The sequence below is a fragment of the Anabrus simplex genome, chromosome 1 (assembly GCF_040414725.1).
Source record: "Anabrus simplex isolate iqAnaSimp1 chromosome 1, ASM4041472v1, whole genome shotgun sequence".
Taxonomy (NCBI): domain Eukaryota; kingdom Metazoa; phylum Arthropoda; class Insecta; order Orthoptera; family Tettigoniidae; genus Anabrus; species Anabrus simplex.
Genome location: NC_090265.1, coordinates 1,430,268,004 through 1,431,421,436, shown reverse-complemented (window position 1 = coordinate 1,431,421,436; position 1,153,433 = coordinate 1,430,268,004). Strand labels below are relative to the sequence as shown.

The window sequence follows — 1,153,433 nt, the reverse complement described above, 5'->3', positions numbered from 1 at the left end:
ATATACGTTGTAGCGCTGTAGTGATTAGTAAGACATTTATTTGGTACCAAGGTGCGCAGCTTACGTTATGTTAAACCTTTTATTAGAGGAGTGGAATTCCTCTTATATTTTACAAGGATGAGAAATGGAAACGGGTTAAAACCCTTCTTTAGTTATGTTATGTTGATTTTCGTGCGCTTCCGAATTGGTTTGTTTTACTTTGTCTATGAATAAAGTTGTTGTCAAGCTGTTTGAATTGGGACTTGACATTATCCTCTGGGTTGGACCTTACATTTATATCCAGATCCCTGGCCCGCTCTCCTTTGGGTCATCCTGCCGGGGGTTCGGCACAATTATTATTATTATTATTATTATTATTATTATTATTATTATTATTATTATTATTATTATTATTATTTAACATACCACCATCTACTTTCATGGTTTTCGGAGAGGCGAGATGCCGGAATGTTGTTTTTGCTTCACAGGAGTTCTTTAACATGCCAGTAAATCTAACGATAGGAAACTGACGTATCTGAGTACATTCAAATACCACCGGACTGAGCCGGGATTGAACCCATGAACTTGAGCTTAGGAGGCCAGCTCTGGACCGCCTGAGCCACTCAGACGGGCAGTAATAATAAAAGGAAACTGCTAGCCTGGTGCAGCCCTTGTAAGGCAGACCCTCCGACGAGGGTGCGCGGCACTGCCATGTACGGGAAACTGCGTGGTAGAGAATAGTTTTGTGTGTGGTGTACGAGTTGCAGGGATATTGGAAATAACACAAACTTCAGTCCACGAGCCGTGGTGATTAAGCATTTTAGATTTAAAGCGCGGAACCGGCCGGGAATCAAACCCGGGGTCCACTGAAGCGAAGGTCACTGTACTCACCATTCAGCCAAGGAGCCGGACAATGAAAAGCATCTGATATTGGTTTAGTCCAGCATATTGAGGGACAGCATATAGGGCCTACCTCTGGCTGTGGAAGATCTACAGTAGTTGCTTACGATGTTTTTGAGCCCTTACTGGAAGCCTATTTCTCTACAAGTGTTATAAGTCTATATTCTAGCACATGTTAAACCTATATCAAATGAATGTTTTACAGATCGCGGTGATTCGACTGCACCTATTTTAGGCTAAAATATAATAACACTTGTGATTGCCAAGAAAGTCGATAAATTGTTAATCCTTCCATGACAGATTTCGTATGGAAAGTAAAGCTATAGGAAGAGAAATCTCGAAAGTCGTCTTTTGATTTAGGAGGTCAGGAACTCGAGTTCAATACAGACTAGTGCTTCTCAGACCGCGGGACGCAAGTCGCAAGGGTAACGCAACATACTTGCCCATAAATAAAAGTTGTATCTTGCCTAAATAAATAAGATATTTACTTTGAGAAATAGCCTACCTACCAACTTTTCCAATGATTCTGGTAAATTTCATTATTAAAAATACTTTCAATTATGCTGAATGAAACTGAGGAAGAACAAGTAACAACTCATGGATCGTACACGCTATTCTTCATTATAAGTAAATTTAAAGAATTGTCTTTATAAGAGTTCTCGATGCATATTGGCGACGAAGTCTGACTTAGAGCCAAAAAGCACAGAAGGTCCTGATTTCTTTCGCAACATCTTACCTATACCAAGACGAGCTTTTTACTTTGGCACCAATTAAGTCAAAGCATTGCTGAACAGTAGGGCCTACATTTTTCACAACTAAAGAGTTGATATTTCTAATACTGCACCATGTGCAGAAACCGGCACATCTATCACACTTTATTATTTAAAATTTTCTTTTCTTTACAGAGGACGTTTAGTTACATGTAAACTAAGTAGTAATAGGCCTATTCCATTTGAATACCATTATATTGGTCAACTACAAGTGTTAAAATTATTATTTACCGTAGGCCTTGTAGTTTGATACTTGATATAATGAGCAATTGAAAAAAGTAAAAACCAACTGAGCTTGCAGTTTTAGAGCCTATATAACTGAAGATCACGGCCACGGGACCTCTATTTTACGTGGAATCCGAAACACGTAGACTTAGACTACTAGCACGTAAAATAAATCCTTTAGGACATGGACCATGCAAGTAGCTAGTTGGACGTAGACAAGTAGTAGTAGTAGTAGTAGTAGTAGTAGTAGTAGTAGTAGTAGTAGTAGCCTACTACTGAACACTGCCACGTGATTTTTTCAATTAAAAATCCAACATGCACTGGCCGAGTTTCGAACCATAGCCACCTTGTTAAGAAAGCACTGGCTATACCACTCGGTTATCATTGCCCCCATAGTAAAAATAAGTATTAACATAAAACAAAGTAACCTAAATACAATTTGAAAGTACGACTTCCTTTTTGACAAATATGCCTGCGAAGGGGCCTAGCACTATTTTCTCCAGTCAGAGAGGGAGGGGGCCAGATTTATATATATTCATAAGTTGCTCTACGTCGCACCGGCACAGATAGATCTTATAGCGACGATGGGATAGGAGTGGGAAGGAAGGGACCGTGTCCTTAATTAAGTTATAGCCCCCGCATTTGTCTAATGTGAAAACGGCAAAGGACGGGAAACGATCTTCACGGCTGTCGACGGTGGGGTTCGAACCTACTGTCTCTCGAATGCAAGCTCACAGCCAGAGATAAAATGTTTGAGATGCACTGCCGTAGTCGGTAAGTAACCTCTTACCTCTCCTACTATTTCATAATAATATAAGTTAAGACTAAACTAGCTGTCCGGCTCCTTGGCTGAATGGTCGGCGTACTGGTCTTCGGTTCAGATTCGATTTCCTGCCGGGTTAAGGATTTTAATTGCGTAAATTCCTCTGGCTCGGGAACTTCCTGTTTGTGATTGTCTAAACATACACACACACACACACACACACACACACACACACACACACACACACACACACACACACACACATAGAGTTAGTGTCAGGAACATCATCCGGTTGTAAAACTGGGCCAATCTACATCAGGTTTCGGCAGTAGCGTAGCCAGGATCGTCCGATGGTGAGTTACAACATGATGATAGAACACAATGAAGGTTCATGCATGACTTGTCATTACAAGAACACAGATAATAAGTGAATTACAGATCTGTTGGTTCTACAATTATGTAACTGCATGTTTATTTAGTATATTGTCAGTTTCTGTTTATTTTCTTTTTGTAAAAATTACCCCGGGGGCGGGGTTCGAACCTCCAGTAACACGCATCCCCCAGCTACGGCCCTGTGTTTTGGCCCCTATAAATCGGGAAGAAGGCCAGGAACTACCTGTGTACTGTACTCTAACGTACCCAACACATTTAATTAAATGAAATAAGTTTACCAAAACGAATATATTTAGCGCACAGCTGTGAGCTTGCATGGGAGACAGTGCGTTCGAACCCCACTGTCGGCAGCCGTGAACATGGTTTTCCGTGATTTCCCATTTTCACGCCACGGCCCCTTCCTTTCCATTCCTAGGCCTTTCCTATCCCATAGTCGCCATAAGACCTATCTGTGTCGGTGCGACGTAAAGCAAATAACTTATAAAAAAAGAATAACTTATATGCTTACAGATTAAACATGCTTTAGTTCACTATTATTTAATTATAAATATGGCCTATATTGGGCTAAATCAAGTGTACGAAGAACCACGATTAAAGAATCATACTACAGAATGTAATCTCAGAGGAGACTACAGAATATTTCATTGGAGGTCATTTCCTTGAGGTTGTCAGCGGCATAGCTTGTCTTAGACATGTTGTACGAGTATATAACTACGCAACGTGGTCCAGTTTGTTTTGCCGGAGCAGACGGAGAGGGTTAAACCGGGTTTGTTGGGAGGAGAGGGGGAAGGGCGAGCTAGAATAGAGGGCGGGGAGGGGATGTCCTCATCTCCCAGGGCGACAAGGTGGGCGTGGCTTCTCAACTCGGAACTGACGTCAATTTCAACACTCCAGTATATCGCCACCGCCTCCCGCTCAATTATCTCGGCAACCCCGCAAACAACACACTTGCTCTGGAAGATCTGCATGTCCTGCCAGACAGCCGGTCATATACTGTTCGCTCACTAGTAGCCTATATAAATCCCTCCCGCTAGAATATTTCTGACAATGCAGTTCTCGGATTAATAATAAGAATACACCCCACTGACATGACAAAGTTACCAATACTGGAACAAGGAAGTACAGATTGACAGAACAACGGGTCACAATCGACCAACCAATCAACCAACAACAAGGCGTCAAAAGATCACATTCGTATCTGATCGACAGTGTAATCTCAACTCCTGATCCTGAAGAACGTCAGGGAGAAGGTCTAAAAGACCCTGCCCGCTGCAAATAAAATGAGAGTTGTCGTTGTTCCGATAGTGGTAGGAGCACTAGGAATAACTCCTCACCAGCTAAGTCTGGAAAGAACTTATACAAAGGCCTCCAGAATATTCTGGTATTAAAAAAGGATAGTAATAAATGGGGATTTGAAGTAGGCCTATTTAACTTATATTTGAAGAAAAAACGGAGATTTGGATCTTAATTCCGAGGAAATCCGAGAGAACTTGCATCATGATGATGATGATAATAATAATAATAATAATAATAATAATAATAATAATAATAATAATAATAATAATCTTACTACGAGAACTGACGACTGTTAAATGCAGTTAATTCCAGAGAGAAACGTGGACCAGGGCTTTTAGTCACGTCTAGTTAATACCTCTGGCTCGAGGACTGGGTATTTGTGTTCCTTAAAATACAAAACATACAACACCACTAACCACCACAGGAACACGCAGTAGTAAAACATCCCTCCGCATAGGATTGGCCTCAGGAAGATGCATCCGCTCGTAAAACTGGGCCAACGTCCAGCCGTCTGTACGTAAAGTACTTTTCCGACGTTCTTCTGGAGTTTATTTGGAAAACCACGATGACATGGAATGATTTTTTTTTCAGTTGTCTTTCCAGAGTCTAAGTGCCCTCTTTCCAGTCCCTTATAAATGGTCTTAAATTGATAGCAGGGCCAGGGAGATCACCTTTGTAAGATGAAGAAGGGGATAAATATATCGCGGTATGTACGATAGGCCTACATAAGGTAGAACTATTTCAGTCCACAAATGGCATGGTTGAATAGGTCTAGTGTTACTCGCGGTTTAGCCTACCGACGTCTATGCCAACGAATGATAACGGCCGATTATAAGACGTGTGGCAACTATATTTCAAGAGCGATCTACATTCTTGCGTATAGAAAAGAGTGTTGTATAAAAGCATTTTACGAAAAGTCATTACATCAAAACATTTATGCATACAACGAAGATTAAATGACATTGATGCTGTGTGTTTTAGATCCCTTTATTTCCTAATCTGTTTTAAGAAATACTGGAGTGCCTAAATTTTCCCTGAAAACAGCCAGTATATTTGCTGGTGAAGATCTCTCGCATTTAAAGACTCGTAAATACCAACCGAGTCACGAATCGATCCCTCAACCTTGAAAATAGAAGGCTACATATCCGGCCAAGACTAAGTTATAGGCCATCTACCGAAAGACATAAACCATATGAAAACCAATGTTACCTGTGAAATTATATTTCATTTCCCACATCTTTTTTAAGAATTGAGTTACACTAGACAGGAGAAACTTCACGGGATTCTTCAAAACCTTACCCGTTCAGCCACAGCTGCTAATGTTTGTCAGCCAAAATGTTGGGATCTAGTTTTTGCGAAAAGTTCAGTTCAACGAGGCGTGTGTTGTTGCACAATTACATATTGCTAATAGACCTATATATATACACCACATAGGCCTATGCATATACAGGCTGTGCAAAATAAAATTGTTCCAGAAAATGTATATAAGACTGACGCGGAATTGACACTTGTTAATGATCAGGAGAACTGCCCATCACAGGAAATGCTGGAAACTGGGATTTCGATGCACCAATCGATTCCTATGACACGACTGCGCATGCTCATCTCCCGAGTACGTCGCTGTGACATTACGCGTGAAGTAGGCTAGACGTGTGTTTAGTGACCAGATGAATGCAACACAAAGTGGTGTTCACGATAAAACAGCGGGTGTTCATTGTCAAGTGTTATGCGAAGCACGATTCGTGGAAAACCGGAACGGAACTGTTTGCGCAAGAGTTTAAGACTGGAAGCGTTTTGGCAAAACCTCCAGAAAAGACTGCAATGCAAAACTTAGTGGCAAAATGGCGCGGAACGGGCTAGGTAGCGAATAAAATCCTCAACTATCACAAAAAAAAAAAAAGTTCGAACACCAGAAAACATTCCTCGAGTGAAGGAAAGCCTGAAACGAGTCTGACAAAATCTCGACGCCGTTTATCTGTGCAAGTGGGAATAAGGAGATCGACATGTCGAAACATTATCAAAAAGGACCTGCATCTGTATCCTTAGAAATTTTCTGTTGTGCCTGCAGTTAAAGCGCCCAAACGAGCCTTCGCGTGTTTGGTTCTGCCGGTGGTTTCTGAATGAAGTGGAGTCAGGATTTTTGGATCCTCAGCGTTTCATTTTTCAGATGAGGCCATTTCCAGCATCTTCTGTTATGTTCATTAACAATGGTCAATCAACTCCGCGTCAGTCCTATTGTAAATACAGTATTTTACAAGCCAATTTTATTCTGCCCACCCGGTATCTATGTATTGTAATGTTGCAGTGAAGGAAAGGGGATGATGTGTAACACCCACTGAAGTTTAGGCTATTTTAGATTGGGTGAAGGCTACCAGTTATTTAATAATAAATTTTAAAAAATATTATAATCTGACGAAGATGTAGCCTACTATTCTACATACGGAACCTATTTATGAAAATCTGTTTCTAAAAATTTACAGATTGCAAAAATCATAAAATCACTTCTCCTTGACGTAAAAAAGAAAAGAAAAGAACGTCTTCTAAAGGCAAGCATCCCATCCGAACGAGCTTGTGGTAGATGAGAAAATAATGGAACAAGCATCCCACTCCAGTTATCTGGGCTGTAATTTTCATTTTATACAGACCTTGCCATGAAGATGTCCAAATTCGGACAAATACGCGGCGGTTTACACCGACAATTGGAGAGTAAGGACAGGAAAAGAAACTCAGCCAGAAGTCATGGCATTAGCTGCAGTATGATCGTAGGCCTACATGTTATTCTCAATAACATGATTACAGGTGGGAGTTAGGAAAAATGTCAGTCATTGTACAAAAAATAAGATAATTTGTTTTAATTGTAACGTCAGTCGTAATTGAATTCCTGAATCCAGCCAGAGGGTCGGGGCGGTAAAATACATCCACAGTATCTCCTGCCTGCTGTCAGAGACGACTAAAAGGGGGTAACCCTCACGAGTTTTCAACTTCGCAGTTCGGGCTGAGTGGATCAGACAGGTTAGAGCGCTGGCTTTCTGAGTCCAAACTGTCAGGTTCAATCCTGGCTCAGTCCCGTAGTATTTGAAGGTGCTCAAATACGTCAGCCTCGTGTCGGTAGATTTGCTGGTACGTAAAGAAACTCCTGCAGGACAAAAGTCCGGTACCACGGCGTCTCCAAAAACCGTAAAAGTAGTTCGTGGAACGTAAAACCAATATTATGATTATCGCAAAGAATAAACCACCGGCTGTTTTACTGAATAAATTTAATCTAGGATTACCTAATCAACACACACAATTATACTCGACAATGAATAACAACAATTCACTAATTACCGGCTATTTACAAAAGGTTCTTGTCCTCACAACGGATCTTGGTTTGGCAGTCTTTAGCTGGGACGGACGGACCTTCCGTAATCTTGGTTGACAGGTCTCACGCGCTACAGTCTTTTCACACAGCAGAGTCATGCAGCCAGGTTCGAATATACGAACGTTGGCTGTCACAACGCACGGCAACTGTATATTTGGCTTGGCTCCATACAAGGCCGATAACTCGCACAATCAACCCAACTCACATAACTGCTGCACAAGCTCGACAAGAAAACAACAACACAACACACTCTTTCGAGTGAGCCTCCTTTATAGCCTATAGCTAGTGGTGAAGCTCAAGTATATTCGGGGTGGGGCCGGAATACGAGTGTTCTAGTTTCACCTTCTAGAAAATTCACGAAGACACCAGACGAAGGAGACAACAGAAGCTCAGGCAGCCACGTGCCAGCAAGCACCTGACTCCTCATCCTTTCCAGGAAATACCAAAGGGGGTTTCAAGAGAGCTGGCAGTCACATTATCAAGTAACGCATGCGACTGGGTGTGAAAGAAGGATGACTGAACGTCGTGCATTCTTGGATCGCTGTGTAGAAAGAATCCCATCGTTCGTAAAATGAATTCCCCGTTCAGTTCAGTACTGGGAGAATCGTAAGAAGGACTTGGTTGCGACGGTGACACAATTAGGTAAGTCTTCTATGTTCCTGATGATGAGTGCGAATTTATATATTACCATTTATTTATTTTGGTGTAGGTTACTGTAGTCATGTCCTAGTTCGTGAACCATGGGCAACGGCTGAGTTGCCTAGTAAGTGGTCCTGAGAGTCGGGATATCAGTTGCTACGGAATGGGAGTGGGCATCTCGGACATATTCTGAGTCATGGCCCTCCTTGTGCTCAGGCGGCTAGGACTATACAATCCACCGGTGGTCCCTAACCCGTTAGAGGAGAGATCCTCACTTGGACTATGTGTAAGTAGGGTAGCATCCTGCTTCATGAATTTACCGAGCTCAGAACGTTTTAAGCAAGCCTCAGACCTATGGGAGTAACGGAGTCCCACTCCCACTTGACAGGCGAGGGACTCTTTGCAAGCAACTTGGCGAGCGAAATGGAATTCGATGGGGAGCTATCAATATTAATGGGGCTAATGGGAGAAAGAAAGTCGAACTGGTGGGGTAGGGATGTTCATCAGGTATACCACTGCACGCAACATTGTTTCTGTTAGACACGGAAATGAGCGAATGACGTGGGTAGATTTAGCAGTTGGAGGAATTAGGACGAGAATTGTCTGAGTGTAGGCCTATTCACCATGTGAGGGTGCAGATGAAGATGAAATTGACAAGTTTTATGAAACGCTGAGTGACATCGTAGTCAGGGTCAACAGCAAGGTGTGATTACTCACAAATAGATGTAACAATAATACGCAGTTGAAAAAATTAGGGGAACGTGTTTTGTAACGTCTAGTAGGTGAAGGGTAATTTGGTAGATGGGGTTCCAATGGTCGTACAGCATACCTTGAAACCTTAGCTACTCACGGTATGTCTAATCGAAGTTATAATCCATCAGTAGGCGTAGCCATGCATTAAACTGTCCGATGACCCCTCGAAACAAAGTGAATAGTGGTGCGTCCGTGTGTCGTGAGGTACACAGACTACTGCGGTCATTTGAGCACGTTGTACGTAAACCAGCACATCCCACGGGACATCTTAACGAGGTACATGTCGCACGGGCCGTCACCTTGATCCAGAAAGGATGGACTTTTCGTCGTGTTGCTGTGGATCTCAATGTCTCTCCGTCAGTTATTCAATGCTTGTGGAATCGCTACAATTAGATAGGCCAGTTCACAAGAAGGGTTGGACAAGGTCGTGGACGCGTGACAGCACCACACGGTGACCGATATCTGACCACCTGTGCGTTGCGGCGTCGTTCAGCAACTGCAAGAGAACTGCAACGAGACCTCAGGAGGGTCACTGGAGTCACGGTGTCTGACCAGCCAATAAGGAACAGGTTAAGAGAACTGTCCTTACCACCCAGGCGTCCTGTTCGAGTGCCCCGTTTAACGCTACAACATCGCGCAGCTCGCCTTCTGTTTGCCCGTACCCACGTCAACTGGCCACTTCGCCAATGTAGACCTGTGTTGTGCACAGACGAGTCCAGATTTCCCCTGGCACAGCGTGGTGGACGTCAACGCGTATGGAGACGCCGAGGTGAGCAGTACATGCCAAATGTTGTCCAGGAAGGCGACCGATTCGGACAAGGTTCTGTGATGATGTGGGGTAGCATCAGTATTGATGGCCATACGGATCATGTCATCGTCCGTGGTAATTTTACCGCTGCGGGGTACATCGAGCAGATAGTGCTACAGCATGCGTTGGTTGCTTCATGCGGTGTTGGCCCTGAATTCGTACTCATGCACGACAATGTCAGGGCTCATGTAGCGCGCATCACCAGAGCTGTCTTGCGATAAGTGGACATTCAAGAGATGGAATGGCCAGCAGTGAGTCCAGACCTTAATCCCATCGAGCATGTGTGGGATAGGCTTGACAGAAGTGTTCGCGGCCATTCTGTTCCACCACAGTCTCTCCTAGACCTCGAACACTCTCTCATTGAAGAATGGGCCCTGATACCGCAACGTGACCTCCGTCGACTTATACGGAGCATGCCTCGTAGGTGCCAAGCTGTGATAAATGCTCATGGAGGACATATACCATACTGAAGCTCTCCAGCTGTGATAAAAATCCACCCTGGAAGACTGTTATCACTTTGTTTTCGCCCCTGTTTGGACATTTCTCTCTGTGTTCTGAATACGAACACGAATCCATTGATGTTCTTTTGTATACTTCAACTGTAAAGATTAAAGGTTTAGTTGGTAATATACCTGGGTGTGAGGTATTGTTTTGTGGAGCATGCATACGTTTTTTTGAACTGTGTAGTATGAGAATCTTGAATATCTCTAGGGTGTAGGGTAATAAGCTTAGTTTGACAGCAAAACATATAGGTTCTAAAATTTGAGGTTACATGATCTACCATGAAATAAAACAATTAACTGTACTTGATACTAAACAAATTATATTCTTTACATTTTGAACTGAAATGATGAGATTTGCTGCGATAATAAAATTACAATATAAAACTCTGAAATTAAAACGGGATGAAGCTCTAGGCATTAAATTTAAAATACTCTTGACCGGACATTTGAAATCTGTACAAGAATTTTATCCCTCACTGGGTCACATTACAGTACCTTGGACACTTTGAGTGTTCTTGTGACGTATTCCTTGGATTTAGCATCAGCTGCATGTATCTCAAACCTAATTTGGTGACTTATCCTTTTAGCTTCACAAACGAGAGATAGCACGGCTTAAAAATGTAACCACACTGCACAATCACCTTTACACGTAATCCACCGAAGTATTAGTCTGCATTACGAAGACTCAGTCTTCGGCTGTCACCAAACCGACACAAGAACTCGACCGAACACATACACGGAACACACTTCAAACATCTAATACATCTGCTCATTGAAGACTGCGTATCCATGTAACTGCTTCTCCTCCATCCAACTGACTGACCGACTGAGGCCTAACTATCCATATGACTCCTCACTACCGCCTGACTACGACTCTCCATCGAGCAAGGCTCTCCATCCAACTGACTCACTGCTATGGGATACAAGCTCCTTTTATAGATTCTAACTGTCACATGGTTTGCACCTACGTCATTGGTAAGTCAGTCCATGACTTCACTCAAACCCAGCTTCGAAGTATTGCACCTTGTGTTGCAATCGCCTCAGGCAGGCTAGAAACTCCCTCCGAGCATCTCTTGTTCTTCAGAGAACGCAATGACGTATGGGCAACGACCATGACTCGACACTAAAATATAACAGTATTGCACCACTTAATTCAATAACTTGAACGTTGGTTCACAAAATAAATACATATATTTATTAAGCAGCAAATCTCCCAATATACAGCCCTTAATGCAAACACACACACACACACATATGGTACGTAGTAAATGACATGAAATCGAGCAAGCGATAATCTCTATATATAAAATAAGAGTCTTGCCTGTGCATTGCTCAGAATGTGAAAAGAATGGTATTTCTATATCGATCATGTCCATAGTAACAAGGAAATGCACTTTTTACTTTTCCGTAATGTCTGTCTGTCTGTCTGTCTGTCTGTCTGTCTGTCTGTCTGTCTGTCTGTCTGTCTGTCTGTCTGTCTGTCTGTCTGTCTGTCTGTCTGTCTGTCTGTACACGCATCACGAGAAAACGGCTGAAGAGAATTTAATAAAAATCAGTATGTGAAGTCGGGGGATGAGCCACTACAATCTAGGCTATAAATGATTTTATTCACGCTGAGTGAAATGGTAGTTTAGGGGAAGGCCTAAAGTTATATAGAATTAAATTTCCGATAATTTAATATGTCATACATTATTACCGTACCGGCTTTGATAACACAGATATTCATGAATCTGTATTTTTGTTGCCAAGTCTATATCAAAGCCGAGCCACGAGAAAATGGGTTAACAGAATTTAATAAAAGTCGGTATATAGAGTCGGGGAATATCAAACTACAGTCTAAGTTATAAACAATTTTATTCGCCCTGCATGAAATTGTAGTTTATGGGAAGGCGCCTAAAATTTAATTTTTAAACATCTATGTTTTTAGTCCTATCGAAAAGTACTACGTAACAAAAGTTATAGAGAATACAATTTCCGACCATTTATGTTTTACTCAATTTTACCGTACCGACTATGATAAGAGTGGTATTTCAGAGTCGGAAGAAAACTAAATGTGAAGGCCTACAATAAAGAAAGCACATAACATTGATCAACATTATATTGACCATTGTTTCTGGTGATGTTCTTTGTCTCTTATGCTGCCGCTCAACTCAGATAGATGGGATTACTGCTGCGTACCGAGTATAACAGCCTGACGGAATATTGGGGGGAAATATCTGGGGAGTTAGAAAACTTTCTTTAGCATGTCATTCCTCTAGTTCATACATTTTATGATATCGTACTGATGGTACGTAACTCACTGGTTCACCATAGTATTCCAGCTATTCGATCGCCACTCTGACGCGCTGCTTTGAATGAGCAGTATGCACTCTTAAGGCAGAGGCTCACGTAGTAGCAGTAGTAGTAGTATGACCTGGTCTAGAATTACAGTTTAGGCATATTTCAAATTACAGCACCACAATTCACTAAATAACTCAAAATTCAACCCTGAAGAGAACGGTTTCTTAAAAAGAGCTTCTTCCTCTTCTCCTCTATTAAATTCTACATTTATTTTATTCAAAATTAGCAGTGAAGAGGGGGTTTCTCCTCTGGCTTGGAGGAAACAATTGCCTCCAAGTCAGATATATTTTTCCGCCGCCAGTATAGTGAATTGAGATTTTCCGACTCATCGGGTACTTCTAAGAAACAGATTAGTAAAAGGGCATAGATTTTGCCCTGGGACTCTCCACTATTCGACCCCCCTCTAAGAGTGTTCACGGATCATGGAACTTTGGACTGTTAGATCAGCAGCGTACCCTACTGTTCGTTAAAAGTGAGAAAATGTGTGGTTTTTCATTTGATCGAGTATTTCATGTGAAATCATTGCTTTTACTCGCGCCATTCCTACTGACGTCATTGTAATGACCTATGTTCATTTCAGTTGGGAAAACCACTAAGACAGTCTTTGTAAGGATGTAGAAAGGCAGGTGGAAAGTGGGTGTCTGCCATTATAATGCAGTTCCCCAACCTGATTGTGACTCGGGCCATCCATTACAATGAAAATTCCCTAACACAGTCTTCATATGAGAAGAGACGTTTGGTGATTTCTCCGTCGCTTTTCCAGGGTAACGTTAAGAGCTATGCAATTTAATACAGTCTTGTTCACAACGTGTACTCTACCTTACCTACAGTTCTGTATACAATGTAGAATTCCGTAGCGAAGCACGGGTACATCATCTAGTTAATTAATAAATAGTGAAATCAGACGATGGAATTGAATAATAATAATAATAATAATAATAATAATAATAATAATAATAATAATAATAATAGATACAGAGGAATGATTGTAACGGGATATTAAGCATTACAAAGGATGGGATAGTGCTAATGGGAGGGTTGGAAATAGAACTGAAGGATACGAAAGGGTGATTGGTAAATGTGGGGAAGACATGGAAGCTGATAGGAATGGCAAGCGTTTGCTGGATTTCTGTGCTAGTATGGGTTTAGCAGTTACGAATACATTATTCAAACATAAGGCTATTCACCGCTACACATGCGAAGGTAGGGGTACCAGATCCATAATAGATTATATCTTAACCGACTTCGAATTAAGGAAAAAATATTAAGAATATATGGGTTTCCGCGTATTTTTGAATGATATAGACCACTATCTGATCTGTAGTGCACTAAATATATCTAGGCCTAGGATAGAGAAAATGAAATCAGTCTGCAAATTAATAAGGGTACTAGGAAATAAATACTTGGATATGATTAGTGAGAAGTTCCGAGCAGTGGACAGTAAGCAGGTTCAGGATATAGAAAGAGAATGGGGTGGAATCCAGGGATGCTGTAGTGGAAACAGCAAGGGAATGCCTACGAACAAATGTGTGAAAAGATGGGAAAAAGCGAACATCATGGTGGAATGATGAAGTGAGAGCAGCTTGCAAACGTAAAAAACAAGGCTTATCAGAAATTGCTCCAAACACGGGCCGATAGAGACAGGGAATTGTACGTAGATGAAGGAAACAAAGCGAAACAAACAGTTGTTGAATCCAAAAAGAAGTCGTGCGAAGATTCTGGTAATAACCTGGAAAGTCTAGGTCAAGCAGCAGGGAAACCTTTCTGGATAGTAATAGAGAATCTTAGGAAGGGTGGGAAAAAGGAAATGAACAGTGTTTTGGGTAATTCAGGTGAACTCATCATAGATCCCAGGGAATCATTGGACAGGTGGAGGGATGATTTTTGAAAATCTTCTCAACGTAAAAGGAAAACTTTATGGTGGTGTCCCGAATAACGGAGCTCATTGGGAGGAGGAGAATGATGAAGGTGAAATTACGTTTGAGGAAGAGGAAAGGATGGTAAATAAACTCCATTGTCATAAAGCAGCAGGAATAGATGGAATCAGGCTTGAAATGGTGAAGTATAGTAGGAAGGCAGGTACGAAATGGCTTCATAGAAAAATAAGATTAGCACGGAGTGTTGTTAATGTACCTCCAGATTAGACAAAAGCAGTAATTGCACCTATCTATAAACAACTGAACAGGAAGGATTGCAATAACTATCGAGGTATCTCATTGATTAGTATACCAGGCAAAGTATTCATTGGCGTCTTAGAAGGGAGGGTGTGATCAGTGGTTGAGAGGAAGTTGGCTGAAAACCAGTGTGATTTCAGGCCACAGAGGGGCTGTCAGGATCAGATTTTCAGTATGCGCCAGGTAACTGAAAAATGCTACGAGAGGAATAGACAGTTGAGTTTATGTTTCGTAGATCTAGAGAAAGCATATAACAGGGTACCGAGGGAAAAGATGTTCGCTATACTGGGGGACTATGCAATTAAAGGTAGATTATTAAAATCATTTAAAGGCATTTATGTTGACAATTGGGCTTCAGTGAGAATTGATGGTAAATGAGTTCTTGGTTCAGGGTACTTACAGGGGTTAGACAAGGCTCTAATCTTTCACCTTTATTATTCGTAGTTTACATGGATCATCTGCTGAAAGGTATAAAGTGGCAGGGAGGGATTCTGTTAGGTGGAAATGTAGTAAGCAGTCTGGCCTATGCTGACGACTTGGTCTTAATGGCAGATTGTGCCGAAAGCTTGCAGTCTAATATCTTGGAACTTCAAAAACGGTGCAATGAGTATGGTATGAAAATTAGTCTTTCGAAGACTAAATTGATGTCAGCAGGTAAGAAGTCCAAGGGAATTGAATATCAGATTGGTGATACAAAGCTGGAACAGGTAGATAATTTCAAGTATTTAGGATGTGCGTTCTCCCAGGGAGGCAATATAGTGAGATTGAATCAAGGTGCAGTAAAGCGAATGCAGTGAGCTCGCCGATGCGATCAACAGTATTCTGTAGAAAGGAAGTCAGCTCCCGGACGAAACTATCTTTACATCGGTCTGTTTTCAGACCTACTTTGCTTTACGGGAACGAAAGCTGGGTGGACTCAGGATATCTTATTCATAAGTTAGAAGTATCAGACATGAAAGTAGCGAGAATGATTGCTGGTACAAACAGGTGGGAACAATAGCAGGAGGGTATTCGGAATGAGGAGATAAAGGCTAAGTTAGGACCTCCATGGATGAAGCTGTACGCATAAACCGGCTTCGGTGATGGGGCCATGTGGGGCGAATCGAGGGGGATAAGATTCCTCTGGTATGGAGGGTAAGAGAAGTAGAGGGAGACCAAGAAGACGATGGTTAGACTAATTTTCTAACGATCGGGCGAGTTGGCCGTGCGGTTAGGTGCGCGCGGCTGTGAGCTTGTATCAGGGAGACAGTGGGTTCGAATCCGACTGTCGGCAGCCCTGAAGATGGTTTTCCGTGGTTTCCCATTTCCCACGAGGCAAATGCTGGGGCTGTACCTTAATTAAGGCCACGACCGCTTCCTTTCAACTCCTAGGCCTTTCCTATCCCATCGTCGCCATAATACCTATCTGTGTCGGTCCGACGTAAAGCTACTACCAAAAACAAATTTTAAAATAAAGATAAGGGGTATAGAACTAAATGAGACCACAGCACTAGGTGCAAAAGAGGACTGTGGCGACGTTTAGTAAATTCATAGAGGCTTGCAGACTGAACGCTGAAAGGCATAACGGTCTATAATGATGTATTTATTTACTTACCAGGTGTGCATATTATTTATTTATTTATTTATTTATTTATTTATTTATTTATTTATTTATTTATTTATTTATTTATTTATTTTTATTTATTTATTTAGCCTATGGCTTTTAGTGCCGGGAGAGTCCGAGTAGGCTACCTGTTTATAAAATGAATGACTACTGTAATACCATTAGTGTATGTGAAAGTGACATCGAAGATTTCATTGAATACATAAAACGATGTGAACATTTTAACGTGTCTACTATTTCTAATTAAAATACATGATGGAAATGTCACGAAAATTAATCTAGCGGCTATACCTAATGCAGCCTACCAAGTTTCTATGATCACATCCATCATATCAGTTGTGCATATTAGTCTACGTTCTACCTTTCAACTGGATCATATTGACCTATTCCACACCATAAAGTAATACCAAACACAAACTGTTAATTTGTGTATCTGTTTTCGCTCAGATGGAACGCACTACAACTTTGCCAAATAAATCTTTCGTCATCGAATTTATTTATTTATTTATTTATTTATTTACTTATTTATTTATTTATTTATTTATTTATTTATTTATTTATTTATTTATTTATTTAATTTATCGTATGACTTTTAGTGCCGGGAGAGTCCGAGTACAAGTTTGACTCACCTGGTGCAGTCTTTCTATTTGACTCCATGGGCGACCTGCACGTCTGGGTGTGGAATGATGATAATGGGATAGGGAGCGGGTGAAATCCTGTGTCGGCACATGTCGAGTAATGCCAAGGGGTCTCCACAAGGCTTAACGTCACCATCCGATGGCCGAATCACCAACAAGAGCGTATTATGTCAACACTCGCTATGAACGCTGTTTGGAATTGAATACGGATATCTGACGCACAATCTAATAATTATAAATTGTATACCACCACCTCTCCTACTCTGCCGGCCAACGTTCTGATGGTGAAGTTGTTCCTCCAATGAGATTCGAACCGGCTAAGCACGGTATCAGACCATATAGATTTGACAATAGACTTCATTAGCCATGAGTATCACCTCCACGATCAATGCGACGTGTTTCACTTGTGGTCGTCATGTGGAGACAGACTTACAGGTTGGCGGATGCTTGGCCACGTCTGGATTCCAACCGACCAACCGAGCAGACGACAGGTGGCCACGGCTCTACCGCGGATCTGCACCTCCGCATTCGGGAGACGGAGAGAGGCTAGTTCCCGCCATCGGCTGTCCTGAGAATGGTTATCCGTGGTTTTAAATTTTCATGCACTAAGGCGAATGCCGCGACAGTTCCTAGTATAGGCCACGGCCGCCAACCCCAACTCTTCCGCAAACAAACGCAAATTATGTTTCACGAAATCGAATGTTGACCTGGAGCGATATCTAAATAATTCTCGTAGTTTCACCACCATAGTATGTTGCCTGGCTTTTATACAGTACTTCTGAGTCGGGCATATTTTGAATAATCACTTTCTCAATATCTGCACTCCGTTCACTATGACTGGCATTACTATTTAATACTGCCCAAGTCCCTTCTGTAGATGAGTGGTAGAGTGTCGGCCTCCTGATCGCGGGCTCAAACCCGGCAGACGTAGTCTGATGTTTGAAGGGTGGAGAAATAAATCCGTGTTACACTCCGTGCAGTACAATGTCGGCATTTAAAAGGCCTCTGTCAATACATTTGGTGTACACAAGGAAAACATCAATTCAAAACTCAGCCATAGATCGACCAAGAGAGATCCGTGTTACTCTGTCACCTGGTATAGTACAGCGGAACGTTGAAATTGACGCGTAGGCAACCTAGATGGGGTCATATTCAAATGTTTGTACAAGATTTATGCAACGAAGTCATACTATTCACCGAGTGAAAAGTGAATTTGTGAACCAGTGTAGTAAAAAATGCACCAGATATCATTTACTTTACTGTCTGAGAAGAATCAAGTCCCTTGTTAACTAACTTACAGCAAAGATAGCACGGCTTGACTTGTAAAAAGATCTATATTTTTGTATAAATGTGTGCATTCCTTTATCGTTGTTGTTTTTGTTTTTATTATACCGTGGTTGATCTAGTGTTCTTCACAGAGTTCCAAAAAAAAAAAAAAAATTACTAACGGCCTCATGTGGGAACTCATTTAGCAATAACTATAAAAACCTTCTTAATCATTCTTAAACCAAAGTCTGACACAAATATCTGAAACGTGTCCAAAGTCAAAAATTTCCTCGAAGTATTTTGATAAATTTTACCAAAACAGTATACGTGTACTTTGCATCTCCAACGGTAACTGACGTCGAACCACCGAAAACCTTAGGGACGTGATATTTCATTTCACAACTCCCACATGCACTGGCCGGGATTCGAATTGTAGTCGTCTTCGTGGTTAGCAAGTGGTAATGCCACTGGCTATCACGTCCCCATCACCACACATTTCACTAATGTCATCTAATACCGAAGTTATATTCCCTCGTAAAGATCTTAACCGCACGCGATGAATGGAATTTGAACCGCCAACACGTTAATAAGAAGGCATAGATGACGTTAATAAACGATCACGTCCGATATTGCTCGTCAAATATATTAACGGCAATATGGAAGGAGAAGAAATCTGACAAAATAATTAGGTCCTATTTATTTATTTATTTATTTATTTATTTATTTATTTATTTATTTGAGAAATACTGAGAAAACTCTGAGTTTTACAACAATTCCCTGTTTTTTTTTCAATACGTGCAGACAAATGCGTTTGAAGTCGGCGCATAGTTCAACAATGACCTGTCATGCGCATAAACGTTTGGCGCCAGAGCCAGAATTAAGGTTTTACAGTTGCGGTGGCGGCTATAACCCGTCCTTAAGTTGCCTGTTGAGCACCATCGAGGAGTCAGATGGTATCATAATCGTAAAGTGCCCCTTGAGGTCAGTCTAGCCTTCCTGCTTTGGCCACATTATGACCATCACTCTACCTCCAAGAAACAATACCGCTATGTATCGGGTGATATCAACCAGCAGGAGTACAAACAGAAATCGAGTGCCGTTGACACGTTAAACACACTTAAACGAAAGATTATAGGGGGTAAAATGGTCGGTAAACATGCAACCAGGTCCTTTAAAACTCAGCAATAATAATAATAATAATAATAATAATAATAATAATAATAATAATAATAATAATAATAATAATAATAATAATAATAATAATAATGTACGTCCCTTCAACATACTATCGGTATTACGAGACGTCAGAGGGCCTTAATTTTAATATGGAAAATAATTATTTATAAGCGAACCCGCAACCACGAGCATAGAACATGAATTATACGGGTACTTTAATAATGATAACAAAGATATTATTCTTAACGCGACATAAATTAACATGCAGGAATATCCAAACACGTTTTTGAACGTCGGAACAATGTCCTCCGTTGTATATTCCATGTCGTACGATGTCGGTGAGTTAAAGATACCTGGTGATACGTTCGGTGTTCACCCGACAAAATTAATTAGCCACAGACCGTGCAACAGAGTTCCGGTTTCTCTGCCTCTGGAAGAGCAGTTAAACAGAACGTCGAAACTGACACCCAGGCAGCCTAAAATGTGACAAATATAATTGTCTGCAGTACAGGATTTGAGGCCATGCGATTGTCGTGAACGGGGTTCGCGACGCGCCTCTCGCGTATTAAGGAGTGAGCGAACGGACTCGAACGGGATTCGAATCCGCGACCTCCAAGATATAAAGCCTGTGATATGAGGAGCAGCAGGTATATAGAACACATGTAAATATAAAGGGAAATTACAGGAGAGTCTGTATAATTCATAAATAATAATAATAATAATAATAATAATAATAATAATAATAATAATAATAATAATAAAAATAAATCATAAAGGGAACGAAAGAATATTTTAAAGAAAGGATTAGAATGTTCTGTGTTAAGTTGAAACTTATAGGCAAGCTTGGTTATGAAGCAATCCTTACGAAAGGCAATTGTGTAAGCGAAGTGCGTAGTTTTTGTGGAAATGTACGCTGTCACGTGTAAGAGACACAGGGAAAACTTCCATACCATTCGAGAATGTCATGTGTAATTGCAATGTGACAGGAAGGTCCCATGCAAAGGAACCAAACAGAGAACAGTGATGCTGTGACGTGCACGAGTGACAAGTGGTCGTGATGCGTAGCTCAGTGGATTGTTCTAGAAAGAATAGAAAAAGGTATATAAATTGGTGTCTTGTAAACAACAGGGCGCCTTGCTCTGATCTTCTTCCGTGTGTCAGCCGGAGGCCCTGTCGGGGCGCGAAGTGAGGGCCAGGGAGGTCTATTGTGGGTGCTGGTAGAGAGTTTAACAGCGCCGCAAGTGTGTCAGCTAAAAAGTATTAGTTAGTCAGTGAAATAAGAGGCTCTCGGTTTAAGTCTGACTCGTCAGTGAACAGCCACAGGGTTTCCACACCAGTAGTCAATCAGGTGTCGGAATTTAATCAGTATATAAACCAGCAATAATTCTTAATTGGGGAGGTTCCGTCTCACCGCCGTAGAAGAGAATTCCAGGGACGCCAGCGCAGAAGAAAGAAGACGAGAAGAATGAAGATTTGCTAAAAGGGGATCTGCTACATCCCGTAGTTAAGTATTCATCCAGTGAAACATATTTTCTTGTATTGTAATATAGAGACTTGAAGGACTTACATAAATACTTAAAAGTTGAAGAGAGATATAAAAGTTAGATGGTGTCAGAAATATATATAGTTGTGTATATTTGTGTAAACTCAAGGGTCTCAGAATATAAGTGGAATTAACCTTTGCCAATCTGATTATACGCTCCCGAGTCCCTAACCTGCCTTGATTTCCAGATCACGACATTATTATTATTATCATCATCATCACCATCATCATCATAAAACCAAAAACAAACCCATGGCACTACAGCCCTTGAAGGGCCTTGACCTACCAAGCGACCGCTGCTCAGCCCGAGGGCCTGCAGATTACGAGGTGTCGTGTGGTCAACACGACGAATCCTCTCGGCCGTTATTCTTGGCTTTCTAGACCGGAGCCGCCATCTCACCGTCAGATAGCTCCTCAATTCTAATCACGTAGGCTGAGTGAACCTCGAACCAGCCCTCAGGTCCAGGTAAAAATCCCTGACCTGGCCGGGAATCGAACCCGGGGCCTCCGGGTAAGAGGCAGGCACGCTACCCCTACACCACGGGGCCGGCCATCATCATCATACGAATACTAAAATATATGGTGTTTCAGACGTTGGAGAGAATCGCAGAGAGCAACAACGGTAAGGTTGATAACCAAGTGACTTAAGTCGCTGGCTTCTCACCTAGGTGGTCGTAATTCGAATCCCGGCCAGCTCATGCAGTATATGAAATGAAAAGTTACGTCCCTGCAGTTCGGATTCCACGTAAAACTGGAGGCCCAGTGGCTTTGAACAGTCAATTGAAACTACAAGCTTGCTAATACTATCTTAGGCCCTACTATAATATGATTACATGAGGTCAGTAGGCTGAATCTGGTACTTGGACATGAGCTTACAGGCTACGTCCTTCCATCACTAGCTGGTCCTTCCACCCTAACTCAACAGAATTTGAACTTGTGACACTCGAGTTGGGAGTAGAGGGAAGACTCATAGGTTTTGAAGAACGGATTTACAGGTCATTCCGCACAAGGTCCGTTCTAAGCAAAGGTATTTTTAACAATATTTATGCATGTACATTATTCTAACCTGAGCTGCAATATCTCTGCACAGTTTCGTTGCTTGTGAAATTCAGTCGTCAGTCATCAAGAGTAGCCTACCTAGTAGGTGACGTCACTATTTTTGCTATCCAAGCAGTACAATGTAGGCTGCGCTATGTCTAGGACTACGTCATACATTTAAGGACATGGTACGGATTGTATGACGTAATGCTGGTTGTGAGTGTTCCTTTAAGGGGTAAAACAATGAGAACATCAAACCTTTGGGAAAGAGGTAGTTGAGTCAAAATCACACGTGGATACAATGATCTAAACGGACCAGAATGAACTTTCAAAATAAGAACGGTGACTCCCAAAAGATGAGCTAACGTAGCTATAATTTCAAAGACGAAGAAGAAAATGTCACTGGTTGTAAGAAAGTATATTTCAGATATTTCAACAAAACATGTTGGCATATACATGACTGTAGGATCTATATCTATACCTACTCCTTAGTCGTGTTTCTTGATTCAGGGTCGGGGATGAGGTTACATGAATTTATATGGCATGTTTTACGACCGAATGCTCTTCCTGACGCCAACATTAGTTGAGGAGCTAATTAAGATGGAATTAATTATTGTGAACGAAATTGGGTAAGATAGTGGAAGGAAATCGGCTGTTGCCTATGAACAGGAACTGTCTCGGCATTTGCCTGCAAGTGAAAATGAGAAACTACACAGAGTCATACTCAGGACAGCCGATGGTGGGATTCGAACTCACGCGTCTCCCGAGTACAGAGCTTGGCTCCATAGCCGTAGCACGTTAGCACGCGCGGCCATTCAGCAGAGATATAAACAAATACGGCGCAACAGCCCTGAATGGCCTTGGCCTACCAAGCGACCACTGCTCAGCCTGAAGAGGTAGACCTACAGATTACGAGGTGTCGTGTGGCCGACAGCACGAATCCTCTCGGCCGTTAATCTTGGAGTTCTAGACCGGGGCCGCTATCTCACCGTCAGATAGCCCCTCAATTATAATCACGTAGACTGAGTGGACCTCAAACCAGCCCTCAGATCCAGGTAAAAATCCCCGACCTGGCCAGAAATCTAAACACGCGTACACTCCGCTCCGTGGTATATACATGAATAATTGTATCAAATTCACTTCTCTCAGTTATTTGTCATTTAAGCCTGTATCTAACGAACCGAATGCCAGTTGGATAATGAGAACCAAATCTTGATTATTACCAAAGAAATGTAGCAGACAGCCTAATGACTGATTATAAACTGTTGGATACAGTTCAACAAGCAGGTTTTGAAGTTCGTAAGGTGTGTATGATCTTAATGACACGGAAGACAGTTATGGTATGTATTCCAAAGTTAATTCAGCATCTGTTTACGTTAAAATGTTAAACTATACAATGACGTTGCCAGTCTGCTATACACGTCAATGTAGCCTACATATTTTGTGCGTATATGCATTTAATGTAAACAATAATTAAATGGTGTGTGTTAATGTAGTCACGTCCTAGTTCGTGAACTATGGGTAACGGCTGAGTGGCCAAGTAAGTGGTATCGTTTTCCGGGATACCAGTTGCTAGGGAACGTATTCTGAGTCGTGGCCCTCCTAAGGTTCAGGCGGCTAGAACTATATAATCCAATCCATCGGGGGTCCTTTAAATCGTTAGAGGAGAAATTCTCACTAAGACTATATCTAAGTAGGTTAGCATTCTACTTCACAGAAATTACCGAGTTCAGAATATTTTAAGCAAGCCTCGAACCTATGGGAGTGGCTGTCTCACTTCCAGTTGACAGCCCAAAGACTATTTAGAAACAGCTTAGCGAACAAAATGGAATTCGAAGTGGTACCATCAATATTAATTGAGTTTCCGGAAGAAAGAACGTAACCGAGCGAATGGCTGCGTGGTTTGCGTCACATAACTGCTTTCATTCGGAGGATGGTGGGTTCGAACGCCACGGTCGGCAGCCTTGAAAATGGTTTTCTGTGGTTTTCCGTGGTTTCCCAATTTCACACCAGGCAAATGCTGGAGCTGTACCTTAATTAAGACCACGGTCGCTTTCTTCCCACCTATTTGTGTCGGTACGATGTAAAGCAAACTGAAAAAAAGAAAGAACGTAGCTAACCCAGCTAAGCCAGTGAAAATAATCCGTCTAGATGTGTTAGGAGTTAATGATGTACGGGTGCAGGGAGATAACGAGGAAGATTATAAGATCTTCGTAACAGGTGTTGAAAGGGGAAGGGCGGAGTGTGGTGAAGGACTGTTCATCACGGAAACCATAGCATGCAACGCAGTTTGTGTTAGACACGTAAATGAGCGAATGGTGTGGATAGATCTAGTGTTTCGAGGACGTAGGACAAGAATTGCATCAGTGTATTCATTATGAGAGGGAGCAGATGACAGTGAAGGAGGCGAGTTCCATGAATGAGTAGTCAGAGTCAACAGCAACGACAGGATCGTTCTAATAGGCGATTTCAATGCGAGAGTTGGAAATAGAACTGAAGGATATAGAAAATGACGGGTAAATGTGGGGGAAGATACGGAAGCAAACACGAATGGGAAACGTTTACTGGACTTCCGTGCTAGTAGGGGATTGACAGTCGCGAATGCATTCTTCAAGCAATAAGGCTATTTACCGTTACACATTAGAGGGTAGGGGCAACAGATCCATAACAAACTATATCATAATCGACATTGAGTTCAGGAAAGTACGGGTATTCCAGGGATCTTTCGATGATAGAGACCACTATGTGATCTGCTGTGAAGTATCACTAGGCCAAGGCTAGAGAGAGCGAAGTTTGTCTGTAGACGAATGGTTTTCTACGCCTGAGTTCCGTTTCAAGATACGGGGATGAGGAGCTAATGTAGATAAAATGAATGATGGTGAATGAAATTGGGTAAGGAGGTGGAAGGAATCGGCTGTGACCTATGAATAGGAACTGTCCCGGCATTTACCTGCAAGTGAAAATAGGAAACCACAGAAAATCATTTCCAGGACAGCCGACGGTGGAGTTTGAACCCACGCGTCTCCCGAATGCAGAGTTTGACTCCATAGCCGTAGGGCGTTAACACGCGCGGCCATTCAGCAGACAGATAAAAAAGATCACGGCGCAACAGCCCTGAATGGCCTTGGTCTTCCAAGCGACCGCTGCTCAGCCTGAAGGGCTACAGATTACGAGGTTTTCGGCACCATGAATCCTCTCGGTCGTTATTCTTGGAGTTCTTGACCGCGGACACTATCTCACCATTAGAAAGCCCCTCAATTATAATCACTAGGGCCCGGATATTTTAAAAATGCATATGCGTATATGCAAATGCATATTTTGTACGTTAATGCATATTTTGAATGTTAGCGCATATACAGACATATTTTTCTCTTATGTGTGGTCGGTTATCTAAGGTTTCTGAATGAAATGAAATATCTAACTAACTCTCTATGTTGTACATCCGTGGGGAATATGGGAAGCCTTCCCAGATCAAAGAAAGGGCTTTCAGTGTCGTAATATAAGCAGGTAGATAGATAATGACCCATTGTACAACAGCTGTTTCCTTCTTTCTGACATTTCTTTCTCCTTACAGTAGCCTCCCAAAGTTTGCTTAAACAAGTGCGTTCATCTGCTAAGTTGCCCTTCGTCTATTGCAGTGTTTCACCAGATTAAATTGTAAAAATGCCTAAAGATAAGAGCTCTAGGTCTTTTTTAATTAAACAGTGGATATTAGGCAATAGTGACCACACAAGTGACGGTGATGCAGTGTACTGTCAAGTGTGTGACAAGAGTGTAAAATAACAAATTTCAAATTGAACAGCATTCGAAAACAACTTCACATCTCAGATTTAAAAAAAAACAGAGTAAGCACACGCAACAGGCATTTTCAACCGACGTGAATACACGGTGTGAAGTTAGTACATTTTCCGCTGATAACTGTAAAGCTTTTGTATGCAGCAACATTCCGCTACATAAATTGACTAATCCACATCTGCGCAGGTTTCTTGAAAAGTATTGTGTCAATCAAAGCATACCACTCTTAAGAAGAACTATTTACTTTCAATGCAAGCTTCTGTCGCTGATTCGATACGATCTGACATAGGAGGGAACTGTGTCTGGATATCTGTAGATGAAACAACCAATTCGTGTGGTCGATACATTGCGAAACGGAGAGTGACTGTTACACAGTGCGCCTTTTCGTCACAAATGCAGCTTCGTATATGTTGAAAGCTGGTCAGTCTCTTTGACTATTTTCACGAAGTCTCATCCATGTCACATGTTTGGTGCAAGGACTGTATCGTATTGCAGAAGAAATACGTACCCTCTTTCCATCTGTCAACGAAGTAATTTCAAGTGGGAAACAACTGTTCCTAAGAGCACCGGCTCGTGTACAATTATTGTACAACACTCATCTGTCCCAGGTTTGTCTTCCGCCGGAACCTGCTGTTACAAGATAGGGAGCTTTGTTATCTGCAGTATCGTTCTACCAGGATAACTTTAATCAAGTGAAAGATGCAGTTAAAAGTCTTGATGATAGTCATACTGCGTGTGTTCGTGAAGCAAAGTGGGCATTTGTATCTGAAACTGTACATAAAGATATCAGTTCAATCCATGTGCATTATTCGTCAATTTCGAAGGCGATTAAGGGCCTAGAAACTCGTGGTGCACTCCTTCACGAATGCCTTCAGTTAATTCAAAACACAATTGGTTCTTTAAATGGTGTCCATGATGAAACTGGAGAAAGAGTTAAAAAAAAGGAAACTCAGTGCGGTGTTCGACTCAAACCCGGGACTGAACAAGCAACTACATAAGTGGAATCAGGCAGTCTTTGCAAGAAAAATGTTCCGAACAGTCGGGGCCAGTTACGTCCATCGATGTAGAACGATCATTTTCAGTGTATAAATTAACTGCGTCCGACAACAGAAAGTCACTGACCCCTGAGAACATAGAAAAACTGTAGATAACCTACTGCCATGCATCATTTTTCAATGAATGAAACATGTTTGTCAATTTAGCACTGAGTTAAAATTAAAAATTTCGTTTGGTAAGTGCATTTTGTTTTATTTTTAGTGCATATTTTCGTGCATATTTTCAACATTGTACATATATGCACGCATATTTTTGGAGATTTTAGTGCTTATGAATCCGGGCCCTAGTAATCACGTACGCTGAGTGGACCTCGAACCAGCCCTCAGATCCAGGTAAAAATCCCTGACCTAGCCGGAAATCTAACCTGGGGCATCGGGATATGAGATGGGCAGGCTACTTCCACAATACAGGGCGGCTAGAGAATCTTCAAGACAAGGAATTCTGTAGTACGGGGATATAATCAGTGAAATGTTCCAAAGAACAAACAGTACGCAGGTTCAGAATGTAGGATGGCGTACAGGGATGCGGCAAGGAAATACCACGAAACAATGGTATGTAAAGGTGGGGAAAAGTGAACATATTGGTGAAATGATGAAATCAGGACAGCTTGTAAACGTAAAAAGGTTTATCACAAATGGCTCCAAACAAGAGCTGATGTAAATAGAGAATTAATTTACGTAGAGCAAAGAAACAAAGCGAAACAAATCATGGAAAGATTTCGGTAGTAACCTGGAAGGGTTTTAGTCAAGCGGCAGTAAAACCTTTCTAGAATGTGATACTGTTATAAAGAGAGGGGAAAAGGGAAATGAATAATATATTGGATAAACCAGGTGAAATCACTGTAGATTCTCGGGAATCAATGGACAGATGGAACGAATATTTTGAAAATCTTCTCAATGTAAAAGGAAATCATCTTTTTGAAGCTCCGAACAATGGAGTTCATGTGGAGGAGAATAACAAAGACTGTGAAATTACGCTCGAGGAAGCGAGAAGGATAGTGAATAAACTGCATTGTCATAAAGCAAAAGGAATAGATTAAATAAGACCTGAAATGATGAAATATAGTGGAAAGGTAAGGATGAAATGGCTTCATAGACTAACAGGATTAGTATGGGATGTGAGTAAGTTACGTTCTGATCGGACGAAAGCAAGGGAACAGAAAGAATTGCAACAACTATCGAGGTCACTGATCAGCATACGGGGCAAAGTGTTCACAGGCTTTTGGAAAGAAGAACGTGTTCAATAGTGGAGAGTAAGTTGAATGAAAACCAGTGTGATTTCAAACCATAGAGGGGCTGTCAAGACCAAATTTTCAGTATGCGTAAAATAATCGAAAAGTACCCTGAGAGGAATATATAATTACAACATATTTCTTACATCTAGAAAAGGTGTATGACAGTGTTAAAAGGGAAAAGATGTTAGCTGTACTGAGGGATTATGGGATTAGCGGTAGGTTAGTGAACTCGTGTCCTCGTATTCCACGCGGGATGGGAATGAATAGATGGAATATGAACTAGCCTCATTGCTGGGGCAACGTAAAGTGAATCGATGAGTTTAGACTACCAAGTAGGATAATGGAATTGGGCACAGATGGTTAAAAAAATGAAGCAGATGGTGACCTAGAGTAAGATGGCAAGACTGAATTTTATGACTTCAAGGTAAGAGGAAAAGATGGTGAAGAGGTCAAGATGGTAGCAGCGGACAGAGGATTTTGTATGTTGAATCCTCAGCCCAAAGGCTAGTTGGATCCTCGACAGCTCCAGCTGCCGAATATAGCCTATATATCACCGAAGTGACAGACTAGAGAAATGAAGAACGATGTCGTTTTCTCGTTGCTTTCTTCACCAAAACAGAAGGCGTTATCACATATCAGTATGTATGAACGTATATATTAACAATTAATACGACATTAATTCGCTTTAGTGTATCCTCCTAATATCAAATGAGAACCCGTCCTTCAGCATGTGTTCCCTGATGAGATGAACACAATTTCAAGCCGTAGGTGACACGGGCGTGCTAGGCAAACAGGCAATATCATCATTCACATATTACATTAGAGATTTTAAAAGGTATTATTTAAACAATAATAATAACGTTATTGGTTTTTAAGTCCCATTAACTGTTTACGGTTTTTGGAGACGCCGAGGTGTGTAGACAATTTTGGAGTTCTTTTACTTGCCGGTAAATCTACTGACAGACGTATTTGAACATCTTCTAATACCATCGGACTGAGTCAATTTGGACTCAGAAAGACAGTATGCTACTACCTGAGCCACTCAGCTCGGTGATTCTTTAAAATCAACGCAATGAAGTCAAACGTGGAAAATACGACTTTGGCTGGCTGTTAGCTGAAATGTACGCACTGCAAGTTGGCGATCACGGAAGTGATTTATTAAGACTTCTACCGACCCTGTGATCTAAGAGTAGCGTGCCTGCCTCTTACTGGGAGGCCCCCGTTTGAACTGTTAGCCAGGTCATGGATTTTTTCCTGGATCTCAGTAAGTGAGAACAACTGAGGAGCAATCTGCTGGAGAGACTCAGTCTCGAAAGCCACGAATAATGACCGAGAATATTCGTCGCGTTGACCACGCATTACCCATAATATGCAGGCCTTCGGACTGAGTAGCTGTCGCTTAATAGGACAAGTTCCATTAGGAATACAGCGCTATGGGGTTTAGTTAGTTGGTCTTACGATATAATTCAGAATAATGTTGGAATGGGGTACTTCTCAATGGTGGTACCTCAAGTCCAACCCCAATTAGCTACAAATATGCCTACTAGAACTGGCATCACAATCATACTGGTTATCACATTTCAGATGTTCTCCTCCGTAGCGTAACTGTTAATATTATTAGCTGGTGTCCTCGGAGGTCTGGGTTCGAATCCCGGTACTGCCAGAGATTTACGAATGGCAGAAGAGCTGTTCACGCAGTTCACCTCCACTGAGCGTGTGCCTGAAATTAGCTGCACAACTTCGAGGAATACGATGACAAGAGTTTACTTACAGTAGGCCCCTACTTGTCAGATGCATTTCCGACACGCTAAAAGTATACTCTAAATAAAAATTGTAAACGAATCGAAGAACTTTGGAAGATGCCGATGATAAATTCATGAAATGCTCTTTATTTCTGTTCACTGCCAAAATAATAAGGGCAAAAATTCCCCATGCATTAAATCCGCTCCTTTTCAAGAAGCGATTGAACTGAATAACACTTATTTTACTGTTATATAAGGAATGCAAAATTACCGACAGAAGGCAATAACAAAGACTTCAATAAGAAATGCGAGCTTTTCATAAGAGACGGTAGGTATTAAAAGAGAGGTCAGATGGCGGCTGCGAGGGACACGCTAATGACAGGCGGGCTCCTGTGAGACGCACAGAGCTGGCCAAGACGTCACAAGGTTCAGTACGGTCACATTCTTAACGGAGTGGCAGAAGGAGGAGGGTTGAAAATTGTCGTTCGGTGTTTTCATCTCTAAACTATCGATCGTTTGGGTGTCGCTCCTCTCTCAGGGGGTGGGGGGAACGTGTGTGGGAGGGAGTGAAAGGGGATGAGACGAAGAGAGAAGAGAGACTTGAAATCGATGCATTTTTAGTGGAATCTTATGTCTTTTGCATGTCGGGGCGAGCTGACACAGCGAGCGAGGGTGCGGGCGGGAAGATGGAAGCTGATGCCTCGGGGAGAATGGAACACAGAGCCTCACCTCACCTCTCGGGTGGGTGGACAAACAAGGGATTCATTATTTAGAGCACGCAAGACGCGATACCATCCAATATTCTGGCTACTTCAAAAAAGAATCATATTTTATGGCTGTGCGTTAAATCAGCCAGAACATACGTAGTAAATCAATTACACATGTGAATGAAATTATACTAAGCATAATACTAGAAATATGAGCTACCCCCAAAAGTCTAGATGGATAGATTTTAGATAGATAAAAGCCTTTATTATCTGTGACGAAGTTAGGGCTCCTGGCTCTCCCTTACACTTAACCTACTTCATCTACTAATTTGTTTAGAATTTACATTCAGAGAAGGAATATGTGAGGTCTGTTCGTCTACATTACGTTCTGTTTCATATACATGATACATAAAACCCATCATGTTTTTGGAATCATAAAGTTTCTGAAATTTATAAACAAAGTATAAAACATCCCAATGTATATTGTGTTAAAAGTTGGATTCGATCAGACGACGGGTTTTTGAGAAACAATTTCTTAAATTTGACACATGGTTGAAACGCGTTTAAAATCGGGCACCTCTTACGTTCCACCTGCCATAAAAAATTAAAATACGAATTAAAAATCCCAAACCTACGAGCTAATGTAAAATAAAACGAGGAAACTGATATTGGACTTTCTGTAGACCTATTGGTTATTTAATAAACAACCTCCAAATCGAGTACACATACTATTTTGGTCGACAGTAAATCATATGTTTTAAAATGCTGATTCACATCACAATTTATTCTGGCTTTGGACCATCACAATTTATTCTTGCTTTGGACTGACACAATAACTGTATTAAAATCATTTTGGGGAGTATAAGATCAGTTGTAACTAAGCTTCGTCAATTATTTTTGTCGGCTTTAGGTAAGCGTCGTTTTCATTTTGGGTGTATGTAGGCCTACATACCTATTTACGTTAGGAACACCTGAATCTGCAAGAAGATTAGGCTAGTTTCTCGACGTAAGAAATTTAATTTAAGCAGGACATGATGTCACTGGTTTCTTCATATTTCTTAAGGGTTATTTCAATCCTGACGTCCTGTCACATATTTCGTCTTCTTCCTCTTACCTTCAAGATTGTGCTCCAGTTTTCAGGACATTTAGTTCGTAGCTTCTGCTTCCTTCTTTAAAGAATCCACGAAATAGTCGAATCGACGATGTTGATTTCCAACTACAGAATTGATTTTGTGAAGCCATCCCTATACAGCATTTGTTGTTGGATGTCGCTTTTTGCAACAGCTCCACATAATGATTGGTATCTTTCAAGCCATACGTCTACAAAATAGTTGAAGAAGTCAGCACGTCATCTGGCTTCAAAAATGCCAGAGCAGCGCACACGCGGATGTAGAGACGTATTTCTTCGTTCCTTGTAGTCCCTCGCCAGGTCAAGTTCCTGTGCTTTTCTCCAGAGACACTGCTTCATGTGAAGGAATAAAAACAGCTACTTAATTCTGCTGGCGGAAATACTTCTCGAAGGGCTGATATAGTAGCTACTTCGAAGTCAATAGTGATGTTTAGGATTCCATTGTGGGACCACTTCCAAGACAAGGTGAACGAAACGAATATAAGTTCCTTCCCTTTTTGTTAGGCAGGAACGGATAGACTACTGGATAAACGTTGCTTTCATCACTCCGGCCTCCAAGGTCTGCGTGAATGGTGTATATCTGGGCGAACTGTTTGCTGCAACTCTTGAACGTGCCATCCATAAAAATTTGCGCATATTGCCTAAAATTCTCTCTACCTTTTTCTGTACTAAAAATGATCATTTTTTCTCACATGCCGTGGTCAGCTACAAGAAACTGGCAGCCATGACTCATCCTTAATGTCTCTTCATTAACAATTATTTAAGCACTTGTTTTTGGCTCTACTTGAAGTTCGCGTGCCTGGTTTCGTTGCCGACACATATAACTTATTTAAGTTTCTTCAGCTGGCATGTCAGTGACAAAGTCGTAGTTCCTGTTTTGCTGATCACCCAACTCCTGCACGTAAATCTGTGATAGTGGAGTCGGTTCTTCTCTTGCTCTCCTCTTTGCCTCTTGAATCTGCTGCTCCACTGTAAAGGCCGAGGCCGCTTCTCTGATGATCGACGGTGCGAAGTATTTCTTCTAGTCTTGCCCTCAGCCATCCTTCACATTTGTTGTTCTCCTTCAGACACACCGAGGTGACGATGCCACGTTCACTTTCCATACACTTTCTGTACATATAACCATTCAAAGTGCAGAACGATTGGCCTTATTAGTGACTGTTATTAACTCTCTCCATATTGATTACATACCTAGGGCATGTATTGCGTGGTGGAAAACACGCAGTTTTACATCTAATTTTGAAAGGCAAACTTGAAGGGCGCCGAGTAGTAGGCAGAAGGAGAACAACATGCCTTAAAAGTATTAAAGATTGGACAGGCATAAAAAGCACTGAAGAACTGTACCGTGTTGCTGAAAACAAAAAGAAAACACTCTCCACATTGATCGCCAACGTCCGGGAGACTGGGAACGGCACATAGAAGAAGAAGAAGTGACTGTCAACTCCCTTACAGCGCACAACAATAAGTACACCAGGAAGTTTCGATATAGAACGGTATTTGTGGCTGAAGTCTATAAACAATGCGCGCGAGAGAAGAATTTTGTTCTCGAAGTGAGCGAGCAGGAGCCCAGGTAGGTTAGCGGTGATACCCCAAGTTTAAGCTAATTAGGCCCACCCCCTGCTGGGGTGACTACAAATCTCCTGTGACTGCTGAGGAATTTATGTGAATGGGCACAAGTATATCCCCGTGAGCTCAGATGTCCGTTGACCGCAAATCTCCTCGACGGCAAATATCCGGCAACCACATCGACACGGATAGGTCTTATGGCGACGATGGGTGAGGAAAGGGCTAGGAGTGGGAAGGAAGCGACCGTGGCTTTAATTAACATACAGCTCCAGCATTTGCCTGGTGTGAAAAAAAACCACGGAAAACCATCTTCAGGGCTGCCGAGAGTGGAGTTCGAACCCACTACCTTCCGAATGCAAGCTGACAGATACGTGACTCAAACCACGCAGTCACTCGATCGGTCTGATCGGTCTTAGTTAATATCTATAACATATGTAGGCCTACCTATATAGTACAAAACTATTTCCTTACTAAATATGTTCCCCGTTTCAAAATATGTACATGATAATGATGTTTCATAACCCTTGAACAAACTATTCTAGTGGGATTTGAACCCGTGATCTTTCACTTTCTGATCTCGCATCTTAACCACTCGACCGTCGTGCAGGACGTTTAGCTTTGCGCGTAGAGCACTAAGGGTTGTAGTCACATATTATACAACGTACTGGTACCTTGACTTACCTATTATGGGCTATTGTCTCCGAAGGTGACAAGTCATTTGGTACCATTATAACTCGAAGTCAGTTTTGTCACATTTAATGTTTATTTTGTGGGCTCACCTTATTACTATCGAACCAGATAGAGCACGGACTATCCTATACATTCTTCCGCCGCAATTCCCAATGCTAGTGGAGTCGCGGGTGCGAACTGTGATGAACACGAGGACTTAGCCATCTTTCACTGCCGGATGCCCTTCCTGACATCAACTCTATGTGTAGAGATGTATTCATTATTGCATGCCTCCGTGGTGGTTCGTAGTGTGATGTGCTGTGTATATATGAAGGTGTGTGTGTTAAGATAAACACTTAATCCCCTAGTCAGAAGAGTTTACGTGATTAATATCTCCGACCCCCCCGGAAATCGATTCTCTGGGACTCTTTGAAAAGATCGTAACGCTGGCCATTTAGCCAAGGAGCCGAAGAAGGTACTGTGCTATATGTCCTTGTTTATATCTCAAAATCTCCTTTATTAAGATGTCTTAACATTGAGCTATGGCAGTGATATTAGCCTAAAACATGTACAGGATCTTCCGGTTGATTAGTTTGACATGCCATTATGAATTCGCCCGTCGATTGGGAGCTGAAAAAATTACACTATTTCGGTAGTTGATTGACAGAAAATTCACAAATCATGTAAAGTCGGTAGTCGACTGAAGGAAAGTGCATGAACCATTTGAATTTGTTGGTTAATTGACAGGAAGTGAAAAAATATCATACGAATTCGGCAATCGACTGACAGAGAGTAGAAAAATATATGAATTCGAAAGTCGCAGACTGTTTTTGCAAATCTATTTCGATTTCGGAAGCTTTCTGATATATATATTTGCAGTATTCATAGTCTTAGGTCCATATCACCAATATTTGAAGGTTCTATTAAAACTTATCAAGGCAAGTTACATAGGTCGTCTTCCGTCTTATCAGTGTGTGCTGACTTCAGACTTTGATAAAAGAAAACTGTGGCACATGCAACGCATTACGAACCTTATCTCGACAATATGATTACTGCCCAACCAGATACCCTGCAGGTAGTAGAGTGTCACGTGGTCAGCGCGACGACATCCTCCACCGTATTGCTTGGTTTTCTTGACCGGACAGAGATTAATATTATGTCAAATACAATAAATTCCTAAAAGATCCGATTAATTTTCCTGTTGAGTAAGGATGTATTTCATTTCCAGCTGCGAATTCCACGTGGGACGCTGTCTAACCAACTATTTACAAAACGTTACCATGGCACAAGCGAATTTCATGTGCAGTCTTCTACGACAAAGAGTACCTAGCTTTTTCAACCCAGTAGGACTCTTCCGTTGTGGCAGTATTAAATCCCTACGGAAGTTATGTGCAAAGGACCACACACCGAGTGTCAGAACTAATATTAATTCCTTTAATAAAAGTGAAAAATAGTATGAACACAACCGCTTCCCTCTCTCAGTAAACTTTTAAAACTGTTTGATATCGGATAGTACCGTATGGACGTTTCTGGCAGGTAGTTCAAGATCGGCATAGCCTATACTGTAAATGTTATATTCAATGGAACAAATGCAGAGAGATATCGTTAAGATACTATAAAATTTCATCAACATTCTTATCTAAGCAATCATGTGTCTTCTTAGTTCTTTAGGTGAGATTTTGCTTCGTTTGTTTTGTTTTTATTTGTATGTTCTTTGTTTCGTTATTGTTCTTCTTCCAACTGAATTTCAAGCTCCTTATACTTTGGTAGAAAACGTATACATATGGTTCAACCGTTGATAATCTCTACACATGTAGAAATAACGTCTGCCCGTATGTATGTATGTATGTATGTATGTATGTATGTATGTATGTATGTACACTGACTGACAGTGACAATGCAACACCAAGGAGGAGTGGTTCGAAAGGGATGAAAGTTGGGGAAAAAACAGAGACGGCACGGATGAATAATTGATGTTTATTTCAAACCGATATGCAGGTTACACAATGCGCACGGCATCGACTCAGTAGGATGTAGGACCACCGCGAGCGGCGATGCACGCAGAAACACGTCGAGGTACAGAGTCAATAAGAGTGCGGATGGTGTCCTGAGGGATGGTTCTCCATTCTCTGTCAACCATTTGCCACAGTTGGTCGTCCGTACGAGGCTGGGGCAGAGTTTGCAAACGGCGTCCAATGAGATCCCACACGTGTTCGATTGGTGAGAGATCCGGAGAGTACGCTGGCCACGGAAGCATCTGTACACCTCGTAGAGCCTGTTGGGAGATGCGAGCAGTGTGTGGGCGGGCATTATCCTGCTGAAACAGAGCATTGGGCAGCCCCTGAAGGTACGGGAGTGCCACCGGCCGCAGCACATGCTGCACGTAGCGGTGGGCATTTAACGTGCCTTGAATACGCACTAAAGGTGACGTGGAATCATACGCAATAGCGCCCCAAACCATGTTGGCGCGTTGTCTAGCGGTAGGGCACTCCACAGTTACTGCAGGATTTGACCTTTCTCCACGCCGACGCCACACTCGTCTGCGGTGACTATCACTGACAGAACAGAAGCGTGACTCATCGGAGAACACGACGTTCCGCCATTCCCTCATCCAAGTCGCTCTAGCCCGGCACCATGCCAGGCGTGCACGTCTATGCTGTGGAGTCAATGGTAGTCTTCTGAGCGGACGCCGGGAGTGCAGGCCTCCTTCAACCAATCGACGGGAAATTGTTCTGGTCGATATTGGAACAGCCAGGGTGTCTTGCACATGCTGAAGAATGGCGGTTGACGTGGCGTGCGGGGCTGCCACTGCTTGGCGGCGGTTGCGCCGATCCTCGCGTGCTGACGTCACTCGGGCTGCGCCTGGACCCCTCGCACGTGCCACATGTCCCTGCGCCAACCATCTTCGCCACAGGCGCTTCACCGTGGACACATCCCTATGGGTATCGGCTGCGATTTGACGAAGCGACCAACCTGCCCTTCTCAGCCCGATCACCATACCCCTCGTAAAGTCGTCTGTCTGCTGGAAATGCCTCCGTTGACGGCGGCCGGGCATTCTTAGCTATACACGTGTCCTGTGGCACACGACAACACGTTCTACAATGACTGTCGGCTGAGAAATCACGGTACGAAGTGGGCCATTCGCCAACGCCGTGTCCCATTTATCGTTCGCTACGTGCGCAGCACAGCGGCGCATTTCACATCATAAGCATACCTCAGTGACGTCAGTCTACCCTGCAATTGGCATAAAGTTCTGACCACTCCTTCTTGGTGTTGCATTTGCTCTGTCAGTCAGTGTGTGTATGTACGTATGTATGTATGTATGTATGTATGTATGTATGTATGTATGTATGTATGTATGTATGTATGTATGTATGTATGTATGTATGTATGTATGTATGTATGTATCTGCGTTCGGTTATAACTCGAGGACCGCTCGACAGTATTTTATGCGATTTTCGCTGTTGACTACAGGATTTCCCAAGGAAGATGTCCGTGGATTAAATACTGAACTGCAGTGGACGGGGACATGAGCAATGATGGTTGCTGCAGAAAAACTGGAAGAAAATGAAACCAACCGAGCGAGTTGGTCACGTATCTGTGAGCTTGTATTCGGGATACAGTGAGTTCGAATCCCATAGCCGGCAGCCCAGAATAGGATTTTTCGTGCTTTCTGGTTTTCATCTCAGATAAATGCTGGGCCTGTACCTTAACTACGGCTACGATCGCTTCCTTCCCAGTCCTATCCCTTATCTATCCATTCGTCGCCATAAGACCTATCTGTATCGTTGCGACGTACAACGTTTACCAAAAATAAATGAAGGCACACGAATACTTCCTCGGTTTACGCTGCCTAAATCATGAAATATATGCACAAACTACTGTATATGCGTAGAACTGTCGGGCATAAAATATTATAAAAAGTCCGGGGATCACATACTTTAAAAAAATACAAGTTCGTCCACCTTGCACTAGCTACGAGAAGAGCATTCAAGAGGCTCGGCTAAGAATGCCAGTTCGAGAGCATGGCCTATTTAACACTTTTGAATGATGGACAATTCGTCAATTAACCTACTGAAGACTTCCGAAATATGGATGTTTCGTAGAATGTTCAAGTACCCATGAGTAGACTATTTCACGAACGAAGAGAAACTCCGTCGTACGGGAAATCTTGGAAAATCTTAACCCTTGCAAAACGCAGCAAAGCAGTCTTTTTCGGTCATATCATCCAAATTACACATAGACAGCCAAGATAGAAGGGATAGACAGGAAACGTAGATGTAGAACCTTCGATATAGTTTGACATCCACGATGCGGCAACTCTGACACGAGAAACACGAAATATAAAAAAATACTACATAACGATCGACAGCCTTCAGTGAGGAGATGGCACAAGACAAATAAGAGAAGAAGAACGGTGATAACAGCTACGATCGTAAATACAATAAACAGTCACCTTGAAATAAAGGGGTTAAATAAAATTGAACAATATAACGATACTCGAATGAAGAACCCAAGTACATTAAAACAAAGAATATTCGGTACAAACGAATTAACATTCACATATCGTGAAGCGAATCATTCGAGAAATTTAAATGGAAGTGTAAAATATGTTAGCGAAACTTTGTGAAACCAAACAAGGATTCTTTAACATTTTTATTAATCTGCCTGAAATTACGGTGACCAGAAGGATCCAGAATACTACAGCAAGTTTATACATTAAAGTCAATTTTAAAGTCCAAACATCTTGGAACACTGTTTGTATATTTCGAAAGACGTGAACTACTTACGTATATGCTCTATTGTATCATAATTTTATGCAATACGCATATGCAAATTCGCACAAGAATTCGGTAAATTTGCCCTCGGTTTTTGCCCTAATTGTAATGGCGGAACCGCTTGTCGTTAAGACGATGTGTTAAGGTTAATTTTCTTTTAAGTTCTCCTTTCTGACGATAAGTGTTATACTGAGCGGTTGCCGAAAGGTTGTGACTCTTAACCTTTCCTTACTACCTAGAATGACATATGCGGTCGCTCGGGGATCTGTACACCCTTTTACTTCACAGCGACATTAAAATAGAATTAGCATATTAGAAGCGGCACACTGAAATTTAGCATCTCCTTTGTGATAACGGAGTAATCAGTGGTAAAACCCCGACAGATACGTCTATTCGGGTGTTATAATGGAATCTTCAAAAGGCATCAGGTCAGACTTTTCAAAATACAAATATGTAGATTTATTATCAGGATGTTAGATCTTTGTATGATTTTGCTTTACGTCGGAACTACATCGATAGGCCTAGGTCTCATGGCGACGGTGGGATACGAGTGGGAACGACGCGACCGTGGCCTTAATTAAGGTACAGCCCCGCATTTGTCTGGTGTGAAATGAGAAACCACGGAAATCTCTTCAGAGCTGCGGACAGTAGGGTTCGAACCCACTATCTCCCAAATATAAGCTGATAGCTACGTGACACAAATCACGCAACTACTTCCTCTGTGACGCTGCAACTCCTACCGTAAATATGAGCTATGCTGTTCAGTGTTCATATAGTGTACCAGGAAATTATTTGATAATAAGGCACGACTTGATATTTCGGAGAGTTATAATATCTTATCGCGGGGCACACAGGGTGTAGACCTGGAGCTGGGTACAGAGAGAGGTCCTGACTACAATGGGTTCCAAATTATTTTAACTGATTTACATAAGGTTCACCTTACAATTGTGCTGATTACAGTGAAGTTGTTTCCATAAATCCTCCTTGATGGACAGCGACCCAATCATGGAAACACGATGTCTCGTGTGCAGCATCCAAACCATGGAACCACGATCCCTTGTAGGCAGCAATGGGTTGTAGTTGATTCCTGAAGGTCCTGGCGCGTGGTAACCACTCACTGATTATGTTACGCGAGTGTCCACATTTAAATCTCCCCCGAGTATCAGAATGATTCACATAATCCACAGCACTTTGTGAATTTGAATCGTTGTCTCGGTTCTGACTTAGAACCCAAAACGAAAAATTTGAAAAATAAGTTGCACTTGGGAAACTTGTGGTGGATTTCCACACACAAAAGCAAGCAAAGTCACCTCCGTACAGGCCACGAAGGCCCTTGGAGGAGTGGAAGGTAAAGGCTTCCACCATTGTTAACCTCGGCACGTGATGGGGTAGAGTGGTTAGCTCTACGCCCGACCGCCTTTGCCCCCACGAATTAACCTGGTACTCATTTTTTATGTAGAGTGAGTGAACCTCATGGCCATATGCACCTCCGGAAGTGGAAATCTCGTTTCTTAAATTTTCCGACTTCCTGACGGGGATTCGAACCCACGTCCTTCCAGGAGAACCGAGCACGCCTTTACCACCTCGGTCAGGCAGCCCCTTCCACACATAAAATAAAATAAATAAAGTTTGACTTTTATCACTTGCGTAGAGTCTTTCAAATTAAATTTTTTACTGTTCATTGGTACTCATCACAACACAGTTTATTCCTATTCACGTCGAGAACTAGAACGTCTGATGGAATAACTGCACTCTTAGAATTACTTATAATTTTAAAGAAACTGAATGTTTGTAGCGACTTACTGAAAGCACAGTTCACTTGGAAATTTCACTTGCATTTTACATGAATGTCTGCGAGTGCACTTTTTTTCTATTTATGTAGTGTAAACCACTTGGAAAAGCCACTAGCATTCCAAACTACTGCATTCTATGCGACGCATTTATAATAATAATAATAATAATATTATTATTATTATTATTATTATTATTATTATTATTACTATTAGTATTATTATCGTTATTGTGAAAAGTCTGTTCGCAGAAAGAAAAATATAAATATCACTTTCAACTACCGCATTTGATATAATGTCAACGTGAATTATTAAGCACTTGTACGAAAAGTAATGCCTCTGAGTATTCTGTTATTCACATCGTAATGTTAAAGTTTAAGTCGAGTTCACTTGGAAAAATCACTATTCTTCTAGCGCACACGTAAATTTTAGTGACACAAGTCTTAGAATCACCTTCTTCAATATCTCTAAGTTTCTCAACGAGGTTCTACTTACTGAAAGTTTGTAAGTACCGTAACGCCGGAATTATTCTATTTCCACAACTCGCACGTCACTTGAACATAATCTCTCCCTGCAGGCCGACTCCGTACCATGCGGCGAACCAACATCGGCGTGTTTAAGGTGTGAACTGAAGTAAAAGGCACAAGAGCTATGACCTTTTATACAAATGTAGCTCTGACGTAATGTTTTACCAAATTTAAATGCCAAGCTTTTAAAAAACTCTTGAAACTCTCAAAAAGCTCTTATCCATTAACCTACCCTCTTTTCATGTCTTTAGTCCTTCTTTACAGTGATTTGAATATCTCCATAACCCCTGGAACGATTTTGAAGAAATTAACATGATGAGACGTTTAAATTATGTTCTATTAAGATGCCTCTGTTTCTGAATAGATTCCTCAATTGGTTTAGAGGATAGCAAATTTCTTACATGGACGTTTCCAGATCGCATGACGCAACCAGTCCTTGACCTCGTGCTGGCTGTGTGATGAAGAAGGTAGCGTTGTGCGGGTTGATGACTTGCTCCTGCGAGACTTTGTTATTAATAGTGCTGAAAATTCACTGGATAATAACTTTAAAATTAATTACGACGCATTTTATTTAAGAAACACTTAATGTACGGTCAATCCCGGTACAATAGTTAACTATCAAACATTTGGCTGTATCATCCTTTTCTCTCTTACCTCCTTTATTTCTTTCATTCATTTGAAGTTCTTTCGATGCAGCAATGAAGCCACAACAGGCTATTGACCAGCCACTAAGAAGTTCAGATAGCTTCGAATCGTCACGTAAAGATTGCTTTAAGGAGAAAATTATACCCTGAGCTACACGACAGGTTTAGGATTCTACACAGTCCGAAAATCGAGTATTAGAATCGCGGCTCTGACATCGGCTATGCTGGTGGTGCTGGTAAGTCAAATGTTTCAAAAGGTTCGAAAATAGACTGTTTCACAGAGAATAATGCTGGTGTCCTCACTAAAAGGAATGTTTCTGTGTTGTCCTATCCGTCTTCATAGCTGTTGCTTTTAACTTACAGTGGAGTACAATATTATCATTTTGTACAGTAAGAGAAAGACTAGGCCTACAACCACTCGTATGATAAGTTAATACGTATGTGGAGTCCTCGCTATTCATCATACTGGGTATTTATAACAGTTCTGAGTATTTTCTTAGGTTGTAGTGAAGTAAGTGTCAAGCTTTTAAAAACTCTTAAAACTCTTGAAAAGCTCTTATTCATCAACCTACCCTCTTTTAATGTCTTTACTCTTTATTTACAGTGATTTCAAATAAGTTTTTCTACCACATATGTATTAGGTTTTGAAAATGTTCTGGAATTGCATAAGCTTTAACTCATCATTTTCAATGAAAATATACATTTAATTGTCAGTTCCTCTTCTACATTATTCTTAAAATCTATTTATTTAAAATAATCACAATTCCAAAAACACTTATTTTTGGTATCCTATAACCATACTAAAATTTTGCTTTAAATTATAAATAGTTACATGCTTCTGTCATAAAGAATAAGATTTACATATCTACGTAAGGTTTCTCTCAAAAGTGTCACATTTTCACAAATCTGAAATGGAGAAAAGATCTCTGTATCGGTCTGTTCTAATAAAGTTCAAGCAAACAGTTATGGGATCAAACCTTGCAAAGAAGGAGAAAATTATTCTTTTAATTACCAAAATGAAGCTTTAAGCCTTTATAATTCAGCACACTTCAAGCAAATGACAGTTCCACAAGATCCCCACAGTGGAAACTGACACTTAGCACATGCACGACAAGCCTTCCTCCTCACTTTCACTAGTACTTGAATGATGTTCGCTAATTTCCAACTCACTTTCTGCGTCCAATATATCACTTAAAACTTCTTCTAACAAAGCTCTCACATCATCACTACTTAGTGACATACTATTCCAAAAATAACGTTTTAGGGCACACACAAATTAGTTACTTTCCTTACACACATGGGTCCCAGAGACCCAAACGCTGGAATTACAGACAAAAGGAAACAGCGCGTCCGCACCTGCCAAGTTCATGTAGAGGACGAACGGAAAGGAGAGTACATGGAGGGTAAGCGCAGTGCGGGCAAAATGTGAAAAAATACTTACAAAAGAAAACACTTGTGGGTCCCAGGGACCCAATCGTGTAAGTTACAGGTTATTCTGCTTGATGTTATCGAGCAGTGCACAACATGGAATTCATTAATTCGCACAAGGGTAAACTAAAGTTGGTGTACAGCGGTTATAGGTTTTATAAGCAACGAGAAAACAAGGCGGGAAAAAAGTATGGTTTTGCCATAAAAGAGTGTGTCGTGTGCCGGTAAAATTAAATTTCAAGTGACAATAGTGTTTTAAATGAAACAATCCACCAATGTGTATCTGATGAAGCAAGCCTCGATGTGCGGGTCCATGGCGTCCGTGGGTTGCTCAACCCTCTGTCGCGTACAATCTCTGCGAGATCACACGACAGGACCACCTCTTGAAGAGAGAGATGCCAATTACCAGAGGGCGCACAGTTCCGCCTGATGCTAACAATGGACCTTTTCGCAAAATTCCGATTACATTTTCAAACATCTACAGTCTTTATATGGGTAGGGTGGCCATTTATCCATTCAAAGGGAAGATGGCCCGGTTCGTGAGTTTTGAGACTGGCCCATGTAAAATAATCTACTCTTACTAATACTCTTCTTGGAATTCGTGAATCTCGATACTCTTAAGTTCTGAGACAACACGCCGCACTCAGCATATACGACAGGTCATGGACCCGTACCGATAATCCATGCAGTTTTTAAGTTTAGTTTTCTAGAATGTTTAAAATGCTTAAAAGTTCCATGGAAGTACCGTATTGAGTTTTTTAAAGGATATTTTAGAAATGATCAATAAATTTTAGTTGTAAATAATTATTATGTATTGTACTGGAAATACGTGTACATCAAGTATTTCTCACGGTTATTATAAGTTAGACGCGAAGGAAATTAACAAGTCACTTCGAATGAAGTGAACAACTCTATACAGCATGGTTGCCTAGTTGTACTTCCTCTTAAAACAGTAATCACCTCCTCCTCAGTGCCTGTTTCCTAAAGTCTGACAGGGGTTGGTTAGTCTACCCTCCACATCACATGTGGCTACAAGCTGGATCACGGCCTAGGCTAAATTGCGTCATACACACTAGAACCGTCCATAGCAGAACAACTGAAAATGTCTGTAATGATCGTAGCGAAATAAAAATTACATCACTGTGATCACCACATATCAAACATCTCCTGACCTGAATTTTACGAGAATTCCTCCAAGGAATCAAACGTTATCGGGTCATGAAGATGACGTTCGGCTTGGACAGGTATAAAAGGTCTCGCTTCGGCCAGATAGTTATCATTAGCAACTGATGGTCCGTATCAGTTGGACCTGTCGCAAGACACGCCGAGATTCTGCTCAAAGTACTTAAACACTGCACGAGTGACTACGGAAGTACGAGAGCGATGGAACTACAAATCGTAAGTGTGAAAGCGAACTTAGAAATATTCCAAGTGTTTGGATTATTATGGTCAATAGCAGGACTTGTGGTATAAACTATCGAGTGTTTCAAATGTAATAGGAAATTTTTAGACGCGAACTTTGAACATTTCATGTGCCTTAGTGCATAATTAACTTTGTGAATTTTTACTTCGAGTGTCTTAAGTGTAATAGACATTTCTCAAACGAAGCTTTAAATGTTTCTCATACTTCAAGTGAATAATTAATTTTAACGTTTGCTTTTTCAAGTATGTGGTCACGAACTTTGAAGGCATAACAGCCTTGCTTAACTTGTAGGCCTATATAGAAAACTCAAGTGACTAATATTTTTTGAGTGATTTAAACAATTTCTGTAGAGTTAGAACTGTGATCAAACAATCCTACAAACTGTTCATTTACATTAAAACTGTGTAGTAATATAATGAAATAGGGCGGTGACTGAGCAGTGTCGAATCACGCGAATAAATTCATGTAACTCAAATAAGCAGTGTTCGTCTGGAAAGATAAACTCTTATGTCCGATAGTAATTTTCTATGGCAAACACTATCCGTTTCCAGAACTTTCAAAACTTTATTCTTTACTTAAGGGTGATAAGTAAACACTAACAATTTATTTAATTTAAATTAGCCCCTCCACTTCAACCAAGTGTGCTTTCAGTTCAGCCATTAGACTGAACAATAACGATGTGTTACCCAGTGCTGATAGGGCTTACAAATAACAACTGTACGTGTTAATATCGATTCGGAGGACTCTATAATGTGGATACTCGTACAAAACAAATCGCGAGTGAAGTGACCCCGCTGCTAGAACGTCCAGAACATCCGACGACGAGGGATAGTGGCAGTCTACGTTGGATTATGTTTCCATGGTAGACGACGGCGCCTGGGAACACAGCTACAAAGCTTTGAAAACATCATATAAACTGTACACAAGGTGACATGAATATTTTTGCCATGAACATTTTCTTTTGCCAGAATTTCAATAAATTCAGTTCACAAGAAAGTCTAACTTTTTTGTAGTTAGGACCTCTTCCTCTGTACTATTGATCCAGCGAAACAACCGGCAACGCCTATTGTTAACTTCATGCTCTGAAATAAACTTTTGATCTAGTTGGGCAAATTTACTGGTACAGTATGTTACTAATGACGGAATTTAATCACCGCAAACCGGTTTTAACGATTTGATTTCTGGTGATATGGAATGCGCTTGTATTCTTCTAATGTATTTAAAACGTAGTTTTTTAACGAACAGGAGAACGGTCCATCACAGGAAATGCTGGAAACCGTGATTTCGATACACCAATCGGTTACTGTCACATGTCTGCGCGTGCGCATCTCCCACACGCTCTATCCCGAGTACGTCGCTGTGTCATTACGTGTGAGTGAGCGAGAAAATCGAAGATGTTTAGTGACCAGATAAATGCAACACAAAATGGTGTTCACGACAAAACAGTGTGTTCATTGTCGAGTGTTATGCGAGGCATGATTCGTGGAAAACCGGAGCGGAACTGTTTGCGCAATAGTTTAAGACTGGAAGTGTTTTGGCAAAACCCTCAACAAAGTTTGCAATACAAAACTTAGTTGCAAAATGGTGCGAAACGGGCTCTGTAGCGAATAAGAACCGTAGCTATCCGAAAAGAGTTCGGCCACCAGAAAATATTGCTCGAGTGAAGGAAGGCCTGGAACGAAGTCCGACATAATCTCAACGCCGTTCTGTGCAAGTGGGAATTAAGAGATTGTGGTGCCGAAACATTATCAAAAAGGATCTGCATCCGTATCGTTACAAATATACTGTAGTGCATGCATTAAACTATCCAGACGAACCTTCGCGTGTTACGTCGGTGGTTCCTAAGTGAAGTGAAGTCGGGACGTTTGGATCATCAGTTTCTCATTTCTTCAGATGAGGACTGGTTCAGCCAGTCAGGGTATGTGAACTCTCAGAAAGTGCGCCATTATGCATCAGAAAATCCCCACTAGTACGCCGAAAAGCCGGTGCATACCCTCTAGATTGGTGCGTGGTGCGTAATGTTTGGTGTCCGCATCGTAGCATGATTCTTTCACTAAACTGTTAATGCTAATCGGTATATCCAGACACTGTTTAATCCATATATGGATCAACTCGCAGAAGATGGACGAATATATGGATATTTTCAGCAAGACGGAGCAACAGTATACACCGCCTTGACAACCTTGTCACGAGTGCATGAGGTGTTCGGTGAGGAGATGACAATCAGCAGAGGCAGTGAAATCAAATGGCCACATCGATCGCTTGATATCTTTCCCTGTGATTTTTGCCTGTGGGGCAAATTGAAGAGTCAGGTGTACTCCAATAATCCTCACATACTGAGGAGCTACGCTAGTGCTACTATCCCTCAAGCAGAGCTGCTAGACGTGTCTCACAGTTTGCTACATCGAGCACAGCGCTGCATAGACGTCAACGGTGGCCATTTCCAACATCTTCTGTGATTTTCATTAACAAGGGTCAATTCCACGTCAGTCCTATTGCAAATATTTTCCGAGCCAGTTTTATTTTTCTCACCCTGTATATGAATAGTTTTCAGTAGGTACATTGTAAAATATTTTTTTAATGTTTGACATTGGTAATTCATTCCAATTAAAATTTCAATTCATAAAAGATAAGAGGATACCATACATATCATACCATGTATATACCATGCCTGCAGAAAAGTGTAAGCCTCGAAACATCTATCGATTAATATCAAATTAAGACACTATAATGCAATAGTCAAACCGTCAGTCCTCCACGCAGCAGAGTGCCTATCTATAACTAAGACGACCCCACTAAGAGCCCTCGAAGTACAAGCAGGAAGTTCCTGAGTAAGATAGTAGGGCCACGGATCCTTTCAGATGGAATACGATGGTACAAACCAAACTGTGAACTCTACCAACACCAAGAAACCCTCACAGATACCATCAGAAGAAGACGATTGGCTTTCTACGGACACCTGTATAGAATGAACCCCCACAGGCTGTCCTATAAGATCTGCAAAGTAGCTAGCTAGCCCTGTGGATCCATCAGGTAGGGAAGGATCTCGTAGGATTTAATATTAATCATGCCGTAATAATATTACTTTTCTTGACGTGTTAGGATACAAGAAGAACGATGGTACACTAGGCCATGCAATGTACAAGAAACCTATACATTCTGAAAGGTACTTTCAAAGATCCTCACACCACCACCCCTGCAAGAAAGCAGTTCTCCTTCGTACGTTATTTACTAGGGTGAATAACGTTGCAGACGCTGATAACCGCTTGAGTGCATTAAGATAATCGACAATATCCATGAATATCCTCTGTTCTCGACTTGTGAGGGAAGCCATAGAGATAGAGCTGCGCCCAAGTAACGTCGACAGGGAAGACGGCTTCAAGTTATCAAATACATAGAAATCTGTACTCCATAAATGCATGCATAACAGCACTATGGCACAGCGCGACGCACTCCAGAAACTGTCAACAGACGGCGCTGAATCAGTAACTTCACTCCCAACCACCACACCACAGCGCGATGATACCGGAGTCCATTTTGTGGGGGACCGTGGATAGTATTACTTCCACGTTCTTTGAAGAATTTCTGTGATCACTGTCAAAAGAAGACCTTCACATGCCCCTCACGAAGGCCAATGTAATTTGGCGGAAAGCTCGTCTTTGTTTTAATAAATACGTAGCTTTAATCCAGTTAATCATATGTATTTATTTTGATACAATGAGCCATGAAAACCTACATTCATTAAGAAGTAACTACCAATCAACTATCAAAACCAGACAGTTTCTGACATCCCTTACCACGAGATAGGAAATGGTCCGAGGAACGCAAGATAAAGTGCAGCATGAACATGAAGGATTACTGGGCAAACAGAAAACTCAAGGTACCAAGAAGAAAGCAGCAGCCAAACCCATCATCAAGAACACCACAAACAACAACAACAACTACAACAGAATCAACACAGCTACAGCACAAGCAACGTGATCCTCAACCTGCCCAAACGAACTAAAAAAAGGAAGGATTATTCTCGTTAAATCAAATGTAACTGTCAACTGTTGAAAATTATTATTTTTAAAAAGTATTTTGAGCCAAGTATCAGTATTCTATACGAAACTTTACAAAGAAAACGTATTATTTCCTGTGAAATCGATGTGTCGGTCTCCTCGCGAGCCTGCGCTATAGCTTTGTATACATTACTGATTAGCACATCAGAAACACGTTCAATGGCTCTCTTCTTTCATCAGTCCACCACATGGTCGAGCAACACAACACCATACAACTTTACCATACCCATTTTCCCGCTTCTTTGAGTACCGATACCCATTGCATAATGTTAGGAATAAAACACCATCTGTTTTATGACTCTAACTTACACTGACTGACAGAGCAAATGCAACACCAAGAAGGAGTGGTCAGAACTTTATGCCAATTGCAGGGTAGACTGACGTCACTGAGGTATGCTCATGATGTGAAATGCGCCGCTGTGCTGCGCACGTAGCGAACGATAAATGGGACACGGCGTTGGCGAAAGGCCCACTTCGTACCGTGATTTCTCAGCCGACAGTCATTGTAGAACGTGTTGTCGTGTGCCACAGGACACGTGTATAGCTAAGAATGCCAGGCCACCGTCAACGGAGGCATTTCCAGCAGACAGACGACTTTACGAGGGGTATGGTGATCGGGCTGAGAAGGGCAGGTTGGTCGCTTCGTCAAATCGCAGCCGATACCCATAGGGATGTGTCCACGGTGCACCGCCTGTGGCGAAGATGGTTGGCGCCGGGACATGTGGCACGTGCGAGGGGTCCAGGCGCAGCCAGAGTGACGTCAGCACGCGAGGATCGGCGCATCCGCCGTCAAGCGGTGGCAGCCCCGCACGCCACGTCAACCGCCATTCTTCAGCATGTGCAAGACACCCTGGCTGTTCCAATATCGACCAGAAAAATTTCCCGTCGATTGGTTGAAGGAGGCCTGCACTCCCGGCGTCCGCTCAGAAGACTACCATTGACTCCACAGCATAGACGTGCACGCCTGGCATGGTGCCGGGCTAGAGCGACTTGGATCAGAGAACGGCGGAACGTCGTGTTCTCCGATGAGTCACGCTTCTGTTCTGTCAGTGATAGTCACCGCAGACGAGTGTGGCGTCGGCGTGGAGAAAGGTCAAATCCGGCAGTAACTGTGGAGCGCCCTACCGCTAGACAACGCGGCATCATGGTTTGGGGCGCTATTGCGTATGATTCCACGTCACCTCTAGTGCGTATTCAAGGCACGTTAAATGCCCACCGCTACGTGCAGCATGTGCTGCGGCCGGTGGCACTCCCGTACCTTCAGGGGCTGCCCAATGCTCTGTTTCAGCAGGATAATGCCCGCCCACACACTGCTCGCATCTCCCAACAGGCTCTACGAGGTGTACAGATGCTTCCGTGGCCAGCGTACTCTCCGTATCTCTCACCAATCGAACACGTGTGAGATCTCATTGGACGCCGTTTGCAAACTCTGCCCCAGCCTCGTACGGACGACCAACTGTGGCAAATGGTTGACAGAGAATGGAGAACCATCCCTCAGGACACCATCCGCACTCTTATTGACTCTGTACCTCGACGTGTTTCTGCGTGCATCGCCGCTCGCGGTGGTCCTACATCCTACTGAGTCGATGCCGTGCGCATTGTGTAACCTGCATATCGGTTTGAAATAAACATCAATTATTCTTCCGGGCCGACTCTGTTTTTTCCCCAACTTTCATCCCTTTCGAACCACTCCTCCTTGGTGTTGCATTTGCTCTGTCAGTCAGTGTATTTCAGGATGGACCAATAAATGCACGCACCCACACACACAACACACACACTTCTGTTCAACCACGAACGGCACACTTACTATAGGTGGGCCGGCGTAAGGTTGCACATGACAGCTGCGAACAATGTTGGTCACACTGCAATTACGCACGAAGCGATGTTGCCGCCGCAACAACAGCTGATTGCACGACACGTGAGTTTTTAAAAACATGGGAGAAATGCTTTATATCATCGCGATGATACACAATACAAATGTAATCGGTCGACAGCAATCTCACTTTCAACACGCCCATTACGTTTACAATAAAATATTTTCACAAAATGATACGAGATAAATATACTACGAAGTTCTTATTATGGCGATTTTAGAAAATACGGAAGAAATCGGCCGACAAAAATCTCACATTAAATACACCAATAAATGTTAGAATAATATACACCGGTTCTAACACAAAAGGTTTCAAGTAAAATCTATACAATTTACGAAAATTCAGAAACCTTTGTTTCATACCTGATTCACAAATGTAGAGGCTCGAGATCACTGCCATCACCACCGTCGCCTTCGTTGTCATTGTCATTGTCGTCTAGGCAGATCATCTACTTCTGAGTCCGACTCGTTGGCTGAATGGTCAGCGTACTGGCCATCGGTTCAGAGGGTCCCGGATTCGATTCCCGCCCGGGTCGGGGATTTTAACCTTCATTGGTTAATTCCAAATGTCCGGGGGCTGGGTGTTTGTGCTGTCCCCAACATCCCTGCAACTCACACACCACACATAACTCTATCCTCCACCACAATAACACGCAGTTACCTACACATGGCAGATGCCGCCCACCCTCATCGGAGGGTCTGCCTTACAAGGGCTGCACTCGGCTAGAAATAGCCACACGAAATCATATTATTAATTATTGACAGTAACTGATGATGCCATGTATTGCCATTGCCATGTTAATGAATGTTGCGACATGGCTAACTTTCTTCCTCCACAAAGCCGCATCCATTCGAGTAATAATCTCCCGGAACAGTCCTTTCGCTTGAGTAATTGTTGTGAAGGACGTGTTATTTGTGCGTACGTAATGTTTTACTTCACCACATACCGTATCATCTCAATGAGGTTGAAGTGACAGCGGTACGGCGGCAAACTAATAACCTCATGCCCTTGTTCCTTCGCTACCTCGTCGACTAATTTAGTCATACCCATATGCGCTGGGATATTTCTTTACTGCAGCCGTTCCACTAACAGTTCTTTACGGGCGCTCGAAGTAGGGGTCTTGTCCATTATTACGGAGTGGTAGGTGCATTGTCCATAACAATGACAGAAGGGACTTTGAGTTGTAATAATCGTACACGTGTTTTCGTATTGCATCAGCCTGGAAGGAATTAATTCCTGTTACAGGAGATAGCTTAATTCGTTTCTTTCCCGGAGTACTGTGAAACAAGTCCCTACTATCAGCCCCGGTTCCGCTACTGCTATGTCCCCCAGTCCCTTTTTCCTTCTTTTATTGGAGGCGAACACCTGTCTCAAAGCCCTAATGTTTGACATATGCGTTCCACAACTTGATCTGCAGGAACAGAGAGACGGCTATACAAGCGTACAAATTTCCTCTCCCTCTCGTAAAACTCACGAGTTCTCGGCACTAATTCTAATACCTGACTATTTTTGTAGTGGTGCCAACATGAATTACAACTGTCAAGTGCAACCTTGTGCCGGCCCACCTAATAGTTGCTATTTACAAGTTAGGCGGCCCGGCCCGTTGGAATTACTTGGCGACGGCTACAGTCCTATTCAGTGGTTCGCCTTACTTTCACGTCTACAAGTTTTATTTTTCAGATGTTTTACACATATTATTTAAATATAAATTAATATCGAAAGACAGAAATATCTAACAGTTATAGATTTACTAAGGTTTTTATCTGGCAAAAGAAGGCAGGTACTGGAAAATATGAAACTTGTAGGCCTAGTTCAATAACATTTGGTATATCGACATTGCCATGTTTTATATACCGATATGTATATAGTCTATTACTAACACTTCTAATAAACAAATTGCAGTGGATAGCGCAACACAAACAGCCGCACTTCGCGGTAAAGAAATGCTTTGAAGATGCACGTGGTTCAACGCAGCGATAATTAATACGAACAAAGATTAAAGTCAGTGTCATGTATACTCACCGTGGAGTCGCTGGCTGTCAAAATGCTGACTAAGATGCACGCCCCTTACAATTTCGTATTTCGTGGGTTCCCTTCCCCTTCCCTTGATGCTCCACTGCCGTACACTGCTGTTCATTACAGCCAATGACAGGTTTCAAAGAACATCGAAACCAATGAAGAGAACTACCACTCACGTTTGCCCGGCGTCGGAACAATCAGCCAACCAACGGGACATGTACGGTTCTCAAACACCTATACCAATCAAGACCGTTGGATTCGGTCTAGGACCAAACCAGCTGAGTGCAGGCGATACGGACCACTGTTGTTTCGGAACAGGATGTTGCTAGACCAATCTTGCTGGGATGCAGGCGATACGGAACATTGTTCTGGCGTACTGTTCATTTAAAGATCAGTTCCGAGTTCGGAACAGTTCCAAAACAACTGTTGTGTTATTTTTTGCCCATCTCTAGTCTGCGAGCTTTGGGAAAAACTGGTACATAGGCGGCGAGAGCGTGATTGCTGCTTTCCTCGAGCAGAGGCTGTTACAACGACGGGCGTACAGCACTCCTATTTTGAATCCAATCTGCTGGCCCAGCATGGGGAGGGGACCAGAGAAGGTGGCCTCAAAACAGTCAGCCTAATCACTACCCGACGAGGCAGCCGCATTCAGACGGTATCATATGAGGCTGAAACTCAACGAAACTGCGTTACATGGAACATTCGAAAGGCGAACATTACACGACCACAACGTCCGAACAGCAATTGTGGATCGTGTATTGAAAATATTTGACACGGTGGATACACTTCAGGAAAGAGAAACACGAAAACGAACTGCATATTTACAATGTTGGATTTTCAATAAAGAGCGAATTCTTGGATTACCTCGATGAACCCCTTTCCGCAATAAGTTAAGACCTCAAGTTAAATGACAACCAGGAAGCTACTATAATCGGGGTATACGCTCCAAAATTCAGAAGATGATCAGGAAAAATACTAATATCGCCAATTTGATGAAGTATTAACAAATACACTTAGCTCTGGCAAAATTATCCTTTTAGGGCGTTCTGTAGGGTATTGAAGATATTTAGGACAATCAGAGTTACTAATATGGAAGTTTTGAATCGTATACACGAAGAATATGAAGTTCTTAATACCGGCAAACGAGTAAACTAGAATACTAGTTAATATGAAGCGAAAATAAATAATATTTTATATAAGAAAAGGTAAGGTAAACAAGAACGTGGTCACAGTCACTCAAGATCACCTTCGCTGAAGAACATGTACCAGTGGATTATACTGAGAACACTTCCGCTGTTTCGAAAGACTATAGACAAAAAGGAAATCATGCGACTGATCGCCAACGTCCTGTGCGATGACAAAGTACGTAAAGAAGAAGCAATATGCATTCAGGATGTACGAAACAAGCCATCCAATAAAAGGAGGCTATAAAAAAAGGACCGGGACCATTAAAGTAAGAACATGGACCAATCCTCTCACTCGCAATTTTCATCAAGATTCAAACGGGACAAGTAACGTAAAGCCGTTTTAGGTGAGATGTGAGGCTTAAACCATAGTGATATTGTGGAACCTACTCTTTCGGTTTGGAGCTAATGAAATGTCAAGATTCGTCCAAAAACGGACATAGATTTTTGCATGAATATAAAACCGTACTCCCTTCTCTCGAACCATCGTCCGAAAGTAAGATTTTAAACGGAGACGAAGCAGAACGATCCCGCACAATACCACCAAATAACTTATAATTACAAAACTACATTACATTACGTTCTCTCTGGATGAAAGCTGTGAGTGAGAATCTTGGCTTCTATGCGTAATTTGATTGTCTTTGTCCCCTTTATCACCGCCAGTGATATCGCGGCGGTTTTCCTCCACTCTGTATATACCAGGCCTATATCAGAGAGTTTGGAAGAGGGCTCCATCCCTGGCGAACTCCTTTATTGACAAATATTTCTTCACTGTGAAAAATACGGAAACCACCTTTAAAAAGGGCACCAATCTGAACAGCAGCCTATTGAATTTGATCGATTGTATCTATTTCGTCTGCAAAAAGCGGCTAGCAAACACTCACTACTCGAGAAATGGTGAGTTAATGACTTGAAAATATTTTAGAATGTATCAAACGCATAAGAAGGTATCTAATTCCTCAGTTAATTAAAGAATGTTGAATCCATGTTGATAGTGACAGCGAGCTAGCAGGCTGAGTGAACGTGTGATTAAGTGGCTACACTTTACATGTGTATCCGGTCACGCAGCCCTTCTAATATGGAAAATAGACTTCCTAAACACACGCAACATACAGGGCGGCGGAGCTAACAGGCTTGCTACCACACTTATGAGAAGATGGATAGGCCAACTCCAATACGTGACGTCCACAGAGAGCAATCCCTGGGCAAACTGAGACTTCATATTCCAGCAACAGAACGCTTACATACTTATTTTTCAGTTTGCTTTAAGATACAGATAGGTCTTACGGCGATGAAAGGATAGAAAAGATCTAGGAGCGCGAAGGAAGCGACCGTGGCCTTAATTAAGATACAACCCCACCATTTGCCTGACGTAAAAAATGAGAAACCACGGAAAACCATCTTCAAGAACTGCTGACAGTGGAGTTCGAACTCACTATCTCTCAACTGCAAGATGATAGCTATGTGAACCGAACCACACAACCACTTTCTTGGTACAAACTCTTCAGTAGGACTTTTATTGCGGTTGGAATCTTGATGAGTTCGTGTGAAAGTTGATTTGAACAAAGCAAAGGATCATCCCACTCTGATTCCATTATTTCTCCATATCCAAACGCTGTCTATGTGTTGGCTTCCAAGAACAATAAAGTAAAGGCAAAATGAAACAAAAATAAAACAGGATGATAAGACTAAGATTATGATTTACTTACTTAGGCATTTATTTGGCCGGCTTCTCGGCTGAATGTCGACGAAGTGGCCATCGTCACATAACTACTTCTACGGTTTTCGGAGACGCCGAAGTGCCGAAATGTTGCCCCGCAGGAGTTCTTTTGAGTACCAGTAGATCTACTGACACCGACTCTGGCGTATTCAAGCACCATCAATTACCGCTGGACTAAGTCGGGACCGAATTCGCTAACTTGGAATCAGAAAGTTAGCGCTCTACAGTTTGAGCCAAGAAACACTGATAATATTGTGGTAACAAGCCAAGGGAATAACAGTTTTACGTGGATTCAGAACCATAGGACGTAACTTCCCATTCCAAGATGGAATTTAAATCATGCCGTATTGGTGAGAAGTTAGTAATATCATTCCAATGACTTCCAATGAGGTCAAAGTAAACTGATGCAACTTGTCAGTCGAATACGTCGAGATGTAAACTGTATTTAATTTCAAATGACAGATGATGTATTAGAAATTATGGTAATTAAGTACAGTATGTTCGGCTACAGCAGACATCCGTAGCGAGGAAAAGTGGTTAAACACTCCATTAACTTCAATAAGCAGATCATGACTGCCTTCTCAGTCATTTTCTTCTTGAACTCTGATTGTCATTAGAATGGTGAATTTTATTTCTGACTTTGCCGTCTTATGTCTATGAAGGTCAGTACGCCATATGTATCTAATTAACGCTGAAAAATACCTGAGACGCTATACAGAAACGTTGGTTATATTAGTACATGTACGTCATTACGGAAACTTATTGCTGATGAAAATAAGAACATAGTGAAGATCGATGGTGGAAAGAGACTCTTATTCAACAGGCAAAAGTACTGTTGATTCAATACATCTATTATTTACCGAAAATAAACTGTTGAAATTTCATTCAGTGGTAATCATGTAAGTACTTTCTTAGTTCTAAAAACCAAGTTGCAATGACAAAACGCGGAAAGTTTATACTCAAATATTTCGTAAAATAACCAATTGAGTGCTCAAATATAACATTTCAAACTGAAAAATTGGTTTTCCGTGGGAACGGCATTAAAACAAAGGGCTGAATATTACGTGTACACACACGCTGGAGCAGGTAATCAATTTAAAATATTTGGATAGCGTATAGTCTAAGGTAGTGAAATTCTCTGTAGAGATATGACAAGCAGAAAAATAAGCTAGATCAAAGACCAATGGATGAAACCAAGATAAGCTGAAAGTATCTGAGGTATAAGTAAAGATGATATCTGGTACTAATACAGAAAACTGTTTCTGAAAAAAGGGTGCACAACTGCATGTATCAGTCAGTTTGCAGGATAGGAACAGATGACGAGCACTTGACTGCTTACGGGGCAAGTGGCCTGCATGGTAGAGTAACGTTCCTACCGAATGTATTGGCAAAGTTACACAGTCTTCCATTGCGACACATAAGGGATATTATAGAAGTATTCAAATTCCCGTTTACATAAAAAAAAAGAAGACGAAGAATTTCAATCAACAAAACTGGGTATTTCGGGTCCGACATGAAAGATAAGAAAATGAAAGAATCGTTACGGTCGGAGGAGAATGAGAGTTGCCAAGGAGACTTTAGAAAGAAGAGATGTAAAAAAAAATAGACCCAACAGGGTCTTGTTACCACCTGCACCTTCAGGATGTGATACTCACGAGGGTGTCGTCAGTCAATGTTACATCTCTCCTGATCCCGAGAGTTCTTAGTTCGAGAACTCTAAGGAGAGTCCGTTTCCCCCCTTTCACACTTTTGTGATTTTAATATCGGATAGCTCTCGATGGATCGGAATTATTCTTCCCGTCCTTTTCAGTAACGAGGCTGATACCCTAAAAGTCTCTCAACTTGAGAGCGTGTTTTAATGTCCATGGGTCCCCTAGATGAGACTGGTTTCGATATACTTGTGGCAGGTTCCTCACTTTCATCTATCCTATCCCATCTCCTTTGGACCGAGCGAGTTGGCTAAGCGGTTCAAATCGTGTAGCTGTGAGCTTGCATTCGAAATGGAGTCCTGCATAAACCAATTTATATTCGGTTCGACTTCGACCAGCCGGTAAACATGATGCTGCGGTTCTACTTGGTCCAACATTTCATATATGACCGATCTTGCCCCTGCGAATACCGTGGCTTGAGAAACAACACGTCTTAACAAAGAGAATACAGCTAAATGCGGCGGTTCAATATCGCATAGCTGAAATGGACAAATACGTACAGAAATTACGTCTTTTTTTATACTTAAAATTAGCTGAGCTATTACCAAAATGTCAATTCCTGAGAACGTCTTGACCATTTTGACAGTTATAGGCCTACTGTATGTTATGCTATTTTTCTTTCTGGGGTAAAATTTCCATTTTGTCCTTTTGTGGTACTCGTTTTTAAACGATGATAGATTGTGTCCATAGGCATTTGCAATTCGTACTTCATAACTGTAAGAATATCGCTTAAGATTAAGAGCGGTAATTTTCCATGTTGGTACCAACAACGTAAGGTGAACAGGTACTAACATAGTTGGGGATGTATGGTATCTGGTTATGACAGCGCGGGGAAGTTTAAAGCAGCGGAGATTGTTATTAGTGGAATGCTGTGTAGAAGTGATGCTGACTGGAAGGTGATAGGTAGTTTAAATGAGACTAGGGAGTGGGTATGTGGGATATTGGGATCCTAATAGGTGGGAAGGAGTGTTAAACTGTAGAATTATGTACAGAAGGGAATAGAATTAAGTAAATTAATAAGAGCTGAACCATGGCTAAGAAGTTACAGTAACTTATATTATGGACGCGGTAATTTTCTCACGGAACCGGAGTGTTTATCGTAGAGGCAGGATGGGAACGGCAGGAGGGGGAGTATTCATACTGGTGAAAGAGGAATTAATTTGTAAGCAACGGAAAAGAGTGAAAACCATGAAATTCTGTGCCTAAGGCTTATCTCTAAAGACAATAAACAAATTGATGTTTTTACAGTGTAAAGACCGGGACGATGGCTCTGACGTTGATGCGGAATTATTTCATAAGATAATCAGCTATGTGTGGAACGGCTCAGAATGGAAGGTTATCAGAAGACCAGCGCTCTACCATCCGAGCTACTCAGCCAGGCCCCTGTCATCTTTCAGGCGCGTCTTCCTTTCTTGAGGACCTAATATTCATGCGACTACCTTTATTCTACTTTTTGTCGTTTTCGTACCTTTTTGCCCACTTGGTTTTTACGTTCTTGTGTTTCTATTGTTCATCAAACTGGTCTGTTATCTCATGTTATGTATTGGTCCCTATTTGATCTTGGTTCGTCTTACCTTTTCATCAACAGCTCTACTGATATACTTTAGGGCCGTTCACTCTTCATACGCGACGTTTCTTCCACTCTCTTCTTTCTGCAACAAGTTTCTTAAAACATTCCCTTGGCCGTTTTCTTAAATTTCTTTATATCTCATTCTTTTACTTTTTTTTTCCCCCTTCTTCAAATTCTCTAATTTTAGTCGGCATTTCCTGACCACCAAGTCGTGACTGGAGTCCGCTTCTGCTCCTAGGAAGGTTTGCATAACCAACGTCTGCTTTCTGAATCTCTACTAAACCATTATGAAGTCCATTTGACATATTTCGATCTCTTCAGTTTTGTCCACATATACGATATTTCCTTACGGTTTTTGAACCCAGTGTTAGCAAGGGATAATTTATTAATCAGTGCTGAATTCTGCCAACCGACCATTACATCCACAACCCCCAGATTCTCCTACGATCGATACACTACCGGCTCTTCCTTTTAATATACTTTATGTGCATCAAACCTTCCAGTTCTTCGTGTATTCTTTCTTATTTCTGAGCTGAGCTGGCAGGGATCTAGACATGTACTACTGGTTTCATACCGATCCTGATGATGATAATTATCCAACTGAGCGAGTTAGCTATGCGGTTCGCGCCGCGTAGCTGTCACCTTACATTCAGGAGAAGGTGGGCAGCCCTGAAGATGGATTTCCATGTTTTCCCAGTTTTGCACCAAACAAATGCAGAGGATGTTCTTAATTAAGGCCACTGTCGTTTCCTTTCCAGTCCTGTCTTTGTCGCTATAAAACCTATCTGAGTTAGTGCAACGTAACTAACAGCAAAGTATACACGGAAGGCCTATAACCGCTTGCTATGCTAGTCACAGGAAGTCACTCGTTGCTCTAATCTCTTTATTATTGAATGTACTTCTGCACTCCTCTTGGCTGATTTTGTGTTCATAATTCAGAAGTTTACTGACCAAAAAGTTCTGTTCTTCCTGCCAACGCACTTAGGTCAACTACACCTAATTTTTAATCTATTGTGACGTACCCACTCGGCCCACAGATGTGTGACAAAATTATGACGTGGCAGGTCACCTTAATGTTAATATAAATAAGTAATATCTCATTGTTTCTCCATAAAGAACATCCCATGGGTGCCAGCCTTCAAGCTTATGGCTTGAAAACGATAGTTGGTAATTGATAATAATAATAATAATAATAATAATAATAATAATAATAATAATAATAATAATAATAATAATAATAATAATACGTAATGAGACTCAAAAAACTCCCAGGGGTGGGGTGACGGAACACAAATCATTAAGTACACTAACTTGGAACTTAAGGATCATTAATAGTAATTTCAGAAAATACAAATTAAAACAGCTATTTATTAAGATGAAAAACGTGACGTAACGGCGTAACGAAATCTGAACTTACGGAAGCAAAAGAAAAATTGAATGAAATGAACTCTAAAAACATGAATTGTAACGCGTAGACTTGCAGTAATTTATGCCATTAGCTCACCATTTGTAGACTCTATTATGTTGAAGCTGATGACTGATGGATCTCTCTTACCGGCGGCGTCATATGTTGTTGTGGATTCCAGTCCTACTTCTGCTTTGTGGATATTACACTAGCTGTAATACGACTTTCCTGCCTTTAACATTTCCTGCTGTACTCCTTACATAAAGTCGTAATGAGTCCTAATTTTAAAAGCAAAACCACCATGGGTTTTCATGGAAAGAATACACTTGTATTCTTCCGTATTACGGAACAGTAGCGTAACTAAATTCATAACAGCAGCTCTCCTGCCCTATACCAGTCAAAACCGGTCTCCCGTTGACTTTACCTCTCGTCATTGAGATAACAGGTCCCAATGAGAGTAACTTTTGAGTAGTATACTATTCATATGCGAAGTGAACTAAGTTAAAATCTCCGATGTGCAGACGTAGAATCGTCGTAAGGGTGTCTTCCAAGAGTACGAGTACGAGTGTGAATCCGAATACGAGTAAGAGTAAGAATCTCCTCTCCATCTCTAGCGTCGGGTATATAGCCGTCAAAATCTCCCTCCATCAACCATATCACATGGTCCAGTAACATTCGAGGTCTCATCCCTTCTCCCATGTATTGCTGTGAATCCATCATCTTGCTTCATTACGTCCATTCACATAGGCTGAACTTTCCCGCGAAATCAAAGCGTCAGGTAGCGAACTTCGAAAAGTAGGCGTTCATAATGTTTCAACTGTCTCCTCAGAAGGTGGAGAGGGTAAGGTCTCTCGTAACCTTGATGACGTACATTTCCTGGTAATGGGCTGCTGACTCTGGTCACCTCATTACGGCTATTAGAAAATTTACTGCAAGCTATTTATACGAATGATGTCGAAATACTTTACACAATAAGTTGTTCGTTCAGAATACGTTATAGCCGCGATACAAAGAAATGAAATGATGATGTGAAATGGATGATTGAAACCCTATATATATACGTAATAATTTAAAATGACCTACCAGTGATTAAATATATACATCTTATCAATTAATTATTTACAAAGACAAAGACACCTCCATACAGGCCATGAAGGGCCTTGGAGGAGTGGAAAATAAAGGCTTCCACCATTGTTAACCGCGGCACGTGATGGGGTAGAGTGGTTAGCTCTACGCCCGGCCGCCTTTGCCCCCAGGAATTAACCTGGTACTCATTTTTGGTGTAGGCTGAGTGAACCTCAGGGCCATATGCACCTCCGGAAGTGGAAATTTCGTTTCTTAAATTTTACGACTTCCTGACGGGGATTCGAACCCACGTCCTTCCGGGCGAACCGAGCACGCCTTTACCGCCTCGGCCAGGCAGCCCCTAATTAATTATATAGTTCAATAATTTAATACATGCAGTGATGTCCCAAACATCACACTATTTCCTTCAGGGATGTTCATTTCGAGAGCGGAGATCCTAGCAGAGTCCGACACTGTTTCCACTTATTTGACCTAGGCTTGTCCTTTTCATCTTTATATTCGACCTCCTTATCCAACATACTGTATGTTCTCTACCGACAACGGTATTAGCTTTCAGAGGCAGAAGGAGTAATTTTTACGCCCTGGATGGCCTTTCCCTTTCTCTAGCCGACACCTTCATTCATCGAAGGTACCTTTCCTATTCCTTTTATCCCCTGATCAGATTTATGAAAGGATGGTTATCTTTCTGTACCACTTGAAACATTAATCGCCATCATTTCAATTTTCTTCGAGATTCTTTCTAACCTTACACGCTGTATTTCACAAAATATCCTCTTGATTAGTGTTTCCTCTCACAGACTCTCTGCCCAGTGGTCTGGATGGAGTATTATCGTACGCCTTGAAAATGTATTTATGGGGAAACTGTCATCAGTACGTCACACGTATAGTCTTACAGGGAGAGCTGCATGTCCGCGGGCGATACGACTGCTTTCAGCCATGTAGCAGAATGATGGCAGCTATACCGCTTTTCACGAGAGTTTAATCCTGATGTAAACAAATAGACGGAGCACCTTGGCTTTGCACGTGCACATAGACGTAGTTGATTGGAGAAGCAAACGTCGCACTCACTCGACTGTATGCGAGGTCCAAGAAAAGTAGTACGCCGCATTAATTTTATTTTACTTTAGTTTATTACATTTAGAGCGTTTGAAAGAGTGCGTAATCAAATTAAAATATGGTTATAATGTATACCGGTGTATATATATACATATTTATTTTATAAAATAGTGATTAAACGAGAAATGAAGGCGCAAGGCGTGGTGTAATACAGAAAGTCTTCTCGTAGTGAGGGAAAGTCCCAAGCTGTACAGCGTGGAGATACGGTGTTGCATCTTGCAGGAGCAGTCAGTGTCAGTATTCATAGTGAGAGAAATGGAGCAAGAGGTAGGGCCATCGCGTGTAATGAAGCACAAACGAGGAAAACCGAAGGTGTTCAATAAACTAAGTGAACAGAATCCAGGTTTAGTCGTTTATTCAGAAGTTTAGATCTTCGCACTGTTGTATGCGATGCGCAACCCTGTACGTCCGATCACGAGACGTTGGCGGGGTGGAGAACGGTACTACACGCTCAGCGAATCACAACTCTTTCTTCGGCGGAGGCATGGACATACCATGTTTACATCAGGATTAAACTCTCATGAAAAGACATATACGCCATGTTGGGTAAAATTACAAGATCCCTCCTGCCATTAACCCAACAAGTAGGTCGACATATAACAAAGGTGGTTAACGTGACACGTTTATTTATACCTTAGTGTTAGTAGTCAATGTAAAACAAGAATGAGATGAAAAAGTAGAAGTCTTCGGGATATGGACCAGAGTCACCCATTTCTCAGGTTTTTGCTATGTTGTTAAATTTTCCCCTTTAATTTTACAGAAATTTCTTGGTTCTCTAAGTAACTTCAAGGAAACCTCATTTTATCAATTCCGAAGTCTGATTCACAGCACGTCATATGCAGTGGACTGAAGAAAGGCTCCGTATCTTCAACATCCATTGAGGTTATCACTGCATAAGCTCCTGTGTCGCGTATTATAGGTCCGCCGAGAATTACTACTTCGAAAGACACATGACTCACTACATTTCATTTATAGTCGTCTTAAACTGGGATTAGTGCATGATAGGTCTACGGCACCCAACTCTTCTTAATAAATTACATGCAGCGTACAAACTGCACAATGGAAACATGAACTTACATCCCCATGACAGGAAAGGAGGCTAACTTTATCAGCGAATCGAATACTAATTCACCAGAAAAATGTAAAGTGTGTAAGAAAATTGAACGGGGCCGTGTCGGGGTCACGGCCACAAGTTTTGAAGTAGAACATGTACCGCGTGATGGGTGTTGTCGAAATAAAATAGGCTACCTATAGTTCAGTTCTTATGCGTTTCGACTTGACATTTGAGCGCTGCCTTTTGGCGGAGAATAAGTTTATTAATAAACAACCAATCATAGGCAGGCGATCGCTCTGACAGAGCGCGTCACACTCTAGTTCCGGTTACCAGTGTTGTCGATCTGTTGTTTACTATAACCACGTGCCATTAGTCAGCTGTGTGTTGTATTGTGCTCAGTTCTTTTCGCGGTCTTTGACAGTTCACTCGGTCATTCTTGACAAGGCACCAACAATGGCAGCTAGAAATAATGAGTTGATTGAGTGGTTGAAGGAGCACAATATTTCAGTTCGCGATGACACGAGGAGGAGGGGGGGGGGGGATCTCATGCCTCTTGTGAAACGAAACAAGCCCTTGTAACGAGTTTACGTGGTGGATGAAATAGCCAGGAAGCATTGGCATAAAACTGTTCGCCTTCCACCACACCATTGCCATTTTAACGCCATAGAATTGATTTGGGCCCAACTGAAGGAATATGTAGCTGCGAATATTGCTAATCTTAAGTGAGTTATACATGTTGTTACAAAGAATAATTGATGCTGGACTTATATTCGATTATACACCTTTCCGTTCGTGTCGTGTCTTGAGAATCAGCTGTCTGTACTCGTAACAATTTGGCACCAGTGTCTGACTTACGGTTAGCTGCAAAGTCGAAACTCATAGAAACGGAACTATAGTCGGTGTGGGTTTGTATTTTATTACTTGACTAGCTTCGCTACGGTATTCTACCATGTATACGGATTTCTACGTAAATTACTGTACGCGCAGTGAATATGTATTAAATTGCATGTCTCTTATGGCTATCCGAGAAACAAAACAGGGAGGACGTCATACGTTGTTTCCGATGTAAGGTGGGCATTGGGCAGGCCCACTTGGCAACTGTCATTCACAACAGAGATGGAGAGTTTTCATTATAAATAAAGGCCCCTTTTCCTAATGGCAATCCGAATGATGACGGGTGACGAAAAATAGATTTGTTTTGAAAACCCGAAGCGGAGAAAATCGTAACTGTCACCTGGTGAAGCCGGTCCTTGAACACAAAGGCCAAATCGCTCCGGCAAGACCATGCTTTGTGTCTGGTGGGACCAGAGCGGTATCGTGTACGATATTATGAAGCCCGGGGAAACCGTTCATGCACAACGCTACCGCCAACAAGTGATAAATCACGCATTGCTCGAAAGACGACCGGAATGGGCCAAAAGACATGGCAAAGTGATTTTGTTACACGACAATGCGCCGTCTCACACAGCAAAACCAGTGAAAGACAACTTAAAATCGTTGGATGCGACATCCTTCCGCACCCGCCGTACTCTAACGACCTGGCGCCATCTATCACCTCTTCGCATCAGTGGGGTACGCGCTCGCACAGCAGCATTTCAGCAATTTCGAGGAAGCAGAAAAATGGCTCGACGGATAGTTTGCTGCAAAAGACAAACAGTTTTTCTGGCATGGTATTCATAACTTACCTAAAAGATGGGCGAAGTGTGTAGGAGCCGATGGCCAATATTTTGAATAAACAAAACATGAATTACTCTTTAAAAATACGTGTTTTCTTAACCACAAAACCCAGCAAAAACTTATGCATACACCTGGCAGATGGTAAAACTGCACTCCTTTAAAAACTCAGTGAGCGATTTCTCCGATGGTAGTCTACAGAATGTGTGATATGTCATTACTGCACAGGTACAGAAGGCAGACTACAGTATATTCACGCTATCATGATATTCATGACACTCTTCCGTGTGTAGTAGAACACAGTGTTACTATGTTGGCAGTGTACGACTGTTATTGAGTATTTCTGTCCTATTTTTGCATACAGGGATACATGTTTATGACATCACGGGAAGTACTCTGAACAAATTGTGAAGTAAGCAATATACTAATAAGGGTAATGTTGCCATCATTGGACGACTTAATGACAATCTTTAATAACATACTCAAATATAATGATTTTTTTAAAATAAATCAAGCAAACACAAATATTGGCTTCTACATGTTAACATACCAGGAACAAAAGTTACAAATGTTAGAGATAAATATTTGAAACAAGCATTAGTGCCATCGGTCCAATGAAGGAAACTGGTTTCCTTCGCTTGAGCCAGGCGGTTTCCATGAATGGGCTGCTGAAAGAAAATATTGTCTAACATCTAAATACAATCAGTACATGTTAGTTTCAAAATTATTAAAAGTGGGATGCTAATATTTAGAAAATTACCAATTAGAAATACACATTCAAAGCCGTCGACAGATATCTGATTACGTTAATTAAATCAAAATCAGAACTAATGAAATTAAATATATGAAATCTGAAGCTTGAGAAAGAAAGCATTTCTACACAAACCTTACAACACACAAAGAAAAACATCAATTAAATAAAACATGGCAATTACTGAATAAGATTGAACAAACCAAACTTAAAAAACTAAGAAAATTAGTTCAAAGAAAGAAAACTATCACTTAAATCAAAATTAACACTACCGAGCGCGATAGCTGCAGTCGCTTAAGTGCGGCCAGTATCTAGTATTCGGGAGATAGTAGGTTCGAACCCCACTGTCGGCAGTCCTGAAAATGGTTTTCCGTGGTTTCCCATTTTCACACCAGGCAAATGCTGGGGCTGTACCTTAATTAAGGCCACGGCCGCTTCCTTCCCACTCCTAGCCCTTCCCTGTCCCATCGTCGCCATAAGACCCATCTGTGACGGTGCAACGTAAAACAACTAGCAAAAAAAAACAAAAAAAAATTAACACTCATTATATACGTGAAACAATATTGTAGAAAAGACTGTAACACATCGTAAACTTCAGATACACTCTTGGTAATAGAAAATTTTGACTCCCTTTCTGACACTAACACATTTCACATAAACCCACAGCTTGCATGACGAACACTGGGTCACGTCTTTCAAGTTGTTAGTCCAATAGATGGAACCTGACGCAGCATCTGATGGAAACAAGCGTTTGGACCTAGTTTACTTCTGAGGAACTGAACATGTACTGTAGACTTATTTTTTATGATTTGCGTCTTGTTATTTTCTGTTTTTTCTACCTCTTCCAGTTTCCGTTTGTGGCGACTGCTGATGATAATGGACTTTTGAGTATTTAAACTTTTCCCCGGGAATTTTTTGGCAAAGGAGAGATTTCAGCCAAGAAATCTTGCACCTTTGAAGCTAGATTGTGCCTGTTTTCACTAGGTTTAGATATTCCAAGCTGGCTCATCGACGCAGCCGGCCCAATGATAGCTACCTTACCCTTGATAAAATTCGAAATACGCAAACTTTTGAATTAACCATTACTTGGCTATTAACCATCAATTAAGTAAGCCAAATTAATGGAATTTTTGCCGTTTCTTACCTTTAACAAATTCTAAATATTTCTTATCCACAAATGCAAAAGAAAACACACGAACAAATTATAAAAATAATCAAAATTAAATTATATTAAAAATACAGAAACGTGTAAAGAATCGACTGACCGAGCTCGATAGCTGCAGTCGCTTAAGTGTGGCCAGTATCCAGCATTCGGGATATAGTGGGTTCAAACCCTACTGTCGGCAGTTCTGAAGATAGTTTTCCAATGTTTCCCATTTTCACACCAGGCTGTAGTTTACTAAGGCGACGGTCGCTTCCTTCCCACTCGTAGCACTTTCCTGCCCTATCATCGCCATAAGACCTATCTGTGTCGGTGCAACGTAAAGCAACTTGTAAAAAAAAAATAAGAAAATTTCAGGCTTCGGCCTATATACGATAATAAATAACGTTATTGGTTTTACGTCCTACTAACCATACTTTTATGGATTTCGGAGACACCTATATCAGAATTTGCACGATAACTATTATTCGTTAGAGGATGTTCATAATTTTGATCTACTGCTGTTTACTTACAACAAACCTTAATATAACTGTTTCTTAGAAAAATTATTTCAGAGATCTTGAACTTCAATATTTAATAGGATAACGTCAGTGTGGTTAGCGAACCCTTTCAGCTGCTCCTCACAATATAGCAGAATATATCTACCAAGATGAAGCGACAAACGAGGCTCATAGTCTACGGAGGAAAATCCTTTGACTTTACAATCCTAATTACTTCCAGCAACCTTGTCTCCTGCTGAGTCCCCTCCCCCAGGCATCTCTGCGAGCTTCTAGTTCATTACCACACAACATAAATGCCATCTGTATAGTTGGGGACAAATCATGACGACCTCGCCTCACACCACTACTTTCCAGCGGCAGCTCTGTGTCTATTAGCGACTTACAGGATTTACTACCTCTACTGCAGGCAGAGTTAACAAATCGGCTACTGCACTCTACATGAAGAAAGGGTAAATACTACAGAGAATGAGGAAGAAAGTGGTTTGACAGCCTCTCCAAAACAAACAAGGATCACTTAGAGCTCGTTAACTCAGCAGGGTGCAGGGTGTGATTGACTACTGGCTTCCAGCTCGCTTCCAGGAGCTGAGGTCGTCATGTTTTGTCCCCAACTATACCTGTTCTCGTTTGGAATGCGTCAGTATCTGAAACATTACTAGACGTTTTAACATAGTAGGCAATTTTTAAATATAGGTCAATTAGTTCGAAATTCACTATAAAGCCGCAATATTGGCAGTGTAATAATATCGATTTATCCAAATATTTCCTTCTAAATTTCATTTTTATTCTATTTTCAAAACATTGTAACCACTACAAAAACAAAGAAAAAAGAAAAATTTATATCTTGGATTGTTGAATATAATTATGCATGGGTTAGTAGAGGATTGACTATCTTGTGAAATACAAATGGTGATGGCGAAGTTTTAGTGGATCCTTAATAATGTTTAAGGCGATGTCACTTTGGACAATCCGAGGCTTTTCATATGCTTCCGGGTCAACAGTGGCACAGCACAATTACTTCCAAACAATAGTCCTGTAACATACCAGTTTTCAATGGAACACGGTAATGATCAGAGAGTTGTATCGTAAACAGGGTTCATAGATGGACTTGTTATCCTGGTTGATTTCAAATGCCTGAATTGATCCCTTGGATCTAATACAACCGATTTTCTGGTGCGCCAGTTTACTGCGATAATTTCAGCTCTTCTGAAGGATCAGTTAGAGGACTTCTTCATGGGTTTTCCATCCTAACGTTCTACGGGCTGAGGTTAAAGCACTTCTCGCTTTGTGATTTTTGCATTCACCAGCAATTCACCTGCAGGACATGAGTCCAGCATGTGTCCAAGAGTTTCAATCTCGCCACAGTCTGCAAAACGGTAGCGGGTTGTGGTGGAACATCGACCTGGTATTGCGCGAACCACTGTAATGTTGCATGGCATCTTCAGAGTACTGGTCCAATCGGAACACGAAAACTCCTAGCTATTGCTCACCTATGAATTACTTTGAGGGGCATATGAGTACAGAACAACCCCCTTGGCTCTCAAAATATGCCTTGTCTGGGTCTTAAAGGCATCATCTCCAACTTCCTTCCGTATTCGTCTACCAGTCCAATCAACGGCTTCGGTTAGCAAGTTGTGTAGTTTAGATAGGGATGAAGTCTTTTCTTCTGGAATATCTCTGAGGAAATGCAAAAGAGCGTCACTGACGTGTTGTAAGATGATCTTCTTCTGTGGTGTTCAATCCGAAGTTTGGTTTGTAGCGGCTTTCCATAAACTCAGGTCTGTGGCTAATCTCTTCAAGTCCAAGTAATTATCATAACCCTTGTCGTGAATGATTTGTTTTATATGTAAGATAATATATAATAATATATCAATGTGCTGAATCGAGGCTTCCCATTTAACATCGTTTCTGTGTCTAAATATGATTGCTTGAGAACCAAAACATGGAACTTCTCCTCCCTAAAAGTGTAAGCTATATTCCGGCCTCTAATAGAGACCTATGTCTTTCCCTTCCCTTTTATTAAATGTCAACTTATTAACACACTTTTCCTGATAATTTATTTCTCTCTCTCATTCTCTTGAATGGTTCATTTCTTCTTTGTTGTTAGTCACTTATATAATAATTGTTCCGGAGATATCCGTGGAGCAGAAAGAGGTGAAAGAAGATGTGGGCTTGAATGGGTCAAACTACGATATCAGAAATTTAATTAAATATTTAACAAAGTTTATATTTATCTTTAAATCACAAACTTAACAAATCTTTCACTCAGTGAAATAATGAGGTTACAGGTACAATGACAATTTCAAGAATTGGAAGATCCAAGATTCAGAACTTTAACAATTTTGGGCTTCAAGCCCCTAGTTTACAAATTTACAATTTCATAAATGAGCCCTTTGCTCCCACAAAGTACAGCCTTCCAGGGGCGCACCTCAATATAGCAGTTGAATTTAGAAAACACCGAAAAGAGCTTACATGCTCTCCAACTTTAACAAATTTCTTCCAGCCCGCTTAAGGCAACATTATAAAACCTTACAATCTCTGGCCTCTCTAGGTGCAATTTACACTTAACAAAAGTCAGTACACAGGGGTATCTAGTACCCAACCTACTCGGCCTTTGTAGAAAAAGAATAACAGATTAAATTAATGGCTCGAATACAAAATGAATGGAGGCGTATGCTTGCACTCCTAGATAATGAAGAATAATCCTAACGGGGCTCTCGGCCCAATGATACAGGGGCTAATCCCAGGCTACTGAGGTGTCAGGAAAGAAAAACGGTTACAAAATCGTAGTCACCTCAAACCAAGTTGAAGGGGAACTCGAGAGGGTAACGCACTCTCTATCCCCGATTTACCGTTTTAACAATTTATGAATTTTTACATTAGCCAAAAGAAGGTTTACATTTTAGAAAACAGGTTACAGAGTTAGAAATTAGGACCTTCCCCTCGTGTAAGTCTGCGGAGGTAGCTACAGAAAAATAAGTCTGGTGGACATTACCATGGCTGCTGGTCTGCCTGGCGAAGAATGAGGCGCCCCGCCTCCTGTCTTAACACAAACACACTCAGAAATACGGCGATCAAGAGACAAGGTAGCCAGAGCAGCCGCAGTTTATTTACCCGAAGGGAAGGTTCGAGAGGATTCTGGACTAATCCGGACACACCCTCTCAATTTTATTGCCAGATTCAAACGTTACACCCAGAGAACCAAAAAGAAGCCTGTGATAGGCTGAGAAATAATTACAGAAAATACTTAATGGCCAGATTCAAAACTGGCGGAATGAGAAAGAAGTGTTACAAACTTTGAAATATGTACAAAAAACAAATGAAAGTTAATTTACTAGAGAAAACTCATGAACACAAAATTTATTTTAATAACAACTTCTTTTACCTTGCACCAGAGTGCATGACCCCAGTTTTTGGTAGTTGTATCTATGGAGAAATGTCCAAACTTCTTGAAGTAAACAAACACCAAGCAACTAAATCCAATCAGTTTAGGCAACTTCGCAATAACACAATTACTCAATATTTTAGTAGTGACATCTTCTGATTAAAGTTCCAACTTCATGTAGTAGCAGTATCACATGTTATTGGATACACAGAGTTCATTAAGGCGCTTCTTTTGAATGTGCGGATTTGAGGTTCAACAACAACAACAACAACAACAACAACAACAACAACAACAACAACAACAACAACAACAACAACAACAACAACAACAGCAGCAGCAGCAACAACAACAACCATAATAATAATAATAATAATAATAATAATAATAATAATAATAACTGAGAAATTATGAATGTTCAAGTCAGAAATGGTGCAAACATAGACTCAGATCATTACCTGACAAGAATCAAACTACGGTTGAAACCACAGAGATTCCCAAGAAAGAAGCTACTAATCCCAAACTTCGACCACACTAGGATCCAACCATCTCTCACAGAAGAATTAGAGAGAAAAGGAGCAAAAAATTGGCAACATCTCAAAAGCAAACTGATTACAACATCACAAACACTAATTCCTCTGCAGAAAAGGAAGAGACACCCTTGGTGGAATGTTGAATGTGAACAAGCAATCGAATCTCGACAGAAGGCATACAACAACTGGAACAGCAAAAAGACGGATAATAACTACAAAACATTCCTGGCAGTGGGGAAAGAGACAGCTCGATTGATCAGACAGACCAAAAGGAAATTTGAAAAAGATCAACTACCTGAAATCGAGAAAGACTTTGAAAGAAACAACACATGAAATTTCTATAAGAACTTATAAACTAAGCTTGCACGATAACAACAACAAAGTTTCTGCTTCAAGAAAGAAAACGGATAGTTGTTACTTAACAACCAAGACAACTGCGAGGAAATCGCCATATATTTTAAAGAATTACTGATCTATCCAGAGCCAACACAAATATATTCTCCACAATAATCTGAAAATACTCATCCAAATTCATTACTACCAGATAAAAACGAAATCACAAGACAGATAAAAAGACTTAAAAACAATAAAGCATCGGGTGAAGATGGAATCGTAGCGGAAGTCCTCAAATCAGCAGGCACAAACACCATACAAGAAATCGGAAAAATTATGCAAGACATTTGGAAAACAGAACAAATCCCACAAGACTGGAAAATACATTAATTCACCCGCTACACAAGAAGGGAGACATAACAGATAGGGGTATAAACAACTACAGAGGGATCTTACTAGTATCAGTTGCATACAAAATTATATCCCAGTAACTTCTTTATTGAGCACAACAACAACTAGAACCACAAATCGGAGAATATCAGGCAGGATTCTTACTAGGTAGATCGTATCCAGAGCAAATCTTGAACCTAAAGCTAATCATAAGACATCATAGAATTTAGAGCAAAAATTTAGTCTGCACATTTGTTTATTTCAAAAAAAGCCTATGATCCAGTTGATCGCAAATCACTCCTCCAATTATTGAAAGAACAAGGTTTAGACATGACACCACTTGCAATCATAAAACAGACACTGACAGACACAAAGTCCAAGGTTAAATTCCTGGGGGAAACCTCAGATCTCTTTGAAAACAAAACAAGGAGATGGACTCTCACCTTTACTCTTCAACTGCGTCCTTGAAAAATTGATACGAGAAAGAGGAAAACAGAAATTAGTCCTGAAAATTTACCAGCCAATCACTTTAGGAAAAAGAAAACTACCGAGAGATTGCCTAGCAATTGCGGACGACCTAGCAATATTAACCCGAGACATTTCAACAGCCCAAAATCGGATTGAACTCCAGAAAGAAATTGAGGGGAAAAGCCTGACTTTAGATATCTTTTGAAATGGCAGAATATATGACCTGGAATAAAAATGCACCGAAATTGATGGAGACAAAAGATGGCAAAATTAAACAAGTACCGGTATCATACTTTTAAGTATCTGGGTGAAACAATTCAGGAAAATGGACTCGAAACAAAAACCAATGAAATTAGATGCCAAACGATGGAAACTGCACATCGTCTAACCCAAAATATCTACTGTATAACAAAAATGTATCTCCAAGCACACAAAACTAAGACATTAGAATTCAGTCATTAAACCAGAATGTCTTTATGGATCAGAGATGCTAATTTTGAACAGGAAGAGAGACATTGAAAACATTGAGAAAAAAGGAAGCCAAAATAATTATAACAAAAATTCTAGACCCAAAAATCACCAACGGAGAATACCAACTTAGAGGTAGACAGGAAATCAAACAATACACAAATATTCACAGTGACATTAGAAAACGCATGCTAAGATTCTATGGACATGATAAAAGAATGCATCTAGACAGATTTACCAAAGAAACAGTCGAATTGCATGAAAAGAGGAGTAAAGCTAAAACAGACATAATGGAATGGATTGGCGAAATCAAAACCGATCTGAAATAGATACGAATTACACCAGCAGATGTCCGAAACAGGGTAATTTTCAGATCCAAAATTCACACACGGCAAGTTGACCAAGAGGGAAGACCAAAGAGAAAAACCGGAACGACCTGGTCTGAAGGCGAAAGGCAGCCCACAGTAAAAGAATGAAAGAAATATGGGCACAAAGGAAGGCAAATGCACGCCTACAAGTTCTTTGCGTAGTCTTAATGGGCTTCTTTGCAGATATACATATCCCTATTATATAAAGCCACAAGGCTAACTGACTGACTGACTGTTTGCCCACTTCCAAGTGAGCTGGGAACTTGACATTCGGCAATCTGATAGCTATTAGGTTGCAACCCAAGGAAAAATTCCAAAACGTTGAAATTAGCCCCCCTTCCGCCCAATAAAATATCGGACTGAAATTTCGTGTTAGACCCTTCCAGATGAGCTAGGAACTTGAAATTCGGCAATCTGATAGCTATTATTCTATAACCCATGGAAAAACTCCAAAAAGTTCAAATTTTTCATATTTAGCCCCCCACCGAGTCAAAATATCGGACTCAAATTTCGTTTTACACCCTTCCGCCCAATCAAATTATCGGACTCAAATTTCGTGTTAGACCCTTCCAGCCGGCAATCAATACCTATTAGGCTGTAACCCAAGGAAACGTTCCGGAAAGTTCAAATTTTTCATATTTAGACACCCCCCCGCTCAATCAAATTATCGGACACAAATTTCGTGTTAGACCCTTCCAGCCGGCAATCTGATATCTATTAGCCTGTAACCCAAGGAATAATTCCAAAGAGGTGATTTTTTCATATTTAGCCCTCCCCCCACCGAATCAAAATATCGGACTAAAATTTCGGGTTATACCCTTCCAGATGAGCTAGGAACTTGAAATTCGGCAGTCTGATAGCTATTAGGCTGCAACCCAAGAAACAATTCCAAAAAGTTAAAATTTTTCATATTTAACCCTCTCTCCGCCCAATCAAGATCCTCTGCCCCCTCCCCCCAAGCAATATGGTGGACGCCATAATGCAGTGCCCTACAAAATTAAAATTTGGCAATGCTCTAGCTCCAAGCCTGTAACCGACGTAGAAATTGCAAAAAGTTCAAGTTTTTAATATTTTACTCACTAAAAAACATCGAATTACGAAGCCAAATTTAATGACATTGCAGACTTTCGTTTCGAGCTATCTTGTGGCTGAACGGTAATTACTATCATAAACGGATTGCACTTTCTAATGTTAAAATGAAGTGATCTACAACTTTGGTCCAATGACTTCTTGTCGTATCTCGACCCCTTCTACCTTAAATTGAGCTTCATGTCCCCGGTTTTGGTCAATTTTGTTAAATTTCCATATATTTTTTTACTGATTAGCACACTCATAAAACAGATAGATGCACTAAATTCAGCACGCTCCCTGGCACGACTATTGGCCATATGTAGACCGACTTTCATTATTCTACTGCTTTGAATGTATGGGAAACTGAAGGAATATGTAGAAACACTAACCTAATTTCAGCATAATGTATGTTCCTTAATCAATTTATGGTGAAGACCATGGAGATACGGCAAAACCTCAAATAACCAAAATTGTAGGTCGTTGCATTGTCGTCCAGCGTGCCAAGTTTCAAGACTGTAGCTGTCTGCTAAGTTGGCAAAATCATTTTTCAACTTGTTTAAAGCAGACGAAATTTGACATGGATCGAAACGTTCACCTCTTTCTTTGGTATAAACAGGCAAGATACGAGAAAATGCGTAAGACAGTAATGTAGACGACTAAAGGGGTCGTCTGATGGCGCAATCCGTACTTTGATACGACGTACGTTTTGCCGCAATAAATTTCCAAATCAAAGTCTGCACTATTTAGCGTGCACATTGCCTGGCTCTATATTATATTATATTATATTATATTATATTATATTATATTATATTATATTATATTATATTATATTATATATAAAACCGTTTGGCTCACTGGCTGACATAAATGATTACCCACTTCGGCATTGGCTAGAAACTTGTAATTTGGCAATATGATAGCTATTAGGCTGTATTGTGGAAAAGATCCAAATGTTTTTTTGTTATTTTTACTTCCCTTCCCTTAAACTAAATTGTGAACGATATGTTGCAGTGAGCCAGAAAATTAAAATTTTTCGTAGTTACAACTTTGGCCTGCAACCAACGGAGAAATTCGAAAGAGTTGGATTGTTTAGCGTTTTTTTCTCCAGAAAATATCGAAATCTGGAAGCGATTTTCATTATGGTGCTAACTAACGTTTCGAGAATTTTGGTGGCTAAACTGTAATCGTACCGCCAAATGGACAAGACGTTCGGATCCCATCATGAAGAGATCTACAACTTCGGTCCCGGGAATTTTAGTCGTATCTTGATACCTTATGCCTTGGATAGAGCTGCATTTTTCAGATTTAACGTCATATTTTTACATTTTCCGCACTTAATTTTACTGTTTTACACACTCATAAGACCGATAGAATCATAAAATTTGGCAGGCTCATTGCAACGTTCGTGGGTCACATGTGAGCAAAAAGCATGATTCTAGCACCCTGTAAAAATGGAAAAACGAAAGTAATACGTAAACACTGTACTCCTAATCCAAGGTTCTAAACCAATCTACGGTGAACTCGATGCAGATACGACAAAACACAAAAAACGGACGGAAATATAGAGCGTTTCACCACGATAAACCTACCATGTTTCAAGACTCTAGCTCCCCGTTACGTTAGGAAAGTAATGTCTTATCTTGTGAGAATCGTACGTAATTTTCACCAGGTCGAAACGTTTACTTCTGTCTTTGCAATAAATCGTCAATATACTGTACGAGAAAATATTATATGAGCAAATATGTTCGCGAAAATAAGGTCGTATGGTGCCACAATCCCCTTTTCGTAATGACGTACTGGTTCGTCACAGCCGTTTTCCAAATGAACACGTCCAATGTAGAGGAATTGGGGGTTTGGGGGCCGAGCCCCCAACGAGCGAAAGCGAGTATATATATATATATATATATATATATATATATATATATATATATATATATATAATAACCATCACTTCCTGTCAACTGCTACCGATTTTAAGAGACGTCAGAGTGCTAGAATTTTGTCCCCGAAACGAGGTTCTTTAACATGTCGGTAATAATGGTGTTGCGGGGAAAGTATAAGGAAAGCGACCCCAGGGTAGATGTCCTAGCTGATGGGTTGACTAGTTATAACCTTGATTAGAATATCACTTCGTGACGCGATACACCTGGCAGTGTGAGACAGCGTTATCAACACCTGACAGAGTTTGAAAGAGGCCTCATTGAGGGTCTCCATTTGGCCAGCTGGTCGAATAGTGCAATATCCAGATTTGTGGGGCATTCGGATGTGACAGTGGTCCGGTGTTGGACTACATGGGAACGTGAGGGCAGCCATGGCCTACTTATCATCAATGTTTCGGTCGACCACGTCTGACCACCACAGGGGAAGATCGCCATATTATGCACCAAGCACATCGTAACCCCTTCACATCTGCACCTGCCATCCGAGAACAAGTAGTGAATTCTCTGCAACATTTTGTGTCATCCCACACCATTAGTCGTAGACTAGCAGCTGTCGGACTAGGAAATTACCGGTCCCATGCGTACGCTGCCCTTAAGACCACAAAACAAACGGTTGCGTTCGGAGTGGTGCCGTGACTGCAAGCATGGACTGCTGATGAATGGTATCGCACTGTGTTCAGCGATGAATGATGATGACCAACGTCTGCGAGTTTGGCGACGACCTGGGGAGATCCCATTCTTCTAATGTTTTGGAGAGGATAGTGGTGTTACACCTGACTTCATGGTGTAGGGACACATCAGGTATGACTTCAGGTCACGGCTGGTAGTGATTGAAGGAACTCTTGATGGCACAAAGATACGTCACAGACATTCTACGTCCTCATGTGTTACCTCTCATGCGACAGTATCGTGGTTACATTTTTCAATAGCACAATGCTCGTCCACACAAGGCACGTGTCTCTATGAATTGTCTGCGTGATGTTTGAGTATTCCCATGGCTAGCAAGATCTCCAGATCTGTCCCCGATAGAACATGTGTGGGAACATCTCGGACCTCAACTCTATCCAGGTGCCAGTATCCAGGATATCACGGACCAGTTACAACATATGTGGATCAACTTGCCTCAGGAGAGGATACAACGGTTTATTAATGACACCCTTCTCAATCGAATCAGTGCATGCATCCAGGCCAGAGGGGAGTGCAACGTTATACTGATAAACGGGGTCGTACTGCCAAGTTCTTTGTAAATTTGATTCGATTTTATAATCACTAAAATAACATCACATACCCTCTCAGCACAAGTTGCATTTAGTTTTTTCCTCCCCTTCAGAGTGCTTCAATTTTTTTCAGGCAGTGTACAACCTGTGACAATGAAGTTCGGTGAATGAAGTCAGAACGGTCGATCCGGCAACACTGGCGACACGCAACGCTGCACCTGCGTAGCAGCAGGTTTTGATCACTTGCTCCCAACGTTGTTCAGTTGAGCATCGTGTGTGTGCAGTGCTGTTTGACACAGTGAGTGTTTAGTGCGTTGGTTCTGAACTGCGAACAGGAACATGAACGACCAAAAGATCAATGTACAGTTTTGTTTTAATCTTGGCAAGACACAGAAAGAAACGCATGCGATGCTGGTACGTGTTTATGAAGATCAAGCACTGTCCTTGAAGCGTGTGTACGAGTGGTTCGCCCGTTTTCGAGGAGGCCGGGAAAGTGTTTCTGACAACCCCCGTCAAACAGTCCAGGGCAGAAAAGGGAGGGGGGTGCAACTTGAACATCCTCCATACTCGCCAGATCTCAATCCTCCAGACTTCTCCCTATTCCTACGACTCAAACTCGCTTTGAAAGGAAAGAGATTTGACGATTTCCCTAATATCCAACGAAACGTGACGAGGCTTTGAACACCATCCCAAAGGAAGCCTTCTTGCAAAGTTTCCAGGACATATATCGCCGATCTCAGCAGTGCATAGATATGGGAGTGGACTATTTCGAAGGACATTAAGGTCACTGTAGTGCATTGTTCATCTATGTTGATAGTGCAGGACTATTCACCGAACTTTATTGTCACAGGTTGTATGTTAAAGTATACGTCTTCGATCTCACTGTTGAAAATGTTTTTAGTTCCATATTTTGTGTTTTATCCTTCGATTTTCAATTACTTTTATTATCTACAATTTTTCCACAGTACTAATATTGACGGATATATCTGATAATTCATTAACACACCTGTCTCTAAATTTCACTCTACATTTCACTATTAAAATGATTTACAGATGATGTTCACATTTCTATTTTCCTCAACTTAAATATCAAGTTTCGCAAAATTACGTCCAGGTGTTTTCGTGCGATGGCAAGCATAATGGACTTTTGTTCGGGGGATCAGCGATTCGATTCCCAGCCAAGCCTGTAATTTTAGTCGTGTATCGTTAATTTCGCTGGCTCAGAGGTTAGGTGTTTCTGTTAGTCTTTATATACACTTCTTCATGTATTGTAGATACAACACACCACACTTCCAATTACCATAGAAACACGAAATACTCGAATTCATCCTCCCATATAGGGTTGGCGTCAGGAAGGGCATAAATCAAGGCCAAGTCCACTGTGAAACACAGTTCGTACCCACCTCTCCACTATGGTGTGAGATAAGTTGCGGAAAGTGAATATACTGTAGACATAGGTATAGATAGATTTTAAAATTTAGTTAATTTGAAAAACATCAGATAATTAATATAGTACTTGTAAGTTTAGTACCACAGAAATTAGCTTAACAATTTATCTTACGTCGCACGGACACAGATAGGTCATATAGCGAACATGGTAGACTATAAGAAAGGGGTCGTAATGGGAAGGAAGCGATCTTGGCCTTAATAAAAATACAGCCTGGTGTGGAAATGGGAAACCATGGAAAACCATCTTCAAGGCTGCCAACGTGGGGTTCGAATCCAGCACCTCCCGAATGCAAGGTCACAGCTATATGCGTCAAACCGCGTAGCCAATCGCTCAGCACACAGAAATTAGTTTCATATTATTGTGTTCAAACAATTTGACAAATATAGCCTATAACAGTTCCTTGCGATAGTTAATGATTTGTTGAACAAACTGATTGATGTCGTGTGACCTCCGGAGACGCCTGGTGCAGGTCTTTCTAATTAACGTTCATGGGCGACCTGCGCGGCTGGGTGTGTGATGTCGAACACCACAAAATGTTCCTCTCAAGGCTTAACGTCTCCATCTGACCGGACGAATCAACAACGTCATATGCCCCCACTCTGCAAGCCTGTCAACACTGCGGAGAGGTTTGGAATTAAACCCAGGCTCTTGGCACGCAATCTAGTGATTAGATTTTTTTTTTTTTTTTTTTTTTTGCTACTTGCTTTACGTCGCACCGACACAGATAGGTCTTATGGCGACGATGGGACAGGAAAGGCCTAGGAGTGGGAAGGAAGTGGCCGTGGCCTTAATTAAGGTACAGCCCCAGCATTTGCCTGGTGTGAAAAGAGGAAACCACGGAAAACCATTTTCAGGGCTGCCGACAGTGGGGTTCGAACCTACTATCTCCCGAATACTGGATACTGGCCGCACTTAAGCGACTGCAGCTATCGAGCTCGGTAGTGATTAGAATTTGCACACCACCATCTTTTCTATCCTGCCGGTCAACATTCTAATGATTTTCTTTTTCCACCAGTGGAGCTTGAATCTGCTAACCACAGTGCCATACCATAAAGACTTGACGCCTTCACGATCATAGCCACCAGGCGGGCGTAAAACTAATCAACGTGGCCGATGATCATTGTGTGACAAATTCATCACCCGACAAATAAACTGACAAGATTTCCGGACACCGTGATAACAGAGTTGGCCAACAGAAAAAGAAAGAAATGTTTCTGTGGTGGTAAATTATGATTTCAGTAATCTATTAAAGGACTTAATGACTTTCATACTCTATCTTAAAACTATGTGAGTTTCTTATTTTCATAAAAAGACTTGCAAATAAGTTAAGGTCATTGTAAACTTTCATCACCATTAACCTACCGCACATGTCTCGCTACTGGAAGGTGCGGTATCCAACTGATGAGCCCATTCCGCACTGGGGCGAAACACTGGTAATTTTTGACGATTATTTTCCTGAATTTTATCTACCGCATATGAATTAACATGGGGACTCACCTCACAATACGTACACGAAGGAAATAATTAAGAGTCAAGGATTAGGTATTCGTTGTACAGACGTGTAATTCTTCTTTGGTACACACGTCTGTACAACGAATACCTAATTAGTAGACTATGCAAACAAACAAAATTTAAAAAAAATGGAATGAACGAACAAATGGACGTAATCTATGAACCCACCAATCGAGTCTTAGACCTGAACATTCTAAAATACTGAAATATCGAGGAATATAAACGAGTTTTACAATGGATTTTCATAGAAATATGTGACCGATATACAGGCCACAGTCGATTGAAAACCTAGATGCTTTGTCATACGAAAACATCTCTAAACCGAAGACTATAGCCTAATGCGAGTGGATCATTTAAAAAAGATGCACGATTTTTAAACTCAAGAATGTAGGCCCTAATTCAATTTTCGCACAGCATCATCGGACTATAGGCTAATAGAAACTTTTCATCGAATGCAAACTATATCAGGATTATATGTCGTGAGAAAACTAATGTCATAATAGAGCATAGTTTCAGGTATGAAACAAAATGCTCCAGAACTAAACTACGGTAGGCCTATGCCATAATGATTTGCAGAAACGTATGTTATTACTGCATTCTTGACTTACCGAATACAACTGTAAAATTATTTACTGCAAATTAAACTTTTTGAGAATAGTGAACATTTGAAAGAATGTGCACGAGTGACTTTTATATGAATACAACATATCAGATGTATGTTTAAAATTGTAACTATAAGTAACATGTACTCCTGTAAGTCTTTAAGTAAAAACTGTTCACCGAAAGCGCTGAATACAGTCTCATCTCACTATGCTGAACACAATGTCTGAGCATATTTTAGCCGTAAAAATCTATTCACACAATTGAAGTAAAGCCGACAACACTAAGGGTCTCGGAGACTTCACAATACTTGCAATAAATTTCATAACGACCTTTAACAAACAAATTGTTTATGCAGTCTCCGTGTTTTATCTCATCTTCAATGCAAAGAATGGAATACATTTACGAGGAGACTATTCAGTACACATTACGCCAATGAAGTTAGATCGATACATTAGGACACCGCTACCTGTCTTGGAATCAGTGCTATTACAATGCGATTTTTATAAAATTACAAATAATATATATCTTTTTAGGTAAGAATACAGGGACTAAAGCGGCGTACATAAATAATTGGTCGATATATTAGAGGCGAAAGGGGAACGAAGAGGAGACAAGAAGGTTGGGTGTACTGAGCGCATGCGTCACGCGACAGACCATTGGATGTCGGGTCGCGGGAGGAGTGGCTACAGCATATCTCCTCCTCGCCATCTTGCAGTTCTCTTTCCGACGTATAGATGGCGTACACATCCATCTAGCAATTTAAAAAAAGTATATTGCCATATACGTCATCTACAGGTCTTTTATTCTCCATGAACGATTTTGTCTTATAACGAGACCTTTCTAAAACAAACACTTTCATACGGTACTCCATCGTGAACAGACTCGAGAGATAACCAAATAATCTTGCTGCCTCTTCGGGCGGGATATGATAGACGGATTTTACAATTTACAGAATTTGGTATTCTATTTATTTATTTATTTACATATAGTTTTGTTTTCCTCTTAGCATTGTTCAGATTGGATAAAAATACCAAGTGCGGAAATATGCCTTAACCTTGTACTACTGTCACTGTAACAAATAATAATAATAATAATAATAATAATAATAATAATAATAATAATAATAATAATAATAATAATAATAATAATAATAATAATAATAATAATAGCGGATTACGACAAACAATATAGGAAGATTTCGTATCTCAGGCCATTCGTACGCTTCTATCGTTGTGTCTGACAATATCTCCACAAAGGTGTTCTAGAAACTGTGATGTTGTTTGGGTCATCAGTCCATAGACTGGTTTGATGCAGCTTCCATACCACCCTATTCTGTGCTAACCTTTTCATTTCTACGTAGGCCCTAACTACTACATCCTACAACTACTCTACTCTCTTTGGAACTGTGACATAGCATTAACAAGGAAAATAATAAATATCTATTTGTATCTATCTACCTTTCTCTCATTCTTCCCTTAATCGTAATACCAATGTCGTACGCTAAGCTACTACCTGCTGCATTAATTCCTGTTGAAAATGAATAGGTGTAGACACTACAGTCAAAGCCTAATCAGCAACAGACTAATTGAATGTTAGGAATGAACGTGAATTACAGTTATGACAGAAAGAATGAACCTAAGACGTCAATATGTCAATTACCTGGAAAGTTCTGAGTGTTTTTGATAGATACACACTTGAGGGTATGCAGTCATATTGCTTGAAATATGCCATAAACCAAACGTAAGGTAACATTTCACTTTATCTCTCAGTAAAGTTCGATTGCAATCGCTAAAGGTTGGGTATTCATATTAAGGTTCGAACAGAACGCAGATGAGCAGAAGTTGCAATTTCGGAATTTGAAGCCATTCAAGGAAAGTGACGAAAAGTTTGTACAAACAAGCAAAATCTTCTGTGAAGTGAACAAAGTGTGTGCCGTTGGTGAGCTAATAATTGTTTGCGGCACATTAATATTATTATTTCAAAAACATCATTACTAACTTATAAGCTACTGCAATAATCAATCGTTTGAAGCGAAAAGATCGATACAATATTTGTCTCTAGCGTAAATGTAACAAGATTGGCAGATATCTTACCAAAGCCATCATATTAATCGGATATTGCTCCATATTACCGCCATTAGGCCTAATTCTGTCTGAAAAAATCATTCGCCAATTTCAATGTTAAGAGGCTTGGTAGTCTCAAAGGTAGCCCATATTTTGACATTAGAATTACAAAACTACCTGAAAACATCGGCTAAAACATAGAAGAATACGGAGAATGAAGAATTTTACTTGCAACGCATAAAATGTAAAGAAACTTTCAGAATTTTCAAAATAGAGTATTATGCTTTGAGAACCACTGATCAGAGCGGTTTTTATTGTAAACCATGTTCTTATTGTTCTTAAGTTAAAATGTGAAATGTAGGCCTACCATGTGAAAATCACCGCTTAAAAAGACTTTATATTATTAAACAAATAATACAGTAGGTACATTCAGAATTATAGTAACTTACAGTCTAAGTAAAAGTTGTTCTTTGGTCCATTTGATAGTTTTACATTAAGGGTTATTATACCACATGTGCATATTCCAAGTTCGTAATTATAGATTTATGATCCAAATACAAGTTATTATACGTGTAAATAATTTAACATTTCGACAGTCTAAACCTATAATACAGAACAGGCCAGAAACCATTTTGAGCTCTCGGTCTTACGAAATACTTAATTACAGGTATGCAGTAGAGATGGTGGTGTGCCAGAATTTTGCGCTGAAATGTCATTATTTAATTAGCCAGTAAATATATCTACTTAGGCCTTTTGTACTTAAGCACTCACATTCCAACCGACTACGCAGGATTTCGGTCCTGCAAACAAACAGAAGTTGTAAACACCTAGAAAACTGAGCAACCCAGCTGCCTCACATGTAACATAGCTTAATAATAACAACAGTAGGCCTACCGGTAATGATCAAGAATTTACGTCCATGACGATCTTCGGAAAAATGCAGTTGTTTCAAATTATCTCTTGAATCTATCAAAGAGAGCATGGTTTCACAAGATGGAGAACCGTAGCGCGGTTGAATAATAGAGGAATATGCGGATACGATACGGTAGGATAGATGAAAGAGGCTTTCCTTGGGAACGACGCGAAGATGGCAATCTTATCTTTTCGAAACGTCATTACAGTAAGTTAGTATTACTAACCCTGTTTCTGAAGGTTAAGGGGTCATGTTACGGTAGCAAAAGAACCAAAGCTCTTCTTTCTTCGGACACATAACCTTATAGGTAGTTCAGGATGAGGCAGTACCTCTGCGCTTCCCGAACAATAGCTTCCCAAATTATTTTCTATGCCCGACGGCTATAATACGTACGCCTATCACAAATTACGAGATGACGGCGGTTTCTAACGTCGTTCTATACTAAGACGGAACGTTCAAGGAACATTGTCTTCTTCACAATTCAGTGAACTAGAGCTCCATGTGATTGGACAATATATAAGTTATTTTTATTATGATGATTATTATTAATGTCGAAGAAAATATTCCACTGCTATCTTAAAGGAATGCAACATATGCTGCTGTACGCCATGAGTAAATCATGACAGTGAACTCATATCTCGTCAGGAGTTTACGGTAATGGCTTAGTATTATAGACTATGTACTTATTATGGTAAAAGCAATGTTATAAAATTTGACTTTTTTTAAAATTTTTTTTAATTTGCTTTACGTCGCACCGACACAGATAGGTCTTACGGCGACGATGGGGTAGGAAAGGTCTAGTGATTGGAAGGAAGCGGCCGTGGCCTTAATTAAGGTACAGCCCCGGCATTTGCCTGGTGTGAAAATGGGAAACCACGGAAAGCCATCTTCAGGGCTGCCGACAGTGGGGCTCGAACCCACGATCTCCCGATTACTGGATACTGACCGCACTTAAGTAAAATTTTACTAAGAGCATGTACGGCAGTGATGGTAGATTAATTTCGCTCAGCCTATAGCCAGTTCAAATTGATACATTTATTAGACACAACGTGTACAGACAAGCCAGTTCTGAGGGAAAGGTAAAATTGATTTCTACTAAATAAGAAAGTAAAACCTACAACCAGTTCTACATGTTTTAATATGAAATGAATTTGAAATCTCTGAAAGAGACAGGCAAATATTTAGCAAAAATTACAACAATAAAAAAGTCCTTATTTACTGACAAATGGGTGCATAATTATTGTAATGCTGCTAGAATGCCAAAAATTCTTCATATTATTAATGTCATTTGGCATTGATGCAACGGGCCTTATGGTCAGCACTTACATCATTCCTTCGGCATTAATTAAGAAACTGTGCGCCAGAAATCACGCAATGTGTGATGCTACTACGACACCGACAATGTTGTCATTAATTTTATTATTTCCGACATAACATGTGAACATTGTTAGTCCTAAACGTAGACGAGGTATAGTTTAAGAAACATGCAGGGATTAGGCTATTCAAAAACATTTCTTATAACAGCTTGACAAATCAGAAACCACAAAAGCCTTCACTTATATTAAGAAGACATGTTCTTGAAATATGTTGCGATCATGATGTGATGCCAAGGAACAAAAAGTCAAGAAAAAGAAGAAATTAGTCAAAGTGCCTAGGGACTCTAAACGAGTGGGTTCTAATCGGTAGACTACTGCCGTTCATTTTAGAGTTGTTGGCGATTTCATTGGCGGAAGACCTCGGTTCGACAGTTACCCTGGAGGGCTGAACAGAATTCAAGATTTTGTTACGCACATTCAATTTCTCAGTCCGTCGATGTGCTATGTGGCTAAACAATTCAAGGACAACGCACAGAGAAAGAGAAGTAGTTTAGGGTATGTTCTTTGCAAATAATTATGAGAATTGTACATACATTATACATTAGAACTACAAATGTTATCAATAGATATCCGATACACGTTTCGACAGGGTACTTTTCTTATACAGTAAACAAACTGAATCGTGAATATTATCAGTAGCCTAATTAACTGTCTATCTTTAATACTATCATTGCGCTTCATACGCTGAGTACAGAGAAAGTAGATTATGGTGACGTAATGAGTCTCTAAGAAGCATATTCTACAACTGCCCGTAAGCATACAACATTCTAAATACATCCTCTTTTACAAATGTCAATGTTCAGAAATACAATGCACTCACTACGTCCGTTGTATCAATAAAATATAATACTTCATTCCGAGCTAGACTTACAAACCTAATTTACAAATTTTAATACGGCAAAGACTCAGCTAAATCTGAGTTATTGCAGACCATCGACCTACGTTTAAGCTTGCATTTGGTAGACAGTGGTTTCGAACCTCACCATAGTCAAATGCTTAATTTAGGCCACGACCGTTACCTTCTCAGTCATAGCCGTTCTCCACTGCATTGCCGCCGAAATCCTATACGTGCTGGTGTGACGTTTAACCGCTAACAGAAGATATATAGCACAAAAGATACCAAACGTTAATCTCAACATTCGTATTAGACAATGTACAGCTAACAATCATTGATTAATGACCTGGAGTTTAAGTCCTGAATTAAAATACATCAATATCTCAACTATTTTAAAAATAAATAAGGGGAAAACATAAATTCCTTGTCAATTTTCAAAGAAGAATGAATTTCATCACATGAATGGGGTTGGAATGAGCATAAACCAAACCAAACCAAACCCCATGGCACTACACCCCTTGAAGGGCCTTGGCCTACCAAGCGACCGCTGGACAGCCCGAAGGCCTACAGATTACGAGGTGTCATATGATCGGCAGGACGAATTCTCGCGGCCACTATTCTTGGCAATGTAGGGCGGGGCCGCCATCTCTCTAAAATTCCATCTCCCGTTCTTTGTATTGACTAAAGACCTGTTAGTACCTTCCTGTTCTTTATAAAGGACTGGAATATATCGTGCATATCCAGATTCAGGAATATCTGCTGGGTAATAAACTAGTGGAAAGACTACAACGATCAGTTCAGATTTAGAAAGGATCATAGCACATGCACCGCCTTACTGAAAGTTACAGAAGAAATAAGGCATTCCATGGATTGCAAGAAATTAACAATTTTGATTTTCCTTGGCTTTAGTAACGCATTTGTTTTTTTGCTAGGGGCTTTACGTCGCACCGACACAGATAGGTCTTATGGCGACGATGAGATAGGAAAGGCCTAGGAGTTGGAAGGAAGCGGCCGTGGCCTTAATTAAGGTACAGCCCCAGCATTTGCCTGGTGTGAAAATGGGAAACCACGGAAAACCATTTTCAGGGCTGCCGATAGTGGGATTCGAACCTACTATCTCCCGGATGCAAGCTCACAGCCGCGCGCCTCTACACGCACGGCCAACTCGCCCGGTAGTAAGGCATTTGACTGTGTTGATCACGATATACTGGTAGCCAAGCATCGTAGCCTAAATTTCTCTGAACGCACTCTATATAGGATTAATTATTCTTATTTAACTGAAAGTTATCAGAGAACAGTTGTACTTGGTAAGTCGTCTTCATGGACTAAGGTTACGGCAGGCGTACCCCAGGGTTCAATTTTTGGATCTTTATTGTTTACTTTTTTTTTTATGACTGACATTTCATCGACCCATTGACACCATATTTATGCAGATGATTTGCAGATTTACTGTCACGCGAAAAAGGAGGACTTGAAGGAAACCACAGGTACCGGTAGGCCTATACTAAACTCTTGGTGAATGGGTAAAAAAGGAATGGATTAAAAATAAACCCTTAAAAGTCACAGGCTATTATTGTAGGGCATCAAAGGACACCATCAACAGACAAGAATAATCTGCCTGGTATTATTAATTGTGGTACCAGCATATCTTTCTGTAAAACAGTAAAATATTTGGGTATCCTTACTGATGAAAACCTATCATGGAACGAATAGGTATTAACCGTTTGTAAAAACGTGCACAGCTGTTTACATTCTTTGAAGAGACCGAGGACAATTATACCTGGAAAAATAAAAATAAAACTTATACAATTCTTAGTCATACCTTTGTTCGCCTAAAGCGACGTGGTGCACAACGATTTAGGTACATATCATGTTAACAGATTACAGAAGATATGTAATGATTGTATCAAGTTCATGTTGATCCTGAAGCCTGATGTGTGCAAATCACCTCACCTTTCTCAAAATTCATGGTTCACTCTGAAAAGTAGACGACTACTGCTTACTTAACAGTTTACAGACACGATCTCCTCCATATTTGAGCACAAGATTTACTAAGCTATCCTCCTTTCATAACTTTAATACTCGTTCTAAGAATAACACTACACTAGCTATTCCTCAACATTCAACATCTTGCTATGCGAATTCCTTTACCGCTGCTGCTGCTGCAAGGCACTGAAACACATTACCAAAATAAGTACGTCAGCTTACATCAGGCGCGTCTTTCAAAAGGTAATATAATAAACATTTGTGTAAGTTAGGATAGTACAAAAAATGTAACTACTACCTTTTTTATATTAATGTTATTCATTATGTAATTATTCTTGTGACAATTAGTGGCTATGTGAACTGGAATTATTATTATTATTATTATTATTATTATTATTATTATTATTATTATTATTATGCCTAATAATAATCACTATGTTTATTGTTGTGACAGTCCCGCCCCGCGGTGTAGGGAAGAACGCATCCGCCTGTCACTCGGCGGCGCCGGGTTCGATTCCCAACTGGTGCAGGGTTTTTTAATTGTAATAATTAATATCCCTGGCCAGGGGACTGGGCGTTTGTGTCGTCCTTAATCGTACTTTCCTCACACATAACATTCCACACTACCGCCATTCCAATCACACGCAGGTTCATACAATATGGTGCCAGTAGGGGCAAAAGATCCACCTGGGTCGACGCCCCGAACAAATAGCAGTTTTCAAAAAAAAATTGTTGCGACAATTAATGGCTGTGTGAACTAGAATTATTATTATTATTATTATTATTATTATTATTATTATTATTATTATTATTATTATTATTACAGTAGGTTAGATTTAAGGGTACAGTATTTCTGTTGGCTATTTCATAGATATGTAAATAACTGCTTAGTACATGTAAGTACGTATATATATATATTATATAGGCTAGATGCGTGTTATAAAGTTATGATCATTGCATTCTGTAAGGTAGTTAAGCTTGGTTCAGTGTAAGAGCAGACTTTATAGCTTTAACCACGCCAAGTAAAGAAGGCATTATAAATAAAAAATAAAACAAAATAAATCACACGAAGTGGCATATACAGTTCATTAAGATCTTTGTATTATCAATACACTGCTGTCCTAATGGTACTGGATTGTTATAAGGTCAGTGTGATGATATTCTCAGCCGTATTACTTGACTTTCTTCATCGGGTACATACTGGACCAGCTATACCTAAAATCATAAACGGATACTAAGGAAATGATCCAAGTTGTATAATAAACATTATTTTAATACCGGGCATATAATGGACTATGACATGTAGGCTACAGTAATCCAGGCACTCTCCTACAAAGAATAACGGAACCATCTTTGACATCTCAAGAGACTGTGCGATGGCAGCAAGGCGCCAGCTTGTCCGTAGAGAAGGTAAGCTATTTTGCTTTATAAAATTCGTCACACCGACACAGACAGGTCTTATGGCGACGATGGGATAGGACTGGGAAGGAAGCTGCCATGGACTTAATTACGGTAGAGGCCCAGCATTTCCCTGATGTGAAAATGGGAAATCATCTTCAGGGCTGACGTCAGTGAGGTTCGAACCCTTCATCTCCCGAATGCAAGCACACGTGTCCGTAGAGATAACAGGCACATCGCACAGCTACGCCACTTGAAACTTTCCTGTACATGGGATAGTTCGCGACACTAATAATAATAATAATAATAATAATAATAATAATAATAATAATAATAATAATAATAATAATAATAATAATAATAATAATAATAAATGGCGTATGGCTTCCAGTGCAGGTCTCTTTTCTAGCACATGGCGTATAGGGACCTGCGTGTCTATGAGGATGGAGCTCTACATCATCATTTATAAAATGAAATACCATTAGTATAAGACGTACTATGCAAGAACTGAGCATTAAAAGCAGAACGAAAAAGGCAATAGTGTTATATAGGCTATGCAATGTTTCAAACTTCTCAATGATCAAATAAACTATATTCGTCAATACGAATGTTAAAAATGAAGTTCATGCAACTACTATTTACAGTAGATTGAGTAGTACCATGACTTACTACTATCCAAACATTGTAAATTCAACATACTAACATCGAACTTTACACAACAATTAGACGATACTGGAGATACCGAGCTTCTGATTATCTTAGTCCTAAATTTGAATAGGATGTTTTAAACAGCTCATCACTTTTACATCTAATTTAGAGAGAATAACTCTCAATATATATACTAATATATAAAGGAAGACTGTAAGTTTGTGCCTATGTAATGGGTAATATCAGAAACTACTGGACCGATTTTGAAATTTCTTTCACCATTTGAAAGATATCATTACTCCGGGTAACTTAGGCTATGTATCATCCTGGAATATCAAAGGGTTCCCTCGGAACCGTGATCTGGGCCCTTTGGCACATTAGCATAGGCTAATACATGCGAAATATGGAATCTGTCGTACAAGAATGAGATAACGCTCACTTCAAGCCTTACGACGCGAAGAACAAAACGTGACCATGTTTTAAGGACCTAAAACTAATCGTTTTCGAGATATTGGCACCACACTTCGTCGCTGAAGGAATCGGATGAAGAAATGACCGCCCGTGCCCATGCCAACTCCAGCTTAAGCGTTGTAGGATACAGGCCTGGTGTTGGAAGTAGGCACGTGCGTCAGAGTAGGCAAGGCCAAGGAGAAATTCTGTTTACATATTTTAAACTCATAGTTAGTGTTAATCTGCAAGACACACATTGTTTCTGAATCCACATTTCCATACTCTTATTAACATAGGCCTAATGATTGTGAATAGCACCAAAGTGCTTTCGCTATTTACAAGGCCGATTTCAAACTAGCGTTAATATCCCGAGATACTTATGGTTATTGGATCAATAAGAACTAGATTGACCACAAACATTCACTCAGCACTCGGGCTGTTCCCCATTAAACAACAAGACAACATATAAAAACAACACGAAATTACATAAAACACCATCCTGTAAGAGAAAACAGATAATATACTTTAATAAACACTTGGAAAGCAATGGGCAACATTGCGTTCCTCTGCTGCATTTGCGCACCGGATAGTGCCATTCATCTGTCACATATTTCCTGCTTTTCAGTGGGCTGAAAAGAAATGTTAAAACTCGAGACTGCTCTGGAGATTTGGCCACTGTTTTGCCAACATTGTATTACGGAAATAACATTTCACTTCTCGCTGTCTGTATAACCACGGCTAATAAAGTAACTTGTAGGACGAGCTCGTATCCTAAGAACTGCTCGGAGATTCACATACACAATCGTTGCCAGCATCCTACTATAATTCAACACACACGTCATATTCACTGGCCTGACATTATTTTTACATCAGTTCCGATTCTCAATAATATCTCAGAATACAATCATAGGCCTATTCTCGCTTCACACAACTCTTATAACATCACCAGGCATGCAATCTGCCTGCATAATTAACTTCATATTTCAGAATGCACGAAATTTTCTTGTATATCTTATAATCTCATCAGCCTTTCTCATTATAATCAGGGTTCGATCCCCTCTCAAATCATTGTACAAAACAGTTTCCAACCCACATTAGAAGAATCTTTTCGAGTCAACGGTGCATATATACCTTGTAACCGTCCAGGCTTCTCCAGCCCTACTAATTTAATATAATATCATTTTACGCGATATCATTTGATATCAAGTTTATCCGCCATGGGCAATTATTCGTAATAACATATTTATTCTACGTCAAGCATTTGTAAATACGGTTTTTGCAATCATATTGTATATATTTTAACATCATTTATTATTTATTATTATATTATGAAAGATAGGAATTTATTATGTATTGGATTTGGTTAATATGTTGAAATATTGTTGTTGTAATTTCATCTCATATTTGTGTATATGGAGAACGTTATTCTTGAGCGTGGAAAATTACATGACTCATGGGTTTAACTCATGAGCCAAGGCTAGTAAACAGCGACCCGCGCGCGAGGCTTGCAAGCTGGTCAGCTACATCATCTACACGCCTACTGGACTTGTCAAGAAAGAAGAGAAGGGGAGTTGATAAATCGATCTACGAATCAGATACTTCGTTGTATATGAGTTTTGAGATTGAACTGTTACCAAGAGTGGGGGTGAGCCCGGATATATAGAGATTCTCACCACGAGAACGGCACCTAACAACCTAACGACAACTTCTACTGTGAACCTAACTAGAACTTCTGCTGTGAACCTATCTACTATTAGAACATCTACTGTGAACGACGTTATTATTTTTGAAACAGTGTGTGGTCGCTCCGCGACATAGTTATTGTGTACAATGTGTTATCGCTTCGATACAGTACTTAGTTGCGGTAATGTTATCGGATCTGCGTGAGACGAAACAAGCTTACGGCTTGTGTAATATTCAGTAAATCTTCTGGACGAAGAACTATGTTTAGTTCAAGTCTACGGAATTTGGTAAAAGTCTGTACCGTATAAATATTATAGCTCAGTTGGATTGAGATTTCTACTAATATGGAAAAATTCATATCTTTGAATTTTCTCCTCATACGATCAACGCTGATCAGCTTTTACAAGTATAGGGCCAATGTCTAATTTAAAGATTAGGCAATTAGGGAGTGCTAGTCCAGATAGCCCGTACCATATCAGAGAAGGAAGGAAGGATGTCCATGGAGCAAATTCTACATCGAGAAGACGAGAACGAGTAACCACGGAAACCAGATGACTTCAACGGAAACTGCAATTGCTGAGCTTCAATTACATAAAGCAAGCAATAGTATTTTCAGTAACGTAAATTCTAAATTCCTTCACGCTTTAAGGAACTTTTCCGATTCATCTAATTTTTTGTATATTAAATTCATTTGTATTTTATATTGCGTTAATTTTCTTTCTTAAGCGATACTTAATGGTTAATTATTTAAAATCCTACCCCTGTGATTTAAATATAAGTCTCTATGCTAGTAAATATAAATTTTGGTTTACAGTTTTGTTTAAAACTGTAACCCTGGCGCCCAAACATCACACAGAGAAATGGGATACCATGGAATGTTAATTGTTTCTATTTGCGTGGCAATCTGAGGGCAAGCCACATATAGTTTATTTGATATTCATGTGTCCCAAGGTAATAACTTTCATCTCCCCAAGTGTCTTGATGAGGAGAATAAACAGTTACAAGCTCCACACGTGTCACAGCTCCTGAAATACATGCGTCATGCATTCTATCTGTCACTAATCTTTCTAAATGGAAAAATTAAATTTGGTCTCAACGCCGCAACTGTGTAACTCGGAAAGTGGATGATTTTGGCAATCTAATCCTTCTATATCTATCATACAAAAACATAGGAATAACCTTAAGCTAGGTAACATGCATAATTCATACCAACACAAGCAAAATGAATCCTAACATCTCCCTCAATATCCCATCTACCCAATCATAAAGTAAAAGAAATATATAAAAATAATGCTATCCCCTCCTATCCATATTTACAGCATCACAAATGTGAAATGAACACATGCCGCCGGCAAAAATTACATTAAAGAAAATCCCTACACTAAGCCTCCCTAGTAATAATCTTAAGTCATAAAAGATGCCATTTAATTAAAACATGCGTCTTATCTTGGCAACTCCCTGGACATTGGTAGCAGTTCACATCCCTGCTACGGTGGTAGTCTACTCCATCTTCAACAAGTTTTCAACACATGGAAACAATCTTCTTTCTTCTAAAGGCCATCTTCTTGAGGTTAATTCCTGTACACTGCAATACACTAGATTCTGGAAAATACCTCTTCACCGCTCTCCGTGCACGTGCCGAATAAACCCTTTTGTCAGCTGCAATTTATGCGAACGTTAAGACAACAGCACAAAACACACGTAATATTCACAATACAAAAGTGTTTAGGGTTTAAATACAGTCAGTTAGAGCGGCTCGCGGTTCGTCCTTCGCGATATACGACCGACCCGAAAGTACAATGCAGATGAACATCTCTCACTCAATCACCAGTCTGCAGCGAATATTACCGTCTGTTAATTTAATATAATAATTTGCGACATAGCGCAATTGGCGATTTATAACTGCACCCAGTTTACGCCTCACTGTTCACAAAATAAATGCACTGTTTTTGGTCGATACGACCCTACACTGTTAGTTTTCTGCCCACGTGGCAGCATTCGCGTACAGATAAAGGAGAAGTATGGAACGATGTTCACTTCACGGCGACACATACAATCAGAAGAACGCTCCCGATGAGTGGGACGCTTAAGTAACATAGGCAACGCCGTTGTAGCTAGGGGATTCCCAGTATGTTCAACTATTCAACCAATCAGCGTGCTTGTTACCCACAATGACTTTGATATTTATTAAAAGTAACATCAGACACACTCCCGATGACTTAATAACGACTCAGATAATTGCTACAACGTATTACTTATTATTTCTCACTCTCAGACATGTGGAAAACCATCAAATAACAGAACTGACTTCTTTTTATCGATGTACACTTCACACAGATATCCATGTTGGTCAACCTGAGATTTTAATTCCGCGCGGTCCAGAATTCATATTAGCCACACCCTCGCTTCCTAATTGGCTGAACACTTCTCGTGGCCAACGAATTGACGTCAGAAAAGTTGGATGGCGCAGCCACGCGGTAGAATGTTGAAGCTGCAACATAGTGACTGGTGAGATTTATTTACATGGCGAAGCATTGACGTCGTGACGGAAACAGAAAGAAAATTGTCAAATTTGAGGAGGTACTGCTCTGTATACGGTTGCAAATCGTATAAAACGGATGCGAAATCTGTTCACTACTTTCCTGTACAAAAAGTTCAGAGAGAAAGATGGTTTTCCGCGCTGTCAATTCGAAAACGCGTTACGCGATATATGACAGTGTGCAGACGAAGACGACTTCTTTCCACAGCGTAAGTGTCGGTACTGTTTATTGTACTCATTGATACTTATTGTCTCTAATTTGTATTCACAAAGATTTAGCTACATCAAAAATATTGATCAACTTGTAGCCTAATACTTCTGTGCCGCACATAGAATGTAATCCGCTCTTTGTAAACTTCTTCATATGTGTAACAGCAGACAGTAAATTAACTATCTACATGTGAGTAATATCTTTAACTGGTAGTAATTAAGCGCTGCATTTAAATTGCCTATAAAATACTTCTAACAATGAAAGAAAATATGTAGTATTTTTCCATCATAAATTAACTTTTTTTGCTATTTGTTTTACGTCACACCGACACAGATAGGTCTTATGGCGACGATGGGAAAGGAAATGTCTAGGAATGGGAAGGAAGCGGCCGTGGCCTTAATTAAGGTACAGCCCCAGCATTTGCCTGGTGTGAAAATGGGAAAAAACGGAAAACCACCTTCAGGGCTGCCGACAGTGGGGTTCGAACCCACTATCTCCCGGATGCGAGCTCACAGCTTCACGATCCTAACCGCACGGCCAACTCGCCCGGTCATCTTAAATTAAAAGCCATAACCTAATTATTTGGTAGAATTGGACAAACCAAGTATTCTTCAACCCCAAACAGCTGTGACTGTAGAGGTTATAGTACTCTTAAATTATAATTTTCCAACTTTGGTCTGCATATTCTGTAGGTAGTTATAATTTTTATACTTATTATTGTCGGTTCTAAGTTCTAAATTTTGTGCTGATGGTAAAAATTGAAGAACATTAAGTTGATGTGGGGTGTTCCAACACAAGCCTGTATAAAGCCTAGGATTTATTTGCTTTACAACATTTACTTAGTAGAATTATTATTTTCTTTCTTCCCCACGATTACAGTTTACAAAACAGGTAACTCCCCCGTCACCTGGCTAAGGCTTTGGCATGGACCAAATCAACAAGAAATTACTCCATAACCTCTAATAGTGGAAAATTACAGTAGCTTAACTGTTAAGGTGAACCAGCGTGTCAACGGTAACATTTCTCTGACAAACCCGCTTTACATATACAGTTGCACTTCACATTTTTACCCCCTTGTTCAAGACAACATTAACTTTGTGCGGTTTTGAATTGATGTGGGATTATTGTAAAGACATCGCTACAACACCAGTTTCATCTTCGGTTTCAAACTTTTTACCTACACATATCAAGTAATTACGCTTGAATATTTCTTTCCCTTCCACCAATGGACGCGTGAAATCTCCGACAACTCTCAACAGTTGCGCATACGATACCAAAGACATTTTGAATACTTAATAAATCCTACAGACGCACACCCGATCACTGTCATGTTTACTTCCCGTCACTATCTCGCCGCCATATTGGAAACAGCTGACCGTAAGCTCCTCCCCCGTTTCGGACGTCAATTCTACACGTGCCGAGATGTGCTAACTCCTGGTAAATTTGATCATTTCCCACGGTTGCAAGCAAGCTTCGCGCAATATACAGCGACATTATGTCTCCATGGAGTTCCGGTCTCAACTGTTCTGTAATCTGCTACTTTTCCAATGCCTGACTGAAGTCCACTTTTATACAGTTATTTAATATGGCAAATATATGACTTGATCTCTCATATGGGCCGTCAGGGTACGGCTCACTATAAAGTACGCAAACCACGAAAAGTGGGTTTATTTCCTCAGAAAAAATGTGAAGTGCATATAGTAATCGCGAGGTTATAGCCAAATCTGGAATTGTTTTCACACAACTGGACTAGTCGTCTCTCCTGCGACATTCCTATCCAACATCCCTCAGTGAACTTCTGATCTTCCGATTCCGATGATATTAGGTTTACAAGGTCCAGGGAGTCTGACTACCGCGGTCCTTTCCTTCCTTTGGGCGACACACTCATTCTGCTAATGGTAGGAATTATAGTTTCATACTTTAATAAATTAATGCTGTCAGGACTTCATACTTTCGAGGGTTTACCAGGGTAACCTCAGGGATTTTATGCAAGTAAGACTTGACTCCGTGGAGTATGTCAAGAGCTTGGACATTAATTTGTGAATTGTTTAAATATGTACGTAGACTATCCATGTTGTTCTTGTATAATTAATATTGTTTTACTGTATACCACACGATTAATAATAGTAGTTACAACCATCAGAAAAGTCACATTCACGTTGATTTTTTTTAGGAGTCAGAAACTCTTTATACGTCTATGACTTGTCCTGTGAGCTTATATTGAGTTACGAGTTTTTATACAATAAATTATACGTTTAGAGTGGTTTTTCTGCTTCGTTAGCCGTTTAACGTCGCACCAACACTGTTCGGATTTCAGCTAAGCTGGCATTTTCCTCGTGAGAAAATGGAAAACCATCTTCAAGGTTGCCGATGGTGGGTTTTTGAACTCATTCTCTCCCGAACTTCCAACTACACGATCCACAGCACGATGATATACCCATACTGGTACCTGCCATATAATTATCATAGGCAAAACAAAATGCCACGTTACCATATTGTTAGTGTTTAACCAAACTAAATTCAAACTAAACTAGTAAGATGATAAATGTAACTGCAGATGATTAAGTATTTCCTGTGTAGAATGCATTTGATCTACCATGCATTCTTGTTATTTTATTGACTTGATGGGCTTAGCATGTGTACAGATACGATGTACTATATGACATGACATCATATGATCGTGAACGTTGTATACCAGTGTACTGTTGATGCTGAATGATAGCTTACGACACATTTGCGTTTCATTTCCACGTAGCAGTGTTGACTACTGTTTTAAAGGGAAATAAAGTAGATACTATTTTTTTTCTTAATTCTAATAAGAAGAGAAGAGAAGAGAAGAGGGAAGAGGTGCGATCTTTTTCCGACTGACGGTATCCGGAAAAAGGGTGTAAACTTCACAGGAAGCGTGAAAATGAAACCTAATAACGTCGGGGTCGGAAAGGAACAAGAGTTGGCAAGGAAGATCGGATAGGGACAGATGAAAGTGAGGAGCCTGCCACAAGTAAGTGGAAGCAATGGCTAAGGGCCCTGTGGACGCCAACCCACGCTCTAAAGTTCAGAGCCCCCGGGTGTTATTCTACACATCGACAGACTGATGCAGACCACGTTCGGGACGGTCATATAGTGGACCTACAGACGTATGTCAGGATCGACGTATTGTTAGGGCATCACTGGTAGACTTCAACGCACCCGCAGCAGAGATCTGAGCGAATATGGTACCAGGGGTGTGTACACACATTACTGGGAACCACTAACTTGCAACAGGACTACGAACACGTGTTTCTTTGATCCGGTTTCCTTTTCTGTTACAATACCGTCGGACACGCGTAGTATCGCGCAAGGATTGTCTCGGAGAACGGAATGGCGCTCTGTTGTGTTTAGCTATGAGAGCAGATTCTGCCTTCATGCAAGTGATGCGCGTTTTACGTGTGCGACGTCGACCTGGTGGGCGTCTCCAGAGTGCACTCGTCTCCGACATACGGGTCTAACTCCTCGCTTCATGGTGTGAGGCACTACAAGCTACAACACCCGTTCACCTTTGGTGTTTGAAGAGGGTCTCTTAAACAGAGCCCACTATATCCAAGACATTTTTCCACAAGTCCTGGTGCCGTTCCTGCAACAGGAAGATGATGTACTATTTCAGCAGGATAATGCTCGTCCACATATTGCTATCAATAATACGCGACGTGCTCTTCTTGGTTTTCGATAATTTCTCTGGCTAGCATGATCCCCAGTTCTTTCTCGCATTAAACATGTTTAAGACATGACGTCTGACCTAGTCCACACGACCAGTTACTAACCTTGCACAATTGCGACAACAAGTGCAAGAGGCTTAGAACACTATATCGTCACGTGTATGATGGTGTAGTTCGAGAATTACTTGGAGTGACCTGTATTATTCATCATATAATACCATTAAACTACACAACCTCCAGGTTGATTCGGAAGTGAAGTGGCATTCGCAGTCACGGTGTTGTCATTCTTTTTACGGCAGTGTATAAAGATGACATTTTAAAGTCATTCTGAATATCGACAATAAAGCCACTTAGTGTTTATGAAATGAAATGGCGTATGACTTTTAGTGCCGGGAGTGTCCGAGGACAAGTTCGGCTCGCCAAGTGCAGGTCTTTCGAGTTTACGTCCGTAGGCGACCTGCGCGTCGTGATGGGGATGAAATGATGATGAAGACGACACATACACCCAGCCCCAGTGCCAGCGAAATTAACCAATTAAGGTTAAAATTCCCGACCCTGCCGGCAATCGAACCCGGTACCCCTGTGACCAAAGGCCAGCACGCTAACCATTTAGCCATGGAGCCGGACACTTTATGTTTTTTATACTGGGTGAAACAAAAGGTTGCGCAGAAAATGAAGTAGCCCATAGCGAAGTAAAATAACTTTCGAACAGGACCTAATAGTCCAAGATAAAACCCTGCTTCAGGGAAGCCTACGAATATCAGGAACGACATAATTAGACAATGTATTTTATTTATTATTCCAAAATGCTCTACATGTTTCATTTAGGATTCATATACTTTCAACATAACTGAATTCTGTCAAATAGTTTATGTTCCTGTGGCGTAATCAATTGCGGAAAATTGGCGGTAGCCTTGAAAAATAAATATTTTCGTCAACTGCCCGAGTGAAATAAGGAGATCCTCATAAGGAGAGTTGATGGTTAGATCCAAACCTACTTGCATCCCGAGTATGTGGGTAATCACCACAATGGTGGAGCTTTTAGAGTGCCGCTTTGATCGACAACTATCATCGGTTCTTTTTCGCTTTAACTAAGCACTCATGTCCCATGTCCCCAGAATGAACACTAATTCATTCGCTACATTCGTTTAGGACTCATATAATTTCAACATTCTGCTGATAGCTTATATTTCCGTGGTGTAATGAACTTCGGAAAAGGAAGAAGCGATAATTTTGAGAAAAAAGAAATTCGGCACAAGCCTAGAGTTTAAATGGGAAAATCAAAGCTGACGACGGGACTTATCTCGCTAGTATATGGATAATAACCAAATGCAGTAATCAATTAAATGGCCATGGTCTTAAGGTTCTCTTTTGATGACTTTGCCGCTTAAACCACTTCTGTCCGCAGAATGAACACCGAGCAGTTGTCACTAGCCCGTCACTGGAGTAGTTAGAAATTTGATGTGTCTGCAGAAGTGGCCTAAATAACTTAGCACCAGTACTTTGGTTAAGTCACGCCCCGAAGGTACAATATAAAACTTAGGTAACAGTTGTCAGTTACAGGCTGGTGTGTAATCCTGGATGGTCACAACATTGGCAACACAAATTTGTAGAGTTGAATTATTACAGGAAACAGGTTCTCCCATAATTAACATTTACATAAAGAAATGCCCTTGAAAGGGTAATGAGAAAAGAGAAGCGTCGGTAAGGCGACACCAGTCTACAGTATTCCGGATTGCGGTGGCTGGAATGACTTCGTCACAATCTGATGTAATCCACACATGGACTGCACAGTAACTGTATTCAACACCTTTTAAATTAAACATAACGAATTTACAAGTCTGTAACGTCCTTCAGTCAGGTCTTCAAGCGTAATAACATTACAATACATTATCAGTTATAAACAAGTATTACCTTGGCGTTATATCCTCTGAGATGTCCATCTCCGAACTCTGTAATACCACCTGGCTGAAGAAGATATTCATACTATGTTAATGTGTAGTATAAGCCTATTTTTAAGTATTTACTAATATCCACACAGGATTCAATCAAATGTATTAACGGGAGGGGGAAAGCTAAATGTTATTTCAATGTATTAAATTATTTCATTTAATATAAAAATAAATGTAATAATAGCAGACAGTCTGCTTGCATTCAACCCACTGAAGAAAACTACCTCAATATACCATGATTTTGGATTTCTGAGCAGAACAAGCAAACAATACCCCCGGTACAGTTTGCTGAATGCTAAGTGCGATTTTTTTTTTCAATTTTGACATCTCGCTCTTTCTATAAATCCCGATTAGGCTATCGCACTTAATCTCGCAGTGTTCATTGTACGTTTCGTTTACACTTGTCCCCAACGAAACTGGAATTTCTACTAGATGAGCAGTAGTCCTATTACTTGACGCTTGAGATTTCTTTACATCATTCGACTGCTACTTTGCGCTTTTCGTAATGACGAATTCATCCGTTATGACATTCGCCAAGTAGGCCCGTTATCTTTTAATAGAGCCTAGCGTTCACGAATCCACTTTCTTTAGAGCAACTGAGACTGGTAACCATTTAAAGTCAGTGAAACATATTTTATTAGCATTAATGTCACTTGAGAGGTGTTAAGGTTGGGCAGTTATGGATACACAGCATTACTATGAACCTTCTAAAACGTTAAAAAAGGAACTTCCATTATTGCGTCTTTGTCGCATGAAGAAATTGTCGTTAGCCTACATTGCAGTATAAATTTATGCTTACACGGTGACAATTCATCAAATAAGGCAAATATTTTTTTCCTAGGAAGGAAGAAGTTCTTTAACGAGCCGGGAATTCACTGATAAGAGGGGGAAGTCCCCCTCCTCAAAGCTCCGTTAATCCTAACCCTGTAAAGACACTCTCTCATTGTAATATTTAAACACAATTCTAAACACCGTACGAAGATACTACAGATGATATTTAATAGGGATCACAGAGCTCCATTTGGACCTGATGTCCGCAGTCTCCTCTCTGATATCTTTACACCATAAACACCGTTTGTAAACTCTTAAGTCATGTTCTATTTATACATGCTCAGCTTCAAACCATGAATCCTCAGAATCATTCATTTGATTTTTCTTTCATGGGTTTTCCTTTCATTTACCTTATTTTTGTTTTTAAAACGGTTGGAACTCATCGGGTTTCCTTCATAACACCGAAGGCCTTGATGCAACTACCGAAATCAGAAGTATCGATCATGACTAATATGATATAATATGAAATGTGTTAATTTTAATATTGTACTGTCCGAAAAGTTCCGAGCATTTTTAACAAGTGAATGTTGGAGCATTCCATGCACTGTTTGAAAACACATACTTGTATAACAACCTGAGTCTCGCATTGAAGTTCGCTCGCGATATGCATAACTCTGTATTTTTACTGGGCTTGAAGTATGGATGAACAAACATGCGTTTTAAATATTGGATCCTACGAAACGGTCTAAGTTTTAGGGAGATGTATATGGAGAAAATACTATTGATGGACAAACGATTTATGGACTGTTATTAAAATATTCAAGCAAAGAAGTTACAACTTTCTCCATCTTGATCTACGTATTTCAGTGGCCACTGGAGCCACCCTGAATAAATTTGAGTTCCAAAGCCGGATGCCTTTCCTGAAGCTATGTGATTTTTCAGGTGAAAATTCCAACCCCGGGCCAGCCAAGATTCAAACCTCAGCCATCCAGCTGGAAAGCCAATTCCTGAGCCACTGCGTCAATAACTCCCCGACAGTAAGTATACAATAATATTACCTACTGGAATTCCAAAAGGCACTGTATTCTTAGATACACTCCCACATACAGTAGAACCCTGCTTCACCGAACTTCGCTTAACCGAAACCCGGCTTAACCGAAATGCTCTGGCAACACTGAATTTCAATATTTTATTTTTACCCTCTCGTTCTTAGCCATCGATATTAGTAATTCTCTTGCTATACAGTATGTGCTGAGAGCTACCAGTGAACCCCCAATTTTATATTATGACTTATGCCAGAATGTACGTGTAGCATAAAACAAAACTGTTTCTTACCCTCTAGTTCGTTCCATGATACATTTTTCTTGAACAAGCAGGAATTATTATTATTATTATTATTATTATTATTATTATTATTATTATTATTATTATTATCATTATTATTATTATTACTGAATTATTCGTCATGAATATTATACAGACGACTCCGACTTTGACAATAGCAGTTCTGAGAATCGAGTTGCACCACATGATGGATTTAATGCATTGGAGGTAAGATTGATTTCGAATTTTTATTAAAATACAGTACCGCACGCTTTAATTACACTAATGTAATAACATTACTGTATACAGTATTCAGTTCAGAAGTAACAAAAAATGTTTCATTATTTCAGATTGCTTTGCGCTTTGTTGAACAAAGTAATAAATCTACACCAGCTGATGTATTGTTGATTAAACGGTGACACGATGTAGCTGCACGACAGCGCTGCACCAAGAAAATTCAGAAGAAAGTCACTGATTTTATACAATGAGTGACGTTATGTAAACATTTTAATGTTAATATACACTGTGCACCTTTGCTTAACATAGTTTATGCATTTTTATTTCGACATTTAACTTTCGAAAATATTTGCCATGTGTCATCCGTAAAAACGCGTCAACCGAAGTGGCTCCGCCCCCTTTATTTAGGATAAACGGGGTTCTACTGTAATTGGATAATTAATTCAGATGTGTACAGCAACTATTTGGCGAAATCACATGCGGATATTCAACATAATAAATTAGAATTAGCGAACAGATGTATTTGTCAAGTGCTTTCTATCACCTACAGTTAGACGCGCAGGTCACCTATACGTCGTAAACTGGAAAGACCTGCACCGGCCTCTTCGGAGGCCACGCGTCATTATCATCATCCACAGTAAGATTCATGCTTGACTGCGATGACTTATCAGATCTATTATAGCCTATTTACCGGATACTGAGCCAATCGACTTCCATATGCTTAAATTCTTGCTCATTTTGTTTCGTGGAAAATTAGTCCTTTTAATACTGTAAAAGTGCATGGATGACTTCTTTCTATCATTGATACCCGAATTCTACGTGGACGGGATAAGAAAATTCTGGAATAATGGGTAAATTTCATAAAAAGTCAAGATATTTGGACGACTGATACTTCTTTTTTGTGGTGTTGATTATTATGTTAGGGGGAAGTCCAACTAAGCAATAGCCCCTCTTAACACTAATCAGAGGAGAAATTGAAAGTAGTCTGGCCCTTCGAAGAATGAACGTATCGAAAAAGAAAAGAAAAAAAGAGACAAGCTACGAAAGGCGTGAAAATGAAGGACTCCTTAGGCCTCGCACACGTAATACCGTCAGGGTAGGAACAGAAGAAGATATAACCATGGAACATCAGACATGAAAACTGAGGAGCCTGGCACAAGTTCGTAGAAGCAATGTACAGATCACCTAGCGGCCTTGTTGTCGCCATACTACGCTCCCAATCTGATAGCTCTTAGGTGAGGGTGGGGCTTTTAGTGAAATATTACGATAGGAAGGCGATATTGTGGATGTATTCTACCGTCCCCATCAACTAATTTTTTACGCATGAAATTTGTGCCATTCCTAACTAAGAAAATGTTTGAAACATTTCGGATACCGAACATTTTATTGAATTTTGGCACATCCTCCAGCTACTCTTCCTGTCATCGTAATGACACGCCATTCATTCAATCATTCGTTTATTTATTCGTTTATTAATAACAGTAATTTTCCGTCGCACTAATGAATTTTCCTGTATTTTGGAGATGCCGAGGTGTCAGAATTTTGTCCCGCATAGTTACTTTACGTCCAGATAAATCTACCGACACGAGGCTGATGTATCTGAGCACCTTCAAATACCACCGGACTGAGTCGGGATCGAACCTGCCAAGTTGAGCTCTAAAGGCCTGCGCTCTACCACCTAAGCTGCTCAGGCCTGCCCATTAATTGATGAATTAACTAATTAATTAATTACCTCACTCACGGACAGTCACAATAAAAAACTGTACGATTCAAATGAATGTGCTTCACAATCGCATGATATATTTTATAAGTAACTTAAGTATTCCAGTTTTATGTTATATGTATTGCAGAAATACCGCATTTGTATACAGAGTGTTCGGAAACAACGTTTACCAGGTACACAAGCGTTAGAGGGTTGTTCATGACGATAAATAATTTGAAAAAAATCGATATCTCGCACCGTTGGTATTTGATCAGCTGCTGAATTTAGCCAATCAGATCGCTTCGCGCGGCAGTGTAGCTTTATCTACACGTGGCTTAAGACCGGCTTGAGAGTCATGCTGAGCATCAAACATACAAAACACACCGTTGGTTTCATCCAGTGTCACTGTAGCGTACTTGCTTTGGCGCGATCCTGTCAGCTCGGAGCTCTGTAATCAAACCCCTCACCTGGTGAAGTTTTATTCTTTGATTGGTGCTCTCATGTATCCTTAAGCCACGTACACATTTAGCAACACCGCCTCTCAAAGCAGATTTTAATTTTCCCGCGAACTGATCTGATTGGCTAACTTCAGCAGTTGAAAAAATAACAACGGCGCGAGATATCGAATTATTTTTTTCAAATTATTCATCAGCATGACCAACCCATTAATGGTTATATACCTTGTTCACCTTGTTTCCAACCACCCTGTATGTATACCAAGTTTAAACTTATTTTGCAATAAGATATTAAAATTTACACATCTGTACTTCAGCGAAATTCGCCAGCAGGTGATAACCCTAGAAACTGAAGTAGGCTTTATTTGTTTAAGCCACGAAATCCGGTTATACTGAACAAGAAGTCCACTTACGTCAGTGCTGAATAGCAGGTTTACTTACTACAGTCGTGTGCTTTGGGGCAAAGATCTTGATAAGCCTGAATTTGATTTTCTATCAGAGGGTATATTGTACAGAGAGTTTTAGAACCAAAATGTGAGCCCCACCATGCTGAACTCTCAAGTTAAGCTTTTAACACACGGCAACGTTGACAATTTTAACTTTTGCAATGACATATGTGCAGTAAACATTCCAATTAAGCTACAAGAGATAATTTTCGTCATACACTCTCAATTATGCCGACAACTCTGTTTTAAGGAGAATATAAAATGGAGACAACCTTGCGAAATTACGTTATTTACATTTTGCTAGTACCGGGCGAGATGGCCGCGCGGTTACGGTCGCGCAGCTGTGAGCTTGTATCCGGGAGATAGTGGGTTCGAACCCCACTGTCGGCAGCCCTGAACATGATTTTCCGTGGTTTCCCATTTTCACACCAGGCAAATGCTGGGGCTGTACCTTAATTAAGGCCACGACAGTTTCCTCCCCACTCCTAGGCCTTTCCTGTCCCATCGTCGCCATAAAACCTATCTGTGTCGGTGCGACGTAAAGCAAAAAAAAAAAAAATTTGCTAGCTATTTGCTGTCGCTCTGTAACAGGTCTTCCGCAACGCGGGGATGGCACACGGCTATAACTGGAATGGTAGCATTTGCCTGGTGTTAAATGGGTATCCTTGAAAAGTCATATTCAGGAATTCGAACGCACTACGACATCGGCCGCGTAGCCAACGCTGAACCTCGCCAATATTTTACCTGATATTCAGCTTTTTAATGTTTTTGCTAGTTGCTTTACGTCGCACAAACATACATGTGTCTTATGGGGGCGATGAGATAAGAAAGGGCTAGGAGTGGGAAGGAAGCGACCTTGGCCTTAATTAAGGTACATCTCCGGCATTTGCCTGGTGTGAAAATGGGAAACCACGGAAAACCATTTTCAGGGCTGCCGAAAGTGGGGTTCAAACCCACTATCTCCCGAATGCAAGTCTCGTAGCTGCACGCGCCTAACTGTACGGCTAAAGGTATCACAGTTATAATAATGAATCACGATACATAATTGAATTCATCAACTCTTGAGTGCGGGATTATCTTGTCCTCTTAAACAGATCGTCGCACCCTTATATGGTGCGCAGTATTAGTGAATGATATTACAAGTCCTTCGATTGCTGAAAATAACGAAGTATCTTAATATATAAATGAAATTACATCGATCCGTCTTCCAAAACGATATCACGTCCTAATTCATAAGCTTTCGCAAAATTATTCTCAGAGAGAAAATGTTTCATATCAAAATACTTTCCAGAAAATACACTGTTTGCGAAATGATATGCAAACTATAGCTTAATAGTTTAAAACGAGATGGTGTTTGTTTCTTTCTCGTTCAATCAAGCGTAAACAACTGGATCAATTGAGCTGAAGTGGATATATCTCAAACATTCAGTTCCAATACAAGCCTAGTATGATTTTGCAATAGTTTTCAGTTTAAAAAAATAGTGGTCATTAATGTGTAGGTACTTATTGAGCTTGCGCATGTCTTATCCACTAAACCAAAATAATGGGCAAACGGTTAATAATAGCACAAAATAACAAAACAGCGCATTTTACTTAAAATTGAGTTTCCTACATCAAAGGTGATAGGCTATAGACTAAAGGTCTGCATTCCCCGTTTTCGATCGGTCGAACGAAGGTAGTCGTGCAGTTAAATCCCGCTCCGCTAATGAGCGTGACGCGTCCGACCGCTTGGCGCTCGACAGTCTGAGCGAACGCACCACATTCGGTCTGACTGATACACATTCACTCCGACATTCGTCGCAAACCTGGAACGGGGGTCCAAAGACAAGGTGAAAGCAAGAACGGATGAAGAGCGAAGTGTGGAAATCCTTCCTACTAGTAACAACTGCGAATGGTCAACACGCAGGATATGTGCCATATAAATATTGTGCTTCCTTATTTACGTTTGCATCTACTACCTCACACATGAAAGCACACGTGTGTAAAGTTCGGTTGAATACAGTGCGTCCATCAAATACAGTACCGCATGAGATCAAACAAAACATTACACAGAAGTGCGTCAACATGTGTGCAACAGATCTCCGGTTGTTTCGGAAATAGGTCCCGACATCTATGTCAAAAACGAGTTAATATTGGCGCAGACTAAGGACGAAAAAACGTTACCAATATTCTTACTACAACAAGTTATTTATTAAAAGACTCATTTTCTCATAATGACCCCCTTGCATGCTGGAGAAATAACAGCACAAAATACCCAAGGCTTGCTCTGCTAGCGAATAAAATTTTGTCTCTTCCAGCCTCCAATGAGGCAAGTGAAAGAAACTTCAGTTCAGCCGGTAACTGTGTTAGTGACAAAAGGATTTATCATGCTAACCTCCTCTTCAGAGAAAAAACACACTCCACTGTTGCCCATGATCGTTAGCTTCCGTGTTATGTGAACGTTGTCCGGCAATCCACCTGGTCATCCGGTGGCCATAGTCAAGGTCTTACTGCGTCTCCCCGAATAAATTGGGCATGTACTTCAAACTGCTACACTTCCAGAGTTATGAGAGAGCGTCAACGATTTTTGAACGCCCTACATAAAAACCTTAATACCATGGTATGACATCATGAAAATAAGATGTCATTCATGTCGATCAACTATTCTAATCCGTGCATGGAATATCAGTGAAACGTGTGCAGAAATTCATGGGGAAGATAGCTTGGTCTTGGGCGATATGCTGAGTGAAAGTGAGCCCTATTCAACGGTACATGTAAGTTTAATCTCGGAAACTACTCAAAAAATACTTCGCTGCGAATATAATAGATACACATGAGTAAAAATACTCTGTAAGTAGTTTTGATATACGGATATAGTAAAAAAGGATAGCTACAAAAGAAAATGTATAATATTGTAGAAATGTATAAAGTATGAACCTTTATTTATTCAATCTCCATTATCAATCCATTGATGAGGCCATCGTTATCCTTCGAATCGTTATCACACATTTCTGGCACTAAACAAAATTCATGCGATCAGATAGTGGAGGCGCACTTTACCTAGTACATAGTCGCTTGTGCAGGCATGGCAACAGGTCAGAGCTCATACCCGTGTATTACTCAGGCAACTTTTAATGCTGAATTGGTTGACCTCGGCAATCTTCGAGATTCGTATTGGCAACCTTTGAAACACAACCTATGAATCGCTTACACATCGCCGTGAGACATCAGGCGTACACTTCACGTACTAGCATTGTTGTTGTTTACACAGCAAAAACTATAGAATTCATGCTAGGAACAAGATTCGCATCGAGAAATGTGATATAATGTGTGTGTGACATAGTTGTTCGCTTAAGATAATGAAGGTTTAGAAAATTCATATCGATCGATCATACTATCGATTCAATTCAGATTTCATTTCCATTTAGTTGGCAGTATTACCGGAACCGGGAGTGCTCCCTCCTTACTCCTCACCACTGTACAAGGAAGTATCACTATAAGCTGCGCGAGTAGGCTAAAACGTACGGCAGGGAAACCCCTAGCAAGTAGGCAGAACTGCAATATACTTGTAGACCACCTCTGATGCATAAACTCGTTGTGATGTCATACACACGAGTGCTGTAGCTGCACAGATTCCTACTGCTACATAATGAAGAAGAGAGGAATGTTCCAAATGGTCCATTATTTGGAACATACCCTTCTCCAGGAAAGACATATATTTGTTATCAGTAAAAGACAATCTCGAAACGGTCTCAACAGTGCAGTGTAAGGAAAATGAGGAAATCCCAAGCAAGCCTCAATTTGAAATTGCGCAAGAAAAATCACTACATTTAAACAAGCTTCTATGGAAGAAATTATCCAGTCTCTAGGTCTGTGATATGAGGCTTCTTCAATAGTTGTATCTAACGACATTCCCAACTTTTTCTGAAGCGCTTGTCTTCTCTCTGAGCTTACTGGATTATAATCTTACATTATGTTGAAGGGACAACTTCACCGAGCTCGATAGCTGCAGTCGCTTAAGTGCGGGCAGTATCCAGTAATCGGGAGATAGTGGGTTCGAGCCCCACTGTCGGCAGCCCTGAAGATGGTTTTCCGTGGTTTCCCATTTTCACACCAGGCAAATGCCGGGGCTGTACCTTAATTAAGGCCACGGCCGCTTCCTTCCACTTCCTAGGCCTTTCCTATCCCATCGTTGCCAAAGACCTATCTGTGTCGGTGCGACGTAAAACAAATAGAAGGGACAACTTCAGTGTATTCGTTAACTTAGAAATTGGTGATAGAGTCATGTAAGAAGACAACATTAAAATAATTAAATGAATTCATAAAAATAATAAACACAGGTTTAAAATAAACATTTACCACTAGGCCTATTTGTTTTAAACTTTATAAACCTAAATATGCATTCCTCTCGGAATGATACTTTCATGATATACGAATGATACATTCCTATGTTGGCCGGATGTAACCCAAATGTGAGCGATACGATATCATACCCTACATTCCCAGTTAGGCAAGATCTGTGCTAGTCGGCTGTGAGAGCGGGACTCGTTTGTGTCGGGACGGGCGTATTTAGCGCATGGCTCTTATTGCCGGGAGTGGCCGAGGTCATGTTCGGTTTGCCTATTGAAGATCTTTACGTTTACGTTCATGGGCGACCTGCGCATCAGGGTGTATGGAGATGATGATAATGATGATGATGATGATGATGATGATGATGATACAAAGTGAAACACGGTGTGGACACATAGTTACTGCTGTCGAATAACACCAAGGAGTCTGTTCAAGGCTTAACGTCTTCCACCTCCTTTTTAATCGCTGCGATTATGCTGTAGCATGTTCACAGGGATAGTTCTGATCTCTCAGAAATGAAATGTGTGAGGTAAAGAAAGGGCATAAGAGACGGGAAATTAAAGATACCCTAAATTCATCGATTTGTCTCTTGCAGACAAGAATAATCACAATCTTATAATGTCAATGTTTGAACAGAATAAGAATGAAAACTTTTACGCACCTCCATGAAAAAAGAGTGAAGGAAGGGCCGCTATAAGAAGATGGATGAAACGTCGAGCCTTGCGTTCACAACGTACGTTTTCGAGGTATGGGTACCCCAACATTACTGGGATTCGAGGGGTATAAGTGTCTTTTATGTTAATAATAATAATAATAATAATAATAATAATAATAATTGTTACCGTGTTTTAGCGGTAGTTATGCGTAAAAGAAGGTGCGGGCGTGAATGGGTTTCAAACTACGGAATCAAAGTTAATGTAAAAGTAATTTAAAATTTAACTAGGTTATATTTTCTTTTCAAAAACAAAGCAATAACAGACATGGCAGGTACAATGTAGCAAAACAAGGGGAGTTACAATATTTACAGGTTTTGGGCTTCACGCCCTGACTTCTGCGATCAGCTCAGTTTTACCACAAACACAAGTTTTAACAGAGGGGCAGAAAACCCCATTCATCCCTAGGAGCCCCTGGCTCCGAATTACACAGAAAAGCCTCCACGAGGCATATGACACTCCATTTCAAAAGAGCGATCCGCTCTTAAAATTTAAGCCTCTCAAAGGCCACACCAAACTCTACCTTCAAGCTGTCCTCTAAGGACGTATTCACAGGGGTAAAATACCCAACCTACTGAGGTCTATTACATGAAAAGGAGGTTGATTACATGACCTCTAAAATAACAATTTGAGAGGAGGCTAACCGCACTCCTGATACACATTGATTTTTTAAAACCTACTTTGGCTCTGGGCCGCTAACGCAAGGGCTAATCCCATACTACAGAGGTGACTTAGAGAAGAACACTTTACATTACATAAACGAAGAATAGTTTGAGAAAATAAGTTCACCTCAAAACAAATGTGAGTGGGAGCTCGAGAGGGTTAGCACTCTCTATCCCAATATGTAGCTTTACAAGAAAAAGATGAAAAGAGTAATTACATTTTAGGAAAAGGTTACATGATGGAAATGCTTCGAACCCGCCGCGAGTGTTAAACTGCCGACCTAGCAAGAAAAGAAGTTATTAATAGACCATTACCTGGTGTTGAACGGCTGAAGAAGAAAGAGGCGCTTCCCGCCTCCTGCTATGTACTTAATACACTGAAAGATGGAACAGAAGTGGCCCGGAGACCCCAAAATCAGCAGTTTATATCCTCTCGCGGAAGATTCTAGGCGTTAGGGGAAAGAAAACACCCTCCCACAAAATCTTTATTGGTTCGGGAAAAGAAACCCCTACATAGAGGAAGAAGAAACACATTATTGGTGGAAAATTAATTAAAGAAATTCGGGATTGGCTAGATCCAAAATAAGGGGAAAAAGAGGGGTATACAGCCAACTTAAACCATGACAGAAAGAAATTTAACAAAGAACAAACTCTTGAAATAAAAATTTCTCCAACAAAATAGTTCTTTAACTCCGCACTAGGTCGCACTATTGTTGATCTTCAGTAGTGTCCTCTAGAAGAGAAAGTTCACACTTCTTACTTCAAGCGAAACAAAAACACATCAAAAGTGACACAGTTCAAAAACTCAAAATTTTCCACGTGGTGACATCTTCTGAGAAAGTAGAGAATTAATAGAATAGATAAAGTTCAACCTTCCTCCAGAAGAGGAGTTTCAACTGGCGCAACTTTTAAATAAACAGAGTAGAGGTGTACCGCCCGGTACAGACCTCCCCCCCCAAAAGTTCCTCCAAGGGGTAACACAGAAGAACATAAGCTTTGTTTCCAAAATAAGGTCCAAGTTTTGATGTTGATATTAAGATTAATTGCGGAAGCATTTATAAGATTTTAGTAATTTGGTTGGTTGCAATTTCAAAATTTTGTTGTTGCCGGTGCAGTAAAGTTTTTCTGTTGTAGTAGTTGAATTTCTGAAGATAAACCTTTAATGCTTAAAAGTGAAGAAAAGTTTTGCAATGTTCACCAAATATTGTTGTTAAATTCCCAAATGTAATTATTGCTTATGGTGACTGTCCATGTAGTTGATGTAGATTGAGTCGGATGGCCAGACCGGCCGTTGCAGCTTGCGTCCAAAGGAGGCCGCTCGGACCCCTCAAGTACCCTGAGATACCGCTCGCCCGCACTATGAGGGGAGCAGAGGTGTTGAAGTACGCCGCGCCCGCGGTGAACAGATACAGGCAGCGGGCATGTAGCAGGTCGTGCGCCGCACATCAGCCTTGGCCGGGAGGTGAGCTCCGGCTCGCCGTGCACATGTCGTCCTCGCTGGAGAGGAGGGGGCCCATCCCCCTCCCCAGTCGCTGCACGGCGCTGCGCGGCTGCGGGGGCGCTGAAACATTAAAGCTAGGCGGCAGAATTGTGTTGGACAATCATTTTCTTTGAGGGTACAGGCTTGTAGAGAGAGTGAGGGGCCAGCGGCGTGCAGATATCCATGGCATTTACTATTATGAAGCCACAGTGTAAGGTGGAGCAGGAGACGGGAGCGTGGTAATGGCCGTGGCAAGAACAGGATGGCAGTTTAATGGGTCGGGGCAGGTTTCACAAACGTGCTTACATCTAAAACCAAAATATTACAGAAGGGGCAGAATGCCTTAAAAGTGAAACTCAAAAAAAAGAAAAAATATAACCTTCATATCCTTTCAAAATACTATGGAGCAAGTTAACACAGAAATTACACCGGTTTCACCTGGGACAGGTGAACTCTAAATATCCTCTCGGTGGCTGGATTACTTAGCAATAAGGTAACCGGCGTAAGAAAATCGAGAATGATACAAGGCCCATGAAATCTGGGGGCAAGCTTGCCCGCGGGAACAAAATTTTTGACCATAACCTGGTCACCTACCTTCAAAGTGGTGGGTCTCCGTCCACGATCATACCTTTCCCTAACCTTTTCATGAGATACTTTAAGATTAGCTTTAGCCTTCTTCCAAAGATCTTTAATGTTGTCCGGATCTATTGTCTCGGGCAGAATGTCATTCAGAGACCAGAGGTTAGAGAGCGGCGAGTTGGGAACAAACTTGAACATTAAAGAAGCTGGAGTAAATTTGTGTGATTCATGAACCGCCGAATTCAAAGCAAAAGCTAACCAATGCAGGGACGTGTCCCACCTAGAATGATCTTCATGATGATAGGCAATAAGTGCGGACCTGAGATTACGGTTAACCCGTTCAGCCAGAGATGGTTGAGGGTAATAAGCAGATGTAGTTACATGAGAGATGGACAAGTCAAAACAGAATTTACGAAACAGATTTGATGTAAAAGCTTTAGCATTATCAGATACAATGTATTGGCACGGACCAAAAGAAGCAAAAATAGAATTTAGGCAAGTAATGGTGGACTGAGCGGTAGCCAGCTTAGTCGGAAATAACCAGGAAAATCTTGTAAAACCATCTACACACACAAAGATGAACTTGTTGGCATTACCCTTTGACTGGGGGAAGGGTCCCACATAATCGATATACAGGCGTTCCATGGGGCGCGACGCTTGATGAGAGGACAAAAGGCCTACTTTAGTGGACATGGTGGGTTTACTGATCAAACAAGATTTACAAGCTTTTACAAGTTCCCGAATTTCACCGTCCATACCTTTCCATATGAACATTTCACGAATCTTTTCACGAGTTTTAAAGATTCCAAGATGCCCCCCCAATGGGGTCTCATGATAGTATTTGAAGATCATAGGTACAAGAACCGCTGGAACAACAACTTTCATCAACTTATCATGCCTCGAAGGGCAACATAGAACACCATTCCTCAGAACATAAGGGACAGCATGTTCCCCAGAAGAAAGGGTTTCCATTATCGGAGCCAGCGTCGGATCTTCACGTTGGTATTTCTCAATATCCCTAAAAAGCATGGGAGCATCTGTTAAGATGGCATTAACACCAGATAGTATGGACTCGGAAGGTGATGAACTGTCGACCGGTTCGTGGGTCTCTACGTCGTTATGAAACATACGGCTGAGTCCATCGGCAACAACATTTTCAGTACCTCTGATATGCCGTACATCGAATTGGAAGGCAGAAATACGGATGGCCCAACGGGCTATACGACCTGTACGACGCGGCCTACCTAAGACCCAGCTTAAGGCTTGATTATCTGTCTCCAGATCGAATTTGACGTGTTCCAGATAGAGACGGAACTTTTCTAAGGCGAATAAGACTGCCAAACCTTCAAGCTCATATATGGAGTACTTTGCTTCTTGAGCTGACAATGTCCTAGACGCATAGGCGATGGGTCGCCTCCCTAGTTCAGTCTCTTGAAGAAGAACTGCAGCTACTGCTGACGACGATGCGTCGGTTTGGACGATGAATTTCTTCGAGAAATCAGGCATAGCAAGTACAGGGGCATTACAGAGAGCTAATTTCAGATCTTCAAAAGCGGCTTGTTGAGAAGGTCCCCACTCGAATTTGATGCCTTTCCTACGAAGAAGGTTTAAGGGCGCTGCTCTATTAGCAAAATTAGGAATGAACTTCCTGAAGAAATTCACCATGCCAATGAACCTGGCGATACCTTTAATGTCCTTGGGAGGTTTAAAATCACGGATGGCCTGTGTTCTAGAATGATCGACTGCTACACCATCGGGTGACACAATATGCCCTAGGAATGACATAGAGGGCTTAGCAAAGGCAACCTTGGACAACTTAACAGTTAACCCAGCCTTACGAAGGCGATCGAGAACTTCTCGCAGATGATCTAGATGTTCTTCAAAGGTCTCTGAAAATACGACGACATCATCTAAGTAGTGATATAAGTACTCAAATTTGATGTCGGAAAAGACCCTATCTAGTAGCCTAGTGAGCACAGCTGCCCCCGTGGGGAGCCCGAAAGGCACGCGGTTGTATTCGTATAAATTCCAGTCCGTGGCAAAAGCTGTAAGATGTTTAGACTCTTCGGCAAGGGGAATTTGATTATAGGCCTGATTCAAGTCCAAGATGGTGAAGAACTTGGCCTTACGAAACCATGAAAAGCAAGAATGAAGGTCGGGAAGGGGCACAGATTGCAACACCACCTTCCGATTGAGAGCCCTGTAATCAATGACAGGCCTGAAGCCTCCTTGGGGTTTCGGGACTAGAAAAATAGGCGAAGAATACGCTGACTTAGAGGGCCTAATAATACCATCCTTCAACATCTGATCGATGATTTCTTTCAGAGCCTTCATTTTAGGTGGAGATAGCCTATACGGTGGAAAGCGAACAGGAATCGAATCCGTGACCTCAATTTTGTATTCAATAAGGTCAGTAACACCAAGAGTATCAGAGAACACCTCGGGAAACGACTGACACAATTTGCGAATACTATCAGCCTGCTCCTCAGGTAGATGTCTAAGGTCTAACAACATCTCATCCTGGGTAGGCGAAATAGATGAACATGATGCAGAATTACACTTTAATAGAGGGATTTTACAATTAGAGGCAAATTTGAATGTGCACGACTTACTCTGAAGATCGAGCACCAGACCAGTGTGAGACATGAAGTCCGTTCCCAGTATGATGGGGCAAGACAAATGCTTGGCCACAAACAATTTGATTTTCCATGTAAATTTAAAAACACGAATTTTGACATGTAAGGAACCTAGAATTTCTAATGGAGATGAATTAGCCGAAACATATTTAACAGGAGATGAGTCATAGTCAGGGAGTTTACAAACAGATTTCAATTTAGAATACCAATCAGCCGAAATAATGGAACAAACGCTGCCTGAATCTAAGAGAGCTGTTATAGGCTCGTTATTCAACTCAATCCTAAGAAAAGGAACCGGTGCGGGGGTATCCGCCGCAATCCTAAGACACTCTCTGGGGCATTCAAAAAAAGAATTTGAAGATTGCTCATTCCCTGAATTCTCGACCCTTTTGCCCGGGGCTGAGCCTTGGAAAGCAGAATTAGTCGACTCAGCCGAAGCCGCTAGTCACTTTTTATTATTGGCATGGGTGGAATTTGCACCAGAGCAGGAGGGGGTGCTATTTGAGTTTGGGCAATTCTTGGCGATATGTGAGAAAGCCCCACATTTAAAGCAGCCTTGTGATGAACCAGCTCCATTCCTAGTCCCACTTGGCTTGATCAGTGGACACTTGTTGCGCAGATGGTCAGGCGACCCGCAAGCATAACATTTACGGAGATTGACTGGTCGGCGAGGTGGAGGCCGAGTGTTACTAAAGGAAGGCGGGGGTTCTTTCGCGACACGCAAAGAATCGGCGTATCTAACTCCTTCCGCTGAGACGGCCAATGCTTCAAGTTCAGAGAAGGTTTGCGGACACGCCGCGAAACACAAATATGACCTGTAGGATGGCGAAATACCTTCTACAATAGCCTGCACAATCTGATCTTCAGGAAAGTGCAGAGCAAACACCCTAGTGTAGAATTTGATATCTTGAATGAAATCAGCCAAGTTTTCATCCAAGCGCTGTACCCGATAATAGTATTTCTGAATAAGGGAGGACCTGGCCCTAGCCGGGATGAAGTTAGCTAGCAAATGGGCATGGAAATCCTCAATAGAAGATTGCTCAGCGATGGCTCTAACTATTTTGTCAGATAGAACACCAATAGCATAAGGATAGATAATTTGCAAAATTTGACATGGGGAAAGAGAAAACACAAGGGCATGATCCTGAAATTCCACTAGAAATCTTAAAAATGAAATTACGTCACTGGTGGTGTTGACGGAAAACTTAGAGATACCTCTAAGCAACATTGCCAAAGGATGAGGTAAGCTGCTGAACCCAGGTGACATAGTCGTTAAAGGTTTCAAGGGCAAAGAAGTTAATTCAGAGCGGATGTTACTCAATGACGCACGGCGTTCAGATTCGTTGTTCGATGGGGCAGAGATAGTTTGAGCAGCAACGGTTATCCTATTGACTTCTCCCTGAGGAGGCTCTTCCTCGTTACCTACATTCACCGTGGCGGGTTGATCAGTTTTGGGAGGAGCTTCGCCGGTTAGCAATTGAGTGACCTTATTAGACAATTCAGAAATAGTTTCAAGGAGCGTATTAGCGTCCTTCCTCTGAACGTCATTCACCTTTAGAGACAACAGATCATTAACTCTATTTGCAAAGTGATACAGCCTGCCTTGCACACGCTTAATTTGGTTAGGAGACGGATCATTTTCATCAAAAAAGCTGACTACAGATGCTAGCCCAGTAATATTCTCGACGATCGTGGAAAGAGAGTCATCAATTTCTTTCTCTCCCAAATTGGGGATGGAAATGGGCAAATCAAGGGACTCTCTAAGCTTGTTAGTGTCTATTGCAACCGTGCCTCCAGATTGAACGTTTCTGATAGTTAACTCGTATATCAACTCCTCTTTGCGCAAATAGTTAAGGAGGAGAACATCGCGAGGGCCGGGCATGATGACAGAACAATTTTGAAAAACTCAAAAAATTCCAGCAACTGAGACAATTGTTAGAGTTCGAATCAAAGCAATGTTTAGCCGTCAAAAGGGGCTAAATTGAGACCCATTCAACCACGCTCTGCTACCACTTGTTACCGTGTTTTAGCGGTAGTTATGCGTAAAAGAAGGTGCGGGCGTGAATGGGTTTCAAACTACGGAATCAAAGTTAATGTAAAAGTAATTTAAAATTTAACTAGGTTATATTTTCTTTTCAAAAACAAAGCAATAACAGACATGGCAGGTACAATGTAGCAAAACAAGGGGAGTTACAATATTTACAGGTTTTGGGCTTCACGCCCTGACTTCTGCGATCAGCTCAGTTTTACCACAAACACAAGTTTTAACAGAGGGGCAGAAAACCCCATTCATCCCTAGGAGCCCCTGGCTCCGAATTACACAGAAAAGCCTCCACGAGGCATATGACACTCCATTTCAAAAGAGCGATCCGCTCTTAAAATTTAAGCCTCTCAAAGGCCACACCAAACTCTACCTTCAAGCTGTCCTCTAAGGACGTATTCACAGGGGTAAAATACCCAACCTACTGAGGTCTATTACATGAAAAGGAGGTTGATTACATGACCTCTAAAATAACAATTTGAGAGGAGGCTAACCGCACTCCTGATACACATTGATTTTTTAAAACCTACTTTGGCTCTGGGCCGCTAACGCAAGGGCTAATCCCATACTACAGAGGTGACTTAGAGAAGAACACTTTACATTACATAAACGAAGAATAGTTTGAGAAAATAAGTTCACCTCAAAACAAATGTGAGTGGGAGCTCGAGAGGGTTAGCACTCTCTATCCCAATATGTAGCTTTACAAGAAAAAGATGAAAAGAGTAATTACATTTTAGGAAAAGGTTACATGATGGAAATGCTTCGAACCCGCCGCGAGTGTTAAACTGCCGACCTAGCAAGAAAAGAAGTTATTAATAGACCATTACCTGGTGTTGAACGGCTGAAGAAGAAAGAGGCGCTTCCCGCCTCCTGCTATGTACTTAATACACTGAAAGATGGAACAGAAGTGGCCCGGAGACCCCAAAATCAGCAGTTTATATCCTCTCGCGGAAGATTCTAGGCGTTAGGGGAAAGAAAACACCCTCCCACAAAATCTTTATTGGTTCGGGAAAAGAAACCCCTACATAGAGGAAGAAGAAACACATTATTGGTGGAAAATTAATTAAAGAAATTCGGGATTGGCTAGATCCAAAATAAGGGGAAAAAGAGGGGTATACAGCCAACTTAAACCATGACAGAAAGAAATTTAACAAAGAACAAACTCTTGAAATAAAAATTTCTCCAACAAAATAGTTCTTTAACTCCGCACTAGGTCGCACTATTGTTGATCTTCAGTAGTGTCCTCTAGAAGAGAAAGTTCACACTTCTTACTTCAAGCGAAACAAAAACACATCAAAAGTGACACAGTTCAAAAACTCAAAATTTTCCACGTGGTGACATCTTCTGAGAAAGTAGAGAATTAATAGAATAGATAAAGTTCAACCTTCCTCCAGAAGAGGAGTTTCAACTGGCGCAACTTTTAAATAAACAGAGTAGAGGTGTACCGCCCGGTACAATAATAATAATACTAAAATGAAATGGAAATTAAATGAAATGGCGTATGGCTTTTAGTGCCGGGAGTGTCCGAGGACAAGTTCGGCTCGCCAGATGCAGGTATTTTGATTTGACACCCGTAGGCGACTTGCGCGTCGTGATGAAGATGAAATGATGATGAAGACGACACATACACCCAGCCTCGTGCCAGCGAAATTAACCAATTAAGGTTAAAATTTCCGACCCTGCCGGGAATCGAACCCGGCACCCCTGTGACCAAAGGCGAGCACGCTAATCATTTAGCCATGCAGCCGGATATAATAATAATAATAATAATAATAATAATAATAATAATAATAATAATAATAATAATAATAATAATACTTGTTTTCAGTCGTTTACTTGTATTATTTTGGGAGACGCCGAGGTGCCGTAATTTTGTCCAACATGAGTTATTTTACGTGCTAGTAAATACGCCGTATCTAAGCACCTTAAAATATCACCGGAATGAGCCGGGATGAAACCCGCGAACTTATGGTCAGAGGCCAGCCCTCTTCCGTTTGAGCCACTCATCCCAGCGCTTCATGTTTTCCTCTACAGTTCTTGATCTACCGCAATTAGAAAACATCGTACTTCGAATGGTATTCCTCTTCCTCCTTTGTGACAGTAACATTACACTTCAGGAGTTGTTTTGACCTAAAGATTGATCGACGAAGAAATAGGAGACCGTTCCCTAGGCTAGATAGATCCAATATCCCACTAAGAAAAAAAAAAAAAGGGAAAGAAAAGACTACTGTGTGACAGTAGCCCATATGGTAATGTGCTATGTTAGCCCGGGTGTCAAGAACAGCGACTATCATTGCCTGAAAGCACCGAGCCGGTTAGATGTCAACAGGACCCGACCGCGCTTTCGACATTTAAATGAGATCTGAGAACATTGATGTTTGTCAGGCCTGTTGACTTACGCGACGAGCTCAAAGCCAGATATTGCATTTTAGAAGCAGCCAAGGAAGAAAATTGCAGAAAGGTGTTTGCCACTCTAGATTAAAACTTCTTTACAACCCTTCCTTCGAGGATGATACGAACTCGAACTGTCACAATAGTCAGGACAATAGTCGCTAGGAAAGCATTATGCCCATTTCTCTGATTATCTCCAGGCCGCAAGAAAGCTAGTTTGCAGTTTTACGTGGCTGCTGAAATCGTGAAATCCGAACTTCAAAGACCAATTTTTCATTGAGAAAAACCGACGTGTATTGGTTGGGTTTCGAACTACGGCCTCCTTGGCAAGAAGCCCGTGATGATATCACTCAGGTCTCAAGAAGTCAAACATTTGTAGCCAAAGATTACATAAGGATTAAAACAAAACCTATGTAATATATGGATGGAACTGTTTACTATGAGTACTTTTTTATAGACACTGTTTTCATGGGGAACTGGGATCAGCATGAAACGTTGGCAGTGCACTGCTTATATGGACGAACACCTTTCCACTCATGCAGTACAGTGTTGCGGGATAAGAGCGGCATGGCTTGGAAGTGTGTGTAATAGACTATTAATACGTATGCTGAGTACTCAGTCCGAAGGTTGGTTAGTTGGAACCTCAAAAGATCCACCATCTGCTGTCATAAGTAGTCTAGGTGTCACTGAAGAGGTGTACAGGGCGAATGCTTTCCTCGCCGAGCCTGGAGGTGCTGTTACATATCTGTCTGCCAAGTCCACTGAAATGCATACGCCAAGCGACCCTATAAGCAACAGTTTCACACCATTCATCACAGACAGTGGCTGCTTTAGGAATGACATTACTGTTGCCATTGATGCTTTCACGGCCCGTATTTATAGACATGATATAGCCTTTTGGGCTTACGCTGTGTCAAGAAAATAAGGTGAAAGTCTTACGGAAAATAATGTGTAGGAAGAGCACTGTGGGATATGAGGTATTGCTCGCACACCGTCGTACTGTCTCACCACGGGCAGGCTTCGAAGAGTGAAGGATCATATTGTACACGAGGTCGAGATAAGTTAAAAGATCGTCAAGACGGCATAGTCAATTGCGAACAGGTGACATTTTATTAACTGCAACCACTGTCAAAAATAAACACATGTGGAACTTTAATGCCTGCCTTTAGTACAATAACGAAATAAAATTTTCCTTCACGCTTTCATATTTGTAAGCTTCGGACTTGCAAGGTAATAACAGAATATACTGGTAATAAGTTTCGATGTTATTCGCCGATTTTTAAATTGCTTAGTCAATTATATCATTTATTTCCCTGTCCGAATCAAATAACATTTTGCCAGTGAGTAGCAACAGTTATGGCTTTAGTGTACCCATACGGTCTTCTTTTGAACATTTATCCTTCATCAAGGGACAGACCAGCACGTGATCTGGCTTTTGTGTGATAGCGCAGTCGCAAAGATCATCGTGGTTGTTGATCATCTTCCTCTTCAGGTTGATACTGCAGCGTGAAACTCCCGTCTTTGGCCTGTTCAACGATTTCCAAATTTCATATAGCAACAGGTAGGGACCCTCCTCGGAGGCAGCCCTACCCAGGGAGTGGCGCCCCTGCCAATGTGAGTCCCAGAGCACACTGACCCGGTGTGTATTATATGGTAAAGGTCCCAGCTCAGGGTTACGAGTGAAGACCTCAACGACATCTATGGCGGAGAAGATGGACTTCGGTACGGTATAGATGGCGGAAGTGGTAGCCAATACTCGGGATTAATAGAGTATGACACCGGGTAACCACCGGTATAAGTGGTTCACCTCTTCCAAGTGCCAACGGCCTCTTCGAGGGCGGATGAGCGGAAAGAGGGCAGGGCACCCTGATGTCCTTGGAGTAAGAAATTACTTCTTAAGGCGGATGAACCTAATTGTAGGTCAACGGCATAGGATGTGGAAGGCAACGGAAAACCCCCACATTAAAGATCCTTGTGATATCCCAAGAATAGAAAGCATGATGATGTCTTTGAACGTAAAATATTCCGGAATAGCCCCCTATTCGGATCTCCGGAGGGGGATACAGGAGAAGGCAAAGAGCAAATGCTACAAAGTAGGTACAAGGAACGTGAGATCCTTGAAAAAGTGTGGTAAGCTGGAGAATGTAAAGAACGAAATGAAGCGACTAGGAATGGATGTTTTGGGTATGAGTGAGGTAAGATGGCCAGATAGCGGAGATCTATGGAGCGGAGATTTCAGAGTTTTGTACTCTGGCTGTTCAGACGGAAAAGGTGGTGTTGGATTTATACTGACAAAGCAGTTAGGACAGCAAGTGTCAGGTATTTGGGCATATAATGAAAGAATACTGCTCATAAAATTAAAGACATAACCTAGAGATACAGCTCTAATCCAGGTGTACATGCCCACCTCTACATACACAGATGACGAAGTGGAGGAAGTGTACGAACAACTGGAAGAAGTGTTACTAAAGGTCCAGGATGAAGAAAATCTCATCAACCTCGGACATATGAACGCAGTTGTTGGAGAGGGCAGAGAAGATAATACGGTGGGCGGTTATGGTCTTGGTTCCAGAAACAAAAGGGGAGAAAGGCTCATCGAATTTTGTCGAAGTCACTCCCTTGTAATTACAAATACTCTCTTCGAACAGCCAAAAAGGAGAAGATATACATAGATAATGCCTGGAAATGATAGTAGATATCAAACAGACTATATAATAGCTAGAGAACGGTATCAAAATCAAGTAAAAGCTATCCTGGGGCTGATATTGACTCCGATCATAACCCCGTGGTAATGACAGGTCAACTGAAACTTAAGAAAAGAAGAATAGAAAGACGCCCCCAAAATGGAATTTGAGTAAGTTAAAGAAAGACAGCGAGGCTATCAAAATGTTCAAAGAAGAAACTAATAACAAAATTAATACTGAAGTGCTGGCTGCTCAAGAAAAATGGGAAGAAGTCAAGAAACAAATAACTGATGTAGCAGAAGATTATTTTGGAAAAGAAGAGAGGAGAATCTATAAGCTATGGGTTACACCCCACATTTTGGAACTAATGAACGCGCGCCAGATGGCCAAAAGGAAAGGAAATCATGAAGAATACAAGAAAATAAGAAATAAAATCCATCGAGAAACTAAAAAAGCAAAGGGAGAGTGAATCGAAGCACAATGTAAACAGATAGATGAAAATATAACCAAAGGTAACACCGAAAAAGCTTTTTCAGAAGTCCGGAGGCAGTTCCAAAGAAAGATAAAGCCCTTGAGTACAATAAAATGAAGCAACGGAGATGTGATAATAGAGCAGGATAAGATAGCTGGAAAGAATATGTAGAAGGCCTGTATGAAGGACAAATAGATGGCGATGTAATAGAAAATGACAGTGAGATAGAACAAGATGATCTGGGACCATGTATACTTAGAGAGGAATTTGATAAAACTTTGAATGAGCTAAAACAAAGGAAAGCTCCTCGAGTAGACTCAATTCCAGGTGAAATACTAAAAGCTCTAGGAGATAAGGCAAAATATTCCTTATATCAACTAGTAAATGATATATATACTAGCGGAGAAATACCGGAAGATTTTGAGAAAACTCTATTGATACCTATCCCAAAAAGTAATCATGCAAAAGAGATGTCAAGATTATAGAACGTTAAGCCTGGTAACACATGCCTCCAAAATTATTACAAGAATTGTTTACCATCGTATGGAGAAAAGAATAGAAGAACATCTCTCGGAGGATCAATTCGTGTTTAGAAGAAACAGAGGAACAAGAGAAGCAATTCTGAGCCTTAGGACAATTATTGAACAAGCCCTAAGAATCAATAAGAACATCCTAATTGCTTTCATTGATATAGAGAAAAGCGTTTGATAATGTTAACTGGAATATTATGTTTAAAGCCCTTAGAAGTCTGAAAATGGACTACAGAGATCGGAAAATCATCTATCAGCTGTACAAGAACCAGACAGCGCTTATAGGAATGTAGCAAATCAACGCGAAAATGAGAAAAGGAGTAAGGCAAGGATGTGGTCTGTCACCTCTATTATTCAATGTGTGTTTAGAAGAAGCAATGAAAGAGTTTTCAGCCACCTCCACCCATGGAATAAAACTAAATGGCCAACTACACCAAACAATACGTTTCGCAGATATTGACCTCATAGCTGAAACTGAGAAAGAGATAGAGACCTCACTAAAGAAATTGAATGATCTACTAATACTAAAATGTAACATGAATGTTAACAAAACAAAAACCAAGATAATGAAATGTACTCCAGATGGTAAACCAGGATGTTAATATTTGGTTGGAAGGAGAAAAATTGACTCAAGTAAATCAGTTCAGTTATTTGGGAAGCATCATTACGTCTGATGGGAGGTGTGAAAAGGACGTCCGTTCTCGAATAGCCCAGGCTAAAGAAGCATTCAATAAAAAAGAAGCCTATTGACCTCCAAGGCAATATCCCTACCAGTAAGAAAGAATTTCATTAAGAGCTTCATTTGGAGCATTGCGACCTATGGCTCTAAAACCTGGACTCTATTAAAGGCTGATAAGAAGAGAATAAATGCATTTGAAATGTGGTGCTGGCGTCGAATGTTACGAATTCCCTGGATTCACATGCTAACAAATGAAGATGTTCTCAAGAGAGCTGAAGAAACCATCAGTCTAGACAAAAAGATCGCGAAAAGAAGATGTAGTTAGATAGGTCATTTACTCCGGCATTCATCATGGTGCACCACACTGCTTGAAAGGAAACTGGAAGGAAAGACTTGAAGAGGACGACCATGAGCAGGGTTCCTCGATGGCATTAAAGGGCGACATCCATACCAACTAATCAAGCAGCTGGCTCAGGATAGAAAGTCGTTGGACGAGGACAGTCATGCTACCCACCAACCATCAGGTTGAGGAGAAAGAGAGAGAGATATAGCAAGCTGTGACCTGGTGCCATTTTCTCTGAGAGAGGGATAGTTGGGTAATTAACTTCTGCCTTCCATACGTTCACATAGGCAGCTTCTCGTGAATCTTTGAGGGCTACTACTCCCCCCATAAAGCTGCTCTGGGACTTAAGTCTCTGCCGGGCTGGCTGATCGCCAAAAAGTGGATGTCTTGAGTCAGTTTCGTTCCGTTTTTTCTCAAATACCGCACCTGCCATTCTTCGGATTTGACGTGGAGAAATTTCAATAAGAGCGATGATGGTCAAGGATATCCAAGACACAGTCTGGAAGTCTCATTCTGAGCTATATCCTCCACTTTAATTGTGAAGAATAAAGCCAGACGTGTGCTGCTGTTTATTCAGCAGTTGAAAAACACAGTCCATGGGCTGAAGTTCTGACAGTGGTGGGGTGAACCTCCAGACCTACCTGTTAGAAATCTTAGTATGTTTTAGCGTGAAGAAACTTTACACTTGTGTTCAGCCAATTCCGCTTGAACCTGGTCAAGAGTGACAAAAATATACTTTGGTGTAAAGCAATGAATGAGTATTTCACCTTGCCACTTAATGTTCAGTGTCCTATTGGCTTCCTTATTAGGCAGGTGCAAAACACAAACTTGCGTTTTGGTTGGACTGGCTTCAAATTATTTATGTAATAGAATGTGCCACGTTCTTCCAAAGCAAATGAGAAATAGTTTTCTACATCTGCAAAGCTACTACCCTGTGCAGCTACTGCAGTATCATCGACATAGATGAATCGTCAAGTACCTTCTGTTGTGGGCTACTCACTGGTTTATATGTTGTAAAGCAATGGTGCTAAGACGCTGCCTTGTGATAGCCCATTCTTCTGGAGGCGCCAACGACTATTTTTTCCAAGGAGAAATAGGGAGAACGTTCTATTCTCGAGGAAATTCCGTATCAGTATGGTCATTCTCAAGTACTTCAATTATAAATTTCACGTCATTGAGATGTTTGATTATTATCAACTATACTGTAATGGTACGCAGGCTGATTGAGGAAATTGAGGAAGCGCGTCAATGTCCCAGTTGACAGAGATGATAATTTCACTAAGGTCTTTCGAGGTTTTGACGATGTTTTGATCGTCTTTGTTGACTGCTATATATACTTCTGCTTGGATACTTTTAAAAGTGTCAGTAAGATTTGAACGCGAATGATTAAACTGCTTACCTAACGCAATGAGGAAAGCTTCGTAGGTGTCTGTTGTCCAATTTGAAAATATGTCTGCGTTCTCCACAAGGCCAGTGGAAAACATTCCTGGGAGTCGATATAATTCTCCACCAATTCCTCGGCAAGTGAGGCAACTGATTCAGGTGGCTCTAACACCAAGTCTCCTACAAATGCATCTTTTGCCTCCACCAAACTTAGTTTAAATGAAACCGGCACGCCACTATGATCACGTTGATCGAAATTTGTTTTATTGTATTGTGCAAACAGGGGCTAGCCAAGACGGCAAAGGCGTGCTCGGTTCACTCGAAAGAACGTGGGTTCGATTCTCCATTAAGAAAACGAAAAATGTAAAAAAGTAGATTTTCTCGTCCGGAGCTGCACATGGCGCTGAGGTGCTCTCAGCCTACAACTAAAAAAGTGTATCTGGAGAGAGGCTCTACCCCACCAAGTGGCGAGGTTACGCGTAGTGGAAGCCTTTAACTTCCACCCCTCCAAGGGCCTTCATGGCATGTACGGAGATAACTGCTTTGCTTTTGCTTCTTGCATTGTGCGAATCTATTTCATCAGAAATGTTAAGAAATTAATTTCTTATAGCTTTCAAGATCTTGTAGAGATATCCATGGCTTTGTATTTAACACTATTTCGTAAGAGTTACCTAGGCAAACATTTACTGTTTTCATGATTATGCTCCCTTACATATTTTAAAAACTCACCAAGCTCGCTAGAAATCATCCGTGCACTACTGATCATTACCATATCCTTTCCCAGTTAATTATATATATATATATATATATATATATATATAGAAAAACGTAAAGCCGTCGCGAACCAATAACTTATGGCCCCTCTTACTTGACATTGTAAAGACTATGAGACATGAGCATGGCAGCATGCCGAGTACAGCCCAGTGCTACTGGTATATTATCTGGTGGCAATGTCGAAACTGACCGTGTGTGGTTGTGATGATTGTGATTATCGTTTTAGTAGGAAGTACAGCTAGGCAATCATCCTCTATTAACACTAACCAGAAGGAAAATGCGGCATCGCAGAGCTAAACACCGGGGATCAGAAAAGAACAAGAGTTGACCAAGGGAAGTCAGATAGGAAAGATGAAGGTGAGGAACATGACATAAGTAAGTTGAAGCAATGCAATACTCATCCAGGCAAACCATGGTCACCAACCCACGGTCCCGAATTGGGAGCCTCCTACCACTACCAATCACAAAGGGGCCGAGAGAGAGTGCATGCGCTTTTGTGTGCATATTTTCATGCAGCATGTACACCTACATCTACTTTATAACTGACCATTATTTCATCTTCTTTCCTTTAGTGGATACTACTCTACTGTATGTAATTCAACGAGAAGACGCATTCGGTATGGCTACAGAGTTGCACATACGTTGGGCGTTCCGAAGAACATTGCGCAAACTTTGAAGCCTCGCAACTGCTGCCCCGAAGCACTCTGAAACGTAGTAGTACACAGGTGTTCATCTCAACATACAGGAAGTGCACTGTTAAATTTTACAGCGATTTCAATTTCTCCAGTTACCTTTGAGAGTCTTAGCAATACAAAATCAGACTCCATGGCTAAATGGTTAGCGTTCCGGCCCTCGGTCCAGAAAGTCCCGGGTTCAATTCCCGGACGGGTCGGAGATTTTAACTCTTAAATTTGTTTGGCTCGATGTCTGTGTGTGAGTGTGCCGTTTTTGTAGTTAGAAATCATCTTAAGCAGGACCCCACCCTTACAGATGTGACGGTCGCTATAGACCGTCCACTAGAAAAAGACCTGCCCAGGCCTCTCCGGAGGCCATACGCCATTATTATTATTATTATTATTATTGTTGTTGTTATTATATCAAAATCATACTTGTTCAGGGTTCGGCTTGTTGGTAAATACCCATCAATCTGAGAGAGAGAGGAAACATGGAGAATTACGTGTTATCAATGTATTTCTCGTAACATGGGTTCGTAAGTTGAAAGGTTACGGTGGATACCGATTTGTTTTCAAGGTGAAAGGTACAGAATAACATCAATCCAGCCTAGGCGCAAAGGGAACTTAAGTCATCACATGTTGTATGCTCTTGCACGTACATAGTTTGGAACTTTCGATAGTGGCAACACTACTGTGGACGCGAAACGAAACGGAATTATTGTTACTTCTACCACATGTTAAAGACCAACCAACCTCACTGTAAATGGAATCACCCACCTGTTGTGGCGAGAAGAAACCAGTCTTGCACGAGTTGCCGTTCAAAACTACTGTGCGTTGTGTATTCACCATGTTTACGAAAAAGGAACAGCGATGTTAGCTGCAAATTTAGTGTGCCCGTGGCCGCGCAGCAAGACAATATCATGAAGCTCTTCGTGAATTATGTGGTGAAACGGCGTTACAATACAGAACACTAAAAATGAAATAGCGTATGGCTTTTAGTGCCGGGAGTGTCCGAGGATATGTTCGGCTCGCCAGGTGCAGTCTTTTGATTTGACTCCCATAGGCGACCTGCGCGTCGTGATGAGGATGGGATGAAGATGAAGACACCACACACACCCTGACCCCGTGCCAGCGAAATTAACCAATGCTGGTTAAAATTCCCGACCCTGCCGGGAATCTAACCCGGGACCCCTGTGATCAAAGGCCAGTATGCTAACCATTCAGCCACGGAGCCGGACATACAAAACAGTGGCAAGGTGGTTTAGAGTTTTCAATGAGGATCGTAAAAGCGTGGCGGACAAGGCTCGGCCGGTTCACCCTAGTGTCAGTGAAGGGGAAGTGCGGCTCTTGTCGCGCTGCTAGACACAAATCGACGTCAGACGATTCGTGAGTTAATTCAAGAGACGGGATTATCATCTGATAATGCAGAAAACTGAAAATTGATGGGTTCCCCATGAATTAACGGAAGCACAGCGATGATTACGATACGACGACTCACTTGGAGTGCTATATGGTCGTGAAGGAAACTATTTCTTACGCCGTATAATTGCGCTTGATGAGACGTGTGCCAGATCGTACGAACATGAACTTAAGCTCCAATCCAACATTCGTCAGACTCCTGCGAACGTGAAAGTTGTGCTGATTCTTGTCTACGACTGCGATGGTGTCATCGTAACACATGTCGTACTGTAAGGACAGGCTGTCAACGCAAAGTATATCTGTAATTTTGTGGAGCATCACTTGACACCAGTGTTGCGAAGAAAGTATCCCATTGTATTGCAGGATAATGGCCGAGCTCGATAGCTGCAGTCGCTTAAGTGCAGCCAGTATCCAGTATTCGGGAGATAGTAGGTTCGAACCCCACTGTCGGCAGCCCTGATGATAGTTTTCCGTGGTTTCCCATTTTCACACCAGGCAAATGCTGGGGCTGTACCTTAATTAAGGCCATGGCCACTTCCTTCCCACTCTTAGACCTTCCCTGTCCCATCGTCGCCATAAGACATATCTGTGTCGGTGCGACGTATAGCAACAAGCAAGCACAGCAGGATAATGAGAAGGCACATGTGGCAAACTCTGTAATCGATTTGTACGATCGCTGGGGTTAGGAAGTGTTATTTTCCATATTTATCGGACTTAAGCCCCTGTGATTACCACTTGATCACAAGGACGAAGGAACCACTTCGTGCTGTTCGCTTCCGGACTGTTACCGAGATTCCGCAGGCAGTAGATCGTTCCATCAGACACATCAACAGAACAGGCGCTACTACAGGGATTCTATGACTTCCAGATCGCTGGCAACGAGTTGTAGACAATGCTGGTGCCTACACTGAAAGACTGCAAATGTTTCACGAAGGTATCACTTTTGTCTTAGTTGTAGAGGCCTATAAAAATAGTTGACAACATTAAAGTACCGGGCGAGTTGGCCGTGCGCGTAGAGGCGCGCGGCTGTGAGCTTGCATCGGGGAGATAGTAGGTTCGAATCCCACTATCGGCAGCCCTGAAGACGGTTTTCCGTGGTTTCCCATTTCCACACCAGACAAATGCTGGGGCTGTACCTTAATTAAGGCCACGGCCGTTAACAAAAAAAAAAAAAAAAAAAAAAAAACATATTAAAGTTCCAACCCGTACATAACAGTATTTACTAGCTGCAGGGAAAGATGTCCCATAAATTGTTGCCCAATTATTTGAAGGTTGCTATAGATTACATACGGATTAAAAACAAAATTACCGGGCGAGTTGGCCGTGCGGTTAGAGGCGCGCGGCTGTGAGCTTGCATCCGGAAGATAGTGGGTTCGAATCCCACTGTCGGCAGCCTTGAAGATGTTTTTCCGTGGTTTCCCATGTTCACACCAGGCAAACGCTGGGGCTGTACATTAATTAAGGCCACGTCCGCTTCCTTCCAACTCCTAGGCCTTTCCTATCCCATCGTCGCCATAAGACATATCTGTGTCGGTGCGACGTAAAGCCACCAAAAAAAAAAAAAAAAACGAAATTAGCCGGGCTGAGAGGCTCAGACGGTTGAGGCGCAGGTCTTCTGACCCCAACTTGGCAGGTTCGATCCTGGTTCAGTCTGCTGGTATTTGAAGGTGCTCAAATACGCCAGCTCCGTGTCGGTAGATTTACTGGTACGTAAAAGACACCTCGGCGTCTCCGAAAACCATAAAAGTCGTTGGTGGGACTAAAGCAATTAACACTATTATTATCCTTTATTAAAACAAAATCAACGTGTTATACACATGCAATTTGTCACAGTTTTTATTTTTAAAATATATTTTTACAGGAATTGATTCAATGGAATGGAATTCTCTGAGTAAGAAAGATACATTCAAAATCGACACACGATTTCGAGAGTAGGTTCCTGGTCGATTTAAAGTATGTCAGTTAACAAGTATGGCTAAGGAGATTCACTATAATACGATGTATAGCTCTTTTCATGAAATAATTTTAAATTTAAGTACATATATAAAGTTTCCTTATTCCGTACAACGGCATTTCTTTACTTTGTCTTTATCCGATAGTAGGTCCTATTTCATGCAGCAATCGGAAGTGCGTATACTACGGGTGTAATGTATTACATTATATCTAAGAAAATTTTAAATTAATACTGCAATATTTTCCTTCGGTAGAGAAGCTTTCCTTGAAAATTCGCTTTTGATTTTTTAAAATTAAAGATGAGGGGATAACGATAATTTAGGCACTACCTGAAGTCCTAAGGCAGATAAAAAGATAATCCCTTGTAGTTTAACAAATGTGACATTCCAGTCGACGAAAATACCCGCACAACAAGTTGCTAGTTGCTTTACGTCGCACCGACACAGGTAGGTCTTATGGCGACGATGGGACAGGAAAGGGCTAGGAGTGGGGAGGAAGCGGCCGTGACCTTAATTAAGGTACAGCCTCAGCATTTGCCTGGTGTGAAAATGGGAAACCACGGAAAACCATTTTCAGGGCTGCCGACAGAGGGGTTCGAACCTACTATCTCCCGAATACTGGATACTGGCCGCACTTAAGCGACTGCAGCCATCGAGCTCGGTAGTTTCAATTTTACCACGGGAAAGAACTGAAAGAGGTTAACATCATCACAAACCTTACGGATATCCTGGTCACAACAAGTCTTACTATAAAATAAATTATTCTAAAATTAGTGATGTAAATTCAGATGAAATACGACAAGCGTCAACTATTCAGCTTTGAGGCTCGATCTTCAAGTTTCATCATACTACTACAAAAACATTTACACAAGCAACATCGGATATTACACTCAAAGTACCGTACATTTTTCCGTTTAAAATATGGCCTTAACAATCTAAAATGACAAAAATAATTAAAAAATGGTAAAGTATGCATTGTACATCCTGTAAAATAGCGATATATATGCTCAGAAACGTCCAGTTCGTGCTTAATTCTAACATACAAAATAAAATATATTTCTTGAATATACGAACCATGATTATTATTATTGTTACGGGGTTACCCGTGGAGCAGAAAGAGGTTAAAGAAGGTGCCGGGCTGAATGGGTCTATCTACAGTATCAAGAATTGAATTAAAATTGTAAAAAGGTTATATTTTTCTTTTAGAACTTCAAACTTAACAATCTTTCACTGAGTGAATACAATAATACATCAGGTACAATGACAAACTAGAAACAAGACAAGAAAGATCCAATTTTAGTGATTTTTACAATTCCGGGGCTTTAAGCCCCTCGCTTTACATTTTCTGAGCTCCCAGCTCAAATTTACAACGAGCACAAATTTATTCAAGGGCAGAAATCCCCTAATTCATGGAGCACTTGCTCCTGAAATACAACATCTAGCCTTCAAGAGGCATTCGTTACTATTACAACATTTTGGAAAAGAGCTAACAGGCTCTCAGATTCTCAAGCCTACTCAACGCAACATCAACATACAATCTCTGGCCTTTCAGGGCACCACTTACAATTTGAAACAGGGGTATCTCATACCCAACCTATAGGGCCTTTGCGGAAAACAGGTTAAGTAAATGGCCCGAAACACAAACTGAATGGAGGCGTACTGCGCTCCAATATAATGAACACTTAAAAACCTAAAGGGCTCTAGGCCGATGAAACAGGGGCTATTCCCAAACTACTGAGGTGACTCGCATAGAGATTGCGTTACCACATTACAGTAGAAAAAACATTTAGAGAAAAACGTAGTCACCCCAAACCAAAATGAAGGGGAGCTCGAGAGGGTACTTCACTCTCTATCCCCGGTTTACAGTTAAAGATTTTATAAGTTTTTACATTAGCCGGAAGAAAGTAACATTTTAGAAAGGTTGTTACATACTACAGAGTCGGACCTTTCCCTCGGGTTAAACTGCGGAGTTAGCAAGATGGAATAAAGTTATGTGGCCATTACATCAATTTGCCAAGAAACGTGAAAAGCTGCAGTTTATAAACCCTCAGGGAAGATTCGAGATCATTCAAGACTAAACCGGCCACACCCTCTCAATTTAATTGGTAAATTTCAAAGTTACACTCAGAATCGAACAAGAAGCCTGTGATAGGTGGAAAATTAATTACAGAAATTAGTGATTGGCTAGATTCAAAACTGGCGGAAAGAAAAAGGAAATATTGCCAATCCAAAAATAAATGAACATTAATCAGTTACCAAAACCTAGAAATACAAAACTTCTTTAAATTATAACTTCTTACACTATGCACCAGGGTGCATGATCATAGCTTTTTGTGGTATCATCTGTAGAAAAATGTCCAAACTTCTTGACGTAGAGCAAACAAAACAAGGAGAAATTCACTCGGTATAGGCAACTGCACAATAACAAAATTACATCATATTTCAGTGGTGACATTTTCTGAGTAAAGTTCAAAGTTGGTGTAGTTTCAGTTTCACTGTTTTACCAATAGAGGAGTTCATTTAGGCGCTGAATTTGAATGCGCGGCTTTGGGGTGTACCTCCCGGTACTATTATTATTATTATTATTATTATTATTATTATTATTATTATTATTAGTTTACTATTTGCTGGAATAACTGCTATACTGTACTTCGAATCATCGACCTCATGTAAAAACACAGGTATGCTCCACCATCTCGGCTATGCCTGTTGGTAATTCAATGTTTGGTCACATCAAGAAACTTTCCGAGGTCTATTGTGCAACATGGTTTCCTGCATGAGCATAATTAATAATGCTAAGTAATTCCTTGATCTACTTCATCAACGCTTCTCTTCAATAATATCTTGTATCACTATAAAAATTCACCTCCAGTATCAGGAAATGAGTCTCTCAATAGGTTGACAATAATTAACAGCCTTGATCTTTCTGGTCAATATACTCCACAGCGAAGTGACATTCTTGTGGCTTTGGTCCTTAAAATAACAATCATCACTATCGTCACACTCTAGAACTTCGCAATATGACCACGATCTCCAAATGACTTCAATTATCTTCAGATAACACCACGTATCAGACAAAAACCGCATTAAAAATATTCTACACGTCAAAACTTGAAATAACAAACAAAACTCATAGTGGTCGGGGTTATGGAGAATTAACGGTTGACTAGACAACATTTTTACATAATTTCTGTATGTGTGAAATAGGCCATTACATTTCTACAAGATTGGAATTAGAACCTGGCGCAATAGATCGGCGATTAGGAATGTGAGATCTCCGCGTCGGCAGATTTAATAAGCACGTTTTTCGGTCCATGGTTGAATGGCCAGCGTAATGGCCTTCGATTCAGACGGCCGCGGCTTCAATTTCCAGCACGGTCGGGGATTTTAATCTTAAATGGTTAATTCCCTTCGCTCAGGGACTGGGAACTTCTGCTGTCCCCAACATCCCTGCAACCTATCCACCACAAGCAACAATATCCTCCACCACAATAATACGCAGTTTCCCATACACAATTGATGCCGCCCACCCTCATCAGAAGGTCTGCCTTAGAAGAACTGCACCAGGCTAGCAATACTCACACGAAATTATAATCACAACAACACAATAATAATAATAATAATAATAATAATAATACGTTAACGAATCCCGTTTCCAGGTCAAGTATCTCCGGCTTTAAATGAAGTATTGATGAGTAAACGAATTCGAAATCTTCTCCAAAAATTCCTTAAGAGTTTCAATGATTGGCATTGCCTCTCTAGACATTTTCATCAATACACGCAAATTCCAGTATTGACACCATCTCACTTACTGTAGTAGTTTGGTAAAAAACATATTTTTGAGCCATATTTTGATTGAACATTGTACTTACTGCATAATCCTATGGAAGATAAAAGTCATATTAAGATTAAAAATAATAAATTTAATAAGGAAACACTAGATAATTTTATCCTCTATAAACATATAATCACTCTGGTATTGATCATGTATAAACTAAAAAGTAAGTTTGTTTGCTAGTTAAACAAATCTACTCGCCTCCACTGATCAGTACCAAAATTAGCACCAAGCCTCACAAGGCACTCGAATGGGTCTTGGAGGTACTGTAGTTTTACCGTCAATGATTTAACAAAATAAAATTGTTCATAATATGTGCTATATGGGTAGAAGGTTTTGTGTGTTCTCGCCATTTTTGATACCAAAGTTCTTAAGGAATAGACTGGACATACGATAAGCATGAAACTTACAATAGCAAGGAATATGGTCAAACCTCATACAGAGATACTACCCTTCATTTTGCTGTATGATATAATCTAGTAATTTATATTCTGGAAAATTAACCTGAATCCCATAAATGAGTCAGAAGGGTCGCAGAGGTTGTTATTTCATCAATTTCATAAAACTGGTCAAATATGTGATATATGAGTAGGTTTTATATGTTGACCCCATTTTTGGTACCGAAACTCTTAACGGATAGACTGTACAAATAAATAGCTTGGAACCTAAAATAGCAAGGAATATCTATGATACAATCCAGTGATATATTCTCTTGGAAAATTAACCTCAATTCCATAAATGAGTATCAAATTATTGCTTTTAGATAGTGGATTTTTCTCTATGATGCAACATAGCAATTTATTGTTTGGAATGAGTATTGAGTGACTGCTTTCACTTTTCAGACGTACTTTTTTTGTTAGCGGGCTAAACTCTTTGTTGGTGCAGGGCGTAGAGCCTATGATATTTATTCATAACTACTCGGAACTGAAGAAAAGCACGATTATGCGCTATATTTCCACACTTGAAATCATTTCTAAAATAATAAATCAACCGATTGCAACCAGATTACCCAAACTGCAGAAAAACAAATATAATTCCATTTCCATTTTCGATATATTTTCAATTATTTTTCACATAGCATTAAATTCTATTACCACCACATCAAGCGTATTATTCCATTGCTTCGAAAAATTTGCTACTTCGCAACATGAACAATGTGATATTTTGCAGACGGAGCCCGCGGGTAGCTGCTAGTTTTATACTACAAACAAGTACCGTCTGGCCATCGGTGAAAATTTTGACCAGTCTGGGTGACGGAAACGACCAATTATCCTGTGTTACGTACTATAAAGAATAACACTGCAACATTTATAATATGTTAAACCATTAACTACACAAAATGTTAACAAAGCAGCGACAACAAGTGGTTCTGATTTAATGTTGCGGTGTAGAATTGCGAATATTCCAGTAGATAGGAGACGAGATAGTAAACTCACTGGCATCGTTCTCTGTACCAACGTTACGGTTAGTCACGATTTAATGTTTATGTGGCCAGAAATGAAAATATCGATATTTCCAATCTTCAACGTCACTCCGTGCAAAGAGCCAAATTTCACAACACTGAACAAACAACGTCGAGAGTATCCATTAGCATCCGATAATATTTTGCATAAGAACTGGCATTTAGCTTTACTTACAAAGTTTCAAACAACGTTACATCCAATACTTCTACTTACTATATGCTAGGAGGAACGTTTTATTTCCGCATGACTTAGTATAAGGTACTGCCCCGTTGACCACAATTACTATTAAGCCATCAATTAGAAACATTAAGACCAAGCGAGATGGCTACGTGGTTTTGGTCAAATAGCTGTCAGATTGTATTCAGGAGACAGCGGGTTCGAATCTCACTGTCGGCAGACCTGAATATGGTTTTCGGTGATTTCTAATTTCACACCAGGCGAATAAAAGCTGTGCCTTAATTAAGGCCACGTTCGCATCCTTCTCAGTCCTAGCCAGGTCCTATCCGACCGTCGCCATAAGACCTGTCTGTATTCATAAAACAAATATTTAAAAAATAAAAATTGATACAGTATCTAGATGATGCTAGAAATGCTCGATTATCGTATTATTCAACATTATTTACAAAGTCTATTTTCACTATTTGTTTGAATTATTGTTGTAAGGTGATGATGGTGGTGTCTGTTGTTTAAAGGGACCTAACAGCTAGGCCATCGATCCTTAATGCTACGAGGTGCAACGGAATGAAAATTAAAACTTCAAAATGTACCCGCTGAATAGAATCTAAAACGAATGGTGAAGAAAATATATTCGTGAAACAAAAGCAATCAGTGGAATCAATTCACAATGTCTTAATTACTGGGATGATACGTATCATCTAAAGGGGTCCAAAATCCAGGTCACCGGCCCCTCATCATGGAACTAATCACTGGTAAAGCAGAACCATGGTGTTCCTCTCATAGGGGTACTAAGCACAAGTAACGTATACTCATGGAGTTTCTGGCATGATGGTACTAATCACAGGCAATGTAGTCCTATGGTATGTCACCACTGGCACCACTCACAAGTAACACAAACCCATGGTGTTTAGCACACAAGGGCACCACTCACAAACAACGCTGACCCACGGTGCTCTTCACATAGCGGGACTAATCACGGGCGCCGGTATTCCCGTGGTGTTCTTCACTTGGTGGAACTAATCACAGGCCACGCATACTCATAATGTCGCTCACATAGTGATACTAATCATAGGCAATGCAGACCCACGGTGTATCGCACATTACGGTAACGCCCACAGACAACACAAACCCATGGTGTTCCGCATATAATGGTACTACTCTCAGGCAGACCAGATCAATTGTTTCCCTCACATAATCACGGGCGCCAGCTAAAGCCGTGGTGTTTCTCCCATAGTAGTACTAATCTCAGGCAACGTAGACCCTCATATATTGCTACTACTCTTAGGTAACGCAGACCCATTCTGAACACAGTGGATCCAACAAATTCGAGTGCAGCGCTCGGCACTTACTCTCGCCAGATACTTGTCTATGCAACCGAGCGCCCCGCCTCGGTGGAATACACACGATGCCACCAAGCAACGCCCAGATCCGCAGTGTTCCTCACATAATGGTAAAGCTTCTAGGCAACGTAGATCCATGGTTTTCCTCGCACGGTGGTATTCGTCGCAAGTAACGTCGACCCATGGTGCTCCGTACGTAATGGTACTAAATTAGAAGTAGTCTCATGGTTCTAATGTCATCATCCCTTGGTTGCCCCTTTTAGTCACATCTTACGACAGGCAGGGGATACCGTGAGTGGATTCTTTTTCTGCATCTTCCACTCACAGGGGGTAGCGAAAGAGAGAGAGAGAAAGAAGGGATCCGACACTTCAAACAATGAAGTACTGGACAAAGAAAGACAAGGGCCACAAAGGGCGTGAAAATTAGACTCCCTAGGTCTCGAATGCTCTAATATTGCCGGGGTGGGAAAAGTACAAGAGTTGACCAAGGCAGGTCGGACAGGATAGATGAAAGTGAGCAGCCTGTCACATGTAAGTGGAAACAATGCCACGACTCAGCTAAGGGCCCCCACGCTCCCAATCTGAGAGCCCCTAGGGTCCTTTTTATTCGCCTCTTACGACAGGCAGGGGATGCAGTGGGTGTATTCTTTGTCAGAATCCCCCACCCACAGGGGGATTACTATAAGACAATTACGAATATTACATTGGAACTTCGGTGCGGAAATAGCTGAATAGTAACTTTTAATATTAGGTCAGTATACAGCTATAGTAACACAGAGACAAAAATATCCACTCATGAAGTGATTGTCAGGTGGCATGCATACGTGGGCGAGTGAAGGCAAGAATGGCAACGTTGCAGAGAAGTTTAGGGCTTGTAGGCTCAAATGCCCGTCTTCAATTATCGTGCTTCAACCTACTTGCTAATCACATTCAGACTTGATTTTATTATATGAGAGGCAAGTGCATCATGTACATCAAGACTAGTCAACATATCGATCGTGATCAACGGGTCGATCGTGGCATTATTTTTGGTCTATCACTAAAAGTTTTTTCCAGTATCTTTTCCATTCTGGCAAGACTTAGACACAAAGAATATCGCAGGGAAAATCAGCATGGTCTTCTCCACGGATAATGCACTTATTGAGAATGAGATAACTTTTCGGTATGATCTGTTCATCAGAAGAAGAATTTTGGAAATATGTTTTCAGAAAGAAGTATAGAAATGTTACAAAATTCATTGAAAGAGCGGCTCCTTGTCTGAATGGTCAGCGTAGTGGCCTACGCTTCAGAGGGCCCTGGGTTCGGTCCACCGATAGATCGTGAGGTTTTAAACACGTTTGATATTAATTCCTCTTGCTCGGGGTGGATGTTTGTGTCGCATTAAGACACATTTACAGTTACATTGTATCACCCTACCAACCACCACCGAAACCCGTGATAGTAAATACATTACTCCACATAGGATTGGCGTCAGTAAGGGTATCCGTCATAAAACTAGGCTTAATCTACATTAGTATCAATCCCAGATAATTGGGAAAAAGGTCAGGGAAGAAGAAGTAGTAGTAGTAAATAATTGCTTTCTTGCTTTGGATCAGCAGCGTATGGACTTTCATACTTGAAACTAAGGAAGACAAACCATCGCTTCAGATGAACAGATCTTCACTTGGAAATGCCCTTGAGACTCGTCCCATCAAAGTGTAGACCAGACTTTTTGAAGACTGGTAGATGACATGAAACCACAATATTCCCATTAACATAGTACATGTCCTTATATGTAGGCTAATTAGCATCTTAAAATATAATGCTATGTGTACATCACAATAACAATTTTGTATTAGTTGAATTGTATTTGCAAGACTGAGAAGGGGGTAAATATACTGTGCGTAGTAGCTGGCGGCTGCTCTTACCAGGAAACGTTATAACACACTATAAAAAATGGTAGCCAGGCCTGGTTTTTATCAATAAATTAGCAGCTTATACAAGTCTATATTTAATGCTAAAAAAACCAAACCCCACGGCACTTAACGCCCTTGAAAGGGCCTTGGCCTGCCCAGCGACCGCTGCTCAGCCCGAGGGCCTGCAGATTACGACGGCTCGTGAGGTCAGTACGACGCATCCTCTCGGCCGTTATTCTGGGCTTTCGAGACCGAGGCCGCCATCTCACCGTCAGATAGCTCCTCAATTCTAATCACGTAGGCTGAGTGGACCTCAAACAGGCCCCAGGTCGACAGAAAAATCCCCGACCTGGTCGGGAATCGAACGCGGGGCCTCCGGGCGAGAGGCAGGTACGCTAAGCCTACACCACGGGGCCGACATTTAATGCTAAAAACCACTATTAAAATGAATATCTTAATTGCCGTACAAATTATTAGAATTAAAATTTAACAACAAATCGCTATTTTATGAAAAAGATGATTAACTGACGTTGTTGTTTCATAAATGCTAGACAAATGATAAACATGTATGATTCTGTGATAATAATGACTCGGGGCAGTGGCGTGCGCAGGTATTCGTCAAGAGGAGCGGGTAATTTTTAAAAGTGATTATTCATATGCAATTTACCGGTAGCTATTATTATTATTATTATTATTATTATTATTATTATTATTAGGGTCTATTATTAACCATCTTTATCACGCTATTATTATTTCTCGTCGTAGGTGTTCCTGTGAACGTGAGAAACTAACAAAGATTCGACAGATAATACTTTTATTAGGCCTATAGAACCGGGCTGAGTGGTTCAGATGGTAGAAACGCTAACTTTCTGAGCCCAAGTTGGCAGATTCGAGCCTGGTTTAGCCAAGTAGGCCCTCGAAACCAATAACTTTATTATATTTTTTTATATTTCAATTAAGAAACAAGTTCAAATGCTCAAGAGGGGATTCACATCCGGTAACTACTACCCCACTCCACTCTCAGCGTTCGGTACGCCACTGACTTAGAGTGTGATTGTTGTATAAAAGTAAACTCGTGTCCTAGCATTCCTTGAGATAGAGCAGCTCATTTTAGTCACACCCCCTCAGTGGAGGTGAGCTGCATGAGTCTCTTTAACCACCTACCAGCTCTTCTTCCAGTATTAAAAAGCAGTACCGGGAATCGAATCCAGGACCTCCGAGAAAGGCGTTAACCGTTATTCTACGGAGGCGGACCACTGTGGTGTTGACTACTATATTATAGTACACTACAGTATCGCCAGCGATAATTTGGAACTATGATAAAGAGATACCACTGGAATGAATTAAATAACTATCCAAGTGTTTGTTGAAAGAACAGTGAGAAATCCGCCAAATCTGTGAGCAGGATAGCCGCCAAATATCCCCGTAACTTGGAATTGAACCACTCACCTCGCGATCCTCGCCTGGTAGGCGTTCTCGACCGTATTACTCCGAAAACAAAGATTATTAATTTGAGGGGTTGCAATCAACGAGGTTAGTGGCAGAGTGCGTGCTTCCATTAGCTCGAACTTGGACGAATAAGAATTGGGGTACGAATCAATAATTATGTTCCTGTCATGCTCAATTTGAAGTTATCTTAACACGCTTGCGATTTCCGTATCTATGCTGTCTATTTGGATTTTAATTGCATTATCTATCATTATTTTTCCTATGATGCAATCTTAACAGGAGTGGTAACATTCGTTGAGAATTCTGTTTGTGTTCCTAGGTTTAATTCTTTATTAAATATTCACCCTTCGTTTCAGACATTTGTCTTCCTTTAAGAACAATTAAGGGACGCTTAAGGCTGTTTTCAACTATTCTACGCCACGTTTTGCTTCATATACCTTACACGTATTTAATAAGACCCACCGCTCATTTATTGTCTTCGTCATTAGATCACTGCCTCTTCTTTCGTACATTACGACATTCCTTCTATGTTTTCCGTGACGTGAACCGTTTGTAGAAATATATTTCCATTTATTTGTCTTGAATTCTTCATTTCTTTTACAGAAGTATGTTTTATATTGTTTCTTGCAATTTCGCCTCAAACTTATTCCAGAGTTCTTTTCGGATATTCTGGAGTTTTACAACTTAGTAGTTTTCTCCTCTTTTAATCGATTTATTTTCTGATGTATAATGCATGCATTCATTTCTGTCTTTCGTTCTTTCATCATTTTTCGTTCTCTAAGCATTTTAACAGACGCCAAACTTTTTACCCACTTCCCACTTTTCTTTCAAATCGTTTGAAGTCTGTCTCCCCCATTTCCATTCTTGAGACATCACTACATCGAGACACATTTTCCTCGAATGAACAGTACTTTAACCACATAGCTTCCTTCTTCTCCTTGATGAAAAATGCCACACATTTCTACGATCCATTATTGGATGTTAGGTATCGTTTCTTTCTAAGCCTTTTATTTTTTGGAAGCATGAAAAGGTAATTTTCTCATTTGAGCATGCCTGTTTCTATTCTTTAGCATGTGACAGCTATTCGGTTTTATCCGTACAAGCAGCAGACCACTGAATCAAAGAAAACTCATTACCAAGTCTTTCAAAGCTCAATACTGTCAGGACCTAATGTTACAGGTGTGCAAAAACACACTTGTTCCATCCTTCTTCTTTTCTCTAGCCATCCCACCGTTGTCGACTTTTTTTGTACCTATACATTGTGTTCTGGAGGCTTGTGGTAGGGGACAGGAGGGGTAGAGACCTCACAGATTCCCTTGTTAAGTATCTGGCGCTCACATGTCATTGTAAATACCAAGAAAATCCTTGGATTTGGTTGGTAACAATTGCTATACTGACCACTGAGATATAAGTCATGCAAAGATATAGCCTAGCTTCTTTAAGAAAACTCCAAGTTTCAAAAATAGCATTAATTATTAGACTAGACTACTTCGTTACAGATAAACATTGAACAAATTTAACTTTCATCTTAAGCGTGTTGATCTACTTTCTGAGAGACAGAGGTGGACTCAAGAAACTACTGTGACCTCGACTTACATCGAAATCTAATATCAAAAAATATACGTAGAGATGCAGGTACATATAACAATTAAGAGCACTAAAAGAATCGATTAGTGAACACATTATTACTATTATTATTATTATTATTATTATTATTATTATTATTATTATTATTATTATTATTATTATTATTATTATTATTATTTCGCAGGGGAATTTTCAACTGAAAAATCACTTGTCTTCGAAAAGGACATCCGCATTTAAATCCTCGTTCACAACCTGAAGGAGCCAAGGTGGGTCCAGCTAAAACCAAACCAAACCCCATGGCACTACAGCACTTGAAGGGCCTTGGCCTACCAAGCGACCGCTGCTCAGCCCGAAGGCCTGCAGATTACGAGGTGTCGTCTGGTCAGCACGACAAATCCTCTCGGCCGTTATTCTTGGTTTTCTAGGGTGGGTCCAGCCACTGCCTTCGTAATGTCCAGGCCGTACTGTACCTCTGATGACGTCACGCTTTGGGGGTACTTGACGGCGATACGCGTACGCTCCGCTTGAATAACACACTCGTTTAAATTACTTAAAGAACTGTTAACGCCTTATAAAACCAAAACCTATCGTCAAATATTTTTTAATTCTGACATACTATGCATATTCTTCTCCGTAACGTTCTATTTCTCGCGTATATACGTTCGTTTGCGTGAGTACAGCCTAACACTTTGAGACATATTCTTGCGATTTTATGCATTTTTTGGTCAACTGGAACATTCACATCATACGCACTGACAGAAAACATGCAGCCAATTACCAGTACTATTTATTACAAATATATAAATTATTTCTGTACCTCACTGTTTCCACTCCATGAACATTGCAGCTTTCCTGGACCTCTTACAGGAAGTTACACCAGTATGGAGTAGGTATGCTCTCTTTAAAGCACTTTGTTGAATACACAAGTCGGTGTGAATTTTGGAAAAGTTATTTAAATATATATTCACCCGAATATATATACTCTGTCCGGCCAGGTCTTCCTATTTCTTCCCGCAGTCACAAATGACTAGGGAATCTGCCAACTGCATTGACTCCAAAGCCAAGGATTTTGTGACACACTTAGGATTGTCTGAATTTAGAAATACCATCGTATATGCATATGACACTAACACACAACATACTTTGTACACCTCAATCCCAAGTTCTATTGACATGTCTGATGGATACTTTAAGCCCCCTCGATTTAGGAAATTCAGATATCTTACTTCTGGAGGTAATTCATATATAGGATCTGAATCTGTCAGAAGATAAGATTTACATAAATCACACCGCTGTTTGATACTCATACATATATATATATTTGCTATTTGCTTTTCGTCGCACCAACACAGATAGGTCTTACGGCGACGATGTGACAGGAAAGGTCTAGGAATGGGAAGGAAGCGGCCGTGGCCTTAATTAAGGTACAGCCCCAGCATTTGCCTGTCGTGAAAATGGGAAACCACGGAAAACTATCTTCAGGGCTGCCGACAGTGGGGTTCGAACCCACTGTCTCCCGAATACTGGATATTGGCCGCACTTAAGTGACTGCAGCTATCGAGCTCAGTGATACTCATAAAGAAGACTTGCATTTTCAAATACACCGAATTCAGATAATCCATAGGTTTGATTACATAAAAATATAGGACCTACCTAATGTTACCCATGTTTATGACATAATAAAAAAATTTAACTCACCATCTGGACGAGACACTTATTTCTCTCAGGATGAGATTTTCAGGAAAGTGCTTGATACACACAACTGTGTTTTGATTAAATTCTCCCTGGGAATGGCCTTCTTCTATAACTTAACTCGTTCTTCATCAGAAGGAAACACAAATACCGGAGTGTACTTTCCTTGTTTATAATTGGCTTTGCAGCCAGGCACACAGCAACTCTTAGGCACGGTGATTTCCCTCACTGATTATATTACACACAATTCGTGGTTAATAATAAAACACAGAATGCACAAACTCAATTAATTTTACACTATAAATATAACTTTGCACAAATAAACTACAAAATTAAAACACTGAAGAACGATCTTCTTAACCTATAGCTTCACATAAATACACGCTCACACTTTTTCTTTACTAATTAACGACTTTCCACTTAATAATGCAGTAAATGACGACTCATTCTCACATATATCTGAGTGAACATGCAGTCATCGTTAAAAGTTTCAATAAAACTGCGAAAATCTATGTTTAACTCTACTAACTCATGTGCTAAACTTCCCCCCTAACGATCAGCTGATTGCTTTCCCGCGCTCGTTACAGTACGGCCTGGACATCACGAAGGCAGTGGTCCAGCTACCCCAGATAAACTGGGATATGTAGATCTGAACCAATACTATAGTAATCTTGTTATTCGTTGATTCAGTTCAAGTCTGAATGAGATAGGAAAAGCACGATGTTGTTGATATCATTAAAAGAACCACACAACGCCTAGTTCACATACACCATGTCCACAGGGGACAAGATTGCAAGTTTACCTTCGAAATGAGCCAAGTGTACAGTATCTCTCTGTGAATAGATCTATAGGAAATAAAAAGTGGTCTTCGTCAGAGTTCAATTTCTCCTTGAGCGTGAGTCCAGAAGCTGTCGAGGAATTCCAATCTGCTAATTCATGGAGATATACCCAACGCCTTGAACAACAGACTTCGGTCCAGAAATCCACTAATAAGGACTGCCAAAATCCTGGTTGACAAATTCAGCCTGCAGCAGGATTGGATTCAAAAATGGACTTCTATGGCTCCAGCTGAGTATCAGAACTTCCCCTGTATTACAAGAATACCAAAAGGATTTGACCTAAATCGCAAAACCTGGACAACCCTCAATCGTATCAGGGCAGACCATGGAAAGTGCGCTGACTTCCTCTATAAATAGGGCAAACTTCCCTCCCCAGAATATAGCTGCGGTGCCCCTAAGCAAACAGTTCGTTATATAGTGGAACAGTGCCCCCTGAGTGCTTATCAGGGTAGCCCAAAAGACTTCCTTAACCCAAATCCTTCTTGTATAGACTATTTTCAGAGCTTGATGGTGAAATTGTAACCTACATAGTGTATTGTATATTTAGTTTGTGATTGTGTGTTTTTATTTTTAATGTCATACGCTAAATAATAATACTGGTTCTAGTCCCACTAATTACTTTTACGGTTATTCGGAGACGCCAAGGTGCTGGAATATTGTCCCGCGGGAATTCTTTTACGTGCCGATAAATCTATCGACATGTGGGTGACGTATTTGAGCACCTTCAAATACCACCGGAATGAGCCAGGATCAAACCTGCTGCCAACTTGGACTCAGAAAGCCAGCACCTGTGCCACTCAAGCCCGGCGCATTGATTAGAAAGTCCACTGCATCTGAATCAAAAGTGAACTCCCTCGGTGTGTTTTTCGTACGACCCAGAGTAGCTCTTTTGAGGACAAGTTTTCCCATGAGCAGCTAATATTGCGCATGCGAACTAGATGTTGAGCGGGGCTTTTAATGAAATTAGCAACAATGTGTTTTCCTAACCTCGGAGTGGAACTCGTCAATACTAAGAATGCAATATGTTCAGGAAGTAGCATTCCCAGAAACGGGAAAGAGAGAGCGATGCACTTAAGTGCCAGAATTAGTCGAAACGGACAAGGTTGACGAAGTACACATGCATAAAAAGGCAGAACTGCTTGTGCTAAGAACATGTCGAAACAGTATATCATAATGTAGTGTTTTTACGTCCCACTAATTACTGACGACGATTTTTGGGGACGCCGAGGTGAAGGAATTTTGTCCCGCAGGAGTTATGTATGTGCCAGTAAAGCTAGGTCGTTGACGTATTTGAGCACCTTCAAATACCAACGGACTGAGCCAAGTTGGGGTCAGAAGGCAGCACCTCAATAGTCTGAGCCACTCATCCCGGCTTGAAACAATCTGTAGGCCTACATCTTGTGTGAAGTAAGTGGTGGTCAGTGAACATGACCAGAATAAATGCAAATTGACCAATACCACTCATTTCATTCTCTACCACCACGTGGATTTTTGTATTATTGACTAGGCTTTATGCAATTATAGGGTAAGTTATGTATTGCGTGTGCATGTTCACGTAACCCGATTATTTGAGGAAAATATTTAATGAGTTCTATACAACATGTCAAATATCATAAACATTGAGTAGAACAATTCAAGGATAACAGTCAGTGCGGTCACTGTATAGTAGTCCACGCATTTTTTAAGTTGTGCGTGTAATATGCTGAGGCGTGAATTACTGAAAGATGTCTGTGTGACCTTGATTATTTAGAAAAGGGTTTAATAGACTCTGCAAATGAGTAAATATTGTAAAATGTCTCAGACATAATTGAGTACTTTAAGACAATATTGCACCTGTACCTGTATATCGCGACCGATCGTGTAACATCGTAGTGCGCGACTGATGGACGGTTAATTGTTTAGATTGTGTAGCAATTTCGATTGTAGGCCTGTAAGTTACACAATCTGCAGTAATATATTGTAATGTAATACATAGATTGTAAACATCAAGGTATAAGTGTGTAGTATATGAATGTGTATGCTGGCGTATGTATTACATCCCCCAAAGCTACAGCACTTTCACGGTTTTCAGAGATTTCGAAATGCCCAAAATTTGCGTCTCGTAGTAGTTCATTTGGGCTCTTCAAATACTCTTGGTTTGAGCAGGGATCGAACCCACCACCTTGGGGTCAGAAAAGGCAGCACTCTACTATCTGAACCACTCAGCCCTAAGCTCGGGAGATAGATAAACAAACAGATAGATAGATAGATAGATAGATAGATAGATAGAAAGATAGAATGGAAGTTGGAATTGGACATTAAGAATACAGTGAATGGTTTTCAAAGACAAACACATTCGAAGATACACGAAAACAAACACGTTTTAAAACAGTTAACTGAGAATTATAAGCTGATAGCGGTGTCTTTCGTGTAACAGTTCCCATTTGAGGGTTAAAATGCCGCACTTTTACCCGACCTACGCACTTAGCATATTCAAGTTGCAAACCAAGGAGAAGTAATGATGATGATGATGATGATGACGATAATAATAATAATAATAACAACAACAATAATAATAATAATAATAATAATAATAATAATAATAATAATAATAATAATAATAATAATGTTGGTATCATGACCAAATAACTACTTTTACGGTTTCCGGAGTGCTGAGGTACCGGAATGTTGTTCCGCAGGCATTATTTTAGCCGGTGAATTTACAGACACGAGTTTGGGGTATTTGAGCACCTGACTGAGCCGCGATCGAACCAACCAACTTGGGCTCAAAAGGACAGAGCTTCAACTGTCCGAGCCATTCGACCCCGCACGTGGAGAGGCAGTGTTAGATTGTGATATACGAGATCTCTTGCTGCTCGTATGCGCTTCTAGCTTTTATGGATGCTCTGCAGCAGGAGTGTATTAACTGACGATTTCAAAATGTACGTCTTACGAAGTGTAACTTTGGTAAGGGGCTAAACCCTGGATAAAATACGGTAATGAATGTATGAGCCCAGCTGGTTCATTCCCTACACATTGTAGTCAAGCTCCCCTACGTTCTTGACTCATAAAATTAATATTAACATATTGAATAGTAGCGTACAATAAAGCAACGGTGTTTTTATGGGCTACGTGGGTGGGCAGACGGGCTCAGGTGCAAAGTGTATTGACTACCTGCTCTCAAGTAGGGAGAGAAAGATTGTGAGCTCAGTACGAAAACATTTCAGAAAGATTATATCCGACATCCACTAGTAAATATGCATTTGGCTACTTTAGACTACACTGCATATATCATTGTTTTCGGGGAGAGAGGAAAAAATTCAAACAAAATAAAAAAGACAAAAGCAAGTAAGAAAGCTTGTAGTTTTACATATCGTGATCACTGATTTGATTTATATATTTATTATCAACAGAGTGAATATAGGCCTAACTCCAATTAAATATGATGCTAATACATAATAATAATAATAATAATAATAATAATAATAATAATAATAATAATAATAACAAATATATACAATTTTACAAAAGCTATGTACTTATATAAGCATTTGAGACGACTGAAAAAAAAAAGGAAATACTGTATAAGTTCCATTTATATAAAGAACAGGAAATCAGGAAGACCTCACCTATGAAACGTCCGTAAGATGTGCACGAATTTCACTAGCTCGTGAATGGAATATACTCACTATACAGTTAATTTCAGTCGGAGATATTAGGGTCTGGAGAAACCATGAGTTCCAGTGTGTTTCAGTTGGACACTTGGGTAAGCGGAAGATGACATTCTGTCTGATGCCGTAGGAAGAAACATGAATTTGGAATAATTTCGGGCAGTCTAGCAAATTACCTACATTTTTATGAATGAAACGTTCATTTAAACTGAGCGAGCTGGCGTAGGTATGAGCTTGCATTCGGGATATAGTGGATTTGAAACCGAAGGCAGCCCAGAAGATGGCTTTCCGTGGTTTCCCATATTCGTACCAGATAAATGCCGAGACTGAACCTTAATTAAGGCCACGACCACTTCTTTCCCAGTCCTAACACTTTCTTACACCATCGTCACCAAAACACCTGAGTCGGCACGTCCTTAAACCCAGTGCCAAGTTCTTAATAATTCAAAATATATCTTTGTACAGAGCAGATCATAATCTACCGATGACAACTTGGTATATAAGATATCGCACTGATCCTTTTACAGAATATGATTTGCTCGGGGCTCAAGTTTTGCGTGGAACCTGAAAAACGGGGACGTGACCCTTTATTTCAAAAACCCCCAACATGCGTTGCCCGGGATTCGAATCACGCCCACCTTGGTGAGAAGCCAGTGACAATACCACTCGGAAGCATGTCCACCCACCACTTCCTCTGAAAAAAAAAGATAACAGCAGAAGAAGAATACAATAAAAGCATATGCAAACTACAACGGCGAGTAGCTTAAAATCAACTAATGACGCCTAAGACGTCGGAATCCTACATATACAACACTGTCCAACCTAGACAAAGAGTGTGACAGTGAGCAGGTGAAAAATAACTATTATATAACACTTGATCAGAAGGAGAGAGATCGATAGACACATCTGTAGTAGGCTACACAGGACTTTTTTTTTAGTTCTGAAGGGCAGTTTATTGGGTGAACTATGAATATACCTTCACAGTTACTTAGCGGCAAAAATAGGGTAGTATGGAAAGCCACACCAATCCAGTCGAGGGAGAGACGACACTTAAAAAAAACAATGGCTACAACAACAACAACAAATTATATCACTGTGGCGTTCTTGGATGTGTATCTATATAAATAAAATCGTAACGACCGTGTGTCTGTACATTCAATATTTTGGCGAAATTTCCGTACAGTTATCCGTTTCAGGTGTAATAATGACCATCTGCATATTTTTTAAGCTTTGGTATCTGTTTGTCTGTTTGTCTGAGTTCTTATTTGAAAATTACTGGATATATTTCTACCAAGCTTGATATTTCGAATCCACGTGTCCTTGGGTAGGTTTTAGGACCAATATTATTCCTGAATACCAAAATTTCCTGGGGGTTTATCCAAAACCGAAACCATGATTTTGCACTCCCAAAAAATATGCACATCCAAAATTAATGGAAATCTGCCATCCTTAGTGGAAATCAATTTCTAAAACTTTTCTCTCATGTGCATCATTTCGATAGAAAGATTAATTAATAAGGGTTTTTCAGCAACTAGCAAAACAACAATCATCCCAATTCTCTTGCCCTTTCACAAGAGAGGAAACCCTAGAAGGCATCAAGAACATAAAATCCGGGAAAGCAGCAGGTATAGACGGCATCTATCCTGAATTCCTGCAACATCTTGGACCTGCAACAATCACTTGGCTCACCAAATTCTTCTCCAATATTCTGGAGACAGGTAACCTTCCTTCACTATTCAAGAAGACCAAAGTAATATCGATCTTGAAACCCAACAAGGACCCTCTGAGAGTGGAAAGCTACAGACCCATTGCACTGTTAATTGTTACTCTAAAGCTCCTGGAAAGACTAATATACAATAGGATCTCAGAAACCATCAATAATCTCCTTCCCACAGAACAAGCTGGCTTCAGACCTGGAAGAAATTGCGCTGACCAAATTTTTGCATTGACCTCTCATATTGAAAATGGATTTGAGAATCGGAAGATTACTATGGCTGTCTTCTTAGACTTATCAGCAGCCTATGATACTGTTTGGCGAGAAGGGCTCCTGCTAAAACTTATCTCTGCCATCCCCTGTGTCAAGCTTACAAATCTCATTGGCAATATGATTAGCAACATAAACTTTCAGATCTTCTCGGATGATGCAGTAAGCAAAACCTACAAAATGAATGATGGACTTCCACAAGGATCTGTTCTGGCACCCTTACTTTTCAACCTCTATACTGCTGGACTTGGCCTGCAAAACAGACCGTTCTTGATATCTCCCTTATTAATCCTTCCGTCGAAAAGATGCATGAGAAAGAATTTTTGGCAATGGATTTCCATCAAGGTTGGTCGATTTCCAGTCAGGTTGGTCTTGTAATACTGTGGGAGAGTAAAATCACTGTTTCGGTTCCCTATAAACACCCAGTCCATTCGGGGAATTTGAAATGGTATGGACCTTAAAACCTACCTTTGGACAGGTGGATGCTAAATGTAAAGTTTGGTTGAAATATCTTCAGTAGTTCTCAAGTTATAATAAATACGCTTTATACGGACTCGCTTTTGAGTTAAGTCCGTTGGGACTTGTGCTTATTTATTTATTTATTTATTTATTTATTTATTTATTTATTTATTTATTTATTTATTTATTTATCGTATGATGTGCACAGATAGATTATATAAATACGTATACAATATATATAAGCAGAAGCCTATAGTTCCAAATCAAGTCCATTGATCCATTTTAAGGCCTCCTCAGTTGCGTTATGAATGTCCTCCAAAGGACCTTGAAATGCTCTCTGTGGACACTCGGCAATTACGTGGTGGATGGTCTGTGAGGTAGCTCAACAATCACATCCAGAAGACTTGTGTAGGCTTGTAGTTGGCAAATTTATTTCTGAGATGAAACACAGATGCAACAGTCTTTTGGAGATTTGGACGGAGACACCACTTTGGAAGATTGCCCAAAAGGTATTGTACGTGTTGCAGATTCCTTATCTATCTATATAAATAAAATCATAACGACCGAGGACTCTAAACAGGATAAGAGTCAATCAAGGAAAATGCGGCTATACTCTTTATAAATGGGGCTGTACATTTACTATTTTTGCTAAATTTTCATACAGCTATCCGTTTAAGGGGCAATAACCACCGACATATAAGTTTAGTTTCCTGAGAGTCCTAATTTTTACCCCCCTCCCCCCCAAATCAAGATTGCAGCACAATATCCCGGACGAGACTAGAAGATTGAAATTTGACAAAATTTTACGTTTTAGCCTGTAACCGACGGAAAACTTTCAGATCTTAAAATTTTTCACTTTTATCCCCGAAGAATATCGAAATAATGAAGCAATTTTAATGACACTGCAGACCTTCGTTTCCAGGTATTTCGTGGCTAAACGGTAAGTCCTATCACAAAACGGATGGCACAATCTCGGTTCAATTTCGAGTGATCTACAACTTTGTTCCTATGACTTTTTTCATATCTCTATCCCGTATACGTTATATTTGTCTCTATTTCTGGACTGTAATTAAATTTTGCCATTTTTACACGCAAAATTCATACTTTGAATAGCTTATAGGAAAGATAGAATCATCAAATTCTACATGAACATTGGCTCACCCAATAGCCATTTGTGAGCCAAATGCTATGTTTGTAGCTGTCACATAATTATCCTAAAAGTAATGCACTGTAAGACAATCTTACCCAAATTTCACACTATTCAACGTTTCTATCTCAATCTGACCCATGAATAGATCAGATACAAGAAAATATCATAGGACCAGCTATTTAGACCGCTAAATACGGCGTCTTATGGTACAATCCGTTTGTCGATATGACGTACCCTTTAGCAACAGTTAATCTGTAAATGAAGGTCTGGAATATTGTAAACAAGCATATACAGTAGTTTCGTATGTATATCTATATACAGTATATTCACTGGTGTCGATTTTTAGCGATCGAGAAAGGATGTGTCTGTTAACGTAATCAGTACTCCCCGCATCGACTTTGACTGGCAGGAGGAATGGGTTCCATCTCCAACTACTGTGTAAGTGGCATTAGTAAGGAGGGCCTACCATTGTCATGAATAATTCCCTTCTCGATTTCACTTGCATAAGGCAAAGGAGCACGCAAGTTTATTCAAAACTCCCCTACCCGATTGTGTTTGGCTATAGGCAAGGGTGCCCGCCATTATAAACAAATGTACCCACCTAAAATGTGACTGGCATTAGGCATAGTGGCCTGCTATTTTAATGGTACTCACCAACTCGGTGTGACTGGCAGTAAGCTGGCTGGCAGTAGGAAAAGGGACCTGTCATAATGATAATAGCACAACTCAATGTTGGCTGGCAGTGGGGAAGTTGCCTGCCATTGTAATAACTCCTCAGCTGTAATCTGTTTGGAAGTAGGAAAGGGAGCCTGCCAATGTAACGAAAACTTCCCATATCGATTGTGACCGCGTAGTAGGCAATGGTGCCTGTAATTATAATGTAAACTTCCCAACATGATTGTGAATGGCAGTAGGCAAGTGAGCCTGGCGTTATCATCACAACTCCGCAACTCACACTTCACATTGGAAACAACTTATGGGAACCTGCCCATGATGTTTCTCGGATAACGTTAAGAGATATGCAATTTAAAAACAATCTTATTCACTGCATGTACCGTAATTTACTTCGATATCCGTATACAATGTAGAATACCGTAGCGAAGCACGGGTACATTTGCTAGTTTATAATAAGTTACGAGCTAGAATTAGACAGCAGCAGTTGTGGCCACCAGAAATGTATTTTCCGTGCATTTGCGTGGAACTGAAATTTAAAAAGTACACAAAAATATTTCCATGTTGGACGAGGGTGGAAAACAGATTCATCCATCTCTTTATCCAACCTCCCAAACCTATTGAATCACCGAGGTCAGTATTTCGAGGAACAAGAATTACCAATACCCATTCCCAATAGAATAATCTTAACTTAGGAAGACAAGACTTTAGGATATCATTATCGTCAAAATAAAATTAAGAAATTTCATTTTAATTTTTAAGTGTACTCCATCAAAATTCCACCTCTAATTATTATTCAATTCTTCCTGCTCAGTATCATCTCTATTCTTAGTTAAAATTACCCATACTTTACACAAGAGAAATTTAATAGTAATGAAGATGTCAAGAACGTATGTATTTTGTGATGGTATCCAATCTTCAGTAGCTATGGACTTCTCAAAATTCCTCCTAAGGAGCCAAACTATCAATTTTCTTTTCCTGGTTGGTTTTTAAGACGTAAGATTGTCCCTGTGATAACTCAGCTCAGGATATATGAAGCTATCTCTGACTTAATCCGTCGTAATCTAACACGCTATCAAACCCTTCAATTCTTTTCTCACAGGCCGGACTTATTCCGTGGTCCTCTGTGTTTTCATCAGATGGTTGTTGACTTGTTTGTTGACAAGTTGTATCCAGCATACCTGTTCCATTCTAATCACACCCTTAGGTTGGAATATAAAATGCGGATCGATATGCAATATGATTTTGGCTGTAATGCCTAGTGTGTGTAGGCAGAAAATAAACTATACTCACTCTAATAGGTTGAATTTAAATGGCTCAAACTTGTACGTACGCTTCAATTTACTACTAGAAGTTTATGCTGGTTTCTTGTACTCCATAAAAAGAGCTTAAGGGACGTCCATAACCACAAGATCCCGGTTACTGTATTTACTAGCCAGAGAAATAGTTCTCACATAGGATTTAAAAATAACCTTTGTCCTTCCTTCCATGAAAGCAGCAGAACAAGAAATGCTAAGTTTAATGGAACGTCGCATGGAGATTTCGCCAGGGTTTGTATCCCACAGGAATCATGGTCAACACAATCAGTTATCGTTGAATTGCCTCCTAATGAGAGTAACTTTGAGTAGTGCTCTACTCAGATGCGAAGTGAACTAAGTTAAGATCTTCAGCAGTTAAAAGTCAACGAGAGACCGATTTTGACTGGTATAGGACAGGATAAATTTTGTTATGTATTTAGTTAATCAACAATTCTGTAATACGGAATAATACAAGTGTATTCTCTCCAAGAACGTAATCCAATGTGGTTTTGCTATAGAAATTAGGAAATAAACAGTTCAGGTTATTAAATTTTATTTCATTCCATTTTTCTTTCGCTTCCGTAAGTTCAGAGTTCGTATATGCGTCGTCAGGTTTTTCATCTTAATAAATAGTTATTTAATTGATTATTGTAGAAATTCTTATTAACGATCCTCTGGGAGTATTTAGAGTCTCATTACCTATTATTATTATTATTATTATTATTATTATTATTATTATTATTATTATTATCAATTACCAACTATCGTATTAAGCCAAAGGATTGAAGGCTGGCGCCCATGGGATATTGTTTATGGGGAAGTATATGAGCAAGTATGTATTTATATTAAAACTAGCTGATGTACCCGTGCTTCGCTACGGAATTCTACATTGTATACAGAATTCTAGGTTAGGTAGTGTACACACGTTGTGAGCAAGATTGTTTTAAACTGTATAGCTCTTAACGTTACCCTCACACAGTTACCGTACTACAAAGAGGTGATAAAGATTCAAATTCTAATGATACCATACTGAAAAATGGACAGACCCCAGCGAGTGGATTCTGTAGACATGATATGGTATAGCTGTCTTCTCGATATCGACACCCAGATATGAAAGGGAAAGGATCACATTTACATATTTCCGTAGTTTTAATTCTGAACTTAAAAAGCTCTCCGTTGGTTTTCTATTCACTATTATAGTCTCTACTTCCACTTCACGTAACATAAAACTCTATAAAATCTTATTAGAACCTGTAGGCCTAACTGAATATCCATTTCCTGGAAATTTTTGTAACCAGCCAAATTCGAGCACGTATTTTAGTTTTAAGTCTTCTGAATTTCACAAAATCATTGAAGATCTATAAGAAACCTATCCCTCTGATTTGAAAATAATTCACTTAAATGCACAATCTTTAGTTGATAAGGTACATTTCGATGATTTTTTCCTTACCATTTTGTTAATTTAAATATTAATGTTATTGCTGTAAGTGAGACATTTTGAAGGAGTCCATACCAGACTCAGAGTTTAACATTCTTGGATTTAAGTTATATAGAAAAGATAGACTGGGCAAGAGAGGAGGAGTAGCTATGTACGTGAAGAGCAACATTAAATGTAAAATAGTTCACACCTACTTGAATTAGTTGTGGGTAAAGTATTGTTTGCATGCATCTACCGTCCTCCCAAAATTGTTTTCATAGAATCGTTTGTAGAGGCGATGTATAATTACATTTTTCATTATAAATATGGTATACTCGTACTTGCGGGTGATATGAATGGGAAGTTTGGATCAGAGTCCTCGGAAACTGTAGTCGTTGACGATGCACTTGACTCATGCAATATGCCAAGAATACCATTTGATTACACTTATCACACTGCATATTGCCATTCTAATCTCGATACCATAGCTTCATATACTATAAATAATAATAATAATAATTTCATGTGACTATTTCTAGCCGAGTGCAGCCCTTGTAAGGCAGACCCTCCGATGAGGGTTGGCAGCATCTGCCATGTGTAGGTAACTGCGTGTTATTGTGGTGGATGATAGGGTTGTGTGTGGTGTGTGAGTTGCAGGGATGTTGGGGACAGCACAAACACCCCGCCCCCGGGCCATTGGAATTAATCAATGAAGGTTAAATTCCCAGACCCGGCCGTGAATCGAGCCCAGAACCCTCTGAACCGAAGGCCAGTACGCTGACCATTCAGCCAACGAGTCGGACGCTTAAAATACGAATAATATCATACAGACATTTGGACAGACCCCAGCGAGTGGATTCTATGGACCAGATATGGTATATACTGTCTTCTCGATATCAACACCCAGATATGAAAGGAAATGGATCACATTTAGAGATTTCCGTAGTTTTAATTCTGAAGCTTTTAGGACAGACGTAATCTCAGCTCCCTGGTATGAAGTAGTCTCCCAGTGTAATATCGATGATAAAGTCACCATATTCAATAATATATTCTTTGCGTTGTACGATAAGCATGCCCCATTAAAAGTAATTCGAGCCAAACACCCATCAGATCCGTGGATAACGTCTGTAATTAAGAAATTAATCTCTGCACGGGACAAAGCAAAGAGAAGGCATATAAAAACCAGGAAACCTGAAGACTTTGAAATCTATCGCATCTTGCATAATAAAGGCAAACTTACGATATGCCAAAGTTAAACGCATGCATTTGTTCAGGAAGAGATCAACTCCGTATGATTTTATTGGGGAACAAGAAAGTCTCTAGGTATTGCCAAGAAAAGTTCACAACTTACATTCTCATTCATATCTGCAGAATTAAAAAATGAATATTTCTTAAAAAATATGCCAGTTAATAATTCGCACAGAATATCTGAAAACATCCATAGTTACATGAACACAAATGAACCTCAACATAACCTTTTTCACTTTTCATGTATTTACTTTGAGGATATCATCAAAGTATTTATGGGCATGAATACCAAGACTGTTGGACAAGATGGTATCTCACATTCCCTCCTAATAAACTGTTTGTAAATAATCACTCCGGTCATAGCTCACCTCTATAATTTCTGTTTACAGTCAGGGGTCTTTCCAGCTGTCGGGAAAATGGCCAATATCCGACCTGTACCTCAAGTTCCTTCTCCTAAAAAATTTCACGACTTCAAACCAATCCTGATAACCACAATATCCATAGCCTCCAAAGCAGACGGGAAAAATGACTTGGGTCACGGCTATGTCACGTAATAAATCAAACAATTTAATGAATCGCTAACATCAAGGAGAAGAGGTGAAAATGATTCATTAAAACACATCAACATTTTATTATTTCTTCAAGTACTCTCAAGTTTTCAAGGATATGAACTGTATCTAAAACGACTTCGGAGCGTATGTTGTTAAGCTCAGGTGAAATATAGTTTTCTAAACACACCAACACCTATAAAAGCAGCGTACAATATCTTCATTTATCTCCATAAAGCTAAAATATTTATTATCGCCGTTAAAACTAACCAAGGTTTCCAGCTGTTTTAATGTCCGCAGTATTTTAATTGTTCCCGTGTAGAGCTTTCACTCCAAAATGTCAGCGACAGAAGTGGTATAATGATTATATATCTTATATGCAAATCAAGTCAAATAAGTCAACACAGAACAACATTAATTAAACTTTCAAAAGAAAAATAATTTTCTACATAAACCTGAGCCAAGGAAGTAATAATAAGTTTACTCTTTTCTCTTCAAAGAAATTCCACCGAGTTCTCCATCTCATCTCTCTTGTTTTCTCCCTCTCAATTAACGCAGGCGTTGAAGAATCCACACACCTAATTTTATTTAGCAATGAACTCTTAGTTGGCGCGAGTCGCGGGTAACTTGGTTTCTAACCCAAAGCAGATAGCTAACGGGGAAAATGATGATGATGATGATGATAAAAACAATAATGTCGAGCGAGATAACTTTTTTGATGACTACGGAGAAGCCTTTTGACAAAATACAACACACTAAACTAGTGGGAATCCTTCGCGAAATCAGCCTGGATGGCAAAGGCATCCGAATAATCCAAAATCTATATTGGAAACAGACAGCTGAAATTCGAGTCTGGAAAAATACAACAGCCGAAATCAGTATCCGGAGAAGTGCTCGATAAGGTTGCATACTGCCCCCTCTACTCCTTAACTTATAATAAGATCGAATATTCAAATAAGCTTTTATGGATTCAGAAGCTGGTGTGAAGATCAATGGTACAGTAATAAAATCGTTCAGGTATGCTGTCGACGTTATGTTAATATCTGACAAGCAATCAAGAAATAAAGAGTTCTTTCTTTTTTTTTTTTTTTGCATTTTAACTGCCATAATATTAAAAGAAAAGAGTGCTTTTAGATATTTATGCCGCATGATCACCGAAAACCTGGATCCTGAGCAAGAAATTCGTTGCCAAATTAGCAAGAACTAGATGAAATTAAATTAAAAGCCTGTTCTATAATGATAACCTCAGTCTGAAAATACGTTATTAAATGGTGGCTATTAGTCAGTGTTGCCATATGGTGCTGAGACGTGAACTTCACGAGCAAATGTAGGCCGTGAACTTTTGTCTTTGATTGAACACCGCAAAACAGAGTACGTACTTCGGAGCATATTTTGAAAGTCAGGATATACTGTGGAAGAAAACAATAGGACCAAACGTGCTGTCGGCCACATGAGAACTGGCTAGACGAAATCAAAGAAAGGACGGGAAAAACAGCGCGCAAAACCTTTTAAGCCCTACATCTGCCACAAGACAGGAGAGTTTTCGTCACATTAACTATCAACGTTCGGAGGACAGGGTATGGCACTTGAAGAAGAAGAAGAAGAAGAAGAAGAAGAAGAAGAAGAAGAAGAAGAAGAAGAAGAAGAAGAAGACTATGCGCTAACAGCCGAGTAGCTGTAAGCTTCCATTCGGGTTCGAGTCCCACCTTCGGCTGCCCTGAATATGGTATTTTGTGGTTTCCCCATTATCAGACCAGGCAAATGTAGGAGCTATATCTTAGTTAAGGCCATGACTGCTAACTTCCCAGCCCTAGCCATGTCCTTTCACACCGTAGCCTAAAATATATCTGAGCTAATGCGGCGACTACTAGTAAAAAACTCAGCTACCGCGTACAGGCATCTTCATTTAACACCATTCAGGCTGCTCACGTGTAAATTTCGACATACTGCCGATCTCTGTTGGGTGTCGGGCAAACATGAATAGTGTCAGCAGAGATCTTTTACACATCGACATATTACGGTATGAAGTGGAGAGTGGATTTTCTTCTGCTCTTCAAAAATCAGACTAAATCTGCCGAGTTTGAACCTACAGTCTTGTGATTAAACGTCGCCAATCTACCACGGAGCCACACAGGAAAGATGCAATATCAGTTATGTATTACATGTAACAATACGTTTATTCACAGCTAAGAGATCGTGTATCAAAGGCAGAATTCATATACTAGGGAGCAATTTTCTAATTTTACATGTCAATGTACCTTCCGAGTACAAGTTGCTAGGATAAAACTAGCTATTTGCTTTACGTCGCATCGACACAGATATGCCTTACGGCGACGATGGGATAGGAAAGGCCTAGGAATTGGAAGGAAGCGGCCATGGCCTTAATTAAGGTAAAGCCCCAGCATTTGCCTGGTGTGAAAATGGGAAACCACGGAAAACCATCTTCAGAGCTGCCGACAGTGGGACTCGAACCCACTATCTCCCGATTACTGAATACTGGCCGCACTTAAGCGACTGCAGCTATCGAGCTCGGTAGTATAAATTATGGGAGTTAACCAAGCAAGCTTGCGGTTTTACATGATTATTGATTTTGTAATCACAGCCACGGGGAGGATTTAAACTATACCGTGAATTGTTGTATTGATCAGAATAACAACTGTACTTATAATAATAATAATAATAATAATAATAATAATAATAATAATAATAATAATAATAATAATAATAATAATAATATAGCTTTCCCTGCGAAACAGTGGTACAGTGTTACCTCTGATTCCCACGATCGCTGGTTCAAACCCAGTATAGTTAGTCTGATTTCTGAAGGGCTGAATAAAGTAAATTCGACACTCCATGTCGGCATGTAACATACTGGTGACACATATGGTATTTACCCGACAAAATGGAATAAAAAACTCACCCATATATCGCCCAACATAAGTCTGGTATACTCTTCCAGCTGTAGAGAGTGTGGCTCCGCGAGAGGATGGTTGCCCAGTTGTACTTCTTCTTAAAACAATAATCACTATCACAATCACCTGTGGATCCACGAAGCGCACTTTCACTTAAAACAAAAACTTTTATGTGCCCTAACCTTGCTTTAAGCGCGCTAACGTACGAGACAGTTGAGATTGAAAGCGCACACACTAACACATTTGGTCACCTCATCTACACTCACCTAATATAACGAAACAAACAAACAAACAAACAGCATAGTACTACAACCCTGACGGGCCTTGACCTACCCAGCAACTGCTGCTCAGCCCGAAGACCTGCAGGTTACGAGGTGACGCATGGTCAGTGCGGCAATTCCTCTCGGCCAATCTTGACTTTTTAGGCCGGTGTTGCCATCTCACCGTCAGATAGTTCAACTATAATTATGCTGAGTAGAATCGAACCCGCCGAACACACACACATACAGAGAGAAAGGGGAGAGGAGGGCACATAAACTCAATCTTACATGTTTACATTTCTTGGCCGCGTGGTGCGCTTCAGTTCTTATTTCAGATAAATAATGTTTCAGTGTGTTTAGTGGATTCTCTGGGTAGAGTTAAATGAAACGTCGAAACTGATGCGCATGCAGCCTAAATAGCATCGCATTAAAATGCCTGCACACGGTAGCGGTAGCCTTATCAGTATTATTCTGTTGAACATCGAAAACAGAGAGGTCATCAAATATTTTTTCATTTATTAGGTACAGAAAACAACATTACATAAGGGTATACCAAAGTAAAGTTTCCCCTCTTTTGAATCAAATAATACAAAACCGACTTCTGAAGTCCCTCTCTAGAGAAATGACCATTACTCACAAACCAAGAGCGGGAAGAAAAACATTTGTGTCCTGGAGTCTTTGGTCTTCCTTACAATGGAAGCAATGAAGTGAATACCGTAAAGCTCGCGGGCATAGCACGAGGAAGTCCCCACCGGTCGCCCGCAGGTAAGGAGATATCTGTGTGCAGGTCAGTTTCTATTGATCCCAATACTATCACGTACTGATCTGTATTGGCAATCAGGCAGCTGCCTTACGCATGAGTTTGTGTTCTTTTTTTTTTTTTTTTTAATCTCACAACGTGAAGGGCAACGAGACGCCTTGGAGGTACAGTGATTGAGGATGCTGAGCTCTGCCTATTATTTAAATGCACATGCCCCTTGCCTTTTTGTAAATAATTCAAATAATACCGTAAATTAATACTTTATATATTTTAAGAGGGTAATTACTCTCCCACATATACCCTTCAACTGTTATCGTCGATACTATAATTCCTAAGATGAACATACTTCCTTCGAACACCTGTTTAATGATAATAATAGTAGTTTTATCCCACATTATGGTGGGGTTACCAGTGCGAACTCCGTCGTACATGTGTTTTGACCCTGTTTTACGGCAAATGCATTTCCTGACGCCAAACCTACGCACAGACATGTATTCACTATTGTGTGTTTTGTGTACTGAAACAAACACAAATACCTCGTACCCGAGCCAGAAACTTTAATCCCCCTGTGGGTGGGGGCGGTAGAATGCATCCACAGTATACATCCTACCTGTCGAAAAGGTTACTAAAAGGGGGTTCAGGGGCTCTCAAATTGAGACGGTGGGTTGTCAGCCACGGTTCCCCTAGCTGAGTTTGACACTATTTTCACTTATTTCCTCCAGGAGAACCTAACAAACTCTGCCTCCTTGGCGAGGCAGTTCCCTTATAGCATATATATACATACTGGGGTGAAACTGGAAACATATATGGCTAAGGTTGATTTTTTTGGCTACTTGTTTAACGTCGCATGTTTTTGGCGATGGGGGGATGGGAAAGGGCTAGGACTGGGAAGATAGCGGCCGTAGCCTTAAATAAGGTACAGCCCCAGCATTTGCCTGGTGTGAAAATGGAAAAAAACGGAAAAAACATCCTCAGGGCTGCCGACGATGACATTCGAACCCACTGTCTCCCGAATGTGAGCTCACAGCTGCGCGGCCATAACCGCACGGGGCTTTGGCTGACGGAAATGATCTCTATGGTACATTTTAAAGTAGAAATATATCAACACTGTACATGTGATGAGCTTTCCAAGCCTACATCTGGACATCTGTTTCCAAATCTGCATTCTCTTCCTTTTTTGCCTTCCGCGAATTAGAACCCATTATGTCTCACACAGGTTTTGTTCAACAACATAGATCATTCCTCGCGCCAAAGAATTGATGACTTAAGGAAAACTTATTTTCGGTTTACATTATGATGAGTTCAATATAGGCTTTCAACGAGGCTTAATGTGTCGGGATTTTTTTAAATCAACATTTCCTGTTTATGATTGAATACTGGAGATGGGTTTATATACAGTAGCCTATTATATCCTTCTCCTTCCTGGCCTTTTAACCATTTTCTTTTTGGTGTCGGTACTCGATATGGATTAGATCCGGTTTTACAGCCGGATGTCCTCCCGACACCAATCCTATGTGGAAGGTTGTATACGGTACTGCATGTTTCTGTGGTGGATGGTAGTTTGGTGTTTATGTGAAACGGCGTTTATTAAGACGAGCACGAACACCCAATCGCCGAACAAGCAACACAGTTAAACTCTCCAACCCGACCGGGATCATAACCAGAACCTCTGAACCAAAGGCCAGTACGTCGATCATTCAGCCAAGGAACAGGAGATATCCTCCCCTTTTACGTATTACACGCCTCACTTTTAAAATCCATTTCTGAAACTTAGTCAAATGTTCATGAACTGTAACGATGTGGCAAACATCAAGGCGCCCATCATTTCCCGACAGAATAGAATGCCATCCACCTTAGAACACTATTCAAAAGAAATGTGGAATGCACCGTGTTCGCTGGTAACAGCACCTCAATCATTTCTCTCTGTTATGCTCCTCACGCCACACTCTGGCTATTGTACTCAACTCTCAAATTCCACTTTTTATCGTATAGTTTTCATAGAGCCGCCACGAAGTAGAATGTGTCCCATCAGGTGCTTCTTATTTCATCGTCATTTCTGAAATTTATTGTCATTTACACAACGTCTCCCATTTTTATCCCCATTCTAGAGTACAAAAAGAACATAGTTTTGGTGACTTTCAGAATATTCACCGACGTATCTCTGGTCACTTTTGATATGTGCGTAACATCAGCTGACGGGACCGATTAACCTAAGCTATCCTTATTTTGATGTGTTATGGGTGGATTTGGTGATGATGATATTGTTTTAAAGGCCAACACACGAGATGTCCCTCTGAACACTAAGCAGAGGGGCTTCCAAAGAATTACATCCCGATGAGGGCTGGTAAGGGAGAAAAGTTGTACGAATTCACCCCCGTGAGGAACTTGTTAATATGACTGAGAATACACGAATTCGTTCCTGTTAAAAATGTGGGGAAATTATACAGAAAGTTCCGAGCGAAGCGATTCATGCTAAGCGAACGGATTGTTCTATACCTCCCACCCACATATATTTAAACTAAGCGAAGTCTCAATGAACGTCTAACGTCATTCGACCGGGTCAGGGTTGGAATAAATGAAGCCCCCATCTAGTGGCGAGGATAGGAATTGTGCCCGCTGCCGAAGGCGCACTCCTCTTGAGCAGTGATTACAGACTGACAGACGAAATAAAATGATATTGGAGTTTGTTGCTGGAATGCATGATGACAGGGAAAACCGGAGTACCCGGAGAAAAACTTGTCCCGCCTCCGCTTTATCCAGCACAAATCTCACAGGGAATAGCCGGGATTTGAACCTCGGAACCCAGCGGTGAGAGGCCGACGCGCTGCCGCTTGAGCCACGGAGGCTCATACACACATTCAAATCAGGTCCAAAAGGAAGAAGCTAAGCAAGAAAGACAACGAAAATAAGACATTCATTTTAAATATAAAGAATATACGATAAAAATATATTTGGTTAGAAGCGTAGCTTTTAAACTTCTCCCGAAATGAAGATGAATTGTGGCTACTATATCAGATACATACATACATACATACATACATACATACATACATACATACATACATACATACATACATACATACATACATACATACATAACCTATTTCTTAAAGCGGGCCGATGACCTAAATGTTAGACTCCTTTAAACAACAAGCAAGCAACAAGCTTCATTCCTGAAAGCATTCCTATCTTAAATATTCCATTTAATGTCATACAGTTTTAAATTTTAAATTAATTTTTTTTTAAATTTTAATTTTACCTCTCTAATTCCACTAGACGAAGTACCTTCTACTTATTCCCTTTCATTCCTCTTATTAATCGTCAGAAAACTTGGTACGTCATGGTATCTAATATTTTGAACCATACCAGTAACATCAGTGCAGATAGTCCTGTCTGAAATGGCAGGGCTGGTGACAAATTCATGCGAATGCGATGGAAATCCCCGGGGCTAATTCATGTGATCTGTAGGGACAAATTCATGTATGATAAGGGTGTATGGGACCGAATTGGAAGGGGAAAGATGAGTTCTGACCCTTCCAAGAGTAAAAGTATCAGCTGAGAACGGGGTAGTTTATTAAAGGCGTGACAATAAAAGGCTCTCTTGATCTCACAAAATTATTTCGGCCATAGAAGAGAATAAGTTGACAAAGGTAGGTCAGGTTAGAAAGAGGAAAGAGAAGAACCAGGCGTAGTATGTAGAAACAGAAACAGTTTGAATCTGCAAATATGAACTGATTCGTCTGACAATCAAATCAATGGGCTGCTTCCATAAAGATGTCCCATACCACCTCTGCGGTGCAAGTGGTTTGTTTTACTAGTTGCTTTACATCGCTCCGACACAGATAGTCTTATGGCGACGACAGGATAGGAATGGGCTAGGAGCAGGAAGGAAGCGACCTTATTTAAGGTACAGCCCCAGCATTTGCCTGGTGTGAAAATGGGAAATCACGTAAAACCGTCTTCAGGGTGGCCGACAGTGGGTTTCGAACCCAGGGTACGAGCGGAACCGGAAGGAAACAACAGACAACATTGCGCAGACACCCAGGTTGTGGAGAACCGGAGACGATGTGTCATGTGCTGGGGAAGTGTTCTGAAGGCAGACTGTTGAGAAACTCTCGTCTTCATGTCACATCATTACGTCAACAGCACAGGGAAGTTTATAAGCAGGTGCACTATACTTCAGAGGACGGTAGTAATCGTCGAGCTGACATAATCTGTATTAACAGGAATGAGAAATGACGACTGATTTTAGACCCAACGGTACGAATGGAACAGGACAACCAGCAAGCAGGTGGCGTTGCGAGGAGAAGAAGGCCATCGAGTATCCATTAGTGATGCGATATTCGATTCATTTGATTCCGTTCATGTTACATGTAACGATACAGTGATCCGAATCATGGCACATGAGAGTCACCGTTTCCATCACATCTGTGTAGCGTCTACTGATAAGACAACAGCAACAACATTCAAAGCTTGCTGCTGCCATCTGGTCTTCATTCTATGAACTGCTTTCCCACGCGTCATCTACCTTTCAGATTCACGTTTCTCCTGGCAGCCACCTCTTCGCATCATATGTTGATGTTACAAAACCTTCCCCCCACAGTGACAACTCCATTAAATACGTATATAGAATTCGATGAAAAAATATCTGTACGCACATTCATCAGTGATCTGTATGTAGAGCTGTCGCCCAGGTGGGAGATTCCCTATCAATTGTTTGCCTAATCTTATCTTAAATTACTTCAAAGAACATGGACATTTCATTGTATTCATGGTAAGTACACAATACAAAACAAGTTAAAAATGAAATGCAGGAAAAAATAGGCACTTGTGCGGTACTATACATGCTTGTTATATTACAGCACCAAACTTGCGTAGTTAATAATAATAATAATAATAATAATAATAATAATAATAATAATAATAATAATACGAAGAAGAAGAAGAAGAAAAAGAACTGACATAACTCAAATGTTATACACTAACTTATGGTTTTCCTTCAGTTCTCTGAAAGTCACAACTCCAATACATAAACAGAAATAGACGTAACAATACATGTGTTCCAAATAAGTACATATAAATATAAATATACAGTTGTTTACCTCGCACCGACACAGACAGGCCTTATGGCGACGATGGGCTTGGAGTGGAAAGGAAGCGGCCGTGGCCTTAATTAAGGTACAGCCTCAGCATTTGCCTGGTGTGAAAATGGGAAACCACGGAAAACCATCTTCAGGATTGCCAACAGTGGGGTTCGAACCCACTATCTTCCGGATGCAAGCTCACAGATGTGCGCCCCTATCAGCAAGGCCAACTCGCCCGGTCCTAGTGTGAAAATAGGAAACCACGGAAAACCATCTTAACGGCTGCCGACGGTGGGATTCGAACCCACCATCCCCCGAATGCAAACTCATTTTAAAGAAAGCAGAAAACTTGGATTTTGTCGAGATCACATACTTGCTCGCATTCGGCGTCTCTACATGCTTCTGTGAGGTATAAGGTGTCCAGAAGTTCGTATACGGAATGTGACATCATTCCGAAGAGCGTGGAGCCAGGCAAGTGCATGCTCCCTTTAATTTCTCCCACCTAGTCCCAGGGAAAGAGGAGGCATGCATGATAAGGATGTTTAGGACCGACTTCATGAGACCCCACCTTGGGGGTAGGCGGCGGTTGGGGGGTTGTGAGTTCTGACCCTATCGGATATAAGATGGCTCTGAGAGCCCGACATACCGTTTCCTGCATAATGCAGATCTCTAGAACACATAACGTAAACGTACTAAGCGCAGCGCAGGTTAAGCTTTACCTCAGACTTGATCAGCTGGACACCCATAAGGCTAGCCAGTGCGGCTGGGCTCGCTTGTCTGAAACGTGGACGGCAAACGTAGCGAGTGTACGTCACAATCAAGCGAGACAGCGAACACATTTGGCATGGGACAGAAGCAGTGACGTTCGATTGTGACCAAGAAGCTCTCCTCGCACCATTCACCGAAATGTTCATTGAAGTACAGTATTTAAAAGAAGACACTATAATCGCATAATTTAAAAAAAAAAACCCGACCTTTTAAAAATATTCGGATTTGATTTATACTGCACTATATTAACATACAGTACAAGGTTTTAGTTTTCTGGATTTACACATTCAAAAAACTGACACGTTACACGTTTCGTGTTACTGTGTATAAATATATAGAGTTGAAGCGTGCAAGCTACGATTTACAATTTCCTGGATGGGAATGACAGAATTTCCACTAAGGAAAGGAGAATTCCGGTTATTCATTCAGTAACATGCAATATATTTGCATACTTCAACAAGTTTAATGCTTGCTTTTACACGGTGTACCGAGCTCGATAGCTGCAGTCGCTTAAGTGCGGCCAGTATCCAGTATTCGGGAGATAGTAGGTTCGAACCCCACTGTCGGCAGCCCTGAAAATGGTTTTCCGTGGTTTCCCATTTTCACATCAGGCAAATGCTGGGGCTGTACCTTAATTAAGGCCACGGCCGCTTCCTTCCCACTCCTAGCCCTTCCCTACCCAATCGTCGCCATATGACCTATCTGTGTCGGTGCGACGTAAAGCAACTAGCAAAAAAAAAAAAAAAAAATTACAAGGTGTTGTAATACTATGCGACTTTCCCAGTTCACTGAATTTCTGAAAACAATATAAGAAACTTATCAGGAGTCCAGTGATAACAGCTAGCCTCTACATAGCAAGCGAGTTTTATCACAATTGAAGACTACCCAAGTACATCATCACTGTAAATGCAATAACAAGTAGATACACAGTTTGTCTTCAAATAAATGATCTAACTTTATTATCAGTAAACATGATTGGATTGTCGATGAGTTTATACTTTAAACTCAAGCAACAACAAGATACAGCTTAACCGCTTTGCACCTTATTATATTAGGAATGTTCATAAAGCACACCTCTCTTAAAATATTTATCTATTTAAAACAATAAGCCAGTCCGCCAGTCTGAGAGAACTGCTGAACCGATTGACATCGTAAAGCTTTCTGACTAAAGCTCTTGGCCTATAGATTTGCAGTGTGTATTTAAAGCATAACATTTCTTGGCGTATATTTTTAAATTATTAAAGAATAATGTAGCATTGGGATCAGCCAAAGCGCTCCCCAGCACTTCAAGGCTACCTGCTGGTCTACTGCCATGTGCGTGACGGGAATTTTAAAGGGTGCACACGCATTCGCCGTCTGGTATGACGTCTCCTCCTAACTGAGCGGTTAGTCGTGGACTCGTAATTTGTCGAGAATATTTCACGCTGACTACACAAACATTCATCGTCATCATCATTTTCCAGCTCCAGTTTCCCGGGTGTGTTGTAAAAGCGCTCGCCAACTTTTTCAGTCAGAGTAGAGTTTCTGCTCCTCTACATCTTCCCATTTCACACTTTGGCCTTCCTACTGGTCTTTTCCCTCTCACTTCTCTTTCATAAACATTGTCCATCTAATTTACTGTCACGTAAACCAGCTGATGGAAATTGCTTATTTCGAGCAGTTTCGTACTGTTTATATCAGAGCTGCTCAGGGTGCATGCACTGTGCACGGTGCAAAAGACGACTTCGCATGGTTGCCCAGAGTGCAGACCCCCACTCCTCGATTTGGAACAATAGCGCTGTCTCTCTATTTCCCCACGCCTGTCTCGCTCGCTCCCCCTGTCTCCCTCTTCCTCACTTGCTCCGTAGCGCGTCAGTATCCAGTATTCGGGAGATAGTAGGTTCGAACCCCACTGTCGGCAGCCCTGAAAATGGTTTTCCGTAGTTTTCCATTTTCACACCACGCAAATGCTGGGGCTGTACCTTAATTAAGGCCACGGCCGCTTCCTTCCCACTCCTAGCCCTTCCCTGTCCCATCGTCGCCACAAGACCTATCTGTGTCGGTGCGACGTAAAGCAAGTAGCTCCGTAGCGCTCCAAATCCGAGCCGAATTGAGCCGAGCTTAGCCGAGTAGCCCAGAGACGAAGCGTTGGTCCGAGCCGAGCCAAGCCGAGTGGAACAGATGCACTGTGCACAGGAATTCTGCGCCGCTGTTTGCACGCGTGAGATTTTGAGCGTTTGAGAGGCCCTGGTTTATAACAAAACAAAGAACGTCATCGTGAGCTGCGTTTGCACACTGTTGCAAAAACTCTCATGTATCTGGACGGTGAATACGCTGGTTATTATATACACAACTCATCACACTACTAACCACCACAAGAGCACGTAAAAGTGAATACATTCCTCCACATGGGGTTAGAAAATATCTCGAAATATTTTAGGAATATTTTAAATAATAAATAGGCCTATTACCTAATATAACAAAACAGTTTACTAAAAACAGCTTTGTCTAGTCCGTCCGACCGTTAAACTGGACCGAAATTTCCCGGCGGTGAATCATGAGGCACTGCTAGGTCTCTAATTTCAGTGAACTTTGTGTAATCCTAAAATTAAATCACTAAATGACCACTCAAATAATTGCTGCCGAAGGATTACCCTAGCCCGCAATACATTCTGTACTTAACGGGTTTCATAGAGCTGCGGAGTAATGTTTTTATGTAAAGATATCGGCGAAGCTAAACGATTAAAAATGACGGGCGTCTATAGGCAAACCTGCAATTTCAACCAAACTTGGTACAGATATAATTTACTATCTGCTGAAAATACTGTGGGGGTAAGACACCCCTAGGACCTCTACGGCTGGGGGTTGGGAAGAAGTGACATGAACAAATAACTGAAAATGACCTATATTAGTGTCGAATCCATACTTTTTGGAATAGCTGAGAAGAACAATAACACTCCGGATGCCGTTTAAGTCTCCATTGTATTGGGGGTGAAAAGGGGTGAAGAAGAAAATGTCCAAAATGACCGAAGTTATGGATGTGGGTATTTTCCAACATAGCCCTCAATCAAACTTGATACACGTATGACTTACTATCCGGAGAAAAATACTGTGAGGGGTAAGACACCCCCAGCAAGCAAGTACTAAGGTTTACAAAGAAGTGGGTCTGTCTAATCGCCAAATTGCTAAGAAATTAGGGCGTTCAAGGGTGTTATTGATAATTGTGTCAAATTGGCTGCACAGTACGGACAAAATGGCAAATATGGTCGGACAAGAAAATTGGGAGCATCGGCTAAGCGTTTGTATATCAGAAAAACAAAAGTCTACAGCTTGTCTTCGTCTCAAATCGTGGCTAATTTGCGATTACCAGTCACTTCCAGACGCGTTAGACAAATCCTGGCTAAAGACGAGAATCCTGTATACAAGAAACGGCTCCATAAGCCACCTTTAAACAATGCTCATAAGGAGGCTATAGTGAAGTTTGCTGAAGAACATACATCATACAGCTTAGAATGGAACAAAATAATATTCAGTGATGAGAAGTTTAGTTTGGATGGGCCAGATGGTTTTCAGTATTATTGGCATGATCTCCGTAAAGAAGAACAAGTTCGGATGAGTAGACATTTAGGCGGTGGCCACGTTAAGATCTGGGCAGATTCTGTGCTAAAGGCACTTCTAAAATAGCAGGGCTGCACCCCAAAAGGAATTTTGATGATTATACAGAAATGTTGGAATTTGAATTAGTTCGTATGTGTGAGGAATTTGACGATGATAATTTAAGTTTCCAACAAGTTAAAGCTGGGATTCACAGGTTTGACAAGGCAAAGAAGTGGTTTCAAGATAAAGGAAATACACTTATGAGCTGGCCATCAAGAAGTTCAGATTTAAATCCAATAGATTTTTTTGCTAGTGGCTTTACGTCACACCGACACAGATAGGTCTTATGGCGACGATGGGATAGGAAAAGCCCAGGATTTGGAAGGAAGTGGCCGTGTCTTTAATTAAGGGACAGCCCCAGCATTTGCCTGGTGTGAAAATAGGAAACCACGGAAAACCATCTTCAGGGCTGCTAACAGTGGGATTCGAACCCACTATCTACCGGATGCAAGCTCACAGCCGCGCGCCTCTAACCGCACGGTCAACTCGCCCGGTAATAGGTAATTTATGGGCGTTCCTAGCAATACGTGTTTATCACAATGGACGGCAGTCTGTGCCTGTGGTTGAGCTGAAAACTGCAGTTCGAATGGAGTGGACCTCATTCTCAGAAGAAGTGATCACTGCTCTTATACGAGGACGAATCAAAAAGAAAGTTACACTAGCTCGCCGCGAGAGCACGCTGTGTCTCGTGATCTTGGCCAATGTGGAGCAGACTACAGTAACTGCTGACACGTCCAATAGGAAGGTTGGTGTGGTGTACCGTCGTGTTGTGTGTGGAGAGCGGGCTAGGCTCAATGGCGCGTCAACTGGATGTTCGCTCCAAATTGGAGGTACGTGCAACGATTAGATTTCTATGGGCTAAACGGCTCAATTGCACGGACATTCATCGTAAAATCACTGTTGTATATGGTGAGCGTGCAATTTCTCGCCATGGTATTGTAAAGTGGCGTTAGCAACTTGACGCCGGACGCACGGATCTCATGGACGAATATCGCGAAGGCAGGCCCACAGCGTCCTGTACCGTTGCAAATGTTGACAGTGTGGGTAGGAGAAACGGCGCATAGCATTGCAGGAAATTGCCAGCATGCTGAACATTTCGTATGGCAGTGTGTTCTCCATTGTTCACCAGCACCTTGGATTTCGTAAACTGTGTCAAAGATGGGTCACACGTCTGCTCACCGATGTTCACAAGGGACAAAGTTTCCAATCATCACTGGCATATTTGTAACGGTATTATGTGGAGGGCAACGAGTTTCTACGGTAAATCATTACAAGGGATGGCACGTGGGTCCAACACTTCACCCTCCGAAACAAAGAGAACATCGATGGAATGGGTGCACGGTACATCACCACCATGAAAGAAGGAAAGGTAATGACGGCAGTGTTTTTTTGACATGGAGGCTGTGGTGCAGGTGTAACTTATCCCGAAAGGCACGACAATCAACTCGGCTTCATACTGCCAAACGTTGAACTGGTTGCGTAAGGCAATTCAAGAAAAGCGGCGAGGAAAATTGAGCGCCGGTGTGATTTTGTTGCGCGATAATGCAACACGTCACACGGCCCGTAAACGTCCGAACTGCTGCAGTGATTCAAATCGGAGGTATGGTAACATCCTCCATACAGTCCAGACTTAGCACCATGGGATTATCATGTGTTCGGTAAGCTGAAAAAGGATCTCGGTGGACGACAATTCCGAAACGATGAGGAAGTAAAAGCAGCTTTCTCCAGGTGGTTACATAGTGCTGGAGGAGATTTCTACGCATCCGAAATCGGAAAGTTGGTTGACCGTTCCGAGAAATGTTTACAGTCTCTTGGGGATTATGTGGAAAGGTGAACTTACATTGTATGTTGTCATAGCCGTGTTGCCTATAGGTAGGTGGTTACAAAAATGGCCATAACGTGGAAGTGTAACTTACTTTTTGATTCGCCCTCGTACAATCAATATATTTGCAGTTGTTAAGAACAATAGAGGTTCAACTAAATACTAGACCAGTGTTGTGATATGTTCACTATTTACCTTAGTTTATTCTATTAAAAGTACACAAGTGCCTTTAAATCAATTTCCACATACTGTAGGTATAAGGTATATGTCTTTTAAGTAAAAATATTTGAACGTAAAATGAGAACGTATTTTGTATGCTTTGATTGTAAACTGTATGGGTAAAAATGCGTGCAATACTAAATGAGTAAATAAACCTTTCTTCCCCACACAAAACCACGTGCCTTTGTACTGCCTTTACACTAATTTCCACCACTGAATAGCGCGACGTCTAAATACATGCAATCATCACTAATTTTTATTGTTCGAAAGGACCGGCTACTTCCCGAACAATATGGGCTTCAACAAGGACAAACTTCCACGCGAAACGTTTAATTAAACACACAATAATAATAATCCACCGTCTGTTTCCAGTCATTCGACGGGGTCAGGAATGGAATGAATTAAGCCCCATCTAGCGGCGAGGATATGAATTATGCGGTCTGCCGAAGCCTGTCGTAGTCCTCTGGGGCAATGATTAATGAATGACAGATGAAATGAAATGACAGTGGAGTGTGTTGCTGGAATGAAAGACGACAGGGAAAACCGGAGTACCCGGAGAAAAACCTGTCCCGCCTCCGCTTTAAACACACAATAATAATTGTAAAACGACAAAAATAGTTCGTAAAAATCAATCAACGTCACAATAAAGAAATCTACAAAACATCACTTGAAAAAATTAACAGGTAATATAAATCCCAAAAATAAACATTCAAGGAAGCATCCGGGCAACGCATGGAGCAATTTCATATCAAGACACGTTATTCCACGTATTCATAATGAATGTTGCGGAGCAGCCTGGGTCCTCCAGTAATAGTGAAAACTGTAAATTCACTGCGCAGAGTACAAACATACCTTGAAGTACCCATAAATTCTTTATTGTGTCCGGTCAAATATACGTAAACAGAACAAAAATAACTAATTTCTTACAACGTAAAGTATACTGAAAATATGAATTTATGTCCGCTGAAAAAAACCAACACACAACTCTGTTAATACTGAAATGAACATTTGCCGTCCATTGACCTTCACGGCCTCTGACGAAACCATAACGTTGCTGTCGCTGGAGCGTACACACTGATCGTTCACCCTTTTTTTTTTTTTTTTTTTCGGGGGGGCCCCCGAAGCCCGCTCCCCCCGTGTGACCAACGACTCAATCTACATGGCCTCCGACATGCTATTATTTCTAAGAAGAAGAAAGAGATAGCAGGGAAGAGTGGGAAGTGATACAAGGAGTATCTGCCTGTTTCCATGTCAGACACGCTACCAGGCGATATTGTATTAGGTATATGGTGTTGAAGTATGGTATTGAAGGGTCAGGGAAAAACCACATAGGCAGAAAGAAGAAAGAGCCTACATGTAAAACCTGACATCTTGTGATAGCACATGCAAGGATGTGGGCTGGAAAAAGACCAGAGGTTGTGTTAGTTAGGAACAGGTAACATGCACAAAACATAAACCAATTCCTTGCCATTCCATCACCTGGGGATCAGTCCGTCTGGGCACTGCTGTGACTAGCACGGTCCTTGCCGGCTGCGGAGCCATGCGTCGAGTACCACTAGGGCCTGTCGCACGACTCCACCTCCTTGGGGTACCTCGTACCCAGTCTCCGATCCCGGAGAGGCCAAGCCCGCCGAGGCGGGGGCCTCCTGGAAAGGGGTGGGTCATGGCGCCGGGCCTCCTTCCTCTCTGCCCGCGCCATGGCCCGGTAGACAGGGCAACTGCGATGGGAGGCCTGGTGGCCCCCCGAGCAGTTGGCGCACACCGGCGCGTCTCTAAGTGTTGCGCAGGCCGTGTAGTAGTGATCACCACCACAGCGGTTGCACCTCACCTCGAGCCCACAGCTAACCTGACGGTGGCCCCACCTCAGGCAGCGGAAACACTGCAAGAGCTGCTGAGGGGGACGTTTCACTCTCACCTGACTGCCGCTACCCGCTGAGGTCCTCTCCTGATTGGCTCCTCGGTTGACTGCTGTCCTGGGAGCAGTCCTGGGTTGCGGCTTGGCAGTCCTCTCCTGGTGAGCCAGCGTCGCCTTCTGCTTCCTGGTGCGGCGTCGTCTTCTTCTTCTTCCCGGGGGTTGTTTCTCGGCGGGGGAAGAGGCCTCGTCCTGGTGGCCCTCTTCCCGGCCTGGTGACTCCGGGGTAGCTGGTGGCTGCGCTGCGTCGCCATCTTCTTCTTTCCCCTGGCTGGCGGCGGCGTCGGCCGGTCCCAAGGGTTGCTTCTCGGCTGGGGAAGAGGCCTCGCCCTGGTGGCCCTCCTCCCGGCCTGGTGACCCCGGGGTAGCTGCCGGCTCCTCTGCGTCGCCATCTTCTTCATTCTCCTGGCTGGCGGCGGTGGTGTAATCATACATCCCAGCGATTTTTATTTTCCACCCTGACTCTCTAGGTAACATGTAATACACAAATTGAACTTTGTATCACTCCCATACTATAACTCTTAAAAATCTGAAAATTTGTACACAACTTCACAAGATGACGTAGTACGATGTTTTACTTGCGATGACTATTCGGTTCATCACTCAGCGCAATTTGAATTCCAACCGCGTACTTCAGAGATCTCGGGAATGCCACGTGTTTATTTAGATCATACATCCCGCAGTGTGGAAATTCTCCCAAGCTGTAGTAGAATGTTCATCTGTCCGCTATCTACCAGCAAACTGATATAATGTGTCATTTGAACGTAAAAACTGGACGCGAATTCAAATCCGACTAAGGTCGGATAAGGTATTTTACAAACGTTAAACCTAATCCGACCATGGTCGAATATGCGAGTGAATGTGTTAAAACTAGTGAGTTTTATTTCCCCAACCAGAAGTGACCTATTTTTTCATGTCCCTTTATAGGTTAAAACATATCTGCCATTTTAAGCATTTTTGCATTGAATTCTATGTCACTAACAAAGTAAAGCTAATCAATATGCTTTTACCGTAAGAATCTATCTTCATTATCATACAAGGTAAGTCAGGCTGAGTGGCTCAGATGGAGGAGCGCTGGTTCTCTGTGCCCCTTAACGTGAGTTCGATGTCAACTCAGTCCGGTGGTACCTGAAGGTGCTCAAATACGCCAGTCTTGTGTCGGTACACTTACTGGAGCATAAAAGATCTCCAGTAGACAATAATTCCGGCATATCCAAAGACCGTATTATTATTATTATTATTATTATTATTATTATTATTATTATTATTATTATTATTATTATTATTATTATTATTATGATTATTAAGGTGAAACAAAAACCATCAACAAATCTCTAAGCCATTACAATTAACTAAACTTTTCTACATAGGTGGTGGTGGTGGTGGTGGTGGTGGTGGAGGTGTTGGCGGTGGTGATTATTGTTTTAAGAGGAAGTAGAACTAGGCAACCATCCTCCTTTTCTACATAGCAAATTAGAGTAAGAAATCCCTGTAACGCCGCAATAGGGACGCATCCCACGGTAGCTTGAGCACTTGCTAGGATAAAGTCTGACATTCAAAAGTAGGCTAAGTACCGCACCGCTATGCTGGCCAGAGCAACGGAACCTATGCGCACGACTGATAGGAATATAGCAAAAAATACTGAGGAAGAGGTGCGCGCAGTCATTCAATTACTATCGACAGAAAGTTCGGAAATTTCTAAGTCGATTCTCCTGTTTAATTACAATACTACCATTGATTAAATCACCTGATGTTGGTGGGCGACCGCTCTGAATTTCGTTTTTCACATTCGTTTGAAAATTTTCAAAATTACCGTTCAACTTAGCACTTATTATAAAGATGTTACAACCATCCTATACGTAGGTACAGATATAGGCTCCGTATTTTCTACCCATACAAATGGAATGGGCATCCGACTGTTTAGCTGAAGCAGCCTTCGAGAAGAGCGTCTCGTGTTTGATTAAAAATTGGGTTGGGGATTTCAGGCGCGTCCGACCAATTCTTCTGACTCGGTGACTGCATTTTTTTGTTCGTCTTACTACACACAATTTCACAGACACACAACACTTCACATTAGAAACCTCAACAGGAACATGCAAAAGTGAATACAACCTCCCAAATAGGATACGCGTTAGGAAGGGCATCTAGCCGTAAAACAGAACCAAATCCACATGTAACGGTGACTCCACATAACTGAAAAAATCCAGGATGAAGTGAACGACAAGTAAAATGACCAGGCGGTGTGTCGTTTCACATGTTTAGAAACATGGATCATTTGTTGAAATTGTACAATTTTTATAACAAAATGATTTGAAGAATTCCTCGAATTGTGAGAAGGCCCTACATAGCCTTCTCACATCATCTTGCAGTGGGAATACAAATCGGCAGGCATGCAAGTTGCAGTAAGTTGAGCGTCTTTGTCCTGGAGTAATGAAATAGGAGATCTTACTTTACGATTTGCCTATAACAGTACATGAAGAGGGAAATTAAAGAGTCAGAAACGAGTTGTCTGCATGATACAGGCTGTTAATATTTTTTATGGCAAGCTATTCGTGGTTTATATGCCTACCTTAATAAATTAGCAATAACACAATTAATTTCAAGCAAGACAGATTAAAAGTAAAGGACAATCAGATGCAGAGTTTTCACCAATTTGCGTCAGAGAGCACGTAACGATTGTAATTTTAATTTGCTACATAAATGCTGGAAAAAGAGGAAAAGAACGACCCAGAGTGTCTTATTTCAAGAACCTGCTTCTGAGGATGAAGTGCAAGACCTACGCTGAGTTGAAAAGACTGGTTCAAGATAGACATCTACCGCTACAGCGACAAGGCTTAGCCTTTAGAATATGATGATGATGATGATGATGATGACATACATACTTATGTTTTCCTGATTTGTCTAAATTAACTGTTTGTAATTAAAGAAAAAAGAGAGCGCGTACGTAGCTTTCATATCAATATACTAGCAAGGTACCCGTGCTTCGCTACGGTATTATACTGAAATTTATAATTGAATGCTTATTGTTTTAGATATATAATCCGCCGAAATTCGCGATCTGACACGTTTTCAGCGAGAATCCACCAAAATTCCCGATCTGACTCGTTTTCTATTAGATTACGGCACGTTTCCTACCATTTTTCAATCTTCCTTTCCAGCAATCGATTTCGTACTTCCCGGGCTAGGCTCAGGTATTCTTCCCGGTCAGTTGGGTCCGTAAATCTTTGCCATACCGTATTTTTCTATAATCATTTTTAATCTGGATAAAATCCTTCAGGTGATCCGGCGTGGTGTCATATTGGGTGCCTTGGCGGCACTGAACCCGCGGCCGGACTGCATTCTTAGTCATTACCCGTCCAGGAGCCGTTTCCAGCGCGGTCCGCATATTTGACGACGGTCCGGAACATTATTATTATTATTATTATTATTATTATTATTATTATTATTATTATTAATGTTATTATTATTATTATTATTATTATTATTATTATTATTATTATTATTATTATTATTATTATTATTATTATTACTATTATGTGTTGCTGGGATGAATGATGACAGGGAAAACCGGAGTATCCGGAGAAAAACCTGTCCCGCCTTCGTTTTGTCCAGCACGAATGTCACATGGAATGACCGGGATTTGAACCACGGAACCCAGCTGTGAGAGGCCGGCGCGCTGCCGCCTGAGCAACGGAGGATCCTTATAAGTACATTAAGAACAGTAAAATCAATTGGTCTCACCTCCTTTTCCACCCCACCGCCGTTAATTTTTACTGCCAACCCCCCCCCAAAAAAAATTAAAAGAAGGCGTGTTTCTTTATGTTTAAGGGAGATTCCAAACACCAATGTTCACGTCTATTACCTTCAGTTTTGAGATATAAGTATCCCCATAAATATAATTTACTTTAGTCACTTCATTTCAAACTACTCCCCCCCCCCCAAGTGAATTTTCCCGCAAAAAATACTTGTTTCTTTAATAGTGAAGGATCTTCTAAATACCAATTATCACGACTCTAACTTCTTCACTTTTAGATTAATGTGTCCTCATGAAAGGAATTCAACTCCTTTACATTCCCGCCCCCCAAGATGGTTTCCCCCCCAAAACGCGTTTTTCTTTGTTTTTGAAGGAGATCCAAATACGAATTTTCACGTCTGTAACAACTTTAGTTTTTATTAGATGTATATATTCTCATACAATTAAAGTCAATTAATTTTTCAATTCTTTCACCCCCCTCCCCCCGCTTCATTGGATTTTCCGAGAATACGTGTTTCTTTACTTTTAAAGCAGATTGCGAATATCAAATTTCACGTCTGTAACATCTTCATTTTTAAGATATCAGTAGCCTCCACCCAAGTGGTATTTCCGAAAATTAAAAATACACGTTTCTTTATGTTTAATAGAGATAAAAATACCATTTTTCACTTCTGTAACATGTTAAGTTTTTTTAGATATACTGTAAAAATTCTCATTTTAAAATTTCACCCCTTTTGGGTTCCCCTTAAGTGGAGTTTCCAAAAACAAATCACCTATGTTTCTTTACATTTACAGGAGATTCCAAACACCCACTTTTTACGTCTGTACCATTTTACGTTTCCAAGATAATCTTTCAAAAAATTCACCCCAATTTGTCACTTCTGTTTAACCGCCATTAATAGGATTTTCCAAAAACTAAACAAATACGTGTTTCTTTATTTTTAAAGGAGATCCCATATACAAATTTTCAGTTCTGTAATATCTTCCGTTTCTGAGATATATGTATCCTCATTAAAGGCATTCAACCCATTTTTTACCCTTTACACCCCTCCTATTGGGATTTCCAGGAAACAAAAAAATACGTGTTCCTTTATTTTTAGAGGAGATTCTAACTACCAATTTTTATATCTGTAAATTTTAAAGTTTTAAGATGTAGACACACTCATTTTAAAAAATTCACCCCCCTTTTCACCCCTCAATATTTGGATTTTCCAAAAACGAAAAAATACGTGTTTCTTTACATTTAAAGTAGATCCCAAATACCAATTTTCAGGTCTGTAATATCTTCAGGTTCTGAAATATAAGTAGCCTCATTAAAGGCATTCAACCCATTATTCACCCTTTTACACCCTTCCTATTGGGATTTTCCAAAAACAAAAAAATACGTGCTTCTTTATTTTTTAAGGAGATCCCAAACACTAATTTTCAGGTCTGTAATATCTTCAGTTTCTGAAATATATGTAGCCGCATGAAAGGCATTCAACCCCTTTTTCACCCCTTTTCACCCCTCCTATTGCAATTTTCCGGAAACAAAAAAATGCGTGTTTCTTTATGTTTAATGTAGATTCTAAATACCAAATTTTACATCTGCAAACTTTAAAAGTTTGGAGATATAGATTCACTCATTTTAAAAATTCACCCCCTTTTCACCCTCCCATTAATTGGATTTTCCAAAAACAAAAAAATACGTGTTTCTTTATTTTTAAAAGAGATCAAAAGTACCAATTTTCAGGTCTGTAATATCTTCAGTTTCTGAGATATAAGTACTGGTATACTGATTAAGGGCATTCAACCCATTTTCCCCATTTTCACCCCTTTTCACCCCTCCTATTGGGATTTTATGAAAACAAAAAAATACGTGTTTCCTTATTTTTAAAGAAGATTCTAAATACCAAGTTTTACATCTGTAAACTTTTAAACTTTCGAGATATAGACACACTCATTTTAAAATTTCACCCCTCTTTTCACCCCCTTAGCGAAGGAATATCCAAAAATCCTCTCTTAGCGAGCACCTACATCTTAATATGAATATATCCCCCAAATTTTATTTCGTTACGTCCAGTAGTTTTGGCTCTGCGATGATGAATCAGTCAGTCAGTCAGTCAGTCAGACAGTCAGTCAGTCAGGACAAGTTATTTTATATATATAGATTAATACAATACCTCACGCATTTCTCTCCTACCATTAGTTCAGCCGCTAACTGTAAGCTCTGTTAAGGCTCTTGGAAGGCTTAATGTTCCTCATGTCTTATAAGTTAATTATTCTAGATCTAGACAACAGAAGTTACAAACATGAAATCTGCCACAAATAGTAAATACCAAAATACATAACACTACTGAAATCCAGGAATTCATCTTAGAATTTTGTTTTAGGTATAAACTGCGATAAGAGCTGAGGTACTGGTTGGATTTCGGAGTTGATGAAAAAGTAATATATATAAGGACAAGAAAATTACGCTCCTAGCTCTGAAGGATTAGTACTCGAAAAACATTATAGCAGATTTTGCTACCCTTTGGGAGCAGTGGGATATTAAATGCCAGAACTGTGTAGCTGCAGCACCGGTAAGACCGAAGTAGCAGTGATAGTTGTAGTGAACAATGGGAAAGAAGTACCACAGTGTTACTTACCAGCTGCATAGAGTGCTGATGACACTTACCTGCAAACAGAAAGGAGGAGAAGTAAGACGACAAATCAGACGCAAAATGACACATTAAATTACTAACAAGTTAACAGTGCAAATAACATCTGCAATTATTATTATTATTATTATTATTATTATTATTATTATTATTATTATTATTATTATTATTATTATTATTATTATTATTATTATTATTATATGCTTTATATCACTTAAACTGCCGTTGGACATAATTGCCACTGCGCTAGAATAGTGTTTTGAATAGTGGCTGATATTTAAGCAGCTAACAACGTTACTTAACCGGTCCAAATGCATAGTTTTTATAATCTACTGTACTTTCAGTTACGAGTCTTCACACAGTGCGTTCTTGTTATTAAGTTATTGACTGAAAATCAGTCAGAAGTAATATTTAACCATTTTGTTCCTCGTAATGACTCAACTTCCAATTTGAAACAAAATGTGCAGAAGCAGACTATCTAACAGCACTCGCTGCGAAGAGAGGATTAGAGAGACCCAAAGTTAAATTTTATATTGTTGTGCTGTGGACAAGGTTTTCTATTCGTAGCTGACATTGCGCGTGCAAATTAGAGGTTGTGTAGCGCTTTCAACGATATCCCAATCTCGAAGTGAGGTGAGTTTCTCGTTAAATAGTTTTGAAACAAAAGAGCCCAAGAGAAGAGTAACGTCAGCACAGAGTTTTTCACCCGACTGGCATAATTTTAATTCCGACGGTGCCATGAACGAAGTTACCCGGCCTCGAAAGCACAACAGTGCGAATGCAAGAGGATTAGAACCTCTGCCTACAATATTCTAGAGATGCTTCATCGTGGTTGTCTCATTTCTAGTATGCGAATGCCGAGACGGTACATTACAAACAAGCAATAATAGCTTCCTTCCACGTCCTAGTTATAATTAATTACAGCCACATTAATGCAGATACAATCGCCACAAAGCGCACTGGACAAACAACACACACCATCAAGTACAAGGTGCAATTTATCACATCAAGCAACAACAGTAAAAGAAAGCGAACAAGGACGATCTTTGAAGACTGACGTCGGCGGCACCGTTGTGAATTGTGTTTTGTTTGTTTGTTTGTTTGTTTGTTGTACAGCTGCAATCTTGACCATATGCTATTGGTAATTTAATCCGTAAAGAGAAGCTGATGATCACGATGATGGTTTCATTTATCGATCCAATATATATGCAGTACCAGCCCGTGGTGTAAGGAAGGCCCAGAGTCCGGGGATTTCAGTTCTGAACTGAGGGTTGAAAAGTGTTTTCTCAGCCTCATGAGAGTAACTGAGAGCTGGCGATACGAGGGATAGTGGATCCAGTCAGGAAAATGGCAGAAGATGTAATCATGTTGACCATACGACAGTCCAGTATCTGCAGGCCACCTGGCTGGGCAGTAGTCGTCTTGGTACGCCAAGATCATAATGGGCACTTGCTCCACCCTTGTGTTTTATGTTTTGTTAGTTTGCAATCTTGAAAACTGCTAATGGTAATGCAGATCACGAAAAGTATTCACCTTAGACGCCATAAATTATTTAGGGTTTATGCCGTGTGAAAGAGAGACACTTCAGGGAACTTTACGTTTCGCGAAGACGTTGCTGCAGAAGCGAAATGCGACTGATAACTACTGTTCTAATTCAGAATTAACAGTCATACTGCCGTAACGGTTTGAGCTGACGGGATGAAGGTAATAATAATAATTTCGTGTGGCTATGTCTAGCCGGGTGCACCCTCCGACGAGGGTGGGCGGCATCTGCCATTTGAAGGGAACTACGTGTTATTGTGGTGGAGGATAGTGTTATGTGTGGTGTGTGAGTTGCAGGCATGTTGGGGACAGCAGAAATACCCAGCCTCCGAGCAACTGGAATTAACCAACGAAGGTTAAAATCCCCAATCCGACCGGGAATCGAACCCGGGACCCTCTGAACCGAAGGCCAGTACGCTGACCATTCGGACGGGATGAAGGTTATTTGTGTCAAATGAAATGCCTTTGCTGGAAACAATCATAGGTACTGAAATCATAGGAATTCAAACAAATACCATCAATCGTGCTCTGAGAACACTGTCTAAACCTGTCCCAATAAATAATTCCAGCGAGTACAACCATTCAAGACATATTTTAATACAGTCCTTATCAGCCAAATACGAAAATTGGTTAAATCTAACGCACTCGCTCCTAGACTCCAGTTATTTTTCTCCGCAGGGTATTTTCAGCATCATTCTACTCAGCCCGACGCTCGGAGACACCATCTATTAGGCCGGCCGCAAAATGAGACGCAGGTCCGTGAGGTGACGCAGGGTGACTCACGTCGAATTCTTCACGGCAGCGTGAGTCACGGCGACAATCGTCGCAAGTTCGATCGCAGTTTCAGTACGCAGTTTATGACCTATCTGTGTCGGTGCGACGTAAAGCAACTTGTAAAAAGAAAAAAAGAATACTTATAATTACATCCTTCTCTCATACCCCCTCGTCATGACTTCGTCATATTATTTGTTACTTATTTTTCTCACTAAAACGCACTTTTTGTGTATGGAAATAAGTTGTTTTCAATTTGTATATCTCAGTTTAGTTACAAATAATTTGTATTTGTCACATGAGTTTATCTTTGGAATTTCTCATTTCAAAACAATTATTTTTGCATTCATCAGTAGATAAAACATTTAACTCCAATAAATTGGTATTCTGTTACTTTATATTGTACATTAATTCTTCCTCAAAACACAGTATATAGTTTATGGTGGTTTAGACAAAAAAAATACATTTAATATGATATTTCAAAACAAAAATCCTGAGTCAGAAAAATGGTTTATCAGCAATATGAACAACCAAAATCACCGTGAGTCTTGCAGGACACTGCGGAAGAGAGACTGCGGTCTGCAGGGTCACCACGCGCAGCAACTGCGTCACGTGACCCTGCGCCGTAACATGTGCGGGTCCAGTCAGTTCTGTGGTTCGCAGAAACTCACCGTGAGTCACCCTGCGTCACCTCACGGACCTGCGTCTCAATTTGTAGCCGGCCTTACTCCTGTCTTAGTGGGTCCCCTGCGTTAATTTTAAGTGTTTATAATTTTTTTTTTGCTAGGGGCTTTACGTCGCACCGACACAGATAGGTCTTATGGCGACGATGGGATAGGAAAGGCCTAGGAGTTGGAAGGAAGCGGCCGTGGCCTTAATTAAGGTACAGCCCCAGCATTTGCCTGGTGTGAAAATGGGAAACCACGGAAAACCATTTTCAGGGCTGCCGATAGTGGGATTCGAACCTACTATCTCCCGGATGCAAGCTCACAGCCGCGCGCCTCTACACGCACGGCCAACTCGCTCGGTTATAATTAATTAGGGCAGAGTCCATTACGGATGATCCAGAGGGTTCCCATGATTAAACTGATGTTCCCAGTGTGTGTTCTGAGTCCAGTGAATAGTTACTAAATGCAAAGTTTCATGTTCGAGTGCTCTGATATGATATGATTCACGTTTTGAAATTTCGACCAGTTTGTTCAACTCACTTCGTTTGATTTTGTAAATTCCAATTAGATAAATATATCTGTCAGTCGGATGCCAATGTAACTTCGTACTCACACAAACCATCGGCGGGTATATAAATTAATAGAGTTGCAATTCTCTGTGACAGGGAGAACGGCCACCAGAGTGCATTAGTGTTGTTCGTGTATAGTGTTGTTACCAGGCCTGGTTGCGTACATAAGGGACGTGAACAGTGTCGCATGTTGAGTAATCACTGTGAAGGACACGGAGATGCCACATACTCATGTGAGACAGCGTTACATGGGTCTCTAGATGGTCGAATCGTGTAATATTCAGATTTGTGGGACATTCGGACGTGACAGTGGTACCATGTTGGACAGGCATACTCGTCGTCAAGGTTCCGGGCGACCACCTTTAACCAGCACAAGGAAGGATCGCCGTATTGTGCACCAAGCATATCGTAACCCCTTCACATCTCGCCAGTCATCCGAGAACAAGTAATGGACTCCCTGCAACATTCTGTGCCATCTCGCACCATTGGTCGTAGACTAGCAGCATCCGGACTAGGAAATTACCGTCCCATGCGTACGCTGCCGTGAACACCACGACACAAACGGCCGCGTTTGGAGTAGTGCCGTGACTGCTAGCATGGACTGCTGATGAATGGCATCGCACTGTGTTTAGCGATGAAAAGCGGTTCTGCGCTACTCCGGATGACCATCTCTGCGAGTAAGGCGGCGACATGGGAAGAGGTTCCATTCTGCTAATGTTTGGGAGAAGCACAGCGGTGTTACTTTTGGCGTAATGGGGTATGACTTCAGGTCACGGCTCGTAGTGATTGAGGGAAATCTGACGGCACAACGGTACATCACGGACATTTGCGTCCTCATGTGTTACCTCTCATGTGACAGTATCGTGGTGCCATTTTTCAACAGACGATGCTCGTTCTCACACGGCACGTGTCTCCATGAACTTGTCTGCGTGATGTTGAGGTACTCCCGTGGCCAGTAAGATCCCCAGATCTGTTCCTGATACACCATGCGTGTTACAAGCTAGGATGCCAACTCCGTCCCAGTGCAAGAATCTAGGATATCAAGGACCAGTTACAACAGTTGTGGGGCAGCATGGCTCAGGATAAGATACAACGGCTTTATGACACTTTTTCCAACCGAATCAGTGCATGCATTCAGGCCAGATGGGTTGCAACGTCATAACGTGATAAGTCTGCTCGTACTGGAAGTCCTTTGTAAATTTGCCTCGATTTTGTAATCATTGAATAACATCACATACCCTCTCAACACGTGAAGTTTCGTTTCGTTTCCGCCTTTCCTTCTGGATGCTTCAATTTTTTTGTCAGGCAGTGTATGTTAATGTCAAGTATACAACTTCGATCTCACTATTGGAATTGTTTTTTAGTTCTATATTTTGCGTTTTTTTCTATTTTCTATTACTTTTATTATCTACAATTTTTCCACAGTACTGATATTGACAAAGATATTTGAGAATTCATTAACGAACCTTCCTCGCAACTTCAATTCACCCCTCAGTGTTAAATTACTTACGGGTTATGTTCACATTTCTCTTTTCATCTTAAATACCCAGTTTCGCAAAATTACGTCCAGGCGTTTTTCCGTGATGCCGTATAAGACAAGAATGTATTTGGTAGATAGATAGCTAAGATAGATAGATATATATCTAAATATATGTTCTTCTCCTTAGCTTAATGATAAGCATAATGGACTTCTGTTCAGGGGATCAGGGATTCGATTCCCGGCTAGGCCGGTAATTTTAGTCATGTATCGTTAATTTCGCTGGCTCGGAGATTAGGTGTTTCTGACAGTCTTAATATACACCTTCATCCACTGTAGATACAACACACCACACTTCCGACCACAACAGAAACACGTAATATTCTAATTCATTCTTCCATAGAGGACTGGCGTCAGGAAAGGCATCCGGTCTTAAATTAAGGCCAAATCCACATGTGAAAATTCGTACCCGCCTCTCCACCATGGTGTGAGATAAATGGCGAAAAGTGAAGAGAGACATACACAGATAGATAGATAGATAGATAGATAGATAGATAGATAGATAGATAGATAGATAGATAGATAGATAGTGAAACCATGACCTTTGAGTCATAAGGAGCCAGAGTCCTAAATTCATTACATGAGGCACCATATCAATTACAGGTCATGAGAAGCCCTAGCTGCATTTTTATTTCCGACCAGAGACAGCACGTGGAGATCAGGTGGGGTGATTCTCATTCTCACGCTACAGAAGTTACGTCACCCACACGTGTAGAATGTGCAGAGATACGAAGTAATTTGGCGCAACTATTATTCTTTTTTTTTTTTGTTAAAAGTCCATTTTAAGAAGAATTGGCGACGAAACAGCCGTGGAAAACGTCAGGAATAGTAAGTAAAACAAGTTGGTTGTTAATGGTAAAGGCTTTAGACCGCTAACTAGCTCCAGAAGGAAAATTGTCGAAAACAAACGTGCCTGTTTAAACTCTGTTACATCGACCTAAATATAGTACCTAGCTTATGAGTAAATTTAACGACTCAATTGGTTAAGAGGAACCCTTATCATCAACACCGCTACTAAACTAAGCAACTACAGTATGTGTCAAATCAGTCATAATTACATATTCTGTGAGGTGAAAACAGTGTCAGCAAACTTTTGGCGGTCAATGCGGACGGCATGGGAGTGGGACAAAAATGTATAAAAACACGCCGCGCTATTTACAATCCCCGCATTGTATCCACTGAATTTGAGGCGACCGCACGACATTCAGAACAAACATTATACACTTGTTGATAATACTAAGTCCCCAGAAGGAAGGTAGTTTTGGCCAAAGAAGGCTATATAACGTCATCTTCACGTGGAGATAGATCAGAAGGTTATTATTATTATTAGCGTATTGTAAGGAAATTATATACATAATATATACACAATAACAAAAACACTGATTCACTTCAGGCATTAGTGTTATCTCTTATATCTGAATGTCCAACTCTTCAATCCACTGTTGGAGATAGGAAGTCTTCCAAACTACCTGGATAAAACCGTTTTTGACACTCGCTTACAATGTGGGGAATAGTCTGGCGAGCGGCTCCACAGTCACATTCTGGAGATGGTACAAAGTTCCACTTGTAGAGAGAATCCCTGCACCTTCCATGACCTGTCCTGATCCTGTTCAGTCTGGACCAAGTTGCAGGTGGCAGTTGGGATCCATTTGCAATATTTTCCCCTCTGAAGATGTTACGCAGGGGCACGTCAGGAGAGTTATTCCAGCGGCCTTTCCACTCCTCCAAAGCATTGACGTTGGTGGACGTCTTCAGAGCAGCATTACAAAGGGGTGGATGTCATGATTTCAGTCTTTTGAGACTACGAGCTGGTATGTCATTTAGAACAGGTAGCAGAGGATTCTTGCAGATGTTGTTGTACTCTCGAACAAGAGCTCTGGATCTTCGTAAGTCAGGTGGCATTATTCCTGACAACAGTGGGAGCCAGTGAAATGGAGTTGATCTGATGGTGCCATATATAAGACGCATTCAGGTATTCAATTGTGGGTCAATATACTTTGTATACGGACTATTAATCCATACTGGAGCACAGTAGTCAGCAGCAGAGAAAACCAGCACTAAGGCTGAAAAACGTAGGATGTTTGCAGTAGATCTCCAAGTAGTACCAGTTAGCTTCTGAATAATATTATTTCGGGTTTTCAATTTCTTCGACAAGTTCAAAAGATGTTGTTTGAATGATAAAGTCCGGTCCAAAGTAACAGCGATATATTTTGGATACCTATTGTGATTAAGTACTCGATTGGAGAAGGTAATATTTAGTTTTAAGTTAGCGAGCCGGTTGCTCAAATGGAAGCAAGAAACCTCCGTTTTGGCTGTACTGTGTCTGAGTCTCCATTTCCTGAAATATTCTGCCAATGTGGATAAGTCCTGAGTCAAAATGTCTTCAGTTTTCTCAAAGATATTGCGTTGTGTGGGAAGGGTCAAGTCATCAGCATAGCAGAACTTCCTGGATATTGTTTCTGGAAGATCAGAGATGTACAGATTAAACAGTAGTGGCGATAAAACTGATCCTTGGGGCAAACCATTATGCAGTTTTCTTACTGAGCTTTCCTTTTCACCTAAACAGACCTGGAATTTCCTGTCGCTGATCATGTTGTTGATAAGCTGTGCAATCGTTCTGCAGGGTATAGCTCTGAGCAATTTATAACTCAATCCTTCCTTCCAAACGGTATCAAAGGCAGCAGTGAGAATCACAAAGACAGCAGATGTTTTAAGCTTTTGCTGGTATCCGGCCTCAATGTAAGATGTTAATGAAAGTACTTGATCACAGCAGTTTCGGTTAGGTCGGAAGCCTGCCTGATCCACAGGAATGAGTTCTAAAATGGCCGATCCAATTCTGTTGTAGATAAGCCTTTCAAAGAGTTTGTAGCAACAGCTAAGGGGAGCTATTGGTCTGTAACTTTCAGGTCTGTTTTCAGGTTTTCCAGGCTTCAATATGGAAATAATTTTAGCTTTCTGAAGTCAGGTGGAATTTGTCCAGTCCGAAGAATGCCCGTGTAGAACTGTGTTATCCATCTCTTTGCATTGTCTCCCATATGTATGAGGAATTCTGGCTGAATTGCATCGAATCCAGGTGCCTTATCAGGTTTTAGTTCTTTGAGGGCCTCTTGAACATCAAGGGCTGTAAAAGGACGTGAATAGCTAGATATGCGAGGTGCTGATGATTTCAGAGCACGAAGCTGGCATCTAACATACCTTGCAGGATTTACCTCTCCATTGCCCTGTACGTGTCCCTTGGGTGGTGCTAAGCGAGCAACAGCAATAGGCAGCCGGTCTATCCTAGTATCTCCTGGCTATCAAATTATGTCAAAGACACCAGAGCTCTTTAACAAGATTAGAAGGTAAATTAACGGTATTCCGAAATGTGTAACCGTCAGATATATTCACGTCCAGGCAACAGCCGGTTATTATAATGCCTAAATCCTGCAGTCGAATTAGAAAATATAATTGTTTTACTGTATTGCGCGTGCGGATCGTAATTTGACGAATGTGTTCGGTTCGCGAGGAAGAGAACGTGCGAAGGGAATTTCTTTTTTTCCATGTCGTTATTTTCAGGTGAATGATATAAATTAAAATACACATTTTTACCCAGGATAGGAATCCTGATGAAAGGAAGAGTATATTTTGTAAAGTCACTATATGTTGGGATGGCTAGATAAGAGATTAAGAGAGGCTGGAGAGCCTGTTATGATGCAAGGCAACGTACGACTTCCAGGTAGGTAAACTACCTTTTGTAAAGTGCATTTATTTCATCATGTCACCATTTTATTTGTGTATCTGTGACGCACTTTGGTCACCCTTTTTATTTCGTGAAAATGTCAGAGGAATACGACGAATGGTCATTTTATGTTTCTTGAATAGTCGGGAGAGCCGCGAAACTAGCGTATGAAATGTTGTACAGTAATATGTTGATTTCCTATATTTGTTGTTTGGCCAAGTTAAGATATTAATTTATCACGATATTCTGTACAGTGTAAAGATGAAATTCTTGAAAATGTAATCCGTGGTTTACCATTTAGAGCAAGTGCGTGGTAGTGATGGAATGTCAGCTGTTGCGGAAGGCACACCGTCATGTGTTCGGCGTTGTAAATTTGTCAAGGGAAGGTACGAGGCGAAAATGGTGTGTGGTTTGTGGAAGGGAAGCGTTATTCCAAATGTCTGTTAAAATCTGTGTAGAATTGATGAGAGGAAAATAACTGTAACATTTTTGTAAGTCAAGTTGTGAGTTTCGGTTTTGGAAACACTGAGTTGTCAAAATCTGATATGCGAGGAGAGATGGTCAGTTTGCCACAGATTGTTTTATGTAACAACATAGTGGATCACGTAAGAGAGACAGTCCATATTATTGTCGTGTAGAGAATTTGTGGTAGCAAGTGGTTCAAGTCCTGCAGAGATAGGAATAAATGCGGATCAGGAGATTGAAATCCTGTAGTGTGGAAGAGATTTTTGTGCCGGGATTTTCATAGTAAGGAACCCGAAGATTTATTTTTTGTAATTTAATGATATGGGAATATGGTCATTCCATAGTTAGGATTCCATATGAAACCGTAGGATTGTGATGGATAAGACTATTTCAAGTGACGTTTTAAATTAAATTTCTTCACATATTCTGTGTTGGTTAAGAATTGTATTTCACGCGAGTTGTCAACGAGGCGAGGTTTCATTTGATACAGTTCAAGATAAAGAGTGTTTTTTTATAGATAGCGAGGAGGGGTCTTCTTTCCAGGTAATAAGCCACCTGTTCTCGGCCAGCGAGGAAGTTCATTGCAGGAAAAGAATTGCAACTGAGATTTTGTCATTTATAATAAATGTTTGGAATTAGATTTCATTATTTAAAGAAGAAAATTGTTTAGTAGAGAACTTGAGATTCATTATCGGTGTGACGGAAATGATGCGAGGTTGTGTTATGTTGTGAATAACTATTTTCAGGGGGTGTCAAAATTTGAGGCTCCGTAGTGATGTTGCTTCGTGTTGTTGAGGATTGTCCAAAGTCTCGTGAGTATTAAAAAAATATTTCAATGTCACGGTACCTAGTCAATCCATAGATTTCTTGATGGATGATTATGTTGTTATTGGTTTCCAAGGCACAAATGTAGGTTCATGTGGTATGATATCATGTTTGTCGAGTACATGGAGTGCAGTAGCCCATCCACCCTAGAGTTGTGTAAGGTGCGTTACGGCACTTGAGTCTCATCGGCCTGAAATTGTATCGAAAGAGGTGCCGGAATTAGGCCAAGGGATAACCGTAGGTGTTATAAGCGATTTGACATGGTTTTTTTTAGCGTTGTGTGTAAATGTATGCAGATTATAGGATTTAAAGTTAGGATTATCCAAGCTAATGTCTTAATAATAGTGTTATAATGTAAACTTGTTGAGTGATATCATGAAATAAATAAATAGTACCCGTATTTATGACAATGCATTTCGTATTCCAGCTGCGGAACAAGAGAACTATGAGGATAAACAAATAAATAAATTTAAATATTTCTTCAAAGGAATGTTTCTGATAAACATGCCCAAGTGATAACGTAAATTTAATTGAAACAGTTAGGGAGTTTAAAGAAATCACTTCGTCCGGGATAGATAAATTTGTTGTTAATTAGGATTATGAGATTACTTTATTTATGAATTTATTAACTTCAGTGGAACCGTATCTTGAGAATGTGAGCTTACAGCCGAGAGACAGTGGGTTCGAATCCCACTGTCGGTAGCCCTAAAGATGGTTTTGCGTGGTTTCACATTTTCACACCATGCAAATGCTGGGGCTGTACCTTAATTAAGGCCACGGCTGCTTCCTTCCAACTCCTAGGCCTTTCCTATCCCGTGGTCGCCATAAGACCTATCTGTGTCGGTGCAACGTAAAGCAACTAGCAAAAAAAAGTATTCTGGAAATCTTAGTTTTATTCGTTGGGAAATTTCAACTTATTAACGTAACGATTAAGGGAACATGTCCGATGGCACAAGGGACGTTACTGCCACAAGTGTTATGTGCGTTTGTTGTTGTTATTTTTATTTAATTTTTTGAGCATCAGATGTGCTGGGGATTTATTAATGTGGAAACCTTGGTCATCAACAACTTTAACTTAATTGTGTTCAGTCTTCAGCTTAGAAGTTTGGATGGTCATGGGGCCATCATCCTCAGTGACTTAGATTAGGGATATCTGCCAGTATAGCATAATTTTTCTTGCGGTCATCCTCCACAATGACTTTAACATAAATCACAAAGTTAGATGTCGGCCCATCACATTCGCAGGTCACATCGATTCAATTAAGGGTCCATGCCGTACAACCACGGTATGGCACATACCGATTGGACTGCCTTAATTATACCAAGAGTCCAGAGCTCGTGTTACGGGGGTTGGATCATCATGAATCATTATGGTGGTACATGCAGTCTCACATGGAAGCCGATCTTAGGGATCACAAGACTTTCTTTACTTCATTCTTAAATTAAGACGGTGGTTTCTAGTAAGGATGCCCCTCAGGCCATTGAATTAATGTCTCCAAAGCCAGTCTCTCTCATAATCGTTGTTATTTTAAAAACCGAACAGTGTTGAGTTCGTGGAACACGCTGTTGTGAAATATCATAAGTTTCTTCGATTTCGTTTCCACTGGTAAATAAACTTATACTTTCAAATCGAATCCTCTCGTTATAGACATTAGTTTAAAATTATTGAAACCAAAAACCAAAGAGAAAGATTTCATGCCGATTTGCTGATAGGTAAAAAAGGTAGGTGTCCTTCGAAGGGCCTTAAAGGGTCCAGAAGACGGACGGAATCCCCTATAAGTACAAGACATGATGTTAATATTTTCCAGAACACTGTATGTTGAGAGAGAAAATATTCTTGCTTAGAGGATTAGGTGCTAGAATACTTAATTAAAGCTTCTAATAAGACTTTAAAATATCGCGGAAGATACGAAGAAGGCGATAATCCCATGGAGAGAAGAGTTCTGCAGCAAGTTCGCAAATGTGAGAAAGTGATCGAGAGCTATAATCTGCGCGTGTTATCCCGTATTTTATAACAGGAACACACACAAAAAGTACACCATATATGACCTCTAGTGAAATAAAAAAGAGAATCTTAAATAACCTTTCCAGCGTTTCTAATAATTGTTCTCCATAAAAACTGCGTTTAAACCACCACTTCTCTTCCCAGCCAGCAGTAATTAAACTTAACGATGTATTACTTCTGAGATTCGAACTTACGTTGTATAATAAAAGGGAAGAAGCCTGACTTCACAGGGCCTCTTAGAATTACTCCAATTAAAAAAATACGTTCTTGACCACCAATTACAAAAATAAGCTTTATACCTGCTATACATCGTTCCTAATATTTTTTACTCAGTAAACATAATTAAGGACTTAAATCATTACATTGTAAATGACTGAATACGCGCAAAATTATACTTCCATCAAAGAAGGAGAAAGAAAGATAATGATGCATATAGACGCCTGAAATGTTAATTGCTAACCTCTTCTTCTTTGTAATCATCTTGTACAACCGCACCTGTTCCATATAATTTACAATGTAGTTCCTTTTTAAAAGTATAGATCTCACGTAGAGAAGACAAGTAAGAAGAAAGAAAGATAGGGCCAAATGGAAACAGAAAAATAAAATACAAAAAGAAATCAACAGGCTTAATACAGCACACGCCCGAAAGAAGGCGAGAGTAAAAATTCGCAAGTCTTGTTGTAGTGCTACGACATCCATTAGGTACGAACTAACCTGATATTTTAATAGTGCTGGATATAAATCCTGTACAGAAACATTTAACAACGCAAGCTGGATGGATTAAGGTGCCCCCACCTAAAGCTATGTGTTATAACTTACGACGATGTACGAGGTATGCGAACACAAGGAACATTTGTGGAAAAGTGTGTAAGCTCTATATTACATTCTCAGTCAGACCAGTTTAACTACAGCTGCTACATCAGGTTGCTGCTTTATTGTTACGTGCCAGTCACAAAATTAAGAAAAGGAACAAGAAATATGTAGATCCCGTATTTCATTAAATACCTGACACAGCCGGAGATAACGTACTAAAGGAATTATTCTCACTCTAACTTGAGAATAAGAAATTAATGTCTAGTAGTGATCTCAGATTTCAGTTTCCAGCACGACTTCCAAACTTCCCAGTAATGGGTGTACGGAGATAATGAAACAATATTGACCCCAAAGTGTCAATGCAGATGCTGACAAAAAATCTAAAACCGGGCGAGTTGGCTGTGCGCGTAGAGGCGCGCGGCTGTGAGCTTGCATCCGGGAGATAGTAGGTTCGAATCCCACTATCGGCAGCCCTGAAGATGGTTTTCCGTGGTTTCCCATTTTCACACCAGGCAAATGCTGGGGCTGCACCTTAATTAAGGCCACGGCCGCTTCCTTCCAACTCCTAGGCCTTTCCTATCCCATTGTCGCCATAAGACCTATCTGTGTCGGTGCGACGTAAAACCCCTAGCAAAAAAAAAAAAAAAATCTAAATGTGGATCTCCGAAAACCGTCAAACGTAGTTAGTGGGAGTAAACGTAATAGCATATCTAAATGTTGCGGCATGTATATTACCTTGCCTCTGAGGCCTGTAAGGAAATATTTCAGATATACGAGGAGCTACCTAAGGCGTGGTCGCTTCACCCGGAGGACGTGGTTCGATTCAAAGTCAGAAAGCCGAAACATTCACAAACGATTTCCACTTCTAGAGAGGCAAGTGGCTCAGAGGTTCACGCGATCTACACAGAAGTTAATATTAGGTTAATTCCTGCCGGGATGAGTGGCTCAGATGGAAAAGCGCTGGCCTTCTGACTCTAAGTTTGCGGGTTCGACCCTGGCACAGTTCGGTGGTATCAGAAGGAGTTCAAAACACACTAATCTCGTGTCGGTAGATTCAATGGCACGTAAAAGAATTCCTGAGGGACAAAATCCGATTACCAGGTTAATTCCTGAGGTTATCGGAAGCCTTTACGTTCTACCGCACCAAACGCCTTCATGGCTGTACGGAGATGACTTTGCTTTTCTTTTCCTTCAAAGTGCATTTCTGGCGAAAAAGGCTACTGGGGGATTTAAAACAGGGCATCCTGGGTTCGCTATTGGTTATTTGTTCGACTGTGGCAAAACTAACAGAATGCAACGTACAATATATAATTAGTTCTGCCTCCAGAAGTCGATAGTACATAGGGGTTGACTAGAAGGAGTAAGTGAACAAGTTAAATTGTACAGTATATAGAAAGGTCGCAACCGCTGAAAGGGATTCATTAATTAAATACATTATTTATTTACTTACATAAGTTTATGCGGTCAAATAACTGAGGTAATTATGTAGCTTCATAAGGGCAAAGAAGGTGATGTTCTCAGACAAAAGACTGGAATAGCTTTACACGCAACTTTATATTGTATCTTCACCCTTCCTTTCGTTGACCTTCCCTTAACCTCTTTGATTCTCTCTCGTTCTAACATGCGTTCGTACAATGCGTGAATTTCTCTGTCGATTAACAATATGTTTTACGCAATACTTGAATTAGGTATATTGCTTTGGGAGATTGCGGGGAAACCTCTCAGTCAGCATAATCATTAATGGCACTACAATTCGAACCTCGAACTACAAAATAGTTACAAGCCCCTTTTACAACCTAAACACTTATCCTCGGAGCTGGTATAATAAGTTAACTGTCATGCCCTATACTCTGCTTTCTTTATCAAACACCGTACTAAGGCTTCTTTATCAGTGGGGCCCTCATTTTTTTCTGGTCAAAGGGCATCTGTTTATTGACGTTCTAAATTAAAACTTTTCAAGAAAGTCATCATCACGCACTGTGGGATTTGGGATTCAGAGGACGAGAACCGGTTCTGTGGAGCAGTCACATTCCCTTTCCAAGGTAGCCATCGGAATCATTCAAATTTAATATAATAATGTTACCGAAAGTAACAAGCAAACATTATACTATATTTTGGTGACATGTTGATTTTTAAAAATAAATTTTTCCCCACCTATTAGGGTTCGGTAATGGTACATATCAAATACATTTTTCACAATCACAAACAAATCGCATACCTTTCATTACTAATCATATAGTCTAAAAAAATACAAACTACCAAAAACAAACTACACAGTTAATTAAAAGAATGATAGAAAAGTAGTTGCAAGAAAAAATGGCCCTATTAGCCTATTGTCTTATAAAAAGAAAGAAAATTTGTTTCTGAAAGTGCTGCAAGCAGTCAGTAAAAGATTCAGAATTTAACTTCTTTTGCTAGCTGATGGTTTAACGTCGCATTAACGCATCGAAAGTTTTCGGTTATACTTTTTTACAAGCTGTTTTACGTCGCACCGACACAGATAGGTTTTATGGCGAAGATGGGATAGGAAAGGGCTGAGAGTGGGAAGGAAGCGGCCCCTGGCCTAATTAAGGTGTAGCCCTACCATTTTCCTGGTGTGAAAAATGAAAACCACGGAAAACCATCTTCAGGGATGCCGACAGTGGGGTTCGAATCCACTACCTCCCGAATGCAAGCTGATAGCTACGAGAACCAAACCGCATAGCCACTTGCTCGGTCGGGTATATCAATATAGGTGAAATGTAGTTTATTGAAGTTATTTGGTATGCTATTTTCTTCAGTCTATCTAAAGACTAACCTACTGAGGCTTGCTGGTGTTAGGCCCTAAAAGAGATTGATGATATAGATGTTGATTTCCATAGGGAATCTGAAATATTTGTTCCGAATGAGTAAATTTATAATACCAATATAAATGGTCCATTATTGGACATTATAAATTCTCCAGCTAACTCACTCCTGGTTGCCAGCGTTTCGCCCCCGTGTGCTAGGCTGGGCTCATCAGTTGGTACATAGCACACCTACCAAGACGCATGGCTAGTAGTGCATACCGTGGAGGCCACTGGAGAATTTATAATGCCACTGACCTAAATGAATGGTGACAGAAGTAATCAAGACATTATCGAAAGCTATCTTTCTCAGCTTCTAGGGTTCGGAAGGCTTAATGATGATCCTCTTCCGACAGCTGTGACGCGAAAGGTGAAATCATTGCTTCTAGCCTCAATACTTCCGAGACGATAAGAAATTCCAACTGTTCTCCGGAAGATTATGAAATATTACGCCCAAATATGTACTGATGAACTCGATCAGAACTCGGATATCGTGTGCCAGTCTAAGGCCAGCGTTGAGCCCACAACATCCTATTTTTTATCGGAGGATGAACAAGGGTTCGTTAAACCCCTTGAAGATCTAGTAAAACAGCTCGAGGGCAGTCGTGAAACCAAGGAGCTGCTTGAAGACTTCACTGGCTATATAGCTTTTAGGATAAAGAAGAAGAACCTCGATATAGAAAGTAATTACGGAGAGAAAACAGGTCAAAATACAAGGGGTGGAAATTAAATTGCAAAACAGAGTCCCAATTTTTTTTCAAGTTGCTTTACGTCGCACCGACACAGATAAGTCTTACGGCGACGATGGGACAGGAAAGGGCTAGGATGGGAAGGAAGCGTCCGCGGCCTTAATTAAGGTTCAGCCCGTGCATTTGCGTGGTGTGAAAATGGGAAACCACGGAAAACCATCTTCAGGGCTGCTGACAGTGGAGTTCGAACCCAATCTCCCGAATACTGGATACTGGCCGCACTTAAGCGACTACAGCTATCGAGCTCGGTGGTTTCAATTTTACCACGGGAAAGAACTGAAAGAGGGTTCTAACATCATCATCACAAACCTTACGGATATCCTGAAAAAGAAATTCCCCGAAATTTATGAACTTGCAAGTTGCTTCGTGAGAAGCCGTTCTTTTATTCGAATGGACGCTTTAAACAAAAGTAAGACATTGAAGAGACCGGGTTTCAGTTAATACAACACCGATAAAGAAAGAAGAAAAGCAAAGATATTCCACTGATGCTATGGATAAGTGTGTTTGATATTTTTTTTATTATCAGCATTATTCTTTGTGTATAACATACCTGTTTTTTATGAAAGGCAATTTATTACGTTGTATATGAAACCAGTGCTAAGAATGTTAACATACAGGCTCATTAATATGGCCTATCTAATGTTAACGTGGAATTTGTCATTTCCTGGCACTTGGAGGAGAACATTTACTGTACTGTTTGTGTTGTGGATAGTTTCCTAACATTTGCTGTTTGTGTTGTTGACAGTGTATATAGTTTCCCAATACTGCTTGTAACAACGGACATATTTATTGCAGTCATCAAGCTTTAATGTTCGAGTCTGTAACAATTAGAGTCCCTTGTTATTGTTATCATAGGTGTTGAGAACATGAACATATGGAATGGTCATTCCACTGCGATCACAGTCTTAGCATTGATAAAACCTTTTATACAGATCGAAATACTTCAGAAACGCAGCTGGATTCACACTGTATTTGATCTCCTATTAGTACCCTACTGTGATAGTGAAGTGTAATGCATTTTCTTAGGTGATGTTAAGATATCAATGAAGTTCTCTTGTGGCTAAAACAGAATAGCTTACAGTAGTGTATTAGCCTACATCATGCAGAAGACAAGGCGCTGAGGGTTCATGTTGACGTCATCGACGGCCAAGCGTGGTGGGGAGACCTGCGCGTGATCCCTACCTCTTACTCTAACTACCTTGAGGTCAGCATTTAGATTCTCGGTAGTCAGGGGAAACTAACATCCGACCACCTCCTTTCAGGTAGCTACTGATGGATTCGGGTAGCTATCCAAATGAGTACCCGAGCGATTTCCTCCATTAGAGAATTACCTCTGAGAGTAAAGGGTGGCGAAGGCGCAGTGATGTTCGCTACATATTTATGCCACTAGGTCATGTGGGGCATTTAACTGTACCTTACATGGCAGGCAAGCAACAAATGAGCTCGCTCACAGTTGGCTGATAAGGACGTTTAAATGATATAATTAACGAAACACGAACAAATTATAAGAAAGGCATGATCAATAATGTAGCAAACGACTTACAAAGAAAGTGTTGCGAAGTGTTAATTACTACGCTCTATTTTATGTTTTTGTTTAAGTATCCTTGCCACGTTTGTCCGAGGTTCATTAACAAGTGGGCCTACTGTAGCAGAAATGAACATCCTGTGGACTCTATACTTGAGACCAATGTCAACGTGATGCTACGAAATAATGCAGGTTTCTGCATAAAGGGCCGTAATGTCTGAACAGTTCACGTGGACTATGTGTGCTCGTACAGTCGAGGTTGACGTTGTACGAGCCTATGTGGACACATTTTATATGTATACTTGTTATTTGTTTCATTTCCCTAAAATTTTGAGACTGACAAGGTAGTAGAGCAGAACTGCAGTCTTACGCATGCGCTGCCATGACTTGGTCTACATTGACATGGACTTGGAATGGAGGCACTTTGCGCTGTTTCTTACTTTTTAGATATGGGTCTGTACAAGTTTATTTGTAACTTATTAGGACTAGGACTGAGAAGAGGCTGTTCTTCTGGAGCAAAGCAGAGCGAAACAATGACATTTCCTTGAGGCAATGAAGACCCTTGGAGGAATAGAGGGCCATGGCTTCCATTACTCGTAACCTCGGCAATAAGTGGGATAGACTGGAGCCACCTTCTCTCCCAGGAATTAATCTGATAGTCATTTATTTTGAAGGCCGTTACCGATTCGGCTAAGCAGCCCTCTTCGTCCGGGAGCAGAAGTATAAAAACACAAGAAAATGCTTTACACTTTTACCTCGTTCCTCTGTTTTCTAAAACAAAAAAAACAAAACCTCTTTAGGGCATAGTAAGCAATTGTGCCTGGTCTTCATCAGACCGCGGCGAGGCGTCTGTCAAACTGTGAGTAAAAGTTCGGTAGATTTGTCAAAACAATCTGGATACAGGATCGCGCGGTGAGCACTTGTTGTTCCCCCACCCATACATGATGGATCGTACTATAATTGTCACAATCATAGCGAGAAATGCCGAAGGCTAACATTAACACACACTTGAACAAAGACTAACCCCTCACACAAATCCAGCGCCAAGGTGCTAATGAGATGTATTACCCAATACATTATGTAGCCTGGGACGGTTTTAAAAGAATTGTTGTGGACAGTGAAAACAGGTATAAACCTTTAAAAGTGGTAAGGAATAGTAAAGACCAATTATAACAGGGAAATAAAGAGATTAAGAAGGAAGTGCAGATTAGGAAGAAATAGAGTAAGGAATGGTTGCAGGAATAAGGAGAAACTCAAGGAGTTCACTAGAAAATTGATTTTAGCGAAAAAAAAAATCAGCTAAGGATAACACGATGGCAAACAATTGGCTGTCTATGAATTTTAGGGAGCAATTGAAGGATATGTACAGATACTTTAAAACAGAAACAGGTTCCAGGAAAGACATTCCAGGGATCATTCATGAAGAAGGGGAATGTATATGCCAGGACTTACGGAAAGCAGAATTATTCAGTCAGCAATATGTAAAGCTAGTTGGATATAATGTCCAGATAGAGGAAGCGACTTATACCAGCGAAATACCGAAATTTACCTATGATAATGAATACATGTATAAAAACATACAAAAGTTGATAGAAAGGCAGCTGGGACTGATAAGATTTCTAGGGATAGCCTATATTAAAGGCTATGGGTAGCGATATAGTGCCATAACTTAAATACTTATCTCATTACTGTTTGCGTGAAGGAGCGGTACCAAATGAATGAAGAGTTGCAATAATATCCCCAGTGTACAAGAGAAATGGTGACAAACGAAAAGCGGATAATTACAGGTCACTCAGCTTGATATGTGTTGTTTGTAAGCTGAGGGAAAGCATTTTCTGTTTGTATCTGCAGGCCTTCGGGTGGAGCAGCGGTCGCTTGGTAGGTCAAGGCCCTTCAAGGGCTGTAGTGCGATGGGGTTTGGTTTGGTTTTGATTATACAGGTTTGCGAAATTACTAACTGGTTTGATAGAAGGCAGGCAGTTCGTGTTTAGGAAAGGTTATTCCAGTGAAGCTCAGTTTGTAGGATTCCAGTAAGATACAGCAGATATTTTAGATTAAGGAGGTGAAAAGGACTGTATCGCTATTGACCTATACGAGGCTTTTGCTATGGTACATCATGGGAGATTAGTGACGAAAACCAGGAGTATGACACTAGACAAAAGAGTGGATGAATGGGGCGGCTGCATGTTTCGAAAATAGAACTCGGAGAATTAGAGTAGGTGAAGCGTTATCTGATCCTGTAATGATTAAGAGGGCGGCCCCACAGGGCAGTATTATTGGACTTTAATGTTTTCTTACATATATAAATGGTATGAGTAAAGAACTTGTATCACAGATAAAGCATTTTTCGGATGATGTTATACTGTATAGAGTAGTAAATGAGCTGCGGGATTGTGAGCGACTGCAGGGGAACTTAATGTTATGAGATCGACAGCAGACAGTGGTATGAATGTAAATGGGATGAAAAGTCAAGTTGTAATTTTCACCAAGAGGGAAAGAGGATGAGTCCTGGGAAACACTGTACGTAGCTAGGTGTTAATAATATAAGGAATGATCTTCATTGGAGCAATCATATTAACGAGGTCGTTCAGAAAGTTTACAGATATCTTCACATGGTTATGAGAATATTTAAGAGTTACAGTAAGGATGTAAAGGAGAGAGCGTATAAGTCTCTGGTAAGACCCCAATTAGAGTATGGTTCCATGTACGAGACCATCACCAGGATTACTTGATACGAGAACTGGATAAAATTCAAAGGAAAGCAGCACGGTTTATTTTGGGTAATTTCCGACAAAGAAGTAGTGTTACGAAAATGTTGCAAATTTTGGGATGGGAAGACTTGGGAGTAAGGAGACGGGATGCTCGACTATTTGGTATGTTTCGAGCTGTCAGAGAAGAGTTGGCGTGGAATGTCATAGGTAGACGAAAAAAGCTTGAGCGGAGCTTTTAAAAGTAGGAATTCAAGACAAATTGGGGTAAATATTCATTTATAGGACGAGGAGTAAGAGATTGGAATAAATTATCAAGGGAAATGTTTGATCAACTTCCAAGTTCTTTGAACCATTGTGTAAGAAAAAGCTAGGTGAACAATTGATAGGAAATCTGCCACGTGGGCGACTGCACCAAATGCAGTTGATTGATTGATAGATTGATTGGATACTATAATATCCCGACAGTACTGTGTTAATACACACGCCCTGTAAGCAGCTGGGGAACACCACGTCTGACAACACTTACCTTGTTCCTTGTCAAGAGTGCAAAATTCGGCTCGGATTTCATACTTAAGAAAGGGGCGTGTGGGCTTGTCTTCAACATTCAAACGCCACACTTTATTCTGACTACATTACGACCCTATTCAAGTAGAATTCTTAATGATTTGCCTACTTTCAGAATGGGGAAGTCGTACGGACATTGAGCAAATTCGTACAAGGGAAAAGAGGTAACAAACAAAACCGAACCCCATGATGCAAAAGCTCCAAAGAGCATGGCCTATCAAGCGACCGCTGCTCAGCCCGAATGCCTGCAGATTACGAGGTGTCGTGTGGTCAGCACGCTATCCCAATACGCCGGGGCCGGCATCAGTTGATGAAACAAACTGCGATTCCAAAAATCGCCTTTTTTAACAATTAATTTAGGTTTTAAGTTAGAGCAATGCATTCTGTAACTTCTCTTCCTCGGCAAAGAGATTTCACCGCTCGAGTTGGCCGTGCGGTTACGGGCGCGTGGCTTCAGCTTGCATTCGGGAGATACTGATTTCGAACCTCACTGTCGGCAGCCCTGAATATAGTTTACCGTAGTTTCCCGTTTTCACCCCAGGAAAATGCAGGGGTAATATCTTAATTAAGGCCACGGCCGCTTCCTTCTCACGCCTAGCGCTTTACCGATTCATCATCGCCATTAAAACCTATCTGTGTCGGTGCGACGCAAAGCCAATTGTAAAAAAGAAGTTAGATTTTAGATTCCAGAAAAGTTTTTTTTTTTTTTGCCTCTTTCCCCACCGCCTGGTGGGTTAGCGGGTGCGATGTATGAATAGCGGCATAACTCAAAAATGTCACTTTTTAGTTATGACATGCACCATATACAAAAATAATCACTCTTTCGATGTATCGGTCATAAGAGTAAATTATTTCTTTCTTTCTTTCTTGCGAAAATCACAAATGCCGTTATTCCACTTAAGTATACTGAACATCGTCAGGTGGTGGTGGTGATGATTTTATTTTTAAGAGGAAGTACAACTAGGTAATCATCCATTTTGAACAAATAAAATGGAGAATAAATTTAAAATAAAATAAAATTATTTATTCAACGAAGAAATTTTTAAATTCATTACACAATAAAACAAAAATGATTGTATTGAGCCGAAAAGGTCATACGTTCCCTGAGTAACAGAACTCTTGAAATTTACATACACTTGATTAATCCACTGTCACACACAAAGAGGTCAAGAATATCAACACATGTTAGTTGTGATGTATTTCATTGAAACTCTGTAAAAATGTCATGTAATATATCGCCATTGCTAGGGAGAAACCTCCAATGTGCAGTAACGGGTGAAAATGAGATTTTGGTACTATTGGAAAGCCCGGGCCGCGATTTAAATCTGACCAAAACATCCTATGTGACATAGCAAACTTATAGCTGCTATTCCAGGAAATATTCTACCTCTTACGTGACAGATTATTACATTAATTCAGGCTAACATAAACGAGGCGAAATATTGTTCTGTACAATTAACATCCTGAGTGAGAGTGTGAGTTTACATGCGCGTGTGAGAGAGAGAGAGAGAGAGAGAGAGAGAGAGAGAGAAGGAGAGAGAGAGATCCTGCATTGATGTACTGTACAATTATCCCCACTATTATTGTAATAAGAACTATTAATTTGGTAAACATTTTAAAATAATAAACGATGTCATCCAATGAAACAAATCTCCTCTGTGTTTTTGCAAAAACGATGTGTAACATCTAACAAACAAATCAACATTCTGTAGATACGTAATGCTTAATTTTATAATGTAGAAGTAGTCTGATAAAATAATTATCCTTGATTTGATACGGTGTTTTAAAATTTTACATTTGTTCTCGAAAACGTTCATTTTTGAGTTGTGTCGCTATTGATGTGGAGGTGCGACACGTGGCCTCGGCACTGTTTTACTACAGGATGCCCTTCCCGACGCCAACTTTAGGGTCGAATTCACTATTGCGTGTTACTGTGGTGGTTGGTAGTGTCGTGTGCTCTATGTGAATGAAGAGATGACCACAAACACCTCAACACCCAAACCTCGAGCCAGATGAATTAATCACACGAATTAACCCAGAACACTCGGAACTAAAGGTTTCAAATCTTACAATTCAGCCAAGGAGCAGAACAGGATTTTAGCAAAGGTGCGCTGTATATTCTAAAGGTCAAGTTGTTCTAAAAGAATGTTCACGATAAAAAGAAACAATGATATATTTTTGTGCGAAAAATAGTCATCTAAATATATTTTGAGGAAAGGATTTTGGAAAACTGAAATTCAATAACACTATTTCGATACAGGGATAGTTTGCCTGCCTCTTACCCAGAGGCCTAGATTCTATTTCCATATCGCCCAGGAATTGTTATCCTGGACTGAACGGTGAGTCTCTTGAGACCGACTAAGAAGCCGGCTGATAGGTAAAGCAGCTGATCCAGTGACGGAAGCCACATGGCTGAGAATTTAATCACAATGGCTGCTTGAAGCTTCATTACCTGTAGGCCCCCTGAATAGGAAGCAGTCGACCATGGCTCATAATGAATGATATTTTTTAACATTTTCGAAGAAATCACCACAAGAACTATATCTATTTTATAGCTAAATTAAAAGACATATAATTTCCATTCAATGAAAGTGCCTCGGTAAAGATTTAATATTTGTGCCTTCTCGTGCACTGACGATAAAACGAGTCAAAATGAGTGATTTGTTGCGCTCAGTCGGTCAGTGGGAGATTTAACAGTTCGAACGAAGTATAAGGTACATAATATGGATGCTATGGATCTCCTTAAGTTGAAGATTTGTATGTCCTTTAGTAAGTTACAAGGTGTATGGATAGAGCATATCTCTGGTGTATTCTAATCCGCTGGTTTATTAAGTTGTTGGGGCGACCGCCTGTTGTTTAGGTTAATGTGCAACCTTTACATCAAGTGCTCGTACCGCTCTGCGGGGAAGCCAGGAATTAATGGTGGGGAGAGCTGGAGGATACTACAGTCTCATAATTTATACACCTTGATACATATACAAATCAATATAATATAATATGTCCTCTTTCTTCTTATATCACCACAGGGTGATATTTAATAGTTAGCGATACCAATAATTGCTAGCTACAAGGAAATTAACTGCTCACCATTGGCATATACGTCCTGCACATCAAATACGATAGACACGTTTCAAAATTTGACAAAAGGAGGTTTAGTATATGAGATATGAGTAGACATACCAAATACGTCATTCTACTTTTGCTACTGGTTTAACGTCGCACTAACGCATAGAAACTTTTCGGCGACGCTAGGATTGGTAAGAGGATTGGGAAGGTATTGACCGTGACCTTAAATAAAGTACAGCCTCTGCACTTGACTGGTGTGAAAATAGAAATCCACGGAAAACCGTCTTTAGGTCTGTCAACGGTGGGATTCCCCGGGACAAAATTCCAGCACTTCAGTGACTCCATAAACCTTAAGAGTAGTTAGTAAGACTTAGGCTAATACCAATAACATTATTACCGAAAATATGAAAGAGAGAAGCCTGGTTCATGCAAGAACAAGCAATCTCAGACTTGGCTAGTGATGCCATCGTACCCACTTCCTTGCCGAATTCCAGAGCCACGAGCAGTAGGAGTGTTCGAAGGTGGAGACTGTCGTCGTCGTCGCCTTCGCCATTATTATTATTATTATTATTATTATTATTATTATTATTATTATTATTATTTTAAAACCTGTAGTGTGGAAAATACCATAGTTTTACGTGCCAGCCCTCTGCCTTCAGTACCCTTCGATATTTCCTGGAAGGAACTGGTGAATCAGCTGGGAGCTACAAGCACGAGGGCATAGTGCCAGCCTTACCTCTCCACTGATCTCTCCATCTGATTTCCCGGTGCACCTTCAGGACATGAAACAAAAATGTTCCAATTTCGGCTTTTTTTAAAATTTTGCATTAAGTCACGCCGACACAGATCAGTCTTACGGAGACGATAGGATGAGAAAGAGCTAGAAGCGGAAAGGAAGCGACCGTAGCGTTAAGTTAAGTAAAAATGGGAAACAACGGAAAACCATCTTCAAGGCTACCGACAGTAGGGTTCGAACCCACTATCTCCCAAATGCGAGCTGACAGATACGTGACTCAAACGAAGCAGCTACTCGTTCGGCTGAGCCCGAATGATTCTAGTAAGTTACTCCATAATCTATATATTTATATAAAATAAGAGTTTTGTCTGTACATTGTTCAGAATTAAACAAGAATGGTATTTCTACATCGGTTGTGTCCACAGTAACAAGGAAACGCACTTTTTAATTTTCCGTAATCGCCATAATTTATGTCTGTCTGTCTGTCTGTCTGTCTGTCTGTACACGCATCACGGGAAAACAGCTGGAGGGAATGTAATGAAAATCTGTATAAAGTCGGGGAATAAGTCGCTACAATCTAGACCATAAATAATTTTACTCACGCTGAGTGAAATGGTAGTTTAGGGGAAGGACTAAAATTTAATTCTCAAATATTTATGTTATTAGTGGTCCTATCGATAAATACTACATAACTAAAGTTATATAGGATTAAATTGTCGATCATTTATGTCTTATACATGTTTAACGTACCGGCTATGATAACAGAAATATTCATGAATTTGGATTTTTGTTGCTAAGTCCATATCAACACCGAGCCATGAAAAAACGGGTAAACAGAATTTAATGAAAATCTGTATGTAAAGTCGGGAAATAAGGAACTACAGCTATAAATAATGTTATATACTCCGGTTGAAATGGTAGTTTACGGAGAGGCGCCTTAAATTTTAATTTTTAAATACCTATGGTATTGGTCCCATCGAAAATACTACATAAGTCAGAGATAAATTTTCCCACCATTTATGTCTTATTCTGTTTTACCGTACCGACTATAATACGACTGGTGGTGGTGGTGGTGGTGGTGGTGGTGGTGGTGGTGGTGGTGGTGGTGGTGGTGGTGGTGGTGGTGGTGGTGATTATTGCTTTAAGAGAAAGTACAACTAGGCAACCATCCTCTATATCACTAATCAGGAGGAAAAATGGAAGGGGTCTGAAACTTCGAAAGAAAGGACGACTCACTTTACATTTGATGCCATAATATCACAGAGTCGGAAGAAAACTAAATGTGAAGGCCTAGAATATCGAAAGCTCATAAAATTGGTCTACAATAACATTAAATTGACCATTGATTGTTGTGATGTGCTATGTGTCTTCTGCTGCCTCTCATCTCCGATAAATGGGGTTACTGCTGAGTACCGAGTATAACCTTGTGCCCGTTCGCATCTCGTAGACCAACAACAAAATGGCGGCGTAGGAAGGTATGGCCCATGCGATCTACTAAGGCAATGAACTTCGTATCAATGCAACGTATAGGAGGCTATGTACGTCACAGAAAGGATAGGATTCGAAGACAGTGCAGAACAGTAGAGGCTCATTTGAATTGTTTTAAAAAAATATAGCAGCGGGTGAATTGTTTAACTAGACTCTCAAAAAAATTACTTCACGGAGACAAGACGCAGATGCGAGCAGATCTACATATTCGACGAATATACTTACCTATTGAAGAAGAATATTAATTATATATATATTCGCGACAGCATATAATTAAAGTATTCATCGCTGTATGCAAGTAGAAGAGCCGAGAAAAAAAATATAAATATATAAATCTTGGTGATATACGACGGATTTGGAATATCAAGCAGCAACGTAACGATCGAAAGAATCGGAATTCACCATTGTGAAATATTAAATAACTACCCACGAGAAGAGTATAACTACCGTAGCAGTAGAAAAATAATAATTATTTACGGAGAAAATATTTTTTAGAAAGAGAAACTTTAACGATTATTTTAAATAACACAAAATGCAGAATATCATGACTAATTACTGCGCACAGGGAATTCTTTTCATTGCCAACAGATACATGATGATGACTGTCTGCTAATTCATCAAGATGGACCGAACTGGGGATATGTACCGTCGAACCAGATGACCAGTCGGAGAGTATTGGACAGGCCAACCAGTGGAGATGATGACGTTGGATGAGCATCGGCCAGCCAAAAGACCGGACGATATAGAGTGGTCTGACGAGCTATGTGACCAGCAGATGACCACGAATGTCCAGTTCAGCCAGAGATCCAGTTCCAATCTGAGGGTCTAGCAGCAACAGAAGGACGGAGCAACCACCAGGCCAGATGTAGCAACTGACGAGCTAAGTCCATACTTTTCTATAGTAGAGTAGTTTCTTGCAATCTGCACCCTCAATCTATTTTGGCATGTGCTGAGAATTTGGTGATTTATGAAGTAATTAAGAACGTGTGTGTAATATAAGTAATGTGTGAAATACTTAAGATTTTAAGATTAGATGGAAGTGATGAATTAGAATAATAATATGACATATACTGGATACCGCACTAACACATCGACAGTGGAACTAATATCCGATAAGAGAAAGGTGTGTTACTTGTGTAGAGCTAGAATCAATGAGTCTAAGTCACTAGTAAAAGTTCGATTAATCGCGTTTTACCTGAGTATAGTTTACGTCACGAAATACCTGCGCAATACGATGATCATTGACAAATTAAGTATTCCTTTCGGCAGAGAAAGAGGGCATGTGAATTCGTATTACTGTTATTAAAAATAGAGGTTATTGACTGCGTATTTTGCTAAGCAATTCTTGAATATTTAGCATATGGTTTTGGAGTTATGGCTATATGCATGCGGCTAAATGGAAGCCGATAGTATGTTAAAGTGACGACGGTATTGTATTGAAATGTGATTATATAATGATGAATGGTTTAAGTGAAGAGATTTATATATGTTCTACGGGAAGTGTAAGAATTGCTATTTGACGTGTTAATGATTTATTAGTAATATAAGGTGAGTTTCTATGCCATGTTTGAAAATATACGTCAAGAAGAGAATTCCGCGCAGATGACCATTTCAAGGTAAGGTAAACATGAATTATGTAGAATTGTGTATCGTAACAGTGATATTGTGTTTGACTTGGGTGAATAACAGGTACTGCGTAAGAGAGTGTGTTCTTATATATGATGCAATAGACTCATGATTGATTATATATCTAGTATTTCGTGGAGCGGTGATCTTACAGGTTGATATGAAATACCTGCATTCTATACTATCCATACACGTTCAGTAGCACGTATATAAATGAAATATTGAGACAGTGCAGATTTCAAGAGTACATTGAGCCACTAATAGATGAGTGTGTAGATTAGAAACTATTCGAAGAGTTAGTTAGATTTTTTTTATTTCTACTCATATAAATATGATTTCAACTCAGTATATAAAAATGAAGAATATTACAATGGTTAATTAGGAGCCAGATATCGTAGGCACGAGGGTGGTATTGCTTTAGCTCGTAAGTCGTTACTTGTTCACACTTGAAAGATATTACCTAACACTCGGAGTTCAAACCTATGAAAGACTTTAACTTATGAATGGAAGGTCGGTGAACACTGCCACAATTTAATACACGTGAAAGTGTATACTTGGGATACATGTCTCATATGTTGTGAGGATAACTTTAATAATTAACAGAGCAGTATTTACAATATGAAAATTTTATTTGATTCCTTGAATGCTCAATGATCGCAAATATTATTAAAAAGATGTAATACTTTCGGAACATGGCTACGAAGGTTCACATGTGTATTTATTGGAATTTGAACTTTATTAATGAGAGAATGTTAGCATTTTTTTTTTAGTTCCACTATTTTATCTTAAATGAGCCAGCGCTGACTCTAACTTATTTTCAAATGATGAGATAACACGGAATTAATACTACCCAGATTTCACTATATCTCGAATATTAATTTTTCTCAATAAATAATCTTATATATTTTCTTTAGTATGTGACTGTGTTATGATTTCTGTTCTGGCAACGTTTAGAGTTAAGTTAGTTGATAAGTTTACTAGATGTAAGCAATTAATTTCTTCTCACAAATGAAATGCGAGATACTTTTAAGTTATCCCTCGTCGTTCTCGTGCATACTGATACTTACATGTTGCGTACCCCAGCGGTCGGAATCTCTTCAGAAACCACGTTAAACAATTACATATAAAATCTCAGATTTTATGGGCGGAAAAAGGATACCCTGAGAAGAATTAATGAGCTACCGGGATAATCTTGCACTGACCGCTGCAAGAGCGGGTGCAAGTATTTAAAATGGCTGCCCAACTGTGGGGCAATTGAAGAGAAACACACCGTGGGAAAGTGATAAAAATGACTCCGCAACGTGTGCCGATTTAAAGAGAAAGACACCGCGGGATCATTGAATATTGGTCGCCAGAGGTAATTTTTGACATCTCAGCGTGATTAAAATGAAGAAAGACGCCGTGGGAACTGTTGTTGCCAAAGGATGTAATAAAATGCCGCAATAGTGGAGCGAGTGAAGAGAAATACACCGTGGGAACGCCAAACAAAGTAAAAAGTATTGGAAACGGTCTTCATTCTGAAATAAATTAAATGTCGCATTAATGGGTGGCGACTGAAGAGAAACACATCGCGGGAGTGTAAGAAATAGTCTGATAACTTATATTACTTAATAGGCAGTCATGTATCCAAGCTCGAAATGTAGGTATCAGGCATAGAAAACATGTCACAAATGTGTTGAGTAATTTATTTCATTATTACCACATGGCTGAACCTGTGAAGATATATTAATAAGGAATTATTGAATTTATTAGACGATTGCTTTTCTTTAATAATAATAATAAGCTAGGATAAGGTGATTATAAGTCAATATGAAATGAAACTTAGTTAATTTTAATTATGGTATAGGCTGATGGCCATACATATAAATATGGAATGCAGCATAACGGAATTTTAATTTATTTATTTCGTAACATGTTCCGAAATGTGAACGAAATCATAGGTTTGAACTCTTGGTCTGGTTGTTGTTGGTTTATCTGGTGAGATGGTGCCGATCTCCAGGAAGGTCCATCAATATTATTATTTACTGAAGAGAAAACTTCAAACTAGTGCATATAGTGCAAACCTTGAACTATTTTAAACCTTGTAGGCTAAGTTATTGTGGTGTGTGTGATATAATATTTAATATTTTGTGAACTTAGAGGACTGTTAGGCAAATAAGTGATTTTTAACAAAATAGAGAGCTTAATATAAACTTTGAGATATTATAACGAATATATAGAAAACGACATAAAATGGCAACACAGGGTAGAGTTCAGACAAGAAGAGAACAAGAAGAGGAGATGAGAAGAGCTCAAGAGAAACAAGAGGGAGCGCCATTATGGTTTCTCGAATATTTGAAACAACAAGTAGAAGAAAAACAGAAAGAGAAACAGGAGCGAGAAGAGAAAGAGAGGAAACTCGAAGAAGAAAAACAGAAAGAGAAACAGGAGCGAGAAAAGAAAGAGAGGAAACTCGAAGAAGAAAAACAGAAAGAGAAACAGGAGCGAGAAGAGAAAGAGAGGAAACTCGAAGAAGAAAGACAGAAAGAGAAACAGGAGCGAGAAGAAGAAAGACAGAAGGAGAAACAGGAGCGTGAGGAGAAAGAGAGGAAACTAGAAGAAGAGAGACAGAAGGAGAAACAGGAGCGTGAAGAGAAAGAGAGGAAACTAGAAGAAGAGAAGGAAAGAAGACGGATAGAAAAGGAACGAAAGCAACAAGAACAATGCGAAGAAAGAAAGAAAGAGCATTATGAGTTGATGCAAGAATTGCAAAAGAAACAAGAAGAATGGCAACAGAAACAGAAAGAATCTTTAGAAGAATTTGTTAGGAAAATAGAAGACGAACATAAAGGGATGATCGAGGAACTACGCAAGAAACAAGAGGAAGTGACTGAAGAAACAGCGAAGACACGGTTAGAAGTAGGTGAAGTTAAGAACGAAATTCAAAACATGCAGATGAGGTTGACTGAAACCATGGAAAATAGAAACAGGGAAATACACGAGGAAATAAATAAAATAAATGAAATGGTAACGGAGAACCAGGAAACAATCCGAAAATTGGAGCAAGAGAAAATAGATAATATAACAGCTAGTATGCAAGGATTAAATCTAAGACAGCAAGACCTAGATGAAAAATATGACCAAGCTGCGACCAAAGTAGCACAGAAGATTGATGAATTGAAGCAGAAAATAGAAGATAACAAACTGGAATCGGAACGGAAAATTGAAAAGACAGAAGAGCAGATGAAACAGATTAGAAGAGAAATCCAAGAGATGAAGGTGGAATCGCACACGGCGAAATCAATGGCCTTAAGCGCTAGTGATAGGCAGAGAGCAGTAGAGGTACAGATTAACGAAAGAGAGAACACACCTTCAGGGATAAGCGACCCAAGTAGAAGAGATTTGGAAATATTAAACGGTAGTAATCAAAGTGAGGGAAGCACGATAATTAATATCATTAAAAATTACGACGACCGCCCAAAACATTTTGACGGTTCGGTTAAGACCTCACCGAAACAATTCCTTAGGGACATAGAGGAATATTTTAGGGAAGGAAAAATTCAGGAGGAAAAGAAATTGAGAATTATCGAAAAACATCTGGACGGGAACCCAAATATTTGGTTCCAGGCTTTCAAGTACACATTCCATAACTATGACGAGTTTAAGGTAGCTTTCCTGAAGAAGTTCTGGGATCCAGAGATCCAGCAACAGCTAAGATTGGAGCTGTACTCAAGGAAATTTTCGACTGCAGGCCAAACTCGCTTTAGTGATTTCTTCTCCCTACAATTTCATCGTTTTCAGGACTTAGATTCTCCACCTAGTGAACTGGAGGCAATTAAAACTATTCAGAGGCAATTACCACTCGAAATACAAAGATTATTAGCAGCCTCTGATATACAAACTGCTATTGACATGGAGAGACGATTAAGACAGATCGACCTAACGTCATCCTGCTTAATAGAGAGGAACCCCAGAAATATAAGACAAATAGAAGCAGTCAATACGCTTAGCTCCGAAATTACTAACCAAGGACTAGATAAAGGTCATGAAATTAGGACAGAAGATTGTATTAGAGCCCAAAACAAAGAACCAAGAAAATGTTATTGTCAGTATAGTGGTCAACAGCACGGAAGATGTGGGCAAATTGGAAATAGAAATAGTTTCCAGTATAGGAGTAATACTCGATATGGGAACAATAGAAGTCGACCATATCAGAGGAACAGAAGGCGATACGATGAGAGGAGAAGACCTGCACAATATAATCAAAATGAAGAGAATAGGCGATATCTTCAAGAGCTAAGAGAAGAGAGACAAAATAGGAGCCGATGGGAGGAAGCCATCATAAATAAGGATATAAACGGCGACCTCGAAGGCGCAGAAAGTCTCGAACTTCAGAATTATAAACGAAGAAGACAGGAAGAAGGCTGGAAGGAGCAAGAAAGTCATGGGAACACAGAAATTTCCCAAGCATCTGAGCGAAAAAAAAAAACGCCGATGACGAACTAGTTAAACACGAAATTGTAAATATTAAACCGTTAATGAATATTGTCAAAATTCGCAGTTGGGTAGTAGCACAAATCGATCATTGGGACATTCAACCTGAAGATTTAATTAAAGAAGATACTTGTCACGAAACTCAACCTAAATTCAAGTTACCAGTAATAGTTGTGAGAGTGTTCAACACCCGATTGTACTGTTTAGTGGACTCTGGAGCTAGCATAAGTGTAATGTCATATACCTTATTCCAAGAGCTAAATCAGAAAATACAGATACCAATCATACCTGTATCTGGTGTAAAAATCCGAGGCATAATTCCAGACAAGTCTGTTGAATGCAAGATACAAGCCTACTTAAGTATAAAGATCGGAAAATATGAATTTGAGCATCCATTCATGGTTATGAAGAAAATAAAATACAACGTCATTTTTGGAATAGACTTCATGATAAGCTCTAGGATGACAATTGATATGGATAAGGGTGAAATTCGATTTCCAGTGGTAGAAAATGATGGAAATAGAACTGTAGAAAGAGTTCAAATTAGTAGCACACTTGAAGAGAACGAATGGTTGAAGATCGAGGGAAAAGAAGTGGATCTATTGGACGAAGAGAGCCAAGAACTAGAAGCAAGAGATCTTAACACAGAATTAGAGCCGGAATTGGTCATGAGAATTGAAGAGATAGTTGCAATCGAAGAGGAAAGCTGCGAAAAACCCGAAATTTGGGAGGCTATTACTCAAGCTGTGGTATCTGCAGAAGAAAAACGAATATTGTACAACATCATAAAGAAATATATTGAAGTTTTTAGTGATAAACCAGGGCAGATTCCTAACTACAAGTACAAACTGATAGTTACTGACTGGACGCCATATAAGGGAAAAATATATGATGTGCCAGAGAAGTACTTCACTGAAGTTAAACAAATCATCGAGGAAATGTTAGCTGATGGATTGATCGTGAAGACTACCACTCCATTTCTGAACCCTATAGTAATTGTAAAGAAAAACAACGGAAAACTGCGTTTGTGCCTCGATGCGCGAGTCCTAAATTCCAGACTCATTCCAGAGTATAGTCAGGCCCCTAAAATTAAGGACATTGTGAAGAGATTTCGAGGTCAGAAATATTTTACGAGTATGGACTGCACAGCTTCATTTCACCATATTGTACTTGAAGAAAAGTCACGGTTATTAACAGGTTTTATGTTTAATAACCAAACATATGCCTATTGTCGGTTGCCTTTCGGATTAAAAGTCAGTTCGGCAGTATTGATAAGGGCACTAGACAGAAGCCTAACGAGTGAAGTAAAGGACTTCGTAAATTGTTATGTTGATGATCTAGTCTTTGCGAGCACTACCTTCGAAGAACACTGTGTCAAATTGGAAAAACTATTAAGTAATTTACAGAGAACTGGCTTCAAAATAAATTTATCAAAATCTAAATTTTGCCAAAGCCAAGTACTTTTTGTAGGTCACGTGATCGATGGAGAAGGGATAAGACCAAATCCCGTAAAAATAAAGGCAATATGCGATTTCCCAAGGCCGACTAAAGTAAAGCATATAAGGCAATTTCTTGGGTTGACTGGATTCTTCTCAGACCATTGTGAAGGTTACACAGATACGGCTGCACCGTTACAGAACTTGCTAAAGGTCAACAATAAATGGAAGTGGAATGATGAGGCAGAAGAAGCATTCATCAACATGAAAGAGCTGATGAAGAAAAGTATCAAACTGGGATATCCTGATTATCAACAGAGATTCATAATTCAAGCTGATGCATCACACGTTGGTGTAGGAGCATGCCTATATCAAGAAGATAATGAAACCAAAAGACGAACTTATTTGGCATTTACCAGTAGGAAACTTAGAAAACATGAGCAACATTATACTACTACTGAGCTTGAACTACTCGCAATAGTGCACGCATTACAACATTGGAGACGTATAATTTATGGCTACCCAGTAACAATACGGACAGACCACAAGGCGTTGACTTTTGGGTTAAAAGCCGTCATGATCAGCGAAAGGATAACGCGATGGATGTTATTCACGCAACAGTTTGACCTAAAGATTGAACATTGCAGTGGAAAGGAAAACATCTTAGCTGACGCGTTAAGTAGAAACCCACACGAAGGTGAAGAACATGTGCTAGCAATCGAACTGGATACTCAAGACGAACAACTACTAAGAAAGTTAGAGAATCTGAGAGAATTTCAAGAATCTGACCAGAAATTAAAGATCATCATCGATAATTTGGTTAACAGGGAATCAGCGCCGGAACTCACAAAGAAATATGAAATCGTAGACGGAATACTACTAAAAGTAGTGGACAAGATCAGTAACGGCAAAAGAATTGTAATACCGGAAGGGCTACAAAGAGAATTAATCTGGCATACTCATAAGATGACAGGACATGCTGGTATAGACAAAGTTATAGGGACGATAATGGAGAAATTCACGTGGAATGGATTACGAAGATCAGTAAGAAACATAGCAAAAACATGCGATGTGTGTCAGAGAGTAAAGCATAACAATTACACATGCGGACATAAACCGATCCCCATTATACCATCTAGAGCTCAGGAAATTTATGCAATAGATATTTTTGGAAAGTTGCCCACTGCTAGGAAGGGAAAGAAATATATACTAGTGGTTATCGACATATTCTCTAAATATATTTCATTGCAAGCCATACAGAGAGCCAATACTAAACAAGTTTTACACGGCCTCATTAATAAGACATTTCCTGAAATGGGAAAACCTGAGAGGATCCTTACTGATAGAGGAACACAATTTACTTCAGTTATGTTCCGCGAACGAATAAGAAATGAGGGCATCAAGCATACGTTATGCTCAGTTCGTCATCCAGCAGCTAATCCCGTAGAGAGATATATGAAGGAGATCGCTAAATTCGGGAGAATATATTGTAGTCAACAACATTGGAAATGGATAGATATGCTAGATATCATAGCTGAAAGTTTAAACAACACGGTTAATCAATCAATAGCCCAAATTCCTAGCGTAGCCCATAAAAATGTTCACCCACAGAGAACATGGGACAGCATTTTCACTATGCAGCTAGAGAAAAAGCCAGATCCTCAAGAAATAAATCTAAAGATCCAACAGACTCAAGGATCAGTCTCAAAAACGGTTAAGAAGACTACGGAATAAGAAGTTCCATCCACATTTCAAACAAGGAGATCTAGTTCTGGTTAAGACTGCACCAATATCAAATGCACCAGCAAAAATATGTGCTAAATTTCTGCCGTTATACAATGGTCCCTACAGAATCGAACGCGTACTTGGGAATAATGCGTACGAAATAGCAAGTTTAAATGGCAAATATCGTAACGTACATAATGCATGCAATATCAAGTTGTACTTCCAAGAGAATCAGCAAATGTAACAAGAACTTAAGAGATAAGAAAGTCTAAAGCCATTAAATGACCTACCATTGTGAAATGCGCAAAGAGGAAGGAATAAATATCTTTATTATGACCACTAGAATGAAGAAAAAGCAGTTGCCAAATACATGGTTACGGGACATGTAAACAAATTAATGCAACTAGGACGTAATCGATATCAATCTGCTGATATTCGATAATCGAATAGATAATATCGCAATGGCAGAGAATATACGAGATGCAAAGTCACATTTGAGATTCAAGTTAACAATGAGAAAATATATCGTGACCAATATATTTTCTTTGTGCCAGGGGGATTAAATGTGCCCGTTCGCATCTCGTAGACCAACAACAAAATGGCGGCGTAGGAAGGTATGGCCCATGCGATCTACTAAGGCAATGAACTTCGTATCAATGCAACGTATAGGAGGCTATGTACGTCACAGAAAGGATAGGATTCGAAGACAGTGCAGAACAGTAGAGGCTCATTTGAATTGTTTTAAAAAAATATAGCAGCGGGTGAATTGTTTAACTAGACTCTCAAAAAAATTACTTCACGGAGACAAGACGCAGATGCGAGCAGATCTACATATTCGACGAATATACTTACCTATTGAAGAAGAATATTAATTATATATATATTCGCGACAGCATATAATTAAAGTATTCATCGCTGTATGCAAGTAGAAGAGCCGAGAAATAAAAATATAAATATATAAATCTTGGTGATATACGACGGATTTGGAATATCAAGCAGCAACGTAACGATCGAAAGAATCGGAATTCACCATTGTGAAATATTAAATAACTACCCACGAGAAGAGTATAACTACCGTAGCAGTAGAAAAATAATAATTATTTACGGAGAAAATATTTTTTAGAAAGAGAAACTTTAACGATTATTTTAAATAACACAAAATGCAGAATATCATGACTAATTACTGCGCACAGGGAATTCTTTTCATTGCCAACAGATACATGATGATGACTGTCTGCTAATTCATCAAGATGGACCGAACTGGGGATATGTACCGTCGAACCAGATGACCAGTCGGAGAGTATTGGACAGGCCAACCAGTGGAGATGATGACGTTGGATGAGCATCGGCCAGCCAAAAGACCGGACGATATGGAGTGGTCTGACGAGCTATGTGACCAGCAGATGACCACGAATGTCCAGTTCAGCCAGAGATCCAGTTCCAATCTGAGGGTCTAGCAGCAACAGAAGGACGGAGCAACCACCAGGCCAGATGTAGCAACTGACGAGCTAAGTCCATACTTTTCTATAGTAGAGTAGTTTCTTGCAATCTGCACCCTCAATCTATTTTGGCATGTGCTGAGAATTTGGTGATTTATGAAGTAATTAAGAACGTGTGTGTAATATAAGTAATGTGTGAAATACTTAAGATTTTAAGATTAGATGGAAGTGATGAATTAGAATAATAATATGACATATACTGGATACCGCACTAACACATCGACAGTGGAATTAATATCCGATAAGAGAAAAGTGTGTTACTTGTGTAGAGCTAGAATCAATGAGTCTAAGTCACTAGTAAAAGTTCGATTAATCGCGTTTTACCTGAGTATAGTTTACGTCACGAAATACCTGCGCAATACGATGATCATTGACAAATTAAGTATTCCTTTCGGCAGAGAAAGAGGGCATGTGAATTCGTATTACTGTTATTAAAAATAGAGGTTATTGACTGCGTATTTTGCTAAGCAATTCTTGAATATTTAGCATATGGTTTTGGAGTTATGGCTATATGCATGCGGCTAAATGGAAGCCGATAGTATGTTAAAGTGACGACGGTATTGTATTGAAATGTGATTATATAATGATGAATGGTTTAAGTGAAGAGATTTATATATGTTCTACGGGAAGTGTAAGAATTGCTATTTGACGTGTTAATGATTTATTAGTAATATAAGGTGAGTTTCTATGCCATGTTTGAAAATATACGTCAAGAAGAGAATTCCGCGCAGATGACCATTTCAAGGTAAGGTAAACATGAATTATGTAGAATTGTGTATCGTAACAGTGATATTGTGTTTGACTTGGGTGAATAACAGGTACTGCGTAAGAGAGAGTGTTCTTATATATGATGCAATAGACTCATGATTGATTATATATCTAGTATTTCGTGGAGCGGTGATCTTACAGGTTGATATGAAATACCTGCATTCTATACTATCCATACACGTTCAGTAGCACGTATATAAATGAAATATTGAGACAGTGCAGATTTCAAGAGTACATTGAGCCACTAATAGATGAGTGTGTAGATTAGAAACTATTCGAAGAGTTAGTTAGATTTTTTTTATTTCTACTCATATAAATATGATTTCAACTCAGTATATAAAAATGAAGAATATTACAATGGTTAATTAGGAGCCAGATATCGTAGGCACGAGGGTGGTATTGCTTTAGCTCGTAAGTCGTTACTTGTTCACACTTGAAAGATATTACCTAACACTCGGAGTTCAAACCTATGAAAGACTTTAACTTATGAATGGAAGGTCGGTGAACACTGCCACAATTTAATACACGTGAAAGTGTATACTTGGGATACATGTCTCATATGTTGTGAGGATAACTTTAATAATTAACAGAGCAGTATTTACAATATGAAAATTTTATTTGATTCCTTGAATGCTCAATGATCGCAAATATTATTAAAAAAATGTAATACTTTCGGAACATGGCTACGAAGGTTCACATGTGTATTTATTGGAATTTGAACTTTATTAATGAGAGAATGTTAGCATTTTTTTTAGTTCCACTATTTTATCTTAAATGAGCCAGCGCTGACTCTAACTTATTTTCAAATGATGAGATAACACGGAATTAATACTACCCAGATTTCACTATATCTCGAATATTAATTTTTCTCAATAAATAATCTTATATATTTTCTTTAGTATGTGACTGTGTTATGATTTCTGTTCTGGCAACGTTTAGAGTTAAGTTAGTTGATACGTTTACTAGATGTAAGCAATTAATTTCTTCTCACAAATGAAATGCGAGATACTTTTAAGTTATCCCTCGTCGTTCTCGTGCATACTGATACTTACATGTTGCGTACCCCAGCGGTCGGAATCTCTTCAGAAACCACGTTAAACAATTACATATAAAATCTCAGATTTTATGGGCGGAAAAAGGATACCCTGAGAAGAATTAATGAGCTACCGGGATAATCTTGCACTGACCGCTGCAAGAGCGGGTGCAACCTCCTGCTCGAATATTGGTGGGAAGTAGCTGGTGAGTAAGATAACTCTCTTCTTTAGCATGACATTCCTTTGGTTCATAAATTTGCTGGTAAATAATGGCACGTAACACACTGTTTCATCATAGTATTCCAGCTATTCGATCCCTACGCTGAGGTACTGATTGTAATGAGCAGTGTGCACACTTAACGAAATAATCGGAGATGAGTGTTCACGGCTGTCTGCGGCCTGGTAATTCAAGCTCTGAAACTTTGGACCGTCAGATCGGCAGTGTAGTACTGTTCGTTAACAGTGAGAAAATGTGCGGTTTCTCATTTTATGAAGTATTTATATGGTAGTATTGCTTTTAATCACGACACTTCGTACTGACGCCATTGTAATGACCTTTGTTGACTTAAGGTGGGAAAACAACAAAGACAGTCTTTCTGAGGATGTAAAAAGGCAGGTGGAGAGTGAGCGTCTGCCATTATAATGAAAAATGTCCAACTCGATTCTGACTGGCAGTAGACAAGTGGGCCTGCCATTATAATAAAAACTCCCTAACTTGATTGTGACTGATAGTAGGCAACAGTCTTCACATGAGAAAGGACGTATGGTGACTCCCCGTCGCGTTTCTTGGGTATCGTTAAGAGCTATGCAATTTAATGCAATCTTACTCACAACGTGTACATTACTTACGAGAATTCTGTATAGGCCTACAGTGTAGAATTCCGTAGCGAAGCACGGGTACATTGGCTAGTCAGGATATAAAAACGAGGCTAGCCACGAACAGTGAGCGAGTAGTTGGACGGCAGTTGTGGGTGTCCCACCGAAGTCAGTGTCACAGTATCATCGTGGTGGAGTGGTGTTGGAGTACTGAGCGGAGTTCTGTAATTATCACATAGGTCGTGTTACTGTAGGTAAGTGCATTCAGTGCCCCTAGCAGCGAAACCGAAACATAATATAGACGGATTAAGAGTGCTGAGGATTCTTTACATAGCAACATGAATGATATGGCGTGCTATGGGTTTTCTTGTCTTTCAAAATATCTCCCAACTTTGACTATTAGACCAGGGGTTCCCAACCGGTGGTATGAGTGGTACGCGGGAATGTTTCAAGTGGTACGCGTGGGTGATAACAGCATAGAGATATTACAGATACAGTACGCAAGCACGCCGATCCGATGCATCGAGACAGAAGGAGAGAGAATAGAGAGGACTTCTCCACTTCTTTCTAACGACGCATGTGTAGTATACCTACAGGTGCAAGCGGTGAGAGCAATGGGAACAGTACGTTATGCGTAATGGATACAGCGCCTAACTGACGTTATGCTGAGAAGACACAGCACCGAACGGACGTTATGCCGAATAGATACAACGCCGAATGGACACTAATCCGAAACGGTGCAGCGCCGAATGGGCATTATCCCGAAAAGATGTAGCACCGAATGGACATTGTGCCGAATGGACAGAGCGCCGAATAAACATTAATCCGAAAATAGAATGTGTTACCATGATTAAAGGCTCATCCTCATATATGTCATATAGTGATATTATTCAAGAGTTGTTTGCCCGTCATACGGGGAGTTTTCGCAGTTTGTCCACGGAGCGGCCAAGTTAATTGTGAACGATTTGGGGCCGCATTGTGTCCAGCTGGCGGGCCTCGCGGATAAGAATCGCACTATTATCGCACGATTTTTGATGATGATGTTTTTTGTGTGCTTAGTTTATACTAATTACATAAAATTGTATGTTTTTAGACCTATGAGTAACAAAAATCTGTAATTTGCAGTAATCGTTTTATTCTTCCTTCATTATAAAATTGTTATAAACATACATCTCTATATATTTTTAATAAGAATTAGCAAAAATTTTGAAAAATCTCTATATACTTATTGCTGTCTTGATAAAGCCCAGTCAGCATTGAATTTCACAATGACGTCACTGTGAGTTCACTGTGAATTTCAAAGCTGATTGAGCAGTAAAGAAATTAAATACGTTAAAACTCACAAAAACTTTTCTGCAAATTCATTGTGAGTTAATAAATAATTCACTGCAAAATCATTTGAGCCACAATGAGCGCAAATTGTGAAGCAGATATGAAACAGATGTGCTCATGTCATTTACATGTTTTTCACATGTGAACTCACTGTGAATTCACTGTCAAATTCAATGCTGACTGGAAGGGTTTAGAAAACAGAAATGCAAGTGCGTTAATAGTTAAATATGTTTTCTCAGTAATTTAATTAGCATTAAACAAGGCATTGGGCACTTTTCCGACAATAAACATGTTTCTAAAAAAAAATAGGACTGTTGGTACGCTATAATTTCTATAAACTTAAAGTGGTACGCAGTTACTAAAAAGTTGGGAACCCCTGCTTTAGACCATCAGCGTCAGTTGCGCTTGTCCTCACCAAACAACAAAAGAAACAGACATAAAAGCAGAACATTTACGAGTTAATAAATACTAGGTTCAGTGATATAGCAATGATGATGATGAGCAGAAGGGGATTAATAATAATAATAATAATAATAATAATAATGTATTTTATTTGGTATATGTCTTAGTGCCGTGTGTGTTTAGATACACTCTCCTGGCCCTATGCAGGTCTACTTGACACCCATAGACGACCTGCGCGCGCGTCTGTATGAGATGATGATGATGATGATGATGATGATGATGATGTAGTGAGAGAGCGAATCCCGGTGGTGGCATTTGATAGGGTAGATCATGGGAGACTACTGGCAAAAATGAGTGTAATTGGACTAGACAAAAAAGTGACTGAATGGGTTGCTATATTTCTAGAAAATAGATCTCAGAGAATTAGATCAGGCGAAGCTTTATCTGATCCTATAATAATTAAGAGGGGAATTCCTCAAGGCAGTAATACTGGATCTTTATGTTTTCTTATATATACCTGATATGAGTAAAGAAGTGGAATCAAAGATAAGGCTTTTTGCGGATGATGTTATTCTGTATAGAGTAATAAATAAGTTACAAGATTGCGAGCAACTGCAAAATGACCTCGATGAAAATGAAATGTCGTATGGCTTTTAGTGCCGGGATATCCCAGGACGGGTTCGGCTCGCCAGGTGCAGGTCTTTCTATTTGACGCCCGTAGGCTACCTGCGCGTCGTGATGAGGGTGAAATGAGGATGAAGACAACACATACACCCAGCCCCCGTGCCGTAGGAATCAACCAATTAAGGTTAAAATCCCCGACCCGGCCGGGAATCGAACCCGGGACCTTCTGAACCGAAGGCCAGTATGCTGACCGTTCAGCCAACGAGTCGGACATGACCTCGATAATGTTGTGAGATGGACAGCAGGCAATGGTATGGTGATAAACAGGACTAGAAGTCAGGCCGTGAGTTTCAGAAATAGGAAAAGTCCTCTCAGCTTTAATTACTGCATTTATGGGGTGAAGGTTTCTTATGGGAATGATTGTAGTTCCTTATGGGAATGATTGTAAGTACCTAGGTGTTAATACAGTATAAGGAAAGATCTTCATTGGGATAATCACATAAATATGATTGTAAATAAAGGGTACAGATCTCTGCACATGGTTGTGATAGTGTGTAGGGGTTGTAGAGGAATGTAAAAGAGAGGGCATATAAGTCTCTGGTAAGACCCCAACTAGAGTATGGTTCCAATGTATGGGACATTCACCAGGATTACTCGATTCATGAATTGGAAAAAATCCACAGAAAAGCAGCTCGACATGTTCTGGGCGATTTCCGACAAAAGAGTAGCGTTACAAAAACGTTGCAAAGTTTGGGCTGAGAAGACTTGGGAGAAAGGTTAATGATGACGATGATGATGCTTGTTGTTTTAAGGGGCCTAACATCTAGGTCATCGGCCCCTGATGGTACGAAATGAGACGAAATGCAATGACAAAATAAAATGCAAAATCCTCCACTGACCAGAATTCAAAGCGTGAGGACGAAAAATGAACGGATGTATATGAATTTAAAACAATCAGTGGAGCCGACCCGTAATGCCTCAGTCACAGATAATGACGGAAAACAATAGTAATACTGACCAAGGGACTGCTTCTATAGCTCAATACTGAATCGATGACGCTTGAAAGCTAAAGGGGTCCAAAATACAGGTTATCGGCCTCTCATAATGGTACTTATCGCTTGGAAAGTAGAACCATGGTATTTGTCATGGTGCGGTACTAATCAAAAGTATCGTAGACTCGCGGTATTCCACACATTATGGTATTACTCACAGGTAATAAAATTCGCACATATAAAACAGACCTATGGTGTTTCGCACATAGCGGCGCCATTTACAGGCAACACAAATCTATGGTTTTCATCACATAAGTGTACTAACCACAGGGACTCGTACTATCCCGTGGTGTTCCTTATATAGCGGGTACTAATCATAGGCAAGCCAGAACCCTGGTGTCGCTCACATAGTGCTACTAATCACAGGTACCGTAAAACCCTGACCGCACGGTGCTTCTGCGTGCTACTAATCACAAACCTATTTCGTACCTAACATAGTGGTACTACGCGCAAGTAATAGCGACCCATGGCGTTCCCCGCGTGGTGGTACTAATCACAAGTAGTTTCATGGTTCTAATCCAATCATCCCTTGGTCGGCACTTTTAGTCGCCTCTTACGACAGGCAGGGGATACCGTGGCTGTATTCTTCGTCGGCATCCCCTACCCACACGGGGTTGTGTGTTTGAACCGCGAGATGTATTTTATTTCCCTTAAGTCCGCCGGCAAGCCGGTTAGGACCCCGCTATCCGCCACCTGGGACGCGCCACGGGGGAGTATCACCTCTCCTCCTGCTACGCCAGCGTAGTAAGTTCGTGGTTGGGAGAAAGGAGACTTGCTGCTCGATTAAGTGGCATGTTCAGAGCTGTCGGTGGAGAGATGGCGTGGAATGACATTAGTGGACGAATACGTTTGAGTGGTGTCTTTAAAAGTAGGAATGAAGATAAAGTTGGAATTCAAGAGGACAAATTGGGGCAAATATTCGTTTACAGGAAGGGGAGTTACGGATTCGAATAACTTACCAAGAGAGATGTTCAATACATTTCAAATTTCTTTGAAATCATTCAAGAAAAGGCTAGGAAAACAACAGATAGGAAATCTGCCACCTGGATGACTGCCCTAAAAGCAGACAGTAGTGATTGATTGATTCCTTGCTTGCTTGCTTGCTTGATTGATTGATTGATTGATTGATTGATTGAATGATTGATAAGCCTAGTACTGTCGAATAACACCAACGGTTCTGCTCAAAGCTTAATGGTTCCATTCGACGGACGAATCACCATGAACAGCGTCATATGCTCTCACTCTACACAAACACTGCGGAGATGTTTGAAACTGAATCCGTGCTTTTGGCAAGCAGTCTGCCGAATATAAATTTATTGTATATCACCATCTCTCTTATTCTGCCGGCCAACATACTGATGATGACATTTTTTCCCACCAACGGGACTCAAAACCAGCTAACCACGATGTCAGATTGTAGATACTGGACACCTTAACGATCATGGCCGCCAGCCGGGCTGTAATAATGATGATGATGATGATTGTTCCGAGGATTCCCTGGAACGCAGAGGGGAAAGAAGGTTCGGGCATGAATGGGTGCATATATAAAAGAAGGAGGATTAATTTAAAACTTTAAAATGTATGACAATATTTCTTCCTCCTTTTTCTTCTTTTCCTTTCAAGCTTTACACTTTGCTAAGCAAATAACAAAAATCAGGTACAAGGTCTAGCTCATGAGCTTGAGTAACAATATTAGATAAATCTCGAATAATCAGATAACAACCATTTAACAACCTGAGCTTGAAGCTCCCTAGTTACAACTTTAACAAGAGCTCTGCTGCCCCCTTCAATCCACACTCACGGAGACGGAACTACAAATTTTACATTATAAGGAAGAGAGTCTTTGCTCTACACCGGGGCCTCTCAAACGCCCAAAATCTCACGCGTGCAAACAGCGGCGCAGAGTTCCTGTGCACGGTGCATCGGTTCCACTCGGCTCAGCTCGGACCAACGCTTCGTCTCTGGGCTACTCGGCTAAGCTCGGCTCAACTCGGCTCGGATTTGAAGCGCTACGGAGTAAGTGAGGAAGAGGGAGACAGGGGGAGCGAGCGAGACAGGCATGGGGAAAGAGAGAGACAGCGCTATTGCTGCAAATCGAGGAGTGAGGGTCTGCACTCTGGTCAATCAAGCGAAGTCGACTTTTGCACCGTGCACAATGGATGCACCGGGCGCATACACCCTGAGAGGCTCTGCTCTACACAATTACTCTTTACGAGACTATTATCCAAAATGTTCACGTTCCCAGGCCTATCAAAGGCACAACCTACGTTTAACAAAAACAAACAGTAGACACTGTCTTCTATGTTCAACAGTCTTATTTACCTTAAAAGAAAATGAAGGCATTTTACTTTAACAGGGGTAACAAGTACCCATTCTACGATGCCTTTGTTAAAAACGAAAGTTTTAAGTTACTGGCCAAAAATGCAACATGTTAGGAGGCAAACTCTTGCACTCCTTGAAATTTACACGAAAATACTTAAAACCCTATTTGGGCTTACGGCCCGACTGTACAGAGGATATGCCTATACTACGGAGGTGACTAGATGTGATCCATTTAATTTTTACGAAAACATAGTCACCTCAATATCAAGTTGAAGGGGAACACAAGAGGGTACCACTCGTTATTCCCTAGAGTCCTTAGGCATATTTGAAATTTACATTTAAAGTTTGAGATTTACAGTGATAAAATAGAAGTTACATTACAAAAAAATCGAAACCGTCCCCTCGAACTAGCTTTCAAAGACTGTTAGATGGCTAAACAGATTCTGCCATTACCTTGAGCTGGCGGAACTCCTGGAGATGGACGAGGCAGCCCTTTCCCCTGCCTCCTTCACGAACACACTCTTAACATCTTAACTGGAGCGATCACGAAGAAAACATGGCCCGAACGGTCCGAGCTTTTATAATGGAGAGGAAGGTTCCAGATTACCCTGGGCCGAGGCCCTGACACACCCGCAATTCTTGTTGGTTAATTTAATAAACATCAACAAGTTCTTATTGGCTGAAATATTAAGTGGGCGGGAAGAAATAGAATTGTTGGTAACTTTAGAACACCCAAAAACAATTTACAAACAATTCAGTTTTACCAACTAATGAATATTAAATTTATCTTGAATTTTAATTGTCCATCCTCTCATCAGAGGGAGTACGAAGTTTGACAGTACAGACCTCTGCAGAAAAACGTTCGAACTTCTTCCACTAGCAGTTTCAAAGTTTACGTTATAGATGGCCTTCTAAAAGGCGCTTATTTTAAATGAGCGGGCGGGTGTATCACCGGTACAATGACGATGATAATAATAATAATAATAATAATAATAATAATAATAATAATAATAATAATAATAATAATAATAATAATAATAATAATGTAGTTTGAGTCCGGCTCCATGGCTAATTGGTTAGCGTGCTGGCCTTTAGTCACAGGGGTCCCGGGTTCGATTCCCGGCAGGGTCGGGAATATTAACCATCATTGGTTAATTTTGCTGGCACGGGGGCTGGGTGTATGTGCGTCTTCATTATCAATTAATCCTCATCACGACGCACAGTACACCTACGGGTGTCAAATCAAAAGGCCTGCACCTGTCCTTGGACACTCCCGGCACTAAAAACCATACGCCATTTCATTTCAATGCAGTTTGACATTTCCACTTTATGTGGTAGTTACTTTCTTACAATAAACAAAATACGAGAACTCAACTAAAAAGGTAATTTCCCAACAACCAGAAAGGAAGCACTATCTATTTTATTCAGAAACGATAATCTTGTGATTTCTTTGCGATTGGAGACGAATAGCATATATATTTAACTACTTGTATTAAACAAAGAGGTTTTTCAACAATTTGTTCCCAGAGTATTCCTTATAGTAAAAAAGATCGGATAAATTATAGTAATGAGACTCGTATCACAGCAAGAAACGAATTAACATTTTATATAAAACTCAACAGGATTTTTAACAACCATACTCTCAACTAACTACAGCATCTTTATTTCATTACCATTAAAGATCCAGAATTTAAATTGCAACCAACTACGGTAATTCACTGTGACAATTAGCAGTATTTGTTCATTTTATATTTTAGATACTGTGAAGTTTTATCAGTGTGGCAGTATAACGTTTCTACACAAAATCGCCCCTGCATTTGAACAACCCTGCAGCAAGAAAAAATGCATGTACATAATCTTTTAAAAAAAGAGAAAGAAGACAAGCCTATACATGGGGCCACAATAATGGCCACCCTCTACAGTGTCACATGCAGAGAAAGAATATTTCACACCAAGAAAGGACAAAAGAAAAGAGAGAAAAAGAAGATAATAAAAGAATGGCGTGAGAGTGAGAAGGATGAAAGAACTGAAAATGTCCCCTTCTTCCCCTTCTCCTTAAGTTCCTTTCTTTTTTCTTTCTTTTGGTTTCATTCTTTTCAAGGGCCTTGGTCCAAGCATTAATTCAAGCAATAATGTCGAGTGGCGGAATTTTATGAGTTTGCGGGAGGAGAAAAAAAGAAGGCTGGAGAGAAAGAAAGAGAGAAGGAAAAAGAAATAGGAAGGTGGTGTAGGTTGAAATGAAGATGGGGAAAAAGTCTGCGCATTGCTTAAATAAATAATAAGGCAATCTAGCTGGGTTGGCTATCCAATCCAGACCCTATCATGTAAATCATAAAGCCATCTAGCACGCCAGACGTGTGGCTTAAACACAATAATATATTAGCTTTTTGCAATCTAAAATGAAAAGTATGCTAACACTACTTAATGAAAGTGCACATGGGAAGAAGTACGGACGAGTCGTAAATATTTCATACTGAATTAAGGTAGTCCCGATGAACATTGGATCAAAAATTCACATCCATACAGGAAGTTATTTCCGAGATTCTGAATTTACCATCATTTCTTAATGGTAGTATCCATGTATACTGAAACATTTTAACCCACAAGATCCAGCAGGCTGTGCGTAGAGCGACAAATTCTGGAAAAGTCAGTGGTTTTAAACTGCCAAGGCAGTGTGATCGAATTGTTCCCGCCTTGAGGGCCAAATAGTATTTCCGGAACATGGGGTATTGTAATTCTTTCCCAGTCCCAACATCATATTGTTAAAATGGTGACAGAGACGAGCAACATCCCTACACAAGTTTTCATTTTTTTTTCTTGCTAGTGGTTTAACGTCACGCTAGCACATTGAAAGTTTTCGACGACGCAAGGATAGGAAAAGGCTAGGATTGGAAAAGTAGCGGCCGTTGCCTTAATTAAGGTACATCCCCAACATTTGCCTGATGCGAAAATCTTCAATGCTGCCGACGGTGGGATTCGAACCCACAATCCCCCGAATGCAAGCTCACAGCTACGCGACCTTAATCGCACAGCCAAGTCACTCGGTCCCTAAAATTCAATGAAAAGAGGTGCCGAGAGGTGCTCCCCAGACTTAATATTCAAATCTGGTAGACGAAACAGTTACATAAGCGTCGGCTATCCCACTCAGTGTCATCCATCCCAGTGTCATCCATCTCAGTTATATACATAAAATATCGAACAAGTTATTAAATTGGTTAGTAATTTTAACCAAACGTTTTATTATAGGTCTTACCTAAAGGCACAATTCAAATTTTACCTCAAGCTTGTACAAATTGTATTTAAACTATCAGTGGAGGTGGAGGTTAGCACAAGAATTCTCGGCAATATTTCTGCATCGATCTCACGCAATCAGTTGGTACAGGCAATGTGGCTGATGTTTACTGTATATTCAGTATTATCCCGCAATTCGCGATAAGATGAACTTGTAAAACCATGGAAAAACTACGTAAGTAGGATTCGAATTCACTTCAGTTCTTCCCTCGGTAGTCCTTACGAGGATACTGTATGTATCCTAGTCCCTACTCTGCATTTCAGAGCTGAATTCGAATCAGCCGGATGAAAGATCAACATGCTAATCCCCTAATCATGGCGCCCGACTAAGAATTCAGACTCCCCATGGCAGAGCCGTGAATCAGAGTAAGTGACTGTTGATATTGTGATCATAGCCACGGGGATCACGTGACATGTCATTTCAAAACTACCACGGAATTCGAAACGCAGCCACCGTGGTGAAAGCCAGTGACAATGTGACGGCTGTCAAGCCCCCAAGAGACTTCATTCAAACCGGAGTCAACTGCGATGGATGTCAATAACGTAGCCCCTAAACCACGGCGGCGACTGTACGACTTGAACTGAATAACTGGAACAAAAGCAATATAAACCATATCCATCAACCATCAAGGCTACCGGATACACTTGGAAAAGGCAACATCAGAACGAAATATTACCAAACCAAACCCCATGGCACTACAGCCCTTGAAGGACGTTGGCCTACCAAGCGACCGCTGCTCAGTCCGAAGGCCTGCAGATTACGAGGTGTCGTGTGGTCAACACGACGAATCCTCTCGGCCGTTATTCTTGGCTTTCTAGACCGGGGCCGCCATCTCACCGTCAGATAGCTCCTCAATTCTAATCACGTAGGCTGAGTGGACCTCGAACCAGCCCTCAGGTCCAGGTATAAATCCCTGACCTGGCCGGGAATCAAACCCGGGGCCTCCGGGTAATAGGCAGGCACGCTACCCCTACACCACGGGGCCGGCCAGAACGAAATATTATCACTAAAATTATAATTTCAAAACAGCACACATTTCCTGTATACGTATCGCTGAAGTTACAAGGGATAACGCGACCTCTAATAAGTGAAATCTATACCACTACAAAATATATCATAAATAGTTTCATTAGCTTCAAATTTACGAGTGGGCACAATTCGTGCCATTCACAGTTCACTAATTCGAAAGCGGTTGCAACGCATTTCAATAATGGAGCTGTCTCAACTGCTTTACGTCTGGAAGCTCACATAAAGAGGTGGCTGTGCTATTTAGGACATCACCAACAGCTCTGAGGTAAGAAAAGGGAAAGAGAGCGAAAAGAGATGGGATGGGATATCTCTATTTTGCATTCATTTTTTCTCTCTTCTACTTGGTTGATTTTGTAAGTGCCATTACGATCATTCTTCCCATGCAAAGAGGGCAAGGCGCAGTGGTAATTGGCTAATGGAGCATATACATATAACAGCAGCGGCAATGGAAGTACACTCCTGTCAAGTAACAATATAGTATCAACATCTCGTGAACTCTAAAGTAACCAGCTCCCTAGGAACGAAATATTAAAGAGAATGTCAATTCGAGGATTTTACCACGTGATCTATATTTGCAAAAAAATATAATTTTATCTGTACACTTCTAATTTTTGCTTCATACTTTTTAAAAATATCATATTATGTATGCTAAAGTCGAAAATAGGTTCAATTCCAGTTTTGTCTGTCTATCCATCTGTCTGTATCGACCTCATGGGAAGACGTACTTAACAGAATTTCTCGAAATTCGGCAGGTAAGTTCAGAGATAGCCAGGTTATGCACCAGAATATGTCTTATTTTATTAGTGTACCGTGGCTTAGCATTATTAAGGAGGCCAAAGCAAGAAGTGTCAAATTTCTTCCTTAATATTAATGGTATCAAACAACTAAATAAAATAAACTTTGTTTAAAATACTATTTCCGATCTTTTATTTTGTACGGGTTTTTTATAGTACGAAGAAAATAACGAAGATATTCGCGAATATTACATTTTGCACAACATTCCAGGTACCACCGGAAATATTACTTCAATCGAAAAAATGCAAATAATAAAAGGTGTAGAACATGCCATTTCCTATATTTTACGTCAAAGACATTTTATGTATATAAATGGCATTAAGGAAATTGGCCCGACTCGTTAGCTGAATGGTCAGCGTACTGGCCTTCGGTTCAGAGGGTCCCGGGTTCGATTCCCGGCCAGGTCGGGGATTTAATCGGTTCTGATTAATTCTTCTGTCTCGGGGACTGGGTGTATGTGTCCGTCCCAACACTCTCCTCATCATATTCAGACAATATACCACACTACCAACCACCACAGAAACACGCAATAGTGATTACATCCCTCCATATAGGGTTGGCGTCAGGCCGTACAAGAGGGCCAAATCCCCATGTGCGACGCAGTTCGCACCCGCGATCCCACAGGTGTGGGAAAAGCGGTAGCAAAAGATGAAGAAAGAAGAATGGCATTAAAGAAATTAGACTTTTATTACAAAGTTCAACTGCAAGAACCGCCGATGGAAATATTGTTTAGTCGTCAAAGTACACTGGATTCTGAGGCGGTTGTTATCCTGATTGATTTTATGAGCTGCAGAGGCCGTCTTATTTCAGGAGTAAAAATATTTTCCTTTGCACGTGATAAATACCGGTAATTACATATTTCCAGAACATCGATTTGTAACACTTCCTCTATACATCACCGTTATCACTATAATCATAATACAAAATAAACAAATACACCTCATGGATCTATATCGTGATCGGCCTTCGCCTACCAAGAGTGCCCGCTGCTCAACCCGAAGGCCTGTAGAATACGAGGCGTACGTAATTAGCGCGACGATTCCACTCGGCCGTTATTCTTGGACTTCTAGACTGGGGCCGCTATCCCACCGTCAGATAGCTCCTCAACTGTTCTCACGTAGGCTGAGTGGACCTAGAACTAGCCCTCAGATGCATGTAAATATCCCTGATCCGATCGGGAATCGAACTAGGTGCCTCCCAATGAGAGGCAATCTGCTACCTCTAAAGTGCGGCCGGCAATAATAATAATTTTTTTAAATGATACATTAAGAACAGCCAGCATGCGTAAGAAATTCGACTGAATATAACAATGGAAGTGAACTTCGACATTGAATTTCAATTATTTTAATACATAATACTATTGTAACATATTTGCGAATTATATAAAAAGGTTCGAAAAGTCTCCAGTGTGTTAAATTACCTGAGCTATTTACAATATTCTTAATTATTTAAACAGCGCACCATAGTAAAAAACGATATAGTTACATTTTAATGACCCAACAGACAATGTGTAATGTGTGCGAGATATCTTCAGAGATAATCTTGATTAAAAATGTTTAATAAATTTAACAGTGTTATTTGCTTTACGTCCTACTAACTACTTTTACGGTTTTCGGAGGAACCGAGATGCCGGAATTTAGTCCCGCAAAAGTTATTTTACGTGCCAGTAAATGTACCGACTTGAGGCTGACGTATTTGAGCACCTTCAAATACCACCGGACTGAGCCGGGACCGAACCTGCCAGGTTGTGGTCAAAAGGCCAGCGCCTCAACCGCCTGAGCCACTGAGCCCGGCTAAAAAATATTTAGGAACGGATTTGGTTTGTGTGTCTATATAAACTTCAAACAAACTTTAAAAAACTTTTAAAAAAACACATCAGTATATCGCAGAAATTCAACCTTAGTCTCTTGAATTCGTTACCTTATTGTCCGGCTCCATGGCTAAATGGTTAGCGTGCTGCTCTTTGGTCCAAAGGGTCCCGGGTTCGATTCCCGGCCGGGGGGCTTGGGGGGTGGGTGTGTGAGTGTCCGTGTACCATCTTCACCATTAGAATTTATCCTAGATATGGCCACATTCTCACAGACGCGCTGGTCGCCTATAGGCGTCAACTCGAAAGACCTGCACCAGGCCTCTGCAGAGGCCACGCGTCATTATTATTATTATTATTATTATTATTATTATTATTATTATTATTATTATTATTATTATTATTACCGTATTTTGAATGTTCACATGTATTTAGTTCCTACTCACTAAATTCTGAACACTTAATTACTTAGAAATTACTACATAGGCTTATTGGTGGATTATTATTTCTTTGGTCGAAACACACACATTAATTCAAACAAGAATTCGGATGAGCTATGTGAATAAACGATTCACACACAAATATGTATGTAGATGCTGCAGTACCACTACATGTTCCTTCACATTACACCGAACAAATAGTCGTCTTTCAATTACCGAAGTCTAGAACTGAAAAATAAAGGAACTCTTCGCGTATGCACGTCCTAAGGTCACTGAATGAAATTAGGAAGTTGATGAATGTGTTGCAATCGTCAACCAAAGTCTTCAATTACCGAAGTCTAAAACTGAAAAATAAAGGAACTCTTCGCGTATGCACGTCCTAAGGTCACTGAATGAAATTAGGAAGTTGATGAATGTGTTGCAATCGTCAATCAAAGACATTGATTTATAGACATTTTACGGACGCCTCATAGGTTAAGTTCTCCTGATTTCCTGCTTTATGCACGGGAAGGTCATACTTCATTCTTTTCTTTTTCTCAGTCACCATGCTTGTATATTTATTCATATGTGTTTTGTATATATACTGGCGGGAAAAAAATATCCAAACACCAAGAAGAGGTTGTGCAAGATTAACGAACGTTGGTATATCTGAAAGATGACGTTGACTCAAATTTCCCGGCCCCACGACGTTGCACATCAGGTTTGCTTTAAGTATGGGCTGTACTGTGCGACAGCGTTGGTTACCAATAAAGTTGGACGGAGTGACTGTGAGTGGGTCAAGAATGCCTTTACGACGACGAAAGAAAGAGGCCAGTATCAACAGTTCACTGCGGTTGAACGAAGCCGTATAATAGGGCTACGTGACGTTGGACTTTCCTTCCGCGCTACTGCAGAAAGACTTCAATGTCTCCACTGTGCATGCGTGCTTGCAGTAGTGGTCACGAGAAGGTACGGTCGCAAGAAGATCGGGCTCCGGACGTCCCCGTGGCACCACTATGAGGGAGGACCGCCGAATTCGGCGTATTGCTGTGGGGCAGCGGACTGCGTCTGCAGCAGCAATTCGAGCGGCAGTTGGCACCACAGTGACGCAACGAACTGTTCGAAATCGGTTACTTGAAAGACAACTCCAAGCCAGACGCCCTTCGACGTGCATTCCACTTACCCCAAACCACCGCCGTCTGCGACTTAATTGGTGTCAAGCGAGAGCGCATTGGAGGATGGAGTGGTGGTCTGTAGTGTTTTCCGATGAAAGCCGGTTCTGCTTTGGTGCCAGTGACGGCCGCGTGTTGGTTAGTAGGAGGCTAGGTGAGCGCCTGCATTCCACAAGCTGCGGCGTCGACACACTGGACATACACCGGGAGTTCTGGTCTGGGGAGCAATTTCCTATGACAACAGGAGCACTCTCGTGGTAATCCCACGCACCCTGGCTGCAGATGTGTACGTCCGTCTGGCGATTCGACCTGTTGTGCTGCCATTCATATCAGCATTCCCGGGGGTGTTCTCCAACAGGATAATGCACGCCCCCATGCCGCTGATGTAACTCAACTTGCTCTACAGAGTGTCGACATTTTGCCTTGGCCTGCTCGATCCCTCAATCTGTCCCTAATCGAGGACGTATGGGAGATCATTGGACGACAACTCCAGCGCCAACCTCAACTGGCATTAATGGTCCCTGTATTGACCGACCAACTGCAACAGGCATGGAACTCTATCCCACAAGCTGACATCCGACACCTGTACGACACAATGGGTCTGTTGCATAAAAATAAGTAATGTCTAATAAGTGATTACTTCAGGTGATTAGTAAATACTTTTAATAATAAGCTATTACTTGAAGTCAGTTGACTTAGATATACCTTTTACTTAAAAGTAAATACTAAAAAAGTTCTGAAAGAATGAAGTAATTACTTGTAAGTATTTACATACCGGAAACGACGGCTGCTGGAGACACCTTATTTCGATGCTTCACCATACAGTATTTCGATAGGTTATGACATGCTTCACAGGAAACTGTGTACCAGTGTGAATATAACCAGTAGCTGCAAGCTATTAGATCCATTAGCTTCAGATCTATTAGCAACAAAAAGAGAGACGAGACTGGATTCTAGCATACTTACAGACCTACAAGAATTCATCAATCTGTAGCATTTATGTTAACTGTGTCTTTCGGTCATACTAATTTACTCTTAATGACTTGGTTCCATTTGATGTACTGTAACGTGATCCTTTGTTTAGTAATGTAGTATAAATTTCCTTTGGCAAATAGAATTAGATAATTTTCCTCCATGTATTTTTCTTCACTTTCTTCACCTGCGGGATACTTATTTCATTACATACTCTCAGTACAACATATGATTTGTTTTCATGTCCTTTGTAGTACATAACTTCCAATATCCGTAATGCATTGCACTAATACGTAAACTATATTAAGGTGCATTACATAACCCATAGTTCGTATTTTAGGTGCGGTAAGTATTAAGTACTTCCATTATTGCATTACGCTTCCTGATGCCTCCATGCTGTAGGTCACTAGTTTCGATTCCACCTGGATATTCTTCGCAGCTGACTTCTAAGCTTTCCTCTGTAAACTTCAAGCTGATGTTGTGTAAAACCGCACGGCATACAATTACTTTTGGAACTTTTTCTAAATGTATCCGCAATTTGCTACCCAAAATGGGAAACCTTTGCTTGAGTTGTCCAAAAACTCTTTCAATTATGACTCTCTCCTTCGAGTGCACTATGCTGAATAATTGTTCCTTTCGCCCACGAGGATTTTTAAAAGCAGTAAGTACCCATGGAGTGTTTCCATATCCGCTGTCTCCAAGTAAACAGTAATTACCCTGAAATCCTGCAATGGTCTCATATATGGAACTCTTGTTTCCAAATCCTGGAATCATGTTCACTTCCAGGGCACTGGGCATCTACGCTTGTGATCAGTTTACTTGCGTTACGAGTAACTTGAATAATTATGCTAGGAAATTCTTTCTGGTTTGCACAATCATCTCCAAACATCGCAAGTTTTAAAAAAATTTGTATGAGAGTGCAGTCTAACGCACCGATGACTGTAGGTACTTGAAACCCATTTAACCATTTCACTTTAACCTCATCCATGGTCCGTAAATCAGACGGTGTGTCTTCTCCATTACGCTATCAGCGACGCTATTTGTAGTCCTGCAGACTGTTGTATAGTGAACTCCACAATCTTCTGCACTACCTGTCTGAAATCCAGGATCACTCAGAAAAGGAAGAAATTATCCCTATCTTTTGCCGTGAACTAAGTGCTCCTCGTCTTGTTTCATCAACTTCTGTTAAAAAATGATCAGTCAGATAATCGACACTGTTACTTTCAAAACGTAACAAACGTTTGGATCGGCTAGGGCTAATATTATTTATATCCTTGTAACTCTTCTTGCTGAGTAAATTCACGAGTCCTGCCATGTCCAAAGTGAGATATGCACAAACAAGTATTCCTTTTAGCTACCTTGAAAATATTTAAGAGCTTACTTCTTGATTTAAGACAATACTTGTCTTTATTCAACCGAAATAAGAGAGTACTGGAAAAAAAATTTGAGGCACTACTTACGCTTTAAGGCAATACTCAAGACTTGAAGTGTTTACTCACCTCATAAAGTAAAACTTGGCTTTTATTCAACGAACGATAAGTAAGCACTAAAATTACAGCAAGTAAAAGCAAACACGGTTTTTTTTTTGCATCAGACCCAATGCTTGCATGTTTGCATGCCTGCATTCAACAACAGGCGATTATACCGGTTATTAATGGACCAGTATGTCACATTTGCGATGGCTTTTCTCGCGCGGATATTAACCGGTAGTCTTGTATCTTTAATCAATTAAATATATTACCTCGACAAACATATTGCCGAAATTTCCGTATTCTACATTCCTTATTTCATGGTGTTTGAATTTTTTTACGCCAGTGTATGTACATACTATACAGGCTTAATCCTTCTAAATTATTATTCCATCTGTAATATTAGTATTACTGCCTCTGTCGATGATAATCACACCAAACCAAGTCAAACACAGGCTTTTATCTATGCGCCGTAAAATTATGTATTCCAATAAACCTCAAGTAAAGTTTGAGTGAAACAGTTGTCTATATCAACGCTTCTACATTTCTAACTTATATACAGTCCTACAGATGTGCACAGCCTACTGACTAATTTCACGCGAGTGTACTTAGGCACCTTCCTAACGACACTTAAAGCCTGCCGCCTCCCCCATGAACACTTTTGCCAGATGTCTATTATAATCAATGAAGCGCGTATAAAGCAGCACACAAAACGTTTTGATCTGAAGAAATCTTCCTCTATACAGAGCCAAGTGGCTGATCTTAAGGGATTTCTAATGTGCAACTTTTCCTTTTCTCACGGGGAATACGATAAGAGCTCATAAAAGGCTAAACGGCGGTATGCAGAGCTGGAGTTTTGACAGGATGAACTGCAGAGTGTACCACCGATCCATGTACTGTAATATCCCTTTAATGAGCAAGGGCGTTAAGTACATACTACAAAGGGGAAGAGCACTTTGACAGACAACACAGAGACAGAGAGGCAGGGGGGGGGGGGCGGTCTAGCCAAAATTTAATACCAAAATACGGCGATTTTCAAGCCTATTCGCATAATGAAGCTGAATTGCATAAATACGATGAATGATGGAATCCTTCACCAAACATCGAACATGTAATTTGAATTCTTTGAAAAAATTATAGTGCTGTATATACAAGCTAAAAATAATTCGTTTTTATGCACCTGGGGTATATGTTATGTGAATAATGCATGTGTTTAAGTCATCAGTACATAGACTGGTTTGATGCAGCCCTCCATGCCACCCTACCCTGTGCTAACCTTTTCATTTCTACGTATCTACTGCATCCTACATGTGCTCTAATCTGCTTGTCATATTCATACCTTGGTATACACCTACCGTTCTTTCCACCTACACTTACTTCAAAAAACAACTGAACTAGTCCTGGGTGTCTTAAGATGTGTCCTATCATTCTTTCTTCTCGTCAAATTTAGCCAAATCGATCTCCTCTCGCCAATTCGATTCATTATCTCTTCATTTGTAATTCGATCTATCCATCTCACCTTCAGCATTCTTCTGTAATACCACATTTCAAAAGCTAATATTCTCTTTCTTTCTGAGCTAATTATCGTCCATGTTTCACTTCCATACAATGCCACGCTCCACACGAAAGTCTTCAAAAACATCTTTCTAATTCCTATATCAATGTTTGAAGTGAGCAAATTTCTTTTCTTAAGAAAGCTCTTCCTTGCTTGTGTTAATCTGCATTTTATTTCCTCCTTACTTCTGCCATCGTTAGTTATTTTACTACCGAAGTAACAATATTCATCTGCTTCCTTTAAGACTTCAATTCCTAATTTAATATTTTCTGCATCACCCGCCTTCGTTCGACTGCACTTCATTACTTTTGTTTTGGACTTATTTATTTTCATCTTGTACTCCTTACCCAAGACTTCGTCCATACCATTTAGCAGCTTCTCGAGATCTTCTGCAGTCTCAGATAAAATAACAATATCATCGGCAAATCTCAAGGTTTTGATTTCCTCTCCTTGGATTGTGATTCCCTTTCCAAATTCCTCTTTGATTTCCTTTACTGCCTGTTCTATGTAAACAGTGAAAAGGAGGGGGGACAAACTGCAGCCTTGCCTCACTCCTTTCTGGATTGCTGCTTCTTTTTCAAAGCCCTCGATTCTTATCACTGCAGACTGATTTTATACAGATTGTAGATAATTCTTCGTTTTCGGTATCTGATCCCAATCACCTTCAGAATAGTAAATAGCTTGGTCCAATCAATATTACCGAATGCTTTTTCTAGGTCTACGAATGCCATGTACGTGGGCTTGTCTTTCTTGATTCGATCCTCTAAGATCAGACGTAAAGTCAGGATTGCTTCACGTGTTCCTACATTTCTTCTGAAGCCAAATTGATCTTCTCCCAACTCAGCTTCACCTTGTTTTTCCATTCTTCTGTAAACAATAAGTGTTAAAATTTTGCAGGCATGAGATACTACACTAATGGTGCGATAGTTTTCACGCCTGTCAGCACCGGCTTTCTTGGGAACAGGTATAACAACATTCTGCCGAAAATCGCATGGGACTTCTCCTATCTCATACATCTTACACACTAAATGGAATAACCTTGCCATGCTGGTTTCTCCTAAGGCAGTCAGTAATTCAGAGGGAATGTCATCAGTTCCAGATATCTTGCCCCTATTTAGGTTGCTCACAGCTCTGTCCAACTCTGACCTCAAAATTGGGTCTCCCATTTCATCAGCATCAACAGCCTCTTCTTGTTCCACAACCAAATTATCTACATCTTCATCTTGATACAACTGTAGGATACGTTGTATGTTCCTGCCATCTTTCTGCTTTGTCTTCTATCCCTAGAAGTGGCTTTTCATCTGAGCTCTTAATATTCATACACCTAGATTTCCTTTCTCCAAAGGTTTCCTTGATTTTCCTGTATGCATCATCTACCTTTCCTAGGACCGTACAACCTTCGACATCCTTGCACTTCTCCTTCAGCAAGTCTTCCTTAGATACCGTACACTTTATATCCACTTAATTCTTTAATCGCCTGTATTCTTTTCAGCCCTCTTCATTTCTAGCAGTCTTGTATTTTCGTCCTTCATCAATCAGGTCTAGTATTTCCTGAGTTATCCACTGATTCTTAGTTGATCTTTTCGTCCTTCCTAACATTTCTTCAGCAGCCCTGCTGACTTCATTTTTCACGACTATCCACTCTTCCTCTATTGTGTTTCCTTCAGCCTTTTCATTTAGTCCTTTTGCAACATGTTCCTTGAAACGATCCCTCACACTTTTCTTTCAACTTGTCTAGATCCCATCTTTTTGCATTCTTTGCTTTCTTCAATTTCTTCAGCTTCAGATGGCATTTCATGACCAACAAGTTGTGATCAGAGTCCACGTCTGCTCCTGGGAAAGTTTTGCAATCCAACACCTAGTTTCTGAATCTCTGCCTAATCATAATGAAGTTTATTTGATACCTTCCAGTGTCTCCAGGTCTCGTCCACGTATAAAGCTGTCTTGTGGTGTTTGAACCAAGTATTGGCAAGAACTAAATTATGATCAGTGCAGAATTCAACCAGCCGACTTCCTCTTTCTTTCCTTTGTCCCAATCCGAATTCTCCTACTGTATTACCTTCTCTTCCTTGGACTAACCCCTGCATTCCAGTCTCCCATCACAATTAGATTCTCGTCCCCTTTTACATATTGTATTCAATCTTCTAACTCTTCATATGAAATTAGAAGTACCTGAATATGATGGTGATAAGTTCCAAACAATAGACAGTAAGCAAGTTCAGGATATAGAAAGAGAATGGGTGGCATGCAGAGATGCTGTAGTAGAAAGAGCAAGGGAATTCCTAGGAACAACTGCGTTTAACGATAGAAGAAAGCGAAAATCTTCATGGAATGAGGAGGCGTGTCCAGCTTGAAAACGTAAAAGGAAGGCGTATCAAAAATGGCCCCAAACGCAGATGAAAGAAACAGAGCGAAACAAATAATTGTTCAATCCAAGAAGAAGTAATAACCTGAAAAGGTCTGGTCAGGCGCCAAGGAATCCCTTCTGGACAGTAATAAAGAATCTTAGAAAGGGAGGTAAAAATACGTGAAATTACGTTTGAGGAAGTGGAAAGGATGGTAAATAAACTCCACTGCCATAAAGGAGCAGCAATAGATGAATTTAGACTTGAAATGGTGAAATATAGTGGGAAAGCAGGGATTAAATAGCTTCACAGGGTAATGAGATTGGCATGGAATGACAGTAAGGGCAGCGGGTAAGCTACTACGACCAGCATAGTGAAAGAATTATTGTCATCCAGATAGACACCAAACCAATGCCCACCACAATAGTACAGGTCTATATGCCTACTAGCTCAGCGGATGATGAGGAAATCGAAAGAATACGTACAAATGGCGTATGGCTTATAGTGCTGGGAGTGTCTGAGGACATGCTCGGCTAGCCAGGTGCAGGACTTTCGATTTGACGCCAGTAGGCGACCTTCACGTCGTGATGAGTATGAAATGATGATGAAGACAACACATACACCCAGCCCCCGTGCCAGAGAAATTAACCAATGATGGTTAAAACTCCCCGACATTGCCGAGAATCGAATCCGGGACCCCTGTAACCAAAGGCCAGCACGTTAACCATTTAGCCATGGAGACGGACTACAATGATATAATAGACCTAATACATACAAATAAATACATAAGTAAAGCAAATTTGTGTTGCAGCTCTTTCCATGCACACCCCCAATGGAGGTAAGCTGCATGTGCCATTTTAACCACATACCAGCCATCCGATCATTCCTAAATCTCTGTCAGTATCGGGAATCGAACCCGGGCCTGCGGGGAGGCAGCTAATAGTGCAAACCGTTACGCTACAGAAGCGGACAATAAATACATAAAACCGCCACTTCTGAAAAAGAAAAAAAAAACCTTAATAACCTGCTTCCTGGAGAAACCGGATAGCTGCGTAGTTTTCAATCAATGGTGAGAATTACTGAGGCAATTTTAACACTGCCAGATTCAATACTGTACGCTAATAATTAATCGATGGTGGAGAAATAGAAGAAGTAATAAAATGAAATAAAAATTAGTTGAGGTACTGGCTTACCATAGACGTATTTCATAGACATACGCGGCGCGAGAAATATACGGACGATGATACTCTAAAGCTGAGTTTACACTGAGCGCAATTTCCTCGCGTAGTTGCGCGAGGGATGAATCAAGAACAGTGCTTGCAGCTCATCGAGCTCTACCAAAATAGAGATTTTATGTGGAATCCGAAAAACAAGAACTACTGTACTTCAATCGCAATAAAAGAGAAGCTGCGTGGAAGGAAATTAGTTCTCAACTAAACTTTCCTATCTACAGTGAAAGCGAAGATAAAAGCGCTACTGGGATCATATCAAAGTGAAAGATCGAAAGAAAGTAAGAGCAGAGTCACTGGATCAGGCAAGCTATTATTATTGGTTTATAATGCAAAATTGTGTCATTTCATTACTTTTTTGAACCTACCGGTACGGTAGGCCTACCTATTTTGAAGCATTCTTGGGTCATTGTGAAGAACTTCCACTAGAGGGCAGACAACAACACATTAAGAAGGCACAAGCCCTGAATATTTGGATTCGTCATATTTAGATGGGCTATTGCGCTTGCGACTAATTTTACTTGGTTTGTGATTTATTTTTTCTTCCATTATTTTATCTTTATTTTACATTTTCACCCATTGTTTGTATTGATCCACAATTAACAAATATAACGATATATTTTAAATGGGTGCGGTTTGGATACGAAATGTATTTCTAAATTGAGTTAATATTGGTGTGATTTTTAATTATTAGCAATCCTATTTGACTTTTTTAAAATACATATATAATACCGAGTCGATTTACTGTTTTAAATGCGATTAATTATTATCCTTACCTTCACATAATCCTGAAGTGTTTCAATCAACGAATCACAAACTTCTGGGACGATTTTTGATATTGTGCACTTCGATATTTTAAATAAATACTGCACTCTTGTGTACGAATCACCAGCTGCTAAGAAACGCAGTGTGACAGCCAACCTTTCTCTAACTGTTACTGCTTCTCTGAATGTTGTGTCCTTTTTTCAACTTTTTGACTGATCAGTGAAACGAGTTGTTCAAAATCTTGGGTACTCATGCGGACGAAGTTCTTAATTGTATCATCAATGGGTTCCTGTACCATTTCTCTCATAAGGCTGTTTCCATATTGGCTTCTTCCAAGGAATAATTGCTTGCTCCACCATCGTCGAGGGCGCCGATTTTTCTTCTTCCCTTTCTTGATTAAAAGTGACATTGGTATGATAGAAAACGCGGCTGCAGCGGCTGGAGGGACAAAACAAGTTTCCATGTTGGCTGCAAAACAAGAACAGAAGCCTTCAGGCTTGTCGAAGGCGGCTCGCCCCACTCGCGCTATTTTTCGCTCTGAATTGCGCTCTGTTTTGGGTAGTGCGAAATTTCACTCGAAGCGAGTAAGTTTCACCCGAGCGACTTTCGCGAGGGAGTTTCGCTAGTGTAAACGCAGCTTAATGATCGAGGGATACAGCGATCGGCCGTGTTGTAGAAGCTGTAATGCTTCTCAACCGTCTTTCCACCGAAATGAGTCGCGTTGAAACTCAGATCTCTAAGTGAAAAATAAGTGAGTTGTAGAAAGTGAAGGACAATAAGATGTACAGTATTGAGACAGAATGTCTTCACTATCTCCTAGCCTCAACCCACCCCGTCTAGCTTCAAAAGCGTAGGATCCAACGAAGCCATGCCAGAAATAGCATTTCAGATTGCACAGAACAAGCTATCTTTTTTTTTTTTTTTTTTTTTGCTAGTTGCTTTACGTCGCACCGACACAGATAGGTCTTATGGCGACGGTGGGACAAGGAAGGGCTAGGAGTGGGAAGGAAGCGGCCGTGGCCTTAATTAAGGTACAGCCCCAGCATTTGCCTGGTGTGAAAATGGGAAACCACGGAAAACCATTTTCAGGGCTGCCGACAGTGGGGTTCGAACCTACTATCTCCCGAATACTGGATACTGGCCGCACTTAAGCGACTGCAGCTATCGAGCTCGGTCACAGAACAAGCAGAAGAGTCAGTAGGCCATAAAAACTGAGAAATAATTTGGTTATTTGTTAACTTAACCTTCTAGCAACACACATGTCTTAGACACTTATCCAGCCCTCGTAATGATCGTGAGACCTGGACACGACAAGATATATCATGAATTATCAGTGTGAGGTGACACCGATCATAAAACTGTTTGAAATAAACACTGTCGGTGCACGGATGCCAAGAGCCAAAAAAATATTTTCTACATAACCCCAAATAGAATACAAAGAAAGATGCAAGACTCTCTCTCAGTGGGATGAAGCACAGATGCCCATTTCCGCAAAATTATTTCTGCCACTTTCTCAAGATACACATAATCTAAGTTTCCAGTCGATATTAAGAATTTTGGCATGATAATAACAACTAGTAAAATAGTTATACTTCTTCACTAAAAATAAACACCACCCCCCCCCCCCCCCCACTACAGAGAAAATTAGTATGATTCGTCCTGTTTGATTTTCAACAAAAGAGTAGTGTTAAGAAAATGTTCCAACTTTTTAACAGGAAAGACTTGGTAGGAGGAAGAAACGCTCGATTAAGCGATATGTTGTTACGAGTTGTCAGTGGAGGGATGGTGTGGAATGACGTTAGTAAACAAACAAGTCTGAATGGGGATTGTCAAAGTAGGAAAGATCATAGTATGAAGATAAAGTTGGAAATCACAAAGACAAACTGGGGCATATATTCGTTTATAGGAAGAGGAATTAGGATTTGAAATACAGTAATTTACTAACACGGTAAGTGAGATGTTCGATAAATTTTCAACTTCTTTTAAATCATTTAAGAAAATACTAGGTAAATAGCTGATAGGTGATTCGCCAGGTGGGTGACAGCCTTAAATGCAGATCAATGGTGATTATTTGATTGACTGAGCAAAGTAAAATACAACTTCCAAATATTAATGCATACTTTAACATAAGGATTACTAGCTCATAATTTAAGGGGCTACCTGGCCGAGGCGGTAAAGGCGTGCTTGATTCGACCGGAAGGACGTGGGTTCGAATCCCTGTCAGGAAATCGAAAAATTTACGAAACGAGATTTCCACTTCCAGAGTGCTCATGGCTGTGAGGTTCACTCAGCCTAAGCCAAAAATGAGTACCAGATTAAATCATGGGAGCAAGGACGGCCGGGCGTACAGCTAACCCCTCTACTCCATCAAGTGCCGAGAGTGCCTTTACCTTTCATCCCTCCAAGGGCCTTCATGGCCTGTACGGAGATGACTTTGCTTTGCTCATAATTTAGCAACCCAAGTATGTTTGTTTCTGTATTTAAAATATCTCTAATTAGTACGTAATTAAGAACTTTATTGCAGTCATCCAGCTGAGGATCGCTTTGGATACCGAGCGCGTTCGATATTACAAATTCCTTGGCTGTATAATGAATGAAGAATGGAATCTAAATTATAAGGTCAAAATTACAATTGAAAATGCATGAAGTGCTTTAATCAAAATGAACAAGCACCTCTGCAACTGTCATCTCAACCTGGATCTCCGTCAGGCTAGGTATATGCTGATTGACAGGCATGCAAGAAAAAAACTGGCGGGACAAATTTTCCGAGCCTCGGCGTCTCCAACAACCGTACAGTGGAACGCAAAACGAATAACATTTTAAAAACTGGATCTCAGTCTACTCATTACCGTGCAGTATAGAAGGACGAAGGTTAACGCAGGCCATATGCAAGAGACTAGAAATATTTAAAAAGTGGATGAAGTTACTCATGTCATGAAAGGAGAGAGTGAGAAATACAGATGTGATAGATACACAGAGAGGTCGAAGTGCTCTTATCAAAAAGCAGTAATATAAATATTGCTAATTCTTGATGCTGAATGAACAGAAAAAATTTACAGTGGATTGATGCAGGGGAAGAATTGAAGGACAGATAGGACCTAGTCGAAGGAAAATTTCGCGGCTGACGAGCCTTTGGATATTGTAGGTAAAGAGCGCGATTTCCCTTTTCCATGGAGCACCTCCAAATATCCAGATAAACAGAATGATCACCATCCCTTGCTAGAAGACGATACAACAAATTCACTCCTGGATTTTTTTAATATCCTGAAAAAAGAACAATTTCTCATTAAACATGTGACTTGTCCTACGGCCCCCTCTGTAATTAGTTTACCTCCCACTTGCACCCACCTCTCAGAACTTGGTTCAGCCGTGATAAAATTCGTTTTCCGCGTTGGTATCCCTTCCCGGATTAAACGTGCCACTAACTGTAACTAATCAGCGGCCTTCCAGAAAACTATAAAAGAGCAATTCATTTCCTCAGTGAGAGTCTTTTTCTGCGTGTGCGACTGGACTTGAAAACTCGCGTGTGCTGGCTGGTGGCAAGGTAAGGGCATCTTCGAAGTGTATGTAAAGGACTACAAATCACTATCTTGGTATGTAGTAATCACGTAACTCTTATGTAGGGGTTATCCCTGCCAGTTTGCGAATTACTGGACAAGTGTAGATTCACGTTATGCGATTCCACCACGCGGGGCTAGCGTAGACATTAATTTTATTGTAAATGTCACAAAGATGTTCGAGTGATTTACCCCCAGTAACCTTTTCTCTTTCCCTTACTGCGACTAGTATTTTCCAAATGTATACCCTAGCTGACCGGTTAGGATTTTAGCTTCATCTTTCCTAATCGCAGCGTATGTTGGGCTTAATCGTGTTTCAACTGGGCACTTGTGCCCCAGCAGGTTGTTCTTTGATGTCTTTCATTTATGGGATTTGCTGTGCTTTTTGATATCCCCTTCTTGTTACTATTGTCGGTCTTTCCTGGGAGTAATGTTTGATTTTGAAGCCACTTTCGTAGTATGGTACTCTACCACATGCTTCTTGTATTTTATCTCCTACTTAGTTACAAATTGTTTAACACTCGGACTTCCTGTGATATACGTGAATGCACCAAATTTCTTATCTAAACTAGTAATATGGGATTTGAAATCCAACTTCTGGATACACTCCTTCACTTGAAGGGATCTCTCATTACTCTACGAGCATTATTGTTACCCTATTATCTAAGAGTTCTTCATTTTGTTATTACCTATATGTATCTTTTCTATTGTTAATTGATTGTTGAGCCCACTTTATTTAGTTTTACTGATTAAAAGAGGCGGGGAGGGGGGGGGGGGAAGAGGAGAGAAATGTTGAAAAATACAGTCTGTAAATAAAGGAGTTTTGATTTCGCAATACCCTGTCAGGCTCCAAGGCCTACCGTTTCCTAAAACTAACCTACATTTATACAAAATAAAGAACGTATTAATTCTGTAAAGACACGGTGTAAAAGGTAACCTCAGCACTTATAAATGAGCCCATAACTGGTGACAAACGTTGTTGGTTTAAATTCGACAGAGATGGTTGTATTTTCGAAATGAAAGAGTAAATTCGACATTCCATTTTGTATGATGTCAGAATATAAAAGGTATCAGGCGCCACATTTAGTGTTTACCCGACAAAATTAGCTATCAGAGTTCCAGTTTCCCTGTCATCAGATATAGCTACACAGAACGCCAAAACTGATATGCAGGCAACCTAAATGGCCTCAAGTAAATGTGGTAGCAGAGGCCATATTATTATTATTATTATTATTATTATTATTATTATTATTATTATTATATAACCCACTAAATTATTCAATAACAGAGAAATATTTTTCACTAGCTAATTTCTGAATATTAAAAGTCGCAACGTATCCACAAGAAAACTATTAGGGAAGTAGTGATTTTGATAACCCGCTTTCCAGTGGAGCTTGCCTCATGTATTGCCCATCTCTACGTACTCCGACTTATGAGTGGCTCACTGAACGTTGTGGGTACCGAAGCACAAACAGCCAGAGTCTGACATGACTGGTAGAAAGGCACATACGGCCAGAACTCACGCAGAGCTACTCTTCGACTGCCGTTAACAGGCGAGTGGCAAAATGACGGACTGACAAGACTTCCCAATGAGAACGACTCACGCAGGTCCAGAGTGGACCACCACGCTATCAATATTAAAGGATAACAATCTGAATGTGAGTTACCAGCACCTCAGAGCAACACAAATCGTCTTGGGTACTAATGAATTAGTACTCAAAACTCACATTGGCACCACTTCAGATTATTATTATTATTATTATTATTATTATTATTATTATTATTATTATTATTATTATTATTATTATTAATAATGCTGAAGAAATGAGGATAGCATATTAGGCAATAAATTGCATTAGTACAGAGTGAAGTGGTGGTTTTGAGGGAAGTTTAAAAATTAATTCTCATGGCTCCACGCATGTTATCACTGTATAGAGTAGCGAGTTACAGGATTGTGAACGACTGTAAAAAGACCTGCGATGTTGTGAGATGGACAGCAGACAATGGCATGCTGGTAAACGTGGTAAAGTTTTAGTTCCATCAAAAGAAAATGTTCTTTCAACGTTAATTACTCTGTTGATAGAGTGACAGTACCTAGGTGTTAATATAAAATATAGAAGATACAAGGGATAATCATATTAACGTGGTTGTAAATAACGTTTACAGATCTCTTCATATGGTTATGAGAGTATTTAGGGGTTGTAGTAAGGATGTACAGATAAGTCTCTGGTAAAACTCCAATCAGAGTATATTTCCAATGTATGGGACCCAGACCACGATTACTTGGTACGAGAACTGGAAAAGATCTGCAAAGGAAAACAGCACGATTTGTTCTGGGTGATTTTCGACAAAAGAGTACTGTTATGAAAATGTTCCAAACCCTGGGCTGGGAGGATTTGGGAGTAAGGAGACGAGCTGCTCAACGAGCTAGGTAAACAATTGGCAGGGAATCTGCCACCTGGGCGACAGCCCTAAGTGCAGATCAATGAAGAGGCACAAGTAAATGCCACTTTTATTGTTTTATGTCTCTATATAAAAGATAATGTCTTGACTGACTGACGGACTCATAGGTACCCAGCCGAGACCATTAAAGGTAGAGACATGAAATTTTCAGAAAATTACTAAGAAAGGGTTTTACAAAATGTTAATTTTAAAGTGTTAAAATGGGGGTATAATCGAAATTTAACACTTTTTTATTTTCTTGGCTGCGAAATAAAATACAATTTCGTTTTTGAACTAAAACATTCTTCATATAAATATCTAATATTCAATTTTTCCATTTAAAAAAATGGTTATACAGGTGTCCAAAGGATTGAACAAACACTTATATCAAAAAATCAGATATGTAGGAAATAGGTCATAACAAAATGAGACATTAACGTCATTCTTGCCAAGAAACTGTGAGTACGAAGCGCAACTAAAGTGTTCCAACTATTCCGGCGTTAATCAGGAGTCAGTCAAGCAACTGCAACGAATGCTTGAATTAAAACAATCGCGGGCGAAGCCGCAGCAGGTAGTGCTAGTACTTCATAAAAGATAAAAGTAGCAAGAACATACTCAAAACAGAGCCACAGTAGTGTAGTATCAAGTGCATAACAACCGTAACATACGGGTCTACAAGCGCCTCAGTTACTCTAACTGACAATGTTATCTTCTCCCAAGACCGAGAACGCTGGAGACACATTCAGGAGTAATGAACATCTGAGACAATTGGTGGTCGTCGTGATTATTGTTCTAAGAGGATGTAAAACTAGGCAACCATCCTGTATGAGACAACTGGGAACAATGAAGTGAGAAAAATGACTTCTTTCGGAAACTGTCGCAACGAATGGACTAAAAATTGCTTCAATATTATCGAAAATGCATTCGAGAGAATAAAGTGGTATACTAGAATTTAAAAAAAGTCCAAAATCACCAATGGCGAGCAACAAGAAGCTTATCGGGAGCGTCTCAAAGTTACGGCGACCGAGCATCGTTGAGGCGAGCTCCGCACCAGTGGAGCCTAAAGCACATCTACCGCCCCAATGGCGGAAAATACCACTGTCCATCAACTTCGTCCAGAATTATGAGAAATGACTACAGTAGAAATCCGATAGTTCGGGACCGGCCCGGTGCCGGATTACCGAAAAAGCCGGACTATCGGGCGGTACCTCCTACTACGATATAGGTTAAGGCGTACAGCGAAAAGAGCTGTAACACGGCGTTTTGCAGTAAAATGTTGATCAGCAGAATCATTAGTTTAATAACACACTCCTCTTTTCAAACGTGTTGTTTCTTATTGCCATTCCATAATAATGCCGGAGTTCATCGATTTTTTTATCTGTAAGTCTTCCTTTACCATTTAGAGTCTTTCCATCTACAACTTCTCTTTTCCTTCTGTCCGCTTCAGTTTTTGAAGGCATGCTCCCATCCGTTTTCGAACGTGGCCCATACATTCTATTTTTGAAATCTGTTTTTTTAAAATCATATGGTTTTCTTTGCAGTACTCAGTGTAGCACACAGCCTTCTAGACTGAATATTTTCAGAGATAGAGATATTTAAGTAGGTCAATGCATAACAACTGAACTGTATCAGATACATTTGCACTATTAACTTCGAAATAATAAAAAATACACTTCCAATGGTTTCGACAAATAATGCAACAAATTGTTCAGGAGAGATCATTATTAAGAGATAATAAAATTTTAAAAAATCCTGGAATGGTGCCGGACCATCGGGCGTTCCGGACTGTTGGATGCCGGAATAATGGAATTCTACTGTATAGCCTATAATTTCATACCCATTCTGACTAGGTATTTTATTTCGACAATATCTATCACTCGGTACGTATTCTATTTTAAAACTTGCGGCCGGACCCCGATACAGTCCTGTTTGTATTATTATTATTATTATTATTATTATTATTATTATTATTATTATTATTATTATTATTATTATTATTAACATTCATAGCAACCACCACCTTCAACATGTAACTTGCAATCATGATAACATAACCTTATTTCCAAGTCAGCAAGGCTCGGCGTAGATGGTATTAGCAATGAAAATCTAAATTAGTGAATCTTTTCGTCATTATTCGTAGTTCAGTAAAACCCTACATACATTAAAGATAATGTTATTTTGCAAATCTTTTCTAATGAACAGTCCTCGATAAAACTAATATTAACGGAGACATCTGATGTGTTTTCTTTTGTTCCCCTTAATATTGCTACACCACTGTATATTAATCAAATCTCTATATATATTATTTGAACGTGCAACAAACGATTGTGAGAAAACTGCAATACTAACACCTACGTATTATACATCAAAAGAAAGGTCTTCATCTGAGGATTACTAGAAAAATATTATTACCGGGCGAGTTGGCTGTGCGGTTAGGGTCGCGCAGCTGTGAGCTTGCATCCGGGGCATAGTGGGTTCGAACCCCACTGTCTGCAGCCCTGAAGATGGTTTTCCGTGGTTTCCCATTTTCACACCAGGCAAATGCTCGGGCTGTACCTTAATTAAGGCTACGGCTGCTTCCTTCCCACTCCCAGGCCTTTCCTGTCCCATTGTCGCCATAAGACCTATCTGTGTCGGTACGACGCAAAGCAAATAGCAAAAAAAAAGTTATTTAATGAAGTCCTTTATGTGCGTAAAATAATAATTTATTTGTTCGAATAATACGATCCTTAGGACGTTGCAGTTAACTGTGTTCTCCGGTAGATGGATCTATGAAAACTGATCTTTCTATACCAGTCCGATAGAGGACTCTGCGAAAGTTGTCTATGCAGATCGTTCTATGATAGTCCGACAGACGACTGTGTGATATTACAAAGTCAGAACATCTTTTTAGAAGCTCCAGGACGCTGCGAGAAAACATTTGTTTATTCAAGTATAGTATGCATGATTAGAATCAAAGGTGAGATTGCATTCTGCGTGGATAAGAACTTCAGCTTTGTTATTCTTCTTTTTAATCTGTTTACCCTACAGGGTCGGCTTTTCCCTCGGACTCAGCGAGGGATCCAACCTCTACCGCCTCAAGGGCAGTGTCCTGGAGCTTCAGACTCTGGGTCGGGGGATACAACCGAGGAGAATGACCAGTACTCGCCCACGCGTCCTCACCTGCTATGCTGAACAGGGGCCTTGTGGAGGGATGGGAAGATTGGGTGGGACAGGCAAGGAAGACGGAAGGAAGCGGCCGTGGCCTTGATTTAGGTACCATCCCGGCATTTGCCTGGAGGAGAAGTGGGAAACCACGGAAAACCACTTTCAGGATGGCTGAGGAGGGAATCGAACCGAGCTCTACTCATTTGACCTCCCGAGGCTGAGTGGACCCCGTTCCAGCCCTTGTACCACTTTTCAAATTTCGTGGCAGAGCCGGGAATCGAATCCGGACCTCCGGGGGTGGCAGCTAATCACGCTAACCACTACACCACAGAGGCGGACTCAGCTTTGTTATTACCAGATGAAAACACAATTCACAAAACTTTTGGTTTTCCTATTCCAGAAACAGCAAGTTTAGTTTCGCGTATTAGATGAAACAGTTCAGAAGCAGGTGTGATTATTATTATTATTATTATTATTATTATTATTATTATTATTATTATTATTATTATTATTATTATTATTATTGATGAAGCTTCAATGATTCCTGCATTAACAGTAAATTGCACTGATCATCTACTAAAGGACATTATGAAGTGTAAAAAGGAAATGTGGGGTGAGATTGTCATATTTGGGAAAGATTTTCGCCAAGTTCTTCCTGGTATCTAAAAGTGGAAGAGCTCAGGTAATTGAGGCATGCATCCAGAATGCTCAAATAAGGCCAAACATTACAGTATTGTATTTGAAAACAAATACGTGTGGAAAGCCTTCCGGAAAGCAATTCGCGACATGGCTACTCAATTAGAAAATAAAGAAATAAAAAGTGAAACAGGAAATGATATAATAAGGATTCCCAATAACTTCATACGCAACGATTCAAAAAAATTAATAATGATACCAGTATCTCACGTATATAAATGAATCGGCCAGAGCTAAAAAGCATTAAGTTAGTTTTCACCACATTACTGGAGAGAAAAAAATGTAATTACTCGAATAGAACTTAACTTAGTGCCTATATTGTCAAGCAGTTACTCGGGTTATATTTTTGCTAGTGGAAGGCCAAAACGCCCATACCGTGAACAATTATAATTTGCAATACTACTCATGGGATGGAACATTATAAGGATTCCCTTTCGTTTGCCGTATTTGGTTACATGAAATCAAACGCTATGGCAACAACGTCTCATTATCTTGGCATCTATAGGGCCTAAACATCTATAAAATTTACGGCTCCTACGTCTAACATTAAGTAAGGAATACGGCGCTGAATGGCAGCAAGTCACTGACTTCATGCTTTCCCTTCCGATCACGCTGCACGTAGCAGTGTTTACTAGCATAAAAAGAAGGCTGACTTAATTCTTTTTTATGCCGTTCGAAGAATACTGAGTGTTTAAAAAATGTACTATTTTAACATAATGTTTTTCATTTCCGGCCGATTCAAATATAGAAGTGAGCACATCGTGAGTTTACGGTAAAACACAACAAACTATAACTTGAATATCAATATAATTTCCTCCAGAAGACAGAGAGGCACTCATCAGATTAAAAAAAAGAACTCCGATCGTTGGTTTCAGGGATGCATGAAGCAACTCTTTGTGTGGCGAGGACTGCAGATGCACGCATCATCTGCTACATTGGCGTGATCCCTTAGACCATACAAAGGACCCGGACACTGTTACAAACCACCTTGAAATCGCAACAAACTCCAGGCACAGGGCCACAAATCTTCACAACACGGTTCGCTACGTATTAACCTGACATTTGTATAATGGATGCAGGGATCATGAGGGATCAACTATCGATATTCATTCCTTTTATACTTCATACTTCTTTTGAAAACGAATGTATCGCGGCGGTGATGAACAATTAAAACGCAGCGGTAGGTGGAGTCTAAAGACAGAGCACTAGAGATACAAATCAAGTGGAAAAATGCACAGGATGAATTATGTTTCATTCCCAACGGGAAGATGTAATCTGACACATTACAATATTGCACTATGTAACAATAGAGAATTACTTAAATATCAGTTACGCTGATGGATGGAAATTGGCAATTCATTAGTGCTATAAATATCAATAATCTCTAACCCCAACGTATAACATATTTGGAATTTCCGCACTCCCACTTCATAAAATATATCTCCATATTCCGAGAAGGGTTAGTAACTTGAAATACAATATTAGTGAAGTACACGTAGAATTTATGTAAACGGCTCTTTAGCTGAATGATCAAGTTCTAAGGGTCCTAGATTAGATTCCTGGCCAGGTCATGGAATTCAGCTGCGTATTATTAATTCCTGTGTCTCAGGAACTTGTTCTTGTCACCATATACACACAACACAACATACTAACAACTAACAAAAACACGTAATAATGAATAAATCGTTCCCCACAGGTTTGGCAACAGGAAGGACATTCGACCGTAACACAAGGTCAAGTTTACATGTGCGACACAGTTCGCATCCAGGGCCTTGCAACGGTTTGTGAAATGTAGGGGAAGAAGAAGAAATGCAGAATTTATTTTCACAAAAACTACAGCTACAACATTAAGTAATGTATTTCCAAGTAGCCTATATGGATCACTTTTCTAACAAAATTTCTTAGAAGTATTCGATTTATTTAGTGTATTCATGTATTAAATAATGCCCTTTAAGATGGGAGAGTAGGGTTCTTTTTCCTTCTCAGAAGTATTCGCTTTGCTTTGTGTGTTTATATTAATTCCCTTTACGATGGGAGAGCAGGGTTATTTTTCTTTCTCCTATGTAAATTTACCATAATGGTATTACAAGCAGGGACGTTCCTCTTTCTCCTCTCGAAGTGTAAGTGGTATTCGGAGGGATTCTTTATGTAAGATACAACATCCATAAACGTGCGAGCAGTCCGGTAACGTATCAGCGTCCGGCTCTATGGCTAAATGGTTAGCGTGCTGGCCTTTGTTTACAGGGTCCCGGGTTCGATTCCCGGCAGGGTCGGGAATTTTAACCATCATTACGTAATTTCCCTGGCACGGTGGCTGGGTATATGTGTTGTCTTCATCATCATTTCATCCTCATCACGACGCGCAGGTCACCTACGGGAGTCAAATATAAAGAACTGCACCTGGCGAGCCGAACCCGTCCTGGGATATCCCGGCACTAAAAGCCATACGACATTTCATTTTCATTTATGTACCGGTAAGTTAAAGTATTCATTTCAGGGCAACATTTTGTCTCCTTGGCGTTTTCTATTACTATTAACAGTTTAAATGATGAGGATCATCATCATCATCGTAGGCTCGTGAAAGGTGAAAGTTTAAAAAGTTATTGTGATAATATCCCAGTGCTTAGATTTTTTTGCTAGTTGCTTTACGTCGCACCGACAAAGATAGGTCTTATGGCGACGATGGGACAGGGAAGGGCTAGGAGTGGGAAGGAAGCGGCCGTGGCCTTAATTAAAGTACAGCCCCAGCATTTGCGTGGTATGAACATGGGAAACCACGGAAAACCATCTTCAGGGTTGCCGATAGTGGGGTTCGAAGCCACTATCTCCCGGATGCAAGTTCACAGCTGCGCACCCCTAACCCCACGGTGGAGGTTTTTAAACTTGTATGTTGTCATTCTTGTTTTCATTCATTCCTTACTTATATATCTGTGTAAAGTGAATTAAGTGAGCTTGCATCCGGGAGATAGTAGGTTCGAATCCCACTATCGGCAGCCCTGAAGATGGTTTTCCGTGGTTTCCCATTTTCACACCAGGCAAATGCTGGGGCTGTGCCTTAATTAAGGCCACGGCCGCTTCCTTCCAACTCCTAGGCCTTTCCTATCCCATCGTCGCCATAAGACCTATCTGTGTCGGTGCGACGTAAAGCCCCCAGCAAAAAAAAAGTGAATTAACACAATTTGTAGAATTTAATATGAAATTGGCTGCATGATCAACGGGGACCACTACGGAACTACAGTGACATGGTGGAACATCTTCACTGCATTGCCGTGTCTCGACATCGCGCTCTGATAGCCTGCATACTTGCTACGGAGTTGATGCTGCGATCAAAATAACCATAGTCTGCATTGTAGCCCACCGAAAACTAGTTCAATACAGTATTATGTGAATGAGATCAATATGTAACACCCATTATTAAACTGAAATAATTTACCATAGGAATTCACTCCAAGAGATTTAATCTCATTGATGCCGCGCACTGTAGCGTAAGTAGAATATGACATCTTTAACGTAGCTTGCTTCTGACATGTCACCCTTTCAGAAGTTGAAGCGAACAAGTTCATGGTCTATAGGACTTCAAACCTTGTAATGAACGGCAGTGTTTTCCGTGCTGAAAACGGACTAAGAAGAAGGTTGATAGGTGTCGAGTCACGCTTCTCGTGCTGCTCTTGTGTGCCATGATTCGCGTCACGTTCAGCCTTGTTTCGACTTAAAATGAATGAGCTATAGTGTCAATATTTCGTCTCTCTTTCCTTGCTGCCTGAACGAAAAAAGAAGTGGAAGACGCGCTCGTTTTTCTTTCTTCTACATGGTTCACGGCGCTGTCCACTTCAGATAAACATATTTTGAAGACTAAGCATTTCTCTGAGGAATTCCTACAAAAGTAAAAGAGATTCTGACCTTCGTTCTAACAAGTTGGCTAAAACAGTCCTTTCGTTTGTCCGGCAGTATATGTTCTGATATTTTTTGCTTCAGCTATGAAGAGACTGCTCATGCACAATAATATCGGCAATTTTCATGCGAAAAGTAGAAGTTTTATATAGTTTATATTATTCATGTCTGGTTCCTTACGCAAATTCCATTTCAAGAAATTACCCCACGTAAGAGTGACCAACTCATTATTTGAGAAATTAACATTTTAACAGTACGTGTACCTACTGCTGTCTTCCGTCCTTATCAGAGATTACTGACAAATTTGTCTTTCTACATCACCTCATTCCGTTGTTAATGATTAATAGCCAGTAAGTCTTCTGTATGTTTCTAACAACAGTAACAACAGTAATGAGGTTCTACAGAACTGGTAAATCGGTGATCCTTTCGTTCGATCATTTCTCTTCCTTTTATATGCAGGCATTTCTGAAGCCCAGTAGCCTGAGCCATCTACATATCTAATTCTGTAGCTTACACAAAATTATGAAGAAATTACAGTAGCTATGATGATGCAAGATGCCTCATTCGATTCGCTGTTAACTCGAATAATTGTGCAAAAACAGTAAAGACTCGGCATTTGAAAAAATCACGCCAAAAGTGATCACACATATATGAAGTGTTTTGTTCATCCGTTCGCAATGACTGTGGTTTGTTGTTCGGACCTGAGTGTATTCAAACAGTGAATCTAACAACCCAGTTCGCAATGTGTAAAAATGTATGTTTACGTGATTCTTCGTGCTGACAGCAATCGATTTCCCCGTAACAGAGTATTGCAGTATGTAGTGAATGAGGTTAGAGGAAGATCAGCAAATGGATGCGATTTGTTGTTTAAACCTGCGAGTAATCGAGCACTGAGTCTAACAGCCCAGTTTACAATGTGGTTTTTTTAAACGTAATAAGTGTTTTTTTTACTTATTTCTCCGAAATAAGAATAGCATAATGCGTAATGAGTGGGGTTAGAGGAAGACCAGTAAGATGACACTTGTCTGAGTCGGTGCGACGTAAAGCCAATAGAAAAAAGAAAAGACTAGGGCCCGTGTTTCAAAATGTAAGAGATCGACAGTTTGAAAACATACGTGTTGCAAATGACGATAACGATTGAACAGGTAATTTAAAGATCAAACACACTTTACTGGACGAAAATATAAGTGTGCAGTGGAGGCGAGGAAAGTCTGATTCTAAATGTATTGTGTCTTTCAAGCAGTTCTGTGTTTGAATCAATTGCTGTCTTCAGTGACATAGCTGAAAGGTAATTTTTTCCATATTATTTCCGTTGGTATAATTAATTTGTTAACATTTTTAAATAGTCATCAATAGACAAACAGCTATTCCTGATTCAGGCCATAGTTCATGTATATTTTATCATCTCGAATGCGAAACCATATGTTAGCCGTCGATATCATAACATTCCTCCCCTGTGAACCATGTGACCTTGCCGCAGTGGGGAGGCTTGTGCGTCCCAATAATTCAGATGGCCGAGTCGTAGGTGCAACCATACTGAATGGGTATCTGTCGAGGGACCGGAGTAACGAATGGTTAATCGAAAGTGGGGTAGCAGCCTTTCGGAAGTTGCAAGGGCGGCAGTCTGCATGATCGACTGATATGGCCTTGGAATACATTGAGTGGCCAAAAGTCATGGTAAGACACTGAATGCTATGTTAATAACGAGTTACTCCTCCGCCAGCCCTCAAAACGGCAGCAATACGACGAGGCATTGACTCTACAAGGTATTGGAATCGTTCTAGAGGGATCGTGATCCGCGCATCTTGCACTGCTACTCACAATTGGTCTTACGTAGTTGGCCCGGGATTCATGGAGCATACATCATCATCGACATCATCCCATAAATGCTCAACTGGATTAAGATCGGGGGATCTGGAGAACCAATCCATGGTCGTAATTTCACTGGAGTGCTCCTCCAACCACCTGCGTGCCACCACAAAGCGGTGACCTGGCGCATTGTCGTGTTGAAACATGGCATCTCCATCAGGGTACTCTAGGGCTAGATAGGGATGAAGATGGTCTGAAAGAATGTCCACATAACGTGCACTTGTCAGCGCTCCCTGCAGCCGGACATTGGGGCCTAATTGCGACCGTGAGAACGTCGCCCAGACCAGAACTGAGCCACCTCCCACTTGGACACAACCTTGTTGACACGCAGAGTCCATAGCTTCATGGGACATACGCCACACTCTCTCGTGCCCATCAGCTCCATACAACTGGAACCGGGATTCATCGGATCACACAACACGCTGCCACTGTAACATGGTCCATTGCCGATGTTCGCGGGCCCACCCACGTGTTTAGCTCTGTGTCAAGGTGTCAGCAAAGGGACACAAGTTGGTCATCGGCTGGTGAAGCTTATGCCTCCTTACCGTTCATGGGTTCATTACTCCCAACATTCGACTGGGCGGTGCTCAGCATGGTTCTGAGGAGGCAAGGTGAAGTTCGTTCGTTAAACACCTATGATCTTCCCATGCGGTGGTTTACGCGGGGGGTTAAGTTCTCTCTCCGATATTGAAGATCCACCCTCGACACTGTTGACCTCGGAAACCCGAATTCACGTGTAATCTCCGCAATGCTATGACCCATGCGCCGATGATAATCCCACGTTCAAAGTCGGTTAACTCGCTACGTATTGCCATCTTCACGTTCTATGATAAAACAGTCTTATCACTTCAATTATTATGTCAATAGTTATTTACTAGCAAGTATTAGCTTCATTGTTACATATTTTCGTTTTATCCAACAACTTGCCACGTTATTATTCTGTTAACACGCAATTCTTCTCTCTACATACGTGCAAATTTAATAGTACATTGTCCGGTGTCTATACGTTGGCTTAGGTACCTATTGGTATGTGTGTGGGAGGGGGGATATTTATTATCTGCAGATCAACTAAAGGCCATATCAGTATTTTTTTTAGTTTTCGCGCCTACTACTATTTGTTTGTTCTACTACCACAGTAATTACTAAATTAATGATTAAACTTTATCAATAACCCAGAGCAGACATATTACCCCAGATAGGGTGCATCAAGAGCAGAAAAGTTAAGAAACTATTCGGGGAGTATTAAACAACCTAGATTCACTCGGAGATGATTTGAGAAACACCCTAAACTTATTCATAAGATCTGTGGTTTGAGGTCAGTTTATGTACTCTATCTCGTCCATTCTCGGTCAGAAATGTAAACCAAAAGTCGAAGAAGGCAGCAATAACAACAACCAAAGCAGTGTAAAATCAGCTTACATCGAATAACCACAAACAATAAGGAGCATAAAAACTTCCTTTCAAATTAATTTTGTGGGAAGAAGGTATAGTATTACTGTAGCTCAAAAACAGGCGTCTCCGAAAACCATAAAAGTAATTAATTGGGAGTAAAACATTATTATTACTTCTAAAACATTTTTCTAAAATTCAAGGCGTGTTAATTATTAATGCCTCCCTTTCATTTGATGACGTTGACCAGGGGTGCAGAAATCCCGGGCGCCAGGCCGCCACTGCGACTGTGTTTTTTCTACTGGCACCTAAGTTTCGGCTCCCCGAAAAAAATCTGTTTCCCGGTTTTTCACATTTTATTTCTCCTCTTACCTATACGTTTGTAACAAAATCCCCGTGTCGTACGACGTGACATGACACTTTTCAAAATCCAAAAGCTTAACTCCACGCCACGATCTTCTCGATGATAACTGCGAGATCAAAGAGAATATACATATTTTTCCCTGCACAGGACCATCGATATATATCCACGAACGAGATAATTTGCACAAACGATAGTGGATAGTCGACATGCATAAAGCAGCTGGCCCCTGTCTGTTACAGGAGCAGAGCCTTTGTTGGAAGAATTTAAAACTGATTACTTCATAGTCATATGTATTGAAAAGTACAATGAATGTGTGGTACATGTACTGTAAGTGGTTCTACGTGTGTCCTTTTTATTATTATTATTATTATTATTATTATTATTATTATTATTATTATTATTATTATTATTATTATTATTCAAGTTTTAATAATTGCAGGGCTTAGACTTCGAACATGAGACTCAACAAGAAACCCGAGTGTGATAGCTAATCAAACAAACCAGGCTGATTTGACACAATTCTTCATAATACCTATACATTTTAAGTGGGTATTGGGAGAAAGTAAAGATGTAGAAAATACGACTGGTTCTTCCTTAATCAGCATAGGAGTTCAGCCTTTCAGTACGTCAGCAAGAGAGCATGCCAATGAAGTTAAACCTGAAGAGAAAAATGTAGTAGTTGTAGCAGACCTACAACCAGGTAAAAAAAAAAAAAAATCAAGGAAGTGTAAGAAACTGCCTTCGCTAGCGTTCGGTGAAACTATAGGTTCAGCAGCGGAGAGATGGCGTGGATTGACATTAGTAGACGAATAGGTTTGAATGGCGTCTATAAAAGTAGGAAAGATCACAATATGAAGATAAAGTTGGAATTCAAGAGGACAAACTGGGGCAAATATTCATTTATAGGAAGGGGAGTTAGGGATTGGAATAACTTACCAAGGGAGATGTTCAATAAATTTCCAATTTCTTTGAAATCATTTCGGAAAAGGCTAGGAAAGCAACAGATAGGAAATCTGCCACCTGGGCGACTGCCCTAAATGCAGATCAGTATTGATTGATTGATTGATTGATTGATTGATTTATTGATTGATTGATTGATTGATTGATTGATTGATTGATTGATTGATTGATTGATTGATTGATTGATTGATTGATTGATTGATTGATTGATTGATTGATTGATTGATTGATTGATTGATTGATTGATTGATTGATTGATTGATTGATTGATTGATTGATTGATTGATTGATTGATTGATTGATTGATTGATTGATTGATTGATTGATTGATATGGCTCAATGTAAATCTTGTGTTTTGCTCCCAAATTCCTCAGATCAGTCTCGGAAAGTAGTAACAGGTTTTACAGGGCCATTTAAACGAGAAACATTTAAGAAATGTAACAAATCTTTACAACACAGAAACTGTGCGACAGAAACAACGCCGCTGGCCACGTGTGTAACGAAAATGAATTCTAAGGTGTTTGACAATTTTAATAAGCTCTTCGGAATTGCATATTATATTGCAAAGAATAATAAGCCATTCACAGATTTTCCTGGGTTATAGAACTGAGTGAGAAATTGAGAGCAGGGATGAAAGAGGAGTATGGCAATATAACTAGTTACAAGGAATTTATTAGTCCAATAACTAAGGTGCTAAAAATTGACTTAATTTCTGAGCTGAAAGCTTCAGGTTGTGTTAGTTTACTGCTGGACGCATCAGCGGACAGTGGATCTGTGGAAGAACTAATTCCCTACATAAGATTCGTAAGGAACTTCAAAATCAAAGAAAGTTTCCCATCACTCACACCTTAGAAAGTGGAAATGCAGCTAGGTACATGGAAAACCTTAAAAATGAACTTGCAGAAAAAAAACCTGGCATTTTACAGAGGTAGTTTAGTACAAAGGTAGTTGGCATTGGAACATATGGTACTACTTCTCTGTTCGGGGCACACAGTGGATTAATTCATAACATTAGACAAAGGGTCAAACATATTGTTGCTGTACACTGCATGGCACATAGGCTTCAATTAAATGTATGAAGTTCTGCAAAGATAATGTGGACTATGTTGATGAACTTGAATGATTATTGAAGTCGCTCTACAAATTCTATACCAGTAGTCTCCCAAGAGGTTACAAGAATTGAGACGAGAGTTTGTAAATTTTAGTATTTGAACAGTGTAAGATGGATGGCCAGTAAAGTTGGTTCTTAATCAGCTCTAGTGACTGACTGGAAATGTGCCATTGCGCGCTTGGAAAATGTAATTGTAAGCAAAGATAAAACAGCTCCAGTGGTAAAAGGTCTACTGAGAAAACTTCACTGACTTTAAATTTGTTCACATCTTGTTTTTTGTAAAATCTTGAATAATTTGTCTCTCCTATTTCAGAGGGGACAGGTATTTCTCAGCACTACTGAACTACGTGTTAAAAGTACAACAGCATCAATCGAATTACTCAAAACTACCCCTGGCTCACATGAAGATAAATTTGTAACCAACAACTCCAATAGTGGCACTTTTCAAGACATGCAAATGAAATGTATTGGACCAGCAGCTAGTTCCGCTGTCGATTTGCAGAAAGGAAATCTGATTAGTCACAGTGCCAGATAACTGGAGGAAAGATTTTTGGTTCATGGAACTGTAGAGAAGTGCACAACCTTATCTTATACCACTGCCTGGCCAGCTGGAACTGATCTGAAAAATGATGGTGTTGATGAAATCTCAATGTTGGCAGAACATTTCAGAGATGAATTTGCATAATGTGAAAACGGTGGAAACTACATACAATGAATAATAAATTAGTGGTATGAGTTCAAAGTTCTTAGAAGAGGAAAAAGGTTGTTCGAAATGGTGGAGTTGGCAAGCAGTGACATATTTCGTATTCTGCGACAGCTACTATCTATTGTGTGTGTTCTTCCCAACTACACAGCATCATGTGAGCGAGGATTAGTTAGATGAACACTATACAAGACAGATTCAGATCGTTATTAGGAACAAAATTTGTGTGTAGTTTGATGTGTAATATAAATGTACCTGTAAGTAAATGAATTTGATTTTGCAAGGGCTATGGACCAGTGTTTTTTTGTTGTTTTTTTTACTAGGAAGACCACAAGGCATATCCATGGTCACAAACGACCATGCAAGAATTGGGTCATTATTCTGTAAAACTGTAAGTCTATGTTCAGTATCTTCTGAATTTTGAAAAAAAAATGCTTTCAGCTAGTAGTCCTACTATAGCTTTTTAATTTAGCATTTCTGGACGGTTTAAATGTTAAGGTTAGAAAAAGTAATACCGAGGTCAACGCTAAATAGGGCAACTCGATTATTTACAGATGCCAGATTGGTGGGATTCTTGATGGCTCCTAAACTTTTGGGCTGGATCCTCGATTCAGAGAAAATTTCTGCACCCCTGACCTAAACAATATTTATTTAATGTGTGAAATATGCTGATTAGGAAGAGTGTGGAACAATGTTACAGATCAAACTCGTAGCTCAATAAATAAAGTATGTACAGAAGACAAATCAGAAAAGAAAGGAAAACTTTGGCACGAAAGATTATGTGCGTACCGGCAGTATGTAATCCCACGGCTAGCTAGCGAATGATAAACTGAAGAAAAACAGTACCAATTAAATATGCGTTATAAATCACTGAGATACTTTGCTTTATAAATAATGCACAAGGCATTTTGAACCGAGTCGTGCGAATAGGCTGAAAATTTTCTCTAACCTTATCTTTCAAACTGAACAATCGCGAAAAAAGTATATAAAGCGAAACTTCACAGAATAGTGATGACTGAAAATAGTATTAATCAGTATTAAAATAAGACAAAACAGAGGCGAAAGTACTTTGTCCTATAACAGAGCCTAGAATAGCACAGGATGAGCAGCAGTGCGTAATTATTTAGGGGTGCGAATAGGAAGTATATACTGTATATGCAGTATTGTAGTTGAATCTCAGCTGGTAATTTTTTGTCGATTGCTCGCAAAACAGGTTCCATGTCATTTTCAAAATATTTCTTTTTTCCATTCTCATTACGAGCTAGACCTATGAGCCATGGACCAATCTTTTAAGCTCACAGAACAGAAGCATCAGCATGTAATGTCAAGGGATGTGAATATTAGGTTTCTGAAAATGTACAGCGTGCTGACCTGCCTAGTCGATTAAAAATGGCTAGAACTCGATGGTGATTAGATTCTCGTTTAGTACACTAAAATCAATACAGAAACTTTAAATCATTGTTATTTGCATATTAAGCCGATATCACAATGACAAAGAATTCGTGAAAGGACTGAATATGGAACATCCCTTGTAGTCTGGTAGCAAAATACAAAGCAGGAGGCAAATAAAACTAAAGGAAGATGAGGCATGGCTAAAAGGGTAGAACAATAGTCAGAAGATGTTTATCGGACACTGTTAAGAAGTGGGGATAGGTATCATTTCCGATGCAACCAACTCGACAGCGCAAGAACGACCGGCTCACAAACATGTTCTGCATAAAATCACCTAACGAAAGAACCAGCATATCCATCACATGGTACAATTATCAGGCTAAAGACACTCGAGCATGACATACGAACTGCTTACTCTTCATATTCGTCTAAAATCGCAAGTCATTAACGACTTCATTCACTCTAATACGCATAACGCTTGACAACATGCTCGAGGCATTATAAACATTACAATTAATACAGCGTTCTGTCTTCCACCGTTAAACAAGCTTTGAATCAACAAGTACAGTACATGTTAAAAATGGCTCTACAGCGTAAAAGCTACGTGAAACATGTCTTCAGATCATAGCCTGATATATAAGATGATATCTGTAGTTAAACTGCAATTTCATCGAAGGGCATGGAACAATGTAGTCATCAGCCTAGTGTACATACTAAGTGGGTGAAGTCTGTTTGGTTTTCTACCTTTTTATGGTGTTTATTTGAAAGCCGGCCAGTAAGTTCCCCTATTTTATTACTTAGAAACAAATACTTGCAACTTGCTGCAGCACCTTTTGTGCCATCCACTATGAAGTATCATTTTTGCTGCCAAGTGCAATGGAATCTAGCTGCAGTAAGAGCTACGTATTAAATTATTAGTCAAAAAGTACGCAGAATTACTACAGTATATTTATGTCGGAACTGATATCGTAACATGTCTGTTCGCTTACAACATTCCATTAATGGCAATAAAGAAAACGTCTAGTGCTGATAGGAACCACCCCACGTGTCGTCTCTCCCAGAGTTGCTTGACCAACGACAAATACATGCCATCATTTGAACGGACATCACATTCCTCCCATACAGACACTATACGTCAGTGGATGACTATATGCTTCGAGTCCACATAAAATAAGTACAGTAATAGTGTTACGAATAAAACATTTTTATCGACCTAATTTAATGTAGGATGACCAAATTATTACACACACATAATTATAGTTGATAATTATTACAATATTTCATTAAATATGAGTTATTTACAAAGTCTAGCATCCTCACAGCAGGTCTCCAGCTTAGCCGTCTTTAACAAGAACGGGGTACCCTTCCGTAATTTTGACTGCCAGCTTTCTTTTCAATTCGCTATACAGCCACCAGTCTCTTTGCTCAGCAGTCCTCTGTAGTTGGGTTCGAACACAAGCCCGTTACCTATCATGCAGTACGATGACTGAACACTTGACTCCAGATAAAGCCGATAACTCACACAATCACACGAACTGCTGCACACTCGGCTCGACTCTAGACCAGGCCGATAACTCACACAATTAACTTACAATCAAAGTGACTGCTCCATACACTGAACTACTAAATGCGTATCACTTGACGATAACACAGCGTGATCAATACCAACAACGACAGCACTTCAACACTGCTTTCCGACACACTACTCCAATACACTCAACAACGAGAACTCCATAACACCACTCCAACAGTCCACCACGACGACATTCTCTCAACAGTGGCACTGACACTCACTCACGGATAACCTCCTTTTATATACCTGGTGATGGAATACTAGAATCTTCGGGGCTCGGCCGGAACGGGAAAATTTGTTTCACCTTCCAGAAAGTCGCCGCAGACACTAGACAAAAGCATAGTACAAGGAGAGGCCGGTACATGCTTTCGAGCCACCTGGAAGGTCTCCGGCCTGACACACTCATCCCTTTCAGGAAATACCGAAGGTGGCAAGAGCAGGGCTGACCGTCGTATGAAATGTAACAATATTGTGGACCTCCTCCTATCAATCAATTTCTCCACCATTTTTCGCATTATTCTCTTGCAGTGTACGATGTATACGTACGTCCATGCTACATGCACGTTGGACTACACATCAAGTTGTAATGAGGTGCACGGCCTTGCTTCGGACAATAAACCTTATTCTCTGATTTACCAAAGTATTAATTGGGACTAGGACTGAGAAAGCAGCGGTCGTGCCGTGATGGAGGAACAGTCACCATATTATACTGAAGTTGAAATGGAAAACCACGGAAAATTTCGTTAAAAATGAAGGGCGGCGCATTCAAATCCACTCGCCTCCCAAGTTCAAGAGCTGAACTACTCTCTGGTGGTATGAACCTGTGCGGAGATAGAGCCATGCGGGGAGGTAAGAGAGGGAGGGAATATCTGTCGTGCTGTTAGAAGTCCAACGAAACCAAAGTCACATTATTCGCCAAACGGAAAATAGCAAAGCGATGCGGCAATGGGGGTTTGATATGCTCGTGGAAATAACCGACAGTGAATCTCCCACCTGGGCGGCAGATCTAAATGCAGATCAGTGGTGACTGATTGGTTGATTGAATGAACAGCTGAGTGATCGTTCCATTCCTACTCTCTCAAACTGTAACAAGCAATCGATCGTAGACGAAAATCCGTCGCTCAGCATATTTTTTAGTGTGTCAACAGACAGTAATCGAGCACTACTGCCTAAAATGGCTAGCGTTCTAATGCGCTGAGTAATCCGAACTAATACTATGTGACTAAGGCGAAGAAAAATACAAATAAGCAGAAGTAAATGTGCGAGCGAGTCAGATTTGTCTAACAAAACGAGCATTCTCAAGATTATCATATTTACTTCAAAGGTAGGCTACAAAAGGAGCGTTATAAAATCGGCTTGCATAACGTATTTTTGTTTGTAGTACGGCTTATGGTGAGGGATGTCGCTAAGCGTGTCTCCTTACTTTATACGTATTTTCTGTTAATAATAATAATGTGGCCTCGGCTACCGAGACACCATTTATGCTACTTGTGTGTCAATTTCGATGTTCTGTATGATAGACTAAAATGAATCTTTGTTGGGCAATCTATGGATGAGTTTACCGAGGAAGTTGGCCTTCTGACCCCAACTTGGCAGGTTCGATCCCGGCTCAGTCCGATGGTATTTGAAAGTGCTCAAATACGTCAGCCTCGTGTCGGTAGATTTACTGGCCGTAAAAGAACTCCTATGGGAGTGAATTCCGAAAACCGTAAAGGCAGTTAGTAGGACGTAAAGTTATTATTATTATTATTATTATTATTATTATTATTATTATTATTATTATTATTCATTTCTTGTGTGTCAGAAAACGTGATTCATGTGGTATCTATTCTAGTACGTATTTTGTACTTAGTTGGGAATGGTTCTGGGAAAGGTATTCATACACCTGAAGCAAAATCATAATTCCATAATTTCCTTTTAATGATACTTGAAAACGCCAGAGAACACCGAACTGTTGAAAATATGCCTAGCTCAAGATCAGCTTCCTGATAAGTTTTGTACAGATTTTGCTTGCCTGCTTGTAGGAATGATTCTGAATATGCAATGTAACAATTTGAACGATGAACATTTACTACATTTCTCGGAAAAGTATGGTCGTGATTAGTAAGACAATTCGTTTTTATCAGGTTTTGAACATGGGTGGAGATGTAAAGTTTATCACTTATATACAATAAGTACAGAGCGGTATTCCTGGGTAGTCCAGATTATTCTCTTCAGAGATTCTTTAAATTGTATTTTCACAATTTGCTTTACGTCGCTCCAACACATATGTATTATGGCGAAAATGGGTTAGGAAAGGGCTAGGAGTGGGAAGGAAGCGACCGTGACATTAATTAAGGTACAGCCCCAGTATTTGCCTGATGTGAAAATGGAAAACCATGGAAATCCATCTTCAAGGTTGCCGACAGTGGGGCTCGAACTCACTAGGCCTACTTCCCGAATGCAAGCTGACAACTAAGTAACACAAAACCGCGCAGCCATTCGCTCGATCTGCAGAGATTTATTAGCGTTTAAAGATCACCATGTCTTCCGATATAGGATAGAACAAGTTTGTTACATTTATCAATCTGTCTCAGTGTCATCATTGGTGCCAGTATTAAAATTCCTTATTCCAGCCCCTGAAATAAATGATGTGCACGTGTGTCTAAGACAGTCCACTGTAGTGTGCATTTCATAGAGCTTGGCAGAGTGTTGCATAATTCGTTCTCAGTGAGGAAAGAGACAGAAAACTATAGCCTTCTTTATAGCTGCAATACGTCTCTACAGTGATATTTACCCTTTATAGGCTATAAGAGTTGAGCCGGCCCCGTGGTGTAGGGATAACGTGCCTGCCTCTTACTCGGAGGCCCCGGGTTCGATTTTCGGCCAGGTCAGGGAATTTTACCTGGACCTGAGGGCTGGTCCGAGGTCCACTCAGCCTACGTGATTAGAATTGAGGAGCTATCTAGCGGTGAGATAGCGGCCCCGGTCTCGAAAGCCAAGAATAACGGCCGAGAGGATTCGTCGTGCTGACCACACGACACCTCGTAATCTGCAGGCCTTCGGGCTGAGCAGCGGTCGCTTGGTAGGCCAAAGCCCTTCAAGGGCTGTAGTGCCATGGGGGAAAAAAGAGCTGATGCTGGAACCTTAGAGAATCCGACCAGCGTTTGGGCTGAGGGTTCAAAAAGGTACGTGCAGTCTAAAGTAATTTGCAAAGTATGTACAGAATGTGTTGTTGGGAAATCCAGTGAATCAACGGTTCGGAAATAATGTTCATACAAAGAAAGTTATACGCCGTGTTTGGACGAACTTCTAAGGCGGTCTTTACCATGAGCTGCTCCCACAAAACTCAGATGTTATTGCAGACCGTTGCAGTGACTATGCAGACTATCCAACGAAACAGGCCAGAATAATCCAACAGAAATGGTGCCGTGCTTCACCAAAATAACGCGTGAACTCACGAACCTTTTGTCACCTGCAGAAAAACGCGCGAATTTGACTGGGCTATATTACACTAGCCACCATATAAAATAAACGTTGAACCTGCGTTTCATCACCCGACTCCGATTAGTCACCAGAATTTCTGAGCGGAAACTCATTTGGTGAAACAAACGTTTACAAGGTAAACAAGGTAATTGAACGGTATATGATATTGAAATAACAAGAAAAGACAAATCAAACCCTTAGTTTACATGACTATTTCCATTGCTCAGAAAAAGTGCCGATATGGGACCGTTCACCGACCTAAAAGGAGTACGGTAAATATTAAGCGTCCCCTCAAAACTGCAGGGTTCCACTACATTCAATAAATTCTGATATTCGTTGAAGTTCCTGAAAATGTTACACTATTTCATATATTGTAACTCTATTTCATTCAATGCTGGTGAGGTAATGGCATTGAGAAACCCATCGTTCCTTGCTTGTGCTACGTTCAGAAATTGTGGAATGTTTTGGATTCGACAGCCTTCTTCTTCTGCCCCCTATAGTTTGATTTACTGAAAGTGAGAGCAATGCAAACTATTGTAGCACTTCAAAGCAGCAGCTCAAGGGAAGTGAACAGAGTCTACTCCTGATCCGTGATCGGACGTACAAGTGTTATCTTTCTTAGCTCCTTTCCTGATTACAGTAACGTTCTATGACAGTTCAGAAGTGAAAAATCGTACTGAAACTATATACAATTCACATTTGCCTCCCAGTACTTAGCTGAGCCTACTTCAATTCATCGATTACAATGCACACTTTTTGTTTATTTCATTCAACGGTAGTGAGATTTCTTAATTTCTTTTGTGCATATAACTTGTTAATTTAAGAGTTAATATCCTTTGGTAAATAAAGCAATGGGATTTTCTCCTCCATGCTCCATCTCTATGCGAGTCCAGCTGAGATCACGTCGACTGGTAACCTACCAAACATACCCAAATTCATTTACTATACTGCACACCACTGTTGAAACATTCTTGATTTTCTACCATCCAGAAATAGGCTGTTTTAGTTAAGATACACCTCCCACACCATGCTAGTTCATATGCTGTTTATCTGTTGACTTTTATGAATTTGATCTTATTTTATCTGGTAAAACGAAACGAAAAGCAAATTTCCACCCTGTGGAAATGAGGTGGCCCGATGGGACATGGGTGAAATTTACGACACCTCCCAAGTTGGCAGTAGCCACAAGCCCGTTTCGGAATGTTGCTCAGTGTGTCTGGGATCAGGTAAACCGGTCTGCTGAACATTGTGTTCGCTTCATAGGACTTACGCATGCGCATTGAGATTGAGTAGCTTTAGTCAGTGTCAGTCAGGACGTAATCACATCCACAATGGAAAGAATACACGTACAGGAATTCACATAAAATAACAAGACAATAGACAGGAAAGAGTGAGAGGGAAAAAAGTACTTCAAGATGAATGACTTCATGTACAGAACGCTAACAGACGCCATACTAAATTCCTAGCCTGATATTAAAAAAAAAAATGCCAAGATATGATTTCGTACAGCCCAAAACATTTTCAAGTCAACATTTTTCAAATAGCCTCCCATGTCAACGTTCATTGTCATTCTTCACGTCTTGGGATGACTATAGAAAATACGTGCTGAGTAGTTATATCGGGGCGTCCCCTTACGCAGACCCAACATCCAACACCATGTTTTCAATTCTACTTTACGATGAACCAGCTCTCTACTACTGCGAAAGTGAAAGACAACGGATTTTCTGCAAGAATGTGTTTTACATTGCACCGACACAGATAGGTCATATAGCGACGACAGGACAGGAAAGGCCTAGGAGTGGGAAGGAAACGGCCGTGGCCTTAATTAAGATACAGCTCCAGAATTTGCCTGGTGTGAAAGTGGGAAACCACGGGGAAAAAAATCAATTTCAGGGCTGCCGACACTGGGGTTCGAACCCACTATCTCCCGGATGCGAGCTCACAACTGCGCGCCCCTAACCGCACGGCCAACTCGCCCGGTAAAAAAAAATGTTTTCATTCCGTACCCTGAAGGGGTTACGGCGGGCCTCTTAGAAGGTGACGCCTTCTCCTAGGTCAAGGAGATTTGTGACAGTGAAGGAGATGTATGGTGAATGTGAGGGGGTTTGGAGGCCATGGCCTGCGTATACTAGGAATTGTCCCGGAATTCGCCTTGGTGCAGGAGAATTGAAAACCACGGAAAACCATTCTCAGGACAGCCGATAGTGGGGACCAGCCCTTCACCGTCTCCCGAGTATGAGGTGTAGAGCCACGGTAGAGCCGTGACCACTTGCAGGCCGAAGCCTACTCCGCAACCGCCGACGTAGGTCATGTACGGGCAAACCTCTAACCACTTGACAAGCAACGCGCAAAGCCAGCAGACACCACGTAGTTCGGAACGAATCGATAGGCACAGGCAATGAGTGAAGTGGCGTTTACTGATTCTTAGACAAATGCTGATTATGGTTTATAGGGCCTGTGTACTTTAGACTACAGTAAACAAATATTCAGTATGAGCTATTACTTTTAATTACCGTAAATTTCTCTTGCAATTGCAATTACGGCATTTCACTAAAATTCGGGTTTGTTTCAATTAAATACTATTTCAGCAGCGCACACAAATAAGTAAAAACAAACACAGCCAAAATTTTAGCTGCAAATAAATTCATGTGCTAAGCAAATGAAAAATGTCTGAATACATCTTTACCGTGCCACCGATGTTTAAAAGACGTATCATTTTGCAGCCCTTCAGTAGCTGTTATTCTGGTTTACGATATGAGTGATGGACAAATGAACACTGGCCTCCCACAGTGCCATCTCTTGTCGTTTGCATGAAGGTGAAGAACCACTTGTGGTTCGTAAATCAGTAAATGGCCATGGGGTGAAATTTAAGCTGCATAGTATTCATAACTGCTGTGTTCGATGCAGAACTGAGTAATGCATCAAGGGACAAACAACCGCTCGGCAGGCTCTTTCAGCAGACACAAACCTCTGTCAAGTAATCCCAAGCTAGTTGGAAAAACTCAGTCCTTGGAAGAAGGGCAATTTTCATCTTGTAGCGAAAGGTTCCCGAAACTGAATTCATCAAACTGTCAATGAACAGTACGTTAAGATATTGTCTTGCCGTCCCATGCATCAACCACTTTATTGTACGTTTGTGCCCCGTAACGACTCAATTTTACTTTATGAATTAACATAATCGTTACTTGCCATTTCCCAACTTGATGTACAAACTACTCTCGCAAGACTATCAATACATGCAGCTCAACTGATTGTGGACCGTCGATAGCACAACGAACGTGAATCGCTGCGGTTCGATTTTAATTTTAACTTCCGATTCAGTAACAACAGTGTAAAACAAATCTGTTGTCTTAGTTCAAGGACTAGCACAAGGATGAATACGTATAGATGAATTATTTTCTTCTTCATATAAATTATGATCTGATTTACACATTACTACAAGGTGAATTGTAAATGAATTCAAATGCATGACGCGAAGTTTGCAAACATGTTATTAGAATAATCTAGTCAAAATTCAATTTGCAATTAAGATTAGTGAGATGGGTAACAACACGTCAAGAGTAACCGGACGCAGGTCTTCACTCATGAGATGATCAAGAGGTGACAGCTATTAACAATCTGTCACCGAGCGATATCACACAACTGGTCACTAAACGAATAGGTGGAAAACTCCTTCCTTAGTTCAGAACAATGATCTGAAATGTACATTGCAGTGGGGATCTATTCATGTCAGCACAACAATCGTCTAGTGACTAGCAGTTACCGACTACCTGACTGGTCTTTGGTAAAAATCCTGACTCTCAGGACTTTCGCTTGACTTGAGGTCCAGGACGGGTATGAGGAATTTTCAGCCACCTCGAAAATACAGTGGTAGGATTCGGCACGTTGACCAAGTGACGCCTGGAAGTGTACTTTTCGTGGAGAGAGCTACCTGTCACCACACTAACGGCAGCAGGATTCAGTACGTTGATTTACTTTTCATTCTTAGAATGAGTATTTTGCATTGCTTACCGGATAAAATGAGTCAGACATATATATATTTTACTTTCATATCAGGAGAATGAAGGAGCATAGATTACCAACGATGATAATGGACTCGTTCATGGATAGTACGAGAAACGGAGGGGAAACAAAGGCGACTGTGGTCAGACTCCGTTTTTCAAAGATAAAAGATGTGGGACCAAATGAGGCAAATAGTTGCAAATAGAGGATTCTGGTGAAAATTAGATAATTTACAGAGGCTTGCAGAGTGAACGCTGGAATATATATGTACGGTTAATGAAAATAATATTGTACGGTATTGGCTGTCGAAATGCAAATATTTTGAATTGGCGTCACATAGGTGATTTGTACATCAGTGGAGCCGATGACCAGATTTTAGGCCCCTTAAAACAATCATTATCAATGATATTCCATTATCGCTTTAAGCTCACCACACAGAGGCTAACTACAACCATCGTTAGAAGCGGAAAACTCTTTTTATTAGCGTTTTATTTATTTATTTATTTATTTATTTATTTATTTATTTATTTATTTATTTATTTATTTATTTATTTATTTATTTATTTATTTATTTGGGAAACCAAAACAGCGAGAAGACGAATTGCAGGGTTCCGCAATGAAAAATATATTTACAATGCAAACATAAAAAAAGTAAAAAAGGGGAAAAATCATCTAATGATAAAAAATAGAGGAAGAAAATTAAAATCTAACAAAATAACTGTGCAAACACAACAATTAACAACAAAACATAAAGGCAAAAGAAAAGAACGAGACAAATTAAAAATTGAAAGTAAAACGAAGAGAAGAACTTATAGCTAGACACAGTAAGATAAATACTATGACACATAAGTAACGGTATAGTCAGTAAAAAATAAATAAATATTACAGTATGTACAATATAGGGGACAGCAATTATTATTATTATTATTATTATTATTATTATTATTATTATTTATTAATTATGTTATTTCCTTTATGTCCCACTAATTGATTTTACGGTTTTCGGAGACGCCGAGGTGCCAGAATTTAGTCCCGCAGGAGTTCTTTCACGTACCAGTAAATCTACCGACACGAGGCTGACGTATTTGAGCACCTTCAAATACTACCGGACTGAGCCAGGATCGAACCTGCCCGAAGTTAGGGTCAGACGGCCAGCGCCTCAACCGTCTGAGCCATTCAGCCCGGCTGGCCAACAATAATAAGAGATAAAAGGAATATGAAGAAAATGAGCTAGGTTAAGTTAAGGAAAAATAGATTAAAGAATAGATTAAAGGAGGCTACGAAGAAAAACACGTCCAAGTTCCTGTCAGAAGGTAACGATTAAAGGAGGGTTGGAATGCGGATAACGTCGCGGTCAACTCAGACAGCTTTTTTGACACCAAAGGGTTAGGAAAGGCCTGGTACTGAGGAAAAAGCAGCCGTGGCCTTAATTATGGTATAGTACGAATATTAACCTGCTGTAAAAATGGCAAGCCAGAGGAAAAACGCACAGAAATCCATCTTCTGGGTTGCCGAAGGTGGAATTCTATCCCATCATATCCCGAATGCAATCTAATAGCTACAGCTACACGACCCGATCCGCCCAGCCAACTTACTTGGTAAAAGGAAGTTAAAACGAGACTACATATGGACTTACTAGAATCCTGAAAGAATTTTTTCCGATATTTTACATGCCGACATCAACGACATTTCGATCTTCTTATCTTGAAATATAGCGCCCTCGATCGGGATCGAATAAAGAAGGCAGCACGCTAACCAGTCAACTGCAGGTTCTACTAACACAAACCATGACTACACAATGAAGTTTGGGAGTGACCGAAATGCATATCATAGCTGATCCATTACAAGTTTAGATCTGATTAAAGAATAAATTTCGTAACAATTTATCGCAAGATATATATATATAAACACGTCTTGGAACATTTTGGGTCGTAAACCCGTGTGTAGCGATATAATCTCGGAGCATATTATAATGTTCAGTAACGGACAATAGTGATACATCATACTATAAGAAAGTCAACAAAGATTCATTATTACGACTCATTTCTAGAATGATCTGAATATAGGACAGAAATTTTAAAAATGAGCTGTTTTGCTATGCACATTTGAAATTAATAGTAATGTATCAGATACAAAGACGTCGATTAACAAAACCGGGAAACAACTACTTGGGAAAACATACGCGTCGAAATGAGATGACGTACAGTGATAAAGGAAGCGAGCTGCACAGAAAGAAGAAAGAAATGTTACTATTTTCAAGCATCTTAGCATAAACGTATATTTTTCTACAGTATAATAATAATGTTACTAGTTTTGGTGACTTTTTATCTGCGTCGTCTTCCCTGGTAATTTTCATAACTATTGAGGAAAAATATTGGAACACAGCTGTCTTTCAAATCTTCGAAATATATAAAAATTTAGCACCAGAGCTGCTTATGCGCCACAATACTAAATATCAATTTCACACAAACAGAAATCTATACAGCCACGATCGCAAATAGCCCCTTCAAAATTAAAAAAAACGATAATCCATTAAATCGGGGGTCGAAGGGGTAGTATGTGGTCCTGTGGGTACACTTCTTGCTGATGGAAGTGCACTAGTAAAACACAAGAAATGCCATGTATTCCTACCAAGTCCGATACATGGACGTCCACGCCGTGGCCTCTGGGCAACGGGTACATTCTTTAAGGTACACGGCTAAGACAAGTAAGGGCGGAAAGCGAGTTCCCGACGCTTAAATGGGGACCAGTCAGCTAAGGGAGACAACCCTAACAGAAAACATCGGTCCTCCAGGATTGCTGGGGGTTGGAGCAAGGCTAACAACCTCGCTCCGGAAAACAAACTGTTGTGAAGGCCCAGAATATGCCTCGGAATGGTGGATTTAATAAACGACGAGCTAAGCTAAAGGAAATGGACTATGCAATTGGTACATGGAAAGTACGTACCGTTCTACAAGACGGAGCATTGAAAGTGTTGACGCAGAAACTAGAAGCCAACAAAGTAGACATAGCAGCCATCCAAGAAACACGATAGTCAGGAAGAGATGAGATTTAGGATACCAAAACCCACACAATATTTAGTAGTGCGAAGTCAAGGAATTCTCAAGGAGGAGGAGTAGCATTTATAATACGAACACAAGCCGAAGGTGATGTACTACAGTTTTGGGTAGTAAATGAAAGATTGGCAACACTGCGTGTTAAAATGCGGTTCTATAATCTAACAATCGTAAATGTATATGCACCAACGGAAGACAAGGAAGAGATAGTCAAGGATCAGTTCTATGCTGAACTGGAACGAGTGGTAGATTCAATCCCATCAAACGATGCTAAGATGATAATGCGCAAATTGGAAAGGAGGAGATATATCAAGGAATAATAGGAATCCATAGCTTACACAACAATACTAATGATAATGGACATATATTGCTTGACCTTGCTACCAGCAGAAACATGAAAGTGATGTCAACTTGTTTCCCTCATAAAGAGGTACACAAGCAAACATAGATATCGCCGGATGGAAAGACCTGTAATCAAATAGACCATGTAGTGATGGAGAAAAGATGGGCATCCAATATCATAGATGTCAGATCATACAGAGGAACAAGTTGTGGTTCCGACCACGTTCTAGTTAAGGCAGTCTTAAGGTGTCGTATAATGAAAGCAAGGAAGTAAAGAGTGAGTAGGATAGAAAAGTACAATACTAGTGAACTGAAGAATAAGGAAGTATCAGAAAGATACGGGGAAAGAATGGCAGAAGTTCTGGTAGAGAAATATAAAAGGACCAAACAGCAACGGTCGAAACCAAATGGGTTGCTCTGAAGGAAAGCGTTAAGGCCGTGGCAAAGGACACATTAGACATTGCACCCAAAAGGAACACAAAGGAATGGTTTGATGAGGAATGCCAAAAAGCCATAGAAGAAAGAGAGAAGGCATATAAAGCATACCTAGAGAGACCAACAAGGTTGAAGAAACAAGTGGTTGAAAATCTGAATAAAGAAATAAGGAATGACGAAGAAAGAAGAGAAGAAAATCAAATGAGAAAATTGCTAGAATAATGGAGGAATGTAAAAGAAGATAATAGCTACATGCCTTACAGAGAAGTTAAGGAAGTGAAAGAAGGATGCAAGACAAGAACAAACATGGTGTAAGGACAGAGACGAACAGCTTTTGGGAGATAAAGAAGGGATCCAAGATAGATGGAAGGAATATTTCCAACACCTCCTGAACCCAGTAGAAATGGAAGGGGAAACACCAACTACCTCAAGGAATAACTATGAGACAAATGAATTGGAAGTCACAGCACCATCTATGCAAGAAGTGTTAGAAGCCATACAGCAACTGAAAAACAATAAAGCACCAGGTATCGATGGAATCCCTGCAGAGTTGTGGAAATACGGAGGAACCACGCTACAAGAAGCTATATACGATCTAATTGTGAGTGTGTGGAATACAGAAGAAATGCCTGAAGACTGACGCAAAGGCATCATATGCCCAATAAGTTATACAAGAAAGGGGATAAGTTGGTATGTAGCAAAGAGGGATTACGCTGCTGTGTACAGTATATAAGCTGTTCACCTCCATCCTGAAGAAGAGACTAGAACCCCTGGTGGAAGAAATCCTAGGAGAATACCAGACAGGGTTCAGGAAGGGAAGATCCACTATTGATTAGATATTTACAGTGAAACAAGTGTTGGAGAAGTGTTGGGAACGGGCCATAGATGTGGTACAGATGTTTATCGACTTTTAACAAGAATACGACTCTACTGACAGGGATAAATTAATGGAGATATTAAGAGAGTTAGCCTCCGTGGCTCAGGCAGTAGCGCCCCGGCCTCTCACCGCTGGATACCGTTGTTCAAATCCCGGTCACTCCATGTGAGACTTGTGCTGGACAAAGCGGAGGCGGGACAGGTTTTTCTCCGGGTACTCCGGTTTTCCCTGTCATATTTCATTCCAGCAACACTCTCCATTCACATTTCATTTCATCTATCAGTCATTTATAATTGCCCCAGAGGAGTGCGACAGGCTTCGGCAGCCGGCACATTTCCTATCCTCGTCGCTAGATAGGGGCTTCATTCATTCCATCCCTGACCCGGTCAAATGACTGGAAACAGGATTTTCATTTACATTAAGAGAGTTCAAGATATCAGAAAAGCTGATGCGACTTGTGGAATTAACTATGAGAAATACGATGGTGGGAGTGAAAATTCAGACTGAAGTATGCAGCTTCTTCGAAGTGAATCGGAGATTGAAGCAAGGAGATGGCCTGGCACGAATTCCGTTTAACCTGGCATTAGAATCAGTGATTAGAAAGTTAAGGGTGGACACCAGTGGAACACTTCTATACAAAACTGCTCAACTAGTTGGATATGCTGATGACATTAATTTGATGGGAAGAACAACAAGGGCAGTTAAAGAAGTATTTGAAGACTTAAGTAGACAGGGCAAAGAGATTGGACTTAAGATCAAGATGTTATTCTGTACAGAGTAATAAATAAGTTACAAGATTGTGAGCGGCTGCAGGGTGACCTCGATAGTGTTGTGAGATGGACGGTGGGCAATGGTATGATGATAAACGGGGTTAAAAGTCAGGTTGTGAGTTTCACAAATAGGAAAAGTCCTCTCAGTTTTAATTACTGCGTTGATGGGGTGAAAGTTCCTTTTGGGGATCATTGTAAGTACCGCGGTGTTTCTCATATAATGGTACTAATCATAGGCAATGCAAGCCCGTGGTGTTCCGCATTTAGTGATATTAATCACGGGTAATGTAAACCCATAGTGATCCACCCACTCTTGTTACTAATCACAAACCTATTGTAATTCAATCATCCCTTGGTCACCTCTTTTAGTCGCCTCTTACGACAGGCACGGGATACCGTGGGTGTATTCTCCATTTGCGTCCCCCACCCATAGGGGTAAGGATTCATCTGGCTGAATACAGGAAATCATCCACGCCATAGTCGAATAAACTTAGGTAAGTGATCATGAAAAAAACTGATGAGAAGTTTTTCTTATGAAAGGAAACAGTAGTGATCGTACATTTATTTCAGAAAGGGGAACATAATATCGTCGCCTTCCCAATCAATGCATCTATTGTATGAAGAATGCTACAGTGAGAAATTCACTTCCATAAGCATTCCATGCTAACGTAATTCATATTATCGATATGTTGGTCATATGAACGAGAAAGCTGTCTTTAGGTTCAGTCTCACGTGTAAATTAAACAGAAATAAAGTCACGAAACATATCCTTGACAGACAGTCTTCTTCTTTCCTGGCCTTTGTCCCAGTTTCATGAGGTCGACACTAAGGTAGATTAGGCCTATTTTATGGCTGCATGCCCTTCCTGACACCAACTACGTGTTCCTCTGGTGTTTAGTAGTGTAATATGTTGTATTCAAATAAATATGTGTATAAAACGATCACAAATACCCAGTTCTCGAGCTACAGTAATTAACCAAATGTGATTAAAATTCCCGAGCCAGCCGGGAATCCCTATGGACCGATGGTCACTATGCTGACCATTCACCCAACACCAGAATATATGATCTTACAATAGTAGTTTAAAACAACTGCAGGCCAGGAAGGAAGGAAGGAAGGAAGGAAGGAAGGAAGGAAGGAAGGAAGGAAGAAAAAGAAAAATAATAAGACTCAGTCAAGATTATGTTTCGTGGTTTTGCATTATCCGATTTGCAACTACATAGTATACAAATGTCTTGCTATATGGGCTTAGTTGTCATTTTCCATTCTGAGATAGCTCAATGACTAAATGGTTAGCATGCTGGCCTTTGGTCCTAGAGGTCCCACGTTCGATTACCGGCTGGGTCGGGAATTTCAACTTTCATTAGTTAATTCATATGACTGGGAAGCTGGGTATTACCCCCTTTGGGTGGGAGACGCAGACGAAGAATACACCCACGGTATCCTCTGCCTGTCGTAAGAGGCGACTAGGGCGACCAAGGGATGATCAAATTAGAACCATGAAATTACTTGTGATTAGTACCACTACGCGGGGAACACCATGGGTCGCTTTTACTTCCGCGTAGTACCACAATGTTGGATACCAAATAGGTTTGTGATTAGTAGCAAACGAGGGCTCGACGGCTTTTACAGTACCTGTGATAAGTAACACTATATGAGCGACACCATGGAATGAAGAAACCTATGGTTCTGGCTTGCCCATGATTAGTACCCACTATAAGAGGAACACCACGGGATAGTACGAGTTAGTACACTTAGGTGATGAACACCATAGGTTTGCGTTACCTATCAAGGGCGCCGCAATGTGCGAAACACATTAGGTCTGTATAAATGTGAGAATGTCATTACCTGCGAGTAGTACCATAATGTGTGGAATACCGCGAGTCTACGCTACTCTTGATTAGTAAAGCAACATGGTAAATACCATGGTTCTAGTTTTCTAGCGATAAATACCATTATGAGGGGCCGATGACCTGGATTTTGGACCCGTTTCGAAAACGAGCATAGTGCAAAAAAAAATCCGTCCTTCCTTCCTTCCTTCCTTCCTTCCTTCCTTCCTTCCTTCCTTCCTTCCTTCCTTCCTTCCTTCCTTCCTTCGTCCTCACGTTTTGACTTGTGGTCAGTGGAGGATTTTGGGTTTTTAATTTGTCGTCTCATTTTGTATCATTAGGGGCCGATAACCTAGATGTTAGGCCCCTTTAAACAACAAGCATCAATCAATCATCAATCGAAGCTGGGTATTCGTGCCATCTTCAGCATTCGAATTCATGTTAGGTAGTGTCCCATTATCATAGACGCGCAGGTCGCCTATACGGCGTCAGCTAGAATGAGCTTCACACACCATTATTATATTGCGACATTGCTCTGTTTCCCTGCATTGACTTAAGAAAGCTAGGCGCATTAGCAACTACCTTAAACAAAAGTAATCACTCGAAAACCACCCACATTTAATATAAAATGATTTAAGCACACCCGTTTCCGAGGAAAGCAATCGCAAACTCCCTCATTCTGACTAGTAGGTCTCATTTTGGGGTCATAAACTTTTTCTGTTTCCTTTTGTAGCCGCATAACCTTTCGCGGTGCTATTTGAGGACTCAACTAGCCTTCAGGCTAATGACCTAACAACAACAAACTATTTATTCACTTCCCTATTTTGACTGTTGCGTGACGCCTAGGCTTCTGTAACAGTTGATGGTAAAACTGCTGGGAATCAGACCATAAAAGGAAGCTTTTGTTATGTTTCTAACTCATACGTGTTTTCGCCGAAGACGGGATAGGACTGGCTGTGAAAATAGGAAACCACAGAAAAATATCTTCAGGTTCAAACGCACTCTCTCCCAAACGCAAGCTTAAAGCAACTCTTCCCGTACCGTGGTGGCAACTGGATCGTAAAAGAAGCAAGCATGCAGGTTTTTCGATACCGTGATCATAGCCATGGGACCTTTATTTTTATGTGCCACCCCAACCACAGCAACGTGATTTTGCATTGACTGGGTACTGAACCACCACTAACTTGTGAGAAGCCAATGGCATCATCCGACTATCACGCCGCTTGATATGACCGGTATTCGATTCGGGACCTCAAAATAACATACATACATGCATGCATATATTACTGCAAAACTGATCATTCTTCAGGGATCGAGTTCTCCATGCATCGGTAAGGAACTTTAATCTTAATAATTTCATAAATCGATGCAGACATTTGACAGTACTTTTGGTCAGTTTGTACTAGTGCGAACGAAGGGGATTTTTGTCTCCATAGACTGAACAAGGGGTTCTTAACCTTTCGTATGCCAATACACAAATCACTGTAAATATCGTAACGTGGTTATAAAATAATACACGTTGAAATACTATAGACTATATATTTACCAAAAGTGTGCACATACAATTATTGGACGTGGTATGATAATGAGTCAGCCCCTTGTCTGCCCTTTGTCAGGAGGCCCTAGGTTCCATTCTCGGTTAGTCCAAGGATATCAATTCTGGATTGAGGGCATGGAATTCATTGAACTTTGTGAGACAAGCCGAGGGGCTAAATGATAAGAGAGGCATATTTTTTAAAATAAAATATTTTAATTTTTTAAAAGTTTTTACACATTAACGTTTTTCATCATGGTTAAAAAACAACTGGTAAACGAAGTATTTTGCAATTCCCTTTCCCGACCGAAACTTTTAATGGGATTGGTTGTGTCTAAATTATGTGCATATAACACGTATGCACCTTATCAATAGGCCTACTAGGTAACATTAATTAACAGTTTACCCGCTGAAGACAATATGCATCCATTTCAACACGAAGAATGAAATATTTCATGAAATAACCATAGTTTGGCAATACCGAACAATAGGGCATCTGAACACTCCATGTGGGATAACATATCCATAATGACGTATTAACAAATACAACAGAAAATTTAAATATATTTGGAAATATACAATGCAGTTATCAATATTATAGAAAGAAACGTCGGCACTTACATTCTGCAGTTTCAAATAGAACAGTAAGTCCAATATACGATCAGTCACGTGAGAAAGTAGCAACCCTAGAGTTGGAAACACGGTGACCTTTCTAGCGATCCAATAGTTAGACGACTTTCAATTAAGGGGGCTGCGCAGCAATAAACATGTCGTCTCACGCCTCTCGCACCTGGAGTTGCCTCCAGCCCATTTGCACCCCATCACAAGATGTTCCGGGCTGGCACAGCCAATAAATTGAAAACTCAAATGATGTACAAGCAGGTACATGAGAAGTGAAGCACACTCTTTCTGAAGCAATCAGACAGGATGATCAACATATCTCACAACCCTGAGACCAGTACATCGGATTATAATGAACCGCAATGAATGACAATGCAAAGGTAATCTTCTGAAACAAGCATGTTGTATACGATTGTTGATATTATAGTTTAATCATAGCCAAGGGACCTCAAGTTACACCTTGAATCCCAATTACAGGGACGTGACAATTTATCTAAAAATCTCACATGTATTGACCGAGATTCGAATGGTGGGCGCCTTGGTGAGAAGACAGTGACTATGCCTATCACGACTCCTGGTAAACTCTTGAGTTAAGAACCGCTGTAGGGAGTGTCAAACGTGGAGATATTTCCAACATTACTACATTATTATTATTATTATTATTATTATTATTATTATTATTATTATTATTATTATTATTATTATTATTATTATTATTATCCTTCAAGTAACACAGGCTACTTACAAATAGTAGCCCTATCGTAAAATAATTATATCCTATGTGGATCAATGACAGAACGTTGGCCTCAAGATCCCAAGAATGCAGGATCAAACGCGGCAGATGTAGGCGGATTTTTGAAGGGCTGGAAAAAAGTCCATTTGACACTTCGATGTAGTACCATGTCACCATATCAAAGATCTCTGGTGACACACGTATTGTTTATCCAACAAAATTAATTAAAACTCAGCCGTGGATCGCCCAGGAGAAATGTGGTTTACTCCGCCATCGAGCGAAAAGGAACGTCGAAACTGACGCACAGACAGCCTCGATGACGTCAAATTAAAATGCTGAGGCCAGGATAGGAGTAGAAAAAGAGGACGTACTGGACAGAAACAAATTTAGACAAAAAGTGAAGGAGTTCAAGGGTTTCCAGGAGACTGGGGAAGAACTTGTGAAGAAGAAGAAGAAGAAGAAGAAGAAGAAGAGAACCTACACAGAAGAAAGAAGTCAGTGCAAGGATGAAGAAGTACTGGCAGAATGTGAAGTCAGGACTGGTGAAAAATAACGTACAGACTGTAAAACGTGGTCCATAGATGGCCGGAACGATAATAAATAAAATTATTATTAGCCTGCCTGGTGGCCATGATAGTTAAGGCGTTTAAGTCTAAACAGTCTGACACCGTAATTAGCCGGTTCGAGTCCCGTTGGTCGAAAAAATGTTCACCATCAGAATGTTGGCCGGCAGGGTAATAATAATAATAATAATAATAATCGTATGGCTTTTGCTACGAAGTTGTAGAGTGTATAGGCCATAAAGGCGACCTGTATAACAATTTCAATAATCAGAATGTGCTGCTGTATAGAAACGAAAGCGAAATTCTACTTGGCGGGTTCCTACACCAGAGTTGTTTTTTTTTTTTTTTTTTTTTGCTAGCGGCTTTACGTCGCACCGACACAGATAGGTCTTATGGCGACGATGGGATAGGAAAGGCCTAGGAGTTGGAAGGAAGCGGCCGTGGCCTTAATTAACGTACAGCCCCAGCATTTGCCTGGTGTGAAAATGGGAAACCACGGAAAACCATCTTCAGGGCTGCCGATAGTGGGATTCGAACCTACTATCTCCCGGATGCAAGCTCACAGCCGCGCACCTCTACGCGCACGGCCAACTCGCCCGGTCAGAGTTAATTTAATTTACAATTTTTGACAATAAGTACGCCACCGCGTACCTTTAACATGCCAGGTACAATGACGTGGTGCCTCAAGATATTGGCTGCTTTTCAAAAATCGATTATCTCAGGAGAAATCGAATCCGGGAACTTGGAATCATGAGTCCTTGCACTCTACCACTGATCCATCCAGGCAACTCTGTAAACAAATATTAGGAACTGATACATGTGGCCATTTTTACAGTTTAAATAACATGCTGACAATTTTGTTGAAGGTTTGGATGATCTCTGATAAACTCCAAGTATTTACGAGTGAGAAATCTGTTCAATAACCTGTATTGGGACTTCCAAACGCACCATCGCAGATGTCACAAAACCATAAAAGCCAAGTACAGTCCTAAAGAAGCGAAATGGCTCAGGCTAAAATGGAGGTTGTATTGACCAGTTCCAGCATCTTTGACAACAGGTTAATAATTGCTGCAGGCCTGAATAGGCTAGGTGGCTCAGATGACAGAGCGCTTAGCTTTCTGAACCTAAGATGGCACATTCGATCACGAATCTGTCTGTTGGATTTTAAAGGTGTTCAAATATGCCAATCTAGTGTCAGCTGATTTATTGACACTTGAGAAGGAACTCTGCAAGACGAAATTCCGGTACCGTGGCGTCTCCAACAACTATACAAATAGTGGGTTGCAAAATCAGTAATATCATACATACATACCACCAAATACAGTAGAGACAATACACGACACTGAGCGAGATATCGAGGGACAGCTATTGGAGCTCACTCTAGCGGATAGACCTGAACGGTACTGATTCTGTCATAAGAGCACGTGTATTTTTGTGTGAAGTTTTTGGTGTTATTTATGCGTTTTCAGTGAGTTGGCATAATTAAATAGTAGCGTGTGTCATTCCTTGATATCTCCTCTCAACATGAGGGGAAAGGTATGTGCTGTGTTTGGCTGCAGTAATTACGAAGTAGAGAAAAATGCGCGGTCGTTCTTCAGGTTCCCTCGTGACAAGAACATGTAAGTAATATTGTGTTTGCATATATATTCTTCCAGTGACAGAGATTTTTATAGTACTTCATGATCTTCTGACCTGCTCGACCCATGTTTTAACGGGCTTAAAATATAATACGCTTATTTTATTGTATAGTGCAGCAGTTAACCTTCAATACCGATGTGTTGTTGTAGGTGTGATTTGTGGGTTTTGAAATGTCACAGAAGCGATTTGGATAAAGTGTACAAGAAAGAAGGGACGTTACGCTTGTATAAGAATTATAAGATCTGTTCAGATGATTTTCCAGGCCAGCGACTTTAAAAATCCTCGACTATACAGCCAAGGGTTTTTACTCTAATTGTACGTAAATATTCCTCAAAGCATCACTATCGACAACATTTTCAAACTTTTCTTTCTTTTATCCCTCTTCTCAGATTAAAGCCGAGATTTTATAGATTTTCTTTCTGTTAGTAGGCTTCATGTTAAGAGGAAAATTGTCCAGCTATTAAATGTTAATTCATTGCATCATATGTGTAAGGAATGTGCCGATATTTTTATTGACAAATGTCTTAATGTGATGATACAATGTTTTTAAATGAGGAAAAAAGACAAATCCAACCGTAAGGTTTCAGGCAGGTATGCTAAAGCTAAAAAAGTAATGCATAAATGGAAGATCAAGCCATTTCACAGCAGTCCATTTCACACCTTGTTTATATGTCTAATTTCAGTCTTTGAATAATAACCTTTCAAATAATTCTTCATTCATTTATCCAGAATTGCTTTAGCAACTTCGAAGTTAATATCTCAATACCACTTTCTTTCTAGACGTAATTTATTTATCCACTTCCGTATATACATTTCCATTGATATTTGAATTTAGCGCGATTTGTTCAGGTCAAGTCACTAGGAGCGCCACCGTCGAATTGTCTCCCATTTTAGCAAGGCGAAATCCGTAAGTGTCGTGTATTGTCTCTACTGTATTTGATACCACGTATATGCATAAGTCTTTTCCGGTTTCACTAAGAGATGGCGCCAGCGAACAGTACGCAGCGTATGAATTTGACACATACGTCAGTTTGTTCGTCTGACATTAACCTACCAACACACACAAGTTGAGTCCGCCAAACACTAGTGTCAGTGTTGTATCGGTCAGCGATCATGTCGACGTTTGCGTCTGAGAAAGAACATTTGCGGCACGCATTGCTTTTCTTACTTAATCAAAAGGAAAAGGTATGTGGAGAGCCATCGTTTGCTGGTAGAAACACATGGTGGACACGCTGCATCGATTAGAACATGTGAAAGATTGTTTCGACCATTTAAACGTGGTGATTTCAATGTGAAAGTCCGTGCGCTCTGGTAGACCACAAAAAGACGAGCAATTGCAGGCGTTACTGGATTTTGACCCAACTCAAACTGAACGCTATCGCCAACAAATTATTAATTTAAATCACGCACTTATCGAAAGACGACCGGAATGGGCCAGAAGACATGGCAATGTGATTTCGTTACACGACAATGCGCCGTCTTTAATCAATTATGACACTATGTAATAGATAGGCTGCTATACATTATGGGAATCTTTGATGATAACGATACCCTACTAACAAACAAAAAATGAAGAAAGAAAGATATTCTCAAATCACCTGTTAGTTACGGGTTCTTTTGAAAAGTGTATCTTTAAACGTTCCGTTGATACAATTAATTGCAAGGTAATATTTGCAGTATTCGGCTGTGATCAGTAGAAGCTATGTAATGAATGACTAACTAGACCGGAAAAGGATACACAGTCGTGTGGGTATATAGAACATGTGAAATGCATGAAAAAAAAGTGGTTTAGAGCTGGTTTGTAGAATATTAATGCGTAGAGGGCTGTGCTGTGTGTCTGGTACGATTTTAAAGGCATCCGGTACTAAGAGTTATTTTCACACAATTGGATGATCAATTCGGATGTGTGGTATAGATAGTTGGAAAAAATTATTCCACATCTTTCATCAGAAGAAGCCACAACTAGCAGTCAGAAGACATCGCCATAAGACCTAACTGTGTCGGTGCGACGTAAAGAAAAAAACTACACAACGTGAGGCCTCATGACGATTTCCTCACTACTGTAGTTATACTAGTTTCGCTGGAATGCGTTGTCACATCTATACTGTATTTTCCAACATTCACTTCTGGTCTCTAGGAAATTGTTTGAACAGAAACGTTGGGTAATTTTAAATGTATCTGAAACTATCTGGAGGATTTCGTTCGCCTCCAGGGTATTCAAATTCTAACTAATTAGAATGTTACAAGTCCTGGCAAAATGGACTTAATTAATTACATTTTTTTCACAATTTGCTTTACGACGCACCGACACAGACAGGTCTTATGGCGACGATGGGGTAAGAAAGGCTTAAGAGTGGGAAGGAAGCGGCCGTGGCCTTAATTAAGGTACAGCCTCAGCATTTGTCTGGTGTGAAAATGGGAAACCACGGAAAGCCATCTTCAGGGCTGCCGACAGTGGGGTTCGAACCCCCTATCTACTATCCACTACCTACACATGGTTCATGGACCATACAACTTTCCTCACAAGGAGCACGGACATTCTACACGTGGTTCATGGAAGTATTCGGCACGGCAGACCTTAAAGTGGAAATTGTGTACGGAGTGACCCAGTCACAGCATATAGGCGGTAGAAATCAATTCAAATTTCTCTGTTTTCACACGGAACTTCAATCAAGATTAATTTTTATTCTGAGCTAAAAATGACACAGTAAACAACCGAATGCGACGCATGTACGAAGATTCTGAAATAGCCCCTTGCTAGATTAATACCACAACGCAGTAAAGAAGAAATAAAGTTTTAACAAAATAGCGAAACAAAGTCATCTCCGTAGAGAAATCGGAAGGCTCTTGGAGGCCTCCACTATCCGTAGCCGTGGCACTATTGCGACAGTGCGATTAGCTCAATGCGCGGCCGCCTTTGTCCTCAGGAATTAATCTGGCACTCTTTTTTTGTGTAAGCTGAGTGAATTTCAGGGGCATGTGCCTCTCCAGAAGTGGAAATATTGTTTCTGAATGTTTCGACTTCCTGGCGAGGAATCGAACTCACGTCCTTCCAGGAACTTAGCATGCCTTTACTGCCTCGGCTAAGCAGCCCCCTTTTAAAAAACAACTATCACCATGAATCTTAAGAATGGTCGGACTAGTACCTTAATTAAATTTACAATGAAAAACAATTTCACAGACAAAACGTGCTACCCTGAGGCTATTGACGTTTACTTTAATTGTGTTTTCAAGTAGTTACGTTGCACGAATGCGTCGAAGTTTTCCGGCGACACAGGATGCGAAAGGGCTAGGACTGAGAAGGCAGCCACCACGGCCTTAATTAAGGTACAGTTTAAGCATTTGCCTGGCCTGAACATGGAAAGCCATTTTCAGGGCTGCCGGCGGTGGAACTCCCACCCTCCATCTCCCGAACGCAAGCTTACAATTATGCGATCAAACCACGTAGCCAACTCGCTCGGACGTATAACTCAATTGATAAGGTTGCAATAGTTATAAGCCTCGGTTACAATTGCGTGCGTGAATTCTCTCTGATAAGGAGTGCTCATTTCGTGTCTGTACGGTTTCTGCAATTATTTGCGCCCTGAAGTAGGGCTAGGCGCCGGTTAAATACGATGTTACGCAATGTAAGTCGAGTGGAGCACTAGGGAGACTAGTTAGTAGGGCTCCCTAAACAGGCAGCGGGGGCAAAGTAACGAATTCCATTTCTTGGGGGCGTGATTACTCCAGTAGGTTAGTTGCTGGCTTCTCACTCAGAAGGCTGAGGTTAGAGTCTCGGCCGTTTGCCGGGATCGAGACAGAACAAGGGGTGGATAGAGATGACAGAAAGTACCCTCACACAATCAAGTGGCCCCATAGTCAGCTTACAAATCTCACAAGTTGTAAGCATTTCGCAAGGAGCAATGATCCAAGCCACTCAATTCATTACTTCTCGTATTTTTCTGATACGCGGCTGCCTAGCCGAGGGGGTTCACCCGGAAGGACGTGGGTTTAATTCCTCGCCATGAGGTCGAAATGCTTTCGAAATGAGATTTCCACTTTTGGAGAGGCATATGGCCCCGAGGTTCATCAGTCTACAACAAAACTGACTGTCGTATTAATTCCTAGGGCAAAAGGCGGCCTGACATAGAGCTTCGCAGTCTATCCCACTTAATACAGAGGTTGCGGATAGTGGAAACCTCTACTTTCCACCCACCATCACCACCCCCGCCCCCTCACTCTGAGACCATCGTGACCTGCATAGGGATAGCTCTTGGGTTTGGCCTCCTTTAAGGAAGTCGTGTAATTAAAACACACATGCTGAGGCTTTATTACAATATGCAATTGTCAATGAAAAGCCGGATAAATGATATTAAACTATCAAGATCTACCAGTGGTGTGTGTGTGTGTGTGTGTGAGAGAGAGAGGTTGAGGTTATTGGTTGCAGAAGTTTTCGCTAGGTGTTGTACTTTAGAGCGCAAGGTAGGTAAGTACGGTGTTACACAATGTAAGTCGAGTGGAGCACTAGGGAGATGAGTTAGTGGGGCTCCCTAACTGTAAGGAACCCGAGGATCGTAATTTTCGCAAAAAGAAAGGAGGAAGACAATTCCCCTCTCCTCCCAGACTTGTTCTTGTAAAACGAAAATTCATAAAAGTCATCATAAAGTACAGGACAGCAAAGCGGAGCTACGGTTTTGGTTCTAACGCTCTTTCAAGAAACATTTCTCTCTCCCAGGTAAGGGAGTGAGGCTTAATATTTTGTAAATAACAGCCATGGGATTCATCTAAAAAGGGAACGTTTTGGATCAGATCAGACCGATTTCAATGAAACTTGAAATTTTCCGTAAAATCAACGGTAGTGTAGTCTAATAATAATAACACTCGTTTTATTTCTCACAAAAACTTTTACGGTTTTCGGAGACGCCGCGGTACGAGAATTTCGTCCCGCAGAATGTTAACGTACCTGTAAATCTACCGACAGGAGGCTGACGTATTTGAGCACCTTCAATTACCCCCGGACTGAGCCAGGATCGAACCTGCCAAGTTGGAGTCAGAAAGTCGGCGCTCCAACAGTCTATTGCACTCAAGTCGGCAGGCAGTGTTACAATTAGGGTTCGGATTTATATGTAATAACAAAGTGGGAAAACTGCACCTTAAAATGTAGTAAATATCAGTGAAATATGTCATTAAATATGTAATATTCATAAAATATGTAATAAAATTTTATGTAACATTAATAAACTGTGCAGGAGTATTAATGCTCTAAATTTACAAAAAAAGTTTGTATTTCTCTTTTATTATGACTTATGGTTATGATATGAGATAATGGAATTTTATGACAAAGTCATGGTTGTTGCGTTAGATAAAATTTATATGGTCTACTGTTCTCTAATTCTGGCAGGATTTAAAAAAAAAAACGCATATTCAAAATGCTTCAAATGTTATGCACTGTAAATCGCGGAGTATATTACGCAATGGATTGTTGAAATTAATTTCCTGTTGCCCTTATGCCCTGAAATTGAAACAAATAAATGTTACCAAATAAGGTTAATATAGAATCTGACTTTCAACCCCTGTTAAGTAACACAAATAATACGGTAACTTCTTTATCGTGATGAGCAATGTGTCATCAAATACTTCTTGTTTTCCGTTGTGATGCTTTGGCGCTGATCCGATAAAGTTCTCTTGCTGAGAAGGACCGTTCAAAATCGCAGGAATTCACCGGTGCATATTTTCAAAGAAAAAAATTGATAGGAGAAATTTCTTCCTGGGGCTCTTCCTGCTCACCACTAATGATCTTGCAAACAGGTAGAAAGCTTGAATACATTTCGTTTCAAGACTGCATGAATTTTGTTAGAAACTCTGACTAACGAAAGTTAACTAGCCATCTCAAATTCTGAGAGTGTTCTCTTTTATGCAGTTGAGGCATCTACCGTATCTCACAGACAAAGGGTTAGAAAACCCAATTTTAAAGAAATGTCAAAGCCAGCTTTAACAATTGAAATCTTGATATACATAAAATAAGAGTTTTGTCTGTACATTGCTCAGAATTTTAAAATAATAATGTTATCCCTTTATCGGTCGTGTCCACATTAACAAGGAAATGCATTTTTTTAATTTTCCGTAATTTCTGTCTGACTTTATGTATGCATGTACGCGCATCACAAGAAAACGGCTGAACAGAATTTAATTGAAATCGGTATGTACAGTCGGGGAATAAGTCGCCACAATCTAGGCCATAAATATTTTATATCACGCTGAGTGAAATGGTAGTTTAGGGAAAGGCCTAAAATTTTATTCTCAAATATTTATGTTATTAGTGGTCCTATCTACATAACTAGAGTTATATAAGTATTACATTCCCGATCATTTATGTCATGCATTTTTACTGTGCCGGCTATGATAACAGAGATATTCATGAATTTGGATTTTTGCTGCTAAGTCCATATTAGCGCCTAGTCATGAGAAGATGGGTAAACAGAATTTAATGAAAATTGGTATATGAAGTCGGGGAATAAAGAACTACAGTCTACGTCATAAATAATTGTGTAAGATGCCCTAATATCACAGAGTCGAAGGAGGGCCTACAATTTGGAAAGCTCATCAAATTGATCAACAATAACATTACACTGATTGTTTGTTGTGATGTGCTTTTTGTCTTCTGTTGCCACTCAACTCCGATAGTTGGGATTACCGGGTACCGGGTATAACAGCCTGCCTGAATATTGGCGGGAAGTAGCTGGGGAGTTAGATCTCTCTCTTCTTTGGCATGCCATTCCTTTGGTTCATAAGTTTTCTGATAGTACTGGTACGTAACACACTGGTTCATCATAGCACTCCAACTATTGGATCCCTACTCCGAGGCACTGATTGGAATGCGCATTGTGCATATTTCACGGAATAATGGCAAAGAAGTGTTCACGGCTGGCCGCGGCCTGGTCATTCCAGCACTGGTACTTTGAACTGTTCGTTCGGCACCGTAGTACTGTTCGTCAAAAGTGAGAAAATGTGCCGTTTTTTATTTGATCGAGTATTTTATATGATCACATTGCTTTTAATCGCTACATTCCTACTGACGTCATTGTAATGACCTATGTTGACTTCAGTTAAGAAAACCACAAAGACAGTCTTTCTGAGAATTTCGTAGCGAAGCACGGGTACATCAGCTTGGTATATATGAGTTGGAATTCGTCAATTATTTTACTATAGTGTGAAAATTAAACGAGCTGACACATTTTTTAAAAGTTGAATAATTACCTACTTATGCAAAAACTGTGACTTCTTCACATAATGTGCAAAAATACGTAGAATATTACTGAGAATATGTAAAAAAAAATGTAAAATGAAACAGAGCTATAATTAATTGCTGAAAAACAGCTGAGCGGCTCGGAGCAGTTAGCTGATGATGAACTCGCGTATTCATTATTGATACCGGTAGTTCTATTTTTAAAGTTACGTACAACACTTGATACTGAAAATGAGACTCTGATAACATGAACAGTATTTTACGCTCTACGAACCAATTTTACTAACATGTACAGTAATTTGAATAGAATAGAATAGAATAGAATAGAATAGAATAGAATAGAATAGAATAGAATAGAATAGAATAGAATAGAATATAGAATACTTCCATCCCATAGATCCAGATCACCTGAAACTATGGAGACAGTATTAATTTATTGCATTCCATTTGTTTGATAGGTACTTCATAAATATGTGTCTTAACCACCCAACCTCGTTGACGTTTTGAAATGCGTAATAGTTTTCCGCATGTAATGTTTGCCATAGACGTGGCCGTGGGACATTGATAGGTGCAGAAAGTCTCCGTGTCCTGGTAGTAGGACTACATTTCAACAATGTGTTGCTGTTCCTGCACATTTTCAGAAGAAAAATGGGAACTTGGAAGAATTCCTGTGTGCTGAAACCTCCGGTAAACACTCTACGATCAGGAATACACGTGTCGGAAAGCACCGACAGTATTTCTCGACAGCATCAGGAGCACTACCTTCGGAGAAGCCGTGGACAGGCACCATATCTGCATATTCTTCATTAGTGCAGATGTGTGGCATTTTAGCCAGCGCCTATACTAACGCAGTTAACCGATGCTTCTCTCTGATACACTCTCGATCCCTCGCACTACTTCACTCACAGCACATCATGGATAACTGCCCGTTCAACGGTGAACCTAGCGCCGAGCAAGTAAGGTACCGAAAGGTGCTGCTAGACGTCTGGGATAATGATAATGAAGTTGGAGAACAGTGTAAAAGTAATGTACTGTATAATGAAAGGTGTCAGACACCACTACTTTTAACAAACTTTCCATTCAGACATTATAGGAAAGTGAAATCTGCTGGTGATCATCGCACTACTCAGCGAAATGACGATTGGGATACATTATTTAAAATAAAAGTCTATAATCACAACAACAACAACAACAACAACAACAACAACAAAACCTGAACTTTTCAAGATATTCCGGGTTGATTTATACTGCGCTCGATATGAACAGTCAATTTTATTTTCTTATATCTATTCATTCAAAGAAAACTGGATTGTGAGTTTATCAGATACTTTAAACCCAAACAACTACAAGCAACAGCTTACCCACCTTAACTCTGTATTATATTAAAACTGTTTCTAAAGCACTTCTTCAAATGTAATAGTGAAAGTTGTAATTAATTACGTACATTATAAAAATATTCGAGCTTGTAGGTCTATCCGGTATTGTATCCTGTCAAAATACATAAACGGCAATGAACATAAATAACTTTTTCTTACAACGTAAACTGAAAATGACATGGATTTCTGCCTTCTTTCATCATTTTCTGCCTCCATTTCAAACTCGGGTATCGCCGCAGTGATCGAGAGTGACTGGGAGATCTTCGCCCAACCTTCACGGCCTGTGACGTAGCCACAGCGTCACTGTGGTTGAATAGCATACGCTGCGCTCATCGCCTGCCAGCCCGCCCATTTACAGTCCTGTGCGCCCGCGGGACGGAATGCCCAGTGTGAGCACCTCTGTTCTAGACAGTACTTACAGACATTAAACAAATGGGAGTGATAACCGTAGTGTCCCTTACTTATTGGACTAAATACATTCATTATTCTTCTAGACTGTAGAGTTGAAGTACATCAGTTCATACTGATACCACCTACTCTCCAATCATTTGCACCTATTTGTTTATATTCGTTTGGTATCTGTATTACCACTGTTATCAATCTAGCCTAGAGCCTCCGTGGCTCAGACGGCAGTGCGTCGGCCTCTCACCGCTGGATACCGTGGTTCACATCCCGGTCACTCCATGTGAGATTTGTGCTGGACAAAGCGGAGGCGGGACAGGTTTTTCTCCGGGTGCTCCGGTTTTCCCTGTCGTATTTCATTCCAGCAACACTCTCCATTATCATTCCATAGCATTTATCACTCATTAATAAATCACCTTGGGAGTGGCGACCCCATTATAATAACAACCTATATATGTTTCATTCATTACATCCCTGACCCGGTCAATGACTGGAATACAGGTTGTAGGTTTTCATTTTCATCAATCTAGGCTCTAGTCATGATCTTGGGTTCGATTCAGACTGATGTTAGGGGATATGTTACAGTGGCGAACTATACCCTACCCAACAGACCGAGTATCAGGAGAATAATTTTTTTGCTAGGGGCTTTACGTCGCACCGACAGAGATAGGTCTTATGGCGACGATGGGATAGGAAAGGCCTAGGAGTTGGAACGAAGCGGCCCTGACCTTAATTAAGGTACAGGCCCAGCATTTGCCTGGTGTGGAAATGGGAAACCACGGAAAATCATTTTCAGGGTGCCGATAGTGGGATTCGAACCTACTATCTCCCGGATGCAAGCTCACAGCCGCGCGCCTCTACGTGCACGGCCAACTCGTCCGGTAGGAGAAGAATTAAAGCGAACGAATTCTCAGACTCTTTCTCTAGTGTAAGACAAGTTAACTATAATAATAATAATAATAATAATAATAATAATAATAATAATAATAATAATAATAATAATAATAATAATAATAATAATAATAATAGCCTTACGTCTCTAACCAATTTTACGGTTTTTCGGTGACGCCGAGGTCCCACAATTTTATCCTGCAGGAGTTCATCTATATGCCGGTAAATCAACCGAAACACATAACGAACGGGGCTGACGTATTAGGGTACCTTCAAATACCACCAGACTGAGCCAGGATCGAACTTGCCAACTTGGACTCAGAAAGCCAGCGCCTGAACCGTCTGAGACACTCAGTATAGCTTCACTAATTTAAAAACAAATATTTTTTCTTCGCCTTATCCTACGGTCGCTGGATACATCCAGGTTGTTTGGTTTTGGCTGAGGGTTTAAGGCCGGGTGCTCATCCTGACGCCACGTTGGGATTCGATCCTCTGCCGTCCGGGTAGAAAGCCAGCAGCTAAGCCACTGCGCTACTTTTCTTTTTAACCTCGTACCGATGGCGATGTACTAAGAAATAGCTAGGCGTGGAAAGGAAGCGACCGTGGCTTTAATTAAGATGCAACCCCAGCATTTGTCTAGTGTGAAAATAGGAAACCACGGTAAACCACCTTTAGGGCTCAAACGCACAATCTCTCGAATGCAAGATGACAGCTACGTGACCCAAATCGCGCAGCCACTTGATCTGTATCACTGTGTTAATTACGCCTCCCATTATTATTATTATTATTATTATTATTATTATTATTATTATTATTATTATTATTATTATTATTATTATTATTATTTCCTGGCCTTTGCTCTAAGTATCTGGGGTAGGCACTAATATGGATTAAATCCAGTTTTAAGGTCGGATGCCCTCCCTGACGCCAACCTTATGTATTCATTATTCCGTGTTTCTGTTGAGGTTTGTAATGTGAAGTGTCGTATATAAATGAAGATGTGTATTTAGATGACCGAAAATACCAACCCCCCAAGCTAGAGGAATTAGCTACACGCGAATAAAATCCCCGACCCGGTCAGAAATCACATCCGGGATCCGCGACGCGACGATGACCATTCACCCAATGAGCCGAACTATGAAAATTCAGTGATCGATAACATTTAAACAGACCTCAGGGAGCTATCAAACTTGCAGAACTGTAGAAAATATGCTACAATTATATTAACAGGAGGACGTTTTCACGATGCCTAATACACAGGTAGAAAATGCATAGGCCTACGTTATGAGGGTAACACATACTGGACTTGTCTTTGACACCTTCTATCCATCCTCCGCAGAGGCAACGCAATTGTAAAGAACAATACTTATCCGAGACTTTATTACCTCAGCCGTCTATAACAAAACAACCTTGGTAACTCTCCCCCATCTAACATATGGCAGGCAGCCATCCCTTGCTCAAACACACGCTCGATAAATGATACATATAACAAAGACACGGTATTGATTCAACAGCACTGGCTCATAAATTATAACACGCCATTTTCGAGTTATTTTCATAACCACTTACGATCTAATTCTAGAGTGGATACAAGTTGTCTTTCAAAAAGGCTCATGACGTTTGTAAGTGATGGTATTACGTACTTAGATACCCTTCCACCAGAACAATTTGTGCAGTATAATTTGTGATTATTATTTATTGTAATTGAGACCCTCCTGACACTTAGATAATACATGCAAGAGATGATAAGATTCAAGTACAGGTGAACCTGCAGACAAACAAAAAAAAGTGCATTTACATAGAGATATACAATACTGCAGGCAAGAGAAATTATATCAGACAACTGACAATAGTCGACATACGTACGGCGTCAATATACATATCTCTATATACGAAAAGCTATCTCCGACTGGCTGTAATCAACGCCCAGCCAAAACTACGCGGCATAAAGAAACGAAATTACGGGGATACATTTATATTACAGTGTAGCTGCTCACTAAGGGAGGATTCTTGGATATTCAGTCGCTAAGGGAGTGAAAAGGAGGGTTGAACTGTTTAAATGAGTACATTTATATCTCAAAAACTTGACAGTTTACAGACGTAAAATTGGTATTTGGAATCTATACTTTAAAAAATAAAGAAATACGTATTTTTTGTTCTCAGAAAATTCCCTTAACAGGGGCTGAAAATGGTGAAAAATGATTTGAATACCTTTTTATGAGGATACTTATTTCTCAAAAACTGAAGATGGTACAGACATGGAAAATGGTATTTGGAATCTCCTTTAAAAATAAAAAAAAATACGTATTTGCTTGTTTTCGGAAAATCCACTTAACGAGGGGTAAACAGGAGTGAAAAAGCGGTGAATTTTAAAAATGAGCATATCAAGAGTATATCTAAAAAATGTAATATTCCACAGACCTGAAAACTGTTATTTGGAATCTCCTGTAAGAGGAAAGAAACACGCATAATTTGTTTTCGGAAAACCGACTTAAGGGAAGTGAAAAGGGGGTGAATTTTTAAAATGAGTATATCTACAGTGTATCTGAAGAACTTAGCATGTTACAGACGTGAAGATTGGTATTATTAATCTCTTTAAAAAATAAAGAAACAGGTATTTCTTCGTTTCCGGAAAATCACTTAAGGGGAGGGGGGAGAAAGGACTGAAAATGGAGTTGAATTATTTTTATTAGGATACTGATCTCAAAAACCGAAGATGTTACAGACGTGAAAAATTGATATTTGGAATCTTCATTAAAAATAAAGAAACATGTATTTTTTGTTTTCGAAAAATCCACTTAAGGGGTGGCTTGAAAAGAAGTGAAATTGGTGTTGAAGTATTTTTATTATTACACTTTGTATATGAATAAAATCCTAACGATCATGTGTCTGTACACTGACTATTTTGACGAAATTTTCGTGCAGTTATCCGTTTCAGATATAATAATGACCATGTGCATATATTTTAGCTATCGTTTGCTGAAAGTACTCTTTTTTACCCCACTCCACAAAATCAAGATGGCGGCATAATCTGCCAAACAAGTTAGAAAACTGAAATTTGGCAACATTATAGGTTTTAGCCTGTAACCGAATGAGCCTCCGTGGCTCAGGCGGCAGCGCGCCGGCCTCTCACTGCTGGATTCCGTGGTTCAAATCCCGGTCACTCCATGTGAGATTTGTGCTCGACAAAGCGGAGGCGGGACAGGTTTTCTCCGGGTACTCCGGTAATGCTAAAAATGAATGCTGAAGGTGAAATGAGTAGATATGAACGCAAAGAAAGAGATACTGGTTGATAAGACAACGATTTGCTGAAATTTGATTAAAAGCAGAGGCAGATTAGTACAGCACATCTTGAGACACTCAGCTGTTCGGTTCATTTTAGAAAGAAGTGTAAGATCGAGAATAGTATATGAAAGTCAAAACATGAATATGATAAACACATTAGAGCTGATACAGGATGAAATAATTACGTAGAAATAAAAAGATTAGCACAGGATAGGGTAGCATGGAGGTGAATCACATCAGTGTGGGGACTGATGGCCCCGAAAAAGAAACAAGAAGGCTTTTTATTCCTAATGCAGTCGAGGTCGACAGAAATCGAAAGAGGTCGAACAGGAAAGGTAAAGGAACCAATTAGCGAGACACATGGAATGCTTTACCCAGCGTTTCGCTACGCTCATCTCACGATAGAGTGAATAAAAGAGCGAAATATATTCCACGTGGTTCTGCTGTTGACATCTACATCATGATAATTATCAACCGCCTGACCGCGAAAGCGTACGAAGAGAAAATCGCACAATGAGAACGCATGGGCAATACATCCAGTAACACACAAGTGGACTGAAATCCCACTCTTGTTTTTCCACGGTTTCTTGAGTAAAGGCCCGTATATCAGGATGGTACCTAACGCAGCCCACGTCTCCTCCTTCCCAAACCTTGTACGAATTAATACACACGCTAGTAGACACATATCCTACTTAGTGCCGAGGTGGAAGCCTGTACCTTCCACTCCTCCCAAGGGCCTTCATGGCTTTGCTAACAGACACACCACCGTCCACACAGGCTGTAGAGTAGAAGGGACTTAAATAGTAACTTAAATATTTCTATGTCAAAGAATAAAGAAAATAGTTTATGTTACCATTTAAGGTACTAAATTATGCAATTCAAACAAAATATGATTATTATGGTGGTGGTGGTGGTGGTGGTGGTGGTGGTGGTGGTGGTGGTAATTACTTCGACGATCACAGACTCTCACCACTAACCAGACAGCAAGACCAGCTTGGCCAGGAGATGTAAATTACAGAGTGGAATGCGATTTGATTTGCAGCTCATAACATGTATTATAAACGTTGACCCTTCACTTGGGTCACCTGTCTCATTTAAGAAGGCCGGCCGGGGGCCAGAATAAGAAGACGGAGAGTCGCTGAAATCGTAAAAAGCTTCAAAGAAGTGGGTGGTAGGTACTGCTCGCTATACACACATGAAGCTATAAAAAGCTCAGCCTCAAGGTTATATATAAACTGATCGATGCCATTAAATTTACAAGCGGATTGAAAACAAAACATGTTCTCTGTTTCGTGTCAATTAACAACTGTGTGAATTTAAGCTCCGAGGAAGGCGAAGTGAAACTGAGTACCAGACAGAACAGGAAACGATTAAGATAGAGTAAAAGTTGACTTGTTGATCTAGCTTCATTTAAGACACTTGGGACATGGAGACCAACAGTTCGTGTATTCACTACAGGATTGGTATCCTTTGAGGCTGTGATATCTGAATTGGCGTGTGTATTCGTGATTTATTGGGAATGAAGCTGCTGTCACCTAATTGCTACGAGAGTAGGTCAAGAAGTGAGTTTTCCTGTTTTATTGTTCAGAAACAGAGGAACAGAGTTCGCTCCAAATTATGTATCCGTCAATTTGTCACACCGATGTCATGCACACAGGTGCATAAATCGGTAAACTAGAACCATGGTAGAGCGATAGTTGCAAAATGGCGGTTATTTAACGAGTATCAAGGGAGGAGGTACGCATAGTGATCCGTTTTCTCCGAAAAAAAAAAAAAAAACATAAAATATGAACACTTACAGAGGGACGGTCTGCATACGGAGAGAAAGTGATGTTTGTCCAACAAATACGGAAGGGATGCTGTGAAAATGCAAAGGTTCCAACAACTGTAAAATACGAAGAGCGGAGTTACCGTCCATCAAGTCCGACCCCGCAGTGTACGGGGCAACGCATCCGCCTGTCACCCGGCAGCCCCGGGTTAGATTACCGGCCGGGTCAGGGGTTTTTAATTGTAAATGGTTAATATCCTTGGCCTGGGAATTGGATGTTTGTGTCGCCCTTAACTAGTTACCTTGGTCCTTAACATTCCTTTCCTCACATTCAACACTTCACACTTCCGCAATTTCCAAATTCACGCAGGTTCATAACATATGGTGTAAGTAGGGGCAAAAGATCTTTCTAGGTCGACGCCCTGAACAAATAGCATTTATTGAAAAAAAACCGTCCATCAACATCAGTCATATTCATTAATCCCACTGCAAATTCGAGTCCACATCCCGTGGTGCTGTAGCTATTTGCAGGCTCACCCCCAATGGAAGCGAGCTGTATGTACTAAAGATTGGCAGGAGGTCTGATATGTGGTTAAAATATTTCACTATTTTGGCAGGAGGTTTGATATGTGGTTAAAATATTTAACTATTTTAGTGAAATATTTTAACCACATATCAGACCTCCTGCCAATCTTAAGTTTCTAGCAGTACCAGCAATCCATGCCGGGTCCCCAAGGATGGCAGCTAATAGCACTAGCCGTTACACTATGGAGGTGGATATTAATGCTACTGATGTAATGGTACGGGAGAACAGACGTGCAACTCTAAATCAGTTAGGGATGTTCAACGAACAATATGCAACTTTCTATCGCCAAGGACAGAAGACACTCATTTTTTTTTGCTAGTTGATTTACGTCGCACCGACACAGACAGGTCTTACGGCCACGATAGGACAGGGAAGGGCTAGGAGTGGGAAGGAAGCGGCCGTGGGCTTAATTAAGGTACAGCGCCAGCATTTGCCTGGTGTGAAAATGGGAAACCACGGAAAACCATCTTCAGGGCTGCCGACAGTGGGGTTCGAACCTACTATCTCCCGAATACTGGATACTGGCTGCACTTAAGCGAGTGCAGCTATCGAGCTCGGTGACACTCATTTTATACTGTGACAAGTAAGTACTTGAATATTATGACTCTGTCGAAATATAAAAGGACTGATGTCGAAATCAAACAATGCTATTTATCACGACCTATATTTACCTCTTAACCTACAAAACATTAACCCCAGGGTGCTACAACCATGAAGGGCCTTGCCAAACCCAGCGACCGCTACTCAGCTAAAAGCCCTACAGATTATAAGGCGATGCATGGTAGTGTGACGAATCCTTTCGGCCTTATTCTTGGCTTCCTAGACCAGGGCCGCTACTATCTCATCTTCAAATAGCTCTTTGATTGTTCTCATGCAGGCTGAGTGGTCCTCGAACAAGCCCCCAAAAGCAGTTTAAAAAACATCTGGCCCAGAATCGAACCGCGGGCCTTCCGGTAAGAGACAGGCACGCTACGCGCGTCGGTATACAAACACGAGGGATTTCTACTTTTTGAATTGCCCTCATAGTTACCATCCGGACATTCGTCTGGAGGTATAAAACCATAGAAAAATACTCCTAGAGTGGGATTAAGAGTCACTTCGTCCGGCCCCGCGGTGTAGGGGGCAACGCGTCCGCCTGTCACCCGGCGGCCCCGGGTTAGATTGCCGGCCGGGTCAGGGGTTTTTAATTGTAAATGATTAATATCCCTGGCCTGGGGACTGGGTGTTTGTGTCATCCTTTTCTCACATTCAACACTTCACTCTTCCGCAATTACAAATACACGCAGGTTCACAACATATGGTGCCATTAGGGGCAAAAGATCTTTCGAGGTCGACACCCCAAACAAATAGCATTTTTTTTAAAAAAAACCTCACTTCTCTTGTCAGTTATTATATCTGAGGCTATGCACCTCGTTGCAGTTCCCCAAACCAGTCGTACACTGGTCGTTACGTCGGAAATCGATCCAGGACAGTTCGATTATCTACATCTAATAACCGAAAACCGTTTGTGGGTATTCCGTTGTATATACCAATGTCAGGGAAATTCGTTAAATATATGATAATAACTCAATGAAAGAAAGAAAATCACACGAAGAACACAAATTTATGAAAAAATAATAACGATAAATAGAGCTAGGGACAACTTGGTCACTAGTCCTACGCGTTCATTTGTTGGAAAGTAGTAGGAAAGGGAGTAATGTGGGGTATGGAAAATATGAAAAGTACCAACAATTCATGAATATTATGTTCTGAACAACACGACCATTTCCCATGTTGCAATGTACACTGCCTGACAAAAAATTGAAGCACCAAAAGAAATGTTCGGATATCGATGTAACATCGTACACGTACACGCCATCGGCGGGTATGTAAATTATTAGAGTTGCAATTCTCTGTGACACGTAGAACGGTCACCAGAGTGCATTAGCGTTGTTCATCTTTAGCAAGGTCTGTCTAGAGAGGTCTGGTCACGCTACCACAATCCTTTGCGGTGGCGGCCATATTGGGTCTCAAATATAGTTGTTACGTGGGCGTGCCCGATGTAATAATGTGAGTTATTACTTGTGTTTTGAAGGAAAACGGGATACTGCGCCGCACCAAATTGTCAAAATAAGACAACTGACGGAATTAGAGTGTTTCGCTTCCCGAGAGATAAGCAAAGGAGAGCTCAGTGGGTACAAAACTGTAGGCGTGACAAATGGCAACCTACAGATATTTGCTTCTTGTGCGAGGTTAGTGAAATTATACATTCGTATTATTCCTGAATAACAGTATGTTTATATGAAAACGATGTTTTATATTTATAGGTCTTATTATGTATATATACTTCTTTTTTTTTTTTTTTGCTAGTGGCTTTACGTCGCACCGACACAGATAGGTCTTATGGCGACGATGGGAAAGGAAAGGCCTAAGAGTTGGAAGGAAGCGGTCGTGGCCTTAATTAAAGTACAGCCCCAACATTTGCCTGGTGTGAAAATAGGAAACCACGGAAAACCATCTTCAGGGCTGCCGACAGTGGGGTTCTAACCCACAATCTCCCGGATGCAAGCTCACAGCCGCGTGCCTCTAACCGCACGGCCAACTCGCCGGGTGTATTTTCTTCTAGCATCATTTTGAGGAATCGCAATTTGAACTAAAGAGGGTAGATGGACGGAAACTACTCAAGTTGAATTCCATCCCAACAATTTTCAAAGTCCCTAATCCACGGAAGTCTTTGACATATAATAGGAAACCTCCCAAAGAAAGGGAATTGTCTTTCAAAACAAGCAAGAAAAGTAACAGGAAATGTGTAATACTAGTATTGATGTTTATGAAAATTTCCTTTTCATGTGTCTGGCTCCATGGCCAAATGGTTAGTGGCCTTTAGTCACAGGGGCCCCAGGTTCGATTCTCGTGAGGTTCAGGAATTTTAACCATAAGTGGTCAATTTCGCTGGCACGGGAGCTGGGTGTATGTGTGGTCTTCATCTTCATTGCATCCTCATCACGACGCGCAGGTTGCCTACGGGGGTCAGATCAAAAGACCTGCACCTGGCGAACCGAACTTGTCCTCAGACGCTCCTGGCACTAAAAGCCAAACGCTATTTCATCATCATCATCATCATCTGTTTACCCTCCAGGTTCGGTTTTTCCCTCGGACTTCGCGAGGGATCCCACCTCTACCGCCTCAAGGGCAGTGTCCTGGAGCTTCAGACTCTTGGTCGGGGGATACAACTGGGGAGTATGACCAGTACCTCGCCCAGGCGGCCTCACCTGCTATGCTGAACAGGGGCCTTGTGGAGGGATGGGAATATTGGAAGGGGTAGGCAAGGAGGAGGGAAGGAAGCGGCCGTGGCCTTAAGTTAGGTACCATCCCGGCATTCGCCTGGAGGAGAAGTGGGAAACCACGGAAAACCACTTCCAGGATGGCTGAGGTGGGAATCGAACCCCACCTCTACTCAGTTGACCTCCCGAGGCTGAGTGGACCCCGTTCCAGCCCTCGTACCACTTTTCAAATTTCGTGGCAGAGCCGGGAATCGAACCCGGGCCTCCGGGGTTGGCAGCTAATCACGCTAACCACTACACCACAGAGGCGGACACGCTATTTCATTCCATTCTTTTTCATGTAAACTAGAGACAGTATCATTCTAACCCTACGTGCAACGTAGAAATGTTTCACAGATATCTGAAATGCTTGTTCCTGTTCAGTTACCAATTATAATCACAACAAACAATAGGCCTATCACTTCAAACCAACAATTTATGTCCAGCTGGCCATCATTACAACGATTGTATTGATAATAAAAGACAAAGACACCTCCGTACAGGCCATGAACGCCCTTGGAGGAGTGGAAGGTAAAGGCTTCCACCATTGTTAACCGCGGCACGTGATGGGGTAGAGTGGTTAACTCTACGCCCGGCCGCCTTTGCCCCCAGGAATTAACCTGGTTCTCATTTTTGGTGTAGGCTGAGTGAACCTCAGGACCATATGCACCTCCGGAAGTGGAAATCTCGTTTCTTAAATTGTCGATTTCCTGACGGCGATTCGAACCCACGTCCTTCCGGGCGAACCGAGCACGCCTTTACTGCCTCGGCAAGGCAGCCCCTGTTGTATTGATAATAGCAGTCTTACTGTACTGCAGTTATTATTTACAGCTAAATTTCATTCATCTTGAATGCTCTATAGAGTACATTATGTGGCTGGACAAATACTTAAAGATCACAACACTCGCTTCACTCGCACTAACCAACTACTGTAATTTAATGTATCGTAGCCTAACATAATATCCTAATGTAATCCCTAAAATAGCCTAACCTAGGTTAACGCAACTTAATAGTGATTGAATTCCTATTTCTTATGAAATCGTGTCTACCAATGGCTTTAAATTTCTTAACCATTATTATTATTATTATTATTATTATTATTATTATTATTATTATTATTATTATTATTATTATATGCACGAATATTAGGACTCAGCTAAGAGCCCCGTGGTCGCCAACTCACGCTCCCTGGTTAGGAGAGCCTGACGCCCCTTTCAGTCGCCTCTTATGACAGGCAGGGGATACCGTGGTTGTTGTTCTATTGCCCCCACCCACGGAGGAAATCTATTTTGGGTTGTGACTACGAGGCCCTTAGCTGAGTCTTGATATTTCTTTCACTATTCTAGCCCATCCGACCTCCCCTGGTCAACACTTGTTCTTTTCCGACCTCGACGGCATTAGCGCATTCAAGGCCTAGGAAGTTTTTCATTTTCACGCACTTTGTGGCCTTTATCTTTCTTTTGCCGATACCTTCATTTTTCGAAGTTTTGGTCCCCTTCCATTTGTTTTATTCTGATTAGTGATTATAGAGGACGGTTGTCCAGTTGTACTTCCCCTTAAAACAATAATCACCATCACCACTTTGTACTATATAGCTGCATGTGTTATCAATAAACTAGTTAAGAGTAGCTAAGAACATCACTCCTGTTGTATACGTGCAGAATATTCTTGCCTTAGAACCGAAAGAAATACCACACGAATGGATAACAACAGTTACCATACATAATTTAATGCACTCAACTCAAGAGGCATTCAGTGTTTGTCAACATACTGGGGTAACCTTTTAGAAACGCAGTATCGGTAATTACTCTCTTAATAAAGAAAACGCTGAAGGTAATTTATTACAACCGTCGTTTAGTACTTTAAATACAGTACTTCAAGTTCAGTATTTCATGTACCGGTAATCATAATATGACACAGGTACTGTATCTACAGATTTCTATGTTTCTGTCAGTAAGATTACGTATTTGACAGATGTTATTAATTAAAAAACACAGTAAGACAAAGTTCTAAGGAAGTAAAAGGGAAGAACATGAGCTTTTCAGTTGATTCTTGTTTCTCAAAAAAGAAAAAAAATAGAATTTCAGGCTCTGTTAATTATCTTCCTATTGAAATAGCTGTGGATGTATTCATATCATTTAAGTGTTATACAGTTATATATACATGGCCAGGAGATGCCCAATTCAATTCTTTATCAAAATTGGTTGGTATTTTGTTTTTATTTCATTGTACGGTACCGAAATCCTCTAAATTCGAATACACTTACCTTTGGTTACGCTCGCTTAAAGACCCAATATGGCGGCTCCATAAGTAGCATTCGTGACTTGACCTCCCTAGACAGACCTTGATCTTTAGTGTTGTTACCAGAAATGTAGGGTACATAAGGGTCAAATGTTGAGTGATTTTACACTGAGATGCCGCGCACTCGTGTGAGACAGAGTTATCAGCACCTGGCAGGGTCTCCATTTGGCCGGCTGATCGTGCACTATCTAGATTTATGGGGCATTCGGATGTGACAGTGGTCCGATGTTGGATTGCATGGGAACATGAGGGCTGGAATTCTTGTCAAGGTTCCGGTCGACCACGTCTGACCACTACAAGAGAGGGTCGCCTTATTGAGCACGAAGCACATCGGAAGAACTTCGCATCTGCGCCTGCCATCCGAGAACACGTAATGGACTTTTTGCAACATTCTGTGTCATCCCACACGATTGGTCGGAGACTAGCAGCAGCCGGACTAGGGAATCACCGTCCCTTGCGTAGGCTGCCGTTAACACCACAACACAAACGGCTGCGTTCGGAGTGGTGCCGTGCCCGGGAAGCATGGACTGCTGATGAATGGCGCCGCATTGTGTTCAGCGATGAATCGCGGTTCTGTACAGCCCCCGATGATCATCGTCTGCGAGTATGGTGGCGACGTGGGGAGAGGTCCCATTCTTCCAATGTTTTGGAGAGGCACAACGGTGTTTCTCCTGACATCGGGTATGACTTCAGGTCCCGGCTGGTAGTGATTGAGGGAACTCTGACGGCATAACGGTATCTCACGGACATCCTGCATCCTCATGTGTTGCCTCTCATGTGACAGTACTGAACCCTTGAAATTACCGTTCCATCAGTCGTCTACCTCGGTACTTCGGTAGAGCAATGTCGTTATTCGGATCTCGGGGTCGTTACGGGTCCTTTTCTGTCACTTCATTGACCAATCGATAGGGTTCAGAGCAGAGCATAACTACTTCAGATGAGGAGCAAATATGTGTTTACTTAAACTTTATTCAATGTAATCACGATAATTAATTTTACTAAATGGGTAAGAAAAATCAGTTAAATTTGCCACAACATGTTATAACGCAGTCACAATGCATAACGTGAGTGGTAAAAGTATCTTCAAACTGCTTATGTTATTGTCTTCCATAGAATGAAAACGCAATATACGATTCGTGGGCAGCAAAACCAGAAAAGAATAGAAAACCTGAAAATCGGGCAACATTGATCCAAATGATAAATGAGAATAAACCCACACGATCCGTGGAAAATCTGACCTTCAACAAGTAGAATTCCATATTTACATTTAATTAAGGTTATCCACCAGTCGACTATCCTCTCGGATATTGGAACATACCCCGAATAGGATCCTTACTCGAACCAAATTGACTATCAGTTGCTTTGGATAGGTTGCGAAATATTACTTGAAAGCATGGTGTTCATTACAAGTTAACAGCAATTGTCACAATCAAAAATAAAATTCCACCATGTACTGCACCATTAAGTTACAGAGGAATCCCGATGCTGAGATATGCATCACCCCCAAACAGATGTTCAGAAGGAACCAACAACATCTGATCCGGGGGCCATCTTACGTTACATCGTTCTGAAGGAACAAAACTGCGAAATGCAAGAAAACATTAATGCATTATGCGTTTAGAAGAAACGCCAAACACTGAAGTTAAAGAAAAGTGATTAATCACTTGCAAATGTTCTTACTAAACCAACTTTTAGATTATTTAACAGTTACGTAGTTAAATTCGTTAAAATACAAGTCCACAATATAAAACACACAACATGAAATCATTCCAATTTTCTATAACTACGACTACAACTACAAATCTGTCTACCTACACTTGTCTCCTTAAACTAAGCTACAAGTGATCGGTAGATCAACGTTTTACATAAATGATGTGAATAACGTAAAATGAAAATAAAATATAACAACAGCTGACGAATCTAAACCGTATTCGTAGTGTAAATCCTATAAATCCTACAAAAATTAACGGTCAACACACGGCACGATCATAATATACCGTAAAGTCGAACAATAAATTTTAAAATAAAGAAAAGGAAACAAATATAAACGAAATTTCATCGAATTTGAATGCACGCAGCTAAGTAGTAGGGATCAGTCTCCATTAGTCAGGTTTCCTCGTGGCACAACCCTTACATTCATGCCGCAACTGGTGCAACGCTATTATGGGAGCACTTTCCGGCTAGTAAAGATTATGCCGAAATATGGCCTAAATATTACCTGCTAATATCTTCCACACTCTTATCCACTACTGCAAACACTAACATCGTTCAAGTCGATTCGCAAAAATACCTAACCCATGACTTGGCTATGTACGGACGGCGTCCTAACCCTGTCGTTGAGTTAACGTTGAAACGTCTACTCACCTCTAACGATAATTATAATACACACGGCATCCTAAATCTATCGTTGAGCCAACGTTATGGTATCTACACATCACTCATACTGCCAGGCGAAATCGAAACTTTAACACAATGTCCGGATATTTAAATCTGATCCTCGTTGAAACTCTAACACATGAAGTGAAATTCGCTACCGAAATAAACTCGAATCTGGAAATACTATTACTGTGTCTATTTCCTATGATAAAGCGTGAAATCGAAACTAAACACAGTTTCGAATAGTTTAATCTATTACTCATAACAATTTAAACACATGCGGTGATGTTCGCTAAATAAAAATAAACTCAGATCTCGTTTGATATTATTTAATATAACTGAAAACAATAATCACAACCATCACGAAATTCACGGCATAACTCGAGTGTGAGGCTCCAACTGACCTGCAAAGTCAACATGCATCATCGTGAACTGTCCAGTGAAGAAACCTCTCATCAACATACGCAGGCTAAACTCTCAATCTAATAAAATTCATTCTCTCACCCGCAATATTTCCAGTCCGCGATGTTTTCGTTTCGTAAAGATACAGAATAAAATTCAATTTACAATAATTAAGTATCATCTTGATCGTTTGTCAGAATATATTTTGTACGTGAGGTCGGCTATCACAAAATGCACTTCGCTTGTATCAGATAGAATCGTCACCTTAACTTAACTGCCGTTACCTAGGGTCTTACATAAAATAATAATCATGGGAGAACATCAACTTGTACTTAAAATAGGCAACACAACGCACTCGCTTGGATTTAACAGCCCTTACGTTTTTTAATCGTTCTGGATCGCTACAGGACATCGCTCCTCTTATACAACCTGTCTCCACACATACACCTTACACACCATGTCACAAACATTCCTCTCCATCGAACTAAAGGACCCCTTATTCTCGGCGTCCTGCTTATTCTACAACACTACAATAGATCCCATAACCAAACATCTTTATAATGATCTCAGAATTAACTTCTCGAAATTTTTCGAGACCTCAGGAGCAAAATAGCATGCCGTAATTTTATATATCACAAATACACGGTGGCACAAAATTTCAAATTTCCCAAAATCCCAAACTTTATCATGCTTCACTGGATTTCAATATAAACTGCAAATCTCGCTTACCTAACTGCTGAACGCATCAGTATTATTACCTTAATTTTTTGCTAGTGGCTTTACGTCGCACCGAAACAGATAGGTCTGATAGCGACGATGGGATAGGAAAGGTCTGAGTTGGAAGGAAGCGGCCGTGGCCTTAATTAAGGTACTTAATCTTCAGGGCTGCCGACAGTGAGATTCGAACCCATTATCTCCCGGATGTAAGCTAACAGCCGCGCGCCACTAACCGCACGGCCAACTCGCCCGATATTATCTCAATTTAATCCTGACGTGATTATTATTATTATTATTATTATTATTATTGGATGCGTTGATATTTGACTTTATCATACTTATAATGGCTATTTTTATCATTATCATCATTATAACTTTTACCGGCTCGAACATTATTTCACTAATTGTAATATTTAACCTCACATTTTTTAACGACATAAATAACAGACAATTCGCCTCTACGATGGAATAACGACAAGACACATCACCGTCATCGCAACATAATTCTACACACGCCACATATACAACGCGGTGTTACGATTTATTAAAGGATCAAGCATTTATATCTCTAATTACAGAAACATAATATTTGTATTAGACAGACCTGTAATTGTGCCGCTTGACGTGGCGTTGTCTTCGCTACATCTTGCACGCCAGCAACCTCTGAATTTAGTTCCTCATAATGGTAGGAGGCATTCTTCGCTTAAATACTACCTTATCAATACACTGATTCTGCACTTGTCTTGAACCAACATACATTAATTTTCTTGAGGTAATTAACCTAGTAATAAAATTTATTATATACATATACACAAAAATTAAACCACACAGCCTCGTGTCGAGTATTCAACTGATGCAGTTTGTGGAAAATTCCCACCTCCTCTTCGCCAGGTGTGTTCCACAGGTGTGAATGACCGTGAGACAATTGATGTTATCTCTGCCAGACCCGAACAGTCCTCCCTTACAGATTATCAAAATAGCCTTGTCCGCAAGAACTCCATAGAGCTATCAGTGACTTTGCTGTTTGCCAATGCAGAAGTTCATGAATCCTACCAATAAATTCCTATGGTATTCCCACCTACCAGGATAGATGTCGTAAATGCAATGTTTCAATATCTAAGTTGTCTTCACTCCCCATTACCACTTGGTAAGATTTTCGTCTCTCAAGCCAACTGGCTTTTGAGATTCCCCAGTCTATCTCACACACTTTAATCTTAGAAGTCCTCTTCATGATATCACTCGACGTAGGTTCACCCTCTCGGACAACTGAATGATGGCTGTCTATCTCGCTGGTAGAGGGGTATTTATGCATTCTCTAGAGACGCGCTACATTGCATTATCTACTATTGTGCAATCGTTCCATTTGATGACCACTGGACACATTTCTTTGAGACTTTTTTCCTAGTTGCTTTACGTCGCATCGACACAGATAGGTCTTACGGCGACGACGGGACAGGGAAGGGCTAGGAGCTGGAAGGAAGCGGCCGTGACCTTAATTAAGGTACAGCCCCAGCATTTGCCTGGTGTGAAAATGGGAAACCACGGAAAACCATTTTCAGGGCTGCCGACAGTGGGGTTCGAACCTACTATCTTCCGAATACTGGATACTGGCCGCACTTAAGCGACTGCAGCTATCGAGCTCGGTCTTTGAGACTCACCCCAAAGATTCCGCCCATTTTTCTAATCGCAATGGTGTTGTTCGCTGATTTCTCCTGCTTCTTTAACAGGCGTAATTAATTAATTAATTTCGTGTACGATGATTCCCGCGTATTTTGACCTATGTCCTTGACACGTGTAATCCCACTCGACCAGGATGGATGTTAACTTCTCTCTGAGCATAATTTAATACATTTCCTCCCTGTGAAGTTAGTTTCATCAAATGTTTCCCAAAATTCTTAATTATTTCCTCGTTAACGACAGTACCGAAAGCTGCTCTCACAATGAAGGTTATTAGCCAGAATTCCATTATTACTTTCCCGAGGTCTTCCAAAATGTTCCGACCTCGTTCGATGTTTTGGAGGATCGCCTCCCGCTGTGAGTTGACAAGCCACGGAACATGAGGTGAGCTTGCAATAAAAGTATGGATGCGCGTTTTTTCTCCATCTCGCAGTTGGCCCTACATAGCCGTGCTGCAGTGCTTTCAGCAATGTAGAATTATGGGCTCAGTAGTTTGGTGCCATTTTTCAACAGGACAATAATCGTCCACACACGGCACGTGTCTCTATGGACTGTGTGCGTGATGTTGAGGTTCTCCCGAGGCTAGCACGATCCCCAAATGTGTCCCCGATAGAACATGTGTGGGACCAGCTCGGACGTCAACTCCGTCCCAATGCCAGAATCCAGGATATCAAGGACCACTTACAACAGGCAGCTTGCCTCAGCACAGGATACAACGGCTTTATGACACTTTTCCCAACCGATTCAGTGCATGCATTCAGGCCAGAGGGGGTGCAACGTCATCCTGATAAGTGGGCTCGTACTACCAAGTCCTTTGTACATTTGATTCGTTTTTGTAATCACTGAAATAACATCACATACCCTCCCAACACGTGAAGTTTCGTTCCCTTCTGGATGCTTCAATTTTTTTTTTGTCAGGCAGAGTATTCGGTACAGCTACACAGATGGACATAATGTACATGAAACTATCGACCAATACGAAGAATGTATATTCAACATACAAGGCCTATCAACTTCTATTCATTACGTATTTAATATAAGCCTATTCGTCTTATAAATATAAGAATTACTTATCAATTTGTGTTGAGTAGCTGGGCAGTTCTGCTCATTACAAAGCACTGGTTACACCACCTCCCTTCAGAGTGATGACGTTTAGTCCTCCTGGATACTAATCAGTTTTCACACACTCACCCGACAGTTCATCCTTCTTACCGTTGTTGACCATATGGTGTGAGCGTGAGTACAGTCGTCTTTGAAATCCTAACTCTCACAGACAATAGATAGATAGATGAACATGTATATTTGTTCTAGGGTCTTCCTTGGTTAAATACATATGGAGTGCACTATTACATGATGCCACATAGGCCTATTATATCTACACAGAAAATTATGTATTATTATTATTATTATTATTATTATTATTATTATTATTAACTATATATTAACAAAATTTACTAAAACAGCTTCCTCCAGTCCGTCCGTCCGTTCTACTCGACCGAGTTGCTTCATTTCTGTTTTATTCTGTCCGGAATTACCTGCCGGTGAATCATCAGGCATTGAAAGGTCTCTTAAGTTCAGTCAACTTGAGTAATCCTAAAATCAAATCAATAAAAGAGCACTCCAATAATAATTGCAGGCGTTGGGTTACCCTAGCCCGCAATACATTCTGTACTTTGCCGTTTGCATACACTTTACGTAAAGATATCGGCGAAACCAAACGATTAAAAATGACGGGGGCTATAGGATAACCTGCAATTTAAACCAAACTTTGTACACATATGACTTAATACGTGACAACTATGCTGTAACAATGCCGTGAAACGTGGCCAGGCAATACAAGGTATACCTGAGATAGCTTAGATACCCACCTCACCCTCCACACGCCATGCACGTGTGCAGCGACAACAACAAGAACGCAGTTTTGAGCACGCGCTTATGGAGTACAGCTGTAATGATTTCGAAGCAAGATCAGAGGGGCTGGTTGCAAGTTGAATACGCTAGAGGTCGCAATGCAAGGCAGTGTTACAAGAGATTGCAAACGGCTTGCGGTGAAAGTGCATTACGTTACCGTACTGTAGCACGCTGTGTCAAGGCCTTCAGAGACGGAAGTCAAAATATGACAGACATGCTGCGGCCTGGTCATCCTGTAGTAAACGATGACGATGTACAGAATGTGAGCGCGTTAGTGCTGACGAATCGGAACACCACAATTCGTGAAGTGGCCAGCGATACAGTGCTGGCGACTTCGACTGTGTTGCAAATCCTGAAGAAGCGGCTGGGAATGCTGAAAATCGCCTCCAAATGGGCTCCACATGATTTGACCGAACATCGAAAATGGCTGCGATAGGATGCAGGTCGTACGCACTTGGAGCACTATGAACGCGAAAGTGAGACCTTCTTACCGCGGATAATCACTGTTGACGAGACCTGGGCCAGAGCTTATGAACCGCAGCTGAAACGGCAATCAAACGAGTGGCGTCATCACAGGCCACCGCGAAAAGTAACGGTGCGGCCGACCGTAACCAATGTGAATGACATGCTGATCGCTGCCTACGACTGGCATGGTGTTATCATTAAGCATACCGTTCCATGAGAACGCGCGGTTAATGCGGAATATTACTGTACGTTTTTGCAAACGAACCTGGTAGCAGCTCTAAGAAGAAAACTAGGACACTTCCTGAATAACCCACCCAGCATTCTGCATGAAATTTGCAAGGCCGCATGCACCAGAAGCTGTGACAGTTGTTCAGTCGATGGGGCTTGGAAGTACTTTACCACCCCTCATTCTCCAGATCTTAGCTCCTGCGACTACGATTTCATCCCCAAAATGAAAACACCCCTTCAAGGGGTCCGCTTCCACAGAGCGGATGATATTCTGCAGGCCACCGACCGCTCCGTCCGCGATCGCCAGAGAGCAGGCGTTCTCAACGGCATCGAATGGCTTCCACATCGCTGGGAACGAGTGCTACACAACGGTAGTGATTACTACAAAGGCCTGTAAAACGCCTAACGTTGTAAGTATGCCATGTATCTAAATAAAAGATAGTTACCACTATTAAAAAATCAACCCGTACTATATGAGAAAAAATACTGTGGGGATTGAAAACGACCCATATGACTGTTGAATCAACAGTTTTCGGGGTCGTTGAGATGAATAGTGACATTCTGCATGACACTGAAGTCCTAGTTCAGCCACCATCGGCATGAGGATGGGGTTGGGGGGAAGGGGGGGAAAAGAAAATGTACAAAATGACCGAGATTAGTGTTGAATCTACAGTTTCCGGGTTTGCTAGGGTGATTAGTGACAGTCCCAATGACAGTTGGAATCGTGTGCATCCTATCTACAGCGCGACGCGTGAATCGGTCTAGATACAGTCACCACTTAATTATACTTTCGTCCTTATTGCAGCAAGGACGAAGTTCCACACGAAACAAAACAATCAAAAACTAAAACTTTAAATTAAACACAAAACAATAACTCTCAAGCTAATAACATTTCTCAAAATATCAAACAACGTCACAATAAAGACATCTAAAAATATTCACTTGACACATAAAACAGGTAATAAATAGATAATATGTGGTTAAGTGTAAGAGAGGGCCATGAGCCTTAACTTCACCACAAATTAAGGCATGAAAATAAATAAATAAATAAAAAATAAATAAATAAATAAATAAATAAATAAATAAATAAATAAATAAATAAATAAATAAATAAATAAATAAATAAAAGTAAACACTCAAAAAAGTACGCGGATAGCGCATGGAGCAATTTCATATCAAGACACGTTATCTCACCGATTTATACAGAATACTGCGGAGTAGTACTGGTCCTGTATGGCCCAGCGGCGTAGAGGACAACGCGTCCGCCTGTCACCCGGCGGCCCCGGGTTCGATTCCCAGCCGAGTCAGGGGTTTTCAATTGAAAATGATTAATATCCCTGGCCTGGGGAGACATTCAACACTTTACACTTCGGCAATTTCCAATCTCCAAATACACGCAGGTTCATAACATATGGTGCAAAGTAGAGGCAAAAGATCTTTCTAGGTCGACGCTCCGAAAAAATAGAATTAAAAAAGCAGTAGTCCTATTATTATTATTATTATTATTATTATTATTTCGCGTATGGCTTTTAGTGCCGGGAGTATCCGAGGACATGTTCGGCTCGCGTGGTGCAGGTCTTTCTATTTGGGTGTGAGATGATGATGATGATAATAATAATGAGACAGGGAGAGGGTGAAACCTGGTGTCGGCACATAGGTTACTCCTGCCAAATAACACCAAGGGGTCTGCTCAAGGTCTAACGCCTTTAGCCGACGGGAAAATCACCATCAACAGTGTCATATGGCTTCAATCCATATGAAGACTGCGGAGGGGTTTGGAATCGAATCGAGGCTTTTGAAACGCGATCTAGTGAGTAGAAATTGTATACCATCACTTCTCCTACCCTGCCGGCCAACATTCTGATGACTTTTTTTTTTTTTACCCACCAACGGAACTCGAACCGGCTAACCACGTGTCAGACCATTAAAGACGTGACGCCTTAAATATCACTTTAAATATACCACTAGGCGGACTTACTACAGAAAGTTAACAGTAGATAAATCAAACATTTAGAGATCTAAGGTTTGAATCCCCACGCTGAAAGCGGCTATCCTGAGCGTGATTTTCGGTCGATGTTTCGACATTTATTTAAATAAAAGCCACGACAGAGAGAAATACGAAAGAATATCTTATTGTAAGGAGCCTCCGTGGCTCAGACGGCAGCGCGTCAGCCTCTGACCGCTCGATACCGTGGTTCAAATCCCGGTGACTCCATGTGAGATTTGTGCTGGACAAAGCGGAGGCGGGACAGGTTTTTCTCCGGGTACTCCGGTTTTCCCTGTCATCTTTCATTCCATCAACACTCTCCATTCTCATTTCATAGCATCTATCAGTCATTAACAAATCACTTTGGGAGTGGCGACCCCATCGTACTAATAGCCTATATATGATTCATTCATTACATCCCTGACCCGGTCAATGACTGGAAAACAGATTGTAGGTTTTCATTTTCACCTTATTGTAACGCTTTTGAAGTATTTCTCAACTCACGAAATTTCCTCATCTTTGAGTAGGAATAATATCTTAAATTCTCCTTTTTAATACTGGGGTTAAAGATCACTATATTTTTTAATAAAAAATGATGAAGTAATTTAACGAAATCTAACAGACTGCAAGCCTCAAGTCCTCTTAAAGTGATTTTGTTAAATACAGATTCTAACCAGCAACTCGTACGTCTCTCTCTCTCTCTGCCGTTCTTAACGTCTGTGGTCAAGTTTATCAGTCACTGTAGCTCTTACATGACCCCAACATTTAAGCCGATTCATAAGCACAACTTCATTAAATGTGCTTATTTCTAACTTCTTCATTAAGTCTACGCTCAAGTCATAGTTTCCACCTGTTCATACCTGCAATCGCCTTCGCTAGTTTATGCATAATACATCAGGAGCCTATTAAGCTTTCGCTCCCTAACAGTAAAGTCAACCTGTAAACAGAATTACTTGTTCTACTAACTCCCTTCCTTCTGAAAAAACTACCTTTGACAATAATGACCAAATCGCAGTGTTCTAGTTCCACTATTATTTATTATTTTTCTCACTGAAGGCCTAATGTTATAAATGAAGAAGTGTATTAACCATCTTTAATTAATAATGCTAACTTCTATGAGAATCGTTGGCTTCATCCGGTATCCTGAACGTACCACGGCCAACGAAGAGTTGCAAACTGGTTGATCGGAAGTCATCTAACAGAGGATGCCATCTGAGCGACTGTGCGGTCTAATGAAGTTAGAAGTGCAGAATCGTGCAGAAGGCGCCCCAGACAATAGACTATGAGAAGAAAGACATCTGTTTGAAGAGATTGCTACAATCTGTGTGCGAGCAGGCAATTAAGTTGCCTTGAACAGTTAACCTTGTACGAACGACGGTTGTAAAATGTGTAATGGGGTTTGCGAGACTTTTTAATTGCTCGACAGCCACTCAGAGATCAACACCTGATTGGTCAGCCCGTGACTCATGAAGTGACCCTGGAACTGCCTGCGAGCCTGCCTCTTGACTCGCCACAAAAGTTCAATGACATTTAGCAAAACAAATTAGGACCTACATGTATATCATTAAGACAAGTCTCGAATTAAAGAGTTGAGAGAGCTTGTCGATTGTAGCAAACATTAGTTTCACTCTGACAGATGACCACGAGGCACAGGTAAACACAATTAAGGAACACTAATTAAACGTCTGATCCGGATTAAATAAAGAAATCGCAAATGAATGTTAATTAATCTAGACTTTCAAGTGGCCTTTGAGGCGAATTCCCTTTATTCCCAATCCTCTGAAAACAAGTGGAAAGTTCTATGCGATGTGAGCAGTAACAAAATATAGAATTTACAGATTTAGTAAATAGTGCATCGATTTCAACAAAATAAAACTAGGTTTTACGTACGCCTACATTTCTGCTAAAAACACGAAGTAGTTAAAATTTTAAATTACGTCGGCCCATTTAGTTCGTTATTACTGCTTGAAAATATTTTCACTACATTGCTGTAAATTCAAATACTGAAAGCATACCATTTATCAACTGGTTCTTCTTAACTATAAGAACCACCCAATTCTCCTTTCAAAAACATTTCAAATTAGGGAGAATTTACACTAACAGCAAACATTTAGGTAATACATTCAAGGTTTTCATCCTTTCCAAAAAACAAAAAAAACCACCAAACTTTGTCTCTCTCGCTTAAACTAGATCTCTACCTAGAAAGAAGAAGGGAAGCTGATTTGGTGGTTGGCTTGTATCCAATCTCATAAGCGATTATTTTCTGTTGATTAATTTCTAAGTGAAACAGGTCAACATACGGTAGAATCTATTTGATATTAATTTGTGGCTGGTGCATTCCTTTCCGGAGAGAGGAATATTAGGAACGCTACGGAGCCGTCAGTTCGTTGTTCGTGGCCTTCTGTTTGGCGCACGAGGAACTACAGTACGTATATTTTAGCAATCCGTGGCCCAAGATCTCGCAACATTGGGTATTCCATACCAAGATCCCAATTTTATTACAGATGAGATCGTCGCCTACTCCGTAGCCATCATCCATTTACGTAAAGAAATAAGTTGGGAAAAATGATTTATCTTGCTATACAGTAAATCAAAATGTGTTCAAAACAGATTGTCAATGTTGATAATTTTAGCATACTGTGTATTATGGTAACTAGATGCAAATTTAGCACTACATTTGTAAATACATGTTCTTTTCTCTCTCTCTCTTTGGGAATGCAAGGGGAAGTTTGTCGGATATAAGGATGAACATCCCGCTAGAAGAATTTACATTTTCATAGAGCCTACAATAAGAGATGATGACTTTACGCCACACTGCATGTCGTATTCGTATCATCCCTGAAGTTGGTTGGATCCTCAGAAAGTATCCAAGTAGGTCACTAGGAGAAATCAAGAAACTTACAACGCCAAGGCAATGTGATATTACTTGGGCAGTTCAACAATGACTTAACACTAAAAGTTTTTTTTTCACAGGAAGTATTTGCTGAAACAAAATAAACACAAATTTTATTACAGTTATTTTCCACCAATGTCTATGCACATTTGCCATCGTTCCGGTAGATTCCAAATTTGCGCAGCAAACCATTCTTTTGGGGGTTTCCCGGGGTCACTGCTGGAAAACTGCTAGAAGTTCGTCGTTAGAGACGAACTATTTACCTCGCAAGACTCTTTTATTCGTCGAATAGAGCATAGTCGCTAAGGGAAAGATTTGGCTAGTACAACACATGAGGAAGTACGGTGTACCCTAGAGTAGTGTTTCTCAACGTTTTCTGTGAGTCTACTCTGTTAGGCTTCCAATGTTCGTGAAATACTTCCACAGTAAATATACAGTACGTATAATGATAAGCTAATTTTAAGGTATAACAACCATTATTGTTTTTAAAAAAAATGCTATTTGTTCGGGACGTCGACCTATAGAGATCTTTTGCCCCTACTTGTACCATGTGATATCAGCCTGCGTGTAACTCTAATGGAGGAATGAAGGACGACACAAACACCCAGTCCCCAGGCCAGGGATATTAATCATTTACAATTAAAAAAACCGACCCAGCCGACAATCGAACCCGAGGCCGCCGGGTGACAGGCGGGCGCGCTGCCCCCTACACCGCGGGGCCGGACATTATTGAAGTTACTATTATACAATATAACATACAATGGTACGCGAAAAGTCAAGGGATATCGGTATTTAAAGGTTATAGTTGGTTGTGCCACCGTACCGTGACGTCTTGTAAGTGCTGAGGCTTGTATCATCTGCAGAGCGAGTGTAAACACCGCTTGTGCTAGTCCTGGCATGGCCATGTAAATTGTCCTCTTCCAAACGGGGGCCAGATGAATGGAATATTCCACTGTCGAAGTTCTGCGAACATTCATCGATGGTGTCACGTGCCTATAGGGAATAGGGCCTACCTCATGGAAGCCATTACCACCCACAGTGTCAGCGCAGTGGCCGACCATGGATGCTCAATGATCACGATTAGCGGCTTGTGGCTAGAATTGCCCGTGGTAACAGACAAGTCACACTGGCTCAGATCACATCCACACTCGACGCAGCAGATCAGTGCAGCGTTCTTTTACGTCAATGGTCTATGGGATTAGAAGACCTACTAGAGCGCTCTTGTTAACATCATGACATCGGGCACAGCGTCTCACCTGGACGCGTGACGTTGCTAATTGGACACTGGAGGACTGGTGACATGTAGCTTGGCCCAATGAGTCACTGTTCCAGTCGTTTCGAGTTGACGGTAGGGTTCGGTTATGACACATGCCCCATGAACCCCAGCCGTCAAAAAGGCCATACATTCTGGTAGTAGCTAAATAGAGATGCGAGCTGCGTTCATGTGACATGGGTTTGATCAGCTGATCCACCAGAACAGGTTGTTGACTAGTGACTATTACGCTGAACTGCGTGTTACCGCTTGCAGCTCTTTATGGACTTCACGTACTCCTACAACGAAGATACAACAGAATTATGCACCGTATCATCGAACCCAGATGGTCCAGAATTGGTTCGAGAAGAGTTCTGAAGCGTTTCAACGATTGCTTCAGCCTTCTCGTTCACCTGATATAAACTCTGCCAAGCTTTTATGGGGCGTGATGGTAAGGACATTCACACCCAAGACCCTACACCTACAAATAGCATGGGATAGCTATCCAAACTGCATGGGTCAGATCTCTCCACAGTCGTTTCTTTCACCTGAGGAACCGATGCCACGACGAGTGGCTACACTTGGCCGTGCTAGAGAAGGACCTACAGAATACTAGATCCCTATCCCATGACTTCTGGCATGTAAATGTATTTTTGTTATTGTATTTAGTCATAGATCAATTCAATGAATACCAACATATGAAATAGGCTATAAAATTGACGAAGTTCCTTAATTAATTGAAAAATACAGGAAAGTACGTTAATAATTATAAATAAATAAATAAATAAATAAATAAATAAATAAATAAATAAATAAATAAATACAATAACCTACAAATTTCCAAGAAACAAGACCACTAGACCAAAGTGGTACAAATTATTAGAGAAAGATCTCACTGAATTAGGATCGCCAAGTCTACAAGATCGAAAGGAAATACAAAACATCATTCAAACACGGGGATTTGATTAACAAGAAAGGAAACCCACACGATCAGTATAGTGGGATGATTAGAGACGTGCACAATCAATGAAGATGAAGAACTACTGGGCAAAAAAGAAGGCCGAAAAATATTGATTCCGCATGGCCCTAGGTGACCCATTCGCGAAGAAGAAGAAGAAGAAGAAGAAGAAGAAGAAGAAGAAGAAGAAGGGTAGTTATGAAAATCTGATTTAATGGAAAATCTAAGCCTGATTTTGAGACATGCATTAATTTACGATAATTAATCGGTTCTACTCTTGTACATTGGTGACAGAGAGTAATTATTGAATTTTTTGGCACTGTACAATCTTGTGTTATTTAGCAATTTTGCAGGCAAAAACTGTACCCTTTCAGCCCTCGCCAAGTACCACCAGGAGTAGGCGAAACCCTGGTTAAGAAACACTGCACTACAGCATCTAGGGTGACGATGGTCTGCTGACTATGATGTGGCCGCGCATTTTAATTCTGGAGACAAACTCCACACCCCCACTTTTCGTGCCGGTGTTGTTGAATGCGACGGCGGAGCCGGCTCAGTGAATTGCATTACCGATCACTGCCGATGGTCGTACTGCGGAGTAGCCAATCCAATAAAGAGATACCCTCCTGATTTCACAACACAGTCGCTGATTGTTTCCAGAAGACGATTCGTCCCTGCCGTACCTTCTTAGGAGAGCTTCCAGCGTGCTTTAAATCCATGGACTGGAGCATCTTTTGTGGAGTCACGTGCCAGAACCTTGACTCGTTGGCGGTGACCAGACACTCCGTCAGTTATCAGCGCTGTACAGCTCCAGCAATTGTTGACATCTCTCCATATGGTTCTGCGCAATGGTGAGAGAATGGGGCACCACCTGGGCACAGAAGTTTTTTCACAAGTACTGATGGACGGTAGTGTGCAGTGTTCCAAAGACAAACTTATGTTCTGTAGTTCATCGAAAGTTAATCGCCTGCTCTCCGGTACCAAGTCAGACATGCTCTATATATATTTTTAGTTTGCGTGCTGTAATTGGACGCCCACTATCTTAGCCTTTTTCAGTACGGTCTTTGTCGTCTTTGAACTCCGCTATCCAGCTTAAAACGGTTCTGTGTCTTCGTACTAGTGCTCCATAGTCCGACTCTTTGGCCTTCGGTTCAGAGGGTCCCGGGTTCGATTCCCGTCCGGGTCGGGGATTTTAACCTTCATTGGTTAATTCCAATGGCCCGGGGGCTGGGTGTTTGTGCTGTCCCCAACATCCCTGCAACTCATACACCACACATAACACTATCTTCCACCACAATAACACGCAGTTACCTACACATGGCAGATGCCGCCCACCCTCATCGGAGGGTCTGCCTTACAAGGGCTGCACTCGGCTAGAAATAGCCACACGAAATTATAAATTATTAATTATTATTATGCACATATGTCGCAGCAGTGTTCTACTGGCAAAATGAAATGGCGTATGGCTTTTAGTGCCGGGAGGACAAGTTCGGTTCACCAGATGCCGGTCTTTTGATTTGACGCCCGTAATATGAAATGATGATTAAGACTAGACATACACTCTGCTCCCGTGCCAGGGGAATTAAGCAATTATGCTTACAATTCTAGACCCTGCCGGGAATCGAACCCAGTGATCCCTGTGACCAAAGGCCAACACGCTAACCATTTAACCACGAAGCCCGACAGTTCTACTGGTGCGCAGTAGGAACGTTACCTGGTGACCATAGGCCACAGCATGCCTTCCCACGTACAACGGGCACGCATTTTAAACTGCTATTTTCCTGGTGTTGTGAAGGGAGAGTCATTCATTTTCGAACGCCCTAACACTAATTCTATTTCTCCTTTCTAATTACAAGACCCTAATCTTGAAGAGTTAGAGATATGCTCTGTGTAATAGGTGGAAATAGAAACACTTCATTTCAAGACGCATGTCTGAAGAAATTTAAATGTTGCTGAAAGGCTGGATAAGATCACGAGGTTTTTTTTATTGGCTTTACGTCGCACCGACACAGATGTGTCTTATGGCGACGATGGTATAGGAAAGGGTTAGGAGTGGTAAGGATGCGGCCGTAGCCTTAATTAAGATAACTGGCTGCAAGAAATGACTCCGTGGAAATGACTCGCTGGAAACAGTGATCACACATAGAAACAGCTTAATCCACGAAAAATGAGAAGGATAAGAATTAAACAAATTATGATAATACATTTCCTTTCAAAGATCTAATTTTAGGCCAATAAGATTCAGATTTCTTGGCTGAACGGTCAGGGTCGTGGTCTTCGGTTCAGATGATGCTGGGTGCGATTCCCAGCCGGATCGTGGTTTTTAGCCGCGTCCAGTTAACTTATCTGGATCGAGGCCTAAATTTTTGTGTTAACTTAACACACATTTCTTCATATACACACAACTTACCATAGAAACACACAATAGTGAATAACTCCCTCCACACAGGGTGGGCGTCAGGAAAGGCAGCCCGCCGTAAAATAGGTCAACTTTACATCTGACAAATAGCTAGCACCCGTGGCCCTACCAGTGTGCGGGAAAAGCGAAAGAAGCAAGAGATAAAATACCTTTTTATGTAGTGAGTGTACATGAAAAATCCATAGATAAAATAAATTACGGTCCAGCTTCTACAAACGATATCAAACTGCAGACTACTGTAGGCAATATATTCACTAACCATAGTGAATTAAATAGACATATTGTATTAATAATGAAGGCAATTTAGTTTTTGAACTGCTCTGAAAACTCTATGTAATGCAATTAAGTTAAAAAATCAACATAAAATGATATTTCGGATTTTGGTATGGTTTTGTACGCGCAGAAACATAGCCTAGGCCTACAGTATATGAATAAAGCGTCTTTCATGTCTCCAGTCTAATTCTAAGTCTTCGTGGTCTTAAAAAGACTACATCCGATATACTCTATCATAATCGTTTGTAGATTCACAGATAGAGTATACGGATATATTTCCCTACTTTAATCAGTAGCTTATGGAATGGTAGACTCAGATGTTTGCCTTTATTTATTAAAACTGAACTGAGATTTTAAAATAGAAAAGTGTATTCAGCAGGGAGGTCACTTGTGAATGCTGTGGCGCAAGCATGCCTTTGCTTTAAAAGCATATCCATAGAAGCAATAAAGATCATGAAGGAGTGGAAGATAAACGCTTCCACACTATAAGCAGGATAGAGTGGTCAGTTTAATGCCCAGCCATTGTTGATGCAGCCTGAGTGAACTTCAGGCCTTATATGCCTCTTCAAAAATTAAAATCTCGTTTCTAAAGTAGTCTCTTCCTGACGGGGAATCAAACTCAAATCCTTCTAGGGAGAACCGAGTACGCCTTTATCGCCTCGATTAGGTAGTCCGCCAGCATGACCGTTAATGCACTTATCTGGATTGATATTGATATCTGTAAATACGGCACTATCCACTATCAATTTCCTTAGGAAAGCATGGAGGCAAAATGTACGACATCCCCGCTCAGGCCAACGGGGCCCATGGAGGAGTTAAAGGTGGAAGTTTCCACCATCCGAATTTTCGGCATCATGTGGGGTATAGTGGTCAGATTTATGCCTGGCAGCTTTTGCCCCCAGACAAACTCTATCATTTATGGCGTTAGGCTGAATGAACTCCAGGGCCGTTAGCTTCTCCAGAAGTTGAAGTTATGTTTCCAGTTCCTGACAGGTAAGCGAATTCACGTTCTTCCGGGTGAACCGAACTCGCCTTTACCTCTCCCCAAGCGCACAAATATCCGGGGATATCACAATTAGAATAGTCCAGGAATCTAAAATCTAGGAATTCCTTGTCTTCCATTCTGTCAGACTGCACTTTTGCTTCAAAAAAGGTGTGCTGGGGGGGGGGGGGGGGGGGGGGGGAGGGGGAGGGTCTCAGTTTCAGAGTACAGTGCACGTCTGTGAAACAGATCTATGACGGATCAATTAATCATTTAGTCATCAATCAAAAATCACAACTATAGATTAACAAAGCTCACCGACCAGCCAACAGTCTCAGCAGCAGGTGAGATTAAAGCCACGCTCTAATTTCACCGAAGCAAGATACCAATTAATCAAATTACATTGGAGTAATAAAATTTTCCCACTTGAGCTTGTGGCAGCCTGAGCACGTCCAGTAGTTTCAATTACGAGAGTGCAAATGATTTAACGCGCTCTGTTAATTAATCTTGAAGACAGGTCATTCACCAGCTCATCAAAATCAGCCGTAATGAAAATTCAAGGTAATCTGAAGATAGGAAAACTGAACAAAGAGAATACTTTTAAACACCTGGTAACAAATGGAACTGTAACTGCGGTTTGTTGAAGTTCAGGAGTAGTAACTGTTGTTGGTGTTTCATATTAAGAGTTTGGGATTTTGTGATTTAAGTTAAGCTGCGTCTGTAAATATTGCCAGAGAACCAAATTTACTAATATGGTACATGTAAACCAGTGCGAGTGCGCAGGGCGGCCACATTTGAGGGGCGGTAAAGATGATAACGGAATATCGTTAAGAAAACACGATATACTGAAGTCTCAAAAACAAACTCGGGATCAAAGAATTGAGAATTCTTCTATTATTCCCAAAATGAACTGAAGCAAGATGCCAAAGGCGTACAGAATCATTAACAATATTTCCGTTTGTTTAAACATTCTCGAAACTCCCCAATATACGTAGTCAATACTCCACTAGCGGTTCTCTTCACCTTGGGTGTTGTCAATTAAGTAGTGAAATGGCGTATGGCTTTTAGTGCCGGGAGTGTCCGAGGACAAGTTCGGCTCGCCAGGTGCAGGTCTTTTGATTTGACTCCCGTAGGCGACCTGCGCATCGTGATGAGGATGAAATCGAATCCGGGGCCCCTGTGACCAAAGGCCAGCACGCTAACCATTTAGCCACGGAGCTGGACAATTAAGTAGTAACAACACAGCACTTCATACTTTACTACAGATCGCAACCTTGACCACATAACCAAGGTGACAAGAAGACTTTGCTAATGTGTTCCCACCGATTTGATCCATTTTCAATATACCTAGAGGCCATCGCGATAACTTCACCAGTTCAAATTTCAAGGCGCAACTCCCACTTAGTTCGGAGAAAATGTGCTTGTTACGCAAATAATCCATAAACTGAACATTAGAAGAAACCCACGAAAACACTATGGAGGCGAGATTCAATCCGTGGATCATGAGCTTGTGAAGCGGAGAGCTTGCTCGTTGAGCTTCACGTTCGTTGCTGGTTTTGTGAAGCACTCTTGAAATATTCAAATTCCATTTGCTAGGAACTCGGTAGGAGTTTGCGCCTTGCAGTTTGAACCGGTAAAAGTTCTCGCCATGACCTCCAGGTACAGTAGCGCTTGTAAGTCTGTTGACACAGTGTCTTTAGCCACCGAGAAAGGTCAGCATGACACAAATTATGTAGTATAATAATGTGCGGGGAGGTATTTACTACAGCGCAGCAGAGACAACTTGTGGAGGTAGGTGAAGGCAGAAGGAGCAATAACACGTACACGGCAAAGCAGAAGTCTGTTGACATAATCAGTGTTATCCTTTTCTAGCAACTGCGAATGGTAAAAACAAAGAAGATAATATGCCGCAACGTAAAAGTAAGGAATACTCCACAAACTTCAGCGAAGCAGTAATATTATCTGTGACGGAGGGGAAGTCCCAGGCAGAGATTGCTGGTGCTTTTGGAACAACCCCTCTGTGAGTGGGGGCAGTGGAATAACAACCACGGTATCTCCTGCCTGTCGTAAGAGGCGACTAAAAGGGGCCCCACGGGCTCTCAACTTGGAAGCGTGGGTTGGCGACCACGGGGTCTTTAGCTGAGTCCTGGCATTGCTTCCACTTACTTGTGCCAGGTTCCTCACTTTCATCTATCCTATCCGACCTCCCTTGGTCAACTCTGGTTCTTTTCCGACCCCAACGGCATTAGAGCAGTCGAGGCCTAGGGAGTCTCATTTTCACGCCCTTCGTGGCCCTTGTCTTCCTTTGGCCGATACCCTAATTCTTCGAAGTTTCGGTTCCCTTCCATTTTTTCTCTCTGATTGGTGTTATATAGAGGATGTCTGTCCAGTTGTACTTCCTCTTTAAACTAAAAATCTCGACAAAGAATCTGAATAGACAAGATTATAAGAAAACAAGGGAGATGCTTGGATATCAGCACAACCAATTACGGCTGATCTGAAGCAAAACTGTGGGATGGATGCCCAGATTTCTATCTATGTAAAAGGTTGACTGAAAGACTAGGATCTGCGTGCTCAACGATCGTGCAAGAAGCCCTTCATTAATTCTTCTAACAGAAGGAAAACACATAACATTTGCAAAAGAACTTCTCAGCTGGGCATTCCTTGACAGCTATACGGTGTTATGAAGGAACGAAAATAAGTTTAATTTGGTATCTTCAGATGGAATTCAATACGATCGTCGCCCAACAAATGAAAGATTCAACCATGCTACCAGGTTTCTACTGTAAAACATGGAGGAAGTAATACGTTATGGGGATGCTTCACCGCTACAGGTGTACGTCCGTTAGTGCATAATCGGTCATAGCTATACGGACATTTTGGAAATAATATGCTATCCATGTTACCTTATGCTAGACGATAAATGCCACGCCAATGGCTTTTTTCAGCACAATAACAATCCTAAAAAGCGTTATAAATGTGTACAAGAATACCTTAAGCAGAAATAAGTCAACGTGTTAAAATGGCCAAGTCTAAGTCCGGATTTGAATGAGATAGAACATACGCTGAATCTACTTGATAAGCGTGTTAGAACAAAGAGATTCACTAGGCTTCATAGCCTGAGCCAAACCATGGAAATAATAATAATAATAATAATAATAATAATAATAATAATAATAATAATAATAATAATAATAATAATAATGTGTTCTTGAACATTTTGCGCTATGAACGTGACAATATTCCTAAGGATGACATACGAAGGCTTATTCAGACCATGTCTGCAAGATGTGTGGTGCTGCTGGTGGTGGTGGTGGTGGTGGTGGTTATTGTTTTAAAAGGCTGTGGGCGTACACGAAAGCTAAAACGTTTGGATTGACTGATTTCAAAACTGCATCGATCTGAGTTTGGAATTTCAACGAATTTACTAGTTTTTTAGTATCTAAATTACGCACCCTGTAACTTCGAACATGCTCAATCACAAGTGGAGATTCAGAACTCAGCGACTACATTGAATTCACTGACAAAATCGTTCCCAATTATTCATCAGTTGTAATTCTCAATACCTTTTTTGCTATTTCCTTTACGTCGCTACGACACAGATATGGCCTAGGAATGGGAAGGAAGCGGCCGTGGCCTTAATTTCTGAATACCCACCAATCTGGATTTAATTATAAAATTCAAAGGGACGCAACAAATCTAGCTTCGGTGAAAGAGATAGTTGGAGTGAAATCAGCGTCTGGAATCAAGGTAAAATAAACATATTCTGTTATGCGATTTATAACTGCGAACTTAATCCTGTAAATTGTGTATTATTATGATAGATGTTGACTCATCGTTCGAATATAACTTAGAGCACTCGAGTCCTCGCAGTTACGTCACCCGCCTCGCAGCCAACGGCTGCCGTTTCGTGCGAATCTCGCCGTATGGACCTGTTTAATCTGGAAACATTCGTATACAATTCAGCCCACTTATCCATGGAAGATAAAATTCTCTCTCTATTTAGTACCATGTGACGCATTTGGTCCCCTTATGCAACAGAACATGATCTTACCTCTTAATACACACATATGCATAAGTGGATAAAAAAATCCTTGAACAATGGCAGGATAACAGCCTCTCTCCCATTTTCACTTAATCAAAAAAAAAATCTTTTCGCAATTTCGGATAAACACATACAGGCAATAACCATTCCACCGGGTAAAACTACTTGTTCAAACTTTGGATACATACAATTTTTTTCGTCAGTGGAAGAAATTCGCCAAACGTTTTTGAAAGCGAGTTTTACTGGACAAAACTGACAATGATCTCCAGAGCCGTACCCCTACATCAACTTTCATTTGCTTATCCATAATTAGTTCAGTGCCCCCGTATTCAATAACACGATTAAGCATGCCTGAAAGAAATCTACATTTCCAGCTGAACGGAATGCCTTTGATGCTCCTGGAAGTGTTATCTGGGACAGTGAAGATTGGAGTTACTCAACTCCCAACTGCACAAATGCATCATTCATCCAATATGCTTACTGCCGTTTATATTTGTGCTAACAGATTTCTACATCAAACCCACGAGATATGTTTACGTATTTGTGAGGACGACTACAATTAATGAAATGAAATGAAAATCCACAGCCTGTTTCCAATAATTCGACCTGGTCAGAAAATTAAAATTAATATAGTCATTTATTTATATCTGAGTTTCTTGTTGTATTCCTTATTACCTTTTAATTATAATTTTTTTACAGTTTACTTTACGTCGCACCGACACAGATAGGTTTCGTAGCGACAATGTGACAGGAAAGGGCTAGGAGGAAGGAATCGGCCATGGCCTTCATTAAGGTGTAAAAATGGGAAACCATGGGAAAACATATTTAGGGCTGCCGACAGTGAGGTTCGAACCCACTATCTCCCGAATGCAAGCTCACAGATACGTGAATATTTATTACTATACCAATATCTAGGATCTAGAATCACCAATATGGGCATCTAAAATTGGTACAATATGCATCTGAACTTTCCATTGTATTTTATTTTATGCCATTACGAGTCAGGCACTTCGCGAAATGTTCCTTTTGAGAAGAACTAATGGTGCCGGAATGGAGGTTGTATTCGCGCGGCATGGAAACGTTATTTCTGTTTTAAGTTAAATTCCAGGAATTAGTAAGCCTACTTGTCTAAATGGGTTGTATGAAGGAGATAAGTCATTTTCGGGGCAGGACGCACCTCTGGCCTGTCAATTAACCTACACAGCGATAACCAGCTCAGTTCATCTTTGAGCATATCATGTTCAGTGAATCGAGTCATATGTTGCAACTCAAGTTAAGAAAACAAAAGGAGGACTAAGTTGATGGGTGTTTTCATATTCGTGGATACTTCGTTTAAAAAAGAACAAAGCAAAAGTCTCTGGTCAATTAATTCAACAAGACGACGATTTACACGCGGTGTTCTCTAACGTAAACATTTCACTAAGACTATTTTGTGCATTCCTGCGTCGAATTGTTCAGGTGGACGTCTTTTCTCTACTGGAAAAAATGAAAAACAACTTTCGATTGTCAATGTTGAGCAAGAAAAACCACTTTGGGTGTTCCTCGAATCGAATCAGGAATTGCACAGATTTAGATTTCGGCCAACTTACCAGTATCGAAGGTGTCGGAAAAGTATCGTGTAATGACATCTTCTAAAGTGGGATTTACAATACAGTATTGAAAAATTTATAAGAGCGTCTCCTTATAGTCGCACTGGGTGACATACTGGGTAAATGCAGGGCTGGCTTTGTGTAACAGCAATTAAGTATAGCTTAGAATGTCAAAGAAGCGGTAAGAACCCAGAAATCAACTAGGATATTCAATAATAATAATAATAATAATAATAATAATAATAATAATAATAATAATAATATAATACATCCAAAATTTGAACGCGACATATGGACAAATCAACCGAGTACCACACTTGAAGTACTTGGGAGAAATACTTGAACCAACGGGAGGCGAGAAGGCTGCCCAGAAAATTCGCCTAAAAAATTCGGAAAGCCTACGGTAAGGTTTACAACTTATACAATAAAAAGAGATTGTCCCGCCATGCATAGATCGGACACTATAATACAGTAATCAAGCCCGAAGTCTTATATGCCAGCGAGACCCTTACACTTAACGGGAAAGGTGACCTAGAAAACATTTTAAAAGAAGAACGAAGAATCCTGAGGAAACTTCTCCGCCCTCGAAAAAATGAAGATGGTTATAGACTAAGGTAACGCAAAGTGACAGAAGAGCTTTCCAACATTGCAGCAGACATCCGCAAAAGACGTCTGAAATTTTACGGGCACGTCCGCAGACTGCCGGCAAGTAGACTGACACACAAGATTCTCACCTACATAGAACATCTAAAAAATATTCCATGGGTATTGGAAGTAAAGAAGGATCCGGAAAAAGCCCAGATGAACTCAACTGACACCGCGGACAGAAACCTCTATAGGAAAAAAATTAATGGATGGAAAGTGCAACCAGAGAACGAAGTGTAAAAAGAAGACTGGAGCAAAGTGGACAGAAGAAAGAAAAAGGATCCATGGAGAAAGGATGAGAGCTGTTTGGCAACTCAGAAAACAGAATCGTTAGAGCTCTGCGTGATCCATTGGGTCCATACGCACATAATAATAATAATAATAATAATAATAATAATAATAATAATAATAATAATAATAATACTAATAATAATAATAATACGAAGAATAGGAAGACTGATGGTTAGTGAGGTCTCTGGATCCTGCTACATGCTACATTGGCTGAAAACTACGTTGAGTTTGTTCTGGTGCGTGAGATTCAGTATATGATTCGTATAACTTCGCTTCAAGAAGAAACATGTAATTAGTAAAACTCATTAACACCTGTATATTATAAAGGTCAATTTAGCATCTTCCTGGCCTTTTCCCAATTACTTGAAGTCGGCACCTGATGTGGATTCAGTCCATTTTTACGACCGCATGCCATTCCAGGTGCCAACCCTATACGGAGGGATGTAATCACTATCGCGTTTCTTCTTTTTTTTTTTATATACTTTTCAAGTTGCTTTACGTCGCACCGACACAGATAGGTTTTATGACGACAAGGGTTGATAGGAAAGGGCTAGGAGTGTGAAAGAAGCGGCCGTGACCTCAATTAAGGTACAATCCTGGCATTTGCCTGGTGTGAAATGGGAAACCACGGAAAACCATCTTCAGGTCTGCCGACAGTGGGGTTCGAACCCAGTATCTCCCGAATATTGGATACTAGCCGCACTTAAGCGACTGCAGCTATCGAGCTCGGTCGCGTGTTCTTATGGTAATTTGTAGTGTAATGCGTTGTATGTAAATGAAAATGTGTATTTAACAAAACACCTAGTCCCCAAGCTAGAGGATTTAACCAGACAAAGTTAAAAGAAACCGACTCGGCCACCCGGGGCCTTTAAATCAAAGGCCACTACGATGACCATTCAGCTAAGGAGCCGGACTATAAGGGCCGCTATATACTGCTAATATATTCTCATAGGCCTGTCAGTAAGGAAATAGTAGATTATTCTCATACAATAAATAATTTTAATATTAAAAAGCAAAATCTACGAAGACCTGGTTGAAAGAAAGGAAGTTCCGTCAATGTATCGTAACAGACACATCAGTGGCGGTACGATTCTACTCAGGTACAGATACAGACCTACTGAGAGGAAGAGTAAATTCTGGTACGGGAGAAAATCAGAAGTCGCTTTAGGGAATTGCTGCTATTGATGAGCCGCAGTCTAAACAACGAGAATGAACAAGGATGAACACTCTCAGAACTCGAACTCCATTTCTCTTAGTCACCACACCAAATGTTAGATTCTTAATTACGGGCGAGTTGGCCGTGCTGTTAGAGGCGCTCAGCTGTGAGCTTGCAATCCGGGAGATAGTGGGTTCGAACCCTACTGTCGGCAGCCCTGAAGATGGTTTTCAGTGGTTTCCCATTTTCACGCCAGGCAAATGCCGGGACTGTACGTTAATTAAGGCCACGACCGCTTCCTTCCTTCCTTCCTTCCTTCCTTCTCTTAAGCCTCTCCGATTCCATCGTCGCCATAAGACCTGTGTGTGTCAGTGCGAGGTAAAGCAAATAATAATATTAATTTTTTAAAATGCATTTAAGAAAGCTCTAGAGGATCATCCCTTCACCGACCTGTACTGCATGAACATATGTTGGTACGATTCTGACGCAGGCTGAGAGAACATGTTACCGTTGTCAAGGTACTGTAGTAACGAGATATCGTCTATGAGCAGTCAGCGCTCCCAATACAGCTGTAACTCCATTACAAATCGAATGTGAGGAGTTCTCGCGTGTGGTTGTTAAAGCGAGATGTAATAAGATCATTTACAGCTTTCTTGGACTCAGAGTACTCTGCAAGAGTAACAGAGGAAATCATAGGATTTCGTCTATATCCAGTCGGCACACCAAACAGCCCCAACTGCACCCACTAGAAAGTCGGGAGGATTCGGCTTCGTGTCCCGAGAACAAACTGTAGTATCAACAAACCAGACAACGGCAGACGTCTACCTGGGAGGAACATGACATGAGAAGGATTGGATCAACCAGGGCTGGTAAACTGCCTCCCGTCCGGCAAAATCACGTCATATTAGGTCCTAGTTAGAAAAAGGGTATGGGCCTAGATAATATGGGCCCCGTCTTCCGTCAGCCTATTATTGTTACCCAGGGCACACAACGTGGAGGATGGCGCTGAATATCTAAATTCTAAACACCTCAAAGTATTTGCATCTCTTGTTGCACGTCAGAATGCCTTTTTAATCGACTGTTAAAAACTACAATCAGGAATGGTAGTGATACGAGTCAATTCCAATCAGGAGGTAAACTTAGCTTAAAATTCAGCAATAATTGTTGAATACGGAAGAAATACGGTGAAGTTTGTTAACCACCGTAGCTCATGTATCCATATTGAGTTACCATGGCTTCACAGAAGAATATGTCCAAGTAATATTGTAAAATTGAAATCCATGATTTGAATTGTGCGTGTTACGTTGGAGACAGTTAGAGTGATTATCTGTGTTAATAATTAGGATGCATTTTTGCTGTAATGTGGGGAACGTGATGGAGGAAATCATCACCGTTCATTACACAGTAAGTACCAATCAAAATGGGGCCAGGCCGGCGTATGTGGTATGACTGCCCCTGCGCATGACTCTCGCGCATGGATATTAATTACTCAGCTCTTGCTCATTACGGGTGGGCTCGTGTGTGCAGAGCAAGAGGCGTGGCAGGGGGAGGGATCAAAGGGTTGGTTGGCCCAGCGCATACTCCGTTACAACCAACTAACACGTGTTGCGCCCTCAACATCCAGCAACAAGGTCCAGTGAGTGAGTGAACTACACGTCTCTGGGGCTAGAAGTTGCGGGTTCATTCTCAGACCTCGTCAGAAACTCCGTGCGCCAGAACTGACCATTTTACGATAAGCAAACTCCCGCTTACGGGCTCACTACTGGTGAGATGAGAACGGTGAGTACGAGACCCCTAGGTGAACATGATACTGCACAGGGTTCTAGGCTCCTATTCCTCCCATCTTTATCATAGACGTTCACTTCCGAATTCCATACTAAGACGCCGGTCGATCAATAACCCGACTTCATTCCCTTTCGCCTTTGTAATCCCAAAGTTACTTTTCTTTAAATAGACTTTCAATGTGTTAAGTCGTGTTCAGTACACATACAGAAGAGATGTTTAATACAGAACAAAAATTACCAACCGAACACCAGTGGGATCCGAACCTACAACCTGCACTTAACATTAATTCTGTATGTACTATGTACTGAACACGACCTAATACACTGAAAGTCTATTTCGAGTACAATGCGGTCGTGGAATTGGCCGACAACGCACAATCTACAGAGCTGTGATGCCAGTAGTGCGAGATGTGTAACCTACATCCTTTCCAAGAACTTGGGCCATCATAGTTAAACTGGTAAGAACATCCGACAGGTTATCGGAAGGTGTGAGTTCGGATTCTTCAAGTGTTCGGTTGGCCATTTTTGTTTTGTTTTGTTCTTAACATCTCTTCTGTATGTAATATGTTCAAAGTGCCGGGCTGAGTGGCTCAGATGATTGATGCGCTGGCCTTCTGACACCAACTTGGCAGGTTCGATCATGGCTCAGTCCGGTGGTATTTGAAGGTGCTCATAAACGTCAGCTTCCTGTCGGTAGATTTACTGGCACGTAAAAGAACTCCTGCGGGACTAAATTCCTACACCTCGGCGTCTCCGAAAACCGAAAATGTAGTTAGTGGGACGTAAAGCCAATAAAATTATTAAAAATATGTTGAAGGTCTCTCTTCCAGTACAATGCGGTAGTGAAAATTAATTATTCATTACTTTCTTTCTTTCTTCTCCGTAAGAGACCTGGTAGCACTGATATTAAAATGGAAATCTAAACCCTCATTCAAAACTTATCGAGAGGGCTACACCAACTTTAAAAATAATTCAAAAAGGATAGAACATTAGCTAGCACGCACCAAAATGCACAGGCCTATATGTTCTCAGACATTATTTAGAAAATACTGTAGTGTCTTGCGAAATCTACATCTGATACACAATTATTTACACCCAAACACCAGTACAAATTATCGTATGTTTATGTAGATTTCTTCAACAAAAGTGGATTGCGGACTTTGTTGATGATTGGTAACTTCCAAAAGGAATTTGTGGTGGTATATATAGTAGACCTATATACTATTCGGCTCATGTAGGTAGGTAGGTAGGTAGGTAGATAGTACAGTAAGTAGGCCTATGCCCAACATACAGTACTGTATTTTCCGGAATATGACAGGAACTCAACATGGTATCCTATCCAATATTGCCAAAAATTAGTGACTATGAGGAAGAAACGCACCTCTATCTACATATATAGAGTTAACGTCTACTCCTGGGAAGTCTTGCAATACAACACCACGTTTCTGAATCTCTGCCTAATCATAATGAAGTCTATTTGTTACCTCCCAGTGTCTCTAGGTCTCGTCCATTTTTGTGGTGAACCAAGTATTAGCAAGGACTAAATTACGATTGGTGCAGAATTCAACTAGCATACTACCTCTTTCATTCCTTTGTCCCAATCCAAATTCTCCTACTGCATTACTTTATCTTCCTTAGCCTACACTGCATTCCAGTCTCCCATCACAAGTAGATTCTCGTCACCTTTTACACATTGTATTAAATCTTCTACCTCTGCATATATTATTTCGATTTTAACATCCCCAGAACTAGAAGGCATATAAACCTGCACTACTGTGATGGGCACTGGTTTGGTGTCTATCCTGATAAAAATAATCCTTCTAATATGCCAGTCGTAGAAGCTTACCCGCTGCCCCATTTACTTATTCATTATTAAACCAACTCCTGCATTTCCCTGTTTGATTTTGTATTGATAATTCTGTAGCCGCCTGACGAAGAATCCTGCTCTTCCTCCCAACGTACTTCACTTTACCAACTTCATCTAACTGTAGTTTGCCCATCCCCCTTTTCAGGTTCTCTACCTACCACAACGATTCCAACTTCTAACATTCCACGCTGCGACTCGCAGAATGTCTCTATCCATCTTCCTGATGATTGCTACCGATCGTGTAGTCCCCACCCGAAGATCCGAACTGAGGACTATTTTACCTCCGGAATATTTTATCCGGGAAGAGGCCATGCAGACGAACGCAATCCCCCAGTCCCCGAACGAGATGAATTAATCAAACGCAGTTAAAATCCCCGGCTCAACCGGGAATCGAACTCAGGGTCCTCTAAATCGAAGGTCACGATACTGACCATTCAGCTAGGGAGCCGGAAAAAAATAACAACAGTCTAATAATTTAGCCCGCTTGGTGGCTATGATCATTGAGGCCGTCAAGTCCATATGCTCTGACGCCGTGGTTAGCCCGTTCGAGTCTCGTTGATGAAAAAAACCTTTCACCATCAGAATCCTGGTTGGCAGGGTAGGAGCGTGGTGGTAGGATACAATTTCTAATCACCAGATTGTGTGCCAAAAGCATGGATTAAATTACAAACCTTTCCGCAGTGTTCATTTGGAGTATGGACATATGACGTTGTTGATGGTGATTCGTCTGTCGGATGGGGACGTTACGCCTTGAGCAGATACCCTGAGGTGTTATTTGACAGGGGTAGGCTATGTGCCGGTACCAGTTTTACCCTCTCCCTTTCTATCATATATGACGTCATTCGTATCATCTTACTAGCTCCTCTGATGAGACTGGTGTCAGAAGGGCATCCGGTCGTAAAAACACGTTGCGAACATTCATCTCACTTCACACCCGACCCCGTAGAACAACGAGACAAGATTTGTACATAAATACATACAATAATAATAATAATAATAATAATAATAATAATAATAATAATAATAATAATGCCTATGTAACATCTCTTCAACAGTTATAGATTTTAAGAGACACACTGATGTCGTAAATTTGTTCCAGGACTTCATTAACGCGCTGTAAGCCAATGACAATGAACTGTCATATTTAAACACTCGCGAACGGCACCGATCACCCGCGGGATCGAACCCGCAACATGAGATTATGAAGACCACGACATTGCGCCACTGCGGTAGACTTTCTAATGACTTACCTGGCATTCTGGTACTTATAGGACGCATGCGTAGGCATGCGAAATATACAGATAGTATCACACCTCCTAGGCGAAAACGAATTACAAGAAAGTGGGCATCTTAAAAAAGAACCAGTTGTATTAATATAATAAATTCAACCTACATTTCATTCGCAGCTCTAAAATCTGTTCAGTTATCATTATAGTGGGATATCAAACAATTAGAAGTAAAATCCCTCAGTACGTTGTTTAGTAAGCAACGTCATATATCAAAGATTTAGCATTCAAATTTTAAAAGCCCCTTTTAAACTCTTATAAGGGCTGAATTTCAAAAACAGTTCTGACAGGTATTGGTTTACTTTTGAAGAGGAGTTTATAACCCGAGTATCACTTCTCCCATCTTGCTGGCCTGTTTAAATTGTCTTTAAAAATATACAACTCTCCCTTATTCACCCCTTGAAAAAATGAAATGGCGTATGGCTTTTAGTGCCGGGAGTGTCCGACGACAAGTTCGGCTCACCAGATGCAGGTCTTTTGATTTGACGCCCGTACGCGATCTGCGCGTCGTGATGAGGATGAAATGATGATGAAGACGACACATACACCCAGCCCCCGTGCCAGCAAAATTAACCAATTATGGTTAAAATTCCCGACCCTGAAGGGAACCGAACCCGGGACCCCTGTGGCCAAAGGCCAGCACGCTAACCATTTAGCCATGGAGCCGGACACCCCTTTATAGTCCGCATCTCCAAAAAAGCAAAGTGAAAAACGATCATATTTCTTGCTTGCGTTATAAATTAAATATAGCCTACCTCGTACTAGTAAGTTATTACACACTCCAACTTTCACTTGCCTAGGTATAGATGCGCCGGCCCCGCGGTGTAGGGCTAGCGTGCCTGCCTCTTACTCGGAGGCCCCGGGTTCGATTCCTGGCCAGGTCAGGAATTTTTACCTGGATCTAAGGGCTGGTTCGAGGTCCACTCAGTCTACGTGATTAGAATTGAGGAGCTATCTGACGGTGAGATAGCGGCCCCGGTCTAGAAAGCCAAGAATAACGGCCGAGAGGATTCGTCGTACTGACCACACTACACCTCGTAATCTTCAGGCCTTCAGGCTGAGCAGCGGTCGCTTGGTAGGCCAAGGCCCTTTAGGGTTGTAGTGTCATGGGGTTAGTTAGGTATATGCTTGGGCTGGGCGTTGATGAGCGGGTCAGTTATCTTGGTTGGTACACTCGTCGTTGACAGGTAAGTCACTCCGTGTGTGTATGATTACATTTTTGTCACCAATTTGACTGAGCGTTTTTATACAGAATTATGAGTTAGGGATATCCGAATGCTGGTTTTATGTTTTGATTTTTTGAACACTTCGGATCAATTCCATAAGCAATGATATCCAGTAATGGAAAAAATAAACCTTTAATTAGCTTACTCAGTTGGATGTGACAGAACACGAGGAATAGGAAGATCGAAATTACTCAGTCAGGCAAGAAATCTGTCCGACACTCAATTACTCCCACCTCCCTTTCCAGTACATTTCGTCCAGCGCGAAGAGACATGTTTTCTTTATTCTTCGTATGAAAAAAGTGTACTGAGACACCGTAGGTGAAGGGAAAGAACGTTCACTATAGTGTTATTTATACACATTATTTCGATTAGATAAATACATGATGTTGTATAGACTTTTGGGCTTATGCCGTGTCAAGAAAATAAGGTGAAATTCTTAACGTTTCGCAGAAAACTGTGCTCTGCGTCCTCAGAAGAAATCTCGACTGGCCACGAGAAAGGCTTCTTAAACAATGACCCTTGAAATTTTGAACGTTATACTAGAAGTGGAAATGGTACGTTCATTCACCACCAGATGGCCCCCAGGACGTGGCACAACGCTAGCGTTCGACGCGGAAGTTGACCGAACCCTCACAATCATCTGGCGGTGAATGAACGTACCATTTCCACTTCTAGTATAACGTTCAAAATTTCAAAGGGTCCATTGTTTAAGAAGCCTTTCTCGCGGCCAGTCGAGATTTCTCTGAGGACGCAGAGTACAGTTTTCTGCGAAACGTTAATAATTTCACCTTATTTTCTTCACATGGCATAAGCCCGAAAGTCTATACAGCATCATGTCTATAAGTACGAGCTGTGAAAGGATTAATGGCAATAGATAAATACAGTACGCAGCAACATGAACAGTATTCAACAGTATTCAGTATGCTCTGAACATCAAGATACATGCAACGTAATGATTCAGCATGTAAGTATTCAGTATTCAGTTGCTATGAACATCAAGATACATGCAACGTAACGATGGCAACACGTATCTTAACTGTAGTCCTATCGGTACAGCACGTGTTCAAAATATGCACCCTCATTGTGCATTACTGATAACGGTCCTGCAGATTGTCGAACATATTGATGAACACAGATAGCCTCAAGGAGACAAGAAATGACTATCTGACCTCGTAACTTGGAACATGTTGAAAAAAATTCGTTTGCCGGTCAGATGATCGGTCAGATGGATGTAAAATCAAAACGTGCATAATTTACCATATTGTACATTCGAATTTGATGGCACAATAAATTATAGCACTTTCAATACATAAAGTTCGATACATATTAGGCCTACATCAGTCTAATACTCTCTCACACACCCATTTAAAATTGAGCGAAATTACATCATATTGAAAAAATGGTAATAACATACAATAATTCTGGTCGCCGTTGGGATCATTTTATATAGTTCTCTAACATCATCCTAGGAACATAGTTAACATAATCAAATGAGATGTAACATTTTTTCCTACCTTGAGTTCTTTTCCAATGCATTTTCTCGTGGGTAAAATATCGAAATATCATCTTACCTGCAACAAATGACAAACAAGTGCGTATAAATAGGCTAGCATATTTTAGCACAATAGAAATATGTTGGTACATGAGTGATAACTGTAGATTACTTAGACAGTACACAGCGATAAAATAATCGAACGTAGTAGTTATAGCTAAATCACTTTAATTCAACTCAGCATCATAAGAATTTATTCTGGCTCAAAATCATCTTGATTGTTTCATAGGATTTACTAACGCTTGCGCATTTAGTCTAAGGCAAACTATTGACGTGGTTTGAAGTTGGCGTGCTTGTTAATAACGATCACCTGATTTGAGATAGGGTCTAAACTATATCAGTGTACTCGCCTGTTGCTCTTCCTTGATGGATGCAATATTTTTCGCACCTCTCTCTTGGTACAGGCCAGATCAAAATGTAGTTTTTCTACCGCAGCCTGTCTCCTTTATGGCTGTGGAAATACGGAAGCCGCTGAGGTATGAATGGTGTTGAATAATTGCATTCGGAGCTCAAGCACCGGGCTGAAGGGCTCAGACGGTCGAGGAGCTAGCCTTCTGACCCCAACTTGGCAGGTTCGATTTCAAGGTGCTCAGATACGTCAGCCTCGTGTTGGTAGACTTACTGGCACGTGAAAGAACTCCTGCGAGACTAAATTCAGCCACCTTAGCATCTCCAAAAATCGTTAAAGTAGTTAGTGGGACGTAAAGCCAATAGCATTATTATTATTATTATTATTATTATTATTATTATTATTATTATTATTATTATTATTATTCGGAGCTCAAGTAGCGCTTACCTTGTTGTCAGCAGCTGACATATTAATGTGCTTACCGAAGTAGAGGATTCTCGATAACTTTCTACATGCGAATAAAAATAAACATTTTGGAACTTAAGTACAGGATTTTTCATAATTTATCCCGTTGTTTTCCTATTTTCAATCAAAGACAAGCGTGACCACGTGGATTCTATAGGTCCCTGTTACAATGTATGACAAGACTTATCTCAACAAGCTGACTGATGATAACTAATTATATGCGGTAAACACTGTCAAAAGAGATGGATGTTCTTAACGAATGTGAAGCCGCCTTGTTGATCACCCAAGGAGCGAGCGCTGAGATGGACGTGCGATTGAAACACAATTACATTTCAACGTATGTTAGCCAGGTTCGTAATGAAATTGTATGGGCTGGTAGAACCAAGAGAGACGGACGGAAAAACTGTGAATTGGCGCTACGCGAGACGCATGGTGAGCGCAAGTGAGACTATAATAAGATTTCACCGTGCTTAAAAGGAGCAAGGTGACAAAGAGTCAAATTGCTGGCGCTATCAACACGGAAGTATCAATTCTCACTATGGTCTTTTAAACCAATATTAAGATATCTCTTCTAAAACTCAGAGGAAAGAAAATTCTTCTCATTAATCCCCAACATTAATATTTTTACACTACACTACCCTCTGAAGAACTTTCTTTATATCATTATTCTCACTTGTTCTATTTAATACTTTTTTTAAGATTATTCGCTTATATAAACTGTTAATAATTTAAATCAACTACATTTATTCCACTCAATTTTTTTTAAAACCTGAAATTTTCCAAAATTTATCAGTGCTCGAAATACAATAGAACCACACCAGAAAATGTTCTATTACCACCAGGAAAAAACAATAGAACGAACAGAATACTCTTGTCCAAATTTACGGATGACCACCAACTGGGGAGTGAGTATTTATTGTAATCATTACCAGTACATGTGATTAGTTGTTTATAACACAAAATACAAAGGATAGTCTATTCCAACTAGAAAAATGTTACAAAAGATAATTTACACACACTGTATATCCCATAATTCCTTCTTGGGAGTGTCATTAATACATAATTAAACTTGGGCATTAGAAGTAAATTTTCATATCGATTTCATTATTTCAAATCTCTTTTGTTTAATTGTTTTTATTTAGTTTTTTGTATTTTTGATCTGTTTGGTCACCTTGGATGGCAGGCAGATGTCTCACCATTATGAGAAAATATACAGGATGGTCGGAAACAAAGTGAACCAAGTATATGAGCGTTATAGCGTTGGTCATACTGATACGGAATTTGAAAAAAAAAAAAACGTCGATATCTCGCGCCGTTGTCATTTAATCAGCTGCTGAAGTTAGCCAATCAGATAGCTTCGCGGGCGAATTCAAACGGGCTGTACGAGGCGGTGTTGCTAAAACTGCACGTGGCTTGGACAGGCTTAAGAGCCATGCCGAGAAATGAGTATCAAATACTGACACACCGTGAGTTTCAGCCAATGCCACCGTAGCGAGCTAGCTACGGGCCGAGCCTATCAGCAGGGAGGTCCTCGTTCGTCTTCATTTTACAGTTTAACACATCTTTTTCTCATCAATAAAATTTTCTCTGGTATTTATTTCATCTTTGCAGTCTTTCAGTAGACTTCATATAACATGCACTCATTTTCCTTATTTTCTTGTTTTATGACTTTATTCTTACATTACACATTATCCCTCTCATTCCCCTTTAACATTTCGGTGCTTAGTATAATATTTTTACGTATTACACACAATTTTACTAGTATTATCTTGTTGTTACATTCTGTTCTTTTAGCTTGTATTTCTATATATTTCACACTTTGAACCACCTTCTCACACAGCCTCCTATCATCATTTGATAAATTTCTTTCTGAGTAGTAAAATAAACTCATGTCTTCATCTAGAGGTGATGCAGTTCTTTTTAGGCACACCCTCCAATGGAGGTGAGCTGCATGTACCATTTTAACCAAATACCAGTCCTCTTACCATTCTTAAATCTCTGGCAGTACCGGGAATCGAATCTGGGCCTCGAAGGACGGCTGCTAATAGCGCTACCCGTTACATGACGGAGGTGGACTTTCCGAGTAGTAGCCTACATCATTTGTATATTATCCAATAGTTTCCTCAGCCAATCCACCCATTTAAGCACCAACATAGCCAGTTAGTTCGTTACATACATACACATCAACGATACTCGCCGTACCGTACCGGTACCGTAATATGTATCAGATATAAAAGATTGGAAATTGAATGTTATTCCAAATAAAATATTTACACGTTCTATATTGTTCCACATAGGGTAAAAACGCACGAAAGATAAAAGACCAGAAAGTGTATTTTGCACAACTTGTATTATGGACAGTTTTTCGACACAGTCTTGCTGCAACGCGATACGTTTCTATAGATAATGGGCTTGTCTTGAATAACATTTCTTGTCACTTTTTCCTTATCCTTCCACTCAATATTTTATGAGCTTTAACACCCCCACACTCGAAATTTTCTCACGCTCGCCCATTCATACTTTCCGACTGAGCCGTTGTTTGTACAGCCAGGTCAATGACATCAGCTTAATTTCTCTTTTCCTTCTTACTAGTTGCTTTACGTCGCACCGACACAGATATATCTTATGGCGACGAAGGGATAGGAAAAGGCTAGGAGTGGAAAGCAAGCGACCGTTGCTGTAATTAAGGTACAACCCCAGCATTTTTGTTGCGTGAAAACTGGAAACCACGGAAAACCATCTTCAGGGCTGCTGACAGTGGTGTTCGAAACCACTATCTCCCAAGTTCGCAGTTGCGCGATCCTAAGCGCGCGGCCAACTCGATCGGCGTCAGCTTCATTAACATGTACACTGGCATAATGGAAACGATCCACAGTCAGTCTGCTGTCAACTGTACCTACATTAAACATGTTATTTAAAACAAGGTGTGACACTGCTTTTTATTTTTGTTTGCTCCTCCTGAACTACGCAACAATATTTTTCGACGAATGCCTGTAAAAAGGCTACCGATAACCATAAATGCTTCACTTTTTCCCTCCTCCATTACAAGCCGTCTTAAAGGACAATCAATACTATAATAATTTAAAATATTTACTGGAGCTGCTCGCACCATTAGCGTAGATGTCATTCTCTTAACTGAGAGTATTTCTTCAGACATCTTCACTTTACCGTATTTTTGCTCTCCTGAAAGGACCAAAATGTTTCAGTCAATTGGTTTTATTTCAAACAGTACTAATCTACTGGGACTTACGCTTATTACTATATAGGCCCTACACAATTCTAACTTGATGTTTATGGGGAATTATTACCCCATTCTCAAGGTCAATTGATTTTACCGGCCCCTGTGTTTTCATTGCAAAATGTTACAACTGCATAGATATGCTTGTATGAGCCAGATTCTCCAGCAGCATAGTCACATTCTGCATTGATAGGCCTAGCATTCCTGTTGTCAACCAGCTTTAAAAGAAATATGATATATATTTTCTATATTATTATATTTATTAGCATCCGTTTCAAAAAAGAAGAAACAAGTTTAGTATATCAGTAGCCTACCTACAGCACCTCAACTGAAACTTTATATACTGGAAGATTGACACCTGCCAGCCTATCACATTCCCAACTATCCTAATGAATAGTGTGCCCTATTGTTCCTTACACATGATTCACATGGCCACTTTGAAACAACGTGTGACCTTTCTGTGTTATTTGATTCAGTTTCGGGTATAAAATTCACGGCATTAAATCCATCACAAATAATAATATCGCTCGATGATCCCTCCATGCTCACTATTTTCACTCGCAACTCGCATCACTAGAGAGCTCTGAACTTCGTGACTTGCAAGTTCCCAATTATAAATTGGAGTCGGTGAGTGTAGGCCCTACTTAAAAACTTTATTTCCTAGAAAAACGTTTGTAAGCATTTCCTTTTAATTCTAACACTATTACAGAAAAAGGATTCTTTTCCGTGTTTTATTATCACACTCTCTCTTAAACAGGCAACGATAGAAAATGTGAAGCTAGTCAGAGGAAAACGTACGCTTGGGACCCTTAGAAGTTCATAACTGCCTGAACGTTTAGTACTATTAAACACTGGAGCAGGGCAGATGTACTTAAAATTCGATTTGCCAGAAAAAAAGTGTATATGAATTTTCTTCGTAACTCCAATAATTTCCGAGAAAGAAAAAAACATTTCTGTGTTTGGACGTATACTTTTGAGGGTTGGAGTGTGATTTCCTTACTTTGAATGAAAATTATAATCCACAAAATGATGAAAGTTGCACCATTTAATTCGCGAACAGTTACACACATTCGTGTGTGATTCACGGCGCCCACTCACGCTTACTCCTTTTCTTTACTTTTCGCAGTAACCAAGTACAAACCCTATACAACTGACTCCGCTTCAATTTGAGGACAGTGACAGTAGGGAAGGGGGCCTGCCATTACAATGAAAGCTCCCTAAACCGGACTCCATGTGAGAAACGACGTTTGTCGACCTTCCCGTCGTGTTTCTGGTGTAACGCTAAGGACTATCTAATCAATGCAATAAAATCTTACAACGAATTCTGTATATAAAAAAAAACTAATTCCGTACGTCAGCTAGTATAATATAAACGGAGCGAACCATGCTTGTCGTCTAACAGCTGGAGACAGCAGTCACTGTACTTTCTCGGGTTCAAATTTCAAGATGATATTTGTGAAAATTGGATAAAGATAAGTTGGGACAGCTTTTCGTCGCATTATTCAATTTTCCCAATCAAGATAATTCCAGTAACGCTCCATATATGATTCGAAATAACTGTGAGTAGTAGTAGTAGTAGTAGTAGTAGTAGTAGTAGTAGTAGCAGTAGTAGTAGTAGTACGTACGGGCATGAACTATAGTGGGGAATATCCATGTAATATTACAATTACAAGTAGAAATCCAAAATCAACTAACAATTTACTCTAGAAAGACATACATTTTGGAAATAACCTTAAAAAGATGTCGCTCTTAGGACCACTGCAGCCTGCTGACCTGCGACAAAAGAAATAGTGATTTTTTTTTAATATAGTACTTTACATTCATATATAAAAGAAGATGTCCTCAGAAGTAATGAAATCGCGTGTACAGCATAAATCGAGGTTGGTGTATAGAGAGGCAGAGGATTTACTGGAATGTCGTCAATAACACGAATGAGGGTAAACTGCATGGAGAATACAAGCGGCCGATTATAAAATTGTTGGGGAGAAAAGTGAAGTGGCAAATTTTCAATCCATCACTTTGGAGTAAGCTACAATGAACTCGTGAAACATCAACAGATACTGGAGATGACAAGCTTAGACAAACATCATTAACATATCCTTCACAACACATCAGGCTGCTTCAAGCTTCAACTGAACGAAAGAAAACAAATTTAAAGCTTGAAGAAAACAGACAAGTTCACAGGAGAAAGTCGCGGCATCAGAATATTTCAAGTATTTGAGAATAATGCTCACAATTTATAGATTATTACTGACCGGAATATATATATTACAAGCTACTTCACGTCGCACCGACACAGATAGGTCTTACGGCGACGATAGGACAGGAAAAGGCTAGGAGTGGGAAGGAAGCGTCCGTGGCCTTAATGAAGTTACAGCCCCAGCATTTGCCTGGTATGAAAATGGGAAACCACGGAAAACCATCTTCAGGACTGCTGACAGAGAGGTTCGAACCCACTATCTCCCGAATACTGGACACTGACCACACTTAAGCGACTGCAGGAAAATATTTACACAAACAAATGAATGAGGTTGGAGTTAAGAGGAATCGGAGAGAAAATAATAATAATTCAGTTGTATGGGTAGCAATTATTTTAACTTATGCTTAATTAGTTGGAAATGTTTAAAAGGCGTAGCTCGTTTTAAAGGAGTCGTTGGTACCACAAACCACACTCGGGGTCAGATCCCGAATTCTCTACAGTTTCTACGCGGATGCTATGTCATTCCGTCTGAGTGATGGAGCCTGTATTAGACGTGAACGGAACCCTGTGATTTCCTTGGTTTTGTTATCGAACTCGGGCAGCCAGTGTCTCAGCAGAATCAGTCATTTTAATCATTCGTTGTAAAGGGTGAGGCTCTGAAGAACTGGTGTTCTGGTATGTGGCATTTCTCCAGTTCAGAGAATGCACAGAATTTGGGGAGAAGTTATCAAAACCTCAAAAATTATCTTTGTTGAGTTTTGATTCATTACTAAGTGATAGTAAAATTACTAAGAATTATTCTAAATACCCTTTTTTTAACGGTAAGTTAACCTCGTTGGAACCGTGACTGAGAGGAATTTATTTACTTTCATAACGAGTAGTGAAGTCGGTAATATTCTGTGCAATTCCTCTTCATAAATACAAAATCTCATTAACGCACCGTTTCCTTTCCGATCTTCTATCGTTAACGAAATACAATGAATCTGCGAAAACTGTTCGGACTATTGTACATTTTTGTTAGTTCTCCGATTAAGACAGATAGATTTTCGGCGACGCTCGGATAAGAAGCGGGAAGGTTGCATCTGTAGCCGTAATTTAATTGAAGTAAAAATGGGAAACCATGGGACATCATGCCGATGGTGAAATTCGAAACCATCATTTCCTGAATCCATAATCAGAATTACATAACCTTTACCACGTAGCTAATATGCTCGGAATGTTGTTTATATGCATCTGTTGACCACCAATCATTACAGGAAAATATTACTTCATTACCAGCAGTTTAAAACCTACCAGTTATGCAGTTACGTGATCATATGGAAATAAGAATCATGAATCTATTGAATTTTACTGTTTTACAATCTTCTTTATTTACATAATCCCGTTTTGAAACTGAAATCAGATTTTAAGCAGTCAGCCTAATTTGTAGGAACGTTAACAAATAAATGATGAAACAGTAGTACGGTCCGGATAATTGGCGTTGTGGCTATCGGAACATAGAACTCTACGTTCGATTCCCGGCCAGGTCGGGGATTTTTGGCGTGTCCGGTTAATTCCTCTAGCTCGGGGATAGAATGCTTGCATTTGTTTTAATTCACATTTTCATTTACACACAACACATCACACTACAAAGCACCACAGAAAAATGCAATAGTGACTACACCCACATTGGGCTGGTTTTATGAAACCCATCCAACATAAAATTTCTTCTTAAGTTCGATATTGCTCAGTATCCTGCCTGTCTGTCAGCAATGTAAATGAGCCATGGAACTAGCAAAGGAAACAGTGCTATGCAGAATTTCCATCAAATCCTACGGATCATTAGGCTATACAAACATGCGATTTATTGCACCCTGAAGTAACAGAAGTAGCTGAAACAAGATCAAATTCATAGGTAATACCACGCGATCTGAAATGGTAGAAAGTTAAACGAGCGCCATAAACCATGACTGAAAACTCTGGCACAGATATTAACTTTCGAGTTGGAAGGGCGGTAGTTTTGTATTACAATTACATTATGTATGTTGCCTTTGCGGCTGAGTCCGTGAAGTGCAAGTCACCTGTGGTAACTGAGCATCGGTACTGAAGTGGTTCGAATCCAAGCTAATGCAATTTTTTTGAACCTCGGATCATTCCCATCGTACCGAGGACACAATGTTTATCTACACCTACCAAGTCATATCACACATTACTTACGATGTATTCCACATACTAGTACGTTGATATGTTACTGATTTATGAAGAAACAAGGCATAACGCATTGTGTATCATTAGCGGTTCCCTGACAGAAGATTACCAATACTTTCCGAGTGATGGTGGTGGTTGTTATCGTTTTAAGATAAAATACAACTGGGCAACCACCTCTATTAGCACTACTCAGAGTTAAAAATTTCATGATTGTCCCGTATTGAATAGAGAAATACATAATATTAATAGAATGAAGGATCCAGAGTACTGAAAGTATTGCGAGATGGATCCTTCCTTCTATTAATATTGTATACTAATCAGAGGGAAAAAAGGGATCAGACACTTCGAAAAATGAAGCTATTGTGACAAAAAAAAAGCCACGAAGGGCGTGAAAATTAAAGACTTCCTAGTACTCGAATGCTGCAATACCGTCAAGGTCGGCAAAGAACAAGAGCTGACTCAGGAAGGTCGGCTAGGATAAATGAAAGTGAGAAGCCTGGTACAGGTAAGTGGAAGCAAAGCCAGAACACAGCTAAGGGCCCCGTGGTCGCCAACCCACGCCCCTGCGATCAAATGGGACGTTTGGAAGGATGCCTCTTGTTAGAGATGCTTCTACAACGTCTGGTCCAAATGAAGAGGCTGTCTTGAACGTTGTCCGGAATAATCCTCAAATAAGTACACGGACACTTGCACCAACATCAGACGGTCGCATGCTATGCGAATATTGCAAACGAATACATTTCACTCGTACCGTCTGCAGTTACACCAGCAGCTCCATGATCGTGATTTCGAAGCATGAGTAACATTTTGCCAACGGGCGTTACGGAGTGTAACCAACGATGCAGCCTTTTCGTCAAGAGTTCTGTTTTCAGATGAATCACGATTTCAAAACAATATCACTATGAACTGGCACAATATGCACTATTGCAGCGCGGAGAATCCCCAATGGGTAAGAAAGGACGTATTTCAAGTGCAGTGGGGAGTAAATGTCGGTTGTGGGCCACTGCTGGACCGATTATGCATGTGCTTCAACAGGACGGGGCCCCGACCTTACGGATCAGAAGTCGTCCGGAACCATCTTCATTCTTCATATCCTAATAGATGGATAGGCCCACCAGATCACCCGATCTTACGCCACATGACTTCTTCCTGTGGGGTCTCTTAAAGCAGTTAGTGTATGCACAGGAACCTTAAAGTCCTGATCACATTCGGCAACTGATCACGAAGGCAAACCAAGGAGCTTACGAGGAAATTGAATTTAGCGGAAAAGTCAGCTAAGGATAACATGATGGCAAAATTGGCAGCCATATGAATTCAGGAAGCAATGGAAAGATAAGGCAGAAACAGGTTCCAGGAAAGACATTCCAGGGTGTGTATATGTGAGGACTTACACGAGGCAGAAGTATTCAGTTAGCAGTATATGAAGGTAGTTGGATATACAACGAAAAAGAATATATTTACAACGTCGTGCTGGAATCTGTATAAACCAAGGTGGTAAACACTTCAAGCACTTTCTGAGCTGAATATCCAGGGTACCTTACTGCCCACCTACAGACCGACATGTCGCAGTATATCCGGGCTACGTAACATTCGATAGTCCTTTTTAGGACCGAATGAAAATTCATTCGCTGGAACAAGTAGTCATGTGGCCAAATTACATCCTCTGTAAACGGCATAAAGCGAAAAAAGGAAAAAAAGAAAAGGTGTACCTGCCTGCGAACTGAACCGTTTCTTGGAAGCTTGGCTCCACCACAGCAGCGATGCGTGATTTAGACACCTTGGAGAGCCGTGGCGTATGACTGGAACGTATGGAATGTGTTCGTAGTCCTAATATACACTTCCTGTCCAAAGTAAGGTGTATTCGCAATTCTGAAAGTTTTAAACATTAATTATAATTTACGTCATTGAAATACCATTGGCGCTATTGATTTAATCTATATTCTTGAGTATGAACTCAACGGTATTGCACTAAGGCAATTAGGATCATGTTTTTTTACAAGTTGCTTTACATCGAACCGGCACAGTTAGGTATTACGGCGAAATAGAGTGAGGTACCAATGTTTTTAATTTGGCCATGATATTCGAGTTCGTTAGGTTATGCATCTCACCTGTGTAGCGCTGACCTCAGGTAAATGAGAAGAATAAGATTAGTTCAATATTAATGAAGGATGAACGAACACTTTCTACATTCACAAACACAATATGTTCTAAAACCCCTGAAATCAATTAAACAACAACACAATTAGAAAGAGTAGTCTGGATACAGAGAAAGCAATCTCTCATTACGTGCATCTAACAATAAAAGAACAGAAATATATGCCGCAATGGTCATCATGATGCTGATTAAACTAGTTTAATTATACACATGGAAATAATACGGTTTTTAACTCAAATCAACCCATTTATATTAGCACACAGACATTGTTACACACACCAGCATTTATCCTGTGACGTATCTGTAATATATTGCTGCGAATTACAAGCCAATGGAACGCCAGTAACGTATTGCCCTTCATGCAGAATAATCCTGCAATCTAAAATATGCAAACAGGTAAAAGCAAAACAAAACGAAGCAAACAGGGAGAAAAACATATTTAAGTAGGTGCTACACACCTTCAGTAGCTACACAAAAGGAGGACGTGCAAAGAAAAAGAAAGGGGAGGATCTAGGTGTTGAAAAACATAAAACATCGGTTAAAACAATAAAATAAGACAATGACTATGAAGAATGAAGTGAGTGTATAATAAGTTGCAAGAGGTAAAAACAAAGAAATAAACAAATGGACGAACTAGCAACACCGCCATAAACAGTCGTTATAGCATAGCTTCTTCGGTTCTTCACACTCCGTACCATTACTCTGCATTACTCCACTGGCAAGTTTTGTTGTTGTTGTTGTTGTTGTTGTTGTTAACCTACAACTTCCTAGCCACAATCACCAATACGCAATATTATTTTCTATGCTGAATTCCGTCACAATTTCGCAAAGTAGACTGACAAGGCAGATAAAGGTACCCAATAGGACACCTTGACTAACTGACCGACGGCCGCCTTCCTTGGCACGGGACTGGCCAGCATGAGGGATACCATCCTCGTTACAGTCCGTGTGGGAGACCAGAGCATAATTATTATTTCTTACGAAATCATATGAAATACTAAGAACTTCTGCTGTGAATGATTCATGTTAAATGTTGTCACCTTCTAACTATGAGGTTTTGAAAGGTATAGGTGTAATATATTCGAAATGCTTTTTCATATCATAATGCTAACACCGTAAAACATATATGCCTACATCACGGACTCTGTATAAGAAGACCTGTAAATACGAATTTTTGATCAGAATGAAGTATTGTATATGTAAAAATACATTGCATAAGCCGGAAACCTCCACAATATGGAAAAGGGACGGGTTTTAAAGAACCACGATTTGTTATGTTAGTAACACGGAAGCTTAGTAATAAAAATATGGTAATGTATAATAAACTAAAAAACGCTAAAACGAAGTACTGTAACACACACATTCTGTATTCTGATATTCACTATTGATATCATTAAGTTAATTACTTCTCAATTCAGTACATCATTACATACAGTGAAATGAAAAATGAAATGTCGTATGCCTTTTAGTGCCGGGAGTGTCTGAGGAAAAGTTCGGCTCGCCAGGTGCAGGTCACTTGATTCGATGCCCGTAGGCGACCTGCGCGTCGTGATGAGCATGAAATGATGATGAAGACAACACATACAGCCAGTCCCCGTGTCAGCGAAATCAACCAATGCTAGTTAAAATCCCCGATCCTGCCGTAATCGAACCCGGGACCCCTGTGACCAAAGGCCAGCACTCTAACCATTTAGCCATGGAGCCGAACATTACATACAGTTATTATAATTAACTGTAGTGTTGTGCTTTATGATAATGCAGTTAATGTGTTGGCTATTTCCACCTATTTCAATATGAAAATAAGGCGCCGAAAGGCTTATAGTTTAAACTTTTAACATAACTGTTCCGAGGTATCTGTGGAACAGCAGAGGTGAAAGAAGGTGCGGGGGTGAACAGGTCTCTGAATACGAAATTAAAGTTAAGATAAAATTTAACAAGGTTATATTTTCTTAGCAAAATCAAGAAATAACAAGAATGACAGGTACAGAGTAGCAAGGTAACAAATGTACAATTACAGTATTCACAGGATTTGGGCTTCGAGCCCCGGACTTACAATTCTTGAGCAATTAGCCCAACTTTACGACATACACATTTCAACAAAGGGGCAGAAGACCCCTATCATGCCCAGGAGCACTTGCTCCCAATTACACAGTAAAGCCTCCTCGAGGCGCGCAGGAAACAAAATTTTTAGAAAGAGCAATCTGCTCTTAAGTACGAGCCTGTCCAAGGCCACACCAAACTCCACTTTCAAGTTGTCCTCCAAGGACATGAAAACAGGGGTAAAATACCCAACCTACTGAGGCCTATTAAGTAAGGAAAGGTTAATTACGTGGCCTCTAAAATACCAACTTGAGAGGAGGCGTTCTTGCACTCCTAACACATTTTATATAAAACCTACTTGGCACTAGGCCGTTACTGCAAGGGCTAATCCCATACTAAAGAGGTGACTTTTAAAAGGAAACAATTTACGTTACGTTAAGGAAGAAACGGTTGTGAAAAATAAGTTCACCTCAATGCAATATGAGTGGGAGCTCGAGAGGGTTAAGCACTCTCTATCCCAATATGTAGTTAAAACAGAAAGAATTGACACCGAGTGTCTTTACATTTTTAAAGGAAAGTTACATGGAAAAGGCTTCGGACCTGCCCCGAGAGTTAAACTGCTGAGCTAGCAAGAAAATAAGTTATTAAAAGGCCATTACCTTGTGGATGAACTGCTGCCCGAAGAAAGAGGCGCTTCCCGCCCCCTGCTACGTACTTTACACACTGAAAGATGTTACTGAAGTGGCGCGGAGACCCGAAAATCAGCAGTTTATATACTCTCGCGGAAAGTTCGAGGCGTTTCAGGAATGAGAACACCCTCCCACAAGAATTTTATTGGCTAGGGTTAAGCAACATATCCAAGTTGGAGAAGATACACCTGATTGGTCATAAATTAATTAAAGAAATTCGGGATTGGCTAAATTCAAAACAAGGGGAAAGAGAGGGTTATACAGCCAACTTAAACAATAACAGAAAGAAATTTAACAAGGAACAAACTTTTGAAATAAAAATTTCTCCAAAAAACAGTTCTTTCACTTCGCACTAGGGTGCACCATTGTAGTTCTTCAGTAGTGTCCTCTAGAAGAGAATGTTCACACTTCTTACTACAGGCAAAACAAAAATACCTCGAAAACGACACAGTTCAGAAACTTCAAAATTTCCAAGTAGTGACATCTTCTGAGAAACTTGAAAATTAACACATTAGATAAAGTTCAGACTTCCTCCAGTAGGGGAGTTTCAACTGGCGCAAAGTTTGAATTAGCGACGTGGAGGTGTACCACCCGGTACAATAACAATACATTTAAATTTGTATTCACAACAAACGGAAACTTTCGTTCGCTGTAAGATGTAGAGAACCCCGTACTTGGCTATGTGAGCAAAACTTATCAACCTACCTTGCTGCAGCTATGGACAAACGAACAATAACTTAACAATGTAGGTACAGTACTATACAAGCAGTAATATACTAGTTCATTATAACAATATAGTGTGATTTGTCCTATTGCTTTGTCAATTTTCTAATAGAAGAAAAACAATCACGACGGAAAAATTTGAAAGGAAGCATAATGTTTGCGAATAGACAGTTTTTACTGTATAATGATGGTAATATCAAAAGTAGAACAGATTATTATTAATTATTCTATTTATTTATTTATTTATTTATTTATTTATTTAACGTATGACTTCTACTGTCAGGAGTTTCCGAAGACATTTTCGGCCAGCCTGGAGCAGATCTGACTCCCGTGGGCGACCTGCGCAACTGGGTGGAAATTATAATGAGGCAAGGAGACTGTGAAATCCAGTGTCGGCACATATCTCACGCCTATCGAATCACACCAAGGGGTCTGTTCAAGGCCTTTTCCGACGGACGAATCACAATGAACAGTGTCATATGCCCTCACTCCATATGAACCTTGCGGAGAGGTTTGGAATTTAATCAAAGCTTTGGCATGCAATCTAGTGATTTTTTGTTTTTTCACCAACGGAACTCGAACCTGCCAACCATGGCGGAGGATGGTTGCCTAGTTGTACTTCCTCTTAAAACAATAATCACCACCACCACCACCACCACCACCACCACCACCACCACCACCAATCATGGCGTCAGACCACAGAAATTTGATAACTCAAGATCATGTCCACCAGAATAGATGATGACAAATATTAGAGACGCATCAATGGAAAACCAAAAAACAAAACAAAAACACCTTTCAACAACAGGAGGTAGTAAGACATGTTCGGTTCGCCTGGTGCAGGTCTATTTGACGCCCTTCAAAACCTTAGTTCGGAAGTGAGATATGGACAGTTGGTAATACGGAAAGAAAACATTTTAAGCTCTATACGGCAAAGTATAGCTCGAACGAGCTTGACAGAAAAGCAAGCAGCGTATTAAAGTAGGTTCAAGAGATATATTTTTTCTTTTACAATTTACTTTACGTCGCACCGACACAGATAGGTCTTATGACGACGATGGGTTAGGAAAGGCGTAGGAGTAGGAAGGAAGCGGCCGTGGCCTTAATTAAGGTGCAGCCCCAGCATTTATTGGCGTGAAAATGGGAAACCACGGAAAACAATCTTCAGGGCTGCCGACAGTAGGGTTCGAACCCACTGTCTCCTGGATGCAAGCTCACAGCTGCGCGCCCCTAACCGCGCGGCCAATTCTCCCATTAAATATGAGAAAAAGAAATAATGTGGGGGAAGGAGGGGAAATGAAAATTAAAAAGGTAGGTTATGTACACGAGCATACCTAGTTTTTAAAACAAATTCTGGAAGAAAGGGAACAGAAAGACCGAGGGAGAAAGAAACCTGGAAGACATTACGACTTGATGCGTTTAGGAAGTTATACGGAGCTGAATAGTGCAGCAGAACAGGATCCTGTGTTTGTAGCGACAAGGCGTAGCGTTTCGGTTTAGTACTTAGTTTATGGACATGCTGCATTTCTTTTCAAGTTCCAAGATATTACCTTTCCAGTTTTCAGCGCAGACCATAGGTTTTTAAGTGCTTTTAAGAGAGAGATCCGTCTGCGTAAAATTACTGGCATGTTAAAGAACCTCACATCAGGACGAAAGTATGGCAGTACGGTGTGTCTCTAAGATCGCTGCTAGTGAAGGGATGTTCACAGCGTAATGTTATTGCGAATGGCTAATAATAATCGAAGAGGAACAATCTTATCAATGTAGAACACAGATAGAAATGTGATTTTATATTTATATATATATATAGCAATATGCATTTCTATCTTTCCATATGATGCTTTGTTAAACTACAGTATGCTACCTTTCAAGATACTTGCTTCTTATATGAGATTGTGATCAGTCAAGGACTCCGTATATAAGAGAAAAAGACTCTGACAATTTCACTGATTCGTGTTTACGTTTCTCGAATTATTTTATTGTACGTTAAACAGACTTGAATGTTAAGTAGGCACTGCTATTAGGAAAACCAATAAAGAATATTAGAATCCGTCATACTAAGTTCCACATATTTCTTGTTTGCACTAAGATTTACTTTTGTTGGATTAGGACTAAATATAGCTGTTTCTAGAAGATTTTTTTTTGCTATTTGCTTTACGTCACACCGACACAGATAGGTCTTATGGCGACGATGGGACAGGAAAGGCCTACGAATGGAAGGGAAGCGGCCGTGGCCTTAATTAAAGTACAGCCCCAGCATTTGCCTAGTGCGGAAATGGGAAACCACGGAAAACCATCTTCAGAGCTGCCGACAGTGAGATTCGAACCCACTATCTCCCAGATGCGAGCTCACAGCTGCGCACCCCTAACTGCACGGCCAACTCGCCCGGTCTCTAGAAGAAATCATCGATATTACCAGCTCAGTAAAACTTCGAGAAGTAATTAGGTGAAAAATGAAAACCCGCAACCTGTTTCCAGTCATTCGACCAGGTCACGAATGGAATGAATGAAGCCACCATCTAGCGGCGAGGATAGGAACTGTGCTGGCTGCCGAAGCCGGCCGCACTCCTCTGGGGCAACGATTAATGACTGATAGATGAAATGAAATGATATTGGAGTGTGTTGCTGGAATGAAAGATGACAGGGTAACCAGAGTATCCGCAGAAAAACCAGTCCCGCCTCCTAATTGTTCTTTTCGGTTTTCGGAGACACGCAGGTGCCGGAATTCTGTTCCGCAGGAGTAAATCTACGGACACGAGGCTGATGTATTTCAGCAACCTCAACCATTGGACTGAGCCAGGATCGAACCTGCCGAGTTGGAGTCAGTAGGCCAGCTCTCAACCGTCTGAGCCGTTCAGCCTGGCAAGCCAAATATGCACTGCTCGGAGAGATATTCGTTGAAAGACGTCTTTCATGGAACCTAGAAATAATTTCGCAGAGCGCAAAATTACTCACAACTTGGTTACGTATAAAGTTTCATTTGTAACAACTATTCTCTAGAAGAAATTTCGTTCAAAGTACTGTATAATATAAAATTTCAAAAAAGGCTTTCAAAACTGACAGTTTTAAGTCAATTAAGACACTTATTTTCTGAATATTGATACCTTGACATAGATAGGCTAATAGTTAATTGGAAAACAAAACGACTGAACGCACTTAATATAAGCTTTATTCCTGCTCCATTTAGAGTTAATTATGCCGAGCATGGCTCCATATTTCTCCCTTGTGACAGAGCCTTCATTCTACACCTCCCATTGTATTCGACGGCCAACTATAAACAGACATTTTTTTTTCTAGCCCATCCACACAGTCATGAAGACACCGACTTAACCATATTACGGCGGTTATGCAAATCACAAGGAGCGCTCGAGTGTGATGCACTTAAAACAAAGTAATAGCTCCATAAAACCGTGAGCAAGCATCCATTCTGTTGCTCTCATTGGTAGTCCATATCTCAGCAGCGTCTAAGGCAGTCAACCCCTGGCAAACGAATTGGAACTCTTCAAATTCAGACGGGAACAATCCGCACAAAAGGCTAGCTTTTTGCCTTATATTCATCATACTACTAATTCAGTCAGAACACACTATAGGCCTATCATTAATTTCAGATTAGTGAATGGAAAACCCGATCAGGCATCTATCTCTACGCCGAAAAAGTTTCTCTATACCCTCCATAATGAAGAATACTTGTTGCTAGTTGAACCACTCTTCCACAGCATCAGAAACTGCTTGGTCGTTGGAGAAACGCTTGCTCTTCAGGGCTTTCTAAAGACGTGACTGTTGCAAGGGGAGAGACTACGTGATAATTTTCCAGGTTGAAGTACCTTCTTTGGACAAGAATTGAACTATGCCACGTTGTATTCTTTTGGACGTAACCATGAAACATGAACGCTGCTTCAACTTTTCCTCTACACAGGGGACGCGCGTCTCAGACCGACCACGTTCTGAGCTGTTACTACAAACACCAAACCATGCAGTACTGCCGTTTCCTGGCCGTCCCGTTAGTTTTTTGCAGTATTGTCAGCTCTGTCTCTGTTTCAACTTAACAATCCTTACACATTACCATTTCAACATTAGTATCCAGTATTCGGAAGATAGTAGGTTCGAACCCCACTGTCGACAGCCCTGAAAATGGTTTTCCGTGGTTTCCCATTTTCACACCAGGCAAATGCTGGGGCTGTACCTTAATTAAGGCCACGGCCGCTTCCTTCCCCACTCCTAGCCCTTCCCTGTCCTATCGTCGCCATGAGACCTATCTGTGTCGGTGCGACGTAAAGCAACTAGCATTTAAAAAAAAAATAGCATTTCAATATTCTCCAAGTCTCATGTATAATTCAACCCACTAGGACATGACTTCCCATTTCAAACATTCCAAAAACGTTGGCCGGGATTCGAACCGCAGTTGTTTTGGTGATAAGTCAGTGACGGCGATATACTTAGGGTAGGTAAAGTTACCTGGTAACTTGTCTGGCTGCAAGTGTGTTTATTAGCGTGAGTACATGGAATTACTTAAGACCACCAGGATTGGGAAGGAGATGATCGTGGCCAGTTTCCTGGGTACCTAGTGTCATAATTTGCCAAGAATTTAAATGAAATATCCATCTGGTGCAACCTGATTCCGAGATAGAGAATACGATTCCAGCTAAGGTCGAGATTATTTAAAGTGTTTAATCCTGAAATTCAAAATATACTTTATTTGCAGCATCTGTGGTTTGTACAGAATTGGACACGTCACAATAACTGTTCTTAGGTATGTATACATCACACGTTGAAATGTCATAACGTAAATCTACCTACATGATATTTTCGAAATACAACACTATTCAATTCAAAATCAAAATATTAGTTATTTCCATTTCTTGAACTGTATTAAGAATTAGATAGTCACAAAAATACTTAGGCATAAACATCATACATTTAAATTTACGTAACATAAACCTGCATATATGTTATTTTTGAAATTAATCAAAATTCACCTAAAGTACAATACTTTCTTAGTGAAGTCATTTTTGAACGTTTTTCTAAATATGGAGCCTGACAACAATTTTATTTCCTGGGGGAGTTCATTGCATATTGTTTATTTACCTTTATTTTAACATCGTTTTCTTGACCTCTAGTGTCATAATTGAGCATGTTACGGTTGTTTGCCATCTTATGCGCATTATTTCTTACCAGTAAGGCAAACTTTAAATACGTACAAACTATAGAGTGTTAAAATATCATTTTGCTGAAATACAAGCTATCATGATTCTTTCTGTCACAGTTCAAATGTAAATCTAGATACCTTTTCCTGTAATGCTTATAATCTGACCATGTAACTACACGTCACACCTCCCCATAGGCCTATTTCAATAGCATATGCTAAATCAGTCAATACTGCTAGGTCGTCCGCAAATGCTAGGCAGTCTATCGCTAGTTTTCTTCTGCCTAAGTCGATTGGTTGAAGAATTTTGAGGACCAGTTTCTGTTTGAGCCATTTTTGTATCACTTTTTCAAGGACGCAGTTGAAGAGTAAAGGTGAGAGTCCATCTCCTTGTCTTACTCTCGTTTTGATTTCAACGGGATCTGAGGTTTCCCTTATGAATTTAATCTTGGACTTCAGGTCTGCCAGTGTCTGTTTTATGATTGCAAGTGTTTTCATGTCTAAACCTTGTTCTTTCAATATGTGGAGGAGTGATGTGCGATCAACAAAATCATAGGCTTTTTTTTGAAATCAACAAATGTGCAGACTAAATTTTTGCTACAAATTTTCTGATGTCTTAGGATTAACTTTAGGTTCAAGATTTGCTCTGGACACGATCGGCCTGGTATGAATCCTGCCTGATATTCTCCGATTTGTGGTTCTAGTTGTTGTTGTTGTTGTTGTTGTTGTTGTTGTTGTTGTTGTTGTTGTTGTTGTTGTTGTTGTTGTTGTTGTTGTTGTTGTTGTTGTTGTTGTTGTTGTTGTTGTTGTTGTTGTTGTTGTTGTTGTTGTTGTTGTTGTTGTTGTTGTTGTTGTTGTTGTTGTTGTTGTTGTTGTTGTTGTTGTTGTTGTTGTTGTTGTTGTTGTTGTTGTTGTTGTTGTTGTTGTTGTTGTTGTTGTTGTTGTTGTTGTTGTTGTTGTTGTTGTTGTTGTTGTTGTTGTTGTTGTTGTTGTTGTTGTTGTTGTTGTTGTTGTTGTTGTTGTTGTTGTTGTTGTTGTTGTTGTTGTTGTTGTTGTTGTTGTTGTTGTTGTTGTTGTTGTTGTTGTTGTTGTTGTTGTTGTTGTTGTTGTTGTTGTTGTTGTTGTTGTTGTTGTTGTTGTTGTTGTTGTTGTTGTTGTTGTTGTTGTTGTTGTTGTTGTTGTTGTTGTTGTTGTTGTTGTTGTTGTTGTTGTTGTTGTTGTTGTTGTTGTTGTTGTTGTTGTTGTTGTTGTTGTTGTTGTTGTTGTTGTTGTTGTTGTTGTTGTTGTTGTTGTTGTTGTTGTTGTTGTTGTTGTTGTTCTGCTCCATCAAGAAGACACTGGAATAGAATTTTGTATGCAACCGATACTATTGAGATTCCTCTGTAGTTGTTTACACCTGTTCTGCCTCCCTTCTTGTGTAGCGGGTGAATGAATGCATTTTTTCCAGTCTTCTGGGATCTGTTCTGTTTTCCAAATGTCTTGCATAATTCTTGTGATTTCTTTTATAGTGTTTGGGTCTGCTGAACTGAGGACTTCCGCTATGATTCCATCTTCACCCGATGCTTTATTGTTTTTTAGGTTTTTTGATCTGCCTTGCGATTTCTTCTTCATCTGGTGGCAATGACTTATTATTATCATTTCCATTCATGTCGTTTTGACCAGCACGTTATTTCAACCGTCTCCTTGCCGGGCTTTGAATATTTGCCCAGTACTCCCGCATTCGTTACCGGTGTTGTTCCTTTCTTTCATCTGTCCACGCCTTCCCTGTTTTCAGCTTTTCAGCTTCGGCTATTCTCGGAAACTCCTGTGGTCTTGAAATTTCTGCTTAAGTGGATTGCACTCCAGTGTATCATCATGTGTGATGCCCACCTCTTCTATACCTTTTTCTACCTCACTGAACCAGGCCCCTTCTTACCTTGGAAGTAGAAGAAGTGGTTTACCTTGCAGGGCTCATTCTTGTCACGTGACCATAGAAAGCAATCCTACTCTTCCGCTTCGTATTGGTTGTCTTTTCTATGTGGAAATAGAGCTCGTGGTTGTGCTGTCTTCTATATTCACCTTTGTCTTTGATGGGACCTAAGATTTTCCACAAAATCTTTCTTAGATCTCAAGTTTCTCAATAAAGCATTTTTTGTTCATTGCAAGGCACTCCACTGCATACAGGGCCTCCGGACGAATGACTGTGCGGTAGTGTCTGAACTTGGCGTTCAAGGATATTGATCTTTTGTAGTATACATCCTTGGTTAGATGGTATGCCATTTATATTTTATTCATGCGTAACATGAAGGCTTCTTCCTCAGACATGTAGGGTCCTATCCACTCACCTAGATATTTAAACTTTCCTACCCGCTTGAATTTTCCGTTTCACATTTAGCTCTTTTGGTGCCTCCTTCATGCTTGTTATAAACTAAGTTTTCGCAAAGGAGATCCGAAGATAAGTTTTCGCTGCCTGTGTCTTAAGCTGCCTGATTTATTTTGTAGCTGTCTGTAGCGAGTCAGAAAAGACTCCTAGATCATCTACAAAATCAAGACAGGCAATTGCAAGAGTTGTGTTTCTGCAACCCAGTCTAACTCCACTGTTGACCTCTTCATCTCACATTCCTTGCGCCATTCGCGGATGACTTTCTCTAGAACACAGTTGAAGAGCAAAGATGAGAGCCCATCTCCATGCCTGACTCATGTCCTTATTTCAAAGTCATCTGAAACTTTTCCTCTAAACTTTACTTTGGAAGTTGTATCTGTTAAGGTCGGTTGAATGACCTCTCTTGTTTTGTTGTCCAACAAGGTTTTGCATTAGGGCATTCCGATCAATAGAAAGAATCGTAAGCCTTTTTGAAATCGACAAAAGTCACCATGAATTTCTTGTTCCTGAGTTTCAGATATAAAGGTGTAGATTTTAGATTGATAATCTGTTCAATAAAAGAGCGTCCTTTCCTGAATCCTCTTTAGTATAATAAAATAATGTTATGTGCTTTACGTGCCACTAACTACTTTTGCGGTTTTTGAAGACGCCGAGGTGCCGGAATTTAGTCCCGCAGGAGTTTTTTAACGTGCCAGTAAATCTACCGACACGAGGATGACGTATTTGTGCACCTTCAAATACCACCGGACTGAGCCAGGATCGAACCTGCTAAGTTGGGGTCAGAAGGTCAGCGCCTCAAATGCCTGAGCCACTCAGCCCGGTCCTCTTTGGTATTCTCTCAGTTGTGGATCTAGTTCTTCTGCCCCAGTTTCAAGAGCTTTCGAAATAATCTTGTGGGTAATTAAACGCAGGGAAATACCACGATAGTTGTTAACATTCTTTTTGTCGCCTTTCTTATGAAGGGGGTGAATCAGTGCAGTATTCCAGTTTCTTGGATGTTTCTCTGTTTCCCAAATCTCATGGATGATGTCTGTCAGTTTATCAACCGCCTTGTCACCTGCGGAATTCCACACTTCTGCTACTATCGAGTTATCACCTGGTGCCTTATTGTTCTTTACTGACTGGATGATCTGTTTGATTTCTTCTTTCGTGGGTGGGGATGAATCATGACGGACTTGTGCACTTTCTTCAAATTTGAATGTGGAATTCGGAGCTTCACTGTTCAGGAGGGATTCAAAGTAATCACCATCACCATCATCATCATCATCATCATCATTCATTCATTCATTGCTTTACTGATTTCTTTCACAAATTGTCTGATGTAGGCATTAATGTGAATTAAGACCATTTTTGCAGCCGGATGCCCTTCTGGACGCTAACTCTATATGGGAGAGGTATACAATGTTGTATGTAAATTAGAAGATGAATTAATATAATCCGGAACATCTAGCCTCAGAGCTAGACAAATAAACCAGATTCGGCAAAAATCCAAGGACCGGCCGGGAACCGAGCTCAGGATCCTTTGAACCGAAGGCTACTCTGTTGCCATTTAGCCAAGGAGCTGCATATTATTATTAATGGGGATGTAATTTGGTCAACAGCTTATCTGCAGGCTTGTCACACGGACGGTTGAGGTTCGAAACCCGGTCAAACTTGAGTTGAGATTTTCATTTCAGATACCTCTGCCCTAAACCAAACAGGCTGGCTGGCTGCAGTGACCCAAGAAAAAACTAGGATAAGTTGAAAAATTATTATTATTATTATTATTATTATTATTATTATTATTATTATTATTATTATTATTATTATTATTATTAATACATTCTTAATTACCCTCTTAGCAACGGGGTATAGGAACGTGTCTTTTGGGGAGGCCAGCTACACATTTTCGGGACGATGACGGTGACTGAAATGAAATGTTCAGGGGAATTTAGCTCTTATTGTAAATCGAGGAGCGGGGAGCAAAATATTAACCTATTGCATATTAAATCTAGGTGATTATACATCCACATTTCTAGAAAACCACCACCATAACACAGTTTATAAGACAGCTTCGTTATCAAACAAGCTCCTGCCCCTAAAATGGATCATGAATAATCATTGTTGAATCTGTTTGGAGCAACGGTTAATATTAGTGTACCGGGTGGTACACCTCCACGCCGCTAATTCAAACTTTGCGCCAGTTGAAACTCCTCTACTGGAGGAAGTCTGAACTTTATCTACTGTGTTAATTCTCAAGTTTCTCAGAAGATGTCCCTACTTGTAAATTTTGAAGTTTCTGAACTGGGTCGTTTTCGATGTATTTTTGTTTTGCCTGTAGTAAGAAGTGTGGACATTCTCTTCCAGATGGCACTACTGAAGAACTACAATTGTGCACCCTAGTGCGAAGTGAAAGAACTATGTTTTTGGAGAAATTTTGTGTTCATAAGTTTGTTCTTTGTTAAATTTCTTTCAGTTATTGTTTAAGTTGGCAATATGAACCCTTTCTTTCCGCCAGTTTTGAATTTAACCAATAGGGAATTTCTGTAATTAATTTTCCACCAATTATGTGTTTCTTCTTCATCTTGTGTAGGGGTTTTCGTGGTTAGCCAATAAAATTCTTGTGGGAGGGTGTTCTCATTCCTGAAACGCCTCGAACTTTCCACGAGGGTATATAAACTGCTGATTTTCGGGTCTCCGCGCCACTTCAGTAACATCTATCTGTGTGTAAAGTACGTAGCAGGGGGCGGGAAGCGCCTCTTTCTTCGCGCAGCAGTTCAGCCACCAGGTAATGGCCGTTTAATAACTTATTTTCTTGCTAGCTCAGCAGTTTAACTCTCGGGGCAGGTCCGAAGCCTTTCTACCATGTAACTTTTCCCTTGAAATGTAAAAACACCTAGTATCAATTCTATCTTTTAAACTACATATTGGGATAGAGAGTGCTTAACCCTCTCGAGCTCCCACTCATATTGCGTTGAGGTGAACTTATTTTCTCAACCGTTTCTTCCTTAATGTAATGTAAATTGTCTCCTTCTATAAGTCACCTCTCTAGTATGGGATTAGCCCTTGCAGTAACGGCCTAGTGCCAAGTAGGTTTTATATAAAGTGTATTAGGAGTGCAAGTACGCCTCCTCTCAAGTTGGTATTTTAGAGGCCATGTAATTGTCCTGTTTCTTTACTTAATAGGCCTCAGTAGGTTGGGTATTTTTACCCCTGTTTTCATGTCCTTGGAGGACAACTTGAAAGTGGAGTTTGGTGTGGCCTTGGACAGGCTCGTACTTAAGAGCAGATTGCTCTTTCTAAAAATTTTTGTTTCCTGCGCGCCTCGAGGAGGCTTTACTGTGTAATTGGGAGCAAGTGCTCCTGGGCATGATAGGGGTCTTCTGCCCCTTTGTTGAAATGTGTATATCGTAAAGTTGGGCTAATTGCGCAAGAATTGTGAGTCCGGGGCTCGAAGCCCAAATCCTGTGAATACTGTAATTGTACATTTGTTACCTTGCTACTCTGTACCTGTCATTCTTGTTATTTCTTGATTTTGCTAAGAAAATATAACCTTGTTAAATTTTATCTTAACTTTAATTTCGTATTCTGAGACCTGTTCACCCCCGCACCTTTTTTCACCTCTGCTGATCCACCAAACCACGGTAACAATTATGAAACGCCGTAATAATTGTACTGAAATACACGCTTATGTCTTAACAGGCAAAAACTCTAAAATATCTAAAAGTGTTATGATATAAGCCTAACATATTTCAAGACATCTGTAGTAAAACACAATTTTACGGAACTCCTGGGAACCTACCGTTCCCCATCGATGTCCGCCTTGAGTGTCTCTAGACTCTTAAGCTGCCACATATATTGTGACTTTTTTTGTAATCTCGTCAATTCAATGGGTAGTTCAGCTTGTTCGTTGGCAAGAAGGCATGGAGTGCGTCGGTCGTTTAAGTATTTTAATTTGAATGTATAATGTTGTTTAAGTGATTACAGATATTGTAAATATTACGTATTCTTTCGTCATTTCAACACTCAAATCCACATTTTTCAGTGAAGCGAAGCAGCGTTTAAATTTATTTTCACGTGGCGTAACAGCGGCCATTTATTAGCCTAGCGGAATGGTCTCATTGTGTTCGTGCAACCTAAACACACACACTCTCTCTCTCCATGTAATGTAAGTACTGTATATAACAGGCCTAGCCTACTGCCATCTCTCTAAGTTCCCTTCAACTCCTACTAACATTAACGGACTCCGGAGTGTTAGTATTTTAAACTGACAAGACGTGCTAATAAATCTACTAACATGAAGCTCTCGCAATTGTGCTTAAATTCCAATAGACTACGATCTCGAAATAATAGCGTTTAATCAACTATGGTGTGCAGGTCGGTCGGTCGGTCGGTCGGTCGGTTGGTCGGAGTGTTCAGACTAGTACAAGCTGGATCTTCAAGACGCATCAGAAAATAATATTTAATGAACGCATAGTTCCTTACCTCGAAGAAAAGTACATCATCAACGAGAATATCGAGGTTAGTGGGCTGATCGTTGGTGCTAGGGTAACAATTCCGAATTTCTTGGTAGAGACTTTCTAGATGTATAACATTAAAATCCTCCTCTGCGAACCATGTGACTTTGCCGCGGTGAGGAGGATTGCGTGTCGCAATGATGCAGATAGCCGAGCCGCAGGTGCAACCATATCGGATGGGTATCTGTTGAGAGACCAGACTGACGAATGGTTCATCGAAAGTGGGGTAGCAGCCTTTCGGTAGTTGCAAGGGCGGCAGTCTAGATGATTGACTGATACGGCCTTGTAATAATACTCAACATGGCTTAGCTGTGTTGATATTGCTGAAAGCAACGGGAAACTACAGCCGTATCTAACTCCCGAGGACATGCAGCTCTCTCTGTATGAATGATGTACTGATGATGGCTTCCTCCCGGGTAAAATATTCCGGAGGTAAACTAGTCCCCCATTCGGATCTCCGGGTGGGGACTGCACGAGAGGGGGCGATCATCAGGAAGATGGATACTGACATTCTGCGAGTCGGAGCGTGGAATGTTAGAAGTTTGAATCGTTGTGGTAGGATAGAGAATCTGAAAAGGGAGATGGATAGGCTAAAGTTAGATGTAGTTGGTATAAGTGAAGTACGTTGGCAGGAAGAACAAGATTTTTGGTCAGGCGACTACCGAATTATCAACACAAAATCAAACAGGGGAAATGCAGGAGTTGGTTTAATCATGAATAAGAAAATAGGGCAGCGGGTAAGCTACTACGACCAGCATAGTGAAAGAATTATTGTCGTCAAGATAGACACCAAACCAATGCCCACCACAATAGTGCAGGTCTATATGCCTACTAGTTCAGCGGATGATGAAGAAATCGAAAGAATATACGAGGAGATAGAAGATTTAATACAATATGTAAAAGGTGACGAGAATCTAATTGTGATGGGAGACTGGAATGCAGTGGTAGGCCAAGGAAGAGAAGGTAGTACAGTAGGAGAATTCGGATTGGGACAAAGGAACGAAAGAGGAAGTCGGCTGGTTGAATTCTGCACTGATCATAATTTAGTCCTTGCCAATACTTGGTTCAAACACCACAAACGACGGCTGTATACGTGGACGAGACCTGGAGACACTGGAAGGTATCAAATAGACTTCATTATGATTAGGCAGAGATTCATAAACTAGGTGTTGGATTGCAAAACTTTCCCAGGAGCAGACGTGGACTCTGACCACAACTTGTTGGTCATGAAATGCAATCTGAAGTTGAAGAAATTGAAGAAAGGAAAGAATGCAAAAAGATGGGATCTAGACAAGTTGAAAGAAACGAGTGTGAGGGATTGTTTCAAGGAACATGTTGCACAAGGCCTAAGTGAAAAGGCTGAAGGAAACACTATAGAGGAAGAGTGGAGAGTCATGAAAAATGAAGTCAGTAGGGCTGCTGAAGAAATGTTAGGAAGGAAGAAAAGATCAACTAAGAATCAGTGGATAACTCAGGAGATACTAGACCTGATTGATGAACGACGAAAATACAAGAATGCTAGAAATGAAGAGGGCAGAAAAGAATACAGGCGATTAAAGAACCAAGTGGATAGAAAGTGCAAGGTAGCTAAGGAAGAATGGCTGAAGGAGAAGTGCAAGGATGTCGAAGGCTGTATGGTCCTGGGAAAGGTAGATTCTGCATACAGGAAAATCAAGGAAACCTTTGGAGAAAGGAAATCTAGGTGTATGAATATTAAGAGCTCAGATGGAAAGCCACTTCTAGAGAAAGAAGACAAAGCAGAAAGATGGCAGGAGCATAGCCAACAGTTGTATCAAGGTGAAGATGTAGATAATTTGGTTCTGGAACAAGAAGAGTCTGTTGATGCTGATGAAATGGGAGACCCAATTTTGAGGTCAGAGTTTGACAGAGCTGTGAGTGACCTCAATAGGAACAAGGCACCTGGAATTGATGACATTCCCTCTGAATTACTGACTGCCTTAGGAGAAACCAGCATGGCAAGGTTATTTCATTTAGTGTGCAAGATGTATGAGACAGGAGAAGTCCCATCCGATTTTCGGAGAATGTTGTTATACCTATTCCCAAGAGGGCCGGTGCTGACAGGTGTGAAAACTACCGTACCATTAGTTTAGTGTCTCATGCCTGCAAAATTTTAACACGTATTATTTACAGAAGAATGGAAAAACAAGTTGAAGCTGAGTTGGGAGAAGATCAATTTGGCTTCAGAAGAAATGTAGGAATACGTGAAGCAATCCTGACTTTACGTCTGATCTTAGAGGATCGAATCAAGAAGGACAAGCCCACGTACATGGCATTCGTACATCTAGAAAAGGCATTCGATAATGTTGATTGGACCAAGCTATTTAGGATTCTGAAGATGATAGGGACCAGGATACCGAGAACGAAGAATTATCTACAATCTGTATAAAAATCAGTCTGCAGTGATAAGAATCGAGGGCTTTGAAAAAGAAGCAGCAATCCAGAAAGGAGTGAGGCAAGGCTGCAGTTTGTCCCCTCTTCTTTTAAATGTTTATATAGAACAGGCAGTAAAGGAAATCAAAGAGAAATTTGGAAAGGGAATCGCAGTCCAAGGAGAGGAAATCAAAACCTTGAGATTTGCCGATGATATTGTTATTTTATCTGAGACTGCAGAAGATCTTGAAAAGTTGCTGAATGGTATGGATGAAGTCTTGGGTAAGGAGTACAAGATGAAAATAAAATAAGTCCAAAACAAAAGTAATGGAGTGCAGTCGAACGAAGGCAGGTGATGTAGGAAATATTAGATTAGGAAATGAAGTCTTAAAGGAAATAGATGAATATTGTTACTTGGGTAGTAAAATAACTAATGATGGCAGAAGTAAGGAGGACATAAAATGCTGACTAGCACAAGCAAGGAAGAGCTTTCTTAAGAAAAGAAATTTGCTCACTTCAAACATTGATATCGGAATTAGAAAGATATTTTTGAAGACTTTCGTGTGGTGCGTGGCATTGTATGGAAGTGAAACATGGACGATAACTAGCTCAGAAAGAAACAGAATAGAAGCTTTTGAAATGTGGTGTTACAGAAGAATGCTGAAGGTGAGATGGATAGATCGAATCACGAATGAAGAGATACTGAATCGAATTGGTGAGAGGAGATCGATTTGGCTAAATTTGACGAGAAGAAGAGATAGAATGATAGGACACATCTTAAGACACCCAGGACTTGTTCAGTTGGTTTTTGAAGGAAGTGTAGGTGGTAAGAACGGTAGGGGTAGACCAAGGTATGAATATGACAAGCAGATTAGAGCAGATGTAGGATGCAATAGTTACGTAGAAATGAAAAGGTTAGCACAGGATAGGGTGGCATGGAAAGCTGCATCAAACCAGTCTATGGACTGATGACTCACACACACAACATTAAAATACATGTAATAATGGCCATTGCTCTTAGTACTGTGAAAGGTTCAGCAGCTATAATTAAGAATCATTAGCAAAGTTACAAAAACGTCTAAATTATTTCAAATTTTGAAATGCACTTAGCACTACTTTGTTAAATGCTGTTACCATACTTCGTTGTATGGCAACCTCTGATCAGAGGAAGTTAAATAACCATTTCTCTCTCCCAAGCTGACTGGCTCAGATGTTAGAAAGCTGTCTTTCTGAGTCCAAAATGCTGGGTTCGATCCCAGCTTAGTCCAGCGGTTTTGAAGGTGCTCAAATATGCCAGCCTTGTAACAGCAGATTTATTGGCACCTACCTACAAAATAACCTTTCGACAACTCGGCGTGTCAAAAAACAAGAAAAAGGAGTTAAAAACAATTATTATTATTATTATTATTATTATTATTATTATTATTATTATTATTATTATTATTATTATTATTATTACATTTGTCATAGGAAACCGCCAAAACTACAACAAATCCACGTAGAAACACATCAAGACTGGCTACAGGCAATTGTGTAGTCCGTTTCTCCCCCCTTTCTTCTGTGGTGCCAATGTACAGGTTTATGGCAGTGTGCATAACAGTGAAGAAATGTATGTAACTGTCATTCTTCTACTGATACATCTGGTCAGACGAAAAATCAGGCAGGAACTCTATCAAAGAGGTCCAGTATCTGGATAAATGACCGTTCAACAAGAAGCTCTGTTTCTCCTTACTAGTCAATGTTACATAATTAGTTCTTGCTTCTTGTGCATTTCTTGGTACATTCTTTTATTAACTCGGAGCTCATTTCGCTCGTACGTTATGCAGACTTTTACACCACCCATCTTCTCACTCGTCTTTATGGTCGTGCCTCCCTGCCCTTGCGCTACAAGGTAGAGATCATAAAACTATATATTTGATCACCTCCAGCTTACTGCTAATTACTGAAGCTGATATCTGGCATCATGCTAACGAACTTTAATACTGGCTAGGTTCGGGCGTAGTCGAGCCTAAACCACAACATAAAACGTGCTGCACACTCCTTCAATGTAGCCGTCAGTTACAAGGGCTCAACCATAAAATATAAGTATCGAACGACGTAGGCGCTTACAATCTCATAAGAGGAATCCTACTGTGATATTACTCAATACGTTTATACATTTCAAATTCAGTGACTTGCACAGCAACTTTAAACTATTTCCAGGCGTTTTAACCATGTGATCGTAACCCATGAATGCCCTATATATTTCTTGTCCTTTATTTCATGTTTTTCATTTATGAAGATTTTTTTTTTTTTGCTATTGGCTTTACGTCGCATCGACACAGATATGTCTTATGGCGACGATGGGACAGGAAAGGGCTAGGACTGGGAAGGAAGCGGCCGTGGCCTTAATTAAGGTACAGCCCCAGCATTTGCCTGGTGTGAAAATGGGAAACCACGGAAAACCATCTTCAGGGCTGCCGACAGTGGGGTTCGAACCTACTATCTCCCGAATACTGGATAATGGCCGCACTTACGCGACTGCAGCTATCGAGCTCGGTGAAGAATTTCTTTGCTAGCACATTAATAAACATTCATTTTAAATTAATGCCTATGCGACAATAATAATAATAATAATAATAATAATTAGGGTTAGTTCAAGACATCTACAACAAAAAATGCATGTCAAGACAGACAAAAATTCGGCATTACAACACAGTCATAAAACCAACAGTCCTTTACGCAAGTGAAACATTGTCACTTAACAGTAAACAAGAATTACAAGAAATAAAAAAGCAAGAGAGGAAGATCATCAGGAAAATCCTAGGAGCAAGACATACCCAAGATGGTTACAGGCTACAATCAATCAAAACAACAGAAAAAGTTTCAAACATTGACATTAAGAAAAGACGAATGAAATTCTTTTTTTTTTTTTTTTTTTTTTTTTTTTGCTAGGGGCTTTACGTCGCACCGACACAGATAGGTCTTATGGCGACGATGGGATAGAAAAGGCCTAGGAGTTGGAAGGAAGCGGCCGTGGCCTTAATTAAGGTACAGCCCCAGCATTTGCCTGGTGTGAAAATGGGAAACCACGGAAAACCATTTTCAGGGCTGCCGATAGTGGGATTCGAACCTACTATCTCCCGGATGCAAGCTCACAGCCGCGCGCCTCTACGCACACGGCCAACTCGCCCGGTAATGAAATTCTTTGGACACCTCACAAGATTACCAGAAAATCGACTGTCAAAAAGAATATTAAATCATGTTTAGAAAGAGACACCTTCAGACACAAAGTCAACAAGTGGGAAGTTACATCAGAGCAACCAAAGCAAAAACAGTGCAGACCGAAATGGTCGGAAGAACGTAAACAAGCCTTCTCAGAGAGAATGAAAGCCTATTGGAAGAACAAGAAGAACCCAAAGAAAGCTTGATTGAGTTGTTTGCTTAACGTCTTCCATTATTGGGAGAATACGCTAATAATAATAATAATAATAATAATAATAATAATAATAATAATAATAATAATAATAATAATAATAATAATAATAATCTTCTTTTCCTTCTTTTCCTGCCGCTTTTTCCCACACCTGTGGGGTCGCGGGTGCGAACTGCGTCGCACAAGTGGATTTGGCCCTGTTTTACGGCCGGATGCCCTTCCTGACGCCAACCCTCTATGGAGGGATGTAAGCACTATTGCGTGTTTCTGTGGTGGTTGGTAGTGTAGTATGTTGTCTGAATATGATGAGGAGAGTGTTGGGACGGACATATACACCCAGTCCCCGAGCCAGAAGAATTAATCAGAATCGATTAAAATCCCCGACCCGGCCGGGAATCGAACCCGGGACCCTCTGAACCGAAGGCCAGTACGCTGACCATTCAGCCAACGAGTCGGACAATAATAATAATAATAATAATAATAATAATAATAATAATAATAATAATAATAATAATAAGGTCCATTCTCACCGCTGCTAACGGTTTTAAAAGATGCCCAGGTATCGTCATTTTGTTATTTAGTGCCGAATTTTCAGATTTCTTTAAATCCGAATGAAGGCGCTGACGTTTCTCACCGGAAGCATACACTATATAGATAGTGAAGAACAGCGAAACGTATGTAAGAAAGACTTGTAGGTTTTTGTTACTTCACATTTTTAAATTTGTTTTTCATATAACAACTTTGTTGAGTATTTAACAGTTACTCATGATTACAGTAGCGTTCTTTAATCGCACGAAAATTCATAAAACATACAACTAACTTAAGCAAAACACAGCCTCAGCATTTACGTGACGGGAGAGAATCGTTATAGGCCTATACTTTTATTTCATGGTGTGGGTTACTGTAGTCACGTCCTAGTTCGTGAACCATGGGCAACGGCTGAGTGGCCTAGTAAGGGGTCCTGAGAGTCGGGATACCAGTTGCTATGCAATGGGAGTTTGCATCTCGGACATATTCTGAGTCATAGCCCTCCTTGTGCTCAGGCGGCTAGGACTATACAATTCACCGGTGGTCCATAACCCGTTAGAGGAGAGATCCTCACTTGGACTATGTGTAACTGGGTAGCATCCTGCTTCATGAATTTACCGAGCTCAGAACATTTTAATCTGTTAGGAATGTACGAGTTTTCCGGGGATTTTTCGATGATACAGACCACTACTTGATCTGTAGTGAACTAAGGGCGATACAAGCCTCGGACCTATGGGAGTAACGGAGTCCTACTCCCATTTGACAGTGGAGGGACTCCTTGGAAACAACTTGGCGAACGAAATGGAATTCGATGAAGAGCTATCAATATTAACGAGGCTTATGGAAGAAAGAAAGTAGAACTGGCTGAGTCAGTAAAGAGGATGCATCTGGATGTACTAGGAGTAAGTGATATTCGGGTAAGGGGAGATAACGAGGAAGAGATAGGAGATTATAAAGTGTACTTGACGGGTGTTAGAACAGTAAGGGCACATCTGGGGTACGGCTGTTTATCAGAAATACCATTGCACGCAACACAGTTTCTGTTAGCACGTAAATGAGGGAATGATGTGGATAGATTTGGCAGTTGGAGGAATTAGAACGAGAATTGTCTCAGTGTATTCACCACGTGAGGGTGCAGATGAGGACAAAGTTGACAAGTTTTATGAAGCATTGAGTTACATCGTGGTCAGGGTCAACTGCAAGGATAGAATAGTGCTAAGGGCGATTTCAATGCGAGAGTTGGGAATAGAACTAAAGGATACGAAAGGGTAACTGGTAAATGTGGAGAAGATATGGAAGCTAATGGAACGGGGAAGCGTTTGCTGGAGCTCTGTGCTAGTATGGGTTAAGCAGTTACGAATACATTCTTCAAGCATAAGGCTATTCACCGCTACACATGGGAGACTAGGGGTACCAGATCCATAATATACTATATCTTAACAGACTTCGAATTCAGGAAATCTGTTAGGAATGTACGAGTTTTCCGGGGATTTTTCGATGATACAGACCACTACCTGATCTGTAGTGAACTAAGTTTCTCTAGGGCTAGGGTAGAGAAAGTGAAATCTGTCTGCAAATGAATAAGGGTAGAAATTATCCAAGACGAGGAAATTAGACAGAAGTGCATGGATATGATTAGTGAGAAGTTTCGGACAGTAGACAGTACGCAGGTTCAGGATATAGAAAGAGAATGGGTGGCATACAGGGATGCTGTAGTAGAAACAGCAAGGGAATGCTAAGGAACAACTGTGTGTAAAGATGGGAAAAGGCGAACATCTTGGTGGAATGACGAAGTGAGAGCAACTTGTAAGCGTAAAAAGAAGGCTTTTCAGAAATAGCTGCAAACAAAAGCCAAGGCAGACAGGAATTTGTACGTAGATGAACGAAACAGTACGAAACAAATAGTTGTTGAATCCAAAAAGAAGTCGTGGGAAAATTTTGGTAATAACCTGGAAACGCTAGGTCAAGCAGCAAGGAAACCTTTCTGGACAGTAAAGAAAGAATCTTAGGAAGGAAGGGAAAAAGGAAATGAACAGTGTTTTGAGTAATTCAGGTGAACTCATAATAGATCCCAGGGAATCACTGGAGAGGTGGAGGGAATATTTTGAGCGTCTGCTCAACGTAAAACGAAATCTTCTTGGCGGTGTTGCAAACAGCCAAGCTCATGGGAAGGAGGAAAATGATGTTGGTGAAATTACGCTTGAGGAAGTGGAAAGGATGGTAAATAAACTCCATTGTCATAAAGCAGTAGGAATAGATGAAAATAGATCTGAGGTGGTGAAGTATAGTGGGAAAGCAGGGATGAAATGGATTCATAGAGTAGTAAGATTAGCATGGAGTATTGGTAAGGTACCTTCAGATTGGACAAAAGCAGTAATTACACCTATCTATAAGCAACGGAACAGGAAGGATTGGAACAACTATCGAGGTATCTCATTGATTAGTATACCAGGCAAAGTATTCACTGGCATCTTAGAGGGGAGGGTGCGATCAGTCGTTGAGAGGAAGTTGGATGAAAACCAGTGTGGTTTCAGACCACAGGATCAGATTTTCAGTATGCGCCAGGTAATTGAAAAATGCTACGAGACGAATAGGCAGTTGTGTTTATGTTTCGTAGATCTAGAGAAAGCATTTGACAGGGTACCGAGGGAAAGATGTTCGCCATACTGGGGGACTATGAAATTAAAGGTAGATTATTAAAACCAAACAAAGGCATTTATGTTGACAACTGGGCTTCAGTGACAATTGATGGTAGAGTGAGTTCTTGGTTCAGGGTACTTACAGGAGTTAGAGAAGGCTGTAATCTTTCACCTCTGCTGTTCGTAGTTTACATGGATCATCTGCTGAAAGGTATAAAATGGCAGGGAGGGATTCAGTAATGTGGAAATATAGTAAGCAGTCTAGCCTATGCTGACGACTTGGTCTTAATGGCAGATTGTGTCGAAAGCCTGCAGTCTAATATCTTGGAATTTGAAAATAGGTGCAATGAGTATATGGTATGAAAATTAGCCTTTCGAAGACTAAATTGATGTCAGTAGGTAAGAAATTCAACAGAAATGAATGTCAAATTGGTGATACAAATCTAGAACAGGTCGATAATTTCAAGTATTTAGGTTGTATTTTCTCCCAGGATGGTAATATAGTAAGTGAGATTGAATCAAGGAGTAGTAAAGGTAACGCAGTGAGCTCGCAGTTGCGATCAACAGTATTCTGTAAGGAAGTCAGCTCTCAGACGAAACTATTTTTACATCGGTCTGTTTTCAGACCAACTTTGCTTTACGGGAGCGAAAGCTGGGTGGACTCAGGATATCTTATTCATAAGTTAGAAGTAACAGACATGAAAGTAGCGAGAATGATTGCTGGTACAAACAGGTGGGAACAACTGCAGGAGGGTACTCGGAATGAGGAGATAAAGGCTAATTTAGGATTTAACTCGATGGATGAAGCTGTACGCATAAACCGACTTCGGTGGTAAGGTCATGTGAAGCGAATGGAGGAGGACAGGTTACATACGAGAATAATGGACTCTGTTATGGAGGGTAAGAGAAGTGGAGGTAGACCAAGACGACGATGGTTTCACTCAGTTTCTAACGATTTAAAGATAAGAGGTACAGAACTAAATGAGGCCACAGCACTAGTTGCAAATAGAGGATTGTGGCGACGTTTAGTAAATTCACAGAGGCTTGCAGACTGAACGCTGAAAGGCATACCAGTCTTTAATGATAATGTATGTATGCATGTATGTATGTATGTATGTATGTATGTATGTATGTATGTATGTATGTATGTATGTAAGTTATGTATTTATGTATGCATGTATGTATGTATGTAAAATAATAATCGCCACTATTTTTTCCAGCAAAGAAAACGGGAGACTAATGAAACCATTTTCGGGACTGCGGACACTGGAATTTGAACCTACTCTCAGCAAGCTGACATGTACTTGCTATCTCGCTCTCCAACAGTATCTACATTCGAAAAGTGTGTGCACTGCACGCGTGGATCACGTTACAATACTTGAACTTCACAACAGTATAACAGTGGAAATACGAGGGCAGATCGGAACGCAACGTACAATTATTTTCCCCCCCTCGTATTGCAGCTGAAATATTGAAATTTCACGACGATATAGTTTGAAGTTAGCGCTACAGACGGTATTTTGTTTTCATGTGCAGCTCTAGCGAGAGAAACCTGAACTACGAAACAAACATGGCGACCATGATACTGCCGTCCACGTGTGAAGAGCGGCGAAGAGTAATTCGATATTTGTGGTCCAAAGGGCATACACCGAGTGAAATTCACAGGAACATGCGTGGCGTGTATGGGGACGACTGTCTGGACCGTAGCAATGTCTCTAGTAGGGGGTGTACATTCTTCCAAGCGCGCCGTGTGAATATTAGTGACTCGCCACGCTCCGCGCGGCCGGTAAGAGCTCAACTCCGCAGAATGTCCACGCCATAGAGGCAGCAATTTTGAACGTCCAACGTGTGCACCTGCGAACCTTATCGCAGCGCTCAACATTTCCTATGATGCGGTGTACGAAATTGTTCATGACACGTTGAAATTTCGTAAAGTTAGTGTTCGCTGAGTGCCTAAGAACCTGACAGACAAAAACAAGGATCAGCGAATGATGACAAGCATGGATCACTTAACGCGTTACGCCGCAGAAGGGCGTGACTTTGTGAAACGAATCGTCACTGGTGATGAGTCGTGGGCGTACCACTACACGCCCGAAACCAAGCAGGACTCTATGGAGTGGAAACATGCTGGCTCCTCACTACGAAAAAAATTCAAAGTAACTCAATCTGCTAGAAAAGTGCTTGTTACAGTGTTCTGGGACATGTTTGGTGTGTTGTTGGTGGACTTTGCTGAACATGGGACCACTGCGTATGCTACAGCCTACATTAAACTTTGGTTAAGTTGCATCGTGCCCTTTGTGACAAACGCCACAACAATGCCCGTCCCCATGTTGCTGCTCGTGTTCGTGAGAAACTTTCCAAATTCGGGTGGGAGGTGCTCCAGCATCCACCATACAGTCCGGACCTGGCACCGCTGGACTTTCATCTGTTTGCTCCCATAAATCAATTCCTGGCTGGCCAACATTGCGACAGATGCTCAAGTGAAATAAGCAGTCCACAGATGACCACTCTCCAACCAAACAGACTTCTACGAACGGGGCATATTGAAACGGGTACCGTGATGGGAGAAATGTGTTGGGAAACTTGGTGACTATGCTGAAAAGTAGGTCAAAGATGTAAGTTCATTTGTGATTAGTTTGATCTTGGTACATATTGAACTTTTCGGGAGAAAACATATATTGTGCGTTACTTTCCGAACTGCCCTCGTATTTTATCTAGTATTCTCGAATCAGAGTACAGTACAAGAGTCTATTAATCCTCCCTCACGCAAATTCCTCAGCTGGTTGTAAGGTTGGTATACCGTATACTAAAAACAAGGATGTCTTAACATTTGCTTGTTCAAGAGTGAGGAATACTTTCTGATATATGCATGATACTTGCTCTTGTTACTACTCTATAATGGAAAGTATCATACTGTTTTCTTCTGGGTAGTTCAAAAGGAAAGAGCTCTCCCACTTGTGTAATTCGTACTGTATGGTCCAAACAAGGAAAGCTCTTCAACTTAGCTCATTTCTTTCTGGAGTTGCTGCTGTCACCCTAGTTCATTTGGTTTGGCCGAGGGTTGAAGGCCGGATGACCTTCCTGATGCTGCATGATTTATGAGATGAAAATCTCATCCCAGGTACCCACCAGGATTTAAACCCTAGCTATCAGGATGGAGAGTAAGTAGTTTAGCCACTGTATTTAATACCCCAATCGCGTGAATCAATGATCCTAAATGATCCTCTTACTAAGTGTACAAAGTCGTCATATGAACATTGGAAATCAACATCCTACTCATTTTTTATTTGACTACCATAGAATTTAATTAATGTGCAGAACAGCTCTTTTAGCAAAATATCAATAGTTAATTTCAATACCGTCAGAAGAACGAATATGAATGATTCCATCGTTTCCAAATCAGTCTAGTTGTATATAAACTGATTTTTACCACAGCCAGTATTATAATTAAAATATTGATTAAATGGATCATACTTCCATTTTAACATTTTTGTGTAAATGTAGTTTAATAGTGCATGTGACATGAATTGTGTCTGTTACTTGAAAATGTAGGTGCTGTGAGATAGATTGTACTTCGTATTATTATAGAAGTCAAGTGTGCGTCCTTAGGTGAATATCCATGCTGATGTTGACGTCTGTGAGTTCGTGTCCTGTGCATAATCAGGAGCTGGCAAAGGCGTTTTTGAAAATTCTTTTGCTGTTGAACATCGCATCAGTACAAACAGAAAACAACTTTCCTGACGCATCAATTCTCTGATACGTCCCATGTATCGTGATCTGAAATTTCAGCCAATTTTCCACTGTAAGGTTTGCCGGATCCACGTTCCACCACCCCCACCATCATAAATGCGTATCTATATATTACAAGAGTTTACTAAAAGCAGCTTTGGCAAATCTGTTCGTCCGTTCTACTGGATCGATTTGCTTCACTTTTTATTTTATTCTCTCCGTAATTACCTGCCGGTGAATCATGAGATACTGATAGGTCTCTTAAGTTCAGCCAACTCTGAGTAACTGTCAAATCAAATCATTAAATGATCACTCCAATAATTGCAGGCGAAGGCTTACCCTAGCCCGCAATACATTCTGTACATAGCAGGTTGTTAAGCGACTAACACACCGAGCTCGGTAGCTGCAGTCGCTTAAGTGCGGTCAGTATCCAGTATTCGGGAGATAGTAGGTTCGAACCCCACTGTCGGCAGCCCTGAAAATGGTTTTCCGTGGTTTCCCATTTCCACACCAGGCAAATGCTGGGGCTGTACCTTAATTAAGGCCACGGACGCTTCCTTCCCACTCCTAACCCTTCCTTGTCCCATCGTCGCCATAAGACCTATATGTGTCCGTGCGACGTAAAGCAACTAGCAAAAAAAAAAAAAAAAAAAAAAGCGACTAACACTTTCACTAATATTCTGATAAATGTGATTTTCATCCGAAGTAATGCCATTGCATGCAGCCATGTTTGATTACTACCTGTCAAGCCAGAGAGTATACACTTCCTCTCATCACGGAGGAATACTATTACCTGCTAGATACTCTTTGAATCTCTAACCCAGGGATGGCGAACCTATGCCACGCGTGTCACTAGGTGACACGCGGACACGATTTCGGTGGCACGCCACATGAACATAATATTTTATATATACGTCTCGTACTACAGACAGTGCATATCTTACAGTGTTTCACGCGTAAGAAATAAATATCGAAAATCTAAATACTAGTTCCATTCGGACGTGCAATATGGCAACACTGCTACACTGATAGGTCCGAAAGTCAAGTGAGATAGTGTCGTTTTCTGGTGGTTTTGTATACGGACATCGCAAATATGTTTTCTGCCGAAAAAAACAGAAACTTAACAAAGGTGGTGACCGTATTTTTCAAGAACTCTGGCCAAGGGAATTCGGACTGTTAAAAAGATGTGTTGCCTGTGTTCGAAAACAGTTGTATCCCCCACATTTAACGTAAAGCGCAATTTTGAGACTGGTCATTCAAATGTTTGTTCCATTTCAAATGAAGGAAAGAGAGAGTTCGTTTCACAAAATATCCAACATTACACAAACAAACTAGTTTTTTGTATCATCTTTCCGGCCCAGGAATAACATCAGTGCGGTCTGTCTCACTGCATAATACAGCATGCATGGGAAACCGATTTCTGACGGTGAGTTGTTAAAAGAAAGTTTCTTATTGACGTCCGAGACATCATTTGAAAACTTCCTAACAAACAACTAATAATTAACAAGATTAAAGGAATCCCAGCCAGCTGAACTGTCAAGGATAGAATAATAAAAATGAATGAAGAAGTTTCAAAGCAGTTGAAAGCTAATTTGGATAACTCCCACATATATGCAGTATGTTTTGATGAAAGCATGAATGTGACCTTACAAACAAGGATAGCTGATTTTTTAGATTTCCTTATGGAAATGTGATGAGGGAGAAATTAGTTTAATTGTTCAGCGTACAAACTACAACATGGGAAGATAATGAAGCTAATGGAGGAAGTATTTACAAGATATATTGCACCCGTTATGCAAATATTTATGATAAATAAATAAATGAAACAATAAATGAATAAATAAATAACGTATTATGAAACATAATCGGGAAATTGAAAGGAAGTTGCGAGGAGGGGGGGGGGGTAGGTTGTAGACATCCCGTAATGGAAATGGAAAACAAGTGGCACAGTCAACAGACGAGAATAATAAACCAGAGTTAAAATGGCACACTAGTTGGAAAAGGTTCGCCATCCCCTAACCTCTCCCAGCTTCCACATATATGCAACAGATGACAGAGGATGCTGTTAAGAGAAAAATGTCTACGTTCAAACAGACCCCATCATGACATACGCCTTAGACATTATGTGGAAACACCTATCGAAGGATACCCTCGCTACACTAGAAAGAGTGAAGTCCATGTATCTTTAAAAAGTTCTCTGCCTGGCAAAAAACGCTCTTCGAGACTAACTTATGAGCTCACAAGACAACCGCCCTATACCGTATAGAAGAACTGCCTTCTACGACACAATACCCAGCTTTACATTACGAATTGCAGGATTTAAAAAAAAAAGCGAATATATTGATAGATATTTTACCAGACGGCATGATGACGTCAGAATGGATGAATTCTGACAACGAACTGCAGCATACGATAACGCGTTTCTTATTACATGAAACCACTAAAAAGGGCAGGCAAAACAATATGACTACGACCGTTGCCTCGCTACGACAGGCATATAAAGACGAGTTATCTGACCTATTTGTAACGAATGCTGCGGAGTCACCACGGGTTCTCTAGTTAAATGTTTTCATTTCTAGATATTTTTGTTTGCTATTGGCTTTACGTCACACCGACGCAGATAGGTCTTATGGGGACGATGGGACAGGAAAGGGCTAGGACTAGGAAGGAAGCGGCCGTGGCCTTAATTAAGGTACACCCCCAGCATTTGCCTGGTGTGAAAATGGGAAACCACGGAAAACCATCTTCAGGGCTGTCGACAGTGGGGTTCGAACCCACAATCTCCCGAATACTGGATACTGGCCGCACTTAAGCGACTACAGCTATCGAGCTCGGTATTTTAACTTCTAGGCTCGAAAGTAGGATCAAGGCTCAGAAAGAAAAGAAACGTAGAATATAATTGAAAATATTCGTAACTCAGGAAATCGAATTATTAACGAGTGTACTGCAGTTGGGAAATAACCCCGTGGCAATCCCTGCTTACAGTAACATAACAACGAAAGTAAAACAAAGTACATAATGAAAACAAGAACAAAAGATGCAATTAACAAAATACTACAAGAAATTACATCAAAAGAAATTTCATGATATCGAAGGAATAATAAAAAATAACATTAAAACAAGAAACAAAAATGCGTGACAGTTAAAACTACTTACGAGTAGTGTAACAAGATAATGGAAACCAAATTCACGCAAAATTTACAGAAAGTAACTTTATTCCCTTATGTGATTCGGAACCTAAACATGGTTACATCGCAGTCGTTCAGAAATTTGCAAAATTTGCAATAATATTATTTCTTACTTTCAGTCCCAAGACTGGTCTATTGTCATGAACTTTCTCTAGATAGCACTATCGTTGGCAATTGCTGAGCGATTGTGCTACAACCAAAAATTTAGTTTTTGAGGCGTTGATTTTCATGCCGTACCTTCTCGCTCTTGTTGAATATGTAAGGGTGGTGGACTCCCAGCCAAAATAGTTTGATCATAAGAAAATTTAAGTACCCTCACCCATATTCGAACAATTTGCTTTACGTCGCACAGACACAGATAGGTCTATGGCGACGACAGAGTAGGAAAGGGAAAGGAGTTGGAAGGAAGCGGTCATGGCCTTAATTAAGTTACAGCCCCAGCATTTCCCTAGCGTGAAAATGAGAAATCACGAAGAACAATCTTCAGGGCTGCCGTCAGTGGGGTTCGAGCCTACTATCTCCTGAATGAAAGCTCACAGCTGCGCGACCCTCACCGCACGGCCTACTCTCTGTCACCCATAATCCATTGGTTTTCACCCCCATATGCTAGTGCCACCCCCACCCCGTTTATTTCAAAGAAAGCATTAACAAGATTGGAGAAATAGGAAATCCCTCTGGGTCTCTACGTCCCGATTTCTAGAGATATCATTGCCTACTGACCTTCGGAAAGGTCCCAAACAATAGAGATCAGTTGTTTTTCAACTATAGTCTTTCCTAATAACGGAACACGTTTATGCCAAGACAATGATATAACTTAAAATACCCCATTACGAGTAGTGCAGCATACAATTACAACGTAATCACATACAAATTACAGACAATTTAACTATTTAACATTTCCAATTCATTCATGAATTAATAAGCCACCAACAGTAAACAAAAAGCAAAATTTTCACAATAATACGCAATACAAAAGAAAATATGTTTTCATAAATATAAAAGACAATAGCATCACAAATACATTCTACACATGCATGAACAAATACACTGAGCTCAGGGTCGAGTGATGGCTACCGTGTACCTACTAGGAGAGATGTAAGGAATATCCATATGAATGTCAACAAAAGAGGTTGTTAGTGAAATTTCTCATTATCAACTAATTTCACCTCTAAATGTAGTTGGAACGATGAAAGGTTTGGTCGTAATTCAGACTGCACGGGAGAACGTGAACCTCAGTTCGAAGAGCTTAACAACTCATTACGTCAGCGCAACGTTAAGTCAAAAGTTTCGTCTTTACAATCGGGCAGCTCAATACTGTTACTCCTTAGAGCGGTAAAAGTTAGGGGGTCTGTACGAGCAACATCAGTTTTAATTGTGAAGGCAGTTTTGTTTAGAAAGCAATGTTGCAAAACCTTCTTTCAAATGGTACGAAGGCATACTCCTATTTGCATTGAATTAATGATAAATAAATAAATAAATAAATAAATAAATACATAAATAAATAAATAAATAAATAAATAAATAAATAAATAAATAAATAAATAAATAAATAAAACAATTCTTGAAAGCAGTTTTACGTTTCCTAGACAAAACAAACACAAAAACTGAATAATTACAAATGTATCATTCTTCATCGTTCGAATTCCCTTGTCCACTTCTACAGATCTCTCCAGAAAAATGGTGGGATAATATCCAATAGCAAAAGTTTGGGACATATACTGTAATACCAGGTCAACATAATTACACACAAAATAATTACAGTTTAGAGCACCTCCTCCACCCGTGATTAGCCGGTTCGAGTCCCATTGGTCGAAAAAGATGTTCACCTTCTGAATGTTGGCCGGCAGGGTAGGAGAGATGGTGGTATACAATTTCTAATCACTAGATTGCGTGCCGAAAGCCTGGATTCAGTTCCAAACCTCTCCGCAGTGCTCATATGGAGTGAGGACACATGGCGCTGTTGATGGTCATTCGCCCGTCGGATGGAAACGTAAATCTTTGAAAACACCCCTTGTATTATTCGACAGGAGTAGGCTACGTGCCGACACGGGGTTTCACCCTCTCCCTACCTCATTATAATCATCCCATATCCAGAAGCGAAGGTCGCCCATGGGGGTTACATAGAAAGACGTACACTAGGCGAGCCGAAAATGTCCTCGAACACTCCCGGCAATAACAACCATATGACAAGCAAATAAGTGTCATACTAAGGACAATAATAATAATAATAATAATAATAATAATAATAATAATAATAATAATAATAATAATAATAAAAATAATAATAATACCAAGCGAGTTGGGCGTGCGGTTAGGGTCGCGCAGCTGTGAGCTTGCATCCGGGAGATAGTGGGTTCGAATCCCACTGTCAGCAGCCCTGAAGATGGTTTACCGTAGTTTTACACAGGCAAAAGCTGGTGCTGTACCTTCATTAAGACCGTGGCCGCTCCTTCCCACTTTAACACTTTCCTATCCCATCGTCACCACAAGCCCTATCTGTGTCGGTACGACGCCAAGCAAAATCTTAAAAATAATAATATAATAACACTATTGTTAAAATTTCGTCTGATCAGAGGAAGTCAGTCAGTCAGTCGCTGACTTTCTGATTCTCCGACAGTTTTTCCGATCCCGGCTGAGGTCGGTTGCACCTGAAGGTGTTAGAACTATGAATTATTGGTTTGCGACATGTTAGAGAGCTCCTGCCGGACGAATTTCGACACCTCGGCGACTATAACAATTGAACGGGCGTTGAATGAAACTCATTTTATTCCATACCTAATGTTAAATGTATGTGATGTTCAAGAAACGTATTCCATACCTGCCACTCAAAGTAGTTATCCAGAGGGTGGTTTTGCATATTGATTCCTCGCAAATATTGGAACAATACCTCACTTCATGTTCTTGGGACCCTATTTCAACTCTCATGTCAAACAGTTATGAAGACTGGCACGAACAGTTGCTCTGTACACATGGATTGAAAGTGAAATGTCCAAAAGCTGTATTCACTTCAACAGGAGAATGATGATGGTTTGTCTCCTTGGCCGAATAGTCAGCGTAGTGGCCTTCGGTTCAGAGCCCCGGTTTCAATTCCCGACCGGGCCAGGGATTTTAGCCGCGTCTGGTCAATTTCTCTCGCTCAGGGACTAGGTGTTTATGTTCGGTTTAATGCACACTTTCATTTACACACAACATATCAGACATCACACTACCAAATCACCACAAGAACCTCAATAGTGAATACATTCCATCACATATTTGGGATAAGGAATGACATCTGGTCGTAAAACTGTGCTTGATTCACACACAAAAGTTCTGATGAACATTATACGTTAAATAATAATTTGATGAAAGATATCAGCCTGAAACTAAGGTAATTGAAATTTCCTGCCATTAACGAATAGAAAGGAAGCAAGAACCAGTAGGTCTATATCTAGGTGTTAGTCATAGCTTTAAATAAATTATTTGTACGTAGAAATTACTTCTAAGAGAGCATATTCAATAAGACAAAGCGAAGCATGTTAGTGATCTATGATTGGAGGCTGAGTTAATCATTATTTGTGAGGTTAGGATTACTGCCGCAGACCTGTGTATTATAGGCGTGGCAGACTTAAGAAGGGTTGGGTCGCAACTCTTGTAGGGAGGTAATCAGATTCTCTTCTAAGTTATGTCTCTAATTCTTTCCACACCATTCAATTGTACCAATATTTCCAGTCTTAAGTTCGAGTCATAAACACTACAGTGCGCGCTGACCACCATCGTGAACTCTTAAGACGCGTTACATCCAGAGAGTAACAAAAAAAAAAAAAAAAAAATCGAAACAGGACTTGTGTGCTAAACGATTAATGGCGTAACGGAAAGTGTACCACTGATCAGATATGACAATTACAGCTGAAATATATTACCATGAAAACGGTAGTGTTGCATGTTACAACGCTGTGCGCTTCGGGAAAAGACACTGGCAAACATGTCTAATGAGTGCGCCTACACACATCTTAACAAATAAAGAGACAAAAGACAGTGATTAGCATTAGGAATATAACCGTGTTCCGATACAATGAAAGAGGCGACCACTTCGGGTTCGGCAAAACACCCTGACATATTGAAGTTAACGAATACATTTTTCACGAATATCTAGCCTATGTGGTAATGTTGCCTACGATTACTATGATAGAACTTTTATAATCAAAGCCACTTTTAAAATTAAATGGATGGGTCTTCGATACATCTACTTGCATCCTATCAACCTGTTTCTTGTAAAATTTTCCCAATAGGCTCTTTTCGCATCAACGCAGTTCAATATCTCTTTATATGTGATCCAACGTGATCCTCAATGGTTCACTTCAATCCCAAGATTTTACGCTTCGTTCTAACTACTTCAAAAACAATTTTCTACTAAGTACACAAGTTTGAGCAAATTCCCCTTCTTCAGAAAGCTTGACCATATTTCGGGTATTTGACATATTTAGATTTAGTTAATAATAGCATATTTCAATTTCTAAAACGCAAACAAAAATATATTTTATTTCATAATTTTCATTTACATACAAAGTGAAATATATTAGATTTGTTTTTCATTATTATCTCGTATCCCTTTCTGGAGATTACTCACAAGAGGAAGTTTTGAACCTTCCAAAAACAACCGTCATGAAACGTTCTGGAGTAAATAAGCAAGAAACTCGCAATTCCTAAAACAGGGCTAATGGACGCAGAGCGTGCGTCTCTAATGTCTGCAGTCATAACGCGCCAAACATAGTCCTATGAAGTATGAGACAAGTAAATGCTGAGATTACGTAGACCACCTTGGATAGTGTCATACACACACCTCATTCTACATTGTAGTAATGTGCTATGAGAAGGCAAAGCTGCAGACAGAGCTGCATCTCACTCTACGAGCAAATATACCCCATACTCTCCGAAATTAAGTCCATACGACTTCGATCTAATGCCTAAGATGAATGAACCACTACGTGGGATTCGCTTCCGAACAGTTGAAGACGTTCTGCAGGCAATCGATCGCCCTCTTCGCACCATCGAGACATTAGGCAGTGCCGATGGTATACAAAAGGCTGCCCCGTTGTTTCGTACGCAACTCTGGAAACTACATCGAAGGCCTGAAAAGTCTACGACCTTGTATGTAAGCTATGTATCCGGAAAATAAATAGCCGCCACTACTAAAAATCCATCCTATATTGCTATTTGTTTTATGCCGCACCGACACAGACATGTCTTATGGCGACGATGAGACATGAAACGAAGTGACCGTGGTCTCAATTAAGGTACAGCCCAAGCATTGGCCTGATGTGAAAATGGGAAACCACGTAAAACCATCTTCAAGGCTGCCGAGTGGGATTCGAACTCATTATCTCCCAAATGCAAGCTCACAACTGCAAGACCCTAACCGCAAGGCCAACTCATTCGGAGATTTTTTGCTTATTCACTCCAGAAAGTGTTCGGGCGATTGTTGTCCGGAGGTCCGAAAGCTTCCCTTGTCAGAGGAAAGTAATAAATTTACAGACAAACAAACAAACAAACTCCATGGCACTACAGCCCTTGAAGGGCCTTGGCCTACCAAGCGACTGCTGCTCAGCCCGAAGGTCTGCAGATTACGATGTGCCGTGTGGTCAGCACGACGAATCCTCTCTGCCGTTTAATAACTTAACATATGAATGAAATGCAACTTAAAAAAGAAGACAAGACAAAGGTCTCGAATTTCGTCCTTCATGTGGGCCTACTTTCAGCTGGCAAGTGTTACAAGAATCTGTAAGTGGTGGCTCTCATACTGTAGGGTGCAGAAACGAGGAGCACAACATGCTGTTTCACAGATAAGAAGTGCATAAGAGATAAATGCATAGAAAAAAGAGCTTTTGATCAACAAAAGATTAAATTATCATAAATATCAAACAATAAATTATTCTCTTCGTCCGGCTCCTTGGCCGAAAGGACAGCGTACTGGGATTCGGTTCAGCGGGCCCCGGGTTCGACTCCCGGCCGGGTGGGTGTTTATTCTTTTGGCTCGAGGACTTGATGTTTGTGTTTGTCTTAACACTTTTTTTTTGCTATTTGCTTTACGTCGCACCGACACAGATAGGTCTTATGGCGACGATGGGATAGGAAGCCTAGGAATTGGAAGGAAGCGGCCGTGGCCTTAATTAAGGTACAGCCCCGGCATTTGCCTGGTGTGAAAATGGGAAACCACGGAAAACCATCTTCAGGGCTGCCGACAGTGGGGCTCGAACTCACTATCGCCCGATTACTGGATACTGGCCGCACTTAAGCGACTGCAGCTATCGAGTTCGGTCTTAACACATTTAACTTCGTCTGCATATAACACATCACACTACCAACCACTGCAGATATACACAACAGTGAATACATCCCTCTTCATAGAAAGCCGTCCCTGATAAACTGGGCAAAGGGTCAGGAAAAAGCACTACTCCCTTCACCGATACTCAATAAAATTCGAATTCTGGTGACAGGGTTGACGGGTCAGGAGCGGCTGCAATCTTTTCCAAGAAGCACTGAAAGTAAGCGTTTGAAAGCATCGCGAATATCGAGTTAAAAGCTGCTTGGTGGAAGAAAAGTAAGCTGAATCAAAATTATTACTTCTATATTGAAAAATGAAATTAGTCTACGTATTATCTTTTCCTGTCAGGGGGTTCCAGAAACACTGATTTAGACCTAAACATTATTTTGTATTTAAAATAATTTATATCCTAGCTGCAATGTTGATAATGGACACGAGATTTCTTGTTCCCAAACTTTCTTTGCTGAACAACACCTACTATTGCAGTAGAAGACATTCCGACGAGGCAATTTATTTTAATTGCTCAAAGAGTTGTGGAATTGGTTATATTAACTGTGCTTTTAAAACTGTGATTGGGTCACTTGCGAAATAATTGAGAACTGGAATTCTGGCACAGTTTTGTTAGACAGAGATTGCAGCATATTAGATATTATTTGAGGCTAGTTTCGGTCGGTTCCTCAGTTCCACGGCTTTCTCTTGAATTACTTGTACTAGGTTGCTTCACACAACGTAGTGGATTTCAGGAAGATGTAATTTCCATAAGTTACTAAACAACACCGCCAGGTGGCAGGGAACAGCGTTTCAATGACATGGGCGCATGGATGACCAAAGGCCAGCACGCTAACCATTTAGCCATGAAGCCGGACTTCAACACGTACTAAATGTACATAAGGATGAACTGTCAATATTAGAACATTAGTGAAGGAATGATTCCTGGTGTGAGTTACAGTAGTCCCGTCCTAGTTCGTGAACCATGGGCAACGGCTGAGTAGCTTAGTACAGGGGTCTTCAAATGCCGGACTCCGGTCCGAAACCGGACCCTGATACCTATTTTCCCGGATCTGCACAGTTTATACGATGTCAAGAGTACAAAAGAAATAGAACTATTTTAGAGAGTAATGTACTATCTGCGTCAGAAGAGTAATCGCGGCAGCTTATAGGAACGACACGAGTAACAGATGCTACACTCTTAGCTACAAACGTCAATCGTGACAGACAATCAATGTATATTCATCACCAAACTGTTCATGCAGTACATCCAGTAAATGTGTAACAAAAGCACAATTGCGCTACCACTTTAAAACTTCACAACAGCACCTCAGATCGCAAGAGCTACCTCGGACGGAACAGATGTTTATTGTCAGTCCTTGAGACTTGAGATAGGCGCATGCGCGCTAGCCATGCTTACCTCTCGCATCTCTTACCCCTCTTCACACGACTTTTCGTCAGACGACCATAGTACGACTTACCGTATACGTCCTCTGGACAGGAACAATATTATCTCCATAGATGGCAGTACCGTGTTTTGAAGATACGAGAGTGAACTGGTTTTCTATTTGCTCCAAAAATGGCAGTGACTTTTACTTATTTTGTCTGTAGTCTGCAGCCTCTTCCCTGTTTCAGTTAGAAGTTAGCGTTATTCCTGAATACGTGTGCGAAGAAGCAACTGCTTAGTTCTATTTATTCAAGATTTGAAGGAGGAATGAATGAATTTTCCCAAACTTCCTTCGGCTAAAGAAAGAATTTAGTGAACGATTCATGCACTTCAACAAATTGGATATCTGTTGATAGAGATCCTTACGCTAACTTGCGCCAGTTACCGAAATATATGCTGACAATGTTTGGGTCAACATGTGTGTTTGAAATTCTGATATGAATTTTGTGAAATATAATTTCAAATCTCGAATTACTAATCAACACTTGAGAACTACTTAAACTTTGCTGGAACTACATTCGGAATTTTGAGAGATATCTCAAAACAAGACATGCCTCTTCTCTCACTAATGAGCTTGAGTGGATGAATTATATATTTCAAAATTACGTGTGAATACTGAATTTAAAATAGAACTAATTTAAATTTTTGATTTTATGTGAATGTAGTCCGCCTCTGTGGTGTAGTGGTTAGCGTGATTAGCTGCCACCCCCGGAGGCCCGGGTTCGATTCCCGGCTCTGCCACGAAATTTGAAAAGTGGTACGAGGGCTGGAACGGGGTCCACTCAGCCTCGGGAGGTCAACTGAGTAGAGGTGGGTTCGATTCCCACCTCAGCCATCCTGGAAGTGGTTTTCCGTGGTTTCCCACTTCTCCTCCAGGCGAATGCCGGGATGGTACCTAACTTAAGGCCACGGCCGCTTCCTTCCCTCTTCCTTGCCTGTCCCATCCAATCTTCCCATCCCTCCACAAGGCCCCTGTTCAGCATAGCAGGTGAGGCCGCCTGGGCGAGGTACTGGTCATACTCCCCAGTTGTATCCCCCGACCAAGGGTCTGAAGCTCCAGGACACTGCCCTTGAGGCGGTAGAGGTGGGATCCCTCGCTAAGTCCGAGGGAAAAACCGAATCTGGAGGGTAAACAGATGATGATGATGATGATGATGATGATGATGATGATGATGATGATGATGATGATGATGATGATGATGATGATGTGAATGTATTGCATACAAACAATCCACTGATTGACATTTTTAAAATGTTGGGAAATGCAGTGCAAACTGATACTAATATACACTGTATTTACTTATTTATGTAATTATTATACGGAGTAAACAATCACCGAAAGCAACCATATATTTGAACCCTCGAACAACTTCACTGCAATGTCAATGCGGACCCCAAGGCAAATTAATTGAAGATCTCTGGCCTTGTAAGTGATCCTTAGAGTCGGAATAACAGTTGCTATGGAATGGAAATGGATATCTCGAGCGTATTCTGAGTCATGGCTTCCTTGTGCTCAGGCGGCTAGGACTAGAGGAGAGATCATCAATGGCACTATGTGTAAGTAGGGAAGCATCTTATGTTACAGAATTTACAGAGTTCAGAATATTTTAAACAAGCTTCGGAATTCTACTTCCATTTTACAGGCGACGGACTCCTTGGAAAGAACTTGGAGAACGAAATGGAATTCGATATGGAGCTATCAATATTAATAGTGCTTATGGAAGAAAGAACGTAGTACTGACTGAGTAAAAAAGGAGGATGCGTCTGGATGTGTTAGGAGTTTACAATATTCGGGTAGGGGATGATAACAAGGAAGAGATAGGAGAGCTTATAAAGTAGTCCAACAGGTGTTAAAATGGGAAGAGCAGAGTGTGGGGTAGGACTCCTCATCAGGAATACTATCGTACACAACACAGTTTCTGTTAGGCACATAAATGAGTGAATGATATGGACAGATTTGGTGTTGGTGGAATTAGGACGAGAATTGTCCCAGTCTACTCACCATGTGAGGATGCAGATGAGGATAAAGTTGTCAAGTTTTGTGAAGCAATGAGTGACATCGTAGTCAGGGTCAACAGCAAGGAGAGAATAGTGCTAATGGGTGATTACAATGCGAGAGTTAGAGACAGAATTGAATAATACGAAAAGGTGATGAGTAAATGTGGAGAAGATATGGAAGCCAATAGGAATGGGAATCGTTTACTGGACTGGGATTATCAGTTATTAATACGTTCTTTAAGCGTAAGGCTATTCACCGCTACACATGGGAGGATAGTGGCATCAGGTCTATAATAGACTATATCGTACACTAACTGACTTTGATTTCAGGAAATCTGTTACGAATGTGCGGGTATTACAGGGATTTTTTACGACAGACCACTATCTGGTCTGTAGTGGAGTATCTCTAGGCCTAGGACAGAGAAAGTGAAAAACCGTCTGAGAACGAATAAGGACAAAAAATCTCCAGAACGAGGAAATTAGACACAAGAGTTCACGGATATGATGAGTGAAAAGTTTAGACAGTAAGCTGGTTCAGAATGTAGAAAGAGAATGGGTGCTATACCGGGATGCTGTATTGGAAACAACAAGGGAATGCCTAATAACAATTGTGTGTACAGATGGAAACAAGCGAACATCTTGGTGGAATGATGCAGTGAAAACAGTTTTTAAACGCAAAAATATCAGAAATGGCTTCAAACAAGGACTGATGCAGACATGAAATTGTACGTAATTGTCGAATCCAAGAAGTAGCCATGGCGAGATTCCGTTAATAACCTGGAAAGGCTAGTTCAAGCAGCAGGGAAACCTTTCTGGACAGTAATAAAGAACCTTAGAATAGGAGGAAAAAAGGAAATGAGTAGTGTGTTTGGTAAATCAGGCGAATTCCTAGTAGATATCAGGGAATCGCTGGACAGGCGCAAAGAATATTTTCAAAATCTTCTCAAAGTAAAAGGAAAATTCATGCTGATGTCGCGAAAACCGAGTTCATGATGAGGAGGACAATGTTGTTGGTGAAATTATGCTTGATGAAGTGGAAAAGATGGTAAATAAATGTCATCGTCATAAAACAGTAGGAATAGATGAAATTAGACCTGAAATTGCGAAATATACTGGAAGGTAGGGGTGAAATGGTTTCATAGAGTAATAAGATTAGCAGCGATTGGACGAATGCAGTAATAAGGAAACAGGAAGGATTGTCACAACTATCGAGGTATATCATTTATCAGCCAGGCAAGGTACTTAATAGAATTTTGGAAGGGAGAGTGCGATTAGTGGTTGAGAGCATGTTGGATGAAAACCAGTGTGGTTGATGTTGAGAATATGTTGGATGAAAACCAGTGTGGTTTCTGAACACAGACTGTCAGGATCAGATTTTCAGGATGCGCCAAGTAACTGAACAATTCTATGCGATGAATAGACATTAATGTTTATGTTTTGTAGCTCTAGAGGAAGCATATGACAAGAGTACCGAGCGAAAAGATGTTCGCCGTAGTGGAGGAATATGAGATTAAGTGTATACTATTGAAAACAAGGAAAGGCAAATCATGTTGACAATTGGGCTAATCTTTCAACTTTGTTATTCATAGTTTATATGGATCATCTACTGAAAGGTACGAAGTGGCAGGGAGGGATACCGTTAGGTGGAAATGTAGTAAGCAGTTTGGCCTATGCCGACGACTTGGCCTTAATGGCAGATTGTGCCGAAAGGTCTCATATACTGGAACTTGAAAATAGGTGCAATGAGTAGCCTATGATACGAAAACTAGCCTTTCTAAAACTGAAGTGACGTCAGCAGGTAAGAAACCTAACAAAGCTGAACGTCAGGTTGGGAATACAAAGCTAGAACAGGTAGATTATTTCAAGTATTAAGGATGGATTATCTCCCAGGATGGTAGTAAAGTATGTGCGATTGAATCAAGGGGCAGCAAAGCAAATGCAGTGAATTTTCAGTTGCGATCAACAGTAGGCCTACTCTGTACGAAGGAAGTCAGATCCCGGGCGAAAGTATCTTTACACCGATCTGTTTTCAGACAAATATCGCTTAGCGGGAGTGAAAGCTGGGTGGAATCAGCACATCTTATTCATAAATTAGAAGAAACGGACATTAAATTAGCAAGAAATGGCTGATGTACCCGTGCTTCGCTACGGAATTCTACACTGTATACAGAATTCTAGGTTAAGTACCGGTAGTCTACACGTTGTGAGTAAGATTGTATAGCCTACAATTGCATAGCTGTTAACGTCAACCCAGAAACGCGACGGGGAAGTCATCATACGTCTTTTCTCATGTGAAGACTGGGTTAGGGAATTTTCAGTGAAATGCCTACTTTTCTTTTCTAATATCTTTAAGTCGCACCGACACAGATAGGTCTTAAGGCGACGATGGGATAGCAAAGGCCTAGGAGTTGGAAGGAAGCGACCATGCACTTAATTAAGGTACAGCCCCAGCATTTGTCTGGTGTGTAAATAGGAAACCACGGAAAACGATCTTCAGGGCTGTCGACAGTGGGTTTCAAACCGACTATCTCCCGAATGCAAGCTCACATCTGCACACCCCTAACCGCACGGCCAACTCGCCCAGTCCTCTTGCGTACTGTTAGCCAAAATCAAGTTGGGGAGTTTTCATTATGATGGTAGGCCCACTTGCCTACTGGAAGTCAGAGTCGAGTTCGGCAGTTTTCATTATCATGGCAGACACTCACTCTCCACCTGCCTTTTTACATCGTCAGGAAAACTGTCCTTGTGGTTTTCCCAACTGAAGTCAACATACAGGTCATTACAGTGACATCAGCAGGAATGCCGCGATTAAAAGCAATGCTATCATATGATATATTCGATCAAATGAAAAACAGCACATTTTCTCACCCTTTTGTTTGCTATTTGCTTTACGTCGCACCGACACAAATAGGTCTTATGGCGACGACGTGTGTTCATTATTAAACTGTTCATTATGCAGTACATACGCTAAATGTGTAACTAAAGCGCAATTGCTCTACCGATTTGAAACTTCCCAACAGCACCTTAGTTCACAAGAATCACCGCGGACGGAACCGATCTTTATCGTCAGGCCTTGAGACTTGAGACTTGAGACTAGCACATGCGCAGCAGCAATGTTTACCCTCCGCACCCCTTACCCCTCATGCACACGACTTCCCGTAAGCCGATCTAACAGTACAAAGTTCTAGAACTGGAATGAACAGGCCGCAGACAGCCGTGAACACTCCTCTGCCATTATTCCGTTAAATGTGCACACTGCTCATTCCAATCAGTGCCTAAGAGTAGGGATCGAATAGCTGGAATACTATGATGAACCAGTGTGTTGCGCACCAGTAATATCAGAAAATTTATGAACCAGAGGAATGGCATGCTAAATAAGAGAGTTATCTAACTCCCCAGCTCCTTCCTGCCAATATTCAGGCAAGCTGTTATACTCGGTACGCAGCACTAATCCCATCTGTCGGAGTTGAGCTGCAACAGAAGAGACAAAGCATATCACAAAAAAAAAACAACAACAACACACATTTAGTTTTCTTCCGACTCTGTGATAATAGGGCATGTAATGTAAAGTGAGTCGTCCTTACTTTCGTGACTCCCTCTTGTCCTATTATTCAAGTGATCCTTCCTTTATGATTTTTTATTTATTTTACAATCATCTTCACAATTTTTCTTGTCGATATGGACCGATGACCATGCGTTTTTACACCTTAAGACAACCATGACCAAATCCATCGGCAGTTAACACGATTGAACACTATTTCCATGTCAGCAATACTTGGCGTTGATATGGACAAAGTAACAAAAGTCCAAATTTATCTAAATCCATGAACTGTTTTAATATAATCGTCTTCCTGTGGATGGGGGCGTAGAAGAACACCCACGGTAACCCTGCTTGTCATAAGAGGCGACTAATTTAGGCCTGGGGGGCTGTGAACTAGGGAGGGTGGGTTAGTGACTACGGGGCTCTTAGCTGAGTCCTGGCATTGCTTACTCTTACTTGCGCTAGACTCCTCACTTTCATCTATCCTATCCACCTCCCTTGCTCAACTCTTGTCCTTGTCTGCTCCCGACAGTATTACGTATGGAGGCCTAGGGAGACTCATTTTCATGCCCTTCGACTTTCTTAGGCCGATACCTTCATTCTTCGAAGTGTCGGATCCCTTCCATTTTTCCCTGTGATTAGTGTTATATAGAGGATGGTTGCCTAGTTGTACTTCTTCTTAAAACAATAATTACCAGCAACACCAATCTTATCACAGTCGGTACGGTAAAACTGAATAAGACATTAATGATCGGAAATTGTATTCTATATAACTTTTGTTATGGCAGTACTTTTCGATAGGGCCAATAACATAGGTAATAAAGAAAGACAAAGCGGAGAATTAAATAGTGCATTTCCTTGTTACCGTGGACAGAATCGATACAGAAATACAATTCTTTTTAAATGCTGAGCGATGTACAGGCAAAGCTCTCATTTTATATATAGATCATCGCTGGTACAATCAGGTGGGAACAATGGAAGGTGATTACTCGTAATGAGGAGATAAAGGCTATTAGGAATGAACCTGATTGATGAAGATGCAAGTATGAACCGGCTTCGGTGGTGGGGTCATGTGAGGCGAATAGAGGAGGATAGGTTACCTAGGAGAATAGACTCTGTTATGGAAAGTAAGAGAATTAGAGGGAGACCAAGACGACGACAGTTATTAGACTCAGTTTCTAATTATTTAAAAACAAGAGGTATATAACTAAACGAGGCCACATAACTAGTTTCAAGTAGAGATGAAGAATTTTTTTGGTAGTGGCTTTACGTCGCACCGACACAAATAGGTCTTATGGCGACGATGGGATAGGAAAGACCTAGGAGAGGGAAGGATGCGGCCGTGGCCTTAATTAAGGTACAGCTCCAGCATTTTCCTGGTGTGAAAATGGGAAACCACGGAAAACCATCTTCAGGGCTGCCGACAGTGGGATTCGAACCTACTATCTCCCGGATGCCCACAGTGGGATTCGAACCCACTATCTCCCGGATTGCAAGCTCACAGCGGCGCGCCCCTGACCGCACGACCAACTCGCCCGGTAGACAGAGGATTGTGGCGGCATTTAGTAAATTCACGAAGGCTTAGAGACTGAACACTAAACATAACAGTCTATAGTGATCTATGTATGTATTTATGTATTTAAGTTTGCTGGCTATTGCCTATGACTAAGATGGCCGAAAGCCAAATAAAGAAAAATATGATAGCAGAGGCGGGAGGGGGTTTGATTAGTGTTGTAGTTGCTCGCTTTTATCCTGGATGAGATTTGATTCCGAATCAATCGTGTGGTGATATATCCATCTGAAAAATCACATGCCTTGAACTTCTCGCCAAAACCAAAATTCAGCCAAGAGGCTCGAAAGACCCCAGAAATAACTGGGGTAAGTTGAAGAAAGTTTTGTCCGGGTCCTTGTCTGAATGGGCAGCGCCGTGTTCTTCGGTTCTGAGGATCCCCGGGTTCGATTCCCGACCGGGAAAATTTAATTGCATAAGGCCAATTCCACCGGCTCGGGGACTAATTGTTTGGGTCTTAATACACACAGCACAACAAACTACCAACCATCACAAAACACGCAGATGCGAATACATTCCTCCACATAGGGTTGGCGTCAGAAAGGGCAACACGCCGTAAAACTGGGCCAAATCTGTACTGTTTCGGCTCTTAAGAAATTGGGAAAAGACCAAGAAAAAGAACAAGAAGAGAAAGAAGAAGAAAGGACGGGAATTCGAACCTGGCGGCGGATAAATACATTCCACTTGCTGCTGCTAGCCTCTTGCAATAAATATAGTTTTAGAGGTGTAATGGAGTGTGATGCTTGTAACCAGTTAATTGTCCCATACTTTCTTCCCGCGGGAAGTGTTGTGTATGCAGCCGTCGAGATCGAAAATTCGCGGTTAGAAGCTGCGATGAATAACGAGCTTCTTTTATTATGTAGTCAAATTCTTGAACCGCAAATAAACTGCTCTAAAGTTTTTGACCACTCACACACACACAGAGAGAGAATTTTAGTGTGTGGAAATATTCAGTATGCAATTCTCTCGCTGACAGGGTCTTTTTAATTTTCTTCTAGTCCTTCGGCAATAAAAGACCAAGTCGTATGACTCTGAGAAGAGAAAATTTTTTTAAATTTTATTTTTAAGTCTCAAACTAATTAAGCAACAGGAAGTCGAGACACAGCTTGGGAAATATGTACCCATAATTTCATACAACATAGAAGAAAACTAGCGTAGAAATCATTTGTGTGAGACGAATGTGAACGTTCTTTCTTTTTATGTCATGGTTTTAAAAAATATAATAAGTGAGAACGTGTTTATAAGAGTTATGATGGAAGGCGATCATATTCTCGTTAAAACTCGGTCTGGATTCGTTCGTCAAACATACGTATAGCTGGGCTGTGCGGAGTGGTTCGACCGACTTTTGATGGCAGCTAATTACCCTTGTGAGCCTCGCCTAAAGCTTGTAAAACCTCCACCTCCCTCCCCTCACACCACCACTACCTCCACCCACCTACACCACCAGTGTTGGCAGCAGTGATTTATTAACACTCTAACACCCACACCCAAAAAGGGGACCCTATTCAAAACAGCTCGCCCTCGACTGGAAAACGATGACGTTTACGACTTCTTAGAGATGATTTTCTTCCTCGTCTTCTCTTTCTTTCTCTTTCTCTCGTCGAGAACAAATCATTGCTTACTTGCTTGCTTTTGCACACTTGTCAAAAATAAAAAAATAAAAAAAACACTAATAATAAAAATATATAAAGCATTAGCGTCGCCATCGGCAAGGTGGGAGGAAAAAATCTAGTGGACAAAATTGCCAACTTAACTGTGAAGAACTATTTCGAAACACAATATAGAATTATGCAGATGAACTGGGCTGTGAAGTAACAGCTAAATAAAAGTTTGAATATTTGGCTCATTAAATGATGCCATTAGAGAAGCGCCAATGGAAAACTAGCCCTTAATTATGCATAAAAAGATAAATAGGTATGCAGTGTATTTCAAGTTCTTCTTGGTTCGTTTTTCACTGTTTAGCGCTAGCAATTGTCAGTGCTGAGTTCAGAAAGCTTCTTAGGTATTTTTTCTCCTGTTACACTTATTCCATCACAAGACAAGTGGAATACATTTTTGATACTAATTAGAGAATTACGAGGAAATACTTTTAAAAATGTAAAATTCCTCATCATCCAACATGTTAAAGTAAGCAAAGGTGTTGTCTAGTTCTCTCTATGAGTCAGCAGTACAGCGTCGGCCTCTGGATCGTAGGTTCATACCCGGCAGAGGTAGTCTGATTTATGAAGGCGAAAAAAAAAAGCCCATTCGACAATCCACGGTCGTACAATGTGGGCATGTAACAGATCTCTGGTGACATGACACATTCGGGTTCTGCCCGATAAATTTAACTAAAACTCAGAAATGAATGACATGCAAGCAGCCTATATGGCCTTAAAATTTAAACGACTGTAGGAAGTAGCTGAGGACATCTACATATATAAAATAACTTGTCCTGACTGACTGACTGACTGACTGACATTTATAATCGCCGAGCCGAAACTACTGGACAGAAAGAAATGAAATTTTGGAGATACATTCATATTAATATGTAGGTGCTCGCTAAGGGAGGATTTTTGGAAATTCCGTCGCTAAGGGGGTGAAAATGGGGATGCATTAAAAATGAGGATATCTATATCTCAAAAACTTAAACGTTTACTGACGTAAAACTTGGTATAAGGAAACACATGTTTTTTTGTTTTCGCAAAATCCCATTGGGGGAGGGGGTAAAGGGGGGTGGATTGGTTGAATACCTTTCATGAGGATACTTATATCTCAAAAACTGAAGATGTTCCAGATATGAAAATTGGTATTTGGAATCTCCTTTAAAAATAAAGAAACACGCATTTTGGGTGGAATCAACTTAACGGGGGTGAACAGGAGTGACAAACGGGGAGAAAATTTAAACAAATTTAGGCCTACAATATATCTCAGACACTTAACGTGTTACAGACTTAAAAACTGGTACATGGAATCTTCTGTAAAAGTAAAGAGACATAGATAATTTTTTCGGAAAATCCACTTAAGGGGAACAAAAAAGGAAGTGAATTTTTAGAATGAGCATATCTACAGTATATCTCAAAAACATAAGTTACAGAAATGAAAATTGGTACTTTTAATCCCTTTCAAAAATAAGAAACACGTATTTTTTGTTTTAGAAAAAAACCGCTTGGGGGAGGGACGTGTAGAAAAGACTGAAAAGTGTGTTGAATTATTTGTATTAGGATACTGATATCTCAAAAGCTAAAGACGTTACAGACGTAAAAATTGGCGATTGGCATCTCATAAAGGAATGCATATTTCTTTTCGAAAAATCCACTTAGGTGTAGGCGAGGTGAAAAATATTGAAAAATTACTTAAATTATTTGTATGAGTCTACTTATATCTCAAAAACTATAGACGTTGCAGACATGAAAATTGGTGTTTGGAATCCCCTTTAAATGTAAAGTAACATATATTCCTTTTATTTCGGAAAATCCAATAAAGTGGGGTGAAAGAACTGAAAAATTTATTGAATTATTTGTATGAGGATACTAATATTGTATGAAAACTAAAGTTGATACAGACGTGAAAAATGGTATTTGGAATCTCCTTTAAAATAAAGAAAAGCGCATTTTAGGGGGAAAGTTAACTCGAGGGGGGGGTGGGGGGTGAAAAGGAATTTAATTCCTTTTATGAGGACACATATCTCGAAAACTGAAGATGTTACAGTCGTGATAATTGGTATTTAGAAGCTCCTCTATAAATAAACACGTATTTTTTTGTTTTCGGAAAATTCACTTAAAGAGGGAGGGTGAAAGGAAGTGAACAAATTTAATTCTTTTTATGTGGATATTTATATCTCAAAAACTGATTGTTACAGACGTTAAAATTGGTGTTTGGAATTTCCTTTAAAGATAAAGGAACACGCATTTTGGGGGGAATCAACTTAACGGGGGTGGGGTGAAAAAGGAGTTGAATTCTTTTTGTGAGGATGATTATATCTCAAAAAAGATATGTTACAGACGTGAAAATTGGTATTTGGAATCTTCTTTATAAATGAAGGAACACGTCTTCTTTTGTTTTCGGAAATCCACTTACGGGGGGAAAGAATTGAAATATTCGTTGAATTATTTGTATGAGGATACTTATCTCTCTAAAAGATAAAAATGTTACAGACGTGAAACCTCGTATTTGGAATCTCCTTTAAAAATAAACGCATATTTTTTTTGTTTTCGGAATATCGACTAGGGGGAAGGGGTCAAAATAAGTAAAGGAGGAGTTGAATTCTGTTTAAGAGGATACTTACATCTCAGAAACACATATTTTTTGTTTTCGGAAAGTACGCATAAAGGGAGAGGGGGTGGAAAAAAGGGAAAAATAAGTCCATTTTAAGAGGATACTTATATCTCAAAAACTGAAGATGTTACAGACGTGAAATTTGGTACTGTATTTTAAATCTCCTTTAAAAATAAAGAAACACGTACTTTCTAAGGAAAATCCACTTATGGGTTGAAAAGAATTGAAAAAGTGGGTGAATTTTGAAAATGAGTACCGGTCTATCTACAATATATGTCAAAAAACCTAACGTTACAGGCATGAAACTTGGTATTATTACCGGGCGAGTTGGCCGTGCGGTTACGAGCGCGCAGCTGTGATCTTGCATCCGGGAGGTTGTGGGTTCGAATCCCACTGCCGGCAGCCCCTAAGATGGTTTTCCGTGGTTTCCCATTTTCACACCAGGCAAATGCTGGGGCTGTACCTTAATTAAGGCCATGGCCGCTTCCTTCCCATTCCTAGGCCTTTCCTATTCCATCGTCGCCATAAGACCTATAAGTGTCGGTGCGACCTTAAAGCAAAATACACAAAAAAAAAAAAACCGTGGTATTTGGAAAGTCCTTTAAATATACAGGAACACGTACTGTTTTTTTTTTTCGGAAAACGGCACTTAACGGGGGGTGAAAGAAGTAAAAAAAGAAGTGAATAATTTTTAATGAGGATGCTTATATTTCACAAACTGATGATGTTACAGAGGCGAAAATCAGCATTTGTAATCTCCTTTAAAAGTAAAGGAACATGTATTTCTTTTTTTTTTTCGGAAAATGGGAAGGACTGCTAAAGGGGTTAAATTCTTTTTGTGGGGATTCTTATAGCCTATCTCAAAAACTGAAAATGTTACGACGTGGGGATAGATATTTGGAATCTACTTTTAAAATGAACATTTTTTCTCGATTTGAGAGAAGACTGTTTCTCATATAGTATGTACAGTTCTATGTTGCATGGTCATCTTAGCCCCAAAATGAAATAACACAAAGAGTTTCCGGGGTAAATGAAACTCAATTTGTCGGTGAATGTTTATACATTAGGGATTTTCAGATAATGTGTTAGTACAGTACCCAGGAACGGTTACTTTTATTATTTTACGAAATCCACGCGGGCGAAGCCGCGGGTAACTGCTAGTAATATTATACATGGTGTTGTCTGGGAAATACATGGATTGGATACTGAAGTCTGTAGTATTTTGCACAGCTTATTGGTATTAATTAGTATTTCCTGTTCTTTCATACGAAAATAAAAACCGAGCGAGCGAGCTGGCCGAGCGGTTAGGGTCGCGTAGCTGTGAGCTTGCATTCGGGAGGTAGTAGATTCGAATCCCACTGCCGGAAGCCCTGAGGATAAATTTCCGTGGTTTCCCATTTTCACACCAGGCAAATGCTGGAACTGTACCTTAATTAAGGTCACGGCCGCTTCCTTCCCACTCCAAGCCCTTTCCTATCCCATCGTCGCCATAAGGCCTATCTGTGTCGGTGCAACATAAAGCAAGTTATTTTTTAAATATCTCTTACCTACATACCGCACATCTCGTACGTCACGACTACTGAGTAAAGAAAAACGTCCTCTGTAGGTGACAGGCTGCATTTTACAGTTGTTACTCAGGTAAATAGAATCTAATCGAATGGCATTCACGAATGCTAAAATATGACAGACTTGTATCAAATCGATAATCATGCTACATAAGAAAACTGCATCCGTGTTTTAAACAACGATCACACCATGTCAGATTTGTGCTGGACATAGCGTAGGTGGGGCAGGTTTTCTCCGGGCATTCTGGTTTCCCCTGTCATCTTTGATTACAGCGACACTCTACAACAAATCGGCTGTTCACAGAGTTGACACTAATAGTCTTGAACCTTGACGAGGTTTAAATAACGAGTTTAACAGATTAGAATTAACCCAAAACGGTGATGTATTTTACTGATAAAAAGGTTCTTTTACGCCATTTTCTATGCATTATCTGGAAGATTCGCCGACGATAGAAGGGGCTTCATTCATTACATTCCTGATTCAGTCGGTTGACTGGAAATGGGCTGCGGATTATTATTATTATTATTATTATTATTATTATTATTATTATTATTATTATTATTATTATTATTAAATATGTTACTGGTTTTAGGTGTCAGTAAATCTACAGACTCCAGGCTGGATTATTTGTGCACCTTCAAATACCATCGGGCAGTGCCGGATCGAAACTGCCACCTTGGGCTCAGAGAGACGTCACTCCACCATCTGGTTTGAAATTGCAGGTATCCCGACCATGAAATGACGTATCTTACAGAAGCGTTTGTCTTGTAAGCAGTTCAAATTGCAACTAGTGCACGCTTTGGAACCAGAGGACAAGGTGAAATGCAGGAAAATTTGCAATGAAATATGGCACCAGTTGTCAGAGAATGAATTCGCTGGCAGCCTAATCTTCAGCGACGAGGCCAGTTTGAATCGCAGTGGGAACATCAATCGTCATATCATGATCTGGGGCACAGGAAACCGGCATTCAACAGACTTACCAAAAGTGAACACTTTTTGAGCGATGTCCGGACATTTCGTACTTCGGACATTCCGTACCACTTGATTTTTGAGGACATTTAGTATCACCTAGGTCGTTATCTACCTGCAAACGGTTTTCCCGTATTCCCCAAATATTTACGCGAGGACAATCCGTACCACTTAATAACAGACGGGAGTTCCACTTCACATATTGTGCTAGCGGACGTAATGAGCCTGACAGAATAGACTTTTTTTTTTTTTTTTTTTTTTTTTTTACAATTTGCTTTACGTCGCACCGACACAGACAGGTTTTATGGCGACGATGGGCCAGGAAAGGGGCTAGGAGTGGGAAGGAAGTGGCCGTCGCCTTAATTAAGGTGTACAGCCCCAGCATTTGCCTGGTGTGAAAGTGGGAAACCACAGAAATCCATCTTCAGGGCTGCCGACAGTGGGGCTCGAACTCACTATATCCCGGATGCAAACTCACATCTGCGCGCCGCTAACCGCACGGCCAACTCTCCCGCTCATTGAAAGTTCAAAGAGAAGAAGAAATGATGAACGGCTTGGCAGGATAATGAAGCGGTATGAAGAAAATGGAAACCAGATATCCTGCTTGAAAGCGCTCTCATATTTGCAGAACTTGGAATGAAACGTACCATCGCGAACTTGCTCTTCGTTTGGATACAAAACAACACGAAAAATTATAAAACACAAGGTAAACGCACCGGTAGTGGACATTAAGGTTTTTCCAAGTAATTTTTTACTTTGTTCTTATTTGTATGCTCCGTAACTTAAAAAGAAATATTCGTATAGACAGAACCATCCTTAATTCAATTCTTACTTCGTAAACACAAATGCACAATGGAATATGCATTTAAATAAAATTTAATCTTGAGGCTGAAAATCTATAAATAGTGCACACTGAAAAAATTCGATTTTTAGTAACGGACAAGCTTCTGCACCGGTAGTGAATACATTCATTAGTAAATCGATTTTACTTCGCAATACTTCCCACTCTTTCAAGTGGTACGGAATGTCCTTTCCTAAATATTTTAAAGTCAATAACTGACACTTCGCAGGTAATCAGCCGGACAAGTGGTACGAAATATCCGGTGGTACGAAATGTCCTAGAATCTTTTGAGCAATGAGAAGACACAAAGTATACGATTTCTTCTTCTTTGCTGAGCCTACTGTTACTGTCTATTTTTATAAAAATCTTTCAACAGCTGGAACGAACTGGACTACTATCAACACAGTCTCCTAGATTAATCGCGCTTATCCCCATGGCTAAATAGTTAGCGTGCTGGCCTTTGGTCCAGAGGGTCCCGGGTTCGATTACCGGCCGGGTCGGGGATTTTAACCTTAATTGGTTAATTCTAATGGCTCGGGGTCTGGACGTGTGTGGTGTATTCAGCATTAGAAATCATCCTAGGTAGGGGCGTCATCGTTACAGATATGCAGGTCGCCTAATAGGCCACCTACGAGAAAAAGACCAGCACCAGGCTTCTCCGGAGGCCATACGCCATTATTATTATTATTGCGCCTATATCGAATACGTCTAATACACGTGAGCCTTGAAGAGTTCTTCTGCCTTTTCATGCCAGTAGAGTTGTGACTTCTTAGTTAATTACAAATAAAACGTTTTAATTCCACGCAACTACCTCTGAATAGCCCTGTGCAATGCTATTCATCAAAAGAATACTATGAAGGAATCGTAATAAGTATCTGATTTTTAGACGATAAATTTATTGCCATTTCACTTTTACTTGCAAGAGATGATGTTAAATCAGTAAGTGGTGTACCTATCACAAACTTGAATAACCTGCCGTACCAAAATGGACACTGAATAAAGAAGCATCTTTATTGTGACTTGAGAAAACACCAACCACGCATCATTCACAAGAACCGAAACATCTGCTTGCAAAAAGTCGAAGTAATGAATATAACATACTGTAAATCATTTGAAAAGGGGAAAAACATTGACCATATATATTTTTTTGGATAGTGGCTTTACGTCCCACAGACACAGATAGGTCTTATGGCGACGATGGGATAAGAAAGGCCTAGGAGTTGGAAGGAAGCGGCCAGGTCCTTAATTAAGGTACAGCCCCAGCATTTGCCTGGTGTGAAAATGGGAAACCAAGGAAAACCATCCTCAGGGCTGCCGACAGTGGGATTCGAACCCATTATCTCCAGGATGCAAGATCACAGCCACGTGCCCCTAACCGCACGGCCAACTCGCCCGGTGACGATCATCATGTGCCACTTGGCACTTCTCGAAATATGGCCTGAAGATTGCCTTACCATCCATCAAGCCCCAAAATGTCACTGGCTGAAGGGCGGCTGGTAATGGCACTACGGGTACAACAACAACAACAACAACAACAACAACAACAACGACAACAACAACAATATGTATTTAGGGATGTCGCCAAGGTGGCAGATTCCTATCAATTGTTTACCTATCCTTTTCTTAAATGGTTTCAAAGAACCTCGTGAAGTTTACTGAATATTTCCCTTGATAAATTATTCCAATCACTTATTTCTCGTCCTATAAATTAATATTTTCCCCAATTTGTCCTCCTGAAATCCAACTTCATCTTCATATTATAGCCTCTCCTACTTTCAAAAGTTCCAGTCTTCTACTAATGTTATCCTACGCCATCTCTCCACTGACAGCTAGAAACATACCGCTTAGTCGAGCACCTCGCTTCCTTACTCCCAAGTCTTCCTAGCCCAAAGTTTGCAACATTTTCGTAACACTACTCCTTTGTCAGAAATCACCAAGAACAAATCATGCAGCTTTCCTTTTCTAGTTCTTGTATCAAGTAATCCTGGTACACTGTAACTATACTCTAATTGGGGTGTTACATGAAACTCATGCGTCCTCTCCTTTACATTCTTACTACAACTCTTAAACGCCCTCATAACCATTTGAAGATAACTATATCCTTTCTTTACAACCTCGTTAATGTGAGTGACCCAATGAAGATCATTCCCTGTATTTATTTACTACTTTACATACTTTACAGGGTGTGCTTGGAAAAAGTTTCCAATATTTACAGAGGAGACAGCACGTAACAAACGAAGGACAAAAGGTCCTATAAATACTGTTCGCAAACCCAGTTATGGTCCGCTATGACTACTATCTTATTGATATTTTTTTACGTCCCACTAACTACTATTTTGACGGTTTTCGGAGACGCCGAGGTGCCGGGATTTTCTCCCTCGGGAGTTCCTTTACGTGCCAGTAAATTTACGGACACGAGACCGACGTATCTGAGCACCTACAAATACCACCGGACTGATACAGGATCGAACATGCCAAGTTGGGGTCAGAAGGGCAGCGCCTCAACAATCTGAGTCACTCAGCCCGGCATCACTAATATCAATGATCGCCATGTTCCAATAATTTACGGAGGGTCGTATGCAACAAAAGACGGAAATACGTTCGTACCTAAACATTGGTCGTAAACCAACTAGCGTATTGTGTTATAGTCTTATTATGTAGGAGGGGCACTCCGAGCACTTTGTCACGAAAGAAGTGCGAAACCATTGTCCGTACACAACTGTGCAGTACATCGTGCATCGTGTGTGTGCATTGGTATACTAGTCAACGTACAGTATTCCACTGCGTACTACAGATCATATTGCTCTCGTAGTTTCAAAAGGTGTACGGTAGATCCCAAATGGCGCACGTTTTGTTGTGACACTGCAGTACTGTAACTGATTTCTTGTGTTTCTTTCCTGGCCTTACAGCACGTAAAGGAGGCCTATTATTCAACACGGAAAATGGCGGAAATAATCTTCTCTTATGGGCAAGCAAATGGCAGCAACCTACGGGCTCGTAATCCATACGCTGGCAAATACAACAACACGCTGCACACCATCTGTAAAGTTGTTTAGTACCCTATCCCAGCGCCTTTCGGAAACGGAATCTTTCGCACCACGAACAAGCGATTGTGGAAGATCTCGAACAATTCGCACACCTGATATGGAGCAACGGGTATTAGAACATGTGGAGGAAAATCCAGGAATGAATGTCTGAAGAATAGCCACAGCTGAAGGTATTACTTAAAATTTGCCGTGACAGCCCTCCACGAACAGTTATTCTATCCGTATCATGTGCAGCGCGTCCAAACTCTGCTGCCACACGATCGGCCCACCAGATTGCATTTCTGCCAGTGGTTTCTCCAAACATGTGCCATGATGTACATTTCACAGCTGGGCTTTGTTTATGGACGAGGCGGGTTTCACGAGAGACGGTATCCACGTGTGAGCCGATGCAAATCAGTATGCAGTGGAAGAAAGAGACACCAAACCCCATGACACACCAGCACAAATTTAGCATCAATATTTGGGCAGGTATTCACAGGGACGGTCCTACGTATCGAACATTCCCTCGGGACCAATGCTGTGTGTTGCTGGAGAATGTGCACTTCAGGAAAGACTGCAAATGTGGGACATGCATGATGGAGCACCGGCACAGTTTCATCGTACGGTTAGGAAAGACCTAAAACGGGTCTTCCATGACGATGGATAGGTTGGGGGAGGGGGGAGGGCGAATACCTTGGCCTGCAGCTTCAACTGACCTTAACCCTTTAGATTTTTGGGTTTGGGGACATGTAAAGGCCGTGGTGTATGCGGTTCCGATAAATGATGTGGATACACTACGAGAACGTGTGTTCAATGCCTGTGATGCAAGTCGGCAACAGCCAAGAGTGTTCCAACGAATGCGTGATTCCATGTCATGTAGAATGGAAGGGTGCATTGCAGTAGATGACTGTCACATCAAGCACATGTTACAAAGACTAAATCAAAGACATTGTGACCACTGGTGGTAGCGGACCGTAACTCCGAAGATATTCACTGTGCGACCAAGGTTTATAGGAGCTTTTTTCCTTAGTTTGTTGCGTGGTGCTTCCTCTGCAAATATTGGAACTTTTTCCAAGGACATCCTGCATACATTATTTCTAGTATCTTGCGATGAAACATAAGTCTTTGTACGAATACAGCACTGGCAACCTATCATCACGGTGGCATGGAGATGATTCACAATAGAAGCGCAAACAACTAGAACAAATATAATCTTTTCATTTGCCTGCCATTCCATCTGATGCAACTGGTATTGAGTAGGTTAGCAAAAAATAGCCTATATATGAAGAAAACATCAATTAATTTTCACAGCAACAACGGCCGATGAAGATGAGTTGAAAATTCACTTATCAATACACTTACAAGATGATAGTTCTCCCAAGAATATTTGCCAGACCCAAACGTTTCGCATGTTCTTCTCATGAGTGCGTTGTGCTTCAAACCGTTTTGATCATACTATCAGCATAAGAGAAACAGCGCTCTCCACAGTGCGTACAATTCCTGGAAAGATAACGTCTGCTCTATATGCCAACAAATCGGCTATTCACAATCACGGTGTGAACAATAATGGTCTTCAGCCCTGACGAGGGTTTAATAACTAGTGTAACAGACATGATATGATCCAAAACAGCGATGTATTTTACTGATAATCAGATTCTTTTACGTCATTTTCGATGCACCATCTGGAAAATATACTAGGACCTTTGATAACGGAATGACTATTATTTTATTCAGTATTGCACAAGTGAAGTATTCCATGAAAGTCAAAAACTTATTTTTTTCATAGTGTTCAAAAATTCCACGAACTGTGTACTCAAGTGCAAAGGAAAATTTTAAAAAATGTCTTCACCTTTACGGAAATGAGAATATACAAAACAGATAAAACTACAGTATTCTTCTTGAAGAGAAAGAATCCCTTATATTCTAGCAAGTTTGGCTTTTTAAGATATACACTGACTGAGCAAATGTCATGGGATAGCGGAGCACTGATGCGCAGGTGTGTTGTCTGGGCATCACACGCCCCCTGTGCCAGCGGCAGTTGTATAGGAGACCTTGTGAGCAGTGGCTGTGCATGTGACAGGTGTAACATGGAACGTCGTCGTGAGCTGACACCGTTCGAACGGGGTATGGTGGTCGGTGCCCGACGGATGGAAAGTGCGATTTCGGAAGTGGTGCGGGAATTCGGCTTCACACGATCAACCGTGTTCAGGGTGTATCGTGAATGGTTGAATGCGGGTGTCACCGTCCACAACAGACGAACGACCGGTCGTCTAGCCACCCTCGATGAACGTGACCGGCGACATCTGAGACGGACTGGCAATAGTGAAAGACGGGCAACCGTGCAACAAATCACGGCTCAATTCAACACAGGCCGTGCTAGACACGTCTCACAGTGGACAATCCGTAGTAACATGGGTTATATGGGGTATGGGAGCCGGCACCGCAGACGGGTGCCACTGTTAACCCAACGTCATCGGGCACAACGACGCGCATTTGACGCCAGTCACCAGGTATGGACAATGGAACAATGGCGTAACGTGATATGGTCGGACGAATCACGATTTCAACTGCACCATGCCGATGGGAGGCACCGTGTATGGCGCAGACTACATGAAGCGATGGATCCCGCCTGTCTCGAAGGTTTGGTCTAGGGCGCTGGTGTCTCTGTTATGGTCTGGGGTGCATTTTCCTGGCAAGGAATGGGCCGCCTAGTTGTTCTGGAAGAGACTTTGAATGGTATGCGGTATGTTGAGCTGCTCGGAGACCATCTCCACCCATTTTTAGCCTTCCAGCGCCCAGACGGTTCTGCGGTGTTTCAAGATAATAACGCGCCGCCACATCGCTCCCACGTCGCCCGGGAATGTTTCCTGGAACATGCAGCGGAGGTTCAACGACTGCCATGGCCACCCAGAAACTCCGATATGAACCCTATCGAGCATATCTGGGATGTCCTGGAACGCAGCCTCCGTGCCATGGATCCTGCACCCACGAACAGACCAGCATTGGCGGCCGCTCTGCAAACGATTTGGTATCAGCTGCGTCCAGAAGACTACCAGGGACTTGTCGACTCACTTGTCCGCCTCCGTAGCGTAACGGTTAGTGTTATTAGCTGCCGTCCTCGGGGGCCCGGGTTCGATTCCCGGTACTGCCAGAAATTTAAGAATGGCAGGAGGGCTGGTATGTGGTTGATATGGTACATGCAGCTCACCTCCAATGGGGGTGTGCCTGAAAAGAGCTGCACCACCTCGGGATGAGGACACGAGTTTACTTTTGTCGACTCACTTCCACGGCGTCTCACTGCAGTTCGCAGGGCCAGAGGAGGCCCCACACGCTATTAGGTGACTATCCCATGACATCTGCTAAGTCAGTGTATAACAAGATGCAAAATAAACTCTAGACATCTCGAGAGTAAAAATAGCGTCTTCATTTTACAAGTATTTCCATATTTAATTTGGATTCTTAAAAACTACCCTCAAAATAAATTTCACTCGCTGCGAAGGGACACGCATTATTTATTTATTTATTTATTTATTTATTTATTTATTTATTTATTTATTTTTCGACCCATAAAGGATCACATAAAGCAAATTATGATTTGTTGTTATTTTCCTTGTTCTTCCAGAATTCCTTCATCATGTCGCTATGTTTAGCTCGACGTTCGTCAGTTCGTTTTCCCCTATACCTGCCGGGCTTATTATTATTATTATTATTATTATTATTATTATTATTATTATTGAACTAAAATGTCACTAATCATTAACATCACTTCTCATGGACATTGATTGGGTTATATACAAATATTTCTGAACTATACAAAGGCTCCTGTGTATTACAACTTGTCTGTAATCGTTTTCATCCCATTTGTTCGGATTCGAAGTCACACTATGTCGTCCAGAGAGACATAGAGCGAGTCGATCAAAACGAGGTTAATTACACGTGAGCTAAGTGAGAAGAGCGTGATACTCATGCGCGAAAACCAGTTACTTAGAGCCACAGAACACGCCCGCTATGGCTGTGGCGGGGAGGCAGCTTCGCGGAATTGTACAGACATCACTTTGTATTAGGGCTGTACAATTTAAGAAATCTCAAAAGAATTGAAATTTCACATCGAAGATAGATTTTAAGTTTTAATCGCATGTTTCCTCCTTCGGACATATCGACTGCGAAAAACCAATAGGCCTATCGTTAGGATTTCCAAGAAGCTTTCCTCTCATTTTCTGCCTCACTTCACTGACATGAAGTTATGAAAACACCTCCTTCTACTACTGCTACCACTATTATTAGACAACTTAACTGAAAATAATCGTCCCCCTGAGGATAGGAAACTCCGTCAGAGCAAAATTACTGTGAACTCGATACAAACATACAATAATTCCGGAATAATTGTTTCAAAAATTTCAAATCTACTTACAATCGCCTTGAGTGAAAAATCAGAATTTTTTCGAAAAAAAATAATGTGTCTAATAGAAGGTTCTCTTACGTAAACTAGTTAATCTGAAATGAAATGTCGTATGGCTTTTAGTGCCGGGATATCCCAGGACGGGTTCGGCTCGCTAGGTGCAGATCTTTCTATTTGACACCCGTAGGTGACCTGCGCGTCGTGATGAGGATGAAATGATGATGAAGACAACAAATACACCCAGCCCCCGTGACACTGGAATTAACCAATTAAGGTTAAAATCCCCGACCCGGCCGGGAATCGAACCCGGGACCCTCTGAACCGAAGGCCAGTACGCTGACCGTTCAGCCAACGAGTCGGACACTAGTTATTCTAATAATGTGGTTAATAGTATGTATAAATGCGCTATAATTTGCTTTATTTCTATTTGCTTTACGTCGCACCAACACAGATAGGTCTTATGGCGACGATAGGATAGGAACGGCCTAGAAGTGTGAAGGAAGCCGCCGTGGCCTTAATTAAGGTACAGCCCCAGCATTTTCCTGGTGTGAAAATGGAAAACCACGGAAAACCATCTTCAGGGCTGCCGACAGTGTGGTTCGAACCCAATATCTCTCGGATGCAAGCTCACAGCTGCGCGACCCTAACCGCTTGTGGTATGATATTGGTATGGTAGAACAGTGATACTGTACATACTGTATATAAAGAGCCTTGAAACCATAAAGCCGTAAATCTGACCTAAGCCAAACTGGCTCCGGCCCGCAATTAATGGAAGGAAGGAACAAAGGTCAATAAGTCGGTAGTTGTCGCAAGAGAAAATCCCTCATAAACCTGTGACTGTATGGGTTCTGGTGCCAGGTGTCAGGTCTATTGTATTATGCAAACAGATCTATCCGTTTCAATACCTTGGATGTAAATATACTGTAGTTAACTATTTATATTATCCGCAGTTCGCGGATGCGCATGAAGGAACTGCGGATGCGGATATTATTTGTATATCCGCGCAGGGCTCTACTTATCACTACGTGTCGTGGGACAGTAATTGCTCGTATCACAGCGATTTCATTGCGAATTTGACATGTACGATAGTGAAGTTACGTGCTTTCATGATAACGTATATTCACTAACTGACAATGCCGGTAAAACTGCGAGACTACGGCTTACCAGTCAGAAGAATCCTTTTAAGTCTGAAATCCTCCGTTCTCAAGCAATACAGATGTGGTATCAGAGTGGAAAATGCGAGAAAATGAATCCCGCTCAAGGTTTCAGGAAGGTAGTTACTAAAGCCAGATTTTGAGATTATATTTTCTTATCCTGGCAAGCAGTGAGTACATAGCAGATTTTGTAATATCTCACTACAGGTCTATGGTAAGATTCATTATAACAACTAGGCCTACGTTGATGAGGATTAATATTATGTCGTTTGTCCAGCTAATGGTATCGAGCAAGTGGCCGCGTGGTTTGTGTCACGCAGCTTGTATTCGGAAGATAGTGAGTTCGAATCCCACTGTTGGCAGCTCTGAATATGTTTTCCCGTGGTTTCCCCTTGTTTACACCAGTCAAATGCTGGGGCTATACCTTAATTAAGGCCATGGCCACTACCTTCCCATTCCTAGCCCTTTCCTATCCCATCATCGCTATAAGACCTATCTATATCGGTGCGACGTAAATTGTAACAAACAACTAAATGGTTGTTAAATACCACCAACATTTCGACGCTACATTACCAGCTCGATCGGAACAGAATCTCTGAGGACTTGAGACAAGCAAACGATTATTTATGGAAAGATGTTTCAAAAATTCGTTCTAATCGCGCTTTCTGTGAAAATCCAGACATTTTGCGAGGTGGTTCTCTTGCTTAAGTAGTTATTGTATTGTCCATCTCCATGGCTTAATGGTTAGCGTGCTGGCCTTTGGTCACAGGGGTTCCGGGTTCGATTCCCGGCAGGGTCGGGAATTTTAACATAATTGGTTAATTCCACTGGCTCGGGGGCTGGGTGTATTATGTGTCGTCTTCGTCATCATTTCATCCTCATCACGACGCGCAGGTCGCCTACGGGGGTCAAATCGAAAGACCTGCATCTGGCGAGCCGAACTTGTCCTCGCACACTCGCGACACTAAAAGCCATAAGCCATTTCATTTTTTCAGTCATTGTATTAAATAGTAAATGCGATGCAATTTCATATCTAGCAGAAGTTTAAATGCAAAACATTTCTTGGAAGTGGGGGAGCGATGATCTCACTGATATTAGTTGTGACCATCTCGTGAGCAGAGAGCGGTAGATAGCAAATGTAAGTAAGAGAACGTTTCGTTGTTTCATATACAGGGCTTGAGGTAGTGTGGCCAATAATCATGTGTCTGATAACTTGTGAGTCTGTGATGTCTGTAATGTTGTGCATTGTTGTGCATAATTTTAATTACTGTAGATAGGACTAGGATATAAGTAGTCGAGGCTTATATCTTAAGTTTCCACCGAAATATTCACCATGAGTTGACGTGGCGAACCACAGAAAATCATTTTAATTATAGCTTGCCTAGATAATTATCTACCTATAATAATAAGTGAAAGTCGAAAGTATAAGTGTAAGAATGAAAATTAAAACAGACATGAATATAAATAAGGCATTTTCAGACATTCTAGAAACTTAAAACTGTGTACACCTATCAGACAACAGCATGATCCAAGTTCCCCAGAAAATCGAAAATTCCCCAAAACTCCCAAAGAGAGCCAAACTGGAGGATTCGAAATTGGGGTTCAGAAGCAAAACAGCACATCGCAAGTAAGTACAAGTACTTTTCACCCAGCGGCAAACTTTGTCTGCAAAGCCATGACCAAAATATTTCGTTGGTTTAAAAGGTTCCTGAAAGTCCAAATTAATTCTTAACACCAAGTCCCAAAAAAGTGTTCAAGGAGAATTCTCCCAATATTAACGGGGTAGGAATAGTCGGTATAACTGATCAATGAAGGAAGCTCCATAGGAATGATCCTGTTTGTCGGCAATATGTAATTTGGAGAGGTGAGGTCGGCGGGGCTGCTACAAATACAGTACACATTAAAACAGCATTAACCTGGGGTAATTAGGGGTTACTGCTGTCCGGATCAGTAAATGTCACAATTAGTTTGAACTAACCAAGGTACATGGCATAAAGTTCACCGAAACCATGTGCTTAGGAAGAGAATACATGTCTTAAACCTTGAAGTAACAGACATCTTGAAATTATGCAATATGGACCATTTCATTGGTAATATGTATTTATCGTTCAACTGTGTCTGAAAAACTCATTGTGATTTTTACGAGCAACGAAGTGCACGGATACTGCTAAGGTTAAATAAGGCTAAGACCAACCCCCCCCCCCAGCCCCACCCCCGATTCAGTCCTTGAAATTAATCTTAAATTCGTAGCAGGACAGAGAATTGAACCTGGGTGTACAAGAAGTGAGAAATCTCTACGCGGTCACAGGTACTGGATAGAAAGAAAAATACTGAAGACGAAGGAAGGTGGGGACTGACACCGAGGGAAGGGTAACACGTGCCACGCTTCCTATATAACCTACCAGTAGCGAAATCTCTTCGTGACCCACATTAACCTTCAAGATTCCTGACCTTTAACTGGGGAGTCATTTTCCCTTATAAGAAAGGGAAGTCATCAATTGTGCTTCTATGGCTCAATGGTATCTCGCCAATACAGCGGCAGTTTCCAAGACAATGCATGCGATTCATGTGGTTCGTAGTCGGCGTAAATCTGTATGTACCTCGCTTACAATACCAAACTTAAAAATAATGATAGGCTTCAACTTCATTTCTTAACAAATGGCAAGTACGTTTTTTATAAGTAGCTGATACGTCAGATAATACAACTTTGGGGCTGATGATCTCATGAAATTTCCTTTAAAATAACGATCATCACCAGAGTGCAATCTACATTACACATATAATAAAAATATCTCTTTTAATGCGTTAAATGTGTCTTCCCTATATTTTATTTCCAGTGTGTGGCACGAAATTGAGAAATGCAAGCCTGAGTGGCTTACATAGTAGAGCGCATGGTTTTTGAGCCTATGTCTGTGGGTTCGACATTAAACAGCTAGCAGCAAGGAGTATAAGACCTATAGCAATACAGTTTTAACTTAACAGTGAAATATTCTCGTCTATAACTTAATATGTAGTTAAACTGTCTTCCTACGGTGCTATTAGGTTTGTGGAATGAGAAAGCGGATTACAGGTCTCCGAGAGAGAGGGTCATTCTATAATTCGAATCTAGTTTGGCATCATTATTTTCAAAAATATTACACAAAATAATTTAATTATTCATGAACATTAGTGCGAGATGGCTTCGTAACTTTCACCTAAATAAATCACCACAATTTCAGAACATGCCATTAACGTTGACGCATGTACCGTTACTTGTAACTGTAACAGCACCATAGCTGTATACATCCTCGGAGAAAACTTCAGATCGACCAAAATGTTAACGGAGTGGGTGAATATTTTGGAAGGTTTAAGTTGAAAACATTGATATAAAGGAAAAAAGCTGGCACTGCGCATTATATAAATTATAGTGACACCTACCCCGTTCTAAACCTGAAATGACAGCTACAGTAAATACTGTACTACTCTAAAACAGGTTATTAGTACTGCTACAAAATGTTTTCATTCCATACCATGAAGGGGTAAGGCGGGCCTCTTTGTAAGGCTATGTCCTCTCTCGGACCAAGGAGATTTGGAGTGGTGAAGGTGATGTATAGAGAAGGTGAGAGGTTAGCGGCTGTGGCCTATACTAGGAACTATCCCGGCATTCGCTTTAGTGCAAGAGAAAGGAGAATATCAAGACAGCCGAAGGTGGGGACCGACTCCTCTCCGTCCCCCGAATGCTGAGCTGTAGAGTTTTGACCACCGGTAAGCCGATGCCTACTCTGCTTGGTTGGTCGATCGGAATGTAGAGCTGTCGAGCCACGGTTCAGCCGTGGTCACCATTACGGCCGAAGCTGACTCTACATCCGACGACATATTGGTACTACCTTCTCCTGAGCATTGATACCACCAACAGACTATTATCTAAATTTTTTCTAACTTTAAAGAGAACTTTTCTCATCAAATAATCCTCCATTGTCCGGCTCCATGGCTAAATGGTTAGCGTGCTGGCCTTTGGCCACAGGAGTCCCGGGTTTGATTCCCGGCAGGGTCGGGAATTTTAACCTTAATTGGTTAATTTCGCTGGCACAGGGGGCTGGATGTGTCGTCTTCATCATCATTTCATCCTCATCACGACGCGCAGGTCACCTACGGGTGTCAAATAAAAAGACCTGCATCTGGCGAGCCGAACTTGTCCTCGGACACTCCCGGCACTAAAAGCCATACGCCATTTCATTTTTTCAATCCTCCATTTTTTTAATGTACGCTATTTCTAAAAAATACAATGGAGGTGAGCTGCATGTGCCATTTCAACCTCCTGCCATTCTTAAATTTCTGGCAGTACCGGGAATCGAACCCGGGCCACCGAGGACGGCGGCTAATAGTGGACGTTGAACTGAACACAATCCAGGCAGGCCAGTTGCTGACCGAGAAGGGAGCCTTATGCTGGCCGGTGATTAACTGCTGTGGAATGTGTGGAGCAGCGTGATGCAGACGGCGTGGCGTGATCTATCGTGCTTACCTCCAGGCACGAGCCTCACCTCCAGGTACCGTCTCGTATCTTCTCGTCGCTCGCGTTGATTCTCTTGTCATCCACCATCGAGATCATCCGTGGGCAGGAGCCACTGGAATTATTACAGCCTCCAGCTTCATGGAATAGGGATTTGCCCGGCTGGCGACTAGGGTTGCACCAGAAAATTGTTGATAGAATACATCCAGAAGTAACCTAGGTCCATAGTTAGACAGACAGACAGACAGACAGACAGACAGACAGACAGACAGACAGACAGACAGACAGACATACTGTACTTCAGACACACCGACAGTATAGTGTAGTTGGCTAGTTGAAGTTTCTGGGATCGAATCCCGGCGCAAGCGGTTGGGATTGAAGAAGGTTAAAATGAGAGACGGTGGTGATGATGCCGTTAGTGTTGTTTAAAAGAGAAGTTCAGTGAAATAACCATTAATTGAGAGAGAATCATGTCGATAGGTATTCTGACTCCAAGGAAATATTTCGTCATTCCAGTAACTCTGCAGTAACTCTTCAAACCCGCTAACGGTTGAAGGGGAATAAACACGGTAATCATTGAGGACTCGCAACTTCTGATCATAAATTTGGAGTCCACCTTTTTTTGAGAAGTGTTTTGGAGATAGCACACAAGAGTTACACATTTTTTTTTTTTTTTTTTTGCTAGGGGCTTTACGTCGCACCGACACAGATAGGTCTTATGGCGACGATGGGCTAGGGAAGGCTTAGGAGTTGGAAGGAAGCAGCCGTGGCCTTAATTAAGGTACAGCCCCAGCATTTGCCTGGTGTGAAAATGGGAAACCACGGAAAACCATTTTCAGGGCTGCCGATAGTGGGATTCGAACCTACTATCTCCCGGATGCAAGCTCACAGCCGCGCGCCTCTACGCACGGCCAACTCACCCGGTGGTTACATAACATAATTGAATGCAATTTGCTTTACGTCATACCGACATAGATAGGTATTATAGCGACATTGGGATAGGAAAGGGCTAGGAGTGGAAATGATATGGTCGTGGCCTCAATTAAAGTTATCACCCGACCGGAAATCGAAAAAAAAAATCGTCGAATGCATATGTTTCATTTAAGAAACATAGCCTACATTTACCCGTCGAAGATGCGCTGCTTACCGACAACGGGAAATATACCTCCATTCGTCATTTTATTTTCTGATGAACAAATGCTATCAAAAAGAGTACCAATATTAATGATATTAAGTTTTTCTCTTATTACCTGCAGCTATCGAGCTCGGTAACAGTGATATTAGCTCCGCACGATGAACTACATTTCTTCCCATTTCTTTTCGTTACAGCAAGTGAACTGATTTCGGCTAGTCAAGACTGGCTTGAGGGTCTAAAACGTGGCAGTCTGCCATTGGAACACAAATACTAAAAAGTTGAAAGCTCTTTCTGTTATTATGGATGTGGTTTCTTTCACGTGCTTCTCACACTTACATCCTCGGGATAATCTCGGCATAGCTCGTAACATACACTCCTGTTCATAAAAACCAGAATTCCTTGAAAGACTAGAGATGTGCAGTTCATATTCACAGGACATGTGCATTAGTATGTTCTGAAGACATGATAAGCATTTGAACCATGTCGGCCCTCAGGTTCAAGGCCCACATCGATATCTCGGCGCACCACCACCGACTGGTAAAATATGCCCGCGACTCTTGTTGTCGCTATAAACCGAAGGTAATGGATCGGTATGACTTGAGCTGACGTGCAGGATGCCTCGCAAACGTATGCGAGAACCGTATCGCCAAATGAGTGAGTTTGAAAGAGGGCGCATTATTGGCATGAAGTGTGTCGGCAGTGAATCGGGTGTGTACAGAATAGTTCAAAGAAGGCCGTAGAAAATGTGTGGGATATGGTTAAACGACGGATGCGGTGCTGTGACCCAATGCCAACCACCAAAGATGAACTGTGGAACCAAGTGAATGCAGCATGGATAGCTATACCCCAGGACGCCATTCACGCCTTATTACGCGCCGATGCCATCACGCATAGAACAATGCCCATGGAGGAGCCAGTGCCTAATAGGCAACTGGACACTTGCCGAACCTATGTAACTGAAATATAATCGTTTCTGCAGAACATACTAATGAACATGTCCTGTGAATATGAACTTCCTATCTCTAGTCTTTCAAGGTGTTCTGTTTTTTATGAACATGAATGTATGTACCACAAACGATTTCTTTACCAATCTTAACTTTCAGCAAGCTTAATCTAGTTATTTTGGGGATCGCTGGAGCCATTCAGGCTCATTTTGGTTTTGACTAGCGGTTTAAGGTAGGATGCCCTTCCGGATGTCATGTGATTTTTAACAGGGACTCAAATGTCAGTCATCCTAGTGGAAATCCAGCAGCTAATTATGCTCCCCACCACCACCACCATTCTTCCCGATCCAAGTTGCAGTCAATTGCATATACAATGCAGTAAATCTGTAGTCAGATCAAACGGTTTGTGCACGTTCGAAGTTTTACGATGAAGGCCTAATATTCAATTTAAGAAGCAATTCAGCAATAAACGTGGTAGTGAGAATGGTGTAGAACACGTTTTAGTAATTGCTTTGTTGTTAACATCACTACGACCATATTTCAACTTTCGTGAGTGTTGGCAGTACGTACCGTAAAGACACAATACGATCGTTAGTCATGTGATATTTTGTCTATCTGTTGCATTAGGGGAAGTGACTGTCTTTGCTGTCTTTGGAGGTAAGACATGCCATTATATTAAAAATATTCCCCGTAAAAATTTTCATTTCTAATTCTGTAGCAGATGATTTGTTACTTTGCCTCTAAAATAACTGATCTAGTTGTAAGACTGTTACATACCTAACATTATTATTTATTATTATTATTATTATTATTATTATTATTATTATTATTATTATTATTATTATTATTATTATTATTATTATTCCCTGCTCGTTTTTCAGTTACTTGAGGACGGCACTAAATGTGAATTTGGCCCAGATTTACGGTCGGATGCCCTTTTCGGCTCCAACTCTATGATGTAGGGGGATGTATTCGCTATAGCGTGGAGATGTAATTGCCGAATAGCATCGGCAATGACCTCTCATCAAGGCTGCCACGGTTTGAATCACGTGCAATGCATGTCGTATTCTTGAAATGGAAAGTCACATTCTTGTGGTTTGATGAGATCTCTACTGAGGTCGAAGGCATTTGAGAGTATTCCCTGTAAATGCGAAGACTCTGTGACGTTAGCTTTCAACACGTTAAAGAACACCGGGACAAAATTCAGACACCTCGGCGTAACAACAGGGGAGACGTTTAACAAGTAACATTTTTATTAATTTTGAAAGCGCAGAGCTCTAAGCTATGAAGGTAAGCATCTATAGTGCGTAGTTTACTAAAGATGAAGTATCCAACATTTTCAGTTTATTTCTATCCGATATTTTTCGGTAATAAAGAACCACCTTCAAAAATCATTCTAAAGAGAGTTACGGTTCTGACGATGATTATGGTGATAAAGTACTAGTTTATTACGTACCACCAACTACGTGTGCAGTCTTCAGAGGGGCAAAGGTGCCGGATTTTGTACCGCACGAATTCCTTAACGTGTTGATGAACCCACCGACACGAAGCAGGCGTATTTAAGCACCACCAAATACCATTGGACAGAACAGGGACAGAAACGACTTACTTGGGCTCAGAAGACCGTATGTCACTCAGCCTGGCTCAACGTTCAGAAATCGAGAGAGAGAGAGAGAGAGAGAGCACGAGGGAGGGGGTGATTAGGGCGTTCTCAGGGCGTTTCGTGAGTGCTATGTGAACAACTAACAAAAACTGTCCGTGAACGGATGATGATGATGATATGATGATAAAGATGATGATGGTTTAGGAGAAAAGCTGATTTCCATCTCACAGAGGCTATGATATGGTTCAGTAATGAAATCCTTGTAACCAATATATGAGAACGCAGGATTAACTCACTTGAAATGGTTGACGCTGAAGAGAAAGAACTTAGGATTACAAACCATATCAATTTAAGAAAAAATATATCCAACTTTGTAATGTTAAAACGTCCCAGCAAACACATTTATCGTAAATCTAGGTACATTCTCTCGGTCAAAGATGATGTCTACTGAGAATTATACACCCCACGCAGGCCATCAATTATTACCTATGCTACACGAAAGGCGGAGAGAACAAGCTTGGGTCATTTACATGACAGATGTAGCGGTGCTTTATAAGTCGACCGATAACGTCTTGTACATTACACTTTAAGCATTTCCGAGTGCTCAGCACAGACACAAAAAATAATTTAAATTGTCAAAGGCACATGTTTTCCAAGTAGTCAGCCGAAATTTCTGATCAATTCCCTTTCATGGTCAGTATTGGAAAAGAGAGAAAAAAAGCCGCGTTTAACGACGATGCTATATGCTTCCATATATTAATAATCCAACAGGCAGGCCTGCTTCAAATTGCGTCCAGTCGAGTCAAGTTGTCGTTTATTTGCTGCTTCTCGGACGTCTTGTCTTGTCATTTCATCAAAACGTTTCTATTACATGCAACTAACATATCCAGACAACAAGAACGTCAAAATTCATCTCAAAACATATGTAACATGTGTGAAGACTGGACCTTTCAATGTTGATATACAGAATATTTTATTGAAATACTGACAGTTGTTCAAGCAGCGAGCTAATTGTAGTAGACAACGGGTCAGTATACTTCCATCCAGACATAATTTAACTTCCCAGCAGGTTAACTCAGTCTATTCCCGGTTAATTTGGGTACATGCTAATTCCCAAATGCCTTACCTTTCAAAGCCAACATCGAAAATTTGGTAGGCAATTCGTTTTGATAAATTACTACATTATTTTAAATAGTTATTATAGATCTACGATATTAAAGTGTGAAAGATAAATAGCCTATTGCTTAAAAGAGGAAGATATTCTAATATCACGACGATTATGACGTAATTAACTGCTGATAAATACATAAAAATGAAATTAGAAAGTGTAACGAAACAGACTGCACAAATTGCATTATTTGTGTTTTGTACCTAGAATACTGAGAAATGGAGACATCTACATTGCTCGCCTGTCAATATGAACATTCATTATAACATAAAATAATCAGCACAGCAACTTTTCTACCTAAATTTGGGGAGAATCTAGTCGATAACAACAATCAAGTATCTACTCATACAATCTCAGGTCATTTCATGGTAATTCGATCGATAACTGTAGAAATACAATGATTCTTGAGATGATGATGCTTGTTGTTTTAAGGGGCCTAACATCGAAGTTCATCGGCCCAACACAATGATTCTGAATAATAATAATAATAATTGTTACCGAGTTTTGGTGGTAGGTAGAGGTGTAAGAAGGTGCGGGCGTGAATGGGTCTCAAACTACGGAATCAAAGTTAATGTAAAAGTTAACAAGGTTATATTTCCTTTTCAATATTAAGTAATAACAAAGAACAGGTACTTAGTAGCCGAAACACAATTTGAAATGTACAATTACAGGGATTACAGAGTTTGGGCTTCGAGCCCTGAGTTCACAATTTTTGAGCAACTAGCCCAACTTTCCGATATACAAATTTTAACAAAGGGGCAGAAGACCCCAATCAAACCCTGGAGCACTTGCTCCAAATTACACAGTAAAGCCTCCTCGAGGCATACAACACTCCGTTTCCAAAAGAGCCACACGCTCTTTAATTTAAGCCTCTCCTAGGCCACACCAAACTCCACCTTCAAGTTGTCCTCAACGGACATAAACACAGGGGTAAAATACCCAATCTACTGAGGTCTATTAAATGAAAAGCAGGTTAATTGAATGACCTCTAAAACAATTTGAGAGGAGGCGAACTTGCACTCCTAATACACTTTGATTTTAAAACCTACTTTGGCACTAGGCCGTTATTACAAGGGCTAATCCCATACTACAGAGGTGACTTAATAGCAATTTACATTACATTACGGAAGAATTGGTTGAGAGAATAAGTTCACCTCAAGACGATGTGAGTGGGAGCTCGAGAGGGTTAAGCACTCTCTATCCCGATATGTCGTTTTAAAATAGAATTGATACCAGTTGTTTTTACATTTTAGGAAAAGGTTACATGGTTGAACGCTTAGAACCCGCCCCGAAAGTTAAACTGCTGAGCAAGAAAAGAAAGAATTTATTAATCGGCCATTACCTTATTGTTGACCGCCGCCGAGGAAAGAGGCGCTTCCCGCCTCCTGCTATGTACTTAATACACTGAAAGATGGAACAGAAGTGGCCCGGAGACCCTAAAATCAGCAGTTTATATACTCTCGCGGAAGTTTCTAGGCGTTAGGGGAATGAAAACACCCGCCCACAAAGTTTTTATTGGATAGGACCCCGCAACAGATACAAGTTGGGGGAAGATACACCAGATTGGTCAGAAATTACTAAAAGAAATTCGGGATTGGATAAATCTAAAACAAGGGGAAAAAGAGGGGTATACAGCTAACTTAAACAATAACAGAAAGAAATTTAACAAGAAACAAACTTTTGAAATAAAAATTTCTCCAACACAATAGTTCTTTGACTCCGCACTAGGGTGCGCTATTGTTGATCTTCAGTAGTGTCCTCTAGAAGAGAAAGTTCACACTTCTTACTTCAAGCGAAACAAAAACACATCAAAAGTGACACAGTTCAAAAACTCAAAATTTTCCACGTGGTGACATCTTCTGAGAAAGTAGAGAATTAATAGAGTAGATAAAGTTCAACCTTCCTCCAGAAGAGGAGTTTCAACTGGCGCAACTTTTAAATAAACGGTGTAGAGGTGTACCGCCCGGTACAGACCTCCCCCCCCAAAAGTTCCTCCAGGGGTGACACATGAAATCAGTTTGAAACAAAGTCCAAGTAATGATGTTGATACGAAGATAGATAGCAGAAGCATTTACAAGATTTCTTAATTCAGTTTCAAAATGTTGTTGTTGCAGGTGAATGAAAGTCTTTAAGTTTGTAGAATTTGAATTTCTGAAGATAAACTTTTAATACTTAGAAGTAAAGAAAAATTTTTTGCACGGTCCACCAAATATTGCTGTTGAATTCCCAAATGTAGTTATCTCTTATAGTAACTGTCCATGTAGTTGATGTTGATGAAGTTGGATGGCCGGACCGGCCGTTGCAGCTTGCGTCCAAAAGGAGGCCGCTCGGACCCCTCAAGTACCCTGAGATACCGCTCACCCGCACTATGAGGGGAGCAGAGGTGTTGAAGCACGCCGCGCCCGCGGTGAACATATACAGGCTGCGGGCAAGTAGCAGGTCGTGCGCCGCACGTCAGCCTTGGCCGGGAGGAGAGCTCCGGCTCGCCGTGCACATGTCGTCCTCGCTGGGGCCGAGGGGGCCCGACCTTGGCTCCAGTTGCTGCACGGCGCCGCGCGGCTGCGGGGGCACTGAAACATTAAGCTAGGCGGCAGAATTGTGTTGGACCATCATGTTTCTTTTAAGGGCACAGGCATGTAAAGAGATTGAGGGGCCAGCGGCGTGCAGATATCCATGGCATTTCATCTAAGCCAGCCACTGAGTGTGGTGGAGCAGGAGACGGGAGCGTGGTAATGGCCGTGACAAGGACAGGATGGCAGTTTAAGAATCGGGGGAGGTTTACAAGAAATGCTTGCATATAAAATAAAATAGAAGGAGCAGAATGCCTTAAGAGTTGAACTCAAAAAAAAATATAACCTTCATATCCTTTCAAATTATATGAAGCAAGTTGAAACTAAATTTACACCGGTTTCACCTGTGACAGGTGAACCCTAAATATCCTCTCGGTGGCTGGATTGCTTAGTAACAATGTAACCGGTGTGAGAAAATCGAGAATGATGCATGGCCCATGGAATCTGGGGGCAAGCTTGCCCGCGGGAACAAAATTCTTGACCATAACCTGGTCACCTACCTTCAAAGGGGTGGGTCTCCGTCCACGATCATACCTTTCCCTAACCTTTTCATGAGACACTTTAAGATTGGCTTTAGCCTTCTTCCAAAGATCTTTAATATTGTCCGGATCTATTGTCTCGGGTAGAATGTCACTCAGAGACCAGAGGTTAGAGAGCGGCGTGTTGGGAACAAACTTGAACATCAATGAAGCTGGAGTGAACTTATGAGATTCATGAATCGCCGAATTCAAAGCAAAAGCTAACCAATGCAGGGACGTGTCCCACCTGGAAGGATCTTCATGATGATAGGCGATAAGTGCGGACCTGAGATTACGATTAACCCGTTCAGCCAGAGATGGTTGAGGGTAATAAGCAGAAGTGGTTACATGAGAGATGGACAAGTCAAAACAGAATTTACGAAAAAGATTTGATGTGAACGCCTTAGCATTATCAGATACAATATATTGGCACGGACCAAAAGAAGCAAAAATAGAATTTAGACAGGTAATGGTGGACTGAGCGGTAGCCAGCTTAGTCGGAAATAACCAAGAAAATCTGGTAAAACCATCTACACATACAAAGATGAATTTGTTGGCATTTCCCTTCGACTGGGGGAAGGGTCCTACATAATCAATATACAGGCGTTCCATGGGGCGCGACGCTTGATGAGAAGACAAAAGGCCTACTTTAGTGGACATGGTGGGTTTACTGATCAAACAAGATTTACAAGCTTTTACAAGTTCCCGAATTTCACCGTCCATACCTTTCCATATGAACATTTCACGAAACTTTTCACGAGTTTTAAAGATTCAGAGATGCCCCCCCCAATGGGGTCTCATGATAGTATTTGAAGATCATAGGTACAAGAACCGCTGGAACAACAACTTTCATCAACTTATCATGCCTCGAAGGGCAACATAGAACACCATTCCTCAGAACATAAGGGACAGCATGTTCCCCAGAAGAAAGGGTTTCCATTATTGGAGCCAGCGTCGGATCTTCACGTTGGTATTTCTCAATATCCCTAAAAAGCATGGGAGCATCTGTTAAGATGGCATTAACACCAGATAGTATGGACTCGGAAGGTGATGAACTGTCGACCGGTTCGTGGGTCTCTACGTCGTTATGAAACATACGGCTGAGTCCATCAGCAACAACATTTTCGGTACCTCTGATATGTCTAACATCAAACTGGAAGGCGGAAATACGAATGGCCCAGCGGGCTATACGACCAGTACGACGCGGCCTACCTAAGACCCAGCTTAAGGCTTGATTATCTGTCTCCAGGTCGAATTTAACGTGTTCCAGATAGAGACGGAACTTTTCTAAGGCAAATAAGACTGCCAAACCTTCGAGCTCATAGATGGAATACTTGGCTTCTTGAGCCGACAATGTCCTAGACGCATAGGCGATGGGTCGCCTCCCTAGTTCAGTCTCTTGAAGAAGGACTGCAGCTACTGCTGACGACGACGCGTCGGTTTGGACGATGAATTTCTTCGAGAAATCAGGCATAGCAAGTACAGGGGCATTACAAAGAGCTAATTTAAGGTCTTCAAAAGCGGCTTGTTGAGAAGGTCCCCACTCGAATTTGATGCCTTTCCTACGAAGAAGGTTTAAGGGCGCCGCTCTATTAGCAAAGTTAGGAATGAACTTTCTGAAGAAATTCACCATACCAATGAACCTGGCGATACCTTTAATGTCCTTGGGAGGTTTAAAATCACGGATGGCCTGTGTTCTAGAATGATCAACTGCTACACCATCGGGTGACACAATATGCCCTAGGAAAGACATAGAGGGCTTAGCGAAGGCAACCTTGGACAACTTAACAGTTAACCCAGCCTTACGAAGGCGATCGAGAACTTCTCGCAGATGATCTAGGTGTTCTTCAAAAGTCTCAGAAAATACTACGACATCATCTAAGTAGTGATATAAGTACTCGAATTTGATGTCGGAGAAGACCCTATCTAGTAGCCTAGTGAGCACAGCTGCCCCCGTGGGGAGCCCGAAAGGCACGCGGTTGTATTCGTATAAATTCCAGTCCGTGGCAAACGCTGTAAGGTGTTTAGACTCTTCGGCAAGGGGAATTTGATTATAGGCCTGATTTAAGTCCAAGATGGTGAAGAACTTGGCCTTACGAAACCATGAAAAACAAGAATGAAGGTCGGGAAGGGGCACAGATTGTAACACCACCTTCCGATTGAGAGCCCTGTAATCAATGACAGGCCTGAAACCTCCTTGGGGTTTCGGTACTAGAAAAATAGGCGAAGAATACGCTGACTTAGAGGGCCTAATAATACCGTCCTTCAACATTTGATCGATGATTTCCTTCAGAGCCTTCATTTTAGGTGGAGATAGCCTATACGGTGGAAAACGGACAGGAATCGAATCCGTAACCTCAATTTTGTATTCAATAAGGTCAGTGACACCAAGAGTATCAGAGAACACCTCGGGAAACGACTGACACAGTTTGCGAATACTATCAGCCTGCTCCTCAGGTAGATGTCTAAGGTCTAACAACATCTCATCCTGGATAGGCGAAATAGAAGAACATGACACAGAATTACACTTTAATAGTGGGATTTTACAACTAGAAGCAAATTTGAATGTGCACGACCTAGACTGCAGATCGAGCACAAGACCAGTGTGAGAAATAAAGTCAGCTCCCAATATAATGGGGCAAGACAATTGCTTGGCCACCAACAATTTAACTTTCCATGTAAACTTAAAAACACGAATTTTGACCAGTAAGGAACCTAGAATTTCTAATGGAGATGAATTAGCCGAAACGTATTGAACAGGAGAAGAGACATAGTCAGGAAGTTTACAAACCGTTTTCAATTTAGAATACCATTCAGCCGCAATAATCGAACAAACACTACCTGAATCTAAGAGAGCTGTTATAGGCTCGTTATTTACCTCAATCTTAAGAAAAGGAACAGGTGCGGGGGTATCCGCCGCAATCCTAAGACATTCTTTAGGGCATTCAAAAGATGAACTTGAAGGCTGATCGTTCTCTGCATTTACAATCTGTTTACTAGGGGCTAAGTCTCGGGAAGATGGATTAGTCGACTCAGCCGAAGCCACTAGTCACTTTTTATTATTGGCATAGGTGGAATTTGCACCAGAAGTTGAGCAGGAGGGGGTGCTATTTGAGTTTGGGCAATTCTTGGCGATATGTGAGAAGGCCCCACATTTAAAACAGCCTTGTGCTGAACCAGCTCCATTATTTGCCCTACTACTTTTGACTAATGGACATTTATTGCGAAGATGGTCAGGCGACCCGCAAGCATAACATTTACGGGGCGTGACTGGTCGGCGAGGTGGAGGCCGAGTGTTACTAAAGGAAGGCGGGGGTTCTTTCGCTACACGCAAAGAATCGGCGTATCTAACTCCTTCCGCTGAGACGGCCAACGCTTCAAGTTCAGAGAAAGTGTGCGGGCACGCCGCAAAACACAAGTATGACCTATAAGATGGTGAAATGCCTTCCACAATAGCTTGTACAATTTGATCCTCAGGGAAGTGAAGAGCAAACACCCTGGTATAAAACTTAATGTCTTGTATGAAATCAGCCAAGTTTTCATCCAACCTCTGTACTCGATAATAGTACTTTTGAATCAGAGATGACCTCGCGCGGGCGGGAATAAAGTTTGCAAGCAAGTGTGCATGAAAATCTTCAATAGATGACTGTTCAGCTATGGCTCTTACTATTTTGTCGGAGAGAATCCCAATAGCATACGGATAGATAATTTGCAAGATTTGACATGGAGACAGAGAAAAAACAAGGGCATGATCCTGAAATTCCACTAGAAATCTTAAAAATGAAATTACGTCACTGGTGGTATTAACAGAAAACTTGGATATACCTCTGAGCAACATTGCCAATGGATGAGGCAAGCTACTAAATCCGGGTGACATAGTAGGTAAAGGTTTCAATGGCAAGGAAGTCAATTCAGAACGGATGTTACTCAATGATGCACGACGTTCAGATTCGTTGTCCAATGGGGCAGGGATAGTTTGAGCAGCAACGGTTATCCTATTAACTTCTCCCTTGGGAGGCGCTTCCTCACTACCTGGATTCACTATGGTGGGTTGATCAGATTTGGGAGGAACTTCCCCAGTTAACAATTGAGTGACCTTACTAGATAACTCGGAAATATTTTCCAGGAGCGTACTAGCTTCCTTCCTCTGAACGTCATTCAGTTTTAGAGACAACAGATCGTTAACCCTATTCGAAAAATGATATAGCCTGCCTTGCACACGCTTAATTTGATTTGGAGACGGATCATTTTCATCAAAAAAACTAACTACAGAAGCTAGCCCAGTAATATTCTCCGTGATCGTGGAAAGAGAGTCGTCAATTTCTTTCTCTCCCAAATTGGGGATGGAAATGGGCAAATCAAGGGACTCTCTAAGCTTGTTAGTGTCTACTGCAACCGTGCCTCCAGATTGTACATTTCTAATAGTCAATTCATAGATCAACTCCTCCTTGCGCAAATAGTTAAGAAGGAGAACATCGCGAGGGCCGGGCATGATGACAGAACAACTTGGAAAAAATCAAAAAATTCCAGCAACTGAGAAAATGGTTAGAGTTCGGAACAAACAATGTTTAGCCGTCAAAAGGGGCTAAATTGAGACCCATTCAACCACGCTCGGCTACCACTTGTTACCGAGTTTTGGTGGTAGGTAGAGGTGTAAGAAGGTGCGGGCGTGAATGGGTCTCAAACTACGGAATCAAAGTTAATGTAAAAGTTAACAAGGTTATATTTCCTTTTCAATATTAAGTAATAACAAAGAACAGGTACTTAGTAGCCGAAACACAATTTGAAATGTACAATTACAGGGATTACAGAGTTTGGGCTTCGAGCCCTGAGTTCACAATTTTTGAGCAACTAGCCCAACTTTCCGATATACAAATTTTAACAAAGGGGCAGAAGACCCCAATCAAACCCTGGAGCACTTGCTCCAAATTACACAGTAAAGCCTCCTCGAGGCATACAACACTCCGTTTCCAAAAGAGCCACACGCTCTTTAATTTAAGCCTCTCCTAGGCCACACCAAACTCCACCTTCAAGTTGTCCTCAACGGACATAAACACAGGGGTAAAATACCCAATCTACTGAGGTCTATTAAATGAAAAGCAGGTTAATTGAATGACCTCTAAAACAATTTGAGAGGAGGCGAACTTGCACTCCTAATACACTTTGATTTTAAAACCTACTTTGGCACTAGGCCGTTATTACAAGGGCTAATCCCATACTACAGAGGTGACTTAATAGCAATTTACATTACATTACGGAAGAATTGGTTGAGAGAATAAGTTCACCTCAAGACGATGTGAGTGGGAGCTCGAGAGGGTTAAGCACTCTCTATCCCGATATGTCGTTTTAAAATAGAATAGATACCAGTTGTTTTTACATTTTAGGAAAAGGTTACATGGTTGAACGCTTAGAACCCGCCCCGAAAGTTAAACTGCTGAGCAAGAAAAGAAAGAATTTATTAATCGGCCATTACCTTATTGATGACCGCCGCCGAGGAAAGAGGCGCTTCCCGCCTCCTGCTATGTACTTAATACACTGAAAGATGGAACAGAAGTGGCCCGGAGACCCTAAAATCAGCAGTTTATATACTCTCGCGGAAGTTTCTAGGCGTTAGGGGAATGAAAACACCCGCCCACAAAGTTTTTATTGGATAGGACCCCGCAACAGATACAAGTTGGGGGAAGATACACCAGATTGGTCAGAAATTACTAAAAGAAATTCGGGATTGGATAAATCTAAAACAAGGGGAAAAAGAGGGGTATACAGCCAACTTAAACAATAACAGAAAGAAATTTAACAAGAAACAAACTTTTGAAATAAAAATTTCTCCAACACAATAGTTCTTTGACTCCGCACTAGGGTGCGCTATTGTTGATCTTCAGTAGTGTCCTCTAGAAGAGAAAGTTCACACTTCTTACTTCAAGCGAAACAAAAACACATCAAAAGTGACACAGTTCAAAAACTCAAAATTTTCCACGTGGTGACATCTTCTGAGAAAGTAGAGAATTAATAGAGTAGATAAAGTTCAACCTTCCTCCAGAAGAGGAGTTTCAACTGGCGCAACTTTTAAATAAACGGTGTAGAGGTGTACCGCCCGGTACAATAATAATAATAATAATAATAATAATAATAATAATAATAATAATAATAATAATAATAATAATAATAATAATAATAATAATAATAATAATAATAATAATAATCAACAAGAACAACAATATAATTAAGGGATAGGCTATTACAGCCAATCAAAGGCATTTATGTGGCAATCTGGAAGCAAGGAGAATTGATGGTAGAATGAGTTCTTCGTTCAAAGTTGTTTTAGGGTTAGACAGGGCTGCAATCTTTCATATTTGTTGTATGTGGTATAGATAGATAATTTACTGAAAGGTATAAAATGACAGACGTCTTTGCTGGCGAGACCTAGTGTTTACAGTGCACTATGTCTTCTGGTGTGGGCTAGAACAAATTTACCGAGCTCGATAGCTGCAGTCGCTTAAGTGCGGCCAGTATTGGGAGATAGTGGGTTCGAACCCCACTGTCGGCAGCCCTGAAGATGGTTTTCCGTGGTTTCTCATTTTCACACCAGGCAAATGCTGGGGCTGTACCTTAATTGAGTCCACGGCCGCTCCATTCCCATTCCTAGCACTTTCCTGCCCCATCGTCGTCATAAGACCTATCCGTATCGGTGCGACGTAAAGCAAATTGCAAAAAAACAAAAACAAATCTGTTACTTTCATTAACCTGTCTCAGTCGCATCCTTGGCTTTAACAACATGAAAGTGACCGAGGTATGAGTGATGCTAGTAATGACATTCTTTGTGTAGCCAATCTCTGTTATGAATGACGTGAAAATGTTGCTCATAGGGTCGGTTGTTGCGGGCATTTCAATGGGCTTGGCAGACTGAGATCTAATAGCACCTTCTGGCTCGGTGGGGAAAGCAATGGGAAACTATGTCACTCTTCATTTCCCTAGAACGTCTCTTCCGTGACGCCTGGGCCCTTCTGACGGCTTATGGCGGAGCTGTTGAGGTAAAAACCAGCCTTAGGGCTGAGCACTCAACAACATAAAATGGCAGATAGGAATTCAGTTGGGCAGAAATACGGTAAGCAAATTGGCCTATTCTGACGACTTTCGTCTTAATGGCAGACTGTGCTCAAGGCCTGCAATCTAATATCATGGAGCTTGAAAAAGATGTTCAGCGAGTATGAGCGAGCATTTCCAAGACCAAAGTGATGTCAGTGGGAAATAATCCTAAGAGGACTGAAAGTTAGGTACGGAATATAAAAGTGGAAAAGGTGGATTATTTTAATTAATTAGCATGTGTATTCTCCCAGGATGGTAGTAAGGCCTAAGTAATAAGTGAAACTGAACCAAGGTGTAGCAAATCCAATGAAATGAAATGGCGTATGGCTTTTAGTGCCGAAAGTGTCCGAGGACACGTTCGGCTCGCCAGGTGCAGGTCTTTCAATTTGACTCCCGTAGGCGACCTGCGCGTCGTGGTGAGGATGAAATGATGATGAAGACAACATATACACACATCCCCCAAACCAGCGAAATTAACAAATGATGACTAAAATTAGCGACCCTGCCGGGAATTGAACCCGGGACCCCTGTGACCAAAGGCCAGCACGCTAACCATTTAGCCATGGAGCCGGATAGCAAAGCTATTGAAGTGAGCTCACAGTTGCAACCAACGGTTTTCTGAAAGAGAGATGCGAGTTCTCGGACAGAAACTGTCCTTACATACGCCTTTTTTCAAACCGACTTTGCTGTGCAGACGTGAAAAATAGGTGGACTCAGGATATCGTATTCATAAATTACAAGTAACAAACATGAAAGTAGCGAGAATGATTGCTGAAAAAAGCAGTTGGGAAGAATGGCAGGAGGGTACTCGAAATAAGGAGACAAAGTCTAAGAACTCGATGGATGAAATTCTACGCATAAACCGGCTTCGGCAGTGAGGTCATGTGAGGCGAATGGAGGAGGATACGTTACCTAGTTACATAATGGAATCTTCCCTGTGGAGAAATAGAACGAGATAAAGATGACGATGTTTAGACTCAGTTATTAATCATAATAAAGATGTATGTATTTATCTAATGCATAATAATAATAATAATAATAATAATAATAATAATAATAATAATAATAACAATAATACAGAAGTTCCGAAGATACAACTATCGGCGAGAAACAAGGCGAAGGCAGACAACGCCATACCAGTGTTTACCTACTCATTTAGAATCTTTAAATGGAGTGATACTGAACTTGACGAAATGAATTGCGAAGTTCACGTTCTAGCTACAAGATAAGGGATCCATCATCCAAAGAGCTCTACTAAAAGATTCCACCAAGAAGGAAAAGGCGAGAAATCGGTGACTGACATAGCCAACCTCCACAATAATCAAATCAATGCACTGAGGAAGTATTTCCATAAACGAAGTGGGAAAAGTTCATTGCATAACGCACTATACAAAGTACACTGACTTAGCAAATGTCATCGGATAGTCACCTAATAGCGGGTGGGGCCTCCTCTGGCCCTGCGAACTGCAGTGAGAAGCCGTGGAAGTGATTAGACAAGTCCCTGGTAGTCCTCTGGACGCTGCTGACACCAAATCGTTTGCAGAGCGGCCGCCAATGCTGGCCTGTTCGTGGGTGCAGGATCCATGGCACGGAGCCTGCGTTCCACAACATCTCAGATAAGCTCGATATGGTTCATATCGGGGCTCCTGGGTGGCCATGGCAGTCGTTAGACCTCCGCTGCATGTTCCTGGAACCATTCCCGGGCGACGTGGGAGCGATGCGGCGGCGCGTTATCCTCTTGAAACACCGCAGAACCGTCTGGGCGCTGGAAGGCGAAAAATGGGTGGAGATGGTCTCCGAGCAGCTCAACATACCGTGTACCATTCAAAGTATCTTCCAGAACAACTAGGCGGCCCATTCCTTACCAGAAAAATGCACCCCAGACCATAACAGAGACACCAGTGCCCTAGACCACACCTTCGAGACAGGCGGGATCCATCGCTTCATGTAGTCTGCGCCATACACGGTGCCTCCCATCGGCATGGTGCAGTTGAAATCGTGATTCGTCCGACCATATCACGTTACGCCATTGTTCCATTGTCCATACCTGGTGACTGGCGTCAAATGCGCGTCGTTGTGCCCGATGACGTTGGGTTAACAGTGGCACCCGTCTGCGGTGCCGGCTCCCATACCCCATAAAACCCATGTTCCTACGGATTGTCCACTGGGAGACGTGTCTAGCACGGCCTGTGATGAATTGAGCCGTGATTTGTTGCACGGTTGACCGCCTGTCACTACTGATAATCCTTCTCAGATGTCGCCGGTCACGGTCATCGAGGGTGGCTGGACGGCCGATCATTCGTCCGTTGTGGACGGTGACACCCGCATTCAACCATTCACGATACACCCTGGACACGGTTGATCGTGTGAAGCCGAATTCCCGCACCACTTCCGAAACTGCACTGCCCATCCGTCGGGTACCGACCACCATATCCCGTTCGAACGGTGTAAGCTCACGACGACGCTCCATGTTACACCTGTCGCATGCACAGACACTGATCACAAGGTCTCCTATACAACTGCCGCTGGCACAGGGGGCGTGTGGTGCGCAGACAACACACCTGCGTATCAGTGCTCTGCCATCCCATGACATTTGCTCAGTCAGTGTACATGAACGCATCACACTACTTAGACTAGCAGAATGAGAGCTTTCACCAGACAGAGAGATCGACGACGTTACAGCAAAACAGCAACGGTGCACATGATGTGACATGGCAGATATCCAGCCTCCTTGAATCAACCAGATATTGACTTCAACGCCTCATGTAGTGGTTGCACGTGGGTACGATTTTCGGTGGAACATGTTTTTCACAAGGTGTTTTACGTCGCACTGACACAGATAGGTCTTATGGCGACGATGAAATAGGAAAGGGCTAGGAGTGGGAAGGAAGCGGCCGTGGCCTTAATTAAGGTACAGCCCCAGTATTTGCCTGGTGTGTAAATGGGAAACCACGGAAAACCATCTTCAGGAATTGGGTCCACTCGACCTCGTTAACGCAAGTGAGGAGCTGTTCGAAATGAGAGGCACAGGTGTCTGCGTCTGCAAATGTTGTCATACTGGCCCCATGGTTCTGAAAAATCTGCAAGCCACCTTGCCGTTTTTGTTTGCTGTAACACTTAAAAGTTGTTATTATACAAGTTTCCTCCATGGCTGAGACAGGATTATGAGCACCAACTTTTCTGCATAGCCTACTCAATGTAGTTAGACGGTATTTTAATTGAAGGAGAATAATAAGTATTGTTTTCTACTAGGAATCAAACAAATAAATCTGTCGTGGGAACCATAAACACGGATTGGAAGATTCAGAATGAGTGAAGTATACGACAGAGAACTGGCTGTATCTACCGATCACTGGACTGCTGCAACAAATCGCAGGCTGGCGACAGCCGACAAGAGGCAGCCCACGATACCGGTTCTGCTGTACTAATTAGTAATTAAACATTCATGCAGAACAGTTTAATGGCTGCAGACAAGAACCTTGCATATGGCTCGCTCCAACTGAATCAAATTATAACCTTCAGGAAATATACCGTAAAACAAACTGCAAATATTTGGCAGGACATCAAGGCTCAATGTCATGCAAAGTAAGTAGTGAAGCAGTGAAAGGAAATGCAGTAATTGAGACATCATAAGAAAAATACCTCTTCCAAATGGAGAGTAAAGAGTTTTAAAATATGGCTTTTAAGACACGATATAGTTGCCTCGGTGGATCAAAGGTAGAGCTGCCAACTCACGATCCGAAGTTCGTAGGTATGATTCCGCTCGAGGTAATAGATATTTGAAGGATCTTCTTCTTCTTTTACCGTTTTTCCCACAATTGTGGAGTAGCGGGTGTGAACTGTGTAACACGTGGATCTGGCCCTGTTTTACGGCAGGATGCCCTCCCCAACGTCAACCCTATTTGGAAGGATGTAACCACTATTGCGTGTTTCTGTGGTGTGTTGTATGAATATGAAGAGGAAAGTGTTGGAATAAACACAAACACCCAGCCCTCGGGACAGAAGAATTAATCAAAGGCGATTAAAATCCCCGACTCGGTCGGGAATCGAACCTGGGACTCTCTCAACCAAAGGCTTCAAAGCTGACCATTCAGCCAATGAGTCGGGCGTAACAGATATTTGAAGGATGAGAAAAATATTGGTACTCTGCGACATAATAATGTGTTGGCATGTTGAAGGCCTCTGGTGGAGCACTTTGCACCTACCTGACGCATATGAACTGTACAAGAAAGTTCTGATTCACTGTTAGATGGCAACATACTGGAATGTCAAAATTAGTACGCTTATCGCCCAGATGGCAACACCCAGTAGCTCAGGCCGTATTATTATTATTATTATTATTATTATTATTATTATTATTAGCCCATATCTTGACATTAAAGAATACAGAGTTGACCAATTCTTCGAAGATCAAAAGTATCAGCAAACGAAGAGGAAGAATCATGAAAGCTGAAAACATGGCACACTCCCTACGCCTCACAAACCATGGGATATCATACGAAAGGTAAAAGAATGGTCATATAATAAGAAGAACCATTGAAATAAAAATAAATCAGTTCCTTTCGTTCAGCTGTGTTTTGTACTCGGGGACTAAGAAACTTTCAGCCGATAACTTTTTGTGTCAAGTGGTGTACATGGAGCTCACCTCCTTTGGAAGTGTATCTGAAAAGAGTTGCACCCTTCCAGTTGATTGTGAGAACACGCTATTTATTTCTACCCCACTAATAGGAACCGTCCGGTAGAGTTTACATTCTCTGTGTCCGGGTCCATGGCTAAATGGTTAGAGTGTTGGCGTTTGGTCACAGGGGTCCTCGGTTCGATTCCAGGCAGGGTCGGGAATTTCAACCATAATTGGTTAATTTCGCTAGCACGGGGGCGACGCGCAGGTAGCCTACGGGAGTCTAATCAAAGGATCTGCATCTGGCGAGCCATTCTTGTCCTCTGACACTCCCGGCACTAAAAGCCATACGCTATTTCATTATTTTTTGTGCATTCGCTGTTAGATGTGAATATATTGGAAAGTCAAAATTCTATGGATATCGCTCAGATAACACAAATTCCGATTAACATACGAATGATCTAGGACAGTGGTTCCTAAACTGAACCGGGTGAGGAGGGGCAAGAGATTTTCGAGCGGGAAGAGAGCAGCCAACTTATTAAGAAGAAGAGACACATGAAAGGTAAATTAATGTGAGCAGGGATAATTATTTCATTCATTAATCAAATTACATGTTTAATTAAACTCTCTTCAGGCCAAAACTTCGGATTTGACGCTGCAGCTTGAAATTGGCGCTTTGTTGACATTAATTTTATTCACTACAATTCACATTATCGTCAGCCACGTCCTAGTTTTTGTTAAAGTCATCACTATTTTATAGCGTGAATTTTGAAAGTCTTTAATTGATTCTACATTATTCTAAATATACATTTCTAAGAAAAAAACATATACAGTATTTGTAACAACGGTATTAGGGGAGTAATGGTGGTTGGGGGGAAGTGTCAGCTGGAAAATTTGAGAACCACTGACCTAGGGAGACCGTTATCTACCGAGTTGGCTACGCGGTTTGGGTCACATAGCTTTGAGTATGAATTCGGCAGATGGTGGTTTCGAACCCCACTGTCAATAGTCCTGAAGATGGTTTTCCGTGGATTTTCATGTTCACGCCAGGCAGATGTTGAGGCCACGGTCACTTCCTTTCCAGTCCTAGCTCCTTCCTATCCCAAAATCGTCAAAAGACCTATCTGTATCGGCGCAACACAAAACAAACAAAAAACAATCCTCTTCATTAGATTCGCTCACTGAGACAAATATTCGTGTATTAACCGTTATCTCATCACCACTACCACTTAAGATGCCACCATTCAGACTGTGCAACTACAACGTATTAAAACTCCTTTCCACCAGCAACGTTGATACAGAGCAAAATACACCTCTAGTCTCAGGAATCAATTACTGAGGATCGCTGCTCAGAGTTGAAATCGCTCCAAAATGTATTGTTATAATAAAGAAGTTAAATCGCTATAATTTATTACAAATCATCACTTTGTAATGAACGCCAGCATGTAAATTCTAAGATAACACACAAGTCCTAAAAAATAATAATAATAAAGAATCAGTTTGATCGATGGAGAAAGGATGCGAGAGCCGACTGCTCTCGTCGCGAGCCTGCCACCAAGACAACCGTGGCTGGGATTCTGGTCAATGCACATGAGATTTGTGAACAGAAAATTCACACCCCAATTGCTTGAATTCCTCCTATTTATACAATGTTTTGCTTTACGTGGCACCGACACAGATAGGTCTTATGGTGAACATGGGATAGGAAAGGACAAGGAGTGGGAAGGAAGCGACCGTGGATTTAAATAAGCGACAACCTGGTGTGAGTACAGAACAACCCGCCAGCACAGCAATTCACTAAATACTCACAAACTAGCCCAGCCTATAGACACCTAGCAACTCAGACCAAAGTCACATTACCACCAGACACAGACATCCTCTCAACCCAAGCAACACAACCAGAGGACTCACCAACACTCAACACTGACACTTCCCCCTCTCTCCCCTCTACCAGCACCAGAACCTGGGACTGAGACCCTATCAGTCTCACCATCGGGCTCAGAGACACAATCCAGATACACTCAGACCAGGAGCAGACGTAAGAAACCTGCCCCTAAGTCCAACATCACACCAACTCTCCCACTACAGAAACTCGAACCCAGCACCCACCCCGACCCACACTCATGCTTAAATTGCCTGAAGCTAAATCACTCTGCAGCCTCGCGCCATGAGGCAACCCGATGCAACAGATGTGGTGGTCCTCACCGCCACACTGATTGTAAGGTACCACGGGACCAGGCGAGGTGCGCTAACTGCCAAGGCACCCATGCCGCCTCATTCCCTGGCTGCCCATTTGTGAGAAAGGCAATTAAAGCCCACTATAGACAGGCACGGCACATACATGCACACACCTCACCTCCCCCTCCACTCCCGAATCCCCCCAACTATGATAACACTAGCCAGTCCAGCCAAGATATAACCACCCTGCTAAACCTATTCCTGATCAAGTTACTCTCGACTCAACACCCGCACCACCCACCCGCCATGCCAAGCAGCCAGTTAATCCTACATTAACCTAATAAACCTCGCAATCCCTGCCAAGAAACTAAATCCCCCTACCCGCCCTGCAATGCACAGCCCTCACATCCTTAAGGCATTGGAACAGAAAGTAAATTGCAATGACAGTTAAGCAACATCGGGCGTGGTCACTCAATGGATGGGTGGCCTACGTCCGCACTGCTGCTTAATTGATCAAAGGCGCCTCACGCCAATTCATATTGCTTATCAGAATAGCACGGTCTCCTGCGCATCTGCGCCAGGCCACACACTGGCCAATCAACAATGAAGAAGTACCATGCTAACCCGCACATCCAGACCATCATAGGCACAGCACATAAAGACTAAGACAAGGCATTCAAGACCTGGAAGAGGTCGACAAGCCACAAATTTCTCGGCCCAGGGGCTCCGTCCCCGAGCCGGTGAAAGAAAGGGTTGTGCGTGAAAATGGGGAAACCATCTTCAGGGCTGAGGACAGTGGGGTTCGAGCCTACTATCTCCCGAATGCATGCTCACCGCTAACTCGTTCGGTGAACTCCTCTTGTACTGTATTTTCATATCCTGTGTTTTATTATTCAATTAATGGTTTGCTTGTTTTTGCTTGCTGATGGAGAGCAGTTGCCTAATGTGTACAGGACGAAATTGTGCGATAGTTCAAGCCTGACTACTTTCTGAGGAGAATCGTACGAACATTGAACACCTCATGACGTCTTCCAGGAGAGAACTCGAAAACCAAGGTTGATTAGTTCGATTTTAGGTCAGTGTGACCTTCGGTTTAGGGACAGGTATTCATTAAAATTCTCGGGACATCCATCCCGATACTAAAACAAAATAACGACACTGAAAGGTAGTAAAATGGTATAAACGACAAATGATACTTATTGTCATACATACACTGATGCTAAAACCGGTTTTAGCTCATAAAATAAATCGGTAACAAACAAAAAGTAAAATGCAAATATGGAAACATATAAATATGAATTGAACTATAATGCAACAGCTGGATTAACGGACTGGATGCCCAAACATAATAAACAGGATTCCGTATTTTGTATACAACTGTAATTAGTATTTGTAAAAAATTGTATAGCGTAAAACTGTCAATCCTATGTATGTCCAACCGTTGTCCCGTTTCTCTACGGAGTCCACTGTGAAGTAAGATGAATATTCGTAGCGATTTTTACGACGGGATGCCCTTCCTGACGTCGAGCTTGCCAGAGGAGTTAATAAGATGAAATGAACAACATGATATATGACAGCGGGAAGGGAGAGGGTAAAACTCGGTGCCGGCAGCACATAGCCTACTCTTGACGAATAGCACCAAAGAGTCTGCTGAAGGCTTTACGCCCCCATCCGACAGACGAATCACCATCAATATGTCCTCATTCCATATGAACACTGCGGAGAGGTTTTGGGATTGAATTCAGGCTTTTGGCACGCAATGTAGTGATTACAAATTATATACCACCATCTCTCCTACCCTGCTGGCCAACATTCTGATGGTGAATTATTATATTTTTTTGACCAACGCAAATCGAATCGGCTAACCACGGTGTCAGTCCATATAGACTTCACGCCATAACGATCATGGCAACCAGGCGGGCAATCCAATATTTTTAAAATAAATAAATAAATAAATAAATAAATAAATATAAATAAATACTAAAACTGGGCTGTGTTGCGACGAATAGCTGTAATGAATCTAATACCGAATAATGGTGTAAGTTACGAGATATTAACCATATAGGCCTAGAGTATACAGTGTCGTCGTAATTCGATCATCATATGTACACTTAAGAAAATGGAAATTGCAACACCATGAAGGCATTGGTCGTTTGTGTTGATTTTCAAGATATGGAACGATGCCATGTAGATATGTAAACGATCAAAGTTTCAAACCCATTGGATTGTTGCAACATGTCTCCCCACGTGATTGGTCGCGGAGGAATCAACTCCAGTATACGGACTCTGGTGTAGCGTAGTTGACTTGCAGTCTGTGCAGTGAAGTGTTCCCCGTCAAACATGTCTCGACGACAGAGAAGAGCACGCTATCAACAACTGTCGCCGTTTGAGAGGGCTCGGATAATTGGGCTGTGTGAGGCTGGATTATCGCTAAGTTCTGTCGCTGCACGTGTTGGCCGACATGCATCCACGGTATAACGTGTATGGCAGCAGTGGTCAAATGACGGTACCCACACTCGTAGACCTGGCACAAGTCCAGTGCGACAGACAACTGTGAGAGGGGATCGCCGCATCATTCGGATGGCCCGGATGGAACCCCATGCAACAGCAGCGCAAATTCGAGCAGCTGTGGCGCCCCACGTTACACAACAAATAGTTGGTAATCGCCTGCGTGCAGCTGGCTTACGAGCCCGTGTCCATGTTACAATGACCCCACAACAGCGACGTGTAAGGCTCGCCTGGTGTCGAGAAAGATCGACGTGGGTCGACGAATGGTATAGGGTCGTCTTTAGTGATGTATCGCGCTTCTGTCTTGCCCGCAATGATCGCCGGAATCGTGTGCGCCGACGTACCGGGGAGAAGGGCCGCCCAGATCTTATTGTCGAGAGGCACACAGGGCCAACATCAAGCATTATGGTCTGGGGAGCTATTGGCTTTAATGTGAAATCACAATTAGTGCTTGTTGAGGGCACTATGACTGCTCGACAGTACGCTGATAGGGTACTCAATCTAGTGGTTGTCCCTATGATGGCGAACATTCCTAATGGGATGTTTCAGCAGGACAATGCCCGGGTTCACACTGCACGCATCTCCAGAGAAACTTTCCACGACATCATAACCTTAGAATGGCCCGCCAGATCCCCGGGCCTCAGTCCTATTGAGCATGTGTGGGACATGATGGGTCGACAACTGGCCAACCGTCCTCAGCCACCCACAACTCTGGAACAACTGACCCGTGCAGTGCAGCAAACATGGGCCACAGTTCCTCAGGAAGCGATCCAGGGCCTTATTGACTCCATGCCTCGACGAATTCATCAATGTATTGCAGCTCGTGGTGGGCACATCCTGTATTGATTGTTGTCCAAACTTGCGATCAGAGGGACCTGGAAGTGTAATCATCGAATCACAACCGAACACTCGTCCTGCATGTTCAATTGCAGCAATGTAGCTTTTTTTTTTTTGCTAGGGGCTTTACGTCGCACCGACACAGATAGGTCTTATGGCGACGATGGGATAGGAAAGGCCTAGGAGTTGGAAGGAAGCGGCCGTAGCCTTAATTAAGGTGCAGCCCCAGCATTTGCCTGGTGTGAAAATGGGAAACCACGGAAAACCATTTTCAGGGCTGCCGATAGTGGGATTCGAACCTACTATCTCCCGGATGCAAGCTCACAGCCGCGCGTCTCTACGCGCACGGCCAACTCGCCCGGTCAGCAATGTAGCACCACTCCCTCTGGGTGTTGCAATTTCCATTTTCTTCAGTGTATTTACAAAAATGTAACTTTCACATTATGCATCAAACATTCATTCCAGCACTTTTAAATGCAGTTGTGCGTCATGAAGCGAGTATTGTGGCATACGTATCATAAGGGATATTATAACGATGATGACAATACAATATATCACGGAAGAGACAGGTAGGTTACATAAATATCTGTTTCTAGGGTTACCATTAGTCCTGCTCTACCTGGACATGTCCTAATTTTTAATGCGTTTGAGGGTGTTCCGGAAGGACTTCGTTGATTCCAATAACAGGGAACCTTACGTTGTGGTCGTGGTGGTGGTTGTCGTCGTCGTGGTCATTGTTTTCAGATGAAGTACAGCTAAGTAACCATCCTCGGAAAATCCTTACGTGGAATAAAAAAATAGGAGGCAGGATGGGGTTCAAACTGTCTAAATAAGAGCCAATGGACAGATAATGAATCGCCTCTCCGTTCATTGTAGGTAAAATGTTATATTTACGCAAAATAATTTTCAAAGCAATATATTCAATGGCACACAACACATTTAATCTAACGAACATTTGACTGACATCAAGTAATTAACTCACGACTGATTGACGACTTAGCAGCATGATATTACTGAATTAAGAAGTTCTGTAAAATATGACATAAGCGTACGGTACAGATGTTTACGATGGCCTAGAAATGTTAAAATAGGGTAATAAAACGTAATTAATATGATAAATCAATATTTTGGGTCATATCACATCCAGCGCCGACCCCTATTAATTGTGAAAACGGCCAGGAAGCAAAATAAGAATAGTATCAACAGTTAGCTTTTTATACCTTTTAATTGCTTCAAAACTTTCCTACATAACGTACTTTTCCAACCGTCACGGTGCCACTTGGAACTGAAAATACGGTCTTTTTAAACATATGCATATTTTTATTCCACGCATTTTGCTTAGTCAAGATAACTTCAATAGTGCGCATGAAAATCGGGCACGTATGCTGTGCATAGTATTTAAGAATGTAAACAACCAGATTTAGTTCCATTGGGTACACTATGATATTAACGAACATGTTTCTGAGAGTTCTGGCTTAAATAAATAAAACGTGTCTAAGTACAGGATCCTTCGAAAACTGTTAAGATAAGCGTTTTCCTTATTAATCCGACCCCATAACAAAGGGAGAGTAAGGCAATGAACTGTGATATAGAATGGCTTAATGAGTATTGTGTTCAGTGTGAAAGAACGGTCCCCTGTTAAGTCTTCATCAGTTATTAATGTCATAATAATAATAATAATAATAATAATAATAATAATAATAATAATAATAATAATAATAATAATAATAATAGTTTGAAACTCGCACATTTTCGCAAGACATACGGAACCAAACCACTGTCGAAGATAAATTAGACAGATTTTGAAGAAACAACATTAAAACATAAATGTTCAGGCTCCAATGCACCTCTACGTGGTCGACGTTCCAGTCGCTCGAGATATAGGGCAGGAGTGTTTTAAGACAAGCTGAGTGGTCCGCCCAGCTTCTACCGGAGAAGATATACGGCCCGACCGTAGATCGGCGGCGCGCGAGCCCATACCACGCACATCTGGGCCAGCGGCTTTATACACTAAATGTGAATATATTATACACGATAGTCCACATTTAATTTGCATGAGTATTCCTTCTTGTAAATGATATTTATTTTTGTCTTTTTTCCTCTCCAGCCACTACTGTCTCTACCACCTCTACCTCAGTGTCGCCAAAGCAGATTTCCAAACATCACAAGCTGGGCGTGACAAAGCAACATGCAGACATGAAATAAGGACAAAACGACGAGTAGAAAAACTGATCGTATTGGTCATGAGTAACAACTTGTACAGTCAGAGATGAAACGAAAATCCCATACAAAACTAAAAAACAAAATAGTAATGTTATTTGTTAAACGCCTCTTCACAGTTTCTATAGATTTTAAGAGAGGCCGAGATGTCACAATTTTGTCGAGTCCTCGAACGTGCCGGAAGATAACACTCCACTTTATAGGATTCAGACACCCTTAAATGCCACCGAATAGCTATTTTTGGTCTTCTCGTGTACGATGTTGGAGTTTAAGAAAACAGAAGTTCAGGAACCGTGTGGTCGTTTTATAATAATGCAGATAACAATAAAATAGCGTTATAAATGTGAGGGATCGGTGTGTTTCAGCAATGTAACATCGTCACCACTGATATCTCATCTAAGCGTATGAGGTTCGAATCTCAATCAATGTAAGTAAGATTCACGAAATAAAACGTCACATCTATTAGGTTCGGATTCTACATAAAACTGGATATGATGATACCAAAAATCACGTAAAACAACAAGTTTGCTTGTTTATTTATTTTAAATTCTTCCTACACATTTGTAGGCTGTCACGGAGGCAAAGGGTAGGTTAGGTGTGAACCTATTCTTTTTTAGAAATCGAACAATCAGAGAATGAACGTCACTTAAAAGCTTTTCAATCCGTCAAACACATAAGTTATAGTATTATGTATTATAGTGAACTTGTATGTTTGACAGACTGAAAATCTTTTAAGTTACATTTAACTAAGTCGACACTGGGAAGTACAGCTTCCTTGTAAACAAACGAAGAATAAACAAATCAAGTGACTTTTAAGACTAATATGCGTGGTTCCTAAACACAGAGACTGAGCCATTTAGTGCTTTAATTCCTTTAGATACTAGTTTCTGTATTATTAATCATGTGTGTATGCATAATGTGTATTGAGGTGAGCCTCTATGGACAGCTTGGCAACAACCGATTTCACTTTAGTGTCTAGGTCTTGTTCTTATTCCGGCTTTGACTTCCTGCCAGTATTTTCTGAATCCATTTACACGCGCTTCTTCGTGTTCTTCGGGCAGAGGTCTCCTGTGGAGTTTGATGCCCTTTTAAAACCTTGGTAACTGTTCACCAATCGTCTAAATTTGTTCCTGTCATTAATTTCTCTGTCCGGGGTACCGATGTACTTCAGATCCTTTCCGCATTCCTGAAACTACCTCGTCCTTGTTGTATTAGGTTTAATGGAACTCCATATTCTCTTTGTTAATGCGTTCGTAGAATAGCAGTCATCGCTTCTTAATCGATGCTGTGATTGTTTCTATCTTGCTGTACAAGTCTTCACTTGACCTCTATCATACTTGCCCATCAACCCATCTGTTCCCTAGAATCTTCCTTAAATCCTACGCTCTCATTTTTCCGGCTGGTCTGCTTGCCCTTGTGCACCCAAGATCAATATTTCTGAAGTATATAACCCCTCAGGTTCGACAACTATGTTGTAATGTTTGGACTAGATTTTCTTTTTTGTTTGTTTGTTTGTGGTATATGTTCTTTGTCAAGTTTATTTCCTTATCCTGTCGTTAATTGCTTCTCTTCTAATCCGTTCTGCTGGATCACTTCACAGAGATATCTGAAGCTCTTAATTTGTCCGATCTTAGTGATCACTATCATCCATTCATGTCCACACAGATGTACGTCATATATTTTGTCTTTTGAATGGAAATCTGGAGACCTATTTTCACGGCTATTCCTGCCAGCCTATTGATTGATATTGTTGATTGCTGAGTCAATACTGTACTTCGACAGTCAAATGACTGATGATAGATGAAGTTTAGGGGGTATTAACATATATATCTCCTCCTCAATCGGAGAAAAGAGGAAAAAAAGGAAGAAGCTCGAGGAGTGACGGGCACGAAATACATATAAGTGGAGAACTGTCCAAGCCCTTGTAAGTGTTGAGCACGGCAAATCGAACAGTAAAAATAACAGAGCAGGGGTTGTCATTTTCACAAGTAAGTGGAACCGAATCCAGATTGAGTCCGGCACCCATGGTCGTTGCCCATGTCTCAAGAAAAGAACGCTTGGATAATTACGAAGTAATGCTACACTCACGTTCATAAAAACCAGAACAACTTGAAAGACTAGAGATAGGAAGTTCATATTCACAGGACATGTGCATTTAGTATGTTCTGAAGGAATGATTGGCGTTTAAACCATGTCAGCCCTCACGTTCAAGGTCCACATCGATATCTCGGCGCAAGATGTGCCTGCGATTTTCGTTGTCGCTATAAACCGAAGGTAATGGATTAGTGTGACTTGGGCAGACGTGCAGGATTCCTCGCAGACGTATGCGAGAGCAGTACCGTCAAATGAGTAAGTTTGAAAGAGGGCGCATTATTGGCAAGAGAGAATGCACCCATCCAGAAAATTGCTGCTCGTGAGGGACGAAATGTGTCGGTAGTGCAACGGATGTACAGAATGGTTCACAGAAGGACGTAGAACACGACGAGATGGTTCTGGTCGCATCACCAAGACCACCCGCCGAGAAGATCGACACCTCATCCGAATGGCATTGCAGGGCCGATCTGCATCCTTCTCGGCTCTGGCGCAACAGTGGAACAGTATAACACATAACAAATGACAAATAGTACACTATCAGGAGTGACAGTCCGTCACCGTTTATAACGGCCTGGGTTACCAGCGCGTCGTCCACTTCTCCGCCTACCTTTGACTAATGTGCATAAACATGCTAGACTGCAATGGTGTATGGAACGACGTCACTGAGGACAGGAATGGCAGCAGATCGTGTTTTCGGACGAATCCAGGTTCTGTTTGTTTGAAAATGATGGCCGGATTTTGGTTCGCCGCAGGCAAGGGGAGAGTCATTACATTGGCGGCATTCGCACAAGACATACAGCACCAACTCAAGGTCTTATGGTATGAGGTGCTATTGGGTACAACCACAAGTCACAGTTGGTGCGTGTCGAGGACACTGTGACCAGTTTGACTTACGTGAATGACATCCTGCGACCCGTAGCCATAACATTTCTGCATGACACCCCAGACGCTCACAATCACAATAAGGGTTTTTTCTTTTTCTAGACTATGTACTTACCGAGCTCGATAGCTGCAGTCGCTTAAGTGCGGCCAGTATCCAGTATTCGGGAGATAGTAGGTTCGAACCCCACTGTCGGCAGCCCTGAAAATGGTTTTCCGTGGTTTCCCATTTTCACACCAGGCAAATGCTGGGGCTGTACCTTAAGGCCACGGCCGCTTCCTTCCCACTCCTAGCCCTTCCCTGTCCCATCGTCGCCATAAGACCTATCTGTGTCGGTGCGACGTAAAGCAACTAGCAAAAAAAAAAAAAAAAAAAAAAAAAAAAGACTATGTACTTGAAAACTATGTAAGTGAAGATGCTAAATTTCCCTCTAATTTGTGGGCCAGTATACCAACAGATGAAATCAGAAATACAAATGATACGGAATCGTTTCACTTAAAACAATTTTACAAACCCCATCCTTCTATCCACGAAATTACGGAACCTTTAAAGCTACTGTAAAGTTAAACTTATCTGTGCTTTAACACAGTGCATTATAAAAGAAAAATAGATAGTGGTGACCGTTAAAAACATCGTGTTGCTATTGAAATGTGTGACAAGTATCACCGTGGTGAGTTGCCGTTACTGGAGTACCTACGCAAGAAGAATTGCACATTGTTTCCGGCCTATACCACTTCAGGACAAGTGTTTCACCGGAATAAGCAGTGTGCAACGCTACCAGTTTTAAAGGTAAGCTGTTGTACGATTTATATTTGCGGTAGTGATTTCTAATATCTTGCGCTAAACATACGTGCAATTTTGCGGTATGAAAATAGGAAGTTTTGCGGTAAAGCTAGGCTGTTTTGCGGAAATGCAATCCGCCATGTCCAATAGATGATCTGGTTGCCTGATTCTGCAATATATCGCCAGTCAAGAAGACGAAAATGGAGACTCGATAAGACTAGTGTACCCAAGACCGGCTAGTCACATGAAGAAGGATGGCTCGCTAATGTCTCTTTGACGTTAGGGATCGAAATATCATGACCCGCTATCCCACGTAGTCACAAACTCGACGGAGCCCGGTGGGTCCGGACCAATGAGGGACTTCAGGCCGTCTAACTTTACAAGGCCTTGAGTGCTATTTCTTGATATTATTCTGACAAGAATACATACTTAAAAAGGCCAGACTACTCTCTGATTAGGTATAATGTTTACTGTGTCTTCAGGTACGGGTAGAAGACGTCTGTTATTTTCATCGAATTATCACGCGCTAATTCGTGTCGGACAATATGAAAATGACTGAAGTATGACGATACGAGAAACGCCATGACCTCAGAACAATTAGAAGTCTGAATAAGTATCACAACCATGTAGGGTATAATGACTTAGAATTGTGAGAGAAAGTATACCCACGGCCGAAGTTAACAAGTGTACTGTTTTGTGCGGATAATCAATCCTGAGGGATGTTAAAGCCATGAGAGTCGAGAAAGGACCAATTCAGTGGAAGGTCCAGAGTTCGATGTCCAGAGTGACATAACAGTGTTCTTGAAAATCAGTTTAAGATGCTACTGAGCATAAAATTTATGTGTCCTTCGTTACGGTACCGTAGTTTAACGTTTGTCGTTTTGGAGTTTGGTAACTATCGTGTAGATTAAGTTTCAAGGAATGTTATTTTGACGGAGTTAACTTTTTATTGCTACTTGTTTTACGTCGCACCGACACAGATAGGTCTTACGGCGATGATGGGACAGGAACGGCCCAGGGATGGGAAGGAAGCGGCCTTAATTAAGGTACAGCCTCAGCATTTGCCTGGTGTGAAAATGGGAAGCCATGGAAAACCATCTTCAGGGCTGCCGACAGTGGGGTTCGAACCCACTATCTCCAGGATGCAAGCTCACATTTATATGTACTGATATAGTCCTTTATCATAAGTAATTCCTGCATTTGGATGGTTAGCCTATGCAGCAAATCAAACTAGTAACCTCTATCTAAGATCAGTTCATTTCTGAGACCAATGATGTAAGTCAATCGTATGTACCAATTTCCACTTACGTAACAACGGTTCACTAACTGAACGCTTCTGGTGACCTGAGCGATTTTATGAGAGCATTGGTCTTCGTCCAGCGGTGTACAAAGTTCTTCCACCAGACCTAGCAGTTTGCAGCTCAAAGGAGATTTAAAAGCTTTTATCTGCCGACATTTCAGCAATAATATTATATATAAGTATTTAATGGGTGTAGCAGAAATGATGTGGTACTGACTGATGATAGTAAGTTTTAGATAAAGTTTTACCATAAATTACTCCAATTTAGGGATTTCAGTTTCGACTGCATTCAAAGTCATCCTCAGCATACTGCAGAGTGAAGGTTTGGCGTCAACACATCGAGATAAAGAGTACATTTAAAACTTACCATAAAGTTATAAGCACTATCAAGGCCGTCGTTTACCTATTTGAAAGGCAATATTTTGAAAAACATATGCGTTGGGAAACCTAAAATCCCAGTGAAAGTGTTATTTACATCATTCGGTCACAGTTACACAAGAGTGGCATTTTTTGTATGACCCTTAAAAACGTATCTGTTCGGTGTAAAATAAATTATTCAAAGATAAATATTCTCAAGCTTTAGGAAAAGTATCTCAGAAATTGTTTTAGTTACACTTAGTTCTTTGATTCCGATCATATCATATATGTGAAATGAGAACTTCCCAACACTTCTCTTTAATTTTTGTTGTAACATTGATAACTAAGAATCCTATATGTTTCACAGCTAAGAAAGTATTCATAGCTATGCATTTTTGGTATAGGAACACCAGGAATTTTAACCACTCAACAACTGTCTATCGCCACAACTTTACGTTTTCGTATTCTTTCATTTTCTCGCACTTACGTGCAGTTATTTTTATACAAATGAATCAGAATAGCGCAAGTTCACAGCCGTGTGCCCCTAACCGCACGACCAACTCGCCGGGTGACATCGCTTTTAACGACGTACTGGATAAAATGGCCGTGACCATAAAGAAGGTAAAGCTACAGCATTTGCCCGGTGAGGAAATAAGAAACTACGGAAAAACATCTTCAGAGCTGCCCGCGAAAGAATTCCAACCCACCTCTACTGAATACAAGCTCACAGCTACGTGACCCAACCCGTGAAGCCAACTCGCTCGGTATCTCCTCCAACGAAAATGTCCTTATATGGAAGGGACTTTGAACACGGCCATCACTGTTCAACATCTTGAAGAATTGCGAAATGCGACTGTTTTCCTTTTCTTCCATTGAAGAAGTTTTGAAATAAGTCCATTGTCACAACTGCGAGGTTCATCGAGAAAATACGGTGAGTGTTATTCCACATTGAAAGAAGTATTACAAACTTAAATGAAAGATGTAAAAATGTGCATAATGAGAGGGAAGTAGCTGCCTATTCGATGTCGGCGAGGATTGTGCGTGAGCTCGAAGAGTAAGCTGAAGAGCAGATGGGTCATAATTCCGCCATTTCCCGTAAATTTCGCATTCGTCGTTAGACAGCAACACAACCAGAATGTCAAAAGTAGTAGGCAGGGACTGCTTTGATGGCAACACTTCGAGAGGTGTGCATCTTGGTAGCTGAGAAACGATCAGCTCCAGAAGTGTGTTACTGCTAGTGAGGCATGGGGAACCACGTCACTATATTCCCAAGTTAATGTAAAGAAATTAGTAAGCAAATGATAGTAGTTTCTGGTATTTCCGGAGGCCAAGAAGAATTCGTAGTCGGGGCCGGCACGGGAAGATGCAAGGCATCCCAGATCGTCAACAATCGAAAACCTTACATAAACACTGCTACGTGGAATGTGAGCACAATGCTAAATATTTTAAACGTAGAAAATATCAAGTTAGAAGCAAAGAAATATAACTTGAACATTTGTAGCCTATGTGAGATAAGATGGCCAGAGGAGGACGAATTTCAGAGTGGGGAATACCGAGTGGTGCATTCGGGAAGCTTAAGAGGTCAAGGGGGAGTAGCCATACTACTAGACAGGAAGACTGCATCGACTCTTCAAGATGTGAGAGCGATAAATAGCAGGATAATGGTCATTCGACTTCGCTCATCTCCTGTTGACACTATCATCCAGATATACTGTACAGTATATGCCAACGTCGAACAGCGATGACAATGAGATTGAAGAGATGTATGAAGTTCTAGAGGACATGCATGTGGCGAAAGTCTCTCCTAAAGGTGCACGAGACCGCATCAAGTGGAAACGAAAGTGCACAATAGCAGACCCTGCAATTAAGCGGGATAAATGCTAAGAAGAAGATTCAAGAATATCAACGGCGAGCTTCGCAGACATGAAAATATTGCTTCCAGGAGTTTTCGTCCAACGCCATATATCCACGGACACTACATCCATGACACTTCCTCATCCAATGCTACTTCATCCACTATTTTACATCACGAAAATTTCACCCACAATAACGTCTATTCCAGTACTACTCTTCGTCCACGAATATGCCCTCCTCTATGATATTAATATTGCTCATTCGTGGTAATATCCATGGCACTGCAATTAACGAACACATTTTCTGTGACCATACAAATAATCCATGAAACTAAGTAGGTTTTTATTGTTTTGGAGTAATAATTCCACCAAGACACACGTAATTACTTCATCAAGGGGTAAAAAGAAATCTGGTGCACAATATTCAGTGTTACCTTTTCTATTCCTTCATGGACCACCAAGAAAAGAAACGTTCCGAATCAAAGTAAAATACAAAGAAATACAAGTACCAATAATTCTGACACAATAACTTGACAAGTATTTGCATGCAATAAGCTACAAGGTTAAATAATACATTTGTCACCACGGATGGAGGAACTCTGGAGGATATTAGAAATAGAATCGACAAGGTTAATGGCGCATTTGCAATACTAAGGTCAGTCTGGAGATTAAGGAGCTAAACACCAACACTAAACTGCACATCTTCAATACGAATGTCAAGTCTGTCCTATGGTTTCGAAATCTGAAGGTAAAATGAACAACTGATCAGGAACCTTCAGACTTTAGTGAACAGGAGTCTGAGGAACATCCTGAGGATATGGTGGCCGTAGGTCATCCCAAACGAAGATCAGTGGAGCACAATTAAACAAACGCCCATCGACATCGAAGTGCACCGTATGAAGTGGAAGTGGATAGGGCATACGCTGCGACGCGGTACGAACAACATTGCCAGACCACCAGTGAAACTGAACCCGCAAGGCGCAAGACGAAGACCGAAAAACATGCGGAGGAGGAGCGTAGGGGCGGAAGGCATTGAGAAAGGAGGGAAGACCTGGTATGATGAGATCAAGGCCATGGTGAAAAACCGAGTCCGGTGGCGGAAGTTTGTCGGTGCCCAATGCTCCAAATAGGAGTCATTAGACCTGACTTAAATTATACACATAAAGTGATGGCGAAAATGAAGATCCCGATTCAGAAAGAAGATCATAATTCACAGATCTGTAAGAAAAATCGACATGCTGTGTTCTTTTGTTATAACTTCAAAACAATACAACGTGTTCAATTCTTACTGAATTGTACAGTTAGTTGGCATTTGAAAGGGATGTTCGTAATGCTTCTTCAAATCCTCTCAGTCGCATAACCCGTGTTTGAGTATCGTGATCTCATGCTTACTTTACTATTTGACGGTGTCCACCAGCAGTCGCCACTGCCTACGGCCTCTCGAAGAGGTGCTGAGTTGCTTCTTTGATCTGGTCTATCCATCTTCTGGGAGTTCTTCCACGCCACCTGATACGTTTACTTTTCCTTGAACAACCAGTTTTTCAAAGCTATTTTCTGCAGGGTTCTCCGTCTAACGAGAGTGGAAAGTCGATTCGAAATACCAAGGTCTTCGATTACGGAGGAGTTAGATCTTTCCTTCGCCAGCACCACATTTCAAATACGTCGATGCGCTTTTTGTCTTTGGCCTTAACTGTTCATAATTAACAGCCGAAGAAGAAGGCTGAAAATACTAAGACACAAACTAAGCGTTCTTTGCGTTTTTATTGATTGCTTGGTCACGCCATATCGTTCGCAGCTTATCCATAGTAACTTTTCCAAGAGCCATTCTTCTTCTGATCTCTTTCTCGCAGCTGCCAGTGTTGTATTTGCAAACAAAATTCAGGTAAATGGACAGAAGGTTCGAAGGGGAAAATAAGACGATGGACCAAACTTTTTGTGGACAAAATGTCCGACGGGATCATAATTCATGGCGCTACTAGAGATTTTAGTCGTGATTGTCTCTGTACGGTGCATAACCGCGTGATAAACTGATACTTTTAATCAGGAAGGTAATGAAGGTAGTCAAAATGTGAAGGAATGAGCACTTGAATGAGTGGAAAAAGGAATCAGTCAGAAAGAAGGGGTGCGGGGAGGGACACTCTAACCCCCTGTGGGTGGAAGGGTGAGGAAGAATAATCATATCGTTGGAGGCGACTAAAAGGGGCCCCAGGGGCTCTTAACTTGGAAGCGTGGGCAGGCGAACACGGGGCCCTTAGCCGAGTCCTGGTATTACAACTTTCTTGGTCAACGCTTGTTCTTTTCCGACCCTGATGCTATTAGGTTCCGAGGGCTAGGGAGTCTTCCACTTTCATGCCCTCGTGGCCCTTGTCTTTCTTTGGCCGATACATTCATTTTTCGAAGTGTCGGACCCCTTCCAATTTTTCCCTTTGATTACTGTTAATAGAGGGTGGTAACGGTAATCGTCACCTCCACCTCTCTCTTCTGCTACCACTCACCTCTGCCAGATGGCATTACTGCTGCAACTGTACAAAAACTAACCCGTCAACGAAGATTGCAGCAGCTAGTTACGAATAAAAAATATCTCAGCGAAAAGTGTAAAACCCATTCAGATCAGAACTAATCTACTAAATCCTTCCAAATATATAGCCTGTACTAGACGTTGGAATACGTGTTCTCTGCCCGTATAAAGATGTTTGATAAATGCCCACGGAGTGTACTACATAACAGGGGGACCAATAGTTAAAATCAAGATTGCTGTGACGATTGTGAATCATGCCAGTTACAACCTTCTTAAGGTTAAGGTCCACAATGGTACTAATGTTTCCTAACTATAGAACATGACTGTATCTAAGGCAACACAAGGAGTTTGCCTGGGTTAACCTCGAGACTCGAAATAGATCGATTCATCAACATCAGAGAAATTGAAAACAAAAGGGTAGAATTAATCAGCAAGAGCAGTGCAGAGGAAGAGAGAAAACAAGACAGAGAGGCATGTTTGAACGAGCTGGAGAGAGAAGAGAATCCAAAAGCAAAAGGAAGAAGAATCCAAGAGGTCTGTTGGAGTATGTGAGAAGAATTGAATATGGGGACGTTGTTAGAGCTTGTCTGAATGATACTGACCACTTGGTGCGTACCTCATTAAAATGTAACAACGTTTGACTTCTGAGGCACAGAGCGCCCTGCTAATTGATGCAGATATTAGCTGGACAACAATTAACAAATAAAGTAGCCAGTGGTTCTCCTTACAGTAACCAAATTAATAACAGAAATTAATTCAGAATCATTTATTAATGGCTACCATACAGTATTCGGTACAAATATGTCACGCATATTTCAACAATAATCGAATACTACGTACGAGATCTAAAGACATTGCGCTATCAAAGTGTTCCCTAGAAATATAGTGATTTCAATGATTCGCAACATACTTAGAAAATTGCGCGTTTCCCTTGACTTGTTAAATTACTGTATCTTTGGAGATAAAATTTTCTGCCAGCTTTTAAGCACCTACAGCATACAGACCACATACTTTCAACTTTTGAAAATCTGCTTCCTCTGAAGAAATAAATGCACAGCTTAACACGCTATACCTAATGAATGGCTATTAGCAGCGCCCTTGGAACATTTTCGGACCGGAGAGAGAGAGGACATCAAGTGAGGCTTCAACGTTTTAGCACCCTATCTGAGACGTGGCATTCAGTCAATATATTACATTACAAGCAAAAAATAAAAAACAATTACGAATTAGGATATTTTATACTCTTTTTTTTCTGCCCCTCAAGAATCAGATTACTTCTGTCAGGTTTGAATCCTCTATCTTGGGATCCGGAGGCCGACATTCCACCACTAATCCACAGACGGAGCTTTCCTACTTTACTGATGGAAATTATAATATTCATATCATACTCGCTGCACTTATTTTTAAGTTCCAAGATATTAGATTGCAGGATTTCAGTACAATCTGTCATTATGACCAAGTCGTCGGCATAGGCCAAACTGCTTAATACATGTCCACCTACTTGAAACCCTCCCAACCACTTTATACATTTCAGGATATAGCCTATGTGCACTGTACACAAGAAAGGTGATATATTACAGTCTTGCCTAACCCCATGTAAATAACTTGAACCAAGAGGTCTTTTTACAGTCAAATATCAGCGTAGGCCAATTCTCAACACAAATGCCTTTGATTGCTTCTAATAATCTACCGTCAATCTCACAATCCCTCAGAAGGTCTAACATATTTACCCTCGGTACTATGTATACGCTAATTTTTTACTCCGTAAAGCCATTCCGATGCTTTACAACTATATTCCGCCATTCCAGGTCTAATTTCATCTATATATTTACCAGCCTCCTCACTTCTTGAAGCGTAATTTCAGTAACATCACTGTCCTCCTCCCCATGAGCACAGTTGTTCGTGACGTCAACAGGAAGATTTCCTTTTACGCAGAGAAGATTTTTCAAAATATTCCTTCCAACCATCTAGTGATTCCCTGGGATCTGCTATGTATTCATCTGCTTTAACCAAAACACTATTCATTTCCTATTGCCCTCCCTTTCTAAGATTTTTTATTACTGTCCAGACAATTACATTATAAATTTGATCATCACCAATTAAATAACCTGGTTGTCCTAATTCTGCACGGATTAATAAGCTGAGAGATGTACCTACCATTCCTGCTCAGGCACCAAAAATGAAGTATAATGTTCCAATATCCTTATGATTAGTTGAAAAAAGTCATGCTTGATCAAGCCTTCCCAGGTTAGAACCGAAATATTCGTACGACTTCTTGGATTCAACAACTATCTGCCTCGCTGTTCCTTTCATCTACGCACAAATCCCTGTCCACAGCATTTCTTGTTTGGAGCCATTTCTGATACGCCTTCTATTTACGTTTACAAACTGCTCTCACTTCTTCATTCCACCAAGATGTTCGCTTTTTCCCATCTTTACAAACAGTTATTCCTAGGCATTCCCTTGTTGTTTCCAATACAGCATCCCTGTATGTCACCCATTCTCTTTCTATACACAAAGCATGCTGACTGTCTATTGCTTGGAACATCTCTCTAATCATGCCCATGTACTTCTGTCTAATTTTCTCGTCCTGGAGATTCTCTACCCTTATTTGTCTACAGACTATTTCACTTCCGTTATCCTAGACCTACACATACTTAGTTCATTACAGATCAGAAAGTGAGAAAAAAGAGATTATCGAAAAATCACCGGAATAGCCGCACATTCCCAACAGATTTCTTGAATTCAAGTTGGGTTTGATATAATCTATTATGGATCTGATGCTCCTACCCTCCCATATGTGGCGATGAATAGCCCCATGCTACAAGAATGTGTTCTAACTGCACAGAAGTTCAATAAACGCAACCCATTCCAATTAGCTCCAAATCTTCCCCACATTTGCTCAATACATCTTCGTATTACTCAGTTCAAATTTCAAATCCCGCACCGAAATCGCCCTTTAACACTATCCTATCGTTGTTATTGATACTTTTTACGATGTAACTCAGTGCTTGATAAAACTTGCCAACTTCATCTTCATCTGCACCCTCATACGGCGAATAGAATGAGTTAATTCCAATGTTCTAACTGCTAAGTCTACCCAGTGCCTAACATAAACTATGCTGCGTGCAATAGTATTCTTGATGAGCAGTCCTACTTCACACTCTACCCTACCCTTTTTTACACTGTCAACAACACTTATATTCTCCTATATCTTCCTCATTATCTCCCCTTACCCGAATATCATTAACACATCTAGACGCATCTTCTTAGCTGACTCAGCCAGCGTACTTATTCCGTAAGTCACATTAATGATAGCTCTTCTTCGAATTCCACTTTGTTCGCCACGTTGTTTACAAGGGGTCCCTCACCTGTCAAATGAAAGTGGAACTCCGTTATTCCCATAGGTCCGCGGCTTGCTTAACATTTCTGAGCTCGGTAAATTCTGCAAAGCAGGATGCTACCTATTTACACGTAGTCCCAGCCAAAATCTCTCTTTGAACGTGTTAGGGACCACCGGTGAATTGTATAGTCCTAGCCGTCAGTATACAAGGACACTCATGACTAAGAATATGTCCGAGATATCCACTCCTATTCCATAGCAATTCGTATCCCGAATCTGAGGACCACTTTATAAGCCACTCAACTGTTTCCCATAGTTCACGAACTAGGACGGTTGTGTCTTGATTGCGAACAGTCCAGATTGCGAACAACTAAATATACCCTGTCCAGATTGCGAACAAGAGATTAGTGCTGACGTGAGATACATAAAACAGATACAATTTTCAAAACAGTCTCATATGTAATTTTTGTTCTTTAACTGGTACATTGGGATGTTTTAGATAACCTAACGATATTTAAAAAAAAATATTCTTAATGAAACATGTTTAATAATTTAGTTTGAGGTAATCTTACCAATTTTTTTTTGCTAGTGGTTTTACGTCGCACCGACACAGTTAGATCTTATGGCGACGATGGGATAGGAAAGGCCTAGGAGTTGGAAGGAAGCCGCCGTGGCCTTAATTAAGGTACAGCCCCAGCATTTGCCTGGTGTGAAAATGGGAAACCACGGAAAACCATATTCAGGGCTACCGACAGTGGGATTTGAACCCACTATCTCCCGGATGCAAGTTCACAGCCGCGTACCTCTAACCGCACGGCCAACTCGCCCGGTAATCCTACCATTTAAAAGATTATTTTTTTATTTTATAACATAACTAGAGGGGTAGTTGTTTATGGTGCATCAGTGAGAGTTGTATTATTAATAGGTTATTATTATATTTTTTTCTTTTCTTGCTAGTGGCTTTACCTCGCACCTATACGATAGGTCTTATGGCGACGATGGGATAGGGAAGACCTAGGAGTTGGATGGAAGCGGCCGTGGCCTTAATTAAGGTACAGCCCCAGCATTTGCCTGGTGTGAAAATGGGAAATCACGGAAAACCATCTTCAGGGATGCCGACAGTGGGATTCGAACCCACTATCTCCCAGATGCAAGCTCACAGCCACGCGCCCCCAACCGCACGGCCAACTCGCCCGGCATTTTTATTATGCCAATGAAAGAAGTGAGTGGTTGCATCGACAAGGCATTAGCCTCTAGAATATTGATTATTATTATTATTATTATTATTATTATTATTATATTATTATTTTATTATTATTCAAAATAATACATAAGAAGAGAAATAGTCAGTTCATTTGGAAACAAGTGGGTTTTTCCTTACATGCTTTAACTGGTAATAATTAAAGCGGCTTTCTAAAGAACTTCAGAAGACTGTAGGTGCCTCTAATGATGCATACTGCTGCCACAATCCACCTAGATAAGCAGCGTGACATATAAAATGATATATTCTTGCTCATTACATTCTCGTTTAAGCGCCCCTACTTTATACCTGGCCGTAATCTCGACTCATTAATGTGTGTCAAACACAAATTATCCTCTTCAGGTACCCACTTGTTCGCAATCTGCACTCATTAATGTGAGTCAAACCCAAATCATCACCTTCAGGTACCCTCTTGTTCGCAATCTGGACTGTTCGCAATCAGGACGACACCAGTAGGACGTGACTGCGTTTAACCCACACCACGAAACAGACAACACAAGACAAGTTAACCAAGCTAAACACCAAATATGGAAATGTCGTTACTTGACCTGTTTCAGTGTTTCTGCGACAGAGCTGCACTACACGATCACGGTATTTCGCTCTGCAATGCAAGATGCTGCGAAAAAGAAGTTATGTCAGCGAGCAATTTTTACATAAATACGACATTTCTTAAGGAGCATCCTATACAAAAATTTCCTTACCATTGTGTTTATACACATAAGCACATTCCAAGATGTGAAATTCAGCGCTGGAATCAGAGAAAATAAAAATACAGTGTACATACAGTAGCATTTTCTCGGCAACGATTAGGGCGGGCTGACAAGCGCAAGGAGATTTTATTCAGTGGGAAAACGTTTTTCTAAAACGATGTCGTAAGAGTTTCAATTGGCTCAAAAGATCCCTTTAAGTCTAAATTACCTTTTAAGACCAAACCCAGCGAAAGTGTTGTGGGGTGTTTCCGAGATATTCACTTCACTACACGAACCTCTGCTCTAGTCCCACTTCTACTCCCTCAGTGTAGATACCATGATTGTGTACACAATTTAGTACCGTGCATTCATTCTTGGTACTCATCCTTACCAGAAACTAGTCGTTAAATTTTATCATGTTCATCATCCTTATGACCCATAACAGCCATCTCGGTCGCGGAAGTTCCGTCTCTGCCGTTAATCACAAATTTATCAGCCTCAATAATGTGCTTGTCATGAAAATGAACATCACACACAAAACTTTGCAACAAGATTTCTGTCCTTCCGGGGAATACTATTTGTATAACTCAAAAACATGTCGCTCTTTTTTGGTGGTATAAAAGGAGTCTTACTTCATCAGACTTGGGAAATATTTGAGTAGTGATTACTTGTAACGCTTACATTCTTAGTAATTTTTACTTGTAATCGTTACTTCGTACAAACATTTTTACGTGCTATTTTCTCATTAAAATAAAAATTGTATTCGTTGCATACTAGTAATGGTTACTTCCTAGTAATTGGTAACATCCCACGGAAGCAGAAACTGAGAAAATAAATGAAGATAACTTTTACAGTTCTATTATAGCAGAACCAGTAGCTGCACCAGTTGTCGATGGGGTACTCTCCTGTACTTCAAACACATCATACGTATCGCAATGATATTCTTAAAATTAAACACAGGTATTACTTCAAGTGTTCCTATAGGGCGTCTTTTCAGTAAATGCAAATATGTATTTCCCCAAACAGTTCGAAGCTTAGCGATGAGGATTTTAAGAACCAATTAGCCTATTTTATGTGTATAGTAAATGGCAAATTATTTGAAAAGTCGTAAAATAAAAATGATGGGAAAAGATAATTTCGAAAGTTTCAAGCTATCGTGTTTAGTGTCTCCCAGTGATTTATTGTCTCTATGCCAAAAATAAAAAATCCTTGCAGAATTTGGTACTGTTACAGCCTCATACGAAAAAAAGACAGTGATTTCTCTTAGACTTTTGGAAAGTAATTGTAATTTTACTGATTACTTGCTGAAAAAGTAATTTGTAATTCAGTAAAACATTTCTCAGGCAACTGTAGTTCAACAGTAATTTTTAACTGAGTAAAATATTTTTCCGCGATCATATTGCTAAACTGCGGTGGATCATGGAGCAAGCACGTGAATGCCAGAAAACAGTCTACATGTGTTTTATTGACTGCAGAAAAGCCTTTGAATGTGTCGAGCATGACAGACTATGGAAAGCCATGCTGGAGTTGAGGGTCTACTTACATCTGACTCAGTTGATACGTTCGCTTTATAGGCCTACAGAACAAGAGGCAGCAGTTCGCACAACATATGGCGAAACTTAATGGTTTAAAATTGAAGAAAGTGTCCAAGGCTGTATTCTTTCACCATTCATTTTCAATCTGTATGCAGAAATAATTATGAGGAATTTAAATTTAAAGGAACTCGACAACGGTGTAAAGATTGGAGGAAGAACTATAAATAACTTGAGATTTATTTATTTATTTATTTATTTATCGTGTCAGAAGTACAAAGTAAACGTGAAAAATATTAAACAGAGGAAATTTTAAACATTGGTTGACCAAAAATTGGCCACGACAAGCGCATTTGGAGTTGCCCTCATTAGGTCTTTAATGGTACAAGTGGCTGGAGAAGAAGGACGAGATGCTCGTTAGTCTGTTTAGTACCACACTTGCAGTAAACTGTCTCCACAGGAAGGCCCCATTTCTGTAGGTTGGTCTTGCATCTCGTGGTACTGGAGCGTAATCGATTGAGAGCCTTCCATGTTGTCCACTTTTCAGAATGTCCAGGAGGAAGTTCTTCCTTTGGAACCATTCATTCTCTCAAATGTTGACATTTTTTCCGCCACATTGAGATTCTTGCTTGTTGTAGTGTTTCTTTAAGAGCAGCAGTGGTTGTCAAGAAGCTCTTTCTTGATTTCAGCCTAGGATGTGCTAGTTGACAGGCATCTCGGTCGCGGAAGTTCCGTCTCTGCCGTTAATCACAAATTTATCAGCCTCAATAATGTGTTTGTCATGAAAATGAACATCACACACAAAACTTTGCAACAAGATTTCTGTCCTTCCGGGGAATACTATTTGTATACCTCAAAAACATGTCGCTCTTGTTTGGTGGTATAAAAGGAGTCTTACTTCATCAGACTTGGGAAGTAATTGAGTAGAGATTACTTGTAACGCTTACATTCTTAGTAATTTTTACTTGAAATCGTTACTTTGTACAAACATTATTTTTTATGTGCTATTTGCTCATTAAAATAAAAATTGTAATCGTTACATATTAGTAATGGTTACTTCCTAGTAATTGGCAACATCCCACGGAAGCAGAAACTGAGGAAATAAATGATGAAGATAACTTTTACCGTTCTATTACAGCAGAACCAGTAGTTGCACCAGTTGTCGATGGGGTACTCTCCAGTACTTCAAACACATCATACGTATCGCAATGATATTCTTAAAATTAAACACAGGTATTCCTTCAAGTGAGATCCAACAACTTGAGATATGCTGATGGTACAACCTTGCTGGCAGAAACAGAAGAAGATCTAAAACTTTTAATTTCCCGCCTCAATGTTGAAAGTGAAAAAATGGGCCTCTATCTCAATATTAAAAAGACCAAAGTTATGTCTACGAATGAGCTTATACAGTTTGTCTGATGATAAATGGGGAAGAGACAGAGAGTGTGCGGGATTTCATCTTTTTAGGAGCCAACATCAGTCAAAGTGGGTATAGTGGTCCTGATATCAAAAGACTGATTTCGCTTGGATGTATCGCTATGATGGCCATGTCCCCGATCTGGAAGAGCAGAGATATCAGTTTGGCTACCAAGTACAGATTAGTCAATGCGATTATATTCCTACTGTTCATGTATGGATGTGGGAGCTGGACGCTGAAACAGGTAGACAAAAGGAAGATCGACGCTTTTGAGCTCTGGTGTTGGCGAAGAATCTTACGAATACCATGGACTGCAAAAATAAGGCAGTTTTAGAGCGCATCAAGCCCCGTATGTCATTGGTTGGTACGATCATGAAGCTGAGACTAACTTTGGCCACGTTATGCAATCAGATGCACTGGAAAAAGCAATCATGCTAGGAATGAACAGTGGTACAAAAAGGCAAGGTCGCCAGAGGACTCGTTGATTAGACACCATTAAAACAGACACAACCCTCACCCTGGAACAAGTAAAGGAGGTAGTATTGAATAGGACAACTTGGAGAGCGCTCATTCATAGAATCGCCGATGGTCGAATTCGACTGAACGGATGACATCATCAAAATATTTTCCAGACAACTGTAATTTAGCCCAATTGCGTTTCCTATCACTGTTCATTACTGCCGTTTGAACCGAACACACAACCCGTTTAAAAATAACAAGGCATTTCTCCGTCACACCAAGAAGAATGTATTAACAGAATATAGAAAATTGCCGTGCAGACCGACAACGACAGAGTTAAATACACGAAAATATTATACTGCAAAAGAGCCATACCCAGTATGGTGAAAGTGGATGGTATCCCATAAAATCCAGCTTTTTTGAAGAGGGCGCACGGATAAATTTTATTCATCACCATTACTATCGAAAAATATGGAGATTTTTGAGTGGTGCGCCGGTTTTTATAATAGATTCAACCGTTCGAAATGCATAAAGAAAAAGCAATAACAATCGGATTGCCTTCGTTTTATTCTGTGTATAGGACTGAAACATTATTTTCAATCAATGGAGTGTCACCCAAACTTTAAAAATAAACTGAACTTCGACGCGCAAAACTGCATTGGCAACTAGATCAGCTAGTGACGGCCACGCCACTGTTTCAGCCAGACACCGTTAATACCTTCCGCAGACAATGGCAAGTGTACGTGCGTGCGGAGAACTGATCGCAGTTTCTCTTCTACACGTTATGATAGAACAATAAACCGTGAGGATAAGTTTAAATACCTTGGTGAGTGGATCCAATCAAACAGACTAGATAATGAGTCGTTAGCGTCCAGAGCAAAACAATTTTGTATTATAATAATAATAATAATAATAATAATAATAATTATTATTATTATTATTATTATTATTATTATTATTATTATTATTAACTAGCGAATGTACCCGTGCTTCGCTACGGTATTCTACATTGTATTCGAATATCGAAGTAAATAGTGTACATGCAGTAAATAAGATTGTTTTAAAATTGCATGTCTCTTAGCGTTATCCGAGAAAGAGCATGGGAAGGTCCCCGTACGTTGTTTTCAATGTAAAGTGTTTGTCACGGATTTGTGATATAACGGCAGGCTCACTTGCCTACTGCCATTCACAATCGAGTTGGGAAGTTTACATTATAATTGCAGGCCCCATTGCCTACTACGCGGACAGAATCGATTTGGGGAGTTTTCGTTAAAATGGCAGCCCCCTTTCCTACTTCCAGACAGGTTACAGTTGAGGAGGTTTTATTATAATGGCAGGCAATTACCGTACTATCACTCGAAACTGAGTTGTGCAGTTATCATTATAATGCCAGGCCCATTTTCCTACTGCCAGCCAGCTTACTGCCAGTCACACCAAGTTGGTGAGATTCCATCAAAATAGCAGGCCACTATGCCTAATGCCAGTCACATTTTAGATGAGGACATTTCTTTATAATGGCGGGCACCCTTGCCTACTGCCAAACACAATCGGGTAGGGGAGTTTTACACATAACTGCATGCTCACTTGCCTGCTGCAAGTCAAATCGAGAAGTGAACTATTCATTACAATTTTAGGCCTTCCTTACTGATGACAGTTACACCGGAGTTGGAGAAGGAACCCTTTCCTACTGCCAGTCAAAGTCAGTGTGGGGAGTACTTATTACAATAGCAGACCCACCCTTTCTCGATCGCTACAAATCGACATCAGTGAATATATATAGATCGACATACGGAAGTATATGCGTGTTTACAATATTGAAGACCTTCATTTACAGATTAACTGCTGCTAAACGTACGTCATATCGACAAAGGATTATACCATAAGACACGCCGGATTTAGTGGCCTAAATGGCAGGCCCAATGATATGTCGTCTATTCTTGGGTCAGACTGAGTTAGAAACGTGGAACAGGGTAAAGTTTTTGTAAGATTATCTCACATTACATTACTTTTCGGATAATTATGTGACAGCTACGTACATAGCATTTGGCTCATATATGGCTACTGGGTGGGCCAATATTCGTGAAGAGTTTGATGATTCTGTATTTCATATAAGTAATTGAAAGTATGAATTATGCATGTGAAAATTCCAAATTGACTTAACATCGATTAATAGAGAAAAATCAAACGTAAAAGGGATACAGATACGGCAAAAAGTCATAAGACCAAGGTTGTAGATCATTCCAAATTGAACGGAGATTGTGCAATCCGTTATGTGATAGGAATTTCCGAAGGTGTGCACCATCATTAAAATTGCCTGCATATTTCGATATTCTTCGGGGATAAAAAGTGAAAAATTTTAAGATCTAGGATGTTTTCCGTTCGTTACAGGCTAAAACGTATAATTTTGTCAAATTTCAATTATCTTTTTTTTCTTCTGGCAGATTATGCCGCAATCTGGATTTTGGGCGAGGCGGGTAAAAATTAGGACTTTCAGGAAACTAAACCAAACAATTATGCAGATGGTCATTATTAGCCCTTAAACGGAAAGCTGTACGAAAATTTCGCCAAAATAGCCAGTGTAGAGGCACACTGTCCTTACGATTTCATTTATATAGATAAGGAATCTACTCCATGTAAAACACCTTTTGGGCTATGTCCGCTGGACTTAACCTGCAAAACTGACCATTCATGATATCACCCTTATTAATCCTCCTGACGAAAAAATGCACATGGAAAAAAGGTTTAGAGGTGGAATTCCATCACGTTTGTTCGATTTCCAGTCAGGTTGGTCTTGTTCTGTATATATTGTGGGAGAGTAAAATCACCATTTCGGTTCCCTATAAACCGCCAGTCCATTCCGGAACATGAAATGTTATTTATGTTTAAAACCTATCTTTGGACAGGTGGATGCTAAATACAAATTTTGTTTCGAATGTCTTCAGTAGTTTTCAAGTTGTAAGGAGTACACTTTACACGCACCCGCTCGTGAGTTAAGTCCGATGGGACTTGTACAGAAAAACGGTCCGTTAATGATATCTTCCTTATTAATCCTCGTATCGAAATGATGCACAGGAGAAAAAAGGTTTAGAAATTTATTTCTACCAAGGTAGGTAGATTTCCATTAAGTTTGGTTGTGTATATTTTGTGGAAGTGCAAAATCACTGTTTCGGTTTCGTATAAACCCCCCAGTCAGTTCAGGGATTTGGAAACAATATTTGCCCTAAAACCTATCAAGGACAGGTGTATTCTAAATACGCATCTTGGTGGAAATACATCCACTACTTTCTAGCACTCGCGTACATACGGCGTAATTAAGGAAGAAAATAATACAGTTAAGAAAGTTGAAAGTAATAGAAAATGGATTATAACTGAGGACAGCCGGATAACGGATAACGGATAACAAATATGTAATGCCAAGTGAATGTATTGGAAAATCAAATGCCCCTCAATAAATTATGCTAGTGTGAGTTATGGATATAATAAAGCGGTAACAGAGGAGAAATTTAGGTCCAGTGATTCTTAGGTAAACAAATAATAAGAAGATGACTAATGGTGTTATTACTTAATCTATTCGAGGGCGGTTATAACCTCCAACGATATTCCGCCAATATCCCGCATATGGGCCGATTGACGCCTCTCTTGCCATCTACCTAAGGAACAACCACGAATTTAAAAGCATGATGAGGAAAATGGCAATACGTTACTTTCCTACTGGCATACAGTCAGAGACGTTGCCATGGTAACCTGTAGGTTCGTTGTCGGTCTGTCGGTCACTAAATGCAGAGCATGATACCAGCAGAAAATTGTAATTTCTCCGTCATGTGAAGAGTAAGGTAAATTATGAACATAACGAAAGTTGTTTATAATGAAGAGATGTTTTACGTACGGTAAACGAAGTTTACAGGAAATCAATAGTATAAGAGAAAATGGAGGAAAACCATTCTGGTTTTCCTATAAACCCCCAGTCTATTCAAAGATTTTAAAATGATATGCATATCGAAACCTTCCTCGGGATGAGTATACTCTAAATATGAAGTTTGGTTGAGATCTATCCAGCCATTTCGACGTGATGGTGGAAAAACCATTCTGATTTTCCTATAAACCCTCCGTCTATTCAAAGATTTTAAAATGATATGCATATGGAAACCTTTCCCGGGATGAGTATACCCTAAATATGAAGTTTGGTTGAGATCTATCCAGCCGTTTCGACGTGATGGTGGAACAGACAGACAGACAGACAGACAGACAGACAGACAGACAGACAGACAGACAGACAGACAGACAGACAGACAGACAGACAGACAGACAGACAGACAGACAGACAGACAGACAGAGAGACACGAAACGTAAAAACCACCGATTAGGTCTTGAGTTGACCTGAAACGGATAAAAATCTAAAAAATTGGCAAAACAAAAGAAATTACAGACAGCGGACCCCCTACAATTTTATTTATATAGATTATTATTATTATCATAATCATTTTTATCATATAATAATATGCCTCTAATAATTTCGGTGGCTTTAAAACCACCAGCAAAATATATAACAAAAGGCGTTTTCCTATAAATATCAAAATTCATCATAATAAACTTTCGTCAAGCCGGTATATCTCCTCTCTTAGAAATGTGAGCTCGCTAAGTTAGAGCAAAATGAGAGAAATTCTTCACAACATACTTGGCCCAAACTTCAAAACTGGGATCTACATAAGAAAATCCAGACAAATTATTTTCTGACATACCACTAAGTGAAGACTGAATATCGTCTACGACAGTAAGTTCTTCCTATGCAGAAGCCATTTTCTAGGATGAGATACAAAGAGAGTCGATCTCAGTGGCGCGTTTGTATCCAATACAGTGGGTTCGATACCGGCTGAGGTCGGTGGCACTTGAGGGTATTTAAATGCGAGAGCTTTCGGAACGGTCAAGAGACAAAATTCCGACACCTGGTGTCTGATAAATTCTATAGCAATAGAAGGAATGTTAATATCGCTATAAAAATGCCAGTCCCTGTAGTGTAGGAGTAATGTGTAAGCCTCTTACCCGAAGGCCCACAGTTCGACTACCGGCCAGTTCAGGTATTTTAATTCTGGACTGAGGTCTGGAAAATGCTCCGCTCAGCCTTGTGAGAACAACCGAGCAGCTGGCTGATACGAGAGGCAATGGACCCGGTTTCGATAACCAAGCAATACGGATGGCGAGTTCGTCACGGTGACCACTTGGCAGTCCAGTATCTGTAAGGTATCTGGCGGGGCAACATTCGTCTTCACAAAGATGGTCCTAATGGACTATTTTCCATGAGTGTGTCTTTTGTTTATTAATAAAAACCACAAAAATAATATTTAATGAGACTGGTTATAACGCAGCCAGTAGATCCTAAAATTAGTGAGTGTTATTTTGGAACCAGATACAAAGTATTGAGGCCGGACTGAGGGGCTCAGAGGGTTGAGGCGCTGGCCTTCTGACCCCAACGTGGCAGGTTCGATCCTGGTTCAGTCCGGTGGTATTTGAAGGTGCTCAAATACATCAGCCTCGTGTCGGTATATTTACTGGCATGTAAAAAAAATCCCTGCGGGAGTCTCCAAAAACCGTAAAAGTAGTTAGTGGGACGTAAAGCAAAAAACATGGTGAAGTAATGAGGAAGGACAATCTTCTTAATACCATACCATGTACTTCGAATTACTAGGATGATCTGCACGAGAGACAGCGATATGCCCTTTAAAATTTTCTTGCAAGCAACTCCGTAACAGTTGTGAGGTGGGCGTTATTATGACCTAAAAGCATGGCAAGGAGATTGCAATATATTTACAAAAAATCTCGCTCCCTAGCTATAATTACATGAAGTTTCTGAAGGCTGACAGTGTTACATTCCAATTACTTTACAATAAACTGATATATCAAGTTGCGTCAGTGACATATGTTTGCTGTTCTGCGTAAAACACAAATTGAAACATCAAGTTAGGTAACGGAACACCACATTTTCATATACTAAGAAAATTTAAAGTTCACAACATTGATCATAAACGTATAATTCCCAGATGCATTCCAATCGTTTACAATTTTGTGAACGGCATTATGGGACTTGAAATAACATCTTGTTAAGCAATCAGGATAACAGCTGATGGGCCAGGATTCGACCCTGGGTTATTGGGTTACCCGTCCCATGCTGTTAAGAAGTGCGCTGAACCGCATGTTCTACAGAGCCCATGCATAGGAGAGTACGTATCATCGTCTCTGTTCTTAAGATGTCTAAGATGTTAAGTTCATGAGGTAACCAGGGTTTAGCTGTGTTGACTGTGGGCAGGATTTGAGGAATGTTACCTCATTTGGCTTCTCTCGAGAGCGACCACTAATTAACGTCAATATTAGGCAGGAGGTAATTAACAAGCAAAAAACCAGACGATGCTTCCTCATTAAGGCAACAAAAAGAAACGCGCCAAATAAATTACAAAAATTAATTCCACAACATTTAAGATAATTCCTTAAAGCAAAATAATCACTAACGACTGGCACAGTAAATTATTGTTCGACATATCAGTAAGTTTAAACTAAGCGGAAAAACACATAAACGAGACCAAATAAATAAAGTATATTTGTCATGAAAATAATTTCATCTAAGTAAATGCAAACAGTGATGAATATTAGGATTATACAAACTTAAATTAAACACAGTAGTCAAAAAGAATACTGAATACTGAACACACTTCCCAGACCATGGATGACCGGTTAATGGCAAAAATTAGCGGACATCCAGCAGTTTCCGAGTCGAAGCATTTTGGGTGTAAATAGATAAGGAGTTACTCTTCTAAGAACAGCATATGAAAACATTTCAGTTAAATTAACAAAAGGATTAAACACTGATTGCAGACATACTGAAAAAACAATTTTTAATAATTAACTACTTAAACCTGTTCAGTTTGGAGACACACTGCTGATAACGATAGCTATCAAACCCGATACTGCCGAATAACCTTAGTATAGTGTACATAAGAATATGTATTAAAAACTCGATATCAATTTTCATATATTATAAACCAGCTCCGATAAAGCAAAGTCGTCCACTATCCGTAACCTCCGCACTTGGTGAGATAAAGTGGATGGCTCTACGTCCAGCCACCTTTGCCTCTAGGAATAAACTTGTATTCATTTTTTTTTTTTTTTTTTGCATGTTGCTTTATGTTACACCGACAGAGATAGGCCTTACGGCGACGATGGGGCAGGAAGGGGCTAGGAGTGGGAAGGAAGCAGCCGTGGCCTTAATTAAGGCCTGGTGTGAAAATGGGAAACCACGGAAAACCATATTCAAGGCTGCCGACAGTGGGGTTCGAACCCACTATCTCCCGAATACTGGATACTGGCCGCAATTAAGCGACTGCAGCTATCGAGCTCGGTGTGTGTTCATTTTTGGCGTAAGCTCAGTGAGCATCTGGGCTGCCATGTGCAGCACCGGAAGTGAAAAAACAACTCCGATAAGGTGCGCATAATGGTGATGCAGCAAGCTAAGAAACCCGTTAGAGCGTAAACCTTGGGGTATTCGTGTATACAGAATATCTTCAAATGATAGGTACGAGGGTGTGTCAATAAGTCGCAAGCATGTGTGTGCCTTATGCCATTTGAAATTACGCGCGCAAGTTTTTGCCAGCAGATGGCAGCATATGTATGCTTGTCGTACGACATCTCGCAGGCAGTCAGTCAGTCAGTCAGAGGCTGTTAGTGCACGATGGCACGTGTTGCATGACTGTACACGAGAAGAACAGCGTGCAGTTGTGCGTTTTTTGTGGGCCAAAGGACTGTTCACAGAAGAAGTGCATCGCGAAATGCATCCCGTCTATGGTGAAAACTGTTTCTCACGGAAAGCTGTGTTCAATTGGATCCAGAAGTTTAACCATGGAAGGAAAAGCATCAGAGATGGGGAGCGCTTGGAATATCCACCGTACAGTTCTGACTTAGCCCGCAGTGATTTTTCATCCGTTTGGAACCCTGAAAAATAATTTGGGTGGCCGTCATTTTGATACAGATGGTGCCGTAATCTGTGAGGTTACACGGTGGCTGCGACAGTAACCACAGGACTTCTTTGCTGCTGGCTTTCAAGGACTTGTAATGAGATGGGATAAGTCCCTGGATGCACAGGGTGAATATGTGGAAAAGTGAAATTAATGTCAGAAAGTTACTTTAATTATCTTTGCCACAATTCAGGTTAACGACTTATTTATTGACTCACCCTCGTACAAGCTGGAGGAGTGTGTACATGGCAAATCAAGAGAAACGTCCTAATGATACAAAGCTGTTCCATCTTTATGTTCCAGGTACCCGGCTGGATGTCAACAACGTCTTCTTTTTAACTGACATTTATGTCATGGAACCTCACTCGCTACCATTACATGCTGCTATTATGGATGTCGGCCATCTATTAACTAGAAGACGTGTAAGGTATCATGACAACTGCTTGAAGTTTACATTTAAGAAGAATCACGTTTTTGAGTACTGATACAATACATTTGTAAGGTGCGAATTTCGATACCTTTCTGATTAGAAAGTTCACAAAACACTTCGTGTTTAAAATTACAGCAGGCACGATATTCTACACTGCCTGACAACAAAAATTGAAGCACCCAGAAGAAATGGACTGATGCCAATGTAACTTTGTACACGTACACACTATTGGCGGGTATGTAAATGATTAGAGTTGCGATTGTCTGTGACAGGTAGAACGGCCATCAGAGTGCCTTAGAGCTGTTCGTATTTAGTGTTGTTACCAGGCCTGGTAGGGTATAAAAGGGGCGTTACCTCTCATGCGACAGTATCGTCGTGCCATTTTAACAGGACAATGCTCGTCCACACACGGCATGTGTCTCTATGAACTGTCTGCGAGATGATCAGGCACTATCGCAGCCAGCAAGATCCCTAGATCTGATTACTGTGAAGGACACGGAGATGCCGCGTACTCGTGTGAGACGTTATCAGCACCTGGCAGAGTTTGAAAGGGGCCTCATTGTGGGTCTCCATTTGGCCGCCTGGTCAAATCGTGCAATATCCAGATTTGTGGGGCACTGGAATGTGACAGTGGCCCGTTGTTAGATTGCATGGGAACGTGAAGTCAGGCATACACGTCATCAAGGTTCTAGTCGACCACGCCTGACCACCACAAGGGAGCATCGCCGTATTGTGCACCAAGCACATGCTAACCCCTTCACATTCGTGCCTGCCATCCGAGAATAAGTAATGGACTCCCTGCAACATTCTGTGTCATCCCGCACTATTGGTCGTAGACTAGCAACAGCCGGACTAGGAAATTACCGTTACATGGGCAGGCTGCCGTCAACACCACAATACAAACTGGGAACGATGGACCGGTGATGAATGGCGTCACATTGTGTTCAGCGATGAATTGTGGTTCTGCACTACCCCGGATGACCATCGTCTGCGAGTACGGCGGCGACGTGGGGAGAGGTCCCATTCTTCCAATGTTTTGGGCAGCGGTGTTACTCCTGGCGTTATGGTGAGGGGATCTATCGGGTATGACTTCAGGTCACGGCTTGTAGTGATTGAGAGAACCCTGATGGCAGAACGATACGTCTCCATGTGTTACCTCTCATACCACAGTATCGCGGTGCCATTTTAATAGGACAATGCTCGTCCACACACGGCATGTTTCTCTACGAACTGTCTGCGAGATAATGAGGTACTCCCGTGGCCAGCAAGATCCCTAGATCTGTCTCCGATGGAACATGTGTGTGACCAGCTCGGACGTCAATTTCATCCCAGTGCCAGTATCAAGGATATCAAGGACCAGTCACAACAGACGTGAGCCAGCTTGCCTCAGGAGGGGATACAACTGCTTTATGACACCCTTTCCAACAAAAGTCAGTGCATCCATGAAGGTCAGAGGGGGTGGGGGTGGGGGGTGAAACGTCACTGATAAGTGGGCTTGTACTGTCAAGTTCTTTGTAAATCTGACTCGATTTTGTAACCACAGAAATAAAATCACATACCCTCTCAACACGTGAACTTTTCATTTCGTTTCCTCCTCTCCTTCTGGGAGCTCACTCATAAGACTGATCACGTGAAAAGGTAAGCATATGACAGCTATAACACTCCCTGGGGGGGGGGGGGGGCATACACCAGCATTATACTGCTGTTTCAATTTTCTCAGAAGGTCGTCTTTTATACGTCACAACAAATAAAAATACACAATTAATGGATAAAACAACTATGCACTCTTAATCGTGAATGGAGAAACACCAAGAATAGTTCTTCTTCTTGCTTCCGAATTTGACCAACTGTGGACCGCGTGAAACTTAATGCTTTCTGGCCAGCCTCCTTCTTTTCTCTTCCCAGAACTTCTTCATTCGTTCACTCCTTATTTTTCTCTGCTCCTCAGATATTTCAAATTTGGGCCTGTTCTTCCGCTGCTCTTCATGGAATTTGTGGTCATCTACTCGAGTACTGAACTTCTTTCTGTTGAGGATCAATTCTGGTGTTATTTTAATTTCTTCTGCGTCCTTCTTAACCTCCTTCACCCATTTCGTTGTTCTCCTCAATCCAATTATATATTTAAATATCCTTTTAGTCAGGCGGTTGTCATTCATTCTGACGAGATGTCCGTAAAATTTCAGTCTTCGTTTTCGCATTGTGTCCGTGATCTTTTCGGAATACTTGTAGAGATCCTCATTTCTCCTTTTCCTCCACGTACCATCTGTCGTTTTATGAGGTCCAAGAATTTTCCTCAGATTTTTTTTCCTTCTCAATTTCTTTTTTTAAATATAATATAAGGCATTCTGAACCATACAGCCTTTCTGGTTTTACAACAGCGTTGTAGTGTTTAATTTCGGCTTTGTAGGATATTGCCCGTTTATTGTACCTGTTCTGTGTCCGTCTGTAGGCCAGTTCTAATTTTCTAGCTCTTTCCTTGTTTGCCTCCTTGTCTAGTCCATTGGGTTGGATCAGTTCTCCCAAATACTTAAACTTTTCTACTCTTCTAAACTTTTCGCACTTTACTTCCATGCTTTTCTCTCCTTGATGTCGGTACTCCATGTACTTCGTCTTTTCGTAGAAGAGATTTGGGGACCTGTTGTCTTAGCAATGTCATGAAGAAGCTCCAGCATCCTTTGGGCATCCTCTCTGTTTTGAGCTAAGAGAGTAAGATCATCAGCAAAAGCCAGACATTTAATTTCGAAGTTCTATTTGAATGAAAATTCCATCGCGTTACACCACCAAATTGCTGACCTATTTAGCATATTATCTGCAAAGAATCTACACACACACACACTCTCTCTCTCTCTTCGAACTAACTTATATTAAAGGAATGAGCATGGCGGTTGCCGCAGCATTCAAACAACAAGCATGTGTGCAAAAGGAAAGATGGATATCCCAAAACCTGCTTACAGTCGATGAATACAAATCAGCAGCTGGGCTGGATATACTGTTTGGTATCAGAGGAATGCCGAGACCTCCAACAACCAGATGGCGGCTAGGCCTCGTCACTCTCGCTAAGCAAAAGCAATCACAACACAGAGAATGGTGGGATTGCTTGTTTGACCACTTCGCTTCTCATTCTACCTTTTTTATTAATGACCTCGACCCGATATCAATGATCAAGTTAAAAACAGATTCCAAAGGTACACTCTAATCAAAGGAAAGTCTATCGCGGTATATTAGACTAGTTTTGTCCGCAGTTACAAATATGCTATACTGTACTGTAGTACGTGCTCAGAAATTAAATTTATAACTGTGAAAATGCCAGAACACTTCCAGCATAAAGATATACAATTAGTAACCCGACCCTTCAGTCCACAATTAAAATCGCAAATATGAACCTAAATTCCAACGCTTTTTAAAAGGCTTTGTACGTAACTTCTATCCGTAATAAAGCTACATGGTTTTACAAAAAACCATGAACTTAATTTAATGTTTGCAACTATTTAAACATTTTTTTAAAATAAATAAATGGGAAAGGTTATAAATCTCTTACTTAAATTTATCTTAAGTAAATTCGTGTCTTCGTCGCAAGGTGGCGCAACTATTTTCAGGCACACCTCCGGCAGTGGTCAGCCGCATGCGGTTTTTTCTTTGCTAGTGGCTTTACGTCGCACCGACGCGTCTTATGGCGACGATGGGATGGGGAAGGCCTGGGAGATGGAAGGAAGCGGCCTTGGCCTTAATTGAGGTACAGGCCCAGCATTTGCCTGGTGTGAAAATGGGAAACCACGGAAAACCATCTTCAGGGCTGCCGACAGTGGGATTCGAACCCACTATCTCCCGGATACAAGCTCACAGCCACGCGCTCCTAACCGCACGGCCAACTCGCCCGGTGCATGCGTCTTTTTAACCACATACCAGTCTTCCTGTTAACCGTAAATTACTGACAGAACAGTGAATCGAACCCGGACCCCCAAGAACGGCAATTAATAGCGCCGTATCCTGCGGAGGTGGACGATATGTATAATTACAGAATATTATTATTTCTTTGCAGCACATATGCACTGGTATATATGAAATTATGATTGATTTTAACATTAGTGAATGAAGTGTCTGCAAATAAGTAAAGCGCATTATTATAATTTTTTGCAATTGGCTTTACGTCGCACCGACACAGATAGGTCTTATGGCGATGATGGGATAGGAAAGGCCTAGGGGTGGGAAAGAAGCGGCCATGGACTTACCTGGTGCGAAAATGGGAAACCACGGAAAACCATCTTCAGGGGTGCCGCCAGTGGGGTTCGAGCCCACTATCTCCCGGATGCAAGCTCACAGCTGCGCGCCCTAACCGCACGGCCAACTCGCCCGGTTTATTATAATTTACCACGTACAAGCACCACAAATGTGTAATTAATTTCCAAGTAGTTCAAATTGTACATTCTAGAAAGAAAATACTTCAGCACATATTGAATATGACGATAGTTATACTATTTGTCACAATCTGTACAATCACGATATATCACATTGCGGTACGTTTAATGGAGTGATCCACAGAACTGGTAACCACGCTTGGGCTAAACATGCGCACGCATATGGTTCCTGTCAAAAGAAATGAACAAGTTTATGTTATAAAGTACCATTTGTGCGTTCTTCTTCCATTAGTTAGAACGGGGACGTCCAGTGAAACGGTTCATATTTATGAGTGTTGCATTTTCAGTTTGAGTAATTAACTCCTCATAATGTGTTAATTTAGTAGACTGGTTATGTTTTTATTTTTCATTTTTGGAATTGGCTTTACGTCGCACCGACACAGATAGGTCTTCTGGCGACGATGAGATAGGAAAGGACTAGGAATGGTTAAGGAAGCGGCCGTGACCTTAATTAAGGTACAACCCCAGCATTTGACTGGTGTGAAAATAGGAAACCACGAAAAACCATCGTCAGAGCTGTCGACAGTGGGGCCTCGCTCGTTATGTTTAATGGGAAGTCAAGCAAGATTCCTAGCCGTGAAAGTTCCAGTTAATATATTCTAAATGATTTAATTTGATGTGAAGTATTCAGTCTGATGGTTTCACATGGAAATCAATACAGGATATTAGTCATAGATTATGAAATTCTTCTGAAATCCCCTTCAGCATCTACAACAAACAGGTGTTTCTTAACATCCAGAGCAAGAATTCCAAATTAACCACAATTCACAAGCCCAGAAGATTTCCTCTACAGTATATTATTCATCGAGGAGTTTTTAAGAGCTCTCAGCAAGAGGAGAAAAATACATATAGCTAACGAAAGTAGCCAATTTACGCACCTACTTTCATAAAGTTAGTAAATAAGGCCAGGTTTCTTAAAATTAGTTAAGGAAGGGATTGAATGGTTCCATCACTGCCATTCTACGACGGCTGCGTACAATCACTAGCGCTCGCCCATAATAAAACCACCGGCTAGTTAACGAGTTCGTTGAATCTCTCTATTACAATGTTTATAATAAATTTATGCAGCTGAATGAGACGATTTACTTTAGTAAATTCCTCATGAACAGTCCTACCCCACGCTCTGCCCTTACCTTTTTAACACAAACAACAAATTAATTTAAAAAGCACCTAATCGATACTTTTTTTTTTTTTTTTGCTTTGGGCAAAATTAAAAATACATTAGCACATACAGAACATGTTTCGACCGCTTAGTGGTCATCTTCAGCTGTATAAAGATAGTTGAGATGAAAAACATTTGGACAATAAGCACATTAAACCTTAAAACTATGCCCCATGGGATCTTGAAAACTATTGCTCTAGATGCTCTAAAAGGGAGGGGCGGGCAATAGAGCAATAGCCATTATAGCACGGTAGTTTGTGGTCCCGCCACTGCAAAGCACTGCAAGCGATTATATCCAACACGTGCACCAGTACATCCGGCAACCGGATATAGAAAAGTGCAGGAGAATTTACTGTGCGAGATACTTCAGTGAATAAGTTGAATATTCTTTGCTTTCAGTTCCTAAACTCAGTTCATTGTGTGTTGTGTGCTTCTAGCATGTATCTTATGTGGCTTGATTAATTTAATAGTTCAACATGCCGTACTGTTTTGTGCCTGCCTTTAAGTCAGGCTATGGCACAGTAGTTGATGATATGAGATTTTTTTCTCCACCGAAGGAGAGAAATCAACTTGAAAAATGGGCCAGAGCTGTTCTACGGAAGGATACGGAGTTAACGCGTAATAGTAGAATTTGTCATGTTCATTTCTCTGATGGTTTGATAGCAAAATCAGATAATTTTGTAGTGAACGGTGAGAAAGTGGATATCTCTCGTGTGAAATGGAAATTACATCTAGGAGCAGCGCCTCACATTTTCCCTAATTTGCCGAAATACCATTCAAGTGAGATTAAGTTCCGTGAAACTCCCAACAGGAAAAAGAATATAAACACTATCAGGAAAAGAAGAAAGAACATTGACGACGGGAGTGCAGCAGCGAATGGGGTATTAAAAGTTCATTCTAATTAGATCAAAATTTGGGTAATTCTGGTATACTTTCTGATGCCGGGAAGACAATATTACCGCTCGAAAGGCATCTAAAAGTGTTAATCAAAATTAAATTCGAGCTAGAACCAGTCTCAACTCAGCAAAATCGAGAATTAATTTGGTGGAGAAGCATGTTAGAAATACACAGGCATTTAATTATAGAGATAACAGTCACCTTAGCAAGAAGGAAAAGATGATAATCGACACCATGCTTAAGAAATGCCAGGTGAAATCTTCTAATGGAATGAGGTAGAGCAATGAATTCATTTTACAGAGTTTATTGTTGAGTGTAGTAATTAATGGAAAACTGAACTCCAAAATCGATGTGGGGCAAAATATTTTTTTGAGTGTATCGATTTCATAGAAAAAATGTCAGTTGATCCTTCAGAAGCTGGCTGTTGTCTTCAATATGTTATGGGTATAATCCCCAGACTTGTTTATCATTATCTGAAGTGCCGATTTTTCTTCAGAATGAAGGAAATCCGGCGAGATGTACAATTTCGACATCCGCCAAATCTTCACGCAACCGTTCGAAAGTACAGTAACCGACAAGTGAGTTGATAAGTAGATAGTTCACAGGTGTTTGTTTTAATATGCTGGGAGTTATGTGTTATTTATCTGTATATGTACACTCCAATAACCTGTGCTTTCCGCAACATGTGATGAAGGCCGTAGCTTATTTCCATGTATGATGTTTTCCATTGTACCTTGCCGTGGTATTTCAATTGTAATCTCATTGTTTTTTAAAATACAGTGTATATACTTATCAGTTACGGAGTAATACGTTTCCTCTGGCATCATTCCTAGGACCAGCTGATCGGTACTCTGGTACTTGCCCACTCCAGCGCTGCCTGGCGGGGCGCGCTTGAACTCGAGGAGTCCTCACACTTGTTCTTATATTCGTCATGCTATTATAACCAAACAAATGCAGGCATTTAACATGTCCAACGAGTGTCCACAAATATATTTTTAAATGCACAGGATTAAGCAAATGATTATTTTCATCTACTGTGACTGATGTACCATGATAAACCCTCCAGGTGTGAGGATGAGGTATAAAGCCCACTGTAATAACGCAACTGACACTGATACTTATATACCACCCAAAGCAGGTGGAATTTATAAACATGAGAAGTCACTGGCTTGTTGCTTGTATTCTGCTAAAACTGTAGGTTGCCTGGCTATAATTATGATACCAATATAAATGGTCCGTTATTGGACATTATAAATTTTGCAGCTAACTCATTCCTGGTTGCCAGCGTTTCGCCCCCGTGTGCTAGGCTGGGCTCATCAGTTGGTACCTAGCACAGCTACCAAGATGCTGGATAGTGCATGCCGTGGAGGCCACTGCGTAGGCTAATCAACATCTATATCATATAATTATGATATCTAGGCATTTTCGGAAGGAGATTCTAGGGTATATCGTGCATAAAGCACATTTTAGAAAATATATCACGTAAACATTTAATACATTGTAATATCGATAGTGCCAATTTAATTTGGCTGAAAAAATAAATATGAAAATTCCATTAACCTTTTCTAAGAGATGAGCACATATGCCTATGCAACGATTTAATTGATGGGTTAATTAATACGTTGTGAATAGTTGTACAACCACACAAAACACACGTGTGTAAATTGGTGTGTAGGCTAAATCTAAAATATCTATGACAAACTGTTATATTTCTTATTATTGAACCATATAAAAAATTCAACATAAAGAATTTTTTTCTCTGAAGATTACATTTTTTACAGGCAACTGAATGAAAGTTTAAAACATGAATTTTAATAAATGTACGTTAAGCACACGGCAAAACGTGACCCAGGCACACTTGCCCAATTTCCATAGCTCTACTATGCACACACCGAGGAAGAGTCACCTTCGACTATTTGCCATACTCTTGAATACAAGAATGAAACTCAGAAAGCAGTGTAACACGACTAGCTTTGTATGTAGAAACTGACGGTACAAAGAGAGGCGATACAAGCTATCAAAATACATACTGTAGACACTTAACATAATCTGTAGACCTAATACGTGCAACACACACTCATACTCGCAGAGTAGTGCATGAGAGCATCACACATTCATGAGATTACGTCCACATCCCCCGCATAACTATGTACATATTTAAAGCATTTAGGACAGCGCTGCTTGCAGTGTAAGCCCAAGGCGACAGGTTTCCGTCTGGAAGACTTGTTAATTCCCCGAGAAAGTGCTCTTGACCCATATTATTTGAATACATGGTTTATTTGTTAACTCCTCTTCTAGCGAGCTTTCTTAATGTTCCGCCATCAACGCATTATTATGCACATTTCAACTTCTAAAATAATCATCTTCGAAATGTCGATAGCGTTCGGAATACATTTGGTTAAGACAATTATGTAAAATGTTTCCCAAACACTACTGTTTCCCCTCCCGTACAGAGATTCGCACCCACAGGGCCTACACAATAAGACTGAAGAAAATACAGCAACGAAATATCGCTCCATAAATTATATCAGTCTACATTTTGTAATTTTTATCATAGATTTCTTTAAACACGACATTCTTGAATCAATGTTTTATATTCACTCTAGAAATGACCATTTTTTATCTAGCACGTTGAGAATATTAGATTAGGAAACTAAGTTATAAATGAAGTAGAAGTTTATTGTTACCTGGGTAGCAGAATAACCAATGTAGGCTGAAGTAAGGAGGACAAAAAATGTAGACTAGCCCAAGCAAGGAAGACCGTGTTTCAGAAAATAATTCCACTCACTTCAAACATAGATAAACGTGTTCGAAAGATGCTTCTGAAGACTTTTGTGTGGAACGTAGCACTGTTGGGAAGTAAAACATGGACAATAAGTGGCTCACAAATAATAGACCCTAATAATAATAATAATAATAATAATAATAATAATAATAATAATAATAATAATAATAATAATAATAATAGTTTTACGTCCCACTAACTTCTTTTTCGGTTTCCGGAGACGCTAAGGTGTTGGAAATCTGACCTACAAGAGTTATTTCATGTGCCTGTAAATATACCGACACGAAGCTGGTGTATTAGAGTACCTTCATTTACCACTGGACTGAGCCAGGATTGAACCTGCCAACTTGGGAGTCAGAAGGCCAATGCTCTACCATTTAAGCTACTCAGCCCGGCAGAAACAAAATAAAGAGAACGGAAGTTTTAAAGTGTGCTTTTATAGAAGAATGCCGGCGAGACGAGCAGACTGAATCAGAAATGAACAGATACTGTATCAACTCCGTGTGAGAACGATTTGGTGAAATTCAGTTACGAGAAGAAATATAGAAATGACCGACCTTGAGGCACTCAGGACTAGTCCAGTTGGTTTTGCAGGGAAGTATTATTATTATTATTATTATTATTATTATTATTATTATTATTATTATTATTAAGAAGACACAGTCCAGAATATCCCAGTGCGTCAGGTGGTCAATAACCACATAATTGGGAGAGAGGTGGTTTGAATCATTCCTTAGGCTATCACTGAAACGAATTCCCAATTTCAGATTGACTTAAATTGGAATGTCCCCTTCATTCTCTAACACAAGCTGATAGACAGAATTCAAAAGCAACGTAATTACATGGAGCTAAATAGTCTTATTCAAAAAACAACTCTAATCATAAATCACACGTTCAAACTGATACCTCTCTTAGGGTACCGATAGCGGTTTTCAAATTTGCACGAATGTTTCTCTATTGAACGGCTAACGACTGGTATATGACTCTAGAGCAATTTTCACTATCTTATCCAGCTAAAACCTTTGGTAACTGAAAGACGAATTCGGGTGAACAGCGTACTTAAATGGGAGGTCTATATACTATTGCTCGCACACTAATTACTGCAAAGCTGTCCAGCAAGACGAAAGGACAAGAGGGGAATAGGACAAAAGGAGTTGTCTGCGTAAAGTACTTGTGGCATTGACCTCTTGCCATAGCCTGACTATGTAGATTAAAAAAGGGGAGATATCTGTGTACAACTAAATGCATACCCGTTACAGCTCCTCCATTTGAAATGAAGCGTAGTTCAACGCTATAATCTTAAGCAATGGCAATTTTACAATTTTTGTCTTACGTCGCTCCGACACAGGTCTTATGGCGATGATGTGATAGGAAAGGCCTAGGAGTGGGAAGGAAACGGACATGGCCTTAATTAAGGTGCACTCCCAGCATTTTCCTGGCGTGAACGTAGAAAACCAGGGAAAACCATTCTAAGGGCTGCCGACAGTGGGGTTCGAACCCACTATCTCCCGGATGCAAGCTCACAGCTGCACGCCCCTAACCGCACGGTCAACTCGCCCGGTAAGCAATGAGACAGTTTGAAATGGAACTGAACCATAGGGACCCACATTTATTTTCATAAACCCTACATGCGTCGCCTTGAGAGGTGGGTAACAGGTCAGTTTCACTTGTTCCCTTAACTAAAATGCGAGTACCATGCTTTAATTAAAGCAATCCTTAATTATACCCACATTTAATTTAGGTTGAGAGATTATTACTATGTTATCCTGAATGAGCAAGTACTCCTGTTGCGACGAGTTTAGCTAAATATAGGTTTACGTCAGAATTCCTAAACCCCATCGACAAAAATGTTCGATGAAAAAACATGGACGCAATTTGGTGCAAGGTGAACGGCCAGTGTACAGATTTATAATGTTTATTTATTTACGTCAGAGGTAAATGATGAGACTGCTGTTTAGTAACTGTTATTCTATAGTAATAAGTTATTTAATATGTGATTAGGTTTTGAAGTCATTATCTAATATATTTTTTCGTCATCACCCGGTGCTATACATTTTCATATATAGTTGACTGCATCGCCAGTTTAAAATCCCAGCTTGATTTTGCTCACCAACTAGCATAAAAGCACAGACGGTAGAGTACTCGAGTTAAGTTTGTCACTTAACAAGTTCGTGGTAAGCTTGTTGAGTTGTTAAGCTAGGTCCTCACAGGTCCTCCACGAGTCTGAGTATATATCTTATTCCAAATGAAACGAAGATGTCCAATGTTGTATTTATTATTTGAGGCCTGTCGCCTAACAACCAACTCAATCAGTTGGTAGTTCTTAAGAGACTACATTACAAGAGACCATTTCCGTTTGGAGTCCAGGGTTTTATATGATTTAGGGCAGTCACGTGCCAATTTCTCTGGGTGGGATACATTGCTTTCATACTGGTTGATTACCAGGGAAGAGGGGGATATGTATAGCAAACAGATGGGAGCTTAGGAAGTGATTTCTGATGGCACCAGGGAGTGGGGCACATACGTCACGGAAAGGTTTGGGCTGATTCTGTCAAGCATGAGGATATGTATTATCCTGGACTCTGAGTTGTTATTGAAAAGTTACTCACATCTTGACTCAACAGTATTGGTCACTAGTTTACCTAAGGTCTGTTGAAACTGCTTGACACTCATACAGTGTGCCAGCAACAGTAATAATAATAAAGTAGCTTTTAGAAGCCAAATCCACTAGTATTAATGGGTGAGGGTTCTATTCCCGGCGAGGGATATAACTCCTTCCCCCTTATTTTTACGTTACTGTCCTCAGAAACATTTACATTTTTCTTAATTGTTACAGATTTACACAATTTATACATTTTCCTCCTGAACATGATTGTAACACTTCCTACTATTAGTAATACAAGGATGACATTAGTAGACACAAATGTTTTTGTATCAATAGAAGTTGTAGGGATGGGTTTTAAGTCCAGTTTCATTTTCTTTACATCTAAATGAGAAATATGATACGTAATTTCATTCATAAATAAAGGTTCCTTCCGGATACCTACGAAAGGATAAGTATGGATGTAATTAGTAGGTTTTTGTTGTAAAGTTATTCCCATACTGGAAATAGGGCAAGATTCATTGGAATAAATTACCTGTGGTCCAGAAATCTGGATGGATTTCTGGGATTCTGGACATGTTTGTAAAATTACCTCTGGGTTTCTTGTAAAGAACAGAATACGTTCTTTGTTTAGGGGTCTAAATAATTTTACATCATTCTTTACAGAAGCAAATTCACATCCTGCAGTGTTTGTTAAGTTGCAATTTGTGATTCTGGTGTTATAATATAAACATACGTATGATAGGGTGTTCTTAATAGATGGTACGGTAGACCATTTTAAAATTGGAGCGTGTAGGTAGTATTTTTCAGATGGGACAAGTATAACATTATTAATGGTGAGTACAGGGGTTACATCATATAATTTATATTGATTTCCATCCATCCGTGATGGGCATGGAAAGGATTATAATCATTTCTTCGTCCAGCATAAGGACTTGAGTTTTTGACATTTTTAGGTTTTCATACTGATGATATTGATCAGTATGGACCATACTCTGTGTAGGGTAGATTGATAACAAATGTTTAACAATGTTGGTTAAGTCTTTTCTTGAGAGCATTTTTACATTTGTCATCTCGTGAAATGAACGACTAATGGTATGATTTTTCGGAATTTGTTAGTACACAGTAACACGTATTGGATGTTTTCTAATCGATTTATCTTGAAGTCTTCTGTTCGAAGTATACCTTGAATTACCTTCATACTGTCATTAACATGATTCATTTCATCATATAATTTTTGAGCAATTGACTTTGTAAATGATACTAGTTTATTTATATGCTTAATTTCATTAGAGTGACTTTGTTTTGAAGTGTTTAATTGATTCTGTAAATTATCTAAATCGTCCTGGTCTAGATTGCCAGAGATGAACTTAATTACTTTTCCTAGTTCGTTTATTAAACCTCGTTTAGTTCTATTAGTATTAGGTATTAGCTTATTTAATTCTTTTTTGGTATCTTTGGTTATTTCAGTTAACTCGTATATTAAGTGAGGAAAAGTATTATTGCTTTTTAATACAAGACTAGAGACAGTATCATCAATAATTTTATATGAATCTTTTAAGGTAGTAAGACTGAAATGAACCATGAATTTATGGTACTTATCGATTACCAATACAGATCCCATAGGTTTAATGTCACAGAAATTTCTGACATGGGTCTTGCCATTTTTCATTTTACAATACACTCGGTTCTTTTCGATTTTGGTTATTGTGCCTTCATTATATAGGATTTTGGACTTCCTATTTCTGGTTAGAGGGTCTAGGACATATACCTTTTCACCTATTTGATAGGAGTGTTTGAAAATGGGCTTTGCTGGGTCAGATTTATTATTTAAGATTTTCATCTGGTTTCCTTGTCTCTCAATATATTCATTAATTTTTGGAGACGAGGAGAAGATGTGATTTAGTGCTTTGTAATACGGGCCATATAGCGCATTGAATGGTGGCTGTTTGGTTGTGGAGTGAATTGAAAAATTATAATTTGTGATCGCAGTGGTTATTAACTGAGGCAGTGGAGTGAATTTATCATGATCTCTCAAGATTCTCAGTTTTTCGAGGAGGGTTGAGTTCAGTCTTTCTACCGGGGAGTTAGACGATGAATTCAGAGTTGTGGTGGCATGATATTCAATATTAGTAGCTTTACAGTATTCTGTAATTAAGCTATTCTCAAATTCTCCTCCCTGATCATGGGTACTTCTCTTGCGATATCCATGGTGTGAGAAATACACTTGCAGTTGATTCAGAACTGCCATGGCTGTACCATTGGATAGTACATACGCTTGTCCGTATTTAGAGAATACGTCTAGTATAGTTAAAATGCGGTTCTGCTCAAAATTAAAAGTATCAATATGAATCAGAGCGAACGGGTGGTCGGCTGTAATAGGGCCTTGGTTTGGTACCTCGTTAGGGTGTCTTTCATATTTATTTCTCTGGCATAAGTTACATTGGTTAATTAGTTTTCTAATTTGCTCTTTCAAATGTGGCCAACAGTACTTGGTTCGAAAATGTTCAAATGTTTCAATGATACCATTGTGGTTTATTGAATGGTATTGTAATATCAACTGTTTCTGAGTCTCTGAGCTTTCAATATCTTCTACAAATTTAGATGTCCTAATGATTTTTAATTCTGACATAAATAATTTCTGCCATACCCTGATGAATGGGATTTCGAGTGTTACGTCGTCAAAGTAGGCGGCATATCTGTTTGACGTGTTAATAATTTTGAGTAGGTGACTATTCAGATCTTGTTGGAGGTTTTTCTCTGTTACCATCATGATATGGCGGGTGTATTTCTTGAATAGTTTTTGTTCAAGGATTTTGGGGAAGTTACCATATTTAATGATAAGTTGGTTACGGTTTTAATTCAAATTTCTCTCTGATGTTTTTAGAGTGAAAATGTGATCTTGATTTGAATGTACAGTTTCATTGTCCATTTCATTCTGGTATATATCATCGCCGGGGATGGCTACATTAGAAACTGTTTCATCATTTACGTTTACTTGTATTCTAGAGAGGGCATCTGCGACATAGTTTTCCCTTTAACATATTTTATGTCAAAGTCAAACTCTCCTAATTTCATTTTCCAGCAGTAGAATCTTGAACTGGGATCCTTTAGGGTGAAAAGCCATTGCAGTGGATGGTGGTCACTTTCCACATGAAAGTGTCATCCCCATGAGTAAGGCTTAAAATGCTTACTACGTTCTAGGATAACAAACAATTCTCTCTCTATGGTGGAGTAGTTTCTTTCAGCGGGGTTTAGGGTTTTGGAATAATAGGCAACAGGGTGCCCCTTCTGTGTGAGAACACTCCCTATGGTAAAGTCTGAACTGTCTGTGGTTAACACGAATGGTTCTTCGAAATCTGGGTAAGCTAAGACTGCAACATTTATTAGAAGGGTCTTTAGTGTTTCAAATGCAGATTTGTACTCGGGGTTTTCTGCATCGATTTTTAGTCCCTTCTTTAGGCAACGGGTCATTGGATATGTTACTTTGGCAAAGTCCTTTATAAATTTCCTATAGAAACTCGCTAGGCCTAAGAATTGTTTGATTTCTTTGGTGGTCTTGGGAATAGGGTAAATTTTGACTATCTTGATTTTTTCGGGATTAGGTTTTACTCCGTTCTGTGAAACAACATGATCTAGGAAAGCTACTTCCTTGAGGAGAGATTCTTGAATATCGCGGTCTGAGATGGAATTTATTTCTAGTGGCTGTATTGTAATGTTCTCTAAAGGTTCAACTAACACTGGTTTGTTAAATTCTTGTTTTAACTGTGTTTCAGTGGGGTACATGACCTGGCAGTTTCCTGCATGCAAAATTGCATCTGCAAAATATATTCCTTCATGTTCAAACTTTGGAATATATACATCCCCTTGTTCGATATTGACAGGGATCGCAATTTTCTGTATATCTGGTGAGGGTTGAAAGTTCACTTGCTTGTTGTTCGAGTGGAAATAGAATGGTATGTCTTTGTCGTCTAATGTAACTAGGTTTGATTTATAATCTATTTTTGCACCTAGTTTAACAAAATCAGCTGTGCCGATTAGTGCGTCGAAATATTCGTGCCATTTCATGACTCGAAAATCTACGGGCGTGTCAATTTCATATTCTGAAAAAATGGGGAATTGTATGTTTTCTTCGCCCATTGTTTCCGAATGAACATATTGTATGCAGAATGGTTCTCGGAACAAATATTCTGCAAAATATTCATGTGCTATTGATGGGTTCATTATTGAATGACAAGCACCACTGTCTAATCAAGATTTTGAATCCGAATAGAGTGATGAACGGCAGTTTGGGAGCGTTCCTTATGTTGTTTAGGTCTTCGCTTGAGATGACGGGACCAAGTGAAAATCCTTGCTTTGTTCTTGGTTTTCATAATTATTCTGAGGTAGTGATGGATGGACTGTGTCGTATTCGAACTCGTATTCGTGGGGTTGAGTTTCCTGAGAATATTCTGATGACTGTGCCTCCTGAAAATATTCTGGTGGCACATAGTCACATTCCTTAGTCTCCTCTGCGTGTGTATTTACATTCCTTCTGATGGTACATACCCCTGACATAGGTGTTGGGTACCTTTGATTATTGGTCGTGAAGCGTCGGGCAAGGTTATTTGGTGTAGGATAAGGTCGGTTCATTGGATTAAAAGGTTGTTGGTTCTGTGATCTGGCAGTAGGTGGGTTCGGACCTTGGAAGGGTCTGAAGTTTGGTTGCTGGTTAGGATTTCTGAATTATTGGTTTGATTGGGTGGCGAAAGGTCGCATGTGAGGAAAGTAATGGTTCTGTTGTTTTGGATACATAAATGGATTGTGAATGGCATGGTTTAGTGGTTGTGCCAGTTGATTATTCCTGTTAGGTGGTGTCTGCACGAATGGCTTGTGACTGACGCTGTTATTGAGAGGATATTTCGGTGTCCCTCTCAATTGATCTATCATTGTCATACAATAGGTCCTACAGTGTCTTAATGCTTGACTTTAGTCTGCAACTTGAGCATATCGTAGGTACGCTTGGTACGGTTCTAAAATACTGGCTTTAAAGGTGTTCAGACTCAGATCATCTAGCTCTCTCAACTTGAGCTCCAAGATCTGGTCTCTGTAGTTCAATTTGCAGGAGGACTAAGGTGTCCAACCTGTCATGATAATCTGTGTAACTCTCGTTTCTCTTTTGGAAACAGTTGGAAATTTCCTGTACTAACAATCTCTCATCTTTGATATCACCAAATTTTCTAATTAATTTCTCTTTAAATTTCTCACAACCAGAGTTTGCATCGAGATCCAAAACTACTAGCTTCTCCTTTTAATTGGGATTTGACGACATTAAACAAAAATTCATTAATAACATTTGCATTGGGAACAGTAAGGGCTCTCTTGTGAGTATTTATGAAACTATCGCATCTCGCTATGAAATAGTCTAAACTACAAGATGCGCTTCCGTTAAATTCAGGTAGCAACTGAATTTGGGCATATTCAAATTTTGAAAGCATTTCTGTCTCAGGCATTGTAGTGACTTTATTTGACTGATTAGTTGAAATAATTGAAAATTATTTATTGTTATTATTATTATTATTATTATTATTATTATTATTATTATTATTATTATTGCTTTTGCTCAACTAAAAGAGATGAATGATGTTATTACTGGCAATATTCAGGCATTACAAATAGGTACTTTAAATGTAACTCAAGGCAGGAAATGATGATCACCATGGAATGCATTCTCCTTGAGCTGTGTAGTCGGTTGGTCTTGCTTCTGCGTTGTCGTGCTATCGAAAGGCCTCTCTGCGGAGCTGTCGGTACGCACGTACAGTGATGGCGGTTGGTTGCTGTCGAAAGCCGCTTTAGGAGCGTTGTCGCCTAGCTTCCTTCCTTCAAGCTGGCGTAGTCGGTTGCGGTCAAAACGCCTCTAGTGAGGTTGTCAGTTCCACTTCCTTCTAGCTGATTGGTTCAAATGGAATAGATGACTTCAGTAGTTTGCAGGAAGATACTGGCTTGTCGGACAAGTAGCGAAAGGCGATTCTGGATCGTTGTCTGAATACTTTATCCAACTAGCACGTAGATCTTGTCGCGATCATGTATCGAATCCCGGACAGGCCCCCAGTTAAGTTTGTCGTTTAACAAGTTCGTGGTAAGCTTGTTGAGTTGTTAAGCTAGGTCCTCACAGGTCCTCCACGAGTCTGAGTATATATCTTATTACAAATGAAACGAAGATGTCCAATGTTGTATTTATTAATCGACTAACACTTATTACATTTGAAGATTTAACGTCTATTTACAAGTTTTGAGGCCTGGCGCCTAACAGCCAACTCAATCAGTTGGTAGTTCTTAAGAGACTACATTACAAGAGACCTTTTCCGTTTGGAGTCCAGGGTTTTATATGGTTTAGGGAAGTCACATGCCAATCTCTCTGGGTGAGATACATTGCTTTCATACTGGTTGATTACCAGGGAAGAGGGGGATATGTGTAGCAAACAGTTAGGAGTTTAGGAAGGGGTTTCTGATGGTACCAGGGAGTGGGGCACATACGTCACGGAAAGGTTTGGGCTGATCCTGCCAAGCATGAGGATATGTGTGATCCTAGACTCTGAGTTGTTATTGAAAAGTTACTCACATCTTGACTCAACAGTATTGGTCACTAGTTTACCTAAGGTCTGTTGAAAGTGCTTGACACTCATACAATATGCCAGCAACAGTAATAATAATAATAAAGTAGCTTTTAGAAGCCGAATCCACTAGTATTAATGGGTGAGGGTTCTATACCCGGCGAGGGATATAACTGTCGAACGCCTAGATAAGATTTTCACCTCCGAGCTAGCTACGCGATTCGGGCTGTATAGCTGCAAGCTTCCATTCAGAAGATGGTGGGTTACTAATTCCACTATCAGGAGCCGTGAAGATACACAAGAACCTCGTTTATCCAGCTCTCCTTAATCCGGATCTCCGGTTTATCCGGATCGAAAATAATATATTTTTTTACTCGTACAGTATCTCCTTTAAGGCGTCTACTCTTCTTGAATGCCTTTTCCGCCAAGGGTAGTTAAGTACAGGAATTGGAAGTAATTCGGCCACGGTCTATCAAAGGTAACGTCCTGTATTTTCCCTGGAATTGAGAATGGGAAACAGTAAAAAACCATTCGCAGGACGGTCGAGGTGGGATTCGAACCCACGCTCTTCTGAATGGAACGCACTAATAATTCACTGATGAATTCGAACATGAAACCGGCGCTCCATCAGAAGAAACTGACTCATGGAGAGGCAACAATGCAGCTGGACAAACTGATGGGCTGTTCAGAATCCCTGACTGAAACCACGCCGGCAGAACTGTTATTAGTAAAACGTCTTCGTGATCGTGATCGTGCTGCGCGCAAACGCTATTCAAATGTAAAACAGAAAACTCATAGATTATTTTAGTGCATAAAACAGAGTCGTAAATGTACGAAAAGTATTCTTATACATTTTAGTACAATTGAAAAAAAAATACTGTACAACTTATGTTAATCTATTATATAACATGTACTGTATTTATTTTGTTAGTTTTTCCGGATTATCCGATTTTCGATAATCCGGATCAGTTCCGGTCCCACTTAATCCGGATAAACGAGGTTCTTGTGTACTTTTCTTTTATTTGACATTTTCAAACCTCTACCATCCCAGTGTCACTGAGAGTCTATAATACCTGTCTTAAAGCTAGTATAAGCAAACAGAAAAGTAGAAAAAGAGAAAAATCATTCGAAGAGATGTTGGTTCGAATCCTCCACAGACTTATTGGTTTGCTACTGGTTTTAACGTCGCACCAATACGTACGAGTTTTAGGTAACGGTTGGAATGATAGGTGATTAGGAGTAGGAATGTAGCGGCTGTGGACTTGACTAAGGTACAATTGCAGCAATTCACTGGTGTGGAAACGAAAAATCACACAATCTTGGAGGCTGCTGACGGTGGAGTTCGAACCCACGTCTCCTTAGTGTTAGATTATTGCTACACGACCCATGTCATGTAGCTAACTCGTTGGATATTCTCATTTTTACACAAGGCAAATACTGATGTTATTACTAGACCTGGGATTTTAAGGCAAATGCCTATTTCGTTCCTTAGGAAATAACACGATTTTTTAAATATGTTGACGTTTCATGATAAATTCCTTACATTAATAGAGTTTTACAGTGCTCTAAAATGCTTATTTGGACATTTAGAGCCTATTTTACTATTTTAGTGCCTAAAAATGACTATTTTCTATATTTAAAATAAAATTCAACTGTAATTTTTACAATAACACAATGGACATCCTTGGAACGAGCAGAACAGCAGAGGGTGAGTTTTTGATAGAAATATGCTCTTCCCAGACAACTGTCATCAACTGTCACCAAAGGAATGCTGAGTGAAGGGTGGAGGTGGAGGATTAGCTCAGAAGAACAACGAGCAGGTAGTAAAGGACGTACTGTGTCGAGTAACGGGGTGAGGGGGAGGATTATCTAGGAAGAACAAGGAGCAGATAGTAAGAAGGGACATACTGTGGCAAGTTGCCAGTGAAAAAACATCTGTTTAAGTGAATATAGTTCATCATGCCTAACACGAAATCATCTAAGAGTGCGCTCATACAACAATGACTTGTACAATTTCCAGGGATGACTTTTGATGGCAAGATTGATGGCTGGTTTGATCCTCTGCAACTCCGGCAACAGCTGTTATAAATAGCCTAAGCGTCACTGAAGAGGCGTACTAGGGAAATGAAGAGTGAGGTAGTTTCCCGTTGCTTTCCTCACCGAGCCAGCCGTTGCTATTACATATCAGTCTGCCAATCCCACTGAACTGCAAGCACCAACCGACCCTATGAGCGATATTTTCACACCATTCATAACAGAGATTGGCTGCATAAGGAATGGTATTACTAGCATCACTCATACCTCAGTCACTTTCATATTGTCAAAGCCAAGGATGAGACTGAGACAGATCAATGAAAGTAACAAATTTGATATAGCCCATACCAGAAGACATAGTGCACAGTAACCACTACATCTCGACAGCAAAGGCATAAATAATCTTAAAATTCATATTAATCTAAAACTAAGGTTTTGATATTGGCTCCTCTAATTAATTGTAGAGACCTAGTCCAGGCGACCTGGGTTCGATTTCCAGTATCGGCAGTAATTTAGAAATCTATGAGGTCTGGAACGGTGTTGACCCAGCATCGTGAGGACAATTGAGAAGCTACAGTGGGCAGGGGTCACGGAGGCAAGGTAATACGGCTGAGGGATGTATCGTGCTGAGCACAGGCCACCCAATATCTGCAGGCCATGAGCCAAGGCCCTTCGGGGACTGTAGTGTTCTTGTTCTTAATTAACTTCAGAGTAATAATGGCTTAATGTAAATAGTTCAAAATTGCAAATTTTATTCAATAGCTCACCTTTTCTATTCCTCATCTTAGTCTCCAATTGACACCACTTTATTGCGTTTTAGATTTCACATGAGAAAAAATGCCACCTTCAGCAGCATGCAGATACTGCCAGTCACAAAACGAAAGCAGCCATGAAAAGTAACATTAGACAGACTCTGCTCACACAAACTATATCTCCTACAACCCATAATGGTTTCTATGCTGATAGGTGTAGAGCCCTAGCTGCAGCAAATATCCCCTGGAATGCTGTGCATAATCCGGTTTTCAGAGATTTTTTACAGAAATACACCAAGCAGCACATCCCATCAGCATCTACATTAAAGAAAAACTACTTAAGATATTTGTTACAATGAGGTCATTTTGTCAATCAGGGAGGATATTGGAGAATCATGCATATGATTGTGTGTGGACGAAACCACCGACTATGTGGGCAGGTACATAGCTAACCTTACAGTAGGAAAACTGGAACTCAATCAGGCATCTACCACTCACCTTCTTTGCTCTAAACAGCTTGAGAAAGTCAATAGTCAAAGCATTGCATACTACATCAACAAGGGATTGCAAAAGTTGCATCCTGGGAGTGTTGATAATTCTAAAGTCCTTCTCCTTGTCTCCGATGCTGCTTCCTACATGATTTCCACTGCACCTCTCCTCAAAACTTTCTATCCTTCTTTAATTCGTGTTACTTGCATGGCCCATGCCTTGCATAGACTCGCAGAAACAGTTAGGGCCGAGTTTCCTGCAGTAAATACTCGCATTTCAACAATGAAGAAAGTGTTCTGTAAAGCTCCATCAAGAATAGCCATCTTTCGAGAGAAACTCCCCTCTATTCCCCTTCCACCACAGCCAATCATCACCCGTTGGTGTTCCTGTATTATGCAGAACATCTTGAAGAAATCATGACTGCGATAGACAATTTGCCTTTAACGAACAACTCTGCATGTGTGCCGTCTGTCAAAGAGTTGTTAAATGATTGTTCCAGTGTTCAGAGAGACATTGCGTATATTCAGGCAAATTTTACATTTCTTCCAGTCACCATTACAAAAATGGAGGAAAAAGGAAACAGTCTCAAACAGCAATTTTTGTAACTGAGGAAGCTGAGAATAACATACAAAGTGCTAGGGGCAAGGTAGGGGATATAAAAAGAGACAAGTGGTCTAGTGTACTGCAAAAGAACCCAGGTTATTCAGTGCTTAAAAGGGTACATCAGGTAATAGATGGGGAAAAGGTAGACTTACCAAGTGAAATTGAATTGAAAAATGTAGGTAAATTTTTCTATTGCCCTCTAACATCTATGAGTGTGGAGCGCTCTTTTTCTGCTTTCAAAATGATTTTAACAAACAAAAGACACAGGCTGACTGTGGAAAATTTGGAGAAGATTATTATTATATACTGCAAAGCAAACTACGAATGAAAGTACTGTGGGAATGATCCTCACAAATAATAAACACATACTCCATTCGCATTTACACCGTTATTGGATGCCTACAGTTCTGTAATTGTGTACAGTGATTTTAGTATTTAGGTTTTAGATCAGTACTAATAATGATATAATATATAATCCATAACTTTTTTTGACACATGACTTTTTTATATTGTTTTTGATAAATGTCTTTTTTATTCTGTCTTAATTTAGCAGTTATTTCGGTTAAGAATAGGGAAACCACGTTTGTTAAAGTAAAAATGTATCACGTTACAGTTTATGTATATATTGTAATATTTTAAAGTAAAGCCTGTTTTAGGCGACTAAAACTAATTTTTTTAGAGCCTAAAATCCCAGGTCTAGTTATAACTTAACCTTTCCTATCCCAGAAGTCGTCGAAAATCAACTTGTGTTACTACAACATTAAAGAGCTAGGTAAAGAAGGCATTATTTTCGATCGTACTGGTGTGGAAACAGGCAACTTCGTTGCCAAGTAGGAACTCCAGATCCCGTGAGATCTCCAAAGTTAAGTAACACTGGACGTGGTCACCCGTTTTATAGAGAGCTGGCTAGAGGAGGAGTGGAAAGGAATTGGCCACCCTACTCCGTAAAACTTGGTTCACTACGCCTGATCAATGACTCACACTTAGCTGGAGAAAATTATAGGCCGCAACATCCAGGTTTGGATGAGATTCATGGATGGTTAAGTAGGAAACTAAAACCGATATCTCTCGTTAATACATAAATTTGCAAAGAAGTACTACTACTACTCGTATGGCCTCAACTACCGGGTGCAGGTATTTTGATCTGACGTGATCCAGGCTGCCTGCGCATCAATTTCGACGTTTTCTTTTATTCTACTAGATGACAGAGTAATCCGGATCTCTCTTTGGCGATCTTTGGCAGAGATTTAGTACATATTGTCGAGTAAACATCAGATATGTCACCAGAGATATTTTACATTTCGAAGTCGTACGACATGAAGTGTCGAATGGACTCTCTTCCGGCGTTCAAAAATCCCGCTACCTCTGCCTGGTTTGAACTCGTGATCTTGGGATCCGAAGGTGGACACTTTACCACTGTAACATAACTTTAATGTAATTCCGTCACAAATATTCATGTTCATTAAGTAGGAACTACAAATATGTTCAATATGCAAATGTTTCAAAACTATGAAGAACATTGCCGTTCAACTACAGTAGCTATGTAAATTGCTATTCTGATCATTATATTACTAACATGATCTGCAATATCATCTTAAATAGTCCAAGTTTGTGTAGTTGCTTATGAATATAATACGCACAAAGAAACACAACCTCAACAATTTCTATTCCTTGATGGGAAGTGTCCGAATGTGGATGTAGAGGGAATATGAATTCCATCAGACGAAAGTTAGAGCTCGGCGATTTGCACGACAAAGGCAACGCCAATGACTGGTATAACAATTAATAACGCGTGAAACCTCCCAGCACCTGGCCAGGGGCTCCAAATTCCAAGAACATGCTAATGTTCCCAGTACATTCCAGAAGCCTAACAAGATGACTTAAGCAACCACGAGTGGCAATGCTGAGTTATTAAGATGCTTACATACTTGTAGATGCTATCGCTTCACAAAGAATGCAGGTAACGCAGTATAAAAGCTAGTATTAAGCTTAAATACAATACTATGCTTTAGAAATTATTATCGGCCAATTGTGATTTACAAAAATATTTTATATCGCAGACGTTCTCTTGTTTGAAACATATCGTAATCAATATCTAGCCAATGAGCAATACACCAAAATATGAGTAGCTCAACGGCTTCAATTTAATTTGATTTATGGTGCGAATTATTTCAACATTCACACTAAACTGTCATTACAGATTGATATATCTTACAGTTTTCAGTCTGCAAGCCGCCTCTATTAATGAACCACACCAGCGGTTTGGTCACTACCCCTTCGATTCCACATTCTCACCATCAGAGTCAGCTTCTCCATTCCTCACATGTCGCCACGCCCCTACTTTCAGAAAGAAGATTCACATTACCCACAAGGTACAGTATTAACCGTTTTAAAATATATTCAATTACAATTTACATTATTTTAAAATTAAAAACAACTTTACATTCACAACATAAAATATTACGCTGACTTGAATGTTCCAGAAAATGTTTAATGTGATGGATAGGCTTGATGAAGTAATACAAGTTTTCCTGTATCCGGTTTTATATCACTTACCAGTACTCTTAAATCTTCAAATTGTTGTCAGGAATCTATTTCTAAGTCATAAAAGAAGTTGCAAGACCGCACTAAAACCACGTTCCACCAAATATAATTATGGAAATGCAACGAGGAGTTTTATAACCATAGAGAAGGATAGCGAGCAGAGATCATCAAACTCTTGATAAGATTTCTTACATTTTGACTTCAGTTCAAAGCTTTCGGCTACCCCCTTGCATCTTAGTGCATACTTAGGTAATCCCACCGTCCATCAGACAGAGGTACCTACCGTCCACTTTAGGAACCCCTAAACTACTACAACTGTAAACTTGGATTTGGTATGGCAGGTTCAAACTCCACTATCGCCAGCCCTGAAGATGCTTTTCCGTGGCTTCCCATTTTCATACCAGGCAAAGCTTGAAGCTGTAACCTAACTAAGGTCACAGCTGTTGTCTTTCAATTTCTAGCTTTTCCTCATCCCATCGAAACCGAAAACCTACACGCGACATCAAACTATTATGAAGAAAAAACCCTTCTTCTATTAGAAACTAACGCTGTTCTACTGTTTCAACACTCTTAACTTGAAATAATGCTTCGTAGCGTAACTTTCTATAGTCAAACTCTAGTTCATGAACTGCGTTCAAGGGGCAAAATGGCCCCAGTAAGTGGTCCTACGAATCGGAAAAGCAGTTACTACCCGTATTAGATGGCGGCGGACATCTGTGACACACTCAAGAGTCATTCCATTCCTTGTGCTCAAGCCGCTAGAACTACACAATTTACCGCTTCTTTAATTGATAGATTCAAAATTTCACTGGGATTATCAGTAAGAAAGACTAGCAACCGGGCATGCCAACAAAGATTTTATCAAGCATCAATAATTTCGAAAGTAAAATTATTTAGCTTATCAGGAATTGCAGTCTATTATATCTAATTTAACGTATGCACACGAGTAAAACAGTGAAGTTGCATTACAGTACAGAGTATCAAGCTGCAATGATCTAAGCATATAAGCCCATAGGTTTGACTTCCTGAGAGACGATCTAACGTAAACAGTTCAGCCAATCCCAAGAGGGTCCACCGCCGGCGTACAGTCTGGTCTGTGTTCCACATTCAGTCTGCCAAAGATTTAAGATTTACGAAACTGGAACGGGGTGCACTCAACCAGAAGCACCACAAAAGTGGAGAGAAGCCATCCCAAAGGCTAATTCGTGGTCTAGCACGAAATCAGGGGATGATACATAATAATACAAGCTCCAGTCTCCTTCTGCCGAATCCCAGTTAATTATACACACATCCTAGTACAGTCACCCAGTTCACAGAGGTTATGAGGCAAAACATGGCTGATGGTCAAGGTATCCCAATATATTCTTATATGCGCTAACAATAATAACTAATAGGCCTAACATTCCTGGAGACTTTCAATTCTTCCTTTGTAGAAGCACGGGTTTTCGTCATTCTGAAATTTAAAAAATATATATATTCAAAGATGGCAGTAGTAGGTGTAGCAAGATAAGATATAATAACCGTCTCCCATAATCTCGGAACCATACATCCGGGAGAGGGTTATCTTACGTTTCGATACATTCATTTTACAAAAGTTGATATCCTATGCAGGGATGGCAAACCTTTACCGACTAGCGTGCCAATTAAAGCCTTGTGTAATACTTTTTACTGTCTTAGTATGCCATCGGTTATCTTCCTTTAAAATCACCATGAAACCCCTTGACTTCAATTAGGTAATAGATTGCCTAACGTAATGTTACGAATACAATTCCATCTCTTTCATTACTCTAATTTATTTCAGGATGACCCAATAAATGTACATACACATACAGTATACACACACAATTCTAATCAGCTATGAATGGCGATACTTACTAATTACTGTCTATTTACAAATTACTCTTCCTATGGCGCCGCAGGCGGTCCAGCCCATTACTCTACCTGGGGACTGGGAACGCTTAATCCTTACACTCACTTCTCCAAGTCCAGTCACCTCATACAGCAGCTGTGTGTAGACCGCTGGATCTGAACACAGGGTTACGGGCCACTCGACACACGACGCATGTTCGTTGGTTCGACTCCACAGGTAGTCCAGTAATTCACGGAGTCACATGCAGCAAACAACTAAACAGTATCAACAGCGGGACGATACTCACAACAGCGAACATTAACACAGGTCCATTTATCCTTGCACTCACGACAGAGGGTTTCCTCGCTGGCTCGCGGCGATCCTCAGTCCACAGAAATACACAAGCACATAGTTCTCTCAGGTAGTACACGTCTTCCGTTCCGTCATCTCCAGCTCATCTACACACTGGTCTCTCCGACGCCACAACGACAGCATCTGGTTCAGACGTCGGTGGGACACTAGCGACAGACAACACCCCTGTCGCCCTCAGCCCAGCTACCGAACCCCAACACACTGAGTCCCACACTGAATCCAACACTGACTCCGAGTCCAACATTCACTGACTGCCCGCACCTAGCCTCTCTTTTTATAGTAATTTCAGCCAGAATTCGCGCGAGGTGGCTAAAGACAGAACATTCCCGCTGAATATACAGGAAACTCACAGGTAAGCCGGCCGACAATAACAATACACGGAAAGGCCAACCCCACCCCACAAGTCGGCTGGAAGATCCCACGTTGTCTGAGTCACCAGTCCCTCTCTGGAATTACTGAAAGGGGCTACCACGGGGCTGGCACTTAACAATAAAAACCCATTCGACTAAATGTTTCATGATTTTATTTTGCAAACATCATTACCGACCAAGTCAGGTACGCTATTTTTACCTGGATCTGAAGTCTGGTTCGCAGTCCACTCAGCTTATGCGGGAACAACTGAGGGGCTACCTGACGGTGAGATAGCGGCTCGGGCCTAGAAAACCATGCTGACCACGCGCATCTCGTCGTCTACAGCCACTCTGTCTCCTACGAAAGTCAAGGGACAAGAGTTACCGTATTAAGGAGTAAATACAGGACGATTCTCAATTACGTTTCCGATTTGAAGTCATTATTAGGAGATATGTAGAGCATCAGTTGTGAAGAGACTAACACTAATCGAGGCTTCCGTCAGTGAATGTGTTCTGTACCATCGCACGTCGTCAGATTTATGGACCTTTTTTTTTATGGAAGTCACTATGACTTGTACGAACTACCTGGATATACTAAAATAACATTTTCCCACAACTCGGGGAATCCATTCCAGACTTCATTTTTTCAGAAAGATGGTGCACCACCGCATAGCCACCATGCTGTTCAGGACTACCTGAATGTCACTCTACTGCAATGATGGATCAGCCGTACAAATGAACACGATAACGCACTCATGCGTTGGCCACCACGGTCGACGGGTATCACCCATGTGATTTCTGTACGTGGGGTTTCATAAAGGACCGTGATTTTTTTCACTTCGAAAACAATGGCAGAACTCTGCGCACGATCACAACAGCATTCGCAGAGATTGGCCCCTACATGCTAGGGAGAATGTAGCAGGAACTAGAGTATGCTTGAAGTGAGCCATATTGAACACTGAACGTTTGTAGTGACATAGACAAAAGCTTGTTCAGTTGCTTTTTGTGTATGTGCACTTTCTTTTTGTTTGCGTTTCATTAAACTACCATAATATAGTATTGAAATCGGGAACATCATTTAGAATCGCCCTGTATAACAGGTACGGGTGATAATTTAGGCCGGTACCGTAGGCTTGGGATTCGAGTTTGCTCCATACCTGGAGGCCCCGGGTCAGATTCCCCGTTAAGGTTAGGAGTTTTTACCTGGGTCTGAGAGCTCTTTTGAGGTCCACTCAACCTACGTGAGAATAATTGAATAACTATTTGACAGTGGGATACCGGTCCCTGTCTAGAAAGCCAAGAATGACGTAGAGGATGCGTTACGCTGACCACGCATCACCTTGCAATTTGCTGTAGAGCCATGAGATTTGGTTTGGATTGGTGATAACTTGGTATGAGAGCACAGTTTGGTTGAACCTCTTCAGCATCTCCTACATGCCCCTGAGTGTCCCATTGGCTGGCTAGAGGTTCGAACGGATGATGCGTAGTTAAATGGGAGTAAAGACGCAAAGATTACCTGCGAAGAAGTGTTGTGTCCACAGATATAAAAGGTAGTTTACGGCCAGTTTATGGAGTGTGTCAGTTTGTTAAACATTTAGCACATCCTTGCAGAGACCGTAACATGAGCAGCAGAATCGAGAGTGAGGGAGCCACAGATCACGCCGTCTCATTTCGCATGTCGTAAAATGTCTCGTAGCCGAACTGTGCCAGCTTGAAATATGAGCAATAAATGTGTGGGCCACAAGTGAGAGTGACAATTTAATAGCATTCATCCTCAACTCCAGCGGATGTCTGTTTGTAAGGAAAAAAGTCTCGGTTTGTGAGCATGCGCCATAAAGAAAAGCAGAGTCTGCTTTGTTACAGCTATAAAATTTAAACTGTGGATCGGTAGTTTATCGTTTATAATAAATATACGATATGTCCGATTTTTGTACAAAATGCAATTAAAATAACGTTAACAAAGTTGAATCTGAAGCAGACTTTCTTCCCCTACTAGTTCCTTACTTTTAACACAATTGGGAGGGTGCGATTAAAATGTGCAAATATGCCTTCTTAAGGTCACTGCTGTCATTTACTTCCAGAGAGATCAATCAATCAATCAATCAATCAATCAATCAATCAATCAATCAATCAATCAATCAATCAATCAATCAATCAATCCTGATCTGCCTTTAGGGCAGTCGCCCAGGTGGCAGATTCCCTATCTGTTGTTTTCCTAGACTTTTAATAAATGATTGCAAAGAAATTGGATATTTATTGAACATCTGCCTTGGTAAGTTATTACAATACCTAACTCCCCTTCCTATAAGCGAATATTTGCCCCAATTTGTTCTCTTGAATTCCAACTTTGTCTTCATATTGTGATCTTCCCCACTTTTAAAGACACCACTCAAACTTATTCGTCTACTGTCATTCCACACCATCTCTCCGCTGACAGCTCGGACATACCACTTATCCGAGCAGCTCATCTTCTTTCTCGCAAGTCTTCCCAGCTCAAACTTTGCAACATTTTTGTAACGCTACTCTTTTGTCGGAAATCACCCAGAACAAATCGAGCTGCTTTTCTTTGTTTTTTGTTTTGTTTAGCTTTTTCCAGTCCTTGAATCAAGTAATCCTGGTGAGGGTTCCCATACACTGGAACCATACTCCAGTTGAGGTCTTACCACAGACTTATATGCCATCTCTTTTACATCCTTACTACAACCTCTAAACACGCTCATAACCATGTGCAGAGATCTGCACCCTTTATTTACAATTCCATTTATATGATTACCCCAATGAAGATCTTTCCTTATATTAACACCTAGGTACTTACAGTGATCCCCATAATGAACTTTCACCCCATCAACGCAGTAATTAAAACTAATCTAATCTAATCTGATGGAGAAGCCAGTAATTCATAGCCGAACTGTGCCAGCTTGAAATACAGACAAAATAAGTGCGGGGTAAAAATGATTGACACAATTTAATATAATTCCTCCTTAACTCCAGTGCATGTCTGTCTGTAAGGAAAAGAAGAATTTATAAGCATGCATCATAGATAAAATAGTCGAGTGGTTCGGTATCAGCACGACAGTGCACTGGTCGGCCATCCTGAATGGGAAATTCTCCCAATGGTAAGCACGTTCTTTTCTTTCTTTTGCTTAACGTCGCATTAACACATTGAAGGTTTTCGACGACGGAGAGATAGTAACGTGCTAGGACGGGAAGGTAGCGGCGTGGCGTAATCAAGGTACAGCCCCAGCATTTGTCTGGTATAAAAATGGAAAACCATGGAAAACAATACTCAGGGCTGTCGACGGTGGCATTCGAACCCACTATCTCCCGAATGCAAGCTTACAGCTGCGTGATCCTAACCGTACGGCCAACTCGCTCGGTAGGGAGGACTCAATATGGCGACTTGGATTAATAGCCTTAGTAACTCGATGACGTGCTTATCATCATTGCAGCTTCCATAGATAAATAACTTATTATACAAATCATAATACTGGATTTGGAATTTCTTAAAATTAAAAAATCACATAAGTACAAACGAAGATAACATGATTAATCACTAACATAATATTAGACTAAAAATGATTTATACATGAATAAAGAGAACAAAGGCAAATGATTACAATAAAACAATATCGACAAACAATAAACAATAAATTAATCATTTCTTGAAACATATTCCAAACAGAAACGCAATATTCGAAAAAAGAGCTTTGTTCCCAATAATGGCAATTTCTGTCATGTATCCTTCAATAATCCAGATTTGTCGAAAAAGAACTTGGAAATAATACACTTAATATAATCAGTTGAAATATAAATTCTATTCCTTGTAGGCCTACACATAGGACGTCTTTACCATATTATCTGAAGATGTTACTGACAAACTAGACTGCAGTATACCCAACTACAGTAATAACTTACTCCAACTCAACATTTTAAATGATTTGGATTGCACTAAAAATAATTGCAGAGGACAAGGAAAAGCGATATACCGTAATTATAAATCAAGTAATGATTAGCTCCAACACTAATGAATTTACCGATATTGAAATTCTACTTACGGACATCAAATCAACGATAATTTGCGTTAGTCAATCATTTAAACTGGGCATAGTTTCCTAAATTCATTATTTAGATGTACGGAACGTATAATAAACGATACTGCTAAATAAGAGACGTATTGACATGATAGCCTCTCAACCAGCTAGCAAGCAAGGACTAATCTTAAATCCCACAATACGCTTCGAGTCGCACGTTGGCCAGGCCTAAGAGGTGGACGCCGAAAAGAAGTCAATTTACCAGCCAACTGTAAACTACTATAAAGATAAATATCACCTAGACAATATTTCCGTCCATGGACTCATGATCGGAGCTCGAGGCACAATCCCTAAATTTCTTGTACAGCTATGGGATTCTCTCGGTCTCAGCCGGACACGACTTCACGACATCGCTATCGCCGCAATATGAGGTTAAGTGACCATACTTCGCAATCATCTATATAACATCTGAAGAACCGTATTGCAAAATTTATTCCTGAGGCTTGTGGTGATTTTTCTACCTGGCACACTAGCAAAGTCAACAGTAACTTAGAAGTCAAAATACTGTGTAGTCGACATACTTTGTCCTTGTGGCAGCCTCCGCATGGGGGAAGTTGTAATAATAATAATAATAATAATAATAATAATAATAATAATAATAATAATAATAATAATAATTGTACCGGGCGGTACACCTCCACGCCGCTAATTCAAATTTTGCGCCAGTTGAAACTCCCCTACTGGAGGAAGTCTGAACTTTATTTAAGGGGTTAATTTTCAAGTTTCTCTGAAGATGTCACTACTTGGAAATTTTGTAGTTTCTGAACTGGGTCGTTTTCGACGTATTTTTGTTTTTCCGGTAGTAAGAAGTGTGAACTTTCTCTTCTAGAGGACACTACTGAAGAACTACAATGATGCACCCTAGTGCGAACTGAAAGAACTGTTTTTTGGAGAAATTTTTATTTCAAAAGTTTGTTTCTTGTTAAATTTCTTTCTGTTATTGTTTAAGTTGGCTGTATAACCCTTTCTTTCCCCTTGTTTTGAATTTAGCCAATCCCGAATTTCCGTAATTAATTTATAACCAATCAGGTGTATCTTCTCCAAAGGGGATATGTTGCTTAACCCTAGCCAATAAAGTTTTTGTGGGAGGGTGTTCTCATTCCTCAAACGCCTCGAACTTTCCGCGGGAGTATATAAACTGCTGATTTTAGGGTCTCCGGGCCACTTCTGTACCATCTTTCAGTGTGTAAAGTACATAGCAGGGGGCGGGAAGCGCCTCTTTCTTCGGGCAGCAGTTCAACAACCAGGTAATGGCCGTTTAATAACTTCTTTTCTTGCTAGCTCAGCAGTTTAACTCTCGGGGCGGGTCCGAAGCGTTTCCACCATGTAACTTTTCCCTAAAATGTAACGACTCTTAGCATCTATTCTCTTTTAAAGTTACATATTGGGATAGAGAGTGCTTAACCCTCTCGAGCTCCCACTCATATTGTTTTGAGGTGAACTTATTTCTCACAACCGATTCTTCCTTAATGTAATGTAAATTGTTCTTTTCTAAAGTCACCTCTGTAGTATGGGATTAGCCCTTGCATTAGCGGCCTAGAGCCAGATTAGGTTTTAAACAAAATGTATTAGGAGTGCAGATCGCCTCCTCTCAAATTGTTATTTTAGAGGTCATGTAATTAACCTTTTCTCACTTAATAGGCCTCAGTAGGTAGGGCATTTTACCCCTGTGTCTATGTCCTTAGAGGACAACTTGAAGGTGGAGTTTGGTGTGGCCTTTGATAGGCTTAAAGTTGAGAGCGAGTGGCTCTTTCTCGAAAATTGAATGTTGTATGCCTCGAGGAGGCTTTTCTGTGTAATTTAGAGCAAGTGCTCCTGGGCATGAATGGGGTTTTCTGCCCCTCTGTTAAATCTTGTTTTGGGGTAAAGTTGGGCTAGTTGCCCAAGAATTGCGAGTTCGGGGCTCGAAGCCCAAATCCTGTAAATACTGTAATTGTACTTTTGTTGCCTTGCTACTCTGTACCTGCCATTTGTGTTATTTCTGAATTTTGGAAAGAAAATATAACCTTGTTAAATTTTAAATTAACTTTAATTTCGTAGCCTGAGACCTGTTCACCCCCGCACCTTCTTTCACCTCTACCTACCACAAAAACTTGGTAACAATAATAATAATAATAATAATAATAATAATAATAATACATCAATATCTTAGATATACATAATGGCTCCGATGTAGCCTTTGACAGACTTCAACAATACTTTAATAGAACGACTAAATGGTACCACGATAACACTTTATCAATTCCCCTCCCTCTCCCCCAAACCCTTGTTCCGTTTCTCTACGGGGTCGGGTACGAAGCGAGATGAATCATCGTAGCAAATAACCGGATGCACTTCCTGACGACAACAACCTCAGAGGAGCTCGTGAGATGAAATGAACGACGTGATAATTATATAATAGTAGAGAAAGGGTGTAACCGGTGCCGGGACATAGCCTAAACTTGTCCAAGAGCAACAAGGGGTCTGCCTCACCTTAACATCTCCATCCGGCGGATGAATCAGCATCAACAGTGCCATATGCCCTCAATCCATATGAAGTCCGCCTTCGTAGCTGCCGTCCTCGGGGGCTCAGGTTCGATTCCCCGTACGGGTAGAAATTTAAAACTGGCAGGAGGGCTGGTATGTGGTTAAAATTGTACATGCAGCTCACCTCCATTGAGGTGTGCCTGAAAAGAGCTGCATCACCTCGGGATACGAGTTTACTTTTACTCCATATGAACACTGCGGAGAAGTTTGGAATCGAATCCATGCTTTTGGCACGCAATCTAGTGATTAGAAATTGTATAGCACCACCTCTCCTACCCTGTCGGCCAACATTCTGACGATGCAATTTTTTTTTCGACCAATGGGACTCGAACAGCCTAACCACAGTGTGAAATCGTATACACTAGATGCCTTAACGATCACGGCCACCAGGCTTAACGATCATGGTCACCAGGCGGGCTAAGTCTTTATCAAATAACTATCTAACTAATCTAACACAGAGAGTAGACAATTTATGAAAATCAAAATGGATAGTCTTTAATGTAGATATTCCTTATACAACATTTATGTAAAATCCAAAACTTCATGCAAATACCTGTGAGTAGCAATAGTAGCAATGCGTTATTGTTTTAATTTCTGATTATTATACTCAGACTACTTTTCTGCCACGGACAACAGACTATAAATAATGGTTGATTTTTTTTTTTGTATCTGTTTGATTACCAGGTGACAGTATTTTTCTTTTCCTTGTGAGCTGGTTTAGGTAAGATTTGTTATTTTTTTCTCCACATAAATGGATCATATACATATTATGTAGATCTGGAGAAAGAATAAATAAAGAAAAGAAAGAAAGAGTAGCAATAGGTGAATATTTTAAAATGAACTTTCAAGTTACGAAAAATAATCTATTACATTATGTCGATAATAAAACCTACTGGATCGTTTACCTAGTCTTAATCGACTCGACTCTAAGATATGCCTCATCAGCCTAGGGAAATGAAACTCTGACACCAATAACCACGCAGTAATAGAAATTATTTTTCTGTATTACATTACGAGAGCCTAGCCATATTTACAACGTATACGTTGTACTAACTGTATATAGCGGCAATCCGCAATAACAACAATAATATAGCAAACAAGCAAGCTTGTGGTTTGATGTAACAGTTGATAATGCGATCATAAGCAGGGGATCTGCAGTTTTCGTGAAATACGAACCATAGGGATGTGATTTTTCAATTCAGAAATCCCACATGCCGTGATTCTAACCGCGGCCGCCATGATTACTATGCCACTCAGCTATCACGCCCTCCTATAATAATAATAATAATAATAATAATAATAATAACAATAATAATAATAATAATAATAATAATAATAATAATAATCCAATATATTAACCCGTACGGCGCAACAGTCCCGAAGAGCCTTGACCTAACAAACGACCACTGCTCAGCCCGAAGGCCTGCAGATTACGAGGCGTCGTGTGGTAGGTAAGGCTCTATAAGATGGGTATGCTTAGCCGCCATTTTGGTTCATACATGAGCAGTGGGCCATGCGATCAAACTCTAGTTTCTCCTACGAGCGCTCGCTTCGTCACATTGAACGTATTGCTTTAATCGCCGCGTGCAGGGACAGAATAGTGCTATATTTTTGTGGATATTTATTACATAATGGTGGGTTGTTTAGCACCTAGTTGTATTACGGTAATGTCTCTACTGCGGGATACAGGTGGTTTACATTCCCTTCTGGTCTGCATTATGACTCCACTGCCTATGCTACACATTCTACTTCAACTGCTGACTTAAACCTGCATCCAGCTCCCAATGACATTACTACACTCCTTAATTCAGTCACATTGATCATTCAATATTCAGTTCTGCCCCCAAAGTCCGACAACAGGATATTCAACATCCAAACACCACAGTTACAATATTTAACTTTATATAAAAGAAATAATTTGTTTAACATTGGTGGTAGTACAACAAATGCATATTGAAAACCAAGATCTGTGGTAGGCCTATATGCAGACAGGTTTTAAATTATAAGCTTTCTGACTCAAGCTCTGAGACATTCGTATTTTGTTTTAAATTTGGTGGTCTAACGAAACCGAATTGTGAAGTTATGCTATTTTGCTTTACGACGCACCGACACAGATTTGTCTTATGGCGACGATGGGATAGAAAAGGCCTAGGAAGTGAAAGAAAGCAGCCGTGGCCTTAATTAAAGTACATCCCCAGCATGTGCCTGGTGTGAAAATGGGAAACCACGGAAAACCATCTTCAGGGCTGCCGACAGTCGGGCTCGAACCTACTATCTCCCGATTACTGTGTGAAGGTATGAAATTAATTTCTAACTGTGAGATCTTCTATAGGGACTATAAGCATTATGTAGTGCAAAATGGTGCAAATTTTGTAATGTAGAAAATTTTGAATGATAAATTAATGTACCAGTAGGATGTTTTCCAACGTGCTATAATTTAAAAGAAAAAGTTAGACACTTCTTCAAAATTCGATCCTATGCTGTTGTGGACTTCAACCAGAATGTACGGAAACGAGGTAAAATGTATGGGACTGCTTCGGAAAAGAAGAGAAAAATGTAAACAAGGAATGTAATGTTATTGTTTTGTATACCGGTGTACTGTAATAAAAGGAGACAGTAAATTTATAAAATATTACTTAAATATCATTTTTTTTAATGTGGTGCCTGAGCAAGTTAACCAATTTTGCAACCCTTTGAAATTTAATAAGGTGAGTCGTATTGAAAAATCATACTTCTCCTCAAGCCTGAGGAATCTCTGTAAAAAAAAAAAGTACTGTTAACTTTGCCAAAGTAAAAAATGTTCAATATTCTCAACAGCATGTGGGTTACTCCCCTTACAAGTCACTGGTACGGTAACTGATTATCAGTGTAATACTTCAGGTTGTCAGGTTGGGAGAGATGATTCAGCTATGGAAGTAATTACTCTATTCCTATTTTCTTCCTGAATGTAGTTTATAATAACATTTGTTTCATGAATGTTCGGTTGAATAAACTAAAATCCTCTGTTCATTACAACTGCATAAGTTGATGAGATTCATTACACAATAATATACGAAATATACTAATATTTACGTTGAGTAACCGTTTGAGTAATACCGAGAATGAGTATTTTTACAGTAGGCCTATGTTAGTTTACCTTTACTGTATTTTCTAGCGTGGAGAACAGTAAAAAAGAGGGATATACAAGGCTGGGTCGGTCAACTGTATTATTAACGTAGTGCAAGAATGAACCATAATGGCGGGCGAGCATACCTAGTCTTTAGAGAGCCCTAGTGGTAGGCATGACGAAATTCCTCGGTCGTTATTCTTGGCTTTCTAGACCGGGGCCGCTATCTCACCGTCAAGTAGCTCCTCAATTGTAATCACGTAGGCTAAGTGCACCTCAAACCAGTCCTCAGATCCAGGTAAAAATCACTGTCCTGGCCGGAATCGAACACGGGACCTTCGGTTAAGCGGCAGGAACGCCACTTCTACACCACGGGGCCGGCTATATAATTATATGTACTAGATTTCAGCACCGTAAATTTGTATCTTGATTTTGAGATATGTCACTTGAAATCTTTTACTCGCTCAAGGCAAGATCTATCCAGTGTTCATGGTCTATTCTGTACCTTTCTCGTCTACTTCTTATGTAAGGTAATTTACTTCCGAAAGGAGCAGTTTTGCGCCCTCACCCCTCGAGTTCATCCACGATTATTATTATGTACAGGGTAATCCTTATGAATTAGTTCGAAGCAGACGAACATCAGAACTCGCTCTGCCTCTTTGTTTGCTCTGGGAATAATGTTCTGCGGCTGCTTCAAGGCGAGTATTTAACGCGTTCTCTCGGTTGATGATTTATCTCTGAGTGTTTTAGATACAGATCTAGTAGTTTATGGATGTGGTACTCGATATATATTGTAGGCAGAGTCATTTTCACAGCCCGTGTCTTAACAAACTCTTGTAACCATCTCTTGGCATATGAAGATTGTGGCTTCACGTAATTCAAACAAACAACATTCAAGGCTCAGTGTAGCTTCTAAAGGATTCATCATTAACATTCCACATATGAGGAAATACAGGATTAATGATCCATACGTACTTTCAGTTTTCCTAATATCTTAAAGCAGTGGCATACCTGTATTTGTTTCAGATTCCGTGAGGTAATATTTATCTAAACCGTATGTCACTTGCATACCGGACTAGTGATAATCGAGATCTGAAAATATTTACAAGAGATGAAGAATACAGTACTGTAAAGGCATATAATGAACGCAATACCGACGAAAATTGGGGTTTCATTTTTATAAGTTATGGATGAATTAATATTAATGGAAAAAGAAATCATATCCCTCATATTTGGTCACGTACATTGTTCATAACTTATGAGTAAAAAAATGAAATGAAATGGCGTATGGCTTTTTAGTGCCGGGAGTGTCCTAGGACAAGTTCGGCTCGCCAGATTCAGGCCTTTTGATTTGACTCCCGTAGGCGACCTGCGCGTCGTGATGAGGATGAAATGATGATGAAGACGACACATACACCCAGTCCCCATGTCAGAGAAATTAACCAATTATGGTTAAAATTCCCGACCCTGCCGGGAATCGACCCCGGGACCCCCGTGATCAGGCCAGCACGCTAACCATTTAGCCATGGGGCCGGTCGTAACTTATGAGTCAGTTCATATGATCGGGACAATAGGTTTACAGCTGACACTCTTCAGGTTCCTTGGCATCGAACTGCTAAGTGCAGTAAGCCATCTCCTGTAACTGTCAATTACACAATGATACAAGGAAATGCCACCAAGAAGCATCAAGGCTTAGTACCACTGTCTTTCTACGAATTACGCCATAAAAGTGCTTTAGTTAGAACCTGCTTTACGTCGCACCGACACAGACACGTCTTATGGTGGCGATGGGATGGGAAAGGGCTAGGAGTGGGAAGGAAGTGGCCGTGGCCTTAATTAAGATACAACCCCAGCAGTTTCTTGGCATTGAAATGGGAAATCAAGGAAAACCATGTTCAGGGCTGCCGACAGTGGGATTCGAACCCACTACATCCCGAATGCAAGCTGATAGCTACATGAACCAAGCGCGGCCACTTGCTCGATGAAAGTGTATTTGAACGAAGTAATTCATGTTTCTGAAATGTATGTTATGTTATTTAGGTGGTCTATATGCCAGAAGTTAAGTTTTAATCTAAATTTATCTCCAGTGTGAAAAATGTATTGTGAGTTCTTTTATGTGCATTCTTCTTAATTGTTATTTAGATCATCGTAGACTAATTGATTAAGTTTTAGTGTCAGTTACATATGGCCCTACTGGTAACCGTCTTTATATAAATACATTTCAAAATTACATTTTATTGGACCACAAACGACAAAGTTCACTTTCGGTTTGTGATACCCTCAGATTAACATGTCCTTTCTCGTTAGCAGAAAGATGAATGTTATGTGTCATTATCTATTATACTGGTATTTTTCTGAGCTTTTGGTTAAATGACTACGGATAACGAAGGAGGCAAGTTATTTTTTTCTATATACTTTACGTCGCACCGACGCAGATATGTCTTATGGCGACGATGTGATAGGAAAGGGCTAGGAATCGGAAGGAAACGGACGTGGCCTTTAATGAGGAAACATTTACCTTTTGTGAAAATGCAAAACCACAGAAAACAATCTTCATGGCAGCCGATAGCGGCGTTCGAACACGCTATCTCCCGAATACAAGCTGATAGCTACATGACGCAAACCACGCAGCCACTTGTTCGGAGGCAAGGTTTTGGCACCACACCTAACCTTGTTTCAGTACAGACCCAGGAAAGTGAATTTTCAACACCATAAAACTAAAATGTCATGCTATTATTCTGTACAGTAACCCAACAGAGAAATATTATTGTCTCTTCATGAGAGTATGGTACAGTGTACGTGAAGGAAATTAAAAAATAATATTTGTATCACCATTTGACTAATCCGTCCTTATAAAAGTAATTGAATAACTCCGAAAAAATAATTATGCGTGAGAAAGTTATGGAATCTAGATGATACAGCTCTAATTTTACGGAAATACTTTCAAACATTGTTAGACATAACTACCAAAGAGAAATGCTGATTCTAGCCATGGGGCACTTTCAACTACCTCTCTTTTCACCTTTGCAGTCTGTACCAATTCAGTTTTTTTCAGCTAGTATTCCTGCAACATATATATTCACAGCATAATTAAGTTACGATATCTGAAGATGTTTTTTCACTTTTTCCACTTTCCGCTTTTCCACGTTTTGGTGGATTTCATGAGCCGCACCGAAAATTCTTTAATTCCGTTGTTGCTTGTTCACCATTTCAACTTCTTGGCTGTATTTTCTTTCTTCCCTAGACTCATGTTTATAATTTCTTTCTTATTTTCGAAGGAATTATCTACGTTTCACATCAAACACAACAATCTACTAAAACCAAGTGCACAGTAACCACTTACAAATAACATCTGAACAAAAAGTGATATTAGTTTTTCTTTGCCGTAGTTATTGCAATTCACCTGTCTCAAAAAATCTTGTTTGCAACGCGTCCAGTACGTGTGTAGTGCGCCCTGGTGGGGGTGTGATAAGAGTCATGCAATTGTAATTAGGATGAATTATTGAGGAATATATATTTCATTTTCAGAATAAAGAATATCTTACTGTACATACAGTAAGAGCAGGCCAGGCCGAGATGGTATGGTGAAACATGCACAGACTATTGTCTCCGCTGAGATTAACAAACACAATGAACGGCAGAATTAGAATTCTCAGAAATTGTGACGAAGGGGGAAAGAGAAAGGCACGAGTTGTTGACAAGTTGCGGAAAGTTTTCATAGCCCCGAGCAGAATAGGTAGTGGCGACAGCGCAGAGAGCTGGGTGCAAATTTCTGAGAAATGACGTAGGGGTATCTCCATGTACTAGCGGGAGTTGAACGCAGGGTTGGCACTGGAAGAAAAAAATATGAGCCTTCCCGGTTACGTGGTTTAGGTGGACCAATGGAAAAATTCACTTGACCAAAGCAAGGCGACAACTTCGTATTGTAAGAAGCACTAGTGAGGCTAACTCCGCGGATTAAACTGATAGAAGGGAGTGAGTTATCAATTCAGAATAAGGTGAAATTTAGGAGCCTCACTATATTATAAAACTTATAAAAAGTTAATAATTGCGGGAGATTCCAGGGTGTAATTCTGAGAATTCATGGACGCTATTCGTTGATTGGCTGGAGGCATAGGACGTCACAATAGAGCGCGAAATCCCAGGCCGGGATACGGCAGCTAAATTCGCAAATATATCCATTACCAGCGAACGATAATAGTTGAGAATTGGTATAGAGCCTTTGAGAACATAATTACATCATTGGATATCATATTTCAGCCACGGGCCGAACCGCAAATTGTCGTATGAGGGTATCGGAACTGCGCGTCCTAAGATGACCTCCCTTGAACTCGGAAGAGAGGGAACACGAGTATAAATATGAGGTCGTGGACAAGGACTGACAACTACTTCTGACAAAGTGTTCGGGCGGATACCACGCCAGGGGTGCGAAACTACTTTTGACAAAGCGTTCGAGCGGATACCACGCCTGGGGTGCGTGACAACTTCTGATATTTTGTTCGAGCCGTGATTACACCAGGGGTGCGTGTGTGTACTTACTCGTGGAGTAGGGTTCGAAGTATTATATTGTTACATAGTACTGTGATTCATGACGTGATGTAGCTCATATTACAGTCTTGAGCAGTATACTAGTATGAAGTGTTTCAAATAGACAGGACTCAGTAAAGCATAACTTACGGAGTGTGAGATTCTACCAACAGATTAGGAAATGCGTTACGTGAGAACGGTCACGAGTGTTTATGTCACCCAGTAAACAGTCGATTCTAAACTGATACCTGGTCAGCTACACGAACGTGAGACGGGAAATTCAAGTGCGCGCACGGGCCGTTGTAAAGTGGATCCCGAGGTATCCCATGTTCCTAGTGTCCGGGAAAGGAATGATGAATGTATATCTACATTAAGTGGGCTCGATACAAGGCCGAGAGTGTAAAATTTGTGAGTAGAATTTAGGGTGGAAATTATTCCAGAGTGCAACAGTTATTTTATTTGTGTTTATACAAAATGTGTAAAGTTGAAAAGGGTCAAGGATTCATTCTTCAAGCTGGCATGAATACCAGTGGAATGCAGTGCTAAAAACCGGAGGGGCTAGGCTCCATGTCCGGTTTTAGCAGACTACAATGGCAGAGATGAGTAACCTTTTCAAATATTTGTAGATTGCTATCGTTAGGGGGAGGAAATCATATTATTTTATCATGGTAACTTGATTGTGAAACGAGCCGTTTCCGGCTCGTATAAATTCAAAGATAGATAGACAAAGGGACAAATTAATATGTACATGATTAGATCGAGCACTCATCATAATTTTGATTATTAAATAGAGTATAGTAGGGTTGAGTTGTTCATTCAAGTGCTTGAGTTGTTTGATATGATATGGAGCACGTTTCACGTAAAGATAATGTTAATATTCATTTAGAAGTGCTTCCAAAGTGTTTTTCCAGTATCGGAACTTTTATAGATATTAAGGCATGTTGCCAAGTGATTTAAATTATTGTGAGACGGAATGAAGTCCATAGATTTGTTTGTAAATATCGCGAAGTTCGGCAGTGGACAAAATAATAATAATCTGTGCAAGTGTCGAAGTAGTTACATTAATATTCGGTAATGTGTAAAGGCGTGTTTATTATTAAAGATTATTATTAATCTTTGAGAATAAAGGCACGGGCCTAGTTGGGTAGAATGATTGCAAATTAAAGTAATTTAAATGTGGAGATATTATGTGGCATGAATATTTTATTTGGACAGTGAATCCGATTTTAACACTAATTGTTGATTTAACGTTTTTGGACTCCATAATAATCGTAAATAATTTTGGTAGAAACGAGATAGGCATTTTGATAATATGGTCACGCTATGTTTGAGGCCCAAAGTGATTTGAGCCAAAGGTTGAGATTTGGAGTTTTATGGGACAGAAATCCGGCCCGAAATGAAAGTGATGTTGATGAAGAAATAGATGGATCTTAAGGCCCACATAGAGGTTGTATTTCTATACCGGTGTATTGAGTGGCAGAATAGAGTCCACACACCGAGGGTTAATCAGTGAAAAAGTTTTGAAGAGTTCCGATGGATAAATGGACTTCAAAATGTAAAAGGAAGGAATAATTTAACACTTGCAGAGATTGGAGATATTTGCCCAACTGCGAGGTGTTATGGGATTTGAGAATTGTCTTAGGAGCATATGGTCTCCATGAATTAACGACAGTACAAAAATAAGGGTGCGGGTTCGAACACTCTTATGTCCTGACCGATGTGAATTCGGATCTTGGTGATTTCTGTTTGGGAGAGAACGTATGTGACTAAATTATAAAGATGGGAAATATAAATAAAGATTCTCGAAAGAATAAGAATATTAATAATATTAATAATAATAATAATAATAATAATAATAATAATAATAATAATAATAATAATAATAATAATAATAATATTCCAAGTAAATCATATCTGGATTGATTAGTGCCAAAATAAATCGGAATTGTAAAAGGGGTCATGCGTTAAGCATATTAAGAGTGGACTACCGTGTAACAAGCGAAATTAATTTTTTTAAATGAATAATAATAATAATAATAATAATAATAATAATAATAATAATAATAATAATAATAATAAATATTTGAAGAATAAGAAGAATTTTTTATTTTTATTTATGAAAACAATAATGATGGTGGGAAATGAATTGAAAATATTGAAATTTTCAAACCACTTTAATAATTATAATATTTGAAGTATAAAAAAAAGAAGCTACTTTTTTTTAAGAAAAAGAATTTACTTTTTATATTTTTGACATAATGATGTTGGGAGTTGAAATGAAAAATTTGAGATTTTTAACTAAAAATAATAATAATGAGAATATTTGAAGAAGGAGAAGACGAATAAAAAGGAAGCTACCTTTTTATTTTTATTTTTTTGATGAGAATAATAAGAGCGAGAAGTTGAATTATTATAGCGAGGATGATTACGGGTTACGATAATCACGATTTCCACTATTAATAAAAATGTTGATAATAATAATAATAATAATAATAATAATAATAATAATAATGATAATAATAATAATATTTTTTAATATTTTTATTTTATTTTATTATTTCGGATGCTGATGATGAATGCTACTAGGGAAGTCAGCTGGCGAATTAACGTAATAATGTCAAGTGTTGTGAATAATAAGTTAATAGTTGTAAAATGAAGGCAAATCCCTACATCTGGGCCATTAGGTTAGAGTACCTTTGTCGTTTCCTTCAACTAACGATTAGCATATCTTGGTTAGGAACCCGGGGAGAGTTTGTAGTTTCCCGGGTTGGTCTCATCTCAATCAAAGTGGAGGCGATAACATAGTTCATGTGATCGCGCCCACTTAGCCAACAGGTAATTGGTCCACGACCAAATATGGTCATGGTGTTAACGAAGGTAAATCTGATACCTTCAGATATCAACGGTTCCACCACCCAAATGGAAGGGTGGTCAAAAGTGATAAATATTATGTAATCATTTTTCAGGAATAATTTGCCAAATTACCGGCAAATCAAAGGTCAACAGATTTTGATTGTGTGTAAAAATTATTTTGTTTACTTAAATAAAATGCTCCTTTAGCATTTGCAAGGAAACAGTTCCAGGTTCTTGTTCTTGTAGAATAGTAAACCCTTGGTGACCGTTTAAATATCCGTCCCCATCCCTAGGATGGAGCCTTCATAATTTCCCTTTGATCTGAATACATATATAATTTGTGTGTTTGTTGATGAGCCTTAAAGTTAAAGAGTAGAGTGTCCCGTTCAACCCTGTAGTACTGATTGGATGGCGCCCTTACATTTAGTTTGAGATCTTATATCTCAAAATATAAATTTATTGTTTATTAGTTGCGATAGATTCGGACCGTAACACTCCCTGAGATAAATGCTGGTTGGGACTCAGGCTTTGAGCGGGTACAGTAGTACCTACGTACTTCACGTCACGTACGTAAAAGAATCACATTTTTGTATTTGTTGCATAAACAGCCATCTTCGAACATAATGGAAGGGTGAAAAGGGAGATGGACGGATATGTATCCTCCTCATCCTACAGAATTTTACAGTACGGATGTTGAAGCTGATGATCCCCTTGTTCTGCCCCCCTCAAACAACGATCAACTTTCTAATCCATCTTCACTAGTGCATAATGCGTTTTATTGATAGCGACAGAATATTACAACATGCGATCTAGATACGTCGTTTCTACACGAAGAAGAATTGGGCTGTCTTCAGCACATGGTTCGGTTATTATACAACTTATATTAACATCTCAGGACAGTTAATAAGTTTAGCGAGGTAGTAAGAGATCCTATGAATATATACAAAGGAGTGAGACAAGGTTGCCTGTTCTCACCAGATCTCTTAACTGTTTTTATAGATCGAAGGTAGACTGTCCGACTCATGATCCCAGGTTCATATATTTGTTCACGGCTTAGGTGGCGGGCATCTTGACATCCCATGTCATAACTGTTGGCAAGTTGAAGATTTTTTTTTTTTTTGCTACTTGCTTTACGTCGCACCGACACAGATAGGTCTTAATTAATGAACAGGTACATTTGCCTGGTGTGAAAATGGGAAACCACGGAAAACCATATTCAGGGTGGCCGACAGTGGGGTTCGAACCCACTATCTCACGGACGAAGCTCACAGCTGCGCGCCCCTAACCGCACGGCCAGCTCGCCCGGTGAAGATCTCTTTGTGACGCGCTCAGCGTCCACCCGACAATATTAACTTGGCTTTAGAAAATATTCAGTAGAGTTTCACTTTGCAATTAGATGGCAGAGCAATTGGAATGACGAAATTTACTTCCACCACTACCATAGCAAAAACTGTTTTCTACACAATTTTACGCTTGTAAAGTAGGCCTTTTCTGGACACTGACAGTTATTTTATTGTACGTGTGCGATAAAGTAACTTTACTGCACGCTTCATGGTCTACTTTATTGCATCACTGCCTTCACAATGTACCCATATCAACTTAGCGATTATTTCTTGTTCAAATTAAAAAGAGAAAATACCACACTAAAATGAGACGATTTTTATGGCTCCGGAGGCCATACGCCATTATTATTATTATTATTATTATTATTATTATTATTATTATTATTATTATTATTGTGATCATATAACGATAGATATCTAAACGACTTTATTCTAATTTTCTATATAGCCTTATCCACGTTGTGTTAAAATGCTGTATGTATTGAAGGAAAAAGAAACCACTTTTTCCTTTGCAAAAATCAAATGATCTCTCGGTCATAGCCATCCATCAACGGGTGATAATTTCAGATGAGTCCCAGCCATAAGGCATATTTATAGCAAAAAATAGAATGGGACTGTGTTGAAGTCACAACCGCATGTTTTGACGTAGAATACGTTTTGCGTGATAGGTATTGTTGAATAAGGTGGTAGTGGTGGTGGTAGTTGTTTTAAGAGGAAGAACAACAGGGCACCATTCTCTATTAATATTATTCATAGAATTATATCGACAAGAAAGAAGGGACACGAAGGGTACATAATGAAAATCTCACTAGGGCCTCACAAACATAATAACGTCGGTGTCGGAAGAGAACAAGAGTTGTCCAGCGGAGGACGGACAGGAAAGATGAAAGTGAGGAACCTGGTACAAGTGAAAGGAAACAATGCCAGACTCAGCTAGGGTAACTATGGTCGTCCAGCCATGCTCCCAAGTTGAGAGCCCTTGGTTCCCCTTCGAGTCATCTTTATGACAGGCAAGGGATACGGCGGATATACCCTACTGCCCCCACGCATACGGGGAGGGGGGTGATAAAATAAAAATTCTATGTTATTGTTGTCATTTTATACACCAGAGTCGTGGGAGCTTCGGTGGGCAGATAATGTACAGTAGATGCTCGGCTGGGGTTCCAGAAGCGTGGAACTCGCTTCAAGACGTTCGGTCGCCGTATGAGACGCTACCTATACACCTTTTGACGCTCGGCAGTTGGTAATTTTGGACCTTTTATAATCTTCAAAAGCTACTCTATTCTCTCAAATGTGATTTCGATCATTTTGAAACCACTGATTTACTACCCATATTGTAACCGTTCATGACATCGTCATATACGTATATAGAGACATCCTGCATAGAGAATATGCCGTTACCCGCGCAGTTCTACGTTAAATAGCCGCCAAACGAGGATATTCTTGACGGTTCCGGGACTCGAGCTGCCCGCCGTAGAGTCGCGCGCCCCTCCTCTCGTTGCTATTCGCTACTTGCATCGGCACAGATAGGTCTTAACGCGACGATGGGATAGGAAAGGCCTAGGAATTGGAAGGAAGCAGCCGTGGCCTTAATTAAGGTACAGTCCCGGCATTTGCCTGGTGTGAAAATGGAAAACCACGGAAAACCATCTTCAGGGCTACCGACAGTGGGGCTCGAACCCACTATCTCCCGATTACTGGATACTGGCCGCACTTAAGCGACTGCAGCTATCGAGCTCGGTCCTCCTCTCGTTGCGCGCAATTGGGAAAAAGAGGGAGTACAAGCGCTTGTAAGTGGAGTTCGTTCTTTCTCTGAGCGAGAGAGCTGGAATGAGAAAGAGGACACATGACTGAGAAGCGAGGTCACGAAACAACTTGAAAGAAGTCGTCTCAACATATGAGACAATATCACCCCATGTATTCCCCTAAATATCTAGAGTTCCAGTGCGTAGCTTTCAACTTTTTTTTCTATTGGCTTTACGTCGCACCGACACAGACATGTCTTATGGCGACGATGGGACAGGAAAGGGTTAGGAGTGGAAAGGAAGCGGCCGTGGCCTTAATTAAGGTACAGCCCCAGCATTTCCTGGTGTGAAAATGGGAAACCACGGAAAACCATCTTCAGGGCTGCCGACAGTGGGATTCGAACCTACTATCTCCCGAATACTGGATACTGGCCGCACTTAAGCGACTACAGCTATCGAGCTCGGTTAGCTTTCAACTGTTTCGATAATATTAACATTAATAACTCGGAAATACTTGATGGATATTCTCGGGGTTTAACTGAATGAGAGGCGGGGGGCGGGGGGGGGGGGGGCGAAATGAGAGTCTAGAAAGAATGCTGCGTCAGTATTACCATTACATATTTGAAATGTGTTACCCCTAGGTTCCATAAGTTTCGTCACAAATTTGATGCATTATGTAGGTTTAGCAGATTGCGTGCATGACGTATCTTAGCATTTCTGATTGACTGCGTAGCTTTATTTCGTAGAATTCTACATGCTTCGAAGAACTCGTCAGTTTTTTTTTTTTTTTTTTTTTTTTTTTTAAGTACTTGAAAGCACAGTCACGTCGAGCCATGAGTTATGCAAGTCAAATTTATAGTAAGAGAGAAATTAGTAACTCGATTTGGTCTTCTATTGACTAATTCATGAATGCGTTGCCACGGAACATACAAGTGTTCAAGCAAATGTACTATTCAGGTTTGCGTCTAATTAACTCGGTAGCGTCCAGTTGGAAAGAACATTTTCAAGACCTAATGAACAGAAACTCGCATGTGGAGGAAGACGTGTTACCAGATATTCCACAACAGCCAATTCATGATCACTTAGGTGAAGTCCCTTCTACTCAAGAAATCGAGAAGGCCATTCAACAGCTGAAGAATGAAAAGACACTCGGACAAGATGGAATTTCATAAACAGTAGTTAACATAGTACACTCACTGACCAAAACAAAATAAGAGTTTAACACCTAGGAATGGTGGAGATGACATGGAACCCCTTGAAAGGTCATGATGCGACTGTATTCTAATAATGGCAGGAGGGCGAGTGTACTATTATGTCGAGCAGATGAGCACAGACTCTCCGTTCTCACAGTGAAATGAGTCTACCACTATGTTCAATGGCTGAGTCTAGAGTATATGTGTAAAATGAAGCTCAACTACTAAGATCAGTCTGTTTATCTCAACTATAACAAGGCGAGTGTACTTCTCCGTTCAATGGTACTTGTACCGGGAGGTACACCTCTACGCCGCACATTTAAACCTTGCGCCAATTAGAACTCCTCTACAGGAGAAACACTGAACTTGGAACTAGACCTCCTTAAAATTTTACTCAGAAGATGTCACTACCTTAATTTTGTGATTGTAAAGTTTCCAGGACTGTGTGAATTTCAACTTGTTTTGTTTTCCATTGATCAAGAAGTGTGGACATTCTCTCATAGATGTCACCGCTAAAAAACTATCATGCACCCTGGTGCGAAGTGAAGGAACCTTTTTTTAAGAAATTTTGTATTCATAAGTTTTTCCTTTACTAAATTTCGTTCATTCATTTGTGGGTTGGCAATATTTATCTTTCCTTTCCGCCAGTTTTGAATCCAGCCAATCGCTAATTTTTGCAATTAATTTCCGACCAATCCTGGATTTCTTCTTCAACTTTGAGTGTAAATTTTCTACGGTCCAATAAAATTGAGAGGGTGTGGCTTGATTATTCATGAAAGGTCTCGAACCTTCCCCGAGGGTTTATAAACTGCGGATTTCCACGTCTCTTGACCATTTGATCAGCATCTAAGTGTGTGTGTCACGCAGGGGGCGGGAGGCGCCTCTTTCTTCACGCAGCAGTTCTACAGCAAGGTAAAGGCCGTTTAACATCTTTATTTCTTGCTAGCTCTGCAGTTTAACCCGAGGGAAAGGTTCGAAACCCGAACTATGTAACAAACCTTCTAAAATGTAGATCTCATTTCGGCTCATGTAAAATTTTATAAATCTTTAACTGTAATCGAGGATAGAGAGTGATATAGCCTCTCGAGCTCCCCTTCGTCTTGGTTTGAGGTACCGCATTTGTTTCTGCTATGTATTAAAGTGATTTCCATCCGCGCTACTTTAGTAGAATGGGATTAGCCCCTGTTTCATTGTCCTAGTGCCCTCTAGGTCTGTAAATTTTTCGTGGAACTCAATCTTTGACTCCATTCCAGTTTGCTCGGGCAGTTTATTGAACCTGTTCTTTTTTCACTAAGGCCCCGTAGGTTGGGTACTAGATACCTCGGTGTAATAAGATGGCTTTTGTAAATAGTGTCTTTAAGGCCAGTGATTATTGGATTTTCATACTGTGTTGCCTGGAATAGGCTTGAGAACTGAGAGAGCGTCAGCTCTTTTAGTGTATTGTAAGAATGCCACTGGGAGGCTTGATATTGAAAATTGGGAGCAAGTGCTCCATGTATTAGGGGATTTCTGCCCTTTGTGTAACATTTTAATCTTTTATAAAGTTGAGCTCGGAGCTCAAAATTGCAAAACTAGGGGCTTATAGCCCAAGTGTGTTAAAATTCTGAAGTCTTGGATCTTTCTAAGTCTCGTTTCTAAATTGCTATGTCATTGTTATTTCACTAAGTTGTTTAAATTTTGTTGTTTCGAGAAAATATAACCTTTGTTAAAATTTTAAATTGACTTTGACTTTGTAGTTAGACCCATTCATCCCGGCACCTTTTTTCACCTCTGCTGATCCACGGGTAGCCCCGTAACAGTACTCACAGAGTAATGTTTGTTAAACGAGCCTCAACTACGAAAAGTGGGCGGGTGCACCACTGTGTTCAATGATAACTAAGTGCCTGTAAAATTAATCTCAACTACGACAGGAGGGTGAGCGAACCGCTGTTATCACCTGTACTAATAGAGTAATGTCTGTTAAATTGTTAACTATGAGAAGCGAATGTGTGTACCGCTGCGTTCAATGGTACTGATATAGTCATCATCATCATCATCAGTCGCTGTGCTCATTACTGAGCGTCGTGACCTCATAACTCTATCATTTCCGTATTGCAACCCTGACAAGATGTCTCCATCCCGAGCGGTTTTCACATTTCTTTAATATGATCTGAAGTGGTAGACCAGTGATCTTCTTCGCCTGATCTATCCATCTACTTGCTGTTCTTCATCGTGGTCTACTGCCTTCAATTTTGCCTTGCAAAATGACCTTTCTCAAGTTCTCTCCGTCTCGTCTTAAAATGTGGCCAAGAAACTGGAGGTAACACTCACTCACTCGGGAAGATAGGCGTTTCTTAACGCAGAGTTCGTCCAGAATGGAAACATTAGTTCCTCTTTCTGTCCAGCGTACACGTAGCATTCTCCGCCAACACCACATCTCAAAGGCATCAATGCGCTTTTTGTCTTTAGCATTCACGATCCAGGTCTCACAGCCGTATAAAAAGACGGAGAATACTAGTGATTCTACCAAGCGCATCTTCGTGGCTTTTGATATTGCCCGGTTCTGCCAGATCTTAGTAAGTTTAACCATTGCACCACGACCTAAGACAATACGTCTTTTTACCTCTTTATCACGGCTTCCCGTGTCATTGATGACAGACCCCAAGTACACAAATTCTTTAACTATATCCAGGTTCTTTAGGCATCCCGTAAGTTGGATTTGACCTTGCCGATCAACTACCATTAGTTTGGTCTTTTTGATGTTTATCTCTAGACCATACTGAAGACTAGTGTTCTTCACCCTTGTACGCAGGTCATAAAGTCATATAGTAATGCCTGTTAAATAAGTTTCATCTATGACAAGAGGGTGTATGTACCACTATGTCCACTCGATGCGCCCCGAATCTTTACTCTCAGAGTAATATCTGTAACATGGGACTAAATTATGACAGGAGGGTGAGTGTAGTGTACCATCATATCCTATGGATGTGCTTAGGGTCTCCACTGAGAGTAAATGAATGAAAATCTACAGCCTGTTTCCAGTCATTCAACCGGGTCAGGAATGGAATGAATGAAGCCCCCATCTAGCGGCGAAGATAGGAAATGTGCCGGCTGCCGAAGCCTGTCGCACTCCTCTGCGGTAATGAATAATGAATGACAGATGAAATAAAAAGATATTGGAGAGTGTTGCTGGAATGAAATATGACAGGGAAAACCGGAGTACACGGAGAAAAACCTGTCCCGCCTCCGCTTTGTCCAGCCCAAATCTCACATGGAGTGACCGGGATTTGAATCACGGAACCAAGCGGTGAGAGGCCGGCGCGCTGCCGCCTGAGCCACGGAGGCTTCTCTACTAAGAGTAATATATGTAAAATGTAAAATGGGGATCAAGTACGACAGGAAGGTGAGTGTACCACTGTGTCAAACGGATAGGCCTTGAGTTCCTACTCTGAGAACAATATCCGTAATATGTGTCTCAACTATGATGCGTGGTGTGGTGTACCATGGCGTCCAATGAATGAGCCTATAGAGTTTCCAGACTCTGAATCGTGTCAGTAAAAGGAGGCCCAACTATGAAAAGAGGGTTAGTGTACCATTCTGCCAAGTGGACGAGCAAGTTCCCGCTCTCCAATTAATATCCGTAAAATAAGGTTCACCCATGACAGGAGGGTGAGTGCGCCACTATGTCCAGTGGAGAAGCCAAGAGTCTCATATTTTCCCATGTGATAAATGGGGCTCAACTGTGACAGGAGAGTGAGAGTACCACTACGTGCAATGGATGAAACTCTACTCAGAGTAATATCTATAACATGAGGTTCAACTGCGACAGGAAGGTAAATATACCGCTATGTCCAATGATATCTGTGCAGTGAGGCTCAACTACGACGGGAAAGTGAGTGTACCGGCATGCTGGCCGCTGTGTCTGATGGATGAGCCAAGAGTCATCAAGATGCCGACCAGTCACGCCTCTTCCCCGCCCACAACTCCTCACCTTGCACTGGGCCACCTGGTTCACCACGGCGCTAAAAACAACACCAGACATTCAATATATACACAACTAGTTAGACACGATAAACTACCACCGTTCCCAATAATACTATAAACTCAACATCCATTATTTATCAGACTCCGCGCTCGTAACAGAAAAAAGGAGGTCTTACTTACAAAAGCGTGCAATTTGAAATGTTGATATATTCCAGCAGTTACAGCCGTTAGAATTCAAATACGATGCCATCAACAGCATAAGTTTATGACTGCACCTTGGTTCTATGATCATGAATGCATGGTTACTTAATTAGAACAGTAAGATTATCACAAAATTCAAGATTTGGAGGACAATGATCAGCAGTGCTATGATTTACAATATATGCACCAGCACTAATAAATAGCTAAATACGTACTGTACGACTACAAACATATGAACAAAAAATAATAAAATTATGGAGTAAATAATAGACTCTCTTCTTTCTCTGCCGCTTTCTCGACGCCCGGGTGGGTTCTTGGAACCGATCCATCTGGCATGTGGACTTGACTCAGTTTTACTGTTTGATGCTCTGCCTGACACCAACGTTATGTAGAGGAATGTACTGAGCTGTTACGTGTTTCTGAGGTATTTAACAGTGTAGTGGGTAATGTGCAGATGAATAGGCACGCATTAAGACAACAGTAATAAACAGGTACGGCTAAATTACTTGGCCTGGTCCGGTATATAAATAATCAATAACCAATGATTTGTGTTAGGGCAGTCGTCCAGCTGTCAGATTTCCAATGAACTGTTTATCTACTCATTTCTTAAATGATTTCAAAGCAGTTGGATATTTATTGAACATCTATAATCGAATATCTGCTCTTCCTATAAACGAAAGTTCGCAACATTTTCGTAACATTAGTCTTTTGTGTGTAATCATCAAGAACAAATTAATCGTGCTGCTTTCCTTTGAATCTTTTCCAGTTCTCGAATAAAGTAGGCTAATCCTGGCGAGGATCCCACACACTGGAACCATATTGTAATTGGAATCTTGCCAGGTACTTACTTGCCCTCTCCTTTACATCCTTACTACCAGTCCTACGTACCCTCAACATCATATGAAGAGATGTGTAACCTTTATTTACAACCCCCTTAATGCAATTACCCCAGTGAAGATATTTCCTTATATTATTAATTCAGTCCCTAACGGCTTTTCTTATAATTGAACCTTTGTCTCAATTCGACCTCTTGAATTCGAAATTTATCTTCATATTGTGCATTTCTTACTTTTAAAAACTCCATTCAGGCGTATTCTCAGAACAAACACCTCAGTCGAGCAGCTCGTCTCTTTTTTACGAAAAAAAAACATAAAAGAGAAACATACAGAAGTACCAGTCCGAGTTAATATGCTTTCTCAATTTGAGTTTTTAAATACACCGTACGCCAGTATTTTTAATACCGAGTAATATGTCGCCTTGTATTGATGATTGACTGAATTCGTCTTGGCAGCAGAAAATGATTGGAGAGGTAAGTCAATAAGTAGTTTTCTTACGAGCGATTAGGTCAGTGATTAAAGTGATCTTATCTATATCATACAGCTGTAATTCCACATACACCACAAATTGGACATGTTGTAAGACCTACTTTACTCGAAATATTTCGCTCTACTGTTTTTCAACATATTTACGATTCTTCCTGGAACGCTATAAACTAAGAGAGAGAGAGAGAGAGAGAGAGAGAGAGTTAAATGACTTAGATCGTGAGCGCATACAGAAAGTAATTTTAAGGAATACTTACATTAACCACTAACTACTCTTGGTAATTTCGTGTGGCTATTGCTAGCCTGCTATAGCCTTTGTACGGCAGACCCTCTGAGAGGTGGAAAGCGCCGGTTGAATATAGAAAACTACGCGTTTGTATGGTGAAGGATAGTGTTGTGTGTGGTGTACGAGTTGTAAGAATGTGGGGAAAGCAGGAACATCCAGGCCCTGGCCAAGGTAATTTACCGTTTAAGATTTAAACACCCCCACTCGGTCTGAGTGGGCCCGGGATCTCGAGGATCGAAGACGGAAGACGCTGACTACTCAGTCATGGCGCCGGACTGTTCTTGGTGAACCTTCAACATTCATACATAGCGACATAGCGACTGCCGGGGTATTTCCACCACTGCCATGCCATGCCCCAAGTCTCACACAGAAACCAGAGATTAGGTTCTGTTGAGGATTGTAGCCCTCCGACCGATTAGGTCTTGGGTGCTATCTCCTTCACAGAGTGATGTTGGACTGAATGGTGATACGTGGAAGGGGAGTCCTGTTTCACGAGTCTTAGCTGGCCAGAATATGACCTGCGCCCCGTAGAGTAGGGGCGACGCACTTAGGAGGCCCTGGGTTTGAACCAGGGATTCTGAATTCATTGCTGGTGGTAATTTGCTCGTGAGTTTTGTTGGGAAGGTAAGCTGGTGTGACGTGGGTCACCCATCCAGGGGTACGCCACGCCCAATGTTGCTTAACTCTTAATGACATAGTGCTAGAAGAAGAAGGGGAGGAAGGGAGTCTATAACTGAGTCTGGGGGGGGGGGGTTGACTGATTGAAGCTGCTTGGCAAGGGATAACCACGGGGACTTGGTGGGAGATGGTTGACTTGGGCTAATATACAATTAGCTGTCTACTGCGCATGGAGGGGAGTACTGGAGTAGCTTGGGGGGAAAGTAGACTGATCAGTAGACGGAGAAGGTGGTTGGTTTCTTGGCTGGGCTGGGGGATGGTACCATGGTAGGAGGCAGGGATGGTACCATGGTAGGTGGCAGGTAAGTTAGGGTGAGGTGGGGGTTTGTTAGTGTCTGGAGTGTTTTGTAGTGTGCTTCAACTGCCTGCTTGATGTAGGGGCAACCAGGATAAGAGACGGCGTGACTGCCTTCGTAGTTGGCGCACCTCGCCTGGTCCCTTGGTATTGTGCAATCGGTATGGCGGTGGGGGCCTCCACACCTATTACAGCGAGTGCCTTCCGTGCATGATGCAGCGGTGTGGTTAAGCTTTAAGCAGTTAAAGCATTGTGTGACAAGGGTGGAGGGAGGTGTGTTGAGTGTATTGGGGAGAGTAGGAGTGTTGGCATGTGTAGTGAGCCTGGGAGCAGGTTTTCTACGCCTTCTCCCAGTCTGCGTGTTTTTGTTGAGTGTGGATGGGATAGGGTCACTAGACCCTGATCCCGTGTCTGTTAGTGTAGGGGATGGGTTGGTTTGGGATGAGGTGGACTGGGTAGGGGGGGGGGAGGGAGTGGATGATGGAGAGGTAACGGTAGGAGTCTGGGTAGCAGAGTTATCAGATAGATTAGTGACTATGGGAGGTGGAATGTCGGCATGTTTGAGCTTATTGAGGATGGTTTGCATGGATTTATTGTAGGTGGGGGTGATGATCATGTGGTTATTATGGGATTCTTCAATGACGGCTATATGATGGGCTATAATGGGTTCTATGGCTTGAATAACGGACTGACGGGTGAGAGGTACTGGTTAACGGGATGAGAATGAAATTGCATTTAGAAGAAATGGGGAAGGGGGTGTCTTTGCGGGTGTAGTGGAAGGGATGTTCGAAGGGATGTTCTTCTTCATCTTCTTTTTCTGGTACTTCTTCCACTTGTAGCTGGTCTTCTTTCGGAGATGCGGTGAAGAGAGTATTGAATAGGTTATTGTCGTTAAGTATTTGAGAGATTGATTGGCAAGAGGAGGGATTTTTGGGGAAGATATAGACGATGTTGGTGTCAGGGTCTTCACTTTCGTCGTGGATTAGATGGGTTAGAGGTTGAAGGAGGGTAGCAATTTTCATTCTGTGCTTACGGAGTGAGGATTTGGATTTATTTGGAGGTGATCGTATGGCAACACAGTGAGATTCAGGATTGGAGTGACTGAAATCAATGACCATCGGGATGTTGAAGTTTAAATATGGGCCCCAGCTACTCAATCCACCGGGGGGATCCATATTATGGGGTGAGGTAGGCATGGTAGGAGAGGGGGGGGTACTGGGCATTGGTAGGAGCTAGCACTAGCTTGGTCAAACTTAAATGAGGACCTGCGCCTGGGGGTGCTCAAAGCGGGTACCAGTCGTGCCAGGTGTAGTTTTTGACCGGGTAGCGCCGGGACAAGGCACGAACAGGTGACCACACTAGGAGCCTGACAATTTGCTGTGTGAACTTTAAAAATTGAGGTAATAATTTTTATAATGAACTTCTTTAACATTCCATCAGTTGATAAATAGTGTCGCACACGTCTGGGTCTCGTGATTTTTAGCCTGCAGGACTTCACTTAATTTTGCCAACATGAGACTACTGCTTCCGTGCCATCTAACGAGGGCAGGATTAAACCTGAGACAATGAACTTCGATGGTCAACTCTTCAACAACCCGTATTCAGAGAATGATGACAATAGAAATAATTCGTGTACGATGAAAGTAAACAGCCATACGTATATTTGCAACGGAAGATGCTTTCTAACAATTTCCTGGCATTGAATTCAATATTCACAGAACACAACAGCTCCCCATTAACCGATATTTTTAAGGTTCCAGATCATTTCCGAGTCAGGCGTGCATGCGTCCTCAACATGTCATTAAAATACAATCATCATCTTACAAACCTCACTCTTACAAACCTCACTTTAAATTATACTCTCCATCTGTTTGTTCCACTACAAATAAGACTCATTTATGTCCAATAGTTGGCTTTCTTTCAGATACGAAACAAACAAGGGAATTCGCAGAATCTTCACCAACATTTTCCTAGATAGTGAAATGCTGAAATACATCCGCGAGCAGATACATAAATGAATGTGGATGGAATTTTTAAAAATCTAAGCTAATGCAAATGTTTAATATGTTACTTTTTTTTTTTGTAAAATAAGAAATGAGACTACGAAATAAATTATTTCAAAGTTTATAGGCAGAAGCATGGAAAAAATGGAAGGCTGCACTATAGCATAACTACCTGACCCAATACAATCGAAGAAAGTTACAAATGTACGTTAAAGAGGCACAGTAAGACAAGAAAAATGCTGTCATACAAGAACCTGCAATTGAACTATATCATCAAGTAGATTAAAATTTGATATCAACTTCTAAACAGCCATAGTGTTCACTTTGGATACAGACGTCTCACTGGCCTGTAAAGAATGAAGTATGTTTGGAAATCATATTTACTGTTAAAATACAGCAAATTATGGATTGCCTGGATGGGAAAAATTGATCTATATAGACAAATAAATTGAAAGGGACATATCATAATATATATATATATATATATATATATATATATAGAAAGGGACAAATCATAGAATTACGCGAATAATACGAAAAAATCAAGGGAAGCACAGAATTTTAAAAGAAATTTTAGCTATCGTTTACCATCACTGCTGTTCAGGTCAATTTATATATCATAAGGTATCTCACCAATTAAAGAATTGAGAGGGTAGACATGGGATAATGGCGACTCTCTGTTTTTAGAAACTATGGTTTTAACCCTTTATGCTTTAGTACAATCTCCGCAAATACAAAATCTTAAATATGAGAGGAATTTGTGGTCTTAAGTCAACCTTGTAGTCTCATGCGTCATCTACGACCAATCTCACTATGTTCGCACACTTCGTAACAAATACATTCCTGCTTCAAATATTTTGTAATCTATATTCTTGACGCACCCACCTATCGGTGTTGGTACCTTCCGATCTGACCTTAAAGAGTGGGGTAAATTGGGTTCCTATTGAAGAGTTAGTATATGAAAATTGTATTCCAGTTAATAACTGATTTTGGGTGAGAATGATTTACGTTATTTAACTCCCTTCAATCGCTGTAGATTTTAAGCGATGGCCGGTTGGAATTTTGTTCCACAGGAGGCATTTAACGTTCCGGAAGCCAACGCTAACACATGTAAATGCTACCGATCTCAGCTGGAATTAACAACAAAGATCAACGACTAATCGACTTCTCCAATGAGGTCGGCTCTGGGTGAGAGTTCAGTATTTACACAAATTATATCTTTTTCTGCAGCCAGACTCTGTAGGTTACCCACAGAACACCTCGCAGAAGTTCATAAAGAAAATCTCACCATGTGTCGGTTCGTGCACTTCGTAAGAAGTACTTTTCTGTTTCAAATATTTTATAATGAATATTCTTAATGTACCCACCCAGCCAGCAACTAGATTTGCATTAATTTCAAATATTCTCATTCACTAGCTGGAACAAGAACACTTCCCAGTTTGACATCTGCATCATTATCTATATTAAAATGTTCTTATGTTTTGAACATTGATTTTGACATACCATATACTGAAGTTTCTTCTTTTATCGTTACACTAAAAATAAATTGTACCTTTCATTCCGGTCCTCGTTATTTTTTTTTGGAATCCGTGCTAAAATGCACTTTTCTGATGAAAAAGTAGGCCTACTTAAAATGTCGATGTAAGCACACGCTAATGGTCGTGTCCTCTCACAGCATGAACTGAGTAACGAAAACTTTCTTTTCGTAAAGGTCTCATTAGTTCACATGTCTACAATATGTACTGTATGAATTAAACACATAGTCTATTTTTGCATTATTCAAAACTAGCATACAAGGATCTAATTTACCATCCGGATAGATCGACAACTAAAAGCAAGCGTGTATTTTTATATGACTGTTCATACTGTCATCACAGCCACGGGACCTCCATTTATAAATGAATCTGAATAATAATTTCATTTTATATCATTTCAAAACTCCCATATGTGTTGGCTATTATTCGAACCACGATCGCCTAAGTGAGAAGCCGGTGTCGATGTCACTTGGCTAGTATGTTCACCGATCAACGACTGGCCGAGGAATATACCCTCATCTCCTGCTCCCATACAGTAGGATCATTCTGTACAATGCATGTATTGTCTGGCTACATGCAAACTCCCATTTGCAAAATACACAGGATCACAAACGAGAACTAGCTGCATTCATTGTCCTACAGCTTAATTTGAATTCTCACATGATAATTCCATCACCCAAATAATTGGATTGTTCCGTTTCTTTAATGTGGTGTCTAACCGTTGACTTTTGTAGGTCTCTTTATAACATCTTTTTCAAAATAAGAAATGTTCAAACTGCAGTCCCTAAATTTATAATGGCATTCAAATAAATTGGACAAGTTGTCCATAGACTCTCTCCTTAATTTTTTTTTCTTGCTAGTTGCTTTACGTCGCACCGACACATATGTCTTAAGGCGACGATGGGACAGGAAAGGGCTAGGAGTAGGAAGGAAGCGGCCGTGGCCTTAATTAAGGTACAGCCCCAGCACTTGCCTGGTGTTAAAATGAGAAACCACGGAAAACCATTTTCAGGGCTGCCGACAGTGGGGTTCGAACGCACTATCTCCCGAATACTAGACACTGGCCGCACTTAAGCGACTGCAGCTATCGAGCTCGGTACTCTCTCCTTAAAATTAACAATCAGTCATAAATATAATAATTACATCATGCAATATCTTCCCAAATAGCGCATTACTTTCTATAATTGCCTTCTGATCCCAACTTGGCAGGTTCGATGATGGCTCAGTCCGGTGGAATTTGAAGGTGCTCAAATACGTCAGCCTCTTGTCGGTAGCTTTACTGGCACGTAAAAAACTCCCGCGGGACTGAACTCCGGCACCTCGGCGTCTCCGAAAACTGTACAAGTAGTTAGTGGGACGTAAAGCAAATAACTTTACTTACTTACTTACTTACTTTACTTACTTTACTTACTTACTTACTTACTTACTTACAATAATTGTGAAATTTACTGGGGCTGTCGAAAGGGGATCCTAGTATCCAAAAATACGCGAAATGAGCCAGCGATGCTTGGCACTTGCATTATTAAGGAAGAAGATTTCAGACAATGAAGTTATCTTCTCTAAGGGCAGCAATGGTAACATTGTAACACTGTTCTGGTGAGGTCTGGATATACCAGTCGAGAAGTAACCGCAAATGAAAACGGGACACATTCATTCACTGCCCTTGGCTGCTGATGACAATATGCTAGAGGCCAAGTGCAATTACTAATCAATAATTTCTCTTGGTTGAGAATGACACCTCCCAATGCCTGGACTGATGGTAAAGCTCGTATTATTAAATGTCGGCGATCCTTAAAATAAACAGAAACAAAACTATTTTACTTCTTAAAATTGTGCTATTACGACAAATGTTATTTTCGCAATCCCTCCTAGAAATATTCTCTGACACTGAGAATGAATTCTGTACCAAAAATGAAAAATAAAACATCTTACCGAAGAATAGTACAGCAGTAGAAAAACTGAGTTGGGATGCGCGGTTTGGGTCATGTAGCTGTGAACTTGCATTCGGACGGTGGTCGGCAGCCCTGAATATGATTTTCCGCAGTTTCCCATTTTACACCCGACATACGCTGGAACTCTACTTTAATTAAGGCTTCCTTCCCAGTCCTAGCCCTGTCCTATACTATCATCGCCAGAAGACCCGTCGGGGTCGTGTGATGTAAGGAAGAAAGTAGCAAAGTTAGGACACTCATAACACAACACCGCCGGCAGACGAGCGAAATTGGGGGATCATGTGGAGGAATCGTCCAGAGTCACGTCTGTAACTTCAAGTTAATAATAACAATGTTATTTGCTTTACGTCCCACTAACTACTTTAACGGTTTTCGGAGAACTTCAAGTTAAATACTATTTTTTTTACAAATTCAGTATAAGACCAATGACAAAGTTAATGACTGCTACAAAAGAACAGTTAAAACTAGACGCAAGTGTTGAAGTGGTGAGAAACTTCACGCAGATAGCATCGCTTTTGCCGCTTTATATTCATGTCACTCCTCTAACAAATGATACTTAACAGGTATTCTAAACACCTGATCAGTTCTTCGTGGAACACCAAATTAATTTTCAATGCTTAACACCTTATGGCAAGTACTAAAATTAAGTCCGGTACGTGTGTTAGAAGCTGTAATCTTGTCATGACCATCGTGGGCCTGGAGCCTGTCCAACGGAAGTTAAGAAAGACAAACAGTGTGCTGGTTCTCACGACGATGAATAAAGCAGGCAGACTCTATTATCGGCAGTGGCGAATGGGGTCACCAGTCGCACGGGAAGCATGAATGAATCGGTCAACAGTAGCTCGCCGGCATTGTTTCTTAGTCCTCAATGCATTCTAATAATAACTCTTAATTTAATTGTGTATCAAGTGACCAGTAGAAGAACTTCATTTAAAGGGCTCCACCAAAACATAGCGTCCTAGTTAGACTATTCCCTTCAGAGGAGATCACACGACGATGGGGCTTGAACGCAATATTATTCATCAATCTCTGTTGTTAAACAGCCATGGAAATAGCCGCACTTATGTTTGATAAGAAGATGTATGGTATCCAATATTATATTTCTCTCTATGAGTTTTGTGCAGATAATGAGTGTAGAATATTTGATAGTGTAACTGACTGTACTATATAATGCTGCAAACCTATTAGCCTTTAAAATCTCTCTATATAAAATAACATGTCCTGACTGACTGACTGGTTCATCATCTCTGAGCCAAAACTACTGGACATAAAGAAATGAAATTTTGGGGATACATTTATATAATAGTGTAGGTGCTCACTAAGGGAGGATTTTTGGATATTCCTCCGCTAAGTGGGTGGAAAGGGGGGTGAATTGTTTAAATGAGCATATCTGTATCTCAATAAAAGAAGTTTAAAGATGTAAAAATTGATATTTAGAATCTCCTTTAAAAACAAGGAAACACATATGTTTTTGGTTTCGGAAAATCCCCTTAAGAGGAGGGAGTGAAAAAAGCTGAAGAAGGGGTTGAGTACCTTTTATGAGTACACTTGTATCTCAAAAACTGAAGATGTACAGACATGAAAAGGAATCTCCTTTAAAAATAAACATATATTTTTTGTTTCTGGAAAATCCAATTAATTGGGAGTGTAAGGGGTGAATTTAAAAAATGCTATATCAACAGTATATCTCAGAAACGTAAATTGCAACATATGGGAAAATTGATATTAGGAATTTCCTGTAAAAGTAAAGAAACATAATTTTTTTTCTTCAGAAAATCAACTTAAGGGGAACTGAAAAAGGGGGTGAATTTTTAAACTGAGAATATCTACAGAACAGCTCATAAACTTAACATGTTACAGACGTGAAAATTGGTATTTTTATTTTAAAAATAAAGAAACATTTATTTCCCTTTCGGAGAAACCACTCAGTGGGGGGTGGGGTGTTAAAAGAACCGAAAAGGAGTTTAAATGCTGTTTTGTTAGGATAGTGATATCTCAAAAACGGAAGATGTTACAGAGATGAAAATTGGTATTTGGAATCTCCTTTAAAAATAAACAAGCATTTTGGGGCGGGGGAAATCAACTTAACGAGGGATAGAGGTTGAAAAAGGAGTTGAAATATTTTTATGAGGATATATACTCGTATATCTAAAAAAAAAAATGAAGATGTTACAGACATGAAAATGTGTATTTGGATTCTTCTTTAAAAATAAACACGTATTTTGGGGCGGGGGAAATCAATTTAACGAGGGGTGGGAGTTGAAAAAAGAGATGAATTCTTTTTATGAGGATACTTATATCTAAAAAAATGAAGATGTTACAGACATTAAAATTTGTAACTGGATTCTTCTTTCAAAGTAAAGAAACACGTATTCTTTTCCTTTTGGAAAATCCACTTAAGGGGGTGAATGAATTGAAAAATTAGTTGAATCATTTGCATCAAGATACTTATATCTAGAAAACTAGAGATGTTACAGACGTGAAAAGTGGTATTTGTTATCTCTTTAAAAATAAAAAAAGTATTTTTTGTTTTCGGAAAATCGACTTACGGGCGGGGGGTGAAAATAAGTAAAGAAGGAGTTAAATTTTGTTTATGAGGATACCGTACTTATATTTCAGAAACTGAAGATAATACGGACGTGAAAATTGGTGACTGGAACCTCCTTTAAAATAAACATGTATTTTTTGTTTTCAAAAAATCCACTGAAAGGGGGAGGGTGAAAGAAGTGAAAAAATTAATTACTTTTACGGGGATATTAATATCTCAAACACTGGAGGTTACAGACGTGAAAATCCGTATTTGGAATCTCCTTTAAAAATAAAGAAACACGATTTGGGGGTGGGGAGGGGAGTTGAATTGTTTTTATGAGGATACATATATCTCAAAATCCGAAAATGTTACAGTCGTGATAATTGATATTTGAAAGCCCTATTATAAGTATATAAACACTATTTTCTGGTATTTGGAATCTCCTTTAAAAATAAAGAAACACGTATTTATTGTTTTGGGAAAGTCCACTTAAAGAGGGAGGGGGGGGGGGTGGAAAGAAATCAATAAGAAGTTGAATTATTTTTATGGGGATACTTATATCTCAAAAGCTGAAGATGTTAAAGACGTGGAAATAGGCATTTGGAATCTCTTTTAAAAGTAAAGAAACCTATTTTTCAATTCGAGAGAAGACTTTCTCACACGTACAGTTGTATGTCGCATGATCACCTTAGCCCCAAAACGCAATACCGCAAACGTGCTTTACGAAAACGTTTCTGGGGTAAACGAAACGCGATTTTTCGGTGAGATTTTATACTTAAGCCGCGGGTAACTGCTAGTTTTTAAATAAATTTAACAATAAGATCCGGCCTATTAATACAACAAGAAATATCATACACAAAATAACTGGATTTAACACAGCGGTGTAGATACAATTCTGAATAATTAAGAAAAGGTAATATACATATACCAGGTTGCGTTTGAAGCTAACTTGAAACGTAATATTTTACCAGCACGGTCTATAAACTAGTTAAACAAGTTTAATAAAATCATTGTAGTAACGTGCAGTAAAATATTTCTGCATCAACAATACAGCAATATTTAGTCAAGTGTATTAAAATGGTATATTTTTTTACTTATTTTGCCTCCTCCTACATGTCGTAACTCAAACTTGAAGAATATACTTGTGCCTCATTTTCCAGTGTTTACTTACGATAAGAAAGAAATGAAACGAGTGTTCTAAACTACAGCTCGTCAAACTTTCTTGCACACCGACGGATTAGCACTGCTAAGGTACGAGCAAATGATTATGATACCTACTTTAAAAGAAGCATCGAGCTATTTTGGCACCGAAGGACATTGATTATATTCAACAACTATCTAAGATCGATCCATCCGTCTATCCATACGCCCGTATACAAACGAAAATCCAAACAAGTCCTCTTATAAAGCTTTCTTAAACTTCATGTTATCAAATCTACTTTATACCGTTATCAAGCTACACCACCGTAAACAATATACTAATCAGAGATGGACCTAACCCCATATGCACAACATATCGGAGGAAAAACAGAACTAAATGCCACCATTCATCTTTTGTGTTTGTACAGTGGCTACTAGACTGCATTTAAAGGCTGCAGTTAAATTGTTTTTAGCAAATTCAATCCTATCAAAAAGCCAAGTCCAAGTTTTAATAAATATGCTATTGTGTCTGAAAAAATCGGTATATTAGACTATCAACTTCAGCCAGAGAGCCTCTGTTACCTAAGGTTCAGTATTGCTAACAAATGCAGTGCTGAAAAAAGACCCCATTGTTTTTCATATTCAGACTTCATAGGGTATATGTCACGCTACCTCAAACATGTTCACAGTAAGGGCCGTAAGTCAATGTATAAGACACGTAGTAACACCGAACCTACATCAGGTTCGATATTTGTCCGATAGGAGGCATTTGACGTGTCGCTCAGATTCACAGAATCACTTTTTACGTCGGTGGTGTATAGATAACAAGTGCAGGACTGAGGTAACATGGCAAGAGTATTCGTTTCTGATACTTTGGATTTGAATTGTGACAATGATGCAAGAAAGATGGCGACAAGGTTGACGCTACTCCTGGGCGCCTTAACCAAACAAGTTTTTTCATAAGCCGACCAGGATATGTCGCCGCACGTGTTGGAGTAAATCAAGGTGATGTCTCCAGGTTTTGCAGAAAATCAGAGAGACACAAATGGTTGCTGTTTGACAACACGTGGCGCACTCTTTCGGCAAGTCTCAGACTCACTTCTATTGCCAACTCGCTCCTCCAGGATCTTCGGAGGGCCACCGGGGCGAATGGATATGACCAGACAATGCAAAATCGGCTGCACGACGGAGGACTGATATCAAGTAGGCCTGTGCCAAAATATCCCTTTAAATTACACCATACCTTCATAGGGCTGCTTGTGTGAGGTGGACTACAACTCATAGCCCATGGCATTACGAGCAGTGGAAGCGTACGTTTTTGACGAGTTCACCATAAGCTGCAAAGAAATTGGAAATTTATTGAATATCTCCCTTGGTAAATTACTCCAATCCCTAACTTACCTTCCTATAAACGAATATTTGCCCCAATTTGTCCTCTTGAATTCCAACTTTATCTTCTTATTGTGATCCTTCCTACTTTTAAAGACACCACATATACCCATACAATAGGAGAATTAGTCGGGAGACGACCCGGTGAAAGACCGAACGAGCTCTTCACTCTGGAGCGCCGTCAGCAGCAACGGGGTTCCGCCTTGTTTTTGGGTGGGATCATGTTTGGCCGACGTACACCTTTAATTCCTATCCAGGGTAACACGACTGGGTGGTATAGGGGGACAACATCCACCCACCTGACTGCCACTGTGAGCGAGGGCTTTACACCAGTGGATGGTAATACTCGTGCCCATCAAGTCAGAATGGTCCATCACCTGATTGAGCCCATGGCATACAATGAATGGTGTGGCCAGCATATTCTGCGGACATGAACTATGTTGGACATGCATGGCGTGAAATGAAGAGAGAAATATCTCATCATTCTAATCCTCCTGATAACAATCAAAAGCTGCCTGAAGCTGATATCCAAGAGTACGATAATCTGCCCCAAAACAATTTGTATTCTTTGGTGCTAAGTATGCCTCGTGTTCAAGCATGCCTCAGGGCCCAACGTGGGTAAAGAAGGTACTGATCTGCCAAATAATGAACGACAATTTTGTACCCAAAATCCCACATTAGCAACTTCGTGTTTTTGTTTGGTTTCTATTACTTTTGCACACTTGATTGTACGTTTTCTTTGTATATACCCTTCGCAATGTATAAATAACTCTACGTTCAACTATAACTATGAGATTTTTCAGTGTGCCAAAACTAATTCAGGATAAATAAATAAAAAGAAACTATCTGACAAAGCAAAATAAAAAGTGCACTAAACCAGAATACGCAAAACATTTTCAGCACTGTATTTCCGAAGGGTCCTCGCCGTGAAATTTAAACGTGTAGTGGGTTCGTATTTCTTCGGACAAAAATTTTACACGATTTTCCAAGGTAGAACTATTCTATGCAATAACAAGCCACTTCTCCGAGATGATTAGAGTGAAAACTGAAAAAATGAAAACCTACAACCTGTTTTCCAGTCATTGACCGGGTCAGGGATGTAATGATTGAAGCGTATATAGGCTGCTAGTACGATGGGGTCGCCATAGAGTGAAAACTATATCTCATAAATATCTGGAGTTGACTGTGTCTTATGTGGAAGGTTCTCAAAACGAAAGAGATAAATGGACGACGTTCACAGTGCTGGAACCTGGATCTTAGTGTCTTAATAGGTTAAAGATTCATTCGCCTAAACGGTCAACTCAAGGAGGAATTTTCTAACTGGAGATGGTAGACGGAAGAGGCTGCTTATTTTGTCGACATACAGTATTTGTGTTCATAAACACCACCACTGAAGATTAAACGCGGTACATGTGTTTACTTCAACTGATAAAACTGCTGGGCACCAGAAAGAAAAAAAATAAAATGTACTCAGCAAGTTCGAGTAATATTTACTCATTTTGCAAGACAAAAATCCCATTCGGACAAGTTTCCAACTAATAATGTCAATGTTATACCACATGTATCAATCATTCAATGGCGACAATACAACGAAGATTATAATGCAGTTTAAATATCAATTTTTCACAGCATAATGAAACCAGTCATCTTTCATGACAATAAAGTGATCTCGTAATATAAATGACATTCTGTAGAAACTTTAGAGTGTAGGGGTAGGTTGGGCATATTGAAATTTACCTATGATCATAAAGACATGTTTAAAAAGATACAAAATTTGAAAGCTAGAAAAGCAGGTGAGATTGATACAATTTCTGGGAATATTTTAAAGGCTATGAGTTGGAATATAAAGTACTGAAATACTTATTTGATTACTGTTTGCATGAAGGAGCCATACCAAATGAATGGAGAGTTGGAAGCAATTTTTTTATTTTTCTTGTTTACACATTCTTTGGCATTCTATACAATCCCTTTCCTAGCATCCCTTTCCCACCGTTTTCAAAATGGTCCGTATTCCATCCACTCAGTACTTATCTTTAACACTTCGCCACCTGATTCCAAATTCAGTCTTAACCAATATTAATGTTCTTAACAATATCTCCCTGTAGACTTACATCACCGCACATCATTCTCACTCCACAATTTGCTGTATAACTGGGCAATCCCATAATTATTTTAGCAAATTTACTTGTCAAGAAACTTTCTTTTCAAATCCCCAGATCTCGGCTCCGTACAATACCCTAGATTTAACTAACGCATTAAATACATTGTCATACACTCTGTAAACAATGTTTGGCATCTTTTTTTATCCAAAATGATAAAAACAGTATAAGGACAAGCGGTGTTTAGTAAGCTCTCCCAAGTGTGATATATCATAATAAAAAAATTTATGAACTGTGATTTTATATTCTGATGAGGACATGCTACTTGCTTTTGTTGGTTATAAGACTGGGAACACTGGGATTAGCATTCTTTTCGCTACGTAGAAGAGTGCTGGGTGGGAATAGCAAAGACGTAGACAAGGGGAAAAGTGACAGTGCAAACAGAGGGACATAAGCCAGACGAGCGAAGACATCGTGCAGAATAATTACCGTATAGCTCTTAATGACAATCTGATTATAGGGTGAACAAGACAAGAGGTGAATTTACACGGAGGAAGGCTATCCAGATGTGAGTGGGTACGGTACTTGGCTTGCTGCGGTCAACAAATGTTAAAACGACAAATTAGTTATGTCGTTAGCAAGACATTTCCGGTGAACATCACATACAACCTGCTATCTGAATGGACGTATTTGCCTTACCTACAGTGTTCTTGAAAATGTTTACGCCCAGAGCGGAGACAAGGAACGAAACATGGAAAGAGGTATTAAAAGATTGAAAGCAGTGGAAAACTGTATAAGAAAATTAAGACAAACGTCCATTTGTTTACGTAACAATTTTTTGAAGTAGACATGTTTAATGATTCACAGTTCGCAGATTTTTCAGGGTAATGATCCCTCAACTTCCGTAAATGATGTGTATTTTTATTGTACACCATTGTGTAATTTATTCGTTCAAGTGAGAATTAACTATACCCCTCATCTTCCACCAACTCGATTGTTGCTACCAGCGTTCTTCAGCCACAACATTTTCCCATAACAGAAATAAGTATAGTGTACAGATCTTAACCACAATTCACTTCGTAACAGCTTTTACTCTCCCCGATTTAGAAACAGAACAGCATAACTCTAAACTCAGAAAGGCTACAGAAGAGCAATACAAACATTTTATTTTGTTGGTCACACTGGCTTTATTATATGCAGCTCAGCAGTCCACAAACGGCGCGTGCACGACTGGATGGACAGGAAAACACACACACATATTCTTATGAATCCAGAACACGGGAAATCATAGCATTAACATAACCGTTCGTGGGCATATCTATAACATACCGAGCAAGTGGCTGTGCGGTTTTGGTCACGCAGCTATCAGCTTGCATTCTGGAGATAATAGGTTCGAATCCCACTGTTGGCAATCCTGAATATGGTTTCCCGTGGTTTCCCATTTTACACCAGGCAAATGCTGAAGCTGTAAATTAAGGCTACTATCGCTTCCTTCCCACTCCAAGCCATTTCTTAACCCATCGCCGACATAAAACCCATCTGTGTCGCTGCGACGTAAAGCAGATTGTTAAAAAAATGTGTGTATAACATTTTCACAGACGAGCGAAGGCATCGTGCTGAATAATTACCGTATAGCTCTTAATGACTTTTCAAGCCTTTCTTGTGTTAAAGCATTAAGTTTTCCATTCCTTTATCTATTATTGATACTGTAGTCAAGAATTGTACACATACTCTAGGAACTGGCATCGTAACAACTCAATTACGGCTATGAAAGATAGAACATTCCGTGTGGTTTCGGCTGTCAAAGGAAATCACACAGGCAGTATTGGACTACTAGCAAATTTTGTAACTACACCGACTGGAGGATGCCATGTCATCACTAGAGCAGAGCTGCTCAGCTGGGCGCCCGATGAGGATAGCCCAGTGCGGTCGAACACCTCGTAGTCATAGTCGAGCGAGAGAGCGTACACAAAGGAGCAGTGACGTTGGGTTATGACTATGAAGCTCTCCTCGCGGCATTTAACGAAAAGTTGATTGGAATACAGTATTGAAAACAGGGCACTATAATCGCAAGAAAAACGCGCCTTTAAAACAAATATTTGTGTTAGATTTACACTGCGCTCGATTAGACATGTTTAATGACGTATATTTACATATTCAAAGGAAACTGACACGTTACAAGTTTCGTGTTACAATGTACAAATATACGGGTTTGAAACATGTAAGCTACGATTTACAATTTCTTGAATGGGAATGACAGAATTTCCACTAAGAAAAGTAACATTACCGAGCTCGATAACTGTAGTCGCTTAAATGCTGCCAGTATCCAGTAATCGGGAGATAGTGGGATCGAGCCCCACTATCGGCAGCCTTGAAGATGGTTTTCCGTGGTTTCCCATTTTCACACCAGGCAAATGCCGGGGCTGTACTTTAATTAAGGCCACGGCCGCTTCCTTCCAATTCCTAGGCCTTTCCTATCCCATCGTCGCCGTAAGACATATCTGTGTCGGTACGACGTAAAGCAGATAGCAAAAACAAAAAAGTAACATTCCTATTATTTATTCAGTAAAACGTAATATATCTACACACTTCAAAACGTTTACTGCTTGATTCTGCAGTGTTGAAATGCTATGTACTTTCCCTGTTCAATGAATTTCTGCAAATACACTCATGTTCATAAAAACAGAACACCTTGAAAGACTATAGGTAGGAAGTTCATATTCACATGGCATGTTCATTAGTATGTTCTGCAGAAACGGATAGTTTTTCAGTCGCCTAAGTTCAGCGTGTTGCCTGTTGCGTAACAGGCACTGGGTCCTCCATGGGCACTGATAACTTGTTCATGCGTGATGGCATCGACACGTATAAGGCGCGAATGGCGTCCTGGGGTATAGTCATCCAAACTGCATTCACCTGGTTCCACAGTTCATCTTTGGTGGTTGGCATTGGGTCACAGCACCGCACCCGTCGATTCGCCATATTCCAAACATTTTCGATTGGCGACAAGTCCGGTGATCGGACGGGACAGAGCAACAGTCTGACATCCTGTGACGACAAGAAGGCACGTGTTCGTGCAACAACATGTGGTCGCGCATTGTCCTGCTGAAATATGAGGTCTGGGGTGTCGTGCAGAAAGGGTATGGCTACGGGTCGCAGGATGTCATTTACGTAGGTCAAACTGGTCACAGTGCCCTGGAACGCACCAACTGTGATTTGTGGTTGTACCCAATAGCACCCCACACCATAAGGCGTTAAGTTGGCGCTGTATGTCTCGTGCGAATGCAGTCAGTGTGTAATGCCTCTTCCCCTGTCTGCGGCGAACCAAAATGCGGCCATCATTGTCAAACAAACAGAACCTGAATTCGTCTGTAAGCACTATCTGCTGCCATTCCTGTCCCCAGTGACGTCTTTCCATACACCATTGCAGTCTAGCATGTTTATGCACATTAGTGAAAGGTAGGCGGAGAAGTGGACGACGTGCCGGTAACCCAGACCGTAATAAATGGTGACGGACTGTCACTCCTGATAGTGTACGATAGTGTACGATGTGTTACACTGTTGCGCCAGAGCCGCAGTGCCATTCGGATGAGGTGTCTATCTTCTAGGGATGTGGTCTGAGTGGTGTACACACCACACACCCGTTGCTCTGACGACACACATCGTCCCACACGAGCAGCAATTTCCTAGAAGGATGCATCACGTTCTCATGCCAATAATGCCAAACTCACTCATTTGACGGTACGGTTCTCGCATACGTCTGCGAGGCATACTGCATGTCTGCTCAAGTCACACTGATCCATTACCTTCGGTTTATAGCGACAACGAGATCCGCAAGCACATTTTACCAGTCGGTGGTGGTGCGCCGTGATATCGATGTGGACCTTGAACCTGAGGGCCGACATGGTTTAAATACTAAACTACCGAGTTCGATAGCTGCAGTCGCTTAAGTGCGGCCAGTATCCAGTATTCGGGAGACAGTAGGTTCGAACCCCACTGTCGGCAGCCCTGAAGATGGTTTTCCGTGGTTTCCCATTTTTACACCAGGCAAATGCTGGGGCTGTTCCTTAATTAAGGCCACGGCCGCTTCCTTCCCACTCCTAGCCCTTTCCTGTCCCACCGTCGCCATAAGACCTATCTGTGTCGGTGCGACGTAAAGCAACTAGCAAGAAGAATACTAATCATTTCTACAGAACATACTAATGCACATGTCTTGTGAATATGAACTTCCTATCTCTAGTCTTTCAAAATGTTCTGGTTTTTATGAACATGAGTGTAATATTTAATACTTATCATCAGACGTCCATTGATAATAGCTAGCCTCTAAACAGCAATCGAGTTCATCACTAGTGAAGATATATATTTACTAACGAACTTCACCAACACTGCGAATGCAATAACAAGTAGATATACAGAATGTCTTCAAATAAATAATCTAATATTATTCCCCGTAAACACGATTGGATTGTTGACGAGTTTATCAGATCATTTAAACTCAAGCAACAAACCACAACTTATCCGCCTTGCTCATTATAACTTATTAGGAAAGTTTCTAAAGCTTATCCCTCCTAAAATATAATATTGAAAATTGCAATTGCAATACAAAGATATTTTGAGGTACCGGTAAACAATCTATTGTATCCGGACAATATACGTAGACTACGTAAGCTATATTGAAAATTACCTGAATTTCTGTCCACTGGAAAAAATGAAAAACACTATCCTCTTAATACTTGAATGAATGTTCACCGTTCATTGACTTCACGGCCTGTGACGTAACCATAACGTTGCTGTAGCTGAAACACACACACTGACCGCCTGCTCGCCCGGTCACTTACATGCTGTGTGCCCGCGGAGCGAATAACCCAATGTGAGTACCTTTTGCTCTAGATGTCGTAAGGTAGAAATCTGAAAGAGAATTGTCTTGAACAACCAGATATTGAATATACAGTACTAGAGTCTGACACATACTCGCCAATAACAGAAACTCTATTACACTTTCATATTTTGAAGTGCCTCTCGAATACTGTTGTATGAATGTATACACACACTGTAAACGTAAATAAGACACCAAAATAGTACAAACTTCCCAAAATTCCATTTGGAAAGGAATTTAAATGAACAAATGATAGGGGGAGAGGCGAGTCAATGAGTTCACAGAATGAAATTCAAGGACACTGATGGGAGCCGCAACAGATTTCTAGTGACCATCTTTGAAGGGATGGTCATTGAGAAGAGGAGAAATATTTAATGAAAAGTAATTTAAACGAATCATTATACAACATCTGAACCCTAGCCGGAAGGCGCAAATAAGAAATGTTCTAGTTTTATGTTGCTGTTGAAATAATAATCATAGCCACGGGTCCTCCCGTTTTAGGTGGAGTCTGAACCACAGAGAAAATCACACGTGCAATGTCGTCGCCACCAGGGAGGTGAGCCAGTGCCTACGTCATTCGGCTATCACGTCCCATGTGTACGATTAAAGCTGCTGAAGGTGACATATCGTCGTTGCCGGGACGAAACCTCCTATGTGATAATATTTTTGGAGATACTGACCCGCAACACATATAGTATGAAAGCGAGAATGCCTTGACAATATTCACACAACATTGCACCTTAGATGACAGAACCTTACCGACCAAAATTCTAAGCTAAAATATTTCACATAGAAGGTTTTGTCCCGGGAGCGACGATATACTATGCTACGTACGTTGCTATATCATCAGTAGGGATAGCAATTTTCCGTAACAGAGATATTACGCGAAATACTTATAAAAACTTGTACTTTTAATTTAATTTATTTGGAACTGCAGATTACTTTGTGTGTTTTGAAAACGAGATAAAACGAGAAATTTATTCTAAAATTTCATATAAAAGCGAAATCGACAAGTTTTCCAATTGTATTCTTCTTGTGGTGACTTAAACCAGGGCGTTTGTACACCCTTGAACTGCCTGAAAATTCTGTTGACTGTTAAGCTTGTACATGGTGAAACAATTTTCAGTAAACACAGTCTACTTGTTTTTGTTTTTTTTTTAGTTGCTTTACGTCGCACCGACACAGATAGGTCTTATGGCGACGATGGGACAAGGAAGGTCTAGGAGTGGGAAGGAAGCGGCCGTGGCCTTAATTAAGGTACAGCCCCAGCATTTGCCTGGTGTGAAAATGGGAAACCACGGGAAACCACTTTCAGGGCTACCGATAGTGGGGTTCGAACCTACTATCTCCCGAATACTGGATACTGGCCGCACTTAAGCGACTGCAGCTATCGAGCTCGGTGTTTACTTGTTCTATGATTTCCTTTAACAGAGTCACTGATTTATGAACATGACTTCAGTTAATTTTGGTTATTTTTATTTTCTTCTTCTTCTCCTCCTACTTCTTCGTATTATTATTATTATTATTATTATTATTATTATTATTATTATTATTATTATTTCGTAGCCATAATACCTATCTGTATCGGTAAGACGTAAAGTAAATAGTATTTTTAGACCATTATGGCCATTAGAGACCACAATAAGCAACATTTACACATGTTTTGTAGCTTTCTTTGCAGCCCAGCATCGTTGCGTTCTCTCTCTAGCAGCCTGTCTCCTTTCTGTTGTCCACCCGCTGTTCTGCCTGTTCTTCTTCACGGAAGCCCTTAAAGTTACTGATCTGGTGTCGGTACTTGGTTTTGTTAACAATGTCTTCATGATTTAGCCACATTTTTTCAGATGCTTCCTGACCTCCCTGAACCACTTATCACATGTGATAGGTCTACAGTATTATCGAGTTTAGTCAACCGCTTGTCATCCATTGTAAACAGGTGGACATAGAACTTGAGTCGTCGCTTCTTGGAGGATTGATTCCATTAGCCGTTCCGTTTTCTGATATAGATTATTATTATTATTATTATTATTATTATTATTATTATTATTATTATTATTATTATTATTATTTTGTATCAGTATAAATTTGTCCTCTTTTCTATCTGATGCTGCAGCCTATTAAAAACCAAGCCCCATAGCACTACAGCCCTTGAAGGGCCTTGGCCTACCAAGCGACCGCTGCTCAGCCCGACGGCCTGCAGATTACGAGGTGTCGTGTAGTCAGCACGACGAATCCTCCCGGCCGCTATTCTTGGCTTTTTAGACCGGGGCCGCTATCTCACCGACAGATAGCTCCTCAATTCTAATCACGTAGGCTGAGTGGACCTCGTACCAGCCCTCAGATCCAGGTAAAAATCCCTGACCTGGCCGGGAATCGAACCCAGGGTCTCCGGGTAAGAGGCAGGCACGCTACCCCTACTTCACCACGGGACCGGCATCGCTTTAGCCTATATCAATTTAAAATATAACATTTCATTATTCATTATGCATTTTTACTTTACTATTAGCTTTTTGCAAATGTGATTTTAATTTCACATCAACAACATAAGAGGTTATTTATTTATCAAGACTAACTCAAATTCTACAGTGTTTCTTCAAAATGTTATAAAACGCTAAATTAAAATGTATAAACGTTACAAAATTCTACACGTACAGTAACTTATACTTTATTTTAATACGCAAAATATCACCATCCGTAGTCATCAGTCCAAAGACAGGTAGGCTTATACTAAGCGTTGGTCTCCCTCAGCCATACTTAATCTACAGCTTTCTCTGTAAAACTAAGCAAGCACGTCTTAGACTTCTCAAGATGAGTATCATCTACGTATCTATTCTACTCGTCAAACTTCGCAACAGTGTCCTCTTCTCGCTACTTTCATCCAGTTAATCATCTCGTCCTCAACACTGTTCTGTAACACCTCATTACAGGCTTTATTATTTTTCCCCCAGCACCAGTTATCATACAAGTTTATTTCTCATGCCACGACAAGTAGAATAGGTCATTATCTCATCTGCTATTACCAACTTTCTACAACCCCAATCAACTATATTCATTTTTCGTTTAACGTTTAAGTTTACGTTGAATTCAACTTCCAAGACAATGCAATTTATTCAAGTATTCAACAGACTTGCCGAAATTGAAAATACGATTTTAAAAATCAGTATCAGGCAATTCGAATGGAATGTACTACTACATGGCCACACCTAGCACATGCAGGCATTTTTATCTGACAACATTCAGACTGCCTGCATGTCAATTTATACATTTCATTTTACTCTACCAGATGACAGAGAAACGTATCTCTGTTGGACGATCTAATACCGAGTTTTAACTTTATAGGGCAAATATTAAATATGTCAGTGATTTTTTTATATGCTAGCACTGTTCGACGTGGGGACCTTAAAAAATCACACTACTTCTGCTGAGTTTGGACCCGCGACCCAGGGATCCGGATACCGAAACTCAACCACTGATCCACTATAGACGTGAGACGGCGATTAATCAAATGAACAAATACTTTGATGAGAAATTAATATCACTGAGACACTGCAGTGCAAAATAGAAAGTCTTACCATATATTCTACTTTTGTCATAGCAAATACAGGATATAGTCACAGAGGTAATGCAGTAGAACACATTACAGGCAGGCGATCTGTGATATTAAATTATTCATAATCTGCCATTAAAACTGTATGCAGAACTGACATTGCAAGTAGTACTTCTAGTACTAATGATGCGGAAAGGAAGGGATGACCTAACATCAAAACTTGTAATGATAGGCTACCTTCTAATTTGGTTACGCCACATATTGTATGCTGTGTTTATCATCTTACATTCAATCATCTCTCAATATCCTACAGAATTAATCGACTTTAAACTAAGGAGGCTCATGTCTGCATACACCATTTGGATTTCCAGCATGTTATCTCATAGGAAGAACAACAGAATGAAGACGGGCATGCATGGACGAAAAATGTCAGAATAATGAGGAGGTGGAGAGAGCGGGGAAGGGTGGATAGATGAGCATACCTAAAGACAAAAAAGGTGCGGCAAAAACAGCGGCCGAGAACAGGTGTGAAAGGCAAGGAGAACCCGAACAGCTACAACTAAAAGGGCAACAAAAAAGGTGATAGCTGCTACTGAATGGAATGAAGGAGAGAAAATTAAAATAAGCTTAAAATAAAGTTAAAAAGGATTGTGATAACAACAACACAGCCAGCGGACTGCGATATTAATGCTCTTATAACATATGGGACGGCATTCTGAAATGCCTTCCGAGGGATTTCAGGGAATACAGAAGACAGCATCTAGATATATAAAAAAGAGTTTTGTCTGTATATTGGCCAGAATTTAAAAAGAATGATATTTCTCTATCGGTCGTGACCACAGTAACAAGGAAATGCAATTTTTAATTTTCCGTAATTTCTGCCTGCCTGACTGTCTGTCTATATAAATGTATGTACGCGCATCACGAGAAAACGGCCGATGAGAATTTAATGAAAATCGGTAAATAAAATCGGGGAATAATTCGCTACAATCTGGGCTGTGAATAATTTTATTCACGTTGAGTGTAATGGTAGTCTAGGGGAAGGCCTACATTTTTTCTCAAATATTTAATTTATTAGTGGTCCTATCGATAAATACTACATGACTAAAGTTATGTAGTATTTAATTTCCGATCATTTATGTCATATACATTTTGCCGTACCGGTTATTATAACAGAGATATTCATGAATTTGGATTTTTGTTGCTAAGTCCATATCAGCGCTGAGCCACGAGAAAATTGGTAAGTATAATTTAATGAAAATCGGTAAGTAAAGTCGTAGAATAAGGAATTACAGTCTACGCTATAAATAATTTTATTCAGCCTGGTTGAAATGGTAGTTTAGGGGAAGGTGCCTTAAATTTAATTTTTAATTACTTATGTTATTGGTCATGCCTTTGCTGGCAGGACCTAGTGTATACAGTGCACTATGTCTTCTGGTATGGGCTAGAGCAATTTTCTTACTTTCATTGATCTGTCTCTGTCTTGGCTTTGACAATATGAAAGTCACTGAGCTATGAGCGATGCTAGTAATGCTATTCCTTCTGCAGCCAGTCCCTGCTATGAATGGTGAGAAAATGTTGCTAATAGGGTCGGTTGGTGCATGCATTTCAGTGGGCTTGGCAGACTGATATGTAATAGCAACTTCTGGCTCGGTGAGGAAAGCAACGGGAAACTACCTCACTCCTCATTTCCCTAGTACGCCTCTTCAGTGATGCCTAGGTCATCTATGACAGTTGATGGCAGAGTTGTTGAGGATCCAACCAGCCTTAGGGCTGAAGACTGAACATACATACATACACACATGTTATTGGTCACATCGAAACATACTACATAGCAAAAGTTATAGAGAATACAATTTCTGTTCATTTATGTCTTAATCAGTTTTACGGTACCAACTATATAAGACTGGTGGTGATGGCGGTTACATTGTGAATATAATTACAAGAATGAGAATGAAATAATGAAGGAACGATCGCTTGAATAATAACACAAGAGGGAGTCATGAAAGAAAGGAGGACTCACATTACACTAGATGCTCTAATGTGACAGAGTGGGAAGAAAACTGTGAAGCCTGCAATATAGAAAACTCATACAATTGATCAAAAATAATATTACGTTGACCATTGCTTGTTGTGATGTGCTTTGTGCCTTCTGCTGCCATTCATCTCCGATATATGGGATTACTGCTGCGTACCGAGTATAACAGCCTGCCTGAATATTGGCGGGAAGTAGCCTCGTCCCCGCCCAGAATAGACCGTCGCCACCAGGATGCGACAACGCCGTTGCCGCCGCACCAGGAAGAAGAACACGACGGCCCACCAGGAAAGGACCACCCCGTCACATCCCAGACGGTACCGCGGGAAACATGCATCACCAGATTGTAACGAGCTCAAGGAATCGGCACACAGCAGAAAGTGTCGGCGTTTATTGGACAGCGCGTACCGTAGAGCTTCAAGGATAGCATAGAGCCCTGCTGTGTACACACTACAGGTTTCCGGAAGAGGAAAAATAAACAGCTCATCATCAACAACGAACGCTCAGCCTATTTTTGCTTCTGCACTCGAATCATCCGTGTAAATACAGTAAATACTGAACCTGGATACCGGCCAACAACGGACAGGAAGAGCCTCTTATAAATAGAGTAGTCCGTGTTCACTTTAGGCGCAGTATACAGATCCAAGATGATTTCAGGCCGTCGAATTAACCACAGAGGTACTTAACTTGGTCGTCTAACAAAACAAGGTACCGAAGGTAGATCAAACGATCTGTAAATGCTTTCCAAGCGTATACCAACCGGCTGCGTTGCTCATTGATAAGCAGCGTACAGCCGACGGTTTGTATTGTTGAATGCGCAGGAATAGCTTGGGTGAAGTGGCACCTGTCGCAAATTTGCAGCATATGACAATAGTGTTTGTTGGCGTCTCAGGTGTAAAGGTGGCACATTCAGCGAGCAGGCTAGCAATGGGACTCGGACAGAATGCTCCCGTTGCCAAACCAACTCCGCTGAGGTGGATACCACTCAGTTTCAGAAGGACGTGTTGCCTTGCTAAATCATATGCTGCACTGCTGTAATCTAACCTGGAAAAAATATGTGCCCTATCACCGTGCGATCTGCCTCTACCACCCCTCCATGTAGTGCCACTAAGGGACTTCAAAATATTCAGCTTCATAGCGCACTTCACTTTTAACTCACGCACGTGTGCCACCCACAATAACCTACTATCGAAAAGGAGCCCAAGTAATCGATATGTGTCAACTAGAGGAAGAGCGACTCTCCACCCCCACCCCCCTCCCCTACAAAAAAAGCTCAGGATGGAGGTGAAGAGCGCGCTTTCAGCAGAAGAGTGAATGACAGAAATCTTTGCAGTTGAACATCGAAAGCCATGCTCTAAGGTCCACTGTTCCACTCTTCCAACAGCTTGTTTAATTGCCGCTCAGCGACTGCCATACTTTGGGAGCTACAGTATAATACAGAGCAAAATCATCTACATATAGCGATGGTATTATTCCTGAACCAGCAGCAGCAACAAAACCGTTTATGACAATCGCAAAGAGAGTGACAATGAGAACCGATCAATGTGGGATTCCGTTTTCCTGAACATGATATTGCGAATACACCCTCCCTACTCGGACACGGAATACTGAAAGAGAAAAAATATTCACAATTAAAACCGGTGAGTTACCTTGGAATTCCATTGACGCAGGACTGAAAGGATGCGGTATCGCCATGTGGTGCCATAGACCTGTTCCAAATCGAAGAAAACAGGCATCAAATGCTGCTTTCGCAGAAACGCGTCCTAGACAGAATTCTCCAGGCGAATCAAGTGGTCAGTGGTGGAGCCGGCAGCTCGATAACCACACTGATACTCGGACAATAGTCTTATTTTCTCCAACCACCACACAAGTCGGCGATTCACTATCATCTCAAATACATAGTTTATGTAGACAGTTAGTGAGACAAATAGGTCTGAAACTTCCTGCATACCTAGGCACTTTGTTAGGCTTGAGGAGAGGAATGACTATTCCCTCTTGCCACTGAAACGCACACTATATCCAGATTCGTTTGAACACCCCAAGATGGTATAAGAGGCTATCCTCGCTGAGGTGTTTAAAACATCTAGTTATGAAAATTATCTGGTTCGCTTTGTGAAGACACGGCTCCCGTGTAGGAGTTCCCACTCTGTAAACGACACGTTACAGTCTTCTGAAGCTGGAGTGACAAAAGTAAGATGACGACGTTCTGTCTCCCGCTTCACAGCCAGAAAATCAGGTTGGTAATTCCCGGAACCAGACACATTTGTGAAATGACTTGCTAGATGGATAGCAACCGTGGGTGGATCAGTGACGATACTGCCTGCAATGAAAACTCCTAGTACTGAGGATGGTCTTTGTACGTCTACATTCAGTTCACACTTAAGATGACAGTGTATGTGACGTCATGGACGACATATATATGTCCCATGAAGCTTTCTTACTCTGTCGAGTAAGAACTCGCTCCTTAGTGCGAACTTTTTTTTTTAATTTTTTTTTTTTACATGTTACTAAGTTGAACACATTAGGCTGCCTTACGATAGCGTTTATGAGCGCGACGTCCTTCTTTTATAGCTCCTGCAATTTCTTCGTTCCACCAAGGAACGAGTTTTCGTCGAGGAGTCTCAGAAAAAGTTGGAATGTACTCCTCAGCAGCAGCAAGAATAACTTGTATGATACAAGTTATATCGTCGTCTACGCTCCGACTATTCGCATCGTTGATGTGAATTTTGGCCAATCAGTACGTTTAAGAATCCATCGGTGAGGAGCCTCGATGGATTTTTATTGCAACTAAGTAAGAATAATCGGAAAATAGTCACTGTCACAAAGGTCATCGTATACATCCCACCGAAGCAGGGGAACAAGCGCACGGCTGCATAGACTTACGTCAATGCGGAGAAGGTGGAAATGTGTTGGTTCTTCTGTATTCTGTATTCAAACTCCCTTCCTGTGGGGAAAGACTCGATCACTTTTTATGCTTGGTAGGGTTACAGTGTAATTCTCGCTGCTATAAAATAGACTGCATATTTTCAGCCGTATCACATATGAAAATGAATACAGTACATGCTGTGAAACAGATCATATGATGACATCGAGTTCACCCATTCTAAAGGCTTTGAAGTTGTATTAATTACTTCGTTCCAGCTGCTGTTAAAACATGGATGTCAAACCTTGCCTGCCGTAAGCGCAATATCCGTGCTCGCAAACACAAGTAACTCCCCTCAGTCAGCTTGTACTTCCCCACGTTGCTGATCCAGGGCTGTGAACGCCTATCGATGACAGGCTCCAGTTGCCTGTTTTCGTCAAGACGTAAGGGTTAAAACATACAGCTACATAGGCAGTGACATAAGAATTGGCACAGTAATTTGTTAGTGTGTTTGTATTTGTGTACTTTTATATCAACACGGTTACTTGAAGAATTGCTATTTTTATCGACCCTACTTTCCTTTTTTTAAGTTAAAAAACATGACGTTTTGCTACAGAAGCGATATAGAAGTGGCATAGTATTCAGCATTATTCTGCTTTATAATCTTTCATAAGAGAGTTGAGTATATTCAGCCCTTGAAAAATAAATACCTTTTATTTTGTACTTCATACTTTATGGCAACCTTTTCCTAGCACACGGTGATTACAAAACATGGTGTTTCACGCATTTTTAACAAACGCCGTATTAAACACATTTCATTATGTATGTTCTGATAGAAAATAATATATACATGTATTGTACAGTGTACGCATTTATGAAAGTTAATGTAAACTATCCTTTCTCCCTGTTCCCTTCAACAGCTCCTCTACAAAATTTTACTTAACTCCTTCGTACATTCAGTTCTTTTAGTCCTCTAAAGTTGATGTTAGGAGACTCCTTCTTCCCAAAATGCTTTGAATGTAATTTGGCACAAAGGCATAGAATAAAGAACAGTTGAGTTCTAGTCACACAGTGCGACACACATTAAGACAAACAACCAAAAAGAATTCAGGAAATGCCCGCAAAGTGACCGGTAGAAACGTTTGCATCTTCACTCGTGACTGATGATCCACGTGCTTTCTCCCCATTAAAACCGAAAGCACCACTACGACCACAGGGTCCAGTATTTACTATCCAGAGAGTGAAAAGTAAAATCTTTCTTTGGCTACAGAATTTTCGAAATTACTTTGTACTCTTTCGGAAATAACTCTAGAGCTAAGGATCAATGATAGTCGAAGTTCATCATTTCGTTTTCATACCGAACATAGTAGCTCATTGCGCTGCAGCACAGCCAATTACGGTTGCTCATCCCCATGGGGTGTACCGAGAAAAGCAGCTATAAAACTAGCGAGCCCAACATATCCTCGGAGACTCCCGGCACTAATAAAGGCATAAGCTTTAAAAATTAATTTCCATGTCCAAAGCTACAAACAGCAACACAATGATGTTTTTGTGATAATGATGACAGTCGTGTCAAGGGGATTTTAGGTTCTTTGTAATTTTGATAGTAATATGAGAATGTGAGGATGAGGTCGATTGTATGAGAAGAAGAACTGGGAGACCGGGATAGTTGTCGCAGGATCTAATCCGGGCACAGTTAATATTTAAAAATTCTTAAATGAGAGCTATGTGTCAGTAGATATACTGGCAATTTAAATGCGTAAAATTTCGGCATTTTATCATGTCTTAAAAACAATAGAAACTGAAGTGCATATTAGTGTTGTTGTTATTATTATATTATCATCATCAGGAAGTCAGACAGAGTATTTTAAAACCGCGAAGAATATCGGCATAGCTGGTAGAGATATTGAACCTAGGGAAGCGCACAAGGAGGAGGTAAATTAGAGATTTTCGAACGTTTCTCGCAAAGGAAATACAATTGAGCTAATTTAAGATCTGGGACCATGGATGTCCAAATTCACCAGCCTTGGGCCTTAGAGGATTTACGGTAACCAGGATGGATCTTGTGGAGTACCCACAATTTAGTGACCTTTTAATGATATTCTATGACGAACAAATAATGTCGACTAAGTATCAATAGCCGGCCGCGTGGTGTAGGGGTAGCGTGTCCCCTTCTAACCCGGACGCCCCGGGTTCCATTCCCGGCCAGGTCATCGATTTTTAGCTGGACCTGAGGGCTGGTTCGAGGTCCACTCAGCCTACGTGATTAGAATTGAGGAGCTATCTGACGGTGAGATAGCGGCCCCGGTGTAGACAGCCAAGAATAACGGCCGAGAGGATTCGTCGTGTTGATCACACGACACTTCGTAATCTGCAGGCCTTTGGGCTGAGCAGCGGTCGCTTGGTAGGCCAAGGCCCTTGAAGTGCTGTAGTGCCATGGGGTTTGGTAAGCATCAATAACCTCAACCCCTCCGCCATCTTCCCTTTACCTGAATAAATGGAAAATGAGATTCAACTATGTTGTGACTGCGGAGCTGAGTAGAAAAACAGTGAAACATTTCACTCAAAACTGCCCTTTGCGATCCTACAGGAGTGAGAAGAAAGATCAGTAGGGATACCACAGTCAATTGTTTACATTTTAAAATTTAGGTACTAATAAAATATCATACGATAAATGAACATAGACCACACCTCCTGGAGAATGACAAACCTGTACCAAATATATTTTTGAATATTTACTTTGATGGAAGACGGGGACATCCGTACATATGGCCAGTTGAGATGGGTGAAATACTGTTACTGCATCAATTTTCGAAAAAGATTCTTAAGAACTAGTTGAATGACATCTTAAATGAAAAGCCGAACTCTCTCAATACATTTTAAAAGATAATTCTAAATGTGTTCCCCTTTTTTATTTACCGACTTTGACAGGGTTTTTAAATGGGATTCGTACCTTCTTTCTTCCTCCTTCAAGGTGTTTAATTATTCGAAAGTCGAGTGTACCCGATGAGAAAGTCGTAAATATTGTGTATAAGAGCGTGTTGTAAGACGCACACATACTTGCGGGCCATCTTAATATATCTGCTTTAATCCTTGCTCATAAATGCGTACGATGAATGGGCACTTAGCTAATCACTAATTATATTTCTACGTTTGATAAATACAAATGTTGGCCCCATTATATGTTTTTATACATCATTTTCTATAATTTACCAAATGGGTTGGCTTATTTAATACATGTTTAATTGAAAATGGCATATAGAGGCTTATTGAAACTACATATATTTACAAATGTGATGGCTATCTAAACTTTCAAATTAAATGAACATTTTAAGAATGTTTGAAAATATACTTGAAATTCACAGAATCAAAAGAAAGTATCAAGGGATTATACTTTCACACTAAACAAAGGAATATTAAAGAGTATGTTTAAATGTTGAATTCTAAGTCTGAAATTTAATAAACCCTTCGAACATATAAATATAAGTGCTTATTTTTTAGAAAACGAACAATAATTTAGTGTTTTTAAGATAATCATCTGAGTCAGTCAGTTTATGAAAATTCTTCAAATGTTTACATCTTAACCTTAATTAAACACGCCAATCTATCATGACACTTGAATTGGAGAGTATGTAATTTCTCGTCCACTTTGCTTTGTCATTTTTTTATTGTTATTTTTACAGTTTTGCTGTGTCGCACCGATGGCGATGGAATAGGGAAGGGCTAGGAGTGGGAAGGAAGCGGCCGTGGCCTTAATTAAAGTACAGCCCCAGCATTTGCCTGGTGTGAAAATTGGAAACCACGGAAAACCATCTTCAGGGCTGTCGACAGTGGGGTTCGAACCCACTATCTTCCGAATGCAAGCTAATAGGTACGTGACCCAAACCATGCGGCCATTTACTCGTCTCTCCTTTGTATGTACACTTCTGACACCCTTGACCACTTTAAATATCAGATTTTCTTCCACATTGCCTGAGAGACATTGTTTCATTTCGCACATCATCTAATGAAATGAAGCGTCCCTTTGTCACATTGTTAACATTCGCACGTGTCAATTTTCGACATCTATGTATAATTTATTATGTTTACCATTAACATAACATAATGTCGGTAAAATGATTGAAGATGATAAATTCAAAGAAATGTATCGTATTAACCAATTCCATTTGTAATTATGAATTATACCGAGATATTATATACAATATTCACATTTATCAAGTTTAGAGTACAATATTCAACACCACAGGCCTAACACTGAAATATGCACAAAATCACAAGATATAAAAGTCTTCGTTTCTAGGACTGCTGCAAGTAAAGCATTCCTATTATCAATTCCGAGGTTTAAAAACGAATATTTACCATAGTTTCTCTGCGGCCTACCTCTTAAGCTTTTCTACTCAACTGTTCAAAACCCTCCAAGCTGGCGTATTCGTATAAACACTGTACATGACACATAATAGTAATCTTCCTTCTAGCCTCCAGCGTATCCTATCTGCCTGGGAACGACCGCCGGTTAGCACTTTTCGCCATACGTTTATTTAATACTCCCTCCCAAAATGAAAATGGTAATTGTAAAATGAGTCCATTCTTGTTAGTTGCTGTCACACAGACAAACCAGGATTTATTTTATTTTTGTTTTATTCTATCAGTCTCGTCACACTATTTCTAGGATGTAAATCAGTTAGGACCTACGTTGAAACCTTTCGCTGTCTCATCTGTAGTTCACTGATGAGCTCTGCTCGGTACTGTTTCCATACGGCTGCTCCACATTCCAGGACTGGCCTCACGAGCGACAGATAGCCCAAGTGCCTTCACCTGAGCACGGCTATCTTTTAGTGCCTTCATTAGTAGCCTTAGTTTTACTTATAATTATCGTCGGAAGTGAGAGAAAGATGATGTATTCCAAAATGAGTCCATTCTTGTAAACGGCAGTCACACAAACCTGGACCTACTTTATTTTACTTTAATTAAATTTTATACAATTTAGTATTATAATGAGACGAATGGAGGAGAGAAGATACATTTATTTATTTATTTATTTATTTAATTTGAAAATACATTAATAGAACAAAGCTTCCATTACTGATTACTCATATATAAATTAAGCTAACTTCCCTGATTTAAACACAGGAAAAAAAGTGAAAAGGAGCTTGATTGAATAGCGACTTCCATAGCAACTGACGTTCAGCAGAACATTTTCAATAAAATCATCTTTAGGCAGCGTCCAGGTGTCAGGCAAGTCGGAGAAGCACCACAGCTACAGTTTTCAAGACCTGTAGCTCATCATTATCAGCCGTGATGGATGAGAGAATAGACAACCCCCTTGTGTTGAGGCTCTTTGATGTCATAAGAGATGAAACGCCACGAGACGAAAACCGGTTCTCGCTACAGTTTCTCTCTCTCTCTCTCTCTCCTGCGCGCGTTCAACACAACGTAGCCTTTACACCTCCTCTATCTCTCTCTATCATTCTTGCTCTCTCGCTCTTCCATTACGTGTACAAAACGTAGAGCTCCTGGACTTACGCATCGAATTATTATATCGTGATCCACTCTGAGAAGACACGTCGTCTCCGCTAGATGGGCCAGACTCACGCAGCTAACGAGGCAGAGCTGGCCCTGCCTGCCTTCCGGTTTCTCAATGATGTTACTCTCAAAGCTGCAGAAATGAAACTTTCATAAATCCATCACATATTCATTCGGAGATGAACAGGAACTGGTTCGAATGAGAAATTTAGCATAGGAGACTAGATTACGTCAAATTTTACCGTGCTCAAAACAAAAAAAAAACAAAAAAAAATACTGTAGGCCTATCCGATTCATAGTTAAAGAATGTAAATAGTAATCGGGACTGGTATCACTGAGAACGAATTGTAATGCAACTACTAGGTCTACACATATTACAAATGCATCCTCTGAAATTACGAAATAAGTTTTAATTACGGTTGCAAGAGCAACATCTTTCTATTATTTATTATTATTATTATTATTATTATTATTATTATTATTATTATTATTATTATTATTATTATTATTATTATTGATCCTGGGTTTCCGTGGATTCCAGAGGGATAAGAAGCACCTGGGGTGAATGGGTGGACATGGAATTACCTAGAGCAGAACTTAACGCAACAAATTTTGAAATTTTATTTCTTTCCTTTCTTTTTAAGTTTAAAATTGGAGAAATAAAAAATATGAATGAATAACAACCATATCATGACCTCGTCAGCTTTAACAATCTAGCGGACTTAGAAGTCCGAAAATCAGGTACAAAACTTGAGAATTACAAATGTTAATTTACAAAGAAAAGAGCTGAATTGTTCCTGTCAGGTACACAATTTAGAAGAGCACAATTTGCTCCTATCATTTACACTACAGAGGAGTCTGCGCTCCAAATATAGTCCAGCCTCGCAGAGGCATCAATTTCATATGGCGCACATGTTATACCCTGACTACCGGTTCTCCTCAATTAATGTGTTTACCTTACCACTAACTACTTTTTTGTGGTTTTCGGAGACGCCGAGGTGCCGGAATGTAGTCCCTCAAGAGTTCTTTTACGTGCCAGTAAATCTACCGACACGAGGCTGTCGTATTTGAGCACCTTCAAATACCATCGGACTGAGCCAGGATCGAACCTGCCAAGTTGGGGTCAGAAGGCCAGCGCCTAAACCGTCTGAGCCACCCAGACCGGCTTTTTCTATTTTGTCAGCGTAAGCTTCAGTTCTGGAATCCCAAATGGCCGGTTTTCTTTCTACCTCAAAAATGAAGTCTTCAGTATTTATACGACTTTCAAATAATTTTGCCATCTCCTTCATTTGCTCTTGTAGTTTATCTGATATCTCCATATTCAATAAGTAAACTATCACAATAAGTAAAATATTCATTCTACCACAACACGAGACCAAACAAGGTAATGGAGAAATATATTGCTTAGGCGGATCGCTGACTCAATTGCATTCCATCTTCCGCATTACGTCAAGCTGGTGTGAGAATACGAACTTGAATGACTTTCCGTATGTGCGGGCAGGTACAGCAGGCGACTAGTTGCACCACTAGTCGCCCACGGCTAAAGGGGCCCATAGACGTGCAATATTATTGCGCAAAATGGATTGTACAATATATTGTTAGCTGCATATAGACGTACAATATTATTGCACAAAAATCGAGTTTGTGCAATAAATAGAATCGTGTGGAGATAATATTGATAGTTGTGCAATATATTGTGCAAAGCGGTCATAGACGTACAATATGCGTTGCAATACATAGTCAATCCATGCCGGTATTTTATTTGGTGATTATATTGAGTGACACTTATTTTTGCTGCGTTTTGATCGCCGTGGGCGTAAGTGCCAAAAAGAAGCAGAAACGGAAAAGAAGCACAAGGGCGAAACAGTGGTTTCTAGACAGAGAAAAGTACACTCATGAAAATTTACTCAAACTGAGAAAATGGGAACCAAATGATTTTCGAAACTTTCTGCGCATGAATGGTGAATTGTATGATGAACTCCTCGCTTTGCTCTTAACGTCCCACAGAGCCGGAAGGCCATGGTACACTTCGATAAACTCCAAAATAAACTTTTTCTTCTCCTTTTTGCCTACCATCACGATACCTTCTCTAACGCTTGTTGATGCCAACTGGCGGGAGGACGGGATATTGCACATTATTGCCAACACACAGCACAGTATTTTGCGATTTGCGCAATATATTTCAAACTTTCTTGATTTCGTACAATATATTGCACAACCCTTCAATATTAAATACACGCAATAATATTGCACGTATATGGGCCCCTTAATAGGCTACATTTACTGCAATGCCCCATCACGCATTTGAGCAACTAAAAGTCGCCCGAGCAGTTGCCGGCTTGACGGCCGGCGACTAGTTGCTCAGTTGCGCCACTAGTCGCCTACGGCTAATAGGTTCCATTTGATTCAATGGTCTGCGACTCGCCTGAGCATCTAGTTGCGCCACTAGTCGCCCACCGCTAATAGCGGCCTAATATTCTGAGGCACGTAGATAGCCACGACTCTATCTATCAGCGCCTTGTCGTGACGTACTCGCTTCCTGGCTCTCTGTGGCACTCTGCAATTTCACATTTTTTTCATTAGTGCAGCTATTGATTTAGCCTCTTCCTTCCCGTATAAAAACCAGTATCGGGATATTATTCAGACAGTAGAGACAGGTGTACAAAGTCGTTAAAACATTGCTGTGAAGATATCCATAAGACCTATCAATAATGTGGCGGTATGAACCAATTTAGCAAAATTGAATTGGGTTCCCTGTTTCATGTTAAACACTCGTTTAAAACAAAATTAGATCAGTGAAATAAATAAAACCTGGCAGATTTGAGATGGTTTTATCACAATTACAAGCACGGCAACTTAAACCATAGAAGTTCTTTAGTCTCGCCGACAAGTGTTTGCCATTTTCTGCTATCCCAAACCTGTTTCTCTTCTCCATGACATCCTGAAAATCCTGTACGGCTTGATCTCTCCAGCGGTGCCAGCGTTGCCAATCTCTGAGGTGGTCAGGATCGTACAATAACCCCGAAATGATCGTATTTTTCACGAGAGGATCGTGCGACTTAAAATACCGTAACTATTAAAATATTCGCTCTTTTAAGTCTCTTTACAGACGCAATATCTCGCTTAAGCAACAGCTTGCTGCTAATATGTGAGATGCGAAAATAATTTTACTTAGATTACTCAATAAATGGGTCATTTGTAAAGAAGCAGTCAACATGATATATATACTCAGTGAAGTGACTAATCATAGCTGGAAATCGTCATCATGATCATCTTCCTCTATAGAACCTCTAGGTACATTTACAACAGAAGGTTCTGAAGTAACGGTGCTTGAGCTTGCTGTTTGATAATGCAATTCAGCTTTAGTCATCCTTCTGAACATGTTCTCAGACAGTTTGAAATCTTTACACGTACCACTGACTCTAACACACTGACTGGCCAGCAAGTATCCATTCACAGTAGAAGTTATTAGCCTATTCCAGTTTGTTACTGTAATTAGATTAATGTTGCTGAATATTCTTTCACAATCACCTTCGAGTGAGGGCGTGACAAAACAGAGAGTGCACATTCTGGAATTGCGGGAAACTTACATTCACCAAACGTGCTTTTCACCTCCTGCAACTTAGCCCAAAATTAATCTACTTCAGAGCAGGCTTTAATATCATCATTGATGTTGACAAAGGATAATTTCCTCCAGTCATCGTCAATCTGCTGAAGGCGAATGCTATGATCCACTGATTATAGTACAAGCGCGAGACCGTGAAGTAACTCGGAAAAGAGCCCATTCTTGGAAATTCCCTTCGGGAATCTTATTATTTGAAAAGCCTCTCCTTCTTTTTCCAACTTGTCATCTATGATAGAATATAACTTGCACGAAAGAAGGAACAAAAATCTACCCATTTTAAGGGAAAACAAGACAAAATTTACTGTACGTCGTAGGATCGTACAATAGGGGTACGGTCCGCGGGTTGAATCGTACGATAGTACCCAGCATCGAATTATCGTACATGTACGATCCAGATCGTACGGTTGGCAACGCTGCTTCGTGTACTAGGCCATCATGTCGCAGAATATTTCGAAACCATCTCAGACGTCTGCTCCGGATTATAACAGTTACATCGGAGTCAATGTAAGTCATTAGGATGTCCTGACCGCTGAGTAGTTTCCAAGTATTGTTTTCTTATACAAGTCTTAAAATTTTCCAGAAAATTTTATATTTAAACACAAGGAGTGACCGGCAGCTCTTCTTAGTTAAGACCCAAAATTTTCAGTCATATAGTAGCACCGGTAGGATAACTTGTTTTGTATATCCTAAATTTTGTGCTGGACAATAATTTTGAAGTTAAGAAGTCTTTTTAACGGATGTAGGATTAAAAGAGTATATAGATATTTGGTAACTGCAACAGTAAGGAAGAATGTTCGATCTTATCTTTGTTCAGAAATCTTCAAATACACCTTTAATGGCGTATTAAAGCTCTTAACTTGTGACCAATATACGAATATATGCGATCACCGATGAACATGTTCAAAGTTCTACTTAAGGATATTCATACAAAAGAGATAAAAGGTAATTCCCCCAATACGAAGCCATCCAAGACAAATTCTTAAAGAAGAATTGATCGGACAACATACCTGCTCTAAAGCACAATAGAGTCATCGCCTATTCACAGATAACTACCTTAATTATTACACTTCACGTGCACAACAAGGTCAAAAAGAACAACCACCAACTACGGAGAAAGAGGCACCATTCTTCTTCATCACCTTTCAGGAATGCTATTCTCTTCTGTTCTACCTTAGTGTTCAGATACAGACGAAGTAGAAGTAAAGGTAGGTGCGTATATTGTGTACCTTATCCACGAGGAATACAGGTTTAGTATTTTAAAACATCAGGAAGCACGAGTTCTATTAAATTCGAAGAAGCAAAAGTTAGGGTTATCTTAAATTACCATTACTTGTTATTTCAGTCCCCAGTAGCTGTAAACAACAGATCACTATCTACTGTACAGACGCAAGAGCCAGAGAGTTCCGCATCCTTACAGACACGCTTCCTTGAAATGGTTATTCTCAGTTTCCCAGTTCAAAAATCCTTCTGTAATATATCCTACGGCAGACCATGGTCACTCCTTCTTTCCCAATACTAATCTTAAACAATCACGATTACAGTATATAAAAAGAAATACAGCCCACGTTAGCACAATTACATCGAACTGAATTCAGATTAAACCTTAATTAAGACACAGCCCCAGTATTTGCCTCGGAAAACACAGAAAACCATAATCAGGGCTGCCAACGGTGGGATTCGAACCTATCATCTGACGAATACGAGCTCATAGCTAGGCGACCCTAACTAACTGCCGAAAATTTTAAGGTAATCGTTAAAGAAAGGGATTCCTATCTACGATGTTGTCACAAGAAAACATCGTCTCAATATCTATTCAACAAATATACTGCACACGTGCGCGTTCGGAGAACCAATGCAATGGCAACGGTGTACCAATGAGTGAGTCACTTGAAATCCGAGTTTTCTAGCTGCTATAGGCCTATCTGTTCAGACCCGTTTCTGCTCATTGTGATCAGACTGCATGGACAGTTCGGTAGACTAACATGTTCAGTAAAGCTGGGAGCCTTTTCGAGTTTGGTCCTTCCAAAGACTTAAAAAATATTATTCGAGCAGGAAGCTCTGAACGAGCCTAGTCTCAAGACTGGGCGGGATTCATTTCTTGTAAATGAGTTTGAGTGAGTCTACACGCCGTTTTGCACAGCTCTACTTAGAAGTATAACGTCTTGGAAGAAATATGTTGTCTATCGCATACCGTATGCCTTTGCTGGCGAGATGTAGTGTTTACAGTGCACTATGTCTTCTGGTATGGGCTATATCAAATTTGTTACTTTCATTGACCTGTCTCACTCTCATCCTTGGCTTTGACAATATGACAATATGACTGACTGAGGTATGAGTGATGCTAGTAATACCATTCCTTATGCACCCAGTCCCTGTTATGAATGGTGTGAAAATATCGCTCATAGAGTCGGTTGGTGCATGCATTTCAGTGGGCTTGGCAGACTGACATGCAATAGCAACGACTGGCTCGGCGAGGAAAGCAACGGGAAAGTACCTCACTCCTCATTTCCCTAGTACGCCTCTTCAGTGACGCCTAGGCTATTTATGACAGCTGTTGGCGGAGCTGCAGAGGATCAAACCAGCCTTCGGGCTGAATACCCAACATACACACATCGGATACCGAATCACATAAACGAGTTGATATCGTGATTACTTACAGCAAGAACAATAATCCTTTATTCAACTATAACATTTGAGCTCAACTCAGACCAAACCAAGTTGACCGGGTGATGAAATTTCAATACGAGTCATGTATTGGTTATGCCTCACCTACCAAACTGAGGACTCTCAATGGATTATATTTCGAAGTGCAATGGGGAATTTGAAGATTCACAATGAACTTTATGTGAAAATCTCTACTCCTCTTTAAAATTAGTCATTATAATTGAATGTGATCAAATAACCATTAACAATAGTACGTAATCACTCTTGCTAACGATAACATCAATAATTAATTAAATAATTTTATATTTATTTATATTATTTCCAAATAAATCTCTCTCCCATAAAAAAGCTATCATCCGATAGCACATCTCACTATTTTTCTGTGAAGTATTTGTTTACGGATGTTTTTTTCTTCTTGGTGCTGTGTTGTTCCCAAAATGTTTGGTAGGGTTCACTACGCACTACATGCCCCATTACACACAAATGAGGAATGTCTGTTCAAATGGTCATACTTCCACCTTAATAAAGTTGTGGGGAAAGCGCAAGAAACGTAAAATAAAAAGCACATGGAACGTACCTATGATCGAGTTTGGTACAACTTTTAAGGAATTGCATCTTCCTGGTCTGGATTACTTATGGCAATCGATAATATTCAACTACTGCTATGCATGTGGAAGAAATACCGATTTATTTTTTGGAAGTGGAAATGGCGCCTTTTGAACAGACACTCCTCAGTTATCAGTGGCCGCGCTGAGTGTACGTCATAGACTTAATCACGGGGCATTAAAAAGATTTTCGCTATAGTCAATGAGAACAATGATACGCGAGTACTTTGGCTTGTTAACGAATACAAGACTCACCCTTTAGTAAATGTTTGGTTTCGTGTGGACTTAAAACGGGTCTCAAATGTCTATAATTTATAATTATCTAGTTTTATATCCGCCATTCTTTATACTTACCACGTTACTTCCACAACATAACAGATCTGAATTTTACTTCACGTGATTAAATATTTACATAGGGCCTATATTAATTACTTCTTACACACACATTTTCGGTCTGGCCACATGGAGGGGAAACATTAAACGATTTTTTGGAGCACCTAAATTCCATTAACTGTAAGACCAAGTTCATAATGGAAGTAGAAAATGAATGTAAATTACCTTTCCTTGATGTGTTAGTATACAAGAAGAATGATGGCACACTAGGCCATGCAATGTGCAAGAAACCTACACATTTTGAAGATACCTTTGTAAGTCCTCACACCACCACCCCTGCCAAAAAGTAGCTCTCCTTCGAACGTTATTTACTAGGGTGAATAACGTTGCAGACGCTGATAACCGCTAACAGAACTGACAACATCCATGGAGAAAAACGGCTGTACGTCAGGCGCCTGTAAAATACTTCTATGGTCGACTTGTAAGGGAAGCCATAGACATAGAGCCGCACCCCAAATAACATCAACAGGGAAGACGGCTTCAAGTTATCAAATACATGGGAACCTGTACTCCAGAAATACATGCATAACACCACCACGGCACAGCGCGACGCACTCAGCGAAATGTAGGCAGAGGGCGGTGAAACACAGTAACTTCCCTCCAAACTACCACAGCACAGCGCGACGATCAGAGAGAGTAACAGGTATAGTACAAACCAGGACTACAGAAAAAAGAAAAAGTATTCCTTCCTTACGTAGCAGGTACACCCGACAAAATAGGGCGCATTCTTAGGAAGTCACAATATAATTCCAGTTTTCACCGCAGACTGGAAGCTCAAATCCCAGTTTCGATCAGTCAAAGAAAGACCACCTCTTGAAACACCGGGCGTCTATGAAATCCATATGGTTGTGGTTGCTCATATATTGGCATGACAAAAAGGCTTGTTTGCACCAGCGTGAAAGAACACATCAGGTCAGTCAAGAATGTCACTCTTACATCCTCCATGGAAAATGCCATTAGCCAGTCTGCCATAGCAGAACACTTCTACAGTACAGACCATGAAATCCCCTTTGACCAGCCGAAGGTTATCGCGCCTGTAAAAGACTTCTATGGTCGACTGGTAAGGGAAGCCATAGAGATAGAGCTGCACCCCAAATAACACCAACAGGGAAGACGGCTTCAAGTTATCAAATACAGTACATGGGAACCTGCACTCCAGAAATACATGCATAACATCACCACGGCACAGCGCGACGCACTCAGCGAAATGTAGGCAGAGGGCGGTGAAACACAGTAACTTCCCTCCAAACAACCACAGCACAGCGCGACGATCCCTGAGTCCAGTTAGTGGGGGGGCCGTGGGTAGTATGGTCGTGACTTCCACGTTCACTCGAAGAATTTCTTTGCTCACTGTCGGAGGCAGACCTTCACATGCCCTGATGAAGGCCAATGTAATTTGGTGGAATGCTCAGCTTTGCTAAATATATATAAGTGGCTTTAATCCAGTTGGCATATTTATTTATTTATTATTCTTTTTCTGATCTTGTAATTTGCTTAGATACTCACGTTTGACTTTCTTTCACACTCTGCATTAACTGAGTGAATGTATTTCGAGGTAGGGTTGAGAGGATGAAAATGTATTTATTTATTTTTATTTATTTTAGAACCAACCGCTCAATCATCCGAGTTTAAAATTAGGAACCGCAGAAAATAAATTAATATAATTTTTTCAACGTCCCACAAACTACTTTTTTGACGGTTTTCGGAGTCACCGAGGTGCCGGAATTTTGTCCGGCGGGAATTCATTTATCTGCAGGCCTTCGGGCTGAGCAGCGGTCGCTTGGTAAGCCAAGGTCCTTCAGGGCTGTAGTCCCATGGGGTTGGTTGGTTAGTTAGTTAGTTAGTTAGTTAGTTAGTTAGTGAGTTCCTTTACGAACCAGTAAATCTATCGACACGAGGCTGACGTACTGATCACCTTCAAATACCACTGGACTGAGCCAGGATCGAACCTGGCAAGTTGGAGTCAGAAGGCCAGCGCCTCAACCGTCTGAGCCACTCAACCCGGCAACCACAGAGAGACATTTACAGGATGACGAAAATGGTATTTTAATAAACGAATACGTTTGAGTGGAATTCTTAAAGGTAGAAAAGATCATAATATGAAGATAAAGATATTCAAGAGGACAAATTGGGGCATATACTCGTTTACACGAAGAGAACTTGGAACCGAATGAAACCAAATCCCGTGGCGTAAAAGCCCCGATGAGCCATGGCCTACCAACAGACCGCTGCTCAGCACGAAAGCATGCAGATTACGGTGTCATGTAGTCGGTACGAAGAACCCTCTCCACTGTTATTCTTGGCTTTCTCTACCGGGTCCGCTATCTTACCGTCAGAATCACGTAGTCACATAGGCTGAGTGAACCTCGAACCAGCCGTCATATCAGGTACAAATCCCTGACCTGGCCAGGAATTCAACCCGGAGCCTCCATATAAGAGGCAGGCACGTTACTCCTACATCACAGGGTCGGCAGGACGACTTAGGGACTGGAATAATTTACGAAGGAGGATGTGCGATAACGTCTATTTTTTTGAAACCATACAAGAAAAATAGCAAGGTAAACAACTGATAGTGAGTCTGCTACCTGGGCAACAATCCTAAATGCAGATCAGTTTTGATTGATTGATTGATTGATTGATTGATTGATTGATTGATTGATTAACTGATTGATTGACTGACTGACTGACTGATTGATCTCGCGTCTCTTCTCAACAGCTTTTACTACAGGCTAACTGCATCCCTTTCAGTCGTTCAAACCGGAATCAAATTAGTGGCAGAGCGGTGAATCAAACCTCTGTCGAATAAAATGGAAGATACGAGATCACGGCGGTGGGCCAGAATATATAAATAGTGATCATTACGGTAATGAGTAATTCTTATAATTAAATAGGAAGGAAAGATATAATTGACGTTCACATCTTTACTCGCCAAAGTACGATAAAAGTTCTGTCGGCAATCCTCAGACTTCCTGAAATGATCGAATCTTACTCTATAACTATGTAACGTTGAGGAATCACTTGTTATTTCAGAAGTAAAAATAGCAAGCACAAAAGTAAAATAAAAAATTAAAAAAACATATTCTAACGTATTTAAACGTTGTACGCTACTATAATATGCAAGAAATACTCCTCACAATCGAAATGACAGCAGAAGAACTGAGAAAGAGCAAGCCGAGGCTTCTCTTTCAATGAAGGTTCAGAATGGTGAAAGATCAGCTGTTTATATCAGGTCTATAGTACTCTCAGTTAAAGAATCATTGAGAAAAATAGCGAAGCATTAAACGAAAAGAGAAAAGAAAAAAATAGTACATACACCCTCCACTCAGCATTTTGTTCTGAAGCATTCATTTGACTTTTAAAATGGAGGTGGTGAAGGCAGCAACGCATCTATTACCCACTCCCCAGTTAATCAATACATTAACTAAAGTTGATTTACTCCTATCTGCAACCCGTGGAGGTAATTTTCCCATGTCTAGTTGTATGTTGAAAGAAAAGAAACACAATCCAAAGCTAGCTTGAGACCCGGCCCTCGATTCTGTCCTGATTACACGCATCCGCTCACTACCATACAAATGAGATGCTGGGACGTCGCCCATAATTGAAAACAAGGCTATCAGTTCCGGCCCGTCGAGTTGGTTATACTTAGTGTTAACATACCGTGTTCATGTGATGTGCTGTGTTCAGTTCAGCAGCCTATCTACACATACACCGCAAATGTGACGAAAAGAAGTGAGCAGTAAGAAGAGCTCCGACAAGTGTAGGCATCCTGAGCACTGATACGTATCTCGTCAGTGTGCATATATGGGCGTGACAAAAGGTGGGAGTTGTAGTTTTCCGAGGTCCAACATTTCAAGCTTCATACTTCCAACTACAGTCATGATTTCCAAAAAATACGTACAGTAGGGTGTAACTAGCCTTCTCCCCCTTACAAGCTAGAGGCATCTTGCACTGTCGGAGTCATCGTGCGCTGTTCCTAGCAGCCTTCCAGTTACCCGTCTTGGACCTATGTATCCCTTCTCCTTATCTCGTGAAGAGACGGAGCGTGACAGCCGTGTGCACCGTCACTGGCTTCTCACCAAGGCAGCCGCGATTCGAATCCCGGCCATTGCATATGAGATATTTCAAATGAAAAGTTACCTCCCTGTAGATTGAATTCCAAGCAAAACATCAAGTCCCGTGGCCATAATCACGAGAACAACGCTCACGTAAAACTACAGACTTGCCTGCTTTTACTTCATTTCGTAAACAACAAATGGTGAAGTGTTAAAATATCCATCGTTATAGCTGATATTTAGAACAAAATTATGGGTATGTTAATATTTCTATCATGTTATCCTACGGTGTGTAATAAACACTATGGATGTAATAATAATAATAATAATAATAATAATAATAATAATAATAATAATAATAATGTAATATCGTAATCAAAGGACGAGACATCCGTGGAATCCGAACGCAAAGAACGTGACTATTCAATTTTAAAAATCCCATAAGCACTGGCAAGGATTCAAATCGCGACCACCTTGAAAAATGCCAGTAATTATACAATTCAGCTACCACGTGCAATAATAATAATAATAATAATAATAATAATAATAATAATAATAATAATAATAATAATAATTTGTTGTTGTTGTTTGATTCATTCGTTCATAGTCTGGTTTGATGCAGCCCTCCATGCAACCCTATCCTGTGCTTTTTCATATCTACATAACTACTATATCCTACATCTATTCTAACCTGTCACAGCCATATCTTTGGTCACCCCTGCCGATTTTTACCGCCTAAAGTTCCCTCAAAAAGCAACTGAACAAGTCCTGGATGTTGTAAGATTTATGTGCTATCACTTTATCTCTTCTTCTGGTCAAATTTTGCCAAATCGTTCTCCTCTCACCAATCCGATTCAGTATCTCTTCATTTGAAATTCGATCTACCCACTTCACTTTCAGTATTCCTCTGTAACATCACGTTCCAAAAGCTTCTATTCTCTTTCTTTCTGAGGTGATCATCGTCCATGTTTCACTTCCATACAATGCCACGCTCCAGACGAAAGTCTTCTAATTCTAATTCCGATAACAATGTTCGAAGTGAGCAATTTTTTTCTTCCATTCCTGTGCTAGTCTTCATTTTATGTTCTCTTTACTTCTGCCATCATTAGTTGTTATTCTACTACCCAAGTAACAATATTCATCAACTTCCTTTAAGACTTCCTTTCCTAATCGAATATTTCCTGCATAACCTGACTTCATTCGACTGCACTCCATTACTTTCGTTTTGGATTAATTTATTTTCATACTAGCAAGGTACCCGTGCTTCGCTACGGTATTATACTGAAATTTATAATTGAATGCATATTGTTTTAGATACATAATCCGCCGAAATTCGCGATCTGACTCGTTTTCTGCGAGAATCCGCCAAAATTCGCGATCTGACTCGTTTTCTAATTGATTACGGCAAGTCTCCCTACATTTTTGAATCTTTCTTTCCAGCAATCGATTTCGTACTTCCCGGGCTAGGTCCAGGTATTCCACCCGGTCAGTTGCGTCCCTAAATCTTTGCCATCTTCTCCTATAAGCATTTTTAATATGGATGAAATCCTTCAGGGGATCCAGCGTGGTGTCGTCTTGGGTGCCTTGGGGGTTCTGAACCCGCAGCCGAACTGCATTTTTAGTCATTACCCGTCCAGGACCCGTTTCCAGCGCGGTCCGCACATTTATGTTCTCTTTACTTCTGCCATCATTAGTTGTTATTCTACTACCCAAGTAACAATATTCATCAACTTCCTTTAAGACTTCCTTTCCTAATCGAATATTTCCTGCATAACCTGACTTCATTCGACTGCACTCCATTACTTTCGTTTTGGATTAATTTATTTTCATACTAGCAAGGTACCCGTGCTTCGCTACGGTATTATACTGAAATTTATAATTGAATGCATATTGTTTTAGATACATAATCCGCCGAAATTCGCGATCTGACTCGTTTTCTGCGAGAATCCGCCAAAATTCGCGATCTGACTCGTTTTCTAATTGATTACGGCAAGTCTCCCTACATTTTTGAATCTTTCTTTCCAGCAATCGATTTCGTACTTCCCGGGCTAGGTCCAGGTATTCCACCCGGTCAGTTGCGTCCCTAAATCTTTGCCATCTTCTCCTATAAGCATTTTTAATATGGATGAAATCCTTCAGGGGATCCAGCGTGGTGTCGTCTTGGGTGCCTTGGGGGTTCTGAACCCGCAGCCGAACTGCATTTTTAGTCATTACCCGTCCAGGACCCGTTTCCAGCGCGGTCCGCACATTTGACGACGGTCCAGAACATTATTATTATTATTATTATTATTATTATTATTATTATTATTATTATTATTATTATTATTATTATTATTATTATTATTATTATTATAGATGTTCTGGACCCAACAGCAAGATGCAAGACCGCTACTTGGCGGTAAATTACATCTGCTGTCATTGTCATTGTTGAGAATGTGACCAGCACCATTGTCGCGCGTAGGCAAGTGTGGGGGAATTCTGGTCATACGAATGACATACTTCCGTGCATTATTGACCTTATTATAGAGGTGAAAAACTGGACGGTCAATCTCATTCCTATAGTTTATTTCAAATGTGTTTACATTTTTATTTATATGCTAGGAGAAGGTACTGTAATCTAAGGACGTTCTCCGAAGGGAAAGATGGCTCTTGAAAACGAACCCAGGAAAGATTAAAAATGATCGGTTTATGATCAGAATAAGTACATCGAAAATCTACAGCCTGTTTCCAGTCATTCGACAGGGTCAGGAATGGTATGAATAAAGCCCCATCTAGCGGCGACAATAGGAATTGTGCCGGCAGCCGAAACCTGTCGCACCCCTCTGGGGCAATGATTAATGGATGACAAATGAAATAAAATTATATTGGACAGTGTTGCTGGAATGAATGATGACAGGGAAAACCGGAGTATCCGGAGAAAAACCTGTCCCACCTCCGTTTTGTCCAGCACGAATGTCACATGGAGAGACCGGGATTTGAACCACGGAACCCAGCTGTGAGAGGCCGGCGCGCTGCCGCCTGAGCAACGGAGGCTCCTTATAAATACATTAAAACAGTAAAATAAATTGGTCTCAGCTCCTTTTACAACCCACCGCCGTTAAGTTTATTTACCCCCCCCCCTCCTAAAAATTAAAAGAAGGCGTGTTTCTTTATGTTTAAAGGTGATTCCAAACGCCACTGTTTACGTCTATTATCTTCAGTTTTCAGATTAAAATAATTCACTTTTTTTCACTTTCACACTCCTCCCCTCCTCTCAAGTGAATTTTCCGGCAAAAAAATACTTGTTTCTTTAATAGTAAAGGATCTTCTAAATACCAATTATCACGACTGTAACTTTTTCAGTTTTTGATTTATGTGTCCCCATGAAAGGAATTCAACTCCTTTTCACTCACGCCTCCCAAGATGATCCGCACCCCCCCCCCCCCACAAAACGGGCTTTTCTTTGTCTTTAAAAGATATCCAAATACCAATTTTCACGTCTGTAGGCCCTAACAACTTTAGTTTTTATTAGATGTAAGTATTCTCATACAATTAAGTCATTTAATTTTTCAATTCTTTCACCTCCCCCCCCCCTCCCCATTCATTGGATTTTCCGAGAATTCGTGCTTTTTTACTTTTAAAGCAGATTCCAAATATCAAATTTCACGTCTGTAACATCTTCATTTTTGAGATAACAGCAGCCTAATTAAAAGAATTCAACACCATTTTCAGTCACTTTTACCCCCCCCCCCGCCCCTCCAGCCAAGGGCTATATTCGAAAACTAAAAATACACGTTTCCTTTATTTTTATAGAGATAAAAATACCATTTTTTATTTCTGTCACATGTTAAGTTTCTTGAGATATACTGTATAAATTCTCATTTTAAAAATTAACCCCCTTTTTAGTTCCCCTTAAGAGGAGTTTCCAAAAACAAATCGCCAAATATCACTTTTTACGTCTGTAACATTCTACGTTTCTTAGATATGCTGGAGATACTGTCTTTCAAAAAATTCACCCAAATATGTCACTCCTGTTTAACCGCCATTAATTGGATTTTCCAAAAACAAAAAATACTTGTTTCTTTATTTTTAAAGGAGATTCCATACACAAATTTTCAGTTCTGTAATATCTCCAGTTTCTGAGATATATGTATCCTCATTAAAGGCTTTCAACCCATTATTCACCCTTTCACACCCCTCCTATTGGAATTTCCCGAAAACAAAAACTCCTTTTATCTTTATTTTTAAAGGAGATTCAAAATACCAATTTTCACATCTGTAAACGTTTAAAATTTTAGGATGTAGATACACTCATTTTAAAATTTCACTCCCCTTTTCACCCCCATTATTTGGATTTTTCAAAAACGAAAAATACCTGTTTCTTTATTATTTTAAAGTAGATCCCAAATACCAATTTTCAGGTCTGTAATATCTTCAGGTTCTGAAATATAATTAGCCTCATTAAAGGCATTCAACACATTTTCACCCTTTTCCACCCTTCCTATTGGGATTTTCCGAAAACATAAATATACGTGTTTCTTTATTTTTAAAGGAGATTCTAAATACTAATTTTTTACATCTATAAACTTTAAAAGTTTTGTGATATAGATATACTCATTTTAAAAATTCACCCCATCTCACCCCCCCCCCAGTAATTGGATTTTCCAAAAACAAAAAAATACTTGATTCTTTATTTTTGAAAGCGATCAAAAGTACCAATTTTGAGGTCTGTAATATCTTCAGTTTCTGAGATATAAGTATTCTCTTTAAAGGCATTCAACCCATTTTTCACCCCTTTTCACCCCACCTATTGGGATTTTCCGAAAACAAAAATACGTGTTCCTTTATTTTTAATGAAGATTCTAAATACCAATTTTTACATCTCTAAACTTTAAAACTTTTGAGATATAGATGCACTCATTTTAAAAATTCACCCCCCCCCCCTTTCACCCTCGCATTAATTGGATTTTCGAAAAACAAAAAAAAATGTGTTTCTTTATTTTTGACAGCGATCAAAAGTACCAATTTTGAGGTCTGTAATATCTTCAGTTTCTGAGATATAAGTAGCGGTATCCTGATTAAAGTCTTTCAACCCTTTTTCACCCCTCCTATTGGGATTGTCTGAAAACAAAAAAATGCGTGTTTCCTTATTTTTAAAGAAGATTCTAAATACCAATTTTCACAACTGTAAACTTTTAAAATTTTTGAGATATGACACACTCATTTTAAAATTTCTCCCCCCTTTTCACCCCCTTAGCGACGGAATATCCAAAAATCCTCTCTTAGCAAGCACCTACATATTAATATGAATATATCCTCAAAATTTCATTTCTTTATGTCCAGTAGTTTTGACTCCGCGATGATGAATCAGTCAGTCAGTCAGTCAGTCAGGACAAGCTACTTTATATATATATATAGATGTACACCTTCTACAAGACTGTGTCCATACCATTCAGAAATTCGTCCAGATCTTCTGCAACTCAGATAAAATAACAATATAATCGGCAACTCTTAAAGTATTGATTTTATCTCATTGGATTGTGATTCATTTTCCATACCTCTCTTCGATTTCCTTTACCAGCTGTTCTATGTAAACACTGAAAAGGAGAGGAGAAAACTGCAGCCTTTCCTCACTCCTTTCTGGATTGCTCCTTCCTTTTTGTAACCTTCGATTTGTATCACTTTAGACTGAGACCATTGTGGAGATTGTAGATAATTTTTCTTCCTCGGTATCTGATCCCAATCACTTTCAGAATCTCAAATCAACACAATCTCTAATCAAAGTTATCGAATGCCTTTTCTAGATTTCCGAATACCATGTACGTTGGCTTGTCTTTCTTAATTCGATAGGGGTACTGTATGATAAGACGTAAAATAAAGATTGCTTCACGTGTTTCTACATTTCTTCTGAAACTGATCTTCTCTCAGCTCAGCTTCAACTTGTCTTTGCATTCTTATGTAAATAATACGTGTTAAAAGTTTGCAAGCGTGAGATACTAAACTTGTGGTGCGGTAGATTTCACACTTGTCAGCACCTGATTTCTTGGAAATAGATAAACAACATTCTGCTTAAAATCTGATTGCATTTCTCCTGTATCATACCTCTTGCACACTAAAAGAAATAATCTTCCATTGCTGGCCTCTCCTAAGGTGGTCAGTAATTCTGAGGGTATGTCATCAATTCCAGGTATCTTGTTCCTATTTATCTAGGTCTCTCAAAGCTCTGTCGAATTCTGACCTCAAAACTGGGTCTCCCATTTCATCAGCATATACAGCCTCTTCTTGTACCAGAACCTTATCTTCTATTTCTTTCCCTTAATACAATTGTTGAATATGTTCCTGCCATCTTTCTGTCTTGTCTTCTTTTCATCTGAACTCTTAATATTCATATACCTGGTTTTCCTTTCTCAAAAGCTTTCCTTGATTTTACTGTATGCAGAACCTACCTTTCCTGCAACCTTCAACATCCTTGCACTTCTCTTTCAGCTATTCTTCCTCCGCTGACCTGCACTTTCCACCTACTTCATTCTTTAATCGACTGTATTCTTTTCTGTCTTCCTAACTTTTTGCATTCTCGTATTTTCACCGTTCGTCAATCAGGTCTAATATCTCTGGAGTTACCCACTGGTTCTTACTTTATCTTACCTTCTTCCTAGCATTTCTTCTGCAGTCTTGCTGATCTCATTTTTCACGAATGTCCACTCTTTATTGAGTTTTCTTCAGCCTTTTCATTTAGTCGTCGTGTTGCATGATCTTTGAAACAATCCCTTACACTGTTTGGTTTCAACTTATCTAGATACTATCTTCTTGCATTCCTTCCTTTGTTCAATTTCTTCGTGATTGCTTTTATCGCTTGCATCGTGATAGGTTTGGTTACTGTGCAAATCGAGGATTAGGGAACCAATGTTGGTATTTATCTTAAATATCACTTTCCTCACGTAGGCCTACAACTATAACCACCTCCTGCAAACGTCGTGTTCTGCAGAACATAGAAATAGAAGCTAAATCGAAGGTCCACACAGTCCATTATAGCTCTTGGCCTGCGAAGACGACAGCTGCCAGTCAGATTGCCTGAGGATATTGGAATGTCATGTGGTCAGCGTTTGACTTTTTTTCTGTCGTGTTACTTGCCTTCATTGACGATTTCTTTCCGAGCAATTCCTCACTTGACATCACGATGCCGAGTAACCTTGTTCCAGCGCTCAGACCTGATTAAAATCCTTAGACAAATCTGGAATCGAACCTGGGGCCTTTGGATAACAGACAGACACTATACCTACGCCACGCGGATAACACAATGTTTTAATATCGTCTCTTGAAACCGTAGCATAAGGCATAGTCTATACCGCATTAGTTCTAAACATTCACAAACACTACATCCCAGTATGATCACTTGGCATTCAAATAGTTCTTAACGTTCCACATTCAGGAGTAGCTTAAACTATTAGTTGTCAAAGAAATAATAATAATAATAATAATAATAATAATAATAATAATAATAATAATAATAATAATAATATATTATATATTATATATTATTATATATTATATATTATATATTATTATATATTATATAATATATTATTATTGTTATTATTATTATTATTATTATTATTATTATTATTATTATTATTATTATTATTATTATTATTATCCGGCTCCATGGCTAAATAGCGTGGTGGCCTTTGGTCACGGGGGTCCCGGGTTCGATTCTCGGCAGGGTCGGGAATTTTAACCATCATTGGTTAATTTCGCTGGCACAGGGGCTGGGTGTATGTCTTCATAATCATTTCCTCCTCATCACGACGCACAGGTCGCCTACGGACGTCAAATAAAAGACCTGCACCTGGCAAGCCGTACATGTCTTCGGACACTCCCGGCACTAAAAGCCATACGTCAATTCATATTATTATTATTACCAGCTGTATCATTCCCTAGTTTACTCATTTTCTATCATCGAGTGGAGTGGCGACAATGTGGCTTACTAGGCTCCTCACATTCATATTTCAAGCTCCCTTGGCTAACTTGTTCTCTTCTGATCCCGACGGTATTAGGTTTGCCAGGCCAAGGAAGTCTTTCATTTTACTGTCGCCCATAGCCCTTCTCTTTCTTTTTGCCGATACTTGAATCAGATTTATTCCCTCTTGTTCTTCTGTGATTAAAGTTAAGAAGGGTTTATGATCATGTTATTTAGTTATGGCTTTTCTATTTGACGCCCATTGGCGAGAGTATTCGAGGATATGTTCGGCTCGCCTGGTGTAGGTCTTTCTATTTGACGCCCATGGGCGACTGGGGATGATGATGATGATGATGATGATATGATGATGATGATGATGATGATGATGATGGGAGAAGGTGAAGCCCGGTGTCGGCACATAGCCTACTCCTGTCGAATAATAGTCTGTTCAAGGCTTAACGTCTCTTCCCGACGGACGAATCACCATCAACAGTGTCATATGCCCTCACTCCTCATGAAGACTGCGGAGGGGTTTGGAAATGAATCCAGGTATTTGGCACGCTATCTAGTGATTAAAAATTCTATACCACCACCTCTGCTACCCTAACAGTCAACATGCTGATGGTTATGTTTTCCCTTGAAACAATAATCACTAACATTTATTTAAGGATTCATGAAAATAAGTAGTATCAATATTAAAATATACTGTAGATATCTCAATAGAAGCGTAATTGAAGTCTGAAATATACATGAGGAACTAAGTATACTATTCTCTTTCTCCCCTTCACCTTAATACTGCGGGCTTAAGCAAAGTACACATCGATAAATTAAATTTTATGTTGATTTAAACGCTAGAAACATATGCTCATCGTGGAACCTTCTTCCTGCTTATTTTCTGGACATATTCATACGATTAAATTCCTTTCTGTTCAATTTTGTCCGAAGCACTGTTTCTAAAATATTAGGCTGACGATGACAAATTTTTATTTCAAATTTAATTGGTGACAACTTCTTAACATAATTTTCATTTCACGTATAAATTAGAATGTTTCTCCAATATAAATGGGTTTATCTTGAAGACAAGCGCGAGGTTGAGCATACGACTCAAATTTCATTTTGTTCTGCGTTCAGAAAACAAAATGACCACATCCGTAGAAGTAGCGGTCTGGAACTGGCTATAAAGAAGAGAAACCGTCAAGAATAAAACTACACTACAGCTCGCATTGTTTTGCCGTATATGAGAAGTTCGTTCGGCCATCCTTCATATTATTCCAAGCACTCATCGAGAGTGAAGTCTCGTAGTGCTTCAAGCCACGTAAGGTGAAAGAGGAGTTGACAAAAACAGCAGCAGCAGTAGCAGACCTGGTTGTTACCTGCAGGTATTTAGTTAAGTCAGGGAAGAGTCTTATTGGCTGGAATGTTCAATGTTTATAGAATTTATGGTAATTTAGATTTAAGATTACTAATTAGTCAGTTCATGATGATATTTTGGCTAAACATTTCTCGTGTTTATGATTTTCAGCAAAGAAGCAACTTCCACCTATGCAATATGTCAACTAGGTGTGAAGAATATTGTGATTTACGTACGAAACGTAATGGTCAAACCTAAATAACACAGTATCCCCTGGCTAACGAATCACATCGCAACACGAATTATTTACTCGGAATTATTTTAACTTGTTCCACTCAAGGACCTTATTTGATTGTTAAAAAGATTTAAGGGCAATTATTTTCGAGAATCAGTTGACGAATCGACAACTACAATAGTTATTTGTGCAAGGCATAAGAGGTTTAAAATGTACTGGAATTCATCTACATTGTACAACAACTGAAATAACATAACTGACGTTTAGGATTTTGCGGGAAGGAGCTGTGGATCATACCGTCAAGGGTACTTAATAAAATAAAGTCCCAGATTCAGTTCCTGACCGGGTCGGGGCCTTCAACTTCGTCTGGTTAATTTCTCCGAGTCGGGGACTAGGTGTTTGTCCCAATGTACACCTTTTCATATATGTACACTACGTTACACTACCAAACACCGTAGAAACACACAAAAGTGAATACTTTCTTTGCCAGTGTTTTAAAGTGTTTGCCTAGTGTGAACATGGAAAACTACGGAAATACATATCCAGGAAGGGCATTAGCGCGTAAAATAGGGTCAAGTCCACATGTGCGACATAGTTCGCAGCCACAACCCGGGTGTGGAAACGACGGAAAAAGACGAAGAAGAAGATGTTTAACTGAACTTTACGGTATGTAAATAATCCCTGCTAGGGAAGCTGATTATTGGCAAGCTGAGTGTGAATCATCTAAAAACATGGCATTGTAGTAACCTTATCTAGATATACAAAAGAACATGTCCTGACTGACTGACTGACTGACTGACTCATTCATCATCGCCAAGCCAAAACTATTGGACATAAAGAAATGACAATTTGAGGATACATTTATGTTACAATGTAGGTGCTCGCCAAGGGAGGATTTTTGGATATCTCGTCGCTAAGGAGGTGAAAAGCGGGGAGGGGGGTGAATTTTTAAAATGAGTGTATATCTCAAAACTTTAAAAGTTTACAGATGTAAAAATTGGTATTTAAAATCTCTTTTAAAAATAAAGAAACACTTTATGTTTTCAGAAAATCCCACTAGGAGGGGTGAAAAGGGTGAAAAAGAGGTTGAATGCCTTTAATGAGTATATTTATATCTCAGAAACTGAAGATATTACAGAGCTGAAATTTGGTATTTGGAATCTCCTTTAAAAATAAAGAAACACAGGTGATTTGTTTTCGGAAACTCCACTTAAGGGGAACTAAAACGGGGGTGAAATTTTAAAATCAGCATGTCTACAGTATATTTCAAAAACTAAACATGTTACAGAAGTGAAAAATGGTATTTTTAATGTCTATTAAAATTAAAGAAACATGTATTTTTTGTTTTCGGAAAAACCATTGTGTGGGGGGTAAAAATGACCGAAAATGGGGTTGAATTATTTTGATTAGGATACTGATATCTCAAAACTGAAGATGTTACAGATGTCAAAATTGGTATTTGGAATCTCCTTTACAAATAAAGAAATACTTATTTTTGTTTTCGGAAATCCACTGGGGGAAGGGGGACAGAACTGAAAAATTAGTTGAATTATTTGTATGAAGATTCTTTTATCTCAAAAACGAAAGATGTTGCAGACGTGGTATTTAGATCACCTTTACAAACAAAGGAAAACGCATTTCTTTCGGAGAAAATCATCTTGGAGCCGGGGGTGAAAAGTAGTTGAATTCCTTTTACGAGGACACACATCTTACAAACTGAAGATGTTACAGTCGTGATAACTGGTATTTTGAAGATCCTTTACTAATAAGGGAACAAGTATTTTCCCCGGAAAATTCACTTAACGTCGGCGAGTGTGAAACGAAGTGAAAAAATTGAATTATTTTTAAGGGGATACTTATATCTCAAAACTGCAGGTAACAGCCGTGAATACTGGTATTTGGAATCTACTTTAAACATAAAGAAACACGCCTTTTTTGTGTGGGAGGGGGAGGGGTAAATCAACGGCGGTGGGGTGAAGAAGGAGTTGAGACCAACTGATTTTACTGTTCAAAATGTACTTGATTCTGATCATAAACCGATCATTTTTAATCTTCCCTGGGTTCATTTTCAATATCCATCTTTTCCTTTGGAGAGCTTAGATTACAGTAGATTCTCCTGGCATATATAAAAAATTTAAACACATTTAAAATAAACGATAGGAATGATATTGATCGTGCAATTGTTCGCCACAAGGTCAATAATGCTTTTTTTTTTTCTTTTTGCTATTTGCTGTTTGCTTTACGTAGCACCGACACAGATAGGTCTTATGGCTACGATGGGATAGGAAAGGCCTAGCCCCGGCATTTACCTGGTGTGAAAATGGGAAACCAAGGAAAACCATCTTCAGGGCTGCCAACAGTGGGACTCGAACCCACGATCTTCCGATAACTGGATACTGACCGCACTTAAACGACTGCAGCTATCGTGCTCGGTGGTCAATAATGCACGAAAGTATATAATTCGTATCGCCAGAAATCCCGCGCACTTGCCTACGCGCGACAATGGTGCTGGTCACATTGTCAGCAATGACAATGACAGCAGATGTAGTTTACCGCCAAGTAGCGGTCTTGCATATTGCTGCGGGGTCCAGAACATCAATAATAATAATAATAATAATAATAATAATAATAATAATAATAATAATAATAATAATAATAATAATAATAATAATCATCATCATCATCATCATCATCTAAATTCAACTAATATCACCCACCCTAATAATAATAATGTTCTGGACCGTCGTCAGAATGTGCGGACCGCGATGGAAATGGGTCCTGGCCGTGTAATGACTACGAATGCAGTCCGGCCGCGGAATCAGTACCGCAATGGCACCCAAGACGACACCACGCCGGATCTCCTCAAGGATTTGATCGATATTTAAAATGCTTATAGGAAAAGGTGGCAATGATTTAGGGACCCAAATGACCGGGCGGAATACCTAGACCTAGCACGGGAAGTACGAAATCGATTGCTGGAAAGAAAGATTTAAAAATGGGAGGAACTTTGCCGTAATCTCTCAGACAACGAGTCAGATCGCGAATTTTGGCGGATTCTCTCAGAAAACGAGTCAGATCGCGAATTTCGGCGGATTATAAAACGTTAAGCATTCAATTATAAATTTCAGTATAATACCGTAGCGAAGCACAGGTATCTTGCTAGTAGATTACATTTATCAAAATGTTTTAAAAATATTCTTGCAAAAATATGAAACCTTCAACTTTAATCAAAACTATTATTTACTATTATTTACATAGAACAAATGTGCAACGTTTTAGCTTCCTAGCCTCAGGAAGTAACTAAAATTTCTGGATAGACAAAAAGACCCACAGAAGTATACTATACAGATTTGACAAGTTAAATTGTGCTGAGCATAATACATTGCAATTCGAAAAATGCATTTACTTCCTGCTGTTAGACTGAAGATCTAATATCACAATGGATTAACAATACTGATATTTAAAGGGCTAATAATGATATTATAATAATATATTTCTTTCTTTCTTTCTTCAGCTTATCCCAGTTATTTACGGGGTCGCTGGAGCCATCCATACTCATTTTGGTTTGGGCCGGGGGTTTAAGGCCGGATGCCCTTCCTGGCGTCACGTGATACTTCAGATGAAAATCTCGACCCAGGATCGACCGAGATTCGAACCTCGGTCTTCTGGGTGGGAAGCCAGCAGCTAAGCCACTGAGCTAATCACTCCTCCCTATAATAATAATAATAATAATAATAATAATAATAATAATAATAATAATAATAATAATAATAATAATAATAATAATAATAATAATAATAATAATAATATTAATAGCACAGGTGAAATCATCGGGAGCTTTGGCAGTGGAAGAGTAGCCAATAAAAACCGCTCAAGAAACTATGTAAAGTCAATACAATTACCTGGAACATCGATAATTTAAAAAAAAAAGGTTTTCTAACGCCGAACTTCGACATTATCACACTGTCGTCCTAGCAGAGGCACTTTACGTGATCAAGACATTATCACTAATCATCAACATTAAGGATATCGAGAAAATGGAACGGCAGATACTGAGGAAAGTATTCCGACCCAAGTTTCAAGATGGTATCTGGATGCAAAAGAGCTCCGAAGAATTCTATTCATCAACTGAGCGATTCACTTTCGTCGCCACTAAAAGACGTATGAAATTCTACGGACACTAAACGCAAATAGATGACTCACTTTTGACCAAGGAAATCCTCTTCGTTATCAATGGAACAAGACAAACCAAAGTACGCTGGCTAGTAGACACACAAAAAGATCTCACAGAAGTCTATACTAACCTACTGACAACAACTAGGACTACATACAGACAAAAGATAACCACACATATCTTTGCACCCAAGAATCCAACAGCAGGAAACTTGGAAGTAAATAACGCATGGGCACAATAAAGACGACAGGTGCACAGTGAAAGTTTTGAACAAAGCTTCGCGAGGCTTACTGACGAATTTGAAATAAGTGCAATGCTGGGCTTGCTTTATGGGGCGGGAGTAGTAAAAGCCAGCAAAGTAAATCTTATTTTGGTATAGATATATTTAGGGCAACAATGAGTGTCAAACGATTTCGGTTCCTGTGTTGTTGTCCAAGATTTTATGATAAAGCAACCAGAAATGACAGACGGATGACTGTCAAATTCGCACCCACACAGCACAATTGATGAGCTTGGTTTTCTTTTTTTGCTATTTGTTTTACGTCACGCCGACACAGATAGGTCCTATGGCGACGATGCGATAGTAGTGGGGAGGAAGTAGCCGTGGCCTTAATTAAGGTACAGCCCCAGCATTTGTCTGGCGTGAAAATGGGACACCACGGAAAACCATCTTCAGGGCTGCCGACAGTGGGGCTCGAATCCACTATCTTCCAGATTCAAGCTCACAGCTGCGCGCCTCTAACAGCACGGCCAACTCGCCCGGTCGAGTCTTTTAGTTTATCATCTCACGCCGATGCCAATAAATAAACTGAACTTAGAGACTAATGATATGTTGTCTCGTAAAGAAAGGAACAATGAAATATGGGCCGAAATATATTTTTAAATAAGCAGGCCCAGGGAAAGATGAAACCAATGAACGAACAAAAATAAAACATTACAGACCGTGCCCTAAACGCATTGATATCGTCATTTCCACCTATGACTTACGAGATGCTGAAAATAAAAGCACTTAGAGCAATTCACTACCCCGAAACGTGGGTAGGTGAAGTGAAAACTACCTTACGTCACCACAGGAACATTCGATATTTTATTCTGATTATTAACCAAATGCAGCTCTACTAGACAAGTACATACGTGGATGAAAATTAGAAAATGATAACGCGATGATACTTGACTTACCCATTTATAGATGTTTGTGTCATGAACCATCGTAGGACGGACTTGGCGACGGAATGCCAAATTTGTGTAAATACCCAATCCGATTTGTGAGTCGCTTGCTTGAGGAAGTTTTCTGTATCCCTGTCTACAGCAAGCGGCAAAAATCGTGAACGGACCGATTCTGGAAGACTGGAAGTTTCACATTTGTACCACTGAAACACAAATACGTATAAAGGAGTAATAATTTCATACGAATAACAGAGTATTACAGTACATAAACGGTTAGAACGGAGTATGAAAAGACAATCAGTACATGTACACATAAAATAAATTTGACAGAAACATTCCTGGGAAATGAGGAAACTCAATTGTACGTACAGCAACGAACCTTCGGCCGTTGAAATGTCATCAGCACCATAATAATACAGATAAGTTCCAGTTCGCCATGCGAATGTATCAAATAAGATTGTGCACTTTTGTACAGTCCCATGAGCCAAAAATCTTTTCTGCACTATTGCTGATCAGTTTTTTTCTGCAAATCGACAGCAGAACTATTAGATGGTCCAACTCCCTTTAGTTGTTGCGTGTTGAAAAGTGGCACTAATGAAGGTGTTTGTTACAGATGTATCTTAATTCGGGACAGGGGTAATTTTGAGTAATTAAATTGACGCTATTATACGTTTTACTAATATTTCTGTAGTGCTGAGAAAAGCATATGACTCCATAGAAAAACAGACACTTTTCAAAGTACTTTCAAAGAATTTAAAGTAGACAGAAAAACAAGAGAATTGATCAGACAAACGTTAACTGACACTACTTCAAAGTTAAATTCTCAGGAGAAATATCTGGGCCTTTTGATGTCAACACAGTGGTTCGACGAGGAGATGGACTGTCACCTTTCTTGTTCAATATTGTTCTAGAAAAAGTAATCAAAACATGGGAAAAAGAAGTTGAAGGAATAACTCTTCCTAGACAACTGAAAAACAGAATTCACGTGCGATGTCTAGCTTTTGCAGACGACCTGTCAATTCTTTCTAATAATAGGCAAGAAGCAATCCACTCCCTCGGAAACCTACATGAAATTGCAGCCAAAACAGGACTTCAAATATACAAAAGAACCCAGTACACGGAAGGAGCCTCTCAGTTTCTAGATGGGCAAGCTATAATAACTAAATTTGGAAAAAAATTCCCAAGTAAATAAACTCAAATACTTTGGATAAATCATTCAACATTCTGGATTAAATAGGGAAGCAAATAAGGAGAGAATTACTAACTTACAGAAAGCATATGGAATCACTTGAAACACAAATACCAAAAAATCATTATCTCGGAAAACAAAACTAAGACATTATAATACAGTAATAATACCAGAAGCATTACACTCATCGGCAACTTTAATCATTGGCGGTAGATCACTCATAAAAGATATAGAAAAATAAGAAAGAAAAATTTTACGGAAAATTTTCGGCCCAGTCTGCACAGAGGGAGCATGGATGAAAAGGATATCTCATGAACTTCATTGCCACACTGAAAAAATCTCAGACACTATCAGGAAAAGGAGGTTGAAATTTTATGGTCACATTCTCAGAATGAACAATGATGGACTGACCAAAAGAATTCTAAACCCTGCCATCACACTGAACGGAAAAAAACTGGCTAAATGAAACAGAATCATATCTGCAGGAAATAAACATCAACCAGGAAATTGTGAAGAACCGATCTGCTTTCAGAACACTCATTAATAACCATTCTTTCCCGGAGCCAATAGTTAGAACAAATAAAACCTGGACAGAAGAACGTAAGAAGAATTTCAGTGAGAGGATGAAGAGATTTTGGGAAGAGAAGAAGGCAAAATCATCAGCTAAATAAGTTCAAGCGTGCTCCTCGGTTGGGCATAACGATGTGAAAATTTCTAAAAAAAATACCGAGAATGATAGTTGCAGTCGCTTAAGTGCGGCCAGTATTCAGGAGATAGTAGGTTCGAACGCCACTGTCGGCAGCCCTGAAGATGATTTTCCGTGGTTTCCCATTTTCACACCAGGCAAATGCTGGGGCCGTACCTTAATTAAGGCCACGGCTATTTCTTTCCCAATCCTAGCCCTTTCGTATCCCATCGTAGCCGTAAGACCTGTCTGTGTCGGTGCGACGTAAAGCAACTTGCATAATAATAATAATAATAATAATAATAATAATAATAATAATAATAATAATAATAATAATAAATATTCGGTATCAGTTTCTTGACTGAGAGTCGTGTAAAAATAAAGAACATCAACAGTCAAGGAAGCTGTTTAATCGTAACCTATAGGAGGTTGAAACGATCCTAAATAAATGAATAAATAAACAAACAAATAAATAATAAATAATTTGCCGAAAGCGCAGATAAATGAGTGGCAGAGGTCACCATAAGATCCCTCAATTTAGGATATTAATAACTAGCATATGCCCGCGGCTCATCCGCGTTTATTAATTCAATCGTTAAATGTTTCTAAACCATTTATTTAAAAGCCAAATCAAACCGTGTTTATTAATATACGAGGGTTGGGGCAGAAGTAATGCCAATTATTTTTTTCTTGAAGATACCCGTCTGGTTGGAAAATGTGACATAAACAGACGAAAGGACAAGGTGTTAAATACACGTGTGGACAATGAATACCGCTGAAATATCGTAACACACTAATTTATTACGGTAGTATACAGGGTAATATGGCCTTCCCAGTGCAAAAGAATGACAACACAGTACACACAAAGTTGACATGACAAACCTGGGCCTAAAGACCCTCAAAGTAGTCCCCTGCTACTGACACCACACGCTGCCAGCGATGTGGGAGGCGCTGAATATCATCTGCCTCAGCATTTGCCGTACCAAGTGTAATCGGGTCACCTGCTGGCGCACAGCATTGGCAATGTCCTCTCGTGTTGCAAACCGCCTACCACGTAGTGGTTCCTTAATCTTTCGAATGAGATCAAAGTCGCAGAACGAAATGTCGGGAGAGTACGGTGGGTGCTCCAATTCTTCCCATCCCCAACGTCGCAGTAGCTGCCCAACACACTCTGCTTTATGTGGTTTTGCATTGCCGTGCAGGATTATTGCACTGTCCACAAGATCCGGACGTTTCTCCCGAACGCCACGTCGTACCCGTCGTACATGTCGCACCAGGAAGTCATTGTAGTACTGTGCGGTCACTGTTCTGCCATGTGGAACAAAGTGGCAAACAATGACACCCCTGACGTCATACGCGACGATCACCATCAATTTGACTGGGGAAGGATTCTGACGGACCTTCTGCCTCCTTGGTGATCCAGCATGTCGCCACTCCGCGGACTGACGTTTCAGTTCTGGTTCGTATGCCCAGGCCCAAAATTCATCGATGGCGATTATTCTTATTATTCTTGCCAGCGTGCAAGATGATCGGAGCATATTGCATAGCGCGCCCATCTTTGAACTTCCGTCAGTGCATGCGGTACCCACTGCGATGCGATTTTGCGCAGTTGCAGCTCATTACGCAATATCCTGTGGACGGTGCGTTTCTCTATGCTACTTGCCCTCTCTAACTCCAGTAACGTCCATCGTCTGTCTTCACCCAGGAGCTGCTCGATGACGGCACGTGCCACGTCGGTCCGCACACTGACAGGTCGTCCCGAACGTTGTTCATCATTGGTTGACACACGTCCTTGCTGAAACTTCCCTACCCCCCGTGCTACTGAACGGTATGGTAGGGCATTATTTCCTAGGGCTTCCACTAATTCACTGTGACATTCATCGCATTTCCCCCTCGGAGAACGGCTATTTTGATGTAAGCGCGCTGCTCAACACGGGTTACTTCCATCTCGCACGACATTCACCAACTGACTGATTTCACAGCCCTCGCTGCGCTACTACCAGCTATCACAGAGCCATCTGTTGTTCTGCATACACACTATGCCTGCAGAACTTCCACACGACACATATACGTTTGAGATCCGTTCACATATGTACAAGAAAAAAATAGTTGCCATGACTTTTGCCCCAATCGTACATAATTTGTTTTTACATAAATTGCATGATATGCATTATTTTTAATTATATTGTTAATTTCAATGCTTAAAATACCGTGTTGGTAGCTGGTACAGATAATATTAAATCAATACAAAAGACCATATTATACAATAAAAAATTATTTTATCCCTGTAGAGCTTGCGGATAAACTATGTTAAGTGTCCTTCTACTTGGAACTAATATGTATAGTGCGTTGGCCTTTACAACTCTTGAACAACCCACGTACAGACGACCAATGGAAAAGCACCGTTTTCGAACTTCAAGCAATTGCCTTTGTTCCTTGTTGATACACACAGCGAAACTCAAACAAACGAGGAACTGCAGATGTCTAAATTTAAACAGTACATCCGAGTAGATTATATGAATCCGAGGAATGAATACTACCTAGGTACATCGCACACGGCATGTCCAGTCATGATGGTGGCTTCCATAATATTCGGTATCAGTTTCTTGACTGAGAGCCGTGCTCCGTTGCAGAGGAGGGGATTCATATTCCTGAGAAGGATAGGCTCCATGGCTAAATGGCTACCGTGTTGACTTTTGGTCGTAGGGGTCCCGGGTTCGATTCCAGGCAGGGTCGGGAATTTAAACGATAATTGGTTAATTCCGCTGGCACGGGGGCTGGGTGTATGTGTCGTCTTCATCATCATTTCATCCTCATCACGACGAGCAGGTCGCCTACGGGTGTCAATTCAAACGACCTGCACCTGGCGAGCCGAACATATCCTCGGACACTCCCGGCACTAAAAGCCATACGCCATTTCCATTTCAGTGCCACAATCGTCAGCACCAAGATGTTCGAGGGTATTTCAGGTGACGGTAAATTGTTCAAAATCTCTGTCGTGTAGTTGACAGCCTTATCCCCATGCCGTGTCGATAGACTTGTAAATTTGTAGAACACCGGGTAATTCTAGTTAAAGTTGCTTGTTTTATGTTTTTTGCTTCATTTCTCGGAGCAAGAATTGCTCTTTGACGCAGCCCTGCGTGGTTGGTGAAATGCTGTACCCACGTACGTTAAAAATTGCAGATCTGTGCGTAGCGTAGATTTGGCTGGGCATCGCACACATACACATAGCCAAATATTTCCAGATATCACGGACTTAAAATGAACTTAAAATGGTACCTTGACTGATACCTGCATCACTATTCCTTGTTTATTATTATCATCTATCTTTGTACTGTATGTTTCCTCTAAATAAAACATGGCGTATTCCCTACAATTTTAGGTGAATGAAATGAATATCGGATAAATTAAATAAATAAATAAATAAATAAATAAATAAATACATAAATAAATAAATAAATAAATAAATAAATAAATAAATACATAAATACGATTAAAAGTAGTCTTTTCCTATATATTAATCTAAGAATACGCCTATGTAAAAAATTCAGATCTCTGCGTGCCATAGATTTGGCTGGGCATCGCGCACCGACAGCCACACTTCCTTTTATCATTATACTGTACATAATAGGTAATTATAATTTACTGTAGAGCATGAAAGATTCTACCTCGGGAAGTGTACATAATGACGGGAAAACTGGTGTCCTGTTGACAGGACCTTACCTACCAACCCCTGCAAAGGACAGTAAATGGCAGGAAAATGCAACCAGGCTAACATACATCTTAACTAACTGTTTGATTTTATTCTCTATAATATTATTAGCAAAAAAGAAGTCCGACTCGTTGGCTGAATGGTCTTCGGTTCAGAGGGTCCCGGGTTCGATTCCCGGCCGGGTAGGGAATTTTAACCTTCATTAGTTAATTCCAATGGCCCTGGGGCTGAGTGTTTGTGCTGTCCCCAACATCCCTGCAACTCACACACCACACATAACACTATCCTCCACCACAATAACACGCAGGACCTACGCACGGCAGATGCCGCCCACCCTCATCGGACGGTCTGCCTTACAAGGGCTGCACTCGGCTAGAAATAGCCACACCAAATCATCATCAGCAAAAATAAAAGTTATTATAAAATTTGATACAGACAAGGATTTACAGTGCTTCTGGAGTGGATCACATCCGCCCTAACACTCTTTTCTCCTTAGAATTCTGCATTTACTTCCCACATTTGTAATGGGAGGTTTCTCACCCTAGTAGATTGCTGCTTCCTTCGCTAGTTTTGAGCCTCACGTACTGAAACAACGGAGCCGTCCTTGGTTCGGTCTCTTTGTGAAGATAAGTACCAAACTCGTGCCGTGTTTTGCTAGCGCGCAGATCACCATTCTCTCCTGTGTAGGTGCAGGTGCCACCTACACCACCTGCCTATTCTGGATCGGTCGAAACTGGCTAAAAACTGCCAGGAACTGAACTCGGGCCTCTTAGACTAGAGAACCAAAGTATAAAAGGCATGTCCCTAAAGTAGAGAGTAACGTAGACCAGAGATCACTTTAAATGAATTAGGTTTATTAACAAACTTGGAGAGAAAAGGTTTGAATATAGGCATAAAACAAATAAATTGGGAATGCAGGGAGTCAAATACTCACATACATGATGTGTAGGGATACTACAATCAAAATCCAATCGCTTGACTTGTCAATCTGATTCTTATAGAATCTTACACCGTCGCAACAGAGGTATCACGAAGTGTGATACAATTATTTTTATTTATTACCAGACAGTGGCAATTAAAACGTGATCCAAAGTATTTCTCTCTTAAGGACCATTTGCAATCATGAGGTGAAATAAACAGCTTTCACACAGTAAAATTATCACGGCTCTCCAGACAAAGTCAAGGCTTTTTGTCGAAAAAAGAAACATGGCTCCCAACAATCTCCATAGAGACTGCATCCCCAGAAATCAAAGACGCCAGTGAACCAAGGGTGGCAGAAAAGTAAAAAAATATGGAACACAGGGAAGTAAGAAAGGGGTTGCCATAGTTACGGAAACAAATAAACATGAGTCATAAAGCAAGTAAAATGCGAGGAAAATCCCGAAATAAACATAGGCCTATTGATCGGCTGAGGAAGCCAGAAACAACAACGAGATAAAATAAGAATAATGACAAAAATCCATGAGATACTGAAAAGTAACACAGGTCCGATAACAATTCCACACCCACACACACTCAGAGACCATACATGTGAAGCAGAGTGTATAAAAAAAAACATAATATCAAGACACGTTACGACAAGAATCGTAACCGAATGACATGAATCAGTCAACGGCTCATGAGCTTGATCTGAGAACACAGATCAGATACCTCGGTCACCGCAAAAAGGCCTGGCTCACCAGTCAAAACACATAACGCATATAACACACACGCCGCACGACAAGTATTCATATCGCACATGAATAGTACAGTATCAGCGTTAAACCAAAATGCAGAACATACGCTCGAACCAAACGTCGAAGACTCAAGAGAAATAAAAGGTTTCCAATCAAAACCACAAACAAACTTATCACATACCCGTATGGTCGGATCGGTGCAACATTTCGCTCTATGTAGGAACGATTACATAACAAGCAGACATGAAGAGAAAAGGACAGTGAAATGAATCTGCAGAAAAATTATAGAAGAATAACACACTAAATAGGATCTGTCAGAAAACAAACTAGCATAACTATGGCGAGCCAAGAAAGGATAAGTAGGATAAATACCTTGAGATTGGAGAAGTCATATTCATTGACTCAAAGTAGTTATATTAATTGACTCTGAACTAAGAGAGCCATACAAGATAAAGTTTGAATCTTTTTGTAGAACCATTTGCAAGCTGCTTTACGTTGCATCGACACAGATAGGTCTTATGGCGACGATAGGGTAGGAAAGGGCTAGGAGTGGGAAGGAAGCGTCCGTGGCCTTAATTAAGGTACAGCCCCAGCATTTACCTGGTGTGAAAACGGGAAACCACGGAAAACCATCTTCAGGGCTGCCGACAGTGGGGTTCGAGCCCACTATCTCCCGAATACTGGATACTGGTCGCACTTAAGCGACTACAGCTGTCGAGCTGAAAGTCATCTCTTAGACCAACGTCTCCATCTTTTCTTTTAAAGCCATTATTGTCCGAAGACGAGAGATAACTCGAATCAAAGGTAAGCTAGAAAGAAATGCATTGGCAATTCCCTGTTACATGAGGTGCCATCTGTCTAATCGGGACGAACTACATGTCAAGTCAGCAATAGAGAACACTAAGCAGCCATAACAGACTGACACTGATCTATGACATCGTAAAGAATGCGATATCTTGTAAAGTACAAAAGTATGATATAAAGGTAATGAGGTGCGGCTCACATCTTCCCATGCGTGACAGGCATAGTAACTGTTGAAGTGAAGTAAGAGTCCGGTCTATACTTCGACCAATACCAGTGTTGTCCAACCAGGTACATATGATAATAATTATAAAGCTATTACCACATAGCCCAATAAATGCACAGTTCCAATAAACTGACAACAGTTCGTGTACATTAATTTCAGTACTGCGATCGAATTATGACGAAGTCCACAGTTTTATCACTACGATCCTTCACTTATTTCATTAATAACTAACAATGGAAACATGAATGTCGTGCAACAGTTCGGAGCTACTTGCACAATGAAGTATTATAACACTTCTCCATAAACTTCACAAATATGACTGACAGCACGACATACTGATAACCATCATGACCAATGGAATAGTATAGAATCGTCGCCTGAATAACATTCTCTAGGTTTATATATCCTAGCACACTTTCCGTTTATCACGTTTCCAACTTGAATTCGACTTTAATTATCTCCGTTCTACAAGAAACAACGTTTTCCTACCAAGTTACTTGTAGGCCTACATACCCAGCCCCATAACGTCACTGCGCCAATTTCCGCTCCGGAGTCATCACATTTTCCTAATACGTTTTCATATGAGTGCGCTCGCACTCCAATGTATTTCTCAGGACAATCCTGGCCATGGTTTTATGCAGAATCACCGCCCCCTTCGGTACACGCGTAAGCTGAATTGCCATGTTCCAGAAAATGGGTGTCTGATTCTTGTTACATACATACGGAATGTTAACATATAAATACAAGAAATGTCTTAATTATTACAATACATAAATTTACATTAATTATAGCATGATAATATACGTGCCTCGATATTTTCTCACATAGTGAACTATTTCACATGAATAATATAAAATATACATAAATCGCCGTGCTTGTAGCATGGTACATGTTACAGTGTGACGGGAGTTTGAAGCTGAGAACACTGCCTTCTGTGCTAGAAAGAATGACACATAGGATAGTGTTACGATGGCTGCTGTTCAAGAGGCAACACAACATCATCAACCTCCATTAACACTAATATCACAAGAAGGAAGAAGAGCTCCGACCCTTCAAAAAATGAAGGTATCGGCTAAGGCAGTAAGGCGCCGAAATTCCGCGTGGGTGGCGAAATAATGGAGTATTATCTTCGATCATATTACGGTATAACGCTTAGGCGAGCTTTTTTTTTTTTGTGTGCAGATACTGGTTCTGATATCAATTGCACTACAAAATATATCTATAACACTGTTTCAAAAGAATATCGTATCACAGATTGAGTCCGCATCGCCTAATAACATTAAAATGTGCATATTATCTGCATTAAGCACAAGTTGTTTTCATTATTTGTAAGTATATCAATATCTATAGTAAATATATAAAGTAAATGAAACAGATGTTAAATTGGTCTTTCCTTCAAGGTAATATTTATTTATAGTTTACTAACAATTAATACTCTTCTGTATCTACAAAAGGCAATGTCTTGACTGATTGTCAATCAACGGCCAGGCAAAACTACTTCTCAGTTGTTGGGTTCGATCCGAATTCAGTCCGGTGGTATTTGACGGTGCTCAAATACGTGTATCGTGCCGGTAGATTTACCGGCACGTAAAATATGACATTTCGGCACCTCCGTGGCTCCGAAAACTATAAAAGTATTTGGTAGTGCATCAGACAGCATTATTATTATTATTATTATTATTATTATTATTATTATTATTATTATTATTGTAGATGGCAGAGAACAGCGTAACAAAAATAATGGGAGTACGTCAGCCTTAGCTAGAGTCCCGTAGTCGCCACCCCATGTATACAATTTACGAGCTCCTGAGTTGGCGCGGGGAGGGGAGGGTGATAATCACGATAGACACATTTTCAACCTAACACATGATATACAGTGGCAAATTCCCTAATTAAAGAGAATAATAATTGTTCCTTCAACCATTATTTATTATTATTGTTTTTATTATTATTCCGGCTAATTAACAAGAATCATAATTGTTCCTTCAACCATGGCACGACAGGTATGCTTTTATACGAATTGAAGTATGGTTAATATCTGTAACTGAAATACGTAAACAACTATTCATACGATGAGGTTCAGCACAGAACCGATTCACAGGTAGCATAAGACACTGTCTACAGAATGTACACAGGTGAAACTCAAAGTTCGGTGCTTGCATGCCAAGTTGTGTTGTCGAAACGATATTTGTTCGAAGTCTGTGAAATATTTCACTGAAGGGAAATATGATTGGAGCAGAAAATTACACTTATCCAAATTTCAGTCATAACTAAGGTCTACTATAAGTCTCTTAGTGTGTATGAGAGAAAAACAGACCTTGTAAGAAAAAAAAAAAAGCAGGGTGACTGAAGTAACGTGACTATTCAAAGAACATTTGTCTCCTCTTAAATACATTGCTAAACGATGAACTTTACATCCTACACTAAAATCATGGATCTGACGAAATGGTATACGTATCAAACCTTGTGCTATACTATGGAATTTAATCACTTGGATTACACAATTTCCAGTCTGAAGTGATTTCGAAAACTAAGGAACATGGTGTACGTTTCTGTAGCCAATCGAAAATATAAAAGTAACTGCAATGAAATCAACAACAAATCAACTACAATAACCTTCAACAACAGGGCGACAATAGCTTCACTAATCACGTTGTTTTTCCTATCAAACAACAATCGCTGCCGCCATCACAATCTCCATTTCATACTACACGGAAATGACAAAATAAGTAGACTGTAAAACTAAACGTGTGCACTACGCTGGAACCCCAGAAACACAGGCCTACAATTCAATATCAAGCGAGTAATTATAATAAACTGGTGGGATTTTTTTTTTTTTTTTGCTTGTAGGCTAGCCTAATATCCACCCAGTGTGGTATTAACCATCATATAAGAACACGACATTGAATGTATAGGGAAAAGGACAAACAGCATGACAAAAAAATAGACCAAAACAGGTAAAAATGACTCATTATAAGAAACTAGTGACATTTCGTTCGTAGGTTTACAAAGCAATCAAAATGAAACCAACGTGAGAAGTAAATGTTAATTAAGCCAAAGAGGGAAATGAACAAACAAAAAGCTGAATTATTACAAAAAGGAGCAATTATGTTTCTTGTTACCCATGTGGTTGATTAATTTAAAACAAATGAACACAGGTAGTAGTAGTGTAATGGAATTCGAAACGCTGTGATGCCCTTCTATCAGCGGTGGAGAGGCTCCTATGAAATTTCGAGAGCGAAAAAGGAGATTTTTTAAATAAAATGGTTACTAGTAAATACTTTCACACAACTTCTAATGTCAGATAATTTTCGTGACATGTTTTTTTTTAAATATCACGCATGTCAACGATCTTTTCCATTAAATTTAAATTAAAACTACCTTTTGTTTTGAAAATCCACACAAGTGTCTCTCACAACGTTCACGGTGCTTTCTTCATGCCTTCTATAACTTACTTTCCTATGTACTGATGATAATACACAATCTCATCCTGAATTCTGAGTGATTATGATTAATATAAACCGGCCAATCAACTAATAACGCCCCCCCCCCGCAATCTAAACAATTATATTAATATATGTTAAAATATTGAATACAACTGCCTTATAACTGGTATATTAATGTAAAAATTGAAGTTAAATAAGTCATAATGACAGCAGAACTCACACCCTACTTTTGGAGGTGTCCATTTTATTTTACGGCTAAATATTCAGCTCATATTTCAGCTGAATGCGTAAAGACCAATCGGACTTATTTCACACACCATGAAGGTATTTGTACTGGAGAGGAGATTACGGAAGGTCACTAAACTGTCCACAAACCAGTGTGGATTTGTGAAAAGGTGTGGTACAGTAGAACATGGATGGCCAGAATTCAATGAAAACCGGTATGTAAAGCCAGGGAACAAGGCACTACATTCTAGGCTACACATAATTTTATGCACGCTGACTGAAATGGTAGTTTAGGGGAAGGGGCCTATGTTATTAGATAAGATAGAGAATACACCGAACATTTATGTCTTATACAGTTTTACAGTACCGACTATGATGCGAGGGATCCCACCTCTACCGTCTCAAGGGCAGTGTCTGGAGCTTCAGACTCTGGGTCGGGGGATACAACTTGGGAGGATGACCAGTACCGTACCACGCCCAGGCGGCCTCACCCTCTAGGCTGAACAGGGGCCTTGTGGGGGGATGGGAAGATTGGAAGGGATAGACAAGGAAGAGGGAAGGAAGCGGCCGTGGCCTTAATTAAGGTACAGCCCCAGCATTTGCCCGGTATGAAAATGGGAAACCACGGAAAACCAACTTCAGGGCTGCCGACAGTGGGGCTCGAACCCACGATCTCCCGGATGCAATGGCTTTAAGTTAGGTACCATCCCGTCATTTGCCTGGAGGAGAAGTGGGAAACCACGGAAAACCACTTCCAGGATGGCTGAGGTGGGAATCGAACCCACCTCTACTCAGTTGACCTCCCGAGGCTGAGTGGACCCGTTCCAGCCGTCGTACCACTTTTCAAATTTCGTGGCAGAGCCGGGAATCGAACCCGGGCCTCCGGGGGGTGGCAGCTAAATACACTAACCACTACACCACAGAGGCGGACCAAGTCCATATCAACATGGAAATATTGCTCAATCGTGTTAACTGGCGATGGTTTTCTGTAATGATTGTTTTAATGTGGTAATTACCGCGCGGTAATCGATCCATATGAACAAGGAAAACTGTGAAGATGAGTATGAAAATGAGAAAAATCATACAAAGAACAATCGCTTGAAGAATAACACAAGAGGGAGTCATGAAAGAAGGAAAGATGCCCTCACATCACAGCATCGGAAGAGAACTAAGTACCGGGCGAGTTGGCCGTGCGGTTAGGAGCGCGCAGCTGTGAGCTCGCATCCGGGAGATAGTGGGTTCGAACCCAACTGTCGGCAGTCCTGAATATGGTTTTCCGTGGTTTCCCACTTTCACACCAGCCAAATGCTGGGACTGTACCTTAATTAAGGCTACGGCTGCTTCCTTCTTCCTTCCCATTCCTAGCCTTTCCTGTCCCATGGCTCGCCATAAGACCTATCTGTGTCGGTGCGAAAAAAAAAAAAAAAAAGGGCTTTTGATGCTCAGCACTGGGAATTTTGAACCTTTTGGAATTGTGTCAACCCGCTCTAACTACTTGAATGCAATCTAAATAATTCTGACGCCATTTATTGCCCACATATAGTGAAATTTCGTGAAAGGATTTTTTTCTTTCTTTGCAACACAATTCTTTCAAATGTTGTGTATTTGTTTTAATTTGCTGCATACTTGTAGAACTCACTGAGAAGAATATATTTTTTAAATCTCACACGACATGTTACAAACTTAGAGTTTATAAATTAGGTACACTAATCATTAGCCGCGCAGCAACAGCGATTGTAGTACCTCAAGATGGCGGGGATACTACATCACCTGATGACGTCATACCGAGGGCAGGCTCCTGTTGTTGGGCAAAATGGTCCTTAGTCTTTACAATGCGATAATGAACACAGTCGTCGCACGTGCTGTCTAAAAATTATTTCGATTTTAAAACCTTGATATTTCTGAAATGCACATCGGCCCAAGTACTGTTCTACAACTATACACAAATTCTACGTCAAAAAGAGTAACCCCCGGTGAGTGGGGACAGTAGATACAACCACTTAGATAGTTAAAGGGGACCACGGGCTTTCAACTTTGGAGCGTGGGTTGGCGACCACAGTTCTCCTAACACAGTCTGGCATTGCTTCTACTTACCAGTGTCAGGATAGTTGAGTTTAACTTCCCTGGCCGATCTCTCCTGGTCAACACTTGTTCACTTCCAACCCCGACGGTAGGCTATTAGGTTTGAAATGCTTAGGGAATTATCAGTGGCGGCTCGTTTGGGAGGCGCTAAGGCGCGCGCGCCCCCACGAGGTTCCATTAAATTAGGGAATTTTAATCTTAAATGTTAACAAGCGAAATATTTTACTATTATTATCAAGGGCGCAGTTGTACTGTACTGCGGCCCGATGCGCTGCTGGCCCTACGCAGGAGGGCGCTCTCTCATAGCGGACCAAATACTCCGAGTCTCGCTCGACTGGCCTTGAGGGAGCCAATCAGAGGAACAGTAGAGATGTGCTGTTCTAACGGAGATTCCGGCGCGTTTCTGCCGCGGCCTATGGTTGCAGCCAACCTACCCGAAACATTGCTGATTTGATTTCTATTTAACAGGGTTCAGTTTGTGCCATTTCTCTCCTAAAACTAGGAACTATTTTACTGAGGCACTTACCTGAGTTAAATGTGCCGGTATATATTTAAAATAGTCTTGTAATTTTTAGGATTATTAACTAACGAAACGAGTAACGACTGTAACTACTGTCTCCTCGCACTGGACTCATGTTGGCCATACTCACTGGAGAGCGCGATGTTTAGCTGTGTGTTGATGAATGATCTCGTGAGGTGACTGTGACGAAGTGAAATTAGGAGAAAGGTTGTGATTTATATGTAGGCGTAGTGTTATGTTTGCACTTCGTACAGTATGATTACCGTCGAACATATTAAAGAACTAACGTTTTCTTCTCTTTCTATCGAGAAGAAAGTCGAACTGAAGGAGTGTGGTAGGCCGACACCACACTTCTCGTTGAAAAGGCCAGAGACCAAGGAAAATGAAAATAGGGCTTTCCAAAGACAAATTAATTCTCCGGACGTATATAACAAGAACGCGCGGATATGTTGAAGTGATATCTCAGAAACCTCTTACTGCATTCCTTGCCTACTATTCTCCCGTTCTAGGAAAGGAGATAAATGGATCACCACAGGGGTGATATCAATAGTACCATGGACTCTGAAATGCTTGGTAAAGTCAATGTCGTGTCTTGTTTGAGTGATCGCTACAGTGAAACTATTCGTAAACATAATTCGATCGTGGACAAGAACAGGCAAATGTTAATAATAATAATAATAATAATAATAATAATAATAATAATAATAATACAATGAACAAAAGCGGACATGAAGAACGCACAAATTCAACCCGAAGACATTTTGAATCGATATATATAGAAAGAAAATTGACACGTGGGAAGTTACTCCAGAGAATGAAGTACCAAAAACAACAGGTACCAAGTGGACGTAGTGGACGTAAGAAAGGAAGAGGATCTTTAGTCAACAGATGAAAGCATATCATAAATAAAGCTTCGTGTGTTCCAAAAGGGACCATTCACGCATAATAATAATAATAATAATAATAATAATAATAATAATAATAATAATAATAATAATAATAATAATAACAATAATAATAATAATTGCATATGCATTGTACCGTATAGTGTTCGAAGTGTGTATCTTGATGACATGGTTTGAAGAACTTGAGATATATTATGGAATTATGAAACTAAGGCGCGCCCCCCACTGCTAGTATCCACGAGCCGCCACTGGGAATTATTCAATTTCACGTACTTTGTGGCCCTTCGCTTTCTTTTGCCGACACCTTCATTTTTCGAAGTGTCGGAACTCTTCCTTTTTCTCATCTAATTAGTGTAAATAGAGGATGGTTGCCAGTTGTAATTCCTCTTAAATAATAATCACCACCACCACAAAGAGTACTAGGTTAATTCCTCTAATTCGTGTGTGTGTGTGTGTGTGTGTGTGTGTGCGTGTGTGTGTGTGTGTGAGAGAGAGAGAGAGAGAGAGGGGGGGGGGGCAAAGGCAGCCGGGTATAGAGGCAATCATCCTATCCCACTTAGCACTGAGGTGGAGGTTCTTACCTTCCACTACTCCGCTGTGGAGTCTGTGCGGAGATATCAATAGATTAGTGCTTTAATTGACGTAGAATACGTCTGCCGTTTCGTTTTTCAGGACTGGATCGCTTGGTTAAAATTCGTATAGGTCTGCTCCAAAAATGTGTACACCAGGCTTTCTTCAACAATTTCGGATCTGTCAATAAAGATGAAGGTCCGAAGAGTCTACTTATATAGCTTTCAACGTCAAACGGCGTAGTTTTAAACAAGGCACACATCCATAAATTTTGTGGTGAATTTGGAGCCGGGCGCGGTACCGCGCACCGAGAGAGGTCCTTCGTTTTGTCTATGCGAGATCTATCGATATCTGCAATAACATTTTATAAATAAACATGCCTAGGTGCATTGAACATTGAGAAACATTTGAGAAATATGTGATAACTTACGAAAATCTCAATATCTTAATTTAAAGAACGTCTAGTTGTACTATAGTCGAAGAAAGAAGAGAATTAGTCAAAGGGAAATGAACAAGCCCAAATGTTAGAGGCTTTTAACACGCAATACAGACTATAGTGAACAGACATTGTTTACCACCACCTCTCCTAACCTGCCAGCCAACATTCTGATAGTGGATATTTTTTTCCACCAATGGGATTCGAGCTGGCTAACGACGATGTCGAACCATGAAGACTTGACGCCATTACGATCATAGCTACCAGGCGGTCACCTTATAGTATAAACATATTCGACAAAAACATTTTTCGAGGGGGAAAACGGAAAAAACTGCATAATTCAAAAAAATAATTAACCTAGATATCAATTAATAATAACTTTATTGGTTTTTGCGCCCCATTAACTTCTTTTACGGTTTTCCTAGGCCCGACGTGCTGAAATTTTGTCCCGCAGGAGTTCTTCTACGTGCCAGTAAATCTACCGACACAAGATTGACGTATTTGAGCACCTTCAAATACCATCGGACTGAGCCAGGATCGAACCTGCCATGTTGGGCTCAGAAGGCCAGCGCTCTAAAGTCCGAGCTACTCAGCCCGGCCCTAGATATCTAAGAAGAATAATTACCTGTTTGTTCTAAGACGCTCTTCATAAAGAAAATACCTCCACTGCTACTTACCTCGCAGCACAGCTTGTTGTTACAAACAAGTGACGGAATTGAAAGAAACTAAAGAAACTATCTGTAATGACCACCGTAATTTAGATCCCTATATAATATACATTTCTAACCCTCATAATGAGGTTCTAATGCCACCATTGTAGAGGAAGTATATAGTGTGACTATATATATCATATAAATACCATAACAATTACCAAAGCTATCATTACCTTACATCAAGTAATGACATTTGGATTAGAACTTCTCTACATGCAACAAGGTGGATACAGGGTAACACAATGAACACAGAACGTGAAGACGAACATATAAAATTTGTGTCAGTTGGTTATTATTATTATTATTATTATTATTATTATTATTATTATTATTATTACACCGAGGAGCGGAGTGGCTGCTCGTGTTAACGTGCTACGGCTATGAAGCCAATCTTTGCATTCGGGAGACGAATGGGTTCGAACCCCACCGTCGGCTGTCTTGAGAATGGTTTTCTGTGGTTTCCAATTGTCACTTCCAGGCAAATGTCGGGAAAGTTCCTATTCATAGGCCACAGCCGATTGCTTTCACTTCCTTACCTAATTTCATTCACCATCATTCGTCTTCATTAGCTCCTCAACTAATGTTGGCGTCAGGAAAGGCATCCGGCCGTAAAACATGCAATATATTGAACCCATGACCTTTGTGCCCTAAGAATATTATGTATTAAATTGTCAATTGGAATAAGAAGTTCGATTCTTGATAGCACGGAGTTGACACGTGGCGAGGGGGTGGCTACCTTCTGTCCCACGCTCCGGGATACGTGACGTCATTCGCACGTGTCGACTGCGGAAGAATCTTAAGTCATTTTGGGGGCTATTTCAGAAGAGCGCGTGTGTATGGTGTACCCAAGCCAAGTCGACAAAATATAGTGCCTATCAAATGAGGTCATTTATCCAGCTAATTGAATATGTATAAATTTTAAATGTCCATGAACACTACCGCCGGAAATGTAGCAAGTATGTAGTCCCCCTCAGAACTCTTGTAATTACAGTTTAGTTAAGTCAGAAAAGTTACAGAAATTTTCTTGGCGGCAAAGGGAGATGTCCGGAGAGAGGGGGAAGTTTCTATAAATAAGAAGTGACGCCATGATGAAGCCCCTGCATTTTGTATCACGAGGCTGAAGACAGAGGGTTGAGCTGCTCTGTAAAATCGAACGACAAAAGTAGACTAAGTCCAACCAACAGATTTTAGCCGTTGTGGCTGGGGACTTGACTCCATGTGGAGATAGTTTTCTTGAGTGAAAATAATTGTGCCAAATAGGACGGTCAAGGTACCGAATAAATTTGTATGTGATAAAGAAAGTAATTCGTGTGCGCTCAACAGGAACAAGTGAAGGGCATTTCCTTTCTTTTTAATGCTTTATTTTCAGGAAACGGGAATAATAAAATGATCTGTACAGCTAGAAATGTAAAAATGGCTAAATAAAAATGCCAGGGTCACAGGTGAGCCCTATGATGAACGCTGGCGTGACTTAAGGTATGTGACTTACCATCTTACCACCTATTATATCTTGTTTCATGATGTCTAAATTACATGTATTTGAAGGGGGTATATACGACGCAGTTGGTCGTCCCTATGTTGTTTTTGTAAATGTTAGAATACGACGAAAAAGGGGTAATTTGTTTTATTTTCCACTTGGATAAATTTTCGATGTCTTGCGAGTGCCGTATGATGTTGTAAAAAGTTATTAAATAGGGTTTCGAAGTGATATCACGTCCAATGTAGATCGTCATTTCCGTGTGTTCATTGCCTATATTTTGTGATGTCAAATTAAGATGTTCATTCGACGTAAAATTTTTCTGTCTGAAATTTTGACGTAAATAATATAAGAAATCCATAGTTACCCATTTTCAATCGAGTGAAAGCGCGCTGTCGGGTGAGAGTATAGAGTGATGAATTTGGTCACGGAGTGAACGTTTTTCTAGGCCCATTTAAACTGTGCCTGATTGACAATAAAAAAGGATTTAGTAGAATTTTACAGTCATTTTTGTGAAAATCCAGTTATTAAAATACGATATCATTTTATGCGAAGTTATTCATTATTAAAGCACTGTGCGTTATTAGACGCCGTGGATTCTAGTAAGGATTTTATTCCAGTTCTTTTGTCAGTGATAGTAGTGAGTTTGGGAAACAGAGGTTAGTTTTGTCGTGTGAGTCGAGATGAGATTTGAGAATCAGGTGTTGGAGACCTGTCAATGAAGCCGGGACTTGTCGAAGCCCGAGGAAGATTTTATGATGTTGAGAAAGGAAAGCAGTATACAAGAATCCGTGCCGGTATTAATTTGCGACGTGTACAATTATTGTGGGCATTTTGAAGTATAATCTATGTGCATTTTGTTGGTTAGAATATCGTATTCGCGTAATTATGTCGGCAGAGTTGCATTCTCAGGTTGCATTCTGAGAGGCCAGTCAGTAGAACGACCAGATGTCTCATATCACTGCCAAGCGAGGGTTGGGGCGAAATGCCGTCAGCTGATAGGGGTTCGCCGCCCGGATAACGGAACATGCAGAGTGTGTTACGCATTGAATTGAGATTGCATTTCTCGGCAGAGGATAACGTTAAATGTTGGATTTAGTTGAAATTTTCATCCGGGAATAACGTGTGTGTTAGTAGATACGGTAAATTTGTTTAATTGAGAACGTAATGTGCATTTGAGACCCCGAACTTAGAGTATAATGAGTAAGATTAGCCAAATTCAGGGTTGTCCAAAATATAGAGCGATGGTAGTGATGATTGTTTTGTCTGTGGGGGGTGCGCAAACTTTATAAAATGTTATGACGAGATATGACATCGTAATTGGCTTACATTATACGGTGAATTACTTTGGTTTGTACGCAAATTATTAGGGCTATCCAAGTGTTATTAATGGCTAGGGTTAGATTAGATTTAAAGTGTGAGGTCATGAAACAAGATATAAACTGAACATGAATGATGTAATAGTTCTTTTCCAGCTACTGGAATCAACGATAGACATCCGACATGATTAAATTAAATTATGTCAAGACTTGTGCAGGGACATGTGAAAGAAACCATTAGTCCGCGGAGATAGAATTTGTAGTTCTTTAAGATTTCATTAAATCATTTAAATGTATTTAATTATTAAATTCAGTGAAAACCGTATTTTGAAATAACTTTAAATCAAGCGAATAACTTGGAGATGCATTCTGGAAATCTTAGTTTGTTTTCTGGGAAATATGTAAATGTTAACGTAACGATTAAGGGGACATATCCGAAGGTAATGGATTTTACTGCCACAAAGTATTGTGAGCATTGCTATTGTTGTATTATTTGACTTTGTTTGTTTGAGCAGAAATGTGCTGGGGGTAGTAAAGTGAAAACTTTGGTCATCAACCGATGTAACTTAATTGTGTTTAGCCTTCAGCTTAGAAAATTGGATGGTCAGGGGGTCATCAACCTCAGTGACTTAGATTAGGGCCATATGCCACTGTAGCATCATTTTCCTTGCGGCCATCATCCACAATGACTTTAAAGTAACTTAGAAGTTTAGATGTCGGTCCATGACATAGTCGCAGGTCACATCGATTCAATTAAGGGTCCATGCCGTATAACCACTGTGTGGCACACACCGATTGGACTGCCTTAATTATACCCAGAGTCCAGAGTTCGTATTACGAGGGCTGGACCATAAAGAAGCCCATCAGGCAGTTACGTCAAAGGCTCATACCAGTGTTATGACCCTCTATGTAAAATAATTGTGATGTCCAATGGACACGATTAAGTTAAATGATACCGTTGATAAATCAGAAATGCTTCATGAAATACTTGAATAAATAGGAACATTTAAAAAAAAAAACTTTCATTTGAGTAGATAGATTAGAATTACTGAACCCTACCTTTACTTCAACAAGTGACGAAGAATCCGATACGACCCAAGAGACAGATCTCATGAATTTCGCTGATAGGTAAGAAAGGTAGGTATCCTTCGGTATGGACCAAAGGGTTCAATGTGTTAACATTGATGCTTTCACAACCCGTACTTGTAGACATGATATGGGCTTTTGGGCTTATGCCGTGTCAAGAAATCAAGGTGAAACTCCTTACGTTTCGCAGAGAACTTTGCTCGGCGTCCTTGGAAGAAAATCTCGACTGTTCACGAGGAAGACTTCTACAATAATGAGGGTTTGAATTTAAGAATATTTTACTGTTGGAGAATTGTAGTGGTACGCTCGTTCGTCATCAGGTGGCTCCCTGTATGCTGGCACAGCGCTCCAAGCGGGAGCTGACAACATAAGCTCCAAATGAGCTGTACTATCACACCGCACGTGCTTGAGAAGTATTAGAGAGGACATCAGACGAATCAGGGACGAATGCGGTAGAAGAAAACAGAGACTAGAAAAATAAAAACAACGAAAGATACAAGGATAGAATAGAAACAGAGCTGAGAATGGAAAGAAAGCAGGTGGAGAAAACCAGCGGAAGATGATGATGTGAGGCGGTGTGAGAGGGGGCAGGGGGGGGGGCATGCCTGGTGTACACACGTATGAAAGTACGACATTAACACATAAACACAGCTTGGAATGAATCAACTGGTGATGACGAACGTACGAATTTGGAAAACACCGAAACGAAATTACGATATAGAAAGGACAGGAAAGAGAACTACCTACGTAAATTGTTAATGGCTGGCAACCACTCATTACGGTACTTAATTAATGTCAGTGTCCTTGTTGAAATTGGTCGGATTTTTACAAATTTCTGAAGATGGTTTTCCGTTGTTTCCTATTTTCACACCAGGTAAATGCTGGGGCTGCATCTTAATTAAGGCCACGGCCGCTTCTTTCCCATTCCTAGGCTTTTCCTGTCCCATTGTCGCCATAAGACCTCTCTGTGTCGGTGCGACCTAAAACAAATTGAAAAAAAAGGAAGCCGGACTAAGGGGAAAGCATTATTATTATTATTATTATTATTATTATTATTATTATTATTATTATTATTATTATTATTATTATTATTATTATTATATTTTTTATATTTAGAGATCGGATCGATGTATTCAAATATGTTTTTTTTTTTGGTAGTTGTTTTACGTCGCACCGACACAGTTAGGTCTTATGGCGACGATCGGACAGGGAAGGGCTAGGAGTGGGAAGGAAGCGGCCGTGGCCTTAATTAAGGTACAGCCCCAGCATTTGCCTGGTGTGAAAATGGGAAACCACGGAAAACCATTTTCAGGGCTGTCGACAGTGGGGTTCGAACCTACTATCTCCCGAATATCAAATATGTTTCGCAAAACAACTGGAATGGGGTAGCTAAACAACACTACACAACTGGACGTTTCTGGGTTATTCTATTATGTAAACATTAGTGAAGAACTATTTGCATTTTGGCAGAAATGACGAAATTGAAAGACAAAAAGCAGCAAGTTAGATCAGTAGCGGTTGATGGGTATCGCAATGGAGCGTATACACACTCCCCCAGCACTTGAACTGCTCATAGGTTTCACTTTCTTTCCCATCCAGATCAAATAATGCTCTTTAAACAAACATTTCTCGAAGCTCGACAGGGCTCAGTGTTCCTAGATTCGTATCTCCTGGTGCTCGCTTACGTGAACAGTATGTTGGTGAGGGGTAGCGAAGTAAGCAGAGGCAAGGTCCTCGCCATTTATGAGAGAGGTGTCACATGGACCAAAAACACCTGGGTCATATGCATGCGCCGCCTGGAACACTTCTTGTACTGAGCATGCGGCATGCTTTCCTCTCGCCTGGTGTCGTCTGTAGAATTCACTATTCATTGTTTAGTAAGTTCCATTTGTAGGGATGCTAACTAAAGAAAACAAATTGTAGAGTTTCCAGCAAAGCTGGCGGAAAAACATAAACGTTAGTGAGATAGCTGTATTGATAAATATCACTACGAATGTAAATATATTAAGACTTGTTTCTCCAGATTGTTTAAAGGCTGTTTAACTGGTTAATAAATGAATTAAAAACACACGGGTGTATTTTACCAGTGAATGAAAATACTTGAACAAATTTCGCAATTATGGTTGTTATTCCTGAAAAGTGCTTGTTTACGAATCATAGCCTGTCAGTTATTATTATATAAACCTTATATTAGGAGCATCTACGAGATAAACATTAAACGATTTGCTAGAGCTGAATTGACCGTTATTATTCCTAAAATCCATCTCCTCCAGTAACGTTTACTGTATCATATTTCAAATGTGCACAACCAGCAGAAATCGTTGTTTGTTTTTGTTTTCGTTACGTCGCACCGACACAGATAGGTCTTGTGGCGACGATAGCAGAAATCGTAACTAGCCGCCACTGGGCTAGATGCCGTTAACACGGCTTGCAATAAACACACGTTACAAGGAATCTGACCGATGGTTCAAAAGGTATAAGGAGAAAGGCTGGCTGGCAGGCGGACATACACGCTACACAAATATCGCTTCTGATTTCCCTCGTAAACCTTTTCCCGATTTTGCAATGGAAAAGTTCTAGAAACGTTACAGTTAAATACATTTGATTACATTCCATTCCATTGGATTACAAATACAGGATTTGATTACATACCGGGTACAAGTTCGCAAGACAAAAATGAACATCATACAGCTTACTAGACATTGGACTGCAGATACATTTTTCAACAGAAAATTATCAACTCTGATTGTGAGCTAAACCGCTGTGCAATTTTCTTGGCATTTGAACCACAATAGAGAGGTATTATTAGTCTGCATTGATGAGTTTCTTAAAATGGGTAAAAAAAAAGTACTCTAAATTGAATAGAAGATAATACAGATTGAAGCAAGGTGTTTTCAGACGGAGAAGATTGTTCTCTACAACACATACTATAGAAACCAAAGAAAAAAGTGAAGTAAGTCCAGCCAACAGCAGCAGATACAATTAACTGGGAGAGTAATCAACTGCTGCTACCGAAGTGATGTAATTCTGTGTCATTTATACTCGCCAGTCCTTCGTGTCCGTAACACTTATTACAAATCCTACCTGAGCTTCATCCACTCTGGTAAAGATAAGGAAGGGAGAATATGGACCACCCAAACAGGTAGACACACCAACTATTCTTCTTCTACTATTTCCAAGAACAACTAACCAGCTCAATTCAAACAAAAGATACTTCTTTGTAACCTTATATATCATGGTGATGAAAAGAACTACCTGTGTCAGTGAATGCTTTGCAAAGGAACAACGTGGCAACTATGCAATTAACGACTTTCTCCTCTCTTGCTCCTCGGTCAGCTAAGAAAGCTCTAATAAGTGGCAAGAGAAAAGGAAATAAAAGTATTAGGTCCATAGTAGAAGGAGTCCTTTTGGTTTAATGAAAGCCTGCGGAGTTTGAAACATCATCAACTGGCTATACAGAACTTTCATTAAGAAACCGTCAAAGAATCTCCGCTAGGATTTCCAATGCATGATGAGCTTTTGTAACAAATCTGACGATGCGGAATGTATAGTCAACCTTAAGTCTAACTGCTTATTTCTCGAAGGGGTGGGGTAAGGTTTGGGTAGACGGTCGGATGGACAGAGGCTGCTTAGTGGCTTTAATTAAGTTAATCAAAGACATTCCTTGAAAAATGAATAAAAAATGACTTCAAAGAAAAACACAATAAAAAGTGACTTGCATTTAAAAAAGAGTAATTGTAATTAAGATCCGCTTGTGAATCAGCATCATTTACTACTTCACTTCGCTTTTGTCTCTCCACGAACTGCCAAGTCAGACAGACCTCTGCTAATTGCACGGAGTATTCAACATGCATGTCCAGTGCTTCTAATAACCACTGGTCGGTTTCTTCTCTTCTAAGAATCTCTGTACCTATTGTTACTCTAGTATTAATATGATCTCAGCTCAAAATCACGAATTATTATCGCTCACACTGAATCTTTCAAACAAACATTTATCACGACTATCGTACAGTAGCTTCCATAGTTAAGTGACAGTTAAACAGAAATTTACCTGCCGTTTAGCATGAGAAACAGGTAGTAAGATTCATTACCACACTAAAGAAAAGGTATAAAAAACACATTCTCCTTCTCTCTCTCTCTCTCTCTCTCTCTCTCCCGTCAAACATATTTATAAAATGGAAGCAACTGATGGATGTACAAGATTAAAGCTCTTGACATCTAGATCAACAGTACCAGTGACCAAGTGGTAGGCATGCTAGATTCTCGGGTTCAAGTTTTTGAAAAACTAACAAATCCATAACCTGTCATGTAGTTCACACCAGCGTGCAAAAGAATCATGATGAACACACTGTCTCTTCACTCGTGTAAATTCTCTTGGTATTCAAATCCCTCTAAACTAAGTTCCTGGTATCGTTGCAAAAATACAGATCAAAATTTACGAAACATATCCATAAGTCGTCCAGGTGGTGTCAGATCACAAGACTATATTTTCGGAAACCGAGACCATATTGTTATTATTATTACTATTATTATTAACTCTATTCATCCGAGGAAAATGATCCATCACGGTATCCCCCTACCTAACGTAAGAGGCGACTAAACGGGAGGGTGTATTGGTGACTACGAGGTCCTTGAGTCTGTTATTACTTACGTGCCATTCTAATAGCTTTCACTTTCCCTGTCTTACCTTTCACGGTCAACTCTAGTTGTCTTCCGATCCCGATGGTATTAGATTTTTTTTAGCGAACCCGTCATATTCGGCCCTGCGTGGTCCTTCCCTTTCTTTTGCCAATATTTTCATTCGTCGAACGGTTGGATATCTGCCTTTCTTCTCTCCTAATTAATATTCAAAAGGGGACGATTACCTAGTTAAAGGGGGTTGTTGTCTACTTCTACTTCCCCTTAAAACAATAATGATCACCCCCACCACTGTCCAACCTTTCAGAGAATGAAAGTATCGGCGAACGAAAGGAAAAGCGATGAAAGGTGAGGAAATGAAAGACACTCTCGGGCTCAAAAATCTAATACTGTCGATCCAGAAGAGGATAAAAGATGACAAAGAGACAGGAACAATCATAGTATGGAAATTAAAATTATAACATAGAAGCAATATAAAACTCGGCTAGATATCCTATAATCACCAGCCAACGTTCCGAAGTTGACAGCCATTGCGGTATTGCCCTTTCATGCTTTCCCAACCAATAATAATAATAATAATAATAATAATAATAATAATAATAATAATAATAATAATAATAATAATAATACGATTATCATGATTGTGATGACTCCTGTTTTAAGGGACCAGACATCAAGTCATCAGTCCAAGGATCCAAAATACTAGACGAGTCTTGAGTTTATGGTATGTGGAACGGAACAAAACTGTAAGGAAATTTAACGTTTCCCGATGACTTCTGATTTACCTATGAGAAAGCAGAACATTCATGAAACTTGAAGTTTTCCAGCAATTTTAATGAAATATATTCAATAAAAGTGTTGAGATATCTGAAATCGTGAAACTAAAGGAAATAGGAATAAAGTAGCAAATGCTTAAAAGAATGAAGCCACCCCAATATTTCTTGGAGTGAGCTCGATAGTTGCAGTCGCTTAAGTGCGGCCAGTATCCAGCATTCAGGAGATAGTGGGTTCGAAACCCACTGTCAGCAGCCCTGAAGATGGTTTTCCGCCGTTTCCCATTTTCACCCCAGGTAAATGCTGGGGCTGTACCTTAATATATATATTTCTTGGAATCGATATATGGAAGCAGCGACAAATTCAATACGAGATCAAATGATAGACAGTTCACGAGTTGGAGTAATATAGGTGGATTTCGAAGAGAGGCCGTACCCGGGACACTCAGGTAACCTACCATAGTTAATACAATGGCAACAAAAAATAATATTTACCTCTTTGCTTAAACCGAAGTAAGTTCCATAGGACAATGCACCATGTCAAAGGGCTCCTAAACGAGCAGTAAACTGCCCAAAAAGTGACGCTTTAATTCTTAATACATTGCTCACTTCACAGTGTCTGTATAGCAGTCTTATAATTACAAAAATACATCCGGAATTTTGTCCTGCAGTAGTTCCTCTACGTGCCGGTAAATCTGCCGACACGAGACTGGCGTATTTGAGCACTTTCATAAACCACCGGTGCCAACTAGAGTACAGATCAGCAAGCCAACACTCTAGCGCCTGGACCGTTCTTATCCAACGGTTTAACACTAAATATTTAGTCTTGGACTGAGGTAGATGCCTTGGGAAGCGTAACTGTTGTTAACCCTTACTTCTGAAATTGCGCAGACTAAAATAAAAGCAACAAAGGCCTACAATAAACTTTTTTTTAGTTTTTATTAAAAGTGGATAGAGGGTTCAACAGAAGTCACGCAATGTACTGTCATAAGGAGCAACCATCAGATTATCAAGTCCTGAAACATTAACTAAACGGGGATGAAGGGGTTTATCCCTGAACGAATAGGGATTTTAGGTAAAGAAAGGAAATGGCCTCTCAAACATTTCTACAGCTAGGATCAGATGACAATAAGATTTCATAAAGCGATAAAAAAAAAGACAGAAAGGAGCTTGGTATAAGTTAGTGGACCAAGATTAGACACAACGTTACTCCGAAGTTGCTCCCCTCCCAAAAGAAATGCACGCTTGCAGTCTTATGTGACTGTTACTTTTCGTGATCATAGCCACGTGACCTCTAGATTTACGTGAAATTCGAACCACAACAACGTGGATTTTCATTTTTAAAATCCCACATACATTGTCCGCCTTAGTTGCCATCCATATCTGTGCGTTCCCGAGGGAGGCGATGACGACGATGGCTGTGTGAGACTGCAAGCATGAAGATGACTGTAGTTTTAAGGGCCAAATATTGAGGTCACCGGTCCCAATTGCTAGCATTCTGACGTAATGGAAGTTCTTGAGACAGATGTAAAATCAGTGTCAGGGCAGGTTTCTTGCCCTGAAGAAACTAGAAAAGCTGTTCAAGACTCTAGCTTCTCTCCGTTAGTAAAGGGTTCATTCACTTCTTAGATATACGGTTTATTTTAACAGACAGAGTTAGGCGCATGTATCCTTGTTTAACACTTAACCAGTGAATACATGATAACACAAAATACAAATTAAAAACTGAAATAAATTACTATGCTACTGTGCCATCTTACAGTTCATAAAATATCGAATATACTACACAATATAAAATAAATGAACATTTTGCTTCGTAAGTACGATAATATAATACCTACGAAGAAATTAAAATACAATAATAATATTCTGGATAATCGTAGGCCTACTAGTATTTACAATTTAATGTTCAATATCAGAAATTTCTCACAATGAGGAAAATTTTAGTAAACATATTACGACTGTGGGCGAAAAAGATTACAAAATAGGGATCGGGATATGGATTACTACATCCTGTTGTAAAACAAGAATTATTTGTTTTTCATTCACCTTTTTTATGATTTCTCAATTTCGCAATGCAGCTAAGTTTATGCCTATTGCTGAATTTCCTGTTATAAAATAAGAATATTAGTTTCATCTGCATATATATACTATCAGGATACCCGTTCTTTGCTACGGTTTTAAACTGAAAGTTATCTTTCAAAGTTTTACATTCTGGAGAGTCCCCTGTCGGTTGAGCCTATAAATACGCCCTCAGTTCGTACGTCAAACTGTTTTGAAGGAATTATTATTTATTTTCGGATCTAACACTCAATCGAATCCCATAGAATTAGATTGTTTTAAAACCTTATTGTTTTTACATCTAGAAAGCAGAAGCGACCAACATGTGAAATTTTGATTTTTACGTCGAACAGTAATGGAGGAATGAATATTTTGTTTTAGGGGTAGAATGTTTTAAAAAAATTTCTTATTTAACATCTAGGACACAGAAGACCAGATTTTCATGTAAAATTTTAATTTCGTACCTGAAAGGGTCTCGGAACAATAAGTATTGTGATTTTCAAAGTCAACCCCCGCCAATATAAACCCCTTGGGGGAGACATATTTTGAAGTACCGGTATATCATATCTGATACCAAGGACATAAAGAACAGCCTTCTTGTGAAATTACCTAGGTACAACTTCGTACGCCAAATCGTTTCGGAGGGATGAATAATTTCATAACAGGTACAAACCCTATTTAACCCCTTAAAGGTGGAATGTTTTAAAATAGTTCATATGTCTCACCTAGGATATAAAATATACACCGCCATTTGGAATTTTGTTTTTATGCATTTAACGCTTTCGGAGGAATGATTTTAAAAAAGTTTTAACCTCATTTAACTCCCTAAGGGGTTAATTTTTTCCATACCTTCTGGTATTTATCACCTAGGATATAATTGGAAATGTTTACTTCGTGAGTCAAACAGTTTTAGAGAAGTTAATATATTTTGTCATCAGGCCTCATCACCCCTCCTCCAAATCCCTTAGGGACGTATTTCTTCTTTACAATTAAGACGTACAGGAGCAACAATCAGGAGTATATTATTTTAACTTCGAAAGTCAACCTGTTTCAGAGAAATGAATATTTTTGTCATCAGGGCTCATCCCCCCAATCATATAAAACCTCTACGGGCGTATTGTATGAACACCCCTTTTTATTTAAGATACAAGACACAGTGAAGGAACCATTCTGTAAAATTTCAACCTCGTGCGTCAAGCGGTTCCACAAAAAGGAATTTCTTGTCCTCAGACCCCACTCCCGTATACAAAACCCCAAGGGTTATATTGTATAAACACTACTTCTTACAATCTAAGATATATAAGATAAAACTTCATGTGAAATTCGAACCTCGTATGTCGAACGGTTACAAAGAAATGAACATTTTTGCTACCAAGTATCATCCCCCTCCCCCTCCAGTCAAAACCCCTTAGGGGAATATTGTTTTAAGACCGTGTTGAAATGCATGTTTCATTATTTGTTTTGTAGAGTATGTATGCCAAGTTTCAAGAAAATCCGACCAATGAAACTTTTATACCCACTGTTACAATAAGCTGATCAAATTAGATTCTGAGGATGGTTAATGCCAATTTCCATAAGCTTCAGATTATCAATATCAGATCATTTGTACACTGTTTAACATCGTATTGTTTTAGAAAAAATATCATCCAGGTTGTATTATTTAAAATATAAGTAAACAACAGTCAGACAAATCAAGTACGAGTTCTTGTAGTCGTTAATATAGTCCTTCAATTTCATATCCTGGGATATACTGACTACAGTCTTAGCTCCTTAAAATATATCTTAGGCCTATAGGATGAAATTGTGTATACAGGCCAGACCTTGATAAACAATGGTCATCAAAGGAAAATGCTTCAAAAACAACTTAAACTATCACACTTTCCAATAGAATACCCCTCGTTCCTATGACTGACAGACTCGCACATCTACAGTAGCTAATGAGAAGGTTGCAAACGGATGAATCTCATGCGTCCATGGCTGCCGGAGTTACGTGTAGCGCTACTGCTGCGACCAACCACCAGTTATAAAAGAGAAACCATATACAGATAACTTGCAAGTCAGCCTTGTTTTGAAAAGCGTGATTGACCTCCACCTGTGTGAGCTTATGACTTGACAGATATTCTGATCCCTCGCCTCGCCTGCCACCAACCATTAGTGAGTCAATGTTCTATTACAGTATTGTTCAAGTGGTTACAGTAGTAGACGAACGAAAGTTTCCAGACACAATCAAAATACTTCACGCTGGGCATTAACAATGTATAATAATTTATTCCTCAATGCGTATAGCAGTTTTCAAAAACATGCTACTTGGTACATAAGAATCACAGACAGATTTGTTGCTTCTTACTATTCTAAATACTGCGATTCGAAACTGCAATAGAACCTCAAGAGTTAATATCCACTTAAGTATTTCCAGCATAATTTTCCCAAGTAAACGTTCATTAACTTTGGTTAAAACTTGTTAATAATATTATTTAAGCCTACGTTTGTCACACCCAATGTTGGGGTCTAGAAGGAAGTTCATTCCACAATGATACGAGGAAATCTTAAATCCGAATTTCGGACCAACAAGCGGTTATCCTGAATGTGATTTCTCCATCTCTTTCCTAGAAAACATACTGAATTCCTGGTCGGGACAGAATAGGGCCTATTATTTTTTTCAATTCCTGAAGCATCTTTACCAACCTTTGCTATTAAAAATGGAGGATTTTACCACTTACTACACAATAACACATGCGCATGGGTAAAATAAATATGATGATCGAAGAATTCTGAAATCCCTGCTTTTTCTTTTGGCGCTTTTCCCACACCATCGTGCGGTGTCTCGTATGTGTGGATTTGGCCCCCTTTTACGGCTGGATACGCTTCCTGGCGTCAACCTTACGCGGAAGGATGTGTTAACTATTGCGTGTTTCTGTGGTAGTTGGTAGTGTGGGTGTGTTGTATGTATACATGGGGACAAAACATGACGACCTCACCTCACACCACTACTCTCCAGCGTCAGCCCGGTGTCTACTAGCGGCTTACAGGATTTATTACGTCTACTTAGCCGGAGTTGTCAAATCGTCTACTGCACACGATACAAAGAAAGGGTAAAAACTGAAGAGAGTGTGGAAGAAAGTGGTTTGGCAAAATCTCCACACCAAACAAGGAACACTTAGAACTCGTTAACTGGGCAGGGTGCAGGGTGTGATTGACTGCTGGTTTCCAGCTCGCTTCTAGGAACTGAGGCCGTCATGTTTTGTCCCCAAGTATATATGAAGTGATGTGTATTAAGAAAAACACTAACACCTAGTACCCGAACTAGATGAGTTAAGGAGACGCGGCTAGAATCCTCAAACCGGCATGGAATCAAACTTGGCATCCTCATAACCAAAGGCCGCGAAGCTGAACATTCAGCCAAGGAGTCGAATATTACCAAGTCCCTATTATGAACTAATAACAGCTACAGTAGGCCTACATCATTTTTATAATGAAGTTTCACTCTTAAAAATATCAGTAAAATGATTACTTAAATGTCTGCATGAACAAACGGCTGATGTTTCCAAGAAGAATTCTTATTTTCTATAGTCCCCTCACACAGCTGCGAAAATTCAACGTCACAATAATTTACAAAGGATTGTGAAATACAATAACCCCATATTAAGCACTGCCGCAGGAGCTAAAAACTATGAACTTCAGTCCATTTCCCCGTTAAAAATCATCCAAAATGAAGGACTTCAGGCTGGGCCTATGAATAGGAACCGTCCCGGCATTTGCCTGGAAGTGAAAATGGGGAACCAAAGAAAACCATTCTCAGGACAGCCAACGGTGGGGTTCGAACCCACGCGTCTCCCGAATGCAGAAATTGGCTTCATAGCCGTACGCGTTAACACGCACGACCACTCCGCTCGGTGAAGAGTGCAGAAAAATAACGCCCTATTTACTTAGTCAGATGTACATCCAATAACATGAATGTTTAATCTAAATTACTCTCGATTGGACCTTTCCTGAAAATTTCATGATGAAGACTTGGCTGTTTGTAGAATTCCATTCCTTTCAAATGGTCTGATGAAGTGGTTTGCAGTAGTGTCAAGAGTCAAGAACGAGGTCCAGCAAATATCGGTACTTCAAGAAAAGGAGTCGTTGCAATAAGCTAATAACTCGACGTTTCCAACGAGCCAAAATCGAGCTTAATTTAGCCACATTTTTACACAACTGAAAACTGAGCCAGTTGGCTATGAAGTTAGGGAGAAGGTGAGTCGAACCTCACAGTCAGTAATCCTGAAGATAGATTTCTGTCCCATTTTCACACCAGGCAAATGCCAAGGCTGTACCTTTTATGATCACGTTCGCAGCCTTCCCAGAGTGGCGTAGTAGATCGACATCGTCACTGGTTTCTCACCAGAGCAACTGATAATCACGTTGTCTTTGCCTCTTGGAACAGTCACCACCATCACTACTACCACCATCACCAATCGCCATGCTGTTCGAATCTCAGCTAGCGCATGTGAGAATTTCGAAATGAAAAGTTACGTATCTGTGACATCTTCACGTGAAATTCAATGTCATATGCTCACGATATTAACAGAAAATATCTCAAATTACAACAATCACCTGTTAAAACACAAGCAGGAAACAACACAAAAGTCACAAAGTATAGTACAGACCGAACTCATCAGAGTTTAATCCAAAACATTCAGAACGACTTCAGTTTTCCCTACGATATTTTAAATCGTAGTTACCTTTTTTAAAATATTTGATGTAGAAATTGCAGTAAAACTACACGTTTTCCTTCCTTCCTTCCCAATTCCGGCTCTTTCCTATTCCAGCGTCGCCAATAGCCTGCATATGTTATGGCACTGTTAAAAACACTCACAAAAAAGGAAGGAAAATGAAAATGTATTAGGTATAATCTAGATAATCTGGATACTTCAAATTCGCCTATCTAAATACCTGGTAGATAACAAATATAACAATCGTCGCATTAACAGCTTTAGTTCTTTCTGCCACATCACGAAGTTGGAATTTTGTCCCTACGGAATTCTTGAGTGAGCTGGATAATGTATGGACCAATGGAACTTATAAAGCCAAAAAAGAAGGCAAAATATAGAAAGTAAGAAGATCTAGAGGTACAAACATGTACACCAAATAATACAAAGAGGAATAATTCAAATATCTTATTGATAGACGGAGACTAAACTCATGAAGTTCTGATAAAGAACTTCATAAGTGCTGGTGATTTCTTTATACATATGGTTAGGAAAAATGACATACAGCTTCCATAATAGCTCTTATGAACCGAGGCAAATGGTGGGTGATAAAAAGAGCTGTTAAAATACACGATAACAGAACTTCAGAAGCGAAGCAAACGGAAGGCGCCGTAACATTAAATATATTCCAAAATTATTGACCTCTAACATGTTATTCAGCGTTAGAACGCATTTTCATGGCACAAGTTGTTATCACTGGAAACTCATCACTTCAAGCTACAAAGGGTCACAGAAGAGCTATGAAATATAACCACTGGATGCAACAAGGGTATGTTTCAAGAATACATAAGGGGGAAATACATTTCATAAAGTTTTCTTATTTGATTGCAACAATTTCAAGAAATATTCCCCGAAATTCTTTAAGTATTAGATTAGGAATAATTAATCTAAGTAGGAAGAGTGCAGAACAGTGTACGTTCTACCCCTCAGCCCCGTTTCTTGATAGGGGTCGGGGATGAGGTGAGATGAATTTACGTGGCATGTTTTTAGGGCCGGATACCTTTCCTGACACCAACCTCAGTTGAGGAGCTAATGAAGATAAATTATGGTGAATGAAACTGTGTAAGGAGATGGAATGAATCGACTGTGGCCTATGAATAGGGACTGTCCCGGCATTTGCCTGGAAGTGAAAATAGGAAACCAACGAAAACCATTGTCAGGACAGCCGACGGTGGAGTTCGAACACCCACGTGCAGAGTTTGGCTCCATAGCCACAACGTGTTAACACGCACGACCTCTCCACTCGGTGAAGCGTACAGAAAAATAACGCCCTTAAATTTGTTAGTGTTTATTTCGTAGCAAAAATACATTAAAACCGATGCCACCTTCCAATTCTTTATAACCTCAATGGTGTCACTTCAGACGATTCAAGTCTTATCCGGTAGTTGGTCACAGCCATCTTCACACAAGGATGGATGGCCAACATCTCGCAATATACAAGTTGATTAAATGAAAAATGACCTTTGGTCAACGAGTTAATCTATAACCATGATCAACATGCTTCGTTTTCAAATATTTCTTTGCTAAGTAATGAAAGTTTAAGAGTATGTTGTGATGATGACTATCGTTCTCGCGAATAATTCGACCATGAACGGAGGTTCTCCCATAATGATGTGAAGAGCATGCTGGAAAGTGAAAACAGCTGGTGTGGCCACCAACTTCACCCGATATGAATCTAATCGATTATTTAAGACACGTTGAGTAGAAGTCCATTTGTACTCAAGGTTCTGCACCTATAAATATGAGAAAACTGGGACGCTATACAAGAAACCATTTTCTTGGTTTGAAAGCCATGATCTATTTCTGACCGCCAGAAAAAGCAGACGCTATGAGAATGCTGGGCGCAGTTTCCGATGAAACGCTGGGAACTACTAACCCAATTCGACCATAGCCTACAAGCCCGTAAAATAATTTCATCTATATTCAAAACCTATCGTAACTGTACGCATGTAAGCAGATGAAATAAGTAATAAATACAGCTAATAACTTGTACTGAAATACAACAAAATAAAGCCATCTCTACTATAGACCATGCAGGCCCCTGAAGGGAAGTAATTAACTGGAACAGTAGATTTGGATGGTTGACTATATTCGTGGTCGTCTTTGTCAATAGTAATAGACTTAGCACTCCTTTCTGCCGTAGGTTGAATGAAACCTAGGGCACTGTGCTTCTCCAGAAGTCCAAGAATAGTTCCTAACTTTCTCAACTTTCAGACAATGACCCGAACTCGCGTCTGTCCGATTGAACCAAGCATTCTATACATCTAATTACATGGGGTAACGGAATTTTATTCCGGAGGGATTCTTTAACATGCTGGTAGATCTACCAGCACGAGGCTGGTGTATTTCAGCAATGGACTGAGCAGGCATCGAACCCGCTAAGTTGGGCTCTTAAATCCAGCACTCTACCGTCATAGCTACTTAGCTAGGAATTGAAATAAGTTGGAACGGAACCGAGTTATCTGTCTAGTAACATGAGTTATTGTGGCAATTATCAGTGTAAATGTAACCGATTATTGGAGCCTAGAAATACGGTATGAGCTCCGTGATTTTGCCTAGAAATAAGGTAAGTGCTCTATGGTTTTAATGTTTCTTTCCGAACATTTCTTGCGCGTGACTGGAAAACTGCGGAGAAAAGTACCCTCATGGAAGTCGCAGTGGCTCACTCAATTTTGGGTTACCGATCCTCTCATGGAATCAAGTTTATCGTACTGGGCTCTAAAGGCGAATATTCAGGAAATTCTCCAACGGTCTCATGCGTGTGTGAAAAAATCCCAACCGAGCGAATGCGATGGTCTACGCGAGTGATACTAAACAAACACAGTGGACAAGCTTGACTTGCACTGCCATTCCCAACACGCAGCACTCGCATTCTAACCAGCCATTACTTGGATTTACTTGTGGAGCTTGTCTCTCTTACTGGACAACAAACATGCGAGGTCTGAATGGCCGTCAAGTTACAATTAGGTTAAGGTGTCCAGATGTTCCTTATTTTACAGGATTGTCCCTTATTTCACTCAGGTGTCCCATTGTCGCTGCAAAAACTATACGGGACGCATATCGTCCCGTTTCTCGTGAACAGTCCCGTATATTTTAAAATACCGTGTTTAAACTTTATTTACCACAACGCTCTAATGTATATTTCTCATTGTGTAATTACAGTTTGTTTGGCACTAAATGTAACAAACCAGTGAGGTGGTGGTGGTGGTGATTGTTTTAAGAGGAAGAACAACTTGGGCAACCGTCCTCTATTAACAGTGATCAGACGGGGAAATGGAAGCGATCCGACACTTAAAAAAATGAAGGCATTGGCCAAAGAAAGACAAGGGCCATGAAGGATATGGAAATGAAAGACTCTCTAGACCTCCATAAGTAATCCCGTCGGGGTAAGAAAAGAACAAGAGTTGACCAAGGAAGCCCAGATAGAATAGATGACAGTGAGAAGCCTGGCACAATTAAGTGGAAGCAATGTCAGGAATCAGATATGGGCCCCATGGTTGCAAACCCATGCTCCGAAGTAAAGAGCCTCCCGGGCCCCTTTTAGTCGTCTCTTACGACAGGCAGATAATCCTGCATAGTGAACATTGTTTGATGATGATGATGCTTGTTGTTTAAAGGGGCCTAACATCGAGGTCATCGGCCCCTAATGGTACGAAATGAAATGACAAAAAGTTCAAATTCATCCACTGACCAAAATAAAATGCCATGAAGAATGAATGGATGGACATGAACCCAACAAAAAAAAAACAGTGGATCAGACTCAAAAAAAGATCGTAAATAATAGTATTACTGACCAAGGGAACACTTATAAAGCACAATGATGCTTGCTATCTAAAGGGGTGCAAAATCCACGTCTAAGGCTCCAGAGAATGGTACATGTCGCGAGTAAAGTAGAACCATGGTATTTGTCATGTTGGGGTACTAATCAAAAGTAGCGAAGACTCACGGTGTTCCACACAAGATGGTACTACTCACAAGTATTGCACTTCGTACAGGGAACGCAGACCTATGGTGTTTCTCACACAATGGCACCACTCATAGCCAACGCAAACCGATAAGGTTCCTCACCTAGGTGTACTAATCACAGGGACTCGCACTATCCCGTGGTGTTCCTCACATAGTGGGCACCAATCACAGTCAACGCAGACCGACGGTGTCGCTCATATAGCAGTACAACACACAGGCTACGCCCAGACCCGCGGTGCTCACATGGGTACGACGCACGGGTACTGGAAACCCCCAGGCCAGCCTCTTTACTGCTACTAATCACAAACCTCTTTCGTACCCAATTTATTGGTACTACTCGTAAGTACAGGCAACCCATGGTGTTCCCCGCATGATGGTACGAATCAAAAGTAGTTTCATGGTTCTAATTCAATCATTCCTTGGTCGCCCCTTTTAGTCGCCTCTCGCGACAGGCAGGGGATACCGTGGGTGTATTATTCGTCTGCGTCCCCCACCCACAGGGGGTAAAGAGAGAGAAAAAAAGAAGAAGAAACCCGTCACTTCGAAAAATGAAGTAACGGATGAAGAAAGGCAAGGGCCACGAAGGGCGTGAAAATGAAAGACTCCCTAGGCCTCGAATGCTCTAATACCGTCGGGGTTGGAAAAGAACAAGAGTTGACCAAGGGAGGTCGGAAAGGATAGACGAAAGTGAGGAGCTTGCCACAAGTAAGTGGAAGCAATGCAAAGACTCAGCTAAGGGCCGCGTGATCGCCAATCCACACTCTCAAGTTGAGAGCCCCCTGGGCCCCTTTTTGTCTCCTCTTACGACAGGCAGGGGATACCACGGGTGTATTCTACATGCGCGTCCCCCACCCGCAGGGGGTGAACATTGTTTTTTGTAACAGTTGATGTTTTTGTTATGTAGGCCTACTGGAATTGGGCCGCTTCTATCTCAATAATAATAATAATAATAATAATAATAATAATAATAATAATAATAATAATAATAATAATAATAATAACTCGTTTTCTATAAATAAATGGTACTCTATGCGAGGTCTGTGGTTTGTGTTAAGAAGTTCTAATCTTAAATATGGCCTAATAATCAATGGCAGTCGAAGTGTCCCGTATTTTCACGCTTGTAATCTGGTCACTCTCAATTAGGTATATGAGATACTCGGGGATTTCCAAATAATTTGCCGCAATTACGGAAATATCGCGTATTGCTCAAACAAATCTGAGGTACAATGTATTCTCAAATAGTTATGAGAAAATAGCGTAGAAAACTAAAGGGATTCTAAGTAATATTTTATTGTTAATGATTGTCGCAACTTAAATTATGCCAACATCAGTATCGCAGGACGTCAGTCATTTTCCCTGTTTCCAAGATCACAGGTTCGATCTCAGCTTAGGCCAGTGGCAGTAAAGGGTACTTAAATGGTATAGCACCAAAAAGAACACCTACGGAACATACTTTTGACACTATGGAGGTTTTCGACGGAAGGGGAAGACAGACCCAATACTGGCTGATGCTATGAAACACCGTTGTAAGACTAATCAAGAAACCGAGTCTGATCGGAGTGGAAGAGATCATCGTCCAATGTAGGTGCCGCCGAAGTTATAAGCCCACATTCGCTCCACAATCGGCAATTATAGATTAAATATGCACACTTATACTGTCAGAAAAATCATAGCGACGTCAACCATGCAGGAAGGAACAGATAATTTCAAAATTAATGAAAATGTTAGATTATTATTATTATTATTATTATTATTATTATTATTAATAATAATATTATTATATTATTATATTATTATATATTATTATATTATTATTATATTATTATTATTATTATATTATTATTATTATTAATAATAATAATAATAATAATAATAATAATAATAATAATAATAATAATAATAATAATAATAATAATAATAACACACCTTCCCCCATGAGGAGGCTGCCACAAGGACAAAGTATGTCTACTACACAGCATTTTGTCTTGTTACGTTACTGGTGACTTTGCTAGTGTGCCAGGTGGAAATAACCATCACAAGGCTCAGGAATAAATTTGGAATGAATTTGGAATATGGCATGATGTATGGTTCTTCAAATTTTATATAGATGACTATCTGATGTACCCGTGCTTCGCTACGGAATTCTACATTGTACACATACGTAATTCTAGGTTAGGTAGTGCACACGTTGTGAGCAAGATTGTATTAAATTGCATAGCTCTTAACGTTACCCTAGAAACGCGACGGGGAAATCACCAAACGTCTTTTCTCAAATGCATACTGGGATAGGGAATTTTTCATTACAATGGCTGACAATCACTCCCCACCTGCCTTGTTACATCCTCAGAAAGACTGTCTTAGTGGTTTCCCACCTGAAATGAACATAGGTCTTTACAATGACGTCAGTAGGAATAGCGTGATTAAAAACAATGCTTTCATGTGAAATACTCGATCAAATGGAAACCACACATTTTCTCACTTTTAACGAACAGTACTATGCTGCCGAACTAATAGCCCAAAGCTCCAAAGCTGGAATGACCAAGCTGCAGACAGCCGTGATCCGTGAACACTCTTCGTCTTATTTCGGCGGGGCGGGGGTCTAATAGTGGAGAGTACCAGGGCAAAAACTTTTACTAATCTGTTTCCTAGGAGTACCCGATGAGCCAGAAAATCTAAATTCACTGGCGGCGGAAAAATCTATCTGACTTGGAGGCAAATGTTTCCTTCAAGCCAGAGGAGAAACCCCCTCTTCACTGCTAATTTGGAATAAAATGAATGCAGAATTTAATAAAAGTGAAAAGGAAGAAGCTTTTCTTAAGAAAAGGCTCTTTTCAGGGTTGAATTTTGAGTTACTTAGTGAATTGTGGTGTTATAATTTGGAATAGGCCTAAATTTGTAATTCTACACCAGGTCATAAGTGAGCCTCTGTCTTACGTGTGCACACTGCTCATTCAAAACAACGTGTCAGAGAGTAGGGGTCGAACAGCTGGAATACTATGATAAACCATTGTGTTACGTACCAGCAGTAACAGAAAATGTATGAACCAGAGGAATGGCATGCTACAGAAGAAAGTTTTCTAACTCCCCAGCTCTTTCCCGCCAATATTCAGTCAGGCTGTTATACTCGGTACGCAGCAGTAATCCCATCTATCGGAGTTGAGAGGCAACATCAGAGACAAAGAACATCACAACAAACAATGGTCAATGTAATGTTACTGTTGATCAATGTTATGAGCTTTCGATATTGTAGGCCTTCACATTTAGTTTTCTTCCTACTCTGAAATACCACTCTTACCATAGTCTGTACGCTAAAACTGAATAAAACATCAATGATCGGAAATTGTATTCTCTATAACTTTTGTTATGTAGTATTTTTCGATAGAACCAATAACATAGGTATTTAGAAATTAAATATTAGGCGCCTTCCCCTAAACAACAATTTCATCCAGGGTGAATAAAATTGTTTATAGCTTTGACTGTAGTTTCTTATTTCCCGACTCTATATACGATTGTCATTAAATTCTGTTAACCCATTTTCTCGTGGCTCGGCGTTGATATGGACTCAGCAACAAAAATGCAAATTCATTAATATATCTGTTATCATAGCCGGTACGGTAAAAATGTATAAGACATAAATGACCGGAAAAGTAATTCTATATATTTATCAATAGGACCACTAATAACTTAATATAAATATGTGGGAATAAAATTGTTGACCTTTCCCTAAACTACCATTTCACTGAGCGTGAATAAAATTATTTATAGCCTAGATTGTAGCAGCTCATCCCCCGACTTTACATACCGCATACCGAATTTCATTAAATTCTCTTCAGCCGTTTTCTCGTGATGCGTGTACCGACAGACAGACAGACAGACAGACAGACAGACAGACAGACAGACAGACAGACAGACAGACAGACAGACAGACAGACAGACAGACAGACAGACAGACAGACAGACAGACAGACAGACAGGCAGGCAGGCATTACGGAAAAGAAAAAAGGCAATTTCCTTGTTACTGTGGACATGACCGATACAGAAATACAATTTTCAAATTTTGAGCAATGTACAGACAAAACTCTTATTTTATATATATATAGATTGCGGAGTATGGTTACTGAACCTCGTATTGTGGCGATAGCGATGTCGTGAAGACATGTCCAGTTGAGACCGAGAAAATCCCACACCTGTACAAGAAATTTAGGGATTGTGCCTCGAGCTCCGATCATGAGTCCGTGGACGGAAATATTGTCTACGTAATATAAGTCTTTATAACCAAAAACAGTATATAGGCACTGTGTGTGGAATTTTTGATATTTCTTCTCGAATGTAGTCTTGAAGGTCGTTTAATGTTAGTGGATTAGATTTATAGACGCTATAGTATAACTCATAAATAAATGGCGATAGGTCAGGTGATGTAGCAAGCCATGCTAAATGAAGCCAGCTATCACTTGCAGAGAAATGTGAGCTGTGCGAGATATTTTTGCTCGAACACATCATACATTCGTGCTTCCTCGGGTGAGGAAAAATCTGTTCTAAAGGTAAGACAACGTACTGGACAGCACTAGGTGTCTGGTTCTTCTTTTGAATAACTAATTATTCCGAGAGTAGTCTCGCTCGTGCAAACGGAACAATACCTTGTTACTACAAAGCATCCATTGTGGGTCTGAAACAACCTCATGAACAGATTGATAAACCAGTTGCAATAATGTACACTTCTTCGAGTGTCTCTCATGAAGAACGCATTCTACCTCAAGGCCTGAAAGCGACACACAACATTTAGTTCGATGAGCAGCTGCTACCGGACAACCTTGTCCGGGAAATAGACAAGAGAAATAACTCACGCTTCCTATGTAGTCGAAAGCAGAATCTTCCCCTAATCCAAGTTACTAATGACTGGAATATTATCTTGCAACAGTTCTAAATTCAACAAACTTTCAGTCTGTTAGAACGTTAAATTAGAATGAATCTAGCAAAGAAGGCAGCTACGGATAACATGATGACAAGCATAATTGGCAGTCATACAAATTTTAGTGAAAAATGGAAGGGTATGTATAGGTATTTTAAGGCAGAAACAGGTTCCAAGAAGGACATTCCAGAAATAATTAATGAACAAGGGGAGTGTGTATATGAGGATCTTCAAAAGGCAGAAGTATTCAGTCAGCAGTATGTAAAGATTGTTGGTTACAAGGATAATGTCGAGATAGAGGAGGAGACTAAGGCCAAAGAAGTAATAACATTTACATATGATAACAATGACATTTACAATAGGATACAAAAGTTGAAAACTAGAAAAGCGGCTGGAATTGATCAGATTTCTGGGGATATACTAAAGACAATGGGTTGGGATATAGTACCATATCTGAAGTAATTATTTGATTATTGTTTGGTTGGAGGAGCTATACCAGATGAATGGAGAGTTGCTATAGTAGCCCCTGTGTATAAAGGAAAGGGTGATAGACATAAAGCTGAAAATTACAGGCCAGTAAGTTTGACATGCATTGTATGTAAGCTTTGGGAAAGCATTCTTTCTGATTATATTAGACATGTTTGTGAAATTAATAACTGGTTCGATAGAAGGCAATTCGGTTTTAGGAAAGGTTATTCCACTGAAGCTCAACTTGTAGGATTCCAGCAAGATATAGCAGATATCTTGGATTCTGGAGGTCAAATGGACTGTATCGCGATTGACCTGTCTAAAGCATTTGATAGGGTGGATCATGGGAGACTACTGGCAAAAATGAGTGCAATTGGACTAGACAAAAGAGTGACAGAATGGGTTGCTATATTTCTAGAAAATAGATCTCAGAGAATTAGAGTAGGTGAAGCTTTATCTGACCCTGTAATAATTAAGAGGGCAATTCCTCAAGGCAGTATTATCGGACCTTTATGTTTTCTTATATATATAAATGATATGAGTAAAGGAGTGGAATCGGAGGTAAGGCTTTTTGCGGATGATGTTATTCTCTATAGAGTGATAAATAAGTTACAAGATTGTGAGCAACTGCAACGTGACCTCGAAAATGTTGTGAGATGGACAGTAGGCAATGGTATGTTGATAAACGGGGTTAAAAGTCAGGTTGTGAGTTTCACAAATAGGGAAAGTGCTCTCAGTTTTAATTACTGCGTTGATGGGGTGAAAGTTCCTTTTGGGGATCATTGTAAGTATCTAGGTGTTAATATAAGGAAAGATCTTCATTGGGGTAATCACATAAATGGGATTGTAAATAAAGGGTACAGATCTCTGCACATGGTTATGAGGGTGTTTAGGGGTTGTAGTAAGGATGTAGAGTGCATATAAGTCTCTAGTGAGATCCCAACTAGAGTACGGTTCCAGTGTATGGGACCCTCACCAGGATTACCTGATTCAAGAACTGGAAAAAATCCAAAGAAAAGCAGCTCGATTTGTTCTGGGTGATTTCCGACAAAAGAGTAGCGTTACAAAAATGTTGCAATGTTTGGGTTGGGAAGAATTGAGAGAAAGAAGAAGAGCTGCTCGACTAAGTGGTATGTTCCGAGCTGTCAGCGGAGAGATGGCGTGGAATGACATTAGTAGACGAATAAGTTTGAGTGGCGTTTATAAAAGTAGGAAAGATCACAATATGAAGATAAAGTTGGAATTCAAGAGGACAAACTGGGGCAAATATTCATTTATAGGAAGGGGAGTTAGGGATTGGAATAACTTACCAAGAGAGATGTTCAATAAATTTCCAATTTCTTTGAAATCATTTAGGAAAAGGCTAGGAAAGCAACAGATAGGGAATCTGCCACCTGGGCGACTGCCCTAAATGCAGATCAGTATTGATTGATTGATTGATTGATTGATTGATACCTTACTGAGGAGGCTAAACCATTAAAATACATAAATAATAAATCAAATTATGCCAGGAAACACGAGAAAAGTATCAAAATATATCTATTAATATGAAATTGTCCTTTTTTTATGTAATGACTGCATTCTTATTGCAGATTTCAACTTTTTTTATTTATAGAGCAAAGATGTCGAAAAATTCAGTTGCAATTTTATCTACTTGAATACATTTTTTCGAAACTCAATATTTAACCTCAAGGAAACAGAACTGTAACTGAGACTATAACTTATCTGAAGAGAGCAGTGATTTGGAAAAATCAGAGAAAGATCTAAAACGATTTCTCAAATATCTCCTAATAATACTTCTACTGAACAATTTTAGGTAACAAAAATTACTTGAGCATGCAATTTTTCGTCTCTGTAACCTCTATTGCCCATTTAATAAATGATAATGGATGGACATTGAGGTATATATTGGGCTTATGCCGTGTAATTAATTGTAAACACACACTACGCGTTTCGAAAGGAACCTTGCCTTTCCTCACCAGGAGATAACAGGGAAATGAAAAGACCCATTGAAGGTCGCTAGGAGATAGCAACAAGTAACTTGAAACGGTGCCCTAAGATGTAAAAAGGTCGCCATTTTAGCCCCATGCTAGAGACAACGAATGGCAACAGCAAAGCATTACTCTCTAATGGTTCTGATAATAGGTGGCCATAATTCGCTGAGGTTGTAGCCTGTATCGCGGTTGAAATTATTTGGGTGTTAACGTATTTCAACCGCCTCCCTAATAATTCTTGGGCGATATTGCTTTATACGGGCAAGAACATCCACTTCTTGGAACAAGACATCATGACCAGGTGTTAAGGCATGATCAGCAACAGCTGATTTATCAGGTTGATTGAGTCTGATACATGTGGTATGTTCTTTGATGCGAGTACACACCGTTCTCGAAGTCTGTCCATTATAAACCTTGCCACAAGTACAGGGAACTCTGTAGATACCAGGTTGTTGCAATTTAGGCAAACTATCCTTAGTTGGTCGCAGGAGTTGCCTAATCTTAATTGATGTTCCAAAAACAGTTCGTACATGGTACCTACGTAAGATTTTAGCAATACGATCCGTCGTGTTATGTATGCAAGGTAGTAAGCAGTTCCTTTTACATCTTTTTCCTTAACAGACATCCGATTATGTGTCGATTTCAGAACCCGTGATATCAAAGCTCTGTTGTAACCGTTGCTCTCAAAGGTGGCCCTCTTGTAGAGCTGACACTTCACAAATCCTCCTGGCCCTGGTAGTCAGAGTTGTAAAAATAGTGTTGTGTGTGGTGTTTTAGTTGTAGGGATGTTGGTGACATCACAAAGACCCAAGCCCCAGAACAAGAGAATTAATCATTAATCCACGACCCCACCGTAAATCGACTCTAAGGCTCTTCGAACCGAAGGGCACATCGTTGACCAGTTAGGCAAGGAACCGAAATATATTCCAATAGTTTGAACCCTATTTTACCGTAGTATATTAGGGTTATATTTTACAATCAATTAATAAATGATTGGTCCTTGACGCATAAATTAGAAAATTAAACTAGGCTGTGATGAATGCAGTTAAGGGACTGTTTGTAGCAGCAGGATTTTCTTAATAGATAGTATAACGGATTTACGAGTTCCACATTACAACTGTTTAGGTGACACTCGAGATCGAAGTTCTGTCCTTCCAAACATGGAACAGTCAAACAGTAAACGATCCACTGTTTGAGAAGAACAGCTAAAGCACGGATAATCCTCTGTAATATTAAGTTTAATTAAAGCGTGTCCGGCCCCGCGGTGTAGGGGGAACGCGTCCGCCTGTCACCGGCGGCCCCGGGTTCGATTCCCGGTCGGGTCAGGGCTTTTTAATTGTAAATTGTATATGACTAATACCTCTGGCCTGGGGACTGGGTGTATGTGTAGTCCTTAATGTTCCTTTCTTCACATTCAACATGTTACACGTCCGCCATTTACATAATACACGCAGGTTCCTCACATATGATGCAAGTAGGGGGCAAAATATCTTCCTAGGTCGACGCCCCGAACAAATAGAATTTTTTAAAAAGTTTAAAACGTTCAAAGTAGCACTTAAACTTTCCATGGCCGGAGAGAATATGAGTAATGAATGAATTCGGGCTCAAATGTTTTTACACTAGAGTCGGCTATACATGCTAGGAAAGAATAGTTGCCTTGTGACAGATCCCTTCGTACTGGAGGTCTCGAAATTATAGTGAACTTCACATGAATAGTGGCTATGCTGCAGTTCCCTGTACTTTAAAAAGTGAACGATTGTACATACTGAATGTGGAGTTGAGCGAAAACTGTGTGAGTTAGAGTGGTGTCGGCAGAAAAATAAACACGAATTCTTATCGAGCTCATGAAGGATGTTTCTCTGTGTACTTTTCATATCTTACAGGTGATATTATTGCGAGTAAATTCAATGTTTCATAAGAGTGCATATGTATTTTGATTTGTAGCTCTAGATGTTTTATTTTTGTATTTCTCCATTCCAGATAATAATTGGCCAATATAATTAAATGAGCTGGCATATGAAAGACCTATACTTCCGACTGCTAAAATGACCGAAGAATTAACCATACTGGCGAAGGTGAGACATATGCATCTAAGACGAGTTAACACATTTAACAAACGTTGTAGGTGAACATTGCAGAAAGTGTGAGGGCAATTTGGTTACAGTTACAACATATATTCACATCAGCGTGACAGTTCTAAGAGTGTGGAAATTCTGAGAACTGTGAAGAATGGCTAGCTTCTCTTGTGCCACTATGATCAAGAATGTAAAAAATTCGGCGAGGTTTGGAAGTGAATTAGTTTTTATTTACAGAAAAAGAAAGAAATCCGCCAGTTGTCATCTGTTTTTCTAGAAGGATTTCCATATGTGGTATTTTTACGGTCGCCTCTGTCCACAAGCGCATTCCTCCAGCAGCTCGTGTGTAGAAACTACACCATCATTCTTCACATGCTTGCTTGGAAGGCGAGGCCGAAGAATGGAACAGGACAGGGCGGGATGAACTACAAGTGTCCAACGAGGACACTGGTTCATTCATTTCACTGGGATTCAATTAGGAAGTAAAAACCAACACAGAGGACAGGAGACGGATACCTAAGTGTTAATAAGATCGAGCAGGGAGCATTATTTAAAATCATTACTTTACGATATCGTACACAGACGGCCACCCAGAACAATTGTGACGATCTCTTCGATGTAAACTTTATCGTATAAAATACACATACATACATACATACATACATACATACATACATACATGCATATTCATTAAAGACTGTTACGCCTTTCAGCGTCCAGTTTGCAAGCCTCTGTGACTTTACTAACCGTCACCACAATCCTTTCTTTGTAACTAGTTCCGTGGCCTCATTTAGTTCTATACCCATTATCTTTAAATCGCTAGAAACTGAATCTAACCATCGTAATCTTGTTCTCCCTCTACTTATCTTCCATAATAGAGTCCATTATTATCTTCAGTAACCTATCTTCCTCCATTCGCCCCACATGACCCCACCACCGAAACCGATTTATGCGTACAGCTTCACCCATCGAGTACATTCCTACCTTAGTCTTACCTTCTCATTCCGAGTACCCTCTTGCCATTGTTCCCAACGGTTTTTATCAGCAAGCATTCTCGCAGCATTCATGTTTGTTACTTCTAACTTATGAATAAGATATTCTATTCACTCCCGTAAAGAAGAGTTGGTCAGAAAACAGACCGATATAAAGATAGTTTCGTCCGAGAGCTGCCTTCCCTCTTACAGAATACTGTTGATCGCAACTGCGAGCTCACTGCATTAGCTTTATTGCACCTTGATTCGATCTTACTAAACTACCATCCTGGGAGAACACACATCCTAAATACTTGATATGATTTACCTGTTCCAGCTTTGTATACCCAGTCTGACATTCAATTCTCTTGGCTTTCTTACCTGCTGACATCAATTTAGTCTTCGAAAGGCTAATTTTCATACCATATTCATTTCACCTACTGCTTACTACACTTTCACCTGACTGAATTCCTCCCTGCCACTTAATAACCTTTCAGCAGATGAGCAATGTAAACTTTGAACAACAAACAAATCTCTGTAGAACCTGGAACTATGAACTTATTATACCATAAATTCTCACTGCAGACAAATTGTCCACATTAATGCCTTTGACTGATTTTAAAAATCTACCCTTAATCCCGTAATCCCCCAGAACGGCGAACAACTTTTCCATCGGTACTCTGTCATATGCCTTCTCTAGATCTACGAAACATAAACATAACTGTCTATTCCTCTCGTAGCATTTTTCAATTACATGGTACATACTCCAAATCTCCCTCTACTTATCTTCCATAATAGAGTCCATTATTATCTTCAGTAACCTATCTTCCTCCATTCGCCCCACATGACCCCACCACCGAAACCGATTCATGCGTACAGCTTCACCCATCGAGTACATTCCTACTTTAGTCTTACCTTCTCATTCCGAGTACCCTCTTGCCATTGTTCCCTGTGGTCTGAAACCGCACTGATTTTCATCTAACTTCCTATCAACCACTGACCCCACCCTCCCTTCCTAAATCCCAGTTAAGATCTTGCCTGGTAGGCTGATCAGTGGGATAGCTGTTGCAATCCTTCCTGTTCCCTTGCTTATAGATAGGTAAAATTACAGCTCTTGACCAATCAGAAAGTATATTAACATTCCAAGCTAATTTTATTACTCTATGAAGCCATTTCATCCCTGCCTTCTCACTACATTTCACTATTTCAGGTCTAATTTAATCTATTTCTGCTGCTTTGTGACAATGAAATTTCTTTATCAACCTTTCCGTCCGACTCATTGGCTGAATGGTCAGCGTACTGGCCTTCGGTTCAGAGGGTACCGGGTTCGATTCCCGGCCGGGTCGGGGATTTTAACCTTCATTGGTTAATTCCAGTGGCTCGGGGGCTGGGTGTTTGTGCTGTCCCCAACATCCCTGCAACTCACGCTCCACACATAACACTATCCTCCACCACAGTAACACGCAGTTACCTACACATGGCAAATGCCGCCCACCCTCATCGGAGGGTCTGCCTTACAAGGGCTGCACTCGGCTAGACATAGCCACACGAAATTATATATTATATCATCCTTTCCACTTCCTCAAGCGTAATTTCACGAACATCCTTGCTCTCCTTGGTTGTTTGCGACATCACCAGGAAGATTTTCAAAATATTCCTTCCACCTGTCCAGTGATTCCCTGGGATCTATTATTTAAGCTGATTTTCCAAAACACCATTCCCTTTTTTGCCTCCCTTTCTAATATTCTTTTTTTACATACATTACATTACATACATACATACATTACCTACATACATACATACATACATTACATACATACATTATCATTATAGACTGTTATGACTTTCAGCGTTCAGTCTGCAAGCCTCTGAGAATTTACTAGACGTCGCCACAATCCTCGATTTGCAACTAGTGTTGTGGCCTCATTTAGTTCTATACCTCTTATCCTTAAATAGTTAGAAACCGAGTCTAACCATCGTCGTCTTGGTCTCCCTCTACTTCTCTTACCCTCCATAGCAGAGTCCATTATTCTCCTAGGTAACCTATCCTATCCTTTACTGTCCAGAAATGTTTCCCTACTGTTCGACCTTTCCAGGTTATTACCAAAATCTTCCTACGACTACTTCTTGGATTCAATAACTATTTGTTTCGTTCTGTTTCATCTACGTACAATTTTCCCTGTTTGCAGCAGTCCTTGTTTGGAGTCAATTCTGATACACCTTCTTTTTACGTTTACAAGCTGTTCTCACGTTATCATTTCACCAAGATGTTAGCTTTTTCCCATCTTTACATACAGTTGTTTCTCTAAGCCTTGGATTGAAATCCGTCTGCAGCAAGTTACTCACGTATGTAATGCTGGACAAGAACGAAGTGTAAACAGCGGTACCAACTAGAACCACTTCCTCGCAATGTGGCACATTAGCCACCATCCCTGTAGGGACAGTAGGTAATATCGACAAAGGAACACTTCCGTTGGACTCTCGATGCATGGACAAAGGTTGCCTGGAAAGCTGATTCAAGTTACCAGTTGGTACATGCCGGTAGTAGGGTACGAGTGCGTCGGCAAGCATGCGAGTCAATGGATTTCTCTTGCCAGCAGGGTAGTATTTAGTCCACTGGTGGTGGTATTCTCGCATGACTGCTGTTCAAGTGGGGTGAAACAGGACCTGTGGTCCATCTACCAACGCCCCTCACCGGCCAACGATATATGAACCTACTGTCAGATCATGTCCACCAATTTATTCGCCTCCAGAACCCAGACCTGTACCTACAGCAAGACAACACACTGCCCATAGTGGCTGATTAGTTCGACGAACATTTCACAGACATGAGGATGCATGTCTGGTTACCAAAGTCGCCGGAACTAGATCCCACTGAGCATATCTATATAATGGGAGGATGTACAGCGGTCATGGCTTCCAATGGCTTGGTAGAATCCATACCACGCCATATCGCTGCCGTCATCAGGCTGAAAGTGGACACTTTACGCTACTAGTCAGGTATCTCAAATTCAATTACTCATTAATGCACATTTTACTGCACATTTGATATATTTTCGTAACACTATTAACAGAACAAAACAAAGGACATATATCCAAATTTAACAATCCATCTAAATACAGTTCATACAGCATAAATTCCATTTCAACTACAGTACTGAACATCATTTTATATCACGATGGTTTCATTAACATAATACAAATCTTTCATTTCAAAATGATTTATTTTTATAACTGAAAATCATTTCAGAATATTTCAGAGTAGGCGGATTTCAGAACAATCGTCTTAAAATTAAAGAATGTTCATTTTTTTAATGAACTCCCCTTAAATTTGAAACATTATTCTTAGATTTAAAACTACTATTTTTAAGAGTGAATTCAATGTTGACATAATATCTATCCGGTTAAATCGGAGATCCGGATTAATGTGGCTTGGGTAAACGTGTTTCTACTCAATTAACGTTATACGAGTGAATATTACCATTCAAAAAGCACTACGCTCAACATGCATAAGTAATTTCAAATTTAAATTATGCTTCTATTACTTTAAAATGTAAAAAGAAAGGGTTTTTTCAGATCAATTAATTGCGTTGGAAATTCTATATTAGGGATCTTTACTGGTGAAAATATCAGGGCCGTTGCTGTTTCTTGATATATGCAGTAGTTTTGAATTTGTCGAATTTGTCCCTTGGTACAGGCTAGAGCAAAGTGTAGTTTCCACTGAGGTCTCAGTCTCATTTACTGCTGTGACTAATGCGTTTTAATGTTATGAAGGGTGTTACTCATAGGACCGGTCGTGCCGCAAAACCACTTTCTGGCCCAGTGAGGAAAGCAATAACAAAACTACTTGATTCTTCATCATATATAGCGCATTATGACACTACCATCGGTTCTTGTGGTCTCCCTATATCTGCATAACTTTTGGTGGCACTTTTTGAGGATACAACCAGCCTCAGGGCTGAAGAATTAATATAAATTTTATTCTAAGCTCATGGCCCCAGAGCCCTGATGGATCACGAACTACTAAGCGAACGTTGCTCGGCCCGAAGACCTGAAGATTACGAGGTGACATGTGGTCTGCCCGACGAATCCCCGCGGCCGTCATTCTTGGCTTTCTAGACAGAGGTCGCTATCCCACCGTCAGATTGCTCCTCAATTACTGTAATCATGTAGGCTGAATGGGCCTCGAACCATCCCTCAGATCCAGGTAAAAATCGCTGACCTGGCCAGGATTCGAAACTGGGGCCTCCAGGTGGGAGACAGGCACCCGACCGTGGGGCCGACCGTTTTATTCTGAGGATATCAGAATTATTAAAAATAAATCCTACTTGACACAATAAGCTCAGTATTTGAATTGTAAAGAAGTAAATCGAAGACATTTTGCTAGTGGATTATGCGGACCTGTCTGAAGTCTCCGATTTCCTGCTATAATAGCTATTTGCTAGTAAATCAAGGTGGGAAACAAACCAAAATGTCAACCATTTCCAGGATGCTACGGTTTTAAACGAATAAAGCTAGACACTTGGTGGACTAAGTTCAGCTGTAGCTTCGTCTTGGACAAGAGCATTCATATTTAACAGAAATAACCTACTACCCGTTTGCCTACAGGTAGATCCACTCATATTAAAAGGAGGGACGAGAGATGAATTAAGGGATTAAACTTGAGTGCTTTCGTTTCCTAACTCCACGAGCGGTAGTTGGTAGCAAAGAACACACCCGAGTGCACACGACGGAGGCGGAGAGAAGCGCTAATGTCTGCCTTCCGGGGCGGTGTGAACGAATCTCATACACCCTTTATAAATATTTTATGGGATGTTCATTGATCATGACTCAAGTTCTAACAATCTAACTTTTGATAGTTAAGGAACAAACAGTAAGCTTACTATCGCATTCCACCTATTAGATTATGACAGTTCTTAATTATTTTGTGCAGTAAATTCGTCGAAGAATAATCTCATCTACAGAAACTGCTTTCACAGAACGAATATTAAACCGCATAAACCTATACTTAAAAACTTCCGCCCCAGATATTTGTTCAGAACCTTGCAGTTGACAAGGAACTCCAATCTCATGATGCCCAGCTCTCAGCTTTCTATTAGCATCATAAATCCTACAAAAAAAATATTTTGCTTCTGTTTTGACGAGGTTCACATAATTATTTCTTTTGTCATTCCTTGTCTCCTCCATTCTAATGTTTCAACCGAAACTCGAAACATAGTGTTAGTAGGAAATTGTACTTAAACAATCAACATAAAACTTCAAAATTATCGGCAACAAACCATCCTTTCAACTAAGCGACTTGGTGTAGTCTGTTCAATCTCCAGCTCGTCTAACGTTTTTAATTAAAGATTGCAGGTTGAAACAAAATTCGTCACATTGACCACGTGACTCTCCAGAATCTGATATCTGGCTGGGCAGCAATAGTTTTGGAAGAAAAAGGCCCATAATCGTGCGAATGTTATGTTTCACGAGAGATGATTTACCTCCCGTTTTTAAAGTGGTCTTCAAATAAAATACGATATAATTCTGTTTCCTGATATGGACTATAACTCAACCCCGCGATCATCAATAGCGAATCTGCCCCTTAACCAGAGACAAGTTTTCGAGTCCCGGTCAGGTCAGCGGTGTTTTCTGACTCTGAGGACTAGTTTGAGGTCCACACAGCCTCCGTGAGAACAACTGAGAAGCTGATTATACATAGTAGAATCCAATGAGGGTTGTTTCACTTTAATTAAAACTATAGCACCGTTTCGTACTAAAACAGAATTTCAATTACTTAATATTATATGTCAATTAGGCATACACATTTAACAGCTAGTAATGAATTGTAACTGATCCTATTTTGAAAAGCAAAAGTGCAGAGACAGCTGTAGAGAGAAATATATGGACAGGCTTTAAAATAGGAACAGAATATTCCTATCCAGAAAATTGCTTATTCTTGCAATCCACCCACAGACTAGGTCGAAAATAAAGCCATGAAGGCCTTGGAGGAGTGGAAAGTAAAGGCTTGCACTACCCACAATCCCGGAACCAAATGGGTAGAGATGTTATCTCTATGCTCGGCTGGCCGCCTTTGCCTCCAGGAATTATTCTGGTACCAATGTCTGGTGTATGTTAAGTGAATTTCAGGGCATGTGCCTCTACAGAAGTGGAAATCTCCTTACTAAGTTTTTTCTACATTTTCGACTTCCTATCAGCAAATTAAACCAATGTCCTTCCGGGTGAAGTGAACACTCACTCGGATAGGCAGCCGACAGAGACTAGGTCAGTTAAATATGAAGGTTATACAGAATCGATGGTATGCAGGAAACGATCGAACGACGTCATGATTGACCCTGCTAATCCGATACTGGCACGTAATTTCAGTAAACGGTTTACATTCCTACTACTTTCCGTATCTTTCCAAAATGTATCCATCACCTTCTTGTATCCTTCAGTTTTATTTCCATCTCAAAATTAAGCAGCATTTATATAACTCAAGTGAAAATGTGAGTTTTTAGACTGTATTAAAGTCATGTTTTGGAATCGGGAACGAAACGAGAGCGTTTTTTATTTTATTTGTTGCAATCAAACCTGAACTGAGAGACAGTTATTAAGAAATGGCTGCAGCAATTGTTACCAAATTTTAATATCATACGCTTCTAACATTTATAAACGTAGTGTTAGCATTTCTCACTGGTACCAAGGAGCTGTTGTTAATTTTGTAGAACCCCGGTATCTACGAACATAGTGGTCCGAGAATCGACCTTTCCCCATCGTTGGCGTCGTGAGATGTTCGGTACTACATTTACAAAATATTTTTAGAAGTGAAATAAGCATATCTGATTTTTTTTAAAAGTTGTGTATCGCTTAACGGTCCGTGTTGTCTGGCGCGATATGGGAGGAAGGGGTGATTTAGTGCAGCTAAGGCAGACTGTCATTATAAGAAAGGAGCAGGGAGGGGGATGCGTCAGGGGGATTGAAAGAGAGTCGTTAGGTTTGTGGTACATTGATATCTTCGTATGCAACGTGCATATCATCTATATAGGAGGGTAATCACGAAGGAGAAGTGACCACATGTAGCACGTCAACCACAAATTGAAACGCGGTCAAGTGCCACCAACAGAGGCTGTGGGGTTTGAACGTGTAGCAAAAAAAAAAAAAAAAAAAAAAAAAAAAAAAGTAATTGAAGTCATATTTTTGCCATGCCTAGTCCAAACTATCACGCTATGCATATGGTTCCATACTCAAAGTATACCATATAACAAGCAAGCCGTTTTCCGCAAGTGCAGATACAGTGACCATACCCAAGCAACGTGCAATCCGAATCACAGAGATGAATCTTCTCATTTCAAAAATTTCACATGCACTGGCCAGGATCTGAACCGCGACACGCTGGCGAGAAGACAGCGACGATGCCACTCGGCTATCACACCCGATCGTGCTATACGTAATTTCCGACACATGACCAAAGAATGTCCATATATTTGTCCTAAATATACACTCATTTTAAAAAATGCGCACCATGAAGAAGCCATCCAGATGCATGCAAGTGCGTACAAGCACAATACATGATGGTATAAAGAAAAGATCAAAATATTGTACCACACCAAACATTTACTGCAGGGTATGTATGTTGTATGTTCATTCTTCAGCCCTAAGGCTGGTTGGACCCTCAACAGCTCTGCAATCAGCTGTCATAGATGGCCTAGGCATCACTGAAGAGGCGTATACTAGGGAAATGAGGAGTGAGATAGTTTCCCGTTGCTTTCCTCACCGAGCCAGAAGTTGCTATTACATATCAGTCTACCAAGCCCACTGAAATAAGTGCACCAACCGACCCTATGAGCAACATTTTCACACCATTCATAACAGGGACTGGCTGCAGAAGGAATGGCATTATTAGCATCGCTCATACCTCAGTCACTTTCATATTGTCAAAGGCAAGGATAAGACAGAGATAGATCCATGAGAGTAACAAAATTGCTCTAGCCATACCAGAAGACATAGTGCACCGTAAACACTAGGTCCTGCCAGCAAAGGCATACTGCAGGGTAACAGACGTCTAAAGGATGCACTAAGTGCGGTGTAGAACCACCCGTAGCACAGAGAAAGGCGGCGATACGTTCGGGCATAGAGGCAAACATTAGATATTGGATGTTCTCCTCAGAAAGATCCTACCACAGCTGGCGCAAACGACCCCTCTAAATTTTCCGTAGTTTCCACTGGTCGAAATTGCTGTCCAATATGGTTCCAAACTTTCTGTATGGGCGAGAAGTCAGGAGAACTTGCTGATCAAGGAAGCAGTGACATTTTGAAGACAGGTCAGAGATCCCCGTTCTGTGTGATCCCGGTCACTACCTAGCTAGAAGACGGGGTCGTCGAGCTGCACGAGGAAGGGAAACACACACGCTCGCAGAAATTCCTCGACGTATCGCAGCGCCATCAGAACTCCTTTACTTACCCACCAGTGGGGTACAGAAATCGCAGGAAATGGTACCCCACGCAATGCCAATTCAAGTTGGGAGCTATGTACCGCTTCGCAATGATACGTGGATCACTGTGCTGACAGTATATCTCTAGACTCGATTTAGCTATCGCCAGTATCCACACAAAACTGTGATTCGTCGTTGAACACCAATCTGCAAGCTATCATGCTATCCGTTCCTGGCGGAAATTCGAACGTGCTCGGCAATGCTCAGGCCATACTGACAGACGTCGTAAGGTGCACCTTGACGGCAGATCCTGCTCTACTAGCCGTCTGATATGGTACTGGTGGACAGAAGCGTATCGTCAGTCGCTGTCACATATCTCTCAATGGTGCGCAACGAAGCCCGAAGGGTGCGTACAGCTTGTCGCACGATGCAAGCAAGCATTCTCCCAGCTGGTGGTCCCCAGCGGTCGCCTTCTCGGCGCGTGTGTACACCCTCCAGTTTCCACTGCCTCGAACACTGACGCCCAGTGTAGTCAGAACAGTTCAAGTGGCGAGCAATGCGCCGAAACGTCCAACCTGTCTCTCACTCCAACATGCATACACGCACACGCACAACCCTATCTTTCACCGGCTCGGGGACGGTGCCCCCAGGCCGAGAAATTTATGGCTTGTCGACCTCTTACAGGTCTTGAATGCCTGGGCGGCCTCTCTCAAACTTATCAAGCTGGCCAAAGGCTTGTCGAATGAGCCGCTGGGGTACGCTGCATGTTCACTACAACTTACTGCCGATCTGTGGCTCACATTGCTACTACGGTCTTGCTCGGTGTCTTAACATCCGTGAATGATGGGGAAGGCGGGGAGGGATATGTACGCCCTCTTGTAGCACTTCCACGCAAGCAATCGACATTAAATGCAAACGAAACACATCCCAACCTATGGCGATACCGTTGTACGCGTACGATTCGTTCATGGTGGTTTTTTTTTTTATTCAAATGAGTGTATGTCTTTACTATAATATTTTTACTATAAGGTGGTCATCAATTACAATTTGTTTTTACGTCGCACCGACACAGATCGGTCTTATGGCGACGATGGGATAGGAACACGATAGGAGTGGAAAGGAAGCGGCCTTGACTTTAATGTACAGCCCCAGTATTTGTCTGGTGTGAAAATGGGGAAACCACGGAAAACCATCTTCAGGGCTGCCGACGGTGGGATTCGAACTAAGATGGTCATCAACTTTAGCAAAGGATGAAAAGTTTACAAAAATTGAGAGTGAAGATTTAGGCATGTATTAGCACTACAGCAGGTGAAATTTACAGAAAACCTATCAGCACAAATCGACCTTAAATATTATCATTTTTATCGGATGCGAATGTAAGAGTTCCCGCATATCAGCAAGGACTAGAAACCACTTCCTTCTATTCCAAGTATTCTATACATTATTGTTTTTATGTTCCCGTATCTAATGTTATGGTTTACGGAGACGCCGAGTCACTTGGAATTAGAAGGGCGCATTTCTGGGCTATTCAGGTCGGCATTTATTCTACCAATTAATATAACATCCCAACTATATATTACCGGGCGAGTTGGCTGTGCGGTTACGGGCACGCAGCTGTGAGCTTGCATCCGAGAATAGTTGGTTTGAACCCCACTGACGGCAGCCCTGAGGGTGGTTTTACGTGGTTTCCCATTTTCACACCAGGCAAATGCTGGGGCTGTAACTTAATTAAAGCCACGGCTGCTTCCTTCCCATTCCTGGGTCATTCCTATTCCACCGAGCTCGATAGCTGTAGTCGCTTAAGTGCGGCCAGTATCCAGTAATCGGGAGATAGTGGGTTCAAGCCCCACTGTCTGCAGCCCTGAAGATGGTTTTCCGTGGTTTCCCATTTTCACACCAGGCAAATGCCGGGGCTGTACCTTAATTAAGGCCATGGCCGCTTCCTTCCAATTCCCAGGCCTTTCCTATTCCATCGTCGCCGTAAGACATATCTGTGTCGGTGCGACGTAAAGCAAATAGCAAAAAAAAAAAAAAAAATTAAAAAATCCTATTCCATCGTCGCCATAAGGCCTATTTGTGTCGGTGCGACGTAAAGCAAACAGCAATTATATATTTAATGTCATTTAAAGTTATTTACGAGAATTGCTACATCGAGATTAGGAACCTTGAACATGTGTGTGTGTGTAATTATTTTGATAGAAAAGGAGGAGACTGAAGCCTGTATGGTAAGTGTTAATAATAGTGTATGTCTCGGGAGTCTCAATACGACGTCCATGGGCAACCCGCGCATCTGTGAGGATGTGGTCCAACCTAGGATGAATTGTAATGTAGAAGACGGTATTAACACCTAGCCCTCAAGCCAGAGAAATTAACCAATGAAGGTTAAAATCCCAGACCCAAGACCCTTCGGACCTGTATCGGAAATAACATCTCGAAATTCACCTGGAACTGAACCTACAGTACTGTACTTCATGGATGATCGCGAGCTGTATTTTTCTATCTCAGTCGGCATTATGAAGTTCAAAGTGCCTCAGTTCAGACTCTCAAACAAATTTTAGACTCGTGACAGAGCCAGGGTTGAAACCAGGAAGTAGTATGGAATGGGGAAATTATTATACGAATCCTTACATGAACTGGCATTATGTTAACAGTCTGAAGACCACTCCGCGTTATGGAAGGAATGCGAGACAGGAAGAAAAAGCTCACAAGGAGTAAAATTAATGAAATATGTGTGGCACCGTGGGGTCTGAAATGAGTCTAACAGTGTGTCCACTTATTAGTTATAGGCCACTCACATTCATCTTTCCAGTCCAACCAGAAATGGGTATCTGCTTGGACACCGACGGAATGTGCGGTCCCACTCCTCCAAGATTCATTTATTTATTCTACGGAGGTGACCTACTTATATATTCTAATAAATTCACTAAAACAATTCCCGATCAATTAAAAGAAATGAGGCAAGTTCAAATCGATGGATGTAGGAGGCTGACTCAACTCAGAACTCTGCAATGTTCTTGTGTGATTAATAATAATAATAATAATAATAATAATAATAATAATAATAATAATAATAATAATAATATATTATGAGTTATTATTTTTATTATTAACTTTCAAAATATTGTTTTAGATGAGAAAATAACATCCCAAACAGAGTAGATTAGAAAGGAAACGTAAAAAAGAATTAATTGGCATATTAAAGATCTCCTGCGGGGCTAAATTCCGGTACCTCGGCGTCTCCGAAAACCATAGAAATAGTTAGTGGGACGTCAATAACATTATTATTATTTACACTCAGAATACAGGCGACCGGAAAGTGAATGAAAGTGGCGGCTAAAAGTGCTAAAAGTAGGCTAATTTTTGATGAGGAGTATTTCCCACACCAAATGAAATCAGCTGCAATGAGTTTTGAGTTTAATTACAATCTGGTCACATTTTTCACTCCGTTCGGTTTTTCTTGTTGTCACCATTTCACTGAATATCAGGGAAATTACTTCTACACACTAAGAGGGATGAATGGAGAGGGAAGGCAAATGGGAGGTCAAGATTCGGTCGTTCCCCCACCAGTTAACTAAGATTGTTCAGTGACACATGTGAGCCCCATCAATCGCCTCAAACCCTACCTGACATCCGTTGTTTCTCAACCAGTCCAAGCTCACCACAGTGACTTCGACAAAGCCACCGGAACTTCGACACTAACTTGCAACACCTACATTACAGCATTATAAGATCATTCCATAGCTTCACTCTGTTTATGATTACGATATTTCTTTTTTTCTTTCTTTCTTTTCTGGTCCACAAATAAAAACTGAATAATTCCACAGTCTTCTTCAATTAAAGCATATAAACAGTTTCACAGCACCAATTGTATTTATAAACAGTGATTGTTAGAGAAGAAAAATGGAATACGGACTATTTGAGCCTTCAAGCTACACTTTATATAGTTGATTCTAAACAAGTTTTCGATATGAATGTCCGACAGTTAGACTTGTATTGTTATTGCTCATGCGGATTAACGGACACTTCCCGGTACTACTTCATTCTTCACTTTTTAGTTTCGAAGGTACCACACTGCTCAGGCTATTTAATGGGCGATAGAAATAAGATGATTACAGTATTCTTAAGACAAAATCATGCAGATATCTACTGCCGACATACATGATCTCTACATCAAAATTTTTTTACAAATCCCTTGAGCTAATAACCCGGTCGCAAAAGCCAACCAATAAGGCTGAGAACGTCGTCACGCTGATCGGATGGTACTCCAAAATCTGCAGACCATCTGACTGAGAAATGCGAATAATTAGCTCAGAAGTAATTTTCTTCTTATAGAATACCGTTCATTGCATTACTAAATAATAATTCAATCACTCACTCCAAGGATTTATAACTTGCGGGAGGTCTACAGTGCATACGGTTCTCTAAGCTGAGTACAACACAGCGTCTACTTCTTTGAATCAGAAACATTTCATCTTTCCGGTCTTACCTCCCATAGTCAATCTACGTTCTTTTCGATCTCTGAGAGTTGCAAGGTGTACGAATTCTAAATGTATTTTAATTCCTCATATTTCATCATCCTCTTCTTTAACCTGATATCATCACTATTGAAGGCAACAGGATATAATTACCCCTGCTGATGATCTTTCTTATACACTCGGTACAAGTAAGCGGTAGCCAGCTGTGCACTCCCCCACTCCACTCCTCGAGTGTACTACTTCAGCGTAAAACATTGCCAAGCTACTGTCATTTTCAAAAGTTCGCATATTCGAGTTTAAACTTCTAAAAGAAATGAATAGGTCCAGCAATCTCAAACCTAATTGAACCAAATTACAGCACGATTCTTTCTGCGATTAACTGTGGTACACCACCACCACCTCTCCTGCCCTGCCGGCCAACATTCTGATGGTGTCTTTTTAAACCACCAACGGAACTCGAACCAGCTAAGCACGGTGTCATATCGTAAAGACTCGATGCCGTAACGATCATGTCCACCAGGTAAGATAAAAAGTACTAATATTGCGAATAGGACACCACAAGTTGCATGGTGCCCGCTCTGTATTGTTAGCAAGTGCTGTGTTGAACAGATGAATATTGTTACTTCGCACTTTCACAGCATTTATACTCCGCACGGCTTTACTTCTAAATTGACGTTCCACAAAACAAATTACCTTTGTTGCCAGCGCGCTACTGCCGCGAGAACAGCTGATACAATACGACCGCGGTAAACAGCCCCCGTAAAATGTAATACCGTGCTCAGAAAAGCTAATGAATCGGGATTGAAAACAAATTCACAAAAACTACACTTACTAACAACATCCGACACTAAAAAGAGAATAAATTATTACTAATAATAAAAGAGAACGAGGAAATAACACACGACTCACCGCTAACGGTTGGCACAGGAAGGAGCTCATGGCCAAAAAAGTCACTTTCTTGCCACTTATCTTTCCCGAACTGCACTGAGACATGCTAAACACGCACGAATTAAGTGCACTTGACCAATTCACGGACGTAAATAAAACTTATTTTTATACACTGAAATGCTAAACCTGTATTGTACTAACTTAAGCTATGCTAAACTGTAATGCTATACTGTTCTATACTAGAGAGATAAAGGCTACTGTAATATGAAAAAAAAAACAACAATAATTACTGACAACAATGCAAAAGATCGCGAACCGTACCGAATACCACCCACGCTGAGGTTAACCACGAGGTGAATGTACAAAATATTAGAGTTGTCAACTAGGTTTCAAGATCGCACTCTGTCAATATAAGTGGATATGATTGGCAGCTTGGGTTTGGTTGGATGTCTCAGTTTCAGCGCATAATCACCACACAGAGCCAAAATTGGCCAAAACGTCAATTTACAAGTAAAGCAGTGCGGAGTATATACTTTCTGATGTGATTGTTATACAAGTGTTCTAATCCACAATGGCTTTATTCTTTTCTTCAGAGTTTAATGAACAGGTAGGCTACTCAAAAAAGACCTATGCAGGGTACCCAGCAGCTGACCAATGGAGGGTCACCTTTAAAATACAATAAAAAGAAAATTTTAATGTCCACCCCTGAATTCTACCAATGCTAAGTTCATAATTCCAACGTTGATGATATTTGGATGCACATATTGTTATTATAGCATAGCAATCACGTTCTTTCAATGCTCTCGTACAGTTCGAAGTCTCCTTAAAGGAACTTCCGCCATACCTTTCCACGTCCAATACCCGCAGTTGCTATGTAAAGCATTCTTTCGCCATCCACAAACAAATCTGTCCAAACATTCTCCAAACATTGGATGTCATATTTGTAGACTACTCAGACTGCTTGATTTTGTTAATATTCGGCAGTACGACCGCGTGGATAAAAGGTAGTTTTAATAAAAGGTTTATCAATGTAGGCAAACTTTAATTACAGGGAAAGCAGAGCAAACTTGATTCAAAACAAATAATAACATCAATACTGGTACTGTACAGACACAGAAACTCACGTTTTTATCTAGACTCAGGGAAAAGGACGAATGGACTTTTTCCTTCACTTAAGAGAGCGGTCTTACAGGATACTCCCCAACCCACGAGAAACACAGCAGAAGCCGAAGGTGTTACTCGCGCCGCCTGCCTTCACACTGCCTTCTGTTTCGCTTTCATTTTCGTAGTCATGCCACTTTTTTAAACTATAATTGATGGATTAAGCCTCAAGAGAGTGTCTTAAATTTCCTTCAAGGCCCATCATTCGTTTTATTTCAAAATGTTGTGAAGAGAGGGAGAAATTTTCAGAATATCCTGAGAAATACTTCCTTTTCCCTTTTCTTTCTTTTAACAGCGAAGAGAGACGTTTAAAGAGAACACGTCGAGCGTTACTAGATGGATATATACAGTATGCGCATAAAACAGTCATAACAACACATTTTCACAGTAAGTACCAAAAATGAAACTACTACAATTTAGAATATTTTCAAATTTAAGACCTAACATTACTGTACCACATACGTTCGAAACTTACTGTAACAAAATCACGTGTTTATATTCGGGTTTATAGCTCCGGAAATAATGATTCCATCCGAATAGTAAGTACGCATTAATTGGTAATGTTGGATAAGAGAGAGAATAAGACACTCGGTGGGTCTCAGTTAAATAAGCGGGATGAGGGGAAGCTTTATAGAAAGTGACGATTTTGAGGTATATGTCTGGATTTGCGATTATTAACTGCGGAATCAAGAGATAATCGTCAGCAGAGAAATAATGACACAGGATATAATGAGGATCTCCTCATGAATGGTATTTTGTAGTTTAATCAATGTGTATAGGCAGGCTGTACTCGTTTTCCTAGTAATGAAGTAGTACCCACAGACCCAGCAGGAGGTATTAACCAGGAAAATCCTGAGAAAACTTGACGATAAATCGTCTCCCAAGTTACAGAGTTATCAAGCTCATAAATCTGATGAGTGTTCAACAGCAAGTTTTTTTTCTGAGAAACTTTCAGAAAAATATTTCTTGACGTATACTCATTGTGCCCTACTTACATGAGCAAAATAATCATGAACTTATAAAAAGAGTAGGTGAGTGTATCATCGATCAGGAGTGCAGCAGAAAGAATATCTGTTTTGAGTTGTACAGTTTGTCACCTAATCAATGAGTGACACACCATCAGTAGCAGGGATATTATACCACCACATCATAAAAGATGCAGAAAGAGTAATTGTCACGCATAGCTCCCGGTAACAGATGTCAGAAGTAGGCATATACTTGTACACATACTTTTACTGTCACATAACCTTGGAGGACTTTTATGACCCTAATATAATATTAACTAGGCTCATAAACCGTCACAATGGAACTAAATATATTACATGAGTAACTTTAGCATGCATTCCATTTGACTCTCTACATCTTGGAAAGGCCTTAAAAAAGTTCTACGATGCAGAGTCGTTTTCATTTGAGATGTAAACTGGCCAAAAGAACAACGATCTCACAAACTGAGGCGTAATGTCTTACAGTATTAAAATTAAATTATAATAACTGTATTTAAGAGTTATAATAGGCCTACTCTTTTATAAAGTGTGCTCTGAGGGTGGGAACGAACCTCAAGCGGTCAACTGGTAATGATATGAGTGACAAGGAAAAATTAACCCAGTAAAGAAAACCAAACAACGCGTCTGAGGAAAGGGTCACGCTGACCACTGAACACTGCCTGTCTATTAGTAATCTTGACAGGCCCAATGCGACCTGTGGCATGCATACGTCGTTCTCAGGGGCCATGATGCACCATGGTGATACATGCTTTCATACGTACAACGACAAGAAGTAACTTCCGAAACCACCAACAGTGCTGGAAAAACTTGAAGAGTGAAGAAATCCGTGCAGTCCTACCAAGTATGTTAATGACTACAAGATGAATCTAAGCTCCTAAAGAGACCTGAACTATCTTGAGGCAGCCTTGGCGAGGAAAAGAGAGACAGATCGTGTGCGTACCAGCAGTGGTAAATGCCCGACTTACCTGTGGGCCGCCACTTCCCACCGGTGGGTGGTACATGGAAATAGCAAGAGGGAAGGCACCGAAAACACACTACGAGCGCTGTTAAAAGGACAACAATGATATGGAAGGCGGAAAAAATCACTTAGGGCGAGGAGGAGAAAAAGTTACATTGGGCTCCTAAAAGATCTAGTTCGTGGATTGTATGAGCTACGGTTTAGGAGTTAAATTTCAAAAAATACAAATAAAAATAGAAAGCCTACTCGAGAAACATAATCAACATAACTTCAAGTTTTATTCTAGGCATTTGCCTCCACTTTTTCTTTTTTAAATTATTTCTTCCATATATAACTCAATTTCCTTAGAGGCGAACACGTTAAAAAAGCAGTAAAATCGTCAAATGATTTTTCATTCAAGCAATTCCATAGACTGAAATAATTGGAAGCCGGATGGTACAGTATCCGGTCATTATGATGGGAAGGATAAAGCACTCGAATTAATCTCGTGATACTTCCTGTGGACGACCAAAGGTACATGAGGTCTTGCGCTGACTTAGTAAAGCACATCCCTACCTTTTTGTTCTCTCGCAGTAGCCTCTTTGTTGAATATCTATGTATGTATCTGTTTACATACTTGATGGCACTGGGAGTCAAGCTCAGGGCCAGTGGCTCAGGATTATATTACCGTAACCAGAAGGAATAGACCACAGAGCAAAACCCAGTAAATTATACAAAAGTCATTAAAATGGATTACTTATGTTGCTATTACCTGAAGTGATGTATGTATGTATGTATGTATGTATGTATGTATGTATGTATGTATGTATGTATGTATGTATGTTTGTTTAGCCCTCAGCCCGAAGGAGGCTGGTTGAATCCTCAACAGCTCCACCATTAGCTGCCATAGATGGCCAAGGCATCACTGAAGAAGTATAATAAGGAAATTTTTTTTTTTTGCTATGGGCTTTACGTCGCACCGACACAGATAGGTCTTATGGCGACGATGGGATAGGAAAGGCCTAGGAGTTGGAAGGAAGCGGCCGTGGGCTTAATTAAGGTACAGCCCCAGCATTTGCCTGGTGTGAAAATGGGAAACCACGGAAAACCATTTTCAGGGCTGCCGATAGTGGGATTCGAACCTACTATCTCCCGGATGCAAGCTTCACAGCCGCGCGCCTCTACGCGCACGGCCAACCCGCCCGGTAATAATAAGGAAATAAGGAGTGATGTAGTTTCCCGTTGGTTTCCTCACTGAGCCAGACGTTGCCATTGCATACCATTCTGCCAAGCTCACTGAAATGCATGCACCAACCGACCCTATGAGCAACATGTTTACACCATTCGTAGCAGCGACTGGCTGCATAAGAATGGCATTACCGGCATCGCTCATACCACAGTCACTTTCATATTGCCAAAACCGAGGAGAAGAATGAGGCAGAAAGTAATGAAAGTAACAAAATTGCTCTAGCCCATACCAGAAAACATAGTGCACTGTAAACACTAGGTCTCACCAGCAAAGGCATACCTAAAGTATTATATTCGTTGAACTTCCCAGATTGGATGGCTGTCTTTTTTTTTTTGTTTTTTTTTTTTTGCTAGTTGTTTTACGTCGCACCGACACAGATAGGTCTTACGGCGACGTAGGGACAGGAAAGGGCTAGGAGTGGGAAGGAAGCGGCCGTGGCCTTAATTAAGGTACAGCCCCAGCATTTGCCTGGTGTGAAAATGGGAAACCACGGAAAACCATTTTCAGGGCTGCCGACAGTGGGGTTCGAACCTACTATCTCCCGAATACTGGATACTGGCCGCACTTAAGTGACTGCAGCTATCAAGCTCGGTGATGGCTGTCTTAAGATGATAATAATAATAATAATAATAATAATAATAATAATAATAATAATAATAATGGCGTATGGTTTTTAGTGCCGGAAGTGTCCAAGGACAAGGTCGGCTTGCCAGGTGCAGTTCTTTTGAATTGACGCTCGTAGGCAACCTTCGCATCGTGATGCGGATGAAATGGTGGTGAAGACGATACATACGCCCTGATCCCACACCAGCGGAATAAACCAATTAGGGTTAAAATTTCCGACCCTGCAGGGAATCGAATCCGGGACTCCTGTGACCAAAGGCCAGCACGCTAAACATTTAGCCATGGAGCCGGACTTTTAAGACAAATAATACATGAACAATTTACTAATCATTACATTAAAAATAAAAGCGAAAATGAGATTACACAGAACATCTGGGAACAAAGAAATTAGCACCTGATTGGACTTCAGCTCTGATTCATCCCCTTCATAAGTAAGGAGACTTTACTGACCTCAGGAACTACCGTGGAATTTCTCTATTCCATTCAACATACAAGATATTTTCCAAGGCATTACCAACACGGGCAGAAAATCAACTGGACAGTCAACTCGGAGAATATCAAGGAGGCTTCAGGAAGAGTCGATCCTTTGTTGAATATATCCTCAATCTTAAAACTGTACTTGCATACTCCAAAATGAGAAACCAAAAAGTGGTCGTCACTATTGTTGATTTTCGGAAGGCCTACAACTCCGTTGATAGACAAACACTTAATAAAATTCTTCAGGAACTGGGATTAAACAAAACCCGTAGGCTCATTCTAGAAACCTTGACTAACACCCATTCCAAGGTTACATTTAGAGGTGTGGTTTCGAAAAGCTTCCAGATTAAAACAGGGGTGAGACAAGGGGATGGACTTTCCCCACTTCTCTTCAACTGTGTCCTTGAAAAGGTTGTGAGAAAATGGCACAAAGAACTGACCAACTTGGATATCCAGAGTGGGATATAAATGGGTCATAAGGATGGGCTGGTTGTAGATTGCCTGGCCTTTGCTGACGACATGGCTCCGATAGCTGATTCGCTGGATACAGCAACAATACAGATCAATTGCCTTAGAAGATAGGCAGCCAAAGTGGATCTTCAAGTGTCTTTGGAGAAAACAGAGTTCTTTACCAACATCAAAGAAGCTAGCAGAAATATATTACTAGAACGGGGGAAAATCAAGAGGGCTGGTAAGTTTAAGTATCTCGGCGAATGGATTGAACCCAACTTATCAGAAAGAAGAACATTATCCATGCCAGTCAACAAGTTGGAACAGGCCTATCGACTGACAAAGAATATTTATAACAAAAAATGCCTATCACGCTATCTGGAACTGAAGCACTGCATGTCAGTGAAAATGTCGTATGGCTTTTAGTGCCGGGATATCCCACGACGGGTTCGGCTCGCCAGGTGCAGGTCTTTCTATTTGACACCCGTAGCCGACCTGCGCGTCGTGATGAGGATGAAATGATGTTGAAGACAACACACACACACACACACACACACACACACACACACACACACACACACACACACAGCCCCCGTGCCATTGGAATTAACCAATTAAGGTTAAAATCCCCGACCCGGCCGGGAATCGAACCCGGTACCCTCTGAACCGAAGACCAGTACGCTGACCGTTCAGCCAACGAGTCTGCACGTCAGTGATACGACCAGAAGCTCTGTATGCCATGGAGTGTCTTTCATTGAACCAAAGAGGTCTGACGGAGAAACTGGAAGTCAGAGAGAGAAGAATTCTAGAATCTTAGGTCCGGTAAAGGAAGATGAAGACTTCCGTAGACGGCACAATTCTGAGCTCTACGAACACAGATAGAGGCTCTCTAATTGTGCTAGGAAAAGGAGAACAGCCTTCTATGGCCACATAGTAAGACTGCCTTCCAAAAGACTGACCAATCGCCTGATCATCTTCTGGACGAACAAAAAGATCCGTACCATTTGGCTGCCAGAAACTGTGAAGGACGTTAAAGAACTGGGAATATCAAATCTTTGAGACACGCGGTCTGTACGACGTACCCTGAAGGAAGTCCATGGATTTCAGGAAACCCCCCGGAAGAAAGGTACCCCCTGGACTGATGAAGGAAAGGAATTACACCGGAAGAAAATGCACCAATACTGAGCAAAGATCAAAGCCCAACAGTTGAACAAGCGTGGTCCAAAATAGGACCATTCGAACGAAGAAGAAGAAAAGTGAAAATAAACAACAAGAAGTTAAAATTATCCGACAGCATGCATCAAAATGTATGACTTACAACTCAATATTTTTAAAAGCTGATCCCCCACATGAGGTCATACTGGTCTGAATTTTGAAAGCTGTAGACATTATTCACAGGATAAAAATAGATTCTCTAAAGGACGTAAAATAGCAGTTGCGTGTAACCTTCGATTCATCCAGACTCAGATTCATCAAGACTATTCCTAGTGGGCTTTAATCCTCTGACAGGTTTTTTTTTTTTTTTTTTGTTTTTTTTGTTTTTGGATCAATGAATGACAGGTTGACATAACAACCTTTTCTTCGACGCCTCGTTCAAGTGACTAATCGCTTGTGTAACTCGAAAGGATATGCATGAATATTTCCTCCGCTTTCGTACATGGTTTGAAATCTCTGATATTACAAATCATCAACAGCCACCCCCACCTTATGTAACTCCATATTCAGAAGATTAGTTCGATAGTGGGAACAGACAGAATAAAGAAAGACAAAGAGAAATCCACTTCTTCAAAATCTTTTCAATTAAGCTAGGCTTTCATCGGATGTTTTCTTTGAGATGTGCAATGCAAAAAAACACGCATTTTCAGCATTTATGTAATCATGCAGGGTACATTATTTCAATCTGAAATTAGTAAATAGCAGTTTTGTCTTAAGAACAGATAGCAAAACAGCTATATTAGCTATTCAAGTTACGTAACTAGGCAAACTTATTCGAGTGATACGAGTTAATCCATTCTTTTTATAATCTAGAATGAACGCATTTCTCCGAATTAATAATATTCAGAATTCATCTACTTTTTTCTTCAAATACAACAACACATCTATATTTTCGATCAGATGGTATTTCTGTGTTATATTAATACACTAGCTGATGTACCCGTGCTTCGCTATGGGATTCTCAGAAAGATTGACTTGGCGGTTTTCCTTACTGAATTCAACATCGGCCAATACAAAAACGTCAGTAGGAATGTAGCAATTGAAAGCAATGTTATCATATAAAATACTCGATCAAATGAAAAACCGCACACTTTCTCACTTTCAACGAACAGTACTACGGTGCCGATCTAACCTTCCAGAGCTGGAATAACCAGGTCGCAGACTGCCGTGAAAACTCTTCTGTCATTATTCCGTTAAATATGCACACTACTCATTCCAATCAGTGTCTCAGAGTAGGGATGCAATAGCTCGAATGCTGTGATGAACCAGTGTGTTACGTACCAGTAATATCAGAAAATGTATGAACCAGAGGAATGGCATGCTAAAGAAGAAAGTTATCTAACTCCCCAGCTACTTCCCGCAAATATACAGGCAGGCTGTTACACTCGGTACGACCAGGCGAGTTGGTCGTGTGGTTAGGGGCGCGCAGCTGTGAGCTTGCATCCGGGAGATGGTGGATTCGAACCCCACTGTCGACATCCCTGAAGATGGTATTCCGTGGTTTCCCATTTTCACACCAGTCACACCAGGCTGTACCTTAAAGCCAAGGCCGCTTCCTTCACACCACTATTCATTTCCTATCCCATCGTCGCCATAAGATCTACCTGTGTCGGTGCGACGTCAAGCAAATTAAAAAAACCTCGGTACGCTGCAGTAATCCTATCTATCGGGGATGAGAGGAAACAGAAGACAAAAAGCACATCACAACAAACAATGGTCAATGTAATGTTATTGTTGATAAAATTTATGAGCTTTCTATATTGCAGGCCTTCACATTAGTTTTCTTTCGACTCTGTGATATTAGGGTGTCTTACTAAGTCATTTATATCGTAGACTGTAGTTCCTTATTCTCAGACTTTACATACCGATTTTCACTAAATTCTGTTTACCCATTTTCTCGTGACTCGGCGCTGATATGGACTTAGTAACAAAAATCCAAATTCATGAATATCTCTGATTATATGCGGTACGGTAACAATGTATAAGACATAAGTGATCGGAAATTTAATAACTTCTTACATAACTACTACTAACTTACGACATAACTAAAGTTATGTTAGTTATGTAGTATTTATCGATACGACCACTAATAACATAAATAACTTATTTGAGAATTACATTTCAGGCCTTCCCCTAAACTACCATTTCACTCAACGTGAATAAAATAATTTGTAGCCTAGATTGCAGTGGTTCATCACCCGACATTACATACCGATTTTCATTAAATTATCTTCAGCCGTTTTCTATTGATGCGTGTACAGACAGACAGACAGACAGACAGACAGACAGACAGACAGACAGACAGACAGACAGACAGACAGACAGACAGACAGACAGACAGACAGACAGACAGACAGACAGACAGACAGACAGACAGACAGACAGACAGACAGACAGACAGACAGACAGACAGACAGACAGACAGACAGACAGACAGACAGACAGACAGACAGACAGACAGACAGACAGACAGACAGACAGACAGACAGAGACAGACATTACGGAAAAGTAAAAAATGCATTTCCTTGTAACTGTGGACATGACAGATACAGAAATACCATTCTTTTCAAATTCTGAGCAATGTACAGACAAAACTCTTATTTCATATATATAGATTACATTTCAGGCCTTCCCCTAAACTACCATTTCATTCAATGTGAATAAAATTATTGATGACCTAGATTATAGCGACTTATTCCCTGACTTTGCATACCAATTTTCGTGAAGATATGACCACTAATATAATAAATATTTGAGAATTAAACTTTAGGCCTTCCCCTAAATTACTATTTTTCTCAGCATGAAAATACAATTATGTATAGCCTATATTGTAGCAACTTATTTACCGTCTTTGTCTACCGATTTCCATTAAGATACGACCACTAATAACATAAATATTTGAAAATAAAATTTTAGGCATTCTCCTAAACTGCCATTTCACTCAGCGTGAATACAATAATTTATGGCCTAGATTATATCGACTTATTACCCTGACTTTGCATACTGATTTTCATTAAGACACGACCACTAATAACATAAATATTTGAGAATTAAATTTCAGGCCATCCCCTAAACTACCATTTCACTCAGCGTAAATAAGATAATTTGTAGCGTAGATTGTAGTGGTTCATCACCTGACTTTACATACCGATTTTCATTAAATTCTCTTCAGCCGTTTTCTCGTCATGCGTGTACAGACAGACAGACAGACAGACAGACAGACAGACAGACAGACAGACAGACAGACAGACAGACAGACAGACAGACAGACAGAAATTACGGAAAAGTAAAAAATGCATTTCGTGGTTACTGTGGACATGACCGATACAGAAATACCATTCTTTTCAAATTCTGAGCAATGTACAGACAAAACTCTTATTTTATATATATATATAGATTATGTGGAGCGCAACGCGATTTAACTGCTATATACGGTCGGGAGAAAAGAATAGAACTACATATGAGTGTGTGAAATTGAAGACTGTCTGGATGACGTAAGATAAGATGCGTTGGAGGTAGGGATTTTATATTCAATCCATCTAAGTGAAATGGCAAGACTAACCAGAAGAGAGTAGTGGCAGTGAGGAGGGGGTGACAATGTCAGGAGACGTGATCCCACCAAGATGCTGTAGAAGGGAGGTTAAAATACACCAGAGACCTGGCATCCCACATGACGTACAATGGAGAGAAAGAGAGTACATCAGAGAATCTGAGAACCTAATGGAAAAACACCTGCACTCTTTCACACTGCCAATTCCCTTTTTCTACATGAGAGCATTGATGATGAAATGAGAGTACGTTGATGAACATATCAATTTAAATAGAGATGATCAGGGTGAGATAGTAGTTTCGAATCCCACCGTCGGCAGCCCTGAAGATCGTTTTCGTTATTTCCCATTTTCACACCAGGTAAATGTTGGGGCTGTACTAACCTCAGGCCACGGCCGCTACCTTCCCAATCCTATCCCTTTCCTATCCTTCCGTCACCGAAAACCTTTGACGTGTTACTGCGACGTTAAACAATTAAAAAAATATCAGAGTGAAGAAGGTACCTTTTATATCTCGTTGGACAACAGCATGGTGGTGGTGATTATTGTTTTAAGAGGAAGTACAAATAGGCCACCATCCGCTATATAACACTGATCAGAGAGAAAAAGAAATGGAAGGGATCCGACACTTCGAAAAATGAAGCTATTGGCCAAAGAAAGACACAAGGGCCACGAAGGGCGAGAAAATGAAAGACTCCCTAGGCCTCGTCGCCTAATAGGCCCTACCGTCGGGATCGGGAAAGAACAAGAGTTGACCAAGGGACGTCGGATAGTATAGATGAAAGTGAGGAGCATGCCACAAATAATTGGAAGCAATGCCAAGACTCAGCTAAGGGCTCCGTGATCGCCAACCCACGCGCCCAAGTTCAGAGATACTGCGGCCCCTTTTAGTCACCCCTTCGACCGGAAAGGGATACCATGGGTGTCAACAGCATGGGAATGAGATGGAAAGCTCCTGTTTCTGAAGACCTGAAACAACGTAAAATACCCTAGGATAGGACCTAAGATAAAATTACTGGAAGAGAGGGACACGAAGAAGAAGAAGAAGAAGAAGAAGAAGAAGAAGAAAAGAAGAAGAGCAATAGCAGGGAATATATTTATATTACAATTATTGTTTGGTGTAGCTGTTTAGATAAACAGCGAAAAGATACAACTAAAACCTTAAGACGAATTAAAAGACAGTACCGTATCTTAAATGAACTCCGAACTCAATTGAGGAAGAATTCAAAATATCACATTCACGGAATTATTATAAAATTTTTAAGAACATTCGACTAAGTATGAAGCCCCATCCTTTTTATTACAAGATGAAAATGGTGAATTAGCCCACAACAATTACGACAATGCACAAATCTTGGCTAAATATTTCAAAACGCTCCTAAATTGTGAAGAACCAACAAAATTCCTTCACTTAGATGTCAATACACCGATAATAACTGCAACAGAGAATATAAACCCTTCTACAATAAAGGAAGTTTACACAGCACTGAATTAAATGAAGAATTTTAAAGCACCTGGAGAAAATCAGACCTTGGCGAAAATTTGGAAATATACAGGAAGTTCAGCAACAATTGCCCTCCATCAACAACTAGTCAACATCTGGATTACAGAAAAATTCCCAGGACATTGGACAACAGCCATCATCCATCCACTACATAAAAAAAGGGACAAAACACACCCTAGCAACTACCGAGGGACTCCTGGACATTACTTATAAAATTTTCTCTAGAATTATTCTCAATAGAATGAAATTACAACTTGACAATGAGATACAAGAATATCAAGCAGGTTTCAGGCATTGGAGGAGTTGCCCTGACCAAAATATGAGCCTCAAACTGATAATGGATTACAACAGAAAAAGAAATAGAGATATGGTGACGATGATGATATTTATCGACTTCAAGAAGGCCTATGATAGTATTCACAGGATATCTGTATTATAAATTTTACGACACATGGGATTACATCCTAAATGAGTAAATATGATAAACTTAACTCTTACAGAGACTAAATCAAAAGTAAAGTTCAGAGGCGAATTCTCAGACCCATTAGAAGTAACTACTGGGTTACGGCAGGGTGATGGCGTATCGCCATGACTATTGAACTGTGCATTAGAAATGGTAATGCGAGAATGATTTAGGAAATGCCCTCCAAATATTAAAATAGGTAGCAAAATCCAAACAAACTGCCTTGGTTTTACAGAAGACCTGGCGTCACTAGCCAAAGATTTAGATGAAGCAAAAACTCAAATATCAGAGCTTCACACCATTGCAAATAAAATTGGCCTTAAAAATATCACTTGAGAAAAAGGAAATTATGCTCCAAAAACAAACACCATTAAAAGAACTACATACTGACGGTACTAAAATTAAAATTGTAACACAATTAAAGTATTTAGGCGAGTAAATAGCAAATAATCTAAATGAAAAACCCTCAATTCAGATAAGGGCATACAAGTTATCATAAGACACAAAAATTAACATAGGAAACTTTCAAACTTTTTTTGCTAGTGGCTTTACGTCGTACCGACACAGATAGGCCTTATGGCTATGATGGGATAGGAAAGGCCTCGGAGTTGGAAAGAAGTCTTAAGGTACAGCCCCACCATTTGCCTGGTGTGAAAATGGGAAACCACGGACAACCATCATCAGGGCTGGCGACAGGAAGCTTACAAAAAGGAATGCTTATCCATTAATGCACAAATCGAACATTACAATACAGTCATAAAGCCAGAAGCCACATATGTCACAGAAACATTATTCCATCTAAACCAACAATCCAAAATTGACAGATTACAGAAGATCGAAAGACGAATTGGAAGAACTTGTATCAATAAAAGCTACCAAGAAGATGGGCAATGGCGAATAGTACCTAACAACGTTGTATATCAGAAATTAGAACCCATTACTGATACCATGCGCAAGAAAAGACTAGGGTACATTGGCCACATTCTAAGAATGCCAGATTCGCGAATTTTGAAACAGCTAGTGCAGTACAATCTTACTTTTTTTTTTAAACCCTACAACTGGATGCAGAAATTAGGGAGAATGTCAAAGAATTGGCCTTACACCGGATGACACTATGGATAAGAAAAAAGTAAACACAACGCTTAAAAATATGACTTTCGATTTTACATTCACAAAGAAGAAAATGTCAACTAGAATATTCTCTACACAATAAAGGGCAAGAATATCAACACTGGGAGGACCGCAAGGCTCGGACAGTTCCTATCAAGAAATTGACAAACCAAAGGGTTGATTAAAGTGATCCAGTGTTGTCTCAAAAGAAGACGACGTTTGGTGTTGCATCGAGTTAAGGGGATTCAAACATTTTGGTCAATAACCCCGTATACTGCAGTTCAGCAAATATCGTCAGAGTCTTCCAGTCTTGAGGTTTCAGGTTCAACTGCCGGCCCGGTTATATGATTGAAATCGGGACCATTTAATTCACTAGCCTGGGGACCTGGGCGCTTGTGTTGTCCCGAACATTCCTGCAAATCACATATTACTACTTTCCTCTATACTACAGACGCATGACACCGCCAACCCTCGTTCGGGAGTTTGTCTTACAAAGGCTTCGCCAGGCTAGTAATAGTGAAAATAGTCTTACAACTTTCTTTCTTTCTTTTTTTCCTTTGCTAGTGGTTTAACGTTGCACTTATGCATAAGAGGTAGACGGTTTTCGGCAACGGAATGATGGGAAAGGCCTAGGATTGGGAAAGTAGCGACCGTGGCCTCAATTAAGGTACATCCCCAACATTTCCCTGCTGTAAACAGGTTAAATCACGGCAAACTACCTTCAAGGTTGCCGTGGTGGGACACGAACGAACCATCTCCCGAATGCAATTTCACAGCTACGCGACCCGAATCCCGCGATCAACTCACTCGGAGAACGACGAAATTATTTACTAAGTAGGTCTATAATTAATGCGATGAAGAGGCAGTGCTGTTTGTGGGGGGGGGGGGGGGTGACAGCGGAGTCACATCGTCACTGGATTCTCACCAAGGAGAACGCGGTTCGAATTCCGGTCAATGTATGTGAGACTTTTAAAATGAAAAGTCTACGCAATCTGGAGGTCCCGTGGCTATGGTCTCGATATCAACGTCAATTGGAACTTGCTTATTGGTAGGGGTGTTGTTTTCGCAATCAGTTAGAACTAGAGCTGGGAAATAAGCGTTCGTTGCCAATATGTTACGACTAATTCTGGAATTCGCTTGGAATTGAAGGAGAATTACTTGTAGAATGGTTAAAACGAGGGTTTGAACACACTGTTCTCCTCAGCACCGATATCTAACACTGAGTGTATGTCGTTCCAGTCTCCCACACCAGCCCTAAATTCGAGACAGAGACCGAATTCGAAGGGCAGAAAGTTACTAAGTTAACTTGGATTTTTCGAGGACGCTTGTGTAATGATCGACTTCCAATTTGATGATGATCTTCCTATCTTCTACATGCTTCATACATGCAAAAACTGCTATCAATATGAGTATCAGAGAAATTTTCATCACCAGAGGTCTCTCCACTTACGAATAAAAACATGATTATTCGATCGATTTGTTCAATAAATGAAGTACAACGATTTTTTTCCAATAACAAATATTAATATTAATTAGACGAGTGAAACATCCCACTAACTGCTATTGAATTTCAAAAAAAAAAAAAACTTCAAATTATATTTACTTATTCTTTAATTTAATCTTAAAACAAGATACTTTACGTGTTAGTAATTCCTTAATAACGTGACAAGGCCACCTTTGAGCCATGGAAGGCTAACCTCTAAAACAACCAGGCCAATGCACTTCAGATAAAATGGTATTCTTGAGAATACAAGGTATGATGACAGGGTGGTAAAATTATGCCTCAACTAATGCTGGTATGGCTACTGAAGTATGGACTGTCACATTTTCTATTTCTTGAAACAGAGCAAGTTAAGAGTAAAGCCAGCCAAATTTGGGAATACGGAACCTTCAATCACATTGCTCAACGTTGTACTTAACCAAACGTGCATTACACGTTCAGCTCAGGACATAAAGCATCAAATAACGCCGAAGTTTAGGAATGTAGGCTACCAGTTGGCGAGGCCTATTGAACATTTTCAGATTGACGACCAATGATATCTCTCTCTCTCTCTCTCTATTATAGATAAAACGCTATTTTGTATCTTTCGAAATAGCCGGGATGAGTGGCTCAGACGGTTGAGGCACTGGCCTTATGACCCCAACTTGGCAGGTTCGATCCTGGATCAGTCTGGTGTTATTTGAAGGTGCTCAAATACGTCAGCCTCGTGTCGGTAGATTTACTGGCATGTAAAAGAACTCCTGCGGGACAAAATTTCGGCACCTCGGCGTCTACGAAAACAGAAAAAATAGTCAGTGGGACGTAAAACCAATAACATTTTTTTCAAAATAATCAAATACCTGAACTACAGGTATAAGGAGTACGGTTTTGCACCGAAATGTTTCATATCGTCTGAATAATGTAGGAAAAATTCTTAATTTCCTAAAAAGTCGGTAAAATTGGTTCATTCTGGGTATAAAACGCAGCCTACACCGTTCGCAAAAACGAACGTCGTCACTGAAATAGGGTGACCGTGCTACCGAATAAATCGCTGTGCGCGCTTATTCATTAAAGACGGATATCAACCAGTCATTAATAATAAGAACAGGATACAGCTCACTGAACTTAATGAGAAACAAAACGCTTGTAATATCAAGTTTTTGTTAGTAAAATGAGGGATTGCTTTCTCCAGCTTCTTATGGAATGTTACTGGAATGAATCTGACAAGGGAAACTATAGATTCCGAAGAAAATCTGTCCTTTTTCCAACACAAATACCATATGGTGTCAGCGAGATTCGAATTCGGGATATAGCGGTGAAAGTCTGATATCTAACGGTCTATGCCACACAGGCGTCTCACAAATCAGTTAAAGAATTACCAGATACTATTGATTATCTAGCTCTTCTATTAGGTATTTTGTTCTGAAGAGCTTAATAGGATATTACAAGTAGTCTATTATGAGCGCGAGACACGGGTTTTCTTTACTGCAGTAATGTACTGAAGACACAATGGCCCTCAGACGGAAATCTGCCGTCAGACACGGAAGTTTAATTAAGAACAGGCCTTATAACGTACAAATTAGAAACTTGTAGCAAATTAGTAAACCTAGACTGAAATAAAATTAAGAAAATCACGTCGTATAACGAGTCTAAAATTTCATTCTCGTTAAGAATAATTAGTACGTACAATTTTAATTTCTAGAAGGTTATCTCGGGAACATTTTTGCCACGGCTTAAAAATAAAATATTCGTTTATGCTCGAGGCTATCTAGAGGAAGTTGATTTTGTTATTAGTGCTTGGAAGTGAATATAAATTAAAGACTACAACTTAATTAAATAAGGGACAATTTTTGTATCAACCTTGCAAACTAACATCACCCTAGTATAAAATGGAGGTCGTCTACGAGCAGTTGACAGATCAAGGCGATGATAAAGAAAGGCAAGTTTGATGCTTCAGGACTGAGATTTTCTTGTTCCTTCTGTACAGGTGAGGGGTATCGTGTGTCCAGGAGAATTCGTTGTTTCCTTACGGACTCGTGCTAGCTTTGGTCGTCAGCCCCACGTACTTCCGTGTGTAATATAATGACATCGACTTTGTTGTGATGACTTGTGCTTGTGGTGATGGTGATGATGATTACTATTACTTTAAAGTAAGCAAGAAGCTCGTAGTTTTATATGACAGGAGATACCGTAATCATAGCCACCAGATTCCCAGTTTCACGTGGAATCTGAATCATGAAATTTCAAAAATGACACATGCGTTGGTTGGGAGTCTAACCACAGCCGTCTTGGTGACAAGCCAGAGACGGAGTCACTCATCAATAACGACATCCGATTGTCCATTAATGGGACAAAATATGCAGTAATATAATAACTACTTTTACGGTTTTCGGAGACACCGAGGTACCAGAATTTTGTCTTGCAGAGTTCTTTAACGAGTCAGTAAAACTACCGACACAAGGCCGGTGTATCTGAACTCCTTCAGATACCATCAGACTGAGCCGAGATAGAACTCACCAAGTTGGTGATCAGAACACCAGCACTCAACCATCTGAGCCACTAAGCCCGGCAAGATTTAGAGAAACTCTGAAGTCTATAAGTATACTACCGCAGTTTAGAGGCCTTTGCTGGCAAGATGTAGTGTTTACAGTGCACTATGTCTTATGGTATGGGCTAGAATAAAATTGTTACTTTCATTGACCTGTCTCAGTCTTATACTTGGCTTTGACAATATGGAAGTGGCTGAGGTACGAGTGACACTAGTAATGCCATTCCTTATGCAGCCAGTCCCTGCTATGAATGGCGTGAAGATGTCGCTCATAGGGTCGGTTGGTGGCCGCATTTCAGTAGGCTTGGCAGACTGATGTGCAATAGCAACTTCTGGCTCAGTGAGGAAAGCAACGGGAAACTACCTCACTCCTCATTTCCCTAGTACGCCTCTTCAGTGACACCTAGGCCATCTAATGGTGAACCTGTTGAGGATCCAACCAGCCTTCGGGCTGAATACCCAACATACATACCACAGTTTAGACTGTGATACTACTTCACTACAACTCGCCCTGTCGGCATTTAACAGAAATAATCAATTAGGAATAGTATCTTATCCCTGTAGGTGGGGACGTACAATGCATCCAAGATATCCCCTGCCTGTCGTAAGAGACGGGTGAAAGAGGACTCCCCTCTCTCCAGGGGCTATCAACTTCGGAGAGTTGAATGGTGACCACAGTGTCCGTAGCTGAATCTGGCATTACTTCCCCTTGTGCTAGACTCCTCATTTTCGTCTTTATTACCTAACCTCCCTGGGTAAACACTTGTTTTCTTCCCACCCTGATAGGTTTGCGAGGCATAAGGAGTCTCGCTGAGCGAGTTGGCTATGCGTATCGAGACGTGTAACTGTCGGCTTGCATTCGGTAGATACTGGGTTCGAACCCTACTATCTGCAGCTCTGAAGGTAGGTTCCGAGGTTTCTCATTTTCACACCAGGCAAATGCTCGGGCTGTGCCTACCTTAATTCAGACCACGGTCACTTCCTTCCCAATCCTAGCACTCTGTCCTACCCCATCGTCGCCATAAGACATGGCTATGTCAGTGCGACGTGGAACAGATAACGAAGTATAAGGAATCTTTCATTTTCATATCCTTCTGTTGCTGACATCTTCATTCTTTGAAGGGTCAGTCCTCTCTTTCCCTTTCACTTCTGATTACAGTTAAGAGGGGATAACTACTGTACCAAGTTGTACTTACCTTTACAATCACCACCACCATGAAGAGGATCTTGAAGATATCTTAGAAGCATGAACTGACTAACTGATATATCCTCCTTGAAGAATCGTACCATAGTATGGAGGACATGACAGTCTAGCAATCATCACTGCCTTCCCACCAAGGCGACCGGGCTCGAATCTTTACCAATATATGTGAGATTATTGAAAGAAAAGGACATATCCACGTGGTTTGCAATTCATAATTAGAGGCCATGTGGTTATGATCACAATATCAATAATCACGTAAAACTACAAAGTTGCTTTCTTTGTACTATTTTATTTGTGTTTTGCCCGGCTCCTTGCCTGAATGTGAACGACGTAAACTTCGGTTCAGAGGGTCGCGGGTTCGAATCTCGCCGAGCCGGGGATTTTAACACCGTATAGTTAATTCCCCTGGTTCGGGAACTGAGTGTTTGTGTTCGTCTTAATACACACCACACACAACCCTCCCCCACAAAAACACGTAATAGTGAATACATCCCTCCACATGAGGTTAGTGTCTTGAAGGGTATCCGACTGCATAAATGAGCTAAATCCACACGTAATGCAAACCCTAAGAATCGGGAAAATAGTCGAGAAGGAGAATACCTGCGTTATGTTCTTATTTCATTCTCGAAAAACACCAGGAAGTAATGATGATGATGATGCTTGTTGTTTGAAGGGGCCTAACATCTAGGTTATCAGCTCCTAATGGTGCGAAATGAGATGAAATGGAATGATAAATTAAAAGTCAAAAATCCTCCCCTGACCAGAATTCAAAACGTGAGGACGAAGAATGAATGGATGGATATGAATAATTTAAAACAATCAGTGGATCCGACACGCAATGTCTCGCATTCACAGAAACTGACGTGGAATAATAGTATTACTGAACAAGGGACTGCGTCTGTAGCATAATACTGAACCGACTATGCTTTTAGTCCAAAGGGGTCAAAAATCCAAGTCATCGGCCCCTCATAATGGCACTTATCGCTAGGAAAGTAGAACCATGGTATTTGTCATGCTGCGGGTACTAATCAAAAACAGCGTAGAGTCGGGGTAGTTCACACATTATGGTACTACTCACAGGTAATGAAGTTCGCACATGTAATACAGACATTTGGGGTTTCGCACATTGCGGCGCCATTTAGAGGCAACGCAAACCTATGGTGTTCATCACGTAAGTGTACTAACCACAGGGACTCGCGCTAGAACCATAGTGTCGCTCATTCCTTGGTATCGCTCATATCGTGCTACCAATCACAGGTACTGTAAAAGCCGGCAACGTACTCTTTTGCTACTAATCACAAACCTATTTGGTACCGAACATAGTGGTACTATGCGCAAGTAAAAGCGACCCATGGTGTTGCCCGCGTGGTGGTACTAATCACACGTAGTTTCATGGTTGTAATATAATCATCCCTTGGTCGCCCCTTTTAGTCGCCTCCTACGACAGGCAGGGGATACCGTGGGTGTATTCTTCGTCTGAGTCCCCCACCCACAGGGGGTCACCAGGAAAGGAACACAGCTCAAGTTTTATAAGGACATGGCTGTATCATCCTTGCTCAATGGATGTGAACTTCGGGTACTGTAAAGCAATTTTAAGAGGGCAACCAAGCATTGAAACCAGATTTTTGCAAGGAGTTACAGTATGTTCGCATATAAACGAGATTCAAATTGAGGACATTTGCCAAGAACTGCATATGGACTTCTACTTGAGAAAATATTTAAACATAGGGTAACATGGAAAGACCGCGTAGAACGTGCAAATAAGTCAAAATTACATACTAGTACCGCCCCACCACTGTAGAAAGGAAGACGTACATAGACCACGGAAAATATGCCATTGAGCCTGTGATAGTACATATATCACACCCCCGAATTATATGTAGAAGTTAGAGATATTATTGTCAGTATTCGATTTATTATTATTATTATTATTATTATTATTATTATTATCATTATTATCAGTATTTCATTTGTATATTTAGCCATTTATATTGGTAAGCTGGAAGATAACCACATATGTAGGTATGGGTAATTTGTTTTGCACGAGTGGGAAAACATTGCTTTAATAACTCTGGTAATTTGGTTGAGTCATGTGGCTATCCCAGTGTTTGTTGTGATGAACTTGTGTCGGGATATTCCATGAGTCATGTATATATCCCAGCCTGATGAGATGAGTTTGTTGTTGTATTAGGTAAGTTCGTATGACTCATATGATTTGTTACTGTCTTGAGACCAAGTATGAGTTCAGGGCTGGGTCTTGACTAGAGATCACTCATGATTGGTGGGCAAGCACCAATCCAGACGTATCATCTGAGAGGAGGGGGATGTTGATGTCTATAAAGGTTGATCATACGGCGGCAACCGAGTTGATTGTAAAGGAACGAGAAGGAAGATAACTACAACCAGTGACACTGTATAAGAGAACTACAACTGACGCACTGTACGCGAAGGAAGTAGTGCTGATACACGGTACTGGAGTGACACGGCTGCAATGGACTGGACTTCAAACGTTCGTGGAGAGTAGTCTTGTTATGTTCGTGGAAAGTGGCTGATTGTGGAGAGTGCTTGCGCATTAAGTATTGTAGCACTTGCGGCGGCCTAGCATTATATGTTGGTAAAAGCTATCTCAGACTTTCCATAATGTATGTTGAGGATCGACAGACGTGTGTATATATCTTTACAACAAGTGTTAAAATATGTGAACACAGCATTACAAGGTATAGTATCTGTGTGATGTGATAACTGCCGATTATGAGAATCGGTAAGTCGAACTGATATAGAGACAGTGAAGGGTATTTATCTTCATACATGTACATAGTTCATCGGACTATCTACAAATGGTAGCTTAGTTCTCGCTTTCGTTTTCCCACGATTTTCATTATTGTTGTTGTTGTAAATATGGAGTCTTCCAGCAATATTTTATGTGTGTATTATATGTATAATGTTGTATGTTGATGAGGTGCTCATGCACGGAATTTGTTAAGAATATAGTTAGCTATTTTAGAATCAGTGTTATTGATGAACCTAGGTGCAGTTCCTACCTAATTAGTCGTTTTCAGGAGGTTAGGTAATGCCTGCAGCAGATGTACCAGTACGCAGCATTATGTACACGCCCTGGGATATACAGTTTATCATACTCTTATCTAAAGTCGAGGGATCCATTCTGGTGAACTCTGGCGCCCATACTACGGACATTTCGGTTAATTATGCTTATTAATTTTATTAAGTTTTGGAGTAATTTTATTTATATATTTTTATTCATGATTTTATTTATTAGTAGTCTTCAAAATAGTTCCAAGCCTAATCCTTGCCAGGTTTGTGGTATGTTCCGTTGCACATTTTCCATTCCATTCTAACTTCAGTTGGTACAGCGAATATAGTCTAGGGGAGTTAAAATGATTTTGGCCCATACTACACCAGAAATATCAACTTGTGGCTCATTATGGCGTCAGCAAAAGAAATGCCATGAAGGTTGCGGGAGGGAAAGATTCCTTAGGTCTCGTAAACCTATTATCGTCAGGATTCGAAGGGAACAAGAGTTCACCAAGAGAGACAGGATATGAAAGAAGTACGTATGGAAGTAAGGGTGCGCTTGATTGCCACTCTACGCTAGCAAGTTGGTAACCCTTGGGGGTACTCTTTTATTCGTGGATGTTATTCCACACCCACAGGCAGATAGGACAGATTCTCTGGTTTAGCCACTCTGTAGTATTGGGTTACGAAAACAGTAAGAAAAACCAACTTCGGATTTATTTTATTTTATTTTTTTTGCTAGTTGCTTTACGTCGCACCGACACAGGTAGGTCTTATGGCGACGATGGGACAGGAAAGGGCTAGGAGTGGAAAGGAAGCGGCTGTGGCCTTAATTAAGGTACAGCCCCAACATTTGCCTGGTGTGAAAATGGGAAACCACGGAAAACCATTTTCAGGGCTGCCGACAGTGGGGTTCGAACCTACTATCTCCCGAATACTGGATACTGGCCTCACTTAAGCGACTGCAGCTATCTAGCTCGGTAACTTCGGAATCAGATAGATAATATGAGATAGGAACTTGGCATAAATAGGAGTAAACAATGTCAGGGTTTCTAGGTGCTACAGAAGTTTCAGAAGTGAGTGTTACGTTCTGTCTCCTTAATGCAGGGGCGTAGCCGGGAGGGGCGGGGGTTGGAAGGGAAAATTACAAAAATAAAATGAGCAGAAACTGGCAATAAACAAGTCACTAAATAAACATTCACAGCCACATAATTGTAAAATCAACAGATTTGCTGAATCTATTTTCTAAGCAGCTTCGAAAGTTGGATTTTAGATTGAAAACTGGACATATCATTCGTTTAAAAACTGTTGACCTTGATCGTCTTGTTCTGAATTTTAATGTACGATTTTGTCCTCTACTGCAATCTGAATATCAACATAATTCGCTAGTAACAGTGGCAGTCGAGCATGCGCGCATCACACACGCACAAGTACATTTGCTATGTTCTATCATAATTTTGTAACTAACCCCCCCCCCCTTCAGCCAATCCTGGCTATGCTACTGCCTTAATGAAAATACTTGTGACTGGTTGTCGTTTAAAGATGCAAAACAACTTGTGAGGAATAGTATCTACGGGGAAAAGAAAAAACGCGCGATCAGTTAGCATCAGAGACAGGGAAGACATAGCTAAGTGTTGAACTTTCAGTCATTTATCGTGTCCTTCCTTTCTTTCTTTCTTTCTTTCTTTCATTCATACATACATTCATTAATTTTGCCCTAGATACTTCAACCTCAATTATTCTCCTGCTTCTCTCCTTTAAACACCAATCAGTCACAATCACCTTCATACTGAGAAATGGATCTAACCTAGAAATCACTTCAAACTAATAATTTGTGAACCCAGTGAGTGTAGTCTTTCATACTAGATATTTAGCCACATTATATTCGAAACCACCACTTTCATATGGAAGACAGTCCACGAAAAGTAAGGCATACTAGCAAAAAATACAAGAACCACGTACGGGAGAGAAATGAACAATACCCTAATCGGAAAACAAATACTGACAGCTTCAGAAAAAAATTGAAAAGTATTTTTATTACCGTTTGGTTACATTTCAATTCTCCTCCGTACAACACTAAAAACCCGTATTATTTAATTCCAATAAGAAATAGTCTGAAGCACTGGACTTTCTTACTGCGTACGGTATGTTGGATGGTTTAAAAATCCGGCAGAGTTAGTCGGATATGTGAGGGGCTGGAAAAAAGGAAGTCATTTCGACGTTCCATATCCTACGATGTAGGCACGTAAAATCTCACAGGTGGCATACTTGGTCTTTACTCGTTAAAATAAATTAAAAGCCAGCAATACATTACCCATCAGAAATCTGATTTACTCTGCCATCTCATGTAATAAAAAGGAACGTCGAAATTGACGCGTGGCGAATTTAAATGGCATTAAATCGTCATAACTGCACACGATACCTACTTGGGTTAGCGATACATTAAAAGAGACAGTTACTAATCGTCATATCTCGTTGAACATAATGAATCTAGTTCCTTCTCATCCCTTTTCATACCGAGAATGCTTAATCGTGTAAGGGAATACGTCACTATTATCGATTCACGTCCGAATTATTCTATGCTTTGCAACAGGTTAAGGACCTGGACCTGTTGTAAGTACTGTTAAAGAAAACAAGCCCTCATTATCTTCTTCAGAGACATGTGTAGCCCTCTTGACGCATAAACTACAAGATTGGTATTTCTATTGTGTACAGAATCGTCTGAAGTAGAGCTTTGGAAAACAAACTACGTGTGTCAAAACTCTTGACTGTCTTCATCACGATGTGTCGATAATTACATCCTCAGTAGTGCACCTGAAGTGCTCTTAACCGGACCAGCTCGGTGAAGGTATGTGTAAGTGTCGAGGTGACTTCACTCAGTCAGAGCTGGCAATATTTTGAAGTAAACTGCACTGTTATCTGCCATCCTCTTCGACATGGCATACACACACTTATTATTTACACGGTAAGTCCCATGTCAATAAAATATGTTCATGAACAGTTGTTATTTTTTTTTACTAGTTGCTTTACGTCGCACCGACAGAGATAGGTCTTATGGCGACGATGGAATAGGAAAGGTCTAGGAGTGGGAAGGACGCGGCTGTGGTCTTATTTAAGGTACAACCCCAGGATATCTGGTGTGAAAACGGTAAACCAAGGAAAACCATCCTCAGGGCTGCCGACAGTGGGGTTCGAACACACTATCTCCCAAATACTGGATACTGGCCGCGACTGCAGCTATCGAGCTTGGTAGAAGAGGTTTTATCCTTGGGTTGAAGCCCCCAATAATAATAATAATAATAATAATAATAATAATAATAATAATAATAATAATAATAATAATAATATTAATAATATTAATAATAATAATAATAATAATAATAATAATAATAATAATAATAATAATAATATGAGTATTGGGAGTTCAAGGAAAAAGAGAAGCAACAAAGAAAATCTGTCTGGACGGATGAAAGGAGGGAACATAGTCAAAGAATAAAAACTTTTTTTTTTTTTTTTTTTTTTTTTTTACAATTTGGTTCCCGTCGCACCAACGCAAATAAATCATACGGCGACGATGGGCTAGAATTGCAAAGGAAGCGGCGGCTGTTGCCTTAATTGAGGTTCAGCTCCAGCATTTACCTGGTGTGAAAATGGAAAGCCACGGAAAACCATTGAAGAAATATTGGAATGACATGGAGGCAAGGAAAATAAAATCATTAAGTTGCTTCACGTGGACCTCAGCTGGCTAACAATATCAAAGAAAGAAAGAAAGAAAGAAAGAAAGAAAGAAAGAAAGAAGACTGATTTCCCATCCCACTAATTACACTTCCGGTTTTCGAAGACGTTGAGATGTGGCAATTTTGTCCCACAGGAGTTACTTTGCGTGCCAGTAAATCTAAAGGCTGAAATATCTAAGCACCTTCAAATACCACCCGACTAGAGGGCTTCGAACGTAGTGGCAAAATGGCGTGAAACGTGCTCTATAGCGAATAAATACCGTAACTATCCGAAAAGAATTCGAACACCAGAAAACATTGCTCGAGTGAAGGAAGCCTGGAACGAAGTCCGACGAAATTTCAAGGTCGTTTACCTATGTAAGTGCGAATTAAGAGATCGTAGTGTCGAAACGTTATCAAAAAGAACCTGCATCTGTATCCTTACAAATTTACTGTTGTACATACGCTAAACCTTCGCGTGTTGAGTTCTGTCAGTGGAATCAGGACTTTTGGATCTTCAGTTCAGATGAGGCCATTTTCAGCATCATCTGTAACGTTCATTAACGAGGGTCAATCCCGCGTTAGTCCTATCGTAAACATTTTACGGGCCAGTTTTATTTTGCCGACCCGGTATAAAATTATGGGTCAAAGAGAGAAATACGACGGAAATCGTTGTATTTTGTGGAGAAATATTGGAGGAGGCGTATCTACTGAGAGTAGGCCTATGTAGGGAGAGTGATGCCCTTAGAGTTAAAAATCTGGATAACGAATATAAAACGAAACTAGAAAGAGAGAATTAATTCTGTAAAATGTTATATTATTAAACAAAGCGTGGATTACGCCGGGAGAAACAGCAAAATTTTTCTGTGTTAAAAAAAGTATGTGGCAAAAGGAAATAAAAATAAGCAGTAACGAAAGTAATGAAGGGCAAGATACACGTCTGTCATTAAATATGTAGCATCGTATTACATCTATGACAAAAAAAAGAGGGTGATAATTTGTGGAATGGATATAATCACTATTAGGTATAATATTTCATGTAATAACAGACAAATAGTTCTAACAAGGATAATTTAACGCATGTATCAAATAAATGGATAGGAAGCGATCTGAAACTAGGGGGTGGGGGCATTCTATTCTAGATAGAACTTAAAAGTTTAGTGGAATCACCAATTTTATGTGCGGAGAACCTTGTAAATTCTCACACTCACAGTGTCATTTTCAGAGTTGACCCTTGCTGTGAATGTCATGCGATTAATAACAGCTTCAATATGCGGAATATATACATTTCTGAAGATAAATAGCTTAAACAGTCTTTATTGTTTCTTCCATCTCTGCTTTATGATATTATCTAGTGAACAATAATTATCATCCCTTGCTCTTAGCATTGTCTTTCTCTTCCAAACACTGGAAACAGTAAATTTTATTTCAATTCCAAACAGAACGTAAATCGTCTAATAACATATTCACTACCAGCATATACAGAAGAGATTACTTTTGGTACATGTTAATAGCAATGAGTAATAATCCATAATTTACTGTCCCCCGAAGCTATTAATCGCCGAGTAGCCACGTGATGTATCTCTTGTCATTCTGGCTCACAGGATGGTCTATATTTACATATATGATAGCTGCAACATAACGTGAAAGTCGTAATTGACAGTTTTTGAGATCAGAATCTTAGGCTTTGTTCTGTAATACATATGTAGTAGATGGTTGCAGACTCCGTGACATCCGACAAGCTAAAATCGAACAGCATACTAGCACAAGGTGGCGGAGGAAACGAGGCGGCAAATTAAGCATCGAGCAAGGAAGCAGGCAGGCAGCCCGGGGCCACGTAGACGTCACGACGACCAGACCCTCGTGCAACTCTGAGTCCACATTTTTTCTTCCTTCCTTCCTTCCTCTTCTCAATGATTGCAATACCGAAGTGTGGAACACGTCGACATCAGAATAAGGTCTTAAAATGAAGATTAAAGGGACAATCTGGAGATAAACAGATTCTTATAACTCATTTAGAAAAAATAATGAAAATTAGTACATAAGAGAAGCTATATTCCCAATACCTGTCAGACATATATTTTAAATAGTACATAAAAAAATATTCTGAAAATTTTAGATCCATTCCTTTCATTAACTTCCATATATATTTTTTAGGGAAGTTGAAACTAAGTACGGTATATAATTTTCTTTTTCCTGGCCTATTTATCAATCTATTGGGATCGACACTTGATTTGGATTTTCCCCGGTTTTACGGCCGAATGTCCTTCCTAATGCAAACCCTATGTAGAGGGATACATTATCTGGCGGGTTTAAAATGGTGTGTTGTGTATAGTTGAAGAGAAGTGTACTACGACGAATGCAAACACCCAGCCCACGAGCTAGACGAATTAACCATACGTTGTTAAAATCCTGGCCCAGCCATGAACCGAAGCCGGGACCATCTGAAACGAAGGTCAGGCAAGCAGCTGGATGGAATTTAATAGATGTAATTATACCGCCGTTCGGGTCACATAGCTGTCAGTTTGCATTCGGGAGATAGTGGACTCGAACCCCACTGTCGATACCCCCTGAAGATGGCTTTCCGTGGTTTCCCATTTTCATACCAGACTGTACCTTCATTAAGGCCACGGCCGCTACCTTACTACTCCCAGCCTTTTCGCATCCCATCGTCGCCATATGATCTATGTTGGTGCGACGTAAAGCAAATTGTAAAAAAATAAATATACAATTATGTTCAATAACATCGTAAGTTATATACAGAAAAAATCAATACACGATCAGGTATATCATCGTTGTGCCTAGAAAACTCTGACCGTAAAGGTCTGTCATCTAAGGCTGAGTATTGCATTAACTATGTCAATGAATTTTCGTTCTATGTGATACACGTGCTGCGGGGCAGTATTTTCCCCCTCAACAACGTCACAACGGTATTTCGAGGCGCAACAACGATAAACTTTATTTCGCCATTTTTTTAAGATATCAATCCATTTTTGGTCAAGTCAAGACCGTATCAGTTGTTTTTAGCTTTCGTGTCTGTTTGTTTGTTCCACCACCACGCGGAAACTGCAGGATAGATCTCGACTTCACGTTTGAAGTCTACTTATTCATGAAGAGATCTTGATATGCATATAATTTAAAAATCACTGCATAAATTGTGGGTTTAAAAGAATACCAAACGCGTTAATTAATTATTTCTCATACACTACTGATTTTCTGTCAACTGAATATACAGTACTATATGTGAAACGGTCCTTAATTTTAAATCATTCTTGTTCTGTACATAATTTCGTTTACTGTTCAAATAACGGGGAAAATTAATGCTTTCTATGGATTTTATGTTCTGCCACGAATGACCAACACCCTCGCAGACCGTTAGCAAGTCTACCAATTGTTATAGCATCGCCTCAGTTGCTTGCCAGCAGGGTAGTAACGTAATGTTATTTTCGTCATTATTCGTGTGAACTCTAGGTTGTTCGTTGGGTACAAGGCAAGAGAGGCGTCAGGCTGTCGTTCTGCTGGATATTTGCGGAATACCGTTAGAGGTTACAGTCGTATTCGAATAGTGCTAAGCATGGTTGTTAATCTTTGAACGGTATCGCGGATTGTCGCCCATTATTTCACACTGAAAGGTGGTTCCTATTGTCTGAAGTGAGGGAGGGACATTTCATTTTTCCAATACATCCATACGGTATTTATATTTGTCTTATCCGGGTATCCTCAGATATTTCTATAAAATATTTTCAAATTTCCAGTTACCGATCGTAATTCCTCCATATGAATTGAAGTTCTAAACCCGAAACCTGGACTCTACTTTCTTTGGCTTATATTATGCACTATTTCTTTCGTAAAGGTAGTTAGTGGGACGTACTGATAGACGTAGTTATCTGCTGGGTGTCTTCAGAAGAGAAAACACGTCCGTCCACGAGGAATGCTTCTCCGACCATGACGGCCTGTACTTCAAAATACTGGACAGGTGATCTATTGTAAGCGGTATTCTTGTAATATATAACGAGAGATGGCGAGTTTGTTTGTATGCAACGGGTAATCTCAGAAACTACTTGACCAATTTTGAAATTTCTTTCGCCATTTGAAAGATAATATCATTCCTGGAATACCGAAGGGTTCCCATAAGAACCGTGACTAAAGAATAAAATGGCGGTAATAATACATCTGAATGTGTGTATATTTGATGTCTGTACGGGATTTTTTTTCACGTAAAATCCACTTGTCTGATGGAGCTCAAATTTGGCATGCTTATAGCTGGTACCTTCGGTTAACATATAGGCTACTTACTACCGCGCTATTGTTTGCCTGGGCCATGTAACGAAAGAAAATGTGAAGCAAGTCAGAGGAAAACGTACGCCTGGGATCCTTAAAATTCAATACGTTGCCTAAACCGTTAGTCCTACTGAACAACGGAGCGCACCAAGTGTACTTACAATTCAACTTCCCAGAAAAACGTTTATATGAATTTTCCTCGAATCTCACAGTGTTCGAGAAAAAAAATATCGTATTTTGGCACATGCTTTATCCTTGGTCTGTCTGTCTTGGTTTCTTTCACGTAAAAACTACATAGCAGACCGTGCAAGCATACAGCTAGAATTTTTGACATATACAGGCAGCTTACTATCACACGGGATCTTAAGGGAGCTACGCAAGGAAATAAAAAGTGAAGCAAGTCATAGGAAAATGTAAGGCTGGGACCATTAAAAATTAATACCCTGCCTAAAGGGTTAGTCCCATTAAATAATGGAGCCAGCGAGTGTATTCAACATTCGATTTTCTAGGAAAACTTTTATATGCATTTCCTTAGTAATTCTAACACTATTCCAGAAAAAAGATGCTTTTTTTGTGTTTTACTATCACACTCTTAAGCGGGTCATGTAGCGAAAAAATGTGAAGCAAGTCAGAGGAAAAGGTATGTCTGGGACCCTTAAACGTGAATACGCTGCCTGAAAGGTTAGTCCTTTTGAAATATGGAGCACGCGAGGTGTGCTTAAAATTCAATTTGCCAGAAAAAAAAGTGTATACGAATTTTCTTCGTAACTTTAATAGTTTTAGAGAAAATAATACTTTTTTTGTTTTGGCGTATGCTTTTGAAGGATGATGATGTCCTTATATTGAACCACTAAAATAAGCTACAAATTGGTTGAAGCTACACCATTCAATTCGAGAACAGTTGCACACATTCGTGTGTGATTCACGGCCCCGACTCACGCTCTAGCCTTTCCTTTACATTTCACAGTAACCAAGAACAAACCATTATACAACTGAGTCCGCATCAGTGTGATGCATGTAGATGTAGGAGATGGGTAAGCGATGTGACGATTATGGAGGATGTTACGGGGAGGCCTCTTGGCTGGGGCAAATGACTGTAGAGGCAGGTTTACACCAGAGTGTCGAGAAGGAAGTTGCATGGAAGGGTAAGGTGGTGAAGTGTTGAAGCGATGTGGTAAAGGACAGTTGTGAGGTGTTGGAGATGTGCAAGGGTAGGCAGTGGTGGAATGGAGAGATTAGAAGAGGAAGGAGGTGGGCAGACATGGAAAGAACGCGGAAAGCGGGGATGTTCAGGCCGGGTATGGCGATGAGCTGTGGACGGGGGATGGGTAAGGCGGGGAGGTGAGCGAGAAGGCTCGACGGTATGATGACGGCCGTAGAGAAGTGCACCGTTGGAGATCAGGTGGGTGACGGCTGCTGCGTTGGTAAGCTGAAGTCGGATTAAGTATGTCGGACCGGTGGAGTTGTAGATGCGGAACGTCCTCTTGACGGGTATGGCTTGAAGGCGGAGTTGTTCTTGAACGTCGGTTGCCGGGATAAGTGGGCTTACGCTGCGGACGACGCAACTGAAGACTTCAGGTGTGTCGGATTTTGCTGACGGTGATGAATGAGGTCTGGCGGCTGCTGCTGGACGGCGGTGGTGAGGTAGTGGCTGGCGGGACAGACGTAGATGGCGAAGACGGGCGAGGGAATTAGTGGGGAGGAATACGTAACAGTCGAGGTGGATCAACAGGAAGTAGCGGGAGAAGGGAGGTTGATAAAATTGGCGATGGATGGGACGACGTAACAGTTGTGATGGAAAGGGAGGAGAAGGTGTGAGCAGGGGTCGCGAAGATAGTGGTGATGGTGGTGGTCGTCATGGTGGTTGATCGTAGGGAGGCTGACATCCAACGAGGTGTCGGCCTATATAATTGATTCAGGTTGGCGGGCGCTAGTATTAGAGATGTGGAGCCACCCGGCCGATCAAAAGAACTGGAGATGCTGCTGCGAAAATCGAGAATGCCCGCTTTAGCGAGGTTGATGTTGGAAACAAACTGTTCTTTAGGGAACCGTATTACACGATATCTATGTGCCGGTCAATTATCCCATGTATATTCCAAGGAATAAAATATTAATATTATGACTAATCATTAAACGTTTCCCCTTTGAATCTGTGTTTATGAAGATATGTATTTTTAAATACTGCTTTATCGCATTAATATTGCTGTCATGTTGGTCTTCTATCAATTGGCAGGTTATTAAAGACTTTGAGAAAACCACAGAGACAGTCTTTTTAAGGTTATAAACACGCAGGTGGAGAGAGATAGAGTATGCCATTAGGCAAGCGGGCCTGCCATTATAATGAAAATTCTCAAACACGATAGTTACCGGCAGTAGGCAAGGGGGCCAGCGTTTGCAATGTAAACTCCCCACCCCGGTGTTCACATAAAAAACGACGTGTGGCAATATCCCCTTCATCTTTATCGGCTAACACTAAGAGCCATGCAGTTGAATAAAATCTTATTCACAACGTCACAACGTGAACATTACTTCACCTATAATTCTGAACACAATTCCGTAAGAAGCAAGAGTACATCAGCTAGTAACTTATACAAGTTTTGTAAAGTTGAACGGAGTACTTAGAAAAAATTAAGACTTCTAAACGAGACTCAATACCGCAAGCAAAATTTCGAGCATAGCAAAATAGCAAAATAAAGTTGTAGTTTTCTTTATGAATCGTTATCAAAAAAGTTTCCAGAATAATGTATTTTCATCAAAATTACTGAAATATCCATCTCTATCTCCAGACTGACTTCTTAAGAGACGGAAAATAAAAAGCCTTAATAAATTGATAAGTGATTCTTCCGAAGTTGCTCAGTTCCACAATAATTTTTAGTTTCGGGCGTAATAATAATAATAATAATAATAATAATAATAATTGTACCGGGCGGTACACCTCCACGCCGCTAATTTAAAATGTGCGCCAATTGAAACTCCTCTGCTGGAGGAAGTCTGAACTTTATCGACGGTATTAATTTTCAAGTTTCTCGGAAGATGTCACTACGTGGAAAGTTTGGAGTTTTTGAACTGTGCCACTTTTGATGTATTTTTGTTTTACCGGTAGTAAGAAGTGTGAACTTTCTCTTCTAGAGGACACTACTGAAAAACTACAATAGTGCACCCTAGTGCGGAGTGAAAGAACTGTTTTTTCGGAGAAATTTTTATTTCAAAAGTTTGTTTCTTGTTAAATTTCTTTCTGTTATTGTTTAAGTTGGCTGTATACCCCTCTCTTTCCCCTTGTTTTGTATTTAGCCAATCCCGAATTTCTTTAATTAATTTCTGACCAATCTGATGTATCTTCCCCCAACTGGGATATGTTGCTGTACCCTACCCAATAAAGTGATTGTGGGCGGGTGTTTTCTTCCCTAAAACGCCTCGAACTTTCCGCGAGAGTATATAAACGGCTGATTTTAGGGTCTCTGCGCCACTTCTGTTCCATCTTTTCGTGTGTAAAGTACATAGCAGGGGGCGGGAAGCGCCTCTTTCTTCGGCGGCAGTCAACAACCAGGTAATGGCCGATTAATTACTTCTTTTCTTGCTTGCTCAGCAGTTTAACTCTCGGGGCGGGTCCGAAGTTTTCCCATTATGTAACCTTCCGTAAAATGTAAAGAAACTTGTATCTATTCTAGCTTTTAAACTACATATTGGGATAGAGAGTGCTTAACCCTCTCGAGCTCCCACTCATATTGTTTTGAGGTGAACTTATTTTCTCAACCTATTCTTACTTAACATTATGTAAATTTGTTTCTTTTCTAAAGTCACCTCCGTAGTATGGGATTAGCCCTTGCATCAGTGGCCTAGAGCCAAATTAGGTTTTGAAAGAAGCGTATTAGGAGCGCAAGTTCGCCTCCCCTCAAATTGTTATTTTAGAGGTCATGTAATTAATCTTTTCTCACTTAATAGACCTCAGTAGGTTGGGTATTTTACCCCTGTGTCTATGTCCAGAGAGGACAACTTGAAGGTGGAGTTTGGTGTGGCCTTTGAGAGGCTTAAAGTTGAGAGCGAGTGGCTCTTTTTCGAAAATTGAGTGTTGTATGCCTCGAGGAGGCTTTTCTGTGTAATTTGGAGCAAGTACTCCTGAGCATGAATGGGGTTTTCTGCCCCTCTGTTAATACTTATTTTGAAGTAAGGTTGGGCTGATTGCCCAAGCATTGTGAATTCGGGGCTCGAAGCCTAAATACTGTAAATACTGTTATTGCACCTTTTGTTGCCTTGCTACTCTGTACCTGCCGTAATTGTTATTTCTTAATTTTGAAAAGAAAATATAACCTTGTTAAATTTTAAATTAATTTTACTTTCGTAGCTTGAGACCTGTTCACCAACCCGCACCTTCTTTCACGCATAACTACCGCAAAAACACGGTAACAATAATAATAATAATAAACTTCCCATCAAACATTACCAGTCTTGGAAAACACCCAGACGACGCTATTTATTAGTAAAGGAGGGCACTTTGAGGTGTCAAAAATCTAATATAGGTCTCTCGCATTTAAATCCTTAAATCTCCCCTGATTGCGCTGCTATTCGATGATTTTCTCTGAACAAGGACGACGGGCGTGTGTCCAACTACTCTACTACCAGATCAAATGTCTACTCATGTTTACCAGCGTCCTTGGATGACGTGAACTCTCGCCCTCAGTGCCGTGTGGTGCTCCACAGGGCTGTGCACTCGCTTGGTGCTCGAGTAAAAAGGCGAGCTTACAGATTTACGTGACTGTTGATGCCGTGACACTACGGAACGTCCAGTTTTACGAGGAATCCAAACCACAGGGACGTGACTTTTCATTTTTTCTTTTAAATTTCGCATTCATTGGATTTGAAACGTAGCCGTTTTGGCGAAAAACCAGTAACTATGCCACTCAGCTAACATGCCCTCCGAAAATGTCCAACGAAATCTAGAGATATTTTCACTGTTATAATTCATACACAACTTTGACAAAAGTGGAAATTAACTACAACTATGAAAGACCAGCATGCGTTAGCAAAACAAAGGGAACTACTCAGGAAAATGTGCCTGTATTGGTCGATGCATTCAAAGTTAATTAAATTAAGGTTAGGATGGAAACGGCCGTAGCCTATTAATTGTTAGCTGCTTTACGTCGTACCGATACAGATAGCTCTTATAGCGACGATGGGAGAGGAAAAGGCTAGGAGTGGGAGGGACACGGCCGTGGCCTTAATTAAAATGGGAAATCACGGAAAACTACTTTCAGGGCTGCTGACAGTGGGGTTCGAACCCACTATCTCCCGGGTGCAAGCTCACAGTTGCACGCCCCTAACCGCACGGCCAACTCGCCCGGTCGTGGCCTATTAAAATACCTCAAATAATAGGTAGAGAAATGTGCATCTCCACTATTTAATTATTTTGTCAGTGTTGCGCGAATTGTGACTATATGAATATACTGTATTTGAAAGCCCTGCATTTTATGTCATTGAACATCAGTGCACGACAGCGGTGGATGGGAAATACCAGGTGGCTCTCGAACGCCATACTTTCTACTTATAAATGTCTCGCATGCACAAATGGTAAATGAGATGTCTATCAACTTATTTTCACAGGGGAACTACTGCCAGCGGGCAGCTTACGTCAGAATATGAAGAGATAAGGACCGGAGTGTCGCTCGCAGCATGTTACTCAGCGCGTCTGGTCTAATGCACCCCTTGCATTATTAAACATCGTTTTCGACCGCATAGTTCTAGGCTGGTGTATGGTATAGCCGCACTAGGCCTATATTTGCTGTCTGCATATCGGCAATGGATAGTGTTCAGCAGCGACGAATACACAGACATTATTTTAATCTGGATAACCTGGTCGGAATGCAACAGAAGCTCCAAACAGATGTATGCCTTCTACACACGTACTTCACCGAACAGTATTAGTTTTTGTTTCATGCATGCAACTCTTTTATCGAGTGGAATGTCTACACTTGTATAAATTAATAAGTTATTAGATTTATTTTTCTACGTCTTTGGCGTGTCTACAAACAGTAGCGGCGTTTAGGGTGTGGGGTGAGGAGGGACAGTCGCCCCCTCCCCCACTTTGTGGAGCAAACATTACATTTCTATTCCACTCTAGCCAGCTGGAACTAGGAATTATTTTTAAAAAGCTGTTTGTGCAAACCTTGTTACCTTATCTGCTAATTCCTCCGTTTATTTTCTTTAATTATTAACATAATTATTGACGGAAATACGCAAAAATGCTGTTCTTCGCGGCTAATCAATTTGTATAGCACTACGGCAATTATTGGAGACTTTACATGTGCTGTGAGGAAGGGTAGTAGGGGTACATATTTTTTTTGCCAAGGTCGTGGCCACCCGCTGGCAGTCTCTTTAGTGTCTGTTAGTGTGTATTTAAATACTAAATGATTTTAATTGCATAATCATGCCGTACTTCTATATAATTATACCGGGCGAAGTGGCCGTGGGGTTAAGGACGCGCAGCTGTGAGCTTGCACTCGGGAGATAGTGGTTTCGAATCCCACTGTCGGCAGTCCTGAAGTTGGTTTTCCGTGGTTTCCCATTTTCACACCAGGCAAGTGCTGGGGCTGTACCTTATTTAAGGCCGCGGTCGCTTCCTTTCCACGCGTAGCCCTTTCCTGTCTCATCGTCGCCATGAATCCTATCTATGTCGGTGCGAAGTAAAGCCAATTGTAAAAAAAAAATATTCCGTTGTAATTGTATTTCGACGGGAAATAATACCAACGTTCCTTTCACTGGGCTAAATTATTTCTTTGTGTTATGTTATTTATTAAGTAAAAACCTGCCCCGTAGTATGTTTGTGAGAACTGGTGAAATTTTGATTATACATCATTGAATCAAATTCTCAAAAGACTGTTATTACGAATAATCCACAGGGCAGGTTAATTACATTTACATATAAAATAACATAATAAAAACGAAATAATTTAGTCCGGTGAAAGTAAAGTTGGAATTCTCTCGCGTTGAAATTAAAATTGCAATTAAATATATCTTTTTTTACAATTAACTTTACGTCACACCGACACAGCGGGAAGGAAGCGGCCGTGGTCTTAATTAAGGTACAGCCCCAGCATTTGCCTGGTATGCAAATGGGAAACCACGGAAATCCATCTTCAGGGCGGCCGACAGTGGGATTCGAAACCACTATCTCCCGAGTGCAAGTTCACAGCTGCGCGCCCGTAACTCCACGGCCAGCTCGCCCGGTACAATTACACAGAATTACGGCATGATAATGCGTGGCAAGTGGGTGAATTATAACTCAGTGGCCACGACCTTGGCAAAAATTAAAAAGTACCCCCACTACCCTACCTCACAGCACATACAGTCTCCACTACTTGCCGTAGCGCTATACAAGTCGCTTAGCCGCGACAAACGACGTTTTGTGCGTATTTCCGCCAATAATTATGTTAATTACAGAATATAAAGGAAAGATTGAGCATATAAGACAACAAGGCTTGTACAAATAGCTTTTTTTTTAAAATAATTCCTAGTTCTAGCTGGAAGTGGAATAAAAATGTAATGTTTACTCCACAAAGTTGGTGGGTGGTGACTGTCCCTCCTCGCCCCACCTCCTAATTGAATCACCCCTACTGTTTGTAGACACGCCAAAGATGCAGTAAAGGATATTTAATAACTTATTACTTTATACACGTGTAGACATTCCACTCGATAAAAGAGTTGATTGTATGAAACAAAAACTAATACTATACGGCGAAACACGTGTGTAGAAGGCATACGTCTGTTTGGAGCTTCTGTTGCATTCCGACCAGGTTGTCCAGTTTAAAATGATGTCTGTCTTTTCATCGCTGAACACACTAGTCACTGTCTATATGCAGACAGCAAATACAGTGCGGCTATACCATACACCAGCCTAGAAGTATGCGGTCGAAAACGAGGTTTACTAATGCAAGTGGTGCATTAGACCGGTGTCGCTGAGTAACATGCTGCGAGCGAACTCCGATTCTTGTCTCTTCATATTCTGAAGTAACCTGCCCGCTGGCAGTAGTTCCCCTGTGAAAATCAGTTGGTAGATATCCCAATCATCACTTGTGCGTGCGGGACATTTATATGTAGAAAGTACGGCGTTCCTGAGCCACCTGGTATTCAGTAATACCGTGAAAAGGGACGGCGGACAGATACAAGATATTACACGGAACTATATTTTCACTTTCCCACTTTAAGTCTGTATTCATAACTCAATTGCTCCATTAGAACCTTAAATCTCCTTTTTCTACCGCTTTTCCCACATCTGTGAGGTCGCGGGTGCGAACTGTGTCGGAGTCAAAATTCAGTTGGGCGTGTAAATGTCGCGCAGAGACGAGTAAGGTGCAATTTGATTCCTCTTGAGGAGATCTATCAGAAAGCACGAGAACATTTAAATATGTCAGAAAAAATATTGAAGGTTTTGTGACTGAATTTTGACGAATTTATCCATTCTTCACAAAATTATCCAAATATATGGCAAATAAGCGGGTAAAACCCTACATAAAATGTACACAGGAGAACGCTAAACTCAATAAGTGACCTAGTAAGACCAAAAGTACATCTGGAGTACAAATGAGACAGTTACGGCAGCGTCGCAATCTTGAGGCTTGTAAAAACAAGCAACAAAACAAACGGCACTAAAATCACAGATATTTTATCTCTCGCATGCTTCAATATCATTCAATAAAATGGTGACAATTGCTTTTAAAATGTGCAAGTGTACAAATAAAACGATCTGAAAATTTAAACTCGCTTATTATTTCTAATTACAATACAAAAGAGACGTTTCACATAAATAATAATGTTTATGGCTTTACGTCCTACTAATTGCTTTTGCGATTTTCGGAGAGTTGTTTTATGTGCCAGTAAATCTACCGGACACGAGGCTGACGTATTTGAGCACCTTAGAATACCACTAGACTGAGGCAGGATCGAACCTGCCAAGTTGGGGTCAGAAGGCCAGCGGCTCAACCATCTCAGTCACTCAGCCTGGCTGTATCAATTAAAGAATTCTAGTGGCTGTACTCAAAACAGCCTACCGCGGTTTTCGAGGGTAAATGGTCAAGAATATAATTTTAACTTAGATTTTTGTTAAATTATGTTACCCAATGCACAATCCCTGTCCCAGGCTTACCAGACTAGTCTTAAACTCGTGACAAAACCAGGGATCGAACGCGGGCCAACCGGACGGAAAGCTACTTACTAACCCTCTGACCATGCAGGAGCTACAGGTCAATCAACCATCTACACAAAGAAGGAACATCTAGGAACTTTGAAGCGAAGAAGTTGTGCAGGGAGACATGAGGCGTCTTCTTCTGTGTAGAAACAGAGAAATGCCCAGGTGACAGAAAGGACAGAATGGAGAAAAGAAGGAAGGTGTGATAAAAACCGAGTAGAAGAACAAAAGCGAATGTTGCAGGAAAAGTGATGTGTGCGTGAATGAATGTATGAGATGGATAGCAGGGCCGCTTCTTACACTAAAGATGTAATTCACCACACAGGAAAGTTTCCATCTTACGCATGCGAATTATTCTAGTCAAGATGACGTTAAACAAAAAGGAACTGAGGAGATATTTCAACTGGAACTAAAATAATGTAAAATAACTCCGGAGTAAATTGAATCGCACGCTGCCACAGAGGAAAAAAAGAATAAGAAAAACAGACGTCAGGTTTGGAGTTCGACAATAAGACTCCATCAGGACATATGCATCAGCTACATTCGAAAGTCAAAAGCCTTAAAATACCTTCTCTTCTCTTTAAATATACAGAAGTAGGAGGTATTTTCGTCTCCTTATACACCTCAAACTGTTTGTCTCACACACACAGACACACACACATTTCACAACTATATCTTTCCTTTAACACCTTCAATTTTTCGAAACGTAAACACGAGAAAAACCTAAAGGAAATACAAATCTATATACTAGCTAAGACATACAGTACATCACATCTGATTTAACATACTGTACACATTCAGTTACAGAGGGAACGTGAGAATACTTTTGAAGTCAGTTGTCCTTTGGCACTAGATTATACAGAGCGAACATTATTTTAGACCTCAAGAACAATGGTAATGGAGAAAACGTGGTTTGGTTATCTGTTATGCAAAAATATGTTGGGCGAGGAGCTATCTTCTCTTAGGTAGGTTATACAAAATAAACTCGGATCAAAGATCTCTTCTGTTGGAGATGAGAAGACCCGCAAGCAAGTTACGAAACCCAATCATTTCGAAACGCGAGGCTGAAAGACTGCCAGTCACAGGACAGAAAAAAACAACATGCGTCGAGATTTGACTTAGGATAAATGTTCCCCGACTTTTTAAGAAGCTACGGTCTGTAGAAGTAACATCTTTATATTTTTAGACTAACTTCTTGCGCAGAATTCATTACTTAACGATGTCTTGTAAAACTTTGGTTTTCCCCAATCTAAAATGTACATGCACACATACTTTCATTATATACTGCTATGCCTTTCAGAATTCAGGCTCAAGTCTCTGTGAATTAACTAAGCGCCTCCACAATCCTCTATTTGCGACCAGCTCTGCGGCCTTGTTTAGGTCCACACCTATCATCATTAGATCACTAGAAATTGAATCTAATTATCGTCGCCTTGGTCTCCTTCTGTTCCTTTTGCCCTCCATGGACGAGTCCAATATTCTCCTTACTTAGTATTCCTTCTCCATTCCCCTCACATGACCCTATCACTCAAAAACAGACTGTTAGACACAATCGTGGACCCGTTGCATACTAAAATTAAAATAGATCCTTTGACATGGTAACCTGCTTACTGTAGGCTCATCCATTACGATGGTGGACATCGTCTGGGTCGTCGTCGACATTAACCTTCTATAATGAATCTCTCCATCGCTCCTGGTCTTCTGGCAATGTAACCGAAGTAATCGAGTTGTCTTTGGGAGTTAAGGGTCCATAGTCGTCTTCTGACGCCTCGCTCTTTCAGAATATTCATTCATTAGTTCAGCATAGTCAAATAATTAGATCCTTAACGTAGATGTAAAATAATTTTCTATTATATATCAATGCTGAAATTTACGATCTTCAAATTATTAAATTGTTTTGAAGCTAATGAATGTACGATCACCTTCAATGTTTATAACTATCGTGATGGCTGATATCATGAAGGGCAACATTACGAACTCACGAAGGTACAAGAGTGGATACAATACCGGTTATTGATCAAATTGTGATCTGAGATAATTATTTGTGAAAAGATTCTAAGAGCAGCCTGAGGCAATAAATGAGAAGCTGGAAGATTGGAGAAATAGAAATAGTGTGGAGGAAAACCAAGGCAAGCGGGAGATGAAAGGCGAGCAATAGAAATTAGCTTCAAACACTTAAGAAATGAAATAAAGGAAAATTCAAGGTTAAATATGGAAATCAACTGGAGGAGATATAGGTTGCCTTCTGTCACGGACTGCTAGTATTATGGAATAAAGACACACCAAAAGAAGACTACAGAAATTCAGTACAAGCCAAATTATTTTATCTAGTCTGTAATGACTTGCGGAGCTGGGATACAGTTCAGTTATTTCATATGCTTAGTGCGTGTGAAATTTGCTCTGTAATCAGCAAGGCTGTATATCTGCATGTTAGTATATGACGTATTTACAATGTTTTTAAATGTGCACCATGAAGGAATCATTGCAGGGGCACATAAGTGGGTACAGGCACAGGAGTATCAAAATATTTTACAACAAGCATTTATTGCAGGGTAACATACACTTACGGGACGCACTTAGTACGGTGTTGGAACCCCCGTCACGGACACAGGCGATGATAAGGACGGGCATGGAAGCAAACAGTACAGACATCGGATGCTCTGAGGGAATCCTGCCACAGCTGACCCAACTGACCCTCCAAATCTGCCGTAGTTGCCACTAGCCGAAGTTGCCGTCCAATCTGGGCCCAAACGTTTTCGATGGGCAAGAGGTCCGTAGATCTTGCAGAGCAACTTGCATCACGAAGGCAGGAATTAAATTTTAGGCCTTCCCTAAACTACCATTTCACTCAGTGAAAATAAAATTATTTATAGCCTAAATTGTAGCACCTCAGTTCCCAACTTCAGATACCGATTTGCATTAAAGTTGCTTCAGCCATTTTCTTGTGATGCGCGTACATACATAGGCCTACATGCATACATTCAGACAGAACAGAGAATTAAAAAGTGGATCATTTCCTTGTTACCGAGGATACGATCGATAAAAAAATACCATTCATTTTTAAATTCTAGGCAATGTACAGACAAATCTCTTATTATATTGCTACGTGCCAGCCCCGTGGTAGCCCATTTCAGCAGGCCTACTGTCTCACACGGCTTGTAATGTGGGGCCGGCCATTCCGTGTATTGTTCTCGTCGGCCGGCTTACCTGTGAGTTTCTTGGAGATCCAACGGGAATGTTCACCTCTAGCCACCTCGCGAAAATTCTGGCTCAAATCAACCGAGCTATAAAAAGGGAGGCTAGCCGCGGACAGTCAGTCACAGTTGGGCTCCGTGGTAGAGCTATAGTCAGAGTTGGGCTCTGCGGTGGAGTCAGTGTAAGAATCAGCGTGTTCAGGTTCCGTGGCTGGGCTGAAGGCGACAGAGGTGTTGGATGTTGCTGGTGTCCCAACGAGGTCTGAACGAGGAGCTGATGTTGTGGTGTCGGAGAGACCAGTGAGTGGGTGGCCTTGAGACGACGGAAGACCGTACTGTGTTCATGTATTTCTGTGGACTGAGGCTCGGCGCCAGTCAGCAAGGAAATTGCTATCGTGAGTGTAAGGATAAATGAACCTGTGTTAATATTCGCTGTTGTATCGTCCTGCTGTAGAATACTGTTGAGCTGGTTAGCTGTTGACTGTATGTGTATGTGTGAATTATTGACCTATCTCTGGAATCGAGCCAAGGAAAAGTCACCGTATGTTATGTAGCCCGTAGCCCTGTGTTCAGATCCGGCGGTCTACACACATCTGCTGTATGAGGTGACTGGACTTGAGGAAGTGAAAGTAAGGATTAGCGTCCCAGGTATAGCAACGGGCCGGATCGCCTACTGTGCCATAAGGAATAGAGACACTTATAAATGGACAGCAATTAGTGAGTGTGACCATTCACTGTTAATTAGAATTGTGTGAATATATATATGTGTGTGTGTGTGTGCGTGCGCGTGCATTTACTGGGTCATCCTGAAATAAATTGGAGTAATAAAATAGATGGAGTTTAATTCGTAACAATATAGATAGATTGTGTTCTGTCCTACATTAAAAACAAAACTCAATTCGTCTACAAATGTAATTCCAAGCGATCTTTCCACAAACAGCTCGGAACATGTCGCTCAGTCGAGCATCTCGTCTCCTTTCTCCCAAACTTTGGAACATTTTCGTAACGCTACTCTTTCGACGGAAATCACCCAGAATAAATCGAGCTGCTTTTCTTTGGATTTTTTCGTTCTCTAATCAAGTAATCCTCCTGAGGGTTACATACACTGGAACATTACTAGAGACTTTATATATCCTCTCCTTTATATCTTTACGTCCTTCTTTTCTTTGAGTAATTCAGTCTAATGACTGGTTTGCCCCTGCGATGAATCTTCTGCAACTGGGTCGATCCTGAGCAGTACGTTTCGCATCTCCATAGCTCCTACATACTACGTTTACAAGAAATGTCAACAAGAATGTCTTTCTTGGTCTTCCACGAGGGCGTTTCTTTGTTATTTTGCCTTCCAAAATTTCTATCAACAGTAGTATAATGGGACAGTTCGGGCGCCTCCTCCTCCTCCCCCCGCGGCGCGGGAAATTTGAATTCTGGCGGGAAATTTGAATTTTGGCGGGAAATTTGAATTTTGGCGGGAGATTTGAATTTGCAAACAAAGCCACGTGCTTTTTGACAGCTGTCATCGACAACAACGCATCGCTAACCTCACTGCTGCCATCTTGACGGGCCTAAACCTCAGTAGTGCCAACTTAACCTAACTAGCGTGTAGTAAACAAAGCCACGTGCTTTTTGACAGCCACGTGCTTTTTGACAGACAACAACGCATTGCTAACCTCTATACTGCCATCTTGACAGGCCTAAACCTTAGTGGTACCAACTTAACCTAACTAGCGCGTGGTAAACAAAGCCACGTGCAGCTGTCATCCGCCATCTTTAAACACTGTGCTGCCCTCTTTCGTCACCTGTCATCGGCAGTGCTGCCATCTTGACGGGCCTAAACCTTAGTGCTACCAACTTAACCTCACTAGCGTGAGATAAACAAATCCACGTGCAGCTGTCATCCGCCATCTTTAATCACAGTGCTGCCCTCTTTGTGGTGGCGGATAATTTGAAAAATGCTTTTTGATAGCAGCCATCTTTGAGCACCATGCTGCCCTCTATGTGGTGGCGGTAAATTCCACGTGCTTTACAAACCTATATGCTTTTCTGACAGCTGTCATCCGCCATCTTTAATCACAGTGCTGCCCGGTGGCGGCAAATTCCACGTGCTCTTGTTTGGAAACAAAGCCATGTGCAGCTGTCATCCGCCATCTGTATTCACCGTGCTGCCCTCTTTAGCTACTTACCTTTGACAGCTGTCATCCGCCATCTTTAATCCAGAGAGAACAGTGCTGCCCGGTGGTGGCAAATTCCACGTGCTTTACAAACCTATATGCTTTTCTGACAGCTGTCATCCGCCATCTTTAATCCAGAGAGAACAGTGCTGCAATCTATGTGGCGGAGGTAAATTCCACGTGCTCTTGTTTGGAAACAAATCAACATGCTTTTTTTTTGACAGCTGTCAACCGCCATCTTTAATCACCGTGCTGCCCTCTATGTGGTGGTGGTAAATTCTACGTGCTTTACAAACCTATATGCTTTTCTGACAGCTGTCATCCGCCATCTTTAAGCTGTAAATCCCCGATTCTCAAGTTGTAAAACAGATTCTTAATCCGAGTTCTTTGACGTCAGGAAGGGCAACCGGTCGAAAACAATAGTGTATGATGTAAGAGGCTAGATACTGCTACTTTTGCGTTAGGAAGGGCAACTCAACAAATTCTTGCGATTTAAAATCTTAGTCAGGAAGGGCATCCGGCTGTAAAACAATAGTTCGTGATACAGCGATTTAAAATCTAAGTGCATCTAGCTGTAAAACCCCGATTCTCAAGTTGTAAAACAGACTCTTAATCCGAGTTCTTTGACGTCAGGAAGGGCAACCGGTCGAAAACAATAGCGTATGATGTAAGAGGCTAGATACTACTAGTTTTGCGTTAGGAAGGGCAACTCAACAAATTCTTCTGATATAAAATCTTAGTTTTGCGTCAGGAAGGGCATCCGGCTGTAAAACAATAGTTCGTGATACAGCGATTTAAAATCTAAGAAGAGCATCTAGCTGTAAATCCCCGATTCTCAAGTTGTAAAACAGATTCTTAATCCGAGTTCTTTGACGTCAGGAAGGGCAACCGGTCGAAAACAATAGCGTATGATGTAAGAGGCTAGATACTGCTAGTTTTACGTCAGGAAGGGCAACTCAACAAATTCTTGCGATTTAAACTCTGTAAAACATATTTTAACTCCAAGAGAATCGAACCCGAGACTACCGGGTGAGAGGCATGCATACTAAACTAAACTGTAGGCTATGGGTTTGTTCTACAGTCTTTGAAGTTGTATCGACGCAGTCATTCTGAGCGAACCGCGGAATGCATGTGTTAGCTGAAATTGTACACGTATCTTCCGGCTTGTGTAACCTTGAACGAAGACACGGTGTGCTGATAAGCGACTTGTAACTCACGAACGTCTTCTTAGCTGAGTAGCATTCAGCCCATGTAAGCTCTTAAAACACAGTACTAATTAAGGTTGTAAAATATTCTGAAATAGTCCTCCTCTGTAGTGTAGTAGTTAGTGTGATTAGCTGCTACCCCCGGAGGTCCGAGTTCGATTCCCGGCTCTGCCACGGAATGTGTAGCATTTAGCCTATGTACGACGTCAGGAAGGGCAACCGGTCGAAAACAATAGTGTATGATGTAAGAGGCTAGACACTGCCAGTTTTGCGTCAGGAAGGGCAACTAGTCTTAAAACAAATTCTTGCGATTTAAAATCTTAGTATTGCGTCAGGAAGGGCATCCGGCTGTAAAACAATAGTTCGTGATACAGCGATTTAAAATCTAAGAAGAGCATCTAGCTGTAAACCCCGATTCTCGTGTTAGAAGTTGTCAAACAGATTCTTAATCCGAGTTCTTTGACGTCAGGAAGGGCAACCGGTCGAAAACAATAGTGTATGATATAAGAGCTTAGATACTATCAGTTTTGCGTCAGGAAGGGCAACTCAACAAATTCTTGCGATTTAAAATCTTAGTTTTGCGTCAGGAAGGGCATCCGGCTGTAAAACAATAGTTTGTGATACAGCGAGAAATCGCAGTATACGCGGTAAATTTGTTGTAGCGGGTTTTATAACTAGATGTACCGGTACCGGCACATAGCCTACTCCTACCGAAGAAGCCAGCACAAGGCTTATTGCCTCCATCCGACGGATGAATCACCATCAACGTCTTGTTCTCAAAATCATTTTTCGAAGGAGTCAGCACAAGGTTTAACACCCCCTATCAACAGCCCTTACTTATTGCTGGCTTTTTTGCACACCCCGCCTCTTAGATCATACACCATAGTTTTACGACCGGTTGCCCTTCCTGACTAGGATTTTAAATCGATAACTAGATATCCCGGTACCGGCACATAGCCTACTCCTACCGAAGAAGCCTGCACAAGGCTTATTGCCTCCATCCGACAGATGAATCACCCTCAACGTCTTGTACTCAAAATCATTTTCGAAGGAGTCTGCACAAGGTTTAACGCCCCCATCAACAACCCTTACTTAATGCTGGCTTTTTTTTTTTGCACACCTCGCCTCTTAGATCATACACCATAGTTTTACGACCGGTTACCCTTCCTGACTAGGATTTTAAATCGATAACTAGATGTCCCGGTACCGGCACATAGCCTACTCCTACCGAAGAAGCCTGCACATAGCTTAACGCCTCCATCCGACAAATGAATCACACTTAACACTCTTCAATCATTCTCACTACTTCGGATGATAGCGGGTTCGAACTAGAAGCTGTAAAAAATAGCAAATGCTAGGCGAGGAGCCTGCGTGATCGTCATAACGTGATCTAGCTAAATGTAGTTTTAGCTCAATACCTTTAAGTGCCTACATGTAAGGAATACCGCGGATGTAGCTTAGTACCCTCCCGTTTAAGTCGAGAAGTCGAGGATCGCGCGCTAACTTTCCAAGGCTCGATCCGCTGCAGAACTCTTAAATTCTGACACCTCGGCATCAACAGGAGGTTCGATTCCGGCTTAAATACATCAGCCTGCGGGACTTCAGGAGAGCTCTTGTTGCATAAACACTTCGTTCCGACTGTACTGCAGTTGTCAGCGATTTTCACATCCGCTTGGTAACAAGCAACATATTTACTCGCTGCAGTCTGCGTGAAGTGCTCACAGTTCTCTGTATGCGTTTATTACGTACACACACATCTCCCGTCTGCTGTGAATATTATTCTTCAGCCTTTATCTTAAGGTAAGGTAGAACTGTTAGTTACTTTCTGCAAAGCAACATCTACGCTAGACATCTACATTCATATATGTTTGTTCTTTTTAGGTACCGTTCGAAAGTACGCATTTTATTCATCCGAGTAACAGTCTGTAGCACGTGCATTTTTTTAAAGGTATGTTTTCGAACTTTGAGTTGTAAAGATAACTAGGCTAGCTGATACACCCTACACTACATTCATATATGTTTGCTCTTTTCTTTTTAGATTCGACCAGAATATTATCATTCGAGTTTCAGACTTGAACGTACGCATTTTATTTATCCGAGTAACAGTCTGCAGCACATTCATTTTTAAGGTATGTTTTCGAACTTTGAGTTGTAAAGATAACTAGGCTAGCTGATACACCCTACACTACATTCATATATGTTTGTTCTTTCCTTTTAGGTACGACCAGAATATTATCATTCGAGTTTCAGGCTTGAACGCACGCATTTTATTCATCCGAGTAACAGTTTGCAGCGCGAAGATTTTAAGGTATGTCTGACCTCTATTCGTTGAAACTTGGTTTCTTCTAAAACATCGTAACTTTAGTCTATTGATAAATAGTCATTTTCTTTAATCCTCATGCTATAGACGAGGTTAAATTTATAATTTCAAACACGCACATAGCTATGTCTGACCTCAGCAGGCTGAAACTTGGTTTCTTCTAAAACATCGTAACTTTAGTCGTTCTCTTCAATCCTCATGCTATAGAGAGGTTAATTTTATAATTTCAAACACACACATAGCTATGTCTGACCTCAGCAGGCTGAAACTTGGTTTCTTCTAAAACATCGTAACTTTAGTCTATTGACAAATAGTTATTTCTTTTAATCTGCATGTCATAGAAGAGGTTAATCTTATAATTTCAAACTCACAGCAATGTCCGACCTCAGTAGGTTGAAACTTGGTTTCTTCCGAACATTGAAACTTTAATCTATTGATAAATAGTTGTTCTCTTCAATCCTTATGCTATAGAAGAGGTTAAATTTATAATTTCAAACACGCACATAGCTATGTCTGACCTCAGCAGGCTGAAACTTGGTTTCTTCTAAAACATCGTAACTTTAGTCGTTCTCTTCAATCCTCATGCTATAGACGAGGTTAATTTTATAATTTCAAACACACACATAGCTATGTCTGACCTCAGCAGGCTGAAACTTGGTTTCTTCTAAAACATCGTAACTTTAGTCTATTGACAATTAGTTATTTTCTTTAATCTGCATGTCATAGAAGAGGTTAATCTTATAATTTCAAACTCACAGCAATGTCTGACCTCTATTCGTTGAAACTTGGTTTCTTCTAAAACATCGTAACTTTGGTCTATTGATAAATAGTCATTTTCTTTAATCCTCATGCTATGGGTTAAATTTATAATTTCAAACACGCACACATAGCTATGTCTGCCCTCAACAGGTTGAAACTTGGTTTCTTCTAAAACATCGTAACTTTAGTCTATTGATAAATAGTCGTTCTCTTCAATCTTCATGCTATAGACGAGGTTAATTTTATAATTTCAAACACACACATAGCTATGTCTGTCCTCAACAGGCCGAAACTTGGTTTCTTCCGAACATCGTAACTTTAAGCTAATCATAAATAGTTGTTCTCTTCAATCCTCATACTATAGACGAGGTTAATTTTATAATTTCAAACTTACAGCAATATCTGACCTCAACAGGCTGAAACTTGGTTTCTTCTAAAACATCGTAACTTTAGAGTATTGATAAATAGTCGTTCTCTTCAATCCTCATGCTATAGACGAGGTTAATCTTATAATTTCAAACACGCACACATAGCTATGTCTGTCCTCAACAGGCTGAAACTTGGTTTCTTCCGAACATCGTAACTTTAAGCTAATCATAAGTAGTTGTTCTCTTCAATCCTCATGCTATAGACGAAGTTAATCTTATAATTTCAAACACGCACACATAGCTATGTCTGTTCTCAACAGGCTGAAACTTGGTTTCTTCTAAAACATCGTAACTTTAAGCTAATAATAATTAGTTGTTCTCTTCAATCCTCATGCTATAGACGAGGTTAATTTTATAATTTCAAACACGCACACATAGCTATGTCTGCCCTCAACAGGTTGAAACTTGGTTTCTTCCGAACATCGTAACTTTAAGCTAATCATAAATAGTTGTTCTCTTCAATCCTCATGCTATAGACAAGGTTAATTTTATAATTTCAAACACGCACACTTAGCTATGTCTGACCTCAACAGGCTGAAACTTGGTTTCTTCTAAAACATCGTAACTTTAGTCTATTGATAAATAGTTATTTTCTTTAATCTGCATGTCATAGAAGAGGTTAATCTTATAATTTCAAACTCACAGCAATGTCCGACCTCAACAGGCTGAAACTTGGTTTCTTCCGAACATCTTAACTTTAAGCTAATCATAAATAGTTGTTCTCTTCAATCCTCATGCTATAGACGAGGTTAATCTTATAATTTCAAACTCACAGCAATGTCCGACCTCTATACATTGAAACTTGGTTTCTTCCGAACATCGTAACTTTAGTCTATTGATAAACAGTCGTTCTCTTCAATCCTCATGCTATAGACGAGGTTAAATTTATAATTTCAAACACGCACATAGCTATGTCTGACCTCAACAGGCTGAAACTTGGTTTCTTCTAAAACATCGTAACTTTAGTCGTTCTCTTCAATCCTCATGCTATAGAAGAGGTTAATCTTATAATTTCAAACTCACAGCCATGTCCAACCCCTATACGATGAAACTTGGTTTCTTCCGCAACTTTCACCTAATCTCGTTCTCTTTTCAGATGTTCCCCTGCTGCGAGGAATGTAATGTAACGTTTACAAGGCGTGATAACTTCATGCGCCATATGAAATCAAAACACCCTAGCATAACATCTGCTTTATGTAAAGTTTGTAGTGTGTATTTCGCTAACGTAGAGCGATACGAGGCTCACTTAGCAGAGGTACATCAAATATCTACTTGCCCTCAGATAGTAGTAGGGAAAAAGCGTGCAGCTACTGATGTAGCTGTAGAAAGTACTAGTAGTAAAAAACCTAGGAAAAATGAACTTCAAACTATTCACTGCGAGCACTGTAACACTGATGTACCATCTTCGCATTTTCAGGGACACTTACGGAGTAATGCGCATAAAAATAATGCGTGTAGAAGTGGTAGTAACGCAAACATCGAGGAAATTAATACAGCATTTAAAAGTAGGATTGCTAGTTACCGAATTCGCACCAGTCAAAAGTTTCAAGCACTTCAAACTTTTTAAATTGCGTTCAACCGGATGTACAACAGCTTCTTGCTAAATCTTTGTCCAATCATAGTTTATTTAAAGTTAATTTTGAACTTTTCGCCTTGTACATTAAAAGCACGGATGAATCCGAAATAACGGACATTAAATCATTTAATACGAAGAATTTTGTCATAAGTGAGTCGACTAATTTTGGTGATGTACTTAGGGATGTCTCTAACATTATTTCAACTAAGAGCGAGGAATTTCAGGAAAAAGAATCAGGGTGGGCTTTAGTTGAAATAATGTATCTAGAAGTTAACATCAATAAGTACAATCCCATGCGAGGTTCATCGTACATCGAGCTGCCGACATGGATTCAGCGAAAAGAAGCTGTTGTAAACATCCAAAACAATGACGAAGCATGTTTTGCATGGGCGGTGATGTCAGCTTTAAATCCTGCTAAATCGAATGTAGCGTATAGAACATCATCGTATCCACACTATTCAACGCAGCTAAATTTCGATAGTATAGAATTTCCTGTGCAGATAAAGGATATTAAGCGCTTTGAGGAACTAAATAACATTAGTATTAATGTGTATGGTGTAGAGAAAAAGTCTGTAGTAGGTCCTCTGTATTATACATGTCATAAGAAGAGTACTCACGTTAATTTACTCTATATTGAAAACAGTGTGAATAGCCACTTTTGCTGGATTAAAAATCTGAGTAGACTTGTTGGTAGTCAATTGTCAAAAGATAAGTGTAAAAAGTGGCTATGTGATGGATGCTTGCAGTATTTTAGAACTGAAGATCAGTTAACGAAGCATTCCAAGAATGACTGCAATCATGTACGTACAGAGATACCTACTACAGGCAATAATGTTTTAAAATTTACAAATTTTCACAAGCAGATGTGGGTACCGTTCGTGATTTATGCAGACTTTGAAGCCATCCTCACGCCATGCAACACATGCTCACCTAATCCTGACAACTCTTTCACTAATACTACGCACATGCATGTCCCGTATAGCTTCGCGTATTACATCAAGTGTAGTTATGATAGTACGCTTAACAAGTTAGAGCTGTATCGAGGACATGATGCTGCTAAAGTATTTTTAGAAAGACTTGAAAGTGATGCAGTTCGTCTCGGTCGTATTCTGAATAGTAATATTCCTATGAAGCCACTCACCGAAATTCAGTTAAATGATCATGAACGTGCTACAAAGTGTAGCATTTGTGATGGGGAATTTTCCGAAAATGACCCTAAAGTTTTTGATCATGATCATTTAACTGGTTTCTACAGATGTGCCGCTCATTATAACTGTAATCTTAAGTATAGAGTTCCTAAATTTATCCCTGTAATTTTTCATAACTTATCTGGTTACGACTCTCATTTCATCATTTCAATATTTGGAGCTTCAGATGAAAAAGTACATATAATCCCTCAGAATAAAGAGCGGTACATTGCGTTTGCAAAGTCTGTAAAAGTAGATGCTGAGCATTCTATAAAACTGAGATTCCTTGACTCGTTTCGCTTTATGGCGAGTAGCCTCGATAAACTTTCTAGTCATTTACAGCCTGAACAATTTACGGAAATTCGACGCGTTTTTCCCGAAGAAGCGCAGTTTAATTTACTTCGGCGTAAGGGTGTTTTTTGTTATGAATATCTCGACTGCTCAGACCGCCTCGAAGAACGTGCCTTACCATCGAAACAATCCTTTTACAGCTCGCTGAATTTAGCAGATATTAGTGATGATGACTATTTACATGCACAACATATCTGGGAGCAGTTCCACATTCAAACGCTGGGTGAATACTCCGATTTATATTTAAAGACAGATGTACTTTTGTTAGCTGATGTTTTTGAAAATTTTCGCTGTATTTGCATGAACACCTACAGCCTTGACCCATGTCAGTATTTTACTGCACCTGGGTTAAGTTGGGATGCTATGCTAAAACACACGCATGTGAATTTGGAACTGCTGACAGATATCGATATGGTGCACTTCATAAAATCATCAATTCGAGGTGGTCTAAGTCAGTGCAGCGGGCGGTATTCGAAGGCGAATAATAAGTACATACCGAGTTTCGATTCTAGTCAGGAATCTCGGTATATCGTTTACCTCGATGCTAATAATCAGTATGGGTGGGCGATGAGTCAGCATCTACCGGTGAGTGGTTTCCGCTGGCTGACGCAGTGCGAAATTGATGCTTTACAGCTACACGCCCTAGGTGATGAAGCTGATAAAGGCTATTTCCTCGAAGTTGACTTACAGTATCCTAAAGAGTTACACACTTCTCATAATGACCTACCGTTCTGCCCTGAAAATATGAAGCCCCCGTACATTACATCAACGACGAAAATGCTCATTGCTAATTTGTGCGATAAATCTAAGTATATCATTCATTACCGAAATTTAAAACAGTGTTTGCAGCATGGTTTGAAGTTATCCAAAATTCATCGCGTACTAGAATTTAATCAGTCACCGTGGCTAAAGCCATATATCGATCTGAACAATAATTTAAGAACGAATGCGGTTAACGAGTTTGAAAAAGATTTCTACAAGCTCATGAATAACAGTGTGTTTGGTAAGACTATGGAAAATGTTGACAAACGCATTGATGTAAAATTGATTACAAACTGGGAAAATATTAAGAAAAGGTATGGTGCTAACTATTTAATAAGTAAACCAAATTTCCACAGCTGCACCATCATACATGAGAATTTAGTTATTATACAGATGAATCGTGCTAAGGTTAAGTATGACAAACCTACCTACGTCGGCTTTGCAGTACTTGAATTGGCTAAAACACTCATGTATGAATTCCATTACGATTATATGATGAAGAAGTACGCGCATAATGCACAATTGCTCTACACAGATACCGATTCGTTTATTTATCAAATCAAAACTGATGACTATTACAATGATATAAAGCCGGACTTGGGTAGGTTTGATACAAGTAACTATCCTGCAGATAATCAATATCATCTACCGCTAGTGAACAAAAAGGTTCTAGGTAAAATGAAAGATGAATGTGCTGGGAATATTATCGATTCATTTGTAGGTACTAAATCCAAGTCATATTGTATAAAACTCTTAAATGAATTACAAATAAAGAGATTGAAGGGGGTTAAAAAGAATGTCGTTCAGAATCAGCTAAGTTTTGAAAACTATAACAATTGCATTAAAAGTAATCCATCTGTTTTGCATAAGCAAATGTCTGTAATTAGAAGCAAGAAGCACCAGTTGTACACTCATTTAATTAGTAAGGTAGCCCTTAATAGCGATGATTGTAAACGGTTTGTCATTCCAAATTCTACCAACACGCTAGCCTGGGGGCATAGTAGTATTGATAGGTACTACTTTACATAAACATTATGCTAGAGGTGTGTACTTACGTTACGCTGTCTTACATCACAATTCGGGAGAGGTACGCTGAGAGCGTAGTACGGCAAGTTTAAACTTGTACATTCAAGAATTGCATCGAGAAGTACGCAAATATCACTAGGGTAAAACGATTCGAGATAAAACTTGTACATACAAGATGTAAATAAATAATGTAGAATTGGCATATTCTTTTATTTTAGGTTAGGTATTACCTTCCTCCCGCTCCTTATTTGCAAGATAGAGGTTTTGTTTATTACTCATAGAAGAAAGAAGGTGATGAGCAGATTCGTAAGTATAGTATCGTCTAGTTCGGTAAGTATCTCGAGAGCAGAATTTTTTGTCAAAAAAGCACATAGCTTTGTTTCCAAACAAGAGCACGTGGAATTTACCGCCGCCACATAGATTGCAGCACTGTTCTCTCTGGATTAAAGATGGCGGATGACAGCTGTCAGAAAAGCATATAGGTTTGTAAAGCACGTGGAATTTGCCACCACCGGGCAGCACTGTTCTCTCTGGATTAAAGATGGCGGATGACAGCTGTCAAAGGTAAGTAGCTAAAGAGGGCAGCACGGTGAATAAAGATGGCGGATGACAGCTGCACATGGCTTTGTTTCCAAACAAGAGCACGTGGAATTTGCCGCCACCGGGCAGCACTTTGATTAAAGATGGCGGATGACAGCTGTCAGAAAAGCATATAGGTTTGTAAAGCACGTGGAATTTACCGCCACCACATAGAGGGCAGCACGGTGCTCAAAGATGGCTGCTATCAAAAAGCATTTTTCAAATTATCCGCCACCACAAAGAGGGCAGCACTGTGATTAAAGATGGCGGATGACAGCTGCACGTGGATTTGTTTATCTCACGCTAGTGAGGTTAAGTTGGTAGCACTAAGGTTTAGGCCCGTCAAGATGGCAGCACTGCCGATGACAGGTGACGAAAGAGGGCAGCACAGTGTTTAAAGATGGCGGATGACAGCTGCACGTGGCTTTGTTTACCACGCGCTAGTTAGGTTAAGTTGGTACCACTAAGGTTTAGGCCTGTCAAGACGGCAGTACTGAGGTTAGCGATGCGTTGTTGTCTGTCAAAAAGCACGTGGCTGTCGAAAAAAACACGTGGCTTTGTTTACCTCGCGCTAGTTAGGTTAAGTGATAGCTGTCAAAAAAGCACGTGGCTGTCAAAAAGCACGTGGCTTTGTTTACCTCACGCTAGTTAGGTTAAGTTGGCACTACTGAGGTTTAGGCCCGTCAAGATGGCAATACTGAGGTTAGCGATGCGTTGTTGTTTGTCAAAAAGCACGTGGCTTTGTTTACAAATTCAAATCTCCCGCCAAAATTCAAATTTCCCGCCAGAATTCAAATTTCCCGCGCCGCGGGAGGAGGAGGAGGCGCCCGAACTGTCCCATTATACTACTATCAACACATATGTTTCTTTTCTTGGACAATGTTCAATACCTCAGTGCTTTCATCTCCACCCAACTTATCCGTTGCAGCCGACGCCAACACCACATCTCAAAGGCTCTTAGTATCTCTCTTGGTTAACGTCCAGGTCTCAGCACAATACAGCGGAACAGACTCACTATTCTTTTACGTTAGATGAGGGGTATTGTTTTCTGACACAGAAGAGACCGTTTATCTCTGAAGGCTTGCTTTGCTATTGGTATTCGTGTTTTTATTTTAGTGTGACTTTGACGATTTTCTGTTATGATCTGGCCAAGGTATTTGAACAGTGATACCTGTTGTAGGTCTACAGGCTCGCCACTGATCATCACGTGCAATGGACGTGGGTTCCTACTAAATATGACTTTTGTTTTGTTAATATTCATTTTCATACCAAATTCCTTAGCTTTTTTCATTCAGCTTTAGCAACATTTCGGATAAAGTTGATGGACTACCCACAACTATAGCTTGATCATCGGCAAATTTGATGGTCTGCATTAGTCTCCCTCTTATTTTCACCCCAAGCTTCGTTTGTGTTATAGATTCATTGATTATTTTCTCAGTAAAGACATTAAGCAGGAATGGTGAGAGTAGACCGCCTTCTCACCCACCCCCCCCCCCCCCCTTTTCAGTATATGTACAGGAACTGTTAGTTCGTTGCCAAACCTGGTAACTGAATTTTGATGTTTACATAAATTGTATAACAACTGTATCATGCGATGTGGGTAACCTATCTCGACGAGAAATGGAAGCAGTATGTTCCATGGCACTTTATCAAACGCTTTCTCGTAATCAATGAAGCATACATACAATTCCTTCCACAGCCCAACATCTTTCTCCCATACAGCGTAGTGTAACTATGGCATCACGTGTACACAAATCCCTGCGGAAACCAAACTGTGTGTCGCCAAGATTCTGCTCAATGTAATTCTCCATTCTACATTTTATGATAATGAGGAGTATCTTAGATGTTCTTATCACAACCCCTAAATACCCTCATACCCATTTGAAGAGATCTGTAACTCTCTCTTTGCTGTGATTTAAGGTCGCACTAACTCATCGAAGGTTTACGGCGACGCAAGGATTGGAAAGGGCTAGGATCGGAAAGGTAGCAGCCGTTGGTACAGCCCCAGCATTTTCCGGTGTGAAAATGCGAAACTACCGAAAACTATCCTCAGCAATTCGAACCCACTATCTCCCAATGCAAGCTCATAGTACGCGACCCTCACCGCACAGCCAACCTCGATTCTGTAAACTTCCTATACAGTCCCGTTTATGTAAGTACCCCAAGGAATATATTTCCATAATACTAACACCTAGGTACTTAGAGTGATCTCTATGAGGAACTTTTACACTATGAAAGCAGTAATTAAAACTGAAAGGACTTTTCCTCTTTCTGAAACTCACACCTATGGCGCTACTGTGTGGCAACCTTCGTTGCACTTGTGCGATTCGCTCATGGTTCACTTTTATTTATTTCTCCTTTTGCAAATGAATGGAATAGGGTAATAGGCTGTCTGTGAAGGGCCATTCCGGCATTCACTCGATGGTGAGGTGGAGAACGAACAAAATTGAGATTTGAATCCATTTCTCTTACCAGCTGTCTAAAACGATGCTGAATGCACCCCGTTTAGCTTCATATTTCTGGAAAATGTAATCTTTTATGATGGAACCGGAAATAGTACCCATGCCAACTGAACAATTAACTACTAGGTGGCAGATCTACGTGGGTTTTCGGAGACGTCGAATGATCAGACATTTTGTTTCCAGGAATTCTTTTACATGCTGGTAAATCTACCAGCAAGAGGGTGGCATATCTGAGCACGTCCGAACCGCCTTCTTGGGCTCAGAAAGTCAGCGCTGTACCTTTTGATCCACTTACCCCGCAATGTGTTACATTTCTGACACAACCTTTGAAACAGTAGAAGGCAATGCGAGTATAGTGAGGAGGGTGAGGGGAGGGATTGTACAAACGACCGGTAAAGTAGGCTACAAGCATGTTGGTTTGCACTTCTGTAACTATATTATCTTCAGAGACGCCGGAGGCTGAACGTTTCTCCGGAAAGGGGTTCCTTAATGTACTAAGACTCTACTAACACGAGTTTCATACATTTAGATACCTAATCACCTAACTGTGCTAGCCATGCCACACCTTTCAATAACTTTGGAGATTTTCGCAATACGCCACGTCCCCGGCTGGGCACACTCCATACCTTTACAGAACCACCACTAGTTTATGTAATAGCCTCATGAGGTATCATCCGTATCCTCTTCAATTCTAGTGTATTAGGTATAGACATAATGTAATGTAATGTAATGTAATGTAATGTAATGTATGTATGTATGTATGTATGTATGTATGTATGTATGTATGTATGTATGTATGTACACTGACTGACAGAGCAAATGCAACACCAAGAAGGAGTGGTCAGAACTTTATGCCAATTGCAGGGTAGACTGACGTCACTGAGGTATGCTCATGATGTGAAATGCGCCGCTGTGCTGCGCACGTAGCGAACGATAAATGGGACACGGCGTTGGCGAATGGCCCACTTCGTACCGTGATTTCTCAGCCGACAGTCATTGTAGAACGTGTTGTCGTGTGCCACAGGACACGTGTATAGCTAAGAATGCCAGGCCGCCGTCAAAGGAGGCATTTCCAGCAGACAGACTACTTTACGAGGGGTATGGTGATCGGGCTGAGAAGGGCAGGTTGGTCGCTTCGTCAAATCGCAGCCGATACCCATAGGGATGTGTCCACGGTGCAGCGCCTGTGGCGAAGATGGTTGGCGCGGGGACATGTGGCGCGTGCGAGGGGTCCAGGCGCAGCCCGAGTGACGTCAGCACGCGAGGATCGGCGCATCCGCCGCCAAGCGGTGGCAGCCCCGCACGCCACGTCAACCGCCATTCTTCAGCATGCGCAAGACACCCTGGCTGTTCCAATATCGACCAGAACAATTTCCCGTCGATTGGTTGAAGGAGGCCTGCACTCCCGGCGTCCGCTCAGAAGACTACCATTGACTCCACAGCATAGACGTGCACGCCTGGCATGGTGCCGGGCTAGAGCGACTTGGATGAGTCACGCTTCTGTTCTGTCAGTGATAGTCACCGCAGACGAGTGTGGCGTCGGCGTGGAGAAAGGTCAAATCCGGCAGTAACTGTGGAGCGCCCTACCGCTAGACAACGCGGCATCATGGTTTGGGGCGCTATTGCGTATGATTCCACGTCACCTCTAGTGCGTATTCAAGGCACGTTAAATGCCCACCGCTACGTGCAGCATGTGCTGCAGCCGGTGGCACTCCTGTACCTTCAGGGGCTGCCCAATGCTCTGTTTCAGCAGGATAATGCCCGCCCACACACTGCTCGCATCTCCCAACAGGCTCTACGAGGTGTACAGATGCTTCCGTGGCCAGCGTACTCTCCGGATCTCTCACCAATCGAACACGTGTGGGATCTCATTGGACGCCGTTTGCAAACTCTGCCCCAGCCTCGTACGGACGACCAACTGTGGCAAATGGTTGACAGAGAATGGAGAACCATCCCTCAGGACACCATCCGCACTTTTATTGACTCTGTACCTCGACGTGTTTCTGCGTGCATCGCCGCTCGCGGTGGTCCTACATCCTACTGAGTCGATGCCGTGCGCATTGTGTAACCTGCATATCGGTTTGAAATAAACATCAATTATTCTTCCGTGCCGACTCTGTTTTTTCCCCAACTTTCATCCCTTTCGAACCACTCCTCCTTGGTGTTGCATTTGCTCTGTCAGTCAGTGTATGTATGTATGTATGTAGAGTATTCAGCCCGAAGGCTGGTCCGACCCTCAAAAGCTCCTCCATCAGCCATCACAGACGACCTAGGCGTCATTGAAGAGGTTTAGTACGGAAATGAGGAGTGAGGTAACTTCCCGTTGCTTTCCTCACCGAGCCAGAAGATGCTATTACATATCAGTCTGCCAAGCCTACTGAAATGGATGCACCAATTGATCCTATGAACGACATTTTCGCACCATTCATAACCAGGACTGGCTACATGTATGTATTGTATGTTCAGTCCGTCAGCGATGCCGCTGGTGGGATCCTCAACAGCTCTGCCATCAGCTGTCATAGATGGTCTAGGCATCACTGAAAAGGCGTACTAGGGAAATGAGGAATGAGCTAGTTTCCCGTTGCTTTCCTCACCGAGTCAGAGTTGCTATTGCATATCAGTCTCCCAAGCTAATTAAAATTCATACGCCAACCGACCCTATGAGCAACATTTTCACACCATTCATAGCAGGGACTGGCTGCATAAGGATTGGCATTACTAGCATCGCTCATACCTCAGTCACTTTCATATTGTCAAAGCCAAGGTTAAGACAGAGACAGAAAGTAACAAAATTGCTCTAGCCTATACCAGAAGACATAGTGCACTGTAAACACTAGGTCCTGCTAGCAAAGGCGGAAAGTAACAAGCGTCTGTAACTGTAATATACATATGGTTCGAAGTGCACTCATCCTATGTGTTTATAACTGAGAAGCTATCTGACGGTGATATACCGTCCCGATTTAAAAAGCCAAGAATAACGGCCGAGAAAATTAATCGCGTCACTCCGTAATCTGCAGGGCTTCGGGCTAGGCAGCGGTCACTTGGTACTCCATTTATTATTATTATTATTATTATTATTATTATTATTATTATTATTATTATTATTATTATTGATACCGGGGAAGAAGGATTGGTTGCACAGAGATCTAACTTCGCCACCAATAAAGATATAATCTGATCCCACCATGTCGTAAAATGTATAAACCACATAAATGAAGCTTTCACGGTATGAAATTACACTCATGTTCCTTCTGGGCTAAACCGTGTGGAATAAATTATACAAAATATGGAAAACAAGCGTCGACGTTTCGATTAACCTATGTCAAGCTTCACCAGGACAACTGACGAACGAAATAGTACAGGTCATTAAGATGTGCTCTCTGCGGAATAAATCGATTTGCGGCGAATGTAGTTGGTAATGAGTGCAAATAACGTGAACGAAGAATACTGATCCGCTTTTATTTAAATGACCATATTATACAGTAGTGCGATCCTCAGTCGAGATGCCAATTATTCTCCGTGCTGTGTCTGGATGAATGGATGATCCAATACCCGCCTGACTCATATGGCTCGCCCAAAGTCATGGTTTAAGCTAGTATGCGACAAGCTTCCGCATAGCGTGCTGCGTTACTGTTTCTAATACAGCAGTAACTGATCGGTTTAATGCATTTCTTGGCTTCTGAATTAGCCTACGTGTTGAACAGCACATTTTCGTGCGCTGTAGATTTTTAACTGCAATTCGCGTCGAAATTTTGAAGACTCAAGACGATGAAGTACAGAGAATGAACCGGAATATCATCACACGCTACAATGCTCGTCTAGATACTGAGGGACATCATTTTCAATACTTTAATGGGGACAGTTTGTTTCTCTATACATTTCAATCTGATTAATGATTCATCGAAGTTGATGTGTTTTCTCTCCGCGTACGGGAACGGTGCGACAGCGACTGCGCTGTCTTTACCTGCTCACGACATGCAGGAAGGAGGGCAACTATGAATTCCTTTAACAAATCATGCTAATTACGAAACTGCAGGAGACAGGTGTGTTGTTAACGAGCTAAATCAGCCTTCACGCAATTACTTTCCTCCTCGCATAGCATTTCCTCATGAGATGAGAGATTCAGTCGTGACTTATTAGTTTGTGTAAAAGTGCGTTCCTTGAGTCTCCATGAAAGCAATATAAACGTGTTAAAATAGTGCACTTTTGTCATTTATATTTTCAACTAAATGTTGTAAAGTGCGTAGTGCGGTGGAGGATGAGCTAGCAAAAGTTTTCACACATCCTTAGGTTTTAAAAGAGTACTGTTAAAAAAGTTGCGAAGACTTAAGAATAAGGAGAATAACAGTTCGACTTAGCGGTATGTTCCGAGCTGTCAGCGGATAAACTTGAGTGAAGTTTTTTTAAAGTGGGAACATAAAATGACGATACAGTTGACATTCAAGAGGACAGATTGTCCATTATTTAGGGTCGGTATTTATCGTGGATTAAGCCCAGTTTCCCTGATGCCATACTGCGTGTTTTTATGGTGGATGATGTTATGAATTGTGTGCAAATGAAAATGAATATTAAGTATAAACAAAATCATCCAGCTCCCGAGACAGAGGAATTAACAGACACGACTAAAATCCCTGACCTGGACAAGTTAATACAAACAAACTTCTTTAGAAGTTAGCTTCACTAAATCAGTCGCTTATAGCATTAAAAATAAAATGAGAGAATAAACTAGAAGTAGAATTAATTAAATTAAATTATCTACTTAGACAATTGACTTCATAGCCACTCCTCCCTTAACATTTACTCCTACAGTAGTACTGAATTATTTGTCCGTTATAGTAGACGGTTAGAATAAAGTGAGTATGTGTGAACGTTTCACTTTCCATGAAATATTAAATGGAACCGCTCGGAATGAAATTACTGAAGGCCTTTTCATTCTGTCGATCTCTGTGTTCAAAATCGTAATTCAGGCTATCTCTCCGTGTCTTTATTTCTTTCCTTTTAGTAAAGATAAACCTGTCGTGGACTCGCAAGTTTTTCCTATTGACTGATCAAACAACACAGCCAGCTTAATGTCACTCTATCGGCATCAGGCGACTACTAGGACTCATTACTAGATTGTCAAGAAAGTTTGCTTAGTGTCCCTTCGAGCCATTGTTCCTTTGCATAATGACGCGTAACGGGATTAAACGTGTAAAATATTAATAAGAGTCTATTAATGTCGTTGACTGATGGCAAGTACACTCTGTGCTTAATGTTACATCCCATACGTTATAATGTGTACTAACATGTAGAAATAATGATATGATATAGGGACAAGTGTTTCCTTTAGGAATTAACGAATTTATTGACAATGTAGCGACATGAAATCCACACATTAATTCGACGTCTAGTTTCATTAGGAGTCTGGTAAACACCGGCGGAGAAAGGATAAGAAAGGGTTAGGATTGAGAAGGAAGCGGCCGTGGTTTTAATTAAGCTACAACTCCAGCATTTGCCCAGTGTGTAAATGGGAAACGAAGGCAAGCCGTCTTCAGGGCTACAGAAGGTATGATTCGAACCCACCATCTCCCGAAAGCAACCTCACAGTTACGCGACCCTAACCGCACGGCCAAATCGCTCGGTGCCCGATGAAGGATTCGGGTGAAGAAAGGAAAATAACAGCTTATGTGAAAATGACTAAAAACGTTAAGGAGCGCGGTCAATTTCAAAAAGCGCACAAATCTGTGCATTTAATAATGTGCATGTTACAGACAGCACTGACAAGATAAAAATTTAAATTTATGTCCTTTTTCTGCGGTGGTGCAGCTCTTTTCAGGCACATCCCTAAAGGAGGTGAGCTCCATGCATCCTCTTAACCACAGTCCTGTTGCCAACGTTACATTTCTGGCAGCACTGGGAATCGAAATCGGACCTCCAAGGACGCTGTTATTAGAACTAATCATTACATTACGCATATGAAAAGTAGTAAGGTGAAAGATCTTGATGTGGATATCCTACGCTAGTTGTCACTGACACTGTAATCCAACAGATTTGGACATTGTATTCAACGGTACGGAGTAAACTTTTTTTCTATTTGGTTTACGTGTATGTCGCACCAACATAGGCAGGTCTTATGACCATGACGGGACGGGAAAAGGCTACGACCGGGAAAGAAGCGACCGTAGACTTAATTAAGGTAGCAGAGCTCCAGCACTCGTCTGTGTGAAAATAGGAAATCGAAAACCATCCTCATGGCTGATTACTGTACGGTTCAAACAAATCATCTGCCGCATGTATGCTCACAGCTACGTAAGCCTTTTAAATTACTAGATTGACTGTAAATTCTATTCTGTGCAGAGTAATAAATAAGTTACAAGATTATGAACAATTAAAAAATGACCTTGATAATATTGTGAGATGGACAGTAGGCAACGGAGTTAAAAGTCAGGTTGTGAATTTCACAAATAGGAAAAGTCCTCTCAGTTTTAATTACTGCGATGATGGGGTAAAGTTCCCTTTGGTGATCATTGTAAGTACCTAGGTGTTAATATAAGGAAAGATCTTCATTGGGGTAATCACATAGATATGGTTGTAAATAAATGGTACAGATCTCTGTACATGGTTATGACGGTATTTAGGGGTTGTAGTAAGGATGTAAAGGAGAGGACATTTAAATCTCTGGTAAGACCCCAAATAGAATATGGTTCCAGTGTATGGGACCCTCACCAGAATTTCTTGATTTAAGAACTGGAAAAAATCCAAAGAAAAGCAGCTCGATTTGTTTTGGGTGATTTCCGACAAAAGAGTAGTGTTAAAAAAATATTGCAAAATTTTGGGCTGGGAAGGCTTAGGAGAAAGCAGGCGAGCTGCCCGACTAAGTGGCATGTTCTGAGCTGTCAGTGGAGAGATGGCGTGGAATGACATTGGTAGACGAATAAGTTTAGGTGGTGTCTTTAAAAGTAGAAAAGATCACAATATGAAGAAAGTTGGAATTCAAGAGGACAAATTGGGGCAAATATTCGTTTATAGGAAGGGGAGTTAGGGATTGGAATAACTTACTAAGGGAGATGTTCAATAAATTTCCAATTTCTTTGCAATCATTTAAGAAAAGGCTAGGAAAACATCAGATAGGGAATCTGCCACATGGGCGACTGCCCTAAATGCAGATCAGTAGTGATTGATTGATTGACTGATTGATTGATTGATTGATTGATTGATTGATTGATTGATTGATTGATTGATTGATTGATTGATTGATTGATTGATTGATTGATTGAACCTATAGCCAACTCGCTAGGTAAAGTCTGTCAAATAATAACTCTGTGCTTGTTCTGATTTATGAGGTTGTAATTACACTAGCGTGGTAGCCAAGATCGTTACGACGTCCAGTCTGACACCGTGGTTAGCCACATCCTGTCCCGTTGGTGGAAACAATTTCGCCATCAGAATGTAGATCGGAAGGGTAGGAGAGGTGGTGGTACACATTTTTAAATCACTAGATTGACTGCTAAATGCCTGGATTCTATCGCAAACCTCTCCTTAGTTATCATCTGGAGTGAGTGCATATGACGCTGTTAATGGTGATTCGTCCGTCGGATTGGGACGGTAAGCCTTGAGCAGACTCCTTGGAGTTATTCGACAGGACTAGGGCATGTGCAGACACCGGATTTTACCCTCTCCCTACCCCGTTATCATCATGATCTCAGACACGAAAGCGCAGGTCGGAAATGGGCGTCAAATAAAAAAGATCTGCATCAGACGAGCCAAACACTTCCTCGGACACTCCCGGCAATAAAAGTCATATGCTAAATTAACTAGTACAGACAACAGATGACATGGCTAAACGACGCCACCATACTCAGCTAGTTGGACTGAAACCGACGGCGACGTGGATGATGATGATGATGATTATTATTATTATTATTATTATTATTCAAAAAATTCAAGCAATAAAGGATTAATTTCTCTGCAACTCGCCATAAGGGAAAACATATCCAATTTACATGGGAGTTACAGGGCAATGTATCTTTTCTTCTTTTTCCACCGCTTTTACCACTTCTGTAGGGTCGCGGGTGCGCACTGTGTAGAACATGTGGATTTGACCCCGTTTTAGGCCGTATGCCCTTCCTGACGCCAACCCTATATGGAGGAATGTAATTACTATTGCATGCTTCTGTGGTGGTTGGTAGTGTAGTGTGTGTTGTCTGAATATGAAGAGGAAAGTGTTGGGACAAACACAAACACCCAGTCCCCGGGCAAGAAGAATTAATCAGACGTGATTAAAATCCCCGATATGACCGGGAATCGATTCCGGGACCTTCTGAACCGAAAGCCTGAACGCTGACCATTCAGCCCATGAGTCGAACCTACAGGGCAATGTATGCATGTTGAGTATTCGGCTAGAAGGCTAGTTGAATCCTCAACAGCATCACAAACATCCTATGCGCCTCACAGTGCCAGAAGGTGCTATTACACATCAGTCTGCCAATCCACTGAAATATACTAGGGCTGCAAATAAAGTATTAACAACGTAGTCCAGACACTCGCAGGAGATCGGACATGCGCAAATAGGATATAGGAGCGGTCAGGTGGCTTTGCTGTCGATGTGTAGTGCGCATTTGGCGGGCATCCAGTTGGGAGTGTTGTTACTGTGTGGATTGAAGCAAAGAGTGTCGATTTCACCCTCTAAAGCAGGTTTTCAAAAGGTTCAGCGCTCGTGAATTAAAATCGAGGTTGCACGTGACAATAATGCATCAGAATGTTATCGAAGACTGCGTGAAGCCTGTGGCAAGAATGCATTGCCGTACAGGACAGTTGCACGATGGGTCAAGGCGTTTCGTGCGGGTCCGAATGAGACTGCGGATTTGCACCGCACACGTCTGCCGTCTATTCCTCAAGATTGACATCGTGAGTGTTCTCGTTTCCGTAGACCATCGATGGACTGTCTGGGAATTGTCCGTTGAGGTTTGCCTGTCATCGAACGATACTGACGAAATGTCTTAACACGAAGAAAATTGCGCTCCGACTCACCGATGTACGGAAATTGCACCATAATGTCTGGCTGGCATCCAACTGAACAGATACCGAATCGAAGGAGACGCATTTCTGAAGCCAAATGTCGCCATTGATGAGACGTGGGCACAAGCCTACGAGCTTGAATTAAAGCGTCAGTCGAATGAATGGTGTCACCCAGGTTCGCTGATGAGTAAGTACACGTGCCGTGAAAGTCTAAATGATAATATCATTATTCACTAATCGATATACTCATTTCTTAGTGTCGTGAGCCCACTCCTTTTTTCTTTGCTGGTCACATCTCTGCTGTAGCCTATGTAGTTAACTTATTAATATAGTCACTGTACTGTAGGCTCGCCATCCGAGAAGATGTTCGGTTTTCTTCAACGCACATTGGAATATCCACCTGTAATCGTCATGACTTGTCACATTCATCTGTTTTGCAGTACTTCCCCGTGGTCTATTGCCACCAACCTTCCGTTCCATGATTAACTTCTCTAGGTTACCTCCAGGCCGTCTCGCAATGTGTTCATAATTGTGAAGTATTCTTTCATTGATACGTCGGTGCGACGTAAAGCCTCTAGAAAAAAACACAACGAGCTTTGTTTTCAAATATATAAGCTATACTTCCGTTTCATCAAATTGCAATATACATTTGCAGCCATTTTTTGTCCCTCTGCCCAAGAATGGTTCCACAACCAAATCTGACAGAACCTTAGCCCTCGTTTCACATGTAAGATCCGACTATATGTACTTACTTAACCCATTTGTTCCCGCTGTTCCAAAAATGGAACATTTCTTAAAAGCTGTTGTGTAGGTATATTTCATAATTTTGAGGGAATATTTACTTCACATCGTTTAGAGTTGGCAAGACTGTGTTGCTTAGAGTGATAATCAATTGTTTCTCAGCTGTTTGTTTACAGATGTGTGCTTGTAAACATGGCTTCCCCATCAGCAGCATGCAAAGGGTAAGTTTTTTGTTTGTTTCATAAACATGAAATGCATTCTCATCAACGTAGTTATGGAAATAGAAAGACTAGAGTTGTAGTTAACCGAACATAGCATTAAAACTCTATTACTCGAGTTAATAATAACCTTCCTCAGCTGCTATAATGTCACGTTCCATTTTTGGAACATTCCGAAAAACGTACTACGAATATTCGTAAGATAATTTTAACTACATTACTGTAGTTTTGGGACCCTCTATGTGCAAAAGCGTAATAAATTTTCAAACAAATAAAAAATAAAATAATTTGGGAACAAATGGGTTAAAGAGACACTTCAAGTGTTGGTTACTTCTGAGACCCGCCTGATCAAGATGGATTTGTCCGAGGTAAAGGCACAAGAGAACAGATAGCAAAACATTCGTCAGTTGATTGGAACCCCCCAGAGAATTTCAACTTCCTCTGATCACCTGCTTTTTAATCTACGGAAGGTCTTTGACTGTGTTCTGTGGGAAGAAATGTGGCAAGTTTTGTTGGAAATGGGTGTTCTCCACATCTGGTTTGGTTATTAAAGAATTTGTATGAAGCCTACTCAGCTATGGTTGAATGGCGAACTGAGAATTTCACGATCCAGAAAGGTGTCCGGTAAGGCTGTATACTGTCACTCGTGCCCTTCAATATCTATGGCGAGTACATAATGAGAGCTGCAGCTGAGGAATGAGATGGCGTTAAGAAAATATCCAACCTACGTTATGCAGACAATTGCTACTGATGAGAAGAAAATCGCAGAGCTCATTTCTTGTGTCAAAAATGTAAGTGGTCAAATAGGACTACAAATTAACGTGAACAAGACTAAAATATTGTTGCTAGAGCTGAAAAATTAGCCAGCACAGACATCTTCCAGGAATTGTAGAAGGTCTGAGAAATGCTAAACCTTGGTTCAGTCATTTCCAGTTCAGGTAACTGTGCTCCTGAAATTAAGAGGAAATCATTTATGGCTAAAGATGTAATGACGAATTAGTCCCGTTTATGTAAGGATCGCTCTATCTCGGTACCACTAAAAATCAGCAGTATCCAGCCTGGTATTTTCAGACTTCCTCTATGGAGCCGAAATGTGGACTCTTCGTGCTACAGACCAGAAGAAAATCTATTCTTTTGAAATGTGGTGCTGGCGAAAATGTTACGCATATCTCGGACATCATTTCGCACCAATAATTCCATTCCACTGTGGGATAGTTAGCTTTTAACTTTACTTTATTATCACTTGTAATGTTTAGCTAGTAGTAAGCTCAGCCTATAGTATTGTAAGTCGTAATGTTAAGCACTAGATATACTTAAGTTGTGTGTGAATTTGTATATGATGATGCTGGATTTAGAATGTTAAACTTGTGGTATTTCGTGTAACATTTTCTTTGCGTGGAATTGCTTGTTGTATTTTTGTTGTTGTTGATGTTTGGTAATTATATTTTAACTTTACCTTATTATCACACTACCGAAAGTGACCATTGCCACCGGGATATTTCCCAGTTGCGATGTATGTGTTAATGATAATAATAGTAATAAACCAGCTAAACCCCAGAAGTAGATTATCATCGATATGTAAACAACGAGTTTTATAATTCTTTGGACACACTATGCGACGTCGGAATAGCAGCACAGAAAAACTGATCGTTCTTGGAAATGCTCCAGGCAAGAGAGATCGTGGGCGAGTTTCCACTCGATGGTCGAACATTATCAAAAGTATAGCTGGGTTGAACCTCTTTGGTGCAGCACATCTAGCTGAGGACCGCAACAGATGAAGACAGTTCCTCGGTAATCACAATTTTCAAATTGATGGAGCGATAATATATATTTATAATTGCCAAAACGGCTGAGAAGTCTAACCACGCAGTTCATATAATTGCACTTTACTTTATGTTATCAAGGGCGTTCTGATCTTAACGAACCATACAAGAATGTGATGAAGTGCCGCAGGAATCACGTACCACGAGTCACACCTTGTCCGACTAGTGCTCAGTTGGGGAATGTTTCCCGCTAAAAGGAAACCGAGGTAGCACGTAATGGGGTATAGAGCAAAGGGGGCAGAGGCACAGCGAGATATGTGTCCCTTGAGAAGTGGAACGGGGTAGTGTACCTCGAGACATTACAATGTGCGAGAGGCGACATGAAAAAACAGGGGGAGACTTTCTTACATATTTGCAGAGAAGAGCATGTGCGGTTTTTTGTTTCTTTAAAATTTACAATCTGCTTTACATCGCACGGACACAGATAGGTCTTCTGGCGACGATGGGATAAGAAAAGTATAGGAGTCGGAAGGAAGTGGCCGTGGCCTTAATTAAGGTACAGCCCCAGCATTTGCCTGGTGTGAAAATGGAAAACCACGGAAAGCCATCTTCAGGGGCTCGAATTAACTACCTCCCGAATGCAAGCTCACAGCTGCGCGATCCAAACTGGTCGGCCAACTCGCGCGGAGGTTATAAATTATAATGGTAGTGGTGTGAGACTTATCAAGCGTCCCTACAAAAAAGTGTTTACAAACAGCTTTCGCGGTTCAGAATTTCCTATCGCCTGCGAGAATTCCTTCCTGAACATTCCGACCACCGCTTTTTTCAGCATTTTTGTTGTCTACGTCTCGCTATAGTATAGTCCCTGTCCAACCACTATTACAAACCATCGAAATATAAAATGACACCGGTAAATCATAGTTAAACAGTTAAATGTGTTCAAACTTTGGCGCAGTTGGTGGTCATATTGGTGCAGACATGGGATATATTACGAGAAATCGGTTACAGAGCCTCGCCTTAAAAATATTCAGTTGTTTCAGTCGGCCGTCCATAGACTCGTTTGATGCAGCTTTCCATGCAACCTGTACTAACATTTACGTTTCTACGTAACTACTACACCTACATCTGCACTTATCTGCTTGTCACATTCATAACTTGGTATACCCTACAATTCCTACCGCCTAAACTTCCAAAAATAAAAAAATTGAACAAGTTCCGGGTGTCTTAAGGTGTGTCCTATCATCCTATCTCTTCCTCTCGTCAAATTTCGCATAATCGTTCACATCTCACCAATTCAATTCAGCATCTCTTCATTCGTGATTCCATCTATCCATCTCACATTCAGCATTCTTCTGTAACACCACATTTCAAAAGCTTCTATTCACTTTCATTCTGAGCTGGTTATCGTGCATGTTTCACTTCCATACAATGCCACGCTCAAAACCTTTCTAATTCCTAAATCACTGTTCGAAGTTAGCAAATTTATTTTCTTAAGAAAGGCCTCCCTTGCTTGTGCTAGTCTGAATTTTAAATCCTCCTTACTTCATCGTTACTTATTTTACTACCCAAGTAACAGTATTCATCTACTTCCTTTAAGACTTCAGTTCCTAATCTAATATTTACTGCATCACCTCACTTCGTTCGACTGTACTCCATTACTTTTGTTTTAGACCTATTTATTTTCATCCTGCACTCCTTCACCATGACTCTGTAAATATCATTAAGCAATTTCTCCAAATCTTCTACAGACTCAGATAGAATAACAATATAATTACCAAATTTCAGGGTTTTGATTTCTCTCCTTGGATTGTGGTTCTTTTTCCAAATTCCTCTTTGCTTTCCTTAACCGCCGGTTCTATATAAAAACTGCAAAGGAGGAGGGACACACTGCACTCTTGCCTCCCACCTTTCTGGAAAGCGGCTTCTTTTTCAAAGCCATGCCTCTTATCACTGCAGACTGATTTTTATACAGATTGTAGATGATTTTTTTTTCTCGGTACCTGATACCGATCACCTTCAGAATCTCAAAGAGCTTGGTCCAATCAACATCATCGAATGCCGTTTCTAAATCTACGAACGCCATGTAAGTGGGCTTGTCCTTAATAATTCGGTCTTATACGATCAGACGTAAAGTGAGGAATGCTTCACGTGTTTCTAGAATTCTTCTGAATCCAAACTGATCCTCTCTCAACTAAGCTTCAATTTGTCTTTCCATTCTGCTATATATAATACGTGTTAAAATTTTGCAGGCGTGAGATACTAAACAAATGGTGCGGTAGTTTTCACACTTGCCAGCACCGGCTTTCTTGGGAATAGGCTAGGTATAACAGCATTCTGCCGAAAAACGGGTGTGACTTCTTCTCTATCATATATCTTAAGCACGAAATGAAATAACCTCGCCATGCAGGTTTCTCCTAAGATAGTAATTCAGAGGGAGTGTCATCAATTTCGGGCACCTTGTTCCTATTTAGATCTCTCAAAGCTCTGTCGAATTAGACCTCAAAATTGGGTTTTCCATTTCATCGGCATCGACAGCTTCTTATTGTAGCAGAACTGTATCAGTTATTGCTTTACCTTGATACAGCTGCTGGATATGTTCCTGCTATCTTTCTGCCTTGTCTTTCCCTAGAAGTGGTTTTCCATCTGAGCTCTTAATTTTCATACATCTGGTTTTCCTTTCTTCAAAAGTTTCCTTAATTTTCCTGTATGCAGCATCTACCTTTCCTAGGACCATACAACCTTCAACATCCTTGCACTTCTCTTTCAGCCAATCTTCCTTAGCTGTCATGCACTTTATATCTACAGTACATCCTTTGATCACCTGTATCCTTTTCTGACCTCCTCATTGTTTTGCATTCGTGTATTTTCGTCGTTCGTCAATCAGGTCTAGTATCTTCTGAGTTACCCATTGATTCTTAGTTGATTTTTCTTTCAACCTAACCTTTCTTCAGCAGCTCTACAGACCTCATTCATCACGACTGTGAAGACTAACCTCTACTGTGTTTCCGTCAGCCTTTTCATTAAGTCCTTGTACAACGTGTTCCTTGAAACGATGCCTCACACTTTTTTCTTTCAACTTTTCCAGATCTCATTACTTTTTATTCCTTCCTTTCTTCAATTTCTTCAACTTCAGATGGTATTTCACGACCAAAAAGTTGTGGTCAGGGTCCACGTCTGCTCCTGAGAAAGTCTTGAAAATCCAACACTTCATTTCTGAATCTCTACCTAATCATAATGAAGTCTATTCGATACCTTCCAGTGTCTCGAGGTCTCTTCCATGTATACAGCCGTCGTTTGTGGATTTGAACCAAGTATTAGAAAGGTGTAGAAATCAACCAGCAGACTTCCCCTTTCATTCCTTTGTCCCAATCCGAATTCTCCTCCTACATTACCTCCTCTTCCTTGGCCTACCACTGCATTCCACTCTCCCATCACAATTACATTCTCGTCATATTTTACGTATTGTATTAAATCTTCTCTTTCTTCATATATTCTTTCCATCCGCTGAATTAGTAGGCATATCGACCGGGGCTATTGTGGTAGGCATTGGCTCGTTGTCTAACTTGACAACAATAATCCTTTCGCTATGCTGGTCGTAGTAACTTACCCGCTGCCTTATTTTCTTATTCATTATTAAACCAACTCCTACATTTCCTATGTTTGATTTTGTATTGATAATTCTGTAGTCGCCTGACTAAAAATCCTGCTCTTCCTGCCAACGTACTTCACTTACACCAAGCACACCTAACTTTAATCTATCCATTTCTCTTTTCATTTCTATAACCAACCACAACGATTCAAATTTCTAACATTCCACGCTCCGACTCGCACAATGTCATTATCCATCTTCCTGATGATTGCCCACTCTCATGTAATCCCCACCCGGAGGTTCGATAGGGGACTATCTTACTTCCGGAAAATTTTACTGGTGAGGAAGTCACAATCAGTATCATTCATACAGAGAGGGCTGCATGTCCTCGGGAGTTAGTTACGGCTATAGTTTCCCTTTGTTTTCAGTCACAGCTAAACTCCACGGCTAAATGGTTAGCGTGCTGGCCTTTGGTCACAGGGGTTCTGCGTTTGATTCACGGCAAGGTCGCAGATCGCCTACGGGCATCAAATCGAGCCGAACTTGTCCTCGGACACTCCCGGCACTAAAAGCCATACGCCATTTCATTTTCAACACACCTAAGCCATGTTAAGTATTATTGCAAGGTTATATCAGTCAATCATCTAGACAAGGTTTACTCAAACATTTTGTGCCTGAGGCATATCGCATTCATGTACAGGGACCCCCTAGCCACAGAACATAATACTGAATTCAGTGAACAAAACACAGAATTTTGTATGTAACCTTGTTAGACTGTATTCGTATAATTTAGGACTGATATTTACTTTCCTTTACATTTAAATGTAACTTCATTTACATAAAGATACTTTAGATATGCATGGAAATAATAAAATATCGTGACACTTCGCTAATTATTACAACAGTCTGGACCTGGAAGCTTACTTGAGGAAATTCACTTGATACAGCTGTTGGTGCTGTTTTCCGAAGACCGCATTTTACAAGCGCAGTCACCCGAACCGATAATGAGCCTCAACATTACTTCCGTTTCTATACTTCCTTTTCATATGTGTGATAGCAGAAAAGATACAATCACACAGGTATTTTGTCATGAAAAGTATTAAACGCAGTACTTCCGTCCTAGAAATTGTAGTGTATAGAGGGTGGCATGGACCCAAAAGTCAATCAGAGACGTGGAGTTGTGGTACAAGGTCTTCACAAGATACTGTCAACTTGTACTATTTCTCGGCCAAGAATTATATATACTGTATGTAAGTTGAACAACAGTGAAGACATACGTTCCTAAATTTAGAATAATGATCTATGAATTGTGTGTATACTATAATATTTCGCTCTTTAAATACTTACATCTTACATTATTACTAGCGGACACCTTGGATTACCGTCGCGGCACCCCAGGGGTTCACGGACCACAGTTTCGGAATGATTTATCTGGACTGCCGCCCTTGCTACTTCCGAAAGGCTGCTACCCCATCTCCCTTCCCTCCCTCTCCGACAGATACTCATCCCATACGGTTGCACCTACGACTCTGCTATCTGCTTCACAGGGACGTTCAAGCCTCCCCAACGCGGCAAGGACACATTTCACAGGGGAGGAACGCACTAAAGAAATGAAATGAAATGGCGTATGGCTTTTAGTGCCGGGAGTGTCCGAGGACATGTTCGGCTCGCCAGACGCAGGTCTTTTGATTTGACTTCCGTAGGCGACCTGCGCGTAGTGATGAGGATGAAATGATGATGAGGACATATACACCCAGCCCCCGTGCAAGCGAAATTAACCAATGATGGTTAAAATTTCCGAGAATCCAACCCGGGACCCCTGTGACCGTAGGCCAGCACGCTAACCATTTAGCCATGGAGCCGGACTGGAACGCACTGAGAATAACCTTTAAATTATATAAATTGATCTACCTTTGAATTCTCGAAATCAATTTACCGAAAATCAAGTTTGGAAGGAATTAGCAGTCATTTGTTCCAATGGTGAAGGAAAGAAGGAAGGAAGGAAGAAAGGAAAGAAAAGTAATAATAATAATAATAATAATAATAATAATAATAATAATAATAATAATAATAATAATAATAATAATAGTTTCTAAGTTCCACTAACTAGTTTTACGGTTTTCAGATAAGTCAAGGAGACAGAATATTGCCCCTAAAGAGATCCCTTACATGCCGGTAAATCTACCGACAAGAGACTGACGTAGCTGAGCTCTTTCAAACAGGTCTTCCGCAGGAGTGAGCCAGGAACAAACCCACCAACCTGAACTCGTAAAATCAGCGTTCTATCGTCTGAGCGTGAGCTTGAATTATTCGGATATGGTGGGTTTGAACCCCACTGCCGACATCCTGAAGATGGTTTTCCCTTGTTTCCCATTTTCACACCTTAACCGGAAGGTAGTTTGGAGTACCCACACCAGGACCAGGTGTGATCTGACATCTCGACAGAGAGGGAGTAAACACTGTCTGTGCTGGTGGTGGCAAGGCGACGTGAATTATCGTCTTTCGAACGGTGCACGATAGTGGAATCAGTCGGATGGAATATTCCATAGTCGAAGTTGTGCGGACATGTAACATTCGTGGATCGTCGGTGTCGTATGTGTATCAGGAATACCCCATGGACGGCATTACCACCTACGTGAACAGCGTAATGGTCGAATACGAATGCTTAATGACCGCGATTAACGGCGCCTGGCTAGAATTGCCCGTGATAACAGACAAGCCACACTGGCTCAAATCACATCCACATTCAATTCACTTACTAAGCTGGAGTTTGTCAGTTATTCTACTTTTTGAAACATATGTTCTTCATGTAAAACTGGAAGAACTTCATCACACTAAGAATATGGCTGACCTTTTATGTTTGCTTTTTTTTTTTTTTCTAGTTGCTTTACGTCGCACCGACACAGATAGGTCTTATGGCGACGATGGGACAAGGAAGGGCTAAGAGTGGGAAGGGAACGGCCGTGGCCTTAATTAAGGTACAGCCAGAGCATTTGCCTGGTGTGAAAATGGGAAACTACGGAAAACCATTTTCAGGGCTGCCGACAGTGGGGTTCGAACCTACTATCTCCCGAATACTGGATACTGGCCGCACTTAAGCGACTGCAGCTATCGAGCTCGGTTCCTTTTATGTTTCTACTACCTTTCTTTGATCTTCATCTTTATTATTTATTATTTCAGACCATAGTCGATACAATATCGTGATTCTGCAGTATACCAAGTAATATTTTTTATGCTTTCCAGCACAGATACACATTTTGAGATACAGTCTTCATCAATTATTTCCTTCAATATAGAATATGTTAAATATCTTGCAAGGAGCAGGTTCTGCTTCATTGGCGATATTTGCAGTCTTGCAGACACTTACTGCAATCAACTGCGTTACTGTTCCAAGAATACATGCTTGGAAATCTTCCCTGAGGAACTCGGATCTAATATAATTGTCAGTACTTCTTGCAGAATTGGCACAAAGACTTCTCAGTTCGGTGTCTGAGATGTACTTTACTTCGCCATTTCGTACTACAGATCTCCATCTACACTTCATCTGCTTTAATGCTGCTATATCGGCCTGCCACAACATTCTCGCTGTGTTGAGAAACAGAGTAAACAAAATAATCTGATCACAGTTCATTCAACTTAAAAGTGAGTTACTTTCTGTGATCATCCAAATTTCTCTCATCACCACCGAATACATGAGTAGGATGCGTTAAACTACCCATTGTATATTCGGTTTTCAAGCATTCTTTCACCGAGTTCGATAGCTGCAGTCGCTTAAGTGCGGCCAGTATCCAGTATTCGGGAGATAGTAGGTTCGAACCCCACTGTCGGCAGCCCTGAAGATGGTTTTCCGTGGTTTCCTATTTTCACATCAGGCAAATGCTAGGGCTGTACCTTAATGAAGGCCACGGCCGCTTCCTTCCCACTCCTAGCCCGTTCCTGTCCCATCGTCGCCATAAGACCTATCTGTGTCGGTACGACGTAAAGCAAATTGAAAAAAAAAAAAAAAAAAAAACCATTCCTTCATTTCAGAAAACCGCTTTACAATGCCAATTTCAAATGATTCAGTGGAAGATTTTATTTCAAGAATATCATTCTTCTACACTACATTGTACATATTCCTTTTATAAAGACAACCTTGTTCTAGAAATTAGAATTTGCAATAATTGTAACTGCGTCAGCTTCGAGAGTTTCAGTCGTAAAGCTTTGTTAGGCATCGTGCAGCTTATTTCAGTGAAATCGAAATAACGCCGCTAGAGGGTAGCGGTATTTCCTGAAGTTAATACAGTTCTGGGATTGTAAATATATCTCGTATAGAAAGCATGATATTCTCAGAAAACAAATTACCAGTACGGCTGTTGACACTTGACACAGTATTATTGACACCCCATGTCAATAACTGCAATAAGCGAAAAAAATATATATATATGCACAGCAACAGGGCTATTAACTCTAGAATATTGAATGTAAACACCTAGCGACAAAAAATCGTAGGAAGGTACGTTTCATAAAAAGGACAGTTATTAACATGGGGTGATAATAACTGAAAATAAAAAAAATCAGGAGATATTCATCGATACCACAAACAAAACCTTGAGGGAACTAATGTTTACTCGGAAAAATAAATATATTAAGTATACTTAAACTTTAAAATAATAAGTGTACTGCGTACATACACAAATGAAGTACCGGAGTCTCCTCCGAAATCTGAAATCCTCCTTAAGAAACTGTTTCGAACCGTTGATTCCTGTGTAGTTATTTGTGGCAAGGCAGGAAACAGGATAATGTTGTCAACTAAGGATGTTCTGGACTTCATCCATACTAAAAATCAGAGCTCGATAATAAGGAGAAAAAATATTTGCGAAAAAATTCACATACTGCCGATGTAGGAAAATAATTTGGCGCAGTTAGACCAAAATTGTTTGAGGAAATACAGAGCTTTGCGAAAGTGGGAAAGAGGATTTGATTATTAGGTTCGAAGTCCGCGACAATCAGTGAACCAGACTAATGCCATATATTTTAGGTGGTAAAATATATCGCGATTGTCTTCTACCTCGATTATGTGATGTTTCCTGGGAAGTTTTATAACAGCTATAAATATAAAAATGTCCTTTTCTGTCGGGCGTACAAGAAGAATAATAGGAAGAAGAAGAAGGAGAAGGATACGACCAATATCGAAAAATGACTTTGCTGGATTAACACTACGTAGATTTCAACTTGTGTATTTTAGGTATTAGCGCAATGCTTTATGTATCCATGAATCATGTTCGACTGAAGTTTCCGTTGTATTCAGATGGTTGAGAAAATATCACAACAAAGAGAGGGAGGGTGATTTAGAGGTTGAAAGCTATTCCGATACACACGTATAGAGGCGTAAGAAATTAAAGCATGGCAAAAATCTAAACTCTGTGCGCTTATATCAACAATAGTTCACCCACGCTTACATGATCTCAAATTTATTCGTGCGTACAAACCGGCTTCGACTGCGAGGATGTAGATTAGGTTACCAAGGACAATAATGGAATCGACTATGAAGGATAACAGAAACAGTGATAAGCCTACGGAACGATGTTCGAATGGAATATTTCATGACTTATAGATAAGCGTAGAAGCAGAATAAGAAAAAAATCAGGAGATAATGGAAACGCAAAATTTATTTACAATGGGTTGAAGACAGACTGATCAATGATATAGAAACCGTGGTACATTCAGCTCATTTCTGGGTCTTGGCTTGTCAAGACGACTGTTGTCCCGCTAGATGGTCTCCGGATACTGGATTTCTACGTGACCAGCGTGACGAAATCCTCAGTTGTACTCAGTTGACTTTCGTGACCGGGTTTGCTGCCTCTCATATCACAGATAGCTTTTCAAGTTGTCTCACGAAACTGAGTGAGCCCCGTTCCAGCCCACAGTCCAGAATTAAAATCCCCGGACTTGCCGAGAACCGATACCAGGACCTATGATAAGAGGCAGGCACGCTACCCCTACACCATCGGGCTGGTGCTACTTATCTACACTTCCAATAAAATTAGACTTCATCAATGAGCTATGGACCTGCCTGGATGAATTTCTAGTAGGCTAATACCTACCTGAAGAATTATGGACTCAATCTCAAGATTGTTTCACTTTCACAAGCTGTAAGATCCAAAACGTTATTTATTTCACAGCAAACATGGTACTATTAAATACCAAAACACTTTATTTCCTAAGAAAAGTTAAGATTCTGAATCAAATAGTTAACAAAAAAGAACGACTTGGGAAATATGATCAGAAGAGCTAGATCGAAAGGATGAAAGGACACATTTTAAAGTACCCGGAACTCGTTGACGTAATTTCGAGAAAGGGGACGGGGTAAGGTAGAGGGTAAGGCATAAACATTACATTTTCGACATCGGTTGCATTAGCCTAGTTACTCAGAGTTTAAAACAGGATATAGCTTCATGGAGAACTGACCCGAGTTCTTCAATTCCATTTGTGCCCGCTGGGTCTTAACGACTCATCAATATATTTATAATTTATGTTTTTCGATGACTTCGTATTAGGAGTTTATTGGTTGTACGTTATGTGTTCCTCCATTATTGATAACATAATAGTCTGTTGAACTCGACTGTCTTGTGATATATAGTATGTTTCGTCGGAAAATACTGAGGCTACATTCGAGAGGTTGGTTAGTTGTTACATCACTCTCGGTCTGCTATTGTTTTGTGTTGCTGCTGTTAGTTGGAAAAATATTTGTGTGCTAATCTTTAGTGGAAATATATGTATTTTAATATGCATATGTATATTTCGTATATTTTCTTTCATATGTCGGTAGAATGCACCGAAACTTGAAGGCACATGAGACATGTATATATCACCTAAAATTATTTAGTTCCGGTTCTGTAGGTTCGAGAGATCCCTGATGGTAAGTGAAATCCGTGAGAAAAGTTGGAGAAAGTACCTTCCGATTATATTGCTGGTCGTATAGATATGTTCATGCAACGACCCAGATAGCCTGAATAGTTGGTGAAATTTACGTTGATGGAGAGCCCATAGAATTCCAAGCAGACGGACAAAGTGTTTCAGAAGAACAAATACCCATTTGGCCTATAAATTACAGTACGCAGAGAGGTAGCTATGAGTATTTCCCCCCCTTCCTTTCTCTACAATGAACAGAGAATGAAGATCTCTTTATCCCTGAACAAACCAAGGAATCTCAATGTAACAACAGACATGCAACACTCAATACTGAAAATCACGCTCCTGATTATTTTCGGCTCCTCTTTGATGATAATATTTTGTATGATCTTGTGAAAATGACTGTATTTTATGCTGTTCAGAATAACAACTTGAATTTCTCTGTATCTGTGGATGAGCTTCTCTTCTTTGGTATTTTGTTTCTTAGTGGGCACGGTACGTTCATCTGCCAAAAGATGTATGTACTGGGAAGTGCACGACGATATGCACAATGAACTTGTTGCTGACATCGTGAGAAGAGAGAAAATTGAGGAAATATCTCCACGAAAAATGTTCCTACAGTTTCCATAAGTAAGAAGAGAATCAACTTCGATTTTGGATTATTTATTTATTTAGCGTGTGTATGTGTATGTTGGGTATTCAGCCCGAAGGCTGGTTTGATCCTCTGCAGCTCCGCCAACAGCTGTCATAAATAGCTTAGGCGTCACTGAAGAGGCGTACTAGGGAAATGAGGAGTGAGGTAGTTTCCCGTTGCTTTCCTCACTGAGCCAGCAGTTGCTATTACATATCAGTCTGCCAAGCCCACTGAAATACGTGCACCAACCGACCCTATGAGTGATATTTTCACACCATCCATAACAGGGACTGGCTGCATAAGGAATGGTATTACTAGCATCACTCGTACCTCAGTCACTTTCATACTGTCAAAGCCAAGGATGAGACTGAGACCGGTCAATGAAAGTAACAAATTTGATATAGCCCATACCAGAGGACATAGTGCACTGTAAACACTACATCTCGCCAGCAAAGGTATTTATCGTATTGACATTAAAAATAAAAACACACAATCACAAATTAAATATACAATGCACTATGTAGGTTACAATTTCACCATCAAGGTCTGCAAATAGTCTATACAAGAAGGATTTGGGTCAAGAAAGTCTTTTGGGTTACCCTGATAAGCACTCAGGGGGCACTGTTCCACTATATGACGAACTGTTTGCTTAGGGGCACCGCAGCAACATTCCGGAGAGGGAAGTTTGGCCTATTTACAGAAGACGTCAGCGCACTTTCCATGGCCTGTCCTGATACGACTGCAAGTTGTCCAGGTTTTGCGAGGTAGGTCAAATCCTTTTGGTATTCTTGCAATACAGGGGAAGTTATGATACTGAGCTGGAGCCTAGTTATGATACTCAGCTGGAGCCATGGAAGTCCATTCTTGAATCCAATCCTGCTGCAGGCTGAATTTGTCAACCAGGATTTTGGCAGCCCTTATTGGTGGATTTCTGGACCGAAGTCTGTTATTCAAGGCGTTGGGTATATCTCCATGAATTTGCAGATTGAAATTCCTCGACAGCTTCTGGTACTCACGCAGCAAGGCATTCTTTCTCCGTAGGTGAGGTGGATGAATATGGATCAATGAATCAGTCACTACTGATCTGCAGTCGCCCAGGTGGCATATTCCCTATCTGTTGTGTTCCTAGCCTTTTCTTAAATGATCGCAAAGAAACTGGAAAATTATTGAACATTTCCCTTGGTAAGTTATTCCAATCCTTAACTCCCCTTCCTATAAACGAATATTTGCCCCCATTTGTCCTCTTGAATTCCAATTTTATCTTCATATTGTGATCTTTCCTACTTTTAAAGACACCACTCAAACTTATTCGTCTACGGATGTCCTCCCACGCCATCTCTCCTCTGAAAGCTCGGAACATACCATTTAATCGAGCAGCTCGTTTCCTTTCTCCCAAATCTTCCCAGTCCAAACTTTGCAACATTTTTGTAACGCTTCCCTTTGCCGGAAATCACCCAGAACAAATCGAGCTGCTTTTCCTTGGATTTTTTCCAGTTCTTGAATCAAGTAATCCTGGTGAGGGTCCCATACACTGGAACCATACTCTAGTTGGGGTCTTACCAGAGACTTATATGCCCTCTCCTTTAGATCCTTACTACAACCCCTAAATACCCTCATAACCATGTGCAGAGATCTGTACCCTTTATTAACAATCATATTTATGTGATTACACCAATGAAGGTCTTTACCCAGCTGGAGTACTCCTAGGTACTTACAATGATCCCCAAAAGGAACTTTCACCCCATCAACGCAGTAATTAAAACTGAGAGGACTTTTCAGGATCAGAACTGGTAGCCAAGAAGTGGGGGTAGATTTTATGGTTCCCGATATAATGCGCAAAGTATGATTTAGCTGTGTCTCAACCAGTTTTGTGTAACAGCTGTTTATCAAGACTGGAGAGCAATATTCTGCAGTTGAGAAGACAAGGGCAAGGGCTGAAGTTCATAAGGTCGAAGCAGAAGAACGCCAGGTGGCGCCACACAGTTTGTGGATTGTATTGTTCCGTGACCGGAGTTTAGCATTTGTCATCTTCAGATGTTCCTTCAAGGACAGTGTTTTGTCAAGGGTTATTCCGAGGTATTTTGGGTGTCTGTTGTGAGAATGTCTAGTGTTCTGTAATTTGACAAGTTCGCGGTGGGCCAGTTTGTTGTTGAGATGGAAACATGAGACTTCAGTTTTACTCAAACTTGGCCTAAGTGTCCACTTACGAAAGTACTGATCTAAGGTGGCGAGACCAGCTTTCAGCGTATCATCGGTGTTCTCCATAGATTTGACCTGCGTTGCGAATGCCCAGTCATCCGCATAACCAAATGCTTTGGAGGCTGTTTTCGGTAAGTCTGATATATATATACGTTAAACAGCAGAGGAGCTAGTACCGATCCTTGAGGAAGACCGTTATTAAGGATCCTTTCCTTACTTGTCTTGTTTCCCAAAATTACACGAAACCTCCTGTCTATAAGCATGTTTTCGATGAGCTTGGAGATTTTCTTGCAAGGTATTATTCGAAGTAGTTTTCAGATGAGTCCTTGTCTCCATACTGTATCGTATGCTGCAGTAAAGTCTACGAACACAACTGAGGTTTTTAGTTTATTTTGAAAACCAGCTTCCCAGCTTCAATATGTGTAGTCAGAGAGAGAACCTGGTCTGTGCAACTTTGATTTGGGCGAAAGCCCGCTTGTTCAATGGGTAGATGGTCAAGAACTACTGAGCCAATTCGGTTGTAAAGAAGTCTCTCCAGTAAATTGTAAACCACATTCAGAAGTGCAATTGAGCGGCAGCTTTGAGGATTTTTACAAGATTTACCTGGTTTGAGAATGACGATGATCTTTGTCTGTTTAAGTCGAGCGGTGGACCCTGTTTCTAAAATACTGGAGAAGAACTTTGCCAACCAGATCATTGCATACTTCCCAGCATGCACTAAAAATTCTGAGTGAATGCCATCGAAACCAGGGGCTTTTCCTGATTTCACATCCTTTAAAGCCGTAGCAACTTCCTCTCGAGAGAATGGACAAGAAAATCTGCTGCCCTCAAGACTGTTTGTTTTCTAGGCTCTGATTTTCCTTTTGATTGATTGATTGATTGATTGATTGATTTTGAATGAAACAATGAATCGTAATGTTCCTTCACTAAGCGTCATTAATATTCCAGACAATAATATATTTTCAATTTTATTCTGGAATGTTTTCTCACAATAGAATATTGTATTCCCTTGTAATTTATATATATCTTGTAGAATGGAGGATTCTAAATTTCTTGAATATAGTATCATACAGTGCTGTTGTATTTTACTAATTCCTTCAGACCACCGTTAGTAATGCCTAAAAGTGTGGTATCCAAGCCGTGACTTACTTAGTTTCCAGTTGTCTAAAAGCAGCCAACTGTTGTGTTTTGTGTATCTGTGTAAAGTTACAAGCAAATTCTTTGAATTAATAATTAAGTCTATTTATATTCTGATATGCCCGCTGGGTCGTTAACGATCCACTCTAAAAATTCCTCATAAAAAGTAGTTAAAATCTCCCATATTATATTGATTCATAGTACATAACGGCAGTAAACCAATTTTTTTAAAACGGAATCCAGAAAAATAATTATGGGCTTATTTAAAGACTGAACGGGAAGAAAAGAGAACACCGAGCGAGTTAGCCGTGCGGTTATGGGCGCTCAGCTGTAACAGAGCTTCCGGAAAAACGATATTATTAAGTATCCTTCCATTTGGAGATAATATGTATAGTGTGTTTGCCTTTCCAACTTTTAATAACCCACGTACACTTGTGACTATGGGAGAAGCACGGTTTTCGAAGATAAGAGTCCTACAATTTTAAGCGATTGTCCTTGTGCCTTGTTTATGTATATAGCGAAACTCAAACAAACGGGGAACTGCAGACATCAAAATTGAAACGGTATATCCGAAGGGGTGATTTGAATCCGAAGACTGAAAGCTACTTCGCCCGCGGCCTGTCCAGTCATCGGTTTCTTGACAGACGTGTTCCATTGCAGGGGGAAGGAAGATTCAGATTCCTGAGGACAATCCGTACTACAATCGTCCGCTCCAAGAAGTTCGAAGGTACTCCAGGTGACTCCAAGTTGTCCAAAGCTTTTTCGTGTGTATGGCAGCCTCACCTGTATTGCATTTCGTGTCGATAGACTTGTAAATTTGCAGGACACAGGATAATTCTTGTAAAAGTTGCTTGGTGATGACTGACAGCTTCATTTACTGGAGCAAGAATTGCTCTTTGAGAAAGCCATGCGTGATCGGTGAAATGCTGTGCCCACGTAAATTTAAGATCTCTGCGTGCCGTATATTTGGCTGGGCATCGCACACATACACATACGCAAACACTTCCGGATATCACGGACTGAATATGGCTCCTGGTGTCGGTGACCGAAAACGGCTTCTGTCCCATGAACTTTAAATGTCAGCTTGACTGATACATGTTATTACTATTCCCTGTTTATTATTATTATTATTATTATTATTATTATTATTATTATTATTATTATTCGTCTAATGTACTATAAGTACCTCTAAATAAAATACGACTGAGTTAGTTGAAAGAAAATACGGTTCACGTTTTATTGCTGGTATAGCGAATTAAAATAATATTGGGTAAATTTAAAATAAATATTTTCTTCAAGTTGCTTTACGTCCCACCGACACAGGTAAGTCTTATGGCGACAATGGGATAGGAAAGGGCTATGCGTGGGTAGGAAGCGGCCGTGGCCTTAATTACGGTACAGCCCCCGCATTTGCCTGGTGTGGAAATGGGAAACCACGGAAAACCATCTTCAGGGCTGTTGACAGTGGGGTTCGAATCCACTACCTGCCGGTTGCAAGCACAAAGCTGAGCGCCCCTAACCGCACGGTCAACTCACTCCGAAATAAATAAATAAATAAATAAATAAATAAATAAATAAATAAATAAATAAATAAATAAATAAATAAATAAATAAATAAATAAATAAATAAATAAATAAATACATACATAAATAAATAAATAAATAAATAAATAAAACGTTGCGTGTCTGTCCAACCCTTCTTCCGTTTCTGTATGGGATCGGGCATGAACTGAGATTAATCTTGGCGAGTTTTTACGACCGGATGCCCTTCCTGACGTCAAGCTCATCAGAGGAGTTGATGAGATGAAATTGACCTGACATATGATAATAGGAAGGGAGAGAGTAAAAACCGATGTCGGCACATAGCCTACTCATGTCGAATCACACCACGAGGTCTGCTCACGACTTAACCTCGCCTTCTGACGGACGAATCGCCATCGCCTCACCCTTATGAACACTGTGGAGAGGTTTGGAATTTAATTCAGCAAGCAATCTAGTGATTATAAATTGTATACCGCCACTTCTCCTACCCTACCGGCCAAAATTCTGATAGGGCCAATTTTCTCATCACGGGACTGGAACCGGCCAACCCCGGTGACATACAATGGACTTAACACCTTCACGATCTTGAACACCAGGCTGGCTATTAATATTAATATAACACAAATAGGTAATGTAACAATATTTCCAACATGCGCTGGCAATGACATACTATAAATTAAAAACGCTGAAATGAAATGGCGTTTGGCTTTTAGTGCCGGGAGTGTCCGAGGACATGTTCGGCTCGCCAGGTGCAGGTCGTTTGATTTGACGCCCGTAGGCGACCAGCGCGTCGTGATGAGGATGAAATTAGCCCATTTATGCCCAAGAATCTTTTTTCGAATTTTATGGATTTGACTACTGGAATCAGTTTATTTATGTCAAAAAAACCGAAAATTGTTTTTACAATATTTGTTGTTGTTGTTGTTGTTGTTGTTTAAAAATTATAGCATGGGTCGTAGACGACCCACTGGGCATGGACCCCAGGGGCATATCTCCAACATGGGCTTTGGCTATTTTCATGTTTGGGTTGATCATGGTATATTTTTAATGATGAAAGAAGAACAATTGGTATATTTTATGACTTATCATCATTGAAAATTGAAATGATATATCTACTACAGAGGTAAGAACTGAGGTAAATATTATAAAACACATAGAAAATGCTAATGAGGAATCGCTCTTCACTAAATGCCATAAGAAGGAATCTTTCCTAAAAATGTAAAGAGTATCAAAATTTAACATTAACATTCAACATTAAGAACATAAAATATACTATCAGTCGAGTTTCCTAGTCTATTTTACACACTTCTTTGAATACTCAGTACTGAAATGGCAAAACAGGCTTTGGCATCATTATTATAAAACATTTTGTCTTGCATAAAAAAATGGAATCAGTCAAAACTACTGAAATTTCGAAGCTTAAAGTAGGTTCTCATTTACACAGTGCACTTTACTTGTTGTGAAATTCTCCAGAAAAATAATGGTGTACGGCAACAGCACATCTTTGGCATGCTCGGACAGTTTTACTTTTGCAGACGCGACAACGTCGCCGGGGCTGATTGTCCACCAGAAGATGCCCACCGTGGCTTTCCCGCATGGCTTCATTCACTGGTGACTCGTGTTAACATTGCGAGGAGGGGTTCCATACTTCTTTAACAAGCTAGTCACAACGAATCGTCGGAACGCCAGGGCGTCAAGCTTCATGCCGTGAGTTCTCGACAAAATCCAAGTATTGCTCATCACAACGTCTAGAAGCCAGAGCAGAATTAGCATATACCATTTTTTGGCTCTGATGTTGATGCGGAAAGTAGATACATTGTTGTCCGTTTGATCTACTCCTCCCATGTTCTTGTTGCACTTAGATATAAAATGTGGATGAGGTATCTTCACAGGATTTTTCTGCGAGATTGAGTACAGCCCAGCTTCTTCAACAGGTTCTACGCCATGCTCGTTTGACAGGATGTTCACAACGTTGTTGTCTTTCCATGTCACAGCCACTATTTGGTCTTCTTTGTCAACTGCACTTTCATAGTATCCCCTTTCTCTTTTATTCATCGTCTTCTTGTCTGGCAATGGGCAGCTCTCCATCCGGTTAGCCCGAACCGTGCCAGTGCATCGCATTCCTCGCTTTTTAAATTCCGACAACAAATTTCGGCAAATAAAAAAATTATCGCAGTAAAAAGAGAAGCATACACTGGGGTAAAACTTAGATAAAACATCACAGAATTTCAAAATAACGCTTTCCCCTAAGCCAACATCTTTAGAGCTTTCTTCGTTAGCTTTTGCATCTTGATAAATAGACTTGTGCTTCAGTCCGTAGTTGTGACTCACTCATTTTGTCTGGATTGCAGCAATCATCTTCGTCGCCCGAATCGGCGTCTGATATAGGACCCATATCATCCGGTGGAGTGATAAAACCATCCACTAATGTTCCAGGAATATCCCTGGCAGTCAATACCTCAAGCTCTGACAGAATTTCAGCAGTAGTTAAATATTTTCGCCTGAAAAAATGAAATAAACTGTAATTTGCTAATTAGTTAATGAATAAACGACTTAAATGTGCTCCGAATGGTCGATATTGTTTCAAAAACACTCATTTGGAACATTTTCCGCCAATCCCTTGTGTTGTGACCATCTAAATGCTATAATACGCTAAAATACTATTGTTCTGTGGTTCGTGCCCAGCGGGTCGTTTGCGACCCACGCTATGCTATTCGTGGTGTATTGTAAGAACGAATTGACATATTGAAATAGTAATGGCATCTAAAGATGCGTAAGCTATCCCCGAACAACATCAACACACTGAACACTACATTTTAAAACTTGTAACCACTCTACTTACCAATAACGGCGAGAGTGCGATGCAGGTTCCCCCATGACTCAACTAGCTTCGCGCAGCATCTGCGTTGTGGCGGGAAAGCTGCTCCAACCAAGGCACGGCAGTGCGGGCAATCTTACTACACACAATGAATGCGCTACCAATGCGAAACAACAAAAAATACGCTCAGCAAAATGTTTTCTTTCAGGTGGGTCGCAAACGACCCGCTGGGCATAAATGGGATGAAGACGACATATACACCCAGCCCCCGTGCCAGCGAAATTAACCACTGACGGTTAAAATTCCGGACCCTACCGGCTATTGAACCCGTGACCCCTGTGACCAAAAGCCAGCATGCTAACCATTCAGACATGGAGCTGGACATTCAAAACGCTAATATACTGTATTAATCTCGTCCAATTAATGATTCTTTTCCAAGTTAGTGGTTATGGATTTGATGATTATTTGTAGTAACCTCGATTCGTAAAACCGCCCACACAGAGAACGTCTCTGAGAGGATTCAACACCTTTGAACAGTCCTTTAGAGATAATTCTAGAATTTATATTTTGATACGTTTTATCAAATTTAATAAATCAAAACGAAAACTCGGCTTTCTGATTCAATGGTGCTGTCCAAGAAGAGTGCTCTGGATCGTTTTAAAACTTGCATAACGTACGAAGTGTTGAAAGAAGTGAATATATATACATTATTTCAGTATCTTGTGTAGTGCACGGAGAGATTAGAATGAAGGAATGCCGGAGGGGGAAGACACAGCCGGAGTGTTTGAGATTGAGGGCGGCGCAGTAGCTTTGCTATGTGATTCACTGGCATTAGGGTGCATGCATCCCTTGTGTGGCTAATTTCGCCAAAGAGGAACATCAAAGAAATATTTATAAGGAGTAGGCCAACCATATACTAAATCAGTTAAAGCCCTATGCGCGGCTTAAGCCACGTATTGGTGAAAGGCTCTTTTGGGGAAAAGAAAACAGACGGAGCGTATGAAGTATGTGGACCAAGAGTTTGCAGGGAAAATTGGAAACATTGCTATCTTTGATTATATGAATATGCTTTCCAATTTATCCAAAAACAACCCCTCTCAGCAGAATTATTATTTACAGAGGCACTAAGTCTTTGTAAGTACAGCTTTTGTGCTTAGTTGTTACTGAATAGTTCACAAAGCCGTACGCCATTCCTAAAACGACATAGTTTAAACCCAGTTGGATGTTCCTTCAGAAACTCGTCTGAAGAAAAAGGGCAACTGTAAAATATCTAAAAGTTACTTTACTTCCCTTAGATAAGTCCGTACAGATGGTCCCAAAACTACAGCTAATGACATTTAACTTTAAAAAAACACACAAGTTCAAAATGTAATATGTAACACTACAAACATACCTGTAAAACTACAGACTATTAAATAAAGAATGACATGTTTCGTACTACAAGAACATCCTCAGATGCTATCAAATCACTTAAAATCACGAGCTTACATGTACAATACAGACACAGGTAACGGAAAACAGCAGCGAAGTACTGGAAAATCTCCATAATTTACTAAAGTAACAGTAGAGGACTAATACGCCCAGTATCTGTACAAACATTTTCATAACATCTCCAATTCATAATCACTGACTAGTTTACGCAACGTGAACAATATTGTACATATATGCACAAGGTTTAAAGTGATTTGATAGAATCTGAGGATGTTCTTATAGAACAAAACACGCCATTCTTCGTTTAATAATGTACATTCTTTCAGGTGTGTTATAATGTTACATTTATTATATTTTGAACTTGTGTTTTTGACAGACTGATATGCTTGTAAGTTCCATTAACTAAGATGATGATTGTTGTTTAAAGGGGCCTAACAGCTAGGTCATCGGCCCCTAATGGTACGAGGTGCAACGAAATGCAAATTTAAAAACTTTCAAATGAATCCACTGACTAGAATCTAAAACGAATGGTGATGAAATAATTTATCGTGAAACAAAAACAATCAGTGGATCCAGTTCACAAAGTCTTAATTACTGCGATTATACGTATTATCTAAATGGGTCCAAAATCCAGGTCACCGTCCCCTCAAAATGGAACTAATCACTGGTAAAGCAGAACCATGGTGTTCCTCCTATTGTGGTACTAATCACAGGCAACGTAGACTCATGGTGTTTCTCGCATGGTTGTACTAATTACAGGCAATGTAGACCCATGGTACGTCACACACAATGGTACCAGTCGCAGGCAACACAAATCCATGGTGTTTCGCACATGAGGGCACTACTGACAAGCAACGCAGACCCATGGTGCTCCACACGTAGTGGGACTAATCACGGGCGCCAGTATTCCTGTGGTGTTCCTCACTAGGTGCAACTAATCACAGGCCACGTACACTCATGGTGTCGCTCACATAGTGGTACTAATCATAGGCAATGTAGACCCACCGTGTATCACACATTATGGTAACGCCCACATGCAACACAAACCCATGGTGTTCCTGACATAATGGTACTACTCTCAGACAACGCAGAACGATAGTTTTCCTCACATAGTGGTACTAATCACGGTCGCCAGTCAAACCCGTGATGTTTCTCACATAGTAGTACTAATCACAGACAAAGTGGTTCTACTCATAGACAACGCAGACCCATTCTGAACACAATGGAACCGACCAGTGAAATACACATGACACTACGAGCAACGTCCGTAGTGTTCCTCACACAATGGTACTGCTCCTATATAACGTAGACCCATGGTTTTCCTCGCAAGGTTGTGCTAGTCGCAAGTAACGTCGACCTATGGTGTTCCGCACGTAATGGTTCTAATGTCATCATCCCTCGCTCGCCCCTTTTAGTCGCCTTTTACGACAGACAGACCCCCGCCCACAGGGGGTTATTAACTAAGGCGACACTGGAAAGTATGGCTTCCTTCTTAACAACTAACGAAATATTACCCTTCAGTCGATCCAAAGGTTATTTAAGAAGTACTCGTCATAGATTTAATTGATACCCGACCACATTCGGTTGTATATTTGTTTATTGAGTCGTCAATCCGAAGGCAGATTGGATCTCATATAGTTCCACCATCAAAAGTAATAGAACGCCCACGCGTCACTGTCGAGGAGTACTATGAAAATTAGGAGTGGGGTAGTTTTCCGTTGCTTTCCTCAGAAGTTCCTGTTACTTTTCAGTCTGTCAAATCCACTGAAAAGCTTACACAAACTGACCCTATAAGCACCACTATTCAGAACAGTGACTGACTGAAGGGGAATGGTATTAGTCATTTTCAAAATGTCAAAGTCAATGATCGGACTGAGACAGGTCAGTAAAAGTAACAAAGTAGTTCTAATAATAATAATAATAATAATAATAATAATAATAATAATAATAATAATAATAATGTTACTTGCTTTACGCCCCACTAACTACTCTTTTACGGTTTTCGGAGACGCCGAGGTGCCGGAATTTAGTCCCACAGGAGTTCTTTTTACGTGCCAGTAAATCTACGGACACGAGGCTGACGTATTTGAGCACCTTCAAATACCACCGAACTGAGCCAGGATCGAACCTGCCAAGTTGGGGTCAGAAGGCCAGCGCCTCAACCGTCTGAGCCACTCAGCCCGGCCAAAGTAGTTCTAGCTCATACCAGAAGGCATAGTATACTGTATGTCCTCTTTCTCAACAGACCTAGATTTGGACTTAGTATCGGGTTACCAACAGGTATCAGAACCTCCGTAACAATTGATTACGTGACTATAGTTTATAGAACTAGATGGAACTTCGTACAGTTACATGTTCACCATCACTTCAAAAGTGATTTTTATGGATGTACAGTCTCTTAAAAAGATAAGCTCATGGTATTCTATTCCTTGCAGGTGTACTTTGCTCAGAAACAAGTGAACCAATAGATATAACGCTCGTTGTGGTTATCCATAGGCTTTGTAGGCCTATGAACATGGGAAATGAACAATTTTGATAATAATTATAAATATGATAAACTATTAAATACCATGCGCTCATTCTTTTTTTTTTTTGAGCAACTATATATATTTATCTAATCTTCAGGATATGCATTGTACGTGGGAAATTTGTTCGCAATTGCGTATATACGCATTTTGCTATAAGCTTTTACATAGTTTGGAAATCCTGATAGAATGAATAGCATCAAATATCGATAAGAAATAAATAGTAATAAAGCAGCAGTTGGATGTTTAATTAATGAACCAGATGTCGGTTAGGGATGGCATACAGATTAAATCATTAATTCCGAGGATTTATATGAAAAATAGAAAGTGATCTGTAAGAAATTACATAGAAAACTTCTGTGAGATAACTTGCGAATTAAGCTATTCACAGATTTTCACATTACAGCCTCACTAAATCACAAACAACAATGAATTCATTGCTGATGATGATGCTTGTTGTTTAAAGGGGCCTAACATCGAAGGTCATCGGCCCAATGAATTCATTAACTCACAAGCTAGAGCAATAAATATGTACTGTAGACATTAGCATGCCTGCAAGTGCAAGACTGAATTTGTCTCCCTAGGATCAGTTCAGTAGTTCATTACCACCACCAATGAAGTTATTTCACAACATCCATTCTTCTTGCTTCCTGGTTGCATAGTGTCATACTAACACAGGAAGGTTTTTGACGCCGAGTTAGGAAAGAGCTAGGACTACGAAGACAGAAGTCGGAAAGTTAATTTATGAACTGCCCCTGCATTTGGTTGGTGTTAAATGAGAAACCATCGACAACCATCCTCAGGGCTGCCGGTGGTGGGATTTGAACCCACCATGTTCTGATTGCAAGCTAGCTAGATGACCCGTACCAGTTCACATCATCAATTCTAATGTCCGACTCGTTGGCTGAATGGACAGCGTACTGACCTTCGGTTCAGAGGGTCCCGGGTTCGATTCCCGGCCGGATCGGGGATTTTAACCTTTATTAGTTAATTCCAACAGCCCGGGGGCTGGGTGTTTGTGCTGTCCCCAACATCCCTGCAACTCACACACCACACACAACACTATCCTCCACCACAATAACACGGAGTTACCTACACATGGCAGATCCCGCCCACCCTCATCGGAGGGTCTGCCTTACAAGGACTGCACCCGGCTAGAAATAGCCACACGAAATTATTATTATTATCAATTCTAATAAAATAATTAGATTGAATTTAAACTCATGTGGGTCCCATTTCGCTGAAATAACCCTCTTTAAAAGCCAGAATTTTACAAATGAATACGCCTTATCTAGAAATTCTGAATACTATAAAAGAAAGTTAAATACTATTCGTACAATAGGAACCTTGTATATGGGTACTGGATGTACTATAACTTTACCAACGTTCACTATAATTTTGGATGTGCCGAGCTGACAGGCTCAGACTATACAGTCGTGGCTTTCTGAGCCCAAGCTGGCAAGGGTCCGGCGGTATTTGAAGCTGCTTCGACGTCTCCGGAAACCGTCAAAGTAGTTGGTGAGTCGAAACACCATTATTATTAATATAATGCGAAGGGCGTACACTTCTTTTTTTTTTTTTTTACCAAAATGAAGTACATTATACAAACGTCCATCTTCTCAACATAATCTCCTTGTAACTGTATGCACTTTTGCCATCCATGTGTCAGTATCTCCAGACCTTCCTGAAACCATTCTTTCGCAGTACTGCGTACCCATGTCTTGACAGCTGTGTCTAGTTCTGCAAAATCTGCAAAACGGCGACCACGCAGAGGTTTCTTCATGTTCCCGAACAGGTAATAATCACTTGGTGCCAAGTCGGGCACTGTTAGACACTTCTTTGGCGGTGGACTGCCCCTATGCTTCCATTACATCGATTGCTGTTTCGTTTGTGGCTCATGGTAAGCCATGTCTCATCACCAGTCACAAGCCTAGCCATGAAGACGGCTGAATTTTCATCATGGCGTTGCAAACGTTCTCTGCACACGTCCACACGCTTCTGCTTTTCGTCTGCAGACAAGAGTCTAGGCGCCCACGTGGATGACACCCTCCCCAACTGTAAGTGGCCGTACACGATCCGCTGCAGGGTGTTTCGGCTAATTCCCGTGGCTGCCTCTATTTCCGTAAATGTGATGCATTTGTTTCCTTGGGTGGCCTGTTCGACCCGGGCAATGTTGGCTGGTGTTGACACTGTCGCATACCTTCCAGAACTGGTTCCCTTGTCCACCGACGTGCACTTTGTTTTCCAACTTTCCACCCAGTTGTAAACTGTTTTCCGTGACGGCGCATGTTCTCCACAGACTGACACCAAGCGCCGATGAATTTCTACAGTGGTCACGCCTTCTTTCCATAGTAACCAAGTCGTAAAGCGCTGTCCGTGGCGGTTGTTTTACAAGTTGTCTGCTCCTACGCTGACAGTGTTGTTATGAAATGGCTATCACGAGTGCATTCGTTGGCTCCTGTGCGTGTGCTGCTACCAAACGGTGGAACAAGAAACTAGCTACACGTCACCACCTTCAAAAGTGAAATGTGAACCATACCCGGACGTACAAAAAATTAAGTGTACAACAATGTAGTACGCCCCTCGTAGCTTGTGTACGTCAAGATTTTAGGGAATGTCATGCTTCGTCTTAAATTTGTTAGAATTTTACAGCGTAATTCTGTGCCGACTAAACGGACTGGGTAGCTCAGACGGTAGAGCGCTAGCCTATTGAGCTCAAGTTGGCAGGTTCGAAGTCGGCTCAGCCGGTGGTGCATGAAGATGCTGAATAATAAGCCAGCTTCGTGTCAATAAGTTTACGGACATGTAAAAGACTTGCTGTGGGACAAAATTCCGGCACCTATGCATCTCCGAAAGCCATAAAAGTAGTTAGTGGGACGTAAAACGAAAAACATGATTAATGACAATACCGATGAATTTACTTCCCGGGGCCAGTACGTAAATGTTGAACCTTTACAGCAAATATATCATCATCAATATATTTACCTCCGAGTATAGTGCACGAGTGTCCGGCCCCGCGGTGTAGGGGGCAACGCGTCAGCCTGTCACCCGGCGGCCCCGGGTTCGATTCCCGCTCGCGTCAGGGTTTTTTAATTGTAATGATTAATATCCCTGGCCTGGGGACTGGATGTTTGTGATGTCCTTAATCTTACTTTTCTCACACACAACATTCCACACCACCACCATTCCCCAAACAAATAACATTTTTTTAAAAATGTGCACAAGTGGCTGGAGAGTTTCGCTGTACTCTATATGATAGATTATGAGATCACATTTATAAATTTGGAATCCGTCATTAATAAAATGAGAGGACCATCGAGTGATCTGTAATATAAGATTTGTTGTTGTTCTTCTTCCTGCTCCATATAAAGGCTGAGACATTGAATTCAACCATCTCGTGAAGTGAATTTGTCTAACCAGGTGGTGTTGGTAACTGGGAGCAACATAAGGAAGTTTGTCCCTAGGATATATAATCACAATTACGACATACCATACATATTAAGCACGCATACTGATTGGCCCGAAGACTAAAACTACCATATGCACAGAATTACTATAAAATGACGACGAATCAACAAAAATTTCCTAAACCTTTTAGTACAATATTTCAACTTCTCATGTCCACAGAGTTGAAGAGAAAAATCAGCACAGAACATTCTACCAATCAATACAACTTGAGACTGAAAAGAATATTCTGCTCCTGAGAATTTCTTGGTTCTTTTCCTCGTTATTAGCTGGAGAGTACGCATACTTTGTGGCTGATATGCTATTCAGAGGGAATATGCCAGGTTGTAATTTCTATACCCGACTACCCGCCATTAAATCCGCTATAATGCACACACATATATTCCGAGGCAATATTTTTCTTTTACCTACACATTAAGCATACACAGTATTTTGAATTTATAAAAGAAACTAACGTCAGAAAATATCAAACAGAAATAGAAGTACACAAACAGAATGAATACAACACACATACATATATACGAGAGGGAAAGTAAGGCAAGAGCTCAGAAATGAAGTAAAGAAAAGTATATGTATTCTCGCAGGCCTATGCATGTATATAGCAAAGCAAAATTTCTTGAGAAGCAGGCGAAGATGATTGGATGGAAACGAAGGAAACACGAAGGGTGGATTCATGAATCCACACATTTACAAACGGAAAAGGAACTGATGAGGCACCTCAAGCTGCAAGCCTTACAACCTTCCGCACCCCCACCCCATCTCCTGCTCCTTCTCAAACCCAAACCAAGCTCTCTTTTTTTCCAATTCGTGCTCTGGATGGGAATTTGGTTTTATATTACTTTTTCTACCTCCTTTCTTGTACATACAAAATGAAAATTTCTTCTCCTCTAAAGACTATCTGGGTTAGATACAAGTACAGTCTGCTAACAGAAAACCAGTGAATAACAAAATACAAAATTACTTCTCGCTAATTTTTCTATTTCATTCCTCATTATTCAAAGATGCAGCAACAGACGACAAAAACCACGCATAGGGCTACAATACAATTAAACAGTGTCAATTAATAAATTAGCATATTAATTAATGTAGGAGCTAAAACTGCAGTAAAATGCGAATAACGCAATTGGTATTTATGTACATTCTAAAACAGGGCAAGTTAAAGGTTCGTTTCCGGAACCTAGCAAGCATGTAATTATACGAAATTGTTGATGTGGTGATCATAACCACGGGACCTCCAGTTGTGCGTGGAATTCGAACCTCAAAGACTTGACTTTCCATTTCAAGATTCCCACACACAGTGGTCGTCTTGGCGAGGGGCTAGTGACTTTGTCAGTTGGCTCCCTAGGTAAATACACCCGAAATGACCATCAGAATTTGCCAGAACTTCTAAATCTTCTAACGCTAAATCGGAAATTACGCACAGGTTATGCCGGTCAAGGACAAACAGAAACATTACCTCAACATGACCGACTGTAGGTTTCCATTAAACAAATAATCCACTAATTTTTCAAGCACGGGAATATTGATATCTCAGAGAACACTTTTCAAGGTCATTCAACCTACTTCACCAGCCCCAGTGTGCAGTCGCCACCTTCCTATTTTCAAGACAGCCAGTTCGATTTAGACTGAGATTAGAGGTATTGAAGAATGTTTACAAGCGACAACTCCGTGTCACTGGCTTCATGGTACAGAAATCAAAGAGAAACGCCCGATACCCTACGTCTCTTAAAATCTGTACTAACTGAAGTGAGGTTCAACAAATGGCAAAGATTCTCATGGCGTGCTTTCAGATAGTTTTTATTTTGCTACTGATTTTACGTCACACCGACTCAGAGAGGTCTTAGAACGGCGATGGGATAGGACGGGGCTAAGTCTGGGAAGGAAGTGCCCGTAGTTAATTAACGTAGGCCCCTAGATTAGCTTGGTGTAAAAGCGGAAAATCACGGAGAATCTTCAAGGCTGCTAACAATAGGGTTCGAACCCACCATCTCCCAAATGTAAGCTAACAGCTACACAGCCCGAATCACGCAGATAATTTGTCAGTTTTCAGGTATTATAATGAAAAATGTACCTTGACCCATTAAAAAGCTCACGTTTTTACTATATATTCTGTACGAAAACTATCGTCCAATAACCACAGGCTGTAATAAAGAGGATCAAACCAATAAAAATGAGGATAGGAACCAAATCTTTAACTGGCAATTTTCATCCAGAGTCAACTGGGGAAAAGCAGCGTAATGTACAGTAGTTTTCCACCTATAACTTATCGGGTGGGAATGTACGCGATCGATCTACTTGATCGGTTTTCTTTTTAACATTCTAGCGAAGACACAAATGAATATTGTATTCGCGCAAATATTCGACGTCTAGTTCTCACATAATTTGACGTTTCACGATTTCAAGATACCGAAAAAGTGAGTTCTCGCGCCGCTGGAGCTCATGTTGATGCATTTCGATGAATATTTGGGTCTAAAACGATATAATGTTATTTTCACCAGCCGACTATGGATGAAAATCGCAATTTACAGTGTTGGTTCCTATCCTAATGTTGACTGTTCCGATCTCCTTTATCAAAGCCAGTGATTAATGGAAAACATTGATCGTATGCCTTGGCTATTTAAATTTCAGTTAAATACGTAATTATGAACAATTTTGTAAACTAATGCACTTGGTTTGGGCAATACAGACTCTCTCGAAAATGACACTAAATATTAAGACACGCAATAAGCATTTTAATATATACATCCGCATAAGTATTTTTAAATTTACAAAAAGTTCCTTTATTATGGGTTGCCACAAAATAGCGAGAAACATTTAATTTATGGCTTCGACCTATAATGGTAATGAGTTGTTTATTTTTACGTCTCAAAATACTAATTATAACCAACAATGATTTATAATTGATAAAATAGAACTTCACAAAACTAACATTGATACAGTTATGAATTCTGACATGTCTAAATTATATTACACCAAAAATTTATAATGAATCGAGGAACAGTCCCTCGAGCCTCTATCGTCAATTCTATCATTTTAATTTATTTCAGTCCGTATTTGTCTTTATAGTGTTCTGAAAACATAATTTACGTTTTGAGGACATTACCATTCATATGATGACGCACTCATTATTATGTTTAGGAAGTCAGTCATATGACGACTTAAAAATGGAAAAAATAACGACAGAATAACAGCTGAATTTTGTGTTGTTGAATGCATTGTAAATGTTGCTGAGTGTTTTGGTTTTATATATATACAATTTTGCTTTATGTCGCACCGATACAGATAGGTCTTATGGCGACGATGGGATAGGAAAGGCCTAGGATTGGGAAGGAAGCGGACGTGGCCTTAATAACGATACAGCCCCAGCATATGCCTGATGTGAAAATGGGAAACCACGGAAAACCATCTTCAAGGCTACCGACAGTGGGGTTCGAACGCACTATCTCCCGGTTGCAAGCTCACAGCTGCGCGGTCCTAACCGCACGGCCAACTCGCCCGGTGTTGTGTTTTGGTTCTGGCCGGGGGTAAGGTCGGATACCTTACTGAAACCACGTGATTTTTGAGATATTCGTAACCCAGAATCGACCGGGATCCGAACCTCAGCCTCCTGTGTGGGAAGTCAGCAGCTAAGCTACTGATCTAATCACGTCCCCAACATGTCATCAAATTTAATGTCGTGAATTAATGTTCCAATCCGATCTGAATGACAGCCATCCAAATATGGAGGTGAGATCCATAAACAGGTTTTTACATTTCGGATAATTTCCTAGATCCATTTCTGTTGAGACATAGTGTTTACATAGCACTATATCAGTAACAAATTTCGTTACTTTCATTAAACTCTCTGTCTCATACCTGGCTTTGACAATATGAAAGGGCTGACGTACGAGTAATTCTAGTAGCACCATTATACAGCCAGTCTCTGTGATGGTGTGGAAGTGTCACTCGTAGGGTTGGTTGTGTGTGCTTTTCATTGGGCTTGGCAGTCTGACATATAATAATACATTGCGACACAGCGAGGAAAGCAACGAGAAACCACCTCACTATTCTTTTCCCTAGCACGTTTCTTCAGTGATGTCTAGGCTATATAAGACATTTGACAGCGAATCTGTTGATAATCCTATCGGCCTTCGAGTTCAGTACTAAACATACAATCAATAATCATTTAGGAGCAACAAGAAAATACAATAATAAGAAGAGGAAGAAGAAGAAGAAGAAGAACAAGAAGAACTTTTTAACATTTATTCAACTGCTATAGATTATACGACGGGGTACTAAAATGTTTTCCTGGAGAAGTTCTGAATTAGGACCGAGAAATTAGTATAATTTACTTTTATAAATCCAAATGAATTTTATATTTTTCAATTGTGTCCATCACAAACTCTAGCTATTTCCATTGAGCTGGAGTGAGTGGCTCAGACGGAAGAGTGGTGGTTTTCTCAGCCCACGTTGGCGAGTTCAACCCCGGTTCAGTCGGGTGGTATTTGAAGGTGCTCCAAATATGCCAGCCTTGTGTCGATAGATCTTTTTTGCTAGTTGCTTAACGTCGCACCGACACAGACAGGTCTTATGGCGACAATGGGGCAGGAAAGGCCTAGGAATGGGAAGGAAGTGGCCGTGGCCTTAATTAAGGTACAGTCCCAGCATTTGCCTAGTGTGAAAATGGGAAACCACGGAAAACCATTTTCAGGGCTGCCGACAGTGGGGTTCGAACCCACCATCTCCCGGATGCGAGCTCACAGCTGCGAGCCCCTAACTGTCGATAGATCTACCGACACGTAAAAGAACTCCTGCGGGACAAAATTCTAGCTCCTCGTTGTCTCCGAAAACTGTAGATGTAGTTAGTGGAACGAACAGCTATTATTACTATTATTATTATTATGACAAAGACCTCTCCTTAGAGTTAGGCAACAATTTAACCATCGAAATACTGTGAATTCTTGTGGAGACAAGCTGAACTTTATGTTATTTTGAAATTCTGAAGCCTCCAAATAGATATCACTTTTTAGTTAGGGGTGTCACCTAGGAGCTGCTACTTGAACTTTCTAGTTACTGCCATCTTTGTATAATAATAATGCTATTTGTTTTACGTCCCACTAACTACTTTTACGGTCTTCGGAGAACTGCCATCTTTGAAGAGAATTGGTATGGTCAGGAGTTATCACTCCCGTATTTCTCACGTTAGTTCAAGAGACACCCCTACTGGACTTTCAAATTGAAATCAACCAAAAATAGCCCAATTCGCCATTACTGTATAAATAAGGCAGTCTTCTGCCTCCCAGAATCTATCTTGACTGGTGAATCGACAAGTGAAGGTCACTCCTCACCCAAGGCAGCTGACGTGCTGGGGCAACACGTAAGATAAGCGGCTTCCCTATCCTAATCATGTGAATTCTAGAATCATTTCGAGGCGACGTAAAAAATAACAGCGTTCCCCTAATCATGTAAACTTTAGGATCGTGCCGTACCTACCGTGTTTTAATGTAGGGAGTTTCTGACTTTATTTAATTTCTATAACGCAGATTTTCTAGGTTTTCAAGCTGCGAATGTAGCCATCCTAATGAGTGAAATGTACTAAATGAAGCACGAGTGTGGGCCTTCATTTCCTTTTTTTTTTTTTTTTCACTTTAATTCTTGTGACTAAGTTTTATAAATATTTTCTTGCAATTTTAGTCGTTTATTTCCTGCTTACCTTAGTAGTCACAACGTAGTATGAGCTTCTGTGTCACTGGGCCTTTTGCCCGTTTAGGTTTTATTGTGCTAATGTCATTTTGACCTATTTTCTTTTCTCTTTGCATTGAACTTTCTTTTAGCCAATTCCGTAACATGAGCATTACTTCTGTATCATTTCGTGTCCTTCGTATCCTATATATTTTGTTGGCTTCCCTGTGGAATTGAGGGCAACGAGTGTCAAAACGGTCTACGTATGTTGGAGCTCGTTCTCCCTGGTTCTTAACGTTCTATAAAATTGGTAGCTGATTCTCCCTGCTCGTTAATATTTTTAGAGAGTTTATCCTCATAAACCTTTCAAAATCGGAAGTTGACTCTTCCTGGTCAAAGACGAAGCTCTGAGAGCTGTTGTTTGTAACAGAATATTTTAATTGTTATTGTATTCCCTATAAGTTGTTATTTGATGCGATCTATCACACTTGTTCTAATTGTTAAATTGCTGAACCTGATGGCTCCAATTGTTACATTCCTGAACCGAAAAGAAACAAAAGAGGAAGAGAATAAAGGAAATGATAGAAAAAATTAATATATTTTCATGTGGTCATTTATTTGTCCAACCCTACAGCCCTGCCGTTTCTCCTCTCTACCTCAGATGTCCGCCGTATTATTATTATTATTATTATTATTATTATTATTATTATTATTATTATTATTATTATTATTTCCACTGACGAGCAAGCAGCTTTATGAAAAATGAAATAACGGCAAACATATTAGCCTATATAAAAAGTCTTGAAAGTTATCTCATGCATACTCTTTCAGGCACTTCATTGTAATCTTTGAAAAACCGGATAAATTGCTTCTGCAACCAAGTAAATCTATATAATGAGACGATGAACAACGCCACAAAATCCCAATAATATGGTAACCATCCATTCAGATGCAGAAGAACTTCAAGCTAAGCAACAACCGATAAGCTATTAAACCAACCAACTGAAAATTTCACAGCTCGCAACACACATTCTAATCGTTTGCAGCCTCGCGTCTAGCGTTCACACAGGCACCCAATCTAAGATAGCACACGGACTCTTTTAAACGACTTCTTTGGAGCGCCCCTAAAGCACACACAAGGGTTGCTTTCGGGTTTAAGTCGCTTTATTTCACATACTGCACGTCTAAACTTCCACCACATCCAAGCTCCCCTTGCTTGCCAAGGTATTGACAACGCACTACTAGCCCTCACATTCACTTCGACGAATCAATATTTTCCATAACTTACAGAAGTGCCGGTTAAATGCGAGATGAATATCATTGACGAACTTGCTAATCTAATAGCATTAATATAAATGCAATACTTTATCACTTATCCACGGTCAAGCTGAACACGGGAAAAAGGTATATGATATAAAATTGAACGTAAGAGGGAGGTCAATGCTTGATTCTCTATCACAAGAATAATGTTGAATAATATTTCTCGCAGCAACAAAACTACACAAAAACCGCCGTAATCGGACTTTCATGTAATTCTATAAATTACTAATTTTAGGAACTATCACAATAATAAATTTTTTAATTAAAATATTATATATTATTTTATAATATTATACAGCCCAATAACGACTCTTCTGCCCTCTGGCTCACGTGGAGGTGACACTGATCTGAAGAAAAGAACCGATTCATTTGGAAGCAATGATTAAGTTCTGGAAACTATTAAATGCTCTGTCTTCTAACTGCTATATACGAGAAATTCCGCTCTTAATTCGCTTCAAAGTACAACTACACAGTGGCAAATTTGCTTTACAGACGAATTCCTGAACAGAGAAGAACAAACCTAACCTGGAATCAGACCTCGCGACCAAGTTCTGCCGCAAATGGAAGAAGGCAATTATTTTGAAACAACTGACGATAGAATACGAAAAAAATCTGCTTCATTGTTCCGTTGAAAAGTCACCAGGATATACTCTCCCGCTGAATATGCTTTAGAAATAGAACACAACTTCTACTAAAATAACACCCCGTGAATAGTGAAAATAATATGACAAACAAGAACATACTAGTCACATAAACTATCAATAGCTTATAAACTCTATTAGGTAATTCATTTTATTACCTCATAAGACTCCATGGACAAATATTGGACTGCATGTACATCTACAGGCCGGGCCAGGGATTTCAACTGCGTATGGTTAATTCCTCTAGCTCGGGGACTCGTTTTTATGATTGTCCCAAAAGATAACTCTACAATTTACAAATCACACTACCAATCAAGTACAGAAGCATAAAACAGTGAATACATCCCTCCACAAAGAGCTGGCGTCAGGAAGGGCACCTAACCACAAAAATGGGTCAAATCCAGACTACGCACTGACCCCTATAAATTGGGAAAAATGCAAGAAAGAAGTGAATACCTCCCTCTTCGAAGATATGGCGTCAGGAATGGCATCTATCCACAAAACGGGACAAATCCAGACTACGCACCGACCCCTACAAATCGGGAAAAATGCAAGGAAGAAGTTAATACCTCCCTCTTCGAACAGCTGGCGTCAGGAAGGGCATCTGCAAAAAAATGGGCCAAATCCAGACTATGCACCGACGCCTATAAATTGAGAAAAATGCAAGGAAGAAGGCGAAGAAAACAACAACCTGGTTACAGTGATAGTTTAGGTATTAGTCCGTCATGGGATCGATTAAGTCAACATCCTGTACTGTATGTTGGCGTTTTTTCTTTCCTAAGAATATTCCGCAACGGATTTAAGCGGATCATAAGGATATTTGAAGGTGCTCAAATACGTCAGCCTCGTGTCGGTAGATTTATTGACACGTAAAAGAATTCCTGCAACTCGGCGTTTCCGAAAACAGTAGTTAGTAGGACTTAAAGCCAATAACATTATTAGTAGGGGTATTTATTTAAAACATCGTAATCAATAATTCCAATAGAGGTCAGAAGATGATACACTTATTAAAATCAGTACAGGGTGAACACGTGCAGGTTCACGGAATCCGTTGAATAGCGGCTCAGAACATCATGAAATGTATTATGCTTCATTTACAGGAAACACGCGCAGGTCGCCTATGGGCATCAGGCGAGCCGAACATGTCCTAGGACACTCCCGGCACGATAAATTGAAAAAAAATTAAAGCCATTCCTGACACGAAAGAACTTAATTCAAACTTTCCAACTAACCTAAATAGTAAATTTTGCATATTACAAAAAATCCTGAGCCTTAAGTACGTTTCTAAAGTTCAGGATAAATTTGCAACATAACAGTAAAAAAATAAAGTTTAAAAAATAAAATGAATACATTTAGACGGTAGTGTTTACTACATGCATCTATAAATTTACCTTATTTTTCATAGATTAGCAAGTGATTTTCGGGAACATCAAAAGAAGTGAATCAAGAATGTTCTTATAATGCTGGTATTATTAGAACAGTTGCGTTTGACTTCAGATGAAGCGGACCAAGGTCTTCAAGGAACACCTCTTTCAAAAGTTAGCCGGACTGAGTGGCTCAGACGGTTGAGGCACTGGCCTTATTATTATTATTTCCGAAGTTACAGTATATTCGTTTCTATGGTAATAGCATAATCCTAAAAGATCCCAAATTTATTATTATCTGCAATGAGGTTATTCACAGGAAATTCCCTGGTCATACGTCCAGGAAAACGGCAGATTCGGGTCGAAGTCGAATGCGATATTCTAACATAGAAAACCATCAACCATGAAAATAATACGCAAACACGTTTCAAAATGTGCAAATTACAGAGATATTTAGGATCTAATAAGCATCCAAAGCGGACGATTAAGAATGATACATAAATCTCCCGTGAACATTTTTTTATAATGAGCACCGCGAAAGAAGTTCTAAACGGGACTAGCTTTGTTAAGGTGACGACCATTCATCGTATGACATTTACCAATGAACAAGCAAAGAATGGGTTGGATAACAAAAAATAAAAATAACGTTCCCTGAAGAGACAATGAGTTGTATTCAAATCTGCAGCAGCGTTGGGAACATGCCGGACTGATCCGCAAGATGTTATCGACATAACAGGCTCGCCTTTCTCGTCACTGGTGACAACTGCCACTCAAGCGCCCGGGTGGCACAGCTAAAGCGCTTCGGGAAACAAACGATCCACGCTCGAGCCCCGTCAATACATGGCCTTTGTTTAAAACCACCCTTCCATCAATTACGGGAAAATTGCCAAGAGAACCTTGTCAATGAAACTGCTAATGTTAACGCATGAATATACCAAAGGAGCTGGCTATATTTACAAAATGGCGTCTCCGAATACCGTTAAAGTTGTTAGTGGGACGTAAAGCAAATAACATTATTATTATTATTATTATTAATATTATTATTATTATTATTATTATTATTATTATTATTATATTTACAAAATAAACAGTACCTCGCTTTGAATGTAAAGACAGGCATTTGCTATCTATTCCCTTCATTCTATTTAGCAAGTAAAAGATAAAGTATGACTCTTCAAAGAGAAAAGGCTTTCTCATTGTTTGATCGTAACTGCATGTTTCCCATGCAACATATGTTGTGTTAGGCTTAAACCTACGATGAATGTTATTTATGAATTATTCTGGGAGCTTGAAGCATATATGATCATCGCCTCCACGTTCATATATGGTAAGAACAGCCTTTTGATCGCCTAGTCAAGCAGCTCGTCTCCTTACTCCTAAAGGTCTTCCCAGCCCAAAGTTTACAATATTTTCCTATCACTGCTATTCTTTTATCGGAAATCACAAAGATCAAGTCGTCCAGCGTTCCTCTGGATCTATTTCTGTTCTCGAATCAAGTATTCTTGATGACGATCTCCAAACACCGGAACTATAGGCCTACTCTAATTGGGGTCTTACCTTCTCCTTACTAAAACCCTAAATACCCTCAGAACCATATAAATAAATTTGTAACCTTGATTTATTTAATTATGTACGTATTTATTTATTTACACCCTCGTTAATGTAAATACTTTAATGAAGATCTTTTCTTATATTAACACCTATGCACGTACAGCGGTCCCCATGAAATACTTTCACTCCATCCACACAGTAATTGAAAGTGAAAGGACGTTTCCTCCTGGTGAAATATACATCCTGACTTTTCACCCAGTTTACCATCATAACATTGTCTGCTGTCCATCTCACAACATTGTCGAAGTCTTTTTGCAACCGCTCACAATCCTGTAACTTATTTATTACTCTACACAGCACAAAATCATGCACAAAAAAAACCTTTTCTCTGATTCCACTTCTTTACTCGTTTATATATATATATATATAAAAGAAAACAATAACACTTGTCTTGTGGATACCTTCCCCTCTCCGATTTTAATCATTACAGGATCAGATGTGCAACACCCACTCTAATTCTCTGAGTTCTGTTTTCTAGAAACGTAGCCACCCATTCAGTTACTCTTTTGTCTTGTCGAATAGGCCTCATTTTCGCCAGTAGTCTCACACGATTTGCCCTGTCACAAGGCTTGGATAGATCAATAACGACACAGTCCATTTGAACTCTTGATTCCGAAATATCTAGTGTTATTGCTGGAATTCTGCAGGCTGGGCCTCAATGGAATAACCTTTCTTAACCGCGAACTGCCTTCTATCAAACCACCAGTAAGTTCGCAAACGTGTCTAATACAATGTGAAAGTTCATTCCCAGAGCTTACATACAGTGCAACACGTGTCCAGCTGAGAGGCCAGTAATCATCTGCTTTATGTTTTATCACCCTTTCCTTTGTATACTGCGGCTACTCTAGCAACTCTCCAGTCATTTGGTATAGCTCCTTCATGCCAAAATTAATCAATGAAATACTTCAGATAAGGCCTACTATATCTCAACCGACTGCCTTCAGAATGTCCTCAAAAACCTTATCAATTCCAGCTGCTCTTTATCTTTTAACTTTTGTATCTTTCCGTAAATACCTTTGTTATCATACGCAAATTTCAATACTTCGCTGATATTAGTCACCTCCTCTGTCTGGGCATTAACTTTACGTCCAATCACATTTACATAGTGCTGACTAAGTATTACATACTGTTGACTAAGTACTTCAGCCTTCTGTATATCCTCATATATCACCACCATCATCGGCGATCACTCGCGAGCGAATATGATAGTACTCCTAGTCTTCCTACTGAGGTGTCTTCAGACGGCTGATTAGTCCAATCCATGAATTACATACTCTACCACAATGGTGACAAACGTAAGTTGAGTAAACTGCTCTCTTCAGGACATCCATATGTTTTCTACAAGGGCGCTGTTCCGTTGCAATACGTCTCCCTTCTTCAAAACAGCTACTAATTGATGGCCGGTATTTCTCTAGGCCGAATGTACCTGAACGCACACTTACCAGTTGGAAGTATCGATGTTTTATTCAGGGTGGCTTTGATGAAGTCTTTATACCTCTTTCTCTGGCCTCCAATAAGGCGGTGGCCCTGACTTGATTCAGAGTAAAGTACTTGTTTTGGGGTTTGATAACGGGTCATTCTAACTATGTGTCCAAACCACCGAAGATGATATCGGGCTAGGATCGCCTCTATGCTCATACTTTCAGCATTCTCTAGAACGCTGATATTCGTGCGTTTATCCTGCAAGAGTTTTAAGATAGGCTACTTCAGAGACATCTTTGATGGAACATTTCAAGTATTTTTATGTGGTGCCTGTATGCTGTCCACATCTCGCATCCTTATAAGAGGGTCGGTACTACAACGGACTTGTACACGAGCAGCCTGGTAGAGCAATTGAAGTCATGATTATTGAAGACTCTTCAACGCATCTAGGAGATCCCACCAGATTTTCGAAACTCGCTGTTAATTGTCACCTTCAAAAAGAGTGATAGAGCGGATTGTGGAAACTATCGTGGAATCTCGCTTTTATCCGCTGCGGGATAGATCATAGCCCGAATACTCTCCAATCGTCTCTCAAAAACGACGGAAGAAATTCTACCTGAAACCCAGTGTGGTTTTAGACCAAACAGAGGTAGGGCCTGCGTGATAACGTCAACTCTCTTCTCCACACATATGCATTCCCATTTACCAAACAAGTGACTGCGCGGTTTGGGTCAAATAGCCGTTAACCTGCATTCGGGAGATGGTGGGATCGAATCCCACTATCGGAAGCCCTGAATATGGCTTTCAGTGGTTTCCCATTTTCACATCAGGTAAATGCTAAAGCCACGGTAGCTTATTTTCCCACTCCTCACCCTTTCCTATCCCATCGTTGCCATAAGACCTATCTGTATGGGTTTTACGTCCCACCAACTCCGTTTACGGTTTTCGGAGACGCCGAGGTGCAGAAATTTAGTCCCGCAGGAGATCCTAAACTTGCCAGTAAACCTAACGACACGAGACTGGCGTATTTGAGCATCTTCAATTACCACCGGACTAAGCCGGGATCGATCCTGTCAATTTAAGCTCAGAATGCCAGCGCTATAACAAGTGAGCCAATCAGCCCGACAGAGAGGAGCAATCTGGTTTCATACCAGGTAGAGAAACAACATATGCTGTCTTCGCCTTGCGATAGCTAGTAAAAAAAGCACATAGAAATACAAGCAGAGCTACACATGGTGTTTATAGACCTCGAGAAGGCATATGATAGGGTGCCCAGGTAAGAGATATGAAGATGTATGACAGCAAAAGGTATTCCAGAAAAGTATGCACGAATTTTTAAGGAAATGCATGATTAAGAACAGTGTAGGAATGACAGAAAGAATCAAGGTAAAATAGGGTTACACCAAGGATCAGCTCTCAGCACATACGTGTTTGAGCAGCTAATGGATGTGATTGTGAGAGATGTGAAGAGGAAAGCACCATGGAGTATGATGTTTGCAGATGATATCTTCCCGTAGGAAAAATTTAGTGATATGACGGAAGAAAAACTGGAGGAACGGAAGTATTGGAATAAATGGGTGTTAAAAATCAGTAGAACAAAATCAGCGTACATGACAGTGAAGGATCAAGAAGATATTTCCATACAGATCAAGGACGAGACGTTAAGCTCTGTACATAATTTCAAATATCTAAGGTCCAGTACTGCAAAAGACGGCGAGTTAGAGTCAGAAATACAGCAAAGAATACAATGCGGCAGGATGAAGAGGAGAAAGAGGAGTCGGATGCTGTGACAAGAGTGCGAGCTGTAGAATGAAGGGTAAAAAGATACTGCGAAAGATGGCGGGTTAGAATCAGAAATACAGCATAGAATACAATGCGGTGGAATGAAGAGGAGAAGGATGCTATTCTTTTTTTGCTAGTGGCTTTACATCGCACCGACACAGATAGGTCTTATGGCGACGATGGGATAGGAAAGGCCCAGGAGTTGGAAGGAAGCGGCCGTGGCCTTACTTAAGGTACAGCCCCAGCATTTGCCTGGTGTGAAAATGGGAAACCACGGAAAACCAAGGAGAAGGATGAGTCGGGTGCTATGTGACAAGAGTGTGAGCTGTACAATGAAAAATCTATGGTTAGTTACTGGATAGTTGAAACACACGGGCAATTACAACAACCCAGGAAAAGAAAATGGAATTGAGGATGCTGAAATGGATGACCAGAGTAAGGAGAGGTCTAATAAGGAATGAATGCTTTAGACGAACGGTGAGGTGGTGGTGGTGGGTGATTATTGTTTTAAGAGCAAGTACAATTAGGCAAACATCCTCTATATAACACTAATCAGAGAGAAAAATGGAAGGGATCCGACACTTCGAAAAATGAAGGTAGCGGCTTAAGAAAGACAAGGGCCACGAAGGGCGTGAACATTAAGGACTCCCTGGCCCTCGGAAACCTAACAGCGTCCGGGTCGGAAAAAAACAAGAGTTGACCAAGGAAGGTCGATTATGATAGATATGATAGATAGATGAAAGTGAGGAGCCTGGCACAATTAAGTGGAAGCAATGCCAGGACTCAGCTAAGGGCCCCCTGGTTGCCAACCCACGATCCAAAGTTCAGAGCCCTTGGGGCCCCTTTTAGTCACCTCTTACGACAGGAAGGTGGTACCGTGGGTGTTATGCCTCAACCGTCTGAGCCACTCAGCCCGACATGAAATATAGTTGAGTATTTTTGTATATAACCTGCCGGTTATTAACGGTCACAAAGAGCTTCATTATAATTAAATTCGCAAGTACTTGCTTAGGCTTACTAACTCTCAGGATCTTTAGGTCAAAGTACGACAGATCGGGCAAATTTTGCTGCGATTTGTCGCACTACAAGTATTTCCATAAATGCTGACTGCATCTTAAGCTGAAAAGGTATCTCTAGTTCATTGCGAGAACATGAATGTATTTCACTTTCAATTTAGACACTGTTCAGACTGAAATTTTTGTGCACATTCTTTGCGTATTTTGTAAGCTCATCGGACAAAAAATTAGTCACCCTAGTGCGCACGCACAGACGGATTGTTAAGTCTGTACAGATGGCGCAGCGACGAGTCGCGTGCTCAAACGCACGCGCACTGCCTCTACGTGAGCATAAGGCAGTGGTGGTGGTGATTACTGTTTTAAGAGGAAGTACAGCTAGGCAACCATCCTCTATACAACACTAATCAGACAGAAAAAATGGAAAGGATACGATACTTCGAAAAATGAAGGCATCGCCCAAAAGAGGCAAGGGCCAAGAAGGGCGTGAAAATGAAAGACTCCCTAGTCCTCGGAAACCTAATAGCATCGGGGTCGGAAAAGTACAAGAGTTGACTATAGAAGATCGGATAGGATAGATGAAAGTGAGGAGCCAGGCACAAGTAAGTGGAAACAATGTCAGGAGTGAGTTAAGGGCCCCGTAGTAGCCAACCCACGCTCCCACGTTACGATCCCCTGGGTCCCCTTTTCGTCACCTCTTACGTCAGGCAGGGGATACCGTGGGTGTTATTCTACTACTACCACCACCACCACCACCACCACCACTCACAGTGAGGGAGAATAAGGCAGTAGCGATCAGTGAGACATTGATGTTTCAAGCGTACAGTGTATGTCAACATGAGGAAAAGATGTGACAGAGTAGCAAAAACGGGCAATCGTGTTTGGCCGTGTCCATGGCCATACGGTGCGTGAAGTTGCTGGATTTGTTAATGTTTCGCAGCGGACTGTTCAACGTGTCTACATGTAGTAGTGTACTACACGTGGCCACGAAACACGACGTCAGACTTGTGGTCGGAAAAGGATCCTGACTGAGAGGGATCGGAGACGCGTTTCACGGCTTGTGAATCAAAATCGCTTACAAATCCGACAGGAAATGCTTCAGTCAGCGAATGAAGGTCCATGCCAATCTGTCAGCGACAAACCATTGTGATAGAAACTGCATGCAATGAACATTTGGAGTTTGTCACTTCACAAGAGGCCACTGCTCATACAGGCACATAAAGCTAGAAACCATAGAACGTGGGCAGTAGCTGAACGGCGGAACGAAACGTGGTCTGACGAATCATGTTTTTGTGTGTATTCCAAAGAAGCACGTCATCGAGTGCACCGAAGGCCAAATGAATCGTTTTATCCTGGTTGTGTGCAAGGTCAGGTTTAAGCCGGAGATGGGTCGTGATGTTTTGGGGGTGTTTTTCGTATCATGGATTGGGCCCGCTCACTGAGATGAGCACTAACATGAACCAGCTTGTTTATTTAAACATCCTGGATGATCAGGTGTTGCCTGTCAGTCAACATCTACATCATGGGTATGCTGTAGATACCCCGATTTTTCGAGATGACGACAGTAAAGTTGAGACAATGACCTTAGATGTTAGGCCCCTTTAAACAACAAGCATCATCATCATCATCATCAGCACAGTAAAGTTCGTCCGACTGCACGCATATGTGAGTGGTTTTATGAACACTCCCCACCCCTGAGTTGAATACCACTGAAAACCTGTGAGACTATGTTGGAACAGCGGGTAAAACGCCGACATCAGCATCCCCGCAGTTTGGTGGCTACACCTGGATGCGACGTACCAACACAACATTGTGGACTCACTTTCTAACCAAATCCAGACGGTTATTAAGTCCAAAGACGGAGTTACATGGTTTGGAATGATTCTTGTAAATGATTTCTCCATGGGCGACTAATATTTTGTCCGGCGAGCTTACATAGCAGTTACAATTCACAGGATAAAACGGTAATTTTCAAATATGATACCTTACTCAAGCCCGGGAGCTGACGGCCTACAGTATTCAGTGCCTCCAGCCAGGGGCCACGGTTCAGAAATACTGAGCCTGAGTTAGGTTTGGTAGCGTGGTCAATCCCTTTCCGTTAGCCCTTGTCACGACCGCGTGTCGCGACACGCCCCTTTCATGTCTCAGTGCCGAGCGAACGGACCAGAGCGAGTATCGGTCTAGAGTTTATATGATCACGTAACAGTGGCAAGTTATAATGCTTCGAGTGTTTGAGTGATAATTTTATTAAGTGAAAAATTCAATTCAAGGCATAAGATTTCATATAAGTTTTACATGAAGCAAGTTGGTGCAACGCGAAGACAATGCATGTGTAATATTGTGAAATAGCCGACAACACGGCATCAGTGTAAAACAGAAGCGCAGTAGGAAGCTCTGAGGGTATTTCTAGAAGCTATTGGAAGGAAACATCGCGTAGATTTTGACGCAGTAGAAAGCCACTTGTTCGAGTAAATTCTATGACACTCCCCCATCAGTTAGTTGGAGGAACACGTGAGCCAATCAGATTTGAACACACAACAGATGTGCGTGTGTGTGTGTGTGTGTGTGTGACTGTAAGCCACAACAGTGCAGTAAGCCGCAAAACAGTTGTATGTTACCGAGCAAAATCTGTCAGATATTGCGAAGGGTGAACAAGGCAGGAAGATACTAATGTCGATGCAAATTAGCAATCAGTAGCGAAGGGAATTTTGCTAGACAGAATAACGTCGGAGTTTTGGAGGTGTCGGTTTGAGTTCTGGGTTTGCATCTCGCTTCAACTAAACATTGTGTCGCGCAGGACGACTACGGCGTCACGGGCGCAGAGAAGAGGTCAAGAAAGACGGATGCTGATGGAAGGATAAGCATTCGAACACAAGCTAAGTAATTCACCAAGTTTCGCAGGGTTTGTCTTTTCTGTATTGAAGAGTGTAAAGAAACCGGAATGATAAAGACCTGAAAGAGACTATCTCTAACCAAGAGCTATAAATATACGTGTAAAAAGGTTCAAGTTTTAATAGTGTTATTGTACTTGTATAGTGTGCTTATTTGAGATAATAGAGGTGAAGGGAATCGTGTATGTTGGAAAGATGATAAGTCCTCAGCCTGTCCAATCCTTAAGACCACGACACCCTATACAAATCCAAGTGGTTAACATGCCCAGTGCTGTTTAACTTCGAAGATCTCTGGGAATTCAGTGTTTCAATATGACTACGTCAATGGCATAAAAATCTATTAAATCCTCAGAAATGTTTTCAAAACCCAATAATAAGACTTTCAAGAACCGAAGTGTGAAAGTGAACACTTTACTCGATCAAATGCTTACATAAGTACGTACTCAAACAGCCTAAGGAAGTTCTACAGTTAAAATTATGAGTTTAACTTAAACTATGAATTCAATATTATTCAAAAATTGCCAACAGACTAGAATATATATATTTGCTAATGGTTTAATGTCGCACTCACACATGAAGGTTTTCGGTGACGACGCACGGATGGGAGAGGGCTAGGGTTGGAAAGGTAGCGGCCGCGGACTTAAATAAGGTACAGCTCCAGCAGTTGGCTAGCGTGAAAATGGGAAATCATCTTCAGGGCTGCCGACGGTGGGATTCGAACCCATCATCTCCCGAATGAAAGTTCACAACTCCACACTTTCCTTTCTTACACTGGATAAGAACACATATATTATTTTTAAAGTAAATATACATTATTTAAAAAAGTAACAAGTCTTCATTGCAGCACGAATTATGTCGATGGCTCAAAGGCTGGGTGTGCGTGTCATTTCCAGCATTTGAATTCACCACAACTAGAGCCTCATCCTCACAGATACGCAGGTCACCTATAGGCGTCAACTCTAGTGAACTGCACCATGCCTATCCGGAATCCATATGCCATTATTATTATTATTATTATTATTATTATTATTATTATTATTATATCACAATTATTCAATTTAACACCAATTCTTAAAGCAATTATCGGGTAAAAGGACCTAGATATCGCAATATTATGACATTTTTCTTTTTTTGAAATGGGATTTCCCATAACTTATCGTGTAGGTTGAGTAGCTGAGACGGTAGAACGTCTGGCTTAAAGCTGGCAGGTTCAATTCTGGATCAGTTTGGTTGTATTTGAAGGAGCTCAAATATGTCAGCATCGTGACGTAGTTTCGTTGCACGTATGAGAGAAAATTACGGCATCTCCTCTCTGAAAAGCACAAAAAGGTAGTTTGTGCGACGTAAATCCAATAATATTAGTACTACTAATATCGTACTTCGTACTCTACTCAGAAACTACACGATGATGTTCAGTTTTAGTACATGATAAAAATGGCAACGTCGACATAGATCACTTAATCACACTGGATGGAGCTAACTTACTAATAATTCCTCCCAGTAAACGAAGAGGCATTTATAGATTATCATCATGCAGACGGTGCACCAAGAGAACTGCTTTATACAGTTTAAGACGAAAGAAGCCAGTCGTCAGTCTGAAGAAAGAAGAATAGCTAGGAGACATAGTAGAGCGAATAAAAAATGAGAGAAATAACAAGGCAAAGGGAGGGGAAAATAAGTGAAATGTAAGATTGAAACGAAACGGCGGTATAGATGCGTGTGGATTGAAAGCGTAACGTGGTGAGAGTAGCGTTTCTCTCCCACCTTACTGCTCCATAATGCTCCCAACATCGCACCACTTTGCAAAATAAAGAGCTTTTTCGCTCATCCCCTACCCGCACCGCACGCCCAACATCTTAATACTTCAAGACTGCTGCATGAGGGAATGGGATGGGATGAGTTCTCTCTACAGATCTAAACTCTCGAAACTAAGAGATAAAGCCATCGTGTGTGCGCAAATCCTCGTGGTAACAGATACAGGACGATTGCAAAGTACGGAGAACTCTTTGTTTCACCTCTAAAGACAATGCTACTTACGTGTGTCAGTTTTGTCAGTTTTGAGAAGGATATTCTGAGATTTATGAAAATAATCCTCCGATTCTAGCAATTTACAAAGAGAAATTAGCAACACTACCTTGACGACAAGGGCATCTCGTATCGAAAATTCATAAATACCGTTCGACTATATAGGGATTCTATCTTGCAAACGCCGGCACAGAACGAAAGTGCTTTACATGTGAGCCGCATCCAGTCATTGGTAACAGACTAAATATCTGAGAATCATATTTTCAACTTCCTGTGATCATTATGAAACATAAGAGCAAAGGAGATGGTGTATAATACGTATGTAGAAGAATGTAAGACATCTGAAAGAATGCGGGAACTCAAGTGTTTGAATCCGAGTCAATACACGGAATCTCACGTTCCAGTAGTTTTTGTGCCTGGTATTTCCACGTGTATGAATTATTCCAAATCTAGCCAATATGTATTACCATACAAAATAGTCAGCAAATTCGAGCGACGAAGTGATAACTTCGTTCGAGAAATACATTTCTCCATACAGAAAATAGACTATGGCTAATCCGAACTCACTGCATTGTTTATTTTAAATGTGATTTTAATTTTCAACTAGTTAGGCCCTATACTATATTTTTATATAGGCCTATAACTTTTTTATATCTTTTATATATTCAGAACTGGAGCGAGAGAGATAAAATGGTATTCATCTGACTGTATATACAGGATCAACCCGAACTCCTCCAACAAACTTTCGGGCGTTTGTTCAGGGATACCTTCCGAGTATATTTGCATAAGGGACCTGTGGTCTCTGGTGGCTCCTTATAGAGTAATTGCATTTCGTTTGGTTTGTTGTCCCAATTAGCTTTGTATCTGTACTTCACTCAAAATAATATTCTAATAATGTTAACTGTTTTACGTCGGTCCTAAATAATGGTTATCAGACGCTGGGTTGTCAGAATTTTGTCCCGCAGGAGTTGTTTAACGTGCCGGAAACCAACGAGACGAAGTTGTTACATTTAAAAACTCTTTAAAGGTATGTTACAGGCTTATTCATTGCTGTGAAGGTATTTTCACAGAAACAAGGATGATTGGAGTAATAAACCGAATAAATCATAATCACATTATTAATCTGTAATGAGCCACCGGAAACCACTGGTTCCTTATACCAATATAAAAAATTATCCCTGAACAACCTCCGAAAGTTTATCGGTGGATTTAGGGTTCAACCTGTAAGCTGACCACAAGTTACAGATTATTACAAATTTTTACTTAATGACAGTAACTATTATATCTTCATAAGAAATTTCATTGCAGAACAGATTTACAACTGTTATACTTTGACCAATCTACCGAAAGAGGCATTGGCTCCAACACAGCCATCTTGATACAGAAGCGTGCTACCCAGAGTTGTGACGTCACACGGGTAGTACTAAGTCTTCGTAACCGCGTGTAATTCCTATACTACTGATACGATACTTGTTATCATAATATAACAAAGAAATACAATAACACAGTACAACCGTGAATTGCTCTCAGGCACAAAATATATCAATTACCATGTTTTCGGACACCTTAATCTCGAAAATAACATTAGGTTTTTCGTATCATCTAACACTGTTGAGATATTTGCATCGCACCCTATAGCGGGACTGTTACTTTCTTCGAGAACGGAAGGCGCTATGGTCTCACTGTTTGGGCAACTGTCTTATTATACCTCTGGGTTTTATTACCCTAAAGGAATGTTAACCCCCCCCCCCCACCAGCTGCCTTTCCGTTAATATGAAAGAAACATATGATAGTATGGAAACAATTCTTAAGGCTTTGAACTATACAGAGTACGGGTGGCAGATTTGTGCAGATTTAGACGTGATAGAGGTATGCTAACAGGAATACAGCTAGGCTTCACAAACTTGTGTTCTTTTCTCTGTGAGTGGGACAGTCGAGATAAGAGTAATCATTCTGAAATTAGACAGAGGTCATCAAGAGAAAGTGTAGTATTAGGAGAGAAAAAAGTGTTGATCACGTGTCACATGTTGATGCCACCGAAATAATATTTCCCCCTTTGCATATAAAACTGGGGTTAATGAAGAACTTTGTTAAGGCGATAGACATATCAGGAAGGGCATAGGGCTACAAATATGCGATATCTTACATGATTCTGTATTCTCATTCCTGTTAGAAAAAAAAACCGCCTAGCTTGCTTTTAAATCAATCTGTGTGAATTTTCTGGGAAACTATAGAGCAGACAATTGGAGATATATGGAGGAAGATTTGTTGAGAGCTTACAAGACACTGGGATGCAACATGTCCCTTACGATTCACTTCCTCATTTCGCACCTGAATTTCTTTCCACCGAGCCTTGGTAAGGTCAGTGATGAGCATGGGGAAAGGTTCCATCAGGACTTTTTAGAAATGGAAAGGCGGTACGAAGGGAAATCATTGTCCAGCATGCTTGCCAATTACCGCTGGCAACTTATCACAGGTGTTTCGGAGCCATCTTACAGGCACAAGTCTTCGAGGAAAGTAAGAATTTTTACTATATAAAGTCTTAACTGCAATATAAATACAATTTTAGAATACTTAATATATTCTCGTTGTTGTGTATGGATGATTTAGGTTGAAATCACACCAAATATGGTAACAGAAAACCGCAAATGAACAACAGTGAACTATATAGCCTATGCAGTATGTTGCGGGAAATTCATCATGTCCTCTCAAATAACTGTTAGGTGATAGAGAAAAACGAGCTTTAGTTTCGAAATATACCTAGGACATGTTTTGCGTGGTGGAAAATGCGCAGTTTTACATCTAATTTTGAAAGGAAAAATTGAAGGGCGTCGAGGAGTAGGCAGGAGGAGAACAATATGCCTTAAGATTATTAAAGACTGGACAGGCATAAACAACACTGAAGAACTCTACCGTGTTGCTGAAGACAGAAAATCATTCTCTACATTGATCGCCAACGTCCGGGAGACTGGACAGGGTGCATAGAAGAAGAAGAAGAAGTAGAAGATTCGAAATCAGCATAAGCGAACTAACTACAATCGCATACTTTCATTTCCGAGAGCGAAACAATTTGTTGTACTGTGTAATAAGCCTATAAATATATAAAACCTAAGAAACGCTACCAAAAGAAATTACATACAATACACAAATATATGGCACCCAAGATATATTACATTTACTATAAATTGTTCGAAAGAAGGCTATTCACCTGGACTGTACGATGATGGTCACTAAGCAGCTGTTGTCTCTCAAAATAATGCCATTATTGTATGTACTCTTGTTTAAACACATGGTAGTCGTGTTAATTATTTCTGAATAACTGTTACCAAAAATATTCCCCAAAATATGACTGATCTTGGAGACAAAACTCATTAACTATACACCACACACACTTATCAGAGTTACCACACAAAAAAGTGCCAGGTTCTTCAACTTCCACTTTCAAAAGATTTATTATAATAACATCCCTATGATTTTCACTGTTTAATAATACTGCTCAGGATCAGATATCAAGGACTGAACTGACGTATAGCCCCTCGCAATAATTTGGAAAATAGTATGATGGACACTAGGCGAACTGTTGTCTCTCAAATGGCATTAGTTTTCGCTTATTTGAGTATACGGTGCTGCTAATTACTTTTGAAGAATGATCTACCTAAATTAGATGTTTTTCCGAAAAATGTCTAATACAGTCACAGGCATATTTACTGGGTGCAAAACTCTTAACAATTGGCTTTACGTCGCACCGACACAGATTGGTCTTAAGGCGACGACGGGATAGGAAAGGGTTATGAGTGGGAAGGAAGCGGCCGTGGCCTTAATTCCCCAGCATCTGCCTTGTGTAAAAATGGGAAACCACGGATAAACCATCTTCAGGGCTGCCGACAGTGGGGTTCGAACCCACTATCTCCCGAATACAGGACACTGGCCGCACTTAAGCGATTGCAGCTATCCAGCTCGGTAGGGTTCAAAACTATCTCGGTATATAGCATGAATCCATTTATCTCGCTTCTCCTTATCGCTAGGAAATGCAAATATTAAGTTTGCCTCATATTTGAACGGTAATTAGACGTACAACCAAGCACACTACGCATTCGTCCAATATTGTACAGAGAAGCCTGCACTACAATAATAATAATAATAATAATAATAATAATAATAATAATAATAATAATAATAATAATAATAATAATGAAATTCTAAATTTAAAACACGTCAGATTATTTATTTAATTACAATTTGCTTAACATCGCACCGACACAGGTCATACGGCGACAATGGGATAGGAAAGGGCTAGGAAAGGGAAAGAAGTGACCGTGGTCCTAATTAAGGTACAGCCCCAGCGTTTATCTGGTGTGAAAATGGGGAAACCACGGATAACCATATTCAGCGCTGCTGACAGTGGGTTTCGAACTCACTATTTCCCAAAACACGTTAAACAATTATAGTTCAGTGTGTTCACATATACCGGGCGAGTTAACCGCGCGGTTGTGGGCGCGCAGCTGTGAGCTTACATCCTGGAGATAGTGAGTACGAACCCCACTGTCGGCAGCCCTGAAGATGGATTTCCGTAGTTTCCCCATTTTCACACCAGATAAACGCTGGGGCTGTACCTTAATTAGGACCACGGTCACTTCTTTCCCTTTCCTAGCCCTTTCCTATCCCATTGTCGCCGTATGACCTGTGTCGGTGCGATGTTAAGCAAATTGTAATTAAATAAATAATCTGACGTGTTTTAAATTTACAATTTCATTATTATTATTATTATTATTATTATTATTATTATTATTGTAGTGCAGGCTTCTCTATACAATATAGGACGAATGCGTAGTGTGCTTGGTTGTACGTCTAATAACCGTTCAAATATGAGGCAAACTTAATATTTGCATTTCCTAGCAAATTAATTAAGGCCACGGCCACTTCCTTCCCATTCCTAGGCCTTTCCTATCCCACTGTCGCCATAGGACCTATCTGTGTCGGTGCGGCGTAAAGCAAATAGCACCAAAAAAATGTTCACAAAACGTAGCAATGGTTGCTAACATCATCAGGCTGTTCAAACTACAACACTACAGTAGTAAAACATACTACTGCAGAAAATACTCATTTGCTGATGCTTTTTCGTAATGTTATCACGTGAAAATACCAATGAACACATTTAATAATGTTGAAATAACAACAGCGTGCTACGAAATCATCATGAATAAAAGACATGTCTCCACATCGAAACACCAAAACCATTACTTGCATAAGTGCCCCATAAATGATAAATGAGAAGTCTGGCAGAGTACTAGCCAGGAAATTTGCCGAACATCTTGTAGCTCACGGTGAAAGACATGTAGGCGGATACTATCCTGCTGGAACGGTATATTGCGTCCTTGTTGTAAGAATTTAATTAACACTTTATCAACGGTAATGCCATCTTATGGTAGCAGAACGGGAATGAAAAATGTTCTCGAGTTGGTAATGGACATGTTCCTCCTAAAATCACTAAAGGTAAGCGAGACTGATAACTTAGACTAAGTTTCCAAAATTAATTCAAGATGTTAGACCTCTGCATCGTGGCGAACATGCTCTCGAGGATTTCTTCCACAGGTTTAAGTTGTTCATGTGGACGATCATAATTTGTATGAAGAGAAAACATGTTGCCTCCCAAAACACCGTAGAGTGTCAATACATACTTCTGGTTAATCTTTACGTGACATATACAATTCGACGTTGTGGTGTAATTGCTGCAGTTATTTCAGACCTTTCCGGCTCCATAACTAAATGGTTTGCGTGCTGGCCTTTGGTCACAGGGTTCCCAGGTTCCATTCCCGACAGGGTCGGGTATTTTAACCATAATTGGTTAATTTTGCTGACACGGGGGCTGGATGTTATGTATCGTCATCACCATTTCATCCCCATCACGACACTCAGATCATCAACGAGCGTCAATTCAAAAGACCTGCACCTAGCAAGCCGAAATTGTCCTCAGACAATCCCGGCACTAAAAACCATACGCCACTTCATTTTTTCATCTCAGACCTGTAGCCAACAAATGAATTCCAATGCTTCATGCTGACGTTTCTAGTCCCGCACTGCTTTTTACCTGAGCAGTGAAATCCATGCGACCTCACAACTGGTGTATTTTCTTTAAATATGGCAGCGCAGAAATTACATCAATCTATCACTTATTCTTTGTGGAGTGGATATCTTTAATTATCGATACAAACAAGTCTTTGAACCTTTCAGTGCTACCACACACGGTAACCGGCACACACTAAATTTCAGCAAAATGCTTGACATTTTCATCAATGACTATGTAAGGGTGACACTCTTCGTACTTTATCTCTTTTTTCTTCTTACCGCTAGAAGTAAAAATCTTGATACTTGTACTTCGTTATGTGAAACAAGCAATCTTCTTTTTACCAACAAAAAAAAAAACCATTCCAAATCAATCAATATAAGGAAGTATTTGTAAGATACACTAGGATTAAGTGTTTGCGTATTAACTACAATGGGAAAATAATTATCACACATGTCTAAAGACCCGAAGAATTAAGGTTCGAGTCCCTCGGTATCTAACATTTTAAAACTAACTCCTATTTACAAACGATCACTTAAAAAGGGGTTATTAAAGTAACCAACTTCTGAAAGGCCAACCAAGCGCAATGGCATAGTCAATATAGCAGGATATTGTATGTTCAGCTGATCCACCTATGAACTGCACCTCGGAGTTTCGAGGACGTCCATATTTAATCAAATCGAGGCGAACCGTAAAACAAAATACAGCACAAGATTTTAGAGAAAAAAACAAAACATTATAACCACTATCTTGGTAACAGAAGGCCGACTAACGGATTGTACCACTAAAGTCGGCTAAGTTCCAACTAACATTCGGGAACCACTGATGGCAACCAAAAACATATTCCCAAAACGTTTCTTTATACTGAAATAAATGGGGGATGAAAAATACTTAAAGCAGTAACAAAACGATCCCATGGCGCGGAATCGAACCACTCAGCTTTGACTTCAGTTCTTCTAACGGCATATGACCTAGTATTCGTCGCTAGTGAGCCAGATGAAGGAATATAGGCTACACTGCTTTACTGAAATTTCTGATTTTTCCATAAATACCCGGTCATTGTAGAAAAATACCGTGTTGCACTTCCTCCTCCTTTTATTTACCTTTTCCTAATTTATTGCTGTCGGTACATAATGCCGACTTGGCACACTTCTACGTCCGGGTGCCCTACCGACGCTAATCTCATATGGAGGGATACATTCGCTTTTACGAGTTTCTGTGGTGGTTGCTAGTGTGGAAAAATACCACATCACACAGTTTGAGTAAAATATACAATATTCACCTTCACCCAACTTAGAGGGATGATAGTTAAAGAGTGGTACATCTTGTTACTCTCGAAATCATACTGTACTTGGCAGATTCAGATTACTTAAGAGTATTTCCCTGGAAGGCAGTTCCCCTGCTCGCGCATTCAGTAATAGGATCTTGAGAAGAATATTTGCAGCAGCTAGTGTAATGGCTCGGTGATGATAGGGAAGACTGGACGAGGATGTAACAAGGAGCGCAAGTATGTCGGGTCGGTTACTTAGCTGGATTAAACTTGTTAGAGTAGCATTAGCATAGTCTCCCGTAATGCAAGGGTACGAAACACATTCCTGCATATAAATATGCGTTCTATTACGCATTTTCCATAGCGTTTTCTTGGAATTCCAACAATAAGCCAAGATCACATGTACTCAATGAATACCATCTCTTTATATAGTCACCGCACGGGTTGGCAAAACGACAAAAACTAATGTAGCATTGGCCAATTCTAGTTTCAGCACTCACATTCTACTTTCATGGACCAGATTTCATTTTTTCTCAATATTCAAATAGGCCTATACAAATCATTTCGTTGGCTAGAAAATATGTAGTCTACTTCTCAGCATCCATTAAAATTCGTGCAGCACAATTACCAACGTCTACTCTGTGACCGATTTCATATTCACTAGTGTGTATCAGAATAAAATGTTGCAGTTTAACATCTACAGTTTTTAAAGAAAATTAATGCGACATTTATTTCTAAATAAAATGTTAATAACGATCCATCCAGTAAACTTTCAAGGTTATATTCTGAACACAATGAATAACTTTTAAGAATAACAACTGCTTATAGAGAATAATATATAATGACCAAGTTTTATCCTCTAAAGTCCGGCTTCGTAGTCGGCCAGGTCGGTCATTTCAACCTCCATTGCTTAATTCGTTCGGCTCGGGGACAGGGTGTGTGCACGCCATATCCAACATTAGATTCTTGGCAGGGTCCCATCCTCTCAGAACGCACGTCGCCGATGAGCGTCAACGCAATGACGGATAATAATAATAATAATAATAATAATAATAATAATAATAATAATAATAATAATAATAATAATGTTATTTACTTAACGTACTTGTTAACTGCTTAGGGTCTTAACAGACGCCGAGATGTTGGAACTTTTGTCTCACATTAGTTCTTCGAGGTGCGGGAAGCCCATGATCCAAATTCTTGCCTTTAAACATTCACTAATCTCCCTAAAACCAGTGATCTCATCCGGGATCAAACCCACAAGCTTTGAAATATAAGAAACACAAGTCCTGGCTTCAGTTTTAACAAACACAGGGGTGTTTATAAAGCATGTTAATTCTACCCTATTAATTTCTTCAGGCATTGTGTATCCTATTGGCTACGAAGGTTCCTCATTATATCAATGTCGATGACAGAAAAGTAACAACATGAAGAGAGTTACATTTGGAAGATTGCTCCAAATGATAAAAGCAGCAAGTATATTCCACGGCAATCTCCTCAAAAAGATAGCAGACTGTACATCGAAAATTACAGAAAATTCAAGACCTGGGTGTTTACGACGTCCCTTATTAAGAAGGATGACACTGTCATAAGGCAAGATTTCATATAAGATTGTACACATGCTTAAAGCAGGGCGGCCGCGCGCGACGAAAGTTGATCTGAGGCAGCTGCTGTAGCGCGCAGTACAAACACCGCGCGCTCGGTCTGGGTTTACAAGTGAGACCCTGCATGTTGCTTCTCCATGTTATAATGCATTTTCGTGTAGTAAGGAGTAAATGCAGTTAGTGATTTTATTAAATAAATTGATGGAATTGATACAGGAAAACTCTGACCTACCAGTTAGGAATAAGCACAATTTAAGTCATACGCCACACCACCGTATTCTAGGCACTGATCTGCCAAGGTGTTGATATGGTCCCTATCCATGACATCTCGTCACTTAACTATTGTGTGAATATGAAGACATTTAGCCTGGAAGCACTCGCCCCCTGTCGTACATAGTCCTACAGCTACGCACTTTTATAATATATAAACACATAGTCCACTTTCTTTCCAGCACAGTAACAGTTTACAATCCATAAACACTTCTCTATAATAATACTTGACCTATTAAGAGATACCAGAGTGCTGGAGTTTTGCCCTTAAAGGGGGTTCTTCATCGTGTCAGTGTATCTACTAACACAAGGCTCTTTGGAAGAGAGTAAAGTTAAAGACAACGTGGGATAGAGTTAGCTCCCTGCTCGGCCACCTTTGTCCTAGGCATTAATCTGGTACTCACTTCTGATGCAGACTGAATGAACCTCACGGTCATGTGCCTTGTCTGAAGTGGAAAACTTGTTTCCTTTTCGTCTTCCAAACGGTAAATCGAGCCCATGTCCTTCCGGGTGAACTGAGCACAGACTATCGCTTCTGCTAGGCAGCCTCTAAGCTTCCCAATATCAAGGGAAAATAAACGTTCACAAATTGGTAATAGAATTAAGTAATTACAATGTAGAAACTTTTTTAAAATTATGATGGAATATATGGTTATTATTAGGGACATGAAATGTGTGCCTCAATCAGCGACGCATTTTAAATTGTTCGCTGACGCGTTACATATTTGGACGCCATTATTAATTACTTCCGGTAGAAGGAAGAAAGATGGCATAAAGCAACGAGAATTGGACCACACAGTAACAGCGAAAAGGAAAATGTCGCGCATGCGTGAGCACGATTAAAGCTTGAACGAAAGCTTTAGTTTACAATTTGTTATGGTATGAAAGTGGATTTCCGCTTTTATGTTCTCTACACGAAAACATCAATCGCACATTGTACCATATTAAAATACCAATAAATGAGAAAATTATTCATGTGAAAACATGATTACAAGCAAGCCACCTTTTTAGGCGCAAAGATACATTATTAATGAACACTCTCCTACTGCTGAAAGCCAGTTTTTTACTCTTGGAAGTCTCACTGAATATAAACCAGTTATAAACACAAATGAAATCCAAACCTGGTTTGTACTTCGATATACACTCAATCAACATACCGTATAAACACGGTCGTGACAATTCATAAATTATTCCTGACATGAATTACATTGCAAATTACCATGTACGTCCACCAAATACGAGCGCATTTTGCTTAACAATCTCCAAGTTCGAAGGTACGGAAATAGAATAATCACCTGTGAAATACTTCTACTCATTCGTCATATATACATATAGAATAATTATGTTTAAAATTTTTAAAAATAACTAGCGCAATGCTCGAATATGAATATTGTGAACACTTTTAAAGAGTAAAATGGTCATTCAAGAGTGAGAATCTATCCATTAAAATAGAAATTACAGTAATGTGACAGTGATTTGCGACTACTTTTCAGCAAATGTGTCACGTTAAATAGAAAAGTAGACTGAAAATTAAAAATGCAGATAAGATCCAACGTCAACGATTAAACAACTTTAGAGCAAAACAAACCAGTTTTGCGGCTTTAATATCAATGATCAAGATAACTTCATAATATAATTATTATTTCATAATGTATAATTTTATATTATTATTATTTTATCATCATCTTCATCATCATCATCATCATCATCAGCAGCAGCAGCAGCAGCAGCAGCAGCAGCAGCAGCAGCAGCGGCAGCGGCAGCAGAATCTTCATCACTTAAAAGAATTTGTCGTTCTACAGTTTGAACAATTACAAATAGCAACTAAGAAGAAAGAACGTTATTCATAAAAATAAACTACTATTTGAAGCGCAGAAGCACATAACGTAGAGTTATGGTCGCCGTTCTGAAAACTAAATAAGAACTTTCGTTGTCAGTGAAAAATCGTAGCTGAAAAAATATCGTTTGTCATTCTGGCCGTTTGGACGCAAATGAAGCAGACTTGAGATAAAGAAGACCAAATTTACAATAGATCACAATGCATTACAATGCGAAGAAAATGATGCGCGCAAATGTTTTTGATGATGATGATGATGATGATAATGATGATAATTTCTTTCTCCGCCACATGTCCCACACCTTGCCGGGCTGCGAGTGCTTATGCCAGGTTGTAATAATAATAATAATAATAATAATAATAATAATAATAATAATAATGTTATTTGCTTTACGTCCCACTAACTACTTTTACGGTCTTCGGAGACGCCGAGGTGCCGGAATTTAGTCCCGCAGGAGTTCTTTTACGTGCCAGTAAATCTACAGACACGAGGCTGTCGTATTTGAGCACCTTCAAATACCACCGGACCGAGCCAGGATCGAACCTGCCAAGTTGGGGTTAGAAGGCCAGCGCCTTAACCGTCTGAGCCACTCAGCCCGGCTGTGTCAGGTTTTACGGCCGGATGCCTTTCCTGATGCTACAAGCTTATGAGGAATGATGTGTTCAGCTATTACATGTTTCTGTCGTGGTTGACGATGTACTGTGTTATGTGTTATGAGGAGGTGTGTATTATGACACACACGAACGCCCAGTCCTTAAGCCAGAGGCATTAATAAGACATGGCTAAAATCCCAGAACCAGCCGGGAATCGAACTCCGGTTTCTATGAACCGATGGTTGTCACAAGGAGCTTTCAGACAAGGTGCCATATAATAATAATAATAATAATAATAATAATAATAATAATAATAATAATAATAATAATAATAATATAAAATTATGCATTATGAAATAATTATTATATTATATTATATTATATTATATTATATTATATTATATTATATTATATTATATTATGAAATTATCTTGATCTTGGTCATATCTGAGAAAGAAAGGAAGATCAGAAGTGAAAGGATGAAGAGGTTCTGGGAGGAGAAAAAGAAGAAGAGAAAGCCTTAAGTTCAATGCGGTCCATAGGCGGCCAAATTCGGAAATAATAATAATAATAATAATAATAATAATAATAATAATAATAATAATAATAATGAGTTTAATGTTTATTCAATTACAAACTGTCTTAGGGGAGATCGAAAGGCCAGTTCTTCCACCCTGAAAGAGATTATTTTTTTAAATAAAATTATGGACCCGGGTCTCTGGCATTTAATAATATTTACTGTAGATTGCAGCCAACAGTACTGGAGTACAATCACGTAACCATGAGCACAGAAGATGACGACCTAGCTATGTACAACATCGTTTATCCGGCCACGTTCACGGAGGAGAAAAAGTCATGGTTATTATGAAACATTCTCTTCGTTAAACCGTGACTTTTGCACACAATTAATCGTTTTACATGCCTATAACAGGAAGAACGAAAAAACTCTCACAGCTTAAAATGTTGCCAACAAAGTACCATCTTAAAATCGAAGAAATATGTTCAATACACTTGAGTAGGACATTTGTCTACAACCCTACGAGCTTACTTAAATGTAAGATCAAGGATAAACAGATGAGAATTATTAATCAATACAAACCCTGTCAAATCACATAAATTGTTATTTAACAAATGACCAACTGACATGACAGCTGACGTTACATAACAGAATATATATATTTTTTTGTTTTACGTCCCACTAACTACTTATACGGCTTTCAGAGACGCCGAGGTGCCGGATTTATGTTCAGCAGGAGTTCTATTACGCGCTATGGCCACCGCCAACCACGTACTTGAGCACCTTCAAATACCACCGGCCTGAGCCAGGATCGAATCTGCCACCTTGGGATAACAAAATCGTTTTAATTGACTGGTTACCATAATTACATCACACTGCGTAAAAATTTTTCACCAACTTCCTCTATTAACTTCTATTGCCATGGGAACTTCTAGATATCGTCGTACTTGAAGCAGCCATGTTGGTTACTTCCTACATTATGATCGGTTCAATCAATCAATAATGATCTGCATTTAGGGCAGTCGCCCAGTTGGCAGATTCCATATCTGTTGTTTTCCTAGCCTTTTCTTAAATGATTTCAATGGCATTGGAAATTTATTGAACATCTCCCTTGGTAAGTTATTCCAATCCCTAACTCCCATTCCTATAAATGAATATTTGCCCCAATTTGTCCTCTTGAATTCCAACATCACCTTCATATTGGATCTTTCCTACTTCTAAAGACGCCACTCAAACTTATTCGTCTACTAATGTCATACCGCGCCATCTCTCCGCTGACAGCTCGGAACATACCACTTAGCCGAGCAGCTCGTCTTCTTTCTCTCAGTTCTTCCCAGCCCAAACTTGTCAACATTTTTGTAACGCTACTCTTTTGTCGGAAATCACCCAGAACAAATCGAGCTGCTTTTCTTTGCATTTTTTCCTGTTCTTGAATCAGGTAATCCTGGTGAGGGTCCCATACACTGGAACCATACTCTAGTTGGGGTCTTACCAGAGACTTATATGCCCTCTCCTTTACATCCTTACTACAACCCCTAAATACCCTCATAACCATGTGCAGAGATCTGTACCCTTTATTTAAAATCCCATTTATGCGATCACCCCAATAAAGATCTCTCCTTATATTAACCCCCAGATACTTACAATGATCCCCAAAAGGAGCTTTCACCCCATCAACGCAGTGCAGACGGGCTGACTCCTAACCAAAAATACACTCCTGTAACAATTGTGCAGCATGATAAACTAGTGAACAGCATACAAAAAGAAAACTGGGATGCAGTAGTACAGAAATCAAATGTGAACATAGTCGCAAACGAGTATATACAAAAGCTAACTCATTATATCTACGAAAGCACGGTTATTAAACAAATCAAAACTCAATCCAAATTTAAGAATCTCATTCTATGGATAACGAGGGCAATCTTCACATCCATACACATAAGAGATAAGTTACATCAGCGTCCTACGAAGCTACGAACTGTCCACAATCAAATTCCTAATACAAACCTTATTAATAGATACAAGCATTACAGAAATTGGATTAACAAGTTATTTAGAACAGTGAAAGAAATATATTATTCCAAACAATTGAAAACAGTTAGCTCAGGCTTAGGTGACGAATGGAAAATAGGAAGAAAACAAAAATCAAAGAAACTGTGAAACGAATAAAAATACGAAATTCCATCATAAAGGATCCAATGAGTATAGCGGATTCATTTGCAGTTTATTTTACTGAAATTGGGGTTAAGTTAGCCATTTCCATAGAAACCACTGGTAGCAAACACCTTAACATTAATTATGTTTCCTCTAAAAGAAAATATTTATTCCTGCAACCAGTATCAGATACTGAAATATGTAAACTTATATCAGATTTAAATAGTGGATCTGCACGTGGACATCAGATATCGGCTATAACAATGAAAGAAGTAAAGCCATTTATAATGAAACCATATTTTCAATGCCACTAGTGAATGGAGTATTCCCAGACTGTTTTAAAATCACAACTGTAACTCCTATTCATAAATAGAGAAACAAGGAAGATATGCCGGTATCTGTAACTTATCATTTTTCAAAATTGTTAGTGAAATGCATAAAAGCTAGACTATTACATATTTTTACAAAAATAAAAAATGTCACCAAACCAGTTCGGATTTAAGCCAGTAATAGGCACCGGGGGTGCAATTTATCTGTAACAAATCCCTTGTACATGTCATTAGATGAAGGAAAGCGAACAATGACTATATTTTTGGACTTTAAAAAAGCATTTGGTACGGTAAATCACAATATACTATTAAAAAAGGTAGGTGTTCGTGGAATAACACAGAGGCCGATAGCCAGCTTCCTTACAAATCGAATCCAGAGAGTTAAAATTCATGATAAACTAACTAAACCGAAAATAATTCAAACAGGAGTACCACAAGGAACTGTCTTTGGAACTATTACTGGTATACAATAATGATCTGTGTAACTTAATTCAGATGGAAAAATACCTGAATATGCTGGACACAATCATCACAATCACTGGTCCTTCGTGGGAAGAGAATTACAATAAGTGCAGCAGAGCAATGAATATAGTAAATGAATAGATGAAACACATTCTTGACTATAAATCAAAATATAACATGTTATGTTACATTCTAACACAACAGAACATTTGTAAATCCAAATTCATAAAAATGCCTGCTCAGCTAGTGTCTGCACTTGTTTGCAAAATTTTCGTTACACTAGACTACTCTTGTCGGAAATCACCCAGAACAAATCGTGCTGCTTTCATTTGGACATTTTCTTCTCGAATCAAGTACTCATGGTGAGGGTCCCATACACGAATGTAATTGCTTCGATATTAACGACGGTGAGGAATCGTGATGGTAGCACTAATCTCGACACCAAGCTCCTCGGATTGTGAACCACAGGAATTCACCTGAAGTGGAAACCCGACGACAAAGCCTTATGTATATATTTTACCGAACTAGGAAACTGGTTTCCGTCAAAATACTAACAAATGTTTACTACGCACTTGTATATTCCTTATTAGGGTATGGTATCACAGGATGGGGTGGTGCGTTAGATGAATATATAATTCCTGCTTCTGTTGGACAGAAGCTTATTTTGTCATACACTGCAAACCAAAACACTTTTCTACAAAGCAATATTACTGTACCTTTTTAAAAGCTATTCCAAATTTCAGAACAACCACGGAAGTACCATAATACAATGTACACATAGCTGTGAATAAATAAACATCAAACTCAGCCGAGACAGAGTACTCTGAATTCCTCGGGTTCACCATCCGAGGAGCTTGGTGTCGAGATTAGTGCTACCATCACGATTCCTCACCGTCGTTAATATCGAAGCAATTACATTCGTGTATGGGACCCTCACCATGAGTACTTGATTCGAGAAGAAAATGTCCAAATGAAAGCAGCACGATTTGTCCTGGGTGATTTCCGACAAGAGTAGTCTAGTGTAATGAAAATTTTGCAAACATTGGGCTGGGAAGACTTGGGAATACGGAGACGAGCTGCTCGACCAGTAAGCGGTATGCTCCGAGCTATCAGAGGAGAGATGTCGTGGAATGACATTAGTAGACGAATAAGCTTGAATGGTGTGTTTAAAAGCAGGGAAATTTATAATATGAAGAGAGAAAGTTAAAATTCAAGAGGACAAATTAGGGCAAATATTCGTTTGTAGGAAGAGGACTTCGGGATTGGACCTAATTTACGAAGAGAGATGTTCGATTAATTTCCAACATCTTTGAACTACTTTAAGGAGGAATAAGTAAGGTAAGAATTGTTAGGGAATCTGCCACCTGGGCGACATCCCTAAATGCAGATCAGACGGGAATGAGTGATTGATGCATGTGTAACTGGCAACATAAAAACGCTTTTGAAGACTACCTTTTACAAGCAGGTATATCCGTTACGGTTTTTCATTTAGAGATCTTTAGGCCCAACAATGCTTCCGCACATACTATTCTTGGGGTCCATTGTAGAGGTAAGCCAAGAAAGATGGCAGCTAACTCTTCACCAAAATCGCCACTGCTAGGCTTGCCGTTGTTGTAAATTAATGTTTCATGCACGTTAACTGTACATACATGCAGGGTGTAAGTCATGGTTTTTATCTAAAAATAAAAATCAATTATTTTTTATTTAAATAAGATTTTTCAATTTTACACTCTACTAATCATTTGATATTATTTTCAGATTCGTATATGCATCATTGTTTTTAAGTAACTACGATGAATAATTTTTCTGTCTCGTGACTTATTTTTTAAATAAAAAACACAAAGTGGAAAATATTCTTTACACCAAGCCCGTTTCTGAACTAGTTCATTTTCAGTCACTTTTATAGCTTTCTTATATACGCGCTAATACAAAAGCACAAGCTTGGAGGCTTTGCCTATACCAAGTCTGTTTCTTAACTTTGAATGAACATCACATGCACAGTAGCTGTTAAGAGTTGCATAAATGTTTATCACCAACTTGCCAATGGCATTTTCTTGAGATTTTCACCACTGCAAAGCAGACACACGTTGCACGACTTCATCGGTGAACATCGTTGGAATGAAGGGTTGAGATTTTCCTTGATATTTCACAAGTCTTGATAGAAATGAAGTTTCCTCCATACTGTTCCTGGGCAAACTGAAATGCACATTCATGCTCGGATGGATGTAAAACATATTCTGAGCTGATTAATACTGAATGAACGTGTGTTTTCTACATTTGATTATTATTGCAGAAGTATTTCACAATTTCTACTACATGTTCCTTTATGTCTGAGGTGACCTTTGTAAGATCCTGAGAGAAAAGATTCAAGCCTGATCTTCTGACTCCAACTTGGCAGGTTCGATCCTGGCTCAGTCCGGTGGTATTTGAAGGTGCTCTAATACGTCAGCCTCGTGTCGGTAGATTTAATGGCACGGAAAAGAAATTATTCGGGAGGCAGTGCAGGACAGAAGAAATTGGCGTATGTTAGTTCATGGGGCCACGGAGAGTCGGAATCGACTAAACGGAGGGAGGGGGGGGGGAGAGAGAGAGAGAGAGAGAGAGAGAGAGAGAGAGAGAGAGAGAGAGAGAGAGAGAGAAGATCTCCTGCTGGACTAGATTCCGGCACCTCGGCGTCTCCGAAAATAGGTAAGGTAGTTAGTGGAACATAAATCTAATAACATTATTAAAAGATCCAAAATATGATCAGAGCAGCCATGTGCAACTGCAAGGACTGCCACTTCAGAGTAAGTCGTTTCGCCTTGACAAGAAGGGACAGGTTCAAGCTTTATACGTTGACTGAATGAAGATTGTCTATCCGTTTTGCTCACTTGGGTTGTACTAATCACAGGGACTCTTAAACTATCCCGCGATGTTCCTCACATAGTGGGTACAAATCACAGGCAACGCAGACCAACGGTGTCGCTCACGTAGTGGTACTAATCACAGGTACCGGAAACCCACAGTGAACCGCTCTCTGCTGCTACTAATCACAAACCTATTGTGTACCTAACATAGTCGTACTACTCGCAAGTAAAGGCGACCCATGGCTTTCCCCGCGTGATGGTACTATCACAAGTAGTTTCATGGTTCTAATTCGATCATCCCTTGGTCGCCCCTAACGACAGGCAGGGGATACCGTGGGTGTATTCTTCATCTGCGTCCCCCACCCGCAGGGGGTCAACACGTTATCAATGTGGAGGAAGGTAACATGCGGATGCTGGATGGCATTGCGGAGAAAGTCCTTGAGCGCTTTGTTATCAACTTGGCTCATGATACACATACCGATGACAGCACCGACACGGAAGGAATAGAACTACAGGACAGCGACTAAACTGTGAATTTATTGCTACCTATTAATGCACGATCAATTTTCTTTTTTAGATTTGTTGTATTATGTTTCTGTTCAAAGAGGCAGCCGGTCTAGACATCCAAGAATAATGGCCGAGAGGATCTGTCGTGCTGACCACACGACGCGTCGTAACCTGCAGGCCTTCGGCTGAGCAGCGGTCACTTTGTAGGCCATGGCCCTTCAGGGCTGTTGCTCCATGGGGTTTGGTTTTAGTTTCAAACAGGCAGCTGTTTTTTCAATGAGTTTGTATATCTAATCAGGCGCATTATCGCTGGCGTGATATTATTTTGTATATAGCTAAATGTTAGGTTGTCCTTACCTTCAGTCTCTGTACTACAAACCTCACAGCGGAAAGTTATCTGTGATTTTAAAAAAATAACAATAATACTAATAATAATATTACTGGCTTTGCATCACACTACTTTTACGGTTTTCGAAGACACCGAGGTGCCGGAATTTAGTCTCGCAGAAGTTCTTTTACGTGCCAGTAAATCTACCGACACGAAGCTGACGTATTTGAGCGCTTTCAAATACCACCGGAGTGAGCCAGAATCGAACCTGTTGCCACGCTGGGGTCAGAAGGCCAGTGCCTCAAACGTTTGAGCCACTCAGCCCGGCGATTTAAAAAGAAATCGTAATAATGAGGATTATTGCTCAGGCGAAACAGTTGTATGAACTAAAGAGAAATGTTTTGGAACAGGTAATACTTCAGAATACACGTGTTTGCGATTGCTTTCTTCGACTCTCATACATAGTGAGGCAGACTGTAGTATTTTTATTAGAAAGAACGTCGATTGCTACGGTTTACTGTCGTGTTCCACTGTGTAATAACCCCACGGGAAGACAGCCGGGCTGTGTGGCACGGAAGGGGGTTGGTATTGTTCGAGTCTTAAGTGTACCAAGCACCGAGCTCGGTGGTAGCAAGGATTATTATGCGGAAATGGACGGAAAAGTATTCGAGAAATGGTTTGTCGACATTCTTCCCCGGCCGTTGACTTGATGCGTCGCTCTAGCTAACTCCTTACCGGCCTTGACAAACGGGTCCACGCATTGTAATAGTAGTAGTTTCATAGTTCGACACGAGGTGCTGGCGGCCTAGCTTTTTGCGGTAAAAATGCATACACCTCTATGGAAAAGCTACTGACTTTGATTACCGATTTATCGTAATTTAGAGGTATGGAGAATGTTACATAGGTTAATACTGTTAAAATGATTAATCCTAAAGGTTATGTCGTGAAATGAAACTGCGGAGAGATGGAGTAGTCCAAATGACGTTATTATCCATAGCAGACATTACCACAATACTTTTGTCTTCTAATGTTAATCTTGAGATTAAGAGTCATTGTTCAATTAGCGTTTTAAAATTCTTGAAGTCCTGCTGTCAGGAAGGGGGCGTGGTCAAAACATAAAAACCTTAATTTTTTCTACTTAAATATTCGGTGTATGAATAACTTAAATATTTTGACTGAAACATGTTTAAATTTTAATTTCAATATAATGTAGTTCAGATTATCTTGGATAAAAATGTGTTGTGTTGCTGTCATACAGCAAATATGACTCCGTCTAAAGGATTATTGAATGAAAGAAAATTTAGGGGTAATAAATCCCCAAAAATAGAAATGGAAATTTAAGATGAAAGTGATAATTCAAGGGCGGTTGTATGGAGCTATAACGCAAACTTACGTGTTTCAATCATCCTTGTGCCTGTAATGTCATTTCTGCTTCAGGCATATCTTCACTTTATGCCAGTTCTACAGTTAAACTGACATTTGAAAATGAATTCGTAAGTAAATCTCAACAATATCAGAATTCATCAGATTATGTTTTCATAGATTTCAAAGTAGTGTTCTCAGCTTTGTGTCGGTCTGTTATTTGTATTGAGAGGCAATAAATGATTTCTAAACAATACAAAACAATTGAAGTGATTTCCGGAAAGAGTACAAATTTTACCACCTAATACCATTATTTCAGAGACCAATGAACACAGAAAAGAAGAACACAAGTAAATACTACACCTTTTTATCTCTCTGGAAGTATTGTGTACAGATATCTTCAAAACTGAAGTTTTAAGAACTTTTCTCAAAAAATCCTGCATGTACCTTCATTACTGGCTATTGAACAGCTTGCATCAGGATTTTGAAAATGATAAGTAGCTTCATCTCTTTTGCATTTCTTGGGTGAAGGTGGTGCGGTTCCAGTAATTTTCCTTCTAGGACTCTTTGTACTAGGCACCTTATAACAAGGATAGTTGGGGAACATTGCACAGAACCTTTTTTTAGTAGATACTACTTTTACCTACAAATGAATAATGATGTTTTTTGAAATGAAGGCTACAGACAACAGAAGAAGCAAATTAGTGTTAGGGACAAAGTTGTCGCAAGAAATTGCTTTGAGCCACTCTTTAGTTTTGTCCTAGTCTACAAGGAATTCGTGAAATGATAGTGTCCCTTTGCTCTTTTTTCCTTTTCGAAGTACAAAAAAGGCACACAGCAATACATGTTCGAATATTCCGAAACACAGTTAAAGAAAAACAAATCACTACACTTCACTCATTAAAAAACGAATTAACGCATAAACCAGAATTCTTGTTTAGGACGAAGTTACGATGAGAAATCACTTTGAACCACTCATTAGATTTGCTCTTGTTAGCATAAAATTTCTGTTCGAAGTACAAAAAGGCGCAGAACAATATCAGATATTCCAAGATTTGCAAACACAATTTAAAAAATCGAATCACCAGACTACACAATAAAAAACAAACTAATTAGCGCATACCTATCAACTCTCAATAACAAGCCAACGAACACCTCATTAGGAACATATTACGAACATTTACGACAGCAAAACAATATAAATGAAACTGGAAATGCTGTAATTTGCGGTATACAGTTTCCTGCCAGTGACTTAGGTGGCCAGCGTTCCAGCGGCATTGTGGTGAAACTTTCCAATTACAGCTTTATGCTTCAGAAGCGATTGTCAAGGCCGGTATAAGGAGCGCAGCGAGGGATCTAGTCCGTCGAGCCACGACAATGCAATGTCCAGCAAGGGAGTGAGCAGGTACTTTATTACAAATGTACAGGTAAAGGTATCTGTGTCGCCAATTTATATTACCGTCATGAAACAGAGCACATTTCATTGCAAAAGTCTCCGACAGTTACATTACAAATAGAGGAAGATTTTTTTCTAATGAGAGTTTTTGAAACAGTCGCTAGGTGTCTATTTTACCACGAGAGAACTAACAATATCTTGTCGTTAAAAGATACGTAATAGTCGTCAGGTACAATGACAAAATCGCTATACTGCTAAGGCTGGATGTTGTCTACATTGTGCTTGCTATAAAGGCCTATGGTTCAAATATAAAGCAGTTTCAACTTTTACTTGTTACATGCTGCACGCTAGTGGATGAAATTGAAGCGTTGCGTCACACGGCCACTGGCACTACCTCAGCCCTTAACCACACATACAAACCTACGTATAACGGTCTTTTGTACAATGTCTCATGGTCGGAAACAGTGCCCGTGAGATCTGGTTCACACACTCAGACAAACTCAGACAAACGCCGCCAGAGTGCATGCCGGTTTGGGCGTTCGTTCATATGAAGGCCGGATAAGATATGGATACAATAAATGTAGACTATACCCTCTTCCCAGTTTCTCGTCATCCGTGATTGGGAGAAAAGAATATTACAATAAATGAATACGCTCTTCCCAGTTTCTCATCATTTAATATGAACTGCTCTTGACAAGAAAATATCGCATTCTTTTTATTAAATTGGTGGTGCTATGGCACACCGACATTACCTCACGAGCCGCCGCTAATATTATTCTTTCTTTGCTAGTAGTTCAACATCTTACTAACTCGAATTGGTATTCGGCGACGATGGGAATGGAAAGGACTAGGAACAAGAAGGAAGTAGCCGTGGCCTTAATTGAGGTACAGCCATAGCATCTGCCTGGTGTGAAAATGGGAAACCATGGAAAACCATCCTCGGGGCTACCGATGGTGGGGTTCGAACCCCCTATGCCCCAAACGCAAAGATAACAGCTATAGCTACTCAGCCAATTCGCTCGGTTTTAATTTTTTCAAACATATTGTTTGTAATATCTTTAGCATTTTGTAGTATAGACAGGTAACTGTATGCATCGTAATTATTTAATTACAATAAATGAATACCCTCTTCCCAGTTTCTCGTCGTCCGTAATTGGGAGAAAAGAATATTACAATACCCTCTTCCTAGTTTCTCGTTATCCGTGATTGGGAGAAAAGAATATTCCAATAAATGTATACCCTCTTCCAGTTTCTCGTCATCCGTGATTTGGAGAAAAGAGTATTACATTAAATGAATACCCTCTTCCCAGTTTTTCATCATCCGTGATTGGGAGAAAAGAGTATTACAATAAATGAATACCCTCTTCCCAGTTTCTCATCATCCGTAATTGGGAGAAAAGAATATTGCAATAAATGAATACCCTCTTCCCAGTTTCTCGTCATTCGTGATTGGGAGAAAAGAGTATTACAATAAATGAATACCCTCTTCCCAGTTTATCGTCATCCGTCATTTGCAGAAAAGAGTATTACAATAAATGAATACGCTCTTCCCGGTTTCTCTTTGTCCGTGATTGGGAGAAAAGAGTATTACAATAAATGAATACCCTCTTCCCGGTTTCTCGTTATCCGTAATTGGAAGAAAAGAATATTACAATAAATGAATACCCTCTTCCCAGTTTCTCGCTATACGTGACTGGGAGAAAAGAATATTACGATAAATGAATATCTTCTTCCCAGTTTCTCGTTATCCGTGATTGGGAGAAGAGAATATTACAATAAATGAATACCCACTTCTCAGTTTCTCGTCATCCGTGATTGGGTGAAAATATTATTCCATTAATTCATTCCTATATTGTCGAGTACTTTAAAAGAATATTAAAAATTCCCTCCTTTCTCGCATAACCTTAGATAACGTATGAGATCCAGCTACCCGCGCACAGAGTTAGCAAAGTTTATAACAGTGTGATAGTACATATATCACACCCCAGAATTATATGTAGAAGTTAGAGATATTATTGTCAGTATTCGATTTATTATTATTATTATTATTATTATTATTATTATTATTATTATTATTATTATCAGTATTTCATTTGTATATTTTGCCATTTATATTGGTAAGCTGGAAGATATCCACATATGTAGGTATGAGTAATTTGTTTTGCACGAGTGGGAAAACATTGCTTTAATAACTCTGGTAATTTGAATGAATCATATGGCTGCCCCAGTGTTTGTTGTGATGTACTTGTGTCGGGAAATTCATGAGTTATGTATATATCCCAGCCTGATGAGATGAGCTTGTTGTTGTATTAGGAAAGTTTGGTGATTCATGGAATATACCCCCGAGTTTGTTATTGTCTTGGGAGGAAGAAGTAGTTCAGGGCTTGGTCTTGACTTGAGATCACTCATGATTGGCTGGCAAGCACCAATCCAGACGTATCATCTGAGAGGAGGGGAATGTTGATGTCTATAAAGGTTGATCATACGGCGGCAACCTAGGACATTGTAAGGAACATTGTAAGGGTGATTGTAGAGGTGATTGTAAAGGAACGAGAAGGAAGATAACTACAACTGAGGCACTGTACGGGAAGGAAGTGGTGCTGATACACGGTACTGGAGTGACACGGCAGCAATGGACTGGACTTCAAACGTTCGTGGAGCGTAGTCTTGTTATGTTCGTGGAAAGTGGCTGATTGTGGAGAGTGCTTGCGCATTAAGTATGGTAGCACTTGTGGCGGCCTAGCATTATATGTTGGTGAAAGCTATCTTAGACTTTCCATTATTTATGTTGAGGATCGACAGACGTGTGTATATATCTTTACAACAAGTGTTAAAATATGTGAACACAGTAGTACAAGGTACAGTATCTGTGTGATGTGATAACTGCCGATTATGAGAATCGGTAAGTCGAATTGATATAGAGACAGTGAAGGGTATTTATCTTCATACATGTACATTGTTCATCGGACTATCTACAAATGGCAGCTTAGTTCTCGCTTTCGTTTTCCCACGATTTTCATTATTGTTGTTGTTGTAAATATGGAGTCTTCCAGCAATATTTTATGTGTGTATTATATGTATAATGTTGTATGTTGATGAGGTGCTCATGCACGGAATCTGTTAAGAATATAGTTAGCTATTTTAGAATCAGTGTTATTGATGAACCTAGGTGCAGTTCCTACCCAATTAGTCGTTTTCAGGAGGTTAGGTAAGGCCTGCAACAGATGTACCAGTACGCAGCATTATGTACACGCCCTGGGATATAAAGTTTATCATGCTCTTATCTAAATTCGAGGGATCCATTCTGGTGAACTCTGGCGCCCATACTACGGACATTTCGGTTAATTATGCTTATTAATTTTATTAAGTTTTTGAGTAATTTTATTTATATATTTTTATTCATGATTTTATTGATTATTATCATCAAAAATAAAGTTTACAACAGTGAAACCTTGACTTATAAAATGGGTAAGGTGTAAGCGAAGACGAGGAGAGGTAGATTGAAGACGCCTTCTGTATACTATAGCGAAAAAAAGGTGTAATAATGATTTTAACGTCTCCTTGAATACTATTTCAAGAGACGTCAGAGTGGAAAAGGAGTTCTTTAACATGCCCCAACTTGGCGGGTTCGATCCTGGCTCAGTCCGGTGGTATTTGAAAGTGCTCAGCCTCGTGTCGGTAGATTTACCGGCACGTTATAGAATTCCTGCTGGACTGAATTCCGCCATATCGGCGTCTCCGAAAACCGTAAAAGTAGTTAGTGTGACGTAAAAATAAATAACATTCTTATTATTATTCTAGTGACACCGGTTGCTCAACATTAAATCACTAGTAAATGCCGACTGACCACGCCGAGATTCGATTCCACAACCTCAGCATACAGTCAGAAAGCTAGTGCTTCAACTGACTAGGCTATGCAGTAAGTAGAGAGTAACTCCAGAGAAATAAATATTGTTAAATATTCATTGCAATAGCCTATATATATATACACCCATATGTTTATCTTAAACCATTAGCCTCAAAAATTGCAGAAAAATGAAAACAAAAATACAAAATAAATGAAGCACGATAACTCTGTTAGACTTCAAGATTTAAAAAGAATCCAATAACAGAGTCTTCGAAAACAAAATCACCATATTGTATTGCACATTTCAAAAATATTAAATACGCTGTATAACCGCTTGACTGTACCAAATTATCTGCAGCAATCTCAAATGAGAAGACCAGCGAACAATAAGAAGAAGACCTTAGCTTGTAAAATTGATTACCAGTAAACCTTTCAATGTATCCAGCCATTGTAATTTGTAAGCCATACATTTCAAGAGCACGCCAACTTAATGCAAATGCGAGTAATGCTATAGAAAGCACGCCTTTTGTCTGCATTTAATCATACAGTGTGCTAGTGTTAACTATCCTCCAACACAGACACATACACCCCAGTAATAAGTATAATGAAATGCTTTGGCTCGGTGTAAACCTCCATCCGTCAATGTTATATCCCTTCTACAGGACAGTGTTCGCAAGGCTACCGGCGCTCGGTACTATTAACAGCACGATATTACTTAAGGTGTGTTGAATACAGAGTGGGTTTCCCCTTCTTTTTCTTTGCGCAGGTACAATTAAAATAAGTACAACCATGAAGAAAGATAATACTTTCTGTCAGCAACAAATATATGGTATGGATTCGATTCTCAGTTCGATGCCTCGAATTCTTGTCTACCATCTATAGGTAACATCAACTAACAGTCTGCTGACTAGTTAACTATGCGTACGTTCATTAACTCTAACATCTAGTCGAGTTAAAGCGAGTTATAAAATATCTATTTTGATTGAAACTAATTCTTAATTACATCAGCATATCATTTCATGTTCAATGTATACACTTTCAATATTGTATCAATAATTTAATTTCTCACGCAAAAAACATTTTTGTATGGCGTAGAAATAAATTTATTTTGAAGTAATCTTTCACGATTTTCTCATTACGAACATGTAAATTCACCACACTTTTAACACTTGACTTGAAGATAATTGCTGTATATTAACATAAGAAATATATCGACACATTTGAAAAAGAAATGGAAATATTTTACCATGAATATTAGGAATACAGTCTTGTAGTTCATTTGTCTACATTACATTTTCTCATTCATTTTTTATGAAACATTCTGAGATAATTTCAGGTTTTAAATTAAATTGCTCTTATTGTTCACAGAAAAAATCGGCTGACGTCAAGAATTTGGCGAGTATTACCTAAGAATGAAGTTGGAAATTTTTCATCAGTCCGTTTACGAGTCAGTGTATAATTTTTGTACTGTAACGTCTAGTAATGCGTATGACAAATATGACACGTAGGGCATTGTAGGGTTAATGCCGTGAATCATACTTATAAAATTAGTGAAACAGTTTTAGAATAGGTGTAAGATTACACTCCTTTTATAGTGCAATGCAAACGTACTTTCGTTGTTTTCATACCCTGAAAATGTTAAACCACTTAACGTGATACATGTCGGAGGGTTGGCTTACCAATGCGAATTATTGCATATGATTACAATAGGAACAAATACAGCCTACTGTTACGGTGGATAAAGGCTATTACGACATTTCAGCCACTACACAGAATTTAACTGACCAGTATATCTTTCCATCCTCATACCATTAAGGTTCTCATGACGGAATAAGTAGCCTATCAATTACGTATAGCTGCTCAAAAAATATGGGCGCGTGGTATTGTTTCATTTTAATTATCAAAATATAATGGACCTCGCATGTAAACACAAACCCTGTGGACACCCACAAAAAATTATCACGAGGTTCAATTGTTTCTGAGAAAAGTGTACCTGCGATGAATTTAAACAATACTACGCACACATTATTTTTTCTTTTTGAACGACTGAGCATGTTGAATACTGACAAAGCAAGCAAGTTTGTAGTTTTACGTGGCTGTTCATATCGTTATCATAGCTAAAGGATCTCCAATTTTCCGTGGAAAACGTAGCCATTCATTTCCAAAATTCCACTTTCATCGGCCAGAGTTCAAACAGCGACCGTCTAAGTTAGAATCCAGTGACAGTGCCATTTTTGAAAACTGACTAGATTAATAATGAGGAGAGCAGTGTGTGAGGTAATCACAGAGGCAATAGAAAAGGGCGGAAATATCCATGATATACACGCCATTGGGAATACCTATCTAGTAAAATGTTTAGGCCACCTCTGCAATGAAAACACCTATAATTCTCTGGGCATCTATTTTTTTAAATATTTTAAGAGTAATGTATAACGATAGTGTCTCATGTAGACATGCGAAATTAGGCTGATCGTTATTTTTACCCTTAAAACAGCAATGAGTACGAGACGTAATTATCGGAGATTAGACAAAAATGTAGGCATGCAACAATGCGATGAAGAGCCCTCCCTAGCTCGCCGCAAACATGTTCGGTAAGACTGAGATTCGGGGATGAGCAGTTGAATAACGTTGGATATCCAATGCCTCATAAGATGAAGGAGTAAATGAGTTTGCTACTGCAATTAGGGACCATGGTGACCAGCTTTGAAATACGAGCTCCATGGAAAAACGTTGTACATCCATTCAACATGGCAGAGAAAGAATTCTGTTTGTCAATTATTACGAATGAATAAGGGCAGAGGGCCTATTAATATTACCAAGTGGAAGGATAATGTGAGAAAATATAAAAGGAATAGTGGTAAACAGTATACAACAAGGAAAGGTGTGTAAAACCTGGAAAAAGTCCTCCAAGTAAGGTGCGTAGAATAACGTTGGATATCACATATATTGTAGGTTTAGTTAGGTATGTTGCTTTCAAAGTTGCATTTCATGTGTATTGTGTGCACCGAACTTTTACGTTATAATAGTATAATATATATGTGAGCGAGTCGGCAATGTGATAGTCGGGTATTTGAGGTACGGGATATTTACAGAATAAGTGACTGTGTGTTTCTCTTTCTGTTTAGGACCGTGTTTGCACATGTCTTCAGAGCGATTGTAGAAAACTTACCGTGGATATAAAGAAATATTCATTCAGAGATTTTTATGCTTTAAATTACAATGGGCAGTCTAAATTTCTAGCATCAAATATGGAAATAACTGAACCTAAACGTCGTCGAATTGAAGAGGCTGTTTCACATAAATCGAGTTCGTTCAAGTACTATATTCCAGTGAAGGGGAAGCGTCTTCAGGTCTGCCAAGAAAGATTTTGTGATACGTTTCAGATTACAAAAAAAAGTGCAGATCTTAAAGCACAAAATTAAAAATGGGGAAACAGATTTCAAGGATTCTTCAAGTCTGCCAAAAAACATTTTGTGAAAAGTTTCAGATTACACAAAGAGTGCAGATCTTACAGTACAAAATTTAAAAAAATGGGGAAACAGGCTTCAAGGATGGCCGGGGTTCCCATAAAAACAGACCGAACCATGTTCCAGATGAAGACAAACAGCCTGTGTGTGATCATATCAACAGTTTCCACTTCCAAGAGTGTCAGTATAGCATGAAAGACAACTCTAAAAAATGCTTTAGTTCACACTTGAATGTTGCTGCAAGGTACAGACTATTCCAGAAAGTACACCCCAATTCTAGGGTCTCGTTGCATATGTACCGTGATATTTTCAATTCAGAATTTAATATACACTTTGGGCTTCCAGGGTCGGACATCTGTGCTTATATGTGACAAACCTTTCGTCAAGTTGATTACAGCAGAATCAGAGGAAGAAAGGAACAAAATAACTTGAAAACGAACGTCACCATCGGAAAGCACAAAAGGCTCATACAACAATGAAGGAGGATATTGATACTGCAATTGCTAGTGAAAGAGACAACGTAGTTGTATTATGTGTTGATCTTCAACACGTATTATTTTGTCCAACTTTGACACACACTAATATTTTTATCAAAGGCAATATGTTACGTATAATTTTGCCATTTTTAGACCAACAAAGATGCAGTGTGGCATGAATCCATAGCTCGAAGAGGGGCAACTGAGATTATATCATGTATGCTGAACTACGTTCAGCGCACTATGAACCTCTTTCGCAATATCAGGAGCGCACACTCATTCTGTGGTCTGATCGTTGTATAGCTCAGAATAACAACTGGACAACGATTAGTTCAATGCAGTGGTTGGTTGCATCGAGCTATTTCACTCAGGTGAGCCAAACGTTTCTTTGTAGCGGGCACAGCTTTTAGCCGTGTGACAAGGCATTTGCCCTAATTGAAAAAAAAGAGTATCCACAGTTCATGTACCATTCCAGTGGAAAGGAGTAATCAAAAATGCGTTCCCAAATAAGTCATTTGATGTAAAAATGACGACGCAAGGTAACTTTGAGTTGACTCAACTTGTGTGCAACCTGAGGAAAGATCATATCTTAAAAATAACTGAGGCGATGTGGATGCGGATTTGTGCAGACAGTCCTACAGTGCTTCAAGATAGAGCAGGGCATACTATCTTTCACCCTTGGAACTGTCACAGTCTCACTAAGCGGCAACGTGCGAAAATCCAAAGAAAGTAAACTTTTATTGCGGTCCCATTTTCAAGCCTTACTCCGGTGTACCCAGGAGCCTTTGCCGATTAACCCTTTATAAGGCAGTAGTCAATAAAACATGTTCTTTTCTAACTAACTTTATTTACAGGAACTATAAGTAATAAATAATACTATTTAACAGAAAAAAGACAATCCAATGCTCAGGAGATCAGTAATAAGATGGGAATTTACTTCCCACCGCCTGCTGTCTGCCATTCAGAAGTGAGAACGTATTTCCCACGGCCCGCCTACGGACACAATTTCAGTTCAGTTAGTTCACTTTTTAGTTAGCAAAAATATTTCGGACACCTATGTGGACTATGGAAAGCATATTTCAACATACAATGTGAAAGAAATTCATATCTCAGAACTCTTCAATTTGTAAAAGGAAGTAAATAATCTCCGAATAAATGAGAAAAATGCACAATAAACAAAGAAAATTCATGTAAATAGTATATAGACTTATAAAATGTTGATTTCTTGCCCTATTTTCACTTCATAAATCTTGTTCACAACAGGTATTGCGCTGGCACAATGTCGCTTTTCAGATGTTTTCCAAAGAAGCTAAAGATTCCAAGGAAATCAGAATACTTCCACAGACTTTCCCAAGAGTGCAGCACACTTCAATACATGAAGAATAAACTCCCAGGGCCCAGAAGTGACAAAAAACCGAGGTGGGAAAATAATTCCTACCGCCTTATAAAGGGTTAAGAAAGAGAAGGAAAAATGACTTATTAAGCACGTATGAATTCCTTGAACCTCAGTTCAGAGAATTCTACTTCAATTTGCCCTGTGAATCAGTGAGTAAAGTACTGATGTATGGATATCCAACGTTTTTGCTATTTTGGACACACACTGTAGCCACATAATACTTGAAAATAATTGAGTGGCACACTACTAACGTTTATGTTCACCAGTAGGCCTAATTGTAAATGATTCAATAAAACATCCAAACATGCGACTTTCGGTGAATTATTTAGTTTTTTTGCCTCTGCTGTAAAATTACTGAAATGGATTATACAACGTTTTTCGGCGGAGCCTTTCAGTTCCTCAATGTATGTGCCAGCACGTTATCCAGCTAACAAACTAGTCAATGAAACAATGAAGACATTTAGATATCAAATTCCGAGTATCTAGAAATACAGTACCAAACATTCCCATCTATCACATCCTTCATCTTCTTCTTTTCCTCTTTACTCTTCCATCTGTTCTGCTATCTTCCTATCGCAGCCGTATATTGCTGCAACGTGTTCCCCATTCCATAGCACTCACGCAGCACATCCTTACTCTCTGCTTGCTTAATCAAGACTGTAGTAAAATATTCCTCTCATCAACGCCCATCTTCACTAGCCATGCTAACCATATGGCCATTTAATCTTTATCAGTATGATGCAACAACAAAAAATCGACTCGTTAGACGAAGTAACTTTTTTTTTTAGTATCGTTGTGTCCACAAGAGGCGTATTCTCTTCTTCCTGGTTAATAATAATGGTAAATCCTCGATGAAATTGTTAGCTGTTGGGAACAATCCGTAACGAGATGCCATGTACACCTCATTTCAACCTTTCTTCTGTCTACTAACATTACATTATGAAACTGTTCCCGATATTGTGGTCTGTATGTTTGTTGCATTCTTGACATTCTCTTCCGACCTCTCTCAGTTACAAGAGACGTTCTTTCAAGGGAGTAGGAAAGACATGACATCGGCAGTTTCTTGCACTCGTGAAACACTGGAAAGTGAAATGTTCATCAGAACTGCCACTACTGGGCTGAATGACTCAAGACGCTGCCGTTCTCGGCCCAAGTTGGCGTATTCGATCCCAGATCAGTAAGGTGGTAAGTAAGGTGCCCAAATACGGCAGCTTCGTGTCGGTAGATTTACTGGCACGTGAAAGAACTCCTGCGGAACAAAATTCCAGCACCTCGGCATTTCCGAAAGCCGCAACTGGTGGGATGTAGAAACCTATATTATATTATTATTATTATTATTATTATTATTATTATTGTTGTTGTTGTTGTTGTTGTTGTTGGTGGTGGTGGTGGTGGTGGTGGTGGTGGTGGTGGTGGTGGTGTAACTGTCAATTCGGAGATAGTACTTAGGGCCTACTACTAAAGAGTGATCGAAAAGTTATGCTAGCCATGACAAAATCACGCTAATGTTTTTTGTTTTACTGCAGGTGCTGATCACTGATAATCAAATATTGAGTACAACAGAAGTATATTGTACACGCTGGAGGAAATAATTTTCATTTTGGAAGAGGTAGTTTATGTTACGCAACCACCCACGAACGCTTTGAAGATGTCTATCCCGGAAAGGCACCTCCGAATAAATCAATTATTAAACGTATTTAGGGTTAATTCAAGAAAACTGGAGTACCTCCGTGGCTCAGACGGCACGGAACCAAGCGGCGAGAGACCGGCGCACTGACGCCTGAACCACGGATGCTCTCCATGACATGATATAACAATTAAAATTATGAAAATCGTATATGCGGTGGGGATTTTCTGCACTCCAATATCTATTATTCTGCGGCGAAACCTAGGCTACTCATGTAAATGGTACCATGCTTCGTCGGAGAAATTAAGCGTGGATCAACTATTTAATCACGAACGTTTCGCAACATCCAATTAAAAACATACACATTTATAAAGATCAAGTGGATACAGTTACCATGTACGGATTTTATTTTAAAATTTTCGTAGCTCGCCAAGCTGAGTTCTTCGAAACCTCGGTTTCTTGTCCGAATCGTCGTAGGGGCTTTGTAGGTGTATCTTCTAACTTTTCCGTGATTTAGCTTACTTTCTCCTCATTAAAGCACACTCTTTTTTTTACCCTTCACTTCTTATGGAGTAAATATCCCGTTCATCTCAATTGGTTTACGAGTTTTCGCACGACATCTGTATATGGAGGGCGTACACTCGGAAACTATGTTACTATTCGTCTAATGACTTCCCTGCAAGACTCCGTTTTCACATAACTACCGTACATAAATATCCTTTCCTGTACTGTGTACACATGCGGAGGCATTATGAGAATTATACCCTGTACTAACACTTCTTAACTCGAGAACAATAATTGCAGCGACAGATCGACACTTGTTAAACGTTCTGAGCACGGAGCACAGCTTGTTGCTGCGCCGCGGACGGGGGGAGTGATGAGTCAATGGTGACCCTGGGCACCCACCGGCCGACCGATGAGAGAAATTCACTGTATATGTACCTCAGTCGTATATAAGAAGTGATCGTAGAAAGCAGGTAGAGCTGACACATTGGTCTAAGCACAGGAGTATATAATCGTAGAATTTATTGATTTACAGTAACAAACCCACACCAAACCCCATGAAAAAATGAAATGGCATATGGTTTTTAGTGCCGGGAGTGTCCGAGGACAAGTTCGGCTCACCAGATGCAGGTCTTTTGATTTGACTCCCGTAGGCGACCTGCACGTCGTGATGAGGAAAACATTATGATGAAGACTACACACCCGGCCCCCGTGCCAGATAAATTAACCAATTATGGTTAAAATTCCCGACCCTGACTGGAATCGAACCCAGGATCCCTGTGACCAAAGGCCAGCACGCTATCCATTTTGCCATGGAGCCGGACACCAAACCCCATGGCACAACAGCATACCAAACGGCCGCTACTTAGCCGGAAGATTACGAGGTGTCGTGTAGTTGGCACGACGAATCCTCTCAACTGTAATTTTTGGCTTTCTAGACCGCGGTCGCTATCTCACTGTCAGATAGTTCCTCAGTTGCAATTACGAAGGCTGAGTGGACCTCAAATCAGTCCTCAGATCCAGGTAAAAATCCTTCACCTGGCCGGGAATCGAATCCGGGACCTCAATGTAGAGGGCAGACACGCCAATCCTACACCGCGGGGCCGGCACGGTGTGCAGTAACAGAGGGCTTAAAAGTGAATCAGAGTGGTATTTCCCCTCAAAGCCAAAGTTACGGACGGATTTGTCTGTAACGAAGTTTACTTTTCCCAAGGCTACTTACAGCTTCAACTGTTCCAAGAATTATGACAGGCACCTCGCACACATGTAAATGGCAATACTGTATTGCAATCGGTTCAGATCCCTTGCTACGCAAGAAATCTTGACGTGCGCCTTACTGCACCAGCATTCGGCTGTTGAATAAAAAAAGTCTATCTCCGAAGAGGTGATTATGCCTGTTGTTTAAAGGGGCGCAACATCTAGGTCTAAGCACGGGAGTATATAATCGTAGAATTTATTGATTTACAGTAACAAACCCTGGTACGAGATGAGACAAAATGTAATGACAACTGAAATTCCAAACTTCATCCACTGACTATAATTCAAACCATGTTGATGAAAGAAGGAATTTAAAATAATCAGCGGATCCAACTCACAACATTGAAAGTTAAAATAATTCCAAAATCCATCCACTGACCAGAATTCAAAAAGAAGATGATGAACGATGATTATGAACTTAAAACAATCGGTGGATCCGACCCGCAACGGCACACCTTCCCAAAAATTAACTGAACAAGGGACTGCTTCCAAAGTAGAATCCTAAATCGATGATGCTTGTTGTCTAAAGGTGATCCAAAATCCAGCTCAACGGTCCCTCATAATCGTACTTACCGCAAGTAAAGTAGAACCATGGCATTTCTCATGTTGCGGTACTAATCACAAGTAGTAGACTCACGGTGTTCCATACAATATGGTACTACTCACAAGTATTGTACGTCGCAAAGGTAACGCAGACATATGGTGTTTCTCACACAATGGCGCTACTCATAGACAGCGCAAACCAATGGTTCTCCCCACATAGGTATAATAATCACAGGCGCCGGTATTCCCGTGGTGTTTCTCACGTAGTGAGTACTAAACACAGGCAACGTAGACCCACGGTGTCACTCATATAATGGTACTAATCACAGGCAACGTAAGCCCGTGGTGTTACGCATATAGTGGTACTAATCACAGGTAACTTACTGTAAACCCACAGTGGACCGCTCTCTGCTGTCAATTATAAATTTCAGTATAATACCGTAGTGAAGCACGGGTATCTTGCTAATATATACAGGGTGAAGCGTAATTCGCGCACTCGGGCGTCGCAGCGCGACTCCTCACATGCCAGCAATAAAAAAAAAGTCTCTTACAAAATTTCGTCCTGCGAGTAGAAAACGGACGTTGAAGAGTAGCAATCTGGCAACACTGTAAGCATATGTAGGGTAACTACCGCTGTCAGCGCGTTCTGGACGTGCTGTACAGTTGGTGCAGTGGGTAGAGTTTTGGTTGGCATGCAGGAGATCGATGGTTCGATCCTGGGTTGAGGCGCATTTTTTATTTGCTAATTTCCATCTGACATTACCTACTGTAATACAGTAAGACGCTGTTTCTGAGGTTACATGTATCCTACATTTACAACATTTTGTAACGCTGAAACAACAAATACCTGGTTAGACTAATAAGAAATAGACAGCTGAAACAAATGACCAGTCATAGGACAGAATAACTACACAAACAATATCACTTTCGATATGCTAAGATGATAGCACATACAGTAACACAACGTCTACCTTGTCATTTACATACTAAATGTATAATAATAATGTTATTTGTTTCACGTCCCACGAACTACCTTTTTTAAGGTTTTCGGAGATGCCACCATACTACATGTAATACGCTCGCGCAGATGTAGCACATTAGCACTAATACTGTCCATATTAAATTCACGCCCACGACGTGGAAAGGGCGCCTTTCAAATGACCAATGAAAACGATTGTTCGTCCATTTCTAGGATCGTATTATGTAAGTGCAAATGGTTTCTAGAGGACCCGCTGCAATCGCTGTTGACGATTAAGATGCCAGATACCATACCACCTGGACTACATTTACGAAATAAAAATCATACGCCTCAACCCAGGATCGACCACTTGACCTCCTGCATGCTATCCCAAAACTCTATCCACTGCACCAACTGTACAGTACGACTAACATCTGCTGACAGAGGTAGTTACCCTAGATGTGGTTACAGCGTTGCCAGATTGCTACTCTTCAATGTCGTTTTTCTGCCGGATATACTGGCAAGACGAAATTTTGTAACAGACATTTTTTTATTGCTGGCATGTGAGGAGTCGCGCTGCGACGCCCGAGTGCGCGAATTACGCTTCACCTGTATATATATTCTTCATTGGTGTGTCTTCTCCAGTGTGTTTCACGTTTAGAAGGGCTTTCTTGGCCCCTGCGGAGACCACGAACCTACTACGCTGGCGTAGCAGGGGGAGATACTCCCAAGTGGCGCGTCCTAAGTGGCGGATAGAGGGTCCTAACCCGCTTGCCGGCGGACTTGAGCGAAATAAAATACCTCTCGCGGACCAAACCTACAACCTTCAGTAGGTGGGGGCGAAGACGAAGAATATACACACGGTATCCTCTGCCTGTCGTAAGAGGCGACTAAAAGGGGCGAGCAAGGGACGATTGAACTAGAACCATGAAACTACTTCTGATTAGTAGTTCTTGGTTCAGGGTACTTACAGGGGTTAGACAAGGCCTTTGCTGTTCGTAGTTTACATGGATCATCTGCTGAAAGATATAAAATGGCAGGGAGGGATTCAGTTAGGTGGAAATGTAGTAAGCAGTCTTGCCTATGCTGATGACTTGGTCTTAGTGGCAGATTGTGCCGAAAGCCTGCAGTCTAATATCTTGGAACTTGAAAAGAGGTGCAATGAGTATGGTATGAAAATTAGCCTCTCGAAGACTAAATTGATGTTAGTAGGTAAGAAATTCAACAGAAATGAATGTCAGATTGGTGATACAAAGCTAGAACAGGTCGATAATTTCAAGTATTTAGGTTGTGTGTTCTCCCAGGATGGTAATATAGTAAGTGAGATTGAATCAAGGTGTCGTAAAGCTAAGGCAGTGAGCTTGCAGTTGCGATCAACAGTATTCTGTAAGAAGTCAGCTCCCAGACGAAACTATCTTTACATCGGTCTGTTTTCAGACCAACTTTGCTTTACGGGAGCGAAATCTGGGTGGACTCAGGATACCTTATTCATAAGTTAGAAATAACAGACATGAAAGTAGCAAGAATGATTGCTGGTAAAAACAGATGGGAACAATTGCAGGAGGGTACTCGGAATGAGGAGATAAAGGCTAATTTAGGAATGAACTCGATGGATGAAGCTGTACGCATAAACCGGCTTCGGTGGTGGGGTCATGTGAGGCGAATGGAGGAGGATAGGTTACCTAGGAGAATAATGGACTCTGTTATGGAGGGTAAGAGAAGTAGAGGTAGACCAAGACGATGATGGTTAGACTCGGTTTCTAACGATTTAAAGATAAGAGGTATAGAATTAACTGAGGCCACAACACTAGTCGCAAATCGAGGATTGTGGCGACGTTTAGTAAATTCACAGAGGCTAGCAGACTGAACGCTGAAAGGCACAACAGTCTATAATGATAATGTATGTAATATTATCGACAGAGTAAATTATTATTATAAAATAGACTAAATTTATTTAGATTATATTATTTACTAAAATCTCATTTGAAGATTATATACTCATCGCCAAAGAAAGCATTCACGCACTCACCTTCATGAAGGATAACATGCAACAAAGCAGTGATTGGAATATATTGTCCTACTACATGATATAAAAGACTAAAGCACCATTATGAGTCCTCAGCAACTCCAGTAGCCGCGAATGAAAAGTAGAAGGGTGGGGGGGAGGGGGCAAAAATGTACAGACAGCAAAAAGTGTCCGGGTTTGTAGGATATAGCCAGCGGGGGCGGGGAGGGGGTAAAATATAACAAAACCTAAAATAAAAGCTACAAAATGTTTAGTTCTGTGATGCTCCGTGAGCGAATTTCGACAGAGAGGTACCAACTTAAGTGCGGTAATAATAGTTTTTTGAGATTTTGATTCAATAAAATACAATAAAACTTTCACCAAAGGAACAATAATTACACACGCATTACACTTAAACAGAAGTATGGCGTGATTATACAATTAAAAATCATTTAGTATTTGATTACACACTAACAAACTAACAGACACTAAGATGAGTGCCAGACTAAGAAATGCGCGCAGCAAGCGGGTCAATCGTTCGAGATGTGTGCGAGTGACGCACGGAATAGAGAGAATCGGTTCCTACGACTCCGAAATCGCACTCTATGTCGAATGCGACACCGATGCAGTCGCCAGATTATGCTGGGCACACTCACTAGAGCTTCTATTCTATCCTCTTTGCACTAGAGTGAGTTTTCCGTAGGTATATAAGTGGAGCAAATTCGAACGTGCAATATTTACTATTTCTTCTGTATACAGTGAAATGTCTTATTGGTTTTCATGAATGAATTTTGCCACATAATAAAGAAATAAAAATTTATCCTCGTAGTCTGGAAATCACATTACACATTTCGACACTGAGTGTAGCAATCGACATTGTTAGGCCTATTTGTCCTGCTTATACTGTATTTTTCTCATGTGGTTTTCAAATATCGTTAGTATAAACGCATAAAGTCTGTGGAATTAAGTCAGTTTTTTAATAAATACACAACTTGTTTCGTAGCATACCTGTCTTCCGTTACATTTAATTTGCAATGAGCATTCTGTGTTACTGTCCGACTCATTGGCTGAATCGTCAGCGTTGAGGCCTTCGGTTCAGAGAGTCTCGGGTTCGATCCCGGCCGCGTGGGGGAATTTAATCGCCTCTCATTAGTTCTTTTGGCCCAGAGACTGGGTGTTTGTGTTTCTCCCAACATTTTCCTCTTCATATCCAGACAACACACTACACTAGCAACCACTACAGGAAAACGCAATAGTGATTACATCCCTCCACATAGGGTTGGCGTCAGGAAGGGCATCCGGTTGTAAAATAGCGCCAAATCAACATGTGAGATATAGTTCGCACCCGCGACCCTACATGTGTGAGAAAATTGGTAGAAAAAGAAGAAGAACAACGTTTCATACGGTACCACTACTAAATATTATTATGATAAACTGTCAGAATTAATATTTTTGTTTTCATTACTGCTTAACATTAGTTAAGGTTGCCTCTTTAGTACAATTGTATTTTGATGAAATAGTAGTGTTATATTATGTCATAATCCCCGTACAAGTTTTGATTTGTTTACAATCCGTACAATTTGATTAGTTTCCAACTGAGAATCATATCAAATTACAGTAGCAGTAGAGTATATAACTCCAGGACACTACAATGGGAGCAGGCATGGCTTGTAAAGTGACCTGGTTATAAACCGAAACGAACTCGCATTACAGAACACATTCGTGCTGCACGTGTTTACGTATCAGCATCATAGATGGTGCTACTAGTTCCTCGGAATCGATTCCGGAATCGGGTACCCGGTTATCCAGGCATATGGAATCGACTCTTAGCGATTCCAGTCGCAACCAATCACTATGGATCGTACCAAATATAGTGGAGACAATACGCGACACTGTGCGAGATATCGAGGGACAGCGATTAGAGCTCTATCTAGCGCAGTGACCTGAGAGTTACTGATTCTGTCATAAGAGCAGGTGTATTTGTTTGTGAAGTTTTTGGTGTTATTTATGTGTTTGCATTAAGCTGACATAAGTAAAGAGTAGCGTGTGTCATTCCTTTATATCTCCTCCCAATATGAGTGCAAAGATATGTGCTGCGTTTGGCTGCAATAACTGTGAAGTGCAGAAGGATTCGCGCTCTTTCTTCAGTTTCCCTCGTGACAAGAAAATGTAAGTAAATACCGTGTTTGCGTATATACTCTTCCAGTTACAAAGATATTTTTATAGAGGGCCTATTTCCTAAACTTCTGACCTGCGCGACCCATATTTTAACTGACTTAAAATATAATAAGCTTATTTTATTGTATTAGTACAGCAGTTAACCTTCAATACCGATGTGTTGTTGTAGGTGTGATCTGTGGGTTTTGATTTAATTTAGGAAAATGCATATGCATGTGTGTGGCTGGTTGTGTTCCAAGTTACCGTAATGCCGTAATGCGCTGTCAAGCACTGAAGAAAATGTGGGTGATTTAAGAATTGTGATGATGATGCAAATTTGCTTTACCCTAATGCAATGGCAAGTATTGCTTATAGGGAAATTTTGAATGTTTTTGCGGCTAAATTTATAGATTTTCTTTCTGTTAGTAGGCTTCAAGTTAAAAGGAAAATTTTCCAGCTCTTAAATGTAAATTCATTGAATCATGTGTGTAAGGAATGTGCCGATATTTTAATGACAAGTGTGCTAATGTGATGTACAATGCTTTTAAATGAGAAAAAAAGACATCTAGCCGTGAAAGTTCAGGCAGGTATGCTAAAACTAAAAAAAGTAATGCATAAATGAAATATCAAGCCCTTTCACAGCAGTCCATTTCACATCTTGATTATATGTCTAATTTCAGTCTTTAAATAATAACCTGTTAAATAATTCTTCATTCATGTAACCAGAATTGCTTTAGCAACTTTGAAGTTAATATTTTAGCAACACTTTCTTTCTAGACGTAATTTATTTATCCATTTCCGTATATACATTTCCATTGATGTTTGAATTTAGCGCGAATTTTCAGGTCACGCCACTAGGAGCGCCACTTGCGAACTGTCTCGTATTTAATCGTACCTCGTTGTCTATGACCATGGCAAAAATATATATATCCCTGCTACCCTTCCTCACAGCACATGCGAAGTCTCCACTACTTCCTGTGGCGCTATACTAATCGGTTAGCCGCGACGACCGGCATTTTGTGCGTATTTCCGCTAATAATTGTGTTAATAAAGAAAAAAAGGAAAGAATTAACTGATAAAACAACAGGGTTTGCTTTTTTAATAATTCCCACAATTCCTAGTTCCAGACGGCTAAAATGGAATAAAAATGTAAGGTTTTCTCCACTAAGTGAACCCCCCCCCCCCCGCCACCTTTAATCGCCGTAACTGACCAGCTGTACCGTTAGATGTCGTAGACACGATAGGCTTCAATGAAGAGGTGTTCTATGAGATGAGGAGTGAAGTAGTTTCCTACTGCTTTCTTACTGACCCAGAAGGAGTTGTTACATATCACACTATCAAGCCCACTGAAAAGTACAGACTAACCTACTCTACGAATGATACTTTCACACCATTCATTACAGCGACTAGCTGCATAAGGAATGTCATTACTAGCATCACTCATGCTTCAGTCACGTTCATACTGTCAAAGGCTAACTACTTTCTGAATTGGGATTCATTTAAAATCACAAAGAAGACTGGCCTCACAAACTAACATCAATGGCAATGGAAACCACAATGATACACAACCATGCCCACAGTAGGCATCTGTTAGTAAACTAATGTAAATCTACAAGGGAGGTTGGATAGTAAAAATAAAAGTGACAATCCTATGCTGCTAAGTGGTCTCTTCTATAATAATGTAAAGTAAGTTCTCCAGTTTCTAAAATCTGTAGTACCGGGCGAGTTGGCCGTGAGCGTAGAGGCGCGCGGCTGTGAGCTTGCATCCGGGAGATAGTAGGTTCGAATCCCACTGTCGGCAGCCCTGAAAATGGTTTTCCGTGGTTTCCCATTTTCACACCAGGCAAATGCTGGGGCTGTACCTTAACTAAGGCCACGGCCGTTTCCTTCCAAATCCTAGGCCTTTCCTATCCCATCGTCGCCATAAGACCTATCTGTGTCGGTGCGACGTAAAGCCCCTAGCAAAAAAAAAAAAAAATCTGTAGCATACATGTACGTAATTTCAAATATTTTCTAACACACACTTACCCATTAATTTTTTCATTACCTAATCAAATAACATCAAGTACTGTATATAATCAAACATGGCCTATCTGGTAATATGAAGATTAGATTCACTTTTAAGTGCTTGGATCACTGGTCATCACTTTTGTTGGCTGCATTATGTTATTTTTCTTTCTTTTTTGCTAGTTGCTTTACGTCGCACCGACACAGATAGGTCTTATGGCGACGATGGGATAGGAACGGCCTAGGAATTAGAAGGAAGCGGCCTTAATTAAGCTGTTGCATGTTTGGTCAGTGCCTACAAATGTTGCAAGTTCTTTATACCCTCGTAACTCTATGGAACACTGTCAACTATTCACGGTTCACAAAGCTATAAGATTAGATTAGATTTAAGAGGATGGGAAAATGGTAGTGATGGTGGTGATTATTGTTTTAAGAGGAACTAGAACTGGCTATCCATCCTTTCCTAACACTAGTCAGATGATAAAAATGGAAGGGATCCATTTCTCCAAAAATGAAGGTAAACTTATCAAAAAAGAAAAGAAAAAAGGTAAGGTCCACGAAAGGCATGAAAATAAAGGAATACCTGAACCTCGCAAACATAATACCGCCAGGGTCAGAAGAAAACAAGTACTGAGCTTACATAAATCTACATGGGAGGTTGAAAGTAAAGATAAAAGTGATGAGCCTGACAAAATACTGAAGGCAAGTCAACCTCTAAGACCCATGATTGACAGCACACACCCCAAAGTTAAGTTCAGAGCCCCTGGGGTTACCCCTTCTCAGCTACTCTTTTAATAGGCAGGGTATATCAAGGATGTATTTTACTACCCTTACCTGCAAGAAGAGAGGGTGAGGGTAGGAAAGGTGCCCTACTAAGCTATTCTCCTACCTCTTACTATCTGCACTGTCACTATAGAGAGAATATTAAACCATCCCAATCATCAAAAATATGGTATTAAGCTTACTCACATAAATCTACAAGTGTCTGAGGACAGCTTACCAGTTCTGTAGTTCTTTTTCCCAGTATATCCCATGAAGATGAGCTGTATGTGCCGCAGTGTGAGGGTGTTGTCTGTGGGTGTAGGTGTAACTGTTCGGGCTAGGAATTGGAAAGATGCGGCCATGGTCTGAGAAAGGTACCATCCCGGTATTTGCCTGGAGTTGAAATGGGAAAACATGGAAAACCATTCCAAAGATGGCCGATGCAGGAATCAAACCCAACTGTTTACCAAGTACAGGGCTAACAATCATAACTGCCCATACCGTAACGTACTGAGCTAACCTAAATGTACAATATAACTATTTATAATAGTTTATTTAAATCCGCCTTGATCAATACACTCATTAAATGAAAGAAACATTATTTATTAACCATACATGTTTCGGGAAATCTCAACCATTCCCTTCATCAGTGGTTAGATCAATGGTTGAGATTTCCCGAAACATGTATGGTTAATAAATAATGTTTCTTTCATTTAATGAGTGTATTGATCAAGGCGGATTTAAATAAACTATTATAAATAGTTATATTGTACATTTAGACCAGTCAATACGGACCAAACACAATATTAACCTATCATGATTAAGTTTATTAACACTGAGCTAACCTGTTTGGTAATCTACAAGTTTGTATGTAAACACAAATTTAAAAGGTTAAAATGAGGAACAAAACTAAAGGGGTAGAGGTAAATATTTAGACCTGAAATCTACTAACATGAACATGTATTAGATGCTAGTTAACAGCAACAGCTGAAAAGTTTGGATGATTCATGAGCTCTATAGCTTTGGTGAGATATACAGTTTACATTGTACTATACCTACTAGTATGGGCTAGATCAAGTTTGTTGCTTTCATACATCAGTCTGACTCAGTCTCATTTTTAGCTTTGACAAAATGAAACTGAGGTATCGGCAATGCTACTAACACATTTCCTTATTAAGCCAGTCCCTGTGATGATTAATGCGAAGGTATCACTCATAGTGTCTGCATTTCAGTGGGTTGGCAGACTGACAGGCAACAGCACATTTCAGCTTCATGAAGAAAGCAACAGTAAACTACTTCCTCATATCCTCAGTATGCCTCTTGGTGATATCTACGCTATGACTGCTCTAGGGCATCCAACCCAGCCTCTAGGCAGAGAACTCGACAGAGAGACATACATACATGCGTGGAAGTCCCAATCAATAGCGATGTCAACAATATTGATAATTATGGCCTTCAGCTCTTTACAACCCTCTGAATAATAATATAAACGTTATTAGCTTTACATCAAAATAACTAATTTTACAGTTTTCAACAGACGCCAAGATCCCAGAATAGTCCCACAGGAGTTTTTTTGCGTGCCAGTAAATATACCAACATGAGGCTGATGTATTTGAGCACCTTCAAATACCATTGGACTGAGCCAAGATCAAACCTGCCAAGTTTGGGTCAGCAGGCCAGCGTCTCAACTGTCTGAGCCACTCAACTCAGCCCCTCTGAATATTCTAGGCTATGGCCTACATGGCAAAAACAAGACAATCATAAAAAGTACATATCCTACGTCGTTCCATCTTAAGTGATGGGTCGGCGAACGAGGCTTCTCCATCAGTATTTGATTAAATAAAATAATTTTAGTAGAACAAACTGAGTTTAGATTAGTATCATAATTTTTTTTTTTTTTTTTTTACATCACCAGAGGTCTTGTGACAATGTTGAGATAAGACAGGTCTAGGACTGGAAAGAAAGTTACTCTACTGGTTTTTTTTTACATCACCAGAGGTCCTGTGACAATGATAAGATAGGACAGGTCTAGGACTGGAAAGAAAGTGACTCTACACTTAATTAAGGCACAGCCCAGGCATTTGCCTGGTGTGAAATTGGGAAACCATGGAAAAACCATCTTCAGGGGTGCTGACAGAGGGGTTTTAATCCACCATCTCCTGAATGCAAGCTAACAGCTATGCAACCCACATTATGAGCCAAAACGATTCAGTATAACCAGCTACAAAGATGATTATTATTTTAAAATTTTTTTTCTCCAAAAACCCAAAGTGACTAAATGTACCCTCATGTCAATAATAATAGAAATAATAACAGAAATAATATACTAAATCTGCTGTTGCTTATGTTCAGCTTGGACTCCAGATTGCCAGCTTCTTTGAACTCTAACAAGGTCACATAATGTTATTAGGGTCCGGAAATGTTTTAGGCACAGTCTGTATATTTCTAAGTGATCATATATTTCCTTCATAGTATTTTAACAGTGATGCTTGCTAATATACCGTTAGGTGTGAATGTACTTTGAAAAAACATGTAGGCCTAGGTCACCTAGGCCTACAGGTTCATTGCCAATTAATTCCAAGGTGCAAAGGGATTCACTGTAAAGTAATATATAAGTAAAACTTCTGTAGTCTTTTTAATCAATTTACTGCATCTATAAACTCTTGTTTAGACCAGCCTAGTGGTGAACGGGGTTCCATGTCTGCTTCTTACCCAGAGACCCTAAATTCAATTGATGACTCATCCAAGGATTTTAATTCTGGACTGAGGGCTGCAAAGGAGTAAATTATCTTCATGAGACCAACAAAGCAGCTGTCTTAAAAGTGGATCCAGTCATGAAAGCCAACCAATACAGTTACATTTTGTATATGCCAAGAGTTCTGGTGCTGTTTCAAATCTTGTCTATGTAAACGCCCCCTCCCCCTATCCTTACTCTCCCAAATACAAGTAAGTTTTACTGCCTGTATAATCCTCATCCATTTACGTTACGTAACATGAATTAGTGTACCTTTTCTATAAACTGAAACAAATGTGATAGTTCAACAAGGACCGATTTATGCCAGTCAGTTCACAAACATCCATGATGATTTGGTGGTGTGTTTACCTTCCATCTTCACACTGATACCAGTCACCTATCAATCATCAATGATCTGCATTTAGTGCTATTGCCCAGGTGGCAGATTCCCTATCAGTTGTTTACCAAGCTTTTTCTTAAACGTTTTCAAAGAACTTGGATATTTATCAAATATTACCCTTGATAATGTATTCCAATCACTTACCCCTTGTCCTACAAATGAATATCTGCCCCAATCTGTCCTCTTCAAATCCAACTTTATCTTCATATTATGATCTTTCCTAATTTTTAAACATCCGCTCAAGCTTACTTGTCAACTAATGTCATTCCACACCATCTCTCCGCGACAGCTCGAAACATAGCCTACCAAATAGTCCAGCATCTCGTCTCCTTACTACCAAGTCTTCAGAGCCCAAAGTTTGCAACATTTTTGTAACACTGCCCTTTTGTCAGAAATCACCCAGAACAAACTGTGCTGCTTTGCTCTGAATCTTTTCCACTTCTCGTATCAAGTAGTCCTGGTGTAGATCTCATTCATTATATTAATACCTGGGTACTATCACTCCATCAACACTTCTCCCCTTGGTGAAACTTACAACTTGACTTTTCATCCCATTTACCATCTTCCATTATCTGCTGTCAATCTCGCAACATTGTCCAGGTTCTCCTGCAGTCACTCACATTCCTGCAACTTATTTACTACTCTATACAGTGTAACATCATCTGCAAATAGCCTTATCTGTGATTCAAGTTATTTACATAAAGGTCCAACAATACTGCCCTACAGGACCCCACTCTTAATCATTCCAGGATCATACTCTAATTCTCTGAGTTCAGTTTTCTAGAAATTTAGCCACCCATTCAACCACACCTTTGTGTAGTCCAATAGCCATCATTTTTGCCAGTAATCTCCCATTATCTACCTTATCTAAAGCAATGGATAGGACAATAATGATACAGTCCATTTGACCACCTGAATCTAAAATATCTGCTATATCTTGGTGGAGACCTACAAGCTAAACGTCAGTGGAATAACCTTTCTTAAACCCAAACTGCCTTCTATCAAACCAATTAGTAATTTCACAAACATGTCTAATATAATCAGAAAGAATGCTTTCCCAGAGCTTACAAACAACACATGTCAAGTTGACTAACCTGTAAATATCCACTTTATGTTTGTCACTCTTTCCCTTGTACATTGCAACTACTATTGTAACTCTCCATTCATTTGGTATTGCTTCTTCATGCAAACAATAATGAAGTATGTATTTCAGATATGGCACTATATCCCAACCCATAGCCTTTAATATATCCCCAGAAATCTTATCAACACCAGCTGATTTTCTAGCCTTCAACTTTTGTATCTTTTTGTAAATGTCTTTATTATCATGGGTAAATATCAGTAATTTGCCGGTATTAGTTGCCTCCTCTATCTGAACATTATCCTTATACCCAACTACCTTTACATACTGCTGACTGAATACTTCTGCCTTTTGTAAGTCCTCCAAGTTTTAGAAGATGCAACATTACATGATAAGAAAGAGAACTGACAAATACACATCAGGAGAACCTCAGAAAGTGAAGGTATCTAAACAAATTGCACATTTAAGTACGGTAGGCACTGTGTTTATAAGCATGAAGTCACCAAAATTCCTAGGATGTTAAAGTAATAAATTAAAACGGATGCATTAAGTTTTAGTATATTGAATAATTTCAGATGTGGGTCTGAAGCACTTTAAATGTCTCAAACATTTACAAATACTGATATTTATTCACATATAAAGGGCTGTGTAGCAGCAATATGTACATAAGACATCACAGCAGGATATGTAAAATGTATTTATTTGCCTACAAAAACAGGTTCCCGAGAGCATAAGCGCTATCATGGGGAACATTAGGCCTACACAGTTAATTTTAAAGATGATGGAGATTTCTGCAAGGATGCCCATGCCCGGGGGCAAGGGGGGACGCCCTCCACTAGCTTTCAGGGAAAGGAAAAAATCGAATGTAGTCAGGTGTTTTTCTTTCAAAAAAATTAAAAGTCGGTATGACGTAGAAGTGGTAGGGGATACCGTGGGTGATATTCTATCATGGAATACAAGTACAATGATAATAAGGGTTATAGCAAGGGGGTGATTGGCTTGTATAAAAATTATACTGTTAAGAAGATTGAAAATAAGGACTCTTATGTCACCATTCATCTTCCAAAATATTAAAAATACTAAATACCCTCAGGTCTAGCCCCCCCCCCCCCCCCCCGCACCTTACAAACTATTCTATGGGCGCCCTTGGGTTGATGTAATTCTTTTCAAAGCAATAGGCATCTTGGTCATAATGTACAATTGCATACGTAGGCTATGTATGTACCGGTATGTTTGTTTGTTTGTTTGTTTGTTTGTTTGTTTGTTTGTTGAGACCTTAGTCAAAAGGCTAGTTAGATAAATCAGTTCTTGCAGATAAATTAGATGTCACTGAACAGGCATACTAGGAAAATGAAAATTGAGAGCTTCCTATTGCATTCCTCACCAGGACATAATGAGCTATTACATACCAGATTGCCAAGGCCACTGAGAATCTCTGTTACTTTCATACTCAAATCTGAGGACTGACTGAGGCAGACTAATAAAAGTAATATACTGTTCTTCCCTAACACACAGCACACTGTAAACATTACATTAAGCCATATTTCTAACTCGCCTTGGTCATTATATAGGAGCAGTATATTTCTGGTTGTAGGGCACAGTAGGTGGTAGTCACCTTGAGTTTTCAAGGGAAACTACATTGTATAATAATAATGATAATAATAATAGTGAAGAACTACCTATGCAGTATTGGTTCAAAATCGCAGCTTTCTATACTTTGGGCACCATGTAAAGAACAAAGCCTAGTAACAAACTATAGGAATTAAAAACATAAAATGGCATAGCCTGCTTGAGCCTAGAATCATTTTAGAGTATGTAGAAAACTACCCTCAAAGTCATGATTATGCATAAAAACTCTCTCAACTTACTGTATACAATTTCAGATGATCATCTTGTTTCAAAACAGTAAAACTGTCCCGCCATACAAAACAAGGCAATAAATAAATAAATAAATAAATAAAAAAAATAAAGAGATAAATAAATAAATGACTTTTACTTAAGTTCCTGAAAGTGTACTGGAAAGCCTCAAGTAAGTGTTTTGTACACTATTAACTAATGTATGGTACCGTAAGTAAAACTTGGGAGAAAAAAAAAAAAAAAAAGGCTATATGATTAGTAATAATCAGTTATTTTACTCTGGTTTCCATGAAAGATTGATTATACAATTTTAGGATCAAATTGCAGGGCCAAATTTAGTGAGAATGATGGTTATGAAAAAACAAGATAGGCTATTTGATTTCCACTTAATAGTTTGCTATCTACCGTATTAGGAACTGTAGTAGGCCCTTTAGGAATTGTGGAGTTTCACCTCAGTCTTTTCACACTGTTTGTTCATGAGCTTCCCCAGCCCAGTGCAAGTATATTTCTTTATATAAACAAGCACACAGACACACACATGCATGGTGAAAGAGAGAAATAGAGAGAGTAAGAGCATGTATATTTCAGCCAAGCAGTAAAATTGGTAACAAATAAAGTGAAATATTCTCCAACTTTCTACAGAATAAAGAGTGCGGTCACTAGAAAATGCTTCCTAAACATGCTACTATGTTCACCTTACCTGATTCCTGTCAAATCTCTGCAGTCTTTCGTCTGCTAGGTACTTGAGGTAAAGTGTTCTCGCTAGAGTCCCATGTGGTCGATAGAGCCTTCTCAAAACTTCAGTATCAGTTTGAAAACTTCCTCCATCAAAAATTGGCTGCATGTCATAACCACTGTTGCTACTACACTCTGGCAAGCAATTTCCATTTTCACACGCAAAGTCATTCACAGCCGTAGACAAATTCATTTCTGCCGATGTTTTATTACTACCGATAAATAATGAAGGCAAAATTCAAGTACCTCGTTGCACTCAGGAAGAGGATACACTCACATGTAAATTGTAAACAAAGCCTTGGGATGACGGTTCTTAACGATGTGGCAAAGATACGACAATGGCTATAAAATAGTATTAAAATTTGTAACGCTTATAATAATTCCTGATTAAAATGTGTTATATTAGTACATGCCACACTCCAAATTATGAAAGAAATAAAAAGTTAGAAATGAAAACATGTATACGCCCACTAACCTACACATGCTGCCATATTGCGCTGGTATTGCGCTCTATCGGCTGTGAAACAAAACACGTGAGACAAGCGAAAGACAGTTCGCGGCACGTTGACTGGGAACAAGAGGGGATAATTTTCCTTTAGTTTGGAAAATATAAATAACCAACAGCAAGCACACTATAATTTTCTACTGTTGTTATATTGCACTTAATATTATGATTCCCCGACTCGTTGGCTGAATGGTCAGCGTACTGGCCTTCGTTCAGAGGGTCCCGGGTTCGGTTCCCGGCCGGGTCGGGGATTTTAACGTTCATTGGTTAATTCCAATAGCCCGCGGGCTGGGTGTTTGTGCTGTCCCCAACATCCCTGCAATTCACACACCACACACAACACTATCCTCCACCACAATAACACGCAGTTACCTACACATGGCAGATGCCGCCAACCCTCATCGCAGGGTCTGCCTTACAAGGGCTGCACTCGGCTAGAAATAGCCACACGATATTGTTATTATTACCGTTTAAAATCTTTTTGTATTTCTTCATTCGTGTTTCTATCTACCCATCTCACCGTTCAACATATCCGACTCGTTGGCTGAATGGTCAGCGCACTGGCCTTCTGTTCGGAGTCCCGGATTCGATTCCCGGCCGGGTCGGGGATTTTAACCTTCATTGGTTAATTCCAATGGCCCGGGAGCTGGGTGTTTGTGCTGTCCCCAACATCCCTGCAACTCACACACCACACACAACACTATCCTCCACCACAATAACACGCAGTTACCTACAAATCGCAGATGCCGCCCACCCTCATCGGAGAGTCTGCCTTACAAAGGGCTCCACTCGGCTATAAATAGCCACACGAAATTAAATTAAATATTATGATTGGTAGCCTATGCTTCCAACAAGCCTATCATTAGATATAAAATCCTCCTTCGTAAAATAATATTCATCGTGCTGAAAAAAAAAAAGAAAAAAAAAGCGAGTTCATCTCTCGTCGTACGGTACATTTCGAAGAAGTATTCACGAGCCGAGATTAAGTGGTTGGATCCCATATCACAATGACATTTTCAAACGACTTTCACCCAAATCAGTGATGCTGACATGACAACAATTCAGCTTATTACAGAGGTTTCACTACACAGAAAGTAGGCTACACGATAGTAATGACTGAGTTGAACCTAGATCCTAAATAAAAGAACAACTCTTAAATATTGCTATCTGTCAACGGATTATTTATTGGCTGGCTACTTGGCCTTCGGTTTAGAGGGCCCTGAGTTCGATTCCCGGCTGGGTCGACGATTTTAATTTTGAACGGTTAATTCCCATGGTTCGTGGACAACTGTGTATTTGGGTATGCTGCAGCTCACCTTTCACAACACTAGCAACAATCACAATAACACGCAGTTTCTCATAAATTGCAAATGCCGCCCACCCTCGACGGAGGGTCTACCGGTACCTTACAAGGACTGCACCAGGCTAGCAATAGACACACGAAATTAATTAATCTGATCATTGAAATCGAAACAAGACCAATAGTCATGAAGCATAAGGTTAAAAAATGTGTCTCGAAGTTTTCCACAGGCTAAGACTTTTTAGGAATCCTGAGCTGAGTCTAAAATATTAACAAAACTGCTGACTAATTAAGTAAGATTAGTTGTTCCATTATTTTACGTCCCACTAACTAGTGTTACGGTTTTCGAAGGCGCCGAGGTGACGGTATTTACGCCAGACCAACACAGATAGGTCTTATGGAGACGATAGGGTAGGAAAGGGCCAGGGGCAGGAAGGAAGCGAGCGTGGCCTTAATTAAGGTACAATCCCAGCATTTGCCTGGTGTGAAAATGGGGAACCTACAGAAAACTATCTTCAGGGCTGCCGACAGTAGAGTTCGAACCCACTATCTCCCGATTGCAAGCCGATAGCTACGTGATCCAAACCACGCAGCCACTCGGTCGGTGTTGGTTGTTTTAATGGCATTATAAGCCTCTCTTACTTCTGTCAATAGAAGAAGAATTTGGATCCATCAAATAATTTAGATAATGTCTTAAAAGAGGACAGCGCCCTGAGAGACGGAAATTAAAGTCTCCCTAGCCCTCACAAATCTTAACAACGTCAGAGTAAAAACAAGAACAAGATTTGACCAGGGGAGATCTAATACATAAGATGAAAAAGGAAAACCTGGCATAAGAAAATGGAAGCTGTGTCAGAACAACAAACAACAAACCTAAGTTAAGTGCGTTGGCCAACTAAGACGACTGCTGCCCAGCCAGATGACCTGTGGGTAGTAAACTATCACGTGGTCAGCGAGACGACATCCTCAGCCTCAGATCCTTGACTGTCATGACTGGGTCCGTTAACTTTCATATCAGAGGGCTACTCAGTCAGTCTCATGACGATGAGTAAACACCTTGTCTAGACTTCAGACCAGGATTAAAAGTCTTGGAAGAACTGGGAATCGAATCCAGTTCCTCCGAGTAAGACGCAGACCGTAGGATTCCAGCTGAGTATGACGAGTGGAGAAAATGCCAGGCCATAGTTCAGTAAGGCACTGCTCCCATTTACTTGTGTCTATGCCCACTCTTTCATCTTTCTTATCCAATCTCTGATGGCGAAGTCTTGTTCTCTTTCGATTCCGATGATACGTTTGTTAGTCTAAGCTATTCTTTTCCCACCTTTCAAAGCCTTTCCCTGAAAAGTATGTTTACGAATGGTGCATTAATTTACCTTTTACTAGCTAGACAACAAACAATTTGTTGTTGTTACTACTTTGAAGAATACTATGACTAATAAGTGTTTATATACCGTATTCTGCTTAATACGCTCACTTGCATATTTTTAAAACAAATTGCACATTAATCAACGCGAGTACACAGTATCGTCATAGGGTCATATGTGTGCCGTTTGTGTTTAATGGCGCAGAATTTCCACTTGGGGTTGTACATGTCTCCCCCTCATTCAGAAATGCAAGGTACCCAACAAAGCGTTATAGCAGTGTGAGAAGTGTGATCCCCCCTGCGGGTTGGGGTGGTAGAGTAACACCCACGGTATTCCCTGCCTGTCGTAAGAAGTGACTAAAAGGAACTCCTCAGGCTCTTAACTTGGGAGGTGGGTTGGAGACCACGGGGCTCTTTGGTGAATCCTAGCATTGCGCGGCTGTGAGCTTGCATCCGGGAGATAGTAGGTTCGAATCCCACTATCGGCAGCCCTGAAAATGGTTTTCCGTGGTTTCCCATTTTCACACCAGGCAAATGCTGGGGCTGTACCTTAATTAAGGCCACGGCCGCTTCCTTCCAACTCCTAAGTCTTTCCTATCCCATCGTCGCCATAAGACCTATCTGTGTCGGTGCGACGTAAAGCCCCTAGCAAAAAAAAAAAAATAGCATTGCCTCCACTTAGGCTACTTGTACTACATTCCTCATTTTCATGTATCCTATCCGAACTCCCTTGGACAACTCTTATTCTTTTCCTACCCCGACGGTTTTAGTCTTACGACGCCTACGGAGTCTTTCATTTTCATACACTTCGTGGGCCTCGTCTTTCTTCGGCCGATATCCTGAATTTTCGAAATGTCGGATCCCTTCCATTTTTTCCCTCTGATTAATGTTAATTGAGAATGGTTGCCTAGTTAACTTTCTCTTAATACAATAATCACCACCACCAGCAGCGAGAAGAGTGAGCCACAGAGCAAAGTTGAGTGAACACGCAACATGCCCAGATGCACATTCGACAAGCCTTTGGGCACGCCTTTAGCACCTCTTTGGAATTATCGTTTTTCCTCTTGTTAGTGTCGACAGCCTATGTAGAACAAGGAAAGAATCAAATGATACTGCATGTCAGTGACCTTAAAGACACGCAAGTAGTTCTTAAAGAAATTCACATTATACCATTCTTCAAACCAAATGTTTAAGTTAGGAACGCTGATAAGATATTTTTCAACCTGCTTTCAACTACAGCCAAACATTTCTTTTACGCCGCACCTTCACAGACAAGTCTTACGGCTACAGTCAAAAGTGAGAATTTTATATAATAATATAATGGCGTATGGCCTCAGGAGAGGCCTGGTGGAGGTCTTTTTTCTAGTAGACGGCCTATTAGGCGACCTACATGTCTGTGAACATGAGGGCCCTACCTGAATGATTTCTAATTTTGAATACGCCACACATACCCAGCCCCCGAGCCATTGGAATTAACCAATTGAGGTTAAAATCCTCGACCCGGCCGGGAATCGAACCCGAGACCCTCTGCACCGAAGGCCAGTACGCTGACAATTCGGCCAACGAGTCGGACAGAATTTTGTTGCAATGACAAGATAAGGAAGAATAAGAAAAAGAGCAGTAAAAGCGTGGTACTGTACATAGTACATGTCGAAAAGTTCTAGGGAGAATGAAAATTTGATATGAATGAAAATGAGTGCAGTTGACGTTTCTTCTAAGTACTCAGATATCACGAGGTTTGGCTATTGTTTCATTTAAGACGACAATAACCCAGCAGACCTGCATGCCTTCTGAGGGCTGTGAAAGTACTAGCATTTGATTTGTAACTTTGTCCCTCTGTTGGATCTTCAAACAGTACATCCAAATTTGAAATTGTAAATAAGCTATGGTGGCACGCCGGGCTGAGTGGCTCAGACGGTAGAGCGCTGCCCAACTAGGTAGATTCGATCCTGGCTCAGTCCGATGGCATTTGGTTGTGTTCAAAAACGTCACCCTCGTGGCGGTAGATTTACTGGCACGTTAAAGAACTCCTGCGGGACAAACTTCTGTCACCTCAGCGTCTCCGAAAACCGTAAGACTATTTAGTGGGGCGTAAAATCAATAACATTATTATTTCCATCGTGGCACTATATTGAATCGTTCTACGCAAGATGAGAAGTGTAGTAGTTTGCCATTGCTTTCCTCAATCAGTCATCGAATTCTATAGCAACACGACTGGCCTGATTAGTACTTTTCACAGTATCCAGACGCACTAGTCGTGCTTTGAATGCCAATTTCAGCACCATGCATACCTGACAGCTCCCATACTGTCCATGACAGTGAGACTTAAATGGAAGTTGTATTTTGCTTTATCCTATGTCAAGAAACAGATTTTAAATTATTGCAACCCTCAAGAAGGGTAAATGTCGCTATCACTTAACCCAACTTAATACTTAATTCAACTAAGGAAATCGTAGTTATAATTACAACTGTGAGTTAATGACACGATATTTTCCCACATTATAACTGTAATGTTATTAAAACTATTTTCCAGATATTACTTTAGTAATGATTTTTTAAATGCTATTTGTTCGGGGCTTGTATAGTAAGCGAACCTTTTCTTGATACCCAGTTCACATTCAGCACTAGGGAGCTGGAATTGCGGAAGTGTAGAGTGTTGAATCTGAGGAAAGGAACGTTAAGGACGACACAAACAACCAGTCTCCAGGCCAGGGATATTAATCATTTACAATTAGAAACCCCTGACCCGACCGGGAATCGAACCCGGGGACGCCGGGTGACAGACGGACGCGTTGCCCCCTACACCGCGGGGCCGGACTACTTTGGTAATAATACATACCTTTATAACCGTTCCTAGCGTTATTGCGAGTCATGTTTTAAGTTCATTCTTAAAATTTCCTACAATAAACGTCATAGGCCTATTATGACAAAACAGAGTATGAAGAAACATAAGCGATGTGGATCTGTCCTATGGCTGCAATATTGCACTCTTCTGACGCTGTAGTTCATACCTGATATCAAAGTAACGTTTTTATAATGTATTTACTAAGAGAAACTTGGATAACTGTGAGAGTATTTCAATGCTTCTGCTTGAAGTACATATCGTTGCAGTTACGTTTTGTCTAACTGTACATAAAATGCTTCACTTTAATGGAGTATTGTTTTCACTTTTCCAGACACATTATGAGAGCCCTAGGCTACGTAATTTCACGGGTGTTGGCGGTTCTAAAGAAAAACAAAATCCACGATATTTGTAATTAACTTCTGGGATGAATTGTGGCAGGAGTGTATTTTGATACATTCATGAAATCAGGAGGAAAAAAAAAGGGCTGGAGAGGTACAGGGGAGCGATAGCGAAATTAGATATGCTTCATATTTGAAAACAAATCACTCTGTGTTGAGAGTCCTTGAAGTTCTGGATATTTCAGTTTAATCGATAACTCATCACAACTATCACAGTCACTATCCAATGAGGTACCGGCATCAAATTCCTTTATGACTCATTAATTTAGAAGATGAGTTTGAAAAACATCAGATAGATGGAATAGGCGTTCATTCAGACTGGATACTCCTCGTCAGTTAATATGCGTTCATTTTTCTTTTATATTTATGTGGTTGAAGTTGTACTAGTAAGTCTCCTAATTTTGACAAGTTGAGAAATTCCAATTTTTACCATACTTTCACATTTGAGTGATAATATAGAATTCTTGAAGTTGTTCCACTATTACGACCTCATAGCGTGTTTCCTGGTGTACTTCCTGACGTCAGCGCCAGGAGTTCATGATATGACGTGATATGATGACAGTAGGAAGGGAGAGGTTGAAACCCTCTGCCGGCACATAGCCTACTCCTGTCGAAGAGCTCCTGCTCAAGACTTAATGTACTCGTCGTATGGACGAATCACCATCAACAGCGTCATATGCCCTAACTCCATATAAACACTGCGGAGGGGTCTGGAATTAAGTCCAGGCTGTTGGCACGCAATCTAGTGATTAGAAATGGTATATCAAATATGGTTAACACCCTCGGTTCTGCCAGGATACGAATTCGGGTTCCTTTGAACGGAAGACCACTACGCTGACCATTCAAGCTAGGAGACGGACACCTGTTTCAGTATAAACTAGCTGATGTACCCGTGCTTCGCTACGGGATTCTCAGAAAGACTGATTTTGTGGTCAATCAGTCACTACTGATCTGCATTTAGGGCAGTCGCTCAGGTGGCAGATTCCCTATCCGTTGTTTTCCTAGCCTTTTCTATAGGTCATTACAAAAACGTCAGTAGGAATGTAGCGATTAAAAGCAATGTTATCATATAAAATACTCGATCAAATAAAAAACCGCACATTTTCTCGCTTTTAACGGTGCCGTTCTAACAGTCCAAAGTTCCAGAGCTGGAATGACTAGGCCGCAGGCTGTCCTGAACATTCCTCTGCATTATTCCATTAAACATGCACTGCATTATTCCATTAAACATGCACATTGCTCATTCCAATCAGTGCCTCGGACTAGGGCTCGAATGCTATGATGAACCAGTGTGTTACGCACCAGTAGTATCAGAAAATGTATGAACCAGAGGAATGGCGCGCTAAAGAAGAAAGTTATCTAACTCCCCAGCTACTTCCCGCCAGTATTCAGGCAGGCTGTTACACTCGGTACGACAGGGCGAGTTGACCGTGCGGTTAAGGGCGCGCAGCCGTGAGCTTGCATGTGGGAGATACCGGCAGTGGATTCGAACCCCACTGTCGGCAGCCCTGAAGATGGTATTCCGTGGTTTCCCATTTTTACACCAGGCAAATGATGGGACTGTACGTTAATTAAGGCCAAGGCCAAGCCCTTTCCTATCCTACCGTCGCCATAAGACCTATCTGTGGCGGTGCGAAATAAAGCAAGTTTTAAGAAAATATTCGGTAAGCAGCAGTAATCCTATCTGTCGGAGACGAGTGGCAACAAAAGACACAAAGCACATCACAATAAACAATGGTCAATGTAATGTTATAGTTGATCGATTTTATGAGTTTTCTACATTGAAGGCTTTCACATTTTGTTTTCTTTCAACTCTGTGATATTAGGACGTCTTGTAAAATTATTTATAGCGTAGATTGTAGTTCCTTATTATCCGATTTTACATACCGATTTTCATTAAATTATCTTTACTCATTTTCTCGTGACTCAGAGCTGAAATGAAATGGCGTATGGCTTTTAGTGCCGGGGTGCGTCCGAGGACTTCGGCTCGTCAGGTGTAGGTCTTTCTATTTGACACCCGTAGGCGACCTGCGCGTCGTGGTGAGGATGAAATGATGATGAATTCGACACACACACCCAGCCCCTGTACCAGCGGAATTAACCAATGATGGTTAAAATCCCGACCCTGCCAGGAATCGAACCCGGGACCCCTGTGACCAAAGACCAGAACGCTAACCATTTAGCCATGGAGCCGGACACTCAGAGCTGATATGGACTTAGTAACAAAAGTCCAAATTCATGAATATCTTTGTGATCATAGCCGGTACGATAACGATGTATAAGACATAAATGATCGAAAATTGAATACTATATAACTTTAGTTATGTAGTATTTATTGATACGACTACTAATAAAATAAATATTTGAGAACTAAATTGTAGCTCTTCCCCTAAACTGTAATTTCATTCAGCGTGAATAAAATTATTTATGGTCTAGATTATATCGACTTATTCCCCGACTTTGCATACCGATTTTTGTTAAGATTGGACCACTAATAACATAAATATTTGATAATTACATTTTAGGCCTTCCTCTAAACTACTATTTCACTCAGCGTGAACAAAATTATTCATGGCCTAGATTATTCCCCCACTGTGCATACCGATTTTCATTCAATTCTCCTCAGCCGTTTTCTCGTGACGCGTGTACAGACAGACAGACAGACAGACAGACAGACAGACAGACAGACAGACAGACAGACAGACAGACAGACAGACAGACAGACAGACAGACAGACAGACAGACAGACAGACAGACAGACAGACAGACATTACGGAAAATTACAAAGTGCATTTCCTTGATACTGTAGACACGACTGATACTTTTTGTTCGAACCACAAACAAGAACGGGAGTTCTTCAGATTAAGACTTAACAGAGTTTTGGTATTAGATTACGGATTCCTTATTCCTTCTGTTTGCCTTTCACAAACGCTAGGTCCTCAACTTCTTTCCAAGAAATCTTTGAATGTTCATTTCATTAACTTCATGGAAGATATTTTTTTCATTAGGGAATATCCTGGATGCAGAGAAAATATATTGTCCAAACGCGAAGCGCGACAGAGCAAACCCAGTAAAAAAACTTGGGGCAGGGAAACATGGATCTGTTGAGCATTCTCTTAGGGGCATGCAACATTTTAAAAATAAGAAGTAATTGAAATCTACAGTAACTAGGATTTTTTAAATAACAGGAACTCAAAATTGCGATCGTTTTCACTGACACAAAACGTACATTTTGGAATAAGGGACTAGTGTGTTCACTTCATTGTGATGCTTGGCGTTTCTTAGAATCCTTGAAACGCTTCTGTAATGCGAGCAAAAGAGGAATTATTAGGCTCTATGGTCTCTAAATTAAACGAGTTGCTTCCTGGATTCCAGCGCAAGATAAACGATAAGTCCACACATTTTGGATCTAGCAAGCCTGGTGGTTGAGTGGCAGTTCCTTCTTTCTCAGTTCAGCGTGCACCAAACTATCTATCAACTGTCGTACATGAACAGAAAAGTGAACAGGAGCACAGCGTCGTGCTTTACTGAAAGTGAAGAGAATGAACCTTTCAGGAATTCACCTGCGGTACCTAACCAGATAATCACTTGAAACTTGTTGGTAGCATGGGGATAAGTGGCGTGCGGCCAGTTGTGACTACAGTGAAGTCTCCCTTGTGATTCAAGATTCGACTGTGAATCACTAAGGAAAATAGCGATCTATCTAAGGTGTGGTGAAGCAGCCATCGATAAAACAGTTCACCATACGCCATCCGCGTGTTCGTAATCCCTCTCGAAATAAAGTGTTCCTTGCTTCCAGTTACAACACCGTTCTCATACTGACATCCTGACTCAAGTAGTGAGCACGTGTAGGTCAAAATCATAACCCTTATGGCTGTTTATGGACTAAGAAGTCTGGTGGCTGTAAACTGACCTGAAACGGACTTCAATCTGGGATCCACATTTATGCTCATGTCCCGAGCTTTGCGTACTTGGATAACGTGCGCTGTGAGCACGCGTTCAATCAATCACCACTGATCTGCATTTAGGGAAGTCATCCAGATGGTAAATTCCCTAGCCTTTTCTTAAATAACTGCAAAGAATGTGGACATTTATTGAACATCTTCCTTGGTAAATTGAGGAGTGTCTGTTCAAAAGGAGGTACTTCCACAATAGGAAAGTTGTGGGAAAACTCAAGAAATGTGCAATAAAGGTACATGGAAAGGGCCCAAAATCGGGTACAACTTTTAAGGAATTAGACATCTTTTGGTGTGTATTGACCAAGGAATTCGACAGTATTTAACTGCAGAAATGTATACAGACAAAATAATGAATATTTTTGAGCAGACACTCCTCAGTTATTCAAATCACTCTAATTCCACTTTCTTTAAATGAATATTTGCTCCAATTTGTCCTCTTTAATTTGAACGTTATTTTCATTTTGTGTACTTTCGTACTATTAAAAACACCACTCAAACATATTCGTCCCACTTAGTCGAGCATCTCGTCTCCTTTCTCCCAAGTCTTCCCAGCCCAAACTTTGCAACAGTTTTGTAACACTACTCTTTTGTCGGATATCACCCAGAACAAATCGAGCTGCTTTTCTTCAGATTTTTCCAATTCTTGAATCAAGTAATCCTGGTGAGGGTCCCATACACTGGAGCCATACTCCAGTTGGGGTCTTACCAGAGACTTACATGCCCTCTCCTTTATATCCTTACTACAACCCCTAAGTACCCTCATAACCATGTGCAGAGATCTGTTCCCTTTATTTACAGTCCCATTTATGTGATTACCCCAATGAAGATCTCGCCTTATATTAGCAACTAGGTACTTATAATGATCCCCAAAAGGAACTTTCAGCCCATCAACGCATTAATTAAATTTGAGAGGACTTTTCCTATTTGTGAAACTCACAACCTGACTTATAACCCTGTTTATCATCGTACCATTGCCTACTGTCCAACTCACGACATTATCGAGATCATTTTGCTGTTGCTCACAATCTTGTAACTTATATATTATTCTATATAGAATAACACCATCCTAAAAAAAGCCTTATCTCTGATTCCACTTCTTTACTCATATCATCTATATATATAAAATAACTTGTCCTGACTGACTGACTGATTCAACATCGCCGAGCCAAAACTACTGGACATAAAGAAATGAACTTTTGGGAATATATTCATATTAAGATGTAGGTGCACGCTAAGAGAAGATTTTTGGATATTCCGTCGCGAAGGGGGTAAAAAGGGGGATAAAATTTTAAAATGAGTGTATCTATATCTCAAAACTTTAAAAGTTTACAGATGTAAAAATTGGTATTTAGAATTTTCTTTAAAAAGGAAAGACGTATTCTTTTGTTTTCAGAAAATCCCAATAGGAGGGGTGAAAATGGTGAAAAAGGGGTTGAATGCCTGTGATCAGGATACAGGTACTTATATCTCAGAAACTGAAGATATTACAGACCTGAAAATTGGTACTTTTGATCACTTTTAAAAATAAAGAAACACGTATTTTTGTTTTGTTTTTGGAAAATCCAATTAATGGGAGGGTAAAAAGAGGGGTGAATTTTTAAAATGAGTGCATCTATATCTCAAAACTTTTAAAGTTTACAGATGTAAAAATTGGTATTTAGAATCTTCATTAAAAATAAAGAGACACGTATTTTTTTGTTTTCGGAAAATCCCAATAGGAGGGGTGAGAAGGGGTGAAAATGGGTTGAATGCCTTTAGTGATGATACTTATATCTCAGAAACTGAAGATATTACAGACTTGAAAATTGGTACTTTCGATCCTTTAAAAACAAAGAAACACGTAAATTTTTTTTTTGGTAAATCCAATTAATGGGAGGGTGAATTTTTAAGATGAGTGCATCTATATCTCAAAACTTTTAAAATTTACAGATATAAAAATTGGTTTTTAGAATCTTCATTAATAAAGAAACACGTATTTTTTTTGTTTTCGAAAAATCCCAAGAGGAGGCGAATAAAGGTGAAAAAGTGGTTGCATGCTTTTAATGAGGATACTTATATCTCAGAAACTGAAAATATTACAGACCTGAAAATTGGTGTTTGGGATCTCCTTTAAAAATAAAGAAACGTGTATTTTTTGCTTTTGGAAAATCCAAATAATGGGGGGGGGGAGGGTGAAAAAGGGGTGAATTTTTAAAATGAGTGTGTCTATATCTCAAAACCTTTAAAGTTTATAGATGTAAAAATTGGTGTTTAGAATCTTCTTTAAAAATAAAGAAAGACGTATTTTTTGTTTTCGGAAAATCCCAATAGGAAGGGTGGAAAAGGATGGAAAATGGGTAGAATGGCTACTTATATTTCAGAACCTGAAGATATTTCAGACCTGAAAATTTGTATTTGGGATCTACTTTAAAAATAAAGAAACAGGTATTTTTTTGTTTTCGAAAAATCCCAATAGGAGGGGTGTAAGAGGGTGAATAATGTGTTGAATGCCTTTAATGAGGATACATATATCTCAGAAACTGAAGATATTACAGAACTGAAAATTTGTATATGGGATCTCCTTTAAAAATAAAGAAACAAGTATTTTTTGTTTTTGTTTTGGAAAATCCAATTAATGGCGGTTAAACAGACGTAAAAAGTGGGTATTTGGAATCTCCTGTAAATGTAAAGAAACATAGGTGATTTGTTTTTGGAAACTCCACTTAAGGGGAACTAAAATGGGGTGGAATTTTAAAAATAAGGATTTCTACAGTATATCTAAAAAACTTAACACGTTACAGAAGTGAAAAATGGTATTTTTTATTTATATTCAAAATAAAGAAACGTGTATTTTTAGTTTTCGGAAATACCACTCGGGTGGAGGGGAGGTGGGGGTAAAAGTGACTGAAAATGGTGTTGAATTCTTTTAATTAGGCTACTGATATCTCAAAAATGAAGATGTTACAGACGTGAAATTTGAACTTTGGAATCTGCTTTAAAAGTAAAGAAACACGTATTCTTGGAAAATCAAATGAAGGAGGGGGGGGGGGGTGAAAGAATTGAAAAATTAATTGACTTAATTGTGTGAGAATACATACATCTAATAAAAACTAAAGTTGTTACAACGTGAAAATTGGTATTTGGATCTCCTTTACAAACAAGGGAAAACGCGTTTTGTGTGGTGGGGACCATCCTGGGAGCGGGAGTGAAAAGGAGTTGAATTCCTTTCATGAGGACACATAAATCAAAAACTGAAGAAGTTAGAGTCGTGATAATTGGTATTTAGAAGATCCTTGACTATTAAAGAAACAAGTATTTTTTGCCGGAAAATTCACTTAGGGGGGGGGGGAGAGGAGGGTGAAAGGAAGTAAAAAAAGTGAATTATTTTTATGGGGATACTTATATCTCAAAACTGAAGGTAATAGACCTGAACATTGGTGTTTGGAATCTCCTTTAAACATAAAGAAACACGCCTTCTTTTAATTATTTTGGGTTTGGGGGGGGGGGGGCGGGGTAAATAAACTTACGGCGGTGGGGTGTAAAAGGAGGTGAGACCAATTGATTTTACTGTTCATAATGTACTTATAAGGAGCCTTCGTTGCTCAGGCGGCAGCGCGCCGGCCCCTCACAGCTGGGTTCAGTGATTCAAATCCCGGTCACTCCATGTGATATTCGTGCTGGACAAAACGGAGGCGGGACAGGTTTTTCTCCGGATACTCCGGTTTTCCCTGTCATCATTCATTCCAGCAACACTGTCCAATATTTCATTTCATTTGTCATTCATCTATTATTGCCCAGAGGAGTGCTTCGGCAGCCGGCACAATTCCTATTGTCGCCGCTAGATGGGGCTTAATTCATTCCTTTCCTGACCCGGTTGAATGACTGGACACAGGCTGTAGATTTTCGATGTACTTATTCTGATCACAAACCGATCATTTTTAATTTTCCTGGGTTCGTTTTCAACAGCCATCTTTTCCTTCGTAGAACGTTCTTAGATTAGAGTAGATTCTCCTGGCATATAAATAAAAATTTAAACACGTTTGAAATAAACGATAGGAATGAGATTGACCGTCAAATTGTTCACCTCTATAATAAGGTCAATAATACACGGAAGTATGTCATTCGGATCGCCAGAAATCCCGCACACTTGCCTACGCACGACAATAGTGCTGGTCACATTGTCAACAATGACAATGGCAGCAGATGTAATTTACCGCCAAGTAGCCGTCTTGCATCTTTCTGTGGGGTCCAGAACATCTATAATAATAATAATAATAATAATAATAATAATAATAATAATAATAATAATAATAATAATAATAATAATAATAGTAATAATAATAATAATAATAATAACTCCGCCAGTGCCGGTCGCAAGCCCGGGGCCTCATTGTGCAAGTGATGAGGAAGGAGGAGCGGGAGGAGTATCAACCTCGTAAAAAAACCAGGGTCCATCTGGCTCCGGATGGTAGCACCCTGTTATAGGGCCCCTACCTAGGTTTACTAGGCGAAACTGGTCAACGGTCTCAGCGGCGGAAGAGGAATCTATTTCCCAACGGCATAGGGAGCGGACGAACTAAGGGAGCACACCCCGAAAAGAAAACCGACTTAAAACCCAGGCGCGACTGTTCCCGAATCGGGCGGCTTCCTGGTCAGCGTCGGATTCCATGTTAGGGACGGCTGTTCTAAAACGCCAGGTCTCACCAACTTGGTTTTACCTTTTGGATGGGGTTCTGCCCTATCCCCCAAACCAAAAACCACGCAACTAACATGATGACAAAACGTACGGAATCCAGTACCCCAGCCGGTAAAATCTGGGGCCAGATTTCTGGCTCAAGTAGGGCAAAGGATTCTGGGGACCCTACACCATCATGTTTGGATCAGTCGGAGGATCCGTCACCCCGCAAACTCAGAACGAAAGAAAAGCATTTCTTTGGCACACTCAATGTGAACACCCTTATGAAAGTTGGTAAACAAAAGGAGCTGATCAAAGTACTCGATGAATATAAGATCAAAGTTCTAGCGGTCCAAGAAACAAGATTTATTTCAGATGAAGTGTCGGCTATTGGAAACTACAGAATACTGAAAGGACGGCCAGCTATGAAAGTTAAGAAGTCAGAGAAAACCAAGAATCCAGTGTTAATACTCGGGACAGCCTTCTTTATTCACAACTCTATAACAGAATCTATAGTAGACTTCAGATCTCCATCTCCCAGACTGTCTGTACTAACTCTCAAAAGTGGAAACAAATTGTACTCCATTTTCAATGTTCATGCTCCAATTAATGAAGATAACAGAAAGAATCCAGAGAAAGTAGAAGAATTTTGGTCACAACTTGAAGAAGAACTGTTCAGAACCCCAGAAAAACATGTCAAGATCTTGATGGGAGATTTTAATGCTCAGATTGGAAAAGAGAAAAAATTTCGAAACATCGTTGGAACATACACGGCTCATAAAAGGACAAACAGAAATGGTGAAAGACTGATAGATGTTTGTGAATCATTTGGCATGAAAATAATGTCCACTCAATTCAAGAGAGCTCCCAAGCGGATGATGACATGGCGATCATCTAACTCCATGTTAGGAGAATTCCAAATTGACCATGTAGCGACCACCAACCCGAAGGAAATAATGAATTCAGAGTTCAGAAAGGTGCTAATTTTGATTCCGACCACTATCTAACAAGGATAAAAGTGAAACCCATACCTTGTAACCGTAGAAAGAAACCCCTCAGAGTACAGAAGTACAGAATTGAAGAACGCAAAGTCAGTGAAGAAATAGTAGTGAAATATCAGAAAGAACTCGACACGTTGGAGTCCTATGAGTGGGACAAAATGGCTCGAAAGATCCAGGAAGCAGCGAAACAAACAATTTTTCTTGCTAAGAAGAAGAAACATCCATGGTGGAATGATGAGTGTGAAGATGCTCTACGAAGACGATCAGAAGCTTGGAACAAGTGGAACTCCAACAAACAGAACTTCGAAGAATTTAAGATCCAAAGGAAAAGGACAGCAAAGGTGTTCAAGAGTGCCAAAAGAAGATTCGAAAGAGACCAGCTGAGAGTGATAGAAGAGAATTTCAAAGAAAACAACACCAGAAACTTCTATCAGACTTTTAATACAAAACTTCGAGGTTACTCGTCACCCAACATTTGTTTCAAAAATGATCAAGGTAAGCTGATTATGAGCAACAAACAGAACTGTGAACACTTGGCTAAATATTTCAAAGAACTGCTCAACGGTGATCCACCTCAAGAAAAACTGACGTTCCAGAAACCAGAAAGTACACTGCATGAATCAACCCCGCCAGATAAGAACGAAATAAAGGAGATCATCAAAAGCTTGAAAAATAACAAAGCATCTGGCAAGGACTCAATTGTTGCTGAACTTCTGAAATATGCAGGGGATAACTTTCTGGAACAACTTGAAACACTCTTTCAACAGATCTGGTCCATAGGAGAGATTCCAGATGAATGGAGGGAGGCTATCATCCACCCCCTGCACAAGAAAGGAGACAGAACGAATGTCAATAACTATAGAGGGATATCACTTTTGCCAGTAGCCTACAAGATACTTTCTATAGCACTCAAGCGTAGGATAGAAGGACATATAGATAAACAATTAGGATAATATCAAGCTGGCTTTCGAAAGGGTCGGTCATGTGCAGAACAGATTTTTACCATTAAGACCTTAATCAAAACTAATACATTAGCAGCAGATAAGAAAGTGATAATGACATTCGTGGATTTCAAAAAAGCATACGACTCCATAGACCGGGACACACTAATGGAAGTGCTTAAGGAATTCGGAATAGACAATAAGACAACAACCTTGATTCATCAAACACTAAAAACACACGATCGCAGGTAAATTTTTTAGCAGAACTGTCAGAGCCCTTTGAAATCAAAACAGGTTTGAGACAAGGAGATGGCCTCTCTCCAATTTTGTTCAACTGTGTTTTAGAGAAAGTTATCAGGGAATGGCGAAAAGAAATGAGCAAATTCAACTTTCCAAATGGAATTAGATTAGGTCACAAGAGAACTGGGCTTAAATTTGAATGCCTCGCATTTTCAGATGATATAGTCTTTTTTGCAGAGAATTTGCAAATTGCAATTAAGCAGATTGAAGTCCTCAAAGAAACAGCAGACAAAACAGGATTGCAAATATCTTTTGAGAAGACGGAGTACATGAACATAAATACCACTGACCCAACCTGGACAATGAGGACGAAGTACGGTGACATCAAAAGAGCTACAAAATTCAAATACCTAGGAGAGATTTTGACTCCAAACATGAATGAGAAAGCGGCAATTCAAGAACGTGCAAGAAAGATGGAAACTGCGTTTAGATTATGTCAGAACACCTACAAATCTAAGTCACTCTCCTACCAGGCCAAATTCAAGCACTACAGCACGATAGTCAAACCTGAATGTTTATACGCAGCTGAGACAATAGCCACAAAGGGACTCTCAGATTTGGAAAAGAAGGAAAGGAGGTTCCTTAGAAAGATTCTTGGACCCATAAAATCACCAGACAAGTTTACGTTTCGCACGAGACCAAACCAAGAACTATACCAACAATTTGAAAACATCACCACCACAATGAAAAAGAGGAGATTGGCGTTCTACGGACATATTAAAAGGATGGGATCGGAGAGACTCGCCAACAGGATCCTCACCTTCCAGGAGAACAGGAAGACACAAGTCCCATAGGTAAAAGAAGTCCACCGAGATTTAGAAAAATGTGGGATCACGGCAGAACATATAACAAACAGAAAAATCTTCAGGCAGAGAGTTGCGGAGGTGAAGGACCTGATGAGAAAACGAGGAAGAATAGAGTATTCTCGGCAGAAGAACGAGCACAAGCAAGCCAACGGATGAAGGAATACTGGCGAAAGAGGAAGGAGAAAGAACTTGAGAAAGCAATGAAGTTGCGTAATCGTAGCCCATAGATGGCTGAAACGAAAATAATAATAATAATAATAATAATAATAATAATAATAATAATAATAATAATAATAATAATAATAATGTTCTGGACCGTCGTCAAATGTGCGGACCGCGCTGGAAACGGGTCCTGGAAGGGTAATGACTAAGAATGCAGTCCGGCCGCGGGTTCAGTACCGCCAAGGCACCCAAGACGACACCACGCCATATCTCCTGAAGGGTTTGATCCATATTAAAAATGCTTATAGGAAAAGATGGCAAAGATTTAGGGACCCAACTGACTGGGTAGAATACCTGGACCTAGCCCGGGAAGTACGAAATAGATTGCTGGAGAAAAGATTGAAAAATGGGAGGAAACTTGCCGTAATCTATTAGAAAACGAGTCAGATCGCGAATTTTGGCGGATTCTCGCAGAAAGAGAGTCAGATCGCAAATTTCGGCGGATTATATATCTAAAACATTAATTTTCAGTATAATACCGTAGCGAAGCACGGGTATGTTGCTAGTATATATATATATATATATGAAAACATAAAGGTCCAATAATAGTGCCTTGAGGAATTCCCCTCTTAATTATTACAGGGTCAGATAACGCTTCACCCTCTTGTCTAGTCCAATTGCACTCATTTTTGCCAGTAGTCTCCTATGATCTACCCTTTCAAATGCCTTAAATAAGTCAATCGCGATACAGTCCATTTGACCTCCTGAATCCAAGAAATCTGCTCTATCTTGCTGGAATCCTACAAGTTGAGCTTGAGTAGAATAACTTTTCCTAAACGTGAACTCTTACTGTATTACAGTATCTGGTAAGTATGTATCTATTAAATTATTTCATTGCATTCCTTTCCTTACAATACTAAAGTGTTCATGTCATCCCTACTTGACTTCCAGATCACTGTACCCTTATCACCGCACCCTCTTCCACCCAGTTTCCTTGAGTGTACCTCCCTAACATCCCTTCTAAACTAACTTCCACCGAGCTCGATAGCTGCAGTCGCTTAAGTGCGGCCAGTATCCAGTATTCGGGAGATAGTAGGTTCGAACCCCACTGTCGGCAGCCCTGAAAATGGTTTTACGTGGTTTCCCATTTTCACACCAGGCAAATGCTGGGGCTGTACCTTAATTAAGGCCACGGCCACTTCCTTCCCACTCCTACTCCTTCCCTGTCCCTATCTGTGTCGGTGCGACGTAAAGCAAAAAAAAAAAAAAAAAAAAAAAAGAAACCTAACTTCCTAACTTACACGTACCACTGCGCTTCAAGTGAAGGCCATCTGAGTGCAAATCTCTATCTCCTACCCACCATGTTTGCTCCGGGAGTGTGTCCCTGCCTCTGTGGTGTGTGCTGTGAGCACAAGTGCACCCTGGATCTGTAGGCCATCTGTCTGGAAAGTAGTCATCTTGGCAAGTCAAGCTTCTAATGGAGTGTTGCACCACGGTTCTTTTTATATTCCAAATATTTCAGAAATAAGTTACCAATGCATCCAAGGCGTTTTTTTAACATTTTACCCAGGACAATAACATAATCTTTTTTTTGGATTCGAACATTATTTAGGAAGAAATAGACGTGAAGAAAATAGATACCGTACTTGATAGATTCCGCTCATTTCCAATTTTGTTTGAATTGTTGATTAATTAGTTAATATACCTTAGTTTTAAGCACATTACCGCATGTTGCCATTTCGTGATGTACGCGGCACTTCTGTATTTGTCTGCTGGCACAGGTGAGAGGAAAATATAGCTTCTACCGAAGTCCCAGTGTCATCCATAGCTGTGACAATATGGACGCTGCTGAAGTACGGGTGGCGCTGGTGAGTAATGATTTTCTGAGCACGACTAATGCGTCTGAGTGTTACGCAAGGTGTTACAAAAGCACTTTCTGGACCAATGAGGAAATCAAGGGTAAACTACCTCCTCATCTTGCCTAGTACACCTCATTTCAGCGCCGCCATTGGTTTTTGTGTTTTCTCTATAACTACAAAACCTCTTGTTTGCTAGTGCCCTACATAAGAGGCTTGCAGTGGTGTCTCACGGCGCACTAGCCGCCAGCGCCTTGGAAAGGTGTAGCAACCCAACTGATGAGCTCACTGCCACACTGGGGCGAAACGTTGGTAATTTGACGATTGAAAAACCAAAAGAACTTATATGTTTTTAATATTCATATTTTTTGTTATTTATATAATAGAACTACAAACTGACAAAAAATCATTATATCAGATTGTATATAATGAACGGCTATGTAAGACATATGTGATAATGGGTACTCTGGGCTTCGGACATTCTAACACCTTAGATCTTGTGGAAGAACAAAAGTTAAAAACCGATGACTGCCAAGATTGCGTAGAAGCAAGTAAATAAATGCCAGACTATTGGTATACCATGACTGCAAAGAGCTTTTCAAAATGTGTGGCATCCCTAGGATGGGGATTTACAATTTACACCTCAGTTTATTTAAGGAAGAAATATTTAAAATTCAAACCGAAAGGATATTTCAGAATATCTTGATTGACTGAAAATCTGGTAAGTATTGAACCCTTTCTGGCCTGGGGTACAATACCATCACGAAAGCTAAAGCTAAGTAACTCCCAATTCCTGTGCAGGATTCGAACGCACAATTCTCCGCACCCCTGATCTAGATTACAGGAGCTCTGGGGTGGTTTATTCGAGTCTAGAAAGTTATATCTAGCTTACAGGATTAAGGGTGTTGAGGAAAATTCAGGACGGTCTATGCTGCCGCAAATGAAATTCTCCCAATATGAGCAAACTAATATTTAATGGCCTTGGTGACAAATAGAAGAACTGTAACATAAACTGATACATATGTTTACATAGATCATTAGGACCATATTTCGGAGTATGCGACCCTCCGATATAAAAAAGACTCACATGACGAAATGATTTTGAATTAGTTTCAGACAAGTAGGTTCCCATTAACGATCTAGTAAACTACAGTAATTACAAATGTGTCAGCGAACCCTATATTACATTCCCTTCGACTCTGTGAACAAACAAGAATAATACTTGAAGCTTGAAGGTACTTGAGTGGTTAATGCCCCCTACCATTTACACAAAAAAAAACCAAATAACAAATAACATGAAATTATACACTGAAATAGAATGATCCAATATTTGGGGCGGAGAAAATACGAACCCAAAATCTTTACGTGAGTAAAGACAGAATTTACTCACAAAAAACAAACAAAACTCCTCATATCAGCAAACAAGAAACAAAAAACAATAAATTAAACAATACAAAATCAACCACTGGCTGTGTGTACATTTCTGTTCAGGTCAAGGAAAAGCCCGGGCGAATTCACGTTAGTTTTGCCGGGATACGAATCTTCTGCCATTATGGCGGGTCGCTGAAAAGGAAAACCGTAAATACTTTATTTACGAAAAGGGGTTCCTACCACCTGCATACATTAATTAATTACCTGGCCTTTACGGCCGAATTATTTCCTTGTATTTAAAACAAAACAAACCTTAAAAGGATTTAAACCTCCTTTGTGGAATCTAAATACAGGATTGCTCAAATGTGTTTCCTTTCTCTCACTGGCGGTCCTTACGCCCCTAAAGAAAGCCATTCATTAACACTGACTGTTGAGGGTTTGCACGCAACAGATATGGTCAGCCCTTGGTATTGCCCGCGCAGTCCTTCACCATTTAAAACATCTGCTCTGAATGAAAACCTCATACGATATTTAAAACGTCTCATTGTATTGAGAACATAATCTCTTAAATCCCATCTCGCTCAAATGTCACTGCCAATACATTTAGCAGGATAAACAAATCACATCTTGAATTAATCATATCGTTGAAAGGGATTTTCTCACTGTCACAATTCCTGCTGACACAGTCTCAAGAAATGTGGAGCTAACATTCAAAAGAGACTTTGAACCCAAATTGAAAACATTGAGTTAAATACTCGTTTTACTTTATGAGATTCATACTGAGGTCCCAGCACTCAGAAAACATTCAAAAGAGACCTTGTCTTAGCTCTGTCTCTGAAAGTAGACTATTCATTCAAAAAACATCTTTGCCCACTGCTGTTTCATTGAAACAAGACGTTGTCATCTTCAGCCAATCAGAACGCTACCATCATACAAATTGAATCCCATCATGCATTGCGTGAACAGCAATGTTTATCATGGTTATTGCTTTTGGTTGGTGTTCAATCCAATTTCTGATTCAATTTTCATTTGGCATTATGGATTCTTATGAAACAGTTTTGGTTGGAGAATGCAACAAAGGGGCTGGAAAGAGAAGCCTGGTTTAACAGCAAGAGGAGCAGAAAAAGATGGGAAAGGTGTTGGACATAACCTATTTGTTCCATGTAGACTTGAAAACAAACACTTTCAGTGTAAAATGTTCAGACCTGCAGATTGTTCCTTTGTAAGGGATAAGTTAGCATTAATCGCTGGCAAAATTTCTCAAGATAATTTTATTGCATCAAAACTTACCACTGGATAAGTTCACAGAAGACGACCACGGCGGACAGTAAATAAACAACCACATGGATATAGCCTGAAATTTGTTTTATCAACAAAACTAGGGAAGCCAGTGAATGTCTGTAAGAAATTTTTTATGTCTATGCTTTTGGTGAAACCAACAAGGCTAAGAAATATAGCACATAAGGTGATCACTTGATTAAGAAGCGAGGTGGTGATAGAAGGTCTACGTAATCTATACTGAAGAAGGAAAGTGTGCGTCAATTTTTGAAGAATCTCAGAGGTCATGAAAGTCATTACAAAAGTCAAAGAGGATATACTTAGATTGCTCACTTAGTATAAGTAAACTCTATAGAATCTATAACAAAGATGCGATTACTGAGCTGACTGGAAACATTGTGGGTACGAAAATGACTTTTAATAGCCAGAGGCACGTCTTGGAATTGGAAATATTTTGATAAAAACAGGTGCACTTGTTCTACTACTTATGATCAGTTATTACCGATGACAACAGATGCATTGTGGAAATAAAAAGAAGAATTTCCCTGTGTAAGAAAGCCTTTGAGGAGAAGAAGCAGCTCTTAATTAATAAATCCTTAGACACTGAAAAAAAAGAAGTGTTTAACAAAACATTCATTTGGAGTGTACTGCTATATGGCTGGGAAGGATGGACTCTCTTGAAGGAGGACGTGAAACGACTAGAGGCAGTGGAAATGTGGCTATGAAGGAAGATGACAAGAACTAGCTGGATTGAGAAGAAAACTAATGAAGCAGTGCTTACAGAAATAAACACCCAGAGACATTTACTAACAAGTATAAAAAGGAGAAAAGCGTCTGTTTTTGGTCACATTCTCCGGCATAATGACTTCATAAAGAACTTGTTCGAAGGCAAGGTGATGGGAAAGAAAGGCAGAGGGAAACCACGGAAGGTCATCGAAGGGGTAGTTGAGATGATGGGATGCCAAGTTTATGAAGAGATTAAAAGAATCGCAGAGAGCAGCGACAAGGCAAAGCCTTTAGATAATGATGATGATGATGATGATAATGATGATGATGATGATGATGATGATTATGATGATGATGATGATGATAGTATAGCTTTTGTAGATGACGAGAAGTTACTTCACTGGACAGTTCACGGTGATACCCGTTTGGAGTGTTGACATGGCAGATCAGTTGGAGCCTCACACTCGAGTTATGCCGTGAATATCGCGATGTTTGTAATTATTGTTTTCAGTGATATTGCGTAATATCAAACGAGATTTGAGTTTATTTTTATTTAGTGAACTTCACCGCATGTGTTTAAATTGTAATCTATATTTATATGTATACTAGCTGATATACCCATGCTTCGCTACGGAATTCTACATTGTATACAGAATTCTAGGTTAGGTACTGTACACGTTGTGAGCAAGATTGTCTTAAATTGTATAACTCTTAACGTTACCCTAAAAACGCGACGGGAGGTCACCAAACATCTTTACTCAAATGAAGACTGAGGGAATTTTCACTGTAATGGTAGACCCAATTTCATACCATCAGTCACAATCAGGTTGGGGTGTTTTCATTTTAATGCCCTTTTACATCCTCAGAAAGACTGTCTTAGTGTTTTTTCCCAACTGAAATGAACATACGATGACATCATTAGGAATGGCGCGATTAAAAGCAATGCTTTCATATTAAGAAATACTCGTTCAAATGATACAGCACACATTTTCTCACTTTTAATGAACATGACTACGCTGCCTATCTAACAGTCCAAAGTTCCAGACCTGGAATGACCAAACCGCAGACAGCCGTGATCCGTGAACACTCTTCGGCGGGGAGAGGGTTGAATAGTGGAGACTCCCAGGGCAAAAACTATGCCCAATTACTATTCTGTTTTCTAGGAGTACCCGATGAGTCGGGAAAAAATCAATTCACTACACTGGCGGCGGAAAAATCTATCTGACTTGAAGGTAAATTTTTCCTCCAAGCCAGATGAGAAACCCCCTCTTCACTGTTAGTTTGGAATAAATTGAATGTAGAATTTAATAAAAGTGAAGAGAAAGAAGCTTTTCTTAAAAAACGGCTCTTTTCAGAGTTGAATTTTGAGTTATTTAGTGAATATTGTGGTGCTATAATTTGGAAAAGGCCTAAATTGTTATTCTAGACCAGGCCATAATACTGCTACTTCTACTACTACTACTACTACTAAGTGAGCCTCTGCCTTAAAGTGCACACTGTTCATTCAAAACAGCGCGTCAGAGTAGGGATCGAACAGCTGGAATACTATGATGATCGAGTGTGTTACGTACCAGCTGTATCAGAAAATTATGAACCAGCATGAACAATTCACTAAATAACTCAAAATTCAACCCTGAAAAGAGCCGTTTCTTAAGAAAAGCTACTTCCTCTTCATTTTTATTAAATTCTACATTCATTTTATTCCAAATTAGCAGTGAAGAGGTGATTTCTCCTCTGGCACGGAGGAAAAATTTGCCTCCAAGTCAGATAGAATTTTCCGCCGCCAGTGTAGTGAATTGATACTTTCCGACTCATCGGGTACTCCTAGGAAACAGATTAGTAAAAGGGCATAGTTTTTGTCCTGGGAGTCGCCACTATTCGAACCCCTCCCCACCGAAAAGGGACGAAGAGTGTTCACTGCTCACGGCTGTCTGCGGCTTGGTCACTCCAGCTCTGGAACTTTAGACTGTTAGATCGGCAGGTTAGTCCTGTTCGTTAAAAGTGAGAAAACGTGTGGTTTTTCATTTGATTGAGTATTCCATATGAAAGCATTGCTTTTAATCGCACCATTCCTACTGACGTCATTGTAATGTATGTTCATTTCAGTTGGGAAAACCACTAAGACAGTCTTTCTGAAGATGTAAAAAGGCAGGTGGAGAGTGAGTGTTTACCATTATAATGAAAGCTTCCCAACCTGATTGTGACTGATGGTATGCAAGCGGGTCAACCATTACAGCGAAAATTCCCTATCTCAGTCTTCGTATGAGAAAAGATGTTTGGTGACTTCCCCCTCGCGTTTCTAGGGTAACGTTAAGAGCTATGCAATTTCATACAATCTTGCTCACAGCGTGTACACTACCTAACCTGGAATTCTGTATACAATGGAGAATTCCGTAGCGAAGCACGGGTACATCAGCTAGTGAGGAATAAATTAAACTATTCGAAAATGTTGTTTAATTTCGATTTTACGCCTTACTGTAGGAAATGGACACAGTAATATTTCCAGATTCGAGTTCATTTCCATAGCGAATTTCACTTCATGTGTTAGAGTTTCAACGAGGATCAGATTTAAATAAGCGGACATTGTGTTTCGATTTCGCCTGGCAGTATGAGTGATGTGTAGATACCATAACGTTGGCTCAACGATAGATTTAGGATGCCGCGTGTATTATAATCACTTCAGGATGAGTAGACACAGTAACGGCAGGATTAGGATTAGGACGCCGTCTGTACATAGCCAATTCGTAGGTTAAGCATTTTTGCGAATCGACTTGAACGATGTCAGCGTTTGCAGTAGTGGATACGAGTGTGGAATATATTAGCAGGCGCTATTTAGGCCATGTTTCGCCATAATCCTTGCTAGCCGGAAGGTTCTCCCAAGTAGCGTTGCATCAGTAGCGGCTTGAATGTAAGGGTTGTCCCACGTAGAAACCTGGCTAATGGAGAGTGATCCCTGCTGCTTAGCCGCGTGTGTTCAAGTTCGATGAACTTCCTTTTCTATTTGTTTCTTTTTCTTTGCTTTAAGATTTATTGTTCGGGTGCCGTGAGTTGAAATTGAGCTGATTTATGTAGGATTTACACTACGAATGTGGTTTCGATTCGTCAGCTGTTAGTATATTTTATTTTCATTTTTCATTATTCACATGATTTGTGAGACGTTGATATACCGATCACTTGTAGTTTGGTTTAATGGGACAAGTGTAGGTAGACAGATTTCTTTTAAGGAATTTAACGACGTAACTGTTTCATAATCTACAAGTTGGTTTAGTAAGAACAATTTCGATTGATTTATCACTTTTCTTTAACTTCAGTGTTTGGCGTTTCTTCTAAATTCATAATGAATTAATGTTTTCCTGCATTGCGCAGTTAAGTTCCTTCAGAACAATGTAACGTAAGACACCATCCAATCAAGTGTTGTTGGATCCTTCTGAAGATCTGTTTGGGGTGATGCATGTTTTCAGCATCGGGTTTCCTCTGTAACTTAAGAGTGTCACGAGATGATAAATACATGGTGGAATTTTATTTTTTATTGTGACAATTGCTGTTAACCTGTAATGAACACCATGCTTTCAAGTAATATTTCCCAATCTATCCAAAGCAACTTATAGTCGATTTGGTTCGATTAAGGATCCATTCGGGGGATGTTCCAATATCCGATAGGACAGTCAACTGGTAGATAATCTTAGTTAAATGTAAATCTGCAGTTCTACTTGTTGAAGGTCAGATTTTCCACGGATCGTGTGTATTAACTCACAGTTATCGTTTGGATCAATGTTGCCCAATTTTCAGGTTTTCTATTCTTTTTTCTGGTTTTTGCTATCAATCAATCAAGCAATACTGATCTGCATTTAGGGCAGTCGCCCAGGTGGCAGATTCCCTATCTGTTGCTTTCCTAGCCTTTTCCTAAATGATTTCAAAGAAATTGGAAATTTATTGAACGTCTCCCTTGGTAAGTTATTCCAATCCCTAACTCCCCTTCCTATAAATGAATATTTGCCCCAGTTTGTCCTCTTGAATTCCAACTTTATCTTCATATTGTGATCTTTCCTACTTTCCTACTTTCCTACTTCGTGCTGTCCACGAATCTTACATTACGTTTTCATTCTTTGAACGACAAAAAAAAAAAAAAAAATCCATTTGAAGATAACTTTACCACTCACATTATGCATTGTGACTACGTTATAACATGTTGTGACAAATTTATCTGAATTTCCTTGCCTATTTAATAAACAAATTAACTTATCGTGATTTACATTGAATAAATATTTTAGTAAGCACATTTTTGCTCCTCATTTGAAGTAGTTATGCTCTCCTCTGAACCATATCGTTTGGTTGATGAAGTGACAAAAACACATGCAAAGACCTTAAGACATTGCTCTACCGTAGCAGCCGAGGTAGACGACCAACGATGTGAGAAAAGCAGCACCAAACCAGAAAGGAGTGAGGCAAGGCTGCAGTTTGTCAGCTCTCATTTCCATTGTTTACATAGGACAGGTGATGGGGGAAATTAAAGATGAATTTGGAAAATAAATCTCAGTACAAAGAGAGGAAATCAAACCTCTGAGACTTACCAATGATATTGTCATTATGAGTCCGCAGGAGATCTGGAGAAGTTGCTGAATGGTATGGACACAGTCTAGGAGAAGGAGTACAAGATGAAAATACATAAATCCAAATCAAAGGTAATGGACTGCATGTGGTGACGGGAAGATACCAGATTTCCCCTCTAGTATGTAACTGTTACCGAGCTCGATAGCTGCAGTCGCTTAAGTGCGGCCAGTATCCAGTAATCGGGAGATAGTGGGTTCGAGCCCCACTGTCGGCAGCCCTGAAGATGGTTTTCCGTGGTTCCCATTTTTACACCAGGCAAATGCCGGGGCTGTACCTTAATTAAGGCCACGGCCACTTCCTTCCAATTACCAGGCCTTTCCTATCCCATCGTCGCCGAAAGACATATCTGTGTCGGTGCGACGTAAAGCAAATAGCAAAAAAAAAAAAAAAAAAGTATGTAACTGTTAGAACGTGCTGCGATTGTCTTTATTTTAATGTGCAGGGTCTTCTTATGTTATGTTAGGTCATGTAGGTTTTCTTGGCTCTCAACGGACATGGTGTAAACCATCAAGGGGGCTGTGTAATTTTAAGGACGTATGAGTGTGTAACCTCGTTTCCCTTAATCACTTTGCTTTCTGGTTACTACGTTTTCTTACTCTAAATGTTTCATCCTGTATTTCTGATATTAACTTCTTTCTGGCCTTAGTGACCACGTAGCATAACTTGTCCTCTGTGTCACCGGGCTTTCTGCCCTGTTAGATTTTTGACAAGTCATGTCACAGAATCGCTTTAAATATTCAGCATCCCTATGCAGGATGGTTTACATATTAGTTTACATAGCTGCCTACCTTATCGCCGCAGCTGCCTCAGTCTCGCCGACGTCTCCTGAGAACAGAGCCACACTCAACGCTGCACAGCCGAAGATCACATCATGGCATAATAGTTAGGTTCAAACTCACAGTATATAAGCCACAAGGACGGTCTGGGTGCTAATTAATGTCTCAAGACACATCAGGCCATGCAGAAAATTACGTGGAATATTACTGTAGTTGTAGTTTTTCTAATATCTTTCCAGGAGAGTAGATATGGCCTGATTTTCTCAACGTGACAAGCCTGATTCTTGCCGCCATAATTCTTAACAAGGTGGCACGAGTAGTTCCCAAAAAGCATTCAAGTATCTCCATCCTTAATCTGCTATATTCTTTCTCGCTCACTCCCGGCACCACGCCCAACTCCGCGAGCTGCACCCCACCTAAAGCTCTCATCTCGAGTTCACGCCAATTGTGACTTCAATCCCCTGACGCTATATTGTCGCTGAGTTAAATATCTATTTTTCTTACCATGAACGATACGGTTCAGTATGTACGTATGTATTTAGGCTGCGTGGTTCAGGCCATTTAGATGTGAGCCTGCGTTCGGGAAATGGTGGACTGGAACCCCACTATAGGCAGCCCTGAATATGATTTCCCGTCGTATACCGTTTTCACCCCAAGGTGTGCCTTAAACAAACCACGATCACTTTCTCCACAGTCCTAGTGCTGTCCTATCTCATCGTTACCACAAGACCTGTCTGACTCGGAGCGACGTAAGAGCAAAAGAAAAGAAATCGTAATATTTCACTGCAGATAAAGCACTAAAGCTAATGCAGTGCGATCAGCCGTATTCTGTAAGAAGGAAGTCAACTCCCAGACGAAACTATTTTTACACCTGTCTGTTTTAAGACCAACTTTGCTTTACGGGAGTGAAAGTTGGGTGGACTCTGGATATCTTATTCATAAGCTAGAAGTAACAGACATGAAAGCAGCGAGAAGGATTGCTGGTAAAATCAGGAGGGAACAATGGGGTACCCGATGGCTTCCGAAGTAGCCGTTTCGTTTCTAGAGTCTGGAACTTCCAATATTGGTTTCATGGCCAATTACTGCCAGCAACGTAGGTCTTTCTTTACTCAAGCCAGAAGTATGTATATTAGCAATTGAACACAAACTGAAATTAACATTAAATTAATAAGCAAGCAAATCCCAAGCAGCCTTGATGGCCCTTATGCAATCACTGCTCAGCCAGAAGACCGGCAGATTACGAAGTGGCTTTCTAGACCGGGCCACAGCATGACAGTATTACCATCAGATAGTTCTTCAATTGTTCTAAGGTAGGCTGAATAGACCACGAACTAGCCCTTAGGTCCAGATAAAACTCCCTAACTTAGCCAGAAATCGAACCCAGGGTCTCCGGATGAGAGGCAGGCTCGTTACCCGTAGACCACGAGGCCGGCATACAATTAATAGTACAGCGTAAGCTAAATGTACAATTGGCAATGTTATACAGTGTCCGCTCAAAAATGAGCCACCTCAAGAAATTTTGGTGGATCTGACATCAAGTCTTCCATTATTCAGCTGGATGGACAAAACGCGCAGAGGAAGAGATGTTCGGTTGTAGTTCACCTCGATCACATAGGACTGTGAACCGACACTTACGTAGGTTCTGCCTAGATCTTACAATTGCAACCCATAGTCTGTCCACAGAGACTTCTATATTATTCATTTCACCGTGTGACCAGAAGGTGAAGAATATCTTGGTTCCAACCAACCTGATAAATAGGCACAAACTACATAACTGAACTCAATTGATAACCATAATATCCGTAGCCTGTAAGAGATGCAAAAGCAACCATATTAAATTACCTCAGCTCATTAAGTTTTCAATGTTTCTAATCTTTCTTCGTTAAAATTCACCGAATGGAAGATAACGATACATTAAGTTCCATAAAAGCACTGCAAGAAAATGAGCGAGAGAAGATTGAAAATTGATATCGTTATTACACTATATAGATAAACTAAAATTCTCGAGAACTGAAGGGTGTGCGTGTATACATATATACTTCCAGCGTTTTTAAGAAAACACTCTCCCTTTTCCACCCTCGCTAATACTTCCTCGCCCCACGCGAAACTGCAACAAATCCCTGCACGTCCTTCCTATTAACTTGAGGGAAAAAAAACTCATTCCGCGACAAAATATTACTGGCCCAATCATTCTTAATCCCCTAGGCTTTTACGAAGGGGAGAGAAAAAATTAAAAAAAGAGTGGAGATTGGTGGGTGCAGAGTGGGTGGGAAGAATGTCTGAGTAAGAAAGAAGCAATGTAATTAATAGAGAAGTGGGTTTTTTAACGAGGAATTTCAGTATTTAATTTCTTTTAATGTCCTTGACTTGTTCTCGTTTCAAGTTGGCGAACGAGATAATTAACTGGTGGAGTCCCTACTTTAACATATCAAAAGTTCACAAGTTCAATGAAGAGAAAGTAAGAACTGTTCTGTCGAAGTTCATTCTAGATTTCCTCTCTACTGAAAGGGAAGAAATAAATGGACTTCGTTACTAACTCGGGAGGTAAACAAACCTACTGATTAATTTACAAGATTAAGGTATTCATACTTGGAAGAGGTAAACGGATTTTCGAAAGGTAGAAAATAAATATTTGGCACTCATATCGTATGATGTCAGCATGTACAGGTTCTATAGTGTGCAATTCATTCTTTAGCAATTTAATTAAAGTTCAGAATTGGACTGTCCATTAGCGTTTCGATTTCTGCATCAACTGGTAGAGTGAAACATAACTTCGAAATCGACGCAGAGGCAGCCTAAATGGTATTTGTTTAAAATGCCTTCACATGAAGCCATATTATTACTGCATTATTATTATTATTATTATTATTATTATTATTATTATTATTATTATTATTATTATTATTATTAATGAAATGTTCTAAATGGAAGTGGAAGGGTGGTGCATATCCTGGGCAGTGAAGGCGCACTTCTTTAACCAATGATTTTGAAAGCTGTTATTTATTTCCACCTATAATTTGGCAACCAACAACATATGAGTTACATTTTTATATCCCTGCCTATTCACTGAATCTCTTTAATGTTATTTAATGTTATGAATGATTTTTAATTGACGATCCTAGGAGAGAGAAATTCGTGTTCGAATCCCAGAAACTACTTTTTTAAATCCTTCGCTTCATAGAGAGAGAGAGAGAGAGAGAGAGAGAGAGATAGCAAGAGATAGAGAGAGAGAGACGAATTCTTAGATATCACTTATACATAAGTGCCTCTTATAAGATAGGTTTCATACCATATTACCTACTTAAGTATCACTTATTTCTTTAAGTGTACCTCCTTTATACACTTAAGCGATTCACTTGTATTGTTTGGTAGGTACTAAGATGGATGATAATGATTTTGCTGAATAGGTTGCATTTCATGCATAGAATGCTTTCCTTGCACCAAAAGATACTTAAGAGACATGGGAAATCATGTAGAAGTGTATTGTGACCAAAAATTTGAAATGTTTCGTGTTAGCAAAGTGACAGTTATGAATATTCTTGTTCCCTTGGTTAAGAGAGTGAACATAACCTCTAGTGGACTCCCTATCAAACCATCAATAACGATCAATTGCTTTGAGATTTTATACTATCTCCCCATTTTAGGTGAGTATTATTAGTTTAAATTATTATTATTATTATTTGACTTAATTAATTGTAAACATGTTACAAATTTATAGGTTACTACGACTGTAGACCTATGGAGTAATAAAGAATAATATTGGCTTAGCATGTCTGAAGAATGAACTTCAAAATTACATGTTACAGTATTACCAGTTGGTTTGTACTGATGTTTATTAGATTAGTCACCCAATCGTATGTCAGATTATATCAAAAGTTGCTGAAATCATGACATCCCACATCAAATTTCATGCAGATCAGATTATGTTATTTTTCCTTTAGGCATTCTGAAAACAAAATGCTGTATAGACGATATTATAACCCCAAACATGACAAGGTCTTCCGATAATAGATCATTCCACTATTTAGTAATCACAACAATACGATCCAGGAAGCATGAGCATAACATTTAGCGTCGTCACATCTCTCCACTGATATTATTGTATAAAAGTGTGTGCTGTTTAAGTGTTGTCTATGAAACGTAAACACGTATAAGTGAATACTTACCTATGAATTCGGCCCAGAATCTCCATAATTGCTCAACGTGTTATCAGATATTTCAGAGTCGCCATCTTTCCTACGTTCAATAAAACGAAAAATTCTTTCTCGTGATACTACTACTACTAACACTACTACTACTTCTACTACTACTACTACTACTACTAATAATAATAATAATGGCTTATGGCCTCTGGAGAGACGAGGTGCAGGTCTATCGAGTTCTTCTCGTGGTGATAAGACATCTCACTAACTAGCATTTACAGTTATTATTATTATTATTATTATTATTATTATTATTATTATTATTATTATTATTATCATTGAACACCCGGTAGCCAAGTTATGGCATCATGTAAATGCGGTCTGACGCCGTGATTAGCCGATTGGAGACCCGTTGGTCGAAAAATATGTCACCATCAGAATGCTGGCCGGCAGGGAAAGGAGAGATGGTGGTATACAACAAATACACTGTAGAAAATACGTGACACTTTACGAGATATCGCAAGACATTGATTGCCAGCACACCTAGCGAGACGGCCTTGAAACAGGGTGTAGTAATAATACCGATCAGCTGATGCAGTGTGAAATTTTCTTCTTGGATTTGCGTTAAGAAGAAGATTTTCGTGAAAATTTAATTTTTCCGGCGTCAAAAGATTTTGGAATTACAATCATACAAGTATTGAACCATGTTTGGTAAGGTTTGTGCTGTTTTTGGCTGCAATAACTTTGAACTTGTTCAGCTATAGGAACCTTTCTTTCGCTTTCCTCGAGACAAAGTAGTATAAGTAAATTCCAATATTGTAAAATAGTAGTGAACACATCACATTAGGTTTAACATCTAGTTGTCAACAAGTATTCTCATCTTAGATTAATTACATGAAGAAAATAAAAAAAAATACATACACAATCAATGTTCTATTCTACCGCTTTTCCTACATCTGTGGGGTCGCGGGTGCGAGCTGTGTCGCACATGTGGATTTGGCCCTAATATTACGACTTGATGCCCTCCCTGACGCCAGCTCTATATGGAGGTATGTAATCACTAGACCTCGGATTTTAGGGAGACCTATTTTGTTCTTGGAGATATATCTTAAAATGAAAATGTATTTGAATGTTTCATGTATTTGTAAGGTTAGAAATGGTGGTCCTACAACGCCTAAAAGTGCCTGAATTGACGTTGGAACCTATATTTGCGTATATTCCTATAATTCGTATTTTTATCCCTAAATCGGTTATAAGGCTTCTCATATATTCCGAGAAAATAACATAACTGCTGACTTGTTTTCAGTATCTTAAATAAAAATCGGAAAACAAGGCATCACTGGAATATATTTTTAATTGATTGTACAGTTGAAGGTGTGACGTAAAACTACCTCTGCCTACAATATTTATCCATGTATACAGATGAAAAGTTATTTGTTGCCTAATGGCAGCAGTATGCAGTAGAGGGTTAAGTAATACAGTGGTTACAGGAGTTTCCCCATTTCACATCGGATGGTAAAATTATATGCTGTGACGTTTGCAGCAAAAAGTGGAGTGAAACGTGATTTATATTTCCCCCTAACGAGCTGTTATCAATTTATCAAAATGAACGTGGTATTTTAATTAACGCCTATTAAAATACGTAAAAGTGAAGCTGCCTAAAAATATTTTAGAACCTATTTGAGAGTCTATTTTAGGCAGCTAAAGAACATTTTAGCACCTAAAAATCCGAGGTCTAGTAATCAATATTGCATGTTTCTGTGGAGGTTGGAAGTGTAATGTGTTGCCTGAATACGAAGACAAATGTGTTGGAACAAACACAAACCCCCAGTCCCCGATCCAGAATAATTAATTTTGACATGAGTAGGCTATGTGCCGACACCGGCTTTCACCCTCTCCCTTTGTTACTATCATATATCGCGCCATTCGTTTCATCTGATTTAACTCCTCTGATGAGGAGTGACGCCAGGAAAGGTATCCGGTCGTCAAAGCGCACTACGAAGCTTCATATCACTTCATTACTGACCCAGGAGAGAAGCGGGACCAGGGTTGGCATACTCATATTATTAGCATTATTATTACTAGCAAATGTACACGTGTTTCGCTACGGTATTCTACATTGTATACCGATTTCTCCGTAAATTACTATAAAGGCAGTGAGTAAGATTATATTAAATTGCATCTACAAACGGACTTCACCATCAGACGCCTCGTTCAGTGTTCTACATGGTTGGTCCTATGACATTTTCTCGTATCTCCTATATTTATGGGTTAGATTCAGTTGGTCATTGAATGGGGTGAAATTTCGTACAGTTTTCACATACTACTTTATATTTTTGACACCCATGTAACACTGGAATTATAACATTTGACGAACATACGGCCACTGGGCACGTCAATGTGCGTGCCCAATGTCATGATTTCATATTTCCTATAAGTATGCCAAACGATAACATAAAAAGTACAAAATTAACTTGAAATGGAGAACTACAGCTCTATTTTACGTATACGGGATAGAAATACGACATCAAGTCATAGGACCAAAATTGTAGATCTCTCCAAAATGAAAGGCGATTGTGCTCTCTGTTTTGTGATACGACTTACCGTTTAGCCATCAGTTATCCCGAAACGAAGGTCTGCACCGTCGTTAAAATTGCATCCATATTCCGATATTTTCCGGGACCAAAAGTTGTACATTTGCATAGCTTAGAATATTTCCTCAAAGAAAAGCGTGTCCAGGTTTCGGGATTAGCATTCGCATATGTACGGAGTAAGTAAGGAAGAAAATAATACAGTTAAGAAAGTTGAAATTAATAGAAAATAGGTTTATAACTGAGGACAGCCGGATAGGACCAAAATGTAAATACCAAGCGAATGTATTGGAAAATCAAATGCTCCTCAATAAATTATGCTGGTATTAGTTATGGATATAAGAAAGCGGTAACAGAGGAGAAATTTAGGCGCACGGATTCTTAGGTAAACAGATAAGATGACTAATGGTGTTATTACTTAACCCTCGAGGACTGTTATAACCTCCAACGATATTCCGCCAATATCCCGCAGAATGGCCGATTGACGTCTCTCTTGCTTTCTACCCAAGGAACAAGCACGAATTTACAGGAATGATGACGGAAGTGGCAATACGTCACTTCTCTGCTGGAAAGCAGTCAGAGACGTTGCCATGGTAACCTGTAGGTTCGATGTCGGTCTGTCGGTCACTCAATGCAGACCATGATACTCGCAGGAAATAGTAATCTTCTCCGTCATTTGAAGAGTAAGGTAAATTATGAATATAACAAAAGTTGTTTATAATGAAGAGACGTTTCACATACAGTCCACAGAGTTTACAGAAAATCAATAGTATAAGAGAAAATGGAGGAAAACCGTTCTGATTTTTCTATAAACCCCCCGTCTATTCAAAGATTTTAAAATGATATGCATATCAAAATCTTCCCCGGGATGAGTATACACTAAATATGGCGTTTGGTCGAGATCTATCCAGCCGTTTCGCTGTGATGGTGGAACAGACAAACGAACAGACACGAAAAATAAAAACCACAGATTCGGTATTGAGTTGACCTAAAACGGATAAATATCTGAAAAATTGGCAAAACAAACGAAATTACAGACAGCGGGCTCCCTACAACTTTATTTATATAGATTCTTATTCTTATTATTATTCAAAACAGTAATGAATTGTAAGGACTGGAGATTCAAAAAGAACTTTCATTGAACAAGATGCCTTATGAATGCAACGATGGACAGCTAAGTGTGAATGTAAGATTAATTTACAAAATAAAACATTTCCAGTTTAAATACAAGGTAAGGATTACTCGTTGTTGTAAGGAAATAGGTTAACGCGAAAGAACTTACCTTCGGTTCTCTGTCAGGAATGTGAGAAATTTGGAACCGAGATTTCTACTTCTGGAGAGTACACGGGCTTGATGTTTATTCAAACTACAGTAGTACAGAGGCTTGTAATACACCTGGTAATTTTTTGCTTAGCTCAGTTAGTGTAAGTTTCTTGACCGGAAAGATCTATCACAGTTTGACCTCCGATCACTCTCTTACATGGTTCACTGATGAGACGGATCGCCAAGATGGACCTAGCATTGATTCCAATTACACGATTCTCATCTCCTTTTCTCTTGTCCGACCTCTGTTGGCCAACTCTAGTCCTTTTGCAACCCCTATTCTCTCAACTTAGTGAATTTAGGATGTTTTATTTTAGCTGTTGACGTTCACAAAATTCATTAGTCGTAGGTCTACTCAACCTTCTCACTAGTACGAGTAATCAGACACAATCAGACACTTCATTTTTAAATACTCATGCGTTTCGAAATTGGTTAGATAATTTGGGGTTGTGTGATTTCTGTATAACATGAATATTTTTTAATGAGATGTGCCCCTGGACTTAAATAATCTTAGATCCCACGTTACTGGATCGAGTCATTCAGTTTAATCCTTTTATACAACGGGTATTTACACACATAGCTCAGAAACATTTGTTAACAGTTGTGAACATTGATGCTTTCACTGCCAGTACTTGTAGAGTACTTGAAAAGGGTGATAGAATTAAAGCTGAAAATTACAGGGCAGTCAGTTTGACATGCATTGCATGTAAGCATTAGGAAAGCATTCTTTCTGATTATATTAGACATGTTTGCGAAATTAATAACTGGTTCGATAGAAGGCAGTTCGGGTAGGATTCCAGCAAGATATAGTAGATATTTTGGATTCAGGAGGTCAAATGGACTGTATCGCGATTGACCTGTATAGGGTAGATCGTGGGAGACTACTGGCAATAATGAGTGCAATGGGAATTGACAAACGAGTGACTAAATGGGTGGCTACATTACTAGAAAATAGAACTCAGAGAATTAGAGTAGGCGAAGCTTTATCTGACCCTGTAATAATTAAGAGGGAAATTCCTCAAGGCAGTATATGTTTTCTTATATAAAAATGTTATGAGTTTTTGTTTGCTATTTGCTTTAAGTCGCACCGACACAGATATGTCTTACGGCGACGATGGGATGGGAAAGTCCTAGGAATGGGAAGGAAGCGGCCGTGGTCTTAATTAAGGTACAGCCCCAGCATTTGCCTGGTATGAAAATAGGAAACCACGAAAAACCATCTTGAGGGCTGCCGACAGTGGGGTTCGAACCCACTATCTCCCGATTACTGGATACTGGCCGCACTAAAGTGACTGCAGCTATCAAGCTCGGTAATGTTATGAGTAAAGAAGTGGAATCGCAGATAAGGCTTTTTGCAAATGATGTTATTCTGTATAGAGTATAAATGTTATAAGATTGTGAGCAACTGCAAAATGACCTCGATAACGTTGTGAGATGGAGGGTAGGCAATGGTATGATGAAAAATGGGGTTAAAAGTCAGGTTGTGAGTTCCACAAATAGGAAAAGTCCTATTAGTTTTAATTACTGCGTTGATGGGGTGAAAGTTCCCTTTGGGGATCATAAGTACCTCGGACTTAATATAAGGAAAGATCTTCATTGGGGTAATCACATAAATATGATTGTAAATAAAGGGTACAGATCTCTGCACATGCTTATGAGGGTACTTAGGGGTTGTAGTAAGGATGTAAAGGAGAGGGCATATAAGTCACTGGCAAGACCCTAAATAGAGTATGGTTCTAGTGTATGGGAACCTCACCAGGATTACTTGATTCAAGAACTGGAAAAAATCCAAAGAAAAGCAGCTCGATTTGTTCTGGGTGATTTCCAACAAAAGAGTAGCGTTACAAAAATGTTGCAAAGATGGGGCTGGGTAGACTTGGGAGAAAGGAGACGAGCTGCTCGACTAAGTGGTACGTTCCAAGCTGGCAGTGGTGAGATGGCGTGGGATAACATTAGTAGACGAATAAGTTTTAGTGATGTCTTTAAAAGTAAGAAAGATCACAATATGAAGATAAAGTTGGAATTCAAGCGGACAAATCGGGGCAAATATTCGTTTATAGGAAGGGGAGTTGGTATTGGAATAACTTGCCATGGGAGATGTTCAATAAATTTCCAATTTGTTTGCGATCATTTTAGAAAAGGCTAGGAAAGCAACAGATAGGGTATCTACCACCTGGGCGACTGCCCTAAATGCAGATCATAGTGACTGATAGACATAATATGGACTTTTGGGCTTATGCCGTATCAAGAAATCAAGGTGAAACTCTTTACGTTTCGCAGAGAAATTTGCTCCGCCTCTTCAGAAGAAAATCTCGACTGTTCTCGAGGAAGTCTTCTACAAAAATGAAGGTTTGAATTTAAAGATGCTTTACCGTTGGAGCTGTAGTGGTACGCTCATTCGTCACCAGGTGGCTCCTTGTATGCTGGCACAGCACTAGTATTGCAAGCGGGAGATTATCACAAAATTAAGCTCGAATTAAGTTGTTCTATCACACCGAGTGAGCGTGAGAAGTAACAGAGAGGACATGGCACGAATCGGGGACGAATGTGGTAGCAGAAATAAATAGAGACTAATAAAATAAAATAAAATAAAATAAAATAAAATAAAATAAAATAAAATAAAGTAAAATAAAATAAAATAAAATAAAATATAATAAAATAAAATAAAATAAAATAAAAACCCAGAAATGACAAACCAGTACTGGAAAGCCCTTGAGGAAACCATAGACAAAGTACCAAATCACCATACGACTATATTGTTAAGAGATTTCAATGCCCAGATCGGTAGAGAACAGAAATACCGGAAGATTGTCGGAAGATATCCTGCCCATAAGAGAACCAACACCAATGGGGAACGCTTAATCAGTGTCTGCACCAAGTATGGATTACTTTTGATGTCTACAGCTTTCAAACACCTTCCCAGAAAGGCAATGACATGGCGATGCCCAAATAGCATGATGGGTGAATTGCAAATCGACGACGTAGCTATAGACAAGCTGCACCACAGGGATATTATGAATGTCAAGGTGATACGAGGAGCCAACATTGACTCTGATCACTACCTGTCTCTGGTTAAAACGAACCTGAAACCACTAATAAAGACCACGGGTATGTTAGCAAAAAACATGAAGATCCCTAGGTATGATATCACCAAACTCAAAGAAGACAGCACTAGTTACCAAGAGAGTCTGATTCATAATACCAACAGGATTAACACATCTACAACATGGGATCAACTTAGGGATGCCATAACAGTAGCGGCTCAGGAAACAATCCCCAAAAATCTAAAGGGAACAAGTATCCGTGGTGGTCCAGCGAATGTGATAAAGCTATAGAAGCTAGGCGGCTAGCGTGGATCAAATGGAATGTACATAAGAACGAAGCTAATTTACAAGCCTTTATTGCACAAACGAAAGCTACGTCGAGCATCATAAGAGGGGCCAAGAGGAAGCACAACTAGGAACTGATTAAGCAAGCAGAGGAGGATTTTGTAAGGAACAACTCTAGAGATCTATACAAGGGCCTCAAGGAACAAACAACCCAATTCGCTTCCCCTGTCTTACATCTCCAGAGACCAGATGGATCCCTGTGTCTTAATGACAGCGATTGTACCAACACCCTGGCTAACTACTCCCAAGGACTCTTAAATGCAGAAGAACCTATTGAACGTCTCCATCTTACAGAATCAGCAACCCTAATACTGAGTTTATTCCTCCTCCAACCTATGAAGAAGTCAGAGATATAATTAAACTACTCAAGAATAATAAAGCTTCTGGGTAAGACGGGATAATAGCAGAAATGCTAAAACATGCCGGAGAACACACCTTCAGGAGCATACATAAAGTAATTCTGGACATATGGACTAGTGAGAGGCTCCCAGATGATTGGACGTGAGCCATTATCCATCCAATCCACAAGAAGGGAAGCAAAACCGATCCCAGTAACTACAGAGGAATATCACTCCTTGCTGTTACCTATAAGATATTTTCCAAGATTCTGGAACGCCATGTAACAAGACAGTTGGGTAAAGAGTTAGGAGAATATCAAGCAGGGTTCAGAGCATCGAGGTCCTGTACCGAGCAGATACAAAATCTGAAGACCATCCTTCAATACAGCAAGTCAAGAGCCCGACAATGAGTAGCTATATTTGTCGACTTCCAGAAAGCATACGACTCAGTAGACAGAATTACTATTTATAAGGCATTAAGAGAACTAGGACTTAACGATAAGATCAATAGGCTGGTGCAAGCCACCATGCACAATACCGCAGCCAGAGTAAAGTTTAGAGGACAACTCTCGGAGAGTTTCGCCATTAAAACAGGGGTGAGACAAGGAGATGGCATATCATGTATATTATTTAATTGCGTTCTGGAAAAGATAATTAGAGAGTGCATGAGATTCCTTCCAGAGAGCACTGGACTACGGATGGGGATTAAAGCCGACAACCTAAGGATACCATACCTAACCTTTGCAGACGATCTGACTTTATTGGCAAATGACATACAGGAGGCTGCTACTCAGCTCCAAACACTGCACTCAATAGCGGCTAAAATGGGTCTTTTGATCAACATAGGAAATACCGAGTTTGTTACTAACATCAAAGACGCCCCTGGAAAGATGAGAGTCAGTGATAATATCTACATCAAGAGAGTCAAAAGTGTAAAGTACCTTGGGTAATGGTTCTCAGAGGACCTCAGCGAAACAAAGGCTCTTGAACACAGGAGACTCAAACTAGATAAGGCTTACCATGCCTGTAGAAAGCTATATGCTTCAAAAAATCTGTCAATGAATGTCAAACTAAGACACTGCAATGCAGTAATCAGACCTTCAGTCCTCTATGCAGCAGAGTGTCCATGTTTAACTAAGAAGACCCCACTAAGAGCCCTCGAGGTACAAGAAAACCTGTTCCTGAGACGGATAGTGGGACCAAGAATTTTACCAGATGGAAGCCGATGGTAACAACCAAATCGTGAGCTATATAAACACCAAGAAAATCTTATAGATGCCATCAGAAGAAGGGGACTGGCTTTTTACGGACACCTATCCAGAATGGACTCAAATAGGTTATCCCATAGGATCTTCAAGGCTGCTAACAAGGGCAAAGCTACTGGATTCGTGTGGATGAAGCAAGTGGAGAAGGACCTTTCGGAACTCCATGTAAATCAAAACGACATAGCTGATCGGAGTAACTATCATACAACTCTTAAAACTAAATCCTTTGTAACATCCCTCACAGAAGTTACCCACAGACCAAAAGACGAGACCAGGAAATGGTCTGAGGAACGTAAGATTTAGCCGGAAAATGAAGGACTACTGGGCCATCAGGAAAGCTCGAGGTACCAACAGGAAAACAGCTGCCAAACCAACCGCTAAGAACACCAATTGTGGCAAACAACGACGATGACTTAAGAAACAGCTAAAACACAAGCACCGTGGTCCATAGATGGCCCTAACAAAATAAAAAAAGATAAAATAAAATAAAATTCAACGAAATACACCAGGATAGAATAGAACAGAGCAAAGAATGGAAAGAAAAGTGCGTGAAGAAAACTAGATGATGATAATAATGATGTGTAACAGTGCGGGAGAGGGAGGGGGGCATAACCGTTATGAAAGTATGACACATAACACATAGCTTGGGATGAACCATCATGTGATGACGAACGTACGAAGTTGGAAAACACCGGCACGAAATAACAATAGAAAAATAACAAGGAAGAGTACTATCTGCGTAAATCCTTAATGGCTGGCAACCGCTATTACTTAATTTATAGCCAGTGTCCCTGTTTAAATTGTTAGGATTTTTACGTATTTCCACAGCTTCGCGTATAATCCTATTCCTGTAGTGTTCAGTGTGGGCAAGAGCTCGAATATCTTGGGACACGGCATCATGAACCGAAGATAGGGCGTACTCAGCTATTGCTGACTCCTCTGGCTGGCAGGTTGATACAGATATTTCTTTGGTGTTCCTTGATGCGTTTCCCAATCGACCGGCAAGTTTTTCCAAGGTATACCTTTTCGCAAGTATAGGGAATTTTATACACCCCAGGGTGTAATAGTTGGGACAATTTGTAGTTGCTTCTACTTAAACTCTGAGCAATTTTAGTGACGGTGTCATAAACGTTTTTATATTGTGCTAGCGGATGACCTTGGCAATTCTGTCTGTGGTATTGTGAATGTAACGCAGGTAGGCAGTTCCCTTCACTTCTTTCTGTGAGCTTTGCTTAGTTGTTCCTCTGGGATGCAGGGCTCTATGAATCTGTACATCTTTGTAACCATTACCCTTGAATGTGACTTTAAGTGTGTCCATCTCCTCCTGGATATTTGATGGCTCACAAATTCGTGTCGCTTGTTAACAAATTAGATATGGGAAATGTATACTCAAATGTGAACCAAAGGTAAGTGGGTTTAAATTTCAGACAGACAAGCAAGGGCGCCCATGCCTGGTGGTAAGGGGGGGGGGGGCTGCGGCCCCATCTAGCTCTCAGGAAAAGGAAAAATCTAATGTAGTCAGGTGTTTTTCGTTCAAGAAAATGATTTAAAAGTCGGTATTACGTAGAAGTGGTAGTAGCGCCCCCTCCACCAACAGGCAGGGGATACCGTGGGTGTTATTCTACCGCGGATTAGAAGTCGTCATTCATCTTCCAAAATATTAAAAATACTACATACCTCCAGGTCTATCCCCCCGCTACAAACTGTCATATGGGAGCCCTTGCAGACAACTGCTTAATTATCTCAGAGGTGAAGCTTCCACGGTGTGAAGAATTATTTAGTTTATTTTCCGGGTTGAACCGCGTTGTTGTTGTCTGTACATCACGTACAGTTTGCCGACGTTTCGAATACATTGCAGTATTCTTTGTCAAGGCGACTGAAATACCCCTACTCGATCCGAGGTAATCAGGAGAATACTGCAATGTATTCGAAACGTCGGCAAACTGTACGTGATGTACAAACAACAACAACACGGTTCAACCCGGAAAATAAACTAAATAACTTCTTAATTACTTCGGATACAGCATTGATAAACGTTTGAAACTTTTTCTACCCTTCGATGGAGAATTTTTTTCTCTCCGTTTTACGACCTTGCGATTCAGGTTTTATCGCATCATTGGCATAGGACAGGACTAGGACTGGAAAGGAAGCAGCCGTGGCCATAATTAAGGTACAGGCCCGAGCAGTTGCCTGGTGTGAAAATAGGAAATAATCGAAAACCATCTTCAAGGCTGCCGGTAGTAAGGTTCGAACCCACTATCTCACGAATGCAAGATCACAACTGCGTCACCCAAATCGCACAGCCAACACCCTCGGTCTTGTGTTGTATGATACTCAAGAATTACGTCTTTCTGGTCTGGATTGCTCCTAGCATTCGATAGTATTCAATGAATGTGGACGAAAAAAAAAGTTAAAACAAACAAACCAAAAACAGTGAAGTGGAAATAGCAACTTTTGAACAGGAACTCCTCATTTCTTGCATTTAATTACACATATGGATCCCTTTCCCTCGTTCCCGATAGGTTCCATGGGAAACGAAAGAGTGCTCCTTTCCATGAATATTTAACAGCCGGGTCCTTCTCTTCCCTGGTCAGGACAGCTGAAAAGTAGCTGCTACCTAAGCATGTCAATGGTTTACCAGAATTTTCACTGTCACATGATCATCTCTTCATTTGCAAAACTATCGTTGTCATTTCCTTGTAACTATAGTCATACAAGACCTCGAAATTTCTTTCACAGAGTGGAAATGCACACATAATCATTGCTTCTTGTTACATTCTTTGAAGTGCTGAACAGGGACATTCGGAAAATGATCATAGCTTCTATATGCATCGAAATGGTGATAGATACTTTCACACCCATAAGCAATTTCCTAGAGAAATGCAGTGTTTGGAATTTCTTTCCTTTCCTTTTCTTTTTTGCTACTTGTTTAACGTCACACTAACACATCGAAGGTTTTCGGCGTGGAAGGATGGGAAAGGACTAGGACGGGGAAGGTAGCAGCCATGGCCTTAATTAAGGTGCCGCCCCAGCATTTGCCTGGTATGAAAATGGGAAACTACAGAAAATCATGTTCAGAGTTTTCGGCGATGGGATTCGAACTTCGGAATATCAAGCCTTACAAAGCCATTTTCTTGGGAAGGATGTAACATGTTCTGTTTTGATCACCCCAAAGTTCCCATTAAGGCAAGACACATCACAGCTTGTAGTTCGCAATTTTCCCATAATATATTTGTAATGACTCATTGGACGTCTTTAAGAACAGTAAAAGTGGCCAAGTGTTCATTACGTTTGTCCTAACGACGCAGACCATATGGTATCTTGCCGTGCTTCCGACAGGGGACACGGACAGATTGATTTTCATTGTTGATGTCCTTAGTGTCATAAATATCAGCTTTTAATACTAACAAAACATGAATGCTAATCTGTTATGTAAAACTCCTCACCTTCTTCATCTTCATTTTGCTGTCCATCATCTGGGTCATTATCTTATTGTTATTCTTTAGTTTTCCTTCTCTTCATTCAGTATTATAACTATATTGATATTTCGGTATCTCAGAGAAGATTTTATTTTAATTACATTCTTCAGCTTATCCCAGGTTTTTCTGGGTCGCTTGAGCCATCCAGACTCATTTTGGTTTCCGCTTGGCGTTTAAGTTCGGCTGCACTTTCTGACGCCACGTGATGTTTGAAATGAAAATTTCAACCGAGGATCGACCGGGATTCGAATCTCAGCCTTCCAGGTGAGAAGCCAGCGGCTAAGCCACTGAATTAATCAAGCTCCCATAAGTTTATATTTTACGCAGTAATAATAATTATCATTATAAACTTGCCGGGGGACCATACCCGACTCAGAGGCAGACAGACAATCAAACAGTACACAAATAGTAAGAAGCCATGAATGAATAATCTGTTAGATATGGTCTTGAAACTCCCCTTCTTCTTCATCTTCATTTTGCTGTCCATCACCTGGATCATCTTATTGATCTTCAGTTTTCCTTATCTTCATTCAGCGTAGAAAACGTAGGTTAAGATTCTATGGACACATTAAAAGAATGCACCCAGACAGACTTACAAAACAAATAGGCCTAATAATAATAATAATAATAATAATAATAATAATAATAATAATAATAATAATAATAATAATTGTTACCGTGTTTTAGCGGTAGGTAGAGGCGTAAGAAGGTGCGGGCGTGAATGGGTTTCAAACTACGGAATAAAAGTTAATGTAAAAGTAATTTAAAATTTAACTAGGTTATATTTTCTTTTCAAAACAAAGCAATAACAGACATGGCAGGTACAATGTAGCAAAACAAGGGGAGTTACAATATTTACAGGTTTTGGGCTTCACGCCCTGACTTCAGCGATCAGCTCAGTTTTACCACAAACACAAGTTTTAACAGAGGGGCAGAAAACCCCATTCATCCCTAGGAGCCCCTGGCTCCGAATTACACAGAAAAGCCTCCACGAGGCATATGACACTCCATTTTCAAAAGAGCGATCCGCTCTTGAAATTTAAGCCTCTCAAAGGCCAAACCAAACTCTACCTTCAAGCTGTCCTCTAAGGACGTGTTCACAGGGGTAAAATACCCAACCTACAGAGGTCTATTACATGAAAAGAAGGTTGATTACATGACCTCTAAAATAACAATTTGAGATGAGGCGATCTTGCACTCCTAATACACTTTGTTTTTTTTTTTAAACCTAATCTGGCTCTGGGCCGCTAACGCAAGGGCTAATCCCATACTACAGAGGTGACTTAGAGAAGAACACTTTACATTACATAAACGAAGAATAGTTTGAGAAAATAAGTTCACCTCAAAACAAATGTGAGTGGGAGCTCGAGAGGGTTAGCACTCTCTATCCCAATATGTAGCCTTACAAGAAAAAGATGAAAAGAGTAATTACATTTTAGGAAAAGGTTACATGATGGAAATGCTTCGAACCCGCCGCGAGTGTTAAACTGCCGACCTAGCAAGAAAAGAAGTTATTAAAAGGCCATTACCTGGTGTTGAACGGCTGAAGAAGAAAGAGGCGCTTCCCGCCTCCTGCTATGTACTTAATACACTGAAAGATGGAACAGAAGTGGCCCGGAGACCCCAAAATCAGCAGTTTATATCCTCTCGCGGAAGATTCTAGGCGTTAGGGGAAATAAAACACCCTCCCACAAAATCTTTATTGGTTCGGGAAAAGAAACCCCTACATAGAGGAAAAAGAAACACATTATTGGTGGAACATTAATTAAAGAAATTCGGGATTGGCTAGATCCAAACTAAGGGGAAAAAGAGGGGTATACAGCCAACTTAAACAATGACAGAAGGAAATTTAACAAAGAACAAACTCTTGAAATAAAAATTTCTCCAACAAAATAGTTCTTTAACTCCGCACTAGGTCGCACTATTGTTGATCTTCAGTAGTGTCCTCTAGAAGAGAAAGTTCACACTTCTTACTTCAAGCGAAACAAAGACACATCAAAAATGACACAGTTCACAAACTCAAAAATTTTCCACGTGGTGACATCTTCTGAGAAAGTAGAGAATTAATAGAATAGATAAAGTTCAACCTTCCTCCAGAAGAGGAGTTTCAACTGGCGCAACTTTTAAATAAACGGTGTAGAGGTGTACCGCCCGGTACAGACCTCCCCCCCCAAAAGTTCCTCCAGGGGTGACACATGAAATCAGTTTGAAACAAAGTCCAAGTAATGATGTTGATACGAAGATAGATAGCAGAAGCATTTACAAGATTTCTTAATTCAGTTTCAAAATATTGTTGTTGCAGGTGAATGAAAGTCTTTATGTTTGTAGAATTTGAATTTCTGAAGATAAACTTTTAATACTTAAAGGTGAAGAAAAATGTTGCAATGTCCACCAAATATTGTAGTAGAATGCCCAAGTGTAGTTATTGCTTATGGTGACTGTCCATATAGTTGATGTAGATTGAGTCGAATGGCCGGACCGGCCGTTGCAGCTTGCGTCCAACGGAGGCCGCTCGGACCCCTCAAGTACCCTGAGATACCGCTCGCCCGCACTATGAGGGGAGCAGAGGTGTTGAAGTACGCCGCGCCCGCGGTGAACAGATACAGGCTGCGGGCATGTAGCAGGTCGTGCGCCGCACATCAGCCTTGGCCGGGAGGAGAGCTCCGGCTCGCCGTGCACATGTCGTCCTCGCTGGAGAGGAGGGGGCCCATCCCCCTCCCCAGTCGCTGCACGGCGCTGCGCGGCTGCGGGGGCGCTGAAACATTAAAGCTAGGCGGCAGAATTGTGTTGGACAATCATTTTTCTTTTAAGGGCACAGGCATGTAAAGAGATTGAGGGGCCAGCGGCGTGCAGATATCCATGGCATTTCATCTAAGCCAGCCACTGAGTGTAGTGGAGCAGGAGACGGGAGCGTGGTAATGGCCGTGGAAAGGACAGAATGGCAGTTTAACGGGTCGGGACAGGTTTTACAAAAATGCTTACATCTGAAACAAAATATTACAGAAGGGGCAGAATGCCTTAAAGTGAAACTCAAAAAAAAAAAAAATATAACCTTCATATCCTTTCAAAATAATATGAAGCAAGTTAACACAGAAATTACACCGGTTTCACCTGGGACAGGTGAACTCTAAATATCCTCTCGGTGGCTGGATTACTTAATAACAACGTAACCGGCGTAAGAAAATCGAGAATGATACAAGGCCCATGAAATCTGGGGGCAAGCTTGCCCGCGGGAACAAAATTTTTGACCATAACCTGGTCGCCTACCTTCAAAGGGGTGGGTCTCCGTCCACGATCATACCTTTCCCTAACCTTTTCATGAGACACTTTAAGATTGGCTTTAGCCTTCTTCCAAAGATCTTTAATGTTGCCCGGATCTATTGTCTCGGGCAGAATGTCATTCAGAGACCAGAGGTTAGAGAGCGGCGTGTTGGGAACGAACTTAAACATCAAAGAAGCTGGAGTAAATTTGTGAGATTCATGAACCGCCGAATTCAAAGCAAAAGCTAACCAATGCAGGGACGTGTCCCACCTAGAATGATCTTCATGATGATAGGCAATAAGTGCGGACCTGAGATTACGGTTAACCCGTTCAGCCAGAGATGGTTGAGGGTAATAAGCAGATGTAGTTACATGAGAGATGGACAAGTCAAAACAGAATTTACGAAACAGATTAGATGTAAAAGCCTTAGCATTATCAGATACAATATATTGGCACGGACCAAAAGAAGCAAAAATAGAATTTAGGCAAGTAATGGTGGACTGAGCGGTAGCCAGCTTAGTCGGAAATAACCAGGAAAATCTTGTAAAACCATCTACACACACAAAGATGAACTTGTTGGCATTACCCTTTGACTGGGGGAAGGGTCCCACGTAATCGATATACAGGCGTTCCATGGGGCGCGACGCTTGATGAGAAGACAAAAGGCCTACTTTAGTGGACATGGTGGGTTTACTGATCAAACAAGATTTACAAGCTTTTACAAGTTCTCGAATTTCACCGTCCATACCTTTCCATATGAACATTTCACGAATCTTTTCACGAGTTTTAAAGATTCCAAGATGCCCCCCCAATGGGGTCTCATGATAGTATTTGAAGATCATAGGTACAAGAACCGCTGGAACAACAACTTTCATCAACTTATCATGCCTCGAAGGGCAACATAGAACACCATTCCTCAGAACATAAGGGACAACATGTTCCCCAGAAGAAAGGGTTTCCATTATAGGAGCCAGCGTCGGATCTTCACGTTGGTATTTCTCAATATCCCTAAAAAGCATGGGAGCACCTGTTAAGATGGCATTAACACCAGATAGTATGGACTCGGAAGGTGATGAACTATCGACCGGTTCGTGGGTCTCGACGTCGTTATGAAACATACGGCTGAGTCCATCAGCAACAACATTTTCGGTACCTCTGATATGTCGTACATCAAATTGGAAGGCAGAAATACGGATGGCCCAACGGGCTATACGACCAGTACGACGCGGCCTACCTAAGACCCAGCTTAAGGCTTGATTATCTGTCTCCAGGTCGAATTTGACATGTTCCAGATAGAGACGGAACTTTTCTAAGGCGAATAAGACTGCCAACCCTTCGAGCTCATAGATGGAATACTTGGCTTCTTGAACCGATAGAGTCCTAGATGCATAGGCGATGGGACGCCTCCCTAGTTCAGTCTCTTGAAGAAGGACTGCAGCTACAGCTGACGACGACGCGTCCGTTTGGACGATGAATTTCTTCGAGAAATCAGGCATAGCACGTACAGGGGCATTACAGAGAGCTAATTTAAGATCTTCGAAAGCGGCTTGTTGAGAAGGTCCCCACTCGAATTTGATGCCTTTCCTACGAAGAAGGTTTAAGGGCGCCGCTCTATTAGCGAAGTTAGGAATAAACTTCCTGAAGAAATTCACCATACCAATGAATCTAGCGATACCTTTGATGTCCTTAGGAGGTTTAAAATCACGGATGGCCTGTGTTCTAGAATGATCGACTGCTACACCATCAGGTGACACAATATGCCCTAGGAATGACATAGAGGGCTTAGCAAAGGCAACCTTGGACAACTTAACAGTTAACCCAGCCTTACGAAGGCGATTGAGAACTTCTCGCAAATGATCTAGATGTTCTTCAAAGGTTTCGGAAAATACGACGACATCATCCAAGTAGTGATATAAGTACTCAAATTTGATGTCGGAAAAGACCCTATCTAGTAGCCTAGTGAGCACAGCTGCCCCCGTGGGGAGCCCGAAAGGCACGCGGTTGTATTCATATAAATTCCAGTCCGTGGCAAACGCTGTAAGATGTTTAGACTCTTCGGCAAGGGGAATTTGATTATAGGCCTGATTCAAGTCCAAGATGGTGAAGAACTTGGCCTTACGAAACCATGAAAAGCAAGAATGAAGGTCGGGAAGGGGCACAGATTGCAACACCACCTTCCGATTGAGAGCCCTGTAATCAATGACAGGCCTGAAGCCTCCTTGGGGTTTCGGGACTAGAAAAATAGGCGAAGAATACGCTGACTTAGAGGGCCTAATAATACCATCCTTCAACATCTGATCGATGATTTCTTTCAGAGCCTTCATTTTAGGTGGAGATAGCCTATACGGTGGAAAACGGACAGGAATTGAATCCGTGACCTCAATTTTGTATTCAATAAGGTCAGTAACACCAAGAGTATCAGAGAACACCTCGGGAAACGACTGACACAATTTCCGAATACTATCAGCCTGCTCCTCAGGTAGATGTCTAAGGTCTAACAACATCTCATCCTGGGTAGGCGAAATAGATGAACATGATACAGAATTACACTTTAACAAGGGAATTCTACAATTGGACGCAAATTTGAATGTGCACGACCTACTCTGGAGATCGAGCACAAGACCAGTGTGAGAAATGAAGTCCGCTCCCAATATGATGGGGCAAGACAAACGCTTGGCCACAAACAATTTGATCTTCCATGTAAATTTAAAAACCCGAATTTTGACATGTAAGGAACCTAGAATTTCTAATGGAGATGAATTAGCCGAAACATATTTAACAGGAGATGAGACATAGTCAGGGAGTTTACAAACAGATTTCAATTTAGAATACCAATCAGCCGAAATAATGGAACAAACACTGCCTGAATCTAAGAGAGCTGTTATAGGCTCGTTATTTAACTCAATCTTAAGAAAAGGAACAGGTGCGGGGGTATCCGCCGCAATCCTAAGACACTCTTTAGGGCATTCAAAAGATGAATTTGAAGGCTGGTCGATCTCTGCATTTACAACCTGTTTACTAGGGGCTGAGTCTCGGGAAGATGGATTAGTCGGCTCAGCCGACGCCACTAGTCACTTTTTATTATTGGCATAGCTGGAATTTGCACCAGAAGTTGAGCAGGAGGGGGTGCTATTTGAGTTTGGGCAATTCTTGGCGATATGTGAGAAGGCCCCACACTTAAAACAGCCTTGTGATGACCCTGCTCCATTCCTTGTCCCACTTGACTTGATCAGAGGACACTTATTCCGCAGATGGTCAGGCGACCCGCAAGCATAACATTTACGGGGATTGACTGGTCGGCGAGGTGGAGGCCGAGTGTTACTAAAGGAAGGCGGGGGTTCTTTCGCGACACGCAAAGAATCGGCGTATCTAACTCCTTCCGCTGAGACTGCCAATGCTTCAAGTTCCGAGAACGTTTGCGGGCACGCCGCGAAACACAAATATGACCTATAGGATGGTGAAATACCTTCCACAATAGCTTGTACAATTTGATCCTCAGGGAAGTGAAGAGCAAACACCCTAGTATAAAACTTAATATCTTGGATGAAGTCTGCCAGGTTTTCATCCAAGCGCTGTACCCGATAATAGTATTTCTGAATAAGGGAGGACCTGGCCCTAGCCGGGATGAAGTTAGCTAGCAAATGGGCATGGAAATCCTCAATAGAAGATTGCTCAGCGATGGCTCTAACTATTTTGTCAGATAGAACACCAATAGCATAAGGATAGATAATTTGCAAAATTTGACATGGGGAAAGAGAAAACACAAGGGCATGATCCTGAAATTCCACTAGAAATCTTAAAAATGAAATTACGTCACTGGTGGTGTTGACGGAAAACTTAGAGATACCTCTAAGCAACATTGCCAATGGATGAGGCAAGCTGCTGAACCCAGGTGACATAGTCGTTAAAGGTTTCAATGGCAAAGAAGTTAATTCAGAGCGGATGTTACTCAATGACGCACGGCGTTCAGATTCGTTGTTCGATGGGGCAGAGATAGTTTGAGCAGCAACGGTTATCCTATTGACTTCTCCCTGAGGAGGCTCTTCCTCGTTACCTACATTCACCGTGGCGGGTTGATCAGTTTTGGGAGGAGCTTCGCCGGTTAGCAATTGAGTGACCTTATTAGACAATTCAGAAATAGTTTCAAGGAGCGTATTAGCTTGCTTCCTCTGAACGTCATTCACCTTTAGAGACAACAGATCATTAACTCTATTTGCAAAGTGATACAGCCTGCCTTGCACACGCTTAATTTGATTAGGAGATGGATCGTTTTCATCAAAAAAGCTGACTACCGATGCTAGCCCAGTAATATTCTCGACGATCGTGGAAAGAGAGTCATCAATTTCTTTCTCTCCCAAATTGGGGATGGAAATGGGCAAATCAAGGGACTCTCTAAGCTTGTTAGTGTCTATTGCAACCGTGCCTCCAGATTGAACGTTTCTGATAGTTAACTCATATATCAACTCCTCTTTGCGCAAGTAGTTAAGGAGGAGAACATCGCGAGGGCCGGGCATGATGACAGAACAATTTTGAAAAACTCAAAAAATTCCAGCAACTGAGAAAATTGTTAGAGTTCGAATTAAAGCAATGTTTAGCCGTCAAAAGGGGCTAAATTGAGACCCATTCAACCACGCTCTGCTACCACTTGTTACCGTGTTTTAGCGGTAGGTAGAGGCGTAAGAAGGTGCGGGCGTGAATGGGTTTCAAACTACGGAATAAAAGTTAATGTAAAAGTAATTTAAAATTTAACTAGGTTATATTTTCTTTTCAAAACAAAGCAATAACAGACATGGCAGGTACAATGTAGCAAAACAAGGGGAGTTACAATATTTACAGGTTTTGGGCTTCACGCCCTGACTTCAGCGATCAGCTCAGTTTTACCACAAACACAAGTTTTAACAGAGGGGCAGAAAACCCCATTCATCCCTAGGAGCCCCTGGCTCCGAATTACACAGAAAAGCCTCCACGAGGCATATGACACTCCATTTTCAAAAGAGCGATCCGCTCTTGAAATTTAAGCCTCTCAAAGGCCAAACCAAACTCTACCTTCAAGCTGTCCTCTAAGGACGTGTTCACAGGGGTAAAATACCCAACCTACAGAGGTCTATTACATGAAAAGAAGGTTGATTACATGACCTCTAAAATAACAATTTGAGATGAGGCGATCTTGCACTCCTAATACACTTTGTTTTTTTTTTTTAAACCTAATCTGGCTCTGGGCCGCTAACGCAAGGGCTAATCCCATACTACAGAGGTGACTTAGAGAAGAACACTTTACATTACATAAACGAAGAATAGTTTGAGAAAATAAGTTCACCTCAAAACAAATGTGAGTGGGAGCTCGAGAGGGTTAGCACTCTCTATCCCAATATGTAGCCTTACAAGAAAAAGATGAAAAGAGTAATTACATTTTAGGAAAAGGTTACATGATGGAAATGCTTCGAACCCGCCGCGAGTGTTAAACTGCCGACCTAGCAAGAAAAGAAGTTATTAAAAGGCCATTACCTGGTGTTGAACGGCTGAAGAAGAAAGAGGCGCTTCCCGCCTCCTGCTATGTACTTAATACACTGAAAGATGGAACAGAAGTGGCCCGGAGACCCCAAAATCAGCAGTTTATATCCTCTCGCGGAAGATTCTAGGCGTTAGGGGAAATAAAACACCCTCCCACAAAATCTTTATTGGTTCGGGAAAAGAAACCCCTACATAGAGGAAAAAGAAACACATTATTGGTGGAACATTAATTAAAGAAATTCGGGATTGGCTAGATCCAAACTAAGGGGAAAAAGAGGGGTATACAGCCAACTTAAACAATGACAGAAGGAAATTTAACAAAGAACAAACTCTTGAAATAAAAATTTCTCCAACAAAATAGTTCTTTAACTCCGCACTAGGTCGCACTATTGTTGATCTTCAGTAGTGTCCTCTAGAAGAGAAAGTTCACACTTCTTACTTCAAGCGAAACAAAGACACATCAAAAATGACACAGTTCACAAACTCAAAAATTTTCCACGTGGTGACATCTTCTGAGAAAGTAGAGAATTAATAGAATAGATAAAGTTCAACCTTCCTCCAGAAGAGGAGTTTCAACTGGCGCAACTTTTAAATAAACGGTGTAGAGGTGTACCGCCCGGTACAATAATAATAATAATAATAATAATAATAATAAACATTCAGTGAAACCGAAGTAAAGCCAAAACAGACGCAAAGAAATGGATTGGCGAAATCAAAACTGATCTGTAACAGGCAGACATTACAACAGTAGATATTATCTTCAGATCCAAATTCACAAATAGCAAGTTGACCAAGAGGAAAGACCAAAGAAGACCGAAACAACTTGGGTTGAAGACAGAAAGGAAGCCCGCAATAAAATAATAAAGGAAATATGGGCACAAAGGATGGTAAACGCACGTCTCTAAGTACTCTGCGTAGTCCTAATGGACTTATTCGCAAATATAATACTACTACTACTACTAATAATAATATCATTGGAATTACGTCCGAGCTGTACTGAGTCGGGTTCGAACCCACCACCGCTCTACCGTCTGAGCTACTCAGCCCGGAAGTTCATATTTTCACGCTCTACAATTGTTTCTTTTATTGGATTATTGGATTATGTTATTTTAGCCTTTCTGTTATTTCTATACCCTATTAGACCTTTTTTATGGATGTTACGTTTCTATAGTTAGTGTCATTAGGTTGGATTATTATTATTATTATTATTATTATTATTATTATTATTATTATTATTATTATTATTATTCTCAGGCTTCTTGGCTGAACGGTAGCGCAGTGGCTTTCGGTTCATAGGACCCTGGGTTGGATTCCCAACTGGGCCGGGGGTTTCAGCCAAATCTATTCAATTCCTCTAACTCGGGGCTATAGTGTTTGTGTTCTTCTTAATACATATCTTCATTTGCACACCAGAGAACACAAAAACACCTAATAGTGAATACATCCCATCATGTAGAGTTGGGCGGTTGACGTCAGAAATGGCATGCGACTGCAATATGACTAAATCCGCACGCAGCTAGGGCTGTACTATAGTTATGGCCACGACGGCTTCCTAGCCCTTTTCTCTCCCATCGTTGCCAAAAGCCTGCGTCAGTGCGACCATCACTGGTGCGACACAATTTCAACTTGAAATTTTGACAAAATATCGAGGTAGCTTGCCCGGTCTTTCCGGAGATTTTCTGTAGAGTTTTCCCTTTCGCTAGACAAGCTGCTTTCACTACAGATGACGAGTCCTGTCTACCACACCCACAAGGCGTTGATAACCGCTCCTAACCTAATTCATACACTACCTGACGAGTTTCAGCGTTATTTCCTACATCTAAGAACCATCGCTATCGAGAAGGTGCTCATCCACTCAAAGCCGTTGGCTCCTCCAACAACTTTCGGCGTTGTTTGGCTGGCTGTAAGGTCTACTCCTATACCGTAGCTGGATAACCCTGCTAGACATACATGCAGAAGCTTTTCTCAAGAAAGATTGTTCTGACTGAGTATAGGATAGGCTTGAAAATTGGTGGTAGAAATACTAACGTATACGCTGCCAATACCATTTTGTTAGAAAATGATCTTGAATATTTGATTAGGAAGGTAAAAGGACGAAATTGAGAAGGTTGGGCTGTAGCCTATTTAAATATCAAAGAGACCAAGAAAACATAGAAAATGAAGGAATAAATGTGATGTACACTTTCACCTTCATTGGTCCTACAAATAATAACAAAGTCAAGCAGTCAATTCAATGAAGAGTTTAAAAAGTTTCTGGAGAAGCACGGATATCAGTGAGAAAACCAAGTACAGACTGGTCAGTGCCATCGGTTTTCTTATAGTCACTTATGACTGTGAAATATGGACCCTCACGTAAGCTGACAGAAGTATTGATGCATTTGAGCTTTGGTGTTGGTGGCATCTGTGACAATACCGTGATCAGCCAGAATTAGTAATAAGGAAATCTTGGACCAGGTCAATCCTAAAATCTCGTTGGGAATTTACGACAATTTATCTGCGTACAAACACGTCCTGTGAAGCTTCAAACTTTGAGTAACAGGTATGAAAGTACCAGATACATTGAAAAAGACGTGAAGGCAAAGGGAATGAAAAATATTGTAGTAAACAAGTATCTCCTTGGACAAGGATGTTATGCTCGGAATGGTGGGTGGCAAAAGAGGAAATGAAAAGCCAATATGATATTGGTTTGATGCCGTTAAAGGAGATACTGACATGATGATCGCTGAACTGGTAGAATCTGCCCCGAATAGAGCTGAATGGATACTCCTAAACCATGACATGATCAAGATGTCTCTATCTTTCTGAAACGAAACTATATCTACAACAATTGCCATCGGTATCATGTATCTACGAGCAAGGAAACTTTCAACTCTCGTTCGAATGATGCGTTGACATTTCAACGTAAGTCGTACTCGACCGAATGGATGAAGAATGTTAGTGCGACGTTAAAATACCAGCAAAAATCCACATGTAGTGTCCACTCCACGTAATTAGGAAGAAAAAGAAGCAGAAGAACATTATGTGTACTAGTTATGTGGTGGTGTTGTTAGCATTTGATTGATTAGGACTGGTTAAGTGTAGGATAGGGAGCACATCTACCATTTTTTAGGAATGAGGAATTAATTTATTTAAGACAGAGTCCTTATCTACAGTACTTACTCGAATTTAATATCCTGAATTTGAATTAGTGGCCCATCGATAACGCAATGTATGGCACACAGCATTACGAGAGATCAATATTCTTTAAGTTAGGCCATCTTTCACTCATACACCTACCGACATAATGCTTTAGAGAGTTAACTGAAATGCAACATGAAATACCTGCAAATGAAAGGATATGAAGTTTTCGCACACGTTAGTGGAAGGAACTGATGAGCAAAGTATCTGCTGCCCCTAACTCAAATCAACAACAAACACGAAACTGGTTTAGACCCCTTGTTACCTTTATCTTTGTCCGAGCACGTCCTTTGAAGCGTCTAAACTTTGAGTAACAGATATTAAAGTACTATTGTAGATTCTTTCTCTAGAAGACAACATGAAGGGCAAAGGGAATGAAAAATGTAGAAAACAAGAAAAGAGAAAATGTGAGAAAATGATCTTGAAAAGAAGGTAGTTGCTGGGACCTTGTTATCAGCTAATCAGGCAACACCTCACCCAGTTGAAACCTGAGCACGCCAAGATAATGATGTAGGGAGCGCGTGCCCCGACGAGCGAGCGATACCGTCTTCAAAAGTAAACGAATAGAAAATGTAACTAATAAGAAGCGTTGCAGTATATCCGCAAACGGAGATGGACGTGGAACAGAAACTTTGAAATAACAACAAAACACTTCAGTGTAACGTTGCCATTTTTCTTTTCCTTTAAACTGAGTAATGGGTGAATTATGAAGGATAGAGAAATGCACTTGCCTTAAGGAATCTTTCGAAACGTTCTGCTTACTTGTATGCCAGAGAAATAGATACGTTTCCTTGTCCGTGGATGTGTGATGCTTAGAGATGATAGATTTTAACATTTTAAAACTAAAAAGAGTGTGATTAAGTGCCACCCCCGGAGGCCCGGGTTCGATTCCCGGCTCTGCCACGAAATTTGAAAAGTGGTACGAGGGCTGGAACGGGGTCCACTCAGCCTCGGGAGGTCAACTGAGTAGAGGGGGTTTCGATTCCCTCCTTAGCCATCCTCGAAGCGATTTTTCGTGGTTTCCCACTTCTCCTCCAGGCAAATGCCGGGATGGTACCTAACTTAAGGCCACGGCCACTTCTTTCCCTCTTCCTTGCTTATCCCTTCTAATCTTCCCATCCCCCACCAAGGCCCCTGTTCAGCATAGCATGTGAGGCCGCCTGGGCAATTTCCTTTAAAATTTCAACTTGAGCTTCAGCGGTTTCTATGTCGTTTGAGAGAACAGCAATATCATCGGCAAATGTTAAGCAGTCTGTTGCGATCCCCTTGGATTTGGTTCCTGTTCTCAATGGACTGTAGTTGGTTTCCTGTAATCTCACCCGCCAGGTTCTGTTGATCTTTTCAAGAACACAGTTGAAGAGTATCGGGGATAAACCATCACCTTGTCGGACTCCTGTTTTGATGTCAAAGGAATGCGAGAGACATCCGTGGAACTTCACCTTGGATTTTGTATCGGTCAGGATGGCTCTAATTAATGCCAGCAGTTTCAAATCAACTCCAAATTCATTTAAGATGTTTAGCAGGACTTCCCGGTCAATGGAGTCGTACGCTTTCTTAAAGTCCACAAAGACAGACACATACTGCTTGGACCTTAGTGTACAATATCTGATGATCGTTTTGAGATTTTGGATCTGTTCAGCTGTTGAGCGACCTTTTCTGAACCCTCCTTGGTATTCACCTATTTGATGTTCGACTTGTGCTTCCAAACGCTCCAAGATGGCAAGTGATAGAATTTTGTAAGTCACGGGTAGCAAAGATATTCCTCTGTAGTTGTTGATGTTCTTCATGCTGCCTTTTTTGTGTAATGGATGGATCAAAGCTATTTTCCAATCTTCGAGAAGGGTCTCCTTGTTCCAAATTTCTTCTATTTGCTTTTGCAAGATATCAAGTGATTCCTCTGGGGCATATTTTCATAGTTCTGCTACTACTGAGTCTTCCCCCGGCGCTTTGTTATTTTTGAGACGGGCAATGTGGCGCTTGATTTCATCTCTGTCGGGTGGTCTGGAATCTGGGTACCTGAGTAAGGGTTCCTTGGTCTCAATGGCGCTTTGCGGTTTAGAGCAATTAAGTAATTCTTGAAGTAATCTGCCAGAATGCTGCAATTTTCTTCATTTGACGTCGCCAGTGTGCCGTCTTTCGCTCAAAGCATAGGGATGGTGGTTTATAGCCAGTGAGTTTGCGTTTGAAGGCTCTGTAGTACTCTTTGTTTTCATTCTTCCTAAAGTTTTGTTCTATCTTTTCAATGAGAGATTTTTCGTAATTACGTTTCTCAGTCCTGAACACCCTAGCTGCTTGGGCACGTTGGGTTTTGTAGGTTTCCCAATCATTTTCTGATTTCGTAGAGTAGTACCGTTTCCACGCATTGAGTCTTTCTTGGAGGACTGATTCGCAGGTACCATTCCACCAGGCATGCTTTTTGCTTCTCTTGATTTCTGAAACGTCTTTGGCGGCCTCAACAAGGAGACTTTTGGCGTTGTTAAAGTCACAGTCATTTGGTCTAGCCTTCTCCTGGAACTCCTCGACCCTTTGCCGAAGTTTATCATTGTCGAAGCGTGTGATCTGTTTGGTTGTCTTCCTTGTGTTTGCGGGGATTGGTTTGAATTTGATAAGAGACATATAATGATCTGAGGACACATTGATGCCTTTCTTTACCTTGACATTCATAATCTCAGGGCTGTTTCTCCTGGAGATTGCAACATGATCAATTTGGAACTCTCCGAGAGCTTGGACGGGAGAACGCCAAGTCATTTGCTTTCTGGGTAGATGGCGAAAGTGGGTCGACATGACCTGCAGGTTGTGATTTTCGCAAATGGACACCAGTCTTTTGCCGTTGGGATTGGTTCTTTTGTGTGCAGGGTAATTTCCTATAACTTTCTTGTACTTCTGTTCACGACCTAGTTGGGCATTGAAGTCACCCAAAAGAAGCTTGACATGGTGTTTGGGGATTTTGTTTAATTTTTCATCCAGTAGGTCCCAGAAATTATCAACTTCGTCTGGATCAGACTTGTTCTTATCGTTTGTAGGAGCATGTGCGTTAACTAGGGCGTAGGTTTTGTTCGCGCATTTAATTGTGAGTATAGACAATCTGTCATTCACAGGTTCGAAATTTGCAACCGATTTAAGGATCTTGGTTCTAACAGCAAACGCGGTTCCAAGCATCACAGCTCCATTGAGGATTCCTCTTTGCGCTTTGCTCTTGAAAAATCGGTAGCCTTGGGATTCAAAAATCTCTTCATCTGGGTACCTTGTTTCCTGTAGGGCCATTATGGATATCTGATTTTCGTGAAGAGCTTTGGTGAGGGTTTTCAGCTTGCCAGTTTGTGTAAGTGAATTTATGTTGAAAGTTGCTAGAAAAGTTTTAGATTTTGGCCTGAGCTTTTAACTCTTCGGGGTACACCGAGACGCTCCGACTCGTCTGTTGCATGATGTTGAGTCTCCCACAGAATCCGAACGAGACTCGTGCGCCGTGGCGTTCACGACGAGGGATTTATCCGAAGATTTACCCCTTGGGGTATGTTTCTTGAAATGTTGTGCCATCATGCTTTTTGACTTTACTTTGCTTTGGACGGGTACCCATCCTTTTACAACTAGGTTTGTTAGCCCTAGAGGTTGCCTCAAGATGTTTTCTGGCTTCTGGTCATTTACCAGTCTTCGCCGTAACCCTGGCAAGGGACCAGTTTTTTTTTCACGGTGGTATTTTATTTCCCTACCACCCTCTGACTCTGCTGGCGGCAGAGCCAGCGAGCTTCCCCAATTCCAATGGGACGCGCCCGATGGAGGTAACCGGTAAATCCCCACACGGGTATTATTATTATTATTATTATTATTATTATTATTATTATTATTATTATTATTATTATTATTATTATTATTATTATTATTATTACAATTTGCTTTACGTCGCACCGGCACAGATAGGTTTTATGAAGACGATGGAATAGGAAAGGCCTGGGAGTGGGAAGTAAGCGGTCGTGGCCTTAATTACGGTACAGCTCTGGGACTTTCCTGGTGTGAACGTGGGAAACCACAGTAAACCATCTTCAGGGCTGTAGACAGGGGAGTTCGATCCCACTATCTCCCGGATGCAAGCTCAAAGCTGCACGCCCCTAACCGCACAGCCAACTCGTCCGGTCCTATGTTTATCGGAGGAACGTTCGTTCTACAAGTCTTTCTGAAGAATTGTATTTTCAATCTGTACTCTTGGATGCAGACATGGGACGATATTATTGTTGTAATTCTTATGTGAGATCAATATTCCTTCTCTTCAGGCGGCACACAACTCACACAGCACCTAATCGGTTGGTGTTGCTGTTGTCGAAGTATATTTTACAGTTTTGCCTATGTTGGGATCTAAATAGTGTGTATAGTACTGTTTCTATGAGTTTCGACTTGACAGTTAGCCGAAAGTCAGTTGCTGCTGCAAAATTGTTACGAGTACAAACAGCCGATTCACGACACACAACACGAACGGATATGCAAATACTCGAATATAAGTCCAGAATCAATTATTCTTTGTAGCAACATGCATAACTTACATAAGATTAACAATAACACATAGCATATTTAGGATAAGGCTATACGATAAGAATTGATCAGCGCTCGAACAGATAAAACGCGAGAAAATGAAATGAAATTTCTACTCACCATCTAGAAGAGCTCGCGTTGCTAATCGATTCAGTTTCACCTAAGGATGGGAAATTCTACAAAGGGAATACACCGCTCATTTCTGAGTCACTATCGGCATTGTCATAGTTTGTTGAAGTTTCGCTCTCGCTTGACCGCAGCGAGATAATGACGTCTTCAAGTGTGATACTTTCCCTCTCCCAACTTCATTTATCTCGGACTGTGTCTCACAACCTCGCTCCAGTCTTCCGCACTTACACGGCCTATGGCTTCCCAAAGAAGTCTCCACTTTCGAAGCTGTGAAGAGTCAGTTATTCGCAGCTAAATATTCCTTCTCTTGGGCGCAAATCAGTTCTACGGCGTTAAAATGCCAATGGTATGTTTGAGGACGAATAACTTTATGCCCATGCCTCCTGGCTACTTCATCCACCAGGCGAACTGGGTACTAGGGCTTGTTTTGTTTGACAAGATGCATGAGATCCCCCTTTCCTCATTTCATCGGGAGCCGAAATATTGTGCTCCTTCAACCACTCAATTAACTCATTGTTTCTATTCGTCATTACTGGTGCTTTGTCAAGAATGACCGAGTGAAGTGATAAAATCGTGAAAAGAACTGAGCACAATACAACACACAGCGATAGCACGTGGTTACAGTAAACAACAGATCGACAATACTGGTAGCCGGAAGTAGAGTCTAACGCACTCTATCGGAGCAATAGGCTGCCTATGATTGGCTGTTTATTAATTCACTCAGCCTCCGCCAAAAGGCAGCGCTCAAATGTCAAGTCGAAACTCATAAGAACTTTATGTTTAAGTTGACGAAAAGGTTAATTTGGATGTACCAGGTATTTCAGATAGCCTACATACTCCACAGTCTGTTAGTTTGCCGTACGAGGCAGGCGCATTCGTATGGAAATGAAAGTGAAAGGAAAATCGCAATGTATGTTTGAATACTTTTGCACGTTTCATCCCAACAAATGGTCAGACTAGCTCCCTTACTGTTACATACAGTACAATGTTCGTCTTCTCATTGTTCTGTCTAGAACTCTTGTGAGATGGTTGCTGTTGCTACACAAAGTTTACGCACAATGTGAGTCTTATTTGCAGGCTATGTTACACAAACGTTATTGCACAAATATCCCCTTAAATCAAGCGATCTTGGAGGCGTAACCAAGTAAACTAAAATAACATGAGATATTGATACAAAAATGTACGACATTTGAATAACAACATACCGTAATGTTTCCTACTCACTTGTTCAACGGTACACTACGGCACACTCACAGAAAGGATCTCGACGGGCATGGTCTTTTAGCTGCAGGCGGCGAGTAGAACAACTGCCGGTGCAGATTACGTTTAACCCTCAAGCACACGCGCTAGATCTTAGGACGCAGACACACGCGTAGGGGTGCTTTCCACCCCACATATCATTGTATTATAAAATATGAATTACTGTATTAATTGGAGATTTTAAGATAGATTATGTAAGAATGACTCTTTCTGCGGGGATCCAGCCAGAAAGGTACAAGAGCGAGGAGAGCACAGAAAAGTTATTTGTACATTTCACTAGGAGATAAAATGACCGGGGGTGGATTCCATCCCATACGCGTGTGTTTGAGGGTTAATAATTCTGTGAACTTTAACACGATTCCCTTATGTGTATAAGCTCTAGTATTTCAACAAGGTTCTGCAGTAACTGCTTCTCTCACCATATTCATTTCCTACTGATTCTTTTGCCGTGTCCTCGAGGAGCCTATTATGCTGGCGTAGTTTATTTTCTACATTCAGGAAAACACCGCGATCTGGATGCCATCTGTTAGGATATCTGTGTTCATAACGCGCAGCTGTTTGTCGTTCCTTGTGATGCCATTCTCCGAAAGTACGCAGCATATCCACAAGTCCGCCATTCGTACAAAGTATCCATTCCATTCCCAAGTATTTAAATAGACTAAATGCTTATGTGCTAGACCTTAGGAATGCACTGAACCCTCATGCGGCGTTTTAGAAAATTGAGTTTCCGGCTAGTCTGCAGCCCCTGCAACATTCAACAACTTTCCGACGTTACGTTGTTGCATGCAGCCGTTTTGGGCTTCACTATGAAAGCTCCTATAGCGGACCAGATAGACCATCCATTCTATTACACAGTATGTATCTGAAGCACCAGGTAGAAAAGTATAATTTTTCTGACAAAATAGCAATACAATAATTCAAGCAATTGTCATACGCAGAGAGTAAAAATTTAAAATAAATTGCTACTGATAAATTAATTATCCATTTACACACTTAAACTTAGGCTATATAACTTTCTTAGACATATACCGGCTTATTTTAGGTTTGGCCTAGGGTTTAAGGCCAGTATTTTCTTGATGCCACATAATTTTTCAGCTGGATTATTCATCCTACGGAGCTGGCTATCTTGCGATCGGGAGATAGCGGCAGCCCTGAAGATGGTCTTCTATGTTTCCCATTTTCATACCTAGCAAATGCTGGCGCTGTGCCTTCATTAAAGGCCACAATCGCTTCCTTCCTAGTCTAGGCTGTTTCCTATTTCATCGTCACCATAAAACATGTCTGTGTCAATTCGACGTAAAATCATGTAGGATTCCATCCTAGTATCCACCAGGATTGGATCTTCAAACGTTTGTGCTGAAAGCCACCTGCTATGCCACCATTTTATTCACGTTCGCCACTACGCACTTGGCCCCATACTGCATATCAAAGACCTAACTGCCGCCCAAACAGATGGCCTGTAGATACTGGAGTAAACGACATAAATGAGACGACTTTCTCAGCCAATTGTTCAGCTTGATTAAGTTTACTGCCATTAATATCAGAATGCTCCTCAATAGACCTTAAGAGGTAGAATGAATCTCGGTAATCTCGGTCCAAAAGGAAAATCCTTAGACGATTAGCATTCGTTTAAAGCACTCAAAAAAGATCCACTGATCTCAATGGCACAGTCGACTACTTCTTGCATCCCAGATTTTCGGGGCTGGCGCTATTAACCATTGTGGTTTGACTGCTCGATTTGTGGGTGCGACAGCCCAGATTACCAAGGACAGAAAAACTCCTCCACTGACCTCATCAAGCTCCCAGTTAAAGATTAAATCCTTGAATAAACTGGACCTCCAGGTACGCTACTTTCGGCTGGCAAAAGATTTACCTGTGTATGGTTCTTTCTTAGTGCAGATACTTGCTTATGCCGATGATATAGATATAGTGGCAAGAACTTGAAAGGCAATGGAAGAGACATTCAGTGCCCTTGGACAGGCCAGTAGGAAAATGGGACTGAACATCAACCAGCAGAAAACTAAATATAAGGAAAACATGCCAACCATGAATTGTACAACATTTATAAAGACCCACCTATTAGAAGAATAGTGAAATCAGCCAGGTTGAGGTGGGCCGGGCATGTAGCACGGATGAGTGATACTGAAGTACCTAAAAATATATTAAATGGAAATCCAGGAGGACAGAGGGGACGAGGTCGACCGAGAACCAGATGGATGGAGTTACTGCAGATCTTCGAGAAATGGGCTATATGAATTGGAAAGTTTTAGCGTTGGACCAAGATAAATAGCGAAAGATTGTTGAAGAGGCCAAGATTCACAATGAACTGTAGAGCCATAGAAGAAGAAGAAGATGGTTCTTTCTTGCTCTTTATTTTACGTCGTACTGACATGAACAGGTCTCATGGTGACGATAGGAGAAGACATGGCTACGGTTGGTAAAGAAGCAACCATGCCCTTAATCAATTCTGGAACACGCTTCGAAAACTCATACATGGGTAGGCTACCACAATGGGGCCTAATATTCCCTGTCAGTATTATTATTATTTTACAAGTTGCTTTATGTCGCACTGACACAGATAGATCTTATGGCGATGATGGGCAGGAAAGGGTTAGGAGTGGGAGGGAAGCGGCCATGGCCTTAATTAAGGTACAGCCCCAATTATTGCCGCCTGGTATGAAAGTTGGAAATCACGGAAAACCATCTTCAGGGCTGCCGACAGTGCGGTTCGAACCCACTATCTCCCGAATACTGGACACTGGCCACACTTAAGCGACTGCAGCTATTGAGCTCAGTCAGTATTATTTAGTGATTGATATCACAGCATATGCCATTTTATTCTTCCGGTTATTCTAGTTATCTACAAGTAAATAACTTTGATCCCTTTTGATTTTTTTTTGTTTATTACATTGTTGATGTAATGTTAGCAATCACACTTTGAAAATAGGTTTTTTCGCCAACTCAGTGTATCGATATTTATGAGTTATGTATTTTTCCTCACAGTAAACACTGTATTTTAATTACAAAAATAAAACCATGCCTTGGAATAAGTATCTCTGTCACTAGAGTGTTCGCACACGACATGCAACATGGCTCTGCTACTAAGAAAATATGGTATGCCGGACTGTGAACATATCAACTCACTGCTGGTTCAGCTACACTGTCTGTCTCTCATTCCCAATCGCCACCCCTTTCACCATCTTCTAATATCTGCATTATGTTCTTTCTGACAATCTTCACTCGGAACTAGTCATTTTAAACCAGGGCCATCCAGTCATTGCGCTCCGAGAGCGCGCCCGCGCTCGTGGAGCACTGGACAGTCAGACTTGCGCTCCTTCCCCTACCACCACTACAGTGTGGCAGCGAGGAGACCTGGGACAGACGGGCGATGTTCGGACCGCGCTGACTAGATACGTACGTACAAACGTGCGGTCGACGGCTTTTGTGGGTTTGTTGACATCATACTGATAGGGCTGTTTTGCCATCACAAATATACCGCATATATAAATCGAAATATGAAGTATGCAGGAAACGAAATCAAGTGTTAAGTAAAGAATAATGTGATTTATTCAAATCTGAAATTAGAACATATCTGAGCGGAAAATTCAACAAAATTTTACAAATATGAACAGATAGTGCAGACCTTGAGTGACTTTTGGTCAGTCGTTTTTACGAGCTTTTAGTTTTGGAGCAAATAATCTTCTCCAAATTGGGTACAATATTTCTGGACAGAATCATTTTAAAATTAAAAACTTAATACTTATAGAATAGTGCTGCTTGAAATTTTCTTTCAATTCTTCCAACTTCGATTAGCAACTGGCGTCTGTCAAATCACCATAATCATCGCTGTGGTTGGCACTGTAGTGCCGTTCCAAATTGTGTTTATTTTAAACCACACTAAATATCGGTAGCACGCTCTTTGGCATGCCCTTTATAAGCTGTGCAGAAAAATGAAATTTCCCATTCTGCTTTTTGATGTTCAGTCATGACAGCTGCGCCCGGCTCCATGACTAAATGGTTAGCGTGCTGACCTTTGGTCACAGGGGTCCCGGGTTCGATTCCCGGCAGGGTCGGGAATTTTAACCATATTGGTTGATTTTGCTGGCAGGGGGACTGGGTGTATGTGTCGTCTTCATCATCATTTCATTCTCATCACGAGATGCAGGTCGCCTACGGACGTTAAATCGAAAGGCCTGCATCTGGCGAGCCCAACTTGTCCTCGGACACTTCCGGCACTAAAAGCCATACGCCATTTCATTTCACTTGTATGACAGCTGCGAAACTGATTTAGTTACACTCTGTCAACACAGCGCATTAGACTAGACTAGCGACTAATGGATCGGCTGCTCGCTCAGCCAGCCAAGCTCCTCCCACCACTACCGAAACTACCTTCCCCCAAAGCGCTCGGAGCACTGGCTTGGAGCGCGGCCAGAGCACTAGCGCTCGGGGAGCGCTGTTTGGATGGCCCTGTTTTAAACGTTACACAGGTACACTATACATACATCAGACATATAAGTATTCGATGTTAGCACATTAACAAAGGGCAAATACTGCAGGAGGAAAATATTGCGCAAGAGGAAAGCACAACCGTAAATGCCATGCTATATTTGTCTATGTGGTCGTAATGCTCCTTGCAACAAACAGATTAGAAGGACGGATTGTAGCACACTGAGAGGTACAAACCTAATACATGGATGATCCTACGTTTCACCAGTAAAAATAAGAAAGATGTGCAATGATATACAGTCACTCCCATAAATATTCGGCCACTGATAAAATCGGCGAAAAAGTGACGACAATAACGTAACCATAAGCATAATGTTAAACCAAATGTGTCCAAGTAATGGAACTACATGTGGTTGCTTACGCCTTAGAGGAATCACGGAACATTGATGTACAGTATGCTGTAAAAGAAAGAACATGGTGCACATGGGTGAAATGACACGCCTCAAATATATTCGGTCACCCCGAAAGGCCGGGATTGCCGTTGTGTTCATTGACAGAGACAGGGCAGATAGCGTTGCAAAACGTGCAATTCAGTAGTGCGGTGGCGCAAGATACGTCGTACCGAAATCATTTTTGCAGTGATGCGGACTGGTTTCAAATGGGGCGCAAAAGACAACACAGTACCACATTTGAAGAACGCCAGCTCGTGATATTCCATCATGCTCGAGGTAAATCGCATAGAAAGATTTCGCAGATGCTTAACATAAGCAGAACAACAATTGGAGATATAATAAGACGATTTAAAAATGAAGACAGAATTGATTCATTTCCCCAGACAGGCAGACAGGCGGTTTGTGCTTTGGAATGGGAAACGAAATCCGAAAATTAGTGCCCCGAAACTGGCAGCAGCTGTTTTAGAGGAGTGTGGAAAGAAAGTGGGTACTGAAACCGTGCAAAGAGCACTGCGAAGGAACGAGTTCCTTCGGAGAAGAGCTAGGAGGAAACCATACATTAGTGCGGTAAATGAAAACAAGCGTCGAGAGTTCGCAAAAACCTACGTAAGCAAATCCAGTGCTTGGTGGGAGGATGTGTTATTTGTTGAGGAGTCGAAGTTCAACGTCTTCGGGTCCGATGAAGAGCAATTGGTGTGGCGGAAACGTTGCGAGGAACTGAGAACAAGCAATTTACAAGCGACAGTAAGAAATGGTGGAGGAAGTGAATTGGTGTAGGGATGTGTTGCATCGAACGGGGTTGGTGCACTGAGTTTCACTGAACGTACTTTGACAAAAAAAAAAGGGTTATTTGGCTATCCTCAAAAACAATTTGCGACAATTTGCCGAACAATTTGGTACACAGCGTACTCTCCAATTCTACCAAGATAATAACCCCAAGAACAAGTCGTAACTCGTCAGGGAGTGGCTGCTGTACAACTACCCGAAGGTTTTGAAACTCCGCCGCAATCACCCGATCTGAACCCCATCGAGAATGTGTGGAGTCGAATGAAGGCAGCTCTGCAATTGCGGCGGCCAAGTTCCCTCACAGACTTGAAGAGGAGACTGCTACAAGAATGGGTGGCATTAAACTCTGATTATATCAGGAAAGTTATTGCCAGTGTGCCGAATCGACTGGAATAGTTCCTAAAACATCAAGGTGGACCTACAAAATACTGAGTATTTAACAGTGTTGTGAATTATGCGAGTTTATGTTGCTTTTTGGGTAGTGGCCGAATATTTTTGAGGCGGCACTGGAATTATTGCTTTTATTTAATGCACAACAGAGAGCGTACTCATGACTGTCAGAAGAGTTTGACTTACATCACAGTGTTTGTATAAAGTTTTATTATGTTTTCCTACATGATTCGTTTCTTATACGTTATCATTATAGTGTAAGAATAACTACCCAATAAAAGTGTGTGAACAATCAGAGTGACCGAATATTTATGGGAGTATCTGTATTTCACATCGAGTATCTCAGGCCGCATTGTGGTGTTCCACGGTCAAGATACAGCCCCAGCATTTGATTGCTGTGGAAAACCATCTTCAGTGTTGCCGACAATGGGGTTCGAACCCACTATCTCCCGAATGCAAGCTCACAGTTACATGACCCGAACCCAAACCTAAACCGGTACGTGTGTGTGTATGTAATTTGCTGTTCTGGAATACAGCACATTTATCTCGTAAACAAATACCCCATTGATCGTGATTCATAAAATGGATCACTCTTTGCTTTTTATGTTTCTCCTACAGAATTTGTGTTCAGTCTAATATTATATAGCTAGGCAGACACATAATATCTGCCATAGAGATCATTGTGCCATTTTTCTTTATAAAGTTTAATCAATGGCAATTGGGGAAGGAATGATCACAGTTAATCCACGCACCTTTCTGTTCATTGGCTTTATTACAATCGACAAGGGCGCCTAGGATTGAGTTTTGTTACAAGGTAGTATAATCAGGTCTTTGGTCAGGTAAAGGCAGCAAGAGCAGCAGCTGTCGCATATCCGTGGCCTCGTTTAGTTTGGCACTCACACATGTGTGGGGATGGTATAAAATAACAAGGGCCACCCCTACACGACGAGGGTTTTATAGTTTTGTTCTGACTTGGGATTCACTGCATTAGAAAAGAGAATAAATGTTCATAAATTTATAGCTGGAGACCAAGCGAAATGAAACGTGTGTCTCACCCCAACCTACTTCCATCACCCTCTCTCGCCCTTGTTTCCCCCGCTTTATATAGCCGCCCTGCCACATCAAATAATTATACTCGTTTTCCCGAAAAAACTTCTTTTGTACAGACATGCTGTAACCTCACTCCATCGTCATCCCTCAATGGACCCCGTTATGTTCTGCTGCTCTATTCACCTCCCTGCTCTCTTCTTATCCGCTATTCTTTCTCATTTCTCCGAAGATACTTTTGTTCTGTGTTGCTTTCCTAGTTAAGTGCAAAGGCATGGTCTCACACATGTTACCTTATTATAGATCATAATCTCAACGAACTGCACGAGTATTTCATTTTTTTTTCAAGTAGCTTTACGTCGCACCGACACAGATAGGTCTTGTGGCGACGACGGAACAGGAAGAGGTTAAGAATGGGAAGGAAGTGATCGTGGCCTTAATTAAGATACATCCCCGGCATTTGCCTGGTGTGAAAATGGGAAACTACGGAAATCCATCTTCAGGGCTGCCGACAGTGGGGTCCGAACCCACTATCTCCCGAATACTGGATACTGGCCGCACTTAAACGACTGCAGCTATCAAGCTCGGTACAAGTATTTCATCAGGGTGCACAGTGTCCATGAGTCCACTCAAATCCCAAGCAGTAATCTAAGCACGCCATTTTTCTCACGGGCTGCCCAGCCAACGAGACAAAGGTGTGTTCGATTCATCCGAAAGGACATGGGTTAAACTCCCTGTCAGGAAGTCGAAACAATTAGAAACGAGACTTCCACTCCTGGAGAGAAACATGCTCCTATATAAGACAAGAGTACCACGGGATAGGGCGGCCGGGCATACATTCTGTCCTAATTAGTGCCATGGCTGAGGATAGTTGAAGCCCTAACCTTCTACTCCACAAACCCTCATAGTCCGTACCAAGATGGCTTTGCTTTGTTATTCTCATTCATCGGTAGTTAAGGTCGTAAACAGTGGTCTGTCGCAGCACTAGCTGCTAACACAGATTAAAATGAAACTGATGATGGAAGAAGCGTGAGAAAAGTAACGGAAAAATACTGAATTACGGAAGATCACTGATTTGCCTTTAAACTTACACTTTTTGCTGTGACTATAAATATGGGATTTTTGAGCCTTTACAATTGCCCTATCATAATCTTCTTGTGCATCCTTGTAACAGACATTAATAACTTTAATAAAGTAGGTTACAGTTCATTGTAAATGATTGCATTCGACTCTCCTATTCATTGACTTATAGTATTTCATTTGAAACTAATTCTTTTTCGGGGTACTGACCCTGATATGGTGTGGTTATAATTTTAATTTTACCGGGCGAGTTGGCCGTGCGCGTAGAGGCGCGCGGCTGTGAGCTTGCATCCGGGAGATAGTAGGTTCGAATCCCACTATCGGCAGCCCTGAAAATGGTTTTCCGTGGTTTCCCATTTTCACACCAGGCAAATGCTGGGGCTGTACCTTAATTAAGGCCACGGCCGCTTCCTTCCAACTCCTAGGCCTTTCCTATCCCATCGTCGCCATAAGACCTATCTGTGTCGGTGCGACGTAAAGCCCCTAGCAAAAATTTTAATTTTGACAATGATAGTCCCTCGCAGCTTTAACTCTACTAAATGCCACATATAACCAACCATGGCTGAAAACACACCGAGATAAGTACAGCAAATACCTATTTTGTTGGAACTTATACCCTGTCCTTTGTTAATGCTCATTGCGAAAGCAAGACGTTTGAAAGGCGTATTACTGTCAGTAGGAATCAAACCAATCCTAGGGAGATAAATTAACTGATTCTTGGAAGCACCTGTATTGACTTCTAATTTTATAATTTCGTCATACATCGCTTATTGGAACAAACATTGGAGCAAGAGCTTACATTCTGGTGATAACTTGATTTCACGGGGCCACCTAACGGACTAACGTAGAAAGATCCGCATAAACAACTTCCACAGGGCCCTCTATCAGGCTGGCGTAGAAAGATCAGCGGAAACAACTTTCATACAGCCATCTACTACGAATACAGTTAACTGCAATGACCTAAGCATTATATTATTCGAGTCCCAGTCCCATGGGAATTATCGATACACAGTTAAAATCCCCGACTTTACCTTACTGTTTTAATTGTGAATTATTTATGTGGAAGGCATGTGTAAAAATAGTCCGGCTACTGGGGTGAATGGTCACCGTAGAGACGTTAGGTCCTTAGGGTCCTGGGTTCGATTCCCGGCTGGGTCAAGGATTTTAATTGCGACTGGATGTTCATGTTCGACCCAACACACTCCTCTTCATACACACAAAACACACAACACTAGCAACCGTCACAGAAACACGCGATAGTGAACCTATCCCCTCCACATAGTGTTGGCATCAGCAAGGTCATACGGCTGTGCGACTCGGTTTTCACCCGCTACCCCACCAAGGTATGGGGAAAGTGACAGAAGAATAAGAAGTGTGCTCGGTTCAACCGTAAGAACAAGGGTTCAGTTCCCCGCAAAGTTGAAAAATTTAAGGAACGAGGTCTACACTTCTGAAGAGGCATATTGACCATGTGGTTTTCTCATTTCAAACGTTGATATAGGTGAAATATTTTTTGAAGACTTTCGTCTGGAGCGTGGCTTTATTTGGAAGAGAGACATGGACGATAACTTGGTCAGAGAGAAAGAGAATATAAGGTTTGGAGATGCATTACAAAAAGATGTTAAACGGTAATAATAACAATATCGTGTGGCTATTTCTAGCCGAGTGCAGCCCTTGTAAGGCAGACCCTGCGATGAGAGTTGGCGGCATCTGCCATGTGTAGGTAACTGCGTGTTATTGTGATGGAGGATAGTGTAATGTAGTGCTGGGGACGGAGCGGAGCGGAGCAGTTGTTGTGACGTCATCACCCGGTAGTACCGAGTGAACTACCGAGTGAATGTCCTGACGCGGGACGTTTAAACACGTTATAACTATGGCACTGCGAAGGTATTGCATCCCCCTATTAATACCCTTCTCTCACAACGTAACAACTGTAAATAACTGCATATATATTCACTATAATTGTTATATACGTAACTGCTAGGGAGTAGGAGGTAGGATGTGGAATAAATGTTAGTAACTCGTATAGTTAAATCATTCGAATAGTGAAACAAAGTATGGCACATGCCTACCGAAAGGGTTTGTATAGAAGGGGATTGGAAGTTAACAGAAAAGTAATGTATTAACAATTATTTCGTAAGTTCATGTGATACGGTACACTGTTAATGAGAAGAATAACCTGAATATAAAGAATCTTATCAGAATATAATGAAAAACACTGACATAATTTCATCTGCAGGATGACAAAAGCAATTACGTAAATGAACGTTGACTGGAATGTCCTTCTTTGCAAATGTGATTACAAAACATATCTGACAACATACTACTACACGTCCCAATGCCAAACAGCTATCAGTAGATTGCTTCTATAAATACAGTTATTATATTATATTATATTATATTATATTATATTATATTATATTATATTATATTATATTATATTATATTATATTATATTATATTATATTATATTATATTATATTATATTATATTATATTATATTTGATGTGCCACCACCCGTCGCGTATGTGCGGCCACAAAATTTTCATTTTGCGTGTTTCCTATTATCAGTGGTGTCAAAAAACTGCCAGGGATCCGACGGTTTTCGTGGCATTTGTGGAACAACGTTCTGTAAAAATTTCTTTAAATTCCTTTAAATGTTCTAAAAATATAACTACTATCTACGAATATGTTTAAATATCACACTAACACCACAAATATAATATAACGGACTTTACATTATCTACAAAACATAACAAGCGTAGGAAATATATACGTACATTCGAAACACACAGATTGAATACATGTACTTTCGTACGTGTTGTGCGCTACACTGTGCTCAGGTCCTCCGCGAGTACTCGCAGTTGTAAGCGGAGGGGATCGGTGGTGCGCTCTACCGCTACAACCGGATTACTCATCGGTATTACTCGCTCCGTCCCCACCTCTAGTGTAATGTGTGGTGTGTGAGTTGCAGGGATGTTGGGGACAGCACAAACACCCAGCCCCCGGGCCATTGGAATTAACCAATGAAGGTTAAAATCCCCGACCCGGCCGGGAATCGAACCCGGGACTCTCTGAACAAAAGGCCAGAGCGCTGACCATTCAGCCAACGAGTCGGACATGTTGAACGGTGAGATGGGTAGATAGAAATACGAATGAAGGAATACTGAATCGAATTGGAGAGAGGAGAGCGATTTGGCGAAATTTGACCAGAATACAGTAAGGTGTCCGCCTCTGTGGTGTAGTGGTTAGCGTGATTAGCTGCCACCCCCGGAGGTCCGGGTTCGATTCCCGGCTCTGCCACGAAAATTTGAAAAGTGGTACGAGGTCTGGAACGGGGTCCACTCAGCCTCGGGAGGTCAACTGAGTAGAGGTGGGTTCGATTCCCACCTCAGCCATCCTGGAAGTGGTTTTCCGTGGTTTCCCACTTCTCCAGGCGAATGCCGGGATGGTTCCTAACTTAAGGCCACGGCCGCTTCCTTCCCTCTTCCTTGTCTATCCCTTCCAATTTTCCCATCCCTCCAGAAGGCCCCTGTTCCGCATGGCAGGTGAGGCCGCCTGGGCGAGGTATTGGTCATTCTCCCCAGTTGTATCCCCCGACCAAGCGTCTGACGCTCCAGGACACTGCCCTTGAGGCGGTAGAGGTGGGATCCCTCGCTGAGTCCGAGGGAAAAGCCGAACCTGGAGGGTAAACAGATGATGATGATGATGATGATGATACAGTAAGGTAATATCTTAAGAGCCCAGGACATGTTCATTTGGCTTTTGAGGGAAGTATAGGCTGTAGGAACGGCAGGTATAGACCAAGGTATGAATATGACAAACAGATTACAGTTGGTGTAGGGGAATCCGGGGTAATTAGGTTATGCGGTAATTAGAACATTATCATATAAATACCAAAAGGTAACTAACGATATTTATTCATTACCACACATTATAGGGTGTTACTCAATTTGTGGAAATGTTTTTTCTAATTACTCTATAAATTTTTATTTTGTTTTCCTACATATGGTATTTATATGACCATGTTCTAATTACCCCGGGTTCCCCCTAGTAGTTACGTAGAAATGAAAAGGTTAGTACAGGATAGGGTGGCATGGAGAGCAGCATCAAACGAGTTTATGAACTGATGACCCAAAAACAACATGATCAATAAACAGAAACCGTTAGGGGGATCGTATTGAAGTCCCTAAATAACTGTAGCGTAGGTACATTTCTTTTACAATTAGCTTTATATCGCACACACGCAAGTGGGGTGCAAATGTATTCAAAAAGAATATTGTGTATGTTTCCATACTTCATTCAAAAAATTAATATATTTTCAACTTAATAAAGACCAAATTCATTTTTATGAGGATAAATACTTTCATAGTCATCATGAGACCTTAGTCACCATGAACAAATCACTACAGTACAGGAAAATTCAGACACGAAAACTGAAACAACATGCAAGTCCTGCTCGGGAGTACTTGACTAACATGATCAATCAATCAATCAATCAATACTGATCTGCATTTAGAGCAGTCGCCCAGATGGCAGATTCCCTATCTGTTGCTTTCTTAACATTTCCTTAAATGATTGCAAAGAAATGGGAAATTTATTGAACCTCACTCTTGGTAAGTTATTCCAATCCCTAACTCCTCTTCCTATAATCGAATAGTAGTTAAATTTGTCCTCTTGAATTCCAACTTTATCTTCATATTGTGATCTTTCCTATTTTTAAAGACACCATACAAACTTATTCGTCTACTGATGTCATTCCACGCCATTTCTCCACTGGCAGCTCGGAGCAGCTCGTCTCCTTTCTCCCAAGTCTTCCCAGCTCAAACTTTGCAACATTTTTTGTAACGCTACTCTTTGATCGGAAATCACCCAGAATAAATCGAGCTGCTTTTCTTTGGATTTTTTCCAGTTCTTGAATCAAGTAGTCCTAGTGAGGGTCCCATACACTGGAATCATACTCTATTTGGGATGTGAGATCCGGCGATAGCGCTGGTCATGGGATAGGACCTCCCCTTCCAATCCAACGATGAGTGTACGTGTTGTTCAAGTGCTCGCGGACATTTACATCGAAGTGGGCTGGTGTACCGTTGTGTTGAAACCACATCCTTTCGTGGACAACAAGGGGTACAGTCTCCAGGAACTGTGACAGCACATCCCACAAGAGCACCAAGTAACGTGAACCAGTCAAACGTGGAGGCAGCAAGTGAGACCCTATCAGGTGATCTTGGACAACGTCCGCTCAAACGTTGACAGAGAATCGTTGCTGGTGGCCACCGATGTAGGCGGCGTGGGGTTCTCCCTACTCAGTACTAGTGGAGGCATCGCCCTCTACTATGACTGCGCTAATACGCCTTCTCATTCGCCCGGTCACACATTTAAACGAGCGAACACGGCGTAGTTACCAGTTCAGGCTTGGAGCGCTGAGAAGCTGGCATTAGTCGGCTTGATGAGACACGCTCAGTGACCATTGCTAAGAGTGCTGGTGTAATTTGAACCTGTATTTACCTTATTTGGTTATTTCTTTGGTCGTGCACAGTTTTAATGTTTATGTACATAATATTGTTTACTGTTTTGTACCTTAATGTAAGATGAAAAGCAGATTGCAAAGTGGCATTTCGTTTCATGAATTTCCTCTCAACGAGCAACAACGTCATAAATGGCTAAATGTTATTTCAAGAAAGGATTCTTGCCGAATTTCAATTCAGATCATTGAAACAATATGTTAGCCACGCTGAATAAATCCACACTTTCACGCTACGTAGGAGATATAAACTGGAATGGTAACACTCTAAGTAAAGGAGTGTCTCTTAGCAGAAAGTCAGTGCCTAAATGAAGCAGAGAGATTGTGATTGTTGGTAGTCCATCGAACAGCAGATGTTATATGACAAGAAACTTGACACCTTCCTTCAACAGAAAGACGCTTCATTCCATGTTGAGCGAATAAAAACTACTCAAGATGACCGTCATCCAAGCGAAAGTAGAAATCGAATTACAGTAGTTAATAACATTTTCTGTTTTATAATTTCTGCTGTGACTACAAAAGAAAGGTTACAGCCGCATTTTTTCTTCTTTAAGAGGCTTTTAGGAATAGAGCTGCATACTTTAACACTCAAAACAATAAAGGAAGTCGAAGCTTGCGGTTTTTTCGTGTTGCACATTGTGAGTGACAATCATAAGACTAATGTTCGCATGATAAGAAGAATGTCTTCTTCAAAACACATTAAACTGATGATCTGTCATCCTGTTTACAGTGAAATGCCTCTTCTTGCTTTCGACAAATGGCACATTCTGAAAAGTAAAAAATTCTTTACTCGAAAAATCTATGTTTGATGGTTCCCAGGATATAAATGGTGATTTTTATCAAGAAACTGTATCAGATTTAATCAAATGAAACTGTGGAACCGGTTCATTTACGTGCAAAAGCCTCGAGCCGTCTAAGTTTAAGAAAATGAATGTGCTGCGCGCGAAAGATATTTTTATGATTGAAGTAATAACAGCCCTATAATATTTAAAAGACGATTCGTACACAGATATGCACGATTTTTTAATGCAGGTACCACTGTCAAATACAAGTTATCGATAAAAGAATTGATTCGACATACCTGTCAGTAGCACAAATGTAGTAACTTTGCAGCCGGACAAGATGCTTGATTCTTTTGAGAAGACCAGCAGACCAACAGTGCTAATGGACTTGATTTACTCGTATAAAAGAGATTAAAACAGCAGGCTGCAGTACACATCTGATTTGCCACTGTGGATTTTGAAAGTTATTCATGATTTTGTATTGCAAGCACAACGATTTGTGCATAAAAATCCTGTTGCGTCTATGAGTGACTATTTAATGTCTGTGTTGCGTGAATTTCCTCACTTCACTTTTCCTGAAATCGGACATTCATAGTTGAGTGAAGTTATTTGCGAGTGTGCTATTCCTGTATTCTTAAATAACATAGCCACATCAATAACAGAGATCTTTGAAAGATTTAAACGCGAGAACGGGAAACACTTAAACAGGAAAGTGTGTGAATAAATTTTATTCTCTACAGTATTTACTACCTACCGTTAACATTTTTTGTACGGTTTTTCCGCTGCGGAAGGGTACGTTCCTCACTGAATATCTTTATTAAGGTTTAAGGTGCGATTCAAATATGTTTATTGAGTGATTGGCTTTATATTTGAACAGAAATATACAAAACACTTGACGTGTGCTGTTATGAACAATCGTGTTTCAATGCCAGCGAAGCAGCGCTCGGTGGTAGAAATGGGAACTAGGCCCATATCGCTTATATTACTGTATTGGGAAGGCGTATTAGCGCAGTGATGGAGGGGGCGGAGTGGTGCGGAGCGGTGCGGAGCGGAGCAGTTGTTGTGACGTCATCACCCGGTTGTATATACCGAGTGAATGCCCTGTAGCGGGACGTTTAAACACGTTATTGGTGTGACAACGTTAAGGTATTTCACCCGTCTATTCAATGTCCTTTTCTCACAACATAACTATTTTGCTTAATACAGTAATGTTGTTTTCTGCTGCAGAAGCTGACCTGCTCATTTCATCCTTTTGATGCCTCTTGACATGATCCCATAGATTTGATACGCCACCACCCGTTGTGTAAATGCGGCCTTAAAATTTATATTTTTCTGAGTTTTATCATCAGTAACTTCAAAGAACTGCCATGCATCAGACGGTTTTCGTGGAATTTGTGGTGCACATTTCTGTAAAAATTTATTAAATTCCTTTAAACATTCTAAAACATGAATACCATCTAAAAATGGGATTAAATATTAAACTATTACCACAATTATTATCTAATATCATCATCATCATCATCTGTTTACCCTCCAGGTTCGGTTTTTCCCTCGGACTCAGCGAGGGATCCTACCTCTACCGCCTCAAGGGCAGTGTCCTGGAGCTTCAGACTCTTGGTCGGGGGATACAACTGGGGAGTATGACCAGTACCTCGCCCAGGCGGCCTCACCTGCTATGCTGAACAGGGGCCTTGTGGAGGGATGGGAAGATTGGAAGGGATAGGCAAGGAAGAGGGAAGGAAGCGGCCGTGGCCTTAAGTTAGGTACCATCCCAGCATTCGCCTGGAGGAGAAGTGGGAAACCACGGAAAACCACTTCCAGGATGGCTGAGGTGGGAATCGAACCCACCTCTACTCAGTTGAACTCCCGAGGCTGAGTGGACCCCGTTCCAGCCCTCGTACCACTTTTCAAAATTTCGTGGCAGAGCCGGGAATCGAACCCGGGCCTCCGGGGGTGGGAGCTAATCACGGTAACCACTACACCACAGAGGCGGACATTATCTAATATACTATCTACAAAACACAACAAGCGGAGGAAATATAGACGCAAATTTAATAAGCACAGACTGAATACAGGTACAATACTCTTACACGACATTCGGAACACAGAGTATCTTCAAACTTTCTACACATGTAGTAGTCCATTAGGACAAGATAATGTGCAAGTAGTAAGGCGTACTACTAAGGAGTTCTTTAGAAATCGCAAGAGAAGTTTTCGCGTAGAATATGTACCGGTGCGTTGCGATTACGAGCACGAAACGACGATGGTCGAGTGGTTAGCGTTCAAGCTCCGTAATCCCTGGTTCGCTAGTTCGAGTCTAGCTTGTCGGCTTTGTTTCTTAACACTGGTCAAATTATTTCATATATATTACAATTCAAAGGTAATATAATGAAAAAAGTGTAACTGCATGAACTTTTATTGGATTTCCGATGTTATTTGGCTCTTTATTAATTTTTATCATTACATAAAATATCTTTCTTTCTTCTTTCTTAATCTGTTTTTCCCTCGGACTCAGCGAGGGATCCCACCTCTACCGCCTCAAGGGCAATGTCCTGGAGCGCGAGATTTTTTGTCGGTGATACGACTGGGAAAGATGACCAGTACATCGCCCAGGCGGCTTCACCTGCTATGCTGAACAGGGGCCTTATGGAGGGTTGGGAAGAATGGAAGGGACAGGCAAATAAGAGGGAAGGAAACGGCCATGGCCTTACGTTAGGAGGGGAAGTGGAAAACCACGCAAAACCACTTCGAGGATGGCTGAGGAGGAAATGAAAACCCCCTCTACTCAGTTGACCTACCGAGGCTGAGTGGACCCGTTCCAGCCTTCGTACCACTTTTCGAATTTCGTGGTAGGGCCGGGAATCGAACCCGGGCCTCCGGGGGTGGCAGCTAATCATACTAACCATTCCACCACAGAGGCCGACTACAAAAAATATATTTTTAATTATCAACAAGTAAACGACCAAATGCATACATTTTTCCTGAAAATGTACGCCTGTCGTGATTTGCGAAAAATTCCTCATACCTGACAGGGAAATCGGGTAAGGTACCCGGAACTGCTTTACACTTGGACGTTTTGACCTGCAATATATATGAAAGAATAATATGACCAGTGTTGAAAAAAAATAACCAAGAGCAGGACTCGATTCAGTCATCCAACGATTACGCAGTTTGAACGCTAATCACTCGACCGTCGCCATCTCGTGCTCGCGACCGCAATGCACCGGTATATATTCGATGCGAATATTCTCTTGCAATTTTCTCGAAAACGCCTAAGTAGTATGTCTTACTACTTGCAAATTACGCTGTCCTAATGGACTACTAAAAGTGAACAAAGTTTGAGGATAATCCGTGATCCAAACGCCGTTTTCTCCGCTTGTTAAACATGTGCCGTGCGCTATACTGTGTTCGGTCCTCCGCGAATACTTGCAGTTGTAAGCGGAGGGGATCGGTGGTGCGCTCTACCGCTACAACCGGATTACACATCGGTATTACTTGCTCCACTCCCAGCTCTACTCCATACATGGCCGTTGAACTGTTGAAAACACCATCACGAATGAACGAGGCCTCATCCGTGAACAGTACAAACTGTACAAAGTTCGGCACTACAGCACTGCGGTGGATAATCCATTCACAGAAGTGAACGTGGGGCTCAAAATCCGTTGGTCACAGTGCTATGTTGAACAGGGGCCTTGTGGAGGGATGGGAAGATTGGAAAGGACAGGCAAGGAAGAGGGAAGGAGGTGGCTGTGGCATTACGTTAGGTACCATCCCGGAATTTGCCTGGAGGAGAAGTAGGAAACCACGGAAAACCACTTCGAAGATGGTTGACGTGGGAATCGAACCCACCTCTACTCAGTTGACCTCCCAAGGCTGAGTAGATCCAGTTATAGCCCTCATACCACTTTTCAAATTCCGTGGCAGAGCCGGGAATCGAATCCGGGCCTCCGCGGATGGCAGCTAATACGCTAACCACTATATCACAGAGGCGGACCTGTACCGATATATATTTTAAATATTTGACAAGATGTTAATTTGTGTGCAATTTTGTTGTATAATTTATCGTGTGATTAACTTATTTTAATATAAGCGTTCCTTGTGTAACTGAAAACTCTGGATCTTCGATCCCGGACCACATATAAAATTAAAGTCATTCTATTTGTAGGATTTCTCAATAATTTTTGTTTTATTCAGTCATCGGACTTTGGCGATCATGTTGGCGATAATATGTTTATAGACAGCCGACTGAAAAAATAATGCTAAAGTTTGTCCGAAATATGTCTTTATGATTATAGAGTCATGATGTTCTTCTTCTACTTTGACCTTGTTTATTTTCAGTCTTTATTTGTAGGAGTAAGTAAATAATGCTGTGTTTCCCATGGTGTCACATTAATTTCCTAAAATATTTTACCTCTTTTTTACAGTTGTAATGATTTTCCTTGGTTTATTCGTATAGTTCAACACTTTGTTTCTTATATTGTAAGTCCTATTTATATGTAATAGCCATCTGTAAATCCAAATTTCAAATGCTTCTAGTTTCTTCAAATGGTTTTTCAGTCAGAAACCAGCTCGTTACTTCGTAAAGCAGGGTAGACAAGATGTGGTCATAAGTCAGACTTTTAATTTTAGTCATGTTGTGGCTGCTGAAGATCTTCTTCATTCTACGGAATGCTGCTAGGCCTTTCTCTGTTATCTGTATTTCAGTGAACATGTATAGTATCAAGTTCATTGTAGCTTAGTACAGAAATAGTGGGCTGAGTGCCTCAGACGGTAGAGTGCTGACCTTCTGACAAGTGAACCGTTTGGGTTGAACCTGATCTAGCTAGTAATGAAGTAACATACCCTAAATTTAATAGTAATAATCATTTAATCGTGAAATCAACTCTAATATTATCATTATTAATTGCTGAAAATAGCTAAGGGGCGCGGTGCAGCTAGCTGTTATGACCGAATGCAGGGCCTCTCAAACGCCCAAAATCTCACGCGTGCAAACGGAGGCGCCAAGTTCCTGTGCACAGTGCATCGGTCCCACTCGGCTCGGCTCGGGCCAACGCTTCGTCTCTGGGCTACTCGGCTAAGCTCCGCTCAACTCGGCTCGGATTTGGAGCGCTACGAGCAAGTGAGGAAGAGGGGAGACAGGAGGAGCGAGCGAGACAGGCGCGGGGAAAGAGAGATACAGCGCTATTACTCCAAATCGAGGAGTGGGGGTCTGCACTCTGGTCAACCAAGCGATGTCGTCTTTTGCACCGTGCACAGAGAGACCGTGACCTATTATATGCACTGTAGCAGTATACCAATAGTTCTGTTAAGTTACATGATACCATTTATATCGAGAATGAGTACCTTTGTTGGCCAGACCTAGTGTTTACAGTGCACTGTGTCCTCTGGCATGGGATACCTCAGATTTGTGACTTTCATGTCTCATCCTTGGCTTTGACGATATATGAAAGTGACTGAGCGATGCTAGTAACACCATTCCTTACGCAGCCAGTCCTTGTTATGAATGGTGCGATAATGTCGCTCATACGGTAGGTTAGTGTATGCATTTCAGTAGGCTTAGCAGACTGATGTGTAATATCAACTTCTGGCTCGGTTAGGAAGATAATAGGAAACTACCACACTCCTCATTTTCCTAGTATTCCTTTTCAGTGACGCCTAGGATATCTACGAGAGCTGATGGCGGAGCTGTTGAGGATCATAGCAGCTTTCGGACTGAATACTCAGCATACAAAATCGAAAACGAGATTTTTGACAACACGAACAGATTTTACGCTCTACAAACTTATTTCACTAACACGTACAGTATATGAGTAATATAACCATCTCTACCCAGGGGTCAAAGGGCACTATGTGACAAATATGTGCAGGAGAGATAAAATAATGTTTTCCAGTGTTTGCTTCACTTGCGCGATTTTTAAAATGAAAATCTTCCTAAACCTCTTTTGAACAACATTACAAACAAGCCGTTATATGCTCAAAGTACGCCAATCACTCGCCAGCAAAGGCATTAATTAGGGTGCTTTTATTTACTGAGAAATTTGGGTAAAGAATGTTGCTTACATTGAAGTGACATTTTCATGAAGACCGATGGAATTGTGCAGTGGGCATCATTTTTCTCCCTGTGCGGTGCCTTCTCTTCACAGAAGTTTGGTGACCACCTTGGAGTAGGAATTCCTATTTTGTGTTTCACGTAACAGAATTGCTATGTTGTGGATGTCCACGTCAAGGATAATCTTCTCCGCCTTCATCTGCGTTTCTCTTCTAGCTTGCCTTCTATGGCCAGTTGCATTAGGCTGAATTTTTCATTTCGGGAAATGTGACCGAAATAAGCTGCTGTCCAAGTTTCAAATGGGTTAAGTTTTCACATTATTTGCCCGCAAGCCAGAGTACCTCCTCGTTGGTGACGTGTGGTCTACCAATAGGATCTTCAACATTCTGAGATATTACCGCATTTTAAAGGTAGGCAGGATATTGAACCTTTAGTGTCCATCCTTCGAGACTCTAACACACAACACTTCACGACACACCAACCAATTTCGAATCAGAGGTCACTGTTGCGCACAAGGTATTTTAATTTCAGAAACACACCGATTCTGAATTCGATTTCTTCATCCAGATGTGACATATGCAGAAAATATATCATAACTTATTCGTTTCTGAGGAAAGTAACTACTTCAGTCTAATGTTACTCATAAGGCCCCTCATATGAAACGAATCGAATTGTATGATGCGAATTGCTCAACATTCCCTCATGAGCTATCCATTCTCTTGAAATAAGATGTGTGGTTGTAGAGAGGAAACAACAGTGCCGGTACCTAAAGGCAAACAGATGCTCAATTCCCACACTCAGTAGAACGCGTGATTGAACACCGTAAAATGTAAACATATATAGAAAAAAACAGATGAAAGTGGACGCTATTTAACGATTCTTCTTTAATATTTACCAAAAAATGCTGAGGAATAATATTTACTCTTTTACTCTTCACTAGCGATACGCATTGATGAAAACATACGCATATTCGAAACACAAACAAGTTTGATATTAAAATTTGAATAGCATTAGGTTATGAAGCAGATGAAACATATAAACTACATGCTGATACACAATGTTATTAACATGTTCGGCTATTCTCCGACGTGTCTTCTCTGCTGCTTAAGTTGACGGCGCTAAAGTGTGAAGGACTCAACACAATATACGTATATCAACGTACACATTACCTCATACTGCACGATAGGACTCCAAAGTTTAATCCTAGAGATACAAGGCTATAAATTGAGCTTTGATCTCCACTTTGTAATGTTAAGCAAGGCTATTTCTTGCAATTACAATGATGAATATTGCTTCAGCCAGCCGAAGCCAGAACGGTGTGTTCGGTTCCCTTAAAGTTAAATTATTTGTCGAAATGTTTAGAAACACGATTTATGCTTCTGGAGAGTCACACGGCTCTCTGACTCGCTCATCCTACACCAAAAGTAAGTTCCACGTTAATTCCTGGTGTCAAAGGCGACCGGGCTTAGAACTAAATACTCTATACCACACAGTGTCGAGGTTACGAAGAGTGGAAACCCTTATCTTCTACCCCCAAGGCCCTGCATGGCTCAGTTTCTTTTCTTTGAACATTCACTCATCAGAGATAAAATAACTAATGTGGAGAAAATACATATGGAGATATACACTATATAGTTTTATACTCCACTGTAATCAGGCTTTTAAGCCCCAATACACACTTACATGTCCCAAATATGTTCTCCATAGATCCTTCAAGGTATTAGCAGGTCCTACTCTTGTTTCTTAAAGTAAAACATTTTGATAGTTACAAATAATTTAGTAGTATTATTTGTCTATCTTTTATTCAGTAAGCGTTATCCTAAGGGACTCTTTAATTTCATTAAACTTTTCCACCGTCTACTCTACACAATCTTAGTACTTGATTTCACCTAGTCTTTATTCCTCCGATTATTTTTATATATTCCCATTATTCACTTTGTTTCTAATCGATTTGTATGGCATATTTGGATTGTCAGATTCATTATTAATCTACGTACAGAATTCAGCGAACTTACTTTTATTTCTGCAGTTGACAATCGATGGTTGATCTATAACATTTACTACCTTTAAAAAACGTCCTTACATAATACATTTTTCAGTCCTAGTTTATCCACTTGGCAACTAAGTTTTATCCCCAGTCTATCTACAAAATATTTCACTCAGATATTCGGTAATATTTATGAATATCCTTTTCCAAAATGAAATTTTCTATTTGTTTTTGTGAAGGCTTTACTTTATTTCTGGCTGTCGAAATGCATAAGAAAAGTCGTCCTAAGATTTTTGTTTCTTGAAACCTCTTCATCTACTTTAAGTTTTAATTTTATCGAATCAAAGAAAATTGTCAAAAAGTTAAGTTTTAAATATGGCCTTCAGAATGAATAACACGCTATAAAGATATATTAGCAGACGAATCCTTAACAGAATAGACCTTTTCCCCAAATCAAGTGTTTATAAACTAAAATGTCAAGAACCAAACTTCAATGCCACATATGTAGGGGGAAAAAAAAAAAAAAAAAGCATTTTCCAAACCAGGTACAAGGAACACAAAAATGCAGTTTGATACAATCGGCATTCAACCTTCGGATAATGCATATGCGGTAGCTACCACCATTTCACCGACATCAACACCTTAAAATTTTACACATCGAAAATAAATCAAACGATTTAACATAAAGTAGGCTATAGAAATACACATCGCCGTCAAAGCCAACCGGACGAACCTCATTGATCACACACACCTGAAAAATTCCCTCGCCCCTCTTCACGGTACTAAATTAATTCAAGTTTCGGTAAAACAACATTTCACACAGTTTTTCTTTAGCTTTTAATTAATCCCACTGGAGGGTAATCTACAGCAAAGTACGTCTGTAATGCGAGTTAAGCCATGGCTATCTGTGATAAATCCTTTGAATTTAGGTAGTGGCATGCCACACAGCACCGTACTACTTTATCATTAAACATAAAGTCACACAAAGTCAATTCATCGCTGCACATTACGTTCTTACAGAAATCCACTAAAAGCAAAGAGAAGTAGTCTATAGCATAGCCATCTGCAGTTCAAGGCTACGACGTAAGAAACTTGGCAACATCGTTGCGACGTGTGACTATTGGCAACTCGTCCCATTCTCTTCAATACAGTGACTGAAGGATCTTGCTGCAATTTTTCTGATTTATAGCTTGTTATTCGAAATAACACAGTTATGTATATGAAAATATCTAGTTCCTGTGCAGTACTCGACCGTAAAATAGTTGCGCCTCTTCAAATGAAGTAGAAGGCCATGTAAGAACTTTTATTCATAAAGATGTAGCATATAGAGAAGAATGGATTCAACGTATTCCTCAAATGCGAATATTTACTTGAAGCCCCTGTTTTAAGTGACAGTGCAGTGCCAAAAATATTTCTGGACTTTCCTTTTTAGCAGTAGGGAGAGTGTCTCTACTTCTCAAATTTTTTCTCATGGCTTACACAATGGAAGCAGCTTGGCGAAGATAAATTCTCTGTAAGGCCACTTCACATCGGATATTTCCAATGTACTATACAATTGCACTTTGGTTTTGAAAAAAATGTTCATGCCCATAGCCAGCTTAATGTCTAGTAAAATAATAATAATAATAATAATAATAATAATAATAATAATAATAATAATAATAATAATAATAATAATAATGAAAACCTACAACCTGTTTTCCAGTCACTGACCGGGTCAGGGATGTAATGAATGAAGCAGATATAGGCTGTTAGTACGATGGGGTCGCCACTCCCAAAGTGATTTATTAATGAATGATAGATGCTATGAAATGAGAATGGAGAGTGTTGCTGGAATGAAAGATGACAGGGAAAACCGGAGTACCCGGAGAAAAACCTGTCCCGCCTCCGCTTTGTCCAGCACAAATCTCACATGGAGTGACCGGGATTTGAACCACGGTATCCAGCGGTGAGAGGCCGACGCGCTGCCGTCTGAGCCACGGAGGCTACAATAATAATAATAATAATAATAATAATAATAATAATAATAATAATAATAATAATAATAATAATAATAGAATTTTGCCACGGAGAAGTTCTTTTACGTGCCAGTAAATACATCGACACGAGGCTGAAGTATTTGAGCACCTTTAAATACCACCGAACTGAGCCAGGATCGAACCTGCCAAGTTGGGGTCAGAAGGCCAGCGCCATAATCGTCTGAGCCACTCAGCCCATGTGCATAGTATATACCACCGGGAAAGTTTGAGAGTGACAATTTGTAATCGATCTTTGGAGAGTATGCTGTAGATAACTAGACAGAGGTAATTATAATATCACATCTAAATTCTCGAAGCGGAACAGGCCAGTGTTAAAAGTGTTCGTGGTCTTCATTCTGCGAGATACGGAGCTATTACCTTTTTAATAGAGAGTATTTAATCCATTGAGTCCGCCTCTGTGGTGTAGTGGTTAGCGTGATTAGCTGCCACCCCCGGAGGCCCGGGTTCGATTCCCGGCTCTGCCACGAAATTTGAAAAGTGGCACGAGGGCTGGAACGGGGTCCACTCAGCCTCGGGAGGTCAACTGAGTAGAGGTGGGTTCGATTACCACCTCAGCCATCCTGGAAGTGGTTTTCCGTGGTTTCCCACTTCTCCTCCAGGCGAATGCCGGGATGGTACCTAACTTAAGGCCACGGCCGCTTCCTTCCCTCTTCCTTGCCTATCCCTTCCAATCTTCCCATCCCTCCACAAGGCCCCTGTTCAGCATAGCAGGTGAGGCCGCCTGGGCGAGGTACTGGTCATACTCCCCAGTTGTATCCCCCGACCAAGAGTCTGAAGCTCCAGGACACTGCCCTTGAGGCGGTAGAGGTGGGATCCCTCGCTAAGTCCGAGGGAAAAACCGAACCTGGAGGGTAAACAGATGATGATGATGATGATTTAATCCATTGAACATAATGATACTAGATGTAAAACTGTCGCCGAAGATCAATGTAAACTGTTCTTAGGGGTTTTGTAAGAAAATTGTCTGGAAAATATTGAATTTGATGAGCCTAGTTTTCTGTATAGTTGTGGTTATGTAGGTTTTAAGCTTGCTGCAAATGTAAATTGTAGTCACTGCTGTGAATTTCTAATTAATAGCAAGGCCTGTCAAGATGAGAATTTTCGGAGAATGAATAGAGAAGAACTTCCCGTGACGTCTGATATGGGATTTGCACAAACTCTTGTATCAGCGAAGTATGAAAGCATGTCTTAGGCTTTATGTAACCAAACATACATTATTCACCATTTAAGTAAAATGAGAGTCCAGAATGAATACTTCGTTTAGTGTTCTACGAATTCGTTTGCTAATAAAAGTTTAAATTAGCCTTCGAGTTGTTCGTGTGATTAGGGACATGCAGCTGTGAGCTCGCATTCGGGATATAATGGGATCGAGCCCCACTGTCGGCAGCCCTGAAGATCGTTTTCCGTCGGTTCCTATTTTCACACCAGACAAATGCTGGGGCTGTACCTTAATTAAGGCCACGGTCGATTCCGTCCCAGTCCTAGCCCTTTCCTATCCCATCGTCACCGTAAGACCTATCTGTGTCGATGCGACGTAAAACAAATGAAAAAATAATATGATGATAAGGTAAATGGTATTAATAGAAACTAGGAAGTGAACTAAAACTATGAACTTAACAGTAAGAGTCAACAAAGTGGGATTTTAACAATTAAGATATTTGTTTACATTGTTTTACTATGGAAGAGTATGCAGTTGTAAATACATCTAGCTTGTACTCACTGCTATATTTATTAAATATTTTCATTGATTTTAAGACTCGTGAATTATATGGCTATATATGTTGTTGAGTTCTTGACCTTGAGCAGTAGAATGTAATATGTTTTGGGCGTGTAGATGGATTAGGGACAGACAAGCTGAACGGAGAAAGCAATTCAGGGCTACCAATAACATTGTTAAATAATTTATAGATAAATAGAAGAACTGCGTTTACTCGCCTTTTTGCCAACGACTTACAGTATAGCCAAGGTGTTTCATTAAGACGTCAGAAGAATAAAATTTATGGCATTTATTAGTTATTTTCTGCGTAAGGTATCTATGAAACATGTTTTTGCACCATTTCAACTTTGTTTTCATACATTTTATAGCTGGAATTCCAAATGAGCAATGCGTAAGTTTATTCTAGTCGACGTCTTACAAATGCATCAGATGTTTCTTGCATGATGTCACATAGTTTTACTTTCTTTGTCTTTCTTGTATTTCTCTTTCTTCACGAGACGCTTTTATCGTCAAAGCAATAGAATGCTTTATCTGTCAGAAATTACTGAAGACAGGTTTAAAATACGATGTGTTTCTAAATACGATGTTAGTAATAATTAATCTGCAAGATTATATATAAAATTTGAGGTCCTTAAGACTGGTTGAGTTGCCCGTTAATGACCGAAATAATGAGTACGAACTACCTACATTCCTGCAGAGATTTATAAAGAGAAAGTAGATGGAAAAGGATTCATTTTATATATAAAACAATAGACTGTGCGTTCATTTAAATGTAATAAATAGAGTAAAAAAACCAAAGTCACCTCCGTACAGGCCATGAAGGCCCTTGGAGGAGTGGAAGGTAAAGGCTTCCACCAGTGTTAACCGCGGCACGTGATGGGGTAGAGTGGTTAGCTCTACGCCCGGCCACCTTTGCTCCCAGGAATTAACCTGGTACTCATTTTTGGTGCAGGCTGAGTGAACCTCAGGGCCATATGCACCTCCGGAAGCGGAAATCTCATTTCTTAAATTTTACGACTTCCTGACGGGGATTCAAACCGAGCACGCCTTCACCACCTCGGCCAGGCAGCCCCTAATAAATAGAGTAGTTCTAAATAATATTATTCTGGTGCTTCTCGGTACACCGATTTGTGGTCTTGCTAGCTAGAGCACAGACGAAAATAGTCCAATCCCTCCTGGTACGGGAGCAAAGTGTCTCCTTCACATTGTATCTTATATTGGCTGTTAGCGGAAGTTCTGCACCCGTAGCCCCACAATAGTTCTCCTCAAGCAAGATTTCTGAAGCAAAATTTTTGTTAAATTTAAAGGGGCACTAAGTTGTAAGAAAATCAGATTTCAAGGTTTCAACAATGAAGTAGCTAACTAACTAAATAATGAATGAACAAGCAAGCAAGCAAACAAGCAAACAAGCAAGCAAGCAAGCAAGCATGCATGCAAACAAACAAATAAACAAGCAAACAAACAAACACGCAAACAAAAGTTTATATATTGATCCCGTAGTCACAAAAAAAAAAAACGAAAACGCGTGATAATTGATCGCCTATGAAAATGTAAGTAGCAGACCGAAGCTACATTTCTATTTGAAGGAACTTAGTAGAGTACCGGTAATATTGAACAAAATCGAATCTCACATTTTTTTATGTTCCACCAGGAATATTTCTTCTTGGTCAGGAGGGGAGGGTGCGATATTGATTTTCCTTATCTTTTTACAGAAGCTAAACACAAGCTATTACGATGACAAGTTCAGTATTTTTCTGTTAGCATGTTATGTACAAATCTATAATATTTTTCTCTTGACAAATGTCTCCCCACCACTTGGCTTTATGCATAGCAGGTGCAGAGCTCTGTCGTCATGAATATTGGATAGCGACCCCATCGTTGTCAATATTACATCTAACAAAGAGAATACAACACACCGGGGGACACAGATAATTGCCCAATAAACTCACCTATGTAATGATAAAGCCCCCAACACCTGTGCATTGAAGAGGAGAAGCTAAGTATTAGGTATTCGGCATCTTTAAATACAAAACGTAGTCCAATTCTTCGTCCTCAGGGACATTCCTTAGTATGGTGGTGGTGAGAAAACGCTGGATCTTATCGGAACGAGAATGTTCCTATCTATACTCGTTGAGGAAACTAAAGTCTTTTCATCTACGGCTTACGTGCCAAGCAATGTAACTTGCAACTGTTTTACCGAGTACATGTAAATGGATTTACCGAGAGAATGGTCTGTGCGGTTTATGTTTTTTTTTTGTTAGGGGCTTTACGTCGCACCGTCACAGATAGGTCTTATGGCAACGATGGGATAGGATAGGCCTAGGAGTTGGAAGGAATCGGCCGTGGCCTTAATTAAGGTACAGCCCCAGCATTTGCCTGGTGTGAAAATTGGAAACTACGGAAAACCATCTTGAGGGCTGCCGACAGTGGGATTCGAACCTACTATCTCCCGGATGCAAGCTCACAGGCGCGCGGTTTATGTCACATTGCTGTGAGCTTGCATTCAGGAGATGGAATATTCGAACACCACCACCTCCATCCCTGAAGACAGTTTTCCGTGATTTTTTTGCTTTACGTCGCACCGACACAGATATGTCTTATGGCAGCGATGGGATAAGAAAGGCCTAGGAATTGGAAGGAAGCGGCCGTGGCCTTAATTGAGGTACAGCCCCGGCATTTGCCTGGTGTGAAAATGGCAAACCACGGAAAATCATCTTCAGGGCTGCCGACAGTGGGGCTCGAATCCACTATCTCCCGATTACTGGATACTGGCAGCACTTAAGCAACTGCAGCTATCGAGCTAGGTGATTTTTAAATTTCATACCAGAGAACTGGTAGGGTTGTCCTTTAAGAAAGGCCACAGCATCTTCCCATCCAGTTTTATATTTTTCACATTCTTGCGTCATCTAAGACATTCTGTATGCTACTGCGATGTTAAACCACCGGCAAAAAATGAAATGATATACAGAGTCTCCCATCTAAACCCAGACCGAACGTACGGTGGTTGTATTCTGTGCTACGGCGGCTGCGGTATAGGAGGCACGCGCATAGTTCTTGACCTTACAAGAAGCCTGCACGTGTTCGACCTGGCAAACATCAGTCACCAGTCTGAATCTCAGCTGTTAACATGGTGAGACAGTTATCATTGCAACACACTCATGTATCATACAAGCGACATCTCGACAGAAATTTATGAATATAAAAATACAGAGTTATAATTATCGTCGAGCATAAACAGTCGTAATTAAGAAACTCGTAAGGAAATTATAAAACTCACTTCGCTCGTTTTATATAACATACTCGTCTCTTAATTATTGCCATTCTAGGCTTTTTGCATACTGTACTATTATGAAGTCCCTCATTATGGTAGGAAGATTGATGTTTGGTGTACTGATAGTGCAAGACGAATAATTATAGTTCCGTTTTTATGAGTTTCGACTTGACAGTTAACCGGAAGTCAGGCATTGGTGCCAAATTGTTATGAGTACAAACAGCTGATCCACGACACACAACACATACGGAAATGTATATGCTCGAATATAAGTCCAGAATCAAATATTCTTTGTAGTATCTTGCATAACTCACATAAAATTAACAATAACACACCACATATTTAGGATAAGGCTATAAGATAAAAATATATCAATGCTCGAACTGGTAAGCGCGAGAGAATGGTATTGCGGCAGGCGAACAACTTTATGCCAAGAATGACCGAGTGAACTGACAAAGACCGCTAAAAGAACTGAGCACAATACAATACACAGCTGATAGCACGTGGTTTCAGTATTCAACAGATCGACAACACTGCTAACCGAAAGTAGAATCCAACGCGCTCTATCGGAGTGATCGGCTGCTGATGATTGGCTGTTTATTAATTCACTTAGCCTCCGCCGAAGACCAGCGCTCAAATGTCAAGACGAAACTCATAAGAACTGAAGTATAGGCCCATTTTTTTTCGAGACGGCAGTAAATGCAGAGAGTTATCAAGATAACATTTTGACGCCATTCTTCCAACAGTTAAACGGAAGAAGAAAAATCGCATGGGGGAATTTAACAAGACTCAAGCTCCTGCTCATACAGCAGATTCACTTCTTACAAACTCGGAAGTGTTTGGAGACGGAGTGATCAACTATAATGAGCCTCATTGAGAGTTCAGATTTTCATTATGATACAGGTTCTCCACCAATCAGAGTTCAGATTTTCATTATGATACAACTGTTTGACCAATTAGGTCAGGATGGCATTGCACCTGCGCTCAACACACTAGCTTAGCACTTGTTTCCAAAATTAAACATGTCGGACACACATATTGACATCCATGCACCTTCTACTTCCAATATTCCACAACCACACGGCACATTCCCGCAAATTCACTTCAGCAGCTGTACAATAAACAATTTCTCCTGTTCAGTCCCCACTGTCGGTAGCCTTTATGAGGGTTTCCCGTTGTTTCCCATTTTCACACAGGCAAATGCTGGGGTTGTACTTTTATTAAGGTCGCTTACTTTCAAGTCCAAGCCCTTTCCTATCCCGTCGTCACCATAAGACGGTGTCGGTGTGACATGAAACAAACAACCAAAAACTTGTTTAAAGAACAAAGACATTTCTTTGCATAAACGTAAATAAATGAATACTGGATTAAAGCCACTATATTTATTTAATGAAGCCGAGCTTTCAGCGAAATTGCATTGGCCTTCATCGGGGCATGTTAAGTTCTGCTTCAACAGTGAGCAAAGAAATTCAAAGAAACGTGGAAATCATGACCGCACTATCCACGTCCTACCCCACTAATTTGACTCAAGGATCATCGTGCTGTGATTCACCGCCGTCTGTCGGTGGTTTTGTGAGTGCGTCCCGCTGTTCCATGATGGTGTTATGCATGTATTTCTGCAGTACAGGTCTCCATGTATTTGATAACTTGAAGCTGTCTTCCCTGTTGATGTTGTTTGAACGCAGCTCTATCTCTATGGCTTCTTTTATCAGTCGAGCATAGAAGTCTTTTACAGGTGCGATGACCTTTGCCTGGTCAAAGAGGATTTCATGGTCTGTACTGTAGAAATGTTCTGCTATGGCAGACTGGCTTATGGTATTCTCCTTGGAGGACGAAAGATCGACATTATTTACCGACCTAATGTGTTCTTTCACCCTGGTGCTAACAAGCCTTTTCGTCATTCCAATATATGAGCAACCACAACCACATGGAACTTCATATACACCCGGTGTTTCAAGATGTGTTTTTTCTTTGAATTGTCGAAACAGGGATTTGAGCTTCCCCTCTGTGGTGAAAACTGGAATTATATTGTGCTTCCTAAGAATGCGCCCTATTCTGTCAGTTATACCTGACACGTAAGGAAGGAATACTTTCTTCTTTTTACTGTAGTCCTGATTGATACTATCCCTGTTGGGCTCCTTGATCTTCACAGCTCGTGCTATGTCTCCTGACGTAAAGCCGTTTTTCTTCATATATGTTGTCAGTTCTCTTAATGCACTTGAGCGGTTATCAGCGTCTGCAACGTTATTCGCCCTAGTAAATAACGTTCGAAAGAGAGCTGCTTTTTGACACGGGTGGTGATGTGAGGACTTATGAAGGTATCTTTCAGAATGTGTAGGTTTCTGTACATTGCATGGCCTAGTGTACCATCATTCTTGTTGTATACTAGCACATCTACTTCCATCGTGAATTTGATCTTACTGTTAATGGAAATTAGGTTTTCCAAAAATTCATTTAATGTTTCCCTTCCATGTGGCCAGACCGAAAATGTATCATTCACGTAACAATAGAAACACTTAGGTTTCAATGGCGCTGTAGTTAATGCAGCAGACTCAAAGTGTTCCATAAAAATATTAGCAGCCACTGGTGACAGAGGTGAACCCATTGCTGCTCCTTCTGTCTGTTCGTAATAATCCCCTTTGTAGTAAAAGTAAGTAGATTTTAAACAAACTGCTGCCAGATTGGTCAAGTCCTCAGACAGGTATTGTCTGATGTAAGCAAGCGTCTCTTATACTGGTATATTAGTAAAAAGTGACGTAACATCAAAGCTTACCAGGATGTCACCTTCTTCCACTCGTAGCTCACGTAACTTCTGCAAGAAGTGTTTCGAATCTTTAACCTGATGGTCTGTCTTCCCTGTTTCTGGCTGTAACAGCGATTAAATATAGCGGCTAACTCATGGGTCGCAGAACCAATGGCACACACGGGAAGCACGCACTAGTTCACTACATTCATTCCAAAGGTGACCACGTCAGTAATTATATCTTCCATGTAGATATGATACACCATGCATTCTCTAGATCTACGAAATACAAACATAACAATATATTCCTCTTCCAGCATTTCTCCTGGCGCATACTGAAAATGTGGTCTGAAACCACGTTGGTTTTCATCCAACTTACTCTCAACCACTGATCGAACCCTCCTTCCAACATGCCAGTGAAAACCTTGTCTGATATACTGATGAATGAAATATCTTGATAGCTGTTGCAATCCATCCTGTTAGCTTGCTTATAGATAGGACCAATTGCTTTCGTCTAGTCAGAAGGAACCTTACTAATATTCCATGCTAATTTATTATTCTGTGAAGCCACTTCATCCCTGCCTTCCCACTATATTTCATCATTTCAAATCTAAATCAATTTATCCCTGCTCCTTTAAGACAATGGAGTTTCTTTACCATCCAGTCCAGTCCACTTCTCGAGCGTATTTTCACTGACATCATTGTCCTCCTCGTCGTGAGTTTGTATGTTCAAGACGTTAACAGAAATACTTCTTTTTACGTTGAGAAGATTTTCGAAACATCCCTTTCATCCGTCCAATGATTTCCTGAGATCTATTATGAGTTCATCTGATTTACACAATACACTATTCATTTCCTTTTTCCCCTCCCTTCCTAAGATTCTGTATTACTGTCCAGAAAGGTTTCCCTGCTGCTTGACCTAGCCCTTACAGGTTATTAGCGAAATCGTCTCAAGATTTCTTCTTGGATTCAACAATGATTGGTTTCGCTCAGTTTCTTTCTTCCTGCGTACAATTCCCTGTCTGCTTTAGTCCTTGAATGTAGCTGTTTCCGATACGCCTTCCTTTTACGTTTACAAACTGCTCTCACTTCATCATTCTACCAAGATGTTCGCTTTCTGCCATCTTTACACACAGTTGTCCCTAGGCATTCCCTTGCTGTTTCTACTACATCACTCCTGAATGCCACCTATTCTCCTTCTATATCCTGACCTTCTTACTGTCTATTGTTTGCAACATTTATACCATATTCGTCTGCAGACAGATTTTACATTCTCTATCCTAGACCTAGAGATACTTAGTTCACTACACATAGTGGTCTGCAACATCAATAAATTCCCGGAATACCGCAAATTTCTAACAGACTTCGTGAATTCAAAGTCGGTTTAGTCTATTATGGATCTGGTGCCCCTACCCTCCCATGTGTAGCAGCCATATGCTTGAAGAATGTATTCGTAACTGCTAATCTCATAATAGCACAGAAGTCCGACAAGTGCTTCCCATTATTATTAGCTTCCATATCTTCCCCACATTTACCAATTACCTTTTCGTATCCCTAAGTTCTATTTCCAACTCTCGCATTGAAATCTCCCATTAGCGCCATCCTCTCCTTGCTGTTGACCTCGATTACGATGCCACTCAGTGCTTCATGAAACTTCCTCCTCATCTGTACCCTCACATGACGAGTAGACTGAGACAATTCCCGTCCTAATTCCTCTAACTGCCAAATCTATGCATATAATTCGATCGTCTACGTGCGCAAGATAAAATCATGTTACGTGCAACAGTACTTTTGATGAAGAGTCCTACGCTACACTCTGCCCTTCCCTTTTTAACACCCGTCAAGAACACTTTATAATCTCCTGTTTCTTCCAAGTTATCTTCCCTTACCCGAATATAATTAACTCGGAGCACATCCTCTTTTCTGACTCAGTCAATTCTACTTTATTTCCTCCGCAATCGCCATTAATACTGATAGCTCGCCATCGAATTCCACTTCGTTCGCCAAGTTGTTTCCAAGGAGGCCCTCGCCTGTCAAATAGAAGTCAGTGGGACTCCGGTACTCCCGTAGGTTCGAAGCTTCTTTAAAAACATTCTAAGCTCGGTAAATGCTGTAAAGCAGGGTGATACACTACTTACACATAGTTCGAGCGATTATCTCTCGTATAGCGGGTTAGGGATCACGGTGGGTTGTATAGTCCTAGCCACCTGAGCACAAGGAGATGCCCACTCCTATTCCATAGCAACTAGTATCCCGACTACTTACTAGATCACAAAGCCGTTGCCCATGTTTCACGATCTAGGATATGACAACAGTAACCCACACCACGGAAGATTTAAACATATTTCAAGTCTGATATTTCGTTTCAGGGACATTTAATATACAAGTTATTAGCAGAGAAAGAAATGAAGGGATAGAGATGTCTTATTGCGGTAAATCTGCACATTGGGCAGTTTCACTTCAATGCAGTGTTTTTGTTATATAAGGTAAATATAATTCAGGAAATAAATATATAACAGTTACGTGACTGTTTGTACAGCAAAGTGAAAGAGTAAACTCGTCTCTTCGTACTGAGGTGTTGCAGCTCTTTTTAGGTGCGTCCCCGATGAAGGTGTGCTGTATGTACCATTTTTGTCAGATGGATGTCCTCATGGCATTCTTAAATCTCTGGCAGTAGTGCGAATCGAGCTTGGGATTCCGAGGACGGCAGCCTATAACGCTAGAGCCGGCGTCAACCCAAGTCCTAAGCGGTCCCTTTGATGTTTTATCGGTAGTCAAGTGAAGAACTGAGGAAAATATCCTTCCGCGGGTAAGAACTTCCCCCCATTCTCCTTCTCCTTCTCCATCATTGTCCTGAATCAGGCGGATAACTCAGGTGGCTTTTATATAACATATACAACATCAAAGAGACCGCTTAGGACTTGAGTTGACGCCGGGTACAACCGTTACGCTACGGAGGCGGACTGTTTGTAGAGTGATCATAACAACAGGACACAAAAGTGAAATACGAACACCTGCGATGTTCAAAAGTCCTGCAGGCATTCAGCAGGATTCGATTCACGGCCTTCTTGGAGAGAGAGTAGAGACGATGTCTCTCCTCTCAGCGTCCATTGTCTCTCAATTCATGGCTCATTTACAGACCTCTTTGTTCTCAGTCCTAACTCCCCTACGACCTTACACACACACACACACACACACACACACACACACACACACACACACACACACACACACACACACACACACACACACACACACACTCTTTCTAAGAACAGTAGGTTGTGGAAGAATGTGATCCTAGGATATAGAGTAAAGTACTTATTCTTCTTTACCTTTCTTCCCATTTATTGAGGTTGGCACTTGATGTATATTTGATTCAGTTTTACGGTCAGAACCCCATTCTGACGCTAATCCTATGTGGACGGATGTATTCACTGTTGCGTGTTTCTGTGGCGGTTGGCAGTGTTATATGTTGTGTTTAAATGAGAAGTGTATGAAGACGAACACAAATACACAGTCACAAAGTCAGAAGAATAAATCGTACATAATTAAAATACTCGATCCGGCCGGGAAGTGAACCGAGACCATAAAGCTCTGGTGAATGACAGTAGGCAAGTGGACCTGCCATTATCATCACAACTCCGCAACTTGCACTATATATTGTAAACAACGTTTGTGAACCTACCTCCCTATGCTGTTTCTCGGATAACGCTAAGAGACATGCTATTTATAAGAATCTTACTCACTGCATGTACAGTAATTTACTTCGATATCCGTGTGCAGTGTAGAATACCGCAGCAAAGCACGGGTACATTTGCAAGTAATAATACTGAATACAATGATACAAGTCAATCTATATGAAACAGAGAATGTGTTAACTAGGAAACTACCGAGCTCGATAGCTGCAGTCGCTTAAGTACGGCCAGTCTCCAGTATTCAGGAGACTTCCCGGCCGGATCGACACTGACCATTCGGTGTCGTCGCGATTGCGAACAGTCTTGATTGCGGACAGTTGCAATTGCGGGCACAAAATATTTGGGAAGAGTGCCAGCTCGTTCCAGGGTTTTCCCCTTTCAGTTGCGTTTTTATTGTGGACAGTCTCAATTGCGGACACACCATTAGTAGTCTCGATTTGCCTATTTCCTACAGAAAAGCCTTCGTGAAATTGTACTTTTATTCAAGTGCAAGTGCGTAAAGATTCATTGTCAGCGCCAACCTTTTTTTTTTAGAGCACCTTGCTTATTTTCGATTTAGGCCTACCGTGTACATGAAGTTAACGGCAGTGGGTTGGAAGACCCACGGACATCATGAACCCGCATGGTTAACCTTATGGCCTTTAAAATAATAAAGACCTAGTCAGATAATTAGCCGCATTTTTGCTTTGTCAGAATAACTGTGTGCAATTTTTAAGAAGTTCGTCCTTTTTACTACTAATTATTTACGTATTAATTTAGGCTTATAATTATTTCTCATCTATCAGATTCGTCATAATTTTACATACATACCGTTAATAATGCACTCTTATTTACGACATACGTTTATTGAAGGAACGACAATTACGCCTTTTTTGTTGCTATCTGTTTTACGTCGCACCGACACAGATACAGTAGGTCTTATGGCAACGATAGGATAGGAAAGGCCTAGGAATGGGAAGGAAGCGGCTGTGACCTTGAGGTACAACCCCAGCATTTTCCTGGTGTGAAAATGGGAAACGACGGAAAACCATCTTCAGGGCTGCCGACAGTGGGGTACACTTACGCTTACTCCATTCTGAGGACAAATTACATTACATCCAAAAACCTTTCCAAGTTGCCATCCTCATTGTACTTCCTCGTGCTTCGAGCAATTCTTTCGTCCAGTTTACAGTACTTTCTTTTTCTTTTAGTTTCTTCCAAAGTCCATCCGCATAATTGAATGATCTGAATTCTCTGCTTCCAGCTTTAGGTAGGTGATGAGATCTCTTATTCTTGGGTGAGGCCTTCCAATGACGAAATGTTTCTCTTAGAGCAAAAATACCACCAGTCTCAAAGTCTACTGTGAATTTCTCTGGTTTCCATTCTGCGACAGCTTGCACAATGTTTTCGAGCATCCGAATATATTCCCTTTTTTCTTGCCAGGAAGAAGTCCAAAATGATTTTGTAATTCCACCCTTTAATGGTATTGTTTGTTCTGTGTCTAAAGTTAAAACAGTTCCACATCTTCAGCGGGATAGACTCATTCAGCAGCCATTGCTAAACAAAATAGTTGAAGAATTCTGTCACCTCCGGCGGAGCTTGACTGTGAATTAGAATCCATCCACTCTCTACACCTTCAGGCTACAGGAAAGCAAGTGCAGCACATTTTCTTATATTTCGTCTGATTTCTTCGTTTTTCTTGCAAAGAGTCGTCATTCCTATTTCCTTCCGCCACAGACACTGCGTGAAATGGAAGAAACATCCGTGGATGTTTGAGGAAATGTTTCTCTTAGAGCAAAAATAGCACCAGTCTCAAAGTCGACTGTGAATTTCTCTGGTTTCCATTCTAGGACAGTTTGCACAATGTTTTCGAGCATCCGAATATGTTCCCTTTTTTCTTGTCAGGAAGAACTCCAAATACGGTAGGAGTGATGTTAGTTTCACTTTCAGTACTTCCCAGGTCCACATGTATCGTGTATATTTGGGCGAACTGGTTGCTTACACTCCTAATTTAAGAAAAACAACGCTTTTTCTCGCAACATTTTCCTAGCTAAAGAACTGGAAAAAATTAACATTCTGTCATCTGTGCTGTCATCTGAAAAGAGAAAGCTCTTTCCGTCAAACATTTTCAACAATTCTTCACTGAGGATGATTTCTGACGCTAATTTCGGTTCTTTCTGCACTCCGTGATCATTATTCGTTCCATAGTACACTGAATGTTTAATATTTGTAAACTGAGGAATGTACGTTACAAGTTCATATATATAATTTTGAAATTATTCAGAATGAATCTGGGGTATAGGAGAACTAAGCTCTCCTCCAGCCCGTTTCATTGCACGAAATATTGCTTGTTTTACATCCAGTTGAGCCTCAGGAGGTATGCAATCATGATTTACAATTTTCACGACTCATTACCTACAATAAGTAAGCAAATAAATAATAATTAGTAATTAAACATGAGTAATAAAGTAAGTATAACACATATTTAATAATAATAGCAACTAGGTACGTTGGTTCTTAATAAATACAACCAAATTTAAAAACGTTCTACACTCTTCATAACACGTGTAATGAGACTTTATGTTTATCAATCTGGAAAAAATAAAATTGGATCACAAATAGTAAATATAATGTACTTCAATATATTTGCAACTAAAGTTTAATCAGAGTTGAAACCTATTAGACAGGTATACATATTAAAATTATTAAAATGAAATGGCGTATGGCTTTTAGTGCCGGGAGTATCCGACGAAAAGTTCGGCTCGCCAGATGTAGGTCTTTTGATTTGACACCCGTAGGAGACCTGCGCGTCGTGATGAGGATGAAATGATGATGAAGACGACACATACACCCAGCCCCCGTGCCAGCGAAATTAACCAATTAAGGTTAAAATTCCCGGCCCTGTCGGGAATCGAACCCGGTACCGCTGTGACCAAAGGCCAGCACGCAAACCATCTAGCCATAGAGCCGGACAAAATTATTAAAATCTGTTAAGATTAAGTTCTGTTAAATATTTTTAGTAAACAATTTTCCTTTGCATTTCCTCGCTATCTTCTTCAAACAAAATCCATGTGGTAACGGCATTTTTACTTGCTTAGTTAATCTGTTTACCCTCCTGAGTTTGTTTTTCCCTCGGACTCAGCGAGGGATCCCCCCTCTACCACCTCAAGGGCAGTGTCCTGGAGCGTGAGACACTGGGTCGGGGATACAACTGGTGAGGAGGGCCAGTTCCTCGTCCGGGCGGCCTCACCTGCTATGCTGAACAGAGGCCTTGTGAGGGAATGGGAAGATTGGAAGGAATAGACTAGGAACAGCGAAGCAAGCGGCCGTGGCCTTAAGTTAGGTACCATCCCGGCATTTGCCTAGAGGAGAAGTGGGAAACCACGGAAAACCACTTCGAGGATGGCTGAGATGGGAATCGGACCCACCTCTACTCAGTTGACCTCCCGAGGCTGAGTGGACTCCGTTCCAGCCCTCGTACCACTTTTTGAAATTTCGTGGCAGAGCCGGGAATCGAACCTGGGTCTCCGGGGGTGGCAGATAATCACACTAACCACTACACCACAGAAACACCATATTTACTAATTCTAAACTGTCTGTAACTATAACCATTCAATAAGGCATATGGGTTACCTTTGTCCGTCTCAATAAATTCCGTAATAGCACGATTAATGAGCAGGAACTAGCAAACGAACTAAAAACTCAACACAGTGGTAGAGCTAACGTTCTGTATGACAACTAGGGCAGAATTGAATTGGTAAGACGGGTGGAAGAGGAGTGGAAAACCTGGAACGGGCCGGCACTCTTCCCAAATATTTTGTGTCCGCAATCGACACTGTCCGTAATCAACACAGCACCGACCATTCATCCAAGGAGCTAGAGCTCTAGAATAAAGTCCAACGCCACCAAAACAACAAACTGATGTAACACTTTTTTAAATATAATTTCCTCCTAATTGACATTTTAATGTAAGAGGTTTAACATATCACAAAATTCACTTCTAAATAGATTTATACACGAAGCAAGTATTTTCTTAGTTTTCTTATAAGTTGTATTACGTCGCATCGACACAGATAGGTCTTTCGGCGACGATGGGACAGGAAAGGTCTAGAAGTGAGAATAAAGAGGCCGTGGCCCTAAATAAGGTACGGACCCAGCATCGGTCTGGTGTGAAAATGGAAAACCACGGAAAACCATCTTCAGGGCTGCCGACAGTGGAGTTTGAACCCACTATCTCCCGATACTGGCCGTACTTAAGCGACTGTAGCTATCAAGCTCGGTAATTTCCTAGTTAACACTTGTCTATTTCATATACGATTGACTTGTATCCAGTATTATTACTAGCAAATGTGCCCGTGCTTTGCTACGATATTCTGCATTGTATACGGGTATAGAAGTAAATTACTGTACATGCAGTGAATAAGATTCTTTTAAATAGCATGTCTCTTAGCGTTATCCGAGAAACAGCATAGGGAGGTTCATATACGTTGTTTACAATGTATAGTGCGAGTTGCGGAGTTGTGATGATAACGGCAGATCCACTTGCCTACTATCATTCACAATCGAGTTGGGAGTTTTCGTTGTAATGGCAGGCCTCATTGGCTACTGCGCGGTCACAATCAATTTGGGGAGTTCTCGTTACAGTAGCAGGTCCAATTTCCTACTTCCAGACAGATTACAGTTGATGCATTTTTATTACAATGGCAGGCACCTTCCCTACTGCCAGTCAAAATTGATTTGTGCTGTTATCATTATAATGACAGACCCATTTTCCTACTGCCAGTCAGCTTACTGCCAGTCACACTGAGTTGGTGTGTTTCCATTGTAATAGCAGTAACGTTAGTCACATTTTTGGTGGGTAAATTTGATTATAGGGGCTGCCTGGCCGAGGCGGTAAAGGCGTGCTTGGTTCGCCCGGAAGGATGGGTTCGAATCCCCGTCAGAAAGTCGTAAAATTAAAAAAAACGAGATTTTCACTTCCGGAGGTGCATATGGTTCACTCAGCCTACGCCAAAAATGAGTACCAGGTTAATTCCTGGGGGCAAAGGCGGCCGAGCGTAGAGCTAACCACTCTACCCCATCACGTGCCGAGGTTAACAATGGTGGAAGCCTTTACCTTCCACTCCTCCAAGGGCCTTCATGACCTGTACGGAGGTGACTTTGCTTTGCTTTGCTTTAAATTTGATTATAATGGTGGGTTGAAGTTGGATTTTAAAAAATCCGGAGTGTCACTATTCATCTCAGCGACCCCGAAATCTATGGATTCGATACTATTTTCGATTATTTTTATATATCACTCCCGCCCTCGCCCCCACCTTAAATGGGGCTGAAATTGGACTTTAAAAAATCGAGTGACACTATTTTCTCAGAGATCCCGAAAACTATGGATTCGACACTATATTCGTTTATTTTTGTCTCACTGCCTCCCTCTCCCCCACCCATAAGGGGGCTAAACTTGGACTTTAAAAGAATCCGGAGTATTACTATTCATTTCAGCGACACCGACAAGTACGGATTCGACGTTATTTTCGATTATTTTTATATCTAACTCCCCTGACCCCCGCACTCCTACGGGTGCTAGGGATCGCTTACCCCCACAGTGCTCGTCTCCAGATAATAAGTCATAAGTGTACCAAGTTTGGTTGAAATTGCTCCAGTGGTTTTGGAAGAGATGTGTCATTCACACCCACACACACAGGCCTACATTCAATTTTATATATAGTAAGATTATTATTATTATTATTATTATTATTATTATTATTATTATTATTATTATTATTATTATCGTGTCAAAAACATCTGGAATATACAGTTACCCTACAATTACACTCAGTCACACTACACACACACATTTCGAGCAAAGCTTTGGTACGTTAAGTGCATACTGTGTGCCTTCGAGGAGTTCATCTTCTGTGCAGGAGGATGTGTTGACTGCGTAGATCTTATAACAGCCCGTCTTTGGCTGATGATATTCCTTCAATGTTAACAGATATCGTTATTAACCGTGGCCCTGAGAAGGTCCATAATGCTATTGCTTTACGTCGCACCGGCACAGATAAGTCTTTTGGCGACGGCGGGAGAGGAAAGTCCTAGGAATTGGAAGGAAGCGGCCGTGGCCTTAATTAAGGTACAGCCCCGGCATTTGCCTGGTGTGAAAATGGGAAACCACGGAAAACTATCTTCAGGGCTGCCAACAGTGGGGCTCGAACCCACTATCTCCCGATTACTGGATACTGGCCGCACTTAAGCGACTGCAGCTATCGAGCTCGGTGGGTCCATAATGGTGATGTTTCTGGTGTGAAAGGTTCAGCCGGCATTATCGTTGCCCAGGGATTGCCCGATTGTTTAAAAATTTGTTATCAAGTTACTATCAAGTCGCTATCTTCGGGGAGGCACCTTTCGTGATTCTCATTCAGTCTTATGAAAACGTTTAATGATTGTACATTCAGTTTCAAATATGAGACATTGACCCAGTTCTTTCTGCTGTCCTCTTTTAGAAACAGAATAAGTGAATTAATTTCCTTTTATATAGAAAAAAACATTTATGCTACCTCAGTGTAGCTGTTTTCCACAGAGTAGGTTCAATGTTTTCATTTAATGCTACTTAGCCCTTCTGCAATAGACTTGCATTACCGTCAAAATTATATACGAAGAAGACCATCCTAGGCACATATGACTTCATTTATTGTAATGGCGGACGATATACTCATATATCATTCCGTAAATTAATTTATTATCTTACATAGGATGGTACTGACAAGCTAGAGTTTTGAACATTTCTTGAACGAGGACCAAATTAAGACAGGTCGGAGCCTCAGAGAATTATGAATCATTAAGATCCATAAGGTGGAACAGCCCGCAGATGCCACCTGTGCGGGTCAAAAGTAATTCGGTTACGTCTTGTTTATTTGTGATGAGAGAAGCCAGAGGGGAAAAAGAAACGAGGTTAGGAATGCTTTGTTTTTTTAATGATGTTCACACACACACAGTTCTATTCATTGTACAAAATGATTGTACACACAGTGCCAAACATAATGGGCATTATCTAAGATCTCCCTAACATAGGATATTGATTCATTTTTCTTGTTGATTCTTGATGTCGGTATTATGGATTTTTTACAGTTTGCTTTACGTCGCACCGACACAGGTGTTATGGCAAGGATGGGACAGGAAACAGCTAGAAGTGGAAAGGAAGCGATTGTGGCCTTAATTATGGTGCAGACCCAGCATTTGCCTGGTGTGAGAATTGGGAAACCACGCGAAACCACCTATAGGGCTGCCGACAGTGGGGTTCGAAACTACTATCTCCCGAATGCAAGGTTATGGGTTTGTGATCAAAACGCGTAGCCACTTGATCCGTTGGTTGTATGGCGTCGAAGATGTGTGTCACATTGGTAGCATTGTGAAAGTTCACGTATCTACTTCAGATAATTTAGGGAATTTTCAATGCACTACTGAAAATATTATATTAGTGAGCTTCAACGTTACGGAAAAATTAACGTCCAGGGAGTGGGAATGGTTATTTACGTCACAGGAGCTGAGAGTGAGGTTTAATGTACTATATGAGTTAGTATTTCGAAACAAATACAGAAAACACTTTAGCCCGGGTAATGTGCGGTATTTTAATTTATATCTACTGAATTTATTTGTTTTTATTTAAATAACATGAAGACGAACACACGATTACTTGAAGATATGTCTAACCAGGTTCCTTTTGGTACAGTATTAGAGTAGGCTGTACAGCCAGCCAAAGGCACCATGAAAAAAGAAAGTTAACTTGCCCTTTCTTGATTTGGAACAGGCTTTTGTCAGGGCATTACATGATCTCATTTGGCTGGCACTGAGCCTACGCAACATACCTGAAGTTTATGGCAACTGGGTGAAACTGCCGCATCGAAAATCGTCATGCTCAGTACGGTGTGCAGCAAGAATATCCGGTATCTACCTAATCAATGTTGGTGTCCATCAAGGATCAGCCTTGTCCCCATTTCTCTTCATACTCTGCATGAACACCATCACAAGTGACATCCACACGAGGCACCCCTGGAAGTCATTATAAGCTGACGATGTTCTGCTAGCTAACGACAAGGACCTGTAGCAGCAAGTAAGGGAGTGGAATATGCGTCTCGAAGAATTTGGGATGAAATTAAATCTGAAAAAGTCGGAGTGAGCTGTAGTAACCAAACACGTGGCACGATTACTGTGTGCGGAGTTCAACTCAACAAAATGATGCAATTCAAATACCTGGGATCATGCATCACGCATCACCTCGGAATACAGTGCCACGTCAAGACAAAAGTCAGTGTCACACGGATGGGATGGCCCCAGGTTACTGAAATCCTGAATGGAAATTCCAATCGCGTCTAAAATCTTAAGTCTACTGCACAGTGATCAGACCAGTGGCTCTTTATGGAGCTGAATGATGGCCTACAACATTGAAGCATGAACAGGCCCTTCATGCAACGTAAATTAAGATGCTGCGATGGTCCAATGGCTGGACTCGACTAGAGCATATCAGAAACGATGATGTGGGAAGAAATTCAAGGTTATCCCAATCACAGAGAAAGAGCGTGAATCACGCCTGCGATAGTATGGGTTTGTATTCCGTAGTTGTGAAACCTTAGTTGCAAAGTCTACCCTTCAACTGAACGTCCAGGGTCACCGACCTCGGGGGATGAACTCAAACACGCCGGTTGGACCGAGTGAGAGATAACATGCGGCTCATAAAACTCAGCTCCAGGGACACTATGGATCGATTGAAGAGGAGGAGAAACATTGCAAGAAGGCAGACCCCACTTAAATGGGAAAGTGCAATGAAGATGACGATATGCTCAGTTGAAGGTGCAGCATCGACACAGTCGATGCTACCCATGAAAAGTCGATATCATTCAAGAATCAGTCGATAGATGTATTGATTCACCCACATGGCACAGTGTAATCATCTGGTATCTGAAGAGCTGTTTTGCAGGCACTGAGAAACGGTTTTCATAGTATGTTTCTAGGTCGGTAAAAGTTGAGCGCAGTAAGCAGGCCTAAATACAATTTCTACATTTACATTATTTATGAAAAGGTACACTTATGACATTCAACACAGCTATATCCTACTGTGTCTACTAGTTTGTAAAATATATTTATATATCTTGCCAAACATGACAGTTTGTTCAAACACGACACATTTCACAGGCCCCTTGCTCTGATTTCATACTGTACGTATAAGCAAAGCTAACGATCCTAGAGTGGAAGCATATCCTTCTGGGATGGAAATGAATGCTGCTGAAGTTAATCAACTAGGGTAAGCTTAGTTTGCTTACCCTAAGCTTACCCTAGAGGACAAAGTACCAGAACAAGTCCCAAATTTTTCTTGCCTTGCTAGGTTGATGAGATCGTATAGAGGAGCGACACTAGATGTACAGGCTCGAATTAATTAATCAAAAAGAGGCTTCGGCCTATTGAGACTTATATAGCGATCTTCTGCACTGAAGTAAACCAAAGACTAAATTACGTTCTGTACGCTCGGAGTTTCTGTAAAACACGGACGGGATTGAAACTACGACTCGAAAACTCCGGACGTTTAACAAATACCAACGTATCACCATCGGGATATAGTAGCCCAGAGTCATATCCAGCGACGAACTACGGGAGATCATCTAACAATAACCTAGCGGGCAGCAGACGAAGAGGAGGAAATGGCGTTGGATTGGCCCCACTCCTAGACAGACAACAATATCGTATTGCGAAACAAACGCGAGTAGACAATAGTAAGGAACAGAGAAAAAACTGGCTTAAGTAAACAAGAAATGAGCTCAAGAAAAAGTCCTGTTGCACAAGAGATCCAGGTGGAAAACATACGTAAGAGGACATATGTTCCACATCAGAGTGGCAGAGAATAAGTAAAATATTTAAACTAGTGCCTTATTCAAATTCAAATATTGGTGACCTATTTTAATGGTTAGAGGTAGCCTACTGGCTCTCTGATTAGACACTCTCAGCCAGTGTAGGGAACGCGAATATAAAGATATTTCCATTGGTGATGACAAACGTCTTAGATTTTATATCATCATATAAACACGTTTTTGTAGTGTACTAGGCCTATATTTTTAGGAATCACATTTACTATTACTGTAGCAATATATTTGTGAGATATTAAGAAGCATTTTAACTCATATATATAAAATATAAGATATAATACAATCTATTAATACGTGTTACATATCAACTTAGCACCCCCTGTGGGACAGTGCTGCTAGAGTGTTGGTCTCCGGACCTCAAGATCGCGGATTCAAACATGGTAGAGGTAGGAAGGCTGGAAGACACTCCATGTTGTACGATGTTAGCGTGTAAAGTATTTCTGGTGATACATTTAGTCTTTAACAAAAAATAAATAAATAAAAACTCGGCCACAGATCACCCAGCAGAGATCTCTGCTATTGATGGAGTAAAATGGAGTGTACAAATTGACTCACAGGAAACCTAAATGGCACCAAATTAACACATGAGCACAGAGTATTTAAGACCATACGATTATTATTATTGTACCGGGCGGTACACCTCCGCTCCGCTAATTCAAACTTTGCTCCAGTTGAAACTCCTCTACTGGAGGAAGCCTGAACTTTAACTACAGTGTTAATTCTCAACTTTTTCAGAAGATGTCACTACTTGTAAATTTTGAAGTGTTCTGAACTGTGTCGTTTTCGATGTATTTTTGTTTTGCCTGTAGTAAGAAGTGTGAACATTCTCTTCTAGATGGCACTACTGAAGGGCTACAATTATGCACCCTAGTGCGAAGTGAAAGAACTGTGTTTTTGGAGAAATTTTGTGTTCATAAGTTTGTTCTTTGTTAAATTTATTCCAGTCATTGTTTAGGTTAGCTGGATAACCCTTCACTTTCCGCCAGTTTTGAATTCGTCCAATGAGTAATTTTTGTAATTAATTTCCCACCAATCCGGGTTTTCTTCTTCAGTTTTGACATGTAATCTTTTGGCCGTCCAATAAAATGATTGTGGGCGGGTGTTATCATTCCTGAAAGGTCTCGAATGTTCCGCGAGGGTATATAAACTGCTGATTTTCGGGTCTCTGCGCCACTTCAGTAACATCTATCTGTGTGTAAATTATGTAGCAGGGGGCGGGTAGCGCCTCTTTCTTCGGGCAGCGGTTCATCAATAAGGTAATGGCCTTTTAATAACTTCTTTTCTTGCTAGCTCAGCAGTTTAACTCTCGGGGCAGGTTCGATACCTTTTACCATGTAACCTTCCCCTAAAATGTAAAAGACTCTTGGTATAAATTCTGTCTTTTTAAACTACAAATTGGGATAGAGAGTGCCTAACCCTCTCGAGCTCCCCTTCATTTTGTTTTGAGGTGACTACGTTTTCATAACAGTTTCCCTGCTACCCTTCTACAGTTTTCTATCGTGTCACCTCCGTAGAATTGGATTAGCCCTTGCATAAGTGGCCTAGGGCCAAATTAGGTTTTAATAAAGTATATTCGGAATGCCAGTTTCGCCTCCACTCAAGTTTGTATTTTGGGGCCTTGTAATTTTCCTGTTTATTTACTAAATCGGCCTCAGTAGGTTGGGTATTTTTACCCCGGTGTTTATGTCTTTAGAGGACAACTTAAAGGTGGAGTTTGGTGTGGCCTTTGATAGGCTGGAACTTTGAGAGCGGGTTGCTCTTCCAAAGAAATTTGTTTCTGTGTGCCTCGAGGAGGCTTTTGCTATGTAATTGGGAGCAAGTGCTCGTGAGCATGATTGGGGTCTTCTGCCCCTTGGTTGAATCTTGTATACGGGTAAAGTTGGGCTTACTGCTCAAGAATTGTATGTCTGGCTCTCGGAGCCCAAATCCTGTAACACTGTAATTGTACATTCTCGATTTGTTGTTCGGCTACTGAGTACCTGTTATATTTGTTATTTCTTGATCTTGAAAAGAAAATATAACCTTGTTAAATTTTAAATTAACTTTAATTTCGTAGATTGAGACCTATTCATCCTAGCACCCTCTTTCACCTCTAACTACCACGGATAACTCCGTAACAATTATTATTATTATTATTATTATTATTATTATTATTCTTATTTCAATATTATGTAATTACTTTCTACAATAGTAGATGCGCAGAAAACATTATCACAGTTTCAGGTATTCATGTAATTCATGAAGTGATTTCCGACATTGTAGACGGACTGCAAATACAGTATATTAGCCTATAACACATTGTTATATAGCATCATTTGATCTCCATCGACACCTGATGAGCCACATGCGTCTTGCTACATAACATGAGGAACTTGACATACTTCCTGCTTCCATAACATTACGCACGCTAAGTAGCTTTATGTGACTGTTGATGTTGTGTTCATAATCGCATTTCGATAACAAGTTACATGACCTTTATATAAAAGATGTTCTCCGTTTATAGCGTGGATCAGATTTACGACACCCTACGTGAATTCCTTAATTTACTTGAAACAATTGTAACGACGGACGTATTAAACTTGTACGTACGCCACAGAGCTTTCTAAATACGGTACTTGCATCTGATTTTGTGAGGGAAATCTCAAAACTGATGTAGAAAACAATATTATGATAGCTAAACATTTTTTAATCAATTGATGTTGGTGTAGATGTTACTTTGAGACTGCTTTTTTTTTAATTTAGAGTGTTTATTTATTATATTCTTTAATAATAATAACCGAGCTCGATAGCTGCAGTCGCTTAAGTGTGGCCAGTATCCAGTATTCGGGAGTTAGTAGGTTCAAACCCCACTGTCGGCAGCCCTGAAGATGGTTTTCCGTGGTTTCCCATTTTCACACCAGGCAAATGCTGGGGCTCTACCTTAATTAAGACCACGGCCGCTTCCTTCCTACTCCTAGGCCTTCCCTCTCCCATCGTCGCCGTAAGACCTATCTGTGTCGGTGCGACATAAAGCAACTAGCAAAAATTAATAATAATAATAATAATAATAATAATACGCCATGCCAGTTTGAGAAGAGCTGCCTGACCGAGGCGGTAAAGGCGTGCTCGATTCGCCCGGAAGGACGTGGGTTCGAATCCCCGTCATGAAGTTGTAAAATTTAAGAAATGAGATTTCCACTTCCGGAGGTGCATATAGCCCTGAGGTTCACTCAGCCTACACCAAAAACTCAGGTGGAATAGAGAAGTGGGATAAGTTGTCGCGGGTCAGTCTAAAAGTCGAAGTTTAAACTTATCTCTAAGTATCATGATAGGGATAATGGAGGTTTATCTCGAATGAGAAATACTGATATGGGGTGAGATAGGTATATTGCATAAAATAACTCGAACCATACTACAATTCAAAAACTAAAAATCAAATTAACAAAACGGCTTGAAACCGACCTCGAAAGAAAATTAAGTTCAACCAAGGAAATATGGAAAACAAACATTAACAACGCCAAACGAATAAAAGAAGAAAATGAAAATTCCAATTACAAAATTAAATATTGATAAGTTTCAAAGAATCAACGTTATAGTCCAACGTTCCTGTTCACACGGAGTAACACCATCGTAAGAATCACAATTTTATGGATTGATTTATTTTCAAGAAGGTTGCCGCGATAAGCGCATTTAGACGCGATTTAAATTTGGACGAAGTGGGATATGACGATATGAAATACGAAAAATACTAGTGGCATTTCCTTACGCTATGTTTACAATAATCAAAACAAGCTAAAATAACGAAAGTATATACACTGGATCAGGTGGGTGGAAAACTTACAACTATACTGACTCGACGTGAAATGCGGTTCACCAAAATATCTAGTCGGAACTAGATTAACCTTAATCATCAACTCAGCACTCAGGCTGTTCCCCATGAATCAACAAGACAACAAGCCAAAATCACAACGAAATCATATAAATACACAATCCTGTAAAAGAAAACAAACAATATAATTCAATAAACACATGGAGAGCAACGGGCAACCCTCTTGTTGCATCGGCGTGCAGGGTAGCGCCCTTCGTCTATGACAGATTTCTTGCTTGGCAATCAGTTGAAAAGAATGCTAAAACTCAAGACTACTCTTGGAAATTGGTCACTGTTTTGACAAGATTATATCACGGAAATTGCTCGTCGTTTCACAGGTATGGTATCGCTTCGGCTGATAAAATGACCTTCATAGCGAGTTAATATTTCAACAAATGTTCGAGATTCACATACAAAACGTACACATTGCTGGCATGCTACTATATTTCTCAACACACATGTAATAATCACTGGGCCTTCCAGGACATTTCGTACCACGGACATTTCGTACCACCGGACATTTCGTACCACTTGAGCGGCTGACTACCTGCGAAGTGTCAGCTAATGACTTGAAAATATTTAGGAGAGGACATTCCGTACCACTTGAAAGAGTGGGAAATGTTTCGAAGTAAAAACGATATCCTACTGCATGTACACTGACTGACAGAGCAAATGCAACACCAAGAAGGAGTGGTTCGAAAGGGATGAAAGTTGGGGAAAAAACAGAGACGGCACGGACGAATAATTGATGTTTATTTCAAACCGATATGCAGGTTACACAATGCGCACGGCATCGACTCAGTAGGATGTAGGACCACCGCGAGCGGCGATGCACGCAGAAACACGTCGAGGTACAGAGTCAATAAGAGTGCGGATGGTGTCCTGAGGGATGGTTCTCCATTCTCTGTCAACCATTTGCCACAGTTGGTCGTCCGTACAAGGCTGGGGCAGAGATTGCAAACGGCGTCCAATAGGATCCCACACGTGTTCGATTGGTGAGAGATCCGGAGAGTACGCTGGCCACGGAAGCATCTGTACACCTCGTAGAGCCTGTTGGGAGATGCGAGCAGTGTGTGGGCGGGCATTATCCTGCTGAAACAGAGCATTGGGCAGCCCCTGAAGGTACGGGAGTGCCACCGGCCGCAGCACATGCTGCACGTAGCGGTGGGCATTTAACATGCCTTGAATACGCACTAGAGGTGACGTGGAATCATACGCAATAGCGCCCCAAACCATGATGCCGCGTTGTCTAGCGGTAGGGCGCTCCACAGTTACTGCCGGATTTGACCTTTCTCCACGCCGACGCCACACTCGTCTGCGGTGACTATCACTGACAGAACAGAAGGGTGACTCATCGGAGAACACGACGTTCCGCCATTCCCTCATCCAAGTCGCTCTAGCTCGGCACCATGCCAGGCGTGCACGTCTATGCTGTGGGGTCAATGGTAGTCTTCTGAGCGGACGCCGGGAGTGCAGGCCTCCTTCAACCAATCGACGGGAAATTGTTCTGGTCGATATTGGAACAGCCAGGGTGTCTTGCACATGCTGAAGAATGGCGGTTGACGTGGCGTGCGGGGCTGCCACCGCTTGGCGGCGGATGCGCCGATCCTCGCGTGCTGACGTCACTCGGGCTGCGCCTGGACCCCTCGCACGTGCCACATGTCCCTGCGCCAACCACCTTCGCCACAGGCGCTGCACCGTAGACACATCCCTATGGGTATCGGCTGCGATTTGACGAAGCGACCAACCTGCCCTTCTCAGCCCGATCACCATACCCCTCGTAAAGTCGTCTGTCTGCTGGAAATGCCTCCGTTGACGGCGGCCTGGCATTCTTAGTTATACACGTGTCCTGTGGCACACGACAACACGTTCTACAATGACTGTCGGCTGAGAAATCACGGTATGAAGTGGGCCATTCGCCAACGCCGTGTCCCATTAATCGTTCGCTACGTGCGCAGCACAGCGGCGCATTTCACATCATGAGCATACCTCAGTGACGTCAGTCTACCCTGCAATTGGCATAAAGTTCTGACCACTCCTTCTTGGTGTTGCATTTGCTCTGTCAGTCAGTGTATTAATTTGTCTATCCATTGTCCACTAGTGGTGCAGAAACCTCTGCACGGTGTGACCACTAAGCCTACTGATGTTAACATTCCGTCGGGCGCAACTGATCTTATTGGCACACGTGTTAATTCTTATGTCGTATTCGTCATTCGCGGGGACCTAAGTTAGCTACTTCCACCTTTCAGTAGTTTCCTGTTTCCGCGTGATCTTCAAGCACATATCGCCCAGTTCATCAGAATCTTTTATTTTACTTACTTGATAATGAAATGATGTGGTAGTTTATAAATATTCACAATAATAGTAATATTATCCATTCTTGTGCTCGTCAGGCACATTGCGCCCGAACACGATGTGTATTTCTATCGTATTGTTCTTTTCAGGATTTTTACTTCAAAAAACCGACTCTCCTATGATAATAATTACATAAACATAAGTGATAAGTTTAGTTTAAAGGGCTATTAGTAAAATAATATATAGTAGAAGTTTACTTCAACAAATTATGTAATTTTTTTGTTTGTGATTTGTCCGTCAGGCTCAAAACACCCGCTGGCATGGAAATTAAATTCCAATTTGACATTAAGTGGTACGGATTGTCCTGGTGTAAATATTTGAGGATTACTGGAAAACCGTTTGCAGATAGATAACGACCTAGGTGGCACGAAATGTCCTCAAAAATCAAGTGGTACGGAATGTCCGTGGTACGAAATGTCCGGACACCGACATTTACTTCACGGCAATTCTGTTTCTCAATAATATTCCATAATACAATCACAGGCCTATTCTCGCTTCACATATTTCTCATAACATTTCCAGGCATGCACTCTGCCCGCATCATTGACTTCACATATATTTCAGCATGCACTAAATTCTCATGTATATCTACTGTAATTTCATCAGCCTTTTCATTACAACTAAGGGTTCAATTCCCTGTCTAATCATTGTTCAAAACAGTTTACAACCATATTAAAAGTACCTATTGTAATCAACGGTGCACATACATCTCCACACGTCTCACAGCACCTGTAATGCATGCAGCAAGCATCCTATCTCTCACTAATCTCTGAATGTAAATTAATAAAATTTAGTCTCGACGCTGCGAGTGTATAACTCGAGATGTTGATGATTTCAGCGATCTAATCTTTCTATTTCTATCAAACAAAAACACAGGAATAACCTTAAGCTAAATAACATGTATAAATCACACAATAAAATCAAAATAATTCCTATCATTTCTCTCAATATCCCACCTAGCTAATTATAAAGTAGAAGAAAGAAAAAGAAAACATGCAATCCCGACCTGTCCGTATTTACAGTAACACAAATGTAAAATAAACACACGTCATCAGGTTGAAATTATAGTAAAGAAAATCCCTAGTCTAAGCCTCACTAGTATTAATCGTAATTCAAAAAGCATGCCATTTAAATATAATACATGCGTCTTATCCTGGCAACTCCCAGGACATCTGTAGCGGGTTACAGCACCACTGTCATGAGTATCTACTCCATCAGGATTTCAACACGTGGATACAATCTTCTTTCTTCTATAGGCGATGCCATCTTCTTGAAGTTAGTTCCTGTATAAAAGCAACACACAAATTTCTGGTCAGTATTCTTCACCGCTCTCTGTGGACGTTGCACCGAACAAACCTCTGTTGGCTGTAATTACAAGGCAGCTTGAATAAAGTAACACCAACCACATGTTCACAATATACAGTAAATATGAGGGGTTTAAACATAGTCACTACGAGCGGCTCACGGATCGATTCGAATAGTCCCCCACGAAACGCGACCGGCCCGAAAGTAATACACGGATAAGTGTCTCTCGCTCGATTACCAGTCTGCGGCTGAAATGACCGTCCGTTCCATTAATACACGAACTTGCGACATAGCGCACTTGACTAATTATGACTGCACACAGCTTACATAACACTGTTTACAAAAAAGGAAATTCACTGACTTGGGTCGGTACGACCGTACAAAGTTAGACTCCTGCCCACATGGCAGCAATCACACGCCCCGCGTACACTGAAGTATGGCACTGATGCTCAATACTCGACCGCACACCAAAAAAGAAGAACGGAGCGATGCCCACTACCTGACAACACACAGAGAAAGGAGAACGCTCCCAACAGGTGGTGCGCTTAAGTAACTAAGCAGACGCCGTTATGGCTAGGGGATTCCCTGAAGATTCAAATGCTCAACCAATCAGAGCTATTTTTCCACACAATGTCTTTGTAATTCACTAAAATTAATATCAGATGCACCAGATTACGGCTCAGACAATTGTTATAATTTATTCCTTAATATTTCTAGCTCGCAGACCTGTGGGAAAGCCTCAAATAACAGAACTGACCTCTCTTTCTCGCTGAACACACCACACATATAACATTGTTGGCCATCCAAAATTTTAACTCTGCGCGGTCCAGAATTCATAACAGCCACGCCCACGCTTTCTAATTGGCTTAACACACCTCGTGGCCTAACGATCTCTACACATGCTGCGCTATGCTGACTCTGGGTAAAACTGAACTTTTCCCACTGTCACTGGCAAGCTTCGCGAAGTTTCCCGCGACAATCTGTCTCCTGGACTTCCGGTCTCAACTGTACTGTAATCTGCTACTCTTCTAATGTCTGACTGCAGTCCACGTTTAAAATACTGTTTGATATACCAAAAATATGATTTAATATCTCACATGAGCCGTCAGGGTATGGCGCGTCATGTTCCTATTCGTAAGGTCTAGCGTACTATTTGGTGAACGGTACGAAGGGTACTTGTCGTTTAGGTTATCTATGGAACACGTGCTTTCAACTCATTGTTTGACGAAATTGATTACTTTATCGTATTTGTAACCTCGCTGATATACAGAGTGTCCAGTAATTGGTACCGCAAACCGAGACTTCTCTGAAAGAGAAACGTAAAACATTTTGTTTCAAAATCCTATGAGAGAGTACTTTCAAAGATGAAGTCCCTTGAAATTGTGAAAGTGAGGAGTTGCATACACTTGTGGACGACGCGTGACATGGACGCAGCTTGGCACGTGCTCGGTCAAGCAGTGACTCCGCTTGCTTCGCTTGTCCATTGTATATACAGTGGCTCAAAGTGAAACTCGTACACTGAAGTATAACCTTTTATTGGTTACTATGTTACTATGTATTTATTGAACATAACAGGCGAATTAGCCCCAATACATGTTCACAAGAACAGCTGACAACAAAATAAGAAAAACAGAAATACAAAATTTCTGGGCATGCCATGAGGTTCATTGGATACCCCGGAAACGTGACACTCCTAAAGGAGGGTCACAACAACAGTCATAATCAGTCCCTACAAGTCGCGCCCCTCGTCTACTACACTTAATATTAAAAAACAAATTAAATGAACAATAAGGGATAATAAAATAAAAACAAGAACTAATATTAAGGACAATCTACCGCTACTGCCCGGCCGTGTCATCACTCCTGGTGACAAGATCATGGCAATAAGGTAACTATGTTAAAGAGATAAACGAAGTCTGGATTCTCTATTGCCATAGACATTACAGATTATGTACTGAAAATACCGATCATGTGCAACTATACATTAAATATAAAATAAATAGTTTGTGTGAGTTGTCTGCATAACAGGTCAAGATGAAACTTGTACAGTATATTGGGAGATGTCAATGTAAACAGTACACAGGCTATTCACTCCCTCATTCCTACACAGATTTGTGCCCAGGTTAGACGTGCTTCATTCCGAGGTCTGCTTACAGTACGTATGATATACGGTAGTACAAATGCAATGGGACGTCAGAATGGACAAACTTCTCTGGAGGAACGTCAACGTATCATCCACATTCATAGACAAAGTCAATTTCTAAGAGAAATAGATCACATTCCCATGTACAGGACATTATAAAACTTTTCAAAGAACGAGAAGGGTTAGTCAACAAGGCAAAAGAGAGCTCCAGAAAAATATTTAGTCAAAGGGATGAACGCTGGTTACCTAATGAGGTGTAAAATAATTCAAAGAAATCTGCTCCTAAGTTGATTTCAGAGGCTGAAAAGTGGTTAGGAAAAACATGTACAGTGGAACCTCGGATTGCGAGTAACTTGGTCTACGAGTGTTTTGCAAGACGAGCAAACATTTTTATAAATTGTAACTTGATAAGCGAGTGAGGTTTCGCAATACGAGCGTCACGTGTACGTATGTTTCCACCTCCCCTGTGCCTTTGTTTTCACCTCCCCTGCCACTCTCTTTCCTGGGAAAGTATGTGTTATCATTTCCCGCGGTGGACTTCAGTTGGCGTGCCTCGCTCGCATAGTCAACACCGTACGAGTGTACATGTTTTGTTTCTGTCATTAGTAATATAACTGTTCCGCAACGATCGGCCCTGTGAACGAAAAGAAGGCTAAAAAGGAATTAGGTCGGGCGAAGGAGATGATTACAATGGAATTTAAGAAGGAAATGATCGAAAAACACGAACGAGGTATGCGAGTGGCTGATATCGCGAGATTTTATAACAAGTCTACGTCTACAACAGGAGGAGGTTATGGAGATCTCGTCCGAGGATGAGGAGGAGGAAAAGTCAATGGAATCTCTCACTTCTATTGTAAGGTAAAGTGCAGTTTAATTGTTTTACGTTATATTTTGTTTTAGAAATGTTATGCGAATGAATGTTTTTGTGGGCTTGTGTTGTGGACGAATCAACCGAGTTTCAATAGTTTCTTATGGGAAAATTTGCTTTGATATACGAGCGATTTGGATTACGAGCATGTTGCCGGAACGAATTATGCTCGCAATCCAAGGTTCCACTGTACTCCTGAAACAGTGAGAAATGTGATACGGAAACATAATTAAAACGGCCGAGTACCTAGGATGGAACCTTTCATTAGTGAAGTCAACAGAAGGAAGAGAGTCGCATTTGCTAAAGAACACCAAAATAAGAATTTTTTATTTTGGAAAATATTTCTCTTCGCCAACGAATATAAGATAAATCTCCTTGGATCAGATTGGGAGGGTTTATGGTGTAAACAAAATACTGAACTTCAAGAGAAGAATCTACGACCATCTATGGAACATGGTGGTGGCTCTGTCACGATATGGGGCTGTATGGATGCTAGTGGGGTTGGTAATTTAGAGTTCATAGAGGATATTATGGACCAACATGAATATTTAAACATCTTACAAAAGAATGTGCAACCCAGTGTTCAAAACCTGAGAGTGGTAGTATATTTAAGGTTTATTAGGATAATGATCCGATACACCAGGCTATGAAAGTTCGCGCCTAGCTTCTTTAAAAGTGCCCAAAGGTATTATAAACCCCACCCCAATCACCGGATATTAACGTAATAGAACATATATGGTCACCTCAAAGTTAGAGTAGAGCAGCACTCTGCTAATCAAATCAGTCACTGCTGATCTGCATTTTGGGTAGTCATCCAGGTGGCAGATTCCCTATCTGTTGTTTTCCTAGCCCTTTCTTGTATGATTTCAAAGAAATTGGAAATTTGTTGAACATCTCCGTTGGTAAGTCATTCCAATCCCTAACTCCCCTTCCTATAAAGGAATATTTCCCCAATTTGCAATAATTAAAACTGAGAGGACTTTTCCTATTTGTGAAACTCAAAACCTGACTTTTAACATCGTTTATCATCATACCATTGCCTCCTGTCCATCTCAAAGCATTATCGAGGTCATTTTGCCGTTGCTCACAATCTTGTAACTTACACCATCCGCTAAAATCCTTATCTCCGATTCCACTTCTTTATTCATATCACTTATATGTAAGAAAACATAAAGGTCCAATAATACTGCCTTGAGGAATTCCCCTTAATTAGTCTATTACAGGGTCAGATAAAGCTTCGTCTACTCTAATTCTCTGAGATCTATTTTCTAGATATATAGCAACCCATTCAGTCACTGTTTTGTTTAGTCCAATTGCACTAATTTTTGCCAGTAGTCTTCCATGATCCATCCTATCAAATACCTTAGATAAGTTAATCACGATACAGTCCATTTAACCTCTTGAATCCAAGATATCTGCTATATTTTGCTGGAATCCTACAAGTTGAGATTCAGTGGGATAACCTTTCCTAAACCCGAACTGCCTTCTATCGAACCAGTTATTAATTTCGCAAACATGTGTAATATAATCAGAAAGAATGCTTTCCGATTACTTACATGCAATGCATGTCAAATTTACTGGCCTGTAATTTTCAGCTTTATGTCTATCACCCTTTCCTTTGTACACCGGGCCTATTCGGGAGATAGTGGGTTCGAACTCCACTGTCGGCAGCCCTGAAGATAGTTTTCCGTGGTTTACCATTTTCACATGAGGCAAATGCTGGGGATGTACCTTAATTATGGCCACGGCCGATTCCTTTCCGCTCCTAGTCCCTTCTTGTGAGATTGTCGCCTTAAGACCTTGGTGCGACGCAAATCAAGTTGTAAAAAAAACTATGTTAGCATCCTTTCGCACCCACGTTCTCGTCAGTTTGGCTTTCTCTACTGTTTAATGGACACATCGTGTGTATTCACACAAAATAAATGAACGTAGTTTGTTTTTTTATGAGTTACATAGCTCACACCAAACAAAATATAATTTTATTGCGCCCTGTCGATGCCGAGTACACAATGGTATGCAAACCTCTCCTTCAAATCATTAAAACCGAGTTTGTGGGACTTAGGATTATGACTTCCAAGAAATTCTGAAAGAAAATGATCTACAAAGCAAGTGTGGTTAATACGTATAATTATTGTAATTACCTATTTACGACGTCGTAATTATCACTGTGAAATGGACCGTGGAAGGTCGTAATATTCTGCCTCCGTCTACATTTCTAGTTCGGATTACTTAATTGCTGTAGATCTTAACACTGAGCACTGGAGCCAGGATAATGGCCTTTTTCTAAGAAGAGCAGAAGTACTAAATATTTTTAAGGTTTGGAAGATTTAAATGGAACTTTTTTCTGTTTTGAACTGCGTATGAGACAGCATTCGAATGATCAAAGATTTTTTCTAGATGCCAAGCGATGGATATAAACGATGGCCGTGTTATAATTAATAACAACCGTGTGGCCTCAGCTACCGTGTGGAAGCATTTTAATTTGACGGCCTCTGGCTGGGTGCTCGTCAATTTCGACGCTCCGGTTTACTCTACGCCTAGTAGATTGTAGAGTAAACCGAATCTCTCTTGGGCATCTGTGGCTGAATTTTAATTAATTTGACGGGTGAACACCAAGTGTGTCACCAGAGATCTCTTTCATGCAGATATCGTACGACATGGAGTGTCGAATGGAATTTCATCCGTCCCTCAAATATCCGACTACCTTTGCCGGGTTTGAACCCGCTATCTCGGTATGTGGAGGCTGACAGATCTTTAACATTCCAACAATGATATGGAGTGTCAAAATTATTACTGTCTTTCGAAAATCGACTCTCTAAACCGGGATCGAATCCATGAACTTGGGATGATGAGTCGGCACTCCACCGCTGATCCGTCGAGGTTGCTTATAACGTGACAATCGTTCCCTCCTAACCATAATCTATGAGAATGAGGTCCGACATTTCATATGATTTAAATATCTGGACTTTGTTTAATCTACCTGGTCGGATTACGCCCACGTTTATACTAACGGTGCAGAGTTTACACATTCGCTTACTGTTGCCATTTTTCCATTCCCAATGAAGAATTCATCTACACTGCTGAACTTATCGCCATCCTGGAGGTACTGTATTACTCACATTTTCGTAAGACACTTATCTTTTCAGATTCTCAAAGTGCTATCAGGAAATAGGTGCACCCTCGAAGAAACATGCGAACACAAGTCTACATCTATGAAATATTAAAATTATCGTCCGTCATGAAGTCGCTCAGAAAGAGTGTGTTATTTTTATGGGTGGAAGGACACTCAAGACTCCCATACAACGTTCTGGTTGACAATCTGGCCAAACAAGTCGCACGCACGGGCTTATTTCTTTCATTACTACTCCTCTGCACTGATTTTTATGTAAATAGCAGAAGGAAAACGTATGTTGAATGGACAGCTCTGTGGAACAGGACTACTCAACACAACGGACGATACTATGCCTGCATTCAACCAGCTATCCCACACAAACCACGGCATCAAGACGTCAGATGGGCCAAAGGCCAAGTAACCACTATCATCCGGATGAGATTCAACCATGCTTCTTTCCCCGCTTACCTACAGGATTTGAGTCCTCCAATTAGCACAATGCCCGTGTAATTTTTTTATTATGACCTTCGTCCGTAGGACATTTGGCCATAAAATAATGTACAATGATAAAAATTGTTACAGAAAAGAGAAAGAAAAAGGGACAAAAAGTTAAAAGACATACAAAATAACAGAAATGACCTAGAACAGAGCAAAAAAGGAAACAAAACACACTTGAAATAAAGACACGTCTTATTCTTTAGCTATTAACACCAGTTTTTGTGAAGTATGTTGCAATTGCACTGTACACGTAAGTCTCCAGATGCCATTAATAGCTGAATATGTGTGGGTGAGGGAACCCGAAGGTGCACAAGGGTAGCGAAAAATTATCTGCGAAAGGATACAGCTCTACTGCACTCGAAGATAATGTGGTTCACATCTTCCGTGTTTCTTGCGCTACACGGACATTGTGCTGATTGGAGAACTCCAATCCTGTTGAGGTGAGCGGGGAATGAAGCATGGTTCAACCTCATCCGAATGATGGTAGTTACTTGGCCTCGGGCCCATCTGACGTCTTGATACCATGGTTTGTGGGAGATAGCGGGTTGAATGCAGCCATAGTAACGTCCTTTGTGTTGAGTAGTCCTGTTCCACAGAACTGTCCATTCAACATACGTTTTCCTTCTGGTAGTAACATAAAAATCAGTACAGGGGAGGAGTAATGAAAGGAATAAGCCAGTACGTGCACCTTGTTTGGCCAGACTGTCAACCAGATCATTGTATGGAATTTCTGAGTGTCCTTTCACCCATAAAAATGACACACATATTCCGCGCGATTTCATGACAGACGATAATTCTAATATTTCATAGATGTAGGAGTGTGTTCGTATGTTTCGTTGAGGATGTCCCAATTTTCTAATAGCACTTCGAGAATCTGAAATGATAAGTCTTATGAAAATGTCTGGATTGTGAGTAATACAGTGCCTCCCGGATGGCGACAAGTTCAGCAGTGTAGATGGATGCTTCAACGGGAAGAGCAAAATGGCCATATTCCTGTTTTTGCATTCAAAAATATGCAAAACCAACTGAATCTGTACACTTTGCACCGTCGGTATAAATGTGGATGTAGTCGGACCAAGTAGATTCAATAAAATTAATTACGTGTTTATTTGGAGCAGGTTTTTCTAGTAGGAACCTGGAGACATTATATGTGGAAGCTGGAGATATCGAACAGGTGTGGTTAAAATGGAATGCCGGAATTGTGTGGGACTTCAAAGTCAAGGGTAGACAGAACTTCAGTTCTCTGAAACATTCTAGAAGTAAGAGGTGGATGTTTTCTATGACGTTCGCGATGCTGGTTATGTAGAAGGTGTAGGCTCTTGAATAACGGGTGATCCTCCAGAGTAGAACGTTGAGGGAGAAATTTTGTTGCCAGTAGTTTCCTTCTCAAGTGCAGGGGTTGTTCATGAGCTTCGACCTGTAGAGCATATGTAGGCGTTGACGACATAGCACCAAGACATACTCTGAGAGCACGAAATTAAAGGACATTAAATTTCTCCAGAACATACTTCGAAGCGTTGCTGTACAACATACTGCCATAGTCAATAACTGTCCGTATCAAGGAGTGGTAAATAATTAGCAAAGAGGCGGGAGCAGCGCCCCACCAAGTGCAGGTTAAGAAACGAAGGACGTTCAGTGCACCCAGTGCCCATGTCTGGATGTAAGCAATATGTCCACTCCAAGTGAGTTTGCTATCCAAATGCATCCCCAGGAGGTGAACAGTAGGCTTCACAGGAAAAGAATATGGTCCAAGTTGAATTGTAGGAGACGGAAGATTTGGTGAATATAGTGACGGATGATTTTGTAGGAGAAAGTGCGGGTCTACTCTGTGTAGTCCATTCTTGAAGACATTGTGATGCTGTTTGCAGACGCTGAAGAGTAATTGTCAAATTGATTGAAGATGTATAAATGGAGACGTCATCAGCATATTGCAAGACACGGATGGCGGGACTAAATATTGCGTCCAAGTCAGAGGTGTAGATAGCATAGAGTAAGGGACTTAATACACTGCCCTGTGGAAGGCATTTAGAGACTGTACGCGGTCCACTAAAAGTAGGGCCGTTCCGAACGTATATGGTGCGTTCTTTAATCAAAGTCGCAACGTCGAAGATAAGAGTTCTTGGAAGTTTCAATGCTGCTAACTTACACAGCAGTAGAAATACGTCCACATTGTCGTACGCAGAACCAATGTCCACGCAAGTGCGGCCAGATAACCCAGAGTTTGAAAAGTACGCTCGATGTTGTGATAGTACATATATCACACCCTCGCACTGTACGTAGAAGTTAGAGATATTATTGTCAGTATTCGATTTATTATTATTATTATTATTATCTGTATTTCATTTGTATATTTTGTCATTTATATTTGTAAGCTGGGAGATATCCACATATGTAGGTATGAGTAATTCGTTTTGCACGAGTGGGAAAACATTGCTATATTGGACTCTGGTAATTTGTATGACTCATGCGGACATCCCAGTGTTCGTTGAGATGTACTTGTTGTCGGGAAGTTCTATGAGTCATATATATATCCCAGTCTGACGAGATGAGCTTGTTGTGGTACTAGGAAAGTTTGATGACTCATGAAATATACCCCAGAGTTTGTTATTTTCTTGGGAGCAAGAAGAAGTTCAGGGCATGGTCTTGACATGAGCGTCATTCATGATTGGCTGGCAAGGACCAATAAAGACGTATCATGTGAGAGGAAGGGGAATGCTGATGTCTATAAAGGTTGATCAAACGGCGGGAACCAGAGAATCACTATGGAAGAGAACCACAACTGACACACTGTACGGGAAGGAAGTGGTGCTCATACACGGTACTGGAGTGACACAGCTGCAATGGACTGGACTTCAAACGTTCGTGGAGCGTAGTCTTGTTATGTTCGTGGAAAGTGACTGATTGTGGAATGCTTGCGCATTAAGTATTGTAGTACTTGTGGCGGCCTGGTATTATATGTTGGTGAAAGCTATCTCAGACTTTCCATAATTTATGTTCAGGATCGATAAGCGTGTGTTACTTAAATGTATTTATCTTTACAACAAGTGTTAAAGTCTGTGAACACAGTATTACGAGGTACAGTATCTGTGTGATGTTAGAAGTGCTGATTATGAGAATTGGCAAGTAGTATTGATACAGACAGTGAAGGGTATTTATCTACATATATGTACATTGTTCACCGGACTATCTACAAATGGTAGCTTAGTTCTCGCTTTCGTTTTCCCACTGTTTTCATTATTGTTGTTGTTGTAAGTATGGAGTCTCCCAGCAATCTTTTGTGTGTGTATTATATGTATAATTTTGTGTGTTTATGAGGTACTCATGCACGGATTTTGTTAAGAATATAGTTGGCTATTTTAGAATCAGTGGAGTTATTGATGAACCTAGGTGCAGTTCCTACCTATTTAATCGTTTTCAGAAGGTTAGGTAAGGCCTGCAGCAGACGCACCAGTACGCAGCATTATGTACACGCCCTGGGATATAAAGTTTATCATGCTCTATCAAAATTCGAGGGATCCATTCTGGTGAACTCTGGCGCCCATACTACGGACATTTCGATACATAATTTTGATTAATATTAATTTATTTCAAGTATTTTATGAAGCTTTTGAGTAATGTTATTTATTTACATATTTTATTCATGATTTTATTTATCAGTAATCATCAAAATTTTTTACAATGTCAGTGGTGAGCATGCTGAGATGATCCATGGTTCCGCGTCTTCTTCGAAATCCATGTTGAGATACAGGCAGTAACCTGTAGTGCTCCAGAAACCACTCTAATCTGTTTTTAACTATCCGTTCTAGTGTTTTAACCACGCAAGAGGATAAAACTATTGGTCTGTAAGATGCTGCATCTTGAGGATCCTTACCGGGCTTTAAGATGGGTACCACTGTTTGAGTAGTCCAGTCTTCCGGTAGTGGGCCGTGTGTCCATATGGAATTAAAATCTGGACAAAGAGAATTTGAGCCGAGAGAGGCAATTCACTAAGCATGGAGTATTGTATGTTGTCCTTTCCCGGAGCAGTATTGTTACAGCCCGCTGGAACTCATGCAATGTAAATGGTCGTGTGAGGAAGTGATTGGGATCATCGCAGACGTTATCCATTGTATCAATGGTGGAGAAACGAACGGAGGTGAAAAAATGTCAACAAACGAAAAGGATGCAGTGTGGCTATCTTTCCAGAGGCCTCTGATTTGTGACCATATTGTAGTTAGAGGTGTATCTTTATTAATACGTTCACAAAACTCCTCCAACTTTGACGTTTTCGTTCTTTTAAGTAACGCTTCACTTTGGCATTCGTCTGTTGGTACAACACATAATTATTCTTAGTAGGTTGGCGTCGGTACTGGGCAATAGCTTGCTTACGCTTTGCGATCATCAATGAACATCTTCGGTCCCACCAAGGGGTTGGAGGTACTCTGGCGTGGGAGGCAAGTCTATCCGTACAGCTACGACCTGGAAAGACGGCACTTGTCTAAAATTCAGATGGATCACCTTATGTCGTACTTGAGAGGAAACAAGGAGATCTGCTCCACCGTAACCATCCACACGATTATCCTTGTACACTCTGAAGCCTCTAAACCGCACCTCCAGATCTGGAGGTGTTCAACTTTCAGATATGGCAACGACAGAAATCTGCCTGTCATGAATCTCCTTTAATAAACTGTCTTTGTTAGCTGTCAAAGAATGAGCGTTCCACTGTCATATTTTTAGATTAATTGCCATTGTTAATGCACCGAGAAATCATTTCACGTAATTCTTCAGACGTTGGAGGGCCTGTCGAAGATGAGATTATTCCTTGTAGAATATGTAAAATAAGATTGTGAAGATTGGATATTAAGATATCCACCACAAAAGGAGAATTAGCCTTTGAAACAGAGTTATCCATGGTCATTTGGGAGCGAATACCATGACGTTGAGGTGGGTAGGGGTTTTGCCTGATGGGGCCTTGTGGAAGTTCATTAGGGGAATAAAACAGAGTTGGTTGCTCATAAGCACGGGAGACAGGTGGTGGGGTTAGACGAGGTTTTTTGAAGGCTGTGAATCTATTAGAGCGCTGCGTTGGAAGCGGTGGAAAAGTCCGTTCATCTTCGATGGGAAGGGTTGATCCCACTACCTCTCCGTAGGGTCAGTGTTCGAAAACGTTGAGTGCGTCCTTGAAAGAGATATTCCTAGTAGCTGACAGTTCGTTCACCTTCTGCTGTTTAGAGTATTTTGGACAATCTTTACTTGTGGCAATATGTGCACCATTACAATGTACACACACTAACTGCGAGGATGAGCACTGTTCTACAGGGTGATGATTATCACATATCGCGCATCTTCCTGTTGAACGGCAATATAGCTGAGTGTGGCCAAACCGTAAACACTTAAAACATTGGCGTACAAGAGCAACGAATGGGGTGACCGCACACCGCATACCGTAAATAGACACACTGTCTGGTAAAAAATGGGAATCGAATTGTACTACACATGTTTGAAGAGGGACACTCTCTTGTGTGCCATTGTGATGGATTTTCTTCATCATACGGCGTACCCTGAGAATGCTAATCGGCGAACAAATGTTTTGTAGGAGCTCTTCGTCAACTAGACTGACATCAACGTTGCGGATGACTCCTTGGCGAGTAATTACATGAGCTGGAACATAAGCTTGCAATTGTTTCTCAGCAAACAGGGGGGACTCTACAAGTAAGTTAGCAGCGCGAGCTGTTTTTAGGTCAATCTTGATTCTGTTCCGTCCGATGTGGCTAATGTTCAAAATGCTAGGCCTAAGTGTTGGCAGACAACTGTAAAGCAAATTCCCTAATCCCATAGGATGAAATTTTCCAATATTGCCTGCCGTACCATCGACGTAGATATAGAATGGACCAGGAGAATCGTCCTTGTATCTATTGTTTTTGTTGTTCGCATAGGGGGAAGGGCGCGTGTTAACTGTACTCGGAAGTTTATCTGATGATAGCAAAGATATATGTTTACCTTGTAATTCAGAAGTGGGTGTCGCTAACTATTGTCCTTGTTGTGTGGCTGGTGATCCATCAGACGCTTCTGGACTGAATTGCTTCGACGCTGCATTTCTACGTCGTAATGCTGGTCTTTAATGAAGGTGAGAAGAGCTGCCTTCAGTGTAGAATGTAAAGGAGGCGTGGAAAGATCCTCTATGGCATTGCTCGGTTGAATAGGGGGAGGGCTTCCCCCCCCCCCCCCCCGTATGTTCCACCGTCCATCAATAAAACACTGCTCACTTAAGTATAATACACTGTAGTAAACTGAAAGAGTACCAGATTCGTAACACAAACAAACACAACGCTTGCTACACTGTGTTCCGATTGCCCGAGTCAAATGTGTAACCATTTGCGAGGAGCGCAGCTGGCATGACCTGCCTGGCGCGCTCACGAAAGCAGGCTAATGCCCGTGTAGTGCAAGAAACACAGGAGATGTGAACCACCTTATCTTCGAGTGCTGTAGAGCTATATCCTATCGCATAGAATTGTTCCATACCCTTGTGCACCTTCGTGTTCCCTTTTCTTTCATATGCCCAGCTATTACTGGCAACCAGAGATCTCTGTGTGTACAGTGAAATTGCGAAATACTTGACGAAAACTGGTGTAAATATCTAAACAAGTGTGTTTATTCCAAGTGTGCTTTATTTCTACTTTGCTCTGTTCTAGGGCCTTTCTGTCATTGTATATGTATTTTATCTTGTTGTCCAACTATTTTTACCTTTTCTTATAAATTTTTTAATCATTCTACATTGTTAACCGTCAAGTTTCGTAAGACGAAGGCCATAATAAAACAATATCACCAAAAGAATGGAAAGGGCCATGAAACAAATTTCATACCCCCGGGGCTGGAAAAGAATCAACATTGAATGGCACTTGGTATTGTAGAGCTATATTGTTGTTATAGGTCTACATTTTTGGTCGCGGATATCTACACTGAAGAAAATGGAAATTGCAACACCCAGAAGAAGTAGTGCTACATTGCTGCAATTGAACACGCAGGACAAGCGTTTGGTTGTGCTTCGATGATTAGACTTTCAGGTCCCTCTGACCGCAAGTTTGGACAACAATCAATACAGGATGTGCCCACCACGAGCTGCAATACATTGATGAATTCGTCGAGGCATGGAGTCAATAAGGCCTTGGATCGCTTCCTGAGGAATTGTGGCCCATGCCTGCTGCACTGCACGGGTCAGTTGTTCCAGAGTTGTGGGTGGCTGAGGACGGTTGGCCAGTTGTCGACCCATCATGTCCCACACATGCTCAATAGGACTGAGGTCCGGGGATCTGGCGGGCCATTCTAAGGTTGTGATGTAGAGGAGAGCTTCTTTGGAGATGCATGCAGTGTGAACCCGGGCATTGTCCTGCTGAAACATCCCATTAGCAATGTTCGTCATCATAAGGACAACCACTGGATTGAGTACCCTATCAACGTACTGTCGAGCAGTCATAGTGCCCTCAACAAGCACTAATTGTGATTTCACAATAAAGCCAATAGCTCCCAAGGCCATAATGCTTGGTGTTGGCCCTGTGTGCCTCTAGACAGTAAGATCTGGGCGGCCCCTCTCCCCGGTACGTCGGCGCACACGATTCCGGCGATCACTGCGGGCAAGACAGAAGCGCGATTCATCACTAAAGACGACCCTATGCCATTCGTCGACCCACGTCGATCTTTCTCGACACCAGGCCAGCCTTACACGTCGCTGTTGTGGGGTCAATGGAACACCTTCTGCAGGGACACGGGCTCGTAAGCCAGCTGCACGCAGGCGATTACCAACTGTTTGTTGTGTAACGTGGGGTGCCACAGCTGCTCGAATTTGCGCTGCTGTTGCATGGGGTTCCATCCGGGCAATCCGAATGATGCGGCGATACTCTCTCACAGTTGTCTGTCGCGCTGGGCCTGTGCCAGGTCTACGAGTGTGGGTACCTTCATTTGACCACTGCTGTCATACACGTTGTACCGTAGATGCCTGTCGGCCAACACGTGCAGCGACAGTCCTTAGCGATAATCCAGCCTCACGCAGCCCAATTATCCGAGCCCTCTCAAACGGCAACAGTTGTTGATGGCGTGCTCTTCTCTGTCGTCGAGGCATGTTTGACGTGGAACACTTCACTGCATAGACTGCAAGTCAACTATGCTACGCCAGAGTCCGTATACTGGAGTTGATTCCATAGCAGCTCGATTTGCGAAATCCCTTTTAAATCTCACGGATATAAGGAAGAATTTGAGATTCGCATGATGCTCAAATTGCCACAGCTACCGAACGTTTCATCTTTCCATGCTTGGTACATTTAAATTGAATTATTTCTCCCATTACACTCTATCCATAAATTTCCTGGATTTACAGACACTGGGCAATATTGGCCTTGTACTGAGTATTTTCATTCTGAAGGAAATTAACCAAAAGGAAAATGAATGTCATTCAGTTCATACTGACTAAATCAACCATTTTCATCCTAACGGAGCCAGGCTGCTTGGCTAAACGGTTAGCGTGCTGACCTTTGGTCACAGGGGTCCAGGCTTCGATTCCCGGCGGTGTCGGGAATTTTAACCATCATTGGTTAATTTCGCTGGCACGGAGGCTGGGTGTATGTGTCGTCTTCATCATAATTTCATCCTCATCACGACGCGCAGGTCGCCTACGGGATTCAAATCAAAAGATTTGCACCTGGAGAGCCGAACATGTCCTCGGACACTCCCGGCCCTAAAAGCCATACGCCATTTCATTTCGTTTCATCCTAACGGAGTCCGGCTCCATGGCTAAATGTTTAACGTTCTGGCCTTTGGTCCAAAGGGTTCCGGGTACTATTCCCGGCCGAGTCAAGGAACCTTCATTGGTTAATTCCAATGGTTCGTGGGCTGAGTGCGTGTGTGCCGTTCATCCCAGGTAAGGCGCCATTTTCACACATGCGCTGGTCGCCTATTAGGTATCAACTCGAAAGGCCTGCACCAGGCCTCCCCAGAGGCCACACGCCATTGTTAATTTATCCTCAGAGAATCACGTAAATAAAAATGAACCAAAATGAATGGCATTCAAGTGTGCTTAATAATAATAATAATAATAATAATAATAATAATAATAATAATAATAATAATAATAATAATAATAATAATAATAATAATAATAATAATAATAATAAGTGCTACTTCAAACATAATTCAGAAACCTCGGCCCTACATAATGCAATGGTTGAGGCAGATAACGGTTTTACACCCCTTAATATGAGCACCCCGGCTTCACTTACAATGTCATTCTCCACAAATGAGGAAAAGATCGTTCTATGGAAAAAGAAACCTCTTCATGGGCGGTATCCAAATGAGTTAAATCAGCCATATATCGACAAACAAGCGTCGCATGAGTGGCTGACACATTCGGATATATACCCAGAAACAGAGGGCTTCATGTTCTCCATACAAGATCAAGTCATTGCCGCAAGAAACTACAGAAAGCATATACTACAAGATCCGTTTGTCTATTCAGATCTGTGCCGACGATGTAATACGTCTCCAGAAACCATCCAGCACATAACCTCAGGTTGTAAATTAATGGCAAACACAGACTACAAGTACAGACATGACCAAATTGCAAAAATCATTCACCAGAAATTAGCCCGACAAAGTAACCTAATCCATTGTACCACAGCATATTGGAAGTACCAACCCCAATCAGTCTTGGAAAGTGAAAATTACAAAATTTACTGGGATAGAAGTACCATCACTGATAAAACTATTACCTGCAATAGACCAGATATAACTTTTGTAGATAAAAACAAGAAAATCTGCTTCATAATTGACATAGCATGCCCTAATACTCACAACCTTCATTCAACACATACAGAGAAGATTTCAAAATACACAGATCAGGCCACAGACATAAAAACCATGTGGAAACTCAAAAATGTTATCATACTTCCAGTAGTGATTGGATGAAATGGTATTATACTAAAGACACTACACAGGAGCATTGAAGCCCTTAATCTCCATCCTCTCACTTACAGAGAATTACAAAAAGCAGCAATCCTGGCCACTTGCCATATAGTAAGAAAGTTTATTGGCATGAACCATCCACCATACACAGAGGACTAATGAAAATCGTCCACTAATAATTTTGGCCGTTTGTATGTAGTAAATATCTCATAAATATCTGTCAAGTCTATTTGTCAGCAATGTTAAGTATATACCAATATGTATGAAGCATATGTGCGTATGTACCAAATAGTACTTCTTCCATGTACATTGTACCGATGAATCTCATAAACCCAAGTATAAAATTGTGAATTATAAATAATAATAATAATAATAATAATAATAATAATAATAATAATAATAATAAAAATAATAATAATAATAATAATAATAATAATAATAATAATAATCATCATCATCATAGGCACTCATTCGTGAGTATAATGACGTCTTCCGAATGCATTGTGGTTCACGATTTTGGGTTCTTAGATGGCGGAGGAAACCAATTCTTGAATCACAATCTTTATTCCAATGCTAGCACAAAAATAATACAGTTTTAAGACAATAATCATTCCTCCTACAGGCTCCTACGTGCAGCTGATGGACACAATATCCAAAGATTCAAAAATGTTACAAATAAGAAGACTGTCTTAATTTCAGAGTAGGAACGTAATTGACTAAATGCAATTGAATACTTGTAACGAATAACTCAGTAATTTTTGCTTGTAATCGTTATTTTTCGCAAAAATATAATTTTTACTCGTAATTTACTTCTTGAAATAAAAATATTAATCGTTACATTCTAGTAATCGACTTACATTGCATCGAGAGTTTGACAAATTTGGAGCTCCATCACTGACAAGACGTAACACAAAAGGGTATAAAGCCAAGAATACGTTGCGCACTCGCTTGTTTACTCACAAGTAGTGTTTCTGGTTAAGATGTGGTCATCTGTGAATTACGACTTCCCGCGTTTGCATGTGGTCGATAATGGAGCTAGGATAAACATGTGACTGTCAAGGGGTTAAGGCCACGGTCGCTTCCTTCCCACCCCTAGCTCTTTCCTATCCCATCGTCGCCATAAGACCTATCTGTGCCGGTGCGACGTAAAGCAAATTGTAAAATTAAAAAAAAATATCCCGCACAATAAAAAGAACATGAGTGAGAAAAGCAAACTTTGTTTCGGAGCAATTTTTATGAAAGTTTTAGGTATCAGGTTTAGTCCCTCTGTGGGTGGGGGCGGTAGAATAACACCCACGGTATACCCTGCCTGTCGTAAGAGGCGGCTAAAAGGGGCCTCAGAGGCTCAGAACTTTGGAGCGTGGGTTGGCGACCACGGGGCCCTCAGCTGAGTCTGGCATTGCTTCCACTTGTGCCAGGCTCCTCACTTTCATCTATCCTATCCGACCTCCCTTGCTCAACTCTTGTTCTTTTCCGACCCCGACGCTATTATGTTTGCGAGGGCTAGGGAGTCTTTCATTTTCACGCCCTTCGTGGCCCTTGTCTTCCTTTGGCTGATATCTTCTTTTTTCGAAGTATCGGGTCCCTTCCATTTTTTCCCTCTGATTAGTGTTATATAGGGGATGGTTGCCTAGTTGTACTTCCTCTTAAAACAATAATCACCACCACCACCACCACCACCACCACCACCACCACCACCACCACCACTATCAGGTTTAATCTTAGCCACTTAATGAATGAAAATGAAAATCCACGGCCTGTTTCCAGTCATGTGACCAGGTCAGGGATGGAATGTATGAAGCCCCGTCTAACAGCGAGGGTAGGAATTGTTCCGGCTGCCGAAGCCTGTTACACTCCATTGGAGGAATGATTAATGACTGACAGGAAAAATGAAATTATATTAGAGAGTATTGCTGAAATGAATGATGACACGGAAAACCGGAGTACCCGGAGAAAAACCTGTCCTGGGTCCACTTTGTCCAGCATAAAGCTCACATGGAGTGACCGGGAAATTGAACCACGGAACCCAGCGGTGACAGGCCGGCGTGCTGCCACGGAGGCTCCATTTAATGATTCTGTGCTAGGAAGAAACATACACACACACACACACACACACACACACGCGCTCAAAATGAAGTCATATCTTGTTCCTTGTAAGTTTCGGTATCATTTCAGCACCATTTGAATGAAGTGTCAGTGATTTCCTAAATACAATCAATCAATCAATCAATCAATCAATCAATCAATCAATCAATCAATCAATCAATCAATCAATCAATCAATCAATCAATCAATCAATCAATCAATCAATCAATCAATCAATCAATCAATCAATCAATCAATCAATCAATCAATCAATCAATCAATCAATCAATCAATCAATCAATCAATCAATCAATCAATCAATCATTCAATCAATCAATACTGATCTGCATTTAGGGCAGTCGCCCAGGTGGCAGATCCCCTATCCGTTGTTTTCTCAGCCTTTTCTTAAATGATCGCAAAGAAATTGGAAAATTATTGAACATTTCCCTTGGTAAGTTATTCCAATCCTTAACTCCCCTTCCTATAAACGAATATTTGCCCCAATTTGTCCTCTTGAATTCCAACTTTATCTTCATATTGTGATATTTCCTACTTTTAAAGACACCACTCAAACGTATTCGTCTACTTATGTCCTCCCACGCCATCTCTCCACTGACAACTCGGAACATACCACTTAGTCAAGCCGCTCGTCTCCTTTCTCCCAAGTCTTCACAGCCCAAACTTTGCAACATTTTTGTAACGCTACTCTTTTATCGGAAATCAACCAGAACAAATCGAGCTGATTTTCCTTGCATTTTTTCCAGTTCTTGAATCAAGTAATCCTGGTGAGGGTTCGGTACACTGGAACCAAACTCTAGTTGGGGTCTTACCAGAGACTTATATGCCCTCTCCTTTACATACTTACCACAACCCCTAAATACCCTCATAACCATGTGCAGAGATCTGTACCCTTTATTAACAATCATATTTATGTGATTACCCCAATGAAGGTCTGTTCTTATATTAACACCTAGATACTTACAATGATCCCCAAAAGGAACTTTCACCCCATCAACGCAGCGATTAAAACTGAGAGGTCTTTTCCTATTTGTGAAACTCACAACCTGACTTTTAACCCCGTTTATCAACATACCATTGCCCACCGTCCATCTCACAACATTATCGAGGTCACCCTGCAGCCGCTCACAATCTTGTAACTTATTTATTACTCTGTATATAATAACATCATCTGCAAACAGCCTTATCTCTGATTCCACTTCTTTACACATATCATTGATATATATAAGAAAACATAAAGGTCCAATAATACTGCCTTGAGGAATTCCCCTCTTAATTATTACAGGGTCAGATAAAGCTTCGCCTACTCTAATTCTCTGAGTTCTCTTTTCTAGAAATATAGCCACCCATCCAGTCACTCTTTTTTTCTAGTCCAATAGCACTCATTTTTGCCAGTAGTCTTCCATGATCTACCCTACCAAATGCCTTAGATAGGCCAATCGCAATACAGTCCATTTGGCCTCCTGAATCCAAGATATCTGCTATATCTTGCTGAAAACCTACAAGCTGAGCTTCAGTGGAATAACCTTTCCTAAACCCAAACTGCCTTCTGCCAAACCAGTTATTAATTTCGCAAACATGTCTAATATAATCAGAAAGAATGCTTTCCCAAAGCTTACATGCAACGCATGTCAAACTGACTGGCCTGTAATTTTCAGCTTTATGTCTATCACCCTTTCCTTTATACACAGGGGCAAATATAGCAACTCTCCATTCATTTGGTATAGCTCCTTCAACCAAACAATAATCAAATAACAATTTCAGATATGGTACTATATCCCAACGTGTGTTGAATAAAGAAATATTGTAATCTTACTAATTACTTGTTGAAAAAGTAATTTGTAATCGTAATTAAGTAAAATATATATCAGGTAACAAAAATTCAGCTCAGTTACATTTTGTAATTACCGCATCATTGGTTAATGTATGGTGATGGGACCAATAATGGAAGATGAATTGTTCTGAGTTTTGGCGAGAGAATGTGGCCTGTTGTCATGCACAAACTATTCGCTTGGCGATGCAAATGGTGGAACGGTACTCTGTCGTAAGCCGCAGGGTCAACTTAAACGTCATCTTCCGGTTCTCTATATGAAAGGTACTTCTTAGTCATTAATTCAAAATGGAAAGTTTGAGCCAGACATCTGCTGGCTATTCATTAATACGTAACTGTAACCATTGAAGTGCATGAATATTAAGTCCGTAATGAGACAGTAGGTATACTAGATCAATTTTTACAAGAAGAATATAAGAGTTACTCTTTAACGGGAGTGAGAAATGCAAAACACCTTCTTCCTGTTATCTCATTGTGCTATGGTTCGAATTAACGGACTGTGACGTGGTAGATTTCTCCTTCTTGTGAATGATTGATTGTTGTTTGAGTTATAAAAGATTAATGTGCTGATCATCAGACCTAAGGGATAAAAAGAAACAGTGATCTTCGAAGATCCTCCTGCGAGCGGGAGTATAGAATATATCCACACTATCCACACATGTACGAGGAACTAAAAGTGTGACTATCCAGGGGCTTTAAAATTAAAAGCATGGATTTTGACCACGAGGCCTCTAGCTGAGTATGACGTTGTTTCCACTTACTTGCACCTGGTTACTCACTTTGTGTATGTCCGGCTCCATGGCTAAATGGCTGTGGCATTCGGTCACAGGAGTCCCGGCAGTGTCGGGAATTTTAACCATAATTGGTTAATTTCGCTCGCACGGGGACTGGGTGTACGTGTCATCTTTATCATAATTTCATCCTCATCATGACACGCATGTCGCCTACGGGTGTCACATCGAAAGACCTGCATCTGGTGGGCCGAACCTGTCCTCGGACACTCCGGCACTAAAAGTCATACGCCATTTCATTTCATTTACTTTGTGGGTTACAGGGTAAAAGCATGAACACACTTAGTTTCACACCATTTTATTCTACACTCTGTTCAAAGATATGCCACTTAAACATGGGAATAATTTCAAAGAGTGGGCCGGAAGATGTGTAGAAACATTTCAGTCCCTGGCATCTTCACTTCAGAGGGATTGTTAAATTGCTCGACCTGTTAAGCTGGCCATTGCCATGGAGTTTGATAGGGGTCGCTCTCGTACGTGTACTCTGAAAAGAAAAGCGTAATTTCCTTGAGAACCATCAAAATTACAAGGAAAATGCGTGTGACTTTTGTTGTAGAAAACTGAATTTTAAATCGCATGCTATGCTTCGTTTTGTGTTAGCGTTTACCATTTGCACATCATATTGATTGGAATTTGGATATTGGAATTTATGGGGAAAAGTCATGTTGAATATTCCAAGGTATCATGTTTAATTTAATTTAGTGATGATAGCCAGTTAATATTCTAAAAACACAAAAATGAAGTAGAAAAAATATTTTATTTCATACTATAACGTAATTGACTTCTTTCCGTCCTCAAAAGAGTACGGAAAATGACAATTTAACGTACAGTAATTACTTTTCGCGGTCCGCCTCTGTGGTGTAGTGGTTAGTGTGATTAGCTGCCACCCCGGAGGCCCGGCTTTGATTCCTGGCTCTGCCACGAAATTTGAAAAGTGATACGAGGGCTGGAACTTGGTCCACTCAACCTCGGGAGGTCAACTCAGTAGAGGTGGGTTCGATTCCCACCTCAGCCGTCCTGGAAGTGGTTTTGCGTGGTTTGCCACTTCTCCTCCAGGCAAATGCCGGGATGGTACCTAACTTAAGGCCACGGCCACTTCTTTCCCTCATCCTCGTCCTTCCAATCTTCCCATCCCACGCAAGGCCCCTGTTCATCATAGCAGTTGAGGCCGCCTGAGCGAGGCACTGGTCATTCTCCCCAGTTGTATCCCCCGACCCAGAGTCTGAAGCTCCAGGACACTGTCCTTGTGGCTGCAGAGGCGAGATCCCTCGCTGAGTCCGAGGGAAAACCGAACCTGGAGGGTAAACAGGTAAAGAAGGAGAAGAATAAGAATAAGATGAACAATTACATTTCGCACGGTTTTATTAGAAATCGTCTCTTATTAGATGAACTCGTTTCACAGTAATGTGAACAAGGATAGTCAGAGAGATTATGAAATAATTTGTAATCGTAATTAAGTAAAACATTCGCACCGGGCAAATGCTGAGGCTGTCTATCAAGGCCACGGCTGCTTCTTTCCCATTCCTAGCCCTTCCATATCCCGTTATCTCCATAAGACCTATCTGCAAATTGTAAACAAAGTAAAAAGTAAAATATTTGTCAGGTGACAATAATACAGCCCAGTTACATTTATTATTTTACTTTTCCTATCATTGGTTAATTTACAAAGAGCACTAGGAATGTTTTGCAATGTGAGTGAACGCTTTAGACTTTTTCAAAATAATTTCCACCACACTCAGTACACTTCTCCATAGGTACGTCGAAACCAGTCACTGAACCAACTCTGCTACTTTTCTTCGGTTACATTTTCACACTCTTGATCCCATGCTGCCAGAAACTCCTGGTCATATGCAAAACGCCGCCCTTTCAGCTTCATCTTCACTTTTGGGAAGAGTGCGAAGTCACATGGGACAGGATTAGGACTGTATGGAGGGTGATCAAGCACAGTCAACTCTGATCTGGCAAGTAAATCCATTGTTATATTAGCACGATGTGCTGGAGCATTGTCGTGATGCAAGAGCCAAGTGTTGAGCCGTGACCTTGGACGGAGCTGCTTGAGAGTCTGGATGATCTGAGGCAGACAAGTCTCACTGTACCACTTAGCAGTAACTGTCCTTTGTGTTTCTAGCACAACCCGAGTCAGGATGCCCCGTTTAGTGAAGAATACTGCAATCATCCTTTTCTTCACTGACCTTGACTTTCGCACAGTCACAGGAGTACCCTCATATTTAAACAGCCACACCTTGTTCTGGGATTTTGTTGGGACATCGTAATAACAAAGCCAAGTTTCGTCACCAGTAACGATGCTATTGACGTTACGCGAATTTCCATTATCAAACTGTTTTAGCATTTTTTGGCACCATTTCACTCGATGTGCCCTTTGTTCCTCTGAACGTGAATGGGGCACCCGAAGCGAACAAACCTTTCTAACATGGAAATGGTCGTGTAGAATTGAATGAATAGCTGGTGCAGGGATGTGGAGGGCCTCTTCTACCCGCCGATATGTCAACCGCCTTTCTTGCTGCAACATTTTCCTCACAGCTTCAACGTTTTCCTCAGTCACTGATTCAGACGGTTGCCCATAACGAGGATCATCTTCAACCCCAAAATTTCCCCTCTGGAACTCTTTGTACCAGCGGTAAATTGTTGTCCGATGTGGACAGTCTTTCCCCAGCACAGGAGTCATTTCCTCCAGGCACTGGTCAACAGTTAATCCACGAGCAAAACTGTAGCGGATAATTGCGCGATATTCACCTTTAGACCACACTGACATCTTATCTTGCTTTCAATCCCACTGCTTGGTAATAACTGGCTTGAAGGTCGCGCCTTGCCGTCTTCTAGACCGGTTTCACCCCTCTTTTCATCCCTCACCATGACAGGGGTGTCCAGTCAACCGCTTTTGCATATTGCAAAACTTTCCCAGTGCCCTTTATATGGTGATGAGACCAATTATGGGGGATGAATTGTTCTAAGGTTTGGCGAGGGAATGTGGCCTGTTGTCATGCTCAAATATTTCTCCGCCTGATTGCAGCACTGTGGTTCTGTATCCATCTACAGCAAAAATGCTGTTTTTGCATTTCCATCTGAAGTACAGTAACGTAGACTATTGCACAGGTTAATCCATTTCCGATAGATAGAAATCGTATACATTTCGTACCCAGGACTGGATGACCATGTTTACGATTCTGGTAGCTTAGTCAAAATAACATTAATTTCGGTGTTTTATTACCATATAACTCCATGTACACACCTCTTATATCTTTCCTAGGAACATACTCATGCCAAAGACCACCTCCGTGGCCAGGCGTCAGCGCGTCTGCCTCTCACCGCTGGGTTCCACGGTTCAAATCCCGGACACTCCATGTGAGATTTGTGCTGGACGAAGCGGAGGCGGGACAGGTTTTTCTCCGGGTTCTCCAGTTTTCCCTGTCATCTTTCATTCCAGCAACACTCTCCAATATCATCTCATTTCATCTGTCAGTCATTAATCATTGCTCTAAAGGAGTGCGACAGGACTCATCAGCCGGCAAAATTCCTATCCTCGCCACAAGATGGGGGCTTCATTCATTCCATCCCCGACCCGGTCAATGACTGGATAACAGGTTGTGGGTTTCATTTTCATACTCATGACAAAAAAAAAAAAAAAAGATGTCACTGCATGAGTCAAACGTGGACGATTTGCGCGATGATGTGTCAAAATTATTTATAGTTAAAATGTAATACTGGGGGACTATGGAATTAAAGGTAGATTATTAAAATCAATCAAAGGCATTTATGTTGACAATTGGGCTTCAGTGAGAGTTGATGGTAGAATGAGTTCTCGGTTCAGGGTACTTACAGGGGTTAGACGAGGCCGTAATCTTTCACCTTTGCTGTTCGTAGTTTACATGGATCATCTGCTGAAAGGTATAAAATGGTAGGGAAGGATTCAGTTAGATGGCCTATGCTGACGAATTGGTTTTAAGGCAGATTGTGCCGAAAGCCTGCAGTCTAATATCTTGGAACTTAAAAATAGGTGCATTGAGTATGGTATGAAAATTAGCCTTTCTAAGTCTAAATTGATGTCAGTAGGTAAGAAGTTCAACAGAACTGAATGCCAGATTGGTGATACAAAGCTAAAACAGGTAGATAATTTCAAGTATTTAGGTTGTGTGTTCTCCCAGGATTGTAATATAGTAAGGGAGACTGAATCAAGGTGTCGTAAAGCTAATGCAGTGAGCTCGCAGTTGTGATCAGCAGTATTCTGTAAGAAGGAAGTCAGCTCCCAGACGAAACTATCTTTACATTGGTCTGTTTTCAGACCAACTTTGCTTTACGGGAGCGAAAGCTGGGTGAACTCAAGATATCTTATTCTTAAGTTAGAAGTAACAGACATGAAAGTAGCGAGAATGATTGCTGGTACAAACAGGTGGGAACAATGGCAGAAGTGTACTCGGAATGAGGAGATAAAGGCTAATTTAGGAATGAACTCAATGGATGAAGGTGTACGCATAAACTGGTTTCGGTGGTAGGGCCATGTGAGGCAAGTGGAGGAGGATAGGTTACCTAGGAGAATAATGGACTCTGTCATTGATGGTAAGAGAAGTAGAGGGAGACCTGACGACGATGGTCTGGCTCAGTTTCTTACGATTTAAAGATAAGAGGTATAGAACTAAATGAGGCCACAGCACTAGTTGGAAATAAAGGATTGTGGCGACGTTTAGTAAATTCACAGAGGCTTGCAGACTGAACGCTGAAAGGCATAACAGTCTTAATGATAATGTATGCATGTATGTAATTTAAATGAAGTAAATTCGCCATATTATGAAATAATATATTGTACCCAAGAGCCACGAAAGTGGTGAGTTTGCGTTACTCGCTTTGAAATTCCACCCTCGCCTGCGGCTCGGACGTAAACATCTTACGTAAAAGATCAATTTCCGTGGCATTTGCATGAATAACTACAGTATTTCCTAGCAAAATTTGGTACGGTATAATTCCATTGATATTTATAAATTTCATGATCCGTATTGAAGTGGGATTACAATAATTGAAATTAAGAGGATTCCTTCTATTCAACACAAAAACATTTATTAACATGAATGAATCACATATCGTTCAAATAAGGTACTAGTTTCGGCACTAAACTCCGCAGCATTTTAACAGATTAAACTAATGACATATACAAGCTGGACAAACCGCCATGAGCATACAACAACGAAGTCATCGTCATTTTAATGGATTTTAAACTGAAATGCAATATCATCATGTAACATATTTTATTTCATATTCATCTGTTAAAGTGTTATAGTGTGTCTTAAAGTTTGTTTTTAAAGTTATATTGTGTTTGCCCGATTTGACCTGTTGGCTGATGATGGCAAAAGTTAATAAATGTTTTTGTATTGAAAAGGCGGAACCCTCTTAATTTCAATTACTGTGTACGGTATCATTCCAGTCTCTTGCGAAACAAATTTCAGCGGTTTCCTTAAGACTAGCATTCTGTAAAGTAATTGAAATCGTAATTTTGCTGATTATTTGTTGAGTGTTATATTTCTCAGGTAAATGAGTTCAGCCCAATATTCTTATACTTTCCCCATCACTGAGTGGTTGAAGGAAAAGGGCAAGGAACTTGATCTCAAGGACGAGCAGCAATCAGATGGGTAGACCAAATGGAGACGCTATCGAGGTAGTCTCTCGGGGCCATGCAGTTGGCTCAGGACCAGAGAGCATGGCGGTGACATGTCACCACAACCTGACAAGGGCACAAAAATAGACGGAGAAACATGTACCTTGGTTCAGACCACGTCCACTACCTGCATCGTTCTAACCATTTTCTACTCATTGTCACCGAAATCGTACCTGTATTAGCGGGACGCAGTATACCTAGAAAAGGGAACAGTTCTACTTTATGTCATAAATTGAGATTATTTTTAGACATTAGCTGAAATGTGCACGTGTACCAATCCAGACAGTATAAGTGAGGAGTGGAGTGTGTTTTGACTTAAATACAGATGCCAGCGACAAGCTCCGAGTAAAATTGAATCCTTTTTATGTATTAACTGGGAAAATATTTTTGGGTAATAGCTAAGGAGGATTGAAAGGGTGAGCCCGCATTCCAAAGTTCATATCATCTGAGAACTTAGTGTGCTAATGAGGCAGGCAGGCAAGCTGGAGTCTGCTCGTCTAGTCTACCGTGATACGAGTCAACTGTACCGCGCCCTCCAACTCATACTTGATTCGCTACGCTTCATTGTTCATAGCCATTTTTGTGTTGTGAAGGCCCCGAGGTGATGTCTCTCAGCTACCGGAATTGACTTCACTCGTCTCTGCCACCAGTAGCAGACATCAGGCAACGTAATTACTCATGCTCCATTCTCATCCGACGTCAGACCAAGTTGTTAATTTGCTTCTCCCCTCCAACTCTCATACTCTCCACAGCCTTACATTTGTCTCTATTAATTTCTTTTTATCTCGACCTGTCTTTATACTTTGTCCTTGTCCTTGCTATTCTTTTCAACTCATTTTAAAAAATAATCCCACATACTTCCCTGCGCCTGTGGAGAGAATCACGAGAAATGTGTTTGATTTCACGACAAGAGAATAAAATGCTTTAACTGGAAGAAACATGGAGTAATTGAAATAAAGCAAGCAAACGAGTGAACTGACAGTTCGATGTGATTATTTGTATTTTGATCATAGCCGCAGAACCACCAGTTTTATGTACAATCCGAACCTCAGGAAATTGACACTTCATCCCATTTGCACTCAATAATTATAAGGCTGTGCATCACGTTTCTGTCTTGACAAAGTAGAATTAACCCTGACCTTTTATGCCTCTTGAGCTTTCACGTGACCCACTTTAATGCGAGGACAAATGTAACATTTCAGAATAAAGCTGTCAGAACAACCGCTCACAAAAATCCTACTCTACAGGCTATGCAATGTCTACAACAGTGCAGTTCAGAAAAATAATTCTGTAGACTTCTGTGTACCTCTATACTTGTTTCTTCAACAATTCACCATCTCCGTGAAAATTCTCTAAATAACTTGCAATGCTGATTTGAACCACAAAATGTACTTCAAACTTTCTATATTAAGCCCATCCCATAAATATAATCATAAGTGTTAGAACTAGAAGAAAATAATAGTTTAGATATGAAATTAAGTTTTTATCCCTTATTTTACTCTTCCTTGTAAATATTGAGTTAGATTAGATATTAAATATTGTTTATTTCACATTGCAAATATGATATTAGAATAGTTTGGATATTAGGTCATTAGACATTTTTTAAACATTGAAAAATAAACACAACCATGTAAACAACTGCCACTGTAATTGGGACTAGAAATCCTGTAGTGCGCAATAAATAAATAAATAAATAAATAAATAAATAAATAAATAAATAAATAAATAAATAAATAAATAAATAAATAAATAAATAAATAAATAAATAAATAAATAAATAAATAAATAAATATTACCTGATTTCAGTGCTCTCTACAGTGTTGGTATCTTCAGTCTAGTGGTCTACTAATGTTGCTTAGTCTGGTATCGTATTATATTTCTTCATTAAAAATAACAAAATGCAATAACCTGATTTTACGTATTCAGCTTGTGGTATAAGTTAGGCCGGGCACAAATTGGAAAAGAAAGAACATGATGAAAACCCGAATAATTTACAAAACAGAATAAAATAAAAATAGATGAGCGAAGGAAAAACTATAACGTAGACATGAAAAAAAGAGAAAGAAAATTACAAGAAAACAGAGCAGTGCAAAAATATAAAAGGATGAAAAACGTGAAATAAACTAGGATGTCTAGGATTTGCAGTCACTGAATAGCTGTCGTTGATGCTGTCAGGAGGTCGTCGACAGTCCCGTTAAGGATCTATGTTGGTATCTGAAGGTGATGGGTCGTAATGTCCGGAATTCTTTCCCTTAGTCGCAATTTGAAGAAGGCCGTAAATCTCAAGAATGCATCGCAAAGCCAATTCTTCCGTGCCCAGTGCACACTCCGTTTAGTGGGACCTCTACGCTCCGTGGAAGATGAAATCTGGGTGGTGGCTGCGGAGGATTGAATCGATCTTCATTCTTTAGGGGCCTTTGCAGTCCATTCTTCATTCCAATTTCACAGCCCAGAGTAATTTTATTTTATCATTTTTTGAGCCAACAGCAGGGGAGAGTGTCCGGATTTCAATCGGATTGCTGGGCTAAGAAAAATACAAGTACATGACAAATCTACACAAAGATATCTGTCTCTTTAGTACTTGTAATGCTGTTTTCCTGATCTCTTGTATAGACATGTGTACAGTAAAAGATCTTCTTCTATAAAACTTGAATTTGTAATTTAGTAATATGATCAAGAAGATTATTTCAATATTTCATCTTCAAGTATTCATAGTTATTTGTCTTTGTTTGTAATCCACAATGAGTTGTGCCAAGTTGATGACAGTTTCGGTGAAGATTATTAATCTAACTACCTGTACCCACCCGTGTTGACGGGTTAAGTAGAATGAAGACACAGTCACACTATGCTGCATATTCGAAAAATGTTAGTTTTATGTTGCCTGCTGTAGAGTCTAAGGTAAGATGGTTTCCACCCATTATTTTTTTCACTTCACTGACCGAAATAAGTAACATAAGGTATTGATACATACAAAGGATACGTAACTTCTTCGTTGCCGCCATACCACATTTTAGGCCCTTACATGCGAGAACAATTCTATATTAGAGATACTTGAAGGCCGTTATTTAATAATGCTTCTGTGTACACAACCTTTGTCGTTCTGTTACCGTGCGCACAAACGAAGAGTGATTTACTGCTGCTAACACGGGAGTATGCTGTGTATTATACAGTTAGCTGGGTGAGAAGCAGCTCGACCTGAGGCCATGTCATGTAGCTCTCAGAGTGGCTTGTTGATAGTCACGGCGAAGCACGGACTGACGGCGAACTGCAAACGGAAACTAGTAGGCAACCTCTGTCATTGTCTTATGTGTGGAAGTGTGTGCTACTGCTATTATTTGAGCGCAGAGCTAAGATAGGTGCTTTGGTACTCGAAATTAGGTACCACCTACAGTAAGAATTTCACTGGAATATGGGGGAACCATGTGGAATTAGCACACTGAAAACGGTTGGTGTAGGCGTCCAAATTCGAACTCCAGGCCTCCGAATGTTATCTGAAGTAAAACTGCTTCCTCTTCCTCACTTCCTCCGCTCAGTAAAGAAAATGTATATGTAAATAGAAACCCAAATGTGATGTATATAACTTGTATAAATTAGAATTGCAGCAAAGAAGGGTGCGAGTACAGTTGAATATGCGCGTGTGGCCACCCCTAAATTGTACATGTACAATTTAATGACAATAAATAAATAAATAAATAAATAAATAAATAAATAAATAAATAAATAAATAAATAAATAAATAAATAATCATAGTACGGTGAATAAATGCTTTAATCAGAGAAGTAAGGAAACATGATCAGTAGTTTTCCAGTTATAACAAAACAGCACTAAGCACACCAGCTGCTGGACAATATCCTTTCGGACTTAGACTGTAAAACATTCCGTTAATATCTCCCTCGTTATTCCTCCCATCGAGAAAGTGTACATGAGAAAAAAATTTTAGAAACACATTTTCATTATGGTTGGTTCTGGATATTTTATAGGAGGGTAAATTCGTTGTTTTCCGTCTGCCCATAAAGGTCTCGTATATTTAGGGATTTTGAAATCGTATATAACCTAAAAGCTACCTTTGGATCGGTGAATTCTAAATATAAAGTTTGGTTGAAATATGATCCATTGTTTGCAAGTTACAGTAACTTATAAGAAATCAGCACTAATCGCATCCACTGTTGGGTTATGTCCGCTATGACTTAGACTTATATACTTACGTACTTGCTTATTATATATCCATTATTAATCCTCCTATCGAAAAAATGTACATGAGGAAAGAAAGTTTCAGAAACAGATTTACGTTGAGGTTGGTATATTTCCATTAAGGCTGATAATGGACATTTTGTAAGACAGTGAAATAACGGTTTCGTTCTTCATATAGGCCCCCAGCCCGTGTTGAAATCGTATGAAACGTACAAATTACCCACGAATAGATGGATTCTAAATATGAAGTATGGTTGAAATATGTCCAGTAGTTTCTCAGTTATAAGATATCAGCTCTATGCGCATTCGCTGCTGACGTACGTTCGCTAAGATTTAAGACTGTAAAACATTCCGTCAATGATTCCTTCGTTATTTGGTCTCATATCGAAAATGTGTACTTGAGAAAAATGTTTTAAAAATAGATTTCTGTTGAGGTACGTAGATTCCCATTAAGGATGATCATAGATATTTTGTGAGAGATTAAAATCACGGTTTCATTATATAAATTATAGTCCATTCAGGGATTTTTAATTGATATATACCCTGAAATCTACCTTTAGGTACGTGGATTATAAATATGTCCAGTAATTTTTCATAATTCAAACCAACCAACCAACCAACCAACCAACCAACCAACCAACCAACCAACCAACCAACCAACCAACCAACCAACCAACCAACCAACCAACCAACCAACCAACCAACCAACCAACCAACCAACCAACCAACCAACCAACCAACCAACCAACCAACCAACCAACCAACCAACCAACCAACCAACCAACCAACCAACCAACCAACCAACCAACCAACCAACCAACCAACCAACCAACCAACCAACCAACCAACCAACCAACCAACCAACCAACCAACCAACCAACCAACCAACCAACCAACCAACCAACCAACCAACCAACCAACCAACCAACCAACCAACCAACCAACCAACCAACCAACCAACCAACCAACCAACCAACCAACCAACCAACCAACCAACCAACCAACCAACCAACCAACCAACCAACCAACCAACCAACCAACCAACCAACCAACCAACCAACCAACCAACCAACCAACCAACCAACCAACCAACCAACCAACCAACCAACCAACCAACCAACCAACCAACCAACCAACCAACCGACCAACCGACCAACCGACCAACCCACCAACCGACCAACCCACCAACCAACCAACCAACCAACCAACCAACCAACCAACCAACCAACCAACCAACCAACCAACCAACCAACCAACCAACCAACCAACCAACCAACCAACCAACCAACCAACCAACCAACCAACCAACCAACCAACCAACCAACCAACCAACCAACCAACCAACCAACCAACCAACCAACCAACCAACCAACCAACCAACCAACCAACCAACCAACCAACCAACCGACCGACCAACAAACAAACAAACAAACAAAGCTAAAAAGTCTATAGATGGTCATTACTTCACGTGAAACTGGTAACTATAAAAATATCTCCAAAATAATCAATGTACGGCACACGGTCGTCACGGATTTACGTATAGAGATACTGCAATAAATCGTAAAGGTGTAAATTTACTACAATGAGATCTTCAATAATAATTTTTACAGTGGAGACTAAGGAGTGGTCAAGAAGTACCGAAGAAATCATACCATTATAATTAAAAATCAAAATCTGTATGATTTTTCGTGCTACAAAATTATTATTATTATTATTCTATTACGTCCAAAAATGTAACCAATTCTTTTTCGGTTTCAGGATACGCAGAGGTATCGAGATTTTTTTCCGCAGGGGTTCTTTTACTTGCCGGTAAATTCCATCGGACTGAACCGGGTTTCAAACTCACCAACTTGAGTTAAGAACACCAGCATCCTACCATCTGAGCTACTCTGCCCATATTATTATTATTATTATTATTATTATTATTATTATTATTATTATTATTATTGTACCGGGAGGTACAACCCAACGCCGCGCATTTAAATCTTGCGCCCAAAAACTCCTCTACAGGAGAAACACTGAACTTGAAGCTAGAAACTATTTAAACCTTTACTCAGAAGATGTCACTACTGTAAATTTGTTATTGTGAAGTTTCCAGTACTGTGTTTCAACTTGTTTTTGTTTCCGTTCATCAAGAAGTTTGGACATTCTCTCATAGATGTCACTGCTAGAAAACTATAATCATGCATCCCGGTGCGAAGTGAAAGAACTTTGTTTTGAGAAGTTTTGTATTCATAAGTTTTTTTACTAATTGATGTTCATTTATTTTTGGGTTGGCAATATTTATCTTTTCTTTCCGCCAGCTTTGAGTCCAGCCAATCCCTAACTTTTGTAATTAATTTCCAACCAATCCTGGATTTCTTCTTCGACTTTGAGTGTGAGAGGGTGTGGCTTGATTATTCATGAAAGGTCTCGAACTTTTCCTGAGGGTTCATAAACTGCGGATTTTCACGTCTCTTGGCCATTTGATCAACATCTAACTAGTCGGTGTGTGAAGCAGGAGGCGGGAGGCGCCTCTTTAATGAGGCAGCAGTTCTTCAGCAAGGTAATGGCCGTTTAACATCTTTATTTCTTGCTAGCTCCCCAGTTTAACCCGAGGGATAGGTCCGAAACCTTAACTATGTAACCAACTTCTCTCAAATGTAAGTTCTGCCGGCTAATGTAAAAAATGTCATAAAATCTCTAACTGTAATTCGGGGATAGAGAGTGATTTACCCTCTCGAGCTCCCCTTCATATTGGTTTGAGCTGACTACGTTTTGTAACTGATTTTCTTCCTTTCCGTAATGTCTTAAAATTTCTTTATTATACGAGTCACCTCCATAGTTTGGGAATAGCCCCTGTTTTCATCGGCCTAGTGCCCTTTAGGTTTTAAGAATGAATATTTAGGAGTGCAAGTACACGCCTCCATTCAATTTGTGTTTCGGGCCATTTACTTAACTTGTTCTTTTCCGCTACGGCCCAATAGGTTGGGTACTAGATACCCCTGTAGTCAAATCTTGTAAGTGGTGCCTTGATGGCGAGTGATAGTAATTTTCTGATATCGCCTAAAATAGGCTGGGAAAACTGAGACCACGTCAGCTCTTTTCTTGTGTTGTAAAAGTGCCTCTGGGGTGCTTGATGTTGTGTAGTGGGAGCAAGCGCTCCATGTATTAGGGGAGTTCTGCCCTTGCATAAAAATTGTGCTCCTTGTAAAGTTGAGCTGAGAGCTCAGGAAATGTAAAGCGTTGGGCTTAAAGCCCAGGACTTGTGGAATTCACTGTATTGTATTTTCCTTAGCTTGTTCCAAATTTGCTAATTGTAACTGTTATTTGTTGATTTTTTGAAATTCAAAAAATAAAACCTTTGTTAAAGTTTTAAATTAACTTTGATATTGTAGTTAGAACCATTCACCCTGGCATCTTCTTTCACTTCTGCTGGTCCACGGGTAAACCCGTAACAATTATTATTCAGTTTATTTATTTATCGTATGGCTTTTACTGCCGGGGGACATGCGGACCTCACCCGGTGCAGTTTTTTTTGCGCCTCTGGATGTGGGATGATGATGATGATGATGATGAGGTAGGGAGTGGGGTTAAACCCTGTCAAATAGCACCCAGAGGTCTGATCAAGGCTTACCATCTCCATCCGACGGACGAATCTCCATCAATAGCATCATATGGCCTCATTCCATAGGAACTCTACGAAAAGGCTTTTGACACGCAATCTAGAGAGTATACGTTGTATACCACCTTCTCTTCTTCTCTGCCAGCCAACATTCTGACGGTGAATTTTTTACCATCAACGGGACACGAACCGGCTAACCACGGTATCAGGCTATATAGATTTGACTCTTTAGTGAGCATGTCCACAAGGAGGGCTATTATTGTTATTCACTAATGATGAGCAACTGTGAAATAAGTCAATAAGATTTGATGATATGTGACAAGTGAAGTGAATTAGGGAGCAAGATGTTATGGTTCGATTATTCACAATTTGACTCCTGTCTAGGGTGTATATATCAGGCTATTTTATTTTTACCTAGCTTGTGGATTTGTCAATGGACACAGGGAAATAGAGGATTAAATATTAGGTGTGTATCTCGATTGTTACTTTGTTCATCTAACCTCCCTCACATGCCATTCGGTTAAGGTAGGTACGGCAAACCTTTTTGTACCAAACTTCTCAACAGTGTCTTCATGATATGCAGAGGGTTTGGTATAATATGATTTTATCTGATCTTATCTGATTTGATTGGATTGGATTTGATTTGATTTGATTTGATTTGATTTGATTTGATTTGATTTGATTTGATTTGATTTGATTTGATTTGATTTGATTTGATTTAATTTGATTTGATTTGATTTGATTTGATTTGATTTGATTTGATTTGATTTGATTGGCAGATACTTTGGAAATAGTGGATGTAAAATCATGTTTCATTTTAAGAATCTGAAGTGTGTTCATAATTTGGATCTACCTTGGAATGGCAGGTGGTGATCTACACCTATGGCCTATCACTGTGGTCTTCAGGGCGCCTTTGGGAAGTTTCCAAATGGGATTCAAGTGCAATATGTCAGTTGATGGGGAGTGACTGTTGTTGGTTTGCAGAAATCATAAATCATTCACAATTCCTTTTCAAGAAGGATTGGCAGCTTTAGATATTATAATCCTTTCCAGAAAGCTCAGCCCAGAGGCAGTACATCTGGAAACTCTCTCATTAGTAGTGAGAATCGGATTATCTAAACTCCCTCCTATTGCTATAACCTGTTTCCCTTCCACCATTTCCTTACATTATCTTTTCGTCATGGTACCTCCAGTCGCAGTTACATATCAGACCACAACTTATGATAATCATTCTATCAAAAGGGTTGGTAATTGTCCTAAACATAATCTCGTAACAATAGAGGTATTGTTCACATGAACATATAAGATTGCTCTGCTCTTGACGATCCCTATGAACCAAGAAAGTGAACTGCAGTTTTAAGAAACAATAATGCTTGCTTATCGGTATTTGAAAATATTAATTTAAAGCTTTATCAAAGTTTGAACAGCTGGTCCAATTTCAACCAAACTTTTCCGTGGGAATAAGATCTCCATAGCTATTGTTGAAGGATTTTGTGTCATATTGTAGCCTATTATAGTCCCTTGATTAAAGAGGTAGCGAAATACAATAATAAATAATAATAATAATAATGTTATTTGCTTTACGTCCCACTAACTACTTTTTAAGGTCTTCGGAGACGCCGAGGTGCCGGAATTTAGTCCCGCAGGAGTTCTTTAACGTGCCAGTAAATCTACCGACACGGGGCTGTCGTATTTGAGCACCTTCAAATACCACCGGACTGAGCCAGGATCGAACCTGCCAAGTTGGGGTTAGAAGGCCAGCGCCTTAACCGTCTGAGCCACTCAGCCCGGCAGTGAAATACAAATAATTCTTATTCTTATTCTTACTCTTATTCTTATTCGTATTATTCTTATTCTTATTCTTATTCTTATTCTTATTCTTATTCTTATTCTTATTCTTATTCTTATTCTTATTCTTATTCTTGTTCTTATTCTTATTCTTATTCTTATTCTTTTTTTTTTTTTTTTTGCTAAGGGCTTTACGTCGCACCGACACAGATAGGTCTTATGGCGACGATGGGATAGGAAAGACCTAGGAGTTGGAAGGAAGCGGCCGTGGCCTTAATTAAGGTACAGCCCCAGCATTTGCCTGGTGTGAAAATGGGAAACCACGGAAAACCGTCTTCAGGGCTGCCGATAGTGGGATTCGAACCTACTATCTCCCGGATGCAAGCTCACAGCCGCGCGCCTCTACGCGCACGGCCACCTCGCCCGGTATTCTTATTCTTATTCTTATTCTTATTCTTATTCTTATTCTTATATTCTTATTCTTATTCTTATTCTTACTTATTCTTATTCTTATTCTTATTCTTATTCTTATATTATTATTATTATTATTATTATTATTATTATTATTATTATTATTATTATTATTATTATTATTAGAAAAGAAATAATGTTTTCTGAATACAAATTTAACTGTGTAGTCTATAGTTAATATTTGAACATGATGATAGGTGCCACGGAACCAAAATGAATGACTTTTATACTAAAACTTACACATAGGCTGTCCGTCATTGGCGGGTTCATGGATGGGCCAATATTGCTTCTAGTCTTAGAAGTATTTGTTTTGCTTCTAAGGAAAAATTCACAACAGTCCTTCAGACTAACGATCAACGCCTGTAATATTCACCGTTTTCCTTATTTATCTATTTTCATCGTGAAAGAAATGCTAGCTGGAAATTTTAGGACTTAGAACTCGAACAGAGAGTTCACTGATATAGGTCCAGACAGCAAAATGTTATGCACAAATTTGATATCAGTATAGCAATAACGGTGTTTAGAACAGTGCTCAGACCAGATAAATATCAGTATGGAACTTCGGTAATAGTGTGTAAAGATACAAAAGTAATATCGTCCAAGCGCTCTGTTAAGTGACTCATTGAGGAAGGTACGTATAGTAGCTGCGTCGCTGATCATTAAGCCAAGGAGTCAGGCATTTAGGACATGTAGAACAAAACTAAATGCCATTATATCAACCTTAAACAAATACAGGCGTAGTTAGAAAAAATAGCCTACAACAGTGAACAAAAACGATATATGTATCGCATAGCAGTATGTAAAATCAAATGTCTGTGTTCCAGCCCGTTCGATATTCATAAATGGAATCAATGTGCAGAGTGCTGCAGACAACAGTCGTCGTCTCAGCAAAGGTATGAGGCCACCATTGGTCCTAGGAGTTAGTTGTCACTGTACAGTACAGAGTGCAATTATAGTCCCTTGATTAAAGGGGTAGCGAAATGATCGGTAATTTTGGGTCCAATCAGCACTTAGCAATGCAGTGGCTTTCGAAAATCTTTGGGAATGTAATAAATTCTCTTTCCTGCTATCAAATCATATCTATGATTTTTTTTGCAATTGTTAATATTGTTTCAAGGTGGCTCTCCAATCCCCCTTCCTTCACGGGAGACAATTGGAAATCTACAGCAATGGTCTAATTTATTACTTATATAAAGCTTCCAAGACCGGGGACGCCATCTCATCGTCAGATAGCTCCTCAACGTAGATCCAGGTATAAATCCCTGACCTGGCCGAAAAACGATCTCGGGGCCTCCGAGTAAGAGGCACGCACGCTACCCCTACACCGCGGAGCCGGCTTATTACTCATATGATCAACCCAAATACCAACTTAAACGCTAATCTCCCCCAACTGTTACAAGTCGATAAACAGAAATATTTATTTTCACATTTTTGATATTCTTTCTTAATCAATCAGAAACGCGTCAAACTACAAAATGTCGGAAAGTTTTACAAAAGTAGACAATATTTGATACGTATATGAATGACACTGAAAAATATTCTGGTTCCTTCAACCTTAGATATGTTGTAAAATAAATAAATAAATAAATAAATAAATAAATAAATAAATAAATAAATAAATAAATAAATAAATAAATAAATAAATAAATAAATAAATAAATAAATAAATATTCCAAGCTTTCTAGAGCTTATCTCGGGCTATTCTAGGGTCTCTGGAGTCACATGGATTGGTTTTGGCCAGAAATGTAAGACTGAATAACCTTCCTGACGCCACATGATTTTTGAGGTGAACATGTCAACTGGGGAGAGACAGGGATGATAACCTCAGCCTTATATGTGGGAAGCCAGCAACTAAACTAGTGAGCTAATCACACCCTCAAAATAATTACTGAAATAAATTTTGGAAATTAATATACATTTATCTTTCTAAATAAATTTAATACCGAGCTCGATAGCTGCAGTCGCTTAAGTGCGGCCAGTATCCAGTAATCGGGAGATAGTAGGTTCGAATCCCACTGTCGGCAGCCCTGAAGATGGTTTTCCGTGGTTTCCTATTTTCACACCAGGCAAATGCTGGGGCTGTACCTTATTTAAGGCCACGGCCGCTTCCTTCCCACTCCTAGCCCTTACCCGTCCCATCGCCGCCATAAGATCTGTCTGTGTCGGTGCGACGTAAAGCAACTAGCAAACAAACAAAAAAAAATAAAATTCAAATTTCCTATGGAAGGACAATGCTGAATCATCCCCAACTATACAGTAAATGGTATTTATCTATAAACCGTACAAATTGATTTTACAGGAACTTCCATAATTATTGTGTTATTTCTAATTAGTCTATGTTACTAAATTTAATTGGTTAATAATAATAATAATAATAAATCACAAAATTCTCCTCTGAGGAAGATGGATAGTAACAGATCTGCAGAAACAAGCCGGAGAACACACCTTCAGACACACACAAAGTGATCCTGGGCATGTGGGCTAGTGAGAGGCTCCCAGGTGACAGGACCTCAGCTGTTATCCATCCGATCCACAAGAAAGGAAACAAAACAGGCCCCGGCAACTATAGAGGAATAACACTCCTTGCGGTCACATACAAAATATTTTACAAGATCCTAGAACGGCATGTAACGCGGCAGCTGAGTGACGATTTAAAGGAATACCAAGCAGGGTCCAAAGCATCGATATCCTGCACTGAATATATACTACACCTCAAAACCATCCTCCAATGTAGCAAGAAACGGGTCCGACAGTGTTTAGTTACCTTCGTCGACTTCCAGAAGGCATACAACTCCGTGGATAGAATAACTTCCTTCAAAACCCCAATGGAACTAGAACTCTACGATAAAATCAATAGGTTGCTGTAAGCCACCCTGTGGAACACCACTTTCAAAATAAAACTTTAGAGGATAGCTCTCGGAGAGCTTCACAATCAAAACAGGGGTGTGGCAAGGAGGCGGGATCTCATGCATATTATTTAACTGTGACCTGGAAACGATCATCAGGGAGTGAACCAGATCCCTACTAGTGAACATCGGGTTAAGAATGGGGATTTAAGCAGACAACCTAATGATCTCATGCCTCGCCATTGCTGATGACCTGACATTACTAGCAAACGACATTCTTGATGTTACTACGCAATTCCAAACACTACACACAATGGTGGCTAAAACAGGTCTCCTGATCGACATCGGAATGACCGAGTTCATTACCAATATCAAAGACGCCCCTAGATCAATCGTATCAAAACAGCCAAAACTGTGAAGTACCTTTGAGAGTGGATTATTATGGTCCGAAAAACACAAGATATAGTTCAGCAATAAAAATGAGGGATTACTGGGCTAATAGAAGAGCTCAAGGTGCTAAGAAGAAAGGAGCCACACCCACAATCAACAACGTCAGAAGCGGCAAACATCGACGGCGACGATGACGACAACGACAACAACAACAGAGCTAAAACACAAGCACCTCGGTCCTCAGGCGGCCCAAACAAACTCAAAAGTAGTAATAATAATAATAATAATAATAATAATAATAATAATAATAGTTCATGTTTGTGGGTTACTGTAGTCACGTCCTCGTTCGTGAACCATGGGCAACGGCTGAGTGGCCTAGTAAGTGGTCCTGAGAGTAGGGATACCAGTTGCTATGGAATGGGAGTGGGCATCTCGGACATATTCTGAGTCGTGGCCCTCCTTGTGCTCAGGCGGCTAGGACTATACAATTCACCGGTGGTCCCTAACCCGTTAGAGGAGAGATCCTCACTTGGACTATGTGCAAGTAGGGTAGCATCCTGCTTCATGAATTTACCGAGCTCAGAACACTTTAAGTAAGCCTCGGACCTATGGGAGTAATGGAGTCCCACTCCCATTTGACAGGCGAGGGACTCCTTAAAAACAACTTAGCGAACGAAATGGAATTCGATGGGGAGCTATCAATATTAATGGGCCTTGTGGAAGAAAGAAAGTAGAACTGGCTGAGTCAGCAAAGAGGATGCATTTGGATGTGCTAGGAGTAAGTGATATTAGGGTAAGGGGAGATAACGAGGAAGAGATAGGAGATTATAAAGTGTACTTGACGGGTGTTAAAAAGAGACGGGCAGAGTGTGGGGTAGGGCTCTTTATCAGGAATACCATTGCACGCAACATAGTTTCTGTTAGGCACGTAAATGAGCGAATGATGTGAATAGATTTGTCAGTTGCAGGAATTAGGACTAGAATTGTGTCCGTGTATTTACCATGTGAGGGTGCAGATGAGGATGAAGTGGACAAGTTTTATGAAGCATTGAGTGACATCGTGGTCAGGGTCAACAACAAGGATAGAATAGTGCTAATGGGCGATTTCAATGCGAGAGTTGGGAATAGAACTGAAGGATACGAAAGGGTGATTGGTAAATGTGGGGAAGATATGGAAGCTAATGGGAATGGGAAGCGTTTGCTGGACTTCTGTGCTAGTATGGGTTTAGCTATTACGAATACATTCTTCAAGCATAAGGCTATTCACCGCTACACATGGGAGGCTAGGGGTACCAGATCCATAATAGACTATATCTTAACAGGCTTCGAATGCAGGAAATCTGTTAGGAATGTACGAGTTTTCCGCGGATTTTTCGATGATACAAACCACTATCTGATCTGTAGTGAACTAAGAATAGGCCTAGGGTGGAGAAAGTGAAATCTGTCTGCAAACGAATAAGGGTAGAAAATCTCCAGGACGAGGAAATTAGACAGAAGTACATGGATATGATTAGTGAGAAGTTTCAAACAGTAGACAGTAAGCAGGTTCAGGATATAGAAAGTGAATGGGTGGCATACAGAGATGCTGTAGTAGAAACAGCAAGGGAATGCCTAGGAACAACTGTGTGTGAAGATGGGAAAAGGCGAACATCTTGGTGGAATGATGAAGTGAGAGCAGCTTGTAAACGTAAAAAGAAGGCTTATCAGAAATGGCTCCAAACGAGGGCCGAGGCAGACAGGGATTTGTACGTAGATGAAAGAAACAGAGCGAAACAAATAGTTGTTGAATCCAAAAAGAAGTCATGGGAAGATTTTGGTAACAACCGGGAAAGGCTAGGTCAAGCAGCAGGGAAACCTTTCTGGACAGTAATAAATAATCTTAGGAAGGGAGGGAAAAAGGAAATGAACAGTGTTTTGAGTAATTCAGGTGAACTCATAATAGATCCCAGGGAATCACTGGAGAGGTGGAGGGAATATTTTGAACATCTTCACAATGTAAAAGGAAATCATCATGGTGGTGTTGCAATCAGCCAAGCTCATGGGGAGGAGGAAAATGATGTTGGTGAAATTATGCTTGAGGAAGTGGAAAGGATGGTCAATAAACTCCATTGTCATAAAGCAGCAGGAATAGATGAAATTAGACCTGAAATGGTGAAGTATAGTGGGAAGGCAGGGATGAAATGGCTTCATAGAGTAGTACAATGAGCATGGAGTGTTGGTAAGGTACCTTCAGATTGGACAAAAGCAGTAATTGCACCTATCTATAAGCAAGGGAACAGGAAGGACTGCAACAACTATCGAGGTATCTCACTGATTAGTACACCAGGCAAAGTATTCACTGGCATCTTGGAAGGGAGGGTGCGATCAGTCGTTGAGAGGAAGTTGGATGAAAACCAGTGTGGTTTCAGACCACAGAGAGGCTGTCAGGATCAGATTTTCAGTATGCGCCAGGTAATTGAAAAATGCTACGAGAGGAATAGGCAGTTGTTTTTATGTGTCGTAGATCTAGAGAAAGCATCCGACAGGGTACCGAGGGAGAAGATGTTCGCTATACTGGGGGACTATGGAATTAAAGGTAGATTATTAAAATCAATCACCGAGCTCGATAGGTGCAGTCGCATAAGTGCGGACAGTATCCAGTATTCGGGAGATAGTAGGTTCGAGCCCCACTGTCGGCACCCCTGAAAATGGTTTTCCGTGGTTTCCCATTTTCACACCAGGCAAATGCTGGGGCTGTACCTTAATTAAGGCCATGGCCGCTTCCTTCCCACTCCTAGCCCTTTCCTGTCCCATCGTCGCCATAAGACCTATCTGTGTCGGTGCGACGTAAAGCAACTAGCAAAAAAAAAAAAAAAAAAAAAATTAAAATCAATCAAAGGTATTTATTTTGACAATTGGGCTTCAGTGAGAATTGATGGTAGAATGAGTTCTTGGTTCAGGGTACTTATAGGGGTTAGACAAGGCTGTAATCTTTCACCTTTGCTGTTCGTAGTTTACATGGATCATCTGCTGAAAGGTGTAAAATGGCAGGGAGGGATTCAGTTAGGTGGAAATGAAATAAGCAGTCTGGCCTATGCTGACGACTTGGTCTTAATGGCAGATTGTGCCGAAAGCCTGCAGTGTAATATCTTGGAACATGAAAATAGGTGCAATGAGTATGATATGAAAATTAGCCTCTCGAAGACTAAATTGATATCAGTAGGTAAAAAATTCAACAGAATTGAATGTCAGATTGGTGATACAAAGCTAGAACATGTCGATAATTTCAAGTATATAGGTTGTGTATTCTCCCAGGATGGTAATATAGTAAGTGAGATTGAATCAAGGTGTCGTAAAGCTAATGCAGTAAGCTCGCAGTTGCGATCAACAGTATTCTGTAAGAAGGAAGTCAGCTCCCAGACGAAACTATCATTACATCGGTCTGTTTTCAGACCAACTTTGCTTTACGGGAGCGAAAGCTGGGTGAACTCAGGATATCTTATTCATAAGTTAGAAGTAACAGACATAAAAGTAGCAAGAATGATTGCTGGTACAAACAGGTTGGAACAATGGCAGGATGGTACTCGGAATGAGGAGATAAAGGCTAATTTAGGAATGAACTCGATGGATGAAGCTGTACGCATAAACCGGCTTCGGTGGTGGGGTCATGTGAGGCGAATGGAGGAGGATAGGTTACCTAGGAGAATAATGCACTCTGCTATGGAGGGTAAGAGAAGTAGAGGTAGACCAAGACGACGATGGTTAGACTCGGTTTCTAACGATTTAGAGATAAGAGGTATAGAACTAAATGAGGCCACAACACTAGTTGCAAATCGAGGATTGTGGCGACGTTTAGTAAATTCACAGAGGCTTGCAGACTGAACGCTGAAAGGCATAACAGTCTATAATGATAATGTATGTATGTATGTATGTATGTATGTATGTATGTATGTATAATAATAATAATAATAATAATAATAATAATAATAATAATAATAATAATAATAATAATAATAATAATAATAATAATAAGAAATCCGGGAAAGAAAGATAATGAGGAAGATCCTGGGGCCAGTCAAGGAAGGTGACAGTTATAGAAGACGACCTAACCAAGAGCTCTACAAGTACTGTGAAAGAATAAGGAATGTAGCAAGGAAGAGACGCCTAGCATTCTATGGGCACATCTATAGGATGGATCCGACCAGGTTGACCAACCGGATTCTCAGCTACTGGCAAAATAGGAAGACCAAGTCACCATGGTTGATAGAAGTGGATGAAGATCTAGAGGAACTGGGAATAACAGAAGCAAACTTAAAGGATCGGACAACACTCAGGAAGATACTTAAACATAAGGAGTTCCAGGACAGACTACCAACGAAGAAGACTGGCGCCCTTTGGGAAAAGGAGAGGAAGGAGCAACACAGCCTGAGGATGCGCAACTACTGGACAAACATCAAAGCCCATTCCAAAATGTAATAGTTGAATGTCGTGGTCCTTAGCTGGCCTATACGAAACAATAATAATAATAATAATAATAATAATAATAATAATAATAATAATAATAATAATAATAATAATAATAATAATAATAATAATATATTTTGCTAGTGGCTTGACGTCGCACCTACACAGATAGGTCTTATGGCGACGGTGGGATTTGGAAGACCTAGGAGTTAGAAGAAAGCGGCCGTGGCCTTAATTAAGGTACAGCCCCAGCATTTTCCTGGTGTGAAAATGGGAAACCACGGAAAACCATCTTCAGAGCTGCCGACAGTGGGGTTCGAACCCACTATCTCCCGGATGCAAGCTCACAGCCGCGTGCCCCTAACCGCACGACCAACTCGCCCGGTATAATAATAATAATAATAATAATAATAATAATAATTTATGTTGTGTTTTCAGCCCGAAGTCTGGTTTGATCCTCAACAGCTTCACCATCAGCTATCGTAGATGGTCTAGGCGTCACTGAAGAGGAATTCTAGGGAAATGAAGAGTGGGGTAGTTCCCGTTGGTTTGCTCACCGAGCCAGAAGTTGCTGTAATATATCATTTAAGTCCACGGAAATGGACGCACCAGCCGACTCTACAAGTGAACTTTTCACATAATTCATAACGAGGACTGGCTGCATAAGAAATGGTATTACTAGTATGGCTCATATCTGTCACTTTTGAGGTCTCAAATTCGGGACTGACTCAAGCCAATGAAAGTAACTAATATTTTCTAATCCATATCAGAAGATACAGTGAACTACAAACAACAGGTACCGCCAATAAAGGCATAATAATAATAATAATAATAATAATAATAATAATAATAATAATAATAATAATTATTATTATTATAATCTGGAACAAGAAAAATAATTTCTGTCATTGGTATGTGTTGAGGTTTAATCAGCTATTAACAAATAACAGTTGAAAGATGTTCTCTATCTGCAGTTTCTCATTGAATATGGGAATAATCTGAAGTTGTGTTGATGATTGAAGAGGAAGGCTTTCAAAACCTCATTTGGATTTAAGAGGTTAAATCCCTCTGAGCTTTTGTAAAGTAATATTGAAGTGACTTCGCTGAAAGCTGCTATTCAGAGATCGATTTCAACGCCAGACTACAGAAGTTTTAATGGATACGCGTGGTCAAATACAGTTTTCACATTAAAACATTATACAAGACAACTTAAAAGTATTCACTATCAGCTATCAAAATCAATGTGAAGAAAAATGGTGATTTCACTATAGTTCTTATGGTAAATAAGCTGCCTTGATGGAGTACATTCAACCAGATATATTCGGCCGTCTTCGATAATTTACTCGTGGAAAAGAAAGGACTTGATGTCACGTATCATTTACCAAAATTACGGTGAGAAAGTCATTTATGTACTATGTGGTCGTATAATGCACCGCAAGCTTCATGAAGGAATAATGTACCTACCTCCTACCTGAAAGACCGCACTTCGATTTCTGGCCAGTTCAAGGATTTTAATTCTGAACTGAGGGCTGAAAAGGAGCTCATGCAGAAATGGAGTTTGTGCAGAATGCATCCCAATGATTTGTGAACATATTCTGGTATTTTTCTGGTATTTCATGAAATTTGTTAAATGGGTCTTCGTGTACATTATACATACCTTTGTTGAGATCAATTGCAATAATAATGAACACGATGAAATGGCTACTAGGCTGATGGAGAGTAGTTAACACGGTGACAAATTTAAAACAAACTGTAGTACCGACGTTGACGTGACACTCACTTGCCATGTGCATTTCTACAAGCGCAGCTTTGAATTCTGGTGATTTTTGTCTACCACTTATGTTGTTCTCAAAATAGTAAGGCACATAATTGGGCATTCCTTTCCCTGACGGTGACTTGTGACATACTCGCTTCCTTGCTCACCGAGGCCGTTTGTAGTATCATATTTTCTGCATTGTTGCTAATCATGAATTTATCTCTTCCTTCCTGTATAAAAGAATGTCAAGTGTATTAAGAAATACTGTCAGATGTACAAGGCCTGTAAAACATTGTCCGACTGATCTCCATAGCTCTCTTTACAGTCTGTAGAGCTTGTTACCAGCTATTGGACTTAAACTTTCACACGACTGCCACTGATTGTTTCCCTTATTTTTCACTGTATCAGTTTTTTTTTCGTGTGGCTATTTCTAGCCGGGTACAGCTACCCCTACACCGCCGGGCCGCCTTCTGAAACACCACATTTCAATAATTTCTGCTCTGATTCTTTCTGCACTAGTTATTGTCCATGTTTTACTTCCATAAAATGCCACGTTCCACACAAAAGTCTTTAAATATGCATATTGTACCCTTGTGCGTGCAATTGTCGACGGGTGCAATATCTATGATTAATGTTAGGAATTACCTTTTCTTAAGAAAGGTTTTCCATGCTTGTGATAGTCTACAATTTATATCCTTCTTACTTCTTCCAACATTAGTTATTCTCTTACCCAAGTGACATTATTCATCTACCTCCTTTAATACTTAATTTCCTAACGTAATTGTGGGGATAAGCAACATAAAATTTAGCTCGTTTGTTTGTGTCTTTGCATTACGTTGGTCCTCATGTAAGTCTTGCGGGTAAACTACAACTGATAATAAATTGTCACACTCGAAAACACGGAGTTTTTGTTGCTGAAACCAAATATACGTAACTCTTCATAGCTTACTAGAGCACACTATTATAAAGCTAACTCTTTCTTTTTCGTTCAGTTCTTGGTGACATTTCTGACACATTATTATGCGAGTGTCTCATATTTCATTCTAAAATATATGCTAGTTTTCATCAATGCATATTTTAAAGCTTACACAGGTATGTCCAGAATTATATTGCTTATTCAGCTTGAGACCAATTTATCAACATGGTGGCTGCCATGGTTCACTCACATTTGCTGTGAAGAAAGAGATTTTTCTATGCTTACCGTGGATAAACTTATCTGTCCACTGAGATCAGCAGATTGAGGCAGCTCCTAAAGAGACAATCAAGAAGAGGACAAGAGAACTGTCAGGTAGTGAGACTGATGTCTGGACTCGATCTTGTGTAGTCATCACACTACTGTGTGTTCGCTGTCTCTCGCACTGCCTGCACAGTCTCAGATACTGAATGGTTAAATATTCAGCGTAATTCGAAGACTCCCTGTAGGTGGGGGGGTGGTAGAGTGCCTCTACGGTATCTCCTGCTTGTCATAAGAGGTGTACCCCTCTTGGGAGAGTGGGTTAGTGACCACGGGGTGCCCACCAGAGACTTGTGCCTGCCTCCTCGCTTTAATCTTTCCTATCTGACCTGGGCGTGGACGTGAACAGTCACCACTATCGTTCAACTTGTACAGAGAGCATGCTATGAAATTATTCTCAGAAACCGGCAGGGCTGGTATAATGGTGAACGGAGAATGCTATAAAACAATCCGTTTTGCAGATGACATTGATCTACTGGGAAATGACGAAGAAGAACTACATGACACACTATACTATAGGAACAACATATTAAAAATTAACTGAGGATAAAAAGGGGAAAACGAAATGAAGATCAGGAAGTGATCGAGAGATCGGGAGTAGATTGCACAAGTATGGCGAAAAGGAGAAGAGTTTATGCAGATTACTTCTTTCAAATACCTGGGGAACTCTAAAACATCAGACTGCAGAAGTTCAGTTGACACGCGTTACAGAAGAGAAGTATGTTAACATCAAGAAATATGTCACTCGAAACTAGGAAACGATTTGTTTTGTTTAGAGATTAATCACTTACGCCTCTGAAACTTGGACTTGAACAACAACAGAATTGAAAAAAAAATCGAGGCTTTCAAGACGTGGTGCTGAAAGAGGGGATTGAAGTTACCATGGACAGAGAGTGACTGACGAGGAAGTATTAGCTATAGCAAGAGAGAGGAGGAATCAGCTGAAAACATTTCTGGAAATGAGGAAAGGTATGGTTGGTCACCTACTGCCTTCTTAAAACAATAATCACTACCACCACCACCACTACATTCAAGATGGTTCACGACCTTGCCGGAGGGAAAATTGAAAGGATGTAATACGAGAGGGAGACCAAGCAGGAAGGGAATAGCGTGAAGTGAAGAGACTGGCACTAGAAAGAAGGTATGTACAAGCCCACGAACCTCTTGGTTAAGAGGAAGAAGATCAGACCTCTCCAGGCCAAACCTTGTCCTCTTCTGACCTCGACGGTATGAAATTTGTGGGGCCTACGGTATCTTAAATTACCATACCGTTCGTGGCCCTCTTTTCTTTTGCCGATACTCTCAGTTTTCGAAAGACTCTCTTCCACTTCTTCCTCTGATAAGTGTTAAGAGAGCATAGTTGCACTGTTTTAATTCCTCTCAAAATAATCACCTCCACTACCAGGAATTCTAAGCTGATAGGTGTCTCCGGTCAGGGAGGAGAGAAACAGAGGGATTTGGATGCCTGCAAACATTTCACCATAGACTTCCAAAAATAATTACATACATGCAACCGGGCTGTTTGGCTTAGGTGGTAGAGCAATGCCTGTTGAGGCCGAAGGAAGCAGGTTCAATCCCAGCTCAGACCGATGGTATTCGGAAGTATTCACACGACAACTTCGTGTAGGTAGATTTACCAGCACGTAAAAGAACTCCTGTGGGACAACATATCTGGCACACCACCGTCACTGAAAACCATAGAAGTAGGGTGTAAGACCAATATAGTTTGTCTATATCTATACTAATATATAAAGAGAGGCTGAGTTTGTGCCTAGGTAACGGATATTCTCAGGAACTACTAGACCGTTCTGAAATTTCTTTCACTGTTTGAAAGATATCATTCCGAGTAACATCCAGGAATATCAAGAGGTTTCCGCGAGAACCGTGATTGAAGGAAACAATGGTAGCAATAATATAATATAATTTCGTGTGGCTATTTCTAGCCGAGTGCAGCCCTTGTAAGGCAGACCCTCCGATGAAGGTGGGCGGCATCTGCCATGTGTAGATAACTGCGTGTTATTGTGGTGGAGGATAGTGTTATGTGTGGTGTGTGAGTTGCAGGGATGTTGGGGACAGCACAAACACCCAGCCCCCGGGCAATTGGGATTAACCAATGAAGATTAAAATCCCCGACCCGGCCGGGAATTGAACCCGGGACCCTCTGAACCGAAGGCCAGTACCCTGACCGTTCAGCCAATGAGTCGGACATGGTAGCAATAATAAATCTTGAAGTTTGTATATTTGCCTGTGTGGTTTTTTCCCCCACGGAAAAGCTATTTGACTGATGGAGATCAATTTGGCAAGCTTATAGCTGATACCTTAGGTTAATAAACAGGCTATTTACTGATTTTTTTTTACAGTTGGCTTTACGTCGCACGACACAGATAGGTCTTATGACGTTGATGGGTCGGGAAAGGGTTAGGAGTGGGAAGGAAGCGGCTGTGGTCTTCATTAAGGTACAGCCCCAGCATTTGCCTGGTGTGAAAATGGGAAACCACGGAAAACCATTTTCAGGGCTGCCGATAGTGGGATTCGAACCTACTATCTCCCGGATGCAAGCTCACAGCCGCGCGCCTCTACGCGCATGGCCAACTCGCCCGGTACGCCATTTTTTAAGTTGACCATGTAGCGAAAGAAAACGTTAAGCAAGTCAGAGGAAAACGTAAGCTTGGAACACTTAAAATTGAATTCGCTGCTTGAACGAATTAGTCCTATTGAGCAATGGAGCGCACCAAATGTACCTGAAATTCGACTTGTTAGAAAAAAAAAAAAAGGTTAATATAATTTTTTGTTCGTAACTCTAATGTTTTCGTAGAAAAGAATGATTCTGTCCGCCTCTGTGGTGTAGTGGTTAGTGTTATTAGCTGCCACCCCCGGAGGCCAAGGTTCGATACCCGGCTCTGCCACGTAATTTGAAAAGTGGTACGAGGGCTGGAACGGGGTCCACTCAGCCTCGGGAGGTCAACTGAGTGGAGGTGGGTTCGATTCCCACCTCAGCCATCCTGGTAGTGGTTTTCCGTGGTTTCCCACTTCTCCTCCAGGCAAATACCGGGATGGTACCTAACTTAAGGCCACGGCCGCTTCTTTCCCTCTTCCTCGTCCTTCCAATCTTCCCATCCCACGCAAGGCCCCTGTTCATCATAGCAGGTGAGGCCGCCTGGGCGAGGCACTGGTCATTCTCCCCAGTTGTATCCCCCGACCCGGAATCTGAAGCTCCAGGACACTGCCCTTGTGGCGGTAGAGGTGAGATCCCTCGCTGAGTCCGAAGGAAAAACTGACCCTGGAGGATAAACAGATAAAGCAGAAGAAGAAGAATGATTACGTTTTTGCGCATTCTTTTGCGGTTTGGTGTCTGATGTCTTTACGTTGAACGAGTAAAATAAGCCACAAAATGGCGGAAGCTGTACCCTTTAATATGATTGCTCTTTTATGTCCAAATATTTAATGCGAATTCTTTTAAAACATTTAACTCCCAAGAGGTTTGAATGGGGTTTTACTCCGAAAACAAAAGTATTCATTCCTCAAAAATCGTTTGACGTACGAAGTTGAAATTTCAAAGAATGATTACTCCGTTTATATTCTAAATGTTCAATAAGGAAATATATTAAAACATTCAAACCAAAGGGGCTCAAACAGGGGTTACCTCCGGATACAAAACTCTACTGAGGATCGACGTACGAATTCGAAATTTCACATGATTGTAGCGTCAATGTCCTACAAGTTAATAAGAGAAGGTTTTGAAATATTCTAGTTCTTTTGCAGGTTCAGATGAGGGTTATATCCTAAAACTAATATATTCATTCCTCGAAAACTGTTTCAAATATGAACTGAGGGTGTCCACTACTGGCTCTACCGATAATGGGCTCATCAGAATTTTAAAACTTCAAAGGATTCTCAGTTTTCAAACTGTAGAAAACACAATATTCCTAGTAGCAATATACATACATTGTGGTCCTTTCTGTTTCTATGCATCTGGTATGAAAATGTCATAATATCTATCCTTCGCAGATGAAGTTAACCCTACATTGCTCGGATTCCAGACTGAATTCTGGGTAATGAATTTAAAGTAGCGAAAATGATTGCTGGTACAAACACGAAGGAAGGAAGGAAGGAAGGAAGGAAGGAAGGAAGGAAGGAAGGAAGATAGCAGAGTACTAGAGCTACAATATAGCAGTACACAAATGTTCAATGAAACTGAGCGCATGAACGGGGTGATATCGTATTAGACCTGACTCAAGCCGCGCAGCCATTCGCTCGGTAAGGGATTCGTGACGAATAAGTAGTTATTATTATTATTATTATTATTATTATTATTATTATTATTATTATTATTATTATTGTTGTTGTTATTATTATTTTAATCTTGCCTAGTTAATTCCTCTAGCTCGGGGGCTGAATTTTTGCGTTGATCTTCACACATCTTCATTTAAATAACCACAAACCACCCTAGAAACACGCAGTTGAGAATACATCCTTCCACATAGGATCTGTTAATCTACGATTATATATATTCATGTATGGAGCTAATATCTAAGGCAGGTACAACTGTTCTTCATTTGATTACAGTGTTAAGCCTACAATGACCGCTTGAACATCATTACTCGAAATACAGGTCCATTGAATGTGTGGTATTACCAGAAATACTAACATGTGAGTAATTTTTGGAAGCTTCTGTACATGGTAGCTATAATCTGGCGAACGGAACGTTTTCGCGGTCTCTCGCCGAGTCCCGTAGCCGGAGGGATAGCACGAGAAGCTCGGGGCTTTCTCTACGACAGGTGTAATTGCAATCACATTGGCATCTCAGCTTGGCACTTAGCATGTAAATGAGTTAGGTAGACCAGCATTCCAGCGCGGATGAGTGGCCAATGGGAAACATTCCCGACTGACCAATCACAGAGGCATTCATACAGCCAGACGATACTATTCTTTATATTGAGGCCGTAATTACTCGGTTATTTTAAATATAATAATTATGAAATAAAATGATATAGGCCTATTCCGTCTTTATCAGTAACGAAATCTCTGATTAATATCGAGGGATGTGTACTTCACTACGATTCCTTTGTTGAGTTATTCCTGGGGTGATTTGTTTATGAGTCATGGGCAAATCTGGTTTGAAAAATTCGGGGAATGATATAAGACGTAGATCTTTGGATTCGTGACGAACTAGTAAATAAATTTACGAGGCGCATCCGGTCCTATTGGCTATTTAAAAAATAAACAGAGTTACATTTATGTATTTTATATTATGTCATTAAGACAAATAATTGTTAATGTGAAAGAAATTATTCGACTTCCAGTACCAAAATAATAATAATAATAATAATAATAATAATAATAATAATAATAATAATAATAATAATAATAATAATAATAATAATAATAATAACCATCATAATCATAATCATCTTCAATGGCCCTGCGATTTTCGCCACCTCTAGAAATACTAAATATTGACTAGTGATGCACAGAGCACAACGTTCAAAGATGAGGTTAGTGAAATTTCGCGTGTTACTCCACGCTGCATTGCTTATTATTTTCCTTTCGGAAACTTCATGGGATGAAGGACTGGAATGCATCATAGGCTGCTACTTTCTTCTTCTACTTACATTACGATATAACCCATGGAAGACTTTCGCTCCTCATTCAATTTCTGTCATGTACCTCAATTTATGACCGATTTCCTCCACATTCTAGCAACAACTCTTGTTGTATTCTGTTGTATTCCATTCTGCCACCTAAACTTTGGTCGTCTCTGTCTGCGTTTTCCACCTGGTTGTGTAAGACATTTCTTTGCTAAAACTCTCATCCAAACGAATGACTTGACAAGCCCAACAAAATCTACTGTTCTAATTTTTAATATTTTAAAAATGTCAAGTTCTATACGAAATTAATAGAGATGAGAATTAGAGGTGTGCAAATTATTAGACTCACCATCGTATTTTCACACTTTTTCTGTTTGTCACGATTTATATCTTAATAAATACGAGAGGAATGACTGATTTCATTTCATTGAGCTTTGTTTATGTGTTGCTCATAGTATTGGGTCATGGTATTAAGTATATGTGGTAGGTAAGTTTCTTTTTCTGGAGGTGGCAGCAATGGTTGTTTTACTTCTCTACACAAGCTTTTATGTTCAGCCTCTTGATATGTAATTTGCTATATCATTTTTACTTTGTTGAGGAGTATGTGATAATGTGTGGTCAGTAGGATTGTTTCTAGTGATTTACAAAGCTTCATTGTTACAAAAAAGGCGGTATCATTGTTTTATTTGATACTTCAGTACTGATTCTTCTGTGAAGTTTCTTTTCTGTTAAAAAGTGGTTATGGGGAAGGCAGCAGACTTTTCACCAAGGAAAAAAGCCTTGGTTTCATGCCTCTTGAAAGGAAAGGTATATTCTCAACGCGATATTTCAAGAAAACTGGATGTTTCACAGAAATCAGGGAGCCGAATCAATGTGGCAATCAACGCTGGTGGTGAACTTGTTACAAAACGAAACGGTAACTGTGGTCGAAAGCCTGAAATGAGTCTGCGAATGACTAGAAAACTTATACAGATAGTTAAAGCGAGCAGAAGGGCATCCAGTAAGGATATTTAGGACAATCTGAAATCGTATGGTGTGGAGATATCACCATCTATTTTTCGGAGACGACTTTGTGCCGCCCGTCTGTTAGCACACAGATCCCGTAAGAAGGCAAGAATCACGCCTGCAATGGCCACAAAAAGGCTGATTTGGGCCAAGGAATTTCAGGAGTAATTTGGTAGTGACTGGAGGAGGGTAAGTAATATTATTTTTAAAAACCAGTAGCAGGGAAGAAGTTGGAGTTCATGAAGTGAATATATAACTCACAGCAGGATACATATTTATCTTATTTTCGAAAATTACTGTAGCATCATATTTATGGTTCCTTTTAATTCCTTTATAGGTCGTCTTCTCTGATGAATCAGTATTCTCTATAAGCCAAGAAAGCGCTCAGTACGTTCGCCGAGCAAAGGATGAGGAGTTCCATCCCCAGTGCATCGCACAGGCAGTGAAGCATCCAACCTCTGTGATGGCGTGGAGCTGCATGTGATCCAAGAGAACTGGCAGGTTGTATCTGGTAGAAGGTACTATGAGACAAGAACAGTACAAGAAAGTGCTAGAAATTCGACTATTTCCTAAATTGAATGAATGGTTTCCGAATGGATATTTCAAATTCATGCAGGATGGAAACCCTCTCATAAAGCCAAATCAGAGCTCAAATTTCTAGAAGAAAACAATGTAAATGTCCTTCCCTGGCCAGGTAACAGCTCGGACGCAAACCCTATCGAGAACCTGTGGGCAGTAGTTTAAAATAAGCTGAGGAAGAAGACGATTACGAACAAGATTCAGCTTTTGGAGGAGCTAATGAAGATATGGCACAGAGACAAAGATATCAAGGAAAATTGTAAAACACTTATGAAATGCATGCAAAACCGTATAAAAATGATTTAAAAAAGGGATACCATACTAGATATTGAACATTATGTAGAGTGTTTTAATAAACGTGTTTTGCAAAAGAAAGTGGGTTGTATATGGATATTTTTGTTTGAGTCTAATAATTTGCACACATCTGTAGTTCTTGTACACTTTTTAAAAAATCGGTCCTTCTAGGATTCGTCTATCGAAGGATCTCAGTATACATTCATTATTCACCGACATTTTTGGCTAGTGGTTTAAAATCTCACTAATACATCAAAGGACCGATGGCATATGTTACGCGCCTTTAAACAACAAGCATCATCATCACAATACATCAAAGGTTTTCGGTGATGCAAGGATGGGAAAGCGCTAGCATTAGGAAGGTAGCAGTCGTCTGGAAATGGGAAACCACGGGAAACCATCTGCAGGGCTGCCTACAGTGTAATTCGAACCCACTGTCTTCCGAATGCAAGCTGACAGCTACGTGATGCTGGGAAACCACGGGAAACCATCTTCAGGGCTGCCAACAGTGGGATTCGAACCCACTGTCTCCCGAATGCAAGCTGATAGCTACGTGATGCTGGGAAACCACGGGCAACCATCTTCAGGTCTGCCTACAGTGGGATTCGAACCCACTGTCTCTCGAATGCAAGCTGACACCTACGCGATCCAAACTGTGCAACCACACGTCCGGTAACATGCTGTTTATTGCGTGCTTTTATAGTACATATACCGCTAATAAGGTCCGGATCTCTGTATAAATGGTTAGCGTGCTTGCCTTTGGTTACAGGGGTCCCGGGTTCGTTTCCCGGCAGGGTCGGGAATTTTAACCATAATTGGTTAATTTTGCTGGCATGGGGCTGGGTGTATGTGTCGTCTTCATCATCACTTCATTCTCATCACGACGCGCAGGTCGTCTAGGGGAGTCAAATCGAAAGACCTGCATCTGGCGAGCAGAACTTGTGCTCAGACACTCCCGGCACTAAACGCCATACGCCATTTCTATTTCTACCGCTAATAAGAAGTAGTTAATAGGTTGTGCGAAGTAATCTGTTGGGGCAGGGTGAAAAATGAACGGTTGTTACCTTCCTTTGTACTAGGAAGCATTTACAGGAATATTTGAGTACGCTTTGATTCGAACTGTTCACCCGCTGTCAGTCCTGGTGGTTTTCCAGCATCTCGTCATTACCGCCACGCTTGCATACAACGGTTGGCTTTCAGAAGACGTACTTGGAGTGCATTGCCATCCACCTCGCCATGCAATATCTTCTCCATATCTCTAATTCATGTTTTACAGCAATCATTTTGCATTCTGCCACAACAACATTCTTGTGGATGGTCCACTTATCTCGGCGCAAAGGTAGCATTTAGTTCTTTCTTCTGTGCAAGTCTTCCTCCTTTTATGTTGCTGACGGTAGCAAGTAGAGGCACATCGGTTTTAAGAACTGTCTGTGTTAAAGGAGCTGGGTATCTTCTTGAACTATAAGATGCTGATGGGCAATTCGGTATACACCAGCTGGCCCGTCCGTCCCTTAACCATTTGGAGATGCGCAACACAACGTACTCGTATATCATAGCCAACCTAATCATTGGTATCTGATCCTGTGTTGTCTTAGTACAACTACACAGTTGAATTCATGATCGAGAATATAGATAATTCATTAACGTCAATGTTATTTCAATGACATGAATGAATATTGAAAACGATTACAGCTGCTAATAACACTACCTTACGTTTGGACAGGAAGTGTCTATTAGGACTTCCAGACGTACCAGACATGTGCTCTCCATAGCCAAGATCACTAAATAACGCATCGCTGCTGTTGCAGGGCAAAGCTACCAGGAAATAGGTTCAAACCTCCGGCTGGTACATTTTGTTTCGCTTTATACTGTTTACTGTGAATGTGATATGGTCACATACATATTTGTTCTAACGAGTGAATTTTCAATTGGCCCTGAAAAGAACCATTATTATCGGATGTTACATAGCCAAGTTGGAGTACGAAACGATGGTCAGCAGATAGGGAGCAGGGTACCCTGCATATTCAGCGCAACATGTGCTCGAAATATTGACCACCTTCGTTTATACAGATTTCATCACGACGTTGTAGAGATATTCTTGCTCATTGTAATATATGAGGTATAACAGCTTGACAAGCTTCGATGATGTTGCCGAAGGCTCCTGTGCATACAATACCTTCTTTAAGTGACCCCACAGGAGGAAGTCAAGTGGCGTAAGATCAGGTGATCTAGCGGGCAATTTATTAGAACATGAGTCATGAATATAGTTCCAAACAACTATTTGTCTGTGAGGTGGAGCCCCGTCCTTTGAAACCACATTAGTAAACGGTAGAGCTACGGCATGTTTTCCAGCAACCATGGGAGTTAATTTTGAAGAAAATGAAGGTATCGTCTTTCCGGCAGGTCCTATTAGGTAGTCGCCTAAGATCGCACACCCGTCATTTACTTCCCACTGCACCTCACATGCGTCCTTTCTTACCCAGTGGGGATTTTCCGTGCTCCAATAGCACGCACTGGGCCGATACACAGTGTCATAGTTGTGAAATAGTGATTAATCTGAAAACAGAACTCTTGACAAAAAAGCTGTATTATGGCTCACAGTGTGTCTTCTTCTTCTCTTTCTGCCGCTTTTCCCACACCTGTGGGGTCACGGGTGCGAACTGTGACGTACATGTGGATTTGACCCTGTTTTACAGCCGGATGCCCTTCCTAACGCCAACCCTTTATGGAGGGATGTGGTCGCTATTGCGTGTTTATGTGGTGGTTGGTAGTGTAGTGTGTTGTGTAAATATGAAGGGGAAAATGTTGAGAAAAACACGAATACCCAGTCCCCGGGCCAGAAGAATTAATCGGAGGCGATTAAAATCCCCGACCCGGTGTGGAATCGAACCCGGGACCCTCTGAACCGAAGGCCTCAGCGCTGACCACTCAGCCAATGAGTCGGACTATGGGTCACAATGTGTAATGCCCATTAATAAAATGTTACTCGAGTATCCAAATCATGTCAGTGGAGCTGCTGGTGTAACTGCAGATGGTACGGGTGAAATACGTTGATATGCAATATTCACACAGCAGAAGAACGGCTGATGTTGGTCTGTCGTGCAAGCGTCCGTGCACTAGTACGAGGATCTTTCCGGACAGCGTCTAAAGCAGTCTCTTCATTAGGACCAGACGTTATAGAAGCAACAGTAGGAGGTACACTTCCAAGAGTTACATTTGACCGCAATCACTGTTAAAGGTTTCGGAACGTAACTGGTAGTCGATAATATTCTGTCATAAATCCGTTCGTGAGTTCGTGATGGAGGCATTGAAATTCGAATGTGTTCTGCCTTGTTTCTCCATAACAAGCTTCTCTTGAAACCTGCGCATTTCCTAAACCAATTAATAGAGAAGGCTTTGGTTTCCACCAATTTGTAGAAACAGCATCATCATTTACGTTGGTAGCATTGCCACATGTCTGCCTCTGTGGTGTAGTGGTTAGCGTGATTAGCTGCCACCCCCGGAGGCCCGGGTTCGATTCCCGGCTCTGCCACGAAATTTGAAAAGTGGTACGAGGGCTGGAACGGGGTCCACTCAGCCTCGGGAGGTCAACTGAGTAGAGGTGGGTTCGATTCCCACCTCAGCCATCCTGGAAGTGGTTTTCCGTGGTTTCCCACTTCTCCTCCAGGCGAATGCCGGGATGGTACCTAACTTAAGGCCACGGCCGCTTCCTTCCCTCTTCCTTGTCTATCCCTTCCAATCTTCCCATCCCTCCACAAGGCCCCTGTTCATCATAGCAGGTGAGGCCGCCTGGGCGAGGTACTGGTCATACTCCCCAGTTGTATCCCCGACCAAGAGTCTGAAGCTCCAGGACACTGCCCTTGAGGCGGTAGAGGTGGGATCCCTCGCTAAGTCCGAGGGAAAAACCGAACCTGGAGGGTAAACAGATGATGATGATGATGATGAGCATTGCCACAAAAATATAATTCAGGAGATCAATGTGTGAGAGTACATAATGCAATTTTAGGCAGAACAGGGAATACCCACATTCTTACTAGGGTTATAAAACAACTAAAAGCAATCACAAGTCAAGCATGAACAACTGTTCATTTTATTGTAATAAAAATGTGCCTAGATCCATTCACAAAATGTCATGGTCTATTCTAAGTAGACATGCAAAAATGCTATAACGTTTTATTCGTTCGCGTTGAACGTTGTACTGATGTTGCTCCTACTATTACTACTCGACTTCGTAGTAGCGCGGGTACTGTTGTAGAAGGGTCTAATCTCTGCAAAAAACTGAACAGAAGTTCACGCAATCGAAAGCGTTGTTTGAAAGCAGAAGATCCTTGTACTTGTGAACGTTTATGGTGTCTTGTCAATGTTGTTCTGGTCTAACAGTTGGTTGGATGGGCTTTTAGGCAGCGGTAGAGGGTGTAGCGTGCAATATGTCGCTATACTATCAGATATGTGCCTTTGCTGGCGGGACCTAGTGTTTACAGTGCACTGTGTCTTCTGGTATGGGCTAGAGCAATTTTGTTACTTTCATTGATCTGTCTCAGCTTTATCCTTGGCTTTGACAAAATGAAAGTGACTGAGGTATGAGTGATGCTAGTAATGCCAATCCTTATGGAGCCAGTCCCTGCTATGAATGGTGCGAAAATATTGTTCATAGGGTCAGTTGGTGCATGCATTTCAGTGGGCTTGGCAGACTGATGTGTAATAGCAACTTCTGGCTCGGTGAGAAAAGCAACGGGAAACTACCTCACTCCTCATTTCCCTAGTACGCCTCTTCAGTGATGCCTAGGCCATCTATGACAGCTGATGGCAGAACTGTTGAGGATCCAACCAGCCTTCGGGCTGAGGACTAAACATACAACACTATCAGATATGTCCGTCTTTATATCTCTTTACGGAAGTGTTCGATATTCACTTTCGTTCTGGTAGCATTTGGGCAATATGCTCTAGGGTGGTGAAGACCTGATGCTCAGCTATTGTAGGCTAAAACTCATTTCTAAAATTAGGCCTACGACCTGTCGAATCACTTACTTTAGGTTTCCAAAGCAATTTTACAAGAGCGAAATCATTTACTTACAGATTGAAGCTATTTGTTTCCGCACAGGTTACCCAGAGATACAGAATACCAACAGCATCATCATGAATGAAAATATTGAGAAACTGTAAAATACTTGACGTTATAAATTATTAATAACGAAGTGATTATTTGACTAAATGGGATGCTGAAAAATGGTAACACTGTCAATAAGTATGCCTTTCAAAAAAGAGCACATACTCCTCTACGTATGTCAGTCACATTTCGATAATAATATAGGCTATCGCCGAATCGCTGTCCACTCCTTGAAGTTACATTTTATAGTTGTGGATGACACTCCGGTAATGTTGGTTGCATCTTACATGAGTTTCAAGAGTGGTAAAAAGTATATTCAGTTGCAAATTTTGGCTCTTTAAGTGTAGTGGTATGTGCTCGTCAAAATAAGTCGTGATGATCCTGAATGCTACTAATAATAATACATTAACTTTCTTAGAATTCAATTGATGTGGTAAATGCAAATGGCGTATGGCTTTTAGTGCCGGGAGTGTCCGAGGACATAATGGATGTGGTGTATACGACAGACAGAGCAAATGTTTTGTTAGTATAGGGGCATTCTATGAAATTATTAATGTCTCATCCCTAACGTTCACTTTTTATTGTAATTCTTAATATCCGAAACATGAAATTCGGGTACTAGAAGAGGCTTCTTCTTGTTAATGACACCACATATTTTCCTTGTATCCATATCTTGTACCTAGGATGCAGAAATTCCTCTCTCTCGTGCTTTGTGTTTCCCCTCCTCTGCCTTTCTCCAGTACACTGGGCAGGAGGAGGAATTTGGTGCAGTAGTGAGCTCTTCTTCCGGTCTTTGGGTGCAATAATTGTGGTTTCCTACAGTAGTCCTACAGTCCTACAGTCTGCGCCGTAGGATCTGAGTTGATGTAGTCTTTGGGTTTAAGAGAGAGGTCACGTTTGCTCCAGACTGTGCTGAAACAACGCGCATTCTAATTGCAGCTCTTTATGTGTGTTGGTTATAAGGAAGACTCCCTCTCTTAGCGCCCCCTTCTGTGCGGGAGTGAAGAGGTGCCCTTCCAAAAAGTGACCACACCCAATGTTGCGTAGCTGTGTGTAGTTTCCGTATAGTTTAGGCCCCCTCACTGTACCAATGTTGTGATCTGCGGTGTTTTCGTCATTCCCTGGTGTCGAGGTGGGTGGGATTTATCTCGCTGTTCCTTTGCAGTGAAGCGGTCGCCCTTCCACCAAGATGGTCACCAATGTTGCTTAACTGTTTTAAGTTTATGCGTTGTTATTATCTCGTAAGAATAAATTAAAAAATGCACTTGTCTCAGTTTATTTCCTCTGCAGCAGAAATGTTTCCTCCAGCTTCATAAACCATTCGCAGCATTGCTGTGTATTATTCTTTAGGTATCTGTTTAAGATCGCTTTTACACCCGACAGAAATATTCTGGAAATGTATTCTTCTGAACTATTAAGATAATGTTTTCCTTACCCCGCTACCCCTACCCAGCTATAGGACATAATCACGTAGATATACGTATGTGTTACAGATGGAAAAATCTGTAGGTGGCAGTGGAATTCGAACCCAAAACCTCTACGTTAGAGACCTTCCACCCTAGCCACTCGTACACAAAGCACAGATGAAGGTATGTAAGTATAAGTTGCTATCTAACAGATAATTTCACATTTCTGATTTATAACTGACTGGATATACTTTATTATTATTATTATTATTATTATTATTATTATTATTATTATTATTATTATTATTATGGTATATTTAATTAGCTCTCATATTATTAGTATTATAGTATTTACACGAATTAACAATAATAAGCATACGTCGGTTAGATCGATTCAACAATCCAAACTAAGTGTTAGTACACCAAATACTCCTGCCTTGTACGGGGTAACATTTTAAAATTACAGCACTGAAATAGAAGCAAGCAGTCCTACATAATGTTTCTTTTTTAATTCTATTTGCTTTACATCGCACCGACACAGATAGGTCTTATGGCGACGATGGGACAGGTAAGGGCTACGAGTGAGAAGGAAGCGGCCGTCGCCTTTATTAAGGTACAGCCCCGGCATTAGCCTGGTGTGAAAATGGGAAACCACGGAAAACCATCTTCAGGGCTGCCGATAGTGGGGTTCGAACCCACTATCTCCCGAATACTGGACACTGGCCGCATTTAAACGACTGCAGCTATCGAGCTCGGTTCTACACAATGTAGCTTGATAGTAAAATATTAGATGTCATATAATAGTGGTCCGCCTCTGTGGTGTAGTGGTTAGCGTGATTAGCTGCCACCCCCGGAGGCCCGGGTTCGATTCCCGGCTCTGCCACGAAATTTGAAAAGTGGTACGAGGGCTGGAACGGGGTCCACTCAGCCTCGGGAGGTCAACTGAGTAGAGGTGGGTTCGATTCCCACCTCAGCCATCCTGGAAGTGGTTTTCCGTGGTTTCCCACTTCTCCTCCAGGCGAATGCCGGGATGGTACCTAACGTAAGGCCACGGCCGCTTCCTTCCCTCTTCCCTCTTCCTTGCCTATCCCTTCCACTCTTCCCATCCCTCCACAAGGCCCCTGTTCAGCATAGCAGGTGAGGCCGCCTGGGCGAGGTACTGGTCATACTCCCCAGTTGTATCCCCCGACCAAGAGTCTGAAGCTCCAGGACATTGCCCTTGAGGCGGTAGAGGTGGGATCCCTCGCTAAGTCCGAGGGAAAAACCGAACCTGGAGGGTAAACAGATGATGATGATGATGATGATATAATAGTGACTTTGCTCACCCCTGATGCTGTAATGTCGGTTACCTATTCGAACAAAGTCTACGATCGATCAACGAAATATGCAGGATATTTTTTCTTCAGCAAAACCTTCAGAGTCCGCCTCTGTGGTGTAGTGGTTAGTGTGATTAGCTGCCACCCCCGGAGGCCCGGGTTCCATTCCCGGCTCTGCCACGAAATTTGAAAAGTGGCACGAGAACTGGAACGGGGTCCACTCAGCCTCGGGAGATGAACTGAGTAGAGGTGGGTTCGATTTCCACCTCAGCTATCCCAGAAGTGGTTTTCCGTGGTTTCCCACTTCTCTTCCAGGCAAATGCCGGGATGGTACCTAACTTAAGGCCACGGCCGTTTCCATCCCTCTTCCGTGCCTTTCCCTTCCAATCTTCCCATCCCCCCCGCAAGGCCCCTGTTCAGCATAGCAGGTGAGGCTGCCTGAGCGAGATACTGGTCATCCTTCCAGTTGTATCCCCCGACCCAATGTCTCACGCTCCAGGACACTGCCCTTGAGGCGGTAGAGGTGGGATCCCTCGCTGAGTCCAAGGGAAAAACCAATCCTGGAGGGTAAACATATTACGAATGAAAGATAGAAAACCTTCAGAAACACACCTCACTTCGAGATTAAAAACGTTCACCGAATTACAAATCGAGAGTAATTGCAGCTCATGAGAAAAAAATCTCTGAATAGCAACACGAAAATTTAAGCGTTTTATGGAAAAGTACCTGTTCTGATCTTAGAAGTAGTTGTACTGTAATGAACTTACTGGCCGGTTAGGAAGGACGCGTGCATTAAAAAGTGACACGCTTATGTGTAAGACGAAGGTCATTAATTTAAATTAAACGCTAGTGTGAAAGTCACGGAGACCTCATTGCAAGCCATTAATTACATCTTTTACGATCGGTCAGCTATACAATTAAGATTTGCGCAACGCGAGACCTAAATAGTTAGATGTGGAGATGGGGGGAAGGAGTATTCCAGCATAACTGAAGGTCGGTGAAGCGTTTCAAAGATCGCACAAAACGTGAGGTTTTATTCAATAATTTTAGATTACTCACGACCAATATTTCATCGTGTTTTATTTCATTAAATGGAATTCTCTTTAAATTGTTTACGAGGTTCTTTTCTGTGGCTACTCTGACGCCTTGCTACGGATTCTATTTTATTGTATTTATTTTACACCAAGACATGTTTGGGCACATAGACCGTGCATTAAGGTCTTGTTTAATAGTGAACTGCTCTCCATCATTCAGAGGTGGCCTTGCTGCGTGGCTTTGCGGTTATATTGCTATGCCTTAGCAGTGTTACAACCTTTTGTTATGAGGACCCAGTTTCAGCATTGCTTATGATTTGTGATTAATTATATAATATTTAAGACCTTATAACTGTAATTTCGTATTCGTTCCACAAAATGCGGTTGATTTGGGACCTTATATCTTCCAAGGTATTGACTGCGTTACTATGAGGAAAGAAATCTTTACATTTATTAAGGAGTAATACGTCTAAATGGATGAATGGAAGTATGGATACGATACCATGCATGAACAATAGTTACAGAATTATTTGTTCAGTGTATTGTTTAATCTTTTCTCACCCATAAATTTACTTGAATTTATTTGAATTGATTGAATTTTGAATGAGAATATCAATTCTTATAAACCGAAAACACCTCTTTGTTTGCAGTTATGGTATTCGTGGTTGAAGAGTGCTGTGATGTAAATATTACGTAGGACTCTCTGTTACATTTCTCAGTCTATTTTCGTGTTATTTATGTGGTGTGTTGCGTTCGTAATCCATGAAAATGCGTCAATCTGTACCACATTTTTGAACCTGTAATGAAGTCGAAGTGTAGCTATCTATAACGATAGGAAAAAACATTAAAATAGATATGAATTAATGAGGCACTTCAGGGCATCTTAGAAATGTAAAACTTAATACCGTAGAAATTGTTACTTCCACAAACTAGAAAAAATACAAAACTCCCTCAAAGGGCCATGCTGAGGGGTTGGAAATTAGGACTCAAACACCAGTACACAATCGTATGTATATTTTCATCCAGTGAGAAATTCCTTCCAAAGCTATTGCCTATAGCATTCATGGGATTAAGAGTGACCTTAAAATACAAATTAATGTTCAACGTATAATCCGGATAATGTGTTGAGATTTATTTGAAATGTTAAGGAGAAAAGCAAACTAAATTCGAAATGCAGTGATATTTGTATTTTATTTGAAAACTGTTTCTCATTGAAGAATCGGTATAGTCTCAATTTTTTTTTCAATGAATCACGTAGAATATTTTTTCATTTATGAATGTGATGGACTAAATTTTGGCACGATTTCTTCAGCACTACTGTGACAAAGTTGTCTCGTAAAGAGTGAGATAATCCGAATTTCTTCCGAAACGATTCAAAGAATTTCGGAACACCGCGAAACCCTATTAGATGCCCTATTACTAGGAATAAAAATTCAAAATGACATAAGTTAATGAGCAACGTCCAGGTACCCTAGAAACTTAAAACCATGTACCAGAGGACCTAATACTCTCAAGATCAGTAAGACAAAATATAGAAAATTCTCAAAATCTCCTGAGAGGGTCGAATGGCATAGTTATAAATTGGGGCTGAGAAACGAAAAGCGCACAAGTACATGGGTGTAAGAATTTTCACTCAGCGAGAAACTTATTTTCATACTGTAGATATAAGGTACCAGTCTAAGGAACAAAAGCACTTATATGGACACTTAAAATGATAGGAAAGAAATAATGTCCACACATGTATCTTGGTATTTTCATTTGAAGAACATTATAGACCTAATTCACTAGTAACTAAATCCATTTCATTGACTATATCCATTTAACGTAGAACTCGTTTCTTGAAACTCATTGTAGTGTAGTAAAGCGCAAGGCTACCGCTAGTGATTTATAAGAATCACCATTATGAAAAGATAATCCTCCTGGTCCAATAGTTGTGCTTCATTACATCCGACTGGCTACAAGATTCGAGGTCAGAACCTTGGCAAGGAGTCTTGACTTGACTTTCAGGTGGCTAATGGTCGGTAAAATTATGGAAGTGAGTATTGGGAAGATCTCCATTAATGTAAAGACCAGTCGGAATGACATGCACACCGCATCCCTGTAACATCTCGACTGCAGGTCAAGACACCAGGAAACGTTAGCCTACACATCTTTTATTAGCCACTGAGGCAGGTAAACACATCTGTTAAGCTAAAACGAGGAAAAATACACTCCTAACAACAAAGGATCATGAACATATATATATATATATATATACACATTTCTATCCCTATACAATTAATGTATGTGTTTCATTACTTCAAGCCGGGGTGAGTGGTTCAGACAAAAGGACTGCTGCTCTTCTGAACAAAAGTTGGTGGTTTCGGCCCCGGCTCAATGTCCAGTGGTATCTGAAGGTGCTTTAACTCACCAGCCTCGTGACGGTAAATCTTTCGGCACGTACAAGAGTTCATGGGGGAGAGATTACAGCTCCTCGGTGTCTCCGAAAACCTTAAAAGTCGGAGGTAAAATTATTATTATTATTATTATTATTATTATTATTATTATTATTATTATTATTATTATTATTATTATTGCGCTATATTAGAATTTTCCACAAGAGTACCAGCAATAAAGTTACTGGTTCTTAACGGCAATAATTGTACTCCCGTGTCCAGTGCCCACTTGGGTACTTGATCTGGTCATTCACTTTATGAGTGACCTTGTGAAGGAGTTCTAAATTTCAACTGTTAATATTTACTCAGGGAACATTCGTTCGCTTTTCATATAACCTACTTATTTCTGGTTCAGTATTCATAATCTCAGTCCATTTCTTGTAGATACTGTATTTGTAGTGCACTATGTCTTCTGGTATGGGATTGAAAAATATGCTCACTCTCATCCTTGGCTTTGCCAGTATGAAAGCGATGAAGGTTCGAACAACGCCTTCGTACACAGCCAGTCCCTGTTACGAATGGTGTAAAGGTACCGCTCATGGGGTCGGTGGGGGTGTACATTTCAATGGGCTTGAGGTACTAAACTGGCTCAGTGAGGAATCCAGCGGGGAAACTACCTTACTCCTCATTTTCCTAGTTCGTCTCATTACAGAAGTTTGGGCTGTCTATGACAGCTGATGGGGGATTTTCTTGAGGATCCAACCAGCTATTGCGCTGAGAAAATGACAAAGAAAGAAAGAAAGAAAAGAAAAGAAAAGAAAGAAAGAAAGAAAGAAAGAAAGAAAGATACATGCATATACAGTATACATACATACATACATATATACATACACATTATATGCATACATGCAATTCATAAATATTTTAATTACTGTACATTTCCTCCCTTTTCTAAATTTAATTCGTGAGTTTAATATGTCTCTTTTCTCCTTTCTATTGGATAATTAACAGTGGCGGATAATTTCGGCGTATTTTCAAGGACCCCAACCACCACCACCACCACCACCACCACCACCACCACCACCACCACCACCACCACCACCACCACTACCACCAATAGAGACCACATCGCATTGAGTTGAATAATTATGATCAGAAGAAACTAGATAGTTAATTCATGTTACAATAATGTAAAATAAAAACAAACAAATTGCATGATTTAAACATTGTGTCACAGGTGTACTTGACGGTGGAGACTAAAATATAATCACCTTTCACCAGCTTTACAAGGTTTAACTTCTGACGGTAGTTAAGTGCATTTCTTTTGTTTCCTGCCTTGATAGCTCAGATTTCAAGTTGTGCTGGAGGCTATCAGTACATGCAGATAAAACACTTTTATTATAATGGTTCAAGTAGGAAGTAAAAAGTAAAGTGAATCTTTATTGCCTATTGGCCAATGTGAAACATGGAAGGAAAGATTGAGCTACAGCACAAGATATGAATGCAATCTACTACCGAGCGCCTTCAGAACGTCTTAAGCAAGCCTCGGACGAATGGGTGTGACTAAGTCCCATTTCCATTTGACAGGCCAGGGACTCCTTGGAAACAATTGGTGAGCGAAATGAAATTCGATGGGATTAATGGAGCTAATGGAGGAAATAAAGTAGAACTGGTTGTATCAGAAAGAAGGATGCATCTGGATGTGTTAGGGATTAATGATATTCGGGTAAGGAGAGATAATGGGGAAGAAATAGGAGATTATAAGGTGTTCTAAACAGGTGTGAAAAGAGGAAGGGCAGAGTGTGAGGTATGAGTGTTCGTTAAAAACACCATATTATACAACATAGTCTCCGTTAGGCACTTAAAGGAGTGAATAGCTTGTGTGGGGACATTTAACCATTGGTGAGAATCGGACAGGAATTGCCTTAGTATATTCACCACGTGAGGGTGCAGATGAAGATTAACTAGTTTTATGAAGTATTGAGTGGCATCGTAGTCAGGGTCAACTGCAAAGGGAGGCAATTGCTAAAGGGTGATTTTATTGCGAAAACTGAAAATAGAATTGTAGGATATGAGAAACGTATGTGTATACAGGCTAATGGAGAAGATATAGAAGCTAATAAGAATGGGTTAGTGTTTAATGGACTTCTTTGATAATATGAGATTTTTAGTTGCATAATATTATTCACCGGTACACATATGAGGGATGAGACACCAGATAATGAAACGCGAATGCCCTGCGAGCATTCGCGTTTCCGTATTTCTTGAGGGGAACTCGCTAACACCCGGCTGTATGGATTCAAAACGAGCGCCGAGCGCGCAGGCATTGTGGGGGACAGCATGCAAGCAAGCGCTGCTCCAGAGTGCCAGCCAAGGCCAAGTGACGTCACACCGAAAGTTCTTTTCAATTCTATGGCATTTCATCACGAACGGAATGTTAAATCATAATTTCGAGAACGTCACCTTGTAGGCCTGGACAACAAATGCTACTATCCAAAATTTCATTAAAAGGAGCCTTGAGTGAGTCAAAGGACGAGCTGACTGTTGTAGCAGAAGGACGTACGTGCCTCTCGCTCTGCTTTCTCTCTCCTTGACAGGCGCTCTGTACTTTTCAAGTATTAGCCAGGCTGTTGTACTTATTAGTACATCTACGAAGGAGCATTTGTCTGATCTGAGCACTTTTCAGTGCTCGCTTTTTCTGTTTAAGGAGCTTTCTTTTGCAGGATGAAGAAGTCGAACGAGTGGCATGCGGACCCCAGGAACGTGTGACATGCGGGGGGACGCCAGGACAACAGCGGCGGACATCAGGACGACTATGGCGGACGACGACGAGATGGACTGGGACGTCTACAGGGAAGGGTGCGACCCCCCTGACGGCTTCGAGTTCCGAGAGGGCTCCGCCACCCCGGTGGATCCGGCTCTCCTCGTCTACTACCGGCCGGGGGAGGACGCAGCCAAGGAGCGGGACGGGGTCCTGAACTTCATGCGCCACCCCGTGTACAAGGGGGCCAGGATCTCCCCTACGCAGAGCGTCGAGAGCTTCCTCCCGGGAAGCTTAATCATCAGGGATCCCAGGCAGGAGCGCCTGGATAATATCGCGAGAGATCTCTCTCAGATATACCAGGTCATTCGGCAACCAGCCAGACACGACGCACCAGGGATTTTCGACGCCTACAAATGGAGGCCCCGTACCAGCACGGCCGCCATCCAGACGGACAGGAGGGACCGCCGGACGAGGAATAAGGCGGTTAATACCGACTTAGTCCTAACACTTAAGGAGGCGCCGGTGTGCGCCAACTGAACGGGAGGCCACCCGGCCTCCCATCGCAGTTGCCTTGTCTACCGGGCCATGGCGCGGGCAGAGAGGAAGGAGGCCCGGCGCCATGACCCACCCCCTTCCAGGAGGCCCCCGCCTCGGCGGGCTTGGCGTCATTCTCCGGGATCGGAGACTGGGTACGAGGGACCCCAAGGAGGTGGTGCCGTGCGTCGGGCCATAGTGGCACTCGACGCATGGCTCCGCAGCCGGCAAGGCCCGCGCTAGTCACAGCAGTGCCCAGACGGACTGATCCCATGGCAGATGGAACGGCGAGGAATAGGTTTATGACTTAGGCATGCTACCTGTTCCTAACTAATATAACCTCTGGTCTTTTTCCAGCCCACATCCTTGCGTTTGCTATCAAAATTGTCAGGTTTTACATGTAGGCTCTTTCTTCTTTCTGCCTATGTGGTTTTTCCCTGACCCTTCAATACCATACTTCAACACTACCTTACCTAATACAAACTCTTGCCGTGGTAACGTGTCTGACATGGAAACCGGCAGATACTCCTTGTATCATTTCCCACTCCTCCCTGCTATCTCTTTCTTCTTCTTAGAAATAATAGCATGTCGGAGGCCATGTAGATTGAGTCGATTGTCTCGCGGGGGTAACGGGCTGGATGTGTCAGTGAGTGTGCGAGCGCATCGTCGTGAACCAGTCGCCTCGCTATGTAATACGGTTTGTTACTCTGTCCGGCTTAGGACCGGGGTTCGAAAGTACGTAATACTAGTGTTGAAAGCCTTCTCTGTGGACTCTAACTTCGCGTGTAAGCGAAAGCTTATTCTTGTTAATGTCAGTCTGTCGAGCCGTGTAACATCATTTCGTTTTGTGAACTGTGCAATTGAAGAGACTGTACATTTTGAAACTGTGCTTAAAGGACTTAGGGCATCAAGACTGTGCTTTAGTTGTTCCCTCTACAAGAGACTGTGTTAGGCTATAGCGTAAAAATTGTGCCCTAGTTACAGAACAATTCTTTTATGGACAGTGTCACTTTGTTTCGTAAAAGACAGTGCCTACTTTTCTTTCAAAGACTCTGTCAATCACTCCGTGAGAAAAACAGTGTCGACATTTTCTTTTCATAAAAGTGTGCCAATCTTCATTTTTAAAAGACTGTGTCAATCCATTTCACAGAACTGTGCTAATATTTACTTTCATAAAACTGTGCCGATATTTCCTTTCAAGGACAGGTGCTGATTCGTGGAATACGGTACCTTTATTTCTTTTCGAGGGACTATGTCAATTCCCCTCATAAAGACTGTGTCTAAATTTGCGTGTAATATTGTGCCTCAGTGAAAAATTATACCGCTGGGAAATCACGTGATTTTTGTTAAGACTGAGTCGTAACAGAACTTGGTTCCCTTTCACAAGACTGTGTTATAATCTGTTTCCTTCTGTCTTCGCAGAAACTTTAATTTATTCTTACGAGTGTGTGTGCTAGGACATTGCAGGTACTCATTGCAAACAATGCAGAGACTGTGTCCGAAGGAATTTATTTTCTTTTGAGATTGAGTGAAGTGCTAAACCATCGTATCTCAGAAAGTTCCAGATTATTTTCATTGCTTATTACTTCAAGTTCGTTAGTGACTATTGCATTATTCTCACAGAACTGTGACTTTGAACTCATCTCTTTTTTCAAATGTGCGTCCAACACCATTTACAGTGGAACCTATTTGACCAGCAAACAGTGTCTCGCCATAATTCGCAGTGCAGTGCGGAAGTGAAGTGTCGTATCAGATTCCAGTGACATTCTGTGCGAAAGTTCTCCATTTCTCTGCTCCTTTCATGGGACTTAGTGGAATACAAAACTTAACAACTATTCCACGCTGCACTATCATCAGACGACCGCCCCAGGTTCGAGTCTCCGTCAACATCAAGGGCTGCCAACAGCCGTGGGTCAACACCGACGACGTGGGACGACTTCGACGACGTGGGACGACGCCGACGCCGCAGAACGACGCCTCCTCCACATCTTCAAGGGCATTCAAACTATTCGTCTGTAAAAGGTGATATACTTTCTATGCATTTCTTTTGAATAAAATGCAAGTTCCACTTTAAATATGAACTTATTTCACTACACTTCTCTCGTACTCTCTAAAGCAGGGCCTCTCAAACGCCCAAACTCTCACGCGTGCAGAGCGAGGTGCATAGGCTCTGTGCACTGTGCATCGGTACGCTTCGCCTCAACTCGGCTTGACTCGGATGGTGTAGTGTGCTGAGAGCGACGAAGCGTTTGGTGGTAGACGACGTGTTTATAAGTGAAATAGACAAGCGCACGACAACAACATAATAATGGAGCAACCTGTTTCGAAGAAAGCAAAGACTTCCGAAAGTCCATTTCAATCGAACTGGGAACTTTCGTATTTTTTTTTGTTTGTTTGTCGTGACGATAACGCCAAATGCTTAATCTGTGGGACGATAATTACGTGCGTAAGAAAAACATCTATTGAAAGACACTACAACAGACTACATTCGGAAAATTATTGTGAAATCATAGGAGACGTCAGAGAGAAAGAATTAAGGAAGTTGAAACAGCTTGAAGAAGAGCATTCTATATCCACAAATGAGTTTTGTTCCAGTACTGTAGCATTTTCATTTTGGTTACGGGTTCTGCATTTTTTTAAAATTATGTTTACATTCCTCTCAAACATGTATGTGTATTTCTAATTCACTTTTTTAATTTTTTTAATAACACTGGTAACCTTGTCCCATACAACTGTGCGTCTCCGCTCACCACACGTAAACATTTCGCAGTGGGGGAGAAACAGCAGTGAAGGTGAGGAACGCGGAGACAGGCCGAACGGGGAGACAGGTGTAGGGAGAGAGGAGTGGGGGGTCTGCACTCTGGTCAACCAAGCGAAGTCGTCTTTTGCACCGTGCACAGTGCATGCACCACGCGCATGCACCCTGAGAGGCCCTGCTCTAAAGCATGAACCGTACACGACTTGGCGTTATCCATGCTCTCCACAAAACTGAAGTACGGGCGTTCTTGTTTCAATACATAATAGACAACACCATAACAGACTTTGACCGGGCGAGTTGGCCGTGCGCGTAGAGGCGCGCGGCTGTGAGCTTGCATCCGGGAGATAGTAGGTTCGAATCCCACTATCGGCAGCCCTGAAGATGGTTTTCCGTGGTTTCCCATTTTCACACCAGGCAAATGCTGGGGCTGTACCTTAATTCAGGCCACGGCCGCTTCCTTCCAACTCCTAGCCCTTTCCCATCCCATCGTCGCCATAAGACCTATCTGTGTCGGTGCGACGTAAAGCCCCTAGCAAAAAAAAAACAGACTTTGAATTCAGAAAAACTCTTACGAGTGTACGGATATTTAAGGGATTTTTCTATGAAATAAACTATTATCTTTTCTAGATCCGACGCAATTAGGTTTCCGAGGGCCAGAGAGTCTTTCATTTTCACGCCCTTCGTGGCCCTTGTCTTCTTTGTCATTTTTAGAAGTGTCGGATCCCTCCCATACTTTCTCTCTGATTAGTGTTGTAACCTGACAAACCCCGGTCAGATATTATTATTATTATTATTATTGTCATTATTATTATTATTATTATTATTATTATTATTATTATTATTATTTATTCATGTGTATATTTCATTTATGTGTGTATTTAGCCGTCGCGGCTTAGTAACTCTTTTTGGAACTCTCGTTATTATGGATACTCTCTATATTTTATTTGGGACTAGTGTGTTTCGATCACTCAGTTTATCTCCCGGTTGTGTACGTGACGAGTCTCCGAGCGGGGGTTTACGTGTTGACGGAGCTGAGGTGGAAAATTCCAGGAACTGGGCTATTTTAAGATGCTGTTGTGTTGGCTTGGGCTAGTGTGGTGCAAGCACGCGTCAGGAGTTGGAAGTTGCAGCTTGCAGTGTGCAGAGGTGATACTGGTGGTAATCTGAGAGGTGTTTTGTACGAGTGGTGAGGAAGATGTCCCATGCCATGTTGGGAGTTCGAGATCTGCTGTTGAAGGAACCAGGGAGAAAGATGCTGGAGTGTAACAACATTCTATGGTTATGAATGTTAGCCATATATAATTCTACGGAGAGTCTACGTAAGGTAACGTGTTGGGCCTTTTCAAACTATACCAACGCCATCAGCAAAGTGGAGTCCATTCTTGAAAAATGAGTCATGACTGCGTGTGAATATTTTGCGTTGCGGAATAAACTGAGTACCAGTTATTGAGAGAGAGTTATTTCATAAATTAAGACATTTATTATTTATATCAATATTCTCTTTATTTTGTTATATATATTCTGTTTAATTTCTATGGGTGGGGGAAATTACCAGATGGACTCCTTTTCCAATATTAATTTTTTAGGTATCAAGTGATTCAGATCTCCTTGTCACAAGGCAACGACCCTGAAGATGAGTTTCAACAGCCGGCAAAGTTTAAGAATTATTTATTTGTATATTTATGGCTCCCAAATTCCATTAGTCATTATTATTTATATTTATATTTAATAGAGAGATTTCAGTGTTATATAGAGGATGGTTGTGTAGTATTACTGGGATGAAGAGAGATAAAATGACGTCGTTCTGCAGACGGGTAAGGGTAGAAAATCTCCAGGTCTAAGAAATTAGACATAACTACATGGATGCGATTAGTAAGAAGTTTCAAAAATAGAGAGTCAGCAGATTCAGGATGTAGGAGAGAATACAGTAGGTGGCGTACAGGGACGCTCTAGTACAAACGGCAAGGGAATGTATAGGAACAACAGTGGCGAAGATGGGGAAAAGTAAATGGCGGAATTATGGCCGCTTGTAAACGCAAAAGGAAGGCGTATCTAAAATGGCTCCAAACGAGAACTGATATATTTACGGAATTGTACATAGATGAAGGAAATATAATGAAACAAATTATTGTACAATTCAAGAAGAAGTAACGGGAAGCTTGTGGTAAAAATCGAGAAAGGCTTGGTCAAACTCCCGGACTGTAATAAGGAATTTTAGAAAGGAAAAAGAGAAATGAACAGCGTATTGACATATTCCAGGGAATCACTGGACAGGTCGAAAGAATATTTTGAAAATCTTTTCAACAAAATCTCTCAGTTGATGTAGCGAACAACTGAGTTCATAGGGATGATAACAACGATGGCAGTGACATTACATTCGATGAAGTAGACAGAATAGTAAATAAACTACATTATCATAAAGTAGCAGGAATAGAAAAAAGTGGACCTGATGTGGTGAAATACAGAGGAAAGACAGAGATGAAATGGCTTAGTAGAGAATAGGATTAATGTGGAATATACACTGACTGACAGAGCAAATGCAACACCAAGAAGGAGTGGTTCGAAAGGGATGAAAGTTGGGGAAAAAACAGAGACGTTTATTTCAAACCGATATGCAGGTTACACAATGCGCACGGCATCGACTCAGTAGGATGTAGGACCACCGCGAGCGGCGATGCACGCAGAAACACGTCGAGATACAGAGTCAATAAGAGTGGGGATGGTGTCCTGAGGGATGGTTCTCCATTCTCTGTCAACCATTTGCCACAGTTGGTCGTCCGTACGAGGCTGGGGCAGAGTTTGCAAACGGCGTCCAATGAGATCCCACACGTGTTCGATTGGTGAGAGATCCGGAGAGTACGCTGGCCACGGAAGCATCTGTACACCTCGTAGAGCCTGTTGGGAGATGCCAGCAGTGTGTGGGCGGGCATTATCCTGCTGGAACAGAGCATTGGGCAGCCCCTGAAGGTACAGGAGTGCCACCGGCCGCAGCACATGCTGCACGTAGCGGTGGGCATTTAACGTGCCTTGAATACGCACTAGAGGTGACGTGGAATCATACGCAATAGCGCCCCAAACCATGATGCCGCGTTGTCTAGCGGTAGGGCGCTCCACAGTTACTGCCGGATTTGACCTTTCTCCAGGCCGACGCCACACTCGTCTGCGGTGACTATCACTGACAGAACAGAAGCGTGACTCATCGGAGAACACGACGTTCCGCCATTCCCTCATCCAAGTCGCTCTAGCCCGGCACCATGCCAGGCGTGCACGTCTATGCTGTGGAGTCAATGGTAGTCTTCTGAGCGGGCGCCGGGAGTGCAGGCCTCCTTCAACCAATCGACGGGAAATTGTTCTGGTCAATATTGGAACAGCCAGGGTGTCTTGCACATGCTGAAGAATGGCGGTTGACGTGGCGTGCGGGGCTGCCACCGCTTGGCGGTGGATGCGCCGATCCTCGCGTGCTGACGTCACTCGGGCTGCGCCTGGACCCCTCGCACATGCCACATGTCCCTGCGCCAACCATCTTCGCCACACGCGCTGCACCGTGGACACATCCCTATGGGTATCGGCTGCGATTTGACGAAGCGACCAACCTGCCCTTCTCAGCCCGATCACCATACCCCTCGTAAAGTCGTCTGTCTGCTGGAAATGCCTCCGTTGACGGCGGCCTGGCATTCTTAGCTATACACGTGTCCTGTGGCACACGACAACAAGTTCTACAATGACTGTCGGCTGAGAAATCACGGTACGAAGTGGGCCATTCGCCAACGCCGTGTCCCATTAATCGTTCGCTACGTGCGCAGCACAGCGGCGCATTTCACATCATGAGCATACCTCAGTGACGTCAGTCTACCCTGCAATTGGCATAAAGTTCTGACCACTCCTTCTTGGTGTTGCATTTGCTCTGTCAGTCAGTGTATATTAAACAAAATTGAGTCAAGATGTAGGAAGTTAATGTCGTGAGGTCGCAGATGCCATCAACGGTGTTTTGTATGTAAGAAGCCAGCTGCCGGATGAAACAATGTTTGCTTTGGTCTGTTTTCAGACCGACTTTACTGTACAGGAGTGAAGGTTGGGTGGATTGAGAGCGTCTTATTCATTAGTTGGCAGCAACATACATGAAAGTGGCAAGACTTATATCAGAGTACAAACAGGTGGGAACAAAGTTAGGGGGAGTTCGGAATGAAGAGATAAAGGCTAAATTAGGGATGAATTCGATAGATGAAGCTGTATGTACAAACCGGTTTGGCGAAGTCATGTGTGGCAAATGGAGGAGGATAAGTTTTCTCGGATTTATTTTAGTTAGGGATTGTGGACACGCTGTGTTAATTCACAGAGGATTGCAGACTGAATGCTGAAAGGCATGGCAGTCTATAACGTTTTTTTGGTATTTGCTTTACGCCGCACCGACACAGATAGGTCTTACAGCGACGATGAGGCAGGAAGGGGCTAGGAGTGGGAAGCAAGCGGCTGTGGCCTTAATTAAGGTACAGCCCCAGCATTTGCCAGGTGTGAAAATGGGAAACCACAGAAAATCATCTTCAGGGCTGCCGACAGTGGGGTTCGAACCCACGATTTCCCGAATACTGGATACTGGCCGCAATTAAGCGACTGCAGCTATCGAGCTCGGTAGTCTATAACGATGTACGTTTTTGTATATAGGAAATCCATAGGAGGAAATATCACCTGTACTCGTCTGGACCCGGCGTTCAGAACTTCGAGAGGGATCTCACTTTAACTTGACAGGGTAACATGATGAACTGATAAGTGTGGGTGTAATAAAATGGTATGGTTCAGGAAATTCACTTCAATTATTTTTGTCTTCTCCATTATCATCATCATCATCGTCACGATCATCATCATCATCATCATCATCATCATCATCATTTTTACCATGTGCTCATGCACACAAAATCAGTCATTCACAATTTTCCTACAATGTGTCCTATTGTTTGCCACTTTCTCTCTACTCCAGGCAGCTTCTTCCAGATCAGATTCCACATAATCGATTAATCTGAACTGACGTCGTCCCGGTGGTTTCTTACCATCTGGTATTCGTGCCAGCACTTTTCTAATGAGAGTTTCTTCTTCAATACAACGAATGTGGCCTAGCCAAGGTAGTCTCTGGATTCTTACAATCACTGTAATGTCCGATTTGGTGTTGACTTTCCTTAATTCTCTACTCTTCCTTATTGTCAACATACTTTTATTTTAATAGATATTGATATCATAACCGCAGGCATTTTTGAAAACGAAATTGTGAAGAAGCTGTTTGGTTCTATCAATTTTTATTCTTACAAATAAGAAGGAAAGGATCCGATGTAATCTAAACGAGCATAGGACTCATTTTTTCGACTGTTGCAAACTGCAGTTCAATATTGGCTGGCCAAGTAAGTAAACTCCTCTCCTCATCCTGAAGTGTCGCAGCTCTTTCCGGATACCCCCCAATGGAAGTGAGCTGCATGTAGTCCTACTATTTCAGCCATGTACCAGCCCTCCTGCCAATCTTAAGTTTCTGGGATTACGGGGAATCGAATCCGGGGCACCGAGGACGGCAGCTAACCGTCACGCTACGGAGGCGGACAGGCGTTAGTCAATTGATGTACTTAAAATTTGATGAATTTCTTCTTCCAGGCATTCTTCCCGTTTATTAGAGTCGACACCTGATGGGGTTTTGGATCAGTTTTACAGTCGGATACCCTTCCTAACACAACCCTATGTGGAGGGACGTATTCACTATTTCTGTTCGGGTACGTAGTGTGTTGTATGTATATGACGAGTGTATGAAGGTAAACACAAGCACCCAATTTCAAAGCCAGAGGAATTAAAAAAAACGCAGATAAAATGCCCATGCAGGAATTGAACCCAGGGCCCTCTGAACAGAGTGCCAGTATGCTGGTCATTCGGCCAACGAATCAGAGGAAAGTGATTGATGAAATGAAATGGCGTATGGCTTTTAGTGCCGGGAGTGTCCGAGGATATGTTCGGCTCGCCAGGTGTTCTTTTGATTTGACTCCCGTAGGCGACCTGCGCGTCGTGATGAGGATGAAATGATGATGAAGACTACACATACACCCAGCCCAGTGCCAGCGAAATCAACCATTGATGTTAAAATTCCCGGCCCCGCCTGGAATCGAACCCGGGAACCCAGTAACCAAAGGCCAGTACGCTAACCATTTAGCCATGGAGCCGGACAAGTGTTTGCTAATTATGATATATACAGACTGACGTCACCTTCGGATTGGCATAGTGACTTCCATGCCGATCAGGTCGGATCCGATTCTCAGCTCTGCCTTGACGACCTGTTCATTCGTTCACTTTTATCTTTCGTATATCCCATCAAATTCTTTTCCATAATATCTTATAGAGCGTCCATTACAAAAAGGGGGAAGGTGATCAAGTTGTAAAAAAGTCGGTTCAAGGTTCAGTACTATACATCAAAGTGAGTAAAATGTCATGCATGTTTTTGCACTTCCGGATGTACAACGTGTTTAAAAGTTGGAGTACAACACCAACAGTGCAAAAAAGTGGAATGTCATATGTTGACATTGGCAACGCTGCATCACACGATCAAAGCTTCATTAGTTTTGTAAAAAATATATATTGTCGGTGATTGTTAGATATTTTATAGCTGTTCTTCTAATGTTTTCTAAAATTTTCTAAAAACTGGCGAGTAGAGATAACGAAACACTTTTTTGGTCTCAGATGTGTTGCCAATGAGGAAAAAGGAAACAATAATTTTTGACACATCAAGCCGTTTTGCGGTGCAGATGCTAGAGAATATTAGAGCAAACTTGTGAACTAAGATAGAGTTATTTGCCATCCCGGTATTTGCCTGGAGAAGAAATGGGAAAACACAGAAAACCACTTCGAGGATGGCTGAGGTAGGAAGTGAACCCCCTCAGTTGACTTCCGGAGTCTGAGTGGACTCCGTTCCAGTCCTCGTACCACTTACCAAATTTCGTAGCAGAGCCGGGAGTTGAACCCGAGCCTCTCGAAGTGGCATTTAATCACACTAATTTCTACACCACAGAGGTGGACCGTTTGGTGTTTCCCCGACAAAATTAATTAAAAATCAGGCATAGGTGCCCAAGAGAAATTCGGTTCACGTTATTATTATTATTATTATTATTATTATTATTATTATTATTATTATTATTATTATTATTATTATTATTATCTACGGAATGAGAATATTTTAAGTTATATTAATTAATTGCGAATAAACATCGAAAGCGTTACAAGAGATTATATGCCGACATATGTCATAAGGTACCGAATGGACATTTTTCCCTGTTCAGATGTCAGACTGGCTCTATCTGGCTTGAACTGGAAGTGATTGCAATGATGATGATGATGATGACGATTTCTTCCTTTTCATTCCAATATATTTTCCTCGCTTATCTGAGGTCGCCATGATTTAAGGCCGGGTGGCCTTCCTGACGCCAACCCTATTTGGAGGGATGTATTCACGATTGGGTGTTTCTATAATGGCTGATAATGTGGTGTGTTGTGTTGTGTTGTGTGTGAAATTAAAGGTGTGTGTAATACAATCACAAACACCCAGCCATCGAGCAACGGGCAAGATTCCTCTTTTTTTGTACTTTATTGCCCGCATTATTGGTGAAATGTCCGGCTCCATGGCTAATTGGTTAGCTTGCTGGCATTTGGTCACAGGGGTCCCGGGTTCGATTCCAGGCAGGGTCAGGAATTTTAACCATAATTGGTTAATTTAGCTGGCACGGGGGCTGGGTGTATGTGTCGTCTTCATCGTCATTTCATCCTCATCACGACACGGAGATCGCCTATGGGCGTCAATTCAAAAAACCTGCACCTTGTCCTCGGACACTTCCGGCACTAAAAAGCCATACGCTATTTCGTTTCATTGATGAAATTCTTCTGGTGCAAGGATTGGTTCTCAAGAGCCCCAATTTACTTCGTATCATTTGTGCATAATGTGTTGTTTACGAAAGAAATACATGAGTCGTGTTGTCTCAGTGGAGGCCTACTGTAACATGTAAGATGTGTTGAGTCGTTTACGAAAGAAATACACGAGTCGTGTTTTCTCATTGTACTGTAACATGGTTTCAAATTTAAAATTTCATTTCTGACGTCATGGGATGTACGTAACATAATAATGTAATATTGAAGATTTTGAAGAATAAGAGTTGTAATTAAGTTGTACCCTTACAGTATGTCTACAGATTATGATTTTGTCAGCCAATTATTTGTTTCAGCGCCAAGGATATTAAAAATAAAAGGTTTTCTCGGTCTCTAAGTTCAAGCATTGAATTTTGACGCGTCCTGTATATTGTCATTTGGTGCCCTTTCTTGAAGACGTACACAAATGTAGCTGAAACAGTCTGTGATACATTATTATTATTATTATTATTATTATTATTATTATTATTATTATTATTATTATTGACAGGAGAGTGCCTTCTGCTTGTCCAGAGGTTTCTATTTCGATTCCCGGCCAGTCCAGGGATTTTAATTTTGTACTGTGAGGGCTGGGAGGAGGTTCACTCAGCCTCGAAAGGGCACGTGAGGAGCTGTCTGGTATGGATGGTAGCGCACGCGGTCTGAAACCCAAACAATACGGTTACACTCTAAGATCTGCAGGACATCTGGCAGAGCAGCAGTACTCTTCGCTGGTCAAGACCGTATTGTTATTTTCAGTCTAATATAGACATAGCGCGCTTACCTTTTACCTATAGGTCCCGAGTTTGATTCTCGGCCAGTCAAAACATTATAATTTGAACCGAGGCCATGAACTGGGATCGCTCAGCCTCGTGAGACGAAGTGAGGAGCTGTATAATATGAGAGGCAGTGGATCTGGTCATAAAAATCAAGAGGTGAGGATGTCCTCATGTTAATAACGTGAACTCCTGGCTGGACAGCATTAGTAAACAAAATCCTTAAGGATCTGTATGTACCACGGTATTATTATTATTATTATTATTATTATTATTATTATTATTATTATTATTAAAATGAATGCCGGAAAACAAATGTTTAGTGTACTAACTCAATGAATTAAAGGTCACTGGTTCGATCTCAGCTTAGGTCAGCGGTAAGAAATTCTTTGCTACTGATTTAATGTTGTTCCAACACATCGAATACCGACTTTGATAGCTGCAGTCGCTTAAGTGCGGCCAGTATCCAGTATTCGGGAGATAGTGGGTTCGAACCCCACTGTCGGCAGCCCTGAGTATGGTTTCCCTGGTTTCCCATTTTCACACCAGGAAAGTGCTAGGGCTGTGCTTTAATTAAGGCCATATCTGGCATGCGATAAGAAGCAGTGACTGTATTGAAGTAACGAGCTACATACTATGACCGTAGAGTGAAGGCTTCCTAACATTGGTTCCACTTATATTTGCCCGTCTCGGTAAGTCCCTCATGTTCTCTCCTGAATCCAACAGAGTTAGGTTTGCGAAGCCTATGGAGTCTTTCACGACTTTTGTTGCTCTTCCCTTTATTTTGTTAATACTCTCTATTATTCGAAGATTTGGAAATATTAAATTTTCTTCTTTGTATTCTGTTAAGGGCGGATAGTTACTCTTAAGACTAACACAACCAACCACAAACTACTAATTGGCGGGAACGGAACTTTAAAATTGACGCATGCATTCTCTATAACGTTACCGTCACATGATTGAAAATTCACAGCCCGTTTCCAGTCATTTTACCGTGTCAGGAATGGAATGAATGAAGCCCCATCTAGCGGCGAGGATAGGAATTGTGCTGGCTGCCGAAGCCTGTCGCACTCCTTTGGGGCAATGATTAATGAGTGACAGATGAAATGAAATGATATTGGAGAGTGTTGGTGGAATGAAAGATGACAGGGAAAACCGGAGTATCCGGAGAAAAATCTGTCCCGCCTCCGCTTTGTCCAGCACAAATCTCACATGGGGTGACAGGGAAAAGAACCACGGAACCCAGCGGTGAGAAGCCGGCGCACAGCCGTCTGGGTCACGGAGGCTTCCCCTATATGATTGATCAGATACATTAAATACACTGGCGTGTAGTCAGGTAATTTCACGGCCCGTAATTGTAGACATGAGAATATGCTTTTGGGCTATTGTAGTGTCAGAAAATAAGGTGAAATAGTAATGAATGTTTCGCAGAGAGTTACTATTATTATTATTTATATTATTATTATTATTATTATTATTATTATTTCTCTGATGGATGTGTTATAAAGGAAAAATTAAATAATACTCATTTGTATACGGAGACAATATGGAATAATCTATGGATAACTAGCTCAAGAGGTCATCTTACAAGGAATTTGTTCTTTCGGAAGTTTCAGGAAAGACTGAAAACTAGATTAACACATGACGATATTTTAACACAGTTTATGTCAGGACATGAACAATTTGGATCATATTATGAGAGGTTTAGAATTAATATCCAGTAGCCCTACACTTGCAGGCCACAAACTGTTTATCGTCGATTATTTCACTGTCCCATTTTTGAAAGTAGTAGATATGAGTGAGTAATTCACTTAAATATATTTGATATACTATACTAAGCATCTTTTAGTGCTTTATTTAAAAAAGTTGTTGTTATAATGCGTTTGCTAAATTTCTCCATTTTAATTTTATAAGTCGTTCCAGTTTTTAGTTAATAATAATTTCATGTGGCTATTTCTAGCCGGGTGCAGCCCTTGTAAGGCAGACCCTCCGATGAGGGTGGGCGGCATCTGCCATGTGTAGGTAACTTCGTGTTATTGTGGTGGTGGATAGTGTAATGTCTGAGTTGCAGGGATGTTGGGGACAGCACAAACACCCAGCCCCCGAGCCACTGGAATTAACCAATGAAGGTTAAAATCCTCGACCCGGCCGGGAATCGAACCCGGGACCCTCTGAACCGAAGGCCAGTACGCTGACCATTCAGCCAACGAGTCGGACAAGTTTTAGTTGTATTTTATGTTTTGATCTAGTTTTGTTATCTGTAGCCCTAATATACCATGTGTAAAATAGAGTTTGTACTTGGATAATCAATAATAATAATCATCATTAACGTCACGCATACTTTGCTTTATAAATAATTTTTTACTTGTCAGATATCATATTCCACTATGAAGTACTAATGAATGTGTCCCAACTTTAACGCACTGTAAACGAAACAGAACATCTGACTCATCGGTTGATTGCTATTTTAGAGTATATCATAACTTTGGTGGCATTTCCCTATCTTTTGTCTGTACTCCCAATTCTTCGAAGGTTTGCGGCCATTAATCTTTCTTCTCTGGTTTGTTTCAAGAAGTGATGGTTACCTAGATGTGTTTTGTTCTACTGCATGATTATCAGTGCATTATAACGATCCGTTTGAATAAGAAGAGGGTGTGTGAAGGAAGGGTCATTTGAAAGGTGATTTATGTTAGCCTATGTTTGATATAACATTCTCCTTTACATTATCCTTCTTAGACACCGTATATTGTCATCATCATCAAGTTTATCACAAAGAAAGAGGTTTCGTGCTTTACATGAATTCTTTGAAGCTTCTCTGACCAGATTTTTGCCTGTTTGGTTTAATTGCTCGGGAAGACCGTGTTCCGGCGGGCTGGTGGACCGTGAAGACGGGAACAAAACGAGCACACTCCCACTACAGGCTTTCTTATATTCATCAACACTCCAGGATAATTATTGTGCTATCATCTCTAACCTTGATGAATAAAATAAGAATTAGACAATCTAAACATAATTAACTATAATTCCCAACATCCAATGTCAGCAGCACTGCCTAAGAATGGAGATATGACGCGAATCCTTCGACACTACTACTCATTCCAAAGAAGTCGCTTTCTAACACTTGTGCCTCAGCCGATTTCAGAATAATATATATCATATTAGAAACTAAGTTCGTTAACCGCTAAGTTTTGTCTTCTTGAGATTCCATTTTTAAGAGCATGACTCGTAAAGGTACCTCATTTAGTATCTTGATATTCCCATACCTAGACAGCTGGCTATGCCGTACGGGTCATGCATCAGTTAACTTGTATTCAGGAGATAGTGGACTCCTATCCCACCATCGACAGTTCAGGGGATGGTATTTCATTGTTATCATCTTCACATCTCCTGTCATTGGGGTCTTAGAATGCATCTACGGTATCCTTCCAGCCGTAAGAGATGACTAAAAGGGGTTCTCAACTAGAGGCAGTGTGTTGTGACCACGAGGCATTCTGGCATTGCTTCTACTTTGATAGTCACGACGCCTCAGTCATGAGGCAAAACGAAGAAGGAGGAGAAGAAGAAGAAGAAGAAGCCCACCGTAGCATTGAATCTCGGATGTGATGATGCTGGATGGATTAGAATATTTCTTTAATTATTTTACAACATTGCGTCGCACCGACACAGATAGGTCTTATGGCGACGATGGGACATTAAAGGGTTAGGAGTGGGAAGGAAGCGACCGTGGCCAGCATTTGCATTTGCCTGGTGTGAAAATGGGGAACCACGGAAAATCATCTTCAGGGCTGCCGACAGTGGGGTTCGAACCCACTATCCAAACCAAACCCCATGGCACTACAGCCCTTGAAGGGCCTTGGCCTACCAAGCGACCGCTGCTCAGCCGGAAGGCCTGCAGATTGCGAGGTGTCATGTGGTCAGCACGACGAATCCTCTCGGCCGTTATTCTTGGCTTTCTAGACCGGGGCCGCTATCTCACCGTCAGATAGCTCCTCAATTCTAATCACATAGGCTGAGTGGACCTCGAACCAGCCCTCAGGTCCAGGGAAAAATTCCCGACCTGGCCGGGAATCGAACCTGGGGCCTCCGGGTAAGAGGCGGGCACGCTACCCCTACCCCTGAGAGTAAGAAAACGGAATGTCGAAATTGACGAGCAGACACGTCGTGTCAATATAACATGTACAAATATCAAAGTGAAATTAACTTGCAATTAGATTTCGGAATGTTGTTTCGAAGTACAAAGAAAACAAATTACAATGAAGGTTACAAGAATATTTCTCTATGCAGTTTGAAAAGCCGGCCCCACGGTGTAGGGGTAACGTGCCTGCCTCATATCCGGAGGCCCCGGTTTCGATTCCCGTCCAAGCCAGTGTCTTTACCTGCATCTGAGGGTTGGTTCGAGGTCCACTCAGCCTAAGTGATTACAATAGACGAACTTTTTTCTGTTGCTCTACGTCGCACCGACACAGACATGTCTTATAATAGAGCAACTATCTGACGGTGAGATAGCGGCCCCGGTCTAGAAAGCCAACAATAACGGCCGAGAGGATCCGTCGTGCTGATCACACGACACCTCGTAATCTGCAGGCCTTGGGGCCGAGTTGCGGTCGCTTGGTAGGCCATGGCCTTTCGGAACTGTTGCGCCATAGGGTTTGGTTTGGTTTGGTTTGGTTTGGTTTGGTTTGGTTTGGTTTGGTTTGGTTTGGTTTGGTTTGGTTTGGTTTGGTTTGGTTTGGTTTGGTTTGGTTTGGTTTGGGTTTATACAGTTTGGAGTATGCATGTCCAGTCCTTGTACCGTTTCTCTATGGGGTCGGGTGTCTCCATGAGACGGGCGAATAACCATCAGCAGGGTCATATGTCCTCACACCGTATGAGCATGCGGAGAGGTTTGGAATTTAATCCAGACTTTTGGCACGCAATCTAATGATTAGAAAGTGTATCACTTTAGCGTCGACGTGTACATTTGCTTTTCCCGCGGTAAACTGCTGAAATGCCGTATACATTTTTCAGGTTGTTGTGGGCTACGGATGTTCGTAATTTCATTCGTAGATGATAATCAAAGACATATTTTATGTTCAAAGTTACTATTTTTATGTCCCCCCATTGGGGTGACATATGGTTATTAGGTTGACTATGCAACAGAGAAAGCGCATGTCACCCCTCCAGGGGTGACGGCCAAAAAGTCCAAAAGGTTGATGTGGAACACTGTGCTCTGTACTGTGAGCTGTTGGATTATGCGCCTTTCAACGAGTTCCTTGTAATTTACAGTTTTCTGACAAGAAATTAATTCATGTTATGTGTTTCTGTGTTGAGTAAGCCATGATTAGCGATAGAGAGATAGAAGAACAACCTGAAAAGGGTTCGAGTATTGAGTCAAGAGATGTTGACATTTAGGATTTGCAATGTTATGCCACCTTTTCCGAGACAGAATTCAACAGTAGTTTGTGTAGTGAGGACACTAGCAAATATTCCGGTGCTGCATCGGGCAATGATTCAACCAAATCATCAGCCAGTGACAATTACTGGGGAACATTCCCAGGTTTGCAGAAACATTTTTTAATTCACACGTAGCCCCGGTTTACAATTTCATCTGAGTGCTAAATCTCAACCAGTATGTAAGAATAAAGCAATAATAGACTTCAATCCACATTATTTTCCTTGCCATTAATAATTGAATTCTGATGGTTGCGTATGTCACCCCATGGGGTGACAAATGTCAGAGAAATTCCCCTGTCTGTTGTGCAATGCCCAGCGTGCTGAGAAAGGAATGGGCACTGCGCTGCACCCTATGAACGCCTTACGTGAACAAGCAATGCAATACAACAGCGAATGGTAGCGTTAGTTTCGTGCGACAGCCTAAAGTTGAAAGGCCTGGACACACTGCCGTGTCACCCCATGAGGGGTGACATACTATATTTTGTATGAGGGTCCGTCACCCCACATGGGGTGACATCGTCTTCAAAGTGGTATACCACCAATTCTCCTACCCTTCGGGCCAACATTCTGATGGAGAAAATGTTTTCCACCAACGGGACTCGAACCGGATAATCGTGGTGTCAGACCATGACATGCGTAACCATGATTTATACAGTAACAATTCTCAGTGATTCAGTGGTAGAGTGTCGGCCTCCGGATCCCAAGATAGCGGGTTCAAACCCCGCAGAGGCAGTCGGATTTCTGAAGGGGCGGAAAAAAGTCCATTCGACACTCCATGTCGTACGATGTCGGCATGTAAAAGATCTCTGGGGACACATTTGGTGTTTACCCTAAAAAATTAATTAAATCTCAGCCACAGACGCCCAAGAGAGTTTCGGTTTACTCGGTCTGCCATTTAGTGGGCCTAGAGTAAGAAAACGGAATATCGAAATTGACGAGCAGACAGCCAGATGGCGTCAAATTGAAATGTCTGCACACGGTAGCTGAGGCCATACGATTATTATTATTATTATTATTATTATTATTATTATTATTATTATTATTAAACAAAGGTTTATGTTGTTGTTGTTGGTTTCTACATGCTCTATCACCATTTTGGCTTTGTTCACTTGTACTTTTTATGACAACTTATAAATCATCCGGATTCTTGACACGGCTGAATACAACATTCTAAAGTCCAATAGTAAAAATAGGTTAAAAATGCCAAATTTACTAAATGTCTGCATTGTGTAGGGTGATAACGTGATAACCCCAATTTTTTTAGCTTCCAAGAGCTCCCACTTCATTCTAAATTATACTTCCTGTTATTCAGACTGGAGAATTGCAAAACTGCGAGGGGTGCTCATTCCCCAACAGGCTACACACAGCTGACAATGAGAGAAATAATAGTCGAGCCTCAAATCTACGCCAGTATTCCCTAGAGAATGTCCCTGAGCCTTACTAATAGCCACTGTAAAGCAGGTTTAGAACATGAAGGAGCAACCATTACGTAAAATATTATCTTTGCACCGCAATCTGTCTCGAACGAATGAAAACGTTTTGGTTTTTAACTCCAGTTTTACCCCCGTTCCGGGAAAAAGTCAAATGATTTATTTGTGAACACCTACGCTATAAGGACAACCACTATGTGAAATTTTAACCCCCTACATTAACGGGTGTCAGAGACAAGGTGATTAGACAGTGAGTGGTATTTGACTCATTCTTTATTTCACATTTTTAAATTTATAAATAAATGTTTCGAGTTTTTAGTATCTGTGCACAATTCTTGAGTTAGTGCGGAATCGAATTAAACATTTCACATTATCACAGGTACTGTTGCTTTTTCATAATTTTTCGTAAAACACGGGACGAGATATATTTGTACTTCAAGAAGAATTTATTAACATCTCTTTAATTAACCCTACGAATTTGTTGTTTTAATTTATTCATATATTGTATATTATCTTTAGTCATCATCCCAGAGTAGTTGAGTATGTAATACAGTGCATAGGTTTTTCTGGGGTTTCTAATAGACAGTGTTATGTTAATTGCTCTTCCAAATGGTGCAACTTACTATTCGTATCACGTGGTGTGTTTTGACGTGCTGCGATATTAGGTAAACTAATGTTCTAATTTAATGTATATAAATAAATATGAGATAAACACACGTGACTTTTGAAGATAATATTCCCACACCGTATACCTGGAGTCTGCCTGCTGTCATTTCTTGATGGATACAGTACTTTTGCATCCATCTCATGGCACAGGCCGGAGTAAAGTGTAGCTTCCACCGAAGTCCCAGTCAACATAATGCAACCGTTAGGGCTTATTATCGTCGCACCTAAACTTAAGTATGAACCAGCTCTGAGCACATCGGGCGACAAAATGAAACTGGCCCCAAAAAAAGCCAACAAAAATGAGGCTTACATTAGGTATATCAGGGCAATATTACTTAACTTGGTTTCACAAACAGATGTACAGATGGAACATTTCGATGAGAACCGCCAGAAGTCACTTACCAGGCTTGAAGTCTCATCCTCCCTACTTTCATAAGATCACCGGCTGAATTCGTAGAGCAATATGGGTAATGGAATGTCCGATAAAGAAATAAAATAGGCATTATCTAAAATAATGAAAGTAGGATTCTATAATATGAGAGGAATATGCTAATATTGCTAAATGAAAAGAATCTTCGTTCAAGTATATATTCTAAACATATTTATTATACGGATATGAATCACACAAATAATGTTGTATCTCAACATATGAGTAAAAGAAACAATTAAACTGATGCAATTATACACAGTATATGCCTTCTTTTCTTGAAATTGTCTTGGCATATTAATTCTTGATGTACACCAATTCATTCGATCAACATACACTGATACATGATATTAAAATAATGGATATTGAATTTATTTGTTAAACTCTCGTCACAAATGGATATTAAATATGGTTCCGGTACCGAGGATCGAACTCGAGTCTCCTGGGTGATATCCTTCATGTGTTAGTCATAAATGGATATTAAATAGTGTCCTTTGTCTATCGGTCATGATTTGGAGAAAAGAAAAGAAATTATAACACAATATAAGCACATCTGTTATACACACGAGATTGCATTGCCGAGTATCGAACATGTGATCCATTTGACCACGACCAATGTATATTTACATTGAACACTTACGATGAACATAAACGCTGAACATATATGTGCGTATCCTGGGTTTACCTAACAAATTATATATTCAAAGTAAATCAGCCGAAGCTGGAATCGAACCCATCACCATAGTATACTTTGGGAAATAATAAAACACACAGAAACATACATATAAAAATATCAAATATATTTACACAACACATCTTGAAGATATAGCTTAACCAAGCCATAATATCTGGTTAAATCTTCGCTCCAACATCATTTGAACCAACAGGCTTCGGCTTCCAAGGTAAAAATTTTTGGACTCCAATCAGAGGCTAAATTAATGCTTAGCACGAGAAGGGATCTATCCTTCACAAAATCCGGAAATTATCCGTGTTACTTGCAACGTATAATTAGAATGGGATTGAGATTACTTTGGTAAATGAAAAGAGCTTGGCCCGTTAACATCGCTTTGCTAGAGACTGCAAAGTTTGCTCGGCCTACGGTCGACCAGCATATACCTGTCCATCACAATAACAGCTGTGACTAGTCCTGGGTTGTGGATACCATAAATCGTCCGTCACTCTCCCTTTCATTTCTCTTACATAATATGTAATCATCTCGGCTCATTGTCAAGTATGCACTCACTTGAAAGCCAATATTTCTTATTACTCGTTATCTGGCTATATATTCAGCCCAATTTTATATCTCACAACAGCTATAATTATTTATTCTTCCTTATCACTCCAACAACAAAACATGTTACAGCTTCGCCCTCTCATGTCTTGGCATCGTATCTCAATCCGTTCATTTAATTCACAGAGAAAACCCCATTATTTCAGGTTATTTTATTCTCACAATTTCATATATAATTATAAATTAATTACACCTCGGTTTGGATCAACTCCAATGATTATCTAATATTATCCGGGATTACAAATACCCGAATCTCAAAGTATCATTTATATCCAAACTACTCTGAAGATCTTTACCAGACGAAGAAATATAAATCTAGCTAACTTGCCGTTCTTCCCAAAGATAGTTCATATAAGCTAAGAACTTTGAAGTCTATATAATAATTCATGCAAATGAATCTTTGTTAAATATCAATGATTATCTTAAAAATCACTTGATGATCCTAACTAATAGTAATAAATCTTTCCCAGGCATACACGCATAATGTTCCCTACATATTTAATATTTAATTATGACATTATAATATTTACAAATATTATTATTACTGGCATGCATATCTCGTGTTTAGGGTATATTAAAGTATGTACTTAACACTTGGTGAGTAAGACTTGCTGTCATCTAGGGTACATCTTAGATCTTTACACGAACATGATGAATATTCTTGTTCCTAGTAGTCCTTGGTTCTTCTTCATACGACGATCCATGACTCGAACTGCTGTTTTCTCAGTTGAATTTCGGGACGATCTTTGTAAAGCTGATTGCAGGCACTCAGGCGCGACTCTTGTAGGTTCCGAGTCTTGGGTTCGACGACCACTCACGAACATACAGAAAAATGGAGAATGAGTTATCAAATACTGTTTTATACACTTTCAAAAGGGGGGCCTGCTTGTAACAAGATCCACTCTTAAGTTCAAACAGATTAACGCAAGTAGTGATAAGTTGTAAAATCACTGTTCATTCCCTGACCGTCACACAGATTATCACAACGAATGTCCCTGGAGGATGCGAATATTAATTTTGTCAAGAACAGTTATTTAATTTTTGCTAAATGTCACTCGTTCTTAAATGCTCAGGAGCGGTGATAATTAGCCCCTGCATATATTAATTAACTGTCTCACCACGCTAAATAACCTGAAGCGTTTGCCCTCCGTTGGTGATTGCACCGTAAGTCATAATTAACTATCTTCGACGATTGTGATGTTGAAATGCCAAATTAAGGCTTCTATTCGGCAATTATGTACATTAACTTGTACCACACGGCTTATTCCGTAAATATATTTACATCACGTTGATGTGTTTCTTCAATGGCACAACACTTTGTACACTGATATCCAAATCACTGATATCCAAGTTCCACTTCTACTGTAATATGTTGGGTTGTCACTACACAGACGATAATGAGGTAACGTGTTACCACTGCCGGTACACGGATGAGAATGAGATACAGTATCTCGGTCCAGGCTATATTTATAACCTCCGGAAAAATGGTCAGGGGGAGGTGAAATATGTCGCTGCTGAAAATATGGGTCCGGTAATCGGAGTATTTGAACGACGTGATAACAATCGAATTAAAGCTTATAACCCCTACTTTCTACTGAACATCTGTGAAACCAAAGCGATCAGTAGGTTATTCATAATTTCCAAAGCGTCCTTTTGGAAAATCATGCGTCATGTTTCAACATGCAATATCTCCCACTTTTTTCCACATGTTGTCAGATTTCAGTAGTCGCCTTTGATCTGCGTACTACTGTATGATAGGAGTCATTACTGATCCACATTTAAAGTATTGTATTTATATGCATTGACAGTCAGCATAAAATACATTGGTTCGAATGGGACCTGACTTAAAAATTTAGAAAAATTATTTCGTATAGAAGTATTCTTCTTTTTCTTCCTCTTTTTCGTAAATTATGGTGAAGTGGTACTAATGAATGCGGTGTTGAATTTATAGTGGGCATTTATTTTTCAACGGTTAACACACCTTAATTTGGCCCTGTCTCAAAAAACCTCCATCTCCGTGCGTAGCGTTATCATCTCTTCTCGCTCGCTCGGAAAGAGAGCGCGGTTTCAAGGTTAACAATACTGCGCTGTCTTCTTCTCGTCACAGCGTAGGGAAACTGCTCCCTCCGGACTGGCGCGTCGCGGATCATACCCCGGTTTGATATACAGAATGCTAACTACTGCATTACATGTCACAGGATGTTATGGAAAACGGCATATATAATTAGCCAGACCTCCTAATATGTCCACAGCATGATGGTGAACGGTCACAATACATGGCTGTGACAATATGGAAGTTGCTGGGGTATGGGTAGTGCTGAGTAATGACATTCGGAGCATGACTAGTGTTATGAAAGGTGCTGCTCATAGGGTCAGTCGTGCTGCAATAGTACTTTCTGACCCAGTGAGGAAAGCAATGGCAAACTACCTCACTCCTCATCTTGCCTAGTACGCCTCATTTTGGTGCTGCCATTGTTTTGGGGGTTTCCTTATAACCGCATAACCTTTGGTGGTGCTATTTGAGGATCCAACCAGCCTCTGGGCTGATGACCTAACAGACAGACATACCTGGAGTAAAATGGGAGATTATGGAAGACTGTTCCGTAGATGACCGAAGTCAGGAAATCTGTCACGCCTATCCTCTGATCTCTACATATCTGGAGGTTTGTATAGGTAATGGATTATTAGAAATATACATTTTCGGTATTGGCACGCTTTCATAACATGAATCTCCTAATTGTTTTTGAAAATACTATCCCGGTGTACATAGAGAACGAATGACAACAAAAATATTCATTTGTTCAGCTTTGTCAGTCCTGCTATGATATAGTGACGTTGATGTAGATTTTTCCTGAATTTCATCCGGTCATACACATCATCCTGCACTAGGTCCGCTTAATTCAGTTCTGGATGATGCTATTTCTCCATCTCATTCATGGCCTTCCCCTTCTCCTTTTGCTGGTGTAGTTATATTGAGAAACCACTTTACCAAATATTCATATTCTCTCTTCATTGGCTTACCATCACGAAAATATGAGTATTATATTCATATTGTTCGGGAAATTACTAAAGAGAGCACATAAAATAATTTTAACTTAATTTCATTAGACGGAAATGATAACATTGGAATTCACTAGCGAACTGAACACCTTTAGTAAATATTTGATGTTAATATTGACTAAGTTCTGATGTTTTACCATTATAGCCAGGAAGCGTGCTCAATAATCGAATTAACGTTTTACAGGTCATAAAAGTAAATACCAATGTTTACGATAACTATTAATGATATTTTCACATTACATTCCCTTGTTAGTTTTGAAGCTCCATTGGTCCACCCATAGCTAATCAGAAAGCAGTCTACCCACTTTCATACCAACGAAATTGAGTCCATAATTACACCACCAGTATGGAGGTAAGGTAATTTGTTGCCGATCCACTTCTACACAAATTGGTCTCTGTATAAAATCGCACCCTCACGATGCCATCATTGCATCGCGCTCTACACTAATAGCTTGAACAGCATGTCCGCACAGATGGTTCTCTTAGCAGAAAAATACACCAGTTTTTTGTGCTGGGTTGCGATACTGTGAAATGGAATATTGCAAATTTTCAATTGTGATAAATTTTCAATTACAATTACTTTGCTATAAAAAGTTAATAGTTAACAAAAGAGTAGTCAAATCATTAAGGCTTAGAGCAGAGCACTAGCTTAAAAAGTTTAATAGTGGATCATTTACCTGCAAGAATTATTATCACGGAGTTGGCGTCATGCATAAAAAAGTCATTAATTCACAGTGGGAACTTCATACAGGATGCCTCATAAAGCAATGAGCCCAAGTTGCATAACTGATAGTTTACTAGCGCATTTAACACTCTTCTTAACAGCTCGTTGTGAACTTCGATTATAAACACGTTATATAATAGCTTCCTTAACGATCCTAAAGTGCGTTTAATAATCTGTTTAAAAACAAATACACAGTAAAAACCACGCGCCGTGTTAAGTGAAGGGGAAGAATATTACATACGTAGTAGGAAAATTATTTATTTCCTTAGTTGTTATTATTATTGTAATTATTATTAAATGGATATTTAATTTTCACGACTGCAGTGTACTACAAATAAACTGTCCACCCATTAGGTCGTGTGCAGTTTATATTGAAGAGATATTGAGTACAGAACAAATATTCCCAATCAGGCACCAGTGGGATTCAAACCACAACCTTCCGATTTCACGTCGGCTGCTCAATCCATTTGAGCTTGGTGGCCTAGGTCGTACATGAACTGTTGGAAAGGATCAAAGCTACTGCCATCACACTGTATTTTTTCTTTGCTATTTGCTTTACGTCACACCGACACAGGTAGGTCTTATGGCGACGATGGGAAAGGAAAGGCCTAAGAATGGCAAGGAAGCGGCCGTGGTCTTAATTAAAGTACAGCCCCAGCATTTTCGTGGTGTGAAAATGGGAAACCACGGAAAACCATCTTCAGGGCTGTCGACAGTGGGGTTCGAACCCATTATCTTCCGGATGCGAGCTCACAGCTGTGCGCCTCTAACCGCACGGCCAACTCGCCCGGTACACTATAGGGTGGGTGAAAATCGCCAGTTGTGGGCCAGTTCAGTGAATAATTTTCACGACCGTATTGTACTACAAGCCGGGCCCGTGGTGTAAGGGTAGCGTGCCTGTCTCTCACCCGGAGGCCCCGAGTTCGATTCCCGGCCAGGTCAGGGATTTTTCTCCCGACCTGAGGGCTGGTTCTAAGTCCACTCAGCCTACGTGATTAGAATTGAGGAGCTATCTGACGGTGAGATGGCGGCCCCGGTCTCGAAAGCCCAGAATAAAAGCCGAGAGGATGCTTCGTTCTAACCACACGGTCCCTCGTAATCTCTCCGAGACACTAGTTCAAAAAAGAAGTTATTATTATTATTATTATTATTATTATTATTATTATTATTATTATTATTGGCTGAATTGTCAGCGTACTGGCCTTCGGGTCAGAGGGTTCCGGGTTCGATTCCCGGCCGGGTCGGGAATTTTAACCTTCATTGGTTAATTCCAATGGCCCGGGGGCTGGGTGTTTGTGCTGTCCCCAACATCCCTGCAACTCACACACTACACATAACACTGTCCTCCACCACCATAACACTCAGTTACCTATACATGGCAGATGCCGCCCACCCTCATCGGAGGGTCTGCCTTACAAGGGCTGCACTCGGCTAGAAATAGCCACACGAAATTATTATTATTATTATTATTATTATTATTATTATTATTATTATTATTATTATTATTATTATTATTATTATTATTGCAAATACAGCACTCCATAGGTAACTGCAGCGTAACAGGACCTGACCGGTGTGTCCGAGACACTAGTTCAAAAAAGAAGCAAGTTCAGAACCGGGATACATAGAATAAGGAACTTTTCGGAAAGAGTAAGGAAGAAGAATTGGCCTTAAAATGGTGTGAGGAATGAAAAATCACATTCTCCACCAAGATGAGGGAGTACTGGAAGTACGCAAAAGCTGATCGCCGTTTCTTCTGGAAGACAACACACACTTCCTAGAATGAAACTAGATATCGTTCAGAATTTCAGTGTTCTCATAGGAGTCACGTCGTTCCATGAACCACATGTTAGACACTATCATAGATGCGGACATTGTAACGTTCAGTCAAAGATATTCGAAGGAAGTGGTGTCTTGAAGAAATGCCTCAATACTGCAGATGACGGTGGAGAGTGGATATGGAAGTTAGTAGTGTACAATCGCGATCACAGTAATTCCGGGTGGAAAAGGATATAGGTAACGTTTGGGCGAAGATTTTGAGGATGAAGGAGAAGTAACCAAGGCAAATTCACATGTGTTAAAAATAATTTCGTGTGGCGATTTCTACCCGAGTGCGGCCCTCGTAAGGCAGACCCTCCGATGAGGGTGGGCGGCATGTGCCATATGTAGGGAACTGCGTGATATTGTGGTGGAGGATAGTGTCATGTGTGGTGTGTGAGTTGCAGGGATGTTGGGGACAGCACAAACACCCAGCCCCAGGGCCATTGGAATTAACCAATGATGGTTAAAATCCCCGACCCGGCCGGGAATCGAACCCTGGAACCTCTGAACCGAAGGCCAGTACGCTGACCCTTCAGCCAACGAGTTGCACTTCACATGTATTCGTCGTCCAGGATGTGTGGCCTGTCCCGTTACGCACTCAGAGGTCACTCCCAACAACACTTTCTCGGAAACTGATTAATATGTTTCTCTGGTTAAATATTCTGACTATACTGGCTTCTCATAATCAAGGAAAACAATTAATTAACTGTAATTTACTTGTGAAAAAATGTGCACGATATAATCCCGCCCCAATAGGTGTGGCATTAATAGTTGTTTGATCAGCGTTGGCAATAACTCCATAGTTTAAGATTATACAAATACAATTATTTTCGTGTGCAGGAAGCGTTTACAATTGTCTTACAAAATGCACTCCTTTGCTTCTTTTAAGACATTTTACTGTGATATTATTTTTATTACCTACCATTATTTTTGTGTATTGTGAATAATATTCTTCATTTACATGTCTTTTAAATGTAAGCACTGTTTCTGTCTTGTATTTGTGTACGTCATTTTATCTCATTTATTTTCTATCCCATTTCCCATAATGATATTAAGAAAAACGAATGGTATAATATTTCAGTAAAAGGGCAGGCTCTAAATCTTTATATAAACTTAATTTCTTGCGTTCAAATTTGGTATCCATGTATATTTTAATGCAAGGTATATTAATTTTTCTTTTGACAAGGTCTCTGCATGAGTATTAACGTAGTTTAATTTAATAGGGCCAATATTGACGAAAATATTTTTCTTTCTTACGGTGGTTGAGCGCGATGATAATGAAGTCATTGTCGAGACCGCAATCATTTCAGCCAGCCTTTGCACACAAGAATTACAAAAAAACTGGAGAATTTGACCCGCAATGAGTTGATACGTACGTCTGTTGCCTTCAAGGACTCACCTCATTCCCCTCTCTCATCGTTGTCGAGCCAGGGGGGACGTGCGGGCAGGCGGGGAGCAAGTACCTTCCCCTCCACGTGTTTCGTTCATGCTAGATACCCCGTACTTCACGCTCTCCACCTCCCCTTCACTCTTCAGATGTGTGTATGTGTTACGTGTCTGGTGGATGTGACCAATGAGAGAGAATGTGTAAGCAGGTATTGTGCGGTTCTGAGGGCTGTACTGATTTCTTGCCTGAAACGAATATTTCTGGCCACGAGATACTAAAGTTCTCGAATGTACAACATAATCAAGTTATTGAGCGAGTACTTCCGATATGGCGTAGAATTAGTAATAAACAATGAGACAAGTTATCTGTGCTTTTATTCGGTGGTTTTTAATTTCGTGGGGCTATTTCTATCCGAGTGCAGCTCTTGTAAGGCAGACCCTCCGGTGAGGGTGGACGGCATCTGCAATGTGTAGGTAACTGCGTGTTATTGTGGTGGAGGATAGTGTTATGCGTGGTGTGTGAGTTGCAGGGATGTTGGGGCAGCACAAACACCCAGCCCCCGGGCCATTCGAATTAACTCAGCTTTTTTAGGCACAACCCCAATGGAGGTGAGCTGCATGTACCATTTTAACCACATACCAGCCCTCCTGCTGTTCTTAAATTTCTTCCAGTACCGGGAATCGAACCCGAGCCTCCGCGGACGGCAGCTAATAGTGCTAACCGTTACGCTATGGAGGCGGACATTCGATGGTGTAAAGAAGCCAATTAGATCATTCATGGAGAACGGGAAATATACGCACTTTGGAATTACTCGCAGCACTCATTATAACAAACACACTCCTTGCACTGCGTTTGCTCTCTCTCTCTCTCTCTCTTTAACGTTTTCCTGATATTCTTCACGATTTCACTTAATGTTTGACGTTCTTTAACGTTTTAGGCTGTTTGAGTACCAATTTTCGATTTTTTAGCTGTCTGTCTGTCTGTACGCTCAACAGCAAAACTACTGGAAGTCAACCACATTCTTTTTTTTTTTTTGCCATTTGCTTTACGTCGCACCGACACAGATAGGTCTTATGGCGACGATGGGATAGGAAAGGCCTAGGAATGGGAAGGAAGCGGCCGTGGCCTTAATTAAGGTACAGCCCCAGCATTTGCCTAGTGTGAAAATGGGAAACCACGGAAAACCATCTTCAGGGCTGCCGAAAGTAGGGTTCGAACGCACTATCTCCCGATTACTGGATACTGGCCGCACTTACAACCACATTTTATATTTAGATTCTCCCAGTTAAAGGTCGCCTCTTAAGTACAAAAAATCAGAATCCATGAATATAGGGGATTTGTAGGGGGCATGAAACAATAATTCCTAATACAGGGCGAGTCCCGCAAGTATTGTCATCATTCCTGGACACCTCATATCGGTAGACGAGAGTGCTGTCACCGTCAAACCGTTTTCGTACACCCGTAGAAAAGCCATCAACTTCGAAGAACGGATTATCGGATTAAAAAACAATAAAACTTACCCCATTACAGTGAGTGTTGAAAATGCTGTTCCTCAGTCTGTAGACAAGCGTTGTAGCGTACAGTGATATTCTGGATCATTCTCTGCAATTCAGCCTCATTTATCTTCAGAATTTCGGTGCTTTTTGCATTTAAATGTCTACTGGACACGGAAATACGCTGTTCAAACCTTAATTCAGAAGACATGAAACGCACTAAACCTACCAATTATTGATGAATAAGATGCAATCGTCGTGGGGTAAAGTTCCAAAAACCAAACTCCACAGAAATCATGCATTGAAAAAATGTTGCTTAGATTAATATTCCAACCATTTTTATTTTTAAACCCAAAATCGAGAGTGATAAAGTACGAGACTCACAGTCGAGTTGCCGGTTGTTCCCTGTGCCGCGTTGCGCGAGTGGATGATGCAATAGCTACCTGCCCCATACATCCGGCCCAGTGTTGCTATGGTCTCAGCTAGTCTGCGATAAGCTTCCCTACAGCGTACAGCGTGATTGCTAAGTCTATCGTGTTAACTTGGATGATGTTTATACGTCATATATATCTAGCAAGGTAACCGCTGGGACGTAAGTCTGTGATATCGATATTACCTGCCCGTCAACTACCGGTACGTTCTGATAGTATATTAATAAAAATACCCTTGCTTTTCTCTCTAGTTTGTCCTGTGGATACCTGTGGATACCTGTGGATAGATTAATTGTGTTACAGCCCTTCAATCTTTATCATGTTTGGACCCTTCCTAGAAAATAGAAAAATAAATTATAGAGTGTGTAACACCTTTTGAATTAGGACCAGAGTTGCGAGGAATACCACCGCCGGAGGCTCGGGTTCGATTCTCGGCTCTGCCACGAAATTTGAAGAGTGGTACGAGGGCTGGAACGGGGTCCACTCAGCCTCGGGAGGTCAACTGAGTAGAGGAGGGTTCGATTCCCAACTCAGCCATCCTGGAAGTGGTTTTCCGTGGTTTCCCACTTCTCCTTCAGGCAAATGCCGGGATGGTACCTAAGTTAAGGCCACGGCCGTTTCATTCCTTCTTCCTTGTCTATCCCTTCCAATCTTCCCATCCCCCGCAAGGCACCTGTTCAATATAGCAGGTGAGGCCGCCTGGCCGAGATATTGGTCATCCTCCCCAGTTGTATCCCTTACCCAATGTCTCGCACACCAGGACACTGCCCTTAAGGCGGTAGAAGTGGGATCCCTCGCTGAGTCCGAGGGGAAAACCAACCCTGGAGGGTAAACAGATTAAGAAAGAAAGAAAGAAAGTTGCCAGGAATATTCAGTTCCAATCGATAATGAAGCATACAGCCAACTTAGGAAAGTCCGACCCCGCGGTGTAGAGAGCAACGCGTCCGCCTGTCACGCAGCGGTCCAGGGTTTGATTCCTGGCCAGGGCAGGGATTTTTAATTGTAAGTTGAATATTCCTGGCCAGGGGACTGGGTGTTTGTGTCGTTCTTAATGTTCCTTTCCTCACATTCAACACTCTACACTCCCGCAATTCCACTTACTCGCAGGTTCCTGTCATATGGTGAAAGCAGTAGCAAAAGATATACAGAGGTTGACACTACGAACAAATATAATTTTTAAAAAACTGAGGAGAATAAACCAGAACTCTAGAGGGCAACTTATTGCAAATTGGAAAAAGATATAACTAAATACAAAATAATAAGTTACCCTACGGCTAATACAAATAATAAGTGGAAATATACCCCACACCTTGAGACTACGAAAATAGTACATGAAATTTGTTCATAGTAAGTATGACAAGAAATCACACGAGAAATGAACACTTGAATGTCAACGAAATATTAAAAAATACTTGTATGGAATTGGAAACAATCGGTCAAGAATTACCCTGAGGTTTAAAGAATGTTACACAGTCGCTTGCAAGTAGCATCCACTACTACAGCTTGAACAAGAACATCAATTTATTTCCTCTCCCATTGTTAAATCACCACCGGAATTTGACAAAAACATCCTATCACCAGTCATGTTCATTGTCACCTTAGATCAGGGCCTCTCAGGGCGCACGCGCCTGGTGCATGCACTGTGCACGGTGCAAAAGACGACTTCGCTTGGTTGACCAGAGTGCTGACCCCCACTCCTCGATTTGGAGCAATAGCGCTGTCTCTCTCTTTCCCCACACCTGTCTCGGTCGCTCCCCCTGTCTCCCTCTTCCTCACTTCTCTGTAGCGCTCCAAATCCGAGCTGAGTTGAGCCGAGCTTAGTCGAGTAGCCCAGAGACGAAGCGTTGGTCCGAGCCGAGCCGGGCCGATGCACTGTGCACAGCAACTCAGCGCCGCTGTTTGCACGCGTGAGATTTTGGGCGTTTGAGAGGCCCTGTCTTAGATTTCGTCACGAGGAAGCAATGGGGCACTTGGGAATAGACCTCAGCTGGTTTGACCAATATCGGCTAACAGATCAAAACTTTACGGACGATATTGGTCTACTTGGCTTAAGGCAACATTCAACTTTACTAAACCGCTAAGAAAACTTGACCGAGAAGGTAACATGAGTGACGGATGGATCAGTTCCGAAATTTCAAAGGTCAGAGGACTTCTGAAACGCAGTCAATTTCAAGGTCGGATCCACTCGGCGAGAGACAGTTGAAAAAAATCTCTTGCTTAGGAATCATTGTCACTCATGGTGGTGACGCTGAGGCAGAAGTTCGTGTTCGGCAAAACCATAGCTATGTTCCACCACCTTCATCCAACCTGGCAGGCAATATCCACCTCCCAAAATACCAGAACACGTCTGCACTGCATCATTGTCCTCCCTGTCGCCATCTGCGCAAGCGAGGCTTTCAGAAGATGTCGGTTCATAACATTAGGAAACTGTCCGCCTCCGAAGCGTAACGGTTAGTGTTAACAGTTGCCGGCCTCGGAGGCCCGAGTTCGATTCCCGGTACTGCCAGAAATTTAAGACTGGCAGGAGGGCTGGTATGTGGTTGAAATGGTACATACAGCTCACCTCCAATGGGGGTGTGTCTGAAAAGGGCTGCACCACCTCAGGATGAGGATACGAATTTACCCGTGCGGCTCCATGACTAAACGGTTAGCGTGCTGGCCTTTGGTCCAGAGGGTCCCCGGTTCGATTCCCGGCCGGGTCGGATATTTTGACTTTAAATGGTTAATTCCCTTGGCTCGCGGACTGGGTGTTTGTACTGTCCTCAACATCCCTAGAACTCACACACCACATATAACCCTATCCTCCACCACAATAATACCCAGTTACTTACACATGGCAGATGCCACCCACCCTCATCGGAGGGTCTGCCTTACAAGGGCTGCACCCGGCTGGAAATAACCACGCTGCTCCGGATCTTCAAAACATGGTACTTCAACCATGTTATTAAAGAAAATGTGTAGAGGCGTAGACGAAGAGGCTTGAGGAATCTTCTCATCACTGTTTCACACCGTCGGTTATCTGGTCATTTACTACGCATATCGAGGCATCGATAACCCGATGGTGGACGTTCGTCAGTCACTTCAAGTTTGTCGGTATATTCTGGAATGTGGCTGAAACGCTCGCAGTGTTGGAAAGTTGATTTAAACAACAGGGGCTGAGACTTTTGACCACTGTGATTCTAGTTGTATCTCATTTTACAAATGTCAGATGATTTTGTAGCTATTCTATTAATCCACATAGAAATGCAAGTAAATTTGAATGGATTTATTGATATTTTTAAAAAAATGTACTGAAATGAACTGCTGAAATTTACATTCAGGAAATCGTGGATGAGAGATACTTCATTAACATTAATGCATTCCGGTTTTTGTCCCACTAGTACTAGCGTACTTCTTGTTGAAATAAAACTAGCATGCAACATACCGGTTAGACATTCAGGATAATATATTTATTTTAATTACTACGCGAATTAATTTGGAATTTACAATGAAATTATTATAACCGAATTCGGAATTTCAACGTAGGCCTACTTAATATGGTTAATATTTTCGGTAGATTTACTGACACCTTTTCAGTGCAAAATTCTGGTACTCCAGTGTCTTCTAAAATTCATAGCAATTGTGGAACCTTGAACGCATTACTCTGTGGCTACTCCAACCACTACTCTTATACTTACATCTCCTTCACACAATATACATAACATTTGTTTGAGCGCCAGTTGCTTTTTTAAGAAAAACAACAAAATTCGGTAGAGCATATCTCTTATATCAATTATCTCAAGGCGTGAGGTGATAAACTCACATATCTGGCAATATACAGGGATATGGATCAGGACAATATTAAATTACTGTTGCTTTTCCACAATTGAGGATTGTACATGGAACTGGAATCACTTATTATAATTAAAAATAAAACTGAGTTTATGACTAAATTTACGTCACAATGAACAATCATTTACGTCTTTTAATTTAACAAAAGAAATATATCGTGAGATTTGCGGTACAAAGAAAAGGAAAATTTAATCTAAACAAAAAAAGCTATTGGCATGAACTTGAAGTGAGATGTGATATAGCCGCTGATTACACTCTTCTTCATGTTATGAATGCATAACATGTCTGATGCTTTAATTACCTGTTGTCTGCATACACCGCTGTTGAACTTGAAAATTCTTGGGAAAACCTGTGAGCTGAAGTCGGGAGCCGTCTGCTGTAATCTTCTTATGTCACAAGGAGTTGGCCTACATACCATGTACGCGTGTAGGGAGCTCCAATGTAATTACGTCCACTCAATATATTTTAAATAATTGGAAAATATTATTGAAACATCTTGTGAAGTCCATCCTCACAAGAAGATGATGTTTCTTTATCAGCATAGTACCCGTCTCTGTTCGGATACAAGCACCACTTGTAGACTTCCTCGATGATTACCTCTTCAAACACAACTCTTAGCTCTGACCATCACACTAAGACCACTTCTTCCATTTGATACAACTGGCTGTTACATATGATCTGCACGATATTAACTGCTTATGAACTGAGTAAGAACAGAATACCTCTCCCCACCGTCGCCTTGACTTTATATAACCTCGCGATGACGACTCATCTCCCCACTCACTGTTCATCCCTTCCACTTCCACATACAGTAGCTGGCGAATACTGACACTTGGTCGCAATCACGTGTCCACGCACTGATGTCATCAGTCATGTGTCGTCTAAGCGTACCCAAGCGGTCCAAGAATGACTATGCCGAATGCGTCACCGGGAAAACTCCTTGCACAGCTAAACATAGCCTCGATTGCAAAATACTATGCCAGCTCATCTAGCCAAAGTTACAAGCCACAGCATGACAATATGAAACCAACAAATCTCACTTACTACAATACAGAATAATTACAAATAAATTTCACTTAACCTATGATTAAATACAATAATATCCGTGATACCTAATTATTACAGTCTAAATGATGAGAAACAGAATATAAAATCTAATGAATAGGGTTAATAATAATAATAATAATAATAAATACAGAATGGAGTCTGTAACCCTGTTGTACGGTTACAGAACGCCTCCCTCATGAAATAATCGATGAAATGAATCGATTGATTCATGAAATATATACACAATCACCTGAAATCGAGTACACCATATATACATGTATAAAAATGCCCTTTACAAAATTGGGTACATAGTATCATCCATCTGGATGTTCGTTGTTACACATATAAAACATTGATCACTTATCATTTTCACTTTGATTATACAGTATTATTTACATACAGATTACATTTCTTTCTCACTTCTGTCGTTTCAAACGTTCATTGAGTGTTCAAAAGTAATTCTCGAAGACATTTCATTATATACACTGTCTCCAAGCACTGGAGTTTATTGCACTGCCGTGCTCACTTAATATCACAACACACGCTAATTTCACTGAAGTCCTGTTCGCAATGCCAGCTTCATAAAACATGGTGAATTAACATAATAATGAAAATTAATCAACAAACTCACATGATATATTTCTTAAGATTTCTTATATTGTATGTTCCTACGATATTTCCTTCCTTGTCTTCTAATGAATAAGCACATTTCCCAATCCGTTTCACTACGGTGAAGTATCCCTGATATAACAAGAAAAACTTAGAAAATTGACCAGCTTCTGCTGATGACGGGAGTGGCACTCTGAGTAAAACCTTGTCACCAAGCTCAAATTCATCCAATATAGTCTTACAAAAATAATCATGCACAATCTTACCGTGTTATCCTTCTTAGGTATAATAACAAGTGGATTTAAATTAGGACTACATGATGGTTCAATTATATTATAATCTAGCATAATGTCAATCTGCTCTTCAACAGCGCTAGCGTATTTTAACGGAATGGGATATTTCGGTCCTACAAAAGTTGAGTTATCAATAACATTAAATTTGTGTTCGTAAAGATGTGTTCTACCAGGCCGATCGCTAAAAACATCACTATGTGATATCAATAATTCACACAATTCGTCCTTCTGACTTTCCGCTAAATTACATTTCTCCACTGTCTCATACAATTCATCTCTAGAATCTCTCTGTATGGACACATGGCAGACATCAATATTTTTCCTAATATTAGGAATTTCACAAGATCCTTCCTTACTAGAACACACTTTATTCGCACTAATTTCTGACAAAACATCATATGGTAAACTGACTTCCCTGCTACTCTTTCCCCAAATAAGATTGACATTACACAGATCAAAATTTAATTTAGCCTTGTGACACGTTAACCAGTCGGTACCTAAAATAACGGCATAAACTAAATTAGGCACAACTAAGCATGGTTGGAAAATACATTCTCCACTTATGCTAATGGGGACAGCTATTTGTTTATTCACTCTTTGAGACTTGTTTCCAACAGCTGTTACGATGAACGTATTCCTCACTGGAATTTCCGCTACCTCATACTTCTCTCTCAAAACTTCCTCATACAGCTTGGAATTAACACATGACTTCTCACTACCAGAGTCCAACAAAATCTGAACTTTTCTGCCCCATATCAGCAGTTCAATCGTCGGTGTAACAGTAACACTACTTAAATTATCCTCATTACATAATATAAGATCACTTAACAAATCTTGCCTTATATCTAAATTTAAATTACACTTATAAAATTTATTGTCTACGATTAAGTCGTCACTTAAAATATTTGAATTATTGCTACTTAGGTCACAATCATGTTCACTTACAACTATAGGCTGATCGACATTAACATACTTATCTGCCTTATATGTGAACTCACCATTTACGGACTGTCTCAGTGACCTGTTTATACAGTCCGTTGCGCGTTTAAAGTACTAGGTTCGGTTACGACTTGTTGGTTACACACCTCAGTCGGCCTCCCCTGTTGCCTATTTCCTCTAGCGTCATTATTATTATTATTATGGCCTGTATTCTCTCGCCTCCCAGCTTCTGGTTGATTACCATAATCACGCCTCCCAGTCCTGAAATTTTCCGAACTATTCTGATAATTTCTCTCCCTGTGGAAATTATTATTAGGTCTCTCCTGATATTCTCTTCTGTAGTTACGATTATTCATAGTCCTGTCCTGATTATTAGATTGGTTACCCCTTCCTTCTACATTCCTATTTAGTGTCCTATTATTATTCAAGCTACTACCTAAAGCATCAAAACTTTCCAACAAAATCTCCATTTCCTTAATAGTCTCCACTCTTTGCATACAAACAGCTTCTCTTATTCTATCGGGATAGTGCTTAGCCATAAGTCTAACTATATCAGCCTCAGGTCCAATACATTCTAAATTTCTCCACACCAAAACATGAGCCAAAAAGTATTCAGTCATTCTAACACCCTCGTTAGAATTATACCTGCCAAACATTACTCTCTCTCTCTCTCTACTCTGAACACCTTCACTCCAAAATTTAGCCACGAATTTCTCCTTAAATTCAGTTAGACTAGACATCGAGCTTTTATATACTTGAAACCAAGACTTAGTCTCTCCTACGAAAGCATTAGATAAGATCTCCAATACAGTTTCCCAGCTAATAATATTGTCTCTTAATTGAACAGAAAATTTCTTCTCTACTACTCTCATAAATTCCATCGGGTTAAATTCTTTCCCAGAAAACTTAGGTAAGTCATGATCTCTAGTGATTAAACCATTATTTACAATTATTTCACGTACATTTCTACTATCACGCACTTCTTTCTGGAGTACTCTCTGGCAACTCAGAAATTTTTCTTCCAATGTTTCCTCAGCTTTTTCTTCAATTTTTCTTAACTTCTCCTGTAATTTTTCTTCCGATTCTCTCACCTTCTGTGATAATGATTTTTGTTCACTCTCTAGATCACCTACTTCTCCAAGTTTTCTTTCCACATGTTCTACCCTACTAATACATTTCCTAGTTTCTTGCCCCACTGTATTGGTTATCTTTTCAAACCTTTCTTCTACTAACTCATTGATTTCTCCTTTATTAGACTCGATCTTGGCACTTAATTCATCAATCTTATGCCCTTGTTTGATGCATGTCTCACTAACTTGCTCTATTTCCGTATGGAGATTGCTCCGACCCAATTCCATCTCAGCTCTGATGTCACTACACTCCCTATTTACCTTACTTTCTAAATTATTAATTTGCTTACTTATTTCTAACACCTTATGATCTATCTTATTACTAACATCATCGATCTTCTTATTAATACTAATACCCTGAGCTTCAATTTTCTCACTAATGACCGCTTCAATTTTCTCACTCATAATATTATTTTGAGATTCAATTTTCTCACTAATAACCGTTTCAATTTTCTCACTCATAATATTATTCTGAGATTCAATTTTCTCACTAATAACCGTTTCAATTTTCTCACTCATAATATTATTCTGAGATTCAATTTTCTCACTAATAATATTATTCTGAGATTCAATTTTCTCACTAATGATATTATTCTGCTCAGCCATTTTGGACATCAGCAAATTAAATAAACCCAGGTCAATCACCCCTTTACTTTGATCTTGCGTGACAGCGTTTTCCTCAGTTTCTACTATTTTCTGACTTTCAGTAGGTCCCACCTTAGTCACCAACTTCCTATTTATGTTACCACCTTGGATTTCCTTGGACACAATAACCTCAGCCTCATCACCTGACTGCATATTGCTATCCTTGTCCATCTTCGGTTTCCTACTAATTTTTCGCGATCTCAAAGCTATTTCCCCTTGCACTTCCTCTGACATTACCCCTTAAATACAAACTTCAACAAAATGACCTTCCTAACATTACTCGGTGAATTTAACATGTGCGTATTTATTAAAAGAACTGATCCATGTATATTGCCATTCAGAAACACTTTTTTTCTGAACCTTTCGAGTCCCACGTTGCTGGCGACACGTTGTGGCTACTCCAACCACTACTCTTATACTTACATCTCCTTCACACAATATACATAACATTTGTTTGAGCGCCAGTTGCTTTTTTAAGAAAAACAACAAAATTCGGTAGAGCATATCTCTTATATCAATTATCTCAAGGCGTGAGGTGATAAACTCACATATCTGGCAATATACAGGGATATGGATCAGGACAATATTAAATTACTGTTGCTTTTCCACAATTGAGGATTGTACATGGAACTGGAATCACTTATTATAATTAAAAATAAAACTGAGTTTATGACTAAATTTACGTCACAATGAACAATCATTTACGTCTTTTAATTTAACAAAAGAAATATATCGTGAGATTTGCGGTACAAAGAAAAGGAAAATTTAATCTAAACAAAAAAAGCTATTGGCATGAACTTGAAGTGAGATGTGATATAGCCGCTGATTACACTCTTCTTCATGTTATGAATGCATAACATGTCTGATGCTTTAATTACCTGTTGTCTGCATACACCGCTGTTGAACTTGAAAATTCTTGGGAAAACCTGTGAGCTGAAGTCGGGAGCCGTCTGCTGTAATCTTCTTATGTCACAAGGAGTTGGCCTACATACCATGTACGCGTGTAGGGAGCTCCAATGTAATTACGTCCACTCAATATATTTTAAATAATTGGAAAATATTATTGAAACATCTTGTGAAGTCCATCCTCACAAGAAGATGATGTTTCTTTATCAGCATAGTACCCGTCTCTGTTCGGATACAAGCACCACTTGTAGACTTCCTCGATGATTACCTCTTCAAACACAACTCTTAGCTCTGACCATCACACTAAGACCACTTCTTCCATTTGATACAACTGGCTGTTACATATGATCTGCACGATATTAACTGCTTATGAACTGAGTAAGAACAGAATACCTCTCCCCACCGTCGCCTTGACTTTATATAACCTCGCGATGACGACTCATCTCCCCACTCACTGTTCATCCCTTCCACTTCCACATACAGTAGCTGGCGAATACTGACACTTGGTCGCAATCACGTGTCCACGCACTGATGTCATCAGTCATGTGTCGTCTAAGCGTACCCAAGCGGTCCAAGAATGACTATGCCGAATGCGTCACCGGGAAAACTCCTTGCACAGCTAAACATAGCCTCGATTGCAAAATACTATGCCAGCTCATCTAGCCAAAGTTACAAGCCACAGCATGACAATATGAAACCAACAAATCTCACTTACTACAATACAGAATAATTACAAATAAATTTCACTTAACCTATGATTAAATACAATAATATCCGTGATACCTAATTATTACAGTCTAAATGATGAGAAACAGAATATAAAATCTAATGAATAGGGTTAATAATAATAATAATAATAATAAATACAGAATGGAGTCTGTAACCCTGTTGTACGGTTACAACTCTAATTATAATAACATTATTCGTTAAACAAAAACAGATACCGGGGGATTTGGCCGTGCGGTTAGGAGCGTGCAGCTGTTAGCTGGCATCCGGGAGATAGTGGGTTCGAATCCGACTGTCGGCAGCCTTGAAGATGGTTTTCCGAGGTTTCCCCATTCTCACATCAGGCAAATGCTGGGACTGTACCTTAATTAAGCAAAATAGCAAGAAAACAAAACAAAACAAAACAAAACAGATAACTATACGACAGTTGTAGAGGGTTTAAAATGAATAGGCCTACGCCAGTATATTTCAGAAAATTGTATTATCATTTTGTATTAATTGTTTTCTTCCGCTAACTGCTGAACATTAAATCAGTGACTTGTACTATGAGGACCTTATATAACATGAGTTATACTCTTGCTCCCTGGCACGAAAGATACATTTTCTAAATATTTGTTTTACTATTTGCTCTAAGTCGCACCGATACAGATAGGTCTTACGGCGACGATGGAATTGGAAAGGCCTAGGAATGGGAAGGAAACGGCCATGGCCTTGATTAAGGTACAGCCCCATCATTTGCGTGGTGTGAAAATGGGAATCCACGGAAAACCACTTTCAGGGTTGCCGACAGTGGGGTTCGAACCCACTATCTCCCGGATGCAAGCTCACAGATGCGCGCCCCTAACCGCACGGCCAGCTCGCCCGGTGAAATATATTTTAGTGAGAGATCCAAACATTTAGATAATTTCAGTACTACTGTGTGGAGTTAGCACCTACGTTGAAAGGTGAACCATTCTAGGATTAGAAAGCTCAATTTTTAGTGGTTTTATTCGGTAAAATGTTTGACAGACTGGCGCAAAGGGGCTATTGTGTTTAAGCATGCATGTGAACGAAGTTGCGCGATTCGTTGTTACATCAACACGGACTTCACTAATGTGGGAATGGTGAACCACGCGAATATCCGGCTCCATGGCTAAATGGTTAGCGTGCTGGCCTTCGGTCACAGGGGTGACGGGTTCGATTACCGGTGGCGTCGGGAATTTTAACCTTAATTGGTTAATTTCACTGACACGGAGGCTGGGTGTATGTGTCTTTTTCATCATCATTTCATCCTCATCATGACGCGCAGGTCGCCTACGGGAGTCAAATCAAAAGACCTGCATTTGGCGAGCTGAACTTGTCTCGGACACTCCCGGCACTAAAAGCCATACGTCATATCATTTCACCACACGAATGAATGAAATTCGGCCCCAGGACTGTGATTGCAGAGCCTGGGAACAACCACCACCCCTTGTCATGAAAATCAGCTTCAAAACCTACAGGAGTTGCTTCAGTCCGTGAATACCGTTCCATCCCTAACAATTTCTGAACGAACATTAAGGAGGGAACAGTCCCCAGCAAGTCACTGCTTACAGCGGCAATAACATTTGCATGTCTTCAATGGGTTCGGGAACACTGACACTTGACAGTGGTGGAATTGGTAACGTGCAGTCTTGTCCAACGATTCACGATTTTGTCTATATCCAATAGTGCAAGTTGTAGAATGCATCGACTCGACGGCCTAATGAAGCATTTCATCCGCAGTGTGCGTGGGTGAGGTTCAAGCAAAATGTTGGTCTGTGATGTTACGGGGGTGTTCTTCGTACCACGACATGGGCCAACTCATTCGAGTGGCTACGAACCTAAACCTGTTGTGTACAGTACGTGGACATTATCCGTGACCATGTCTTGTCATTTCTCCAACATCTTCATGCTGAATATGATGTGGACACTCAAATCTTCCAAGACGATAACTATCTTATTTACGGGGTTCAACGTGTCTGCATGGTTTGAGGAACCAGGTCGGACCCTCGAAGTCCCCCCGATTTCAATTCGATTCACAATCTGGGGGACTAGTCGGAACAGTGGGTGAAACGCAGACATCAGCATCTCGTGGAGTCACTTCCTCAGAGAATACAGGTGGTTATTCAGGCCAAAGGCGATGTTACCCGGTATTAGGTACGTTCTCAAGGGGGTGGCTAACTTTTCTTTTCAGGGTGTTTATCACTTTAAGCTACTATTTCTGATCTCGTTCTATCGTAAAATTGACATTAATTTACACAATAGTATAGGTATTACAATGATGTAGGTTATCATGTTAAAACTATTTCTTAAGTACCTGGAACTAATAACCATGATAGTCCCAGTCTACGAATAAAACAAGAAAGAAGGTACAGGGTGGGCAGATGAAATTTTCCCCCGTAACACAAACGCTGGTACACACTATATCCGTAATAACAATCTATTTTTAAAATTACACTCAATTTGAATTAATCGAGTTTGAGAGCAACAAAAAGAAGAAATGAAAGCAGAATCACTAGAGGAAATGTTTGAGGTTGTTAATAGAGCTACAGTGTTGTCATCAACAGTGTAATCAAGCGCTAATGTCTCGCGTTGATTACATTAGGTTCCTCGTTAGAAGCGTTCCACAGGGAAATGTAGCACAGTTAGACGGAGTTAGGTGTTCAGTGAGTTAAGTAAGCATGGTAATAGCTCGATGAATGTTTCGGCTACACCACTCATTTTTAGAATTTCAACTATTTACCTTGATTAGAGTTCTATGATGTTCGATTGAAGGCTTTCGTTCTTATTGTTGTTTATGTAGGGCAGTGTTTCCCAAACTGTAGATTGAGACTCTCCTGCTATCTGGACTTTTAATTTTTTTTTTTTTTTTTTTTTTTGCTAGGGGCTTTACGTCGCGCCGACACAGATAGGTCTTATGGCGACGATGGGATAGGAAAGGCCTAGGAGTTGGAAGGAAGCGGCCGTGGCCTTAATTAAGGTACAGTCCCAGCATTTGCCTGGTGGAAAATGGGAAACCACGGAAAACCATTTTCAGGGCTGTCGATAGTGGGATTCGAACCTACTATCTCCCGGATGCAAGCTCACAGCCGCGCGCCTCTACACGCACGGCCAACTCGCCCGGTGTAATAAATTGCATAATAATAATAATAATAATAATAATAATAATAATAAGACTATTATTATTATTAATGATATTTGTTTTTACGTCCAACTAATTTTTTACGGATTTCAGGACGCCGGAATTTAGTCTCGCAGGAGTTCTTTAACGCGATTATTATTATTATTATTATAATTATTTTTATTATTATTATTATTATTATTATTATTATTATTATAGAATTCTGTAATACACTGTATCTAAACAATTCCAATTCCAGCGTACCGAATGCATGCAAACTATTAATTACTGCGTTTCATACCAGAATGATCAGTAAGAAGTATGAACCTGCTTGGTATTAGTTACTCATCGGTCAATATCTATGGTGAGTCAAATTGGAAGCATTTTGGCCTTGGGAAGCTAATCAATATTGTCAAACCAAGGGGCTACTCTGTTGTGCGATGCACTCCTTGGAAAATCTCACTACGTTAAATATCACTGCACGTGGCCGAAACATTTTTACTTAAAAACGAACGCAATGGAAAAAGCTTCAGATTTGAGACGGACTACAGTTGTGTCCATCGTGAAACTATCGTTACCCCTCTCTATTTTTTGCTAGTATCACCCGAACAGAGTGGTCTGCCTGTTCCCAAGACATTAAACCTATTTTACTTTTCTTTTTTTTTTTTTTTTTTTTGCTATTTGCTTTACGTCGCACCGACACAGATATGTCTTATGGCCTTAATTAAGGTACAGCCCCAGCATTTATCTGGTGTGAAAATAGGAAACCACGGAAAACCACCTTCAGGGTTGCCGACAGTGGGGTTCGAACCTACTATCTCCCGAATACTGGACACTGGCCGCAAAACCTATTTTACATAGAGGCTGTGTTCGTTTAGGTGAGGTAAATAAAGAACAAAGAACAGGTAAGAGGTTTCATGGTTGATCTTGAAAAGTGAAGAAGTGATCTGGTCAGTAGCGTCAGTAGACGATTGGGGGGCTATAGTTACAAAATGGTGATATAACACAATGAAGGTGCTTGTGGGTGTGTGGTGCACGCATGCAAGGCTTGTCATTATAAGGACCCTGATACAAGTGGATTATATTTGTACTCAGATTGCAGTACGCTACAAAATCTTACATTAAAATATAGAACAAGAACAGTATGATCAAGGTCAACAGTTTTACAGTGAACGGTACGTTCATTTTACAATCTAAAATACAACTTTCGAAGGCTTCTTAGAAAATATATTCAACAGATCTGTTGGTTCTACAATTGTCTCTGATTGTTTATTTAGTTAATTTTTTATTGTCGCCGGCCTCGCGGTGTAGGGGTAACGTGCCTGCCTCTTAACCGGAGGCCCCGGGTTCGATTCCGGCCAGGTGAGCGATTTTTACCTTGGTCTAGAAAGCCAAGAATAACGGCCGAGGTTATTCGTCGTGCTGACCACGCGACACCTCGCAATCTGCAGGCCTTCGGGATGAGCAGCGGTCGCTTGGTAGGCCATGGTCCTTGGGGGCTGTTGCGCCATGGGGTTTGGTTTGGATTTTTTCAGTTTCTATTTATTTTCTTTTTTGTAAAATTTCCGTGGGGGTGGTAGTTACAACCCCGAGTACACCTCCCCCTTGGCTACGCCCATGGACGTGGCCATAACTGGAATAATGTGCAATGGCTGTAAACAGTACAGTGTCGACTCAATCAAAATGGACGAACTATTCGATGAGCGCATATTATTCTATAACATAATGAGTAGATTAAAATCTAAGTAGAATACTCAAGAGAAGTTGAAGTAAGTGATTGCTATTTGCTTTACGTCGCACCGACACAGATATGTGTTATGACGATGATGGGACAGAAAAGACCTAGGAATAGGAAGGAAGCGGCCGTAGCCTTAATTAAGGTACAGCCACAGCGTTTGTCTGGTGTGAAAATGGGAAACCACGGAAAACCATGTTCAAGGCTGCCGACAGTGGGGTTCGTACCCACTATATCCCGGATGCAAGCTCACAGCTGCGCGCCCCTAAGCACACGGCCAACTCGCCCGGTAGTAAGTGATTGAGTCAGCGTCAAAGTGTATCGCTAACTTGAAAAACCTTAAATAAGCGGAATTTTGGATGTGTCTGCCAGGTACGTCAGCACCAGCAGGAACGATTTTTAAATGATTGGTAATGTATAATGGGCTTAACGAAGGGAGTTGCTTAACATCAAAATGAACGCCAAGTTGTCTTTCATCAACTTACATGTTTCTCGGAAAAGAAAATTCATCTGAAAAGTATAAACGCAGTGAAGTACAAGACGGAAAAACAGTAGAAAACGCAGGCGCACTGCTTAATACAATTTCATACTAATCGTAAGTATAAAGACATGCTCCCTTGTATATTTGTTATCAATAGATAGGTTTGCGACGCCTCTGAAACGTTGATGCCATCCTGTTCCATTGTTAAAATAGTTCTTTGGAACATCTGGAGTATTGCATGAACAATCATATTATTGGTTACCCTCACAACGTACTGACAAACCAACTTGCATGGTTTCGCAACATTGGCCTCAACATCCTCAGGAGGAACATGGCAGGCTGTTTGTACAGCATTATGCACAAGGTGAGATGAGTATCCAATTCCAAGAACAGGCCGCTTTAATTTTATCTGGAATTTTCGAAAAACATTGCCTTCAACCACACGTCTTAAGCCGACCAAAATTAGCATTGGTGTTGTCATCCTAGAGGCACACTACGTTTGACTGAAGCAAATATTCCTGCATGCACCTTAAACATGATCAAGCAAAAAAAATCACTAGTTTCTACCTGGCACTTCTTAAGTTTTACTCTAACTCCATCACTAAAAAATAGTAATAATCGTATGGCCTCAGCTACCGTGTGCAGACATTTCAATTTGACGCCATCTGGCTGTCTGCTCGTCAATTTCGACGTTCCGTCTTTCTCTAGGCCCCCAATCTCTTGGGCGTCTATGGCTGAGATTTTAATGAATTTTGTCGGGTAAACACCAAATGTGTCACCAGAGATCTTTTACATGCCGACATCGTACGATGTGGAGTGTCGAATGGACTTTTTTCCGCCCTTCAAAAATCCGACTACCTCTGTCGGGTTTGAACCCGCTATCTTGGGATCCGGAGGCCGACACTCTACCGCTGATCCACAGAGGCAGCTACTCCATCACTTAAACTAAAATACTAAACAACAATAGGAGTAAATTTCACGTCTTTTGTTCTTGGAACAATCAATGGTGATTGTTACATAATTAACGTTCTTCAGATCATTCGGTATTTCTTGAAATATGGACGGGGAGATTACATGGACGGTTGTGGCCTCTGATTTCGTACGAGATGCTGAAAAGTTTGGCCCACACCATTTTCAAAAGTATGTTTGAAGTAAAATTACATGTCTTAAAACTCAGTTCGTGTTATCAGCATAATAGACAAATGTTGCCTCTTTTGGAGGATTGTAACTCTCCTTCAATCTTCTTTTACGCTTCTGTACGTTTAGAACCTCTTAAATGATTTTCAATGTCAAGTCGTTCCTTGAATTCCATTAAAAACTGTGAATTACATGTCACGCACCGTACAATTCCAGTGCTGTTTTCATACAGTGTTGGAAATTTGTAGTCATTTTGAACACCTTCTGTTCGGGCCCAATTAAAATTTTTAACACGTAACTCTCATTCACCAAACTCAAAACTAAAAGTTATGAAACAATAGTGAAGAACTACATGGGCAAAGGAAACGATAGACTGGCACGTTGTTCACACACGGCAAACTGACTGAAAGTACTTCGTGGTTCGTGAAAGACTGGCACCATCAGCGTTGCAAACCGATAGGAGTGACACACTGAAACTTCTCCGCTCTCACTGAACCCACCTGAAATTCTGGATACTCGTAGTTTTCAATCCCAGACGCTTTCCCGGACACACTATCGAATCCCGGACATTGTTAAGCCTGTCTTTGGAAATAAGTCGGATAAAGCATGATTCAGATAACGGAACCCTTCGTCAAAATTAATGAAATGTAATAATTGATAATCAAAATGCATAACGCGACGAATATTTTCCCAGAAAATACGCTGAGATGTGACTGAGAAAGTCCATTTCCTTACAAGCAACAGTTAACACCACCTTCCCCACTTTGACGAAACAAGGTATGTGGCATCATTTCAGATTTCGAAGATAGTTTACTTTTAAGCGTGATTATGTCATTCACAGTTACATCCGATATGAACCGTTGAAAATTAAGTTTGGATTGGGACGGATGATGCTGTCTACCGTCATCCCTGGTAGCATCTCTTTGCCAATCAATCAATCAATCAATCAATCAATCAATCAATCAATCAATCAATCAATCAATCAATCAATCAATCAATCAATCAATCAATCAATCAATCAATCAATCAATCAATCAATCAATCAATCAATCAATCACTCACTCAATCAATCAATCAATCAATCAATCAATCAATCAATCAATCAATCAATCAATCAATCAATCAATCAATCAATCAATCACTGATCTGCTTTAGGGCAGTCGGCCAGGTGGCAGATTCCCTCTCTGTTGTTTTCTTAGCCTTCTCTTAAATGATTGCAAATAAATTGGAAATTTACTGAACATCTCACTTGGTAAGTTATTCCAATCCCTAACTCCCCTTCCTATAAACGAATATTTGCCCCAATTTGTCCTCTTCAATTCAGTCTTTACCTTCATATTGTGATCTATCCTACTTTAAAAGGCACCACTCAAACGTATTCGTCTATTAATGTTATTCCACGCCATCTCTCCACTGACAGCTCGGAACATACCACTTAGTCGAGCAGCTCGTCTCCTTTCTCCCAAGTCTTCCCAGCCCAATCTTTGCAACATTTTTGTAACGCTACTCTTTTGTCGGAAATCACCCAGAACAAATCGAGCTGCTTTCCTTTGGATGATTTCCAGTTCTCGAATCAAGTAATCCTGCTGAGGGTCCCATACGGTGGAACCATACTCTAGTTGGGGTCTTACCAGAGACTTACACGACCTCTCCTTTACATCCTTACTACAAACCCTGAACACCCTCATAACCATGTGCAGAGATCTGTACCCTTTATTTAGAATCCCATTTTTGTGATTACCCCAATGAAGATCTTTAATTATATTAAGACCTAGGTACTTACAATGACCCCCAAAGAGAACTTTCACCCCATCAACGCAGTAATTAAAACTGAGAGGTCTTTTCCTATTTGTGAAACTCACAACCTGACTTTTAACCCCGTTTATCATCATACCATTGCCTACTGTCCATCTCACAACATTATCGAGGTTATTTTGCAGTTGCGCACAATCTTGTAACTTATTTATTACTCTGTATAGAATAACATCATCTGCAAAAATCCTTATCTCTGATTCCACTTCTTTACACATGTCATTGATATATATATACATAAGAAAACATAAAGGTCCAATAATACTGCCTTGAGGAATTCCCCTCTTAATTATTACAGGGACAGATAATCTAATTCTCTGAAATCTATATTCTAGAAATATAGCCACCCATCCAGTCACTCTTTTTTTCTAGTCCAATAGCACTCATTTTTGCCAGTAGTCTCCCACGATCTACCCTATCAAATGCTTTAGATAGGTCAATCGCAATACAGTCCAATTGACCTCCTGAATCCAGGATATCTGCTATACCTTGCTGGAATTCTACAAGTTGAGCTTCAGTGGAATAACCTTTCCTAAACCCAAATTGCCTTCTATCAAACCAGTTAATCATTTCGCAAACATGTCTAATATAATCAGGAAGAATGCTTTCCCAAAGCTTACATGCAATGCATGTCAAACTGACTGGCCTGTAATTTTCAGCTTTATGTCTGTCACCCCTTCCTTTATACACAGGGGCTACTATAGCAACTCTCCTTTCATTTGGTATAGCTCCTTCATGCATACAATAATCAAATAAGTACTTCAGATATGGTACTATATCCCAACCCATTGTCTTTAGTATATTCCCCGAAATCTTATCAATTCCAGCAGCTTTTCTAATTTTCAAAAGCGTCCATAGATTTTAGTGTAAAGGACCTTAGTAAGTACTGAAAACTAACAATAAATCTTAAACCTGTTTATAAGTAATATACGGACACTTAGATACGTGGATAGATAACAATGCTCAAGTGGGACAAGAAGATATTAAAATCTCTACACGAGGAGACCAATATAAAGGAATTCCAAGGAGGATTGACTTGGAGAGCACACACGCCTTACACATGTATGAAGTGAAGTGAAATATCGTATGGCTTTTAGTGCCGTGATATCCCAGGACGGGTTCGGCTTGCCAGGTGCATGTCTTTCTATTTGACTCCCGTGGGCGACCTGCGAGTCGTGATGAGGATGAAATGATGATGAAGACAGCACATACACCCAGCCCCCATGCCGTAGGAATTAACCAATTAAGGTTAAAATCCCCGACCCGGCCGGGAATCGCACCCGGGACCCTCTGAATCGAAGGCCAGTACTCTGACCGTTCAGCCAACGAGTCGGACATGTATGAAGTGACGTGGGAAGATGTGCTTACTGCTGCATGCTCCTGCTCCAATCTGCTAGATGTGCAAAGCTGAAGGGGTACTGTCGAATATGAATACAGCTAAACAACTAAGCAATGATACAGGTCGTAACTTTTTTCTTAAGTTGTAACGTATAGATTTCAGAGTAACATCACTCAGACATTACAACTTGGAAACTATCATCATCATCATCATCAACTTAAGGCAATGCCTTGTCATTGTACGCACATCTGAGGATCTGTCGCTAGCCTGCTATATGAACCACATGCCAGTTCAACAACGGAGTTCCTGCTGTATGACATCGTTGGTTGTCCCGTAGGTTTCTTTCCCAGTACTTTACCTTCGATGATTGGAGAAGGGAGTCATGTCTCACTACGTGTCCAAGGAACTTTGTTTTCCTGTTCTATGTGGTATTTAATAAACACCGATCCTCCTTTACGGTTTTTTAAAATAAGGATACCAAAGCGAATTCTAATCTGAATATAATGAATTTATATTTAATAAATGAAAAAAATCAGTAATGATAAGGAATCCCAAAAAGTAATGATTGATTAGAGGGAAACTAAGCAAATCCAGCAATAAACTGACGATATAGTTATAATAATCGTGGGACCTCTAGTTTGACGTGGAATCCGATCCACAGGGCAATACCTTTCATTTCAGAAACCCCTACGCACGGGTCGAGATTCGAGCCACAGCCGCCTTAATTAGCTATAGCATCCCTTAATGAAAACTGGAAGTTATTTCGGGACCTACAGGAAGCGTGTACACCTGTAGATAAATACCGAGAACGGAGAAAAGTACAAAAAATTAATAAATTTAAAACTGAAGGTTTCAATTATGCAAAGAAGTGTGGAAATTTCTTTCAGAAGGTGAATACAGAATCAAGAACTGAGAATGAAATCGTTCAGGTCATCTACGATATACACTGATGAGCAATTGAATTAGAGTTACCTGCCGTATTGGAAAAATGGCGCAGGGGCCGATGATCTGGTTGTTAAGGCCCCTTTAAACAAACATCATCATAATGGCGCTATGATCAGCCCGGCGAATATAATAGTTCGGCATGATACGTGGCTGCTATGTCATCAGTATGACTAACAAGTGAGCACAGGATGTGTAACACACGAGATCTCGGCGCGTTTGATGGCAGCCAGATCGTCATCGCCATACGTCTGGACTACACCATCTCCGAGGTTGTGGGCCATCGCCAGGGCCAACTGCCGTGGAGTACAACCTGTTGTTGACAGGGGTCACCGTCGACTAACTTGGATGCTAAGAGTGGATAGACGAGTCACAGTGTAACGGATTACTCGCGAATTCAATGCTGGATAACACAGTCACCTGGACAAATGAGCCGTGTTGCCAGTTTGTATACCCCGATCGCAGGGTACAAGTGCGTTACCAAGCACTGGAGGCAATGGATTCCCTTGTCACCAGGGTACAGTGTCAGGCTGGAGTTGGTTGTGTCATTGTATGAGGACTGTTCGCATGGGATGAAACAGGAGCACTGGTACATCCGACAACGTCCCTCACCGGGCGAGTTGGCCGTGCGGTTAGGGGCGCGCGGCTGTGAGCTTGCATCCGGGAGATAGTAGGTTTAATCCCACTGTCGGCAGCCCTGAAGATGGTTTACCATGGTTTCCCATTTTCACACCAGGCAAATGCTGGGACTGTACCTTAATTAAGGCCAAGGCCTTTCCTATCCCATTGTAGCCATAAGACGTATCCGTATCGGTGCGACGTAAAGCCACTAGCGAAAAAAACCAACAACAACAAAAATAAAAAAACAACGTCCCTCACCAACGAATGCTACAGGAACCTGTTGTCCGATCATGTTCAGGCATTCGTTCATCTCCAGCACAGTGCAAGAGACCTGTACGTACAGTTAAGACAATGCACTGTCCAGTCACTCCCGAATTGTGGTTGATTAGTTCGATGAGCACTGTATGGACATGGGGATGCTTGCCTGGTCCCTAAGGTCACCTGACCTCAATCACATTGAGTAAATGTGGTAAAGAAGTTTATGTTTGGCCATTTTTCCACACATGAATTAAGGGGGTATTCAATTCTGCTGCAGACTGAGAGAACCCGACATCCATTTGTCTTTCCAGAAACTGAAATCTCATTTCTAAACTTCTCGACTTTCTGACGGGGAACTGAGCTCACATCCTTTATAGTAAACTGAATGTGACTTCACCGCCTCGGTTAGGTGGAACTATTACATAGGATGTTTAATTTCAATTTGACCGCATGGTCATTAGAGGTTTTGTTCAGTTCATACCTGACTATCTGCCGTACTCACCGCCGTTGCTGGGGTACTTTTTGTATAATTGTAACAATAACGCCATCAGCTGGCGGAGATGCGTGGCAGTAGAAAAGCCAAGGCATATATCAACTAACAGTATGTAGATAGTGAAATTTTGATAAGTTTTCAGGACTTGGGACATTGCTGACTATCACATTTGTTATTTATATATTTTGCTTCCAGCTTGCTTTACGTCGCACCAACACAGATAGGTCTTATGGTGATGATGGGATACGGAAGGGCTAGGAGTGGGGAGGAGGCGGTCGTGGCCTTAATTAAGGTACATTTGTCTGGTGTGAAAATGGGAAACCATGGAAAGCCATCTTAAGGGATGCCGACAGTCGGGTTCGAGCCCACTATCTCCCGAATGCAAACTCACAGCTGCGCGACCCTAACCACGCGGCCAACTCGCGCGGTACATATTGTGTATTTTCTGGTATATTTCAATAGACCTATACTTTTCAAACCATGTTGTTGTTTGAGTCATCAGTCCATAGACTGGTTTGATGCAGCGCTCCATGCCACCCTATCCTGTGCTAACCTTTTCATTTCTACGTAACTATTGCATCCTACATCTGCTCTAATCTGCTTGTCATATTCATACCTTGGTCTCCCCCTACCGTTCTTACCACCTACACTTCCTTCAAAAACCAACTGAACAAGTCCTGGGTGTCTTAAGATGTGTCCTATCATTCTATCTCTTCTTCTCGTCAAATTTAGCCTAATCGATTTCCTCTCACCAATTCGATTCAGTATCTCTTCATTCGTGATTCGATCTATCCATCTCACCTTCAGCATTCTTCTGTAACACCACATTTCAAAAGCTTCTATTCTCTTTTTTTCTGAGCTAGTTATCCTCCATGTTTCACTTCCACATAATGCCGCGCTCCACACGAAAGTCTTCAAAAACATCTTTCTAATTCCGATATCAATGTTTGAAGTGAGCAAATTTCTTTTCTTAAGAAAGCTCTTCCTTGCTTGTGCTAGTCTGCATTTTATGTCCTCCTTACTTCTGCCATCATTAGTTATTTTACTACCCAAGTAACAATATTCATCTACTTCCTTTACGACTTCGTTTCCTAATCTAATATTTCCTACATCACCTGCCTTCGTTCGACTGCACTCCATTACTTTTGTTTTGGACTTACTTATTTTCATCTTGTACTCCTTACCCAAGACTTCATCCATACCATTCAGCAACTTCTCGAGATCTTCTGCAGTCTCAGACCAGTTTCAAACCATACCTAAAGCAATATTACAACGAACAGCATTGGCTTGTGGGAGCCATGATCGTAGATCAAACAATAATAACATTTTTGGAAGAACCTGGATTCCTGTGAATCATCGAATAACCCTCACATTCTCATCATGTCTTTCAATTAATATCTGAATACAAATAGTCTAATTTTTATCCATAAACCATTTGCGTTTATTAGATATATAATGGAATACACAGTTAAAGTTTAATCTCTAAATTTCGAGCAGTCTTCCGTCTTTAGTAGAAAAATACACTAATTTTATAATTTGAAACAACATAAAAATAAGGAATCTATTAAATTTAAACGTCTGAGTCGTTCCCACCCACACTCGAATTGCTTTCTTTGTTAAAAAAAAAGCCATGTTCTAATACAATTATATGCGTGAGTAACGCAGCCTTCACGATATTACTGGGTAGATTTCCAATATATTTTTTGTGGATTAGTATTTCAAGTTGTCCAGTAATTATGTGAGTTCGTAACAATGCCAACGGGGACCCACCCCGAGGACACTATGCGTTCTAGCCATCAAATGAGTGCCGTACAGGTAAAATGATCAATTTGAATTGATAATCATATCCGGCCAATCAGATATAATTAAATACGCATTGATATTCAAATTTATAACCAATTAAAAGAAGTAGAATTTTAATTTAGTTTTTAATGTCGTCTTGGATAGAAATATTCTTGAAGTGATTGGTTGGCTGTAAAAAACTGATTATGGTAACAATAAATTAAGCTCATTTTACATACAAATTATGCCACTATTTACAGACTAGGGCATATGAAGACATAACTGACTCGTGTTTCCCACAGTTCTAACAGATAAAATATGAACAGTGATTCTCGTGGTTAGATCAGAACAATAGGCAGCCACCTATCGGAGACTTCATTTTCTGCTAAGATTGAAATGACCGGATGTATGATAGTTCTCTCTCTGTCTACTCTCACACATATACAACTCGTTTGTACTGCCTTCTACATTGTTCTTATATGCCGATACAAACCAAAAACTACTGATCATATTTAGAACTTACTTTGTAAGAATAAGTTTTAGGATGCATATGATTTTAAAAGAAAAACAAACGAGAGAGTCGGCCGTGCGATTAGGGTCGCGCATATGTGAACTTGTATTCGAGAGATAGTGGGTTCGAACCGCACTGCCCTGAAGATGGTTTTCCGTGGTTTCCCATTTTCACACCAGGCAAATGCAGAGGCTATCCATACCTTAATTAATGCCAGGGCCGCTTCCTTCCCACTCCGAGCCCTTTTTGTCCCATCATCTCCAGACTCGTGTCAGTGCGACGTAAAGAAACTTGTAAAAGTAAGAAGAAAAAGCAAAGACTGGGTTGTTTACAGGACGCCTAAAAATTATCTTCTTTTCCACGATGTATTGCCGGGAAGAGTGGAAGGCACTTCTACAGATTGCTGTAACCAAACACGATCGTGTCTCCCTCAGATTCGTTTGGTGGGAGAACTATGGTAAGGGACTGAGAGTTTATCGACACCGACGAGTTGTATTTGGCCTCAGTTGTAGTCCATTGTTGTTAGGCGTAGTCCTTGATCTTCATTTAGAGAACACCATACAGGATTTGGAAGAGACTGTACAGGAATCCAATATTCCTTCTACGCTGACAACTGTGTGACTTCTTGAAAGATTAACAAGATTTGGTAAAATTCACACAGGAATCCAGACAGTTGGTTGTTTCTGTTAGTATTGCTCTTCGATGATGGAAACATACAACGCTGAGGAAACATGACGAATCGAAGAAATCTATGCAAGTACTTGGCATTCTGTGAGGTGAAATCCTTGGACAGACTTGACGAAGTTACGAAGTTGCATTGGGGCATTACTTACATTGACGTATGTGCTGTGGCTCTTCTAGACTGATTCTTCAACGGTACGTCATTGGATCAAGGAAGGAGTTCGAAAGGGAACCATTCTACAAATATATATATATATATATATATATATATATTTGGAATCTTCGAAGGAGTCTTGGAGACATGCATCTGAAGAGCTAAATCTGGCTGATCTCCCGTGTAGAGTGTGCCTAGTTAATATAAAATTCTTCCTCTTATATGTGCTTTGCCCAGTCTCCCAGATGTTGGCTATCACTACAGCTAATGATTCTATATTTTCTACTAGATCATATAGCCGTTTAATTGTTCTTGTGCCTGTCCATGGTTTGATGTTGTTGAGATAGGCCATTCGCCTTCTCCCTCTACTACGTTGCTCAAATATTGCGCCTTTTAGTATATGCTGTCGCATTTTCACACCAGGCAAATGCTGGGGCTGTACCTTAATTAAGGCCACGGCCGCTTCCTTCCAACTCCTAGGCCTTTCCCATCCCATCGTCGCCATAAGACCTACCTGTGTCGGTGCGACGTAAAGCAACTAGCAAAAAAAGAAGTATATGCTGTAGCAACATGAATTTCTCACTGCGTAACCCGTGGCCCAAGCAGGTAAACTTCTTGCGCTTAATGACTGCCAGTTTGCTCATCTCAATACTGTTTCGTTGATGACATGTAGGACCTAAGAGATTTTCATCATTCTTCTATACAGCCACATTTCCAGAGCTTCCAGCCGTTGAATTGTGGTCTGCTTTAGAATACAAGATTCAACCACATAAAGCAATATAGATCAAATATGGCATTTTCTGCCTGGGTTTTAAATTCAGATCATTGTTGCAAAATGCACGTTAGTGTTTACATGCAAAGTTGTTCTAAATGACCTGAAGTAATAATTTTGGATTTTAAGGAGGTAGAAAGTCAGTTAGGAGATTCATAGGAAAGTGTGATCATTGCCGGACATAGAGTGCAGGAAGAATTGAAGAACTTTCTGTTCCGCAGCCAAAAGGATGAGTTCAAGGTGCCTTCGTCTTCTAAATGACTTTTTGTTTTTTGCTATGGGCTTTACGTCGCACCGACACAGATAGGTCTTATGGCGACGATGGGATAGGAAAGGCCTAGGAGTTGGAAGGAAGCGGCCATGGCCTTAATTAAGGTACAGCCCCAGCATTTGCCTGGTGTGAAAATGGGAAACCACGGAAAACCGTTTTCAGGGCTGCCGATAGTGGGATTCGAACCTACTATCTCCCGGATGCAAGCTTCACAGCCGCGCGCCTCTACGCACACGGCCAACTCGCCCGGTTTCTAAATGACTAAGGTCGACTTAGCTGGATCTCTTCATTTAAGAGAAGAAAAGAACGCCTGAATCAATTTTCTCGTATGCCATTTAGCAAGCAATCCATTTGGAATAGATTCAGAGTCTGTCCACCAATGATTTCTGACTGGGACTAAGAATATTCATAAGTGGACGAGGTCGACCCAAAGTAATTTTCAGCGAAAATGAGACCAACTTCGTAATAGCAGAAAATCTTTACTCAAGTCCATTGACTGAATCCTCAAGAATCATCTGTGTAGACATTTCAGTGAAAGTTCAACTCTCCTACAGCAACATGGTGAGGTGGATTTTGGGAGCGAGTAGTGCAAATGGCAAAAAGCTGCTGGGACGAACCTTTGGGAGAGCTTCTCTAAAATATTAAAATATGTCAACCATAATAAAAAGGAGAGAAATGAACTGGATCGGACATTGTTTGAGGAGGGAAGGAGGGACTGATTACTGAAACAAGGAATGGTGAAAGGCAAAAGAAGAAGAGGGAGGAAAAGATGTCAAAGGAAAGAAATATTCGGACATGAAAAACTTGTCTATGGACAGGCAAAAGCGGAAGAGGTTTATCACATGACAAGAACTACCATAATACAGAATACCTGAATGAGTGTATGAGGTTGAAGACATCATCAGCTCTCGTACTTTGACCTATCTTTCAGAAGATGCTGAAGGGGAAGAGGTTCCAGGGTAAATTTCTCAGTCTTCTCATCCAAAGGCCGCACCGACATGTGGAGAAATAAGTTGTGGGAATGAAAGTTGGGTAGAGTAGTCCTTGTGGATGAAGACAACAGAAGAATAATAGATTGGCCGATGGGCAACACTGTAGACATTTTTCCTGGAAAAATATATGTATCGGGGTTTGAAGGCCGAAACTGCTTCAGTGCGGCGACTATATCCTTTAGAGGTGTCTCAAGGAGACCCCGCCCTGAGTAGCTTCACAGACAACGTGGTCGAAACTCAATGTCGAAGAAGAGTTGTTAAACCCTCCAGACTGGACTTGTAAATAGTTGATCCTGCACATGACAATCAAAATTATTCCCTATATTTACTGTTTATAATTTGGGACGTAAAAACAAAAGGTGGAAGTAAAGGCGTTCCTTGTAAATTATATCGACTGAAGAGAAAAACGTAGCACATTATCTCGAATCGATGTTATATTTTGATGTGACTGTGTTGACGAATGGTTATATGTATTTCCTTCTTTCCTTGTATGCGAACTGATAATGATTTTAAATATAATCAGTATTGTAGGAATTGCTGGCGCTGAATTGTTTTGACAGCATTAAGTCAAATTTAACGTCCTCTCAATTTCTATAGGTTATGATTTCATTATTGAACCCGTTGCCTTGAGAATAGCAGGACTATGATAAACCGATTCGCCGCCAAGGTCAGCTACGAATGATGGCTGGATGTATTGGAAACGAAGTCGTTCATAACCTGGAAACTTAAGTATGGCTTTTATTTAAAATACTCAATTTACATCGATATCTTCAGAAACTTCTCTCTCTTACTCTTTTTTTTTATTTATAACAATAGACTCCTTGAGACGAATAACGATTCAAATTCCAGCCGGCATTGTACCCACTTCATTGTCTATGAGGTATATCCTGACAGTGATGGCTACACTCTGCTACTAAGTTAGGGACCCAGTTCGATCTAAGGAGGATGCATCGTGTTTCAACGAAAGATTTATTATTATTATTATTATTATTATTATTATTATTATTATTATTATTATTATTATTATTATTATTATTATTAATAATAATAATAATAATATTAATTTCGTGTGGAGCGTGGCATTGTATGGAAGTGAAACATGGACGATAACTAGCTCAGAAAGAAAGAGAATAGAAGCTTTTGAAATGTGGTGTTACAGAAGAATGCTGAAGGTGAGATGGATAGATCGAATCACGAATGAAGAGATACTGAATCGAATTGGTGAGAGGAGATCGATTTGGCTACATTTGACGAGAAGAAGAGATAGAATGATAGGACACATCTTAAGACACCCAGGACTTGTTCAGTTGGTTTTTGAAGGAAGTGTAGGTGGTAAGAACGGTAGGGGTAGACCAAGGTATGAATATGACAAGCAGATTAGAGCAGATGTAGGATGCAATAGTTACGTAGAAATGAAAAGGTTAGCACAGGATAGGGCGGCATGGAGGGCTGCATCAAACCAGTCTATGGACTGATGACTCAAACAACAACAATATTATTATTATTATTATTATTTGATTTGCTACAAATACGTAGGCTAAGTCATGAATGAACTCCATGGATGAAGCTGAGTGTATTAACCGGTTGCGGTGGTGGAGTCATTCTGGTCCTAATAGCGAATGGAGGATGAGTAATACACTCGATCATGGTAGTGTAGAGAAACAGAGCGAGACCAGCGTGACGATTGTTAGATGGGTTATTAAAATTTCAAGGTAGAATGTGTGGAACTTGGGGTGAGATCACCGCGATAAATGCAAATAGTGAACTGTTCATTCATAAAGCTTTGCAGAATGAGCGCTGAAAGACGTAGCAGTCCGTAATGACTTTGTACAGTATATTGATTTAAATCAATGTTGTAATTATTTCTGCTTATCAGTAAGATTCTGTATGGCACCTCAAGTGCACTTGTGAATGGAGTGGAAGAATTTTCAGCTTTAAACTCGTCGTAATTTCCTCTAACCATTCTTTAGGAAATATGGGCTAGCTTGAAATCAATTTTGATATTAATAAGGGCAGGAGATGTACGGCAACTACTGAGTTACAGCCTTATTCTACTTCTTCCTTTGTTATCTTCGTTTCTATACCTTATTTTTTCTTTTAAACTTTTTTTTCCTTTTTATTCATCAGCATCAAAAGAATTCTCTCCCTATTCCCCTTCCCTTTCAGTATTCTCCCTTCAGAAATGAAGCTTTAAGCAATTAATTATGAAGAGAGTGAGGAATTTTGTGAGGCAAGGGGAGATAAGAGAACCAGGCACTCCGTACTGTTATTGTAAGCTTTAGCTTCTTTTGTTTTCGCTCCCACCGTAAGATTGTGTTTACATCAATATGCCGGACTTTCAATCATCAGCTTATCGATCAAAACGAATTAATTAAAATTAATCAGTCTCTCATTTATCATCTTATGTATTAATTTATAATCTTTTACATTATTCTTTGGCATGTCAGTCAATGCTCACAGAGATTATTTGTTCTTTCAGCGTGTGGTTTGAGGAAGACGGCAATATGGAGAAATTGATGGATATTATCTCTTCTATATGGCCTATATCACTTAAACGGGAAGGAAAATTAACGCATTCTAGGTTTAGTTAATGTGACTACTTTGTTGCTGAAAATAAATTTGTGTGTAAGATTAGACCCCTAATTTCTCAGCCTTCCCGGTGGTTCACATTATGTGAGCGTGAAATGGCAATCTCTGGGCTCCAGATGAGCATTTTCCCCATTTACAACGAAACTGTTTAGGATCATAGCCGATCGCCAAGTAACTTGGCAGGAGGATCAAAACCTCATTGGTACCAGTCATGTTTTTTGCTAGTGACTTTACGTCGCACCGACACAGATAAGTCTTATGGCGACGATGGGATAGGACAGGCTTAGGAGTTGGAAGGAAGCGGCCGTGGCCTTAATTAAGGCACAGCCCCAGCATTTGTCTGGTGTGAAAATGGGAAACCGCGGAAAACCATCTTCAGGGCTGCCGACAGTGGGATTCGAACATACTATCTCCAGGACGCAAGCTCACAGCCGCACGCCTCTAACCGCATGGCCGACTTGCCTGGTACCAGTCATTTCACCGAAACTATTTACGTACTTAAAAAATAGCAATTTGTCGCTGTAATTTTTAATAAAACGTGACCGTGCAAGTGGCTACGAGGTTTGAACCACGTAGCTATCTGCTCGCCTTCGGGAGAGAATGGGTTCAAACCCCACTGTCGGCAGCATTGAATGTCGTTTTCCGTGGTTTCCCATTTTCACAATGGGCAAATGCCGCAGCTGTATCTTATTTAAGTCCATGGTCTCTTGCTTCTCACTTCCAGCCCTTTCCTAAACCATCCTCGCCAAAAGACCTATCTGTGTCGGTGAGACGCAAAGTAAATCGTGAAAAACTAAATTGGACGTGATGTATCGAATACACTATACAATGAAATGTAGTAGGATGATCGAATAAGACATCAGAACATCGCTGCATCCCTGGATTTGTTACATAAACTGTCCACAGCATGACAAAATGAGTGATCCTCGTTTGTGCTAGCGAAATATTAAATTAGTAGTATACACGTTTATATTTACTGTAGATGACGATTTCATCCTAAATAATATTTCAACTTCCATTATAAACAATGCAAAGTATTAAAACCCTACTATTTCGATATATACTGTACCTATTAGTAAAACAGGACTGTGGAACGTCAAATACAGTTCATGTTCCAAAAAATGATTTTTGGCATAGTTGAATAATAATAATGCTATTTGCTTTACGTCCCACTAACGACTTTTACGGTATTCGGAGACGCCGAGGTGCCGGAATTTAGTCCCGCAGGAGTTCTTTTACCTGCCGGTAAATCTACCGACACGAGGCTGTCGTATTTGGGCACCTTCAAATACCACCGGACTGAGCCAGGATCGAACCTGCCAAGTTGGGGTTAGAAGGCCAACGCCTTAACCGTCTGAGCCACTCAGCCCGGCTCGGCGTAGTTTTATGTAGGTACTAGTAACTTTAAAAAATAGACCCCCATGGCACTACAGCCCTTGAAGGGCCTCGGCCTACCAAGCGACCGCTGCTCCGCCCGAAGGCCTGCTGATTACGAGGTGTCGTGTGGTTAGCACGACGAATCCTCTCGGCCGTTATTCTTGGCTTTCTAGACCGGGGCCGCTATCTCACCGTCAGACAGCTCCTCAATTCTAATCACGTAGGCTGAGTGGACTTCGAACCAGCCCTCATTGAACTTCTCCCTTGGAAAATCATTCCAATTCCTAACTCCTCTTCCTATAAACTAATATTTGCCCCAATTTGTCCTCTTGAATTCCAACTTTATCTTCATATTGTGATCTTTCCTACTTTTCAAAACACCACTCGAAATTAATCGTCTACTAATGTCATTCCACGCTATCTCTCCACTGGCAGCTCGGAAAATAGTCTACCACTTATTGTAGAGGTTCGTCTCCTTTCTCCCAAATGTTTCCTGCCCAAACTTTGCAGCATATTCGCAAAGCTACTATTTTGTCGGAAATTACCCAGAACAAATCGAGCTCTTTTTCTTGGATATTTATCCAGGTTTCGAGTCAAGTAATCCTGGTGAGGTTCCATACACTGGAACCATACTCTCCTTTACATGCGTACTACGACCCCTAAATACAATAATGACCATGTGCAGAGATCTGTATCCTTTGTTTACAATTTCATTTATGTGATAACCCCAATTAAGTTTTTCTTTATACCATATTAACACCTAGGTACTTACAGCGATCACCGTAAGGAAATGTTACCCCATCAACGGAGTAATTAAAACTTAGATGACTTTTCCAGAAACCCATAACCTGACTTCTAACCCAGTTTATCATCATACGTTGCGTGCTGTCCATCTCACAACATTGTCGAGGTCTTTTCTGCAGTTGATCACAAATTTGTAACTTACAGTATTTATTACTCGATATAGAACAACATCATCCTCAAAAAGCCTTATCTCTGATTCAAGTTATTTACTCATTTATATATATATATAAGAAATAATACTGATTTGAGGAATTCCCCCTTAATGATTGTAGGACAACATAATGCTTCACTTACTCTAACTCTCCGAGTTCTATTTTCTAGAAATATAGCCACCCATTCAGTCACTCAGTTACAGTCATGATCTACCCTATCAAATGCCTTAGAAAGGTCAGTCACGATACAGTCCATTTGACCTCCTGAATCCAAGGTATCTGCTATAACTTGCTGGAATCCTACAAGTTGAGCTTCAGTAGAATAACCTTTCCTAAACCCAAAGTGCCTTCCATCGAACCAGTTATTAATTTCGCAAACATGTCTTATTTAATCAGAAAGAATGATTTCCCAGTGTGTACATGCAACACATGTCAAACTAACTGGCCTGTGTTTTTCGGCTTTATATCTATCACGCTTTCTTTTATAGCCAGGGTAAACTCTCCATTCATTTGGTATAACTTCTCCATGCAAACAGTAATCAATTAAGTACTTCAGAGATGGTGCAGTATCCCAAACCATTTTTAGTATATCTCCAGAAATCTTATCAATTTCAGCATGTTGGCTGTGCGGTTAGGGGCATGGGTTCGAACCCCACTGTCAGCAGCCGTGATGAGGGTTTCCAGTGGTTTACCATTTTCACACCAGAGAAATTTAATTAAGGCAACGGCCACTTTCTTCCTGCTCCTTGCCCTTTCTTATTCCATCGACACCATAAGACCTATTTGTGTCGATGTGACGTAAATCCAATTGTACAAAAAAGAGCTTAGTTCCATGTTATTATCTCAAAGGAGACACTCCACTGCACATAGGTACAATGACGTTGTGAATACCTTCAAAAATATCTGCATAGAACACGATTTGAACAGTATGTAGATCGCATTTTCAGATCGCAGAGACCCTACCGGTAACATGCCGAGTCATTCCCGATTGCACATTCCTTACAGGCCCAAAGTGTGCTATTTATGCTTGCCCCTTTTACCTAGACGTTTAGTTTCTGTACCATATCGTTGATATGGTATATGTTTTAGAGCTTGTATTTGGGTTTTGTCATAACATATCACTTTTGCAAAACCAACCAACTTGATCGTAAGAGGCAAAATAAATTAATTAAATAAATAAATAAATAAATAAATAAATAAATAAATAAATAAATAACAGAAAAATAAGAATTATATTGTTTGTGCAATGGTTAGCATATAGTTTTTTCCTACGCAACTTGTCTCGTTTTTTATTGCTGACGTGTAAGTAGCAAGCAGAGGACATGGAATGCCTAATGTTCTTTTTACCGCCCTTCAAAAATCTTACTACTTCTACCGTATTTGAATCCACGTTCTTTGGATTCGAAGGCCGACACCGGACCACTGATCCATACAGAGGTACGTATCAGAGTTCATTACCATCGACTTTCAATGGGTAGGCGTTGGAATATACCCATATAATCTTTTCTCAAATCCCTCCCAGCAATACAAATTCTACATACAGATACCTATTACAGTGACACCATCTTTTCTGCCAATAGACGAAGCTGTGCGTGTGAATTGGCTATAGTGGAGGGGCCATGTGAAGTTAATGGAGAAAGATATGTTAGCAAGGAGGATAATGGATTCGGACATAGAGGACAAGGAAAGCGGAGGTAGGCCAAGACGACGATAGTTATACTCAGTTATTAACGATTTAAAGATCAGAACCGTAGAACGAAAGGAGGCCTCAGAGCTAGTTGTAAAAATACGATTGCGGAGACAGTTCATTCACAGAAGCTTGCAGACTGAAAGCTGAAAGGCATACTACTTATAAATGTAAATATGACATTTGACAACATTAAAGGGTAGAAAGGCATAGGTCATCTCCTTAAGGAGCGCATAGTTTGTGAGTTCGGGCAGTGATGCTCGTGAATATATCCTGTTAGATTTGTTTTTCCCTTCAGTGGTTCTGGGGTAGGTATATTCCACTGGCCTAGCTCATCCTCTTTAATAATAATAATAATAATAATAATAATAATAATAATAATAATAATAATAATAATAATAATAATAATAATAATAATTTCCCTACCGAGCGAGTTATTGACAGAGAACCGGTCGAGTATATTTATTTATTATTATTATTATTATTATTATTATTATTATTATATATACATACATACATGCATTATCATTATAGACTGTTATGCTTTTCAGCGTTCAGTCTGCAAGCCTCTGTGAATTTATTAAACGTCGCCACAATCCTCGATTTGCAACTAGTGTTGTGGCCTCATTTAGTTCTATACCTCTTATCTCTAAATCGTTAGAAACCGAGTCAAACCATCGTCGTCTTGGTCTACCTCTACTACTCTTACCCTCCATAACAGAGTCCATTATTCTCCTAGGTAACCTATCCTCCTCCATTCGCCTCACCGAAGCCGGTTTATGCGTACAGCTTCATCCATCCAGTTCATTCCTAAATTAGCCTTTATCTTCTCATTCCGAGTACCCTCATGCCATTGTTTCCCCCTGTTTGTACCAGCAATCATTCTTGCTACTTTCATGTCTGTTACTCCTGAATAAGTTATCCTGAGTCCACCCAGCTTTCGCTCTCGTAAAGCAAAGTTGGTCTGAAAACAGACCGATGTAAAGATAGTTTCGTCTGGGAGTTGACTTCCTTCTTACAGAATACTGCTGATCGCAACTGCGAGCTCACTGCATTAGCTTTACGACACCTTGATTCAATCTCACTATATTACCATCTTGGGAGAACACACAAACTAAATACTTGAAATTATTGATCTGTTCTAGCTTTGTATCACCAATCTGACATTCAATTCTGTTGAATTTCTTACCTACTGACATCAATTTAGTCTTAGAGAGGCTAATTTTCATACCATACTCATTGCACCTATCTTCAAGTTCCAAGATATTAGACTGCAGGCTTTCGGTACAGTCTGCCATTAAGACCAAGTCGTCAGCATAGGCCAGACTGCTTACTACATTTCCACCTAACTGAATCCCACCCTGCTATTTTATATCTTTCAGCAGATGATTCATGTAAACTACGAACAGCAAAGGTGAAATATTACAGCCTTGCCTAACCCCTGTAAGTTCCCTGAACCAAGAACTCATTCTACCACCAATTATCACTGAAGCCCAATTGTCAACATAAATGCCTTTGATTGCTTTTAATAATCTACCTTTAATTCCATAGCCCCCCGTATAGCGAACAACTTTTCTCTCGGTACCCTGTCATATGCTTTCTCTAGATCTACGAAACATAAAAACAACTGCCTATTCCTCTCGTAGCATTTTTCAATTACCTAGCGCATACTGAAAATCTGATCTTGACAGCCTCTCTGTGGTCTAAAACCACACTGATTTTCATCCAACTCTCAACGACTGATCGCACCCTCCCTTCCAAGATGCCAGTGAATACTTTGCCTGGTATTCTAATCAATGAGATACCTCGATAGTTGTTGCAATCCTTCCTGTTCCCTTGCTTATAGATAGGTGCAATTACTGCTTTTGTCCAATCTGAAGGTACCTTACCAACACTCCACGCTAATTTTACTACTCTATGAAGCCATTTCATCCCTGCCTTCCCACTATACTTCACCATTTCAGGTCGAATTTCATCTATTCCTGCTGCCTTATGACAATGGAGTTTATTTACTATCCTTTCCACTTCCTCAAGCATAATTTCACCAACATCATTTTCCTCCTCCCCATGAGCTTGGCTGTTCGCAACACCACCAGGATGATTTCCTTTTACATTGAGAAGATGTTCAAAATATTCCCTCCACCTCTCTAGGGATTCCCTGGGATCTATTATGAGTTCACCTGATTTACTCAAAACACTGTTCATTTCCTTTTTCCCTCACTTCCTAAGATTCTTTATTACTGTCCAGAAAGGTTTCCCTGCTGCTTGACCTAGCCTTTCCAGGTTATACCAAAATCTTCCCATGACTTCTTTTTGGATTCAACAACTATTTGTTTTGCTCTGTTTCTTTCATCTACGTACAAATCCCTGTCTGCCTCGGCCATTGTTTGGAGCCACTCCTGATAAGCCTTCTTTCTACGTTTACAGGCTGCTCTCACTTCATCATTCCACCAAGATGTTCGCCTTTTCCCATCTTTACACACAGTTGTTCCTAGGCATTCCCTTGCTGTTTCTACTACAGCATCCCTTGTATGCCACCCATTCACTTTATATATCCTGAACCTGCTTACTATCTACTGTTCGAAACTTCTCACTAATCATATCCATGTACTTCTGTTTAATTTTCTCGTCCTGGAGATTTTCTACCCTTATTCGTTTGCAGACAGATTTCACTTTCTCTACCCTAGGCCTAGAGATACTTAGTTCACTACAGATCAGATAGTGGTCTGTATCATCGAAAAATCCGCGAAAAACTCGTACATTCTTAACAGATTTCCTGAATTCAAAGTCTGCTAAGATATAGTCTATTATGGATCTGGTACCGCTAGCCTCCCATGTGTAGCGGTGAATAGCCTTATGCATGACGAATGTATTCGTAACAGCTAAACCCGTACTAGCACAGAAGTCCAGCAAACGCTTCCCATTCCCATTAGCTTCCATACCTTCCACACATTTACCAATCACCCTTTTGTATCCTTCAGTTCTATTCCCAACTCTCGCATTGAAATCGCCCATTAGCACTATTCTATCCTTGCTGTTGACCCTGACCACGATGTCACTCAATGCTTCATAAAACTTGTCAACTTCATCCCCATCTGCACCTTCACATGGTGAATACACGGACATAATTCTTGTCCTAATTCCTCCAACTGACAAATCTACCCACATCATTCGCTCATTTACGTGCCTAACAGAAACTATGTTGCGTGCAATGGTATTCCTGATGAAGAGCCCTACCCCAGACTCTGTCCTTCCTTTTCTAACACCCGTCAGGTACACTTTATAATCTCCTATCTCTTCCTCATTATCACCCCGTACCCGAATATCACTTACTCCTAGCACATCCAGATGCTTCCTCTTTGCTGACTCAGCCAGTTCTACCTTCTTTCTTCCATAAGCCCCATTAATATTGATAGCTCCCCATCGAATTCCATTTGTTGTTTCCAAGGAGTCCCTCACCTGTCAAATGGAAGTGGGACTCCATTACTCCCATAGGTCCGAGGCTTGCTTAAAATGTTCTGAGCTCGGTAAATTCATGAAGCAGGATGCTACCCTACTTGCACATAGTCCAAGTGAGGATCTCTCCTGTAACGAGTTATGGACCACCGGTGAATTATATAGTCCTAGCCGCCTGAGCACAAGGAGGGCCGCGACTCAGAATATGTCCGAGATGCCCACTCCCATTCCATAGCAACTGGTATCCCGACTCTCAGGACCACTTACTAGGCCACTCAGCCGTTGCCCATGGTTCACGAACTAGGACGTGACTACAGTAACCCACAAACATGAACCATATAATAATAATAATAATAATAATAATAATAATAATAATAATAATAATAATAATAATAATAATAATAATAATAATAATTTCGTGCGGCTATTTCTAGCCTGGAGCAGTCCTTCTAAAACAAAACCTTCAACGAGGATGGGCGACATCCGTAATGTATGGGAAGCTGACCATCATATTGGTGGAGGGTAGTATTCTGTGTGGTGTATGAGTTGCAACGATATTGGGGACAGCACGAATACTCAGCCCCGAGTCAAGGGAATTTACTATTTAAGAATAAAATCTCTGACCAGATCGGGAATCGAACCCGGGCTTCTGAACCAAAGGTCACTACATTTTTCTTATTATATTCTCAGGCAAAATGAACGTTACGAACAGCCTCAAAAACATCTAGGACTTAATCATTCTCAGTTGACACAGTGAGGTAATATCTAAATGCGTTTCGGTATCTATACCGTGAGGCACAGAAAGCCCTACTTTAGATGTTCGGAATCCATCTCCACACTTCTATCCTAACTGTGCCAGAAGCCCATTTCTCTGTAAAGTCGTGCATATCCAAATTCCTCATTATTTTTCTCCCTCCGCTGGAATTCCTTTATACTTACCTTCTTTTGGTAATTTTTCTCATTATATATTTCCCGATCTTCTGCGTTAACTTTTAGCGTCTTGTCCTTATTCCACACATATTTTCCCTTATTATCCAAGGAGACTGACTCCGTGGATTAGCCTTTCAATGAAAGAAATCTCTCTACAAATTGACCAACAGTAAGCGAGTCTTCGTAGAAATCACAATTCCACATCTTATTTGCCCAGACAAACTAATTGTGAGCTTGTACTGAAGACGTAAACCATTACTTGTCACTTTTAACACTGTACAATAGACAGTGCCAATTTGTGCCTCTGCAAAGAAATCACATCAACTTCTCTGGGAGGCGAAGCGTATAATGAATCTAGAGGAGGATTTCCGTGAAATTATGTTCTTGCAGTTTGCTCATGAAGCACCTACCATACTGCAAGTAACAAAAAATAGAAACCTACTGTTTAATTGTGTTAAAAATCTGTTGCATACGACTGGGAGATATGGAATATTATAGAAGTACTTTCAAGTAATTCAAGCCGTTCTGAATTTCTTGTATATCACGTAAACTACCAACAGCGGAGGAGGGAACTTGTACACATATTCATTCTGGGATCTTATGACTTTCAGTGTTCGATTTGTAAGTTCACAAACAGCAAATAATCGTTCACAAGAACTCTACAGTTAACGGCAACACAGACAAGTATAATATTACTCATAAAATAACTTTACCAATGATATTCACCAATATCACATTAAGTATAGGAATCATTTACAATATTCATATAACACAACCAAAACTTACAAAACTTCCTATTCAATAACAATAACAGAGGAAGAAAACATTTCTTATTTTACCAATGATATGAAAATAAATGTTGCAAAATGTTGTTAGTAATTTTCAGAATTTCGCACTACTTACGTGCGAACTTTGGTGAATTCTCCCTAAATGTGAGCTTTGCACGTTGAAGTAAAAAATATAATAAACATAAAAACATCAATAATAATAATAATAATAATAATAATAATAATAATAATAATAATAATAATAATAATAATAATAATAATAATAATAATAACATCCCTACCGAGGAAGTTAATAACAGAGAACCGGTCGAGTATATATAGCATTACACTGGGGTGATAGTGGATTCAAATCTCGCAGTAGGCAGTCCCGAATCTGATTTCCTGTTGTTTCCCATTTATACACCAGAAAAATGTTGGGTTTGTACCTTAGTTAAGGCCACGGTTGCTACCTTCCTAAACCTAGTTTTTTCCTATCGCATTGTCATCTAAAACCTGTGTCCGACTCGTTGGCTGAACGGTCAGCGTACTGGCCTTCGGTTCGGAGGGTCCCGGGTTCGATTCCCGGCCGGGTCGGGGATTTTAACCTTAATTGGTTAATTCCAATGACCCGGGGGCTGGGTGTATGTGTTGTCTTCATCGTTTCCTCCTCATCACGACGCGCAGGTCGCCTACGGGAGTCAAATAGAAAGACCTGCACCTGGCGAGCCGAACCCGTTCTGGGATATCCCGGCACTAAAAGCCATACGACATTTCATTTCATCGAAAAGCTGTGTGTGTTTTTTAACGTATAAAAAGAGAAAAAACAGGAGTGAAGAAAGACAGATTTGCTCCTGTGAATGAGCTAAGAACATTATCCTCTCTTGGCCTCCACTACTTCCATTCTCTTTTCGATGAAATGAAATGGCGTATGGCTTTTAGTGCCGGGAGATCCCAGGGCGGGTTCGACTCGCCAGGTGCAGGTCTTTTGATTTGACTCCTGTAGGCGACTTCCGCGTCGTGATGAGGATGAAATGATGATGGAGACAATACATACACCCAGCCCCCGTACCAAGGAAATTAACCAATGATGGTTAAAATTCCCGACCCTGCCGGAAATCGAACCTGGGACCCCTGTGACCAAAGGCCAGCACGCTAACCATTTAGCCATGGAGCCGGACCTCTTTTCGATGTGAACGTGTACTGAAAATATAAACCATGTCTTACTTTCCAAGCAGCACCTATCCTATGTAGTGTACCAAATTCCAAAACCTTCTCATCGAGCTGGGCAGGGTTCGCTTCCCAGGTTTCCTACTAAATGGACACCGGTTAAAGGTAGTGAAACTGCTCATGTAGCTTCATATAACTTTGCAGAGGAAAGTTTAAGATTTCTTGAAGATCATAACGGCATGAGGTACAATTAAATATATGGAATGTCCTTCAAAGAGGGGACATGTAGTAGCAATGGTCGTGAATATATACATACGGATTTCTTTTACAATATGCCTCCACAATACCCTTTAATGAATAACTATTAGTTGTCACAGAAAACGGTAAAGTATGATGGGTGTTTAACAGAAACATTGTTGAACATTTAATCCCCCAACGATTAATATATATTCTAAACCGGTTTGTAGACAGAGTCTCAATGAAGAAATATACGGTACATTGTATGTTTTATAGGAAATATAAATACTCTGTGATATGAATCTTTCTTAAGAACTCCCGGAAGAAAGGAAGAAAGGCAAAGTCATAATTTTACTTTCTGGGATGTTTTATTGGTGGCGATTGGCAACATGTCTCCTTGTTTATTGGTTTCATCTATCTTCCAAGTAGAACATTAACCTTTGCAACCTGGAGTTGAATATATATGACCGAAAGCAGTTTTCACTCGTAGAAGACAAAATTGATCCCCAGGGGAGAAGAAAACGCTGTATTCAGTTCACGGTGGAAGAAGTGAGGAAGATGTGCACGAGACGACCTTGTTTCCTTTTGCTAAACAGTTAGTGTCATCTGACGAAGTCTAGAAATTATGACTCATCTGTAGTTTCAAACTCTTACTGCACTGAAATGTTTGACTTACTATTCCAAGTTCATCCTCACATTCGGGTATAACTGTTGGTTTTATAAAAATTTCTGGTGACGTACTCTGCGCCTCTTCGACAGAATAAATTCATCCTTGAAAAGCGTTCAAAAGAGTTCTGATTCACTGCAACTGACACCGAACAGCCATTATTCCTTATTACTAATCATAGGGAAGAACGGAAGAAATGACCACAGTGCAGTGGTACTCGATCTATCTTAGAAAACTTGTAATACGAGGCATGTGGGAATTTCTAAGACTATTTGTTGCTTTGCGAGGGGAGACTCCGTAGGTTTTCGGAACTATTTGAGTTTGTGCTATACTAATTGGTTAAAGGAGGACAAGGGGATGGATGACATTTGGGAGAACTTCAAAACCATTTTAAACACTAGACTGAATAAATTCGTTCCCAAAAGTATAAGTACGGAAAATTCAGATCTGCCGTACTACACCGCTACTATCAGGAAGCTTAAACGTAAGACTACGAGAGCGTTCAACAGAAGAAATAATAACGATGAGTGCAAAGCGGAGTATACGAGTTTGGTGAAGCTTTTTCTAGCAGAAGAGAAAGTGGCTGAAGAGAAATATCTTGACAATATCCTAAATGAAAATCGGAATTCCTGGAGCTCTTCTTTTAAATATATACGAGGAGTGAATGGTGAGAACAAGCCAATTCCTTCTCTTTGTATAGGAGGGGATTTATTGGCGACAACAGTTATAGATAAAGCGAAAGCATTAAATGAGCACTACGGAAAGGTTTTTAATCCGGCATCACAGTTATTCAGGGACAATTTTCCGAAAACTAATAATGATTTCCACTTCATTCCATTCCTTACGCAGCCAGTCCCTGCTATGAATGGTGTGAAAATGTTGTTCATAGGGTCAGTTGGTGCATGCATTTCAGTGGGCTTGGCAGACTGATATGTAATAGCAACTTCTGGCTCGGTGAGGAAAGCAACGGGAAACTACCTCACTCCTCATTTCCCTAGTACGCCTCTTCAGTGATGCCTAGGCCATTTATGACAGCTGATGGCGGAGCTGTTGAGGATCCAACCAGCCTTCGGGCTGAGGACTAAACATACATACATATTGCGTAAAGGACTTTCTAAACTCAGAAGAAGTAAAACTTGTGAGCCAGATTGTATTTCCGGAGAGGCACTAAACTCGGGGGTGAAGCGATCCTACCGTACTTAATAAGAATCTTTAATATATCACTGAACAGTACGAAGGTTCTAGAACAGGGCCTCTCAGGGTGCATGCGCGCGGTGCATGCACTGTGCACGGTGCAAAAGACGACTTGGCTTGGTTGACCAGAGTGCAGACCTCCCACTCCTCGATTTGGAGCAATAGCGCTGTCTCTCTCTTTCCTCACGCCTGTCTCGCTCGCTCCGCCTGTCTCCCTCTCCCCCACTTGCGCCGTAGCGCTCCAAATCCGGGCTGAGTTGAGCCGAGTATAGCCGAGTAGAGCCGAGCATAGCCGAGTAGCCCAGAGACGAAGCGTTGATCCGAGCCATACCGAGTGGCACCGAGCGGCACCGATGCACAGTGCACGGAGCTCTTGCGCCCCGCTCTGCACGCGTGAGATTTTGGGCGTTTGAGAGGCCCTGTTCTAGAAGATTGGGAATCGGCCACTGTAGCTCCTAAACACAAAGGGGATAACAAGAGCGACTTGAATAACCACAGACCGGTAAGCTTGACGCCAATCGTATGCAAACAAATGGAACAATCAATAGTATGTTCGAGGTTAAAATAGGACTCTTCTGGAATAATATTTAAGGGGCAGCATGGTTTTAGGGGAGGCTTCTGCAAAAGTCAGCTCTGTTCCGTTATGCCAAGATATATAGGATAAGATCGACTGATGCAATAGTAATTGATTTTTCTAAGGCATTCGATCTTGTGCCATATGACATCCTCCTTAACAAGTTAGCGCATACGGGAATTTACATCAGAGTTGTGAAATAGATACGAGAACTCCTCAATGGAAGAACTCAGAGGATGAGCGTGGGAGAAACGCTATATTCTCCAATAAGTGTTACGTCTAGAGTGGCTCAGGGTAGCGTTATTGGGCCAATTCTTTTCATACTTTTCATGAATGATATGCCTGATTCGATAAAATAGGAAGTGCGCCTCTTTGCCGATGATTTCGTCATATATCGGGAGATAAAGACAGAGGAAGACGAACTACTGCTTCAGCAGGATTTAGATACGACTGAAATATGGGCGCGTGAAAATCCACTGCGGAAATAGCAAGAAATTGTGTTTCAGTAAAAAGAAAATGACAGGAAGGGGGATTACGAAATTGGAGGGGAAAGTGTTGTTGAAATTGATAGTTGTAACTGCTTAGATGTTACTATTAGAAAAGACTTGAACTGGTCAGAGCAAGTGGAAAATGTAGTTAAGAAATCCTGGAGATCGTTACATTTTATTATGCGGAATCTCAAGAAAGCTAAATCAGGTGCCAAAAGTAAAGGTTATAAATTCTTGGGTATTTGATTTACGTGCTGGGATCCGTACAGGGTGGGTTTAATAAATTCCCTAGAAAAAGTTCAAAGAAGGGCGATGCGTTTCGTAAATGGGAATAGGAAGAATACCATTAATTGGGAAAATCTTGAATCTAGAAAAACTAGAGCTCGACTGTGTGTGGATTTTATAAGAGCTATAGGGAAAGGCTGCCTGGAGTAGTATTAGGAATAGGTTGGAACCTCCCTCATACTTATCGAAAAATGATCATAAGCATAAAATCAGGACCAGAAACCAGCATACGGACGTGGGAAAGTTTTCCTTCTTAAAACAGGACGATAAGTGATTGGAATAAATGACCTGCAGCAGTCTTTGATAGATTAGCTCCCGGTATCAAGTCATTTAAGAAGACCATTAGTGCTAGTGTAAAGTGAAAAGTAAAAGTTGTAAATTACGGAGGACACTGAATTTGTGATTTTCTGCTTGGTTTGGATTATAAAACTAGTAGTTTTTCTTGTGGTATTTTCTTTGTAGGGAATTGCTTGTTGTACTCATGTTGTTGTAGCTGTTGTTGTTGGGTAATTACCAATGTTTTAACTTTACTTCATTATCACTTGTAATGTTGAGCTAGTTGTATGTTCAACCTATAGTATTGTAAACTGCAGTTTTGTGTGAGTTTGTATATGATGATGATAGGTTTAGAATTTTAAACTTAAACTAGTAGTATTTCTTGTAACATTTTCTTTCCACAAAATTGCTTGTTGTACTCTTGTACTAGTAGTAGTAGTAGTAGTAGTAGTTGCGTAATTGATTTAACCTTACTTTATTATAACTTGTGCCTTTGCTGGCGGGACCTAGTGTTTACAGTGCAGTATGTCTTGTGGTCTGGGCTAGAGCAATTTTGTTACTTTCATTGATCTGTCTCAGCTTTATCCTTGGCTTTGACAAAATGAAAGTGACTGAGGTATGAGTGATGCTAGTAATGCCATTCCTTCTGCAGCCAGTCCCTGCTATGAATGGTGTGAAAATATTGCTCATAGGGTCGGTTGGTCATGCATTTCAGTGGGCTTGGCAGACTGATATGTAATAGCAACCTCTCGCTCGGTGAGGAAAGCAACGGGAAACTACCTCACTCCTCATTTCCCTAGTACGCCTCTTCAGTGATGCTTAGGCCATCTATGACAGCTGATGGCAGAGCTGTTGAGGATCCAACCAGCCTTCGGGCTGCGGACTAAACATACATATTATAACTTGTAATGTTAAGCTAGTAGTAAGCTCAACCTACAGTTTTGTAAGCCATAGTGTTAAGCACTAGAAATAATGAAATAATGTGAATGAAACTGTATATGATGATGCAGGATTTAGAATGTTAAACTAGTAGTATTTCTTGTAATATTTTATTTTCGTGGAATTGCTTGTAATACACTTCTTGTTTGTTGTTTGTTTGTTTGTTTGTTTGTTTGCTGTTGGGTAATTATGCTAATTTTACTTTATTTTCCCACTACTGTAAGTGACCATTCCACCGGGATATTTCCCATTTGCGATGTATTTGTTGATAATAATAAAAGGTTGAAGATTGACATTGTCGGCAAATGAAAGAAAAGGGTCATGAACATGAGTATGAAAGACACCCTAGACCTCGCAAAATTCGTTCCGCTGGGGTCGGACTTGAACAAGAGTTGACCACGGGAGGTTTAATAGGACAGATGAATATGAAGAGGGTGGCATAAGTAAACGGAACAACGTAAAACTCAGCTAGGAGATCCGTGATCGTTAACCATCTCTTCAGAGTTGAGAGCCCCTAAAGGGTCACAACTTTTAGTCACCTCGTACAGTACTGTGAATTTATTCTACCATTCTCCACCCACAGGGAGAATACTATGCTCTCTGTGCGTTGAGATTTCAAATTCATTCGTAATATAAGGTGACCCCATTAAATCTGAAGAAAATTTCCGCTACTAACTGCTGCAAATAAGAGTATTTAAACCACGCTATCGAACGTAACTACCCAGAACTGATGAATAGACAGATGTATATTTGAAAAGCCGCAGAAAACCATATGAGATTAACCATTACCAAAATCATGTGATATTTCATAATCCGACTTTCACTGGTTTAGGACTTACCAGATATTTTTCGGAACAGAGGATCACTTGGTGGTTTCAATGCTGTCAAAATACACTCTTCCTAACATTCTGCGGAACCATGTTTAGAATGGAGGCAACATTAAATATAATGAATTGGTATTGTTGTTTTCTTAAGCATGCAAAATTTGTTTCACATCAACACAATCTATCAATGAAACAGTGACAGTCGTTGTTTTCAATCTCTATTCATAGGATGAGACACACTGGAAGAAGTCACTAAAATAGTTCCTGAAACTCGTATTATGGAATGTATAGTTTGAAGGGTTTCTAGTTGGCTTTTCTGATTATTGAAGCCACAGTTTCTATAAAAGCGTTTGCTCTACTTTTCCGGTTATTATAAATTAAAAATGTAAAGGATTGCTATTCAGGTGTTCTGCAGTGCAGATTGTGTTAGTGTGATGTTCCAGGCAGAGTAAGATCAAGGTATAGAGCATCTGACGGACATAGTATATAACAACACTTGCTCAAAACTATGTATGACGTCTCCCTGGTGAAAATGTAAACCAAGCATACTGCAGTTGGTTCCTTTCCTCTTCTTATTCTTCTTCTACTTCTACTTCTAGCTCCCTCTGTGGATCAGTGATAGAGTGACGGCTTCAGGATCACAAGATAGCGGGTTCAAACCCGAGAAAGATAGTCGGATTTTTGAAGGGTGGAATGCAGTCCATTCGACACCCCATGTCGTACAATGTCGGAATTTAAAAGATCTCCAGTGACACATTAGTTATTTACCTGAAAAAAGTTAATTAAAACTCTGCCATAGACACCCAAGGGAAATAATTCGGGTTGCTCTTCCATTTAGTAGGCATGGACTAAAATGGAACGTTGAAATTGAGGAAGAAGGCATCAAATTAAATGCTTTAAAATGCTCGCACACGGCAGCTGAGGCCATACGATTATTATTATTATTATTATTATTATTATTATTATTATTATTATTATTATTATTATTATTAACGAATACATTGCGATTGCGAAATATCCCCGTGGCAATGATCCCTTAGAGTAGTGTGATAATAACAACAAAACATAATTGCCCTAGAACGACAACGACAACAACAACAACAACAACAACAACAACAACAACAAGAGTACAACGAGCAATTCCATGGAAAGAAGATATTACAATAAATACTACTAGTTTAACATTCTAAATCCAGCATCACCATATACAAGTCGTTATTATTATTATTATTATTATTATTATTATTATTATTATTAGTAGTAGTAGTAGTAGTAGTAGTAGTAGTAGTAGTAGTATTTCAGCAGAAAAAGACATTTCACATCAAATTCTGATCCCAATTTGGAATATTTTGGCTTCAAAGACGAGAGGGCAAGACTAAGTTAACAGTGTTCGCCTACTTGGAAGGGACATCATTGATGTTTGTATAGCTTAACTCAGCTCAGGACGACCATTCCTTACCCACCGCCATACATTAGAGCACCTGGTGACCGATTTACATTACACAGCTGATGAGACCACTTACCGTAATTCCAAGATGCCATCTATTACTTTCCTAATATTATTACACTCCTGCGAGAACATAAGGCTCCAAACTATTCTTCTGCACCTGTTGTGGTGTTATTCAAAATTACCTGCCGCAGAGATTCGTGAACAGAAGCAGAAAACGAAATAAAAAGCCAAGTATTAGACATTCTTGACCTAATAGAGTACGTTCTTTGGAATAACTCATTCTTCTTTCCTCGTCTACCTCTTTATCTCCTCTTCCTTCTTGCATTCTCTGTTCAGGTTTCTATTCTTGAACCAATTTTAATGAGTTCCTTTCCAGTCGAAAAAGCTGAATGAAGCGAATGCGAGAAGCAGTAATAAGACTTCGGTTCCTCCACTCCGTACAAGTCCCTTGCCACGAATAATTGAAGCCAAATGCGATTTCCTCTTACAGAGTACGGTAATTGAATTGGATCCCTAATAAAGCCTTAATTAAACCAATTTCATATTTATAAGACCATGTTAAGTGAAAATGTAGGATTCCTTCCATGCGATCCCACAGTGGAATGCATTGATATTGATGCAGACTATTGCTAGTATTATTATTCTACCACTGACTTTCTATCAGACAATCCCATAACATTCTTGTCATTATACATCCCAAAATACATTTCATCCAGTATTCTTTGATGAGATGAGCACCTCCAGTATTATTCTATTAACCTTCGTCAATATATTTCACTTTTAAAACGGAATTCATTGCCCTATGTTAATTGCCAAATTTGGGTTCCTATCTCTGAAATCTCCTCAAATATAATGTTGAAACATTTAGATCTCTTTCGTCATATAGGTTCAATGAACCAGATAAAGTGACCTTTCTGATTAGATCATGATGTAGTGAACGCATTATTCTACCTTGCTAAAAATTGCAACTACAAGATGGAGTGCAACCATACTTTTTATTGCAAGCTCATCTCGCGTTCTGTGGCATAACAACTCACAGCGGGGGGCGGCTCACCAATTCTAATGAGGTCGGAACATTTCGGCAGATCTTGGGTAATTAATAAAGAAATTCTGGATAATAACCCTCATTGAGAGAGATTTGGGCACTGTCAATTAACAAAGAAATAAGTAATTAAGAATTTTGGGAAATATCCGATTACGCTTAAGTCCACAGGGTGAAAATGTATTTAATTAGGCCTGGAGAGAGGTTGGCATCCATACTGAAAGAATAGTGCACACGTGTCAAGGACATGCAGTCAAAATGCGCGGCAACCCTAATGTACGAAATTAATTAATTACGCCCGTTAAAGTAACAGGAAAAATCAGCAAACAACACCATCATGACTGGGAAAATAGGTGGAATCTCTGGAGTGTGTCTCAAAAAATCGGTCCCGTGGTTTTCTGTCGGATGATTGTACCACAGTACATAACGCTAAGCAGAGCGTCCCTAGAAAATTCATAAATACTCCATCCTCAGCCAGGAGCGTCAGTCGTCATTCTATGTCCTGAAAGTGTGAATCTACGTCAGGCAACATAAGAAGAAGACTGAGGGTGGACGAAATAGGTTTGTAGAATCTCTAAAGCTTCAGGGATGAATATTTTACCAAGTGGTAAGTGGTGAACGAAGACTAAATTAACTATTTGAAACATCGTAGTTACGAAATCTATCACGGTCGGGGAAGCAAATTATGTTTAATAACTATAGGTTTCCTGATCTTCTCGTAAGGAGATAAAAGATTCATAGATAGTTTTTATGAATTACCGCGGACAATGTTATTTTTTGTAATCAGTAAGGGATGACGATAATCTGGCGGAGATAATCTTTGTGTCTCACGGTCAGTCATATCTGTGAAACACCTGGATAGGAAGGAGTTGGGAAGATTCCACAAACTGCATTAGTTTAGTTCTCGATACGAAGCGGGACGGTTTAGCTGTTATATGTGTATAGATTTATTTATGGTAACGTGTGTTGCTTCAAGCCAAGTGTAAAATTTATTTATGTATAAGATAATTTTTAAGTGAAGAATGTATCCTGCAATTATGAAGGGCTGAATTGGAGATGGCTGGCACAAGATGAAGCCAAGATAATGTCATGCCAAACGACTATAATTACAGGTCTGTCTAATTTAAATATTACGTTTTGTGGTTAGAGATGTAAATGCTTGTCCCTTTAAATTAATTAATTAATAAACCAGAACATCGCATTGTATACGTGGTGTGTGTAATCAAGTATATTGCGATGATGAAGCGTCTTGTCGTTATTCTACTGTGGAGGCGAATTGTCTGTTATTTATGGCAGCACGCGAGACTTTAGAATGTGTTTAAATTTCTTTTAAAAAATCTAAAAGTGAAGCTAAATATTGCAATGAAAATCAATGAAAAAATGTTCGGACCGGTAAAAGTTACAATAATGATAACGATAAAATAACCGTTATGAGCGTGATGAAGTCAAATATCAAATTATTAAATAATAATAATAATAATAATAATAATAATAATAATAATAAAATTAAAAAGTAATATTCACGTCAGGGTAAAATTGAGATAATAAATTATGTGTTCAACAGTAATGTCAAGCGAGATTTGCGGTTTATATCGAAATCCAATGAAGTATGATAAAGTTGGCATTTTTGGGAAACTTAAATTTTGTGACACCGTGTATTTGCGATACAGAAAATTTAATTTAATTTAATGTTATTTGTTTTACGTCCCACTAACTACTCTTTTACGGTTTTCGGAGACGCCGAGGTGCCGTAATTTAGTCCCGCAGGAGTTCTTTTACGTGCCAGTAAATCTACCGACACGAGGCTGACGTATATGAGCACCTTCAAATACCACTGGACTGAGCCAGAATCGAACCTGCCAAGTTGGGGTCAGAAGGCCAGCGCCTTAACCGTCTGAGCCACTCAGTCCGGCGATACAGAAAATCACGGTATGCTATTTTGCTCCTGAGGTCAGGAAAATTCCGAGAAGCTAATTGTGAGATCATTATAAAGTTGTTTGATCATGAGATCGCTTGTATTTAAAAATGTTTCAAGTATAAATGAAATGGATTGCAATGGAAATGAGATGTTATGATAATAGTTAGGAAGATGTTATAGGCAGAGTAAGCCTATATTTCATGAGTAATGTAGAATAAGCAGGATGCTGGGGATAAGAGGCCCCGTATTTTGATGGAGAGGAATTTTTGTGACTTGGTGTATAGGTTGAGATGTAACATTTCTGAGACAGGCTGTGTAAGATGAACGATGTCCTGTAGCAATCCAGATCATTTGATGAATTTAAAGATTGTCAAATCCAAGTGAGCGCGTTGTAACGCCTATTTTAAGTACGAGTTGATGTTTATCCAATGATTATTATTTTATGTAAGACCATAGGTAACGGCAATTAAGTCTAAGTGACGGTTCTATTTAATAGCAGCGACGTGTATTTTGTGATAGCCGACCTCACGAACAAAGTACATTCTGACACGCGGTCAAAATAAATACTTATTCTAAATTGAATTCTATTCTGTATCTTTACGAGACGAAATTATCGCTGACTAGAAACATCACGGGTGTGAAAGATAAATATATATTATATATGTATGCAAAATGTATATTATGATAGTGCCGTATGTTGATACTAAGTTGATTTATGTAGGATTTACACTACGAATGCGGTTTCGATTCGCCAGCTGTTAATATATTTTATTTTCACTTTTCATTATTCACATCATTTATGTGAGACGTTGATCTACCGATCACTTGTAGTTTAGCTTAATGGGGCAAATGTAGGTAGACAGATTTGTAATGGTAATGATAGTTTAGCTTTAGTAGATTGATGAAAAGTTACTTCACTGGACAGTCACGGTGATACCTGTTTGGAGTGTTAACATGGAAAGTCAGTTGGAGCCCCACACTTGAGTTATGCCGTGAATATCGTGATGGTAGTGATTACTGTTTTCAATGATATTACGTAATACTAAACTAGAGTTGTTTAATTTTATTTAGCGAACTTCACTGTATGTGTTGAGATTGTATTGAGGAATAGATTAAACTATTTGGTCATGTTTATGTTCGATTTTACGCTTTATTGTAGGAAATGGACACAGTAATATTTCAAGGATCGATCACATTTTTTTGTAACGAATTTCAACAGGTTGCAACGAGGATCAGAGTTAAATATCCGGACCTTGTATTAAAGTTTCGATTTCGCCTGGCAGTATGTATGATGTGTAGATACCATAACGTTGGCTCAACGATAAATTTAGGCTGCCGGGTGCATTATATAGCTTAAGGATGAGTAGACACTGTAAGGTTGGCTCGACGACAGGATTAGGATGTCGTCTTTACATAGTAAAGTCGTAAGTTAGGCATTTTTGCGAATCGACTTGAACGATGTTAGTGTTTGCAGTAGTGGATACGAATGTGAAAGATATTAGCAGGTAATATTCAGGCCATGTTTCGGCATAATTCCTACTAGCCAGAAGGTGCTGCCATAATGGCATTGCATCAGTACTGGCATGAATGTAAGTGTTATCACACGTGGAAACCTAGCTAATGGAGACTGATCCTTACTGCTTAGCCGCGCTTGTTCAAGTTCGATGAACTTCCGTTTTCTATTTGCTTTCCTTTACTTTAAGATTTATTGTTTGGGTGTCTGGTATATTATGATAGTGCCGTGTGTTGACATTAGGTTGATTTATGTAGGATTGACACTACGAATGCAGTTTCGATTCGTCAGCTGTTAATATATTTTATTTTCACTTTTCGTTATACACATTATTTATGTGAGACGTTGATATACCGATCACTTGTAGTTTAGTTTAATGGAACAACTGTAGGTAGACAGATTTGTAATGGTAGTCGTAGTTACAGAATATTGGAAATATTTCCTTTTCTTTGTGCTATACTGTGGACTTGTATTTTAACAAACTTAACGACATAATTGTTTTATAACCTGAAAGTTGGTTTAGTAAGAATATTTTCAAGTGACTTATCACTATTCTTTGACTTCAGCATTTGGAATTTCTTCTAAATGCATTATGAATTAATGATTTCCTGCATTTCACAGTTTTGCTCCTCCACAACGATGTAACGTAAGTTCCCATCGGATAAAGTGTTTTTGGTTCCTTCTGAACATTTGTTTGGGGTGATGCATGTTTCAGCATCGGGATTCCTCTGTGACTTAAGGTCGTCACGAGATGACAATACATGGTGGAATTTTATTTTTGATTGTGACAATTGCTGTTAACTTGTAATAAACATCATGCTTTCTAGTAATCTTTCGCAAGCTATCCAAAACAATTGATAGTCGTTTTGGTTCGATTAAGGATCCATTCTGGGGATGTTCTAATATCCGATAGGATAACCTTAGTTAAATGTAAATCTGAAATTCTACTTGTTGAAGGTCAGATTTTACACGGATCGTGTGGATTAACTCTCAGTAATTGTTTGGATCAATGGTGCCCGATTTTCAGGTTTTATTCTCGTTTTCTGGTTTCAATCAATCAATACTGATCTGCATTTAGGGCAGTCGCCCAGGTGGCAGATTCCCTATCTGTTGCTTTCCTAGCCTTATCCGAAATGATTTCAAAGAAATTGGTAATTTATTGAACATCTCCCTTGGTAAGATATTCCAATCCCTAACTCCCCTTCCTATAAATGAATATTTGCCCCAGTTTGTCCTCTTGAATTCCAACTTTATCTTCATATTGTGATCTTTCCTACTTTTATAAACGCCATTCAAACCTATTCGTCTACTAATGTCATTCCACGCCATCTCTCCGCTGACAGCTCGGAACATACCACTTAGTCGAGCAGCTCTTCTTCTTTCTCTCAATTCTTCCCAACCCAAACATTGCAACATTTTTGTAACGCTACTCTTTTGTCGGAAATCACCCAGAACTGTCCACGAATTTTACACCACATTTTCATTCTTGAAAGACTATAATAAACTATGTCAATAAAACTTGCGCTAAAACGTGTTGTGATGATTTTAAGTGACTTTCTTGCCAATTTGATAAATTAATTATCGTGATTTAAATTGAATAAATATTGTAGTAAGCACATTTTCCTCCTTATTTGAAGTAGTTATGCTCTCCTCTGAACTCTATTATTTGGTCGATGAAGTGACAGGAAAAATTCTCTCAATGACCTCAAGATCTAAGAGTACGATATTTCTCTACTAAAGCAGCCGAGGCAGACGACTAGCTATGGAACGGTAAGTTCAAGGGTTCAGTGGTAATCTTTCATTTTCATTAAACTTCCGTGAGTGGGAACTACTACTTGTGGGATGCAATACACTGTGCGAATACGGTGATATCCAGAATCCAGCAAATCTTGTTGTCTTCAGCAGACTAGGTGATCCTTGCACTATTCAAGATGTATTACAAGCCAAAGACAAAACCATTGCAAACACTGAATTCTGGAAGAATTTAACTTGATCTGGATAAGGAAAATAAGTATTTTAGTTACATTCTTTAGTGGTACAACTAAGGGTATCAAATTCAGGCAATGAGAAAATCTTTGGTACGGTTTTGGTTCAGTGGTCCGTTTTAGTTGACTTACAGCCGTGATGAAAATTTGTATATTCTCCCTTCTGTACATATTATATAAAATATTAAACGCTACAAATTGCCATCAAGGTAACACTATGCATACTTATACAGTGAAGTTCTGAATTAAAAAATAAGCTCCTCGCTCTAGACAGTTATACTTTTGTGGAAATGCTACCAATGTAAACAACGAATCTATTTAAAGAAATTAGTGAAAAACAAACCTGATATCTTACTTGGTTTTGGTAATAAGGAGATTTCGAGGGAAATATGTGAAAAAATGGAGCAATTTGATGTAGAAAATAAACGTCGAAATCTTGTTTCTGGATTAGTTTTTAATAAATCTTACACCTTACTAATTAGAACATTGTAGATTTCTTTGTGAGATGAAAACAAAAAACTGGCATTATTTTCGAATTTTAGAGTTCCAAATACGCCAGGACGACTACTGTAAGGAGATACGATTTCTCTAGTTAAGGTTCTACTAAATAGTATTATGTCCTTTAATTTCACATTTCCTCACTTTAAGCCTGCTGGTCAAGATCAAGCAGATTTCCAAAGATTTCTTACATCACCAGCAGCATGTGAATTGACTTCCCTTTAAATATCTAGGTAATTAGGTGATTCGAGTTATTATTAAAATTCCAAAACATTAAGGTGATAAAATGGCCATAAAAACATATATTGCTCACTGATATTAAATGTGGATATTGTTGGAATTATAGACTAATTCATCCGCAGACCTATCAGATAATCCGAGAACGCAGTTGTTAACCAAATACGGGCATATAGTTTTCACGCTCTCTTTCACCAACTAACGTTTTTCAGTGATAAATCTTTTCGTTCACGTGGGAAGAAATCCCGTTGATTTGCTGACAGGTATTCATGTAGCTGATAATAATGTTACTTTGCCGCTTACAAGAACAACCAGTATCTTATCACCTCATGTCTTATATATTATTAAGGAAGAGTGGACCGAGCTCGATAGCTGCAGTCGTTTAAGTGCGGCCAGTATCCAGTAATCGGGAGGTAGTAGATTCGAATCCCACTGTCGGCAGCCCTGAAGATTGTTTTCCGTGGTTTCCCCATTTCCACACCAGGCAAATGCTGGGGTTGTACCTTAATTAAGGCCACGGCCGCTTCCTTCCCACTCCTAGGCCTTTCCTATCCCATCGTCGCCATAAAACTTATCTGTGTCGGTGCGACGTAAAACAAATAGCAAAAAAAAGAAAAAGGAAGGGTGGTCATTCGTAAGCACAGATAGCAGGAGAGGTGCTCCAACTGTTTGTACGAAATACTTCATTAAGAAAAACCAAAAACAGGGTCTCATTTAAATATCATAAATAGCGTACAGGCACTGACTTTCTCATGAATTACCAGGCGAGGTGGCCGTGCGTTTAGGGGCGCCCAGCTGTGAGCTTGCATCCGGGAGATAGTGTGTTCAAATCCCACTGTCGGCAGCCCTGAAGATGGTTTTCGTGGTTTCCCATCTTTACACCAGGCAAATGCTGGTGCTGTACCGTAATTAAAGTCACGGCCTCTTCCTCCCCACCCCTAAGCCTTTCCTATGCCATCGTCACCATAAGACCTATACGTGTCGGTGCGACGTAAAGCAAAAAAAAAAAAAAAAACTCATGAATTATCTGACCTATGATTTTATGTGAATATTCCGATCACCAGTTTCCCATTTCCACACCAGGCGAATGTTGGGGCTATACCTTAATTAAGGCCGCGGCCGCTTCCTTCCCACTGCTAGCACTTTACTGTCCCATCGCCGCCATAAGACCTAACTGTGTCGGTGCGATGTAAATCAACTTGTAAAAAGATCACTTATAAATTAGTAATTAGCAATAATCAAAGTAAACCAGAATTCCTAGAGAATAAATACAAATGATATAGAGTCAAAGCTGAAGTTTGCCCATAAAAACAGAATAGTTTAATTTGTAATAGCGGGATTTGACTTTGCTCTCTCTGGGTCTTATTATTAAGTTTTATTGAGTGTTTACCCATGGTTTAATTTCCATTATTATTATTATTATTATTATTATTATTATTATTATTATTATTATTATTATTATTATTATGCGTGAATGGTCCCTTTCGGAACACACGAAGCTTTATTTATGATTTCGTTTGAGGAGGATCCAGGATGCTTTCATCTGTTGACTAAAGATCCTTTTCCTTTCTTCCGTCCACTTGGTACCTGCTCTTTTTGGTACTTCATTCTCTGGAGTAACTTCCCACTTGTCAATTTTCTTTCTATATATATTTCGATTCAAAATGTCTTCACAGAGGTTTTGTGCGTTCTTCATGTCCGCTTTTGTTTGTTGTATCCAAGGAAAATTCTTCAGTTTGTCAACTCTTTCAAGAATTTGGTGGGTTAGTCTTGTTTTTGGAAGCCTCTTAACATGTCCATAAAATTTTAGCCTTTTTTTTCCTGAGGTCTGCCGCAATATTAGATAATTTTTCTGTGGATTTCCGGGTTTGGAGGCGGTACCCTTCTCCCGTGTGTCTTGTTCCTAAAATTTTCCTCATGATTTTTCGCTCTTCTTTTAGGATATTTTCCAGTTCGCCCTTTCTATGAAGCGTTAGAGTTTCCCCTGCATATAAAGCCTCCGGTTTGATTACAGTATTGTAATGTTTAATCTTAACGTGGAGAGACATACATTTTTTGTTGTAGATTTCTCTTGTTCTCCCATAAGCTCTTCTGAGTTTTTGGACACGGTTGTTTTGGGCTATTTTCTCTTGACCGGTTGGTTCGAGGATTTCGCCCAGGTATTTGAAGTGAGGGACTCTGTTGATTTGTCCGTATTTTGTATTGAGATTATGGATGTCTAGATTTGCACAGAAAAATTCAGTTTTCTGGAAGGAGATATGAAGTCCGACCTTTCTGGCACATTCTTGGAGAATTTCAACTTGCTTTATTGCTGTGACTTCATCGCTGGACAAAATGGCCAGGTCATCCGCGAAGGCTATGATTATTATTACTATTACTATTACTATTACTATTACTATTACTATTACTATTACTATTACTATTACTATTACTATTACTATTACTATTACTATTACTATTACTATTACTATTACTATTACTATTACTATTCACACAAAACAATTGAAGCAGTCGTTCGAAAACGTTTGAAAGCACTCCAATATCGTAGTTAATTTTCTGTTATGAACATTAGTGAAATCTTAATTACCCAGTAGTACGTAACAAATATCAAAACTGAATAATTTAATTGGGCAATATAATTTAAGATTTTGAGAAGCTGAAACATATCGCTCTATTCCGAACAAAACTGAAAATGATAGTATAGAACTCTTCCGGTGTATACTTGTCTGACTTTAATGTGAGGAATGCTACGTACAATAAACTAGCTATTGTATACCTGTCGTTGACTGTTTAATTTTTGTAGTTACAGCTGTATTGTAATCTAACGGAAATTAGTGGCAGCAGAAGAGACCGAGCAACAACAATAGCCATTCCGTGCAATGTCTCATTTTCTTTTCTTCTGGCTCGCTGATACTAAGCATTTTAGGCCTAAGATTTTAGCCCTCTCTTAATTCCTTTTGTCATCACTATTCGAGTGATCGTTCCTTTAGTCTCTTCCTAAACAATAGAAGCTGATGACCACAACAACCACCATCACCACTGCCGGTTAGTTCGTTGTCATGACCTCATGACGACTCAAATATTTTCATGTTAGCTATAATTCACGATTATCTATATTAATATAGGTCGTACGGTTAAAATAAAACCTATACAAAGCATCGGAAATAGGAGCTTCTATCATGTTTGTTATGAACACTACTGAACAGAAGTAATATTTCCGGAGATTTTTGGTGGATTGTGGATAACATGTTAATCAATAGTGTCTCTGTTATTATTCCTCATATGTTAAAAATGCATGAAACAGAAAATGGAAGTGTAATTTGTAGGGGCAATTTTTCGATACAACTAATATTAACGGAGAAATTTTACATTTCTTGTTTTTGCCTCTTTAATATCACGAAGTCACTGTATAATAATGAAAAAATATAAGAAGTTTCAGGAGAACAGATAAGTAAACTTTTTGTCGCTATTGGGTTAGCGATGGGATTCGGACAAAGCTTAATCCAATTTACTACACTTCGAACTTCAGATATTCAAAGCATGTGAAATTGTAACATTTTATTAGTGTATCTAGTAACGTTCTGGCATACAAATCTCGTTTTTCTGATCTCCGAAGTATGTTGACTTACCACTGACGCTTCATATAACCTAGTTCACAACCTGGCTATCTTTGAACTTACATACCGAGTTTCAAGAAATTCTGCTCAGCCATTTCCCTTGATGTCGCCACAAACAAGCAAACAAACAACAACATTGAACAGAACCTACTTTCGATCTTTTTGCACCTAATTGGAATAATTGAGCAAACGTTTGGAGTATGCATACAAAATTAGAATTTATATATGTAGATAACTGAAATAATAAAACCAAAATACATACTTAATATTCCCACTTAAAATATGAGTGATTTAGAAACTGGCGTGGTTAGGATTGAAGAATTATTATGCTACTTCTCAATGAATTAAATTTCCCTAAACTTATTATGCAGACCTCCCAGTCCAGGAATTTAAAGCGTGCCCACTTCAGCGGCAAGGCCACGGGTTCGATTCTTCCTCAGGAACTCGAAACATTTAGAAATGAGATTTTCACTTCTGGAAAGGCACATGCCCCTGGAGCTTATTCAGAAAGGAGTACCAGATCCATTGCTGGGGGACAAAGGCAGCCATGCATAGAGCAAACTTCTCTTCCCCATTTTTTTACAATCTGTTTCACGTCACACCGACGCAGACAGGTCTTATAGCGACGATGGGATAGGAAAGGGCTAGGAATGGGAAGGAAGTAGCCGTGGTCTTAATTAAGGTACAGCACTAGCATTTGCCTGGTGAGAAAATGAGAAACCACAGAATACCATCTTCAGGGCTGGCGACAGTGGGGTTTGAACCCACTATCTCCCGGATGGAAGCTCACAGCTGCGCGCCCCTTACCGCACGGCCAACTCGCCTGGTGTTTTTTCATTTAGTGCCAACGTTGTCGATAGTGGAAGAATTTACCTTATTTTCCTTCATTGGCTATCGAAGTCTGTAGAGATGGCTTTGTTTTTTTCTGAACGTTACAGTACATTAAACATTTCTGCCATGAAAGCAGAAAAGAGATCGGGACACATGTAGTTTAGTGTAATATAATATGCACACTGTACCTCAACGTATCAACATCTATTAGTAGTTCTGCAGAATAAAATAATTTTAGAGTAATTATTATATTTAATGTAGCTTCATTGAGTGGGTTTACTAAACGTTTATGCTAGAACGGTCCGCACACGAAAACAATATATGATGGAAGCCTGATACTGAAGTGTGCAGAGTGCTCTGCTGGACAAGACTTCTGTGTCCAACCCTAGCTCGACGTGAGGAAAAGGTAGTTTTAAAAGAAATTGGGATATGCAGCAGATTATAAGGGTCGATATATACCTTCCAGTGCTTTGTAACCATTGACTATGTATGTAAAATCCAATAAATCGCTCGTGAATGAGGCTCTGATACCTTGATGCACTATGTCATGTTCTAAAACAAAACATACTGTTTGTATTTATTTGATTCGGTTAAAACAAACATGTGCTTACAAATTCACTTGCAGTGATTCACTTCAGTCGTCATTTTTACTTCATAGATTTAAACGAAACAAGAAGTTATTAGCAGTGACCTTGGGAATGCAATGTAAAATACACTCCTCAACAAAATTTTGGAATACCAGTTAAAATAAGGATACATCTAATTAAGCCAAATTTTGTTTTTGTACACAATAATTCGTTTGAAATGTGAAATATATATATAGCGAGGTCTTGATCTTACCCCTGAGAGTATTTATTTATGTGTTAACCCGCAGCACGTTTTCGGCAATATTCCAAACTTTAATTGAGATGTATAGTTTTATGTATGCACGCCATTTATTGTAACGGATTCCCTTAAATCAATGATTCTTATATCAATGTGGAATTTACGAACACATCCATTAGCAGTCATTACAGGTTATGGTGTTTGACTGAAAGGGGCTGCTTAGTCGAGGCGATGAAGGCATGTTTCAAATCAACCATGGCATCATTATTGTTGTACAACTACTTTACCTATTTCTTAGTTCTAGCGTGGTGTTGATGTGTTAATTACTTTGAGTGCCAAGTCCGAGTAACTTCAATGTATTATGGGCAGAGGGGATTTACCAACATTTAGAACTCTCACATCACTTTGGTGTAACTCTTGCACAGGACTAATTATATAATTCGGATAAGGAGTCTCTATTCAGAAGGCGCTGTTTCCACCATAAGGCAGCTGTCGGAAAACGCAAGAAACGTAAAATAAAAGGTACATGGAACGTACCGATGATCGGGTTTGCTACAACTTTAAAGGAATTACATCTATTTTCTTCTGGAGCAATCATGACATTCGATAGCACGAGGGTCGAGTCATAAGTCATGGCAACTATTTTTTTCTCGCGAACAGGAGACAACACGGAAAATCTAAGATATGCATTTGGAAATATAGAGCATGCACTTATGCATAGTGCCTGAAGACAAATTCTGACTTCAGGAGATTCTCGTAGGAAAGTGACAGAACACAGGCCATTGATAAACATTTATGATATAATAGACAGCAAATGCACAAGTAGGTACAAAGGACAGGTCTCCACTGGTTACAGACCTTCGAAATAATCACCCAAGGTTTCCACTGTGCGTTGCCAGCGGTGGGGCAGGCGCTGAATACCATTCGCTGCATGTGTATCGCTAACGCGTGACACCTCTCTCCGAAATGCTGTTACGATGTCCTCTTTGTCAGCAAACCGTTGTCCACGTGATGGCTTCTTGACTTTGTGGATTAGATCATAGTCACTTGGGCTCAGATCAGGCGAATAAGGCGGGTGTGGAAGAACCTCCCATCCCGACCGTTGCAAGCGACGCTGAACGATTGTTGCGTTGTGAGCCGTCGCGTTATCGTGTAGGATTATGGCGCTGTCCACCCACCTCGCCACTGTTCTATAGGGCATGGCATGCACACCTAAGGCTTCCCGCAGCTCTGCATGGCACTGGCGTGCATTTCTGCCGCGGAGAACTGCTATTTTAATATACGATCTTTGCTCCTGCTTGTGACTTCCATTTTGTGACGCTATCACTCACACACTGAACTTGGGGCCATGCTTAGGCCCACACTGTTGTTTGCATACACCATCTAGTGGCATCATAATGAGGGTACATACCGTACGTTTCCAAATGCATATCTTAGATTGTCCGTGTTGTCTCCTGTTCACGAGAAGAAAAATAGTTGTCATGACTTATGACACGACCTACGTATTTAACTACTGTAATGCATGTGGATAAAATACCGATTTTTGTTTGAAATGGAAATAGCACCTTTTGAGCAGACACTCCTTAAATGTGCTGCTGATCTTCGAATAGTGTATTTGGATAATTTAACCCGAGTAACTACGATTATAAATCACTCACGGGAGAAATTCTCATTGTTTATTTCACTGAACCACAATGGCTACCGCTCCCTCACTGGGTCATTGATTAGAATGTCGGCCTTCGAATCCCATGATTACGGGTTCAAACCCAGAAAGGGTAATGCCAATTTTGAAGGGCGAAGAAAAGTCCATTTGATACTTCACGTTGTACAATGTCAGATTATAATAGATATCTGGTGATATGTTCCGTGTTTAACCGACAAAATCGATAAATCGACAAATCGCCTAACAGAGATCTGTTCATCCGCCTTCTGGTAGAGTTGAGCGGAAGTTCGAAATTTATAAGCAGGCAGCCTAAAAGAAAGTAAATCAAAACACCTGTACATAGTAGCTGAGGCTATATTCTTCTTCCTATTGTTATTATCATCATCATCATCGGTTACGCCTCTTATCTTTCATCACGTATTTGTATCTTTAAAACACGGCAAGCGGTAGAACAAACGACACTGGCATTATTGATAATTTGAATTCCACATTTCCTAAGCAACGAAGTATTTATATATTTTATAATATTCTAGTTTAACCTTTGCGAATTCAGTGTTGTGTTGATTTCTACAATTATGGTCCTCACAGTAGAGGAGAAGGTATTCATCGTGGGGCATTATTTCGGTCATACGGTGTGAGGCGTCCAAATGGGCCAAATTTGCTTCGCGTTAAAGAAAGTACGAGGAGGAGGCTCCAAATACCAGGACAAAGCTGTCGTTTGAAAAGTCCCGTCATTCTTGTGTCAACAAAAGGGAACAACCGGGGGTCCAAGATCCGTTACCACAAACGAGAATCATGGACGACTTCATCAACAGGTGTTACTGTCCCCAAAGTGCAGTCTACGACTCTCATTGTTGAAACTCAGTTTGAGTGATAGGTCTTTCGGGTGGATATTTTAATGAGTGGGGGATTTGCATACCACACTAAAGTCTAACAGAAAGGGAAGATCCAGCCCGATTACAGTATTGCGATCGAGTGATATCCATGGCGTATGACACAGAGTTCATCTGCAACATACGGTTCACCTTGATAGCTATATCGACCGACAAACAACTCGTGCTTTAGGGTTTGAATGGCCTGATGTCATATAGAAACCACTATACAGTGGACAACGACATGGTGCGTCGTGTACGGTCATGAAATATTGGGCCCTTATTCCATCCCGGAAGCTACATAGAATCCTAAAAGAGGAATCGAACAAGTAGTGCTAAATGACCTCATTTTCATCCCATCCGCGAGGAATTTGCACCGTTTTTGTCTCACCTACCGACCCATCGACAACGGATGTAGCAAAATGGAGCTACAGCCCACACCGAGCGGGTGTCTCCCTTCTTGAGCAACACTTGGGAGATCATCTAATTCAGGGCCTCTCAAACGCCCAAAATCTCACGCTTGCAAACTGAGGCGCAGAGTTCCTGTGCACAGTGCATCGGTCCCACTCGGCTCGACACGGATCAACGCTTCGTCTCTGGGCACTCGGCTAAGCTCGGCTCAATTCGGCTCGGATTTGGGGCGCTACAGAGCAAGCGAGGAAGAGGGAGACGGACGGAGCGAGCGAGAGAGGTGCGGGAAAAGACAGAGACAGCGCTATTGTTCCAAATCGATGAGTGGGGATTGCACTCTGGTCAGCCAAGCGAAGTCGTCTTTTGCACGGTGCACAGTGCAATGCACTGCTGCGCGTGTTAACGCCTTATGGCTATGGAACTGAGCTCTGCGCTCGCGAGAGGCGTGGGTTCGAACCCCACTGTCGCCTGTCCTGACAACGTTTTCACTTACAGATAAATGCCGGGACAGTTCCTAGTCGATTCCTTCCACCTCCTTACCCAATTTCATTCACCGCCATTCATTTCATCACCGTTAGGTCCTCTTCTGAAATTGGCGACAAGAAGGGCATGCGGCCGTAAAAGCATGCACTGTAAATTCATCTCACCTCGACCCTGTATCAAGGTACGGGACTACGTATGGGGCATAATAAAAAAAAATCAGTTTTCAAGACAGATGACCCATCTACTCATATTACCGAATTACGGAGAAGGTAACGCCCTTTTTTTTCGTGTGTGTTTTTACAGCAACATTTATTCATCAACATGTTCAACGATCTTCAGAACAGTCATGAACAATGTGTAGCACGTGATGACACACATTTAGAACACATACTGTACCAACGCAATTAAGTAATATTTCAGTGTCGTTTCTCTCACAAAGCCCAAATATCCACGAAATAATGAGGAAAATTTCTCAATATTGGTACAGCTGAATTATTATGGTTATATTGAATTAACTCTGGCTGCATACCCGTTATGAACTTCAAGTACGATGTTGATCGCAGATTATATTTTTGACAAATTGCTTTACGTCACACCAACACAGATAGGTCTTATGGCGACAATAAGACAGGAAAGGGCTAGGAGTGGGAAGTAAGCTGCCATAGCCTTAAATAAGATACAGCCGTAGCAGTTCGCAGATTAATTCGATGGGCTGTATTCATAAATATATAGTATTCCGAGGGTGTTTTGAATTGAAATATACCGAGCGAGTTGGCTGCGAAGTTCGGGCCGTGTAGCTGTTAGTTTGAATTCAGAAGATGGTGGTTTCAAACCCCATTGTCGGCAATCCTGAAGATGGTTCTTCGAGGTTTCCCATTTTCTCACCAGACGTATGCCCCTTCATTACGGCCATGGTTACCTCCTTCCCAGTCCTAAGCCTGTCCAATCCAATCGTCGCTAGAATACCTGTCTGAGTCGGTGCGACTTGAAATCAAATAAAGTGGAACAGCCTAATAATTTCTGACCATTTAAGATTTTCTCAATTAGAGTATTGTAACTGACAAGTGGTTTTTAAGAAAATATAAATCTGTTCAGAAATGTTTATTAGTTTGTTGGTGTGATGTACATTTGGGAACCATCAGCAGAAGATTAGCAGATACTATTTCAACTAGAATAATATATTTTGAGAAGTGGAGTTTTGGAAAGTGTTAATTAGATTATAAAATGTTTCTGTTTTAAAATGCATCGGAGAATGTGCTCTGGAACACTCTAATCCTTCGCTACCAGTGTATTGGAAAGTAATTTTCTTTACGAGAAAAATAATATGAACCGAATTGTAAATACCAACCTAAAACGCAAACTACACCATTAATTCTCCAAACCACAATCGACTATGGGATACATAGTAGAACATCTCCGAATACGGATATCTTTGTAAAGGTTAAATTGCTGACTTGCTTACGTACGTTAATTGGACTTCAAATTCAGACTTTTAAAAAGAAGAAAAATGGAAGGATAAGAGAGAGAGAAAGAGAAACACAACTCAAGTCACCAGGCTCAAGAAAATCGTTAGAGAAATAATGGGGGAAAAGAAAGAATTGTGAGTCAGCAAGAATCAGACATAGAAATCTAACCGTGTTCCTTCTGTGGCTCTTATTCTTCCAGTGATGACGCACCAACAACAATTGGAATCAAGACTTCAACTTTTGATTGTTACTTGTTTAATCTGTTTGTTCGTACGAAGAACTGAGAATAGCAGCATTCTCCTCAACCCCTCGCTCCCAGATCACGCAGATTATTACCAATGACGATTACGTAGCACAGTGGGTTCTACAAATAGAAGACAGAATGTCTGCCTTTATGAACTCAAATTAAAAACTTCACCGTTGTAAATCGTGGACAAAATATATTAGGTGATATGGCTCTAGAAACATTCTTGTTGGAAATGTATACAATAAGCCTACATGAGAGTGTGGTTTTGGAAGATAGGCGGTGGTGGTTATTATTTTTGCAAGAGGAAGTATAACTGGACAACCATCTTATTACTAAACAGAAGAAAACATGGAGGTGGTCCGACCCTTCATAACTTGAAAGTATTGGAAAAGACAGAGAAGAACCACGAATGACACCCTTGGCCTCGACCTTCGAGGTAGGAAGAGAACAAGAGCTGGTCAGCAGGAAGGTCAGGTGAATGGTTTTCCGTGGTTTCCCATTTTTACACCAGGTTAATGCTGGGGCTGTACCCTAGTTAAGGCCACGGCCGCTTCCTTCCCACTCCTAGCCCTTCCCTGTCCCATCGTCGCCATAAGACCTATCTGTGTCGGTGCGACGTAAAGCAACTTAAAAAAAAAAAGGTCAGGTGGGGAAGATGAAAGATAGGAGCCTGGCATAAGGGGAAATAATGCCAGAATCTGCTAGAGGTCCATGTTGGTAAACCTATACTTCCAAGTTAAAAGCCACTGGGGATTTTTCCTATTAGTCACCTCTTATGACAGGCAGGGATTTATTCTACAGTTCTCACACACATGAACTTGGAGACAGGGACGATGAAGCTGTTAGCCAACGTGATTATGTTATGAGTGAAATTCCTCTGATAACTTGAGTTTCACTGATCGGCAGTATTTTAGGGTGCGTGCATTTCAGATAACTTAGTTGCTGTACAAGTAGGCTAATAGAGAGTGTGAACAAACATACGAGGAGTATAATACCGTAATTAATATAATATGTTAACTTACTAATTATGACCCACTAACTACTTTTATGATTTTAAGAGACGCTGAAATGCCTGAACTGTGTCCCGCAGTAATCCTTTTGCATGCAGTTAACCTACCGTCAAGAGGCTAGCATATTTGAGCACCTTCAAGAACCAGTGAACTGAGCGCAGATCGAACCCACGTCTGAGTTACTCGGCCCAGCTGCAATTAATGTGGATATGTTATTTATTAACTTCTTTTCCGCCTCTGTAGCGTAACGATTAGTGATATTAGCGACCGTCTTCCTGGGCCCTGGTTCGATTCCCGGTACTGTCAGAAATTGAAGAATGGCAGGAGGTTGATATGTGGTGGATCTGGAGCATGCAGCTCACATCCATCGGCGGTGTGCCTGAAAAGAGCTGTTCCACCTCGGTATGAGGACACGAGTTTGCATTTGCATTAACTACGTGATGAACACAAACATAATATCACTTAATATCACATCTCAATAATTTTGACAAACAACTGGTCGCCGTAGTTGGTACACAAAGAAATTACTCTAGTCAAGGAAACGCAACTTGAAGACACTACCTCTTAGATTACACACTGCCGTAACAACACTGTCCATGAACTTACAATGAGCTTGGAATCTTCCCATAATCTCAGCAATTGCCAAAGCATAACATTTTATCATTCCAATAACAGCAGTACAACTAGTAAACTTGTATGTAAATCGAAGCTGTCTATATCAGCTTTAAAAATTACTTTTGTTGAAAAATATGATTTTGTTGCCAAGCATCGCTGAATAACTTAAAATTAAAATTATCTTATTTATAATTTTTTTCAACCGTGTATTGATTAGAGTTGTTTTATTGGTATGTTGTCTTCCTCTTAGTTAAATTCTTCACTGATGGACTATGAAGATTTCAAGTATGATTGAATAGTTGATCATTTATGTTGTACTTATCTTTCTAGTCACAGAAAACGCCCCTGTTTGGATGGAATTACAATATAATTTAAAACATATAATTATATTCATAGTCCTAAGCCGAAGTGGTATAAGACATACTTGGTACACGATGGCGAAATGGGTTCAATTTCCCACCAGGCAGTCAAGAAACAAAGACGTGAGACTTGCACTTCCGGAAAGGATAGACATGAGTATGATATGAGTCAGCACCATTATTTCACAAGTGCTTACAGACTAAACGCTGATGAAATATTGTATTTTGTATATTAGCTTACTCTGATCTGAAACGAGTAACCTGGGGGTTGTCATGTACTTTGACTTCTCAAGAAGGCATTAGACAGGAGAAGGCCTGGTACAAACCATGAAATAAAATGGGCTGCGAATTAGTTGATGGTTGATCAGTCAGTCGAAAGAATCTTAGATATTAAAGAAGTGATATTAGTTCTGCACCAACGTTGTGAGAATTTTGTTAGAAAAGTGATTTTGCAAGTTGAGTTCTCAGTCCGAATGCTGATTGGATCCCTGACATGTTCCTCAGAAACCTAGGCGGCTGTGGAGAGGCATTCTAAGGAAATAAAGAGAGAAGTATTTTTCAGTTGCTTTCCCTTCTAAGCTGGAGGGTTCGATTACGTATCAGTGCTTCAAGTTCATGCAATATACTAGTTATATTTTCACATCACTCATCACGGGAACTGGCTACATAAATAAGGGGTGTTTTCGGCATCGTTCATACCGCATTTACATCTATCTTGTCAGAGCCAAATGCCATACTGAGATAGGTTGTTGAAAGTAATAAACTCCTACTCTATACCAGAATACATAGTGTACTGTAAACATTGTATATACTAATATATAAAGAGCGACTGAGTTTGTGTTTGTGGAACGGAAACTACTGGACCGATTTTGAAATTGCTTTCACTATTTGAAACATATCATCATTGTGGTTAGCATAGGCTATGTATCATCCAATAATATAAAAGGGTTCCAGTGGGAACCGTTATTTTAGCCCTTTGGCACATTAGCATAGGTTAACACAGGTGAAATACCGAATATATCGAAAAGGATTAGACAGAGCTCATTTTAAGCCTCACAACGCAAGAAAGGAAACTAGGTATGTCCCTACGGAACACTGGAAACCGCGTTTTAAGGCCCTAAAACCAACCGTTTGCAGGATATTGACACTACACTCCCATGTTGTAGCAATCGGATGAAGAAATTACCGGCCGTAACCATGGCAACTTCCAGAGTTCTAAAATGCAGACCTGGTGTTAAAAATAGGCTGGTGTGTGAGTGTAATTAAGGCCAAGGAGAGATTCCGTTAAAACATTTTAAACTCCTAGACAGAGCTAATCTGCCGAGATACTATTATACTTACCTGATCCACATGCCTATAATCTAATCGCGATAATGATTGTGAATAGAACGGAAGTGCTGATTTCGCTATTTGCAAAAAATTCTGTTTAGGCATAAATATAACTCATAGAAACCGTTCATCTTCCCAGATACTTGTTTTTGGATTCACATTTCCATACTCATATTATTATAATGATTATGAATAGCTTTCGCTATTTACAAGGACGAGAAATACAAGTAATATCCGCAACAAAACCTGATCTTATCCTAGGTCATGGCCCTCTTCAAGTAATATCAAATAGCATGCTGTGTCAAGTATCATCACAGTCAAATAAACTTCAGGAAAATTTATAATTTTATTCTGTACAAATAATGCATTATTGTGTGTTGTCACAGTTAATTGCCTTCATAGAAGAGGCCGGCAGTTGTCTCACGTAGGGCAATATGTTCAGAGGTGCTTCTGCGGGCAGTATTCATTAAACTAACTTTCAATTGTCATACACATTCACGTATGGATAGGAGCTTTATCCTGTGTAGTCGCTGTTCATTGCCTCAGCTTGTTTTGATGTTCTTCTTCCTCTTATAAGGCGAGGGACTTGAGAAAATTTGGAGCGGGTAGCTTTTATGCAAATCGCGTAGTTCACATGCCTCTTCGATCTAGTTATATGCAACCCACGGGGTTGACTACAATTATGAAATACATCGGTCCCTCTCCCTAAAACGGGTTAGGCCTAATATAACGAGATGTGCGGTTATGGGCTACAAAACAGCAGGGATCGTGAGCGCCACTATCAGTTCATTATGAGCACCCCTAATGAACTCGTAAAACTAGCACAGGTACGAAAAATATGTATTTTACAACATGTGGTGCACACATAGACCAAGAAACGGTATTGCATAGGCTTCGAACAGCCCCCTGCATGTTAAATCTCTCAATACCTCACTTAGCAGGGGCACGGTCGGAGATCTGAAAGTGACTAGTGCTCCAGAGTGAGGAGGTTCCAATCCCATGGATGTATACTTTTACAGCCAGTTGTCTGGGATGTGGCACAGTTGCATACTTAATAATTTCTACAAACTGATTTATTTACTTGAACCTTAAAAGGACTGTTGGTTTGGTGACATATGTGTGCAGCTGGGTTGGAAGAGGCTAGGAAATATGTGACAGGATTTCAGTTACCTACGTCATTTAACGCAATACATGCTCGAAATGACGACCTCTGTGATCGAAGCAGATCTGCGCGCACGATGTTGTAAGGACCGACTGTCACATTCAAGATCTCGGGCGTAACGGATCGGCATGCGTCGGTGATGAGTTGGTTAACGTGACCAGGCTTGGCCGGCTCCTGTGCATACACCAGTTTCTTTACATAGCCTCATAGAAACAAATCAGGGGAATAAGATCGGGCATCTCGCAGGCCAGGGGACGCATCCTCCCCTTTCTATTCAATTATCAGGATACGTCTCATGAAGATGGTTCCGGACGACCACCACGGCGTGAGCTCCGTCATGTTGAAACAACATCCTGCAGCGGTCAAGGACTGTCGCATGTTCCAAGAACGGTGGTAGTTCATATTGGAGAAACCGCAGATAGCGTTCTCCCGTCAGAGGTACCTCAAAGAAATGGGATCTACGATGCCACACTATAAGTTCACGCTCCACTGTACCTGAAAAGCTGCATGGCGTACGCAATGGGGATTATCCACACTCCAGTAATGCATATTGTGGCAATTAACGGTTCCATTGTTGTGGAACCGCGCTTCGTCCGTAAAAAGGACGGTCACTAAAAAGGCTCTTAGTGTAAGTGCAGATAGTACGGGTGAAACCGCTGGTTATGCAATATCCGCATAATAGACGCCCGGCTGATGTCCGTCTCCTGTGCAATGGTCCGTGTGCTAATGTGAGGGTTATGCCGAATAGTGTCCAAGACAACCTCTTCATAGGGAGCAGACGTCATGGGATGATCTACAATAGGCCGTGTCCTTACCAGGGCGCAGTAGCCCGCAGACGTCTTTCCACATTCCAAAATGTCGGTTGTCGTCCATTCGGATAGCGTTCTTGATACAGGCGTTGTGCCTGATATGCATTCTGACTAGCTCCTCCAAAGATGAGTAACATATCAAAATACTCGTCGCTGGGATACATCACGTGGCAGTGAATCAGATTTGTGTTATGTTGTGATTTGCTTTGAACGAGGGGAGTTCGTGGAGTTACATGCCTGTCTGCCATCACAAGTTGTTATCGTCCCAATTGAGCATACTTTACCCTACCTGTGTTCTACGAAGCTTGGAACATGTACGACGTAAGGAATTGGTTGCCTGTGTCCTAGCCACAGACCTTCATCTCCTCATCCTCTTCCAGCCCAGCTCCATGACCTATATTACTATACGGCCGTTTACAAGGCCAATTAAACGAATCCGTCTATGTAAGCTATCAAGCATGCAACCTTACCACATCCCAGGCAATTGTCGATTTAAAAACTGTTTGCATGTGATTCGAAACTTACACCAGTACGTGTTTTTCGTATCTTTGCTCGTTTTACGGGTTCACTCGAGGTACTCATAATGAATAATTGTGACACTTAAGATTCCTGCTATCTTCTAGCCCGTGACCGCACATCTCGTTATATTACCCCGCCTTAGTCCGACTCGTTGGCTGAATGGTCAGCGTACTGGCCTTCGGTTCAGAGGGTCCCGGGTTCGATTCCCGGCCGGGTCGGGGATTTTAACCTTCATTGGTTAATTCCAATGGCTCGGGGGCTGGGTGTTTGTGCTGTCCCCAACATTCCTGCAACTCACACACCACACATAACACTATCCTCCACCACAATAACACGCAGTTACCTACACATGGCAGATGCCGCCCATCCTCACCGGAGGGTCTGCCTTACAAGGGCTGCACCCGGCTAGAAATAGCCACACGAAATTATTATTACCCCGCCTTAGGGAGAGGGTACGATGTATTTCAGACATGTAGTAAAAGCGACGGGATGCGTAAAATATATCTCAAGGGGCTGGTGGGCCACCCAGTATATTACAGAGATGAATATGGCTAGGAAAAATGATATAATATTTTCGGTCTTGTTGTAGGTACGCTAAGGTTATCTCTTTGACTCAGCTTCATCCAATGCACAATATCTGGGAAATGACTTCCTTAAGATCATTAAGACCCTAGTGAAACTGGAACTGTAATATACTACGGCATGGAAGGTCCACCCTATTCGAGAGATCCTAGAATCAAGTACTGGAGCTGACAGCTGCCTTTCTGAGTGTGGTCATCCTCCTAACGTTTCTCAACACATGCGAAGAAATTCTTGGATGTTACCTCGTAGTCTCACTGGAGTCCTACTACAAGTTGGACCCATATATAGTACGTACATTTACTCCAACTACTCCATTTAACAAGAAAGTATAGCTTAACGTCAATAAATGGGAAAAGTCGTGAAAAATCGCATACAAATAACAAACATATAGTTTATAACTATGATAATCCTTGACCCTGAAAGAAATTAACCACAAAAATTTCTAGCTCCTGAGAAAAAAGAACATTTATTTCCAGCAACAATTGAATTAAACTGAGAAAACCTCGGTACCTTCATATTCTAGCTGTGGAAGATTGGAGTCAGGATAAAATGGATTTGAATCTTACAGTCGGCCATCCTCGAAGTGATGTTTCATATTGTTTCTCATTTCAACTCTTTGTAACTAATGGTACGAAGATTTTCTCATTATATGCTAATTCTTTGTATTACCGGTAACTCTTCTACTCCACATCGTAGTCAAATTTGGTATGAGATGGGCTGATCCGCTCCACACATATATGACTTTTACCTAGAATCACGAGGCAATAGGGCTTATCCTTACGAATGTATGATTGTTTGGTTGTCAGATAATGGAAAGAGGAAGCATGAAAAGTGAAAAACCAAATACTTCACAAACATCGTACAGTTATCCCCTCCGTAGAGTGAAAAATGTAACAAGTGACAGATAAGATGAAAAAGTGAAGTCTAATCTAAGTGAAAAGGTGCACTCAGTGGTTACGTGCAATCCTAAGGGTTTTTTTTTGTTGCTTTACGTCGCACCGACACAGATATGTATTATGGCGACGATCGGAGAGGAAATGCCTAGGGAGTGGAAGGAAGCGGCCGTGGCCTTAATTAAGGTACAGCCCCGGCATTTGCCTGGTGTGAAAATGGGAAACCACGGAAAACCATCTTCAGGGATGCCGACAGTGTGACTCAAACCCACTATCTCCCGATTACTGGATACTGGTCGCACTTAAGCGACTGCAGCTATCGAGCTCAGTGATCCTAAGGTTACTCTAGGATGAAAATGAATTTGGTCGGTAGAGAAAGAATATTTGTACTGTTTACTTCTATGACAAATAGGAGCAAAATTTATTTTCCGTATCTTTTATGTTTAAAACTCAAAGTCCCTTCGATCAGTTTGGATTCCAGAGGTGTCTCTTGTCATAGCTGTAATGTTTAGTCACTTGTCTGTAGTGGTAACTAACTATCTTAGACGGTGATCAACAGCTCATTGTAATGAGATGTACGAGGTTCCTTGAATCAGTTTTTAGCAACTCTAAGTTTTAGTGCTTTCTATAAAAACATAATGGCTGAGATATCATTACAGATTATAGGAGGACATAAATCACAAGCCCCCAAGAGATGAACAATTACAGGCACACTGCACAGAGTTCAACGAGCCGACAACACCAGCGCCACTGGGCAATCGTGGTAGACAGGCGTGCCTTTCTCCTCTTCGTCAATAGTCCCTGATTATTGAATCGAACAAAAGATGCCCATCTCCAGAAGATCATACGCAAAGGAGAAGAGTGTAACAGCAAGGCTGGCTGGCGGGCTACAACATTTCTGCAGTGCTGTTAACTGAAACCGAACATGAACCGCAGTGCTGCGTCATGCATGCAATTGAACATTTTCCATATCAGGTAGAAACTTATTATATTTTCCCAAGTGACTACGTTGTTATTTATTTATTTAGCTTATTGTACAAGTTAAGCGGTGCACATTATAAAAAACAACGAATAATTTACAATACAGAATAAATATTAAATATTAAGATAAAACAAAAAGTAAAAGTCGAGAAAGATGTGTGCAATACAGACAAATTAAAAGAAAAAATGTTCAGAAGTATAAAAGTACAGAAATGATGCAAAACACCCAATAAATTAACAAATAAAAAATGTGAACAAAACTGGGATGTCTAGTTGTTGCAGCCACTGAAAAACCACTGCTGGAGCTGTCAGAAGGCCGTCGTTAGTTCCACGGAAGGCACTGTGCGGGCATCTGAAGGTAATGTGTCGCAATGTCTGTAATTTTTGACCACAGCCACAGCTTAGAGAAGGTTGAAGGCTTAAAAAGTTTACGAACGGTATGGTGCCCAAGTCCTTTCCGCTCTTCCATTCCCTTATCCCCCACCAACAGCGCGTGGCCACCCATCCAAATCTTGAATACGGGATCTGGTGTTCCAACACGGCTACGGCCGTTGGCTGAAAAGTGTGCCAAAGAAAAAGAACGTGATAGAAGCTTCGAATTTAATTCATCTGGTCCCGAAGAACTGACCTGGTATTCCGACTGCACGAACTTGATAATAAATTACAGTAAACTAAAATAAAGGGGGCAGACCCCACCACGGATGAGTAAAATTCCGGATAACAAAATGTACATCCATTTTTAGAATTATTTTAGGAAATGACTCTCAAGTTGCAGTTGCATGAACGCATTCCGTGGATTTAAAGAAAGCTGTAGATAAAATACGGTGTTACCAGATCTAAACGTTTTTTCACAAATAAAATGCTATTTGTTCGGGGCGTCGACCTAGAAAGATCTTTTGCCCCTACTTGCAGCATATGTTAGGAACCTGCGTGTATTTGGAAATTGCGGAATTATAAAGTGTTGAATGTGAGGAAAGGAACGTTAAGAAATACACAAACACCCGGTCCCCAGGCCAGGGATATTAATCTTTTACAGTTAAATGCCCCTGACCCAGCCGGGAATCGAACCCGGGGCCGCCGGGTGACGGGCGAATGCGTTGCCCCCTACACCGCGGGGCTGGACAGATCTAAACGTTAAGAATTACTATTTCTTTAAGAAAAATTATTAGATTTTGGTTCGTCCTTTTTTCTGGCAGCAATGCCACACACATCTATATCTATATAAATAAAATTGTAGGGGGTCTGCTGTCTGTAATTTATTTTGTTTTGACAATTTTTCAGATATTTATCCGTTTTAGGTCAACTCAAGACCGAATCGGTGGTTTTTACGTTTCATGTCTGTTTGTTTGTCTGTCTGTTTGTTTGTCTGTTCCACCATCACGTCGAAACGGCTGGATAGATCTCAACCAAACTTCATATTTAGAGTATACTCATCCCGGGGAAGGTTTCAATATGCATATCGTTTTAAAATCATTGAATACACGGGGGGTTTATAGGAAAACCAGAATGGTTTTTCCACCATCACGTCGAAACGGCTGGATAGATCTCAACCAAATTTCATATTTAGAGTACACTCATCCCGGGGAAGGTTTCTATATGCATATCATTTTGAAATCTTTGAATAGACGGGGGGTTTATAGGGAAACCTGAATGGTTCTTCTACCATCACTTCGAAATGGCTGGATAGATCTCAACCAAACTTCATATTTAGACTATACTGATCTCGGGGAAGGTGCCGATATGCATATTATTTTAAATTTTTTGAATAGACGGGGGTTTATAGGAAAACCATTCTGGTTTTCCTCCATTTTCTCTTACACTATTGATTTTCTGTAAGCTTCGTTTACCGTACGTGAAACGTCTCTTCATTATAAACAACTTTCGTTATGTTCATAATTTACCTTACTCTTCACATGACGGAGAAATTTACAATTTTCCGCTGGTATCATGCTCTGCATTGAGTGACCGACAGACCGACAACGAACCTACAGGTTACCATGGCAACGTCTCTGACTGCATGCCAGCAGGGAAGTAACGTATTGACATTTTCCTCATCATACTTTTAAATTCGTGCTTGTTCCTTGGGTAGAAGGCAAGAGAGGCGTCAATCGGCCTATCTGCGGTATATTAGTGGAATATAGTTGGATGTTATAACCGCCCTCGAATAGATTAAGTAATAACACCATTAGTCATCTTCTTCTTATTTGTTTACCTAAGAATCACTGGATCAAAATTTCTCCTCTGTTACCGCTTTATTATATCCATAACTCACACTAAGATAATTTATTGAGGGGCATTTGATTTTCCAATACATTCACTTGGCATTTAGATATTTGTCGTTATCCGCTGTCCTCAGTTATAATCCATTTTCTATTACTTTCAACTTTCTTAACTGTATTATTTTCTTCCTTAATTACGCCGTATGTACACGAGTGCTACAAACCACTGGATGTATTTCCACCAAGACTCATATTTAGAATACACCTGTCCTTGATAGGTTTTAGGGCAAATATTGTTTCTAAATCCCTGAACTGACTGGGGGTTTATACGAAACCAAAACAGTGACTTTGCACTTCCACAAAATATACACAACCAAACTTAATGGAAATCTACCTACCTTGGTAGAAATTAATTTCTAAACCTTTTTTCTCATGTGCATCATTTCGATACGAGGATTAATAAGGGAGATATCATTAACGGACCGTTTTTCTGTACAAGTCCCATCGGACTTGACTCACGAGCGAGTGCGTGTAAAGCGTATTCCTTATAACTTGAAAACTACTGAAGACATTCGAACCAAAATTTATATTTAGCATCCACCTGTCAAAAGGTAGGTTTTAAACGGAAATAACATTTCATGTTCCTGAATGGACTGGCGGTTTATAGGGAACACAAATGGTGATTTTACTCTTCCACAATATATACATAACAAGACCAACCTGACTGGAAATCGACCAAACGTGATGGAATTCCACCACAAAATTATACGTTTTAGCCTGTAACGAGCGGAAAACATCCTAAATGATTAAATTTTTCACTTTTTATCCCCGAAGAATATCGAAATATGCAGGCAATTTTAATGATGGTGCAGACCTTCGGAAATTCCTATCACATAACGGATTGCACAATCTCCGTTCAATTTGGAATGATCTACAACCTTGGTCTTATGACTTTTTGCCGTATCTGTATCCCTTTTACGTTTAATTTTTCTCTATTAATCGATGTTAAGTCAATTTGAAATTTTCACATGCATAATTCATACTTTCAATTACTTATATGAAATACAGAATCATCAAACTCTTCACGAAAATTGGCCCACACAGTAGCCATATGTGAGCCAAATGCTATGTATGTAGCTGTCACATAATTATCCGAAAAGTAATGTAATGTGAGATAATCTTACAAAACCTTTACCCTGTTCCACGTTTCTAACTCAATCTGACCCAAGAATACAGTAGATGACATATCATAGGACCAGCCATTTAGGCCACTAAATCCGGCGTGTCTTATGGTATAATCCTTTGTCGATATGACGTACGTTTAGTAGCAGTTAATCTGTAAATGAAGGTCTTCAATATTGTAAACACGCATATACTTTCGTATGTCGATCTATATATATTCACTGATGTCGATTTTTAGCGATCGAGAAAGGGTGGGTCTGCTATTGTAATCAGTACTCCCCACACCGACTTTGACTGGCAGTAGGAAAGAGGTCCTTCTCCAACTCCCGTGTAACTGTCATTAGTAAGGAAGGCCTACAATTGTAATGAATAGTTCCCTTCTCGATTTGACTTGCAGAAGGCAAGTGAGCATGCAGTTTTGTTTAAAACTCCCCTACCCGATTGTGTTTGGCAGTAGGCAAGGGTGCCCGCCATTATAAAGAAATGTCCTCATCTAAAATGTGACTGGCATTAGGCATAGTGGCCTGCTATTTTGATGGAAACTCTCCAACTTGGTGTGACTGGCAGTAAGCTGGCTGGCAGTAGGAAAATGGGCCTGGCATTATAATGATAACTGCACAACTCAATTTCGAGTGATAGTAGGGTAATTGCCTGCCATTATAGTAGAAACTCCTCAACTGCAATCTGTCTGGAAGTAGGAAAGGGGGGCTGCCATTTTAACGAAAACTCCCCAAATCGATTCTGTCCGCGTAGTAGGCAATGGGGCCTGCAATTATAGTGTAAACTTCCCAACTCGATTGTGAATGCCAGTAGGCAAGTAAGCCTGCCGTTATATCACAAATCCGTAACAAACACTTTACATTGGAAACAACGTACTGGGACCTCCCCATGCTCTTTCTCGGATAACGCTAAGAGACACGCAATTTTAAAACAATCTTATTTACTGCATGTACACTATTTACTTCGATATTCGAATACAATGTAGAATACCGTAGCGAAGCACGGGTACATTCGCTAGTATAAAAAGAGTGTTGTCTGTACATTGGCCAGAATTTAAATAGAATGGTATTTCTGAATCTCACGAGTCCACAGTAACAAGAAAATGCACTTTTTAATTTTCCGTCATTTCTTCCTGTCTGTCTGCCTGTCTGTATGTATGGCCTCGCATCACGAGAAAATGGCTGAGGAGAATTTATTGAAAAGAGATATGTAAAGTTGGGAGATGATCCTCTACAATATCTATATATATATAAAATAACTTGTCCTGACTGACTGATTCATCATCGCCGAGCCAAAACTACTGGACATAAAGAGATGAAATTTTGGGGATATATTCATATTATGACGTAGGTGCTCGCTAAGAGAGGATTTTTGGATATTCCTTCGCTAAGGGGGTGAAAACGGGGGTGAAATTTTAAAATGAGTTGCTCTATATCTCAAAACTTTAAAAGTTTACAGATGTAAAAATTGGTATTTAGAATCTTCTTTAAAAATAAGGAAACACATATTTTTTTGTTTTCAGAAAATCCCAATAGGAGGGGTGAAAAAGGGTGAAAATGGGGAAAAATGGGTTGAATGCCTTTAATCAGGATACCGGTACCTATATCTCAGAAACTGAAGATATTACAGACCTGAAAATTGGTACTTTTGATCTCTTTTAAAAATAAAGGAACACGTATTTTTTTGTTTTTGCAAAAGCCAATTAATGGGAGGGTGAAAAGGGGGTGAATTTTTAAAATGAGTGAATCTATATCTCCAAACTTTTAAAGTTTGCAGATGTAAAAACTGGTATTTAGAATCTTCATTAAAAATAAAGAAACACGTATTTTTTTGTTTTCGGAAAATCGCAATAGGAGGAGTGAAAAGGGGGTGGAAAAAGGGTTGAATGCCTTTAATGAGGCTACTTATATCTCAGAAACTAAAGATATTACAGACCTGAAAATCGGTGTTTGGGATCTCCTTTAAAAATAAAGAAAAACGTATTTTTTTGTTTCTGGAAAATCCAATTAAGGGAGGGGGGAAAAGGGGGTAATATTTTAAAATGAGTGTATCTATATCTCAAAACTTTTAAACGTTATAGATGTGAAAATTGGTATTTAGAATCCCCTTTAAAAATAAAGAAACACGTATATTTTGTTTTCGGAAAATCCTAATAGGAAGGGTGGAAAAGGTTGAAGAAGGGGTCGAATGCCTTTCATGAGTCTACTTATATTTCAGAACCTGAAGATATTACAGACATGAAAATTGGTGTTTGGGATCTCCTTTAAAAAGAAACACGTATTTTTTTGTTTTTGGAAAATCCAATTAATTGGGGGGGGGGTGAAAAGGGGGTGATTTTTAAAAATTTGTGTATCTATATCTCAAAACATTTAAAGTTTATAGATGTAAAAATTGGTATTTAGAATCTCCTTTAAAAATAAAGAAACACGTATTCTTTTGTTTTCGGAAAATCCCAATAAGAAGGGTGTAAAAGGGTGAATAATGGGTTGAATGCCTTTAACGAGGCTACTTATATTTCAGAACCTGAAGATATTACAGACCTTGAAATTGGTATTTGTAATCCACTTTAAAAGTAAAGAAACACGTATTTTTTCGTTTTTGGAAAATCCAAGTATTGGGGGGTGAAAAGGGGGGGTGAATTTTTTAAAATGAGTGTGTCTACATCTTAAAACTTTAAAATTTACAGATGTAAAAATTGGTAGTTGGAATCTCCTCTAAAAATAAAGGAACACGTATTTTTTTGTTTCCTGTAAATCCCAATAGGAGGGGTGTAAAAGGGTGAAAAATGGGTTGAATGCCTTTAATGAGGATACATATATGTCAGAAACGAAAGATATTACAGAACTGAAAATTTGTATATGGGATCTCCTTTAAAAATAAAGAAACACGTATTTTTTAGTTTTTGGAAAATCCAATTAATGGCGGTTAAACAGAAGTGACAAATTGGGGTGAATTTTTTGAAAGACTATATCTACAGAATATCTTGGAAACGTAAAATGTTACAGACGTAAAAAGTGGGTGTTTGGAATCTCCTGTAAATGTAAAGAAACATAGGTGATTTGTTTTTGGAAACTCCACTTAAGGGGAACTCAAAAGGGGTGAAATTTTAAAATGAGAATTTTTACAGTATATCTAAAAAAAACTTAACATGTTACAGAAGTGAAAAATGGTATTTTTTATCTCTATTAAACATAAAGAAACGTGTATTTTAGTTTTCGGAAATATCACTTTGGCGGAGGGGGGGGGGGGGCGGTAAAAGTGACTGAAAATGGTGTTGAATTCTTTTATTTAGGCTACTGATATATCAAAAATGAAGATGTTACAGACGTGAAATTTGATATTTTCAATCTGCTTTAAAGGTAATGAAACACGTATTCTCTTAAAATCCAATGAAGAAGGGGGGGGGGGGATGAAAGAATTGAAAAATTAATTGGCTTAATTGTATCAGAATACATACATCTAATAAAAACTAAAGTTGTTACAGACGTGAAAATTCGTATTTGGATCTCCTTTAAAAACAAAGAAAAACGCGTTTTGGGCGGGAAACCATCTTGGAGGGCGGGAGTGTAAAGGAGTCGATTTCCTTTCATGAGGACACATAAATAAAAAACTGAGGAATTTAGAGTCGTGATAATTGGTATTTAGAAGATCCTTTACTATTAAAGAAACAAGTATTTTTGCGGGAAAGTTCACTTAGGTGGGGGGGGGGGGGAGTAGTGTGAAATGAAATGAAAAAAGTAAATTACTTTTATGGGGATACTTATACCTCAAAACTAAAGGTAATAGACGTGAACATTGGTGTTTGGAATCTTACTTAAACATAAAGAAACAAGCCTTCTTTTAATTTTTTTTGGGGGGGGGGGGGTGCGGTAAATAAACTTAACGGCGGTGGGGTGAAGAAGGAGGTGAGACCAATTGATTTTACTGTTATTAATGTACTTATAAGGATCCTCCGTGGCTCAGGCGGCAGCGCGCCGGCCTCTCACAGCTGGGTTCCGTGGTTCAAATCCCGGTCACTCCATGTGACATTCGTGCTGGACAAAACGGAGGCGGGACAGGTTTTTCTCCGGATACTCCGGTTTTCTCTGTCATCAACCATTCCAGCTACACATAATAGTAATAATAATAATAATAATATTAATAATAATAATAATAATAATAATAATAATAATAATAATAATGTTCCGGACCGTCGTCAAATGTGCTGACGCGCTGGAAACGGCTCCTGGACAGCTAATGACTAAGAATGCAGTCCGGCCGCGTGTTCAGTGCCGCCAAGGCACCCAATATGACACCACGCCGTATCTTCTGAAGGATTTTATCCATATTAAAAATGATTGTAGGAAAAGATGGCAAAGATTTACGGACCCAACTGACCGGGAGGAATACCTGAGCCTAGCCCGGGAAGTACAAAATCGATTGCTGGAAAGGAAGATTGAAAAATGGGAGGAGACACGCCGTAATCTAATAGAAAACGAGTCAGATCGGGAATTTTGGTGGATTCTCGCCGAAAACGAGTCAGATCACAAATTTCGGCGGATTATATATCTAAAACAATAAGCATTCAATTATAAATTTCAGTATAATACCGTAGCGAAGCACGGGTATCTTGCTAGTCTCTCTATATCAAAGGCTAACTCCGACTGGCTGTAATCAACGCCCAGCCAAAACTACGCGATATAAAGAAATGAAATTTTGGGTATACATTTATATTACCGTGTAGGTGCTCACCAAGGGAGGATTTCTGGATATTCCGTCGATAAAGGCGTGAAAAGGGGGTTAAGTGTTGAAATGAGTACATCTATATCTCAAAAACTTGACAGTTTACAGTCATAAAAATTGGTAAAAGGGGGGTGAATTGTTTAAATGAGTACATCTATATCTCAAAATCTTGACAGTTTACAGACATAAAAATTGGTAAAAGGGGGCTGAACTGTTTAAATGAGTACATCTATATCTCAAAAACTTGACAGTTTACAGACGTAAAAATTGGCATAACAGGTGGTGGGGGGGGGGGGGGGGTTGTACTGTTTAAATGAGTACATCTATATCTCAAAATTTGAAAGTTAACAGACGTACAATTATCGAACCCGACTTTCAACCTATTAGGTCGTGTTACGTACATTTAATACGTGTTGAAGGGATGTTAAGTACAGAACAAAAATGGCCAACCAGACACCAGTGGGATCCGAACCCACAACCTCCCGTGAAAATTCAATATTCATAGACGTAAAATTGGTAAAAATGGGGAGGTGGTGAACTGTTTAAAACAGTACATTTATGTCTCAAAAACTTGACAGTTTACAGACGTAAAAATAGTAAAAAGGGGGTTAACTGATTAAGTGAGTACATCTATATCTCAAAAACTATACTTTAATAATAAAGAAGCACGTCCTTTTGTTGTCGGAAAATTCCCTTTAAGCGGGTGAGAAATGGTGAAAAAGGGGTTCAACATATTTTATGAAGATACTTATATCTCAAAAAGTGAAGATGTTACAGATGTGAAAATTGGTATTTGGAATCTTCAATAAAAATACAGAAACGCTTACTTTTATGTTTTCAGAAAATTCGCTTAAGGGGGGACAGTTATCAGTTTCAGGTGTAACAATGACCATCTGCATATATTTTAGCTTCGTTTCCTGAGAGTCCTGATTTTATCCCCTCTCCCCAAAATCGCGCTGGCGGCACAATCAGTCAGGCGAGGTAGAAAATTGTAATTTTTGCGAAATTATAGGTTTTAGCCTATAACCGACGGAAAAATTCCAAGAAGTTTAAATTTTTCACTTTTTACCCCCGGAAAATATGGAAATAAGGACTCAATTTTAATGATGGTGCAGACTTTCGTTTCGATATATTTCGTGGTTAAACGGTAATTCGTATCACAAAACAGGTTGTACTATCTCCGTTCAATTTGGAGTGATCTACAACTTTGATTCTATGACTTTTTGTCGTATCTTATGCGTTAGATTTGGCTTTATTTCTCGACTGTACGTAAATTTTGATGTTTTTACACGCATAATTCATATTTTGACACACTTATATGAAAGACGGAAACATAAAATTCGGCACGGACATTGACCCTCCTGGTAGCTAAATGTGAGCCAAATTCTATGTTTCCTGCTGTCACATATGTATTCGAAAAGTAATGCAATGTGTGTAAATCTTACTCAAATTTCTCCCTATTCTACGATTCTAAGTTTCTGACACAATCTAACTCATGAATGGAGGAGATACGGGAAAATGTTTAGGACCAACCATTCAGCCGTTAAAAGAGGCGATTTTTGTGCTATCCATGTGTCGGTATAACGTACCGTTTAGCAACTGTTAATCTGTAAATGAGGGTCTGTAATGTTGTAATCATGCAAATACTTTCGTATGTCGCTCCGTATATATTCATTGAAGTCAATTTGTAGTGATCTACAACGGCTGTGTCTGCCATTGAAATTAATAATTTATAAATCGATAGTGACTGTCAGCAGTAATCTATACTCCCCACATCGACTTTGACTGTCAGTAGGAATGGGGTCCTCCAACTCTTGTGTATCTGGCATTAAGGAGAGCCTACAATTTTAAGGAATAATTCCCTTCTCGATTTGATTGGTAGAAGGCAAGGGAACGTGCAATTTTCTTCAAAACACTCCTACCCAATTGTGTATGGAAGTAGGAAAGGGGGCCTACTATTGTAACGAAAACTCTCCAAATAGATTGTGACCGCACAGTAGACAAGGGTCCTTCTATTGTAATGGAAACTGCCCAACTCGACTGTGAATGGCAGTAGGAAAATGAGCCTTCCCCGTTTCCTTCACAACTTCGCAACTCGCACTTTACAATGGAAACAAGCTGGGGACCTCCCCATGCTGCTTCTTGGATAACTCTAAGAGACATGCAATTTAAAAACTCTTATTCACTGCGTGTACAGTAATTTACTTTGATATCCGTATAATATGTAGAATACTGTAGCGAAGCACGGGTATATTTGCTAGTAGGTTGTAAAATATTTTATTCACTCGGAGTGAAATGGTAGTTTAGAGGAAGACCTAAAATTTAATTCTAAAATATTTATCTTATTAGTGGTCTTATCGATAAATACTACATAACTAAACTTATATAGAAATCATTTGTGTCTTATACATTTTTACTATACCGGCGATAGGCGGGGAATAAGAAACTACAGTCTAGGCTATTCATAATTTAATTCACGCTGGATGAAATGGTTGTTTAGGGAAGGGCACCTAAAACTTAATTTAAAAAAAACCTATGTTATTGCTCCTATCGAAAAGTAAACCAAAATTATAGAGAATACGATTTCCGATCATTTATGTTTTATTCAGTTTCACCGTGGTAATTGTGATATAAAGTGGTATTTTATAGCCGGAAGTAAACTAAATGTGAAGGCCTACAATATCGAAAGCTCATAAAATTTATTAATAATAACATTACCATTGTTTGTTGCGATGTTCTTTGTCTCTTATGCTGCTACTCATCTCCGATAGATGGGATTACCGCTATGTAACCGAGTATAACAGTCTGCCTGAATATTAGCCTGAAATAGCTGGGGAGTTAGATAACTTGCTTTCTTAGCATGCCATTCCTCTGGTTCATATATTTTCTGATACTGTTGGTACGTAACACACTGGTTCATCATAGTATTCCAGCTATTCGATCCCTACTCTGAGGCACTGACTGATTAGCAGTGTGCACACTTAACGCAGTAATGGCAGATGAGTGTTCACGGCTCATGGCTGTCTATGCCCTGGTCTTTCCAGCTCTAGATTTTTTAGGACTGTAAGATCGGCAGCGTAGTACTGTTCGTTAAAATTGAGAAAATGCGTGGGTTTTCATTTGATCGAGTATTTCATACGATAGCATTGCTTTTAATCGCGACATTCCCACTGACGTCATTATAATGACCTATGTTCATTTCAGTTTCAGTTGGGAAAACCACTTCCTTCTGAGGATGTAAAAGGGCAGGTGCAAAATGAGAGTCTGGCATTATAATGAAAACTTCCTAACTTGAGCCAACGGCCGTAGCCATGTTGAAACAATGGATCCCGTGAGATCTCCGAAGTTAAGCAACATTGGCCGTGGTCAGGAGTTGGATGGGTTGCCACGCGCTGTTGGTGGGGGGTAATGGAATGGAGGAGCGGAAAGGAACTGGCCACCCTACCGCACGTAAACTCCGGCTCAGGAACACCTCTGCGGAGGTTCGGAGCTGCCTTCGGGCAGAATAACCCTTACCTACCTACCCTAACTTGATTGTGACTGATGGTAGGCAAGAGGGCCTACCATTACAATGAGCATTCCCTAACCCAGTCTTCACATGAGAAAAGTAAAGTGACTACGCTGTCGCGTTTCTGGGGTAACGTTAAGAGCTATGGAATTTAATACAATCTTACTCGCAATGTGTACACTACTTAACCTAGAATTCTGTATACAATGTAGAATTTCGTAGCGAATGACGGGTACATCAGCTAGTCATTTTAGAACGACATCTGCGGGTGACGATTTCTTTGTTTCAGAAAATGTAATGCAATCTGAAATAGATAACAGCCAATTTTATAGTAGGGGGGCGCGCGGCTGTGAGCTTGCATCCGGGAGATAGTAGGTTCGAATCCCACTATCGGCAGCCCTGAAGATGGTTTTCCGTGGTTTCCCATTTTCCCACCAGGCAAATGCTGGAGCTGTACCTTAATTAAGGCCACGGTCGCTTCCTTCCAACTCCTAGGCCTTTCCTATCCCATCGTCGCCATAAGACGTATCTGTGTCGGTGTGACGTAAAGCCCCTAGCAAAAAAAAAAAAAAATTATAGTAGAGTCAAACTGAATAAATGGTGAGTTTGTTTACCTTGAAGGGGAGGTTGTAAGTCCTGTGATGACAATGTTAAATTGAGGAACTTTGACTTCATTTTTCTCGGAAACAAATAATCCTATGAGATTGAACTTTTATGTTGTCGATACAGGCTTTGCCAATACACCGACATTTTGTTTTAATGCCAAGTGAAAGGTTTATTTTCTATTGCTTTTAATAATACACTAAATTGTCCCCATATTTTACCAATAATACACTAAACTGTCCCCATATTTTTCCATGAATGTGTTTGTTTACTTTCATGATTAAGTTAGAAACAGAGAATAAAATATTCGGTAACACCACAGCTAATACACACTGTATTTTTAATGCCATGTGAACAGTTTGTTTTCTATTGCTTTTAATAATACATTAAATTGTGAGCTCACTGCTGGATAACGTGGTTCAAATCCCGGCCACTCCAAGTGAGATTTGTGCTTGACAAAGCGCAGGCGGGACAGGTTTTTCTCCGGGTACTCCGGTTTTTCCTGTCATCTTTCATTCCAGCAACACTCTCCACTATCATTTCATTTCATTTGTCAGTCATTAATCATTTCCCCTGAGGAGTGCGACAGGCCTCGGCAGCCGGCACAATTGCTATTCTCGCCGCAAGTTGGGGGCTTCATTCATCCCACTTATGACCCGATTATTGACTGGAAAACAGGTTTTCATTCAATACACTAAATTGTCGACATATTTTCCCACAAATAGGTTTGTATACTTCCATTATTAAATTAGAAACAGAAGAATAAAATGCCGGTAACGCCACAGATAATTATGGAATAACTATAAAAAATGTTTCACATACACATAGGTAAAGAACTTCTTGAATAAATGCAATAATATGATACTATGACGACAGTTTGAGAAACATTGATTTTAAGATGACGGTACTCTTAATGCATGCCGCTCCCATATTCTGGATTACCACTCTCATCGTCATTGTCTCTGGCTTCCTTCCTAGACCTCTGCAGTTTTCTGGCCCTCTTTGTTAGTGTACCGGGCGGTACACCCCTACGCCGCACATTCAAATCTTGCTCCAATAAGAACTCCTCTACAGGAGAAACACTGAACTTGGAACTAGACCTACTTAAACTTTTCCTCAGAAGAGGTCACTACCGTAATTTTGTGATTATGAAGTTGCCAGTACTGTGTGAATTTCTATTTGTTTTGTTCTTCATTGATCAAGAAGTGTGGACTTTCTCTCTTAGATGTCACTACAAAAACTATGATCATGCACCCTGGTGCAAAGTGAAAGAACCTTTCAGAAGAAATTTTATTTTCAAAAATTTTTCCTTTACTACGTTTCGTTCATTCATTTTTAGGTTGGCAATATTTATTCTTTCTTTACACCTGTTTTGAATTTAACCAATCAAGAATTTCTGTAATTAATTTCCAATCACGTATTCCTTCTTCGATTTTGTGTGTAACTTTTCATCTACCAATAAAACTGAGAGGGTGTGGCTTAATTATTCATGAAAGATCTCGAACTTTCCCCGAGGGTTTATAAACTGCGGATTTTCACGTCTCTTGGCCACTTGATCAACATCTAATTAAGTGTGTGTATGTGAAGCAGGAGGCAGGAGGTGCCTCTTTCATCAGGCAGCAGGTCTTCAGAAAGGTAATGGCCGTTTAACATCTTTATTTCTTGCTAGCTCCGCAGTGTAACCCGAGGGATAGGTCCGAAACTTTAATGATGTAATGTAATGTAATGTAATGTAATGTAATTTTCTGCCGGCTTATGTAAATATCTTTAATTGTAAATCGGGGATAGAGAGGGCTGTACCCTCTTGGGTACAAGAAGCACCCGTGTCATTGTGCCTTGATGGTAATTAATTGTAAAGTCTGGTATTGCCTTTAAGAGGCTTGAAAAACTGAGAGCGTGTCAGCTCTTTTCAAGTGTGGTAAAAGTGCCTCTGGGAGGCTTGACATTGACATTTTGGGAGCATGTGCTCCAGGCATTAGGGGATTTCTGCCCTTAAGTAAGGTTATTAGGTTGAGCGTGTTGCTCAGGAAGTGTAAAGTGAGGGCTTGAATCCCAAGTTCTGTTTATACTACCAATCTTCTCCTTCCTAGACTTGTTTTGCGACTGGTATCTGTTACCTTGTTACTTGTTGTTTAAAAAAAAGAGAGAAAAAATATAACCTTGTTACAGTTATAAATTAACTTTGATTTGGTAGTTAGACTCATTCACCCCGGCACCTTCTTTCACCTCTGCTGATCCACCAACCAGGGTAATAGTTAGCTTACCTGCAACTAAATCAGCTTTAGCAATCCGCATCCTGTCGAGATCTTGGCCTTGGTAAATCTGCAGTGCATTCCTTCCAGGTTGAATACCTACCTGCTGCAGCACTAGAACATGCCTACATTTTCCGCAATGAATGCGAATATTGCATCATTAACACTTAGAATCAATGTCTGATACCCCACAGATACTTTTTTTGAGCTTTCCTGTCCATACATTTTTTTGTTTGTCTGGACATGTAATGCGTTACATACAAATCACACAACCATGAGGATAAAAGCAAACTTTGACCAGTATATGTAACCGCCAGAACAGAATGCATCATAGCGTCCGGTTATTAGGCTGGCCAATGCACAAAACTCCACTAGAACATATTAACCTCCCACAGAAAAAGGAACTAATCCAGAAAACAGAAACTGCAGTTTTTCAGGCCTGAAGGAACAGATCTAGAAAGGTGAAGTGATTCTCTTATGCCATATGACACTTAAATGGACGCTAAATGACGTTTGAGGTACGTTTTCAGAAGAAAAACACATGCACATTATAAGATGGACTTCGGCCCATCAAACTCACAAAAATATCTGAAAATGGGTATTTTCAACCCAAAATAGATTAGCCTCCCCTTAAAATTAATGAAATACTCTCTCATAAACTGTGATAAATGTAATGGGTCTTACGTCGTCTTCATAATCAGTACCATATACAACCGTATGTTCCAAGTGCACGACCATGCCCAATATGTTATCATACATGTAACCTAGTTCCTTGTCAACCGAATTTAGCCATTTGATAATGTAATTGTCTTCGGCGTTTCCACATCGGGGTATTTGTTCTAGGGGATTCTGTAAATTTTCTCTGGCAATAATTTATACATTGGACATTGGCCACTTCATTGGTTCATTCTCCCTGGAGATGGTATCGTAAAAATTCTCCAGAACCCTTTGGTCCAACACAGTACGTAGCATAACTTTTTAAACTTCCTTGTAAAATTTCTGTTACAGGTTTCGGTGAAACCCATTTTCGTTTGATAGAGATTGTGTTAATGGACGTTTTACTGTAGTTTTTAATATAAACCCTGAATCATCGTAAGTTATATTAGTTTTTATTAGTGAAGTTCAGGGGTCACCAAGATACGGCTCACAGGCCGCATCTGGCTTGTAAGGATTTCATAAAATTGAACTAACTGAAGACAAGAAGCTTCGCTGGGCATTTTTGTATATCCGTGGGCTTTTCTCTATATTACACAGAAGACGCGCATTAAGAATCCACCTTTTTTCTGTTTCTTCTTTTATTTATTCTGTTTTTTCTAGCTACATAACATCTTACGTAGTAAGTTATTTAATAAAATACATTCTTATACACTACATTTGATGTTTTTTTGTCTGGGGCAGATTTTTTGTTTGTCCGTCATGCGAGAAAGCAACGAAAAGCTGACCGTAAGAGAAACAGGAATCCTTCAAATTAACTCCACAATAGTGGGACGTTTCACGCTGAGCCTTACTGATATTCATACTATAAGCTAATCTAACTGGAAAATGTAATAGTTTGAAACAAAACGACAAATCATTTGGAATCAATGGAATTCTTGATATGAATACCGATTTTCCTTTCCCTTTGCCGGTTAGGATTACTGCCTCAATGATATTGTTAAGAAGCTGTTTCAATAAGTATCTGATTTACACTCGAGAATTACAGAAAATATTCACAGATGTACTTAAGCAGCAAACTGTTATGGTTCTGAGATCATTATACTCCTGCCAGATGAATCAAAGGTGGTATAACCAAGGAGTACACATAACAGCCTTCTAGGGTACATTCTCACTCCGATCCTTAGATCCTTCCAGTATATTCGCACTCACTTTAGTACATTTAATGACGAAGTCAGCTTCTTTCCAGCCCCACATCCCCCACACCTTCACATCTACCGACACGCAATCACCGTTTTGCACACTGGGGGACTTGACGCTACCAGCACACACAAGAACCAGTGGTCTGCGATGGATATTTATTGCTGCAAGGTGAAATATACGAACACATACATCTATTTTATATATAGACGGTCAGTTTCAACCCCCATATCTCCTACAACACCACGGCTACGTACATACAACCACTATAATGCACGATGGGAGACCAAAGGCTACTACCATACATAAACATCAGAGGTCTGAGATGGGTATTTGTAGCCCCAGTGTGAGATATAGGGACACACGCATCTATTTTTATATATAGTCGGCAAATTTCAACTCCCACATCTCCCACACCACCACAGCAACCGACACGCAATCACCACAGTGCACGATGAGAGATTCGAGGCTACTACAACACACAAACACCAATCGTGTACAGTGGGTATTTGTGGCTCTAAGGGGAAATATACGGACACACGCGTCTATTTTTATATTTAGTCGGCCACTTTCAACCCCCACATCTACCACACTACTGCAACTACTGTAACGGTTAAAATCCCGTTACAAGATGATATCTGTATTATTATTATTATTATTATTATTATTATTATTATTATTATTTTCATCATCATCATCATCTGTTTACCCTCCAGGTTCGGTTTTTCCCTCGGACTCAGCGAGGGATCCCACCTCTACCGCCTCAAGGGCAGTGTCCTGGAGCTTCAGACTCTTGGTCGGGGGATACAACTGGGGAGAATGACCAGTACCTCGCCCAGGGGGCCTCACCTGCTATGCTGAACAGGGGCCTTGTGGACGGATGGGAAGATCGGATGGGATAGGCAAGGAAGAAGGAAGGAAGCGGCCGTGGCCTTAAGTTAGGTACCATCCCGGCATTCGCCTGGAGGAGAAGTGGGAAACCACGGAAAACCACTTCCTGGATGGCTGAGATGGGAATCGAACCCACCTCTACTCAGTTGACCTCCCGAGGCTGAGTGGACCCCGTTCCAGCCCTCGTACCACTTTTCAAATTTCGTGGCAGAGCCGGGAATCGAACCCGCACCTCCGGGGGGTGGCAGCTAATCACGCTAACCACTACACCACAGAGGCGGCATTATTAATATTTTATCTGTGATATTATTACTATTATTGTAACTATTATTATTATTCAATTCAATTCTGCAATGCTTGTCCCTTGCGTGATTGTAGTTAAATGTATGCATATATACGTGTGTGTATATTAACACTAAAAACATGTACAGTATGAGTTGCTGTATATCAGATGTGGATATGACATTGCTACATTGTGCAATACTGCTGGCGTTACTGCCAAGTCATCGCTACGTCATCGTGCTTATTTAGCTGTGAGGTCATTTTCTTAGAGATACCTAGGGTGCCGCCGGCGGTTTCACCATTACATGTAATATTTGTCGCGAGGTGGGAGTAGATCATAGTTATTTCTGGAGATTGCGTAGGTGTGGCAACCAACGTCTATAAAAGGTGGCTGTATCTTGCAGCGTCAGTCATTTTTCTACTGGAAGGAGAGGCCACAGTTGGTCATTAACTGAACGAGATGGAGAGTCCTCAGTCAGTCATTAGTTAAACGGAAGGTGTACAGTGAAGAAGTCAAATGGATAAGTGAACAGTCATTGAGTGAACGAGATGGAGAGGCCTCAGTCGGTCATTAAGTCAACGGGAGTCTACGGGAAGGAGAGGAATCAGCGAGTCATTAGTCATTGGTCATTGAGAGAGTGAGGCCACAGTTGGTCGGTCACTTAGTTGAAGATACGGACGGGAAGGCTTACTACGAAGTCATACAGGACAGACTTACAAAGTAGCCCTCTCGATGGAGAAGAAGCAGTCACATGGATACTTAGTTGTCAGTGAAACAAAAAGGATACATCATCACATTAGGCTTGATACATCTACAGTAAACACCATATCAAAGGAATACGTCGTAATTACACTCAAAGTGTTGAAGGTACAGTCAAGTGAACCAGTGAGGGATAAATTTCGTGCATAATTGTTAAATGTCCGGTCAAGAAGAATTCAAATTAATGCCTAGTTTCTTTCAGTTGCAATGTCATAATTTTATATTCTCATCTGTTTTAAATCACAGCAGTTCTCACTATTTTATTGAAATTATTTAAAGAATATATTTTGTTCAATCAAATTAATTTATCGCTTTATTTCTAGAGTAAACGTTCTTAACCACAAATTTAATTGGGAAACCGAACGCCAATCTCCTTTTCCCAGAACTTATATGGTATGTTGTCACAAGTAAGCTTATTACCCCACACCCTAGAGTTATTCAAGAATCTCATTCATTCTCTAATTGCTGTACTGAGTTGTAGCTGGCGCCCATCAAATAACGTATGTGTAAGTAAGCAGGTAAGAACTAAGTGTGAGTAAAAGGTCCGACGATTGTGTATTTTATTTAATGAATTTTAATTTTCATAATTTTCAATTTAAATTCAGATTTACATGTTTTCAAAGTCAGTAAACGAGTTAGGAACATCTACACTACCAACATGCAAAAACTATAGTGCGCGATGGGAGACTCGAGGCTACTACTGCACACAATCACTAGTGGCCAGCGGTGGAGAATTATGGCTGCAAGGTGAAATATGCGGACACACACGTCTATTTTATATGTAGTTGGTCATTTTCTACACCACCATAACTACCGCACGCTTCCACCATAGTGCACGATGGGAAACTGGAGGATACTACCACACACAAACATCAGCGGTCTGCGGTACGTAGTTTTGGCTGCAGGGTGAAATATACGGACACACACGTCTATTTTTATATAACGGGTGGTTCACCAGCCCCTTATATTATCGAAGATAGGCAACCCAAATAACGCGTATAACTTACAAGACCCTTATAATTTTGTTTTATGAACACCAAATAAACCGCCTCCGTGGCTCAGGTGGCAGCGCGCAAGCCTCTCACCGCTGGATACCGTGGTTCAAATCCCGGGCACTCCGTGTGAGATTCGTACAGGACAAAGCGGAGGCAGGAGAGGTTTTTCTCCGAGTACACCGGTTTTCCCTGTCATATTTCATTTCAGCAACACTCTCCATCAGTATTTCATTTCATCTATCAGTCATTTATCATTGCCCCAGATGAGTGCGACAGCCTTCGACAGCCGGCACATTTCCTATCGTCGCCCCTAGATGGGGGCTTCATTCATTCCATTCCTGACCCGATCGAATGACTGGAAACAGGCTGCAGATTTTCATTTTCATTCAACACCAAATAGAAATTTCTCCTTATGGTCGATAAGGCTCTCCCCTACCGTGTGTCACCACTGTAAATTGATCCATGTCCTAGCAAAGGAAAAACTACTATGCATAATTCCCCGCCAAATACTAAGGATCATTCTGCAAACATGTGATTTATTGCGCCTTCAAATAACACAGACGCCCGCAATACGATTGAATTAATAAGTTATGTCACGTGCTCTGTAATGTAATGAAGTGAACACTCTAAACCAGGGCCTCTCAAACGCCCAAAATCTCACGCGTGCAGACCCAGGCGCAACAGCTCCGTGCACTGTGCATCGCTGCCGCTCGGCATGGCTCGGATCAACGCTTCGTCTCTGGGCTACTCGGCTAAGCTCGGCTCAACTCGCCTATACTCGGCTCAAGTCAGCCCGGATTTGGAGCGCTACGGCGCAAGTGGGGCAGAGGGAGACAGGCAGAGCGAGCGAGACAGGTGTGAGGAAAGAGAGAGTAAGCGCTATTGCTCCAAATCGAGGAGTGGGGGGGTCTACACTCTGGTCAACCAAGCCAAGTCGTCTTTTGCACCGTGCACAGTGCATGCACCACGCGCATGCACCCTGAGAGGCCCTGCTCTAAACCAACGTTGAAGACTTTGACACGGATATTAACTTTCGAGGTGGAACGGCCATACTTAAGTAGTAACCCTTTAGCATCCTCATTTTCTTTCGTAGTCTTTGTGGATGAGTCCGCCAAGGGCCTTTGACACAAAGTGTCTGAATATCGGTAATGCGGTGGTTCGATTCCAACCCCCTGCAGTTTTCTTTAAAGTTTTGGCCGACAGATCTTGCGCCATTTTAACGGGCACACAATGTTTATACATATTTACCAGGTCACATCACAGCACGTATTCATTCATTCAACTCAGGATGCATTCCAGTGACGATTACGTTCTTCTTCTTGATCTGTTTACCCTCCGGGGTCGGTTTTTCCCTCGGACTCAGCGAGGGATCCCACCTCTACCGCCTCAAGGGCAGTGTCCTGGAGCTTCAGACTCTGGGTCGGGGGATACAACTGGGGAGAATGACCAGTAACTCACCCAGGCGGCCTCACCTGCTATGATGAACAGGGGCCTTGTGGGGGATGGGAAAATTGGAAGGCATAGACAAGGAAGAGGGAAGGAAGCGACCGTGCCCTTAGGTTAGGTACCATCCCCGCATTTGCATGAAGGAGAAGTAGGAAACCACGGAAAACCACTTCCAAGATGGCTGAGGTGGGAATCGAACCCACCTCTACTCATTTGACCTCCCGACTCTGAGTGGACCCCGTTCCAGCCCTCGTATCACTTTTCAAATTTCGTGGCAGAGCCGGGAATCGAACCCGGGCCTCCGGGGGTGGCAGCTAATCACACTAACCACTTCACCACAGAGGCGGTCAACGTTCATATGTTGCTCATTTATGGGGAAACAAGGCACAAGGCAGTCCAGTCGCAACGTCGTTATCGCGGGCGCTTTCCTGAGAGGATACCATCAGACCTTGAACGAAGATTACAGTCAACTGGGACACTAGGAGGGATACCTTCCGTTAGAGATGCTCCTATAACGTCAGTTCCAAATGAAGAGGCTATTTTGTACGCGGACCGAGCTCGATAGCTGCAGTCGCTTAAGTGCGGCCAGTATCCAATAATCGGGAGATAGTGGGTTCGAGCTCCACTGTCGGCAGCCCTGAAGATGGTTTTCCGTGGTTTCCCATTTTCACACCAGGCAAATGCTGGGGCTCTATCTTAATTAAGGTCATTACCGAGCTCGATAGCTGCAGTCACGTAAGTGCGGGCAGTATCCAGTATTCGGGAGATAGTAGGTTCTAATCCCACTGTCGGCAGCCCTGAAAATGGTTTTCCGTGGTTTCCCATTTACACCAGGCAAATGCTGGGGCTGTACCTTAATTAAGGCCACGGCCGCTTCCTTCCCACTCCTAGCCCTTTCCTGCCCCATCGTCGCCATAAGACCTGTCTGTGTCGGTGCGACGTAAAGCAACTAGCAAAAAAAAATTAAGGCCAACACCACTTCCTTCCCATTCCTAGGCCTTTCCTATCCCATCGTCGCCATAAGACATATGTGTGTCGGTGCGACGTAAAGTAAATAGGAAAAATAGTATTTTGTACGCTGTTCATAACAACCCTCATATTAGTACACGGACACTTGCACAACAGACAAACATCAGCCGGTCATCATTTATGCGTGTACTGCATAAAAGTAAATTTCTCCCTACTATCTGCACTTAAACCAGCAGCTCCACGGACGTGATTTCAAGGCTATAATACCATTTTGTCAATGGGCATTACGCAGTGTGACCAACAATTGAGCCTTTCTGTCAAGAATCCTCTTCTCAGACGAATTACGATTTCACAACGATGGCGTCGTGAACATGCAATATGCACTACTGGAGCGCGGAGAATCCCAATTGGGAAAGACAGGGCCCATTTCAAGCGCAGTTGTCAGTGTAACCGAGGTTACATTTTTGCCCCCTTCATTAATATTTTTAGGTATGGAATTAAACCGTGGAAATTTGTGTTACCGCGAATTTATTTCCAATTATTCTTCTGCTTTTATCTTCTCTGTGAACAAGATGTCGCAATTTGGTTTTAAAAATTTAGCTCACCTCTGTGGGCTGATATTCTGTGGTATTAAATTTGTGTATCTGTACGATACCTGCTTAGTCATCATCATCATCATCTGTGTACCCTCCAGGTTCGGTTTTTCCCTCGGACTTAGCGAGGGATCCCACCTCTACCGCCTCAAGGGCAGTGTCCTGGAACTTCAGACTTTTGGTCGGGGATACAACTGGGGAGTATGACCAGTACCTCGCCCAGGCGGCCTCACCTGCTATACTGAACAGGGGCCTTGTGGAGGGATGGGAAGATTGGAAGGGATAGGCAAGGAAGAGGGAAGGAATCGGCCGTGGCCTTAAGTTAGGTACCATCCCGGCATTCGCCTGGAGGAGAAGTGGGAAACCACGGAAAACCACTTCCAGGATGGCTGAGGTGGGAATCGAACCCACCTCTACTCAGTTGACCTCCCGAGGCTGAGTGGACCCCGTTCCAGCCCTCGTACCACTTTTCAAATTTCGTGGCAGAGCCGGGAATCGAACCCGGGCCTCCGGGGGTGGCAGCTAATCACGCTAACCACTACACCACAGAGGCGGACTACCTGCTTAGTGCTGTCCATTATGTCCAGCGAGTCTACCTTCGTTTGCTCTGTCCAATGAGCGCGCGGCTTCTTGCTTGCTTAGCAGCGGCTGTGAGTGAGCATTAGTCGGCCATCATTCTGTGTTGAGTCGCCATGCAGTCAACTTGCGGAATTGAAACCGGTGGTGTATGGGCTTGGCCGGTACCGATGGAGCTGGGATAATCATCCTAGCGTAAGGTGTAACCACCCTGGAACTTTTCTTAAGTCATCTTCAATTTTTTAATTATCTTTCTGTGAATTATTTTATGTTAGAATAATTTCAGGTATGCACGCCCGCGTGGTCTATATCTTGTGGAAGTCATGTGCATTTCATGGTACGGCTGCAAATAAACTGTAAGTAATGCCTTGAATGTCCGACTCGTTGGCTGAATGGTCAGCGTACTGGCCTTCGGTTCAGATGGTCCCGGGTTCGATTCCGGGGATTTTAACCATCACTGGTTAATTCCAATGGCTCGGGAGCTTAGGGTTTGTGCTGTCCCCAACATCCCTGCAACTTACACACCACACATAACACTATCCTCCATCATAATAGCACGCAGTTACCTACACATGGCAGATGCCGCCCACCCTCATCGGAGGGTCTGCCTTACAAGGGTTGCACTCGGCTAGAAATAGCTACACGAAATTAAAATATTTATGACTTGAATTAAATTTGGGTGTGTTTCGGCTTTGAATTCAAAAATGCTTCTGGACCAAGACATCAGCCTCACGTGGTCATAATTTTCGAACTATGTCGCGGATCATGTAAACGTTGCGAAATTTTGAAAATATTTTATTAAATTTATTTTTTAAAGGACGTCTACTGTGTACATTAAACTATAGTCTTACTAACAAGTCACTTGATTTCCAATTGAGTTGAGTTAAACCGTCTCACCGTGTTGTAGTTCGGTTAATTACTGTTCAGTTTATTATTATTATTACCAGCAGTCTTCTTTACAATATTATGTAATTCTTTATTAATTTCAAGTTTATGTTAAAGGCGGTTTAACTACCATGTGAGTCTCTGCAAGAGTTTTTAAATTGTTATCCGATCCCACTATTAATATTAACTTTCTTTTCGCCTTTTATTATTTTATATTAATTTGAAATTCTTTGAATTGTGGGATGTTACTGTTTCTCTTTTGTTAATCTCGTGCGAGCTTCCTATTATTATGCTTTGTTTCGAGATTGGATGATCCATCTCCTTGTTTTGGTCGGTGCTATGGTGATGGTGTTGATTATTATTGTTGATTGAGGAAGCCGGCGTGGCTGTTTTTTGTGGAAGTACTTAATGTTTGTGGTGTATTTTATTTTAATTTTTCTATTCTAAGTGGTTTTTGCACACTTTATTTGCTTCTTCCTGGTTATATTTTTCTGGTTTATTTATGTTTTATGTAACTACTAGTGGATTATTTTGGTGATATGCCTTGCGGAAACTCAGTGGGACTTCTTGAAACAAGCAGAACTTAACTACAAACTGGGAATTTGTTTAAAAAAAGTCAAAATTAAGAGTCTACCTAAATTAATTTTAAGTTAAATTTATGTCAATAGGTTTAGCGTTTCAAATATTTTCCTTTTGCGTCGGCCGATCGCCTTTCAAATACAGTTAGTCTCTTGGTTGTGAATTTTGTTCTCATTTAAAGAATTATTAGTCTACTATTTATACCTTTTTTAATAGAAGATGACCTTAATTTGCTTTCTGTTAATTAATTTTAAACTTTCATTTCGATCTCTGTTAATTCAATTATAAATCTTAATTTGTTTTCCTAATTAAATTTCGTTGTTCAATTTTAAACGTTTTTTCATTTAATTGATATTAGTGTTCATACCGTACCGGGATGTTTCCTGATCCACTCCTTCCATATCTAATCTCTGGGTTTTAAGGTAAGTTGTGTCCTCTGTCTTCTTTTGGGCCTTGTGCTTTATTTCTTTTATTGTAATCATAATGGAAGGGTGGAATTGTCAAACGTTCTAAGTGCCATTTTCTAAATTTTACAGGAGAAGGATAAAACTGTCTGTCTCTGTTTGCATTTAATTTATTACATCAAAAATACATATGTAGGCAGGTTCCCACTACAGAATTCTTTTGTATTAGAAAACTTTGCCAAAATTACAATGGTTTAGGAGAAACAAAGCAATAATAACAAGAACGTTCTATGTGCCATATGATGATCGAGTCAGTTACAAGTGCCATTCAACCTGTTGTTACACTTTGTTTAAGGTTTTAGAAGGATATAATAACAGCAATAACATAAATGATTAGCAGGAACATATATAATTGTATTATACACAAAATACTGCATCTTATTAAGGAGAAAAGTACAAAAATGTATTTTATTTAAGAAAAAATGCCCATCAATCTGCAGATTCTCTCCTGACAACTGATAGAGATTTGCATTAAACTTAACACGTAAGTTCCTAGTTCGCTTTCACTCTTTAATCCATGGTAATCATTGAAAAGTTTCAGCTTCCATTGAAAGGGTCCATCTGCACCTACAGGACACCTAAAACAATATGCACATAAAATTCCTTCATTGTTGAAGTAGCATTAAATAGTACGCTAGGACAGATAATACATGAAATATTGATCAGAGAATTCAAAGTTTATTCTTGATATCTATTTCAGTTGAAATAACACAACATTTTCATTATTGTCCTGCATAGTTGATAAGGATTACTAACCACATTGTAACTGTTCGAGCCTAAGCTTCTCACTAGTGGAGACGAAAGTTAATACCTTGGGACACATGAATATCAAATAAACTATATGTAGCTTGCCCCTAAATTGCCACGCAAATAGAAACAATTAACATTCCATGGTTTCCCATTTCTCTATGTGATGTTTGGGCACCAGAGTTACAGTTTTAAAACAAAACTGTAAACCAAAATGTATATTTACTAGCATAGAGACTTATACTTAAATCACAGGGGTAGGATTTTAAATAATTAACCATTAAGTATCGCTTAAGAAAGAAAATTAACGCAATATAAAATACAAATGAATTTATTATACAAAACTAATGAGATGAATCGGAAAAGTTCCTTAAAGCGTGGAGGGATTTAGAATTTACGTTACTCAAATTACTATTGCTTGCTTTATATAATTGAAGCTCACCAATTGCAGTTTCGTTGAAGTCATCTGGTTTCCGTGGTTACTCGTTCTCTTCTTCTCGATGTAGAATTGACTCCATGGAAATCCTTCCTTCTCTGATGTGGTACGGGCTATCTGGACTAGCACTCCCTAATTGCCTAGTCTTTAAATTAGACATGGGCCCTATACTTGTAAAAACTGATCAGCGTTGATCGTATGAGGAGAAAATTCAGGAACTAGAGCACCCTGCATATTCAGTGTAAAAAGTGTTGGAAAGTTTTACCACCTTGGTTATGCAGATTTCATCATGGCGTAAATACATTCTTGCACGTTGTAACATGTCAGGTGCAACAGCATGGCATGCCTCGGTGATCAGTTGAAGAAGGGGACCAGGTTCTTCAGGCTCCTGTACATGCACTGCCTGCTTTGTATGACCCCACAGGATGAAGTCAAGTGGCGTTAGATCAGGTGATCTGGCGGGCCAGTGAATGGGTCCTCGTCTTCCCCATCTATTTATTTGGATATGAAGCATGAAGATGGTTCCGGACGACTACTGATCCGTTTGGTGGGGACCCAATCCTGTTGAAACAACATTCGTAATCGCTTGCGCAGAGCCACGTTCTGCAGCATCTTATTAGATGTCCTTCGAGAAATATGGTCCGATGAGATAGTCTCCCAAGATCCCACACCAGACATTTACTGCGGCGCTGCCACGGTACCGAAATGAGCAGGCACGAGTGAAAACATAATTGAAGAGTGGAAATGTCAAACGTTCTAAGTAACAGTTTAAAAAAAAAAGTTTAATTTCACAAGTACGTTCTATGTGCCCAGGAGCATATACCTAGCCGGGTTCCAAGAGCCAATACACGGAGTAAGTAGTTCAATGAATCTGCAACAGATAGCGCTGTTCTAAGAGCCATGCTGTGCTGCATCTGTTGTTCCAAGTGCCATGCTTCTTTTGACGAGTGTTTCGTTCTGTGTGTAGAGAGCAGGAAATGGTATGTAGTTAGAAAGTGCCTTAATAAATGGAATAAAACATTGTTTTTAATGGAAGGAGAAAAGTTGAGATCGGAAAAGGTAAAACATAACTGGAGAAGAGAACAAGCGAAGAAACGAATACCGGGAAAATGTTATGAGAAGAGAAATACAAAGGCTGTTGTTCCAAATAAGCAACTGCCCACGAATGTTGTAACCGTCCAGGCTTCTCCAGCCAGACTAATTTAATATACTATCACGGAGTCTCGGATACTCACTCACATCGCTACTTCTGCTGAGAACCTAACTACTATTAGAACTTCTACTGTGAACATATGCTTATGAAGAATGTTTCACCGAGCTCGATAGCTGCAGTCGCTTAAGTGCGGTCAGTATCCAGTATTCGGGAGATAGTAGGTTCGAGCCCCACTGTCGGCAGCCCTGAAAATGGTTTTCCGTGGTTTCCCATTTTCACACCAGGCAAATGCTGGGGCTGTACCTTAATTAAGGCCACGGCCGATTCCTTCCAACTACTAGGCCTTTCCTATCCCATCGTCGCCATAAAACCTATCTGTGTCGGTGCGAGGTAAAGCCACTAGCCAAAAAAAAAAAAAAAAAAAAAAAAGAAAGAAAATCTTTCCTTCCCCGTCCGACGGACGAATCATCATCAAATACGTCATAATGTCCTCACTCCATATGAACACTGTGGAGAGGTTTGGAATTGAATCCAGGCTTTTCGCACGCAATCTAGTGATTATAAATGGTATACCACCCTCTACCCTAGCCTGCCTGCCTACATTCTGATGGTGAACATTTTTCGACCAACGGTACTCTAATCGTGGTGACAGACCGTTATAGACTTGACGCCTTGCCTCCTGTCGAAAACGTTTACATCAGAAAAATGTTTTAGAAACAGATCTCCGTTAAGTTTGGTAGATTTCCATTAAGGCTGATCATAGATATTTTGTTGGAGAGTAAAATCACCGTTCCAGTTTCCGTATAAAGTCCTATTCACGGATTATGAGATGGCGTGGACATAGATTTATGCATAGATGGATTATAAATATGAAAAGGGGCTAAAATATATCCAGTAATTTTCCAGTTGTCCGCCTCTGTGGTGTAGTGGTTAGTGTGATTAGCTGCCAACCCCGGAGGCCCGGTTTCGATTCCCGGCTCTGCCACGAAATTTTAAAATTGGCACGAGCGCTGGAACGGGGCACACTCAGCCTAGGGAGGTAAAGTGAGTGGAGACGGGTCCCATTCCCACCTCAGCTATCCTGAAAGTGGTTTCCGTGGTTCCCACTTCCCCTCCAGGAAAATGCTGGGAAGGTACCTAACTTACGGCCACGCCGCTTCCTTCCCTCTTCCTTATCTATCCCTTCCAATCTTCCCATCTCGCCGCAAGGCCCTTGTTCAGCATAGCAGGTGAGGCAGCCTGGGCGAGGTACTGGCCATCCTCCCCAGTTGTATCCACGACCCAGAGTCTGAATCTCCAGGACACTGCCCTTGAGGCGCTAGAGGTGGGATCCCTCGCTGAGTCCGAGGGAAAAACCGACCCTGGAAGGTAAACAGATACATAATAATAATAATAATAATAATAATAATAATAATAATAATAATAATAATAATAATAATAATAATAATAATAATCCAGTTATAAGTAATCAACCGTACGCACACCCGTTGTCGGGCTTTCCGCTAAGACTTCGATGAAAAAAACATTCCGTTTACAATATTTAAGCTATTAATCCGCCGATTGAAAAAGTGTACATGGGCAAAAGTAGATTTCTATTATTTCTTGGATATTCTGTGGGAGAATAAGGTTACTGTTGTCTTCCTATAACTATCTAATCTGCTCAGGGATTTTTATAAGATAGAGACTCTAAAACCTAACTTGGAATAGGTGGATTCCAAATAAGACGTTTGGTTGGAATATGTAAAGTAGCTTTTTGGTTATGAGAACTGAAATAAACAAGAAGTAGACAAGCAAACAAGCAGCAAAGCTAAATTTCTGTAGATGGTTATTATTACTCCTGAAACGGATAACTATAAGAACATATCTCCAAATAATGAATGTGCGGACACACGGTCGTTACGATTTTATCTATATAAATTTATATTTATTTCTGATGAAATGTCTCAGGGCCCAATAATTTGGAGACTTCTGGTGTAATCAATTGTGAGCTTGGATTCGTGAAACAGTGGGTTCAAATCCCTCCCCTCACTGTCAGCAACCTTGTATATTTTTTCCGTGGTTTTCCATTTTCACACCAGGCAAATATTTGAGTTGTTCCTTAATTTAAGGCCACAGTCGTTTCCTTGCTGTCCCTAATCCCGCCCTATCAATCGTACCCATAAGAGGTGTATGTCGGTTCGACGTAAGAAAAAGAGAAAAATAAGAAAAGAGAGATCACAATTCCCCTTAGTCAAGTCACATCTACCAGGTGTACGCATAAGTCTTTTCCGGTTTCACTAAGAGCGAACAGTATGCAGCGTATGAACTTGACACGTACGTCGGTTTGTTCGTCTGACATTCACCTACCAACACACAGTCCGGCTCCATGGCTAAATGGTTAGCGTGCTGGCCTTTGGTCACAGAAGTCCCGGGTTCGATTCCCAGCAGGGTCGGGCATTTTAACCATCATTGGTTAATTTCGCCGGCACGGGGGCTGGGTGTGTGTGTCGTCTTCATCATTTAATCCTCATCACGACGCGCAGATCGCCTACGGGTGTCAAATCAAAAGACCTGCATCTGGCGAGCCGAACTTGTCCTCGGACACTCCCGGCAGTAAAAGCCATACGCCATTTCATTTTTACCAACACACACAAGTTGAGTCCGTCAAACACCGGCGTCTGTGTTGTATCATTCAGTGATCATGTCGACGTTTCTGCCTGAAAAAGAACACTTGCGGCACCCATTGCTTTTCTTATTTAATCAAAAGGAAAAGGTTGTGGAAAGTCACCGTTTGCTGGTAGAAACGTATGGTGAACACCCTCCATCGATTAGAACATGTGAGACATGGTTCCAACAATTTAAACGTGGTTATATCAATGTGAAATACAGACAGTGTTGGGACCAGAGCGGTAATGTATATTATGATCTCTTGAAGCCCAGCTAAACAGTTAATGCACAACGCTATCGCCAACAAATGATTAATTTAAATCACGCATTGATCGAAAGACGACCGGAATGGGCTAGAAAACATGGCAAAGTGATTTTGTTACACGACAATGCACCGTCTCACACAGCAAAACCATTGACAGACACCTTGAAATCGCTTGGATGGGACATCCTTCCACAACCACCGTACTGCCCCGACCTGGCTCATCTATCACCTCTTCGCATCAGTGGGGCACGCGTTCGCAGAGCAGCACTTCAGCAATGCCGAGGAAGTTGGAAAATGGCTCGACGAATTGTTTGCCGCAAAAGATAAGCAGATTTCTGGCATGGTATTCATAACTTACCTGAAAGATGGACGAAGTGTGTAGAAACCGATGGACAATATTTTAAATAAACAAACAATGATTTTCCCTTGGAAATGACGTGTTTTTCTTACCATAAAAACCGGGAAAATATTATGCATACACCTGGTAATAACTTAGATGTGAAACTTCCATGGTATGTTCAGTTATTTAGATCTTCTTCCGGGTTGAACCGTCTTGTAGTTGTTTTATGTACCTTACGTACAGTTGGCCGGAGGAAGAACTAGATAATATAAAATAGTTGTTATTGATTACTTATTAACTGTAAGTACAGTATACCTAAGTAATCTCCGCTGATGTAAGTATGCATGTTTCAACAGTAATTAACGTTTCAAGGGGAGAAAGTGTGGTTTTAATTAGGAGATATTTCTATTTGACTCCCGTTTGTGTGTGATATGATGATAAAGATGTAAGGAGAGGGTGAAGCAATGTGTCAGAATATAACCTACTCCTGTAGAAATACTCGAAGGGTCTGCACGAAGCTCAACGTCCACATCCACGGACGAATCACCATAAATAGCGACATATGATCTCATTCCATATGAAGACTTCGGAGAGGTTTGGAATTGAATCCAGGCTTTTGTCACTTAATCTAGCGGTTATCAATTGTATAGCACCACCTCTCCCACTCTGCCGGTCAACATTCTGAGGGGGAATTTTTTCCAGCAATGGGATTCGAGCCAGCCAACCATTGAGATTCGACGCGTTAACGACGATGGCCACCAACTTGGCCTTCTGATGGTATCTTATGTTGGCAGATGCTGGGTGCCATTAGTAACAGGACCGATGACCTTAAGTTACATGTTTTGCCCATTTAAACAACAAGCATCATCATCATCATCATCAACCATTAGTAACTACAGTATCATAAATCCACTTTCACTTTTGTTAACGAACATAAACATGAAATTTTGAAGCGAATACGTGAAACAATTTCATCCCTTACAATGTATATTTGTTTCATACTACGTTGAATTTCTTAATTTTTACTTAAATAATATTAAGATGTCCGCCTCTGTGGTGTAGTGGTTAGTGTGATTAGCTGCCACCGCCGGAGGCCCGGTTTCTATTCCCGGCTCTGCCACGAAATTTGAAAATTGGCACGAGCGCTGGAACGGGGTACACTCAGCCTCGGGAGGTAAAGTGATTAGAGGTGGGTTCGATTCCCACCTCAGCTATCCTGGAAGTGGTTTTCCGTGGTTTTCCACTTCCCCTCCAGGCAAATGCCGGGATCGTACCTAACTTAAGGCCACGGCCGCTTCCTTTCCTCTTCATTGTCTATCCCTTCCAAACTTCCCATCCCCCATCAAGGCCTCTGTTCAGATAGCAGGTGAGGCCGCCTGGGCGAGGTACTGGTTACCTCCCAGTTGTATTCCCCGACCTAATGTCTCACGCTCCAGGACACTGCCCTTGAGGCGGTAGAGGTGGGATCCCTCGCTGAGTCCGAGGGAAAAGCCAACCCCTGGAGGGTAAGCAGATTAAGAAGAAGAAAGAGAGGAAGAAGAAGAATATTAAATGAATACATTATGATTAGTTCGGGACTCTGCATTCAAACTTTGTCATACTCGTATACGAGGCAAATAATTGATAGAAAATCTTCCACTTGGAAGACAGTCCCAACAGTAGATCAATGATGATTTATGATGAAAATGAAATGTCATATGGCTTTTAGTGCCGGGATATCCCAGGACGGGTTCGTCTCGCCAGGTGCAGGGCTTGCTATTTGACGCCGATAGGTGACCTGCGCGTCGTGATGAGGATGAAATGATGATGAAGACAACACATACACCCAGCCCCCGTGCAATTGGAATTAACCAATGAAGGTTAAAATCCCCGACCCGGCCGGGAATCGAACCCGGGACCCTCAGAACAGAAGGCCAGTACGCTGGCCGTTCAGCCAACAAGTCGGATATGATTTATGAGGATTGTGAGGAATATATTCGGCAAACTGAGTGGCAGACTGCCCTTGAGGCGGTAGAGGTGGGATCCCCCGCTGAGTCCGACGGAAATACCGACTTTGGAGGGTAACCAGTAGAGATGGCTGAAAAATAACGTAGCGGTTACTTTGTCACAGTTACATGCCTGTCACTGTTACAAATGTAACGAGAACAAAAAATAACAGGTTACCGAGTAACGACAACAGAATAACGTACTAGTGAAAACAGTAACTGGGAAATGGGAACTGTCACTAGTAACAGCTTACAGACGCAGAATGAGACCTTCAGTGTTCAGATAGTATGCATGTCTTCCAAGTGAGATCTCTTTCGTAGGAGATTGCTTTAAGTCAAATACACTATAGTATATAATATTCTCTATACTGTATTTGTTTAAGTTGCTGTTTTCATCTGGTAACTAAAATGTAAACTGTTATGACATCTTGAATTGCTCAGGGATAATCGTTGACTCGTACACCGCGCAGGGCTATCTACATTATAAGATTTATAAGTTACACCCGTCTAATTTTTCTTGTACCATAAATAAATTAGTACGCTAACTTTCCATATTGATATTACAGATAGCATGTTATAGATAACATTACTTCATTTACCGAGCTCGATAGCTGCAGTCGCTTAAATGCGCCCGGTATCCAGTATTCGGGAGATAGTAGGTTCGAACCCCATTGTCGGCAGCCCTGAAAATGGTTTTCCGTGGCTTTCAATTTTCACACCAGGCAAATGCAGGGGCTGTACCTTAATTCAGGCCACGGCCGCTTCCTTCCCACTCCTAGCCCTTCCCTGTCCCATCGTCGCCATAAGACCTATCTGTGTCGGTGCGACGTAAAGCAACTAGAAAAAAAAACCTTCATTTTACTTAATCGATCCTCGTGTACCGGCTTGTGCGAGGTTTGGAAGACAGATAATCATGTTTTCTTATCTTCTATCCTTGATTGGGGCATTGTCAAACTCACCCCTTTAGATTTCAGAAAAGTCGCTATGTCGTCTTCTCATTTCATCCGCTGTCTGCCTCTCGTGAACTTTATTGTGAATAGGAATGCGTGTTTTGCTGCACCGACTTTCAACAGAGTAGTGATGCGTGCGCGCATGTGCGAGTGATTGGATGGGACTTCGCAACACAGCTGTAAGGAGACAAGCTTGACGCCGTGATCAGGCTGTGACCAATAAAAGGTGAGTAACGTTGTACGTTATTTTTAACTATTACTTTTCACAGTTACTTTATTGAAGCAGTGACAGATGTAGCAGTTACACAAAAATAACTGTTTGTCACACTTCTAGTAACCAGATAAAGAAGAAGAAACTGATTGGCTGTACGTAAAACTTATGTATTACAAAACAAATGTCCTATGTTCTTCGTTGTCTTGAGGAATGACTACACTTGGATTTCGTAGCTATTGCTTTACTGTCAAATTTTATGTATGTATTGTACCCGTTAGTCCTGTTCCTTGATATCTTGATACGGGGTCGGGGTTGAAGTGAGAATAATTTACATGGCGTGTGTTATGGCCAGATGACCTCCCTGTCGCGAACGTCAGATGAGGAGCTATGAAGATGAATGATGCTGAAAGAAATTGTGCGTGATAGGCCGTGGCCTATGAACTGGAACCGTCATGGCATTAGTCTGGAAGTGAAAATGGCAAACAATAGAAAACCATAGACATGATACTGTGTAGGCTTTTGGGCTTATGCCGTGTCAAGAAAATAAGGTGAAATTTTTAACGTTTCGCAGAGAACTGTGCTCTGCGTCCTCAGAAGAAATCTCGACTGTCCATGAGAAAGGCTTCTTAAACATTGTTAAGAGCCTATACAGTATCATGTCCGTAAGTACGGGCCGTGAAAGCATTAATGGCAACAATAGAAAACCATTCTGAGGACATCCGACGGTGGGATTCGAACTGACTCGTCTTCCGAATCCAGAGCTCGGCTCCATAGCCGTAACACGTTAACACACGCGGCTACTCTCTCGGTTTTACCGTCAAATTGTTACACCGAGGGAATAATTATGAAAAGTATTTCTTAAATGGGTTAGAATGTCTTATATACAGGAAATTGTATTCAAATTTATATTGGGGGTGGAGCACATCTACTGAATTGTGCAATGTTCTTGCGCTGTCAGAATTTACACCTTATCGTATAATATAATTTAAACGAATATAATATAGCCTACTTTTAGTGTTTACGATATATTGCTATTTTAAAGTTGTCAGCACATGACAGGATATCCCTATTTCAGATCCTTCTACGAAATAAAGGTTCTTTTGTAATGATGGTATCACATGCGTGATCAGTAGTTAACCATGAGCATCTGTAATCCCATTTAATCCCTTATAAAGGCGATTACCACAGCGGGTTTCAATCCGTTTCACAGTAGCAACAACATTTTGTAACAAATATTAATTAATATTTGACTTTCACGTCGGAAACTTAATTCCAGTTTCGAACCAAACTACAGCATTGCAATATTTATAATATCTAATAAATTAATTTTGATGAAAGGTAGCAATATGATGGAAGTATATACTTAAATATTTTTCTTGAAACAGGGAGAGCCATCCGATCTTCTCTCTAAATCAAAATATTCGCACAACAGATGCTATTTTCTATTTACTCCCCTCATCACCTACCTGGTCTTTCTCCTAAATGTTTTAGTTCATACTTCATGTGGATTTGGCCCTGTTTTATAGCTGGATGTCCTTTCTGATGCCAACCCTCCGTGTAGAGCTGTGTTAACCATTGCGTGTTACTATGGTGGTTGCAAATTAAAGTGCAGTATGTATAGAAAGAGAATTGAATTAAGACGAACACAAATAGCTAGTCCCACAGGCGGAGGAAGTAACCGTAAGTTCACAACTCGGCCGTGAATCGAACTCAGGTCCCTCTGAACCAAAAACCACTAAGCTGACCATTCAGCGAAGTCCGAGATAGGTTTACTTTTTATTCACATGAAACGCAGAGAATCGTAGACATGGTTGTCAACCTATTAACTACTATTCAGACATACATTCTGATACTTCCAGGAGGAAACTCAACAGGTGTGATGTGTCTGTTAAAAGTAAATTCTACTTAATTCCAATACTCTAGTTATTTTTTCCTTTTTCACAAGGACCTCTATGTCGTACGACAAATACGGGTCTTATGGCGACGATTCCTATTTCTAGTCATTCTAGAAACCTACAGCTTAAGGCAACGTACGTACACCACTGTAGTCGGGTAACGTCAGTGCGTAGCACCGCAAAGCAAAGTACACAAGTAAAGAGATACTACACGTCTATACAAGATATCCCAACACTACAATAGAATATAATTCACATTAATCATAAACATTATGGACAACTTCTGGAAGAATTTGTGAAAGTAAAAGTTACGGTAAAAGCTAATATGTGTAATGATGATGGCAAAGAAGTTCATGTGACATCCCTTGTAAGGCTGACGCTGTGACGAGGGTGGGTAATATCTTCCGTATATTATTGCAGTGGAGGATAGTGCGGAATTTAAGTTGCAGGGATGTTGGGGACGGCACAAACACCCAATCCCATAGCCAAGGGAATTAACTGCTTTGGATTAAAATCCCCTACCTGGCCGGGAATCGAACCCGCGGCCCTCTGAACCGAAGGTCACTACGCTGACAATTCATACAAGGAGGCGGACATGATGAAGATGGTGATGATGATGATATCGTGTGGGAGGGGGGCAAACAATACGTCCACTTATTCTGTACCTGGCGATCGTAACGGGTAGCCCCCTGGAGTGCTGTAGTTGGAAAGGGGCCCTGCTTGAATTTGATATCGCTTCCTCTTTCTTTTACCAACCTCCTTGTTTCCATTTTTTTTCTACCAGAGCTCCCTTGGTCAACTCTCGGTTTCTTCCGTCTTCGTTGGTATTAGGACTGCGAGTTTTGAGTCTCTTCATTATAATCTAATTCCGTACAACCCATGAAGGCACTTCGAGGTGTAGAAGGTAAGGCCTTCCACTTTCCGTAACGTCGTCATTGAGTGGGAGAGAGTTGTTACTATATGCCAGCCTACATTTCCCCCCAAGAATGAATGTAGTGCTAATTTTTAGTGTAGATGAGTGAACCTCGGGGTCATGTGCCTCCTCAAGAAATTGGAAATAAAGTTTGTAAATTTTTCCTTTCCTGACGAGGAATTGAAACCGTATCCTTTCGGGTGAATCAAACGTCCTTATAAAGAGTTCGCTAGGCATGCCCCTTTGTTCATACGAGAAGATAAAATGAGCCTTAAAACCATGTTCCAAGGACTTTGCCTTGCTATATTAAATCCAAGAAAAGTAAACGAAATGATGATAACCTGAAAGTTTTGTTAATTTCCGTTTTAATTTCAAGCAATTTATTACTAATATCATCAGCAATTAGGGTCAATTAGTTGAAAATTCTGGCCGTGGAGGGAATACAATTAAAAGAGTAAGAAACATATTGTCCTGGGGTACGGACCAATTTAGGTTACTTAGATATTCCGTTTTAATGTCAGCGAGAGAAGGATGGAGTTGAGGGAGGGGAGAAAATAGAGAAACGGGAGGGAAACAAACTTCTTTGCATCTTTTAATTGTGGCCAATTATCCCCAATTCCAGCGAGTGGAGGAATGTAAAATTTCCCTCTGCTAACACGAAAATAGGAATAAAATTTCTGTATATTAATGATGATATGGTAATTGTCTGTATAGGCACCGTCCCGGAAGGCGATCGTGGCCGTTCCAGCGCTCAGCGCCAGCAGCAGCTCACAAATGAAGCAGGGGTGGTTACACCTTCAAGGAAGGCCATGTCCAACGGCAAAAGAAACAAATGAGTGACAAACGCCGCACGTTATTTTATTAGACTTCACAATTAGTACGATAAAATATTTTCGTCTGCATATCAGAGAACTTTGTTGTCCTTTCGGAGTTACTCTACCACAAAAGATTTTTGATAGAGTGATAAAAGTACACCGGATGAGAAAAAGTTGATGGAAGAAACGCCTGAGTAGCTGCACAGGGCACTGAAATAAGTGGTTTTTTGATTTCCCTATAACATATTATTTGTTCGGTAGATGGCATGTGTGCAGACCTGGGTAAAAGTTACAAGACGCTTCCTCCAAATAAAGGTACAGGGTAGTATTACGCTGAAATTTTACGAAGTGTTATGCTAATTTATTGCTATTTTTATTTAAATATTTGAATTTACCTGAAAGTCAACGCAAATTATACAAAACCGAAATTATTAACACAAACTATTCTTTAAAATATATGAATTCGTTGACGGTAAGCAAGCACACTAGGACACTCATGAAACGAAAGAGGATTATGATAATTTTACGTACGATAGGGAATCAGAAACCAAACAAACCCCATAAAGATATGAAGCAATTTATATCTATAAAATCAAAAGTAAGTTTTTGTTCGCTGTACATGTCTACACGCTACCGCTGATCAGTACCAAAATTCGCACCAAGGTTCAAGAGGCACTCGGACGTGGTATAGAGGCAATTATATCGTTAAAGACTTAATAAAATAAAATTGGTCATAACATGTAATATACGGTAGTAGGTTTTACGTGTTGGCGCCATTTTTTTTTTACTAAAGCTCTTCAGCTATAGACTGGACACAGGAATAGTATGGACCGAGCTCGATAGCTGCAGTCGCTTAAGTGCGGTCAGTATTCGGTAATCGGGAGATAGTGGGTTCGAACCCCACTGTCGGCAGCCCTGAAGATGGTTTCCCGTGGTTTCCCATTTTCACACCGGGCAAATGCCGGGGCTGTACCTTAATTAAGGCCACGGCCGCTTCCTTCCACTTCCTTGGCCTTTCCACTCCCATCGTCGCCATAAGACATATCTGTGTCGGTGCGACGTAAAGCCAATAGCTACTACTGGGAATAGTATGGAACTTAGAACAGCAAGCAATATGGTCAAATGGTCAAACCTCATATCGAGGTACAGGTTGGTACTTCCCTGCATTTTGCTGTATGATATAATATAGCGATTTATTGTATGAAAAATGAACTTCAATCCCATAAATGAGTCAGAAGGATCGTAGATGTAGTTATATCGTCAAATATTTCATAAAAGTGGTCATAATATGTGATGTAGTAGAAGGTTTTATATTATCTTGACAACATTTTTAATACTAAACTCTTAACGGGTAGACTGGACAAACGAATAGCGTGGAACTTAAAATAGCAAGGAATATCCATGATACAATCCAGCGATTTATTCTCTGGAAAATTAACCTCAGTTCCATAAATGAGTATTGTGCGACGTAAAGCCCCTAGCAAAAAAAAAATAAAACAAAATAAAAATAAATGAGTATCAAATGATTGCTTATAGGTGGCGGAGTTTGCACTATGATACCACATAGCAATTCATTGGGCAGATTGCAGTAACTGGAAAGTTTACTCTCAACCTTTCACCTCAAATTCATCATTAGGGGCATATCATAACTATGGGCTTAGTGGCAGTAACTCTTGCTGGTTTATAAGATTGTTCTACAGCAGCGTAAAGAATCTTTCGCGACGACTGTAAACAAGACAATCGCTGAAAGTAGCAGGGATTCATTTGGAAACTCCGTGTTTCTTTCATGAAACTTGCTCCAAGTTTGGAACTCAGAAGAAGAATTTATAAGTTATTTACGCTCCTAATAGTGTGGTACTAATATTGTTTATCCTACGGCACTGGATCCATGATTTTCTAGTTAGAAGATATCGTCGGTGCCGGGACAAAACCTCCTATGTGAAATTTTAGCTTAGAACTTTGGCCGGTAAGCTTCTGTCATCTAAGGTGTAATATTGTATGAACATTGTCAAGGCATTCTCGCTCTTCATAATGTATGTGCTGCGGGTCAGTATATCTCCTAAATTATTTTCACATAGGAGGTTTTGTCCCGACAACGACGATATGTACAACGTTAACGAGTAGGCAATTAAAAAATCGCAATAAGTTTAACGAGTTCTCAAACTGCAGAAGAACCAATGTAATTCAATGTCATTTCGTGATTTATTTTAAAATGTTTGTTGATATAATATTACATTCTAGTAGCACAAAAGTTCGTGTGTATTAATATCATTAACTCGAAACTTTGCAAGTATGTCCGTGGAGATTTTAGTGAACAGCAAAAAGCCGTGCGGGCTGAGCCCGCATGCCACTAGTAGTTACGTCATAGACAATACGCGAATTAAAATAGTATGTTAAATTAAACCACTTTCTAATATAAATGTCTGTCACATAAGTTTTAATCCCGAAGGCTGGTTCGATCATCAATTAATTAATAGTAACATCAAAGGCAACGCGGTTAAAGGTAAACTGTGTTACCGATGATGACGCCATGATAAGACACACAAGGCATAATGAGGAGTGAGATGGTCTGCCATTGCTTTCCTCACTGCACCAAAAAGTGCTTTTGCAGCACAACCGGCCTTATGAGTAGCATCCTTCATAAAATCCAGAAGCACAAATGCTCCAATGTCATTACTCAGCACCGGACATACCTCAGCAGCACTCATGCTGTCACAGCCATAAGTGAGAATGAAATTTCGGTAGAGGCTACATTATTCTCTGGCCTGTGTCGAGAGGCAGGTGTAAAAATACTACATCCATCAAAATATAGCAAAAGGCAACCTAATATATAAAGCCTATACAGTCCTAGTTAACTCAGTCACTAGAACTTATTCGAGTTTGCTACAGGTACACAACACAGAAAATCATTCGATAATATAAATACAATAAATTTTATAGTATTACATCCTGCCATGCCCATTAGTGATGCGGAATATTTACATTTTATTTACGATCACCGGTGGCATCGCTCGACAACTTGATGGTTTTGGGTGTACAGAACTCGAAGGGGTGTCTCTGACATGGGTTAATCATCTTCGTGGGGAACGACAGAGAAATATAACTTGACTGCAGCGGATGATCTCGAATTGCTAAATATTAACTGGGAAGGTGATGAAAATGACAGAAAGCATGCCCAGCATACGGTTAATCGTTAATCTGGGAGTGACAGCTGAATCAGAAAATGATTGAACCAACTATCCCGTTACTTATTTATTACTCTTTAGTGTAGAACTTTAAAAAAGATGAAATGAGGCGAGAACTTTCACAAAAGATGCCTCTACAGGGCGCAGAAAAACTTTGCTTCGTAAATTAAAGGAGTATTGGGTGGTACAAATACAAGTATTATGAATATAGAAACCATAGGTCCGCTGTGCTTAGATTCGGCGCTACGAATGTTTAAAGATTTTTGTACGGCTGCCAACCTCCCAGATGTTCGTCCTGAAATGTGACACACTATTTGCTTTTGGTTTACCTTTTAGCTGCACACAATAAAAATGGACAAACGTACAGTACCTCAGAGCGGATGTTCGAAATGCCTCCCTCCAACTTGGCGGCCCAATTCATATCGACGCTACAACGATTCACGTATTCCTTTGAAAATTCCCGGCCCTTCTCAGAAACGATGTGCAGGAGGGGCGATGGGCAGACGGAAAGACACAAGGAAGAGAGAAGGAAGATCATGCGGAGAGTGCCTCAGCAAAAAGTGTAGCTCGTTAACACTCGAGTGTCTGGGAAGTAGGCAGACGAAACTAATTACCGTAGACCTATGGTTCCTCTGTTCAGAATACTTGTATTTGTACCATCTATCATTCTCTTAATTTACGAAACAAAGTTTTCCTGCACTCTGTATACAGTATATAGCTCATATAATAAAATATAATGGTCCAATAATAATGTCTTGCGCAACCCTTTCTTAATCATCGTAGGATCAGAAAATACGTCACCAACTCAACTCACGGAGTTACATTTTACAGAAAACAGAAGTATTTAGTCAGCAGTATGTAAAGATAGTTGGACAAAAGGATTATGTACAAGTGGAGAAGGTGGCTAACTAGCGCAGTACTGAAATTTACCTACCATAAATAAATGTATTTACATAAAGATACAAAGGGTGAAAACCTAGAAAAAGCTGCTGGAATTGATGAGACTTCTGAAGATGTGTTAAAGGCAATGCGATGGGATATATCACCATATCTGAGGTACTTATCTGATTACTGTTTTCATGAAAGAGTTATACACAGTGAATGGGGAGTAGCTGTAGTAGTCCCTGTGTACAAAGGGGAATATGATATACATAAAGCGGATAATTAGAGACTTGAAACGTGTAAGCTCTGGGAGAGCGTTCTTTCTGATTATATTAGACACGATCGCGAAGTTACTAATTGGCTTGATAGAAGACAGTTCAGGTTTAGATAATATCATTCCAATGAGGGTCAACTTGCATGATTACAGCAGATATTTTAGATCAGGGGGTCAACTGGACTGTTGCGCTATTGACCTATCCAAGGTTTTTGCTACGGTAGGTCATGAGAGACTACTAACAGAAATGGGGGCTTTTGGGCTAGACAGAAGAGTGGCTGAATAGGGCTACATTTCTGTCTGATAGAAATCCGATTTTCTGCCATGTAGTAGAGTGGAAAGAAAAGTCGAAATTGACACGCAGGCAGTGAACCTTGATGACGTAAAATCAAACTGCGTGAATATATTAGCTGAAGCAATATTATTATTATTATTATTATTATTATTATTATTATTATTATTATCATCACTACAGTGCGGTGTTTCGCGCGTGCTATAATATACTTTCAGCTACTATATCGGTTCTAATACGATAAACTGGCTGAAGCGTAATTCGCGCACTCGAGCGTCGCAGCGCGACTCCTCACATGCCAGCAATAAAAAAATGTCTCTTACAAAATTTCGTTTTGCGAGTATATCCGGCAGAAAAACGACGTTGAAGAGTAGCAATCTGGCAACACTGTAACCACATGGAGGGTAACTACCCCTGTCAGCAGAAGGTAGTCGTACTGTACAGTTGGTCCAGTGGATAGAGTTTTGGGTTAGCATGCAGGAGGTCGAGTGGTCGATGCTGGGTTGAGGCGTATGTTTTTTATTTCGTAAATGTAGTCCAGGTGGTATTGTATCAGGCATCTTAACCGTCAACAGCGATTGCAGTGCGTCCTCTAGAAACCATTTTCACTTACATACTACGATCCTAGAAATGGACGAACAACCGTTTTCATTGGTCAGCTTTGAAAGGCGCCCTTTCCACGTCGTGGGCGTGAATTTATTCGCACCACTTCATCTACTAGATGTGAAACCTGTTTGTTTCAGCTGTCTATTTCTTATTAGTCTAACCAGGTATTTGTTGTTTCAGCGTTACAAGATGTTGTAAATGTAGGATACATGTGACCTCAGAAACGGTGTCTTACTGTATTGCAGTAGGTAATGTCAAATGGAAATTAGCAAATAAAAAATGCGTATCAATCCAGGATCGAACCATCGACCTCCTGCATGCTAACCAAAAGCTCTACCCACTGCAGCAACTGTACCGCACGACGAGAACGTGCTGACAGCGGTAGTTACCCTACATATGGTTACAGTGTTGCCAGATTGCTACTCTTCAACGTCCGTTTTCTACCGGATATACTCGCAAGGTCCGACTATGTGGTGTAGTGGTTAGCGTGATTAGCTGCCACCCCCGGAGGTCCGGGTTCGATTCCCGGCTCTGCCACGAAATTTGAAAAGTGGTACGAGGGCTGAAACGGGGTCCACTCAGCCTCGGGAGGTCAACTGAGTAGAGGTGGGTTCGATTCCCACCTCAGCCATCCTGGAAGTGGTTTTCCGTGGTTTCCCACTTCTCCTCCAGGCGAATGCCGGGATGGTACCTAACTTCAGGCCACGGCCGTTTCCTTCCCTCTTCCTTGCCTATCCCTTCCAATCTTCCCATCCCTCCACAAGGCCCCTGTTCAGCATAGCAGGTGAGGCTGCCTTGGCGAGGTACTGGTCATTCTCCCCAGTTGTATCCCCCGACCAAGAGTCTGAAGCTCCGGGACACTGCCCTTGAGGCGATAGAGGTGGGATCCCTCGCTGAGTCCGAGGGAAAAGCCGAACCTCGAGGGTAAACAGATGATGATGATGATATACTCGCAAGACGAAAATTTGTAAGATATATTTTTTTATTGCTGGCATGTGAGGAGTCGCGCTGCGACGCCCGAGTGCGCGAATTACGCTTCACCCTGTATAGTGTAAATGAAATATATGTTAAGTACTAAACAAAAGTTGCCAACGGCTCGGCCCTTGGTTCGGGACCTACTGGTGTCTTTGGCATGTGTTATATATTGTACTCGACGCTAGCTAGGAACTCATGACAGAACAGTTACCTTTCACAACCGCGTTATAGTTCAAATAGGATTTTAGTTCATTATGCAGTGTCGGTCCGCCTCTGTGGTGTAGTGGTTAGTGTGATTAACTGCTTCGATTCCCGGCTCTGCCACGAAATTTGAAAAGTGATACGAGGGCTGGAACGGGGTCCACTCAGCCTTGGGAGGTCAATTGAGTAGAGGTGGGTTCGATTCCCACCTCAGCTATCTTGGAAGTGGTTTTCCGTGGTTTCCCCCTTCTCCTCCAGGGAAATGCCGGGATGGTACCTAACTTAAGGCCACGGCCGCTTCCTTCCCTCTTCCTTGTCTATCCCTTCCAATCTTCCCATACCCCACCAAGGCCCCTGTTCAGTATAGCAGGTGAGGCCGCCTGGGCGAGGTACTGATCATTATCCCCAGTTGTATCCCCCGATCCGATGTCTGAAGCTGCAGGACACTGTCCGTGAGGCGGTAGAGGTGGGATCCCTCGCTAAGTCCGAGGGAGAAGCCAACCCTGGACAATAAACAGATTAAGAAAGAAAGATGTAGTGTCGACTGCGTTGTAAAGGTATGTTAAATACAAGGTAATGATTGCCAGCTACACTTAGCTAAGTAATTAACTGTGAGCTATTGGCTGATGGAAAGACGGTAAAATGACTTATCAGTGTCAGGAAATAACGCTGGGAATTGAATACCTACCTGTATAATAGAGTACCTCTTTCCTTTCACAAAAGTTTACTGTTGAGCCGCGGTATGTCAATGACAAGGTGTTAGGAGATACAGTGAGATTCGTACCTCAATAGTCACATGGATTTTAAGGACTTTTAAGCGTCTCTTAGTAGACTGCGTAACCTGTCTAGGGGGTGTCCGAGGACAAGTTCGGCTCGCCAGGTGCATGTCTTTTGATTTGACACCCGTAGGTGACCTGAGCGTTGTGATGAGGATGACATGATTACGAAGACGACACATACACCCAGCTCTCGTGCCGGAGAAATTAACCAATGATGGTTAAAATTCCCGACCCTGCCGGGAATCGAACCCTGGACTCCTGTGACCAAAGGCCAGCACGCTAACCATTTAGCCATGAAGCCGGACCTCTAGGGGGTGTCCCGGAGTAACTTCCTCATTTGGTAGATTCCTTCTTTATAATGTGAAGTTCTGTTTGCAATTACCTTATCGCACTCACTGGAGGTCATATTCTGTGCAGTCGCGCTCTCCATACTACTTACTGGAAAGAGGAAACTGAATCTTCATTAAAGCAATTGAAGAGATAACAGAAATGTATTTATTTTGTTCTTCTTCCGGATTGAACCGTGTTGTTTTCTGTGCATTCCGTATAGTGCGACGTTTCAAATACATTGCAGTATTCTTTGTCAAGGCGACTGAAATACCTCAACTCGATCCGAGGTAATCAGTCTCCCAGGCAGTAATAAAACTATTTATTTATCGTACAGCTTCTAGTGGAGCCTCCGTGGCTCAGACGGCAGCGCGTCGGACTCTCACCGCTGGATACCGTGATTCAAATCCCGGGCACTCCATGTGAGTTTTGTCCTGGACAAATCGGAGGCGGGACAGGTTTTTCTCCGGGTACTCCGGTTTTCCCTGTCATCTTTCATTTCAGCGACACTCTCCATTCTCATTTCATAGCATCTATCAGCCATTAATAAACCACTTTGGGAGTGGCGACCCCATCGTAGTAATAGCCTATATCTGCTTCATTCATTACATCCTGACCCGGTCACTGACTGGAAAACAGGTTGTAGGTTTTCATTTTTATAGTTTTTAGTCCCGGGAATGTCGAAAAACATGTTTGGCTTACCTGGTGCAGGTGACCTGCACATCTGGATGTGCGATGATGATGATGATGATGATGATGATGATGATGATATTGATTGAAGGAGAGGAAGAAAGTCAGTGTCGGCACAAAGCCTACTCCTGTTGATGTTTTATTTTTAACAAGTTTCTTTACGTCGCATCGACACAGATAAGTTTTATGTCGACGATGGGGTACGAAAGGACTAGGAGTTGGAAGGAAGCGGCATGGTCTTAATTAACGTACATCCTCAGCATTTGCCTGGTGTGAAAATGGGAAACCGCGGAAAACCATCTTCAGGGCTGCCTAAAATGGGGTTCGAAGCCAAAATCTCCCGAATGCAAAGTCACAGCTGCGCGCCCCTGACCGCTCGGCCATCTCACTCGGTACTCCAGCTGGGTAACACCAAGAGACCTGCTTGAATTTAACGTCCCCATCCGACGGACGAATCATCATCAGCAGCGTCATACGACCTTACAGTATACCATATGAACACTGCAGAGAGGATTTGAAAGAAATAATAAATCGCGCATTTAAGGGTGAAAATATAATCATAAATCTCCTCAAATCAACGTGAATATTAATGGAAAACACATTCCACTAATTCACGCTTTTAGCACGCAATCTAATGATAAACTGCATACCACCACCTCCCCTACACTACCGGCCAACATTCTGATGGAGCGTTTTTAACATGGATATGATTTTGGGCTGGGGGTTCATCTGAAATTAGCATCATTCATTTGTCGACACCATCGTAACCATGGCAACCACTATTCCTCTTTGCAACTAGGTCAGTATCGTCATCTTCTTACTGTGAGCTTTCTTCCTGTGACTAAGAGCTTCATAAAATCTCGTATGCAGTGAACCCCGTTCTACCCCTCAGTCCAAAATTAAAATTCTTGAACTGGCCTTGGAATAAGAGACAGGTAGGCTGGCTCTACACCACACGGCTAGCTAATAATAATAATAATAATAATAATAGTAATAATAATAAAAATTTTAGTAACGGATATTGGTCAAATAGAAAAGGTAAAGAAATTCAATTATTTGGGTGAGACAATTCAAGTAAATGCTTTAGAAAAATCTGCTATAGAGGAGAGGATACAAAAGATGGAAGGAGCGTACGGTATAACTAAGAATACTTACAACAAAAAGTGCTTATCAAGAAAACTTAAAATAAAGCACTACAACACAGTAGTGAAACCAGAATGCGTTTATGCCAGTGAATGTTTAGCACTGAACTACAAGCTTGATAAATTAGAAATATTAGAAAGAAGAATTATAAGGAAAATGTTAGGTCCTCTAAGAATTGCAGAGTTTTGGAAATTAAGAAGTAACAATGAAATTTACCAGAACGTAGAAAACATATCAGAAACAATAAGAAAAAAGGAGATTTCTATTTCTTGGACACATTTACAGAATGGATGACAATAGACTAACTAAACGAATCTTCAAGTACTTTTGGGAAAAGAAATCAACTACCACCTGGATTCAAGAAGTCAAGAAAGACCCAGAAAGGAACAACATACGAGAAGAAGAATTATTGGAAAGAAATATTTTTAGGAAAAATGTCTTACAAATGGAAGGATACCAAGGGATTTCACTTTCGCAAAATATCGTGACATATGGATAATAAATGGCTCTACAATGCACAAAGTGGACTGAAAACAGGAAAAAGAAACACAGTGAAAGAATCATCATCATCATCATCTGTTTACCGTCCAGGTTCGGTTTTTCCCTCGGACTCGGCGAGGGATCCCACCTCTACCGCCTCAAGGGCAGTGTCCTGGAGCTTCAGACTCTTGGTCGGGGGATACAACTGGGGAGTATGACCAGTACCTCGCCCAGCGGGCCTCACCTGCTATACTGAACAGGGGCCTTGTGGAGGGATGGGAAGATTGGAAGGGATAGGCAAGGAAGAGGGAAGGAAGCGGCCGTGGCCTTAAGTTAGGTACCATCCCGGCATTCGCCTGGAGGAGAAGTGGAAAACCACGGAATACCACTTCCAGGATGGCTGAGGTGGGAATCGAACCCACCTCTACTCAGTTGACCTCCCGAGGCTGAGCGGACCCCGTTCCAGCCCTCGTACCACTTTTCAAATTTCGTGGCAGAGCCGGGAATCGAACCCGGGCCTCCGGGGGTGGCAGCTAATCACACTAACCACTACACCACAGAGGCGGACCAGTGAATGAATACTGGAAGAAAAGGAAAGAACAACTAAGGAGGAACAATTGAAATTGTAACGTGGTCCTTAGAAGGCCGGAACGCAAGAAGAAGAAGAAGAAGGATTTATTTGAAGTTTCGAAGTTATGACTGACATGTCTTAGGGCCAAGAATTAAAAATGGAATACATTACCCCAAGCCCAACTCAGAAATATACTTTAAAATAGAAGATACAATGAGACTGCGATGATCGATTCAATTTTACTTTTTTTGCTTGGGGCTTTACGTCGCACCGACACAGATAGGTCTTATGGCGACGATGGGATAGGAAAGGCCTAGGAGTTGGAGGGAAGCGGCCGTGGCCTTAATTAAGGTACAGCCCCAGCATTTGCCTGGTGTGAAAATGGGAAACCACGGAAAACCATTTTCAGCGCTGCCGATAGTGGGATTCGAACCTACTATCTCCCGGATGCAAGCTGACAGCCGCGCGCCTCTACGCGCACGGCCAACTCGCCCGGTACGATTCAATTTATAAGCCATTTGGAAAGAAGGAATAACAACAGACTTACTTATGAAATACACACATTTTTGTAAATTAGACTGTACGAGATCAAAATGATATAAGCAAGTAGAGAAAGACCTCACTGAACTAGGATCACCAAATCTGCAGGATAGAAAAGTAATGGGATATTGTTCACAGAAGGGGATTTGAGAAAGACGGGGAAGAAACCATCACGACGCACTGTACTTGGTCGGAGTAACATAAATTACAACAATCTATAAAAAATGAAGAACTATTGGGCAAGGACGAGAGCTCAACAAGTGTTGATACCACGGGCCCTAAGTGACCCATTCGCGCATAATAATAATAATAATAATAATAATAATAATAATAATAATAATAATAATAATAATAATAATAATAATAAAGAGACTTAATATGGGATTTTGGGCTTATGCCATGTCAAGGTGAAATTCTTTACGTTTCGCAGAGAACTTTGCGTCTTCAGAAGAAAATCTCGACTATTCACGAGGTAGACTTCTCCAAGAATTAAGTTTGAATTTAGACGTTAATAATAGAAGTGGAAGTGGTACGTTTATTCGTCACCAGATGGCTTGCCGTTCGCGGAACTTCCCTATCCGTTCACTATTATTTCGTTTCCGTGTTTTACAAATTCGCACGTTCCTCATTCCCAGATGTTTAGTTCCAGGCTTGTGTCAATGTGATACTTTCATATGTGTGTACACCTGTAATGTTATGTGACTCTCTCAGACTGATTCTGATGATTTCATCAGCTTGCACTGGTGAGCGTTACAAAAACATGAATATTTTGAAATCGAAATAATTTTTGAGGAACATCTGCGACGAGCGTGTTCTAATATCTCATTGTGAAGAGGAAAGACAAATTTATCTAGCATCAAGAATCCGACCTCAGTATGGTATCATCGGATGATGCAACAGCATCAACATCTCGAGGTACTAAGGTTGCCTTGCAACTGGGTAATAACAATAATAAAATCCCATGGCGCAATAGTCCCGAATGGCCGTGGCCTACCAAGCGACAGCTGCTCAGTCCATAGGTCTCCAGATTACAAGATGTCATGTGGTCGACACCGCGAATCCTCTCGGCCGTTGTTCTTGGCTTTATAGACTGGGGTCGCCATATCACCGTCAGATAGCTCCTCAATTTTAACCACGTAGGCGAAGTGGATCTCGAACCATCCATCAGATCTAGGTAAAAATCGCTGACCTGACTGTGAATCGAACCCGGGGTCTCCGGGTAAGAGACAGACACGCTACCCCTACATCGCTGATAATAATAATAATAATAATAATAATAATAATAATAATAATAATAATAATAATAATAATAATGTTACATTTACGAGGTCTACAATTAGTGTAGATCTAGATTCCACTGGAAGCAGTCTTCAGTAGTCAATATACATCTAGTTGAAAACCTTTCTAACCGAATACAAGGATTCGACCTTCCCAGACTTTAGTAGAAGATCATCAATCGGATCCGAGCCGGACAAGGCAAATGTGGATATCTGGTACACAGATAGGAATGGGCTAACTCTGCAAATTGTGACTGTGGTGCCTCCTTGCAGACTGTCCACGACATAGTTGCTGAATGCCCTCTTCGTGCTTTCAGAAGAACGATAACGGACATCCAACACACATCAGCTGAAGCAAATGGGTCCGAGAACTAGACTTAGAATTGTAAGAGTGTACGAGCTTGTGACTGTGCACATTTGTCCACAGACATTTTATGTACAATGTATATGTAAATAACTTTGATTCATCGTACGACAAATAAATATATTTGGCTCGGTGATTTCCACAAGTATGTGGTGGAAGCGGAATGAGATAACCTTTGAGAAATCTGTGGTGCGAAGAAGGGCGAAAAATTTCACTCTTTCGCAAAATATCACGACATATGGATAATAAATGGCTCTACAATGCATTTCAGAAGGTAGAGCGACTTGTAAAAATTCCAAAAAGTCCAAAATCAACAATGTCGAGCACAGACGGGTTTCAATTAAGGCGATCGAGCGTCATGAGGTGAGTTCTACGCAACTGAATCCCCAGACAAGCACATCTACCGCCCCAATGGTATAAAATGATTCGGGACTCGTGGATAAGGATACTGGCTCCGGTGCACCCGTTAAAGCTCTCACGACTCTTGTGTAGTGTAAACGTAGATTTCGCCCGTAATATATCGATCTCTTTCTATATGTACGTAATTCTCACAGATCATCGATTTTTTTCTTGCAGATATGTACTAGACATAAAATGCCAACAATGCAACTTCAAACTCATACTGGCTAAATATTTTATTTCGACAGTGTCTATCATGCTGTCAGTATTCTACGTCAAAACTTGGACTTTGATCCACACACAGCCCTGCTGGAATCTTATTTTCCTATTTAACCCTTTGGATTTAAATGCATAATTCTCTTCCACAAAATTATACTTATGTATTTTTTTTATCAGGTCGGCTTTGCTCTATAAGAGTGGTTATCAAATACCTCAGGGTAAATTATTCATAAAATGGAGGTAAAAGTCATGAATATTTTGTTTGCCAAATTATTGAAATCGATGGTGGGATGCAATTCGTGGTGAAGCGATAAAGTCTAAATTAGAAATGATAATGTTGGGTGAAACTGTGTGAATATACTGGCTAGATTGATGTGATGATGTCAGACGAATGGAGATGGATTGTTTACCTAGAAATATAATGGGTTCGACTACGAAAGTAAAGAGAAGAAGACGGAGTCCTGGAGAACGATGGTTACACTCACGTTTTATAATATCAAAATAAGGAGCGTGTAAGCAAAGGATGGCTCAGTGTTGGTTGCATAAAGGACCATTTCATTCACCGATAATTACACACTGAATCCTGAAAGACATGAAGTCTATTATGAAAATATCTGCAGTGCATGGTATGTTTGTCTTCATAAGATACATACGAATAGGTGAAGCAATACTGATTCCGTGTCTGATCAGAGAC

General features: G+C 40.6%; 1 protein-coding gene across 1 annotated transcript; it reads right to left on the bottom strand.

Annotated features, from left to right (window-relative positions):
- Nucleotides 1-182,081: 182,081 nt before the first annotated feature.
- Nucleotides 182,082-814,011, bottom strand: LOC136879184 (protein-L-histidine N-pros-methyltransferase-like). Its single transcript, XM_067152959.2, has 3 exons — nucleotides 813,477-814,011; nucleotides 587,838-588,028; nucleotides 182,082-182,183 (listed from the first exon to the last, which is right to left on the bottom strand). The coding sequence occupies exons 1-3, from the start codon at nucleotides 813,702-813,704 to the stop codon at nucleotides 182,180-182,182; spliced, it is 423 nt and encodes a 140-aa protein (XP_067009060.2). The 5' UTR covers nucleotides 813,705-814,011; the 3' UTR covers nucleotides 182,082-182,179.
- Nucleotides 814,012-1,153,433: the final 339,422 nt, after the last annotated feature.

Coding starts and splice junctions, on each gene's coding strand:
- LOC136879184 (XM_067152959.2), bottom strand. CDS start 813,704: ATGAATTTGTCTACGGCTGTGAATGACTTTGCGTGTGAAAATGGAAAT. Junction 588,029..813,476: donor AGAGATTTGACAGGAATCAG/GTAAGGTGAACA, acceptor TTTGTGTTTCAG/TGGTACAAATGTGAAACTTC.